Source organism: Anolis carolinensis, unplaced genomic scaffold (genome assembly GCF_035594765.1).
Source record: "Anolis carolinensis isolate JA03-04 unplaced genomic scaffold, rAnoCar3.1.pri scaffold_12, whole genome shotgun sequence".
NCBI lineage: Eukaryota > Metazoa > Chordata > Lepidosauria > Squamata > Dactyloidae > Anolis > Anolis carolinensis.
Window position 1 is genome coordinate 10,756,496 of NW_026943823.1, and position 1,153,433 is coordinate 11,909,928.

General features: G+C 42.2%; 20 protein-coding genes, 1 long non-coding RNA gene and 4 other non-coding genes across 49 annotated transcripts in view; 12 read left to right on the forward strand and 13 right to left on the reverse strand.

The window, feature by feature from the left end:
- Positions 1–19,416, forward strand: part of znf185 (zinc finger protein 185 with LIM domain) — a 61,582-nt gene extending 42,166 nt beyond the window's left edge. For 4 of the 8 annotated variants that reach the window (XM_016995047.2, XM_008114655.3, XM_062963761.1 and 1 more), the window contains exons 21-31: positions 4,371–4,454; positions 4,965–4,988; positions 6,628–6,900; positions 10,599–10,697; positions 11,712–11,807; positions 11,949–12,044; positions 13,432–13,500; positions 13,648–13,728; positions 15,059–15,161; positions 17,468–17,566; positions 18,452–19,416. In XM_016995047.2, coding sequence (XP_016850536.2) covers positions 4,371–4,454; positions 4,965–4,988; positions 6,628–6,900; positions 10,599–10,697; positions 11,712–11,807; positions 11,949–12,044; positions 13,432–13,500; positions 13,648–13,728; positions 15,059–15,161; positions 17,468–17,566 — 1,024 coding nt within the window. In that variant the 3' untranslated portion in view covers positions 18,452–19,416. The remainder of the gene's footprint in view (positions 1–4,370; positions 4,455–4,964; positions 4,989–6,627; positions 6,901–10,598; positions 10,698–11,711; positions 11,808–11,948; positions 12,045–13,431; positions 13,501–13,647; positions 13,729–15,058; positions 15,162–17,467; positions 17,567–18,451) is intronic. The other 4 variants (XM_008114656.3, XM_008114657.3, XM_008114659.3 and 1 more) reach the window with 4 other exon arrangements.
- On the reverse strand, positions 19,085–22,484 carry LOC103279454 (uncharacterized). The gene is made up of 2 exons (XR_506802.3): positions 21,757–22,484; positions 19,085–19,463 (listed from the first exon to the last, which is right to left on the reverse strand). It is a non-coding gene; the product is annotated as an uncharacterized LOC103279454 (long non-coding RNA).
- A 2,151-nt stretch (positions 22,485–24,635) lies between these two features.
- LOC100567666 (SLAIN motif-containing protein-like) lies at positions 24,636–40,339 on the forward strand. 2 transcript variants are annotated; one of them, XM_008114661.3, is made up of 10 exons: positions 24,636–24,922; positions 26,452–26,570; positions 29,404–30,133; positions 31,628–31,761; positions 35,718–35,867; positions 37,229–37,369; positions 37,908–38,216; positions 38,297–38,431; positions 38,705–39,023; positions 39,338–40,339. In XM_008114661.3, exons 1-10 carry the CDS (start codon positions 24,636–24,638, stop codon positions 39,393–39,395), a joined length of 2,382 nt encoding a protein of 793 aa, XP_008112868.2. In that variant the 3' UTR covers positions 39,396–40,339. The 2 variants fall into 2 exon arrangements, with proteins under 2 accessions (XP_008112868.2, XP_008112869.2); XM_008114662.3 differs by lacking the exon at positions 35,718–35,867.
- Positions 40,340–41,792: 1,453 nt separating this feature from the next.
- On the reverse strand, positions 41,793–51,312 carry vamp7 (vesicle associated membrane protein 7). The gene is made up of 8 exons (XM_003223361.4): positions 51,157–51,312; positions 48,056–48,210; positions 46,719–46,776; positions 46,348–46,485; positions 45,710–45,800; positions 45,242–45,309; positions 43,946–44,038; positions 41,793–43,507 (listed from the first exon to the last, which is right to left on the reverse strand). The coding sequence occupies exons 2-8, from the start codon at positions 48,199–48,201 to the stop codon at positions 43,442–43,444; spliced, it is 660 nt and encodes a 219-aa protein (XP_003223409.3). The 5' UTR covers positions 48,202–48,210; positions 51,157–51,312; the 3' UTR covers positions 41,793–43,441.
- A 49-nt stretch (positions 51,313–51,361) lies between these two features.
- Positions 51,362–56,145, forward strand: LOC100567864 (DNA-directed RNA polymerases I and III subunit RPAC2). 2 transcript variants are annotated; one of them, XM_008114663.3, is made up of 5 exons: positions 51,362–51,548; positions 52,747–52,844; positions 53,134–53,210; positions 53,941–54,023; positions 55,960–56,145. In XM_008114663.3, the coding sequence occupies exons 1-5, from the start codon at positions 51,504–51,506 to the stop codon at positions 56,005–56,007; spliced, it is 351 nt and encodes a 116-aa protein (XP_008112870.1). In that variant the 5' UTR covers positions 51,362–51,503; the 3' UTR covers positions 56,008–56,145. The 2 variants fall into 2 exon arrangements, with proteins under 2 accessions (XP_008112870.1, XP_062820148.1); XM_062964078.1 differs by lacking the exon at positions 51,362–51,548 and adding an exon at positions 51,597–51,746.
- Positions 56,146–58,138: 1,993 nt separating this feature from the next.
- Positions 58,139–84,010, reverse strand: LOC100568056 (endothelin receptor type B). The gene is made up of 8 exons (XM_003223384.4): positions 83,459–84,010; positions 76,311–76,876; positions 72,928–73,040; positions 68,723–68,927; positions 66,639–66,788; positions 64,098–64,231; positions 62,062–62,170; positions 58,139–61,702 (listed from the first exon to the last, which is right to left on the reverse strand). The coding sequence occupies exons 2-8, from the start codon at positions 76,764–76,766 to the stop codon at positions 61,553–61,555; spliced, it is 1,317 nt and encodes a 438-aa protein (XP_003223432.3). The 5' UTR covers positions 76,767–76,876; positions 83,459–84,010; the 3' UTR covers positions 58,139–61,552.
- A 103,044-nt stretch (positions 84,011–187,054) lies between these two features.
- Positions 187,055–190,045, reverse strand: LOC134294093 (brain-specific homeobox/POU domain protein 3-like). Its single transcript, XM_062964000.1, has 2 exons — positions 189,859–190,045; positions 187,055–188,070 (listed from the first exon to the last, which is right to left on the reverse strand). Exons 1-2 carry the CDS (start codon positions 189,976–189,978, stop codon positions 187,108–187,110), a joined length of 1,083 nt encoding a protein of 360 aa, XP_062820070.1. The 5' UTR covers positions 189,979–190,045; the 3' UTR covers positions 187,055–187,107.
- A 71,334-nt stretch (positions 190,046–261,379) lies between these two features.
- spry3 (sprouty RTK signaling antagonist 3) lies at positions 261,380–280,064 on the reverse strand. The gene is made up of 2 exons (XM_008114664.3): positions 279,908–280,064; positions 261,380–265,312 (listed from the first exon to the last, which is right to left on the reverse strand). Exon 2 carries the CDS (start codon positions 265,263–265,265, stop codon positions 264,360–264,362), a length of 906 nt encoding a protein of 301 aa, XP_008112871.1. The 5' UTR covers positions 265,266–265,312; positions 279,908–280,064; the 3' UTR covers positions 261,380–264,359.
- A 25,158-nt stretch (positions 280,065–305,222) lies between these two features.
- On the forward strand, positions 305,223–327,562 carry tmlhe (trimethyllysine hydroxylase, epsilon). 4 transcript variants are annotated; one of them, XM_062963650.1, is made up of 9 exons: positions 305,223–305,352; positions 308,516–308,666; positions 315,986–316,181; positions 317,480–317,656; positions 318,663–318,942; positions 321,228–321,347; positions 322,038–322,274; positions 324,161–324,299; positions 324,827–327,562. In XM_062963650.1, the coding sequence occupies exons 3-9, from the start codon at positions 316,001–316,003 to the stop codon at positions 324,956–324,958; spliced, it is 1,266 nt and encodes a 421-aa protein (XP_062819720.1). In that variant the 5' UTR covers positions 305,223–305,352; positions 308,516–308,666; positions 315,986–316,000; the 3' UTR covers positions 324,959–327,562. The 4 variants fall into 4 exon arrangements, with proteins under 4 accessions (XP_062819720.1, XP_062819719.1, XP_062819721.1 ...); XM_062963649.1 differs by having other exon boundaries at positions 308,516–308,642; XM_062963651.1 differs by lacking the exon at positions 308,516–308,666 and having other exon boundaries at positions 305,276–305,352.
- Positions 327,563–328,831: 1,269 nt separating this feature from the next.
- On the reverse strand, positions 328,832–334,521 carry LOC103279455 (probable G-protein coupled receptor 34). The gene is made up of 2 exons (XM_008114665.3): positions 332,559–334,521; positions 328,832–330,872 (listed from the first exon to the last, which is right to left on the reverse strand). The coding sequence occupies exon 2, from the start codon at positions 330,866–330,868 to the stop codon at positions 329,822–329,824; it is 1,047 nt and encodes a 348-aa protein (XP_008112872.2). The 5' UTR covers positions 330,869–330,872; positions 332,559–334,521; the 3' UTR covers positions 328,832–329,821.
- A 28-nt stretch (positions 334,522–334,549) lies between these two features.
- On the forward strand, positions 334,550–336,374 carry LOC100551683 (40-kDa huntingtin-associated protein). The gene has a single exon (XM_003223386.4). The coding sequence runs from the start codon at positions 334,623–334,625 to the stop codon at positions 335,661–335,663; it is 1,041 nt and encodes a 346-aa protein (XP_003223434.2). The 5' UTR covers positions 334,550–334,622; the 3' UTR covers positions 335,664–336,374.
- A 1,173-nt stretch (positions 336,375–337,547) lies between these two features.
- On the forward strand, positions 337,548–351,615 carry dkc1 (dyskerin pseudouridine synthase 1). The gene is made up of 15 exons (XM_003223387.4): positions 337,548–337,767; positions 339,547–339,611; positions 339,996–340,082; positions 340,472–340,563; positions 341,610–341,794; positions 341,905–341,969; positions 342,494–342,620; positions 343,351–343,481; positions 344,047–344,190; positions 344,440–344,560; positions 347,648–347,766; positions 348,285–348,391; positions 348,712–348,775; positions 349,624–349,779; positions 350,698–351,615. Exons 1-15 carry the CDS (start codon positions 337,563–337,565, stop codon positions 350,767–350,769), a joined length of 1,740 nt encoding a protein of 579 aa, XP_003223435.1. The 5' UTR covers positions 337,548–337,562; the 3' UTR covers positions 350,770–351,615.
- On the forward strand, positions 343,030–343,105 carry LOC134294134 (small nucleolar RNA SNORD83). Its single transcript, XR_010001105.1, has one exon. It is a non-coding gene; the product is annotated as a small nucleolar RNA SNORD83 (small nucleolar RNA).
- Positions 343,515–343,645, forward strand: LOC134294137 (small nucleolar RNA SNORA36 family). Its single transcript, XR_010001108.1, has one exon. It is a non-coding gene; the product is annotated as a small nucleolar RNA SNORA36 family (small nucleolar RNA).
- Positions 345,252–345,498, forward strand: LOC134294138 (small nucleolar RNA SNORD17). The gene has a single exon (XR_010001109.1). It is a non-coding gene; the product is annotated as a small nucleolar RNA SNORD17 (small nucleolar RNA).
- On the forward strand, positions 348,027–348,103 carry LOC134294133 (small nucleolar RNA SNORD83). Its single transcript, XR_010001104.1, has one exon. It is a non-coding gene; the product is annotated as a small nucleolar RNA SNORD83 (small nucleolar RNA).
- Positions 351,616–352,437: 822 nt separating the features above from the next.
- Positions 352,438–385,894, reverse strand: mpp1 (MAGUK p55 scaffold protein 1). Its single transcript, XM_003223364.4, has 12 exons — positions 385,541–385,894; positions 374,100–374,243; positions 373,076–373,154; positions 371,726–371,811; positions 371,429–371,497; positions 367,627–367,823; positions 365,160–365,266; positions 363,778–363,858; positions 363,109–363,189; positions 362,423–362,625; positions 355,147–355,221; positions 352,438–354,560 (listed from the first exon to the last, which is right to left on the reverse strand). The coding sequence occupies exons 1-12, from the start codon at positions 385,643–385,645 to the stop codon at positions 354,384–354,386; spliced, it is 1,404 nt and encodes a 467-aa protein (XP_003223412.2). The 5' UTR covers positions 385,646–385,894; the 3' UTR covers positions 352,438–354,383.
- A 2,066-nt stretch (positions 385,895–387,960) lies between these two features.
- Positions 387,961–396,080, reverse strand: smim9 (small integral membrane protein 9). Its single transcript, XM_062964013.1, has 5 exons — positions 396,005–396,080; positions 393,812–393,949; positions 392,283–392,351; positions 390,659–390,788; positions 387,961–388,392 (listed from the first exon to the last, which is right to left on the reverse strand). The coding sequence occupies exons 1-5, from the start codon at positions 396,078–396,080 to the stop codon at positions 388,377–388,379; spliced, it is 429 nt and encodes a 142-aa protein (XP_062820083.1). The 3' UTR covers positions 387,961–388,376.
- A 27,487-nt stretch (positions 396,081–423,567) lies between these two features.
- LOC134294030 (uncharacterized) lies at positions 423,568–428,892 on the reverse strand. The gene is made up of 2 exons (XM_062963663.1): positions 427,119–428,892; positions 423,568–423,890 (listed from the first exon to the last, which is right to left on the reverse strand). Exons 1-2 carry the CDS (start codon positions 428,664–428,666, stop codon positions 423,849–423,851), a joined length of 1,590 nt encoding a protein of 529 aa, XP_062819733.1. The 5' UTR covers positions 428,667–428,892; the 3' UTR covers positions 423,568–423,848.
- An 8,779-nt stretch (positions 428,893–437,671) lies between these two features.
- On the forward strand, positions 437,672–448,378 carry cysltr1 (cysteinyl leukotriene receptor 1). Its single transcript, XM_003223388.4, has 2 exons — positions 437,672–437,852; positions 444,666–448,378. Exon 2 carries the CDS (start codon positions 444,683–444,685, stop codon positions 445,715–445,717), a length of 1,035 nt encoding a protein of 344 aa, XP_003223436.1. The 5' UTR covers positions 437,672–437,852; positions 444,666–444,682; the 3' UTR covers positions 445,718–448,378.
- Positions 448,379–460,431: 12,053 nt separating this feature from the next.
- fndc3a (fibronectin type III domain containing 3A) lies at positions 460,432–515,622 on the forward strand. 2 transcript variants are annotated; one of them, XM_003223389.4, is made up of 26 exons: positions 460,432–460,585; positions 480,210–480,353; positions 485,296–485,371; positions 487,902–487,978; positions 489,937–490,171; positions 490,836–491,120; positions 492,001–492,056; positions 495,292–495,446; positions 495,773–495,832; positions 497,496–497,634; positions 497,757–497,810; positions 498,733–498,854; positions 498,942–499,116; positions 499,774–499,860; positions 501,079–501,217; positions 501,781–501,849; positions 502,445–502,563; positions 505,224–505,329; positions 505,421–505,596; positions 505,814–505,927; positions 506,355–506,504; positions 507,610–507,890; positions 508,270–508,482; positions 509,842–510,008; positions 511,441–511,562; positions 512,676–515,622. In XM_003223389.4, the coding sequence occupies exons 2-26, from the start codon at positions 480,258–480,260 to the stop codon at positions 512,991–512,993; spliced, it is 3,591 nt and encodes a 1,196-aa protein (XP_003223437.3). In that variant the 5' UTR covers positions 460,432–460,585; positions 480,210–480,257; the 3' UTR covers positions 512,994–515,622. The 2 variants fall into 2 exon arrangements, with proteins under 2 accessions (XP_003223437.3, XP_062819732.1); XM_062963662.1 differs by lacking the exon at positions 480,210–480,353 and having other exon boundaries at positions 460,448–460,585.
- A 1,665-nt stretch (positions 515,623–517,287) lies between these two features.
- Positions 517,288–523,273, reverse strand: LOC100563939 (growth hormone secretagogue receptor type 1). The gene is made up of 3 exons (XM_008114667.3): positions 519,898–523,273; positions 518,719–519,722; positions 517,288–517,764 (listed from the first exon to the last, which is right to left on the reverse strand). The coding sequence occupies exons 2-3, from the start codon at positions 519,473–519,475 to the stop codon at positions 517,454–517,456; spliced, it is 1,068 nt and encodes a 355-aa protein (XP_008112874.2). The 5' UTR covers positions 519,476–519,722; positions 519,898–523,273; the 3' UTR covers positions 517,288–517,453.
- Positions 523,274–523,427: 154 nt separating this feature from the next.
- LOC100552471 (START domain-containing protein 10) lies at positions 523,428–537,207 on the reverse strand. Its single transcript, XM_008114669.3, has 6 exons — positions 536,901–537,207; positions 529,930–530,077; positions 527,741–527,847; positions 527,095–527,212; positions 525,400–525,452; positions 523,428–523,742 (listed from the first exon to the last, which is right to left on the reverse strand). The coding sequence occupies exons 1-6, from the start codon at positions 537,057–537,059 to the stop codon at positions 523,521–523,523; spliced, it is 807 nt and encodes a 268-aa protein (XP_008112876.2). The 5' UTR covers positions 537,060–537,207; the 3' UTR covers positions 523,428–523,520.
- Positions 537,208–541,072: 3,865 nt separating this feature from the next.
- On the reverse strand, positions 541,073–558,061 carry LOC100552668 (ras-related protein Rab-6B). Of its 2 annotated transcripts, none has more exons than XM_003223391.4 (8): positions 557,857–558,061; positions 553,627–553,685; positions 552,440–552,493; positions 550,800–550,905; positions 546,724–546,835; positions 546,213–546,306; positions 545,613–545,679; positions 541,073–544,785 (listed from the first exon to the last, which is right to left on the reverse strand). In XM_003223391.4, the coding sequence occupies exons 1-8, from the start codon at positions 557,945–557,947 to the stop codon at positions 544,721–544,723; spliced, it is 648 nt and encodes a 215-aa protein (XP_003223439.1). In that variant the 5' UTR covers positions 557,948–558,061; the 3' UTR covers positions 541,073–544,720. The 2 variants fall into 2 exon arrangements, with proteins under 2 accessions (XP_003223439.1, XP_008112877.1); XM_008114670.3 differs by lacking the exon at positions 550,800–550,905 and adding an exon at positions 547,038–547,143 and having other exon boundaries at positions 557,857–558,056.
- An 11,027-nt stretch (positions 558,062–569,088) lies between these two features.
- On the reverse strand, positions 569,089–934,686 carry tenm1 (teneurin transmembrane protein 1). 11 transcript variants are annotated; one of them, XM_062963654.1, is made up of 33 exons: positions 934,116–934,686; positions 818,272–818,550; positions 774,034–774,294; positions 729,879–730,119; positions 726,372–726,461; positions 715,686–715,924; positions 702,211–702,363; positions 695,024–695,229; positions 691,967–692,177; positions 690,437–690,538; positions 689,784–689,978; positions 689,343–689,543; positions 671,747–671,932; positions 668,277–668,423; positions 660,573–660,789; positions 640,063–640,182; positions 637,600–637,861; positions 635,537–635,804; positions 631,885–632,028; positions 624,348–624,597; positions 622,242–622,262; positions 613,681–613,913; positions 608,595–608,749; positions 601,775–602,141; positions 596,405–596,915; positions 589,795–589,967; positions 588,834–589,069; positions 581,583–581,879; positions 579,708–579,809; positions 578,599–578,986; positions 577,105–578,325; positions 576,280–576,422; positions 569,089–575,917 (listed from the first exon to the last, which is right to left on the reverse strand). In XM_062963654.1, exons 2-33 carry the CDS (start codon positions 818,486–818,488, stop codon positions 575,159–575,161), a joined length of 8,316 nt encoding a protein of 2,771 aa, XP_062819724.1. In that variant the 5' UTR covers positions 818,489–818,550; positions 934,116–934,686; the 3' UTR covers positions 569,089–575,158. The 11 variants fall into 11 exon arrangements, with proteins under 11 accessions (XP_062819724.1, XP_062819725.1, XP_062819726.1 ...); XM_062963655.1 differs by having other exon boundaries at positions 702,211–702,360; positions 726,372–726,464; XM_062963656.1 differs by having other exon boundaries at positions 695,024–695,223; positions 726,372–726,464.
- Between the last annotated feature and the right edge of the window lie 218,747 nt (positions 934,687–1,153,433).

The window sequence follows — 1,153,433 nt, forward strand, 5'->3', positions numbered from 1 at the left end:
TTCAATGAAAAAGAAGCCGAGAGACTACCCCCACATAGACCTTATGACTGTGCCATTGACTTGGTGGAGGGGGCCCCGATCCCGCGAGGACACCTCTACTCCCTGACTGAACCAGAGCAAGAAGCTCTCAGGGAGTTCTTAGAGACAAACCTCCGCAAGGGGTTTATTAGACCCTCTCAATCCCCAGCTGCTTCCCCAGTGATGTTCGTGAAAAAGAAGTCAGGGGACCTACGCTTGGTGGTGGACTATAGAGCATTGAACAATATCACTAAGCGAAACCGGTATCCCCTGCCTTTGATCTCGGACCTCTTAGACCGGCTTCGAGGGGCTAAGGTTTACACCAAGCTGGATCTTCGAGGAGCTTATAATCTAGTTCGCATCAGGGAAGGGGACGAGTGGAAGACTGCCTTCCAGACTAAATTCGGTTTATTCGAAACCCTGGTCATGAATTTCGGTTTATGTGGAGCTCCCGCAACGTTTCAACATTTTGTCAACGATATCTTTCAGGATTATCTAGACCGGTTCTTGATCATCTACCTGGACGATTTTTTGGTGTTTTCTAGATCGCAATCAGAACATGAGAACCACGTCAGAATGGTGTTACAACGATTGCGGGATCATGGACTTTATGCCAAGCTGGAAAAATGCGCTTTTGATCTACAAGAGGTAGATTTCCTGGGTTATCGTGTCTCGCCACTAGGGCTCACCATGGACCCGGCCAAGGTAACAGCAGTATTGGAATGGCGGGCGCCAACCAACAAGAAAGAGGTGCAACGCTTCTTGGGGTTCGCGAACTACTACCGCAAGTTCATTCCAGACTTTGCCCGCTGGTCTGATCCAATCACCAGCTGCATCCGAGGGAAACAGCCTTTCCGCTGGACAGAGCAAGCTGAGAAAGGATTCCAACAACTAAAGAAATTATTCACGTCGCAGCCAATCCTTCAACACCCAGATCCTGAAACCCCTTTTGTCGTACAGGCGGACGCCTCCGATGTGGCAATTGGAGCGGTACTCTTGCAACCAGTGGGAGAACATCTTCACCCTTGTGCCTTTTACTCTCGTCAACTGACTGCCCCAGAGAGAAACTACACTATTTGGGAAAAGGAACTTTTGGCCATAAAGGCAGCCTTTGAAACTTGGAGACATTGGTTAGAAGGGGCCAAATTTCCCATTGAGGTCCACACTGATCATCGGAATCTAGAACATCTAAGAACTGCTCGCAAACTAAATCAGAGACAACAACGCTGGGCTTTATTCTTTGAGCGTTTTGACTTCCAAATCCATTATGTAACCCCAGCCCAGACCAAACAGGCAGATGCTTTGTCACGAAAACCGGAATATGCTGCAGGGCGCAAGGAGACTTTTGAGTCCCAATTGCTGCAGCCCGAGAACTTTGCCACGCTCACAGTGGGAAACACTAAATCCACCCCAATTGAATCTACTCCCTCAACTCCAGGGCCCCTTTGTGCTCAGGAAATCAGGGCCAGTCAACAAACAGATGCCTGGGCTCAGGATCAACTTCGCCAAGGACTACATTTTCTCTTCTCGCTTAAGGATGGGTTACTTTGCTATAGAAATCATGTCTACATTCCCCCAGGACCGGGCAGAGAAAAGGCACTTCGTCTGTGTCATGACTGCAAGCCAGCAGGGCATTTCGGACTATTTAAAACCATGCATTTGATTCTAAGAGATTTCTGGTGGCCTAAGATCCGCAAGGATGTGGAAAAATATGTCAATACCTGCCCAATATGTCAGCGCTCCAAGACAAGACGGGAGAAGCCCTCGGGGCTTCTGCATCCCCTTCCTACTCCATCTCGCCCATGGGAAATAATCTCTGCGGATTTTATCACTGATCTACCACCTTCCTGCGGATTCACCACGATCCTAGTGGTGGTGGACCTTTTTACCAAGTTAGCCCATTTCATTCCCTGCGATGGCCTTCCCACGGCCAAAGAGACTGCAGATTTATTCCTTCAGCACGTTTTCAGATTGCATGGGTTGCCCAAGAGTTTGGTCACAGACCGTGGGTCCCAATTCACCTCTCGTTTCTGGAGAGCACTACAAAAACTATTGGGCATAGACTCTCGTTTATCTTCGGCTCACCATCCACAAACGGATGGGCAGACAGAGCGCACCAATGCCACTCTGGAACAATATCTTCGCTGCTATGTAAACTATCAACAGGACAATTGGGCTTCCCTGTTACCGCTGTCAGAGTTTGCCTATAACAATGGTGTCCAGGCTTCTACTAAAGAAACCCCGTTCTTTGCAAACTACGGCTATCACCCACGTTTCTTCCCTCCTGTTATTGAAACCTCAGAGGTTCCCGCAGCAGAGGACTGGCTGCAAGAACTCACAGCGGTGCAACAACTTTTGCTCCAGCAATTAGACCAAGCCAAGGAGGACTATAAACGCCACGCGGACAAACATCGCCAGTCGGGCCCCGAAATCAAGGTAGGAGATCGGGTTCTTCTGTCCACTCGCTTTTTGCCCTCCCATCGCCCTTGCCGGAAGTTAGATGCCCGTTTCATTGGCCCCTATCCAGTGGTGGCGCAACTTAACCCCGTGACTTTCAAACTCCAACTGCCGCGCTCCATGCGCATTCATCCAGTGTTTCATCGCTCCCTGCTCCTTCCGGCGGATGGTGTGCGCCCTGATGCAGACCGGCCGGCCCCCACTCCTGTTTTAGTGGATGGGGAGGAAGAATTCAAGGTTCAGGACATTTTGGATTCTCGCTTTCACCGCCGCCGCCTGCAATATCTCATTGACTGGGCGGGTTTTGGCCCCGAAGAACGCTCTTGGGTAGACGCTTCCGCAGTCCATGCCCCCGATTTAGCCCGCCGCTTCCATCAGAACTACCCTGCTAAGCCGCGGTCCCGCACTTCGGGGAGAGAGCCCATTTTTGAGAGGGGGCTTGAGGGGGGGGATAGTGTGATGACCCATGGGCAATGTAGTCCCATTCCTGGCACTGTGGTGCCAGATGAAGAGGAAAACTTGGGTTTTTCACCTTTCCAGCCAGAATTGGAACTTTCCCAGCCAGATTTGGAAACCTTGCACCTGCAAGAGATTTGTCTTCCAGAAGTCTGTCAAACAAGCCCCGAGCCAAAATCTCCCCCGTTTTCTCGCCATGATTTTTGTAAACAACAGAGGGGAGTCGAACAGGCGTCTCGCAGGAGTGCTAGGATAGCTGCTAAGCATTCAGCTGATTAAGCCTGCTTTCCATGGGAAACTTTAAGGAGTCATGCATCTGGACTCAGAGAATAGCTTTCGTTTCTGGTTCTCCAGAGAACTGCTCTTTGGCGGGAAAACGGGACCCTATTTAGGTGTTTTACCCACAAAGGGATCTTGCGGAGTCAATTCGTCAGCAACTGGAGTAGGTTGTGTGTGGACAGCGCTACTCCGCTTCTAAGCCTTCGTTCCTGTTTCCAAGCCTACGTTCCCGTTCCAGCCTTGTTTACCTCCGCGGACCTTGCCTTGCTTCCTAGGACTCAGCCTTGTTTTCCAGGACTCTGCCTTGCCTTGTTTTCCGGATTTTGCCAAGTATTCCACGGATCTTGTTCTTGCTCCTCGTCCTTGTTGCCTTGTATCAAGCCCTGTTTCAAGTTACTCCCTAGCCTCGCTCAAGTTCCATGGACTAAAGGACCTTGTCATCTCCCCTCACTTTGCCTGGCAAAGTGAGTGTTTCGGTTATTGGATTACAACTTTGGACCTTAATATTTCATATTGGACATTGTTTCTTTGGACTAATTTTGACCTTTCCTGGAAGGTCTATTCCTGGACTATTTCATACACTTGCTTTTATTAACTTTATATATTCCTTCAATAAAGATATTAGATAGAATCTGGCCTCGGTGTATGGTTATTGGTGCTCTGCAGCCTGGGTCGTGACATTAACGTGCTGCGCCACTGGAAGCTCTCCATGGGTTTGCTACCCATGTGTTAATGCTTACTGGGAAACTCTTACTCTCCCTTCTTTCTTTTTGATTTAAACCAGTCGTTCCCAACCTTTAGACCTCCAGATGTTTTGGATTTCAGCTCCCACAGTTCCTAACAGCTAGTAAGCTGGCTGGGATTTCTGAGAGTTTGAGTCTAAGACACCTGGAGACCCAAAGATTGGGAACCACTGATTTAAACTATGGTGGTCCTGTTCCCCAGACAAAAAGTTTTCTCGGTCAATTTAGATACAGTCATTATGAGATACTGTAGTAAGAAAAAAAATGACAGAAAAGGGGAATGAAGGGAGAATCAAAGTTCAGGCAGCAGAATGACTTTAACTTGCTCCCCCAGAACTCTTAGAAACATAGAAAGTGACTTATGCAGATACTTTAAGTTGATGTGTGTGGATAGTTTAATCGTTCTTTCTTCGTCAGGCCCAGCTCTTTCTCAGCCGAGAGTGGGCTTGCCACTCCAGAGAGCCAACAAGGAGAGAACGGGTCAGACTCAGACACACCAAGGTAAGGAGCCACAGGAGAATTCTTTGGGCAGCTTTACATTCTTCACTTCCTGAGCCAGATCTCTGTGCCACAAGTGGAATCTCAGCCCAACAACTCCTTTGGTTGCTGTGTTCCTCGCTGTACATAAATAGCATCTCAGTAGTGAAAGTAGGCTCTGCCTTGAGAAGGAGATACTTGGGAGCCATAGTGGTAACTCCTTGGCCATTGCTCCTATCCATTCTCTTTGTTGTGGGACAGAGTTATGCATTAACTAGGATGTCTTGCATCCTTTAACCTCATGTCAATGTCCTGACACCAATACAAGTCACATCCAGCTTCCTGTCTAGTTTGCTTTACTTTGTCGAATGGGAAGGGTGCCTCAAGCAAAATAACTGAAGGAGACCTCAATGGGGTTCAAGATCCAGGTCTATAAGCCATGATACTGGTTAGGGAATTGTTCGAAATATTCATCCTAAATCTGCTATTAATGTCAACTCAATTACCTCTTGTCCTTTTCTTGTTTGGCAACAGGTACTCTTTCCCCTCCCAGCCCAGGTAAGTACAAACCATATATTATTAATCTTCCTTGTTCCAAACTTAGTATGTGGAGTACTTGAGTTGTTTTGCATTTCTAAATCCTTTTCTCCTCTCTCTACTTCTCATCTCCTTAATTCTCATCTCCATAATTTCCTTTATGGAGTAATATTGCCATTGACTGTTAATTATTGTTATGTGGAATAATATTATCACAGTAATTATACCAGCAGCTATCCAGAACCTAACAAATCACATTTCTCTTAGTGCAATATTTAGTTTGTGATACTCCTTACTCCATTAGCAATGTGACTAATTTAACAATGTTCTTGCTTTATATTATTGTTTTCATCCAATGATTTTAAATTATAATATTAAGATTTTTTATTGTTTGCAGTCCCATTTGATTTTGGCATTTATTATTGTGGCAAATAGGACTCCATCCTCCACATGTGGGGTTGAAGAGAATGCCAAGTGACAATAAGCGACAATAGCAATACACATTTTATTATTGGAATAATTACTTATGTAGTGTGTCTTATTATAAAGAATACAGTCCTTTCCTTTTTCATAGTTAATTGAACTATATTATGGAGGGTGGTGTCAAAGCCCCAGTTAGGACTGGACTTAATCTTGGAAAAGTTATTTTTAAGGCATTGGCCATTCTGTTGGGGAATTCTGGAATCTATAGTGATATATCTAGATTGGATATATCATATTCTTCATGGTGACTTGTATACCCTTCTTTGCTCTTTTGTGGGTTCGTGCCACTTCTACTGAGTTCTCAAAGATGGAAGCTGTGGGCTCTTCCATTTTACCGACCGAAGTTACTTCCAAGGGTTCAAGCTTCTATTCTTCAATCTGAATTCATTTCAAATAGCTGAATATTCCTGAGTACCATCTTTGTCCAAGGAAGCACTCTTCACGGAGCATGCTTCAGAAGCTGCATCTCACATGATATTTTGGCTATTTGTTTTAATCCCCATGGATAGTCCTCTTCATAGACTTCCTTCTTAAACATGGCTTCAAACTATCTACAGCAAGTTCCAGTTTCCACACTGAAAACAACAGGACTTGAATGAATTCCGATTTACAATTTTTTGCTATAAGACTTAGCTAGATTGGGGCCATTTTTAGCATTGCTTTCCTTCCTTTGTGGAACTTTTCCTTTCCCTTCACGGTCCTGAATTGGTCAAACATAACCTTCTTGATCTTCTTCCTGTTTTGATTATTAGAATTAGAATTATTCTAATTCTAAACAGATTTCATTTAGGTGCAAGATCCATTGACGTCTACTGAACTTACCCCCAAGCTATTATATCACTTGCGGCTTCTGCCTTGTTTGGTTGGACTCTTGTTGCTCTTTTGCATTGGGATAGTTTGTGACCCACAAACTATTTGGCATTTCCCCCTCCAAGTTCCACCATTTGACGTGGGTTCCTTTTCTATTCATCTGCTTTACATCTGGAGAAACATGTCTTTATCTATTGTTACTTATCAATAGATGCCAAGTCTTCCAAACTGGACAATTACTACTTTAGTTTGCGACATGGGCATTTGTTTCCTGCGTTTCCCTATTAGTGGATTGACTACTCAGATAGACAGCCAGTACAGTGTTATGTGAGATATTTTATATCATGACAATTAGGATTTCTTTTAGTCTCTCCAGCGGGCTTGATCATGGGATCTCAGAAGCCAGCTATAGGATCCCAAGGTACCTGGGCAGTTCAGTTTACAGCCCCCACTTGCTGGAGGGTGGCCGCAGCAGGACACTGTCCTATCTGGATCGCCGGACTAGAAATACCTTCCGGTTATCAGAAAGCACTCATGCGAGGCCATCGTACCTGAACTACCAATCGTACAATAGGAGGATGTTGGAGATGAAATATGGAATCACATCACGCCTGTACAGCCAGGCGCTCAACAGCGAAAGGTACAGTGACCAAGGTGTTGCTAGCAAATGGGGTGGCCATGTGTCCATCTTAACAAAGACAGCCATCTATTTGAAAGGCAGTCCTTTATTTGAAGGCATGCTGTTCTGTCACGAGATGGGCCTATAGCTATTGCCTTTATATAGGACGTATACTTTATGCCCAGCGGGAAGCCAGGGTACCTCAAAGAGAGGTTCTTGAGGATTTTCCTGAAAAGGATAGTCCTTTGAGTCTTTAATGAGATAACAAAGTCTTTATTATTGAGTCAAATAACACTTCAAGGTTTCCTTAATAAACTGTTGGCCTTTTCAGTCTTGTTCCCTTATAACCTCTCCCAGGCTGTCTATTATATGGGCCTAGCTGATGTGGGACCCACTACCAATTCGAAATGCGTCTGGGTATCGAGTGGATCTACCAACCAAGGCTTGCAGATGTTTCAGCTGGGGTTCCATGAATCTGTAATGCTGTCCCTCTCCGAGGTTTCTTTGGAAACTTTAGGGCTGTTTCCCTCAGGAGCTGAGAGGCTGTGAGCTCTTAGCCAGAATCTTTGGGACCTTTCCCCTGGAATTTCTTTTTCTGATTCCTCGGATGTTCTATATCCCCGGATGTTCTATATCCCCGGATGTTCTTGAGACATGAAGCTTTTTTACGGGACGAGCTGGTCTACGTCCTAAAGCTGAGCTTCCTTAAGTGAGACTGACTTAAAAATGGCTCCTTCCCTCCCAGAGCCCTGAACAAGGGGCGGAACCAAACTTAATGATGATGGACAGGCAGCCTGCCCTATGACTGCAAACATTAGCAGAAAGAAAATAAAGTTGGAGCTTCTGGTACAGCCGTACCAGCTCACATGCTCTGTCTAAAAGGATGCCATATCTAAGTCTAAAGGTGTAAAAGAACCCCAGTCTGCAACCCTTCAGCTATTCATCCATTTATATTACAAACTCATGGATTATCCTCCGGTATCACACAAATTATAATGTTGTTGTTCTTGTCCCATGCTTCTGGGCCACTGGCTGGTCCTTCTGTGATCATCACCCCAAATATCATCTTTGGACAGTAACAGTTCTGGCTTGAGCTTCCATAGAGATAGTTCCATCTGTTTGACTTTGTGACATAAAAAACTGAGATAATAATAATAATAATAATAATAATAATAATAATAATAATAATAATAATAATATACTTTATTTATATTCTGCTCTATCTCCTTGAGGGGACTCAGGGTGGATTACAGAACACATATATGGCAAAAATTCAATTCCGTTATACAATTAACAAGGACAGACAATGCGTAAACAGAGGTAAAGGCCTTTCCCATCTTATCTATTTCCAACATCTGGAAACTGTGCTCGACTCTGGCCATGTATGTGTATGTGTGTGTGCTGTCACTCCATCTTCCACACTGTGGAGCTTTGTCATCTTTTGATGTTCTCCAAATTAAATATCAGCATGTCCTTATGGACGCTCTTTATTACCTCCCTGCTTTTAAAGCAGTACATATTTATCTACTCACATTTCTGTTTTCGATCTGCTAGGTGGGCAGGGAGCTGGGGCTGATGACGGGTGCTCACCCTGACGGGCTTGAACTGTCGACCTTTCAATCGGCAGGATTTTCTGCAACTTATTGGTTTAGCCTGTGGTGCTAAGCCCAGCCCCCATGAGACCTTCTCTTTCCCTTTACTGCTCCATATACAAAATTCAGTGCTTTCTATCCCCATCTTAGTCTTGGGCATGCGAACATCTTCTGCAGTATCATTGTTGGCTGTTATCAAATTATGCTCCCAGAACACATCTGTGAACTATATAAATTCGTACATGTTGTGACAATACATGCCTTCAAGATTCTTAGCAGTCTTTGTTTTAAGCAGTTTCGGGAAGATTGTGTTCCATTATACACATCTGAGTATTATCTAGGCATGCATGAGAAATAAAACATACCCACTGGTTGCATTTGGAAAGAACACATGGTATGGTAGAGCTTCATAAAGAGCTCATGATAAGTGGACAACACACATGACTAGCTTATACGATGCAGTTGCTTCAGAACAGGAAAATATTAGCCAAGCTCCTGATACATAATGGTTGCATTGTGAGTTACAATGGATGCATTGTAATGGTGAGCATGTAAAAGGCAAAGGTGCGGCACTGAAAAGGAAAGCAGGCAACTTCCTTCTTCCTCTAGAAAACAAAGCTGCTGGTTTCAAGCCTCCCAGGGGCTCCTCAGAGTTCAAAAACACACAAATGTTGCATCTACACTGCAAAATTAATGCATCTTGAGACCACTTTAATTGGCATGCCTCAAATATAAGGAATCCTGGGAGTTTTTACAAGGTTTTCAGTCTTCTCTTCTAAATTGTGTTAGTGCCTCACCAAGGATCCCATAGCAGTGAGCCATTTTAGGTGGGACACACATAGACATGCAAGTCTATGTAAGGATGGGACACAAATACAGGGAACCTGGCAATAATAGCCCATAACCATTATGTAAGAAGCTTAAAAATATGATACCGGAACAACCAGTTATTCCAAAGAGAGAAACATAACATCTAGCTAGTAAGGATCGCTTTTATCTCTCAAACCACCTATTATAATTCTCCAGCTAGTGAAATATTTATAAAATCCTGCACATCATTAACAAGCCCACAACACAAAGAAATTTGCATATATACATATATATATATACACACACACACACACACACACACACACACACAGTAGAGTCTCACTTATCCAACATTCTGGATTATCCAACGCATTTTTGTAGTCAATGTTTTCAATATATCGTGATATTTTGGTGCTAAATTCATAAATACAGTAATTACTACATAGCATTACTGCATATTGAACGACTTTTTCTGCCAAATTTGTTGTCTAACATGATGTTTTGGTGCTTCATTTGTAAAATCATAACCTAATTTGATGTTTAATAGGCTTTTACTTAATGCCTCCTTATTATTCAACATATTCACTTATCCAACATTCTGCCGGCCCGTTTATGTTGGATAAGTGAGACTCTACTGTATATCTAATATACAATAATTTATAAATATATAATATATTGTATATACTTATAATATTGATAATAATATTATAATGTAATGCAATATTATACTAATAATAATATAATAATATAATAAAATTAATTATACATTATATATTAAATGTAATATTACTAATAATATTACCATATAATGATATAGTACAATATAGTAATGTAATGCTTATATTGTGCTATGCTAATAATATATTGTATGTACTTTTGATTTGTAAGCCGCTCTGAATCCCCTTCAGGGTGAGAAAAGCGGGATATAAATGTAGTTAATAAATAAATAAAAAACTTGTACACATGGCTCACGTAATATAACTCCAGTATTTTAATAGGAGCATACAACATGTTTCCAGTCAATTTTTCACTTGGCCCACTCATGTCTAAAATGGAGTGTGTTTGCTGGTTTTTGACTATAATAAAAATTGTAATTTGCACTATCTTTGCAAAGTGAGTGTCTAGATTGCTCAGAACAATTGGTGTAAAGAAGACGTATATTGGCCAATACTGCAGTATATGGAAGGAACCTCTGAAACACTCAAACTGAGTGTGTTTGGTTTGTTCAAAGTCCCCAATCTCCTATTAAACAGATGTCATGTCACCCCTTTCTTGTTGAAGCTCCAATCTGCTTGTTAATAGTATTTTACTTTCTAGTAGGACCTACCACCCTTTCAGGGATGGGCCAGGGAGCGGTTCCCCAAGAAGCCATCGGACTCCTTTCTACAGGGACTCCTTTGTTACAGACAACAGAAGGTAACGGCAGAGTTGTTGCACTTGCAAATACCACTACAGTTCTGTACAGTTCTGGTGTTTTACTACAAGGATTTTATTCCTCCTTGGAATAAATAATTAAGAGGAAACAAGTGTTGCACACTAGGCTTAAGATATCTTTTCACAGCACCACACAGTTCAGTAGTTACTAACTGCAGCGGTTTATTTACAAAGTCTGTACAAAAAGGGGAAAAAGTCATTTCCCAAAGAGCAGCAGAAAAGGTGCTATGAAATAGCAGTAGTCCATATATACAAAGTATCAATAGTCTATGATAGCAAGGTACATGAAAATCCAAGAAGTCAAGAACAAAGGCATAAATCCATAGGCATGGAAAAAGGAACTTTTCCAAGGCAAAAACTCATTCAGGAAGAAGGCAAACGCAGGAGACTTGAATCATGAGCAGGAGAGCTGAAACAGGAACTGGATTCTATAGCAATGTCATCTGCTCTGGAGACACAAGTAAACAACACTCAATTTAAGTTCAGGCCCAACCAAGAAGCCATGAGAATCATGCCTTTGAGACCTGGGTCTCAAGGTCTTCCCACAGAGTCTTTCTGAAAGCCTAATGAACCTATCCTTGACTTTATCTGATATCACGGGAGAACTCCCCTTCTGCACCTGTAGAAGGACTTGAAGGCCAGTTTCAAGAAAAATTGACTTATCTCCAGTTCCTAAGGAACAGACATTGGAATCCCAAAGATCCCTCGACTCCTTTGCACTTTCTGGCACTTCTCTTTGATCTGAGGTCTGCAAAGCACTCTGTTCATACACAGAATCATCCATGGGAAACCCATCATCCCCTTCGTCCTCCAAGGAAGCCCCTGAACCCCAACAAGATTGTTATTAAATGAACAATCAATATGACAGTACAGAAACTTACAGTGGGAACTCTTTATTGGATGAGGTTAGAGGCCCAGGACATCAGCAGAAGTGGAAAAACCATGTATTAAAAAAACATCACTTTTTCTTTACAAAACATTTCCTCTCTCTTACAGGAACGTGATGGGTTCAGAAACAAATGCTATCAACGCTCCCCTCCATTTTAAGCACCCCTTGGCCCCTGGGTATGAATCAGACCACACTACTTCAAGGTAAAGAAGGAGGAAGATTTTGGAGGGTTATTCAGCAAAGAGGCAATACACAACTATAGCAGGGCAATCTTACAGGGCAGTAATGGTAGGCAATGCAAATGTGTCAGTGCCCATGTTCATGACATTTCCTCTTTCTCACAGGAATGTGATGAGCTCAGAAATGAGATCCATCAATGCTTCCCCCCAATTTAAGCACCCCTTGGCCCCTGGGTATGACTCAGACCACACTACTTCAAGGTAAAGAAGGAAGGAGGAAGATTTTGGGGCCAATGCTTTCTTATTGATGTGATGCTCAATGCACGTCAAACATGGAGTGTGATCTATCACGGTCTGCATGTAGCTATCATTATTCTGCCTTAGGATATCATATTAAAACAGTGGAGCAGTTGATGTATTTCTTCATCCCCATTGCATTCTCACAACAATCCTGTGAGATTGATTAGGGTGAGAAGGATGAGTTATGCAGTTGGGGTTCACAGGCATTTCTGGACATGGGTGTTATCCTCCTCCTCTTCCAACTTTTCTCTCTTGAAAGAGATTCAAAGCAGCTAACAATACTAAAAAAAGTACAATGTACAATTCAAAACCATCAGCTGTTTTTCCCTGTAATAGGCAGTAAGAGCACCTAAAGCTTCGGAAAGCTTCTGTTCAGTCATTTCAAAGCCCTCTGTTTGAGTGGTGATTGCATGATCATCAGCATAGATGAAACTCTGTCCCTTCTGGAAGTGGCTGATTATTTGTGTAAACGTTAAACATTGATGGAGCAAGCATGCTCCCAAGGCAGGCCATTCTTCTGTTTTCACCATCTGCTTTTCTGACCCTGGAACTCAACAAAAAAGCTCTTGTTTTGTAGCAGGTTTCCTATGACTAACAGTATGCAAAATACTATTAAAACAAATAAAATCATTAAAACCTATTAAAATATATAAAACACCTCAACATACATCAATAACACTGGTAATGTACCACTACCTTGCTGCAGTACATTGTTTTTCCAGCTGCTGGATGCTTAGTTTGAATGAGTAAAATGGTGCATTTTGCACAACTGAGCTCTTTATAAGATGTCAGTAGTAGGATTTAGCCATGGAAGAAGGAATGTAGCAAAAAGTCATCCCTGCACATTCTTTCCCAATTAAACAACATGTTCATACAAATCTCTGCATCCCAAGTTGTTCAGATGGGATGGCATCTGTGTGTGTCTATATATAAGATGAAAATGTGCTTGTGTTCTCTATGTGTTTCTGCCTTTATATGTGTATATGCACAGCCATGGATAGTGCTCAGGAGAAAAAAGTTTGTCTACTCTTTGTTTTTAATATTGTATCGCACTGGTTGTCTTATCTGTTAAACAAACTCTGCAGCTAGTGAAATGTTCAGGAAACCCTGCAAACCACTAGCTAGCCCACAACACAAACAAATGTGCATATAGCCTCTTATTCACACAGTATTATAACTCCAGTATCTAATATGGTTATATAACACATTTGCAGTCATTCGTTTAGCACACTTATGGAACGTGTGAGCTGGAGAATGCGGCAGTTTGTAAGCTGGGAAAATTCATTATCCTTGTAAAGGGATTGTTTAGAACAGTATGTGTTGTTTATTCTTTTCTGTTTGTTCACAGCAAAGGCCTCCTCTTTGTGAAAGAGTCTGTCAACACTACGGAATTGTCCTCCTCGCCGCGTTACAACAGGTAAAGGACCCCAACATGGGAAGAATGGGTCAATTGGTGAGGACTTCTGCTGCACAGAAACAAGTTCGATCTATTGATTACTGGGTTTCCTTCCCTGGGCTTCTTGAATACAGTAATAATATTGCCTTTTCTTCCATCCTCTGCTAGTCGCAGCCTGGCTGACTTGTCCGAATTGGAGAAATTAAACTACAGCACTGCCAGCTATCTGAATAGTAGCCCCTCCAAAAGGTAGGTGAATGTGTCACTCTGGTCCCAACGGTTCCCACAACATCTTGCAGATAAATAAACAAAATGAAATCTGCACAGTCTAGAAAGACATGACATAAAAGGGGGGAAAAAAGAATGGGGTAGAAGAAAGAAAACAAAAAAAAATCTCGGACATCAATGCTTCATAGCACATGGCTCATATGTAATGCAGCTGTAATGGCTATAACAAAACCAGATGTTTTGCTCCTTCAGTCACGAATTTTGCATCTGGATCATGCTTTGTGTTTCTAATCCTGAATTCCAAAATACTCCAAAATTGTCTACCATGAGATAGTAACACTTTTGCTTTCTGATAAGTCAATATACACAAACTTTGTTTTGTGCACACAATTATTAAAAAGATTGTGCATACAATTACTTTCAGGCTATGCATACAAGGTGTATATGAAACATAAATAAATTTTGTGCCTAGCTTCGTGTCCAATCTCATATTCCAAAATACCTCACAACTCCAATTCCAAGTACAGTAGAGTCTCACTTATCCAACATAAACGGCAGAATGTTGGATAAGCGAATATGTTGGATAATAAGGAGGCATTAAGGAAAAGCCTATTAAACATCAAATTAGGTTATGATTTTACAAATGAAGCACCAAAACATCATGTTAGACAACAAATTTGGCAGAAAAAGTAGTTCAATACGCAGTAATGCTATGTAGTAATTACTGTATTTATGAATTTAGCACCAAAATATCACAATATATTGAAAACATTGACTACAAAAATGCGTTGGATAATCCAGAACGTTGGATAAGCGAGTGTTGGATAAGTGAGACTCTACTGTATTTCAGATAAGGCAGTGGTTCTCAACCTGTGGGTCCCCAAGTGTTTTGGCCTACAGCTCCCAGAAACCCCAGCCTATTTACCAGCTGTTAGGATTTCTAGGAGGTGAAGGCCAAAACATCTGGGGACCCAAAGGTTGAGAACCACTGGGATAAGAGATACTCCAACAGTAATAAAAAACAAAGAAAGTAAGTCTTACTAATGTGACGCTTGCATTGCAGCTGTGCTTAGTGAACCCTTCATGGCATCTGTATTAAAATGCTCCTTTCTTTTTGGTTCCTCAGCCATCCTATATCTTCCATGAAAAGCCAGAGTACTGCTAGAACAGTGGTTCTTCAACTCCCAGAAATCCCAGCCAGCTTACAAGCTGTTAGGAACTGTGGGAGCTGAAGTCCAAAACATCTGGAGACTCAAACGCTGAGAACCACTGTGGTAGAACTAAGGAAACGTTTGCTCGATGTTGTATTATTACTTGTATTATCTCATGCCTTCCTTTCCTTTTTCGACAGGCCACCAGAGGACATCTGCACTTACTGTGGCCGTGAAATTCGCAACTGCCCCAAGATAACCATTGACAAACCCAAAATCTGCTGCCACGACTATTGCTTCCGGGTAAGGAAAGAATTAAGTACTAAAAAAATGTGAGCGGAAATGCAAATAAAAGGCTCACACATTTCAAAACCCTTTGGCAACAAGCCCACTGACTACTTAGTATAGTAGCTTGTTTCCATGGTGGCCAACTAAATATACCAGGGAGAAGCTCAGAGACAAGAAAGCAGAGTGAGTTGAGTAAATCAATGGTTAGAGATCTTGATTTAAGGCGCAAAGAGGTGGAGAAACATCCCAAAGACCATCAGTTTGCATTAGAGTCAGGACAGGTAGATCTAGAAGGAGGTGGCTCCAGGTCACTCAGACTATCTATATATATAAAAGAGTGATGGCATCACGGCGACTCACAAAACAACAAAAGTACAGGCCCCCCAACCTCAAAATTTGACAATACAACCCATCATCCACGCCTCAAGGTTGATACAACAAAAAGAAAAGAAAAATAAAGTCCTAATTAGAGGGAGAGCAATATTTTTTTTATCCAATTGCTGCCAGTTTAGAGGGCTAATCTCTGCCCACTTGGTTGCCTAGCAACCGACTCAGCCAAAGGACAGCCAGGATTCAGTTAGGGGACACGCAGATTTAGGCCTCACTTAGGCCTCTTCCACAGATTATCAGATTTGCACTGGATTATATGGCAGTGTAGACTCAAGGCCCTTCCACACAGCTATATAACCCATTTATAATCTTATATTATCTGCTTTGCACTGGATTATCTTGAGTCCACACTGCCATATAATCCACTTCAGTGTGCATTTTATACAGCTGTGAAGAAGGGGCCTCATATAATCCAGTCCTAAGCAGATAATATAAGATGAGAAATATACAGTAGATTCTCACTTATCCAACATAAACAGGCCGGCAGGATAAGTGAACATGTTGGATAATAAGAAGGGATTCAGGAAAAGCCAATAAAACATTAAATTAGGTAATCATTATACAAATTAAGCACCAAAACATCATATTATACAACAAATTTGACAGAAAAAGTAGTTCCATACGCAGTAATGCTATGTAGTAATTACAGTAGAGTCTCACTTATCCAACACTCGCTTATCCAACGTTCTGGATTATCCAACGCATTTTTGTAGTCAATGCTTTCAATATATCGTGATATTTTGGTGCTAAATTCATAAATCTCTAAAACCAGGACAGTAAATAAACAGGGGAATTCCACACAGGAAACAATCAGGGCCAGCTAACACCTCCCAACAAAGTATTCCCATCATCAAAGACTGGCAAATCCTCTGTTTTCTTAGGGCCACAGACAGTAGAAGCACATAAAATATCGCAAACAACACCACTCTGAAAACAAGGGAATTCCAGACAGGAAATAATCAGGGCCAGCTAACACCTCCCAACAAAAAATTCACTCAGGGAGAAAGCAGCCAGGCTTTAAAGCTGCAAGGCCATTACATCCTAATTATTTTCCTAATTGCAGCATTCATACTTGCCTCCAACAGACAAAACAAAAAAAAAAACCAATCAGAAATATTGTATATTCACAACCTTTAGGAAATAATATCCCCTGATGGCGCAGTGTGTTAAAGCGCTGAGCTGCTGAACTTCTGGACCGAAAGGCCGCAGGTTTGAATTGGGGGAGCGGAGAGAGCCCCCACTGTTAGCCCCAGCTTCTGCCAACCCAGAAGTTCAAAAACATGCAAATGTGAGTGCATCAATAGGTACTGCTCCGGCGGGAAGGTAACGCCGCTCCATGCAGTCATCCCACATGACCTTGGAGGAGTCTACGGACAACGCCGGCTCTTCGGCTTAGAAATGGAGATGAGCACCAACCCCCAGAGTAAGACATGACTGGACTTAACGTCAGGGGAAAATGTTTACCCTTTACCTTAACTACCACCAATTCCTCAATACTTTCTTTCCCATACCACCAGACTTTGCCACAGCAACGCGTGGCCGGGCACATTCTGGACTCTTCTGTGCTAGGTTTTGCATTTCCAACAAAGACATGGATACAGCTGCAGCTTCCTACTCCTTTAATAAGATTGCTTGTTCTCCTCCACTGCAAAATAACAAATCATCTCAAAAGACTTTTCTCCAAGGTGAAAGCTATGATGGCAACATTCAGTGAGAACCCTTAGTGTGGGAACCATCGTGGAATATGGGGGAAAGGGATGTTAGAATTTAATTCCAATATGGATAGAATGGGATAGTAAGGAAACCCCTTCTCTCCAGAAATGAGTGCGTTAATATTTCCCTTTTGCTTATTACAACCCAACCAATGTGTGTGTGTTAGGGGCATTTCTGGCACATCACAACGGTAGCGTTGTCACTTTTTATTTCCACAGTGTGGGATTTGCCACAAGCCAATGGGAGACCTCCTGGATAAAATCTTCATCCACCGAGACATTGTCCACTGTGACAAATGCTATGAGAAGCTCTTCTAGGTGAGTGGAAGTTTGTTGGTTTGCTTCTGAATAAAAAGGAGAGGGAAGAATAGAGGGAAGAGTCCAGGAAGGAGAGGTCCGCTTGTAGAGTCTAAAGCAGCCTTTTTCAATGGAGTTTTGGGAATAGTTGGTGCTTTCTTCCAAAAGCCCCTAGTGGTGCAGCGTGTTAAAGCGCTGAGCTGTTGAACTTGTGGACCGAAAGGTCAGTGGTTCGAATCCAGGGAGTGGAGTGAGTGCCCGCTGTTAGCCCCAGCTTCTGCCAACCTAGCAGTTCAAAGACATGCGAATGTGAGTAGATCAATAGGTACTACTCTGGCAGGAAGGCAATGGCACTCCATGCAGTCATGGCGGCCACATGACTTTGGGGGTGTCTATGGATAATGTCGGCTCTTCGGCTTCGAAATGGAAATGAGCACCAACCCCCAGAGTTGGACATAACTGGACTTAGTATCGGGGGAACACCTTTACCTTTACCTATGAGTAAAACAAACTTGTTGCTTTAAAAGAAGTCTACTTGAATCTTTGTCTGCTGAAAGCGTAGAATAGAAACAAAATATCTACATGCCCAGTGATCATCCATTACCCAATAAACTAAAGGAACATTTCCATAACTCTGCTACCCAAAAGGTTATGATCCTAACAGGTCATAATCCATTCATCCCATTAAATTCAATTGAGACCTAGACTTCTAAGAGTTTTGAACTTGCAGATTTTGATGTCTTCTCCAGACAAATCCTGACACTCAAGTTCTCCACATCCTAAATATGAAGATTTTTAGAAATGTTGGTCGTTTTTTTCTCAGTAATTAATTCTGATCCATTCCTAGACCAGTGGCTGTCCATTCTTGCTCAGCTCAATTGTTGATTCTCTGTTTTTTTCTCCTAGGATATCCTGATTTGGAAGAACTGGAAGAGGTTTTGTTTGCAATCCTGTCGCCACTGATGATGCCAGAGCAAACACCCTGCCTCCACCCATGTTATTTCACTCTTGCAATGTTTTCCCAGGGAAAGTGACTTGCAGCAACCCATGGAGCAACTGCAACATTTTTTTTAATGATCTTCCCCCTTTAGTTTATCAGTTTACTTATTGCAAGGTGAAGTCATTAAGATGATGTAGATTGCCATATAATCAAATTTTCTGAATCCAGATTATCTGCTTTGAACTGGATTCTGTGTCAGTGTAGGTTCATCCTTACGAGTGCATCTACACTGTAGAATTAATACAGTTTGACACCACTTTAATCTCCATAATTCGATGCTATGTAATCATCAAGAGAGCAGCAGTCTTTGGAAAAGAAGGCTTGAAGACCTTGTAAAACTACAACTCTCAGGATCCCATCGCATTGAGCCATGGCAGATAAAGTGGTATCAAAGTGCATTAATTCTTCAGATTCTGGGTTCTCTGTTGTTTCGACTCAGGTCGCAGTGACCCATCTCTTGTAAAGCAGATAAGATCCTCATCATTTTTTTAAAAAATTGCAAATTATATTTTGAAGACAAAAAAGCTTTAGTTCTCTGCTTAAAGACAATGGGGGTATTTTAGTTTGGAGCGACAATACACTTATATAAAATAGCTGGCCTACCTACCGAAGTTGGCCTTTAGTTAATCATTCCTCAATGTTGACTTTCAAGGCTGACTTCCCTTTAACAGACCTGGAAGTCAGTATTTACCTTTAGAGCGCTCGTTTTTGCCAAGTGAAATTTCAGAAGCCAACTGCACTCGCTGCTTGATTCTGCCGTTGCAAACTGCTTTCGGGAAGAAGCTTTCGTTCTCTTTTAGTTTTTGTTCTGCTGATCTGAAATGCTTCATCTCGCGCTCAGTTCTAATAAAAGTCATGTGCAGGAAGCTCACTTGTCTTGTCGAGTCAATGTCTCTCCGCAAGAGATTTCATGGTGTTCTAGAGCCAAAAAATAAAAGACTACAGATGTCATCATGCAAACAATAGTGTCCATAGAATTGTGGATGCAAGAGACGTTTCTGCTGCTGCAACAACGCTGCTCTGTCCGTTTCAGGGCACATCTGCAATGCAGAATTAATGCAGTTTGATGCCACTTTAACTGCCATGGCTCTATCTATGCTATGGAATCATGGGACTTGTAGTTTGGTGAGGCTCTGGTACTATTTAGCAAAGAAAGCTAAAGATTTACCAGGTCGAACTACAGCTCCAATGATCCCTTAGCATTTAGGCATGGCAGTTAAAGTGATGTCAAACTGCATTAATTCTAGAGTGCAGAATGCACCCAGTTGAATAATATGGTCTAATAAAAGGGGGTTCACTCTATGCTCCTTTCATAGATTTTAAAGCTGCTTTTGAGTTTATCCCAAGTGTCACAGATATAGACAGACGCCCTTTAATTCTCATCTGCACTCTGTATGAAAACACACAGCTATAAATTAGATGTGATTATCAGGGACATAGGGCTGCGGTAGTGCAATGGGTTAAACCGATGAGCTGCAGAACTTGCTTACTGGAATGTTGGTGGCTCGAATCCGCGGGATGGGGTGAGCCCCCGATGTTAGCCCCAGCTTCTGCCAACCTTGCAGTTTGAAAACATGCCGCTCCGGCGGGAAGGTAACAGCGCTCCATGCAAATTACAAGAGAGATATCCTCCCCGGGAATTTGCTAGGCCTCCAGCAAATTCTATAGGTCCTATAGTAATGTCTGGGATAATCATCCCATTGAATCTGGCTGGAGGACTTAGAAAATTCCAAGAGATGACATATTTTGTTGGATGAAAGTAAGTGAAACCATGTGTGTGCACAAATGGTCCACACTCTTGTGATATTCCAAATAGACTACTGCAATGTGCTCTATGTGGGATTGCCTTTGAAGACTGTTTGGAAGTTCCAAGTAGTTCAACCGGTGACAGCCAGATTTCTCACTGGAGCAGCATACAGGGAGCATACAACTCCCCTGTTACACCAACTTCACTGGCTGTCTACCAAGCACAGTTCAAAGTCCTGGCTTTAGCCAATAAAGCCCTAAATGGTTCCGGCCCAGCTTACTTGTCTGAACGTATCTCCCCCTATGAACTATCTTGGAGGTTAAGATCATCTGGGGAGGCCCTGCTTTCGGTCCCACCTCCTTTCCAAGTGCGGTTGGCAGGGACGAGAGACAAGGCCTTCTCAGCAGTGGCTCCTCAGCTCTGTAACTCTCTCCTCAGTGAGACTACATCAGCATCCAACCCTCCTGGACAACGCCGGCTCTTCAGCTTAGAATTGGAGATGAACACCATCCCCTAGAGTTGGATGTGACTAGACTTAATGTCAAGGGGAAACCTTTACCTACCAGGGACATCTTACAGAGCAAATACGGACGGACCTCTAATGGAGTAAAACAAGTGTGCATATTCGCACCTATTTCATTTAGTTTTGACATTAAATCACTAATAGGAAATATGGAAAAATGGGGTGCGCATCCACCTAATCTTGCAAACATGCCACTCCCTATTCTCTTATATGCGGATGATGCAGTGCTACTTTCAATCTCTTGTGTGGGGTTTAGATGCCTACAAAGAACCCTAGAATCATATTGTAAAACTGAACAAGTAACAGTTAATTACTCCAAATCTAAAGTCATGGTGTTTACGAAGAAAAAAGTGAGACACAAATGGTAGATTGGTAATAAGTCCATTGATCAAGTTATTTTTTTTAAATATCTGAGCATTATTTTTTTAGGCAAGAGACACATGGAATACTCATGGGGGTGCTTGGAATGTGATCTTCCTGCTTCGTGGCGGGGGGTTGGACTGGATGCCCCATGACGTCTCTTCCAACTCTATGATTCTAACATCACTGCAGAGGAATCCTAAAGCAATTACAAGGTTCTTATATGGGAAAGGAGGGCAACGTATTCCCGTTGCTTCCCAGGTATTGGTAGCAAAAGTTATCCCTCAGCGTCTGTTTGGGGCACAGGTATGCACTTATAAAAATGTTAACACTTTTTAAACCCTCCAAACTAAATTCCTGCACACACTGCTGGGGGTCCCTATCTGTGTCTGAAATGCCGCAATCCATCTGGAGATGGGTCAAATTTCAAACTGAGATCCAGGTATGGATCCTTAAGATCCCTTACTGGTTAAAATTGATTTTATTTTTGCCCAGTGGGGGCTGATTCCTCTCACCTTAACAGATAGGTTTCAGAAAATATAGAAACTTATGTTGCAGAAGCTGAGAAGCTTGGAACTTACAATTCAAACTTTAATAACACTTGGATATGACAATGCCAAATCCGCCATTAAGCACCGCATCTTGGATGTGGAGTTGCAAGAGCATCTGTGAGAAACGGGAAGATAGATACCCAGAAATTTACAATACAATTCATTCATGCACCCTCCAGCCTTCCAAGTAAAAAGGTTTTTTTTCTCAGCCTCCTCTTGAGATGCCGTGACTGAACCTGGTATTATTATTATTATTTTTTTTGCAAGCAAAGCAAGTGATCTATCAATAAGTTGCAGGTTCCTATCTTGGAAAACAGGCATGTCAATATACATTCAAATGCGGCTCCCATAGTGCAGATTCAGAGATAGGGAAGTCAGGCACAGGTAGTTAATCATTCATAAGCTAAGGCATGAATTATATTTACATTAGAAATTGAAAGCCTAAACTGCTACATAGGTAACTTTTGAACGCTAAAATCCAATACAAGGCAATGCATCTTGAAAAGTACTGATGGCGAATCTGCTACTTTCAGTCCCCTTCCACACAGCTGAATAAAATCCCACGTTTTCTGCTTTGAACTGGAATATATGGCAGTTCAAAGCAAATCTTGTGGGATTTTCTGCCTCAATATGCTGGGTTATATGGCTGTGTAGAAGGGCTCTCAAACAAACAAAAATGTGGTCATTCAAACTGTTTATTTATGCCGGACTTCCCTGACCTAGTTGTGCCATTACACATATCCTTAGTTTGGAATATCCCCCCCCCACCCCCCCCACCCCAAAAAAAATCCTTTTCTGAACTTCTCTTTTTTCTTGGGTATCCCTCACTGATTATTATTATTATTATTATTATTATTATTATTATTATTATTATTATTATCCTTTAATATTTACTCATCATTTGCATGCCACTATTTATTTATATCCCACTTTATCTTTCCCTAGGGAGACAAAAAGTGGCTCACAATCAAAAACGTTGCAATTTAAAGTATACAAATATGCAATAATAAAACAATATTATCATTATATATTATTATATATTATCAGTAGTATTTATATTTAATATATTAGTATTATTATATTAAGGTAAAGGTTTCCCCTTGACATTAAGTCTAGTCGTGTCCAATTCTGGGGGTTGGTGCTCATCTGCATTTCAAAGCTAAAGAGCCAGCGTTGTCCATAGACACCTCCAAGGTTATGTGGCCAGTATGACTGCATGGAGCACCATTACCTTCCCGCCAGAGCAGTACCTATTGATTTACTCACATTTGTATGTTTTCAAACTGCTAGGTTGGCAGAAGCTAGGGGTAACAGCAGAAGATCACCCCACTCCTTGGATTTGAACCGTTGACCTTTTGGTCGGCAAGCTCAGCGGTTTAATCTGCTGCGCCATCAGGGGCTCCCGGTATATTATATATAATGGAATATATACAACACAATATAAAATCTTTTATTGTATTATAATAATAATATAATATAATAATATTGTGATATATATTATCTTACAATATTATTATTCGTATTAGATTGTATTACTTTATATTATTATTATATGTATATATATTATATTATTAGCATAGCACAATATTAATATTACAGTAGAGTCTCACTTATCCAACACTCGCTTATCCAATGTTCTAGATTATCCAACACATTTTTGTAGTCAATGTTTTCAATATGTCATGATATTTTGGTACTAAATTTGTAAATACAGTAATTACTACATAGCATTACTGCGTATTGAACTACTTTTTCTGTCAAATTTGTTGTATAACATGATGTTTTGGTGCTTAATTTGTAAAATCATAACCTAATTTGATGTTTAATAGACTTTTCCTTAATCCCTCCTTATTATCCAACATATTCACTTATCCAACATTCTGCCAGCCCGCTTATGTTGGATAAGTGAGACTCTACTGTATATATTACTATATTGTACTATACCACTATATTATTAGCAATTACATGTGATATATAATATATGATTAATATTATAATGTCGCATTATTATTATGTTCATATAATTTGTAAGCCACTCTGAGTCCCCTTTGGGGTGAGAAGGGTGGGACTTAAATGTAGTAAACAAATAAAATAAATAAATATATTAGTATTATATTGTATTACATGATAATATTATTGTCAATATTATAGGTATATACAATATATTATTTTATTATACATCATTGTATATTATGTTAGTATTATTAGTATTATTACTAATATATTAATATATATTATTATATTATTTTATATATTATTACATTGTATATATATTTTCCCCGGGAAACATACCCACTCTGTGAACTGGGGTATAAAAAGGTAAAGGTTTCCCCTGACGTTAAGTCCAGTCGTGTCTGACTCTGGGGGTTAGTGCTCATCTCCATTTCTAAGCCGAAGAGCCGGCGTTGTCCACAGACACCTCCAAGGTCATGTGGCCGGCATGACTGCATGGAGCGCCGGAGTGGTACCTATTGATCTACTCACATTTGCGTGTTTTCGAACTGCCAGGTTGGCAAGAGCTGGGGCTAACAGCGGGCGCTCATTCCGCTCTGGGATTTGAACCTGGGACCTTTTGGTCTGCAAGTTCAGCAGCTCAGCGCTTTAACACACTTCGCCACCAGGGTATATAACTGGGGTATAATTGTCCAAAAAAAGCATTTCCTCCTATCATTTGGATGGATATCATTTAAATCATATGCTGCTGGGTGAAGTTGGAAGCACAGAAGAGCCACTGCGCAGGCGCACTAAAGAACACCCATAAGGCGCGCTCTTCGGGACGCTTAGGAGAAAGAACCTTAAAGGGGGCGTGTTCTGGTTTTCGAAGAGGCGTGGCTTGCTCTTCGAGAACGAACACAACCGTATGAAGGGGCGGAGCTCGTCTCAGGTCCTTCCTTCCTTCCCCCCCCCGTATGCAAATAGAGCCAATGAGGCAGCCAATCAGGGATTGGGAGCTCGCTCGCTTGCAGAGGCGCGCGCATGGGCTCAGCCATACAAAAAGATTGTATGCTGCGGCTGCAGAACAAACGGCTGAGGAGCGGGAGCGCGCGGGGCAGGTACTGAGGGGAGAGAGAGAGGCGGGCGCGCGCGCGCACGCAGGATGTGGAGGAAAGACGGCACCCAACGGTTACCCTTTTCTCATCCTCTTCAGAGCTTGGCGCCTCAAGGAAAGGCCTCACCTTCCTTCAGGATGGAGCAGGTGAGAGGCCCACAGGCAGACCTCCACCCTTCTAGGGCTTATTTCCCTTCATTTCCCATGTGTTTGTGTGTGTGTGTGTGTGTGTGTGTGTGTGTGTGGTGGGGGGTCCCTGTTCAGTAGATATCTATATCTATATCTATATATATATATATAAACTCTATTATTTATCCCATGTGTTTGTGTGAGGGGCCTCCCTGCTTAGGAGATACATATATATAATATTATATATTTGTTATAGTATTGTTTTTATGTATTTTATAATATTTGAATATTATTATTATTATAGTATTATGGTAGTAATATTTATATTTTCCTCATCCTGCTTTCTTCATCCATTTTTAAATATATATATATATTTCTATCTATATGTATGATATATATTATACTATTATATTTTAATTTATTGTATTATTTGTATCTATTTTTAGTATTTTTATATTATAGTACTATTTATAGTAATATTTCTATTTTCCTCATCGTGCTTTCTTCATCCATTTAAAATATTATTTCTATTTATTATATATTATTATAGTATTATTCTTATCTGTTTTCCTCATCCTGCTTTCTGTATTAATTCTATCTATATCATAGTATTTATATTATTTTAGTATTACTCCTATCTGGTTTCCTCATCCTGCTTTCTTCATCCATTTTTAAACAGTAAATATTATTCTATTTTATAATATAGTATTTGAGGTAAACAGATAGTATTTGAGGTAAACAGATAGGAATGATACTATAAGTAATACTATCATAATAATATAAATAATATAAAATAGATAGAAATAATACTAAGTAATACTATAATATCTATTTTCCTCATCCTGCTTTCCTTATCAATTTCTTAAAATAAATGTATTTCTATTTTATAGTACATTATTATTATTATTATTAATATTATTATTATTATTATTATTATAGTATTACCTATAGTATTATTCCTATCTGTTTACCTCATCCTGCTTTTTTAAAAGGTAATATTTCTATTATCCCTTTCCCTTGTATTTTTCCTCCCTGCATTGTTTATGGTTTTTTGCAATGTTGAGTCTTTTTTAGGAAATGTAAAACTGGCCGGAGGCTGCTTGCAGAGACAAGATTTTAGTCTTTTCTTACAAAATATTGGGATTGTGTGGTGTGTCAAACACTTTCCCTCCTGCCTTGATTGCACCTGACATTTATTTAAGGGATGCTTCCTTCTCCTCACTCTTAAAAATGGCACACTGTTCTTCTATTTCTTCTCTTAGGGCCCATCCACACAACCATATAACCCAGAATATCAAGACAGACAATCCACAATATTTGCTTTGAACTGGATTATCTGAGCCTGCACTGCCATATAATCCAGTTCAGTGTGGATTTTATACAGTTGTGTGGAAGGGGCCTTAGAGGAGTCCCCATCCTTGTTGTAAAGACAATGCCTCTCTTTCCCAATGAAAAAGGCCTTCACTGATCCTTGACTGCTTTGGCTTTCTGCTCCAGATCTCTCTTCTTTTTTTAATTAGATATTTGTTCTTTCTTTTCTTTGGAAGGTTTCTGTATGTTGGACCGTTCTCCTCCTCCAGGCTTCTTTATGCAGCTTTGTTGGCCTTTGAGAACTTCCATTCAGACCATAGAGGCTGTGACAGACTCTCCCTTGACAGATGGGCTGGTAAGAACTTGCTTATTCTTTCTTTTAAAAAACCTTTATTGAAGAAAAAACAAATAAAGTCTACAAATAAACGGAACACCGCTGCAAAGCGTTAATACAATGTGTAGGATATACTGAGGACTCAAGAAAGTTAATGTCAAAATAAGAGTGGACCAAGCAAATAAAAGTGAACTTGCCTGTTCTGGAGAAGAGAGAGGGATAGGGAGATAGATTCTGCTCTTTGGTAGAAGAAATTGATGAAGCGGAAATGAATACTCGTTTCTGCTTGGTTGACGCTGTCTGGTTAAAGCAGAACTGGAGGTGATGACTGAAGAAAAGTAAACCTACCTCAATTGATCTCTTTTTTCCCAGCACTGATAGGTAGTTGATAAAAATGGAGATCCTGTTTTTGGATTTGTTGTTGTTTCTTTAATATATGACGGAACTCACTTGGTTTTATCTTGAGACCAAAACCATAGAAGAGATCTAAATGCCCTAGAGAAAGCTCAGGATGTTTTTGTGCTTCGGAAAGTTCACTGATGCATTTTGAGCGCTAGAGATCTTCCTTTCAAGGGAAGAGAGCAGTTTTTGTTTTCTTGGCAGAGATGAAGAAAAAGAGATCTTGCCGTATGCTGTAGAGTTTCTGATACCTTGCGTTTGCTGTGAATAGTTCCATATTTCATAGTCAGATGGTGACTGCTGTTGTATGGTCATCAAATGTTGGTAAAATCTCTTGTTCTGAATACACTATGTAGCAAAATTTGAAACATTTCCTGTTCCTTGTTTGAAAGTGTTATTTCTTGTTTAATTGTGCGGTACTTACTTTGAAAGTTGTTGTTATACTCCAGAAACTTTGTTTTTGTGGCTGCTACAAATTATGTTGAATTGGTGAAGACTTGATGAGATGTTCATTGAAAAACTATAGCAAAATGTGGTGTAGGATGTCCTACCAAAATAAAGTTTTTGCAGTTTAATAAAACTTTTACATGTTTTTTATGATAGAACCAATTAGGAAATGAAATGTGTTTCATAATGTAATCAGTGACTGGATAGTAGGTTTGTATGCCTGTTCTAAATACTGATTTTTCTTAAGTATATATGTTTAATATAATAAGCGTACTGTTTTCTCTGGTTCTCCTTTCTAATGAAAATTGATATCAATAGTCACATACAATGTTCTTTGTATTAGAGCCGTGGTTCCCAGACTTTGGTCTTCCAGATGTTTTTAACTTCATATCCCAGAATTCCTGACTGTTGGCCAAGCTGGTTGTGGTTCCTGGGAACTGAAGTCGCCAAACTTGGAGGACTGAAGTTTGGAAACCATTGCGTTAGAATTCAATTCTGAAAGGATGGCCTTTCATTTAAAATGTGACCTTCCCTTCTCCACATGACATTCATGGAATGAAATTATGCTACTAGTTTTTAAACAGAACGTTTAGAAACTAAGCTATTTAATGAACAGAGAAACATAGAAAATACATTTATGCTAAATTAATCATAGCCTTACTAGTCTAAAGATAATTTAATATACTAATAATGGGAAAGGGTTACTTGAGTTACTCTCAAGTGTTTCCTCATGTATTCTTTTTGGATCACAGCATATGTAATTAGAGATGATGATAATGAGAGACCGAATGTGTGTTGCATGGCACCATTCTTAATGTGGGTCTGTCTTGTATACTTATGTGCTTTGATTAAAGTTAATTGACAAAGGTGGTTCCATACACACCCTTCCTTGTGTCAACATGACGATTCAGCTTCCAAATAGGAACTGAGTTTTTAGACCAACAAAAATATTATGTGTATGTATGGCTGCTTTCCCCAAAATATAATGTATTGTGTAAACTGAAACCCAAGGATGATGTTCTATAGCTTGTGACAAGGCAAATTCTAAATATTTTCCATCTTCTCTACAGGAAGAAGTAGTAATGTCATTGATGGCCACTTTCATATATTTTCCTGTAACAAAATTGCTGGTCTTCTTTCACTGCCATATAACATGATGAAATTAAAGGCTATAGAAACAGATTCTCTTTTGATCTAGTGTGAATCTTTGGGAAGGTAGCAATTACTTTTTCCATATTTTTTTCATATGATTTCTGACGTCAACAAGTGATTTTCCTCTGTGTGCATAGACTACACTTGAGCAAATGGAAACAAACTCTCAGCTCAATAGAAGAAAATTATCTCCTGAAAATGGTGCTGATGCAGCTCTGGTATAGCATATACAACTGCTTCAGTATGTTGCCATTTCAGATGTTTCAGCAAAGACAGATTATTGGAGACATTGTAGACATTATTAAATGCTAGTATAGAGGTTGAATGTGAAAATTTTGAGCACCAGAAATGTGCTGCTGATTATTAAGAAGTTCTTCCAAGTTGTATTCAAAAGATCAATTCAATTTTAGTTGATTCTGAACCTTTAACATGACACAGACTTCAGCATATATTGCCTACAGCTCTTGCCCATTATACTGGAAATATTTAACAAATGAGAGTTGGTCTTATCATTTGCAAATTAGCCTCACAGAATTAAAGCTGCTTTCTTGGAGTCATTTCTGTGTGGGCAGCTTTACATGAACGCAAGAAGATTGCAAAGCATTTTGTATATACTAATTAGTAATGTTTTCATGCTTGATGAAGATTAGATACTTTTTAATAGCATTGCTCAGGTCTGAAACATATAGCTTGTGTCTGTAATTATTTCTGGTTAACTATACTATTGATTCAGATGGACTATCTTCAGATCCACAGACTTATTTCCTATTTCTTTGAATAATTACGTTTTTAGGAGAACAGGTGTATTTTTAAGTATGTTCATTTTTTAAAAACCATGCATTTTGTATTCATTTAGCAAGATTCCTCAGTGGTTCCATGAAAATGGTTGTTCCTGGGAGTGCTCCTGTAATTCAGCCAGACCATAGTCTTGGAAATGAACTGGGCCGGGGTTCAACAGAGAACTCTGTGATGGGTCCAGACGTAGATCCGGTGGCAGACCAGGTGGGCCCTGAGCTGGAAGAGGTCCGGAAACTACAAGAACTTGTAAGGAGGCTGGAGATCCAGAACCAGCAGTTGAGAACTAGAAGCCTTCGAAGTTTGCCAGAGGCAAATGTGCTGAGCCAAGCTAGCGCTGGAGTGGATAATTGCAATTCCAGACTCAATGGGATGGAAATTAATAATAGCATCAACACACTGATGGATAAGCAGGAACTACAGATAGTGGCAGACCTGCATTCGGCACTAAGTAAAATGAGGTCAGAAGCAGAAGAGAATGGCCAGTTCTTAAAAAATGACGTAGATGCGGCAGTGCAACACAGTTGTGCCAGTGGCCCCGGGATAGAACCTTCCAAGACAGAGTTTACCAGCAATGCGGAGATGCAGTTAAGTGACGCTAACACAAATGATTTTTCCAGTTGGGATTGTGACAGCACACTGCTAGTAGAGGACCTCACTGCCAAAAATGTTGAGCCAGTTTTTAGAATGGGTGAAGGAAGCACAGATGGAGATAACCTCTTGGACAAGACAACTCTGGATGAAGTGGAAGTATTAGAACTTGAAAGTGGCAGTGTTGAAGATGACAGCTGGTAAGTACTGTGGAATTCTGGATTAAATTCTAGATAATTAAAAAAGAATTAATGGTTAAAAGGGCACCAGATTATAGTGTTCATTTATGAAGCAATTATTTTACATTTGAATTGAAATCCTAATCTTTGTCCAAAGAGATTAAATCAGACTTTGTAACTGTTAGCAACTTTTCATAAATGTAAAGTCTAAGTTAAAGATACTTGAGCTATTATTATTCAGAGTTGCTCTGGAAGAAGAAAGATTTTTAAAAGGTGTGAGGAAAGCACTCATAAAACTATCCAACCAATGTACAGCTCCATTGGGCCTAAGATATTTTATTGTGAAGGAGTCAGAGATGATTATACTGACTTTGCCCTGAATCATTCAGAGGTAGACAGAAACTGAGCTCAGAAACATTAGAGAGGCTTTGGCAGGATATCCTGAGTGCAGAGTCAGGAATATTTTATGTGTAATTACCAGACCATTAATAATTGTTTCTTTAATGTATAGACTTATTACTACATGATTATTTGGGGCATAAATATTTTAAATATACACATTATAAAACATAGGTCTAAATTCCAATTAGAATGAATGGATTTACTGAGTCAGTGGGAACCTGGTTATTCAAGACTTACATCACCTCATATATATTAACTGAGGGAACGAAACTGGTAGCATAAGCTCTGCATCTACACTGTATAATTAATACAGTTTGACATCACTTTAATGGCCATGGCTCAATACTATGAAATCTTGGGATCTGTAGTTTGGTGAGGCACCAGCACTCTTTGGCAGAAAATACCTTATAATACCTTATAAAACTACAACTCCCATCACTTCATAACTTTAAGCCATGGCGGTTCAAGTGTCACCAAATTGTATTAATTCTATAGTGTAGAGGCACCCTATAACTACTTTTAATTAATTTATTCTAATTAGGACTACTATTTTGATTTAGATAAGTATGTGAATTGATCATAATCTATTTACAATATTAAAATTGAATTGGATTATTTGGGGCCAAGAAGGAACTGATTTTGTGAACATCTCTAGAACATCATTTGGTTTTTGTATGGAATATAGTTGCTGGGAAGAGATGCATGTTTATAATCTCTTGTGCAATGATTATTTTGAGTTCCAGCTCTTCAAAATTTTCTTCGTATTAAGTGAAACACATTTTCAACGTGTCTTATCTCTTCTAACCACAAGTTAACATGACACAAGTTACTGTTTGATTACTTATGTTGTGGTAGCACTGTCATGTGCTGCGTCTTGGCAGACCTTTCCAATTCATATAACACTGTGGGTGAGAAATATGGGATTGTAGTTCTTAACTGACTTAGTAGGCCCATCTGCTTCATCCATAGTGCAGTGAATGTTGCTCTTTCTACATTGAATCTGTATGCACATTTCATTCTTGCTGAACTCTTAATTGGCTCATAGGGTGTGCAAGCTGAAATGTATTTTATTTGCTGAACTGGCATCCTTAACTTTCCATTGTTCTGCTTAAGGCTCTATGTCTCTCCAAGAAAGCCATCAATGAATGAAACGGAATCTCCCCTGAAGTGGTGTAGGCAGGTGTTGGACAACCCCAATCCAGAAACAGAGGCCGCTTGCCGTACCCTCATCAGCAGACTTGACCAAGGTAAATGAGCTAACCATATGCATGGAAGGATATTAGCATTCCTCTTGGGTGGCCATTGAGAAAGAAGATCAGCATTACATCATTTAGCTTAGCATCTTTTCGCTTCATAAACATTCCATATTAATAAAGTCGAGTTGAACAGTTTAGTCTCTTCTAGTCTAAATACTGTGTTGAAATCATGGAACTGTATGTATTTAGTTTAATATTATAAACTTGCAACAGATTGTGTTTAGTCAGTCTTGATATCCTGATCTCTTCGTTTGCTCTTTAGCATTTTCTTTGCTGGGATTTAAGGCAGATTGCATTAGCACCAGAGGCTGAAGATAATCTTCCTAAGTTTGCTTAAGACAAGTTGGGTTACAAGATCTTTGGGATGAAGATGGCTATTTTCACAATGACACTAAGGAAACAGCTTTAGTAATCTGACTTAAAATGGGAATGCTTTCAAAATACACTCTTCAAATAACAAGGGAATCCTTTTTTTTCCTGGTATTGCACTGTTTCAACAGTTCTCCTAAAGAAAGGTAATTCATAATTCTCAGGTGATATTTGTTCACTGTTATTATTTTAGTGGCATTTTATAATTGAAATGACTGCAAATAAGTTCAGTGTTAGAGATAGAGCTGCAGACTGCTACATTATATAAATATTAACTTAGTTTGCCATCTAGAGAAATAAGAAAATAAAACTGAAAATAAACAACTTTATTAAATAGAAGGAAGGCTAGACTTAAACAATATGTAATATCTGTTCATATGCATAAAGAGAACAAGAACTCTCACTCATAATAACTACAGAAGCACAAGTTAGCCTTTTAAATTTTTCATGTCATCCTTCAGTTAAAAATCTTAGTGCCATATAGTAAAGCAGTGTTAACCTTGAATATTTTAAATGCTAGATTTTAAAGCAGCTAAAGCTTATATTCAATTCCATCCCAGTAAATAAAATACCCTTAAAATTAAAGCATAACTCAGTTCATTCCTCTACTCAGTGGCTTAGATCCAGGATTTGTCTTTGACAGAAGGTGGCTCTGTCAGATTTCTGGTGATCTAGCTCTCCATGTGAACCACATCCAACTAATCTGCAGGGTTCTCTGGCTCATTATTTTCAGGGGGACAATGGGAAAAGGTGCAGAGAATTTGACTACCAGCTCAAGACGGTTTGGAAACTACAGTTGGTACAAAGATCAGCGGCCAGGGTGATAACAGGAGCAGGTCAACACCCCTCTTTAAGCAGCTCCACTGGCTACCAATAAGTTTCCGGGCCCAATTCAAGGTGCAGGTTATTACCTATAAAGCCCTAAACGGTTCAGGACTTGCTTATCTCCGTGACCGCCCCCTCCCCTATGAACCCACGTGGGCCTTGAGATCTTCTGGGGAGGCCCTCCTCTCGCTCCCACCCCCGTCTCAGGGACGTTGGTGGGGACGAGAGAGAGTTGGTGGTGGCCCCTCGGCTCTGGAATTCCCTCCCCAGGGAGATCAGGCTGGCACCCTCACTATCCATCTTTTGAAAGGACCTTAAAACATGGTTATTTCGATGTGCATTCGAATAAAAAGTTCCAGTTAGTTATTAGTGGCCACAACTACTGCACTTTATCACACCCCTCTTATTGATTGAACTCTGTAATGAGATCCTTAATTCCCTCTTAATTCCTTAATTCAGTCTGCTGAATTTTATCCTATAGTTGTATATAATGTTCAGACTCTAATGTTCTAATGTTTTGATGTTGATGTTTTATGCTGGTTTGTATGTTTATACTATTTTACCTGTTTTACATTGGTTTAATTATGCTGTATTTTTTGTATGTTGAAACTGAGCTTGTCCCCATGTGAGCCGCCCCAAGTCCCCTCTGGGGAGATGGGAGCGGGATATAAAAATAAAGTTATTATTATTATTATTTGTACATCTTTAAAACTGGATCTGAGAATTGGCATCTGAAAGATTTGTAATTGCTTCTGGACTTAGTGGATTTTAGAAAAGCAAAGTTTTGTGTATAAAAAGAAATGTTTCATATATTTCTTGATCTGTATGCGAGTTCAGGGAGTTCACATGATGCAGAAAATGGAAGAAACTGAAAGTGGCAAGGAGAACAAACATATCTTTTGGAATTGCTATCATGCCATAGGAGCAATATGCTTGCCAGACTCCTTCTCTTAGATTGTACTTCTGTACTAATTTTTAAAAAAATCTGTATTCCACAATGCTGGCTTGCATTAGTATGTGTTGGCTGGGCTAATAGTATTTGTTTTTAAGTACTTCATTAATGATTTTTCATCTCTCCCTCTCTTGGTTTCCTGTTTTTCTATATTAAGACTTTGAACTGCCCTCTTCCCCACTTTCCCCCCAGCTTTTCTCTCTCATCGTGGCACAACATTGTGGTTTAGACTAAATAAAGCCAGCTGCAGAACACTGGCTAGGCTCTGGCGGTTAGTAGAGTGGAGAGAAATGCATGTCTCTCCAAAGCCTAGTTTTGTCACTTGGCATCATATCAAACTGCTCAGAGAGGCATACATGCAGTATAATTCCCTGCTGCTTGTGGCCAAATGTTAATCTCAGTGTTTTCAAAATGGTTTTAAATGTGTATTAGCTAAAAAATAACAATGTTCCAGCAGCTTAATCTTGGGTTAAGGCGAAAATGTGAGAAATGAAGGAACTGAAATATTTTATGTTTTCCATTTTATGGTTGAGTTGGTCTCTCTAGAAGACATTTATTTAGCTTTGAAAGAATCTAAATGACCATTATGCATGAGGGACAATCCTGAGTGGAGGGATTTCAAGGACAAGATGAATCAAAATAAAGCTTGATTGTTCATTAAACTCTCAGTGTTAAGTTGTACTTGATCTGAGATATGGCTGATGATGTGAACTTTTTGTTTTGATGTCTATGTGGCAAACTCCTTGAGTATTTTCTGTTTTCTGTGATTTGTAGCTTACATTCTAAAACTACATAAAGTATCTTAATGGAACACTGTGAGGAAGACAATAACCTATCTCCATTTCTTTTAGTCCTCGGTAGTCACTCCCTGCATTTGGCCCCAATGTCTGTAGAATAGATATCGTACATAGAATACTTTTTGTAGTATCTTATAATTTGGTCTTAAATGCTGTCACATAGAACTGGCACTATTCTGCTTGTGCCATACTGGGAAGTTGTTCTTGCTGGCTAGGATAGGTTGGCTGGCTGGTTCACTGAGGCAGCAGTGGTGGTTTCTCTTCAATTTATCCATGGGTCTTTAAATTTGTCCCCACATCCTGGCCTCAACTTATTCATGAAAGTGGCTTATACGTTAATATATATAATTAGTTCCTTCTCAGATTTGTTTCAGGAAATTTGGGAGTCATGTGAGTTTACAGTTTCAGAATGACTTTAGAGGCAGGACTTTATGGATTTCTTCTATGTGGAGAGATACCTGGATGGCTTTTTATCTCACTTGTCTGAGATTGTTTCAATATAACCTTTTAAGTTGCCTTGAAAGCACTAGCATTGTAAAAGGTGGGCACTGTAAAATCAGGCAGCACTAACCATCTTATGTTACGGGGAGTATGTAAGGGGGAGACAGTGGAGGGTCCCGCCCTGGAGTTAGAAAGAAGCTTTTCCTTTAAAACACCAGCTAGATCCAAGGATGCTGAATCAATGCAAGCACAGAGACAGATGTGGAGTAATTGGAAGGAGGGAGGGGGGAGTGAAAGGGGGAAGTTACTGGGGAAATTACAAGCAGCTATCGGAGTCTTGTTTGTTGCAACTAACTGCCGGAATGGATAACGCTAGACCCTTTCACAGAGTAATTGAGAATTGTCTTCATTTCTAACAAATGATTGATTTTTATCAAAATGCAGGGAGTGAGCATGTCTAATATATTACCTGTACAAGTACCAATTCACCATTTCTGTCTCCTTCCCTCTTTTTTGGTGTTTAAAAATATCATATTTGATGGCTTTCTTTTATTTTCCTCTAGCCAGTAGGTGGAAATCCCTGTATTGCAGCCCACTGGCCTCTCCAAGTGTCCATAACTTGAATGCAGACACAGGGTCCTGTGGCAGTGCACTAAACTCTCCTGGGCACTACAAATCAACTAACAAATCGCTACTAACCTGTGGCAGTTCAGGTATGGCATGGCAGTGGGGGTGCTTTTAAAAGAATGGGAGTTGCATGAGAGGGGTGGGGAGGCTGATTTTTTATTTTCAGTTGGCCATCTTTTCTTTCCCTTTACCTGGCACTTCTGAAAAGTTTTTGTTTTTGTCTGTTTGTTATAATTCAAATCACTCCCTATTATTTCTATGGAGAAAGTGTCACTCCTGGAGCATTGGACTAGGATAGTAAGGTGTTCCTCTGGTATTTTGCCCTCTTGCTTTGTGTCACTTAAAGACTTGTTGTTTTAACTTGCATGTGTGAAAGCTCCTCTGTGTTTCCTCAGGAGTTCATTGGCATGTTCAGTCACCGGTTGATAAAATTAATGTGTGACTTTTTTTGCTTGCAAAGTTTCTGAAAACACATTGACCGTCATATGATTTTTCTAGAATAGTGAGCAGTATATGCACTGGAGTCAAGGCTTCACCCAGATCACTTTCTTTATCCTTGTCATTGAGACAAATCCCCTTAACATATGTTTGAAATAATACCGTATTTGATGATGGTGTGCTGTTGGGTTTTAAGTTCAGAACTGATCTAGAGGGATCATAGTGAGATAGATATTAAGACAGCACAGAAAACTGTGAAACATGGAGCCTTTATGATTTGGTAAAACTGTTCTGTCTTAAACATAAGCTTTCATGCTTTTCTTTAGCCAAAGGAAAGGACAGTTTTCTAATGTTATGAGGCATATCGGGGATAAAAGAAATCATAGAAACATCTCACATTAAAAGGTCCCACTTAATTTACAACAACTAATAACTTTACATTTCCCCCTAATGTTCTATTCTGTGGTATGTTCATTCTGACTAGTCTCATTGAATCAGTGGGATTTGCATACATGTTGATATTTGACCATGGTTAGGATGGGTCTATTGTAGTTGGATTCAACAAGGTTCTCGCTTTATTTGTGTTTTTGTTGTTTTGTTTGGTGTATATGTATAGACAGTGAAGAATGAATGTAGCTGCTACGAATTTCATTGGGACTTGATGTAGCTGTGATGTCAGCCAGAAAGAACAATTCTTCCTCTTCACAAAGTATTTCATGTTAATGTGTCCTGAGGAGGAGTCTTTTCTAAGCAGTAACTCCAAACTTAATTACATATGCAAAGGGATTGTTTTCCCAGTAAAAATTCTCCCCTGTAATCTGACTGTTCTGTCACTTTGAAATTGTTGCTGGTTAATCCTCATGATGCACATACATGTTGTAAAAAGAAGCATCACTATATTTGCATCAGTTGATACAAACACAGTTTATCTTCTGTGATGCTGCTTGTATATGGATTTTTAAAATAGTCGGTAGCTCTTACTCTTGCTATTTTGTTCTATTTTCTAAAGGTTACTTGGGCATGCATTCAGCATTGAGTTCTCAGTCTTCCGTTGACAGTGAACTCAGTACCTCAGATGACTCCATCTCCATGGGCTACAAATTGCAAGACTTGACTGACGTGCAGGTTATGGCCCGCCTGCAGGAGGAGAGTATGTACAGGCGGTTTCACTTCTATTCCTTCTATATTGGGGATGCAAGGATTTATATAGTTGAATATATTTTCAGACGTTTACAATTACTTGCTAGTATTCTACATTGGTTACGTCTGTATAACTAAGAAACATCTTCTGGCCCGACTTACCTGGGCCACTTTTAGAGCCAGCAGCCATATTGAGTGAATGGGGCCAGTTTAGCTTCCTGTCAGAGCAGAGGACAAGGATGTTTCCACCCTACTCCTGCCAATGAACAAGACTGCAAGAGGGATTTAGCAATCATTAAGACAGCTTTGCTTACTAGTGAGGTGTGGGTGGAAATGCCATGCACGCTAACCATAAACTGAAAGGACCGTCATTGTGATTTAGTTAGCAAATTAATATTGTAATAAAGTGTACAAAGCATTTGTGCCGTTTCCTGCCATGTTGACTGAATGGTGGGCCATAGTCTAGGAAAATGTCACCTGAGAAGTGTTGGGCAAGAACTCTCAATAGCACGATTGCACAGTGATTGTGTCCTTTGGCAATCTTTTAGGCCTCCGTCAGGATTGTGCCTCCAGCTCAGCCTCTGTTTCCCGCCGCAGCTCCAGTGCTTCCTTGCATTCCTTGCGCAGGGGCACCTACAGCGACCAGGATTTTGATGCCTACAGTTTGGAAGACGAGGACGACGACTGCTCCTTTTCCTATCACAGCAACCACAGATACTCCCCGTCCCCACTCAGCTCCCCACGGTGCCAGTCCCCTTCCACAAACACAGACTATGGCAGAGGACCTCAGGTCCGTCCTCCGCGGAGAACATTGCAAAGTCCTATGCAAGATAGGCTGAAATATTCTGGGAACGAAGGTATTTTCAAAATGCCTGGCTTCAGCAGCTGAGTAAGTGAAGCAGTTGGATTCCTCACTAACCTTGCATTTCCTTCACAGAAGAGTTGCGGCACAGCATGCCTAACTTGGCCAGAACAGGTCTGCGATCTTTGGAATCCGTAAGGAATAGTCGCAGCTTGGAGTCAGATCTGCAAGTTCCCAGTAGACTTTCTAGAATCCAGCAGCCATCTGCCAGTAAGTTCTGTAAAATTAATATTTCAACTAGTGTCCTTCCCTTCAGTGCAGAAAAAATGCACGTCTTCATTGGTTACCTTTCAATGCTTTTGAGCTGTTGTTGGCTGTTTCTTATTGCCTTTCATTTGTATGATTTCCCTGTTATTGTATTCTACTGTAGTAACAGCTCACATGTAATTTTAAATGATATCTTTGTGTGCATTTGGTTTGAAAAGTATAAGTAAAATCCTACTATTTAGCTTACTGTTTTCTCTTCTCTTGTTCTGTTTAAAGACCTGGCCCCAAGCAAGCTGCGCTTTTCCTCTGGTGCCGGACAGCCTCCCTTGACAGTTCGGCAGCCAATGAAAGCAGCTTCTTGTGCCAACTCTCTCCTTGCACCAAGGCAGCCAGTGAGGGCCCCTGGCTATGCCAATTCTGCTGGGAGAGTCCGAAAGTTACCATCTTCCACGCTCGGTCCAGGTTCAACAGGTGGTGGTTCCATGGCCAGAAACAATAGTATGGTTGGAGGAACAAAAAACTCCCTGTCGAAAGGTAGACTATCAGTTGGGGGACCATCATCTCTGAAGAGCAAATTGACCCAGCCACCCAAGAGGTAAGAGCGAAAAGCTGGCATACAATTGTCAAAAAGATTTGAGTAGCAATGTGTACTTGATTACAGTGACTGTGTTAGCCTGTAGCATATCAATTCATTTCTAGCAATTGATATCACATATTCACTGGTCATATAGCCCAGGCATGGACAAACTTCAGCCCTCCAGGTGTTTTGGACTTCAACTCACACAATTCCTAACGGCCTAAGTACAAAACACCTGGAGGGCCAAAGTTTGCCCATGCCTGATATAGCCTTTTACACCTTTAGATAGTTGTATAACTATTTGTCTGATGTACTTACTTGTTTCCCAACAGAATTTCAAAGGCCAGTGTTGTTTCTGCTGATGACTCTTGGAAAGATGGGTGTTACTGAGCCAGTCTGAAGATGCTGCCGAACAGCAACCTATTGGTGGATTGATAGTTGGACAAGAGCCCAGCTGGCTGGGCAGATTTCCCAAACCCCTCTCCTGTATTATCACAATTTGACCAATAAGGCTAATTGTTTTCTGAACCAGAACCATCTCTTGCCGTAGCTTGTCTTGATGGATGTTCCTGATGCTCTTGCCATGGAGTCCTGGTGACAGCTTTTGTACTCGCCATTCAAATGGCTGTCTGCCTGATGTCCTCACCTGAACACATATGATGCCCACAAAAGGAGAAGAGCATGGGACAGAGCGTTCCTGTGGCACTGAAAAACTCAAGCTGGCTGTTTCATTTGCAAAGCAGTTCAGAGAAGTAGACAATTAGAAATGACTTGTCCCAATATCACCTGGAACACTTGCTTTTCTAGAAAACTCAAGAGAATTTGTATTTGTCTTGAAAAGGTGTTGCTTCACTTTTATTTCTGTAGAATGAAAGAGGTTTTATAACTTGAGATTTTTGTTTCAGATCATCTTAAGCAGCAGCACCAACCTCTCTTAAGACTGGTCCACAGCGCTGCAGTGAAGTTCTATTGTACCCATTTGCTTTGATCTTCTGGGGGAGGTGGGGGGCGGGGTGGGGGAGAGAGCGAGACACTGTTGGTATGGGCAGGGGTATCACTTGCGGAACTGAATATACAGTTACATTGTTTTCTCTTTCCAAACTTCTCCAATTAATTGTAGATGCCTAAATCTCCCTTTTGGCTTTTGTACCGGTCTTTTCTATTGTTCTTTTTCAATGAAGGAACTTCGTTTTTAAACAGAATCAGCTGATGCTGGAGCTTGCTAAACACAAGAGCACAGTCATCGCTGGGAATACAAACTGGCCTTGCCAGCCCTACTTCCTGTTAACCAATGTGACTTGATATTGTAGTTAATAAAAGTGAAAGGACTAGTACTACTTTGTCCGTAATGGGAAATTGAAGGGGCTGAATATATGGTGAAGTTCTGTGGTTAAAGGAGAAGTTATTTCTCCTTCAATGAGCTTTTCACCTAGATAATGGCAGTGTTGATTTCAGTGAGAAGATGGAAGAAAAGCTAAAGCCACACTTCAATATACTCAGATTGAACTATTTTAGGATGAGAACAAGCAGGTCTATTTGTATTTCTTTTATTCCAAAAAGTAAAGGAAACAATATCAAAAACCGTGTAGCTTTGACAGAATGCAGCTGGTGTCAAAGTATACTGAATATACTGAACTAAATCACACCATCCCTCTTCTGATATCACCAGTGCACTTTACATTTCCTTGCTGGCTGTTGGGCTAAGAACTTCCCCTTTGATCAAGGAATGTTAATGACAGGTAATCCTAAACAACTTGTCTCAATTAGTAGGTGTCACTGTGCCTTGCTTTAAAGAACTTGGATGTGCTGCACATACTTGTGTATGTTGATCTCATCTATTAACTTGAAGACATGAAATACACAAGAATTAAAATGTACTCATGAAATACAGATTTAAATTCACAACATAAAGGGCAAGAGCTTAAAAGCTAAAAAAAAAATGCCAACCCCACTTCCTCTCAAAGGAGTGTTGAAAAAGTAGTAGTTGGCACTTCTTTTAGGCTTCCAGGACAGATTGATCTCTCAACTTTGACCATTCTAATTAGAGAAGAGGATAGTTGCTTTTTTGATAAGAAATATGGTATGATACATTGACTCATGGATAAGACAACCCAGGTATTTGGAGCTGGTTTTTTTTAACCAACACTTCCAGACATATTCTGCAACAACACTGCATCTAAATAAAAATGCTTAGGTGACCTCGCTGCTTGCGATTCTGAATCTGATATATCTTGAAATGACAACTAATATGCCTCCCCTGCATAAGAATGTAATAGTAGCCATTTACTGGTTACGGATGGCACTGAAGTGCCCAACTTTAATTCCTGCAGGCATCATTCCCAAACATCTCTAAGACACTGATGCAAGTAAGACCTAATATAATCAAATGAATAAACCATCTGCTTGCAAAGATGACCGCACTATCCAAAAAAGGGAAAACAGATTTATGTTAAGCAGTTTTTCAAAATATCCTAGGGAATTATGTGTGTGTTCATTTACAAAAACAGGCTTTCAGACTATTACGAACAGAATAGTACTATCAATTTCACATTCAGTTTGAAGGCGTGATCAGAGGCCTGAGTAGAATTTAAGGTTTAGATTGCTTCATAGATGGCCATGGGCCTTAGGACCGCTGTTGCAAGGGAGACTGGGATGTCTTTTTGTGAGCTATAGAATGCCTTTAGTTTCAGCAATCTAATTTTTAGTGATACCACAGAGAAAACAACAAAGATCTCATGAAGCCACACTCATCGCCCCCTTGATTCATATCAGATAAGGTTAGTCAAACAAGATTAATTTTTTTTATTTCACAATAATGCATCAGTGCATTTTAAAACAGGAAGCAGACTTTTAATATACATAAAGGCAATCAGAAAATTTAAGAGTTACTATGAACAGTTCCTAAAACATGCACAATGAAACACTGACTTGTGCCTGGAAAGGTATTTGGAAGGAAAGGGGAGATAACAGGAGCAGAGGAGCCCTTCTCAAATGGTCTTTCTCAGACATTAGTGAGCCTGGCCATCCCTTAAGAGAGAAAGCAGGCCCTACTGTAGTGCTCATCTGAGTTTGTAAGTTGGAAATGGCCTGCAGGAAATGTACAGAAAACAAAAACTGGATGGGGAAGAGCAGCATGGGGGAGGCTAAGCATCTCTAGGAGTCGTCATGCCAGTACTTCATACTTCCATAGCACTTTATGTTAATCTGGGAGGTGGAGGGTACATTTCACAGTTATCTGACAGTTGCACTGTGGGCAGCACATTGACATAACCATAATTTGCTTTCACATAAAAGCCTTACATTCGTCCAAGATGAGCATCAAGCATTCGAGAGGGCAACTCCATTTACCCTGAAAACAGTGTAACTTTTCCCTGTCATCACCCACTTAAGCTGTAGCCCTTTTGGCTGAGACAAGATCCCCAGCAGAAACTCCCAAAGTACTCAGAGGTGCATACAGTCCAACTTGTGCATGACTTGTTCTGAAGGCATCACATCCAACACAACTGTCCCTCTGTCGCATTGTTCTGCAGCTGTCCGAGCAATTATGCAAGTACATGCCAGAGTTTGCTTCTCAAACATCATTTTTTGAGCAGGTTCCCTGGAGATGGCCAATTTTAAGCTTTCAATGCCCCTTGCATTTGAAAGTGTCCACCAGCAGCTCAGAATCCCAAAGTCTTGTCCAGTCTGAACTCTGTTACTGGGAGTCTAGGCACCATAACCATACCACATTTACAATCAGCAAGACAACTGCACAAGCCTGGCAAAGCAATGGCTCTGACTGGTGCAGGATTTTGCTCACCAGAGGAGACGTTTCTTGGAATCAGAGCTGAACACCTCTGGCAAGCAGGACAGGAGGAAAGCACAGAAACTACGAAGAGTAGCTACAAGAAAGCAAAATCAACACCTTTGCCAATCACCCGGTTCACAGGTCAGAGCCCACCAATGTGCCTAGTAATGTCCTCTAAAGACAAAGTCATGGACTGACATGATTTTAGGAAAGGCACTGCTGGGAGGAGCTGGCCACATGCACTGGAGCAAGGGTACACAGAGAGGAATCCTTCGGTCTCGGTGGCACCCACCCACATTGCCCCCTCAAGGGTTAAAGGATGAAGGTGAGGGCAGTCAGCACTCCGCCTGCTCCAGCAGGGCTTCCAGACAGTAAAGTGCAAAGCATGAACTCTTATTTAGATCCACAGTCAATGCCTTCCTTTCCCCCGGGCAGCTTAGAAGTGAAAGACAAAGGTATACCTTTGAATAGGCTTAAACAAAACAACACCTCTGCCTTGGAGGCTGCTGGCTTGGGATCCCACCCAAGCCCCTTTTTGGGGTGATAAGGCAAAAAGGGTCAAGTGTCCTGGAAGGATGAAGAGGAAGGAGGTCTGAGTTTGTTTTATGAGGGTCATCCGTACACATGTGCAATTGACTGGTTCCGATGGCTACTTTACACAGTCTGGCCACAAGATGCCCCCGCAAGCCGCTGACACAATGATGTAGATTATGACCTGTATAAAAAAGTCATTTCAATGAAAAGTGCACTTCCCAATGGTTAGAACAAGGCCTGGAGCCCCATTTTTCAACACAGATTTGCCTAAATTTCCCCTAATGTTTTGGGGAGGCTATTTCAGACACATTAATTTACCAAGAGCATAATTCATGATCAGGAGATACCAAATCCAAAGAGGTTACAGATAGAGAGAACCCAGCCCATTCAGAAATGTATAGAGATATTCATTTATCCTAGTTGTAACATCCCTTAAGCAAGGAAAAAGGAAACAGAAAAAAAGTTAAATGCCTCAGCCTTTAAAAAGGGCCTCAGCTCAAAAATCTATCCTGGAGACTAGTAACCAATAAGGGGCCTTCATTCTTTGGCACATTCAGACAGGCTTAAATGCACAGCTTCCCCCCTTCCCATCCCCATTTAATATCGTACAGCAACTTACGATGGATACTATGGCAATAATGATGGTTAGCTTGAGGTTCTTCATGCACATTGCTCTAGCCAGGTTCCGGCTGGTTGTTTTGAAAGTGACAGACTATGGGGAAAGCACAGAAAACTTTCTTACTACTACCCTGTTTCCCCAAAAATAAGACATCCCCTGAAAATAAGACCTAGCACATCTTTGGGAGCAAAAATTAATATAAGACACTCTTATTTTCAGGGAAACACGGTATATCCAACACTGCCTATGCCTTGAGACAATGCCAGTTCCGCAGTCCACCACATGGAAAACCTGCTGAGCTGTTATTTTGGCATAAGGCTTAGACTCAACATGGTAGCAAAGAAGTTTAAAATCAGCAAGTCTCCAGTGTAATCAAATACAGACTTAACGGTCTAGTTGTCATTTTACCCCTGACATTTCCTAGAACAAGCAATCCTTTTGCAAATATTTCATTTTCCTCTCAGTAAAAATAATAGTGTTTTTAAACCTGATCACTACAGAACAGGAAACCAATTATTAATAAATGCTCCACCACCCCACCATTTTTCTATTTTGGTTGCCCAAAAGCATCCCTTTTTCGAACCTGAAACATTTCCACAATGATTCTGGCTAGCTGGGAAAACCTATGGATATGGAGGCTAGCCAACTGAAATACTGACACAACTTTACAAGTATACATCAATCCTTTGCATGTGTACTATTTAAAAAATCACACAAATGTATACATCATGAGTCACTTGGCACAAAAATCCAAACTATCCACCCACTTCCAGCCACAATAATTATACCACTTCTTATTTCAAAACAATGCTAAGATTTGCTGCTTATGCAACAGGTGTACTTTGACACTGGAAGAAAGACACCTGACCAATAATTGCTTTTAAAACATAGGGGAAAAGAAAAAGCAGCAAACCAAACTAAGCAAATGTGATAGATTTTAAAATCAAAGGGAAGGGTCCCACATCCTCAAAGAAGGCCTCAAACTTCTCTGTGGATGAGGGGGAAGAAAACCCTATGACTATGCCCTTTAGATTTCAGATCATGTTCACAAGTACTGGTTTATCTGCTTATAAACAGTCGGGAACCTCATTATTGCATCCTGTCAACAGGTAGCCAGCGTTTAAATACAAGCTATTTCAAGAATGAAGATGACTTCTTCATTGTCCTCTATTAGAGCACTTCCTGAAGTCAGACTCAGCAAATACCAGTTAGATAATTTCAGTTCTGCCTTCCTACACATAAATTACAAATCCCATGGTAAGTCAATTGTCTCCTTGCCCTAATCTAAAAACATACCGAATCCACAAGGTTTTCAGTTTTGTCTATCAGCAACTCCAACTTTTCTCCTCTTTGGGCCACCAGATCTGAGATGAAGAAAAAGCAAATAATGAGAAGGATAACAGAACAGTGGTCTGACAGGGTAAATGGCCTATGAGATCTTGGTGTGTAACTAAAAGCATGGCCAAATCCTTTCCAGAGGCTTTAAAAGAATGACTATTTTTAAAAATATACAAAAGAGCTAGGAATCAGGCTTCATGTCAGCTCAGGGAAAGGCAGGGTAAGTACAACAAGGATGGTTTGGTTTTCTCTCTCAGTCTTTGGTCACATAGGCAATACAGGCCTACTAGCTACTAAGAGAGTGATTTCCCTTTTCCCCAAACTGCCCCTTCCCACAAGAAAGCAGAGTTTAAGCAAACGTATCAGGTTACAAAAACAGGGTCTTGCAGGCGTTTACTACACCTGTACGAAGAAGCACCACCATACCTATATTACGGACCATGATCCCCTTGAGCTCGTCTACCTGGGCCTGCGTCTCTGCCACCTGATCAGAGCCCTTGTTCTCAGAGTGGTATTTCTGCAAGCCAGAAAAAAAAAAACAAGAGAGACATACATGCATAATTTCACAAAGCAGTATAAAGTCTAGTGGAGGTTTGAGAGAAAACTTGAAAGAAATACAAGATTTTTATGAAAGTAATAGAAACAAAGGCCATTACACCCTCAATCCTGTGCCATTTGTTTTCCAGATTTCAAAGCAATTGTATTTTTTAAAGATACATCCCCAGTTCCCCTTTATGAATCACGTTCTGCTCGATTTAATTTTGCTTCACCAGCTATGTCCTGCCACAACCTTCCTTTTATCCAAGTTCGTTTTAATCTTGGCTTTTTTAGATTGAGTGTTGCATTTCCCCATGTTAAAGACTGGTTTATATTTCTTGATCAATATGAGTGCTTCCTTAGAATTGTTTATTATATAGTGTAGTCTGCATTGATTTTGCCCATGTGTCCAACCACTTTCTGCTATGCAGGGAGACACAACTGAACCTCTCCCAACAGATGACCATCCAGCCACTGTTTAAGAATCTCCAAGATACATACATGTGACACCAATCACGAAACCTCACCAGTTGTGCAGCCAGAACACTAGAAAACTCGCTGTTCATGGCATAGGGAAGGGCCGTCTGTGCACGAGAACCGTAAGTTGTTTGAAACCGCTTTTTTATTTCATTCAGAAATGTGAAAGCTCGGGAACGTTCAAAGTCCTGAAAAGGCAGAAAGTGAGGAAAGTTCTGTACAGCACCAATTGGCTCAATGACAGATAAATCAAACAAGATTAAAAGTGCAAATATTTTTAAAATTGGAAATATATGGACCAGTTCTAGCTTTTTACATAGCTGACACACAGCATCTCCCCAGTGGGTATCTATGCTTCTAGTAACCACATACCAAAAGCATAAATATTCACAAAAACACTTTTGTCCTCCCACATACTCACATCATCAGTGATGCAGAGGTATATAATCCGGTCCTGGCAGATGTAGTGGAACAGGTAACTGGAGGAAGACAAAATAACAGTACAATGTTTTTAATTAGACCAGGACTCTGGGAGTGCAAATGCTTACTTGGCTATCGAAATCCACTTGCTGTCTCTGGCCAAGTTACACTCTTTCTGAGGAAGGCAATGGCAAAACACATTTTGCCAGGAAAACCCTTTGATAGGATCACCACAAGTCTGAAGCAGCTCAAGGGCATGCAATAGTGCTACATTTTCATGCAGTTCGTGTTAAAGAAACCAATCAAAGACTTTTGTCATTAAGTAACAGGAAAGCATGCAATCTTCATCTGAAAAAAAGATAGGATCACTAACTGTAGACGAGAGCTTAGCAAACAATAAGTATTTAATAATTACTAGTTCAGCAATGGATTCTGATATGAAAGGCTCTTCCTAGCACATTTCCACATCACAGAAATCCAGCATATATATCTTGTTTGCTGTGTCATACTATGTATTTGTGTCAATAATAATAATAAGAACAACAACAACAACAACTTTATTTTTGTATCCTGTCTCCATCTCCCCGAAGGGACTCAGGACAGCTCACATGGGGACAAGCCTGATCAACATGGATTGAAACACAATCAGCAAAATTAAAACATTGTAGCTACATAAAACATAAAACAATATCAACAGCCATTTAGAACCTGAGGAGTAATTACTGGAAATTCAGAGGGTAGGAATGAGATTCAGAGTTCTCATCCAGGCATTCTTCAGCTTCACACACTCAGGCTCAACTGCGACAGGATTTTGTTTAATTATCATTAACAAACTGATAGCTTGCAAGCCAGAAACCTATGACCTGCAACCACAGCCAGTTCCAGCCACCCAGTATTGTGGAATACCAGTGGACAGAATGTATTTTCTCAAGTTTAAGAACTGAGCCATACAAAGGTAAACAATAGTCAAAGCATCAATTCCCAACCATTTGTTTAGATTCTTCTAAAGATTCAAATTTCAAAGAGGAAGCAGTAGCCCTGTCATGGCTTTCTTGGGTGTCTTCTTCCAAGGGCAAACTGCTCTTTGGATGTTTTCCATAGTATTTTCTCTCAACTGTTGTTACTGAGGCCTTATTCTAATGCAAGCAGGAATGAACATCTCTATTCCAGGTTCACAGCATGAACAGCATAGGCAATAACTCCCACATTATCCACACTTTAGCAGAGATAACCATGTTAGCTCTTTTCCTTACCACTATGTCTGTGTTTGGATGACTGCTTTCATTTCAGCCTCTCACCTGAAGAAAAATATCTATTTCTCCCTAGAGCAGTACTCACTTTCCATGGGAGTAGGTCAGTTTGTTGTTTTCTGATGGTATCTTTGCCAAAATCTGCTCCGTCACCTCCAGGAAGTTCCCTCCACACCAAGCATGTTTGGCTAAGATGGTGGAGCCCCTGGCCACCACTGCAAACAGAATAGCCATGGCTGAAGGCTGGTAGAAGGGACAGAAAAGATAAAAAAAATCTTTACTCATTAGCACACTACATCATCATCATCTAAAAGTTATGTTTTTCATATGCAAGGTTACAAGAGCAACTCTCAACCATTACTCTACCTCACTCTCAGCTAAATGTAATTAGTGCTGTACTTGAAAGGAAAGCACTCATGGAATATGAAGAAGAGAATGAAAGAAACATGGTTGGAATAGAGGAAGAAATGAAGATGAGAAGCAATGCAGATTTGCTGCTCATATCAGGCACTATACCAGCAAAAGGAAATCAAGTTCATCTTATCTGACACTTGGAGCATGTGAAGAGGGCATTGTGAAATCTGATTAAGGACCTTTAAGTTTTTGGCTGCAGTGAGTGCTCAAAAAAAAAAAAGGATTGTAAAAGAGTGTAAGCACAGTCAGTTCTCGACATTTGCTGGGGTAAGGGAAGCACACTAGGGGATCTATAGATTCCTACAGAGAACATATTAATCAAATCCACAAATAATCAAATCTGCAAAGATCAAGCCTGCTAACATGAAGGGGCCAACTGTATTCTACCAAGCATGTGCTGCAATCCAGCTGAGTTAACACTGCAGCCTTCACATGATAAAACCATCAAGTCATCTATGAGACAGGAAAGGAGTATGCCAAAATCTGGCACAGCAAGAAATATTATGCAAAGAGCCAATCATATACTTGGGTTAAGACTCTTCAGTAAACTCTCAGCAGTTAAATATCATGCACCATTATTTTCTCATTCCCGTAGAGCGGATAGCCAATTTCATTTGAACAAATAGGCACACCACACCTCCCATTTTAAAGGCTTGAGAACGGACAGCTAATGAAAGATAATATACCTGAAGTGCCCTTCCAGAGAGATTCTTAAGTATCCAAAAGAAAATGCTTCTGAACTGAGGTCTGGGAGTGTGTGTGTGTGTGACTGAAAGTGTATTTTCCCATGAGAAACCTCTAACTAGTTTCATAGGTAGCTTGTTCCTAACAGAAGAAATCACATTAGTACCATTTTGAAGACACTCTCAAACTTGCAGTTCTTGCTATTCAACACTGAATGAGTTGAACAGTATATATCCCCCCAGCCCAGTTATATTCAGCCTGGTGAATGTGAAATGCTCCGTCTCAACTCAGTATTTCCAAATACACATTCCCCTCCTGTTCTGCAAGAACAGTGGTTCTCAACCTGTGGGTCCCAAGATGTTTTGGCCTTCAACTCCCAGAAATCCTGACAGCTGGTAAACTGGCTGGGATTTCTGGGAGTTGCAGGTCAAAACACCTGGCGACCCACAGGTTGAGAACCACTGTGCTAGAAGGATTTGGTTAAAGATGATCCTCTGATGGCCTCAAAAGGTGTGGCTCCACCGTAAACCAGCCAGGAAATCAAATACTGGATTGGAGATTATTTATCATGTGGGCAGCTTGACTGTGAGTGTTCATTCTTTACCCCAACAAGCCAGAATTAGGGGAAGAATTAGGTCACTTGGGGAATCAGACTTGAAGCTGGACCATAAAAAGGCAAAACACTTTTCAGATATTGGCATTATAACAGGAAAGAAGGGTCAGAGCTTCTATTTGTTTCCATGTGTTACACTTTCCTTTCTTCTGCTGTTGCCTATACAGCTGAGCACTTTCAGTTTTCATCTTTGTCTGAAAAGATGGTAGAATCCAAGCATGACAACAAGTCACAATCTTGACTCTAGGCCATACTGCTTGACAGCGTGATCTTGAAGGTCTCCCCTAGCTCTCAAATGCCATAAGCAAAAGTCACACTTGGCAAATGGATTTTTTTTCTTTACTAGCGCACATGATCCAATAGCAGCCCCTGCAGTAAGAAGGTTTCTTAAAGGGCAAGGACGCTTAGCTTCCTATTAAGCCTCTGCTTCTTGTATAAAACCATTTAAGAAAGCAGAAGTGTATTAATGCAATCCTAGCCACACAGTTTGCCAAAGGGAAAATCGGTTGCTCCTTGTGCAAGTCGCTCTATCCGGGAAAGGTTTTTTTTAAAGCCCTCTTAGCTTATACTGCTAATTATTTATTGTCTACTCACATTACTTCCATTTTATATCCCCTTCAGACGGTAACCTTACACAAAATAATAGTCACTACTACTTTGTTTTCAAATATTATCCCTTCAAGACATTATGTTCTAAGATGCCATTTAAAAAAAAAAAAGATTAATACAGGTCTTTCCACTGCACAGGAGGATGTGCATGGTCTTCCTGTGCTGTTGTGCAGGCTTCTCAAAGTATGTCGGAATCACGTCAATGTTTTGTTCCAAAATGTTCTGTGACCCTCCCATGCAGATGCCTGAAACCTTGCCTTGAAATGTTAACTGGATTAGATTACTGACTGAATCAACTACGTGACCCACTGAGTTTGCACACTTAAGACAAGGGAATCTTTTGTTTTCTGTGCTGAAGAATCAGCAGTCTACTGTGCCACATAAACCAGTTCAAATCAGATATTGTGGATGATCTGCCTTGATATTCTGGGTTATATGACTGTGTGGAAAGGCCTTGAGTCCACACTGCCATGAAACCCATTTCAAAGCAGATATTGTAGGATGATCTACCTTGATATTCTGGGTTATATGGCTGTGTGGAAGGGCCCTGAGTCTACACTGCCATATACTTCAGTTCAAAACAGATATTGTGGGTTATTTTCCCCTTGATATTCTGGGTTACATAGCTGTGTGGAAGGACCCTGCGTCTTTCAATTGCGAAGGAAAGGAGAAGGCCTGAGTCAGGCCTAACCCTTTCACTGACGGGGGAGGCGTTGCTATAGCAACAGCGGCCTACCCAGAGGCTTCTCTACCACCAAGGAAGTGGCTCTCCTCTTTAGCGGCAGCCAAGCCTTCTATTTCCTGGCAGAGGAAGGAAGCGCGGCTCCGTCTCTTCCCTCCTCCTCTCCCCGGCCTTTCCGCCTCCTCACCTGGCCAAGCGCCCGTCCGGACCCTCCAGGCCCCGTCCTGTTGTCGACAAGCTCCCAGGACAAGACAGCAGCGCGTGAGCTTCCGCCACTAGCCACGAAGGCTTCTGGGAAGCCGAGTTCGGACGCTGAGAAAGACAGGAAGTGACGAGAATTGTGAGGCGGGAAGTCTGCCATTGTATTGGTTAAGGAGACATAAATCGGAAGTGGGCGGTGAAGAGCAGTTTGGAAACTCCCGAGTGCCAGAAGCCTCCGCTGATTGGGCCGAGGGGAGCCTCACGAAACGTGGGCGGAATCCCATGGTGCTTTGAGCTGCCCGGAGCTGTTTCTCGTGCGTTTCTGAGGAGAAGATGGGCGAAGAAGAGGAGAAGCGGAAGGCGCCGTCGCTGCAGATGGTGAGGGCGCGGGGTAGGCCAATGTGACTCCTTCCTTCGCCGTTTAGTGATGTGACGAACTACATGTGTTGTGGAAGGCTTTCATGGCCGGAATCACTGGGTTGCTGTGAGTTTTCCGGGCTGTGTGGCCATGTTCCAGAAGCATTCTCTCCTGAAGTTTCGCCCACATCCATGGCAGGCATCCTCAGAGGTTGTGAGGTCGGTTGGAAACTAAGCAAGTGGAGTTTATATATCTGTGGAATAATGTCCAGGGTGGGAGAAAGAACTCTTGTCTGTCTGAGGCAAGTGTGAATTTGGCAGTTAATCACCTTGGTTAGCCTTGCAGCTTCAAAGCTTGGCTGCTTCCTGCCTGGGGGAATCCTTTGTTGGGAGGTATTAGCTGGCCCTGATTGTTTCCTGTTTGGATTTCCCCTGTTTTCAGAGCGTTATGTATTTACTATCCTGATTTTAGAGTTTTTAAAAATACTGGTAGCCAGATTTTATTCATTCTCATGGTTTCCTCCTTTCTGTAGAAATTGTCCATATGCTTCTTGTGGATTTCAGTGACTTCTCAGTGTAGCCTGGCATAGTGATTCTGGAACATGGCCATACAGTTTAAGCATTTTAATAAACTTACCCCATGTTTTTATAGTAGAACCAATTAGGAAATGATATTTAGGCCCCTTCCACACAGCTGTATAAAATCCACATTGAATTGGATTATGTGGCAGTGTGGACTCAGATAACCCAGTTCAAAACAGATATTGTGGAATATCTTCCTGCCCTGATATTCTGGGTAATATAGCTGCGAGGAAAGGCCCAGAGTGAAATCAGAAGCAGACAGAAGGTGGCAGCAGAACAAAGCAGCTGCTGAGACAGAAGGAAGGCAGACTGAAGCAGTAGAGAAAAGGCAGAAAAGTCTTGATGAAATTGATGCATCAATTTTGTAGATTAATACAAAATACACAGAAATGTTGGACCACTCTATCAATCAATCTATCTATCATTATGTCAGTGAGTTGCTGTGAGTTTTCTGGGGCAGTATTTCTCAATCAGTGCTAGTTGTACATAGCTACAAAAGAATGTCTGCATCCAGTGTCATTGTCCAGTCATGAATCCCCATCAAAAGCAATATAATAATAGAAGAAGATGTGTTATTTCTGTGGAAAGGTTTTGGGAAAATGAATGCCCTCTTCCTCTTCTTTTGCTATTCCCACAGGTACGAACTGAAGGCTCAGACAAGAGCTGTGTCACCTTTGTGCTCCACAATGAGGACCACACTCTTGGCAACTCCCTTCGGTACATGATCATGAAAGAGTAAGTACATTTTTCTTAACGAAGTGCCTATTAAATCAACAGAAGAAGCTTTCTGTCAACAATCACAGCTTGGTTTGGGCCATAGCTCCTTAGAAACCGCCGTTTTGCATGACCAACGATAGCTTGGAGATTCTGAGATCCAAATAAGTAACTTTTCCATTGTTCAGATTGCTTCTTTTTTATATATAAATATGAAAGAAAATTAGTGTTTGGTGAAGTGTGCTGCCTCCCACTCCATTTCATGGCCCCATTGGTCTTAAAATATAAACTTCTCTTTGTTTCATTGCAGCCCTGAAGTAGAGTTCTGCGGTTATAGTATCACGCATCCTTCTGAAAGCAAAATCAACTTCCGCATTCAGACCAAAGGTGAAGTATTTATTGCTGCCTACTGGAGAGCTAACACTGCTTATTCGACCTAACCACAGGTGCAGTCCTAATATAGAATAATACAATTTGACACAACTTTGCTGTGGATTAATGCTATGGAATCCTGGGAGTTGTAGTTTGGTGAGGCAAAAGCATTGTTGGCAGAGAAGGCTCAAAACCTTGTGCAACTACAGTACTCATGATTTCATTGGATTAAGACCTGACCGTTTAAGTTTCATCAAACTGCACTAATTTTGCAGTGTAGAGGCTCCCATGTTAAAAATTAGACAAGGGATAGAAAACTTGTATATTTAGCCCCTTTATGACTAATAGTAGCCTTGTTGTAGAATCCTTCCTTTAACAAGTCTCTGTTAAACAAGATTTCCCCCCCCTTATGCTGAAACTTCATTTAGAGAATGGGTGCTTCTGAAGGAAGTCCCTTTTTACCATCTTCCATGGCAGGAAAAAGTTTGGATTTCCCATGAAGTTAAATGGAGGGTTGTCTACTTGATTTAAATATCAACGGTTCGTTGATCTCTTTACAGTTTGTTTTCAGAGAGTTACTGATTATCAGTGCCATTTTTTGTAGTTAAGGGTTAAGCTGGAAATGTGGCTCCTCACAGGAAAATGCTCTCAGATTCATTTGGATGTTGGATCCCTGCTTCTGGATCACTGTCTACCTGTAGCAGAAAAGGAAGCTTCCTGTTAAGTTGTTTTTTTCTTCATTTAGGAGGTATTCCTGCAGCTGAAATGTTCCAGAAGGGGCTGGAAGAACTCATCGGTGTGTGCCAGCACGTACTAAGCACATTTGAGGTCAGTCTATTCCCTTCTTGCAAAGTTACAATTAACTAATGCCATAGTATTTCTGTTGCCTAGAATTTTGTTGTTGTCCAGGTAGATTATAGTTAAAGTTTGTTGTTGTGATTTTGGATTAGTGTAAACTTAAATAGAAAATTTAAAAATTACAACAAAAGTCAGTTTGAATTAGCTATGTAATGAGATTATATAGAGCATAAACCATGAATTTAAAATTTAGAATCTATTTTAATCTTTAGCTGTTTAAATAGAAATGTTTTTAATACATGCATTGTATTGAATATATTTTACGATGATGTATTTAAACTGTGTTGTGCCCTGCCTCCAGGAATGAGGACCGGCGGCTAACAAATAAAATTATTGCCATTATTGTTGTTATTGATTATCATGATAATAATAATATTGCCTGAGATGATGTGAATAATAAAAATGTTGCCTGAGATAATGGGAGATATGCTGTCAAAGACAGAACGCCACAAGATAAAATATAACAAAGTTTATTGGAGTTACAAAACCAAAAATGCCCGTAAAAGACAAGGGCTAGGCAAACACTGGCCTTAAAAGTAAAAAGAGACAAGAAAAACGTTCAAAAGATAAACCGGATTAAACCGGAGTTTAATCCGGGTTAAATCAAAACAGCTTGCTTCAGCCTGGGAATAAACAAACAGAAGCTGGTGAACAAAAGTTCAAAGGAATGCAAATAATTGGCAGCAGATGCTTCTCTGCTGCCAAGAGCTATGTTTGAGTAACTTAGAGGTTACTCCTCCACACAGCAGGCAATTTCCAGATACAAACACAGCAGACGAGGGCAGATGCAGTCAGCGAAGTCCCAATCCGTTCCGAAGGTCGTAAGGCAGATACAGATGTTTGTAGTTCACCAGTTCCAACGATAGACACAGGTAGGAGAATCCGAGGCCGTAGTCAGTCAGTCCGTAAGTCCAGAGTAAGCAGATGGCGTCCGTCAAGAAGACGACGGAAGGTCAAAGCTATTAAGATTAAGCAGAGGTTGCATAACAAAAGCCCACACAATTCCTCCCGCCGTCTGAGCCCAATGTCCAGGATAACTTACGTAGTCAGCAAACGAATCACACCCGTCTTCAGGAAAACTTCCCACACAGATCCCAAGCGTTCGTCCAGATTACCTTGCCCAACGCAATTTGCTATTGCTCCCAAACCCCATTTTATGCCAGTTACAAGTCCTCATCGCTATCAGCTGTTCTCCTCAGTCCGGGCGTTTCCTCATCACTTTCCTCATCAGAACTGAAACACCTTTGACTACGCCCCACAGCATCCCCAGCTGTGGATCCCGTCCCATCCCTCCAGCTTGTCCACGGGTCTAATCCTGAAGGTCCCCAATCGCCTTCCATACTATCATTGCCAGTGGCACCCAAATCCTCCCTCACACGAGTCCATTCCATGTCATCCTCTTCCGAGCTAACCACCTCTTCCTCCATTCTCTCAGTAAACCCCTCAAAAGAATCCTCGTCAGATGGTTCTGCAAAGATATCTCGCAGCCGCTTCCTTTCTCGCTTCTCGAGAGTATCTGACTCTCGAGGAGTCTTACGCCCACGTCTCCCAGTAGTAGAGCCATGAGGCTCAACCATAACATATGCAACATATTTTGATGGTTTCAGTTTGATGACACATTGGTTATGTACACAGGACAGGAAAGCCAATGGCAAGTAGCCACCTCAGTAATATGAACCTTCTTTTCTCCCCTTCCTCACAGCTGTATAAAATCCCACATTATCTGCTTTGAACTGGGTTATATGGCAGTGTGGACTCAGATAACCCAGTTCAGAGCAGATACTGTGGATTATCTGACTTGATATTCTGGATTATATGGCTGTGCGGGAGGGCCCTAGATGACCCAGAGGCATGATTTCCGAACCACAAACCTTTATTCGTGGTCTTTGTGTACTCTCTGTTCTAGGCAAGTGTGGAAGAATACAAGAGCCAGAGGGATACGAGTATGGAGTAACCACTATGCAATGCCACAATGGACATCACTGTACATATACTGCTTTGGGACTGTGATTTCTGGGAGGGATTTTTAAAATTTTATTTAACATATATATTGAGGTACTTTTCTAATAAATACTGGAAAATTCTCCCCTTCTCTCTGCATTTATGAATGTTATTTTTTCTGGGAAGTGTTCAGAATTCTGGCTTAAATCCAAAAAAAAGAAGCTTCTCCCACCAGTAGAATTGTGTTGGAGAAGTTCTGCAACACCCAATTGGGCCTCTATGGATCAACGGTATGGCCTCAGATACAATATTTCCTGTCTATCAAGAAGAAAGCTCAGTAGCTGAAAGTCAGTCCCCAAGTTACAAATAAGATAGGTTCTGTAGATTTGTTCTTAAGTTGAATTTGTTTGTTAAGTCGGAACAGGTACATTTTAAAGTGTAGCTCCAGCCAATAAATGATAATGATGATGGAAAAATAAATAATAATAATTAGCTGGAGATGTGTGCGTGTGGAGAGATACACACACATACATATATATACACACATATATACATATGGGTAATTCAGGGACTGTATTTCCAAATAAAGTAAGTAAGTAGTGACAGAAAAGACATTTCTCTATTGGAGACCTTGAGGATTTGCTTCCAACCAGAGTGGACAACACTGGGCTTCAAAGATGGATGTTTTGACTTGATATGAGGTGTCTTTGTATATGTTCTGTTCATTTAGTACCTACCAAAGACGGGTTTACAACTTACGCTATCCTTATGTGTTCGTCTCTGGAACTCAGGGAGTGTCTGTGTGACTTCTATGTTCTCTAGAGGAACATGTGAGATCAATGAATTCAGTAGAGATATTAAGTATTTAGTAGATTCCTGACTCTCCTCCCCTTTCTGGCTTGCTGTTAATAAGGAGGTCTCCATATCTTTCATACTTGGAAAATGTTTCATTCATGCTGAGCTGAAAGAATGGCAAGGCTCTGGATGTCACCATTTGCTATAGAATGGCTCTGTACCCTACCAATTGACAGACATGGTCCCAGGTGTGGGTTGATGCTGTCTCTACCTTCGGAAACAGTTAGGTCAGTAGAGGCCCCTATACTCAGGACTTCACAATGAGTCTGCTTCTTATTTCAGGCTCTTTTTCTGAGTTATTATTTCTGCCATTGAGACAGATGGACAGGGATGACTTCTTGAAATGTTAGGGCTCAATGATCCTGAAGCAATCCTATCACAAAAAAATTCAGAGGGTTTTTTCCATTGCCTTGCTTTGAGGATTAGGGTTTGAGGATTAGAGAACATGTCTTGCCTCAAGTCACCCAATGGGTTTTCATGTTCAAGTGGAGATGCAAATTCTGGTCTCCAGAGTTGCCCAACAGTCAAGACCCAGGACCTCTCTGGCTAAGCATTTTAAAGGCCCCTCCCCTAAACTACAAGCCCCAGAATTCTTCAGAAGGCAGTCACAGGATTTCAGATGGGATGCATATTCTGCCTATTCTTTCAGCTCTAGTGTGATACCCACCCCTGTGTTCTCCAAAATGATCATAACCATCTATCTCAGTTTATAGGTCTTATTCCCAGATATTTACTCTTTTGGCTGTCCTACAGACATCACACAGTGTGTTGATATCCTTATTCAACCATGGTGTTAAAACAATTGTGAGTACAGTGTTCTCTCACTTATCACTGGAGTTAGGTTCCAGGACCACCCGCAATAAGTGAAAATCCACGAAGTAGGGGCGCTGTATTTATTTTAATATTTATACATTATTTTAGTAGTTATACACTATTTTAAGTCTTTATCAACCAATCATGTGTTGATAAATCACCTCCTTCTCCTCCCGTTACCGCTTGGGCTCCTTTTCTCTCCCTTTGGTTTCTCCTTCTTCCCTTTCTTGGGTTGTAAATTGTAATTTTTATGATTTATAACAGTCTTTTAGAGTTTATTGAAAAACCGCAAAACAGCGAATTCACGAAAAGTGAACTGTGAAATAGTGAGGGAACACTGTAGTATATTAATTTTGCCAATAACCCATAGATTGATGATAGTAGATCAGGAGGAGATGGCCAGTAATCCTTGCAATCTCCGGCCACCATGTTGTCCAGATTGTGACGAAATCAATGTTTTCTTTTTGAAAAAAGAATGTGAAAAAGTCCACTAATGTTTTAATCCAAAATAAGCCTATCTACAGGACAACTACAATAAAGTCATTACACCAAATCACAAGCATTAGTCATAAAACACTATGGAGAGACCCACATAATTGTGGTGTCAATGGCGACACATTCACTTGTATGCATTTATGAGCTCAAAGTATACTGTTTCTTTTGGATATCTATTGCACAGCTGGCCTTTCCAACCAAGGTGGCCTGGTTGCACGGGACTTGCAATCCCACTATTCAAGCCAGCATACTGCCTTCTGGCTTGTGGAAGACATATCTTGTAGTGAATAATGGTTCCTAGTTAAGCTTTGGACATTGCACAAGTTGTGTTGCAGAAGCCTGCTTTTGAGCTCTCTAGAACCATTTCCAAGAAAATTGTAGTATTGGGGACTGAAACTTTATTGTCAAACACAACGAGTGAGATGCAAGATGGCACGTGCAGGGGATAACTGATCCATGCACACTGCACTAATAGCACTTTAGTCATTGTATAAAACTATCTTGTGTGCCTTGAAGTCATTTCCAAATTACGGTGACCCAAGGGAGACCTTATCACAGGGTTTTCTGGGCTGAGACTATGTACTCACCCAGGGTTGCCTAGTGGGCTTCCATGGCCAGATGGGGAATTGAGTGTCGCAGTCCAATGCTCAAACCTCAACACTATCCTACTGACTGAAAACTGAACATCTATTTGAAACCCAAGCTTAATCGTGCAATATATACATGCCACACATGAGATGGAAACTGCTCTACATACATAGAGGGGAAACAATACCATGTTTGAAAACTTTAAAACACACACACACACACACACAAATTGAGCATTGGGTTACTAAATAACAAAATACAGCTGTTTAGTGCTAAGCTATCCAATGGAAAATTGGACGACAGGTTGAAGGAATGAATGGGAATGCATTCAGAAAAACTCTTCATAGTGCAGAAAAATGTGGAAGGTGTGGATTATCAGTCTTTGGCATTATATCTTTTCTGGGAGTGGGGTGGGGTATCTCCAAATTTATGCAAATGTCCTCCTTGGAAACTAATAACAGGAAGTGCATTAACCTCTGATATTTCAGAAGGTGACTATAAGATCCTCAACCTGGTGGTCTCTAGTCATGCTGGACTATGCTGGAGTAGGGTTCCCATCACTCTAGTCATGTTGAACTATGCTTACCTTACTTAATTTATCCATACCTCACAACCTCTGAGGATGCCTGCCATAGATGTGGGCGAAACGTCAGGAGAGAATACTTCTGGAACATGGCCACACAGCCCGAAAGACATACAACAACCCTGTGATCCCGGCCATGAAAGCCTTCGACAACACATTATGCTTACCTTGCTCCCATCACCCCAACCACTGAGTATAGATTCTATGACTATGTTGTCTGTGACTGAAAGGACCTGCAGTCTAAAATCTATAGAGACCTAGGTTGGGGAGCTAAACTGCAGCATTGGTGACTGATGGGCATTCAAAACTGACTGTATCCCACTATCAAGCAACCTGTCCTGTGATCATGGCCACTGTGGTGAATGGGATTTGTAACTCAACACATCCATTTGCTGCTGCCCTGCAGAGTTGCCTCAATATTGTTTTCTTCCTCTGCATGAGTTATCCAAGGGTATTAAAATGTAAATGTGTTCATGGAAACTCTCCTGGCCCAGCCAATGGTTTTTGATGGCTTCCATTCTTCCATGAATAATGCCCTACCATGTGCAAATGGCAGTGAAGAGTAAAAAAGACTGCTCGATTTGAGTACCCCATAGTATTTGATATCAGAGATATCCTGCCTCTGGATTTTGAAGGCTCAGTTTAGTGATCTTGGATAACTGCTGTAGATCTATCAGTCTTCTGCGGATGTCTTAATACTATCTGACTTGGTTCTTATTTTGTTTTTGTATATTGCAAGTGGAAACTTGCCTGAAGATAAGTCGAGCTACTGTTTGAAAAAAAAATGGCACTCACCAAACCTCAAACCTCACAGTGCAGAATATAAAATCTATTAAAATCACAAAGAGTGGCTGTCTTTGTCCTAGGGAAGTTTTGAATAAATCAGCAGACCTCTTGTCATCTTGATATAATAAAGAACGGCATTTCAGCGCCAGTTAAATTTAGGGATGTCAGGTTCATCAAGCTGAATTCATCTAACCAAAGACACCCATTTTAAAGCTCTAAATCTTATTGATTAGTCTCAATTAAAGAAGACATATTGAATCAATTATTGAATGGAGAGTCAACATTTAGGCGAGCCACAGTCAATGGGTCTCCTCTGTATGGAAGTAACAATGGGATACAAGCAATAGTCTTTTTATGTCACGTACAATAACTGACAGGCTCCTAGGGGCATGCTCACTCTTATATTTGCCTTATGTGTATCCCTCGCTCCCTTTGCAGCACCTACAGCCATTCCCTGGACTTACCATATGGCTTCCGATGCACCCAGTGACTGATGATGAAGATCATTTTGCATCTGGTTACAAAGACAGTGCCAACTATAGCTGTGTGCTGTGAAAGAGCTCTGGGTGAAACAAAAAGTAAACAAATGGGGAAATTATCAAAAAGTCAAAAATTAGGCCAGGCGTATGGCTTCCAAATCTTTATACTCTTATCCTTTATATCTGGATGTAAGGGTTTATGGAGAAACCTGTAAAAGTAGAAATTCTATATTGTTCTAGTGTAGAGCAGTGGTTTCTAACCTGTGGGCTGTGAGACCTAAAAAGGTCTGCGAGACATGCGGGGAAAATCAGCTCTAGATTATTAAAGATGCTTTTCTGTGGGTGAGCAGATGGCGACTACTGGATGGCATATGTTCTGTATCAGAAACTAGAGCTGATGTGGTCTATCCAATGCAATTTTCTGAATCAGCACCCCAAATAACCAAACCGAATCTAAAGTTGACCAAAAACTGATTTGTAACCCTTTTGGTACTAATGTTGGAGAGCGGTCTCCGGTCAAGTGGCCCCTGGTCAAAAAAAGGTTGAGAACCACTGGTGTAGAGTAGGGAACGGTGTACATCTCCAGATACTGCAGTTCCCATTATTCATTGCAATTGACTATATTGATGTAGATTGATAGGAGTTACAGTCTAATTCCATCTGGTGTATCATACTGTTCTTATCCCATGTAAAGAGATCTTCAGTCTGTTCCAGCCACTCATTTGCTTATAAGATACTCAGCTGTTTAAGGGGAAGGTTATTATTGGGAGGAAATTAAAGAATCAGTAGGTGGCAAAGGAATATCTGACAAGCAGGGAGTCTTCAAAGGGAAACGAGGTGCTGAAGAAGGAAGGTAAATAATGCAGAGAAGTTCAAGAGAAGTTACAGGAGGCCAGAAGCACTGACACAACAGTCATCTCCACGGTCCTAAATGCTACGTATCTTGCTGATCCGTGGCTCTAAGTAGAACTGTACTTGTTACTCAGGTGGGAGCTGCTCCGGTCGATGCCCAGCTCCTGCCCATTGACCTTCCACTTTGCAACAGAGCCTTTGTCATCTGTTGGTACAATGCCAAGAACTGGTCTTTGGCACCAGCAGCAAAGACAAGACTACAAGAAAGAAACCAGACAGAAAATATTGTTTAGGGTCAAACAGAATGGCTTTCGCTGAGGTCATGCAAGTAGAAAACAAAAACATCTGGGCCAACACACTTCTCCCAGGGAGAAGATTGAATGTTATTCCCAAAGCCAGGCTCAGACTGATCTAGATTAATGCACCCAAAGAGAAATCTTTCCGAAGGATGGAAATGCTAATTGCATCACTCAGTTGTCTTCAAATTCAGGCCTGCATCAAGGAAAAGGGACACAATTCTAAGAAAGTTTTCTCCTCCTCCTCCTCCCTGTAGCAACTTCACCATTCCATTTGGAGACCAACAACCTGTTTCTCCAAGAGTAGACTGTTCTCTTACCTGAAAGCAGTTCTTAAATTTCCGGCTGACAAAATAAAGAGCCACAGGATTGATGCAGGAGTTGAGTGAGGCCATGTTGATGCCAAAATAGTCCATGACCAGAAGGAAGCTGGAAGCAGAAAGGAAAGAAACAAACAAACAGTGTGATGCCCCAGATCTAGACCCAAATGGAGCAAAATATTGGAAGAGACCACTTCTTGGAGTTCTTGGCTGGAACTAATATTTTCAGCTTACTGGCTACAACAGCTGTAGAAAGGAATGTAGCCTAAGGTGTATCTGTATAGTAAAATTAATACAATTTGACTCCATTTAAACTCCTATAGAATCCAGACACTTGTATTTTGGAGAGGCACCAGCACTGTTTGGCAGAGAAGACTAAAGATCTTGTAAAACTACAACTCACATGATTTCATAGCATTGGGACATGGCAGTCGAAGGAGTGAACACCTGTGTTAATTCTATAGTATAGATGCCCCCTTAATAGAACAACATGTGCTGTTATGGATACACCAGGTATGCTATTGTAAGAGATAAAGGATGCTCCCTGGAGAATAAACTTTCCTAAGGCTTGTTTCGATGCCATAAATTGTGCATAACGTCTTAACTAAGGAATGCATTGAGTTCTATGTTAATATGTCAGCAGCGTAACTCTGTTCTCATCCACCTTTATTTATTATTTATTTATTTACAGTATTTATATTCCGCCCTAATCACCCTGAAGGGGACTCAGGGTGTATCACAATGTACATACATATACATGGCAAGCATTCAATACCATTAGACATACGGCACACACAGACAGAGACACAGAGGCTATTTAACATTTTCTAGCTTCTGACTTCCTGAGGGTATGCTTGATGCCAGCCTTTACACATACAAAATGTAATTGCTCAAGGGCATAATAGACTTACCCTGCATTGCAACTAGAGACAGTATAACGGAACCATTGTCCTTTGTTTGACATTAATTGGACTATTTCAAAACCAAAAAAAGTCAGAGGAGCACATTCGGAGAATCCGTTACGCATTTGGAAGTTCAGATTAGGCTGTTTGTTTTCGGCTAACGGTTGTCTTATGATATCTCATGATTGTATGATAGCCATTTGCTGCCCCGAGAGATTCAGACGGGAAGTTATAAATATTTCAAACTTAGAATCATAGAATCATAGAATAGTAGAGATGGAAGAGACCTCATGGGCCATCTAGTCCAACCCCATGCCAAGAAGCAGGAAATCGCATTCAAAGCACCCCCGACAGATGGCCATCCAGCCTCTGTTTAAAAGCCTCCAAAGAAGGAGCCTCCACCACAGTCTGGGGGAGAGAGTTCCACTGCCGAACAGCCCTCACTGTGAGGAAGTTCTTCCTGATGTTCAGGTGGAATCTCCTTTCCTGTAGTTTGAAGCCATTGTTCCATGTCCTAGTCTGCAGGGCAGCAGAAAACAAGCTTGCTCCCTCCTCCCTATGGCTTTCTCCTCACATATTTGTACATGGCTATCATGTCTCCTCTCAGCCTTCTCTTCTGCAGGCTAAACATGCCCAGTTCTTTAAGCCTCTCCTCATAGGGCTTGTTCTCCAGACCTTTGATCATTTTAGTTGCCCTCCTCTGGACGCTCTCCAGCTCGTCAACATCTCCCTTCAACTGTGGTGCCCAAAATTGGACACAGTATTCCAGGTGTGGTCTGACCAAGGCAGAGTAGAGGGGGAGCATGACTTCCCTGGATCGAGACGCTATTCCCCTATTGATGCAGGCCAAAATCCCATTGGCTTTCTTAGCAGCCGCATCACATTGCTAGCTCATGTTTAACTTGTTGTCCACAAGGACTCCAAGATCTTTTTCACATGTACTGCTGTCTAGCCAGGCGTCCCCCATTCTGTATCTTTGCATTCCATTTTTTCTGCCAAAGTGAAGTATCTTGCATTTGTCCCTGTTGAACTTCATTTGAACCCTATTGAACTTGGAAACTTTTCTTTGACCTCATGGATTCTGAGTGTCTCCAAGGTTTGAACACGATACGGCATTTCTAGTATTGATCCTACCTGAGCAGCTCACATCTATCAGCATCATTTGGGTTGTAGATGGTCTTCTTGAGTATCCTGCTGAGGTGGAGGGGCAGCCAGCAGAGAGCAAAGATCATCACCAAACAGAACACCGTCTTGGCCACTTCCCGGCGCTGAGACCCATAAGTCCAGACATTGAGGTTAATAAGTCAAAGGACATCAAAAGGAATACACATTAACTTGAACTAGAATAATAATAATAATAATAATAATAATAATAATAATAATAATAATAATAATAATTTTTAGCACTAATATCAGCATGGAGTTTGGCTTGGACAAATGTTCGACAGTGGCATTGAAGAAGGGAAAAATCATTGAAAGTGAGGGCATAAATATGCCTAATGGCCAAACAATAAATTGTCACCAGCCAGAGGCCTATAAATATCTGGGCATATTACAGCTGGACAACATCAAGCATGAACATGTGAAGACTCTGGTCAGTAAAGAATACACACAAAGGGTCAGAAAAATTCTCAAAAGCAAGCTCAATGGAGGCAACACCATCAAGGCCATAAACACCTGGGCTATACCTGTCATAAGATATACTGCTGGCATCATAAACTGGACACAGATGGAACTGGACAATTTGGACAGAAAACAAGAAAACTCATGACCATTCATCATTCCCTGCACCCTCGCAGTGATGTTGACCGGCTATATCTGCCTAGAAGATCAGGGGGCAGAGGACTCTTACGAGTAAAACAAGCAGTCAAAGAAGAAGAACATGCTCTGGCAGAATATGTAAAGCAAAGTGAAGAACCTGCTTTGATTGAAGTCAAAAATCAGAAACTCCTCAAAACACAGCAGACAAAAAACCAGTACAAGAAATCCACACTACAAACTAGAGCTGACAGCTGGCACAACAAAACATTGCATGGAAAGTTCCTTGACAAAATTGAAGGAAAAGCTGACAAGGAGAAGACCTGGCTCTGGCTCACGAATGGGACCCTGAAGAAGGAGAAGACGGCCTGATCCTTGCAGCCCATGAGCAAGCCATCAGAACCAATGCAATTAAGGCCAAGATCGAAAAATCAGCTGATGACCCAAAATGCAGACTGTGCAAGGAAACCGATGAAACCATTGATCATCTCCTCAGCTGCTGTAAGAAAATTGCACAGACAGACTACAAACAGAGGCACAACAATGTGGCCCAGATGATTGATTGGAACTTATGCCTCAAGTACCACCTCCCAGCAGCAAAGAACTGGTGGGATCACAAACCTGCAAAAGTATTGGAAAATGAGCATGCAAAGGTACTGTGGGACTTCCGAATCCAGACTGACAAAGTTCTGGAACACAACATACCAGACATCACAGTTGTGGAAAAGAAAAAGGTTTGGATCATTGATGTTGCCATCCCAGGTGACAGTCGCATTGATGAAAAACAACAGGAAAAACTCAGCCGCTATCAGGACCTCAAGATGGAACTTCAAAGACTCTGGCAGAAACCAGTGCAGGTGGTCCCGGTGGTGATGGGCACATTGGGTGCCGTGCCAAAAGATCTCAGCCGGCATTTGGAAACAATAGACATTGACAAAATTACGATCTGCCAGCTGCAAAAGACCACCCTGCTGGGATCTGCACGCATCATCCGAAAATACATCACACAGTCCTAGACACTTGGGAAGTGTTCGACTTGTGATTTTGTGATATGAAATCCAGCATATCTATCTTGTTTGCTGTGTCATAATATAATAATAATAATAATAATAATAATAATAATAATAATAATAATAATAATAATAATAATAATAATGTCAGTGCAATTCATGTCAGAGAAGCCTGGAAATTCCAGAAAACCTATTCTTCTCATTAGGACTTGTTCCTGCTCTTTCTGTTTTCCATCATGCCTTCTAACTATCCATCATGCCCAGATCCAGAAGCAAATAAGCTGTGGTTAAGAGGTTATACTGTATTGACTAAGCATGCGGGAGATTGACTAGCCCTGCAAATAATTCCTGGTTCACTTTCAAAGCTTGTGACTTTCATGCAAGTTCCACATTCAGTCTCGATCAGCTTGAATTAAATTAAACTAGCAACATATCTTCCTGAAAGCAGTCCATGTGAAAAGGATCTAGTAGATCGAGTATGCATCCACAGTTCAGGGATTCTCAACCTGTGGTCCGTAGACTATCAGTAGTCCCCAAGAACTAAAATATGGTCTGTGGCCTCACCGTTACTACTGCAATGAGAGTGACTGGTTTCACAAAACCCTCTTATAGTGCTGAGGCAATGGGGATGTTGGGAGGGGAGAGGCTGACTACTCACGAAAGGTGAGACAACAAGCCTCCTGACTGCTGCTTCTCCTCCTCCTCCCTTCCAACTTTATGATTCTACCTTGGAGAGCCAATTTCAGAGTCAAAGCAAAGGAAAGCTACTTTAGGAACTACAACTTCTTCAATATGGTCAGTATAATCCTAAAAGGGAATGCACCCACTTTAATGAGCCAAAGGTCTTCTCCAATGCAAGGTACTGTGTCTGGTTAGCCAAGGTACAAGAGGAGTTGAGGAACCTTACCCGCTTCATGTGGTCATTGAGCGCGATTCTCATTCCGTTCCTCTTGCTCAGCATCTCACACGACATGAGGGAGTAGAAGACCCCTGTGCAGGCCAGGGGCAAGCAGAAATAGAAGCCAAAAAGCCACCAATCTTTCACATCCATGTAGAACTGCAGACAGAAGGGAAAGGATAAGAACAACTCTTTCCTCTTTCAAACTGAATCCCAGTCCAATTCAATTATATTATCTAAGAATGAACTGCTGGTGAAAAAAGTATGACAGCTGGGAGACACATGTGAACTTGTAGATGCAGTCAAAATGTTGGAAAGAACTCATTGCAGAAGTTTAGTGGTAAGATCGTGCTGAGATTGCGGCACTCACTTTGCTATCATTTTATTAACGGCAAATAATAAAAGTTTACAAATTCTGCAAGTTTGTTCTACAGCGGAAAAATAGGAATTTATTAAGAACTGTAAGCTCGAACAACACATTTCTTGACAACACCGGAAAGTCAAGAACATGGATAATTGCATTGAGAGAAAACTGACAAATCAACCAAAAAAGAACAAATTATCCTCACAGACAAGGTCCATTTTACAACATGTGAACAAAATGTACCACATTTAGCAAAAGGATAAAAAGACCCTGTCCCTTCCGTTGTCCAATAGGAAGCGATGGGAAATGCTGAGAATGTGTTTTGGTGCATGGTTTATTTTTAGATGGAATTTTGAAATCTTGACATGATATGTTCTCTAAATCCATGACATCCTCCATTAGCCACACTACTTTTTCAGTTGTTTATGTTTTTCGTCTGCTAGGTTTGTTTAATAGTGCGCTTGTCCTCCAAGGAAATCAAAATCATACTTTTTTCTCCAAGATTGTCCAAACTCTCCTTCCAACTGGAGAAGGCAATCTGCCCCGCTGACTTCCCTCCTTGGCAACCATACTCGAAAATTTGGCCAACCACCATCTTTCAGGGTTCGTGGGCAGGAGCACCAACCACCAAAAATGGTCCCTACTCATGTTTACGAAGCCAACCAGGTTTCATGTACACTGTAGTAGAAATGCCAATTGATACCATGGGACATCATGAGCGGTATTTTACAAGCCACCTCTGCCAAAGAGTGCTGAACTATAAATCTCAGGATCCCATAGCATGAGCCATGGCAGGTAAAGTGGCATCAAACTATATGGATTTTACAATACAGATGCACCCTCAGTCACAAACGCCTGGCTCTGAAGGGTCCACCCATGGAGATGGAGAGGCCCAAGGTCACTGAGGTTGATGACAAAGTGGGGACTTGACATTTGAATGCCGCACACAGAGAGAATGAGACATTGGGTAACTTCCTCTGCTGTTGACGCCATGCCATCTCTAGAGCACATTAAAAATGTTCCCCACTTGCTCACTATGCTAAAATAGTCACTATCTGAACTAAAAGATGAGCATCTCAGCATCTGATTGGCACGAATATAGAACCAAATGGACCATTGGTGTCATCTAATACCAGCGTCAAAGAGGCATAGGTAGCACACCTGCCTTCCCAAACACACTCGAAATGGATGGAAACAAGTGGTAGATCTTTGCCCCGCATGTTATGCTCCCATCATACCCACTTCCCTGCCTCTTCCATCATTATTTTATTAATTCAGTTATTAAATGCCTGCATTTGGGGTGATTGTGTTAATTTACTTAGGTCAGTATCACACTATGCTGTTATAGCGCTGTTATTCCACTTCTACTGCTATGGTTGGCTTCTGTGGAATCCTGGCATTTATAGTTTAGGGAGGGCTGTTGAGAATTCAACAGAGCTCCCAGGTCTCTCTAAACCACAACCCCCAGAACTTCACAGGACTCAGCCATAGAGTATTACTTTGGGGGGGGGGGGGCATTAGCCATTTGGAGCAAGTTTTAGACATTTGTTTGATTTTAACAAAAACAATTAAGACTTAACCATAACAAACTAGTCAAGCAATTAATTTCATTTTTTTAAATCGTGATTTTTTAAAAACTAATTTGACATTAAAGCAATAGTGTTTCCAAGCTCTGGTTCAGGTTCTCCCCACCCCCCTGCTGTGTCAATCATCCCAAGTGAGAACATACCTTCAAGAAGACAGATTTCTGTTCTGGGACCAACATGCAGACCCGGTGCATCTGCCCACGGTATTCCAGATTAATCCGATTGAAGCCTAAAGCTTCAGGGATGGCTAAGCAGAAGGCTGCTATCCAAATGAGGCACACCTGGACTGTCTTCCACATGGGAATCCCAATCCCTTGGATCCGACTCCAGGATGCCACAGCTCGGTACCTGCCATTGGGAAGCAATGACATTTCATCTTTAATGCATGCATGGGGAGTACAGTGATGACAAGCTCTTTGATTTAACATAGCCAGGCTCTTCCAAACATTCAAAAGCATCATTTATATCTCCTTCCTTCATTTCCTTCATTTTTTAAATAAGTATAATAGGAGATTTTTAATACTAAAATCTTCTGCAAAGGAAAAATAAGTAGGGTTGTTGTGTGTTTTCCAGATTTGTATGGCCTTCTTCCAGAAGTATTCTCTCCTGACGTTTCACCCACATCTATGGCAGGCAACCTGCCATAGATGCCTGCCATAGATGCGGGCGAAACATCAGGAGAGAATACTTCTGGAACATGGCCATACAGCCCGGAAAACACACAACCCTGTGATTCCAGCCATGAAAGCCTTTGACAACACAAAAATAAGTAGAAGATTATTACCTTGTTGACTCAGATCTAATGCTCACCTCTGCTGGCTAAATTATCTTATGAGAATTAGGGTTTGCATTAATAATAATAATAATAATAATAATAATAATAATAATAATAATAATAATAATAATAAAAACTTTATTTATACCCTGCCACCATCTCCCCGCGGGGACTCGGGGCAGCTTACATGGGGCAGAGACCCAAACAACATAGGACAAAACATAGGCAACATAATACAAATCACACTATAAAAAGATAAAACAGTAATACTGTTATGGTTGAGCCTCATGGCTCTGCTACTGGGAGACGTGGGCGTAAGACTCCTCGAGAGTCAGATACTCTCGAGGAGCGAGAAAGAAAGCGGCTGCGAGATATCTTTGCAGAACCATCTGACGAGGATGATTTTGAAGGGTTTACTGAGAGAATGGAGGAAGAGATGGTTAGCTCGGAAGAAGATGATATGGAATGGACTCGTGTAAGGGAGGATTTGGGTGCCACTGGCAATGATAGAATGGAAGGCGATTGGGGACCTTCAGGATTAGATCCATGGGCAAGCTGGAGGGATGGGACGGGATCCACAGCTGGGGATGCTGTGGGGCGTAGTCAGAGGTGTTCCAGCTCTGATGAGGAAAGTGATGAGGAAACGCCCGGGCTAAGGAGGGCAGCTGATAGTGATGAGGATTTGTAACTGGCATAAAATGGGGTTTGGGAGCAATAGCAAATTGCGTTGGGCAAGGTAATCTGGACGAACGCTTGGGATCTGTGTGGGAAGTTTCCTGAAGACGGGTGTGTTTCGTTTGCTGACTACGTAAGTTATCTCGGACATTGGGCTCAGACGGCGGGAGGAATTGTGTGGGGTTTTGTTGTGCAACCTCTGCTTAATCTTAATAGCTTTGACCTTCCGTCGTCTTCTTGACGGACGCCATCTGCTTGTACTGGACATACGGACTGCTTGACTACGGCTTCGGATACTCCTACCTGCATTGGACCTGGTGAACTACAAACGTCTGCATCTACCTTACGACCTTCGGAACGGATTGGGACCACGCTGACTGCTAAGCCCTCGTCTGCTGAGTTTGTATCAGGAATCTGTCTGCTGTGTGGAGGAGTAACCTTTAAAGTTACTCAGAACATAGTTTTGGCAGCAGAGAAGCATCTGCTGCCAATTAGTTGCATTCCTTTGAACTCTTTGTTCACCAGCTTCTGTTTTGTTTGTTCCCAGGCTGAAGCAAGCTGTTTTGATTTTACCCGGATTAAACTCCGGTTTAATCCGGTTTATATTTTGAACGTTTTTCTTGCCCCTTTTTACTTTTTAGGCTAGTGTTTGCCTAGCCCTTGTCTTTTACAGGCATTTCGAGTGCTGTAACTCCAATAAACTCTGTTATCTTTTATCTTGTGGCGTTCTGTCCTTGACAAATACAATATATCAATTAAAACAAAAATACAGGATAAAAAATTGCATTTAAAACACATAAATGGTAAAATCGTAATATATTCACATAATATGATAATCTTAGAACTGAGCCAAAACAAAGGGGTAAGAAGCTGCTTCCAGAGCTGCACCTGGAACTCCAATTTGAAGGATGCCATCTCTAATTTAATTGACATGGCTCAATGCTATGCAATCCTGGGATTTGTTGTTTGCTGAGGCATCAACATCTTTTAGCAGAGAAAGCTCAAGATCTTATAAAACTACAGTCCCCATGTTTCCTCCTAGATCTCTCAGTGGCATTCAACACCATTGACTATGGTGTCTTTCTGGAGCATTTGGCAGGGATGGGACTTGGAGGCACTGTACTGCAGTGGTTCTGGGCCTTCCTTTCGGGACATCTCCAGAAGGTGCTGTTGGGGGAGTTCTACTTGACCCCATGGCCTGTGGGCCGTGGGGTCCCACAGGGCTCATCACTATCCCCAATGTTATTTAACATCTACATGAAACCGCTGGGAGAGATCATCCAGAGTTTTGGAGTTTGGTATCATTTGTATACAGATGATGTTCAGCTCTATTACTTATTTCCATCCCATTGCCACAGTGATGCTCAGATCTATTACTCCTTTCCATCTCATGGCACCCACGCTGGTTACATCCTGGTTGGACTACTGCAATGTGAACTACGTGGGGCTGTCCTTAAAAAGTGTCTGGAAACTACAATTGGTTCCGCGCACGGCAGCTAGATTGCTCATCGGGACTGACTCCAGGGAGCACACCACTCCCTTGTTGAAACAACTCCACTGGCTCCCAGTGACTTTCTGGGCCCAATTTAAGTTGCTAGTCTTAACCTATAAAGCCCTACATGGTTTTGGTACAGGCTACTTGAGACACCAGGCCTTACCATATCCTTAGGCGATCCCTCGTAGTTCGAGGATGATTGCCTTCCATCTCTGGTGTCTTGGGGGTGTGTCTGTAGATGGCTGAAGAGACCTATTCTTGGTCTGCATGTTCTCCCGCAGTGAGGACAACGGTTTCCAGGTGGAAGGCGGTCCCGGTCGGGGTTGGCTTGACGGGCCTTCCTCTTGGCATGTTTCTCCCTTAAGCCCTCTATTCACGCCTCTTTGAACTCCGCAGCACTGCTGGTCACAGCTGACCTCCAATTAGAGTGCTCAAGGGCCAGGGCTTCCCAGTTCTCAGTGTCTATGCCACAGTTTTTAAGGTTGGCTTTAAGCCCATCTTTAAATCTCTTTTCCTGCCCACCAACATTCCGTTTCCCGTTCTTGAGTTTGGAGTAGAGCAACTGCTTTGGGAGACGGTGATCAGACATTCGGACAACGTGGCCAGTCCAGCGGAGTTGATGGCGTAGGAGTATCACTTCAATGCTGGTGGTCTTTGTTTCTTCCAGCACGCTGGCATTTGTCCGCCTGTCTTCCCAAGAGATTTGCAGGATTTTTCTGAGGCAACGCTGATGGAAACGCTCCAGGAGTTTGGTGTGATGTCTGTAGACCATCCATGTTTTGCAGGCGTAGAGCAGGGTTGGGAGGGGAATGGTTTTATAAACAAGCACCTTGTTATCTCTATGGATGTCCCGATCATCGAATACTCTCTGCTTCATTCTGAAAAATGCTGCACCCGCAGAGCTCAGGCGGTGTTGTATTTCAGTGTCGATGTTGACTTTTGTGGAGAGGTGGCTGTCAAGGGAGCGGAAATGGTCAAGATTTTCTAATGTTACACTGTTAAGCTGTATTACTGGCTTTGCAGAGGGATTAGCTGGTGCCTGTTGGAAGAGCACTTTGGTTTTCTTGATGTTCAGTGAGAGGTCGAGCTTCTTGTATGCTTCTGCGAAGGTGTTTAGAGTGGCTTGCAGGTCTTCTTCTGAATACGCACAGACTTACCATATAGACTGGGCAGACCCTGAAGGTCGAGTAGTGAGATGCTAATCTCCACCCAGATCAGGGACAGCCCTTTAGCAAACAGAGGCGCGCATTTGGTTTGATGGTGCATGAGACTCGAGTCAATACAGTATTTGCCAACAGAACTTGGAACACGCTGGCTGGGGAATTCTTGGAGCTGCAATGAAAAAAAAAAGTCTTCCCAGTATGGTGATCCACGCTGGGTTGGCAACAAGGGCGGTCTCTTACCTGTCGATGCTGAGAGCACAGAGGCTGAGGACAGTGATGCCCACAGAGGCCTTCTGAATGTACGGCACCAGTTTGCACCCCAGGACCCCAAAAGGCCAGTCTTCTGCAAGGAGCTGTGGGAGAGAGAGTATGCCATTAATGGGCCACTTCTGAAAATGAAGGAAAAAAACAGAACCGGCTCCCTTTCCCCCAGGATGAGGGGCCTCCTCAAATTAAGATCCTTCAAATCTTCCAACAAGCCACAGGTGAAAACATGAGTGAATGAAAATTAGAAATCCGTCTCTGAACATCAGCTAATAAACTCTTGAGATAAAGCACAGTTACATGAGCAAGAATTCCAGTCTTAAGACTATTAATGGATCTAACAATAGTCTTCTTACATCAATAAAAGTGACTTGTTAGAAGCAAGAAATCTGTCTTTTAAAAAAAGTGATTTAATTAACTTGGCTGAAAATCTAGTACCAGGCTGGTTTACTTTGGATCAGTTTGGAAAGTCTCATTTTGCTCCACGCTTAGAAAACTGGATTATACGCTTCTGTGCAAAACATTAAAAGGGGGTTATTATTCTTTTCACAGTTGAGACAAGCTGTGTCTCCCAAAATTTAGAAAAATTGCTGTTTAAAACAGGCAGTAGTAATACTGGCATAATGGATTCTGGGGGATATAACACAGGACATATAATGAAACTGCATTATCCGGACAGTGTAGACTCTCATAATGCAGTTCAAATTGCCTTCTATGGAGCCCCCGGTGGTGCGGTGGATTAAGCCTTTGTGCCGGCAGGACTGATGACTTGAAGGTTGGGTTGCTGACCTGAAGGTGGCTGTTTCGAATCTAACCCGGAGAGTGTGGATGAGCTCCCTCTATCAGCTCCAGCTCTATGCGGGGACATGAGAGAAGCCTTCCACAAGGATGGTAAAAACATCAAAACATCTGGACGTCTCCTGGGGAACGTCCTTGCAGATGGCCAATTCTCTCACACCAGAAACGAATTGCAGTTTCTCAAAAATAAATTGCCTTCTATGAGTCTACACTCACCATATAATTCTGTTTCAATCTGCATTATATGGCAGAGTAGATGGGGCCCCAATTTGTAAGCAGAGTACATGTGGTGTAGTAGTTCGAATGTTGGACTCCAGTTCTGGAAACCAGCCTTTTCTTGGACTCTGGAGATCACCAAATGGGTTTCCATGGCTGAATGGGTATTTGAACCCTGGTCTTCAGATCACCAATGGAAACAGGAGAGAAGATGAAGCAGCATTGAAAGTCCCCATAAAAATTGCCAGACAAATGCACTTAATACCTCATCTGGAGATATTGCAAATGAAGCCATCCTACTCAGAAAATGAAGATCAAGAAGTGATGAGAAATGGAGAAGACTAGTGTATGTCCCCGAATAAGAAAACCCTTTTACTTAGATCTAATGGACCTAATCTAGTTCAGGCTCATCAACAGGTTGCCAAATGCAGACTTTGGAATTTGAGAATCGGCCTCATCTTATTGAAAATAATTTTTCAAACATATATACTGTATATACTCGAGTATAAGCCTAGTTTTTCAGCCCTCTTTTTAAGACTGAAAAAGCCCCCCTCGGCTTATACTCGGGTGAGGGTCCTGGTTGGCTTATATTTGGGTCAGCTTATACTCGAGAATATATGGTACATTTATTCTTTTTCTCTATTATTATTGGTATTATTGCATTTATTATTTTTCTCTATTATTGTTGCTACTATTACATTTATTTTACTCTATTTTTATTATTAATAATACATTTATTATTTCACTCTGATCTTCTTCTTCTTCTTATTATTATTATTGCATTTATTATTTTACTCTATTTGTTATTACATGTATTATTTTCCTGTATTCATTATTATTATTATTATTATTACATGTATTATTTTACTCTATTATTATTAAAAGGATACATAAGCACATTTACATTGAAGAAGATGAGAATAATGATTTGATCAGAGTCGGACAGTCTTATCTTAAATTTGAGCTTTATGTAAATATTCAAAAACATTTAACCTACTGCTGCCTCAATTAATGTAATTTTATTGGTATCTATTTTTATTTCTGAAATTTACCATCCTCAGCTTATACTGGAGTCAATGTTTTCCCAGTTTTTTTGTGGTAAAATTAGGTTCCTCAGCTTATATTCGGGTCGGCTTATACTTGAATATATAAGGTAAGTATATGACAAAATATTTACAAAACTGCATCATATGAAGAGGGGAAATACCCACAAACATGTGTACTCCAGAAAAAGTGTGCAATAATAAGGTAAAGGTTTTCCCCTGACATTAAGTCTAGTCGAGTCCAACTCTAGGGGTTGGTGTTCATCTCAACTTCTAAGCCGAAGAGCTGACATTGTCCATAGACACCTTCAAGGTCATGTGGCCGGCATGACTGCAAGGAGCACCGTTACCTTCCCACCAGAGAGGTACCTATTGATCTACTCACATTTGTATGTTTTCGAATTGCTAGGTTGACAGAAGCTGGAGCTAACAGCGGGAGCTTACCTTGCTCCCCGGATTTGAACCGTCGACCTTTCGGTCAGCAAGTTCAGCAGCTCATTGCTTTAACCCATTGCACCACCGGGGATCCCCTTGTGCAATAATAATCATATGTATTAATATTGACAAAGATGTTTGCAAATATTTATAGGGAGAGGTCTTTCTTTTGGCATACTTTGCCACATTTACAATTTGGGAAAATCAGTTTGGCAAAGTTGAACTCTGTGAATTCATGACCAACTCACTGATTGGCCCTCAAGGGGAGCGGGAAGGAAGGAGAGCCCCCCACATGCCCAGAGCTCATGTGTTTGCGACTGAAGATGGCTCCTCGCCAAGGCATTTTTCGGCCCATGTTAATCAGGAGGTCCTTGGCGAAGCTCCAAAGCAACATGAAACATCTGAGTGGGTCTATGAGACAGATACATCCCAATGGGATATTTTGCCCCCTGGGCCTCTTGGTTGAGCACATAAAGCAGCCTAGTTTTGTTGCCTTTATGACATCTGACTAACCTCTGGCTCTTAAATTACACAACAGTCACTCTATTATATCCCTTGTTGCAAAGCCCAAGAAGCAGGAGGACCCAAAGAGGGTTGCGCTTATTTGAACGTTAGCAGTCAACCGTCCCAAAAAGTTTGGGATCTCCCAATATTAGAATTAATGCATGCTTGACGCCACTTGGAACTGGTATGACTCAATGCCATGATATCTTGAGAGTTGTAGTTTGGCGAGGCAACAACACTCTTGGGCAGAGAAAGCTCAAGATCTTGTAAAACTATGAAACCCATGAATTCATAGCACTCAATCACGGCAGTGTGTTGAAGTAATCTAGACACCGTTATTTAATGTTTAGGGCAGGTATTTACCTTGTACACATTGGTAGGCAAGCCAATGATGATGTAGAGAAGGTCCCCAAGTGCCAAGCTGGCAATAAGGACATTTGGCCCGTTCCTCATGCATTTGTTCTTGTAGATGATTCTCAGCAGGGTGGAGTTGCCAATGATGCCCACTATGAAGATGGTGCAGGACACAAAAGTGTTGATGTACTTAAAGGCTTCCCGGATCTCTGTCCGCTTGACACACATGACTGGCGGATGTGGGTCCCGTGTGACAGCACCTCTTGGATCTCCAGATTGGTTGGGAGTGATACTAAAGTCCAGGAGGATGCCTGGCTGGAGACGGCTGTATGCTTTCTCTTGATCCAGGACCTCCAAAGGGATGGCGCTGTCCATGTAACTGTTGGTTGTTTGGCTGGAGACACCCAGCATCTTTAAGTAGGTCAGGCAAAAGGCCAGAAGGAGCGAAGGGAGAAAGAGGGCCATTGAGAAGTAATGGTTAAGGTCCAGCCAGAGTTTTGTATGGGTCGCTTGGTCACAGCACTATAGGCACACTCCCTTGAGAATTCCTGACTTCTGTTCAAGAAGGAGGAGATCTGCATTACAAGATGGAAAAAAGAGAGAGAGAACAAGTATAGTTAATCTCTCCAATGATTGCTTTGCACTTTGGTATTGTTTCAATAGAGACATGATGAAAACCTAGCAAGGAGGTCACAAAGGCATCCTCTACTTCAGTGTCATTTCCACCTGAGATATCATGGATTTGAACATAGGTAAAGGTAAAGGTTTCCCCTGACATTAAGTCTAGTCATGTCTGATTCTGGGGGTTGGTGCTCATCTCCATTTCTAGGCCACAGAGTTGCCGTTGTCTGTAGATGTCTCCAAGATCATGTGGCCGGCATGACTGTATGGAGTGCCATTACCTTCCCGCCAGAGCCATATCTATTGATCTATGCACATTTGCATTTTTGAACTGCTAGTTTGGCAGAAGCTGGGGGTAACAGTGGGAGCTCATTCCACTCCTCAGATTCGAACCGTGAACCTTTCAGTCAGCAAGGTCAGCAGCTCAGAGGTTTAACCTGCTGCACCACCGGTGGCTCCGGATTTGAACATACAAACCTGCCATTCCACTACAGTTGCACTATCAGTGATAGTGGATACATACTGAATTTAGCACTATCAGTATTGCACGTCTCTTTAATTGCACAGTTGCGATGGTTCACCAATTTGTGATCCTGCAGTCAGACTCCTGCACACTCTTGTAACTCTGCTTTTATGCAGTACGGCTGTTCTTTTTATTATGATATTTACAGCAATTTTGCAATTCCAGCTTCAAAAATCAAACCAAAAAAGGCAGAAAAACAACTATAAAATATAAAGTAAACAAAAAATGGACAGTGGGTTACCTGGCCCTGATTCCAGACATTAAACAATCAGGGCCAGCTAACACCTTCCAACAAAGGATTCCCCAGGTAGGAATCAGCCACACTTTGAAGCTACAAGGGCTTTCAATGTTAATCAAGATAACTCTTAGAAATATTTCCTGTCTGTTTGATACATAGTTTGGAGCAACAGATTTTCTAATTTACAGACGGAACAGTTTGTACTTAGTTCAGTTGCTATTTGCCAACAAAATCACTTGTTGGCAAAGACCCGTGGTCTCCTTTGTGGTGACCACTGGCACTTCACCACAATGAAGACCACGGATCCTTGCCAACATGTGATTCTGTTGCTTGGACTTCAGACAGCCATGACTACTCACTGCTCTTTTGGATCTACTGTGCACAACCTTGGACTGGTTTGGTTCCTCCTTTGTTTCTTCAGCGTTCCCTATTTGCACTCGCCACTCTGGAATACACACAGCCAAAAGAACTCCTGGATTGCTGCCATCTGGCAATTGCATGTTCCAGATTAATAATTTCAGGACACAGTGTGAATGTGATGGACACGCACCACTGAGCCAAATTTGCCCCATTGAGGACCTACTTGGCTCTTACTCCTGGGAGCTCTGAGAAAAGTAAAACTAATATGATAGGGGCCCAATTAATCCATGCTGTCTCTTTCTCTAAGGGTTCATTGACACGGGCATTATAACCCAGACTCATTCAGCATTGGCTCCTGGCTGATCTCGTAACATTCCTCCATTTCTGGAGTTTATTGCAGGTTAAACTGACTTTGCCCTGAAGCCAAAGTTTGAAACTTCAGAATCTCCTGTAGCTTTGGGGCAGTGTGGATGGCAGGACTGGGTCCGATTTTGACAGGTCTATTGTCCAGGGGCCTCTGGTGGCACAGTGTGTTAAAGCGGGGAGCTGCTGAACTTGTGGACCAAAACGTCAGGGGAAACCTTGACCTTTTACCTTTACCTATTGTCCAGATGGGCCACTGCCACCAGCCCTTTTGCCTGTGCTCATAAGATTGTGCCATGTCATTGTCATCATTATTTTCAGCCATCTGCAGAGCTCCATGTGGACTCCTGGCTGTGGTGGGCATCCCATACTGACATCAGCCAAAGCACATGAGCAACCAGAAAGAAGGTGGAGAGACCGGCTTCCTCCTTCTTCCTCATCACAACGGTGCCTCTGCTGATGTGAGTGTGGGGTCCTTGCAATGGCCAGGAACTCACATGGAGTTCACATGATCTTTCCTTGCACATTTTACTGCTCTTATCTGCTGCCATAAGTTCATGCACTTTATTCCTCAACCTAATTGCTGCAACTATTCCACCACCCATGAAGATAACATGACATGTGTTTGGTTGCTGGTTAGAACTACTATTTATTGTTATAATGTTCTTGCCTGTACTGTGAATTGCATTTTATGTAATTTTCATTTTAACTGTATTGTCGGGCTTTGCCCAATGTGAGCCGCCCCGAGTCCCCTTGGGGAGATGGTGGCAGGATACAAAAATAATCATTTATTATTATTATTATTATTATTATTATTATTATTATTATTATTATTGTAATAGAAAAAGTGAGGTGATATTCCAGTGGAATTGATGCAGTCTCAGCCCAACTGGAGAATGCAGACTCCAACTTTCCATTGCAGCAGGTTAGAGAGAGTTGATATTATTATTATTATTATTATTATTATTATTATTATTATTATTATTTTATGACACAAATTTTATTATTATTATTTTATTATGAGACTCCAACCTTCCATTGCAATGGGTTAGAGAGAGTTGGTATTATTATTATTATTATTATTATTATTATTATTATTATTGTGATAGAGAAAGTGAGGTGATATTCCAGTGGAATTGATGCAGTCTCAGCCAAACTGGACAATGCAGACTCCAACTTTCCATTGCAACGGGTTAGAGAGAGTTGATTATTATTATTATTATTATTATTATTATTATTGTGATAGAGAAATTGAGGTGATATTCTAGTAGAATTGATGCAGTCTCAGCCCAACCGGACAGTGCAGACTCCAACTTTCCATTGCAACGGGTTAGAGAGAGTTGATATTATTATTATTATTATTATTATTATTATTATTATTATTATTTTATTATTATGACACAGCAAACAAGATAGATATGCCGGATTTCGTATCACAAAATCACAAGTCGAACACTTCCCAAGTGTCTAGGACTGTGTGATGTATTTTCGAATGACTGTTATTATTATTATTATTATTATTATTATTATTATTATTATTATTGTGATAGAGAAAGTGAGGTGATATTCCAGTGGAATTGATGCAGCCTCAGCCCAACTGGACAATGCAGTTTCCATTGCAACGGGTTAGAGAGAGTTGATATTATTATTATTATTATTATTATTATTATTATTATTATTATTATTATTATTATTATGCCATGTTTCCTCTCTCAACAGAGACTCAAAGCATCCAACAATGCTAAAAGCAATTAAATGTATATGTTGTCGAATGCTTTCATGGCCGGAATCATTGGGTTGATGTGAGTTTTCTGGGCTGTATGGCCATGTTCCAGAAGCGTTCTCTCAATATGGAACGTCCAGAGGAATTCCAGACATGAAACAATCAGGATCAGCTGACACCTCCCAACAAAGGATTTCCCCAGGCAGAAAGCAACCATGCTTTGAAGCTGCAAGGCCATTCAGTGCTAATCAAGGTGGCCAATTGCAGCATTCACATTTGCCTCAAGTTCTTTCTTCCACCCTGGACATCATTCCACAGATACATAAACCCCACTTGCCTAGTTTCCAACAGACCTCTCAACCACTGCGGATGCCTGCCATAGATGTGCGCGAAACATCAGAAGATAATGCTTCTGGAACATGGCCAAACAGCCCGGAAAACTCGCAACAACCCAATACAATGTATAATTTAAAATCGAAGACTTGAACAAACTAAAATACTTTTATTTATTCATTTTCCATACACATTATATAGTTAAAATAGAAGAGACGTAAAAGAAAAAAGAAAAAGAGAAAAAAAAACAAAAAAAAACAAAAGAAAAACCCGTTACCTTCCGGTCCTTTTGCATGGCATACCCTCATCCCCTACCACAATAAACATTGCTGCAGCCTCCTTCTTCGCTTTTTAGTCTTAAGTTAATTTCTTACTGTATGCTATATTTAGCTCATATTTTCTTTCTTCATATATTCACTCAACTGCGACCAGTTTGTCTCTCTGCCTGTGGTGCCATCCTGTTTAAGTGCTTGAGTCAATAGATCCATATTTTGGATATCCAAAAGTTTCAAAGTCCAATCTTCTTTCGATGGTGTTTCTTTTGTTTTCCATACTTTTGCCAGACATATCCTGGCTGCTGTCACCATATATATGAAGAGTTTTTCTGTATTACAATCCCATCTAAAATCTAGTATCCCTAATAGAAAATATTCTGGTTTTACCTCAAATTTCTTTTGAATTATTTTTTCCATTTCTTTATGTATTATCTGCCAGTAATTTTTAACTTTTTTACACTTCCACCACATATGCATCCAGTCTCCTATATGCTTCTCGCATTTCCAACATTTACCGTCCCCTTTTCCTTTGTTCATTTTAGCAAGTTTACCTGGAGTGAGGTACCACCTATAAAAGATTTTATACCAATTTTCCTTAATTTCTACGGCATATGTGTATTTTAGGTTTTTATTCCATATTCTTTCCCATTCTGACATGCTAATTGTGTGGCCTACCTCTCTAGCAAACTAAAATAAAATCGAACATAGAAATATTAAAAATAAGTAATTTAAACAGTAGTTATTTACTCCAGTGCCATTTGCTCCAAACTTGCCCCGTCAGTGTAGATATGGCTTTAGTCTACAAAAGGTCAATTGTTATGGAAAACGTATGCTCCTTCATTTTTTAAAACCCTGTTTGTCCTTACTCCCACTGTTAGCCCCAGCTTCTGCCATCCTAGCATTTTGAAAACACTCAAATGTGAGTAGATCAATAGGTACGCCCCTGGCGGGAGGGTAACGGTGCTCCATGCAGTCATTCCGGCCACATGACCTTGGAGGTGTCTATGGACAATGGCTTAGAAATGGAAACGAGCACCAACCCCCAGAGACGGACACTACTAGATTTAATATCAGGAGAAAACCTTTACCTGAGATTGACTTGGGCAAGAACAAATGGACCGAGTGAAGATTATTTCCTTACCTTTTTCACCTTGTCAAGGCTATTGCTATTATTCATCACCAAGTCAACTTTGACCTATAGGGAACGTGAATGAAAGAACTACAAGAGCCTTGGTCATCCATGGACCTTCTTGGGTCTTGCAAACTCAAGGCTGCACCTTTCTTTATTGAATCAGAGCATCTACAATGCCGTCTTTTTTCTTTCCTTCTATCTTACCAACCAACCAATACTGTATGTTCCCATGAGTCAATCCCAAAGGATAATAATAATAATAAAAGGTAAAGGTTTCCCCTAATGTTAAGTCCAGTCATGTCTGTCTCTGGAGGTTGGTGCTCATTTCCATTTCTAAGACAAAGAGCCGGCGTTGTCTGTAGACATCTCCTAGGTCATATGGCCATTGGCATGACTGCATGGAGCGCCGTTACCTTCCCGCCGGAGTGGTACCTATTGATCTACTCACATTGGCATTTTTTCGAACTGCTAGGTTGGCAGGAGCTGGGGCTAACAGTGGGCGCTCATTCTGCTCCTGGGATTTAAACCTGGGACCTTTTGGTCCACAAGTTTAGCAGCTCAGCGCTTTAACACATTGTGCCACGCGAGTATATACGGTAATACAGTAGAGTCTCACTTATCCAAGCCTCGCTTATCCAAGTTTCTGGATTATCCAAGCCATTTTTGTAGTCAATGTTTTCAATATATTGTGATATTTTGGTGCTAAATTCATAAATACAGTAATTACAACATAACATTACTGCGTATTGAACTACTTTTTCTGTCATTCTAACCTGGGACCTTTCGGTCTGCAAATTCAGCAGCTCAGTGCTTTAACACACTTCGCTACCGTATATTATATATTACATGTAATATTACTAATAATATTGCAGTATAATGGTATAGTATAGTACAGTATAGTGGTATAGTAGGAGCCCAGAGTGGCGCAGCGTGTTAAAGGGCTGAGCTGTTAAAGTGAGCACCTGCTGTTAGCTCCAGCTTCTGCTAACCTAGCAGTTCGAAATCATGCAAATGTGAGTAGATCAATAGGTATGGCTCCGGTGGGAAGGTAATGGCACTCCCTGCAATCATGCCGGCCACATGACCTTGGAGGTGTCTATGGACAATGCCGGCTCTTCGGCTTAGAAATGGAGATGAGCACCGATCCCCAGAGTCGGATAAGAGTGGACTTAACGTCAGGGGAAACCTTTACATTTACTATAGTGGTATAGTACAATATAGTAATATATAATGCTTACATTGTGCTATGCTAATAATATAATATATTGTATGTATATAACTTGTAAGCCACCCTGAGTACCCTTCTTGGTGAGAAAGGTGGGATATAAATATTGCAAACAAGCAAACAAAGGCTACTCCATGGAGGCAGAATTACACAAAAGTGTGCAGAAGCCTTTGCCGCAAGCAGAACCCTCTCTGCCGTGAAAGGCACATTTTGATTTTATGCTTCAGACCATAAAACCCGATTCATGCTTGCAATCTGGCAACATGTTCCCAAGTCGATCTATAATAACAGTTATGAGAATACACCGTATTAATCTGTTTGAATGATGAATTGAGAGATGCCGTTTTTAGAATATTTTACTCACCTTCCCAGCCTGAAATAAAGGAGATGCTCTGTATACTGGCCTCATTCACACCAATGCTCGCTTTTGGATATCCGGCACACCAAGCTGGGGTGTCTCCGAGATGAAAACAATGCAGATCTAACTATTTCCTGTTGCTGGTCTACTGAAGGAGATGGTGCAGTCACTGGTGAAATGTTTCTAAAAAGGACTGGGGAGTTATTATAAAGCATCAAATGAGGCTGTCCCCCCTTTCTAGATTCAACCAGCGCAGCCAATGGGCATGAAACCCAAAGAAGTGAAGGAAGGGAACAGGGCAGACATAGAAATGTTGTCACATGGGGGAAGCAAATCATCAACAAGTGGTGTGCTTCAGGCAGAGCGCAGTTGGAGGAAGGAGCAGACGAAGGCACAAAGAGGCCCCCATGTAACCATGAAAGCATTTGGGTCGATGTTTGATGTTCCTGAGCTCAACCCCACCCTTTCCAATTGGTAACGAAACTTTTATAGGCAATGCAAATTCTTTGATCATTTCTCCATTTGAATGATCAAAAGTACACATCTGCGGGGGCACATAATTTTGGGGGAGATACACATATTGAATGGCAAGGCCATCTATAATAAAAAGGGAGCACGTGCATTTTAAGGACAGGGTTATTGTGTGCTTTCCGAGCTGTATGGCCATGTTCCAGAAACATTCTCTCCTGATGTTTCGCCCACATCTATGGCAGGCATCCTCAGAGGTGTGAGGTATATAGAAAGGGATGGGCCAAACCACCTAAACTCTAAAATCAGGACAGTAAACAAAGAACAACATTCAAAAAAAGAGAATTCCAGACAAGAAACAATCAGGGCCAGCTAACACCTCCCAACAAAAGGATTCCCCCAGGAAGGAAGCAGCCAGGCTTTGAAGCTGCAGGGCCATTCAATGCTAATCAAGGCAGCCAATTGCAACATTCACACTTGTCTCAAACAGACAAGAGTTCTTTCTCCCACCCTGGACCTTCCACAGGTATATAGACCCCACTTGTCTAGTTTCTAACAGACCTCACAACTTGACATTAAGTCTAGTTGAATCTGACTCTGGAGGGTTGGTGCTCATCTCCATTTCTAAGCCGAAGAGCCAGAGTTGTCCGTGGACGCCTCCTAGATCATGTGGAGCGGTACCTATTGATCTACTCACATTGACTGCTAGGTTGACAGAAGCTGGAGCTAATAGTGGGAACTCACACCGCTCCCCAGATTTGAACCGCCGACCTTTCGGTCAGCAAGTTCAGCAGCTCAGCGATTTAACCCACTGCGCCACCAGTGTACTATATAGAACAGGCTACTTCTGGTGATGGTGCAGTGGCCATGGAAGTGAATCAAGTTTATGAAATGCATCAAATATGCCAAAAGCTCCCATTTTGAAAGAAAAATCCCTTGTAAAGTGTCATGGAACATGACATTTATATGGATATCTTTTTGGTTTTGGGAAAAAAAATAATTTTATTGGTGACAGTGTCTCAGAATGGGAAAGGATGGACCGAGCCATCTGTTGCCAGTGGCCGACTAGCCATGTTCCAGCGTTAGCCAGATCACTCAAAGCAACAATTGTTTCATGAACAGTTATCCAAAAGAGCCTGACAAGTCAAATTTTCTCCACTATGAATGGAATCTTTCTTCTGACAATGGGAAGCTACTCCCTCCATCAGCACCCAGCAAAAAAAATTATGGGGGTGGGATGGGGGGCAACAATGTAAATGTATCCCTAGCTATCTGCCAGGGCGACTTCAATGAACAACCAAATAGCCTGAGATCCTGTCACAGCCCCTTGGCTTCATTTTGTCATCTAAGGCTTTTCAGAAATAGCCATTAATGATTTTCAGAGTAAACTGACACTGTAGAATTAATGCGGTTGGATGCCTTTTTAAGCTGCCATGGCGCCATGCTGTGGAATCACAGAAGTTGCAAGTTTTGCAAGGGTTTAATGATGATGATGAGGATGATAAAAATCTTTATTTATATCCCGCTTTTCTCCCTCACGGAACTAAAGTGGCTTACAACGTATTAAAATCACATAAACAGCAATCAGAGTACATCACACAGAACTCCCATGAGCAACAGAAAATACTGGAAGGGTTTGGTGGGCATTAACATTGAGTTTGGGAGTTGTAGTTCACCTACATCCAGAGAGCACTGTGAACTCCAAACTATAATGGATCTGAACCAAACTTGGCACAAATACTCAATATGCCCAAATGGGAAGACTGGTGGCGCTTGGGGAAAATAGACCTTGACATTTGGGGGTTGTAGTTGCTGGGATTTATAGTTCACCTACAATCAAAGATCCCCTTCAACCCCACCAACAATAGAATTGGGCCAAACACAGAACCCCTATTCCCTACAGAAAATGCTGGAGGGATATGGGAGGAATTGATAGTCATTATGGGGAGATAAAGTTCACCTACTCCAGAGAGCACTGTGAATTAATATGTGAATTCTGATGGTTTTTGGTGACCCCTCTGATACCCCTTTGTGACCCCCCCCCTTTCAGGGGTCCTGACCCCCAGGTTGAGAAATGCTGGTGTAGAAGGATACTCTGGAGCAGTGGTTCTCAACCTGTGGGTCCCCAGATGTTTTGGCCTTCAACTCCCAGAATTCCTAACAGCTTGTAAACTGACTGGGATTTCTGGGAGTTGTAGACCAAAACACCCGGGGACCCACAGGTTGAGAACCACTGCTCTGGAGTTTCCTGCAACCTCTGAAGCTTCTCTTGACTTCACTTAAAGCAGAATAAAGTTGGGTTAAGGGCAAAACTCCTTGCTGTTATGTTACACCCCAAGGCTGTGAGGGCACCCTGAAAAGCACACTGGAGCCAGTATCACAAGCGAAGCAGTTTATTGAGGAATATATATGCAAGCAAGTAGCTTAAAAAGTCAATATAAAGAATAGCCCAACGTATAAAGTCTTTAACTGTTCAAAGCAAGTCCAGTAAAGTCTCTCAATTGTAATCCACAAATGGAACACGTTAGTTCCGACAAGAAGTCAGAGTTAGTCCATAAACGCCGTCCAAATAGGGTCAGCCAGAAGTTGCAAGGAACAGGAACAAAACGTTGTAAATCCACAAATTGTAATCCACATGAGAAACAGCCGCTGAGGAGTCGTGGAATCGAGGTTAGCAAGGCAAGGTTTACTCGAGAGTCACAAGGCACAAACACAACTTGGAGATCCTGAAACCAGGCTCGGGAACAAGGCAGGTAACAAGGCAAGGAGAAAGATACTGGAACATGGAGTCCTCTCCCAAGGATGGCAAAGTTGACACCGTAAACAGAGCAGGGAGAGAGGCGCCTTTAAGGAATTCTCAAGGCTACAAGTCAATGAGAGTTGGGACGCGCAGAACTTCACATGGGAAAGTTAGTTATTAATGTACCTGAGAGCCAACTTTCGACTCCATCTCATCCTCTCCCTTTGACTCCTTTCCTTCGCAAAAGATTCCCTCTGATTAAAAGCAGTATCCTCCCCTGCATCAACAACATCTGGTAAAACCAACCTTGACTGGGGATCGGAATGCTCGCCAATTAGCGGATTCCCTGGCTCTACAACTTCAGACACCTGCAAAGGCATTGGGCTCTGATCCAAGTCCTGGATGGGTCCAAAATCTGAGTCAGACTCTGAATCAAACTCTAACTCTGCTGAAGAACAGGCCATGACGGCTGAGTTACAACATGTTGGCTATTCTGACATCAGTAGAAGTAACAGCCAAATAGTCACCAGGACTTTCCTGCGCTATGATTCCGTCTGGAATGGACCCAGTCCAGCTGTCCATCTGGCTATGAATCACTAGGATACTCTGGCGTTCCCTACAAACTGCCCCCGTTCTAACCTTTCTTAGGCCCAACCCATTAATTGGTGGATTTTATGTTTAACTGGTACCTCCAAATCACACCCTGCAAAGCCACAGGGGATGGCATTTCAAGGCGATTCTGGAGAACTATGGGTCTGTTTTAGACCCAAAATAAATGCATAATCAAATGGAAACAGCATGTTCTTTTAAAAAAAGAAAAGAAATCACATTAAAACGTTTCCTGCCCCAACCTGTGCGCACGTTGTGCCATTTTTGGAGGAATTTTTTGTGGGGTAATTTGGGGAGTGTAATCCATCCTTGACTTATGTCCGCTTTTAACATACCTGCATCCTTTAAAAAATGGATCAATTGGTAAGGAAACTGTCGGTGGAGGAGGGTGGAGATGGATTTGCTCACCAACTGCTGAATTGATATTAAGGTCTTCCTAGACTTCGGATCCAAGGGCATATCTTTGTTCTTAGGTTGCTAGAGGCAAATTGTTGTGCTTTGCAGTTCTGGCTGAGAGCTTCCCGACCAAACACCCCAAATGAGCCGAAGTCCAGTGATTCCCCGTGTAAGCCAGAAATTGCAGTAGCTTAGGGCTGGTGTTGCCTTCTCTGAAATCCTCCTTCTCCATTTCTCCTGCCTTATTAATACCTTTCATGAGTATCTTCTCAAGCCATTATTACTCTACCTTTTTCTTCCTTCATTTTGTCCTTCCTATCTGATGATATGGAGCCCCCGTTTAAACTGCTGAGCTGCTGAACTTGCTAACCGAAAGGTTGGCCATTTGACTCTGGGGAGCGGGGCGAGCTCCCAATGTTAGCCTCAGCTTCTGCCAACCTAGTAGTTTGAAAACTTGCAAATGTGAGTAGATCAATAGGTACCGCTCCAGCGTGAAGGTAACGGCACTCCATGCAATCATGCCAGCCACATGACCTTGGAGGCATCTAACAACAATGCCAGTTCTTTAGGTTAGAAATGGAGATGAGCACCAACCCCCAGAGTCGGCCATAACTTATCTGATAATACAGTATATTTAAGAGCTGAAAATGCACCCCAATGCCATTTCTGGGTTAAACTTGGGAAAATTGTGCTCAAATCCATACTGGAAACTAGCATCTGCACATATTGAGGGTGGAGCAAATTCATAGCTTACATCAACAGACCGGTCCCGAGAGCAGTGATTCCCAAACTTTTTTGCTCAGAAAACTATTTCTTCCCACTAAACTCTTTCTCTGGTTTTTACTAAGCATCATGAACCTACAAAGTTCTTCTTTCTTTCATTTATTGTCTGAATCTTTTGTATAATGTACTAGGTTCGGAAATAAGCCAAAAACATTTTAAATTTGATTTTCAGGGTTTTTTTAATGCTTTTGTGTAATAATAATAATAATAGATAAAGGATAAGTTTTTCCCCTGATATTAAGTTTAGTCATGTCCGATTCTGGTGGTTGGTGCTCATCTTCATTTCTAAGCCAAAGAGCCGGCACTGTCTGTAGACACCTCCAAGGTCGTATGGCCGGCATGACTGCCGTTACCTTCCCACCGGTGTGGTACCTATTAACATTTGCATGTTTTCGAACTGCTAGGTTGGTAGAAGCTGGGACTAACAGCGGGAGCTCACCCCGCTTTCTGGAGTTGAACTGCTGACGTTTTAGTCAGCAAGTTCAGCAGCTTAGCAGTTTAATCCACTGCACCACTGAAGAAGAAGACAGAAGGCCTGATCCTTGCAGCCCAGGAGCAAGCCATCAGAACAAATGCAATTAAGGTCAAGATTAAAAAATCAGCTGATGACCCAAAATGCAGACTGTGCAAGGAAGCTGACAAAACCGTTGATCATATCCTCAACTGCTGTAAGAAAATCGCACAGACAGACTACAAACAGAGGCACAACAATGTGGCCCAAATGATTCATTGGAACTTATGCCTCAAGTATCACCTCCCAGCAGCAAAGAACTGGTGGGATCACAAACCTGCAAAAGTATTGGAAAATGATCACACAAAGATACTGTGGGACTTCCGAATCCAGACTGACAAAGTTCTGGAACACAACACACCAGACCTCACAGTTGTGGAAAAGAAAAAGGTTTGATTTATTGATGTCGCCATATCAGGTGACAGTCGCATTGACAAAAACAACAAGAAAAACTCAGCCGCTATCAGGACATCAAGATAGAACTTCAAAGACTCTGGCAGAAACCAGTGCAGGTGGTCCCGGTGGTGATCGGCACACTGGGTGCCGTGCCAAAAGATCTCAGCCGGCATTTGGAAACAATAGACATTGAAAAAATTATGATCTGCCAACTGCAAAAGGCCACCCGACTGGGATCTGTGCGCATCATCCGAAAATACATCACACAGTCCTAGTCACTTGGGAAGTGTTCGAGTTATGATTTTGTGATACGAAATCCAGCATATCTATCTTGTTTTCTGTGTCATAATAAAATAATAATAATAATAATAATAATAATAATAATAATAATAATAATAATAATAATTTATTTGTAACCTGCCCTATCTCCCCAGTGGGACTCAGGGTGGTTTCCAGAAAAAAAGGGCAAACGTTCAATGCCAAAGTGAGCAACACAACAAATCAAAACAACAAATAAATAACATCAATATAAACTTAAAAACTTAAACGACAACCAAAAAATAGTTTAAACACATAACAGTTAAAACACAGCTTCCAAACTGTGTTCCGCAAAACGGTTTGGAAACAGCTGCTCTAGAGGATCCTCCGAAGGAGAGGAAGAGCACTAGGACCAGCTTCTTTATTGCCTGGGGATTCTTCCCAATGACTTCTCTTCTGGGATGAACCCAAGCTTACAAACCTGGCACATGAACAGTTCCATTCAACAGCCCAGGGTGAGTCAAGAGCAGAGCCGGCCCTAGGTATTTTTCAAGTGTAGGCGAACAGAATTTTGGTGCCCCCCCCCAAACCAATCACTGAAAAATAAAAGCGTTGGATAAGCAAAAATGTTGGATAATAAGGAGGGATTAAGGAAAAGCCTATTAAACATCAAATTACATTAAGATTTTACAAATTAAGCACCAAAACATCATGTTTTACAACAAATCAACAGAAAAAGCAGTCTCGACTGCGCCCCCGTATGTTTTGCGCCCGAAGCGACCGCTTAATTCACCTCATTGTTGGACCAGCTCTGGTCAAGAGGAAGTGCAGGGCAGTTGAGAAGTTTGGGCAATCAAACTGGGCTGGGAGTGCGGTAAGTCATTTGACCATCACAGTCATGCTGACAAGGTTTTCATCTTATCTTCATCACTGCCAGTGGCAATATCATCCCTCCTGGCCCAACATCCTGACAGGAAGGTAGCTGCTGATGTTAAGGAGAGATTTGCCAAGATTTTCCAGACATAGTTTGTGTGAGTGGCCACAAACTCAAAGAATTTAAAATCTGCTCGAGATTTAATAGGATAGTTGCATAAGAAATGAAAGGAAATATGCAGCGGGAAAGTTTGCAGGTCCATTCCTAGGAACCCCTGTTGAGAACCTGAGGTCCGAACCTTGTGGATTAGCCTCAACTAAAGTAGACCTGTTGCATCTATGTAACATAATTTTTCTTCCTGGGTTATAAATGGTATTTCCTAATTGGTTCTATCATAAAAACATGGAAAAAGTTTATTAAATTCAAAAATTTTTGTTTTTGTGAGAGGGACATCCTGAGCACATTTTTCGATACTACAGTAGAGTCTCACTTATCCAAGCCTTGCTTATCCAAGCCTCTGGATTATCCAAGCCATTTTTGTAGTCAATGTTTTCAATATATCGTGATACTTTGGTGCTAAATTCGTAAATACAGTAATTACAACATAACATTACTGCATATTAAACTACGTTTTCTGTCAAATTTGTTGTATAACATGATGTTTTGATGCTTAATTTGTAAAATCATAACCTAATTTGATGTTTAATAGGCTTTTCCTTAATTCCTCCTTATTATCCAAGATATTCGCTTATCCAAGCTTCTGCCGGCCCGTTTAGCTTGGATAAGTGAGACTCTACTGTATATCGAAACTATTGAAACTCAATGAGTATCTCATCGAATCTCAACCAATTCAACCTATTTTGTGGCAGCCATGAAAATGAATTTTCTGGAGTAGAATAACTACAATAGAGTCTCACTTATCCAACACTCACTTATCCAATGTTCTGGATTATCCAATGCATTTTTGTAGTCAATGTTTTCAATATATCGTGATATTGTGGTGCTAAATTCATAAATACAGTAATTACTACATAGCATTACTGTGTATTGAACTACTTCTTCTGTCAAATTTGTTGTATAACATGATGTTTTGGTGCTTAATTTGTAAAATCATAACCTAATGTAATGTTTAATAGGCTTTTCCTTAATCTCTCCTCATTATCCAACATATTTGCTTATCCAACGTTCTGCCGGCCCGTTTATGTTGGATAAGCGAGACTCTACTGTACTTTCAAAGTCAGGACTGGACAATTAAACAGGAAATAACATTTTCAAAACAAGAACAGAAAATCTTTGCAATTTTATTACATAGTGTTATTAGGGGATTTTTTTAATGTCAGGAGTGACTTGAGAAACTGCAAGTTGCTTCTGTTGTGAGAGAATTGGCTGTCAGCAAGGACGTTGCCTGGGGGATGCCCAGATGTTTTGAAGTTTGACCATCCTTATGGGAGGCTTCTCTCATGTCCTTGCATGGGGAACTGGAGTTCTGTTCCTTATTATTTGCTATCTTGGCCATAAGACTTACGTTACCCACTTTTGGGTGTCCTAGTTTTCATCTGAAAATGTTGGAGGATATGAGGCTATGGTTTATGGAAAGAGTTAATTCCATTATCTTCTCCCATGGTCATACCAAAATATCTATGAGCCGCTCTCAGCCCACGGAAGATGAAGACATACAGTATGAAATCTTTGAACGGCACACTTCTAAACAGGGCCAAACATCTTCACCCAACAGGACTGCAACTTGTTTGTTTGTGTGATCAATCATACCCTAAGGAAGAATGGAAAAGAAGGGTGAAGACCATTTTAAAATTAAATCTGCACTCTAACCAGTGGCATTTATGTCACAACCGCGACGGTCTAAATGGCATCAAAGGGAGATGAAGACCAAAATTAATACTGTTACTTTGTGTGTGTGTGTGTGTGTGTGTTGGTTGGAATAAATAATTTGATGTGCAAAGCTATGCCAAGATGGCGGCACAACATTTTGGCAGAAGAAATCCATTTGCTCCTCATCTCAAAATACTACCTTGACCAACAAAATATTTACATTTCCTTTAGTAGCATTCCAAGCTCTCAAGACAAGATGAGAAAGTGGTGGGAAAAAATGTGAGAAGGCCATGAACAGAGGACTGCACTGAACTGGATTATGTGAGTCTACACTGCCAAATAATGCACTTCAGCACAGTTAAACTGCATTCTGAAACTACTTGCCAATGTTGAACCATTCTCCACCTTACAAACAAATCCATAGACTTGCTGTTTATAGGTTTATAGCCCAGTTGCAATAAAACCGCATGATGCCTGCTTCTGTCCTTTTTGCATGTTCTGTACATTGGTTAACCAAGCCATAATAACACAAACATATTGACTCATCATGAGACGCAATGAGTGAATGAGACATTCTTGGAAAAGCTGTATACAAAATCTTGAATTTATCACATGTTGGAAAGCTGTAACCTGTTAAGATCATTTTGAATTCTGATCCTGTCCTCTGGAGTATTCGATATCACTCCTAATTTGGTGTCATCTGCAGACTTGATCATCATGCCCTCTAAACCAGGGGTCCTCAAACTTTTAAAGCAAAGGGCCGGTCTACAATCCTTCAGACTATGGAGGGGCCGAATTATCATTTGAAAAAAAATACAAACAAATTCCTATGCACACTGCACATGTCTTATTTGTAGTGCAAAACAACAACAACAATGAAAGAACAATACAATATTTAAAAATGAAAACAATCTTAACCAACATAAACCGATCAGGATTTCAATGGAAAGTGTGGGCCTGCTACTGGCCAATGAGATAGTCAAGTTAATTAGGATTGTTGTTGTTGTTGTTGTTGTTGTTGTTGTTGTGCCTTCAAGTCATTTCAGAATTTGGGTGAGCCTAAGTCTAAAATTAATTAATTATTTACTTACTACATTTATTTACTACATTTATATCCCACCCTTCTCACCCCAAAGGGGATTCAGAGCAGCTGTATGTACATACAATATATTCTATTATTAGCATAGCACAATATTAGCATTATACATTACTATATTGAACTATACCACTATACTGTAATACTATATGTAATGTATAACATATAATTAATATTATTATATGGTATTATTATTAGTATTATATTGTATAACATTATAATATTTTTATCAATATTATATGTATATACAATATATTATATTATTAAAACTGATATAAAAATATATTATAAAACTGAGGGCGGGGGCCAGGTAAATGACCTTGGAGGGCCGCATCCGGCCCCCGGGCCTTAGTTTGGGGACCCCTGCTCTAAACCTTCATCCAAATCATTAATGAAGATGTTGAACAGTATTGGGCCCATGACCAAACCCTCTTTATGTCACCCCACTAGTCACATCTTGGAATCGTTGGTGAGCATCCTTTGGGTTTGGTCGTTTAACCAATTACAGATCCACCTAACAGTAGCGTTGCCTAACCCACATTTGACTAGTTTGCAAGAAGGTCATGGAGGACTTTGTCAAAGGCCTTGCTGAAATCAAGATATGCTACATCCACAGCATTCCTTGCATCTACCAAACTTATAATTCTATTGAAAAAAGAGTTAAGATGAGTCTGGCATGACTTGATTTTGAGAAATCCATGCTGACTTTTAGTAATCACAGCATTCCTTTCTAAGCGATTGCAAACTGCCTTTTTAATGATCTGCTACAGAACCTTTCCTAGTATTGATGTCAATCTGACTGGATGGTAATTTTTTGGGTCGTCTTTTTTCCCTTGGAGCACTGGAATACTGCTCACTGTATATGCTTGTGTTTTTAAGTCAAGGGTAGACTTTGGGATCACAATTATGGATTCTGATGTGATCCATGGAGAAGTCAAGGGCCATTCCACAAAGATGGGAAAGCACCAATGTTGACTCAAGGAACCAGCCTTTTAGGTTCTCCCTGGATGGACCTAAATTGTTCCCTTTTCTGATAGAAATTAAGCTACAATACTTACATTGAGTCCCCTTGGGGCGATAGGGTGGAATAAAAATAATAATAATTGTTATTATTATTGACCCATAGTTATATTGACCCAAACATTTCGGGTGAATTTTTAGACGAAAATTTCCAGGCTTAAACATGAGTATATACAGCAGTTTTGCCAATCTGTTTTCTCTGAAGCAGACATAGGGGAATGGAAGACTGCTATGGAGAAGTGGATGAGAGGAAAAGCAAGAGCTATCGAAGAGATAGTTGCACTCCTTTTGCACTGCAACTCCTGTGGTTATTGTTATGTTGTGGTTGGACTCGCTAAATATTGGATGAAGAATGTCAATAATATCTTGGACTGCAAGCTTCTTGTTGGTAGCATCAAAACAGTTGAAATGTAATCGAATGGTAACGTAAACTTTTGAGAAAAGGACTATGTGTGTGTGTAATTTTATTCCTAAAATGCTCAGTGATACACACCTGGGGAAAATTCCTTTTTGAGTGCGACTATAAGTCCTAGGCCCTTTCTAGTAAAGGTAAAGGTTTCGCCTGATGTTAAGTCTAGTCGTGTCCAACTCTCGAGGTTGGTGTTCATTTCCATTTCTAAGCCGAAGAGCCGGCGTTGTCCATAGACACCTCCAATGTCATGTGACCGGCATGACTGCATGGAGGCCCTTTCTACACTACCATACAAAATCCAGATTATCTTCTTTGAACAATGTAGACTCATATAATCCTGAAGGTTGCCGATCGAATCCAGGGAGAGTGCAGATGAGCTCCCTCTGTCAATTCCAGCTTCTCTTGTGTGGACATGAGAGAAGCCTCCCACAAGGATGGTAAAAACATCAAAACATCCGGGCAATGTCCCCTGGGCAATGTCCTTGCAGACGGCCAATTCTCTCACACCAGAAGTGACTTGCAGTTTCTCAAGTCGCTCCTGACATGAAAAAAAAAATCCAGTTCAAAGCAGATAATATGGATTATATGATTTGATAATCTGGATTATATGACAGTGTAGAAGGGGCTCTAGAATAATCCAATCAGCACAACCAATGGCCAAGTTGGCTGGTGGATTCTGGGAGCTGCTGTCTAAAAACTGAACTTTCTCATCTCTCCAAATGTGTATTTGTGATAAAACCAGCCATGACTGAGCATGCAACTTGAAGCAGTGCCAGTTGATGAGCCTTATAATGGAGATATGCTTTATTTTAGCCTTCCCTGCCAAGGAGTGCTGGTGCCTCCGTAAACTTGTGATTCCATAGCACTGAGTCAGGGCAGTTTAAAGTGGTGTCAGATTGCATTGATCCTAATTCAGGATGGTAGAAAATCTGACGATGAATTGAAACCCTATCCTCACCCAATGCCTCAACAATATCCCACACGTGCTTTGTTTGAGAGTATATTGACTATGGATCGCAGCCAGCTTTCACTGAGAGGTCAATATTTGCTTTGGGGGGAAAAGAATCCTGGGAAGAAGCCAAGGCTAGTTTGCTTGTGGTGTGTCAAATGATGAGCCTGGCCAAGGAGGCCCAGAGTGGTCCTTCCACCTCCAACCATCTCAGAGCGTAGAGGGAAGGATACAAAGGATTGTTTATATGTGCTGCATGCATACACACACGCACATTGCTATATGGGTCTCACCCATAAATCAAAAATGGTTTGTGGGCAAAAGTTTGTCATGCACATTAGAAGTGACTGCCTTTGTGTTTGGCTGGTGAATGGGCGCCTTATCCGCCGAGGACAGAATGCCTTCTGTGGATTCAAGTGCACCCAGCAGTGGCTGGTGAGTCACAAGTTGAACATGTGATTGGGAAACTTCCAAGCATCTCTGGGGTTTTGATTCAGGGTGCTTTGTCAAGCAAGACGAACAGCGGTGGAGTGAAGAATCTCCCGTGTCGGAGCCAGAGATCTTTGCCCAGCAGGAAAGAAGTCTCTGTATTGGCTGCTAATTCATTTCAGAGATCTGTTTTGCTCCTTGGAGGACTTCCTCAAGGGTCACCATGCATCATAGCTCTCCTAAACAGAAGCTGGCATCGGGGTTTTCTTTTTGGACTGTGCCAACACTGATAATATGATGCATTCAAGTGATAGTGGAAATGTTTAATCTGTCCATTAGGTCGATCACTAAAAGAAAGATACCTCTGATGAGTCTAGCAGCAGATCATAGAATCATAGAGTTGGAAGAGACCTCATGGGCCATCCAGTCCAACCCCATTCTGCCAAGAAACAGGAAAGTCTCATTCAAAGCACCCCCGACAGATGGCTATTTAGCCTCTGCTTAATAGCCTCCAAAGAATCATTGGCATTGAATTATTGCCATAGTTTGTAAGCTGCCCTAAGTCTAGAAAATGTGTGCAATAATAAGGTAAAGGTTTTCTCCAGACATTAAGTCTAGTTGTGTCCAACTCTGGAGGTTGGTGCTCATCTCCATTTCTAAGCTGAAGAGCCAGCATTGCCCATAGACACCTCCAAGGTCATGTAGCCGGCATGAATGCATGGAGCACCGTTACCTTCCCACCGGAGCGGTACCTATTGATCTACTCATATTTGCATGTTTTCGAACTGCTAGGTAGGCAGAAGCTGGGGCTAACAGAAGGAGCTCACCTCGCTCCCCGCATTTGAACCACTGACCTTTCGGTCAGTAAGTTCAGCAGCTCAGCAGTTTGTATAATGTATAAATACTAAAATAAATATAGCGCCCCTACTTCACGGATTTTCACTTATTGTGGGAGATCCTGGAACCTAACCCCAGTGATAAGTCCCGTCCCTCGAGGTTTTATTCTGATCCCTTTCTCACCCAGAGTTTTAATTTTTAATCTAGTTTTTAAATGTAGTATTCATGCGGCCCGCTCGTGTTATATTGCTGTTTTGATCTTATGTTGTACTGTTTTATTTTATGTAATGTATTATTTAATTGTATTATGTTATGGTCTATTGTATTGTCTTGGGCATGGCCCCATGTAAGCCGCCCCGAGTCCCCGTTGGGGAGATGGTGGCGGGGTATAAATAAAGTTTTATTATTATTATTATTATTATTATAAGTGAGGGAACACTGTATATAGATATCAATATCTCGAAATCACAATTTGAGTCATAGAATCATAGAATCATAGAGTTGGAAGAGACCTCGCAGGCCATCCAGTCCAACCCCATTCTGCCAAGAAGCAGGAAAATCTCATTCAAAGCACCCCCGACAGATGGCCATCCAGCCTCTGCTTAAAAGCCTCCAAAGAAGGAGCCTCCACCACAGTCTGGGGCAGAGAGAGAGTTCTAGTGCTGAACAGCCCTCACAGTGAGGAAGTTCTTCCTGATGTTCAGGTGGAATCTCCTTTCCAGTAGTTTGAAGCCATTGTTCCGCGTCCTAGTCTGCAGGGCAGCAGAAAACAAGCTTGCTCCCTCCTCCCTATGACTTCCCTTCACATATTTGTACATGGCTATCATGTCTCCTCTCAGCCTTCTCTTCTGCAGGCTAAACATGCCCAGTTCTTTAAGCCGCTCCTTATAGGGCTTGTTCTCCAGACCCTTAATCATTTTAGTTGCCCTCCTCTGGACGCTTTCCAGCTTGTCAACATCTCCCTTCAACTTTGGTGACCAGAATTGGACACAGTGTGATTCCTGGTGTGGTCTGACCAAGGCAGAATAGAGGGGAGCAGGACTTCCCTGGATCTAGACGCTATTCCCCTATTGATGCAGGCCAGAATCCTGTTGGCTTTTTTTAGCAGCCGCATCATATTGCAGGCTCATGTTTAACTTGTTGTCCACGAGGACTCCAAGATCTTTTTCACACGTACTGCTGTCGAGCCAGGCATCGTTCCCCATTCTGTATCTTTGCATTTCATTTTTTCTGCCTAAGTGAAGTATCTTGTATTGTCCCTGTTGAACTTCATTTTGTTAGTTTCGGCCCATCTCTCTAGTCTGTCAAGATTGTTTTGAATTCTGCTCCTTTCTTCTGGAGTGTTGGCTCTCCCTCCCAGTTTGGTGTCGTCTGCAAACTTGATGATTGTGCCTTCTAACCCTTCGTCTAAGTCGTTAATAAAGATGTTGGACAGAACCGGGCCCAGGACGGAACCCTGCTTCTGGCACTCCACTCGTGACTTCTTTCCAAGATGAAGAAGACACATTGGTGAGCACCCTTTGAGTTCGTTTGCTTAACCAATTACAAATCCACCTAACCGTACTTTTGCCTAGCCCACATTGGACTAGCTTGTTTGCCAGAAAGTCATGGGGGACCTTGTTGAAGGCCTTACTGAAATCCAGATAGGATACATCCACGGCATTCCCCGCATCTACCCTGCTTGTAACTCTATCATCAAAAGAGATCAGATTAGTCTGGCATGATTTGTTTTTGGTAAATTCGTGTTGACTATTAGCAATGACCGCATTTGTTTCTAAGTGTTTGCAGACCACTTCCTTAATGATCTTTTCCAGAATCTTGCCTGGTATCGATGTGAGGCTGACCAGACGGTAATTGTTTGGGTCGTTCTTTTTTCCCTTGTTGAAGATCGGGACCACATTCACCCTCCTCCAATCTTCTGGGACTTCTCCTGTTCTCCAAGAACTCTCAAAAATGATTGCCTGCATGATCATGGAAAAGAGTGCTACATAAGGCCAAACGCTTGTTGTATCCAATAATAGCCAACTGGACTCCTCTGACACATCCAGAAACAGAACATTAAACATCAGATTACTGCTGTTGTGCCCTGAGAGATTCAGGAAGCAGGGTGGAGGCTGCGGTTCACTCATGGGATCCATGTGATGTAATTGTTTACGAGCAGGGATGGTGATACAGTCATCCCTCCACATTTGCGTTTTTGACTTTTATGGGTTTGATTATTCACAGAATTCAGGGAAAAAATGCTCTCTCAATTTCTACGTCCTGCAATGTGATCATATGGCCAGTGTCTCCCCATCTTGCAGAAGGACCTCTCAAGCAAAACTCCAATGCGATTCAGCTTGTGGGGGTCCTGTGCACCTAATCATAGTAAATATGGAAGGCTGCCTGTGTCTATCACTCTTCCTTATGTTGCCGTGAGTTTTCCAGGCTGTATGACCATGTTTCATGGGTTTCATGGGTTTTCCCATTCTTGCATTCCTCACTGTAGTTTAAGAAGCATGGTGAATTTTCCCAGCCCTGTCATAATGCATTTTTTTTAGCATTACCTGGCCTCTGACAAGCAATTTAAGCCCATTAGCTTTCCAAAAGACCTGCTCCTACTGGAGATTATTGGGAGACTTCTGTACGCTAAGTATCATGGAACGCTTTTTTTAAGGACTACGTTTGCCAAGACATCTATGTTTCTACTAATTAGCAAATGGAGAGAGACCAGAAAACCTATCTCAGGGGGGTTTGGAGCATCCTGAAAACATGGAGAGGTTAATTGAAAGCTTGGGGCAAACAAGCTCTAACCTCCTCCGCATGCCCTTGTTATGCTAACAGCCGTGTGCCTGCCGATTTAATGACTTCTTATTACCTGGCTTCCTAATTAACCTCTTGCCCCAAAAGCAGGGGGTTTAAAGAAGGCGCTCCCTGTGCGGGGACTTCTAGATTCTTCAGGCCTCTGGGTGACTAGAGATGTTTCCTTTCCTGCTCGGTTCACAGCCTCCTGATGCTCTGAATCATCCATATTTAATCGCGTGGACACAGGACACTGGCAATTTGGAAACTCTTTCGGTCTCTGCCGAGTTCTCCACACCAAGCGTCCAGAATGGTTTGTAGAAGTTCCTGGACTGGCAAGGTGCCATCTTTGTTACTTTTAATAGAACTAAACTGCTCTTTAGGTTCTGCATCCCCATCCTTGCTAAAATATAGGTCGGAAATGGGTTGGCTCCCACCATTATCCCTCTTCCAATGTATCTTTGGTGGAGGGTGTGAATAAGGGCGAGATGTGCATCCATCTTAGTAGGAGCTGACCATGGTGGCAACAAAGCCCAATACCACGGATAAGGGCCATTTTAATTTTCCTCTTTCCCATGGCAAACAGTGCGGTTTGTCTCTGCAACAACAATCTTGAGGCCAGTTTGTAGGGAGAATGGAAAGCATTGTTCTCATTTGAATCCCACTTCAGAGTAAACAGCCATTTGAATTTGGCTATTATTTATTTATTTATTATTGGAGCCCCGAGTGGCGCAGCATGTTAAAGTGCGGAGCTGCTGAACCTGCTAACCGTAAGGTCGCAGGTTCGAATCCGGGGAGCGGAGTGAGCACCCACTGTTAGCTCCAGCTTCTGCCAACCTAGCAGTTCGAAAACATGCAAATGTGAGTAGATCAATAGGTACCGCTCCAGTGGGAAGGTAATGGCACTCCATGCAGTCATGCCGGCCACATGACCTCAGAGGTGTCTATGGATAATGCCAGCTCTTCGGCTTAGAAATGGAGATGAGCACCAACCCCCAGAGTCGGACATGACTAGGTTTAACGTCAGGGGAAACCTTTACCTTACCTATTATTTATTTATTTTGAAACAAATATTAGAATACCCTGAATCATGCTTGTTTGTTGAGAGTCAGCATATACTCAAGTATATATGGTACATTTACTATTTTTCTCTATTATTATTGACATTATTACATTTATTATTTTACTCTATTTATTATTATTATTATTACATTTATCATTTTACTCTATTATAATTGTTACTATTCCATTGATTTTACTCTATATTTATTATTAATAATAAATTTATTACTTCACTCTGATATTATTGTTACTACATTTATTATTTTACTCTATTATTATATTTCTTGTTTTACTCTATTATTATTAAAAGGATACATAAGCACATTTACATTGAATAAAATGAGAATAATGATTTAATCAGAGTTGGACAGTTATCTTAAATTACCGTTTAATGTAAATATTCAAAAACCTTTAACCTACTGATGCCTCAATTACCGTAATTTTATTGGTATCTATTTTTATTTTTGAAACTTACCGCTTTCAGCTTATACTAGAGTGAATGTCTTCCCCGGTTTTTTTGTGATAAAATTAGGTGCCTCGGCTTATATTTGGGTCGACTTATGCTCGAGTATATACAGTAATTCTTCCTCCACCCATCCATCAATCCATCTCCAAAAAAAAGGAACAAGACCTCTTGGATTCTTCTGAAATCACTTCCACCTGATGGAAATAAGCTGCAAACTTTCTCACACTTCCAAAGTTTGGGCCCTGGTTGGCTCTAGGGCTTTGGTTTGGTTCTCTCTCCTGCAAACTTCTTCCTTTTTCTTCTCGGTGTTTGTTATGTTCTCCGAGCGAAAGCAAGGCACTTTCTTGGCATGCTGGAGGCCATGTAGCTTTAATCACTGGTAAAGAAATAGCATTGAAATCCACCTCCTGCTGTTTGGCGGCGTTAATAAAACATTGGTTCTGGGATGTATCTGCTGGTCATTCGCCTTTGTTTCTCCAGCATTTCCTTAAACCGTTTTACAGATCCCAGTTTGTAAATGAAAATGGGATTAGACATTCAACAGGAAAGCTCAAAGATATACCAGGTTAAAGATTAGGCTAGAGTTAGAGTAGGCTTGGGCAAACTTTGGCCCTCCAGGTGTTTTGGACTTCAACTCCCACAATTCCTAACAGCCGGTAGGAGTTAAGTTTGCCCACACCTGGTAAGTTTGCCCACACCTGGGTTAGAGTAACAAGATCCTTACAAAGTGGGGAAAGGTAAAGGTTTTCCCCAGACATTAAGTCCAGTCATGTCCGACTCTGGGGGTTGGTGCTCATCTCCATTTCTAACCTGAAGAGCCGGCGTTGTCCATAGACACCTTCAAGGTCATGCGGCCATAGGCATGACTGCATGGACTACCGTTACCTTCCTGCCGGAGCAGTACTCACATTTGCATGTTTTCGAACTGCTAGGTTGGCAGAAGCTGGGGCTAATAGCCCTGTTATTGATAGCCCTGCTATCAAATGGGGAAAATTGTGAGATTAATATTGCTCTTTAGATATGTGTGGACTATAACTCCCATCATCCTTTTTCATCCCCCCTCCCAAATGCTTTGAATCTCAATAATATTTTTAAAGATACAGTAGAGTCTCACTTATCCAAGCTAAACGGGCCAACAGAAGCTTGGATAAGCGAATATCTTGGATAATAAGGAGGGATTAAGGAAAAGCCTATTAAACATCAAATTAGGTTATGATTTTACAAATTAAGCACCAAAACATCATGTTATACAACAAATTTGACAGAAAAAGTAGTTCAATACGCAGTAATGTTATGTTGTAATTACTGTATTTATGACTTTAGCACCAAAATATCATGATATATTGAAAACATTGACTACAAAAATGGCTTGGATTATCCAGAGGCTTGGATAAGCAAGGCTTGGATAAGTGAGACTCTACTGTAGTTACAATTACTGGTTGGCTCACTCAGCTTCTTTATCTAGGCAGGTTTGCATGTAGGGAGGAGAAAATCCAAAATTCTTCTAGTCCCAACTTTTTCAGATACGGGATGCTCTCAGTATGTGTTTTATTTCTTGATGCAAACCAGAGAGCAGCCTGTTCCTACTGTTGACCCAGTTGCTCTTCCTGCAGCTTTCCTGTCCATATATATTTGCATTGAAATATATGCAGTGATTTCGATCTCCTTGGGGAATGTTTCCATCTTATTAACCTGCTGTTACACCTTAGTCTGGCTGATGTTGACCTACTAAATAATAAATAACTGTGGGCAGCCTCAGTTCAGATGGAGGGGAGCAAGGCAGGGCAGCGGGAGAGAGGTGGCGGGACGTCAGGCCTTCCTTCCCAAAGGAGATATTCATTCAATGGTATGCTAACCTCCTCTTACTCCATGTTGCTGACTACATATATGATTATTCTTCCAGAGAAGAGGCTACTAAATCTTGCTAGGCTCATAGTTGTCTCCCCAGAAATCTGTCCCACTGGGCTCCCTGAGGATGACCCTGTGTTGAAATGTGTACCTAAAATGATGGCCTTAGTGGCCTTCCACACAGCCATAGGTACAGGTAAGGGTTTTCCTCTGACACTAAGTCATCTCGTGTCCGACTGGGGGTTGGTGCTCATCTCCATTTCTAAGCCGAAGAGCCAGCGTTGTCCGTAGACACCTCCAAGGTCATGTGGCCAGCATGACTACATGGAGTGCAGTTACCTTCCTGCTGGAGCTGTACCTATTGATCTACTCACATTTGCATGTTTTCGAACTGCTAGGTTGGTAGAAGCTGGGGCTAACAGTGGGAGTTCACCCCGTTCCCTGGATTCGAACCTGCAACCTTTTGGTCTGCAAGTTCAGTAGCTCAGCACTTTAAGTGTGCCACTGCGGGCTCCCATATAACCCAGAATATTAGATAATCCACGATATCTGCTTTGAAATGGGTTATCTCACCCTCAGGGGCCTCGGTGGTGCAGGGGGTTAAACCAGGGGTCCTCAAACTTTTAAAGCAGAGGGCTGGTCCACAATCCTTTAGACTGTTGAGGGGCCAAATTATCATTTGAAAAAAATACAAACAAATTCCTATGCACACTGCATATATCTTATTTGTAGTGCAAAACAACAACAGCAATGAAAGAACAATACAATATTTTAAAATGAAAACAATTTTAACCAGCATAAACCTATCAGGATTTCAATGGAAAGTGTGGGCCTGCTACTGGCCAATGAGATAGTCTAGTTAATTAGGATTGTTGTTGTTGTGTGCCTTCAAGTCATTTCAGACTTTGGGCGAGCCTAAGTCAAAAATGATTTATTTATTTATTTACTACATTTATTTACTACATTTATATCCCACCCTTCTTACCCCGAAGGGGACTCAGAGCAGCTGTATGTACATACAATATATTATATTATTAGCATAGCACAATATTAGTATTATATATTACTATATTGAACTATACCACTATACTGTAATACTATATGTAATATATAACGTATATTAATATTATTATATGGTATTATTATTAGTATTATATTGTATAACATTATAATATTTTATCAATATTATATGTATATACTATATATTATATTATTAAAACTGATATAAAAATATTATAAAACTGATGGTGGGGGCCAGGTAAAGGACCTTGGAGGACCGCATCCGGCCCCCGGGCCTTAATTTGGGGACCCCTGGGTTAAACCCTTGTGCTGCTGACCTGAAAGTTGACAGTTTGAATTTGGGGAGCAAGGTGAGCTCCCGCTGTTAGCCCTAGCTCCTGCCAACCCAGCAGTTCAAAAACATGTGAATGAAAGTAGATAAATAAGTACCACTTCAGCGGGAAAGGGCAAAATGTCTTCAAAGCAGTCTTGCCGGCCACACAACCAGGAGATGTCTACAACTCCCATTATATCCAAGCTAGACATTACATTGGTGCCACTGCAAAGCTCTTTAGTGCCCAAGACAACTCTAAAAACTTGCACCCCAAAATTGCTCATTTCAGGGTTCAATGATAGATTTCCAGATTGTCCCTGGCTTCAGTCCCAAGTTTGTCCAGTTCCAAGTCACTGAAAGCTGTGAAAAGCATCCATGCTCATTATTATTGTTTTCTTAAGTCATCAACTGTGAACCCGCCTTTGGACTTCCTTGCGTGACTTGCTTCAATGGCCATTCCAAGCCCGCATCCTCCTGCTAGTAGTGTCATGTGCATTGCTGAAGTTGTTGATGTTCCTTTCCCCAATTTTCACGCCTCTTTCCTCTGAATTTAATCCTCCTCAAGTATTATCTGCGCTGACAGTTATCACCTTGTCTGTTGGTTGAACATGTCGTGAAATGGATTTGATTCTGAGGAAGGAGGCATGAAAAGTGGACGAGGGAACGTCAACAGTTTTAAGAGATGCATCTGACTCTGCGTTCCTGGCAGAAAATAGCAAAGGCTTGGAAGGACTACCGAACAGAAGTCAAAAGCAGGTTTGTGGCTGAACATTGAGGAAACGTTACAGTGAGTATGGATTGCTTATATAACATCAGAGTAGACAATGAAGGCATTGAGACGGTCCTGTACAAATGGAGATCTGCATGTGGATGTGCAGGATGCCATCTGCAGTACATGGGGGAAACAGCCGCAGAGATTCCTCTCCATTTCAGCAACCACAAATCTGCAGTCCTGGCCAGGAGGTTGAAGCAATTGGTGGCCATATATTGTCACTGAGAACATCAAGTCTCCTCCCATTGGTCCCACCAGTTCTTTGTCACAGGCAGATGGTATTTGTGGCACTAGTTCTAATGGATCATCCGAGCAACAGTATCATGCCTCTGCTTGTAGTCTGCACGATCTTCTTGAAGTAGCTGAGGATGTGATCCACAGTTTCGTCTGCTTCCTAGCAGAGTCTGTCATCAACTTTTCAATTCTGACTTTGATGGCTTGCTCTTGGGCTGCAAGGATCAGGCCCTCGTCTCCCTTTTAAGTTCAATTTGTGGGCCATATCCATGTTTTTTTTCCTTGTCAGCTTTGCATTCAATTTTCCCCAGGAACTGTTCACGGGGAGCCTTCTTTGGCAAGTTTTCTCTTCTGCTCTGCATTGTATTTTTTTTTTTTTTACAATATTCACTCTTTATCTTTTGCACTTTAAACAGTTTTCTCCTATTGACGTCCATCAATGTTGTTTCTTGACTGTTTCACACAACCTGCCAGTGTGTGTTTCTCTTCTTCTACCATTTGTTTTACCTGCAAAAGCCCTCTACCTCATGATGTTCTGTCGACATCACTACGTAGGTGTAATAAGTAGTGGATTGTTATCAGTTTTCTATATTATTATTATTGTATGACACAGCAAACAAGATATATATGCTGGATTTCATATCAGAAAATCACAAGTCGAACACTTCCCAAGTGTTTAGGACTATGTGATATATTTTCGGATGATACATGCTGACCCCAGTCGGGTGGCCTTTTGCAGTTGGCAGATCATAATTTTGTCAATGTCTATTGTTTCCAAATGCCGGCTGAGATCTTTTGGCACGGCACCCAGTGTGCCGATCACCACCGGGCCCACCTGCACTGGTTTCTGCCAGAGTCTTTGAAGTTCTATCTTGATGTCCTGATAGCAGCTGAGTTTTTCTTGTTGTTTTTCGTCAATGCGACTGTCACCTGGTATGGCGACATCAACAATCCAAACCTTTTTCTTTTCCATAACTGTGAGGTCTGGTGTGTTGTGTTCCAGAACTTTGTCAGCCAGGATTCGGAAGTCCCACGTTATCTTTGCGTGCTCATTTTCCAATACTTTTGTCAGTCTGGATTCGGAAGTCCCACAGTATCTTTGCATTATTATTAACATCATCATCATCATCATCATCATCATCATCATTATTATTATTATTATTATTATTATTGCAAAGGCTGGATGGCCAAGTGCCGGGGTGCTTTGATTATGTCTCCCTGCCAGGCAAATAGTCCTGGGGTTTCTTCCAACTGAATTAATTTCATGGAAGCCGGATCACATCTCTTGGTGGCCAGTAGATGGCGCTCGAGGAAAGTCATGGTCAGGCAGCTGGGGGTCCCGGGAGCCACGGTTTCCCATTTGCAGAGAACTGCCCCCCCCCTCCCGCGGCTGCTTTTCCTATCAATGGTGCTGTAAAAATAAACCCAGTTCAGAACACGGGGAAGGGGTTATTTATGACCTCCGGGGGATAACTGAAAGAGCCAAGACAAACGCTCCAAAAGAAAGCCGCAAAGCGAAGAAGGAAGGGTCTTCTCCGGTGGCTAATGGGCCGGCAAAGGCGGATTGATCACCCCGTCCAGACGCTGCCCCTTTGACAGCTGCCAGGCATCCTTTGCTGGGAAGGATGGAGATACTGTTAATTATTCAGGTGGAGGCCACGAGGGGGCGCTAGAGAGAGAAGGATAGGCCATTTTACAGGAGGAGGAGTTTATTTATTTGTTTATTTATTTATATTCTGCCCTTCTCGCCCCGAAGGGGATTCAGGGCGGATCACATTATATACATATAGAGCAAACATTCAATGCCCATATACACATAGAACCAAGACAGGGACATACAGATGCAGAGGCAATTTAACCTTCTCCTGAGGGGATGTTCGATTTGGGCCACAGGGGGGAGCAGCTGCTTCATCATCCGCTGTGACGGCACTTCCTCATTCCAACATCGGAAATTAGTTAAATTTGCCTCCCCACTTTATAAGTGGTACCTTATTTCCTACCTGATAGATGCAACTATCTTTCGGGTTGCTAGGTCAGCAACGAGCAGGGGCTATTTTTTATTTTTTAATTGACGGGTGCTCACCCCGCCAGGGGGTTGGCCTCGAACTCATGGCCTCATGGTCAGAGTGATTTATTGCAGCCGGCTGCGCCACAGCCCAGTAAGTTGAAGGAGGAAATCCATTTCCCCCCTTTTCACTGGTTATTCCCCCTCCCCACTTCCCTTATCATAAAGGGAGGTTGTTTTCACGATGGGGACATGAGTGGGAGGACTAACAGGAAACCAGGAGAAAATGGCTTTCCTCCTTCAACCTACATTCCACCCCCATAAAATGGACTATCCTTCTCTCTCTATCACCCCCTTGTGGCCTCCACCTGAACAATGGAACAGTCCCAGATAAGGGAGGGCAGAGGGCTTTCCTGAAGGTCTAGAGCAGGGGTCCCCAAACTAAGGCCCGGGGGCCGGATGCGGCCCTCCGAGGTCATTGACCTGGCCCCCGCCCTCAGTTTGATAATATAATATATTGTATATACATATAATATTGATAATAATATTATAATGTAATACAATATAACACTACTAATAATAATACCCTATCATAATAATATTAATTATATATTCTATATTACATATAATATTACTAATAATATTACAGTATAGTGGTATAGTTCAATATAGTAATATATAATGGTAATATTGTGCGATGCTAATAATATAATATATTGTATGTACAGTAGAGTCTCACTTATCCAACATAAACGGGCCGGCAGAATGTTGGATAAGCGAACATGTTGGATAATAAGGAGGCATTAAGGAAAAGCCGATTAAACATCAAATTAGGTTATCATTTTACAAGTTAAGCACCAAAACATCATGTTAGACAACAAATTTGGCAGAAAAAGTAGTTCAATACGCAGTAATGCTATGTAGTAATTACTGTATTTATGAATTTAGCACCAAAATATCACAATATATTGAAAACATTGACTACAAAAATGTGTTGGATAATCCAGAACGTTGGATAAGCGAGTGTTGGATAAGTGAGACTCTACTGTACGTATAATTTGTAAGCCACTGAGTCCCCTTTGGGGTGAGAAGGGTGTGATACAAATGTAGTAAATAAATGCAGTGAATAATAAATAAATAAATACATTTTAGACTTGGGCTCAGCCAAAGTCTGAAATGACTTGAAGGCACACAACAACAACAACAACAGCAACAACCCTAATTAATTTGACTATCTCATTGGCCAGAAGCAGGACCACACTTCCCATTGAAATCCTGATAAATTTATGTTGGTTAAAATTGTTTTTATTTTTAAATATTGTATTGTTCTTTCATTGTTGTTGTTGTTTTTGCACTACAAATAAGACAAATGCAGTGTGCATCAGAATTTGTTTGCATTTTTTTCAAATGATAATCCGGCCCCTCAACAGTCTGAAGGATTGTGGACCGGCCCTCGGCTTAAAAAGTTTGGGGACCCCTGGTCTAGAGGGAAGGAGGGCAGAAAGATGCCCTATTGTCCCAAACTTGGGGCAGTGCCTTGTTAGAAGCATAGAGTTGGAACAGAACCCAAAGTCCAATCTCCTGCCACCACCGAAGCATTGCTGACAGATGGTCATCCATCTTAAACTGAGCTCTACAGGCCAATGGAGATTCCATCACAGACATCAGAAGATCTGCAACAGTGGTTCTCAACCTGTGGGTCCACAGATGTTTTTGGCCTTCAACTCCCAGAAATTCTAACAGATGGTAAACTGGCTGGGATTTCTGGGCGTTGTAGGCCAAAAACAGGTTGAGAACCACTGTGCAAGACCAAGAACAAGCCATGAGGCCCGGGCTGTGGCGCAAGCTGGTGAGCAGCCAGCTGCAGCCAGCTGCAACACATCACTCTGACCAAGAGGTCGTGAGTTCGACGCCAGCTCGGAGCCTGCGTTTGTCTCTGTCTTTGTTCTATGTTAAGGCATTGAATGTTTGCCTTATACGTGTAATGTGATCCCCCCTGAGTCCCCTTCAGGGTGAGAAGGGGCGGAATATAAATACTGTAAATAAATAAATAAACAAGAGTAAAGACAAGCATCTACCCAAAGGAAAAGAGTTCTTACCATACATCAAGGGAACCACTGACTACACAGGGAAGCAGATGAAGAAACTCAACCTACAAACTATCTACAGACTCACCAAGAAAATCCAACAAATGCTCCATTCAGCAAAGGACAAGAGGGATCCTCTCACCTCTGCAGGAGTCTACCATATGCCATGCAGCTGTGGGCAAGCCTACATTTAGAACTCGGGAACATAGTGATCTTGGACTAGAGTTCCATGAATGTAGGGCTCATAAAAGTTGGAGTCCTACAACTTATGGAGGGCGACAGGTTTCCCATCTACAATTCAGGCAACTCAAACCACTGGAGAAAAATAAAAAGTAAGAAAGCTTTCTCCCTGAATGTGCCACAGAAGTCTTTTGGCAGAGTGATGCTATTGCGGGGAGCCAAAGACTATTTTCCGGGAAACAAAGAGAGACACTGCAACCATCCCCAAAGCATTCCACCTCTGATGGCTGACTGCTCAACTTGATGATGAGCCAGACCTTGGAAATGCAGCACCTTACTCTACTCTATCTGGCAGGACAAAGTCACTCTCAATGGATCACAGAGCAAGGGGAGCAAAGCAAAGCAAGGGGAGGTCGGCTCTCCTTTGACCCTCCTTGCAGCCACTAAACTGGGCGCTTCCTGAATGGTTTTCCTTTTAATGTCCTTTGCAAGAAACATAGGGAGTATTTCAGGTGAAAGGGCAAGACATCAATGTGATAAATAATGACATGAAGGTGCAATTCTGCATTATAGAAAGCAGACAGAACTACAGAATATCTCATTGCTTTTAAGATTAAAGTGCTGATCATTATCAATGTGTGGAAAGGGTTATAACTCTGGGCTAGAGAATGCTTCTGATGTAGGCAATGTGCCCTCTGCCCCATAGTCATGTCAACTCAAAGCAGATCTCCAGCACATTCAGCACCTTGGCAAGCTTAAGCTGGGCTGTAGCACAGCTGGTTAAATCAGGTTGACAGTTCAAAGCCTGGGTCGGGGTGAGCTCCTGGCCTTTAGCCCAGCTTCCGCCTACTTTGAAAGCAAAATTTAAGTAGATAAATAGGTACCACTTTTAAAAAGTGGGGAGATATTTTAGAGGCCCCATAAGGAAATGCCAGAAAAATGCTGGCAATTCTATTTGATCCAAAGGAACAAAAGCTCTTAGGCAGGGAGATGGAGCGATAGCACCCCTTCATGGCTGGAACTGAGCACAAGCCTCCAAGATGCCGAAGATATCAAAAGCATATATACCTCTATCTATGTACAACTGTCTGCTTTGTCTGTAAATAAATTGAATTGAATGTTTGCTGATATGTATGTTCTGTGATCTGCCCTGAATTTCTTTTGGGGCGAGAAGGGCAAAATATAAATGCTGTAAATAAATACAAAAAATTAAGTTTGGATTAAAACCCCAATTTTTAATCCTCTTCTGCGCTATAGCACTATCGAGACTGAAGAATTGTTTGCCTTTTTAAAACCAGACAACTTCATCCTTCATAAACCACTTCCCTACTTCTCAGACAGTGTGGATGGAAATGCACTTATCCTTTGGATTTCAGAATCCCCGGGGCCCTTTCAGACTATGCAGTCATAGGCCTACAATTCCAATTTCACTGCCAGGGCTGCCTCATGTGGAATCCTGGGATTTGTAGTTTGGAGAGGCACTAGAGCAGTCCCCTGTGGGTCCCCAGATATTTTGGCCTTCAACTCCCAGAAATCTTAACAGCTGGCAAACTGGCTGGGATTTCTGGGAGGTGTAGGCCAAAACATCTGGGGACTGTGTCTGCATTTGGTGGTCTCTACATATACTTATCAACAGCTGCATGGTATACGGTAGACTCCTGCAGAGGTGAGAGGATCCCTCCTGTCCTTTACTGAAGGGAGAATTTGTTGGATTTTCTTAGTGGGTCTGTAGATACAGTAAAGGTAAAGGTAAAGGTTTCCCCTGACGTTAAGTCCAGTCATGTCTGACTCTGGGGGTTGGTACTCATCTCCATTTCTAAGCCAAAGAGCCGGCGTTGTCCATAGACACCTCCAAGGTCATGTGGCCGGCATGACTGCATGGAGCGCCGTTACCTTCCCGCTGGAGCTGTACCTATTGATCTACTCACATTGGCATGTTTTCGAACTGCTAGGTTGGCAGGAGCTGGAGCTAACAGCAGCCGCTCACGCCGCTCCCGGGGTTTGAACCTGGGACCTTTCGGTCTGCAAGTTCAGCAGCTCAGCGCTTTAATGCACTTCACCATAAAACATATAATGACCAAGCAAAATAAGGTAATGGTTCAAACATCAACCATTATGGATAAAAAGGGGTTGGGCATATGAAAACACACGATTTCAAGTCCTTTTAATAAAGTGAATGAAGTGTCAGAGAATCGGTTGGGATAATAAAGTGCTAGGAAGTAATATATCAGTGAATAGGGGACTATCATGTTGGTGGTTATTCAAACGCACACTGGACGAGCCATGTCTTCAGCCATGCCTCATCTGCAAAGTCAATTCAAGTTCTTTCTGGCTGCACCAACTCTCCCCTTCTTCATCTTCTTCCTCCTAGTTCTTTTCTTTGAGCAATGCTTCCCCTCCTCTTGCATCCTCCACCTTGCTGTTTCAATTATTTAATTTGTGTGTGTGCACAGGCTCGCACGCTTTTTTCCAGCCCCGGAAAGCCGAATGTCTTAAATACAAATCATTCTCCAAATCATTCTGCGCAGGACCTGGCCGCCCTCGCCGGAGCACCGGGGCTGCGGGATAATGAGCTCTGCAGAGAGTTCGCTCCGCTATTGCGCACCCCCTTTAGGAGGGAATAGCATGGGAGAGGAGCAAGGAACAGAGGGGAAGCAGGGGGTTTTTCTGCCTCTGATTAGGAAGAAGAAGAGGGAGACCCCTGTCCTTCCATTCTTCCTTCTGTATTATCTTTCCATGTTTCCTTTTCTCTTTCTCTTTGCCAGGCCAGTACAGTGTTGGCCTATCTGGCCTGTCTGGAGAAAGATGTAGTGTCGTGCAAAATTTGGCCAACATCCTGGTCGATCCACCTGGAGCATAATGCTCCAGATTGGTCCTGGCTTAAGTCCCCAGTATAAACAGCTTTTCAGATGCATCAAGTTACCATGAATCACATCCGGAGTCTGCCAGACAGGGGAAACCCACTGTATCCAATGTTTCGAAGCCCACAAGTGGTGGACTGACTCTCCAAGCCTTTCTATTTAGAGCCTCTGCTGGAGAACCATCCTCATTTAGAGAATAAAGAGAAATTGCACATCCTTCTACAGGGTTCAGATAAAAACTCTATTTTACGCAAAAAGCGCTGGCCATCTGCGAGAAGATGGAAGCGGAGAGCTGTGATATTAATGCCAATAACAAAATCCAAATTTAAAATTTACTATGGACAAGCCACTAGTTTTACTTACCCTTGCCTCTGCTTAAACCTTACCTTAAGGGAATAATTAATTTTAATTTTAATCTTTTTATTCTGTATTTGCACAACTACCTAGGAGTGGGTTGGTAGGCTAGTAGGCCGGGATGCTTTGTATCTATACATGGTTTTACATGGTTTTACTGTATGTATAGGTAAGTGTGTACGTTTTGTATGTTTCACATGTTTTGATATGGTCAAAATTGACTAATCAATAAAGGGGCCGGGCTGTGGCACAGGCTGTTGAGCAGCCTGCTGCAATAAATCATGACCATGAGGTCATGAGTTCGAGGCCAACCCGTGGCAGGGTGAGCACCCGTCAATTAAAAATAAAAATAGCCCTGCTTGTTGCTGACCTAGCAACCTGAAAGATAGTTGCATCTATCAAGTAGAAAATCAGGTACCACTTATAAAGGTGGGGAGGCAAGTTTAACTAATTTATGATGTTGGAATGAGGAAGTGCCGTCAGAGTGGATGATGAAGCAGCTGCTCCCCCCTGTGGCCAGAATCGAACATCCCCTCAGGAGAAGGTTAAATTGCCTCTGCATCTGTCTGTCTCTGTCTCTGTTTGATGTGTTTATGGGCATTGAATGTTTGCCCTATGTGTGTATAATGTGATCCGCCCTGAGTCCCCTTCGGGGTGAGAAGGGCAGAATATAAATACTGTAAATAAATAAATAAATATTTGTTGTTGTTGACTCTCCAAGCATTATCTTCTGGTAAGGGAGACACTTTTTCTCAACCAAGTGAGCACTAGTGATAAAAACTCTCAATTTTGCCCTTTTCATCATGGAATTGCAGAAATAATTAGGGTTTTTTATCCCTCTCCTTCTCACATGCACTGACAGACATGTGAAAAACAAAAGAGAGCCCATCTCTCACTGCTGCCTTCAAAACCGCTGTCAGCAGGAGCCATCGAAACAGTTTAAGTACAAAATGAATTGTTTTAATATTTAATCAGTTTCTAATCGGCACGGGAATCCCCACCGGAGGCACGGTTCAGTCGGAAGGCCAGTCTAAGGCAGCACCCTCCACCCACTTGGCCAAGCGTCCCCAACAAAAGAGACCCCTTCGCAGCCCCAAGTCCTTTCCTTACCTCTGAGACTTGGAACAGCAATCCTTTCTCACGGCACATCATTCTCAAGCTAAAAGTGAGGACAAGTTTGGTGCTGAATATTGAGGCAGGTGGTTCAAACCAAGGGGTTGGTTTTGCAACACTTAGTCCAAGGTTGAGACCGTATGATTTAGTGGCTTGTGTGTTGGGTGAGGTCGCTGCAAAACCAGGGTTCAACTCGCCATTCAGCCATAAAAATTCACTGGACGAAGTGGCATTGCCCAAACACAAATCAAGGAACATGAAAGGTACTGCAGGCTCACTCAACCAGAGAAGTCAACCATATAACAGCACTTGATGAACCAACCTGGACACAGGATATTATTTGAGAATGCAGAAATGCTGAACCACTCTAACAACCGCCATGTCGGACGACACAGAGAAGCCATTGAAATTCACAAGCATGTGGACAATTTCAACAGACAGGAGGAAGCCATGAAAATGAACAAAACCTGGCTACCAGTATTTTAAAAAATCAGGACAATAAATAAAGAATAACACTCAGAAAACAGAGGAATTCCAGACATGCATCAATCAGGGCCAGCTAACACCTCCCAACAAAGGATTCCCCCAGGCAGTAAGCAGCAGACCTTGAAGCTGAAAAGCTATTCAATGCTAATCAAGGAGGCCAATTGAAACATTCACACCTGCCTCAAACAGACAAGAGTTCTTTCTCCCATCCTGAACATTCCACAGATACTCTGTTTCCCCAAAAATAAGACAGGGTCTTATATTAATTTTTTCTCCAAAAGATGTGTTAGGACTTGTTTTCAGGCAGTCTTATTTTGCCAAATTGACTTTTTAAATGACCTATATCTAGGGCTTATTTTTGAAATAGGGCTTATATTTCAAGCATCCTCAGAAATGCTGAAAAATCATGATAGGTCTTATTTTCAGGGTAGGCCTTATTTTAGGGAAAACAGGGTATATGAGCCCCAGTAGACTAGTTTCTAACATACCCCACAACCTCTGAGGATGTCTGTCATAGATGCAGGTGTAAATGTCAGGAAAGAATGCTTCTGGAACATGGCCACGCAGCCCTGAAAACTCACAGCAACCCAACTTGAGCTGACTTTGTAGATGAGATGGGCCTAGGAGCATTGTTTCGCAAACACCCTTTTAAGAATCCGAAGATTGCTTTGTTTCTAGGTTTTTCTTAAGTTGGCAATGGGTTTCAAGAACACTTCATCGAGGGTGCATCTACACTGCAGAAGTAATGCATTTTGACACCACTTTAATGACCTTAGCTCACTATCTAGGATTTGTAGTTTGGTGAGGCTCCTGTACTCTTTGACAGAGAAAGATATTCTTTATAAGATTGCAATCTCCATGATTCCATAGCATTGAGGCATGACAGTCAAAGTGGTGTCAAACTGCATTTATTCTACAGTGGAGACACATTCCTAGTGAAACACTCAAGCATCTCTGCACCATCCCATCTACAGAAGAGTGCATGATGTAGATAAATCCAGACACTGATAAAACCAGTGCACCGAAAGTTATTTACATCATATCCTTTGGAACGGATTATAGAAATGTTGAAGGATAACTGAATCCATGCATAAGTGAATATCTTCTTTCAAGAAAGACTCTTGATCTGGCTCAAACTTCAGCTCAGAGCCGTATCCTCTTTTGCATAAAAGAAAAGAAATTACCACCGCCGTCATGCAAGAGAAATTTCAGCGGTTCCTGCTAATATAGTCCACGTCTCCCTCCTCTTCGGTCCTGGAATCCCCTGGAGCCATGCAGATGACCCATTAAGCAGTGCATTAAGACTAGAGAGAGTGGAGGCTTTATTCAAATGTGTCCATCTCTGATCTCAAATCGAGTCAGATTAGCTTGTACTTTAGCCTTTATCCAAAGCTAACAAGTCAGAGGAGGCAGGGAAGCTCAAGCCTAAAATCGATAGCTTGGGATCATCATCAGTCATGTATTCATTGCCTCCCTTCAAAAGCTCAGGAAAGCTTCCAGACGCTCTTGTCCCAGACTGGCCTGAAACACTTTGCAATTGGCTCGGAGGAGCTTTGCACAACATCTCCTCGATGCTTGTCTCGTTTCTTAGACTGTGAAACAGCAGAGGCAGAAATGTGGGAAGTTACTTTGTATAAAAAGCTGAGTTATTTGTCCATCTCTCTTCGGTTCATTGGCTGAAAGGGGTGGGTCGGTAGGACTCTTACTCATGGGCCATCCTCTAATCCGTTTCATCCTCTAGCTTCTGTTGGAGGTTGTAGATATAAATAAATAGAAGCATTACCACAATTTCTGAGCCGAGATATATCCTGCAGTATAATAAAATGTCACTCAGGCTTGTGTAACAAGTAACAGTATCTTTACTTCAGTTCAAAAGGTCAAACAGGGCAACAATATATACAGCAGTCTCTCTGAATTCACACAGAGGGAATAAACAGTCCTTTTATACAGCCTTTAAATATGCCTCATTTGCATTATAAATAATCAGGCTTCGAGAGAGTTGGCAGCTATTTCTTTCCCGACTGTTTCCAGTCAGCACTGTCTTCACTCTCCAAGGTGAAAGTGGCAGTTAAAACAGTTTGTTTCAGCATTAAGCCAGAGACAGTAGCCTATCAGAATTCTGGCTCCTGACTGGCTCAGCCAATCAGCTGTCGACACATGCTTTTACAGTCAACCCATTATATCATGGTGCCTCTTTACAAATCCCCACAGGTTCTGCCCTTCACTAGCGTGCATAATGTGCGTTTTTCCCATGGAGTAAACAACAAAACCACTGAACCAAATAACACCAGATTTGGTCACAAAAGACATAGTCATCCAATCTATGTCTTTCAATCAAATAAACCTAGAAATATAAAATCCAAATACACAAAGGGGGGAGGAGAAAGAGCTGTTCTCCCACTGGCTGCCAGTCAGAAGGGTAGGCCCCACCTCCTTTAGGCTCCACCCACTTCATGCCATAGCAACCCCTCAGCCACAATGGCACTCGGGGGAGACAAGCAGTGTTCACACAGGCCTCTTCCACACTGCCTATATAATGCAGACTATCTGATTTGAACTGGATTATATGGCAGTGTAGACTCAAGGCCCTTCCACACAGCTATATAACCCAGAATGCCAAGGCAGATAATCCACAGTATCTGCTTTGAACTGGATTATCTCGAGTCCACACTGCCATATAATCCAGTTCAGTGTGGATTTTATACAGCTGTGTAGAAGGGGCATCAAGATAATCCAGTTCAAAGCAGATAATATAAGATTATAAATATAATATATAAAAATGACTGTGGTCTAATAAAACAGAACAATATAATCTCTAAGATCAGGACAGAAAATAAAGAACAACACTCTGAAAACAGGGGAATTCCAGACATGAAACAATCAGGGCCAGCTAACAACAACAAAAGATTCCCCCGGGGAGGAAGCAGTCAGGCTTTCAAGCTGAAAGGCCATTACATCCTAATCATTCTGGCTAATTGCAGCATTCATACTTGCCTCCAAGAGACAAAAAAAAGGAACAACCAGAAATATTGTATATACACAAGTTTTAAGAAATAACATATACTAACTACCACCAATTCCTCAATACTTTATTTTCCATATCATTCCCTTTCTCTCGGAGGGGAGAGTTGATTTGCTCCCTCCGTTCACCCTTTTCCCATCCAAAATGATTGACGAGGGCAGATGATAGATTGATGATTGATTATTGATAGATAATTTAGATATACAGACATAGTTGATTGACAGATACTGATAGATAGACGATAGATGATTGAGATAGATGATTGATACATGATAGAAATGATAGATGTTTAATATAGAGGCCAGATAAATAGATTAGATAGAATCCTAAAGTTGGAGAGACCCCAGAGGCCATCCAGCCCAACACCATTTTTCTGCTGATCCCTCCCTACAGATGGCCATCCAAACCTACAGAAAAGGATGCATCATGTATGTAATATGTTCATATGTTATATTTTAACTATGTTGATTGGGCTCGTCCCCATGTAAGCCACCCTGAGTCCTTTCGGTGAGATGGAAGCGGGGTAAAGTAATAATAATAATACAGTAGAGTCTCACTTATCCAAGCTAAATGGGCCGGCAGAAGCTCGGATAAGTGAATATCTTGGATAATAAGGAGGGATTAAGGAAAAGCCTATTAAACATCAAATTAGGTTATGATTTTACAAATTAAGCACCAAAACATCATGTTATACAACAAATTTGACAGAAAAAGTAGTTCAATACACAGTAATGTTATGTTGTAATTACTGTATTTACGAATTTAGCACCAAAATATCACGATATATTGAAAACATTGACTACAAAAATGGCTTGGATAATCCAGAGGCTTGGATAAGCGAGGCTTGGATAAGTGAGACTTGGATTATTACTGTAATAATAATAATACCACCAGACTTTGCCACAGCAATGCATGGCCAGGCACAGATAGTATGTATATATACAGTAGTCTCACTTATCCAACACTCGCTTATCCAAGGTTCTGGATTATCCAACGCATTTTTGTAGTCAATGTTTTCAATATATCGTGATATTTTGGTGCTAAATTCGTAAATACAGTAATTACTACATAGTATTACTGCGTATTGAACTACTTTTTCTGTCAAATTTGTTATATAACATGATGTTTGGGGTGCTTAATTTGTAAAATCATAACCTGATTTGATGTTTATTAGGCTTTTTCTTAATCTCTCATTATTATCCAACATATTCACTTATCCAACGTTATGCTGGACCGTTTATGTTGGATAAGTGAGACTCTACTGTATAAAAGTCCACTTCCTGAGATGTTACACCAATATAGGATTCTAGTCATAAATGTTTTATTTCATTTTATTTTAGGACTAGAGCTTTTGCAATTGCCACCCAGTAAAGCCATTGACCATAAATGGGATCAAGGGAATTTAATGGATCATTGCAGAAGGATCAACCAAGAGATCCAGACCTTCTTTCTGCCATATTTACTCCAGGATGAAACGCATCCCGAGGGTCTGCTGATGGAGGAGAAAAGCTTCTTTCAGTAAGGCATGGAGTTAGTTCCACTCAGCCCAGCCTCTGATGTAGAGCTCTTGCCACCCTACCCAGATTTGCAATAACTGTAAAGAGAAATATATGTCCTTCCTTCTTCCCATAAATCTCTCAGCTAGTCACTTAAGCAGAATTCATTTCAGGCTCCATCCTGGCAGGCAGGTGCATTTGCAGTCCAAAATGTCTTTCAGCAAGAGCAGCTAAATGGCTCATTAGTTCCCCATCGTCTGCCACCAAGAACCAGGCCATCCCAAGTCTTGGGAGGAAGCCATCTCTCCATTTACCTTCCAGAAGAGTACAAATTCACAACAACGTCTCCCTTTCACATCTTAGGAGTGAAATGCATTCTTTGGAGGACACTGAGAACCCAACTTGCTCCTGTTTTGAGAATGAAGCAAGCGGAAAATCGTCTGGACCGACTTGTAGAACTTTGGGTGGTTTTCACTATTTTCGCAAGGGTTTCTAGCACAGGGGCCGGCTGTGGTGCAGGTTGGTAAACAGCTGCTGCAATAAATCACTCTGACCATGAGGTCATGAGTTCGAGGCCAGCCCGTAGCGGGGTGAGCACCTGTCAATTAAAAATAAAATATAGCCCCTACTCGTTGCTGACCTAGCAACCCGAAAGATAGTTGCATCTATCAAGTAGGAAATAAGGTACAACTTATAAAAGTGGGGAGGCAAGTTTAACTAATTTACAACGTTGGAATGAGGAAGTGCCGTCAGTGTGGATGATGAAGCAGCTGCTCCCCCCTGTGGCCAGAATCGAACATCCTCTCAGGAGAAGGTTAAATTACCTCTGCGTCTGTCTGTCTGTCTGTCTGTCTCTGTCTCGGCTCGATGTGTTTATGGGCATGAAATGTTTGCCCTATGTATACATAATGTGATCCGCCCTGAGTCCCCTTCAGGGTGAGAAGGGCGGAATATAAATACTGTAAATAAATAAATAAATAAATAAATAAATCTTAGCTGAAATCAAGGATTGGATTTTGGTGCATAAGGATTGCAAACTCCTAGAATCTAAGGATGAGCACCTATGTTTAACACCAACCAAACTGGGATTTTCTTCTCCTTTTGCAGCAGTCCTTCATGGCACCAGAAACCTGCTCTAGAGGTTTTCCCCATTCCCCAAAGTGGCTTCACATGATATGAAGGTTGCCAACTCTGGCAAAAGTAAGATCCAAATGATGTACTGTATACTATTGGAATCTAGCCTACATTTTCTTGCCCTTAGCAATCACAGGGTTGTCACAAGGCTCTCTGAAAAGAAAATTGCTTTGTCTTGATGTATGAAATTGATATCTCAACCCTAGATAATATTTATATTCAGTATTCATGGTATATAGGATTGTATAATTCATCAAGGGCTCACAAATAAATATATGATTTCCCCACCTGTAGTTGCACAAGTCCAAGGCTTCAGAAGATCAAGAATCAACCCAGTAGCAGCTATATCTCCAATAACTATATCATATCTAACCCTTGGAGCCCTCGGTGGCGCAGCGTGTTAAAGCGCTGAGCTGATGACTGTAAGGTCACAGGTTCAAATCCGGGGAGTGGAGTGAGCACCTGCTGTTAGCCCCAGCTCCTGCTAAACTAGCAGTTCGAAAACGTGCAAATGTGAGTGGATCAATAGGTACCGCTCCTGCGGTAAGGTAACGGCGCTCCATACAGTCATGTCAACCACATGACCTTGGAGGTGTCTACGGACAACGCCGGCTCTTTGGCTTAGAAATAGAGGTGAGCACCAACCACCAGAGTCAGACACGACTAGACTTAATATCAGTGGAAAACCTTTACCTTTACCTGAACAGTAATATTAATATATTCATTATTAATGATGATGATGATGATGTATATAATAATATTATGTAACAATATTATATACAGTGTTCCCTCACTACTTCGCGGTTCACTTTTTGCAGATTTGCTGTTTCGTGGTTTTTCAATAAACTCTAAAAGACTATTACATAAAAAATTGCAATTTCTAGTCTAAGGAAGGGAGGAAGGAGAAGCCAAAGGGAGAGAAAAGGAGCCCAAGTGGCAACAGGAGGAGAAGGAGGTGATTTATCAACACAGGATTGGTTGATGAAGAATTAAAATAGTGTATAACTACTAAAATAATGTATAAATATCAAAATAAATATAGTGTCCCTACTTCGCGGACTTTCACTTATTGTGGGTGGTCCTGGAACCTAACCCCCATGATAAGTGAGGGAACACTGTAATAATAATATATTATTATTATTTTAAAGTTTCAAGAATAATATACACTTCATGCATTTACTTCTTAGTTTGTTATAGAAATGGGATAAAATAGAGTTCTGTTTGGATATAAGCGCAACTGACACAGACTGGAAATAAGTGGTTGCGTCCCTCTTTTATGCCCCACCGGAAAGAATCCTCGGCAGAAGAGGAGATCCAAGGTGACAGATCCCAGCTGGAAGGGTCTGTAGGAGAGGAAAAGCTCAAGCCCTGCGGCAACCCTTCTCTAGGGACCGTGGAGACAGAGCTTGGAGTCTCCAGACTTCGGACGGAGGGAGCTTGGAAGCTTGATGAAGCACAACCTCCTTAAGTCCCAGGGAGAAAGGGTAACTGGAATTTCATGATGTCATGACAAAATGTAAGGCTCCGTCAGAAAACAGGCTTGACTAAAGCGGAGAGTGAAGTTGTTTTCTTGGACTGCCTCAGGAGCATGACACCTCCTTCGTTGAAATCTCCTGTACCATTTCGACATCGAACTGACATTCTAAAACCAATCTGCGTAGAATCATTGAGTTGGAAGTTCTGAAAGTTTCATAACGAAACACTCTTCCTCTGTCCCTTCCCTCTGAAACATCTATAGCATCTGCACCCAGAAGCCTGCAATAGAACCAAGAATGGGCAGCCTTCGGAAGTCTCTCTGACCTATATAATAAGTTAAAAATAAATCATTCTTTATTAATTATACATATTTAAACAGTTTGGATGCTCTTGGGTGGCTGAGTTGTAAACTGTTTACCATTGATGCTGATGGCTCCAAACCCCTGCTTCGACTCACAATGTATTTCAGTGGGTCCGTCCTTCCTTCCTTCCTTTATTCCTTCTAATGGTACAAAATGAAACGTATAGATTCAAAACAGCAGCTCCCAGTGGCGCAATGGATTAAACTCCTGTGCCAGCTGAACTGCTGACCAAAAGGTTGGTGACCCGCAAGTCCAGGAGCTCAGCGCTTTAACACGCTGTGCCATCAGGGGCTCCTAATATTATAGGAAAAGGTAAAAGGGTTTTCCCCTGACGTTAAGTCCAGTCGTGAACGACTCTGGGGGTTGGTGCTCATCTCCATTTTTAAGCCGAAGAGCCAACGTTGTCCGTAGACACCTCCAAGGACATGTGGCCAGCATGATTGCATGGAGCGCTGTTACCTTCCCGCCGGAGCTGTACCTATTGATCTACTCACATTTGCATGTTTTCGAACTGCTAGGTTGGCAGGAGCTGGGGCTAATAGCGAGCACTCATGCCACTCCAGGGATTTGAACCTGGGACCTTTTGGTCTGCAAGTTCAGCAGTTCAGCGCTTTAACACACTGCGCCACCACCAGGGGCCCTAATATTATATACATCATCATCATCATCATCATCATTATTATTATTATTATTATTATTATTATTATTATTATTATTATTATTTCTCCCCAATGCTCAAGGTGGTTCCAACATAATTAAAATACAATAGATAAAATTGTAAAACCATTTAAAACACATGAATTGGAACACCTAGACATAAGCTTAGAATGCACATTTACAATAATTCAAACCAATAAAGTGCCAATTCAATATTGATAGCTTAAAATTGGCTGGATAGGCCTGCCGGAAGAGATACGTTTTTAATTGGTATGTTTTAAGTTCTGACAGCCTGTTTTGTTGTTGAATCTCTTCCGGAAAGTCATTACACAATCTTAGGATAGACGTCCATAAGGTCCTCTGGATGACAATTGCTAAAAATCATGTATTTGTATGCAAAACAATGAGAATTTCTATATGCATTTCCACTTATTATACACACTTTTGTTCCTATTTTGGAATATTTTTTTTCCACTTGAGGACTCTTATCACCAAATTTGAAAAGGTACTTATAAAAAATCTGAAGGGTAACAAATTGTATTGCAACCTGTGTTATTTATCTAGGAAAAACAAATTGGGACACTTTGCTATAAAATGTATCACCAAAATAAAAAAGACACTGTGATTCTCTTGATACTCGAAGGCAAAAAAAGAGATTATAAAGGTAGAATGTTGATTCCTTATGTTCCATGGGAGCAGCTAGCTAGGCACATACTATTTCGTCTTCAGTTGTTGCCCCTTGCACTCTATATCATCTCTCCTCTCAGCTTAGTTCAAACCAGTAATTTTACTCAAAATGTATAATTCAAGAACCTTAAGCTAGTTGGCATTGTCTGGTTGTTTTATGTTTGACTGACATCAAATAGGAACTCTTATCAGCTGTCAACTGCCAGGTATTGAATGTGCTTGCTTGCTGTCTCCGAATAAATACAGGATGACACTGTGTTTTAGCAAGCAAAATACTGTCAAGTGATGAGTACCAATGCAGGCGTACTTCGGTTAACAAAGTAGATGCGCTCCAGGGCATGACATCTGCAGCAGAGAGAAGAACATAGAATTGGGATTGACTTCTATGTCACAAAAAGCGGAGCACAATTCAACATGTTTCACAAAGTCTTTTATTCCAGACAGGTAACATCCACATGTGAAATGAAACAACCAGGCCAGGTCAGCCTTGTATAAGTAAACAGAAACATAATGAGTTGCTGTGAATTTTCCAGGCTGTATGATCATGTTCCAGAAGCATTCTCTCCTGAAATTTCGCCCACATCTATGGCAGGCATCCTCACAACCCATTGTGCCACTGTGGCCCCAGGAAGAGTCATTCAATGCCTTGTTATAATACAATGAGACACACAGACAAAGATAAAGGCTTCTCCTTTCATTTCCGGCTCTGGAGGCAGTGCTCATCTCTGGCTCTGTGGGAGGTACTCCTCTCCATTTCCAAGCCAAGGAGCCTGCATTGTCACCTCCTGGTTGTGTGACTGGCAAGACTACTTGGAGCACCTTGATGTCTTTCCCACAGAAGCAGTACCTATTTATATACTCACATTTGCATGTATTCGAACTGCTAGGTTGGCAGGAGCTAGGGCCTACAGCGGGAGCTCACTCCATCGCCTGGATTCGAACCGCCAACCTTTCAGTCAGCAGTTCAGCAGCTCAGAGGTTTAACCCATTGCACCACCATGGGCCCAGGAACAGTATTACAACAATATGTCCTAAAGCCTTTTCTCTTTTTCTCTAAACTGTTCCCAAGAGGACCCCAAGGATCATCTAGTTCATATTTTGCACCTTGACCCAGATCCTTGGGATTTTAAGATTTTATCTTTGTATGTGACTTTTTATGACTGTTTTTATCGTTGTTTGATGTTTTATTGCTGCTTGATCTGTTTTATTGTTTGCGTTTGCTTTTATATTGTTGTTTCGGGCTTGGCCCCATGTAAGCCGCCCCGAGTCCCTTTGGGGAGATGGGGCGGGGTATAAGAATAAAGTTGTTGTTGTTGTTATTATTATTATTATTATTATCTCCCTTTCTAAGGTAAAGGTAAATGTTTCCCCTGACATTAAGTCCAGTTGTGTCCGACTCTGGGGGGTTGGTGCTCATCTCCATTTCTAAGCCAGAGAAGCAGCATTATCCATAGACACCTCCAAGGTCATGTGGCCGGCATGACTGCATGGAGCGCCGTTACCTTCCCGCTGGAGCAGTATTTATTGATCTACTCACATTTGCATGTTTTCAAACTGCTAGATTAGCAGAAGCTGGGGCTAACAGCAGGCGCTCACCCCGCTCCCTGAATTCGAATCACCGACCCTTGGGTCAGCAAGTTCAGTAGCTCAGCAGTTTAACAGGAAATGCAAACCACAGCACTTTTGGGGTATGGATTTAGAATTTGAGTCCCTACTTACTTATGGAAACCCACTGACTGACCTTGGGCGAATCACACTCTCTCAGCCTCAGAGGAAGGCAAGGGTCACCCTCATCTGAACTTGGCTCATGATGGGCCCACCTTATGACCTCCGTGGGTTGGAAATGACTTGAAGGCATGCAACGGCAACTATGTTGGCCATGGCATGTCTTGGCATCCAATTTTGGGGAACACCGGGTGAAAGAATGATAATAATATCCCCCAGGCCTGTTAGCATGCTGTCCTGAGCAGGCATTTGCATGGAAAATGAAACATTGCCCCACCAAGAGCATTGAGGGCTGCCAGCGCACTGGAAACATCGTGTAAGTAATTTGTTCAACACTGGCGATAATAAGCTGTGCGGAGAAATAAGAACATAAATACAGGCTGGGCTTTGTGTAAGCCTGTGCAAGGCTTTTTTTTCCTTCCCTCTTTTAGCCCTTCTTTTTTTTCTTCCTTCGGCTGCTTCTTCATCTTCTTCTCTTTCTTTTTTTTAAAGGAGCCGCAGAGGGGAGAAGTAAAAGACATGAATGATTCATGGGTGCGAAGGGAGCAAAAGAAAGAGAGAGAGAGAGAAAGAGAAGGCGGGGAGAGGAAGATTAAGAGTGAGGGGAGCTTCAAAGTGACTGGAGCCAATTTGATGTCCAGAGCATTCCTGCGCTGGCAGAGGCCAACAATCCACCTGGGAAGCCTTGTCAAGCCACCGGCCCCTTCCCAGCCCTTCCCTGGCCTTGCCTTCCCTCCCGCAAAGAGGAGCTCCAGATCCCAAGTTCAGAGTTCACCCTCATCTAATGATGGCAAGGCCTCCCAGAGAACCTGTGTGAGTGGCATCTGTTTATCCGTCTGGACTTTCCCCGGTGAATTAGACCAGTTATTATTAAAAATAATATAATATAATATAAGGAGAGGGAGGGATGAGATGCAGAATCCAAGATGGGGAGCGGAAGGCGTTTTCCAACTGTGCCTTTGATTCTGAATATTCAAAAACCCATTAGATTTAAATGTAAGGGGACCAGTAATGCAACTGCCTTGATTTGCATTCATGGGCTATAGCAGATAGATACTAGTTCTAGTTTGCAACATGCACACTCTTACTCTCCCTCCCTCTGTTTGGTCACTCACACACTTGCGGAAATCACAACATCCCCAATGAAGTTGTCAAGTGCAAGATAACTCCTAATTTAAGAACTAAGCAAGGCTGGTCTTGAAATCTGGTCTTGTCTTTGGATGCATCTACACACCAGGCATGGGCAACCTTCGACCCGTCAGATGTTTTGGACTTCAACTTCCACAATTCCTAACAGCCAAACACAGCATTGCCCAAACACGAATCAAGGAACATGAAAGGCACTGCAGACTAATTCAACCAGAGAAGTCAGCCATAGCAGAGCACTTGATGAATCAACTTGGACACAGGATATTATTTGAGAACACAGAAGTGCTGGAACACTCTCACAACCACCATGTCATACTACACAGAGAAGCCACTGAAATCCATAAGTATGTGGACAATTTCAACAGAAGGAGGAAACCATGGAAATGAACAAAATCTGGCTACCAGTATTAAAAACCTCTAAAATCAGGACGGTAAATAAAGAACAACACTCAGAAAACAGGAGAATTCCAGACAGAAAACAATCGGCCAGCTAACACCTCCTAACAAAGGATTCTTTTTTTTACTTAGCTGTATTTTGTTAGTGACTCTGAGACCCTTCGGGGAGATGGTGGCAGGGTAGAGATAAATTTTATGTATTTATTTATTTATTTATTTTCCCCAGGCAGTAAACAGAAAGTCCTTGAAGCTGCAAGGCTATTCAGTGCTAATCAAGGTGGCCTATTGCTACATTAACAAATGCCTCCAACAGACAAGAGTTCTTTCTCCCACCCTGTACATAATTCCACAGATATATAAACCCCACTTGCCTAGTTTCCAGCAGACTTCACAACCTCTGACGATGCCTGCCATAAATGTGGGCGAAACGCCAGGAGAGAATGCTTCTGGAACATGGCTATACAGCCTGGAAAACTCACAGCAACCCAGTTATTCCAGCCATGAAAGCCTTTGACAATACATTTGTTTGAGTTGTTTGTCGTTTTACATCAGAGGACTAAGACTTGAGTATCCATGAGGAACTGTGGGATCAAATTCTAGTGGATACCAAGGCCTGGCCATAGTTTGATATATATCTTAGAAACTTGGGGCTATGTCTGTTCTTATTGTTATTTTAAAGCTAATTGTATTGTTTAATCTATTTCTGTAAACCGCTCTGAGCCAAATTGGGAGTAGCGGTATACAAGTCCAATAAATAAATAAATAAATAAATAAATAAATAAAAGCATTGGGTGAAAATGGAACATATAATTCCACATTACTGGGAGATGTCAGCTTTCATTGTCCAAAACAGGTACAAGAACAAGTATTAACTCAGGATACCTGGCCATCATTGTGGCTTTCATATTTTGGTGAATGCAATTTGGAGAGCAATGGAAAATTTGGACATCAGAAGCTATGGATGGAACAACTTTTTTCAGAATGATTCTAAGCAATCGCTGAACATTTGAAGATGAAAACTCTGGGCTGCCTCCTGAAAGCTGCTCAGAATCAGAAGGCGCTGTTCTATCAAGCACAGTTGAGGAACAGCCTCTGGAAATGCCTCCAGGTGCACTTTGAAGAGGAAGCTGCTTTGGCTGCAGTCTCTCAAAAGGCAGAAAATACAGTCGGGGTGCTACTCAAAGTGGTGGTCCATGGACCGGCACTGGCCTGCAAGCCATAGGTTGCCGGTCTGCAGCAAACTTCCAAGAAATTAAGTGAATACAATAATAATGTGGCACAAATGTGGTACCTTTACCTGGCAGGTTGGAAAAAGTTATTGTGCGACTATCTGATAGCTTGAGAACTACTGATTTAGAAGTTGGAAGGCAGAAAAGGAGCAGAACAGCCTAAATGGACACTCCATTTATCTATGTCAAAGGCTAAGTGAAGTTGCCCTGTGTCGTGTCCAGTTGGCTTCTCATTGTGGAGGAGGGTGTTACCTTGTCCTCTGGGGTCATCCCTTTGTGAACCTGGGAGGGAACACCCCAAAAGCCCCGTCACAGATACTTCAGCCCGCTGCGGAGAATCGACTCTGAGTGTCGGCAACCCATTAATACGGCATGCACACTTAATTCATGCAATGTTTATGAAAATGTGCAATAAATAAAGCCAACCAGCACGGAGCCTAGTTGAGACATGGGTGACAACCCTTCTGAATTTTTCATAAGGCAAGGGGGGAATGCGAGCGCCTTACGCTAATAAGACTAGTTATTGCATTTGATATTTTAAAGAGACATGACTTTCCCCTCCGAGTAGCACAACAGCAACAAACAGAAGTATTTCAGATCCCTCATGAAACCGGCACATTTGTTTCCTTTTGACTGTTGAAGAAGAAAAATGTTTTGTAGCTTTATGTGAAGCTGAAGTAGTGTAGATGCCAGGGACAGCCATGGGTAAATACTATACTTACGTCCCTACAAGTATCCAAATTGAACTATGCTTATGTCCTTACAAGTATCAAAAATGAAAGGACCAAGGCATTGACATCTCCGGCCCATCGTCTATTTGGATATCAGCCAGCATGCCAATGCTTTAAATCAAGAATTAGCCTCCTAAGATCTACAGAGATATTTGCAGGAACACCTCAGCAAGCAAGAGTCCAAAAGTGGCAGGCTAAAACACGGAAACCTCAATCAGTGGCGGAGGCCGGATGAGAAACTTCCTTCTGGGCACACAGAAGAGTGTGTAGAAGAGCAAACCATAGACCACCTATTACAATGCAGCCTGAGCCCTGCCATGTGCACAATGGAAGATCTTCTAACAGTGACACCAGAGGCACTCCAAGTGGTCAGCTTCTGGTCAAAAGAAATTTAGTATAATTCCAAGTTTTTAATTTTGTTTGTGATTTTTCTATACATTATAATTGTATTCTCAATTAGCTTCTGACACAATAAATAAATAAATAAATAAATAACTGAGCATTGCATGCTAGAGGCACAGCAAAGGGGGATCTACACTATAGAAAAATGCAGTTTGACACCATTTTAACTGCCATGGCTCAATGCTATAGAATCCTGATGCTTCCACAAACTACAAGCCCCAGGATTCCAAATCACTGAGTGTTGAGAATTGGTAGAGAGGGCTGATATTTATATATGCAGGAATGGTGGGCCAGAAACTAGCAAGACATTACCAGAATAAAACATTTTCCTAGTTATTTTAAAACATGTATATATAAAATTCATATATATATTTATATATGAGAGATTAGGAGCATGTTTAATAACTGTTTATATATATATGAGCATAGCTTCGTTTTATAACTCTAAAAATATTCTTAAAACTACAGTATATCATACTAAAATCTAGTACAGTAGAGTCTCACTTATCCAACATAAACGGGCCGGCAGAATGTTGGATAAGAGAATATGTTGGATAATAAGGAGGCATTAAGGAAAAGCCTATTAAACATCAAATTAGGTTATAATTTTAGAAATTAAGCACCAAAACTTCATGTTATACAACAAATTTGACAGAAAAAGAAGTTCAATACACAGTAATGCTATGTAGTAATTACTGTATTTACGAATTTAGCACCAAAATATCATTATGTATTGAAAACATTGACTACAAAAATGTGTTGGATAAGCAAGTGTTGGATAAGTGAGACTCTACTGTATATGGATGCCAATTGCATTGTGTCACTGTCTACTAGTTCTCAAGGACATTGAATAGGTTCTGATAAAGCAGGGGTCCCCAAACTAAGGCCCGGGGGCCGGATGCGGCCCTCCAAGGCCATTTACCTGGCCCCCGCCCTCAGTTTTATAATATAATATTTGTATATCAGTTTTAATAATATAATATATTTTATATACATATAATATTGATAAAAATATTATAATGTTATACAATATAATACTAATAATAATACCATATAATAATATTAATTATATGTTATATATTACATATAATATTACAGTATAGTGGTATAGTTCAATATATTATTATTATTATTATTATTATTATTATTAAACTTTATTTGTACCCCGCTAGCATCTCCCGAAGGACTCGATGCGGCTTACAAAGGCCAAGGCCTCAACACACAATATAACAATTCCAAAACAAAAAGCAAATTAAAAACAATTAAAACAGTATAAAACTGTAATATATGATGCTAATATTGTGCTATGCGAATAATATAATATATTGCATGTACATACAGCTGCTCTGAGTCCCCTTCGGGGTCAGAAGGGTGGGATATAAATGTAGTAAATAAAAGTAGTAAATAAATAAATAATTAATTTTAGACTTAGGCTCACCCAAAGTTTGAAATGATTTGAAGGCACACAACAACAACAATCCTAATTAACCTGACTATCTCATTGGCCAGAAGCAGGCCCACACTTGCTATTGAAATCCTGATAGGTTTATGTTGGTTAAAATTGTTTTCATTTTTAAATATTGTATTGTTCTTTCATTGTTATTGTTGTATTGCACTACAAATAAGACATATGCAGTGCGCATAGGAATTTGTTCGTATTTTTTCCCAAATGATAATTCTGCCCCTCAACTGTCTGAAGGATTGTGGACCCGGCCCTCTGCTTCAAAAGTTTAAGGACCCCTGTGATAAAGGCTGAAAGGAGCTGTCCAAGGTATTCAATCTATTTAGAGGATAGGGTTCAGCTTCTTTTCGGTCCCAGCTAGGAGTTGGAGTGGATTTGCCTTTAAGCCAGCACCACCAGAAAAACTGCTCTAGCAGAAGCCTGGGATCTCTGTGGACACCTTCACATCCATGGAGACTGAGCACAGACAAGCCACATCCCTAGATACCTGGAAGAGCTTGAGAAGACTGAAGGAGGTGGACTCCCAAAAATAGCTTTTCAAGAAAGAGAGAGACCCAGCTTTATTTCGACAAACAATCACGTGTGTCAATTTCCATAATGAGTATTTATAAGTCTAATTGGTGGGATTTGTTCCACTTAGAAATGCCAAAGACTTTGGGTTGAGGTGCTCCTGCTGGATCCTCTCAGAACTTCCCATCCTGACCTCCCTTCTGTTTTATCCAAGAGGCCACTTGTTGACTTGGTTCTTGCTTTCCCCATCACATGGGGCATCCTTTGCCATTTTTACTTGGGGGGAAACTCTGACGTTCCCATCAACCTTGGAGACGGGGCTGGGTGGCAAACCCAAGAGACCATGGAGAAGGAAGGATGGAGGAGGAAAATGAGGAGGGGGTGGGCTCCTGAAGCAGGAAAGTGGGTGAAATGCTGTTGGAACTGAGTGGTGTTAATGAAAAATTCAACAGTGGTGGGCCCAGACGCATTGGCAAAATTGCAGAAACAGGGACGATTAATATTTAAAAGGGTGAGCTGCTGCTTGGCTGCATTTTACGCAGATTCCACACACCCCATGCAATACCCACACCCCTTTCCACTCGGCCCAGCCCAAACACAACAACAACAACAATGCAGTCCTGGTCTCTTGGGCCTGGGCCCGGAGCCCCCCATCCGCTGGTCAGCTCACCCTCCTGCTTCCACCTCCAAGGAAGGGCTTTCCTGAAATGGGGGGATGGACGGAGGCTGCCCCGTTGTGGCCAGCAGCACATAGGGAGGTGGGGAGGCCGAGCTGAGAGAAGCACGTCATTTATTTTTCATGGGGATGGGAGAGCAGGTTGTCCTATTTAGTCACATTAGATGCTCTGTTAACACAACAGATACACACACACACACACACACCAGCATTAAATGCTTCTGGGAAGAGGAGGCTGCTGAGCTCCTGTTTTGTAAAGAAAAGGAATGCTTTTTTGGGCAAGGGTTAAATGCTTTGACATACTCTCCATGAAAGGTCTCCTTGGTTAAAGAGGGGAATCGCTAAAAGATACTGGGAGAACGTGTTAATGTGGGATTTGTGTATTGATAGTGTTTAATAATAATATAATAATAAAACTTTATTTATATACCGCCCTATCTCCCGGATGGGACTCAGGGCGGTTTACAGTCATAAAAACAACACAAACATTACATTACAACATAATAACACATTATTAAGCAAAGTAAAATAATACAATTATAGCAATAAATAACATTTACATGACCAGATCAAGGGGATGGGAACCATAAACCCAATATATTAAAATGTATTATTTTAGGCTAGGGAAATCTTGTGCAATATATTCAGGACCAGAAATCGGCGGTATTCCAATGTAATTACTCAAAAACCTGCCGACACCACCAGGTCTTCAGTTTAAATGCAATTTGTGCCATGCTTGTATTGCAACTGATTGTATCATCCAGAATGTACCATAATGTGGAAAGAGTTAATTGCCAAGAAGCTATGATGACCTTGATGTGTGGCTGGAACTAGGGAGTATCCAGACACAAGTGTTTGTGCATAACGATTGCATCAGTTCAGTTCAGTTCAGTTGAGTTCTGTCTGCCTAGAGTTCGAGTCAAGTTCTGTTGGAGAACAGAGCAGTCCTGTGTTTGTCAAGTCTGTTTGTGTTGGTTACTGCTGCATACAGTAAAATTTTGTAAATAGTTTTACCAATGTCTCTGAGTGTCTCTTCATTCTGCGTTCTACTGCTTCCATCCAACTACTGCTGTGCTGCAAATACTCTGACAGAACGCCATACAACAGCCATATCCACCATAGATTTCAGGATCTATTTCAAGGTAAAGCAAGTGGACCAAGTGTGTTGGCTGCATCGAGGCTATAGTCAATGAGGAAAAGAACTACATCCACCATTGGCAGTGGAATTATCAATACCAACGCCATAGCTGGGAAAAGGCATTTTCCAAAGGAGCAGTAGTAAAGGAGCTATAAAATAGCAATAGTCCATATACAAAAGAACAGTAGTTCCAAATTAGCAAAGTACATGAAATCAAGGAAGTCAAGATCACAGGCATAAATCCACAAGCATGAAAGCAGGAACTTTTTCCAAGGCAGAACTCTTTCAGGAACATAGGTAACACAGGAAACTTGAATCGTGAACTTGAGAGCTAAAACAGGAACCTAAATCTTTTGGCAATGTTGTCTGCTCTGAGGCACCAAGTAAACATCACTCAATTTAAGCCCAAACCCGACCAAGAAGCCATGAGATCATGCCTTTGACACCTGGATTTCAAGGACTTCCCATGGAGCCTCTCTGAATACTTAATTAATCAATCCTTCACCCCCTCAGTGCAGAGACCTAATCTGATATCACGGGAAAACTCCCCATCAGTTGAAGGAGGAATCCCATGAGAAACTGACTTCTCCCCTGTTGCTAAGGAACGGACATTGGAACCCAAAACCTCCTCTGTCTGCACTTCATTCTGATCTAAGGCCTGCCATCCCCTCTGATCACACACAGACTCCTCAGTAGGAAACCCATCATCCCCCTCATCCTCTGAGAAATCCCCAGCATCTTTCTGGGCCCCAACAGAGGCAACTTGGGCCTTGTAAAAATGGAAAGAAAAGAAGTGGTGAGATAAAAGAGAAAGAGAATGGAAATGCATCCCCATGTGCATATTATTTAGACCTAATGCTATAATATCATTAAAAATGGAACTCACTTTATTTTAAACCAGTCTATGCTTTTTGTTTCATGTGCGTGACACCTTTTTCTTTTTGCCATCTGAGGAATTAAGCTCAGTCCGTGAAAGCTTCTGCTACCAACTTCATTCTCTCTGCTAGTCTCTAAGGTGTCCCCAAATCCCTTTGCACTTTGGGTACATGGTGACCGTAGCCTGTTGACACGAGTTCATGGCACAAGTCCTGTCGCATGGGAGCATGGCTCTTGTTTTCAGGAAACGCTGTCCTTTCCCACAGAGAAGGAGCAGTCGGCACCCTCTCTCCTCTCCGGCTGCCCAAAGAGATACACCCAGAGACATGTTCCCCACCTCGGCAGGAGCCAGGTCTCACTCAGGCATGAATAATGGATTACCAAAACCAACCAGCTGCAAAAACGCTACTTCTGTTCTCTTAGATTAATCTCACTCCCATGAAGAGCAGGTATTGATTTTATGAGTGATTCCTTCCTCCCCCAACAAAAGGGTACCTGCCGCCTGATCCCCGCTCGCCTCCAGACCTTGAGGACCCTCTGAGATCTGTTGGATGCTCTTGCTCTGCCAGTGACCCCTGTTACAAATCTCAGCTGGAAAGGAGTGGGAACCGATGAGATGAGGACCTACCACACTACAGTTGGCTGTCCACATTTGCAGCTTTAACTTTTGCGGATTTGATTATTCATGGGTTTGATTGAAATCTTCTCTCTATGAATCTCTGTAACCAACATCCACTGGAAATCGTTCATAGAGTCCTGTTGGAGGACTTATTGATTCCAAGAGAGAATAGGTAAAGGTTTTCCCTTGACATTAAGTCTAGTTGTGTATGACTCTGGGGGTTGGTGCTCATCTCCATTTCTAAGCTGAAGAACCAGCATTGTCCATAGACACCCCCTAAGTCATGTGGCCACTGGCATGACTGCGTGGAGCACCGTTATACTCAGGCCTGAAGCAAGGGGGGGGGGGGGGTTAGGGGTTCAACCCCCCCCCCCAAATTGTTCAGGTTAAAAAAAAAACTGTTTTACTCATGAATTTTAACTGGTTAACCAAATCCCCATGCTAAGTCTATGAGACGCAAAAAATTAAGAGTCCCTCCAGGCACTATCTCAAGCAGATATTGACAGGTCTGAACCCGGGGGGCGGGTGGGTCAGGGGTTCAACCCCCCCCCCCCCCAAATTTTCAAAACCCCTCCCAATTTTTTTTTCTGGCTACGGCCCTAGTTATACTACTCTACAATCTCTGGTTATTCCAATGCAATTATGTGGTCAAATTCTGTCTTGCATTGTTCATAGTGTTGTGCTGGAGAACCCACATATTCCTAAAAAGGTGTTATCTGTGGTTACAAAAAAAAGAAGAAGCTTATTTTAATTCACATTTTTTCCACTCTCAGGGGTCCTGTGTGCCTAACTCCAGTGAATGAGGAGGGCTTACTCCAACTTATAGCACTATTATTCCACTTTAACTGCCATGGCAACATCCTATGAAACTCTGGGATTTGCAGTTTGATGAAATACATTTGGAATTCTCAGCTGAAGAGTTTTTTGGTGTCATTGAACAACAAACTCTGGGGTTCCACTGGAATAAAAACACTATAATGGTGCTAGTGTGAAAAGGCCCTGATTTCCAATGCTGGACTTGGCTAGAACAGCAGTTTCAGAACACCAATATGTATTAGGAGAGGTCATCTGGTTGTAATATTATGTAATATTGTAAATTTGCTTTCTGTTTGCCAAGGATGGAGAGAAACGTTCATGAGATCTTCTGCTTTATAGATCAAACCAACATGCCAGGTGCATATCATTGTATTGACTGATGGGTACTGATGCTATTCATTAACTCTTGCAACAACAATTACCTCGACATGGTAAATGACGAGTAATGCTTCCCCTTATTTTAACAGTCTGGGGTAATTTGGGGATGGATAATGCCATTTGTTAATAATGCATTACTGACAAGTAAGGTAACATTTTCTAAAAGAAGAAAATAACCAGTAACAATGTTTTCTTTTATATAAAGCAATGCTAACAGGTTCGTTTTAGAAGTACTTTAGCTCTGGATTTTATGTATGTTGACTTGGGAGATGGAGGATGTGCTGTTCTGCCTTAGAAAACAAAGTGTCTTGGAATCTGAGCATGGATCTTTGCAACCTCATTAACTAGATATGTGAAAATGAGCAAACACAAGATCATGAAGGTTTTCTCATTGTCCTCTTGAAACTCTTTCCAAAGCAGATTCATACAGATTGAGTCTCCCTTTTTCAAAATGCTTGGGACCAGAAATGTTGGGGATTTTGCATTTGTTCAGATTTTATAATACCTATATTTGCATATATGTATATAATGAGATATCTTGGAGATGAGACACAGGTCTAAGCAGGAAATTCAGTATTGTTGTTATTGCTGTGTGCTGAACTTACTGACTGAAAGGTTGGCAGTTCAAATCCAGGGAGTGGGATGACTTCCCATTATTAGCCCCAGCTTCTGCCAACCTAGCAGTTCGAAAACATTCAAATGTGAGTAGATCAATAGGTACCACTCCGGCGGGAAGGTAACAGTGCTCCATGTAGTCATGCCGGCCACATGACCTTGGAGGTGTCTACGGACAACGCCGGCTCTTCGGCTTAGAAATGGAGATGAGCACTGTTACCTTCCAGAGTCAGACATGACTGGACTTAACATCAGGGGAAACCTTTACCTTACCTAATGTTATGTCTTTTAAACTATATGTGCTTTAATGGTTTAATGTTTTTATCTATGTTGAAGGCCATTTCCTTTGTAGCAAAGCTACAGAGAGTTAATAAATCTGCATCAGAAATGCCTGAAGGTCCTATGCAGAGCTGCGGAAAGTTGTTTTTGGAGATACGACTCCCAGGATGGCCATAGGTAAAAGGTAAAGGTTTCCCCCTAACATTAAATCTAGTTGTGTATGACTCTGGGGGTTGGTGCTCATTTCCATTTCTAAGCCGGAGAGCCAGCGTTGTCCATAGACACCTCCCAGGTCATGTGGCCAGCATGACTGCATGGAGCACTGTTACTTTGGCCATACTTCGTTGCAATGTATCGGATTCTTCAAAATTACATTCGTGGGAACAGAAGATATTTAGGTAAAGGTAAAGGTTTCCCCTGATGTTAAGTCCAGTCGTGTCCGACTCTGGGGGTTGGTGTTCATCTCCATTTCTAAGCCGAAGAGCCGGCGTTGTCCGTAGACACCTCCAAAGTCATGTGGCTGGCATGACTGCATGGAACGCCGTTACCTTCCCGCCAGAGTGGTACCTATTGATCTACTCACATTTGCATGTTTTCAAACTGCTAGGTTGGCAGAAGCCGGAGCTAACAGCAGGCGCTCACTCTGCTCCCCGGATTTGAAGCTGGAACCTTTCGGTCTGCAAGTTCAGCAGCTCAGCACTTTAACACACTGAGTCACCAAAGATATTTAGCTGAGTGCTATCTTAGGATGAGACTAACAGCACTTTACTGCCCTGGCTCAATGCTATGGGATCCTGGGGTGTGTAGTTTAGGGAGGCACCAACACTCCTTGGTAGAGAAGGTCAAAGAGTAAAACTACATCTCCCAGGGTTCCATCAACATTGAGCATAAAGTGGCACTCATTCTGCAATGGAGGAGCATCCTTCGTCTTGTAGCAAGATGGAGATGCCAACTTCTGGAGGTCCATCCCATTCCTGTTTTGCCTCATGCATCCGCGCGATTTGTACCGATGGCGGAGTCCACTCTGCCCTGAGAGACAAAAGGAGATTGATTTTGTCCTTGCCTCCTACTTTTCGAGTTCTGTCTCGGGAGGCAGGTGGAATTCTTTTGTATTAATTAGCTAGGTACACACAGAGAGAGACATAGAAAGAGAAAAGTCTTTCTTGCTCCCTCCCTTCTTCCCTCTCTCTTTCTCTCTCCCACCTTGGCTTTGGCTCTCAGCTCCCATCGGCTGCCTCTCTCAGACAGAGATGTGCGAGTCCTTTGATCTGCCTGGCAGCGGCCCACCGGGATTGGGCTTGCAGGTTAATTACTTGCTTGCCGTCTCCAGCTGTGGCAAGGAGGCCTCGGGATGGAGAGCGGGACCCCCTTCCCTCCTCCTCTTCTCCCCTCCCAGCAAAGCTTCCCTGTCTGCAAACTTCAAGGGGACAGGTGGCTCAGGAAGGTAGCATTGCAGCTCCTTTTGATATGACAAACGGTAGTCTCCGTACTGCTCTGGTTCCTATTTTGTTTGTCTAACTGGGTTGTGAAATATGGATGAGTCCCCCTGCTCCCGTGGGTTTGTGTACGGCTGCCTGCGATGTTGCCACTTCTTCCTCTTTTCCTTAAAATTGCATCTCCATCTCCTTTCTTGCTTCTTTCCAGTGTCTCTGGGTGCATCTATACCGTAGCATTAATACACTTTGGCACCACTTCAGCTGTCTTGCGTCAATGCTATGGAATCCTCAGAGCTGTAGTTTCACAAGGCCTTGAGCCTTCACTGTCCAAAAGTGCAGGTGACACACCAAACCAAAGTTAAAGTGGTGTCGAACTGCATTCATGCTGCATTGTAGACATCCTTACTCTGTTTGGGAGTTCATTTATGACAATGATGGGCAACCTTTTGCGCTTGGTATGTCAAAATTCACAACAACAACAAAAAAACCTAGCATGATTTGGGTGGTGTGTCACTTTGAGAAAAAAAACCATAATTTCGCAATATGTATAGTTTAAATAACAAAAATATATAATTGTAATATATAACTGTATTTAATAAATCAAAAACTATTTACTACCATTATTTCCATGTACAACAATCTATGGTACCTCGGGCAGTTTTCACTCTGATTTCTCTCTATTCTAGTTTCAATGTAGTCATGAATAATAAATATAATAATAATAATAATAACTGAACCAAACTTGGCACACAGAACTCCCATGACCAACAGGAAATACTGGAAGGTTTTGACGGGCATTGACCTTGAGTTTGGGAGTTGTAGTTCACCTACATCCAGAGAGCACAGTGGATTCCAAACCATGATGGATCTGGACCAAACTTGGCACAAATACTCAATATGCCCAAATTTGAACACTGGTGGAGTTGGGGGGAAAATAGACCTTGGCATTTGGGAGTTGTAGTTGCTGGGATTTATAGTTCACCTACAATCAAAGAGCCCCTTGAACCCCACTAACGATAGAATTGGGCCAAACTTCTCACATAGAACCCCCAGAAAATACTGGTCTTTGGCAACCCCTCTGAAACCCTCTCGTGAACCCCCCCCCCCCCAGGGGTCCCGACCCCCAAGTTGAAAAACACTGATCTAAGGTGAACCTATAATGGGATTTTCTTGGCAAAATTTTACACAGTCTTGAACCTTCTCTGCCAAAAGAGTGTTGGTGCTTCACCAAACTACACACCATATGATTCCCAAGAGGCGCCAAACTGCATTAATTCTACAGAGTAGATGCACCTTCAGTCCAAAGCTTAGACCACTAGCCCACATTGACTTTTATATTTTACAATACTTGACTATTTTTAAAATAGCACTTGTTTTGGAGGAAATGTGAAATATAAATATAATAATGATACATTTGCTATGGATTTCATTCAGACCAAATACCTCTCCTCCATTTTTAGAAGTCTGGTTTGGTAGCTTCCAAAGACTTTTTTCCCTCCTAAAATAACTTAATATTCTCGGCAATGGTTCCTTCAGTAAGTGAGCTTAAACAATAATTGAAATGAAGATCAGTTCTTACCTGTTAATCTCTTCTGCTGTCTTCCTGAAGCTTTCCCCAACTTTTCTTGCTTTTGGACAGTTCCGTCGCATGGAGATCAAAACCCTCCATTTGATGCTTCATCAATCAAACAAAATTCAGTTTGAATTCTAGGTCTTGAGGAGGGTTGAAATTCCCAGCTGAGTTCAGCCTGCCATCAGCATTCAACATCCTTCGTAAGCTGTGAGACCCCCAGCCAATTCAACGGCAGCCCTCCCTGACCCCTGAAACCTGGAGCCAGTCCATTTATATTAGGCAACTTGAAGCCAGCATTTTAATTTCATCTAATACAGAATCATTATTGGATATTACAGAAAATTGAAACTGGAGTGACCATCTAGAATCCTGTTGAGGTACCACGGTGGCATTAAAATGGTTACAAAAGTTCTTGTGCTTTCCCAAAAGCTGGAAAAGGGCAGTTCCTTGGCAGCCAGTCATAAAATCATAGAGTTGGAAGAGACCCTGAGGACCATCCAGTCCAACCCCCTTCTGCCATGTAGGATGACACAATCAAAGCCCTCCTAACAGATAGCCACGCCTACACAGAAGGAGACTCCACCAGACTTCGAGACAACAAATTAATCCGTCAAAAAGCTCTTTCCATCAGGAAGGTCTTCCTAATATTTATGTGGAACCTCTTGTGCTACAATTTGAATTCATTGCTCCGTGTCCTGGTCTCTAGATCAATAAAAAACAAGGGGGCTCCTTCCTCAGTCTCACATCCTTCTACATATTTAAACATGGCTATCATGTCCCCTCTCACCCGTCTCTTCTCCAGATTAAACACCCCCAGATCCCTGAGCCATTCCTTGTAGGGCTTGGTTTCCAGACCTTTGATCATCTTCTTTGGACACGTTCCATCTTGTCCATACCCTTCTTGAATTATTTTGCCTAGAACTGGACAGTCTTAATCCAGGTGAGATCTGACCAAAGCAGAGGAGAGTGGGACCATTACTTGCTTCAGTCTTGACACTATGCTCTATTGATGCAGCTGTTGGGGCTCAGCAAGAGGCTGGGGATTTCTCAGAGGACGAGGGGGATGATGGGTTTTCCACTGAGGAGTCTGTGTGTGATCAGTGAGGACAGTTGAAGATGAGACAGAAAATTCCAATGTCTGTTCCTTAGCAACAGGGGAAAAAGTCAATTTCTCTTGGGAATCGGCCTTCATCTGATGGGGAATTTTCCTGTGATATCAGATTAGATCTCTGCATGGAGGGAGTGAAGGATAGATTAATTAGGAGTTCAGAAAAACTAAGTGATCTCATGGCTTCTTGGTCAGGCTTGGGTTTAAATTAAGTGATGTTTACTTGGTGTCTCTCAAAGCAGACAACATTGCCAAAAGGTTCAGGTTCCTGTTTCGGCTCTCAAGTTCATGATTCAACTTTTCTGTGTTTGCCTATGTTCCTGAAAGAGTTTTACCTTGGGAAAAGTTCCTGCTTTCATGCTTATGGATTTATGCCTGTGTTCTTGACTTCCTTGATTTTATGTACCTTGCCATTTTTGGATTACTGTTCTTTTGTATATAGACTACTGCTATTTTATATCTCCTTTTCTATTTCTACTACTTTTTGGAAAATGCCATTTTTTCCTTTGTACATGCTTCCCTTCATAAACTGCTGTAGTTAGTTCTACTGGATTCTGGTGTGGTGCTCAGTTAAAGGTGTCTCAAGGTACAACAGCAGCCCAGAATCACATTTAGATGTCACATCACACTATTGACTGATATTCAGCTTGTGTTCTACTGAGACCATTAGATCCCTTCCACATGTACTTGAATTGCACACACACACCTTCATTCGTCTGTGCTCTTTTTCACTTCTCACGCAGAGTTATTTGTCCACTATTTGTCCATAAGACCTAATCAGACCAGAACTCACTTCTGGATATCCACATGATGCCCAGGGACTTCCATCTCATGACGCAGGGCAAAAACAGTTAATCCAGTTTTACCCCACATTAACAGAAGCCAGGTAATGCTCCAAAGTTTCGGTGTAGACATCATTAATATAACTGCTGTCCATGGCTATTGGCTACTAAACACAATGGCTGCATGGATTCTGAGACACTGTACTATCAAAGGAGATTTACTGGCAGAAAACAGCAGAAGGTTATTTCTATCAAGCCATGCTTTTTGGCTTTACTTGGCCACTGTGGGGTAAAGAGGTTGCAGGAACTACTGCTGTACACTGTAGAAGTAATGCATTTTGGCACTGTTTTGATTGCCATGGGTTGTTGCCATGAAATCCTGGGAGTTGTCATTTTGCCTGGTCTTGAGTAGTAGTTGTACCAGGTCTTGGGTCTTCTCGGTGCCTCACCAAACTTCAAATTCCCTAGTTCCATAGCATTGAGCCATCGCAGTTAAAGTGGTGCTGAAGTGTATCAATTCTAGACACATTTGTGGTCCTTGTTATGTTCTGAATGAAGTGGGAAGAGATGGAGACCATCAAGTACTCTCTAAAAGGAATCCCTGTTTTACATATTTCTTCCAGCCCAGAGATGCTGGACCTCTCCAAGGCAGGAGGGAGGGATGGATGGGAAGGAAGGAAGGAAGGAAGGAAGGAAGGAAGGAAGGAAGGAAGGAAGGAAGGAAGGAAGGAAGGAAGGAAGGAAGGCGCTCCTCTTTAAAAGTCACTCTGCATCCCCAACTGAGTAGGAGAGGGGTGCAGGTCACCACGGTGCCCTCCTCCGCCCGCGGATACGCTAATGACACTGGTAATATGCTAAGAAGCTGCCAGGCAAGGCCTCCTCTAATGCGGTCACTTCCTGGGACCTCAAAGCCGCTTTAATTGCCGGGCTTCAGAGACAGCAGGTGTGCCTGTCATGTCTAATAACGGAGCCGGGTGCACTGGCTGCCCGCTGGAAGAAAGCAGGTTTGTGGCACTCCCCGCTTGCACGCTCGCCCTCGCGCCCCCCAACTTTGCAAACCGTTGCACACCTGTCAAATTGATTATGGGAATGAATCTCTGCCACGGCGCTTAAGGAGCAGATTGGGAGGAAATCTCTCCCTCCGCCTTCTCCTCGGCCTGGCTTTGGCTTTTTGTTCTTTTGCTCCCATCCTCTCTGCTCATGGGAGGATTAAAAGGCAACGAGAGCGAAGAAGAAAGGAAGATTGAAGGACCCACGGTGGGCAAATGAGCCCTACATATGCATTGGGTAGGTTAGTGTATGCATGGCACCGAGTGGAGGGAGAGCACCAGCATCCGACAATGGAAGGCTCCAGAGGAAGACTAGTGGTGCGCCGGCTCATCTAAATGCAAGGCATTTCAAATATCTCCAGCCAGATGTCCCTGTCTGAAAGCGCTGTCGCTCCAGAATGTCAGAAGTGGGCCCCACAAGAAGCCCTTGGTCGGGCTGATTGCTGGTGTCCACATCGGTGGAGCAGTGAACCTATTGGAGGCATTAGTCTAAACTTTAAAGGAGCTTTAAATGAATTTTAAAAAGACTTCATCACTTTAGATATCCCTTTTAAAGTTCAGACTAAAACCTAAAACAAATTCATTGCCCCACTGGCATGGGAGCTGCCCAACATAGCTGACAATGGGCATCAATGTGTCGGCAGAATTGCCCCATGGCTTTGATGGTTTGCTAGATTGGTTTCTATAGACCTGCGCTTCACTTATTTTCGAGATATGTCTAGCTCACCATCCAGATAGTTATGGGAATATGCAACTGAAGTAACAAAATTATTAGAACACTAGCTGTGGCCGGCCACGTGTTGCTGTGGCTTTTTGGATTTGTCTGTTGGCCAGGTGGATTAGCAGTGAATAGCCTTGCAGCCGCAAAGTGTGGCTGTTTTCTTCCTATTGTAATCCTAGTTTGGTGAGCTGGAATACACTGAATAGTCTCGGTGTGGCAGGTATGCATGCTGTTATTAGTGACCTTGATTAGCATGTAATGGCTTTGCAGCTTCAAAGCCTGGCTGCCTCCTCCCTGGGGGATTCCTTTGTTTGGAGGTGCTAGCTGGCCCTGATTGAACCCCCTCCCTTCCTGTCCAGGGAGTTGAAGAAGGACCAGCAGAAGACAGGGCTCAGTGGAAGACACCTCCCCCAGGCTGCTGTAATCAATAGGAATGATATTTAGTAATAATATGAAGAATGTGGGTGGACTACAATTTCCAAAAAACAGCGAAACTGAGGCCCTGGGGTGAGTGGGTTGTTGACCAAGTGGGCGGAGCTTAGCTCTCTAACTGGCAGCAATTGGATAAAAACAATTATTCCTTTCCCTCTAATTAGGACTTTATTTTTCTTTTCTTTTTGTTGTATTAACCTAGAGCCATGGATAATGGGTTGTGTTGTCAAATTTCGAGGTTGAGGGGCCTGTAGTTTTGTTGTTTTGTCCGGTGCCCTGATTCCATCACTCTTTTATATATATAGATGACAGTCATACTTATTAATAGAGTTGTGCGTTGATTCTGTTTTCCTTCACTATAGCAGTTCTTTCGTTACTTTCGTTACCTTCGGGAGCATGTAACGGGAAGCCCCCTCCCATTACGAAAATCAGCCTGACACAAAAGCAAGTGGGAGCTGATCCCGGTTCCTCACCTGCTTTTTGTGAGCAGCCTCTTTGCTTTGGAGAGTGCGGGTGTGACGTGCAGGCCCAGAAAGTGTGTACCTGCCTGCATCTGAAAGCCTCCTCTAGAGTAAGAAAGAGTCCGCAGCTAAGTGCCCCTCCTCTAGAGTAGAACTTAAATGCCTAAAATGACAGAAGCCTGGGAAGTCCAGTTCGATAATGGGCAGAGAGAAAACAGATCTTTTGGCACCGCAGAACGAAAACAGTTATCTGCCCTCCTGGTTTTGGGAGGCTCTGAAAAAACGGATCAGGGCCCCACACCTAAAGCCAAGACACGAAACAGGTAAAGGCTTTTTTTTCTTGTCAGGAGCAACTGGAGTTGCTTCTGGGGTGAGAGAATTTGCTGTCTGCAAGGACATTGCCCAGGGGACGCCTGGATGTTTTGATGTTTTACCGTGTTGTGGGAAGCTTCTCTTATGTCCCCGCATGGAGCTGGAGCTGATAGAGGGAGCTCATCCGCGCTCTCCCAGGTGGGTGGGATTTGAACCTGGCAGCCTTCAGGTCAGCAACACAACCTTCAAGTCACAAGGCTTTTATCCCCTAGGCCACCGGAGGCTCCTATTGGTAAAGGCTTACCACGAAAGCACAACTCTATTTATTAAAACCAATCTGTTCCTGATTTGAGTTTCAACAGGTTTCATTGCTTTCCTTCTAAAATTGTTAATTTTTATTGGGAAATTGAACATAAAATACAATTTAGAAAATAAATACGGTTTACCAACAATCTGACACCATTGCAAAGTATAGCATATGATCTGGTCTTCAAAGTTAATGTCTAATTCAGCCAAATGAATTGTTCCACATCTGAGTATGAGTTCTTGGAGCTTGTCTTCTTGTGTCTGTTGACTGATTAGCAGAACAAATAGAAGTGGGCCAAGTTTCTGTAAAGTTATTCATGTCTATGCAAGAACATGGGACTTAGGTGTTTCAGTGACATTAACACCCATGAAGACATGTCCATAGGATGAAGACATGTCAATTGGATTGTTTCACAGATCATAGGATCTGGAAGGGAAGGGACCAAATTGTATTTGCATTGTTGGTATGAAAGCGAGTGACAAAAATGTTAATAATACACTATTCAATCTCTTTTTGGGATTTTTTTTTGACCAGCTTATGATAACCCTGAAAACCTCAATTTGTGTTCAGAGCAGTGGGGATTTATTAATCACTTTTCTTCCAGACAGCCATTTCAGAAAAGAAACATTGCAATCTGTTCAATCTCCGTTCTTCCCCGGCAAAACTGGTTTTCTCCCATAGACAAGTTTAGTTCTGTCCGCAATGATGCTGAAATGATAACTGACTGCTTGGGGAGTGGAAAGTCTCTCTTTTGGATTAAAAGTTCATATTTATTATTACGGTTATTTAATTCTTGTTTATCATGATTATTTAATGGCTTCGGTACAACGGCTCTTGGATTAGATTACGGCAATGCAGGGCCCCTTTTTGTGTCTTGTTAAATAAATTACCAGAACCAGGGAGCTACCTGGTAGGGCAGTGCACCTGCCATGCGGGCACCGCCGCGACAAAGAGGGGCTGCACTATATATATATTTTATGAAACATGGGAAGTGACTTTTAAAGACTCTCAAGTGGCCAAAACCTGGAGATACATTTGCGTCTCTCACACCGATTAAGCAGGACGTAAAGTTTGCCTCTCCGCTGCCTACAAAACTGACCTTATGGGCTTTATCTTTTCTTAAGCAGTTGAGAGGGAAAAGGAAGGGGCCTGAGGCCAAAATGCCTGGAGGACCGAAGTATGCCCATGCCTGGTTTAGACTCTATGAGATATTCGTTGACAAACTATAACAAAAGTGCCTCCCGCAAAAAAACATTTTTTTAAAAATTTAATAAACTTTTATGATAGATCCAATTAGGAAACAACACTGATAACCCTGGAACAAAGATCATGTTACATATTGGAATTAATGCAGTGTGATATGCAATGGAAATAGATTAAAATATATGTACAAGAGATTTGACAGAGCTGTGTTTGTACAGTTAATGATGAATTGGGTGACAGGATGTACATCTACATTGTAGAATTGATACAGTTTGACACCACTTTGACTGCCACGGCTCATGGCTATGGAATCCTGGGAGTTGTTGTAATATAATTATTTATTTTTACAAAACCTGAATTTTTAAAAAAGGGCTGTGGGTTCAGTCATGCTCTGAAAAGAAGTTGATGAGATTTGCAATTGATAGGAGGCCTAAATGAGAACTGTTTTAATCTCTCTAGATGAATTATCCTCCAATGCTCTCATTCTTAACCTTGTAGGAACTTAACATTTCCCGGAGCTTTTATAATAATACACTAATAATAATAATAATAATAATAATAATAATAATAATAATATCAAGAAGCAACTGGAAAAGCTGACATGATACGAGGATCTAAAGATCAAACTGCAAAGACTCTGGTACAAGCCAGTAAAGGTGGTCCCAGTGGCGATCGGCACATTGGGTGCATTGCCTAAAGATCTTGGTCACCACTTGAATACCATCGGCACTGACAAAATTACCATCTGTCATCTGCAAAAGGCCCCCCTACTTGAATCTTCACCCATTATTCATGGATACATCACATAGCCCTAGACACTTGGGAAGTGTCCAATGTGTGATGGAATACAAAAGCCAGCATAGTGATCTTATTTGCTGTGTACTCATCTTGTGTATCAAATAATAATACACTTTATTTATATCCCATTCTTCTCCCCTAGGGGATTCAGAGAGGATTATAGCTTTTACATAGGCAAACATTCAATGTCTTTACAGTCAAATACAATGAGACATACAAACACAAACAAGGCAAAGGCTTCTCCTTTCATTTCCAGCTTCTGGATGCAATGCTCATCTCTGGCTCCGGGGAGGTGCTTTTCCTCCATTCTCAAACCGAGAAGCCTGTGTTGTCACCTCTAGGTCATGTGGCCAGCAAGATTGCTTGGAGTGTCTCTTTGCCTTTTCCTGCCAAAGCAGTACCTTTTTATCTACTCACATTTGCATGTGCTAGGTTGGCAGGAGCTGGGCTGACAGATGGGAGCTCACCCTGTCTTGTTGATTTGAACTGCCAACCTTCAGCAGTTCAACCAACTTACAGGTCAGCACAAGGGTTTAGCCCATTGTGCCACCGTGGCCCCTAGATTACATAAATATACTTTAGACATTCAAAGAAATGAAGAAGTTAGAAAGGTGTGTCTGCACTGTAGAATTAACACAGTTTGAATCGACTTTAACTGACATAGCACAATACCATGGAATTATGTCAGACGAAGGCAGTGCAAATATCTTCTCAACAAGTCTTGCCAAGATATGATAGGGTCACTGTTGGTTGGAAATGACTTGAAGGTACAACAACAACAACAACAACAACAACAACAACAACAACAACAATGTCCAAGAAAGAAATTTTCCCAAGTCTGAAAAAGTGGGTACACTGCATTCAGGACCTGTTGGCAAGGCAAATTTTCTGCCTGCATTCCTTGCGTCTGCTCAAGAAAGAGGCATGAGAAGGAGCAGCCGGGCTCATTTTATCTATTGAAAAGATTCTCTTTAATGAATATTTTAAGCCAGTTTAGCCTTTCAGAGGGGCTGCTCCCCTTTCAAATGAACCCCAGCCTCCCTATTCTTTCTCTCCCCTTCGCTCTGTGCCGGTAATCAATCTGTCATTTGTTTTGGGCTTTTCTTTTATTTCCCCATATCATGGGTCCCACTGGAGACACGGCATTCTCATTCCCTTTCAAGTAAGTTCCTCTTCATGCTGGAGGGCAGGGAGTGCAGGCATGGGAGAACTTGAGTGTTGTTTTTTCCCCCTAAATAAATATGTGAACAAATAATAACCGGAGGGGTGGGGGGAAGCAGCCCTGACTAACCTCAACTTCTTGCAAGTGAGTTGGAAAAAGGGGGAAACGGAAAGAAGGCATGCCAAACTTATGGGCCTCCAGATGTGTTGGCACTACAACTGCTAGCAGCAACAGTATGGCCAATGGCAATACAACTATATATAGAAGATTAAAAGGTAAAGATTTCCCCTGACGTTAAGTCCAGTCATGTCTGACTCTGGGGGTTGGTGCTCATCTCCATTTCTAAGCCGAAGAGCTGGCGTTGTCCGTAGACACCTCTAAGGTCATGTGGCCAGCATGACTGCACAGAGCGCCGTTACCTTCCCGCCGGAGCGGTACCTATTGATCTACTCACATTGGCATGTTTTCAAACTGCTAGGCTGGCAGGAGCTGGAGCTAACAGTGGCCGCTCCCACCGCTCCTGTGGTTTGAACCTGGGACCTTTCTGTCTCCAGCTCAGTGCTTTAACGCACTTCACCAAAAGGGATATTATAAGGAGTTTGGAAGACAATTGTCTCTCTTAATTTACAGCTCATCTTTTAACAAGAATGTTTAGCTAGGAGAAAAGAAGGTTGTTTACTTACGTACTTATTTAGGCTATCTCTCGTTGTCTGAGTATGATGGCCTTCCAAGTGTACTGTCTTGGCAGTGGATAGGTAGTTGACTGTTTAGCCCTGTTCTTGACCCACATGTTCTTCCACAGTGAGGGCATCCGTTTCCAGGTGGAAGGTGGTCCCAACAAGGCTTGACTTTACACGCCTTCCTTTTGGCACGTTTCTACCTTGAGAGAGGACACGATAGCTATGTTTAGATATTTGAAGGGATGGCCCATTGTGGAGGGGGCAAACTTGCTGTTTGCTATTCTGGACACAAACATCTAGTCTACACCAGGCATGGGCAAACTTCGGCTGTCCAGGTGTTTTGGACTTCAACTCCCAAAATTCCTAACAGCCGGTAGGCTGTTAGGAATTGTGGGAATTGAAGTCCAAAACACCCAGACGGCCGAAGTTTGCCCATGCCTGGTCTATACTACCATATCATCTAGTTCAAAGCAGATCATTGGGATACAGAAACTGGATTATATGGCAATGTAGATGGCATCTAAGACACAATGAAGCAATGGTTACCAATTGCAGGAAAAGAGGTTCTATTTAAGCATTAGGAAAAAAAATCCTGGTGGTCAGAGCTTTTCCCATAATAGATTATGGTGCCTTGGAATTTTAGAGAGTCTCCTTCTTGGTAGTTCTTAAAAACAGAGGTTGGAAAGCCATCTGTTGGGAAGGTTTGGATTGTGTGTTCCTTCATGACAGAATGGGATTGGATAAGCTGAGGCTCTTTTCCAACTCTATGATTCCATTACTTTGTTGTGGTTCAGCCAGCTGACGAAGATAAGGGGATTGTTATTCCAAAGACTGGGAGAGAGGATGGGTTTTTCAATGAGGAAAATGAGGGGAGTTTAGAACTTGCCTCTGATAATGGGCTTGAAAGTGAAACTGCCTTGGAGTTCAGCAGACAGGGAGATGCAGCGGCTGGTGAAGATCTTTTGCCTAGTCGTTTCATAGCAACCCCAGATAAGGAGTTGGATGGGCGAGATAATTCACCTACAATCAAAGAGCATTCTGAACTCCACCAATGATGGAATTGAACCAAACTTGGCACACAGAATTCCCATGACCAACAGGAAATACGGGAAGGGTTTGGTGGGCATTGACCCTGAGTTTGGGAGTTGTAGTTCACCTACATCCAGAGAGCACTGTGGACTCCAAACAATGATGGATCTGGACCAAACTTGGCACAAATACTCAAGATGCACAAATGTGACCACTGGTGGAGTTAGGGGAAAATAGTCCTTGACATTTAGGAGTTGTAGCTGCTGGGATTTATAGTACACCGACAATCAAAGAGCATCCTGAACTCCACCAAAGATGGAATTGGGCTACACTTCCCACACAGAACCCCCATGACCATCAGAAAAGACTGGTCTTGGTGACCCCTCTGAACTCCCCTTGCAACACTCCAGGGGTCCCGACTCCCAGGTTGAGAAGCGCTGCTGTAAAATGAATGCAGTTTGACACTTGCTATGCAATAGTGGGAGATGTGCTTGCTGAGACACAAATACTCTTTGGCGAAGAAGGCAAACAACGTCCAGGATTCAACAACATTGAGCTGTGGCGGTTAAAGCTGCATTAGTCCTACATTAGTGTAGATGCAACTCAGGTCAGCAGTCACAGAGTTAAAGGCAGACAACTGTTGGGAGTCCAAATGGAGGAACAAACAGAGAAGGTTGGGACTTTTCCATTTGTGCAAACTAGACTGGATTGCAGGAGAGGAGTTCGGTGATGTATCTGCAGCAGCATTGCTAACCAAGGAGAGTGTAGACCATGCTACTTCACACACATCAGGGAAGTAGGGGAGGTTGGGGAGGAAGAATAAGAAGAGGAGGAGGAGGATGCTGAAACATGAAAATCTGGAGTTTGTGTGTGCATTTTCCTCCTTCCCTTTCCCATTTCCAAAGCAAGAATACAAATGATCCCAACAAAGCCCCGACCATCCTGAAAGCCTGTAGCCAATTAGAGACTATCAATATTTAATCAGCTCTCTGCCATTGTGCAGCCTGCAATGAGCTTCTCAGGCCTTGCCACGCGAGCGCTACCCCCCCCCCCCCCACCAGCCCCGCATCACAGACACACTGTTATGACACATAATGATATTGGCAATGAATAATTTACAGCAGTTTTTCTTCTTTCCTCCATCCCACCCGCCCCCATCCCCAGCACAGCCCTCTCTCCATGCTGCCCTTATTAATTGAAAATGTGGAACCCTAAAAGGAAGTTGTCTATGGCTAGAAGGGAGATGGATGGACAAGGAGGAACAAAACCCATCCGCCCCTTTCCAGGTCTCCCAACTATCATCCCGGTTTCCTTTTTGTGCCAAAATATATATCTTGGGAGTAGTTTTGTTGCCGCCCACAGCTAAGTCCCCAAAATAGAGTGAGAATAGACTCGAAGCGGTCATTGGTGATGAAGAAGCTTTGGATGGGGGTTGTCCAACACAAAACACCAGGAAATGGTGCTAATGGGTTGTGAAGGCATCTACACTTTAGAATTAATCCAGATTGATACCACTTGAATTGCTGGATGCTGTGGAGCTGTAGTTTGATGAGGCACAAGAACTCCCGGGCAAAGAAAACTAAAGATCTTGTAAAACTAAAATATGTAAACTAGGTTGCTGTGAGTTTTCCAGCTGTATGGCTGGAACGATGTTCAATAATAATAATAATAATAATAATAATAATTATTATTATTATTATTATTGAACATCGTTCAATAATAATAATAATAATAATAATTATTCTGGAGAACGGTAAAAGCCGAAAAGCTAATCTTCACATGACGTGGATTGACTACAAAAAGGCCTTTGACTCACTCCCACACAGCTGGATCATCAAGTGCCTGGACGCCATCGTGATTAGTAAAAACGTTGGCACCTTCATTGAAAACATGATGGAGCACTGGAAAACTGAACTCTTTGTTGGAAATGAAAGCTTTGGACTTTTCCAGGGAGACTCGTTGTCCCCTTTGCTTTTCATTATTGCCATGATCCCTCTGTCAGCAATCTTACAAAAAACAACCTTGGCTATCAAACATCTAAGAAATCTCACAAAATTTCGCATCTGATGTACATGGATGACCTGAAGCTGTATGGGAAAACGCAAACTGAAATCCAGTCTCTGACTAACACTGTCCGAATTTTTAGCACTGATATCAGCATGGAGTTTGGTTTGGACAAATGTTCAACAATGGCATTGAAGAAGGGAAAAATCATTGAAAGTGAGGGCATAAATATGCCTAATAGCCAAACAATAAAGTGTCACCAACCAGAGGCCTATAAATATCTGGGCATATTACAGCTGGACAACATCAAGCATGAACATGTGAAAACTGTGGTCAGCAAAGAATACACACAAAGGGTCAGAAAAATTCTCAAAAGCAAGCTCAATGGAGGCAACACCATCAAGGCCATAAACACCTGGGCCATACCTGTCATAAGATATCCTGCTGGCATCATAAACTGGACATAGGCGGAACTGGACAATTTGGACAGAAAAACAAGAAACCTCATGACCATTCATCATTCACTGCACCCTCACAGTGATGTTGACCGGCTATATCTGCCTAGAAGATCAGGGGGCAGAGGACTCTTACAAAGAAAACAAACAGTCAAAGAAGAAGAACATGCCCTGGCAGAATATGTAAAGCAAAGTCAAGAACCTGCTTTGATTGAAGTCAAAACTCCTCAAACTCCTCAACTCCTCAAAGCACAGCAGACAAAAAACCAGTACAAGAAAACCGCACTAAAAACTAGAGCTGACAGCTGGCACAACAAAATATTGCATGGAAAGTTCCTTGACAAAATTGAAGGAAAAGCTGATAAGGAGAAGACCTGGCTCTGGCTCACAAATGGGACCCTGAAGAAGGAGACAGAAACAATAAAATACATAAATGATTAAAAAAAGCAAAAACCACCACTTAATGGCAAAATAAATAGATAAAATGGGAGGGCAGTCTAGAACAAAAGTGCAGAGATATGAGAGAACCATTATCTCCTGACGTTCCATCCAACAAAGGATTCCCCCCAAGCAGGAAACAGCCAGGCTTTGAAGCTGAAAGTCCATTCAGTGCTAATCAAGGTGGTCAATTGCAACACTCACGCTTTCCTCAAACAGACAAGAGTTCTTTCTCCCACCCTGGACATCATTCCACAGATATATAAACCCCACTTGCCTGGTTGCCAACAGACTTCACAAACTCTGAGGATGCCTGCCATAGATGTGAGTGAAACATCAGGAACGTGGCCAGACAGCCCAGAAAACTCACAGCAACCCTATGTAAACCAGGTTTCTGTGTGTAGTTGCCTTCAAGTCGCCAATATATTAATGGCAAAGCCATTAATTTCATAGAGCTTTCTTAGACATAGGCTCCATCTACACTGCCATATAATGAAGGTTAACCACACTGAACTGGAAATGTGGCAATGTAGACTCATATAATCCAGTTTAATGTACATGGCAGTCTTTTTGGCATGAAGGTAGAAGAGACATGTTGCTGCTGATTACATGGATCATGGATTTTTGGGATCTAGCTTGGTTACTGATCTGAAGGTATCTAAAACTCTTTCAGCGCCAAATGACAGTGAGGCTGATAAGCTTAAAAACAAATAATGTGCTAATGTGTGCTTTGCTTCCTTGGAGACTAGTGAGAACTAATAGTGAGCAAACGGCTTCTCCTATGTAGATAAAGGACCCAGATGGGATTTCAGATGGATACAGCGGCTCATCAAGAATTTAAACCTACAGCTAACCATGAATACCCAGAATTTGTGTTAAACTGCCCTGCTGCTACAATTGAGCATTAATTTATGAGCAACAATGAGATTGTGCCAGGCAGGCAAAATACAAATTAAACCACCCAATAAAACTTAATTGATGTAGCCTTGCTGTCTACGGGATTGTAGTTTCTCAGCTGTCTTATCCACCTCTATATGCCCACCGTAGCCAGTTCTAATGCACAAGATGTGCAAGATGGTTATGATGAGAATTAGAAATCTCTCCCTTATTTCCAATAGTTGTATGATTGCAACCAGATGGAACTAAAATCTTTGAAGCTTGTGGCTGCATTGCATGCTGGAAACACAGTAAGTATGGTGGGCACCATCCCAACTGTGAAGAGATGTTTCATTCCCATTGCCTTCTGAAGAATTCATGCCTGGCTGGATAGGAAGCACCAGTCAATGGGTTCAAACTAGGGATTGAATTCATTTGCAGGGTGGTTTGGGCCTTCTGAGTGGAGGTTGACTGAATACAGGTGGTCAATTATTATTATTATTATTATTATTATTATTATTATTATTATTGTGTTCTCAAAAGCTTTCATGGCCAGAATCATTGGGTTCTATGGACATGTTCCAGAAGCACTCCCTCCTGACGTTTCGCCTACATCTATGGCAGGCATGCTCAGAGGTTGTGAGGGCTGTTAAGCAAGTGGGGTTTATATATCTATGGAATCATGTCCACAGATATATAAACCCCACTTGCTGCTGAACTTGCTGACTGGAAGGTCGGTGTTTTGAATCTGTGGGATGGGGAGCTCCCGTTGTTAGCCCCAGCTTCTGCCCACCCAGCAGTTCAAAAACATGCAAACGTGAGTAGATCAATAGGTACTGCTTCGGCAGGAAGGTAGCGGTGCTCTGTGCAGTTATGGCAGCCCCATGATCTTGGAGGTGTCTATGGACAATGCTGGTTCTGCGGGTTAGAAATGGAGATGAGCACCAATCCCCAGAGTCAGACTTGACTATGTCAAGGGGGAAACGTTTACCTTTATATTAACTCCGGGACTGCCTATACCATGGACTACAAGGAGGGCATGGAGTCTCCTTATGGAGAGGGAAAAAAATGGGGTATACATAATAATAATAATAATAATAATAATAATAATAATAATAATAATAATAATAATAATACAAAGAGTGAATACCGTAAAAACACAATCCAGAGCAGAAAAGAAAATTGGCAAAAGAAGGCTCTCCATGGACAGTTCCTAGGAAAAATCGAGAGTCAAATTGACAAAGAAAAAACGGCTGTGGCTCACAAATGGAACTTTGAAAAAGGAGATGGAGGGCCTGATTATCGCAGCCCAAGAACAAGCCATTAGAACCAATGTCATCAAAGCCAAAATTGAAAAGTTGACAACAGATCCCAAATGTAGACTCTGCAAGGAAGCTGATGAAACAATAGATCACATCCTCAGCTGCTGCAAGAAGATCGCACAGACAGACTACAAGCAGAGGCATAACACCGTTGCTCAAATGATTCATTGGAACTTGTGCCACAAAGACCATCTGCCTGCGACAAAGAACTGGTGGGATCACAAGCCAGAAAAAGTTACAGAGAATGAACATGTCAAGCTACTCTGGGACTTCCGAATTCAGACAGACAGAGTGTTGGAGCACAATATTCCTGACCTCATGATCGTGTTAAAAGACAAAGTATGGATTGTCGATGTTGCAATCCCAGGTGACAGCAGGATTGAGGAGAAACAACTGGAAAAGTTGACACGATATGAGGATTTAAAGATCGAACTACAAAGACTCTGGCACAAGCCAGTCAAGGTGGTCCCAGTGGTGATCGGCACACTGGGTGCAGTGCCTAAAGGCCTTGGCTTGCACTTAAACACAATCAGCTCTGACAAAATTACCATCTGCCAGCTGCAGAAGGCCACCTTACTGGGATCTGGTCACATTATTCGCCGATACGTCACACAGCCCTAGACACTTGGGAAGTGTCCGACATGAGATCCAATTCAACAGCCAGCAGAGTGTCTGCTGTGGACTTATCTTGTTGTGTTTCAAATAATAATAATAATAATAATAATAATAATAATAATAATAATAATAATAATAATAATGGGACAAATGAACTGATCCTAGAACAAAGCTAAAAGCCAAGATTACTAAACCAAGGCTGTCATACTTTGGACATATTGTGAAAGAACATCACTTATGGGAAAAGGGAAGAATGCTTGGAAAAGTAGAAAAAAGTAAGAAAAAAGGAGGACCACTATAAGAATTGAACCAATCAAGGAAGACATGGTGCCAAGTGGAGCAACTGATGGTCAGGGCTCATTGAGGCTCTTTCACGCTTAGGGTTGCCATACATTGAAGTCAACTTGATGGCAAATAGCATGGACAAATATTTGTTTCCAGAGCTCCAACTGATGCACTCCACCCTTCTCTGTTTTTCTCCAGGGCAATCTGGTCAGCAGCCAAGATGTTTACAATTAATTATATATGCAAGCGTGACGTACAACCCGGTCCTGCAGTGTTGAGTGCTCCTGTTTAGGGTTTCACTCGGCACCGAAGTCTGACTCATCAGGTCTCTAAGGCAAATCCACAAACCTAAGCAGCTGCATTGAACCATAGCTGCGCACCAACTCTAGCGGATTTTTATTTTTATCCAGAGCAGGGAAGTGCAAAGAGAGCAATTAAAGATGTTCCTTTTTAATATTAGTAGTAGTAGTAGTAGTAATACAACAACCAAAGTCTTCAATGAATTGTCATAATCACAGGCCAAATACTCCGCAAGTTTCAAAGATTCCAGCAGATACGTTCATTTCCTCTAAATGTGTGGAAAGAGATTCCAGAATCAATCAGTATACAGGCCAAACTAGGAAGATTTCTGTACAATTTTGTAGCAGCCATTGAATAATTGCATTTGTATAATATGTTATAGAACAGGCATGGGCAAACTTGGACCCTCCAGTTTTGGACTTCAACTCCCACAATTCCTAACAGCCTTGGGTTCTTTCCTTTTCCCACTCAGCTGCCTAATAATAATAATAATAATAATAATAATAATAATAATTATTATTATTATTATTCCTAAGCTGGCAATATCAGATTTTGGAATTCTGGATAAAGGATGTGCAACCTGTAAAAGAATTATAAGTCTCATTATGATTAAATGTGAAAGTTTAAATCTTCAGTAGCTATTATAGTTGTTGCAATTAGTTAAGAATTAAGGACATTTTATTCAAACTAACATTTTGGCTTTCAGCGGTTTCAGTGTTGGACTAAGAGTCTGGGAAGCCAATGTTTGAATCTTTGCTCAGCCATACAAATCCATTATATTACTTTGGGCAAGTCACACTCTCTCAGCCTTGGAAGAATACAAGGGCAAACCACCCCCTGAATAAATCATGCCAAGAAAACCCCATGGTTGGGTTGCCTTAGGTCCCCTCTACACTGCCATATACCATATATACTCGAGTAGAAGCTGACCTGAATATAAACCGAGGCACCTAATTTTACCACAAAAAACTGGGCAAACTTATTGACTTCAGTATAAGACATGGGTGGGAAATGCAGCAGCTACTGGTAAATTTAAAAAAAATAGATAGCAATAAAATTACCTTAATTGAGGCATCAGTAGTTTCAATGTTTTTGAATATTTACATAAAGCTGTCATTTAAGATAATAATAAGACTTCAATAATATAAGACTGTCCAACTCTGATTACATATATACCTATATTCTCAAGTATAAGCCAACCTGAATATAAACCAGCCTCCCTAAAAAGGTCTGAAAAGCTCATCTTATACTTGAGTATATATGATAATCCAGTTTCTGATCCCAAATTATCTGCTTTGATCTGGATTATATGGCGGAGACTCATATAATCCAGTTGAAAACAGATAATCTGGGATCGGATTCTGGATTATATGGCTGTGTAGATCCAGTCATATTTAATAATCTAGAGCTGCTTTTCCCCATATGTCTTGTGGACCTTATTTTAAATCATGGGCCGCGGCCCACAGCTTGGGAACCACTGCTTTAAGTCCTAAACCAGCATCCCAACCATCTCCACCTTACTATAGTCGGTTTGACTATTATTCAAAAGTGCCTCCTAGCTCATTTATCTGCAGAATCTGTTGTGGCCATATTGATTTTTTCACCCCGCTCTCCCTTTCCAATCTGTGTTTGCTTTTTGAATTATGCAGCGCCGCCGTTTCTTTCCTCATCAGAAGTGTGCGAATTTCGGAGGAGGATCAATTGAGTCCTGCCTGCCAAAGTTTAGTTGGGAATCCCCTAAAGAGGCAAGAAAAGAAAGAGAGCGCGGAGTCGGTGTAAGAAACCTGGAAACGATCAATCTGGTCCCAGTTTTCATTTTTTAAAAAGAGCACAAAAGGAAAGGGGGGAAAAAGGGGATTATCAGCCTCGGTCAGAGCACCTCATATGTTTTTCAAATCTCTGTTTTGAATCAATAATCTGCTTTGACATCTATTGCTTCAGAAATACAGACACAAAAGCAGGATTCAAAGAATATTGGACTTCATGAAAGGAGTCTATCTGATTGTCAACATTCTTAGGGGCAGGCGCTGTTCTCCTTTCCAGACCTTCCCTTTAAAATGCACATTATGTGAAGCTTGGTTGGTTAGATCTTGGGTGAACTGAGATGAAAGACGGTGCAAACAAATCTTTTTAGCCATTTTGTTCTCGCAATTACTTTGCCAATAATAATGATTTTGGAGAGAACTTTGATGCTTTGCATCTGTTGCAAACGGATGCAAATAAATGAGGATTGATAGCTTTGCTTGGAGAAGCTACGTCAACAGCATTGTCTCTAGGCTTGAAGGGACCGTGGTCATCTTCCTCCATTAATGGTCTTGGATGGAAGTGGAGAATAACTATCTCCATCTGCAATAAACCAGCTCAAATTGGTGTTATTTGGCTCAGATTTGTAGCAAATCCAAATAACACGAGTTCTGAATGAAGACCGTAATGAGAAATAAACACCTAAATTGTCATTTTGTTCCATCAAAGTTTGCTTATGACCTTTAAAATCCTATATATCTCAGCTCCAGGTTATTTGAAAGACGATTTTCATCCATATACATCTGCCAGTGTTTTGAGATCTAGCTGTAAGATTTTATGTTTGTTTGATTAATACTTGTGTTGTAGATCAGCAACCACAGGATGATGGTTTAACTGATGATTCAGAGAGGATTGTGAGCTTTCCTGTGGAACAAGTAGTGGGCCCTCAAGTCTGGGAAATTATGGTTTTCTCTATGAGAAAACAGGCTCAGAAAATGCAGGGTCTCAAAGCCATTCAGGGGAATCAGAAGTAGCAACAGCAGATAAGGAATCAAGTGAAGAGCTGAGTGATAAGATGGGTTCCCATGGGAACCCACCTACGGCTACAGAGATCAACAAAACTCTTCATTTACAAATCAGAGCTAAGAATAGATTATGTCATTCAGAGAGATTATGTGGTAAAGTTGGGAAAGAAATTCACGGGAAACAGAATGATTTCATGGGTGTCTATTAAACAAGTTGTTTACCTTAAGGTCAGTTCAGGCAATGCTGCGTAAAAGTGGGAAGCTAAGCCTGAGTTCTCTGGTTCCAGGGTTCATGTCAAGCTCTGATTTTCGATTTTATATATCCTGGAAGTTTCTGTGTTCCAGTCCATGTACTCTTGTTCAAGCATTACTAGTTATAACTTCGTGATTGTGGACTTATGCTATATCTGTGATTCCTGGCTGTTCCTAGACTTTGCCACCTCTGGAACTTTATGAGACATTTGGATTATTGTTTGGATATCATCTATTACTAAACTTTTGGGATTATATATCTTCCTTTCTTATTCCTGATTTTTATACTCTTTTTCTATGTTTATAAGGTCAAAGGTAAAGCTATTCCCATGACATTAAGTCTAGTTGTGTCCGACTCTGGGGGTTGGTGCTCATCTCCATTTCTAAGCCGAAGAGCTGGCGTGGTCCGCAGACAGTAAGGTCATGTGGCTGGCATGACTGCATGAAGCGCTGTTACCTTCCCACCAGAGCAGTACTTATTGATCTGTTCACATTTGCATGTTTTCAAACTGCTAGGTTGGCAGAAGCTGGGGCTAACAGCAGGAGCTCACCCCGCTCCCCGGATTCGAACTGCCAACCTTTTGGTCTGCAAATTCAGCAGCTCAGAGGTTTCATCACTGGGGCTAGTTTCTACAATAAACTGGTTGCTTATATTCTTGGGCTCCTGTGTGGTGCAGTAGTTAAAGGTGTTTCCAGGCCTGGAGTACAACAGCTTGGTAGTTTATTGTCACAGACAGACTCTGGAAACAAACAAATCTACAAAACCTTAAGACTTTTACTCAAATTTCTCCTCTTCCAGGTCCAATCAAATCAATAGCTCCAATAGCAACATTCAGTGAATTTGAGAAAAGGCCCCTATTTTTTGATTTAGAAAATGACGGACTGCCCAGCAGCCATGCCTTGAACAGCCAAGGACAGCAAACACATTTGTAAATTCAGCACCAGCTTGTGGCTAATTTACAAACAGAAATAAACAGCAAAATGTGTCAGATAAATTATTCACCAGAAGAATCCGAGAAGCTCTTTTGGGAGGAAGTGGAAAAACAGCTTAAACCATCTCAAAAAGGGTTGGGGATGTTAAGGGCATTTATTTCTGAGTATTTGAGAGGCCACTGCGAGAAAGCGCTCTGCTTGGAAGCCTTGAAAAAAGAAGGGAAGGAAACACCAAACTGCTTCCCAGGGTCTTCTTTCTCCAGAGTTTCTGACATTAAGTAGTTTTCGACTCTGGCTTCAATGGCCTTGTGGGGACTCTTACTGGTGATGGTGCTCTGTGTTTCTCCAGTTATTTCCGCATGCGCTCAGCTAGTCCAGGTGTGTTTTATTTATTATTTATTTGCAGTATTTATATTCTGCCCTTCTCACCCCGAAGGGGACTCGGGGCAGATCACAATGCACATATACATGGCAAACATTAAATGCCGTTAGACATACGACATACAGACAGAGACACGGAGACAATTTAACATTTTCCAGCTTCATGAGAATATGCTCAATTCTGACCACAGGGAGAGCTGCCCCTTCATCATCCCCTGTGACACTGAGTCCTTGATGGAGTACTTCCTCATTCTTCTGCACACTGCTGGACATTTTTATGGTGACGTAAATTAGTTAAATTAGCCTCACCGCATAAAGCAGTATCTAAATTCCCTACTCGACAGATGCAACTGTCTTTCGGGTTGCTTATGTCGACAACGAGCTAGGCTATTTAATGGTTGGGCATTCAATCCAACCCGAGCTTGTTTTAGGACCATCTTTCCCTTTACCTTTGGTGGGTTCCTGGACTTTTCGACCGACCCTCTGCCTTCTTCCAAAGACAACTCTCAAAACCCTTTGAGCTGAATTTTGCTTCATGTTGACCTGCTCTGGCCTTTTGGGTCTCGGATTTGTTCTGTTGTCAGACAGAAATATATTTGCTGATGTGTGGCTAAGCCTCATGTGGAGCATTGGGTTTAGTTTGGACATCTTATTTTTCACTGAAGAGAAAGTTGGAGCAAGTTCAGAGAAGTGCAATAATAAGTGCAATGATAAGAAGCAAGGAGAAAGGGAAAAGTGAGGAAAGTTTTAGGGATTTGGGCAGGTTCATCTTGGCGAAGAGAAGACTAAGGATTGACATGACTGCACTATTTAAATATCTCAAAGAATGCCATAGATAGGGAGGGAGAGGGTTGTTCTCTACTATGCAAGAGAGTAGGAGCAGATGGGATCAATAGGTTTCTGTTGAACACTGGAGGCAACCTCTTGATAGTAAGAGAAGTTTGGCAATTATCTAGAGAAGTCTCTTTCTTTGGATGTCTTTATAAAGAGGTTGGATAGGTACCTGCTGAGGATGCTCCAGCTGGAATTTTTCACTCATTATGTTCCTGAAAAAAAGCAGTTTTAGCAATGTTCTTCTCACAACAAGAAAGTGTTTGAAAACTGCACAGTTTTGGAAACTATTTGCAGTTTGTGACTTAGCCTATATACTCATGTATAAGACTACACTGCCATGTATACGATAAACATAGACTCATATAATGCCGATTGCACTGCACTGAATTATGTATGTTTACATACACTGCCATATATCAATAGGTACCACTTCTGCAGGAAGGTAATGGTGCTCCATGCAGTCATGCCGGCCACATGACCTTGGAGGTGTCTACGGACAATGCCGGCTCTTGGGCTTAGAAATGGAGATGAGCACCAACCTCGAGAGTCGGACCCAACTAGACTTAATGTCAGGGAAAATCCTTTACCTTACTTACGGCTGGGTTTACATTGCAATATAATCCAGATAAATGCAATTAATCTGCATTCAACCTTAGTCCATTTCAATAGAACCTAAAAGAAAATATGAAATTTTCTTTCTTTGCTTATTGAAGCAAGTGAATAGCTCAGTTTATAAGGATCTTGTTGAAACCAGGAATACATAACTCAGAAAATTAAGGCACTTTTCTTCCAAAACAAAGACTTTTTCTCCATCCTTGCTTGTCTGTGTGTAATATGCCAATACATTTGGGAACTACAGCGGATGCAGGATAAAGCGGTACATGTCTGGGACAAGTGAAGAGAAGGCTTTTAGGATTGTGCTGCTTCTGCTGCCGCAGTTTTCCTTTAGCATGATTTAATAGGCATCTAAGAGCAGCGGCCTGTTCTGCCTTTATTAGCTTAGGGAACACACTGTTCTTTTAAAAGGCTCTAATTGCGGAGTTTGAGGGGACGGAAAATGTATCCAGCGGCACCAGTTAAAAGCTCTTGGACCAACATGCCCCATTCTCCTCCCAGTATCCATCTCTGCCTCTGGATTTAATTGCAAGTAAGAGGCACAGGTTTGTTCCATTCCTACCCTTTTTGGTTGGAGGATCGGAGGAGATCGCAGGAATTTTATCCAGGAGCCATTCCCAAACATGCCACCTCTACCAGTGTGGGGGACTATCACTCCCGTCATCTGATTCGGGGTGCTTACTGGAGATAATGGGGTTTGGAGTCCAACCCATGATGTATTCTGCTTGGAGAAGGCTGCTGGAGACCTCGTTGGCCCATGAATGTCAGAAGACTTTCTCCAAAATAGAGTGAAATATCTGTAAACATGTCTGGAAAGAGAGCTGTTTTAAAATTGGTTCAAAGTGTGGCACCGGAATTTCATTTCTAAAGTGTTTCTAAAGTGTAGTTAGTGAAAAATTCATTACTATAATGAGACTAATAAAATTTTATTACTACAGTAGAGTCGCACTTATCCAAGCTAAACAGGCTGGTAGAAGTTTGGATAAGCGAATATGTTGATTACAGAAATGGCTTGGATTATCCAGAAGCTTGGATAAGTGAGGCTTGGATAAGTGAGACTCTACTGTATTTCGTTATACTATTTGTGCATAATTACTATAATTGGGGAAACTGCAGGGACTCCAACCTCCCTCATTTTTAAAGCTATCCGGGTGAAACTTGCTACAATGGTAGAACACATTTACCATTGTTATCCCACCAAATGTTTCACTTATCCATGGATTTTTGGGGAATTTTCAGTGTTTATAAACATCTAAAAATGTGTTGTCAAAGGCTTTCATGGCCGGAATCACAGAGTTCTTGTGTGTTTTCCGGGCTGTATGGCCATGTTCCAGAAGCATTCTCTCCTGACGTTTCACCCACATTTGTGACAAGCATCTTCAGAGGTTGTAAGGATGCCTGCCATAGATGTGGGTGAAACGTCAGGAGAGAATGCTTCTGGAACATGGCCAGACAGCCTGGAAAACACACAACAACCCAACATCTTAAAAAACCACAAGAGCTATCTACCTGAATTTTATATACAATGCACAAGATAACCAGGGCATCGATCCCCAGAAGTTTCAGAAAGATTCACACATCTACAAATTTTGGGGTTTTTTAAATTTTTTAGACAAAAGCCATTAATGAGACCACAGCAATCCCTTTGAATATCTGTCTGTCTTTATGACACACCACCACATAATTTCAACTTAGCACAGATTTATCCTATTACTTACTTACTCTTTGCAGAGTCAATAATTATATTTATTATTAGGAGACTGACTCCAAACAGCTGGCTGCTGCAGCGTTCATTGGGGCTTTCTTATGCTGAGCATTGCATTCTGGGAAATGTAGTTTAGGGCAGGGTCTTTTGCATTCTCTGCCACAAGGGGCCTCACCTTCCCAAACTACATTCCCCAGAATGCTATGTTCTTAGTTTCCTACCCAAGTTTGCTAGTGCCGCCCCCAGTGCCTTTGCTTATGGCAATGGAACCATAGAAAACATTGGTTTCTAAAACACTTTATGTTCTCTTGGTTTTACCAAAGTTGCTTAATGCTTATACTAACAACTAAACTGACCTTGGGAGACATTTGAATGCTACAGGATCTTAATACAATTGATTGGTGAGTGTTTTGATTCTTAAATCCCCACCACCACCACACACTTTTCCTGCATGTTTCTAAAATAGATTCGTATGCACAAATCTAACTAATTTGATCCGAAAAACAAATTAAAAACCAACATTTGCACACTCCTCTTATGTACATTATGAGAAAGAAGGCTTAGGGAGCAGTAAAAATCCATCACAATTTTAATCAAATCTGTGATTTAATCAAATCTGTGACAAAAGTCAAAACTGTAAATGTGGCAGGACAACTGTATGTTGCTGTGTTTCCACCTGAACATTATTTGTCTTATGGACTTGAGTTTGGGCATTTAGGGAAAGGCATTGGTAATTCTCAATGGAAAGCCCTAGTGCCTCACCAAACTAAAACATCTTAATCAAATGTGTGAATGACCAAACCTGCAAAATACAAAATCACAAACATAAAGGGACAACGGTATTATCACACTGAGGAAAGCATGGCTGGATTCCTATTGAGGATTCCTTATGTATGCACAAAATTTGCCTACAAAAGCAAGAAGATGTCTGTCCAGTGTGGAATGGCCGCACTCAGTTGAAAATGGTAGAAGTGGAATTGTGGATGAATGCACATTGTGCACAAGGGCATGACACATTTGCACGTTGATGAATATGAATGTACAGTGCAGTGCGCATGCAGATGCTAATGCATATGGGATTGCACATTTAGTTGGACAATGCTGCAATTTCCATTTAGCTACCAGGCATCCCATTGTTGTTCCTTTAGTTGTACAATGTTGAAATGCACATCATTCTGCGAGCATCCAATTGTTTTCAATCTCTTTGATATTGGATCTTGACCCATTTGTGCAGAATTTGGGTTATGTTGGCAAAGAGAGAGAAGAGTATCAGTGCATGTAAAAATAGTTTTAAAAAGAGCCTGATGTCAACATTAGTTGAATGGTCTTGCAAGGGCAGTCTATCACAAATCGACTTGCATTCTCGGCTCTGTTTTAAATGCACCAATTCCTGTTCCATTCGGGTGCAAACGGGGAATTTAATAATGGCTATCAATATTTTAAAAACTCTAAAATGAGGACAGTAAATAAATAAGAACACTCAAAAACAGGGGAATTCCAGACAAGAAACAATCAGGGCCAGCTAATCACCTCCTGAAAAAGGATTCCCCCAGGCAGGAAGCAGCCAAGCTTTGAAGCTGCAAGGCTTTTCAATGCTAATCAAGGCGATCAATTGCAACATTCAAACTTGCCTCCAACAGGCAAGAGTTCTTTCTCCCACCCTGGACATTATTCTACAGATATATAAACCCCACTTGTCTAATTTCCAACAGACCTCACAACCTCTGAGGAAGCCTGCCATAGATGTGGGTGAAACGTCAGGAGAGAATGCTTCTGGAACATGGCCAGACAGACTGGAAAACTTTTTGCAAGTTCTGCTCCTTGGCCACAAGGCGGCACTCATCTCACTTTTGGTTTTGTTCAGATATTTTTGCAGTTGTCAAAAACTGGAACAACTGCTGCCTTTTTGGGAAATAGAAGGGCCATTGGCATAACCAATAGTGGACACCTGGCAGATCTCCATTTGGATTTTGGTCCTGGATTGGATTCGTTCTGGGTCAATCTTGGCTGATGAACCCCTAAATCCAAGCTTGAAACCCAACCAGGGTTTACACAGCCCTAGCTTGGAGGGATTATTGGGATAAACAGGAGATCCTGGCAACCCCTTTCTTTGCGCTCTAGCCTTCAAAGTGGGAGTGCTCCGTATTGTATGCACTTCCCTTCTGTTACATGTGACACGCTCACTCTCATCCTCCCGGGATGAGTATTTTGTCTTCGGCTGATTGTGCGACACGCTTTGACTTTTGTCATCCCCTGGATTGCCTGAGGCAGATTGAGTGACCTTGTTGCTCAGTTCCTTTTTCTTTTCCTTTCCTTTTTTTTTCCCTTTTGTGTGCATGCTAGTATGCTGCAAAATTCATGTGTTCTCTTTCCCTCCATTTCAGTCTCCCCCTTCGCTAGGAATTCCCATTGCCGCAGCTAGTCTTCCTCAGGCATGATGAGGCCCACATTGACAGATACAGAGTGAGTTTACACTGTAGGATGAATGCAGTTTGGCACCACATTGTCAGCCACAGTGCAAAGCTATGGAATCCCAAGAGCTGGAGTTTAGTGAGACTTTAGCACTCTTTGAAAGAATGGCTAAACACCTCACAACCTCTGAGGATGCCTGCCATAGATGTGGGGGAAACATCAGGAGAGAATGCTTCTGGAACATGGCCATACAGCTCAGAAAACTCACAGCAACCCAGTTAGTGGGGTGCCAGGATAATATACTGGAGAATTTAGATTTTGTTCATTTTCATGGTTCCCTCCCTTCTGTTAAAAGCCTTCCTCCCAGGCAGGAAGCAGGCAGGCTTTGAAGCTGCAAGGCCATTCAGTGCTAATCAAGGTGGCCAATTGCAACATTCACACTTGCCTCCAACAAACAAGAGTTCTTTCTCCCACCTGGACATTATTCCACAGATATATAAACCTCACTTGCCTAGTTTCCAACAGACCTCACAACCTCTGAGGATGCCTGCCATAGATGTGGGTGAAACATCAGAAGAGAATGCTTCTGGTACATAGCCATACAGCTTGGAAAACTCACAGCAACCTAGTGATTCCAACTATGAAAACCTTCGACAACACCTTGTAAGTAGTCTTATATGGCTCAACGCTATGGAGTTTTACAAAGTCTTGAGCCTTCTCTAACAAAGAGTGCTGGTTCCTCACTAAACCACAACTCCCAGGATTCCGTGGCATTGAGGCAAAGCAGTTAAAGTGGTATCAAACTGCAGTAATTCTAAAGTTTAGATGTGTCTGTTATAGTAGGAATTCCAGTTCGAAGACAAATGAGCATTCACAGGTTTAGAAAACAATCTTAATATGCCTGATGATTGGAAAAAACACACAGGTAAGGGATTTCTGCATCTTCATATATTTGTGGTTATGCATTAATGGTTGAAGATGACCCACCTTATCATAGAAATGAGAGTTAAATTAGGCAATGGAATTCATGATCTGGTTGACCAATGTGGGTGCATCTGTATTGCAGAATTAATGCAGCTTGACATCACTTCAACTGCCACGCTTCAATGCTATGGAATCATGGGAGTTGTCATTTGGCAAGGCATCAGCACTCTTTGGCTAACGGTAAAGGTAAAGGTTTCCCCTGACATTAAGTCTAGTCATGTCCAACTCTGGGGGTTGGTGCTCATCTCCATTTCTAAACCAAAGAGCCAGCGTTGTTTGCAGACACCTCCTAGATCATGTGGCCACTGGCATGATTGCATGGAGCATCGTTACCTTTCCCCCGGGGTAGTACCTACTGATCTACTCACACTTGCATGTTTTCAAACTGCTAGGTTGGCAGAAGCTGGGGATAACAGCAGGAGCTCACCTTGCTCCCCAGGTTCGAACCGCCAATCTTTTGGTCAGCAAGTTCCATATTCTTTGGCTAAAGAGGATTCCATAGAACTAAGCCAAGGTACCAAACTATGTAAATCCTACAATGTAGATGTGGCCGTATTAGCATTGCCCAAACGCAGATCCTCCTAAAATTCATGAAAAACTAAAATTTAATCTGTTTTCTTGCTAGAGAGAAGCCCCTTCTGATCCAGGTTCCTAAACTGTTGCTTATGAAGCTTGTGTTTGTCTCCAGACTTGCGTTTGTTTATGGAAGGCATTTGCTTCCCTCGATCCAAGTGAGCTGAGTTTGTTAGAGAAAATACTCTAATATTGTTGCCGTTGATCAGCATTCAATTCCAACTGAATGATGGCGGGGATTTGGTTGGACTAAAAAGCAACTGAATGGTCTGGGCTGTTATTTTGGAGCAATTTCCACCCCTCCTTTGCCTTACTTTCATTTATTTATTTTTTTGAAAACCTCCTCTAGCTTCCCTCCCTCTTTTGAGCCTCTGTACTTCATCCATTATTTAGGACTCTCTGACTGTAACAGCAACATTCGCCTTGTATACCTTGTGTGGGGTTTAAAATATAGATAAAAGCAGAAGGTCGGACTTGAAACACAGATTCTGACAGTTGCTGTCGACTTTGTCTGGGAGCTACAAAATATGGAGCTGTCCGTATCCAAGAATTGCATCTGAACTCTCTTCCCGCTCCAGCCTTCTCTCCGCACAACTGGGTCCTTTCTTGTCGCAAAGCGTCTCCACATTTGATGTGTTCATCCTCTTGCTTTATATTTGAACAAAGTTTCATGGGGAAAGATTGAAATGGCTTCCAAAAAAATCAATAAGGAAAAGTGTCCTTTTTTTGAAGCTCAGGATGGTCCTTAGAAAAGGGAGGAGATCTAAGACCATGCATGGTCCTTCTTTGGATGGATTTGCTTAGGAAAACAAAGTTTTGAAGCCTTTGCCTCTAGCTATGTGTGGAAGAAGAGAAAGCAAAAGGGAAAGAAAGGGAAGGAAAGGAGTGATACTTTCCAAGGAGGACAATACCTTTCAGTTGAGGGAGAGGATGCATCTACACAGTAGAAATAATACAATGTGTTGTCAAAGGCTTTGATGGCCAGAATCACTGGGTTGAGGTGAGTTTTCCAGGCTGTATGGCCATGTTCCAGAATTGTAAACCCCACTTGCCTAGTTTCCAACAGACCTCACAACCTCTTAGGATGCCTGCCATAGATGTGGGTGAAACGTCAGGAGAGAATGCTTCTGGAACATGGCCATACAGCCCGGAAACTCACCGCAATCCAGTGATTCTGGCCATGAAAGCCTTTGATAGCCACTTCTCATTGCTCTTCACCAGCAACCTAGAAGTGATGCAGTTTGACACTACCACAATTGCCTTGATTCGATGCTATGGAATCCTGGGAACTGTAGTTTGCAAAGACATCACCATAAAAAGGTCCAGTGTGACATAGTGTTCTAAACATTGGTCTAAAGGTGTATATCTACACTGTAGAATTAGTGCAGTTTGGCACCACTTTAATTGCCATGACTCAATGCTATGTAATCTTGGAAATTGTTGTTTGGGTTATTGTGAGTTTTCTGAGCTGTATGGCCATGTTCCAGAAGCAGTCTCTCCTGACCTCACAACCTCTGAGGATGCTTGCCATAGATGTGGGCAAAACATCAGGACATAATGCTTCTGGAACATGGCCATACAGCCCAGAAAACACACACCATCCCAGTGATTCTGGCCATGAAAGCCTTCGACAACACAGTTGAAGTTTGGTGAGGCATTTGCACTCTCCGGCAGAAAAGGCTCAAGACCTTGCATAATTACAATTCCCAGGATTCCATAGCATTGAGCCATGGAAGCTATTGAGCTGAACTGCATTAATACGATGGTGTGGATGCACCTTAAGCTAGTGATTTCATCTGAACTTGTAAAGAGCCCTGAAATAGGTTCAGCACCTTGGATAGCTCTTTTAAGCTTTCACTTCAAAACCAGGATATCTTAACTTTCCCAGTAATATGGAAGCCACCAACTGCCACAAGGTGAGACACACATTTCTAGTAAAAACTAAAAGTAGAGGGACACCATCTCATACTGGAGGTAATTGACTCTGGATGATGGAAATTGTAGTTCACCTCACAACCGAAGAGAACTTCCAGAGAACTTTACTGGCAATGGATCTGGACCAAACGTGGCACGCAGACACCTCATTTAAGTACTGCCGCAGTTTGGGGGGCAATGACAGAGGAGTCATAGTTCACCCATATGTGAAATGCATTGTGAACCCTACCGATGATAGACCTGTACTAAACCTGGCATACATACCCATCATGAATGGCTTTAACTGCTGGCACAATTTTTGAGGGGAGTCGCCTGAAATGATGGAAGTTATAGTGCACACACATCCTTCTGCATTTTCTAATGGTCCCATTCATAAAATCCAAAAGTAAACAATGACTATTTCTAATGTTTATCGCTACTAAAGACTTAACCTGGGCATTGTTAGTATGAGTATACCTTACTTCTGGTTTTATGTATGGAACTGGATCAAATTGACAGCTGAATTTCATTTCTGCATAGACAGGACAACATAATTTGCTACTCCTGAACCCGGCAGGTGAGCTTGTTTATTTATGACATTTTCATTCAGTCTTTCAACTTACAAAAAAATGCATCACTGCTTTTTTCTAACCTAAATGGTCCCAACTGACTGCTTCAATGTTGGTTAGAAGAACTATCCAAGTTGGCTCCTGGGTTGAGATCTAAGCCAAACAAACAATTTAGAGAAGGGGACTTGTTCATCCCAGACGGTGTTTTGGCAATCAAATTCTCCCACACAACAACACAAACCCAACACACAACAGCTGGTTGTCTTGGCAGCATGTTGCTGGCCAGCAGAGCTAATGTGCTCACTGGGGATGGGTGAGGGGGATCGCGAGCCTTAATATATTCCTCCCCAGATGCTCTGGTGTCTTTGTTGTATTTTGACAGCTACACAAGGCCCTGGGTGGACGGCGGCGTCTCCTCTGTGGTGCAATTTGGATGGTGATGATGACACTGGTATCGATTTTCACCAGCCATGGATCTCTGTCCACGTTGCTTAAAAGAGTGCACCGGAGCCAGGTCCAGGGACCTAAGCAACATAATAAGCCTGCATGCGGCAACCCCAGAGTCACAGAGAAAAGGGCTGCTGTTTTATGCCTTCAATCAATCCCTTCCAATCCACTGGTGAATCTTGTAATGATTGAAATCTACCTGGATGCTTTGGAACTCAATGAGAGAGAGAAATTGCATATCCATTTGTAGGTAATTGGTCTTTTGTTATAAAGCTGAGTTGTCGCATCTGTGGCTGGATCTATGCTGTCATAGAATCCAGATTATCAAGGCAGATAATACACATTATCTGCTTTGAACTGGATTGTATGAATCTAAAGGTAAAGGTAAATGTTTCCCCCTGACATTAAGTAAAGTCGTTTCCGACTCTGGGGGTTGGTGCTCATTTCCATTTCTAAGCCAAAGAGCCGGCATTGTCCGTAGACATCTCCAAGGTCAAGTAGCCAGCATGACTGCATGGAGCACCGTTACCTTCCCACTGGAGCAGTACCTATTGATCTACTCAGATTTGCGTGTTTTCGAACTGCTAGGTTGGCAGAAGCTGGGGCTAACAGTGGGCGCTCACTACGCTCCCCGGATTCGAACCTGCGGCCTTTCGGTCCACAAGCTCAGCAGTTCAGCGCTTTAACATGCTGCACCACTGGGGGCTCCTGTATGAGTCTACACTGCCATATAATCCCGACAATCTGGATTTTCTATTACAGTGTAGATTCAGCCTCAGCCTCCTGCTGATTTAAGGCAATCCCATGATATTTTTCATAGAGTTTTCTTAGGCAAGAGATTTTCAAAAGTAGCTTTGCCAGTTCCTTCCTCTCAAATATATCTTATAACACTTGGGATTCATTGGCAACTCCCATTGACCAGAGCTGACTATGCTTAGCATCCATTATCAGATGGGATTGGTGCTTTTAGGATAGTTAGGCCAAGTTTTCTAAGGTAAGGAATGCTCAGAAGTGGTTCTGTCAGTTCCCCTGATATATAGCCCACAGCACCTGAGACTCATTGGCAGTGTCTTTGGGGTATTTAGGTCTCTCGTTGCACTTGGTAAAAACATGCAATATCACACAACACCTAATGCTGTAAAGCAGCTTTAAAATAATCTTTCCTCATTCAATCCCATATTGGGAATATAAGGATTTGTGTTGTCGAAGACTGTCATGGCTGGAATCACTGGGTTGCTGTGAGTTTTTCAGACTGTATGGCCATGTTCCAGAAGCATTCTCTCCTGACGTTTCACCCACATCTATGGCAGGCATCCTGAGAGCTGTGAGGTATGCCTGCCATAGATGTAGATGCCTGCCATAGATGTGGGTGAAATGTCAGGAGAGAATGCTTCTGGAACATGGCCATACAGCCTGACAAACTCAAAGCAACACAATATGAGGATTTGTTTTCCAGCAGGTTAGACAGTTTTGCCCCATTTTTTCTACTCTGATGGTCAAAAATCCTCATCACTCATAATAAGAAGCCAGGGACTTTCAACATCTTAGACATACCTATGGGTTTTCCTAGACTTCTAACCCAGAATTAGAGGCCAACACTTTAATGGCACCATAGTATGATACATGACACAAATTTATAAGTTCAAAGTAAAACAATACATGAAGTCATCCACAATTCAAAATTGTTGAGCACATCTTGGTGCCCTGTCAAATGATCCCCTGCTAAATCCTTTCTGGCAATATAAGCAAGGAAATGTTTCGCTTTTGTAGGGATAGGAGGCAATGGCAAAACTGGGCTGCCCAAACTTCCTCTTTGCTCTATAACAATTAATCATGATTTTGCTCCTAAAACAAGGCAACCTTTGCTCCTTTCTCCGTGTTTTTCTGCAGGCAGCTAATTGGACTCCTTGCCCACCCTTGGAGCCTCATCTTTGTGTCCTGCTGGACTGTTCTACGCAGCCCTGTAATGATTGCTTTATTCCTTTCTTTCCCCTGCAGTGGAGCCGTGTCAACTTCAAGCACACACCTTCTTCAAAATGCATCTTCTCCGCGCTAGGGCAAAAACACACAGAATAATAGAAGAAGGCCTTTCAGCAGGATAGATATTCTTGGATGGAAGGCCTTTCTTTCCCAAAGAGAAGTATCGCTGGCCCAAAACTTTGGATATTTTCTGCCTTCTGTTGTTTCAACTTTCAATGAAATGGTTGCAATCAGCACTATCATCAGTTGTCCTTGGCTATTATGGATAAGTCTGTCTTTTGAACTCAATGAAATCCATTAGTGTCCCCAAACCGGGGGGTTCTTTTGGTGCCTGGAGGGCAGACGTTCTCAGTTAGCCTCTGCTTCCAATCCTGAAGTATTCTTTTGGAGGCTTGTAGCTGATGGAACAGAGTGAAGAGTGGTTTTGTCCCAAAGATGAGCTGTCTATAGGAAAACTCATTGGGTTGTAGAGTGATTCCTACCCTCAAAGTAGAGTTGGCTGTTGGAAAGCTCATTGGGTTGGTGAGTGGTTTCTGCCCTCAAAGTTGAGTTGTTGGTAGGAAAGCTCGTTGGGTTGGAGTGTGATTTCTGCCCTCAAAGTTGAGTTGTTGATAGGAAAGGTCATTGGGTTGGAGAGTGATTTCTGGTCCTCAAAGTTGAGTTGTTGGTAGGAAAGCTCATTGGGTTGGAGAGTGATTTCTGGTCCTCAAAATTGAGTTGTTGGTAAGAAAGCTCATTGGGTTGGAGTGTGATTTCTGCCCTCAAAGTTGAGTTGTTGATAGGAAAGATCATTGGGTTGGAGAGTGATTTCTGGTCCTCAAAGTTGAGTTGGCTGTAGGAAAGCTCATTGGGTTGGAGAGTGATTTCTGACCTCAAAGTAGAGTTGGCTGTAGGAAAGCTCATTGGGTTGCAGAGTGATTTCTGACCTCAAAGTAGAGTTGGCTGTAGGAAAGCTCATTGGGTTGGAGAGTGATTTCTGACCTCAAAGTAGAGTTGGCTGTAGGAAAGCTCATTGGGTTGGAGAGTGATTTCTGACCTCAAAGTAGAGTTGGCTGTAGGAAAGCTCATTGGGTTGCAGAGTGATTTCTGACCTCAAAGTAGAGTTGGCTGTAGGAAAGCTCATTGGGTTGCAGAGTGATTTCTGACCTCAAAGTAGAGTTGGCTGTAGGAAAGCTCATTGGGTTGCAGAGTGATTTCTGACCTCAAAGTAGAGTTGGCTGTAGGAAAGCTCATTGGGTTGCAGAGTGATTTCTGACCTCAAAGTAGAGTTGGCTGTAGGAAAGCTCATTGGGTTGCAGAGTGATTTCTGACCTCAAAGTAGAGTTGGCTGTAGGAAAGCTCATTGGGTTGCAGAGTGATTTCTGACCTCAAAGTAGAGTTGGCTGTAGGAAAGCTCATTGGGTTGCAGAGTGATTTCTGACCTCAAAGTAGAGTTGGCTGTAGGAAAGCTCATTGGGTTGCAGAGTGATTTCTGACCTCAAAGTAGAGTTGCCTGTAGGAAAGCTCATTGGGTTGCAGAGTGATTTCTGACCTCAAAGTAGAGTTGGCTGTAGGAAAGCTCATTGGGTTGCAGAGTGATTTCTGACCTCAAAGTAGAGTTGGCTGTAGGAAAGCTCATTGGGTTGCAGAGTGATTTCTGACCTCAAAGTTGAGTTGGCTGTAGGAAAGCTCATTGGGTTGGAGAGTGATTTCTGACCTCAAAGTAGAGTTGGCTGTAGGAAAGCTCATTGGGTTGGAGAGTGATTTCTGACCTCAAAGTAGAGTTGGCTGTAGGAAAGCTCATTGGGTTGCAGAGTGATTTCTGACCTCAAAGTAGAGTTGGCTGTAGGAAAGCTCATTGGGTTGCAGAGTGATTTCTGTCCCAAAGATGAGTTGACTGAAGGAAAGCTCATTGGAATTACTGAAAATGCATACCAAGGATAGGCATTGGCTGCAACTACGTATGGACAAGCCACAACCTGTATGAAAACTGCCACTCCACAAAATGTTCTTAAGCCACATGTCTGCACATGCCTCAGGTAGACCCACCTATGTGTAACAAACAGGATAAGATAGCCTTTTCCTCCTTTGGTCAGCCTTCCCTAACTCAGCATCCTTCAAATGTATTGGCTTACAACCACCAACAGCATTGTACTGTTGGCTGGGGATGATGGGAGTTGACGAACACTTATCTGGAGGAGGCCATGTTGGCAAAAGCTCAACTAGTCTTTTAGAACAAGACTCACTGAAGTAACAAAAGACAGAAAGAACTGGGACATAAATATAGAAGAGATTTGTATTTTTGTCAATGTAAATGTAATCCAAGCCCCCGTGCTCCAATTCGTAGATTTCCCTCTCCATCCCCATCTTTTAGATCCAAAAGGTAAAGTGTTTACAAACAGGATAATTGTTGAAGTCTGCCATCCTATGCAGTTTATAGCAGCATAAGACCTATTGACACTGATGTGCCCTATTGCCACATTGATGTATATTCGATTATGTTACAAAGCTAAACAGGCACACTGGAGACCCAGTGGACACAATGGCCTTTGCATGTAAGTAAACATTGCACAACATGGTACAAAACTGTGTAATTTGCACAGATTTGGAAGTTGTTGCTTAGTTTTCTATTTCATAACTCCCCCTTTTTCTCTGTCTTCTTCTTCTTTGCAATGTCTGGGAGGTTGTTTGGAAATCAAGGTGCAATTCCAAGTCGGAAATTTAGCCTGGAGAGTCGGGAGCATGTGCGGAGAATAAGGGCCGGGATAGAATTCTGAACAGGAAGGCCTTTGGGATTGTCTTCTCTTGCCTTTGTACTGAAAATTACCTGGCCAGGGAACACCGCCTGATCCATGCCTCAACCCCCCCCCCCCCCACACACACACACACACACACACCATTGCTCCAACTCGCAATCTGGTTCTTCTTCTTCATTGCCTTTTGTGATGTGGCTAGCATTTATTTAGTACTATTTACAATACTTGTAATATTTACAATACAAGAAGCCCCCGGTGGGGCAATGTGTTAAAGCACTGAGCTGCAGAGCTTGTGGACCGAAAGGTTGCAGGTTCGAATCCGGAGAGCGGAGTGAGCACTTGCTGTTAGCCCCAGTTTATGCCAAACTAGCAATTCGAAAACATGCAAATGTGAGTAGATCAATAGGTACCGCTCCGGTGGGAAGGTAACGGCACTCCATGCAGTCATGCCAGTGGCCACATGACCTTGGAGGTGTCCACAGACAATGCCGGCTCTTTGGCTTAGAAATGGAGATGAGCACCAGCCCCCAGAGTTGGACACAACTAGACTTAATGTCAGGGGAAAACCTTTACCTACCTCAGTGGTTCCCAAACTTATTTGGCCTGCCACCCCCTTTCCAGAAAAAATATTACTCAGCGCCCCCTGGATGGTGGGCATGGCTTAGAGGGGTGGGCGTGGCTCCTGCTCAAGAGGGCGGGGCTGAGCCTCTCCCCTAGTCCAAGATGCAGGGCTGGGAGGGGGAGGGGGAGGTGGGCGGGGACACAAATGGGCCGCCAGGACTGGGGTGGGCGGAGTTACGAGCTCTGAGGCAGGGCTGAGCTTCTATCCCTGTCCTGCGGCACCTGTCAGGACACAGGGGGCGGGGCTAGCGGAGGGGGCGAGGCCTCTCCCCAAGTGCCTGACCGGGCTGAACCTCTATACTCCTCCCCGTGTGCTAACAAGAGCCTCAGGGGAGATATACAGAGGCTCAGCCCAGTCTCTAGCTCAGGGGTCCCCAAACTAAGGCCCGGGGGCCGGATGCGGCCCTCCAAGGTCATTTACCTGGCCCCCACCCTCAGTTTTATAATATATTTTTATATCAGTTTTAATAATATAATATAATGTATATACATATAATATTGATAAAAATACTATAATGTTATACAATATAATACTAATAATAATACCATATAATAATATTAATTATATGTTATATATTACATATAGTATTACAGTATAGTGGTATAGTTCAATATAGTAATGTATAATGCTAATATTGTGCTATGCTAATAATATAATATATTGTATGTACATACAGCTGCTCTGAGTCCCCTTCGGGGTAAGAAGGGTGGGATATAAATGTAGTAAATAGATGTAGTAAGTAAATAATTAATTAATTTTAGACTTAGGCTCACCCAAATTCTGAAATGACTTGAAGGCACACAACAACAACAACAACAACAACAACAACAACAACAACAATCCTAATTAACTTGACTATCTCATTAGCCAGTAGCAGGCCCACACTTTCCATTGAAATCCTGATAGATTTATGTTGGTTAAGATTGTTTTCATTTTTAAATATTGTATTGTTCTTTCATTGTTGTTGTAGTTGTTGTTGTTTTGCACTACAAATAAGACATGTGCAGTGTGCATAGGAATTTGTTCGTATTTTTTTTCAAATGATAATTCGGCCCCTCCATAGTTTGAAGGATTGTAGACCGGCCCTTTGCTTTAAAAGTTTGAGGACCCCTGCTCTAGCTCTTGGGAAGAGGCCCTGCCCCCACCCCTAGCCCCGCCCTTTAGTCCTAAAAAGGCCTCTCAGGAGAGATATAGATTCTCAACCCTGTCTCGGTCTCTTGGAAAGAGGCCCCGCCCCCTTCCCTAGCTCCGCCCTCTGTGTCCCAACAAGCACCTCAGGAGAAGTATAGATTCTCAGCCCTGTCTCAGGCTCTTAGGAAGAAGCCACGCCCATTCCTCTAGCTCCGCCCCCTAACAGGCGCCTCAGGTGCTCAACCCTGTCTTTGGCACTTGGGAAGAGGCCCCGCCCCTCCCCTGGCCCCGCCCCCATGTCCTCATAGGTGCCATCACCGCCCCCCTGGATTGCTCCAGCGCCCACTGGGGGGCGGTAGTGCCCACTTTGGGAATCATTGACCTACCTTTACCTTACAATACTTGCATTATAATAATTATTATTATTATATTATTATTATTATTATTATTATTATTATTATTATTATTATTATTATTATTATTATTATTATTATTATTATTATGGCACAGCAAGTTAAAGCACTGAGTTGCTGAACTTGTTGACTGAAAGGTCGCAGGTTCGTATCCGGGGAGCAGAGTGAGCACCCGCTGTTAGCCCCAGCTTCTGCCAACCTATCAGTTCAAAAGCATGCAAATGGGAGTAGATGAATAGGTATTGCTCTGGTGGGAAGGTAACAGCGCTCCGTGCTAATGGCCACATGACCTTGGAGGTGTCTAGGGACAACGCCGGCTCTTCCCCCTCCCCTCCTCTTCCTCTTCTTCTTCCTTCCTTCTTCTCTTCTTTCTCTTCATCCTCCTCCTCCCCTTCGAGAGGGGCCTTGTTCCGGGTTCTGCAGGGAGAGGGGCTTAACCCGCGTCCATCCCGGGAGAATCCGCTGCCTTTGGGGCCCGGAGAGGGGCGAGGAGCAGCCGCCGCCGCCGCCGCGCTCCGCTTCCAGACCTCATTAAAATTTCATCGGCAGCACTTGGCCAAGGTCTATTTATGAAAATGCGCTTTTCATAAGGAAGCCAAGGAAGAAGAAGAAGAAGAAGAAATATTTAAAAAATATAGACTCCGAGGAAAGAACAAAGCGGGTGGGGCTGAGCTTCAAGGGGACTGACTTCAGGCAGAGAGAGAGAGAGAGAGGCCTGGGGTGCATCCACACGGCAGAACGAACGCGGTTTCATACCGCTTCCGTTCCCCTGGCTCAAAGTAATGGGAATCCTATTATTTTATTATGACACAGCAAACAAGATAGATATGCTGGATTTCTATTATTATTATTATTATTATTATTATTATTATTATTATTATGACACAGCAAACAAGATAGATATGCTGGATTTCATATCACAAAATCAGGCATATCTATCTTGTTATATTATTATTATTATTATTATTATTATTATTATTATTATTATTATTATTATTATTATTAAAAGCCTGAAGCTTTCTCTTCCAAAGGTGCTTTGAGCCATGGCAGTTCAAGCGGTTCAAAACTGCATTAATTCCACAATGTAGATGCACCTTTAGGTCCCAGAGGAAGATTATTATTATTATCATCATCATCATTACTATTAGTAGTAGTAGTAGTAGTACTGTATTACTATTATTTGATACACAGGATTAGTACACAGCAGACAAGATCACTATGCTGGCTTCTGTATTGGATCACACGTCGGATATGTCGGGTTATTATTATTATTATTATTATTATTATTATTTCTAATACTTTATTATTATAACTACTAGTAGTAATAGTATTACTATTATTTGATACACAAGATTAGTACACAGGAGACAAGATCACTTTTGTATTGGATCACACGTCGGACATGTAGGATTATTATTATTACTAGTAGTAGTATTAGCATTAGTATTATTATTTTTAATATGATTGGAAATAGACAGTCTTCCCTCTACATTTGCGGCATTTGATGATAAATGTCCTCCATCACAGCCCATCAAAAACACATTTTTCTTGGTGTCTTGGATTTCAGACCTATTCAATAATAAATAAAGCATATTATTATTATTATTATTATTATTATTATTATTATTATTATTATTACTACTACTACTGTTGTTGTTATGTCAGCCATTGTGATGTGACTTCATTTGGCTCTTTGCAAGGATTTTGGAACCAAAGCTCAGCAGAGTTGTATGACTGCTGACGACAACTCCCAGGATTCCATAGCCTTGAGCCATGGGAGTGAATGCGGGATCGAACTGCGTTAAGTCTACAATGTTGTCGCCCCTTGAATGTGTGTGTGTGTTTTGGAGAAAAGTGAGGAATGCCAACAATTGCTGGCGTTGCAGGATAATAAACCGATAATAATATTATACTAAAAAGTGGTTCTTCATTTCTCCCGACCAGCTTTCATTGTGTATGTGTGAATGTCACAATTGGCCAGCTTGATTAGCGTTGAATAGCCTTGCAGCTTCAAAGCCTGGCTGCTTTCTACCTGGGGTTGTTAGGATTATTACAAATTATCTTTTATTTCTTTTTTTTAACAAAAGTCTCGGTTTTACTGTTGAGATTGATATTAAATCCAATCCACTCCCGTTTCCTTGCTGGTGTTCATAATAATGATATAGCAATAATAAATAAAGTAATATGGTAAGTATAAGTAAAATATAACAATAATATAGCAATAATAGGTAACTAGATCATATCATAAAAAGTATAATATTATTATAATAACATAGCAATAATAAGTAAAATATTGCAATAAGTAAAATACAATGATAACAATTAAAATATAATAAGTAAAATATAATGATAGTAATATAACAATAAGCAAGTAAAATAATAATAAGTAAAATAATACGATATTAATAACTATAATATAATGATAATAATTAATATATAATAAATGAAATACAATAACAAGTGAAATATAATAGTATAGCAATAATAAGTAAGTAAAATATTGTAAGTAAAATAATATGATGATAATAATAAGTAAAATATAAATAATAAGTAAGTAAAATATTATAATGATAATTAGAATATAATAATAAGTACAATATAATGATGATGATGATGATACCTGCCTCTCCTTACAGACCTATCTTGGTTCCCTCCCTCCTTCCCCCTTTTGTCTCATTCCTTCCTTCTTTTTCTCTCCCAAGACTCTCCATCTGGTATCTGGGGATTTCTAATTAAAACAACAACAACAACAACAACAACAACATATGTGTGTTTTTACTTGCTTCGCTTGTGAAGCCTGCTGCTGGGCATCCTGAATGGCATGGACTTCAGAAACAAGTCCTTTCTTCAGTGTAGATTTTTAACTCTCTTGAAACCGACTTAAGCTTTGGAATGGGGATCTTTGTCTACACTGTCCACTTAACGCAGTTTGGTCCCACTTTAACGTCCATGGCTCTGTTCTGGAATTATGGGAGTCGTTATGACAAGGTCGGTAAGGAAAAGAGGGGCTCAACTGTATTCTTTAAATACATTTTTCAGTCCAGTAACAGTTAATGTGGAAATGTGAACTTGAATGCCTGTCCTTGAAAAAAGCGGAGTTTCCTCTGGTTTATTTGCCACTTTAACGAGATTTCATCCCACAATTGCCTTATAAATCCATGAGTCCAATGAGATTATAATATCTTTCGATGGGTTTTTCCCTCTGGGGGAAATGGGGCTGAATTTGATAGTTAGACTCAAATAGAGTATATTAATAATTGAAACCAACCTGCATGTTGATTCCCCCATTCAATAGTTTTTATTTTATTTTATTATTTTAGGCAATGCTCATTGCTAGCCTTCAATGTATTGTCGGAATATGTCTTCAGGTTGCTATCAATTCCATAGGGATAATAATAATAATAATAATAATAATAATAATAATAATAATAATAATAATAATAATAATGGTCAAAGCACTTATTTGATGATTGTATAGTTTTCTCCCACTGACATTATTCATGCTTGAAATACTTTAGGACAGGCATAGGCAAACTTTGGCCCTCCAGGTGTTTTGGACTCCAACTCCCACAATTCCTAACAGCCAGTTAACACCTCCCAACAAAGGATTCCCCCAGGCAGGAAGCAGCCAGGCTTTGAAGCTGCAAAGCTGATCAATACTAATCAAGGAGAGAGGGAGGTTTATATATTTGTGGAAGATCCAGGATGAGAAAAAGAACTCTTATAGTTTCCAATATACCTCACAACCTCTGACGATGCCTGCCATAGATGTGGGCGAAACATCAGGAGAGAATGCTTCTGGAACATGGCCATACAAAACTCACAGCAACCCTAATGCTTTTATGTCAGGCCGCTTTGAATCCACTTTGGGACACAATATATAATAATGATGATAATAATAATAATAATAATAATAGATAAATAAATAATCAGCAACCCAATAAATTGATATAATAATATATAATATACAATATATTATAATAATAAATAAACAGCAACCCAATAATATAGTAACATATGAATATAATAATAATAATAATAAGCAGGGGATGGTAAGGGATGCAGTTAGCTGCCTTAATTAATGGTTCATTAATTGGAATTAATTAATTAATTATAATTAGGAAGTTGATTAACATCAAATAATTATGCAATTAATTAACGAATTAATGGCGCGGTCCATTAATTAATAGGAAATATTAGTCACAAGTAATTGCTCCACTTATTAATAGTAATCGTTTGCAATTAATTGACCATTTTAAAAAATTGGATCTTCTAGTCTGCTTTGTTGTGCCCCTTTCCCTGCCAAATAGGGCATCTACATTGTAGATTTAACGCACTTTGACCCCAATTTCGCTGCTAAGGGATCCTGGGAGATGTAGTTTGAGGAGAGGCCAGAACTCATGGAAAACCTTTTCCTTCCCGAAGATGGGATTGACAGCTGTGTCTCCAAGGCTGTCGGGAAAGATTGTCAGAAAAGTGGATTTTCCGCGTCTCTGGGAAAGAAAGGGGAGGGTTGGGAAGTAGAAAGGGAAATAGAAAGGGAAATAGAAAGGGAAATAGAAAGGGAAATAGAAAGGGAAATAGAAAGGGAAGTTCGGGGGCGGAAGAGGGAAACGGAGGGCCGCCTTTCCAGGCCACCAGTATTTGGCCTTCAGCCCCAACTTCAACCCCAAGAAGTTTACTGCTACTGTTGAAATGTATATATGCACACATATACAATGTAAGGATGGACACACACACACACACACACACACATATATATACACATAGTGTAAGTGTGCGTTAAATCTACACACAAATACATACAATGTAAGGATATATACATATATATACACACAGTGTAAGTGTACATACACACATACATACAATGTAAGGAGATATATATATATATATATATATATACACAGTACAGTAGAGTCTCACTTATCCAACGTTCTGGATTATCCAACGCATTTTTGTAGTCAATGTTTTCAATATATCATGATATTTTGGTGCTAAATTCGTAAATACAGTAATTACTACATAGCATTAATGTGTAATGAAGTACTTTTTCTGTCAAATTTGTTGTATAACATGATGTTTTGGTGCTTAATTTGTAAAATCATAACCTATTTTGATGTTTAATAGGCTTCTTCTTAATCTCTCCTTATTATCCAACATATTCACTTATCCAACATTCTGCTGGCCCGTTTATGTTGGATAAGTGAGACTCTACTGTATATGCACACACATACAATGTAAGGATGGATATATATACACACACAATGTAAGTGTACATACACACAATGTAAGGATATATGTACATACACACATACATACAATGTAAGGAGAGAGATATATATACACACACACACAATGTAAGGATGGATATATATATACACACACAATGTAAGTGTACATACACACAATGTAAGGATATATATGTGTGTACATACACACATACGTACAATGTAAGGAGAGATATATATGCACACACATACAATGTAAGGATGGACACACACACATACAATGTAAGGATACACACACACACACACATATATACACACGCAAACACACACACACAAGGATCTCCTTACACTGTATGTATATATATATATACACACACATACAATGTAAGGATATATATATATATATATATATATATATATATATATATATATATATATGCATTCACATATACACTATATATACATATGCAAACATACACCCACATTCTAAAGAGATACACACACACACATACACAATGTAAGGAAATAGATATACAGTAGAATCTCACTTATCCAACATAAACGGGCCAGCAGAACGTTGGATAAGCGAATATGTTGGATAATAAGGAGGGATTAAGAAAAGCCTATTAAACATCAAATTAGGTTATGATTTTACAAATTAAGCACCAAAACATCATGTTTAACAACAAATTTGACAGAAAAAGTAGTTCAATACGCAGCAATGCTGCGTAGTAATTACTGTATTTACGAATTCAGTACCGAAACATCACCATGTATTGAAAACATTGACTACAAAAACATTGACTACTAAAAGGCAGACTGTGCTGGATAATCCAGAATGTTGGATAAGCGAATGTTGGATCAGTGAGACTCTACTGTCTTTATATCTATATCGACACACACATATGGGGTCACAAATGGAGATCCTAAAACTTTAAAGGTCTTGGTCCTGGAAAGGCTAAGAAATTGGGGACTGAATTGACTTTTTTTTAGGGGGGGGGGAACCCTAACATTCCCCCCCCAGGATGTATTTTTCGCCCCTTTCCCTTTGGGTTTGCGTCTCCTTTCCCTTTCTCCAAACCCACCTTGAGAACCAATGAACACTCCTATTGTTATACACGTGTATTTCCCTCTTTCCCCGTGTATTTCGTTCCCAAAACCGTGGCGCCGAGTGAGGTAAAACGTGCATGTTTTTTATTGGAAATTATCCCTTAACAGACGCAGAGGAAGGTCGAGATAGATGTCCTGGGTCACACAAAACAGAGGCCGGGATCTCTCTCCAAACCATCACATCAGAGAACCTAGAAAGGAGAAGGATGAGGCCTTTCGACCTCGGAAATCATAACGAAAAGAAACCCCAAAACCCACATGGTTTTCCGAAAGTGCCAAGAGAGAACATCTTTGCCAAGGAAGGAGTCCTTTCTGCTTTCTCTTCTTTTCGGGGAGGAATTTAAATTAGAGACACGCCAAAAAGAGGGTGAAGCTAGTCCATTGCGCCCTAGGAACCAAACAAACTCCCAGGCTGGAGAGAGGGGGTCCCGACACAAGAATCCCCCTTTTTTCCCTCTTGAGGGGTTCAAAGAGTCATGGTTTTTAATGGTTTGATTGTCAAAGCGTCGCTTTTTGTGTTTTTTTCTTTTTTTACAGTGAAATTATACAAGCATTCCGTACTGAAAGAGCGGACTCAAAGGAAGGAAGCCCCCCAAAAAAGGTCCCTTGAGGGTTTCTTTTTCTTCCTTGGACCCCCTCCAAATGCCCCTTTTCTTTCTGAAATCGATGAGGTAGAAAAAGAACACGAAAAGAGATGGGAGGTGGCTGCCGATTGGACGGAGGAGCATGCCAGAAGGAGGAGGAGGAATCGGGGTGAAAGCGGGTCAAATCCGGTTGCAGAAACCCTTTTTCTGGGGCTCCCGAATAGGAAAGATTGTCTGTGTTCAATGTGTTGTCGAAGGCTTTCATGGCCGGAATCACTGTCTTGCTGAAAGTTTTCCGGACTATATTGCCATGTTCCAGAAGCATTCTCTCCTGACGTTTCGCCCACAGCTATGGCAGGCATCCTCAGAGGTTGTGAGGTCTGTTGGAAACTAGGCAAAGTGGGGTTTATCTATCTGTGGATTGATGTCCAGGATGGGAGAAAGAAAGAACTCTTGTCTGTTGGAGGCAAGTGTGAATGTTTCAATTGGTCACCTTGATTAACATTGAATAACCTTGCAGCTTCAAAGCCTGGCTGCTTCCTGCCTGGGGAAATCCTTTGTTGGGAGGTGTTAACCGGCTCTTATTGATTCGTGTCCGCAATTCCCCTGTCTTGCTGCCTGGGGAAAATCCTTTGTTGGAAGGTGTTAGCTGGCCCTGATTGATTCATGTCTATAATTCCCCTGTCTTCTGAATGGTGTTCTATTTTTTACTGTCCTGATTTTAGAGTTTTTAAAAATACTGGTAGCCGGATCTTGTTCATTTTCATGGCTTCTCAGCCATCGCTGAGCACTTCATGAACCAACATATTATTTGAGAACACAGAAATGCTGGACCACTCTCACAACCACCATGTCAGACTGCACAGAGAAACCATTGAAATCCACAAGCATGTGGGCAATTTCAGCGGAAAGGAGGAAACTGGCCCTGATTGTTTCCTCTCTGGAATTCCTTTGTTTTCTGAGTGTTGTACTGCCCTGACTTTAGAGTTTTATAATACTGGTAGCCAGATTTTGTTCATCTTCTTGGTTTCCTCCTATCTCCTGAAATTGTCCACATGCTTGTGGATATGAGAGTAAAGACAAAGATCCACCCAGAGGAAAAGTGTCCTTACCATACATCAAGGAAACCACTGACCGCATAAGGAAGCAGATGAAGAAACACAACCTACAAACTCTCTACAGACCCACTAAGAAAACCCAACAAATGCTACATTCAGCAAAGGGCAAGAGGGATCCTCTCTCCTCTGCAGGAGTCTACCGTATACCATGCAGCTGTTGACAAGGCTACAGAGGGACCCCACACGCAGCAGCATTGCCCAGACATGAATTAAGGAACATGAAGGCATTGTAGATTGACTCAACCAGAGAAGTCAACCATAGCACAGCACTTGATGAACCAGCCTGGGCACAGCATATTATTTGAGAACACAGAAATGATGGACCACTCTAACAACCACCATGCCAGAATACACAGAAAAGCCATTGAAATCCACAAGCATGTGGACAATTTCAACAGAAAGGAAAAAACCATGAAAATGAACAAAATCTGGCTACTAGTATTTAAAAACTCTAAAATCAGGACAGTAAATAAAGAACAACACTAATTTCAGACAGGAAACTATCACGGCCAGCTAATACATCCCAACAAAGGATTTCCCCTAGGCAGGAATCAGCCAGGCTTTGAAGCTGCAAGGCTATTCAATGGTAATCAAGGCGATGAATTGCAACATTCACACTTGCCTCATGCAGACAAGAATTCTTTCTCCCACCTTGGACATTATTCCACAGATATACAAACCTCACTGACTTAGTTTCTAATATACTTCTACAACCTCTGAGGATTCCTGCTGTAGATGTGGGGGAAACGTCAGGAGAGAATGCTTCTGGAACATGTCCATACAGGCCGGAAAATTCACAGCAAGCCAGTGATTCCGGCCGTGAACGCTTCGACATTGCTCGTCACCGGAGAGTCTCTTCTTTTCCCTTTTAAGAAAAGAAACGCCCCAAAAAGGAAAGGAAAGAAAGCAAACAATCCAGGATAAGGACTTTGGGTGTGTGTGTCTTTCTCCCTCGTCGGGACTCTATTATGGTACAGCGGAGCCTTTCCCGGAAGTCTAGGTCGTTCTGGAAACGCGTTGCGCCTTGAAGACTTTTGGAGAGGTTTTGGGGGTGGGGGCACCTCGTTTCCGTTGCTCCGAAATCCCCCCAGTGAATCCAGACCGGGTCCAAGGGGGTGGGTGCTTTGGGGGAGAGGCCCATGTCGTCCGAAAGTCCCCCTTTGGGTCCTCCTTGATCTCCTGTCCTGTCCATAGTCCTGGAAACAGAGTTGCGCCTTGAAGAAAACAAGGCTGCGTTGCAGGTCTTTTTGGAGAAGTTTGGGGGCACCTCACGTTCCGGGCCGCGGGGGGTTTCCGGTGAGTTCGGGGTGGGTCCAAAAAACTGGGTCCTTTGGAGGAGAGTCTGCCGACGTCAGGAAATCCCCCTTTGATTCCGGTATTGCTCCCTTTTTAGATCTCCTTTCCTGTCTAAATAGTTCTGGAAACGGGGCGTCGCGTTTGGAAGAAAACTAGGTTTGGGTGGGGGGGACCTAATTTTCTTGGCCCCAAGATCCCTCTAGTGAGTCAAGACCGGGTCCAAGGGAGTGGATCCTTTGAGCGAGAGGCTGAGGACGTCGGAAAGTCCCCCTTTGGGTCCTCCTCGCTCTTCTTTCCTGTCTCAATAGTTCTGTAAATGCGGAGTCGCGCCTTGAAGAAAACAAGTGTTATTTTTGGAGAGGTTTGGGGGGACCTCGTTTCCTTTACCCCAAAAGCCCTCCAGCGACTCAGGACCAGGTCCAAGGGAGTGAATCCTTTAGGGGAGAGGCTGAGGACGTCAGAATGTCCCCCTTTGGATCCTCCTTGATCTCTTGCCCTGTCTAAGAGAAGCATTGAAGAAAACAAGTGTTATTTTTGGAGAGGTTTGGGGGAACCTCATTTCCTTTGCCCCGAGAGCCCTGCAGTGAGTCAGGACCGGGTCCAAAGGGGCGAATCCTTTGGGGGAAAGTCCGATGTGACGTCCGAAAGCCCCCCTTCTTATTGAAAGCCCCCTCCCTTTCAATAAGCGGCGGAGAACTTCATGCGCTTCTGTTTCTGTCTCTGGTTGCAGAACCAGACCCGCACCACGTTCTTCTTGAGGTCCAGCTTCTCGGCGATGGCGGCGATCTTCTCCGACGAGGGCCGCGGCTGGACGGCGAAGTAGGCCTCGAGGGAGCGCTTCTCGGGGGCGGCGATGGAGGTGCGCTTCCGCTTCTTGTCCCCGGACGGGTAGCCCTCGGGCTTGGCTAGCTTCTCCCTCTGCGCGCGCTCGGCCTCTTCCAGCCAGGCCTCGAGGATGGGCTTGAGGGCCACCATGTTGTTATGCGAGAGCGTCAGCGACTCGAAGCGGCAGATGGTGCTCTGGCTGAGGCAGCCCACGCCGGGGATCTTGAGGTTGGCGAGCGCCGAGCCCACGTCGGCTTGGGTCACGCCGAGCTTGATGCGCCGCTGCTTGAAGCGCTCGGCGAAGGACTCCAACTCGCGCGGGTCCGTCTCGGCTTCCAGCCCGGGCGGGGGAGGCAAGGGGTGCGGGTGCGGGTGCGGGTGCTGGGGGTGCGGGTGCGGGTTGTGGGACAAGCCCAGCGGGGGCTGCGCGTGGCCCAGGGCGCTCAACCCCGGGGGAAGGTGAGCGTGCGCGTGGGGGTGCCCCGGCGCGGAAGCCACTTCGGCCAGCGGCAGCGCGGCGTTGAGGTGTTCCAGCAGCTCGCTCTCCAAGCCCTGCGCCGACGAGGAGGAGGAGGACGGCGGCGGGGGGTGGTGGTGGGCGTGGGGGTGGTGCCCGTGCCCGCTCAGCACCGACGGGTGGTGCAAGTGGACCGAGGAGGAGGTGGGCGCGCAGGCCACGGAGACGCTGCTCATGGTGTGGTAGGTGGCGTCCGGCTTGAAAGGGTGGCTCTTCGGGGGAAGCATGTCCACCGCCGCCAAGGCCTCCGCCCCGCGAAGAAGGCTCTCGTCCAGGCCCGCGAAGAAGTTGCCCTGCAGCTGGGGGAGGGGGGGAGCGGGGGGGAAGACACCCAGAAAGGAAGAACAAGTGAGGATCCTGGGGATGGAAGAGGACCCCCCACCCAAGGCCATCCAAAAGGAACCCCCAATACATTGAAGCTGCTTCCACATTACCACATCAAACCCAGTCCTTGTTTCCACAACAAACCACATTTTTCACAATCCAATTGTTACCAGAGGGGCAGAAAGAGAGGGGAAATCTTCACAACAGGGGCACAGAGGGCAAAAGAGACACCACAGGGGGGTGGACCCTTCCCTAGGCTGTCCATATGTGTATGTGTATGTCTGTGTCTATGTGTATGTATTTATACGTGTATGTATATGTGTATGCCTATGCCTTTGTAGCCAGAAAAAGGGGGGGGGGGTTAGAGGTTCAACCCACACCTCCCCCCAAAATTTTCCAGGTTAAAAAAACCTGGTTTACTCATGAATTTTAACTGATTAACCAAATCCCCATGAGTGTCCACTGAAGTTTATCAATGGAAACTGATTTCGAAATTATTTTGCGTTATATACGTGTATGGAGATATGTATGTATCTATCAATACGATATGTATCAATACGATATGTATGTATGTATACGAGTACTCTTCTTAATTCGCTAAAAAAAGTTTCAACCCCCACCCCCCACCCCCCGCCGCCCGAATTTTTTCTGGCTATGGTCTTACATGTATGTATATGATTATGTATATGTGTATGGTATGTATATGTATACGCATATGTGTGTATGTACAATAGAGTCTCACTTATCCAACATATCCAACGCATTTTTGTAGTCGATGTTTTCAATACATCATGATATTTTGGTGCTAAATTCATAAATACAGTAATTACTACATAGCATTACTGTGTATTGAACTACTTTTTCTGTCAAATTTGTTGTATAACATGATGTTTTGGTGCTTAATTTTAAAAATCATAACCTAATTTGATGTTTAATAGGCTTTTTCTTAATCCCTCCTTATTATCCAACATATTCGCTTATCCAACATTCTGCCGGCCCGTTTATGTTGGATAAGTGAGACTCTACTGTATATGTGTGTATTATGTATATATATATGTGTGTATGTGTATGTGTAAAGGTATATATATATATACACACACACACACAAACATATATATATAGAGAGGGAGATAGTTAGAGTCACGCTTAAGAAATGTCCCTGTTGCGACTTACAAAGAAATTCAACTTAAGAACAAAGCTACAGAACCGACCTGTACTGGGTTGCTGTGAGTTTTCTGGGCTGTATGGCCATGTTCCAGAAGCATTCTCTCCTGACATTTCGCCCACATCTATGGCAGGCATCCTCAGAGGTTGTGAGGTCTGTTGGAAACTAGGCAAGTGGGGTTTATATATCTTTGGAATGATGTCCAGGGTGGGAGAAAGAAAGAACTCTTGTCTGCTAACACCTCCCAACAAAGGATTCCCCCCAGACAAAAAGCAGCCAGGCTTTGAAGCTGCGAGGCTATTCAATGCTAATCAAGGTGGGCAATTGCAACATTCACACTCCCTCCCTGGACTTTCCACAGATATATAAACCTCGCTTGCTTAGTTTCCAACAGACCTCACAACCTCTGCCATAGATGTGGGCGAAACGTCAGGAGAGGATGCTTCTGGAATATGAAAATACAGCCCGGGAAATTCACAGCAAGCCAGTGATTCCGGCCATGATAAGCCTTCAACAACGCATTACATGTATTGATGTGGAATATCCATTCCTGGAATCCCAACCCATGTATCTCCACGGAGAAGAGGCAAAGACCTACCTGCGGGGCGGGCAAGCAAGCCCTCCGGAGGGCCTCGGAGCTGGAGTGCAGGTGGGTGTACTTGGGCTCGTGCAGCATGGGGTGCATGCTGAAGGCCTGCTTGCTGTTCATGGACATCATGGTGAAGCCGAGGAGGAGGAGGAGGAGGGAAGAAGAAAGAAGAGCCTGGCAGGAAGCACCAGCTCCAGCCCCGCGCGCCTTATTGTCTCTGCCCGGCTCTCCACTATCAATGACATTATAGGGAGCTCCAAGCCACGCCCAGAACGGCGGGCAGGGCTCCCATTGGCTGCGGCGTTGCCGGAGGCCCCGCCCACTCAGAGAAGCCCAAGACTTCTAACCAAGGATGCCTATTCTGGCCTCTGATTGGACGAAACCAGGAGAGAAAACAATCGAGGAAATAATAATAAAAATAATAATAATGTGAATTGAAGAACCTGCTTTGATTGAAGTCAAAAATCAAAAACTCCTCAAAGCACAGCAGACGAAAAACCAGTACAAGAAAACCACACTACAAACTAGAGCTGACAGCTGGCACAACAAAACCTTGCATGGAAAGTTCCTTGACAAAATTGAAGGAAAAGCTGATAAGGAGAAGACCTGGCTCTGGGTCACGAATGGGACCCTGAAGAAGGAGACAGAAGGCCTGATCCTTGCAGCCCAGGAGCAAGCCATCAGAACAAAGGCAATTAAGGCCAAGATCGAAAAATCAGCTGATGACCCAAAATGCAGACTGTGCAAGGAAACCGATGAAAACATTGATCATCTCCTCAGCTGCTGTAAGAAAATTGCACAGACAGACTACAAACAGAGGCACAACTATGTGGCCCAAATGATTCATTGGAACTTATGCCTCAAGTACCACCTGCCAGCAGCAAAGAACTGGTGGGATCACAAACCTGCAAAAGTGTTGGAAAATGAGCACGCAAAGATACTGTGAGACTTCCAAATCCAGACTGACAAAGTTCTGGAACACAACACACCAGACATCACAGTTGTGGAAAAGAAAAAGGTTTGGATCATTGATGTCGCCATCCCAGATGACAGTCGCATTGACGAAAAACAACAGGAAAATCTCAGCCGCTATCAGGACCTCAAGATTGAACTTCAAAGACTCTGGCAGAAACCAGTGCAGGTGGTCCCGGTGGTGATGGGCACACTGGGTGCCATGCCAAAAGATCTCAGCCGGCATTTGGAAACAATAGACATTGACAAAATCACGATCTGCCAACTGCAAAAGGCCACCCTGCTGGGATCTGCGCGCATCATCCGAAAATACATCGCACAGTCCTAGACACTTGGGAAGTGTTCGACTTGTGATTTTGTGATACGAAATCCAGCATATCTATCTTGTTTGCTGTGTCATAATAAAATAATAATAATAATAATAATAATAATAATAATAATAATAATAATAATAAATTTATTTTTATACCCCGCCACCATCTCCCCAGAGGGACTCGGGGCGGCTCACAGATATAAAACAAGCATACAGTGGTATCAAATACAAAAAACACACAAATAAAGTTAAAAGGCATAAAATAAAATCACAGTCATTATAAAACACATGATACTCAACAGCAGTGCATTTCCTTTTCAATACCTTCAACCGACCATTTCTCTTTATACCGCTCCCACACATCCAGAAACATACATGATCATGACCACAATACATGAAAATTACAACTCAGAGAAGGGATGCATCTACACCAGGCATGGGCAAACTTGGGCTCTCCAGGTGTTTTGGACTCCAATTCCCACCATTCCTAACAGCCGGTAGGCTGTTAGGAATGGTGGGAGTTGGAGTCCAAAACACCTGGAGGGCCCAAGTTTGCCCATGCCTTGTGTACACAGTAGAATGAACCCAGTTCCACCCCACTCCAGGTGTCATTTTTTTCCCCATAACCTTTTGGTAAAAGTTTGATCTTTCAGAGAAGAGCCAAAAAACTCCTTTGAGTAGAATCTTCCCATTTGGTATGCAACCAAATGTCATATATGTTGAAAATAGAAACATTCTTCGAGTCTCCATTAGTTATGTGTTGTGTGTATAATTCAGATGGCATGCTGTATTGTATATGTGTGTGTTGGTATGCAGTTTTCCTTAACTCTTTCTTGTGGGAGGGGCTGCAGACTATGTGATTAGATCTGGGATTGTTCAGGGCTCCCATTCTAAAACCCCATTTTAGGCACTGTATGAGCCCCCATTTTCAATGAGCAGGAAATGCAGAATCAGCTGTGAGAAAGTCACAGCATCTCTTATATCAAATGACAAAACCCTAGTTTGCTTTTTGGATTTTTTTAAAAAATTACTTGTATGCTGTGTGTTGTTGCTTCCCCCAGACTGGAAGCAGCCAGGCATTGAAGCTGAAAGGCCATTCAAGGCCATTATACTTATTACTGATGTATTTGGATTGTTGTTTATATGATTTTTGGAGCTCCCAGTGGCACAGCACTGAGCTGCTGAACTTGCTGACTGAAAGGTTGGAGGTTCAAATCCAGGGAGAGGGGTGAGCTCCCACTGTTAACCCCAGTATCTGCCAACCTAGCAGTTTGAAAACATGCAAATGTGAGTAGATCAATAGATACCGCTACGGCAGGGCTTCATGCAGTTATACCAGCGGCCACATGACCTTGGAGGTGTCTATGAACAATGCCGGCTCTTCGGCTTAGAAATGGAGATGAGCACCAACCCCCAGAGTCGGACATGACTGGACTTAATGTCAGGGGAAAACCTTTACCTTTACTACCTTACATGATTTTAATATGTTATAGGCTGCTTTGGGTCCCGTGAGGGAGAAAAGGTGGGATATAAATATTTGTTGTTGTTGTTATTATTATTATTATTATTACTATTATTATTATTATTATTCAATGCTAATCAAGTTGCCAATTGCAACATTCACATTTGCCTCAAACAGTCAAGAGTTCTTTCTCCCAACATAGACATTCCACAGATATATAAACCCCAGTTGCCTACTTTCCAAAAGATCTCATAACCTATGAGGATGCCTGCCATAGATGTGGGTGAAACGTTAGGAGAGAATGCTTCTGGAACATGGACAGACAGCCCGGAAAACTCACAGCAACCCAAAGAAAGAAAGGATAATTTGTAGATAACTTATCAAATGAAGAAAAAAGGGAGGGAAAGAAAAATAAATACACACATACACAATGAGAATGTTTCCGGTTAACACTAAGAGGAATTTGGGAACAAATCAAGAAGGAAGAAAGTAATGAGGGAGAAAATATAATAGACAAGATATTAAAAGAGATACTTGGTGGTAAAAAAGGAATAAATAAAATATATGGAAGAATGATAAGGAGTCTATGTATAGAATAATGGAAAACAAGTGGGAAAAGGAAGGGGGCCTAGGAAAAGAAAAGATAGAAAAGATAGTCAATGGTTTAAATAAAATGAAAATAGACAAATACAGTAGAGTCTCACTTATCCAACATAAACGGGCTGGCAGAATGTTGGATAAGCGAATATGTTGGATAATAAGGAGGCATTAAGGAAAAGCCTATTAAACATCAAATTAGGTTATGATTTTACAAATGAAGCACCAAAACATCATGTTAGACAACAAATTTGGCAGAAAAAGTAGTTCAATACGCAGTAATGCTATGTAGTAATTACTGTATTTATGAATTTAGCACCAAAATATCACGATATATTGAAAACATTGACTACAAAAATGCGTTGGATAATCCAGAACGTTGGATAAGCTAGTGTTGGATAAGTGAGACTCTACTGTATAAGGAATTTGAACTGAAAATAATTACGAAATGGTACAGAACACCAATTCAGCTGGCACACATGATTCAGGGATTAAATCCCAAATGTTGGCATTGTGGTAGTAGGGAGTCATGGTACTCTCATCTATGGTGGGAATGTGAAGAGATAAAAAAAAATGGAAACAAATTCTAACCCAGGTTGAATTACATACTAAAACCAAATTTGATATAAATATGCAAATTCTGTAAATAGGGATATATGGGGACAGAAGAATTAAGGACCAAGACCAAGACTTAATGATGATAATGTTTAGAGCCGTACACGCAGTAATAGCTTGGGGGTGGAAGGATAAAAAGAAATGGACACTTGAAAAATGGTATGAATATATATGGGATCAAATACAACTGGATATTATGACATTATAAGAAACAAAAAAACATGGTCAGACAAACAGAAGAAAATTAAAGAAATATGGACATTTAGCAGATGGCTACAGATTGTTAAACCATATGACGAAAGTTGGAAGAAAAAATTGGAAAGAATGGAAAGAATGGAAAGAAGGCTCATGTAACAAGAAAATAAGGTTTAAGTTGTCAACAGGGAGGAGGGTGCGGTGGGTGTGGGGGAGGGAGAAGGGAATGGAAAAGGAAAATGTAACTATGATTATGTATTATAAAATAATGATTAATTTAAAAAAATTTTAAAAATGAGAATGCTTCTGTTACATGACCATACAGTCCAGAAAACTCACAGCAACCCAGTGATTCCAGCCATGAAAGCCTTTGACAACACATTAATGTTAGTTGTGTGTGATTTGAATAATTTATTTATTATGAATACATTTTTTAAATTAAAAAAAATATTTTCAAGCCATGAATGGTTGATTGTGGATGCAGAATCTGTGGATATGGAGAGTCGAGAGCACTGAGTTTCATTGAGAGCCAAGATGGAGTTTCCATTCCTGTCTCCCCAAGGCAAGCAAAGAAATCCTCGAGATGCTGATTATGGAAAAGAGATATTAATCAGGTCTGTAAAAAAAACTTTATTAAAGACCTCCTCGTCAAGCTTTCTGCTCAAGGAGAGCTCTTCCTTTGACTATGCGCATGCCAACACACATCCTTGCCCACTGAAGGCACCAGGGGGGAATTAACCAGGGTGGGCTGCCTCTTTCCTTGGCATCACCTCCTAAATGGGGAATGCGGTGCCTTTCCGGAGACGGCACGACAGCTTCCATTAAGAAATTGGGCTCTTTCAATGGTTCACCCAGGCAGCAAAACGCCTCCGCAGCCTATGCCTTCTGCATTAGAGAGGAGAGTTGGCATCCCAACCATTTCAACTCTTGGCAGAGGAGGAAACGAGTGCAAGAAAATGAACGGGGAAAAAAGATTACGGACAGGGCGAAGTAGGGGCCTACTTTTTAATACTAAATTATTTACTGTAAGTAAAATCCTGCATGTCGATTGTGAAAAGGGTCCAATTTGTTTGATTTACATGGTGTATGTGTGTGTGTATATGTGTGCAGGGTGGGGGCCGCCCTCGGGTAGGGGGTGTTTAACTCGCTCCTCTAATGTAATTGCCTTTGGCGGCCTGCTAAATATTTCATGGGCTGCCTGTGCAAAAAGTGCGGCCGCCTCATCTGATCTCCGGCTGCAGCCCGTCCTGCGTATAAAATGGATCAGAGGAAGAACAGAACACAAAACGCTTTCAACCGAACTCAAGAAAAAGTGGAAGAGGAGAGCCACCCAAGGCTCTTGGAAGTGGCCACGTCTCCAGAGAGGCCTGGAAAATACTTTTCTGTGGTGAGATGTATTCACCAGCAGAGTAGCAAAGTAGTATCATCTTCCACTTTTCATAAAGTTATAGTTGAAGGCCTTTCGCCTTCTTTGCCAAAGAGAGCTGGTGCCTCACGAAACTGCAACTCCTGCAATTCCATTGCATTGAGCCATGGGCTGTTAAAATGGTGCCAAACCACATTCATTCTACACTGTAGATGCACCCTTGATTTTTAATCTCAACTTTGAACATTAAAAATAAACTTTTCCTAGTTCTGCCCTTTAACACCTGCTATTATTATTATTTTATTGTATGACACAGCAAACAAGATAGACATGCTGGATTTCATTTCACAAAATCACAAGTCGAACACTTCCCAAGTGTCTAGGACTGTGTGATGTATTTTCGGATGATGCGTGCAGATCCCAGTAGGGTGGCCTTTTGCAGTTGGCAGATCATAATTTTGTCAATGTCTATTGTTTCCAAATGCAGGCTGAGATCTTTTGGCACGGAATCCAGTGTGCCCATCACCACCGGGACCGCCTGTACTGATTTCTGCCAGAGTCTTTGAAGTTCAATCTTGAGGTCCTGATAGCGGCTGAGATTTTCCTGATGTTTTTCGTCAATGCAACCGTCACCTGGGATGGTGACATCAATGATCCAACCCTTTTTCTTTTCCACAACTGTGGTGTTTGGTGTGTTGTGTTCCAGAACTTTGTCAGTCTGGATTCGGAAGTCCCACAGTATCTTTGCGTGCTCATTTTCCAATACTTTTGCAGGTTTGTGATCCCACCAGTTCTTTACTGAAGGGAGGTGGTACTTGAGGCATACGTTCCAATGAATCATTTGGGCCGCATAGTTGTGCCTCTGTTTGTAGTCTGTCTGTACGATTTTCTTATAGCAGCTGAGGATATGATCAATGGTTTCGTCGGTTTCCTTGCACAGTCTGCATTTTGGGTCATCAGCTGATTTTTTGATCTTGGCCTTAATTGCATTTGTTCTGATGGCTTGCTCCTGGGCTGCAAGGATTATTATCATTATTATTTGAAACACAACAAGATGAGTCCACAGCAGACACTCTGCTGGCTGTTGTATTGGATCACATGTTGGACCCTTCCCAAGTGTCTAGGACTGTGTGATGTATCGGCGAATAATGCATGCAGATCCCAGTAAGGTGGCCTTCTGCAGTTGGCAGGTGGGGATTTTGTCAGAGCTGATTGTGTTTAAGTGCAGGCCAAGGCCTTTAGGCACTGCACCCATTGTGCTGATTATTATTATTATTATTATTATTATTATTATTATTATTATTATTATTATTTCTTACCAGCCTGTCCTTGGGGCCCAAGGTAGGTTACAATGTTATTAAAACACCTAAACATTGTAAACATTGTGTTGTTGAAGGCTTTCATGGCTGGAATCACTGGGTTGCTGTGAGTTTTCCGGGCTGTATGGCCGTGTTCCAGAAGCATTCTCTCCTGATGTTTCACCCACATCTATGACAGGCATCATCAGAGGTTGTGAGGTCTGCAACCTCTGAGGATGCCTGCCATAGTGTGGGCGCAACGTCAGGAGAGAATGCTTCTGGAACATGGCTGTCAGCCCAGAAAACTCACAGCAACCCATTGTAAACATTCTATAAATCTATATATTAAAATGAATTTCTATAAAATACATATTACACAGAACAGAGATTAAACACAAGACACCAGTCTGAAACTCATGCCTCTTTAAGGCCTCTTGGGAACAGTAGTTCGGCCAAAAGTAGTTCTGCTTTGAAGACAAAAAAAGCAAACTCTTCCAGCTCTGTTTTAAACTCTTTTGCAAGCTCTGGTTTTTAACAACTGAATGGAGTTTCAGACAAAGTAGATACTTTTGCATGCACTGGTTATAATTTTATGTTATATCATTTTATACTCATGTATCTTTTATGTTATATGCTACATTTGTAAGCCGCCTTGAATCACTTCGGGAACATGGTGGTGGGATATAAATAAAGTTTATTATTTTTTCTAAGAAAAAGACTCTACGAATGCTCCAACAGGGCAACATTTATGTTGCTGTTCTGTTACAATCCAATAATTGTTAATAGCCGATAGACTGATTAAAGGGAAGATTATTGCCTCAAACTACAGACTGCAAAAAGTTCTTTATCTTTGCATGACATTGCAGTGCCTTTTCTGCACTTTCTTTTTCAGTGGCTTCCCAGACAGTCCTTTTTCAAGGGATGAAAAAATCAACTAAGGGGCTCCATGGCAAACCCTGAGCACCAGTGCTTGCCTGAAAATGGAGGTCATGTACATTTCTAGGGATCCTTCAGACCAAGGCAGTAGGAAGGACCAGACATGTTCAGCTGGCTGTAACCCTGAATCGAGTTATTTATCACCATTTGCCCTGTCAGGGCTGGAGGCTGGGAGGGGCCCTTCAGAACAAGTGGCTTGTCATCACGCAAGACACTCGCAGCCAGCAATCATTTACTGTATTGATCCAGGGAGAGCAAATCACTGTTGTGACAACTTACCGATGGGTTTCACTTTGGATTCTAATTAAGCCACTTGGAAGAGAGTTGGGAGGGCATCAGGCAATGAAAAATACCCAAGAGCCAAGGAATATAAGGAAGCGAATTATGGGATGCCTCCGGTGGCTCAGTGTATTAAAGCAGTGAGCTGCTGAACTTGTGGACTGGAAGGTTGCAGGTTCGAATCCAGGGAGTGGAGTGAGCACCTGTTCGCCCCAGTTTCTGCCAATCTAGCAATTCGAAAACATGCAAATGTGAGTACATCAATAGGTACTGCTCCAGCAGGAAGGTAACAGTGCTTCATGCAGTCATGCTGGACACATGACCTTGGAGGTGTCTATGGACAACGCTGGCTCTTCGGCTTGAAATGGAGATGAGCACGACCCCCAAGAGTTGGACACATCTTTGTTTAATGTCAGGGGAAAACCTTTACCTTTATCTCAAACTATTTATTTATTTATTTATTTATTTATTTATTTATTTATTTACAGTATTTATATTCCACCCTTCTCAGCCCAAAGGGGACTCAGGGAGGATCACACTGCACACATATAAAGCAAACATTCAATGCCATAACATAGAACAGAGACAGAGACAGACACAGGCACGGGCTGGCCTCGAACTCATGACCTCTTGGTCAGAGTGATTTGTTGCAGCTGGCTTCTAACCAGCCTGTGCCACAGCCCGGCCTATAGTGCCATTGTGGTGGAGTAGTTTGAGCATTGGATGAGAATGCTGGGAGACTTTCATGCCCAGCTCTTGGACAAGTCACACTCTCTCAGCCCCAGAAAAAGGCAACAACAAACTTTTCACTTTCCAAGAATTTCTATGATAGAGCAGCCAAAGAACAGCAACAGTTGTAATAGCCATAGAGCAGTGGTTCTCAACATGTGGGTCCCCAGGTGTTTTGGCCTATAACTCCCAGAAATCCCAGCCATTTTACCAGCTGTTAGGATTTCTGGGAGTTGAAGGACAAAACATCTGGAGACTGTGATCGAGGTGACCACCCTCCCCCCCAGGACTTTGTAAAAGATAGTTCAAAAATCAAGACTTTATGTTCTATATTCCATATAGTTATAGTAGAAGGTGATTGAGACTTTTTACTGGAGTTTACTGTGGATTATCCCTGCACTCTGAGGCAAGAGATAACAACTTCATGAATTGTAAAATCATGCTGCTAAAACTCCACTTTTATGAATTTCCATATTGGGTTCTCCAGATGTTATGAACTTCGTTCTTATCAAATATTTTCAATTGTTTATATCACTCATGATTCCCCTTTATGCAATGTAACTCACTTTTATGGATTCTCCCTTATTTCCATGAAATCTATCTGTCTGCCTATATGTATTTGTACTCTTTGGGATCCCCGGAAAATATGTATTTTTCCCAGCAGGGTTTATATTCCAACTTTGTTTTATTTTTCATTTTATTTCATATAATTGTCAAGTCATGAAATCAAATAGGAAATATTCTGAACTCAACCTGAACCCTAGAACCCATCCCAGTTCCTATAACCCAGGCTTCCCTTCCCAAAAACAAAAGGATAATCTGCCACAGCTTAACCCAATCTAATTCAGATTGCATGGACAATATAAGGCTTGAGTCCTAAAGGTGATTCGCCCCCAAGGCAAACATTGTCATATCTCATCCTAAGGAAATTCCAGGACACCTCAGGAAGGCGCCCTGTGGAGCCTGTCAATTTTGGCTCATCAACACCCATCCTTACTTCCACCTCTGACACCCCAAGGCATATCTAAAATCTGTATACGTGACAGGAACCCTTGATTGCTGTCATTAATCCCTTTAGAAATCGGTCTAGCAGGAATTAATATGATATTTCCTGCCCTGTCACTTCATTGTTTCAATAACTCCCGCCTTCTCCTTCCTGATTGGCTCGAGTGGGGACAAAAAGCAGCTCCCTATTGGGCCAACAGAGCAAGGCGGGAAACGAAAGCCCGCCTCGTTCAACCCTCTAGCCTATCCGCGATCAGATGGGCGGGGGAGCGGGGCGGGAAATTCAAAGGGCTGTCAGACTGAAATTTTGTATAAATATGGCTGTATTTTGATTATATGGTACCCTAGTAGACTGAATGATCACTACTAGTGTCCTTTTCAGCTGAATCGCTCAATAAAGACTCCTTGGCGGATTTTCCTTCAACTTTGGCGGACCTTCTTCATTTCGGCTCCAGGTTGTATTGCGGCTCATATTCTCCTATTGGCTCCGCCAAGGTCCGTTCTCTCAGGACCAAATCGGCTCTCTCCTTAAGGGGCCCGATCCCCTAAAAACGCGGTCGACAACAAGACCCACAGGTTGAGAACCACTGCCATAGAGGAAAAAAGGTCCGTGTTCCTCTCCAAGATGAAGCAAGTCATGTGCTGATCGTGGATTTCCCAAAGGCATCTCCAGGGCCACTTGGCAAAACCAGGCTTCCCTCGTCTCTAGAGCCATCCTTGTGGTCTTGCAGCCAACCAGAAGCAGAGGCGAGGCGTGCTGAGGGATTTTCCTGCCCTGTCCCTGGAATCCCCTTTCGGCAATAATTTCAAGCCTTTGGAATTCCTAGAAGACAGGCAAAGGCTTTGAGTGCTAAATATTTAATATGGAGAACACCCCTTCTCCTTGTCTCATACATATTGATGCTATTAAACCATCTCATTCAGCAAACAGCAGTTGGCTTTTCTACTTCTGGCTCTCGCACTTCCTTCTCAAGTAGAGCAGGAAGAAGTGTAGATGCAACAGGGGGGAAAGGATGGGAAGAAGCTGTTTAGGAGCCACACAAAGCCAGTTGGAAGTGGACTTTACAACCAAGATAAAAGGCCGAGGTGTAGTGGAAACCGAGCACGTTGCTCTCCAGGCAGAGATGCTCAGGGTGAGAAACACAGTGGTCTTGGGATGCCCAGCGATGAAAGTATCAGTCTAGATGGATATGTATGTGTTGTGTATTATTTTAAAAATGAATCTGCTCGTTTTGTTGTCAAGGTGGTGTTGATGGACAACTATAAGGCCCATCTCTTTTTGTTGTTCTTTGACGGGAAAACCATTGAGATGGGTCATTCTCGCAAAAAACAACTGTCACGTTTGTAATAGGACAAAACGAAATGCTTTTACATTTGCATGAAAGATTTTTGTATTTCCAGTCTACTATTACTGACACCGGGAGCCCCTGATGGCGCAGCGGATTAAACTGCTGAGTTGCTGAACTTGTTGACTGAAAGGTCAGCAGTTCAAATCCGGGATGCGGGATGAGCTCCTGCTGTTGGCCCCAGCTTTTGCTAGCCTAGCAGTTTGGAAACATGCAAATATGAGTAGATCAATAGGTACCACTCAGGCGGGAAGGTAACGGTGCTCCATGCAGTTATGCATATGGCCACATGACCTTGGAGGTGTCTAAGGACAACGCCAGCTCTTCGGCTTAGAAATGGAGATGAGCACCAACCCCCAGAGTTGGACACGACTGGAAAACCTTTGCCTTTACCTACTGCTGACACTGTTCTTGTGTTATGGCTCAATGTGTTATTTTTGCCAATACAAACTGTTTAAATTGTGATGCTTCTATCATTTAATCTGAAATTTAATTTTACTATGGAATCAGATGCACCAAACTCAATGGCTGAAATTCTGTTGGTGCCTTACACATACAGAAGCAACTAGACATTTTGGTGCAACGTTAAATGCATTAAAGTAAGAAATAGTTTTCTAAGATCTACAGAAATACTTGGAGGAACATCTCAGCAAGCAAAAGTCCAAAAGTGGCAGGCTAAAACCCGAACCTCAATCAGTGGCTGATACCAAATGAGAGACTCCTTCTTGGGCACTGGGGCAAGTTGGAAGGCACTGAACAGACTGCACTCTGTCACCACGAGATGCAGAGCCAACCTTAGGAAATGGGGCTACAAAGTGGAGTCCATGACATGCGAGTGTGGAAAAGAGCAAACCACAGACCACTGACTACAATGCGGCCTATGCCCTACCACATGCACAATGGAGGACCTTCTTACAGCTACAGCAGAGGCATGCCAAGTGGCCAGCTTCTGGTCAAAGGATATTTAGTATAATGCCAAGTTTTTAACTTTGTTTGTGTTTTTAAATAAATACAACTGTACCCTTGGTTCATTTTTAACACGATAGATAAATAAATAAATGGGGACACAAGTTCTGTAGCAGCATTTGGAGCTATCCAAGGTACTGCTGTACAGCCTGTCATTTGAACTATGGTCCAGCTTACAAATTTTTCTGGGAGAGCTTCATTCAGCCTTACATATGAACTGAAGCTGTCTTGCTATAAGTGACTAGCGAGTGAGACATCCACTCCTTAGACTCTGCAAGTGTCTTCACATTTCCTTGGCATTAAGGAACTTGTCTTTGTATTGTGAGCAATAGGAAGCATAAGCAAGTCGAGATATCAAACAAGTTTCCTTCCTTTCCGATTCCCCCAAAGTCTACCGAAGGGAACCTAAAAAGAAACCTCCGCTACTCATTGAACTGCGACTAGTGCAAGCGAGGACAAGAAAGAAGGAAGGAGATGAAAAAGGGAGAGAGAGGGAAGAGAGACAACACGGAAGGAAGAGAAGAAAGAAAGAAAGAGACTTGCTATCTGAAGTCAGAAGCAAAATTATCTTGATTTCTGGCTGAATAATTCATATTTGCCACAGGCCATGTATTCTTGCACTTGGGTGTCAAGTGTTTATTGAATATATCTCTTGACAGAGCGCTTGTGTGATACTCCGCCATCGCCGGCGCAAAGGACGAAAACACAGCAACCGTACAAGGGAAAAAGAACCGTAAATGGAGGCATGACAGCTTCCTCCACCTCCATTTGAGAATAATTGCTACAAATGATGCCCCCCTTGCCTTTAATAAAGAGTTTGTCTCCCTCTCCCTGTATCCCCTCCCCATACAACACAAAACAGCTGTACAGCCAATTAAGATGCTAAGTGCATCCTTGGGGACCTTTCCGGGAATTGTGGGGGATGCTTCTTGGGTCAGGAGGAGCGGGTCTTCCTTGCTTTCAGGCACAGGCAAAGCAAAACAAAACCACTCTTCGGAGACCTTGACTTTGACTCACGTGGGAATAGGCAAGTTGGAGCTGGCAATGGGCCCACGGACCAAACACGGCCCCAGAAAGTCCAAGCGTCAGAAGATAGGAGCAGAAGATATTGAAGATCCCAAAGAAGATCCACAATCACTGGTGTGGTTATACGAGGTGCCACCAGTATTCGAAGAAGCATCCCATTTTCTTAGGAAGTATGACATTGCTTCCAGTCTAAACAAACGTAAAATGACATATTCGCCTAAATCCAGTTGCTCATTGGTGCTAGACTGAATAGTAAGTTAACACTTATGTAAATAACTTTGTTTCCATGGGTCTATTCTACTTGGGACTACCAATTGGATACAAGACAGAGTAGGTTCTGAAGTGTCAAGATATATAATTTAAAACTTTTTTTCATGTCAGGAGCAACTTGAGAAACTGCATGTCACTTCTAGTGTGAGATAATTGGCTGTCTGCAAGGACGTTGCCCAGGGACACTCAGATGTTTTGATGTTTTTACCATCCTTGTGGGAGGGGATTCTCACAGAGCTGGAGCTGATAGAGGGAGCTCATCCATGATCTCCCCGGCTTGGATTCAAACCAGCGACCTTGAAGGTTGGGTCAACAACCCAACCTTCAAGTCATCAGTCCTGCTGGCACAAGGGTTTAACCCACTATGCCATCAGGGGCTCCAACTGAAAACTGAAGGTAGCATTGCCCATGCTGACATGCTTCCCATTTCTGTTGAAGATTTGGTGACTTGGAGGTTTCACATTCACAGGGCCACCACCCAGCAGAGTTGACTTGAAAGCAGTTATCAACAACAATAAGGTTCTCTAGAAGAGGCGACATGGTGTAGTGGTTGGACTATGGAAACCATTGGGTGATTTTGGGCAGCCCCTTATGATAAGGTCACTTCAGGCTCAGGCTCATCATGAGTCAGAAACAACTCAAAGGCACACAACAAGGTTTTCCGGGTGTGCTTGGACTGAAATATCTATCACTCCTTACCATTGGCAATGGTCTAATAATTATTGGTCTAATAACATTTGGAGGACCTCACTGTGCCAAACCACGAAAACAACTTTATTTACTTGAGATGCTCTCAGAATTAGTTTCCTCTGTTAAGTCAGAGATCTCTAATTTTGAAGAGTCAATCTCCTTTCTCATTGTGTTGTCGAAGGCTTTCATGGCTGGAATCACTGGGTTGCTGTGAGTTTTCCGGGCTGTATGGCCATGTTCCAGAAGCATTCTCTCCTGATGTTTCATCCACATCTATGGCAGGCATCCTCAGAGGTTGTGAGGTCTGTTGGAAACTAGACAAGTGGAGTTTATATATCTTTCTCCCACTGTAAACATTCCCAGATATATGAATGCAATTTAACCCATTGTGGCTGCACAATGGGTTAAATTCTTGTGCCAGCTGGACTGCTGACCTGAAGGTTGCCGGTTCAAATCCACGAGATGGGGTGAGCTCCTGTCTGTCAGCTCTAGCTTGCGAAGACATGAGAGAAGCCTCCCAGCAGGATGGTAACACATCTGGGCATCCCCTGGGCAATGTCTCTGTAGACATTTTATATTATGTGATTTTATTTTGTAATGGTATCTGTTTTATATAAATTGTTGTTTTTACATTATTTTTAGGCATTGAATCTTTGCCTATTTATTGCAAGCCGCTTTGAGTCCCCTCAGGGAGAAAGGCGGGGTAAAAGTGATGTAAATAAAATAAATAAATAGACAGCCAATTCTCTCACACCAGTAGCCAATTGCAGTATGTTCTCAAGTCACTTCTGACACGATGAAAGAAAGTTGAGTGTAACCTTACATGTAATTTTAATATTAACAATACTCAATGGAATATTTGTTGCTTTTAATTAAATACTGTATTTGTTTGCAATCTGTGTGTTTTATCATTCTGGTTACTCCCTTTGAACAAGTGTTGGGTTGCAAAGAGATGCACTCACCAGCTAACCCCACCACCTAACCCCACTCGTAGCAGCGCTTTATGTGTATTTCCATGCAAGGGGGGGGGGGTCTCCGTTGAGCAAACAGGAGATTATGGATTGTTTCTGCCTCATTACTCCAATTGTGTGGTGGCTCCCCATGGCTTTTGTAAGTGGGGTAATGTAGTCCCCCCCCCCCCCCCCGCCTTTGGCTGGCCTCCTCGCTCCCCTTCAAGGGTTTCTTAGAAAGACAAGATCCATCCCAAATCTTTCCCTCCCTGGAGGGATCACAGAAGGATTATTATTGTCAATTTCTCTGTTTCTCCTAGGGTTCCCCAGGGCTTTGGATCACACAGATGCAAACATTACAGCACTTTGGGGTGTGTGTGTGTGTGCAAACAACAGAAAGGCTACAAGGATTACTGAGAAATGGGGGGAATTAGGGAGAAAGAGTTAAAAGCAGCGCTGTTTTGGAAAGATCTATTTGTTCAAATAACCGCACCATCTCCTCGATGCCCGTGGTCTCCAATTTATGGCCAACAATTAATGAATAATTAAGCTGCTGAAACTGTAAACTTGCAATCTACCTTGGGGCCAGTTTGAGGGGGAAAAACGGAAAACCCTCAGTTTATGAGGCCTGGAAGACAGTTTTCATTCATAATCCAGCCACTGTCTGTTCATTGCAAATTATACATTTGAAGTGTATATTGGGCAACCGTCTCTGTCGAAATTCAAGATCCAATGTGATATTTGGCATGAAAACGGCATCACCAAAATGGGTAAACTTGCCAAGGGGTGCATCTACATGCAGTTTGACACCACTTTTAACTGCCTTGGTTCAGTGCTACGGAAACCAGGATGTTTTTGCTTAGTGAGGTACAACACTCTACGGCAGAAAAATCTAAAGACCTTGGAAAACTATCATTCCCAGGATTCCACAGCATTGAGCCAAAGTGGTTAAAGTGGCATCAAACTGTATTAATTCCATAGCATAGATCAGTGGTTCCCAACCTTTTTTTGACCAGGGACCACTTTGACCAGGGACCACTCTCCAACATTAGTACCAAAAGGGTTACAAATCAGTTTTTGGTCAACTTCAGATTCAGTTTGGGTATTTGGGGTGCTGATTCAGAAAATTGCATTGGATAGACCACATCAGCTCTAGTTTCTGATACAGAACATATGCTATCCAATAGTCGCATTCTGCTCATCCACAGAAAACCATATGTAAAAATCTAGAGCTGATGTGGTCTATTCAATGCAATTTTCTGACTCAGCACCCCAAATAACCCCAGGAACAGGCCTAAAAATGAAGACAAAAAAATATATGTTTTTGGTTGGGCTGTGTTATTATCTGTAGTAGTAACTGTGAGGCTGCGGACCATATTTTAGTTCTTGCAGACCACTGGTGGTCCATGGACCACAGGTTGGGAACCACTGGCATAGGTAAAGGTAATGGTTTCCCCTGACATTGAGTCCAGTCGTGTCCCAACTCTGGGGGTTGGTGCTCATCTCCATTTCTAAGCCAAAGAGCTGGTGATGTCTGTAGACACCTCCAAGGTCATGTGGAGGTGAATGGAGCACCTGAGCAGTACCTATTGATCTACTCACATTTGCATGTTTTCGAACTGCTAGGTTGACAGAAGCTGGAGCTGACAGCAGGAGCTTACTCCATTCCCCGGATTCAAACCACTGACCTTTTGGTCAGCAAGTTCAGCAACTTAGCGGTTTAACCCACTGCACCACTGGGGACTCCTCGCCACCGGCACAGGTGCACCCTTTGGTGAGTTTACCCATTTTGGTGATATCATTTTCATGCCACATTGGGTTCCCTGAATGAGATCCTAAAAAAAGATGGTGATTGGAAATATTAATAATTTATTTTGAGCTTAGAGATAATTTTTATGCTGCTGCTCAGTTGCATAGTCGATTCCGACTCTTCGTGACCTCATGGACCAGTCCACGCCAGAGCTCCCTGTCGGCCGTCACCTCCCCCAGTTCCTTCAAGGTCAAGCCAGTCACTTCAAGGTCCATCCATCTCGCCCTTGGTTGGCCTCTCTTCCTTTTTCCTTCCATTTTCCCCAGCATCATGATCTTCTCCAAGCTTTCCTGTCTTCTCATGATGTGGCCAAAATACTTCAACTTTGCCTCTAATATCTTTTCCTCCAGTGAGCAGCCGGGCATTATTTCCTGGATGATGGACTGGAATTTTTATACAGTCCTGAAAATCATTTCAAGGGTTCCTCTAAGAAGAAAAACAAGTTAAGAAAGGCTGGGTGGAAAGGAAGACTGCGACATGAAAATGTCACTTCCAGTACTTTCTGCATTCAGTTCCCACCTTCTTCTCTGCCACCATATGGGCTACATATACACTTGAATTTCTGGGTCACCTTCCATTCATCATAAAACTCCCAAGATCATGTTGTATAACTTGGCGAGGTTTGAAGGCCCCCAGAACTGTGACTTAGTGTCTGGGAGAAGAGTCAAAGGTTGCTTTTCCTCCTCTCCTTTCCTCTCCACGGTGCTCACAGTCCTCCTCCCTCGGCCCACCCTTTCCCCCGCAAGGCATGCAGGCTTCCCTGGGGAGAGTGGCCCTTTTAAGCACCGTCATTCAAAGGCCTGCCTTGGCAGAGGGCAAGCCACTGAGAGACAGACAGGGAGGCGAGGCTTTTCTGCCGGCGCTTGATCCACGGCACCCAGTTCACATCTGGTGCGCCAGCAGGTAGCCCTGCCTGGCCATATGCTGCTGGTGCTGCTACAATTACCCCTCCGAAGGAAGCCAGGCTTGAGGGGGGGGGAGCAAAGGAGGGGAGACTGGAGCAGAGGAGGGGGAGAGAGAACCACAAAAGCCCCCATCTCCCAAAGATGCAAAGGGATGGAGCACGGCAGAAAGGGGCAAGGCAACTGAACCTAAGATTGGGAATACAGTCAGCTTTCCATTCGCTGTGGTTAGGACCACAGAAACCCAGAAAAGGTGGAAAGACTTTGTATTTTTAATAAACCCACTCATTTTTTAACCCAAAAGTACAACTCTCTAAGAGTCTCTAAATCCTGCAGCATGACTCCAGTTGTAAGTTGGCTACAGATCTGCACTGGAAGACCGAGAGATTCCTTGAGAGTTGCTCTCCAAGAGAAGTTGAGCATAGAGTTACAACCTTCCTAATGCCGTGACCCCTTAATACAGCTCCTCACGTTGTGGTGACCCCCCAAAAATAAAATTACAGTAGAGTCTCACTTATCCAACATTTGCTTATCCAACGTTCTGGATTATCCAATGTATTTGGATAATATATCAATATATCATATTTTGGTGCTAAATTCGTAAATACAGTAATTACTACATAGCATTACTTCATATTGAACTACTTTTTCTGTCAAATTTGTTGTATAACATGATGTTTTGGTGCTTAATTTGTAAAATCATAACTTAATTTGATGTTTAATAGGCTTCTCCTTAATCTCTACTTATTATCCAACATATTTACTTATCCAATGTTCTGCCGGCCCGTTTATGTTGCATAAGTGAGACTCTACTGTATTTTGTTGCTACTTCATAACTATCATTTTGCTACTGAATCGTAATGTAAATATCTGATATACAGGGTGTGTTTTCATTGACAGGACCAAATTTGCACAAATACCTGATACACCCAAATTTGAATACTGGTGGGGTTGGAGGGAGGGGGATGATTTTGTCATTTGGGAGTTGCTGGGATTTATAGTTCACCTACAATCAAAGAAGATTCTGAACTCCACCAATGATGGAATTGAACCAAACTTGGCACACGGAACTCCCATGACCAACAGGAATACTAGAAGGGTTTGGTGTGCATTGACCTTGACTTTGGGAGTTGTAGTTCACCTACATCCAGAGAGCACTGTGGACTCAAACAGTAATGGATCTGGACTAAACTTGGTACAAATACTCAATGTGCCCAAATGTGAACACTGGTGGAGTTTGGGGGAAATAGACCTTGACATTTGGGAGTTGTAGTTGCTGAGATTCATAGTTCACCTACAATCAAAGAGCCCCCCAGAACCCCAGCAAAGATCGAATTGGGCCAAACTTCTCAGATAGAATTCCCATGACCAACAGAAAATACTGGTTTTTGGTGACCCCTCTGACATCCCCTTGTGACCACCCCAGGGGTCCCAGGTTGAGAAATGCTGCACTACAGGATCTATGACTTCCAGGAGACAACAATTTTAATCAAATGCATGAATAATAAAATCCAAAAGTCAAGCCAGGACATGTGGATGCTGTAGTGTCCCCTTCTCCAGCATAGATGTCCCATGTCAGTCAACAGCACACAAAAGGCTGCAAGTTGTATTCGGCACCAGCTTTTATGAATGATGCCTTGCATGCCCCCAATGACTCAAAAACCATTTCCAGCATGTTTACGAGGGAGGAAGAGTCTCATTTGGTTCAGCACTCAAGAGGTCGGTCTGAGCAAAGGCTGCAGTTTTGTTGCCGATCTGTAAGCTGATCCGGGCTTGTGAGAGGCCTGGATGGCAAACCTCCCGGGGACTATATTTAAGCCATTCTCCATCCTCAGAGGGAGAGTGGTGTATCATAGCGCACAATTCATCTCTGAGTAAACTTCAGAGTGGGCTGTAAATTACACACACCCCCTTTCCCCCAGCCTTTTGTGCTGTGATGCTTGGAGATCATCATTTCCCATCTCTTCAGGCAATCATCGGAGGCTCTTTCTCAATGTTGCGGGAAGAAGGCCGAGGAGCTTCTGGATGTGAAGCAGTCTAAATATAGACATCCTTGTGTGTTTTAGTCAACGGAATATTTACAGCTGGGATCTCTATCCAGATGTTGCCATGCAAAATGGTACTGTCTGAGACTGCATATCCTTTTCTAGGATTGGTCCATTCTATCTCATTCTGTTTTCCATCCAGTTCCCTTCTTCTGCAATAAATGGTATTTCATGGCCATTGAACACATCTAGTCTACATTAGGTCCTCCGAGGCCTAGCTCTGTCCCCCAGATATTTTATAACTTTGGATTCATCCACACCTTTCTGGCCTTTCCTCTTATCCAGCTCCGCCCAGAACAAGGAACATTTGCCTTTGGATGATGGGCACTGGTTCCCAAACTTTGTTCTTCAGGGCATCACATCAGCACTGGGCTATGTCAATTGAAACAACTTGTTTTTATCCGCAGCTATGACAGCATTTTATGAATTTTAATGCTTTATGTTGTATTATGTATGTGTGTGGTTGTAATTCTATAGTTTTTATCATTTCAGATTTAAGTATTATCTATATGTGGCACTTTGCTGTATTTTGTTGGCTGCCCCGAGTCCCTTCGAGGAGATGGTGGCAGGGTAGAAATAAATAAATAAATTATTATTATTATTATTATTATTATTATTGACACAAAGACATAGTATGACACAGCAAACGAGATATATATGCTGGATTTCATATCACAAAATCACATTATTATTATTATTATTATTATTGACACAAAGACATAGTATGACACAATAAATTAGATATATATGCAGGATCTCGTATCACAAAATCACATTATTATTATTATTATTATTATTATTATTATTATTGACACAAAGACATAGTATGACACAGCAAATGAGATATATATGTAGGATCTCGTATCACAAAATCACATTATTATTATTATTATTATTATTATTATTATCATTATTGACACAAAGACAGTATGACACAGCAAACGAGATATATATGCTGGATTTTGTATCACAAAATCACATTATTATTATTATTATTATTATTATTATTATTATTATTATTATTATTATTATTATTATTATTATACTTCAGCTCCCCAAATCCCCAACCATTCCTCAAGATAACAAGAGCACCTGGGAGTTGAAGCTTAACCAAAGTGTGGGAACTGCTGCATTCGTTTTCAAAATCTGACAAGGAAAGTTATAAGAGATGTAGCTCAAAGAAATAATGCTTCCAAGCTCCGTTTTGGGCTATGCAAGCAAGCTTATGGCTCACCCAGATAAAAATGTATGGAGATTTTAGAATAAGGGCCTAGTATCCCACAGTTTTTGGGTCCAGTGACTAGACCAGCAAGGTTTCATCCATAGAGCAAAGTGGTAACCGTGCAGATCTTATATTGCTTCGTATACAATCAGCATATTTCACTTTTGTGGATTTGATTAATATGGTCTCTCTAGGAATATCTAGGTTCTCCAGGGTGACTTTATGGTGCTCTGAAGTTGCACTGAAGGTCCGACAAATTCCCAGCTATTCTCTGAGTGACACTTTTCAAGACATTCCATTACTATTCAATCAGAAGTTGACGAGGGAGGAAGAGTCTAGACATGGGCAAACTTTGGCCCTCCAGGTGTTTTGGCCCTCAACTCCCAGAAATCCTCATCAGTTTACCAGCTGTTAGTAAATGTAGGAGTTGAAGTCCAAAGCACCTGAATGGCTGAAGTTTGCCCATGCCTGATCTAGAGAATCCTAGAAGTGTTCTCTCTATGGGTTTTTAAATGCACGTTTTCCACTTTTGCAGGGGGTCATGCACTTCTAATCCCAGCGAACGTGGAGGTATGATTTCATATAGCCCAAAAGCTCATGATTCCCATGATTCCTGCATTGTCTTCTATATATAATTTCCACAACAGTCCTGGGATGTAAGGTAGTGAAAAAAAGAGGAGGCATCGGCTACTATCTATTTTCTTAGAGTCCAGAGTATTTCCCATTAGGTCACCAGTGATGCAGCGAGGAAGGGGTTAAGCGTACCCTTGACATAAACTGACCCAGAGACCTTTCTCTAATTTCTTCTCTATATTTCCCCTCTCGCTTGGGAGATTACCAGCCAGCGAATTAACCTCCGGTCTGACCTCTGGGTCCTGGGAGGAGGGGGCAGAGAAAGTTGCCCTTTGACTTCCAAAATACTTGAAGCTTTGGGCAGACTCTCTCCCCTCCTGTCAACGCAGAAGAGCGAGGTGATGCCACGTATTTATTCATTAGAATGCACAGGAACACCATCAGTTGAACCAGTTACTTGGTCAACTACAGGAAAGTGTGCTAATTCTGTTAGCCCCCAAAAGGCCAGCAAATAGAAGCAATGCAGTACCGAAGTATGTATATACAGTATGTATGTACGTCTGTACCACAATGGCTGTTGTTAGGTGAAGTATCCCTTTGTGATGTCACTGGGAAAGGAAGGTAACATGTGGATTTATGTATCGTGTCAGAAGCAAATTAAAGGTACATTTATAATGTATTTACAAACAAAAACAAAGTTAAAACTTGGCATTATATTAAATGTCCTTTGACCAAAAAGCTGGCCACTTGGAGTGCCTCTGGTGTCACTGTGAGAAGGTCCTCCATTGTGCACGTGGCAGGGCTCAGGTGGCATTGTAGTGAGTGGTCTGTGGTTTGCTCTTCTCCACACTCGCATGTTGTGGACTCCACTTTGTAGCCCCATTTCTGAAGATTGGCTCTGTACCTCATGGTGACACAGCGCAGTCTATTCAGTGCCTTCCAAATTGCCCAGTCTTCTGCGTGCCCAGGAGAACTCTCTCATCTGGTATCAGTCATGGATTGAAGTTCTGGGTTCTAGCCTGCCACTTTTGGACTCTTGCTTGCTGAGGTGTTCGTGTGAGTATTTCTGTAGATCTTAGAAAACTATTTCTTGATGTAAGGCATTGGCATGCTGGCTGATATCAGAACAGAGGATGGGCCGGAGATGTCAATGCCTTGGTCCTTTCATTGCTGGCTGCTACTTCCCAACAGATATCAGATAGTGCAATACCAGCTAAACAGTATAATTTCTCCAGTGGCACAGGGCATAGACATCATGTGATAATGCAGCATGTCTCATTGAGCCACATCCACTGTTTTAATGTGGTAAGATGTACTCCATACTGGGCATACATACTCAGCAGCAGAGTAGCAAAGCATAAGGGAGACGTCTTCACTGTGTCTGGTTGTGATTCCCAGGTCGTGCCAGTGAACTTTCGAATGATATTATTTCTAGCACCCACCTTTTGTTGATAATCGAGCAGTGCTTCTTGTAAGTCAGGGCAAGGTTCAGGATAAATCCCAAGTATTTGGGTGTGCTGCAATGCTCCAGTGGGATTCCTTCCCAGGTAATCCTCAGAGCTTCCATCTATCATCCACAAACCCCAACAGAGAGGACGGAGGGGGAAAGCCATAAAGAGGACCTGCCCACCATTGCCAGAGTATTACTCATTGAGATTACAGCTCCCAACCAACATGATTTTCCAATTTCTTAGGCAACCTTTCTTTGATTTAAATCTTTATCTCCTGCACTTTCTGGAAGTAATTGCATTGTCTACTATTTTCTATTTAAAGTCAGACCCTGATTGTCCACCCGTTGAGTGGGTCAAGATCTCCTTCTCTACCCATCCAAACAGGAGCGGCAATCTTTGGGCCTTGACCCATTGATCGGCGCTTTCAATCAATGGGCACAAGGGAGCCAAGACACTCTCCACCTTACAGATAATACAAATGGCAATAAAATAGCACCATTGATTTTGAGATTCCCCCATTCAAGGCTTTATAAAGTATTCATTAAATGTCTATTAAGAACAAATTGAAAGCATTAGAAGCAGAGCTAGCTAGTTATGCGGATCTACATCATTTTGGTTAATTCAGAAATGCCATACGGGAGCTAATTCAGAAAGATTGGTATACGTTTTTGGGTTAGGAAGTGGTACGACCATGATGTTCAAGAATGGATGCGTCTATACATCCTGTAAATGTACCATACATTAGTCTGGTGTATAAACGGCTGCCATCGTTGGCTAAGCCCTTGGGACGGGATGCGGAGTGAGAGAAAACAGAAGGGGAGGGAAGTATGAAGCATTCTTTCTTCTTTCCACTCTTCTAATATCAGTTCTAAGTTCTGGTTAATCTACACTGTAGAATGAATGCAATTTGACACCACTTTAATTGTCATGGCTCCTGGTGGTGCAGCGTGTTAAAGCGCTGAGCTGCTGAACTTGTGGACCGAAACGTTGCAGGTTCAAATCCGGGGAGTGGAGTGAGCTCCCACTGTTAGCCCCAGCTTCTGCCAACCTAGCAGTTTGAAAACATGCAAATGTGAGTAGATCAATAGGCACCGCTCCGGCGGGTAGGTAACGGCGCTCCATGCAGTCATGCCGGCCACATGACCTTGGAGGTGTCTATGGACAACGCCAGCTCTTCGGCTTAGAAACGGAGATGAGCACCAACCCCCAGAGTCAGACATGACTGGACTTAACGTCAGGGGAAACCTTTACCTTTACCTAATGCAATAGAATTCTGGGAGTTGTAATTTTACAAGGTCTTTTAGTCATCTCTGCCAAAGAAAGCAGAGAAACCCACCTGATTCCTAGAGAGAATGTTTTAATCAAATCCGTGAATCTTCAAATCTGGAAAAGTGAAGCCCACAACATCGAGGGCCAACTGTTAATGAAATTCTCACTGGGTTGCTGTGTGTTTTCTGGGCTGTATGGCCATGTTCCAGAAGCATTCCCTCCTGGCATTTCGCCTGCATCTATGGCAGGCATCCTCAGAGGTTGTGAGGTCTGTTGGAAACTGGGCAAGTGGGGTTTATTTATTTATTTACAGTATTTATATTCCGCCCTTCTCACCCTGATGGGGACTCAGGGCAGATCACATTGCACACATATAAGGCAAACATTCAATGCCATAACATAGAACAGAGACAGAGACAGACGCAGGCACGGGCTGACCTCGAACTCATGACCTCTTGGTCAGAGTGATTTGTTGCAGCTGGCTGCTAACCAGCCTGCGCCACAGCCCGGCAAAAAGAACTCTTGTCTGTTTGAGGCAAGTGTGAATGTTGCAATTGGCCACCTTGATTAGCACTGAATGGCCTTGCAAAGCCTGACTGCTTCCTGCCTGGGCCAATTGAAAAATCCACACATGCCTCAAACTGACAAGAACCCTTTCTCCCACCCTGTACATTATTCCACAGATATATAAACCCAACGTCTCTAGTTTCCAACAGACCTCACAACCTCTGAGGATGCCTGCCATAGATGCGGGTGAAACGTCAGGAGGGAATGCTTCTGTAACATAGCCATACAGCATGGAAACCTCACAGCAACCCAGTGATTCTGGCCATGAAAATCTTCCACAACACACTGAAATGATCACCAATCTTTAATATTTCATCCTCCTAAGAAGGTGTTTGGCCCAGGTTTAACCCATGCAGGGCATACATGCCATCAGGGCATCTTAAATCCCAATTTTGGGTGAAAAAGAAGGCTGAAGCTGAAAAATAGAAAAACTGAATATTGTTTTGAAATTTGCTGGAGTATCTTTGGTGTGTAAGTGCATTTCTTGCTCTCCTGCATGACGAAAAACGCTGTGGTGAATGAGGTTTTTAATCTATTGGGTTGACCAAGCCACACTTCTCTTTTAATAGATTTTTACCCTGTGTGCTTCAAATGGCTTATTATTAGAAGCAAGGCTGGATGTTTCCTGCTTGAGTGTCAAAGCACACCGTTCCATCAACAATGGGGGCTTTCTGATGGTTGGGTAGGAAAATTGGGTGTTTAAGATGAAATACAATGTCGTGAATCATGAATTGCGAGGTCAAGCTGACTCCCATTTTGGAGAAAAGGCCACGAAGAGGAGACATGATCACCATGTATAAATATATGAACAAGTGTCATAAGGATGAGGAAGCTGGATTGTTTTCTGCCATCCTGGAAACTAGGACTCAGAGCCATGGGTTCAAATTACAGGAAAGGAAATTCCACCTGAACATTAGGAAGAACTTCCTGACTGTAAGAACTGTTCAACAGTGGAACTCTCTGCCTCAGAGTCTGGTGGAAGCTCCTTCCTTGGAAGCTTTTAAACAGAGGCTGGATGGCCACCTGTCAGGGCTGCTTTGATTGTGCAATTTATGAATGGCAGAAGGGGGTTGGACTAGATGGCCCATGTGGTCTCTTCAACTCTATATTCAATAATTCTATGAAAGAAAGATGAAGTGAGGAGAGCATCAGAGCTTGTCATCTCTCTTAGGAGCATCCACGCTGCATAATTAATATAGTTTGACACCATTTAACTGCCATGGCATGATGTTAAAGTACTCTAGAAGTTGTAGTTTGGGGAGGCATCAACACAGAAAAAGTGGAAGACCTTGAAAAACTACAGCTCCTGGGATTCCATAGGATTGAGCCAAGCCAGTTCAAGTGGTATCAATCTGGCTTAATTCTACAGTGTAGACACACCCGTAGACTTTCCATATGGCAAATCACTCTGATTACTGTTTGCAAGTGGTATGGAACCATTTGTTGACATTAGGTAAAGGTAAAGGTTTTCCCCTGACATTAAGTCTAGTTGTGTCCAACTCTGGGGATTGGTGCTCACCTCCATTTCTAAGCCGAAGAGCCGGTGTTGTCCATAGACACCTCCAAGGTCACGTTTCTTGCATGACTGCATGGAGCATCATTAACTTCCCTATTGACCCACTCACATTTGCATGTTTTCGAACTGCTAGGTTGACAGAAGCTGGGGCTAACAGCGGGAGCTCCCTCACTCCCCAGATTTGAATTGTTGACCTTTCGGTCAGTGAGTTCAGCAGCTCAGTGGTTTTAATCCACTGTGCCACCGAGGGCATTACAACCTTGAATAGTCAGCATTTCAAATATAACTTAGAATATTCAGATATCTTGCAGGGATGGGCTCCATCACTTCACCAGACTTCCCTTCCTTTGGGCAAACCAGGAAATACCTGTCCATGTTGCTCCCTTGTAAATTATTAGAGACGCTGGCCATTGGCCTGCATGAATCATGCATGGCTTTTTTGTTGCTGCTCGTGGGCTCTGATGTAACTAAGCGGTTCAATTAATATTTAAATATGAACTATTTTTAAAAGCCATGGGTCTCTTCCATGGCAGGAAAAAGGTGAATGAAATTCCAAAAAGGGAAGTCCCGGCTTGCCTCAGCCCTGTTGCTTTGGCTTACTCCTTTTCTCTCTTCTTTCGTTCCTTTGCTCTTTCCTCCTTTTCCCCTTGTGTTTTGAATGTGTGTTTCTTCTTAGAGGAAAGGCCTGTCTTTTTTTTCATTCTTTCTTTATGCTATAACTCAGATTCTGATTCAAGCTAGCTTTGGGTTGCCCAAGTGACATCAGATTGTGGTCAAGATGGGAAAAAAGTATTAATGGGGAAGAAGAACACACAAACTGGGGTGCATCTACAACAGGCATGTGCAGATGTTTTGGACTTCAACTCCCACAATTCCTAACAGTATGACTGATTCAAACCATGCAGCTGATAGGAAGCTCTTTGATCAATTACTATCTCTTGGCTTAACTTGCAGCTCTAAGTTGTTGCTGGACTCCAAGACCCATTAGGATGGATGCCTATTATAATCCAGTGGCAACTGGAGGGTCATATGGACGCGAAATGAGACTAGGATGCGGAGCAAGGGCTTCAAACTACAGGAAAGGAGATTCCACCTGAACATTAGGAAGAGCTAATATTGTATAAGTACATATAATATTGATAATAATATTATAATGTAATACAATATAATAATAATACACTATTATAATTGTATATTTATATTACATGTAATATTACTAATAATATTGCAATATTGTGGTATAGTACAATATAGTACTATATAATGCTTATATTGTGCTATGCTAATAATATAATATATTGTATGTACATATAACTTGTAAGCTGTCCTGAGTCCCCTTCAGGGTGAGAAGGGTGGGATATAAATGTCGCTAATAATAATAGTAATAATAATAATAATAATAACAACAACAACAACAACAACAACAACAACAACAACAACAACAACTTCCTAACTGTAAGAGCACTGTTCAGCAATGGAACTCTCTGCCCCAGAGTGTGGTGGAGGCTCCTTCTTTGGAGGCTTTTAAACATCTGCTGGGGGTGCTTTGAATGCAATTTTCCTGCTTCTTGGCAGAGGGTTGGACTGGATGGCCCGCAAAGTCTCTTCCAACTCTGTGATTCTATGTTGCTTTAACTTGACCTCCTTGGTAGGATCATTGCAAAATAGGCGAGAGGAGAACCCAAAATAATAAGATATAGAGAGGAAAGTCTAGATAGAAGTCTAGCCAAATAAATACCGTATTTACTCAAATCTAATGTTCACTTTTTTTTTTTGCAACATTACCTTTCCAAAATCAGGGTGTGCATTAGATCCGCGTAATATGGCAATCTTAGTGCTGAGCCAAAGCAAAAGGGGAAAGTACTTCAGGAGCTGCACTTGGAGCTCCTATTTGAGGGACCTCATCTCTAATTTAATTGTCATCATATCCTGGGATTTGTAGTTTGGTGAGGTATCAGTATTCCTTGGCAGACCCCATGACCCAACAGCATTGAACCAAGTGGATTCATACTACAGCATAGAAGCACCCCAAGGTTTTCATTTCCATCGCTGAAGTTTTGGTGTCCTAACATATTTGTTTTTATAGAAGGGATTCCAAGCAGGCAGCAATACTAATGGGCAAATGACAAAGACTGCACGTTTGGGTTGCTGTGAGTTTTCCAGGCTGTATGGCCATGTTCAAGGAGCATTGTCTCCTGACGTTTCACCCACATCTATGGCAGGCATCTTCAGAGGTTGTGAGATGACCTTTGGTCGCTGTGCACTTTTGGCCACTGCGCACGACATTCAGCAGCAAATACTTTTTTTGGCTCCAGGATTTTGAAAATTGAGGAGCGCATTAGATTTAAGGGTGCATTAGACTTGAGTGAATATGGTTAGAGACAATCTCTAGGGAGACCCTAGAGCAGGGGTCCCCAAACTTTTAAAACTGGGGGCCAGTTCACAATCCCTCAGATCGTTGGAGGGCCAGACTATAGTTGGCCAGGTGGCCACCAAGCAATATTTATTTATGTATTTACGATATTTCTACCCCGCCCTTCTCCCCGAGGGGACTCAGGGCGGCTTACACAACTGGCAGGATCACTACCAGTACATCATAATACAATAAAATAAAAATAAAACAGTTAAAATAGTTAAACAACATAGTAAAATACAATATATAAAAGATTTAACACATAATAATAATAATAATAATAATAATAATAATAATAATAATAATAATAATAAGCCCAACTCCTTTCCGCCTTTGTGGATCAAAAGCACAAGCAAAGCACCCCTAACAGATGGCCTCCCAGCCTCAATGTTAATAATAATAATAATAATAATAATAATAATAATAATAATAATAATAATATTTTGTATTTGTGGAGCATCAGAAGTGGAGGATATGGCACATGTACCGTTCAGCTGTATAAGAAAGAGAGAGACCAATACCTTGGGCTATAAATTATTCACAAAACACACTGGGACCCACATATTAAAGCTTCATTTTTGTTGGCCGGCCAGAATCCTAAAATAACTCACAAAACAGCCCTTTTCCTATTCAAAGCAACACCGCTGAGAATTGCATATTTGGAATCAACTGGGGTAAACTGTGGAGGCGATGCAGATATTTGACCTGAACGGGATCTTGTTAACAGCTTGTTTATTTTAACTTCTTTTGTACTGCAGGTTGTATGTTGTATGTATGTCTATGTGTTAAATGTTTTGATATGGCCGATGGGCTAATCAATAACACGTGATTTATAATAATAATAATAATAATAATAATAATAATAATAATAATAATAAAGAGGGTTGGAAGAGACCCCTTGGGCCATTTAGCCCAACCCCCTTCAGCCTTTGTGCCATGGGGGCCGGATAAATGGCCTCAATGGGCCACATGGGGCCCCGGCCGTAGTTTGGAGACCCCTGCCCTAGTGTTGGACTGGGAGACCAGGGTTCAAACCCCGCTTGGTCTTGACTTGAAGGTCCACCAGGCCACTGCCTAAGTCTTCTGCCCGAGGTTCCCCTGCTTCTCTGCGTTTCGGGGAAAGACTCGGTTGCATAAGCCCTCCAGACTTCCTCTGACGGGAATTCATGCGGCTGGCTCTTTGCTGTCACTATATAAAGCATTACGGGAGTCGAGAGGGAGCCACGAAGTGGTTTCCGCTTGCATCCTGCCCAGATCCTAATGGTTCGCCCAGAGTGATTTACGCGGCCTTGGCCTCTGAGCGATGCCCGCCGGCTCACGGCCTGTCACCCGGCACCCACCTTCTCGGGCTCCTTCTCCCTGATCAGGTGCAACCCGTGCCCTGGGAAATAGAGTCGGGGAAGAAGCACACAATGGCTGAATAATAGATGCGGGGCACTTTGTGAAGCCTGCGGAACATGATCCCCGGGCCGAGGGACCCATGGGCAGCAATGCCGGAGGGAGGGGGCAGCTCCAAGGGGGCCAGCCACCCGACAATGCCAGGCCGAGTCATCCGATCCCTCTTCCGAAGGCTGGCCCTTGAATGCAAGCTGGTGTGCGGCCAGAGGCCCTGGCGTGTGGAGGAAACGGAAAACCTTGCCTCCAGACAGCAGCACAAAGGGGGAGCGGCACACGCCGTCGCACATGGAGTTTGAACCATCCCAAACAGGGCAACGAGAATATTTCCTCTCTCTTTGTTTCCCCCCAGAGCCGGCCCTAGGTATTTTTCAAGTGTAGGCAAACAGAATTTTGGCGCCCCCCCCCCAAACCAATCACTGAAGAATAAAAGTGTTGGATAAGCAAAAATGTTTGATAATAAGGAGGGATTAAGGAAAAGCCTATTAAACATCAAATTACATTAAGATTTTACAAATTAATAATAATAATAATAATAATAATAATAATAATAATAATAATAATAATAATTTTGTTTTTATACCCCGCCCCATCTCCCCGAAGGGACTCGGGGCGGCTTACATGGGGCCTTGCCTGATACAACAGTCAAATAACAATAACAGAGCAATAACACAATTATCCCAATAAAAACATCAGCATCAGTAAAAAACAGTCATTAAAATCAACATGCAGCGTAAAATGTTAAAAACAGGAGACTAATTCTTAACACTAAATTAAGCACTAAAACATCATGTTTTACAACAAATCAACAGAAAAAGCAGTTCAATACCTTGCGGGGGCAGGCCGCAAGAGACAGGAGTTGCCTCGATGGCGCCCCCAACAAGATGGTGCCACAGGCAACTGCCTAGTTGGCCTGGTGGTTGAACCGCCTCTGTTTCCCCCTAAGCTTATTTAGGGGCAGGGGATGCTTCCAGTTTGCAAAGAGGGCCAAAGGGATACGGGACTGTGTTGGTGTGTCGAAATCCATAGGATTGTGTTGGAAGTGGCACAAATGAGGAGCTTGAAAGGTCAAGGGGAAGAAGACCGGGCTGTGGCGCAGGCTTGTTAGCAGCCAGCTGCAACAAATCACTCTGACCAAGAGGTCATGAGTTCTAGGCCAGTCCGTGCCTGCGTCTGTCTCTGTCTCTGTTCTATGTTATGGCATTGAATGTTTGCCTTATATGTGTGCAATGTGATCCGCCCTGAGTCCCCTTAAGGGTGAGAAGGGCGGAATATAAATGCTGCAAATTAATAAATAAATAAATAAAGTGTCCATCCTATTTTTAGACTGAAGATATGATACATCTATCTCTACACCAGGCCTGGGCAAACTTTGGCCCTCCAGGTGTTTTGGACTTCTACTCCCACAATTCCTAACAGCCTACCGGCTGTTAGGAATTGTGGGAGTTGAAGTCCAAAACACCTGGAGGGCCAAAGTTTGCCCAGGCCTGCTCTACACTGACCACTTTATGTGATACTTAAATGCTGCACCTAGCTTCATTGGTTTCTATCTTTAATTTGTCCTGGTTTAAAAGTCTCCAAAATGGGAAATATTGTCCTTGTCTCTGCCGTGTACATCCACCGTGAATGGCATACCTAGGTTGCCACTAGGCCATCATATGCAGGTCACAGACGGCAGCCTTTAAGAAGTCCAGCCTCGTCATTAGAGATCACCTTTTCTGAATCCAGCGGGATGAGTGTCCGTGAGCCTGGAATAAGAATCAGGAGCAGCCGCAAAAGTGGGAAGAAAGGGTCACGTCCCAAGTGGCTGAAGCTACCCTGAGGGTCTTTTAAGGACAAAGGTCATTCTTCCCAGGGAGGGTCATCCTATGTGTTGCTCCAGTCCCAGGACTGGCTCCCATCCTCCTTCAAGCAGGATCCACTCAAATAACTAGACATTTTGTCATGATTTTTGTTTCTCCAAAATAAATATCACATTTGGATCTCACTCCAGAGTTTGCAACTAGGAGCAGTTTACACATCAATAAACACAAGACGAAACAGTCCCAAATTTCAGGTTCACAATCAAGAAAGACACAATGAGTATAGAATCAATGGAGTTTGACAACACTTGAACTGCCATGGCTCAATGGTTTGGGATCATGGGAGCTGGAGTTTGGCGAAACTCCAACAAAACACCTTCCAAAACTATGATGCCCAGGATTCCATAGCATTGAGGCATGGCAGTTCAAGTGTTGTCAAACTCCATTAATTCTACAATGTAGATGCACCTTTAGGCTGGATATACACTGTCATATAGGTAAAGGTAAAGGTTTCCCCCTGACATTAAGTCCAGCCGTGTCCGACTCTGGGGGTTGGTGCTCATCTCCATTTCTAAACCAAAGAGCCAGCGTTGTCCATAGACACCACCAAGGTCATGTGGCCAGCATGACTACATGGAGCACCGTTACATTCCTGCCGGAACGGTAACTACTGATCTACTCACATTTTCATATTTTCAAACTGCTAGGCTGGTAAAAGCTGGGGCTAAGAGCGGGAGCCCACCCCGCTCCCTGGATTCGAACCACTGATCTTTTGGTCAGCAAGTTCAGCAACTCAGCGGTTTAACCCATTGCACCACCAGGGGCTCCACACTGCCATATAATCCAGTTCAAATCTGTGATCAGAAGATTGATTGCGTTGCTGTGAGTTTTCTGGGCTGTATGGCCATGTTTCAGAAGCATTCTCTCCTGGTGTTTTGCCCACATACATCGCAGGCATCCTCAGAGGTTGTGAGGTCTGTTGGAAACTAGACAAGTAGGGTTTATACATCTGTGGAATAATGTCCAGGGTGGGAGAAAGAACTCTTGTCTGTTTGAGGCAAGTGTGAATGTTGTAATTGGCCACCTTACCTCAAACAGACAAGAAGGCTTGTCCAGGGTGGCAGGAAGCAGACAGGCTTTGAAGCTACAAGGCCATTTCATGCTAAGGGGCCGGGCTGTGGCGCAGGCTGGAGAGCAGCCTTCTGCAATAAATCACTCTGACCATGAGTTCGAGGCCAGCCCGTGGCGGGGTGAGCACCCTTCAATTAAAAATTAAAAATAGCCCCTGCTCGTTGCTGACCTAGCAACCCGAAAGATAGTTGCATCTATCAAGTAGGAAATAAGGTACCACTTATAAAAGTGGGGAGGCAAGTTTAACTAATTTACGACATTGGAATGAGGAAGTGCCATCACAGTGGATAATGAAGCAGCTGCTCCCCCCGTGGCCAGAATCGAACATCCCTTCAGGATAAGGTTGAATTGCCTCTGCGTCTGTCTGTCTGTCTCTGTCTCGGTTCGATGTGTTTATGGGCATTGAATGTTTGCCCTATATGTATACAATGTGATCCGCCCTGAGTCCCCTTCGGGGTGAGAAGGGCGGAATATAAATACTGTAAATAAACAAATGAATAAATAAGCAAGGTGACCAATTGCAGCATCCACACTGGCCTCAAGCAGACAAGAATTCTTTCTCCCATCCTGGACTTTCCACATACCGTGTTTCCCCGAAAATATGACAGTGTCTTATATTAATTTTTGCTCCCAAAGATGTGCTAGGTCTTATTTTCAGGGGATGTCTTATTTTTCCATGAAGAAGAATTCACATTTATTGTTGAACAAAAAAAAATGAACATATATTATATATTATACAGTAGTTGTCATCACAAACCAACATAACCAGACAAACTGTGAATCCTATCAAGAATTTCCTGTTACTACCATTATTTCCATGTACAACTGGTATATACATTTACCAATTCTGCATGCTCTGGTGTTCTGTTTGGCAGGCGCCGGGCATGCTTCCAAACAAAAACTTTGCTAGGTCTAACTTTTGGGGGAGGCCTTATATTTAGTAATTCAGCAAAACCTCTACTAGGTCTTATTTTCCAAGGATGTCTTATTTTCGGGGAAACAGGGTATATATACAACCCACTTTCCTAGTTTCTAACTGACTTCACCACCTCTGAGGATGTCTGCCATAGATGTAGACGAAATGTCAGGAGAGAATGCTTCTACATGGCCATATAGCCCAGGAAACTCACAGCAACCCAATGACTCCAGCCATGAAAGCTTTAGACAACACAGAAGATGGATTATATGGCAGTCTAGATGGGGCTGGAATCCTATCTATTTGCCTGCTTGAATCTTGGGGTGAGGCATATGACAACTAAGTCTAGACTTGCCCACCATCTTGCAGGCAGGTCCTCCCTAGCTTCCATTGTTGAGGCCCAAACTGTTGCAGAGCTATTCACAAGAGGCAACACCCTGCCAGCTGGCACATGAGCCTTTCGGTAAGGAGATGAAAAGCGCACCTCCGGCAGCTGAGCTGCAAACAAGCCACACACAGTCCTTGGCCCCGTCTTCCTCCATGCTGCCAAACCAGGCAACCAAGGAAGGGCTGAGCAGTGAACACTTCATGCCTAGACCTGTGAGGCCATTCGAGAGCGTCAGCTGTGGAGCAGTTTTCCAAAAGAGAGCTGTGTCAGTCTGTTCGCTGGGGGGAGGGGGGTGGTATCCTTCTGCAATTACCTGCTTTCAATGTTTATACCCCCAGGGCAAATATAAAAAGAAAAAGATAAGTGCAGTACAGTGTAGCCAAAGATCGGTTACAAGGGCTTCCTTGTTCCTGCTGCTGGCCTGCCTGCTCTTGCTATAGACTTGTCCTTGCTTCAAAAGCCAGCCTCCACCAGAAATGTCTCAATAGGCAACAGCTTTGTTATTGGAAAAAGATTTGGGGGGGGGGGGGGGGGGATGGGGAAGGATTCATTTATGAAACCTCCAGAAGCAACAAAGCATGGAATACTTTCCTTCCTTGTGCCGTCCGCCGGACAATAAAAAACTATAAAACTGAAACGTGCTGTCCTTTATCCGGGCGAACTGCAAATCCCTATAAGCTGTCCTATAGATATTGAACGACTGAGTCTGGATAACTTCAAAAAAGGATGTTTATTCATACAAGGTTGTAAACCTGGCACAGATCTTAAAGTTGCAGAAAATGAAACAAATTTCCATAGGTTTTAGTTGCAGAATTATCCCTGGTTCCAGAAGGCAAAAGTGATTATAAAACCACTATACCCTAATCACGCTGCCTATATTAGAAGGAGAAACTCTTTCCTTCCCTATCTTTACAGCAAAGATTAGTTCTAGAAGCGACAGAATAACCCTGCTCCTCCAACTAGATTTCCTATTCCAGATCAATATAATTCAATACTTATCTAATTTGGATAGGCTTAGATTGGCCTGGTTTTGAGGATGATTTGTCCCAGTTAGCCTTGCACAGCTCCAGCACGTTGGAAGACAATAGCCAGAATGAAGCTCCAAAATGGAGACTAGACCCTGGTAAAAAGGGCGGTCCTAAGATGTTGCACTCTTTGACCAATCACTGCAAAGAAAACTGCAGCCAGCTATTGCAGATTCCAAGCCACTTTTCCTAGGCTTTTGCAGCCAGAGGCTCAAACAAAATGCAAAGGAGGGAAAACAAACAAACGACCAATAGGTAAGGCAAACCATCGTCCTGGGGGACGGAACACTCCCCGCTAAATTCCCAGGATGTGGGAATTTACCAATCAAAAACATACAAACACCTTTGTATACACAACAATACAAACACTAGAACTTTAAACATCTCCAATAAGCAACACGAGGTCACTAATTGGTCTGTCCAGGACAGACATTTTGTCCTTACTATGAGTCTTTACTTGAACTTTTCTAACCTTACCGTCAGGGCAAGGAAAGGTCTTTAGTATAATGCCCATAGGCCAGGCATAGCGGGGCAAGTCTTTGTCCTTTGGCAACACAAGGTTTCCCACCTTGGCATTGTCCTTTGGGTTTGCCAGAGTCTTCTGGTTGGAAGCTGGCTTAAGTATTCGGCCTTCCACCTCTTCCAGAAGTGGTTGGCTAAGGTCTGCACATGCAAAATTGGTGCCACAGTCCGACCAAATTAACTTAATTGGCCCTCTGAGGGCTATGAACCTTTTCAATGCATTTATGAATGATGAAGTGTCCATTCCCTCTGCAACCTCTATATGGACAGCTCGTACTGACAAACAAGTAAGCAAAACCGCACATCTTTTGTTATTTACAACACCACCCCTGGTTTTCCTAGTGACAACCTCCCAAGGACCAAACACATCGATTCCCACATGGGAAAAGGGGGGGTCTGTCAAAGTCCTGTCCTGAGGTAACTCAGCCATCAGCTGACTCTGAGTCGCCGACATTTGACACACTTAAAAATAACACTGCTGACCAAACTTTTAGCATTTACCACCCACAGGCCTTCATTTCTAAGGGTCGCCTCAGTCAGAGTTCTACCTTGATGATGGATTTTCTCATGGTAATGCCGAACGAGCAGCAATGCAGTGTGACTATTAGGGGGTATGATGATGGGGTTTTTTATGCACGCCTTGAGTTTAGCTTTGGCTAACCTTCCTCCAACTCTCAAAATACCCTCCTTGTCTAAAAATGGGTTTAACTCATTTAGAAGACTTTGATTAGGGATGTTGAGCCCTTGCTCTAGCCTAGCTATTTCCTGCTTGAAAGCAGATCTCTGTACTGACTTGAATATGACGCTCTTAGCCTTTATCATATCCTGGACCTGTAAAGGCTCACTATCTTTGCAAGCTAAACGATGTATAAGCCTAGCAACTGCTCTAAGAAGACTGTGCCACTCCGAAAAACGTTCAAAACGGTGTGGTTCCAGGCAAGATCTTTGGCCCATCTTGATTTCTGTGGTTGATTTGCAGGCTTTCACCTCTGCACTTCGTGAGACTTGAGCATTCATAATGTCCGAAAACCTTTGCTCATCTTTCGAGAGCGCTGTGGCTTCGTCTCTCTCAGAGACTTTGAAGATGGAGGAATACTCTGGAGTTATTGCTTGGCAGTAGACTGAGATGTGACTTAGGCAACTGCGCACAAGTGTAGGACGTCCACCTTTAAGCACCTGTGCTTGATTGGAGTCCAACGACGATGGTGGGTGCATCTTGTTTATGCACACTGGGCCTGTAACTGTCCAGCCTAGTGGTAGCAGCTGAGCAATGGGCGCCCCTGGAGGTCCCTTAACTTGGTCGTTCACATAGAACAAGTTCGGACAGTCCGCACCAAGCAAAAGGGCAATGTCCACATCTGGCTGAAAGGCTGGTATGGCATTCTTTAACCGTCGCAAATGTGGATGAGCCTCCACAACTTCTCTAGTTACAATTTGTTTTTTGTTCCGAGGGATGGAGGAACACTCAATCAGGTCTGGCAACTTGAACTGTCTCTTCTGGTCGCAAGAGGAGACAACAAAGCCAGATGCTATGCGACCCTGCAACTTCTTTTTTCCTGCACATGTAGTCATGGTGTAATCGACCATCTTGGTTTTAAGGTCAAACATGCGGAAGAACTCTGGAGTAGCTAGGGAGGCATCGCTCTGTGAATCTAGGGCCACATAGAGTCTCTTTTTAAGCCAAGGGCTCTTGGATGGATATACATCCGCTAGGCAGATAGGATGACAGACTCTGAACTGGTGCGAGTCAGAGCATAGTTCTGTGCAGGCGACTGCTGAAACCTCCACCTGCATCTCTGGTACGGCTGGCTTGTCGGTGTCTTCGACTGCTGACTTTTCTTTTGGTGAAGCGTTCTCTTTGGGGTGGGAGATGATATTGGAGTTGTGCATTGCGGTGCAATGCTTGAGGCTGTTGCATTTCTCACACTTGATGTTTTCTTTGCAGTTGGATGCAAAGTGTGGAGTTGCTCCACAGCATCTAAAGCAGATTCCCTGCTTTTGAACTAGCTGTTGCCTTTCTTTGTATGTCTTTCTACTAAACTCCCTGCAGTTGGCCAAGCTGTGAGGCTTTTGGTGAATAGGGCAAAGCAACTCTTTTACCTCCGACCTGGGTTCGTCAGTCTTGTGTTGAGTTTCGACTGCCTTTACGCTGACAGGTCTATTGGCCTCTCTAGGTGGTTTCTTGTCCACTTCAGGTGCCTTCTCTGGCTGGGTCCCTTGGTATAAGGTGGGGAGGCCCGTCTGTGGATCATTCCTTTCTCTGGCTGCCCTGGTGATGAACTGGACCAAATGAGAAAATGGAGGGTATGCCTGGGAGTGGGCCTCCTTGTAGTTGAAGACCTCCTGTCCCCAGCGTTCTTGCAAAGTGAAGGGCAGCTTGGTCAAGATCTGCCTCTGGGACAGGTGCTGATCGAGGCACTTCAAACCGGGCAGTTCTGGATTCTCCTTGGCCGACTCTAATTCCGCAAGGAGATCGCTGAGGTCCCACAAGAGTTTGAAGTCTTTGAGTTTTAAAGCTGGGAACCTTTGGAGCTTGTCCATAAGAGATGCTTCAATCTCTGTGCTGGCCCCATACCTCTGCTGCAACCTGGCCCAGGCCTTTTCCAGGGCTTTGTCGGGATCGGCTACGTGGGCTGCGTAGATCTTCTTAACTTGTGAGGATGAGGCTGGGCCCAACCATGCAGCCAGAAGAGTCAGTTCTTCCTCAGGCAATAACTTTAAGTCTCTGATTGCTCTCTGGAAGGTGGCCTTCCAGAGAAGAAATTCCTCAGGCTTGTCCGAAAACTTTTCGACACCCTTGTCCTTAAGATCTCTTCTGGGGCTTCTGATGATGGAGACAAGCTGGGACTCTGGCGTCGAAGGGAACAATTGAGGAGTTTGCTGTTGTGGAGTGGACTCCCACCGTGCACCTTGCGTCAACCTTTGGCCTCTTGGAGGGATGACATCGACCACTGACGAATCGATGGCTCCCTGTGCAGCTGTCTGTAGGGGCCAACTAGCACTCGGCCTTGAGGCCCTGATTGACTGACCTAGGGTTTTAGCAGGAGGCACAGGTAGCTCGAGCAAGGGTGAGCTCCCCGCTATGACGCTCTGCTCTGCAGGAAACTCAAAAGTGACTTTGGGGCCCTGCTCTGGGTAAGGAGAGAAGTCTTCCTGTTCCTCATCCGAAAACTGGCTGTTCATGCTGCCAAGGTGCGCAAACACTTTGGCAGAAGGATCCTGTATTGGTAACTGGCTTACATTTTCTTCTGTGAGTGGCTCAATTAGGGCTTTGGCCAAAGTCTCAGCCCTTACCCTTTTGGCTGCGGCATCCATCTTTATTCTAAGCATCTCTATACGAGCCTGTTCTATTTGCATTTCGCTTTGTCTATGGGCCTGTTCTATTTGCATTTCGCTTCGTCTATGGGCCTGTTCTATTTGCAGTCGTTGCTCTTCTTCTTTAAAGGGAAGGGTGAGATCAGCTGCCTTAGCATCAGCCTCCGCCCCCGCCACTTTACTCTGCAGCTCCAGACGTGCAGCCTCCTTAATGTGCAAGGCAGCTAGGGAAGAGATGGCACTCCCAGCAGCAGAAGACTTGCTAGAGTGGCTGTGTTTAGACGATGCACGCTCCCTTAGTTTAGATACCTGACTAGAGCGGTTGGACTTAAGACTAAGTGCCACAGCAGGTGATTTTAAAAGATTGGTCTCATGGCTGCATAAGGAAGCTAGGATTGCCCTCACCCTATTTTCTTTCTCATTAGTGTCAGCTAAAACACTCACTATTTCTAACTCTGAATCCTTGGCGTTAATGCGCTCGAGGACCTGGACTATCTTAGACACCAAACCCCTCCAAAGACCGAAGGTCTCTTCAAGGTCTGTCTGTAATATGGATGGCACCCTTGTAATACCCAAGCTCTCTATTCTGCCCATTAATGTTACAATGCGCTCCCATGCCGAACCTAATCTCACATGGAGGAGCTCCTTTTCATCTATTAGATGGGCTAGCATCTTGGCTGAAGGGTGCTTTATCCTTTGGGGCCTTTCATTCCTAATTTCAGCCTCAGAAGGAGATATACCATTTGTATCATCTTGAAATTGCATAGACATTATGTATTCTTAATAGCAAGTAAATTTACAACAAAGGCAAATGCAATATACCTGCAAGTAAATTTACAATAAAAGCAAATTCAATATATAATACAATTCACAGCACTTAACCATAGCAATATATATCACTAAGTAACTATACTTTACAAAGATAGTGACCTTTGGCGCCAGACTTTGGTGGGCAAGCTGCAAAATGTCAACTGACAGCAACTTGCCACTTGATACCTCCCTTGCCCGAGTGACGTAAACTGCCAAAATGGCGACTTCGCCAAATTTTCAAGCACCTCGTGCTCTGCGGCTCGAGGCCTGCCGCCGAAGGAGCACCGAGGCTGGCTTTGGAAAGGAGGAGAGAAGAGACGCCTCCTCCCCGCTGTGAAGGGAGGTCACCACCGCAGGTCGATGAAGCAGGTCACCACCGCAGGACGATGAGGCAGGTCACCACCGCAGGACGATGAGGCAGGTCACCACCGCAGGACGATGAGGCAGGTCACCGCCGCAGGTCAATGAGGCAGGTCACCACCGCAGGACGATGAGGCAGGTCACCACCGCAGGACGATGAGGCAGGTCACCACCGCAGGACGATGAGGCAGGTCACCACCGCCGGACCATGAGGCAGGTCACCACCGCAGGACGATGAGGCAGGTCACCACCGCCGGACCATGAGGCAGGTCGAAGCCGGCCGAGTGCTCCGGCCGAACTCGCAGCAGCGTTGCCAGGCCTGTCCAGGTTCTAGCCTGGTTCTGGTGGGCTCCACGCCTCAGAGCCAGCCAAAGAACTGTCGCTGGTGCTCCGCGGCTCGAGGTCTACCGCCGAGGGAGCCCTGGACGTTGCTGGGAACTGCACAGCCTGTGCAAACCCAGAAAGCCACTGGGCTACGTGCGCACACGCGAGCCAAATAGCAAGGAAATAGAGCCCCACTATTTGACTCCTTCAGGTCTGAGAGCGGGCTCCACTGCCTCAGACGCTGGTAGAGTCTTTAGGTATGCAGACTGAGCTCAGGCGGAAAAGCCGCAGCCTATACTAAAACTTCCTAAACTATAAAAAACTATAAAGCCGTGCAAGCTAGCTGAAGCGGAAAAACCGCTGATCGACCTCAAAACTGTGCCGTCCGCCGGACAATAAAAAACTATAAAACTGAAACGTGCTGTCCTTTATCCGGGCGAACTGCAAATCCCTATAAGCTGTCCTATAGATATTGAACGACTGAGTCTGGATAACTTCAAAAAAGGATGTTTATTCATACAAGGTTGTAAACCTGGCACAGATCTTAAAGTTGCAGAAAATGAAACAAATTTCCATAGGTTTTAGTTGCAGAATTATCCCTGGTTCCAGAAGGCAAAAGTGATTATAAAACCACTATACCCTAATCACGCTGCCTATATTAGAAGGAGAAACTCTTTCCTTCCCTATCTTTACAGCAAAGATTAGTTCTAGAAGCGACAGAATAACCCTGCTCCTCCAACTAGATTTCCTATTCCAGATCAATATAATTCAATACTTATCTAATTTGGATAGGCTTAGATTGGCCTGGTTTTGAGGATGATTTGTCCCAGTTAGCCTTGCACAGCTCCAGCACGTTGGAAGACAATAGCCAGAATGAAGCTCCAAAATGGAGACTAGACCCTGGTAAAAAGGGCGGTCCTAAGATGTTGCACTCTTTGACCAATCACTGCAAAGAAAACTGCAGCCAGCTATTGCAGATTCCAAGCCACTTTTCCTAGGCTTTTGCAGCCAGAGGCTCAAACAAAATGCAAAGGAGGGAAAACAAACAAACGACCAATAGGTAAGGCAAACCATCGTCCTGGGGGACGGAACATTCCTATAATCTTCTTATAAAAAGTACTTTCCCCATGGATTTGAAAGCAGATAACATAAAAGGTTGTTTTGCGTATCACTCCGAATCCAACCACGCTCTACAGCTTTATAAAAAAGAAAAGAATTTCTATTCATTCAAGAAGCAAAACACAAACATATCTACAGAACTAAACAACGACATAAAAACTCATACAGTCCTCCCATTCTCTGATAGTATTATCTCTTTTTAGTCTACTTCATGTAAATGATATAACTGTATATACTCGAGTATAAGCTGACCCGAATATAAGCTGAGGCACCTAATTTTACCACAAAATAACTGGGAAAACATTGACTCCAGTATAAGCCAAGGGTGGTAAATTTCAGAAATAAAAATAGATACCAATAAAATTACATTAATTGAGGCATCAGTAGGTTAAATGTTTTTGAATATTTACATCAAGCTCAAATTTAAGATAAGACTGTCCAACTCTGATCCACTCATTATTCTCATCTTCTTCCATGTAAATGTGCGTATGTATCCTTTTAATAATAATAGAGTAAAATAATACATGTAATAGTAAATAGAATAAAATAATAAATGCAATAATAATAATAAGATCAGAGTGAAATAATACATGTATTAATAATAATAATAATAATAATAATAATAATAATAGAGTAAAATAAATGTAATAGTAGCAGCAATAATAGAGAAAAATAATAAATGTAATACAGTAGAGTCTCATTTACCCAAGCCTCGCTTATCCAAGCTTCTGGATTATCCAAGCCATTTTTGTAGTCAATGTTTTCAATATATCATGATATTTTAGTGCTAAATTTGTAAATACAGTAATTACAACATAACATTACTATGTATTGAACTACTTTTTCTGTCAAATTTGTTGTATAACATGATGTTTTGGTGCTTAATTTGTAAAATCATAACCTAATTTGATGTTTAATAGGCTCTTCCTTAATCCCTCCTTATTATCCAAGATATTCACTAATCCAAGCTTCTGCCGGCCCGTTTAGCTTGGATAAGTGAGACTCTACTGTATCTCTTTTTTAGTCTACTTCCTGTAAATGATATTATATAGTTTCCTGGCTGCTTTGGGCAACACTCCACGAATTCTTGAACCGTACAGTTGATAAAGTGTTTTGAAAAGTTAATGAACAAGTTCTAAACCTTCTTAAAGTTAGTTAAAGATTTCTCCTGAACCAGCAGTCAATTTGTCCATCTTGGTTATTTCACAGATCTCTGTCAGCCATTCTTCTCACACTGAGATAACTGGATTCTTCCCACCTTGGAGCACATACACTTCTTGAAGCTGATGTTATATACTGTTGCATTCTGCCAAATTTTCTTTTTAAATGATCGCCAAACATTCCCAGCAAATTAAACACCAGCCTCGTCTTCAGTTCAACCTTAACAATATTTACCAGCAACTGATGTATCTGAGTCTAATATTTAATAATAATAATAATAATAATAATAATAATAATAATAATAATAATGAACTTTATTTATAGTCTGCCCTTCTCCCTGAAAGGAACTCAGAGCAGATTACATATATATAAAGCAGACAGAGGCAAACATTCAATGTCTTAATTATAATCACATACAATGAGACACACAACACAGACAAAGCAAAAGTTTCTCCTTTCATTTCCGGCTTTAGAGGCGCTGCTCATCTCTGGCTCTAGGGAAGGTACACTTCTGCATTTTCAAGCCAAGGAACCTGTGTTGTTATCTCCTGGTCATGTGGCTGGCATGATTGCTTGCAGCATCTTTTGCCTTTCTGGCTGAAGCAGTACCTATTTATCTACTCACATTTGCATATTTTCAAACTGCTAGGCAGGAGCTAGGACTGACAGCGGGAACTCATCCCGTCCCACAGATTCAAACTCCCGACCTTCAGGTCAGCAGCACAAGGGTCTAACCCATTGCGCCACCGTAATGAGTTCTTTTAGCACAACACTATGATCCTACTTTAACTGCCATAGAGTTTGGGATGAGGCCAGACAGCATGCATGCTTCACCAAACTCTGGGATCCCATGGGATCTTGCCATGGCAGTTAAAGTGTCATAACAGTGTAAAAGGAGTTTGGACTCCAGTTCTAGACATAATTTTAGAGTCTCTTGCAGTCATCTACAAGTGGCAACCATTCTTCGTGTTTCTTAACCCCATGGATTGAAAATAGAGACTTCTGTGTTCAAAGCCTTTGTGTAACTTGGGTTAGTAAGCCTCACCATTCTGAATGGGAAACCTTAATATATCATTCAGTTGCAATTACTCTCTGCAACTTTCTCAGAATTTGGAGAGAAGAGGTTCAACAAGACCTGGAGATTTTATTTATGTATTTATTTATTTATTTACAGTATTTATATTCAGTATTTATATGTATACATATAAGGCAAACATTCAATGCCATACACATAGAACAAGACAGAGACAGACGCAGCGGCATTTTAACCTTCTCCTGAGGGCATGTTTGATTCCGGCCACAGGGGGAGCAGCTGCTTCATCATCCACTGCGACGGCACTTCCTCATTCCAACTTCCAATTGATGATTTTTATGGAGTTGTAAATTAGTTAAATTGGCCTCCCCACTTTATAGTGGTACCTTAATTTCCTATTTGATAGATGCAACTATCTTTCGGGTTGCTAGGTCAGTAACGAGCAGGGGCTATTTTTTATTTTTAATTGTCAGGTGCTCACCATGGGCTGGCATCAAACTCATGACCTCTTGTTCAGAGTGATTTATTGCAGCTGGCTACTTACCAGCCTGCGCCACAGCCCACACAGATATCCCAAATGGAACTTAGAGCTTGTCTACATTAACCCTGAACACCAATTTCTATCAGATATCAAACCTGAAGACATCTGGAGACACAGGACCAGACCAGTGAACCTTTTATGAGGTGTTAGGGGATGTTCCAGAGTTTCAGCACTTTGGACAGATGGACAGGCTCTAAGCCAAGCTGGCCCAGTGTCCACATGATCAGGCCCCTCATCTCCTTTTCCCTTTGATTCCGTTCTTCAAATTGTTAAGGGGCAGACACATAAATTGGCCCCAAATTCCTAAATCAATTGACAACAATGCCTTTGAGCCATTTCCAAATGCATTTGTATGAGCGTGTTTGAGACAGCCCAACAGACGAAATGTACAACTCTGGCACAAAGGGCTGGAGCTGGCCATCCATCCAGGGCTGGACGATGTGCCTTCTGGAATAAAGGGGAAAGTGCCTTAAGTAAGCGATTCCCCTCTTTTATTATGACATGCCAGGACGTGTCTCTATCACTTGCTGCTACTACTGCCCCATCTTGTGGCAAAGCGTGGCAACAATCACCGCTCTCTCTAGGGTCCTATTAAAAGAGCAAAGCATGTGGGTAGCTAGCTGCATTTTTTGGGCTCCTTTTCTTTATTCCAGGACACTGTAAGCCAAGCAAGGCCCCTGCTGTAAGGAAAGGCACTGCAGTGGGGTTTTAAAGCCCTCCTTTCTGACCCTGTTGCAACAAGAACCACACACAACCCAGCACAACAAACAGTAATATGTTGGTTTGGAGGGCAGGATGCTATCACAGTTCCAGTAAAGGCACAATGGTTTAAGTGGAAGTGACTGGCATCGATTCTGGCAGACAAGAGGCCTGCAGAAGTAAAAATAAGCTGCTCTCAATTAACCTGCATTGATTGGAATTGAAAGAAAGGATGGAGCGGGTGGGACGGATTGAATAGGTTGGACTTTGAGTCTTCATTCTCAGGCCTGGTAATAGGGGGCAACAGGTATTTGGTGTGTGTATGGAGGAAATGGCAGGGTTTAAAAATATGTGGCCAGATCCATTTTTGGGTAAGGTGTCTACTTGGAAAGGAAACTTGATGATACCATCTTGATCCTTTGATCGGCTGGAGATGGTTTAGGAACACTGGCAGCTTTAGGGAGAGTTTTGGTGCAACCCTCATCCTTCTTCTTAGGTGATCCCTCGTTGTTTGAATATGATGGCCTTCCAAGTGTAGTGTCTTGGCCGTGGGTATGTAGGTGACTGTGGGGCCCTATTCTTGATCTGTATGTTCTTCCACAGTAAGGACTTTGGTTTCCAGATGGAAGGCAGTCCCGGTCAGGGTTGGCTTGACAAGCCTTTCTCTTGGCATGTTTCTCCCTTTCTCCCTCCATTCGTGCCTCTTAGAATTCCACAGCACTGCTGGTCTCAGCTGACCTCCAGCTAGAGCACTCATGGACCAAGGCTTCCCAGTTCTCAGTGTCAACAGAGCTCATCAGCACTCTCCCCGGGTGAGATTCGAACCTGGCAGCCTTCAGGTCAGCAACCCAACCTTCAAGTCACAAGGCTTTTATCCCCTAGGCCACCGGAGGCTCCACAAGTGGATAGATGGTCTGTGATGATGTCCTTTACTATATAAAATGTTGGAGGGCATTGACACTGCAGAATTTATGCAATTTGATCCCACTTGAACGGCCATGTCTCAATGCTATGGAAACCTGGGAGTTGTAGTTTTACAAGATCCTGAGCCTTCTTTGCCTCCCCAACTCCTGTGAATCCATTGCAGTTCGAATGGTGTCCAACTGCCATCATCCTACAGCGTGGCTGCACCCTCATAAAGTCTGATAGAAAGGACTCTAAGGTAGGCTTCTGGGTGTTGGGCTTTTTTGACGTTGTTAGGATAGCCCTTTCTCCTCCTGCTCCGTTTTGTCTTATTTTTTTCCCTTTACATTTTGGAAGGACCCCAAATGGGCTTCCCGGCACAACTAATGGGCCAGTGGCTCGCCATTAAAGCACTGACTAATCCTGGAATCACAGACCTGATGTCTCTACAGGCAGCAATAAAGTTTTCTGTAACCTCAACTCTTCCTCCTTTAATGGCTTTTCCCTGCGCCATTAGCCTCAATGCACAACTTCCCCCTGACTGTGAATGGCACACATTCATTCGAAAGCATGGCTGGCAAGTGGGGGGGGGGGGGGGGGGGGGGGACAAGAGAGAAGAGGAGGAGGAGGAGGAGGGCATGGTGTTTGGTCCTGGTCCTAAACTGAGCTATGCAAGAGAACAAGAAAGCATTCGTTCCCTTTCCTGCAACAGTAACATTTAATAATGTTCTAGATGCTAAACACCTTTGAAACTAAGGGTGTACCTAATGCAGTTCAACTACACTATAACCGACATGGCTCGATGCTACAGAATCATGGACATTGTAGTTTTGCATAGTCTTGAACCTTCTCAGTCAAAGTGTGCCTTACCATAACTGCATCTTTCAGGATTCCGTAGCATTGAGCCATAGCAGTTGAAGTGGGGGTCAACGTGCATTAATTCTACACCACTAGTTGGGCATTAGCACCATTAGTTGGGAGTGTAGTATAACAGCAGACAGCATGTAAAGTTTTTGGGACTATAGCTCCCAGAATCTCCCACCCAGATCCTGCATTTTGAATATAGGAAGCTAACCTGTTGTGGTGTAGTTGCACATTTACAGTTATAGCATCCCCTGTGTCTTTTCTTCTTCAAATCTAGTTAAAAGCATTTTAACTAGTCGAGGAATAGATCATTTAAAAATATTTCAATATGTTCTGTTTTATAGTCATGTAAAGCATAGCATTAGCGTGTGTTCAGCTACTGGTATTTGGTTGCCCGGATTCATCCTTGCCCCAAATATGCATCTAGCCCCAAAGCCTAGTGCCAATGATATTGCAAAAGGTATCAGTGTTGCTCTCTTCCCTTGAGATACCTTTAACTCAGCATCACACCAGAGTCCAGTAGTACTAACTACAACAGTTTATTAAGAAAAGCATGTACAAAGAGGAAAAAAGGCATTTTCCAAAAGAACCATAGGAAAGGCGCTATAAAATAGCAGTAGTCCATATACAAAATAACAGTAATCCAAAAATGGCAAGGAAGACAATAACACAGGTATAAATCCATAATAATATAATAATAATAATTTTATTCTTATACCCCGCCCCATCTCCCCGAAGGGACTCGGGGCGGCTTACATGGGGCCAAGCCCAGTCATGACAATATTTAAAAAGCAGTAAAACAAATCAAACATGAAAGCAGGAACTTTCCCCAAGGCAAAACTCTTTTCAGGAATATAGGCAAACACAGGAAACTTGTATCATGAACTTGAGAGCTGAAACAGGAACCTGAACCTTTTGGCAACGTTGTCTGCTCTGAGAGACACCAAGAAAATATCATTCAATTTAAGCCCAAGCCCAGCTAGAAAGCCATGACATCATGCCTCACACACCTAGGTTTAAAAGACTTCCCACGGAGTCTTTTGGAACACCTAATTAATCCATCCTTCACCCCCTCTGTACGGAGACCTAATCTGGTATTGTGGGGAAACTCCTCATCAGCTGAAAGCCGATTCCCAAAAGAAATGGACCTTTCACTGGTTTCCCTTTCCCCTGTTGCTAAGAAACAAGCATTGGAATCCAAAACATCCTCTGTCTCATCTTCAACTGTCTGCACTTCTCTCTGATCTGAGGCCTGCAATTCACCCTGATCACACACAGACTCCTCAGTTGGAAACCCATCATCCCCCTTGTCCTCTGAGAAATCCCCAGTCTCTTGCTGAGCCCCAACAATCAGTTGGTGAAGACTAGTTTTTAGCATTGCTCTCACTTCTCTTTCCCTTTCCAAATCCTTCCAGTCCATTTTCTTTTCTTCTCTGCTCATTTCATCTATTCCTGTTCAATGATTCACACACTTCCAGGCACTTGGGACTTCATCTCCCAGCTTCCTCAGCTGCTTTGGCCAATGGTGAGAGACTCGGGAACCTGAAGTGTAAAACACCTGCAGAACCAGAGTTTGGGAATCATGAGGGATGGCAAGAGGCCCAATGCCAAATCAACCAGCCAACCATCCCTTCCCCATAATTGCTCAACAGCAGCACCAGGGAATCAAGGATTTGTCACTGGCAGTGTCAGGAAAAGCGGATTATGCACATAAACAAAGAAGTCATCACGCAGCCCATGGGGACAGCCCTTCTAAAACTTTCTTAACAGAGATCATTAAATATAGATGGTCTTGCTGGCTGACCATATATCCTCATTAGAGACTCCCATCAGCGGAATTGTTGAAGGACTCCTCTTCTCACCTCCAAAGAGATGGAATTAGAGCGTGATCAAAAATGCAGGCAGCAACCTGAGCCAAAACACAACTGGAAATGGAGGCTGGGCTTCTCAACAGTTTCTCCGGAACAATTTTCTTTGCAAAACTTAACATTCATATTCTTTGAACTCTTTCTTTCTATGGCCCTGTAGAGTTAATGCAGTTTGACACCTCTTTAATGGCCATGGCTCGGTGTTATGGAATCACGGAATTGCAGTTTTAGAAAGTATTTGGCCTTCTCTGCCCAAGAATGCTGGTGCCACACTAAACTACAACAGCTAGGGTTCCGCTTCATTGAGCCATGGCAGTTAAAGTGGTGTTAAAGTACATTAATTCTACAGTTCTACACTCAGAAATAGTTTGCTTCCTCTGATTCTAGCAATTAGTATTTCTTGGTGGCCTTCATCTAAGTACTAGTGAGCCGCAGTGGCACAATGGGTTAAACCCTTGTGCCGGCTGAACTGCTGACCTGAAGGTTGCTGGTCTGAATCCACAAGATGGGGTGAGCTCCCGTCTGTCAGCTCTAGCTTGCAAGGACATAAGAGAAGCCTCCCAGCAGGATGGTAACACATCTGGGTGTCCCCTGAGCAACATCTCTGTAGACAGCCAATTCTCTCACACCAGTAGCGACTAGCAGTATGTTCTCAAGTTGCTTCTGACACAATAAAAAAATCCAAGTACTAACTAGGCTTAGCTTCCAAGACCCGCTGGATTCTGGGACCTTCAGTGTGTTTAGGCAGCTAGAAAACTCAAACTTTCTTCCATTCCTAGTTTGATCACCAAGACAGGAGCTCAGCATAGTTGATGATCGTCGGGATTGGGTTAGTCAACCTCAAACGCCGTCCTTCTGGCCGGCACAATAATGATGGGTTTCTGCCCACTGGACTTTGGCTTTGGCCCAAGTTCTTAAGCAAATGTGACATCCCCCACTCCCCTGGGCCTGTTGCCCCCATTTATCTCAATAAGAGGGATGACATTCCAGGTTGTGATTCATGAGCTGTGCCATGCTGTTCCTTTTCGGTGACACCGGCATGTTTTCTGCCTCAGTGCCTCTTCATCCATAGAGCCCCCATGGCTCATATCACTTTAAACAAGTCACATTTCCCCATCCCATAAGAGAAGAGGATCAATACTCAACTGTGTTTCTTTCTTCTTCTTTTTTTTCAAATGAGAAAATGCAACACGGTGATGGTGATTCACCCTGCAGCCAGAGAGCACTTTGAACCCCAGCAATGAGGGATCTGGACCAAACCTGGCACACATACCCAACCTGACCAACTTTTAAGTATTGGTGGAGTTTGAGGGGGATTAACCTGGCATGATGTGACTTGTAGTCCACCCACACGTTATGCATTTTTTCCCATGGACCTATTCATAAAATGCAAAAACAATTACTTTTTCAAACAAATTGTGTTACAAATTACCAAATACGTAACCTGGACATTGCTGGCTACTTAAGCTGGTCTATATATCTTCTTCTATCTATCTATCTATCTATCTATCTATCTATCTATCTATCTATCTATCTATCTGTCTATCCATCTATCTATCTATATATATAAAAGAGTGATGGCATCAGGCCAGCGGACAAAACAACAAAACTACAGGCCCCCCAACCTCGAAATTTGACAACACAACCCATCATCCACGGCTCTAGGTTGATACAACAAAAAGAAAAGAAAAATCAAGTCCTAATTAGAGGGACAGGAATAATTGTTTTTATCCAATTGCTGCCAGTTAGAAGGCTAAGCTCCGCCCACTTGGTCTTCTAGCAACCGACTCAGCCCAGGGGACAGGCAGAGTTAGGTTTCACTTAGGCCTCTTTCACAGATTATCTAATTTGCATTGGATTATATGGCAGTGTAGACTCAGCTATATAACCCATTTAGAATCTTATATTATCTGCTTTGAACTGAATTATCTTGACTCCACACTGCCATATAATCCACTTCAGTGTGCATTTTATCCAGCTGTGAAGAAGGGGCCTCATATAATCCAGTTCTAAGCAGATAATATAAGATTATAAATATACAGTAGAGTCTCACTTATCCAACATAAACAGGCCGGCACCTTTACCCTTTACCTTAACTACCACCAATTCCTCAATACTTTATTTCCCATACCACCATACTTCGCCACAGCAACGCATGGCCAGGCACAGCTAGTACACACAATAAAAGTGAAAATCTGTATATGTGTATGTGGCAGAGGTGTCCATTTACACAGACAGCCTCCTGCCTCCACAAACTGCTTTAACCCACAGTGCTGAGGAGCCACCAAGGACATTGCAGGTTACAGGGAGCCACATCCCAGTGTTCCTTTCTCTCTCCATTGGCTAGGAATTTGCCTCTCCCATAACCCTTTCCTATTCTTTTCTTTGGCACACAGCAACTGAACACAGCAACTAGAGAGAGAAGTTTGGGGAGAATTCACCATAATTTATCGGAATTGTAGGCACGAGGAAAGGCAAAAAACAACACCATGTGATGTGTACTGATACATGATACGATTTGCCTTTTAACATAACAGGACTAAACACCACAGTAATATAGGATGAGGTCCTAAGAGCCCTCTTTGCAGAACTGCTGTGCATCTCCAAGGTGCTACTCTTCTCCTTTCTTATTGGGCACGTTGCCCCTGGCCAAGGATAAGATTACGGGAGGAGCATTTCAGAGCCTTGAAGTTGGGAGGTTCAGAAACAAAGCGTGGAAGGCGGGAGTGCCAGCCGGCTGCAGTGCTGACCTTCTCCGAGACGTGGCTCCAGAGAGCCAAGGGCCATAAATCATCCCAAGCAGAGTTTTCTCGTAAATGGTTTCCATTTTGCCTCTCTTCTGGGAGGGTGTCTCCCAGTGATCTATAGCACCGAGACGGCTGTCCATTTTCCCAGAGATGTGCTAAGGGCTCCCCCCATGTGCTCCTTCCCCATTAATGGGCTGCTTGAAAGCCAAGCCAAGGAGGCTCCGTCCGCCTGAGATGCTCCTCAGTGGGTGCAAACCTGGGGTGGTCACACCTTGTTTTGATTTATTTTCAGACATGGATGAGCTTAATTTTAAAGCCTCCTTGTATCCTCTAGGCAGCATGCTCAAAACCCAATAAAACACTTATGACATTTTTTAAAAGAACGTGTTCTATTTGCCACGATTTATTGTATAGTTATCGCCTCATAAGCGAATTGAGACTATAGTTATAATACATAAAAACCAAAGGGTTGCTGTGAGTTTCCCGGTGGTGCAGCAGGCTAAACCAATGGTCAGCGGTTTGAATCTGGGGAGTGGGGGTGAGCTCCCGCTGTTAGCCCCAGCTTCTGCCAACCTAGCAGTTTGAAAACATGCAAATGTGAATAGATCAATAGGTACCGCTCTGGCGGGAAGGTAACGGGGCTCCATGCAGTCATGCTGGTCACATGATCTTGGAGGTGTCTATGGAAAATGCAGGCTCTTCGTCTTAGAAATGGAGATGAGCACAAACCCCCAGAGTCAGACATGACTAGACTTAACGTCAGGTGAAAACCTTTATCTTTACCATACATACATACATATATGCACACGTACATATATACATACAAATATACACATACATATAGTGATAATGGAGCCTCCAGTGGCTCAGTGTGTTAAAGCGCTGAGCTGCTGAACTTGCAGACCGAAAGGTCCCAGGTTCAAATCCGGGGAGCGGAGTGAGCGCCTGCTGTTAGTTCCAGCTTCTGCCAATCTAGCAGTTTGAAAACATGCAAATGTGAGTAGATCAATAGGTACTGCTCTGGCGGGAAGGTAACGGCGTTCCATGCAGTCATGCCGGTCACATGACCTTGGAGGTGTCTATGGACAACGCCAGCTCTTCGGTTTAGAAATGGAGATGAGCACCAACCCCCAGAGTCAGACATGACTAGACTTAACGTCAGGGGACACCTTTACCTTTACCTATAGTGACAATAGATTAACCTCACTGTTGTTGTTGTTGTTGTTGTTGTTGTTGTTGTTGTTATGCACATTCAAGTCAATTTTGGCTTTTGAAGACCTTCTGCTAAAGTTGTTTTGGCAAGGTTTCTTCATTAGAGCTTTTCCACTTACATTCCTCTGAGGCTGAGAGAGTGTGACTTGTCCACGCTCACTTGGGAGGTTTCCCTGGCTGAGTGGGTATTCAGAGCAATGTCTCCGAGAGTCCTAAGGAAAAGTAGCAGAGTAGTAAAGTATTGGGGACCAGCTCGTTTTTCAAATGCCTGCTTTTCTAGTGGAATTGGCTGCCCTCTGCTGGTCCCATATTACTTGTACAAGTTGAGTTTCCCTTATCTAAAACTATTGGACCAGAAATGTTTTGGATATTGGATGTTTTTTCCCCTTTTTGGAAAACCTGCATATACGTACATAATGAGACCTCTTTAAGATGGTACCCAAGTCGAAACGGGACATTTATTTATGCTTCCTATACACCCGGTGGCAAAGTATGTTAAAGCACTGAGCTGCTGAACTTGCAGACTGAAAGGTCCAAGGTTCAAATCCCGGGAGCGGAGTGAGCACCCGCTGTTGCTCCAGCTTCTGCCAACCTAGCAGTTCAAAAACATGCCAATGTGAGTAGATCAATAGGTACCGCTCCGGCGGGAAGGTAACAACCTTAGTTTGCTTTTTGGATTTTTTTTAAAAAAATTACTTGTATGCTGTGTGTTGCTGCTTCCCCCAGACTGGAAGCAGCCAGGCGTTGAAGCTGAAAGGCCATTCAAGGCCATTATACTTATTACTGATGTATTTAGATTGATGTTTATATGATTTTTGGAGCACCCAGTGGCGCAGCACTGAGCTGCTGAACTTGCTGACTGAAAGGTCGGAGGTTCGAATCCAGGGAGAGGGGGGAGCTCCCACTGTTAGCCCCAGTATCTGCCAACCTAGCAATTCGAAAACATGCTAATGTGAGTAGATCACATTTTAGCTCAGGTGGGAAGGTAACGGTGCTCCATGCAGTCATGCCGGCCACATGACCTTGGAGGTGTCTACGGACAATGCCGGCTCTTCGGCTTAGAAATGGAGATGAGCACCAACCCCCAGAGTCAGACATGACTGGACTTAACGTCAGGGGAAACCTTTACCTTTACTTACACCTTATACATTATACTCATATCCTGATGGGTCATTATGTACAATATTTTAAATAATTTTTAATGCATTAAACTTAGGTTCCATCTCCACTGCCATATAATCTGGTTTCTGAAACCAGATGATCTGCTTCGAACTGAATTACATGGCAGTGTGGACTCATATAATCCAGTTCAAAACAAATAATCTGGATTCAGAGACTGGGTTATATGGCAGTATAGAGCCAGCCAAGTTCTGTGTGCATTGAATCACCAGAAGGCAAAGCTATCACTATCTGAGCCACCAACTGGCTCAGAAGTTGACCGTAGAAGTGTTCTGGAGGATCTTTCTAGGGAAGTAAGCTGTTTTTTAGCTTTTGCACCGGAAGAGGGAGCCACTTCCCTTCCATTTGTTGTGTTTGTATTTCACAGATCCTGGATAAGACCCAACTCAGCTTGAAACCCAAGATAATATGACCGCTTTGGCAGTGTCATTGCTAGGAGCATTGTGGAGAACGGATTGCATCAGTAGCACTGCCAAAGTGAACATCTTCAAAAATGTGTGCACTATTTCAACAGAAATGCATTTTATATAAAAATATTCTTGCAGTTAGATATACAGCTGACACTACAGATTTATTATCATTTACATAGACCATACTGGTAAATGATGGCAATGTGAACATGGGCATGCCAAGGCATGTACATTCATATTGCTGACAATGCATATATTTTTCGATATCTACATCATGACCCAGGAGTGAACCCTTGTGCATAGGGCAGATCCACAATATAATTGCAACTTTTTTTGGTAAGCCAAGTTTATACACATTATATCCACAATATTACATGGAGGCCCCTGGTGGTGCAGCGGATTAAATCGGTGAGCTGCTGAACTTGCTGACCAAAAGGTTGGCGGTTCGAATCTGGGGAGCGGAATGAACGTCCACTGTTAGCCCCAGCTTCTGCCAACATAGCAGTTTGAAAACATGCAAATGTGAGTAGATCAATAGGTACCACTCTGGCGGGAAGGTAACGGCGCTTCATGCAGTCATGCCAGCCACATGATCTTGGAGGTGTCTATGGACAACGCCGGCTCTTTGGCTTAGAAATGGAGATGAGCACCAATCCCCAGTCAGACACAAGTGGACTTAATGTCAGGGGAAAACCTTTACCTTTATCTACCAGCCCTTCAAATCTTCTGAGGTTAGATGCAACCTTATTCTATGAACATTTACAGTCATGTACACTGCAGAATTAATGCAAGTAGACACCACTTTATCTGTCATAGCTCCATGCTTATGGAGTCATGCAGGGGGTTGTAGTTTCACACTGTCTTGGCTGCCAATGATTGCTGGGGCTTCACCAAACTCTCAAGATTCCCTAGCCTGGAGCCATGGCACTTAAAGTGATGTCAACCTACATTAATTCTACAGCGTAGATGCACCTTTAGCCTATGAGAGCTTACACTACCAACTGGGCTCTCTCTAGCGCTACAAGATCTCCTTCTACGTGCATCAACTTGGTAGCAGAGGAAGACAGGAGTTGGAGATGATGCAAGCCTGGAGCAAAGGAAACGGCTTGTAACAATAACACAGTGTCCTTTTTCTCCTGCTGCACAGCCCCACAGCTTCCCAGTGTTTCCTTGGCCACAGCTGGGGCCTCCTTGAAACCCCTCCGCCGATGTTCCCTGGGAACTCAAGGGCCAAGGGACTTGTGTGACTCTGACGGGAGAAGGATGATGATGTCAGCAGAAGCATATTTTTAACCTCTGCTCAAGTGAACAGGAAACAGCGCAGAGGAAAGACATCAAAGCCCTGACAATACAAATCCTGCCGGGTGGTTCCCCCCCCCTCCCCTTTTCTTTCCCAGAACAACGGCGATGACAACAAAACAAAATCCCCCAAAGCTGCCTCCCTGTACTTTGGAAATGCTCAAATCGGAAACAGGAAACTCCGGCTAAATAAAGCACACACTCCTTTCCCCTTCCCCTCTGAAGGGCCCTGTGCTGGGAATGGGCTGGAGAGCATCGGCCTCCAAAGGAAGGCCCAGGCATTGCTCACCTGGCTTCCAGCTGGATGCCTTTAGGACAGCAGCACTACGGAATGACGTATCTTTAGAAAAGGACTCCTTTTCCTGAAAACAAAACGAGGCCTCTTCAAACATGGTCCCAAAAACAGAAATCGGTGCCTTGTCTGCACATGGATATTGGTCATTTAATCATTGCCAAAGGAAATGCATCACCTGTAAGGAGGACATTGGCTTGCACAAAGTTGTGCACATGTTCATTTAAAGATGCAATACACAATCACTACAGCATGAGGCCCCAAGTGGCACAGCAGATTAAACCGCTGAGCTGCTGAACTTGCTGACCAAAAGGTTGTTCGTTCGAATCTGGGGAGCGGAATGAGCGCCCGCTGTTAGCCTTAGCTTCTGCCAACCTAGCAGTTCGAAAACACGCAAACATGAGTAGATCAATAGGTACTGCTCCGGCGGGAAGGTAACGGCGTTCCATGCAGTCATGCCGATCACATGACCTTGGAGGTGTCTATGGACAACGCCGGCTCTTCGGTTTAGAAATGGAGATGAGCACCAACCCCCAGAGTCAGACATGACTGGACTTAACGTCAGGGGACACCTTTACCTTTACCTATAGTGACAATAGATTAACCTCACTGTTGTTGTTGTTGTTGTTGTTGTTGTTGTTGTTGTTGTTGTTGTAGTTATGCACATTGTTGTTATGCGGGAAGATAACGGCGCTCCATGCAGTGAAGCTGGCCACATGACCTTGGAGGTGTCTATGAACAATGCCAGCTCTTCAGCTAAGAATGGAGCTGAGCACCAATCCCCAGAGTCAGACATGACAAGACTTAATGTCAGGGGAAAACCTTTAGCTTTACGCATGCTGACTCTGCTTCGACTATCAACCCACAATTCGATTTCTAGCTGGGGGTGATAGAATTTAGAGTGAAAATGTCTAGAAGTTGCCAGACTGGGAAATACTCTCTCAAAGCATGGTGTTTAACAAGCTGTCAGTTAAGTGTTGACATTGCATCCCTAACCTTTTCTTCCACTCCCATGATTTTTGGGAGCGTGGTCCCTCACCCATCAAATAGCATGGGTTGTTTGCCTATATTCGAGAGGAGGAAGAAAGAATCATGGGCTATATCCAGTTCTCAGTTCTTTAAGTAGAATAGAACCATTGCCATGAATGGAATTAAGTAAGTCAACATGAATGCAAGCCATATTGATTCAGTTTGCACCTTGCCAGCTCAAAGCTTTCTGTATTATTTATGCCTTTATGAAGGCTTGCAGCTCTGGCCAATTTTTCAGCTAAGGTTGTAGTCTAGCCATCCTCAAAGATGAGCTTTCCAAAATCCAAAATACTTCCAAATCTAAAACTATTCAGATTTTGGTAGCTGAGAAAGTGACCCCTTTGTTTTCAAGCTTTGTTTCAAGCACAAAGTTATTTGAAATGTTGTATAAAATCACCTTCAGACTCTTTCTAGAAGTTGCATGTGAAACGTCAGTGAATTTCATGTGTTGACTTGGGTCCCATCTCCAAGATGTCTTGTGTAATCATAGTTATCCCTCCACGTTTGAGGTTTTGAAGGATTCATGGATTTGCCTTAAATTTTTTCTTTAAGGTCCTCCATTGTAAGGTCGACATCCTCCAGGAATGAGGGAGGAGCAAGAGATTTCGAGAGGTACATTTCCCCGTGAAAACTAGATTTTCCAATGCTATTCTATGGCCAGTTGACAACAGGTTTGTTCTGGAAGACCTGGAGATAATATTCCTAGAGGGATATTTTCTTGTAGCATTTTGATTTGTGGTTTTTCACTTTCATGGGAGGTCTGTATATGCAAATATAGATATTTTGAAATCCCAAAAAAGTATCCAAAATCCCAAAGACTTTCAGATGGAGACTCAAATTGTTCCAATATTCCTGCCAAAGTTGAGGGTTAAAACAATTATGGGGTCCCTGTTTAGGTTGGAGTCCAAAAATATCATTTCCCTGAACCCTAAAACCAAGGGCAGGAGGTTTGCAAAGGAGTTTCAGGCACCTGTCACTCTATTGCTTGCATCCGCCCAATGGCATCTGCCACCCGAGGCAGCCACCTCGTTCTGCCTAATGGTCGGCACATAATGGGAAAGCACTTTATTGAAAATCACCCACTATTTGGACCAGATGAACAGAATAACAGCCCTATGGAAGAAGTAGCATAGTCATCACTTAGAGGCCTCTTCCACACAGCTGTATAAAATCCACATTGAACTGGATTATATGTCAGTGTGGACTCGGATAAGCCAGTTCAAAGCAGATATTGTGGATTATTGTGGCCTTGATATTCTGGCTTATATGGCTGTGTGGAAGGGCCCTGTGTGGAGAGAAAAAGTGGGATATAAACAAATATCATCATCATCATTATCATCGTCAACAGCCTGACAGCTAGTTGATGTATCATTGAAGCAAACTCTCTGGATGGCCAGGAAAACAGCTCTCCCTCCTTCTCTTTCCTCCTTGCCTTGCAATCCTTTCCCATCAAGCTGGCTCAGGAATAAAACAGCCAATCTAACCTCTGCCTAAGAAGCCCATTAAGAGCCCCGCAGTTCCTGGAAATCGGTCAAATAATGCAAGCCAGCAGCTGCAAGGGAGAGATGCTGCAAGTCGCTCAGGCAGGATTCTATGAATCTAATATGGTGCTACTTTGGTTTAATTCTGCTTTAACTCTAGCTTTTCTTGGACTTGTTTTGAGCCCCAGTTTTGGGGGAAACACACACATAAAGTATAAATAGAGAAAGAAGGGCGAGAATAGGAAGAGGAAGAAGAATCCTCTTGTATTGCAGCTGGAAGAGGTTCAGCTTCATAATCCAAAGTGTCTGCTGTCACAAGGATAGTCAACCAGGGTTTAAATAATGCAAATGCCAGGCTATTATCAGTCAGGCTTTTTCTTTTCTTTTTTTTAAGAGGTCGATTTTGCAGCTGTTGTTCAATCAAATGTGAAACTTGCTTCACAAAGGGTTTCAGCAATAGATGGATGAGTTGGAATAAGTTTGGCATCCCGCGAGCTACGGTCCAAGAGGGAGCACAATGTCTGTATATCACTGTGAGAAGGTGATTCAGACACACCCTGTTTCCCCGAAAATAAGCCCTAGCACTATTTTTCAGGATGCTCAAAATAAACCCTACTTCAAAAATAAGCCCTAGTTATAGGAGCCCCCAGTGGCACAGTGTATTAAAGAGCTGAGCCGCTGAACTTGCAGACCGAAAGGTCACAGGTTCGAATCTGGGGAGCGGAGTGAGCGCCCGCTGTTAGCCCCAGCTTCTGCCAACCTAGAAGTTCGAAAACATGCAAATGTGAGTAGATCAATAGGTACCGCTCCGGCGGGAGGGTAACGGCTCTCCATGCAGTCATGCCGGCCACATGACCTTGGAGGTATCTACGGACAACGCCAGCTCTTCGGCTTAGAAATTGAGATGAGCACTAACCCCCAGAGTCAGACATGACTGGACTTAACATCAGAGGAAACCTTTACCTTTTTTTATAGTTCCCAAAAATTTGGAAAAAATAAGACATCCCCGAAAATATGCCCTAGTGCATCTTTTGGAGCAAAAATGAATATAATACCCTGCCCTATTTTGGAGGGAACAGGACAACATTAGAGTCATGTTTCAATCCCCAGGATGAACCTGTGTGTCCCCAAAAGGAAATACTGTTTATTTAGTTTTGCGTTCCTCCAAATTAAGTGTCAGGCCTGCCAGATTGAAAACAGTAACACTGCAATTTGTTCACATGCCATTCAGCAATATTATGACAATTTTAATTTTGTAAATTTTTTAAAACTTAACTGAGTCATGACAGTTAAAATAGTGTCAATGCATAAACTACAGTAGTTTCACCCTTCGTTGCAACATAGCCACTGGATGAGTATGCATGTGAGGGACATGGCTCCGCGTGTTCGTTGATCTCAGTTACACCGAAAACAGCTCCAGAAGTGCCTCTGGGTTGCCAAGCTATTATTAGGTCTAAGAGCTGGACGTAAGGGGAGAAAGGCCAGGAGGAAGAAGAAGCACATTGGGGTGGATGGATTTATCCACCGGAAAGCAGAGTTCTCAGCACCATCACAGAAAGCGCTGAAATATGGAAACAAAAGACCGACCTCCCAGGCTTGTAGCCGCGGTGGCTCCTTCCTCTGCACAATCCCTATAAACAGCTTCTCAAAGAGAGGGCAAGAAAGCTCTCGCGCCCAGGCAGCTTTGCTTGTCGTTCAAGAGGTTACATTTTTTGTAATGCTCCCCTACTACAAAAATAAAGCTCTCCCAAGAAAAACTGCATGTCTACTTACTACTACTACTACTACTACTACTAACTTGGGGACCCAGCAGTGCCCAAGTTATTAGAAGAAGGCATTGTTTGTTTTGGTATGTTAGGTAATGACTGTACCTTGACTGTACCTCTTTGGTGTGGGAGGGGTTATAGCCATGTGATTGTACTGAGCATGTTCAGACTCAGGACTCCATTTTGTATTCAGTCTGTTTTACCACCTCAGTGGAGGCAGATATATCTGCTATCTACCTCAGTGGAGGTGGATATGTATCTGCTATCCCCTCAGTGGAGGTAGATGCATGTTGCTGTTAGGACTTCAGTAGAAAAGTATGACATATAGACTTCAGTGAGTACAACTATAGCTAAAGATTATGGACAATTGATTAAGAATGATACCCTGTGTACTTAACACAGAGAGAAAATTACATCCTATCTATGACTGAACGTGAATAAGAGATGTGCCTGTATGGTGAATTAATGCAAGATGTTTGTGAATAAACAAGATATGTTATTTCTCAAAGAAGACTGTTTTTTTTATCTCTGAGTGCATATTTGAAACTAAGAGATTTCAAGGGAATTTATATCTTTTAGGTAAAGAGTAAAGGTATTCCCCTGATGTTAAGTACAGACGTCTCCATTTCTAAGCCGAAGAGCCGGCGTTGTCCATAGACATCTCCAGGTCATGTGACTGGCATGACTGCATGGAGCTCCTTTACCTTCCCGCCGGAGTGGTACCTATTGATCTACTCACATCGGCATGTTTTCGAACTGCTAGGTTGGCAGGAGCTGGGGCTAACAGCGGGTGCTCATTCCGCTCCTGGGATTTGAACCTGGGACTTTTTGGTCCGCAAGTTCAGCAGCTCAGCATTTTAACACAATCTGCCACCAGATGCCTTTTATATCTTTTGGGCAACTGCAATTACAATTACAACTTTTTTCTTTTCTTTTTTTGCAGTTGTTGCAGTTGTAATTGTTTTATATCTTTTGGGCAACTGCAATTACAATTACAACCGCAAAACAAAAAACAAAAAAACAGCCATCCTCTGTTAACCAAATATATATTTGTAGTGGCATGTCTTTGTCCTTGGCAGTTCAAAGACATGGTTCTTCTGTTTAACAACTGAGTTACTTGAATGCTTATGAATATCACTTGTTTAAAAGGTTGACTTCTAACAAGGTCATGCTTTTCTTGACTAGCGGTTTTCAAAAGGTGGGCTCCACATGCTCATGGAGATTCACATTTGCCATTTTTTTTCTTTTCCAATAATGTTATGATTGCCATTTATTTCCAAAGGGATATGTGCCCAGAGACTGGGTGCAGTTATTTCCAATAGGTTATGTCCAATAAGCTTTTCCAAACTCTGTTATCTATCCCCAAATAAAAGGCAAGGTTTGGCTCTTAAAATGCCTGTGTCTCCGGATCCGTGCTCTGCTGGTCCCTAAAGGCTCCCATGGGTTTGATGGACAGCTGCCATCACACTGAATGACACTTGCAGGCCCAACTTTGTGTGCGGCTGGTTTTGAGGACGGCTGACTTGGCCTCCGCTGGGCAAGAGTGACAAGAAAAGGCTGCCACCCGCTCTTTAATCCACCTTAGCTTCACAACGAAGAGGAGTCAGTGAACCTTGTCCTCCTGACCCAAAGAAAGCGAGAGGAACAAGGCGGCCCCGGGGAGAAGAAAGTTGGGGCTCTCCATGGTCGACTGGTGTTCGGAGTCCCCCCGCCGGGCCGGGCCACCCGCAGCACTCTTGTTTCTCCAACGGCGTCCTCAGAAAGAGGGGGAAGGGGACATGGGACATTTCAATCCAATTGGTACCATGACAGGAGGCTTTGTTGCAGCCCTGTCACTCTCGAAAAGGTGTCACGGCCCCTGTTTCCAGGACAACATGAGGAGGATGGAAGGGCAAGCAGGAAGGTGTATAATAGAGTGGCGCTTTCAGTGCCTGGGAATTGGCAGTGCAACACAAAGCAGCCGTGTGGCATGGTCCAGCCTTTGCCAGAAATCTCCACTTCACACAGGCACATCATCTATTTCCCCCATCTCCAGGAGCTAATATTCTGTAGTCTATTCAACATCCAATGCCCAATTTCAAGAGTATTTTTTGGGCAGAATTGGATTAAGGAGTTGCATATTAGAAGAAAAGCAGGGTTCTTCTGCAAAATATGCTCCCAACTAGAAATTGTGGATATCTCTTGAGTTATTGGCTGCTAGCTCATCTCTGACCTTCAGATCTAGAGAAGATTATAACAACTGTGTTGTCGAAGGCTTTCATGGCCGGAATCACTGGGTTGCTGTGAGTTTTCCAGGCAGTATGGCCATGTTCCAGAAGCATTCTCTCCTGACGTTTCGCCCACATCTATGACAGGCATTCTCAGAGGTGGAGCCCCCGGTGGAGTAGTGGGTTGAAGCCTTGTAACTTGAAGGTTGGGTTGCTGACCTGAAGGCTGCCAGGTTCGAATCCCACCCGGGGAGAGCGCGGATGAGCTCACTCTATCCGCTCCAGCTCCATGCGGGGACATGAGAGAAGCCTCCCACAAGGATGGTAAAAACATCAAAAAATATCCAGGCGTCCCCTGGGCAACGTCCTTGCAGACGGCCAATTCTCTCACACCAGAAGCGACTTAGGTTGCTCCTGACACAGAAAAAAAAATTCTCAGAGGTTGTGAGGTCTGTTGGAAACTGGGTTAGTAGGGTTTATGTATCTGTGGAATAATGTCCAAGGTGGGAGAAAGAACTCTTGTCTGTTTAAGAACAAAGGATTCCCCCAGGTAGGAAGCAGCCAGACTTTGAAGCTGCAAGGCTATTCAGTGCTAATCAAGGTGGCCAATTGCAACATTCACACTTGACTCCAACAGACAAGAGTTCTTTCTCCCACTAGGGACATTCCACATATCTATAAATTTCACTTCCTAGTTTCCAACAGACTTCACAACCTCTGAGGATGCCTGCCATAGATGTGGGCAAAACATCAGGAGGGAATGCTTCTGGAACATTGCCATACAGCTTGGAAAACTCACAGCAACCCAGTGATTCTGGCCATGAAACCCTTGTCTCTTTGAGGCAAGTGTGAATGTTGCAATTGGCTACCTTGATTAGCATTGGAAAGCCTTGCAGCTTCAAAGCCTGGCTGCTTCCTGCCTGGGGGAATCCATTGTTGGGAGGTGTTAACTGGCCCTGATTGTTGCATGCCTGGTATTCTCCTGTCTTCTTAGTGTTGTTCTTTATTTACTGTCCTGATTTTAGAGTCTTTTAATAATACTAGTAGCCAGATTCTGTTCATTTTCATTATTTCCTCCTTTGAGTTGAAATCGTCCACATGCTTGTGGATTTCAGTAGCTTCTATGTGTAGTCTGACATGGTCAGGGCCAGTTAACACCTCTTCATATGATACCATTGTCCTCCCCCTCCTCTCCTAGAATGTCTAAATGCCCATGTTGGATGTGGTGAACACGAAGCGGATGAGGAAAGGTGATATTCCTTATTGCGCCAACTCCAGGATCATTTTACTTCTATGCATTTCTTCTTTGCTGGCAATTGCTTGTCAAAGCAAACTGGGGGAAGGTGGGCGATGAAACCCAAAGCTGGTAAAACGCACAATGGGAACCGTTCCAGAAAGCTTTGATTTCGACTGTGATCGGCTGGACAAAAAAGTCTCTTGCAAGTGAATGAGATATTTTGGTTGCCCGTTTAAGCATATCTGGAAAAATCGGTGGCCAGGAGGTGACACATTTGCGTAGAATTTGTTTAAACCAACGTAGGATTTCTTCAGGTAGGAAGCAACCAGGATTTGAAGCTGCAAGGCTATTCAATGCTAATCAAGGTGGCCAATTACAACATTCACACATGCCTCCAACAGACAAGAATTCTTTCTCCCATCCTGTACTTTCAACAGATATATAAAACCCCACTTGCCTAGTTTCTGACAAACCTCACAACCTCTGAGGATGCCTGCCATAGATGTGGGTGAAACGTCAGGAGAGAATGCTTCTGGAACATGGCCAGACAGCCAAGGAAACTCAGCCAAGCAACCCAGTGGTTCCGGCCATGAAAGCCTTCGACAACAAATTTACATCACTTTCTGATTCCAGTCCAAATAAATTTGTTAGTACTTTATATTCTCCAGTAGCAGCCTCTCTTCCCAACTCGTGTGTGTGTGTGTGTGTGTGTGTATGTGTGTTGATTTATTTATTTTGCGACATTGTGCAGGGGGCTTCTTACCCAGGTTTGTGCCCTATGACCTTTGCCCTTTCCGAGGCCAAGAGATCAACTGGTACGTTCCACTTTTCCCCCTCCCTCTCTTAACTCTTTCCCCCCTTTCCTTCTTTCAGCCCTTTGCACCATATTTCGGGCAAAGAAAAAGAGTTCCAATGAATACAGCACAGCCAAGGCTTTGGACTCTGCAGCAGGTCAAAGAGCCCAATGAAATGTTTCGCCCACATTTTGCATTGCTCTTCGCTTTCCATTTCTATCTCTTGGGTTCCTTTTCTCTGCCTCTCCCAACTCTCACATTTAAAAAAATCTGAATGGAAAAAGGACGTGAATCTGAGGATGCTTGGGTTGCTGTGAGTTTCCTGGGCTGTATGGCTATGTTCCAGAAGCAACTCTCCTGACGTCTTGCCCACATGTATGGCAGGCATCCTCAGAGGTTGTGAGGTCTGTTGGAAACTAGTCAAGTGTGGTTTATATACAGTAGAGTCTCACTTATCCAACATAAACGGGCTGGCAGAATGTTGGATAAGCGAATATCTTGGATAATAAGGAGGAATTAAGGAAAAGCCTATTAAACATCAAATTAGGTTATGATTTTACAAATGAAGCACCAAAACATCATGTTATACAACAAATTTGACAGAAAACGTAGTTCAATATGCAGTAATGCTATGTAGTAATTGAATTTGGCACCAAAATATCATGATGTATTGAAAACATTGACTACAAAAATGCGTTGGAAAATCCAGAATGTTGGATAAGTGAGACTCTACTGTATCTGTAAAATGTCCAGGGTGGGAGAAAGAACTCTCGTCTGTTTGAAGCAAGTGTTAATGTTACAATTGGGCAACTTGATTAGCATTGAAACTTCGTCACCTGGCTGCTTCCTGCCTGGGGGAATCCTTTATTGGGAGGTGTTAGCTGGCCCTGGTTGTTTCTTGTTTGGAATCCCTCTGTTTTTGAATGTTGTTCTTTATTTAGAGTCCTGATTTTGGAGGTTTTTTAAATACTGGTAGCCAGATTGTGTTCATTTTCATGGTTTCCTCCTTTCTGTTGAAATTGTCCACATGCTTGTGGATTTCAATAGCTTCTTTGTGTAGTCTGAGATGGTAGTTGTTCAAAGCAGCCAAACATTGAAGCCGCAAGGCTATTGAAAACTCACAGCAACCCATTATAAACATTATTTCTAAATGTTTACACATCATTGTATGGAAATTTTAGGCAAATCTATGCCCCCTTTGTCTCTTTTGGGGTGGCACGTTTCTTCTTTTTCTGAAACAGCAGACAATACTTACAATCAGGCAAACAAAAACAAAAAAAAGACTTTATGGTCTATTAACCAAAAAAAAAGAACTTTCTGAATACTCCTCTGCCATTCTACTTTCTCGGCTGCTTTTCAAATATCCCAGTTTCTCCCTCTTCTGCCTCTTTTGTCCTCAGTTTATTTGACAAGCTGCAAATTCAAAGTGCAAAAGCAGTTTAAAATCAATTAGTTCCTCAGAGGAGACAGAAAGGGGGCAAATCTTGTCCTTCCCAGTTCACTTGGTCAAAAGCAAACTGCAGCACCCTTTCTGAGCTTATGTTTTCTTCCTTTTCTAAATTGGCGACAAATATGCAGGTTTTTCGTCTTTGAAACATTGGAGGTTTATGTGGCACCCTGCAAAATCCTTAACTGAGATGTTAAGAACTTACCTTCCAAAGAGACAGGCTGGCAACCGTACCAAAAGAGATTAGAGGGATTTCAGGCTAGGCGAAACGTTTGTGTTAAAAGTTCCATTTGGGTGTCCAGCAAAACAAGGGACACAATGATCCTTCCTTGAAGAGAGTGGCGATTGGACCTCGCCTCAAAGTGGGGCAATTTGTTGGAAGACAGAAAGACACCAGTAATATGGAATTGATGTCATTATGTCAAATTAAGAGAGACAGGGTTGATCTTGAAGCTAACTTGACCTCTTGCTAATTAACCCTTCTGAAACCCCTATTTAAAAATAAAGGGTTTTTCAGATCCCTGTTGAAGTGGCCCATTTTCTTACGTACATTCAATAGTACTATCACCTTGGCACATGATGTATGGCAGCTATTTCAAGCCAGGTATGCTATAGATAACTGAACTGCAATAAGGTGCCATCTTCTTTCAATTAGTTAGTGAATTAGCTCAGGTGAAAACATCCTGTTCTTCTCTCCTTCAGTCAGAACCTCCTCCGTGAAGGATGGCAAATCACGGAGAACAAAAAATGTGGTCAGTTCCCAAGCCAGGCTGGTTACAAAACAGGCCCCTTCTGAATTCACAGCAAAGTATATTTCTCTAGGTTACTTGCAGCTCTGTTCCGAATTTGTGAAAGCATTTGTAGAGAGAAATATGCCACAATGGGTGCATCTTCACTGTAGAATTAATGCAGTTTGGCCCCACTTTAATTACCATGACTCAATGCTATAGGATCCTGGGAGTTGTAACTTGGTAAAGAAAGCTAAATCCCTTATAAAACCCCTTCCCTGTTGTCCAGCTAAAACTTTTTTATTCATGTGGGCCTTTAAAACATTACGTTTTTGAAGACTTCAGTGAGTCTCGCTTTGGATTAGGGAATTGCTTTTGAATGTTTCTTAAATGTATTTGTCTTAATTGTATCTTAACATCTGTGTTTTAATATTTCTCTACATTTAATGGAGCCCCTGGTGGCGCAGCAGATTAAACCTCTGAGCTGCTGAACTTGCTGACCGAAAGGTCGGCAATTCAAATCCAGGGAGCGGGGTGAGCTCCCGCTATTAGACCCAGCTTCTGCCAACCTAGCAGTTCGAAAACATGCTAATGTGAGTAGATCAATAGGTACCACTCAGGCGGGAAGGTAATGGCGTTCCATACAGTCATGCCGGCCACATGACCTAGGTGGTGTCTATGGACAATGCCGGTTCTTTGGCTTAGAAATGGAGATGAGCACCAGCCCCCAGAGTCGGACACAACTGGACTCAATGTCAGGGGAAAGCCTTTACCTATACATTTAATGCCATTTCAAGGTTTGGAGTGCTGTAGTTGCGCATTCTTGCACAACAGGTTAGATGACCGTTATGGACCTTTCCAGCTCTATAATTCTAAGAATCCAAGGTTATTTCTATGACATGGAAAGCACAGGATCGTAGATTTCAAAGAGATCCCAAAGACCATCCAGTTCAACCCCTTTTCTTCCCTGCAAGAATACACACAAACACCCCAATAGATGGCCATTCAGCCTGTGCTTAAAAACTTCCAGAGAAGGAGACTCCACTGGATTCCCAGGTAGCATATTCATTGCTGAACAGCTCACTATCAGGTCAATGTTTATGTATCAATGTTTATGTGGAATTTCTTTTCCCTGCAATTAAGACTTTGTGCAAATGTGACCCCAGTGAATCAACTGAGAGAGTTGACTTGCCCAAGGACACCCAGCAAGCTTACTCACACCGTGGGTTAAACCTCCAGCTACAGAAGATCTTGCTGACCTGAAGGTTGGCAGTTCAAGCCATGGGCAGGGTGAACTCCTGCCATCAGCCTAGCTTCTGCCTACCTAGCAGTTCGAAAACAACAATGTGAGTAGATAAATAGGTACTACTTTGGTGGGGAGGTAAAAGGCTCAATCAGGAAGGCATCCATGGATGTTGGGCTCCTCGGTGTGGAAGAATAAAACAACACCTCCCCATGGCCAAGTTGATCACAGCCTCCAGATGCTGGAAATGAAAAAGAGGGAAACCTTTGTCTTTGTCAGTTGTATAACTGCATTGAATGCTTGTCATATACGTATCTGCTTTGAGTCCCCTTGGGGAAATAGAGCGGAATGTAAATAAAGTATATTATATTACTACATAAGCAAACAGGGATTATCCAGCGACTTACATTCTATGTTTGCAATATTCCGTGATATTGCATTGAATCCAGAAACTTTTTGTTGTATTTTGTCCAAACAAAAAAAAAACTGCAACAGAGTGCTTCCTTGCTCCTGGCTGACTAATATTCATGTTTCCCACTGACATTGCCTTATCATGGATTTGAAACATCTGAAATGAATCGTAAGTGCTTCTACTCAAAAGCACAGACATACACGATTCCATTCTCTCCTGTAATAAAGGCTTACAGCCTTGCATATATGTATATCGCTGAGAGTAGATCGCATTGAATTCAAGTAGTTTTGCTTGCAAGAAAGGATGCATGAGATCGCACCGTAATGGTTATGGAAGAATCAAAGTGGAGTGGAGTTGTATAACGGAAATAATGGCATCGTATCCTTTCTCCATTTGCCTCCGTTCTCCTTCCTCTTGTCTTTCCAGATCAAAGTTTGAATTCTGGGCTCTTTGGGCATAGATACCTGCTCTCTTGTCCTCTGGCTTAGAAGTAATACATAAAATCAGTTGTGCCCCATCAAAGTTATTTGATTTATGTTCTCAAGTGGAGGGAGAAAAGGATGGGATACATCAGGAAGTCATTTCTCCAAAGAAATCATTGAAAAAGCTAGTTGGGCAAACTTCAAATAAGCAAGCAGAAGATGGAACAGCCCTGCTCTCTCTTGTCCCTGCTCAGAATCTAAAATAAGGGGTATAAATTGATCCCTTTCGGAGAAAGATGCTAGTGATAGGAACTATCAGGTGCTGAAATAGACAGCCTAGGGAGGAAACAGGGTTGTTATGTGCCTTAAGTTGTTGTGTGACTTCAAATTGTTTCTAACTTATGGTGACCCTAAGGTGACCTATCATGAGTTTACTTATCAGGAAAGAGTATGAAAGAGTATGACTTGCCCAAAGTCACCCAGTGGGTTTCCATGGCTGGGTGGGGACTTGAACCCTGGTCTCCAGAGTCAGGAGCCCCCGGTGGTGCAGCAGATTAAATCACTGAACTGCTGAACTTGTCTGCAGTTTGAACTTGGAGAGTGGGGTGAGCTCCCACTGTTAGCCCCAGCTTCTGGCAACCTAGCAGTTAAAAAACATGCAAATGTGAGTAGATCAATAGGTACCACTCCGGCAGGAAGATAACAGTGCTCCATGCAGTCATGCTGGCCACATGACCATGGAGGCATCTACGGACATCACTGGCTCTTCGGTTTAGAAATGCAGATGAGCATCAACCCCCAGAGTCGGACACTACTAGACTTAATGTCAGGGGAAAGCCTTTACTTTTTTACCTCCAAAGTCATTGTCCAGTGCTCAGACCACTACACCACCCTGATGTAGGATCAGAAATTTGAGGGTCAGAAAGCCCATTTTTTTGAGGATCAGAAAGCTTTTCCCTTGTAGCACTAGCCAGTGGGGTTGTGCATGGATACGTTTTTCAAAACAGGCTCTGGCTGTTTCGGCTGTAACTGCACAGCTCCATTGCCATTTTTTCCAGCCACAACAGAGCACGTAAATGACTGCTTTATGTTTCTTTCAGGTACACATGGACCACAAAGAGACATCCACGCACACACGGGTCTCTCTGTGAGCCCTGCCTGTGGAGCCAATCAGAACAGAAGAAAGGTGTTGCGTGAATGGTTCAAGTACTTTATATTGTTTTAAATTTTGTATATTGTATATTATTATTTCGTTTAACTGCATTTAACAGTTTTATTGTTTTGTTTTATTGTACTGTGGTGTATTGGCACCGAATTCTGCCAGATCTGTAAGCCGCCCTGAGTTCCCTTGGGTGAGAAGGGCAGGATAGAAATGATGGAAATAAATAAATAAATTAGCCAAGCTGGGCTTCTATGTTTCTGTTGCAAGCAGGCTTCTTAGGGCTCTTCCAAACAGGCCCCATATCCCAGGATCTGATTCTAGGTTTTCTGTTTATCCCAGTTTATCTGGTAGTGGAGACTCAAATAAACCAGTTTAATGCAGAAAACCAGGGATCAGATCCTGGGATATAGGGCCTGACTGGAAAGGCCCTGAGAGAGACAGATCAGTGATCTACATTCTTAGTGCCACTCACAGCTCTGCATGGCTTGACTTGCTTTTTGACTTAAATAGCAGTAAGTAAGCAGTTTACTCTCTACAGACTTAAACTGCCATTGATGGCGCCCTTCACACAAGACAAACTTCAAATGTGTGATGGAGAACATATTTTACCATTTTTAAAGCTGCCGTAAAATGAGGAGGTAGTTTATATCTTTTTTAAAGAATAGTATTGGCTAATGTTCCTTCCGGTGGTGTGGCTCCCATTGAAATAAGTATTTTAAAAAGGTGCCTCCCTTAACTCAGCTTCATTGAAAGGGTGTTGAGGTTAAACGATCCCAGAAAGAGTGATTTCTTAAGTCTGAAAACAGAATGGGGTTTAACCGAATTGCACACCCCTCCTAGCCAGTATCCCTCATTTGGCACTAAAAACGACCATACTTACTTCCCATGTCCCAATAGTTACACCACGTGTAGAAATCACTCAACGGCTTTTATTAGTCTTCAGAAAGAAGTCAATTGGGAGGTCATGTCTAAAGCCAGTCGGATGAAAATGGCAAGTTTCAACAGGATGTCTCCTATCTGAGGCTGGGAAAGCTTTTCCTTGCGTATAGACTGACCAAGATATGAGCCCCTTATATTTTAGGGTGTGAGGCTTTTGTAAAGACAGTGTATGTGTACGTATACCCAGTAGTTTATTAATGTAGCTTTTACAAAGAAGCACATAGCTAAGTTAAATGAAATATTTTCATTTGGGATTTCGAGGGAATACACTTGCTTATAACTCCTCTTGAATTTTGACTCTCTCTCCTTGCTATTTTGAAAATGTGGCAACCCTAAGAGGCGATGGCCTTTGTCAGTGGTATTTAAGTAGAAGGCTTAAATGGCACGATTTCAGGGCTGACTACGTGAGTTCCAAAATCCATCCCAACTCAGTCTTAAACAAAGTCAAGTCTATATACAAATGTAAATAAAAGTTCTTGGGTGGGAATATATTCCAACTTATGTGGAAAAGCCAGACATGATGCTTGTGATATCCCTACACACAAAACAGAACAGGAGAGAAAAGTTCAAAATGTATACATATATATATATATTTTATTGAATAGTTGCTTTACGGTGGTTCACTTCGCCACCCATAGAATTATTTCTTTCATTTCAGCAGTGGTTCAGTAACAGTTTTATTAGATTTGTCAGAGGAAAGATGGGTGAAAGAAACAGATGCACAACTAAGGTTATAATAAATAGATTCAGATGCATTCTTTTTTCAAAAAAACCCTTCTCAAATAAATTTCTGAAATAAATATGTTTTTTCTTCTTCTTAAAATGGTAGAGTGCGGTGAACAAAAATATATATACAACAAAGAAGGTATATGATGAGCAGATATTGTGCCTTATATAAGATGAGGGGGAGAACGCAATCGCAGCGGATGCGCCGTACAGAACACCTCTTGTATCTAGGAAAGCTCTGTCCCATTTGACCTGGGCTCTCCATTCTCCTTCGAGAGCCTTTACAAAGAAGAACTAATGTGCTCGGAGCAAAAACCACATGGAAATGGGATGGGGATCTTTGGAGGCAAGCTGAATATAACAGAAGAAAGGCAGGGACAGCAAGAGAAACCAGGGGACATCACTCAGAAACCCTGCCGATGTGATGGAGACTTGAGATTTGAGAGTGCAATGCTTTTCTGAAAGGGAATCCAACGTTCAGTAGGAATGAATCTTCTAGCTGTGAACGACCTGTGGCCTCACAGATCTTAGTGGACTACAGCTTCCATCAATAGCAACAAGTAATGGGAATTGCAGTCCAACCATTTCAGGTGTTCTCCGCCTTTACTAGATCTGTTTTATGACCTCTTGCCTGTTAAGTTTGAAAACCTGGGATGGTAATTTGTGTAGTTTTCATTGGACTTTCATGCCTTTATTTCATGTGACAAGGCTCTGGTTGGCAATGGGTTAAATCCTTGTGCTGGCAGGGGAACGGGATGAGCTCCCATTTGTCAGCTTGTTTGATGTCCTGGAGATCAACTGCCACTCAGTGTAGACTAGGCATGTGCAAACTTCGGCCCTCCAGGTATTTTGGACTTCCGCTCCCACAATTCCTAACAGCCATGCGGGGACATGAGAGAAGCCTCCCACAGGATGGTAAAACATCCGGGTGTCCCTTGTGCAATGTCCTTGCAGACGGTCAATTCTGTCACACCAGAAGCGACTTGCAGTTTCTCAAGTCGTTCCTGACACGAAATAAAATGTGGCAAGAACCAATGAACCTGGTCAACAGGCACTACAGGAATAAGGATCTTACCCAGACACTTCACCACCTTCACCTACTTTCCCAACCACAGCTTCTTGTGGTTCTTTCTATGCAAACCCCATCAGTCCTCTGTAGACGGCCAATTCACTCATGCCAGAAGCGACTTGCAGTATGTTCTCAAGTCACTTCTGACATGATAAAAAGTCTAATAATGTCTACACTGAGTGGCAGCTGATCTACAAGACATCAAACAAGGATCTTTTCCATCTCTCCCAGTATGTGCTAATACAAAATTTAGAGGAAAAGCTATATGAACATCTCTGTCCATAATCAAATGTGTCCAAGGTGCTTTACTTAGGCAGGGGCAAACTGAAAGTAGATATACACAACCCATTGCAAAGAACGCATCTCCTTCACCCCAGAACCCTGAAATTGAGAGTTATAGTATAAGTGAAAGCCAAATATTCATTCCCAGGAAAGTTTGTGCTAAGAATCTTTCCTTTGAGCATGTCTCCCAATTTTTCCACAAAGACAAGAAGTATCATGACTTCTAATTTCAAAGTTGTCCTGGGCACTGTTTATTTGTTGCTGTATCAAAACTCTGCAGAACTTTTAAAAGTTACTTTTTTAAAAAACTAAAACTTCCAAAAGCCTTCAGCCAATATGTCAATTAGGTATGTGAGCCTGAGGAATTCTGGAAGTGTCACTCTAAAAAAGTAACTTTGTGATCTCTGACCTCACGAACGCCTAAAACAGGGAGGTGTCCTTTCTTGAGACCAAAGGCAGGGTGATGACACATGAGTAAAAGAAGTAACTTCTGCCATTAAGTCATCAAAATAAGCTTTTGATGGAATCCACTACAAAGAATAATATCTTGTCTGTGCTATTTGGTATCCCATCAATTTAAGAGACAGTGATTCTTGTGGCTTCCTGACATAGTTTGCTGCCTGAAGCAAGATGGCACCTCTCCCCATTTGATGTAATGGATCACTGTATTCTATACCAGTTTGTGTGGCATTCTCAGCTCTCTCTGCCCATAGAAACCAACCAAGGGATCCAGGAAGAAGCCAACATTGCTCCACACCAACGCTTGCCAATTGACTGCCTCCATCTAATATAATAGAGCTGTCTCTGATTCTGACTTCTCTCCAAAGCAGGCATGGTAGCTCAGAGTAGATATGATTACCGCTCACTTCTGTCCGCTCAGCCCTATGAGGTAGGCAAGGCTGAATGAGAAATTGTGTGAATGTTCCCAAATGAATAAGGAATCTAACCTGGGTTTCCCACTCCTAGGCCAACCTTCTCGTCTACTTTCCTAAACCAAGCTCATCTGATCTCCAACCACATCAACTCTGGGCTACACGAGGGTCTGATCTCTCAGCTACTATAGTGCTTGAGTGCAATACTTATTTTTGGAACCCACCACAGACAAATAAGGCATTCTGGAGGTCAGAATCCTGAGCCATCCCATAGCAAACTGCACCTTCCCCCTTGCAGTAACATGTGCCCGTTTCCCATTTCCACCCATCCATAAGCCATTGTTGAAATTGTGCAAAGCTTTGAGAACCTATCCTGGAAATGGAGTGGTCTCTTTCACCATGGCAGAAGCATCAACAATTCGAGTGAACTTCAGGGTCCGGCCAGTTTTGGCAATACGCCGTCTTTGCTCCATCCCCAGTTGACGGATTTTGGCTGGGGGAGTGGAAAGAAGAGCATGGTGAAGATGATGAAGAAGAGGAAGAAGAGGAAGAGGACAAGGGACAGCCACTATCATCTCCCCCCATTCCTGAGGAAGTCATACTGGTTTGTCCAGAGTCTTGGGTAAAGTGGCTCCACTCGAGGAGGAAATCTTCCGACACACAGTGTTGGTGTGGTTCCGGCAGCGGCAGCCCGGCCGTTTCACAGCATCGTAGCCCCGCTGGCACAGTTTGAGGCACCCCAAGGTGGGAAAGTAGCAGCATAGGCAGGGCATGAGCACAGAGAGGAAGGTCATGGCGGCCCAGCGGACGCAGCAGGATCCTGGACCACAGGAGCACGGGTCGTCCGCACAGGTGTCCTCGTCGTCCGAGGAACAGTGGTAGAAGATGCCCTTGACGCAGCAGAGGCACGTGCCATAGTCTATGAGATTCTCTGGGGAGCAGAGGCAGCGCTGGTTGCAAATCCAGCAAGAGGGCAAGCTCCGGGCAGCCGCACAGTGGGCACACTTGCAGTGCCCACACTCCTCGCAGATGAAGAGGTGGCCTGCGTGGAAAGCAGTGGGTTTCCCGGACGTCCCCTTCAGCAGCTCCTCGGGCTTCAGGTCGCCTGCCTGGGGCTGCGTCCGGATAAGCGGGTGCCCGGAGTGCGGTGGCGTGATGCTCCCAAGCAGCCGCTGCTCTGAGGCCGTGGTGCTGTGCGAGATGGAGCTGGCGGTGCTGGAATGGCTCAGGGGCTGCATCTGGTGCGGCTGGCCAGGGCCAAGGTCCTGGAGGATGGAGGTCACCAGGTGATCCTGAGTCACCTCCTGTTTATGGGTCGCCTGTGGTTGGGATAAAGAAAGGCTGGAGGGTGCTTGCTTGAAGCAGGTCGGTCTCTCCACATAGTCATTGGTGGCACGGATGGCGTGGATCTGGTCGATGGAGAGGACTTGCTGGAACTCCTCCGGGACAGAGTCCATGACCTCTTCGGGGCTGCGCTCAGTGATGCCAGTTGCAAGGGGCATTCTGGGGGAGGAGGAACTCTCTGCTCAAACGGGAACATTAGAAGAACCTGCAGAAGAAACAAGAAGCCAGAAAAAGAGACAACCGGCCGTTAGTTATAATCATGATCCAATCAACTGAGTCACTGATGGGGCAGGAAAGGAAGAAAGGGCAAAGAACAACATTTCCCAAATTGGTGTCCTCCATGTGTGTTGGACTATATCTTGCAGAATATGATAGGTATGGGATACTGGGGACTGTAGTCCAGCACATGTAATGACGGATTTCACATTGGAGAAGGGTTGTGTGTTTTCCAGGCTGTATGGCCATGTTCCAAAAGTACCATATATACTTGAGTAAAAGCCGCCCCGAATATAAGCCGAGGCACCTAATATTACCACAAAAAAACTGAGAAAACATTGACTCCAGTGTAAGCCGAGGGTGGTAAATTTCAGAAAGAAAAATAGATACCAATAAAATTACATTAATTGAGGCATCAGTAGGTTAAAAGTTTTTGAATATTTACATCAAGCTCAAATTTAAGATAAGACTGTCCAACTATAATTAATTCATTATTCTCATCTTCTTTAATGTAAATGTGCTTATGCATCCTTTTAATAATAATAGAGTAAAATAATACATGTAATAACAATAATAATAAATACAGGAAAATAATACAAGTAATAATAGAGTAAAATAATAAATGCAATAATAATAGTAATAAGATCAGAGTGAAATAATAAATGTATTAATAATAATAAAAATAGAGTAAAATAAATGTAATAGTAGCAACAATAATAGAGAAAAATAATAAATGTAATAATACCAATAATAATAGAGAAAAATAATAAATGTACCATATATTCTCGAGTATAAGCTGACCAGGACCCTCACCCGAGTATAAGCTGAAGGAGGCTTTTTCAGTCTTAAAAAGAGGGCTGAAAAACTAGGCTTATACTCGAGTATATACAGTATATGATCTCGTGGCCATACAGCCTGGAAAACACACAACAACCCTGTGTTCCCAGCCATGAAAGCCTTCGACAACACTTTGGAGAAGTCTGATCAAGAGCTCAGAAAAGAATTGGCTGGAATCACCGAGCTGCTGTGAGTTTTCCGGGCTGCATTGCCATGTTCCAGAAGCATTCTCTCCTGACATTTCGCCTGCATCTATAGCACACATCCTCAGAGGTTGCGAGGTGTGTGTTGGAAACTAGGCAAGGGAGGTTTATATATCTGTGGAATAATGTCCAGGGTGGGAGAAAGAACTCTTGTCTCTTGGAGGCAAGTGTGAATGTTGCAATTAATCACCTTGAATAGCACTGAAAAGCCTTGCAGCTTCAACGCCTGGCTGATTCCTGCCTGGGGGAATCCCCAGGATTCCAACTCTCAGGATTCCATAGCATTGAGCCATGGAAGCTAAAGTGGTATCAAAAATGCATTAATTCTACAGTGTAGATATTCTGAGGCTGCCAGGCTACTAACAATGCACATGCATGAGCACATATGCCTCATAAGGGGCTTTTGAGTATCAAAGAACTAAGCTATCAGGGAGCAGATAAAATACTGTGTTGGCTGAATGACAGATTTGGTGAAAAGGACTTTCTTCTTTTATTAACGTCATTATTAGATTTGTTTATATCTCAGCCTTTTCCCTTCCCAAACAAGGACTCAAGACAACTTAGCGTTTAAAATAAAGTATAATACAGCTAATAAAAAATGCAACTTCTCCAGCATGGCTGCTCTCCTCCGCCACCCTTTTAAGGTCAGCCAACGAATGCCTCCATAGGAAAGTGAGGCTGGAGTCAATGAAGGCAGGGCGCAGCTAGTAACAAAAGCTGTCTGAGCAATCGGAGGGGAGGGAGAAAGGAGGCAGTGGGACGATTGAGATTGATTTCTGTTCGCCAGTTTGACCTTGAAGAAGCGCAGAGATCAAGAAATCCGTGCCCTTGACGGCTAAAAGCCAGGGCTAAATTTGGTGCTCCTCCCTCCAAGGAAAAGCAGCCAGGTTCCTTGAAAAGGTCTTGAGTCTCCAGGATGAGAAGGATGCTGTGAGGCAGGCACATGAAAAGCTGAAAAGCCCAGGCACACGAGGTATATTTGCATAGCCCGACGGTTGGGATCCTGATGCTAACTTTCCACTGATAGAGTTGCCTGTCAAGGGTACATCTGTGATTTGTAATAGTGTGCAGCTGGATGTACGAACCAATGTGAGTGGCACCTATGTTTGCCTATAGGTGCAAATGAGTAGCTGCGCATGAACATAGATATGCATCAAGATACAGAAATTGAACTGCTGAATCATAAAGAGATAGCAAGTGACCATCTCTACCAGTAAAACCACCAAAGGAGTTGTTGTTATTTGCCATCTAGGTGGATTAAGCCAGTGGTTCTCAACCTGTGGGTCTCCAGATGTTTTGGCCTTCAACTGCCAGAAATCCTAACAGCTGGTAAACTAGATGGGATGTCTGGGAGTTGTAGGGCAAAACACCTGGGGAACCACAGGTTGAGAACCACTGGTTTAAGCAATGGTGACTCTACGAATGAGAGGCCTGGGCTGCATCTACATTGCAGAATTAATGCAATTTGACACCTCTTTAATGAATCCTGGGACTTACAGTTTGGCATACTCAGGCTGGATCTACATTGCCATATGATCCGGTTTATGAATCCAGATTATCTGTTTTGAACTGGATTATATGAGTCTACACTGCCACATAACCAAAAGCAGATAAACTGTATCATATGACAGTGCAGATGGGGCCTCAGTCTGTAGCATCCTTGACTGAGTCTGTAATGCAGTCTTTCTCTTTTCCCATTGCCCTCCACTTAGCTTTGTTACTTTCTCCCATCGAGTCACAATATGTCCAAAATACAATAGCCTCCATTGAGTCACTTTGGTGTCTGGTAAGAGTTCCAACCTGATATGACCGGGAACTCCTTAAAAATATCCATATTATCACAGCAAATGTCCTGAAACTAGAAGTGGAGAAGGTGGGACTGTTGAGAGGTGATCCAGGAGGAAAGGATGGATGTAAAGCTTTGGAAAGTTTCTGTATTGGATAATAATTTCCAGAATTCCCCGACCATCAGAGGAAGGTTTGGAAGATCTTAAAGAAACCATATTCTTTAATGGCGTGAGTCGTCTCTGCATGTTTCCACTTTACTATTGATGCTGGTATCCATTCATTTCGTTTTAATCCTTGTCATCTCCCAGAGATCTCGATAATGATGAAAGGAAGCAAAACATGTTCCAATCAATGTTCCTTTTCTTGGTCTTCTTTCTGTTCACTCTCAAAGAGAGAGAGAGAGACGGACAATAGATTTTGACTACAACTGGGCAGTGGATGCTACAATTACTTGGAAATTTCCACCTTGGCTGTGTAAGAGAATGGGCTAAGAAGAAAATGTTACAACAGTAAGATCCAATGTCTCATAATGGCCTTTATCTCTCAGGACTCAAGAAATAATTTTTTGGGCAATTCTGAACCACACTCGGTGACCTCAATGTTTTACAACTCAGAATCCACTGGAGAGAAGGACGGCCAAGGCATTTCCTGAACTCCAAAGGGATCCTGTAGCAATTGGGGTGAAGAAAGGTCAGTCCCCATAGGCTCTGGCACTGAGAATAAGATTCTAGCATTTGTCCCAGATACAGATTTAGCTCTTGTTCCCCCATGAAAGTGAAAACCCTATTTTCTGACCTGAGGGAAGACCTCTCCAGGAATTTCTAGGTCTTCCAGCATGTCTCTATGGGCAACTTCCAACAGAAGGTAACCTTAGAACCACACTGGAAGACTTAAGAGATTCCTAGGGAAGTGTTCTACATTACATTTCTATATATGCTTGAGATGCAGGCTTTGAAGCTGCAAAGCTATTCATTGCTAACCATAGTGGCCAGTTGAAACATTCACACTTGCCTCCAACAGACAAGAGTTCTTTCTCCCACCCTGGACATTATTCCACAGATATATAAACCCCAAGTGCCTAGTTTCCAAAAGACCTCGCAACCTCTGAGGCTGCCTGCCATAGATGTGGGTGAGACATAAGGAGAGAAGGCTTCTGGAACATGGCCATAGACCCGGAAAACTCATAGCAACACAGATATGTATATATGAATTCTCAAGACTTAGTTCCTCTACTGGAAGATGTAAATCACTGTCACAAAGTAAGCTGAAAAGTTAAATCAGCCTCTATGTTTGATGTGGACTAATTCCTCTGGGCTTTCTGTCCCATGTTGGTGTGTCACGTTTCACTACAGCTACCTGGAAGGTGTGGGGACTTTGAATCTTCAAGGGAAAGGAATCTTTATCTGCAATCCTCAGCCTGTTTATAAGAAGGCGAGAGCCCATTGAACTCATTGGGGTGCATTTCTGAGTGCAGACTTCTAGGATGGTGCTGTTTACGTGAGATTAAACCCAGCAGCAAGGCACAGTTGGGAGAAAGCTGCAAGCAACTGATAACTAAAGCCTGTCTCCGGCAAATTTCAGCACTCGAGCTCAAAATCGCAATGGAGAAAGTCTGAGATTTTTCAATAGAAATCAGAGCTGCAATCAGTGAAACTGCATTATATGGCACTATAGATGGGTCAAAGTCTTCTAAAGGATGTAAATACAGTAGAGTCTCACTTATCCAACATAAACAGGTCGGCAGAACATTGGATGTTAATATGTTGGATAATAAGGAGGGATTAAGGAAAAGCCTATTAAACATCAAATTAGGTGATAGTTTTACAAATTAAGCACCAAAACATCATGTTTAAAAACAAATTTGACAGAAAAGGTACTATATATACTCGAGTATAAGCCTGGTTTTTCAGCCCTTTTTTTAAGACTGAAAAAGCCTCCCTCGGCTTATACTCGGGTGAGGGTCCTGGTTGGCTTATATTTGGGTCAGCTTATACTCAAAAATATATGGTACATTTATTATTTTTCTCTATTATTATTGGTATTATTACATTTATTATTTTTCTCTATTATTGTTGCGACTATTACATTTATTATTTCACTCTAATATTATTATTATTATTGCATTTATTATTTTACTCTATTTATTATTACTTGTATTATTTTCCTGTATTATTATTATTATTATTATTATTATTATTATTATATGCATTATTTTACTCTATCATTATTAAAAGGATACATAAGCACATTTACATTAAAGAAGATGAGAATAATGATTTGATCAGAGTTGGACAGTCTTATCTTAAATTTGAGCTTGATGTAAATATTCAAAAACTTTTAACCTACTGATGCCTCAATTAATGTAATTTTATTGGTATCTATTTTTATTTCTGAAATTTACCACCCTCGGCTTATACTTGAGTCAATGTTTTCCCAGGTTTTTTTGTGGTAAAATTAGGTGCCTCGGCTTATATTCGGGTCGGCTTATACTCGAGTATATATGGCAGTTCAATATGCAGTAATGCTACGTAGTAATTACTGTATTTACGAATTTAGTACCAAAACATCACAATGTATTGAAAACATTAACTACAAAAACTTTGACTACTAAAAGGCAGACTGTGTTGGATAATCCAGAATGTTGGATAAGCGAATGTTGGAATAGTAGGACTCTACTGTATATATTAAAATTTTTAAGACCTGTGTCAAAATAGAATGCTGAGTTTAAAAGAATGCAGAAAAGTCCTGTGCCCCTAATCCCTGTAAATGTGGTGTTGGAAATAGCAACCTCCCAAGCCTTTCACTATTAATTTGTTAATGTATATATTTTCTAACCTGTATTCTATGTGTATGTTGATTTGCCAATTTGACTGTACCTCTTTGGCGTGGGAGGGGTTATAGACATGTGATTGTACTGAGCATGTTCAGACTCAGGACTCCATTTTGTAATCCGTCTGCTTTAGACCTCAGTGGAGGTGGATGCTTGTTGCTGTTTGGACTTCAGTAGAGAAGTATAACTTATGGACTTCAGTGAGTAGAACTATTCCTAAAGACATTGGACTATTAATTAAGAATTAGACCCTGTGTACTCAACACACAGAGAACTACATCCTATTTATAACTGAACTTTAAACAGGAAATGTGTCTGTATGGTGAATTAATACAAGATTTTTGTGAGTAAACAAGATATGTTATTTTTCAAAGAAGACTTCATTTTTTATTTCTGAGGGCATATTTTAAACTAAGAGGTTTCAAGAGAGTGTATATCTTTTGGGCAATTACAACTGCAACTTCAACTTCAAAGAAACAACCATCCTCTGCTAACCAAATATATTTCTGTAGTGGCATGTCTTTTTCCTTGGCAGTTCAAAGACTCAGTCTAACAGCTGAGTTACCTGTGTGCCACTGCACAAATGCTTATGAATATCAGTTGTTCAAAGGGTTGACTTCTAACAAGACCATGCTTTTCTTGACTAGTGGTTTTCAAAAGGTGGTCTCCACATGTTCATGGAGATTCACACTTGCCATTTTTTTTTCTTTTCCAATAAGGTTATGATGGCTATTTATTTCCAAAGGGATATGTGCCCAGGGATTGGGTTCAATTATTTCCAATATGTGGAAATAATGGATGCATAATTGGGATGGATGGATGCATAATTGGGCATTTGTAGATGCTCTTGACATATATTTTCAGTTGCCTCTGAGGAAGGGGCTACTAGAAATGCACCTTTTCCACAGAAGATCCCAGGCCCACAGAAGAACTTTTGCCTTTGTCAAGATGGGAAGAAAAAGAAATTTGGCCACCTCCATAGAGTTGCAGCCAAGCCATGAAGACCAACCAAAGGCCAATGGGAATGATGCCAAGTTGCAGAAGGCCACATCCGGAAGGCAAGGCCAGACTAGACGGATCCCATGCCCTGACAGCTGAAGTCAGCTTCCAATGTTCCAACTACACAGAACTCTATTTTTTAAAATATATATAGTAAATCGTATCCCAGGAAGACGGCCTTTAGGACCCCGCAAGGTTCTCCGGCACCAAAGAGAACTGGGGTTGGAGAGGGAGAGTAAGCGAAAGAGAGAGGATTGAATGACAATAAATTGTCCGCCATTCCGGATGCGATGAAGCCAGCAAGAGGGACTGAAATAGATACTGCAGTAAAGGCAAAGGGGAAAGAAGCAAGAGGGTGAATAGGAGTTTGCAGCCGCGACGCTGGCTGGGAATGGAAGCCACGACAGAGCGAGCCATTGAGAACCATATTAAGAGCAGCACTGACAGATAGATGGGCGACAGTGCTTTGTTGAAGGGGACAGACAAGCCTACACTGACCATGATCCGAAAACTAGATATGGAGGCACATAATAAGGCAAATCTCCCAGCCAACAAAAGACTTGATTTGAGCCAACGGTCAGTTGTAAAAGGTGGCCTTCGAGACCCAAACATGCTATCATTGATGCCAAAATGTTCATGACAATTGCTCCTGGCCTGTATTAATAACATAATTATCTGGGTTGCTGTGAGTCTTCCAGGCTGCATGGCCATGTTCCAGAAGCATTCTCTCCTGATGTTTCGTCCACATCTATGACAGGCATCCTCAGAGTTTGTGAAGTCTGTTGGAAACTAGACCAGTGGGGTTTATATATCTGTGGTCGGGAGAAAGAACTCTTGTCTGTTTGAGGCAAGTGTGAATGTTGCAATTGGCTACCTTGATTAGCATTGAATAGCCTTGCAGCTTCAAAGCCTGACTGCTTCTTGCCTAGTTTCCAACAGACCTCACAAACTTAGGATTCCTGCCATAGATGTGGGTGAAACGTCAGTAGAGAATGCTTCTGGAAAATAGCCATACAGTCCAGAAAACTCACAGCAACCCAGTGATTCTGGCCATGAAAACCTTAGACAAAACATAATTATCATTTCCCAAATCCTATGTTGAATATATTTTATGTACCATGTGCATGTATATACTTCGAGCCTATTGTTGTACCGAAGTTGTTTGCAATCCACCCAAGTGCCTGCTGACATAAATCAGTCCGTTTTCAAAAGATGAACCTATGCTGCCATATAATGCCGTCTGAATTGATTGTATAGCAGCGTACAAGCAGCCAATGCGCCACAAGACTAGCCTGATTTGCAGGAAAGGTATAATATCTACACTGTTGAATTAATGTAGTTTGAAACCACAGTAACTCCCATGGTGCAATGCTATGGAAGCATGGGAATTGTAGTTTGGTGAGGCACCAATACTCTTGGGCAGCGGAGGCTTGTGAAACTACAACTCCAGTGATTCCATAGCATTAAGCCATGGCAAAGTGGTATCAAAGTGCATCAGTTTAACAGTGTAAATGCACTCTAACACAGCTCCCACTTTCAAAAGTGTTTTTGAGATTATTTTTTAAAGATATTTTAAAGATGTTTTTAAATTGTTAGATTTTAGCCTTTCTTGTAAGCCGCCCCAAGCCCTAGGGGAGTGGCGGCATATAAGTTTAAATAATAAATAAATAAATAAATAAACTAGTAAAGGTGTTAACAGCCAATTCTCCTACTGCTACAGTGTAGATGCACCCCAGGATATCAGGAAGGAATAAATAGGAAAATACATTTTCCCCTTTCCAATACATTGAATGGCTTTCACAAACCCTATGGCCTTCCAGATTCAACAAGATAAGTGTTTTTCTTTCTTGAGAGCACCTTTAGTCTCCCGTCTTGGTTCCATCTAAAAGGGTGTGGCCTGGTTGGAAAAAAAAAAGAATTGGGATACTTTTGATCTCGATTGCATTTGCAGCTTTGGATCAATGAATGTCGGTGTAGCCCCAGCTAAGAGCACTAACTACACGCTGAAAAGCTCTCAATCAAATCTTGTCTCAGTCACCATCTCTCCGGTGCTATAAGCCCATGCATATTTAATAGGAGAGAGCTCCAAAGAATGCAGCCGGACTTTCTTCCGAGTAAACAGGCCTCCTTTGCAAGCATCCAAGGCAAACCTTTCCTTTGTCTCAACAACAGTTCTCTGCAACATGAGGTAATGCCCCTTGCCTACCTTGCAGGGCTGTTGCAAGGACCTAGTAGTACTATGTGCATTCAGAATGATGGTAATACAGGTTAAAAACCCTAAATATAGAAAGACTGAGATTTTTTTATTGCTTTCTTATAAGAAATGGGTAAATCAACACTGTAGAATGAATGTAGTTTGACACCACTTGAACTTCCATGGGTCAATATTATTTTATCCTCCTCCAAAATAGACATCAAGGCCTACAAAAGCGAAATTCTCCAGTATATTATCCTGGCAGCCCACTAAACAGGGTGCTGTGAGTTTTCCGGGCTCTTGTGGCCATGTTCCAGAAGCATTCTCTCCTAACATTTCGCCCACATATATGGCAGGCATCCTCAGGTTGTGAAGTCTGTTGGAAACTAGGCAAGTTGGGTTTATATATCTGTGGAATAACATCCAGGGTGGGAGAAAGAACTCTTGTCTGTTTGAGGCAAGTGTGAATGTTGCAGTTGGCCAGCTTGATTAGCACTGAATAGCCTTGCAGCTTCAAGGCCTGGCTGCTTCCTGCCTGATGGAATCCTTTGTTGGGAAGTATTAAGTGGCCTTCACTGTTTCACATCTGGAATTTTCAGAGTATTGCTATTTATTTACTGTCATGATTTTAGAGTGTTTTAAAATACTGGTAGCCAGATTTTCTTCATTTTTCATGGTTTCCTCCTTTCTGTTGAAATTGCTCACATGTCTACCAATATTTAATAAAACTCTAAAATTGGGACAGTAAATAAAGAGCAACACTCAAAAGAACAGAGAAATTCCACACAAGAAACAATCAGGGCCAGCTAACACCTCCCAATAAGGGATCCCCCCAGGTAGGAAGCAGCCAGGCTTTGAAACTGAAAGACCATTCAATGCTAATCAAGGTGGCCAATTTGCAACATTCACACTTGCCTCAAACTGATGAGAGTTTTTTCTCCCACCCTGGACATCATTCCACAGATATATAAACCCCACTTGTCTAATTTCCAACAGACTTCACAACGTCTGAGGATGCCTGCCATAGATGTGGGCAAAACATCAGGAGATAATGCTTCTGGAGCATGGCCATACAGTCTGGAAAATTCACAGCAACCCAGTGATTCTGGCCATGCAAACCTTCAACAACACACCCCACTAACTGTTTGCAACCCATTTAATGGACTTCAGGGTACGTCTATCCACCACGCCCCTTGGTTGTTTATCCACCATTTCAGGCTTTGAAAAAGATCACAGCAGCCTTTTTTCCAGATGCATCAAGAATCTATCAATCTCATTTAAAAAAAATAGGAAAAATTCTTCCCCATTATCTTGCTTCAGATTGCTGGAGGCTGTTGCAAGCAAAGCAAATCGTGAAAAGTAGCCACCTACTCTGGTGCTCAGATTGTCTGATGTCACTATTATTATTATTATTATTATTATTATTATTATTATTATTACACTATGTAACACAATTTTTGTCCCTGGGTTATAAATGTCATTTCCTAATTGGTTCTTTCACAAAAACATGGAAAAAGTTTATTAAACTGCAAAACTTTGTTTCTGCGGGAGGGACATCCTGCAGCATATTTTGCTATAGTTTGTCAATGACTATCTCAATTCAACATAGTTTGAAAACAAAGTTTCTGGAGTAGAACAACTACTTTCAAAGTAAGGACTGCACAATGAAACAGGAAATAATACTTTCAAAAAAGGAAGAGATTTTGTTTGCAAATTTTGTTCTTATTTCTGTCCCGATGTATCCCAAATAAATAACCAAATTGAGTCCACCGATTTGTCCTCCCCTTTCCAGGGTATCCAACACACAAGGTGACATTTACCAGACCAGAAAAATAGAGGAATTAACTTATGGGAAAACTATTAAAAGAGACCATTGCAGAATCAGCTCCATAGGGAATGCAATTCAGGGCCCATCAGATACTATTGGATTACATATCCCAGTACGGCTAAGTGCAACTAAATCCAGCTCCAAACATTCAGGGACCTGGGTTGCTGTGAATTTTCCAGGCTGTATGGTCATGTTCCAGAAGCATTCTTTCCTGATGTTTTGCCCACATCTATGGCAGGCATCCTCAGAGGTTGTGAGGTCTGTTGGAAGTCCAACCTGGGCCACTAGTTGTCTTGTTCAATATTATTAATACTAATATTCAACACTGTAAGCCAAGATGCGCCTTCCAGCTACTGTTTGCCTTCATATCCAGAAATATACAGTCTTTCAACGTGATTTTCATTAGCCAATAATACCATTACCACCTATTATTTATTATATTTATTAGCAACATTTATATCCTGTCCTTCTCACCCTGAAGGGGACTCAGGGCAGCTCACAAGTTATATATACTGTATATACTCGAGTAAAAGCCTAGTTTTTCAGCCCTGTTTTAGGATGGAAAAAGCCCCCCCTCAGCTTACACTCAGGTGAGGGTCTTGGTTAGTTTATATTCATGTTGGCTTATGCTCGAGTATATATGGTACATTTATTATTATTGGTATTATTACATTTATTATTTTACTATTAATACATTATTTAACTCTGATATTATTATTTTTATTACTTTTATTATTTTACTCTATTTATTATTGAATTTATTATTTGACTGCAATTTTTAGTCTTATTTATTATTTTACTCTATTATTATTAAAAGGATACATAAGCACATTTACATTGAAGAAGATGAGAATGATGATTTAATCGAAGTTGGAAAGCCTTATCTTAAATTACAGTTTTATGTAAATATTCAAAAACATTTCACCTTCTGATGCCTCAATTAGTGTAATTTTATTGGTATCTATTGTTATTTCTGAAATTTACCACTTTAAGCTTATACTGGAGTAAATGTTTTCCCAGTTTTTTATGGTAAAATTAGGTGCCTCGGCTTATATTCAGGTCGGCTTATACTTGAGTATATACGGTATATACAACATATTATATTATTAGTATAGCACAATATAAGCATTATATTTTACTATATTGAACTATACCACTACAGTAGAGTCTCACTTATCCAACATAAACAGGCCGGCAGAATGTTGGATAAGCGAATATGTTGGATAATAAGGAGAGATTAAGGAGAAGCTTATTAAACACCAAATTAGGTTATGATTTTACAAATTAAGCCCCAAAACATCATGTTATACAAAAAATTTGACAGAAAAAGTAGCTCAATAGGCAGTAATGCTACGTAGTAATTACTGTATTTACGAATTTAGCACCAAAATATCATGATGTATTGAAAACGTTGACTACAAAAATGTGTTTGATAATCCAGAATGTTGGATAAGTGAGACTCTACTGTATTTTGCAATATTATTATTAATATTACATGTAATATAAATATAACAGTGTATTATTATTATTCCTAATACTGTCTGCTATTTTGCTAACTAGGGCCCCTTCTACACAGCTGAATAAAATCCCACATTTTCTACTTTGAACTGGGATAGTGTGGACTCAGATAACTCAGTTCAAAGCAGATATTGTGGGATTTTCTGCCTTGATATCCTGGGTTATTTCACCATGTGGAAGGGCCCTATGATCCACAATGCTGTAGTGTCCACATCTTCCAACACCGCACACAAGGACTCCATTTAGTTGCACAAAGCGGGGAAGAGAAAGAAGAGAAAAGCTGGCAAATGGCCTTATTCAGAAGGGGAAGGTTTCGCCTTGCCACACAGCCATGTGGAGAGAAGGAAGATCTGGGGGGCCTTCCACACAGCCCAATATCCCAGAATATCAAGGCAGAAAATCCCACAATATCTTCTTTGAGTCCACCCTGCCATATATTCCAGTTTAAAGTCAACGCTGCCATATATTCCCGTTTGTGCCTTGATTTTCTGAGATATAGGGCTATGTGGAAGGGCCCTGGATCAGTGGCAATAGATCTGCAAAGATTTGGGATGCCCAGCTACTCAACAATTGCAACCAGGAGGGGATGGAGCTGCATTTTAGAAAGGAACACAACCTAGGAAAAGCAACAGTGGGGTTCCTTCACTTTAGCCACTAAATCCAGCTCGAAACATTCAGGGACCTGGGTTTCTGTGAGCTTTCCAGGCTGTATGGCCATGTTCCAGAAGCATTCTCTCCAGACATTTCGCCCACATCTATGGCAGGCATCCTCAGAGGTTGCGAGGTCTGTTGGAAACTAAGCAAGTGGGGTTTATATATCTGTGGAATAATGTCCAGGGTGGGAGAAGGAACTCTTGTCTGTTTGAGGCAAGCGTGACTGTTACAATTGGCCACCTTGATTAGCACTGAATGGCCTTACAGCTTCAACACTGTTGGAAACTAGGCAAATGAGGTTTATATATCTGTGGAATAATGTCCAGGGTGGGAGAAAGAACTCTTTCTTGTCTGTTGGAGGCAGGTGTGAATGTTCAAATTGTCCAGCTTGATTAGCTTTGAATAGCCTTTCAGTTTCAAAGCCTGGCTGCTTCCTGCCTGGAGGAATCCTTTGTTACCTAATTTCCAACACCTAACAACCTCTGAGGATGCCTGCCATAGATGTGGGCGAAACATCAGGAGAGAACGCTTCTGGAACGTGCCCATACAGACCAGAAAACTTGCCGCAACCCAGTAATTCCAGCCATGAAAGCCTTCGAGAACACATTCAGGGCCTTTCCACACACCCAGAATATCAAGGCAGAAAAATCCCACAATATCTGCTTTGACCTGGGTTATTATGAGTCCACACTGCCATATATTCCAGTTCAAAGCACATAATGTGGGATTTTATTCAGCTGACAAACCCTTTCGCCCCAAGGCTGTATCTATCTGTAATATAATAAATAAATAAATAAAACTTTATTTATATGCCACCCTATCTCCTCAAGGGACTCAGGGCGGCTTCCGACATAGCAAAGGAAACCATACAACAACTTACAACCATACAACAACTAAGCCTAATACAATAATGCCTTGCAGAATGAGTGCAGGTTGAACTACCAAGGCTCAAGGCTATGGGATCATAAGAGTAGCTCAGGCGTGGGCAAACTTGGGCCCTCCAGGTATTCTGGACTCCAACTCCTACCGGCTGTTAGGAATGTTGGGGGTTGGAGTCCAAAATACCTGGAGGGCCCAAGTTTGCCCATGCCTGCTCTTGCTTGACCCCTTGATGCCTCTCCTGAACGTTTGGGAAAGCTTTTGTCCCAGTGGGTGGGATGGCATTTCCAAACTGGCTTCTACACTGGATAATTAATGCAGTTTGGCACCGCTTTGAATTGCCGGGACTCAGAATCCTGGAAGAGGCGCTAATTTGGCAGGAAGGGGGGAAAGAGTAAGACCTAGAAATTGCAATAGCCAGGAGTCAGGAGCGCCAAAGTGGTGCAGAAGTGGGTTCATTCTAAAGTGCAGACGTACCTTCCGATTCTATTCCCTTCCTTGGAAGGAAGAGAACAAAAAGCGACCCTTAAAAGGTGGCGACGGGGCTAAGGTGGGTATCAGTCCAAAAGAGAAGCCTTCTATCCCCCGATCTCGCCACACTACAATTCCCAAGACCCCAAGGAAAGAGGACAAAACTCCAAAAGACAAACCTTCTATCCCACGTTCTGGCCACAATACAATTCCCAAGACCCCAGTCCAAAAGAATAGCCTTCTATCCCCCGTTCTGGCCACACTACAATTCCCAAGACCCCAAGGAAAGAGGACAGGAGAGGGATGGAGCAGCAAACCACCTCCGCCGAAGCGGAGACCTGCTTTTCCTTTTCTCCAGACCCTTCCCACTCCCCGCTTCTCACCTGGACGCCCCTCCAGGTTGTCCATCAATAGGGATGCTGGGCTTTGGCTCCTCGCACGGGCTCCATCCCAGCGCTGCGCCTCCGAGAGACAGAGAAAAAGAAGCCCAGCGGCTCCAACCCCAAGCCAGCCTCGAACCCGCCTCTTGGGGCCGGCTTGTGGCTATTTTTTCTGAATGGACCGCGCGCCCGCCTGCCTTTGCCGGCTTGTGAATGGAGGAAGCTCTGGAGTGGGCGGGGACAGGAACTCCGTAGCCACGCCCACTCCTCTCTTCTTCTTCTCTCCCCTCTCTTCTCCTTCCCGGAGCTCTTAATGCTGCCCAAGTGGCGTCACTTTGCTGAAATAGAGTCTGCCATTAGGCGGCCCCAAAGGGACCCCACAACACAAGGGGGGTAGAGGGTTAGGGCCCACACTGTGAAATTAACCCGGTTTGGTCCCACTTTAGCTGCCATGGCTAAGCTATAGCTAAGGAGGCGGTTTAGGAGTTCAACCTCCCCACCCAAAAAAAAAAAAATCCTGGACTATGGTGTCGTGCAGGGGTCCCCAAACTAAGGCCCATTTCCCTGGAGCTTCCGGTGGCCTAGGGGATAAAAGCCTTGTGACTTGAAGGTTGGGTTGCTGATCTGAAGGCTGACAGGTTCGAATCCCACCCGGCCTTATGAGACCGTCTAGATGGCCTTTGAGGGTCCCTTTCCTTACCTATGGTTTTATGAGATTGTCTAGTTGTCCTTTGGAGGCCCCTTTCTTTACCGATGGTCTTATGAAACCATCTCAATTGTCTTTGAGAGTCCCTTTCCTTATCTATGGTCTTCTGATGGCCTGATGAGATCATCTAAATGGCCTTTGAGGGTCCCTTTCCTTACCAATGGTCTTATGAGATTGGAGGTCACTTTGCTTACCTAGGGTCTTATGTTAGGGTTGACCTAAGTCTGAAATGATTTGAAGGCACACAACAACAATCCTAGTTTTTTACTATTTCATCATAGTCCGGCCCCCCAACAGTCTGAGGGACTGTGAATTGGCCCTCCACTTAAAAAGTTTGAGGACCCCTGGTGTTGTGTGTTTTCCGGCCTGTATAGCCATGTTCCAGAAGCATTCTCTCCTAACATTTTGCCCACATCTATGACAGGCATCCTCAGAGGTTGTGAGGTCTGTTGGAAAACTGATATTATTCCACAGACATATAAACCACATTTGCCTCTGAGGGTGCCTGCCATAGGGTGAAAAGTCAGGAGAGAATGCTTCTGGAACATGATCATAAAGCCCAGAAAACACACAACAGCCCTGTGATTCCACCATGAAGGCCTTTGACAACATCCTGGACAATGAATTATATGAACAAGAAGATGGAGTAGTCATAGCGAGCCCTCTCAGCCCGGTCACAGCAAATTTCTACATGGAACGCTTTGAGAAACAATCCCTGGAAACAACAACACAAAAGTGGTTCAGATATGGGCATGGCACCTTCACCTTTTGGAGCCATGGAGAAGAAGGAGTTCCTGGACCATCTCAACAGCATCCACCCAAACATCTGATTCACCATGGAAAAAGAAAATGAAGGTAAAAGGCCATTTCGAGAAGTCCTAAGGTAAAGGTAAAGGTAAAGGTAAAGGTTTTCCCCTGATATTAAGTCTAGTCATGTCTGACTCCGGGGGTTGGTGCTCATCTCCATTTCTAAGCCGAAGAACCACATGACACCTCCAAGGTAATGTGGTCAACATGACTGCATGGAATGTCGCTACCTTCCCGCTGGAGTGGTACCTATTGATCTACTCACATTTGCATGATTTTGAACTGCTAGTTTGGCAGGAGCTGTGGCTAACAGCGGGAGCTCACTCCGCTCCCCGGATTCGAACCACTGACCTTTCAGTCTGCAAATTCAGCAGCTCAGTGTTTAACCTGCTGAGCCATCGAGGTGTCCTAGTCAACAATTGGGCCACACAGTTTACACAAAACTTACACACACTGATGGATATCTACATAAAAACTCCAACCATCACCCAGGTCAAAATAAGAAGCGCAATCAAAGCCCTGGCAGACCGTGCAAAAAGAATCTGCAAACCTCTTCCTCCTTCAAGGGGAACTGAACCACCTGAACTGGGCTCTACTGGCCAATGGAGACTCCACCACAGACATCAGAAGAGCTGCAAAGCCAAGAACAGTGCACGAGAGGAAAGACAAAGATCCACTCAGAAGAAAAGTGTTCTTCATAGGGACTACCAAACGCAGCATTGCCCAGACGTGAACCATGGAACATGAAAGGCACTGAAGACTACTAACTCAACCAGAGAAGTCAGCCAGGGCAGAGCACCTGGTGAACCAACCTCAACTAACCATGTTATCTGAGCATACAGAAATGCTGAACCACTCTAACAACCATCATGTCAGACTACATAGAGAAGCCATTGAAATCCACAAGCATGTGGCTAGTTCAAGAGAAAGGAGGAAACCAGGAAAACAAAAAAAATCTGCCTGCCAGTATTTTAAAAAACTATAAAATCAGGACAGTAAATAAAGACCAACACCCAGGAAAACAAGAATTCCAGACAGGAAACAATCAGGGCCAGTTAACACCTTTCAACAAAGGATTCTCCCAGGAAGGAAACAACCAGGCTTTGAAGGTATGAGGCTATTCAATGCTCATCAAGGTGGCCAATTGCAACATTCACAAACATTCTTTCTCCCACTCTAGACATTATTCCACAGATATATAAACCCCATTGGCCTAGTTTTCAATATACCTCACAACCTCTGAAGATGCCTGCCACAGATGTGGGTAAAACGTCAGGAGAGAATGCTTCTGGAACATGGCCATACAGCCTGCAAAACTCACAGCAACCCAGTGATTCCGGCCATGAAAGCCTTCGACAACACAATAATGTTATTTCCATCCTTGTTCTGTGATTCCTTTTTTTTCTTGGAAAGTTAAAAATTTCCCCTAGTTTTTAAAATTTTGGTTTTTGACCTCTGGATCTGAGCGATTTCCTTTGGTTTTATTTTTGAAAATGCTCAAGAAAAAAAAAGGCAAAGCAGCTAATTTTGGAGCCAATAATCCTGCTTGGTTCCAAGCTTCCTTGTCAAGCTAACAAAGGGAAGGGAGAGCTTGGAGCTATTTCCGAGATCCATTAGCGCCCGGCTCTGCCTTCCCCTCCTCTCCATTTACCTCCCCGCCTGAGTCCTGCCTTTGCAATCCAATAATGAATTGCTATGAATCAGCCTAAATGCCCTGAGATGCAGGGAGGAAATGTGGGGTGATATGTACACATCAGGAGGGCATTTTCGAGTATTGCATCTACTTTGGGCAAAGGGAAACAGGCCTCTTAATTTGCAATTAATTAGGAGCAAAGCCTGCCTTCAAGGCAGGGAAAAATCGCACGACGATTTGCAACAATCTGGAACAAGAATTTGCATAGCCTACAAGTGTGCTAATTTGATTAATTCTTTGCATTCTCACTTTTCAGCTGCTTTTAAAATGTCCCAGAAAGTGGAAGCTTTCCCCCTTTTGTCCTCAGCTTGATGCAAATGGAGTTCTAAAGGAGGGAGGCAAGGAAAGCGGAGAATAGAGTCTTTCCCAAAAGGGTCAAGCAGAAGCAAACCTCTGCAGCCTCTCCTGGCTTGTGTGTTCTCTCTTCTTAGTAATGTTTTCTCTATTGAATGCAGGGAAGGAGATTCCACCTGAACATCAGGAAGAACTTCCTGAGGGTAAGAGCTGTTCAGCAGTGGAACTCTCTGCCTCGGAGTGTGGTGGAAACTCCTTCCTCGGAGGCTCTTAAACAGAGGCTGGATCACCATCTGTTGGGGGTACTTTGATTGTGCTTTCCCTGCAAGGCAGAAAGGGGTTGGACTAGATGGCCCATGTGGTCTCTTCCAACTCTATAATTCTATGATTTTATAGTTGTGAACCATTGTTCAAAAGCCAGGTGCACTGCTTGGTCATCTCACTTCATTTGGCATAGAAAGCTGCTTCAAGATTGATAAGGTAACGGTAAAGGTTTTCCCTTGATGTTAAGTCCAGTCATGTCTGACTCTGGGGGTTGGTGCTCATCTCCATTTCTAAGCCGAAGAGCCGGCATTGACCATAGACACCTCCAAGGTCATGTGGCCGGCATGACTGCATGGAGCACTGTTACCTTCCCGCCAGATCTACTCATATTGGCATGTTTTCGAACTGCTAGGTTGGCAGAAGCTGGAGCTAACAGCGGCCACTCACGCCGCTCCTGGGGTTTGAACCTGGGACCTTTCAGTCTGCAAGTTCAGCAGCTCAGTGCTTTAACACACTTCGCCACCAGGGTTCCGGAGCAAGATTGATGCTCAAGGGGAAAAAAAACACAGAATACTCTTTGCTGGCTGTATCAGCCCAAAGCTAACTGTCTGGCCACCTAGGCAGGCAAGAAGAGGACTTCAGGGTTCACATAAGTACAGACTGGCGAGGGTATCCCTTAAAGGCAATGCCAGAATTTTAAATCTGGGGGCAGAAATGGACTGAAAAGTTTCCCAGGATTAAGAGAAAAGATGCAGCAGAAAAGAAAGGAGGCACTGAAGAGGCAACTCAGTGTCATCTGACAAACAATGGCCGAGTAAGCTTCAGAAGCCTTTGCCAAACCCAAAATGTGCTGAGGAGAGGAGCGCAGCCCAAACGGAAATCAAGGAAGCGGTGGTGGGATGGATGGAGGCCAAGACATTCCTCCAGGTTGTGGCCGAAGGAGCCAGAAGCAAAGATTTGCAAGCTTGTTTCCTCTGGCTGTTGAGTCCCAACATCCGACATGCTGGATTGGGTCCCCTGATGTGAAAGGCATTGAAGGCCATTTTGTCTTTATTCCTTTATTTTGTTATATTGATATTACGCCTTTTCTCGAAAATTTTCAGTAGTGTGATCGAGGTGACCACCCTCCCCCCCCCCCCAGGACTTTGTAAAAGATAGTTCAAAAGTCAAGAATTTATGTTCTATATTCCATATATTTATAGTAGAAGGTGATTGAGACTTTTTTACTGGAGTTTACTGTGGATTATCCCTGCACTCTGAGGCAAGAGATAATAACTTCATGAATTGTGAAATCATGCTGCTAGAACTCCACTCCTATGACTTTCCATATTGGGTTCCCCAGATGTTGTGAACTTCGTTCTTATCAAATGTTTTCAATTGTTTATATCATTCATGATTCCCCTTTATGCAATGTAACCCACCTTTATGGATTCTCCCTTGCTTCCTTGAAATCTATCTATCTGCCTATATGTATTTGTACTCTTTGGGATCCCCGGAAAATATGTGTTTTTCCCAGCTGGGTTTATGTTCCAACTTTATTTTAATTTTCATTCTATTTCATATAATTGTCAAATCATGAAATCAAATGGGAAATATTTTGACCCCAACATGAACGCCTGCTCCTATGACCCAGGCTTCCTTTCCCAAAAAAACAAAAGGATAATCTGCCACAGCTTAACCCAATCTAATTCAGATTGCATGGACAATATAAGGCTTGAGTCACCAAATTCGGAGTATAGTCCTAAAGGTGATTCAGCCCCCAGAGCAAACATTGTCATATCCCAGGAAATTCCAGGACACCTCAGGAAGGCGCCCTGTGGCTCATCAACACCCATCACCACTTCCCCTCTGACACCCCAAGGCATATCTAAAATCTGTGAACGTGACAGGAACCCGGACATCCTTGATGGGTGCCATTAATTCCTTTAGAAATCGGTCTGGCAGGAGTTAATCTGATATTTCCTGCCCTGGCACTTCATTGTTTCAATAGCTCCCGCCTCCTCCTCTCTGATTGGCCCGAGTGGGGACAAAAAGCGGCTCCCCATTGGGCCAGCAGAGCAAGGCGGGAAACGAAAGCCCGCCTCGTTCAGCCTTCTAGCCTATCCGCGATCAGATGGGCGGGGGAGCGGGGCGGGAAATTCAAAGGGCTGTCAGACTGAAATTTTGTATAAATATGGCTGTATTTTGATTATATGGTACGCTAGTAGACTGAATGATCGCTACTAGTGTCCTTTTCAGCTGAATCGCTCAATAAAGACTCCTTGGCGGATTTTCCTTCATCTTTGGCGGACCTTCTTCATTTCGGCTCCAGGTTGTATTGCGGCTCATATTCTCTTATTGGCTCCGCCAAGGTCCGTTCTCTCAGGACCGGATCGGCTCTCTCCTTAAGGGGCCCGATCCCCTAGAAACGCGGTCGACAACAGTAGCCGTTCATGAAAATCCCATTGGCTGTATGTTGAGTTTCCCATGATATTATATCATCTGTACCTTACTTAACAAACACATGGATACTGCCAGTTGTGGCCCATAGCTTGGAAAGATACAATTGAGGTTGAACCACTTGAGACCACTTTTTCAAGGCCAGTTAATACAGGATTTTCAAAATCCAAAGTACCCCCAAATCCAAAATTGTCCTTCAGTGTCTGAGAAAGTGAGACCTTTGCCTTCCAGAGGTGCTAAAAGACAAATAAATCAGTTATAGGAGAAATCAAGCCTGAATTCTCCCTAGTGTTGGGGCTCAGCAAGAGGTTGGGATTTCTCCGAGGATGAGGGGGATGATGGGTTTCCAACTGAGGAGTCTGTGTGTGATCGAGGTGAATTACAGGCCTTAGATCAGAGAGAAGTGCAGGCACTTGAAGATGAAACAGAAGATGTTTTGGATTCCATTGTTCATTCCTTAGCAACAGGGGAAAGAGAAACTGGTGAAAAGTCAATTCCTCTTGGGAATCGACCTTCAGCTGATGGGGAGTTTTCCCACGATACCTGATTAGGTCTTTGCATGGAGGGAGTGAAGGATAGATTGGGCGTACAGAAAGACTCCATGAGAAATCCTTGAAACCCAGGTGTGTGAGGGATGATCCCATGGCTTCTTGGTCGGACTTGGGCTTAAATTAAGTGATGTTTACTTCGTGTCTCTCAGAGCAGACAATGTTGCCAAAAGGGTCAGGTTCCTGCTCTCAGGTTCATGATTCAAGTTTCCTGTGTTTGCCTATGTTCCTGAAAGAACATAGGAACCTTGGGAAAAGTTCCTGTTTTCATGCTTATGGATTTATGCCTGTGTTCTTGACTGCGTTCCAGATGGATGGACTCATGCAATGATACAGCCCCGAGCTTACAAGACCGGAGCAGGGCTTTTGAGGGTAAGGTGATTTGGATATCCCTCTTTTTCATTCATGGGGTTATTGTAAGTAAGTTGACTTAATGGTAGGTTAACAACAACAATAACAAAAACTATTGTAATTGTTGCCTGGAGAACTTCAGTTTGGAAAGGATTGAAGGAGATGTGTGCCTGTAAAACGATGTTTAAGAAATATCATGAAGATACAGCCATACAAGAGGCATGCTTCTTATTAAATGGAAATAATGTGCACACATGCAAAAGACTCGCAGAATGGGGATTTAACATTCAAAGACTTCACTCCTACTCTTTCCAACTGAGACTTTTTCAGCCTCATCCACCAACATCCCTCTAATGGATGCTTATGACCAGAAACTTTTACAACTGGGTTTTATTGGGGTTGGGAGATCTGCAAATCCTTATCACAGAAAAGAAAGCTGCTGTGATTTAGGACTGGGTCTATGTAGTGCATCCCTACCACGGTCACCTCTAAAAACCTGAAAAAAGCAAAGTATTCTCCTCTCGGCTCTCCAAGGTACCTGCGATGGAGGTACAATTCCCAGCCCTCATTAAGAATTACCTTGAAGGTATTAATAGAACAGCCTCACCTTTAGCCCTCCCTGTTCGAATCTATGGGAATCTTTCAAATACGCTTTTTGGCCAAGTTTGAGAAAGTTTTGAGCCACATAGTTTGAGTGGGGTCAAACAGCATGAATTCCACAGTGTAGATCAGGCATGGGCAAACTTGGGCCCTTCAGGTGTTTTGGACTTCAACTCCCACAATTCCTAACAGCCTACCGGCTGTTAGGAATTGTGGGAGTTGAAGTCCAAAACACCTGGAGGGCCCAAGTTTGCCCATGCCTGGTGTAGATACAGCCCCAGTTTATGATTGGTGGCCAGTATGTTGGAATTAGACCTGATAGCTCTTCAAGGAGAGGATGCGTCCAAACACAGGACTCCTCTAGCAGAAAAGCTTGGGAACGTTATTTATTTGGACTACTCTGCCCAAAGTCACCTTGTATGTCTCCTGAGAAATCTGTATAAAGACCAAGGAGCCACAATAAGAACAGACCATGGAACAACAGACTGGTTCAAGATTGGGAAAGGAGTGCGGACATCAGGGCTGCATCCTCTCACCCTCCCTATTCAACTTGTACACAGAACACATCATGCGACATGCGGGGCTTGAGGAATCCAAGGCCGGAATTAAAACTGCTGGAAGAAACATGAACAACCTTAGGTATGCAGATGATACCACTCTGATGGCTGAAAGTGAGGAAGAGCTGAGGAACCTTATCACCAAGGTGAAAGAAGAAAGTGCAAAAGCTGGGCTGCCGTTAAATATCAAGGAAACCAAGATCATGGCAACCAGACCGATTGACAACTGGCAAATAGAGGGAGAAAATGTTGAGGCAGTGACAGACTTTATATTTCTAGGTGTGAAGATCACTGCAGATGCAGACTGCAGCCAGGAAATAAGAAGATGTCTACTTCTTGGGAGGAGAGCAGTGGCCAAAATAGTGAAGAGCAGAGACATCACACTGGCAACGAAGGTCCGCATAGTCAAAGCAATGGTATTCCCCATAGTAACCTATGGATGTGAGAGCTGGACCATAAGGAAAGCTGAGAGAAGGAAGATTTAAACTTTGGTGCTGGAGGAAAATCCCGAGAGTGCCTTGGACTGCAAGAAGATCCAACCAGTCCATCCTCCAGGAAATAATGCCCGGCTGCTCACTGGAGGGAAGGATATTAGAGGCAAAGCTGAAGTATTTTGGCCACATCATGAGAAGACAGGAAAGCTTGGAGAAGATCACGATGTTGGGGAAAGTGGAAGGAAAAAGGAAGAGAAGCCGACCAAGGGCAAGATAGATGGACGGTATCCTTGAAGTGACTGGCTTGACCTTGAAGGAACTGGGGGCAGCGACGGCCGACAGGGAGCTCTGGCATGGACTGGTCCAGGAGGTCACGAAGAGTTGAAAACGACTGAACGAATCAAACTGCAAAAACTGCCCAATAAGAAGAGGAGTTCTGGAAGGTGTCATTCAACATAACTTAGCCAAGTTTTATGGGGGGAAATGGCTGCAACAAGGATGTTGCATGGAGCCCTTTGCCCCCGTCTCCTGCACCCTTCTCCCTTCACTGCAAGAGAGAGATGCTTCTCTTGCAGAGTGTCCATTAGCTCGCTTTCTCTCCCTCCTCCCTTCCTCCTGCCTCCTTCAAGCCAGAGGCCTGGCTCCTCGCCAGCCAGCCATTTCCTGGTAATCTAATAGCTGCAGATGAACTGAAAATGCATTTCCTGCCACCCTGCATTTCCTGCCAGCCTGCTGTTGGAAAAATAATAACAATAATTTATGTAACAGGGACGGAGAATATGCATCCCGAGCACGGGATGTTGCATTGAAGCCTTTTGCAGCTGGTGAGGCTGACTGCAGGGTTGTTGCACTGAGTTAGGGAGGGGGGGCTTGGCTTACTATACAGGGCTTGGTCCTCGATCACTGAGCGATCAATCCTTAATGTGCAGAATCCGATCCCGCTCCCTTAACCACACATTTTCAGTGCATGCCCTGGTGCTGCCAGGAACGATGTCAAGACAATAGCGGCATCAGTTTGGCCAACTTCACTTATATACCCATTGAGAATTTATTAATGTATATACAGTAGAGTCTCACCTATCCAACACTCACTTATCCAACGTTCTGGATTATCCAACGCATTTTTATAGTCAATGTTTTCAATATATCATGATATTTTGGTGCTAAATTCATAAATACAGTAATTACTACATAGCATTACTGCGTATTGAACTACTTTTTCTGCCAAATTTGTTGTATAACATGATGTTTTGGTGCTTAATTTGTAAAATCATAACCTAATTTGATGTTTAATAGGCTTTTCCTTAATGCCTCCTTATTATCCAACATATTCGCTTATCCAACATTCTGCCGGCCCGTTTATGTTGGATAAGTGAGACTCTACTGTATATATATTTTCATGTCAGGAGTGACCTGAAAACTGCAAGTCGCTTCTGGATTGAGATAATTGGCCGTCTGTAAGGATGCTGTTATGGTTGAGCCTTATGGCTCCAATACTGGGAGACGTGGTCGTAAGACTCCTCGAGAGTCAGACTCTCTTGAGGAGCGAGAGAGGAAACGGCTGCGAGACATCTTTGCAGAACCATCTGACGAAGACTCCTTTGAGGGCTTTACTGAGAGAATGGAGGAAGAGGTGGTTAGCTCAGAGGAGGATGATATGGAATGGACTCGTGTAAGGGAGGATTTGGGTGTTCCTGGTAATGATAGCATGGGAAACGACTGGTGGGTTGCAGGATCGGACCCGTGGACGAGTTGGAGGGATGGGACGGGATCCACAGCTGGGGATGCTGTGGGGCGTAGTCAACGATGCTTTAGCTCTGATGAGGAGGATGATGATGAGGCACCTGGAATTAGGGTAACAGCTGATAGCGATGAGGAGTTGTAAACTGGCATAAAATGGGGTCTTGAATCCAGGGCTAATTGCGTTGGGCAAGGTAATCTGGACGGACGCTTGGGATCTTGTTGGGAAATTCCTGAAGACGGGTGTGTTTCGTTTGCTGAATACCTTGGACCTCCGTCGTCTTCTTGACGGACATTATTTACCTACTCGGAATTGACGCTGGACTGGCTGACTGACTGACTGACTGACTGACTGACTGACTACGATCTTGGACGACCCTTTCTTTGTCTATCGGAGGATTTCGTGGAACCTAAGACGCCTGCACCTGGTAATCGACCTCGGACCGGATTGGGACCCCGCTGACCGCTGCAACCCTTGATTGATGTGTTTGGACCCGGAGTTCGCCCGCTGCACGGAGGAGTAACAACTTAGTTGCTCAACCACAGCTGTTGAATAGCAGAGAGGAATCTGCTGCTAATATTTAAGTTCTATTGAATCTTTGTTTACCAGCTTTTGTTTGTTTAAGGTCCCAGGCTGAAGTAAGCATTTTTGGTTTAACCCGGATTAAACTCCTGTTTAATCCGGTTTATCTTTTGAACCGTTTTTGAGTGACTTTTCATACTGAAGGCGAGTGTTTGCCTAGCTCTTTGTTTTTTACGAGCATTTTTGGTTCTGTACCTTTAATAAACTGTGTTGAATCTTATCTAGTGGCGTTCTGTCCTTGACAGACGCTGCCCAGGGGACACCTGGATGTTTGATGTTTAACCATCCTTGTGGGAGGCTTATCTCATTTCCCCTGCGTGGGGAGCTGGAGCTGACAGAGGGAGCTCACCCACCCTTCCTGAATTGAAACTGCCAATCTGTCAGTCAGTCGTCTTGATGGCACAAGGGTTTAACTCATTGCGTCACTGAGGGCTATATACCAGAGATATATAGATAATTGTATATTTCAGATGTTTTGGCCATTCTCAAAAGAAGAAGATGAAGGAGATGAAGATGAGGAGAAGGAAGAGAAAAAGAAGCTGATGTTAGGCAGGATGTTGTCCTATTTTTTCCCACCAGGTTACTATCCAAAATGGTCAAAACCATTCTGTCATGAGAGCAAAATCCACATATTATTTGGCAAGCATTGAGACCAATGTACTGTAAACAGTTCCTGTTCCTATCAATTCCAATCAGTACAAGGCTAGGCAAGAACATTTCTTCCAAGCTATCTCTGACATATGGCAGCCTTACTATCACAATAATATACATCTTAATAATATAGCATCTTCTATGCATATGGTGTTTTGCAAAAATGGGAGTGAGATGTTCTTCAGCAGCATGAAGTCTAGAAGCAAGCATGGGGGGGGGAATATAAATGTATATCTGCATTTACTATATAGATTTTCACATATCTTTGTGCTCCATATTTACTTGCATGAATTTAGTACATAGATACCTCACTGTTTTACTTTCACAACTATCCTGAAAAATAAGTCAAACTGGGAAAGTCTGACTGGACCAGTGAATTTTATTGCTCAGTAGTGGGCTGGTAGCTGTATTGATACCACTTTTCTATGGCACCTTGGGATTTGTAGTTTGCCGCAGCACCAAATCTCTCTGACATGGACACTCATAAAACTACATATCCCAGGATTCCATAGCTTTGGGCAAATCACACTCTCTCAGTCTCAAAGAAAGGCAAAACCCTCTCTGAACAAATATTGCCAGGGTTGCCATAATTCAGAAAAGTCTTGAAGGTACGCAGCAACAAACGCAACAAGTGCTGGTTGGCTAGTTTTTTAGAGAGCTTGGCTTTCCATAATCCTCAGCCATCATGGTCAACTGTGATGGGAATAGTAGTCTTACCAAATGAGATACCGAGGACAGAAAAAAAAGATGAAACAACTACTGACAACTATCAGAAACTAGTTACGGGGAGCTATCCAAAGTGCTGCAAAAATTCTCTCCGTTCTCTGATCTTTTGACGTAGGGCCCTTCCACACAGCCATATAATCCAGAACATCAAGGCAGGAAATCACACAATATCTGCTTTGAACTGGGTTATCTGAGTCCACACCGCCATATATTCCAGTTCAAAGCAGATACCATGGGATTTCCTGCCTTGATATTCTGAGTTGTGTGGAAGGACTCATAGTCTTCCCTAGGAGCTGTGGTGACGCAATGGGTTAAACCTGCTGTGTCACCAAACTACAACTCCCATAATTCCATAGCAGTTCCAGTGGTGTCAAACTGCATTCAGTCTGCAGTGTAGATGCTGTCGCACCTCAGAATAGTTCACCTTGCTATAGACACCCAGTCACACACGGGAGAAAGTCTTTTGTAGTTTTATTGAGCCAACGCAGATATAAATCAAAGCAGGCAGTAAAAAAGTCAATAGAAATCCAATAGTTCATAAGCCATAATAATCCACAAGTCCATTAGCCAAAACAGTAAACGATAGATCCCAAAGAACAAAGGCCCAAAGGTTTCAAAGATCCAGGAACAGAAATCTTCTCTTGGCATGAAGCAGAAACATCCACTCAGATGAAGCAAGAATTTGCTTTGACAAAAATCTATTTCCAAACACACACTTTTAAAAGCACCCCAGAAATGCATTTCTCTTTCCTGTGGAGGCCTCTCTCTTCCCCGCCAATCTCACACTCCTACGAGGCTGAACTCCCTTCCATAACAACTGATTCACCCTAGATAATTCAAGGTCCTCGTTATCTTGCACCTGAACCGGGGCTGAAGACATCTCTTGCTCATTAATTCCCATGGGAATGTCATTCTGGCTGTTATCTATGGCCTGTGGAGTCAACAGTTCATTCTGCTCAAGCTGCATTTCTCGAGCCTCTAAATCAGCCTGTATTATTCCCATGCCATCCTCCTGAAATTCATCCTGCATCCCATCATCTAGCTCTTGTATCTGAAATGCAGAATCCCCTTCCTCATCCTCACTCTGACTATGCTGTGGCTGAGTCACAACAGATGCACTCAAAAGAACTCAGGACAATATATATTGTCTCCTGCTCCATGGATAGCCAATGGCCATTGCACTTTCCTACAAGCAATCCTCCAAGGTATATCAGGTTGAAGGATATAGACTGATGAGATCGCTAAGCGGTGCCTGCACAGAGTTTCAAACCTCTAGTTAAAATCAGACCACATGCCATGCCCACTTTAAGTCCATTCGCCATTGCTACTTCCATCATTGCAACAGAAAGAGCTTGAGATGTTTTGGGGTGTCGCCCTGGCAGTGAGAAAAAAGAGTATTCTCACGGAGGTCTGTTCCCCTGAAGTTGCCAGAATCAGCAAAGGCAACAATAAGAGGAGCAAAGTTCTTCCCATCCCCAAACTGCTTAGCTGGGACATCTGAGATGACAGATAACCAATGTTATTTAATTAATTTATTTTTTCAAGAGAGAGAGAGAAAAGGAAGGAAGTTCATAAATAATGTAAAATGGAGAATGCATTAATGAAAGGCGCAGCAAGAGGGAGGAGAGGAAAGGGAAGGATGGGGCAGGGCAGGGGAGAGAAGGGGACGGAGGAGCGCATGGGAGGGGGATAGATTCCTGCTCTTATTGATTGTATATGATTACATTAGGCCTATCAAATATTTATAATACATCCCACAAGAGGTATGTGTGTGTGTGTGTGTGTGTTTTCTCTCCATTCTAGCTATACCATGATGATGGGAGCAGACTCCAGGATGGTGAAAGCAGGCTGGGTTGACCCCCTTCTTCAATATACACACAACACACACCTATACACACACCCCCACTTGAGAAAAGTACATTTTTGAATCATGGCTACCAGAATCCCAACTCTTTCGAGCTTTGCTTGGACCCAGCTTTCATTCCATATGCAAACCCAATTGGACCGAGGACCCCCTTTGCACTATAACACTGTCCTTAAACAGAGGAATTCCAGACAGGAAACAATCAGGGCCAGCTAACACCTCCCACAAAACATTCCCCCAGACAGGAAGCAGACAGGCTTTGAAGCTGCAAAGCTATTCAATGCTAATCAAGGTGGCCAATTACAATTGCATTTCTGTGTTCTCAAATAATAATAACAACAACAAAAACTTTATTTGTAAACCACTCTATCTCCCCGGAAGGAACTCAGGGCGGTTTTCAACATGGCAAAGCATTCAATATCAATACAAAAGAACATGCAACAATGATGTAATAATATACTGTGTCCAGGTTGTTTCATCAAGTGCTCTGCTATGGCTGATTTCTCTGGTTGGGTTAGTCTTCAGTGCCTTTCGTGTTTCTTGATTCGTGTTTGGGTGTATGAAATGAACAAAATTTGGCTACCAGTATTTGAAAAACTCTAAAACCAGGACAGTGAATAAAGAGCAAAACTCAGAAGACAGGGGAATTCCAGATAAGAAACAATTAGGGCCAGCTAACACCTCCCAACAAAGCATTTCTCTAGGCAGGAAGCAGTCAGAATTTGAAGATGCAAGGCTATTCAATGCTAATCAATTGCAACATTCACACTTGCCTCCAACAGACAAGAGTTCTTTCTTTCTCCCACCCAGGACATCATCCCACAGATATATAAACCCCACTTGCCTATTTTCCAACAGAACTCACAACCTCTGAGGATGCCTGCCATAGATGTGGGCAAAATGTCAGGAGAGAATGCTTCTGGAACATGGTCATATAGCCCTGAAAACTCACAGCAACCCAGCTTCATCATATCCTATGGAACCCTAGGATTCCCAGTTTGGAGAAAGTATTTGGGATTTTCAGGTGGAAATCTAGGACCTCTCCAAACTACACAATCTAGGACCTCATAGGATGTGGTTACTGCTGTTAAAATGGAATGATATTGCTATATGTTGAGTGTGATGGGATGCTAGGGGTCCTTCAACACTAGCAATGGGATAGTACTATCCACATAAGAGAGGCACATGAAGTGACACATACATGTTGGTCCACCATGAGAAGGGGACCTGAATAGAAGCATCTCCATAGAAGTTGTCCCTCCACATGTGTGGGTTTGACTCTTCCAGATATGATTACACTCACGTTTTCTGTTCCTGGTTTGGCAATGTTATTTCCTATTTAATTGTGCAGTACTTACTTTGAAAATAGTTTTTCTACTCCAGAAACGTCATTTCTGTGGCTGCCACAAATTAGATTGAATTGGTTGAGACTCTATGAGAAATTCATTGAAAAACTATAGCAAAATGTGTTGCAAGATGTCTTGCAAAAACTTTTTTGCAGTATAATAAACTTTTCCCACATTTTTATGATATATCCAATTAGGAAATGACATTTATAACCCAGGAACAAAAACCATGTTACATATTGTTATAACCCAAGTACCTGTTCAGAGCATTGTTCACCTCACCTTATTGGATCAACAGAAGAGGCAAAGGTATTGCTGTCACATCAGACCACATGAGGTTTCTTACAGATGTGAGAAATCAAGGGAAAGAAACAATAAACTCCTGGTAATCAACTATCCAAATAGGAATGGGCCTAAAGTCAACCCTCCACATTCGCTGGGGTTACTATTTCCATTTATTTTTTTTCGTGTCAGGAGCAACCGGAGTTGCTTCTGGAGTGAGAGAATTGGCTGTCTGCAAGGACGTTGCCCTGGGGACGCCCGGATGTTTTGATGTTTTTATCATCCTTATGGGAGGCTTGTCTCATGTCCCTGCATGGAGCTGGAGCTGATAGAGGGAGCTCATCCATGCTCTCCCCAGGTGGGATTCGAACCTGGCAGCTTTCAGGTCAGCAACCCAACCTTCAAGTCACAAGGCTTTTATCCCCTAGGCTATCAGAGGCTCCACTATTTCCATTCAAGGATCCCTTTCGGATGGCCAGAAATTTTCAACATTCTCTGTTTTTCCCAATTGCGTTGAAGGATGTCCACACTTCAGGTGCTTTCAGCAGGAAATCCTGTTGTGGCCATCACAAAAACAACTGCTACATAAAGTGTGAAGCATCCCTGAGTCATTACGAGCATGGAAAAGAAAAAGCCCACAGCTTTTATCCTGGGCACCAAATGCCTCCAAGCATTAAAATGCACGCAAGCCCAAGCCGAGAGGGAGAAAGTGAGCTAGACGGAGGAAATGTCTTAATTTAATTGGGTTTTAACAGCACATTTCGTTCCCATCAGGCCGGCTTCCGCTGTCCTGCCAATCTTGCTGCTCTACCATTTCAATTAGCAGGCCCTGAGTCAGCAGCCAAAGGGCTGGGAAGCCGGAGGAGACGGAGGTTGGGTTACAGCTGGCAAGGCCAGGCAAGGGCTGGGAGGCCGGGGCCACAGGAAGCCATGGCCGTGGGCTTGGCTACACCGCCAGTGTTATCTGAAGCCCAGATCTGCTCTGTGTTGCTTGTTCTCTATGGGCTCTGTCACTCGCAAGGTGCTATAATGTTTCCCATTGTCGTCCGACTTGAACGAATCCATGCAACTGCAGATGGATACAGGAGAGAGACCTACGCTCATTTCTGCGGCATGGAGTCTTCACTTGTACATTTCCCGAGAAAGAGGCTGGAAAGGAACTCATACTTAAAGGCCGTTCAACTGGCCAGAGTTTGTAAAAAATTTCTTTGGGGATTTATATATATACCTAAGGAGTGGCATTCCAAAGAAGGAACTTTTCCAAGCTACGGAGACGTACACGTTCAGAATTCATTGCTGTTATAGTAGAGTCTCACTTATCCAATGTAAACGGGCTGGCAGAACGTTGGATAAGTGAAAATATGTTGGATAATAAGGATAGATTAAGAAAAAGCCTATTAAACATCAAATTATGTTATGATTTTACAAATTAAGCACCAAAACATCATGTTTTACAACAAATTTTACAGAAAAAGTAGTTCAATACACAATAATGCTATGTAGTAATTACTGTATTTACGAATTTAGCACCAAAATATCACAATGTATTGAAAACATTGACTACAAAAATGCGTTGGATAATCCAGAACGTTGGATAAGCAAGTGTTGGATAAGTGAGACTCTACTGTATATCCGGGCCTCCACAGATTCTGCATCCATGGATTCAGGCATGCACAGCTTTATAATGGTATTACTCAAATAGAAGAAAATCTAAACCTTGGGTGCATATACACTGTAGAATTAATGCAGTTTGGTACCACTTTAACTGCCATGGCTCAATGCAATGGAATCATGGGAGTTGTAATTTTGCAAGACTTTTCAGAGCCTCACCACACGACAACTCTCATGATTCCATAGCATTGAGCCATGACAGTTTAAAGTGGTGTCAAACTGCAGTTTAGTGCATCCCTTGATTTTGCCAATTTGATGTGAAAATATCTTGGATAATAAGGAGGGATTAAGGAAAAGCCTATTAAACATCAAATTAGGTTATGTTTTTACAAATTAAGCACCAAAACATCATGTTTTACAACAAATTTGACAGAAAAAGTAGTTCAACACTCAGTAATGTTACATTGTCACGACTGTATTTATGAATTTAGCACCAAAATATCACAATATATTGAAAACATTGACTACAAAAATGGCTTGGATAATCCAGAGGCTTGGATAAGCGAGGCTTGGATAAGTGAGACTCTGCTGTAATGATAATAATGGCATCCATTAATTTTGGTATCCATTGGGGTCCTGGAACACACACACAGACACACAGACACACCTCTTTATGTGATGCTACATATGTGCAAATAAAGCAACACTACGTGTTGAGAACAATTCATACTTAGTACACATATTTGCTATGTTCAATTTGGATGAGAGCCTTGCCTAGCTCTTTACTTCAGATGCCCTAAACTATATCTCTAAATAGTTGAAATTATAACAATACTAGAAATTTGGGGATGGAAAGAAAAATTCATGTAGGTCAGCTGAATCCTTATTGGAGGTATGTCCCAGATTCTCCCGCTCTGTAGCTTGTAGAACAATTATAGCACAATTAAAAGCTTGCCAATCGGTGCATCCCGATTTCACTTGCCCTCTGATCCTAGTGGGATCCTATATACCTCTGCAACCAAGACCCAGGCAAGAAATCAAAGCGGCTGGCCCCAACCCCACAAGCCAGGAATGTTCCCCTCATCTATCCCTACATGACATATATTCAATACTCCATAAATATTTGCCCATTATGGCCCATGTCAAACATATATTATCCCATGTAGCAGAGTTTACAACCTAATGGCTTGAGCAGAAAGCTGCAGAAAGACTTTTTTTTCTTGTTCCCCAGTGGATTTCCGAGAGCTACTAATAGCCACAATGCTTCTTTGATGCGGTCGTATATTCATTCACATTCCCAGACTCCCCCAAAGGGTGGGAATTTCAAACCAGTCTTTCCAGGGAGAGTTTCCTTTGGGCGGCAGAACACCCTGCTATCCTTGCAGGGAGTTGCTTATTTGCAAATCCCATGAATCCATGTTATGGGATGATAGGAGTTGTCGTTTGGTGAGGCATCCACTCTGTTTGGCAAAGAAGACCTTGATGCCAAAGCACTGAGCTGTTAAAGTGTTATCAGATTCCATTAATTCTATAATGTAGATACACTTGGAGTCTTCTGATCTTTGTATACACTTGGGCCTTGTATTGGCTATATTTAATTTTTGTTATGTGAATTTTAATATACTGTATATACTCGAGTATAAGCCTTGTTTTTCAGCCCTTATTTTAAGACTGAAAAAGCCCCCCTCGGATTATACTCGGGTGAGGATCCTGGTTGGCTTATATTTGGGTCAGCTTATACTCGAGAATATATGGTACATTTATTATTTTTCTCTATTATTATTGGTATTATTACATTTATGATTTTTCTCTATTATTGTTGCTACTTACATTTATTTTACTCTATTTTTCTTCTTCTTATTATTATTATTATTAATATTAATACATTTATTATTTCACTCTGATCTTATTATTATTGCATTTATTATTTTACTCTATTTATTATTACTTGTATTATTTTCCTGTATTTATTATTATTATTATTACATGTATTATTTTACTCTATTATTATGAAAAGGATACATAAGCACAAGAAAATGAGAATAATTATTTGATCAGAATTGGACAGAATTGTTTATGTAAATATTCAAAAACATGTAACCTACTGATGCCTCAATTAATGTAATTTTATTGGTATCTATTTTTATTTCTGAAATGCACCACCCTTGGCTTATACTGGAGTCAATGTTTTCCCAGGTTTTTTTGTGGTAAAATTAGGTGCCTCGGCACCTAATATATTCGGGTCGGCTTATACTTGAGTATATACGGTATGTGTTTTGTAGAAATATGCTTTAATGTGTATTTTATAAAATGTTTCTGATGATAATGTGTTTTAGCTAAGTCATAGTAACAGGAAGCTTTGGTGTGGGATGGTCCACGAAGAGTCGGAAGCGACTGAACAAATAAACAACAACAACAATAGGGGCCCTGGTGGCACAGCAGGTAAAACTGCTGAGCTGCAGAACTTGCTGATTGGAAGGTCAGCAGTTCAAATCCGGGGAGCGGGGTGAGCTCCCGCTGTTAGCCCCAGCTCCTGCCAACCTAGCAGTTTGAAATCATGCAAACGTGAGTAGATCAATAGGTACTGCTCCAGCGGGAAGGTCATGGCACTCCATGCAGTCATGCCGGCCACATAACCTTGGAGGTTTCTATGGACAACGCTGGCTCTTCAGCTTAGAAATGGAGATGAGCACCAACCCCCAGAGTCGGACACAACTAGACTTAACGTCAGGGGAAACCTTTACCTTATCTTTTAAAGCAGACCTTTAAAGAAAAACCTTTACCTTTACCTAATAATAATAATAATAATAATAATAATAATAATAATAATAATAATGATATAAGGTAAAGGTTTTCTCCTGACATTAAATCTAGTCGTGTCCGACTCTGGGGGTTGGTGCTCATCTCCATTTATAAGCCAAAGAGTCGGCGTTGTCCGTAGACACCTCCAAGGTCATGTGGCCAGCATGACTGCATGGAGTGCCGTTTACTTTCCTGCCAAGGCGGTACCTATTGATCTACTCACGGTTGCATGTTTTCGAACTGCTATGCTGGCAGGAGCTGAGGCTAACAATGGGAGCTCACCCCCATCCCGCGGATTCGAACTGTCAACTCTCTGGTCAGCAAGTTCAGCAGCTCAATGGTTTAACCCATTGCACCACAGCAGATAACTGTATTACATAAATCTAATGCAAATCCTAATTTTGGGAAAGTAATTTACCCAAAAAAGGTGAGTATTAGATTTGAGTAAACATTGTGTATTGCCTGCAGAGGTGCTGCCCCTCCTTTCCTTCTTGGAATCGCCATTGCGCCAGATGGATGGCCATGGTTGAAAGCTATTTCCATCCCCTCCCAGATGCGCAAGTCCAGGAAAAGAAACAACCAAGAAGAAGGGAAATGATATCCCAGGGCTGAAATGGACCAGAAAGCCTCCCTGACACCAGGCCCAAGGGGAGGGGAGGAGGCTGACCTCTCCCAGGCTCTGCCGTTCCCATCCTGGCGCGTTCCTCGGCCGCTGGAGTGGGACCAAGAGGAGATCAGCTGGGAATGAGCGGATAAACATCCAAGCTGGGACTTCCTTCCTACCCCAAAGAAGCCGTTAGTCTGTTCTTTTCCGAACTGAGAAAAGGAAAGCATGTCAGAGAACATTACATTATATGCAAAAAAGCCAACCCATATAAATAAACAATTGTATATGAATCGCAATATGTCACATTTCAGAAATTTTAGGAGCACAGTGGGAATTAGACTCCATGGCACAGCGGGTTAAACCACTGAGCTGCAGAACTTGCTGACTGAAAGGTCGGCGGTTCGAATCTGGGAAGCGGAGTGAGCTCCCACTGTTAGCTCTAGCTTCTGCCAACCTAGCAGTTCGAACACATGCAAATGTGAGCAGATCAATAGGTACCGCTCCAGCAGGAAAATAATGGCGCTCCATGCAGTCATGCCAACCACATGACCTTGGAGGTGTCTATGGACAATGCCGGCTCTTCGGCTTAGAAATGGAGATGAGCACCAACCCCCAGAGTCAGACACGACTAGACTTAATGTTAGGAGAAACCCTTTACCTTTACCCTACACTGCTTGAAATTGCATAATATGATCAATGAAGGCCGTTTCTACACTGTCCTCATACCCCAGGATCTGATCCCAGATTATCTGCTTATCCCAGATTATGTGGTAATGGAGACTCATATAATCCAGTTTAAAGCAGATCGGATCCTGGGATATAAGGACAGTGTAGAAGAATCCAAAGACTTATATATAATGCAGTTCAACTGCAATATATGAGTCTACACTGACCAAATAATGCCACCCTGCCATATAATCAATTTTCTGAATCCCGATTATCTGATTTGAACTAGATGATGATAATGATTATAATATTTATTTATTTATACCCTGCTTTATTTCTCCCGAAAGGAAATCAGGCTCCTTCCACACAGCTGAATAAAGTCCTACATCATCTACCTTGAACTGGAATATATGGCAGTGTGGACTCAGATGACCCAGTTCAAAGCAGATATTATGGGTTATTTTGCCTTGATATCCTGGGTTATATGGCTGTGTGGAAAGGCCCTCAAAGCATCTTAACATAAAAGCATTAGTACACAATTTAAAATATAAAAATATACACAAACATTAAAACAGAATTAAAAATAAACAGTATTAAAAATTTACAGTCAAAAATCATACAAACATATTCAATGGATAGTCAAAAGTTATAGCAGTGCAGACTCACTGCTAAAATAGATACAGAAACTGCTTGATATGACAGTATAGATGGGGCCATAGATAGGAGTGCATCTATACTGTAAAATTAATGCAGTTTGACACCACATTGTGCTGTGGCTCGATCTTAAGGAACACTGGGAATTGTAGTTTTCCAAGGTATTTTCTCTCAAAAAGGCTGATGTCATCCCAAATTACAACTCCCAGTATTCCATAGCATTGAACCATGGCAATCCAAGTGGTTTCAAGCTGAATTCATTCAGCAGTGTGGATATGCACCCTTATTCTCCTCCTCTGTACACAGTTCTTTGGTCCAAGACCAGCTTGGATTCTCCAAGGTTATGGAAAAAAAAGCCATGGCTGTATTGATGTCCAGGGAGATACATTGCAGGAGATACGGGGCATTCTCAGCCTTGCCCTCCGGGACCCATACAGCCCCCAGGAATCCCAGGAAAAGGCATGCGATGATAAGTTCCCATGGAGGCCAAAGATGCCTCTGTGCTGAGCTCATTGGGTGAGTCACCCAGTTGCGGTTCCTTTGGGAGCCATTCGGCATGAGCGTCTGTGGCCCAATGTTTGCCCCTTCACCCCAAACGGCATACTCAAGATACAGCGATCAAGCATGCCTGACCTGGCCTTTCTGAGAGTCATTCTTAAGTCATCTCTCACCCTTTACTGCCTCTCATTCTCATGCAGACAGGAAAATAGCTCAATGTCTAGCTATTCTCAGGGATAAGGTACTGTCACTTGAATTACATAAAATTGGTGCCCAAAATATAATGCGTAGGTATTATAATCCACAAAGATTGGATCTACACCAGACCTGGGGAAGCTTTGGCCCTCCAGGTGTTTTGGACTTCAGCTCCCACAATTCCCAACAGCCAGTAGGGAGCTGGAGTCCAAAACACCTGGAGGGCCAAAGTTTGCCCAAGCCTACACTGTTGAAGTAATGTAGATTGATTCCACTCTAACTTTATCGGCTCGATGCTGCCGGATCTTGCGATTTGTAGTTTTGCAAGGTCTTTCGTCTTTTTTGTCAAAAGCAGACAGTGCTTCATGAAACTACAACTCCCAGGATTTCATAGTATTGAGCCATTAAAGTGAAAGTGGTGTCAAACTGCATTACTTCAACAGTATTGATCATATCTTTTTTTGACCAGGGACCACTTTGACCAGGGACCACTCTCTAACATTAGAACCAAAAGGATTACGAATACGTTTTTGGTCAAATTTAGATTCGGTTTGGTTATTTGGGGCACTGACTCAAAAAACTGCATTGGATAGACCACATCAGCTCTAGTTTCTGATACAAAACGTGTGCCATACAAAAGTCGCCATCTGCTCGCTCACAGAAAACCATATTTAATAATCTAGAGCTGATGTGGTCTGTCCAATGCAATTTTCTGAATCAGCCCCCCAAATAACTCCAGGAACAGGCATAAAAACGAAAACAGCAAAAAATTATTTGGGGGGGGGGGGTTGGGCTGTGTTATTATCCGTAGTAGTAACATTGAGGCCTCGAACCATATTTTAGTTCTTGCAAACCGCTGGTGGTCCATAGATCACAGATTGAGAACCACTGGTGTAGACGCACCCCAAGGCACTAGGAGAGTTGTGTAACACATAAAATGTATTAATAATAATAATAATAATTTGGATTTCTCTCAGACTCTAATGCACATAATTCTAAAACCATTCAACATTGCCTGGTGGCACAGTGGGTTAAACTGCTGAGCTGCTGAACTTGCTGACTGAAAAGTTGGCGGTTCAAATCCGGACAACGGAGTGAGTTCCCACTATTAGCCCCAGCCCCAGTTCGAAAACATGCAAATGTAAGTAAATCAATAGGTACCACTCTGGTGGGAAGGTAACGGCACTCCATGCAGTCAAGTTGGGGCTAACAACGGGAGCTCACTCTGCTCCCCAGATTCAAGCCACTGACCTTTCAGTCAGCAAGTTCTGCAGCTTAGCGATTTAACCTGCTGCGCCCCCACAGATTGAAATACAATGGAACAGAATAAGGAAATTGATATGTTTAATCCTCTAGGAATTTATTCTAGGTCTTCCAGCACAATTCTGTGGTTAACTTTTGTACTAAGTTGACCAGAGGATCACACCGGAGGACACAGAGGTTCCTAGAGAGAACACCTTTAATCCAATTCATAAATAATCACATCTGCAAAAGTCAAAACTGCAAATGTAGGCGTAACAAAGTGCATCTAGTTATTCTGCTGAATGGGAAAGGAGTCTATTCAGGCTTTGGCAATGGCCTCTTCAAGCTTTAGGTTTGGAGGACATCTAGTGGGCAGGCTTTTGTCCTTCACACACACACATATATTGCTAGCATTTTCACTCATTTACACTACCATATAATACATTTTGAAACTGCATATCTCAACCAATCCAACATAGTTTGTGCCACAAAGACAACGTTTCGGGAGTAGAACAACTTTCAAAGTAAGGACCACACAATTAAACAGGAAACAACACTTTCAAATCAGGAACAGAACATTTTTCAAATTTTATTACATAGTGTTATGTCTAATGTGTGTTCAGCTGCCTTGAGTCCCTACACTGGGAGAAAGAAGGAATATAAATGAATGAATGAGCAAACAAAACATAACATTAAAGATAAGAATATATAAAAATATCATATATAATATTATGGAACACATATGTATGTATAAATAATTTTATGGTGATAAAACAAATAAATAAATAAAATAGAAATATGATAAAATAAAAATAGTTTTTGGTCCCAACTCAAGTAACCAAGGTTGGATCTACACTGCTAAATAATGCAGTTTGAAACTGCATTACAGGGTCAATGCAAACCCCCATAAAGTGCAGTCCAAATTGCACCAGATGCGTCTACACTGATCACATAACGCAGTTTCAAACTGCATTATATAGCCGTATCCCTGGACTTAAAACCAACTTCCAAACAAGAGCTGCTCACTCCAAAGAGGACTCATCCCCTGGGTTTATAGTCGACCACAGGCATCTATTGGCATCACTTCCGGTTTCCATAAGCGGGGCACAAAGGAGAACTCAGCCCATCAGCGCCTCGATTTGCCACGCAGTGTTCCATTGGAAGCCGGAAATGTCTTCTCTCCCAGGCAGTCCCCTCACTTCCTGGGAAGCCGCTCTTCCTTTTGGACTCGATGGTGATCATTCCTAAAGGGGCGGGGCTGTGCGACCCAGGAGGGAGAGCTTGAAAGGTAAGAGAGAGATTAAGCTCCTAATAATAATAATAATAATAATAATAATATATTATTATAATGATCAAGTGCAGGCTTTTTAGGAGATTTTGGAGATGTGTCTCATTGAGTGCATGGAGCACGTGAAGCTAAAGAAGAAAAGAGTGCCTCTGAGCATGGGCAGAGTTTTATTCCCTGGGAAGAAAGGAGGCTGCACTATTGAATGCATGCAGTTTTGGCACCACTTCAACTGCCATAGGTAAAGGTAAAGGTTTTCCCCTGACAAAGTCTAGTCATGTCCGACTCTGGGAGTTGGTGCTCATCCCCATTTCTAAGCCGAAGAGCCGGTGTTGTCCGTAGACACCTCCAAGGTCATGGGGCCGGCATGACTGCATGGAACGCTGTTAACTTCCCGCTGGAGCGGTACCTATTGATCTACTGTTTTCAAACTTCTAGGTTGGCATGAGCTGGGGCTAACAGCGGGAGCTCACCCCACTTGTTGGATTCAAACCACAGACCTTTCGGTCCACAAGTTCAGCAGCTCAGCGGTAGCTAATACTCCAGAAGACAGGAGAAGAATTCAAAACGAACTTAACAGATTAGAGAGATGATTGGCCAAAACTTAACAAAATGAAGTTCCACAGGGACAAATGCAAGAAACTCCACTTAGGCAGAAAAAAATGAAATGCAAAGATATAGAATGGGGAATAATTCCTGGCTCGACAGCAGGACGTGTGGAAAAGATCTTGGAGTCCTTGTGAAGAACAAGTTAAAACATGAGCCAACAATGTGATGCGGCAGCTTAAAAAGTCAATGGGATTTTGGCCTGCATCAAGAGGAATCTAGTGTCTAGGTCCAGGGAAGTCATGCTCCCCCTCTATTCTGCCTTGGTCAGACCACACCTGGAATCACACTGTGTCCATTTCTGGGCACCGCAATTGAAGGGAGATGTTGAGAAGCTGGAAAGTGTCCAGAGGAGGGCGACTAAAAGGATCAAGGGTCTGGAGAACAAGCCCTATGAGGAGCAGCTTAAAGAGCTGGGCATGTTTAGTCTGCAGAAGAGAAGGCTGAGAGTAGACATTATGAGAGCCATGGATCAAGATGTGAGGGGAAGTCATAGAGAAGAGGGAACAAGCTTGTTTTCTGCTGCCCTGGAGACTAGGACGTGAAACAACGGCTTCAAATGACAGGAAAGGAGATTCTATCTGAACATTAGGAAGAACTAATGAGCTGTTTAGCAGTGGAACTCTCTGTCCCAGAGTGTGATGGAGGCTCCTTCTTTGGAGGCTTTTGAACAGAGGCTGGATGGCCATCTGTCGGGGATGCTTTGAATGTGATTTTCCTGCTTCTTGGCCGAATGGGGTTGGACTGGATGGCCCACGACGTCTCTTCCAACTCTTTGATTCTATGAAGTCCAAAACACTGGGCCTCTTTGGGAGAAAAGGCTAAACATATTGTAAAACTGCAGCTCTCAGGGTTCCATAGCCTTGAGCCATGGCAGTCCCAAGTGGTGTCAAACTGCATTCCTTCTGCAGTGGAGATGCACCCTTTGCACTTATCTGTGGTGCTGTTGCTGAGAGAGGAATGGGAGCTTTCAAGTGGAGCCAGACAGCAAAATCCGTGGGAAAATCAGCTGAGTTAGCTTCTGGCTGTCATTAAATTTAGGCCTAAATAAATAAATAGTTGCAAAGCCCGCCCTGTCTCTAGCTTGCCCTTTGATCGGCTTCTTAATTTCTTCGCCAGGAGCTCAGCCAAGTTTTAGAGTTGGACTTTTCACTCAAATCTGGAGTCCAAAGCTGCTGCTGAAATAGCCTTTTTAAGGACTGGGAATTGTTTCTTTATAAAGCAGACCAGGAGCTCTATGTAATATATATGTACACAGAGGTCAGGGGTGATGGATGAGAACAACATTTGGGCAGGTAAATATTTCCCAGGTGCGATTTGAACTAACACTCAGATTGGAAGAAGAGGTATTAGCTGGCCGTGATTATTACTTGTATGGAAATCCCCTGTTTTCTGAGTATTGTTCATAGAATCATAGAATCATAGAATAGTAGAGTTGGAAGAGACCTCATGGGCCATTCAGTCCAACCCCCCGCTAAGGAGCAGGAAATCGCATTCAAAGCACCCCCGACAGATGGCCATCCAGCCTCTGCTTAAAAGCCTCCAAAGAAGGAGCCTCCACCACAGCCCCGGGGAGAGAGTTCCACTGTTCTTTATTTATTGGCCTGATTTAAGAATGTTTTAATACTGGTAGCCAGATTTTGTTCATTTTCATTATTTCCTCCTTTCTGTTGAAATTGTCCACATGCTTGTGGATTTCAATGGCTTCTCTGTTTAGTCTGACATGGTGGTTGTTGGAATTGTCACAGCTAAGACCTCCCAACAAAGGATTCCCTCAGACAAGAAGCAGCCAGGTTTTGAATCTGAAGCAGCCAGGCTTTGAATAAAGAACAACATTCAGAACATAGGGAAATTCCAGACAGGAAACAATCAGGGTCAGCTAACACTCCTAACAAAGGATTTCCCCAGGCAGGAAGCAGCAAGACTTTGAATCTGCAAGGCCATTAAATGCTAATCAAGCTGGCCAATTGCAACATCCACACTTGCCTGGAATAAACAAGAGTTCTTTATTCCACCCTGGACTTTCCGCAGATATATAAACCCTACTTGCCTAGTTTTCAACAGACCTCACAACCTCTGAGGATGCCTGCCATAGATGTGGGCGAAACGTCAGGAGACAATGCTTCTGGAACATGGCCATACAGCCTGGAAAACTCACAGCAACCCAGTAATTCTGGCCATGAATGTCTTCAACAACACAAAGGCATGTCTCTCTGACTGTAGGCAATATCTTAAGTATTATTTCTTGCTTAAAGCTATAGCTGACTCTATCCAATAAGAATTTACTTTTTCCTCCCTGGAGACCTGAAGTCTATTTTTCCTTCTCCCCTCCCTTTTTCAATAACAAGCCAACCCCTCGACTAAGCAGCAGCAGGGAGGGGATAAAGGGTTATTAGCGAAGCACTGTTTTGCCATCTTAGATCTGCTCTGTTTCTGAGCAACAAGAGACTCTGCCTGCTCAGCTTTTCTCTGGTCAGCTTGTCCCTTTGCTCTTATCTCCATTTGGGGATCAGTTTGAACTTTCTTTCCTCTCTTTCTCTGCCTTCTTTTTCCTATTCAGCCTCTCATATCAGGTCCAGCCCAGCCGCTTCTGATGGATGTTTGACTAGTTCCATTTCTTGAAGACTTTCCTGCCTGATCGGATCGGCAAATGGTCTCTCTGGCTCCTGTTTGGCTGAAGCTTGGAGGTAACGTTGTGTCTTGCTTGACAGGTGATTGTTTTGAAACTTCAGAAAAGTCTTAAAACTTGAGTTAAGAATACAGCAGAGTCTCGCTTATCCAGCCTTTGCTTATCCAACATTCTGGATTATTCAACGCAGTCTGCCTCCTGCCCAGATGTTTCTCTAGGTAGTAAGGATTGAAGTTTTTATGGATTTAACCTCTGACAATGTTGTTATTGTACGTTCATTTTATGCAATTCTATCTTTATTTGTAGTCAATTTTTAGTAATCAATGTTTTTGTAGTCAATGTTTTCAATACATTGCGATGTCTTCATGCTAAATTCATAAATACAGTAAATACAGTAAAAATACAGTAACATTACCATGTATTGAACTACTTTTTCTGTTGATTCGTTGTAAAACATGATGTTTTTGGTGCTTAATTTGTAAAACCATAATATAATTTGAATTTAATAGGCTTTTCCTTAATCCCTTCTTATTATCCAACATTTTCACTTATCCAACGTTCTGCCGGCCCGTTTATGTTGGATAAGTGAGACTCTACTGTAGTTATGAGTCAATACACCGAGTTGGGATAGGGACGTTACTTCAGTTGTTGATTTTCCCTTTTTAAAATTGGTCTGTGATTTTTGTAACCCTGGGTGCATCTACACTGTTGAATGAAAGCAGTTTGACACCACTTTAACTGTATGGCTGAATGATCTTCTTATTATTTAACTTGAACGTCTGATTATTCCACTTCATTGGATGATCTACTAGGTTCTAGTATTATGAGAGAGGAAAAAAACATCTTGGAGTGCATCTGCTCTGTAGAATTAACACAATTTTATCCCACTCTACCTGCCATGGCTCAATGTTATGGAATCGTGGGAGATGTAGTTTTGCAAGGTCTTTAGCTTTCTATGCTAAGTACTGCTGGTGCCTCAGAAAACTATGACTCCTGTGATTCCATAGCATTGAGCCATGGCAACTAAAGCGGTGTCAAACTGTATTAACTCGACAGTGTAGGATATTCATCTTCCCTCTCCAAAGGCTCCATCCTTTGAAGCGCAAGCAGCATTGATCTGTTTGTAAATAATGTTTTGAAATATACAGTGTGTCCCAAAAGTTGCCACAAAGAGGGGAAATGGGACATTGTAGCTGAATGTACCTTTCCTTACAAAACGTTCAATACAAAGTTTTGCAAAACCCTTACAGTTTTCTTGCACCTTTTGATACGTTTGGCAACAGTGTCCTGTGTGATGTGTTTGCCAAGTTTCCTGTTAACATCCATTGCAAACTTGCAACAGGTCCCTGAACTGGCCATTAGTTCAATATGCTCTTCTTTTGACAGCAGCATTCTTTTGGAGTATCTGGAAGTATGAAAAACAATATATAAATATACAAATATGAAAAGTGTAATATATACTGTATATACTCGAGTATAAGCCTAGTTTTTCAGCCCTTTTTTTAAGACTGAAAAAGCTCCCCTCGGCTTATACTCGGGTGAGGGTTCTGGTTGGCTTATATTTGAGTCAGCTTATACTTGAGAATATATGGTACATTTATTATTTTTCTCTATTATTATTGGTATTATTACATTTATTTTTTTCTCTATTATTGCTACTACTATTACATTTATTTTACTCTATTTTATTATTATTATTAATACATTTATTATTTCACTCTGATCTTATTATTATTATTGCATTTATTATTTTATTCTATTATTACATGTATTATTTTCCTGTATTTATTAATATTATTATTACATGTATTATTTTACTCCACTATTATTAAAAGGATACATAAGCACATTTACATTGAAGAAGATGAGAATAATGATTTGATCAGAGTTGGACAATCTTATCTTAAATTAGAGCTTTATGTAAATATTCAAAAACATTTAACCTACTGATGCTCAATTAATGTAATTTTATTGGTATCTGTTTTTATTTCTGAAATTTACCATTCTCGGCTTATACTGGAGTCAATGTTTTCTCAGTTTTTTTGTGGTAAAATTAGGTGCCTCAGCTTATATTCGGGTCGACTTATAATCGAGTATATACAGTATACACACACACATATATACACTGTATATCTAAAAAGTCAAAATTTGTTTGCCTTTCTTGCTAGGTGAAAGATTGGCCCTTTGTGAGGTCATTGGATTAGCTGTTGCTAGGTGAAGTGGCCTTCTGTGATGCCACTGGGGAAGAAAGGTGGCTTGTGAATAAGGGGAAGGAAGGAAGGAAGGGGCCACAAAGAGAGCCATGGGTTGCTGTGAGTTTTCTGGACTGTCTGGCCGTGTTCCATAAACATTCTCTCCTGACGTTTCGCCCACATCTGTGACTGGCATCCTCAGAGGTTGTGAGGTCTGTTGGAAACTAGGCAAGTGAGGTTTTTATATCTGTGGAATGTTCAGGGTGGGAGAAAGAACTCTTGTCTGTTTGAGGCAAGTGTGAATGTTGCAATTGGCCAGCTTGATTAGCATTGAATGGCCTTGCAGCTCCAAAGCCTGGCTACTCCCTGCCTGGGGGAATTTGTTAGGAAGTGTTAGCTGGCCCTGATTGTTTCCTGTCTGGAATTCCCTTATTTTCTGAATGTTGTTCTTTATTTACTGTCCTGATTTTAGAGTTTAGGACATCCAGGGTTCTCAAAGATATCTACACTAACTCACCAAAAAGCTACAAATGTTTTTAAAATAGTTATGAATATGATTTAGGGTGTGAGTTTTATCTTTAGCTCCTTCAACATCCTGAATTAGTGCAAAAGGCACTAAGAGAGGCTGCCTGGATGTGATCCAAGACTGCATGGAAACAAGCATGTGAAATTAGATCCAGAGCTATGGGTCCTTTAACCGCAAAGCCTTGTAGTCTGTCTCTGGCAGCCTTCGATGTTGGGATGGGAAAGGAGATAGAGACTGCATGGGAACGCAGATAACAGCTCAGGACCTCGGTGGGTGCTCAGTAACAAGGAACCACACAACAGGTTCGTCGGAGCAAACATGGAACCATAGAATCATAGAGTTGGAAGAGACTTTGTCAGCCATCTAGTCCAACCTTACTCTGCTAAGAAACAGGAAAAATCTCATTCAAAGCATCCCCGACAGATGGCCATCCAGCCTCTGCTTAAAAACCTCCAAAGAAGGAGCCTCAACCACACTCCGGGGCAGAGAGTTCCACTGCTGAACAGCCCTTCTCACAGTGAGGAAGTTCTTCCCAATGTTCAGGATTCAAGGCTGACCATGCAAGGTTGCACACAATTGGGAAACAAAACACAGATCCTGAGAATGTCGTTTGAAGCCGTTTCTGTAGTTTCTGTAGTTTGAAGCCGTTGTTCCGTGTCCTAGTCTTCAGGGCAGCAGAAAACAAGCTTGCTCCCTCCTCCCTATGACTCCCCCTCACATATTCATACATGGATCTCATCATGTCTCCTCTCAGCCTTCTCTTCTGCAGACTAAATATACCCATATCTTTAAGCTGCTCCTCATAGGTCTTGTTCTCCAGACCTTTGAGAAGTTTGGAAACACTTCTCAGTTCCTTGCTGTAGATTTACCATATATCCTCAAACTCTGGGAATCAAAGTCCTCATAGTTTCTCATAGCTGCTTGGAGGGAACTCCTTGTCAAAATGAATTATGCTCATCTTTGCTTATTTTGTGTGTGTGTGTTTCCTGAGCTGCTTTCTAGGAATTTAGGATCTGAAAACTAATCCTGTAGCAGATCACGAAGTGCTGTTTTTTGCTTGCATTCTTCAGTTTAATATGTTTAACTTTCATACCTAGAAGTTGTGTTTACTCTATACATTTCACTACTTGTACTTACCCCAACTTTTTTGTTTGACATAGTTTACCATAATGTGAATTGCCCCCCCCCCCATGTTACAGAATTGAGAAAGGAAATTGGTCAGCAAAACATGTCTTTCTGTCTTAACTCACACTCCGCTAATATGAATGAGACAAAATTGTTTCTTTCATTGGACAAGTTTAAATTGACCTAGGATGCATCTGCACCAGGCTTTCTATGTGGCTGAAATCATACTCTGGATCTGTGTTTTGTTTCCCAATTGTGTGCAAATTTACATGGCCAGCCTTGAAACCTTGACGAACCTGAAATCCCTTAAACAGTTTCGCAAGCCTCTCCCTTGCTTTACTGGCATTGTTGCCATTCCAGCCTTGGCTTTTCCTTAAGCAGATAAGGCCAGTTGGGGCTTTGTGAGCATTCCTTGGGGATTAGAATGACTTTTTGCCATCTCTGTAAACTACGCAAGTTAGATGCTCCGTCGACTTAAGAAACTCATTTTTGAACTATATGAAAATTTCCCCAATGTTTTAAGGTGAGCCTCTTTCACTGAGCCAATTCTTAATTACTTTGCATTCATTTGTGTTCATTTAGAAGCTAAGATAGGCAGAGGTTGGTTTTGAGGAGAAACTATATCATATTCATTTCATAACACTGTGCAACAGGGTTTTTGTTCCTGGCTTATAAATGTCATTACCTAATTGGTTCTATCATAACAACATGGGAAAAGTGTATTAATCCCGCAGCACATTTTGCTATATGTGTTGGCGAAGGCTTTCATGGCTGGAATCACTGGGTTGTTGTGCGTTTTCTGGGCTGTGTGGCCATGTTCCAGAAGCATTCTCTCCTGACTTTTTCACCTACATCTATGGCAGGCATCCTCAGAGGTTGTGGGGTATATCGGAAACTAAAAGTGGGGTTTATATATCTGTGGAAGGTCCAGGGTGGGAGAAAGAACTCTTGTCTGTTTCAGGCCAGTGTGAAGGTTGTACCCTGTTTCCCCGAAAATAAGACAGTGTCTTATAAAATATTAATTTTTGCTCCCAAAGATGTGCTAGGTCTTATTTTCAGGGGATGTCTTATTTTTCCACAAAGAAGAATTCACATTTATTGTTTAACAAAAAAAGAATATTTATATACTGTACAGTAGTTGTCATCACAAACCAGCATAACCAGACAAACTGTGAATCCTATCAAGAATTTCTTGTTACTACCACTACTGTATTTTCATGTACAACAATCTATGGTACATGCATTTATCGATCCTGCATGCTCTGGTGTTCTGTTCGGTGGGCATGTTTCCAAACAAAAACTTTGCTAGGTCTTACTTTTGGGGGAGGCCTTATATTTTGCAACTCAGCAAAACCTCTACTAGGTTTTATTTTCAGGGGATGTGTTATTTTCGGGAAAACAAGGTAGTTAATCACCTTGATAAGCATTAATGGCCTTGCCAGCTTCAAGGCCTGGCTTCTTCCTGCCTGGGGGAATCCTTTGTTCAGAGGTGTTAGCTGGCCCTGATTGATTCATGTCTGGAATTTATCTGTTTCAGATTGTTGTTCTTTATTTACTGTTCTAATTTTAGAGTTTTTAAAATATTGGCAGCCAGATTTTGTTCATTTTCATGGTTTTTTTTCCCTTTCTGTTGAAATTGTCCACATGCTTATGTATTTCAATGGCTTCTCTGTGTAGTCTGACATGGTGGTTGTGAGAGTGGTCCAGCATTTCTGCGTTCTCAAATAATATGCTGTGTCCAGGTTGGTTCATCAAGTGCTCTGCTATGTCTGACGTCTCTGGTTGAGTGAGTCTGCAGTGCCTTTCATGTTCCTTCTTTTGTGTCCAGGCAATGTTGTTGCATTTGGTGTTCCCTCTGTAGACTTGTCCACAGCTGCATGGTATACGGTAGACTCCTGCAGAGGTGAGAGGATCCCTCTTGCCCTTTGCTGAACGTAGCATTTGTTGGATTTTCTTCGTAGGCCTGTAGATAGTTTGTATGTTGTGTACATTTTGCTATAGTTTCTCAATGAATATCTTCTTGAGTCTCAACCCATTCGACATGGTTTGTGGCAGTGACTGGGTGCTGTAAATCAAATGGTTATGTTATCAATTCATTTCTGTTTTAACAATATTGTCTGTTTAAAAGTATTTTCAACAAACTTCTTACTTTTTCTGCATCTTTTAAAATGATGTTCTTGAATCCCAGCCTTAGGAGAAAGACAGGACATAAATTTAAAAACTTGAATAATCTCTCATGAATAGTGCAGTATTGGAGTGTGTGCTTTATGTTCGGAAAGTCTTATTCTGAGTCAGGCAATCCACCTAATCTGGCCTAATATTCAGTCAACTTTCCATGTCCCCAAATGGAATTCCCACTATGCAGCCAGTTCTGTTCTCTCCCGTTTCCTATCTGGACCCAGGTTGGCTGTACAAAGCCTTTCTGGCTCTTCTGCAAACCTTGCCAGATGCACCAAACTGATCTGTTATATCAGACCGTTTACGTGACTGTTGTCACAAGGACCAGGACTATAATTCCCTTTTTCTGTTTCCTGCTCAACTGACATCTCCTGGGACTCGGAGGGGCTGTTTCTTATTAGGAGAATAGATCTGCAGGCTATTAATTGCACCGTGGCTTAATGAACATCTCCCACTTTTGCAGCAAAAGACCCCAGTGCATCCTAAATCAGAGGGAGGAAATATGGCTGGCAAGCGATTCCCAGGGATAGTCTCGGGGGCCCCAAATCCAGAAATGTGTTTATGCTCAAATAGAAGTAATCTTTTTCCACATTTGGGGTCATTTTACCTCCAAAGAGACTTTGTTTGTCTTAGGAACAGAAGCGAGGGAGCATTTGGAGACAAAAGATTGAATTAATCAATGCAGTTAAACCTGTCTAACTACCTACTTGTGGAGCCCCCGATGGCACAGCTTGTTAAAGCGCTGAGCTGCTGAACTTGCGGACCAAAAGGTCGCAAATTCGAATCTGGAGAACGGAGTGAGCGCCCACTGTTAGCCCCAGCTTCTGCCAACCTAACAGTTCCAAAACATGCAAATGTGAGTAGATCAATAGGTACAGCTCCGGCAGGAAGGTAACGGCGCTCCATACAGTCACGCCAGCCACATGACCTTGGAGGCGTCTACAGACAACGCTGGCTCTTCGGCTCTAAATGGAGATGAGACCAATCCTCAGAGTTGGACACGACTGGACTTAATGTCAGGGGGAAACCTTTACTTTTACCTAACTACCTAGTTAAATCTGCCTATTTAAATGGTGGCTGGAGCCGCTACAATAATTATTTCTCGGTCTGTTTTGGACTTCAACTCCTACAATTCCTAACAATATCAATTGAATGATGACTATACTGAATAAATGAGTATATAAATAAAATACTGAAATAAAATACTCAGGGAGATGACTGTCAGCTTTCCAAACGGTCACAATTTTCTTCTCTTTGGGTCTCTCTTAGACTCAAACACAGCCCAGTGCTCTCCAAATGTGTCGGACACATGCACCCATTATCCCCAGTGAGTGCTCTTTCTCTCCCCCCCTGCCCCCCCCCCCCCGGTCTCTCTTTCAGGCTCCGTTTCCTAGGATGTGGGGACGCCGCCTCCTGCGCCTCGTCTCCAGCCCCCAGCGCCTGCTGAAAAGGGACTTGGATGCTGGGATCCCATGGCAGTTGGGCTTCAGGACAGTTGTCCCAGGCCTGGCCTACTGGCACCACACAGCCCCAGAGTCATGGAACTGTGCCTGGCAGTTAAACCAGGATCACTTGGGTAAGTTGCCAGACTGGGGAGGAAGCGAGGCACTTTGTAGGAACACCTGGGTTTCTTTTTGCAGAAAAGCTGCACCAAGGATATGCTTTGAGTGTGTTATTTATGATTCATGTGAGATATAATTTCATTAGAATAGGATAAAAAGCCCTTTTGGGATCAGGCCACTCTCCTATTGAGTCCAGCTCCCTGTTCATTAAGTGGGCTAACCAGATGCCCACGAGAAGTCCACAGGACAGATGTGAATTTAATAGCATCCTTCTGGCTGTTTTTCCCAGTAAATAGTGCTGAGAAGACTAATGTCTCTGATAACACAATGTAATATGTTTTTTGTTCCTGGGTTATCCATGTCATTTCCTAATTGGTTCTTTCATAAAAACATGGAAAAGGTTTACTAAACTGCAAAAACTTTGTTTTTGGGGGATGTCCTGCAGCACATTTTGCTCTCGTTTTTCAATTAATCTCTCCTCGAATCTCAATCAATTCAACATGGTTTGTGGCAGCCACAAAAACAAAGTTTCTGGAATATAATAACTACTTTCAAAGTATGTACCACACAATTAAACAGGAAATAACACTTTCAAACCAGGAACAGATTCCCCCCCCCCCCCCCCCAATTTGGTTACATGGTATAATGTAGGTAACATGTCATTGTGGTGATATGATTTTTGTGTGTGTCAGGAGCAACTTGAGAAACTGCAAGTCACTTCTGGAGTGAGAGAATTGGTTGTCTGCAAGGATGTTGCCCAGGAGATGTCTGGATGTTTGATGTTTTACCATCCTGTGGGAGATTTCTATCATGGGGAGCTAGAGCCGACAGACAGGAGCTCATCCTGCTCCTCGTATTTGAACCACTGACCTTTTAGTTATCAGTCTTGCTGGCACAAGGGTTTAACCCATTATGCCACTGGGGGCTCAGTTATATGATGAAGATGACTTATTGAAACTTCTTAAATTGTAGCCATCATCTCTGTCACCTCTTAATTTAATTGCAGGACAATAAAATTTTCCAAGCAACAGTATATATATGCTTGATGTCCACAATGTAGTATGCATTATATAAGTGCAAAAATATCTGGATGGTTTAGTCTTCAGTGGGCAATTAAGACACATTGGCTTTACAAAAGACCTGCTCCTAGTAGATGAAAATTGAATCAGCACAGTTTCCTGCAGTTTTGGACTATTGACACGGAGCCACAATTTACTACTTGCTTTATGCAATGTATTTGAATTGGGAAGAGGTGGGGAAAAATCCTTCTCGCTGCTCATTCTGATGCCGGTGTTGTGTGTCCCCTTTCTAGAGCTGAAATACGGAGAAACCCTCATGCGCTTTGATTACGTCTGGCTCCGGGACCACTGTCGCTCTGCGTCCTGCTACAACACGAAGACCAACCAGCGCAGCTTGGACACAGCCAGCGTGGACCTCTGCATCCGGCCAAAGACGGTCAGAGTGGACGAGACCACGCTCTTTCTCACCTGTAAGTTTCTGACATGTTTATTTTCAGGTGAAGACGGCACGGAAGGATGCCCTTCTATGGCGGTTGCCAAATCTTTTGAATCAGCATTTTTTAGAGATTTGTGTTCTCAAGACTCATGCTTTTCTCACCTTGTCAGTGTCTGGAACAGGAATTATGTAGGCTGTTTCTGCCAAAATGGTTGAGAATAAAAACTTGTGGGTTTTCATTGGGGAAACACCTTATTATCTCCTTCTGGGTTGAATTATCCATGTAGGTACTTATCCATAGTTTGGCTTATCCACGTAAGTACTTTACATGTACTTACATGAGTTGGCTTATCCATGTAGGTACTTATCCATAGGTTGACTTATTCATGTAAGTACTTTATGTGTAATTACATGGGTTGAATTATCCATGTAGGTACTTTACATGTACTAACATGAGTTGGCTTATCCATGTAAGTACTTTATATGTACTTACATGGGTTGAATTATCAATGGAGTTACTTATCCAATCCATAGGTTGACTTATCCATGTAAGTACATATCAATACTTTTTTAAAGGGAGTTATTCCCTTACCTGGATAGAATGGCAAAAGGCAAGAGCTTAGTTCATCCTGGGAGAACCCAAAAGAAACACTGACCCTGCTTAATACAACAATAGAGTTGGAAGAGACCACATGGACCATCTAGTTCAAAGAAAAGGACAAACAAGGTACCCCTGACTTGTTTAAAAGCATCCAATGAAGGACTTCTTACTGGCCTTGTTTAATACCTGGGCATGAAAATGGTCTCTTGAAATATGCCTTTTCCCTCTCTACAGAATTACCTTCGACTTATCTATGGGTCACACCAAAATCCATAGTTATGGCCCCCAAACTTGTTCTTGACTATTGCATGAGGTTAACTTATACAGTAGTTTGGTTTTGCACTTATAACAGAAATGGTCTGAAATATGAAAGCTGAAAATATGAAAGCTATTTGCAAGGACCCTTGAACTCATCCTGCCTCTCCTCTGCTATCTCGAGGGCCCGATGGCCATGTGACCCGGTATGGTCTGGAATGGCTGGTGAAGAACAGCTACGAGGGGCAGAAGCAGCAGGTCATGCACCCGCGCATGCTCTGGAACGCCCGGATTTACCAGGAGGCCCAGGTGCCCTCCGTCGAGTGCCAGAGCTTCCTGGAGACCAACGAAGGCCTGAGGGAGTTCCTGCAGAACTTCTTGCTCTACGGGATTGCCTTTGTGGAAAACGTTCCCCCCACTAAAGAGGACACCGAGATTTTAGCCGAAAGGATTAGCTTGATAAGGTAACTCTACAGTTGATTTGTAAATATGTTACTGCTGGTACTGTTTTATTGTTAATGTATTTATTTATTCCCCACGTTTCTCTCTTTGTTGAGACCCAAAGCGGCTCACAATCTTAAAACCTACAAAATATAAATACTAAAATAGGCTCAAACATACCATTATTGAAACAAATCAGTTAACGTTACATCCCCTGGCTCACTCTTTCAAACGTTCTGCTTTATAAACCTACCTGAATGTCCTTCTTATTTCTTTTGAGGACCTGGTGTTATAGTTGTCCTTCCACATTTGTGGCTTTGGCTTCTGCAGATTTGATTAATATGTTCTCTGTAAGGTTCTTTAGATGTGACTCAATTTCTGCCTGAATGTAGTATTTATGTGTTCTCCAAAATATGTACATAGATTCTATCTTCTAACGTGCATCCTCCAGAAGAATAGCGCCTTAGTTTTACAAATGTATTGTGGACTGAATAGGATCAAAGACCATTTGATAAAGTAACTTCAATTGTGTTGTCGAAGGCTTTCATGGCCGGAATCACTGGGTTGTTGTGAGTTTTCTGGGCTGTAGGGCCATGTTCCAGAAGCATTCTCTCCTGACGTTTTGCCCATATCTATGGCAGGCATCCTCAGAGGTTGAAGGGTCTGAAACATAAGGAGAGAATGCTTCTGGAACATGGCCATACAGCCTGGAAAACTCACAACCACCCAACTTCGGTTGTATTTTCTGATACAGATAATGGACAGAGTTGACAATGCTCTTGACCTGGCTTGCAGTCTAAGAGATTTTAGCTATCTTGCTTGCTAAACCTTTTCTTTATCGGTTGAGAGTCAAGAGTTATGCAGCTTAGATCATTGCTCATTTTGGCTCAAAGAGAAATGTGTCACTTTGGAGTCTAGTCTAAAGATCCCACTTTGGAGCCTAGTCTAAACACCCCCTTTGTTGTTGTTACCTCCTAGGCTTTGGGGCAGAAAAAAATATTTTCTTTGAAGAAGTAGGTTCAGAGCTTTTTCCAGGAGCATCTAAAGCCGAGGCATGCGTTCTTTCTGCAGCCTGGGAATGTTTGAGTGTCAGAGAGAGCGATATTTCCTGTTTTGACAAGAATGTTCATGAGGGCGACCTTAGCCTTGGGAGAGTTAAGGATCAAACCGTGCTGCTGGCAGAAAGGGCAAGGGAATTCATTTTTCCACCCAATTAAAATGAAATTGCCAAACTGACCTTAGTTTGTCCTTGAGAACTAGGAGAGAAGGAGTTTGCAACCAGTTGCCTGCCTACGCTCTTTCACAATGGCTTGTTTAAATACGTTCCAGGCAGTTTCCTTGCTTTGGGATTGTCTCAGTCATTCTCAAACTCTAGTCCTCCAGATGTTTTGGACTTTTACTCCCAGAAGCTTTAGCTGTTTTGGGTTTCTGGGAGCTGAAGTCCAAAAGACTGGGAAGAGCAGAATTTGTGAAACTTTAATCCATGTCAGCATTGTATCCAAGCACAGTTTGCTCCTCTCATCTAGTTACGCTTGGCTGCTTAAAGCTGAGCCTTGGAACTTCATAGCCTTAATTTGTGGGTGCCTTAATAGATCATATTTTCAGCCATAGCCAATAAACTAAACTAGGGGAAAATTTGAAGTATATATGGATATACTGTTACATATAAACTATATATAAATAACATAAATAAATGCATTCATGTGATTTGTCTGATCCTCCATTAATGCACGTCTATGCACACTCAAGAGTTTGATTTTGTGAGTCCTACTATTGAGAAATCATCTAACGAAATCAGTTGTTTGGGTATTGTTAGTGAACTGGGATTGTATTGTTGGCATATTTACATGAACAGTCATTACACCCATCTACTTTGGCTTTATGTGTCAGGTATAATTTTGAACAGATTTGAAAAGTTATAGACTACATTCCCCAGAACTGCCCAGCCAACCTGATTGAAAAAGCTAACTCATCCATGTTAATCAAATTATTATTATTATTATTATTATTATTATTATTATTGACACAAAGACATAGTATGACACAGCAAACAAGATATATATGCTGGACTTCGTACTGCAAAATCACAAGTCGAACACTTCCCAAGTGTTTAGGACTGTGTGATGTATTTTTGGATGATGTGTGCAGATCCCAGTAAGGTATTATTATTATTACTATTATTATTATTATTATTTATATCCCACTTACAACATATTAAACAGTCCAAATACATCAATAAAAAGTATCAAATACTTTTTACGAACAGTGGTTTGTTGTCCTTTCTGATCTTTCTCCTCTCCTCTTGTAGAGAAACCATCTACGGCCGGATGTGGCATTTCACCTCTGACTTTTCCCGGGGAGACACTGCCTACACCAAGCTGGCGCTGGATCGTCACACTGACACCACCTACTTCCAGGAGCCCTGCGGGTATGTGCCAGGCCAAGAAGGAGCAGCCGAAAGCAGCACTTTTTGCTCCTTTTATAAGTAGAACATTGCTGGAAAGAGCAGTATGGTGATGATTGACTCTTCCACAAAATCCTACGACAGTGGTATCGTTTGCTTTTTCCAGAACTACATCAATAGGAGAGCTATGTGTCCCTGTCCTTCCAATGCTGGGTTTGATGTTTTTCTGAAAATATTACATAAAGTTTCAAAACTGGCCCTGGTCCTAACACAGCCATGTTCCAAAGACTCCAATTTAGTCTCTTAGTTCCAGTCACTCAATCCTTGCTCAAACAACAGACACTGAACTATTGTTGTGCCTTAAATAACATTGACTTTGGACTAGAAGGTGGCATGATGCAAAGAATCAGTTACATTGAATGAGAGAGGGATTTTGTGCCAATGTTTTCAGAACTTTGTGTATTTGACACGATTATATAAAATACAAGCACTTTCCTAGGCCTTACGATTATGTAACAGTCAACAGAGTTGATGTTGAAGGAGAAATGGAAACTGTAGCTGAAACCATCTCAAGCATATCAGACTGAAGAGAGCTCAGGCAAACAATTCTCACTCAGGGTTCTTTATAGAGACTGTTAAGATTGGTTTCTTTTGTCTTCCCCTCCTTTGGCTGACTTTCCCTCCCTGCCTTTGACCCGCTGGCTCTTCCGGCAGCATCCAGGTCCTGCACTGCCTGCGTCATGAAGGGACCGGGGGCCGCACGCTGCTGGTGGATGGCTTCTATGCTGCTGAACAGGTGCTCCAGGAAGCGCCGGACGACTTCGAGCTCCTCACCAAGGTGCCGCTGAAACACGAGTACATTGAGAACGTGGGGGGCTGCCACAACCACATGATCGGGGTTGGACCTGTTCTGAACACCTACCCTTGGAATAATGAGCTCTACCTGATCAGGTGAAGTGTCTAGTAACCATCTGAGCTGGCTGCATCCATGCTGAAAACAAACAGGCCTTAGAAAAGTTAGTCTTTCTTGACCCATTTCAAACCATTTCAAAGCAGGATACGGAGTTGAGGCTTCCTTAGTGGATGATCTCCATCTTAATACTGACAATGGATGTGGGTATTTGTTGGTGCTTCTAGTCCTCTCAGCGGCTTTCAGCCATGGTATCTCATATAAGCCGCCCCAAGTCCCTTCGGGGAGATGGGGTGGGGTATAAAAATAAAATTATTATTTATTATTATTATTATTATTATTATTATTATTATTATTATTATTATCCTTCTGGAATGCCTGGGGGATTTAGGGATCCTACTGCAGTACTTCAGTGTTTCCAGTCATACCTCTCAGGCAGGTTCCAGATGTGAATGAATGAATGGTTTATTGTACTAGCCATAGGCCATGGCATCAAATAACATACAATTTTTAAAAGTACAATAAGCACTTTCCAATATAAACATTAAAACTTATTTCATATACTGGCTCTTTAAAATTTCAGTAGCAGTGACGTGATAACAATAACAATGTCTGATCTGTATCATCCCAAACTATCTCCATTTCCATTTCTAGCCTCTGATGTGAACTTTACTAATTCAGCTCGGATTTTTTGGGCTGTGACTACAAATGTGGCAACCTTTAATGTTATATTTTTGGAATAATCCGCGAACAAGTCACAGATAACTGCTGACTGTTGCCATGCTGCCCTTTCTTCCAAAAGGGCTCCCAGAAGATTGTTTCTAGAGTCATTATACTAAGGGCAATGCAACAGATAGTGCAGTAAATCCTCTCTTTCCCCCAACCCACAAATACAAAGTCGTTGGGAATGAAGGATCCCTCTATATCTTCCCTCTCGCCAGCCTGATGGCGTTGTTTGGAAATGCAGGGCTGTAAATGCTTTAATAAGGACTACAGACATTACGTCTTGAAGATATTGTTGACAATATTGGTCACTCTTTAGTAGAGCATACCAAGTGATAAAACCCTGCTGTTTACTGGTCCACAAGTTGTCAGATGCATCATTTTCAAAGATTTTGTCTCAACTGCATTAGGGTTGTTGTTGACCCATCAAAATACTGATGGAGCAGGGCTAACCAGTATTGAGCCCAACCTCCCTGCTTATATTGCTCTGTCAATCATTACTTTGTTATACTCTCGTTCTCCATTTACAGAAATATCTTCCCATATGAAATGATAAGCTTATGCATTCTGGCCTTAAGTGAGGGAAGATCCAATTCATGCCTTAACAAAGCAATGGTATCCCGGGGAAAGAGCTAAAAGAGCTCTTACAAACTTATTCTGGATACATTCAACCTGCTTTGTGTTACCCTGTACCCATATTTCTGAGGTTCCAGATGTGCTTGGAGATAGCTGCTCCTCAAAAAGGAGTTGTTATACAGCACCCCACAAGGTGCCACTCTATCCCCAATGCTTTTCAATATTTACATGAAACCACAAGAAGAGATCATCTGGAGGCATGGGGGGTGGGGTGTTATCAGTATCCGGATAACACCCAAATATATCTCTCTATGCCTTCAAAAATAGCCTCTTCATTTTATCCTTAAGTAAACTCTGTGTTAAATTGGGGATGGTGAATATACAAAGGGTCCCTCTGCATCTCTCCAATTACAGGAGATAACACAGTAATGCCCAAGAGAAGAAGGCCCTATGTCCATCCAAATTGCAACCTTCCATGGGTCATATTGGCTTGGATACTGAAAGCCTCCTGTCTGTTTACCTGAAGCTTCAAATATATATCACTACTAGTTGTCAGTGAAGGAATTGTATAGGAATTGCAAAGATGAGTGTAAGCACCCACAAATGACATTTATTCTTCCACTTCCAGATACAACAACTATGACAGAGCGGTCATTAATACGGTACCGTATGACACTGTACGCCGCTGGTACGCAGCACACCGGACTCTCACCACGGAGCTGCGGAGGCCAGAGAATGAACTCTGGGTCAAACTGAAGCCGGGGAAGGTAATGACCCAGCATGACATTCCATCCACTTTTCTGCAGTCCTTCCACTGTGGCTCTCAGGACAGGACTAGCTCTTTACTGAGATGCTCTCTGTCTTGTTGTTTCCCTCCCTTATTTCCCTGTCTTATTTAGAATGAGCACAGGCTATGTTATCATCAGCATATTGGAATTCTATAACAGACGTTGTTTATTTTATGATTAGCATATATACCTGGCAAGATGTGCATATGTCGGTAGAGGCTGGGCATCTCTTATCCAGAATTCTGAAATCCAAAATACTCCAGAATCCAAAATCGTCCACCTGGGTTCCTTGAAGAGCTTCCAGAGTTTGGTTTCTTTCTTTTTTGATATTTCTGCAGACCTTAAGAGCCCTGTGAGCTGCCATTGGTGCTTTCCCCTCTTTAGCTCTATAATTTTGCTCCCAAAATCTGCCCTTGACTTATACGTATACTAGTGGCATCAATAAATTTCAGATGCAACTGTTTTTGTGTAGCCACTTCCCTCTCCTTGTCTCGTTCTGCCTCCAGGCCCTGTTTGTGGACAACTGGCGGATCCTACACGGACGGGAGTCCTTCACGGGTTACCGGCAGCTCTGTGGCTGCTACCTGACGAGGGATGACGTCCTGAACACGGCCCGCTTCCTAGGCCTGCAAGCCTGATGTGGTCTGAGCCTCTGCAGGTTGGGAGCTTCTGCTTCCAAAACAGGAAAGCCTTTGGTCTACCTCACAGACCGGGCCCCTCTTCGCAAGAGGGAGAGAGGTCCCACAGCATTACTTGATTGTCACAACTCGCACAGCCATTGCCTTTCCTTTGCTCTGTCCTTCCCAATTGCCTTGCTCCCTTGGCTTTAAAAGCCTGACTGGTTGAGCTGGGTTGAATTGGGAGCGGTATACAGGCCTCTTATAGCACTTCAGAGGGCAGACCTTGTGCCTTTTCCTGTCCTCAGTTAACCGCCATTCAGTATACAGGTATTTCAGAGCACTTCTGGGCATAATCCAAGCAAGGTGTTCTTAGAAAGGGGGGAAACAGTGTCCCTAAACAGTCAAGGACATGAAACTTCAGCAAAATGAGTAGATAGAACTATTTTATTTTTCTTCAATGTTTCAAAAATACTCAAGTGCAATTGCTTGGAGTTTAAGTTAGACCTCTCTGCATATTTCGTCCTCTACTTGTCATATTGAAAGTCAAAAGTACCTCTAGGAAGCTTTTATTAGAAGACCTGCTGAACAGGAGAGGGAAGTGGTGCTAAAAGAATTCTTCCTTCCCAGTTCTGCAAAAGGTCATTTTGCAAGTACAATGCATCTTTTTTAGTTTTCTTTGTATGCCTTCTGTTCAACATCTCTCAAGCAACACCTTGACTTCTCTTTCTATTTTTGGGAGAAAGCACAGCAGCTGAAATGTGTCCTTTCCTTGTTCTTCTCTGCTCTCTCTTTCCAAGGCATTGCACCTATTTTTTCCCCTTTTGCCTTTGGAAAGGCTGTACCTTTCCAAACTTGAGAGGTTTTCTTGGAAGGCCTCTCTCTCTGGATAATAAAACAGACAATAAGAAAAGGAAACAAGAACCGAGTTCTGCGCAAAGATTGGGAAATCTGCTGGCTCACCACAAAAATCATGTTTTTTACCCACAGCAAGGTGAGCTCTTGACACTCCAGATATTGTTGATTGTGTCTCCTCAGCTTTTTCTGAGCTGCCTAAAGTTCATGGGAGTCTTGAGTCCAATGACATTATCCACTTTTTGCTTGACTTTCCCATTTTCAGTGACAACCATGTTACCAGGCCATTTCCAGGAAAAAAGGAAAGCAATTTGGTTGAAACGGAAGTGAATGTCTTGGACTCTTGAATGACAGAATTGACTAATGGCTATTCTGATGGCAACCTTGCTACACTCCTAGGAAGGAGCATTGAAGATTATTGGATTATGTAGTTCCGTGAATTTATGTCGTTCCCTTAAATACCTTTGACTGACTCTGATCAGAATAATAAGGTCCCCAGTTCTGTCTCACCTTTTGAGCAATTGCTGTTGCTTCTAAGGAAATGACAAACCCCCCTTTTAAAAGATCTTTCCTTGCAAGATAGAGTCCCATGAGCAGCAACTGGGGTCCCTTTCAGTCCTAGATTTGGACTTACATGCCTTGTATCCTCCCAGTTTGGGTTAGAATTAATAAAACCTTTTTGGTAGGTCTTGGGATGGGGACTCTGCCTACGTCCTTGGTTCACAATCTTTAAAATGATTGTATAAGTGTATGTCTTTGCACTTACTACCATACAATATGCCACAAAATTGTTTTGAAATCTATTTTAATCACAGCCAGAGAGCAGGATGGCGAACTAAAAATGATAGCAAAAGGCCTCCTTGGCTTGGGCCTTGTTTTCACAACAGTTTGTCATTGCTGAGTTTGTCGTGAGCGTAGTTCAGTCCCTTTCTGTTTGATATTTTTGCCAGATTTCCTGAATCCCATTCAGTTGAATCATTTTGCTCCTGACCTTCTCTTTGTAGTTTGTAGGTTTGTTTCCAAAGAGCATGAGTAATTTTTGACATCATTGTTCTAACTATATTTTTAAACATGTGTTCTCCAACAGAAAGCCACAGAAAAGCAGATAGGACTATTGTAGGACTGCCACCTGGAATCGTCCAGCTTTGTAAAGTGCAGCCCTATACACTTGCCTTTCTGTTATAGCAGAAGAATACAAGTGTGAGGTGTATTTGCTTGTTTAAAGGTCCTTATACAAGTGCAGATCTGGTAATGTTTTGTGCTATTGTCTGTCTGCTGCCCTTTCTGCATGTTGCCACCAAGGAGATGTAATACAGGTTGAGCATCTCTTATCCAGAAATCCTCAAAAATTGAGATCATGACTCCATTGCTTTCTGGTTGTTGAATGTACACAAGCTTTATTTTGTGCACAAATTAATGTATAAGATTATATTCAAATTATGTGTATAAAATAAATAGAAAAAAATAAATAGATTAGCTGTTTAGACTTGGAACTATCTCCAAGGTATCTAATGGGATACGTATATGTAAATTCAGATTTTCCAAAATCGGGGAGGGGGGTGAAATTTAAAGCACTTCTAGTTCCAAGCATTTCGGATAAGAGATACTCAACTTATGCAGGAAGCATCACCAACTTTGCTTCTGACTCCTCCAAAAACAATGCATTTGGGTGGTTACTTGTTCCAGCCATAATGTGTTCTGTAACTGACTATTTTATTTCTCTCTCTGTCAAGAATAAAAAAAGATAAGTGGCATTTCTTTTCAGAGAAACGATCTTGTGGCTTTGTTCTTGATACATGTGTGGTCGCATACAAAGCATGGACTTAACTTTCTCATTTCCAGCAAACATGTCCTAAAAGGATCCAAGTTATAATTTTTTGTCTATAAGAAGAGGGAAGAATTGGGGGAAAGGGAAGTTTCTGTGCCTTGCAGAGCATTTTGCCTGCCTCCGAACCAAATAAAGAAGTGAAATGAATTTAAATGAAGGAAAGTTGCTTTAGTTCTATAGGCAGCAGAATCCTAATTTTCTTGACACAAGACATGGGTTACTGCCAAGAAATGTCCAAGACTTGACTCACTGGTTCAAACCAAAGTCCGTCTGACTCGGCTTTCCCCAGCCAAAGGTACCAGTGCATAGGAATAATGGGGAGTATAGTTCACTATCTTCTAGGGAAGCACCAATGGAAAGCTCACAAATAATGACATCTTTTTAGTTTTCCTCCAGGATCTATTACCTGAAGGAAAGCTAGAAATGCCCATTAAGACCATTTTCTCCATCCTAGTGTCTCTGCAATATCTATCATTTTCATCTGGTGCCTATGAGGCTTACAGTCCAATATATTTTGATGGTCTCAGACTGGGAATGGTTGCATCTACTTGTCATGGCTAATATCCAGATTTGGGGAAAGTAGCATCAAAAATTATTTTTTTTCAAGCTGTGTACCCTTTTGACAAAAGTGTTTTGCCTAGATTAATCTAATCCAGTTTAGATAACATCTACATTGGTGACTATCTTGCAATATCCTGTTTCATGTCAAAACCACCAGCAACAGCTTTTCTCAGCAGTAAGCCTTTGAGCTCCCATCAGATACATTTCATTGTTCTAAACCTTTAAAATGAGAAGGATGAAAGCTGTAACAGCGGCTATATTATGTTGCACTGCTTGCCATCAGTAATCTTGTATAAAAATCACATGGAAACTTCCTCTCATGGAAATGTTTGGGGTTTTTTATCCTTTTCCCTCACTCAGCACTTTCTTTTTTTAGTCCTCTAGTTGTTTTTGGCTCACAGTCCCCACACTCCCCTATTACTGAAAATGAGAATGGGTGAATGTATGTCACTCTTCAGATGCTGTTGGACTCCCAAGTCCCAGCAGCCTTTGACAGTACAGCTCCACCTTCATGTCACTTTTTTTCTCTTTAAAGCACTCTAGTAATAATAATAATAATAATAATAATAATTATTATTATTATTATTATTTTATTTCTTACCCGCCTCTCCTTGAGATGGGATACAAAATAGTCCACATACTTTCACATCTTCCCTGGTTAAATTTTAATTTAGACTTGGATTTATTTGAAGTCCATCATCAAATCCAAATTTAGCACATGTTTGACAAATATAATTACATATCAAAGTAGCACACCTTAACCTGAAATAAAATTAGTATCCATCTAATGAAGAAAACAGATCTGACATCAAATGTTCAAGTTCTCTAGCAAAACACAGCATTCCTCTATTTTTAAAGGTTTCTGTTTTAACAAAAGTTGAAATGAAATTTACATATTTGACCAAAGTACTGCACCAAACTGCAAGTATCACAATTTTTGAGGATGGAGTTTTGGAAGTTGTACTGGTATCTAACTGGTATAATTGTGCAGTCCAGATACAGCTTCTTCTGCGAGTTGCTAAGAGCTTCAAATTCAAATATGCTAGTACCTTTAATGCAGCATTTTGGCCTCATCCATCATTGGGATGCCACACCAAGTTCCTATCTCACGTAAATACAGTATTTCGGTTGAGTTAGCACATAAGCTTGCAAAGCATATGCAGGCAGTAGCAGTGCTGTATATATCTTACAGTTGAAGAGCACTAACGGGGACTGCTAGAAGATTATGGTCAGAGACCTTCACTCTTTATTTTTCCAGGAATATATCCCATCGGGTTAAATCGCTAAGCTGCAGAACTTGCTGACTGGAAGGTCGGTGATTTGAGTCTGTGGGACAGGGTGAACTCCCATTGTTAGCCCCAGCTTCTGCCAACCTAGCTGTTCAAAAACATGCAAATGTGAGTAGATCAATAGGTACCATCTCGGTGGGAAGGGAACTGTGCTCCATGCAGTCATGCCGGCCACATGTTTTAGACATCTAAGGACAATGCCGGTTCTTCAGCTTAGAAATTGAGATGAGCACCATCCTCTAGTCAGACTCGACTATACTTAATGTCAAGGGGAAACCTTTACCTTTATCCCATCTGGAGGACACAGTGAAGATTCCAGTCTCCTATCTCCTCCCAAATGTGTTTGCCTCTTCATTGTGTATTTTCCATAGACTCTCTCAGACCATGTAACTCAATCCTCTGGATCCTAAATTCTGAGGTGGATTTTCTGGGATTCAAGACCCCCTGGTTCTTCTGGAGCGCTCTCTTGAGCTTCCCATGGGTGGAAGCCAACATGGCTCTCTTGAAACTGCTGGACAGGAAGAAAAAAATCACAGGGTCGAAGCAACAGTTGAGCGCAGAGATGCAAAGGACCATCTCGTTTGCCAGGTGGAGGGCCTGTCTGCTTTCTGTGGAGGGAATGACCCCCACCTGGGCAAGAATGTACGGCACTCGGACAACATGGTATGGGGTGAAGCACATCACAAAGACAGCCAGGACCACGAAAGTCTTGAGTATGGCTCTGGTGCTAGTCTTCTTAGAGTTCTTTAAGGCGACGGCGCGGAGCTTCAGGGAGATTTTGCCGTAAGAATAGAAGAAAAAGAGCAACAAGAGGAAGAAGGTGGCGACCGCCAACATGTTGAAGATGGACCCCAGTATCCCTCTGTTCTTGAAATGGAAGCATCTGTGGCCACAGTGTCCTCTCTCACCGCCATCGAAAAAGAAAGGCAACATTGAACCGGCGCAAAGGAACCACACCACTCTGGATGCGGTGGTGCTGTGTGGCACAGTGTGGATGCGGTATTGCTGGAGGGGTCGAATGATTTTGAGATAGCGGTCCAAGCTGATGAGGCTCAGGAGGAAGATGCTGACGTACATGGTGAGGTAGAAGATAATGCCAACCACTTTGCAGAGGATTGGAGGGCCGATCTGGTTCTGGTAAGTGGCCCGGAAGGGTAGGCAAAGGGCGAGCAGGAGGTCGGCCATGGCAAGGTTCTTCAGGTACACCGTGATGGAGTTCGTCTTCCGGGTGCCGAAAAAGAAGACCCAGAGAGCCAGGGAGTTGCTGAAGAAGCCAGTGACGGATATGATGGAGTAAGTGATAGGGAGAGTCATGGCTAAGAAGCCGTCCTCGATTTCACACATTGATCCATTTGATCCATTTCGTAGCAGCTCATTCATAGAGGAATGGTTATCCATAAGTCTGGGGAGGGAAGAGAAAAATAGAGAATAGTTAGTTGTATATGTGCCTTCAAGTGTTGATTTATGGTGACCCCATAAGTTTCATAGGCAAGGGAATACTCAAAGGTGGTTTGCCATGACCTTCCTCTGGAATACAGCCAGGTATTCCTTGACAGTCTTCTGTTCAGGTCTGATGCTACGTGGTTTCCAAAATCAGAGAAGATCTGGTGTCTTCAGGCATTTAGGTCCTGGTTAGTTAGTTAGTTGGTTACACCAGTTATATCTATGTTTACCAGGCTCTGAGATTTCAGCAGATGTTACAAGAGCCAAACTGATTTATAGATAAGAAAAATATAAGTCCACTTTTCAAGACTACTATCTCTGTGAAAGTCTTCCCTCTTGTCCTAAAGATTAGTGAAGGTCCTAGTCCTGAGATCTTGGAGCTCTAGTTTTGCTCATGGTAGCTCTCTTCCTTTTCCTTTGGTTTTACAACAACCCTGTGAAGTAGGTCTGGCTGAAAAAAGTTGATTGATACATAGAGTTTCCTGGCTCAATTAGGATTCGAACCTGGATCTCCATGGCTATCTATGAGTGAAGAAGAAGAAGCAATTCAGTTTGACACCACTTTAACTGCCATGGCTCAATGCTATGGAATCCTGGGAGTTGTAGTTGGACAAGATCTTTAGCCTTCCCTGTCAAGGAGTGCTGGAGCCTCAACAAACAGTATTAATCCTGCAGTGTGGCTGCACGCTATGACTACACTGGCAGGGCATGATAAGAGATGCTGTGGGCACTTGAATCCCTGGATTCAGAATCTGTCAGTATAGAGGGCTTACTGTATTTACTGTATCTAACTGAAACAATTACAGGACATGATGTGGCTTCTAAAACCATGTGTTTATTAGTCATGATCTCATCTGAATCCTGATTTCTTCTCATAATAAACAGGTTTGTGGGTGAGAACTATCTCACTCTGCACTAACTGTACGTCGGTATCTTGGCTTGGTTCTTAAATGTTGGATTGTATGGTTTCCCAATGAGTCATTACATTAATAAATGAAACTTCAACTTCCTCAAAACCAGAGCCCTACAGGTGTGGACTGCGGCACCCATTGTCCCGAGCACAGTAATATGGGATGCAAAATACATAGTCATCTCTCTGTTAAAGGATGCATCTACACTGCTGACTTAATGCAGTTTACTTTAACTTCCATGGATACCTGGGCACTAAAGTTTGGTGAGGCACCAGCACTCTTTGACAGAGGATGTTAAAGCCCTGGTGAAACTACAACTCCCATGATTCCAAGGCATTGAACCAGGGCAGTTCAAGTAGTGTCAAACTGCATTAATTCTACAGTGTAGACGCACCTCAAGTCTGCTCTGGCTAGACCATCCACCATAATCTAGAACAGCCTATTTTCAACCACTTTTTTAAAACCTGGAAGAAGCAATGAAATAATTTCCAAGTGTAAGGGATCCCTTGCATAAAATTGTGTGTGTGTGTGTGTGTGTGTATCCAAGCACATCTCTCAACCACAACCTTTCACCGAACAATATAGTTGATAAACCCAAACCGAGAAAATAGTGATTTTATCATCAGACATTGGACATCAGGCCACTTTGCTTTTTCAGCTGCTTGAGTCCCTATATCAGGAGAAAGGTGGAATAAAACTAAAGCTAATAATAATAAATACATGAATTCACCTACCTTGGCAGCTCTTCAAGAGCCAATTCAGCAGAGCCTGAATGCAATACTTGGTTTCTTTGCCCCTTTTAAATCCTTCTATCAGAATTTCCTGAAGAGCTCTTTGTTTCCTGCCCCAAATGTCAAACTGCTGCTCTGTCACTGACAGGAGATCTAGAATATCTCACAATAATCTACCCACTTGAGGTTGCTTTGGATGGAGAGCAGAAATGAAACTGGTTTCTTTCAACTTGCTTCAAAAACAGAAGCAGCTCAGGTGTGTGCATGCGGGGATGGTGGTGTTGAATCGAGGCAGGAAAGTTTGTCAGACATGGCAGTTTTTTTTTGAAAGAATGTGAACCATTTGTACCATTTACAAAGAAAAATGTAAAAATGCTTGCAGTTTGGAAAATCGAGTAAAATATTGAGATAGTAAGGTTGAATAAAGAAGTTGTGTCAGATAAGACATTAATGGGGTGGCAATAGTATTTCCATCATATATCTTTAAGATGGGAGGTGAGAAGTCCATTTTAAGTATGTAATGTTTATTTTCATCATAGGCGATCCCTCATGGCTGAGTATGATTGCAAGTGTAGGGTCTTGGTGGGTCCGTAGGTGATTGCAGAGACCTATTATTGATCCGCGTGGTCTTCCATAGGTTTCCAGATGGAAGGCGGTCCCAACTAGGGTTGGCTTGACGTGCCTTCTTCCTCTTGACACATTTCTCCCTTTCGCCCTCCATTCGTGCCTTTTTGAATTCCACAGCACTGCTGGTCATTGTGCAGAATGACCTTCAGGCCATGTGTATATGAAAAGCAAATGAATGTCACATTTTGACATCTTTTAAAACGATTTATTATTTTCTTTATTTTTATCCTGACTTTTCTCCAACATTGGGGCTCCAGCCAGCAAACAATAAATATGAAACAACACAAATGTAAACACACTCTCATTCGCTTTTTTCAGGCATTTCCCATTTTTCTTTGTCCATGGAATTGCTTCTGATGGTGCTTTTTCTCCCATTCGATTGTCTTTGTGAAACTTTCTTCTTAGTTTCTTTTTAGTCATCAGATCCCTTGTGGTTTCTCAAAACTAGGTCAGGTTAGTAGATGAAACATCAATGCCAGGACAGGAAACCAGATTTGGCCACAGCAGTGAAGAACCATTTCTCTAGTTTCAGCATACTGTCAGGAAATGGGTTAGATTTGACAGCATACTGTCATACTACATCATCAAATTGATGCAGTTTGACACCACTTTAACCACCATGGCTCAATGATAGAGAATTATGGGAACCATAGTTTTATAAGGCCTTTATCTTTCCTTTTAGCTTTCTATGGGACAGCCACAGTGTTAAGCCACCGAAGTTAGTCGCCTAATTGAGAACATACTGCAAGTTGCTTCTGGTGTGAGAGAATGGGCCGTCTACAGTAACGCTGCCCAGGGGACACCCGGATATGTTACCATCCTGCTGGGAGGCTTTTCTCATGTCCCTGCAAGCTAGAGCTGACAGGCAGGAGCTCATCCCATATCGCAGAATTGAACTGGCAACCTTCAGGTCAGTAGTCCAGCTGGCACAAGGCGTCTCTCATGTCCCTGCAAGCTAGAGCTGACAGACGGGGGCTCACCCCATATCGTGGAATCGAACCGGCAATTTTCAGGTCAGCAGTCCAGGCGGCACAGGGGTTTAACCCATTGTGTCACGGGGCCTCCTACAGGGAAGAAATGAAGGCCTGGGTCAACTTGGGCCTTCCCTCCAGGTGTTTTGGACTCCAACTCCCACCATTCCTAACAGCCTCGTGCCCCTTACTTTTCCCCCTCAGCCGCTTAAGGAAAGGGCCTGAGGCTGTTAGGAATGGTGGGAGTTGGAGTCCAAAACACCAGGAGGGCCTAAATTTGCCCAGGCCTGTGCTATGCTCTTTTCTTAGTCTAGGAGCGCCCTCTCGTCGCTATGCAACACACTCTTAGCCACGCCCCTTTCCCTACATCCGGGTCCTCCAGGGCGACGCGTGTTGTCACATCCCGTCCTGAGAGGAAGCGCGCCTCCATTGTTGTTTTGGTATCCCTGAGGGAAGGGAGGCCGGGAGGATGCTGTCGGTGCCGGGCTCCGGTCCGCCTCCGGGCTTCGGTTCGGGCGAAGGCAGTGGCGGCGGGCCGGGCGGCGACTTCTTGTCCCGGTACCGGGCGGTGTCGGCCAAGCTGCGTCGCCGCTTCCTGCGCAAGCCCAACGTGTCGGAGGCGGCGGAGCAGTTCTGGGCCCTGGCGAGAGAGCTGCGCGCGCAGGAGAGCCTCCCTCAGGCGGCCTGGTGCCAGCTGGCGGTGGCGAGATGCTCGCAAAGCCTGGGCCATGCTCCCGGGGAGGCGGCCGCGCTAACAGAAGCGGCCCGGCTGTGGCTGCGGCACGAGAGGGAGCTGCGTCTACGCCAAGGCGGGCCTTCCGCCGCTTTGGGCCTAGCCGAGCACCACCTCCCTGCCGCACAGAGTTGCCTAGCCTTCGCCGCGCGCCTCCGCCTCGACCTTGGGCAGCCCGCCTTAGCCGCCGGGCTGTGGCTGGAGCTGGGAGAGGAGCTACGCGCCGCTGGGGAGGCCGCACAAGCCGTCGCCGCGTTTCTCCGCGCAGGGGAGCTCCTGGCCTTGGCCCAGCTACCTTTGGAGGCGCTGCGGGCCTACAGCGAGGCCGCCTCTTGTCTCCTCCTCGGCAGGGACCACGACGGCGCCCTGGCTGTGCTCACCAAGGCCCAGGGCCTGGTCCAGATTTCCTCTGCTTCTCCTTCCTCCTCATCCTTGACCCATCCGCTCCCAGGCGCCTTCTTGGATGAGCTGCTCCGCTGCGAAGTCACCCGCGTCCTCCTCCTGCTCCTGCTCCAGCCGCCGCCTTCCAAGCTGCTCACTGAACAGGCCCAGACTCTGGAGAAGTACTCCTGGGAGGCCCTCGACGCCTCTCCCGGACACGTCCCTGCCGAGCTCTACCTTCTGCTCCAGTCCACCGTGATTGCCTGCCAGGAGAAGGACCTGGAGGCCCTCAAGGCCCTCCAGAAGGAGCTCTGGCCACTCCTCAACCCTGAGCAGAACCACCTCCTTCATTTGGTACTCCAGGAGATGATCCGGCCTTCAGGGCAGGGCTTTTAGTCCTGGATCTAGAGCAGTCTGTGGCTTTGGACTGCAGGCTGGGAATGTCTGAGCCCAAGAGCAGATGGAATCTGGCCACAGCAGGCGACATTCCTGCATCCTAGGAAGCAGAGCCTGGAAGAAAGATGGAGGAAAGAACTCACAGGGGATAATGGGAGTGTGAGTCCCAACACATCTGGAGAGCACTGGGATGTGTGCTTCCACAGGAATACTAATAATAATAAACTCACAGCAACCCAGTAGTAATAAACTTTATTTTTAACCTGCTCTTTCCCATAACAGGCTTCCATAAACAAAAATGGCAAACATTCAATGCTGTGTACAGTAATACAATGGAAACTGTTGGCAAAAGGGCTTATTTTCCATCATCTGGGGGAATCCTCTCTTTCAGTAGACAGCATTTACAACTTGAACACACTACAGCGGACTTCCAAAAGTCTATTTAGGTTAACAGATCTCTTTTCCATAAGTTTCTTGCTGGAAAAGAAGTCCTGTCCATTTTCTCATTGCTTCAGGCTAGGGCTGGGCAGCTGTCAACCTCAAGATGTTTTTGGACTGCACTTCTCATGATTCCTCACCATTTGCTATGCTGGAGTGCCCTTATGGAAGCCCCCAAAACAACCAATGTGTTATTAATGTCTATGATTTCATTTATGTGTTGGAAGTGAAGTAGCTAATGATTATAAAATAAATTGCTTCATGTTCTTCTAATGTTATTTCTCTGGTTGAATTATATAAACAAGATGCAGTGCTGCCTTTTTTAAACTTCTTTGTGGCACTGAGTAGAGTTAGGCAACATGCAACCCTTTAGTATTAGAAGAAGGTGATTGGCATAATAATGAGTGATGACCCATCCTATTGAAGACAAAGTGGTTCCTCCCTGCATATAATAATTCCAGGGACAAATAATACATACAATTTAGTGATAATAAAAAAGGAATAGCAATCCTTATTTAGTATACTGTATAATGTTTTTCCCGTTTCCAAGAAACTAAAACATTAAATAGAACCAATGTCCATTTCTGGGCACAGTTCAAGAGGTTATTGATTCAAAGGTGGGGTGTGTCCAGAGGAGGGCAACTAAAATGATCAGAGTTCTGGAAACCATGAATACTCCGGAAGGCTTAAAGAGCTGGACATCTTCAGCCAGCATGCCAGTGACTTAAATCAAGAAATAGTTTCCTAAGATCTACAGAGATACTCGCAGGAACACCTCAGCAAGAGAGAGTCCAAAAGTGGCAGACCAAAACCTGGAACCTCAGCTGGCTTCTGACACGATAAATAACTAGGAATCAATGTGTTATTAAAGGCTTTCATGGCTGGAATCACTGTGTTGCTGTGAGTTTTTCGGGCTGTATGGCCATGTTCTAGAAGCATTCTTTCCTGACATTTTGCCTGCATCTATGGCAGGCATTCTCAGAGGTTGTGAGGTCTGTTGGAAACTAGGCGATTGGGGTTTATATGTATGTCTGTGGAATGTCCAGTGTGGGAGAAAGAACTCTTTTAGGTCTGAGAACACAGAAATGCTGGACCACTCTACAACCACCATGTCAGACCACACAGAGAAGCCATTGAAATCCACAAATGTGGACAATTTCAACAGAAAGGAGGAAACTATGAAAATGAACAAAATCTGGCTACCAGTATTAAAAAATTCTTAAATCAGGACAATAAATAAAGAACAATACTCAGAAAACAGGGGATTTCCATACAAGTAACAATCAGGGCCAGCTAACACCTCTTCTTCCGATCTGAGTGTTAGTTCAAATCGCACCTGGGAAATATTCACCTGCCCAAATGTTCTGGCAGGTAAATAAATGCTTCTGGAACATGGACACAGCAGCCCAATTATGATTCTATGATTCAGACCAAGCATCTTATTAAGGGGTGCAATTTCCGATGCGTCCACTAGGGACATTGTCGTTCCCACCGGAAGTTCAGCCTCGTTCCGCGGCCAGATTGTTTCCAGCCCGCCCTCGTGCTGCGTTGCCTGTCGGGAGCGGAAGTGGGCGTGGCGTCCTCCCTTTCCGGCCTGAGCGTTCCCGCGTGCAGTGTGCTCCAGAGGCAGCGCGTGGCGGAGGCAAGATGGCGGACGATGGCGCAGGTGGGTTGCTTGGGATTTAAAGTTTAAGAGTTAGTGCAGGAAAAGGCTTTTGTTTAATTGGGGGGGGGGGGCTTCTCCCCTGGGTTCTGAGGAGAAGCACTCCATGTATGCTCAGAGGCAGCCTTGCCACCTTCCCTGTAAGGGCTGCAAAGGGAAGGGTCCGTTCTGTAGAAGCAGCAAATGGGACGAGGAGATACAAAGAAGGCGTTGCAATCAGGCCTTGGGTGCTTTGGGCCTCCTTAATGAGAGGAAAGAATAATATAGTGATACAAATGCAAGCTCAGTAGTAATAATTGTATGTAAGTGCATGAATCGGGAAGTACTCTAGGGATATAGTTATGGAATATATATCATAGATTAGATAGATGCTTATAAGGTAAAGGTAAAGGTTTTTCCCTGACGTTAAGTCCAGTCGCGACCGACTCTGGGGGTTGGTGCTCATCTCCATTTCTAAGCCGAAGAGCCGGCGTTGTCCATAGACACCTCCAAGGTCATGTGGCCGGCATGACTGCATGGAGCGCTGTTACCTTCCCGCCTGAGCGGTACCTATTGATCTACTCACATTTGCATGTTTTTGAACTTCTAGGTTGGCGGGAGCTGGGGCTAACAGCGGGCGCTCATTCCTCTCCCGGGTTTTGAACCTGGGATCTTTTGGTCCGCAATTTCAGCAGCTCAGCGCTTTAACACACTGTGCCACCAGGGGTCCTTATAGATAGATGTAAAGGTAGATATATGGTCACTGTACATCAGGCATGGGCAAATTGGGCCCTCCAGGTGTTTTGGACTACAACTCCCACAATTTCTAACAGCCTCAGACCCTCTCCTTTCCCCCCTCAGCCGCTTAAGCGGTAGGCTGTTAGGAATTGTGGGAGTTTTTGGAAACATGGCCATGCAGCCCAGAAAACTCACATCAATCCATCATGTAAAATGGCGTGTCTTAACTATAAAACACCAAAACCAAACTTTGCTTTTTCAAAACATTTTCAGTCCCTGGGTGCAGAATCTGTGGATAGGCCTGGCCAAACTACTATCTTCCACATGTTCGTGGTTAATGCTTTGAGAGGGATTGTATTGCGCCCTTTTCTATGTACATTCCAAGCCCTATCTGAGGCACATGGAAGATTAATTGCTAACAGTACACACAAAAAATCTGTTCCTGGTTTGGAAGCCACTCTGCACTTTGTTATTGCAGGTAGCCAGCTTATTCACAAGTTCTGTGTTTTAGGAAATTTTATAATTATTACAGTTTTTACTGGGATTATTTTATTTTAAGTTACTTTAATACTTATGTCACATATTTATCCTTATATGCTACTCTCAGTGTTTCTGTGAGCCGCCGCAAGTCTCCTCGTGGAGATGGTGGCTGGATACAAATAAAGATTTATTATTATTACAATATTGTTTCCAGCTTGGAATATTATTCTAGCTAGGGGAAACCATGCTACTAATAAAGCTGTAAGAGGTGAGCATTTGTTGGAACATGGATTTTTTTGGAAAGTCAGATTTAGTCCAGTAGTCTTGCAGTAGAAGAAAAGGTATCACAAAAACGGAATGGTTAGCCCTTTGTGGTTAAATCTTATTCAAAGGCTGGATCTACACTGGCATATAATCGAGATAATCTGGATTTTATGCAGATAATCTGGATTTTATGTGGCAGTGTAGATGGGGCCAAAGATTTGAATTCAGTATCAGTGCTAGCTGCGGTTTTATTAGTGAATGAGGCTGTTTTCACAAAGTGACCTGCAGGGGTGCTATTTTTAACAGTTGGTCTTTCTGTAGGATCTGCCTCTAAGAAGCACAAGAAGAAAAAAGAAAAGAAATCTTTGCCAGACGAAGAAGTTGCTGTAAGTTTTGCCTGGCTATACAATACTTGTTCTGTATAACAGTTTCTATTTAGTGCAAAATCCTTTCACACACTCACACACACATATACATGCTATGGATATGCTGTTTTAAATGTCCGAATCATCTGAAACCTTGTTACTATGGCACAGCACAACGAGCACTTCTGGTTATTGTAACAGTGCTTGGTTATTAAATAGAATTCATTTCTGTGGCTGACCATATTTATAACTTTCGCTGATTAATACTTCATTGTGTACTTGCATTCTGGGCAGGAGTTTATGTTGCTAATATGCTTTCTTATGGTTTGCAGTGAAGTGAAAGGAAAGTTGTCTTGAAGATAATCTTGTTTTTCATAAGCTAATTCTTCACATTTTCCTCCCTAGGATATCCAACATTCAGAAGAATTCCTTATCAAGCCTCAATCTAGAGTGGCTCAGTTGGACACATCACAATGGCCTTTGCTTCTCAAGGTAAAGAGTGCTTTTTACTTGCACTTTAAATTCTGCCTACTTCCTAGATGCTCTAGAATAGTTTGCATCATGTTACACTTGATGTTCGTATTTCTGTTAACGTCAGTTGTAAAATATGCTCTTGATTTTGTTGGGCAAAAAGTTGTCAATTTTGGAGTCTGTTTAGACTAGAGCAATTGTTTTTAAGCTGTGCTGCTCTACATTTACTTCAGTGATTAGCTCTTAGTTTGAGTTTTCGGGGGGGGGGGATTTACAGAGAGAGGCTGACATACAAAAGCACTTACCATAGTAACATACATACATCACTACTAGAATTGGAACTTAAAGATGCACAGTTTAAAGTTTCCAGCCCAAGGATTCACATAATGTCTTTTGGTTTGCTTTTGCAGAATTTTGACAAGCTGAATGTGAGGACTGCTCATTATACTCCTCTTCCCTCTGGTTGTAATCCCTTAAAAAGGGAGATTACTGAGTATATAAAGTAAGATCACACGGATGTTAACATCACATTTCTTCTATCAGTGTTTCTTCTGCAGTTTCATAGAACTGGATGAGTAGACCTTATCAAAGAGAAATTGGGAATATCATTCTCCTTGGAGCTTGCAAGCATTGGTCACTACCATATTATTTTGAAAGCTTGGGGAAGTTACTTTTTTTTTTTGGACTGCAACTCTTAAGAACCTCCAGCCAGTTTGGCCAGTGGTCATGAATGGGAGATTATGAGAGTTGTAGTTAGGGGTAGATTGGGCTTTTGGTGGTGTTGAAAATAACTGATTTAGGTTGATTTTACTGTATTTAGTCTGTTTATCAAAAGTTGTTCATTTATTACATCCATGTTATATAACAGGCCTCTTCAGCCAGTGGCCCTCCAATGTTTGAGCCTCCAGCTCCCAGAAGGCCGAGCCAGTTTGTTCAGGGATTCTGGGAGCTGAAGTCCCAAACACCTGGAGGGCCACTGTTTAAAGAGACCTGCTATGCAAGGAGATATAGTTTCTGCTCTGCCATATTAATCATTTGGTAGTTGGTTAGAATGGGAGCAGGCTGAGTAACAAAAGGCTGATTCAGTGGCCCATTTGTTAGTACTATAGTCCAAAAATACTGAGTTCAGAATTGGCTTGCAACTTGGCATTTTAGCATCCCCACTGCCTGCTTGCTGCTACTGAAGAAGTTTAAGTTGTGGAGTTTGATTTGAGTCAAGATGAACCTTGTTTCCTAATTTCAAATCAATAAGCATCAAGTAGAAACATACATGGAGCCTTCAGTGGCACAGTGAGTTCCCAGTTGCTTAACTGCTGAAATTACAAATGTGACCAGATCAATAGGTACCGCTCTGGTGGGAAAGTAACAACACTCCATGCAGTCATGCCAGTCACATGACCTTGGAGGTGTCTAAGGATAACTTGGGCTTAGAAATGGAGATTAGCACCAACCCCCAGAGTCAGACACGACTAGACTTAATGTCAGGGGAAAACCTTTACCTTAGAAACATACACAGATGGCTAGCAGAGTCGCATGTTTTTGACTTAGGACAGGCTTCATCAACCTGGATAAACCGTCCAATCCATCTTCCCATGAGGTCGTGGCCTGGATCCGTCGTATCCTCCGCGTGGAGAAGACCGGTCACAGTGGCACATTGGACCCCAAAGTGACTGGTTGCCTGATTGTATGCATTGAGAGAGCAACCCGTTTGGTCAAGTCCCAGCAGAGTGCAGGTATGCTGCTTTCTGTTTTATCAAGATTAGAAGTGCGTTATCACTTGCAAGTTACTGGAACATTAAAATTCAATTGGATCTTCCTGACTCACTTTTCTGGTGTCTTCTAGGAAAAGAGTATGTGGGGATCGTTCGGCTGCACAATGCAATTGAAAGCGAGACTCAGCTTTCAAGGGTAAGTCTCTGCCAAGCAGGAAATTTAACTGACACTTGCAAAGTGTGTGTAGATCAAAACTTAAATGTGAATAACTTCATTAAAACATGTATATGTGAAATGGCTGTCTTTATGATGGTAGAAAAGCTTATGCTGAAAGCTTACAGGGCACAGAAACTGCAGCTTTCCTTTTAAATTGGGAAAACTACAGTATACATTTTTTAAATGGGATAATATTCTTTATCTAGAGCCTTGTTAGCTTCAACTTGAAGAGCTTACTCAAATCAGGCAGTCTTCAATATGATAGACTGCATGAAATAACTGATTGAGGAAGCCATTTCTTTGGGATCAGAGCAATGGACTTTAATTTGTGTTACAACAAGCTTTCCTTGAAAGCAAGTCTCAATTGAATCAGTGATAAACACTTGGTGTGTTTTGTGGGGGGAGGGAATGACTGCAACTCTGCTCCTTCTTGATAATGTGGGTTTGATCATTTAGGTGTGGCCTCTTTCACATGGTGGCATCTGATCTGTTTCATTCTGTAGGCAATAGAAACTCTGACAGGTGCTCTCTTCCAACGTCCTCCGCTTATTGCTGCAGTAAAGAGGCAGCTGAGAGTCAGAACCATCTATGAAAGCAAATTGGTTGAATATGATCCAGAAAGAAGATTGGGTAATGAGACTACTTTCCCCCTTCAGAACAGGTCATGTGGCTTTTCTTGTTACTGAGTAAAATGTAAAATCTCATCCCATTCCTTTTGAGGAAGGCGCATTGTGTTCTGGCCTGACAGATGTGCTACCAGGCAAAATCTGTGTTTGCACTGGCTTTGGCAAGCACTAGCCTTCTCTTGCTCCAATAGATGCAACCAGCCAGAGAAATATCAGAAACCCATACTGTCCCATCCCTCTGTTACTGTTAGATTTCATCCACAATTGAAGTGGGCAAATCAACAGGCTGTGGAAGTAGTCCTGCCCTGAAGCCTATCGGTTGAAGGGAACACACTGCAGAACTGTGGGTTTGAGGGTATGCTCATTGCTACTCACCTCTGCCAGCCCTTGTACTTTCTGAATGTCCTTTCTGAGCCAAATGATGCTAAACAGATCACATAGCACACAGTGCAAAGATGACTTTTTATCTATCACCCAATGCTGATGGCTCTCCATGATGTACTCTGTTGATAAACATACAGACAGTAGATAAAGGAAAAGGTTTCCCCTGACGTTAAGTCCAGTTGTGTCTGACTCTGCGGGTTGGTGCTCATCTCCATTTCTAAGCCGAAGAGCCGGTGTTGTCCATAGACACCTCCAAGATCATGTGTGCCGGCATGACTGTATAGAGCGTCGTTACAGACAGTACAGGCCTTGAATTGAAGAAGGCACTTTTACTGTGTTTTGCTCCTCAGGTATCTTTTGGGTGAGTTGTGAAGCGGGGACCTATATCCGGACGCTGTGTGTGCACCTGGGCTTGCTGCTCGGGGTCGGAGGCCAGATGCAGGAGCTCCGGCGAGTGCGCTCTGGGGTCATGGGAGAAAAGGTGTGTCCTGTGAGGTGTATGCGTGTTGTGACTTTCCAAAGTGTTGAGTTCAGTCCAGGGTAACCTCCCCTGTTCTGGTAATTAAACTTTGGGAAAGGAAATAGTTGGAGAACATCAAAGGAGAGAAGCTTGTGCTTTTCTGTCCAGTCTTTCCATCCACAAAACTACCTGACAGCCCCCCATAATTAAATGTATGACATAGCAGATGGTAATGTCTTAAGTGTTGCATGTGAATGAACCTGAGCCTGCCCACAGTTCTTGTGGAGCATGACAGGTATTCGTGACACCCGACAAGATAAGTAACAAGTAAAATTGGCATGTCTGTTGACTTCCACGTTGTGAGAGAGAATCAGAGCAGAGTGTTAGTTAAAGCATAAGGATAATTCAATGAGGATCCAAGCTAGTTCCATTCAGTAGAAAATGAGATGAAGGCATTTTCCTGAGATTCTGAAGGGCTGCCACCACTCACTTGACAGTTCCCAATTCAGCCTGACCTTTCAGAACACAGTTTTCTTCTGTGTTCCAAACAGATGTTCTAAAATAGTGGTGTGGTGTCATCTTTCAGGACCACATGGTGACCATGCATGACGTGCTGGATGCTCAGTGGCAGTATGACCACAACAAGGATGAAACGTACCTCAGGAGAGTTATCTACCCTTTGGAGAAGCTTCTGATATCTCACAAGCGGCTGGTGATGAAGGACAGTGCGGTGAGTTCCCCATACATGCAGAAGATGACAATGATAGTCTCACAGATCACTATGCAATAAATACTGTGTTAAACATTTCAATAAATGAAACAATATGCAGCTCTGTTACCGAGAGACACCACCAACTGTGTTATTAGCATTCCGACTTTGTACCTGCAGGACTAAAGAGTTGTGGTGTAGTGTTGTATAGTTCCAAATGTTGGCATCTTGAAAATAAATGTCTTGCTAATCCTTTGATTTTGTGTTCAGGTGAATGCTATTTGTTATGGGGCGAAGATCATGCTACCTGGACTACTGCGATATGAAGATGGTATTGAAATCAATCAGGACATCGTTGTGATCACTACGAAAGGAGAGGCCATCTGTACAGGTAAGAAGTGGAAGCCAGGGTTCCCTTTTGGGAGCACTTATTCTGTGGTGCTCTTGCAGGAATGTCAGTTTGAATTACGGCTCTAATAAATAAGCATTTCAGTTCCAGAATAAGTGTGTATTAGGGCATTTGATTTCTGTGTGCATCCTCAAATGCAGTAACATGTTTTAATTGAAATGTTCTTATCTGAATAGTTTAATATTCAATAATAATTATTGAAGAATAATGGTGGCGAAAGGGTTAAAGTTTAAACCCTTGTGCTGGCTGGACTGCTGGTCTGAAGGTTGCCGGTTTGAATCTGCGAAACAGGGTGAGGTCCTGTCTCAGCTCTAGCTTGTGAGGACATGCTGAGAGAAGCCTTCCAGCAGATGGTAACACATCCAGGCATCCCCTGGGCAACGTCTCTGCAGATGGCCAATTCTCTCACACCAGAAGCGACTTGCAGTATGTTCTCAAGTCGTTTCCGACACGATAAACAAAAATTAAATAGTTTGCCCATTGTTTGCTTTGGTTTGTGCAACATATGCAATTTCCTTCCTCATTTTGGGAAGAAGCTCTTGTTGAACGATAAGAGATTATCCTTTTCATGCAGTAGGTCCCTGTTTTAATCCCTGGTATCTAATTGGGGAGTGAAGCATGCATGCCCTAAAACCCTGTTCTTCCAAAGGCATCTCTGTGCTTAGGACTACATGTGAAATGATGATGAAGTTTATCCATTCTCTGAGTGTCGCTGCTCTGCCCTTCCTGCTACGTTCAGGTCTCCGTTCTGGGGTCTTGGATGAAAGGCCTCCAGGCATCTTTCAGCCTTCTGGAGTTCTTCTGGGGGCTGGGAGCATGGCTGGTTGGCTGCTGGCAAGGCCTGGGCAGGGGCTGCGGGGCCAGAGCACCTTTCTGAGGGGCTCTGACACCAACCAAGAAGAATGAAACTGTCTGATCACATGTCACTCTGGTTTGCTTGTCTGTAATAGTCAAAGCACTGAGTACAGATCATGAGACGAAGTGCTCCTGTTCAGCTTGAGATTCAGTTTGTGTTTCATCTCACATATAAAAGTTTGTATGCCCTTGTGTAGCTTTTTCTTTTTCCTAGGAGGAGAACCTAGAAAGAATAGCCTGTTAGGAGTGGGAGTTGAAGTCCAAAACACCTGGAGGGCTGCAATTTGCACATGCCTAATAATAATAATAATAATAATAATAATAATAATAATAATAATAATAAGGATTTAAATAATGATGATGATGATAATGAGGATTTAAAGATCGAATTACAAAGACTCTGGCACAAGCCAGTTGAGGTGGTCCCAGGGGTGATCGGCACACTGGGTGCAGTGCCTAAAGACCTTGGCCTGCACTTAAAACACAATCGGCTCTGACAAAATCCCCACCTGCCAGCTGCAGAAGGCCACCTTATTGGGATCTGCGCACATTATTTGCCGATACATCACACTGTCTTAGACACTTGGGAAGGGTCCGGCGTGTGATCCAATACAGCAGGGGTCCCCAAACTAAGGCCCGGGGGCCGGATGCGGCCCTCCGAGGTCATTTACCTGGCCCCCGCCCTCAGTTTTATAATATAATATATTGTATATACATATAATATTGATAATAATATTATAATGTAATACAATATAACACTAATAATAATACCATATAATAATATTAATTATATATTCTATATTACATATAATATTACTAATAATATTACAGTATAGTGGTATAGTTCAATATAGTAATATATAATGCTAATATTGTGCTATGCTAATAATATAATATATTGTATGTACATATAATTTGTAAGCCACTCTGAGTCCCCTTTGGGGTGAGAAGGGTGTGATACAAATGTAGTAAATACTTGCAGTAAATAAATAATAAATAAATTTTAGACTTAGGCTCACCCAAAGTCTGAAATGACTTGAAGGCACACAAGAACAACAACCCTAATTCACTTGACTATCTCATTGGCCAGAAGCAGGACCACACTTCCCATTGAAATCCTGATCAATGTATGTTGGTTAAAATTGTTTTTATTTTTAAATATTGTATTGTTCTTTCATTGTTCTTGTTCTTGTTGTTTTTGCACTACAAATAAGACATATGCAGTGTGCATCGGAATTTGTTTGTATTTTTTTCAAATGATAATCCGGCCCCTCAACAGTCTGAAGGATTGTGGACCGGCCCTTGGCTTAAAAAGTTTGAGGACCCCTGCAATACAGCAACCAGCAGAGTGTCTGCTGTGGACTCATCTTGTTGTGTTTCTAATAATAATAATAATAATAAGGTCCTGCAAAGGTTGTGGAAAATGAACACGCAAAGATACTGTGGGACTTCCGAATCCAGACTGACAAAGTTCTGGAACACAACACACCAGACATCACAGTTGTAGAAAAGAACAAGGTTTGGATCATTGATGTTGCCATCCCAGGTGACAGTCGCATTGATGAAAAACAACAGGAAAAACTCAGCCGCTATCAGGACCTCAAGATTGAACTTCAAAGACTCTGGCAGAAACCAGTGCAGGTGGTCCCGGTGGTGATGGGCACACTGGGTGCCGTGCCAAAAGATCTCAGCCGGCATTTGGAAACAATAGACATTGACAAAATTACGATCTGTCAATTGCAAAAGGCCACCCTACTGGGATCTGCACGCATCATCCGAAAATACATCACACAGTCCTAGACACTTGGGAAGTGTTCGACTTGTGATTTTGTGAAACGAAATCCAGCATATCTATCTTGTTTGCTGTGTCATACAACGTCGTTGTGTCAATAATAATAATAAAGCAAGTGTCACCTTAGAGATGCACTACTGAATGGGATGCAGTAAGCCAAGGCTAGGGAATGCTTTGTTTTCCCAGTGTTGTTGATCTATCACTCCCATTAGCCATATCCACGAAAAACTGGTCAGTAATGGAAGTTGCAATGAAAAAGCATATGGAAGACCACACATTCACTCACCCTTGTAGTAAGCCTTTTGAAGGTGATGGCTACGTAGAATGAATATGCTCTCATATCTCCTTGAAAAATAAGTTAGGAGTCGAGAAACCTGTTCTCAGTATGGCCTTTCCAGTTTTCCTTTCTTGCCTCTTTGCAGCCATTGCCTTGATGACGACTGCCGTGATCTCGACCTGTGACCATGGAATTGTGGCAAAGATTAAGCGGGTGATCATGGAAAGGGACACTTACCCTCGCAAGTGGGGACTTGGCCCCAAAGTGAGTCTTCAGTGGGGCTAGCGTTCATTGGGAGGGCACAAACAGGAGAATTAGTCATGAAGGCCACTTGTTGCACATTCACAGTGGACCTAATTTTTTAATCTTTCAGGCATGTAATGTCTGGTTATTTACGGGCTTACATCCATAACTTTATCCTCGGTTTCCATTAACCATTGTCACATTAGATCAGGCATGGGCAAATTTGGGCCCAAATTTGTCCATGTTTGCATTTGATGCTACTGAATCTCTCTCTCTGAGGAGCCAAATGATGTAAAATAGATTTCCTTGAGCACTCTGTGCAAAGAGGACTCCTATCTATCACCCAAGACTGATGGCTCAGCTGAGTGAGGACCAGGGACAAAGAAAGACCTTGGAGCAATCTTTTGTTGCCAAGTGTTTATGATCAAGGAACCAATATCAGTGAGAGCAATTTAGCCAGTTCTCAGTGTCTTGCCTTTTGAGAAGAGTCCATTCAAACCAAATACCTACTAAAGTTGCTTTCCTTTTACTTCCCTCAGGCATCTCAGAAAAAAATGATGATCAAAGAAGGCTTGCTGGATGCGCACGGCAAGCCCAATAGCAACACTCCCCAGTCCTGGAAGAAGGAGTATGTAGATTACAGTAGGTAATGTCTGCTGCTACAGTGTCCTGGGTAGTTTATTTTGATTGTGCAAAAGAAAATGGTACTGGGATGCCATTTTCCCTGGGTGAGTTGAGCAGGCAGTTATCCCTTTTTAGCCTCTTTTCTGTGACTCTAGAGGGAGTCAGCCTGCGAGAGGAAATACAGGAAAGCTGCAACCAGGCCCCACACATGTGGGGTGTTTTTTTTTGTTTTGTTTTTTGCCAGTTTTCCATACAACCCAGACCTGGAATAAAATTGTCATGGAGAAAAGTTGATTTGGACATGATTGATAGACGTGAACCAATTTGTCTGTTTCCATGCAGCTCTGCAGGAAAGAAAGAGATAACACAAGAAGTTGGCAAAGTGGAGCCAGAGCGAGCACCAAAGGTTGGTTTGTTTCTGTATTTTTTAGCTTGGTCTCCTTTTTTAATAATGGAAAGTAGACAAAACATAAAACAAGATTTTGTTGACAACCTTGATACTGGGTTGCAGTGAGTTTTCGGGGTTGTTTTCCCAGATACAAAAAAACCCTGGTATTGTTTTGTATCTTGGAAGCAGGATTGTTTTTACTAGTCTTAAGTCCTGTAATGTAGTGGGCATTTAATGCCTTTGGCTCTCGTATAGCTTGTAATAGTCTATAGCAGGGCTAAGGAATGCATTCATTTCCCATCAGATAATAGCCAGCACAGAGTCCCGAGTGGCTCAGCGTGTTAAAGCACTAAGCTGTTGAACTTGTGGACAGAAAGACTGCAGGTTCAAATCCGGGGAACGGAGTGAGTGTCCGCTGTTAGCCTCAGCTTCTGCCAACCTAGCAGTTTGAAAACATGCAGATGTGAGTAGATCAATAGGTACCGCTCTGCTGGGAAGGTAATGAAGGTAACAACGCTCCATGCATCCATGCCAGCCACATTACCTTGGAGGTGTCTACGAGCAACGCCAGTTCTTCAGCTTAGAAATGGAGATGAGCACCAACCCCCAGAGTTGGACACGACTGGACTTAATGTCAGGGAAAACCTTTACCTATAGCCGGCACAGTCGATTATTAAGTAACATGGTAGTTGCAGGCCAATAACATCCGAAGGGGGATAGGAGCGGTATATTAAATAAATAAATAAATAAGGGTTATATTATCCATATATATCCCTGGCCTGTAGATATGTAAGTCACATATTTTGTCATTGTGACATAATTTGTCATCGGATCATAACCTTTCTGTTGATCTCTGTTTCTCCCAGAGAAAGAGGGTGATGGAGAGTGATGGGGAACAGGGAGAGGCGGCCTCAACCCCTCCTGATTCTCCAGAACCACCGGTGGAGGCCAAGAAAAAGAAGAAGAAAAAGAAAGAAAAGAAGATGGAGTCTCCTGATGGCAGTGAGGATCAAACTGATGTGGTAAGACTAAGATCCTTTGATAATTTGTGGGTAGAAAGGAGAGTTGTGACATTTTTTGTTAGTTGTTGAAGGCTTTCCTGACCTGAATCACTGGATTTCTGTGAGTTTTCTGGGATGTTTGGCCATGTTCCAGAAGCATTCTCTCCTGACGTTTTGCCCACATCTATGGCAGCCATCCTCAGAGGTTCTGAGGTCTGTTGGAAACTTGGCAAGGGAGGTTTACATATCTGCTGAAAGTCCAGGGTGGGAGAAAGAACTGTCTGTTGTGAATGTTGGCATTGGCCACCTCGATTAACATTGAATAGCCTTGTAGCTTCAAAGCCTGGCTGATTCCTGCCTGGGGGAATTTTTTGTTGGGAGGTGTTACCTGGGAACGGGAATTCCAGACATGAACAATCAGGGCTAGCAAACACCTAACAAAGAATTCCTCCAGGCAGGAAGCAGCCATGCTTTGAAGCTACAAGGCTTTTCAATGCTAATCAAGGTGATTACTTGCAACATTCACACTTGCCTCCAACAGATGGGTTCTTTCTCCCACCCTGGACCTTCCACAGATATATAAACCCCACTTGCCTAGTTTCCAACATGCCTCACAACCTCTGAGGATGCCTGCCATAGATGCAGGTGAAGCATCAGGAGAGAATGCTTCTGAAACATGGCCATACAGCCCGGAAAACTCACAGCAACCCAATTTTTTGTTTCTTTCAAAGAGGTCCCTATTTTAACATGCCTTGACTATGCTTGATGAATGTTTAGCCAATACGAGAGCTCCACCCATTGAATGTCGTGTCTTCATCTAACTTGGCGTATTCGACCATTGGCATTTTTGTGGAACAGAGAAGCTTGAAAATAGCAGTGGAGAAGGATCTGGTTCCTTTGGAGGATGTGACACTTTAAGCCCCGTTGTTTGTTTCTCAGATCAGTGACGCAAGTGTGAAAAAGAAGAAGAAGAAAAAGAAGATGAAAGAAGTGGCGGAGAGTTCAGATTAACTCAGAAGACTTCTCTGGATCTGTTGAATAAGAAGAAATGCAGCAGCCCGAACAGACTGGATCAGTGAGCAGAGAATTGTTCTAATTGCTGTGCAAAAAAAGTATTGTATTGGTTGGGAGGGGGTTTATTGTTGCAAGTCCTCCTGTGTCCTGTTCTAAGGATAGTTGGAGGAGGTTGAGGTCGTAAAACTCCTTGGCCCTCAAGAACTTCTCTTTGAGTTAGTGCTGGGAGTTTTGCAGGATTTCTGAGAATACTTTAATGTTGCCCTCAATCATGGCATACCTTAATAAGTCCCCCATCTCTCTTGCCATTAAGAATAGGTGTAAAGTAAGGGGTTGCAAATGGCTTTGTGGACAGGTAATTAATTTTGTTATCTTTGGTTTGTAAGTTCAAAGACAAGTCTCTCTTGATGCCACCTTCCTCTGGTGTCTCTTTTAAAAAAAAACAAATGGTTTTCAAAAGGTTGTTTACATTTTGAGAGTTCCGAAGGTCTCATTTCCTTAACCTGCTCCCCCCAAGCCACACTTTTCTTGGTCTAAGAGAGATACTTTGCTTAAAGGGGAGACGTATATAAGCAAAATTTGCCCAATGACCCCTTGTTTGTTCCTGTTGGGGGGAAATCACCTTTTCCTCTTGTCTTGAGGCAAACGTTTTGAAAAAGTTCGATCTCTGTATGCTTATGGCTGCATAGTCAATGCTGGGAGCCGTGTGCATATTGTGTTCACAGTTTGGGGTTGTGTCAGCCAGGCCTTTCCCCCCCTCAGTTTGTAGAACAATGTACCAAAATTGGTTTTGAAAGAGGACACAATTCTTAATTTTTTACATTAAAAGATTGCAAAATCTAATTGTTATTTGATTGTTTGTACTAGTACAGAAGTTATAGGCAGGTCCTACTGTTTGTGGCCTGAGTTATCAAGAGTATGCCGTGTTGCTGAATGGATCAGTCTGCAATAATTTCTCTTACTGATTCTTACAGGCCAAAGTGGAAGTTCCAAACACTGTATTTCTTCAATTAAAAGACAGATTTCCCTTCTATAAGTAAAAAAATTCTAAAAATGGGGTGTGTCTTAGAATCGCAGATGTATCTTATGTATTTTTCGTGGTGTTGGTTGTACTAAAATTAGGATGTAGCTTACACTCGATGGTGTCTTATAATTGAAGAAATACAGTAGAATATACCTGGTTCTAGGAGCATATTAAAGTGCTGAGCTGCTGAACTTGCGGACCAAAACGTTGCAGGTTTGAATCCGGGGAGCTGTTTGAATCCGGGGAGCTGTTAGCCCCAGCTTCTGCAAACCTAGCAGTTTGAAAACATGCAAATGTGAGATCAATAGTTACCGCTTCAGCGGGAAGATAATGGCGCTCTATGCAGTCAGCCAACCACACGACCTCTTTGGCTTAGAAATGGAGATGAGCACCAACTCCCAGAGTCCGACACGACTGGACTTAATGTTAGGGGAAAACCTTTGCCTATACATGGTTCTATAGAAATGTCCCTTCTTCCACTGAGTATTGTTCTTGATGGAAGGTGAGGCACACCGCTTCAGATTTACTTAAGTTCGTGTTGGATAATAGTAACTTAAGTGGTACTCTTAGACTTGGCTCCCATTCACCTTCAGTTAATTTCGGCCTGGAGCATAGAGTATAATGACAAAAGGGCATACAAGTTGCACAATACTTTCATATTTTTATTGCTGCTTGTTAATTCCTGTAATAGATGCAACCGAAGATCCAACCATCATCAGATTTTGGTTGGGTATTATTGTATGACACGTTGTGCTTGCTTCCCTTCTATATCACACCAAGGCATATGAAATAATCTCATGTTAGATGTGTGCCGCTGTCTGAGGAGTCCCTACTCTTAAGTTGTGCTTGTGGGTGAAGGGAAGGAAGAGTGACAGTGGAACAAAGTCATTCTTTTTGGTAAAAGGCAGAAAGGATGATGCAGTTTCCTTGCATATAACAAATGAGCTACCCTAAGTCATGGGACTAGTCCACAATAATTTAAATACAGCATGCAGGTGCTGGAAGGTGTCATGCTGTGTCCTGACTGCAAGTTGTTTCTTCCATCATTTGCCTCAAGTATAAAAACAAACATAGCACCTTCTCTGAGCCCCAAGAGTACATTCTTCACAGTCGGATTGTTTTGGATCCTCAGCCCAAACATCCAGATATATACATTGCAGTCCAACCTACAAACAACTCCTAGTAACAATGGGGATGAGACGACAGGAAGTGAGAAATCTACCCATCAGAAGGGAAATTCACTCCTGGAAGAATTATTTCTATGGGCAAAAGGTGTGTCCACTGATTTGCATTTCCTTTTTTCTGCCTAAGTGGAATATCTGGCATTTGTCCTTGCTGAAATGCATTGTTAGTTTTGGCCAATCTGTTGAGGTCATTTTGATTCCTGATCCTGTCCTCTGGAGTATTTGCTCTCCCTTCTCATTTGGTCCCATCAGCAATCTTGATAAGCAGCCCCCCCTATACCTTCATCCAAGTCATTAATAAAGAACAGAACTAGGCCTAAAACAGAACCCTCTTTATGGCGCTTCACTCAACACTTCTTTCCAGGATGAAGATCCATTGAGAAGCACCCTTTGAGTTCGGTCGCTCAACCAATACAGATCCACCTAATAGTAGCCTTGTCTAGCCCACATTGAACTAATTTGCTTGGAAGAAGGTCATGGAGGACTTTGCCAAAGGAAGGCCTTGCTGGAATCAAGATATGCTACATCCATAGCATTCCCTGCATCTACCAAGTTTGTGACTCAATTGAAAAAAGAGAAAAAATGAGTCGTGTGACTTGTTTTTGAGTCATTTCCTGTGAAACTGGAGAGCGCTTTTAGGGCCCTTCCGCATAGCCATGTAACCCAGAATATCAAGGCAGAAAATCCCACAATATCTGCTTTGAACGGGGATATATGGCAGTGTGGAATCAGATAACCCAGTTCAAAGCAGATATTGTAGGATTTTCTGCCTTGATATTCTGGATTTATATGGCTGTGGAAGGGCCCTGAGAAGAACATAGGAAATCTTACTTTTTTAAAATTATAGTCAGCCCTCGACATTTGGAGGTTTGACTTCTGCAGATGGGATTAGAAATGCTCTCTCTAGGTCTCGCTGTGATCCATTTCTGTCTGAAGATTCCTACTGAATTATTTAATCAAGGTTATAAAAATATTTCTTTTTATAAGTGGTTTTTCGTTTTGCGGGTCCCCCCCCTATGCCATATAACCCAAGGAAAGAGGTAGGGCTGATTATATATATAAAGAACCTAATTTATCTAAAATGGGCAAAAGTATTTAATGTTTTTAAAAGAGCTTAACTCCCCTGGTCACTCGCAACATATGGCTTTTGATGTAATTTAGAGAGATGTGTTTATTGGAGATGGTTCATCCTCTGTGCCATTTCTGGTGCTGCACTCCCCAGGGTGTCTGAGGGCACATTTCATTATTATTTCAGGAGTGCCTGATCCAGAAGTAACAGCTGCTCCGAGGTAGGAGCAGAAGGGCTGTGGCAGGCGTTGAGCAGGGGAGTGGGTGGCCCTCCTCGTTCCCCGCATGCTGTGTATTGAAGGGGGTTTCTGGGAGCGACTCCTTCCAGTTCCAGCTCAGTATACCCAGGAAACGGGGACCCACTGCGGAGTGCTGCAGGCGCGATCAAACGCCGCCTGGAGCTGCTCGAGGCTTTCGTCGATGCCGTTGTTCACGAGCGAAAGGTCAAAATAGTGAGCATATCTGCTCCTGATGGCCCCGGAGTCTTTCTGAAGCAGTTGCAAGGTTTCCGTCTGCAGAAGAGAAGGAAAGACAACATTCATGATGAGAGGAGAGCCATCTAATGCCCTTTTCTACACTGTCCTTATTTCCTAAGATCTGATCCCAGATTATCTGCTTTGAACTGAATTATATGACGTATCTCATATAATCCAGTTCAAAGCAGATAATGTGGGGCGGGCTTTGACACAGCAGGTTAACCACCAGCTGCAATACATTTTGCCAGTGGAAGGGTTGGCAGTTCAAAGCCCGGGTTGGAGGTGAGCATCTGACCTTCAGCCCAGCTCACTGCTCACCTAGCAGATCGAAAACAGATGTGAGTAGATAAATAGGTACTGCTTAAGCAGGGAGGCATTTTAATGGCACCATAAGGAAATACAGTAGAGTCTCACTTATCCAAGCCTCGCTTATCCAAGCTTCTGGATTATCCAAGCCATTTTTGTAGTCAATGTTTTCAATATATCATGATATTTTGATGCTAAATTCATAAATACAGTAATTACAACATAACATTACTGCATATGGAACTACTTTTTCTGTCAAATTTGTTGTATAACATGATGTTTTGGTGCTTAATTTGATGCTTAACATACTTCCTACCTCGTTGGCCTTGTCAGTTGGAGCAATGAACACGATGAATGGAGAAAACTCGGCCGTATGGATAATCTTCAACGTCTACAAAGGCAGAGAAAAGTGTGGCTTAAATGAAAATAGTTTAAAGATAAAAACATGGCGGTATGGATTGCTTTGAATTTTCCGCACAGTATGCCCATGTTCCAGAAGCATTCTCTCCTGACGTTTCACCCACATTTATGGCAGGCATCCTCAGAGGTTGTGCGGTCTGTTGGAAACTAGGCAAGTGGGGTTTATATATCTGTCCAGGAAAAATCTCCAGGGTGGGAGCAAGAACTCTTTATCTGAGGCAAGTGTGAATGTTGCAGTTGGCCACCTTGATTAGCACTGAATGATCCTGCAGCTTCAAAGCATGGCTGCTTCCTGCCTGGGGGAATCCTTTGTTAGGAGGTGTTAGCTGGCCCTGATTGTTTCTTGTCTGGAATTCCCGTTTTTTAATGTTGCTTTTCGACACCACATGGCTCTATGTATTGTAACAGGCCAGTTGAGGATACTCAGGCTGGAGTTATCTTAATTTAGGGTAACATAGCCCTGCAATATCTTCCCCCAGATCCCTCAATTTGATTGTCTAAGAGAACAAGATAAACTCCCCTTCTAAAATAGAATACTTCACAGTCCTAGTACTGTTCTCAAACTTTTTTTGCCAGCTATCTACCCAGAAACACTGATTTCTCTTGGTTTATTAAATTGTCATATTTTTTTTCTTTTTTCCGAGTACCTTTCCTTGTATTGAAATGAGATATGAGAAAGCAAGTTTTGTTCTTGCTCATCAGTGCTTTTCTGTGTTTCTATTACCTCTCTTTTCCACTGCTAGTTCTTAAGCACTGACTCTGTGATGACTCATGGGCATTGTAGTCCCATTCCTAGTGCTGTTGTGACTGACGAAGAGGAGAACTTGGGTTTTCCTCCATTTCAGCCAGAAATTGAGCCTTTGCACCTGCAGGAGGTTTGTCTTCCAGAAATCTCCCAAACAAGCCCGGAGTCGAGTTCTCCCCCTTTTTCGCGCCGTAATTACATTCTCCAGCAGAAAGGAGTGCAACAGGCTAATCGCAGGAGTTTGAGAATAGCAGCAAAGCATTCAGATGATTAAGCCTGTTCCCATGAGAAATTTTAGGGAGTCATACATCTGGACACAGAGATTGACTTTCGGTTCTGGTTCCCCAGAGAAGTGTTCTCTGGTGGGGAAAACAAGGCCTATTTAGGTTCCTTGCTCCCGGAGGGTTCTTGCGGAGTCAATTCGTCAGCAACTGGAGTAGTGTGTGTGGACAGCTACTCCGCTTCCAAGCCTTTGTTCCTGATTCAAGCCTTCGTTTTCCAGTCTTGTTCTTCCACGGATTTTGCCTTGCTTTCCAAGACCCAGCCTTGCCTTGTTTCCCGGATTTTGCCAAGTAAACACCACGGATCTTGTTCTTGTTTCTCGTTCCTTGCTGTCTTGTATTCAAGCCTTGTTTTTCCGAGAGTCAAGTTATTTCCTAGCCTCGTTCAAGTTCTTGGACTAAAGGACCTTGTCATCTCCCCTCACTTTGCCTGGCAAAGTGAGTGTTTCGGTTATTGGATTATAACTTTGGACCTTTATATTTCATATTGGACATTGTTTCTTTGGACTAATTTTGACCTTTCCTGAAAGGTCTAATTCTGGACTATTTTCTACACTTGTTTTTATTAACTTTATATACTCCTTCAATAAAGATATTAGATAGATTCTGGCCTCTGTGTATGGTTATTGGTGCCCTGCAGCCGGGTCGTGACAGTTTGACTCCGCCACCCTAAGCACCAATTAACCTAGGCCAGAATGTCTACCGGAACCGTGCCGGGTGGCCAGCCACTTAGCTACACCATCGACAAGGACGAAGTGGACCGCATCCGTGATAAGCTCAATGCGCAGGAGGGAGAAATAAAGGGATTGAAGGAACGCGGAATCCGACTCCCGGCCCTGGCATTGCCAACCAAGTTTTCTGGAGAAGCTTCTAAGGTTCATGTTTTCCGTCGCCAATGCCAAGCTTATCTAGAGGCCCGCAATGCCGAGTTTCCCCAAGAAGACATCAAAGTGGCGTGGATCTACAGCCTTTTAGACGGGCCAGCGGCCAACTGGGCGACGGCACTGTTCGACCAAGTTTCCCCACACCTAAGATCAGCGCAACACTTCTTGGATCACATTAAGGCGACTTGGGGGATCGAAGACAATTTGGAGGCAGCCGGCCATAAACTCCGGCGCCTCTCTCAGGGGGACAGACCCTTGTCCCAGTACATAGCCGAGTTCCGAGTGCTGGCCCACAGCACCGGATGGAATGATATAGCCCTCAGAGGACAATTTCGGGAGGGTCTCAACATCGAGATGTTGGAAGAAATTTCCAAAGTGGATCCCCCTCACTCTCTTGAAGCACTCATTGATCAATGTTTACGAGCTGAAGTCATGCTTGCCAACAGAAAACAATGGGTCCGAGGCCAGAGCGGTAGAGCTGGGGTGAAATCTCCCGCTCCCACCAGCGTCCAGCCGCGTCCAGTATGGAGACCCCCGCCACCAGCCCCATACCCCAGGGGGAGCGAGGAGGTGCCGATGCAGTTGGGTAATGTACGTCCCAGGTTAGATGCCGCCGAGAAGGCCCGCCGCCAACGCCTAAATCTCTGTTGGTACTGCGGAAACGGGGGCCACTTCGCCAGAGAGTGCCCAGCCAAAGGGAAGCCCCCCGCCCGTCTAGCGGCGGCGTCCTCCACGGAGACGAAGACGTCTGAGGCGGCTGGCGCACAGCCGGCGGGGGAAGCCAGCGACCGGGCGTAGAGAGGCTCGCCAACCCGGTCAAAAAACCCACTCAAGAGCCGCCAACCGGGGTCCTATTTCTTCTAGTGGTCACCTTGTGGTCAGCAAAAAAGGGGCCAGTCATGGTCCATGCCATGATAGACTCAGGAGCCACAAACAATTTCATTGATAGAGAGTATGCCGACTCTCTGGGATTACAATACCATGACTTCAAGAATGCCCGTGTGGTGCAAGCCATCGATGGCCGCCCCCTCAAGACGGGTCCCGTAAGCCAGTGGTCGGAACCCACCAGAATGTGGATAAGGGAACATATGGAAGAGATTTCCTTCTTTGTTACCGAGGTTCCCCATTTCCCTGTGATTTTGGGAATTCCATGGCTGACACTTCACGACCCAAGCATCTCCTGGTCCAACAGAGAACTGCAGTTTGCTTCAAAATATTGCCAAAACCATTGCCTTGTAGCCAAGATCTGCCATGCCACAGACACTGAACCCATTATCACCTTGCCCAAGAAGTACTCAGAATATTGGGATGTATTCAATGAAAAAGAGGCCGAGAGATTACCCCCACATAGACCTTATGACTGTGCCATTGACTTGGTGGAGGGGGCCCCGATTCCGCGAGGACATCTCTACTCCCTGACTGAACCGGAGCAAGAAGCTCTCAGGGAGTTCATAGAGTCAAACCTTCGCAAGGGATTCATCAGACCCTCTCAATCCCCAGCCGCTTCCCCAGTGATGTTTGTGAAAAAGAAGTCGGGGGAATTACGCTTGGTGGTGGACTATAGAGCATTGAACAATATCACTAAGCGGAACAGCTATCCCCTGCCCTTAATCTCGGACCTACTAGACCGACTTCGAGGAGCCAAGGTCTACACCAAGCTGGATCTTCGGGGAGCGTATAATCTAGTTCGCATCAGAGAAGGAGACGAGTGGAAGACCGCCTTCCAGACTAAATTCGGATTATTCGAGTCCCGAGTTATGAATTATGGATTATGTGGAGCTCCCGCAACGTTCCAGCATTTTGTCAATGACATCTTTCAGGATTATCTAGATCGGTTCTTGATCATCTACCTGGACGATTTTTTGGTGTTTTCTAGATCACAATCAGAACATGAGAACCACGTCAGAATGGTGTTACAACGATTGCGGGATCATGGACTTTATGCCAAGCTGGAAAAATGTGCTTTTGATCTACAAGAGGTAGATTTCCTGGGCTACCGCGTCTCGCCACTAGGGCTCTCCATGGACCCGGCAAAGGTTTCAGCAGTATTGGAATGGCGGGCGCCAACCAACAAAAAGGAGGTGCAACGATTCTTGGGGTTCGCGAACTATTACCGCAAGTTCATTCCAGATTTTGCCCGCTGGTCTGATCCAATCACCAGCTGCATCCGTGGGAAACAGCCCTTCCGCTGGACAGATCAAGCAGAGAAAGGGTTCCAGCAACTAAAGAAATTATTCACGTCCCAGCCAATCCTTCAGCACCCAGATCCTGAAACCCCTTTTGTTGTGCAGGCGGACGCCTCCGATGTGGCAATTGGGGCTGTACTCCTACAACCGGTGGGAGATCATCTTCATCCTTGTGCCTTCTATTCCCGTCAATTGACCGCACCAGAGAGAAACTACACCATTTGGGAAAAGGAACTATTGGCCATAAAGGCAGCCTTTGAAACTTGGAGACATTGGTTAGAAGGGGCCAAATTTCCCATTGAAGTCCATACTGATCATCGGAATCTAGAGCATCTAAGAACTGCCCGCAAGCTAAATCAGAGACAACAACGCTGGGCTTTATTCTTTGAACGTTTTAACTTCCAAATTCATTATGTAACCCCAGCCCAGACCAAGCAAGCAGATGCTCTGTCACGGAAACCGGAATACGCTGCAGGACGCAAGGAGACCGTTGAGTCCCAGCTGCTACAACCCGGGAACTTTGCCACGCTCACAGTGGGGAACACCAAATCCACTCCCATTGAATCAACTCCCTCTACTCCAGGACCCCTTTGTGCTCAAGAAATCAGGGCTAGTCAGCAAGCAGATGCCTGGGCGCAGGATCAACTTCGCCAAGGACTACATTTCCCCTTTTCGCTTAAGGATGGGCTGCTTTGCTATAGAAATCATGTTTACATCCCCCCAGGACCGGGCAGGGAAAAGGCACTTCGTTTGTGTCATGACTGCAAGCCAGCAGGGCATTTCGGGCTATTCAAAACTATGCATTTGATCCTAAGAGATTTCTGGTGGCCCAAGATCCGCAAGGATGTAGAAAAATATGTCAACACCTGCCCAGTATGCCAGCGCTCCAAGACAAGAAGGGTAAAGCCCTCAGGGCTTCTGCATCCCCTTCCTACCCCATCTCGCCCATGGGAAATAATCTCTGCGGATTTTATAACTGATCTACCACCTTCCTGTGGATTCACCACGATCCTAGTGGTGGTGGACCTTTTCACCAAGTTAGCCCATTTTATTCCCTGTGAAGGCCTTCCCACGGCCAAAGAGACTGCAGATCTATTTCTCCAACATGTTTTCAGATTGCATGGATTGCCCAAGAGTTTGGTCACTGACCGTGGGTCCCAATTCACCTCTCGCTTCTGGAAGGCACTACAAAAACTATTGGGCATAGACTCTCGTTTATCTTCGGCTCATCATCCTCAAACAGATGGGCAAACTGAGCGCACCAATGCCACTTTGGAACAGTACCTTCGCTGTTATGTAAACTACCAACAGGACAATTGGGCTTCCCTGTTACCACTGTCGGAGTTTGCCTACAATAATGGGGTCCAGGCTTCAATTAAGGAAACCCCGTTCTTTGCAAACTATGGCTTCCATCCACGTTTCTTTCCTCCTGTCATTGAAACCTCAGAAGTTCCCGCAGCAGAGGACAGGCTGCAGGAACTCACAGCAGTGCAGCAACTTTTGCTCCAGCAACTGGACCAAGCCAAGGAGGACTATAAACGCCACGCTGACAAGCATCGCCAGCCGGGCCCCGAAATCAAGGTAGGAGACCGGGTTCTTCTGTCCACTCGCTTTTTGCCCTCCCACCGTCCCTGCCGGAAGCTAGATGCCCGTTTCATTGGTCCCTATCCAGTGGTGGCGCAACTTAACCCCGTGACTTTCAAACTCCAACTTCCGCGCTCTATGCGCATTCATCCAGTGTTCCATCGCTCCCTGCTCCTTCCGGCGGATGGTGTGCGCCCTGATGCAGACCGGCCGGCCCCCGCCCCTGTTTTGGTGGACGGAGAAGAAGAGTTCGAGGTTCAGGACATTTTGGATTCTCGCTTTCACCGCCGCCGCCTACAATATCTCATTGACTGGGTGGGTTTTGGCCCCGAAGAGCGCTCTTGGGAAGACGCTTCCACGGTTCATGCTCCTGATCTAACCTGCCGCTTCCATCAGACCTATCCCGCCAAGCCGCGGCCTCGCGCCTCGGGGAGAGAGTCCCAGTTTGAGAGGGGGCTTGAGGAGGGGGATAGTGTGATGACTCATGGGCATTGTAGTCCCATTCCTAGTGCTGTTGTGACTGACGAAGAGGAGAACTTGGGTTTTCCTCCATTTCAGCCAGAAATTGAGCCTTTGCACCTGCAGGAGGTTTGTCTTCCAGAAATCTCCCAAACAAGCCCGGAGTCGAGTTCTCCCCCTTTTTCGCGCCGTAATTACATTCTCCAGCAGAAAGGAGTGCAACAGGCTAATCGCAGGAGTTTGAGAATAGCAGCAAAGCATTCAGATGATTAAGCCTGTTCCCATGAGAAATTTTAGGGAGTCATACATCTGGACACAGAGATTGACTTTCGGTTCTGGTTCCCCAGAGAAGTGTTCTCTGGTGGGGAAAACAAGGCCTATTTAGGTTCCTTGCTCCCGGAGGGTTCTTGCGGAGTCAATTCGTCAGCAACTGGAGTAGTGTGTGTGGACAGCTACTCCGCTTCCAAGCCTTTGTTCCTGATTCAAGCCTTCGTTTTCCAGCCTTGTTCTTCCACGGATTTTGCCTTGCTTTCCAAGACCCAGCCTTGCCTTGTTTCCCGGATTTTGCCAAGTAAACACCACGGATCTTGTTCTTGTTTCTCGTTCCTTGCTGTCTTGTATTCAAGCCTTGTTTTTCCGAGAGTCAAGTTATTTCCTAGCCTCGTTCAAGTTCTTGGACTAAAGGACCTTGTCATCTCCCCTCACTTTGCCTGGCAAAGTGAGTGTTTCGGTTATTGGATTATAACTTTGGACCTTTATATTTCATATTGGACATTGTTTCTTTGGACTAATTTTGACCTTTCCTGAAAGGTCTAATTCTGGACTATTTTCTACACTTGTTTTTATTAACTTTATATACTCCTTCAATAAAGATATTAGATAGATTCTGGCCTCTGTGTATGGTTATTGGTGCCCTGCAGCCGGGTCGTGACAGACTCTCTGTTGTGTATGATTCCTGCAAGTTTAATGAGGTTCCCAGATTGACACATTGCATCCAAATGTAGGGGAGCCCACTGTGTCTCCCATTCCTTACCTGGGGTTCAATGTCCAATATGGCTATCTTGTCCTGTTCGTGAATCTTATGCACCGTCTCAAATTTGGTGCCAAACATGTTGCCCTGGTAGCTCCCAAACTCCAGGAATTCGTTGGCAGCGATATCTTTCGTCATGTCCTCCGTGGAAACAAAGTGGTAGTCTTTCCCATCCACTTCGCTCTTCTTCTGGGGCCGAGTGGTGTCTACAAAAGGCAAAAGCAAGGAGTTGGAGCATTGAAAGCTGGTGGCATCCCCATCCACACAAACATGCTGGACCACCAAAACCAAATCTCCCCTGTCTTTAGCCACTCAAAACATGAATTAGAATGCATTTCAATGTTTAAATGAGAAATCTAGCCAGTCAACCCATACTGGAGAAAGAAAACTGAAGGAATGAATAACTTTGTAAAATCTATTACTTAGTTCCTTCTGAGGTTTGACATAGATTACACGAAGCAAGGCAATGAGAGCAATGGAGCTTTCAGCAAAACAGGGTTGTTGTATGTCTTTCGGGCTGTGTGGCCATGTTCCAGAAGCATTCTCTCCTGACGTTTCGCCCACATCTATGGCAGGCATCCTCAGAGGTTGTTCCCCAGTTCCCCAGTTAGTCTTTTGAGACAAGATAGAGTTCCAAGAATCCCAAAATAGAAGCCGCCGGAGAAAACGTGGTTTCTAGGTACACTTACATGGAATAGGATAGCCAAACTTCTCAGGACTTTTTCTGAGCAAGGCATTCTTGATGTGACTCCGGCCAACACCGCTGGCTCCTGGTCCAAAGAGAAGAGAAATGGTTGACAAATGAACTCAAGCCATCCTCTTCCTTTCCTAAAAAAAAGCTCCATTTGTTTTGGCTGAGGGACACACAGCAGAGGACAACATATATGCAAATAGAAGTATTACAAAATCCAAAACTTTTTCAGTCTCAAAGTGTTTTGGATACAGGAGATACTAGCGTTTCACCTGCAGGGTTTTGTGTTTTTTTTTGTGTGTGTGTGTATACAATGGGACATTTTGAAGTGGATGGAGTTGTGGGCTGCATGTGCCCATGGAGACCATTTTGGTGCCTCCCAAAGGCATGAAACTCAGTGAAAATACCCCATAAGCACTCTAGAATCACATGCCAATCCTCCGCAATGCCTCTCAAAATGATGACACAAAGTGATATAATATTCCTATCAACAGCTTGAGATAACTGCCGAGTGAAATGGAGATATCTGTTAAGGTGTGCACTTTTGAAGGGGTGGAAACTCTGACAAAAACTGACCCCTTGACATGCACATATGTCTCTTATTATGTTACCCCTACCTGAACCAACCTTAACTGAATGTGTACAATTTAGGTTGTAAATCAGATACCTATAAGCACCAGGGTTTTCCGTTTAAAGGCTGGAATCCTCACTACCTCTTCGTAAGACACCACATCCAGTTGGTCGAAAACTGAAATGAGAATTAGATTTTTAAAAATTAGCCCGGCTTTTAAAAATCATGTCAGAAGCGACTAGAGAACATAGTGCAAGTCGCTTCTGGTTTGAGAGAATTGGCTGTTTACAGAGAGGTGGCCCAGGGGACGCTTGGATGTGATAGCTGGGAGGCTTCTCTCATATCCTGCAAGCTAGAGCTGACAGATAATCATCATCATCATCCCAGGTGACAGTCACATTGATGAAAAACAAGAGGAAAAACTCAGCCGCTATCAGGACCTCAAGATTGAACTTCAAAGACTCTGGCAGAAACCAGTACAGGTGGTCCCAGTGGTGATGGGCACATTGGGTGCCGTGCCAAAAGATCTTAGCTGGCATTTGGAAACAATAAACATTGACAAAATTACGATCTGTCAACTGCAAAAAGCCACCCTACTGGGATCTGCGCGCATCATCCGAAAATACATCACACAGTCCTAAACGCTTGGGAAGTGTTTGACTTGTGATTTTATGATATGAAATCCAGCATGTCTATCTTGTTTGCTGTGTCATACAATAATAATAATAATAATAAGTTTATTTGTATCCCGCCTCCATCTCCCCTGAAAGGGACTCGAGGTGGCTCACAGAAATATCAGATACAAAAACAATTACAATATATAATATATCAACAAACAATACCATGTACTACTAATAGCATTTACACATTAACCAGAAAATTAAAAAAAACACTTATTAAAACCATAGAATTAAAAACAGTGAGGCCGTAATAGTAGATCAGCAAAGTGCACTGTATAAGTTACGAATTAAAACTAAGATAAAGTGCTACAAGTTCGTTTGGGGTCAATTTCTTTTGGGTGCTCATCCCATCTCATGGATTCAAGCCGCCAACCTTCAGGTCAGCAACCCAACCTTCAGGTCAGCAGTTCAGCTGGCACAAGGATTTAACAGCTCCATCTAGAACAGAGGACTCAGGGTGGTTTCCAACCTGAATTCTCAAGTCAGCATTGGCATTTGAAGAAATGGCTATGTATGCTAACAGGACCATCTAGGCCCGTGTTTGTTGCATGCACTGAGCACTGTCCAGAAGGTGGCAGCAAGAGATGCCCACATGCTCCTCCGCTAACATGACAACTAGCAGCCTATTGCTAAATCCAAGCCTCGCCATTGGTTCATTCTAGACCTTGCAGCTGCCTACAGTGAATAAGAAGGATCACGGTTGCCCTCTACAACAGGAAAACCAGACTGCACGTTATGTCCAGGGTGGCTGTTAGTCATCCTGGTGATTTATCTCAATGCAAAAGGAGAGGTGCTTACTTGAGCTGTGCTTCGCCAAGTACTTGTCTTTGCATTTCTTCTTTTTCCCGAAAGGGCTACAGCTCTGGGCTTGCGTGGGGTTCCCCTGGGTTGTGCTTGCAACACGCCTGCAGGGAGTGGAAAAGAAAATATATTTTGCAATGAGAAAAAGTAGGTGTTGGAACAAGTTGATATTTATCATGTCCACCTCATCCTGATGAATACATGAAGGCTTCAACAAAAACATTGTCTCTCTGAATGAGGAGGGTAGGAAAGGGAATGCAAGTCTAGGGATCTCGTAGCAGTCTGTGTTAGGTATATATTAGGGATGTGCGGCCCATTTTTTAAAAATGGTTCAAAAGTCATTACAAAACTTTGTTTCTAAAAAAATTCTAAAAATTTCAGTACTATAACGAGATTAACAAAATTTCGTTACTATTTCATCACAGTAAAGGTAAAGGTTTCCCCCTGACGTTAAGTGCAGTTGTGTACGACTCTGGGGGTTGGTGCTCATCTCCATTTCTAAGCTGAAGAGCAGGCATTGTCCATAGACACCTCCAAGGTCATGTGGCCAGCATAACTGCATGAAATGCCGTTACCTTCCCGCCGGAGCGGTACCTATTGATCTACTTACATTTGCATGTTTTTGAACTGCTAGGTTGGCAGAAGCTGGAGCTAACAGCGAGCGCTCACTCCGCTCCCCGGATTCGAACCTGCGACCTTTTGATATGCAAGTTCAGCAGCTCAGCGCTTTAACACACTGTGCCACCGGGGGCTCCTGTAATTGCGCATAATTAAATTACTATGATTGGGGAAACTTCAGGGGCTCCTATCTCCCTCATTTTTAAGCTATTAAGGTGAAACATGTTACAATGCTAGAACACATTGGCCCCTGTTAGCTCACCATATTTCAGGAAGTTGCACTTATTCACAAACCTTTGGTGAATTTTCAAAGTTTTTAATAAACAACATTTTTAATAATAAAGAAAATATGCTTTCTACCTGTTACTTCCTGTGTAATCTTCACTTTGAAAGAAGTTGTTCTACTCCAGAAACTTTGCTTTTGTGGCAGAAACTTTGTTAATTTGGTGGAGACTCAACAAAGCAAAATACGTGCTATAAGAAGAGGTCCCTTGCACGAAGACATTTTTGCAGTGTAATAAACTTTTGCCATGTCTTTATGACAGAACCAATTTATTTATTTATTTCGTGTCAAAAGCATTGCATAACAAATACATTTTAAAATGATGGGGAAAAAAGGAAATCACAAGCAACTAAATAGTTTTAGACCAAAAACGGGCAACAGCAACCGCATTGTCCGTAGCTTTAAACAACTCCTCCTCCGTGCATGAGGCAGGACATTGAGGGCAAGCATACATATGCAGAGTTGTTTGTTCTGCTCCACAGTCACACAAGGTGGAGGATTCCTCCAGGTAGTGCCACCTTGCCAGATTGTCTTTTGATCTGCCCACTCCGCTTCTGAGTCTGTTCAGGGACTTCCAAGTTGCCCATTCTTGGTTTGCCCCTGGAGGAAGACCCTCATGGGGGGCCATCCAGTTAGAATTGCCAGGTTTAGCTGCCCAGAGGGACACCCTTGCTGCTGCTGGAGGAACATCAAGAGGAGTGGTGGTTCTCATGAAGCCCTTCCTTGATTTGAGTCTGGTGGGAGGAGGCTGATAGTCATGCAGTGGGTGGCTTTCACAATGTTCAACCTTTTTTCTCTCACTGTTAGCAGCAACTTCCCGTCGCACGTCAGGAGGGGCAATGCCAGCTAACTTGTTAACCCAAAAGCATTGGACAGAACCAATAAGGAACTGCCATTTATAACCCGGGAACAGAAATCATAGTGTAGAATATTAACAAATGTATTGGAACTCTGGTTGGGAGTGGCTACAGACCAATCTCCTCTCCTGATTGGTGCTTTTTTAAGCTAATGCATACTGGGAAATGTAGTTTAGAGCAAAGCCTTTTGAATTCTTTGGCTTAATGACTTTGCTTCCTTGCACTAAATGAAACTGACTTTGGAAGCCTTCCGAGATTTACAAAACTAAAATGAAAAAGTATGGGGTAAGTTTTGATTCCAAAATATTTGGTGTGGGTCACAGAAACACTTTGGATATGGCGTCCGACCTACAAAACTTCCGATTTTCTTACGATTTCTGTCTCTTACAATTTTTTTGCACATGCCTAGTATATATGTTAGTATTATAATAAATTTGCTATGCATGACACGTTGTTGTCAACACTGCAACACTATGACCATCCCTTTGGAAACAGTGTTAGAAGGAAGGTCTTTCCAAATGGAAATGGAGCCAAGTGCTACAGGAGTTAAAAAGTTCTGCATGAATTTTGTCACTGACACACGCCAGTGACAAAACCTAGGAAGCGGGGAGCTGCTACCACAAAACCTGTTTGGGCCTCACCTGAACAGGAACTAGAACAGAAGGGCAGCATGTAAGTAACATGACCACTTCTGCATAGGACATACCACTCTTGTAGCTCCAGGGAAGGGATGAGTCCTGCGGATCCAGTGGAGGAACCCTCCAGCCGGCCTTGCCACCAGTTGCTGTCATCCTTGTTGATGATCTCAATGACATCTCCTGTCTGGAACTTCAGCCCGGCTTCTTTGCACGGTATCAGGGGGTCCTTTTGGGGGTCGTAGTCAAACTGAGCCTTCACAAACATCTATAGGAAGAGAGAGGTCACGATTGGCCCAGGCAGCACATTTCAGGGTGGCCAAAGTCGCAATGGAGAGACAGGCTGAGCTTGATGGAAGACAGGTGGGAGACTGCGAAGGAAAGCCCAAACCTGCCCTAAACCCATGATGGGTTTGCAGTGTTGCAGTAAGTTAGAAGCAACTTGAAGGCAGGCAGCAATGACATTTGGACAGAACACAAACTTTGTAATAACTGCTTCCTTACATTCAACCAAGCATGAATTTCAAATGTCCATTATGGCTGTTTTGAAAACATGGCAACACTATGTGATGGCAAAGAACGGTGTATTCCACCTTTTGCCTAATGAAGGAGAAACACCATGTCAAACAAAAATAGATTCCTTACACTGGAAACTGACTATTGAATCGCGCTGGAGGATCTACAAATGCAGATAGAAATGATCTCTAGCATTTCTCAACCTGGAGTTCGGGACCCCGGGGGGGGGGGGGAATGTTTGCAAAGGGGATTTGGAGGGGCCGCCAAAGACCAGTATTTTCTGTTGGTCATGGGGTTCTGTGTGGGAAGTTTGGCCCAATTTGATCGTTGGTGAGGTTCAAGGGGCTCTTTGATTGTAGGTGAACTATAAATCCCAGCAACTACAACTCCCAAATGTCAAGGTCTATTTTCCCCAAACTCCATGAGTGTTCACATTTGGGCATATTGAGTATCTGTACCAAGTTTGGTCCAGATCCATAATTGTTTGAGTCCACAGTGCTCTCTGGATGTAGATGAACTACAACTCCTAAACTCAAGATCAATGCTCACCAAAGCCTTCCATATTTTCTGTTGGTTATGGAAGTTTTGTGTGCCAAGTTTGGTTCAATTCCATTGTTGGTGGAGTTCAGAATGCTCTTTGATTGTAGGTTAATTATAAATCCCAGCAACTACAACTCCCAAATGACAAAATAATTCCACCCAAACCTCACCAATATTCTAATTTGGGCGTATCAGGTATTTGTGCCAAATTTGGTCCAGTGAATGAAAATACATCCTGCATATCAGAGATTTACGTTACAATTCATAACAGTAGCAAAATTATGAAGAAGCAATGAAAATAATTTTATGGTTGGGGGTCACCACCACATGAGGGTCACGGCATTAGGAAGGTTGAGAACCACTGTTCTCGGTCCTCTAGTGCAACTCTATGGACAACTCTATGGGCCCGGGCTGTGGCGCAGGCGGGAGAGCAAGCCAGCTGCTGCAATTAACTGCAATGAATCACTCTGACCAGGAAGTCATGAGTTCGAGCCTATGTTTGTCTTGTCTTTGTTCTATGTTAAAAGGCATTGAATGTTTGCCTATATTTGTAATGTGATCTGCCCTGAGTCCCCTTTGGGGTGAGAAGGGCGGAATATAAATGCTGTAAATAAATAAATAAATAAATAAATATGGATTTCTAGAGAAGACATATGAATCAAATCCATGAATATCCCCAAAGACTGTGCAACCAGCTGTTGATCCCTCATAATTTTGTCCATCTCTGGTAGAATCAAGATTATCAACATCGCTGTGCATCTTAAAAGCCACAGGCCACACACACATATACACACATGCAAGTATGCAAGAAGGGAGATTGTGCCATCACAAAATTGCCCTGCCCTGTTAGAAAAAACTCAGTCTCCACAATACAGATGGCTGTTTGTTACACAATAGTTACAAGATACATATGCTTTGCCCTCCCATCTCAAGATGTGTGAGAAATGTGCTCTGTTGGTTTGGGTGTGTGTGGGAAATATCTTGCGAAAGCCCAAACACCAACAACTTCATCCAATCCTATTCTGCTGTGGTTACAGGGTGGGGCTCCACCGGTTTGGATACGAACTGGCTCATCCCCCAGGACATTGAAACTGATTCCAAATCACTAGCATCTCCATGAGACCAACAAAACTACTTCTTGGATTGCAAGCTCCAGAACCATCCACCTACAAGTTGTAGAGCCCCAATGTAACTTTTCCAAGCTATGCACTTGCCATCTAAGATAAGGCAGGTAGGCAACACAACAGCAGAGATGCCCAAGATGTGGAACAGTCCTCCAAGAAAGGAATGCCTTGTTTCCAGCACTTCCCAAGAGTCTACAGACTGATTTTTATTCTAGCAAGCTTCTACACAGTTGCAGTTTGTTATGTTTTCGTCTTTTTCATTGTTTCCATTGAATGTTGTAAGTTGTTTCCAGATTAGAAGTGAAACCCCAAACAACATGTTGCAGCGTATTGTGTCATAACCCAAATGCTCCAGCCTTTTCCTTGATAGGGCTGTTGTGTGTTTTCCGGGCTGTATGGCCATGTTCCAGAAGCATTCTCTCCTGGAAGGCATCCTCAGAGGTTCTGAGGTCCCTCCCAACATCTGAGGATACCTACCATAGATGTGGGTGAAACATCAAGTTTCAGATTTAAGATTTAAAAACAAAGATTTGCACGCCCCTACTATCCAACCATCTACCCACCCAGCTGCAAACCTTGGATTTCCTGCAACCATGCCATGATCTCACTTTGGTCTATGTCTGTATGGTATCTTTTTTATTTCCAATACACATGGACTGGCATTCAGAGTTTTCACCAACCTGCATCCAATATGTATGATTTCTTAGGAGCTCCAGGCAATTTTGTGGCATGTTCCTAGCCCAAAACCATTCACTATTCACCATTTCCTATTTCTACAAGAAATTCAGATATGGAGGTTGCACTTTAAACATTATTACCATCATAAGCTCCACTGAGGGAGCCCCCAATGGCACAGCGGTTTCAACCGCTTAGCTACTGAACTTGCTGACCAAAAGGTCAGTGGTTCAAATCCAGGGAGCAGGGCGAGCTCCCGCTGCTAGCCCCAGCTTCTGCCAACCTAGCAGTTTGAAAACATGCAAATGTGAGTAGATCAATAGGTACCGTTTTGGTGGGAAGATAACAGCACTCCATGCAGTCATGCCAGCCACATGACCTTGGAGGTGTCTATGGACAACACTGGCTCTTTGGCTTAGAACTGGAGATGAGCACCAACTACCCAGAGTCGGACATGACTAGACTTAACGTCAGGGGAAAACCTTTACCTAAGCTTTACTGAATATTAATGATACTCTAATATCTCAATGGAATGACCCTTGACTTCTCTACAGGTCATATCTATAATTTGAGCCACAAAACTTGCCTCCGACTTATACATGAAGTTCATTTATACATGAATATAAGCATTTATACATGAATATAGCCTCGGACACATATGTTCTTCTAATGGCGGCAGCACCATCCTGACCCCCTTCCTTCCCTTCTTTGATCCCATGAACCACCAGCGAGCAATAAAAGGAGCCTTAAAAAGCATTAGGAGTTACAGCATAGCTAGACAATTCTACTGCGATAGGACGCTTCCTAAGATTAGAAGCACACAAACACACAAAGTATTATTTCCCTACCTACTTTGATCTGTAATAGGTAAGACTAAATGGCTATCTCCATTATGATATAATATAGGAAATAAAGCCGAAAGGTATCAATTTCATGTATTAGTTGTAGAAAGCCTCTTTCCTTGGTGCAAATTCATACATATTGGAACTGTTCTAAAGGTGGAAGTATGCCCACCTACCTGAAGGGCAGGAATGCGACTCTGTTGGTTTGGAAGGATCTTTAGGGACACTGTTCCCTTGGTTTCTTTCTAGTGAGTAAAAGGAAAGGAAGAGAATCAAACCCTTAAAATTTGAAGAAACTAGTGGCCGTATAGATGTAAAGAGGGGCTGGAGAAATTATTCCCCCCTCCTCCATTCACGCTACAGCTTGAGAAACCCCCTTTTTGGAATGCAATGAATGTTGACTAATTTAGTCAAGCTCTGATTCTCTCTCTCTCTCTCTCCCAGATCTGCCCCCCTTTTGCCTCTGTACCTACCAGTATCTTCTGAAGCTGGTCTACAGAGTGGTTGCTGACACTTTTCCCATTGATTTCTAGGATCTCATCCCCCACATGTAGGAAGCCTGCCAGGTAGGAGAGAGAGGCGCGTGAGGCATGAGAAAAGGCACACGATGCCTGCACAATGCCAACGGTGGACTTTGCTCCCTGAGGATTAAATGGGATCCTCCTTTTGCTCAATGTACAGAAATCCAGATGAGTGGCTGAATGCTAGAAGCAATGGGACAGGCACCTGAAGACAGGGTGGAATACAGTCTGTGTCTTCCAAGGCACGCAAATGGTTAGTGGTCTCAGAAGGAACGTCAAATGGTTAATCCCTGTCGACTAATGTGACTGCCTCACTCTATAAAAAAACAACGACTGATAAATCCCTCTCTTAGTTAATACTGTGACTATGTAACAGTGGTTCCCAACCTTTTTTTTTTTACCAGGGACCACTTTGACTAGGGACCACTCTCCAACATTAGTACCAAAAGGGTTACGTATCAGTTTTTGATCACCTTTAGATTCAGTTTGGTTATCTGGGTTGCTGATTCAGAAAATTGCATTAGATAGACCACATCAGCTCTAGTTTCTGATACAGAACATATGCCATCCAGAAGTCGCCTTCTGCTCATCCACAGAAAACCATACTTAATAATCTAGAGCTGATGTGGTCTATCCAATGCAATTTTCTGAATCAGCACCCCAAATAACTCCACAAACAGGCCTAAAAACAAACTCACCAAGAAAAAATAGTTGTTTTTTTGTTTCGATTTTTTGGTTGGGCTGTTATTATCCGTAGTAGTAACAGTGAGGCCACAGACCATATTTTAGCCTCTAACTTTCTGCAACATGGACCACAGATTAGGAACCACTCCTCTATAAAGACCTCATTGCATGAAGCATGTGGATTGCAATCATGGTGAGACGTATTGATACGATACATGGCATCGTCCCTCTTCTGTTGTTCTCCCAGTGGGAGACTGTTGGAAGGCATTTCTTTACCGGATTATTTATGTTTGTCAAAGAAACACTTTCCAGGCTATCTTCCACAAGGAAAGAAGCAACACCATGTGATACAACAGCTACCTAAGGCTATGGTTTTCTAGCAAGGCCGGATACAGATTTGAGATGTTCATTCAAGTTTAATTTCTTGGGTCTTCTCTAAAGCCTGGGCGGCTAAGCTGGTGGAAGAGGCCCTTTAATAAGCAGCACTCATGAGATCCTGGGGAAGAGGTCAAGAAAATCCCCAGTGACAGTTTGGGAAGTCTGGGCTAGGGAGAGCCATGGACAACCTGTGGGTTTCTCTTAGGCACAGTTTTCCAGGCCTGCTCCTGTTCTGTTTACCTTGCTTGTGGATCATTCCTCCATGGAGGATCCTGGCCACCATGCAGCTCTTCTTTTCATTCAGCTTCAGCGTGATGCCCTGGAACAGACAGCAGAGCCAATGGCAACTTGCACTGAGACAAAGGTCTGGAAAGCAACTGCAGCTCCTACAGCCCCGCAGCCAGCATGGCCAGTGGATGGTAGATCCTGGGAGTCATAGTTCAGAAAAGTAACTATTTGGCTGCTTCTCTGCAAATAGACCTCTCATTCTGACAACTGTCCTGCTTCGCTCCTCTATGAGAGGAGACTGGTTATTAACTTCTTCCATATCCATTTTCATTTTACTTAATGCTCTCTTTCCTCTAAATCAGTGGTTCCCAACATTTGGCCCTCCAGGTATTTTGGACTTCAGCCCCCACAATTCCTAACAGCTGGTAAACTGGCTGAGATTTCTGGGAGTTGAAGTCCAAAACAATAGGAGGATCACAGGTTGGGAACTACTGCTCTAAATCCTTGGTTCCCAGCATTCGGTGCTCCAAGTATTTGGGACTTCAAATCCCAAGTAGACCAACTGTTAGATACTTTAAGAGCGGAAGTCCAAAACACTTGGAGGAGCAAATATTGGAAACAATTTCTCTAGATCACAGCAAGCCATGTGACAATCTAGGATAATGCGGGGAACCATGTCCAGCAGCCCAAGTTGTGTTCAAGGATGATGGGATCTGTAGTCTGAAGCACTGCCTAGCCCATTCTAGGTCTTGCCTTGGAAGAGAAGTAGGAATGGAGCAACACCTGATGCAAGGAGTTCCAACAAAGCAATGGCCTTGGAACGCATCTAGGAAGACCCAAATTCTATTGCTGCCTTACCTTTTCCCACTTGCTTCACTGCCTTTGGCCAGGGACCTCACCTTTCCTAATGGACTTGCTTGCCTTGAACTCAGCCATTTTTTTTCCTTCTTGTTCTATCAGCCCCGGGACTTTGTCTAGAGGAGCCCTCAGCATCTGAAACCATAAAGTTCTATGGCTTTCTTCCCCATCAGCTCACCATGGGTTCCTCCGTGACTTTCTCAAACTGGATGAACCTGATTTTCCGCACCTCCCGGTCATTGGCGTGGACTGGGCTGCCCAGCATGGCTGAGCCATTGGTGTAAATATCCTCAGTCACTGCATTCAGCGGGCAGGGAATTGCCTGCAAAGGCCAAAAAGAAAACCCAGGGTTAGGAGTAATGCCTAACGGTGCTGAAGCCTTACCAAATTACAACTCCCAGGATTCAATAGCATTGAGGCCATAGCAGTTCAAATTGTGTCAAACATGACTAAGGCTGTGTAGATGCACAACCCAAACTGTCCACGCCACAAACCATACTCCTTCCCACCCTCAAAAGCCTCAGCCAGACTTATATTTTAGCTGTTGTTCTTAGTCTTATTTCCTCAAAGCCGAAAAGGACATTGTGGAGCTTTAGCTTGCTCAAGGGGACGCTTGCAATCATGCATAGAATTAAGGAGCAGGAAAGGCCTGGAAGGGCCTTATCTCACCCCAAGGCTGCCTGTTAACTCAGAGACTGGCTCTAAAACAATGGGGCACATTGAAGCACTGTTTACTTTTTCACACCTTGACCTCAGGATGGAAAATAGTTGTCTTTATTAACTCATAGGCCTGTGCCAAACTATGGAGTTATCTTGTTCCTTGCCTTTTTTGCTGCTAAAATCGTCTACCCTCTATTTTTTAAAGTCAATATGAATCAGTCTTTACTTAGTCACCACATCAGAGGACTTTGTGTTTCTGGAACAAACCAAAATTAATTCAAAATTATTTATTGGTTACAGTGTTGGTCGGGGACTTGATAAGAGTCGTGTTGAAAGAACACATGCATTCTTTTTGAACTCATTGGAGAAACAAACAAAGTCAATAAATGCATGAAATTCTTAAGTAATAGAGTCCAACTTGCTCCGGCTCAATGAAAAGTCCCAACAATTCAGCCCCCAATCCTACCAGTCTAGGCCCCACTTTCCTGAAGTGTCAAATTGTGCTCCAATTATATATAAGTCCCATCTGCCCAATATGTGATTTCCACACTGTTGGGAGACTTCTCGTCAACAAGGTCTAGAATCATAGCTATTGATTCCATCTTTGGAATAATCCTGCAAATCTCAGAAAACAGGTGGACAAAGGTCAGAAGAAGAAGCAAAGACCACAAGAATCATAGCCATGATCTTCAGCCATCTACTTTGCTGGACTGAATGCCTCGTTGTCCAAAGACCCCATCACCATCTCCCAAAGCAGTTACTTTACTCTCAACTCAAACACAGAAAACTGTGTGTTGGTGAACAGCAAAAAAGATGGAAAGATGGGCTTAAAAACATGGAATAAACATACAGAGAGAACTGGGAATCCCTGGACCTCGAGCATCTAACTGGAAGTCAGCTGTTGCCAACAGTGCTGTAGATTTTGAAGAAACACAAAAGGAGGGCGAAAGGGAGAAATGTGCCAAGAGGAAGAAGATGCGTCAAACAAACCCTTGTTGGAGCTGCTTTACATCTGGAAACCTATGTCCTCAATGTGAAAGAAAGACTGTGTGGATCCAGAACAGGTCTCTACAGTTACTCATGGACCCACCGCTAAGATTCTACCCTTGGGAGACAATGAGACTCATGGGCATATGGGGATGCGTAAGTGAAAGAAGGATTGCTTAAATCTAAAGAGAGAGAGTCACAGAAGTCTTCTCTGGAGCGTCATGTGAGCCTGCTGCCTGCCCTGTGTCGCAATGCCCCTGAATCCAACCGCTTCCAGCCTTATCTCGTGCAGCTATGGCTGACTTGCTGTCTGGCCCGGGTTCAAAGTGCCCATCGGAGAGCTGACTCAGGCCAGCCCCTCCGTTATCTCCTCTCCTTTCCTTGAAGTAGCCCATGACACAGCGTGCAGCAAAAAGATCTCTGGACTCAGCAAAGATTTCCCCAAAACACAGCACATTCCAGGAGCAGGAAGGCCAGTCTGCTGAGGATTTTCCCCATTGCAAAGCTTTCCCCCAACCTTTGTGTTCGGCTGAGGGATGGAAAACATGAGTCTCGCACTAAGGATAGTGCCGGGGAATGAAGAGCTCGGAGCCGAAGTAACATATTAAAAGCAGCTTGGAGTCTGCCAAGGTGCAACATGTTAAGATTTTTAATTAAGATTGTGCTTACTGGTTGCTGCAGAAATGTTCTAAAGGGGTGATTTTTCTTGGAAAAATATCTTAGACGCAACATATGGTGCACTACTCATGCCTTAGACCACGACTAGGGTAAAGGTAAAGGCTTCCCTGACATTAAGTCCAGTTGTGTCTGATTCTGTGCGTTGGTGCTCATCTCCATTTCTAAGCTGAAGAGCCAGCGTAGACACCTGGCATGACTGCATGGAGCGCTGTTACCTTCCCGCAGAAGCGGTACCTATTAATCTACTCGCATTTGCATGTTTTCTAACTGCTAGGTTGGCAGAAGCTGGGGCTAATAGCGGGAGCTCACTCTACTTCCCAGATTCGAAACGCCATCCTTTCAGTCAGCAAGTTCAGCAGCTCAGCAGTCTAATCCGCTGCACCACCGCGGACTCCATGACTACATACAAAAAAACCCTCATTTCTCCTCCCCCAAATCCAGCAATGGCAGTTTTCATGATTCACGAGGACATTGGATCTGATTCTTTAGTTCTTAACTTAATTTCCTTTTTAGCCCTTAACCCAAAGTCTGCAACTTTGTGGCCCTCTGGGCCGCTGGATTGGATCCATTTTGGGCCAATCCATTGTCCACACTCACACTATTGTCCTTTCAAAGCAGGGAATGGGATGCGTCATCTCTATGCAGAATACATATTGACACCACTTGAACTTCCATGGCTCCATGCTATGGAACATTGGGAGTTGTAGTTTCACCAGATCTTTAGCCTTCTTTGCCAAACAGTGCAAGTGCCTCACCAAACTACAACTCGCAGGATTCCAGAGCATTGAGCTACGGCAGTTCAAGTGGTGTCAAACAGCATTAATTCTACAATGTAGATGCACCCTTGAGTTGTGAAAAAACAGGCATGACATGGTATAAGAATGAGCACCTAACTGCAGTCTTAGTCAGATCAAGCTACGTTTATACGTTGGGTCCAACAAGCTGAAACAGAATTCAACTGAACATAGAAACTCCAAATCTTTGTGTCCAACACATAAACATCTCGCTTTACGTCTTACATTTAAGAGGATTTTGCTTTGATGGAGTGTCCTAGCATTTCAGGGGTTTGGACTGGACAATCGAGGAGCCGGGCTGTGGCACAGGCTGGTGAGCAGCCTGCTGCAATAAATCACTCTGACCATGAGGTCATGAGTTCGAGGCCAGCCCGTGGCGGGGTGAGCACCCGTCAATTAAAAAATTGACGGGTCTCGGTTCTATGTGTATATGGGCATTGAATATTTGCCCTATATGTATATAATGTGATCCGCCCTGAGTCCCCTTCAGGGTGAGAAGGGCGGAATATAAATACTGTAAATAAAATCCATGTGATGCCTTCCAACTCTGGCCCCTCCTACACAGTTGAATAAAATCCCACATTATCTATTTTGAACTGGAATATATGCCAGGGTGGACTCAGATAATCCAGTTCAAAGCAGATATTGAGGGGTTTTCTGCCTTGATATTCTGGGTTATATGGCTGTGTGGAAGGGACCTCTATGATTCTTGTTCCTAGGCACAAATTCAGGATAATGAGCATCTCAAACATAGTGTTTTCAGATGCAAAACCCAGAGTGGTCTATAAATGTTATTTCAATGAAGATGTGCTCATCTCAGGTCCAACTCCTGAAAGTTTGATGCTCCAGTATGGCAATCTGCTATTTCTTGATAAAGTATGGCCGTCTGCAAAAGAGGAAACATCTGTAGGAAGTTACAACCATCCCAGACAACTACCTGGAGCAGGCAAATGGAGCACATCAGGCCACTCAGCAAAACCCAGCAGCAATAAAACAAGTACTGAATCGAGGAAGTGGCAGAAGGTCCAGCCGGTTCATCCTATTCTGCTGCGTCTAGAGAAATTCTAGGTTGAAAACAGGCCAGCAGGCCTCACTTAACACTGGAGAAGATAGTGAGCTGATGTTGTCTTACTCAAGGATTCTACGGCATTCAGCCATGAGAGTTAAAGTGGTGTCAAACTGCATTTGTTCTACAGCACAGAGCCAGCCTCAGTGTGACCGTCTTTACAAGATTCTTGTGAGAATAAAGGTATGGAATGACATGAAAGCCTTGCTCCCACTAGAGGAAAGGTAGGACATAAATATAGCCAGCTCTCCACATTTGCAAATTTAATTTATATCTTCTCTCTCTGAATATCTAAATCCTCCAGCGTGATTCTATTGTTAACTTCTACCCAGTGTACTGAAGGACTTAGATTCCTAGAAAGGATACTTTTCTAGGTATTTGTTGGTCCTCTAGTGTGACTCGATGGTGAGCTTCTGGAAGACGTTGACAGTATATTTGTGCTGGAAGACCTAACGGTTCCTAGAGGTAAAAAGTAATGGGTTTTATCCATCGTTTTTCTATTTTTCTGAGAGCCCCGAGCTTCTAATCCTAGCAAATGTTGAGGCCTGATGGTATACTGGGTACCCTGAAAATGGTTTATTTCATGGATTGCACAGATGCTAATCTCAAACAAACCATGGTTTATAGAGCCACGGTGGCACAATGGGTTAAACCCTTGTGCCAGCTGGACTGCTGACCTGAAGGTTGGGTTGCTGACCTGAAGGTTGCCTGTTCAAATCCACAAGACAGGGTGAGCTCCCGTCTGTCAGCTCTAGCTTGTGGGGACATGAGAGAAGCCTTCTAGCAGGATGGTAACACATCCAGGCATCCCCTGGGCAATGGGTTGCATCAGAAGCAACTTGCCATATGTTCTCAAGGCGCTTCTGACATGATTTTTAAAAACCCATGGTTTGTTACAGTGACCAGTTTGTCACTGAGTTGCTATCTTTCTGGTGAGCAGTGTCTCCATACTTAGCTTTTCAAGGCTTCTCTGCAGAGTAAGTCATTGTGGAGAAGCTAAAAAAGAGCAAGTAATACAGGTTAAGTCTTCCTTATCAATGACGCTTGGGATCAGAAGTGTTTTGGACTTCAGAATACTTGTATTTGCATACCTAATGAGATATATTAGGGCTGGGATCCAAGTCTAAACATGAAATTAAGTGATGTTTCACACACAGCTTATACACATAGCCTGGAGGTAATTTCATGCACCATTCCTTCAAACCATTTTGTGCATGAAACCAAGCTTGTGTTCTTTGAACCATCAGAAAGCAAAGGTGTCACCACCTCTGCCACCTGAGTTTTGGAATATTTCTGATTTCAGGATTGTGCAGACTATAATTTATTGTTGTTCAGACCATAATTAGGAGCAGAAATACAATGGCTGTTACGTAGTTTTTTTTCCAGTATCTGCGTGCTCCGATAAATCTAAAAATCAAACACAGACCTCCAACCTGGGCTTCCAAAATAGCAGAAGGTTTTACATACGGTTTGGAAAGGAAGTAATCACTTCTGTTATTACGCAAAGAGAAAGAGACGTTTCCCCAACCGCTGCAGTAAAATGCAAAGCAGTGCATTAATAGGCTCAAACATTAACAAGCCCGTTCATTTCCAAGTCATTAGCTCCGTTAAAAACCATCCTTCTGGCCCAAAGGTCACACTTAGACAGACTTTACTTGTTCCTCCAACAAGACACTGGAACGGAAGGGAGCGAAACCGCCTAATCTTTCAGTTTTGGAGAAAGAGAAAAGTGCACCATATTTTACAATGATTTAGAGAGTTTTGGGGAAATTGAGGGCCTGAAATGGCCAGTTTTTAAGAACTGGGCTCATTCCTGATCCAGTGAAGTGATTCTGTTGTGGCCTATATATTTTGCAAAGCTTTTCTCCCAACAAAGGATTCCCCCAGGCAAGAAGCAGCCAGACTTTGAAGCTGCGAGACCATTCAATGCTAATCAAGGTGGCCAATTGCAACATTCACACTTGCCTCAAACAGACAAGAGTTCTTTCTCCCACCTTCGACTATATTACAGATAATTTAAGTTTTCCTACCCCAAACTAGTGTAATACATGAACTATGAGACAAGCCTTGTCCCACTGTGATACTTGAGACCGTCTAGGGATAATCCCACTGCCCTTGAGTTACTCGACTGTGTACATAAAAGAAAGAAAAGGCCTTATCTTTGGAGGATAAGATAGCCCTTACCAATGCACATTTGTTCATTCTTAAACTTGTTTAGAGCAAAAGCCAGTAACAAGAAGAAACTGAGATTTTTAAAGCACTCAAGCGTTCCAGAGGGAGGGAGTGTATATTCATGCATCATTAAGTCAGAGTTCAAATCTTGACTTAAAGTGAGCAAGCTGTGCAATACAACACCATGCCATCAACTGTCCCCATTTGGTTCATATGCAGATATTCCATGGTCCACACATTTTATAAAAAAAATCCTTATTTCTCTCTCCTACCCACACTTTCCTCCTTAGCTGAATCCAACTGCTGCAGACTGAACTCAATGTGCAAAAAAGTTATTTCACTAGAGGAAAGAGGAAAATTGGGTATGTGTGTGTGAAATGTGAGCATTTTGGCCTTCCCTGTAGTAAAGGTAAAGGTTTTCCCCTGTCATTAAGTCTAGTCATGTCCAACTCTGGGGGTTGGTGCTCATCTCCATTTCTAAGCCAAAGCCAAGGGCATGTGGCCAACAGACTGCATGGCGCACCGTTACTTTCCCGCTAGAGTGGTACCTATTGATCTACTCATATTTGCATGTTTTTGAACTGCTAGGTTGGCAGAGGCTGGGGCTAACAGTGGGTGCTCACTCCACTCCCCGGATTCGAACCTGTGACCTTTGGGTCCGCAAGTTCAGCAGCTCAGCACTTTAACATGCTGCACTACCGCCTTCCCTATAGCTTTGGGTAAAAGCAAACTGCAGCATCCTCTCCTCGCTTATCTATTCTTCCTCGTAAGTAGTGTTTGCCATTTTAAGCATCCTCTGAATTTGGCCCAGCTGTGAAATACTGTAAGGAACACAACACAGAGCTCATTCACACCTACTTTCCTTCCTTAAATAGTAATCTCAATGGAAATAGTGCTTAAGAGTGTTGGATTAGAAGATCCATCTTTGGACTGGGATCTAGCTTTGGATCGTGACTTGGAAAATCTAACTTTATACTGGGATTTGTATGATCTGGGGAGCGGAGTGAGCACCTGCTGTTGGCTGCAGCTTCTGCCAACCTAGAAGGTTGAAAACATGCAAATGTGAGTAGATCAATAGGTACTGCTCCAGTGGGAAGGTAACGGCGCTCCATACAGTCATTCCAGCCATATGACCTGGAGGTGTCTACGAAATGGAGATGGGCACTAACCCCCAGAGTCGGACATGACTAGACTTAACGTCAGGGGAAACCTTTACCTTTTATGATCCATCTTTGGACTGGGACTTGGAAAATCCATCTTTTGATTGGCACTTGGAAGATCTAACTTTAGATCTAGTCACTTTTGAATTGTGACTTGAAGATCCAGCTTTGGAATTGGATTTGGAAACTTCAGATTTGAGTTCCTATTTCATCATGAAACTGACGTTGTGTTATTGCAATATCTCAGCCTCATTTATCTTAAAGATATGTTGACAAAGCTAAAGCGAGGAGCAGCAAAAGTATGAGCAATTCCCTGAGCTCAATAGCAAAACAAACAAACAAACAAACAAACAAACAAAAACGACAGGATATAAACGTGCAAACAATCATATTGCTTAAACAGCTCACAAACACAAGGATAGGAAGATAAGATAACCCTTTCCCAATTAGCACATCCAGGCAAGCGAATAAGGAAACAGGAATAGTGTGTTTCAGCAACCACAGGACTCTCGATCTGTGGCTTCTATATATCAACCCCACTTGCTAAGTTTCCAACAATCCTCACAACCTCTGGGAATGCCTACCATAGATGTGGGTGAAACGTTAGGAGAGAATGCTTCTGGAACATGGCCAGACAGCCCGGAAAACTCACAGCAACTCAGAAATCCAGGTTATTGTAATGGCCACATTTGGCCACTCTCAGCTTCAGAAAACCCATGATCCATTTGTCTTAAGTCGGAAATGCCTTGAAGGCACACAGCAACAAATTATCTGTATTCCTTGCTTTGATGATGACACCAATTAACATTTCCCCAAAGGGTCACTTTAAAAGGAACCAAACATGTTATCCATTGCACCAAGAATGTAACATTATTCCTATTGTGTTGCCCTGCTTTTGAAAAGTAATTTTGTCCCACTTTCATTGGGATTCTAATGAAGTTAGCTGCAGAACTGTATCTCTCACACACACACTGCTGCCGTTGTTTCCTGCGATTTTTAAAGATGATGTGATGCTTTGGAGAGACGGTGGCTGAAGGGAAGAGCGGCTGCTTGGAAAGAGTTATGTGCCAGGTTCAACCCCTGGCACAGAATCGAAACAAAGGGTGAAGATCTGCACTGGATACCAGTCACTAATAGAGACGAACATAGTCTGCCTTGCCCAAGGAGGCTTCTCGTGCTCCCGTTCGTTCGGCCTGGATGGCTCCGCAGCCCAAGCGACAGCCACTTCCAGTTCTAACCAGCTTTGCAGCACAAACAAGAGCCAGCTCCTTCCGCAGCAGCAAAGCACCAAAACCTCCCTCCAAAGGAGAACAGGAATCCAAGCAGCCACATTATGGTTATCAGCACTCATCTCTTTCATGCATATGATCCGATCCACTCCGCAGCCTTGAGCCATAGCAGTTCAAATTGCATTCAGTCTACAGTGCGGCTGAACCTTCAGAAAGGGCCTGGTGGGAACACTGGAGGCCATCCAAATGGCCCAGGAACCCAAGGCAGTTTTCCAAGAAAACATCAGGAGCAAGCCTTGGGTGAGTCCACGACTACAATTTTGACAGCACTCGAACTGCTACAGGGTCCTGGGATTTGTAGTTTGGTGGCAAGGCAAAAAGTTAAAGGTTTTCCCCTGACATGAAGTCTAGTCGTGTCTGACTCTGGAGATTGGTGCTCATCTCTATTTCTAAGCCAAAGAGCCGGCGTTGTCCATAGACACCTCCAAGGTCATGTGGCCAGCATGACTGCATGGAGCGCCTTTACCTTCCCGCTGGAGCGGTACCTATTGATCTATTCACATTGGCATGTTTTTGAACTGCTAGGTTGGCAGAAGCTGAGGCTAACAGCGAGCGCTCATTATGCTCCCCAGTTTCGAACCACTGACCTTTCAGTCAGAAAGTTCAGCAGCTCAGCGGTTTAACCTACCGCACCACTGGGGGCCTCTTGACAAGGCAAAAGACCTCCTCAAAGTACAACTATCCTGGCTACCCAGCATTGAGCCTTGGCAACTCAAGCAGTGTCAGAATGGCACTCATTCCACAGTGTAGATGCACTCAGTCCTCCTAAAAACGGAGAGCAAATGAGTATGGCTTGTACTAGTGGTTCCCAACCTTTGGTCCTCCAGGTGTTTTGGACTTCAGCTCTTACAATTAATAACAGCTGGTAAACTGGTAAAAAAAAGTCCAGGAAGGTGAAGTCCAAAACACCTGAAGGACCAAAGGCTGAGAACCACTGCTTGCAACCCAAAGCATCACATAGAGTGGTGTGCATCTCAAATGTCACCTATGGCTCGGTACTATAGAATCCTGAGAGTTGTAGTGGGCCGAGGCACCCGCACTCTTGGGCAGCAAAGAAGGTGACAGGCTTAGTCAAACTACAAATCCTAGGATGACGACACTCATTCATTCTGCTGTTGGCTTTCATGGCCAGAATCACTGGGTTCTCAAATAATATTCTGTGTGCTGGTTGGTTCATCAAGTGCTCTGCTGTGGCTGACTTCTCTGGTTGAGTTAGTCTTTCATGCCTTTCATGCTCCTTGATTCGTGTTTGGGCAATGCTGCTGCGTTTGGTGGTCCCTACGTAGACCTGTCCACAGCTGCATGGTATACGGTAGATTCCTGCAGAGGTGAGAGGCAGGACCACCAAACGCAGCAGCATTGCCCAAACACGAATCAAGGAACACAAACAGCACTGCAGACTAACTCAATCAGAGAAGTCAGCCATAGCAGAGTATGTGATGAACCAACCTGGACACAGAATATTATTTGAGAACACAGAAATGCTGGACCACTCTCACAACCACCATGTCAGACTACACAGAAGCCACTGAAATCCACAAGCATATGGGCAATTTCAACAGAAAGGAGAAAAGCATAGAAATGAACAAAATCTTTCTACTAGTATTAAAAAAAAGCTCTAAAATCAGGGCAATAAATACAGAACAACATTCTGAAAAACAGGGGAATTCCAGACAGGAAACAATCAAGGCCAGCTAACACTTCCCAACTAAGGATTCCTCCAGGCAGGAAGCAGCCAAGCTTTGAAGCTGCAAGGCAATTCAATAGCTAATCAAGGTGAGTAATTGCAGCATCCACACTGAAACAGACAAGAGTTCTTTCTCCCACCCTGGACATTCCACAGATATATAAACCACACTTTCCTAGTTCCAACAGATCTCACAAACTGTGAGGATGCCTGCTACAGATGTGGGCAAAATGTCAGGAGGGAATGCTTCTGGAACATGGCCATACAGCCTGGAAAACTCGCAGCAACCCACTCATTCATTCATTCTGATAGTGGAGATTCTCATGGGTGACTCCTATTTCCCTGCCTCCTCCATCCAGGTCCGGTGAGAAATAGGCATGGCATGCATCATGATTTGCATGTATTAGCATATTTGTATAAATAAGGCCTATTTGCATCAATAGGCATGTTGCATTTATGAACCTATTTGCATAAAAGGGCATATTTGTATAGATGGACACGTTTTCATAAATGGGCATATGAGCATTTACAGCACTGTTTGTATATATTAGCATGCAGTTTCATACAGTAGAGTCTCGCTTATCCAACGTAAACGGGCCGGCAGAACGTTGGATAAGCGAATATGTTGGATAATAAGGAGAGATTAAGGAAAAGCCTATTAAACATCAAATTAAGTTATGATTTTACAAATTAAGCACCAAAACATCATGTTATACAACAAATTTGACAGAAAAAGTAGTTCAATACACAGTAATGCTATGTAGTAATTACTGTATTTACGAATTTAGCACCAAAATATCACGATGTATTGAAAACATTGACTACAAAAATGCGTTGGATAATCCAGAACGTTGGATAAGCGAGTGTTGGATAAGTGGGACTCTGCTGTAGCAGCATTATCTGTATATATTGGTATTATTTGCACATATTTGCATATATTGGCATTAATTGCATATCTTGGCAACAATTGTATATAGTAGCATAATTTGCGTATATTGTCATTATTTGCATATACCGGTATGCATTTGCATATATTAGCATACATTTGCATATATCCGCATAAATTTGCATGGGGAGCTACAGAGAGCCCCAAAAAGGATGGACCCCTCCCCCCCCCCCAACTCGCCTCGGCCTTGGGCCTGTTCTGCAGCAGGTGCTCCAGGTAGAGGTCCGAGAGCGCCGTCCGCATGTGGCTCGCGCCGTCGCCCGCCTGCCCGCCTTTGAGCGTCATGCTGCGGGGTGGGACGGGGTGCGGGTGGGGGCTCCTCCGGTCGGCCTCTTCTCTCCTCTCCTCGCCCTGGCCCCGATCCCTGGCAGCCGCACCCTGGGGCGTCCCGAGGCGAAAGGGCTGCGGCGGGGCTCGGCTCCGGGGAAGAAGGCAGGGAGGCGGGCGGGAGGCGGCGCTCGGGGAGGAGGCAGCCCTGGCAGCGCCCCTCCCGCGGCCTCCGTTTGGCGCAAAGGCGGGCAGGCGGGCAGGCCAGGCGGCGCAGGAGGAGGAGGAGGAGGAGGAGGAGGAGGAGGAGGAGACCCCGGCAGAGCCCCGGCCGAGCGCAGGGCAGTCCTTGCCCGCAACGCCGCAGCGCCCCCTCCCGCCCACGGCTGCCTCTACACCCTCTGCAGATGAACGCAGGTTGACCCCACCTGAACTCCAGGCTCTGGCATTTATTTATTGACTAGCTTGGGGACCCGGCGGTGCCCGGGTCTTTTGAGAAACCTGTGTGCCAAGTTTGGTCCAGATCCGAAGTCGGCTGGGTTCAGTGCTATCTGTTTAAGGGTGAACTACAACTCCCAGAGCCAAAGGACAATCACCCCTGTCTTCTGAGTGTTGTCAAGGAAGTGGGACTGAGAGCAGGGCCTCCCCAGAGGATCTTAATGTCTGAGCTGGTTCATAGGGGAAGATACATTTGGACAGGTAGAGCCACAGGGGGGTTGTGTGCTCCCTGTACCCCACTCCGGTGAGCAATCTGCCATGCTATATGCTGAGCGTTTTAAAGAGCTGGGTCTGTTTAGCCTGCAGAAGAGAAGGTTGAGAGGAGACGTGAGAGCCATGTATGAATATGTGAAAGGGTGTCATAAGGGAGCAGGCTTGTTTTCTGCTGCCCTGGAAACTAGGACTCGGAGCAATGGGTTCGAATTACAGGAAAGGAGATTCCACCTGAATATTAGGAAGGACTTCCTGACCTTACGAGCTGTTCAAATGTTGTTACATAATATATTGTCGCTTCTGTAGGGATATTAGATCTGTTTTCATTACTCCTATTGTACAACTTCAGCTTCCAGAATTCCATTACATTGAGGCTCCTATCTACACTGCCATATAATGCAGTTTCAGAATGCAGAGTTGGATTATATGAATCTACACTGCTATATAATGTAGCTCAACTGCATTGTATGGCAGTATAAACAGCACCTGAGAGGAGGCAGTTCAAAAAGTGTCAAACTGTATTAATTCTACAGTGTAGATGCACCCTGTGATGGGCTTTGAAATGCAGATCTTTTCTATTCTGTCTTTTAATGGTTTTTAAATGGCCTTGACTGTGAAAATGCTTTGTTACATCTTTAAATAGCATTGATAATTACTAGTGTGCCAGCAGCTCATAGAAATTATTCAATGTGAATGGATCCCAAAAGAAAATTGGAAAGAACAGGAACAAAATCTGGAACAATGTGTTGTCGGAGGCTTTCATGGCCAGAATCACTGGGTTGATTAAGTTTTCCAAGCTGTATGGCCATGTTCCAGAGGCATTTTCTCCTGACGTTTCGCCCACATCTATGGCAGGTATCCTCAGAGGTTGTGAGTTCTGTTGGAAACTAGGCAAGTGGGGTTTATATATCTGTGGAATAATGTCCAGGGTGGGTGAAAGAACTCTTGACTGTTTGAGGCAAGTGTTGCAAATGTTACAATTGGTCATCTTGATTAGCATTGAATAGCCTTAAAGCTTCAAAGCCTGGCTGCTTCCTGCCTGGGGGAATCTTTTGTTGGGAGGTGTTAGCTGGCCCTGAATTTCATGCCTGGAATTTCCCTGTTTTCTGAGTGTTGTTCTTTATTTACTGTCCTGTATTTTTAAATTTTTAAATACTGGTAGCCAGATTTTGTTCATTTTGATGGTTTCCTCCTTTCTGTTGAAATTGCCCACATCCAGACAGGAAATAACCAGGGCCAGTTAACACCTCCCAACAAAGGATTTCCCCCAGGCAGGAAGCAGCCAGGCTTTAAAGCTGCAAGGCTATTCAGTGCTAATCAAGCTGGACAATTGCAACATTCACACTTGCCTCCAAGAGCCAAGAGTTCTTTCTCCTATACTGGATATTCCACAGATGTGTAAACCCCATTTGCCTAGTTTCCAACAGACCTCACAACCTCTGATGATGCCTGCCATAGATGTGAGCGAAACGTCAGGAGAGAATGCTTCTGGATCATGGCCATACAGCCTGGAAAATTCACAGCAACCCAAAATCTGGAACGTTTCAATCCATTTGGAGTTGCTCTAAATGACAGATCTGAAACACCAGAGGTTTTATGGATTACACCGAGTAATGTAACTGTAAATTTAAACATGTTTATTTTATTGGCCTGTTCAAATATCTCATTCTTCAAAACAAATATACTCCCCCTTGACCGCACCAGCAATACAACATATAAAACAGCATTGTTTTTGCAAAGAGGCTGATGGTGACACAACTTCTGTCAATGTAACTGGTTTTTTTTTTGGTTTTGATCTCTAAGCGATCAGAAAAGGCAATATATCACCTTCTGAAAAGTTGCACTTAAGAGATGCAAAACAACCCTAGTCAGCTGGGCCCTGGCAGTGTCCTTGCTGGCTAAAGGCATCAAGAATTATAGTCCCAAGAAGTAACTTTTCCAAGGTCCCCAAGACTTTCTCCACAAAGAGGGGCCTCTCCGCTGAGAGATTCCTGGGTCTGGTAATAGAAAGACGCTGATCACTTCTGGAAGGTCCTCTTCAATCTATGAGAATTCTAGAAAGTCAAAAGAGAAAGGAGAAGCAGACCCCGAAATCAACAAAATCCTGTTAAAGTTGCCGGCTTGTCTGTGTATCTTTTCCCATGCTCAGCTTCCCTGATCAGAAGAGATCTGGTACCTTTAAGATATTTGAACATCTCCTGGTTCTTACACTCCACTATTTATACACTTTTTTATTCATTTAGCTCCAAACCACACAGTACTGAAAATCGAATTTCGAATTAAAATCAAATGGTGCCACTTCAACAGAGAGTGAAATTTAACCCACCTCCATGCAGTCTGGGCACATTTGAGGGAAAGCAGGCTGCTCTGGTGATCCCTATTTATTTCAAACCTGCCACTGACATTTCCAAAAATAACACCGAAAGCTATTATTACAGTGTTCCTGATGACCTCAAGTTGCTCCGGTGGTCTGGAGCTCTCTTTGACACTGGAGATGTGTTTTGCTGAGCCGCCTCCCTGGAGGGCCCTGGGCGCTGCGTTTCAAAACAAGACCGGCTTCCCCCTTTCTCAAAGGACGTTATATGAAGCCTGACGCCAAAATAGCAGGCTGGCTGAACTCTCCATCAGATGGGCTGGTGCTCGGTCTAGCTTGGGCCGGAGCAGCTTAGGATGTGCAAGTTCCTACATGGCAAAGTCACGGAAAACAAAGTCTGTTTCTCAGAAGAATAGGAGGCTGTTCTGTCCTGAAATCAGGGAAGGACTTGGGGCAGAAGTCCAGGGTTCGGCTCAGCAGCACAAACCGGAAAGAAACCGGTTCTAGAATTAGGCAGAGATGAGTGGGAAATATGGGGTGCCATGAAAAACAGGTCCATATTGAAGGACTAGGGAGACTGCCTGTCCCACTTTCTCTGCCCATGTATGTGTGTGTATATATATGTGTGTGTGTTATTATGTATATCATCTATAATTTTTGTAATAAACTTCATTATGTTTATATGTGTATATGTGATGTGTGTCTATGTGTGTATAAGTATGCATGTGTGTTTATATATATCTTCTCTCTCTATAAAAGTCAAAGTATGTATGTTTGTCTGTTTTTTCCGCAAAGGCTGATGCTAGGTGAAGTGACCCTCTGTGATGTCACTGGGTTGGCTGTCACTAGGTGAAGGATTGCTGTTGCTAGGTGAAGTGGCCTTCTGTGATGTCTCTGGGTTGGCTGTTGCTAAGTGAGGGTTGGCTTTTGCTAGGTGAAGTGGTCCTCTGTGATGTCACTGGGTTTGCTGTTGCTAAGTGAGGATTGGCTTTTGCTAGGTGAAGTGGTCCTCTGTGATGTCACTGGGTTGGATATTGCTAGGTGAGGTGGCCCTCTGGGATGGCACTGGCTTGGCTGTTGCTAGATGAGGATTGGCTGTTGCTAGGTGAGGTGGCCCTCTGTGATGTCTCTGGGTTTGCTATTGCCAGGTGAGGTGACCCTCTGTGATGTCACTGGGTTGGATATTGCTAGGCGAGGTGGTCCTCTGTGATGGCACTGGATTGGCTGTTGCTAGATGAGGATTGGCTGTTGCTACACCTAGCAACATCACAGAGGGTGAGGTGGCCCTCTGTGATGTCTCTGGGTTTGCTGTTGCTAAGTGAGGATTGGCTTTTGATAGGTGAGGCGGCCCTCTCCCATGATGTCACTGGGTTGGCTGTTGTTAGGTGAAGAGGCCCACTGCGATATCACTGGGTTGGTCATTGCTAGGTGAAGTGGCCCTCTGTGATGTCACTAGGAAATAAAGGTGTATAATTTCTGTAATGAATTTCATTATGCTTGTATGTGTATATAATAATAATAATAATAATAATAATAATAATAATAATAATAATAATAATAATAATAATAATTTTATTTTTATACCCTGCCTCTATCTCCCCAAAGGGGACTCAGGGCGGCTTACATGGGGCCAAGCCCGAATTTAAAACAAAAACAAAAACACACACACATATATATAATTGGACATCACTTTAAGTGCCATGGCTCACTGCTATGGAATCCTGGGATTTGCAGTTTGGTACTCTTTGGCAGAGAAGGCTCAAGGTCTTATAACCTCAACTATATAATTGAGCCATGGTAGTTAAAGTAGACTTAAGCCGCATTAATTCAACAGTGTAGATGCATTCTAGGTTCTCCTTCGACCTAGGAAACCTAACAAGGGAAAAGGCCATGCTGCCACCGATTCCTCTGAAACACTCCCAGGTTGCACTCATGGAGCTGTTGCAAACCGCTTGCCATGCTGCCGAGAGAGGCTCCTGGCATTTCCCGCTTGGTTGCCCACTTACGTGATGCAGCAAAGGAGGGACATGATCAGCACGGCAAATGGGAAGGCATACAAAACAGCCCTGGGGAAGGAAATGCGGACGTGGGACCAAAGATCATCCATGTAGTCGGATATCCAGGACCGGCGCACACCTGCGGAGACAGGAGGCTTTTCAGTGCCAAAGGCAGGGCGTCACCAGGGGCAAAAGGCAACATGGAAAACCACTGCGGGGTCTCAGTGCGTGTGTTCCTGCAAATGGAAGCTAATTTCCCAATGAAATGTATTCATCACTGTGGGGAGCTAGCTACTGACTCAGCAAGTACAACATATCCCTGGGACTGATGCATACTCTTAATGAACCATTTGAAACCAAATAGTAGCTGGAATCGAGGCACTTGATGGATGTACTAACAACAATCCTTTATGGGTAGGAGCTCATTCAGAATCTGCCGCACAAACCTCCCTCCGATGCCCCCATAATCCTGATATCATACAGTGCATTTACACTATAGAATTAATTCAGTTTGAAACCACATTCAGTGCCATGACTCAGTGCTATGGAATCCTGGAATTAAAGCTCTTTGGTAGAAAAGGCTAAAGACCTTGCAAAGCTACAACCCCCAGGATTCCATAGCATTGAGCCCATAGTAGTTAAAGTGGTCTCAAGCTGCATTAATTCTGTAGTGTAGATGAACTCAAAAGCCCAATTCATATCATGAAAAGTGTTAATATGAAGCATGGATCTTTCAATAGACAAAATGGCCAGAATGGGATCCCAAACTTTTAAAATAATTGGAAGACCAGCTGATTTCCTTACAACACCAGGCTGTGGCGCAGCTGGTTAGTAGCCAGCTGCAATAAATCACTACTGACTGAGAAGTCATGAGTTCGAAGCCAGCCCGGGTCGGAGTAAGCTCCCGACCATTAATAGTCTAGCTTGCAGATGACCTATGCAGCCCGAAAGACAGTTGCCTCTGTCGAGTAGGAAATTTAGGTACCGTTTTATGCAGGGAGGCTAATTTAACTAATTTATGACACCATAAAAACCTCCCGCAGCATGTGGAAGAATGAGGAAGTACTCCATCAAGGACACGGTGTCACAAGTGGACGATGAAGCGGCAGCTCTCCCTGTGGTCAGAATCAAGCATACCCTCATGAAGCCAGAAGCTGGAATGTTAAATTGACTCTGTGTCTATCTATATATGTTGTATATCTAATGACATTGAATGTTTGTCATGTATCTGTGCATTGTGATCTGCCCTGAGTCCCCTTCGGGGTGAGAAGGGCAGAATATAAATACTGTAACTAAACAAATAAATAAATGAGCACAAGCTCTTCATATTTGTAGATACTCCTAACAGTTGGACCACTTTCAGGAAAAGGGGAAGAAAACCTCACGGTGGTTTTGGTGGCCTGTGTCTTGATCCCTTTGCTCCTCGTTCTCCTGCAATGGCTGAAAATGTCCCCCGAGTATCTTCTGTGTTGTGTTTCTTCTAAACCTGGGACGAGCATCAAGTGCAGTGGATCCTGGCTCGGGTGTGTCATTGCTTTGGATGCAGGATGCAAGCACTACGTGGCACAGCATGTGGAGGCAAATCAGACCCATGGCTTTCCTGGAGCACTCAAAGGTGATGCCACCAACTTGCCTTCTCTGGCCTGAACACACCAAGGCTGCTTTGTGATGGGCAAATTCCTCTCTTTGGGCCTGGAAGAATCTGCAAAAGAGAAGCACATGGGGTGCAGAAGTACAACTGAGTTATGTAACCCACATTTCTATGTTTGACTTTTGCAGATTGGATTGAAATGTTCTCTCCAGGAATCTTTTAAGTCCCCAGTGTGCCTTTATGGAAGTTGTCCATAGAGTCTCTGTTGGAGAACCTAGAGATTTCTAGAGTGAACCCCTCTCTACAAATATGGTCAGCATCCCGCAGAGGTTGTGGAGTCATGTTGGAAGACCTAGGACCTCATTCCCATTTGGGACAGAAATCAGAGGACATCATCTTCTTATTGTAGCATTTTAATAGCTGGGTTGCAGTGAGTCTTTCGGGCTGTATGGCCATGTTCCAGATGCTATCTCTCCTGACGTTTCGCCCACATCTATGTCAGTCATCCTCAGACATTGTGAGGTAGAGCACTATGGGTCTTCTACACCTTTTCATCAAACCTAAATGTAAAATCACTGCACTATTTATCACCTCTTCACCTTCATTCTTCACCTCCAGGTGCCCGAGGTTGGGTCCACACTGCCATATAATCCAGTGATGCAATGGGTTAAACCCTTCTGCCGGCAGGACTGCTGACTTAAAGGTTGGGTTGCTGACCTGAAGGTTACCAGTTCTGAAGGGACCATAAGCCAGAAAATAGTAAACTTTTGCCTATGTAGCTTTGCCTCTGCATATGCCCCTCCCTTCCTGTGAGCTGGTGCCTTTCTCCAGAAAGTTCCAAGACCAAAAGTTAGCTTGAAATCAACAAGTGAGGTTATAGGTATCACTTATGCCAAGTGGGTGTGGAAGGTGAGGAAGACCCTCAGCCATTGGTCAATTTTAGATAAGCAAAAGGTATAAATTCTTTGTTTGCTGTGACATGCTTTTGCGATGGTCATTTGCATAGTACAGCCCTCTGGGATATGTACAGCTGTCGCCTTCTCACAGCTGTGGTGAAAATAAACTTTGCTTTTTGCACCTCTCATGAGACTGAGTTTCTGCCTGATTTCCCTCCTGTGCCAGGACTCTTTTAAGGTAATTGTCTTCCAGTTCAAATCTGGGGAGAGCATGGATGAGCTCCCTTTGTCAGCTCCAGCTCCCCATGCGGGGACATGAGAGAAGCTTCCCACAAGGATGATAAAAACATCAAACATCCGGGTGTCCCCTGGACAACGTCCTTGCAGATGGCCAATTATCTCACACCAGAAGCGACTTGCAGTTTCACAAGTCGCTCCTGATGCGAAAAAACAACCCAGTTCAAAGTGGACAATCTGGATTCAGAAACTGAATTCCATGGCAGTGTAATAGATTTCCTGGGTCACCAAATCCACAGTCCTTGCACTACTTTTCTGTTGATTCTGTTTGTTCTGTGAAAAAAGCTAAACTTCTAACAAATCCCAATGTTGTTGAAGATTGAAAGCCTGGTTATAACTCTTAAGAAGTAGCTGCTTATTCTTTAAGCCAAACTGTACCGAATGGGCTGCTTTGTAGATGTCCAAGGAGAGACAGAACTCCACTGAGTCCATATGCTCTAGGAAATGCCCACAAGGTTCCATGTTTGCTACCAAGAGCCTGGCAACACTCTGTGACCTCACTGCTCCCTACTGATGCTGGACCTCAAAGCCATCATGTGTCCAGAGAAGAAGACCAAGATGGTCAAACATCTGGAAACCAGGCCCTATGGTCCAAGAGGCGGGGTATTAAACATCTGGAAGCTTTGGGAAATAGTATGTTGATCTCGAAGGAAAGAAAGTTAAGTGGGGATGCAATAGCCATGTTCAAATACTTCAAAGGGCATCATATTGAAGGCGGTGAAAGCTTGTTTTCTGCTGCTTCAGGGATTAGGTTCTAGTGTCTAGGTAATAATCTCTTTTCCTGGAGTTTGAATCCATTGCTCTTGTCTGGGAAAAGAGATTCCAACTTAACACTAGGAAGAAATAGAAACAGATATTATTTTATATATATTTTGCCATAATATGTTTGGAAACCACTTGGAGTCCCCCACCCGGGGTGAGAAAAGTGGTATGTAAGTGAAGTGTTTATATATATATATATATATCAGGAAACAACTGAAGACTTGGATGTTTCGGCTGGCGTTCGGTGAGGCAGTCATTAACTAATCAGCCCCAGATGGTTTTAATAATTTCTCCTGTATTTATTATGTCCTTACCATTTACGTGTTTTAAATGCAATTTTTATCCTTGTATCGTTGTTTTTAATTGTTTTAACTGTTATAATATTCTGGTTTCATATTGTATCACTGTTTTTATCTTTTTATATTGTGATTTGTATTATGTTGATGTTTATTTTGTCCTTATGCTGTTTGGGCCTCTGCCGCATGTAAGCTGCACTGAGTCCCCACGGGGAGATGGTGGCGGGGTATAAATAAAATTTATATATATATATATATATATATATACACACACACACACACACACACACACACACACACACTTATACACACACACACACACAAAATCTGCATAGACGATAGACTAATATAGTAAGTATTTATACATATGTATTACTAATGTATTAACAAAAGAAACTGAGATATGTAAATTGATGGATATTATTAAAACTAGGGGGAAAATAGAGTATGTAAAAGTAAAATGATAAAACAATTAGGAGGAGTACTTACTGTATATACTCGAGTATAAGCCGACCTGATATAAGGAGAGGAACCTAATTTTACAACAAAAAACTGGGAAAGCTTATTGACTCAAGTATAAGATGAGGATGAGAAGTGCAGCAGCTACTGGTAAATTTCAAAAATATGGTGGAAAATCTCTAAACTGAAAAGTTAGCACTTTCGGTTTAGACTAAAAGGTTAAAATTGTGTGGCAAACAAGGAAAACTTTTAAAATAAATGTTTTTCTTCCAGCTCATTCCACACAGCTGAATAAAATCCCACATTATCTGCTTTGAACTGGAATCTATAGCAGTGTGGACTCAGATAACCCAGTTCAAAGCAAATCTTGTGGGATTTTCTGACTTGATATTCTGGGGTATATGGCTGTGCGGTAGGGCCCTGATGGACCATTTTAATTTAAATGAAAGTCTGTTCTGCTCCTTTACTTTTATCATGTCATTTTCAATGGTTTTTCTTGCTAGTCCTGTGATTTATCAATAACCCTTTGGAAGAAAGATAGACTTGATAAAAGGGTGCTCTGTTCTGCTTCTCCTGGGGCTTTTCTTCCTCTGGGATCTCAGGAATTGATGGAAAAGTACTACAAGCCAAAGGTAGGTCTCATACACTAATTAATTATTATCTGCTAATAACCCTGACTTTGTTCACTGCAGAGTCAGCGTTCATTAAAGCTGAGAAAGTCCAAGAATCAACCACAGGAAGAAGAAAAAAAAGTACAGATCGTAATGAGACAAATACTCTTTAATTACATTATGTTCTCTAACAGTTTACATCTGCAAATAGCTAAGGATGTGGTTTTAAAATGCTATTAAGCTTTTAGGGCATCTATACTGCAGAATGAACGCAGTTTGACACCACTTCAACTGCCATGGCTCAATGCTATGGGGTTCTGGACGACATAGTTTGACAAAGGCCACATCTATACTGCTATATTATCCTGTGTCATAATGCAAACTATATTGATCTGTATTATATATAATCCAGTTCAATCTGCATTATATGAATCTACACTGACCATTATAATCCAGTTCAAACAGCCATAGTCTTGAGCCTACTCTGCCGAAGAGTTTTGGTGCTTCATCAAATGACATCTCCCGGATTCCAAAGCAATCGAGCCATCAGTTCAAGTGATGTCAAACTGCATTAATTCTACAGTGTAGATGCACCCTTTGTCACTGGAATGCTCATCTATCAAGTGTCATAGTTTTCCACCATGAAATGGGGAACTGGCTCTACCTTGTGGCAAAGACTGGAAGCGCAATATTGTGTATATATATCTGCATAATACGTAAACAACAGCTGCAGAATACATTGCTCCTTATCAGAATCAGTATCCACAAGGCAAACAAAACTGAATATATAAATTAAATAACGCTATACATAAAGGTACGGTTTGCGTTGTAAATATCCACGCTTGAAATGTAGCCAGTTTTCTTTATGTGCTTTAAGATTATTACTGGAGGCCTGGAGTATCCAGTACCCCAAAGATGCATTCTACACTGTACAATTGATGCAGTTTGACACCACCTTAACTATAGGGCAGTGTGGACACAGATAATCCAGTTCAAAGCAGATAATGTGGATTATCTGCCTTGATATTCTGGATTATATGGCTATGTGGAAGGGCCCTAGATGGCTATTTCTGGAAGTTTGAGGTTTGAGTCCAGGAAAATGTTATTATTGTTGTTGTTGTTGTTGTTGTTGTTGTTAGTATTATTATGTTTTGAGGTCCTCAAACCGGTTCAAAGATCCAAGGATGCATCTACATAGTACAATTAATGTAGTCTGGACCCACTTTACATCCATTGGAGACTTAGGATCCTTTCACACAGCCCTATATCCCAGAATATCTAGGCAGAATCTCACATTTTCTACTTTGAACTGGGTTATATGGCATTGTGAACTCAGCTAACCCAGTTCAGAGCAGATACTGTGGGATTTCTACCTTGATATTCTGAGATATAGGGCTGTGTAGAAGGGCCCTCAATAAACCAATATGAACATTCAAGACAGATGGGAAGATGCATTTGTGGTTAATATCAGGCCCTATCGACACAATGATACCAAAACCAGATTATCTGCGTTGAACTGGATTATATTAGTCTACAGTACCATATGATCCAGTTCAAAGCAGACAATCTAGATTTTATATGGCAGTGTAGATGGGGTCTCAGGCCCCTTCCACACTGCCCCTATATCCCGGGATCTGATCCCAGATTATCTTCTTATTCCAGATTATCTGGCAGTGGAGACTCATATACTCAGGTTAAAACAGATAATCTGGGATCAGATCCTGGGATATAGGGGCAGTGTTGTCACTTCTAGTTTAAATAAATTATCAACATTTGACTCTAACGTGTAGAGAAACCAATCAAGATCCTTTCCATTAGAGTTGTGCATGGATCCCGGTTTCCTTAGTTACATCTGTTCTTTCATTACTTTCATTACCTTTGGGAGCACATAATGGGAAGCTCCCTCCTGGTACAAAAATCCCCACCGAAAACCGGGACATGAAACGGGTCAAGGTTTACCCCGAAAGCACAACCCTACTTTCCATGTAGCTTCAGCAAGAAACTTTTACCAGATTGATAAATTGTAGCGTCATCCCCTTTTATAATATCTTATGCTCTATTATAACCAGATTACTCCTTTTCATAATAAGATAAATTACAAAAATGCACTCTTGATAGATTTTTTTGAGAAATAAATATATGGAACGGCACTATCTGCTGTAAAACAAATCAAGCAAAATGAATATACTGGTGGGGGTAAACATCTTTTGTTAGGGAAAATTAAAATCTATTCAAGAAAGATTTCAGTTACTGTATACTCCAGGAAGCAAAATGTCATTAGTTTTGGTTCTTTGGAAAAGACTAAAATGTAGTTAATGAAGGGGAAGGGAAATCTGATATGTTTATTAGAAACAATTTCCTTGCACCAAAGGTAATGGATGCAAGTCATGGAAACAGAAGGGAAAACATTTCCTATAATGAATGAATCATGAAGAAAAGAGGCAGAAGCTATTAGCATATGCATTTATGAAATAGTCAAGAATCAGAGAAGTTTACAGGTAAAGAAGAAGTAGGTAAGAGAATAAAACTTTGTGTCAATATCATAAGGTAAGACGTTTTGAACCTATCTACAGGAATATAGCATGTTGTTTAGACTTTTAAGGCATGTTTTCACCTCCATGAACCTCCTTTCCATACAATACCAGACTTCACTATTGTAACTAAAATACCAGAAACTTTGACAAAGTCAATGATTATCTTCTATACACATAATAAAAGTGAAAATATGTATGTGTGTGTGGCTGGGGTGCCCACTTACACAGACAGGCTCCCACTTCCACGAATAGCTATAGCTCCCACTACTCAGGGGACACCAATGGCCCTCCCTCCAATGACATTGTAGGTTATGGTGAGCACCATGAACATGTCCAAGAGCCCTGCCAATGTCCTCCACAAACACCATACTGCCCACCACCCAAGTGAAAGCATTAATATGGGAACTATTTCATCCTAGATTTTATGTGTTTCCTCCACCACAGACATCCCAGTGTTTCTTACTCTCTCAATTGGTATGGAATCAGCATAACCCCGCCCACTGCCTCTCCTATAACCCTTTCATTTTTTTATAATGTCACTGAGTATAGTTTGTACCTCACATACTGATGGCATTGTGTGTGTGTCTATGCTTTTAAGTTGCCTGTTGATTTATGACAACCACATGAATATCAGGATGGATCTACACTCCCGTATAATTCAGTTTCTGAATCCAGATTATTTGTTTTGTACTGGATTATATGCATTTATACAGGATTCCATGGCAGTGTAGATGAGGCCTCTGATGGTTTTCTTGGGCAAGGAAGACTCACCATTTCCTTCATCTGAATCCCCATCTACACTTCATATAATCCAGTTTCTGAATCCAGATTGTTTACTTTGAACTGGATTATATGGCAGTGTAGACTCAGCCCAGGACTAACCCTGCTTAGCCTTAGACAGGATCTGGTGCCTTTAGGGTGCTTACGGCTGGAGCTAAAGTTAAAGGTAAAGGTTTCCCTTGACATTAAGTCTAGTTGTGTCCAACTCTGGGAGTTGGTGCTCATCTCCATTTCTAAGCCAAAGAGCTGGTATTGTCCATAGACACCTCCAAAGTCATGTGGCTGGCATGACTGCATGGAGCGCCACTTACACCTGAGTGGTACCTATTCATCTACTCACATTTGTATGTTTTTGAACTGCTAGGTTGGCAGAAGCTGGGGCTAACAGTGAGAGCTCACCCCGTTCCCCGGATTTGAACAGCTGACCTTTCAGTCAGCAAGTTCAGCAGCTGAGCAGTTTAACTCACTGGTTGAAGTGTAGAATGGACTGTAGTCCAACTATATAAGGGGAAATCAAAGATTGGTGTCCATAGGAATTTACCTGCCACTGGGTCGGACTATTTACTGCTCTGTCTTATATGGGCTTCTCTAATTTGCAACAGCTCTCCATCACTTCCTACCAAAAGTCTTTACAACTCAAAATGGCAGAGATTGATCTGAAAGAGCATGATTTGCCTTTGGGAGTAGAATTCTCTTATGAGTTCTCTGCTTCGTATTTCCTCATTACGAATATCATTGTATTCCACAGAGGTTTCCAGACATTGGACTGGGAACCACATGATGTTCCATGTGAGGCGTTCCTCGGCCTCATTGCATTCAAAATGTAAACAACCACCCTTGATTCCCATGACCTTAGAGCATCCTCCTTTTAATAAATACCAGGCTTTGCTTCTATTAACACGTAGCCTGAGATTGTATTCATAGGGTTTCCTCACGTGCGGCCCTTCAAACATTGACAGGTCTAAGGCTGCGTCATTTGCAGGGAATTTATTGAGAGAATCTATGGGTACATCTATACTGTTGAATTAATGCAGTTTGACACTGCTTTAATTGCCATGGCTCAACGCTTTGGAATCATGAGAATTGTAGCTTTACAAGGTATTTAGCAGTGCTGGGGACACATCAAACTACAAATCTCAGGATTCTATAGCATTGAGGTTTGGAAGTTAAAGTGGTCTAAAAGTGCATTAATTCTACATTGCTCCCTTGGTCCCAGATTGGAAGTTGTTGCTTACAAACTAAATATATCCAATAGAATATCAGTGAGAATGCAAATTAATAACATGCTCATTATCATATTCTGCATGGTGTACATGTTTGTTCTCCCTTTTTGCATGTTTGTTCACAACTTCTCTCTTCATGAATGATGTGTACACTGCTTCATTCCTTTCTTCTATAACTTTTCTCCATTCTGCACTTGGTGAGCTAGCACCCTTGGGATCAGACGTTTCTGCTTACCAGATACTATATAAAACTCCCTTTTTATTTCACTTTAGCCTAAAAAGCTGAACCTGTGTGCGATTAACCTGTGAGTTTGTATCTTTTAACTAAGTTTGGTTCTACTTGACTGTGTCTTGTGAGGAGGTGGATCGTCTTAATGTTCTCTGCTTTAGTGCGCCATAAGCTCTGCTACCAAAGAGCTTCATCAAATCTGATATCTTTTAACTTAAAAGGTTATGGGCCCAGAATGCTTTCGCTGCGCCACTCTGCTACCAAAAAGACTCACCAAACCTCATTCTTTAAAAATCCAACAGGTTATGGGCCCAGAACACTTCTGCTATCAGAGATGCCATGTTTTTTCTTTCTTTCTGTGTTTCCGCTGCACCAGTCTGCTAACAAAAGGTCTCACCAAATCTTATTCTTTAAAAATCCTTAGGTTATGGGCCCAGAACACTTCTGCTGTGCTGTTCTGCTAACAGAAAGACTAACCAAATCCCATTTTATTAAAATCCAACAGGTTATGGGCCCAGAACACTTATGCTATGCTGTTCTGCTACCAGAAAGACTCACCAGATCTCATTTTATTAAAAGCTCAACAGGTATGTGCCCAGTATGTTTCTGCTGCGCAACTCTGCTAATAAAAAGACTCACCAAATTGTATTTTCAAAACCACATCTCACAGTCAAACCGATCAAGGGAACAGTACTCTGTTGATCTACACATGAGCCTTACAGTATGGAGAGGGGGGCAGAAACCTTGGATACTGTGGAATCTGGAACCAGCTTGAGACCAGCCTCTGAGGTGCTCTATCCAGGCCTCAAACAGTTTTGGGGGCTTCCCATGTCATAATTTGCACATTGAAATGATTTCCATCTCTGCTGGTTTCATGCTGATCTAAGTCAATATGAAATCAGTTCCTTGGGTTAGCTACTTTGCATCCTTGCCTGAAATACTGAGATATTTGCTTGTGAGACAGTGAATGGAAAACCACATAGTCTTCCAACAAAGCAGCAAGGTCTGCCTGTCACAGCAAAGCCTCTCAAAAGAGATATAAACATTGAAATGGGGGTTTCCCCAACTTAAAAGAAATGCTGTCACAACGTTCCTGAGCATCATTTGCTCACCGCAGTGTGGATCTGCCAGTTAATTCATGTAAATGAGGCTGTTCACATTCACAGCTCAACAGGCCAAGGCTTGCAAAGTGAAGCCGGTACTACAAAGAGCAAAGTCTTGGGGTCCACTAAATACACCCTAGAATTCAATTCAGCCATAGTAAGGACAGAGGGAGATCAAATGAGTGGCCTTAATACTATTCTGGCTACATCTACACTGTACAGTTAAAGCAGTTTGACAACTCTTTTGCTGTCATAGCTCAAGTTGGATCTACACTGCCCTATAGTTATTTTATTTTATTTATTTACTTATACAGTAGAGTCTCACTTATCCAACATAAACGGGCTGGCAGAATGTTGGATAAGCGAATATGTTGGATAATAAGGAGGTATTAAGGAAAAGCCTATTAAACATCAAATTAGGTTATGATTTTACAATTTAAGCACCAAAACATCATGTTATACAACAAATTTGACAGAAAAAGTAGTTCAATACACAGTAATGCTATGTAGTAATTACTGTATTTACGAATTTAGCAACAAAATATCACGATGTATTGAAAACATTGACTACAAAAATGTGTTAGATAATCCAGAACGTTGGATAAGCGAGTGTTGGATAAGTGAGACTCTACTGTAGTATTTATATTCCGCCCTTCTCACCCCGAAGGGGACTCAGGGTGGATCACAATGCACATATATATGGCAAACATTCAGTGCCATTAGACATACGACAGACAGACAGACAGACACAGAGGCAATTTAACATTTTCTAGCTTCCGGCTTCATGAGGGTATGCTCAATTCTGGCCACAGGGGGAGCTGCTGCTTCATCGTCCACTTGTGACACCGAGTCCTTGATGGAGTACTTCCTCATTCTTTCGCACGCTGCTGGACATTATGGTGCCATAAATTAGTTAAATTAGCCTCCCCGCATAAAGCGGTACCTAAATTTTCTACTCAACAGATGCAACTGTCTTCCAGGCTGCATAGGTCAACAGTGAGCTAGACTATTAATGGTCAATAGCATACTCCGACCTGGGCTGGCTTCAAACTCATGATCTCTCGGTCAGTAGTGATGTATTGCAGCTGGCTACTAACCAGCTGCGACACAGCCCTATATCTGAGGATCTGATTCCAGATTATCTGCTTTGAACTGGATTATATGAATCTACACTGCCAAATATTCTAGGATAAGCAGATAATCTGCAATCGGATCCTGGGATATAGTGCAGTATAGATCTAGCCTAAATGCTATTGAATCCTGGCAATTGAGGAACCCACATTCTTTGGAAGAGACAGCGGAAAGCCTTGCAAAGCTCCCATGATTTCCAATATTGAGCTATGGCAGTTAAAGTGGAATCAAACTGCATGCATTCTACAGTATAGATGCACTCTTTTACTACTATATTTGTTTTATTTGTTTAAAAACAAGGAGAAACATATACAAAAATTGAATGGATAGTTGTACCCCCAAATTTTCCCAATACAGTGAAAGTGGGGGAACATAATGGTAAAGAAAAGTAGGAAAAATAAAAGATAAAAGAGATGATGAATAATAAAAAAATACATACATACACACACTTTTGTCGACTTCCGATCTCTTCCATAGAAGTTTAGAGTTAAGCTCCATGTGTTTTTAAAGGAATATGTCTTTCCTTTCTTTGATATGAAATTACCTCCCTACTACCAAGGTTGACTTTTTTTCCTTTCAATATATATATATATATCCATATATATATAATATTTGGGATTCGACTTTCCTTTTTTCTCTTATTTTAAGTATTCTTTTAAAAGGGTCCAATCTGCTGATTTTTTTGGTATGCTTTGATTTCTTTTAAGGCATTGTGTTAGTTTGTCCATATTCCTAATGTCTAATATTTTTAATTTCCAATCCTCCATCCGGGGAACTTCTTTCAATTTCCAATTTCTTGCGTATATTATTCTGGCAGCTGTCACCAAGTAATTGAATAATATGTCTTTACTTATGTCCATTTCAAAATCAGGCATTCCTAGAAGAAAGTATTCTGGTTTCATTTGAAATTTCAATCCTATTATTTCTTGAATTTTTCCATGAATTTTTATCCAAAATTCTTTTGCATTTTTACATGTCCACCACATATGGAAGAAAGTCCCCTCCTGAGTTTGTCATTTCCAGCATTTGTCTTGTAGGTTTTTATAGCATCTGGCCAGTTTTTGTGGTGTGATGTACCATCGGTACATCATTTTGTACCAGTTCTCTCTTAAATCATATGCATAAGTATATTTCAATCTCTTATTCCAATTTCTTTCCCAGTCTTCCATTTTTATCGGGTGGCCTATGTTTGATGCCCATTTGATCATACAATCTTTTACCATTTCGGTTTCTGTTGACCATTCCAGTAGTACCTTATATGTTTTTGCTATTTCTTATAGATGCACTCTTGATAGGAATTAAATGTAAACTTTTTGTGTCCTAAGAGGTCCTCTCCATCCAGAGTGTTTAGTAATGGCCAAAGATAAGCATTACAGCCAAGCTGAAGTGAATATAATATAAGCAAGGTAGATCAACAGTACTTAGGAAGTGGTAGTAAACTGGAAGATCCAACTTACATTCTCTGACATTTACAATTCTTGTAAAAAACTATAAAAGCTTCAGCTAAAGTTAGTTCATGATAAGGACTGGTCCTACCATTGGTCCGACTGCCTCTGAGTCCATGTGTTTCTGGTGGTGTTTTATGTTCTGCCAGGTTACTCTAGATTCTATATGGCAGTTGTGAATGGGGCCACAATCTACCAGGACTGTTTTATATCAGTGTTATTTTTGAAAAGGACACAGTGGGCATAAAACACTCACACAGATGAACCCACGCGAAATCTAATGTATTAATGGACCAAACAACCCAAAGTAGAACGTGATATTCTGCTTCCTTGATCAGATTAAGGCCAATTCTGGGACAAAAAGCAAAGGTTTTCCAGATGCCTTCAAAATGAGATTGTGGATGTGTTTTCTTCTTGACAATACATTACAACTCTTCCACTTAGGCTTATCAGTCATGTACCTGAGCCTAAAGCTGGTATTTTCCCCTCGAGCCAAAATAAACACTATCTGCCAACAAAATGTCCAGATGGTATCTGAAAATGACAATCGTCCCAGCATTTTTGGATGTTGGAGTAGAGAACTTGATGATCTTTCCAAGGTCGTTGGTCTCTGGCTTCCATCAATTTTAAACCAGCATGGACAATGCTTTGGGATGATGGGAGATGTATCCGAGACCTTCTGGAAAAACCACAGGTTCCTCACTATTGGTTTACTAGCAGAGAGCCACCACAGAGTAATAGTTTTGAAGTTTGTTTTTCCATGTCAGGAGTGACTTGAGAAACTGCAAGTCACTTCTGGAGTGAGAGGATTGGATGTCTGCAAGGACGTTGCCCAGGGATGCCCAAATGTTTTACCATCCCGTGGGAGGCTTCTCTCATGTCCTCGTATGAGAAGCTGGAGCTGACAGAGGGAACTCATGCACGCTCTCCCCAAGTTGATTTCGAACTGGCAACCTTCAGGTAAGCAACCCAACCTTCAAGTCAGCAGTCCTGCTGGCACAAGGGTTTAACCCATTGTGCCACCGGGGCTCCATAATTTTGAGTATTGGAGTAGGACTCTGGGAGACCAAAAGTGTGTCTGCAGTGTAGAATTAATAAATAAGAATAATAATAAAACTTTATTTATATACTGCCCTATCTCCTCAGGGGACTCAGGGCGGTTCCCAACATGATAAAAACAATACAATGCAATACACATAATAAAAACATAACCATACAACAATTTACAAATAATACAAATAATAAACATAAATACACATTAAAGCAGTTTGACATCACTTTAACAGTCATGGCTCAATGCAATGGAGTCTTGGGATTTGTAGTTTGGTGATGCACCGGAACCCTTTGGCATAGAAGGCTAAAAGAATTGTAAAACTACAATTCCTAGGATTCTATAGCATCAAACCAGGACAGTTAAAGTAGTGTTGAACTGCATTAATGCTAGAGTAGATGCACCCCAAGGTTCAAATTACTGTCATGGGAACCTATTAAGTGATCTTGGGAAGGTCGCACACTCTCAGCCTCAGAGGAAAACAAGGACAAATGTGATCTCAATAAGTATGGCCAAGAATACGCTATTAAGATAGATTCGCCATGGTTCTCCTTTGCGTCATCAGAAATGACTTGAAGCAACATAACAAGAAGAAGAAGTCTCATCTTGCGGGAAAGAGATTGGCGATGATGATGATTCCTAACATTTTCCAGAGCCTGTTGCCCAGGAATATCCTGTACGATTTGGGATGTGCAGAAAACCCCATGTTTTTCTCTGCAAGACAGCTCTCTTGAGATGCCACAAACTATGTATACCTTTTTGTGAAATGTTTATATACTCCAGCTGCAACAGGAAGAACGCCTGTCCTGATGAATGCGGAGATCGAATGCTCAGCTGAGTATGGCTCAGCAATTTGGAAATGGAATCTGGCAGAACCTCACAGTATAATTGCAGAAGGAGAAAGAGAGATTGCCTAGCAATCCTATATATTTTAATCCAACGAACAGTGCTCTGAATTAGCCATATGAGGACATTTTGTGTAACCAAAAGAGCATATTAATCCATGCTCAGGAGATCTGCTCTCCCATATAATCCAGATTGTCAAATCAAATAAAATAATCCAGATTATAGAGCCAGGCTATGGCGCAGCTGGTTAGTAACCAGCTGCAATAAATCACTACTGACCAACTAGTCATGAGTTCAAAGCCAACCTGGGTCGGATTGAGTGCCTGATCATTAATAGCCTAGTTCGTTGTTGACCTAAGCAACTTGAAAGACAGTTGCATCTGTCAATTAGAAAATTTAGGTACCACTTTATGTGGGGAGGCTAATTTAATTTATGACACCATAAAAACGTCCAGCAGCATGTGGAAGAATGAGGAACTACCCCATCAAGGACTCGGTGTCACAGTGGAGGATGAAGCAGTAGCTCCCCCTTTGGTGTCAAGACCCAGGCTGCAGAGCACTAATAACCATGCGCAGAGACCAGAATCTATCTAATATCTTTATTAAAGGAATATATAAAGTCAATAAAAACAAGTGAAGAATAAAGTTCAGAAGTAGACCTTTCAGGAAAGGTCAAATATAGTCCAGGAAATCAATGTCCAATATGAGATATTAGAGTCCAAAGTTATAATCCAATAACTGAAACACACACTTGCCGAGCAAGTGTGGGGAAAAGACAGGGTCCTTTAGTCCAATGGAGCTTGACAACAAGGCTGGAAAACAACTAGATTCTTGGCAAACAAGACTTGATACGTGGCAACAAGAAGCAAGAAGCAAGAAGCAAGAAGCAAGAACGAGGTCCGTGGAACAAGGCAGGCTTGGAATTAGAACAAGGTCCGTGGCAAGGTCCTGGAAACAAGGAACTGGAGTAGCGTAGTCCACAAACGATCTCACTCCTGAAGCTGACGAATTGACTCCGCAAGGATCTCCTTGCGGGTAAACACCTATATAGGATCTTGTTTTCCCGCCAAGGAACACTTTCCCTGGGGAACAAGAAGTGAAACCCATACTGTGTCCAGATGCATGACTCCTTAAGATTTCCCAAGGGAAACAGGCTTAATCAGCTAATTGTCTGGCAGCGATTCTGGCGCTTCGGCGATTCGCCTCCCTAGCGCCTCTATCTCGATTATAATTATCCCTGTGAGAGAACGGGGGAGAATTCTGCCCAAGGCTTGTTTGGCTGACTTCTGGAGGGCAAACATCCTGCAGGTGCAAGGGCTCCAATTCTGGCTGAAACGGTGGGAAACCAAAGTTTTCCTCTTCATCTGCCACAATAGTACTAGGAACGGGACTACAAGGCCCATGAGACATCACATTTGGTTGGAATCGAGCATATCCTCATGAAGCCGGAAGATGGAAAATGTTAAATTGCCTATGTGTCTGTGTCTGTATGTCTAATGGCATTGAACGTTTGCCATGTATATGTACATTGTGATCTGCCCTGAGTCCCCTTTGGGATGAGAAGGGAGGAATATAAATACTGTAAATAAATAATAAATAAATTTGTTTTGAACTGGATTATATGAGTCCACACTGCAAAATCATCTGGGAGAAGGAGATAATCGGGAATCAGATTCTGGGATATAAGTCAGTATAGATCCAGCCTTAGTGCCCTAATCCAAGATTCAAACCACATTACCACCCCAGCTATTTGCAGTTTATAGGGCTCGTGAATTAAATAGCCAAATTGCAGAAGCTAACCAATGTGAAGCAATCTGGCAGAAAGCCTACTTTAGAGAAAGATGCAGCTCCCCTACTCAAGGCTGTGTTTGTTTCCCGGCCACTTGCTCTACGCACTGTCCTTATACGGTGGGATTTCAGTATCTGGAGGGCCTCAAATCTCTCATGAGTTGACATGAGTTATCTGATACTATCTGGAGTGTCAAACAATGTTATTAATTGTGCGGCCAACATGAGATTAACAGTTTTTACGGCTTCCACTCCCAGAGGCTGAAGTGTCAAAACCTGGTAGTGTTTTGTGTCTTCTCAATTCCTTGGGCCAATTCTTCTGCATCTACTGTCATGGAGCCAAATCCCAGGGCTGGATTTCCAAGCCCTGAATCTGGCTTCATAACATAAAACAACCCTGCAAGCACCTGGCGGGAGAAGATAAAATGAGCCTGGGAACTCAGGGTTGAAAGTATAAACAATTATAATTGATGTAGTGTGTGGGAATGGTAGTAATGTGATCCGGAGGGTGGGGTTTGATGATGATATTTGCGTGTGCTATTACGTTGCATCAGAAGTGATAAAATTGAATGTATGTAAACATTAGGTCATTCTCGACTTTTCCAAAGTCATGTATTCTTCAATAAAGATTGGATTTGAGAGCAGCTATCTTTGATCTGCGTTCAGACTGATCCTTTGAAGTGAGCGCGACATTTAAGTCGAGAATCCCGTTCTCACCCTCCTGCGGAATTCGCAGTGAAGTGATAATGAGTGGAGAAGGAGATCAAAGCCCAAATGGAGCAGGGAGGCCTTTGCAAGGGGCCCGGCCGTTGGGAGAAGAGACGCTGCAAGCCATAGCTTCCTCTACGGGGTACCCCAGGCCGGACGGCGTGACCCAGAGGATTCCCAGGGGAGGAAGAGGCGTCTCTGCGGCTGCGGAAACCAGTTGGGGATCTGGAGGAAGCATGCCGGAGACCGTGGCCCTGCGGTTATCCATCCTGGAAACAAATTTATCCAGGCTGTCGGAAACCGTAGGGAGGTTGGTGCCACTATTGGAAGAGAATCTCCAAAAGGAGCCCATCCGATATGGCGCCGAGAGAGAGCCAAGTAAAGAAGGAGATTGGAGCCAGAGGGGCCAGCGAGCATCAACGCAGAGTCCCGTGGCGGCGAGGGGCGAGGGAGATGAGGAATATTGGCAGGAGCTGGAGTTCCGAGACAGAATGGCACGCGAAGTGGAGCGCCAGCGAGCTCTGGGAACTCTGAGGCCGCCATCTCCAACAGAGCTCCCAACCCCCCGAATGGGCGTCGGGGTGGAAAGACCACTGGGGCCAGGGATCGGGTCCAGTGGATTAGCAGACGAAGGCGGAGAGGAGCAGGAGATCCAGGAAGAGGAGGAGAATGTGCTGTACGACGAGGGAAGACGAGATGCGGGGGCTACAGCGAGGCCCGTATGCGGATGGGTGGAAGGGCCGACAGCGGCGGCAGAGTTTCGGGAGCCGCGCAGAATGGCCACCGGAGTGGGGCGCGGCGTGTTCAGAGGGGCCGTCCAAGGTAACCCGATGCAACCCTTCCCCCTGCCTCCCAGACAGCACCAACGGGCCGCAGAATGGATGCCAAGGAGGGAAGATCTCAAACTAGAATACGGAGGGGAATCAGCTGAATTGAACTTTTTTCTAATTAGCATCAGAGGATACATGGAAGACAATGCACACACATTCCCCTCCGAAGCAAGCAGGGTTCGAGCCATCGGCAACACACTAAAGAGAGGAGCTGCAAGCTGGTATGTGCAACTACATGCCAGACGCGACCCATGCCTGAGGTCAGTGCCCCGCTTCCTCGCCGCACTGGAAAACCGGTTCAGAGACCGGCTAGAGCAATTGAGGGCTCGAGACCAGCTTAAAGGAATAAAGCAGAGGGACAAAACGGTGCCCGAGTACGCAGAGGAATTCCTCCACCTCGCGGAAAGGGTACCAGAGTGGTCTGAAGTGACCAAAGTGGAAATATTTAAAGAGGGACTACGCCCCGAGGTTTTCAGCTGGGCAGCGCACAGAGATGACCCCGAAACGCTCCAGGGATGGATTCAACTAGCGGGGCGCGTTGAGTCCACCCTGGCCCAAGTGAAGCGCTTCAGGAGCAGCAGCGGCCAGCAAAGACCGGTGGCAAGAGGCCGAGGAGAAACGAGGAAGCAGGAAAGGTCCGGAGGGAGGCCGGGGATTCCCTCCAGAGGAGACGACAACAAACCTAAACCGGGATGCTTTGTGTGTGGGAAGACGGGCCATCGAGCAGCAGAATGTTGGGCACGGAAGGGGGAACCACCAAAACCCTCAAAACCCAAGCCAGCAACCGGGAGGCGTGCGGAGGAGGAGGTGCAAGCCCCAGAATCTTCGGAAAAACTGGTGAGTCGGGACAAACGCATGATAGTAGTGCCAATCTGCATCTCGGGGCTAGAGAATCGGGCCACCTGCAAGGCATTCGTGGATTGTGGTTGTTCTAGGAACATTATAACTCCGGAACTAGCAGGAGCGCTGAAGTGCCAGCAGATGGCGCTTGACTCCCCAATTGCATTTTCGCAGCTAGATGGATCAGTTGCTGCTGGGGAAGTATCTACAAAGGAAATACGGGGGGTCCCATGTAAAATAGGCAAATGGGAAGGAAGAATATCCTTTGTGATAGCCCCTATTGCCGCATACCACGTAATATTAGGGATACCATGGCTCGAACAGGCTAATCCTGAAGTAGATTGGAGAGGAAAGAGCCTAGCATTTAAAGAACAGCAGACGCAATGGGAGATAAGCAAAATTGCAGAAGAGGAGGACGAGGGAGATGAAGCAGGTGAAATAGACCCACAGCTATTGCCACCTGAATACAGAGACTTTGTGGATGTTTTCAATCAGAAAGAAGCAAGTAAATTACCTCCCAAAAGGAATATAGAAGTAGAAATTGAAATAACCCCAGGAGCAAACTTACCAAAACCAAAAGTGTATCCCATGTCTGTGCAGGAGAAGGAGGAATTGAGGAAATATATTGATAAAAACCTGGCGCGAGGCTTCATTAAGCCATCCAATTCTCCTCTCGGGGCCCCAGTGTTATTTAGGAGAAAGAAAGACAACTCCCTAAGATTGTGCATTGATTATCGAAATTTAAATGCAATTACTAAGGACAATAAATACCCTATGCCCTTAGTAAAGGATTTAATTACCGTATTGAAGAAAGGGAGCATATTTACTAAACTGGATTTAATTGAAGCATATCATAAATTAAGAATCAAACCGGAGGATACTTGGAAAACTGCATTTTCCTGCGCATTCGGCCATTTTGAATATAAAATTTTGCCTTTTGGATTAAAAAACGGAGGCGGTTGCTTTATGCAGCTTATAAATGAAATACTACACCCATTGTTGTACAGAGGGGTATTCATATTCCTTGATGATATCTTGATTGTGAGCGAAGATAAGGAAAAGCACGTGAAATTGGTCCGGGAAGTGTTGCAGAGACTAAGAGAAGCAAAGCTGTACGCAAAACTGTCCAAATGTGAATTTAATAAAACTCAAATTGACTTTCTGGGGTATCGGATATCTCCAGAAGGGTTAGCTATGGATCCAGCTAAAGTATCAGATGTAAAAGAATGGGGAGTACCTCAAACAAGGAGGCAATTGCAATCATTTCTGGGGTTTGCAAATTTTTATAGATCCTTCATAAAAGGCTTCGCGCAAATAACCGCACCCCTTACTGAACTTTTAAAAACAAAAGGGAAAGGGGAGACAGCAAAAGTAAAAGCTCCTGGCGCCAAACTGAGTTGGACGCCAGAATGCCAAAAGGCATTCGAAACACTAAAAGAATGCTTCACAGAAGGACCCATCCTAAAACATCCAGATATCAGAAGCCCTTTCATAATCCATTGCGATGCCTCAGACTGTGCGTACGGAGCAGTACTATTGCAAAAAGATCAAAATGGGAACTTAAAACCCTGTGGATATTTGTCCCGGAAGTTCAGCGAAACTGAAAAATGTTGGCCAATATGGGAAAAAGAGGCATTAGCCATATTAAAAGCCTTAGAATGCTGGCGACACTTCCTCGAAGGAAGCGGAATCCCATTTGAAATTTGGTCTGACCATAAGAACCTCCAGTATTTAAAGTCTCCTCGAAAATTGTCCCCCAAACAAATTAGATGGGCGCAATACTTCAGCAGGTTCGATTTCCAATTAAAATTTTTTCAAGGGAAGCAGAATGTCTTGGCAGATGCTCTTTCACGCATGCCTCAACACGAAGGCATAACCACAGCAAAAGAGGGGACAATATTCTCTGATAAACAATGGGGCTTAGCTGTCAGGACAAGAGCGCAAACCCAAAAGGAGAACACGGCTATTGTTGAACTCGACGGGGAAGATAATTGGGGAAACGAACTGAAACAGTCTTATGAAGGAGATCAGTGGATCGCATCCAACGCAGAAAAGGGGGAGCAGAAGGGGGGATTTTGGTTTGTTAACAAGAAACTGTATATCCCAGCAATATTAAGGATTAAGATTTTGCATCGTTTTCACAATAACCAGAGCGCTGGTCATACAGGAATTACAAAAACAACGAAGGCAATAGCAAAACATTGTTGGTGGCCAGGAATGAGGAAGGACATAAAGAATCATGTCGTTCAATGTGATGATTGTGCCAGAAATAAATCGAGAGGAGGGAAGCCTATGGGAGTATTACAAACAGTAGCGGAACCTACCAGGCCTTGGGAATGTGTAGCTATGGACTTTGTGAGGGAACTGCCGGTTAGCAAAGGACATCGTTATATTTGGACAGTATTAGACCTGTTTTCTAAACAGGCCCACTTTATAGCACTGACGAAACTGCCATCGGCCGAGAAACTAGCTGAATTGTACATAAACCATATTTACAAACTGCATGGATGTCCCAGTAGAGTGGTCAGTGACAGAGGAGTACAATTCACAGCAAAATTTTGGGGAAAATTCTTGGAAATGCTAGGAGCAGAAAGGAGTCTAAGTTCTGCTTTTCACCCCATGACAAACGGGGCAGTAGAACGTACTCAGCAGACACTTGGGCAGTTCCTTCGAATGTACTCCAACATGAGACAAAATGACTGGTCTAGGTGGTTGGCTTTTGCAGAACTAGCTTTTAATTCGACTATACATTCAGCAACAAATAAAACCCCCTTTGAAGTAGTTTACGGGTATGAAATACAGCCTTTGCCCCAGTTGCCAAGATGGACAGAGAATGAGGAAACAGAGGCAGGAAAATGGAAAACGCAAATGCTAGAATGCTGGAGTCAAGTGACTGCATCCTTAAAGGAAGCACACAAAAAGTATAAAGCGTTCGCAGACAGAAAGAGGGTGGAAGGCGAAAAATTGGATAAAGGAGATCTAGTGTGGTTAAGTACCCAAAACATCAAATTGGGGCTACCTTCGAGAAAATGGGGCCCCAAATATATTGGACCATTCAGAATACAGGGTGTTATCAATGAAGTAACTTTCCAGTTGGCATTGCCAAAAAGTTTAGGGAAAATACACCCAGTATTCCATCGCAGCTTACTGAAAAAGTATATGGGGACTTTGGACAAAATGGACACATAGAGTTATTGTTTGATTTGTTTCAGGACTATGATGAAAGAAGAACCGGAGAGGAGGACGAAGAAAACGAGGGCGCCATGTCATGGAGCCAAATCCCAGGGCTGGATTTCCAAGCCCTGAATCTGGCTTCATAACATAAAACAACCCTGCAAGCACCTGGCGGGAGAAGATAAAATGAGCCTGGGAACTCAGGGTTGAAAGTATAAACAATTATAATTGATGTAGTGTGTGGGAATGGTAGTAATGTGATCCGGAGGGTGGGGTTTGATGATGATATTTGCGTGTGCTATTACGTTGCATCAGAAGTGATAAAATTGAATGTATGTAAACATTAGGTCATTCTCGACTTTTCCAAAGTCATGTATTCTTCAATAAAGATTGGATTTGAGAGCAGCTATCTTTGATCTGCGTTCAGACTGATCCTTTGAAGTGAGCGCGACATCTACATTGTGGAATGAATGTAGTTTGACACCACTTTATCCACCATGGCACAATGCTATTGAATCATTGGGTTTGTAGTTTTATTAAGTCTTTTGCATTCTCCGCCAAAGAGCGCTGGTGCCTCACCGAGCTACAAATGCCAGGATTTCGTCGTATTGAGCCAGGGCAGTTAAAGAGGTGTCAACCCGCATTCATTCTACAGTGTAGATGTACCCTTAGATATTCCTAGACAAGCATTCTCTCAAGTGATTTTTAAAATATTACTTGTGGGTTTTCGCATTCATAAGGGGTGGTTCTAACCCCAGCAAATGGGGAGAGCCACCGCAGGAGGCGTTGGTGGGACATTAATGTGCACAAAGTACTTTGCGGTGGAAGGATAATTGAGCCTTGTTACGTTTTGAAGGACAGCTTCCTAATGGTGCTGAGAAAGTGGCATTACGGGTTGAACCCACTGAGCAGAATGGACTCCATTTCAAGTTCTGTTCAAATACACAAAGGCATAAAAGGCTGTTAAAGTTCACAGCAATATCCTGCATTTCCTAATCTACCATGATTCACTAGTAGTGGAATGATATTTTTATATATGTCATTTGATGTTGATCTTTTTTATTATCATTATAACGATCTGCCCTGGTGGGGAAGTGTGTTAAAGCACTGAGCTGCTGAACTTTCAGTCCCCATGTGAGACGCCCTGAGTCCCCTCGGGGAGATGGAGGCGGGATACAAAAATAAAGTTGTTGTTATTATTATTATATTATTAAGTTGGCAGAAGCTAGAGCTAACAATGGGAGCTCACCTTGCTCTCCGGAATCTCCACCAATTTAACATAGTTTGTGGCAGCCACAAAAACAAAGTTTTTGGAGTTGAACAATTGCACTTTCAAAGTAAGTGCGGCACAATCAAACAGGAAATAGCATTTTCAAACCAGGAACAGAATTTTTTTCAAATGTTGTTACATAGTATTATATACAATGGTGTAGTAATATAAAATGGCAAGGTCTGCTTTTTGGATTTTAAAAAAATATATTTTCAAGCTGTGGACGGTTTAACTCGTGGATACAGAGTCTGTGGATACAAAGGGCTACGTGTTTCAAGGTCCCCCTGTGAGTATATTTGGGGCTATTTAATGGGGTTTCTATGGGGTTTTCCCCCTATTTGTGGGGTAGTTTTGGGGTCCCCTCTTTGGGTATCTTTGGGACTTTTAACTGGGTTTCAATGGGGAGATTTTGAGATTCTTTCCTCCTTTCTTTGGGATAGTTTTGGGGTCCCTTTCTGAGTATATTTGGGGCTATTCAATGGGGCTTTTTGGGGTTCTTTCAGAAAAGCATAGGTCAACATTTAAGGGACCATTCATCTGCAATTGCTGCCTTTAGCTTCTCTGATAAGAAAAGAGGACTTTTTAAATAAGGGCATATTTTGGGTGATTTTACAAGCAGAGAAAGGCATAGCCTTAACCAGAGTTTACAGACATGATGTCATGAAGGAAGACGGCAATTTAAAAAAATGTTAGTCTAGAAAGTAAGTGTTTGAAGATGGTTATGGTTTCGTGATTTCTTTTATCTTATCTTGGTCCAAAACAATCCTGTACATGGGTGGCCCCCAAAAAGCAACTTTGGCAATACTAAATCATTTGAAAGGCAAGAGTGAAAGTTTAAGGAACTCTTGGAAAAAGACTTGAGCAAATCTAATCACAAAGAAAATACGGAAATTTGTCTCTCCATTAATATTTACTCTTAGACATTATCAGTGTGGGAAACAATGCATAGCACTTACAGGACCCCATAGCACAGCTGCATCACCCCGACTGTTTTGAAAGGACAGTTCTGATTAATGTCATCCCATATTTTCAGCTATTTTTACAATGCACTGTTATTTTTCCTTCTCCCACTTTCCGCCTTTATAATCAGTTTATTTCAGTTGCAGCAAACTGAGCTCAAAAATGCAAAAGTATTTTGCTTTCAGTTGATCCAGAGGATGGGCTGGAATATTGTTCTTTATTAGACACACAGGTTCTAATAACAGATCAGTTTTGGTAAAACTCCAGACCAGTCACCCCCAGTCTGATGCCTTCTAGTATTTTCGATAGCCACTCTAATTCTTTGTGTTGTTGAAGGCTTTCATGACCAGAATCACTGAGTTGCTGTGACTTTTCCGGGCTGTATGGTCATGTTCCAGGAGCATTATCTCCTGACGTTTTGCCCACATCTATGGCAGGCATCCTCAGAGGTTGTGAGGTCACTGAGAGTGTTCATACATAGCTCCAGCTATCCATAATGTTCTATAACTGGCTATTCAGATGAGTATAATTTAATTTGGTGAGCACCGGCTTTAGAAAATACAGAGCATTATTTTATTGCTGTATGTACTCGATTTGGAAAGATTGGTTGTATATTTCAAATTTTATTTTTTAACATGTTGTATTGCACACATAAGTACTTGATGGTTTTATGCCTTATAAATCTTTATACATGGTTGTATTATATGCCATTAGCCAGTATTAAAATAAATAATTAATGGAGGATAAGGGGAACAGCAACCAATATTAAGCAACAACATCAATTCACAGTAATTGGAAAGAATATCCTTCCAAGTACATCTCAGTATTTGTTGGCAGTTTTCGAGGAGGTGGTGAATCCACTCTGGGTTTTCACTTGAGTTTTTAAAGAAACACTCAAGAGATTTGTCTACATTGTAGAATTAGTGCAGTTTGACACCACTTTAACTGCCTTGGCTCAATGCTATGGAATCCTGGGAGTTATCATTTGGTGAAGCACCACTGCTCTTTGACAGAGAAGGCTAAAGACATGGTAAAGCTACAACTCTCCTGATTCCATACCATTGAGCTAGGACAATTAAAGTAACATCAAACTGCATTAATTTTACAGTGTAGCAGCTGCCAGGGTGTTGAACCGTAGCCTCCAAATAGACCGAGCACATTGCACACAACCTTTAATTGCAGGGTATAACCTGGAGGAGATTTGCATGGAAGCTAACAGTGTCCACTGCAATGCCTAACTAGTTCTACGTGATCTACAGATGCCAATGGAAAGAAAACAAACAAGCAGGTTATAAACCGCCACCGTTAAATCAAAAGCATAACAAAGTGACTCATGGCTAGCTATTTACACATTACATAGGGATTTCCCCCTCATCTCCAAACCAAGTATTTGCCTATGTAAACTGCAAACAATCACCAGTATATCAACAGTTTTTTTGTTTTGTCTTCTCCACTCAGTTCCTAAAACAATCAACATTTTGAGAGCTGTACTAAGTCTATAGAGTATAGGTTTTGAATCTTGGCTCAGTCATGGAAATCTACTCTCTCAACCCCAAAAGAAGGCAAAGGGAAAACACTCACAAACAAACCTTGCTGAGAAAACTCCATGATAAGTAAGATTTAGGAACACCATAAGACGAAGGCACACAACACAAGCTCCTAAAAGCTAAGTTATATGCAGAAAGCAATTTAAAAAAAAAAAAATCCCAGCTTCTTCATGCTGTTCACAAATCCTTATTATAATTTCTATAATCTAGACCAAGACTCACCAGCCACAGGCCTCAGCTTTATTTTGTAATATGTTCCGCAAACTGGGTATCTGGGTGAAACACCCTACCCAAATGGGTTTTAAGGTTGAATTCTCTGCCTGCTATATTGTGCACATTGGGATTTTTCATTGACCTTGGATGAATGTTGTGAGTTGGAGGGGGAAAAAGTGGCAGTCACTTGTAGGAAGCCCTCACAGCCAAGGGATTGGGAAACCACAGATCTCTTTATCCGCCATTTCCATAATTCCTTGGCTGTGAGAACTCTCATTGAAGCCAAGTGTTGATGTCCTCTGCAGAAAAGTCCATGGAAGGTAATCCTTACGCTGGCTAAGAATGACCCTCTCCATAATAAGATCCATGGTAGGAGAATGATGGGAAGTTCCTCCTAATCTCTATCATCCCAAACAAAGTCAAGACTGCAGAATGTTTGATGGCAGTTGGGACAAATGCATGGTTTCCAGGGTGGCCAAAAACTCCTGAGTGGCAACCAGCAGAAGAACCTCAGCAAGGAAGTGCATCTACAGAATTGAATTAATGCACTTTGATCACACTTTACCTGCCATGGTTCAATGCTATCGTATTGTGGGAGTTATCATTTTATGAGCTCTTGAGCCTGCTCTGCCAAAGAGTGCTGCTGCTTCACCAGACTGTAACTTGCATGAGTCATGGCAGTTAAAGTGGGATCAAACTACAGTAGAGTCTCACTTATCCAACATAATCGGGCCGGCAGAACGTTGGATAAGCGAATATGTTGGATAATAAGGAGGCATTAAGGAAAAGCCTATTAAATGTCAAATTACATTATGATTTTACAAATTAAGCACCAAAACATCATGTTATACAACAAATTTGACAGAAAAAGTAGTTCAATACGTAGTAATGCTATGTAGTAATTACTGTATTTATGAATTTAGCACCAAAATATCACGATATATTGAAAACATTGACTACAAAAATGCGTTGGATAATCCAGAACGTTGGATAAGGGAGTGTTGGATAAGTGAGACTCTACTGTACATTAATTCAACTGCAGTATTGATGCACCCCAGGACATCAAATGGTATCTGCATTTTCAAGAATTCTGAAAGAAAGCCATAAAATGGATGCACACCTTCAGCTTTACTAGACCAACCAAATAACAAGATTTAAACATGGAGAATCTGGCCAGAGGGATGGTATCATGACAGACTGACTTCAACCCATTGCTGGGAAAAATTGAGAGTGAAAAATCAACTCAGGCTTGCAATCTTGAGCAGATTTCCATGACACAAAAGCAGACCAGTGCGCTCCACCAGTGGTTGTCTTGTCTCCCTTTCCTTGGCATGCCTCCTTGGCAAAGGTTGCATAGACGCACTTCCGGGAAGATCAAATAAAAGTTCCAGTTGTTCCCACAGGAAAACCCCAGGCAAGGCTTCCTGTCCCTTGCAGCATCCGGGATGGTTCTTTCTCTGACCTGACAAGCTTTGGTCCAAACGGATGGTTTAAATATCAAGTCTCCATTTGAGTCTTGATGACCTGCCAAGTCGATCCGCTTTAGCAGACATGGTACTCAATGTGTACATGGCCTGAAAAAAGAATGTTTCTGATCCTGACACGCAGCATTCTTGCAAAGGCATTGTTTGCAATGCCTTTCTTGAGGCTTTTAATCTATTACTACTACTACTACTACTACTACTACTACTACTACTACTACTAATAATAATAATAATAAAGTATGGTTCAAAAAATTAATCTATATCCAAACTAGAGTTTAGAAAGGTTTATTTTTGGGTCAACCAGACCCAGATTTGGATTTGTACTCCTCAAAGAAGCATACAACACCCGGTGAGCTCCTGCTATTAACCCCAGCTTCTACCAACATAGCAGTTTGAAAACATGCAAATGTGAGTAGATCAATAGGTACCGCTTCTGAGGGAAGGTAACGGCACTCCGTGCAGTCATACCGGCCACATGACCTTGGAGGTGTCTACAGACAACGCCGGCTCTTCATCTTAGAAATGGAGATGAGTTGGACACAACTAGACTTAATGTCAGGGGAAAACCTTTACCTATAGTCCAGTGTCTGAGGAAGGGCACATAAAAAGATATGGAGGGCTGGATTTGGCCCGTAGGCCTTGAGTTGGACACATGTGGCTCAAGAGCTGAGCAATTCCTGACAGACACAATTTATTATGGAAACAAAATTTATTATGGAAACAGCAGTGACTTTGAACTCAGCAAGCAATTCTTTGGCATGTTGTCTCTTTATTTACAGAAGATAAACATCTTTTGTGCAAAAATCATGTTTCCCATAGAAAATGCACAAGGATGTGGGTTTTGGACCAATCTTTGAACGGGGAGGGAAAGGAAAAGTTACATTTTATTAATATACTTGGCTGCCCACAAAGAATCAGAAGAAACTATAACAGTGTCTTATTAGGGTACATTTGGAACCCAATATATATATAATGGACGATGTGTTGGGAGAGTCACTGGGCATATTCCTTCAAATAAGGTTGCTGTTCACCATCCTTTCAACTAAAATTTATGTCCAGGTTCTTTTTTAAATGTCCAAGTTTTCTTATACAGGTTGACCATCCCTATCCAGAATTCCAAATCCAAAATCATCCAAAATTGCCCAAATTGGTGGCTGATATAATGACGCCTTGAATCCAGACTTTGTTTCATGCACAACATTCTTTAAATGATGGTGAAACAATAAACTACAGTGTTAACAACACCCATTTAAAGGGAAACAAAAACAAACAGTTAAGGCAAGGCAGGATGGATTTGTAAGAACAATTATGATGAGCCGAAGAAGAGCCAAGTCAGGCGTGGCAGACGAGGCTCCTGAGGCAGGAAAACATCTTGCTGAAGTTTCCTGACATTTTCCACCACAAAACAAGAGAAAAGCCTTTATTTTCCAAGGCCTGCCTCCAAGGAATTGGTGTGCTCCTTTAGCTCCTGCTTCCTGGCATTGATTCCTTTATTGTATGCTTCTAGTGCTTATCTGTTAAACTTCCTGCAACATGTCCTTAAATAATAATAATAATTCAGGTACCTTTGTTTATAATTTTTAGACTAATAAACGACAATATTGTTTATTTGTGATTTAAGGAAAACAACATGAGTAAAGTCTAGGCTTGTGCAATTCGGCTGGAGAGTGATCTAGTTTTGGCATCCGAATTTCGTTGGGCACCCAGATCCGTTTTTCGGCTGAAAAAGAATAATCCCAGCTCGTACGCCAGAAATAAACCAGTCATTTCATCTTGTTGCATGTGACTTTTGCATTAGCCCCACATTCTGTGTATAATAAAAAGGAAACAAATTGAAATCCCCCCAAAAACGAATGTCTAAAAATACTTTTCTGCTTAAGAGCAGTTCCAGAGATGTAAACACAGCAGAGATGTAAACACAGTCAGAGGATCCACTTCAAGAGTTTGTCAGCTAGTGATGGGAGTTGCTATAAATCTGAATAACTTTTCCAAAGTTTGAAGCCCTTCCCAAGAATTTTCCTCCCAATAGCTCTGACCCATATTTTCCACTCATTCTTTTTTCTTTACTATTTCCTTATCAGGTAAAAATCTGGAGATCCTCGCATTACTAGCGAAAAAGGAACCACTTTCTGGATTTCTGCCTCCTCCCCAAAATCATGTGAGCAAATGCATTTCTGCATTCAGCTGAAACGAGAGGAGCATAATGCTTTGGGGATAAATTTATTTGAAGCCAGAGCCTTCATGGCATAGTGGTTTGACAATGTCTCTGGACACCAAGTTTCGCTCAGTCATAGAAACCCACTGGGTGCCTTTGGGGGAGTCGCACTTTCTCAGCCCCAGAAAACCCTGGGAAATGTCTACTTTAGAGTCATCGTAAGCTGGAAAAGACTTGAAGGCACACAAAATATTCCAAGAACTGCATTTTCCTATATCGGGAGTGTCAAATCCTTTTTCATGGAGGGCTACATCCATCTAATGGTTTGTGTTGTCAAAGGCTTTCATGGCTGGAATCACTGGGTTGCGGTTTTCTGGGCTGTATGGCCATGTTCCAGAAGCATTCTCTCCTGACTTTTTACCCATACCTATGGCAGGCATCCTCAGGGGTTGTGAGGTCATCTAATGTTTGTCTTCAAAGGGCTGTTGAATATCCATGCTTTGAACTGGATCCACACTGCCATATAATACAATGTAAAAATAATCTGGATTATATGGCAGTGTAGATCCAGTCTACATGTTATTCAGTTTCAATTCCTTTAAACCCACCCAGTAAAACTGTGATGAGATTTGAAGCCTAATACTCATCTGGAGGGCTGTCACATGCTCCCTGTTCCTGAACTATATTTTTCTATTTTTCTACAATAATGCACATTTAAAATAATTACATATTCCAGGAAGTAGATGACAAGTTTGTTTATTTCAATTTTTTTGAAAACAAGGACATATTTCCATTTCTGCTAAACAGAAATTTTCGGCTCCATCAAATTTATGCTTAATCTGATTAAACTGGCAGACTACTAATATAAATGCATTTTTCGAATATATCAATATGGTACGAATACAACCATAATGCGTATGTCATTTCCTGCTATTTCCCTGATGAATGAGAAGTTCTTTTAACAGAACAACCCCTGCATTTAATTTTTTAATATAAGAAAGATAGAAGACTGGAGACATCACCATCATTAGAAGTATTATTTTCTATAGCAACATCACTCAGTATGGCAATGTTGGAGGAGGATTAAGTCCAGTGGATTCTGCACCTTCTGTCTTTTTGTGACCAGTTGGAAGGGAGAGTTGGCCTTTCATTATAATTATAATTATATAATTCTAGTCTGAATTTTAATAGGTCCCTCTTATCTGGGTATTTTAATCGAATGATTATATTTTATATTGCTGCTACAGTCCCCGCCCCCCACCTATGAAGTTGACTGAACTGTATTGGTGGTTGTTTGATACTATTCTGTTGTATTAACTTTTGTTTTAACTTTTGTTTTATTATCTAATTGTGTTTTAACCTGTGCATTTTATGCTAATGTATTTGTGTTGTTACTTTTGTAACATTGTGAGCCGCCCCGAGTCCCCGTGGGGAGATGGTGGCGGGGTATAAATAAAGTTTTATTATTATTATTATTATTATTATTATTATTATTATTATTATTATTATTATTTCATTTCCTAATGGGCCAATGCCTGACATTTGTAATATGTAAATACATATGTAGGACATGGGTGAGAGGAGTTTAGCACATCAGTTGTTCTATTGTCCCACATCAGATTTCTGGAGATAGGACTATGTATCTTCAAAGTACACAGGATCCAACTCATGCCCTTTCTCTAGAACTCTCTTTCTCTCTTTTTGGCTGAAACATTCGTGGAGACCAAAACTTGACAGTCTAAAAAAAATGATATAAGGAGATGATTTATTCCAGAGGTGATACTTGAAGTGGGGGATTTCTGACTCACGCTATGGATTAGTAACATTATGCCAATGTACTACTTCCTTGGGCTCTACAGAAGCAATTATCTATGAAGGAGAACCAGAGTGGGGCGGTGGTTTGAGCATTCAACTATGTATTCTATTATTACCTGACTTAATTTGCAAAATTATATTGAAACTAAAAAGGGAGAGGAAAAACTTTCTAGACCATTGAAGCTACAGTAGAGTCTCACTTATCCAACGTAAACGGGCTGGCAGAATGTTGGATAAGCAAATATGTTGGATAATAAGGAGGGATTAAGGAAAAGCCTATTAAACATCAAATTAGGTTATGATTTTACAAAGTAAGCACCAAAACATCATCTTATACAACTAATTTGACAGAAAAAGTAGTTCAATACACAGTAATGTTATGTAGTAATTACTGTATTTACGAATTTATCACCAAAATATCACAATGTATTGAAAACATTGACTACAAAAATGCGTTGGATAATCCAGAATGTTGGATAAGCGAGTGTTGGATAAGTTAGACTCTACTGTATATATGTTGCACTTCAACACTGGAACACCCTTTTAAACAACCAATGACAACAACAAACACAATCACAGTGTTTGAAAAGAGGAGTGGGTGTTGCGAAAGGAGGAAGAGGACACCAACCTGCGCAAGAACCAAAAACAATGTATGTTGACAGCAAAATTCTGATCGAGCCTTTATTGATGGACCAGGTCGGTGTGACTAAGTTGAGGAGGGTAGAATTATTATTATTATTGTTATTATTTCTTACTCATGTCTTCTTGAGGCTCAAGGTGGGACACAACACAGTTAAAAGCTGGGGTTATCCAAGTTAAGTGTTCATCAAAGAGACCCCTACGGATAGCAAAATCTCAAGTCCCATTATATACAATGGTGTCAGCTCACCACAGCCGCTCCTGAATGAACACACAAGACTCTCTGTGATATCACCAGAAACTTTTACTGTAGGAAACATGAACATCAGAAAAGCCAAGAATGGGAGGCTCCGGCCAACCCTCCTTTATATACCCTCCCCCTCATTTGAACAGTCTCTTCCCGCTCAGTAAAACCCCGCGCAAATTCCCCGCCAAGTCCATCAGCCGTTTCTCCTCCGAGTCCTGGGACGCAGGTGTCTTATCAATGTCAGTGACCCTGAAACTCAGAGCCACATCCAGGCTCTAGTAGCAGGGTTCTGACATGGCGTCCTCCTCCCCTTCGTCCTGGAAGGAAAAGATTAAACACAACTATTGTTCTCCGCTGTCCAGAGTTCCTTTATACTTTTTCAACAGGCTGCAATGGAATACCGGGTGTACCTTTCCTAGGTCCTTTGGTAGCCTCAGCTCATAGGTCACTTCGTTTATTCTTTTTGCTACCCTGAATGGCCCTATATAGCGTGGAGCCAATTTCTTGGATGGGAACCCCAATTTCAGGTTTTTTGTGCTCAGCCAAACCAGATCTCCTTCGCCCAATTTGTCCCCCTCTCGGCGCCTACGATCCGCAAAGAGCTTGTACTTCTTTTGTGTTTCCCGCAATGCCTCTACCACGGTTTGCCACCCTTGCTTGATTTTGGCCGGCCATTCCTCGTCGGTCTGGCCCTCCCCTTCCTTCCACTCGGGTAGCCTGGGGAAAGGTGCCACCTCCTGTCCGTATACTATTTCGAATGGGGCACGACCTGTGGCCGAATGTACCGCCCCGTTAAAAGCCATCTCAGCAAACGGAAGAAGGTCCGCCCAATCATCCTGTCTATAATTGGTGTACATCCTTAAGAATTGGCACAGTGTCTGTTGGGTACGTTCGACCCCCCCGTTGGTCGCGGGATGAAAGGCAGAGCTCAGGTTCCTTTCTGCTCCTAACAGCTGTAAGAATTTTCCCCAAAATTTTGCAGTAAATTGGACTCCCCGGTCACTAATTATCTTGTCGGGACACCCATGTAGGCGATATACATGCTTCACATACAAATCAGCAAGTTTCTCAGCTGAAGGAAGTTTTGGCAGAGCCACAAAGTGTGCCTGTTTTGAGAATAGGTCCAATATTGTCCAAATGTATCTGTGGCCTCTGCTGGGGGGTAGTTCGCCTACAAAATCCATGGCTACGCATTCCCATGGCCTCATGGGCTCCACCACCTTCTGCAATAGCCCCTGGGGCTTCCCCGGTGGTGTTTTTCCCTCTGCGCATAATTCACACTGCGTGACGTACCCCCTGGCGTCTTTCCTCATTCCGGGCCACCAGCATTGTTTGGCCAACAGTTTAATAGTCCTGGTGGGGCCTAGATGACCCGCACCCTTGTTATCATGGTACTTCCTTAACATTTCTCGTCTTAAACATTCAGGAATATACAATTTCTTATTTACAAACACCAAATCCCCACACAATTCTCCCTTTTCTTTGTTTGTTTGTAACCATTTGTCCATTCCATACGCTCGCTTCAACTCTTCCTCCCATATTTCTCCTCCCCCCGTGGAAATGGCAGTACGTTTGTTTTCTTTGGCCGCTTGTGCTCGAGTTAGTACTGCCAGGCCCCATTGCTTATCAAGAAAAATACTCCCTTCAGATTCCTGAATTCCTCCCCCGTGCTGAGGCATCCGAGAGAGAGCGTCAGCGAGTATATTATGTTTCCCCTGGAAGAATCTGAGTCTGAAATCAAAACGGCTGAAATATTGGGCCCATCTAATTTGCTTCGCTGATAGTTTACGAGGGGATCTTAGATACTGTAAATTTCTATGGTCAGTCCACACCTCAAACGGTGTTCCACTTCCTTCCAGGAAGTGTCTCCAGCACTCTAGTGCTTTTAGAATCGCTAAGGCTTCTCTCTCCCAAATCGGCCAGTTTTTTTCTGTATCACTAAACTTTTTTGACAGATAGCCACATGGCTTCAGGTTCCCCCCCTCGTCTTTCTGTAGCAGAACTGCCCCATATGCCCGGTCTGACGCATCGCAATGTAATACAAAGGCTTTAGACATATCAGGGTGCTGTAGGACAGGCTCCTCCGTAAAACGCTGTTTAAGGGCTTCGAAAGCTTCCTGGCATTCTATTGTCCAGGTCAGTTTGGCCCCTGGGGCCTTCACTTTGGCTGTTTCTCCCCTACCTTTAGTCTTTAACAAATCCGTTAATGGCAAAGTGAGGCGCGCAAAGTCCTTGATAAATGTTCTATAGAAGTTTGCGAACCCTAGGAAGGATTGCAGCTGCTTCCGTGTTTTGGGGGCTTCCCACCCCCTCACGTCTTCTACCTTCGCAGGGTCCATCGCCACTCCCTGGGAGGAAATCCTATACCCCAGAAAGTCTATCTGGTCTTTATTGAACTCGCACTTGGCAAGCTTCGCATACAGTTTTGCTTCTCTCAACTTTTGCAGGACTTCCCTGACTAGTTCTACGTGTTGCTCCTTAGTCCGAGATACTAACAATATGTCATCTAAAAAAACAAAGACTCCCTTGTACAACAATGGATGCAACACTTCGTTGATTAATTGCATGAACGCGGCGCCTCCGCCGCACAAACCGAAAGGGAGCACACGATAATTGAATAATCCGAATGCACAGGAGAAGGCCGTCTTCCACCTGTCCTCTGGTTTAATCTGCAATTTATGGTATGCTTCAATTAAGTCCAATTTAGTGAATATCTGTCCCTCCGATAACTGGGCGATCAAGTCCTTCACTAAAGGTAGGGGGTATTTATTTCCAGAACTGATTGCATTCAGGCCCCTGTAGTCAATGCAGAGCCTCAGCGTTTGGTCCTTTTTGCGCCTGAACAACACAGGCGCCCCTAGAGGGGAATTTGAAGGCTCTATGAAACCCCTCGCTAGGTTTTTATCAATGTATTTTCTCAGTTCCTCCTTTTCCCTAGCCGACATTGGGTATATTTTTGCCTTAGGAAGCTCTGCTCCTGGGACTAGCTCTATCTTCACTTCAACTCTCCGCTTCGGTGGGAAACTGTCTGCTTCCTTCTCATCAAATACGTCCACAAAATCCCGATACTCTGGGGGTAATTTATCTGCCAGTTCTGCTATCCTGATAGAGTCTTCCTCCCCCCTTTTCCCCGGCTCTCTCTCCACTTCCTGGCTCCCTTCTTCCAACTTCATCCTGAAGATCATGCTCTTATCCTCCCAGTTGATTTGCGGGTTGGCCTGCCCCAGCCATGGCATGCCTAGTATAACATTATAGCTGGCTATTTGTGATATCACAAATGACACCTTTCCTTCCCAACTCCCTATCTTACACTTTACATCTTCGGCACTGTACTTAGCTAATGATCCCGATGCTGTGGATCCGTCCAACTGCGAAAAAGCTATTGGGGATTCTAGGTTCGTTCTTTCGCATCCCAATCCCTCGGCTAATTCAGGGGAGATGATGTTCCTGGAACATCCACAATCCACAAATGCTTTGCAGGTTGCTTGTTTGCTGCCACTTTCCAGCTGAATGGGGACCACTATCATGGCTTTGTCCTGACTTACCAACCCCCCCGAGTGGTGCCTCATCGGTGGTTCTTCCTCGGCGCGTTTCCCTGCCACGGCTCTTGGTTTGGGCGGGCCTCCGCCTTCCCCTTTTCTCTGCCAGCACTCGGCAGCCCTGTGGCCCAAACGGCCGCACACGAAGCAGCCCCTCCTGCTGGTGCTCACGTTCCCTGGCGGCTCCGTTCTCCTCCCGGCTGGGGTTGATCCCTCCTTCCGGCTCCCCTCTTTCATCTGCGGCCGCTGCTGTAGCCCTCCTCGGTGCCTCCTCGCCTGGGCCAGCGATGTCTCGACGCGCCCCGCCAGCTGAATCCATCCGCGCAGTGTGTCAGGCTCATCACGATGCACCGCCCAGGAGAGGATCTCCCGCCTGAGCCCCTCTTTGAAGAGTTCTATCTTTGTCACTGCAGACCATTCCGGCACCTTTTCAGCGAGGCATTGGAACTCCTCCGCATACTCAGATACCGACCTCTGCCCCTGGGAGACGGTCTTCAACTCCTCCCTCGCCCGGATCTGCTCCAGTGGATCTCGGAAACGGGTCTCCAGGGCCCCCATAAAGCGTCGGAGTGACCCCAGACATGGGTCGCGCCGCGCGTGTAGTTGAACGTACCAGCTGGCCGCTCCCCTCTTCAACACTGCACCAATGGCCCGTACCCGGCTGGATTCCGTTCTGAAAGTGTGGGCATTGTCCTCCATATAGCCCCTCACCGTGGTCAGGAAAAAATCCAGTTCAGAGGACTCTCCCCCAAACTCGATCCTTAGTTCCTCTCGTCTCGGTAGGGGTCCCTGTGGTGGCAATCCCCAATCCTCCGCCCGTCGCAAGCCCCCTTGCGGGCCAGTGGGCCCCGCTGCTGCTTCCCTTTGTCCTGTGCCACGCCCGGCATTCGCCAGGGGCACCAGGGTCTCAGTTGGGAGCGTAGCCGGGATTCTCGGAGGCTTTTCCCCTTCGTCGTCACTCTCCTCCACCCGCGTCAGGCTCGTTTGGATCTTGGGCCGGGCACCGGGCTCCTTTCGCATTTCCCTTCCCTTCGGTGCTGGGAGGTCTGCAAAGCCCTGGCTGCTTCCCACGCTCACGTCCCACATTGAGCTAGCCCGAAGTTCCCTTCCTCGCTCCGGCTCCGCCAAAACCGCCAGGCGCTCCATCGCCCTCGACATCACTGCCAGGGTGGTCTCCATCGCCGACATCCTCTCCTCCAGAAACACCATCTTTTGCGGGCCTGGGGAAGGTGAACCTTCCTCTCCTCCGGTGCTGTCTCCCCGCACCACTCCACGCCTCTGGGTTACCCCATTTGGCTGGGCATAAGCGGTGGAGGACGCCAGGGCCGCCAGCTGGTGGAACTCAGCGTCCGTCTCGGGAGTGGCCCTTTCCGACCTTCCTCCTCCGGCGCCCAAGAGCTCTTCATCCTCCACTTGCATGTTACACCTCACCGCTACAGCGGGATGGTGTCCGTATTCTTGGCTTAGTGTCAGCTCACCACAGCCGCTCCTGAATGAACACACAAGACTCTCTGTGATATCACCAGAAACTTTTACTGTAGGAAACATGAACATCAGAAAAGCCAAGAATGGGAGGCTCCGGCCAACCCTCCTTTATATACCCTCCCCCTCATTTGAACAGTCTCTTCCCGCTCAGTAAAACCCCGCGCAAATTCCCCGCCAAGTCCATCAGCCGTTTCTCCTCCGAGTCCTGGGACGCAGGTGTCTTATCAATGTCAGTGACCCTGAAACTCAGAGCCACATCCAGGCTCTAGTAGCAGGGTTCTGACACAATGGCATAGTAAAATTGTGTCTCTTATATAAAAATGGCAAAATGAAAGTTTGTTTTTTTAATATTTTTTAAAAAAGGATTTTTGATCTGTGGATAGTTGCATGTGGATGCAAAATTCAGGGCTGCAGATGGTTGGCTGTACATGTACAATGACAGTGTTGTGATTCTATGTTAATTGCCATGATTGTGTATACTATTCAGTTAGGGTTTGGCAAGAGATGCTGAACATCTGCAAACTACAAATCCCAGGATTTCTTTGGATGCTAAAATGACACCAATTATGCAGTGCAGAAGGTGCTTCAATCAGCTGTAAATGCCTTTATAACCTTTTCTAGGATTGGTCCAACAGACTAGCACTTCCTTTGAAAATTACCTCTGAGAGTTATGAGGAGGGAGAGAAATACATACTTTGTGTTGTTTACATCTAAAATGCCAGGAAGATTCATTGTGTTTAAGAAATTGAAGTGGAAAGCAACGTTCTTCTAGATGCCACAAGCCAAGCGATTTGAAATGTTGACAGGCAGGTATGCGGCTTGTGAGGAAGCCAGCAATGCTTCTGAGAACTTTGCTCTTTTGCAGTGTCACATAACTTCTTTCTCTGATAACATTAAACTCATGAAAGATACCAAAGAGTGTTATGCAAATCCTTGTGGCCAAAAAGAAATTAAAAAAAAGGTGGGGAGGCTCCGATTCAAGATGTGATGTTTATCTTAACTCGTAGCAAATGTCAGGAAAGAATAATTGGTTTGAGAAGGAGAGTGCTTGGGCAATACTAATGCACAGAGTGGGACTGACTTTCAAATATTATGTTATGGAAAAATGCTCCACATCTCCGACTTCCTGACATCCCATTTTGGGGTTTGGTAGCAGGACAAAAATTCCTGGAATTGAAACAATGGGCTTTGCAAAAGCTCTCCCCTAAGGTATTGCATTGTAAATAGATTTAGGTTGTCAATGTTATTGGTTTTTTTCCATACACTTTTATTGTGATGTATGTTAAACAGAGTAGGAGCCAAGATACAGCCCTGCCTTACCCCACTGGTCATTTGAACTGGTCCTGAAACTTGCCCATGGGGACCACATCTAACCTGTAGACTACTATCTCTGTAAAGTTCTTTAATGAGAAGGAGCAGTCTATTATAAGGTAGGTACTTATCTAATTTGGCCCATAGTATGGGTCTGGAGATGGACTCAAATGCAGCTTTTAGGTCCATGAAAGCCACAAAAATGCCTTTCTGGGTTTTGTAGTATTTCTCTGGGAGAGAACTAAGCTATGGTCCATTGTGGTTGAGTTTTTACTGAATGCTGCCTGGGCATCTGAAAGAATTTTATTTTCCTCAATCTCCAGCAACAGTTTCATACAGAGAAACCTTGCGTACAGTTTGCCTGGAATGGATAGCAGGCTGATTGGTCTATAGTTTCTGGGGTCTTTTGGGGAGCCTTTCTTGTATATTGGGACTACAATTGCATGATGTGTTGTCGAAGGCTTTCATGGCCGGGGTCACAGGGTTGTTGCGTGTTTTTCGGGCTGTATGGCCATGTTCCAGAAGAATTCTCTCCTGACGTTTCACCCACATCTATGGCAGGCATCCTCAGAGGTTGTGAGGTACCTCACTTCCAGCTTGCTGGAATTTTGCCTGAGCTGTTTATTTGGGTGAAAAAGGCAACCAATAGGCGAGCCCATCTTCCTGCTCAGCTGCTCCATCATCAGTGTGTTGTCAGTTATGCCCAGTTTAACGCCAGGTGGTTCTCCTCTCCGTCTTCTCCACCTCAGACCTTCATCCCTGAAGCAGCCCACCTCTCCCAGATCCACCTATCAGTCTCACTGCCATGGATCACTGCATTAGTTTGTCTGTCTGTTGTCTTGTCTTTGTTTGTTGTTTATTTGGTTCTTTTAGAGTTAGGAAAATAAAATTGTTGCTTTCAGGACAATCCTCTGGCTGATTGAATTTGTTGTTTGAGGGAGGGGCAACTCCACACCATGGTTGTACAACTGAAATACCGAAGAATGGCAAATCCTTCTGTGCTTCCATCTCCATTTCTAAGTTGAAGAGCCAGCGTTGTCTGTAGACCCCTCCAAGGTCATGTGGCCGGCATGACAGTATGAAGTGTCATTACCTTACTGCCAGAGCAGTACCTATCGATCTACTCGCATAGGTTGGCAGAAGCTGGGACTAACAGCGGGAGCTCACCCCACTCCCCGGATTCAAACCACTGACCTTTTGGTCGGCAAGTTCAGCAGTTCAGTGGTATAATCCACTGCGCCACAGGGCTTCTACTTTTTCAGTAAATACATCAAAACGACTACTTTTGGAGACCGCAAAAGCCTGAAACTGTCAAGTGATGTTGCTGCAACCTGCCAACATCGGGTTTCTTGTTTTTGAAAGTTATACAACCAACCTTTGAGCTGGTTGCCGGCTAGGTTCTAAACTGCTCTGGAACCTTCAGTGCCGTTGCCAGAGCAACACATTCAAACCATCCCTGGCTCCTTCATCTCTCAGATCAGGAGCAAAATGGAAAGATCTCTGAAGGGGGCATCCTTCATTGGGAGGTGTTAGAAGACAGGGAAGTTTCAGACAAGAAACAATCAGGGCCAGCTAACACCTCCCAACAAAGGATGCCCCCAGGGAGGAAGAAGCCAGGCTTTGAAGCTGCAAGGCTATTTAATGCTAATCAAGCTGGCTAACTGCAGCATTCACACCTGCCTCAAACAGACAAGAGTTCTTTCTCCCACCCTGAACTTTCCACAGACATGTAAACCCCACTTGCCTGGTTTCCAACACACCTCACAACCTCTGAGAATGCCTGCCATAGATGTGGGTGAAACGTCAGGAGAGAATGCTTCTGGAACATGGCCATATAGTCCAGAAAACTCACAGCAACCCATTAACAAAAAATTAAAACTATTCAAAAGTATAAACCACAAAGGACACAACAGCGCAACAAAAATAAGAAATATGGAATTTCATTGGGGGTTAGTAGGCAAGTAATACTCATAGGTGTTTTTTCCAGTTGTTCCTTCCTCTGAAATAGAGCTTGTAGCTCTTGGGATTTGCTGGCGGTCTCCCACCCAAGTATTTTCCAGGACTGACCCTGCTTGGCTTCTAAGATTAAATGGGATCTGCTGCTTGTAGGGTATTATTTAGCCAAACGTCTTGATGCATTTTACATACTTGGGGTCCAGAAATTCTTTTGTTAAAAGTTTGCCTTCCGTGAGGAGACTTCAGATAAAAACAGAAGGGGGTCCGTGGCTCACTGTAATCAGGGACATCTAAGGAGGATTGTGTTATCTCGTATCCATCAGTTAATAACACCATAAAGCACCACAGATGCAAAAGCGGAAGAACGATTAAGTAGAGACAAACACAAAGCCAATCTTATCTGGGACGATGGAAACCATGTGTGAACTGAATATACATACACACCCTTTTGTGTTTGACATACGAAAACAAGGGCTTGGTCCAAGCTGTAACACAAAATTGTAGATGGAAAGCTCCTTTCCAGTCAGAAGGGTCCAATATAGACATTTCATTGGATGCTGTCGTGTGCCTTTTTTTGTCTTTAATGTTTTTTATTGTAATTTTTTTGGGCTTGGCCCCATGTTAGCCACCCCGAGTCCCTTCGGGAGATGGAAGCGTGATACAAAAATAAAGTTATTATTATTAGGGTTACTTTATTTTTGTATCCCACCTCCATCTCCCCGAAGGGACTCAAGCGGCTAACACGGGGCCAAGCCCAAACAACAACAACAACAACAACAACAACAACAACAACAACATCAGCCACCCAGCTTCCCTGTCTCATGGGTTTCCCTTGGCAAAATGTGATCAGAGGGGGTTTGCTGTCACTTTCTTCTGAGGCTGAGAGTGTGTGCCTTGCTCAAGGTCACCCAGTGGGATTCTATGGATGAGCAAGGATTCGCATCCTGGTCCTGAAAGTCATAGACCAGCTCTCAAACCATTGCATTGGATTTCAGCAAGAGCGGACAGGTATGCTAAAGCGTTGAACTCGTAGGCGCACTGTTTTGAATGCAGACAAGTTGCAACTGAGTGCAGAAAGGCTTGTCACAGGGAAAGTGGTGAAATACTCGGCTGCATTCTTTCTTTCCTAATTTGCATTCTTTCCTAATTTGGCCCCGCCTTGTTCAAAGACAGAAGGGAGGGACCTGGATGCAGGTTTTCTTTTTAAACAGCTCTGGGCAGCTCAGCTGAGAGAGAGCATGGCAGGAGCGCCAGCAGCATGCTGCTTCGGTCCTTTTTTGGCACTTTCTTCCCCTTCCACACTCTCTCCAACCTCAGAGGCGGCTTGCGTTGTTCATCAATGTTCTCCTTCATCGGACTGTAGCGGAAACCAGATTTCCCCTCTTCCCGGCTTCTCGTGTGTCTGTGCGGACGCAGTGGAAGTAGGAGACAGACAACTGGAGGTTTTTTTCTTTTTCCCAAAGAAAGCAGTTTACTAAAAGTTTCCTGCAGCTGCAGAGGTTCATCCCACGCACAACTAGATGCTCAAAAGGGAGAACGCCGCAGACAGGGTCGAGTGTCTATTTATACAATTCAGTGGGTTCAGTTTACGACCGCCCACATATCAAACCATTGGTGCATATTTGTGGTGCAGTATTACATTTCATTACTTTCGTTTCTCTCAAAACACATGATTTCAGGGAAACCATGTGATAACCCATCGGCTGTGTTCCTGGCCTGCTCGTACCTCCTTATATGGCCATTTCCTCCTACCCCTTCATTCCTGCCTTATTCCCCCATTTTTTTTTTTATTTTTTTTTTTGCGAAGCGTGTATACAAAAGCTGAAGCAAACTAAATGAGCAGACTTATGGGTCCCTCCAATCCCTTCTAGCTTGTAGCCAAGCTATCTTTTCAGTGGAAAATGAGCGCAGAATAGCATTTGTACATAGTTTCATCACCAGAGGTAAACAACACATGAGGATTAAAAATATTAATCAGGTTTTAGAAAGGACATAGTCCACAGTAGAATTCTGATCTAGCCCAGTCATTTGGCTTCTTCCGATGATGGATTTGTTGCTATGGCCAGAGGTGGCCATTCACATACATGTCCAACTTTCAGGTCTTTTCAGTCTTTGGCATAAAGTCAAACTGGGGGTGTGTTTCCTCTTCCTTGATCAAAGGAATAATGTTCAGTTAATTTGAAGAAAGTCTCTTTGTCCAATCAAGTCTCTAGTCTCTAAGAATTGTCTCTGTGTAAAGAAAAAATCTGTAAAGAAAATCTCCATCTCTCACAGGGCTTTAGCTGTCATACTCAGTATACCCAGTGTGTGGCGTGGGGTAGACTTAAACTCCTGCGCGTTTTGGATTCCAAAACAGGCCTTCCAGTAATAATGCCTTATGGATCTCCATTTTGGAAAACAGGCCTCTCAGTAACAATGCCTTATGGATCTCCAATTTAGGAACAGGAGTCCAAAAAAAAGCTGAAAAAGAAAACAGGAAGACAGTGAGAGAGAATGGGGGAGGGGGAACGGATTACCCATCTGTCGATCATCCTGTTCGGCATCACTTTTGTCTCAGCCAATCTTGTTGAAATCCCTTGTCTCTCCACGGGTGGGGCAGGTAGGCCACTATTCAGCTCCCAAACGACCCCTCCATGGCCTCTTAAGAAATGATTCCTCCATGGGCCTTCTTCCGCGATCTGCAGTAATCCTTTTTACTCTGGTCCTGCTGCAATGGTTAACTTATTTTATTCTTTGTCACATTGTCTCCGTGCTATATCCTCCTTTTGGCTTAAAAAGCAAGGTTGTTAGATGGCATATAAAAAGTCCCTCATTGTCTCTCAAATCCGGCAAAAATCCGAATTATTTGCAATGTCCCGTTACAAAAGGTCCTAACCAGGAGAGTTGGGTCAAAATAGAAAATTGTATGTTGTTGAGTTGGTCAGCCCTTACAGCCTCCAGCCTGATGCCACACTCCATCACAGCCTTAGCACTCAGCAACACCTATAGGCCCTCCCAGGCCTCTCAATAAACATGTCTCATAGACTTCTGGGTTTTATCCCATACAGGAGTTCAGGACCTGTAGCAAAAAACAATGAGAGGGAAAAGAAGGGGAGGGAAACACTCATCCTTCCAGGCTGTATGGCTCTTGAAGCACTCTCTCTAGTCGTTTCGCTCACATCCACGGCAGGCCTCCTCAGAGGTTGTGCCTTTGACAACACACTCATCTGTCTTGAAATCCAACAAAATCTTTCTTCTCCGCATCTTTTTCTTTTCCTTTCCGCAAACGATTTAACAATCGTGTATCCACTTGCTGCAATGCAATCTTCCACTCCAGTCCTGCTGCAGTGTTAAACTTACTCAATTCCCCTTTTACACCGACTCGTTGAACAGATCAAAATTTGTTAGTAACACACGTTGAAAAGCCTCCTGCCGCTTCTCAAATCTGGCAAAATCCAGGCTGGGGGCGATGGAAAAAATGCCCCTATTTGCAGGATCTAATGTCCCATTTTACAAAAGTCCTAGTCCTCCCTTTCCGTAACCTTTAGAAAGAGTTGGGCCAAAGTCACAAAGTCCAGAATCCAAATCTCACAAAATTATTATGAAGCACTAGCTCCCTTTTTGAATAAAATGTCAATAAAAAAAATTTAAAAATCAATGTCAGTTCTTAATCCTTCTGTGTCAGGAATATGGGGTCAATTTTTTTTTTTTTTTTCAAAAACAAATATATATATATTTTTTTTCTTGCACTGCCAACTTGTGACAGTTTTCCATACAAAGTCTCTACAACCAATAACTCCTCTCCTTGTATTCCAAAGTGCTGCAAAAAAAAGAACCTCCAACATTTCCCTATAACCTGTAAGGGGTTTAAAGTCTGTAGCACCATGTTCTCTAAAAACACTGAAGCATTGTTCTTTCAAAACAAGGATTTTTTTTTTTTCAAGCCTAAGACCATTTTTTTTTTTCAAAAAAAAAATATCTACAGCTTCCGAATTGCTTCTGAACAAATCTACTAACATTGTTTATAACTCTTTATGCATTTTGAATTCAACACATACATCTCATTCACACAAAGTCCACAGGAATTCTGATTAGTGGTTAGTTGTTTAGATAAAGTCACACACTCTCTCTCAGCTCATGAAAACATTCTCACCCAGTTGTCCCAAAATAAGTCCAAAGCAAGGATTTAAGATCCAGGTGAAAGACAGAACCCCAAAATATTATATATATATATATATACACACATTTACATCATCATTTTCTTTCTTTCTTTTTTTTTTTCATATTTAATTCACATTACATTTCACAGCGGCTTTCATTGACCTTGGCTGTCCACTGGAATTCCATTATCTTCCTCTGGGCATTTCGCCTGAGTTTAACCAGAATAACAGGGAGTTTTTACCTTGAACTGTCAAGATTTTCCCACTATCTTTTTGGCATGAGGCCCAGGTGCAAAAGAAAACTTTTTAAGAAAACAGCCTTTGTTCCTCAGAAATAACAAGGAAAAAAAAAAAACTTTCTGAGCCTCAACACCACTTTAACTCCCTCCCTTTTTCTGCCTCTCTGCAGCTTGTCAGCAAAAGCAAACTAACACAGACAGAACCTCTTCGAATCAGATTTTTTCAACCGTAATAAAACATTTCTAGATATTTGTGCTCAACATTTTTTGTGTAAATCTATAGACTCATTTTTCATTTTCACTTCAATATTACCACGAAACATGCAGAACTTGAAACTCATTATTTCCCACACATGACAAAGAAATCAAACAGTTTTTTTTTTCTTTCCCCGGGAGTTGCGACTCCTCATGAGCCCTGCACGACTTGGTCTTGGGGCACCCTCACAAGTCTTGTTCTCTGGGGAATTCCTTCTACGGCTCTACTTGCAACTGAGCCGAAATTATCTAACATACACTGTAATGGGGTGGTGGATTTGAACCCACTGCCTCCCATCCTGCCTAATAGAGGGGACTGCCTTGGACTGGGCACCTGGACACTCAACGGTGTGTGTCAGGAATCACAAGACAGAAACCCTTTTATACCTCCCTGGGAACCTTTGTGTGTCCCCTCCCGGCGCTGGTAACTGTGTTCCCTTAGTGTCTCATTTTTAACCACTATACTTGCCAGATTGCTGTAGACGTCGGACCAACCTTCGCCCCTGGACTTTTCCCTGGATCCTTTTCCCTGCCTGGTTTCTTTGGAACCTCGCTGTCGTTGCGGCTCCCACCGTCGGCCGGCGTTGGCATCAGAGGCAAGTACCGCAGCCGGTCTTACAATATTCAGGGGCCCCTTCTCGTCTCACGGTAGTTGCCTCTGGCCCCCACCGCCGAGTTGGGACCGTCCCGCCAACGGGATCCGTCTCCGATCTCCTGGCCCGTCTTATTGTGGAATCACGTCGGGGTCACCAGAAAATGTAGCGGAAACCAGATTTCCCCTCTTCCCGGCTTCTCGTGTGTCTGTGCGGACGCAGTGGAAGTAGGAGACAGACAACTGGAGGTTTTTTTCTTTTTCCCAAAGAAAGCAGTTTACTAAAAGTTTCCTGCAGCTGCAGAGGTTCATCCCACGCACAACTAGATGCTCAAAAGGGAGAACGCCGCAGACAGGGTCGAGTGTCTATTTATACAATTCAGTGGGTTCAGTTTACGACCGCCCACATATCAAACCATTGGTGCATATTTGTGGTGCAGTATTACATTTCATTACTTTCGTTTCTCTCAAAACACATGATTTCAGGGAAACCATGTGATAACCCATCGGCTGTGTTCCTGGCCTGCTCGTACCTCCTTATATGGCCATTTCCTCCTACCCCTTCATTCCTGCCTTAGGACGAGGAGACCTGTCCCTCTCTCTGCACAAAGAGGGTGTGAATGGTGGGGAATAGAAAAGACCCTTTCAGGGCAAAACAACCACCCTTTGAAGGTTGTGCTTATATGTGCATCCATCTCTCTCTTGCGTTTCTTCGTCAGGATCATCTGCTTTGAGGAGAAGCGGCAGCTTGCAAACTTGGCACGTAAGTTTTCATCTGTTTATATTTTTGTCGGCAAAATCCTTCTGCAGCCTCCACAGCTGGAAATAATGTACACTTTAGCTATGTATCTTCTGTCTAGTCTACTGAGACATGTGCCATCACTTCTTTCGGTCAATCGGAATTTATTAGACATGTGCATTCGGGGAAAACCGTGTCCCATTTCACGTCCTGGCTTTCGCTGGGAGGGTTGTTTTTGGTTCTTTCATTTCGGGGCCTGAAAATAGAACTATTATTGGGGGTGTGGGGGCTTCCCACCCACTGGCTCCCCTTTCCGGTATGCCTTCTTCTTACCTGGCACCTGCTGTTTCTACTCTAGAATAAGAGGTGCTTGGCTATAGGCACTGGCAGGCGCACACACTTTCTGGGACTGCCTGCCCGCCCTGCCACACACACACACACTCACTCTTTCCAAGGAAAGAAGGCAAGTTCGGATGCACACATAAACAGACTTTTGTGTCGAGCAGATTTTTGTGCGGGGAGGGGGCTTTCCATTTCGTGCTTCCGAAGAAAAGAAGACATGAAAGAAACGGTAGAAACAGTAGGAACAAATTTCATGCACATGTCTAGAATTTATAACACCAGTGAAGCAATCAGTGAAAATACCCCTAAGGTGTTTTCTCCATTTGTTTCTGCTAAAACAACATGCTATGGGCTTGCTTTCTCTGTCTAGTCTTGCCTTCACTTCTGAGTTATCAGTGAATGAATGAGAACATGCTGCCAAATTAGGTAGTAACTGTCCATTCAGATTAGGAAGGCAGGCCACTGCTCAACAACCTTTACCCACACGTTGTGCTCTTCCTCTTGACTCTTTGTAGACCGAGATGATCATCTTGAGATGTTCAAGTCTGGATATCTAGATACTGGGGATGTATTTTGCAATGACACCCATGTGATAGTGATATAGCCCAGTTATGTTGCTTGCAATGCATGTGGCTTGCTATGGCCGAAAATGTTACATTGGTTGATGCTATGAAATGGTCCAAGAAGAGCCAGCTTGGTGCAGTGGTTTGAGTGTTCGAGTGTAATTCTGAGGCAAGCTGGTCTTTCAGCCCTCCAGGAAGTCAATGGCAGCCACCTTTAGAAGAAAAAAAAATGGGAAAATCCCATGATAGTTTTCACTCAGGTTACAGTAAGCTGGATATGACTTGAAGGCACAAGCATCTTGGAATTTCCTGCCAGAGAACTCTAGTGCCTCACCAAATGACAAATCCCAGGATCTCATACGATGCACCCATGACCTCCAAAATGAAATATTTGGGCAATAACTGTACAGTGTGGCATGCTTTCCTCTGAGACTGAGAGAGTACGATGTTATCCAATGGGTCTCTGTGGCTGAACCCCAGCCTTCTAAAGTCAAAGTTGAAAACTCAAACCATTATACGACAATGGCGCTAACAACCATGTCAGAGAAGCCATTGAAATCTACAAGCATGTGGACAATTTCAACAGAAAGGAGGAAACAATGAAAATGAGCAAAATCTGGCTACCAATGTTTAAAAAACTCTAAAATCAGGACAGTAAATAAAGAACAACACTCAAAAACTGAGGAATTCCAGGCAGGAAACAATCAGGGCCAGACTTTTTTTTTTCATGTCAGGAGCAACCGGAGTTGCTTCTGGAGTGAGAGAATTGGCCGTTTGCAAGGACGTTGCCCAGGGAACGCCCGGATGTTTTGATGTTTTACCATCCTTGTGGGAGGCTTCTCTCATGTCCCCGCATGGAGCTGGAGCTGATAGAGGGAGCTCATCCGCGCTCTCCCCGGGTGGAATTCGAACCTAGCAGCTTTCAGGTCAGCAACCCAACCTTCAAGTCACAAGGCTTTTATCCCCTAGGCCACCAGAGGCTCCTAGAGCCAGATAACACCTCCCAACAAAGGATTCCCCCAGACAGGAAGCAACCAGGCTTTGAAGCTGCAAAGCTATTCAATGCTAATCAAAGTGGCTAACTGCAACATTCACAATTGCCTCAAACAGACAAGAGTTTTTTCTCCCACTTTGGACATTCCACAGATATATAAACCTCACTTAACTAATTTCTAACAGACCTCACAACCTCTGAGGATGCCCAACATAGAGGTGGGTGAAACATCAGGAGAGAATGCTTCTGGAACATGGCCATACAGCCCCAAAAGCTTACAGCAATCCAATGATTCCGGCCATGAAAGCCTTCAACAGCACATGGCTCTAAGTACTGCTCCCAAAAAATCAAATCCTATGATTCTATAGTCAGTTAAAGCGGAATCATAGTCCTATAATTATATATCACTGAGTCGCAACCAATTCAACCTTGTTTGTGTCAGCCACAAAAAAACATTTATGGAGTATAACATCTACTTTCAAAGGAAGTACTGTACAATTAAACAGGAAATATCACTTTCAAACCAAGAACAGATTTTTTTTCCCCAAATGTTATTACATAGCGTAATGAAATCCAGAGGATTTAGGGTGCCTTGGAAGGGAGGCTAAATGGCCTCAGACTTACAAGATTTTTTTTATCACATCAGAAGCAACTTGAGAACATACTGCAAGTCGCTTCTGGTGTGAGAGAATTGGCAGTCTTCACAGATGTTGCCCAGGGGATGCCCAGATGTGTTATCATCCTGCTGGGAGACTTCTCTCATGTCCCCACAAGCTAGAGCTGACAGACAGGAGCTCACCCCATATTGCAAATTCATTAGCATTGAATGGCCTTGAATTAGCATTGACTCATACAGTAGAGTCTCACTTATCCAACATAAACGGGCCGGCAGAACGTTGGATAAGCGAATATGTTGGATAATAAGGAGGCATTAGGGAGAAGCCTATTAAACATCAAATTAAGTTATGATTTTACAAATTAAGCACCAAAACATCATGTTAGACAACAAATTTGTCAGAAAAAGTAGTTCAGTACACAGTAATGCTATATAGTAATTACTGTATTTATGAATTTAGCACCAAAATATCACGATATATTGAAAGCATTGACTACAAAAATGCGTTGGATAATCCAGAACGTTGGATAAGCGAGTGTTGGATAAGTGAGACTCTACTGTACTTGCCTAAAATGAAAATGAAAAACTACACATTCATGATTCAATTTACATTTTTTTTTAGCAGTTGCAGTGACGATTTCTCTTTTAAGTCAACCAGGAAATGCAGCTTCATGGAAATTCCTCCTAGAACTTGTTATATTATCGAATAACGTCAAAGATAAATACAGATGTAGCATAACTTGTCTTACAAGGAACTTTGCGTGTAAAACACACGCATAAAGGAAGGCACTGCTGGTTGCCTCTTCACAAAGAAAGCTTTTCATAGATGGACTGGATCCAAACCTTTCCCCAGCTCTGCAAGTTTGTTTCCTCTAACATTTTTGGGAGACTCTCAGGCTGGGTCTACACTGCCCTATAATCCAGTTTCTGATCCCAGATTATCTGCTTTGAACTGCATTATATAACAGTACCGTGATGGCGCAGCGGGTTAAACCATTGAGCTGCGGAACTTGCTGGCCAAAAGGTCGGCAGTTTGAATTTGAGGAGTGGGGTGAGCTCCTGTCGTTAACCCCAGCTTCTGCCAACCTAGCAGTTCGAAAACATGCAAATGTGAATAGATCAATAGGTATAACTCTGGCAGGAAGGTAATGCTGGCCACATGACTTTGGAGGTGTCTACGGACAACGCCGACTCTTCAGCTTGGAAATGGAGATGAGCACCAACCGCCAGAGTCGGACACAACTAGACTTAATGTCAAAGGGTAACCTTTACTAGACTCATATAATCCAGTTCAAAGCAGAAAATATTAATTGATCCCTGGCAGTTAAAGCGGTGACAAACTAGACTAGATGCTCCCAAAGAGGGAGAGAGTTGCTGAGTGAGTCTCGGCCTTAAAAACCGTCAGTTCTTGGCACACTTCATTGGAAGAGAATTATCAAATCCAGTGGGAGCACACATAAGATCAATACTGATATGATTCATTTTTCTAAATGGTATTGCAGTTTAGAAATAAACACCTCTAGATGTGTACGAGTAGATACGCCCTTGTTTCTAATGGCACTTTGTGGCTTCGGAGTTGGCTTCCCCGCTGTGTGTGCAATTCTGAATCTGATTTCTTTGAAACAGATAAGATCATGGCGCATTACATGTTCAGTGTTAAGGCTCTTGAGGTCAAACAAACAGGAACCTGCTGCTTTAAGATGAGTCAGAGCATTAATATTATGGGTTTTGTGCTTACCGAAGGCCGCTCTCCAAGGTTTTAGGTTGGGGACTTACTCAGACCAATGTGGGGACGACATTTCGGGCCCCTTCTGCACTGCCATATAATCCAGATTATCAAAGCATTTAACCCACATTATCTGCTTTGAAATGGATTATATAGGGGTTGAATTTAGACTAGGTGAGTGTGTGGACCTCTGGTGAGTGTGTCCTTTAACCTGAAACTTTGGGTGTTAGCGTAAATGCTTGCCAGGCAGGACCCTCCATTAACCATAGTCCGAGTCCAGTGGTTCTCAACCTGATGTTCCCCAGATGTTTTTGGCCTTCAATTCCCAGAAATCCTAATAGCTGGTGAACTGGCTGGGATTTCTGGGAGTTGTAGGCCAAAACACCTGGGAACTCTCAGGTTGAGAACCAATGCTCTATGGCTATCACAACTGTTGCTGTTCTTTGGCTGCTCTATCATAGAAATTCTTGGAAAGTGGAAAGTTTGTCGTTGCCTTTTTCTGGGGCTGAGAGAGTGTGACTTGCCCAAGAGCTGGGCACGAAAGTCTCCCAGCATTCTCATCCAATGCTCAAACTACTCCACCACAATGGCACTATAGTTTGAGATAAAATTAAAGGTTCTTCCCTGAATGTGTGTGGCTGGGGTGCCCACTTCCACAAAACGGCTCCCACTTCTACAAATAGCTATATCTCCCACTACTCAGGAGACACCCATGGCCTTCCCTCCAATGACACTGCAGGTTATAGAAAGCACTGTAAACATGTCCAAGAGCCCTGCCAATGTCCTCCACAAACACCATACTACCCACCACCTAAGTGAAGGCTTTCATGCGTGGACAATTTCATCCTAGATTTTCTGTTTTTCTTCTACCACAGACATCCCAGTGTTTCTGACTCTTTCCATTGGTGTGGAATTTACATGACCCCGCCCACTTCCTCTCCCATAACCCTTTCCTATTCCTTTCTATGGCACACAGCAAACGGACGAATTTATCAGCAACTAAAAATACTAGAGAGGTTTGGGGAGAATTCACCATAATTTATAGGAGTTGTAGGTACTGGGATGTATAGTTCACCTGTAATCTAAGAGCACTATGAACCCCACCAAAGATGGACCTGGAACTAACTTGGCACACAGAACCCCCATGACCAACAAAAAATACTGGAGGTCTTTGGAGGGATTTATAGGAGTTGTAGTTTACCTACATCCAGAGTGCACTATGAACCCAAACAATGATGGATCTGGACCAAATTTGGCATGCATACCTGAAACCGCAATTCGAAACCACTTTAACTGCAAGTCTGCAACAATTCTGCAGTGCAGATGCACCATGAGACTAGTTCTGCAGGAGAAGAGCACTTAGACCTCCAGAAATTAAAAACCTTTAGTCAAAGAAACGATCTTTGATGAACGGGCTCATTAGCCAGGATTGCCCCCTTCTGGTTGTCTCGTTCTCTACTATTTCTGGCAAAAATAATAAATAAGTAGCTGGCTTGGCAGAAATGCAAGCGAGAACGTGTCAATTTCCATGCAAGAACTGGTCTTGCCAATCATACCAACTCACTTGGCAGATGCACAGCGCAGAACAGAAAATTAGTTGTTGCCGCTCTGGCACATCTATACTCACCCAAAGGAAGGCCGGCAAAAAGGACTTGAACTCCTCACTGAAATCAAAGACAAGCTATGGAAGGGTTAAAGGATGAAGCCATTGCCACCCACAAAATCTTTCTTGACTCCTCAAATGACTAGCATTGCATAGAGTGAAACACTGGGAATTACCTGTATCTAAAGGTTAAAGTTTTCCCCTGACATTAAGTCTAGTCGTGTCCGTCTCTGGGGGTTGGTGCTCATCTCCATTTCTAAGCCAAAGACCCGGCATTGTCCATAACCTCCAAGGTCATGTGGCCAGCATGACTGCATGGAGCGCCGTTACCTTCCCGCCAGAGTGGTACCTATTGATCTACTCACATTTACATGTAGGTTGGCAGAAGCTGGGAGTGGGAGCTCACCTAACTCCCCGGATTCAAACCACTGCCTTTCGGTCAACAAATTCAGCAGCTCAGTGGTTTAACCCTCTGTGCCACTGGGGGCTCCAATTACCAGTATTTAGAACCCTTTTATATGTGATGTTATTTTTGCGTGTCAGGAGCAACTTGAGAAACTGCAAGTCACTTCTGGTGTGAGAAAATTGGCTGTCTACAAGGATGTTGCCCAGGGCGTGTCCAGATGTTTTGATGTTTTACTACCCGTGTGGGAGGCTTCTCTCAGGTCCCCGCATGGGGAGCTGGAGCTGACAGAGGGAGCTCATCTGTGCTCTCCCTGGATTCGAATCAGCAACCTTCAGGTTAGCAAACCAACCTTCATGTTAGCAGTCCTGCCAGCACAATAATCCACTGTGCCACCAGGGGCTCCATTCACCAAGATGAGATTCCTACAAGCATACTCAGATTATGTATTTTTCCAATTTTGGTCCTACTAACTAATCTATATCCTGTAATGTTATATCTTTTATAGTTAATAGTTGTCAATGTTGAATAAAACTGTCATAAAACCTAATTCTGATTTTTCTCCCATTAAACCCATCTTTGCACTGCAGGTTTTGAGTCGAATTCAATGGCTCCCGGTGGAAACATGATGCCAAATCTAACATGCAACGTCACGATCGATGAGTTCCGAAGCCGAGTGTACCCCATGACCTATTCTGTGATTTCTGTGTTGGGGTTTGTAGAAAATGGCTTTGTGCTGTGCGTCCTCATCAGGACATACCACGAAAAGACGTCTTTCCAGATATACATGCTCAATCTTGCTATTTCAGACCTGCTGTTTGTTTTCACGCTCCCTTTACGGGTGGTATACTATGTTTACAAAGGCGACTGGTTCTTTGGCGACTTCTTATGCCGCATCAGCTCTTACACGATGTACGTCAACTTGTACACTAGTATCCTTTTCATGACTGCCATGAGCTTCTTCCGCTGCATTGCCATTGTGTTCCCCATCCAGAACATCCATTTCATCACAGAGAAAAAAGCCAAAGTGGTCTCTGCTTCAATATGGATCTTTGTGACACTAACAACCTCACCGTTTTTACTGAGAGGTTCACATTTGGACATTGAGACGAACAAGAGCAAATGTTTTGAACCTCCAGCAAATGGGCAGATGCTAAAGCTGGTGGTCCTGCATTACATTGCGTTGGTGGTTGGCTTCATTTTCCCCTTTGTCACCATTGTTATTTGCTACACCATGATCATCAGGACTTTGCTAAAAAACGCATTGCATAAGAAAGAAGGCTCCCGTAAAAAGGCTGTCTGCATGATGGGCATTGTGACCGTTGTGTTCCTCTTGAGCTTCACTCCGTACCACATCCAACGCACCGTCCACATCCATTTCATGATGAGGAAGGATACCAGTTGTGAGGATATGCTCTACATGCAGAAATCCGTGGTGATCACACTTTCCCTGGCCGCGTTCAACTGCTGCTTTGATCCTCTTCTCTATTTCTTCTCTGGAGGCAACTTTCGGAAGCGGCTCTCTACCTTCCGGAAGGCTTCCACCTCCAGCGTGTCTCAGCCGCAGAAGAGGAACATGTCCTTGAAGCACTTCAAGGAGGTAACCGTTGAGGAAAAAACGCCAGAGGATATGGAACTATAGCCCCTCTGCTTTGAGCTTGAGTTGAGATTGGATGTTAGGTGATCCTCAGCACGATACTTCTTCATGGATACAGAAGGCTTTAGTGCAAGGCAGGGATGGAACCTCAGCTGCACATCCTTGTACACTTCTGCTATAATTGACATGTGGAAGGAAGTAGATGCGGAGTGGGCAACTTGTGACTTTCGAGGTGTTACTGGACCACAGTTCCCATCAGCCTAACCAATGAGGGGGACTTGAGTGAGACTTTACTGCTGTACCACCTGGAGACCCATACATTGATCTCTCTGATGTAAATTCCTTGGGTCAATCATGTTTGTACAATAGTCATGTCAACTGCTGCCATATTTTAGCAGTGCAGCGTGAACCTTGGCTTATTGTCATGTGTCTTCAAGCCATTTCCAACTTTTGGTGACCCTAAAGCAGTGCTTCTCAACCTGTGGGCACCCAGATGTTTTGGCCTTGACTCCCAGAAATCCTAACGGTTGGTAAACTATTTTTTTCTAGGAGTTGTAGTTTAAAACACCTGGGGACCCACAGGTTGAGAATCACTGCATTAGGACAAGTGTGAATTGTACATTTTTTGGACTACATTGGCCATCATCCCTCGCCATTGGCTGTGAAATGTAGGACAGATGACATTTGCTAACAGTATCAACAGAGCCACAACTGTGCGATACGTTCCAATATTGCAGGTCCTAATTGTTTGGAATTCAATCTTTAAAAACATTTTTAAAAACTGTTTTCTACCATTCTGCTCCATATTAAGTGCTGTGGGACAAGGAATTACTCCGCTGCCCTAAGGTGAAACAGTCATGGGGGTTTCTTGGCAAGATCTGTTCAGATGAAGATTGTCTTTGCCTTCTCTTACAGCTGAAAGAGTTTGACTTTCCCAAGCTCACCCAATGGGCTTCCATGCTCCGGTGGGGAATCAAGCCATTGTCTCCCAGTGTCATAGACAAACATTCAAACCATTGCGCCATGCTGGAATATGGGCTCCTACTGCTGAACTTTTTTTAGTAGTGGCAGAAGGGAAGCCCTCAGTTTTACTGGGAATACTGCTAGACTCTCAATACATGGAGGTTGTCCTTCCTTGGTTTAAACTCAGATAGAGGCTTCTGCATGGATGAAGGTTCTGCTTTCTGAAGATATATTTCCTACAAACACACATAGGACCCATCTACACTGCCATATAATCCAGATTATCAAAGCAGATAATCCATATGATCTACTTTGAACTGGATTATATAAGTCTACACTGCCATATGGAGCCCCCGGTGAGGCAGTGGGTTAAACTGCTGAGCTGCTGAACTTGTTGACTGACAGGTCGGAGGTTCGAACCCGGGGAGGGGAGTCAGCTCCCGCTTTTAGCCCCAGCTCCTGCCAACTTAGCAGTTTGAAAACATGCAAATGTGAGTAGATCAATAGGTACCGCTCCAGCGGGAACGTAATGGTGCTCCATGCAGTCATGCCGGCCACATGACCTTGGAGGGGTCTACGGACAACGCCAGCTCTTCAGCTTAGAAATGGAGATGAGCACCAACCCCCAGAGTCGGACACGACTGGACTTAATGTCAGGGGAAAGTGTTACCTTTATTACACTGCCATATAATCCAGTTCAAATAAGATAACCTGGATTTTATATGTCAGCGTAGAAGGGACCATAGTAAATGTAAACTTTGTCTCATGGGATTAGAGTGAACAACATCCATTTTTAAATAATTTCTTCACTGTTTTTCCTTCACATAGGAAACCCCCTTCAATGTATTTTTCTCCACTGAATGACTACACGTCTATATTTTGGGCCATTCAATGGTGAGATAGTGTTGTGAAATATGCATTTTATCCCACATCTATCCATTGCATGAGAAGGTAAAATAGCATGTGATATCCCTCTCCTGTCTCCTAGAATGTTTTTCCTGCAAACTCAGCAGCCTCCTTTTGAAATCCAAATATATGGGAGGGAAAGCAAAAAAATAAATGCCAAAGACTGAAATACATTTGAGGGAACTGCTAGCGGGGACGTAGTGGGAAAACACAGACATTCTTTGGGGGCTCAGGAGGTTACAGTGGAGCAGCCACCGAGAAATGCAGCCTGCTGTTGGGTTAATGCAAACAGACTTGGAATCCCCCATCAGGGCCTTTGGGCAAACTTTCAAGACATTATTAATGGCGGTACCAGTGGGAAATGTAAACACTAGCCGGGGTGGGAATGAATGGAGCCTCTGCGATGAAACAGAGAAGTACAGAAGAGTGAGGTACGTGTTCTGCATCTGCAAAGAGGCGAGGAGGTCACAGTCGCCCGCCAAACCCTTCCACATCCTCAGCACCAGAAACATGCTAAATATTATTATTTAAGAGATAGGCTCTAGGTTTTCAGAATCCAAGTTCTGGATTTGGTGATTTGGGAGCAACCTAACAATTGGATGCTTCCTTGAGACAAATGGCTTTTGAGACCTCAATAGAACATCAGCTGCAAAGATCAGAATGGTTTTGTTTTTGGAAGCGAGTTGCAAATTATCAGTGTTGTTGCAAAGCGTGACATTGGATGTCATGTATGTACATAAATATATTATTCAATGTGAATTTGTGTATGTAACTGCCTCTTCATGGACCTTTCTTGCTTGTGTAAAATGAATGAAGAATATAATGGTGAGCACATGAGTCCTTTGTGGTGGTGGTTGTGCCCAATTGCATTCTATAGTCAGGGTTGGAATGAATGCAGCTTGACCCTATTTTAACAGTCCTGGCCCAACGCAGTTTGATGAGGCATCATCACTCTTTGGCATACTACAACTCCCATGATTCCATAGCATTGAGCCATGGCAGTGAAAGTGGTGTCAAATGGCATTCGCTCTACAGTGTAGGCATACCCAGAGTGGGATCAAAATGACAAAACTGGGTACAGTAATGGCCTGGTGGTATTCTCACCGTATTTACTCTCTATGGCTCCTTCCCACAAAAGTGGGAGAACTTGCAAATGTGACCATAGAGCTGTGCTGGAGGATCTAGACCAGGGGGTCCCAAACTACGGCCCGGGGGCCACATGCAGCCCATCAAAGCCATTTATCCGGCCCCTGCAGCGGCAGATCCCTCCTCCTCTACCGGGGAAGGCGCATGCAGCACGAGGGAGGAGGCCAAGGCGCGCACCTTTCCCACCTCCCCCCTCGCCCTGTGTGCGCCTTCCAGTTTTGCTTGTTTATAGTGGTATTTTAATTATTATTTAATTATTAATTATTAAGGGGTGCTTTGCTAGTGCTTTTGGTGCACAAAGGCAGAAGCGGGTTGGACTAAATGGCCCAAGGGGTCTCTTCCAACCCTCTTTTTTATTATTATTATTATTATTATTATTATTATTATTATTATTATTATTGACACAAAGACACAGCAAACAAGATATATATGCTGGATTTTAAATCACAAAACCACAAGTCGAACACTTCCCAAGCGTCCTAAATGGCCCAAGGAGTCTCTTCCAACCCCCTTTATTATTTTGATGATGATGATGATTAACATTGTGGCTGTATTTGTTTCTGTTTTGTTTTGTTTACTTCAAAATAAGATATGTGCAGTGTGCATAGGAATTTGTTCATAGTTTTTTTTTTTTAACTATAGTCCGGCCCTCCAATGGTCTGAACTGGCCCCCTGTTTAAAAAGTTTGGGGACCCCTGATCTAGAGATTCTTAGGGAGACCATGGGCCCTTCCACACTGCCATATAACCCAGATTATCAAAGCACATAATCCTCCAGCATAGCTCCATGGAGACATTTCCCACTTTTGTGGCTATTCTCTAACCCTCATCACACAAATTATTTATGCATACATTCTCAATAGGATCCCAGACTCTATCTGCAGTGCGTTTCCCCTCCTGAACTTCTTGTGAACAGAAGACACTGTGTATAATTAATAGCAAACCCTATTGTGAAATGAATGACTTCCACCAGAAGTTGTCCTAGGGCCATCCTGAAGGACCTAGAAAATTCACCGAGAGGACAAGTTTAATCAGAAATAGGTAGATACAGTTATTGGCATTGATCCTGTGCAAATGGAGGCCATACTGTTCTTTCTTCCAGTCTCCCCACTTGGACTGTATCTCCCGAGTGTCTCTCTAAAGAATACAAAATGCCAAGAAAAGAAGCTGATGGACTACCAACAACTGCTGAAATCCACAGGCACTTTCACATGATGAGATACAATTATAATTAACAAGCCATTTGAATAGGTTCTCTTTACAGGTGGTTTCGGATGAGGCTTTTAACATGCTGTTACTGAGAAGGCGCTTCCCAGGCAGTCCATTTTTAATCCATAATAGGTTTTCCAAGGTACGAGGGAAAAGATGGAAGAGCTGGCAGAGGGACAAAGGAAGGTGTAAATGGGAATTTAACAGTGTGAAACTGTGATAAAATCCATCAAAAAGAACAAGGCAATGTCACCATAAGAGCCTTCTCTTGAAACTCCCCTTCCTCCTCACATTATAGATTCTTAACTTTGCACTCTGGTTCCCAGCATCCAGCAGTTTATCAGAAGGGATACCGTCTTTTTTATTTTTTTCCCCTTTTAATTGAATTTTATAATAGCAATAATCAAAAAGGTACTCCCCTTTCCTTAACATTCACCTTCCAAATCTTCCTATATTTTTTCCTCCCCTCCCTCCCTTCCTCTCCTTTCCTTCTGAAATCACAGTATATTTTACTAATCTTGCAGACCCAGCCACTGCTAAAGTCGTTGTATTTTCTCTTTGATGATCAACTGGGTGAAAAATGGAGGAGCCAGTGATCACATCCAAGGGATGTATAGTCATATATAGTCATGCGAAGGTGCACTATTTTTGTCTGGAATCGGGTTCTAAGCACACCTTTTAAACACGTGCTTTTCAGCTGTTGACCTGATTCCTCCTGCACTTTCCCTAAATGTCATTTAGCCACCGCTTCCCTTTTATCCTGGTTTCTTCTGGATTTGTAGGCATGTGAAGAAGGGCCCTCATATAATTCAGTTCAAAGTAGATAGTGTGGATTATATGGCAGTGTAGAAGGGGCCTATGTTAATTCCCAACAGTAACATACATGGGGAACCTAGAAAATTCCTAGAGAGGACATATTTTGTCAAATGCATCAACTTCTTGGGTTGCAAAAGCATTTTTTACAAATCCACCTAAAAGATAAAATGGCCTTTCAAAATGGCAACCCGCCCCACATCAAAATACTCCAAGGTAACATGTTGTTCCTTCCCAAAACACATATTAACTTATCTCTTTCTTTCTTTTAAACAGACACCTATATATACTTATTAGTATGTTATAAGTTGTTACTTGGGAAAGGAAGAAAACATTGCCCTTTTCTGCATCATTTTACACTGTAGAATGAATGCAGCTTGACACCACTTTAACTGTCATGGCTCAATGCTAGGGAATCATGGAGATTGTAATTTGACAATACATTAGCACTCTTTCATAGAAAAAGCTTAAGACCTTCTTATACTACAACTCCCAGGATTCTGTAGCATTGAGACATAGCAATTAAGGTGACATCTACACTGCCATATAATCCAGTTTCTCATCCCATATTATCTGCTTTGAATTGGATTATATGGCAGTGCAGACTCGTATGATACGGTTCAAAGCAGATACTGGGTTATAGCTGGATCTACTCTGCCATATAATCAAGATTATCAACATAGAAAATCCACATGATCTGCTTTGAACTGGATTGTATGAGTTTACACTGCCATATAATCCAAACGAACCCATAGCGAGTGGCACACAATCTGTGGTGAACGTGTGATTTCCAAGTTGCAAAACTAGAACCTTAATCCCTTTTTTTTCTGAAACATCTGTTACAAGATGACAGCACAAAGCAAGAAAAGACTAGGCATAAATTAAGTGGCCCAAGCGGAAGAGGATTGTGCTCTGGAATAGCTCTTAGGCCTGGGTTTTAGTCCATCTGTTGGATAGGAGTCTAGTCGGTGGACCAGATGATTCTGGGAAGCCATATGAAAAACTGGGTTGTTTTAGTTAGGTTTCCGAGAAGCAGAAGCAGCCCAATACTCATCTGTGTAGCTAGATGGCACCAGACAGCTAAGGCAGTCCCTTATAATTTACTACGTGGCACTCTCTCCTTGAGTGGTAACTCCGTTAATGCACAGTATTTGGAGAAGCCGTATTGGTGAACCGGGGATATTTTGGACCAATGGCTGTGCCGGGTTGAACAACACCTTTGAAAACGAGGAGGAAACATCTTATTCCCGTTGGAGATCCAACATGGGCCGGCTCTCTCCGAAGGATATCCCAAAAGCAAACAAAACCATCTAGTTAGATTGAGATAAAAATCAAAACCGGCTGGTTGAGTAATATATTTAGTTTAGATTGGTCACAACGTCACAGTCCCTTGTGAAAAATTCCCCTTCTTTTCTTGAGCAAACATTTGAATTTCCAGAATTTTTCATCGGAAAACTAGAAGGAGAAGACTCTGGTTTATCGAAAGCCACAAAATCTGCATTTAGCCACAGTCGTTAGCTGGCATGTAAGAGGAGATTTTAGATGTAATTAGATTAGCCGTCATTAGAAGCTAGATGTGTTTCAGATAAAGTAATCCTACCTCTGTGTTTACAGTGTCAGATGAAGATTTTAAAGTGTCATTTGACCTTTTCGATCTATTACTCAATTCAAGCGAAACATGTTTGAACGTCTCCCAAATATAGTTGCACATGAAGTCTGTTGGAAAGTGTTAAAAGAAGATCATTGTTTCTTCTTATTGTTATTTATTTATTTTATTTAGAGTATTTATATTCCGCCCTTCTCACCCCGAAGGGGACTCGGAGCAGGTCACAAGGCAAACATTCAATGCCATATGACTGATACAAAGACAGAGACGAAGACACAGAGGCAATTTAACATGTTCCAACTTCCGGCTTCATGAGGGTGTGCTCGATTCCAGCCACAGGGGGAGCTGCTGCTTCATCATCCACTGTGACACTGAGTCCTTGCTGGATTACTTCCTCATTCCTTTCTACATGCTGCTGGATGATTTTTATGGTGTTGTAAATTAGTTAAATTAGCCTCCCCGCATAAGCGGTACTTAAATTTCCTACTTGACAGATGCAACTGTCTTTCGGGTTGCTTATGTCAACAACAAGCTGGGCTATTTCTTTAATGGTCGGGCGCTCAATCCGACATGGGCTGGCTTCGAACTCATGACCTCTCGGTCAGTAGTGATTTATTGCAGCTGGCTATTACCAGCTGCGCCACAGCCCGGCCCTTTGTTACACAAATTGCCACATCTATGCACAGATAAGTTCCCATTTCCACAAATAGCTATAGCTCCCACTACTTAGAAGACAACAATGTGGAAGCACTACAGCAGCAGCCAAACTGATTCATAATAGGAGGCATTACAGTTTCACAACAATCCATCTTCCCTGACAGAGTATCAGCCAAATAGGAATCAATCAAGTCAAATTTTCGCTGCATAGCAACATTACAGAAACCAAATTAAAATAAAACCAGGAGGTATTCCCCCTTCAGAATGGGATTCCCAGTTGCGTCATGTAGTTAAGCAGATGGAGAGACAATATAAAGCCACCTCAAAGCAAGGGCATTGTTTCTTGCTTTTATTCGGCAGGAACAAAGGGAATGACCCCAAATATTAACTCAGCCTTCACGTTGGTACTTGGTACCTGTCTGCTCCACTTCTCCACTGGATGCCACCTGTTTGTAAATGATAAACTGCAATGATTTTCCTGTATGCCTTAACCTGTTATGAGCCATTTCTCCAGAGGTATCCATAAGATGCCAAGGATATTGTATCTGAACAATAGAAGCCAATGTTGGCAAGATAAGAGGCGACTTCCCCCCTCCTTCTCCTCCTCCCCCTTCCCTAAGTACACAAAAGGCCAGTGTTCATTTTATAACAGGTTCTCCAATATAGCACAGGAATTATGAGCAATTTTTTCTATCAGGAAAAGGCTTTAAAATTTCTACAGTGTAACCTTTTATTAAAAGCCAGGGATTAGCAAACCTTGTTGAATGATGTCAGGACAAAAGGCCAGGCTTTGCATTTTTCTCAACCCACCCATCCCACCCCTGCCTTCTTTTTTACTGCAGTTCATCTCATCCCGACGAATGACCCGATCGTGAAGATGTCAAAAACCAGGTAATACAGAGGTGGGATACTTCAAGTGGCCACAAATGAAAGCCTGCAGGGTGGATTTCCTAACGACAGCGTTGCCACTGGGGCCCCTTCCATAAAAGGTAAAGGTTTTCCCCTGACAGAAGTCTAGTCGTGTCCGATTCGGGGTTGGTGCTCATTTCCATTTCTAAGCCAAAGAGCCAGCGTTGTCCGGAGACACCTCCAAGGTCATATGGCCGGCATGACTGCATGGAGTGCCATTACCTTCCCGTTGAAGCGGTACCTATTGATCTACTCATATTTGCATGTTTTCGAACTTCTAGGTTGGCAGAAGCTAGGTAATGCTCTGGCAGTCATGCCAGCCACATAACCTTGGAGGTGTCTACGGACAACGCCGGCTCTTCATCTTAGAAATGGAGATGAGCACCAACCCCCAGAGTTGGGCACGACTGGACTTGATGTCAGGGAGAAACCTTTACCTTTACCTATCCTTCTGAAGCCAAGGAGTGCTTTGTTTCCCAAATTTTTCAGACTTTGAAGCCATCTCACTTGAAGGTCATAAGAAAATGTGGAGATCAGAAGCAACCTATCTCATTTTATCAGCCTCCAAAAACCAAAGTTGTTCAGGTTCCAAGTGAAACAGTTCAGCATTGCAGTGCTATTTAAAAAACCATTTGCAACATGTCCACTTAAAGGCCGTTACATATTATTAAAGGCATTCCAGAGCAATAAAACAGATGCCACTTGGAATGATCCATCTTCCAGATGTTGTGCCGGTTACCTCCTTCATGTATAGGAGCCATAAAGGACTTTCTTAATGGATAAAGAGAAAGATTGGTGCTGATGTGAAACAGGTAGGACCACTTGTAGCCTTTGGGCTCATTTTATAAGCTGCCTCCAGGAGTTCATTTGAGATTTGGCAAGAATGATGTATCGTCCCACAAGGAAAAGGGAGGTGCTCGTGCATTCAAGGGAATGTGGCATGGGTTTGTTGTGGCATTGGTACTCTTGGACAGAATAAGCCTTTGTAAAACTGCAACTTCCATCGCATTAACCTAGGATTCGGAGCAATGGGTTCAAATGACAGGAAAGGAGCTTCCACTTGAACATCAGGAAAAAAATTCCTGGCCGTTCAGTTCAACAGTGGAACTCTCTGCCTCAGAGTCCAGTGGAAGCTCCTTCTTTGGGGGCTTTTAAACAGAGGCTGGATGTTCATCTGTCAGGGGTGCTTTGTGCTTTTCCTGCAGGCCAGGGGAAAGCTAGATAACCATGTGGCCTCTTTCAATTCCCTGATTCTATGTCAGACTGCATTAATTGGGCAGAGTTGATGCACCCTATGGGTTCCAAATTGCACTTAACATGTCATTGTTTTGGCTTTCCTGTTGGCAGGTTCCGTCTACTGTGTTTACCTATAAGTACAAGCCATTCAGAAAAACAACCCCTTTCTAATATTAATTGCGAATGGACTCTTTGTCAGCTTGGCTTGCTTTACTTCTGGGCGATCTAAAGTTTTGATGATGAATAGTCTTTTTATTGCTCCTTGACGATCTTCCTTGAATTGCCCCATGTCAGTTCCTCTTCCTTCAATGCGTGGGAGCCTTGGACAGTCCTTTCCTCCTTAATTGATTTCCCCTCATTGGTCCCCTTTATTGTTTGTAGCTATTCTAATTTAACCAGATCTTCAAGTACGAGGATTGAATGAAAAGTAATGCCTCCACCTTCATAACTCCTCAACAGATGGCAGTCCTGGTCTGTGGCAGGTCCGGGCTTGTTCAGTAGACTCTCCTCTACAGTTCCATTTGGCGGGAAGCCTTAGCATTGAACGGTTGTGTTGTTAAAATGCGAAATATGGAACCCTGCACAGACGGTCGGTCAATGCGACTTAAGCAACATGCAGTCACTGAATCCTTGACAGCAGAACGTGTCACCCCAAAGGAGATTCATCAGAGAATACAAAGTGTTTATGGTGATTGTTAATGTGAGTACGGTGAGTTGTTGGGCGAGTAAGTTTAAAGATGTTGAGGTGGGAACATCTGACTTGTGTGACAAAGAGTTGGACATCCTGTGACAGCAACCACCGAGTTTCACAAGCAAAACATTGACAGATTGATTCAGGATGATGGTTGTATCACTCAGAAAGAAATTTCAAGCATAATCGGCATTTCACAAGAACGTGTGGGTCACATTATTGCTTTGCTTGGCTATCGGAAGATCTGTGCACGATGGGTCCTGTGAGACGCCGGTTGCGGAAACAGTGTCGACTTCTTTCGGTGACAGCTTCAGAAAACTCGTTCATCGTTGGCAGAAATGTACCCAATTATCTGGTGATTATGTGGAAAAGTGAATAGTGGTAGTTAAAGAGCACATTCTAAGGATTATTTCTGTGTTTGATTTATTAAAATATTCCCATCCAAACCCAAGTAACAAGGGTGGAGGCATTACTTTTCATTCAATCCTTATACTTTGTAAAAAGAAAAAGGCTCTTAGGAATGCGTGTCAGGAGCACTAGAAAAAGAATCCAATGTTAAGGCACTCCATGCACTAGTAATTCCTTTTTTACTCAATGAAATTTTCTCTGTCAAAAAGACAGAGATTACATCTAAAAGGAAGATCTGAATCTTGCCCTCGACACTGAATTGCCTTGAAAATGAGACGCTTTAAGTGCAGACCTCTGTCTGCAGGGATTAGAAGCCCAGCAGAGTTAGGAGATTCCAGGAATTTTCTCCAAGGTAAAATGATTAACCAAGCTTTTGTTCCTGTTCAACAAACACATCCTGTTCGTGAGCCGGTTTATGACTGGACCTTCCTCGTCTCTCTTTGCTTTTCAAAATATTGAAGGCCCGGGTTCCTGATAATAATTTTGTAGCTGTGCAAAGACAGTAGAACATGCAGAGCAAATTAAACAATTCCAAGGAAAAGAAGAACTCGGAGCATCTTTGAGCGCATTTATCAGCTCCTTACATCTTTCTAAGGATTTCTCTGGAACCACAAGCTTCTCATTCATCTAATCTCAAAGCACACAACATTTGAAGGCAAGTGTACATAGAGTTCCTAAGAAACTCCCATAGTAGCATTCAGCAAAATTGTGGCACTCTGTGCTTTCGGACTCCTAAATACTTATTTGTTGGGTTATTTTATAACTGTGGGCTAATAATAGTAATAAAGAAAGCCCTTGATGGTGCAGCAGATTAAACCGCTGAGCTGATGGAAAATGAGCATGCAAAGATACTGTGGGACTTCCGAATCCAGACTGACAAAGTTCTGGAACACAACACACCAGACACCACAACACACCAGTTGTGGAAAAGAAGAAAGTTTGGCTCATTGATGTCGCCATCCCAGGTGACAGTCGCACTGATGAAAAACAACAGGAAAAACTCAGCCGCTATCAGGACCTCAAGATTGAACTTCAAAGACTCTGGCAGAAACCACTGCAGGTGGTCCTGGTGGTGACTGGCACATTGGGTGCCATGCCAAAAGATCTCAGCCAGCATTTGGAAACAATAGACATTGACAAAATTACGATCTGTCAACTGCAAAAGGCCACCCGACTGGGATCTGCGCGCATCATCCGAAAATACATCACACAGTCCTAAACGCTTGGGAAGTGTTCGACTTGTGATTTTGTGATATGAAATCCAGCATGTCTATCTTGTTTGCTGTGTCATACAATAAAATAATAATAATTTATTTATATTCCGCCCAATCTCCCCAAGGGGACTCAGGGCGGATTTGGGGAACTATGGCCAAAACTCTTCTGAATTGAAGGTAACATCCCAATGAACTCTGTTAGCTTCAGATGCATTTATACTGTAGAGTTAATCCAATTTGAGACCTCTTTAATGGCTATGGCTTAAAGCTAAGGAATCATTACGAGTTGTTGCTTGGCAAGGTATCAGCACTCTTTGGCAGAAGTGAAAGACCTTGCAAACTACAACTCCCATGCACTGAACTGTGTTATTTGAATCTACATTGACCATATAATGCCGTTTCAAATTGATGATGGGCCTATAAATAGATTTAAAACAGTACTATAACTTGAACTGAGAAGTAGGAGCATATATTGTGGCATGCTAATTAGTAAAATATAATAATATATAATATAATAATTGTACATTATATTTCATGTAATATTACTGATAATATTGCAGCATAGTGGTATAGTACAATATAGTAATATATAATACTAATATTGTGCTATGCAAATAATATATTGTATATACATATATAATATTGATAACATTATAACGTAATACAATATAGTACTAATAATAATACAATGTAATGATATATAATAATACTGTAATATAGTAACACTAATATATTAAATATAATTACTACAGATAATATATAATAATATATAATGATATGCTGTTTTATTATTATATATTTTAAGTTGTAATGTTTATGAATGTGAGTCGCTTTGAGTCTCGGTATGGAGAGATAAAGCAAGATATAAATAAATAACTAAATATACTCATTGTTATTTATTATTTACATATTGTATTATTATTAGTATTATATTATAATATGTCAAAGACAGAACGCTCCACAGTTTATTGAGGTTACAGAACTAAAAATTGCCCGTAGGAAACAAAGGACTAGGCAAACACTTGTCTTCACTGTGAAAAATAACAAAAATAACTTCGTTTGAGTCTAGATAGTTCAAAAGAATAAACCGGATTAAACAGAAGTTTAATCCGGATTAAAACAAAGGTGCTTACTTCAGCCTGGCAATAAAACAAACAAAAACTGGTTAACAAAAGGTCAAAATGAACACAAAACCCAGCAGCAGATTCCCCTCTGCTACTCAAGAGCTACAGAAGTAACTCGGGCTGTTGCTCCTCCGTGCAACGGGCGAAAACCAGGTCCAGGCACTTCAATCAGGGTAACGACGGTCAGCGGGGTCCCAATCCCGTCCGAGGTCGAAAGCCAAATGCGGACGTCTAGGTTCCACAAGTTCCACCGATAGCCACAGAAGGGTTAGTCCAGAGTCGTAGTCAGTCAGTCAGTCCAGCGTCAATCCAGAGTTGGCAATAATGTCCGTCAAAAAGACGATGGAGGTCCAAGCTATCAAGTTTAAACACAAGTTGCACAGGAAAAGCCCACACAGTTCCTCCCGCCGTCTATGCCCAGTGTCCTTGGTAACTTACGTATACAGCAAACGAATCACACCCGTCTTCAGGAAGTTCCCCAACAAGAGCCCAAGCATTCGTCCAGATTACCTTGCCCAACGCAATTAGCCATTGATTCTAAACCCCATTTTATGCCAGTTCATAACTCCTCATCGCTGTCAGCTGCTATCCTAATTCCAGGTGCCTCCTCATCATCCTCCTCATCAGAACTAACACACCTTTGACTACGCCCCACAGCATCCCCAGCTGTGGATCCCGTTCCATCCCTCCAGCCCGTCCACGGGTCTGATCCTGCAACCCGCCAGTCGCTTCCCATGCTATCATTACCAGGAACACCCAAATCCTCCCTCACACGAGTCCATTCCATGTCATCCTCCTCTGAGCTAACCATCTCTTCCTCCATTCCCTCGGTAAAACCCTCAAAGGAGTCTTCGTCAGTTGGTTCTGCAAATAAGTCCCGGAGCCGCTTCCTTTCACGCTCCTCAAAAGAGTCTGACTCTCGAGAAGTCTTACGACCTCGTCTCCTAGTATCGGAGCCAGAAGGCTCAACCATAACATAATATGATTATAAATATTATATGCATATACAATATATATTAGCCTAGCACAATATTCGTATTATATATTACTACATTGTACTATGCCACTGTACTGCAATATTATTAGTAATATTACATGCAATATATAATATACAATTATTATATTATTATACTGTACTATACCCTGTTTCCCCGAAAATAAAACATCCCCAAAAAATAAGACCTAGCAGAGGTTTTGCTGAATTACTAAATATAAGGCCTCCCCTGAAAGTAAGACCTAGCGAAGTTTTTGTTTGGAAACATGCCCGGCGCCTGCCAAACAAAACACCAGAGCATGCAAGATTGGTAAATGTACATACCAGTTGAACTTGGAAATAATGGTAGTAACAAGAAATTCTTGACAGGAGTCAAAGTTTGTCTGGTTTGGTTATGTTGGTTTGTGATTACAACTACTGTACAGTATATAATAAATGTTCATTTTTTTGTTCAACAATAAATGTGAATTCTTCTTCATGGAAAATAAGACATCCCCTGACAATAAGACCTAGCACATCTTTCGGAGCAAAAAATAATATAAGACACTGTCTTATTTTCGGGGAAACACGGTATTAGCAAACCATAATATATATAATGCACTACCAGTATATTATACTATTAGTATTATATAACATATTGTACTATAGCATAAGTTGTAGTATAGATAATATATTATATTACAACATTATTAGTATGGTATATAATATATTAGTATTATTACATTACAATGTAACATTTTCCGAAACCCCGCCCTCCCGAGCGGGTTTCGACAGGAATGCCAGCCGACAAACTCCAATGCTGGAAAGGGGAGAGGAGACTGCACTGTTGGGTTGCTGCGCCCGGCCGCATCGCTCGCTCCCTCTCTCATTTCCTGGAGCGGGCCGCAGCAGCAGTGCGCATGCGCGACGGCCCCGCATTCCATCATGGCGGAGCCGTCTGACTGGATCTGTTCCTGCGGCGGCGGTGGTGAAGGCGAAGCTTGGCGGCGCTGAAGCGGTTTCGCCTCCGGGGCTCCTGCTCCAGTTTCTGCTCACGCGGTGGGTGCGCAGGTCTTTCGCCCTTTCCCTTGGTGACTTGGTGGGCTTCCCTTAGGGGGTCTCCCAGGCCTCCTCCTCCTCCTGGGTGGGGTTGAGTGGAGGCCTGCAGAGGGGCCTGGCTCGATTGCGGATTAAGAGGGTGACTGTTATTGTTGTCTTTGCTGCTGCTGTATACAATACACACTGAGCTGGATTATATGGCAGTGTGGACTCAGGGCCCTTCCACACAGCTGTATACAAGCCACACTGAGATGGATTATATATATGGCAGTGTGGACTCAGGGCCCTTCAGCACAGGCATATAACCCAGAATGCCAAGTCAGAATAACCCACAATATCTGCTTTGAACTAGTTATCTGAGGCCCCTTCCATATAGCTGTGTAAAATCCTTACTAAGCTGGATTATATGGCAGTGTGGACTCAGGGCCCTTCCACACAGGCATATAACCCATAATATCAAATCAGAATAACCCACAATATCTGCTTTAACAGGCTTCTCTCAGGCCCCTTCCACATAGCTGTGTAAAATTCACATTGAACCGGATTATATGGCAGTGTGGATTCAGGGCCATTCCACCCAGGTATTTAACACAGAATATCAAGGCAAAAATAATGTACAATATCTGCTTTGAACCGGTTTATCTGAGGCCCCTTCCACATAGCTGTGTAAAATCCACACTGAACTGGATTATATGGCGGTGTGGACTCAGAGCCCTTCCACACAGCTGTATATTATTTATTTATTAGCGACATTTATATCCCACCCTTCTCACCCCGAAGGGGTCTCAGGGCGGTTTACAAGTATATATACATACAATATATTATATTATATGACTATATTGTAATATTATTAGTAATATTGCATGTAATATAAATATACAATTATAATAGTGATTTATAATTACTATTACATTGTATTACATCATAATATTAATATTACATGTATACATGTATACAATATATTATATTATACGACTATATTGCAATATTATTAGTAATATTGCATGTAATATAAAATATACAATTATAATAGTGAATTATAATTATTATTACATTGTATTACATCATAATATTAATATTACATGTATATACAATATATTATAATATTAGTATAGTATAATATTATTATATATTATTATATCATTAAATTGATACAGGAGACATGGTGGAAAGATGTCTTCCTGGCCCCGCCTTCATCATTCTGGTCAAGAATGGCAGTTAGACCTGGGGGGGGGGGGGGGAGTACTCCCATCTGATGGTAAAAGAGACATGGTGGAAAGATGTCTACAATCCACACTGAGCCAGATTATATGGCAGTGTGGACTTGGCTTTTCCTCACAGCTATATACAATCCACACTGAGCTAGATTATATGGCAGTGTGGACTCAGGTCCCACACAGGCAGATAACCCAGAATATCAAGGCAGAATAACCCACAATATCATATCTATTTTGAACTGCGGTCTAAGGCCCCTTTTGAACTGGTCTAAGGCCCCTTCCACACAGTTGTATAAAATCAACACTGAACTGGATTATATGGCAGCATGGACTCAGGGCCCTTCCACACAGCCATACATTGAAAGGAGGGCAAGTCAGCTCACAGGCAGTAATATGATTCATGGAGCTGACCTGAGTTAATGCAGCCTTGAAGTTGCAGGTTCCTCCAAATTCTCATGAACCGAGAGCAGACTGCAATTTGAACATGTGTAAGGAGTTGTGCTGGTTCTGAGATGAAACTGGTCGCAATTATTTACATGACCATGGCATATTACTTGGACTCAGACAGTTACCATTCCCCTCCTGCTCTTGTCATTGCAGTAGCCACAATGGGCACTACATGGCAAGTATCCATTGCCCTTAGACTAGTGAATCTTGTCCGTGATTGCAGAAAGGAAGTGGGAAAGGATAGCCAATTCCTTCTCCCCCTTGCCACACCATTCTGGACCCCAGCTGATATCACTCTAGCTATATCATGCTGGACACTGCAGTGAAAAAAAAAGTGATGGCAAAGGTGGATGTCCAGTGGGTTGAACTGGGTTTGTCATCACCAGAACTCCCTCCTGCCTCTGTAGCAGTGGTCAAAACCATCCTGTAGCCAATCCAGAATTTATCACTCCAGATCAGCCCTGAGATAAAGGGTCTGTATAGAGCCATCAATAGAATGATGGCATTGTCACCAGAAACCTCTGGAGAACCCCGGAAGATTTCAGCAGATCATCTGGGACATAACCAGAGTTATCAGAGTCCACACTGTCATATATTCTAGTTCGAAGCAGATATTATGGATTATCTGCCTTGATATTCTGGGTTATATGGCTGTGAGGAAGGGCCCCCGTGTCATTTCATGTAGCCCTCCTCCAGATGCTGGACTACAACTCTTATATTCCTTCTCATGATTAGAGCTGATGGGAGTTGGGATACAGAAACACCTAGAAAGTTGTGGTTGTTCTGTTTAGTTAGAACAGAACTGGATTATCTTGAGTCCACACTGCTATATAATCCAGTTCAATGTGGATTTTATACAGTGGTGTGGAAAGGGCCTCAGGAGAGTGGGTCTGAATTGAGACACAAGGCTTATGGATAGGATGCCTGGCTTTATATTATTATTATTATTATTATTATTATTATTATTATTATTATTATTATTAATATTATTATGTTTATTATTATGTTTATTATTATGTTTATTATGTTTAATTACATCCTGCTTTTTATCCATATGGAAGAGGCTCACAACTAAAAGCATTGCAATGCAACTTAAAATATACAAATATACAAGTACTAAAACAGTATTAATCATCATTAAAAGCATATAAAATCACAGCAGCTCCTGATGAACTTAAACACCTTCATCTTTAAAAGCCTACCTGAATAAAAAGGGTTTAGCCTGCTCTTTAGAGAACAGGCTAAACCCTTTTTATTTAGTTTCACACTCTAAATCCACCTCCTCACCATTAGCCCCCTGTTAAAATATAAAATGGACGGAAGGATAGTTTTGTGGCTGCGAGAATTGTCAGGAGAATAGATGGGAGACAGGATTAACTCTCTATCTTCTCCCCACCACCCTTCTGGAGAAGAGGGGCTTTGCCCCTTACTCTGTTGTCTCACTCCTTTGGATAAAGGGGTTTTGGGGAGTAGTTTTGGGGCTGTTGGAAATGGCAGGGGATGGATTAGGAGGGATGGTGAGACAGTATCAACCCCCCCCCCCCCATTTTCTCCCTACATCCTTCTACCTTTAGTCCTTCATTTCTTAAACCCACCCTTGCCTAAACCCACTTCTTTTCCACTCCCCCACCCCCTTAATCCCCCCACTTTACAGCTGATCTCTTTGTCATTCCCACCCACCCACATTCCAGTTCCTTATCAGTCCTCACAAGCAGCTTTCAGGAAAAGTAACAAAATAAGAAATACTAGCATTTGCATTGCAGTGACATCTATACTCTGAATCCACTCTTGTATTCCCAGGGTTTATCTAGTTTCCTTTGCACCCTAAATGTTACCCTCTGGTTCCTAAAAAAAGATCTTTGCTTTCCCATTGCTTTCCTTTTTCCAGCCTCTGTCTCCCATCTGCTGCCATTTGTTTTTTGGGGGGTTAGATAAGGGAAGAGGATTCAGGAAGACGTGTGAGAACTGGACCATATTGTGAGGAATGGGAGCCACTGGTATGAACAATTGAATAATCTAATGGGGAGTGACTATAGTGGGAAAGACATATTTGAAGAAATGAGTTGATAATGGTGGCTTTCTATATACTTGCAAAGGAATTTAGAAAACTGGATATATCAGTGGGGAAGTTTGGGGTAATGGGAAGAGAAATCATGGAGCTTTAGGTGATAAGGAAAAAGAAGGTTGAAGAGAAGATCTTGGAATTGAAGGAACCAGTGGGTCTGCTTAATTGATAGAATTGACCTAGATGGTGGAAACAGAGCTGGATTGCTTGGGATTGTGTTGGTAAATATACATATGTAGTTTTATGACTGGTGGATAGGATCAAATGTGCTTGATAAGGGGAAGTTATACCTGAAAATGCAGGTGGGCAAAAGGAATGAAATATGGCTTGTGGAGGGAAATATGTTCTGATTTGTGGGTGTATGAAATGCCTGAGAAGAAGATTACAAAAGAGCTCAGATCAGGAGTTCATGAGTTGAAGCCGACTTTACACATTCCTGCCATGTCAATGTGTATCCTTTTCATGTAGCCGGAAGCCTTCTCTAGAAAAAAAAATAGATTCCCAGGAATATCCCCTTCTCCTTCCCTCCCTCCTGTGTGCTCCAGGGTGTCCTTTTAGGAAAGTGGCTCTTCTATTCCTGTTCCTTTTTGAAAGAAAGCTCTGGACATAGTTTTTTTTGTTTTGGTCACTGCTCCTATTTATTAGTAAGTGGACAGGAGGAGGTTGCTGCTATCTTTCTCTTCTCTGCTTCCCTCTCTCTTCTACACCCCTCCCTCCTGGTGCTGCTCTGTCTAAATGCCACGTAGCCTTCTAGCTATTCCCCTTTGACTTGAGTGAGTGTACAGCAAGTAGATATCCAAAACGTTCTCAAACTTTCCTCACAAGCAAAAGGTAGGTGTTGCACTCAGCTGCTGTGGATAAGGAGTATTTTTACTTCACCCTAGTTCGTTGCTTTTGGTTTGGAGATTTGTAGCCAAAGCAGAGAGACAATCATGGATCAGAACTCAGAATAGCATTCTTCAGACCCATCTTGGTTTGTTATTTTAACCATTTAGAGATGAAGTCAGCTGATTGAACCCCCTGTTTCTGGCCAAGAAGTCTCTTGCAAACCCCCTTCCCCAACATATGGCAAGCAGTGTGTTTCTATAATCTTGCCAACTGACTGTTGTGACGCAAAAGCTGGCAGGTGTACTTAGCTCTGTGTTTGTGTTTCCTGTTAGCATTCATATTCCTTTCTAAGTTCCTATTTCTACTTTTACATTTAAGGCAAATATATCTCTATCTCTGTCTCTGTTTTATGGCAGTATGTGTTTCTGATTAGTTATTGAAATACATTTTAAAATGTATGAGCAGTGTTCATTTCTTTTAGGCATCGACACTGATAAATACATATGCAGGTTAGGATTGCAAGCTGCAATTTAATATTTTTAAAAAGCACCTTTGTTTAAATGTCACTGCTGCTTATGTTCTATCAAACTGTTCAAGCAATTGTAAGTGCAAAAAATGGGAAGGTAGTTGCATTTTGGGAAAAATTGTCATTCTGCACATATTGTACTGACTGATAAACAGCACTGCTTGATATTTAGTCTTCATATTTTCCCAGATGGGTTCAACCAATTTAAATAGTATCTGGCTAGGACTTGCCTCATTGTGTTAGGCACTCCACCCCCTCCGTAGTTAATTAGAAGTGAATATGAAGAAGCTAGAGTCTGATATAGTCTTCTATAACCTGAGAAGTTTGTAATTAATAGGATCTCTGCTCAGTCATGATTTCACTTAGGAAGGGAAAACTTAGGTAAGCTCCCTTTCTCTTTGTACATTTAAAAAAGAATCATAAATACGAAATGTTTTTTAGGTCCACCTAATTTTCTTCTGTGAATCTCTAAGCAGAAACCACTGTCAACCAATTAGTTTCCTGGCAAAGTATAAGGTGTTGGTTTTGACCTTTAAAGCCCTACATGGTTTGGGTCTAGGTTTGCCTTCTGTACAATCCACCTCGAATCCTGAGGTTCTCTGTGGGGCATCTACTCCAACCAGCCAGAACTTAACTGGCTACCGCCACCCAAGGGGCCTTTTCATTGGCTGCCCCAAGGCTATGGAACGACCTGCTGGAAGAGCTATGACAACTAAATCAGCTGTTGGAATTGAAAAACCATCTAGAAACCTATCTCTTCCGATAGGCCTACTCAGTCAGTTGAAAATATGAAATAAAATAATAATAATAATAATAATTATTATTATTATTACTAGCTGTGCCCAGCCACGCGTTGCTGTGGCAAAGGATGGTGGTATAGGAAATAAAGTATTGAGGAATTGGTGAAAGTTAAGGTAAAGGGTAAAGGTTTTCCCCTGACATTAAGCCCCCTTCTATGAGGCCCCTTCTACACAGCTGTATAAAATGCACACTGAAGTGGATTATATGACAGTGTGGAGTCAAGATAATCCAGTTCAAAGCAGATAATATAAGATTATAAATGGTTAATATAGCTGTGTGGAAGGTCCTTGAGTCTACACTGCCATATAATGTAGTGCCAATTAGATAATCTGTGGAAGAAGCCTAAGCGAGGCCTAAATCTGCCTATCCCCTAACTGAACCCTGGCTGTCCCTTGGCTGAGTCGGTTGCTAGGAGACCAAGTGGGCAGAGATTAGCCCTCTAAACTGGCAGCAATTGGATAAAAACAATTGTTGCTCTCCCTCTAATTAGGACTTTATTTTTCTTTTCTTTTTGTTGTATCAACCTAGAGGCATGGATGATGGGTCGTGTTGTCAAATTTCGAGGTTGGGGGGCCTGTAGTTTTGTTGTTTTGTGAATTGCCGTGATGCCATCACTCTTTTATATATATAGATGAAGCACTTTGTCTTACCTGTGGTAGTTCTTGAGAATTTGATAGGAAACCACCCTTTAGCTCCATGTGTATTTTAGCTCCATTTGTGTTGCCTTGAGTGGTGCCTTCAGGGGATAAAGCATATGACTAAAACTCAGATTAATGTTCTGTTGTTCATATGTGGCACTTCTTGTCCTATTTTATACATGATTCCTGTGAAGCAATTTGTTTGAGAGAATGTTTATATTTAGATGTTATGATAAAACATTGTTTTTCATAATTGATGTCTTGGAGATGGATATCCTTCCCTTTCCCTGTTTTCCTTCTCCTCCAAGAAAGGGTTTTGTATTGCCCAAATTGGGAGTCTTGGCTTGCTACTTCTTTTTGGACTTCTTGAAATGAATTTATTCTTAATTAACACTTTGTGGTTTGCTTTGGAATAGGCAAACTGATCTTGATTTATTTAGAAGTTGTGCTGATGGGGAAAAAAGCAAAATGCGAATAAATACCCTAGTTATTCACAATGCTTCTTACATGCAGAATAGATACAGTTAGAGATCACCTAATGAGTTTCATACTGATCAGGAAATCAAACTACAGTAGATCTTCCCGGTGCATACGGTGTCAGTGATAAATACCATTTACAAGGTCAAGGGTTGCTCTAAACTCTCCAGCTGGTAATGTACTGTTTTTTTCCTCCCTGCAATGTACTGGATTCAGAAATTTGATTGGTAGTCTTGTGTAAATTCTGGGCCATTTTTCTAAGTGTTGGTTCTGTTGAGAAGTAGAAAAATGCACCTTTGAAAGCTGCTGAGTATACCATTCTATCAAAGTGACATTAGAGATTTCTCCAAGGAAATTTCTTTTATCATTGTACATAAGCTTACAATTGAAATGAACTTTATACATTTCTCTCGTTTCACCTGCTTTGTTTTGCAAGTTGTTAGCTTGCCACGGTCAAGATGCTTGGTTTTCAGCTATTATTTTTTCTGCAGACCGGATTTTAAATGAAAAATTTGGGATTCCTGGGTGGAGGAAAACACACTTAACAAATGGATTACATTCTTGAAGAGTTTATTGTAGATAGAGATATCTGTAATTTATTATTTAGCTTCAGTTAACACAAGCATTATATATATGTAAGTACAGACTTCTTAGTATCATGCAATCTAATTGCTTGGAAAAACTGCATGCCACGGGAGCTCTTAGGACTCCCAGATTTACACAGATGTTGCACACAAATGATGTTTCAGATCAGTGTCTTTCACTGGGATCAGAACAAACATTTAATATAGCATAGAGATGGAAGGATCAGTAGGTCAGACTGAGAGGTAGGAAGCTAGAAGGAGGAGTTTGCAATGTGTTGCCTAGTAAACACAATTGCCCTGGGATGGCAAGGATTTAGCTATAGTCTTCAATTGTATTTCCTGGAGTGAGCAGAGAACCATGTTTCACTTAACCACTTAACACTCCAAAAATTACCCCCCTCTGAAGTGGCCCTATTGAGATCCTCCAATGCAGTTTGTTGATATATGTCTAGTTCAGGTATATTAAAAATATAATATTCCCTAATATCTATGGTTTCAAATATACATCGGGAGCAGGGTGTATTTTAAAGTATATACCCCAAGGATTTGGAGATAATACATAGTTGTATTATCTCCTTGTTATCAAGTGTGTTCATCCTCCTCTCGCTACTTTTTAAAAGTAATATGATAAATAGCAAGCTCTCCAGGGCAAGGACTTGTTGTCTTTCATTCTGTAAATGACAGTGTACACTGTCTGATGTGAGATAAACTAATACTAATACTATTGTAGTCGAACCTCTTGATTGTAAATAGTAACCAGCCATAAAATGCAGACCATTCTCTTGGCAGTTGGTATTTGCAGAAGAGTACGACTTTGACTAATAATTGCAGTCTAATGGCTTATTAAATGCAAATATGGATTGGAACCTATTTTGGTTCACTTGGCCTTTAAGAAATTGATCTTTAAGTTGCTCCTAAATTTATTGGACATAATCTAAAGATGTTACTAGTAAGGAAAATCTGGCTCTGGAAGGATAAAGTTGAGTTGTTGTGTAAAATGGCTCCAGCACAAGAGCTTAATGCCACATCATTTTTCCCTATTAAAAAAAATAATTGAGTCAAATTAGGGCTTTAACCTTTTTGAGGTTCCCATTGCCAATCAAACTTTCAATTGAATCTATGTTTTTTATAAATTACTGGGTTGTTTTGTATTTAAAGAACAGCTGTGAACAGGTGGTTGGTTGGGTTATTATACTTTTAAAAAACTCCACGTTTCTTAATGTGTTCCCCATTATTTTTCCTCATTTCCCACTGTAAATTGCAGTCAAGCTTTGGGGGGTATTCCTCTTGGTTTGATGCCAAGGACCTAAGAATTAGAGAAGTCATTTGGAAATAGCTCTTAGAAGTCACTGGCAGAAATAAACCTGGAATCATGTTTATAAATAATTATATCTATTTTGCATTTCTGGATGAAGACAGAACCAGTTCTGGACTGCGTGGAAAAATGCAAACAGATATCAATGATGTGTTGTCGAAGGCTTTCATGGCCAGGATCACAGGGTTGTTGTATGTATTCTCTCCTGACGTTTCGCCCACATCTATGGCAGGCATCTTCAGAGGTCCTCACAACCTCTGAGGATGCCTGCCATAGATGTGGGCAAAACGTCAGGAGAGAATACTTCTAGAACATGGCCATACAGCCCGGAAAACATACAACAACCCTCAGATAGGAAAGAGTCTTGATTATGAGTTGAAACATAGAACATCCAGGAAAATTCAGCCTTACTAATTATTTATTTATGTATTTCAGTTTATTTTTTACAAGGCAAGTAATTGTGGAGAAAATTGAATTTTAAAAGGACCCTCAATAGCAAAATAAAAGAACAGGCAAAACCAATCAACACATGAACAGCATCTGCATTAAAGCACGCTAACTTGGCTCATAAGTTCCTGAGAATGAGCTCTCCTTGTGGGACATTCTTGCAGTTATGCAAACCAGATGTAGATCTAGGAAAAGGCTGAGATAATGTGGGGTTTATTACATTTTGATGCAATCCTATATGTAATTGACCGCACACCTTCTATTAGGAAGGCATTGAAACACACAGAATATGCTGCGGTCCCCAGCATGAAACTTGATCAGTTACCAGAATTGTGCCACACTCCCCCCCCCCCCCCAAATATGTTTAGATGTTTGTTTTGGTTTACATGTATGTTAGACATTGGATTTTGCCATTATTATGTTGTAAACCACTTTGAGTCCCCCCAGGGGTGAGAAAAGTGGTAAACAAATAGGAGAGGAAGTACTATTTACATTTGTCTTCAACTTCATGGTGTGGTTTGTGTGTGATATTAACAGAGTAATGCCTATTTGGCATTTTCTGAAACTGTATGTCATAAAATATACCTGTATACAGTGGGCCCTTAGTACCTGCTGGTGTTTAGATCCAGGACTTCCTCGTAGATACCAACGTGCATGGACGCTAAAGCATTATATAAAATGGTGTAGAAAAATGGTTTCCCTTGCATCAAATGACAAGTAATTCAAATTAATGCTTGGGGATCTGTGAGGCGGCAGGAGTCTGCTATAGGGCATGCCTACACACCAGAGTAATGCTTGACACACAGCAAAATCAAGCTTTGTTATTTGTAACCTCCCCCCTAATATTTTTGAGCTGTAGTTGGTTGAATCCATGGATGCAGAACCCATGGATATAGAGACCTGAGTGTAGTAAGCCAGCTCTGTATATAGTGAAGCACATGTTAATATATATATTGTGAGACATGGATGTGCACAAGAATGATTCGTCAGGTCATCCCTAGCTGAAACTTTTAATGAATGGTTGGTTATCTTTCCTAAACTTGATTAGAGAGGGCAGGAGTATTTTTCTGAATTAATCAGTGACTCACTTTGTTGTTCTCTGGGTTGTGTGTGTCCCTTCAAATCATTTGTTGATTTATGGCAGTCACATTCATTGTATAGATTGACTTAGGCAAGCGACACTCAGGTGTTTTGCTAAATATCAATGTATTTTCTTCTTCAGTTACAGATTGGGCAGATGTGGTGATCCTAGAATATGCTTTCTCTTCTTGGATTTCTAGACACGTTGTTTTTCATTTTTAGTAAAAAAAAAAAATTGTGGCACATTGTAGGGAAATAACCAGTTTAATACATTTTATAAGCAATGTTGGACTTGGTTATCTCACTAGCTCCTTCGATAATGTTACCCCTATTTACTTTCCATGAAAGATTTTATTGGCTCCTTTCTATTTAATTTCTATTGCCTTTAAAATATTTGTTGTTTTGTAGGTCACTTTGGGGTGCACTTACAATGTAGAATTAATGCAGTGTGACACTACTTTAACTGCTGTGGTTCAGTGCTGTGAAGAAAATTTACAAATGTCTTAATTTACAATCAACAATCTGGAATTCGGAAATATCAGAAGGCATTCACTCCTTTGATGAGATTTGCAGAAGCATTTGATTGCAGTTTTTATCAATGCTTTTTCAGTTGTGTGCAAAATAAACTTTTCTCCAGATGGGAGAATAAACAAGGAAATGATAAATATTTCAAATTCCTGGGTATGTGTATCATATTTAGGAACTCAGAGCTTTTCCACATTTGTATTCTCTTTTTTTAAAAAAAAAATCAGCACATTCCCCCAAATCTTCTAAAATACATAGTTTTATATCATGTATAAGTGTAAAGGTGTGCTTACTGTCCATTTAGTCAGGCCAATTAAAATACTGAGTAATACTGATCCAAGTAGGTGGTATATAGATTGGGTTATACCCTGTTTCCCCGAAAATAAGACATCCCCAAAAAATAAGACCTAGTAGAGGTTTTACTGAATTGCTAAATATAAGGCCTCCCCCGAAAGTAAGACCTAGCAAAGTATTTGTTTGGAAGCATGCCCAACTAACAGAACACCAGAGCATGCAGGATTAGTAAATGTACGTACCATAGAGTGTTGTACATGGAAATACAGTAGAGTCTCACTTGTCCAACATAAACGGGCCGGCAGAATGTTGGATAAGTGAATATGTTGGATAATAAGGTGGCACTAAGGAAAAGCCTATTAAACATCAAATTAGGTTATGATTTTACAAATTAAGCACCAAAACATCATGTTATACAACAAATTTGACAGAAAAAGTATTTCAGTACACAGTAATGCTATGTAGTAATTACTGTATTTACGAATTTAGCACCAAAATATCATGATGTATTGAAAACGTTGACTACAGAAATGCGTTGGATAATCCAGAACATTGGATAAGCGAGTGTTGGATAAGTGAGACTCTACTGTAATGGTAGTAACAAGAAATTATTGATAGGATTCACAGTTTGTCTGGTTTGGTTATGTTGGTTTGTGATGACAACTATTGTACAGTATAGAATAAATGTTCACTTTTTTGTTCAACAATAAGTGTGAATTCTTCTTCATGGAAAAATAAGACATCCCCTGAAAATAAGACCTAGCACATCTTTGGGAGTAAAAAATATAAGACACTGTCTTATTTTCGGGGAAACACGGTATGTGTGCTCACTTTGAAAATGCAGGAACATGAATATTCTCTTTTGCTCACTATGTTTTGTTCATCTGTATTGTTTATCTGTATATTTCCTAGCCTCAAGCAATGTCTCGGCACTGATTCCACTTTAAATGAAATGTCTGCATCCCATGAAATGCTGGGATTTGTAGTTTAGTGGGGCAGTAGGGCTCTTTGGTAAGAAAACTAAGAACCCTTACCTAAATGGAAAATCCCAGGACTCCATTGGATGTAGCCCTTCCAGTTAAAGCAGACTCATAGTGCTGTCATTGCATAGTGTGAAAGGGCATCCAGTCCATCAGCTGGAAAGAGGGAAACATGTCTGTATCAGCTGAGACATGTGAAGGTCACAGTTTTTCTTCAGTGATAAGGATAAACCTTAACCTCTGAACATGAAAACAGATCTTGTCTTGGTTAAAATTTATTTTTCATTGACTTGAGTTTTCTGAAGTGGAGAAATTGAACAATATTATACACATTTTTCTAAATCCCTATCCCAAACAATGCTGTTTGAATCTTGAAGTTTTCCCAGTAGCCAAAATATTAGAAGACAGCTAGACTGTGAAGGATTCTTAAACACTGTTAGGGAATTTGCTATTTGATATGTCTGGTACTCTTATTCAAGTTATGGCCTTGCCATGGTGAGATGGAGAAAGTCACTGGCTTGGTCTCTTCCAAGGACCTTTTCATGAGATGGGTTCCTTGAAGTGCCATGGGATGGAAAACAGGCAGGCTGATACCATGGTTTTCCAAGGCCAAGCGAGGATTCAAAACCTGGTATCTAGAGTTGTAATTCAGGATTCAGTCTGCCACACCATATGGCTCTCTGGGTAGTGGAACTCTGCTGATTTTCTTGCTTTTTTATGAACCTTCAGTCCTGCTGGAACAATTCTATAGGATAGGAATAAGATATAGAGTACCTTCAACATCAGAAATTGAACAGTGTGTTATTCAAGTAAGACAAGAGGAGTCCTGAAGTTGCTAGATATAACCACCATCTTGAAGCAGAGCTTAAAGATCAATAACAAAAAGTTATGCTGTTCTTGCAGTTTAGCTCTAAATTTCCCTACATTGATTTATCATAAATTTTAGGAAGTAGTCTTGGAATGTCTAACCTTTTCCATTACCTTTATAGTTTTGGATTGCATAAAGCAGTGGTTCTCAACCTGTGGGCCCCCAGGTGTTTTGGCCTACAACAATCCCAGCCAGTTTACTAGCTGTTAGGATTTCTGGGCGTTGAAGGCCAAAACATCTGGGGGCCCACAGGTTGAGAACCACTGACATAAAGGCTCTGTGGTGTCTGTTATGGTTTTAAACATCAGTGTGGCACCATCAGTAAATTATCTCTGTTATATATCAGGTGAGTGTTGTAGGCTGGACTGAAGGAGTGCCAGCAGATTTAAGATGAATCCTAATTAGACAGGAACACTGTGGGTAGATTTTGACATGGGGAAGTTACATGACTATCCTTCACACAACTAGCACACTGCTGTTTGTTGCAGTATCATTGTATGCATTATTTTGTTTTCATTCATCCTCTTCCTTTGTGCTGCAGTGAAGAGTGAGTTTAAAATATTAATATGGCAATAAGTGGGTTGCGTAGACCCTGAAGATACTAAAACTGTTCCTACTATTTTTTATCACATTGGAAAAGTTATATCTCCACAGTTATAGCTGATTTCCTGATCATATTAAGCCAAACGGGGAAAATGAATTGGAACTTGAACATTTCCTGTTTATTTGATATTCTCAATTGCACTGCTAATTAAATTTATGTAACAGTCCTTGGAAGTGGAGATGTTTTGTGGCAAAATATAGCATCCAGATATTTCAGATTTTTTTCTATTATAAAGAGCATTCCGTAGAGATCTTTCCCTCCATGTTACTCATTTCAACTATCATAATTACAGCAATTCATAATGTCCATGGCTAAAAGCAAATAATCAATACTCTTCCCTCGCTTACAAAAATAGTTTAACCTTGATTGGAACAGATGGAGATTTTCCTGTAAAGCAACAGATGATTCAGGGTGATTTTGACAGTGGAACAAATGCAAGGCTCTCCTGCGCTGTGTTCAGCAGCTGCCTGTTTCAAGGACATTCCCTCCTCCGTCAACTTGTTGAATATTTCAGTCAAACTATTTTTTGTGATTAAATAATATTTTCTAGTAGACATTTGTTTATTATCCTTTTTTGTATTTTGATAGTCTCCTAATTATTACTCTTTCCATTTGATGTTTGGAAGGTTTTTTTTCCTTCTTAACTTCCCATAGGAAAAAAATAATTCTGCGTTCACTGGGGATGGGGGCACAAGGTAAAGGTTTTCCCCTGACATTAAGTCTGGTTGTGTGCAACTCTGGGTGTTGGTGCTCCTCTCCATTTTTAAGCCAAAGAGCTGATGTTGCCCATAGACATTTTCAAGGTCATGACTGCATGGAATGCCGTTACCTTTCCGTCAGAACAGTACCTATTGATCTACTCACATTTGCATGTTTTCGAACTGCTAGGTTGGCAGAAGCTGGGGCTGACAGCGGGAGCTCACCCCGTTCCCCAGATTGAACCACTGACCTTTCGGTCAGCAAGTTCAGCAGCTCAGCGGTTTAACCCACTATACCACCGGGGCTCAGGATCCCCATAAAAGTGAAACCCTGGGGTTAAAGAAATGGCTATTTTTTAACTGAGAGAAAAATCTCTCTAGGAATGTTTAAGTCCATCATAGCTCTGTGGTTGACTTCCACAGGATGCTGACCATAGAATTACGCCAGAGAACCTAGAGATTCCTAGAGAGAACGTTTTAAATAAAATCTGAGAATCAGTAGATCTACCAAAGTCAAAACCTCAAATGTGGAGGGATGATTGTTGTGGTTTCTCTTAAAGTAGGGGCTATAGCTATGTGTAAAGTATTCCTTTTTAATTTTGTATCACCATTAGGCTAAGAGTAAAGCAGGGGAAAATTCTATTTTTTTTCTTGTCCAATGACTATGGTAATCACAAATAACCAGGTGACTAGATTTGGTTCCTTTCTTTCCACTTTGTCTTCTCTCTGGTGAGTAATTTTATCTAAGGTTTCAGGAATTGGTTGTATCATTCTGTTACCGTCCTTAAAATAAAACTGAAATGTCTGCCATTTCAAACATTACTGGGATCAACCCATAAAGTAAATAGACTACTGTAATGAATTTCCTAAATTCTGCAGTAACCATCTTCAAGACACAAATGTGTTCTTGTAACATGTTCCAGTTTCAAAGCCATGGCATTTTCCTAATACCTCTAGTTATTTCCCCTTACCTTTAGTTTGTTCTTGAGATCACATTGGAACCTGATTCTTTACCAAAAGGCCAAGATGTGTGATTCCTAGCCTTTAAGGCAACACAACCAGTCATGAAGCTGACCTCCACAAAAGTGTTACTTCAGCTGATTTCTCCCAAAGATTATGACCTGATCATCCTGGCTTCTTGGCTCTTGCTTTGTTATGACAAGGACTAGTTGTGTTTATGGCCCTATTGCCATTAATATGGTTGATGGAGCAGAAACTTTTCAGGGTGTAATTACATAACAGAACTTTGTCACTCTTTTTACAACAAAGTTGCCCTTCTTATGTTGGCTTTAAAGAGCAAGGAGCCTGTCTATGAGAGAATCCTATATATGAAACTTCTTTGAGAGAGAGAGAGTATTTGTATCTCAGGAATTTAAGGTTTAGAAACTGCAGTGGTTTCTCCCCATCACGGCCAAAGCTGTTTCACATATTAATTATGTGGGCATTTTCCATCTGTGAATATTTATAAAAAAATGTATGACTGGACTTGCTTGTTGGGCAAGGCCTGAGCAATATTTCCAATATCTCAGTTGAACTTGTGGTGCTTTTCTGGGTGGGAGCCAACTATTATATACTAAAGAGAGGGAGGTGCATATAAGGTATCTTGGGAATTACTCAAAATTATTTCTAAAGATTTAATAAAAACTGTATCTTTAGTTTATGAACAGATTACTATTATGAACAGATGGTGGCCCTCAAAAGGCTTGTTTTCTGTCCTCCCATGCATTTTGCAATAGGGAAACCCATTTGCCTGAAGTGTTCATGTGTGGTCCTGTGCCAGTGTAGAGAGGGTCTTTCAAAAGGAGTTTGACAAGATGTTACAGATGTGTTTATCTGGGGGATAGGCGTAAAGTAGCAAAGGACCCTGGTGGCTTCAGATTTTCACACTGGTAGAAGTATTTTGTCATCTTTTACTGGAATTGATATATATAGCTGCTTTCAAATTAAAGGTAGTCCTAAAATGTGTGTCTTTGCAAGCTTCTTTGTTCTTCAGAGGATGAATAGTGGACAGAATGCTTTCTGAAGTCCAGAAGAAACCAAAGTTCTGTGTTTTCCTGCAGCCATTAACCAACATCATCCATACTTCTTTTTATAAAAACGAGAGTCTTCATTTTTTAAATGTACTGTATTTTCTCTTGCTGTTCTGGGTTTGTCAATAGCACTATGATTCCCAAGGCTGAGATTAGGTCTGCCTTTCATTGACCTTATCTTTCAATTGTGGAGAAAATGTGATACACAAAATGTAGGTTTTAATCATTGTGCCTGCCTTTTGAAGCAATGAGTGGGGGAAACCCTTCAAGATTTCTGTCGCCTCCCTAAACAACACTTCCTCTGGACATGCCACTGTGGGCTATAGTCAATTTACCATAGTTGTTCATAAACTGCCTTTGTTTTCAGTTCAACCGGATTCATATCTAGTATTGGCAAAACACCATTATGTTTTGTTCTCATTTTGAACATCTGTGGATGACTAAAATGAATGTGCCTTAAGAGCATGCAATGTATCTTTGAAAAACTAGAATGTGTCTCTGTGTATGGATTTTTCAGCCAGTATCATGAGTTGTGTTGTATTCGCTATTTCCTTTCTACTCAGCCACAGAGATTATTTCAGCGACTTCAAGTATATTATCCTTGTATTCTGTCTGGGGGCACTGGGATGGGCTAAGCCTACATATTTATATAAATAATGTCCCTGAAACTTATTTCCTAGCATGTTCACATTAATATATAGATAGAAACACAAACGCATATACTTTCTCTCCCTCTCAGTGAAAAAATAGTCTTTAGTTTTATACCATGTGAGCAGACTGATTTTGGAAAATACCATCTGTATCCTCCTTCTCCTGTTGCCACCTGCAACTCTAATATTTTAAGCATGTTTTTCACAACTAGTTTTATTTTTAAACTAACCATTTGAATGCTTGTTTAGCTCTGCTGCTCTGTCTCAAAGGGCTCTTCCTTACTTGTGGTGTTTTCCTGTGTGTTGACAGATGGGTTGATAGGGAGCAGAAAGAGATATCATTAAAAGAAGAGTCTCCTGAGCAGTTCTTGTGTACTATATCCTTTACCCAAAAGTGCTTTTTTTACATGTTGACAGTAAAATACAATGAGTCCTTGGCATCTACTGGGGTTTAATTCCAGGATCCCCTGTGGACGCCAAAATTTATTTATGCTCATCACATTATATTCCATGCTATAGTAAAATGGTGTATCAACGCCTGTTTTATATCATTACTTCGAATGTTTTCAACTCTTGGATTCTTTGAATGTAGAATCTGTGAATTCTGAAAGATTTGTGTATTACATTGGCTTACCATATAGAGCAGTGGTTCTCAACCTGTGGGTTGCCAGATGTTTTGGCCTTCAACTTCCAGAAATCCTAATAGCTGGTAAACTGGCTGGGATTTCTGGGAGTTGTAGGCCAAAACACCTGGGTGGGAACCCTCAGGTTGAGAACCACTGATATAGAGGAAACAATCTCTGTTTTAATGTTTGCGAAATGTATGCCATGGGAAGGGTATAGATAAGTGTTGTAGGAAAGCTAGTGCATAACCCCATATATCCAGTGCTTTCCAGTGTTGGGAGTGAAATAGTGCAGGTTCTGTCTTCACTCTCCAAATAAAAGGTGCAGGTAATGACCTATAAAGCCCTAAACAGTTTGGGACCCGTCTACCTACCGCCTTTCTCCCTATGAACCTGCACAATCTCTTAGATCTTTAGGGGAGGCCCTCCTCTCGTTCCCATCACTATCACAGGCTTGGCTTGCTGGAACGAGGGAGACGGCCTTCTTTGTAGTGGCCCCTCAGCTCTGGAACTCCCTTCCTAGGGAGATCAGACTGGCCCCAACCCTGTCTGTCTTTATCAAATAGCTGAAGACATGGCACTGCCAGCTTGTGTATGAATAACCACCAATTTGACAGACCCCTACAACTGATGCATACTTTCCAGCACTTTATTTCCTTCCTATTTATCCTACCCCACATTATCCCAGCCGTCTCTCTGACACTTGTCTATGCACTTTATCAAAAGCCCTTGGAATTATGTATTTTCTTGTGCTTGACCCTTTTATCGATAGTGGTGATATTGATATTATTGCCTAAACTTACTTGGTCATTCTATGTTTTATGATATGGTATGTTTTTAACTGGTTATTTTACTTGATTGTTGTACTAATTTTTTTAGTTATTGATATGTGTTTTAATTTGTTATTCTTTGTTTCTGTGTTGGGCTCTGCCTCTTGTTAGCCGCCCCAAGTCCCTCCGGGGAGATGGTGGCGGGATAGAAAAATAAATTATTATTATTATTATTATTATTATTATTATTATTATTATTAAAAGCAGTTAAATCTGTTGGAGCCCCGGTGGCGGAGTGCGTTAAAGCACTGAGCTGGAGACCGAAAGGTCCCAGGTTCAATCCCTGGGAGCAGCGTGAGTGGCTGTTGTTAGCTCCAGCTCCAGCCAACCTAGCAGTACAAAAACATGCCAGTGTGAGTAGATCAATAGGTACCGCTCCAGCGGGAAGGTAACGGCGCTCCATGCAGTCATGCCGGCCACATGACCTTGGAGGTGTCTATGGACAACGCCGGCTCTTCGGCTTAGAAATGGAGATGAGCACCAACCCCCAGAGTCAAACACGACTGGACTTAAGGTCAGGGGAAAATTACCTTTACCTTAAATCTGTTAAAATTATAAAGTGATTTTAAAATACATTAATAAAAGTTTTAAGGTGTGTCTGAAATGGTTGCTTAGAATATCGGGTGTTTTAAACATTTTAGGAAAAGTAAAATTGGCCACTCTTTCTGATTAGAAGACAATTCATGGAAAGTAAAATTATAGTTATTTATGGGGTTCAGTTTTCACTTATTCTTATCCCTTGAACAGGATAAAGGTAGGAAAGAGCAAGGCAGGGTAGAATTCAAGTGCAGCATTTTCTCTGTCTTACTCATTACAGAGGATATGCGGAATGATGAAAAGATGGAAAGAAAAAAAGATCTATTTACATAAAACGTAATCCACAAACCAAAGTTAGTCAAGTTAACTTGTGTGTTTCTTTTAAAAGCTGTTCATCGTAAGTGTGTTGTTGGTAAGTCCACATATTTCCTCTTCTGTAAAGATTTGACCTTCTGCTCTTGAGCTTTTCTGAGTGTCTTTCTGAGCCGAAAGGCCAGAGACAATTCTTTCTGTACCTTAATAAAAGTTGTCTGACTTTTGGGACTGTTTTGTTTCACCAGGTGGCTGTGGTGAGAGAAACCATTAATGAATGAACCGTCATTTCAGCTATGATGGCAGACCAGCCACCTCCATTAGAAGCCACACCTATTTTGAATGAAGTGCCACTTCTACCTCATATGGTCAATGGGGACACTACGCAACAGGCAAGTGGACCTGCCTTATAGAAAAATCAATCAAGGTTTTCAATATTAACTGTAGTTTATCTGATTTCTTCATTCAATCTCCCAGAATCATGACTATTGGTAATAAAGAGAAATCGAAGATTGTTAACTGTGAGTAGCAGAAACATATGGTTTGGCATGATTTCTACATTTTTCTAAGAATTGATGTTTTAGGAGAAATACCTGGTCTTCACAAACGCAGTAAGAGAAGTATTATAGGCCACATTATACTCAGTGTATCCACATATTTAGAGTGGTATTTTGACATGTAGTCTAAACATATTAAAGTCTTTGTTCAAGGAGCTGAAAGTAATCTCTCAAGCTTTTGCTACCAGGCACAGAATGGTACCTCACGACTAGTTTCTAATTTAGATTCTTTGCATAAATTCAACTCCTGAAGGTTTCTACTCTGTGATATTCTAAAAGTAGATTTTGCTGACGGATCATTTTGATCTTGCTTGCTCTTTGTTTTTGAGGCAGTTGGTACACTAATGTTTTATGGTGGCTGGATAGAAATTAAAAGCTGCTTCAGATATTTTCACTTAAAATTTGTATTCCCTCTGGCTTGATTATGCTGTTACACAATGGAGGGGCAATGCATTTGCACATTTTATATTTGGTTTAATCAGATTCAGTAAGGCCATTCATAATTGTAGGTAATAAATGGAAGATATTTAGTGGAGATTATTTTTGTAGCCTGGCACTGAGGCTGTAATCTGAGAAAACTAATTTAAGTAGGCCCCTGTGGTAAAACCTTGAGTGATGGATTTCCTAGCCATATCACAAATTGCATTTGAAATTTTGCTGAGTTGTTGAAAATTGGAGTTTTGTTGGTTGGAATGGACAGCTGGAATTAGAGAGATACAGATCCAGTGTTTTGGTTGTACTTGTGACATAATGCAGTTTATTTGCACTCCAGGATCTTCTCTGGTTCCTTCATAGTTTGCAAGTTCTGCTCTTTCTGATCTCTTAACTATGTTCTCCATTTGGAGAAATGTTGAGCATCTTGAACTATTTGTATATCTACACCATCTATTACAAATTTATGTAATTAATCTGTGGTCATTATTTGTACCTTAATATTCAACTGCAAACCTGTCTTTGGATTCCCTCCCTTTATTTTATTCAGTAATCATTCCAATAATCACTACTATTTTCTGTTAGTAGTATGGTCTCTATTACTTGTGCTTTAATACAAAAGAGTATGCAGTATTGATTAGTCTTTAAGAAATGCTGGAGTAGGCATGTCTTTACTGTAATGTGGTTGTACCAAGATGGCCCATCATTTTCGTTTTTTGAAGTCACTTGCTCACAGGTATAAACACCAAAGGGATTTCTGATATATTTCTCTGAGCTGTAAAATAGATACTCTGTTTTTCTATAAAAATGCATTGTTTGCACATTTTTAAATCACTGTAGAATGTAGTTTGCTTAACAGTTCTGGAAAATGATGAAATCTTGGCCTTTTCATCAGCGACCTCTGTTCAGTGAGATGTTTCTAAAATGTTGAGAAAACTGGTTAATCACATAATTTTTGTGAAATGGAGAACCTTTCTAAATGAATGAAGTTGAATAACTTCCTAATGAAATTCTCTTGCAAAAGAAACAGCTGGTGGTCACAAAACAAATACCAGTGAAGTTTGCCCAGATTTTTTTCCCTGGGAAATTTATTTAGTGAGTTTTCTGGTAAAGGTTATTTTGAAATCCCACTTTGTAGAAATGATTTAGCAAACATTATTTGGTTACCTCTAGGAAGGTATGTTTACTTTATATGTTAAGCTGCTGCCAAGTAAAGCATTCATTTGGCTGAGCTTCCTCTTAATGTCATTTTATATATGATAAATGCCACACAATCTAATAAAACCTCTTTAACATTCTAAACTATATGTCATACGAAGTAAAACAGTAAACATTTCAAAACAGTTTATACACTAGATTGATATATAACAGCAATGTATAAACAGAATAAGGAAATATGATCCTGATTAAGAAAGGTCAACCTAAAACATGTATTGGTACAGTAGAGTCTCACTTATCCAACATAAGCGGGCCGACAGAACGTTGGATAAGCGAATATGTTGGATAATATCCAACAGGGCATGTAAGATATACCTGTTTCGACGGGCTTTTGAGTTCTGTTGTTGATGTTTCAAAAGGTGCTTTTAGCATATAAGTTTGGAAAATAAATAAATAAATAAATAATAAGGAGGGATTAAGGAAAAGCCTATTACACATCAAATTAGGTTATGATTTTACAAATTAAGCACCAAAACATCATGTTATACAACAAATTGGACAGAAAAAGTAGTTCAATACGCAGTAATGCTATGTAGTAATTACTGTATTTACAAATTTAGCACCAAAATACCACGATGTATTGAAAACATTGACTACAAAAATGCGTTGGATAATCCAGAATGTTGGATAAGCGAGTGTTGGATAAGTGAGATTCTACGGTATTTAAAAGAAAGGTGCCACTTCTGGAGTGGACTGTCTTTGTGATGTTGATTTGGTTGTGGAGCCTTTTTTTATTATACAGTTATTATACATTATACAGTAGGACCCAGAGAGATCATTTCATTCAAAACCATGAATAATCAAATCCGCCAAAGTCAAACCCGCAACTATGAAGGACCGACTGTATTACAGACATTATAGAAGCGGGGAATAAGAATATTTGAAGCAGAAGCAGATCTCAAATTAGGCCCTTGGTTTCTTTGGAGCTAAATGCAGTTCTTCCAGTCTTTGGTTGAATGTAGTATTGTAACTTTGCAAGCCCTGAAGTACAGCTGGGAAATGTTTGGCTGGTTCACAGATTCAGAAATGGGTGAGAATCTGGACAAATGAGGTAGACATATTTTTGTTTTTTTAGTTCTTGTAGAAATGAGGTTTTTTTTTTTAGTAAGAGGCAAACGGTTTGTCTGTGGCTTTCTGGCCATCTCTGACCTTTCTGTCCATATTATCTGATCAGCCCATGCGTCATCCTGGCCCTCTTCGGTGAACAACTTGCTGGTCATAGTTCCTTTGATGGAATGCTTTTTAGATCCTTTTGTTTAAAGCAGCTTTGTGAGGTTTTAGAGGGATTAAGCTCAAAATGGGAAGACAAGCTGGCAAAAATTATTAATTGCGTATTCTATAATAAGCCACTTATTTTGACTTTTTGCTCTGTAGGATAGTACAAAGCATTCCTTATAAATTGGCTGAGAGCAAAAACATAAAAACCAAAGTGCACTGTGTGCTGAAAATACCATTGGCATATAATGGCAATAAAATATTTGGGTCTGAGAGCCAGGACTTGGATTAGAAGTATTAGCTAGTATTTGAGAGGCTGAAGGCTATGCACATTTGTGTGAAGGAAGACAGCCGAAGCTGGATTTTTGAAAGGGTAAGAGCTGAGGACATCAACCTTACTGTACAATCATTCCAGCTAGTGGGTTTTGTTTTGTCTATATTGACTACAGCAGCTCTGAGAGATAGACTGCAAGGACTGGATTTGCGACCTTTTGCATGGGCACCATGACACTTGGTGCTAAGATAGGCCCTCTCGGTCTTGGAATTAGGCAATAACCTTGTGGCAATAAGTAATTGTCTGTTTCCAGTGTTTGCACAGTACAGCACAGTGCTATTAGGAAATAGCAAGATTAGGGTATGATTCAAAGTGTCATTCTTGCCTTGAGGCAACAGCAGTTTTGAGAAACTGGATGCAAACTACTTGTCTGTGGGCATAGTGTGAGTATATCTGCAAAGAAAATGCATTGTTTACAAACCATTGAATACAAAAAAAGTCAGTATCCATTTTCTGCTCTGAATACTTCCCATCAGATCTTGTTTATTTGGGATGAAGTTTCATGGAAACTGATGGAACCTGCTTCCATATAATAAATGTGTTAAGGTGTGCTCATTATGCATCCTGTCTCTTATTGTATATATATGGTATCCATTACAGTCAGTGTTTCAAATTTTAGCTTGTTTATATCTTTCATAAAATAAACCCAGACACATTGTCACATTTTATTAGCAAACACAAGCCGATGTTGCATATCAGATGATGATGTCTATTAGAGGGCAACATTTCTGCAGCAACTGTTCTTAGATGGAGAACTCTTCTACCTGTTGTTCATCTCTCGGTGGGATATAGTTAATGCTTCTATAAGATGTTGTGTTATAGAAATGCTAAAGTACCAAAGTGGAATATCATTTTAAAATCTGCCCCAGGAAGCATAAAATGACATACATTCTCTTATTACAGCCCAAGGAAGTTGCCTAAATTCACCTACTGAACTTGCAAAGTTGCAAAAGTTACATCAGTGGCAGATTGTTTAACACTGTTGCATTTTTCCCAAGCAGCAATGCCTGATCCAAATTCCAATGCAGCATCATGTAGAGCCTATGCAAATAATAGTAAATAATATGTATTGTTATCAGGGCATGAAGAACGATCCCCATGTCATATATCCAAACCCTTTGAAGAATAGCATGACAGTAGAACTGGACTAAAACAGCATTTTGATCATAAGTTCAGCAGTGAAAATTGAATTTGAAACATTGTTTTCTATGTAAACAATTTTAAATCACTTAATGGGGCAAAGTAATATAAAATGGGATACTCATGGCTATAACACATCTGGGTAACTCCATGTGATCAGGCAGGGAAGATGTTCCAAAACCTTAAAAAATTTTTGTTATGTAACAACAAATGCCAAAGTAGGCAGGTAAGTATATTCTTCTGTAATTTTATGGACTAATTATAAATCTTCACACTTACTGAGTAGTATATAAACTCAGTATACAACATCTGAACTCAACATTTTTGTTTTGCACAATTTATTTTGGAAAATAATGTGTTCAAATAAACACATTTATTCATTTATTCATTTCAAATAAAGTTGACATTTAGATTTTTTTCCTCCTGGTTTTCTTTTAGGTTATCCTTGTGCAAGTAAACCCAGGAGAGACTTTCACAATTAGAACTGAAGATGGACACATTCAGTGTATCCAAGGTAATATTATAATCATAAATGTTTGTGTGAGACATGTATTTAAAATAGGCATTCCCAAACTCCAGCTCTCCAGTTGTTTGGGCCTCTAACTCCCAGAAGCGCTAGCCAGCTTCTTCAGTGATCAGGAATTCTGGAAGTTGAAGACCCAAACAGCTGGAAGACCGCAGTTTGAGGATGCCTGGTTGAAAAGATCCGCTGTTGTCAGTGTTAGCTTTCTGTAGTTGTTCAATGTACCCTAAAGCAGGCCATCTTGTGGAATCCTGCCTGGGCTCTGAAATCCTTGGAGGGCCTTCTTTGGTGACACGAGACAGGGCCTTTTCTGTGGCTTCTCCTGGGATCTGGAACTTCCTCCTTGCTGCTGTTCCATCAGAAGATGGAGATTTCTTTAAACATTATTAAATGTGTGCGGCATTGTTTTAAAAACTTTTAAAAATTAATTTCTGTTACAGGTTTCCAACTGCTTCAGTATTGTTAAAAGTTTGATTCCATTCCAATGTTGACTTTCAAATAGTTTTTCACTTATTGTAGTTTGTGAGATGCCTTGACTCCAAATTTGGAGGGGAAAGGTAGAGTTTACATCATGATGATGATTCATGGTTATCCCCTAGTCCGTATTTCTACATCTGTAGGGCTACGCTGCATAATTGTAAAAGTACACAGCAATACATAAACTTGCAGAGGTGCACTTAGAGAGCAATGTCTGCCTCAAAACATCTGTACAGAGAAACCAAGCAGTATGCTAGTAGGGAAAGCAGATGGCCTGTGGAACCCAAAGTCATGTTGTCAGTCTGATCTAGTAGAAATCTTTCTCATTTCCAGTGTGTGGAACAGTCAGGTTTTGAACATGAGCAATATGCGTCAAGGAAATGTTATTGGTCGTAGTTCTGTGCAGTCAAAAAACATCTCTGTCAGTTTCTGGCACATTAGTAAAGCTTGGGGGGGGGGGGGGAGGCAAGCAGTGAGCAGTAAGATTCCCAGCCTCAATTGCAGGTGAAGTAAATACAAGTGCTTAAAGAAACCTGACATTCAACAGTTTCTTTCTTCTCATTTTAGATTTACTCTGGTTGATTTCCTTGCAGACAGCAGTCAGTGCTGCCTTGTTTTTTGAATTCATTGCTGTTCATTCCGTAGAAAGCATACAGTGCGTGGTGGAGCATATTTTGTCCTCAGGTTTTCACAGTACAGAAGACCTATTTTGTCACATTCTCTGGAGTTTCCTCCCTTTCCTAATAAATATCCAAAGAATTATCTAATAGTTACCTCAAAGTATTGTACAACATGAAAGCTGAAAAGGAGCCGTGAGCGTCATTTCCTCATGCCTGGGCTTGCTGAGCTACATCCAAATATTAAGCTATCCAGAACCTGGCAGAGAAAGAAATGCCTTGGGGTTCTTTCTCTGTCACTTCTTATTATCTGTTGTAGTAGTGGGAAGAAGCATACATTCACTACCAGTGAAGTGAGACATAGTGCGTGTTGTCAGGAGAATTGGGTTTAAGACTGAGGAAATGTTTGATTTTGGCCAGCATAGGAATACAAACTGCTCTCTTCTTTGGAGAATATTCTGGGGTGCTTTAAAATATTTCATATTAAAGTGTCTACGTGTCTTTTTGAAGACACTTGATTTAGAGGCCCCTTTGTCTTGGGCCGTCTTCAGACATTGTGTCAGGCTCTGACTTTGTATTATCAAGGTGAGTCACCCCAGTTGTACACACTGCCCAGTAGTCCTCCTGAATGATGTTTACTGATTACTATTTCTGAGTCTTTGTTTACAGCCAGTCCCAGAGTATACTGTTCTTTTTAAATGGCCTTAAGTCTTAAATTGTGGTTGCTTGTAAACCAGCAAACTCTCACTTTTGACTCCACCAGCCAAACTTTTTCACAATCACAGCTGTCTGGATTGACATTTTCCAGTGACAATGTCAGTCTGCTTTAAATCAGGGGCAGGCAAAGTTCACCCCAGCTCATTTTGTGGTCATCAGCCCCTCCAAACTCTGTTGACTTTTCATTCTATCTTCCTTCAAAAACTAACAAATGGTCTCTTTTGGAAATCATCAGGAACAAAGTCCCTTTTTAAATAGGTTGCAGGGTCCTGGGATGTAACACCACAAACCAATATCAAAGTGTTTGTTTTACTAAACTGGAACTAGGCTTCCAGTCAATTCTGGTTTGTGTTGTTTTCAAGCATCCAGAAGAAGATGTTAGGGAAGAACGTTAGCACCTCAGATCTGCTGCAATTTTGCTCCACAATTTATTCTGTTATTCCATAAAACCTTTTGTTTATTGTTGTTGTGTCTGCAAGTCCACTAGCCATTCTTGGTGTATTATTTTTAATAATGTGGTTTTGGAGACTCCTGTACAATAATTTTAAGCTCTTGGATAGATTGGAACATTGCTTAAAAGCTTGTACATAAAAATAATGTGTGTATGCATACACATGGTTGCCATTATGTTATCAGATTGTCAAATGAACTGTGACTGCACCCTCTTTTGTCTAATGTGCAAATATGAATGCTCTGTTGCTTGGTTTCAGGTCCTGCACATGTTCCGATGATGTCACCAAATGGTTCTGTGCCTCCAATATTTGTGCCTCCTGGCTATGTATCTCAGGTAACTTCTTATGATCTTTTGAATGCTTTTGCAAGAGAGAAATATTTCTCATGAACAGAAAATGCTCTACTTTACATTGCTGTTCAATAGCTTGAAACAGTAAATGAGACAAAGCAATATTTCATGTCTTTCATTAGTCATGTTCAGTCTTGCTTTTACTATGGATCTAGCACAGACATAAAATTTCCCAATCCCCCTTATTGTTGTTAGGAAATAAAGAGCATCCAGCTGCAGAATTGTTAATGTACTACTTTTATCATTTTATCATTAGCTGGGATGATAGCAGGGATTGTGCATTGCATTTCAGTTGCGTAAATTTACATTCATGCAGTTAAGTAGCAATTGGACGACACCATCTTCTGAATATACAAAAGCTGTGTTACTTGTGGATGTGATGTTTCACGATCCCATTGGCACTTAATAGTTATGTACAATCCAATAATGCTCAACTGAGAATTTGTGGAACTCTGTTTACGCAACTGTGAACCGAATACAGACATTATGGTCTGGCTAATAAGGCACAATCCTGTGTGTGAAATATAAGCAGGATATTTGCTGATGCTTCACTTAATGCAGCCTTTACTTACTTGTTTGTTTGTTTTGTCAGAGAAGGCTCATGTTCACATAGGAATAAGTTCTGCCATTAGTTACTCAGAGGTTCTTTTGCCTTTGGTACAGCTTGTTGGCTGTGGTGGACTAATTGCTTCAAGATTCCACTTCAAACCTTAGGCTCAGTCTTGGAGACATCTGCAGATGGCTCCTAAACACTGAAGTTATGACGTCCGTTCCAATTGGTTCCAATGACTCAGAAGCACTTGGTCTGAGCATTGAAGCCTTCCAGGAGGAGGCCTCTCGACTCATGGAACTGAGTCAGCCAGCACCTGGAGCCTTGCTTGTCATCCCATTTTGCATCTGAAAAGGAATCTTTGCGAACAGCCTGAAATTCCAAACTCTTATCCTTGCTTTTTCTGTGATGCATTAGTAATGCAGTTGAAGAGACAACACCACAGTCTTTAAACATCATTGCAATAAAATTGAATGCAAATGGTTTTGAGTCCTGTATTGGGAGGAAGGTGTGAAAATAAAGAGTTTTGGTTAATGTGTTGTCGAAGGCTTTCATGGCCTGAATCACTGGCTTGCTGTGAGTTTTCTGGACTGTATGGCCATGTTCCAGAAGCAATACAGCCCAGAAAACTCACAGCAACCCAGTGTTGGTTAGGGTAGGGTCCTTTTTCTTTGTTAGATCTGCTTGCTAGAAGAGAGATGATTAACCATATTGCCAGCTGAGATGAAAAATATTAACTGTGTAGAAATATACTATATATATTCGAGTGTAAGCCGACCCGAATATAAGCTGAGGCACCTAATTTTATCACAAAAAACTGGGAAAACTTATTGACTCAAGTATAAGACGAGGGTGGGAAATGCAGCAGCTATAGGTAAATTTCAAAAATAAAAATAGATACCAATAAAATTACATTAATTGAGGCATCAGTAGGTTAAATGTTTTTGAATATTTACATAAAACCGTAATTTAAGTTAATAGTAAAACTTTAGAATCATAGAATCATAGCGTTGGAAGAGACCTTGTGGTCCATCCAGTCCAACCCCCTGCCAAGAAGCAGGAAAATCACATTCAAAGCATTTAATAAGATAAGACTGTCCAACTCTGATTACCCATATACTCGAGTATAAGACGACCCAAATATAAACCAGACAGAACTTTCATTCGAGTATAAGCCAAAGGACTGGAAAACTCAGCTTGTATTCAAGTATATACGGTGGTTAGATGCATGTTTTAAAATGTGCCTTCCACTATACATCCCATAAATGTAAAGACTCACATAGGCTAAATCTGGGAGGACGAAGGCAAGATGAGTCACAGATCAAGAAATTGGGTCTTGAGAATTTGGTTTTGTATAATTCAAATATATCAGCAAATTGATCTTTTTTTTCAGGTGGTGGAAGAAAATGGAGTTCGGAAGGTGATCGTTATGCCACATTCGACTGAATTCCATCCCTCCATGCACCCACCTCCTCCACACGTGCCCCATTATATGCACCCTCATCCTGCTTTGCTTCCCCATCCACCTCATCCCGTCTATCCTCCGGTTCCGGGGACAGGAGAAATACCGCCACAGTTCATTCATCAGCACCCACCGCCGCCCTCGCCACATCTGTACCAAGAACAAGGTAAGGCGTTTGCTGGTGAGAGGGAATGCAAGGTTGTGCTCAGCCTAGAAGGAGGACTGAGGCTAGCTGATGAATTGGCTGCTCACCAAGGTATGATGGCCTTCCATAATATCGTACATTTACAGCTTGGCCCTATTTGGGGATCTTAGTCACATTTTAGAAAGGAAGGGAAAGGGCACTAACTTCTCCCATTAAGCAGTCATCTTATGAGGAGGGATTTTTTTCCTATGAGGGAGTAAACATAGGTTATTGGTATCACTGCTCACCCAAGTGTTAAAAAAGAACAGGCTTTGCTTTCTAGCCTGCTGCTGACATTTTTTTACGAATTGGAAGGAGATACAGGTGGGAAATTTAAACCTAAGTTTGCAGTACTTCTTTCCTCTCTCAGTATGTCCTTTGTGGGATGTTTTATGTAAAGATCTTCTTGGAATTAACCCACTTCTCTCGTTTTCATTTTCCCCTATTGAAGATACAAAATAATTTGAAAAAACTGGTGGTTTGCCAGAAGAACTCTATTCAGTTTCTGTGTTACATTTCTAATCAATCTAAACCTTGACAAATTGTAAATTTGTTGTGTGTGTGTGTGTGTTAAAGATTATAAATGCAATTTTAATTCCATGTAATTTGATCTCTCTCTCTTTCTTTTTTGTTGATGGTTCTTTAGAGTCGCGTTCCCATGGCAGAACGAATTTTGTTCAGCGGGATGAAAGGACTCTCAAAATGCAGGAGCATTTGAAGAAAAGGCTAAAAGACCGGCAAGCGAGTGGACATACAAATAATAAAGTGAACAGTCCTCCTTCCTCACCTCATAAAGTTACCCATTCCTCCAGCACCAATGTCCAGAATGGATTAGGAAAGGGACAACAAGGAGCAGGAGGGCAAATCAAGCAGAAGCAAGTAGGAAAAGCCAGGGGAAGCCCCGTCCCATCAGGCGATTCAGGAATGGGAGGTATGTGGAAATCATTTTGAAAATTGATAAAATACAAACTTTCACTTCAGTGCTGTCTTTCTTGCAAACTCTGTTGACTTTTTGTCAAATTTTGCAAAACAGGCATTTTAGAAAGTGAGACTTTACAGGTAGATTAAACTACTGCTGGTCAAGAGCAAAGGAGCAAATTCAGCACTTAAGCCCAGTTGCCAAAATTGTATATGTGATTTGGTTTGACCAGTCATAGAGTGAAGAAATGCATTAGGAAACTATATTATATGTCAGTGTAGATGGGACCTAAGTCTTGTGTAACTAGAAAAGCTAACGGAATGATCTGAAAATATGAACATGCAAATTATACATGGGTTTACCTTTGGGATGTTTAAATGTCATTGTTGTAAGTTCAGCCTTAATTTTCAAAAGCTGAAACTGTCTTACAGGCAGATCAACAGCAGCCCTTTGTGGAAATGTTTTGCTTATTGTTTGCTAGGTAGCAAATTTCAAGTACTGTAATGAATATTTCTCAAAGTCTTTCTCAGGGTGTAAGCAAAGCAAAACAGTCTTAGCTATGTCTCCAAAATAATCTAGTAGGTAGAAAGCTTACTGTTGGCATGTCAGTGCATTAGAATGATCAAATTGCATCAGCAAAAGAGAAATTGCACCAAGCAAAGCGAAAGGAAGTCTGGGCAGTTAGGTTCCTTCTGCTCAGTTTGCATACTTAGCAAATTCAGTGGTCAAAATAAACCAAAGCAATGAACTTTGCACAGGATGTACTCTTGTTTTTCTAATGCAATCTTCATAGTTCAGGTCACAGTTAGATAAGAAATGTTTTGATGGGGATTTTTGTTCATCTTGTCCTTCCATTCAACATAGGTTGTTGGTTGTTTTTTTTCTTTTGCAGAATCTGACACAGAATCTAGAAAATCTGAAGAGCTTTTAAGTTTCAGTAAGCCTACTGTAAGTGCATTATTTCCATACTTTCTAAGAATTTTCTTGCCCCACTCAGTAGTGTTTACAGTGCTCAGCTAAAATATAAAGGGTTTTTATATTTTCAGCAGAATTATCTGAGGGCAAGGAGAAATTTTGTAGCTGTAATGCCTCTGCAGAAAATGCCTCTCTGTAACTTGGTAATACAGATCTTATCAAGGTAGTGTAAGAATTGTGTTTTCAGATCCTTGACCTTGCAGAGAGATGTTAAGAAATAAATCGTTATTTATAAAGCCGCTTTTCTCCCACAATGGAGACCCAAAGCGGCTTCCAACATGTTAAAAACACAATACAAAATTAAACATCAGTCAAATGTATGACTATAAAACATTAAACCAGTTGTACATATTTTTGAACCATGTGTAGCTTCCATCCCTGAACATAAGATATCAATTCAGGATTTGCAATACTTGAAATGCTTGATTATGTCCATTATGAGGTTTGACTCAAAGCCTATTTAGCTTAAATTCTTGTGAGCTATGAATCCATATTAAAGTGGGAGGGGAGGGGAGTCAGAATTTTTCTTGGGTTTTCTCTTTTTAGTCAGTGGGCTTCATAGAAAAAAGGCTTTTAAGCTTGGATGCAACCAATAACTGGAGGGAAATGAAGTGCAAAACAAAATATGACATTTCAGGTTTGTTCACATTGGTTGTGTTAACCTTAGACTTATAAATTACAAGATGCCCATGATTATCTATAAAGGTTGTAAAATAAAAGGTTGCCAGAGAAGGAAGGTATGTTATACCCACACAACTTCAACATGCCATACAACAAAGTTATTCCAAGTGAAAGGGTCAGGTTTATTTATTTAATATTTATTTATTTAATACATTTATATCTCTCCCTTCTCACCTCGAAGGGGACTCAGAGCGGCTTACAAATTAAATTTACATACATTATATGATTAGCATAGCACAATACTGGCAATAAATTACTATATTGTACTATATAAATATATTGTAATATTATTAGTAATATTACATTTAATATATAATATATAATTAATATTATTATATTGTATTATTAGTATTATATTGTATTACAAAATAATATTAATATTATATGCATATACAATATATTATAATATTATATATTATTGTAAATTATATACAATAATTTTAGAGAGACAAATGGTGGAGACCTCAATAGCTTTAATGGAAGAGCACAGCACAGCACATGATAAGCTCATTTCCTCTGAGCAGTCAGCCCTCAACTGTCTGCTGAAACAGATATTGATCAGCCTACAAAAAGATAATAAGGAGGATAACTGTTTACTCTCTCTAGGAAGGGAATTCAAGAGTTTGGGGGCAGGCACCAAATAAGCCTTCTTCCATGCTCTTACCAGACGTAACTTTGAGGGTTTGGGATATAGAGAAGGCTTTCCAATAAGATCTCAACATATGAATGGGCTCATAGAGGGAGATAATGGATGAGGTTGCCTGGTATGACAAATTTGCTAGGCATTTTTGAGGAGCAAGTGGCTTGTAACTGCTGGGAACTTGCTACGGTTGTTTCAGAGTCTGAGAAAATGTCCTGGCTGGTCAGTTTCCTGTAATTAGTTCCAGTTGTTAGACCTTGACACGGCCAGTGTGCTTGAATGAGTCTTTCGTGCCACACTATCCACATTACCACTGGAAATCTAGGTAATTAATTAGGTGGGTCCAGCTGATGGGAGATACCTTTCTCTGTGCTGGGGTAGTGTCTTGTTTTCAGGTTAGATCTGTGCAGTGAAATGCCCTTCAGTGCCCTGACTGATTATACATTTCGGTGGAAAGGAGTGTTACCCTAGTTGGTCTTCCTAGATACCCCAGTATCTATTTGCTGGACCAGCGTCATGGAATGAGAGTAGAAGGCACTATGTTGTGGTGGTCGACCTTATATTTACAGTTCCAGCGAGTAATATGTGAGGAATCCTGTTCAGTCCTATGGCCATTACTGTCAAGTCCTACAGGGTTTATTCTTTTCTTAAATACCATTCAGTCTATATGAAGCTGCTGGAGAGAGATCATTACGGTTTGTAAGTTGTAAGGGTGTTGATGTCAGGCAGCTCTTTCTCCTTTATTGAGGCAGCTGAAGCCGAGCAGGTGATGTAAGGCCTCGATGCTGAAATCAACTGGATGAAGGACAATGCATGGAGGCTGAATCCGGACAAAACAAAACAAATCATGGTTCTTGGATCTGGGACTAGAGTAAGCACTTAGACCTGGATGGGGTTGCACTCCCTATGAAGGTCGAAGTGCGTAGCTTGTGAATACTCCGGGGTCTGTTTCTCTCATTGGAAGCCCAAGTAGACTCTATGGCTTTAAAAGGGCTTGGTGCCAGCTCTGACTAGCTGTGACTTTTCCTGGATAGGAATTATTTATCTGCAGTAGCCCAAGCATCAGTAACATCTTGATTTGATTAGTGCAGTGTGCTCTACGTGGGGCTCCCTTTGAGCAGAACTCAGAGGCTACAGCTGGTACAAAATGTAGCAGCCACATTTTCGCGTAGGCAGTGCATAACATCCATCTTAAAGGAGCTACAATGGCTACGAGTCTTCTTCCAATCTAAACCTGAAGTGCTAGACATGACATAGTAAGTCCTTAATAGACCAGTCCAATAATTGGGGTCTGCTGAAAGGGCTCTCTTCGGTGTCCCATTCGTGAGAGTGATGCATCTTCATGGGGACTTGGGAGGAGGTATTTGCTGTTGTTGCACTGCCTTTTGTAGAAGGCCTTCCTCTTGGAGGCCCAATTGGTACCAGTGTTGGTTTCCTTTGGGTGACAATATAAGCAAGGTGTCTGCACGAAACAGAACAGGCTTCCTTCATTTTTAACATTTGCACAAAAGTAAAAAATTCAGCAGGCACACAAAGCTATGCCTGCTGAAATTCCATTCCTGTTAGAACTATGATGAAGATGCGAGAGAATCTCATGATGAATATTATCCCATGCTGAAGGGGAGATTAATATTTTAAATTAATAAAATAAAAACTTATATGCTTTGGGTCCTGGTATCTCTCTCTTGATTATCTTGTCTGCCTCTAAGATTAGATAAGGATGCTTGTAATAAGCCTTTCTGCATGTTAGTTAAAGCCAAACAAGAGTTGGAGCTCTGCAATGCAACAAAATGTAGCACTTGCATATAAATGTGTATTAGTGGAGGGAGGTAGGAAACACATGTCTTGTATATTTTGGGAAGTGACTGTTTTTCTCCTGAACCCCAGGTGTCTGAAATTCAAGCCAGGTCAGTCCTCATATCTTGGAGCCCCCCAGTTGTATCCCAAAATGAAGAAACTCAGACCCTCTCTCCTACAACTTTCACATTTGAAGTGGCAGTCTCGAACAGTGGAAAAAATGGGAAGTTTAAATCAGTTTACATGTAAGTCTTATTTCTTAACTACACAGCTGACGAGTATTGTATCCATGAGGATTATTCTCCCCTTACATTTACACAGAAAGCTATTTTCATAGTCAGTCTGTGGAATGTTTCCGGTGTTGGGTTTCTAGGGCCAAATTTTGAAGAGTCGACTTGCCAGCAGACGCTGGCCATCCCAATATATAGATATAGGCCAGCACCACGTCACTAACTTTGTCTGTTTGGGGTAAAATTTGTGGCAGGTAGATGGGCTTTGTTTGTACTTGAGGAAGATTTCATTGAAAATAAATATTCCATTGCTGTGTAGTAAAAGTCCCTTCTGTTTGCAGAGGTGAAGAGACAACTTTTACAATTCCCGATCTCAGACCAGCAACTGATTATCATGTCAGGTAAGCTTGGAGAGCAAACACCACTTGGAATTGCAACAGGGTGATGCAGTAAATCTTGATCTCTGTTCTTTTGCTATATAATATCAAGTGCTACTTCATGGGCCTGCATTCTATTTATGATTATTTACTGTATTTATATACTTCTTTTCTCACCTAGGGGGATTATTATATTTACAGCATAATAATGTCAAAATTCAATACCTAACATACATATAAAACCAAATCATAAAATCTAAACAAGAAATATATAACTATGCATTGAAATCAATAACACCATTAAACATAAGATTTAAACAACATTTAGACATGAAGACATAGAATTAAAAACAACTAACATAACATTAAAATCACATGATCCAAAATTGTAGACTGGGGCCATTCCAATTGTCAATTGCATATATTACATATTTATTTCTTGTACTGCATTAGAATGCACTACAACATTCTAGCCCCGTTGTATAATTGCTAGTCTCACAGTACAAATGAGGGCAAAGTTAGGGCAAGAATATATGGGTATGATAGTCAGCCCTCAATATTTGTGGGTTATGGGTCACATGGAGGTCCTCGACTGTAACTGTGAACAACTTCTAGTGTAATCTGACCATATGGATGCACTGGAGGATGTAGAAATGCCTAGAAAGAATGTATTACTCAAATCTACAAAAGTTAAACCTTTCAAGTTTAGAAGGCTTATTGTATTCTTCCAGCCAGCTTCAGTGGGGTCTTCCCTCCCCAAGTGTGACAATCCCTTACACTTGGAAGATAACACAAGGGAAGAAACTAAATCCATGTGAATATACCTATAAAATAGGCAGTCCACAGTCCTCGTGGACAACAAATTAAACATGAGCCAACAATGTGATGCGGCAGCTAAAAAAGCCAACGGGATTCTGGCCTGCATCAATAGGGGTATAGCGTCTAAATCCAGGGAAGTCACGCTCCCCCTCTATTCTGCCTTGGTCAGGCCACACCTGGAATACTGTGTCCAATTTTGGGCACCGCAGTTGAAGGGAGATGTTGACAAGCTGGAAAGCGTCCAGAGGAGGGCGACTAAAATGATTAAGGGTCTGGAGAACAAGCCCTATGAGGAGCGGCTTAAAGAGCTGGGCATGTTTAGCCTGCAGAAGAGAAGGCTGAGAGGAGACATGATGTGGGCCATGTGAGGGGAAGTCATAGGGAGGAGGAAGCAAGCTTGTTTTCTGCTGCCCTGCAGACTAGGACACGGAACAATGGCTTCAAACTACAGGAAAGGAGATTCCACCTGAACATCAGGAAGAACTTCCTCACTGTTCGACAGTGGAACTCTCTCCCCCGGGCTGTGGTGGAGGCTCCTTCTTTGGAGGCTTTTAAGCAGAGGCTAGATGGCCATATGTCGGGGGTGTTTTGAATGCGATTTCCTGCTTCTTAGCGGGGGGTTGGACTGGATGGCCCATGAGGTCTCTTCCAACTCTACTATTCTATGATTCTATGATTATTCACTGTCTTGACTGAACACTGGAATGTAGTGGCGAATGAGAGGCAGGTAGAGACTAAACTGAAATGTGGAGATATAGGCTACATTTAGTCTGTGACTCCATACAATTATGACTAACCCTGGTCTACATTTTCATATCTCAATTTCATTGTATATTTGGAATAGTTCTTCAATTTTTTTATCATGCAGAGTTTCAGCCTCAAGCAGTTCCACAAAGGAAACGGTTTCAGAGCTGACAAGTTTTACTACAGAAAGTTGTGAACCAGACCCTCCAGCTGCACCTAAAGTAGTCAACAAAACCAAAAACAGCCTGAATCTACAGTGGAAGGTAACTCCTATACAAAATGGCTTTTAACATCTATGTTTCTGTTATGGCAAGGAAATGGCAAGGAAAAAGAGCTTGAATAGCAAGGGGAAAAAATAAACCTCTTATTTTCTTTTTCTTTTTAGTCCTCCAATGATAATGGCTCCAAAGTGACTAACTACCTTTTAGAATGGGATGAGGTCAGTTCTTCTGTTTTTTTTGTGGAGAAAATATATTTAAATTGTCCGGTTGAACTGAATGTATGTGTTGTTGATTAATCTATTTACGACTTTTTTCCCTGATGACCAAAATTTCTTAGAAGGGGAAAATCATGAATTTTCTATGTAGAGGGATTTTTAGGGAGGAGATTTTTATGACCTAAGTCTCCCACCTCTAGTCCTACAGCTGCTTTATCCCAGGTTGACTATGTCAACAGTGCACAGTGGTTAACAACCTATAGGTCCTCAGATGTTTTGGCCTTCAACTCCTAGAAATCCTAACAGCTGGTAAACTGGCTGGGATTTCTGGGAGTTGTAGGCCAAAACACCTGAGGACCCACAGGTTGAGAACCACTGTTTTAGTGGAAGATTGTGCTTTTGGTGTCCATTGGGGTTTGGTTCCTGGACTCATAGATGCCAAAATCCATGGATGCTCAAGACTCATTATATACAATTGCATAGTGAGATGGTGTCCTTTATATAAAATGCCAAAATCAAGGTTTACATTTGGGATTTACGGTAGGTTGATAACACTTTGTAACAAAATTGGTAAAATGTTCTGTTCCTGGTTTGAAAGTGTTATTTCCTGTTTTATTGTGCAGTACTTACTTTGAACGTAGTTGTTATACTCCAGAAACTTAGTTTTTGTGGCTGAATTAGTTGAGACCCTATGAGATAGCCACTGAAAAAACATAGCAAAATGTGCTGCAGGATGCCTCTCCCATAAAAACAAAGTTTTTGCAGTTTAATAAACATTTGCTATGTTTTTATGATAGAACCAATTTTGAAATGATATTTATAACCCAGGAACAACAATCGTGTTACATAGTGTTTTTCTCAAGCTGGTGGTATTTTTGATGGATTCAAACAGCTGACTGTTTCTCGGATCTACTTATTTCAAAAGGGGAAGAACAGCGCATTCAAGGAATGCTACTATGGCCATCAGAAGCAACACAAAATAACCAAGCTGACCCCTTCTACAAAATATTCATTCAGGCTGGCAGCCAAAAATGACATTGGAATGAGGTAAAAATGGTTAATATGGTGATTGTTTATTCAGATTTCTGTGATTCTACCTAGTAGTGAACCTTTTGCCTTTTCTCCTACTTGTAGCGCATTCAGTGAGACGTTGGTGTGTTACACAGTAGGAATTGTTCCTCCGCCACCTTCGGCTCCTCAGCTGTCTGAATCTGGGGTGACCTGGTTATCTCTTAAATGGAGCCCTCCAACCGGTTTGTCTTCAGATGACTCTCTGACGTACACTTTAGAAATGGAAGAGGAGGGTTCGGTAAGTTTTTCTGATATTTATAACTTAGGAAACTTGAGTTGAGGATAGGAAAAAAGAGCTTGAAAGTAGCAGCTGCTCTCTGATGCAGATTTGAGCGTTGCCTGGTGAATAATTATGTGTTGTGTTATTCAAACGCCCCAGTGGAGAGTGGGAAGGAAATTCTCTCTGATTCTTCCAGGAACCATTTCATATCAAGTTGTTGTTGTTGCTGAACATTCAGAAGTGGAAGTGAAACGAAGGGTAGTAAACAGCTAGAACTGGAGTGAACAGAAATACTGTCATAAACTTGGAAACTTCTTCATAGTCAAAACAATGTATCATCTGACCCAATAGTATCTGTTGTGAGCATGGGAGATTTCAATGCATTGCATCAGAAACCACCGCTTCTTTTTTTTAAACACACACAGAGAGGGAAAATGCTTTGTTTTGCTAAAGTAAGGGCTTTGTTTTAAATAATTAATTAAAACTTGGATGAGGGGCTCTGCGGGTCACAAAAATGGGCAGAGCCTCATGGGACGTTGCCAAGCTCGGTATATTCTCTGTCCATTAAATAGCAATTTCTGAGGAATTTGTAGTATTCTAGTAGACATGGTTTGCGGCACAATGCAAGCTTGTTGTGTCATGTTATTAAAATTATTTTTCTCTTTTTTTGTACAGGATTATGGTTTCCAAGCAGGGTACAATGGAGATGAACTTTCTTGCACTTTAAAAGACTTGAGAAGGAGTACTTCTTATAAATTTAGGGTATGTGCCCAAGTCAAACACTACTTGTGCAGTTGCTAGTAAACACCAAGCTCTCCGCTGAAAAAGATGCATTTCATAACTAGACTCCTGCAAAATGAACTGAATAACTGTCAACCTGCAGTATAGTGGGGAAAGTTGAAATAGAAGCACAACAGTGGCATTCTCCAAAATTTCAGGGTTTTGACATGCAAAGTGTTTTCTCCTGTCTGCTACTCTGAGTCTCTAGCTTGGAATAGATTTTATTTTGAGTTGCTTGAAAACAGGGAGACTTCTGGATTTTTCTCAAGTTATCTTCTGAGCATTTCTGTTCCCTGCAAATCCCACATTGCATCCCATTCTGCACTATGTTCTTACCCCACCATCTGACTGTTTTCACCATTCAAAACCCTTTTCAAACACAGGCATTGTCTCCTTTTTTGAAGGAAGCACCTTTTCTTGCAGTATGGGGAAGCAATCCTCAAATTGGTTATTGCTCCTTGTATTTATTTAATAACATTCATCCTTTCTATCCATGTGTGCTATTTGTAAACCATCTGAGTCCCTATGGGAGATGGTGGTGGGGTATAAAGAAAGTTTATTATTATTATTACTTTAAATGGGAGAGCCCCCCCCTCCAATTCATCTTGAGTTTGTGGTTCTTAACCATGGGGTTCATGAACTTAATTTTCAAAAAGTAACTTACGGTATTATCTTAATTTTCTCTGACCTTTAATAGTAAGCCTAACATTTCCTTCCCTTACAAATTTATGCAATAATTTACAGTAGTATTCACTGCATATCACATTATTTGTTGTTGCATATCATGAAGAATCCCTTACAGTCATCCATACTTTGAAATTACGGTAGTTGCTAGACCCAATGCTGCTATAGATCCTGCTATACACAAACTATTGTGCTATGTAGTTGACTGTCTGGCAACACAGAATAGGTAACAAACAGAAAGCTACCTTTTGAGAAGGAGTCTATGATTTTCACCTGACTGACAAGACAGGTCAAAAAAGCTTAAGACCCCTGATCTGAGCCCTTTACTTCAAGCACTAGGGGCCCCAACAGGAGAGCGCTCTTGCCCTTACATCCCAGACTCTATGATCACTTTGGAAAATAGGGAGCTGAAGGAGCGGAACTCTTTATTTCATTCTGCAGTTTCCTTATCTCTCTTAATATTTAAATTGGCACACAGGCTTTAAGCTGATGTTTGCTCTCTCCATCACGTTGCAGCTATTTGCGCATAACACTGAAGGAAAAAGCGGGCCTAGTGAGATCATTGAATACAGCACAAGTCCAGACAAACCCGGAGCTCCAAGTAAACCGGCTGTAAAGGGAAAGATCCATTCGCATAACGTGAAAGTGACCTGGGGTAAGCAGACTTCTGTTTGATGCCATGTGGTTCCTTTTTGCTGCCCCTTTTTGCATTAAGCCAAAAACACAAAAGGCATTGGCTTCAGTTCAGCACTTTGCATTTGCCATTGGAGCATATAATTAACTCTGCAGAAGTAATGAGCAAGAAGCTCATTAGTCTGGACTGATGGGTTTTGCCTGGATGGCTGCCTGCTTAGCATACGCATAGACATGTGTGGTGTATGGGACGTGGCTCGGAATCCCTCCTGCCTTTCATCTTAATTGGTACAAACTTGGTCCTGCAGATATTTTAGTTCTTCTGAGATATACAGCCATTTTGACATTTGATGCAGAGATGTATGCAGGGCAGCTTTATGTAATGACCTAGCAAAAGGGTTTAGCATCAGATAACAGTGAATCTTTTCCGAGTGGAGCTCTTTATTTTGATACCACTGTCCTAAAATTGCCAATTGAGGTCTAAACTGTTCACATTTGTTATAATCTACTCAGGACCGCACTGTGTTTGCCTTAAAGCCTTGAGTTTCATCCTGCTCTCAATGTGGTCTCTATTTTATTTTATAGACCCACCAAAGGATAATGGCGGAGCAGAGATCTCTACGTATATCCTAGAAATGTCAGAGGCCGCGGCTGGTAAGCATAGACTAGTAAACCTGTACCCCATTAATTTTAAATGTCTGATTTAAGCATGACTCTGTCTGGATCCAACCAAATATCTGTAGAAAAAAAAGTTTTTAACAATCCCTTGTTGGTTTTTTTATTGTAGATTAATGTTATAGTGCTACTACTTCTCTTCCCCCTTTTACATTTCTCACTTTGGTATGATCCCGCCGTCAACTCTATTCACTTTAACAGAAGATGAAGTAATAGTTTTGGGTTTTTGTTTATCACACTTTTCCATCCATATGGCTGAGTCCAAGTATTTTTATAACAAATCAAATGTTAATTTTATTTTTAATCAATATTATTAGTAATTCATAACAACTACATGCTTAAGACCAGCAAGAATAAACTGTGGGCAATGGGGTGGTCATGCGCTCAGCCTTGGGCCATGATGGGGTATGTTTCTAGGTCCAGTATTTTCAGTGGTGAGAAACGGGAGACACCATGTGAGCAGTTCAGCCAGATTCAAGTCTCCACAATGTTCCAAGTTGTAAAAATGTTCCATTTGCAAAACAAATGTCGTCTCTTTTTCCTATCTTGTAAATGTACTTTCTTTTTCTCCTAGGCAGTAAATGGGAAGTGGCTTACAGTGGCCCCATGAGAGAACATGTATGTGCTCATCTCAAGCCTGGTACTTCCTACAGACTAAGAGTTTCCTGCGTTGGCAGAGGGGGCCAGAGTCAGGTGAGCCATGGGGTCCCTTGGAAATAGTTCTCTGTGTGACCCATAATAATAATAATAATAAAAATAATAATAATAATAATAATAATAACTTTATTTTTATACCCCGCCCCATCTCCCCGAAGGGACTTGGGGCGGCTTACATGGGGCCAGGCCCGATAAAACAAACAAATAACAGTAACAAAGCAATAAAACAATTATCCCAGTAAAAACATCAACATCAATAAAAACAATCATTAAAATCAACAAGCAGGATACAGTGTTAAAAACAGGAGACTCATTCGTAGATCCCAGGCGAAATGCAGAGTGTTACGAAATGAGAAAGGAAATCTCAAGTTGAATGGACAATAAAGTGCTGTATAAAATGGCAAGACAACAACAATGGGGACTATTATGGAATGGACAGATAGATCAATCCAGCAACAACTAAACATCGAAGGCCTTTTGGAACAGCCAGGTTTTTAAGCTCTTCCGGAAGGAGAGGAGGGTAGGGGCCTGCCTGATCTCTCTAGGAAGAGAGTTCCAAAGCCGGGGGGCCACAACGGAGAAGGCCCTCTCTCTCGTCCCCACCAACCACGACTGTGAGGGTGGTGGGAGCGAGAGAAGGGCCTCCCCCGACGAGCGAAGAGAATGTGTGGGTTCATAGAGGGAGATGCGGTCTCTAAGGTAGGTGGGTCCCAAACCGTTTAGGGCTTTGTAGGTGATAACCTGCACCTTGAATTGGGCCCAGAAAGTAAATGGCAGCCAGTGGAGCTCCTTAAACAGAGGCGTTGAACGCGCCCTGTAATTCGCTCCGGTTAGAAGCCTGGCTGCCGAACGCTGTACTAGTTGTAATTTCCGAGCCGTCTTCAAAGGCAGCCCCACGTAGAGCGCATTGCAATAGTCCAGTCTAGAGGTAACTAAGGCATGGACCACCCTGGTCAGATCAGACTTCTCGAGGTACGGTCGCAGCTGGCGCACAAGTTTTAGTTGTGCAAAGGCCCTCCCGGCCACGGCCGACACCTGAGCCTCAAGCGTCAGCCCCGAATCCAGGAGGACCCCCAGACTGCGGACCTGCGGCTTCAGGGGGAGTGCGACCCCGTCAAGCACAGGTTGCCACCCAATACCTCGATCAGACGTACGACTGACCTGGAGGACCTCTGTCTTGTCGGGATTAAGTCTCAGTTTGTTCACCCTCATCCAGGCCAACACAGCGGCCAGACACTGGTCCAGAATCCGAGGGGCTTCCTTGGATTTAGGTGGAAAAGAGTAGTAGAGTTGGGTGTCATCCGCGTAGAGATGGCACCGTACTCCAAAACTCCGGATGACCTCTCCCAGCGGTTTCATGTAGATGTTAAAAAGCATGGGGGATAAAATAGAACCTTGCGGGACCCCACAGGTCAATGGCCAGGGGTCCGAGCAGGTGTCCCCCAGCTTCACCAACTGGGAACGACCCTCCAGAAAGGACTGGAGCCACTGCAGTGCAGTACCCCCAAGACCCATCCCAGAGAGCCGCCCCAGAAGGATACCATGGTCGATGGTATCGAAAGCCGCTGAGATGTCCAAGAGAACCAGCAGGGTCACACTCCCCCTGTCCAGCTCCCTGTGGAGGTCATCCACCAAGACGACCAAAGCTGTCTCGGTACTGAACCCAGGCCTGAAGCCAGACTGTGATTGGTCCAGAAAATCCGTATCTTCCAAGAATCCCTGGAGCTGAGAGGCAACCACCCATATTTTCCATGGCAATTCCTAGAAAGCTGCAGAGAGTAGTATTGGCTACATAATTCATTATCCCCAGCAGCTCGGCTCTTTTTTTAAGGTCAGAAACAAGCAAACAGGAATGTTGCCATGATTTGATAATCCAGAATATGAGCTGCAAAGATAGTGATGGAACTGAGTACACGCAAGGTTCTCAATAAAACTTCCTATCCAGACATACCAGATTCCACCAAGGTTGTTCCATGATGTACTTTCCAACCATGTCCTGAGTCCGCACAGTTGAATACTTCAAAGTTTATGTGGGTTAAGGCTTTGAGTATAATTGCAAGCTGCTGGGTATATAGGACTTCTCTATATTTCGGTGATCTCTTTTGAGCAGATGCAGAATAAATCATACCTGCCCTGCAGACTAGGACACGGAACAATGGCTTCAAAATACAGGAAAGGAGATTCCACCTGAACATCAGGAAGAACTTCCTCACTGTGAGAGCTGTTCGACAGTGGAACTCTCTCCCCGGGGCTGTGGTGGAGGCTCCTTCCTTGGAGGCTTTTAAGCAGAGGCTGGATGGCCATCTGTCGGGGGTGCTTTGAATGCGATTTCCTGCTTCTTAGCAGGGGGTTGGACTAGATGGCCCATGTGGTCTCTTCCAACTCTACTATTCTATGATTCTATGATTAAAGAAATATTGACAATTAAGTTTAATATGTTGACTTTACTCAGGTTATCTTCTTCTTCATGCAGAGCTTGTTTTATTTCATTTCAGGATGGGCATGGTCTTAGTATGGAGTTAAACCAGGCTGTTAGGAATTGTGGGAGTTGAACTCCAAAACACTTGGAGGGGTGAACTTTGTCCATTCCTGGGTTAAACATAGCCTTTCTGAAAAAAGGCCATCCCATTGAAAGCACTTGTGAAATGGATGCAGGTTTCCACACCTGGAAGCTAATGCGGATGTTTTTTTTCTAGGCATCTGATGTCCTCATGGTTCAGACAGCAGCTGTTCCCCCAGGACCATGCCATTCTCCTTGCCTGGCGAGCAAAGCCAGACCTAAGGATATCTCTCTTCAGTGGGGTAAGGTCTAAAATCTAGGTGTATGTGTGTGTGTGCAATGTTTTGTGTGAAAATGCGCCTTATATGGGCCTTGCCGCCCCGTATTTTCCAGATCCGCCTTCTACGGACGGGGGCTCAGAGGTTACGGAGTACGTTGTGGAAACCGCAAACTCTGACCAGGATGAGCGCAAACAGGTCTACCATGGCCAGGCGCTTGAATGCACAGTGACCGGTCTCCTTCCTGGGAGGACATACTGCTTCTGGATTCGAGCAGCCAACAAAGTTGGGGTATCTGGTTGAGTTTTTGTTTGAACATAATTGTTTAAAAGATATTTACTAAAATATGTTGAGCATGATACTTAGATTGTTGCCATTTTATAGATCCTCATTATGTATAAGCAAATATTCCAAAATCCAAAAAAACAAGATGTTCAGATAAGGGATACCGAACCTATAGATGACTTCAGAATTGACTTGTGTTTCTATCCTTTCCTGATCCTTACAGCTTGGTCCTTACTCGGAAAAGGCAGAAATCTGCACTGCTCCTGGCCCTCCAGATCCGTGCTGTGTCCCCCTTCTCACCAGTAAGACAGCTACGTGTGTGGTGGCCTCATGGGAGGTATGTTTTTTTCCCTTTTTCAGTCTCTTCGGTAATAAATAGAAAAATTATTCTCTTATTTTAATGATGAAAAGCATTGCATGTACTTTTACACCACAAAGAATGCCTGTGCTTTAAATGTGTCGCATTCGCTGTTAAATGCAGTGTTTTGTTGACTAGCCAATTTTCTTCTACCAGCAAGCTGTGCATTGATTTCACTGTATTTGGACATTATAAACACTCTTGTTTGAATTTCTCCCAGTTCCCTCACAATTCACCAGTATTTTAAAGATTTGTGTCTTACTTTTCCACCATTGATCACATTTGAGATTGACAAGCTGATTACTACCTTTTTCTGTAGGAACATTGTGGCTGCTGAGCAAATCACAGTTCTGGAAGCAAACTTTTCATGGTTGTTTGGTTCTTTTGTTTTCCCTTTTTCTGCAAGATCCCGGCCTGCAATGGTGCAGAAGTCACCGAATACAGGCTGGAGTGGGGGCAAGTGGAAGGATCAATGCACATAATATACTCTGGTCCTCTTCTGAGTTACGAGGTGAAAGGACTGACCCCTGCGACCACATATTATTGTAGAGTACAGGTATGTAAATCAGGATATTTTGATGGCACCTCCCCTTTGTTTCTTTCATTCTGTGAAAAGATCATAAAACTAGGTTCTCTCAATTTCACAGCTTGTTTTATGGGAAGGAAATTAAAATGTTTTGAGGTTCCTTGACCCCAGATTGATTTATGATTTGTTGATTAGACTTTAGTTTTTTATCTCATAATGCAGGTAATTTCTCATATTTCAGCCTTGGGCCCAATGAGATGTTTCCACTGCTTCAAATATAATGCTGCTGAATTATTTACCAGAACGGCTCTTTGCTGTGCTTTACAATTACAGGAAAGAGCCTGAATTTTAACATTTGTTTGTTTGAATAAATCATAGACTAGACTAACCAGAGTTTCCTTGTGTGTCGGTGGGAAAGAACTTGTTCTGTTTATAGCTACGCAAAACAAGGAGACAGCACTTCATTTGGAAGTTTCCTTCCACTGTGCCTTTGGTGTAAACTGGGTTTAAGCATTACATGTGGAAATGAATAGCTATGAAGATGTTTTTCATCCATTTTAAGGGTTTTAACTGTTTATTTTTTAATATTAATATTTACTATTTCAGTGTTCATATATTTTTAGGTTTTAAATAGTATTGTATTGAGTCCTTTTTAAAGAGAAAAAGTCGGGTAAAATAACAACAATAAACAAGCCACTGCTCTCTAGCTGAATAAATATTTGAAAAGTCACATGTCATCAAAATTAACACAGCCGCTTGGATTTTAAATGGAGTTTACCCCAAGACATATTTTAATGTGTGTATTTTATTGTGCTATTTGTGTTCAGTTTTATGAAATGTGGGTAAATAGTCTTAAGAATTTTTAACTCTAACATTAGAATTTTTACAGTTAGAACATGAGACATGGGAGAGTTATTTTTTCTTCCTTTTTTAAAACTTCTGGATGAGTCATATTCAGTGTTTACCTTGTTTCAGAAAAGACTCAGATAAGTCACTCAAACATAAGAAGCACATTCCTCTGTAGCTGGGAAACCACTACTCTTTTGTACTATGTCAAGTGGCATGTATTCCCAGCTTCAGGTGTAGGAGTTTGAGACAATCACTATCGTCTACTTGTTCCTCCTCTGCCCTTCAGGCGGTAAATGTAGCCGGTGCCGGATTGTTTGGGGAAATAGGGATGATCATGACCCCGGCTTCGGTACCAGCTGCGGTGCCTGTGCTGCACTTGCTGGAAGAAGACCAGACAGAGGGGTCACTTCCTCTCTCAACGTGCCTTGCTCTTCACTGGGAGGAGCCCTGTTGCCACGGGGCAGAGGTCATGGGCTACAACATCGAATACGGAGAGAAACAGGTCTTAACCATCAACCGAGTTACAAGCCATGTTTTGGAGAACCTGCAACCCGACACTTTATACAGGTGACTATCCCCCTCTGAAGATACAGCATAGCCCTCTATTTCAGGCATGGGCAAACTTTGGCCGTCCAGGTGTTTTGGACCTCAGCTCCCATAATTTCTAACAGACAGTAGGAATTGTGATGCCATAGGGCAGCACTGTGATTTTCCTGCTGGTGTTTTTTTAAAATCTGTTTTCATAACTGTGTAGATGTCCATGAAAGCTTATGCTAGAAATGCCCTCTTCCCAGTCAGTCTCAAGAGTTCCTTCTTGGAAGGCTTTTTGTTTTACCACACCATACCACAGCTGCACCTTTGAATACACTTGCAAGGAATTGGTATGTAATAATAATGAAAAAGAACATCCCCAGATAACTTTGTCCATGGCAACTTTTCCTCTTAGAATCCGGATCCAGGCCTTCAACAGTCTCGGAGCGGGTCCCTTCAGCCCTTCCATTAAAGCAAAAACGAAGCCTTTGCCGCCAGAACCCCCACACCTGGAATGTGTTGTCTTCAGTTACCAGAGCCTTAAGCTGAAATGGGGAGAAGGGCCCAGCAGAGCTTTGATCGCCAACCCCACGCACTTCAACCTGCAGATGGAAGACCGATTTGGCAGGTGAGTTCTCTCTGGGAATATAGCCGGCTTGTGTCCTGGTTGACAATCAAGAGGGGCTTTGCGATTCTTTTCTTCGTCATTTTTCTGAAGGTGAAACACAGCGATGCCGATTAGGCCGCTGGTAGCAGTTAATCATCTGAAAGATTATTTATAGTTGATATGTATATGCTTTTATAGTTTTATAATATTGTGTTTTACTGTTCTTGTTATTGTTTGAATCTGGCATTAAATTATTGCCATAGTTTGTAAGCCGCCCTGAGTGCCCCTCCGGGGGTGAGAAGGGTGGGGTATAAGTGCGGTGAATCTATATCTATATATCTATATCGATAATAAAAGTGAAAACCCGTATGTATGTATGTATGTGGCATGGGTGTCTGTTCACACAGACAGCCTCCAGCCTCCACAAACAGGCTATAGTTCTCAGGGCTGAGGAGCCAGCAAGTCACTCTTTTCCACTGACATTGCGGTTATAGTGAGCGCCATGAACATGTATCCCAAACCCTGCCAATGTCCACCCCAAACACTATGGCCCACTACCCAAGGAATGCTTTCATTTGGGGACCATTTCATCTTAGATCGTGCATTGTCCTCCACCACAGGCAGGCATCCCAGGTGTGAAATTTGCATGATCCCGCCTACTGCCCTTCCCTTTCCAATCTTTCTGCATAACCAACACAGCAGAACTGAGCAGCAACTAAACTTACTGGAGGTGTTTGGGGGATTGCTGTTGTACTTTACCCTGCATCAAGTCAGAGCATTGTGACTCCTACTGGGGAATTCATAGGAGTTGTAGTTCACCTACACCCAGAAGGCTATGAACCCAAACAATGATGAGTCTGGACCAAACTTGCACTGCATCCCCAATATGCCCAGATTTTCATACTGGTTGGTTTGGAGGGGAATTGGCCTGGACATTTGGGAGTAGTAGATACTGGGATTTATAGTTCACCTGCAATCGAACCCCACCGATGATGGACCAGGATCAAACTTGGCACAAAGAGCCCCCATAACCAATACAACATATTGGAAAAGATGCATTCTTGTAAGTGAAGAAGGAGGCATCCAACCCCACCATAAGGGAGATCATTTCTCCCCTGTCCTCTCATTCTCTAGTTCTTTGCTATGTAAAGAATTGAATGAGAAGCTTTTGGAAGCTTTAAGTTCTGTTTCCTGGCCTGGGTGGCAATGGGTCTAATCCACTCAAGATCTCTTTTTCTTTGCAATTAAAAATTAAGTGCCCCATGTTTCATTTTACAATAAAATTTGAAGGTCATGGTATGCATTTCAGGAGTTGCAGACTTGATTATGTGTGCCTCAGCGTAAATCCAGCCTTATTCCAACTTCTCCCCTCCCCACTAGATTCATTACGGTCTACAGCGGACCTTGTCACACATACAAAGTGCAGCGACTTAGTGAATCCACAATATACTACTTTAAGATCCAGGCGTGTAACGATGCCGGCGAAGGGGATTTCTCTGAAGTTTACGCGTTCACTACAACCAAATCTCCACCACCGGCGCTGAAAGGTGAGGGCATGTCTCACATGTTTGTTTGTTTGTTTCTGTTGGAATATTTCATCGGCTGTCATCAGAAGATAATGTTGCTCATGAAAAAATACTTTTGTTTAAATTGTTGGTAAGAAATACAGTGCTGGAGGAGGACGCATGGGACTTGTTTGTATAAAGGTGGATTATCTTTACGAAATACCTTTTAGGGATGAGGTTAAAAAGTCTTCAGCCACTTCTTGCTTAGCTGCACTTGGAAAATACTTGAGCTGCTACATAAAGCATCCTCTGCTTAAACCATTCCAATTAGGATTTTGATATCCAGAAGAGTTTCTGAATGAGTTTACACATTTTCTTCCATTTAAAATGCCTTCTGTTTGAAATTTAAGGGTGGTTGCATAGAATATGTTTTTGGCAAAAATACAGGATCCCTACAGAATAGATTTAGAGAAAAAATACCAAAATAGCCTTAGGATCCGCAGACTTTAAAGGCTAAAGAGCCAGAAATATTTGAAAATAATTGGAGTCCAGAAAGGATACAGCTTTTCCAGAGGAGTGTAAGAGTGCTAAAAACTCCCTTGTTCCCATCAGATGTGAGTTTGAAACCAAGAGGGGAAACCTGTGTATATGTGCAGGTCTCAAATGGAACAGTGCTTGGTTGTTGTGAATCTTCCAGGCTGTATGGCCATGTTCCAGAAGCATTCTTTCCTGACATTTCACCTGCATGTATGTCAGGCATCCTCAGAGGTTGTGTGGTCTGTTGGAAACTAGGCAAGTGGGGTTATATATCTGTGGAATGAATATCCAGGGTGGGAGAAAGAACTTGTCTGTTTGAGGCAGGTGTGAATGTTTCAATTGGCCAGCTTGATTAGCATTGAATCGTCTTTTAGCTTCAAGGTCTGGCTGTTTACTAGATGCAGGTGAAACGTCAGGAAGGAATGCTTCTGGAACATGGCCATACAGCCCAGAAAACTCACAGCAACCCAGTGATTCTGGCCATGAAAGCCTTTGACGATACATGGAACAGTGCTTTCAAGAGAACAATCCTCTTTGAATTGAATGTAGGAACAAACATGGAGCCACAAATGTCAATATATTCAGTGGCTTACCCAAGGGAGGATTTTGTTTTTTAATAATGCATGCAAACTTTTTGATGTCTCCAAATTTCATACACCTATTCTGGAAGGATTGGAATCCTGTTTTTCTGAATCATGGTTTGGACTTGAGGTCCATATGAGATCAAGGCCAAATCAATTTGAATAAGTGAACTAGGCTCTGACTCAAATTGGGGAATCGTACCCAGCTAGACTATTTTTAAAAAAATGCAAGTTGCATAGTGACCATTGTTGGAATGCGAGGTGATGGCTCTATAGGACTTTTTGTCTTGCAAATTTTAAAAAGACGAATGTTGAAAATGAATTGCTGGATCACAAATTGCTTTTTTCTTTTCTAGCGCCCAAAGTACATCAGCTGGGAGATAATGCCTGTGAAGTCACATGGGAGCCTTTACAGCCAATGAAAGGCGATGCCATCGTTTACATTTTACAACTTGCCAGTGGGAGGGAAGTTGATCAGGTAGTTAATAAGGGATATTTTGTTGTCTTGAAAAGTATTGTTGTTTCTCAAGTTTTTAAATATATAGCTGCAAAATGGACCACGTGTTGACTCTGCTGTAAATCATCACCTGAATCTTTTTTTGACAAAAGAACACCAGACAGATTTATCTGTAGTCTTCATGCATTCAGAAGACACTGAAGATCCACAGCATTGTTCCTGGAGATGAGAAGTTGATGTTCTTGAGTACATAACCCATTTGTATAATATTGGCATTTAATCATTTGGAGAAATAATATTTTTTTCAGAACCTGTAATTACAGTCCTACACGTTGTTCACATGCTTCTCCCGTTAATAAAGGGAGATCCCAATTTGTGATGAAAGTAATAATTTCATAGGAAATGTGAAGCTTAAAACAATGGCACTAGTTCTCATGCATGATTCGTGATTTTTTTCTGTATTAGAAGATGTTCAGCTTCAAAGTTATTTCCGTTTCCATGATTCCATAGCATAGAGCCATGCCGGTTCAAGCAGGGACAGTGTAGAGACAGCCATATGGATTTTTTAAATACATATGGATTTTTTAAAAAGATCCAAAGGGAATATCTTATGTGATTACGATTAAACAATGCCATGGAGCCCCCTTAATTATGTGCCAATATGACTCCTTATCTTTGCGGCTCTACAGTCAACTTCTCCATAGAGCCTTGCCAATGTGCCTATGTGTCTCCTTGCGTATGGGCCTCTATGGTCAACTCACCCATAGAGAATCCTTGCTAACTTACCTATGGGCTCCTATGGTCACCTGGGAACCGGGTGAGCTCCTGCTGTTAGCCCCAGCTTCTGCCAACCTAGCAGTTCGAAAACATGCAAATGTGATTAGATCAATAGGTAATGGGAAGGTAACGGCACTCCATGCAGTCATGCCAGCCACATGACTTTATAGGCGTCTATGGACAACACCGGCTTTTCGGCTTAGAAATGGAGATGAGCACCAACCCCCAGAGTTGGACACAACTAGACTTAATATCAGGGGGAAAAGCTTTACCTATGTTACCATGTACCCAATTAAAGTGTTTTCCAATAGCACCTTCCATTTTGAAATGCACATGTGCTTCTTGTTTCCTTCTCAGGTATACAAGGGACCAGAGACTTCGTTCCGCTTCTCCAACCTGCAGACAAACTGTGAATACCGGTTCAGGGTGTGTGCTGGACGCCAGTATCAGGACTCCGCTGGGCCACAAGAACTGCTAGGGCCGTACAGCCCGAGCACTGCGTTTTCATCTCAGAAGCAGGAGCTCGTGTCGCCGTGCACAGACGCGGGGTCCGACCTGCCGAAAAGCCGGAGGAAGCCGCTGAGCGATGAACAGTTTGCCTTCTTGCTCCTCCTCATCTTCGCCACCGTTGCTATCCTGTTCGCCGTCATCATCCAGTACTTTGTGATCAAGTAAGCGAGCGGCTTTTGAGATTTGCCTTCATTACTCAGCTTATGATTATGATTATTATTTTTTCATATGGAAATTTATGCCTTGGGTATTTATGTAAATTCCAATTAAAAATGCTCGCTGGGAATGATTGTATAAGACACACATTTCCATTTTTGCTGCTGATGAACAGCAAGGCTGGGTGGGCTGGCCTCCCTCGCTCTCCTCCAAAAAGCCTCCCACCTGGGGAGAACGGAAGAGACGCAAACCCCTATTCTAGCATTGTTGTGCATTCTCTAATCAGGGTTAGCTGTTGAAAACAGCAAAAAAACAAACAAAACAAACAGCTGCCTTAACACGCACTTGTGATTCTCAGAGAGCTCGACTTTTAATACTCTGTTTTCAAGAAAAGGGGTAAGGCATGGCCAGCCGCTTCGGTCTAAGCCTTGGCTTGTGACGAGATGCAGCAGCAGAGATGCTTAAGCGTAGAACAGTACTGTATTACAGGACATTTGCTAAAGCATACCACACCTGATATTATACTGTAGACAAAAAAACCCAAGAATTGAAACCAAAATGTTAATCAACTTTTGACTTAATGCTACTCTTTCTATTTTAAATGTTGGTTTCCCACTCCTTTTTAATCATTGGGACTCCAATTGTTGAACGGTCAACTTTGAGATACAAAGGTAATCAGCAGACGGTGCTGACATCCTTTTAGAGAAATTATTGGAAGCCCAGTCTGTCCCTACGAGAGAGAGAGAGGGGTCTGCCTTGATGGCCCTTCTTCTATGCTGTCCATTTCTGAACAAAGTGCTTTCCATCGTCAGTAAGCAAGTGTTGGCCCGACCCAGAGTCCGCTCTCAGTGCCTGAGAGACCAGTTACTCGCCCTGTGCTTCTGACTTAAAAAGAAAAAAAAACTGCAGCCGCTTTTTCTTTTTTCTTTTCAGAAGAAAAGCACAGAAAGTTTTTTTTTTGTTTGTCTTTAACGAAAACAAAAAAAGTGCATTTATGATAAATGTTTCACTATTTGGCTCAAACTGAGCAAAAAAATGTTTTTGTACTATTCTTAACGTAAAATTTAAGAAAAATAATAATAACAATAACAAAACAAATAAAAATGCAAGCTGTGGTTAGCTTTTGGATTCTCCCCGCATGGCCCAGCCCCCCTCCCTTTATTTTTTGGGATACCCTTCTAACACAATCCAACTGATCAAGTCACATGAGGAAATGAATTTTTCTGCTCGAGTTTGAAAGGAATTGCTGCCCCTCCTGCAGTGATTCTGTGTTCCCGTCGTTTTTGTGGTTCAAGTCCTCTCTCCCCCTTGTTTTGTGGATAAATAACTCAGTAACAGGTCTGGCTTTTGGGTGGAATAGTGTTCCCCTCCCTTCTCTCCTTTGTTTCTGGGGGGTAAATATCATGCACTACATAGGACTGTTCTGTATCAAGCCCCTGTAGCAGGTACCTGTGAAGTAGAAGTGACTCAATGTTGTCTTTACATGGCGCTCGTTTGGAAGCTGGAGAACGACCCGTTTTTGTTTCAGAGGAAGACAATGCTCACCTTCAAACGGCCACAGATATTTTTGTTACCTTTTTTGCACAGAGGTAGGGACTGAACAAAATGAGCTCCCCTTTTACGACACATCGGGCGCTTGCTCTTGTGAGACAGTGAGAGTGACGTGTACGACTCACTTTAGCTTGAGACATGCCTCTCTTTCAGACCATAGAACATCATCAAGGTGTTTCTCAGCCAGCTGTTAGTTCATTATAAGCTTATGGTTTGTGGCATTGTGTTTGCATTTCACACCGTGGGGGGGGGGCACATATACACACACACATACACGCAGACGATGGTATCATATCACTTACTATCTTTAAAAAAAATAAAGTAGATTTATGGTGCAATCTGAAATTAACATTTTTTTCTCAAACAAATGTACTCTCCTTTTTTGTGATCTATTTATTTTGATTTTTAAAAAAAAGCAAATTCTGGAAAATGTATGTTTGAATGTACTGTTCTACTTGTAGCAGAACTTTTAAGTTAATCATTTATTGTAATGGATTCCTTTCTTCAGTGTTGGAAAGAGTTTTATACAAACGTTAGTGTCGGTAGTTTGCAGGGACGTTTACAACCTGTTCTCCTTCATTTCTTTTCATACTTCACTTTTTTATATAAAACAGTAGACTGTCTTCAGCCGATTTTCTGTTGCCAAAGCGTATGTGTTTCTTTTTGTTGTTGCTGTTGTTAAAACTCTGACAGAAACGATTGGGGGGGAAACAGTCTCATCGAATTGGCAATAGTACGTCAGATGCATTTTTTAAATTAGGTTTTTCTGAATGAATACTAACCAAAATTATGACTTCCTAGAAAGTTTTAAAAAAGTTTAATTTGTATTTGTAATTGCCACAAACTGTTTATATTTCCAGAAAGTTTACTGGAAAGCATAGTGTAGAATTTTATATTTACAACTATACATTCCAGATTGATGTACTCTAGTGGCATTAATGTATTAGATTCTCCTTTTTTCTCTTGTATTGTAATTTTTGCTGTATTTCATACTTATGTTAAACCTGCCAGACATCGTATTACTAAATTGTAACTATAAATAGATAATATATTTAATATGGCCAATAAAAATACAAAATTGTTCACATCAGGCTTGTAGAATTACTCTGTGTGTGTGTGTGTGTGTGTGTGTCATGACTCCTTGGAAGCCGTGCCATGAAGGTCAATATGAGACAAGGACTGTTGTATATATAGGAGGCCCATTTGGAAGGGACCATCAAATGCAAATGGGAGAAAACAATAGAAATCTATGGCTCAGGGTTTGAAAAGACTTTTCCTTGAAACAGACTTTCTGCTGGAAGCCTTGATAACCCTGGGCATCAGCATGATCTTTGCTCATTACTCAATGAGCACTGATCATAGACTGCAGGGGCACAACCTGTTTTGGAAAGGGCTAAACTCTCCTGAAATGCTGTATTTACTCAGGTCTAAGGCACCATCAAAACAAAAAAGTATTTGATGCTGAATGTGATGCGTAGCGGCACAAAGTGCACTCTTTGTCATTTGTCCATTACAGTTGCTGCCTGCTTAGAATGTCTTCTTTAAAAATAAAAGTGTTAGAACACCAAAGTGTCCAACAAGGTCTTGAGTCTTCTCTGCCAAAGAATGTAGATGCCTCATCAAACTACAAATCCCAGAATTGTATAACATTGAGCCATGTCCATGAAATTAGAGATGATGTCCCTCAAAGAGGAGCTCCAGGTGCACCTCCAGAAGCTGCTGCTTCTTCATGGTCCCCGTGAAATGCACACATATGGCTGTGTGAATTTCACGGATGACCACTCGAAGAAGCACCGTTACAGGCAAGCAACTTGACCTGGGCTCAGCACTAAGATTACCATACGATGCAAATCTAATACACACTCATTTTGTGGAGGTCATTTAGCCAAAAAAAGATGAGCATTAGGTTCTAGTAAATAGGTTATAACTTGGTAATGACCATCAATCCCAACGTAAAATCCTAGAGTTGGAAAAGATCTCAAGGGCCATCCATCCAAACCCATTCATCCATGAAGGAAAAGCACAATCCAAGCCCTCCCAAACAACAGCCACCCAGCCTTGGTTTAAAGATCTTCAGAGAAGGGAAGCTCACTAAACTCCAAGGCAGCATACTCCACTGTCAAACAGCTCTAAGCATCAGGAAGTCCTTTCTAATGTTTAGGTGGAACTTCTTTTCCTGGATCTGAATCCATTGCTTTATGTCGTTGTCTCTACATAAGCAGAAATCAAGCCTGCTCTGTCTTCAATATAGCCTTTCAAATATTTAAATATAGCTCTTATATTTAAATATAGCTCTTATATGGATCTAATTTACTTATGTTTTAATTTTTATAATGTATTTTAATGATGTATTTTTATAGTTTTAATTGATTATATGTACTGTTTTTGTTTTATTATTATGTTCTTGGCATTAAATGTTACCAACTGTGTAAGCCGCCCTGAGTCCCCCCGGGTGAGAAGGGCGGGGTATAAATTCTGGAAATAATAATAATAAATATTTTCTCCAACTAAACATAAAGCTACTCAGAACCATGTATCAGAACTGACTAATTGAATCCATTAAATGTGTCTTTCCAGTTGGGACTAATCTTGTAAAATAGGGAGTCTTTACTCAGTTTCTGAAATCTGGCAAAACTGTTACCTTCAGGACATGCTGGACACTTGCAAGCTGCAGGCTATTGGGACGGAAAGCGCTGAAGTTACAGGCATTAGAAGATGGAGACATTGAAAAAAACAAAATCACGTTACTCTCTAACAAATAAAAAACAAAACTTTAAAAAGGCAAACAAATGTTACAATTCATAAAGTAAGAAGTTATCATCCCGCCTTTGCTGCAGTTGGCCACTTGAAACTCAAATTTGAAGGCTGGTGAAAGAGGGAGATCGTACAGATATTTGGGAGCTGTTTCCAACACTGTTTTATACGAAAGAACTTCTTTCCATACCTTCAACAGAAGCCTTGTCGCTCCTGCATGAGGCCCTCGACTGCCAGGCTTGCTTCTGATTGAGGAACGTACACACAGCCTTCCTGTATTTCTGGGACATGACGTTATAAAGGATGGGGTTTACGGACGCGCCGAGATAAAACAGCAGCATCGAGACAAGGTTGAAGTACTGGCTGATCTCGAAGTACTGGCTGATCTCGTAGAGGCCCACACTTCCTTGGGCAAAAAGGATCCGTCCGACATGTAAGGGGAGCCAACACAGAATGAAAGCCAAGACGACCACGGCTAGAAAGAGGCATAAAATACCTTTCAATAGTTCCTTCCTTTTCATGTTTTTTTTTTTTTGTTGGTGGTGGCACTACTGATATTAAGCTATGTCTTACAATTGAAGAAATACATTAGGTAGATGGATAGACAGGCAGACAGACACCTTTCATGTTACACCACTGTAGCACAGTGACTCCCAATTTAATTGTCATGGTAACATCCTGTAGAATCCTAGGGTTTGTAGTTCTGGGTTGCTGTGAGTTTTCCGGGCTGTATGGTCATGTTCCAGAAGCATTCTCTCCTGATGTTTCATCCACATCTAAGGCAGGCATCTTCAGAGGTTGTGAGGTATACTGGGAGAAAGACAGGAGTTCTTTCTCCCACCCTGGACATTATTCAGATATATAAACCTCCCTTGCCTAATTTCCAATATACCTCACAACCTCTGAGGATGCCTGCCATAGATGTGGGCAAAACATCAGGAGAGAATGCTTCTGGAACATGACCATACAGCCCAGAAAACTCACAGTGATTCCAGTCATGAAGGCCTTCAACAACATGTTTGTAATTCTATGAGGAACAAAAGCTCTTTGCTAAACTGAGAATTCATCCCCTAAATTGCAAATCAAAGGATTCCTTAGGATGAAACCACAGCCGCTGGATTCTTCACATTTGAAGATTCAATTAGATTCAGTATAACCCAAGTTTTATATAAACATAGTTGGTGGGAAAGAGAAAATCTAATGTAGCGACAACCTAGGCAACCTCCTCAAAGTACCATCAGTAGCACCATAAACATCAGTAAATTGTTTCAGCATTCAGTACTCAACGAATGTACATTCAGTACTTGTGGAGGCTTTGGCAGGTATGTTCCAGTGCAGAATGTATCTGACATAATATCATTAAGATTGAGGTAAAATAAAGGTATTTTAACCAAACAAACAAATTTGCTCAAGGATGGATGTTGCTTACCTAGCATCTTGATGGTTTGCTGGTGATACCTCTCTCTGGCGGGAGCATGCTGGCCCTCCAGGTTGTGTGCCGTCCTCCAGAGCTTTCTGCAGATCATCCCATAAAGGAGAACCAAGCAAAACACAGGTAGGAAAAAATAAAGGGTGGAAAGCCATGTCATGGTCTCTAGGAGCCCCGAGCGAGCCGCTTCCTTTATGTATTTGCATTCGCTCGTTTCTTCCGGAAGGCTCCCGTTGCGATGCTCTACGCCGAAGAGAAAGAGCACCGGGAGAGCCGTCACGAGCGAGCAAAGCCATAGTAGCAGGATTATGCCTTTGACGCGGCTTTTCGTAATGGTCGCTTTGGCTTTCAAGGGGAAACAGATTGCAAAGTATCTCTCGACGCTCAAAGTGGTGATGTGGAGAATGCTGGAGTACGTGCAGGTCTCGCTGAGGTAGAAAATAAACTTGCAGAGGAAATCACCAAAGACATACGGCTTGTACTTCCAGATCCTGTACAAGTCGGACGGCAAGCCGAGCAAAATCAGGCTATCGGACAGAGCCATGCTGGATAAGTACATGTTCACTGTCGTCCTCATCCCTTTATACCGCTTAAAAATTAGAATAATGGTCACATTTCCAGCTACGCCCAAGAAAAACATGATGATGCAAATGATGGTCACAGGAATCAAGACAGGAATCTCAAACAAGGAAAAGGAAAGTTCTTCGTAATAGTCCGTATCGTTTCCAAAAGAGGTGTTCAATGAAAAGGAATCCATTTCTGGCCAAGGCTGGTTTCTTCTTACCAAGGTATGGATCCCATTTTGGAAAAGATTGACACTTTGACATGAAGTTTCCAAATGCCACTAGAAGTCTCCACTGACAGGTGCCGTTTCCTTGAGCTGTTTCCCTTGCAAGACTGGGGCCTACTAATATAATTACATTTCCTAAAGAACATGACGCTTTAGTCTTGTGATATTGGCTTCTTGGAGTCACAAATATGGCAAAAGGAAGGAATCTGCATACCTATTGGAAGGAAGAGAAAAATAGAATTTACACAGCCAGCATTTAAGTGGGTAAAAAGTCTACCAAATTCAGTTAATAGTGTTAGAATTGGAGTACAAACAAGCTTAGATGTTAAAGCAAATGCTAATTATTAAAAGTCATAAATTAATAGGCAATACACTGAGAAACTTCTTACCTCCTTGCAGATGGTTTGCCCGATCCTTCCATTAATTCAGAATTGCAGTTTCGTCTTCCTACTCGGAATGGTTACATTTTCATCCTATTTAGCCTCAATATAATTTTAAATAGAAAACGATCAGCCAAGGCGTTTGTACCTTTGCTAGTCAGAGAAAGCAGCCAGGCATACAAACCTAGTCAAATGCCACATCTCCCATGAAATGTGTTGGGAGTGTTTGATTTTTTTTTGAGTGCTCCGGCCCCTTTCCCCAGCTAAGCATGACAAATGCGGCAGCGTTTTATAGCCATCTATCAACATCATTGGCCACTTAAGCAGGCCTCATTGAACAGCTGGCTCGGCCTCCCCGTCTTTTTCTCCTCCATCTATCAAGCCAAAGTGGAGACTGTCCCTCATTACCTGGGAGGTCCGAGTTGTGGCTTGATACCGCAAATCTAATTAGAAGGGCTGGATCGATCCCATTTTCCCAGTGTGTCTTAGCAACCGAGGGGAGGACAACACATTTTTGCTGACTCCCATTTGCCCAAGTCAAGGTGGATTCATACCCAAAGCCAGTTGAGCTACTTTGGCACACTGGGCAGAATATTACACAGGCAAAAAGAAGGCAACATTAAAAAAACAATTTGCTGTTATACCACTCTGTTGTCCAAAGGAACAGCCTTACTCTGCCTAATTGTAGGACTGGCCCTGCTTAACCAATGAGTTGTTCGCACGAAAAGGGATTATTTTCCCCTCCTGCCTTGGGCTTATTTGAAGCAGATGGAAGGATTTTGGTTGAGTGTGTATTTTTGTATAGTCACAAATCCATATGACCATCAATTCAGTCAGTGGGAGACTGTGCTTTTTCCTTCTGTGATCATTAGGCTTAGCTAAACACATTACAACACCAAAAAGTATAGGCCACTGGGAGCTAAAAGATCAATATGAGAGTTTCCTTCCATAACCTTTCATGGAGGACACTCATACCTGTTTTCCCAAAAATAAAACAGGGTCTTATATTATTTTTTGCTCCAAAAGATGCATCAGGGCTTGTCTTCAGGGGCAGTCTTGTTTGTCCAAAGTGACTTTTTAAATTAAGGGCTTGTTTTTGAAATAGGGCTTACATTTCAAGCATTCTCAGAAATGCTGAAAAATCATTATAAGTCTTATTTTCGTGGTAGGTCTTATTTTGGGCGAAACAGGGTACTCTGGAAGGCAGTAGGCAAACCAAGGCCACCATTCCCAAACTGGAAAGTGAGGCTTTCATTTAAGAGTCTGAGAGTCATTCGGAACAAACAATGGCACATATGGGTTGCTGTGAGTGTTCCGGGCTGTATGGCCATAATCCAGAAGCATTATCTTCTTCTTCTTTATTTATTTAAAACATTTATATTCCACCCTTCTCACCCCAAAGGGGACTCAGGGCTGAGCGCAACATATATAAGGCAAACATTCAATGCCAGAACATTAAATACGATATAAATACATAAACATTAAAATCTCCACTTAAAATCAATTGTTTAAAATCATCTCAGGTCAGCCATACCTAAAATCATCTCCTGATGTTTTGCCCACATTTATGGCAGGCATCCTCAGAGATTGTGAGGTCTGTTGGAAACTGTTGAACATCTGGAGAAACTGTTCCAAGACACATGGAAAAACAGTAGATGTCCAGGAAAGCACATCTACCGTGCTACCTAAGCTTCCTTCTATGCTGCAGAGACACAGATGCTATCCCACAATTTCCCACACCCAAAATGACTTTCAAAAAACCACAGGCTCACCGTATTTATGACTACCTGGAATGCAACCTCTTATGAGCCCACCCTGGACATTATTCCAGATATATAAACCTCACTTGTACAGTTTCCAGCAGACCTCACAACTTCTGAGGATGCTTGCCATAGAGGTGGGTGAAATGTTAGGAGAGAATGCTTCTGGAACATGGCCATACAGCCTGGAAAACTCACAGCAACCCAGTGATTCTGGCCATGAAAGCCTTCGACAACACAATGACACATATTCTGCAATGTCAGATGTAGCTACTGATGTGGGAACCTCATCCTTGTAGCTGCTTCTGCCTATGCCACACATCCTCTTCCTAAACCAGATAGCAACCCAACCCAATGGCGTTTTGGAGTCATATTCAGCCATTAACAACTGTAAATTCGAAAACTGGATTATAAGCATGGAAAAACTATGGTCTAATATGGTCCAATACTACATAATAGACGCAGACAGAACACAGACTGAACAAAAAAGTTGGTGCTGAGTCAACTGAGAGAGAAAAAGGCACCGAATCAACAAATAGTAGGAGAATAACAGCCCGTAGTTGCAAAGTAGTCATGGAAGCAATGACAAAAATGTGGACCATGCATTAAATATTATATGAGATCTGGGTATAATTTAGAAGAGGCAAAAGAGCTGTCATCGAAAAACATGGGACACTTGTATATCTGTATCATTTTACACATTTTATGCCTTTCTCTCTCTCTCCAAATCGCAGCATGGACCTTGCCAATGAATGGTCCTCCAAGGCAAGATGTCCCAGCTCCTTGACCATCCTGCCAGGTACAAAAAGGCTATTTACCGTATATACTCGAGTATAAGCCGACCCAAATATAAGCCGAGGCACCTAATTTTACCACAAAAAAATGGGAAAACATTGACTCCAGGCCGAGGGTGGTAAATTTCAGAAATGAAAATAATTTTACATTAATTATTACAATAAAATTACATTAATTAAGGCATCAGTAGGTTAAATGTTTTTGAATATTTACATAAAGCTCAAATTTAAGATAAGACTGCCCAACTCCGATTAAAGCATTATTCTCATCTTCTTCAATGTAAGTGTGCTTATGTATCCTTTTAATAATAATAGAGTAAAATAATACATGTAATAATAATAATGATAAATACAGGAAAATAATACATGTAATATTAGAGTTGAATAATAAATGTAATAATAATAAGATCAGGGTGAAATAATAAATGTATTAATAATAATGCCAAAAGATCTCAGCCGGCATTTGGAAACAATAGACATTGACAAAATCACAATCTGCCAACTGCAAAAGGCCACCCTACTGGGATCTGCATGCATCATCCGAAAATACATCACACAGTCCTAGACACTTGGGAAGTGTTCGACTTGTGATTTTGTGATACGAAATCCAGCATATCTATCCTGTTTGCTGTGACATAATAAAATAATCATAATAATAAAAATAGAGTAAAATAAATATAATAGTAGCAACAATAATGGAGAAAAATAATAAATGTACCATATATTCTCGAGTATAAGCTGACCCAAATATAAGCCAACCAGGACCCTCACCCGAGTATAAGCCGAGGGGGGCTTTTTCAGTCTTAAAAAAAGGGCTGAAAAACTAGGCTTATACTCGAGTATATACGGCAGTGCAAACCCGAGACATCCTTTTTTTCCTATCTCCAGCTATATAGACTTGATGGAAAGGTACCCTCTACTGATGGAAGTTTTCCGTAGACATTGAGAACCACAAACCGTGACCAAAAGAACCAGTGAAAGCATGCAATTTCCCACCGTTTTATTGTAAAAACAACTAGGCAAGGCACAGCGGCAGACTAGCGGAAGGCTCCCAAGCAGAGAGGGAGCTGAAGCGGGGTCAGTTCTCGGGGCCGCTGGTGTCCCCCTTCTCCTCCTTGGCTTCCAATAATCCGCTCTCGTCTATGTTCTCCAGAGAGGAGGCGTGTTGGAGAGACAGGTCGGAGAGGGCCATGGTGGGGAGCTGGTTCTGCTCGGGGTGCAGCCACGGCTTTGTGCTGGCCTTGCGCTCCTGCTTCCAGGAGGGGTATTTCAAGCACGCCTTGTGCATCTTCTTCATCATCTGCCACGAGGAGGGGAAAGGAGAGGGTTAAAAGTGGGCGTTCTCTGTGCTAAAGGCTCAAAGATTGCAGAACCCAAGACCACTGCAGTCTATTTCACTGCCTGAAGCAAAGGCTGAGACAACACTTCCCCCAATTCTATGTAAAAAGACCAAATTCTTTCTTCCAATACTTGGTGATGGGTAAGCATAAGCATCTTCTAGCAGGCTTTAAGGCAGAAGACCAGACAGGAGACAGTGGCGCAAGGAGTTAAACCCTTGTGCCGGCAGGACTGCTGACATGAAGGTTGTCGGTTCAAATCCGGGAGAGAATGGATGAGCTCCCACTGTCAGCTCCAGCTCCATGTGGGGACATGAGAGAAGCCTCCCAGAATGATGGTAAAACATCAAACATCTGGTCATCCCCTGGGCAACATCCTTGCAGATGGCCAATTTTTTCACACCAGAAGTGACTTGCAGTTTCTCAAATCACTCCTGACATGAAAAAAAGGAGACACAAGGCATCAACCTGTCATGACTTCTCCTTGTACCACATCAAGTTTCAAGTTTATTTGGTGCTTAGGCCATATGTCTTTCACATGCAAGGCAAACAAACAAATACATGAAAACCAGATTATTAAATACAATATAAAACACACCATTAAAACCCTTTATAAATCATTAAAATGACCATTTGGGAGGAACATTTCAAGTGTAATCTGGAAACACTGAAATGATAATTGCCCCAAGATCTTGGGAAGGGAGGCAAAGACTCCTTTCTCACTCTGGCAACTCTGCTGATCATAAACAACAAAGTTCCTTGGGAAAAATAGACCCTTCATTGAATGACAATTAGGACTGTCATTCAAATCTTCCTGCTGCATCAATATCATGAGCTGGAGGATCTGTAAAATGGGGGGAGGTTACACTAGGATATGCCTAGTGTACTGGTTGGTAGTGGCAAATTCAAGGTTTTCTTTTGGCGCGATGGGTTCAATCCTGTGCCGGCTGAACTGCTGACCTAAAGGTTGGGTTGCTGACCTGAAGGTTGCCAGTTTGAATATGCGAGGAGTGAGCTGCCATCTGTCAGCTCTAGCTTGCGGGGACATAAGAGAAGCCTCCCAGCAGGATGGCAACACATCCGGGAAATGTCTCTGTAGATGGCCAATTCTCTCACACCAGAAGCTACTTGCAGTATGTTTTCAAGTAGCTTCTGACACGATTAAAAAAGTGAGCTGGAGGATCTCTGAAATAGTGGGAGACCACAGTAGGACATGCCTAGTGTACTGGTTGCTAGTGGCAAATTCAAGGTTTTGTTTTGGATTTTGCCCCAAATATTTCCTGGCCTCCGTTGGTTGAATCTGTGGATGCAAAACCCATGGCTATGGAAGGTTAACTATACTGGGAAAACCAAAAGCTTAAGCAACCTCAAGTCTCAGCCTTAAGTCAGCAAAGACTCAATGAAATTTGCATGATAAGACAATATGTCCCGAGTGCACGCCATGTTTTATGAGTGATGCCTGTCCATATCTCTGGCCAAGGGGATTCATGTCTTGGATTGTATAGCATGGAATAATCCTGATACAAATGGCCTCTGCCTCTTGACCAACCCATCCCACTCGAATGAAGGCTGCAGCGAGTCAACTAATGCTGTTCCCAGGCTCAGCTGAGACCTCCTTACCTTTGGTGCCAGGTACTGGGAAGCTTTATTCACAACCCACTTGGGCAGCGACCCTAGTTCATGGAAGAAACAGGAGGGAAAAACAAAAAAAGCGAAGTGGACATTTGTACTTTTTTCTGTTTGAAGGCCTAGCCCAGGCATGGGCAAACTTTGGCCCTCCGGGTGTTTTGGACTTCAACTCCCACAATTCCTAACAGCCGATAGGCTGTTAGGGATTGTGGGAGTTGAAGTCCAAAACACCTGGAGGGCCGAAGTTTGCCCATGCCTGGGCTAGCCAGTCCAAATGGCAACTCCTTAGCAACTGAGTAGCAGAAACACAAGTAATGGTCTTCTCTGTTATGGGTTTTTTTTTTCAAATGCTGGGAATAATTTCTAAGTTTGCAACATGGGAAAGTTGCCTCCTACCAAATTAAACCATGTATCCGTCTGCATGCCCAGTTTTGGATACAGTGGGTTTCCAGGGTCCTAAGTAGTTGCAGTGGTGGATCCTTCCCATCTTCTGCAACCTGAGCAAGAGGGTCTCTCAGATTCAACAGGGCCGGCACATTACTTTCTGAGACTTAAATAATGCATGTTACTACCTCAGTGTGTAACAAGAGGGAACAACAGCAAAGGCCCAGTCCCATTAACAAGCAAACATAAATAATTGCACCAAGAAAGCAATATATATAAGTCGGAACAGGTACATTTCCAAGTATAACTTCTGTCAAATATCTATTTATAGAATAAAAGTCATTGTCTGTTTGTATGCATGCATGTGGGTGGCAATGTATTTTTGTGTCTGATTCCCACTTCCAGAGACCACTGCGACTCCCACCAATGATGGACCTGGACCAAACCTAGGACAGAGACTCCACCCATGACCCACTTTATGTCCTGGTGAGGTTTAAGGGAGGATGGATCTTGGATGATGGGATTTGCAGTACCTTCCCCATATTCAGAGACTACTGCTAACCCTATCAGCCATGGATCTGGACCAAATTTGGGATACAGAACCCCCCCCCCCCCAATGACCCACTTTATATCCTGGTGAGTTTTAAGGGAGGATGGATCCTGGATGATGGGATTTGCAGTACCTTCTCCCACACCCAGAGACTACTACTAACCCCATCAACCATAGATATGGACCAAACTTGGGACACAGATTCCCCCATGACTATTGTAAATAAAGGGTGTGGGGAGAAATGACAGAGGATGATGGGACTCGAGTCCACCCATATCCGTATGCATTTTCTAATGAGTCCATTCATAACAGTCAAAAACAAACAATGACTTTTTGTAATGTTTATCCCTTGATCAACGGGTACCTAAGCTAGTGTATATGTGTGTGTGTGTTTGTGTGTGTACACGAGGTGTGGCTCACATAGGGAAGAGTTAACACCCCTGTGATGTTTATTTTGCTATCTGTGCCCTTGTTTAGAAGATTTCAACTCACATTTTGTCCCTGTGACATTTTGTCCCTGTGAGAGTTTAAAAAATTGGGATTGTTGTGGAAACGAGGATTGGTGCTAAAGCTTCAGTAAAGAGACCTTTTCCCCTAGAATAGTAAAAACTCTTTCAGGAGGGAATATCCCTTCCAAGGGACAGATTTCTCTCACTTCCTGTTGTCTCTGTTTTTAAGCAGGAGTTGTTTATAAGTCAGATGTTTATTAACTCGAGGACTACCTGTACAGGGCTATAAGGATACACACTTACCTTTAGGATCAACTTGGGCCAGGTAAGTCAAGCGACAGCTATTGGTTCCAGTGGGTTCCACCAAATATCCAGCCAAGATGGACACTGCCCGGACCAGGTCTTTGCGGGGAGGGTACTTCTGCCAAATCAACAACCAGGTAAGTCAGGGACAGAGAGAGCGATGGGAGGGGGAAAGAGGGGTTGACTCTACTCCCCAAACCCATAATGGGCTCTGCTTGCTTCCAAGGCCCAAATTCAGCAAACGTTGCCAAGCTCTCCCATTTTTTTTATTATATCATAAGCAAATTTAGATATCCTGCAAGTCGTTTCTGGTGTGAGAAAATCGGACGCCTACAGAGATGTTACCCAGGGGACACCTAGATGTATTACCTTCCTGCTGGGAGGCTTTTTTCATGTCCCCACAAGCTAGAGCTGACAGGCGGGAGCTCACCCTGTCTCGTGGAGGTCAACAGTCAAACCTTCAGGTCAGCAGTCCAGCCGGCACAAGGGTTTAACCCATTGCGCCATTAAAGACATTAAAGACGAAATTGAGAGGCACATTTCCAGGAATGTAAAATGATCCAGAATGCATCGGAGTGTGGTGGAATCACATATAGATGCATAAACACACAATGGAGTATGATTATTATGCTCTGTGTTCACTTACTGGGTGTTTGACTGAAAAATTAAGGATAACGTAAGACTTGTCCTCCAGGACTCGCCAGGACCTCAGCGTCACCACGTCTCTGTTTCGTAAGGGCTTTGGGCACTTCCCTGGTCAAAAGAAAAGAGAAGTCGGCTCACCATTTGGTCTGGAGTTGTTACTTAACGTACACTTTGTACAAACCTGTTGTCATGGAACCCAGTTACAGGGCTGAATTACCAAGCCCTGAACTGGGAGTCATAACATAAACAATCCTAGAAGCACCTGGCAGAAGAAGATAGAATATGCCTGGGAACTTGGGGTTGAAAATATAAACAATTATAATTGGTCTAGTGTGTGAAAATGGTAGTAATGTGATATTGGGGGTGGGAATTGATGATGATATTTACGTGTGGTGTTACGTAGCATCAGAGGTGATAAAAATGATTGTATGTAAACATTGGGTCATTCTTGACTTTTCCAAAGTCATGTGTTCTTCAATAAAGATTGGATTTGAGAGCAGCTATCTCTGATCTGCGTTCAGACTGATCCTTTGAAGTGAGCAGGACACCTGTTGTTTCACATATATTATTCTGTTTGTTTGGCAATTCATTCCACAAGCATTAAAGTACAGCAGGCCCTCCACTTTTGTGGCAACTAGGGCTACAACACACACACATACACACACACAGAAGTGGAAAAATCACATTGGTTTAGTCTGAGAGAACATCTCTCTAGGTCTTCTAGTACGGTCAATATATAACAACTTTGTTTCATGCACAAACTTATTCAAAGTGTGCATAATGAAGTATGAAACGTTTTTGTCTTCAAAATGTCTCATTAAAGACGTACTATATATACCCGAGTATAAGCCTAGTTTTTCAGCCCTTTTTTTAAGACTGAAAAAGCCCCTCTCGGCTTATACTCGAGTGAGGGTCTTCGTTGACTTATATTTGGGTCAGCTTATACTCGAGAATATATGGTACATTTATTATTTTTGTCTATTATTGTTGCTACTATTACATTTATTTTACTCTATTATTATTATTAATAATAATAATAATAATAATAATACATTTATTATTTCACTCTGATATTATTATTATTATTGCATTTATTATTTTACTCTATTTATTATTACATGCATTATTTTCCTGTATTATTATTATTATTATTATTATTATTATTATTATTATTATTATTACATGTATCATTTTACTCTTATTAAAAGGATACGTAAGCACATTTACATTGAAGAAGATGAGAGTAATGATCAGAGTTGGACAGTCTTATCTTAAATTTGAGCTTTATGTAAATAAGCAAAAACATTTAACCTGCTGATGCCTCAATTAATGTAATTTTATTGGTATCTATTTTTATTTCTGAAATTTACCACCCTTGGCTTATACTGAAGTCAATGTTTTCCCAGTTTTTTTGTGGTAAAATTAGGTGCCTCGGCTTATATTTGGGTCGGCTTATACTTGAGTATATACGGTATATGTAAACTCAGAAATATGGAGCACTGCTGGTCCCATGCTCTTCGGATAAAGGATGCCCAACCTGTTATGTATTTTACTAGCTGTGCCCAGCGGTGGTGAAGTATGGTGGTATGGGAAATAGTCAAGATAATCCAGTTCAAAGCAGATAAAATAAGATTATAAATGGGTTATATAGCTGTGTGGAAGGGCCTTGAGTCTACATTGCCATATAATCCAGTTAAAATCAGATAATCTGTATCTTATAGGCAGTGTAGAAGAGGCCTAAATGAGGCCTAACTCTGCCTGTCCACTGGGCTGAGTGGGTTGCTAGGAGACCAAGTGGGCTGAGCTTAGCCTTCTAACTGGAAGCAATTGGATAAAAACAATTATTCCTCTCCCTCTAATTAGGACTTTATTTTTCTTTTCTTTTTGTTGTATGAACATAGAGGCATGGATGAGGGGTTGGGCTGCCAAGTTTAGTGTTTCCGGGATGTGTAGTTTTGTTGTTTTGTCCTAGGCCAAAATTTCATTACCCTTTTATATATATAGATCATAATCATTCACTGTCTTCGCAATATTGTATCATTTTAGAATGTATCTGTTTGTGACATGTATATACAGCTTTTAATGAATGTGTAAAAAGGAGCTTTGGGCTATGGATCATTGCCCAAATCCCACCCTCTTCTCCTGTCATTGCCAGCCATTCATCCAACCCCCTGGGTCATCCTGACTCACACGAATAATAGCCTACATCGGCGCCGTCCGAGAGGCTGGCGATCTCGTGTGTCTCGATGACGTTTGTGTCCCACTTCTTCCGATACTCCGTGTCGTGCAGCACATCGTAGGCAGTCTCAGCCGGGACGTCTGGCATCTCGATGCGGCCCTGAGGACCCAAGGAGAATCGGTGTCAAGGCATCATTTCCAGGCCACACATCAGGCTGTCAGTTTGGTCCTCTATTCAGACTATTCACACCAGGCATGGTAGGCTTTTAGGAATTGTGGGAGTTGAAGTCCAAAACACCTGGAGGGCCCAAGTTTGCCCATGCCTGATCCATACTGTAGAACAATACCATTTTGTGACCCCATTGATGCCATGGCTCAATGCTGTGGAATTCTGGTGAACTATGTATCGCAAGGATCTTCATCATCATCATCATCATCCCCCTCTCTATTGGAGAGCTCTGATATCACAACGAACTACAAATCCCAGGATTTCACAGCACTGAGCCAGGGCATTTAAAGTGCTTCCCGCAACAAAGAGGCACAACGTTCTGTGATCGCCTCCCTTTCCCTTGCACTGTTTTGTCCTTCTTCTCCACAGGTTTAGTTTCATAAAGAAGCATCCCTTATACAGAAATCCAAGGCAATCCACTTGTAACGTTGAAAATGGATCAATAAGAGAACTGGTTAAACAGGACAGGGGAAACTAGCCCTGTGGGGAAAGTTCACCTGTAATAAAATAAGCTTAGCAGAAAGGAGAAATAAAAGAGGATCGGTGTTGTCTAAGTTGCTTTGAGTTTTTCGGACTGTATGGCCATGTTCCAGAAGCATTCTCTCCTGACGTTTCGCCCACATCTATGGCAGGCATCCTCAGAGGTTGTGAGGTTTGTCGGAAACTAGGCAAGTAGGGTTTATATGTCCAGGGTGGGAGAAAGAACTCTTGTCTGTTTGAAGCAAGTGTGAATGTTGCAATTGGCCAGCTTGATCAGCCTTGATTAGCCTTGCAGCTTTAAATAACAATAACAATAACAACAACAACTTTATTTTTGTATCCCGCCTCCATCTCCCCGAAGGGACTCGGGGTGGCTCACATGGGGACAAGCCTGATCAACATGGATTAAAACATAGATCAGTAAAATTAAAACATTATAGTCACATAAAACAACATCTACATCAACAGGAAGCCTGTTTGCTTCCTGACTGAAGGAAATCCTTTGTTGGGAGGTGTTAGCTGACCTTGATTGTTTCATTTCTGGAATTCCTGTTTTCTGAGCAAGGGAGGTTTGTATATCTGTAGAAGGTCCAGGATGGGAGAAAGAACCTCCCTTGCTTAGTTTTCCAATATACCTCACAATCTCTGTGGATGCCTGCCACAGATGTGGGTGAAATGTCAGGACAGAACGCTTCTGGAACATGGCCAGACAGCCCGGAAAATGCACAACAACCCTTTTGATCTTAAGTTTGTTCTCTAACATGCACCTTTCTTTGCCTTCCATCCTCCTCCTCCTCTTTGCCCTTTTGCCAGGAGCAGCGCATGAGTTCGGCATGAATGCTTGGTAAATCATTGATCCCTCGGTCAACTTGACTGGCCAAACAAGGGCTGAGTCAGAAGCAAAGGCTGGAGAAATCTATGTTCTTTGTTAGTTAATCAATCCAACCTCTACCTGGCATCGAAGAAGTTTCCAAATTGACATCTCCTCCTTTAAAGTCCGGCATGAGTTAGTTCCAATGGCCAAAATAACATGGGCTTTGAGGGATTAAGCCAACTGTAGACTTCTTTATGAAAGATTGGAAACTCCCATCAAAGGATTCCCCCAGGCAGGAAGCAGCCAGGCTTTGAAGCTGCAAGGCTATTCAATGCTCATAAAGGGGGCCAATTGCAACATTCACACTTGCCTCCGACAGAAAAGAGTTATTTCTCCCACCCTGGACATTACTCCACAGGTATATATAAAAGCCCCATGTGCCTAGTTTCCAACAGACCTCACAACCTCTGAGGATGCCATAGATGTGGGTGAACCATCAGGAGAGAATGCTTCTGGAACATGGCCATACAGCAACACAGTGATTCCAGACATGAAAGACTTCGACAGCGTATTGACTCTTAACTTCTTTCATGTCTTGTGTTCATTATATTTTAATCATTGTTCTGTGTATTTTAATATATGTGTGTTTGTACAGATACGTATGTGTATTTTAAGTAATGATTATGTGTTATGTGGCTATGTTGTAACCCGCACTGAACAACGAGGAGAGGCAGATAAGAAATAAAATTGTGACTCTGATTCTTTTAACTGCCGTTTGGATAAAGAGCTCTTTAGAGTTTCAGTGCAGCGTGTTAAAGCGCTGAGCTGCTGAACGTGCGGACTGAAAGGTCGCAGTTTCGAATCAGGGGAGAGAAGTGAGTGCCTGCTGTTAGCCCCAGCTTCTACCAACCTAGCAGTTTGAAAACATGCAAATGTGAGTAGATCCATAGGTACTGCTCTGGTGGGAAGGTAACAGTGCTCTATGCAGTCATGCCGGCCACATGACCTTGGAGGTGTCTACGGACAACGCCGGCTCTTCGGCTTAGAAGTGGAGATGAGCACCAACCCCCAGAGTCAGACACGACTGGACTTAATGTCGGAAGAAAACCTTTACCTTTACCTTTTAGTGTTTCAGCTAGATACTGTTCAGTGTCTGAGTTAATGCATATCGTTTCTGTATTATTTAGTCCTAGTTGTATTTCTGTGTCTCAATGCATGTGTATCCTTGCCCGTGTTTCCCTTGCTCTTTGCGTTTTTCTCTCTGATTTTGCTGTGGATTCTTACTGTTTGCGTTAGAGAGAATAAATAAATAATGCAAAGCCTGGAATGAACTTGAGGACAAAGGCATGGCGGCGAATGAAGGAGGCAAATCAGTGACGGAACCGGGCGTTTCTCACATCCCTTTTCCTCGCCTCCCACAAGACTTTTCACACACATCCCTTTAAAGGAAGCATTGTTTCCTTCTGATTTTGCAAGAATCAGAACCTCAGCAGAACCTCAAAGAGGGGCTAATATTCAGGGCCTGTGACAGCAAGGAGAGCGGCGGATGATATTCTGGACCTTCAAAGTGGCCATTTCTCAAGCTGCGATAATCCTCCAGTGCGGAAGCAGAGCATGAAAGGCAAAGTTGCCGTAACTTTTGGAAGGATGGCCAAATCTGGGCTGCTGAGCATTGCAGAACCCAAAGCATTGCAGAAACCTGAACCACAGCTCAAAAGGGGAAAATAAACATGAATCATAAAACAAACCACAGGAGCAGAGCTTTCCAAACTTTCATTTTGGTGACATTCTTTGGAGACAAGCATCCGTTTGCAACACAGCAATCCAGTTTTACTGGCAAACTGAAGGTTAAACCAGCCCTTTATAAGAGTTCCACACCATCCATCCATCTATCTAGCTATTTATTAAGGTAAAGATAAAGGTTTCCCCTGACGTTAAGTCCAATCATGTCCGACTCTGGGGGTTGGTGCTCATCTCCACTTCTAAGCCGAAGAGCCAGCGTTGTCCGTAGACACCTCCAAGGTCATGTGGCCGGCATGACTGCATGGAGCGCCGTTACCTTCCCGCCAGAGCGGTACCTATTGATCTACTCACATTGGCATGTTTTCGAACTGCTAGGTTGGCAGAAGCTGGAGCTAACAGCGGGCACTCTCTCCGCTCCCGGGATTTGAACCTGGGACCTTTCGCTCTGCAAGTTCAGCAGCTCAGCGCTTTAACACACTTCGCCCCCGGGGCATTTATATGTCACCTTGAAGGGGACTCAGGGCGGCTTACAAGTTAAATGTACATACAATATATTTTATTATTCGTATAGCACAATATAAGCATTATATATTACTATATTGTACTATTACACTATAATGTAATATTATTAGTAATATTACATGTAATATAAGTAAATCATTATAATAATGTATTATTATTATATTGTGTTATAGTATAATAATATTATTATTATATTATATTATATTATATTATATATTATATTTTACATTACATTATATCTATCCATCCATCCAATGTAATATGTACAAGTTTCATACAATCTTTACAGAATTGAAAATCTTTGGAATTTTTTTCCTTTACACTTATGCCCTACACTTGATTTTTGTGTAGTTTCCTCTATAGCATGAGCAAACTTTGGAAATCTCTGAACTACAGACAAATACAAAGGGGCGTTTGAATTTTAGTCTCTGCCAGCATGATCCTGATAAGTGCATTTAAATGTTACCATGCAGGAAAGTCACCTACAAACGGGAGGTTAAAACACTATAATTATTGCGGAGCAGGTTTCCGATCCCTTCTACCCTCAGGATTCGTCCCCAGCGAAGGCAGAGCAGGTATTATAAACAGGAGGGGAAAACGCCTCTGCTATTGGGAAATCTCTGTATCACACATATATACACCCCAAAAAGGGAGAAAAATAAGATACAGCTTGAGAATCTCTTATTCAGTAATCAAAAATACTCCAAAAATATTCCAAAATTGGCTGAGATAGGGACACCTTTGCTTTATGACAGTTCAATGTTCTCAAACTTTGGGTTGTTGTGTGTTTTCCGGGTTGTGTGGCCATGTTCCAGAAGTATTCTCTCCTGACATTTTGCCCACATCTATGGCAGGCAACCTCTGAGGAACATGGCCATACAACCCGGAAAACACACAACAACCCAGTGATTCCGGCCATGAAAGCCTTCGACAACACATTTCCAATCTTTGTTTTAAGCACACAATCACACACACATATATTATAGTGATACCTTTAAGATAGGCATGGGCAAACTTCGGCCCTCCAGATGTTAGGAATTGTGGGAGTTGAAGTCCAAAACACCTGGAGGGCTGAAGTTTTCCAAGGCCTGCCTTTAAGGTATCCAAACTTTGTTTCATGGGCACAATTGTTTTAAAATATTGGGTATAAAATTACCTGTATAATAATATATAGTGTATAATTATTATGTGTATAATAATGGCGCATTTGGAACGTAAATGCATTTCATGTCTCATCTCCAAGATATCGCATTGCTGTACATCTATGCAAATGTTTCAAAGCACTTCCGTTCCCAAGTATTTCAGATAAGAGAGGCTTGTATTACAAACAGAACAAACTCCAGCTATCTATTGGCAAATCTTTATATTACACATATACACACCCTGCCTCGAAAGGGGAGATATAAAAGGACACTTACAAACGGCTTGGAGCACCCATCTCTTTGCTACGATTTCCTGGTGAAACTGAAAAGGGAATCTCAGCAGGTGTCTCTGGTGTGGCCTGACTGCATCACAACCAACACCTGCTGAAATTCCCTCTTTTTTAAACAGGCTTTGCAAACAAAATGTTTAATCTCTCTCTCCCTTCTCTCTATATACTTTTTCTATTTAATTTATATTTTTCTATTTTATTTTTCTCTTTTTGGGGTCCCAGTTTTGGGAGAAAAGCAGAGTACAAACATAATCATACTTCTTAAAGATATGTGGATAGATATACAGTAGAGTCTCACTTATCCAACATAAACAGGCCGGCAGAAAGTTGGATAAGCGAAAATGTTGAATAATAAGGAAAAGCCAATGAAACGTCAAATTACATTATGATTTTACAAATTAAGCACCAAAACATCATGTTTTACAACAAATCGACAGAAAAAGCAGTTCAATACATGGTAACATTATGTAGTAATTACTGTATTTATGAATTTAGCACCAAAACATCGCAATGCATTGAAAACACTGACTACAAAAACATTGGCTACTAACTTATTGACTACAAATAAATATAGAATTGCATAAAATGCACTTATAGTAGCAACATTGTTGGAAATTAAATCCATAAAAAGTTCAATCCTTGCTGTCTAGAGAAACAGCTGTGGATCGGGGTGGGAGGCAAACTGCGTTGGATAATCCAGAACGTTGGATAAGCGGATGTTGGATAAGTGAGACTCTACTGTAATTTACTTTTCCTATTTAATTTCTACTTTTTAGTACTTTTAATATAATAATGAAATGACAATGATGCTGTTGTTGAAGGCTTTCTTGGCCGGAATCACTGGGTTGCTGTGAGTTTTTTGGCCATGTTCCAGAAGCATTCTCTCCTGACATTTCACTCACATCCACGGTAGGCATCCTCAGAGGTTGTGAGGCCTGTTGGGAACTAAACAAGTGTATGAGTGTGTGTGTATGTATGTGTGTGTGTATATATATATATATGAGTGTGTATGTGTGTATATATGAGTGTGTGTATGTATGTATGTGTGTGTATGTGTGTGTATATATATATATGAGTGTGTATGTATGTGTGTGTGTGTATATATGAGTGTGTGTATGTATGTGTGTATATATATATATATATGAGAGTGTATATATGAGAGTGTATATATGAGTGTATATATGAGAGTGTATGTGTGTGTATGAGTGTTTGTATGTATGTGTGTGTGTGTATGAGTGTGTGTGTGTATGTATGTGTGTATATATATACAGTAGTCTCACTTATCCAAGCTAAACCGGCCGGCAGAATCTTGGATAAGCAAAAGTGTTGGATAATAAGGAGGGATTAAGGAAAAGCCTATTAAACATCAAATTAGGTTATGATTTTACAAATTAAGCACCAAAACATCATCTTATTATACAACAAATTTGACCGAAAAAGTAGGTCAATACGCAGTAATGTTATGTTGTAATTACTGTATTTACAAATTTAGCACCAAAATATCGCGATGTATTGAAAACATTGACTACAAAAATGCCTTGGATGATCCAGAAGTGAGGTTCTACTGTAGATGTATACACAGACACATACTCCACTGACTTCACTTCCAACAGACCTCTGAGGACGCTTGCCACAGATGCAGGCGAAATGTCAGGAGAGAATGCTACTCGGAACATGGCCATGCAGCCCGAGAAATTCACAGCCACGCCGCCAGTGCTGCAGTTGCTGCTGCTTCTTAAAGGGCCAGGCGCCCTCTTTCCTACCTTGAGGCGGTGGAGGGCGGGGTCCCCTCCGGGGGGCGGGGCGCGGGCCCAGACGGAGAGCCCCTCGCGGCTGTAGCGGGTCAGCCAGCCCTGCTCGGCCCGGCACTCCGCCTCGAAGGCCAGGAAGGCGGCCTCGTCCGGCAGCGACACCGCCTCCATCGGGGAGCCAGACGGAGGAGAAGGAGAAGCAGAAGCAACCGCCGCGCCGCCGCCCAGGCCCCGCGGCAGGCAGGTGAGGCGCCGCTCCCGCCCGCTGATTGGTCGGGGCGGGCAGAGGCGCGCTCTTCCTATTGGCTTGGAAGCTGCGTTCGCCTGCCCTGCAGGGACGCTACAGGCGGATGCCGCCCAGGGGAAACAACAAACAACAACAACAGGGTGTCCCAAATGTCTCATCCTCATCATAATATAGTGTCCCAAATGTTCCTTATCTAAGTTATTTCAGTTCTTACTTTGAGTTATTTATTGGTTAGTTATTATAAGTTTATTTATTTATTTACCACATTTATATGCCGCCCTTCTCATCCCAAAGGGGACTCAGAGCGGCTTACAAATTACATTCACATACGTTATATTATTAGCATATATTTAATGCTAGCATTAAATTACTATATTGTACTATATCATTCCATTGTAATATTATTAGTGTAATATTATTAGTAATATTACATTTAATATATAAAAGTTAATATTGTTCTTGCTTTATTTATTGTGTTGACTGATTTGCTGTTTGTCTGTTTCTATGGCATTGAATGTTTGCCACTTTTGATGGAAACCACCCTGAGATAGGGCAGGTTATAAAGCCTTACTATTATTATTATAAATCTCTTCTTCATTCTTCCTCCCCCTCCTTCTTCTACAGGCTGTCCCAAACATCTCATCCTCATAATATAGTGTCCCAAATATGTCATAATATAATAATAATATTCAGAACAATTTTCAATATACTAACGTCACGAACGTCTCATCCTAATACAGGGTGACTCAAACGTAGCATAATAATAATAATAATTATTATTATTACTGGGATTTGCATGCATTATTCGCCCATACATCACATAGTCCTAGATACTTGGGAAGTGTCCGACGTGTGATTCAATACAACAGCCAGCAGAGTGTCTGCTGTGGACTCATCTTGTTGTGTTTCAAATAAATAATAATATACAGGGTGCCACAAACATCTCATCCTCATAATAATATACAGGATGCCACAAACGTCTCATCTTCATAATATTCGTGTTCTAAATGTCTCATATTAATAATAATATACAATATAATAAAGCAATGACTATTATTTATTTATTTATTATTTTTCTATCCCGCTCTATCTCACCCCGAAGGGGATTCAGAACAATTTACAATTTGGCAATATTTAATATACTAATAATAATATACAGGGTGTCACGAACATCTCATCCTAATAGAGGGTGACTCAAACGTAGCATAATAATAATAATAATAATAATAATAATAATAATAATAATAATAATGGGTGTTCCAAATGTAGCATAATATTAATAATAATAATAATACAGGGTGTCCCAAATGTTGCATAATAATAAAAAAATATTATTATATAATACAGGGTGTCCAAAACATTGAATAATAATAATAATAATAATAATAATAATAATAATAATAATAATAAAATACGGTGTCACAAATGTCTCATCCTTAGCCTAATACAATTAAACAAATCTGTTCCTCCAATATTGTAGCTATTTTTGATGGATATTGGGGACTGCATAACAAGTACAGTTACACTGTAGAATGCAGTTTGACAATTTAAATGCCATTGCCGACTGCTATGGAATCCAGGGAGTCGTAGTTTTGCCTTCCCTGCCAGAAAGCAGTGATGTTGCTAAACTACAGATCTGAATGGGAACAGTTAAGATAGACACATTGCTTCTCACAGCTAACAGTTTCTGCAGTGGTGGTAAACCCCAAGAAACACATTGGAGGCCAGGACTTCCTCATCCGGACTCCGAAGCATTGCATCAGAGCTTCTGCGTTTACTTTCAATTAACTGAGTGATAGCACAAAGGGAGCAGATGTGGGTCGCATCTTTTGGAACAGTCTTCAAAGGAAGAATGAATTTGCAAAAGTGTCGTTCCAAACCAGCCTGTTAGTGCAGAGCCAGCTATTGTTTCTCCTCAGTTTGCAAAGTCTTGTCTAAAAAGCACTTTATTGCATAATATAGATCAGAAACTGTCTGATTCATGATATCTCACTCAACTAATAATACTTTATATTTCTTATCCTACATGTATCTTCAGCTTGCGTATGAACAAGCCCCAAACTTAAATAGATGCCTTTTGGATTGAAAGGATGTGGTTTGTTGCAAAATATTATTGTTGTGTCTAGACTTACCTGTTTGGTTGAGACAGCTCTACATTTTGAAAGTTTCCACTTGCAATAATTTCAAAGCCATTTCATTAAAAAAAGCAACAACCATGTTTCTGAGAAACAGAACTAGGAAATGCTGATAACGCTATTTAACATCCTTAAAACACCCCACATCTCTGTCTTTCACCCAAAGAAGTGGGTTTCTATCCACAAAAGCTCATGCAAAAATTAAAAAACCAATCCGACTTAAAGGTGCTATGACATTTCCTCTTTTCCTTCCTTCCTTATATGCTGCAAGGGACTAAGAGAGCCATTTCTTGGGAAAGCCTTTGTTCAACACTCTCTTGCTTAAAAACCTATTAAGCACACAGCAAAAGGGGATGCCAGAGGCAGGTTAAACAAGTCCCGCTTGCAGAGGTATAAATTATCTTCTCTGACAGAAGGTAAACCCACACATTATACTATTTATTGCTGCAGCCCCACCTTGCTTAAACAGCTGCCAAGTTCAAATAAAACGGTCATCTTGAGAGCCAGATGATATTAGAGAGGCATTGCTTGGACTGGGAACCTTGGAAAAATGGTTGCAGGACTTTGGAAAACACCTTTTGGAATAAGAGGACCAATAAATCTTCAGACAGGATTCTGGGAATTGTAGTCCAAAAAGGAGCCCCCGGTTGTGCAATGGGGTAAACCCTTGCGCCGGCAGGACTGCTGACTTGAAAGTTGGGTTGCTGACCTGAAAGCTGCCAGTTCGAATCCAGAAAGAGTGTGGATGAGCTCCCTCTGTCAGCTCCAGCTCCCCATGTGGAGACATGAGAGAAGCCTTCCACAAGGATGGTAAAAACATTAAATATCTGGGCATCCCTTGGGCAACGTCCTTGCAGACAGCCAATTCTCTCACACCAGAAGTGACTTGCAGTTTCTCAAGTTGCTCCCACATGAAAAAAGTCCAAAAAGAATTTTGCAAAGGAGTCTCCAAACATCACTAGGGATGAAGAAAACCTCCCTGTCCCCTAAACATAGAGACTTGTGACCATAAGAAACTTTGAGGGAGGAAAAATTCAAGAAATTTAATTAATTACTAAGACTATTGAATACACAGGGACTCTACGCCAGTCTTTTTGCAAAAGCATTCAAATCTCTAGTCCTGGATAGATGTTTTAGTTTGTCTCTCATCCATTTTGTAAAAAATAAAAAGTACTTCTCATCCCAATACAAAGACATTTGCAAAGGCAAGCCAGATTTGAAATGGTTCTACATTCACTTCTGGGTTTGGAAAAGGAATTAAGCTAAACTGAATTGTTTACCCTTCCAACCTATTATAAAATGTTATTTCCAGGAAAGGCAATTCAGTCTTGTTTTGAGCCAGGAGGGTTATTCAGGGAGTCTGGAGCAGACACAAAATGGAAGTTGAAACTGAGGATGAAAATTGTCTGAACAATATTGGCTGTAATAGATTTGTGGGGAACAATAATGTCAGCATCAGCTTGCACCATTGTTAGTAAACACCATGACACAAATTGTCATACAGAGGACCCTTGGTATCAACCGGAGTTTGGTTCCTGGCTCTCTTCAGGATCCCCAAATCCATGGATGCCCAAGTCTCATTATATATAATGGTGCGGTAAAACCATGTCCCTTATTTTACAACATAAAATGGCAGAAATCAAGGTGTGGAAGGTGGAATCCGATTGTATTCATCAAAGAGCTGAAGCTTCCTGGCACACAGTTTGAATTTACTTACTGCATAATGTCCATGCTCGTTCATCTTGAGACAAAGGTACAAGCTAGAGCAGCAAGCCCTTACCAATGACCACAATGACCCCCACCGTGGTGAAATTAACTTTATTTAGTGTGATACACAGCTGTAATCTCGACAGTCAATATTCAATATATTAAGAGTCACCTACGTGGCTAACGGCTAGGAGACAGCAGAGCCAACAACGCACACTCAAATATGGTACACATCCACAGAGAAGGCAGTGGAAACGGGACGGTGCCCTTCACTAGGTTTCCCCTGCTGCCTGCCCCACGCCCCATCCCTCCCCATAAACATTTATGTATATTTTCTTTAAAATCCCGATTTTCTGGAAATGCAAGTTTCCATCGTGTCTTGAGAGGATGCCACGACAGCAGCGGCAGGACTGGGCTGCCAGTGCAAAAGGGAGAGCGGCACCAGTTCAACTGGAGAGAGGAAGAAAGAGAGAAACAGACACAGACAGGACACCAGCAATTTCCACACAACAGGGGCCATATATACACAGGGTGAGTCCAGGTCCTTAGGCCTAGTTGTTCTGCTGGAAAGATTATTCAGGAGAAAGAAGAGGGAGAAAAAGTTCATTCTTAATGTCTCGGGTATCTGCGCTCAGACAGATGAATAGAATAGAATAGAATGCCACAGGAGTCACAGATGTGGCAGATCCTACCAGAATAGGAACTGGGAATTTTGTACACTTACCTATCCAAAGCTTTTGAGATAGAAGAAGATTGCGATTGACCAAAAAAAAGAAAAGAAAGAAAGCCCACACATATATTTAGTTAATGCTTTAAAAGGAAGAACTGGAATTTCAAAGTACGGTTGATCGTGGGCTCCGAGGCTCAAGGGATTGGTCACAGACCTGGGATCTCGAAATCTGACAGACAAGAGGAGGCGAAGGATAGCATCAGGACACAGAATACTACAATGCTAAAACCCGCAATGCTTTCCTGTCACAAAAGGAGAAGATGGATGCCTGGAATGGGGTAACTGCCTAATGCAGATGTTACCTTTGTGAGCCACATCTGTGAAGAAGCTAGACTTAAAACAGTACCAATGCTCATCTTACTAGTGCAGCTCCAGCACCATCTATTTGCAACAGTATTTCCTTTGGGTCAAAAAGAAGAAGTGGGACCTTCTTATTTGAGAGCAGTAGCCATATTTGGGGGTGGAAATAATTAAACATGTACTAAAAGATCCAAAATACTTGCAGTATCATTTCTATTTAGAAGAATCTATGTTGCACCCTGCTGATACTTTGTATTTGCTATAATACTTTCAACAAAAATAAGAAAAACATGACAAGTAAAGCTTCTTTAATTACACAACAATAAAGTGGCCATGCAACTGCTAAGTAAATAACAGTCTATCATAGTCGTTCTCCACTTGCGGGTCCCCAGATGTTTTGGTTTCAACTCCCAGAAATCCTAACAGCTGGCAAACTGGCTGGGATTTCTGGGAGTTGTAGGCCAAAACATTTGGAGACCCATAGTTGAGAACCAGAAAGAAAGAAAGTGAGCAGATACAGGGAGAAATGGCATTATAAAAAAGGAAAGATGCTAACCACTAAACACTGAATAGAGAGGATAACATGCACTTCAGAATCTGAAAATGGGAGCCCACTTTGTGGGAGAAGGCCCTGCTAACATACCCAAGACATAGGTATCTCTTCTTTTGCCACAAACACACAAAGAAACCTTCTGATGTGGAAAGAGGGGCCTTTTCTAGTGTTGATGGGGCAGAGCTTTCTTTAGTGCATTCCTTTGGACCTTCTGAAATAAAAGCTTCTCTGGCCAAGTCAAAAGACATATTTTTGTCCTAGCCTTGCTAAAACTTGGCAGAACAGACTGATGTGATAAGTCAATAATTAAGTCCTATAGTAACAGGAAAGACGTATCCTTCATTCCAAACCAGAGTGAAACCAGAGATATAGAAAATGCCTTGCTCTTATTTTCCTTCATAATAATGAAGGTGCCTGCCGCAGTGACCCCTACTCTACAGTCCTCCAAGTGGGCTCACTGTGGGATTACGGAAGTTGGGTCCAGACTTTAGACTGTACCCAGCAGAGACAGTTGGTCTTTTTCCCCCCTGCAAAGTCAAATCTTATCCCATGGCTATACACATGTGGGCAGAAGGTTCCCCAAGATTAGTTTCAAAAGTTTAGGAATGAGTATGAACCTACGGGCTACATTTTGGAGCTATTGAAACAGGTGAAAATCTCAAACGAAACAGAGTGGGTTATTTAACCAACAAATACCATTCCATGACCAACGTCATCCATTTGTCTCCCAGGACAATTTGTACCTTGAGAAGGTTTGCAATCATAAGATGGGAGAGGTATTTCAGAACACATTCTAAGTTTTTGTCCTCTAAAAACTTTCAGTATACAAGTCACTCTTTTGCAGAGCAAGCAGATGTCAGACACAGCTTGAAGTATCTTCCTTTGTATAATAAAAATAATTTGTCAAAGCAAGTTGTGGAGGAGGAGAATTACACCAGAACACAAAATCCTATATATCTATTTAACTATGTATCACTTCATATACAGTGGCTGGACCAGTTCAAGGGGAGTAACTATGTCATCCACTTTCAACTCTGAAGGCCAGGTGAGCCCAATAGAATGAAAAAATATAATTCAAATGAGAGTCCTACCTATAGTTAGACATGGACTCACCCAACAGTGGTAGGAATGTGCTTGTTCATAGCCATTGGGGAAAAAAATACAAGAATGGAGCTATGAAGCATGTAAAAAGCACTTTGCATATTTAAAATGAGACACGAGTGATAAATTATACAAAAATAGCAGCTCCTGGCATTTTACATGTCCCTGTTTTAATTCAGCTAGAAACAGTGAGGTTCACAGCTCCTTCAGAAAGAGATCTTGCTGAATGCACTGGGGGAGGAGGAAAAATAAAGTAGAGGTACAAGAGACGGTAGTTGAGAATACCTAATCTCCTAATACTGAGACTCCCTTTTTTGTCACTATGCAGGAACCAGGTTTCCAACATAAGGTCTCTGATCAGTCCAGTTTTATCTGCTGCCCTCATTTGTGTTGACTAAGCACTAAAATCCTCCAGAAAAAGGGGCAGGCTTTCTGTAACTAAAGGTAACTAAGCCAATCTAGAGACAAAGGGGGGAGGTTGAAAGTAGAAACAAAGACAGATTCAGAGCTATTGTTGCCCTTCCTCTCTATCCTCCGGGAAGAAGGACAGACAGGAGAGTGTGTGGCCAGTGGCAGCATGCCCTTTGCAGGAAGCTAGCACTGGACTTTGCATGGCGCTTCCTCCTGCAGGAAGGACTATGGCCAAATCCAACCAAAGGAGCAACCTCTGGAAAGAGGGGCAAATCCAAAGCAAGAGTAAAGAAGCGGGGGATGCCCCAGCTCCACTAGCTCCTTTGCTGTATCCTCCCCTTTCCCCCTCATAGGACGACACAGCGAGGTGAACACACGCACAATAGGAAACCTAGTAAAAAAAAGAGTGCCACAGCACCCAAGTGCAACAACCAACAAGGGACAGGACACATTGGAGGAGTCACACCATGCAGTAGGGAAGGAGCAGCCAAGGCTGTCCGCAGTACAGGGAGGGGGGCTCAAATGCATATCAGACCTGGGGTTTTGGCCCTCAGGAAAGTTACACTTCTCTTGTCAATGAAAAGGGATGCTCTTCGGTGAGATCGGACTGGCCAATCGGGAAGGAGTCGCTGCACAACGGGATCTCTTTTAGCAGGAGCAGCCGCTCTCTGATACTGGCTGCTCAGGAGGTTTCTCTAGTTTGATGTCGATCACTGCAGATCGCAAGTTAAGTAGAAACACATTCAAAAAACAGGTTTAAACTCACAAAAGACAGAAAAGGGTCTCATTCAGGTCTAGCAATACAGATCATTAATCTCATCCCTGCTATTCTTAAATAAATCTTCTTTCTGGCTACAATTACACGTTCCATTTAAAAGAAGAGAGAATGGGGATAAAAACAAATGAATGAAATTGAGTACAGCATACTGTCAGACTAGCACCCAAAATTTCATTTGCCCACATCCAAAAAAATATGTTCTATGTACTCTGAACAAGTCTTACCAATAAAACTGCATAACAGGTTCACCTTAAGGTAAAGGCATACAATAACAACAAACCTGGCCTTTGGAGCATTTTGGCTCCTGATATTCAAGAAATGGCTCAGAGCAACACCCTGAAAAATAGAAGGACTGGTATCTGCAGTTTCATTTATCCATTTTCAACAAAACATGTCCTCTCTAAGCATTTTCCAGATCCTTGACTGCAACTCTTTGGTATTGTTGGTCCACGTCCTTTATCTCAATAGGGTTCACAATTATTCAAGAATGTAGCTCTCTTGGATATAGGGATCATACTACATATGATTAGAGCTATAGAGCTTTGTGTGTGTTCATATCCTACTCCACACATGAGGCTTGCTGCTTATCCATGTGGCATTAACAACAGAAATAAGCAACTTAAGTGGAGATTCCCTCATCAGAATCACCAAAGTTACATTCTACCCAAACCTTACACAACAGAACTGCACAGGAGTGGGGAAAGGGCATGCACTGAAATATTGTGGAGGGAAGGAAGCTGCTGAGATTCAGTACAAGGATACTGTCATCTTTGCTTTTCTCAGGAGTGCTGTCCATCCCAGGTAAAGCGGCAGCCACACGGCGGAAAAGCTGGCAGGGAACATAAGAGGACCCTATTTTGCAACAATTCTGAATTGCACATAGTAAGCAGGTAAGGCAGCAGTGAATTTTGAACACAGAAACTCATTACAAGTGAAAGAAATTCCTCCACTACAAAATGCCAGCTCAGTTATGGTACAACTTCATCATCATCATCATCATCATCATCATCATCATCATCATCATCATCACGTTTATTTATATCTTACTTTCTCTCTCCATAAGGAGACTCAAGGACGCTAACATTAAAAGCATTACAATGCAATTTAAAATATACAAATATTAAAATATTAAAACAGTATTAAATATTATTAGTATTAAAAACAATTCAGATTAAGTCCATAAAAACATTTTAAACCACAGTAGCCCTTGACATGATTCTTAAACCCTTCTTTTTTAAAAGTCTGCCTAAATAAAAAGTTAATAGATATAAATTACAATAAATTAAACTACAATATCCCACTGCGAGGCTCTTGAGTAAAAACTGTGAGGCAGTTATTTCTCTAGAAGAAGCCCCAAATTACCTGTTTCACATTATAGCCAGTCTTTGCACTGGTCTCGATGAACATCACACTCAGTTCTTTAGCTCGCTGCTCGCCTTCTTCTGTAGTTATTTGTCTGGAGAACAGTTCAAATAGGACAGTGAGAAAGAAAAAACATTGGCCACTTGAGATAATGTCAAGTTAATTATGCATTAATGTGACAAAGGGAGCAGAAATCTCCTGGATTTCTCTCTCATCGGTACAACCACAAGCCAGAAACTGAGGCAATGCACAGACAACACCAGGAAGCAATGGGAAAATTAGAAACTCTAAAGTCATAGTTCAAACTATTGATTTGCCCACAACTCTTTCTTAAGATTATCAGCTCTTTCTCCCTTTGCTTACTTAGCTTACTTCAATTGCTGCAAACTGAATTCAAAGTGCAGTCATTTGTACTCAATACAGGGGTGGGGTTGGGGGCTTTTTCCATTCTTTATTTCCAGCATACAACAACCCTTCTTTCTGGGTCTAATTTCCAAGCTCCTTGAATTACCTCTTGTCTGCAAGGTCGGTTTTATTCCCCACCAGCATGATGATGACATCGCTTCCTCTTTCTGTTCGCACATCATCGATCCACTTGGAGGTTTGTTGGAAGGAATTTAGATCTGTTAAGAAAAAGGCAGCTCCGTTCATTACAGTCAAAACTCAAGAGAAGAATAAAAGTTTCACAAAGGCCACTTTGTAAAAGCACGGTATGTGTGTATTCAATTTGTGCAACACAGAACGAGCCCAACTGTCTCTCTTTATAAGGATTACTCAGGGTCTCTGTCCCTCAATGTCTTACAATTAATCAAATCTCTCACTCACTTGTAATGTCATAGACTACCACTGCAATAGTTGAGTCGCGGATGTAGCTGGGAATGAGGCTACGGAACCGTTCCTGGCCTGCTGTGTCCCATAACTGGAGTCGGACCTGCTGGTACCAGTCCAGAGAGGAAGCAGAAAGACAAAAGACAGAAGAGGAAGAAACTGTCCTTTAGAGAAAAGGCAATGCATTAGGAAGGATCTTTATAGAAGTGCAAAGATTTGCCTCGCACTATAGGCCTCTCAACGCATATAGTTCAGCAGAAAATAGTAAGGAAAAAAGAAAAACTTGGTGGGACTTTGCAACCATCAATCTGACTGTTCCGTTATGCAAGCACACTTCCCCAAAGGATGGTACTAATCAGGATAAGTGGCAATGCCAATGGTACATACTGGGATCATTTATTTGGAAGAAGGAGACTCTTTCAGTCACTAGAAGACAACAAGGGACACTTGGGGATATGTGAACAAGACCTCCCATATTAAGATTATGTTCTTCTGAGAAAGTTATCACACACACACAGGTAAGTTCCATATTGGAAAAATAAAAAACGTTGCCGAACGTCTGACAGGTTCTCTTATGAGTACAACCTCAGTGCAGTATCAAAACACTCTCAACATAAGACACAGTGTATTCACACCATCAAGAAGAGGAAAATACTTTATTCATAAGGTCAACAGCAAGGAAGTGCCACTGCCCAAAGGGGAACCTTTGCTTAGCTCTGTTGCTTGCACTTATGAGAGGGGGGAAAGTATGGAATAATCTCTAATAAACCACGCTCAATCTTAATCATAGGAAAATTAGGATAAAAGTGTATCAAGATTTATGTTTTATTATTCAGACATGACCTTGATTTGGGGATATAACTCCTAGAATTCCCCACCCAACATGACCACTTACAAACCCCAAAAAGTAACTTTTCAAGAGGGACAGAATTAGAAACCAGAATAAGATACTGGGTCCAATTTGGCTTGGCCCCACTGATTTCATTTTTACTTGAATGAACATTTTGACAATGTTTCATACACATCTATCATGGGGTGGGAGAGAATGGCAAAGGAGGACACTAGCAGGGAAGAAAGATTCAGTTAGCTGGAACAATAGAGGTCATAAATGGCAAGCAAAAGAAAGAAGTAGGTGAGCTACTGGTGAAGGCCTCCCCTGCCCATCTTCCTGGACAAACAAGGTCAGGGACTGAGGGAGTGACTGTCTGCCTGCCTCCGTGACTGCAAATCTCCCTTTTCCTCTATCAACATCTTTGTTTAACTGGACTGGGCAACGTGGCAAAGTCTGCAACTAGCCAAGTCACTGAGGCATTCGGCTCTGGAGGCCACTGTCTAAACTCCACTGAGGACGTCTGTACTGGAAGTCGTTTAGACGGCACAATCAGTGCCCAAGGAAAATGGAAATATTGCAAGCCAAAAACAGCACCCCACAACTCATGGTGTGACACCATTGTTTGAAAAGCCCTAATGCAGAATTGTCGTATTTTCTGTCAATTGTTATAGAATTATAGTTGGAAGAGACAACATGGGCCATCTAGTCCAACCACCCTCCTCCTTGCAGGAAAAACACAAAGTGCTCCTGACAGATGGCCACCCAGCTTGTTTAAGCCTTCAAAGAAGGGGCTTATTTGTTTAAAATTATTCTAGATTTCTGACTCTTTGCTTTCCAATTTTAAATCAGAATTCAGAGGTAAAAATCTGAGAGCCCTCTTACTTTATCACTTTCTTTTCTACAACAATAAACTGACAGGACTCCCCCTTTGGAATGATTCAAAAAGATCTGATACAATGCAGTGAATGGTCATTTTATTCAAAACATGCAAATGTGTCTTTGCCTGTGGATCATGGCTACAAGGGCAAATTGTGCTCTTGAAGATGTGCTGAATCCCAGGCTTTTCAGTCAGAGAATTTTCGTCTATACTATACAGTAACAGTTCCCTCTCAAACCTATTCAGTGCATACCCACTTTACATGTATTACTTCTTTACCCATCTGAGGAAAACTCAGAGTTTCAAATACAAAGAACATACAAATTATTTCCAACCAGACTTTTGTCTCTTCCCCCTGCCCCTCATATCCAATTGTGTTTTGTTTACCAACAACTCGATTTTTGATAAAGTGGACACACAGACATGTAAAATAAAATAAATACATAAAACCAAGCAGAGAATGTGCAGAAAACTATTCCGAAACTTCTGTCTGATTGTCAGTGGCTGAGGATTAAGAAGTGACAAATTTCTCCGGTCTTAAAGGAGGAACAAACAAAAGAGTCAGCCAAAAGTGATATGCTCTCATACAACCCAGGTCATCAAGAACATCAGTACGTAATTCTGAACACATAAATAAGATCTCGTAGCTGCCAGATATGCTCAGATGCATTTAAAATAGGCTTTAAAACTCATGAAGCAGTAATCAATACTTGTCAGCCATAGCTGTTAAATGGAAATTATATTAAAAACACTTTCTCTCTGCATTTGAGTTTTCTAAATAAGGAAATTCAGCCCGGTCTTTCTCATTTGTGTTGACTAATACCAATAATGTATCAAGAATGTATAGGAAAAGATGCAATGTCATTACAAAAGTGCTATTAGAAACAAAGCAAACTCCTGGATACTAATGATGAATACCTAGTTTCATAGGCTATCCTCCAAAGGGAAGCAGAGCCATGAAAAGAAAATTCCTATTGCAAAAAACAAAGAAGCAATTGCAGTTTAAATGAACACTTGGACACTGAAATAATTTTATTGTCCTTTACAACAGGTATTCATATTAATAGATCACGAGGAGGAATATTTTATCTATACTGCTTATCAAAATCTGTGAAAGTCTTTGTCTACCTGTTTCCCTTGCAAAAGGCAATGAATTTTACAAAGCTATATGTGCAGGAATAGGTTTAGTCTGCTCTACAGTATTTACTCGAGTCTAATGCACCATTGAATTTAATGTGCACTTCAATTTTCGAAATCCTGAAACCAAAACAAATATTTGCTGGTGAATATGATGTGCGAAAAGGAACCCGAAAGGTCCCAGGTCCCAGGTTCAAACCCCGGGAGCGGCGGGAGCGGCTGCTGTTAGTTCCAGCTTCTGCCAACCTAGCAGTTCGAAAACATGCCAATGTGAGTAGATCAATAGGTACCGCTCCAGCAGGAAGGTAAGGGCGCTCCATGCCGGCCACATGACCTTGGAGGTGTCTATGGACAACGCCGGCTCTTCGGCTTAGAAATAGAGATGAGCACCAACCCCCAGTCAGGCATGACTGGACTTAACATCAGGGGAAACCTTTACCTTTACAATGTGAGAAAAGTGACCAAAAGTGCACTCTTTGTAATTTGGCTAAAAAGATGCACATTGCAGTTGCTGACTGCTTAGAATTCCTTCTTAAAATATAAAAGTGTTAGAACACCAAAGCTTCCAGAGAAGGAGAAGAAAACCGTCTTTAGGGTGCATCATTGCTGTAGAATGAGCCTACTTTTAATTGTCCTGCCTTAATGTTTATCAAATCATGTTGTTTGATAAGGTCTTGAGCTTTAACTGCCAAAGAATGCAGGTGGCATCCTGAAGCATCTTTCCCTTTTGGTTTGGCTCCGCACTGAGATTATAATATGACACAAATCTAATGTGCACCCTGATTTTGGCGAGGGAATTTAGTAGCGAAACAAGGACGTTAGAATTGAGTAAACAAGGTATTTCCTAAGGTGGATAGGAATGGAGTTCTTTCTTAGGAGCTCAGCCTGAGTGGAACCTATGCCTAGTACCTACTTGTCAGGTCAAAGACAATCACAGCCGCAGCAGAGTCCCGGATGTAGCTGGGAATGAGGCTGCGGAACCTCTCCTGGCCGGCTGTGTCCCAAAGCTGAAGCCTGATCTAGGAAAACAGAAAACGTGGGGGGAATGGTGGAAGGGGGGGGGGGAGGAGGAGCAGGAACATGGAAAAGAAAACAACAAACTCATGTGAAATTATAAAAAAGAACACAAAACTTTGAGGCAAAGCAACACAAGTAACAGATGGAAGGGGGAAGTTAAAATGAACCAAAATACAGTGCAAAATAAAACAGAAGAGCTTGCTAACATATACCTTCCTCTTTTAAATTAATTTCTTGATTCTTAATCAGTCTTTCTGTGCATGACAATCATTTAGCTATAGAGTTTTTTTTCTCTTTAGAGAATCACAATAGGAAACAGTGCACACAGCAGATATACAAATCAGAGGCCCAGTCAGGTTCTTATGAAAGGACTACTAGAAGTTAAGGATAGTTTTTGATTCCCTTATTACTCACATCAGTCAAGATCCAGGCCAAGGTCTCTTTGACACTTAAATGCTTTCACTCAATATGAACAGCAAGAGACATCTCAGCAGACATCTCCACATGGACTTCAAGTCTGCCTGTGTCTCAAATGAATTACATAATAAAGAAAAAGAAGCCCTGTCAAAGCCTCTGTTGCTATTCAGGAGAAAAGCAGTTAAATAACCTTTTAGCTATGTTTGGGCTGATAATAGGGCACACAGTCTGGCTGCTCAAGACTTGAGACAATGAATGACTTGTGTTCTACGTTCCTGCCTACAACCATCTTGATGTACAAGAAATATCCCTCTCTCTGAGACAAGTTTTCATGAACTCAGATGACTCCTAGCTCACCTTAGTTAGCAAAAATCAAGAAAGTAATGGGGATACAGCCAGTTCACATGGGGATGCCAGACAACACAATGCTTTGTATCATATAAGCAGGGCCTGAGTGGCAAGTTTTTGGTGTAGAAAAAAAGGAACTAGGCTCAGAGCCTTGCCTGGGCATCATGCACACTAGGCAAACACCCTCTCAACTAAAATGAAACAAGGAAGTTTTCAGACCATTCTATAAATCTATAAATCTGACATTGTCACAGAAATGAAGAACACGAAGTACAAGACTGGCATCTTCCAGGCCCAAGAACTGCAGTCAGAGATCAATATTCCATTAAGAAAAATAGTTCAGTGAGATTATAAAGAGTCAAAACCACCATGTCTCCCTATAAATATATCAATCTAATTTTGCAAAAGTTCTGTTTTATGATGTGAATTTTCAAACATCTCATCCACTCCTGCATTTAAAGAGCATAATTCTAACAGCCACAGATGAGGGAGGGACGTGCTTGAACAGAAACCATGTCTACAAAATGTTCCCATGTTCAACGGGGCAAGGAATGCTATACTTTGGGGAGTTAAATCTTCCTTTTGGACAGCACAGTGTGCAATAGGTTGACACCCACATCCTAACTGGGCTATTCCTCTCTTTCACAAATTACAATTGGGATGACAATGCAATTCAAGAGTGTTCCTGAAATGCAGATGGTTAAACAGCATGGTTCTCTGCAGCCATGAAAATATCTTTGTCAATGGTAACATACAGATGACCCCACTCACCGTACGGTCTTCTAAATACATAGTTTTTGAGAGGAAATCAATTCCAATAGTTGCCTGGAAAATGAGGGAAAAAAGTCTGAATAAAACTGAACTATAATGCATTTAAGAAGCACAATGGTCAATTATCATTTTCTACCACACACATAAATAAAATATATGCAAACCTTTGAGAGGGCTAGGGGCACAAAACCCCTGTAAAAGTGGAATAATGCAAATAATTTTTTAAAACTAAGATAACACTTTTCTAGGATTTTCTACATTCTGTAATGCAGCTCTACAATCAATTTCTGCTGGACGTTGAACAGACTGGCCCTAGAAAACCTAAGAGGACATATCAATAAAATCTGTAATTAATAAAATCTGCAAAACTCATAAACATGGAGGATGACTGTATATACAATAAAATACAAAGCCAATATAAAACCATCAAATGCTAGACAGACAAAAAAAATCAGCTTCTACATAAAAGTAATTAGAGGTGCAAGTCATGTACCCATAGTTTTGGCGAAGAACTTCCAAAGATGTGAGGCAAAACCCGAAAGGCACTGTTCATGATCATAATTGATTCCACAATTTCTAAAGCTGGATCACAACAGCTGGTGCTAAGATTGTCATTTAACCAGCAAAATGAGAACTATAAGAATTATTCTACAGTAGAGTCTCACTTATCCAACACTCGCTTATCCAACGCTCTGGATTATCCAATGCTTTTTTGTAGTCAATGTTTTCAATACATCGTGATATTTTGGTGCCAAGTTTGTAAATACAGTAATTTCTACATAGCATTACTGTGTATTGACCTACTTTTTCTGTCAAATTTGTGGTATAACATGATGTTTTGGTGCTTAACTTGTAAAAGCATAACCTAATTTGATGTTTAATAGGCTTTTCCTTAATCCCTCCTTATTATCCAACATATTCGCTTATCTAATGTTCAGTCGGCCCATTTATGTTGGATAAGTGAGACTCTACTGTATTTAGAAAGCTTTTTTTTGTTTTGTTCTGACTGTGAACAGATGTAGATTGAATTAGGGACCATTTGTTTTATATATTGATTTTAGTTTTGACATTGCAATGGCTTCCACAATAGTCAATCACATTTTCTTCCCCAGATGAAAAATATGGCTGTATCCAACTGATACTCAGTAAGAGTTAGTGCTCTAAGAGAATTCACTGTTTTTTCTTACCTGGTAAGTGTTGTCAAAACTATCATACATAAATCTGGTGATCAGGGAGGTCTTTCCAACTATAGAAAAAAGGAAAGGAAAATAGCTATTCCTCATATATGAATTGATAAGAACATTTCTCCAAACACCAGAAATCTCTCATCTGCTTACCCTATTACTAGGATACTAGAAACTATAAAAAGCAACAAGGGATTGTGAACTTCTTCCTGAAAACTAGGGAGAATATTGTAATTATGTTTATCCATGAAATAATACATTTATGACTTGTGTTCACCCAGATACAAAAATAAACATAAACATGGTGATTCATCTCAATGTGAATCAAATACAAGTTCCAGAATGCTAATCCCAGTTGCAATATAAATTAATTTACAACACTGTTTTGTGGCACTGCACCAGGAAATGTTCATGAGCCTCATCCAAAATAGGGATGTACCAGCAATTGCAGTCTTTATTTATGGCATGCCTGTTGTATATATACAAGCACAGACTAGAATTATTCCAACACCTGCACATCAGTCTTCATGTCACATAGAACATGATGCTACAATCCCATTTGTCTCAGAAGACTTTCTGTTTTGCAATTTCTGAAATCATTTTCTACATCAGCATAAAACAAAAACCTATGCTTGTACTGTACGTGCAACTTATGGCAATCACATGAATTTTTCATATGGTTCTGTTTGGCAAGGAATACTCAAGAGGTGGTTCTGCCAGTTCCTTCCTCTGAAATACAGCAAAAACAATTTGGGGTCCAGACACACCACAATACTGTGTAGCTGTGTGCTTCCAGATAAGATCCCTTATCATGCTTCAAAGATAATGGATTTTGAGCATTAGCCAACAGTGCAATTTAAACCACTGAATATAAATTTGCACAAACCAATTCCAGCCATGTTGCTTTTAAAATAAAACGGAGTTAACTTCATTTATTAGTCACACGTTGGGTGATCAGTATTATAGGCGTGAAGGGTCAATTCACATTGACAGTTGAGATAATATGAAGGTATGAGCTCAGCACATAATAAGCTCTGTAAGTTGTTAAAGTATTAATATGGCAAAAACAATGCTCTGGGAAACTGACCTTAAACAAAAAATTCATATAATCTTTTCTAATGTTTATAAAACAAACAAACAACAAAAGACCAATTAAAGCAAACTAGGATTGAGAATTGAGGAATCTTGCTGAATGAAGAGATTAGTTACAATCTGACCACAATAAATATTTTTTAAGAGTAAGCAATATTATTGGATACAAAAGATAGGAAAGACAATTGCAATTCCAGGAAAATGTCTCATTTTGTTTCCCTCCTCTCTGTTCATGTATCTATAAAGGTAACATGTCAAACAACCTGTTTCCCCATTAGTAATTTGTTACTTCTTATGAGGGGATCTATTGGCTTATTCACTGTGTTTATAAGGATTTGTTAAAATGTATCTCTTTAATTATGCTTAGGGCTTATGCTTAGTATCTACTTTGGGATGCAAAGTAGCTCTTCAGGGTTTCATCGTTTGTAACCGATTGCTGTATTATTGCATTACATTCAGAACATGCCATAATGAACTCATCAGGACGGAAATGAAAAACAGAGACGGTTGTAAATATATAGTTTCTGAAATGGCTTCTCATTGAAGTCTTGACACTTTAACAGAAGTATGGCATTCAGCATAATGATGGTGGATCGTATAGCATTTTAATACAGTTTCATCAGGCAGAAGAGTGGATTGTCTCAGGCTTATATAGTGTACCATCCTCTACGCTGAAAACCTGTCAATGCCCCAGACAGGAAAGGATTACTAATGTTGGCTTCTAAATAATAAAACACCACCTTATCCTCTTATAACCCCTGGTTTCTATAGGTTTGGAAAGCCCTTAAATTAATTAGAGAATACAAGAACAACGTCACTCCTTCCTACGCCTCCCACCCACCCACCCAGATGGCATCGCAAAGGGGAGAGAAGTGTGATAAGACAGCTCTTCTGCAGTGCATTTTGAGAGTGTGATGGCTGATGATGCAAAATAAATCTTGAAGGGGCCACAAGGCTCACTCTTGATGCTGTGGTTTCTTCCCTGCAACAGTCTACCTTGTGTATCACTCCCGAATATGATATTTTTGGCCTGCATAATGCTTCCTGCAAGCATTGAGATGGTAACAGCCATCAAAGCAACATGACCACCATGTAGTAGTTCCTCCCTTGACCCTTCAGGGTGTGTGTATGCATAGGTACATCTGCACATGACATTTAAAGTGGGGTCAAACTTTTTTTTCCCGAGTCAGGAGCAAATTTGAAAACTGCAAGTTGCTTCTGGTGTGAGAGAATTGGCTGTCTGCAAGGATGTTGTCCAGGGGATGGCCAGATGCTTTTTATGTTTTTACCATCCTTGTGGGAGGCTTTTCTCATGTCCTCGCATGGAGCTGATAGAAGCAGCTCATCCGCGCTCTCCCTGGGTTGGATTCGAACTGGCAACTTCCAGGTCAGCAACCCAACCTTCCAGTCATCAGTCCTGCCAGCAGAAAGGTTTAACCCACAGCGCCACCGGGGGCTCCTGGGGTCAAACTATTATAATGTGCTAAGGAAGCCACTGGCTGCCTCCACACTATTTCTCTATCTATACACACGTCTGTTTGTGGGTATACATTTATGTGTAGGTATATGTGTGCGCCTGTGTATATATCTTATGTGTGCATGTGCATATATATCTGTGGACATATGTATGTACATGTGTGTGTCTATATCTATGTACATATAGGTGTGCATGTATACATGTGTTTGCCTATAGTTACATATATTTATGTGTTTATATCTGTTTGTACCTATATGACTGTATGTACACCTGCACACATGTATATGCATGTATGTCTATAGCTGCATGTACAGATATGGATCTATATCCCTTGTTAATAGCTAGTTGATTTTAATTTTTGTTGTAATGTGGGTTGTAGGCTGGATGTGTATGTGTCAAGGGTTTTGATATGGCCAATGGGCTAATCAATAACCAGTTATAACCCAAAACAATCAGCTAACTGAAATGTAAATCAGTTATTTTCACCCCAGTCCCCCAGACTTGTGCCCCTATTGCTCACATTCATCCATCAATCTACCCTGCCCTTCTCACCCAATAGGGGACTCAGGGCGGCTAATAATAATAATAATACAATATTTATTTATTTATTTACTTACTTACAGTATTTATATTCCGCCCTTCTCACCCCAAAGGGGACTCAGGGCAGATCACATTACACATATAAGGCAAACATTCAATGCCTTAACATAGAACAAAGACAAGACAAACACGGGGCTCCAAGCTGGCCTCGAACTCATAACCTCTTGGTCAGAGTGATTTGTTGCAGCTGGTTGCTCAACAGCCTGCGCCACAGCCACAATATTATATAAAATGCTCCCCTCCAATATCTATCCTATAAACTGCACCACTATCTCGTGACCCTGTTCTTTGTGGTTTTATTCTTATTTCTTTCTCACCCCGAGTTTTAACTTAATGTTCATGTGGCCCGCCCTTGTTTTTATTATTTCCCTGACTTTGCATTGTAATGTATATTATTATCCTTTGTATTGTTCACTGTGTTATGATGTGTCGTTCTTTTATGTTTTGTTATATTGTATTGTTCTGGGCATGGCCCCATGTAAGCCGCCCCGAGTCCCCGTTGGGGAGATGGTGGCGGGGTATAAATAAAGTTTTATTATTATTATTAATGGTATAGTACAATATAGTAATATATAATGCTAATATTGTGCTATGCTAATAATATAATATATTGTATGTACATACAACTTGTAAGCCGCTCTGAGTCCCCTTCATAAATAATTGTTGTTGGGTTGTTGTTGTTTTTTTGCACTACAAATAAGATATATGCAGTGAGCATAGGAATTTGTTTGTTTTTGTTTTTTTTTCTAATGATAATTCGGCCCCTCAACAATCTGAGGGACCATGAATCGGCCCTCCACTTAAAAAGTTTGAGGATCCCTGCTCTACTGTATATATGTATGTGTGTGTGTATACCAGTTATGGGCCCACTTGGGCCTTCCAGGTGTTTTGGACTCCAACTCCCATCATTCCCAGCAGCCTCAGGCCCTTTCCTTTTCCCCCTCAGCCGCTTAAGCGTTAAGCGTTAAGAGTTGGAGTCCAAAACACCTAGAGGGCCCAAGCGGGCCCATGACTGGTATATATGCCTGTATGCCTTCCCTCCCTTCCCTTCCGCGATGCCTCACCGCTCTGCTCGCCCAGGAAGACCAGCTTGAACTTGCGCAGCGGGTTGCCAAACTCTCCGCCGCCGCCTCCTCCTCCTCCGGGCGCGGACATGGCGGCAGGAAGGAAGGAAGGAACCGTGAGGGGAAAGGACCCGCCGCAGCCCCGCCACACCGCTCCAGTCGCCGAGAAGGGAGCCCGGTGCGTCACTTCCGCCGCGCCGCCCGAGGAAGCAGGATGAGCTCACCGCGTCTCAGGGCGGGCGCGGCCTGGCGCGGCGCCGTGACGTCACCGCGCAAACGTCACCCAAGAGCTTCTCGCATGCTTCAGGCCTCCATGATGATGGCAATGATAATATTAAATATTATTAATTAATAATTATTAATTCAAATAATAATAGCTTCTTGCAATCTTCAGGACTCCATGGTGATGGCAATGATAATATTAAATATTGTTAATTAATAATTATTAATTAAAATAATAATAGCTTCTTGCAATCTTCAGGACTCCATGGTGATGGCAATGATAATATTAAATATTATTAATTAATAATTATTAATTAAAATAATAATAGCTTCTCACATGCTTCAGGACTCCATGGTGATGGCAATGATATTAAATACAGTGTTATTAATTATTAATTAAAATAATAATAGCTTCTTGCAATCTTCAGGACTCTATGGTGGTGGCAATGATAATATTAAATACAGTATTATTAATTATTAATTAAAATAATAATAGCTTCTTGCATGCTTCAGGACTCCATGGTGATGACATTTCTAATATTAAATATTATTAATTATTAACTATTACAGTAGAGTCTCACTTATCCAAGCTAAACGGGCCGGCAGAACCTTGGATAAGCAAATATCTTGGATAATAAGGAGGGATTAAGGAAAAGCCTATTAAATATCAAATTAGGTTATGATTTTACAAATTAAGCACCAAAACATCATGTTAGACAACAAATTTGACAGAAAAAATAGTTCAATACGCAGTAATGTTATGTTGCAATTACTGTATTTACGAATTTAGCACCAAAATATGATATATTGAAAAGATTGACTACAAAAATGCCTTGGATAATCCAGAACGTTGGATAAGCGAGTCTTGGATAGGTGAGACTCTACTATAATTCAAATAATAATAGAGAGCCTCTTGCATTCTTCAGGACTCCATGATGATGACAATAATAATATTAAATATTATTAATTAATTGTTAATTAAAATAATAGTAGCCTCTCGCATGCTTCAGGACTCCATGATGATGACCATATAAATATTTAATATTAAATATTGTTAATTAAAATAATAATAGAGAGCCTCTCATATTCTTCAGGACTCCATGATGATAATAATAATATTAAATATTGTTAATTAAAATAATAGCCTCTCACTTGCTTCAGGACTCCATGATGAGAATAATATTATTAATTATTAATTAAAATGATAATATCCTCTTGCATGCTTCAGGACTTCATGATGATAATAATAATAATAAATATTATTAATTATTAAATAATATATTAACTTCTCACATGCTTCAGGACTCCATGATGATGACAATAATATTAAATATTATTAATTATTAATTAATAAAATAATATTATAAATAACAATACAATTAATAATAACAATAATGTGTTGTCGAAGGCTTTCATGGTTGGAATCACTGGGTTGCTGTGAGTTTTCCGGACTGTCTGGCCATGTTCCAGAAGCACTCTCTCCTGATGTTTCACCCGCATCTATGGTAGACATCCTCAGAGGTTGTGAATAATAATTCTTTCATTTATAACCCTCTCTACCTCTCCGAGGGGACTCAGGGCAATTCAAACTGCAGGAAAAGAGATCCTACCGAAACATAAGGAAGAACTAATAGTAAGAGATGTTTGGTAGTGGAATATGCTGATACAGTCTCCTTCTCTGGCAGTTCTTATATTTGGATGGCCATCTGTCAAGATAGCTTGGATTGTGTGTTCCTGCCTGGCAGAATAGGGTTTCACTGAATGGTCTTGGGGTCTCTTCCAACTCTATGAATACTTTTGTAAACTAGTTTGGAGTTCAGCCATCCCTTGCTTGTGATGTCTTGCTAGCCCTGCTTCTTTGTCATCATCATCTCTCTATGTCTACTTGCCCCATCCTCTTGAGACTAGTGAAATGTCAAGGGCACCCAAATGCAGCTGTGCAGTGTGTTGGTGACAAGGAGGTGCTTTTCACTGTATATGCTCATTGCCTGTGTGCATAAAAAGGGCAAGTAATCAAACACCAAGGGCCAGGGTATCCCATAGAACAATTGTTGCCACTTGCCTATTATATGGATGGAAGCAAGTGCCATACAAATGTAGCGGAACCTTTGTGCTACGGTCCTTGCGAGCGCAGTGGGAGGAATTGAAGACGGACAACTGGAGTCTTTCCAAGAAAAACAGTTTATTGGCAAGCGGCCGCTGGGGTTCCCCCTAGCACAACACGGTGCTTCCCAAGGGAGAACCCCCAGCGGTGGGCTGAGTAAATATTTATACAAATTACAGGGTTCGAGTTATGCCCGCCCACAAGCAAATTCATTGGCTTAGAGTTGTGATGCGGCTCGACTTGCATCCAATCAGCGCTGACCAGCGGCCCGGGCGCATTCTTTCTGTGTCGTGTTCACAATCACTCAGAGCGCCTGCGTGCGCACGCGCAGTTTGTCTATTCTTAGCTTTCATTTCTTCAGAAACGCGTGATTTCCCAGAAATCACATGTTTCTGTGAGCTTATGCTCCCGGCTCGCTAGCCGTCGCCATCTCTGCCCATATATGGCATTTCCTGGGGTTCTTTAACCTCCCGCCTCACTCCCCCATTTTCTTTTTGCGAAGCGCGTGTACAAAAGCTGAAGCAAAGCATTATGGTTCCATCCAATCCCACTTGGCTTGGAGTATGGCTATCTTTTCTCCAGGTAAAGATTGTGTGACACACCTAGTACACATTTGCATCATTATTGGAGTGCAGCACATAACTATGAGAACAATGAACAATCCTAAAATCCCTACCAACAATATGTCCTTCAACCATTCTACTGAGGGTAAGCAGCTAGTCACCCAGGAGAACGGAGACCAACCTCCTACCTCCTGGACATTATTGTAAATTAACTTTTGTAATGACTCGATGTCATCTTCAATAGTACTATTCAAGTTATGAAATTTCACTACACAACGCCCTCTAACCATGGCGCATAAACCCCCCCTGGCCGCCAGTAGGTAGTCAAGGGCCAGCTTATGCTGCAGGGCCATCTGGCTGATTTCTTCTACTTCAGACTGGATTTCCCGGAAAATTTTACCAGTGGCATTTATGGACTTTTCAAGACGGTAAGTCAGGCCCAGAACACTTCTACGATTAGCCTGGGCTACAATCCCTGGGTAGGCACCCAGGGTCAATAAGCCAGTGACCAAGCCTCCTCCTACACGAGAAGCTTCTGAGCCTGACAAAGCCTTATTAATAATTACTTCATCTATACATTCTGGTCCCAGAGGATCGGTTTGGGTTATGTCTCGCTTACGTCTAAGTCATGTTTTATGATAAACTCTAACGGGGAAAGTTAAGTATCCTATTCCAACACATTGATAGCCTCCTGGGTGATAGTTTGTTGCCCACTTATCAAAAAAGAACCACAAGTTGGGGTCTCTGATTAACCATGAAGGCGGCATATCAGGCAGGGTCCTAACGGGCCGTCTTACCTGACCAGTCCCCCAACTAAGATAAGGAAGGTATCCCATCTCACCATCAGTAGAATTGTCAGTTTTGAACATGTCCTCGGGGGGAATAGGTTTGGGGGGAAGATATTCGGGGTACATGGATGTCCACTCGGTATCAGCTAGATTAGGGAAGGCATATGATTTGTTATACAGACCATGTAGATAGAAACGGTCCCGGCAATAGGAGTAGTTTCCTAACCGGGAAAAGAATGCCTGTCTGGGTCCCCAATGTTTCCACATGGAATTATCAACCTCCGGCCCCCCATGGCAGAAGCACAGGCCTCTTGTGGAGGCATGATATCTGAAACGCCGGAATCGGGTGGAGTTTAACTCCCGGGATATGCTTGAAAATAGAGTGGGTGGCCACGCATTCTGGACCTTTACTAGTCCCTCTAAAACAATCTGTGGTTCATCAATCAAATCGGGAAGAAATGAAAAATCTCCTACGGTGAGGGGGTGTTCATAAATCAATGTTGCCTCTTTCCCATGTTGTTCAAACATATAATTGGCATGTTCTTTTATCCAATTCCCATGTGCTCTTTTTCCAAAAGAAAGAATAAAACTCAGCACAAATAATATACCAAAAACAGTACGCTTTCCTCCCCTCCTCATAACTTGTCTCCCACTTTTTCCTCTCAAAATGTCTAGCCACCATCTCCCGGAGAGCGCCTTTGTTGGGCCATGCTGCGACATACTTGACCACCGACGCTCCGTTGCACCCGAAGGGATCAGCTTCATGGCCTTGTTGACCCCTCAGGGAGTTGCCGGATGATCCTGAGTCTCAGGTCCTCACCAGGAACTCGCTCCGTCCGCCACTCCTCAGGTGCTAGTTTTACATGGGTGTAATGTATCCACGGCTTAATCTCCTTCACCTTCACTGCAGTGGGGGTAGACAGGAGCACAACATAGGGTCCTCGCCACTTGGGTCCCAATGGCTCAATCTTCCAATCCTTGACCAAAACCTCGTCACCTGGTGAAAAACAATGTAGAGGTGTGGTAGGGAATGGTGGGTTCAATTCAGAAGTGTATTTTTCTAACTGCTGCACTTGTCTGCCCAAAGCCTGAACCTGGGCCAATGTCTGTTTCTCTCCTATGAGGTGCTGCTCAGCTCCTGTCTCTAAGGCTCCCTTCAAGTTCAAAGGGGGTCGTCCATAGAGTCTTTCAAAGGGGGAGAGTCCTGTCCGTTTGTGTGGTGTACATCTGATTCCTAATAATGCCATGGGCAAAACCACCGTCCACGGCAATCCTGTCTCCTGGCAAAGTTTCCCAAGCTGAGCCTTTAATGTCCTATTCATTCTTTCCACTTTTCCAGAAGATTGGGGTCTATATGCACAATGTAACTTCCATTTTATGCCCAAAATTCTACATAATCCTTGCACGGCCTGTTGAATATATGCTGGGCCATTATCTGATCCAATTTCCAAGGGTATGCCAAATCTGGGAATAACATCTTTCATTAGAGCTCTTGAAACCTCCACAGCCTTCTCAGTCTTTGTAGGGTACGCCTCTACCCATCCTGTGTATGTGTCCACGAACACCAGTAAATATTTGTATCCTTTGTATGGGGGCATTTCTGTAAAGTCAGTGACTAAAGCTTCAAAGGGTACCCCACCCACATGTTGGACCCCTGGTGGCTTGAGGGGTCCTTCTCTGGGGTTATTTTTGATACATGTCCAGCATCTTCGGGCTGCTGCTGCCGTTAGGCTATGTAATCCATCGATATACAACTGTCGTCCTAGCAGATTTGCCAATGCCATTTTTCCTAAATGTGTGTTTTGGTGCATGTGTTGGACTAAGTGCCATGCCAAGTCATTAGGGACGTAGACACGGGCGTCTGGCATCACTATGAGTTCTCCTGACCACTGACCCTTCTCCTTTAAGGCCCATTCTTCTTCCTCTGGTGTATATGTAACGTTATGTTCAGTTAATTCTACCTGTAGGGCCATTACCTGATGTTCAATATGGGGCAGCCTAGCTGCCTCTTTGGCTGCCAGATTAGCCTGCCTATTTCCTTGCACTACGGGATCGTCTCCACGTTGGTGCCCTTTACAATGCATCACAGCCACCTGCCTTGGATTCCAAACCGCCTCCAGGAGATCCACAATCTCTCCGGCATGTTTCACGCACTTTCCTCCAGACGTGAGGAGCCCGCGCTCCTTGTACAGTGCTCCGTGTGCGTGGAGGGTAGTGAAGGCATATTTTGAGTCTGTGTAGATGTTAACCCGCTTTCCGCTTGACAATTCCAACGCTCGGGTCAGGGCAATCAATTCGGCCTTCTGGGCAGAAGTCCCCGGGGGCAGTGACCCTGCTTCCAGCGTCTCTCCCCCCCACCGGACCACCGCATAACCTGAGTGTCTTTGACTATTTTCCATAAAGGAGCTTCCATCTGTGAACAGGGTGTCATCCACCTTCGTCAGTGGCACATCCTTCAAGTCCGGTCGACTGGAGAATACCTCGTCCATCACCTGGGCACACTGATGGATCATGGTGTCTCCTGGAGTCGGGAGCAGGGTGGCCGGATTCAGAGTGGAGCAAGTCTCCAGGGTCACCAGTGGGTTGTCACACAGCAATCCCTCGTATTTCATTAACCTCTCACTTGTGAGCCAGCGCAGTCCCTTAGTGTCTAACAGTGCCTTAATGCTATGGGGCACCTTAACTGTCAGTGGCTGTCCTAGGGTCAATTTATTCGCTTCTTTGATTAAATCTACTGATGCTGCCACAGCCCTCAGGCAAGGTGGCAATCCACGAGCCACTGTGTCCAATTGCTTTGACAAGTAGGCGACCGGCCTTTGCCATGAACCTAGTGGTTGGGTCAATACTCCAACCGCTGTTCCTTCCCGCTCTGCAGCGAACAGAGTGAATGGTTTTTCCAAATCGGGCAGTCCTAATGCTGGAGATGACATCAATGCTTCTTTTAATGCCTTAAATGCCTGTTGACATTCTTCTGTCCACTCAAACGGATCTTCTCTTCCACCTCTCGTAGCCTGGTATCGTACATGCCATGGCCACTGTATTTCTTCAGTAAAAATCCTAACTTGAAACAGTCTCCATTCCTCTTCCATAGGAAATGATATTTCCATTTGTCCATTCTTCATGAACTGGAGTTGTGCTTGTAATTTTGATAAAATGTCCCTTCCCAACAAAGGGACTGGGCAGTCTGGAAGATATAACATCTTATGCTTGACCTGATGTCCGGCCAGATTGCAGGTGCGTTCCTTGATGAAGGGGCACTTCTGGGTCTTCCCAGACACCCCTATTACTTTCGTAGTTTCCCGAGTTGGTGGACTAATTTTTGTATTTACTACTGATTTTTCGGCACCCGTGTCCACTAAAAAGTCCAATTGTTGGTCTCCGATTTCAAGTGTGACCATCGGCTCCCCGGGGTCCAACAAAACAAGAGCCTGGCTTCCTCATTCCTCTCCTTCATCCATATCTTCCCATTCTTCTTCCATCACAACTGCTGCAGCTATCACCTCTCTCGCAGGAAAAGGTACGTAGTTTCCACGTCCTCTTCCCCTTCCTGGGTTTCTTCCTCTCTCAGGCCTTCCTCTTCCTCTCGGTCCTTCCTGACTTCCTTCTTTTCCTTCTGGGCATTCACCTTTCCAGTGTCCAAACTTCTTACATTTAGCACATTGGTCTCGACCTAACCTCCGAGGGGGCCCTCTTCTTCCTCCTTGTCCCCCTCTGGCATATCCTCCTCTTCCTCTCTGTCCACTTGCACTCTGTTCCATCATGGTAACTAATGCTTGGTATCCCTGCTTCTTCTTCCTGTCCTTCTTCTCCTCTTCTACCTGGTCCCTTGCCATATAAACCTGATCTGCGAGTGCCAACAATTCATTCATAGTCTTTCCTAGAAATCCTGGTTGCTTTTGAATCTTTCTCCGGATTTCAGGAGCCGCCTGACTGATAAAAGACTGTTGAATCGCCCTCCTACCGTTTTCATCCTCCAAATTATACGGGCTATACTTTCTGTATGCTGCCTCCAGCCTTTCCAAAAAGGCTGTTGGTGACTCAGATTTTTCCTGTACCACTCCCTGAATTTTTATAATGTTGACGGGTCGCGGCGGGCCCCTCTTTACCGCTTCTACCAATATACGCTGGAATCCTTTCAGTCTCTGCAAATGTCCTTGTTGCACGGTGTCCCACAGGAAACCTCTGTGCTCCCCACTCGGCTGCATCACCATCTTGTGGGGCCCCAACCTGGGCTATGGCTACCCCATTATTCAACACTGCTCTTCTCTCTTCTGATGTGAACAACATATTCAACAATTGTCTGCAATCTTGCCAGGTGGGATTATGGGTTGCCATAATCCCTTCCAATAGCCTAGCCATAGCTTGGGGTTCTTCACTATAAGGTGGAGTATTATTCTTCCAATTCAGAATATCACTACTACTGAAAGGCACTGCCTGGTATGTTTGGACTATCTCATTCCTGTTGTTCATCACAGGCACCGTCCTCAAGGGCATCTGGAGGGCCGGTCCGGTCGGTGAATCACTGGGCCACACCGGAGCCCCATGTCTCCGAGTTTGTGCCGGAGAAGCATCACTGGGCATCCGTTGTGACTTCTTCTTTTCCTTTGTTTCCTCCTGATATTTTTCTAGGCTAGGATAGTGTTTTTTGGCCGCTTCGGTTGACTCTGGAGAGTAGTGTGGGGGTCCCGTTCCTAGTGTAGGTGCACCGGGGACTGTTCCCTGGGGTGGGGACGGTGGCAAGGGTGGCGGCAATAATTCCTGTTGTCTGGCCTGTACACTCAACTGTAAATCTGGGTAGTCCTCCTCGTTGGATTGGAAAACTTCCTTCTTTTTCCCTTCCTTCTTCACCACCATACATTTGCCATTCTTGCACTGTCGAACCCAACCTGGATCTTCTCTAACTACCCGTTCCCAGGTAGCAATATAGACCCACTGGTTCGGATGATTCACAGCACAATATTCTTCCACTGTTCGGATCAGTTTCAGATCTTACGTCCCTTCTCCTCGCCAACCTAACCCAAACTCTGGCCATTCTCCCTGACACAAATTCCTCAGTCTATAATCTCTCAGGTCCCTTGGATTGCCTGCTACGGCTCGGGTGGCAAAAGAGCCAAAATTATCTAAGATGCATTGTAAGGGAGTGGAACTCTTTGAGTTTTTCCCTCCCATCCTGCCTAATAGAGGGGACTGCCTTGGCCTGGGCACCCGGACACTCAACGGTATGCGTCAGGAATCACAAGACAGAGCCCCTTTCTACCTCCCTGGGAACCTTTGTGTGTCCCTCCCGGCGCCAGTGTTCCCTAGTGTCTTACTTGACCACTATACTTGCCAGATTTCTGTAGACGTCGGACCAACCTTCGCCCCTGGACTTTTCCCTGGATCCTTTTCCTCCTGGCTGGTTTCTATGGAACCTCGCTGGTGTTGCAGCTCCCTCTGTCGGTCAGCGTTGGCTGCAGAGACAAACACCGCAGCCGGTCTTAGGATGTTCAGGGGCCCCTTCCTCATCTCACGGTAGTTGTCTCCGGCCCCCGCCGCCGAGTCGGGGCCGTCCCGTCAACGGGATCCGCCTCCACCTCCCTGGCCCGTCTTACAGGATATCACGTCGGGGTCACCAGAAAATGTAGCGGAACCTTTGTGCTACGGTCCTTGCAAGCGCAGTGGGAGGAATTGAAGACGGACAACTGGAGTCTTTCCAAAGAAAAACAGTTTATTGGCAAGCGGCCGCTGGGGTTCCCCCTAGCACAACAAGGTGCTTTCCAAAGGGAGAACCCCCAGCGGTGGGCTGAGTAAATATTTATACAAATTACAGGGTTCGGGTTATGCCCGCCCACAAGCAAATTCATTGGCTTAGAGTTGTGACGCGGCTCGACTTGCATCCAATCAGCGCTGACCAGCGGCCCGGGCGCACTCTTTCTGTGTCGTGTTCACAATCACTCAGAGCGCCTGCGTGCGCACGCGCAGTTTGTCTATTCTTAGCTTTCATTTCTTCAGAAACACGTGATTTCCCAGAAATCACATGTTTCTGTGAGCTTATGCATCCGGCTCGCTAGCCGTCGCCATCTCTGCCCATATATGGCATTTCCTGGGGTTCTTTAACCTCCCGCCTCACCTAAGCTGATCTCGCAAGGCTAGCTGCATATTGTGTTTTAAATCACTTACAAGTGGTGTTTGCTTGTGCCCATTTGTGATAAGCATCCTCTTGCTCGCTGTTGGTGGTCCAGGCTTGTTTACTGGTTGAGCAACTTCCAAAAGGACTGATATGGACAGCACATGTTGAGGTTGGAAATACAGTGGGACCTCAGTATCTGCTGGGTTTGGTTCCAGGACCCTCACGGATACCAAAATCCATGGATGCTGAAGTCCAATTATACACAATAGCGTAGGGAAGTGGTGATCCTTATATAAAATGTCAACCTCAAGGCTTGCTAGTTGGTGTAAAATAATTACAGTTTCAATGCTATGCTGATCTGTTTCAGTGAGTATATTAAACTCCATTTTGACAGTAGCCGATATCTTTCCATTGCCTACATGGTTCACGGAGTTTTGATATTTGTATCATTCTAGAAATGCTAAAACTGCAGCATTAAGTGCCCAAGGCCAACAAGGCTGGATCTACACTGTCATATAATCCAGTTTCTGAATCCAGATTGCTTTGAATTAGATTATGAGTCAATAATGCCATATAATCCAGTTCAAAGCAGATAACCTAGATTCAGAAACTGGATTGTATGGAAGAGTAGATGGGGCTTAAATTGAGTATCCTTTTTCTGAAACGCTTTAGATATTTTTGTCCTTTGGATTTTTTTTATATCAGTATTTAGTGTACCCAGTGAGGTATCTTGGAGATGGAACCCAGTCCTAAACATATGCTTCATATAGACCTTAGATATCTAGCCCGAAGGCAATTTATACATAATATTTTTAATAATTTTGTGCATAAAACAAAGTGACTGTACATTGAACCATCAAGAAGCAAAGGTGTCACCATCTCAGCCACCCAGATGGACAAATTGGGAGCATTTTGGATTTCTGTATGCGGGATAATAAACCTGTATTAAAACAAAATAATCCTGATTTTGGAGAATTTCGGATTTTGAAATATTTCAGATTTCCAAATCCTTCATAAGAGATGCTTGACCTATATCTATAAAAAGGAAAATGCATTTTTAAAATCACAAAATACAACCACAATTTTTTATCGTGTCAGAAGTGACTTGAGAACATACTGCAAGTCGCTTCTGGTGTGACAGAATTGGCTGTCTGCAGAGATGTTGTCCAGGGGATGCCCAGATGTGTTACCGTCCTACTGGGAGGCTTCTCTCATGTCCCCAAAAGTTAGAGCTGACAGACAGGAGCTCATCCTGTCTCGCGGATTCGAACTGGCAACCTTCAGGTCAGCAACCCAACTTTCAGATCAGCAGTTCAGCCAGCACAAGGATTTAATCCATTGTGCCACCATGATTCCTACCACAACCACAACGAATGGCAACACATTCTTATTTCTGTATCTTCAATAACTGAGCCAGACTTCAGTAAGCACAAAAAGCCACTCGGGTTAATTCTTTGCAACTTTATTTTTTAAAAATGAAATATTCAAAGTACTTTGTCTTCCAAATGTCAACACATCATATATTAACGTATCCTATTTACAGCAGATTGTTGTAATGGTTTTGGTAGAAAATACATGCTTCTGGGCTGAAAACCAGAGCAAAATGCAACAAACCATCTCACTGCAGCCGTTGAACACAAACCTGTACAGCCTCCAGCTCATGTTTGGAGCAGAAATACAAAACCAGAATCTATTGTTTCCTAGCAACAAGGATCAGGCCATTAATATACTACAATTTTCGGTTAAGATTAGAAATGTTGTTGTTAGATAAGATTGGTAAATCTTGGTATACACTGTAAACATCATTACTTTTCATGAGAAATTAAAATTAAAAGGAAAGAACGACTAGTCATTGACATAACACTGTACGCTCGGCTCTGCTTTGTGTTTAGGAAAGTTTCCATTGTCTGTCATGGAACTTCATCAGACGTCTGAAATATTGTCAAGGACACACTTGGATATAGTAATGTTTATAGAGGCTAAAGTTCACCACTAAATCTAAGAAAAGATTGTAAACGGCAAACACATTCTCTTCCACAGATAGTGTAAAGTGGCAAGGACGAAGAAAAAACCCCCAATGAAACTTCATTGATCCGGAGTATTTATCATTTTCACTTAAGGTCTGTATAAGACACCATGTTGTATATTGGAATGGGAAATTATAAGAGTGCAGATGATTGAACATGAATACTTAATACATTTGATAATATGTGCGATTTTATACTGAAATACTCATACTCTATAGCTCAGATGTTCAAGATACAAGAAATGAGAACCAATGGATTCAAATTGCAAGAAATCCCACCTAAACATTAGGGTTTCTCGATTGTAAGATCTGTTTAAAATTGCCCCAGCATTGCATTGAAGGGTGATGGACACTCTGTCTTTGGTGGCCATTAAACAATGGTTGGATGGGCATCATTCAGGAATGCTTTAATTGTGTATTCCTGCATGGTGGAGTGGGTTTGGACTGGATGGGCCTTCCAACTTGAAGCCTTATCTTATGAGCTTCTTTACCGCTATAGTTGTGTTATCTGCAAAATGCTATTCCATTGCAATGGCTTTGTTTCCCACTGCAGCCTCAGAACCATTATAGATTTGCAATGTCCATTTAAATTAAAGCCATATCACACAGTATTTTGGCCTGTCGGCTTGCTGCTTCCTTCAAAACATTATCTCAATTCCTTTGCATTGTTTGGTATACGTAGACAGATTGCCCCCCCATATAAGACACCATGGCGTTATATTGTTGTAGCGCTACTATCCCATTTTATAGCACTTTAATACTGTGTTTCCCCGGAACTTTATTTCGATCTCAGAAAAGGGGAGAGGGCTGGCTGGGGCACATAGTTTGCAATACCATCCAAACTCATTTGACCCATTCTACGAAGGATAGGGCTGAATGCTGCCTTCTGAGAGCCACCACTGTTCGAATCATCAAAGCACGCCTGTTAGACCACCCTGACCACCCAAAATCAGGATAAAAGTGCAATCGAACTATTGCACAGGAAATCATTGCATGGTGTAAGTCAGGGAAAGAGTGGAATTATGCTTGCCACTGGCCATTGTAGTTCCAAATCCCACTTTTCCTTCGCTCCCTTCTTACCTTGCTAATGTGTATAAAGTGGCAAGTGTTCATCTTGCCATGGATGGACCTAGGAGGGCACAGTGGATCTTGGTTTCATCACCTATAATGTGGGCTGAGCTCCAAGCAATTCAAAAGAAACCCCAGTAGTCCTCTCTACTGGATATGTTGCAGATTGAACTTAAGTAACATTCTTCCTCTGTCCCCAATGCCATAGGACACTTTCAATGCTCTTTTTCACGTCAAAGAGATAGACTGGATATACTTTCTTTCTGTGTTACACTTTAAAAGCATGAGAGCACCGTGCTGTCTGGTTTTGGCTCTCCCAATGTTCTGTTTTCTGTCCCTGTGACATCTATTATTTGCCATCTCTTGTCTCCATCTCTGTTTTCTCAAACATATGCTTTATAGTGCTACCTTTCCTCCAAGTTCTTATTTCACAGTGCATTGCCAGCTGCATTCTCACTTCCCTCCAGCCACCCCAGTTTTGCTTCTCTTTTTTCTAAAAACTCCCTGCACCAAACATTTCTTGTCATCACTTTCCTTTCCTTGGCACACACAAAACCATCTTTTCTTTCAGCTGGTGGAAAAAATAACAAAACTAATGTGAAAACATTCTGCAGAAGTTGGAATAGTTGTTCGCGTTCCATGACGCTGCCTCATTCACCCACAGCTAGAGGACGAGGTTCCTTGGTCACCATAACCACGCAAAAATCTCTTAATACATCCCAATATAATATTAAGTCTAATTGAGTCTGACTCTTGGAGGTGGTGCTCATCTCAATTTCTAAGTTGAAGAGCCGGCGTTGTCCATAAATGACTCCAAGGTCACGTGGCTGGCATGACTGCATGGAGTGGTGTTACCTTCTCGCCGGAACAGTATCTATTGATCTACTCACATGTCTACTTGCATGTTTTCGAACTGTTAGGTTGGCAGAAGCTGGGGATAACAATAAGAGCTCACCCCATCCCACAGATTTGAACCACTGACCTTCCGGTCAGCAAGTTCTGTAGTTTACCAGTTTAAACCGCTGCGCCACCGCGGCCACCAAATCCCAATTTAGAGGCTCTTATTTAATTGCAAGTTAGGGCGATCCTTTTGAGATCTTCTCTTTGGGTCATTACTCTTTTGTGCAAAATTATAGAAGAAGGGATGGAGAAAGGAAAATTAGCTATTAAATGCATTGACAAATACAAAATATTACAAGCTATGCAAGTAAAAGAAGGCCAGCAATTTGGTCTTCATGTGATTCTGCAGAAAGCCACAACAGTAGAGAGTGATTCTGAGCAGAATGTGTGCCATTCTTATGACATTTTCATACCCGTCGTTTGCTCCTCTCCCAATAAATTTAAAATTTCTGCGTTGATTGTATTTGCTGTCCTAGATGGTTCATGTTCCAATGAGCTCATTTTTCATGTTATTTATTTCCCTGCTAATCCTATGCCCAACAATCCCTACCAAACATATTCCGGTGATCCTATTCATCCTCTGGTACATTTCAAGGGGAAACATGTAACTCCTTTCACTTGATGAGCTTTTGGCATAACAACAAAAATGACAACATTCAAGGCAGCGTTAAAAACCCTCTGTGGACAGTTGTATAAAGTGCATTCTCTGCATATAATACAAATACAACTGTAAGGAACTCAAGGCACAAGCTAACATAATATGTATTACATACTCGAAATGCACACGTCAAGCAAAGAACTATTTCGTAAGAGATTCTAAACACTTCTTTCTTCGGGGACTTTAAAGCTTTGGGAAAAGGAGACCTCAATCCACAAAAATCTGATAATTGCTCAAACCATAAGCAAAGTTTAGTGTGGACATCTTAGATCAGTGGTAAAATACATCATCAATGCACTTCTTATATAAATAAAGTGATTATCTAAGATTTTAAAAGTGCAAATATTAAGGACCTGAAATTCCATATCCAGGTCTTTCCGCTTTTCATAGGGAGTGGTCATTGGATTAGAAGTACTAATAGAGAAATAGATATGGATGCCTGAATTTGATCACATTATTGGGATCAGTATAAATGTGACATCTCCTTTGGGCCATGCATCTCTTGGTTATTCTGTCTCCAGTGTCCCAGAGACACTCTGTTAGCCTAGATGGCTAACAGGCAACAAGAGCAGGAGAACTGAAATACCATTGTTATTGGCAGGTTCAGATCTGATTTTGATTATCTTCCTCATCTTTGACTATTGTATGCTCCATGTGTCTTCAGCTGAAGGAAACATTGGCTAGAAGAACATTCTCATTGCACATAGTATATGCTTGGGGCACTGCAGGCAACTTTAACTTCATCCAGCAGGGACTTGAAAGATGTCCTCCAAATCCCATCATCTTTCTTCCCTGGGTATGTCAGATGGGGCTGATGGGAACTGCAGTCAACAACATTGAGAGGGCCAGATGTTCCACATCAGTGCTCTACCATTTATGTTACAAAAATTCATTCATTCATTCATTCATTCATTCATTCATGCATGCATACATGGGGCCAATTCATACACCCAAGTTGAATGGATTTAGCTTATGTTTGTCTTAGGGATGGTAAATCTAATTTTTTTTCTTGATTTGATCTTTAATTTGTGTCTTAATGTCTCCTTTAATTTGGACTAAGAATAGCATTTCTGAACATTTATTTCTGAACAGGCATGCACCCATTCATTTTGATCGTCACCCTTTCATTTCAGAGTAGCGCAACCAAAAATGTTATCCACTCTGCTTCTGTACTGAAACAAGAATCACACGCTCTGGTGATTGATGTTGATGTGAATGGATCATGTCTTAGTATGCTTAATACCTGGGACCCATGTTTTTTTCTAGCAGAAAAGTCTAAAACGCTATGGGTAAGGGGTATTTTGACCTTCCGGATACTTTGAACATCATCTTCCATAGCCTCATCTCCATGGCCATTCTGGCTGGAGCCTCTGGGATAGAGATCCAAGACATTCAGAAAACCAGACCTCCACCATCCCTGCATTCATTTCATTTGTTGTGGCTACTGAGTGCCTTAAAGACATTTCCAACTTATGGCAACCCTAAGGGGAATTGATCAAGGGTTTTTCTTGGCAAATTTTGTTTCAATTACCAAACTGTTTCCATTACAAACTGGTAATGGGATGATAAGCTAGTGATAGATCAACACCATTTTTATGAACACATTCTACACATTTGGAAAATATGGAGAAGAAATGTGAGAAAATCACATAGTAGCCACACAGTGGTGTAGACTGTTGGCTTCCATCACAGAGGGATAATGAATTTGTTCTAGGTTTTAGTCCAAACTTTAAAAGATCAGACTACAATGCAGAGTGGATTCACCTCCCCTCCCACAATGAGGGACTCTACCCACCAACACTGCTTCCATGACCCAAAAGATGACACCATCCTAAATGGGAAACCCCGTAACCAGTCATTTGTTCTTGGCCAGGTATTACGGTCAAGCTTTGAGACATCAGCTTTGGTAACCTTGCAAGGTGAATGAATGATTGAAGATGTCACTCGCCTGCTCATGCTTTCCCATTTAAAATGCTTTTGTGTTGGCAAGTGGAAGGCCAACTCCCATCCTCCTGTATAGTTTGCCCCTTTCAATTGCAAAACTATTCATTCTAAAATATAGTTATTAGAGTAGTGGTGTCACAATTCCCAAGTGAAGATTATAGTAGTCTTTGGGGTAAAAGGTTCTTTCTTTCTTTGGACTTTAATTTCCCAAATCTCCCAAGCAGCACAATCATGGTTATGGTAGTTGGAGGATTCTAGGAGCTGCAGTCCACAAACAACTCCATCCTGCTCTGGATTAAGTAGCTGGTTTCTTTTTTTTGGTGGCATAGAAGGGAAAATGAGATATAGGTTCCCAGAAATCTCATGGAAATTATCGCTTTCTGCAGACTGCTTGGTGATGGGTTGTGTTGTACATCAAGAGAACATGGGCACCGACGCAACCACAAACATGTTACATGTAAGCTATTAAAATCAATCAACGGGGTCCTGAAGAAGGGAAGGGAGAGCACATGGATGCTGCAATCCTATACTCATTTCCCTGGGAGTAAGCCCCATTGGACTTAGCGGGATTGATTGCCGGGTAGACATGGATAGGATTGCACCGTAAATACTTTGCCCATGTGAACCATTTCTGAATGAAGATCAACATGGGGAATGCTGCTTCCAAATGTTGAATGCAGCCCCCTCAAACTAGAAATCCTCACCATCTCCCCAAGAGTTTAAACAAACTATATTAAAATACCATCTTCTGTCACATTTAAAGGCAGTTGGATATGTTTTCCCCATCTATATTTATATATACACAGAGTTCTGATCTAGAAAAACCAATACAATAAACCTTTACGTAATGTTTTTGTTTTGTTAAAAACAGGCAGTCTTTGGTGATGCAAAGGCAGAGATTGAGTGTTTTTGTTTGTTTGTTACCTCCTGCCTATTTCGCTCTGTCTCATAAAGTGAATATTGTTGGCACTGTCAGAAAGTTCCAGATACTGCTCTACAGATAAAACAAAATATCCATCGTAGCCTTGTACTTTTCCTGTGCTCAAGAGCTGCTGTTTTTCCCCTTCTGTCCAAGCCCTAATACCTTCTTCTCCGTCTTGGAGCCGCCGCTGTTCCCTAGTCCAAGCCTGAGCCACAGCTCTCTGCCTGGCGATCTCCAAGACATGGTTCTTTTCTTCTTCGACAGTCGTCCCGTACCGAACGTTGAAGCACAAAGAACCATGTTGAAGCTGGATGTCAGCAAACCGTCTAGTCCTCCCGTTGATGACGGAAGTCATTTGAGACACAGTGACATTGACGCCATTCTCCAAAATCCGCCGTCCCCCCGTGTTGCCGATAACGGCCAGGTCCTCTTCCAGAGAGCCCAGCTTGATGAAGTAGTGCGTGTCTCGCCCATCGATTGTAAAGTGCAAGTCTTCCAGGTAGTGGGCGTTGTTGAGGATGGCGGCAATGCGCCGGCTGTCTTCGTTGGCCACCCCAATGACGTCAGCTGTCACCAAGCCATCCTTGATGGCAAATTTGATGCCTTTCCCAAATACCGAGGGAACGGCAGCAAATCTGGGTTGTTTGGATCGCTCCACACATCTCCCGTCACTGTACTTGGGGGTCATGGGCAGCTGGTCCAAGGAAATAAAGTTCTTGAGTTGCTTTTGTAGTTCACACTGAATGCCAAGTACAGTCTGGAAAGGAGGAAAGAAACCACATAGAAAGTAAATATTTTTATATTGCTGTTACAGAACAACAATATAGTTCCTTCATAATAGAATGGATTGAAGCTTGTTGGTAGGATACATGGGGATGTATGTGTTGGAAATAGTAACCTTCTAGTGTTCAGTGCTTTCTAAATTTTTGTGTTTCATGTTGTTTTAGGTTCTTTAATTATTAATATCACTATTAGTAGCTTAGCAGTAATTGTTTCAACTAGTAAACCAGAAGATAAAGCAAAATATAAGGCAAATAAATATATTGCTGCTGTTGTTCTGGCAAGTAATATGCCACATTATTCTTTTTGAGAAAAGCATAAATGGTTATTTGTGCGAACCTTTCCTGGATCCCATTCCTGGGTCTTTGTTTGCAGTTGCACCAGTTCGTATGTTGTTTCTAAAGCATCCACCTCTGGTTTGGGGAATCCAGGAAGTACATTATGGAGTTGAAACCCAAACAATTCAAGCCAACTTCCGATGTCTAGAAGTAAAAAAAGAAAGAAAAAAGAATACAATTAATATGTTGAACACTAGAAGCATGGGATAACCATATCAAATATATTGCCTGGGATCCTAGATCAGCTATTTAGCTAAGTTGACTTAACAAAGAAGCATCTTCTGGCCTCATCTTCAATCCAAATGCTTTATTGGGAAACAGCTTCTGCGAGCAACAGAGATCTGTTCTCCTTGTGATCGGGGCAGAGCTGACTGGGATTTCCATTCCTCCTGTCAAATATGATCTTCAACATGACACACCGAAGCAAGATCCCTGTTATAATTCCATCTTATTTTGGCGATTGCTGGTGGGAAGGTCATGGAAATGTCAGTATGCTGCACCCAACTGACATGAGAACAGACCTTCATTGCTTGCAGTGGCTGCTGCTAAGTGAAAAAGGACTGCAGGGAATTTTATAATTACAGACAGATAGGGACTGTGAATGCCAATCACACATGTATGATTCTAGGATATTTGGTGGATACACATGCTCACAAATTGTCGCCTGGCTCCCATGCAGCACTCCATTCGGCTTGCAAGAACTACATTTTAGGCTTTTCTTCCAAATTCTGCAACAAGGAATGTGTCAAGGAGGCTCATATGTCCCCATTCCATTATGTAAGGCGTTGACAAGAATGATATGTTTTTCTTTTATTTAATTTTGTACCTGTTGTATATTTAGCCACATCTTGGATCTTGCCCGCTGGGTAGTTGTTTTTGAATGCATACAGATTGAACGGCTTGGGGACGTTCTTCAGTTCTTCCCAGAGGTGATGGTTTGGTGTTGACCAGCGGCCAGCAATGACATCGTAATCCCTTTGCCCCAGGTGCACCAGTTTCGTCAGCGGGTCGTACAGCCCTCCGTGAAAGCCAACAATGACCTCGAAATCTGAATTTGAGTCCTGATAGATTTCCCCATAAGGCGTGTAGAGAATCTCTTTGATCACTTGACCTCGACTACTGAAAATAGCTAAGGGAGTCCCAGTGTTATCACAGGCGACATAATATTCTTCTCCACTGCTCAACTCCATAGCTATCAAGTGACCCTGCAGGTCATAATATAGTGATGTTATTTCTGAACTACTATGATTGTATAAGTGTGTTACTCTTACTGGATTGGAGAGGTCTGCATAAAAGAACTGGAGGTGCTGTCCCAAACTTGTCTTGCTGGCCACCCGCCTCCCTAGCCCATCGTAGTAATACTGGACGGTCCACCCAGCAATCCTGTTGTATGCTTTGGTCAGGAAACCATTAGAGCTGTATTCAAAGATGTCATTTCCTCTTTGCTTCAGAAAGCCATCTTCATCCATTTTATACTGAATGTCTCCAAGTCTTGTGATACGATCTCTGAGGTCATACCTGAGAGGAGTAAGCCTTGCACTATTCCCATGGCTAAGTAAGTTAATGTTTCCATTGAGGTCATAGCTGTAACGCCACTGGGTTTTGTCATTCACGGAGACGGTTTGAAGCTGACCATCAGCATCATATTCATAAAAATATCTTGTTATATTGGCATCTACTCCAACTCGTATATCACAAATGACCATCCGGCCCATATTGTCGTACTGAATGGTCATCCAGTAGGCTATGGATTTAAGGATTTCATATTGCACTTCAATCACTTGGCCATTGGCACTAAAAATTTTGGTATGCTTCATCACAGTGGTGGTTATCACTTGGTTTAAATCATAATTGATTACACTGAATTTCCCAAACTGCTCTGTTTTCCCAGACACGTCCACATAGCGGTACAAATCAATGGGAAGCGGAGTTTCGTTTATCATGGCTTGCATGCTGGTCACACGGAAGTTGTTGTAACTATAGTCAAATCTGGCATTCACAAGACCTTCTTCACTAAATCTGAAAATCTGGCGACCAATAAGTGGACCTAAATGCACAGAAAACAAAATAATTAAGGAACAATTAAGCAAAGTGGACACATTTGAAAAAGCATTCGATCAATCAAAGTAAGCAACCACCTAGATCAGGCATGGGCAAACTTCGTCCCTCCAGGTGTTTTGGACTTCAACTCCCATAATTCCTAACAGCCTACTGGCTATTAGGAGTTATGGGAGTTGAAGTCCAAAACACCTGGAGGGACAAAGTTTGCCCATGCCTGACATAGACAGAGATCACACACATACATATGCTTGTCACCCACCTGTTTGCCTGTATCTGATAGTGCAAGTAAATCCGTCGTGCATCAGGTGGATTGTTTTGATAACCCCAGAGGACTCTTCGTAAGTAAAGGAGACTTGGGTGGTGTCATACAGGATCTCAGACAGTCTGGACTGCTTGGTGTATTTGTAAAGGACTCTGCGGCCCGTTCCTGGGTAGAGCGTTCTCAGAAGCCGTCCATCCCTGGTGTAATCCTGGACGAAAGACACACCGCTGTCTGGTGGAGAATACAGATTGCGATAGTACCCAACGGAGAGCATGGTCTGAAAGCTATGGCGCACCATACTCGGCATGGTGACAGACAGGAGATAGTCCGACTGGTCATACTCAAAGATATAACGGCGTTGGCTGTGCAGCAGAAGCATTACAGACTGAAAGAGAAAGGCCAGGAGTTATAGGAGAGAGGATTTGCTATTAAATCTCATCACAATATGCTGATGCTAGTGGTGTAAATCACTCAGTTTTCCTAAGCTGGAGAATTTGAGTCTTGTGTTCTTACTGCTGAACAATATGGAGTAACACATTCAGTGCTAAAACAAGACTCAAGGAAAGCAAAGTTTGAGTATCTGCTCAGCCATGGAACTCAGCTAGTGACCTTGGGCACCTCATTCTCTCAGCCTTGGGGGAAGGCAATGGCAAACCTCCTCTGGATAAATCCTGCCCTAGAATATGGTCACCGTAAATCAGTTTGAAGACCAGTAACAACATAAAGTTTGGTTCTCTCTCCACCCACCATAAATTTGATTCAAACCATAGCTGCCTTGTGACTGCTTCCACTTAGAGGAGAATAAAAAAGATATCAAGAGTCAAATATCACTCATTTAACATGTAGTTTAGCCCTGAAAGCCCTCTTTAAGGGAGATAGATAACTAAATGGTAGACAACTTCCTTCTCTTTCCCATGTTTAAGAGTAATTGTTGGAGATCTCTCTTCTTGGATTGTTAAGAACAGTTTTATGGAACACACACAAATGCACTGAGACAAGCCACAGAAGGTGAAGTACAGCTAGATAAAATCAGACATCATGTCAAACCATTGTTTGCCTTCGTTTTAGTCTAGACCACAAACCATGGTTTGAAGTTTTAAACCTACCATGGGCAGACCCTGGTTTAGAACGGCATGCCTGCCTTCTTTTTTCATCCTCTCAGCACTCAGCTTCATATGTTTACTCCCATCTCTGTGGTGCAGCAGCCTCTGGAGGTAGAGCGGTGGCTATTAACTGCGGCTTGTCCATTCAGGCATCATGACAAACCAGAGTCACCACAAACCATGGTCTCAGATTCTCATTTTTGCTTTGTGACCACAAACCACAGTGGCCAATTTGGGATCCTTAGTATGGCTATGGCAGTGGTTGTCAACCTGTGGGTCCCCAGTTGTTTTTGGCTTTCGACTCCCAGAAATCCTAACAGCTGGTAAACTGGCTGGGATTTCTGGGAGTTGTAGGCCAAAAACATCTGGGGACCCCAGGTTGAGAACCACTGGCTTATGGGGAGAAAGAATACCAGTTCTACCTAGGTACCTAAACTTTTCAAAGAAATCTCATGCCCCCTGGATACACACACACACACACACACACACACACACACACACACACACAGAGTCAATCATTATATGATATAAAATAGACATTTCACAGTGTGAAAAGGAATGCTTTTGACAAAAGTGTTTCTTTTCAGGAGCATCTCCCTCACCCTTATCTATATCTATTTCTGAAATTAATGTTCAATCCATATATGGTAAATTAACGTATCCAATCTAGCTTTCATCTCTCTCTCTCTCAAACACTAATCCCGTAATCCTCTTCAAAGAATAATAAAATCTTAGGGGGGGGGGCATCTTGTCCAACCCCAAGCCATGTTAGAATACCCAACTAAAGCACCCTTTTCCACCAAAGCTCCGTTTAAAGCCCACTGAAGATGGAGAGTCCACTTATCTTCTGAAGCTATCTATTCCACCACCAAACAACTCTTATAATAAAAAAAGTTTTTCTTATTATTTAGGTGGAATTTCTTTTCTTATAATTTGAATCCAAACTGTCAGAAAATACTTCAAGTTTATACAGTATGATGCTCAGGCACCCAGATATCTGCCCACCAGCAGTCAAATGTCAAGTGTCCTCTGCCTGCTGGAGAATGACACCTGGCACCCCTGAGATTTCCGCTCCTTTTCAGATTTCAAGAAAGTAAGACTAGCAGGGGTCCTTTCAAAGCAGCACAAGACAGACTCCCACTGTTTGCTCCCTTTGCCATATCCTGCTCAACTGACAGGTGACTCCGCATACGAATGACAGAGGACTCAAGGGCGGCAATGAAAACATGACAAAAATAGCAAACCACGATGCCAAATACAACACTCTCTATCTTCCTCTTTCTCTCGTACACATTATTGTGGCATCTACAATGGAAAATAATATTTAATCAGCAACATATCTTGGACACAATTTGGGAAAGAAGGAGATCTTGAGGAATATTTTCAGAGCTCTCTTGCAACTATAGTATTCGACATGCTTCAGTTTTCTATGGGCAATATCAACCAAAACCTGGTCGTGGCTGTTGCTTGATAACATCTACCAAAGTTGGCCCCCAACATTTCTGGGTTTACCTTGGTTTATTTGTGGATTTGATTAGTATTTTCTCTGTGGAAATCTCTAGGTTATCATGACACGATATTCTCTTTCCAACACAGAGTTGCATTGTAGGACCTAGAGATTCCTTGAGAGAATTTCTCTTGGCCTTGATAGGACTTCAAGCACCATTTTATGGTCAACATCCAGTGGAAGCAGACCATAGAGTCATGCTTGATGATCTAGATTTCTAGAAAGGATCACAGTGTAGGATCTACAGATTCTTAAATATTGAATTCCATTGCTTTTTTGAGGTTTCGGAAAGTGAGAAGTAATTGGTTCAGTTGCATATGCAAATTTGCCCTGTGGTTTTTACAAATATTTCATGTGCCCCCCAAAATTACCTTTTCTAAGTAGGTGTAGCTCCATATTTTCCCATCTGCCCATGTTCTGGAAACAATCTTCCCACCGGGATCGTACTCCATCTTTTCAGTCCATGTTCCTCTCTGGATATAGGTCACTAGTCCCAAATGCGAGTAAGTGATATTGACCTCATTGTATTTATTGATGGGAGACCAAAGAATTGGACGGCCTGCTTGGTCATACAGGATCCGAAGAGTGAACTTGCGATGGTCGTCATAGATCTTCCCCGTTCTTGTTATGTGATCAAAATCTATGGAAAGCAGGTTTCGGTTGTGGGCCTATAGAAAATATAAGGTAAAGGTAAAGGTTTCCCCTTGACATTAAGTCTAGTCGTGTCCGACTCGGGGTTGGTGCTCATCTCCATTTTTTAAGCTGAAGAGCCGGCGTTGTCTGTAGACACCTCCAAGGTCATGTGGTCGGCATGACTGCATGGAGCACCATTACCTTCCCACCTATTGATCTCACATTTGTATATTTTCAAACTGCTAGGTTCACAGAAGCTGGGGCTAACAGCAGGAGCTCACCCCGCTTCCCAGATTTGAACCGCCAACTTTTCAGTCAGAAAGTTCAGCAGCTCAGCAGTTCAACCCACTGCAGGCTCCATATAGAAAATATACAGAATTGAAACCATTGTGTAGACAAAGTCATATTAAGGGCATAAATAGCCTCATTATTTCATTCCCACCTAGTAGCACCAAGTATACAGCAGTCAAAAAATAACAAATACATCCAAGAAATTTAAAAAAACCCCACATATATACATTGGTGTGTGTACCTTGACTTATGGTGACACCATGAATTTTGTAGAGTTTGCTCAGGGAAGGAATGCTAAGAGATAGTGGTCCATTGTTCCTCTGTGAAATATTGCCTACAACATCTCATATTGGTTGGTAGTCTAACATTTAAATAGTAACCAGGGCTGTTCCTGCTTAACTTCTAAGAATAGACAAGGTACTTTATATAGTAAATCTCTCTATGAAAATATTGGCTGAGGTCTTGCATAAGAAACTACAGTGCATATCTTTACAAATAGGAAACTATGCTTTTTTCTGCATGGTAGGATTGGACTAGATGGCCCATGTGGTCTCTTCCAACTTTATTATTCTATGATTTCACTGACAGAACCAAGCCAGTGAATTACAATGATGCACCATGTGGCATTGCACAATATGTCTGGTTGTACAATAGCAGTACCCATTGTATAATCAGAACACATTATACATGGGAAGCATTGTGGATTGCGTCTCTTGTGCATTGCAATTTGTTGGGTGTTGAGCTATGTTGAACTACACAATGGCTACACTACTGGCTGTGTGACCACAATGATCCCAAAGGCATAGTAACATCTACTTTCCGCTCCTGTGAATACAAATATTGCTCAATGATACAATTCAACTTTATGCAATTGTATGTGAGTTTACAATAATTTAATTTTCCAACAGAACATGATTGAATCAGATAATCATGGCTCGAGCTAAAAATTTCAAAGGCTAGCATAGCTTTATGCAGGGATGAACATATTCTTGTCTTGAACAATACACATCAAAAACAAACTTACCTACATCAAATTTATTTGTGGAGTCAATCCCAAGGAGGATAGGTGACCACCAAGAGAAGCTCCACAAATAAATGATTTGACAATGGCAAATGGGCGGTTCTGTAGTCTACTACATAAGGTAGCTAAGCTTTCCTAAAAGTTCTAACGAAAAGTTAGTGAGAGTTAAGAGCAGTGTTTGATTTCAGCGAGAGACAGGCCTGTCTACATTTGCTGCACAAACATTCATTTTGCACTGGTTGAAAGAAGCCATTCCCCACCATGTGCGATTGTTGACAGACCTGGTCTCCTATGAATTAATAAGAAGTACCTTCTTTGAGTGCAGATCTTTGTATAACCCACATGACACTAACTCCACACAGGAGGTTGGTAGCAGCAGATTTTATGGGTATGACAATGTTTGCAGACGCACAAATACATTTTTGGACGGGCGGACCTGCAAGTGGGGAAAACCTTCCACAACTAAGTCAATATGGACAAAAGTAGGATCCAAAGCTTGACCTGATTTCACCTTGAGTGATGAACAAGGAAAGTCAAGACAAAGCAAAACACCTCTTTGATGAGAGATGATGCAAAATGGCTGGATTAGAGGACGCGGCTTGTTTTGGGGACAATGTGTAAAGTATTGAAAACTCCAGTGATTACTATCATATAGTAATGTCAGAAGAAGTATTTGTGTATTTATGATCAAATGGGTATTGTATTGGCATGCAGTTATTTTCTCTATGTGCAGATAATAGTGAATCCTATTGAAATGAAGGACCAAAGACAAATGCAAAATCTGATATATCAAAAGAATTTGCACAATTTTCCCATGAAGAAGGTCATTCACCTGTTGGGAGTCTAATCTGTGCCATATCACAAGCTTTCCATCATTTATTTCAGTGTTCTTTTTTTCAAGTTCAAAAAGACTCTCATTTGCTCCGTGGATAGGCATTAAATGTCACTTCTCTGTTTTACACAGAAAAGCAATTTATGGTACAATTCTATACCTATCTGCTTAGAAAGAAGTCTCATTGTGTTCAAAGCATCTCACTCTCCAATGAAGGAATAAAGGGTTGCAGTCTTAGGATAGACCAGTTTAGTATGGGGATATCTTTACTTTATTATATTTTATATATGTACCCTGCTGAATTAAGGTGCTAGATTTGGCTTGTGCTCAGATCTTGAAATCTTAGCTCAAGGGGACATAATACCATCTATCTGTCTGTCTGTCTGTCTGTCTGTCTATCTATCTATCTATCTATCTATCTATCTATTTGTCTATCTTCTATCTTCTATCTGTCTGTCTGTCTTCTATCTATCTAGCTATCATATTTCTGTCTCATCTATTGATTGCCTGTCTTTCTCTCTATTCCTCTATCCATCTATTATCTATCTATCTACAGTAGAGTCTCACTAATCCAAGCCTTGCTTATCCAAGCTTCTGGATTATCCAAGCCATTTTTGTAGTCAATGTTTTCAATATATCATGATATTTTGGTGGTAAATTCGTAAATACAGTAATTATAACATAACATTACGGCGTATTGAACTACTTTTTCTGTCCAATTTGTTGTATAACATGATGTTTTGGTGCTTGATTTGTAAAATCATAACCTAATTTGATGTTTAATAGGCTTTTCCTTAATCCCTCCTTATTATCCAAGATATTCGCTTATCCAAGCTTCTGTCGGCCCGTTTAGCTTGGATAAGTGAGACTCTACTGTATTAGGCTTGTGCAATCTGGGAAAACTGCAATCTGTTTTGGTGTTCTGGATTTCAGTGGGGGGTCCAGATCCATTTTTCGGGAGACTCCTGAAGGACAGAAATCTGTTTTTGACCCGGGAAACTGAAATATTAGTTTTCTATCTGGCCCATTATGGGGAGTACTTGCTAGGAGATCCTTCCCATCATTTTAAGCATCATTTGTCTTTATATCCTTCATTAAGACCTGGATTTAAAACATTAGAGTTAAGATACCACTCTTTCTGCAAGCTTTTCCCTTCTGTCTGTAGAGGAGACCGGGCTTAATGCTTAGTTAAATCTGTTTTACTCTAGAGGAGACAGGCGTTGCAGGTGCGCACGGTGCTCTCTCCCTGCAACATGCAGCTTTCCAAGGCATTTTTAGGAGGTTTCCCCACTTCCCAAGGAAGGAAGAGCGATCAACCTGGTGCTATCCTACCCTGGGCTTCCTTTAAAAAGCACTCTCTTCTCTCTTTGTTTGGAGGTGCTGGAATGGTGTCTTTTTCCCGCTTGCACTTTTCTTTCTAGCGGCTGCCTCCCTCCCACACTCCACTTGTTTTCGACAGCCACTGTTCTCTTAAGTCCAAAAAAAATGGAGGCTGAGCCCTTGCCGTTACAGCCATCCAAAGAAGTCGGATTGACCGAAGAGAATTGACCAATCTGAATCTACGCACAAACCTATTATCAATCTATTGATTGTCCTCCTTTATCCATCTATCCATCAATTATCTATCCACCTATCACCTATCTATCTATTATTTGAAATAGCTAAGTTATACTTTGGATGCACCATAGCCTTAGCAGCATGAGAGATCACAAGAAAGAGCCGCAGCACAGGACCAAGAGAAGGATTTATGAAAGAAATTTGACTTTGGTTTCATTTTATAACAGTCTGGGTAGCGGAGAAATCAAAGATTAGATTAGGTTTTTCACAGGCTCTAAACCACACAGCCGTGCTCACATTTCACTCTGTTCCCATAAATTGGCTATTCCCCTTCTCTGGTGACCTTTATGCATTTGCAGAGGCTTTCAGTTTGCAAGTATCAAACCAAGGAAAACCTATAACATGAAGAATGTGCATTTTATATCAGTGCTTCCTTATGGCTTACACTTAAAGGAGCCAGATTATTTGAAAGACATTCTCAATTGGAAGAAAAGTGGGATATAATAAAAATAAACAGATATCCTAAAGCATTTAATATATCTTGATTATGGTTAATAGAAAAAAAAACTATTGGTAGTGGACGGACTTCGCCTTGGAGTTTTTCACACTTGATCTTCCTGTTTTTATATCTGAACATAAACATGCATATCTCAGCAAAGGGGAGCATACTATCTTTCAGAAATGGTTGGATTGCAACTCCCAAGCTGCCCTATTCAGCATTGCCAATGAGGATGAATGAGAGGAGCTGCAGTCCAAAAAACCATCTGAAGGTCATACATTTTTCATCCCCAAGTTTCCTGCTGCTCCACCTTCACAACTCCCCATTGTGCTTGGTATGAGAACCAAAGATGTTTCCCAATGAATCCCTTCAAAGGTCTATGTAGTCAAATAGCCCATTTTCCACACTAGTGAACCTTTTGGGAAGGTGTAATTTGGATGTTGGATTAAGATAGGAGAAAACAGAGTCAATTTATGTATTCTCATGAACACCCTGACCACAACATCTGGGCTTCCATAAAGTGACTTCTCCATACAGTCTTGGGATATAGTGACAGTTGTAGACTTCCATGTTGGAGGAGCAGGCATAGTAGGTTCTCTACAACAATGCTATGGTAAGCTTCTGGCACAAGGATAGTTTGTAAATGAAACCGTGGATATCGAATCCATGGATAAGGGGGGCATACTGTAATCCGCTTTTGCTTTTATTCCAGACTGCAAAGGAACTATCAAAAGTACAGCAACAAGTTTGGGGACAGGGCTTAGCATTGCGGTCAACTCCTTCAAATTATGGAATAACATCTAGAGCAGTCTTAACATGAGAACAGTGAACAAAGCAAAATTCATATAGGATCTGTCTAAGGATGGATAGAATGGGAGACCAGGGAGGTAAGTAAAGTAGGAAATTTCCACACTCCCCTTTTCAGGCAGGTTTTGAAAGGCCTACAATAATCACCGTAGACGTGGGTCATTATTTGAGACCATTACCTTGAACGCTAACTGTTCACTGTACTCATCAAGGCGTCTCCAAGGAGCCGTTCTGTCAAATGGAAAACAGATTTTCTAAAGCATTTTTTTCCAGCAAGCTATTGACAGGCTTGGATCTTAAACTGAAGTCTGTTAATTAAACAGAAAAATATTGACCACCTGCCACAGGGATTCATTAATACTCCTGTTAAATATAAGCCATAGGAATGAATTGGATGTGATGGTAACAGCTCCATGTGTGCAAATAATAGAAGTGAAGATGCCAAGATTTTCTCTCTTTCTCCAGCCTCTGAAACTACAATTACTTTACAAGATCACAAATTATTATTTGGCTTGAGTCACAAAAGAATTCCAAATGTCCCCTTCCATTGCCCCATCAACTTTCTTATTACCCCAAAGACCCTTCCTAGCTGCTTTGAGTTTCCTCGTGGAGACAAAAACAGGGTATAAATACATATTTATTTTATTTACCGCATTTATATCCCACCTTTCTCACCCCGAAGGGGACTCAGGTCAGTTCACAGCAGAATACTATTACTATAACAACTACTAATAATAATATCTTTTCAAAATGTCTTCTTCTATGTTTTATTGTTTTTATATGCTTGTTTTTATATGTTTACATGTTTTACATGCATTTGATATTGTATTTTATGCTGTATTTGGGCTTGGTCCACATGTGAGCTGCCCTGAGTCCCTCCGGGGAGATGGGGCGGGATACAAAAATAAAGTTATTATTATTACTGTTATTCTTCATTTATTTGTATGACCCATTTATTTGTATGAACCTTGAATGCTACTTTTTTTAAACAAACTGATTACTTTACTAATTATTTACATCACCCAGTAGGGATTACTTGTTACTGCAATCTAGAAAGACAACATGAAGAGTTATTCAGTACTAAAAACTTTATGTTAATATTGCACCATTGAACAATACAGGAAATTGCCTCTGGTTCCCCGCATTGGTGAGACTTAGAATATCTAGTTCATATGTTCTGCCTTGGAAATCCTGAGAAAAATGCTTTTCCAATACTTTGCTCCCTCCTAGAAACCAATCTGGTGTGACCTTGGAAGCTAAACAGCTGTGGTTAGTATTTGGATGGGAGACAACCAACGAATACCGGTGTCTGTAGGTTGTACTTCAGATGAAAGAACTGGCAAAACCATCTCTGACTATTCTTTGTCTTAAAAAAACCTATAAAATGCAGGCAACTTGAAGGCACATAAACCCAGAAACTAACATTTTGTTGTTTGCAATGTTATGTGTGTACATATTTATAAAGTTATTATTCCCCTTGTTCTGTCATTAACCAAAAAAGGAGACTGTTGTTAAGAAGTTTGAAAAAGATAAGGATGCATCTACATTGTAGAATTCATGCAGTCTGACACCACTTTAACTCAACACTATGGAATCATGAAAGTTGGGAAGTTCTACAAAGTCTTTATCCTTCTGTGCCAAAGAGTGTTGATGCCTCACCAAACTACAACTCCCAGGATTTCTTAATTGAACCATGGTAATGAAAGTGGTGTCAAACTTCACTGATTCTACAGTGTAGATCAGGCATGTGCAAACTTCAGCCCTCCAGGTGTTTTGGAGTCTAACACCCACAATTCCTAACAGCCCACCGGCTGTTAGGAATTGTGGGAGTTAGAGTCCAAAACACCTGGAGGGCCGAAGTTTGCACATACCTGGTCGAGACTATATACTCTGAGCATTGCGACATTTTTAGCAATGGTAACAAGAATGATTCGTGTTGTCTAAATGAATGCTGCATTTTACATAGAGCCGCGAAACCTTACCCGTAGCCTTCTTTCAAATGCTGAGATACTGCCTTTGGTCTGCTCCTTCCTTTGTCTCCACTCAATAAGGTTGGAATTGTGTTCCCCAGGTAGAGAGATGTTGCATTTTCCTAAGGTGGGGTTGAAAACGCCGGCCAGGATGTGCGGCTCCGTATTCAGAGTAATCTCCATGCCGCTGGCGAAGGTGACCCTCAGCGACCCATCCGGACTGACCCGATAGATATTCTGAGTGTTGTCTGTCAGCAGCAAAACAAAACAGAAAAGGTGAGAGGAGTTCAGTTCTCCAGCTTAAGGAAGCAAATGTTAGGCGGTCAAAGGTTGCATTTATCCATAGTTCAAACAGGAGGAGGTATTGCCAATTCCTACACCGCTTCATTATGTGAAGTCTGTAGGGGTTTGAAAGCATACAATGGCACCGTGCAGTATTTATATACAAGGAAGACTCGGCACCTTGAATAAAGTTCTTCTAATTTCTAAGACATTTCAAAAGGTTAACCCTTTAAGTCAGCAGCCTGGTTGATACAGGATTGGAAATGGAAAAAGTCCTCCAAAGAATTTAATCTGCAGCAAACCAATATCAGAACTAAGCTTGATTCAAAATAAAATAAGAATAATATAGATATATGTTTTTGAGTTGTAGATTAAGAATTGCAAAATGCATAGCTATACCTATGAGTGTGTTTATGTGTATCGAAGCACTTAACATACATTACACTATTGTAGCATTTCAACATGTTAAAATACAACATGAGAATAAATATTGGATATGTAGGCACTGACACAGAGTGATTTACTCCATCCTTTTAGGATCTAGGACAAAAGTGTGTTGCTATTCTGGATTTTGATCATCAGCCACAGAGAATAGATGGAAACTTTATGACATGCCTGCAAAAAACCCCATGCAAATAATAATAATAATAATAATAATCAAAGATGGAAAGAACAGGTGTACTTTAACTACCTTGCTTTAAGGTGTAAATAGTAGAGGTAGCTGAAAAGTTGGTTGCTGTGACCACATTTTCCTTGTTTGATGTGTCCATTTCCACCATCATCAGTTTTTCTATATCACTATGGAAGCTGCTGACTTCACCAGTTGGGAAAGTTGCATTGGTTAGATGACCATCAGAGTCATACCTGGAAAACGGAAAAAGGTTCATAAGAAATAATATAATAATAATAACTTTATTTTTGTATCCTGCTTCACAGGGCTCACTGAGATCAATAGGGTGTATTGCACTTATATGGAATTGCACCAGAAAGTCTTCAGACATTTTAAACTGCCTCATACTGGGATGCAATTGGTATTTGTACAGTTTTAAAATCCCGTTGCTCCTATGCAAATATGGTTTTATAGGTATCGTTTATGCTTTGCTTTACAGACCAGCTCAGTCTGCTTGTTGGAAAGGTGGAGGACAGCTGTGTAAAAATTCTGGTGTGTAAAACATAAATAAAAATAACAAAGGACTCTGGTGTGAATTCCAAGGTTTGATGCATTAACTGTTGTGCAATGTATCAGAATCAGCAGAAGAGGTCACTCTTTCTCCAGGAAAGACACAAAGGAAGTGTAGCTACTCGCTTAGTAAATACATTTCATTTTAGCCATTTTCTTTCTCAAAGAGCTGCAAAGCTCCACAATGCAGTGAGAATCGTGGATAGCATCCCAAACTTAGAGATGTAAATCTTGGAAGGATTGATAATGGTACCATTTTTTATTTCCCACCATAAGTCTTCAAATATTGCAATTTTGGAGAACTATCGGCAATTGCAGTTTGGGATTCATTCTGAGGGAATGCATTACGTGAGGCTTTTTGCTAAATTTGCAAAATGGAATTTTCTGTGCAGAAAACATGAACTTTTTTTGGTTTGGACATGTTATATTCTGCACAAAACACCATCTTTTTCTGCACACAAATCTTACTTGCTGTGCAAAAAATGTCATGCATATTTAACAAAGTCGCAAACTACATGAATATATTTATTTATTTTTTTGTTCAGAGTAAGCCTCAAAATGGGGGCGGGGGGGGGGGGGCGGTAGCGCATAGTCTTAAAGTGCTGAGCTGCTGAACTTGCAGATTGAAAGGTCACGGGTTCGAATCCGGGGAGCTGAGTGAGCGCCCACTGTTGGCCCCAGCTTCTGCCAACCTAGCAGTTCGAAAACATGCAAATGTGAGTAGATCAATAGGTACTGCTCCGGCAGGAAGGTTACCATGCTCCATGCAGTCATACCAGCCACATGACCTTGGAGGTGTCTAAGGACAACACAGCTCTTCGTCTTAGAAATGGAGATGAGCACCAACCCACAGAGTCGGACACGACTGGACTTAAAGTCAGGGGAAAACCTTTACCTTTACCTTAAGCCTCAAAACAAGAGAGATGCATTTCTTTAAGGGCTGACTGATGCCCAAGACACACAATTTCTATTGGGTTTATTATTCAAATATTGTCCAACAGTCTTTCCATCCCATGAACACTAGATGGCCATGTACTCTGACTTGCAGAATGAACTGTCTGCTTGAAGGTCTGTTAGAGGACATTCTGCTGTGAAAAGGCATTTTGTATCTGAAGGTCTGTCCACTCCAAACTATGGCTGGATCTACACTGCCATATGTAGTTTGAACCACATTGTATTCTTGGCCTCCAAATCTCAGGGCAAAGGATAGTACTGCCCTGGCAATTAGAACAGTGTGTCTATACTGCAAAATGAATGCAGTTTGATTCCACTTTAGCTATGATGGAACAATGTTTTGGAATTTCAAGCCTTCCTTGAAAAAGATTACAGGTGCCTCACCAAATTACAGTTCCCAGGATTCCATAGCATTGAACCATGGCAGGTAAGGTAAAAGGTAAAGGTTTCCCCTGACGTTAAGTCCAGTCGTGTCTGACTCTGGGGGTTGGTGCTCATCTCCATTTCTAAGCTGAAGAGCTGGCGTTGTCCATAGACACCTCCAAGGTCATGTGGCAGGCATGACTGCATGGAGCGCCATTACCTTCCTATTGATCTACTCACATTTACATGTTTTCAAACTGCTAGGTTGCCAGGAGCTGGGGCTAACAGCGGGCGCTCATGCCACTCACAGGATTTGAACCTGGGACCTTTTGGTCCGCAAGTTCAGCAGCTCAGCGCTTTAACACACTGCGCCACCAGGGCCTCTATGGCAGGTAAACATAGTGCCAAACTGCATTATTTCTACAGCAGAGATGCACCCTAAGTTTCTCAAATCAGGAAGAAGCCAGGACATGAATCAGGCAAGGCCATTAATACTAATCAAGGTGATTAATTAAAACATCCACACTGGCCTCCAACAGACAAGAGTTCCTTCTCTCATCCTGGACCTTCCACAGATATATAAACCTTCCTTGCTTAGTTTTTTCCAATATACCTCACAACCTTTGAGGATGCCTGCCATAGATGTGGGCAAAATGATAGGAGAGAATGCTTCTGGAACATGGCCATACGACCATGGGGCTGACTCAAGTTATATCTGGGCCCACACATCCGGCGGGACACACGCTGGACCTTGTCTTCATTGTGGACGGTGGGACAGTCAGAGTGGAAGAGCAAAATATTCTTCCATTGTCATGGTCTGACCATCATCTGATCTGTTTGAGTTTCGCCGTGTCTTCTAACCTCCGCAGGGGTGGTGGACCCATTAAGATGGTCCGCCCCAGGAGGCTGATGGATCCGGATGGACTCCTGAGGTCTCTTGGGGACTCCAGCTTAATTGTAGTTCCAGCGGAGGTAACCGAGGCACCTGTCTGTCCGATTTTGTGGGATTCTTTCCGGCGTGTCCTTCCTGATGACGTGGAGGGGATTCTTGGGTCTGTGAGGGCGACCACTTGTGCTCTGGATCCTTGTCCCTCTTGGCTGGTTAAGCAGGCCAAAGAGGGGTTTTTGGATTGGTTTGTGGCTATAATAAATGCCTCCCTGGGTCAGGGGTCATTTCCATCTTGTTTTAAGCAAGCGGTGGTAAAACCGCTACTAAAAAAGACCTCGTTAGACCCATCGGTTTGTGACAATTACAGACCAATCTCCAACCTCCCATTTCTGGGCAAGGTTCTGGAGCGGGTGGTTGCCACGCAGCTCCAGGGGTTCCTCGATGACACTGATTTTCTGGACCGCTCGCAGTCTGGCTTCAGGCCCGGGCACAGCACTGAGACGGCTTTGGTCGTCCTGGTGGATGACCTCCGCAGGGAACTGGACAGGGGGAGTGTGACCCTGCTGGTTCTCTTGGACATCTCAGCGGCTTTCGATACCATCGACCTTGGTATCCTTCTGGGGAGGCTCTCCGGGATGGGACTCGGTGGCACTGTTTTGCAGTGGCTCCAGTCCTTCCTGGAGGGCCGTTCCCAGATGGTGAAGCTGGGGGATACCTGCTCGGACCCCTGGCCTTTGACCTGTGGGGTCCCGCAAGGGTCTATTTTATCCCCCATGCTTTTTAACATCTACATGAAACCGCTGGGAGAGGTCATCCGGAGTTTTGGAGGGTGTTGCCATCTCTACGCAGATGACACACAAATCCACTACTCGTTCCCACCTGACTCCAAGGAAGCCCCTCGGGTGCTGAACCAGTGCCTGGCCGCTGTGGCGGACTGGATGAGGAGAAACAAGCTGAGGATCAATCCTGACAAGACAGAGGCCCTCCTGGTCAGTCGCGCGTCTGATCGGGGTATCAGGTGGCAACCTGTGCTGGACGGGGTTGCACTCCCCCTGAAACCACAGGTCCGCAGTTTGGGGGTCCTCCTGGATTCAGCACTGATGCTTGAAGCGCAGGTGTCGGCGGTGGCCAGGAGGGCTTTTGCACAACTCAAACTTGTGCGCCAACTGCGAACATACCTCGTGAAGTCTGACTTGACCACGGTGGTGCATGCCTTAGTTACCTCTAGACTGGACTACTGTAATGCGCTCTACGTGGGGCTTCCCTTGAAGACGGCCCGGAAGTTACAGCTGGTCCAACGTTCGGCCGCCAGACTAATAACGGGGGCGAGTTACAGGGAGAGATCTACTCCCCTGTTTAAGGAGCTCCACTGGCTGCCGTTCATCTTCCGGTCCCAATTCAAGGTGCAGACCATCATTTATAAAGCCCTAAACGGTTTGGGACCCGCCTACCTTCGTGACCGTATCTCCTACCATAAACCTGCCCGACCTCTCCGATCATCAGGGGAGGCCCTCCTGTCGCCACTACCTATATCTCAGGCTCACCTTGTAGGAACAAGGGAGAGGGCCTTTTCTGCGGTGGCCCCTCGCTTGTGGAACTCGCTGCCCATTGAAATCAGGCAAGCCCCCACTCTTTTAGCCTTCAGGAAAGATTTAAAAACATGGCTCTTCCGGTGTGCTTTCGGAGAGTAAATGTTCTATGCTACTCCCCCGCAATATTAATCCTCTAGACTGGTTCACTATCTGATGTCCCGTCCCTCGAGGTTTTATTCTGATCCCTTTCTCACCCAGAGTTTTAATTTTTAATCTAGTTTTTAAATGTAGTGTTCATGCGGCCCACTCTTGTTATATTGCTGTTTTGATCTTATGTTGTACTGTTTATTTTATGTAATGTATTATTTAATTGTATTATGTTATGGTTTATTGTATTGTCTTGGGCATGGCCCCATGTAAGCCGCCCCGAGTCCCCATTGGGGAGATGGTGGCGGGGTATAAATAAAGTATTATTATTATTATTATTATTATTATTATTATTATTATTATTATTATTATTATACAGCACAGAAAACACACAACAACCCTGTGATTCCGGCCATGAAAGACTTCGACAACACATAATATAATGTTTGTTTACATAGGTGAATGTGCATTAGAGTGGAAAGAGAGAAGGAAATTGAAGGAAAAATGTGTGAGTATGCAATCATGCATGCCATCCTCTTTGGGAAATAGTAGAATTAATTTGTAATCAAACACAAAACAAATCAATAGTGCTTCATGGTAAGCTTCAAATAGTGCTCCTGCTACAGTTGTTGAAAAAACTGAAAATACTAAGAACAGCTAACTAGCTTGGGGACCTTGGAACTAGAATTAAATGTTATTCTTTCAGAAAAGTAACTTTCTAAGTTTTAGAATTCTATTGCATCTGCTCGCTCCAAGTGCTAAGGACAGCAGTACAACTCACTGAACCCCAGGCCATAAATTGACCAGACAGCTTGAAACAAACCTGACATCTTCCATTGATTTTCCTGCTTCAGCTCAATCCCAGTTCTCATAGCAGGCTTAGGAAGATGATAGGCTGTGAGCAATCGGAAGAAATGGATTGACCGGATGGAGGAGCGAGGGAGTTCGGTCGGCTTTGGGTAAAATGCAGGTGCAAAGGGATTGTGTAACACCTTTGAGAAATTCATAGTTTGGGATAACTTAAAAACATACCTTAAATGGGAACTTTTGTGTGGATTCTCTTGTAGAAAAATTGCAGATTAATATATGGATGGAAAGATAGCCAACTTGGATCCCCTTGACACGATACAATCATAGCACTATGTCTCCACTTTAACTAGGATTTGTAGTTTGGCAGCTTTTTGGTAGGAAATTGTAAACACATCCCAACATTATAAATCCCAGGATTTTGATGGACGGAGCCATGGAGGTTAAAGGGGAGTCATAGTGCAATAAGGTTATAATGTGAAAGAGATCCTGCTATCCCATAACCCAAATATATCAATGGCTGAATTACCTGCCATGAAAGCAGTAGCATATATGGATTTCTACAGATCACTGAAATATATTTAAAAACCTCGAACAATGGTGGGTGCATGAGACTGAAGTAACCTTTTTGTCGGATCTGGGCTCATTTAGCTCAGTGCTTTCTGATGGACTGGACTTGACTCTTTAGGGAACACTTTAGGTTTCCTGTTAGGAATGCAATACATTTTTGCCCCAAGGTTGTATGCTGGAGAAAGATAAAGGCTGAATAAGCAAATGCTCATAATGCTCATAAATCTTGGTAGCAAAAGATTGGAATCCCATCTCCCATGGGGACACTGTCACATGATGATGTTATAGCACTAATATTCCACTTTACTGCTATAGAGTGGCACCAGAGGACCTAGAAAATGCTTAGAGAGGACATACTTTGTTAGGCATGTGGAAATTAAACTTTGGATATATAAGTCGTACTATAGATACAGTAGCTCAAGCCCGGGTTGGGGTGAGCACTCGACCTTCAGCCCAGCTCACTGTTCACCTAATCAGTTCAAAAACAGCTGTGAACTGCAAGTACAGAAATTAGGCACCGCTTAAGCAGGGAGGTATTTTATGGAACCATAAAAAAGGAAATACCAGAAATGCCGGCAATCAAAGAACAAGGAGGAAAGGGCTCTTTGTCATAGAGGATGGAGCAACAGCACCCCTTTGTGGCCGGAATCGAGAACAATCTCCAGGATGCCGAAGTTGAAAAAAAGCCACAAATACCTTTCTGTTGTCTGTCCTATATGTCCAACAGCATTGTATGTTTACCTTGTATATGTTCTGTGATCCACCCTGTGTCCCCTTCGGGGTGAGAAGGGTGGAAAATAAATGCAGTAAATAAATAAAATAAATATAGGCTTAACCAGGAGGTTTGAAAGGCACTTACTCATAAACCGTTGTCCAGCCATACTCATTACTTTTGGTTGCCAGAAGACCCGTGGTGCCAGGATAGGTCATTAGGGCTAGGTTGTAGCCTTGGGTATACACTCTTTTGAGAATCCCATTGCTGCTTATGGTCAGCCAGTACACCTGGCCACTGGGCACCAACAGCCAGAGAGGCAAACCACTGGCATCTCTGCGGATGTGGACCGAGTTCCCATTGCTGTTAGTAACGGTGGTGAGATCGCCTTCCCCGTTGTAGGTGAAGTTGAATATAAAGTCCCTCGTGATGAGGTTGAGAGTGTGCAAATGAGTCCCGTTGCTGGTGAACTGATATAGTTCTTGGTCTGCTGGGGAGGCAATCTCATAAATATTCATGTCGCTGAGATGAGCCTTATTCCGACTGACAGCACGGATACGGATGTTACCAAGGTCAGCAATGTACAAGGTGCCGTCCGGAGACACGGCAAGGGAAGAGGGAGCTTTCAGCTTTGCATCTTTGGCATACCCACCATCACCTGGAAAAGAAACCATGAGAATGGCTTTATGAAACCACAGGGCCTACGAACAGCAAATAGATCCATGTCCTCATATTCCCCATTTCTCTGTATGGTTGCAAAAGTTGGATGGTGCAGAAAGCTGATAGGAAGAAAATCAACTCATTTGATATATGATGCAGATACAGTGGATGGCTAAAAAGGCCAATAAATAGATCCTAGAAAACATCAATCCTGAACTCTGCCTAGAAGCCAAGATGGCCAAACTGAGGCTGCCATATTTTGATCAAATCACCAGAAAACAGGACTCACTAGAAGAGGCATAAGGCTTGATAAAGTGGGAAGCAACAGGAAAAGAGTAAGATAAAGGACCACTCCGCAGATGGAGGGACTCAGGTTGGTTAAGGACAGATGATATTAGGTTTAATTGACTGATGTTAGGCTTTAATTTGATGTTAGGTTTTAATGTTATTTTCATATGCAAAGTTTCTCTGGGATTTTATGTCAATATTTGTTTGTTTTATGGAGGCATTGAATGTTTGCCATTGTATGTTAGAATCCGTCCTGAGTCCCCTTGGGGAGACAGGGTGGAATACAAATAAAGTTTATCATCATCATCATCATCATCGTCATCATCATCATCATCATCATTAGAGGGTCATGTGCAAGCAAATTCACATTGAGAAAACAAAGTACTCAAAAGTCTAGAAGCCTTATTTAAGATGAAAGAGTTAACCACAGTACCATGTATCAGTTGTTGAGTCTTGTTAGCAGAATGAAAAGATTTGACAGCTACCTGGATGAGAGATGAGCATTTAAAGAGCAAAGCACACTAACTAGGCAATTGGGGTTTATAAATCGGTGGAATAATGTCCAGGATGGGAGAAGAACTCTTGTCTGTTGGAGGCAAGTGTGAATGTTCCAATTGGCCACCTTGATTAGCATTGCATAACCTTGCAGCTTCAAAGCCTGGCTGTTTTCTGTCCGGGGGAATCCTTTTTTGGGAGGTGTTAGCTGGCCCTAGAATCATAGAATAGTAGAGTTGGAAGAGATCTCATGGGCCATCCAGTCCAACCCACCGCTAAAAAGCAGGAAATCGCATTCAAAGCACCCTCGACAGATGGCCATCCAGCCTCTGCTTAAAAGCCTCCAAAGAAGGAGCCTCCGCCACAGTCCGGGGGAGAGAGTTCCACTGCCGAACAGCCCTCACAGTGAGGAAGTTCTTCCTGATGTTCAGGTGGAATCTCCTTTCCTGTAGTTTGAAGCCATTGTTCCGTGTCCTAGTCTGCAGGGCAGCAGAAAACAAGCTCCCTCCCTCCTCCCTATGACTTCCCTTTACGTATTTGTACATGGCTATCATGTCTCCTCTCAGCCTTCCCTTTTGCAGGCTAAATATGCCCAGCTCTTTAAGCCGCTCCTCATAGGGCTTGTTCTCCAGACCCTTAATCATTTTAGTTGCCCTCCTCTGGACGCTTTCCAGCTTGTCAACATCTCCCTTCAACTGCGGTGCCCAAAATTGGACACAATATTCCAGGTGTGGTCTGACCAAGGCAGAATAGAGGGGGAGCAGGACTTCCCTGGATCTAGACGCTATTCCCCTATTGATGCAGGCCAGAATCCCATTGGCTTTTTTAGCTGCCGCATCACATTGTTGGCTCATGTTTAACTTGTTGTCCACGAGGACTCCGAGGTCTTTTTTGCACACACTGATTGTTTTCTGTCTGGAATTCTCCTGTTATCTGAGTGTTGTTCTTTATTTATTGTCCTGATTTTAGAGTTTTTAAAAATACAGTCACACAAGGCTCTCACAAAAACAACTACAACTTCGGGTGGTTTTCAACTCTCAGTGCAGCTGGTCATAAATCTATCAGGGTTTTCATGGGATTTGATAACTATTTGGGTTGGATAGGAACACAGAATTGTAGAGGCAGAGTATTATAACCCGCCTTTTTGATGGAGGATCTCAATAGTTATCTTGTTGTTATGATGTGTCTTCTGTTAAACCAATTACTAATTGTATGAACGGTGCAGCATGTTCTTTCTCCCAACACTGCCAAATTTGACACATTGACTCAATTATCAAAAATCAGGCAACCGCCCCTCATTCCCCCCTTTTCCTGATGATGGTTTTTGAACATGACCATTATCCCTGACTTACAAGAGGCATGCTAATTCCGGCATGCTGGTGTGATATCTAAACCGGCTAATTGTTTCATTTTGCCTGCTCACAATTGAGTCCAACCCTACAATTATGGTAATACGGCTCATCCTGACCTAAAATCTGTTCGGCAGCATGTCTGCTGTGCCCAGAGCGAGAGGTATTGCGTTGCACAGAGGAAACAACGGCTGCGCTCATGTTTCCGTGTGGCCACAAACTGGGAAGCAAACCATCTGGATTTCGAAAATGCTAACCTTGACTGACAGAATGAGGACCCAAAGAGAAACATGGGACTTTGATGACAAGAGCAGCCTTGGTCGCAAAACGGAGTCTCACATAATACTAAAAAGTCTCTGTTTTGTTTGCATTTATAACTCTTACAGGTCTTTTTCTTGCTCATTTTGTTCTGCAGTTTGTATGCTTGGAATACTAATTGCCATTTTTTTTTGCTTTAGATCCTTTAAAATATTGAAATTCACAATTTTTTTTCACATGCAAGCTGGAAAGGTTGAGAGATTAGGCAAAAAATAATGATGACAGAGAAATTAAAAGAGACAGATTCCTCCACTTGGGCGGAGGGCTCTGGATATAAAATCTATTTTTAAGGATGACATCCTTAGACAGAGGAGAGAATAATGCTCTATCTATGTCGAAGGCTTTCATGGCTGGAATCACAGAGTTGTTGTGTATTTTCCGGGCTGTATGGCCATGTTCCAGAAGTATTATCTCCTGACATTTCGCCCACATCTATGGCAGGCATCCTCAGACAACCTCTGAGGATGCCTGCCATAGATGTGGGTGAAATGTCAGGAGAGAATACTTAATAATAATAATAATAAAACTTTATTTACTTCTGGAACATGGCCATACAGCCCGTAAAAAGCACAACAACCCAGATGCTCTATCTCTTTAACAGCTGCATTGCAGGAAAGTGCACCAGTCCATGGGTGCATCTACACTGTAGAATTAACACAGTTAGATATCACTTTAACTGCCATGGTTCAATGCCATGGGATCCTGGTTTGGCAGAGAAGGCTGAAAACCTTGTAAAATCATAACTCCCATGGATCCCATTGTATTGAGACATTGCGGTTAAGATCATGTCAAACTGCATTCATTCTACAGTGTAAATGCACCCCAAGAGGCAAGTTCCCAAAAGAGTTGGCACTGGGCATTTGGTATTGAGAAGCAATTATAAAATTAGCATTAACAACCAAAAATAAAACACAGGCAGCTTTTTGCCTCCCTGGATTGTTTATTGAAGCCTTTCACCTCAAGATGACTGAGCCATCGTGGCTCAAGATGGCAGGCTAAACTCACTTGCCAACTTTTAAAGCCAATATTTATGAATGCCTTTTAAAAGCTGAAAGCCAATAAAGTTGATTTGCAATGTGTTCTGGGCGGGCAGAAGCAATTACTTCTTCATGCAGTGCATAATTAACTTGTAGAATTCTCTACCTCAAGTCAAGACAGAACAGAGAGGGTCACTGCTTAGGATGAATTTTGAAAGAATTAGACTAATTTCAATGAGGATAGGAACACCAAAGAGCCATTAGATAGCTACGAACCCTCCACAAGCAAAGACAGCATTTGAATCCCAGATGCTGGGTGCAAGCAGGATCAAATTGTTATGTTTGTTTACATTTCATATCTCTGCACTTTGTCCTAGACCGCCCTCCCATGTTATTTATTTATTTGCCATTAGGTGGTGGTTGTGCTTTTTATCATTTTTGTATTTTATTGTTTTATTGTAGTATTTTATATTTTGTGGTTTTAATTTGTTCATTTTATCTGTTTGATGTTGTTGTTTATATATACATTTTATTTTGTTTACTGTTTGTTCCTATGTTAGCTAGTTTAGCCCTATGTTAGCCACCTGAGTCCCTGTGGGGACATGGAGGCGGGATAGAAAAATAAAGTATTATTATTATTATTATTATTATTATTATTATTATTATTATTATTATTTTATGACACAGCAAACAAGATAGATATGCTGGATTCCGTATCACAAAATCACAAGTCGAACACTTCCCAAGTGTCTAGGACTGTGTAATGTATATTATTATTATTATTATTATTATTATTATTATTATTATTATTATTATTTGTTTTCTATAGCTGGGTAAATCTTACAGTTTGACTCTCTTACACCTGCAGAGCTTCCCATCCTCAATGTTAAAACATTTCCAAATTTAAGTATATTCTCAAAAGCTCTTCCAAAACACTATAAACTACCAAAATAAAACGGGCAAAAATCAGCCAAAATGAGCAGGCCAAAATGTCTGATGTAAGTCTACTTCTTCAACTATTCATTATGGGAATAAAATCCTTCGCTAGACAAGTCCATCTTTTACCATCTGCAACATTCACACTTGCCTCCAACACACAAGAATTCTTTCTCCCACTCTGGACATTATTCCACGGCTATATAAACCTCACTTGCCTAATTTCCAACAGAACTCACAACCTCTGAGGATGCCTTCCATAGATGTGGGTGAAACGTCAGGAGAGAATGCTTCTGGAACATGGCCATACAGCCTGGAAAACTCACAGCAACCCAATCTGAACTTCAGTTCAATGAGTCAAGTTGGAGGAGGATGATAGGACCTATGGTACACTACCTTGGAAAGGACTGAATGTGCCTTTGGTCTGATCAAGCCTGCTGTCCTTACGCTGCTATGTACAACTCAGCTCCCATGATATATAGAAACGGATGTACCTGAGAAGCAGTCACAATTGGGGTCGATTTTGCAGTCACAGTCTGTTGGCGCTCCGGCTATGATTGAGATTTCGCCGTTGGTGGTGACCTGCTGGATGCGATTGATCTTGCGCTCGTCCGTCTCCGCGATGTACAGCATGCCGCTGTGAGACACGCTGATGGCCCTGGCGGACTCCAGGGTGGAATGGATGGCCACCTTGCTGACCAAAACATGATCGATACCAGGCACCTGGCAGTGGATGGGGCGGCCGGCAATAATTCTCACCCGCCTGTTTTCAGAAATTTGTAGCACGATGTTATTGTCCAGCACATACAACGAATTGTCCAGAGGGTTGACGGCAAGGTCTGTTGGCCATTCTAGGCGGACCTGCAAAACAAGAGAAGGACGGGTTAAAAAAAAATGTAGTTTCTTTGTTGGGATGAAGAATCTTCTCTGAAATAGTGGAGTGCCACCAAGAAAAAAGTGGGTGCTAGAAATAATATCATACGAAAGCTGACTGGTGCAACCTGGGGATCACAACCAGATACAGTGAAGACATCTGCCCTTGCACTTTACTAATCTGCTGCTCAATACACAGTATGGAATACATCTTACCACATTAAAACAGTGGATGTAGCTCTTAATGAGACATTATAAACAGAAATATAATCAAATAATATAAACTATAAGACAGTTTTTCATATATATGCTATATTCATAGAACATTTAATGTGCTGACAAGGATTGTAGAGGTTCAAAATATACTAAATGATTCAAAATACACGTCTCTAAACCAAAATGATCCTTATATCCTTAACTCTGGATGTCATTGAACTCACAAACCTTGAGCATAAGAGTTAAGCTTTCTATGAGTATGTGTATATGTAACACATTGATTATATTATTTTGGATTCTGCTTTAGGATTTCTTGCCTTTACTATATAAGGATGATTTTGGTTTAGAGACGTGTATTTTGAATCATTTAGTATATTTTGAGCCTCTACAATCCTTGTCAGCACATTAAATGTTCTATGAATATAGCATATACAGTAGAGTCTCACTTATCCAAGCTAAACGGGCCGGCAGAAGCTTGGATAAGCGAATATCTTGGATAATAAGGAGGGATTAAGGAAAAGCCTATTAAACATCAAATCAGGTTATGATTTTACAAATTAAGCACCAAAACATCATGTTACACAACAAATTTGACAGAAAAGGCAGTTCAATACACAGTAATGTTATGTTGTAATTACTGTATTTACGAATTTAGCACCAAAATATCACAATATATTGAAAACATTGACTACAAAAATGGCTTGGATAATCCAGAGGCTTGGATAAGCAAGGCTTGGATTAGTGAGACTCTACTGTATATGAAAAACTGTCTTATCGTTTATATTATTGGATTATATTTCTATTTATAGTGGCCTCTTGCCTTTATACTTCGGGGAATCCCTTCTCTATATTGTATTCCTTAATGAGACATACCACATTATCACAGGATGTCTATTTATTTATTTACAACATTTATACCCCGCCCTTCTCACCCGAGGGGACTCAGGGCGGTCTACGCCCTACACCGCTGGAGAAATTATACTGTTTAGTCGGTATTGCACCACCTGACATCCGTCAGGAAGTAGCATCCAATAATGAAAGAACCAAGGCATTGATATCTCTGGCCCATCTTCTTTTTTGGATATTAGCCAGCAAGTCAATGCCTTAAATCAAGAAACAGCTTCCTATGATCCACAGAGATATTCACAGGAACACCTCAGCAAGCGAGAGTCCAAAAGTGGCAGGCTAAAACCTGGAATCTGAATCAGTGGTTGATACCAGATGAGAAACTCCCTCCTGGGCACACAGAAGACTGAGCAACTTGGAAGGTGCTGAACAGACTGAGCCAACCTTGGGAAATGGGGGCTACAAAGTGGAGTCCACGACATGCGAGTGTGGGCAAGAGCAAACCACAGACCACTGACTACAATGCAGCCTGAGCCCTGCCACATGCACAACCGAGGACCTTCTCACAGTGACACCAAGGCGGAGCCCCCAGATGGCATAGTGGACTAAGTGACTTGAAGGTTGGGTTGCTGACCTGAAGGCTGCCAGGTTCGAATCCCACCCGGGGAGAGCGCGGATGAGCTCCCTCTATCAGCTCCAGCTCCATGCGGGGACATGAGAGAAGCCTCCCACAAGGATGGTAAAAAAAATAATCAAAACATCCGGGCGTCCCCTGGGCAACGTCCTTGCAGACGGCCAATTCTCTCACTCCAGAAGCGACTCAAGTTGCTCCTGACATAAAAAAAAAAAAGTGACACCAAGGCGCTCCAAGTGGCCAGCTTCTGGTCAAAGGACATTTAGTATAATGCCAAGTTTTTAAACATTGTGTTTTTAAATATCCTCACTTTACTTCTGACATGCTAAATAAATAACCATGTAATCAATGCTGAGCTAAATGAACCAATGATATGATTCACTATAAGGAGGTCCCTCTGCTTTTGTATCATGCCTTTCCTTCGAGATGGTCTTCCCAATTTCCTAGGGCAGTGATGATCCAGCCTCAAAGGCACATAACAACTAATTATAGCTTATATAAGGAGCCCAGATTGCGAAGTGTGTTAAAGCACTGAGCTGCTGAACGTGCAGACCGAAAGGTCACAGGTTCAAATCCCGGGAGTGGAGTGAGCGGCCGCTGTTAGCTCCAGCTTCTGCCAACCTAGCAGTTCGAAAACATGCAAATGTGAGTAGATCAATAGGTACCGCTCCGGAGGGAAGGTAACGGCGCTCCATGCCGTCATGCCTGCCACATGACCTTGGAGGTGTCTACGGACAACGCCGGCTCTTCGGCTTAGAAATGGAGATGAGCATCAACCCCCAGAGTCAGACATGACTGGACTTAACGTCAGGGGAAACCTTTACCTTTTTATAGCTTATATACAGCCCTGACTGCAAAACGTTAACACTTATATAACCACATGCCTCCATAACACAATGTCATAGTTGTAGTAAGAAATTATTTTAGCTGTAGCATGACCCTCTGTATCTACAGAGGAGATGCTCCAGGCCTGCTTTGGATACCTGAAACTATGGATAATAGTGAAGCCTATATTTGGACCATACTTGTGTATAGAATCGTATTGAATGTCCCAGAGATGCTCACAAACACTTGGGGGAGGGAATATTTTTTGAAGTATCAGAACTTGCTGAAGGTTGCTAATTCTGCCACCCTGTTTTGGGTGCCTTTGGAGCGCTTAATGCCTGCTTTTAGATCCCATAGCAATTTGGAGGCCAGAAAGACAGCAGCACTCTTTTGGAGGTATTGATCAGCAAAGTGGCATGGCATGTTCCCATTTAAGGGACCATGTTCCACCTTTATCGCTTGCTGTCCTACAACGGATGCTCTTTATTTAGACAGCAATGACAATACTTTCTGTTGATTACTACACTAATGGCCTGATGCTAAGAGCTCCTAAGCTGCCAAGGGTTGTTTTTTTTAAAGGAAGGACCAAATGATTAGAAGAAATACACATGCAATGGAGACAAGGCTGCAAGTTGAACCGATTCAATTGCTCCCAGCCTTCTGTGATTGTGAGCTCAATGAGAAATTAAAAATGTGCAGCTTGCTTCCTTTTCTTCCCTGGTTCCTCCCAAATCTCTTTAATATGGATGCTCTTTATTTAGACAGCAATGACAATAGTTTCTTTTGATTACTACACTAATTTCCTGCTTTTTGCATGTTATTTTGGGCTATGGTAAAAAAAAAAATCCTGGGCATCTGGCTATTAATGTCACCAAAGTTGTAGGACTGGAAATGGGTCCTTTGTCTGATTTCCAGTTGTTTTATTTAATTCCTATGCCATCACCTTGAGAATATCTCGCTCACGAGCACCAAGGGCATACCTTCCAATATGCTTTGTGCCTTAACTGATTTTAATGAATGATTTTATTATGCATTTGCTGTGATGTTGATATTTTTAGTGAAGCCAATGTGTTTTAATTTTTCTTTTTCTGTAACACCTTATAAGGCCAATGGGCTCTGAGTGATAAATCAAAACTTCCCTAAATCATAAATCATCTTTAGTTCCATAGGAGTCAATAAAGAAGGTGGTGTTGGCAGGAAAGAGGAACTGGGGCTGGATCTACACTACCATATAATTCAGATTATCAAATCAGATAATCCAGATTATCTGGGTCCCCCTGGGGGAGAAGAGCGATATATAAATGAAATAAATAAATAAATAAATATCTGCTTTGAACTGGATTATATGAGTCTTCATTGTCATACAATCTAGTTCAAAGCTGTGCTAAGGGGCCAGGCTTAGAATAGAGGGTTAAACTGCTAAGATGCAGAAAATCCTGCCGATTGAAAGGTTGGCAGTTCAAGCCCAGGTCGGGGTGAGCACTTGCCGTCAGTCCCAGCTCCCTGTCCACCTAGCAGATTGAAAACAGGAATGTGAGTAGATAAATAGGTACTGCTTTAAGCAGGCAGGTAATAAAAGGTGCCCATGAGGACATGCCGACAATTCGATCAGGAGGACGTCTAAGGATGACAAAGCTCCTCGGCATGGAAAATGGAGTGACAGCACTTCCACATTGCCAGTCGAACACATCTCCAGATACTGGAAATGGAATAAATGGAATTTACCTATGTTTATGGAATAAATGGAATTTACCTCTGTTTATGTATTGTCTGTCCTTGTTAATTGTATAATGGCATTGAATGTTTGCTGTATATGTGTCCTGTAATCCGCCCTGAGTGCCCTCAGGGAGATAGAGCAGAATATAAATAAAGCATATTATTATTATTATTATTATTATTATTATTATTATTATTATTATTATTATTATCTTCTGCCTCCTTTTCACGCAGCCCTCCTTTCAAAGCATAAGGCACTGCGGTTATGTGTCTTAGGCGCAGTGATGAATCCAGTGCCGGCTCCAGGCTGCAAACGTGACGTCCTTTTCGTCTTGAAATAAAAAGCCCCTTTTAACACAACGCCGGGGAGTCGTTAACTGTGGTCGTTTAAACACTTCACAGCCCTGACACCTTAGAACGGTTCTGCCCCTTCCTTTATCCACAGCTACAGCCGACTGACCATTATGCTTTCTGTAATGTTTCTATAAAGTTTCGCTTATTAATAGGCTCTTTTGTGCGCCTGAGTTTATTTGGGTTTTAAATGCAAACTGAGTGGGGGAAACACACATTTAAAACCTCTGTGTTTTAGGAGTCTTGGAGAGAGGAAAATGTCTAAAAGGAGCACACATTTTGACCGCAATGATTACTCTGCAACACTTAATAGTAATACTATAGCCATTATATTGAACACAACCAGGCTGAAGCAGAGGTGGGCAATCAGTGGTTTTCGGACCTTGTTGGATTCAAGGGCTGTGATGGGATTTGGAGTCCAGCAACACCTGGAAGATCATGTGTTGTCCAAGGCATCTTTTATTATTTATTGAGGTTGCATTGACTACAGCTTATGGAATTTCGAAAAATAAGAAGCCTCTATGTCACCCAGTTATTCACCACCCTTTGCAAACACAAGGCAGTGACTTCCTTTGTGAAGTCTATCCACCTGGAGAAAGACATGTTTTGGAGTGAGTTGGTGTTGCTATTCCTTTTTTCAAGTTGCCTTTTAATACATTTTAAATGTTTAAACTCTTCAGGTTAATTGGTTTTATATTCGTTATCTATCTATCTATAAATGCACACACACACATTTTTACATATACTGCTGAGGTTTTCGTATCTGTAGTCATCCCTCCAAATTTACTGTTTTCACTTTTGCAGATTCTGTGGTCTAGAACTTGACCATAAAATCATCCTGAAGGACCTAGAGATTCCCAGAGATAGATCCTCTCAGGTTATAAAGTTTTTAATGTTTATTTTCTCCATTTCACAGGGATTCGATGCCTCCAACCTCTGTGAAATCAGAGGCCCTGCTGCATTGTTTTGTTATCGGCTTTGGGTCTTATTTTTGCATGAAAAGACAGGACATAAATGACTATAGTATGGTTGACTATAGTATGGGGCCGGACTTAGTACAGTGAGTTAAACTACTAGCTGCAGGAAATTCTGCCAATCAAAAGGTCAGCAATTCAACCACCCACCGTCAGCCCCAGCTCCCTGCCCACTTAGCAGATTGAAAGCAGAAATGCAAGTAGATAAATAGGTACCGTTTTTAGCAGAGAGGTAATAAAACACATCCTTAAGGACATTGATTGGGAGGATATCTATGGATAACAAAGCTCCTTGGCATGGAAGATGGAGCGACAGCACCCCCTGTGACTGGAGTTGAGCACAGCCTCCAAGATGCCAGAAATAAGATGGGAAATGCCTTTACCTCTGTTGTGTATTGTCTGTCCTTGTTAATTGTATAACAGCATCAAATGCTTGCCATATGTATGTTCTATAATCCACCCTGAGTCCCCTCGGGGAGATAGAGCAGAATATAAATAAAGTATATTATAGCAGTAGTAGTAACAACAACAGCACCAACATGACTTAGCAAAGATAAAAACAACCCTAACTAGAAACAAAGAATACCAAGGTCACATTTTCTGGATGGATGACCATCTATTGGAGGCCCTTTGAATGTGGTTTTCCTGCTTCTTGGAAGGGGGTTGGACTGGATGGCCAACAAGGTCCCTTCCAACTCTCTGATTCTATTATTCTCTTTTTTCCATTACTGATTTCAATGCAAGCTTTAGCCATCACTGCTCTACTGCGGCCTACGAAGTATGTTTTTGCAACATGTAAATGGTGTTTCTCCATTTGACAAAAAAGGAAATAGGTTTCCATGTTGAACAGGAACCAGGTCCGAAAAGACAAGTACCTACCTGGGTGATGTCCATCCCGGCATCACAGCTCAGCGGTTGGGTTGATGTGAGCCCATTGGAGCCTATTAATGTTGAGATCAGGCCGTTCCCATCAATCTTCCGAATCATGGTACCATCCACAAAGTAAATGAAGCCGTGCTTATCTACGGTGATGCCTATTTCAAGAGAGGGAAGAAGACTGAGGATTGGGACTATTATCAGGGTCCAACAGGACACTTTTCTGGAAAGTAATGAAGGTGGAAGGGACTCCTGAAGAATACAGCCATCAAAGATTGATGTGTGTGAACGCTTCCACAAATAATGATAAATACAGCCACCATGTCCCTTGTGAATATGGAAGAACGTATAAAAGCATATGGAATGGAATATGGAATTATGGTACATATAAAAGCAGACCCCTCTGTTCATGTATATTTTGCATGCTGATACTCTTTTGTATATGGGAAACATTGTATTTTGCATTGATTTGTTTCTCTGAAAGCTTTACAGCAGTTTGCAATGCAATAAGAAAGGTGAAGACAGTCGCAAAAAGTAGTGTCATTTCATTCCTCGTGTTTGGCAGACATTCATGCTGAAACAAGAGCTACGTCTTGTCTCCTTCTAAGGCTTGGTGATGGGAGTCACAACCAAATGTAGCACAATTGCCTGGAGCGATCATTGTACTATCTAGAAATGAGCCCACTGATGTGCAATTGTTTCATAGATAGCAGCCTAAAGCGATATATGGCATTGTCTACCCCCTCTGTTTTTTTTTGGTCTATATGAACAAGTCAAATGATCACAATTTATACAGTTGACAACCTAATCAATTCTGTTCTACTGCCAAACAAACGCGCCACTGATGTGGGCACTCCCATCTGGAGCTAACACTTTCTTTGGGAAGTAATTTTAATGAAGTTCATGATGCAGGGAGAGGAACGGCCCAACCCTCTTGTGGTTGCTTTTTTTAATTGTTATTATTTTATTCTTTTGTTTGTTGTTGTTGTCAACTGCCATCAAGCTGACATAGATTTATGGAGGCACCACAAATGAGAGAACTCCAGGTCACCCTGTCTCAACATTCAGTGGCATCATTGCATTCACTTGTATCCATCCATTTCCCCAAGACTGCAACTCAAAGTAGCTTAAAAAAATTAAATTAACTAAAATTAAAAGAAAGTTAAAAGTATTTGTGAACATGTGCCTTCAAGTCTTATGGCTACCCAAAACACTTCAGCAAAGAAAAAGAGTTGATATAGGGTTGTTTCCAGCACTGGCCAGTTGGAAGATTTTGAGGAACCCAAACAGCATCGAACTTTGGGCTTAGCAACTGATCTTTAGTGGAGTGGTGCCATTTCAGGGTCTTCCACATCACTTCCCAAAAAAATACTGACAAAAATAGCTCTTATGCTGTATTGGAAAGGAATACATGAATTAAGCCAGATTTTTTTTAAAAAAAAATCCCCCTAAAACCAGAATGCTTCCTGCTAGGAATAACAAATATAGATTGGCCTACAAACACGGACAAACTTTTCACATATATCACTATAGCGGCAAGAATCATCTATGCAAGAGATGGGAGGCAGGAACACACACCTATGAAAGAAGAATGGATGGAGAAGAAGTTGGACAGTATGAATATGGACAAATTGACCTCCCTGACTGCTAAAACCCAGGGAAAAAGCAGAAACAGGACTGACTAGACGTTTAAAGATTGGATGAAACTAAACAAGCTAAAGATCTTAATCTAAAATGGAGAGAGAAAACGGAATGGACTATAGTACAGTTTAAGACAAACATAATGGATAAATTTTATTTTTACACCACCCCACTATAAAGAAGAAAGGAAGTTCTATATACGAGGGTTAAATGAAAAGTAATGCCTCCGCCTTCATAACTCAACTGATGGCAGTCCTGCTCTGTGGCAGATACGGGCTTGTTCAGTAGACTCTCCTCTATAGTTCCATTTGGCGGAAAGCCTTAGCATTGAACAGTTGTGTTGTTAAAGTGTGAAGTATGAAACCCTGCACAGACGGTCAGTCAATGTGACTTAAGCAACGTGCAGTCATTGAATTCTTGACCGCAGAAGGTGTCACCCCAAAGGAGATTAATCAGAGAATGCAAGATGTTTATGATGATTGTGTTGATGTGAGTACTGTGCATTGTTGGGTGAGTAGGTTTAAAGATGTTGAGGAACATCTGCTGTCAAGAATTAATTGACTGCACGTTGCTTAAGTTGCATTGACCGACCATCTACACAGAGCATCTTCCAAGGAAAAATACGTAAACAGAAGAAATGGAAACACACACTGCTGATTAGCATAATCCCTAGCTGGAGAATTTGCATTTCTTTTTGTGTTGTCTCCACAGTTTTGGAAGGAACTTTGGCAGACTGTTTGCTTTATTTGTTTTCCCCCCCTGTGATTTTACAGAATACATACCATATTTTGTCCTAATTCAACTTCACCCAAATTTGCACATGAAAACATCATAAACTCCTGGAGAGATCTGATAGCAAGAAAACATGCCAAACAGGTTTTAAAAGAATTTGCTGTTTTCTTGTGAAACTTTTAATAGGAAAAGTGAATCTAATTGGTTAATTTTATGGTTGTAGAAGAGAAAATTGCAAGCCGCCCATCTCCAAACTTCCAAATGTCTTTGGTACTTTTAATTAAAGCTCCATGAAGAAACCACAAAGGCAATTTTATGCGATTAGTTATTTATAGGCTACCATGATACAGACTGATTGAGAGCGCCAAGGTTTGGGATCTCTGAAGGATAAGTGCAAACAACATTTTCAACTATTCATGTTCTGGAACTAACATGCCTTTGTATGTACTTGAACGAGGCAGACCATGAAATTACACCATTCAACATCTGTTGGACAAAAATAGGTGTTCTTTCATGAGAGACCAAGCTCACCATAGAGATCAAGGATGGCAAACAAGTTGTAATTATAGTAAATGAATTGGCTTACTAGATTCCTTAAAAACCCATAACAAATACATTTCCGGGTTCTGGAGAGCAAATTTGCAGATCATTTATCCTCATGTTTTTGAGGAATGAAACTCCAAAGAGACCGAGAATTTATCTCTTGCTGTGCTCTATAACTTGATGATAAAGGGAAACTGGATCTACACTGCCATAGGTAAAGGTAATTTTTTTCCCCTGACATTAAGTCTAGTCATGTCCGACTCTGGGGGTTGGTGCTCATCTTCATTTCTAAGCCAAAGAGCCAGCGTTGTCCATAGACACCTACAAGGTCATGTGACCATAGGCATGACTGCATGGAGTTCTGTTACCTTCCTGCCTGAGCGGTACCTATTGATCGACTCACATTTGCATGTTTTCGAACTGCTAGGTTGGCAGAAGCTGGGGCTAACAGCAGGGACTCATTCCGTTCCACGGATTCAAACCATCGACCTTTCGGTCAGCAAGTTCAGCAGCTCAGCGGTTTAATCCGCTGCCCGACGAGGGGCCTCTTTTATTCCTAATAACATGGTCAAATATCATGATATAACTGAAATTTTTTTTTGCAAAGTGCATGGCCAATTTGGAACCCTTCGGGTTAATACACTCCTTCTCCAAATAAGAAACAGAGAAAGAACAGATAATTGCCTTCAGATTAGACGGAATCAATTTCAGTCAGCAAATAATGCATTGGTCCTTATTTTCCTGCCAAGGGACCTCAGATTTCACCTATGCCTATTGGTAATTTCTCGCTTTAATTGCCATCATGAAGACCAAAATGATTTGTATTTATTTCACATTTACTTTCCATCATTTGTCTCTCTGCCTATTATGTTGAAGTTGCAAACTCATTTCTAACTATTTGTTTGGATACTGTTCTGTCCCATAGTGCATTTAAAATTTTTACTGATCTATTATTTTTTTTAATAGCTCAAGGTGAACTGTGTAGAGGTTAAGGTTTTCCCCTGGCATTAAGTCTAGTCAAGTCCGACTCTGGGGGTTGGTGCTCATCTTCATTCATGACTGCATGGAGTTCTGTTACCTTCCAACCAGAGCAGTACCTATTGCTCTACTCACATTTGCATGTTTTCGAACTGCTAGGTTGGCAGAAGCTGGGGCTAACAGCTCACCCTGCTCCCCAGATTCAAACCACCGACCTTTTGGTCAGCAAATTCAGCAGCACAGTGGTTTAACCTGCTGCGCCACGGGGGGTTCCATGGCTGTGTGTAGAGGAAGGCATACAAAACCTCTCTTCAAATTGGTTCATTAAGCATTTGGAGTGTACTTGAGGTCAATAAGCCAAAGACCACTAGACTTTGGTTCTACAAAAATTGTTCATAAGATACTGATTCTAGCTTTTGGACATTTTCCCATGATACATTGACTTTTAAAAATCTCATATGGACCAGGTTCCATGAACAAGAATGGCAACAGATGCATGAAATATTGTACTAAAACTGTGTACTTTTGATATTTGGTTGAATGGCTGGACAAACAAGTACCTGAGCTGTAGAACGGTGCCATCAAAAGCAAAACAAGAACTTAGGAACATGAGCAAAGGATGAAACAAAGATACTGTTTAATTAGATGTTTCAGCTTCTACCCTCTGTGGAATTTAAAGCAAATGCTGGGAATCAAAGGCAATTGCTGCGAGAAGACACAGGTTGAAATAATTCCAAGAATGGAATTAATGGGCACATGCAACATAGTTTCGTATCCTGGGGGAATGGATGTGGGGGGAGAAATGCTATGAGCATGCAGATCTATAATCCTGAAAAGGAGGCCCTGTTAGCATAGAAGCTGTGGGATTTAATTCTTTACATTTCCATTGTTTAAGTATTTGTATTCCACTCTGAAGATTTTAGGGCAAGATATATTACTTTTTAAAAACAATATTAGAACAGTTTAAAACAGATTGTCCCTTCCATGGGGGGTCCAATTTGGCCCCCTCCTGGATCTCTTTTTCTGGCATGACAATACCTTTTTATTTGGGCAGGCCTTCAACTCCTAACTTATATAATGCAAGTATAATAATATGAATTCTATTTCTTTCCACCTCTCCCCAAGGTTCGAGGCAGGCGACAACAAAGAAACAGACCAAAATGCAGAGTTTTCCCAGCTTGCACCGTGATCCTACCTCGAGGGCTGTGAAGTGAAGCCTCCGATGCTCGTCCTCCATCCCCGCAGTGACTCTGGTCAAACGGAAGGCACTGGTCTCCTGTTCCGGCCACAACCTCATAGTTTTTAGCCAGGTCCTTGGTTTCGCTGAGAGATTTCACTTTATAAACCCTTCTGGTATTTGTGTCGGACAAGTAAAGGGATTCAGATACTGGGTCCATAGCGAGGTAGTACTTGTGAGCTGGACTTGTGCTAATAAATGGAGAGAGGAAGAACATCACAACAACAAGTCAATGGGCCCTCCGCATTTTAGGTTTCACTTTCGCAGATCTGATTAATATGATCTCTATTTTTTCTTTCTTCGAACAGAGATTCCAGGTGAAAACACACCTCTAGGACACTTAAGATCTGCAAGTTGGCAGTGAAGACACTTGTCCTTGTGCTTTGCTACTCTGTTGCTGAGTATGCATACCCAGTGTGGAATACATCTTGCCACGTTAAAACAGTGGATGTGGCTCTTAATGAGACATGATGCCACATTATCACAAGATGTCTGCTCCCAACACCACTGGAGAAATAATACTGTTTAGCCCAGTGGTTCTCAGTCTTGGGTCTCCAGATATTTTTGTCCTGCAAATCCCAAAAATCCCAGCCAGTTTACAAGCTGTTAGGATTTCTAGGAGTTGGAGGCCAAAAATATCTGGGGACCCCATATTGAGAACCATTGGTTTAGCCAGTATTACACCACCTGACATCCGCCGGGAAATAGCAGCCAGTAATGAAAGGACCAAGGCATTGACATCTCTGGCTCATCCTCTGTTCGGATCTCAGCCAGCAAGGCAAGACCTTAAATCAAGAAATAGCTTTCTAAGATCTACAGAAATACTTGCAGGAACACCTCAGCAAGCAAGAGTCCAAAAGTGGCAGGCTAAAACCCAGAACCTCAATCAGTGGTGATACCAGATGAGAGACTCCCTCTTGGGCACACAGAAGACTGGGCAACTTAGAAGGCGCTGAACAGGCTGTGTTCTGGCACCATGAGATGCAGAGCTAATCTTAAGGAATGGAGCTACAAAGTGGAGTCCATGACATGCGAATGCGGAGAAGATCAAACCACAGACCACTTACTACAATGCGGCCTGAGCCCTGCCACATGCACAACGGAGGACCCTCTCACAATGACAGCAGAAGCACTCAAAGTGGCCAGATTCTGGTCAAAGGACATTTAGTATAATGTCAAGTTTAACTTTGTTTGTGTTTTTACAATACATTACAACTGTATCCTCAATTCGCTTTTCACATGATAAATAAATACTCAAGATCTTCCAGGACAAGCCTGTGAACAATTTCCAGTTGACCACAAAATGATTGCTAGAAGTGTTTTTTTCAGTTAAAAATCCCACTGTTTTTCAAATTCACTTTCCCGCACACATTCATGGGGACCTTCAACTCCCAACCCCAGTGAATGTGGAAAGCTGACAACTAATAATTCTGCTCAGCAGTCTGTCTTTCTTCTGGAGTCGAAAAATGCTGCTTTACCTTGGCAAATTATCTGGTGTGGTCCTTTTTCAGCCCAACCACCAAGCGTTAACAGTTCAAAATAAAACCCCCCATTATATGGAAGTGGCAATCCACTGCACAACAAAGCATTCTAGGTGGACACGGAAGAATTACGGAGGCAATGTTCTTCTGTAAGACATTGACAATCATTTCAGGCTTAATGTTTTGCCAATAAGGCAGCTGTGGAAGACCAAGAATCATCACAATAATGAGATCTGAACTAGTGCGCCATTATTCACACCCTGAAGTGACTTATTGGGAAGATAAACACATTGGCTTGGCTATGAAGGTGAATTCCTCCTTGAAAAAGGCTTCTTCCAACCTTTAAAACAGGAATGGGCAAGTACCCAAGTTCCAAGTGCTATATGCATCTTATGCTAGACCTTGAAGGGCCTCACTCAACAAACTATGCCTCTCAGGTCTGATTTTTAAAAATAAACCTTCTGCTTTTGCTTTTCTCATATACAGTAGGTAAAGGTGGGTAAAGGTTTCCCCCTGACGTTAAGTCCATTCGTGTCCGACTCTGGGGGTTGGTGCTCATCTCCATTTCTAAGCCAAAGAGTTAGTGTTGTCCATAGACACCTCCAAGGCCATGTGGCCGGCATGACTGCATGGAGTGCTGTTACCTTCCCGCTGGAGCAGTGCCTATTGATCTACTCACATTTGCATGTTTTCAAACTGCTAGGTTGGCAGAAGCTGGGGCTAACAATGGGAGCTCACCCTGTCCTGTGGATTTGAAACGTCGACCTTCCAGTCAGCTAGTTCTGAAACTTTGTGGTTTAACCTGCTACACCACTGTGGCCCCTTGACAGTGACATTATTTGCATGGAATATTCGTACTTGGGTAACTATATACACTTGTTTAATTGTGAGCCTTTCCTAATCAGCCATGGAAACCCACTGGATGACTTTAGGTGAGACACTTAAGAAAATCCCATGATCTCACCTTAGTGCATGATGAGACCAAAATGACTTAAGAGGCATGCAAAAAAAAAAAAAAGTGTGTTCATTAATGAACAACTATTGGATCTGACCACTTCTTCACTCCCAACAGGTAAAAGAAAGACCCCTAGCTGTTTTGTGAAGTGTATTAAGAACGATGCCATGTCAAAAAAAGGTAGCACATTCTCTTTGTCGAGGGTCCTTGAGACTGCTTGAAACACAGCCAAATGGCCCCGGCAAATGCATAAGGAGATGGAATAAACCAGCAATAATTTGCGGTGGTTCGAAGAAAGCTTGATCAGCTTTATTGCAGAGGAATGAGCTTGCAAGAAACAAGAAAGCATCTCCAGAATAATCATTAGCCAATAATAAACAGGTTCTTGAGGAAGCAGCCCGAAGAGTGGCTTTCTGCTGGTCAGCATTTCCAGACATCAAACTCAAGGACGTAGTGGAAGAGCCCCCAAGTCTTCCTGGGAACCATCCAATTCTATGTTGAGTTTTGCAAAATACATCTTGGATCAGTGTGTGACCCAAAGAATGTGTCTATGTTCCTTTCTACAAGAACATCTACAAGGACAGTATCTCCAGCTAACATAAACTTTGATTTAACAATCAAAATCATTTTATGTTCCAGCTGCATGCAAATGACAGCATCTTGAGCCTTTAGACCAGTGGTTCCCAACCCTTTTTTTGACCAGGGACCACTTTGACCAGGGACCACTCTCCAACATTAGTACCAAAAGGGTTACAAATAAATTTTTGGTCAACTTTAGATTCGGTTTGCTTATTCGGGGTGCCGATTCAGAAAATTGCATTGGGTAGACCACATCAGCTCTAGTTTCTGATAGAGAACATATGACATCCAGTAGTCGCCATCTGCTTGCCCAAAGAAAACCATATTTCATAATCTAGAGCTGACGTGGTCTATCCAATGCAATTTTCTGAATCAACACCCCAAATAACCCCAGGAAAAGGCCTAAAAAGGAAGACACCATGATTTTTTTTGGTTTGACTGTATTATTATCAGTATTAGTAACTGTGAGGCCACGGATAATATTTTAGTTCTTGTGGATCACTGGCAGTCCATGGACCACAGGTTGGGAACCTCTGCTTTAGACCAACTCTAAGGTAACATCTACATCAGGCATGGGCAAAGTAAGGCCCAGGAGCCAGATGCGGCCCCTTGGGTGCTTACCTCAGGCCCTCCTCAATTTCCCTGTTCTCTTGGCATAAAGTCGCAGTGGCCCACCATATCCTTATGAAGAAATGATGGGGGAGGAAGGCATGCAGCAACTGATAGTTTTCTGGAGAAATCTCAACCACTGCATATCTCACCTTCCTCCTGGCATAAGGACGGTGTGAGCAGCCCTGGCCTTATGCCGGGAGGACGGCTTGAGGAAGGCACGCTGCAGTTGAGAGTCCTCCAGAGCGCTCTCAGACGTCGCCTGTCCCTCCTCCCAGCATAATGTTAAAAAAACAGCCTGAAGATTGAGGGAGGAGTATTGGGGGGGGGGATCAGGGCAGTCACCACATGTCTCGTTTTCCTCATGGCATAAGGATGGGGCAAACAGCCCTGTTCTTATGCCAGGAGAACAACCTGAGAATGACCTGCTCCCTCCTGGCCACCCTCTCCCAGGCCCTCCCCTTCCCATGTCCATCCCACACACCGTGTGCCTGGCTACCCTTTTTCTTGGCTTGGCCCTCTCGGTTGGGCCCACAATGTGGCCCCAAGGCAAAAAAGTGTGTCCATGCTTGATCTACACTGTAGAATAAATGCAGTTTGACACAGCTTTAACTGCTATGGCTCAATCTTATGGAATCCAAAGACTGGTGAGGCATGAGCCCTCTTTGGCAGAGAAAGGCTAAAAAACTTGTCAAACTACAACTCTCAAGATTCTATAGTATTACCATAGTTAGTACCTACTAGTGATGCTTATTTAATGTGAGCAGTGAAGCCAATATATATTCTGCCAGATTATCAGTTAAAGTGGTGTCAAACTGTGTTCATTCTATAGTGTAGATGGTGCACATCTAGAAAGCCCTGCTGTCACATCTAATGGAGAGCAATTCTGGGGATTTTATGTCCCAAACATATTTCCCCCCCCCCCCCCCAAGGGAATTTTTAAATTAATTATTGTTATTTTATATACATAACCACAGTAAACGTCCCAAACATCTTGAAGACCAATGGGAAAGATCTACCCACGAAGACTTCTCTGCCAGGATTTGGTAGCGTTAACTCTTGTATCCCACTCAAGAGGTAATTATCCACTGGTGTTAATTGTGTGGCTGCAATTACTCTAATTACTTTAATTAATTACTTTAATTAAGGGATTTTAAAAAAAAATTCAAAGAATATTCACTCCTCGAAATTTGCATGGAGACCACTGTTAGATAAGGAAGGATCCAATAGCCTCCTATTCCTCAGCCATGATTCAAAGAGAAAATTGCTCCCTGCCCCAAGAAATTAATTAGGGCTGGCTAATTAGCTAATTAGTTAATTAGGACCAAAATCTCTTTGATGCCAAGGGGAGCTTTCTTTCTTTTGCTGATTGTGAGGTGGCTGGGTAAGGATGCTGTGGAAGTCTTTGAAACAGAAGACTATTTTCGCTTGTAAAACTACAACTCCCAGAATTCCACAGCTTTGTGCCATGGCAATTAATGTGGTGTCAAGCTGCATTCATTCTGAAGTGTAGATGCACCCTATATAGCTATCTTTATATTTGCAAACATTTGCATTGTACGTAGAACTTGAGAAAGTTACTTCAGTGAGGACTAAATGGTTTATGTGGTCTCTTCCAACTCTATGGTTCTATGATTCTCATTCCCGAGAGTGTTAGAGAAGGCTTAGATCATGGATTGTATGTGATCCCCAGAATCAATTTTTTCAGCTCTGAAATTCCCCTGTCAAAACCCAGAAATCCCACAATTGAATTTGTTTATGTGATTTTGGGGTGCTTTTCACCTGAAGGCGATGAAGTTATAATGGAAAAACATAATACTTGTATTGGAAAATATATATTGAATGTAATCATATTAGAAATAGGAATTAGAAATATACAGTAAGCACAGGAGCATATATGCATATAATTTTCTTGAAGGGCCGGGCTGTTCGTAGCCTGCTGCAATAAATCACTACTGACCGAGAGGTCGTGAGTTCGAAGCCAGCCCAGGTTGGATTAAGCCCCTGACCATTAATAGCCTATGCAGCTCAAAAGACAGTTGCATCTGTCAAGTAGAAAATTTAGGTACCACTTTATGTGGGGAGGCTAAATGAACTAATCCATACAAACGATATCATAAAACACCTTCCAGCAGCATGTGGAAGAATGAGGAAGTACTCCATCAAGGACTCAGTGTCACAAGTGGACAGTGAAGCAGCAGCTCCCCCTGTGGCCGGAATTTAGCATACCCTCATGAAGCCGGAAGCTGGAAAATGTTAAATTGCCTCTGTGTCTGTCTATATATGTCATATGTCTAATGGCACTGAATGTTTGCCATGTGTATGTGCATTGTGATCTTCCCCGAGTCCCCTTAGGAATGAGAAAGAAGGGCGGAATATAAATACTGTAAATAAATAAATAAATTTAAAATACATTATCTTCCTATAGCAAAAATTAAGTGCACAAAGGAGGCCCAGGGTCTGTGGAAGGAATGTGGAAACATCTAGCAATTGTCAAGCTCCATACCCCGTACCAGGAGAATGCCTATCTCATAAGATAAATGAAGGCTCCTTGGTATCAGTAGGTGCCTTAAATATCCTGGGAGGGAGTACAAAATGGGGTATAGGGCACTAATGGAAGGTTAAAGGTCTTAAAGTTACAAATACGCTATTGGAAACAATGCAAAAGGAAAATTTGTGACACACATAATGATGCTTTATATGATGCCCATATGATGCATGCATATGATTATAAATGATATATAAACCAAGTTTATATATTGTTCTTGACCCTGTTTCCTGGATAACCAGCAGGATCCAATTTCAGTTGACCAACTGAAAATAAATCGTACTTTAGCAGACCTCAGGATCTCTTTGTTTCATTTCCTTAAGCCTTCTCCCTGCCATTTCATTGGTTGCACCGACATCCCACGAAACGTGTACAAAGACATCCAAAACTACACAAATATGACTTATTTTCCACCCTTCGTGTTGCATTATAATTCCTTAATACTTGGATTTTCCCTTCAAATGATGCCCAGAAGTGATACATTATCATTTCCAAAGACTATTTTGCATTAGAAATGGAGGGCCATGTAAGTATTTTGGAATGCTGGGAGGGAATGTGTGGTCTGCCGTGGTTGGGAAAGTGATCAGGAGGCGGCTAGTAGATGCCCACTCCACTTTTGGAGAAACAAAGTGAAAGTTTCTTGTTACAGTGATCATTTTGATAAGACTTTTTTTGGCCACTACTTCTCCAGTTATACTGCACCTATTTTCATTAGTCTGTACTTCGGTTGCCAAGGAAGTTCTAATAGAGGGTCGGGGAGAACCTTGAACTTCCATAATGAAGAGTGATTAGAAGGCGCTTGCAAGATAATGAGCTTGCTAATTAGAGACGGATATTACAAGGGGTCTATTATCCCTCATTGACACGGAGCCCCCTTGCAGGAATTGGTTACAAGCTAGCCGAGTGTAGTTCAGGGACTGGTCATTTTTTTTGGACAAGCAGAGGAGGAGGAGGATTGGAAGAATGAAGTCTGAAAGCCAGGATGTAGGGATAGGGAGAACATACACAAAGGAATAGAACAGGTAATGCTCACTGTGTTTGGAGGATTAAATAGAAAAGAGGCCAGCTGCTTAAACAAGGGGCTAAATGACATGCGTTGTTAAAATTATAGCACACAATTATACTTTACACGAGAGTCAGTCTGGTATAGTGGTTTTAGAATTGGAAATCAGAGTTTTAATCCCTGACCAGCCGTGCAATAATAATAATAATCAGCCGCTATCAGGACCTCAAGATTGAACTTCGAAGACTCTGGCAGAAACCAGTGCAGGTGGTCCCGGTGGTGATGGGCACATTGGATGCCATGTCAAAAGATCTCAGCCGGCATTTAGAAACAATAGACATTGACAAAATTACGATCTGCCAACTGCAAAAGGCCACCCTACTGGGATCTGCGTGCATCATCCGAAAATACATCACAGTCCTAAACGCTTGGGAAGTGTAAAAGGTAAAGGTTTTCCCCTGATGTTAAGTCCAGTCATGTCTGACTCTGGGGGTTGGTGCTCATCGCCATTTCTAAGCTGAAGAGCCGGCATTGTCCGTAGACACCTCCAAGGTCATGTGGCCGTCATGACTGCATGGAGCGCCGTTACCTTCCCGCCAGAGCGCTATTGATCTACTCGCATTGGCATGTTTTTGAACTGCTAGGTTGGCAGGAGCTGGAGCTAACAGCGGCTGCTCATGCTGCTCCCGGGGATTGGACCTGGGACCTTTCGGTCTCCAGCTCAGTGCTGTGTTCAACTTGTGATTTTGTGATATGAAATCCAGCATATCTATCTTGTTTGCTGTGTCAGAATATAATAATAATAATGATAATAATAATGCTTTATTTTTCTATCCCACCACCATCTCCCCGAAGGGACTTGAGGTGGCTAACATGGGGCAATGCCCAAAACAAAACAGAATCAAACAATTACAATGAATATCAAAACAAAAACAATAATAACATCAATCAAATAAAATAAACAAATACAATAAAACACATAAAATCAGAACAAATGAGTAATAATACAACATCAACCACTAGAGATAAAAGGAGGTTGGGCATATAAAAACACAATATCCAAAGTTTTTAATAAAGTGCATAAACAAGTGTAAGAGAGTCAACTGGGATAATATAGGATAAGGTAAGGTAAGGTGGGCAACATTTCTGTAAACGGCCAATTCTCTCACATCAGAAGTGACTTGCGGTATGTTTTCAAGTCGCTTCTGACATGATTAAAAAAACAGCGAAACATTCTTCAAGTTTATTCTTAAATGGTAAATATGTAGCTTGTCCAAATAGACCTTGTATATAATCATTTCTGTAACTCACATCACATGTCATCACTATCCAGAGTTGTCTTACCTGTGTCTTGTGTCTCTGTTCCTTAAATGGCAGAATCGTTTGAAGACCACATTTGAAAGAAAGAAAGAAGCAAAATCAAAGTAGTTAGTGTTGATTAACACAGTAAGGATATCGCTAGGAAGCAAAAGCAGTGTTGCTTATAGTAGCATTTATTTAGCATTTATATGACCCTCCAGATCAAGCATGGGCAAACATTGGCCCTCCAGGTGTTTTGGACTTCAGCTCCCACATTTCCTAACAGCCTAGCAGATGTTAGGAATTGTGGGAGTTGAAGTCCAAAACACTTAGAGGGCCAAAGTTTGCCCATGCTTGACCTAGATGTTGGCTTGCAAATCCCATCAACTCTAGTTTCCAGGATTACATAGTCTAATGTTAGTTGAGTTTCCATTTTTTCTATACTTAATGTTCTGTAAAATCTTAAGAAACAATTTATTTCCAACTTCACAGCCATATGCAAAAAATGATTTTAAGACCGTATGCATTATCAGAGATCGGTTACATAGTTCCTCAGGCTCCAAAGTTTAGCTATGATATCATTCCCATTGGCAAAGCATCAAATGAAACATTGGGTTGCTGTGAGTTTTCCGGGCTGTATGGCCATGTTCCTGAAGCATTCTCTCCTGATGTTTTGCCCACATCTATGGCAGGCATCCTCAGGGGTTCTGAGAGGTTCATTGGAAACTAGGCAGGTGGTGTTTATATCTGTGGAATGTCCAGACACATTCTGGTCATTCATGTCCAGCTAATCACCTCCCAACAAAGGATTCCCCCAGGCAGGAAGCAGTTAGGCTTTGAAGCTGCAAGGCTATTCAATGCTAATGAAGGTGATCAACTGTAACACTCACACTTGCCTCCAATAGACAAGATTTCTTTCTCTCACCCTGGACATCATTCCACAGATATACAAACCCTACTTGCCTAGTTTCCAACATACCTCACAACCTCTGAGGATGCCTGCCACAGATGTGGGGGAAACATCAGGAGAGAATGGTACATGGCATACAGCCCAGAAGACTCACAGCTACCCAGTGATTCCGGCCATGAAAGCCTTCAACAAAACACAATGAAACATTGTTTTTTGCCCCCAAAACCATCATAATTTGCAACCAGCAGTTTAAATGGCTAATTGGACATGATGTACGTTCAGCGCACACTTCCGTAACCTAGAATAGCATGCTTACTGAGTAGACAGAATTGAACATATAGCTAACAAGTGTTGGATGATCATGCTTTGCTAAACCAATTGTTCTCTAATGGCCTGTGATATCTGGTTGATGGGAAGGCAGGAGAATGGAAGCAAATGTCTCAATATCCTTCCCCGAATGAGCAATTTGCCCTGTGGAGGGTTACCATTATCCCCATTATGTAAGACTATGGGAATGGAAACAGAAGAGGGAGAGAGAAGTGTAAGAGGGAAGAAGAAGATACAGCTTTGCAGTCTGAACTGAGAGAGAAATGAAAACACAAGCTCGTTGCAGATCCAAAAGATGGGCAATGTGCAGCTCCTTTGGACCACTAAATATTGTCCATCTTATCTCCAATACCCTTCAAAGTCACATAGAGGCAATGTTAGGGTGATTTGTGCACCAAAATCCGCCAAAAGCTCCCCCAAAAGGGAATGGTTGGCTTTGCATAACCCTATCCACAAACGTCACCAAAACAAAAATAAGCCAAAATTGCATCCCAGACATGATATGGTGCCTCATATGCATATTTCAAAGGGCTGATGTGACCAACTTTGGGATTCAGGTGAAAAAAAGTCCACCACTATGTGTGGAATTGGATGATATAAAACAACCTTGGTCTACAAGTTGTTTTTAGGAGTGTTCTTCAAATGCCAGAAGAAAGGGGAAGATAGTGGGCTATGCCTGGAGTTTACTCATGTAAGAAACTTGAAAGGCTTTTCAGGAAAAATAAGGGAGTATTTTTGGTGGAAACTAGGAAGAAACAAGCCAGGAAAACATTTAGTTTTTCACTGAGCTCTCCCTCCTTGCCCCAAAATGCCTCTAAAACATAAGAGAATGTCACATGAAACACAGAAGGAACAATGACATTTACATATATTTTCTAATCTAATTGGCTTTGAATCTCCCCAAACTTTCCTACCTTAGTTCCAGGATGCTGATAGAATTTCCTGAAGGAAGGAGGCGCCGGACAAAATTGAAGTCTCCGATATATATGCTGCCGTCGGTACCAGAAGCCATGGCGACGGGCGCAAAGAGTTTGCTGGTGTGGGATGGGCCATTGCAGCTGGCGCAAGAGACACTTCTCTGGTGCCCGTTGCCCATGACCGTGGAGATTACCGGTGGCTGCTGGGAGATGAAGATATTTTCTCCATTTCCTTTGTGCACAATACCTTGGTTGAAAAGAAAACAACATAGAAACAAAATATGTACATATACCTGTGCATAGCATTTTGTCTGGTCCTATTTGTCATCGTGTTGCTAGGTGAATCCTTACTGGAAAGTCTTGTCTCTGAATTCATGGAGATTCCCAAATATAGTTAGAAAAGACCACAAGAACCATCCAATCCAACTCTCTTCCTTGCAGGAATACAAGTAATTTCCTAAAGCTAGGGAACATTAGTGCCAAAAAGGGTCTAATCTACACTGCCATATACTATAATTCAGTTTCAGTCAGTGTAGACTCATATAAAAAACTTTAACTGCATCGAACGTTATTCTATAAGGCTACACTTATGATATAATGCAGTTTCAAATTACATTATATGGCACTGTTGATGAGGCCTTTCCCATTCCTCCAATTTAAGCCCCCTCTAAGCTACCCTATATTCTAGGATCCAATCCCAGATTATTACTTAACAGTGGAGACTCATATAATCCAGTTCAAAGTGGATAACTTGGGATCAGATCCTGGGATATAAGGACAGTGCAGAAGGCGTCTTTGAAGATCTTTCCCTGATGGAGATTCCCTTGTAGGTTAGTAGCTCTCAACCGCTGGGCCTCCAGATGTTTTGGATGTCAATGCCAGCATGACCAATGGTTAGAAATTCTGGTAGATGATGTTCAAAACATCTGGATAACTCAACATTGGAGCCACTGTTGCAGGTAAAGGGTTACTTGTGAGTAGAAAACTCATCACGACTAGACCAAGTTCCATAAACAACACTTATGGACTGCATCTATCATAGATTTTGGCCCCTTCGGTGTTAGAATGGTGATACTATAAGTAGATTAATAGGGGTGTGGTACTATTATAAAAAGACCAGGGGCTAAATCTAACTACTTGACCCAACTAGCATAGATCCATTGACTCAATTCTTGAATGGCAATCAATACTTTTGTCAATCCCATTGATTTAGTTTGTCTAGTTAAGACTAGTAATCAACTCGGAAATCCTTTTTGGTGAAGTAGGATCAATGCATTACATTTTGCAATTGCAGAGCTTCAGTAGACCTTAAAGTCATGGTGTGAAATGGTTCAGATCATTGACACCAAACATTTTACGACTGAATTGAAGAACAATACGTGTCCCCTTTGCATTCCATGTAATAATACCAACTGGACTGGCAGCTTAATCTTATTTCAAGACTGATGTTGGAACGGTTGGAGTTTTAACATATACTAACATAAAACTAGTCCTGATTGTGGCTTAAAATAGTGTTGGAGTACTATGAAATGCATTGGAATGGGTAATATAAAGAGCTATTGAGAGGCAATCATATGGCGATTGTTAGAGAGAATGGAGCAGTGGTTTCTAGGACTGGGAAACTCAAGTTTGAATCCCTGCCCAGCCATGGAAACCCACTGGGTGACTTCAAGCAAACCTATTCTGAAAAATCTGGACAAGAAAACCTCAAGATAGGGTTGTTGTGTGTTTTCCAGGCTGTATGGCCATGTTCCAGAAGCATTCTCTCCTGACGTTTTGCCCACATCTATGGCAGGCATCTTCAGAGGCTGTGAGGTATATGAACATATGTGGGCGAAACATGCTTCTGGAACATGGCCATACAGCCTGGAAAACACACAACAACCCTGTGATTCTGGCCATGAAAGCCTTCAACAAACCTCAAGATAGGTTCACTTTAGAGTCGCCATAAATTGGAACCAACCTGAAGGTACACAACAGCAGCAGAAAGAAGGACAAATAACTTAAACCAGGAATAGGAACTATCCCGATGTTGTTGAATTCCATGTCCCTGCTGTTGTTGCCAGTCTGTAAATCCCAAAAGCAGCATAGCTGATTGGGAGGAAAGCTGGGAATTGTAGTCCAGTAGCATCTGCAGGCTACGTCACTTCCATCCCAGTTCAAACGCTTGTTCCAAACAAAATAAACAAACAAGCTCCATGGTTTTACCAAAGGGTTAATTGGCAATCTGGAAGTTGATTCAGTGACTTTGATTTAGTTGAGGCTAGAACCTGTGGGCAGGTAAAGGAAGCTTGGGGAAAGGGTTGTACTTCCCTATTAGTAAATATCTCAGTTTGGGATCTCCAAAGTTATGGCAATTGATATGGAAGGAGCAGCAGTAGCTAGCATGTAAATAACAATCAAGCTGTGTTCCATACTGGTCTATCTCAAAAGAAGGCTGGAAGTGGGTGTCCATTACACAAAACTACTGAAAAGTTTTGAGTATTTTTCAGAGGGTAGAAAAAATATTAAATTGCACTACAAACTGTATATATAAAGTGGAATGAATGCTGTTTGATGCTGCATTGAAATAATGATGCCTCGGATGATGCCTGAGGGGAAGAATTGTTATCAAGCAACTTTTGTCTCCTTCCTAACCTGTGGGAGAGGGAATAAACTGGAAAACATCTTTCTCACATAAAGTTCTTTTTATTAAAGTACTGGTATTGTTGCTTTGAACATTAATCCTTTTCATTCCGAGGCAAAGAGATGCTAACACTAGATCTCCTAGGTAACTTCATTTTCTCATGCTGTGACATCGTCAGCAGAATGACTTGTTATTGTTAAGCATCCCACAGTTAAGCAACAAAATATTCTTGAGATGCAATTCCAAAAGTTTTCTTGTTTTTAGCAATCAGCCTAAACAAGTTTCCAGCCATAGCAATCCATAGATGTAAAGAGAAAGAAAATAAAATACATTTTTTCCATGTCAGGAGCAACTTAAGAAACTGCAAGTCGCTTCTGGTATGAGAGAATTGGCTGTCTGCAAGGACATTGCACAGGGGATGCCTGGATGTTTTTGATGTTTGTACCATCCTTGTGGGAGGCTTCTTTTATGTCCCCGCATGGAGCTGGAGCTAACTGAGGGAGCTCATCCACACTCTCCCCGGGTTGATTTGAACCAGCAACCTTCAGGTCAGCAACCCAACCTGCCAGCACAAGGGCCGGGTTGTGGCGCAGATGGTTTGCAGCCAGCTGCAATAAATCACTACTTACCGAGAAGTCATGAAATCAAAGCCTGGGCTGGATTGAGTACCTGACCATTAACAGCCTAGCTCGCTGTTGACCTAAGCAGCTCGAAAGACAGTTGCATCTGTCAAGTAGACAATTTAGGTACCGTTTTATGCAGGGAGGCTAATTTAACTAATTTACAACACCATTAAAAACTTCCAGCAGCATGCAGAAAGGAATGAGGAAGTACTCCATCAAGGACTCAGTGTCACAAGTGGTTGATGAAGCGGCAGCTCCCCCTGTGGCCAGAATCGAGCATACCCTTGTGAAGCCAGAAGCTGGAAAATGTTAAATTGCCTCTATGTCTGTCTATATGTCATATGTATAATGGGATTGAATGTTTGCCATGTATATCTGCATTGTGATCCTCCCAGAGTCCCCTTTGGGTTGAGAAAGGCGAAATATAAATACTGTAAATAAATAAATAAATAAATGAACCCAATGTGCTCGGGGGGGGGGGGGGTCCATAATACCGGTAATGCCTAACCATTCCCACTTAGCTACTGGCTACATAGACTCATACACAGGTAGTCCCCAAGTTACAAAGATCTGACTTTCAAACAACACATAGTTACAAACAGGAAGTGAGAGAAATCTACCACTTGGAAGGGAAAGTCACTCCTGAATGAGTTAACCTGGGAACTGCCTGTAGAAGGATTGCTCAGCCATTGAGACATTCTTTATAATCTACTGGTGATAAGGAAACAATTTGCCTGGATTTTCATGGGCTATCCCAACTCATTTAATTCCACAGTGATATCCGAGTTCATATCCTGCAATGACCTGGCTTCTGGGACCCCAAGGTGGCCACCCTCCATTTGGGTAGGCCTGTTTGCCATAATATGGGATGGCAGGCCCCCGGAAAGCCCTGGTACTTCGGCAGTCATCCTTGCCAATGCTTTACAAGAAGTGGCACCAATGCAACCCTTGCCGGGCAAAACCTGTGAATATTTTATGGCCACTTCCACAAGGCACGTCTGAGAGTGAAAAGCTGCTGACGGTGAGAGATCCCTTTGTTATCCTTTTGGAGAACAAACAGCATCATCCACCAATGGCCAAAGGGATTCTGGACTTCTGAATTTCCAGTAAAGCAGAACCAAAAGACAAAGTAGGATTTCTAGGTCAATGTTTCAGGTGGCTTATGAATAAATATGAATGTATATTTTAAAAACACAATGCAAAAAGAACAACAAACTTTCCCGGAAGACAAATAGTGGTCTGGCTGTTAATAACAAATCCGAAAAGCGGTGAAATGATATTTCACATGTTATTTATGACCAACATAAGGCAAGATGCGGATATCTCTTTGGGGGTTCTTTCGGTTTTTAAGAGCGACTCGGCCAAACGCCAAGGTGCTTAATGACCTCCTCCTCGAGCGGAAAGGACCTGCCGAAATGACAGGAGCAGTTGGCCTTTGTCTGTGACTAAGTGTGGAATGGAAGAACCCTTCATCTCTCTCCCACAAGTAACAATATATAATCAGTTCCCTGAAGACTCCGCTCAGCTGAAATATGTGCAAAGGTTTTGTTTATAGTTGGCAACAGAAACAATAAGGGCTTTGGTTTCTCCTGGTGCTGTAAAACAGTGTCCAAATCCTGCATCCACAACAAAGGCATCTCGATAAAGAACAATTGCCAATGCCCTCATGTGCATTTTATCTATACATTTTAACTATGTGAAGGTATGGTGTAATAATAATAATAATAATAATAATAATAATAATAATAATAATTCAAAGATTCTGGCAGAAAGCAGTGCAGGTGGTCCTGGTGGTGATGGGCACACTGGGTGACGTGCCAAAAGATCTCAGCCGGCATTTGGAAACAATAGACATTGACAAAATTACAATCTGTCAACTGCAAAAGGCCACCCTACTGGGATCTGCGCGCATCATCCGAAAATACACCACACAGTCCTAGACACTTGGGAAGTGTTGAACTTGTGATTTTGTGATATGAAATCCAGCATATCTATCTTGTTTGCTGTGTCATATAATAAAATAATAATAATAATACATCACACAGTCCTAGATGCTTGGGAAGTGTTCGACTTGTGATTTTGTGATACGAAATCCAGCATATCTATCTTGTTTGCTGTGTCATACAATGTTGTTGTGTCAATAATAATGATAATGATGATAATAATATACCTTTGCGTTTTAAAAAGCAACCCTTCCACCCATTCGAAAGAACCATCCTGTGTACTCTAGGGTCATGTAGCTTCTATTGTCCACAGACTATACTACAGTCTCTTGACCGTCAAACAAACTTACCAAAGAGAATTCTGGACTAATGGGAGTCATTGCCATTTAGGACTAATGTTGTGTCAACTTTGTATATGTTGTCGAAGGCTTTCATGGCCGGAATCATTGGGTTGTTGTGCATTTTCCAGGCTGTATGGCCGTGTGTCCAGAAACAACATGCTTCTGGAACATGGCCATACAGCTTGGAAAATGCACAACAACCCAACTTTGGATATGTTTCCTGACTCAGTGCTTTCTCTTGTGGGAAGGATGGGGTAGACAATTCCTAACATGTTGATCCACAGTTAGTGACACATGGATAGGTCCCATATTTCTCTGTTTCAACAGTAGAGCCAACGTGGTGAAATGGTTTGAGTATTGGGCTATAACTTTGAAGACTAGGTTTCCGATCCTGACTCGACCATGGAGATGCACTGGGTGACCTTGAAGAAGTGACACTCTTCAGCCTCAGATGAAGGCAAAGACATAATTGGACGGCACACAATCCTAAAGAGAACAATAGTGCAGTTCTAATATGTAGATGCCTCCTGGGATCTCGGAACAGATCACAGAGTTTTGTTTTAGAAGTTCTATGTTCTCTGAAATCAGATAGACAATGGCGGTAGAGGTTTCTGCCCGGTGAGGAATGCACTCTGCATATGCTCCAGAAATGGCTTTCAAAGCTAAGCTCTTCCGCATCCTGCTCAAATGAATCTCTGCTCAAGGAAAAGAACTCAATGTTGCAGATAGAAAACAAATGGTCTTTTGATTGGACTTTAATTAAAATGGTTTAGGTATGTGCATAAATATGGAGCCCCCGGTGACACAACGGGTTAAACCACTGAATTGCTGAACTTGTTGACTGAAAGGTCAGTAGTTTGGACCTGGGGAGCAAGGTGAGCTCCCGCTGCTAGCCCCAGCTTCTGCCAACCTAGCAGTTTGAAAACATGCAAATATGATTAGATCAATAGGTACCGCTCTGGCGGGAACATAACAGCGCTCCATGCAGTCATGCTGGCCACATGACCTTGGAGGTGTCTATGGACAACACCGGCTCTTCAGCTTAGAAATGGAGATGAGCCCCAACCCTCAGTCGGACATGACTAGACTTAATGTCAGGAGTAAACTTTTACCTTTATTATGTGCATAAATAAATATATATTACTAAGAGAAATTTAGATGGCCACAGAGGGAATCACGGTCAGGCATAGAGAGGCAGCCAAGGAAAGGAAAGAACTCGATTTGAATGAGGGGAGCTGCTGGAGTTTTAATTGTATTCTTGCAGTTATTTCTGCTCATACAGATGACATTTCTCACCATCTTGCCCTGGCAATTACCTTCCAGCAGAACAAATGATCTAGTTTAGTTGACTGCTGCCAAGTTGGTACAAAATAAGTTCATGAATTAAAAAGTCACTCAAAATGTATCCTTTTCAATTCCCCAAATGCCAATTAGAGATGTGTGAAGGAGCAACTGGCTGCCTTGTTGAGATTCTTTGATTTCTGCATCTAAGCCCATTCTGACTTATGCCTATGTATCCTTTTGCATACAAATCTTTCTTGGTCCACATGTTTGAGAGATATCAACTCTTTTCTAAAGTTTGGCACCTTTTCTGAAAAAATTAATTGGATAAATCATGGGGAAAGACAACCTGAAACTATTTTTCTATCCATCCCTAATGTCAATGTGAAAAAGTGCAGCCTGAACTTTACAGTAGACTTTTAAAGGTTTGAATCGTGGCATTACCCTTAAACATATATTTTCCATGGCTCAAACTGATGCGACCTCTTCTTGAGATTTTAGTGGGGATCAAGTGGTAAATTATTTCTGACCTTTCTGCTAATGAAGTTTCAGAGTGCCGGCTGTTCTTTCCCTGCAACTGGGCTCAAATTACAGAAGGAAAAGAAGGAGAAGAAGGACCTTAATGAAATCCTCAAACTCTTCCTCTGATTTTCCCCGAAGTTTATGCAAATCACTGCTGCTACGTCTTTCTGAAAATAGTTTCATAACCAATGTACTTACCACTCTGTGTGTTCAAAATGTGGTGTTTGTCCAGGGACCAGCCTCCCAGATTGGAAGCATCCAGCTCAAATCCCTGCAGGGTTACAGTCCTCTTTTCCCAAAGAATAAAATCAGGGCAGGTCTCGTATTCATAACCCACTGACACTGAAAACAGATAATAAAAACCTGTTATTATCGGCAGTTAATATGATGTTATATGATGTATATGATGTAGAATAATATCCTGACCTTGCTAGCTTAGCCTTATCAGTTAAAAGTAGCACGCCCCCCAATCTCCCCAAACAAAAACAATACCAGAGATGGTCCTATATGGTGCCCAATGGGTGCCAATGTTGCTGCTGTTTGAATGTGAAATAAAAGATGGTTATTCATGAAAGCTTTTAGTGCGTAACTAGATTTACAAATAACCATGCAGGCACATGGTTTGATTCAACAACTTGACTATAGAATAATAGAATCCTAGAGTTGGAAGAGACCTCGTGGGCCATCCAGTCCAAACCGCTGCCAAGAAGCAGGAAAACTGCATTCAAAGCACCCTCAACAGATGGCCATCCAGCCTCTGTTTCGAAGCCTCCAAAGCCTTTGTCACACTCTGGGGCAGAGAGTTCCACTACTGAACAGCTCTCACAGTGAGGAAGTTTTTCCTAATCTTCAGGTGGAATCTCCTTACTTTCCTGTAGTTTGTAGCCATTGTTCTGTGTTCTAGTCTCCGGGGAAGCAGGAAACAAGCCTGCTCCCTCCTCCCTATGCCTTCCCCTCAAATCTTGACAAATGGCCCTCATCATGTCTTCCCTCAGACTTCTCTTCTGCAGGCTAAACAAGCACAGCTCTTTATGCCGCTCCTCACAGGGTTTGTTCTCCAGACCCTTAATCATTTTAGTCGCCCTCCTCTGGACACTTTCCAGCTTGTCAACATCTCCCTTCAATTGTGGTGCCCAGAATTGGACACAGTGTGATTCCAGGTGTGGTCTGACCAAGGCAGAATAGAGGGGGAGCAGGACTTCCCTGAATCTAGATACTATATTCCTATTTATGCAGGCCAAAATCCCATTGGCTTTTTAAGCTGCTGCATTACATTCTTGGTTCATGTTCCCCTTCCTGTCCACAAGGACTCCAAGATCTTTTTCACATGTCCTGCTGTTGAGCCAGAAATCACCCCCCATTTTGTATCTTTGCATTTCATTTTTCTGCCTAAGTGGAGTATCTTGATTTTGTCCCTGTTGAACTTCCTTTTGGTAGTTTTGGCCAATCATCTCTCTAATCTGTTAAGATCGTTTTGAATTCTGCTCCTGTCTTCTGGAGTATTGGCTCTCCCTCCCAATTTGGTGTCGCCTGCAAACTTGATGATCATGCCTTCTAACCCTTCATCTAAGTCATTGCCTCTTTCTGTGGCAAAAGTAACCCATGGGTTTCCATGACAGAGCAGGGATTAAAACTCTGGTCTCCAGAGTCATAATCCAACACTCAAACCAGTCATCATGTTGTCTCACAATAAACAAATAAACAGGGGTTATGTTTTAAGAGGAGCCCCTGATGGTGCAGAGTATTAAAGCGCTGAACTGCTGAACTTGTGGACCGAAAGGTCGCAGGTTTGCATCTGGAGAGCAGAGTGAGCACCCGCTGTTAGCCCCAGCTTCTGCCAGTTTAGCAGTTCGAAAACATGCAAATGTGAATAGATCAATAGGTACTACTTCTGCAGGAAGGTAACGGCGCTCCATGCAGTCGTGCTGGCCACATGACCTAGGAGGTGTTTATGGACAACGCTGGCTCTTCAGCTTAGAAATGGAGATGAGAACTAACCTCCAGAGTTGGACACAACTGGACTTAATGTCAGGGGAAAACTTTTACCTTTTTATACATCGACATTTTTTTGTGTGTATATGTGTGTGTATGCATATATCTGTCTATAGGGGAACTCACTTTGAGGGTAGGGCCCAACATTTTGTGTGGTTTCTCCATACCCTGGAAAAAATTTCAGAGCAGATTTACTGCCCCATTGAAACAGAAGATCCCACTTAGGGATACAAGAACCTCACTTTCCACCATATTTTTTTCTTATTTTCCCTCATTCTGCTTTGCTTAGCGTCTAAAACTATGAATTTTTTTACAGCCGCCCCCAGATGGCAGTATATTGCCTAATTTTTCATTTTTGCTCATCTCTGGTGTGCATAAAAGACGGGAATGAGAGAAAGGGAATTTACAAGAACCGAGATACAGTAAAATAAAACAAGATTTTCAGATGTCGACACTTTTAAAGTGCCATTTAGGATTGTTAATTCAAGCAGACAATGTGCCTGCTGAGTTCCTGGTTACCTGGGCTGAGAGGCACTTCTGGAGCTAACCCAAACAGGGGCTTCTGTCACGAAAGAATGAAATGAGGATGTACAACACACCGTTTATATGTGGCCAAATTTTCATGAAGGTATTTCCAAGCAGTTCGGTTCTATTAATGTGTTGGCAGTGGAGTCACTAGGGATGGTGTCATCCCATGGACCTCCTCCTACTGAATCCATGGCATTTGAAAGTATATAATAGTATTTGTAAATTGTTACATTGCACAAAATCAGCAACTATAACAAGTTAGAACTGTGCAACTAACAATGCTTGGTTATGTTGTTAGCTAACATGAAAGTTGGGTCAAGACTTCTGAGAAAGAGTCATTTGGGTCTCTTTACAGTTATTGAAGGCATCGTGTAGCCAGGTCTAAGTAGACAACATCATACGCTGGTTCAACAAGACTCTATTTTTGCTTTTTCTAAAGCTTGTCTGCAACCAAAGCTCTGGAGCCGTGGTGGCGCAATGGGTTAAACCAGTGGTTCTCAACCTGTGGGTATGCAGATGTTTTGGCCTTCAACTCCCAGAAATCCTAACAGCTGGTAAACTGGCTGGGATATCTGGGAGATGTAGGCCAAAATACCTGGAGATTCACAGGTGGAGAACCACTGAGTTAAACTCTTGTGCCGGCAGGACTGCTGACCTGAAGGTTGTGTTGTTGACCTGAAGGTTGCTGGTTCGAATCCGCCAGATGGGGTGAGCTCCCGTCTGTCAGCTCTAGCTTGTGGGGACATGAGAGATGCCTTCCAGCAGGATGGTAACACATCCGGATGTCCCCTGGGCAATTTCTATGTAGACGGGCAATTCTCTCACACCAGAAGCGACTTGCAGTACATTCTCAAGTTGCTTCTGACACAATAATAATAATAATAATAATAATAATAATAAAAACCAAGGCTCTGTAAATTTGGAAGCTCAGAGGTATAGATGAGGGTTTTTTAAAAAAAATAAAAAAAATATATTTCTTATACTTTATATATAAGTTCATGCTGTACAAACATGGTACTGTACACCCAGGAAGGATGAAACGCCAATCCTATGGGCGGCAACAGCTTGTAAGTAAAATGCATTGGTATTTGAAGACCCCATTCAAGGTAATTAAACCTTGGCACTATCATTTTGTAGTGTGGAAGGGTCCCAAATCTTTCAGCATGAACACTCACATGTATAAAAGGCATCACTCAGAAATGGTGACTGCATGTGTAACATGTAATACCTCTATCATATCCCCAAGTGTCTATACTGGGAGAAAGGCAAGATAAAAATAAAGTAAATAAACAATTAAGAATGTTTCTTTGTTTCTTATATATAGGCTTACCCATTGCTTCTGCCAAACCGGACACCTTTTGGCCATAAATATCAGTCTTATTCCAGGCGAAGGTGTAGACCATGTTAGTGGTAGCAGGGAAGGATTTCTGAGCCAGCCGCCCTTCAATGGTGACGGTAAGGTGCACTTTTGTCATTCCCGGAGGAATGATGGAATGGGTTAGAATAATCCACAACAAGGTCTTGTATCCTGACGTCCGGCTGCTCAAGTAGCTCAGCTTCACAAAGCTGTAAGGGATGGGGATTTCTTCCTGGACCACCTGGAAAACAGTGTTGTGAATTTAAGTCACTGCAAAAGACATTGGAGGGAACCACATCTCAGGCTCTTTTGGTGGTTCAGCTAATGCCCTGCTTGGGAGTATAACGATCATTATGGCCTCAAATTAAGCAGAGGACTGTAATTACTAAATGGTGAAGTCATCTCATAAGTAAGATGTTAAAAGAAAAAGTGCTTCCTTCCCAGTTCATTGGGAGAAACCAAAGGAGACTTAACTGTACTTCACAGGCAATGCCTTATATGGGGGCCGTGCTGGTGCGATGGGTTAAACCAATGATGGCTTGGTGTGTCAAAATTCACCAAAAAACCTAGCATGACTTGGGTGGTGTGTCACTTCGGGAAAAAAACCATAATTTCACAATATGTATACTTTAAATAACAAAAATATATAATTGTAATATATAACTGTATTCAATAAATCAAAAACTATTTACTGCCATTATTTCCATGTACAACAATCTATGGTACCTCTTGCAGTTTCCATGCTGATTTCTCTCTATTCTAGTTTCAATGTAGTCATGAATAATGAATAACATAATAATAATATAATAGTAATAATATGATAATATACTACAATAATAACAGAATAATAATAGAATGATATTATATATAAATGTAATGTGCATAATTCCCATGGAGTAAACAACAAAACCACTGGACCAAATCACATCAAATTTGGCCACATCCAATCAATCTGCATGCAGCAGCATGTCAGCAAAAATGGCTAGGCGTGTCAGTGCTGACACGCGTGTCATAGGTTGGCCATCAATGGGTTAAACCCTTGTGCTGCTAAACTGCTGACCTGATGGTTGGCAGTTCAAAACCATGGGATGGATTAAGCCCCCGCTGTTAGCCTTAGCTCCTGCCAATCTAGCAGTTCGAAAAACATGCAAATGTGAGTAGATAAATAGGTACTGCTTTGGCTGGAAAAGGCAAGAAGACGCTCCAAGCAGTCATGCCAGCCACACAACCGGGAGGTGACAACGTAGGCTCCTCAGCTAGGAAATGGAAAAGGAGAAGAGTACCTTCCCCAGAGCTGGAGATGAGCACTGCCTCCAGAGCTGGAAATGAAAGGAGAAGCCCTTGCTCTTGTCTGTGTATGTGTGTCTCATTATAACAAGGCATTGAATGTTGCCCTGTATTTGTTTATATACTGTAATCTGCTCTTAGTCCCCTTGGGGAGAAGAGCGGAATATAAATAAATAAATAAATACATACATAAAATTATTATTATTATTATTATTATTATTATTATTATCATTATTATTATTATTATTAATAATAATAATAATAATAATAATAATAATAATAATAATATGTTGTTGTTGTTGAGCACCTTCAAGTCATTTCTGACCTTTGGAGACTAAGGTGGTCCTAAAATTGATTTTTCTTCTGTGGCTGATCATATCTAACTCAGCCAAGGCCACTGCATTTTGAAATAAAATGAACAATGTCATTTTTCAGTAAATAAATGAAATTAGATAAAGCAGGACCCTGTTTCTATAGGGGATATATTCCAACCCCCCCTAGTGGATATCTGAACCCTATATTTTGACTATATTTGGGCTGGACATATGCCAAACAAATGCACTGGAGAGGGGGATTTTTTGGAGTGTGGATAACTGAAACCGTGGATAGCGAATCCATGGCTAGAGGGCATGCTCTATTGATCAAAACATGAATTTAATGATACTTTCACAAAATACCACCCTTGGCCAATGCTCAGATATGTGCAACTATTTTCGCAGCAACATGACTATTACTTGTATTTTCCCCACCTGTAGCTCTGGAATGATGGTTCCCCTTTCTGGGCACGATCCTCCAAACGATGTCAAAGGGAAAGGAAGGACAATCGGATTTGGGCTGATGAAGTTTGCGATGTCACAAGAGGGTGACTCCACCTCTGTTCTTTGCATGACTACTTTGTCTACCACAATAAACCTATTCCAGGACAACCAAAGGGTCCTTTTCACAGAAAGAAATGGAGATCTGTCAAAGAGCAGAGTGACCGAGATGCCTCCAATAGCCACCAGGTCAAAACTGAAACAAGAAAACAAAACATCCTACTTTAATCTGATTCCAAAACAGGTCAAAAATATTATTTGAAACCATTTGTTTCCAACTGGATGCTTCCATTAAACATTTTCCATTTTTCTTTCATCTGGCCATATAATCTTCACAATCACGGAATGGATTTATTATCACTATTTCTTTTTCTGGGTTGCTGTGAGTTTTCCGGGCTGTATGGCCATGTTCCAGAAGCATTCTCTCCTGATGTTTCACTCACATACATGGCAGGCATCCTCACAGGTTGTGAGGTCTGTTAGAAACTAGGCAAGTGGGGTTTATATATCTGTGGAATGATGTCCAGAGCTCTTGTCTGTTTGAAGCAAGTGTGAATGTTGCAATTGGCTATCTTGATTAGCACTGAATGCCCTTGCAACTTCAAGGTCTGGCTGCTTCCTGTCTGGGGGGATTCTTGTTGGGAAGTGTTAGCTGTCCCTGATTGTTTCTTGTCTGGAATTCCCCTGTTTTCTGGGTGTTGTTCTTCATTTACTGTCTTGATTTACTTTACTGTCCTGATTTTAATACTGGTAGCCAGATTTTGTTCATTTTCATGGTTTTCTCCTTTCTGTTGAAATTGTCCACATGCTTGTGGATTTTAATGGCTTGTCCCAATAAAGTTTCCCCCAGGCAGTAAGGAGCCAGACCTTGAAGCTGAAAGGCTGTTCAATGCTAATCAAGGTGGCCAGTTGCAACATTCACGCTTTCTTCAAACAGACAAGAGGCCTTCTCCCACCTTGGACATTCCACAGACATATAAACCCCACTTGCCTAGTTTCCAACAGATCTCTTACTCAATGGGAACTATAGCTGTTTGTAGAGGAGGGAGGCTGTCTGGGTAAGTGGACACCTCCTACACATACACACATACACATTTTTCACTTTTATTATGTGTATAGATAATGTGAAATGGGCACCATAATACAAAAAAAAAAAAAAAATAGGACAGCCTTTTTGAGGGGACATTCTATAACCAAAGAGGCATCAGTATGGAAAACCAAACTACTTGGGAGAACCAAAGGTTTCCAGAAACACACAAATCCTCTTCCTCAAAGCAAGTGCGATTCTGGGAAAGATCCCATGCAAAGCTCAGCAAAGCATGCTTTATGACTGAGTGTTGAGAAATGGGAAATCAAACTGAGAGGAAGAGGAAAAATGGAACCGAAGGGCTGGGATTTTGGAGAGAGATTGCTCTGTGCTGCATCATTTTGTCATGAGCCGCACTTGTATTTATAACTGAGCTGGTGGCCTATGACAGAAAACTCCTCTCTGTATTCCAGGAGTGGTATGTGGCATAAAATTATATTAGGCAGAGGAATTGCTATGGTCCCTTATTATCGGAAGACTCTAACATGTATAGTCGGGCAGCGTAAGGCAACGTAAATAGATACTTCACTCCATTACTGGATGCACCTCTTACAAAACCCTTTGATGGTAATGAACTGTGATTGGGAGTCAGGCCTAATTATGCATATTCCATCACATCCCCCCCAATGATGCACAGGAATATTTGCGTGTGCATACATCTGAGCGCATTTTAATGCTCCAGCTCTGTCAAGAGATAGGTAAATCAGAAATCATAATTAGATAACTTGCTACTTCGACACTTTAAAATCACCGGAAAGATGGAATGCACATTAGCACCATTACTTACGAGGCTCAGCATTGCCATGGATTATTTACTCGCAGCTTTACACTATTTACGCTGCTGATGCAGTCAAGAAAAATCATACCATGAAATCCCTTACATCTGCAAGTTTTAATTGGCTCAGCTGATTAATTGGCAGGGTCTCGCTCTAATCAGGGAGGAGAAATTTCAGTCCAGGAGTTTTGCATTAAGCGTACACTTGCTTGTTTCTTTCAACCTGTTTTTCTCGGATGCATACCTAGCTTAGCAAGAATAATAATACAAAAATGTAAAATACTGAAGGGAGAGCTCTTTCTTACCCAGGAATGGTAATTTTTGCTATATTTAAATTGTGTCAAACTTCTTTTAATGTCTCAGATAGGAGAATTAATTTAAGTTTAATCAATTAATTAATCAATCGCAAAGCAGACGAGTCATCTCATTTTATTTCTTTTTCAAATTGGGTGACAGACAGTTTGGGGTATGACCCATGTGCATAGCTAAAATGAAACCAAGCTCTCCAGATATTGTGGATCAAGGGATGCCATACCTTCCATCTTGCCGGCTGATAGTGTAACCATAATCGCTGTGGTGCTGGAAGCTCACATTCACCCCAACCAATGGTGTCCCATCTACCGCAACTACCTGTCCTCGGACAACACAAGCACGCCTGCATTGAGACAGAGAACGGGTTCAAGATTAAAGGAAAACATTGAGGGATCTGTAGCCTGTATGATATTTATACCATGAGAAAGTATAGTGGTATAGTGGCTTAAGTACTGGACAAGGAGACTGGGAGACCAAGTCTGCTTAGCATTGCAAACCCATTGGGTGAACTTCGGCAAGTCACACCTTTTCATGCTTTAAAGAAGACAATACCAAACATGAATAATTGAGAAGACCGTAGGAGAGCATAACCATATGTCAAAACCAATTTGGAGGTATATCATATTTACACTGTAAATTATATTTACCTATTAATGTACTGCAACTTAGAGAAACTTTAGTATGTATGTATTCCTTTCCCAGAACCAATATTGTATATACGACAGGTTTATGCCTTGGCTAGTGCTTCTAATCTCAGTGAATCTATTGAAGCCTTTAATCCAAACCTTAATCTGAGATGTTAAACCCTTTCCTTTGGTAGGAGACAAAACTTGTTAAGACATATCCTGTTTCCCCGAAAATAAGACAGTGTCTTATATTAATTTTTGCTCCCAAAGACATGTTAGGTTTTATTTTCAGGGGATGTCTTATTTTTCCATGAAGAAGAATTCACATTTATTGTTGAACAAAAAAAAAAGAACATTTATTATATACTGTACAGTAGTTGTCATCACAAACCAGCATAACCAGACAAACTGTGAAATCCTATCAAGAATTTCTTGTTACTACCATTATTTCCATGTACAATAATGGTACAATGGTACATATATTTACCGATCCTGCATGTTCCGGTGTTCTGTTCGGCAGGCATGCTTCCAAACTAAAACTTTGCTAGGACTTACTTTCGGGGGAGGCCTTATATTTAGCAATCCAGCAAAACCTCTACTAGATCTTATTTTCTGGGGATGTCTTATTTTCAGGGAAACAGGGTATATAATATGTATCTTCCTAGATTACACATCTAACTAGAATCCACTGGTTCAATGTTGGGGTTCAAAACATTTGGCAACAGTAAAAGATTTCTGAATGCCACCTAGTGGCTGTTTTAGACATTTACACAAATTTGTTGTGCATCGGTTACATGGACTCTGAAGAAGATGTTTCAGCTTTGCTTCATAAAAAGGAGAGTCAGCCTGTTTAGCAAGCCTTGCAAATGCTGATTTGTTACCCATAAAAGTTTAATTTTTATATCCATATTATATACTTTATACCCAGGGTTGCCTAAACATTTCTCAGGCGGAAAGGGGTCACAAGTGGAAAGAGTTTGAGGACCTCATCACAAAGGTCCATGGATTCTCCAAACATCCATCAGGAAAGAGGACAGCAAGCGACATACAACAAGGAAAGGAACCCATCTGATGAGGTTGCAGGAAGGCTTGCTCCAGGTAACCATTGTATCTACATAAATTCAAGGTGTGGTTTCTTGCTGCTTCAAAATGACATACATGACATACATACAAAATGAAATCCTTAGTCCACAGTTGTGTTTTTTTCTTTTTGTAAATAAAATTATTTATTGTTAATTGTTAACGGTTTATGTAGAGGGAGTTATTTATTTATTTATTTATTTATTTATTGTGTCAGAAGTGAATTGAGAATACAGTTATAATGTATAGAAAAACCACAAACAAAGTTAAAAACTTGACATTATACTAAATTTCCTTTGACCAGAAGCTGACCAGTTCAAATGCCTCTGGTGTCGTTGTAAGAAGGTCCTCCATTGTGCATGTGGCAGGGCTCAGACTACATTGTAATAGGTGGTCTGTGGTTTGCTCTTCTCCACACTTGCATGTCGTGGACTCCACTTTTGTGGCCCCATTTCCTAAGATGAGCTCGGCATCTCGTGGTGCCAGAGTGTAGTCTGTTCAGCGCCTTCCAAGGTGCCGAGTCTTCTGTATGCCCAGGGGGAAGTCTCTCATCTGGTATCAGCCACTGATTGAGGTTACGGGTTTTAGCCTGCCACTTTTGGACTCTTGCTTGCTGAGAAATTCCTGTGAGTATCTCTGTAGAACTTAGGAAGCTATTTCTTGATTTAAGGTGTTGGCTTGTTGGAGCAATATATGGAGGGATGTGGAGTAATATGTGGAGGGATGACTGTATTCTTTTTCCGAGGCCCAGAAAATCTAATTGACAGCCCTTTACACCCTCTAGGTATTTCTCTTGCTGGGCCCTCTCTTTTTCTGTCTTTCTTTCTTTCTTTCTTTCTTTCTTTCTTTCTTTCTTTCTTTCTTTCTTTCTTTCTTTCTTTCTTTCTTTCCCCCCCCCCTCTCTCTCTTTCTCACATTCTCTGAGAGTGTCAGCAAGGCTGGGGGTTAAGGCAGATGCAGTAGATGATGCTGACATGGCCTTTCGAAAGGCTTTTGACAAAGTCCCTCACCAAAGTCTCGGGAGCAAACTTAGCAGTCGCGGGATGAAAAGAAAGGTCCTTTTATGGATCGATAACTTGTTAGGGAACAGAAAGCAGGAATAAATGGACACTGCTTGCACTGGAGAGATGTAAACAGGAGGAATCCCCAAGGAATTCTGGAAACAGCTCTTTCTTTCTTCGTTCAAAAATTATCTGGAGGAGCGAGGTGGGTACATATGCAGTAGGTACAAGATTCAGAGTAGTTACTCCAAAATGGGGAACCAGTGTAGTATAGCGGTTTGAATGGTGGACTAGGAATTCAAAAGAACGGGGTCTGAAACCCCACTTTGGCATAGAAATCCAACGAGGCGACCCTGAAAAAGTCATATTCTCTCAGCCTCAAAGAAAGGCAATGGCAACAGTTTTACCAAGAACATTTTACTTTAGGATTGCCCTCAATAAGAGTTGATTTGAAGGCACCTAACAAGAAGAACTCAGTGTGGTTGAAGGCTTTCATGGCTGGAATCACTGGGTTGCTGTGAGTTTTCTGGACTGTCTAGCCATGTTCCAGAAGCATTCTCTCTTGTCATTTCACCCACATATATGGCAAGCATCCTCAGAGGTTGTGAGATCTGTTGGAAACTAGGCAAGTGGGGTTTATATATCTGTGGAATACTCAGGGTGGGAGAAAGGAAGCAGCCAGGCTTTGAAGCTGCAAGGCCAGTCAATGCTAATCAAGGTGGCCAATTGCACCATTCATACTTTCCTCAAACAGATAAGAGTTCTTTCTCCCACCTTGGACATGATTCCACAGATATATAAACCCCACACACCTGGTTTCCAGCAGACTTCACAACCTCTGAGGATGTCTGCCATAGATGTGGGAAAAACATCAGGAGTGAATGCTTCTGGAACATGGTCACACAGCCCAGAAAACTCACAGCAACCCAACAAGAACTCTAAAAGGCTCTCTTTCCTCTGGAAGCTTTGAGAATACATTAAAAGTAGCAAATGAATGTCACCATAAACAAATGAGGAACGATGCATACTGGGAGGTGTGAATTCCTAAATATAACACATATAACTTGAGCTCATGTTAACAGGAAATAAAAGGCAAACTAGTACATAGCTGCTGTTTAAAAAAATCAACAGAATACATTTTTTTACTCTACAATATTGGTTTGTCACAGTTGGAATTAATTTCTTGGTCCAGCAATTTCATCATCAAAACCAGTGTCAAGATGCGTTGTATTTCATCACTTGGGAGAAGTAACCCATTTTGCATACTAGGGAAACAACAAATTTTGTATCAGTTGTTCCACTTCCTTTCAGAGGAAATAGACCATCAAATTTGATGTTCCCAGAAACTCCATACCTGTGGTTACAAATTTATCAGGTGTGAGAGATAGACAGATAGATGTGCACTAATACAACAGCACCGTTTGAGACATCTGCATTAATGTCTAACTCAAAAGGAGAGATGTAAACATTTATTACATTTTTATTGGAAATAGCAACCTTAAAAGTTCCTATCCTAGTTATTTGTTATGTATATAATTGAGATTGTTTACTATATTGTATGTATATATTGGTATGCAGTTTTCCCCTTAACTCTATGTTGTTTGAGGTTGTGGGAGGGACTACAGACCATGTGACCAGATCTGGGACTATTCAGACTGAAACTCCATTTTAGAAGTCAGTACAGTACAGTCCCGTCTTGGGTGAGAAGGGGGGGATACAAATGCTGTAATACAGTTGAGGATAGTATAGTAGTCAGTATGCATCAGTCAGTCAGTACAGTACGTAGTTGGGTTAAGTATGCTGCAGAAATCAGTCAGTATGAATTAGAAGTTAGTTGAGTACAGTATGTATCAGAAGAGAGCAACATGGAATGGACGAAGGATTGGGGGAAATCCAACCCCAAATAGGGAAACAAGTTGTCCAGGAACACCTGGCCACTCTAAACGAATTCAAGTCCCCAGGGCCAGATCAGCTACATCCAAGAGTATTGAAGGAACTAGCGGAAGTTATTTCAGAACCACTGGCAATTATCTTCGAGAGTTCTTGGAGAACGGGAGAAGTCCCAGAAGATTGGAGGAGGGCAAATGTGGTCCCTATCTTCAAGAAGGGAAAAAAGAACAACCCAAACAATTACTGTCCGGTCAGCCTCACATCGATACCAGGCAAGATTCTGGAAAAGATCATTAAGGAAGTGGTCTGCGAACACTTAGAAACAAATGCGGTCATTGCTAATAGTCAACACGGATTTACCAAAAACAAGTCATGCCAGACTAATCTGATCTCTTTTTTCGATAGAGTTACGAGTTGGGTCGATACAGGGAATGCCGTGGATGTCATGTACCTGGATTTCAGTAAGGCATTCGACAAAGTCCCCCACGACCTTCTGGCAAACAAACTAGTAAAATGTGGGCTAGACAAAACTATGGTTATGTGGATCTGTAATTGGCTAAGCAAACGAACCCAAAGGGTGCTCACCAATGAGTCGTCTTCATCATGGAAAGAAGTCACGAGTGGAGTGCTGCAGGGTTCTGTCCTGGACCCGGTTCTGTTCAACATCTTTATTAACGACTTAGACGAAGGGTTAGAAGGCACGATCATCAAGTTTGCAGATGACACCAAACTGGGAGGGATAGCTAACACTCCAGAAGACAGGAGCAGAATTCAAAACGATCTTGACAGACTAGAGAGATGGGCCGAAACTAACAAAATGAAGTTCAACAGGGACAAATGCAAGATATGTCACTTCGGCAGAAAAATGGAAATCAAAGATACAGAATGGGGGATGCCTGGCTAGACAGCAGTGTGTGTGAAAAAGACCTTGGAGTCCTCGTGGACAACAAGTTAAACATGAGCCAACAATGTGATGCAGCAGCTAAAAAAGCCAATGGGATTCTGGCCTGAATCAATAGGGGAATAGCGTCTAGATCCAGGGAAGTCCTGCTCCCCCTCTATTCTGCCTTGGTCAGACCACACCTGGAATCTCACTGTGTCCAATTCTGGGCACCACAGTTGAAGGGAGATGTTGACAAGCTGGAAAGCGTCCAGAGGAGGGTGACTAAAATGATTAGAATCATAGAATCATAGAATCATAGAATAGTAGAGTTGGAAGAGACCTCATGGGCCATCTAGTCCAACCCCCCGCTAAGAAGCAGGAAATCGCATTCAAAGCACCCCTGACAGATGGCCATCCAGCCTCTGCTTAAAAGCTTCCAAAGAAGGAGCCTCCACTACAGTCCGGGGGAGAGAGTTCCACTGCCGAACAGCCCTCACTGTGAGGAAGTTCTTCCTAATGTTCAGGTGGAATCTCCTTTCCTGTAGTTTGAAGCCATTGTTCCGTGTCCTAGTCTGCAGGGCAGCAGAAAATAAGCTTGCTCCCTCCTCCCTGTGACTTCCCCTCACATATTTGTACATGGCTATCATGTCTCCTCTCAGCCTTCTCTTCTGCAGGCTAAACATGCCCAGCTCTTTAAGGCGCTCCTCATAGGGCTTGTTCTCCAGACCCTTAATCATTTTAGTCGCCCTCCTCTGGACGCTTTCCAGCTTGTCAACATCTCCCTTCATCTGCGGTGCCCAAAATTGGACACAGTATTCCAGGTGTGGTCTGACCAAGGCAGAGTAGAGGGGGAGCATGACTTCCCTGGATCTAGACGCTATTCCCCTATTGATGCAGGCCAGAATCCCATTGGCTTTTTTAGCTGCCGCATCACATTGTAGGCTCATGTTTAACTTGTTGTCCACGAGGACTCCAAGGTCTTTTTCGCACACACTGCTGTCAATCCAGGCGTCCCCCATTCTGTATCTTTGATTTCCATTTTTTCTGCCAAAGTGAAGTATCTTGCATTTGTCCCTGTTGAACTTCATTTTGTTAGTTTCGGCCCATCTCTCTAGTCTGTCAAGATCGTTTTGAATTCTGCTCCTGTCTTCTGGAGTGTTAGCTATCCCTCCGAGTTTGGTGTCATCTGCAAACTTGATGATCGTGCCTTCTAACCCTTCGTCTAAGTCGTTAATAAAGATGTTGAACAGAACCGGGCCCAGGACGGAGCCCTGCGGCACTCCACTTGTCACTTCTTTCCATGATGAAGACGACGCATTGGTGAGCACCCTTTGGGTTCGTTCGCTTAGCCAATTACAGATCCACCTAACCGTAGTTTTGTCTAGCCCACATTTTACTAGTTTGTTTGCCAGAAGGTCGTGGGGGACTTTGTCGAAGGCCTTACTGAAATCCAGGTAGGCTACATCCACGGCATTCCCTGTATCGACCCAACTCGTAACTCTATCGAAAAAAGAGATCAGATTAGTCTGGCATGACTTGTTTTTGGTAAATCCGTGTTGACTATTAGCAATGACCGCATTTGTTTCTAAGTGTTTGCAGACCACTTCCTTAATGATCTTTTCCAGAATCTTGCCTGGTATTGATGTGAGGCTGACCGGACGGTAATTGTTTGGGTCGTTCTTTTTTCCCTTCTTGAAGATAGGGACCACATTCGCCCTCCTCCAATCTACTGGGACTTCTCCCGTTCTCCAAGAACTCTCGAAGATGATTGCCAGTGGTTCTGAAATAACTTCCGCTAGTTCCTTCAATACTCTTGGATGTAGCTGATCTGGTCCTGGCGACTTGAATTCGTTTAGAGTGGCCAGGTGTTCCTGGACAACTTGTTTCCCTATTTGGGGTTGGATTTCCCCCAATCCTTCGTCCATTCCATGTTGCTGTGGTTGAAGATGGCTTTCTTTTTGTGAGAAGACCGAGGCAAAGAAGGCATTAAGCAGTTCTGCCTTCTCCCTATCCCCTGTCACCATCACCCCATCTTCTCCTTGCAGAGGCCCTATCGCCTCCTTTTTCTTCCTTTTTCTACCAACGTAAGCAAAAAAACCTTTTTTGTTGTTTTTTATGTCCCTGGCAAGCCTGAGCTCATTTTGCGCTTTAGCCTTGCGAACCTTTTCCCTACAGGTGTTGGCTATATGTTTGAATTCTTCTTTGGTGATTTCTCCCCTTTTCCACTTCTTGTGCATGTCACTTTTGAGCTTTAGCTCAGTTAGAAGTTCTTTGGACATCCATTCTGGCTTCTTTGCATTTGTCTTATTTTTCTTCTTTGCTGGCACTGTTTGCATTTGCGCCTTGAGTATTTCACTTTTGAAAAACTCCCATCCATCCTTAACTCCCTTGTTTTTTAATATCGGCGTCCATGGGATGCCGCTCAGTAATTCCTTCATTTTTTGGAAGTCAGCTCTCTTAAAGTCCAGAATGCGTGTTTGACTTGTCTTAGTTTTAGCATTCCTTTGTATTGCAAACTGCAGGAGCACATGGTCACTTGCCCCTAAGGATCCAACCACTTCAACTGTATTGATCAGGTCTTCCACATTTGTTAAGATTAGATCAAGAGTTGCTGATCCCCTTGTTGCCTCTTCTACCTTCTGGACCATAAAATTGTCTGCAAGGCAAGTAAGGAATTTGTTGGACTTTGTACTCTTGGCCGAGTTTGTTTCCCAGCAGATATCGGGATAATTGAAATCGCCCATGACTACTATATCTCTTCTTTGTGCCTGTTTGGTCAGCTGTTGACAGAAAGCTTCATCAAGTCCTTCATCCTGACTCGGAGGTCTGTAGTAGACACCCACGACAAGGTCTTTTTGAGTCCCGGTTCCCTTGATTCTTATCCAGATGCTTTCAAGCTGGTTTCCCAGATTACAGTCTTGCATTTCTTCTGCAACGTAACTGTTTTTGACATATAAAGCTACTCTCCCTCCTCTCCCCTTTGTTCTATTTCTGTGAAAGAGGTTATAGCCCTCAATGGTTAAATTCCAGTGATGGGAGTCATCCCACCAGGTTTCAGTGATGCCTATGACATCGTATGTGTGGTGCTGTGCTAAGAGTTGGAGTTCGTCTTGCTTATTTCCCATGCTCTGAGTATTAGTGTAAAGACATGTAAGCCCCTGTGACCTCCCCTTGAGCTGTTTATTTGGAATTATTGTGCTCTCTGTACTTGGTCCTTGCTGTGTTTGTGCAGCCCTCCGTTTAGCCTTTTGGCGGTTCCCTGTAGTCGTGGGTAATATAGTGTTCGCCAAGCTGTTGTTCCCCTCCCCCAGTGGATCTAGTTTAAAGTGCGCCTGATGAGGTTTGTGAGTCTGTGTGCAAAAAGATGTTTTCCTACTTGTGTGAGATGCACCCCATCACTTGCCAGTAGTCCATCCTCTTGGAAGAGTAGACCATGGTCAAGGAAGCCAAAATGCTCCTCTTGACACCATTTTCTGAGCCAGTTATTGACCTGTACTATTTTTCCGGCCCTTATAGAGCCATGTCCTACAACAGGGTGGAGAGATGAAAAGATCACATGTACATTATACAGTTTTAGCTTTGTTCCCAGAGCTCGAAAATCATTTGTGATCTTTTGAAAAGTATGCCTAGCGGTGTCATTGGTACCTACATGAATCAACATAAGGTGGGGAGGGTGATGGGGCTTTAGGAGCCTGCTGAGCCTCTGAGTGATATGGTGTATTTTTGCCCCCGGGAGGCAGCATGTTTCTCGAGCCATCCCATCCGGTCTGGAAATGATGGCTTCCGTTCCTCTAAGGAGGGAGTCACCTACTACCAAGACCTGTTTCCTTTGAGGATTGACAGGGTCCCTTTTGTGCAAGACAGTGTGTATGTCCCCTGAAGAGTGTTCCTGTTGAAGTGAATCATGTAGGTGTAAAGTGTTGTCCTCCTCCTCAACATCCCCAGTGCATTCATCAATGACAATCCATTGAGATACATCCGAGAGCCCATTACTCTCCCAAGGATGTTCCTGTTGCTCCTGGTCTATGATTGGGGATGGAGCATTTGCATGATTACATAAGTGTGAATGTGGTGATGCACTGTCCCCGTCAGGGCTATCCCCTGCGCATTGATCAAGGGTGGCCCACTGAGTAGTATCTAAGAAACTGTGGTCCTCCACAAGATGTGTTTTCTGATTGTATGTTGATGGTGTAAGAATATCAAATCTGTTGTGTAAATCCAGCTGAGCAGAGGAGTTCAGCGGAGGCTGCCTGGTCCTGTGTCTCCTTCTATGGGTGACCTCCTTCCAAGCCTGAGGGTTGTCTACCTTTGAGTTGATCTCCCCATAAGGTTCGTGATCATGGTCATGGTGGTGTTGGTGTGATGCAGGCTGCAAATCTACAGCAGCGTGTTGTGCAGTGTCCAAGAAGAGCTCGAGTGCCTGAATGTCCTTAAGGGTCTTAATACGGTGCTCGAGCTGTTGGATCCTCTGCTCCATCAGAGTCATCTGTTTGCATTTGGAGCAGATGTAGTTGACTAGTTTTTGTGTGAAAAAGCAGAACATGCCGCAGCTGGTGCATGTGATGGGAATGTATTGCTTTTGTTGCATCTCTTGGTGAGTGTGGTGGCCAAGTGGGATCTTTGTACAGTTAAGTAATATGCACGCACTTTATGTGCAGACTGCCCCAAACCACCTCTTTGTGTATTTGTTTATGTTGTTTTGTTTCCTGTATGTACTGCAAAGGATAGTTAGTAAGGTGTCCTCCTGCTGCCTCTGCTTCTGTGAGAACCAACTGCCCTTCTGAGAGCAGCCTCTGGCAAATAAAGCTTTCCCAGAAACTCAATTAACAGGGGACAATGCCTGCTGTCAATCAACTTAAGTACCTGGCTCTCTTTCAACACAACAGTCACACAACAGTTAGACTTTGACCACAGGAGCCAAGCCCAAACTCAGTTTAAAATCTTAGCCAAATCTTAGCCAAATCCTACCTGAAGCCAGGGAGCAAAAATGTCCTCCTGCTGCCTCTGCTTCTGCGAGAACCAACTTAAGGGTCTGGAGAACAAGCCCTATGAGGAGCGGTTTAAAGAACTGGGCATGTTTAGCCTGCAGAAGAGAAGGCTGAGAGGAGACATGATAGCCATGTACAAATACGTGAAGGGAAGTCATAGGGAGGAGGGAGGGAGCTTGTTTTCTGCTGCCCTGCAGACTAGGACACGGAACAATGGCTTCAAACTACAGGAAAGGAGATTCCACCTGAACATCAGGAAGAACTTCCTCACAGTGAGGGCTGTTCGACAGTGGAACTCTCTGCCCCGGGCCGTGGTGGAGGCTCCTTCTTTGGAGGCTTTTAAGCAGAGGCTGGATGGCCATCTGTCGGGGGTGCTTTGAATGCGATTTCCTGCTTCTTAGCAGGGGGTTGGACTGGATGGCCCACAAGGTCTCTTCCAACTCTACTATTCTATGATTCTATGATTCTATGAGAGTGTTACTCAATGCAACAGAGAAGAGACTGAAACAGAATGCTTAAAGAACAGACTGTTTAAACTTGGAACCAATAAGCAATGTTTCTGTATGAGGAATACATGACGTTTTGTAAGTAAATCAACTATGTTAACTTTTAATGAAGACTACTTATTTTTTGGAGCATAATTTAAAAGCAATATATTTTATGTTTCTTTTTGGGCAACTGACGTAACACCAGGGTTATCAGTCTAACAACTGAGTAACCTAAATTGCCTCGCACAAATACTAGTAGATATTTCCACTAACGAGAAGATTGACTCACGCAAGTTTTAAAACTCTTCTCAGGAAGATAATACTTTACAAAAGGTTATGATTATTCCAAATATTGTGAATGCCAAGTGATCTTCAAAAAGGGTCACGCTTCCAAATGGCTATGGAGATTTCTGCTTTTCCAAAAATTTTAACATGTCAGCATGTCATGGGGATATTTTATGTTTTCCTAAATTTGTGTTTATTATGAAACACTTTATATTGTTTTTATCTACTTTTGGTTGTTTTTAAAAGTTTGTTGTGAATGCTTTTAATTGTTATGGAAGCCGCCTTGGGTCCCATTCAGGGATACGTGCAGCGTAGAAAAGCAATAAAATAACTAAATATGCTCAAGCATAACCATATGTTGCATTTTAATCTATGTTTCACTTTTTAAAAGTTTAAGCACGCATAAAAAACAGAAACAACAACAAAAATGTTGCACACTTGGACAACTTAAACATGGCATTTGGTCCTATAATGTAACCCATCCCTAATGGAGACCTCTCTCTTCTTGGCTCATTCTCATGTAACAGGGATTGGGACTGCATTTTTCAACCCAGTTAAGTTAGCATTTTTATTTTCTTCAAACATACAACTGAAGGCATGTAGTGGATTTGTAGCAACAGCAACTTAAGGATTTAAAATCCTTTGCTGAAGCCCAATAAGCTGGCCTAAGGTAATGTCTGTACCTTTTCAGCCGCCGCCGCCTTCAGCAGCCAGTTCTCTGTATTTTCCGAAGATCATAAAAATACCTCCGAGACGCTGCTCAGCATAATCTTCCTATTGTATCCCATACCTCACTTATTTAAACAGGAACAACAATAAGTAACTGGTTGGCAATCTGAGCATGTGAATTTTGGTATTTTTTCTCAGGCATATACATTTTTGTTACGGTCATGGGTTTCACTAACAGAACTGACAACCAAGAGCATTAACTGGAAGCGCAATGAACACAATTAACATGTTGAATGTGTGCAGTTAGATTGAGTTATTTTCTAAACCCATTTCCACCATGATAATCCTTTCTGACCTCTTCCTTTTCTCAACTATCATTCCATGCTCCTTCTCATTTTTTTAAACATTACATGCCCTGAAAAAAACAAAACTATTATTCGTCTTCCCAAACTTAAACAACAATTATAGTTTTGGGGCTCAGAAAGATGCTGGGGATTTCTCAGAGGATGAGGGGATGATGGGTTTCCTACTGAGGGGTCTGTGTGTGATCAGGGTGAATTTCAGACTTTAGATCAGAGAGAAGTTCAGGCACTGGATGAGGAGTCAGAGGATGTTTTGGGTTCCCATGTTCGTTCCTTAGCAACAGGGGAAAAGTCCATTTGTCCTGGGAATCGGCCTTCAGCTAATGGGGAGTTTTCCTGTGATATCAGATTAGATCTCCACACGGAGGGAGTGAAGGATAGATTAAGTAGATGGTCAGAGAGACTCCATTGAAAGTCCTTGAAAACCAGGTGTGTGAAGCATGATCTCATGTTTCTTGGTCAAGTTTGGTCTTAAATTAAGTGATGTTTCCTTGGTGTTTCAGAGCAGACAATGTTGCCAAAAGGTTCAGGTTCCTATTTCAGCGCTCAAGTTCATGTTTCTTGTGTTTGCCTATTTCAAAGAGTTTTACCTTGGGAAAAGTTTCAGCTTTCATGTTTATGGATTTATGCCTGTGATCTTGACTTCTGATCTTTTGTGTATGGGATATTGCTATTTTATAGCTCCTTTCCTATTGCTTTTTTGGAAAATGTCCCTTTTTCCTTTGTACTTGCTTTTTCTTAATAAATTGTTGTACTACTGGTTTCTGGTGCGGTGCTGGGTGAAAAGGTGTCTCAAGGCTAGAGTGCAACATATAGTTCATTAAAATATGGTGATTTAAGATCTCAAACGCTGAAATCTTAATATGCTCTTAATCAGAGCATATTAGAGCAACAATAATAATAATCATAGAAGAAAGATGGTACATGTGCAGCTGAGAAACATCGGTATGTGATCAAGGGTGCATCTACACTGTGGAATTAATCTGGTGTTGCAATGGGTTAAATCTTTGTGCCGGCTGAACTGCTCACCTAAAGGTTGGTGGTTCGAATCCGTGAGGTGGGGTGAGCTCCTGTCTGTCAGCTCTAGCTTGTGGAGACATGAGAGAAGCCTCTGAGCAGGATGGTAACACATCTGGGCATTCCCTGAATCATAGAATAATAGAGTTGGAAGAGACCTCATGGGTCATCCAGTCCAACCCCCTGCCCCCCTGGGCGATGTCTCTGTAGACGGCCATTCTCTTACACCAGAAGCAACTTGCAGTATGTTCTCAAGTCACTTCTGACACAATAAAAAAACTTTAAGTGCCATGGTTCAATACTATAGTATCATGGGAGTTTGACAAGGTCTTCAGCCCTCTCTGGCAAAGAGTGTTGGTGCTTCACTAAATGACAGCGAACAAGATTCCATAACATTGAACTCTGGCATTTAAAGTGGCATCAAACCACATTAATTTCACAGTGTAGAATGTAGATGCACCCCTATATAGCAAAAAAAAAAAAAAAAGAATGAGGAAGAACAGACAAGAGAAAAGAGGCTGCAGGATGCTTTGCCTGATCTAACTGGGAAGGATAAGATTTCACTCTCTTGTCTTTTCACTGCTTAGTTTATTGGGTGCAAGCTCACTTTGAAATCAGTTGGAAATATTTAAGATGAGGCCAAAGGGGGAAAGTGGAAGGATAAGAAAGAACTGGGGCATGAAAATGTGAGATGAGATAGGGTTAACTAGGGGTGCATTTACACTGGAGAATTAATGTAGTTTGGCACCATTTTAACTGCCATGGCTCGATGTTATGGAATCTTGGGAGTTGCAGTGCTTACAAGGTCTATAGTCTTCTCCATCAGACAATAATTTTGAAAATATGGTGTTGGGAGGAAGGAAAACGCAAAAGTCAATAGTGTAATATCTAATGCAAGGTCTGTTGCAGATCATTACAAATGTGCTTAACACATTTTATTCCATATTTTTTTCAAAAAATCCCAGGACGCCTTATAATATGAATTGTGGAAAAAGCCATAATATAACCAACCTAGTAAATAAACTGATTTATTAGGCAGTAACATTGCATCTACAACATTATCATATTTTTCCCTGCCGGTCTCCTTTTACTCATGTTATTTCTTTCCTGTTGTTTCAGGCATAAATTTCCAGTTTTCACCAGCCAACTCCAGATAAGGCATTAACCGTTGAAGTGCACTTCTGATAGGAAAACTACCAAATGGCCATTTTAGTTAAAAGGTATAATTTATTGTATTAAGGGCTCCAGAGAGATACATCAAGAGTGGAGGGAGAGGGTTGGAAAGGTTTATCAATTTCCCCCCATTGACAACGCTGCACTAAGCTGCCTTGGGAGGGCAATTAATCCAAGGCCAGGAATAATTTTGGCTCTTATGTGTATGACGGCAAATAAAGCAAATTGCCAGAGGTATGTTTCTAAAAGCCAGTAAACTAATTTAATATGCAGGCCCTCCATCCACAACTACCACATAAACATCAGATCCTTTCAGGCTGCTTTCGTTGAGTCAATTCAAATATAAATTAAAAATGCATTTGGTTGGCGCCTGAATTATGCACAGATGTGGAGATCTATATATTGGTGTCCCAAATTTTAGCCAAGCCTGACCTCCTTGTAACCTTCTAAACATAACAGCTGAATACGATTCTGTTTCTCTAGCATTGGGCTACAGTTATGACCCAGTGTTCTTCTACATCTTTCCTCCATATATTTTTTTTGTGTGCCTTCAAGTCATTTCCAACTTGGTGACTATAAGATGAAATTATCTTTGGATTTTCTTGGTAAGGTTGCCTTTGACTTCTTCTGGGGCTGAGAGAGTGTGAAACCCAGCGGGTTTCCATGGCTGAGAAGATTCATATCTTCTTTCCCAGAGTCTGAGGACATCATCAAATGGAGTGGGAGGAAAATAGGAAAAAGGGGAAAATGGAGGGAACTTTCTCAACCCATTCTTTCCTATCTTTTCCTGTCTTCTGGGATGGCCAGCCATCCCATGTAGTTACCGTGTCTTTCCTCGTCTTCTCTCTGCTTTCCCGTATCTTTCTCCATTGGGAATCAATTAACAACCCATTCCTGATAGAGGTCTTCAGGCTTTCTTTCCATGTGTTTGGGGAATGGGGCACCATGGAGTCCCACCAGAGGTGACCTTACGTCATCTGATGGCCTCAGAGCTTGAAGACCATGGGATGACCTTAGTCCATTGCTCAAATCTCTACACCAGGCTGGTTCTTACATGAGGGAACACAAATCCTTTGTAAATACCGTTAGGAACAATTAAGTTCACCATTCGTTTTCTCTTCTTGCTAAAAGAAACTTGAGAACTGTGCAGTTTTCAATGACTATTTTCAGATCAGGACTTGAATTGGGGGGGGGGGGGAGAAAATGCACATGGGGATTTTTGCACAGAAAATACAAATTTCTGCACAGAAAATAAAATTTCTTCCCCAGAAGTGTTATTTCCACCTTCATAGAAAATACTTCAGCCCTCCCTCCCCCAGATGTGCATTTTTCATACAGAACTGAGAAGATTTTTACCTGTCTAAGGTTGTCCTCATCGCATTGTCCTGACCCTCAATAAACCAATTTTGATCATTTTTCTAATATTTTCAAATATTCTTCCCACCCCTAATATAGATTTCATGGTAGCCAATATCTGCTCAGAAGTATCTGGAGAACCTGAATGACTCAAGAGAGTACAAGACCAAAGAAAGGACATGGGGATGAATTCAAGGAGAGAATAGATAGGCAAATTGCTAGCTCTTTCAGGGACATAAGATGTAAGGATCTGGACAGATGATGGGTGGAAATGGTGTTGGATTCCACCCATTCTGCACCACTGATTATCTTATCTAGGGCTGCTGGGAACTATAATCCAACCGAACCTGAAAGAGCATGTGATACCTACTACTGGAATAGACTAAACAGTAAAACCCAGAACTGGAAACCAGAATGTGTTCCTCAATTTCATTTATATCCATAAACAGACATGCTGGAGGACAAATGGAAGGGCATCTAGGGGCCAAATTATGTTTCCATGAGCATTTGAAAGGTCATGGTCTTCGGAAAATTCAGGGGAAGCACATTCTACAACTCTTCTGTAATGGAAACCTTGGTGTCATCTCATTAAAGCTATGAGCAGATGTTTTCCCCGGAGGCTCAATTAAACCATATGTCATCTCTTGGAGCTGCCATCGATGGCTCCTGATCTACGCAGGCATGCGGGATGCTGGGGTGAATGTGGCAACATTTTAAAAGTTTTCAAATCAGACCCTAGATTGGCCTCTAAACAGAATACAATGCAGATTAAAATGCACTGTGGGTATGTGACCATATAATACAAATGCTCTCTGTTTCCTTGTACTTAAAATTCATCTTTGAAAAAAAAAAAACAGAATTAATCAGGGACTTGGTTTCTCTCATAACTGTATGAGACCACTCTAGGATATCTTTCTAGGCATGGTAAATGGTTTATCCATTGATTAAATAAATAAAAACAACGGAAGCATTGCCTTATAGTATGGTCATCAAAGTGTGGCCCTTGAAACTCTCTCAGATTCTTCCAGACCATATTATTTCTGGAAAAAGGGAGAGTCTTCTCTCTGTCCCATCGGCATTACAGGTCTATCTGGTGGGAACATAGGAGAAGACATTGGGAGGCCTCCAAAATTGACGTTTCAAGGGGATGGGGCCTTACAGAATTGTGAGTATGGTGTCTATTTTGTTTCTTTGTCGTTTTATATAGTTATGCACTTTGGCCCAGATCCGTGAATTCAACTCATGTTTTTAATACCTATTTTGTATGCTGACCTTTTATGACTGTTTTTATCAATATTGTTGTTTTTATTGTTGATTGATTTGTTTTATTGCATTGTTCGCTTTTTATATTGTTATGTCTGGGCATGGCCCCATGTAAGTCGCCCCGAGTCCCTTTGGGGAGATGGGGCGGGGTATAAGAATAAAGTTGTTGTTGTTGTTGTTATTATTATTATTATTATTATTATTATTATTATTATTATTATTATTATGCATTTAAATTGGTTTAAATGTTACAGATCATTTAGTGATATTTTTCACTTTTGCATTTGCAATATCTCTTCTAACTGCTGCAAGCCTTCCTGAGTCTCATACTGGGGCATATTATTGTTCCATGAACCTGTCAAAGTTTCAGACTCTTGTCCCACAGTTATAGTGGGTTATTTCCTCCAAACAGACCCACACAACTAACACCACTCAATGTACTTTCTTCAGTACTATGAAGTTTAAGAACGACAGATTTAATTTACAGGCCAAAGTGCACAAGAAACCGTTAGATGTTATAGATGATCTGAGGCTGCCAACACCAACACATAAATTGTAGCTGCCGGAGATGGGATGCTGTATAAAATATTACAGGCCGCTATATTTCAAACATTACTCTGCTTTTTCAGGAGGAAAATATATGTAACCTTGTTTTTGGAGCATGAAGCTACTCCTCCACAATCAATACTTCTCCTCCTCCCTCATTGACAACAACCATTACAAACTCACAGGTATGTAATTTTTCCTCACGGCCACCCAGGTGAGGCAAGTCACGTTTATTTTTCTAGGTAAGCTCAAGTTCTGGAGCTTGGCCTGGGGTCTGTTTATGAGTTATTGCTCAATAAAAACATTAATACGACAACATTCAGTATTTAAGAATGACTGTCCCAATACTATCCCGACATCTTTTTATTTGGGAAACATAATTTTCTGGTCAATTGAAATTATGTAACTGGGCCTGGGCTTTGTTTATGAGTTTTTGGCTCAATAAGGAATTCCACCATCTGTTGTGACTCAGCTGGATCCTCAGGTTGATGAGGATTCTGGGATTCAGGTTCAAGATCACTCTGATGAGGATTATTGGATTTGGGTTCAGAATCCAGTTCTAAATGACTCTGTTGTAGATGAGGATGAGCAGTGTGTGAATGTTCATTTCCCCACAGCTAGGAATGTTGTTGTTGAAAGTGAGAATAGCCAGGTGCAAGATTTGGACTCAGAACAGGATGGTTCTCAGACTGATACCACTAAGCAAACTGCTTGCATTAACGCTGTTTGAACTTGATAGCAATGATAAGATCAGAGCTTTGGATCGTGCTCACCGTCTGGAATTCCGGGTTAGGCGAAGTGCAAGAATAACTAATAAGCGAGAGTTCAGAGGTCAGAGAAACGCTTTCATGCTTTGTTGTTAAAGCCAGGGGTTTGGAGGCAGATCTTTGTCAAAGCAACTTTTGCCAACCAAGTATCAAGAGCTCTAGTTCTCTTGGATTACCTTGCAGTCTGTATCTTGAGACTTTGCTGTTTGCCTTGTTATTCATGTTATGGGACCTTATGTACTCTGGTGATTTCCTGCATTGTTTTGGATGGATTTATTCTGCAATAATCTCTTGGAACTATTTTACAGCTAATTCTTTGGAACTGTATTTTTGCCTTTTAAGAACTTTTTATTTTTATTTTTTCTAATAAACTAAAAAGACTACGTTCTGTGTGCAGTCTGGTGTATTTAGCAGGTGAAGCTATCCCGAGGTGCGACACCATCCAAGGACCAAGGCATCCCCGGCATCTTTCTGATCTGTTTCCAGGTAAATAGAAGCGTGATGGAGCTTGCCTCTGTCACACGAGCGCTGTGATGTGCAGAGGAGGCCCTTCCCTCGGTCCCAGCCCTGTCTCAAGGGCGGCTGGTGGGAACGAGAGAGGGAGCCTTCTTCGTGGTTGCTCCTCACCTCTGGAACTCCCTCCCGAAAGAACTAAAAATGGCCCTGTCCCCCCTCTCCTTTAAGAAGCTTTAAAAAACCTATTTATGTACTCTTTCCTATGGAGAGGAGGAGGACTAGGACTTGTGAATTATATCTTGACTTGGTTAATGAAAATCTACCTCAGCCCGGTTGGCTAGCCTCAAACTGTCTCACATTTTAATGGTTTAACTGTTTATTATTATTATTTGTTTTATTATTTACAGTGTTTATATTCGCCCTTCTCACCGCAAAGGGGACTCAGGGCAGATCACAATATACACATAATTGGCAAACATTCAATGCCATATACACATAGAACAGAGAAAGATATAGAGGCAATTTAAACTTCTCCAGCTTCCTGAGGGTATGCTCAATTCCAGCTAAAGGGGGAGCAGCTGCTTCATCATCCACTGCCACGGCAACTTCCTCATTCCAAACGCTTGCTGGATGATTTTTTTAGGGTGTCATAAATTAGTTAAATTAGCCTCCCCACATATAAGTGGTACCTAAATTTCCTACTTGATAGATGCAACTATTTATTAGTTAATTGTATTTTAATTGACTTGTTTATATATTTAACTTTCATTTTTATTTTCAATTGTTTTGATTTTGATGCTTTTATTGCTTATGATTTGATTTGTTTTGATATGTTTTTGTCGGCATCCAGGAAGCGGAAGTGGAAGCTCCACATATCAGTCTCAGTAGAGAATTATCTATTTATAGATTTTGGGATTTACAAACTTCCAAACTTCTTCTCATAAGAGAGTAAGGACTCCGCACCCTCAAACAAATTGCAAATTATATAGGGTTACTTCTTTGGGACTCTTATTGAATGACCATACATTTTGCTTGCCAGAAGGCTATCATTGTTATAAGACTTTGTGTATATAACAGATTTATGTTCACTGTATATGTCTATTAATATTAGGTTTAAAAACCATTGTAATTGATCATAGAATCATAGAATCATAGAATCATAGAATAGTAGAGTTGGAAGAGACCACATGGGCCATCTAGTCCAACCCCCTGCTAAGAAGGGGGTTGGACTAGATATAGTCCCCCTGATATACTACTGTTTGTAGTCGTTTTGTGTCTTGGTACTTCAGGGAATCCATTTTCTATTTAGGCATTGAATGTTTGCCATTCTTTCATTGTAAACTGGCCTGAGACCCACTGGGGAGACAGAGCAGAATATAAATAAAGTATCATCATCATCATCATCATCATCATCGTTTTTGAGGCAATAAAGAATTGTATCACACCGTATGAGAACCAACCATGGTTGTCCAAAGACATGACCAGAAACTTTCTATTAAGCAAAAACAGTCTTCAGGTAAATAGAAATTCAGAATTGCATAACATTATCCAAGAACCAAGTATGGCTGACCAAAGATATCTCCAACATCTTTCCATTCAGAAAACATCCAGGTCAATGAGAGCTTGTCTCGGGCGGTCTTTGTTTTTGGGTCAACAGAATTGCATCACACCACCCAACAATCCGGCATACTTGGCTGAAGGCATGCCTAGCATCTTTCTATTCAGATAATGCAGTTTTCAGGTAAATTGAAGTGTAATGGAGGTTGCCTTGAGATATCTTTATTTGTACGTCAATGCAGAGTTGCATCACATCATCTAAGAACCGAGGTGTCTGGCCCAAGACATGCCCAGCATCTATCTATTCCAAAAAGAAAGGGGCTTACCTGCTCTCGAACGAGACATCTCCCCGGATTACATGAGTGCTTTCTTTGCCAATAAGGAACTTGATTCTGTCATAAAAGAGCCTTGGAGGGTGTTGTGAGAAAGGAGGCTGGCTTTGCTGAATGAGGTCAAGGGGATCAGGAGAACCTTGGCAGAGAGGGCTTGCATAGCAAGTGCTTTGCTGACAGCAGTCCGGGTCTATGCAGTCTGTCAAGCCATCTGAAAATGAATAAGACAAGAAAGGGGTCACGGAGGAGGCAAAGGGACGGCTGCGTGGGAACACAACAAGCCAAGCAGCTAGGAAAAGCAAATACATGGATATTATACATATGTGTGTGCTGTTGCTTTATTTAATATAAACCTTGCTTTCCACTCCAAACATTTGTGAAAAAAAGCACCAAGTAGGTCTAATATGAAAGCAAACAAGCCAGAGTATTAAAATATAAAGGAAAAGCTTTTTAGAACCATGTTAACAACAAAAGGATAGCACACGCCTTCCTCCTGAACCAGTCAATTGTCAAAGGCTGGACTCAATTAAAACAAAACAAAATAGAAAGACAAGAGGAGAGGGACAAAGGTAGGTGAATAATGCACAAGAGAAAGAAAGCATCACTTGGAAAAATGAAATAGGAGTTTTTCTTCCAGTCTATAATACTTGGGTCCAGGGTCTTCATATCAAACTAAACGGCAAGACACATTTAAGGAAGCCTTTCTTCACACAATGAGGAGTTCAGCTAAGAAATGAACTAATAAAATACATTCACCTAAGAGATACATTCATCTAAGGAGCCCCCAGTAGCGCAACCGATTAAACCACAGCTGCTGAACTTGCTGACTGAAAGGTCGGCGGTTTGAATCCAGGGAACGGGGTGAGCTCTCAATATTAGCCCCTACTTCTGTCAACCTAGCAGTTAAAAACATGCAAATGTGAGTAGATCAATAGGTACCACTCTGGCGGGAAGGTAACGGTGCTCCATGCAGTCATGCTGATCACACGACCTTGCCGGCTCTTCAGCTTAGAAATGGATGTTAGGTATTCTCAGTTTGGTCATATGTTACTCTGTTTCCAAGTTTGGTCCAGATCCGTCATTAGTGGGGTTCAGAGGGCTCACAGAATACTAGTGAACTATAACTCCCAGAGTTAAAGGTCAATCACCCCCAAAGTTTACCCATGTTCCCAGTTGGCCATGTTGAATTTGTGTGCCAAGTTTGGTCCACATCCATCATTAGATGGGTTCAGTGTTCTCTGAATATGGGTGAACTATAACTCCTGGATGTCAAGGTCAATCACCCCCAAACCCTACTAGTATGCAAATTTGGCCATGTTGAGTCTGTGTGCCAAGTTAGTTCCAAGTCCATCGTTGGTGCGGTCCAGAGTTATCTTAGATTCCAGGTGAACTATACATCCCAGTCCATACAACTGCTATAAATCATGGTGAATTCTCTCCAAACCTCTCCAGTATGTTCAGTCGCTGTATGCCATAGGAAAAGGGCAGGAAAGGGTTAAGGGAGAAGCAGTGGGTGGGGCCATGCAAATGGAGAGAGAAAGGAGCACTGGGATATGCTCACTGTAACCTGCAATGTCCTTGAAGAGAGTGACTTGGTGGCTCCTCAGCACTGGGAACTTTAGCCTGTTTGTGGAGGCCGGAGGCTGTTTGTATGAGTGGACACCCATGACACATACACACATACTGATTTTCACTTTTATTATGTGTAGATTTGAGACTTATTCTATACACAATTGGTAGATGCTTCTTTTGTGAATGAAATTGCACTTTCTACCCATTTTTCCGAACACAATACTGTTTTCTGTGAGAAACAACCATGCACACATTTGTATAGAATAAGCCTCAAAGTTTGTATACACTTCCCAATTTGTGTAGTTCTATGAAGATTCTCATCAGTCTAGGATTTTCTCATCAGGATTTGTGACGTTGTTGACCATTCATTTTTTAGAATATTCTTTCCATTTCTAATATCAGAGGGGGATATGGTAGGATATTATTGTAGGGACTATTGAAAATAAGGAGTGACATCTCATATTCAATACAAATTTGGCACTGGCACCAGTGAAGGGAGAAATAACAGGGAGAGACATGTTGGATTGCTGTGCCAGATCAGTAAGCACAAGCATTAAGGGCAGAGATAAGAGGCTTACAATGCAAGACAGAAGATCAGAAAATAATACAGTGCAATAATCTATATGTGAAAGAACGATAAGCTGAACGAAAGTTTTATCTGAATCGGTAGGGACAAAACAATGGGGAGCAAGAGGGGCCAAGAGAAGAGAAAAGGCAAGGCAGTGCTTGGAGGGAACATGAACACAGAGATAGGAGATAACATCTGAGGTTCCCTCCTTAGAAGGGTGAGATTGTCAACATAAAAAGGAAGACGATAATGAGATATTGGAAGGAAAGACAGACTTTTCTCCCTTTCTGGAAGTTTGAATTGGTGACCTGGCAAGGGCTGCATCTAAACTTCTGCCAATAATCTGAGAATTTTTGAAGAACAGGTGAAATCCTTGGACAACTTCCCCAATTTCCAAAAACGGGGGTAACTAAAGACCATTCAGTGCAATGCTGATACTGGGAAATGTTCCCGAGCTGATCATTCAGCAGTCAATCTGTAATCAGTTAGGAAAGATTGCTGTGATTACAAAGAAAGAGAAATAATCATGTCAGACTAATTTCATCATTTTCTGATAGTTACAAATTTTGGTACATTTGACGTGGGTGTAGTGTGTCCAGATTTCAGGGAGGCTTTGACAGGTTCACCCTCACAATCTTGCAGACAAGCTGGTAAGATGTGGCCTAGATAGTAGAGATAGTTGACAGAACAAACTCAGAGAGTGCTAGTTGATGGAGCAAATTACAAAGCAAAGAGCATCTATTCCAGGCCTGGGCAGAATCCTACAGCAGCACTTCTTCCACTTCTTTCCAAAGCACCATTGTTCAATATACTTATAGATGACATGGATTAAGAAATGGAGGGGATGCTTATCATATCCTCCAATGACACCCAAACAGGAGTGGTAGCTGATACCTTAGGAAGCCACATAATGCTGTTGGATGCCAGCTTCCATCAGCATTGCCACCCTCAGATGCAATGGTAGTTGCATGTGCAAATCTACGGAATTGTGGTTGTGTGTCTTCAGGTTGCATTATGGTGACTCTTGAGCAGACATGGGCAAACTTGGGCCCTCCAGGTGTTTTGGACTTCAACTTCCACAATTCCTAATAGCCGGTAGGACCACAGATTCCCCATTCCTGTCTCCTAAAATAGTTTCCCTAAATATTTTCCTTAGCAACAGCACTATTAACTTCCAGTGCCATTATCAGATGTGCAAATGCAGTATTTTCAAGACGTTCCCTTTAAATTGAGTTTAATTTGCACTGAATAAACTGCCAAAATTATATATTTGATCCTTCCACACAATATTTTTGATTTCTTTTCTTTAGCTTGCATGCGTGCATGCTGCGTTTTTATCCCAACGGTTTGGCAGAAAATAACAGAGAGCGGATAGGGAAAGAACCATAACAGAAAGCTATGATGAAAATAGGATTGTAGGCATCTCATTTATTTCTTTATTACAGCAAGGTTAGGGTGGCCCTGAGCTAAATCTGGGTCAGATGAATCACACCATTCAGAGTTAAGGGAAGTCTGTTCTATGGTTTTGCTTTGGAAAACAGCTCAATGGATTGGCTTAAAATGTGGCAGTTAGAAGCATTCAGTTTGAGAACGGTCTCAATTTAAGAAAGGGTTTGGTCAGAAGTTGATGAGGATGCTCCAGCAGTTGGATAGCTATTGACAGTTTCTTCTTCTTTCACACAAAACCTCTGTGGGGTTTTGTTTTTTTCTTTTTCTGATACTAATTTGTGTTCAATTGATTCTGGAGATGTTGATGCCAGATAGTGATGTGCACGGTATTCGTTTCATATGTTTCATTCATCTATTCGTTTAGTATCATCAATTCAGATGCACGAAATGAGAGATGCCATTTGCAGACAAAACAAAAAGGCAACACGAAAGAGAAAGCTGCACAGTCACCGTGCTTGATTTAGTTTTCCTTTCGTTTTGGCCCACATAACAATAAGCAGGTACTGACAGAGGGCTGATTTCCCACTACAGCTGATATGTACCAATGGGCGTTAATAATAATATCAATATTTATAACAATACTACTCTGAGGAAGACCAAAACATTTTAAAAGTTGGTGGGCTAAAAGGGGTCGAAATGCTTTCTGTGTGTGGCGATTTTCACTCCTCTAGCTCAAAAAATGAGGGGAGGGGGGCTCGGAAGACCTCCCATTGCCACCAATGGTCCAAAAATTTTCGTTTTTCATAAGCAAGACAAACATTCATATAGGTGCTGCATTTTCAGAAATGGGAGCAAATACAAAACTGATACAAAACGAATGAAACTAAAGAAAACGAACAGCCATTCCATACAAATGCACACCACTAATGCCAGACAGAGGTAAGAGCTAGAGCATGTAAGTGGGTATCCATGGGTGGCATAAAACATAACTGTTTTAGGAACAAAGTTGGGGCTTCAAGTCCAATCTGGGATGTTTCTGATCCCGTCTAAAGCCAGCTGGCACAGTCTAAGCAAGGATAGTTGGCAAATAGAACAAATTTGTGCTCGGAGGCTTGGACACATCAAGTATCAGTCTATGCTCAGCCATGGTGTATTGCGTACCGCAAACTTAAAAGCGAAATGATCCTTACACAGCCTGCTCACAATCTGTGTTCTGGTTACTGCTGTTGGATTTAAGTAGAGCCATTATTCTAGACCCTGAGGCTCTAATCAGAGAATGTCAGGCTTACAAAATTCAACAGAGACTTTGGTCAATTTTTCAGAACGTTTGCTGCTGCTTTCAAAACAATAGCCAGGTCAACCACGAGGTCTTTGGGTCTGAATAGGGAATGGTGAAAGAGGTAGATATGTTACTCTACTGTAGCATGAACAAAAAAGAGAGTCCTGCAGTATTGTTAAAGCTAACATATTTATTTTCAAAGACTGCGATCTGCTTCCACAGATGCATGACGGAGAACAACATGTGGCTGTGCTGTAATGAAGCAACGGGAGGGCAAGGAGAACAATGGGGAAGATGAAAAAAGAGGAAATGAAGGGGGAATCTCACTACCGACTGTGAGGCCCCTGCTGCAAAGGGCACCTGCCAAAGATGTTAGCGTCAACTGAGTGGTAGTGCAAAGCTGTGTCAATACGGCGCAGATGTTCTGCACAAGCTCAAGTCAGCACTCCATGGGCATGCATCTGCTACACCGTTTTAGCTTGAGAGACATTTTGGCCAAAGAATGTGCCTTTAATATGATAGGAATGATATTAAAACACACACACAAACGATTGGGAGGTGAAATTACATGCCCCAGAGGTAGAATTCCATGTCTGCACTGAGTAAGATGCTATAGTGTAGCCTTTATTTAATTTTAATTTTATTTTATTTCAATGTTGCCTTTTTGGTCCCATGTGGAGACCCCACACTGTCTCATATGCATAACATAAAAACCCAAACCCAATAAAATCAGCTTAGGAACTAACTAAAAACAGGTTAGTGGCGCAGCTGTTGAGCAGCTGCCTTAAATCACTCTGACCATGAGGTCATGAGTTCGAGGCCAGCCCGTGGCGGGGTGAGCACCCGTCAATTAAAAATAAAAAATAGCCCCTGCTCGTTGCTGACCTAGCGACCCGAAAGATAGTTGCATCTATCAAGTAGGAGATAAGGTACCACTTATATAGTGGGGAGGCAAGATTAACTAATTTACGACCTGGAATGAGGAAGTGCCGTCAGTGTGGATGATGAAGCAGCTGCTCCCCCCTGTGGCCCAAATCGAACATCCCCTCAGAAGAAGGTTAACTTGCCTCTGCGTGTGTCTCTCAGTCTCTGTTTGATGTGTTTATGGGCATTGAATGTTTGCCCTATGTGTGTTATAATGTGATCCGCCCTGAGTCCCCTTCGGGGTGAGAAGGGCGGAATATAAATACTGTAAATAAATAAATAAATAAACTCAGAATTGCTTTGCTCCTGTACCAGTGGATATACTTTAGTTTGGATGATATTAAAACATATACTCGTTACTGCTCAGACTGTTGGCTGTTGGTGATGCTGTTTTTACGTTATTGTCTTCTTATAATGTCGTTGATTTTATTGAGATATGTTTTAATCTATGTCTGGTTTTAATCTTTGTTGGATCGGACTTGTCCCCAATAAGTTGCCCCGAGTCCCTTTGGGGAGATGGAGGATATAAATATAAAGTTATTATTATATTATATAGCAGTCTTTTCTGCTATATAATATAAGGAATGGGCTAAATGAGGTTTGTGGAGGAGTAAAATAAATCTTATTATCATGACTAAGAAGGCCCAGCTATGATATTTATCTAGACATGTCTCAGATGGTGAAGGAATATCAAGCACTACTCCTGGGCAACTTGACATTAGCTCAGGGCTTCTCTCATCCCTAACTGACTCCAAATGAATTTGCTGCACTTTATTTGTTATCCTGAATTCATAACTTATAAGGCGCACTTTAGCTTATCTATTACTGTAACCTTGCTGGTTTTAATTCTATGTTTTATTAAGCATGTTTTTATATCATAGGCTAATGTTCAGATTTTATAACTGGTGCATGTTTTTTTGTCCATTGATGTACTGTATACTGTTATTGTTTTTATTTGATATTTCTGTGAGCCGCCCCGAGGCCCCTTTGGGGGAGATGGAATATAAATAAACGAACTAACTAACTAAATAAATAAATGCTCCCAGAGATCATTGTTGCATGAGGATCATAAGGAGAAGGTGGTCTTTAGATATAACAGACCCAAACCATGAAAAACTCTGATAGCCTTATCTTAGACCCCATGTACATTGATCACCGAATGCCTAAGAATGGAGGGAGTGCAAAATAGACAAATTAGACATTCTCAGAGAATCTGTGATAAGACCTTGATGAGACCAGGTGCATTTGGCATGATCTCATGGCTACTTGGACAGGCTTAAATCAGGTGGAGTTGGCTTCATGCCTCTCAGAGGAAGGATGGCTCTCCTGTCTCTGCTCTCAAGTTCATGATTCAAGTATTCTCAAGTTTCCTGTTTTGGTCCATGCCTTTGTTTCCTTGAAGCGTTCACCTTGGAAAAGTTCCCGTTTTCTTGTTTATGGATTTATGTTTGAAGTACAGCAGTGGGTTTTGGTTCTCTTGACTTGATGTGCTTTGGCATTTTTGGATTACTGCTATCTGGTATTTGCTATTTATTCTTCTGATCCTTTTGAAAATGCCACTTTCCCTTTTTACCTGCTTTCTTCAATAAACATTTTTAGATTGAACTATTGGAGTCTGATGTGGTGCTGGGTTAAAAGGTGTTTCAGTGCTAGAGTACAACAGATAGCATAATATAAAACCACCAATGGTAATATTATACTGAACAATAAAACTGTATAACCTCCCTGTCCACAAGGGATACGTTCCAGGACTTCATGTTGATCAATGAAAGTGCAGGTGCCAATCCTAATAAAGGGTCGTGCTGTACAACCACCATTAAAAGCACAAAAACCATAATGAGCAAGAGCTTCTGGGCAAAATGCTTACTGTGAAAGTGCATAGAAAGAACACAGCAAAACAGACAATGCGGCAGATCTAATTATCCAACCTAATACTTGTGGGGAGTGAGGAACTCTTTGACTGTACCTCCATCGTTATCGGTGCCGTCTCCGCACATCATCTCCATGACAACATTGCATCCCATTCCACTCCAGCCCACCTGGCAGACACAGTGCCATCCATTCTGGTCAAGGGTGCACCTTCCATTACCATAACACAGACCTGGGCAGCCATCTAGAAAGATACCAATTAAACACAGTGTTGTAGATTATAATAGCTTATTTAGAAGGACTCTCGTTAGTAACGGGACTTGGTTTCGGCTTTAAACATTTGCTTCTTCCCGTGTGTTAAACCCTGTTTATCAGAGCTGGGTACCATCCGGGCATCATTTAGGATTTACTGCAAGGAAAAATAAAACATGACCAATGGAGCTTCCCATCCCAACTTAATGCAATTGTTGGAAATATTTTGTGTTTCTGTGCAAAAAATAGGCAAATTATTTGGATTTTTTGGAAAGATGGAAATATGTGGTAAATGCTAAATATATTTATGCTACTGGTTTGACTGTTAATTTAGTCAATGAGGATGTGTTCAGGCTTATATATGGGGAGAGAGAATCCATATTGCTAAAGGTGGGCTGGTGCTGAATTTTAAATAAAGCAATGTGATAGAAAGTTGGGCGCCAAGGATCAGATTAGTTGGGGAAGTTTTGCAGGTGAGCATATAAAGAAAACAGAAATTGAACTGGAGGAAAAATGTTAAACCAGAGAGCCAAGGAGAGAGATTTACGATAGTTAGAGGTCAGAGCTCAGGTTGCATCTGTGGAAGAGGATAAGACATACTCCTGACATATTCCTCAGAAAGAGAAACAGTTGTCAGACCAGACCACACAGCTCAGAAACAAGGCAGGAGAAACAGTATAGTATAGAAACTGTATAGTTCCAAGATTCAGTTCAAGAAGTAAGTATATCAAAGCTCTGTGTAAACCCAGCGAGTTAACCTAGGTGAAACCTCACAGAATTGGTTACTAGTTGGGCAGGAGGTTAAACGTTGACTTTCATAGTTATTCCACAGCCCAGAAAAAGGCTTCTTAGTGTCTTAGTTCTTAGGCATGTTCCTGTGGTTATTTGGGGACACTGATTCAAAAAATTGCATTGGAGAGACTGCATCAGCGCTAGGTTCTTGGATATAGGCATTGAATGTTTGCCATTCTATGTTGGAATCCATCCTGAGTCCTCTCAGGGAGATAGGGCAGAATACAAATAAAGCTGTATTATTATTGACACAACAACATAGCATGACATAGCAAACAAGAAAGATATGCTGGATTTTGTATCACAACATCACAAGTCGAACACTTCCCTAGCGTTTAGGACTGTGTGATGTATTTTCGGATGATGCGTGCAGATCCCAGTAGGGTGGCCTTTTGCAGTTGGCAGATCGTAATTTTGTCAATGTCTATTGTTTCCAAATGCCGGCTGAGATCTTTTGGCACAGCACCCAATGTGCCAGTCACCACCGGGACCACCTGTACTGGTTTCTGCCAGAGTCTTTGATGTTTGAAGAAGTTGTTGTTGCTGTTGTTGTTGTTTTTGTTATTATTATTATTATTGTTATTATTATTATTATAGTTATCATGGTTTTCTATGGCTGAGCAGATGGCATACGTTCTGTATTTCAAAAACTAAAGCTGATAGGGGAAAACTGGTGCCATTTCTCCAATCAGCAGGTCAAATGTACCAAGAAACAGCATTTGAGCTAGCATTTGAGGCACCAAAATGTGTGTTGGCCTGTGATAAAGCTATTGCAACAGCAACGCAAGAGAAGTTATACAGTTGACCCTCTGCATCTATGGATTCGGTATTCATGGATTCAACCATCCAATGCATGAAAACATTTTTCTCTCCTTTCTATAATCCTATTTAATATGAGGTATACCAATTTACTATGGCCATTGTATATATCATGAATTTTAGTATCCAAGGAGGTACTGGAACCAAACCCAAAGAAATACCAAGAGTGCACTTGGTAGCAATAATTATAGCAATAATTATATATTGACTGAAGAAAGGCAAATAAAAATACACACAAGTGTATTTGTGTTTTGTAGATAAATAGAAATACATGAATAGATCGATGGACATACAGATATATTTTAAAATGATATATGCCTGTGCCAAGAAAGGGCTGTGAAAAATCAAATGAAGGACGAAGAGTTTGTTATATATATATATGTGTGTGTGTGTGTATGTGTGTGTGTTTGTAAGGTATTATTTATTATTGCCTGTGACATATAGTGGCAGCTCTGGGACAATGATATAGAGTTGGCTGCCCTACCATCATATCAACAGTGTAATGTGATTAAACAGCATATTATGGACCAAAACCAGTCTAAAATAATATACATTCTCATGGTCAGCAGCTAGCCTGCAGGCATGGGCAAACTTGGGCTCTCCAGGTGTTTTGGACTTCCACAATTCCTAACAGCCTACCAGCTGTTAGGAATTGTGGGAATTGAAGTCCAAAACACCCGGAGAGCCGAAGTTTGCCCATGACTGTGTTAGAGCTTCTGGAAAAAGATGACAATTTAATTTTAAATTTCAGATTTACTTTTTCCTACACTTCAGCTTTCTGGGACCTCAACTCTTTCCCATCCCAAGTGTTGCAAATGTTGGCACATTCTTGAAAAACAAAGAAGTAACATTCAAGCTATCCTAGTCTCTTCTGTTGCTGTCAAAGAGGAGAAGCATTTCAGATTTTAAAAGGTGACGATCTACTAAGTAATATCATGGTTGAATAGGAATGGGACACTCACACCATGGGTCTTGGGTGACAAATCTATTCAATTTGGTCTCTCTCCACATTCATGTTTTTTCAAACAAACTCTATCCATCTTGGATACGACAAAAATACATTTGAACTAAATTCATATCCACTTATTCCTAGCTGAATGCACTAAAAGTTTTCTAAGTATTAATCATGCAAATAACCAATGCAAATGAAATGAATACAGCCTGCAAGGGAAACTGCTTTAGATGTTCTCTACATTCCTAACTTGTGCTAAATGATTTGTGTATACACAGTGTAATTAAGGGCATTAACTCAGTAAGACGTGCCATTGTCTTAAATGGGGCTTTGTCCAAGTAAAGGAGCTGAGATCAAGGTGTGCCAGGCAATGAGAAATAGACATTATTTTTCAACAACGGGAATGACATTTCCCATCTATTGACAGCTAATACTAGGATCTGTTGATACGTTTAGTTAGCTACTAACTAAGCTACTAATCTCCGGTAAGTTGTCTTTGTCTTCTCTACAAGGCTCAACACATAGGAGGAAAGGTTGAAGGAGATGGGCATGTTCAGCTTGGGGTTGACATTACTGCGCTCTTTAAATGTCTCAAAGGATGTCCCACAAAAGGAGCTACATCAGCCTATTTGTCTGAGGTGTCACTCCACCAGAAACATAAACTTGGCTGAAAACTTTTGGCAATTTCTCTGTCTAGAGCCCTTCCTTCCACTAAGAGAAACTGATTTGGTTTAGGACCTCTCAAAACTCACCAATGGTGCAGTGATCGCCTTCCCATCCAGGGCTGCATTCACACTTGCCGTCTTTGCACTGCCCATGTTCGGCGCAGTGGGAATTACACGTCCGCTCCTCACAAGTGGGGCCTATCCATCCTTCTTCACATTGGCACATTCCTCTGGCACAGACGCCGTGGCTGCCACAGTCCAAGGTGCAGAGCTCTATGACAAAAGAAACAACAATAATCTCAGGTAATCTTAGTACACACACACACATCAACTATAAACGCTCCTGGTGGTTCGGTTCTTTTGAAATGTAGATGGAGAACAGGTGAAAGGCAACAGAAGGGCTCAAGAAGGAACCACATGCTTTGCATGGAGAAAGTCTGGGTTTCAGTTTCTGACATCTGCAATTTCCGGCATCTGCAATTGAAAGGGTCTGATAAACAAGTGATGGTTTGAGTGTCTTGAAAGATACCACTAAACATAGTACGTAGGAAGTACAGGAACAGATGAATAAATAGTCAGCACACCCGTTACAGTAGAGTTCTTTAATGGTCCATCACGGTCTGCCATGGAATTCTTAACGAAGGTCATTTGCTGGGCTGTGGCGCAGGCTGGTGAGCAGCCTGCTGCAATAAATGACCATGAGGTCAGTTCGAGGCCAGCCCATGGTGGAGTGAGCACCCATCAATTAAAAAATAAAAAATAGCCCCTGCTCGTTGCTGACCTAGCAACCCGAAAGATAGTTGCATCTATCAAGTAGGAAATAAGGTACCACTTATAAAGTGGGGAGGCAAATTTAACTAATTTATGATGTTGGAATGAGGAAGTGCCGCCACAGTGGATGATGAAGCAGCTGCTCCCCCCTGTGGCCAGAATCGAACATCCCCTCAGAAGAAGGTTAAATTGCCTCTGCGTCTGTCTCTGTCTCGGTTCTATGTGTATATGGGCATTGAATGTTTGCCATATAAGTATATAATGTCATCTGCCCTGAGTCCCCTTTGGGGTGAGAAGGGCGGAATATAAATACTGTAAATAAATAAATAAATAAATATGCTTATGGGAGATGTTATAATATAATTGCATATTTTGAAGAATGAAACTATGTTTATTTCTAAGATACTGTTTACTGTTTGCATACTGTTTAGCCAGTATGGCACCACCTGGTATCCGTTGGGAAGTAGCAGTCAGTTATTAAAGGACTAAGGCATGGACATCTCTGGCCCATCCTCTGTTCGGATATTAGCCAGCATGTCAATGTCTTAAATCAAGAAATAGCTTTCTAAGATCTACAGAGATACTCGCAGGAACACCCCAGCAGGCAAGAGTCCAAAAGTGGCAGGTTAAAACCTGGAAACTCAATCAGTGGCTGATACCAGATGCGAAGCTCCCTCCTGGGCACGCAAAATATGGGGCAACTTGGAAGATGCAGAGCAGACTGTGCTCTAATACCAAGAGATGCAGAGTTAATCTTAAGAAATGGGGGTATAAAGTGGAGTCCACAACATGCGAGTGTGGAGAAGAGCAAACCATAGATCACTTGATACAATGCAGCCTGAGCCCTGCCACATGCACAGTGGAGGACCTTCTCACAGTGACACCAGAGGCACTCCAAATGGCCAGTTTCTGGACAAAGGAAATTTAGTATAATGCTAAGTTATATAATGCCCCAGTGGCACAGTGTGTTAAAGTGCTGAGCTGCTGAACTTGCAGACCAAAAGGTTGCAGGTTCAAATCCGGGGAGCAGAGTGAGCGCCCGCTGTTAGCTCCAGCTTCTGCCAACCTAGCAGTTCGAAAACATGCAAATGTGAGTAGATCAATAGGTACCGCTCTGGCGGGAAGGTAACGGTGCTCCATGCAGTCATGCTGGCTGTAAGACCTTGGAGGTGTCTATGGACAACGCCGGCTCTTTGGCTTAGAAATGGAGATGAGCACGAACCCCCAGAGTCGGACACGACTGGACATTAAGTCAGGGAAAACCTTTACCTTTTACTACAAGTTTTAAACTTTGTGATTTTTCTTTCTTTTCTTTTTTAAAAATAATTTTTATTATAGAGAAGATAGATTTCTTTTACATAAAAGTGGGGGAACAATCCAAGGAGATAGGAAAGTATGAAATATAAAAAATAATGAAAAAAAAGGAAAAAGAAAAAAAGAAGAAAAAAAGAAAGAAAAAAGGAAATATATATATAAAAATATATAAAAGGGGTGATAAGTCCTTCCAATCTTCTTTGTGGTATAAAAATTATTTCTTTCTTCTTCTATTTATTCCTTAATAATCTAATTTTTTATGTCCAAAAGCGGTAGTAATCTATTTGCATTGTCCATTTTAATTATTCGGTCCTCTCCTGTTTCTATATTGCCCATTTTACTTTGTTGATTTTTAACCACTTGATGAAGAGGGACCAGTCCATCTCTTTTATAATCCTCCCTTGTGATCGTGAGAGTATCCCTGTCAATTTGTCCATGTTCATGATATCTACTACTTTCCCTATCCATTCTTCTTTCTCTTTCTTTGTGATTTTTCTGTACATTATAACTGTATTCTCAATTCGCTTCTGACATGATAAATAAATAAAATAAAATTCTAAGATTTTTAGAAATGCTACCAATAATTCCTCCAGTTTTCTGCAAAGCTGAAAATAATCTGGATGATACAACTATTTTCCACATTAACCTCTCAAAACTTCAGATTGCAAGGGAAAGCCAAATTAATAGTGAACATCAATATACTTGTGTGACTTAACCAGGTCAGTCATATGTTGTCAATGTACCATTACAGCTTTCCACAGACAGTAATTTTATTTTTTAATTGGCTTGTTAACAAACATTCGGGTTTTCAATCCTCTCCCAGGTCCTATAATTATCATGTGATAATGAGATGTTGTGGCCTGAATATAGTAACAAGATACTTTGTGATTTACGATGGCTGGGGTGGGGGAATTGCCCACTTTTTGAAATGTCTGTGGCAATGCTGATGGAGAAAATGAACAGGAAAGATGACAATATCCACCCCAGTCTCCCCTCCCTTGAGAGCAAGCTACACCTCAAGAAGATGTCAGTAACTTTTCAATAAATGAACCAAGAGCAGATGTGGCTGAAGCTCGCAGGAGACGATAAAGACCCGAGACTTCTTTGGCTGGAGAAAACCTTAGGCCTGTATTGATTCGTGCCAATCTCAGTCGCAGCTTCTCTTGGCTCATTGATTCAGAGGTGGAAGGCAAGCCAACAAAATCACCAAATGAATGGTTCCTATTCATAATAACATGCTTGGGAATTAGGTGGAATAAAAACCTATTATTTGGAGCTAAACGGGCAGCCCTGAACCCTGCTTGGCTTCACCGGATAAATTCAGTCCTGCCATGGAAGCAATCAATATGGAGCATTGAGCTTAGTGACTATTGTCAATATTCCACATCAGTTACAGATGCGTAACTAAGTAATGTCCCCTGTCTTCCTATCTTAAGAGCCAGAAGTCTGATCAGCAATGGAGGTCTGTTCCGTTTCCAATTGGAATGAAAGAGGGAAACACAAATAAGACCCCGTTGCAAGTTCTTGCTCAGGAGCTTTCCTCCCTGATGAGAACCAGTTGCTATATTGTCCTTTCCTTTTGCAGATTTATCCATTGTTGATGGAGATTTTCCCATAGGAAAAGGAGAATAAATAGTACAGGGGCTCAATAGGGGCTCATCTCCACTGCAGAATGAATGAAGTTTTGACACCACTGTAACCAAATTCTTGTCAGATACCCTGGACATACAAGAAGCACTCCTTGACTAACAAGCAAAAAGTGGGCACTAGAAATAATATCATACGAAAGCTGACTGGCACAACCTGGGAATCACAACCAGACAGAGTGAAGACATCTGCCCTTGCGCTTTGCTACTCTGCCGGGCTGTGGTGCAGGCTGGTGAGCAGCCTGCTGCAATAAATCACTCTTACCATGAGGTCATGAGTTCGAGACCAGTCCGTGGTGGGGTGAGCACCCGTCAATTAAAAAAATAAAAAATAGCCCCTGCTCGTTGCTGACCTAGCAACCCAAAAGATAGTTGCATCTATCAAGTAGGAAATAAGGTACCACTTATAAAGTGGAGAGGCAAATTTAACTAATTTATGACATTGGAATGAGGAAGTGCCGTCACGGTGGATGATGAAGCAGCTGCTCTCCCCGTGGCCAGAATCGAACATCCCGTCAGGAGAAGGTTAAATTGCCTCTGCGTCTGTCTCTGTCTCGGTTCTATGTGTAAATGGGCATTGAATGTTTGCCCTATATGTATATAATGTGATCCGCTCTGAGTCCCCTTCGGGGTGAGAAGGGGGGAATATAAATACTGCAAATAAATAAATAAATAAATATGCATGCCCAGTGTGGAACACATCTTACCATGTTAAAACAGTGGATATGGTTCTTAATGAGACATGCTGCATTATCACAGGATGTCTATGCCCTACGCTGCTGGAGAAATTATACTGTTTAGCCGGTATTGCACCACCTGACTTCCATTGGGAAGTAACAGCCAGTAATGAAAGGACCAAGACATTAACATCTCCGGCCCATCTCCTGGTTGGATATCAGCTAGCATGCAAACACCTTAAATCAAGAAATAATTTGCTAAGATTGACAGAGATACTCGAAGGAAAAACTCAGCAAGCAAGAGTCCAAAAGTGGCAGGCTAAAACCTGGAACCTCAATCAGTGGCCAACATCGGATGAGACACTCCCCCCTGAGCACACAGAAGACTGGGTGACTTGGGAAGGTGATGAACAGACTGTGCTCTGGCACCACAAGATGCAAAGCCAACCTTAAGAAGCAGGGCTACAAAGTAGAGTCTACGACATGCGAGTGTGGAGAAGAGCAAACTACAGAACACTGACTACAATGCAGCCTGAGCTTTGCCACATGCACAATGGAGGACCTTCTCGCAGCGACACCAGAGGCACTCCAAGTGGCCAGCTTCTGGTCAAAGGAAATCTAGTATAATGGGCAGCTAAACCTGGCAATTCTAACTGGATGGCCCCCCAAGAGGTTCTTCCTCCAGGGGCAAACCAAGAATGGGCAACTTGGAAGTCCCTGAACAGACTCAGAAGCGGAGTGGGCAGATCAAAAGACAATCTGGCAAGGTGGCACTACCTGGAGGAATCCTCCACCTTGTGTGACTGTGGAGCTGAACAAACAACTCTGCATATGTATGCTTGCCCACAATGCCCTGCCTCATGTACGGAGGAGGAGTTGTTTAAAGCTACAGACAATGCGGTTGCTGTCGCCCGCTTTTGGTCCAAAACTATTTAGTTGCTTGTGATTTCTTTTTTTTCTTTTTTTCTTTTTTTTTTAAATTTTATTTTTATTTCCATTATTTGAAATGTACAATGCTTTTGACACGAAATAAATAAAACTTTGTTTGTGTTCTTAAATACATTGCAACTTGTATCCTCTGTTTACTTCCGACAGGATAAATAAATAAATAAATAGGGATACATGCTCTGTGGAGCATTTGGAGCTATCCAAGGTACTGCTGTGCAGCCTGTCATTTGAACTATGGTCCAGCCTGCAAACATTTTCTGGGAGAGCTTCATTCAGCCTTACATATGATACGGGATCATGGGAGTGATAGTTAGGTGAGGCACCAGCATTCTTTGGAAGAGCAGGCTAAAAACCTTGCAAAACTTTTTTTCTTTCTCTCAATCTTTGTCAGCAACAAACATGAAGCAATCGTATTTTAACACCTGCACGGGCAAATAGCTATTTCATATACATGCTACATTATTTTAAACGGTTGAAACAAAACCCTGTTATCAAAGTGTTTTTCTTTTGTTGATCTTTTTTTCTTTTGCGCAGACGGCACTTGTACAATGAAAATAAAATGGGGAAACAATATTAAAGGTGCTGACAGCTATGTAATTTCATGCCATGCATCATTTTTTTAAAGGAATCATAAATAATAATATTCCCTTCACCAGTGCTCTCTATTTATTTACATAGAAAATATATCAATGTAACAGGCTGTAATTAAATGATGGAAATGTGTTCCAGCACGAGAAACTGTCCCATCTTTCAGCTTAGGTATTTTGATATGAAGAAATGTGAAATGTATAGACATGTTTTGACATTTTATTGAAATAACATACATTTTATATGTGTGACTATGTCAACATAATACATTGCTTTTATAACTGAACTTCAAGAAGCCATGGCACTTCTAAGTTTTTTTGCTGGTTGTTGTTGTTGTTACTGCTGCTGCATATCTTTAAGTCATTTCTGACTTATAGAAACTCGAAAATGAAACTATCATGAGGTTTTCTTGGCAAGATTTGTTTAGAAGGAGCTTGCCTTTGCTTTTCTCTGTGGCTGAGAGAGTGCGACTTGCCTATGTTCACTCACTAGTTCTTCATGACTGATCAGGGATTTGAACCCTGGTCTCCAGGGTCATAATAAAATGCTCAAACCACTGCAAAATAATGACTTTCATGACTTCTCCAAACAAAAAAGAGGCTTTTGCATTTGGTATCTTCCACAAATGATACTCAGCTTTTATATTCCTCCCTCTTCCTGCTTTGCTGATGTAATATAATATTTCAGTTGCTAAAGGTTCGATGGTTTGGCTCCTTTTTCAGCTATATGGGGATACCGGTAATAATAATAATAATAATCTGAAAATACATCACACAGTCCTAGACACTTGGGAAGTGTTCGACTTGTGATTTTGTGATACGAAATCCAGCATATCTATTTTGTTTGCTGTGTCATACAATATAATAATAATAATAATAATAATAATAATAATAATAATAATAATAATAATAATTTATTATAACCCACCTCCATCTCCCCGAAGGGACTCGGGGCGGCTTACATGGGGATGAAGCCCAGAGAACAGAGTTCAACATACAATTAAAACACAGTACAAAAGACAAGATTAAAATGCATAACAGAACAAAATATTAAAATATCTTAAAATGCATCACACAATGTCACCACTCCAAGGCAAAAGTGGAGCTATTCAAATTGTATGGGAAGGACAACTTGTGCAACATGGGTAATGGACCAGAAGCAGGATAATGTGCTGGGAACCAAACAAGAGCAAATTAGGACTATGCAGTGGTAGTGCAGGCTGATTTATTCAAAAGGACATTGAAACATCCATGTTTTCAAGTCAGGTGTTTCCCTTCCTTGGGCTTTGAAAGAACCAAAGCGTGTTCTTGTTTATTGGTGTTGTGATTATGTGTCCAGAAATCACACTGAACTGAATGGTGACCCTATGAAAGAGTGACCTCTGAGGCACCTTGTTACCAAACCCAGGACCTGCAAACTTTGGGAATTTGAGCTTTCTTGGCTGAGTCTATCCATCCTTGGCCGAGTCTAACCCAAAAACAATTGCTAGATCTATTATTTTTAATACTTTAATAATTTTTGTTCTGCTTCAAATGGGCTCTTCCTGTGCAGGAGGGTGAAATCTTTAGTTTTCATTTTACTTTCATATTTTGCACAAGGAGAATCCTATTAATGGGAAACACACCTAAGAGGCCTCTGTGTTGACTTAGGTAATTAAAATAAAGAATCCAAACTGAATTTTTAATGCTCCTTAAATTAGTAGAGGAAGAAATTCATTGAGCTCTTTTGCTTCTTCTGATAAAAAAAATGAAAGAAACGTAACCAAGAAAACTTCAAAATCCATATTTATCTTACTGATATAAAATTAATCAGATTCTGGAACTGAGAAGGCTTGCGAAGTAATAACCGAACAGCACTAGTTACGCATATAATCCATGTTTGAACTTAAATTAACATTATAAAGCATTTTTCAATTTTTCTTGAATTATTATGAATGAATTATGAATCCCATAACTGCAGAGCCCATGCCTGTGGTTTCACTCGCCTGGACCCACGGACTAACTACAAATTTGCTAGGTTCTCCAGGCATACAACATTACCCAAAAGTCTCTGTAAAGCTGTGTTAGAAGACCTAGCAAATTCCTTCTCTAGAAAACCCTAGGTCCTCCGAAGGCTTTTGGTCACGTCCATAGTTTAATGTAACCCCATCGCATTTGGGAATGTATCCTGCACAGATATAGGGGTCTCATCGAATGATTTAAGCAGAGGAAGATCACTGTTTACCACCAAGAACAACTGCTATCATATACACATTCATTACTGATTTAATTTCAGCCGAGCAGGAGGAATCTGCTGGGGTAGATGGCTGAGGCCACCATCTTTATCCCTAGGAGAGTTTTAGTCCCCGGCACCTCATTCTTCTACAATGGGAGTGGAGGCATCATAGCAGAATGAAGATGGTGGCCGCTGCCTTATAATGTCAGTAGTAGATGCTACTGGGATATATTGTGTAAAGCTTCCACTCTTTTCAGCAACACCATTTGTGTGATGTATCTTCTTGGAGGGACCAAGGTAGAGTTGCCAGGTTAGATGTGAGACTGGTCCCTTGTTGCTTTGATAATCAGCAGACCCTCAGTCTTGAAAATTTACAATGAAGTTCAATCAAGTGAAACCAAAATATGTTGTCGAAGGCTTTCATGGCCAGAATCACTGGGTTGCTGTGAGTTTTCCGAGCTGCATGGCCATGTTTCAGAAGCATTCTTTGCTGATGTTTTGCCCAGCATCAAATAATATACTATGTCCAGGTTGATTCATTGAGTGCTCTGCTATGGCTGACTTCTCTGGTTGAGTTAGTGTGCAGTGCCTTTCATGTTCTTTGCTTCGTGTTTGGGCAATGCTGCATTTGGGGGTACCTATGGAAACTTGTCCACAGCTGCACGGTATACGGTAGACTCCTGCAGAGGTGAGAGGATCTCTCTTGTCTTTTGATGAATGAAGCATTTGTTGGATTTTCATAGTGGGTCTGTAGATAGTTTTTAGGTTGTGTTTCTTCACCAGCTTCCCTCTGTGGTCAGTGGTTCCCTTGATGTATGGTAAGGACAATTTTCATCTGGGTGGGTCTTTGTCTTTGCTCTCGTGGCTTGTTCTTGGTTTTGCAGCTGTGGTGGAGTCTCCATTGACCTATCTTTCTATCTGTCTGTCTATCCATCTATCTGTTTAGCTATCTATCCATCCATCCATCCATCCATCCATCCATCCATCCATCCATCCATCCAAGTGTTAGAAGATTATGCTAATTTTACACACACACACACACATATAATATATATACACACAAACAATAATTTATAAATATATAATATATTGTATATAATTATAATATTGATAATATTATAATGTTATACAATATTTTACTAATAATATAATATAATAATATCAATTATATATTATATATTAAATATAATATTACTAATAATATTACCATATAATGATACTAGCTGTGCCCAGCCACGCGTTGCTGTGGCAAAGTGGTGGTGGTATTGGTTAAAAATTGTTGTGTAATTTTTATTTGACGTTATTTGTATTTTTAAATTAATTTTATTGTAAGTTATCTTTTTATTTATTATATTTTATTATTTTCTTGTATTATTTTTAGTTATTTTCTGTTATTATAGTATTTTATTGTATTGATTTTTTAGTGTTTTTAATTATTTTTAGTGTTTTTTATTATTTTTTATTGGGTTGCTAGGAGACCAAGTTGGAGGAGCTTAGCCTTCTAATTGGCAGCAATTGGATAAAAGCAATTATTCCTCTCTCTCTAATTAGGACATTATTTTTCTTTTCTTTTTGTTGTATCAACCTAGAGGCGTGGATGATGGGTTGTGTTGTCAAATTTCGAGATTGAGGGGCCTGTAGTTTTGTTGTTTTGTGGGTCGCCATGATGTCATCACTCTTTTATATATATAGATAGTACAATATAGTAATTTAATGCTTATATTGTGCTATGCTAATAATATATTGTATGTACATTTGATTTGTAAGCTGCTCTGAGTCCCCTTCGGGGTGAGAAGAGCGGGTTATAAATGTAGTAAATAAATAAATAAATAAATAAGTGCAACAAGGAAAAAGGGAAGGAATGTTTCCTCAGTTTTTCAATGGGTTTTGATAAGGCTATAAAAAGAATGTAACGATGATCCATGCAGTCATGCCGGCCACATGACTTTGGACAATGCCGGCTCTTTGGCTTAGAAATGGAGATGAGCACCAACCCCCAGAGTCAGACATGACTAGACGTAACGTCAGGGGAAAATCTTTATCTTTACGAAGAATAGCTCCAAGCCCACCTATGGTTTACACAGGTATGCTTCAGCAATACAACTTTTTCCAAGTGACAGCTAAGATGCAACCTTAGACATGGCCTTTCTTGGTTTTAGTTTGCTCCTGTTGAAGAGTTTGTTTAATGTTTTCTTTGATGGAGTAGCTCTCAAAACTTCCATCACCAATTTTGGGGAGGAAGTGGAGCGGAGTCTGAGCCAGTAATCACAGGGTTGCCGAGTTCTCCCCCTGTCAGAACCCAGGCTGCAGAACACCAATAACCATGCGCAGAGACCAGAATCTATCTAATATCTTTATTAGGGAAATATATAAAGTCAATAAAAATAAGTGTAGAATATAGTTCAGAAGTAGACCTTTCAGGAAAGGTCAAATATAGTCCAGGAAAACAATGTCCAATATGTGATATTAAAGTCCAAAGTTATAATCCACTTCACCGAAACACACACTATTTGGCAAGCAATAGTGTGGGGAACTGTCCATAGTCTTTGAGGCTTAAAGTAAATCCAAAGGAAACTGGAAAACAAGGCTTGAGACTGGAAGGCAAGGTCCGTGGTTTAAAACGCAAGGGAAGGCAATACTTGAAACTTGGCAAGATCAAACTGGAAACAAGGCAAACATGAATCTAGAACTGAGTCCATAGAAGTCCACGGTACAAGGCTGGGCAGGAAACTTGATCTGGGAACTGGGAACTGGAGTACGAAGTCTACACACGATCTCACTCCTCAAGTCGACGAATTGACTCCGCAAGGATTCCTTTGCGGGCAAACACCTATATAGGATCTTGTTTTCCCGCCAAGGAACACTTTCTCTGGGGAACAAGAAACGAAACCTATACTGTGTCCAGATGCATGACTCCTTAAACTTTCCCAAGGGAAACAGACTTAATCATCTAATTGTCTGGCAGCTATCCTGGCGCTCCGGCGAGTCGCCTCCCGAGCGCTTCTATCTTGATTATAATAAAGCCGGCGAGAAAATGGGGGAGATTTCTGCTCAAGGCTTGTTTGGCTGACTTCTTGTGGGCAAACATCTTGCAGCTGCAAGGGCTCCAAATCTGGCAGAAATGGTGGGAAACCCAAGTTTTCCTCTTCATCTGTCACAACAGTACTAGGAACAGGACTACATGGCCCATGAGTCATCACACTATCCCCCTCCTCAAGGCCCCTCTCCAAAAAGAGCCCTCTTCCCGAGGTGCGGGGCCACGGCTTGGCAGGGTAGGCCTGATGGAAGCGGCGGACTAAATCGGGGGCATGGACTGTGGAAGCGTCTTCCCAAGAGCGTTCTTCGGGGCCAAAACCCACCCAGTCAATGAGATATTGAAGGCGGCGGTGATGAAAGCGAGAATCCAAAATGTCCTGAACCTCGAATTCCTCCTCCCCGTCCACCAAAACAGGGGTGGGGGCCGGCCGGTCTGCATCAGGGCGCACACCATCCGCCGGAAGGAGCAGGGAGCGATGAAACACTGGATGAATGCGCATAGAGCGCGGGAGTTGGAGTTTGAAAGTCACGGGGTTAAGTTGCGCCACCACTGGATAGGGACCAATGAAACGGGCATCTAGCTTCCGGCAAGGACGGTGGGAGGGCAAAAAACGAGTGGACAATAGAACCCGGTCTCCTACCTTGATCTCGGGGCCCGCCTGGCGATGGCTGTCAGCGTGGCATTTATAGTCCTCCTTGGCTTGATCCAGTTGTTGATGCAAGAGTTGTTGCACCGCTGTAAGTTCTTGTAGCCAGTCCTCTGCTGCAAGGACTTCTGAAGTTTCAATGACAGAAGGGAAGAAACGCGGGTGGAAGCCGTAGTTTGCAAAGAACGGGGTTTCTTTAGTTGAAGCCTGGACCCCATTGTTGTAAGCAAACTCCGATAGCGGTAACAGGGAAGCCCAATTGTCCTGCTGGTAGTTTACATAACAGCGAAGGTATTGTTCCAAAGTGGCATTGGTGCGCTCAGTTTGCCCATCCGTTTGGGGATGGTGAGCTGAAGATAAACGAGAGTCTATGCCCAATAGTTTTTGTAGTGCTTTCCAAAAACGAGAGGTGAATTGAGATCCACGGTCCGTGACTAAACTCTTGGGCAATCCATGTAGTCTGAAAATATGCTGAAGATCTGCAGTCTCTTTGGCCGTGGGGAGGCCATTGCAGGGAATGAAATGAGCCAACTTGGTAAAAAGGTCCACCACCACTAGGATCGTGGTGAATCCAAGGGAAGGTGGTAGATCAGTGATAAAATCCGCAGAAATTATCTCCCATGGACGACATGGAGTAGGAAGGGGATGCAGTAGCCCTGTGGGCTTTTCCCTTCTTGTCTTGGAGCGCTGGCATACCGGGCAAGTATTGACATATTTTTCTACATCCTTGCGAATCTTGGGCCACCAGAAATCTCGTAGAATTAGGTGCATGGTTTTAAAGAGCCCAAAATGCCCTGCGGGCTTGCTGTCATGACACAGACGAAGTGCCTTTTCTCTGCCGGGGCCTGGAGGGATGTAAACATGATTCCGGTAGCACATTAGTCCATCCTTAAGTGAGAAAGGAAAACGTAACCCTTGGCGAATCTGGTCTTGAGCCCAGGCATCTGCCTGCTGGCTGGCTCTAATTTCTTGAGCGCAAAAGGGTTCTGGGTTGGAAGGAGTTGGTTCGATTGGAGTGGATTTGGTGTTTCCCACTGTGAGTGTGGCAAAGTTTTCGGGTTGCAGCAATCGGGATTCTGAGGTCTCTTTGCGTCCTGCAGCATACTCTGGTTTCCGTGATAGAGCATCTGCTTGCTTGGTCTGTGCTGGGGTCACATAATGGATCTGGAAGTCAAAACGTTCAAAGAACAAAGCCCAGCACTGCTGCCTTTGATTTAGCTTTCGTGCGGTTCTTAGGTGCTCTAAATTTCGATGATCAGTATGAACCTCAATGGGAAATTTGGCCCCTTCCAACCAATGTCTCCAATTTTCAAAGGCTGCCTTTATGGCCAAGAGTTCTTTCTCCCAAATAGTGTAATTTCTCTCTGGGGCTGTTAGTTGACGGGAGTAATAGGCACAAGGATGAAGATGTTCTCCCACTGGTTGCATGAGTACAGCCCCAATTGCCACATCAGAGGCGTCAGCCTGCACAACAAAAGGGGTTTTAGGATCAGGGTGCTGTAGAATTGGCTGGGTCGTGAATAATTTCTTTAATTGTTGGAACCCTTTCTCTGCTTGCTCCGTCCAGCGGAAAGGCTGTTTTCCACGGATGCAGCTGGTGATTGGGTCAGACCAGCGGGCAAAGTCTGGGATGAATTTGCGGTAGTAGTTCGTGAACCCCAAGAAACGTTGCACTTCCTTCTTGTTGGTTGGCGCCCACCATTCCAATACTGCTGAAACCTTTGCCGGGTCCATGGAGAGCCCTTGTGGCGAGACGCGGTACCCCAGGAAGTCTACTTCTTGCAGATCAAAGGCGCATTTTTCTAACTTGGCATATAGTCCATGATCCCGCAATCGTTGTAGCACCATTCTGACGTGGTTCTCGTGCTCTGATTGTGATCTAGAAAACACCAAAAAATCGTCCAGGTATATGATCAAGAACCGATCTAGATAATCCTGAAAGATATCGTTGACAAAATGCTGGAACGTTGCGGGAGCTCCGGATAATCCGTAATTCATGACCAGGGACTCGAATAATCCGAATTTGGTCTGGAAGGCGGTTTTCCATTCGTCCCCCTCCCTGATGCGAACTAGATTGTAAGCCCCCCGGAGATCCAGCTTGGTGTAAACCTTGGTCCCTCGAAGTCGGTCTAATAGGTCCGAGATCAAAGGCAGGGGATAGCGGTTCCGCTTCGTGATATTATTCAATGCTCTATAGTCCACAACCAAGCGTAGGTCCCCTGACTTTTTTTTCACAAACATCACCGGGGAAGCAGCTGGGGATTGAGAGGGTCTGATGAATCCCTTGTGAAGATTTGACTCTATGAACTCCCTGAGAGCTTCTTGCTCTGGTTCAGTCAGGGAGTAGAGGTGTCCTCGCGGGATCGGGGGCCCCTCCACCAGGTCAATGGCACAGTCGTAGGGTCTATGTGCGGGTAGTTTCTCGGCTTCTTTTTCATTGAAAACGTCCCAGAAGTCTGAATATTTCTTGGGCAAGGTGATGATGGGCTCTGCGTCTGTGGCATGGCAGACCTTGGCTACTAGGCAATGGTTTTGGCAATACTTTGAAGCAAATTGTAGTTCTCTGTTGGTCCAGGAGATGTTTGGGTCGTGGAGTGTCAGCCAAGGAATTCCCAAAATCACAGGGAAGTGGGGAACCTCGGTGACAAAGAAGGAAATCTTTTCCATGTGTTCCCTTATCCACATTCTGGTGGGCTCAGTCCATTGGCTCACTGGACCCATCTTTAGGGGACGACCATCTATAGCCTGCACCACTCGGGCATTCTTGAAATCATGATATTGTAATCCCAGAGAGTCGGCATACTCTCTATCAATGAAATTATTTGTTGCTCCTGAGTCTATCATGGCATGGATCATGACGGGTCCCTTTTTCGCTGACCACAGTGTGACCAGTAGGAGAAATAGGACCCCCGTCTGCGGCTCTTGAGTGGGGTTTTTGACCGGGTTGGCGAGCCTCTCTACGCCCGGTCGCTGGCTTCCCCCGCCGGCGTGGCCCCAGCCGCCTCGGCCGATTCCGGCTCCACGGTGGACGCCGCTGCCAGGCGAGCGGCGGGCTTCCTTTTGGCTGGGCATTCTCTGGCGAGGTGGCCCCCATTTCCGCAGTACCAACACAAATTCAAACGTTGGCAGCGGGCCTTTTCGGCAACATCCAGTCTGGGGCGCACATTGCCCAACTGCATCGGTTCTTCCTCGCTTCCCATGGGGTTTGGGGCTGGCGGTGGAGATTTCCATACTGGTCGTGGCTGAATACTGGTAGAAGCGGTATTCCACTCTCACCCCGGCTCTTCCACTCTGACCTCGGAGCCACTGTTTTTTGTTGGCAAGCAGGACTTCGGCTCGTAGACAATGATTAATGAGTCTCTCAAGAGTCTCTGGGGGATCCACCTTAGAAATTTCTTCCTGCATCTTGAAGTTAAGGCCCTCACGAAACTGCCCTCTGAGGGCGATATCGTTCCAACCGGTGTTCTGAGCCAGCACCCGGAACTCGGCTATGTACCGGGACAACGGCCTGTCCCCTTGAAGGAGTCGCCGGAGTTTATGGCCGGCCGCCTCCTCGTTGTCCTCGATTCCCCAGGTCCTCCTAAGATGGTTCAAGAACCCTTGCGCGGTGCTTAGGTGCGTGGAACCTGCATCATACAGCGCCGTCGCCCAATTGGCCGCAGGCCCATCTAGAAGACTATAAATCCACGCCACTTTGACATCTTCGTGGGGAAATTTAGCTTGGCGGGCTTCTATGTACGCCTGGCACTGGCGACGGAAAACATGAACCTTGGAGGCTTCTCCAGAAAACTTGGTTCCTTCAAGCCCAGAATTTCACCCTCCTGTGTTCGGAGAGTATCACGGATCCTGTCGAATTCATCCTTGGAAATGGTGTAGCTGAGCGGTTGGTCTTCCGCCCCGGTTCCCGTAGACATTCTCGTCTTAGGTTAATTGGTGCTTAGGGTGGCGGAGTCAAACTGTCAGGACCCAGGCTGCAGAACACCAATAACCATGGCCCATGAGTCATCACACCCCCTCTTCTCCCAACACTATACAAATCAGCAAAACATGCAGACAAATTGATTAGGGACGAAGGAAAATGCCACTCAAATCAGCAAGGGAACAGGCCCTCTTCTTCTTTTGAAAAAGTTAACAACAATGGGGAAGAGTCCTTTTCTAATGAAAGGCAATGCCTTTTCATTTGAGGTATCGAGCATACTCCCATACTGTGCAACATGGACTCTTCTTGCCTGAGTTTGGACATTATGCCGAGCCATTCTTTAGCACAACAATGATAAAATACGACCAATATGGGGGTTACCGATCTTTTTGTGGACATGTCAAGAGGAAGGATCCTGTGAGAGGTGTATAGAGCATGACATGCAAGCAATCATTAAATATTTCAGCCATCCCTGTAGAGGCACTACTAAAGATGGCCTGATCCTAATAATAATAATAATAATAATAATAATAATAATAATAATAATAATAATAATAATAATAATAATTACATCTCACAGACTAAACACTTGGGAAGTGTTCGACTTGGGATTTTGTGATACGAAATCCAGCATATCTATCTTGTTTTCTGTGTCAGACTATGTCGTTGTGTCAATAATAATAATAATAATAGTAATTTATTTGTATTTCACCCTATCTCCCTGAGGGGACTCAAGGTGGATTCCAGCAAACACAGACACAAGGCAAACATTCAATGCCTAGAAACAACAAACAAAGATAAAAGTAAAGTTCAAGTTCACTTTATTATGGTCAATGGCAAGCTCATAATATAAGTAAAAGTAAAGGTTTCCCCTTCCAGCTTTGAGAAGTGATGCTCATCTCTGGCTCTGGGGGTGGTGCTCACCTCTATTTCTAAACCTAAGAGCCTGCATTGTCCGTAAACACTTCCTAGGTCATGTGGCTGGCATGGAATGCCGTTTATCTTCCCACCAAGGTGGTACCTATTGATCTACTCGCACTTGCATGTTTTCAAACTGCTTGGTTGGCAGAAGCTGGGGCTAATAGTGGAAGCTCACCCCTTCTCGTGGATTTGAACCACCAACCTTCCGGTCAGCAAGTTCACCAGCTTAGCAGTTTAACCTGTGGCGTCACCACACCCCTTGAATGAAGGGTGACCAATGCCAAACAATGATTTGACCAAAAATAATCGAAATGCACTTTGGGATTCAGGCAAAACGCTTTGTGAATTTAGTGTTTAATTCAAGCAGAATTGAGCACCCCCTCCCCCTTATTTCTGGCTGAATTCCTATGCGATTCCCACTTCCTCCCCTCCAAAAAACCCAACAAGAACTGCCCGAGGGCTCGCTTAACAAGTTAATGAATAACACAGCCTGCTTGGGTCTGGTTGCCCTGGCAATATATAATGCAGGAGGAAAAATCAATCTGCCTTTGCTCCCTGCCTGGCTCCTCTGCTCTGAGAGCCAATTGCTGTCTTTTGTGCTAAACAAAAACAAAGAGCCTTGTGGCACCTCGAAGACGGACACCTTTATTATGACACACGGCTTCAAGGACTGCAAACCACTCCAGCAGACGACCACAACATACAAATGTTTGTGCCTTGGTGCCATAGAACCCTTAACGATGGAATAAACATGCTTGGGCAAGGTACATTGACCTCCACCTTGCATTGACTGCACAGGTGCCACATTCCGATCTCACTGGCCATGACAGGTGATGGCCATGCGCTTGTTGGAGAGCCAAAGCAGATGAGGAATGACAATGATGGCATTGACGTTCCCTTGATCAAGGGTGTGTTTGGACAATGGGTTGGACCACAGTGGACCTGATTCAGCTATCCAGAAGCCAACAATCCAGTGAAGCATTGGTTAAAATGGAAACCTACCAGTTGAGCAGTCAGAACCTGTCCACTTTGGGTCGCAGTTGCACACGCCAGAATCCAAAAGGAAGGTGCCATGACCCGAACACTGTTCTTGGCAAACAGGGAGTGATGTTTCGCAGTTGACACCACCCCATCCCATGGAACAGTGGCATTCCCCTTGAACGCAGACTCCATGGCCAGAACACATGGGATCTAAGCAGTCCTCTGGAAAGCAAGAGAGGGAAACAATGGCGTTATGAACCCATAGCAGAAAGGTGGTGAAGCAAGCAAGCAAAAGAATAATGCTGAAGTCAAGTCACACTTTATTGCATCAATAAAAATAACAATGGCATTTGGGGTTAGCATCTAATGTCATGTCAAATTTGGTGGAGCTCATCCCTCATGGATACAGGGTCACGCTGTACTTTAAAGGAACAAATGGACAAGAGAAATAAATGTACTGACCTTCCTCACATATCTCTCCTTTATAACCAGGGACGCAAATACAGATGCCCATGATGCAGGTCCCATGGCCGAAGCAAGTGGGGTCGATACACTGCTCTTCTGGGACATCACATTCGGGCCCTTTCCATCCATTGCGGCACACGCAGTGGCCCTTTTCATATTCCCCATTCCCACTACATAACACCGGACAGGAATCTGCAGAAAGTACAGAAAACAATATTTTTCATCCCAACCAGGGGAATGTATCAACCAAAAGATTCCATTTGTACCCTAGTTTGGTGATTAAATGAACACACTGATTTGCTCCAGAAGATCTGGATCCCATCTAGTTTCACACAGGCTTTAATAAGGTGTCCTGTTGTTCGATATCAACAAAATCTACATCAGGACCATCATCATCATCAGTACCAAACCATAGTGTACTAGCTGTCTGTTAAAAATCCGTGAATAGCTATGATGTTGATGAAGATGATGATGATGATGATAATGATGATGTTGATGATGATGATGACCTCACAACTTCCGAGGATGCCTGCCATAGATGTGGATGAAATGTCAGGAGAGAATGCTTCTGGAACATGGCCATACAGCCCAGAAAACTCACAGCAACCTGATGATGATTATTATTCTGGTTTTCAATGACAAATCCTTACCTCGTGCACAGTCAGGACCAAGGAACCCTGGAAAACAGTGGCAATGGCCAGATATACATTCTCCATTTCCATTGCAGTTGGTGGAACAGTCATCCATGACTTCTGTTCAGGAAATGAAGAGGTAAAGATTTAGGTGGGAAAATGTAGCAGAAAACTAAAGAAATACTATTGACATGAGATACACATAACCCATGTGTTTGTAGTATAATTCACAGGCACCAAAATAAAATATTTCTCCAAATAGATGGGCTGTGTTTCACGAATGCAGTACATCTATATCCTCTTTCAAGAGTTAGCCATTAAGGAAACCAAACCAAACAGCTTGTTTGCCATTTCATCAGAAGCCAACATAGGACAAATATGCTTTTGTCCTATGAATCCTGGTATATTTAAGAGTGAAAAGCCAGCAGACCAGATTTAGGCAACATGCTAAGTAAATTATTCACTTCTGGCTTTTTCAGCTGCTTATGAAGCCATGGGAGATAGAGGAAATCACATACACCAAGACATAGTATGTTTGGCAAGCCAAGCTTTCTGTTCTATTTGAATTAGATTCAGAGCTGACATCCTGCAACAAGAAGTAGTATTTCATTCTACAATGAGAAATTTTTATACTGAGCAGTCACATTACATTACTTGCTACTGAAATAATTTTAAAAATGAAGTATTTATTGGGTAACAGTCAAGGCAATTAACATCTTTATGCTATTTCTGGAATTGGTTGAAAATAGGGTTCTCCACACAACCATTAAAATCACTCCTTAATTTTGGAAAGGCACCCTGCTTTTAATATAAAATAACACATATTACCATGAATAAATGATGGGACTAGGCCACAAATAGACAAAAATTACCAAATCAAATGTCCTACTCTGATTAAAGGTGGTACATTTTAAGAGATTTGTGTAAATGCATTCAGTTTTCCTTCAGAGTTGCAATCACACAAATGAATTTGTGGTAGGCTTGTGCATTTCAGGTGAATCGCTATCCATTTCTGTTTGCCAGTTCTATACTTAAAGCATTTGAAGGTATAAATATGGTTCCACTGGTTATTCCATGTTTAGTTTGTCACCAATATGGCTCAGACAGGGGCAGGCTCAAACCTGTAGATCAGTGGTTCTCAATCTGTGGGTCCCCAGATGTTTTGGCTTACAACTCCCAGAAATCCCAGCCAGTTTACCAGTTGTAAGGATTTCTGGGAGTTGAAGGCCAAAACATCTGGGGACCCACAGGCTGAGAACCACTGCTGTAACTGCTATGGCTCAATACTATGGAATGCTGGGACTTGTAGGGGCCCCAGCATCCTTTGCACAGAAGGCTAAAAACTCTCTAAAACTACAGCTCCCGTGATCCCATATTACTGAGTCAAGGCAACTAATATGATGTCAAACTGCATTAATTTTATGGAGTAGATGAGCCCTCCATTGCCTACAAAACTACTGAAAGTGATTTAAGATTGTTGCAAAATAAATAAATAAAATCCAATATTCTACACTGTCAGGAAGTAAATAATAGGCAATATAATCTTACCTATGGCTGTGGTCAACATCAGCACTTGTTCCATTTTCTTGCCATCGTTGTAAAAAGCCATGTGCCAAGCCCCTTGATCCATAAATTCTATGAATCCGGTTTCTTGCATGGACATCAAGATCAGATTCCTGGGGGCATGCTGAGGTTCCTCCGAATGTCTTGGCTCCTGCTTAATTAATTGCTTCCCATCCATCAGTTTTACAAAATCAAACTGAAATGACAATGGTAATGTTATGATGAGTTCTGCTTACCCTCGTTGCATGTAGCATGTACATTGCAAGACCTGTCAAAGTTAGTTCTAAAAAAGTAGTTTAGGAATTTCCCCTGCATTTATTTATTCACTTAAAAAAGAAAAATGCTATTCTAATTTTCCCTGTAAACACAGCGCCAATGATCTGCCTGGGATCGAAGTATAGACGTAATTACAACAACTGGAACAAGTGTTTTAATTGGTCGTCAGGTTGGTGCTAAAGCATAGATAATTACACAGCCAACAAAATATAACCCGTAAGGTAATCATCTTAGTTGGCCATTAAGCCCAGATAGGCGCAATGGGAGCTATGAGGGAACAAAGACAGATGCGTCTTAAGGGAAGGGCTCACACAATTCAGCATCAGGGCATGGGCTCTGTATCTAGAAGGTTGGAAACTCAATCTTTGGCATTTTCAGACTTGAGGACCTGAAGGAACCAGTAAGAAATTACTTCTACCTGAGATCTGGGAGAGCTTCTGCCAAGGTAGACCATTGCTCTAGCCCAGTGGACTTATTTTGTATAAGACACAAAAATCCTCTCTCTATACAAAAGTCAAAGAATGTATGCATGCATATTTGTTTCTCTGCCTATTTGTACTGCAAAGGCTGTTGCTAGGTGAAGTGGCCCTCTGTGATGTTGGAGGTGGAAAAGGGAGAAAGGCAGAGGAAGGGAGGAAGGAAGGAAGGAAAGAAGGAAAGGAAAAAGGAAAGAAAGCAAGGGAGGGAAGGGGAAGAAAAAGAAAAAGAAAAAGAAAGGATGAAAGAGAAAGGAACCAGAGAAAGGTATCAGAGGAATGAAGGAAGGAAAGAGACAGTAGATATGAAAGCAAGAGCAGTGGCCACTCCGACAGCTGGACATTGCCAGAAATAGATAGATGATAGATAGATATTCCCAGACAAAGAAATATTGCAAAGCAAATAAAGCCCTCAGCATAAGAGGTGTAGTAGAGCTTGGGCTTAAACATTAGGGATCCTTAACACTGCAGAGCTAGCACAGCAGGTTGAACTGCCAGCTACAGAAGACTCGCCAACAGGAAGGTTGGCAGTTCAAGCCATGGGGTGAGCTCCCGCCGTCAGCCCTAGCTTCTGCTTACCTAGCAGTTTAAAAAAGCAAGGTGAGTAGATAAATAGGTATCGCTTTGTGGGGATGTAAAAGACGCCCCTGAAAAACATGCCGGCAATTAGATCAGGAAGGTGTCCATGGATAACAGGTTCTTCGGTGTGGAAAAATGAAACAACAGCACCTCCCCATGACCGAGTTAAGCACAGATGCTGGAGATGAAAAAAGAGAGAAGCCTTGCCTCTGTTTATGTACTGTCTGTCTTTGTTGTCAATTGTATAACAGCATTGGATGTTTGCCATCTATGTGTCCTGTAAACCACTCTGATAGAGATAGAGTGGAATATAAATAAAGTATATTATTATTATTATTAGAGCTGTAGCACTATGGTTCCACTTTTAATTACAATGGTTCTCACTTATGGAATGCTGGAGCTTGCAAGCCAGAAATGACTTGAAGACACACGCATGTATGCAAATGTGCAGACACACAAACACACAAATAAAAGTGCTTAAAGTCTACCCAGCTCTGCTATGCAGTGTCGAGTTCCAATTCCATTTATACACTCCTTTTTTTTCACTGAATAGAGCCACTGGTTTCAATTCTTTTCCATTTCCTTTAACCTGCTAATGGATGACTGGAGGGTTTGTGTAAGAGGCAGGCATGTTGTAAAGGAGCAACTGCCGAATAAGTGGTTCTGCTGTTTTGTCAACAGGACACAAAGTCTAATCAATGTCCTACCCCTTTGAGGCTGAACATGGACAAGAGTTTGATTGTGTGCTTAAAGAGTGTCTCTCTGGTGCCATATTGGTTTGCAGTGACAACTACACAAGGGTTGATAAAGACGGAAGCCGGTGGACTCAAAACTGAGCTCTTGTATGTCTGTTCCTTTGTGTAGAGGTAAGCCAAGGGTAAATTATATTCTTTAATTTTAACAACCAAACACTTTAGAGGTATTTGTAGAATATTATATCTGTTCATGATGACCACTTCTGATTTGATGATGATGATGATAATGATAATAATAATAATAATAATAATAATAATAATATATACTTTATTTACATTCTGTTCTATCTCCTCCAAGGGGACTCAGAGCAGATTACAGGTACATATATGGCAAACATTCAATGCCATTATACAATTGACAGAGACAGACAGTACATAAACAGAGGCAAGGCTTCCCTCTTTTCATCTCTGGCATTTAGCTGTGTTCGATTCGGCCATGGGGAGGTGCTGTTGTTCCATTCTTCCATGCCGAAGAGCTTTGACTTCCTGATCAGACTGCTGGCATGTTTTTCAGAGGTGCCTTTTCCTCCCCGCTAAATGCAGTACCTATTTATCTACTTACACTGTTGTTTTCGAACTGGTAGGTGAGCAGAAGCTGGGCTGACAGCAGGAGCTCACCCCAACATGGGCTTGAATTGCCAACCTTCCAGTCGGCAGGATCTTCTATACCTGGCGGTTTAACCTGCAGTGCTAGCCCAGCCCTAAGTAATATACAAAATCTCCAAACTTCCTCCTGTGTTCCTGAGATAAATTGATAGTTCTAAAATTGCAAGAAAAGAAGGCAGGAAATGCAGGAGAGGTTAGAAAGAGAGGTTAATATCCAAAATGTTTAAAAAGGGAGGATAATATCTAAAAAAAATCAATTTCATAGTCAACATCAACCTACAGAGCTCTCTCTGAAAATTATCACATGCCATGAAAATGCTACCTTTTACAACAACATAAAATTAAAATACCTGTGTGTGAGTGGGAGGAATGTTGCGTCTGCCATAAATCCCCAACAGAGAGTCCTTTGCCAATGAAACATTAAATTTCAGGTACATCGGATGATGGATCATGATCTGGAAACGCCAGAAGAGGCCTGGGGGGATTGTTTGCATCACTTGGTCTCCAATTTCAATTTCTCCGGTGTCTATTGCCTGTCCTTTCTGAAACACTATTTCTCCAAAAATTAGGGAAAGGGGGGGAAAAAAAGAAGAAAGGCTTGCTGTCATTTAAAAGGCATGGGAAGAGCAATCTATTCCTAAATACAGATTAACTTCTTGAAGGAAAACATGATTGTCCAGTAAATTATGAAACCTCACACGGCTACATTATGCTACTGCATTAATTATCGTTTTGCATGGCTGGGATTCTGACAGGTTATTAAGCTGGTAAAAGCCCAAGTCATGATAACAGTTTTAATTTTTTATGTGCATGCAAAAGGATGCATCCTGGAACCCTAAACTGCACTTCTTCATTCAACCACAGAACAACTATAGTGCAACAGGCTCAATATAAAAGCTGGCCCAGTGTGCAGACAGGGCTCAGAATGGCCTCCAAAAATAGTCTATTTAATGGGTTGCTGTGAGTTTTCTGGGCTGTATGCTCACATTCCAGAAGCATTCGCTACTGACGTTTCACACACATCTATGGCAGGTCTCCTCAGAGGTTGTGAGGTCTATTGGAAACTAGGCACCTGCCTCAGACAGTAAATAAAGAACAATGCTCAGAAAACAGGAAAATTCCAGACAGGACACAATCAGGACCAATTAACACCTCCCAACAAGGATTCCCCCAGACAGGAAGCAGCCAGACCTTGAAATTGCAAGGCCATTCAATGCTAATCAAGATGGTGAATTACAATATTCAAACTTTCCTCCGACAGACAAGAGCTCTTTCTCCCATCCTGGGCATTCCACAGATATATGAACCCCACTTGCCTAGTTTCCAACAGACCTCACAACCTCTGAAGATGCCTGACATAAATGTGGGTGAAATGTCAGGAGAGAATGCTTCTGGAACATGGCCATACAGCCCGGAAAACTCAGAGAAACACAGTGATTCCGGCCATGAAAGCCTTCAACATCACAGTCCATTGAATGCTTTGGATGACAAATGGAATGTTCTCTTTAATGTCACCATAAGTTTGTGGATCCTATAGGATCTTGAGCAATGACCCCAGATGTGTAAGTCTGTTTAAAGCCTGGAATTCAGGTATGTAAATCCCAGAATACAAGCCTCCAATGGCTAACTGATGTAGAAAAGCTAGTAGCATCCATGACAGACTTGAAGAGACATGAGCCAGTTCCTAAAGAGAAGAAAGCTTGGACATGTCCTCTTGGGAGCACGATGAAGAAAGCTAGAAGGTTGTGATTACTCTCCCTTCCATCGAATTCTAGAGAACGGGAGCTTATATCTTTTTGCCATTGAGTCAATGGATCGACTCTAATTGGGACTAACAGTGAGATTTCCATTTTATATATTTTTCCAGGCAGACTTAAGCAAGTACTTGAAATAATTTATTCTGAGCCCAAGAAACCTTGAGGGGGTAGACCAAAAAGATATTATCAGTGAAGTCTGTGCTATTTCCAGCTCTGGGTGAAGGTATTTAATTATATGCTATGGATATTTATCAGTTCTGCATGGGGGCTCCCTTATCAGTGGAATGGTGAATTCACCCTGGATTGTAGTTGGCCTCTTGAAGGATCTATGCAATCTTATTTGAAGGACATGGTTCCGCACTGTGGATAGCTCCTTTAAAGTCCACATTACAAATGCATTACCTTGCTAACAACCACCATGTCAAACTAGACAGAGAAGCCATTGAAATCCACAAGCATGTGGACAATTTCAACAGAAAGGCTTGACACTTCTTGACCATGTGCCAAATTATGACAGTCGTCCAGAAGAGCGCGACTAAAATGATCAAGGGTCTGGAGAACAAGCCCTATGAGGAGCGGCTGAAAGAGCTGGGCATATTTAGCCTGCAGAAGAGAAGGCTGAGAGGAGACATGAAGAGGGCCATGGATCAAGAGGTGAGGGGAGGTCATAGGGAGGAGGGAGCAAGCTTGTTTTCTGCTGCCCCGGAAACTAGGATGCGGAACAATGGCTTCAAACTACAGAAAAGGAGATTCCACCTGAATATTAGGAAGAACTTCCTAACTTTGAGAGCTGTTCAGCATTAGAACTTTCTGCCCCAGGGTGTGGTGGAGGCTTCTTTGGAGGCTTTTAAGCAGAGGCTGGATGGCCATCTGTCGGGGGTGCTTTGAATACAATATTCCTGCTTCTTGGCAGAATGGGTTTGGACTGGATGGCTCACAATGTCTCTTCCAACTCTATGATTCTATGATCTAGGGCAGGGGTCCTCAAATGTTTTAAGTGGAGGGCTGGTTCACGGTGCCTCAGGCTGTTGGGGGGCTGGACTATGATGAAAAAGTCCAAAATTAGGATTGTTGTTGTTGTTGTTGTTGTTGTTGTGTACCTTCAAGTCATTTCAGACTTAGGTCAACCCCAAGTCTAAAGTTTAGGACAGGAGCCAGGTAAATGACCTTGGAGGGCCGTATCCAGCCCACAGGCCTTAGTTTGGGGACCCCTGATCTAGGGTCCATCTGCACTGTCAAATGAATGCAGTTTGACACCACTTTCACTGCCATGACTTAATGCTATGGAATCATGGAAGAGGTCTTTTAACTTTCTCTGCCAAAGAGTGGTGGTGACTCAATCAAACTCCCAGGATCCCAAAGAGCCATGGCAGTTAAAGTGGTATCAAAGGGCATTAATCCGACCATGTAGATGCAACCACAGAAGCCATCACCAAGCACTTATTTTAATGAGGCAATCCTTTATTCTAAAAACACAGTTTCCTTTTTTGGGGGCAAAGTGGAAGGCACAATGTCATGAATCACAAGCCCCAATTTTCACATACCAACAACAAATCGGGATGAATGGATAGGAAGACCCTTAAATGGGGTCTTCAGCTGAGAAGAAGCTCATGTTTTTCTATGCTGTCCTTACTTGAATCAAAACTTACCATGAAAAAGAGAAATGTACATCCCCTTCCTGTTTCAAAGACATCTAGAGATACTGACTGAAAACAACCACCTCCTCCTTTTTTTACAAACCATTACCTGGGGAAAATGCTAGAAGATCTATTTTGCTGATATTGACACACGGCAAGGCACATCAGTTATATTGTTTAGTACAATAACTCTAAGGTCAAGGGCGGAACAATGTCTTTAAAGGTAATGGTAATTCTGGTCAGCATTGACGGCTTTTAAATGAGATTGTTACTGTCTCTCTTAAAGCCCGGCTCTCCTGGGAGGTGAAAAAATATATTGTAGTATCAGATGATATTATTCAGCCATGACATGATGCTCTTAGGGAAATAGTGCCTTCTTGGCAGAACTGTCCATCACCCACCCTATTATGGTAAATGTTCCTACTCTATAATTGTCAAGTGAGATGCATAAAGGTTATCGATGGGGTGGTTTGTATAATGGGGGAAAGGGTACGGATGAGAAATGTGTGGTCCTCCAGGTCTTATGGGATTACAACTCCCAGCATGCTTCCCCATTGGCTATGAAGACTAAGGCTGATGGGAAGTGCATTCTATCATATCCCCCATCTTTCTTCAATATAATCTCAAATATGAAATTGATGGGATGTTTGATATTTTATAACCTGGTCCTGCAGTTATGGGAATCAAGCTGGACTCCTTCTCAGAACTGTCCCCACATTTGAACATTCAGATGTGTTATGGAAGAATTATTTGAAATGTATTTTTAATTTTTGCAGATAGCTCAATTTTTCTGTTCAGAAAACCCACTTTCTGCTCAGAATACAAAGCGCCTTTCCCCCCACAAAAACCCATTTGGGTTGCTGTGAGTTTTCCAGGTTGTATGGCCATGTTCCAGAAGCATTCTCTCCTGATGTTCATTCACCTACAGTGCAGCTCTAGTTTCTGATACAGAACATATGCCATCCAGTAGTCGCCATCTGCTCACCCACAGAAATCCATATTTAATAATCTAGAGCTGATGTGATCTATCCAATGCAATTTTCTGAATCAGCACACCAAATAACCCCAGGAACAGGCCTAAAAACGAAGACACAAGTAGCCACTTGGAAGGGCTCTGCTCAGGGGGAGGGAGGAGGAGGAGAAGCAGCAGTCAGGAGGCTTGTTGTCACACATTTTGTAGGTAGTTGGCCTCTCCCTTCCCGACATCCTCATTGCCTCAGCACTATAAGAGGGTTTTGTGAGACCAGTCACTCTAGTTGCTATGGTGAAATGGACCATATTTAAGCCCTTGCGGACCACTGGTTGGAAACCTCTCTTTTAGAGGATGAAAAGTGCTTTCAAAATCCCCAAACATGACCCTTCTGCTGTACTGATTTGGCAGGGGCACTCCTGATGGATTCGTTGTTATTCCAGCTGGTTTTGAAATGTCCTGGTTCCTCTCTCTTCTCACTTTCCCATTTTGTCCTCAGCTTAATTTATAGCTGAAAACCTTGAATTCAAGTGGAAAAAGTAGTTCGCCCTCAATTAACTCATCTGGAGAGAGAGAAGGAAGTGAAGTCTGATCCTTCCCAGTGGGTCCAGGCAAAAGCAAACTGCTGCAGCCTTTTCCAGCTGGACTGATCTTCCTCATTAATAATGTTTACCTTCCTGAACACAGCTTGGCCACATATGTCCTGCTTTCTATCTGCGAAATGCTGGAGAGTATTGTATTGGTATTACATTTAGCTTTCCTCCTACAACTACTTTATATGGTTTGAAAAAACCCAGCTTTGAACTAGATGGGAAAAAACAGCAAAATAAAAAGTGACTTCCTGTTATCTCAGGGTCATATTTTTGGCCAGTTTTCAGCAGCATTTGAGAAAAGTTTCTCTTTGTCTGACTTTAGCTACTGTGTGTTGATCTACGATGGCTGTCCATGGCCTCATTTACACTGCAAACTTATATGGTCAGTGTAGACTCATGCAACTGCATTATATGAGTCTACACTGAACATATAATGCAGTTTGAAACTGCATTATACAGCAGTGAAGATGGGGCTCATGTTTCTCCAATCCTTTCTCAGCCCTGATGGAGACTGAACCAGAACCTTTTGCATGCAAGGCATGTTTTCTGGCATCGAGCTACAGACTTTCCAAGCTTGCAGAAGATTAGACCTCATGTCTGATATTTCAAGGAGTTAGCATGCCTTGCCGATAAATGATTGCTGCAAAGGGCCTCCTTCTTTCAAGTGACAGGCCTTCCGAAACAGCAATGTTTATTATTCTCTTGACATTCTCCCCTTCACTTCGAATGCATCCTGCGCTGAGATTTTAGGAAAATATTTTATACCCCCTTCCCTCATTCCGCTTCCACATTTTAACATGTATTTCTATTACAAATGCATTCTGCTGCTTTTTCTGTATGTCATTCTGGAGCATCCTGACAGCCGAGACAGGCTCCCTAATCACGGATCTCTTAGGGCTTCAAGAAATTGAAAATTCAAGCAATGAAGCACCAATTATCCTCCCAGGGAAGCGTCCCTGTGCCGATCATCCCTGATTCCTGAACCAATCAATCTCATTATGCTTCTCTGGTAAATTCCAGCCATCGATAGGACGTCTGGATTTTTCTTTTCTTTTTTTAATCCTAGTGCAACCTATTAAAATACGAGTGTCTCCATATGGCACAGTGCCCTGAAATGCCCTCTTAAAGCAGCCGACCCCAAATGGGATCGCTGCTATTGCAATGTTTCATCAACACAATCTGATTTCTTCCAGGATGGGGAACCACCCCAAAATGCAAAAAAAATAAAAATAAAATAAAAATCTCTCCATTCTCTTCCCAAGAGTTTGAACAGGCCAAATTTTGCTGGTTTATTCAACTAAGTATATATAAGCCAGTCCATGGCAACCCATGGGTGCCTTTGAAAAAAGTGATCAAAGCAGCCATCAACTTCTGGGCAGATAAGAGGGAAACATTTCACTGAAAGTCTAGGACAATTATATTTAACTTCAAAAGGGGGGAATGGCTCAAAATGAAGGGATTAGAGAAGTTAAAAGGGACACGGAGCAGAGTCAAATCTCTTTGGAAAGTTTGGAGCTCATTTCAATCCAGCAATGCATACGCTCAGATAAAGTGTCTAAGGCAGGCCTTTAAAGGCAGCATTAAAACAGTGTCCTCAAAAGATGACTACTCCAAACTTGGGTTCCCAAAGACATCTAGCAATGGGATGTCAATGGAGGCAAGAAGGTCTGCATGAAGAAGGCAGATAGGTGCCTCCAGTTTCCATAAATGAATCTCAATTCCCCTCAATTGTTTCTGTCATGACATCAGCACGTTCCCCGCCCATGGAATGATCATCCACCTATCCATGGGCCATATCAAAATCCATAATTTTGGCCTCCAAAGCTGCCCTCGACACAAGGTAGATTTATATGCAAGTATATATGGCAAAATTCCCTTTTCCCCATTTAGTGCCCCTTTTCCACAAAAGAAGAATGAACAAAAGTGTGAAGTCTTGGCTCTCCCTTTTCCTCTCCTTTACTTTTGTTCCCCTGCTTATAGGTTTTCCCAATAGTGTAGATACCTCCCTTTGTATTAGTTTTGGGTGGAGCATTAAAAAACCCCTAGATGCCAGCCTTAGTTAGTCTATTCCATTTGCCTATACAGAGCTCTCTTGCTAGACTCTTTCCCTTTCTGCAGCATTGTCTGGCAATCCTATAGGCCTAAGCAATCCAAAACAGGCATCCTTAGCACCTGCATTCAGCCAGTATTCATATACTACCAGTCCCAGAGACAACAAAAGCTTTTGACCAGCTTACGCTTCACAAGGAAGAAAATTGAGACAGTTTATGAGCATCAGGTTGTAAACCATCACTTTGCATCAGAAGCAAAAGACTTTCAAGAACTCCAGAGAGATGACTGCAACCAGCAAAATCTTCATTCGTAATGTATCGTAATATAATAGTCCCGGGTGGAGTTAACCCTTTATTCATCTTGTTTTCAGTAAACTCATTTTGGTTATCTTTTCACCTTGACTAAAGTGCCTCTGTATGTTAAGGGTCTTGATTTTAACAGAAAATATACAGATAGCCTCCAAGTAAAGCCAGACACTATAGTTTTCCCCAAAGGCTCGGGCATGCCATCATAAAAAGGGAGAGATACCTTTCTTTTCTGTTTTATCGGAAACCTTCCCTCCAATCGGCGAGTAGGTTGTGTCCAGGGCCTCTGTGCCCTTGTTTCCCTTGCTGAGTCCATTTTCATAAAGCTGCCCTTCAACAGGCTGAAGCTGCCATGTTAAGCCAAACAAATGTACTGCTGTTAAAAAGAGAGGGAGAGCAAGAGAGGGAGAATGGGAGGGAATGAAAGAGAGAGAGAAAAGAACAGCAATTAATTTATGGCCAGCTTTATTACATGAAGAAAGGAGGCAGTAAGGCACCTTTTGCAGGAGTCAATTATTGCATGCCTGTGTTTGGAATAAATTGCAATTCTATGCATGCTAATTTCACCTTAAAACCAAATGTTTAATTAGTTTCCACATTTCCGTTTGGAGATCAGCCAATACTGGATGATGAATTTCCCCAACAATTACCTAAAATGCTTGCAATTCAATGGACACAGTGGCTTTATAAGGGAGAACCTGCCTGCAAAAGTTGTGTCGCTGTTATGTGGCCGTATTATGGCTTATTAACTCAGCCATGTATCTTTAAAGTCTTATACGTACAAGCTGGAGAATATAGGGTGGCATGACCTCTGTAACCACAGAATCCATACCCACAGTTGCACTTACCCATGCCCTTAGAGAAATTGGTTTCTCTAGGACAGTTCTTCTCAACCTTGCGAATGCTGCGACCCCTTAATACAACTCCTCATGTTGTTGTGACCATAACATTATTTCCGTTGCTACTTCATAACTGTAATTTTGCTACTGTTACAAATCGTAATGTAAATCTCTTATATGCAGGATGTATTTCCATTCACTGGACCAATTTGGCACAAATACCCGATATGCCCAAATTTGAATACTGGTGCAGTTTCACATAACCACATGAACATATTTCCACAGTTACAGGGGTTTTACTGTATATTTTAAGTAGAGTAAATGCAAGGTTGCTTAACCTTTCTTATTCTAGTGATACAGCAGTAAATTCTGAGTTTAGACATTCATCATGACTGTCTTCATGGTCACATTGCCAAAAAAGCAGGCATCCATATCTATCCATATCAATGAATCAGTTCTGAGCCGTTGTCACGCTCATCTGCACAGAAAATTATATTTGATGCAACATGCAGCTTTCTTTGCAGCTTGTGTGTATTTGTAAAATTTTGTTTTCCTCTCAGAAAGTATATGAATTTTTCACATAAACATCCTCCAGTACACAAAATCTTGTGATGGTTGTCCATTTTCTTGACAGAGACCTTCATATGTTGACAGACGCTCCTCGTTGTGGAAGATGAGAAAACGCACATGTATTCTTTAAATATAATGGGCTGTTTATAGGAAACAAGCAGATGGCATCACGAGAACAGGGATGAAACCAGACTTAAGGGAAGAGTCAGGCATCAACCTGTTTCCAAAAGCTGTTGAGCTATAAATCCTAGCCCTGGTTTAAGTAGAAGAAACTGTCTGTGGACCCTTGGCCTGTATTAACTGATTGAAAATTCATAGAATCATAGAATCATAGAATCATAGAATAGTAGAGTTGGAAGAGACCTCAAGGGCCATCTAGTCCAACCCCCCGCTAAGAAGCAGGAAATCGCATTCAAAGCACCCCCGACAGATGGCCATCCAGCCTCTGCTTAAAAGCCTCCAAAGAAGGAGCCTCCACCACGGCCCGGGGGAGAGAGTTCCACTGCCGAACAGCCCTCACAGTGAGGAAGTTCTTCCTGATGTTCAGGTGGAATCTCCTTTCCTGTAGTTTGAAGCCATTGTTCCGTGTCCTAGTCTGCAGGGCAGCAGAAAATAAGCTTGCTCCCTCCTCCCTATGACTTCCCCTCACATATTTGTACATGGCTATCATGTCTCCTCTCAGCCTTCTCTTCTGCAGGCTAAACATGCCCAGCTCTTTAAGCCTCTCCTCATAGGGCTTGTTCTCCAGACCCTTAATCATTTTAGTTGCCCTCCTCTGGACGCTTTCCAGCTTGTCAGCATCTCCCTTCATCTGCGGTGCCCAAAACTGGACACAGTATTCCAGGTGTGGTCTGACCAAGGCAGAATAGAGGGGGAGCATGACTTCCCTGGATCTAGACGTTATTCCCCTATTGATGCAGGCCAAAATCCCATTGGCTTTTTTAGCTGCCGCATCACATTGTAGGCTCATGTTTAACTTGTTGTCCACGAGGACTCCAAGATCTTTTTCGCACACACTGCTGTCAAGCCAGGCGTCCCCCATTCTGTATCTTTGATTTCCATTTTTTCTGCCGAAGTGAAGTATCTTGCATTTGTCCCTGTTGAACTTCATTTTGTTAGTTTCGGCCCATCTCTCTAGTCTGTCAAGATCGTTTTGAATTCTGCTCCTGTCTTCTGGAGTGTTAGCTATCCCTCCGAGTTTGGTGTCATCTGCAAACTTGATGATCGTGCCTTCTAACCCTTCGTCTAAGTCGTTAATAAAGATGTTGAACAGAACCGGGCCCAGGACGGAGCCCTGCGGCACTCCACTTGTCACTTCTTTCCATGATGAAGACGACGCATTGGTGAGCACCCTTTGGGTTCGTTCGCTTAGCCAATTACAGATCCACCTAACCGTAGTTTTGTCTAGCCCACATTTTACTAGTTTGTTTGCCAGAAGGTCGTGGGGGACTTTGTCGAAGGCCTTACTGAAATCTAGATATGCTACATCCACGGCATTCCCTGTATCGACCCAACTCGTAACTCTATCGAAAAAAGAGATCAGATTAGTCTGGCATGACTTGTTTTTGGTAAATCCGTGTTGACTATTAGCAATGACCGCATTTGTTTCTAAGTGTTTGCAGACCACTTCCTTAATGATCTTTTCCAGAATCTTGCCTGGTATTGATGTGAGGCTGACCGGACGGTAATTGTTTGGGTCGTTCTTTTTTCCCTTCTTGAAGATAGGGACCACATTCGCCCTCCTCCAATCTGCTGGGACTTCTCCTGTTCTCCAAGAACTCTCGAAGATGATTGCCAGTGGTTCTGAAATAACTTCCGCTAGTTCCTTCAATACTCTTGGATGTAGCTGATCTGGCCCTGGGGACTTGAATTCGTTTAGAGTGGCCAGGTGTTCCTGGACAACTTGTTTCCCTATTTGGGGTTGGATTTCCCCCAATCCTTCGTCCATTCCATGTTGCTGAGGTTGAAGATGGCTTTCTTTTTGTGAGAAGACCGAGGCAAAGAAGGCATTAAGCAGTTCTGCCTTTTCCCTATCCCCTGTCACCATCACCCCATCTACTCCTTGCAGTGGCCCTGTCGCCTCCTTTTTCTTCCTTTTTCTACCAACATAAGCAAAAAAACCTTTTTTGTTGTTTTTTATGTCCCTGGCAAGCCTGAGCTCATTTTGCGCTTTAGCCTTGCGAACCTTTTCCCTACAGGAGTTGGCTATACGTTTGAATTCTTCTTTGGTGATTTCTCCCCTTTTCCACTTCTTGTGCATGTCACTTTTGAGCTTTAGCTCAGTTAGAAGTTCTTTGGACATCCATTCTGGCTTCTTTGCACTTGTCTTATTTTTCTTCTTTGTTGGCACTGTTTGCATTTGCGCCTTGAGTATTTCACTTTTGAAAAACTCCCATCCATCCTTAACTCCCTTGTTTTTTAATATCGGCGTCCATGGAATGCCGCTCAGTAATTCCTTCATTTTTTGGAAGTCAGCTCTCTTAAAGTCCAGAATGCGTGTTTGACTTGTCTTAGTTTCAGCATTCCTTTGTATTGCAAACTGCAGGAGCACATGGTCACTTGCCCCTAAGGATCCAACCACTTCAACTGTATTGATCAGGTCTTCCACATTTGTTAAGATTAGATCAAGAGTTGCTGATCCCCTTGTTGCCTCTTCTACCTTCTGGACCATAAAATTATCTGCAAGGCAAGTGAGGAATTTGTTGGACTTTGTACTCTTGGCTGAGTTTGTTTTCCAGCAGATATCGGGATAATTGAAATCGCCCATGACTACTATATCTCTTCTTTGTGCCTGTTTGGTCAGCTGTTGACAGAAGGCTTCATCAAGTCCTTCATCCTGACTCGGAGGTCTGTAGTAGACACCCACGACAAGATCTTTTTGAGTCCCGGTTCCCTTGATTCTTATCCAGATGCTTTCAAGCTGGTTTCCCGGATTACAGTCTTGCATTTCTTCTGCAACGTAACTGTTTTTGACATATAAAGCTACTCCCCCTCCTCTCCCCTTTGTTCTATTTCTGTGAAAGAGGTTATAGCCCTCAATGGTTAAATTCCAGTGATGGGAGTCATCCCACCAGGTTTCAGTGATGCCTATGACATCGTATGTGTGGTGCTGTGCTAGGAGTTGGAGTTCGTCTTGCTTATTTCCCATGCTCTGAGCATTAGTGTAAAGACATGTAAGCCCCTGTGACCTCCCCTCGAACTGTTTATTTGGGATTATTGTGCTCTCTGTACTTGGTCCTTGCTGTGTTTGTGCAGCCCTCCGTTTAGCCTTACGGCGGTTCCCTGTGGTCGTGGGTAATATAGTGTTCGCCAGGCTGTTGTTCCCCTCCCCCAGTGGATTTAGTTTAAAGTGCGCCTGATGAGGTTTGTGAGTCTGTGTGCAAAAAGATGTTTTCCTACTTGTGTGAGATGCACCCCATCACTTGCCAGTAGTCCATCCTCTTGGAAGAGTAGACCATGGTCAAGGAAGCCAAAATGCTCCTCTTGACACCATTTTCTGAGCCAGTTATTGACCTGTACTATTTTTCCGGCCCTTGTAGAGCCATGTCCTACAACGGGGAGGAGGGATGAAAAGATCACATGTACATTATACAGTTTTAGCTTTGTTCCCAGAGCTCGAAAATCATTTGTGATCTTTTGAAAAGTATGCCTAGCGGTGTCATTGGTACCTACATGAATCAACATAAGGTGGGGAGGGTGATGGGGCTTTAGGAGCCTGCTGATCCTCTGAGTGATATGGTGTATTTTTGCCCCCGGGAGGCAGCATGTTTCTCGAGCCATCCCATCCGGTCTGGAAATGATGGCTTCCGTTCCTCTAAGGAGGGAGTCACCTACTACCAAGACCTGTTTCCTTTGAGGATTGACAGGGTCCCTTTTGTGCAAGACAGTGTGTATGTCCCCTGAAGAGTGTTCCTGTTGAAGTGAATCATGTAGGTGTAAAGTGTTGTCCTCCTCCTCAACATCCCCAGTGCATTCATCAATGACAATCCATTGAGATACATCCGAGAGCCCATTACTCTCCCAAGGATGTTCCTGTTGCTCCTGGTCTATGATTGGGGATGGAGCATTTGCATGATTACATAAGTGTGACTGTGGTGATGCACTGTCCCTGTCAGGGCTATCCCCTGCGCATTGATCCAGGATGGTCCACTGAGTGGTATCTAAGAAACTGTGGTCCTCCACAAGATGTGTTTCCTGATTGTATGTTAATGATGTAAGAATTTCAAATCTGTTGTGTAAATGCAGCTGAGCAGAGGAGTTCTGTGGAGGCTGCCCGGTCCTGCGTCTCCTTCTATGGGTGACCTCCTTCCAAGCCTGAGGGTTGTCTACCTTTGAGTTGATCTCCCCATGGTCTTGGTGGTGTTGGTGTGATGCAGGCTGCTGATCTACAGCAGCGTGTTGTGCAGTGTCCAAGAAGAGCTCGAGTGGCTGAATGTCCTTAAGGGTCTTAATACGGTGCTCGAGCTGTTGGATCCTCTGCTCCATCAGAGTCATCTGTTTGCATTTGGAGCAGATGTAGTTATCTAGTTTTTGTGTGAAAAAGCGGAACATGCCACAGCTGGTGCATGTGATGGGAATGTTTTGCTTTTGTTGCATCTCTTGGTGAGCGTGGTGGCCAAGTGGGATCTTTGTACAGTTAAGTAATATGCACGCACTTTATGTGCAGACTGCAACAAACCACGTCTTTGTGTATTTGTTTATGTTGCTTTGTTTCCTGTATCTACTGCAAAGGATAGTTAGTAAAGGTGCCTTTTTCGTGCGCGCCGTCAGGCGCGCGCGACACTGGCAAATAAAGCTTTCCCAGAAACTCAATTAACAGGGGACAATGCCTGCTGTCAATCAACTTAAGTACCTGGCTCTCTTTCAACACAACAGTCACACAACAGTTAGACTTTGACCACAGGAGCCAAGCCCAAACTCAGTTTAAAATCTTAGCCAAATCTTAGCCAAATCCTACCTGAAGCCAGGGAGCAAAAATGTCCTCCTGCTTCCTCTGCTTCTGCGAGAACCAACTGCCCTTCTGGGATCAGGCTCTGGCAGAAACTCACACTGGCAAATAAAGCTTTCCCAGAAACTCAATTAACAGGGGACAATGCCTGCTGTCAATCAACTTAAGTACCTGGCTCTCTTTCAACACAACAGTCACACAACAGTTAGACTTTGACCACAGGAGCCAAGCCCAAACTCAGTTTAAAATCTTAGCCAAATCTTAGCCAAATCCTACCTGAAGCCAGGGAGCAAAAATGTCCTCCTGCTTCCTCTGCTTCTGCGAGAACCAACTGCCCTTCTGGGATCAGGCTCTGGCAGAAACTCACACTGGCAAATAAAGCTTTCCCAGAAACTCAATTAACAGGGGACAATGCCTGCTGTCAATCAACTTAAGTACCTGGCTCTCTTTCAACACAACAGTCACACAACAGTTAGACTTTGACCACAGGAGCCAAGCCCAAACTCAGTTTAAAATCTTAGCCAAATCTTAGCCAAATCCTACCTGAAGCCAGGGAGCAAAAATGTCCTCCTGCTTCCTCTGCTTCTGCGAGAACCAACTGCCCTTCTGGGATCAGGCTCTGGCAGAAACTCACACTGGCAAATAAAGCTTTCCCAGAAACTCAATTAACAGGGGACAATGCCTGCTGTCAATCAACTTAAGTACCTGGCTCTCTTTCAACACAACAGTCACACAACAGTTAGACTTTGACCACAGGAGCCAAGCCCAAACTCAGTTTAAAATCTTAGCCAAATCTTAGCCAAATCCTACCTGAAGCCAGGGAGCAAAAATGTCCTCCTGCTTCCTCTGCTTCTGCGAGAACCAACTGCCCTTCTGGGATCAGGCTCTGGCAGAAACTCACACTGGCAAATAAAGCTTTCCCAGAAACTCAATTAACAGGGGACAATGCCTGCTGTCAATCAACTTAAGTACCTGGCTCTCTTTCAACACAACAGTCACACAACAGTTAGACTTTGACCACAGGAGCCAAGCCCAAACTCAGTTTAAAATCTTAGCCAAATCTTAGCCAAATCCTACCTGAAGCCAGGGAGCAAAAATGTCCTCCTGCTTCCTCTGCTTCTGCGAGAACCAACTGCCCTTCTGGGATCAGGCTCTGGCAGAAACTCACACTGGCAAATAAAGCTTTCCCAGAAACTCAATTAACAGGGGACAATGCCTGCTGTCAATCAACTTAAGTACCTGGCTCTCTTTCAACACAACAGTCACACAACAGTTAGACTTTGACCACAGGAGCCAAGCCCAAACTCAGTTTAAAATCTTAGCCAAATCTTAGCCAAATCCTACCTGAAGCCAGGGAGCAAAAATGTCCTCCTGCTTCCTCTGCTTCTGCGAGAACCAACTGCCCTTCTGGGATCAGGCTCTGGCAGAAACTCACACTGGCAAATAAAGCTTTCCCAGAAACTCAATTAACAGGGGACAATGCCTGCTGTCAATCAACTTAAGTACCTGGCTCTCTTTCAACACAACAGTCACACAACAGTTAGACTTTGACCACAGGAGCCAAGCCCAAACTCAGTTTAAAATCTTAGCCAAATCTTAGCCAAATCCTACCTGAAGCCAGGGAGCAAAAATGTCCTCCTGCTTCCTCTGCTTCTGCGAGAACCAACTGCCCTTCTGGGATCAGGCTCTGGCAGAAACTCACACTGGCAAATAAAGCTTTCCCAGAAACTCAATTAACAGGGGACAATGCCTGCTGTCAATCAACTTAAGTACCTGGCTCTCTTTCAACACAACAGTCACACAACAGTTAGACTTTGACCACAGGAGCCAAGCCCAAACTCAGTTTAAAATCTTAGCCAAATCTTAGCCAAATCCTACCTGAAGCCAGGGAGCAAAAATGTCCTCCTGCTTCCTCTGCTTCTGCGAGAACCAACTGCCCTTCTGGGATCAGGCTCTGGCAGAAACTCACACTGGCAAATAAAGCTTTCCCAGAAACTCAATTAACAGGGGACAATGCCTGCTGTCAATCAACTTAAGTACCTGGCTCTCTTTCAACACAACAGTCACACAACAGTTAGACTTTGACCACAGGAGCCAAGCCCAAACTCAGTTTAAAATCTTAGCCAAATCTTAGCCAAATCCTACCTGAAGCCAGGGAGCAAAAATGTCCTCCTGCTTCCTCTGCTTCTGCGAGAACCAACTGAATTAGGGCAGAAAATTCAGAATTAGGGCAGAAACTGCCAACGTTTGTTAAATGGCTGCAGATAAGGCATGGCTCTGTATTTGCTTCCATTTGCAAGAGATGTTTAATTCAAAGTTTTCCTGCAGATATTCAATTTAGATTTACTCAGAATACATTGGCGTACAACAAAGCCATTTATCCAATGCAGCTTAACTCCAAACATCTGCTGCTTCTCCAAACATTTTCAAGCCATTCCGTCTGAATAATATGAGACATAGATGAGGGTGTGATTCACACACGTAGCCTTCACAAAATGAAGGCAGATTGAATCTGCGACCATGGGCTTGTCTACACTAGTCCTTTATTCCAAAGTGGACCAGAAATCAAACCTGGCTGTCCAGACTTCTGGTTCTTAACCAGAAGTTGAAGAGCATCGGAGCAATTGCATAGTAGGGATGTGCATTTGGGGGAAACTTTGTCCTGTTTCGTGTCCTGGCTTTCGTTGGGGGCCCTGATCAATTTTTTGTAAGCATCTTGAAATTGAGATGGTTGTTTTTGGTTCTTTTGTTTTGGGGCCCAAAAATCGGACCATTATTTAGGGGGGCCTCCCACTCACTGTTTCCCCTTCCTGGCATGCGTTCTTACCTGGGATCTGTTGTTTCTACTCCAACAAAAGAAGCGCTTGGCTGCAGGCACTGGCAAGCATGTGCGCTTTCCGGGTCTGCCTGCACGCCCCGCCACACAGGCACTCTCCTTGTGTGCACTTGTGTGTGCTTTCCGGGCCATGCAGACAGGCCCAGAAAGTGCACATGCCTGCCAATGCCTGCAGCCAAGGGCCTCTTACTCTAGAGTAAGAGGCGCTCAGCTGCAGGCACGCTCTGGGCTGCCTACCTGCATGCCCTACCACATGTACCCTCTTTTTCCAAGGCAAAGAGGCAGGTTCAGATGCACAGGAAAGCAGGATTTCATGTCGAGCAGATTTTTGTGTGGGGAGGGGGCTTCCCATTTTGTGTTTCCGAAGAAACGGAAGACACAAAAGAAATGGTAGAAACAGTAGGAACGAGTTTGGCACACATGCCTACTGCATAGTGGGTCTGGCTTATTGAGTCCATATAGACAAGCCCTAGGAAAGGGAACTAGGCAAAGGCATTTTATGGCTTCTTATTTCAGCCAACAAAGCTGAAAGGAGCAGAATGTGCTTGGCCCCACTTCATCTTCCTCTTTACTTCATAAGCAATGGCAAAAGTGGGCGCCTTCATGTGTGGGGCTCCTAAATTCTGCCTCTCATTTTAGAGCACCATTGAATTGCTTTTGCTTTTTACTGGACAGATTTATGCAACAAGAGACAAGGCTCTAGAACTCTGCAACTGGAGTATAAATAACTGTGATCGTCGTCTTTTTTTAAGAAGTGGAAGAAACCCACACCTGCCATGTCTTGATAACAGATTATTTATCTCACCATTTGTGTTTATATTTGGAAAGAGGATCTTAAAAAACTGTACATCATTTTTGGGGTGTGTGCGTGTGTGTATGTGAGTGTAGAGATTACATTTTGTAAACTGGATTAACCCACCATCTGCTACCAAGCCAATGATTAAACTGAATTTATTCTTATCTACCTTCTGTGTAAGCACAGCTTGTCAACTTGCATTCTGCAAAGTTTGCCACTAAACAAAATATGAATCTTGGCTGAGACGCAAGAGATTCCCTGCTTATGGAGCTGAAGAAGAAGGGAGGAAAAATAAATCAGTGACGCATATATTAATCAAATCAATGTGGCTTATCATTCAAGAGAATGGAAAAGGTCCTATTGGTATGAAGAATTCACAAAACAAAAGTAGGGTCATCAGTTCATTTTTCGATTGTTTTGAACTTTCCTTACTTTCAGAAATCATTGGGTAGTATCTCTTTCTACAAAGTCGCTCTACATATCCTGTGCCATGTCATAACCTCACTCCCTTCATCTATTTGTTTTCTACGAAAGCTGACAAACAGCATATTTAACAGGGAAGATGGAAGACAATCGCTTGACAAGAAGCAGCTGACATTCAACTCCAGCTGCTTCCAGATGAATGTCACACTAGGACCACTATTGGATTTATGCGCCAGAAAAGAAAACAATAGACAGACCAAGGCCTCAGAACCTCTGCAAACTGTGCCTTTAGGTCTTTGAAGACTAAAAACTTTGTTTCTGGTAGCAATAACCTCTGCAGGCAGGGTTTCGGCATTACCAGCATTATCACTGAATGAGAACTTATGTCAACTTTCAGGAAGAAAAAGTCATACAACTCTGACCCCAAAGACATGATCCACATTTCCCTTGTGTAGGGTGCCACAGACCATCACATTAGCTTGGAAAATGCGAGCATGCTTTAGTATATGTTGCAAGGTAGTGTGGAATTATGTAAACAGAACCGAACATTGGGATGTACAGAGACCATATAAGGGTCATAGGTAAAGGTAAAGGTTTTCCTCTGACATTAAGTCTAGTCATGTCCGACTATGGGGTTGTTGCTTATCTCCATTTCTAAGCCAAAGAGCCAGCGTTGTTCATAGACATCTCCAAGGTCATGTGGCTGGCATGATTGCATGCATGGAGTGTCATTACCTTTCTGCCAGAGTGGTACCTATTGATCTACTCACATTTGTATGTTTTTGAGCTGCTAAAGCTAAAGAGAAAGCTAAAGAGCTTGCAAAACAAGAACTCCCATGAATCATAGAATTGGAAAAGACCACATGGGCCATCCAGTCAAACCCCCTGCCGTGCAGGAAAAACACAATCAAAGCACCCCTGACAGATGGCCATCCAGCCTCTGTTTAAAAATCCCTTCCTTGGAGGGTCATCTAAGGCTAGATCTACACTGTCCTATGTCGCAGACTCTGATTCCAAATTATCTCCTTATCCCAGATTATCTGGCAGTATAGACTCATATAACCAGTTCAAATCACAAAGGAGCTTCTGCAGCTTTCTCCATCTCTATCCATGTATTTTTTGAAATGCAGTGACTGACTGTCCTCCATTGTATTGAGAAAGAGCATTAGGATAGTGGCAGTTTCAATTTAGATTCCTCTCCCAATGACTTCCATGACTTTCTTCATAGCGAACTGGGTTGTCCTTTGCTTTGAGCCATTCACCTCAACCCCAAGAATGGAAATTGTGCCTTTTCTTCCAGAGTAAGTCTCCCACTAATACCCAAATTGTATGCTGATACAATCAATTCATTTAAACTTGCATGATTAACTAAGATGCTTTTAATTAGAATACAGCTCTAACAGGATTACGTTTCCCCCTCTTCGTTTGAGCTGGGCATGCCCTTATTTATTCTAGCAGCCAAGGCACATTTTAAAGGCACGGTTAGATTCAAAGCATGGCAATACTTGAAAAGATTTCCACAAAAGAGATAAATTTCTCTCTCTTACAAGACCGACACACGAAAGGGATTTAAACTACAGAGAAGTAATTTCGGATCAGATAAAACGTCTTAACCAAAGGAGGAGTTATCCAAATAGAGCAAGGTGCTCAGGGAAGACGGAGAATTACTTTTCGTGGATCCTTTTATGAAGAGCTTGGATAAAGATTTGGTTTAGGCACAGCAAATCCGGCCTCCGTTATGGGATTGGATTGAGCTAGATTATTTTCAAGGATCCTTTGCAATGTTCTGTGTCCCGACTCTTAAAAAATCATTCTAATACACAACTATGGCTCTCCCTCCCATCTCATCAGAAGAGCGAGCATGGCTTTCTGAGCATTCCTTGCCCAAGAAAACCCCATGAAATTCATAGGGTCGCCATAAACAATGGACACCACATGGACAATTCATACAAATGCCCTATCCAGTTTTCCGTCTTAATCCATTTTACACCATACCAGTTTAGCACTATGAGTCTACACTGCCATATAATCCAGTTCAAATAAGATAATCTGGATTTTATATGGCACTGTAGAAGAGGCTTAAGGGTGCATCTATTTTGCAGTTTGATGCCACTTTAAATGACATGGGCTCAATGGTATGGAATCCTGGGATTTGCAGTTTGGTGAGGCACCAGATTGAAGACTTTAAAAACTACAACTCCCAGAATTCCATACCACCGAGCCCACAGCAATTAAAGTGACATCATGCTGCATTAATTCTACAGTCTAGACCAGGCATCGGCAAACTTGGGCCCTCCAGGCGTTTTGGACTTCAACTCCCATAATTCCTAACAGCCAGTAGGAGGGCCCAAGTTTGCCGATGCCTGGTCTAGATGCATCCTTAGGCCCCTTCTACACTGCCATACAAAATCCAGGTTATCTGCTTTTGAACTGGATTATATGGTAGTATAGACTCCTATAATCCAGTTCAAAGCAGATAATGTGAATTATGTGGCAGTGAAGAAGGGGCCTAAGATTCCACTTTGGCATAGCAACATCCTACAAGAATCCTGGAGTTTGCAATGCACTAGAATTCTAAATAAATTCTAGCACGCCAGTAGAAAATCCTACTGATTGAAAGGCCGGCAGTTCGAGCCTGGGTCGGGGTGAGCACCTGCCATCAGTCCCAGCTCACCCACCCACCTAACAGATTGCAAGCAGAAATGCGAGTAGATAAATAGGCACTACTTTTAGCACAGAGGTAATAAAAAGGCGCCCTTAAGGACATCCATTGGGAGGACGTCTGAGGACAAAAAATGCTCCACGGCATGGAAGATGGAGTGACAGCACCTCCCCATGGCCGGAGTCGAGCACAATCTCCAAGGTGCCGGAAATAAGATGGGAAATGCCTATAACTCTGTCTGTTTGTGTTATTGTCTGTCCTTGTTAATTGTTAATTGAATGTTTGTTGTAGGTATTTTCTGTAATCTGCCCTGGGTCCTCTCAGGGAGACAGAGCAGAATATAAATAAAGTATGTTGTTGTTGTTGTTGCTGCTGCTGCTGTTGTAATAATAGTAATAATAATAATAATAATTAAATGTCTCAAAACCCCAAATCCCAAGATTCTGTAGGATGTTGGTACATGAAATCAAAACACTATAACCACGCCCTTGGCATTATCCCTCACTGAGCTCAACAGAAAGCAACTCTCAGCAAATCTGCCCAGGAGAAAGGAGATAGCATAACATACATTCACATAGAAAACAATTCACAAGAAAAACAAGAACGCAGCACAAGACCACTTACCAATGACATAGGCCAGTAGCAATGCCAGTGTGACTGTGATAGCGGTTGCGCTCAAGGCAGTACATTTCCAGTTGCAACATCTGTAGGGTTTGTTGAAAGAGAACGCTGGTCGAGAAAAAGTACTTCTAGGAAGCGGTCGAGGAGGCGGAGAATAAACAGTGTTGGAAGTTAAGGGATAGTTCTGGCTGGCAGCGCTGAAGATAGCCGACGACCCAGATCCATGTTTAAATAGGAAGTGCCTAAAGGGGAAAAAAAAGAGAGACAGCCATGTTGTAATAACCCAACACGTACAACGAGTGATTGAAATACCTTTATGAAACAATTCTGCAATAGATGAAATACTGATAAATACGTAAACCCGTATTGGTTCCACTCTTGGGCATTAGTTCCAATGGGAATCACAAACAAGGAAGTATGCACAGCCCAACAATATACTCCTAGACATGCTTCCAACATCCCATTCTTTTCTTGACAAATACATTTAGGGTTATGTTAATATGCCTTTCTCCATAAACATTATGCTTTTCTCCATAAACACAAAGCAATCAGTATATGTATAATAAAGGGATACATATTTATCTGGCCTTCTCATTGCTTGGAAGAAGGACCATAGAGGGGTCAGTCTGCTACTCCAAAAAGTTTGACCAGATCTATTGGTTTTTGGTTATAAAGAAAATACATCTTAACTGAATATTAGAAGGAAATGTTTGACAGTAACAGTGGTTCAGAAACGGAACTAGAGAGATGCTGGGGTCTTCTTCTCTGGATGTCTCCCAAAAAAGCCTGGACAGCTACTTACTGGGGGTGCTTTAGCTGGAGATCCTTCATTGACCAAAGGATCCATCCAACTCAATGGCTCATGAGCCACCTTCTCTGAGTCTATGATATTATGAATTAAAGAACAAGCCCTATGAGGAGCGGCTTAAAGAGCTGGGCATGTTTAGCCTCCAGAAAAGAAGGCTGAGAGGAGACATGGTGGAGGCCATGTATAAAGATGTGAGGGGAAGTCATAGGGAGGAGGGAGCAAACTTGTTTTCTGCTGCCCTGGAGACTAGGACGCGGAACAATGGCTGCAAACTACAGGAAAGAAAGGAGATTCCACCTGAACATTAGGAAGAACTTCCTCACTGTGAGAGCTGTTCAGCTGTGGAACTCTCTGCCTCAGAGTATGGTGGAGGCTCCTCCTTTGGAGGCTTTTAAACAGATGGACATCTGTTGGGGGTGCTTTGAATGCGATTTTCCTGCTTCTTGGCAGAATGGGGTTGGATAGATGGCCCACGAGGTCTCTTCCAACTCTAGGATTGTTATGATTGAGCCTCGTGGCTCTGTTTCTGACAGGCGTGGGCGTAAGACTCCTCGAGAGTCGGATACTCTCGAGGAGCGAGAGAGAAAAAGACTGCGAGACATATTTGCAGCACCCTCTGACGAAGAGTCTTTCGAAGGGTTCACGGAGAGAATGGAGGAAGGGCTGGTTAGCTCAGAGGAGGATGAGATGGATTGGACTCGGGTAAGGGAGGAATTGGGGGCCACTGGCCATGATGGGGCAGAAGATGAATGGGGACCTTCAGGATTAGACCCATGGCTTAGCTGGAGGGATGGGACGGGATCCACAGCTGGAGATGCTGTTGGGCGTAGTCAGAGGTGTTCCAGCTCTGACGAGGAAAGTGATGAGGAAACGCCCGGGTTAAGGAGGGCAGCTGACAGTGATGAAGATTTGTAACTGGCATAAAATGGGGCTTGGGAGCAATTGCAAATTGCGTCGGGCAAGGTAATCTGGGCAAACGCTTGGGATTCGTGTGTGTGTGTGGGACGCTTCCCTGAAGACTTGTGTACTTTCCTGTGCTGAGACCTTGACCTTCCGTCGTCTTCCTGACGGACGCCATCTCCTGCTTTGAGAACTCGGACTGAACTGACCACGGCTTGTCTTCCCCCCCTTCTTGGACTTGGAAAAACTACAAACGTCTGCTTCTGGCTTTGATCTACGGAACGGAACTGGTCTACTCTACTGCTAAAATCCCTGGCTGCGTCTGCTCGTGTTGGAGATCCTGTCTGCTGTGTGTGCGTGTGGGAGCGACGCAAGTTACTCTAAACTCAGTGTTGGCAGCAGAGAGGAATCTGCTGCCAATTAGTTGCATTCCTTGTATCTTTTGTTCCTTGGCTTTCGTTTTGTTTATACCCAGGCTGAAGAAAGCAGTTTGTTTTTACCCGGATTAAACTCCGGTTTAATCCGGTTTATCTTTTGAACATTTACTTTTGCCCCTTTTTGCTCCTAAAGGCAAAAACTGCCTGGCCCTTGTGTTTTACGGGCATTTTTGAGTTCTGTAATCTAATAAACTCTGTTACTTTGAATCTTGTGGCGTTCTGTCCTTGACAGATTGCCCGACGCCCATAAAAGGTTTATTGCAGCAATAAACCCGTCAGGAAGACGATGGATGAGTTAAGGGTCAAATTAGACCAATTGCAAACGGCTTTTACCGCTAGCCAAACCGCTCATGCCGTGAAAGGACATGTTTTGACTCCTGAACGCTTTGACGGAACCAGGTGCAAGTTGCCAACCTTTTTGGCACAAGTGGAGCTTTATTTTTCTCAGCTCAGTGCTCATGCTTATCCTACAGACACTAGCAAGGTGGCCTTTATTTTGAGTTTGTTGACCGGTCCCGCAGGACAATGGGCCACTAATTTAATTTTGGGCAATGACCCAGTCAAGGACAATTTGAATAATTTCAAAAAGTTGTTAACTGATACTTTTGGGGATCCTCTCCGCACGGAGAACGCTGGGTGGGCTCTGTATCGGTTGAAACAGGGAAAGGGGACTGTTTTGGATTACTTAAATAAGTTTAACCTGTATCGCCACCAGCTGGATTGGGGGGAAAATGCATTCATGCTTTTATTTACTGCCGGGCTAAGTGATATGCTCCAGGATGAATTAGCACGCTTGGAGCCGGCTGAAAGCTGGGACGCCTTAGTAGCTAAGGTGCTGCGTTTAGACGCAAGGTTCGAGGCTCGTAAACACTCAAAAGCAATGTGTGCGCCACCCATGCATGTAACCAGGGCACCTGTGGTGATGGGGGAAGAGCCCATGGAGCTTGGGGTCTTTAAAAAGCTGTCTACAGAGGAAAAGAGCCGTAGGAGGCAGCTGGGCTTGTGTTTGTACTGTGGGAATGCTGGGCATTTTGCCAAAAGTTGTAATGTGAAACCTTCCCAGCTTTCGGGAAAAGGCCAGCCCTAGTGCGACGTGAGTCCAACGCACTAGGGCTCCTCAAGCAGTCAACTGAGGGGAGGAAGCATGTTTTCGTACCCATTACATTATCTGTTGGGGGAAGGGAACTTGTTTCTACTTTGGCACTGCTGGACTCAGGAGCCACGGTCTCTTATGTAGATATTGAGTTTGCTAAGAAGCATGGCATTCCTAAGGTGCGCAAGGCATGCGACGTGTGGGTGGAAGGAGCAGATGGGAGACTGCTGGAGACTGGGGTGGTTAACCAGGAAACCTCGGCAGTAACGTGGGAGGTGCAGGGAGTAACGGGAACGTTTGTGTGGGATATTACGAGCTTGCCTAGATATGATGTGATCCTGGGGATGGATTGGCTAGCTGTAGTAAACCCACAAGTAGATTGGGCAACACGTAAAGTGATTTTAAAGAGGCAGGACTGTTGCACTCTAAATGTTACTCATTCTGATATGGAGGGAGTGCCTGCTGAGTATGGGGAGTTCTCTGATGTATTTTGTAAAAAAGAAGCGGACAAATTACCACCGCACAGGCCATATGATTGCGCCATCAAGTTGGCAGAAGGTGCGAAACTGCCAGCAGGGAGGCTGTATGCCTTGACTGTACCGGAAAGGCAAGCTTTGCGGGAGTTTCTAGATGAAAATTTAGCCAAGGGGTTTATTCGCCCCTCTAGTTCTCCAACTGCGGCACCAGTATTCTTTGTAGCCAAAAAGACTGGGGAACTTAGGCTGGTCTGCGACTATCGGATCCTAAACAAATACACCATTCGGGATAGGTACCCGCTCCCTTTAATCTCGGAACTGTTATCAAGGGTGCAAGGGGCTAAGGTCTTTACCAAGCTTGACCTGCGGGGGGCCTATAACTTAATCCGTATACGGGAAGGGGATGAATGGAAGACGGCATTTAACACGTGTTTCGGATGCCACGAGTTCCGAGTCATGCCTTTTGGGCTTTGTAATGCTCCTGCGGTCTTCCAGAGGTTCATGAACGATGTGTTCAGGGACCTAATTGACCAATTTTTAGTGATTTATTTGGATGATATCTTGATTTTTTCTAAGGACGAGAAAGAACATCGTCAACATGTCAAGCAGGTTCTGCACCGACTGCGGGCTAATGGGCTTTTCGCCAAGGCTTCCAAGTGCGTCTTTCATGTGCCTGAAGTGGAGTTCCTAGGTCATGTAGTGTCAGGTAGGGAACTTAAAATGGACCCACATAAGGTTGACGCCGTCAACTCATGGCAGGAGCTGAAGACTAAGAAGGATGTACAAAGGTTCTTAGGTTTCGCTAATTACTACCGGGAGTTTATTCCGAATTTTGCAAAGCTCACGGTACCTTTGACGCAGCTTCTGCGCAAGAAACAGCCATTTGTGTGGGGGCGGGAAGCTCACGAGGCATTTCTACAACTTAAGTCTAGTTTTCAATCGGACAACATACTAACCCATCCTGATGTTGACAAACCGTTCGTGGTAGAAGCGGACGCTTCTAGCTACGCGTTGGGGGCTGTATTGTCTCAGAAGGATTCCTCAGGGACCTTGCGTCCCTGTGGATTTTACTCGCGGCAACTAACACCCTTCGAGCAGAACTATACCATATGGGAGAAGGAGTTGTTGGCGATTAAGGTGGCGTTTGAGGTGTGGCGGCACTGGCTTGAAGGGGCACGGCACCAGATCGTGGTCAGGTCTGATCATAAGAACTTAGAGCACTTGCAAACAGCAAAGAAGTTAAACCAGCGTCAAATTCGCTGGGCTTTGTTTTTCTCCAGGTTTAACTTCAAGGTGCAGTTCGTGGAGGGGAAGGCAAACTTGCGGGCCGATGCTTTATCCCGCAAGCCAGAATTTAAGACCAATGAGCAGGTAGTATGTCAGACCATCTTGCCTACTGCCTCGCTGTGTGTTGTAGATAATGAGCTCGGGTTACATGACCAGATCCTTGAGGCTCAGAAAGATGATGTGTGGACTCAGGAGCAACTGATGTTGCTCTCAGCAGGTAACCGTACCATACTGCCGCATCTCCAAGATCAAGACGGGGTATTGGTGCGTAGGGGGCAGGTTTACGTACCAGTGGGGGCCCTCAGGTTGGAGGTGATTAGAGCCCACCATGACAAACCCATGGCTGGGCACTTTGGCAGGTTCAAGACCGTACAGCTTATCACCAGGAGCTACTGGTGGCCAAAGATGCGGCAAGACATTCTGCGCTTTTGTGACAGCTGCGCCGTTTGCCAGCAAAGTAAGACGCCTGTTGGGCGCCCTAGAGGGTTGTTGTCGTCTTTACCTGTTCCGGAGAGGCCATGGCAAATCATTTCCATGGATTTCATTTCAGATTTGCCTAAGTCTGGGGGTTATACTTGTATTTGGGTGGTGGTGGATTTATTTAGTAAACTGGCTCATTTTATTCCTTGTTCAACCATTCCGGCGGCCCCTACGTTGGCCTTACTATTTACAAAGCACATCTATCGCTTGCACGGAGCACCCGAGGTGATTATTTCCGATAGGGCTCCGCAATTTGTGTCACGCTTTTGGAAACACTTCCATGAGTGCTTGGGGACTAAGTTAAACGTGTCGTCCGCCTTCCATCCGCAAACGGATGGACAGTCGGAACGGGTTAATGGGCTCTTAGAGCAGTATTTGCGTTGTTTTTGTTTAGATCAACCCACGGCTTGGGTGAAGTGGTTACCGGTGGCGGAATTTGCTTACAACAATGCGGTGCACACGTCTAGTCAGCATACGCCGTTTGAGCTTACTTATGGCTTTCACCCACGGGGAGGTGTGGCGCCGTCGACCAATGTGGTCTCTTCGGACCCTGTGTACCGCTCTACGGAAATGGCTGCATTGCATGATGTTGCCCGTCGCTTACTGTTGGAAGCTAAGGCAACGCAGAAGACTCAGGCTGACCGCCACAGGCAGGCAGGGGAGGAGTTGGAAGAAGGGGATTTGGTGTGGTTATCTTCCAAACATATTAAACAGGCTGGGGGAAAGTTTGCGCCTCGGTATTTGGGTCCCTTTCCTATCGTTAAAAAGATTTCTTCTGTTGCGTTTCGTTTGCGTTTACCGTCTAGTTTAAAGGTCCATCCAGTCTTTCATCGTTCGCTGTTGAAACTTGATACCTCTAGTCGTCGTGGTGCTATAGCGGAGGGTATCACTGCCACTTCTCCGCCATCGGGGGAGGAGGCCTTTGTGAGAGGGGATAGTGTTATGATTGAGCCTCGTGGCTCTGTTTCTGACAGGCGTGGGCGTAAGACTCCTCGAGAGTCGGATACTCTCGAGGAGCGAGAGAGAAAAAGACTGCGAGACATATTTGCAGCACCCTCTGACGAAGAGTCTTTCGAAGGGTTCACGGAGAGAATGGAGGAAGGGCTGGTTAGCTCAGAGGAGGATGAGATGGATTGGACTCGGGTAAGGGAGGAATTGGGGGCCACTGGCCATGATGGGGCAGAAGATGAATGGGGACCTTCAGGATTAGACCCATGGCTTAGCTGGAGGGATGGGACGGGATCCACAGCTGGAGATGCTGTTGGGCGTAGTCAGAGGTGTTCCAGCTCTGACGAGGAAAGTGATGAGGAAACGCCCGGGTTAAGGAGGGCAGCTGACAGTGATGAAGATTTGTAACTGGCATAAAATGGGGCTTGGGAGCAATTGCAAATTGCGTCGGGCAAGGTAATCTGGGCAAACGCTTGGGATTCGTGTGTGTGTGTGGGACGCTTCCCTGAAGACTTGTGTACTTTCCTGTGCTGAGACCTTGACCTTCCGTCGTCTTCCTGACGGACGCCATCTCCTGCTTTGAGAACTCGGACTGAACTGACCACGGCTTGTCTTCCCCCCCCTTCTTGGACTTGGAAAAACTACAAACGTCTGCTTCTGGCTTTGATCTACGGAACGGAACTGGTCTACTCTACTGCTAAAATCCCTGGCTGCGTCTGCTCGTGTTGGAGATCCTGTCTGCTGTGTGTGCGTGTGGGAGCGACGCAAGTTACTCTAAACTCAGTGTTGGCAGCAGAGAGGAATCTGCTGCCAATTAGTTGCATTCCTTGTATCTTTTGTTCCTTGGCTTTCGTTTTGTTTATACCCAGGCTGAAGAAAGCAGTTTGTTTTTACCCGGATTAAACTCCGGTTTAATCCGGTTTATCTTTTGAACATTTACTTTTGCCCCTTTTTGCTCCTAAAGGCAAAAACTGCCTGGCCCTTGTGTTTTACGGGCATTTTTGAGTTCTGTAATCTAATAAACTCTGTTACTTTGAATCTTGTGGCGTTCTGTCCTTGACAAGGATTCTATGAATGCCAGGTCCTGCGGGCTATTTTTTTGTCTAGGAAAACCTGAACTATTTCATAAGACAAGAAGTGACTTGGAGGCAAGCACACACATTTGAGCAGTTATGCTGCAAATGTATATTTCAAATCATGTGGCATTCTTTATTATTTTTCAAAACCTTGCATTGGAACCCATGTGATTCCGGACTGAGTCTCCAGATAAGCTTTGGAGAACAATAACTTGTCCTATCATTTCCTAGTGATGTGTTCTTCAATGTGCACCAAGCAAGAATGCATATATAAACACACCATATTTGTTGGAAAGCTTAATCGGAATGGGTTGCTGTGAGTGTTCCGGGCTGTATGGCCATGTTCCAGAAGCATTCTCTCCTGATGTTTTGTTAAATGTTAATCAAGGTGATCAATTGCAACATTCAAACAGACAAGGGCTGTTGTATGTTTTCCGGGCTGTATGGCCATGTTCCAGAAATATTGTCTCCTGACGTTTCGCCCACATCTATGGCAGGCATTCTCAGAAGTTGTGAGGTGTCTCACAACCTCTGAGGATGCCTGCCATAGATGTGGGCAAAACGTCAGGAGAGAATACTTCTGGAACATGGCCATACAGCCCAGAAAACATACAACATCCCTGTGATCCCAGCCATGAAAGCCTTCGACAACAGACAAGGGTTCTTTCTCCCAACCTGGACATTATTCTACAGATATATAAACCCCACTTGCCTAGTTTCTAACAGACCTCACAACCTCAGAGGATGCGTGTCATAAATGTGGGTGAAACGTCAGGAGAGAATGCTTCTGAAACATGGCCATATAGCCTGGAAAACTCACAAAAACCCAGTGATTTCAGCCATGAAAGCCTTCGACAACACTTTAATCCAAATATTTAAAACTGACACTTCTAAACAAACTGAAAAAATAGCAGAAAAATGTGAAATATATTGCTGTATAGAAGTGCATGTGACATTCCTCCACATATTGCTGCAAAACACAACTGAACCCAGTTGCAGCCTGATCCTAATCCTTTGGATGGCAATAAACAGATTCTCAAAGCGGCTTTGGACTTTCCACAGAAGTGCTGCCAGATGCCTGGTCAAGTCTCGTCCACTGTTGTTTTGCCAGAAAGAAGCTCCAAATTTAGTCGTAAATTTATTTATTTATTTGCGACATTTATATACCGCCCTTCTCACCCCGAAGGGGACTCAGGGCGGTTTACAAGTATATATACATACAATATATTATATTATACAACTATATCGCAATATTATTAGTAATATTGCATGTAATATAAATATACAATTATAATAGTGAATTATAATTATTATTACATTGTATTACATCATAATATTATTAATATTACATGTATATACAATGTATTATAATATTAGTATAGTATAATATTATTATATATCATTATATCATTAAATTGATACAGGAGACATACAGGAGACCCTAAATGCCTGTGGTTTTCACAATACATCCAATAAGGAGAATTCTTGCAGCTTCTGAACCTTATGAATGCTATTAGTCAGAGATGGGAATCATGAAGCTCTCCAGATGGTGTTGGACTACAAACTCCAGCAGTCCTAGCCAGCATAGCCAATGATGAGGAGTGCGGGGGACTGTAGTTCAACCACACAGATTTGTTACTGTATATCCCACTTTTCTATCAGAATATGACACTTCTGGACAGCCACATGACTCCTATCTCATAGCAAACCTTGAAAACAAAATGAATCTAAATTCTACCTCTGCCAAGACCAGTCAAATTCTTGATGTCCTGGAGTAAAATGCTATTTTGCATTTAAGTTTTAAGACATGAAAAGCCATTTTATGAGTGCATCTCCTCTGCAGAATTAAATCATTACTTGAACTGCTGCTGCTCAATGAACCTGTAAAACTACAGCTCCCAAGATTCCGTAGCATCGAGCCGTGGCAGTTAAAGTGCTCTCAACTGCATTAAATCTACAACATAGAAGAAAACCCCAGCACTAATAGGGTGGAGTCCACAGAGGTCCAAACCCAGTGTTTTGAAAATTGAGGGTTCAATAGTACACTGAATATGTCACATCTGATTTCTTTCCATTTCCATAGTCTACCCTGACTATGAAGCAATTAGTTATTTCTTTTCTACATTCCTTTAGAAAAAGATGAAATGCAATGTAATGCTAAATGGTTACATCAGGGTGAGTGGGATCATCCATAGTTTATATGTTATCATATGTTAATAGCACAGCCAATTTTCTCGAATTGTTCAGAATCAGTCAATAGAACATCAAACCCCTTCGAAGTAATGCATGTAGCTGAGTTGATTTTGATACTAAGATTAATTTAATAATAATTAATCTAGCAAATCTGGGAAGATTTTGTGCATTCATAACAAATCGGGAATTTTTAAGGAACATAATAATATCTGAAGCAGATCTTCACAGTTCACAATATTGGTCTATTGCAGTGGTTCCCTACCTTTTTTTTTGACCAGGGACCACTCTCCAACATTAGTGCCAAAAGGGTTACAAATCAGTTTTTGGTCAACTTTAGATTCAGTTTGGTTATTTGGGGTGCTGATTCAGAAAATTGCATTTGATAGATCACATCAGCTCTAGTTTCTGATACAGAACATATGCCATCCAGTAGTCGCCATCTGCTCACCCAAAGAAAACCATATGTAATAATCTAGAGCTGATGTGGTCTATCCAATGCAATTTTCTGAATCAGCACCCCAAATAACTCAAGGAACTGGCCTAAAAATGAAGACTCCAAGAAATTTTTTTTTAGTTGGTATGTGTTATTATCTGTAGTAGTAATGGTGAAGCAGCGGACAATATTTTAGTTCTTGCAGACCACAGATTGGGAAACACTGGTCTATTGGATGGTCCACGAGAAAATAATCACCAAAGAAAGTTCATTGAATAGTCTGTTGTTGACTTAAAGGTTCAACAGAAGCAACTGTTTAGCGCTACGGCGGTATGTTGGATTGATCTCCTTACTATGGTTCTTAGGACATGTTAACAAAGTCACACAAAGCAGTCCCTGAGGCCACGTCATCAGCCACGGTCCAACATATTTTGCCATCACACTGTACAAAACCGGGTTTCAAGCTGTTGAGCAGAGTTCTCAGGTCATTGCATTCAGTGGCAGAAAAAAAGAAAAAGACAAGGAACCCCTACTGTTTTTGCAAAAAGAGGCTCTTACATTTCGCTTGGCACGAGGGAAGAGACATGGTCCTCCTGATTTCTGGTGGAAGGCATTTCCACAGCCGAGGGCCAGCAAATCCCCCACTGACTTCTGTGGGGCAGCATCGGGACCACAATGTGGAATAAGGAAAAAGGATATCATAAATGCGTTTGTCTTAGTTTCCCAGTCACATTTTCACAACGCTGAAACAGATTCCGTACAAAAGATGACCAAGAGGCTTAAGTCCCTCACGTCCTTTTGAAACAGGAGGCCTGTCGGGCTCTTTAACATCAACACACATATATAGCTTGATATTTGCAATGAAGGCTGCCCTGAATGAAATCCCAGACAAAACACCAAACTAAATTCTGTTATAAAAGCAATTCCAATTAAGAGTAGTTAGCAATAATTATAGAACGTTAAAGTATCAATTCATAGATGAATGGTAAATGTTCAAACAGAAAGGAATAGTTACTAGCATGGCTCAAGGAAACATGAAGAAATGGAATCAATCTGATTTATATCTTTAAAGCAGAGACTTCAGCATGCAATTAAGTACATTCCAAAGAGAATCTAGTTATACCTCCTAACAAATTACTGTCATTGTCTAAGTTCACACATAACGATAAACCAAGCTATGGCTGGTTGAAATCTGGGCTGTTCTGTCCCCAAAACAAACAATAGTTTGCTAGTAATCTATAAACTGTCATTCGAAGGCATCCTTTTTAGTTATTGTTTATGAATTCCTGCTGTTCTAAATAACTAATAATGAATTATAACTTTTGTTTTGTTTCTCCAGCTTTTGAACCCAAAACAGAAGTTGAGAAAAGGCAAAACAGAAACAGACCAGAAACAGAGAAAGCAAACATGTTTATCTGAATGACTTGTGGCTATACAACAAGCATGGGCAAACTTTGGCCCTCCAGGTGTTTTGGACTCCAACTCCCACAATTCCTAACAGCCTCAGGCCCCTTCCTTTCTCCCTCAGCCACTTATTTCTGAAATTTACCAGTAGCTGCTGCATTTGCCATCCTCATCTTATCCTAGAGTCAGGAGGTTTTCCCAGTTTTTTTGTGGTAAAATTATGTTCCTTGGCTTATATTTGGGTTGGCTTATACTCGAGTATATACAGTATGTAAATGCCAGGTTGAGAATCCTTATCCAAAATGTTTTAGATTTGGGGATAGATAGATAGATAGATAGATAGATAGATAGATAATCCTTTTGCATTATTAATCACAAGGATTTTCAGAAAAAAATGCTGAAATATGAGGAAGGGAAGCAATTGTTCCCCACTTCCCTCCATCCCTACCTTTCTCTTTCCCTTCCTTCCTTCCTTCATATCTAAAGTATTCATTCCCCATAGTTCAAACACAAAGGCTCCCATAGTGGATCATGATTAATTAATTTGAGAGATGAATCTAAATAAGACATGTCACACAAGGAAAAGGGGATGGTGGGATGGGAATTAAGTTCGGCAATTCTTGGCTGTGTTGTTGGCTTTCATGGCTGGAATCAATGGGTTGTTGGGAGTTTTCCGGGTTGTATGGCCATGTTCTGGAAGCATTCTCTCCTGACAATTCATCCACATCTATGGCAGGCATCCTCAGAGGTTGTGAGGATTCCTGGCTGCCTTTTCTCTTTCATAAGCCACAACAATAACAGATGGAAGAGAGAAAGGGGCTCTCACTAACTCCTGGGGTTCAACTACACTGGAGCTATCCTGGCTGCTCTTCTCTCCCTCGGTGACATTGGAAACTGGACAACCTATGAATGGTTGTTCCATAATAATTGCGGATAGTTAAGTAGGCCAAAAATGTTCCTTAGTGGGACCTTCCTATCCCAAATCACAGCAGCAACCTCATTATAGCAGAAGTCCTTCAATGAAGACCTTGCTCAAACCAATAGGGTTCGTGGAATGTGTTGCATTTGGATGTGGAGAAGAATCAAGATGGGAAGCTTGCTTCCCTTGTATTTACAACAATTTGAAGACAAATGCTTGCGTACTCAGTTACAATCAACGTCTCATTTCCATTTCATAATATGTGCTTTGCTGTTTTGTTTTGTTTTTTGCACACAGATGCTGGTACATAAACAAACTGAGAAATGACTATGACTGCTTGATTTGATATTTGGATGTCACCTTGAACATTCTGAGATGCATCAAAGAGATTCAGCCACTCCATCTGTCTATCTATATCTCTCTCCAGTTGCAGGAAGAATGGTCATGTTCTGACCCCTCACTCCCGCTACAGCTAGTTGTTACAAACTGGTGCAACTGAAGAATTAGAACAGGATTTTGCTGGATATAAGCACTCAACATGTGCATTCTGAATTATCTCTAGTTATTATAGTGGAACATAAATTAATGCCTCTAAATCTACTTTGAGATTACAAATGTTCCAAATAAAAAATAAATAACAATCAGCTTATGACTATTAGGTAGATTTCAGTACTATTATACAAGAACGACTTAGAACAGCAATACAGCTGCTGCCAAACATGTCTGGTTGTGTAAGTGTCCCTCCCTATACTGTGTTTTTTTCTAGAGAGCTTTGAAAAGGGAAAGAATGACTGATACTTTACACTGTAATTTTCTTACACTCATCAAAGTATTTGTTGGAAGTGCTGGGAGAAAGGCATGAGTTCATCCCCTATCAAGGCTGGAAAACATGTGGCTCTTGTAATGGGTTTGGACTGCAGCTCCCATCATTCTTCAACACTGCCTGTGCTGGTTAGCACATCTGGGGACCCCAGGTTGAGGATCACTCCCATAGAACCTCCTTTTCAGGCTTTCAGATATCCCATAAGGCAGTAGTTCTCAACCTGTGGGTCCCCAGATGTTTTGGCCTTCAACTCCCAGAATCCTAACAGCTGGTAAACTGGCTGGGATTTCTGGGAATTGTAGGCCAAAACATCTGGGGACCCACAGGTTGAGAACCGCTGCCATAATGCCAACCTAGCTCTTCTAGAGAGGTTGAAGTTGACCCCAATACTGAACATGTTAAAACAATACTATTATTCCAACATGGTGGTTCCCAACCTTTGTTCCTCTGGGTATTTTGGATTTCAGCTCCCAGAATTCCTGATAGAACTGAAAGAGATTCCACATGACAGAAAGGAAGAACTTAATGATGGCAAGAAACATTGGATAGTGGGAAATGGAGTGGAGTGGAGTCTCCTTCTCTGGAGGTTTCTAAGCCAAGGCTGGATAGCTATCTATTGAGGGTGCTTTGATGCTTTGTTCCTTCCTGGCAGAATGAGGTTGGATTGAGTGGTCCTTGGGGGGTATCTTCAAACTCTTGGGTTCCATGAATCTCCATAACTGCATTTATTCTGCAATGTAGATCAGTATGGGAAAACTTGGGCCCTCCGGGTGTTTTGGACTTCAACTCCCACAATTCCTAACAGCCTACCGGCTGTTAGGAATTGTGAGAGTTGAAGTCCAAAACACCCGGAAGGTCCAAGTTTTCCCATGCTTGGTGTAGATGAACCCTTTGTTTTTGGGATTCTCTATGAACCTACCTGGTCTCCAGTGGGATATTACTGTTGAGGACCCAGCTGTTATGGAGATGCACTGAGTCCTGGGTGCTGGATGGTGGAGGGGGAGCAGCGGGGCTTGGTTGGCTGCGGGTGGTCAAGGATCGGCCCTGGAGAGAGTCGGTGGTTGAAAGTGGCTTCCGGCTACAGGTACACGCATGAGGCGGTGGTGGCGGCGGTGGCAGCGGCCGAAAGGTAAACTGGTTGCGTGGGCTTCCTGGAATATCTAAATCCATCGGGAGGCAGGGAGAAGGAAATGGAGAAATAAAGCAAAGAAGAGAGTTCTGGTTATTATTTGAGGCAACAGCAGAAGAGGCGAGTGTCTGCCTCTAATAGGATTACATACAATGTTCGGATCAATCTGTCACCGAAATGCAATTGTCACTTATGAGCTCACGTAAAGCACGCATGCAAAACAGAGAACATCCCCCGGCTTTGAATCTATATGCAAGCCACAGCGAGCACCACCAAGATAAAATAAATGAAGTGACTGATGCAATTTGTCATAAAGTTCTCTGTTTTCTTTCCCCCCTTTTTTTTGGAATAAAGACGAATCAATCACAGGCCGGGAGTGGGCTGCAGCTGAGATGCGCCTTGATTTCATCAATTGGAAATCCCATTTAGGAAAATGGCTGTGAAAGGAACAATCATTTTGCAAAAAAATACGCATCTTTTCACATTAAATCAGAATGGGAGCAACCACCCAATTCTCTCAAACTTTCTTTCAATATGAACTTCTTTGGTAACTAATCTGCTCCACGGAATGAGGGAATGAAGAACATTATGAATGCATTAAGGGAATTGGATATACGCAACTACACATTCGAGAAAAGAAAGTCTTATGTGAAAGAATCAATGATTGAGAGAAAGGAGAAGGATTCTGTGTGTAAGAACATAGTTAAGAGAGAACCTCTTAAACTAAGGTTTTCTCAATGCAAAAACCCATGCCATTTATGCAATAATGCACCATATATTTGGAGATTTCTCCCCAAACACTACTCCAACTTCTTCAAAATTAACTTTCTGTATTTAGCTTTGGACAGTTCAGGTTGAAAATCTCTTATCTGAAATGCACTGGTTCAGAAATGTTTGGAAGTTCATATTCTCCTCATATTTTTGGAATTCTTCTTTTTACATGTATGTACATAATGGCACTCCATGCAGTCATGCTGGCCACATGACCTTGGAGATGTCTACGGACAACGCCGGCTCTTCAGCTTAGAAATGGAGATGAGCACCAACCCCCAAAGTCGGACACGACTGGACTTAAATGTCAGGGGAAAACCTTTACCTACCTACATAATGAGATACCTGGGGATAAGACTCTAGTCTAAACACAAACTTCATTTATATTTCTTATAATAATACACTTTATTTATATTCTGTTCTATCTCCCTGCGGGGACTCAGAGCAGATTACAACATACACAGATAGGCAACCATTCAATGCTTTTTTGTGTCAGGAGTGACTTGAGCTTCTGGTGTGAGAGTATTGGCCATCAGTGAGGACGTTGCCCATGGGACGCCCGGATGTTTGATGTTTTACCATCTTGTGGGAGGCATCTCTCATGTCCCCTCATGGGGAGCTGGAGTTGACAGACGGGAGCTCACCCGCTCTCCCTGGATTCAAACTGTTGACCTTAATACAGTGGAAATAACAATGAAATACAAATACATTTATTTATTTATTTATTTGTTTATTTGTTTTATATACCGCCCTTCTCCCCCAGAGGGACCCAATGGCAAAATTAAAAGCCACATATAATACAAAATGTAGTAAAAACCAACAAGCGTAAAACACACTTAAAAACCAATATCATATCCAATTAAAACAGTAAAACATTGTGTGACCATTACAGCAGGGCAGTATACTTGAGCCAAAAGTCAGAGCCAGTCCATATTCAACTTCACATTAATTCAACGAGTACATCAGGTCTTATCAACCCATAACACCAATCTTACGGCAGCTGCACTGGTTACCAATTGAGCACCGGATCACTTTCAAAGTGATGGTGCTTACCTTCAAGGCCTTACATGGTCTAGGGCCGATGTACCTGAGGGACTGCCTCACTCCCTACAAACCCCAGAGATCCCTCCGTTCTGAGGACCAAGACCTACTGGAAGTTCCCAGTTTTAAGACTTTGCATCTAACTGTAACTAGACGCAGAGCCTTTTCAGTAGTGGCGCCATCGCTCTGGAACACCTTGCCACCTGAAGTTCGTGCCTTGCGGGACTTGTTGGCCTTCCGCAGGGCATGTAAGACACACCTGTTTCGACAGGCTTTTGAGTTCTGTTGTTGATGTTTTAAAAGGTGCTTTTAGGATGTTTTTTTAAGATGTTTTTAAAGATGTTTTTTAAAGATGTTTTTAAGATGTTTTTAAATTGTTGATTTTAGCCGGTTCTTGTAAGCCGCTCCGAGCCCTAGGGGAGTGGCGACATATAAGTTTGAAAAATAAATAAATAAATAAATATCCTAGAATGGGCCAAAAGCCTGGGGCCATATCCAGGTCTTCAGCTGCTTCCTAAAAGACATGAGTCCCTAATCTTCCTTGGCAAGGAGTTCCACAACTGTGAAGCCACCACCGAAAAAGCCCTGTCTCTCATCCCTGCCAACCGCACCTGTGATGGCGGCAGGACCGAGAACAAGGCCTCATTCAAAGATCTTAATCTGCGGGGTGGCTCATAGGGGGAGATAAGTTCGGAGAGGTAAGTTGGACCAGAGCCATTTAAGGTTTTGTAGGCCAAAGCCAGCACTTTAAATTGTGCCCAGAAGCTAATAGGCAGCCAGTGGAGCTGCTTCAACAGTGGAGTTGTATGTTCCCTGAATGGCGCTCCAGTTAGTAACCTGGCTGCAGAACGTTGGACTAGTTCCAGCTTCTGAACAGTCTTTGAAGGCAACCCCACATAGAGCGCATTGCAAAGTCCAAATGAGATGTAACAATAGCGTGGACCACCATGGCCAGCTCAGGCTTCCCAAGGTAAGGACACAGTTGGCGCACAAGTTTGAGTTGTGCGAAGGCCCCCCTTTCCACCACGAAAACATGGGGTTCCAGGCTCAGCTATGAGTCCAGGAGGACTCCCAAACTGCGAACCTGCACCTTTAGACTCATCCAGCACAGGCTGCAACCCTATGCCCTGTTCGGCCTTGCAATTGACCAGGAGGACCTCTGTCTTGTCTGGATTCAACTTCAATTTGTTCACCCCCATCCAGTCTGACACTGTAGCCGGTTCAGGATCTGGACGGCCTCCTTGGAAGCTGGAGAAAAGGAGTGATAGAGTTGGACATCATCCACGTACAGATGACACCGAACTCCAGAACTCCAGATGATCTCTCCCAGCGGCTTCATGTAGATGTTAAACAACAAAGGGGACAGTACAGAACCCTGTGGGACTCCACAAGACAATGGTTGTGGGGTCAAACAGCTGTCCTCTATCAACACCTTCTGGGTATGGTCCTCAAGGAAGGACTGGAGCCACTGCAAAGCAGTACCCCAAAGGCCCATTCCAGCGAGGCAATCCAGAAAGATACCGTGGTCTACGGTATCGAAGGCCGCTGAGAGAACCAGGAACACCAGCAGGGATACACTCCCCCGTCCAGCTCTCTGCGGACATCATCCACCAAGGAGACCAAGGCTATCTCAGTTCCATGCCCCGGTCTGAAGCCAGACTGTGCTAGATCCAGATAATCAGTTTCAACTAAGAATCCCTGGAGTTGCGAAGCACATAGAACAAAGGTAAAGGCTTCCCCTTTCATCTCCGGCTCTGTGGAGGCGGTGCTCAACTCTGGCCATGGGGAGGTGCTCTTGTTCCATTTCCAAGCTGAGGAGCCTGTTGTCCGTAGACACCTCCTGGTTGTGTTGCCGGCATGGTTGTCTTTATTACCTTCCTGCTGAAGTGGTACCTATTGATCTACTTTCATTTGCATGTTTTCAAACTGCTAGGTTGGCAGGAGCTAAGGGCTGACAGTGGGAGCTCACCCCGACCCACAGCTTTGAACTGCCAACCTTTAGGTCAGCAATTCAACAGTTCAACATTTTAACCCGCTGTGTCACTGTGGCTCCTATACACTTAACCTGAAAGTAATTGTATATAGTTAAAAGGCAAAGATTTCCCCCTGACATTAAGTCTAGTCATGTCTGACTCTGGGGGTTGGTGCTCATCACCATTTCTAAGCCGAAGAGCCGGCATTGTCCTTAGACACCTCCAAGGTCATGTAGCCGGCATGACTGCACAATTGCGCAGTTATTGTATATACAATATTTTAAATAATGTTGTGCATAAAACAAGGTATGTGTGCACTGAACCCTTGGAAAGCAATGGTGTCGCTATCTCAGGCACACATATGGACAAAACAGTTATAACATGTGTATATTATGATATAGTAGATCATAAGAACACAAAATTAAGAATTAAATATTCAACTCATAGGTGCTTCCTTCCTTCTTGTTGTTCTTGTTGTCTCTCTGAGGGCTTCTCATTTTATATCGTATTCATGAAAATGATGGGTAGACATTTTCGCATTGTTGTTAAATTAATTTCTCTTTGCTTTTGTAATTTTCCTGCCAGTGCTGCATAATCACGGGCCGCTAATTCAAATACCAATCCCTTTAATACATTATCTTTCTTCTTCTTCAACAGAAATACTAATTAAAAGAGAAAGTCCCTCCAGCTATTAATTAATTACTGTTCCTCACACCATTTGCAGCGTATTAAATGCAAAATTATTTGTAAACGCAGCTAAGTCTGTAATGGAATTATTTTCCTATCAGATTTGAAGAATTTAAGGATCACTACATCCCCGGCATCCACAAAACAAGGAAATAATCAAACTGTTTCATCATTTCCTGACAGAACTATAATGCTGCCACTATTGTTCAGCATCGAAGTTGCATATTTCAGAGAATATATTAAAAAGTGATGAACTTTACAAGTTTTGCATTTAATCAGTGGGGCTCTACAAGTATTCTGAATCATTTCTGCCAACAAATCTTTATTTTTTTTCTTTCCAAAGTATAAATGAATATCAATTATTCAATGAAGTAAAAAAAAAAAAAAGCAACATATCATGCAAGTGAAAGGATAGGAAATGAGTTTGTATTGTGTATCTCCTGCAATTACTTTGGTTTCATTCAAGCCTTACAAAAACCTCACTATACATTTAGTCATTTATTTAGGTAGAATAGGTTGACTTGTTCGACATTCGAGAGTAGAACAGGTCAGCCAGGAGTGCATCTACACTGTAGAAATTATGCAGTTTGACACCACTTTAGCTGCCATGAATCAATGCTATGACATCTCCAGAGATGGAGTTTTACAAGACCTTCTGCCTTCTCTGCTGGTGCCTCACAAACCTTCAAACTCCCAGAACGAATTGCATAAGAATCAACCATTATAGTTAAAGTAGAATCTGGATCAAAGCTGATCAAGCAGGCTTTCTACCTGGAAGGCAAATTAAAGATAACACAAGAATAATCTTGAATATAATTGAACACATTCAAAACGCAAAACTTAAAAAGGGGGCACTTTTATTATTGGATGCTGAAAAGGCCTTTGACCGACTAAACTGGAATTTCATCATTGAATTATTAAAGAACCTAAGATATGGGGAAACATTCATTAATGGAATACAAGCCATATACACAGAACAAAGAGCCAAAATTAAAATTAATGGAGATATGACTGAAATGTTTCCAATACAGAGAGGTGTGAGACAGGGATGCCCCCTCTCACCCTTATTATTCATACTCGCAATAAAAATCCTAGCAAGAAAACTACGTCAAGATGATGACCTAATTGGTATAAAAGTGAAAAACCAAAAATATAAAATAAAGTTATTTGCAGACGACATTATTTTAATGTCAGAAGATCCGCGGAAGGAATTTCCCAAAATGATATGCCTGGTCAAACAATTTGGATCAGTTGTGGGTCTTTCAATCAATCTACGCAAAACAAAAATATTAGCGACAAAGTTAAACAATAAAGTAAAAGAGGAATTAAGTCAAGAAACAGGAATTGAAATAGCTCTCCAAGCAAAATATTTAGGAATAAACATAACAATGAATAACAAAGATCTGTATAAAAATAATTATGAAAAAACCTGGAATAAAAAATAAAGTAGAATCATAATGCAATATTTGTGTAGTATGGGCCGTAGGTCCTGCCAACCTAGCAGTTCGAAAACATGCAAATGTGAGTAGATAAATAGGTACCGCTCCGGCGGGAAGGTAACGGCGCTCCATGCAGTCATGCTGGCCACATGACCTTGGAGGTGTCTACGGACAATGCCGGCTCTTTGGCTTAGAAATGGAGATGAGCACCAACCCCCAGAGACGGACACAACTGGACTTAACGTCAGGGGAAAACCTTTACCTTTTACCTATGGGCCGTAGGAATGCTCTGCAACGCTTCCTTCCAAGTGCCAATCCTGTTTAGTTCCCAAAATTAGTCAGGATCCGGTGCCTTTGGGATAGCTAAGTTATAAATACCTTCAATGCCCCCAAATATCTTCCATATAAAATTGAATTTATGCTTGCAACTACCGTATGTAGGTCTCTTCCCAATGCTCTTTAATATTTACATGAAGCCTCTGGGAGAGATCATCCATAGGCATGGGGAGGGGTGTTATCAGTATGCTGATGACACCCAAATATATTTCTCTGTGTCTTCAAAAACAGCTTCAGCTAAGGATAGTGTCTCCTCTAAATGAATGCTTGGAGGGCGTAATGGACTGGATGAGGGGAAAAAAATTGAAACTGAATCCAGACAAAACAGAGGTGGGGCCTATTCTTGGGATGGAGGTGTGCCCTGGGCAATGTCTTTGTAGACAGCCACTTCTCTTACACCAGAAGTGACTTGCTCAATGTAACTCCAGTATCTTAATTGTCATCAAAAAAATGAGAGAGCAGCTTATGGCCTTTTGCAGTGATTAGGAGGTGGCCAGGGGTGGGTGCACCCTTAAGACAATGATTTTTTTAAATTTTTAATTTTACATCACTTCTACCCTGCCCTTCTCACCCATCAGGGGACTCAGGGCGGCTTACAATATAAACATACACATAAAAAAACCCAGTTTACATCAGATTTAAAATCCATCAAGATTAAAAATTACAATAAAATTAAGAGTATACGTTAAAAATATCCATAATTATACATTTAAATATACATTTAAGGCACTTTTCATGTCCAGGTGGGGTCTGTCAGTAGGTCATATATTCATATCTCATTTTTGCTGCTACTCATGCTCAAATGCCTGGTCCCATAACCACGTTTGATGCCGCTTTCTTCTATCTACAGAATGACCCTCAACTTATCCACAAGTGATACAAAAATCAATAGTTTTGGTTGCCAGACTTGTCCTCGACTTATACATAAGGTCAATGTATACATGAGCATATATGGTAGCTTTGAAGCATCTGCCTTACTCCATCACATTTAGACTTTTCTATGTTGTCCGTAAGAGACAACATCTCTAGAAATCCATCAATATATAGTAAGCACTATCTCTGTGTTGGAGCCCTTAGTAGTGCAGCGGGTTAAACTGCTGAGATGCTGAATTTGCTGACTGAAAGGTCAGCAGTTCGAATCCAGGGAGCAGGGTGAGCTCCTGCTGGTAGCCCCAGCTTCTGTCTACCTAGCAGTTCGAAAACATGCAAATGTGAGTAGATCAATAGGTACCGCTCTGGTGGGAAGGTAACGGTGCTCCATGCAGTCATGCCAGTCCGGTTCTTCGGTTTAGAAATAGAGATGAGTATCAATCACCAGAGCCAGACACAACTAGACTTAAAGTCAGGGGAAAACCTTTATCTTTATCTATCTCTGTGTTAACATGTCGACCTATACACACATATATACGGTACTATGTTTTCATGCCTAGGCCCACAGTGGCACAAAATTTTCTGGCTCTGAAGAGCTTCTATTAGCAGAGCTGTTTGAGAAACAATTACAATCACAAGATATTAAGGACAAATAGTAGACATTGCTTCTATTCAGTGTCACACAACATCGTCGCAGTAACCAAATACGCAGTAGTGTCCAGGGAAGCAATCTTTTCCATACAAAGCTAGCCAAGAAAATATTTATAATGAGCATGCATCTATTAAAAAGAATCCTCAAGATGCTGTAATTATTATTCATTTCTACAATTGTGTCACCACGAAGCTTTATGATTCTATGGGGATTAAGTGTTTATGTATTGTGACAATTGCATTGACTATTAAAAAGCAATTTGGCTGACATCTTAGGTCTTTTGTTGCTGGTTTTAATTGGATTGTTCATCAAGCATCAACTCTCCCATCAACTGCAAAAAACTACAGGCCAACATCAGTTTATAGTAATGTCTGCTTAATGATTTTCTCTTGTTGGATGCCAATTTCTGGGGGATAGATGCACGCTTGGTTTCATGTAGAGATCTACAATTAGTTAAAAGGAGACCAAACAAAATGAATACATATTTCATGGAACACTACTAATAGTACAGAATGAGAACTGGAATAATATATGACTCCTTGGTTTACAAGCAATACTTTGAGAATGAGTTCAGATTGTGGCCACATATTCAAGAAGATGAGAGCTTTGATTGATAGTGAGTGTGCATCTACACTGTAGAATTAATGCAGATTCACACCACTTCAACAGCTATAGAATCATAGAGTTGGAAGAGACCTCATGGGCCATCCAGTCCAACTCCTTTCTGCCAAGAAGCAGGAAAATCGCATTCAAAGCACCCCCAACAGATGGCCATTCTGTCTCTGCTTAAAAGCCTCCAAAGAAGGAGCCTCCAACACACTCTGCAGCAGAGAGTTCCACTGCTGAACAGCTCTCACAGTGAGGAAATTCTTGCTAATGTTCAGGTGGAATCTCCTTTCCTGTAGTTTGGAGCCATTGTTCTGTGTCCTAGTCGTCATGGCAGCAGAACAGAAGCTTGCTCCCTCCTCCCTATGACTTCCCCTCACATATTTATACATGGCCTTCACCATGTCTCCTCTCAGCCTTCTCTTCTGCAGGCTAAACATGCCCAGCTCTTTAAGCCGCTCCTCATAGGGCTTGTTCTCCATACTCTTGATCATTTTAGTAGCCATCCTCTGGACACATTCCAGCTTGTCAATATCTCCCTTCAACTGCATTTCCCAGAAGTGGACACAGCTACGACTTAATGCTCTGGAATATGACGAGTTGTCATTTTGTGAGGCACCCACACTCTTTGGCAAAGAAGGGTAGAGACCTTGTAAAACTACAACTCCCATAATTTCATAACATTGAGCCATGCCAGATAAAGCATTTTCAAACTGCATTAATTCTACAGTGTAGATGCACTCTTTGCAGAAACTGGAAATTGGCAGAAATTAATGATCATCGTGAGTATGATCATTGCAAGGTTTCCAGTAGATGGGTCCTTTTTGTTAGTTACTGGAAGTAGTTTGCAAGCTTTCGAGAATTTCCAGCATACTTTCTCTATTTACTGTAAAATAACATTTCTGGATATTAAAAGCCACAAAGTGTCTCCTGGTGCTTTAAAAGCAGCAAACACATTATGGCATAAGCTCTCCCAGGTTTCATTAGGTCTACTTTATCAAAGTTTCTGCTATAACATGTATATTATTTAGAGACTATTTATTGCTGCATAATTGGGGGAGATAAAGCAGAGTATACATAACAACAACAACAACAACAACAACAACAACAACAAAAAAAAATAACTGGTTTACTCCATTGGAAATAATTGTCAATATATCCAAGCACTGGCTGGTTGGTCCCTTTATAGGTGAACTTTTTTTGAACAGTAATAACCAACACTAAAAAAAAACCTAAACTATGTAATTTTTAATGCTTTCTTGAGCCGTCAATGAACAGATTTGGATATTAAACAGTGATTGCAAAAACTCTTCCAGTAACACAAACATTCATATATATATTTTCTTGCCATACAGCATTCAGAATCTGATTGAGACTACAAATAAAGTTTTATGGGACATGAATCACACTGGGTTTGAATATCCTATATGGCAGTGTAGCTATATTTCTGATGGAAGGCTACAGTAGTTAATCATATTTTTTTTCCTCTGGAAATTTACTGTTTGGAGGCATATAAATGCATTTTATCCCTCGGAGGAAATAACTTTATCTGGAGATATTTCCGACAAAAAATCATAAAGCAGAAAATACACCATTTAAACTACCATATATGTAGTAAAGTTCCTCTCTGTCCATCAAATATTCAAAGAACGAGTGAGAACCAAAATGGAAAAACAGTAACAACAACAAAACAGGCTTATAGGCAACAACCATGATCCCATAGCATTGAGCCATGGTAGTTAAACTGGTATCAAACTACGGTGATTCTGTAGTGCAGTTGTGTCCTTAGTCAACATGTAGGTAAGTATAAGTGATCTGATGGATGTAGCTGGAGTAAAAATAGAATCAAAGCTAACTGCCATCGTCTTTTCCATTTCTGTCATGAAATTCTTCACTACTTTTCTTCTCGAAGGAGTCAATGAGTAATTTTAGTAATTTCCTTTCCTCTATGATCAGAATATGAATAATTTGGGATTTATTCTTGCATAGCAAACGCTGCTTTTTTGGAAAAATCAATCCAATAAGCCTTTATTGGCATATATAACAAGACAGTGTAAATTTGGTATGTATTATACAATAAAAAACTTCACAATTGTTTTGGAAAAACAATAATGTGCAAATTTTGTGTTGAATAAGTTTCAAACGGCAAAGACAGTCAGTCTGGAATTCTTCCCAAGAGGATTTCTCAAAATTTGAGAAACATATATCCTATCTATTTTTCAAATAGTCTTTCAATCCTTATTTATTTGATTCTAGCTATAGCTTCAATTACTGATTTAATGAGTAATAATTGTCTAAGGATTGCATTACAGTAGAGTCTCACTTATCCAACGTAAACGGGCCGGCAGAACGTTGGATAAGCGAATATGTTGGATAATAAGGAGAGATTAAGGAAAAGCCTATTAAACATTAAATTAGGTTATGATTTTACAAATTAAGCACCAAAATATCATGTTATACAACAAATTTGACAGAAAAAGTAGTTCAATACACAGTAATGCTATGTAGTAATTACTTTATTTACGAATTTAGCACCAAAATATCACCATATATTGAAAACCTTGACTACAAAAAGGTGTTGGATAATCCAGAATGTTGGATAAGCGAGTGTTGGATAAGTGAGACTCTACTGTAGTTTGAAAAATTCCATTGTTAGTTAGCCTTCTGTGCATGCTTGTAAAATACTGTAATTAGAACAGGGGGTGAGACAGTTCCTTCTCTGGCACAGCTGGACTGTCACCTGCTCTTGACCAATAGTAAACTATCTTGATATCAGCGTCTACTGCTGTCTGCTTTCTTCACCCAGATCCAAACAAATTTCCGCAACAATCAAGTTTAGCAGGAACTCTAATCATAATAATTAATTCAGTTCTTGAGACATTGTACAGATACCAAATGCATTATTATGTAGAATAAATTTCTATCCTGCTCCATGGATGTTGAAGAAAATGGCAAGATCAAAAGTTTGAAAATCAATACAGGATAATAACTGAAACTGAATTGTGACAATTCACCGAGAATGCGATGTGCCACCCTTCCAAGATATAAATGGGAGGAAAATAATGATGAATTTAGGCAACCGCTGAACACAAAATGTCATAAATTGTCAATTGCCGTACAGTAAATATCACTGAATATTATATTTCAGAAATCTTCAACTACTAAATGCCAGCCATCAAATACAGTACATATACAAAAAACATCAATGGTGAATGTAAAAAATTCCTTGGTAGTATATGCATAGCAATAATTTTTGGCAAATATCCAAAGTGCAGAGAGACCTACTTGGGAATTACTTATGACTGAAATTAACAAAAAAGGAAACTTGAAAGAGAAGGGCGGTAAAGTTGACTTAGCTCTGAATTAAGATATCCTTAAGAACTGGCCTTATTAAACCAGGTAAATTTGACTCTGGGGTCATTTAATATCCCTGCACTTGATATAACATGAAGAGTTCTGCTAGTTGATCCATGAAACTCATTATTGGGAGGTTCAGTTCACTCATCTTTCATCTATATAAGCCTGTTCTTTTTAAGGCTGCCGCTTTTTGGCTCCAACCCAGCAGGCAGTAGGCAGGGTTATGTTGAATAAATAAAAGGTTTAATGTAATTTAGTATGTTTACATATCTTTAATTTTATTGTAATAATCCTAAACCAATTAATTTCAATGCAATTCTCAGTCCACTCTCGCTCTGTTCAACCAAATGCTAATCCTACCGGTCTCTCATCCTCATCCCTGGCCCCATCTACCATATAATGACATGATTTGGCCAGTATAGACTTATAAAATGCGGTTTAACTGCATTACATGAGTCTACATTGATCATATAATGCTGTTTCATTACATGGCAGTATAGACAGGTTCCCCTCTTAGCACATCATTATCGTAGCAACTCCAAACCTCATTCTCTCCACCAATCGCCTTCCAGGAGGCCTTTCATACTATCAGTCAAAGAACTATGTCTCACTTTAATTGCCATGGCAATATCTCTAATATAATCCTTGGATTAGCAGTTCAGGGTGAGATTTGTTCTTGAGTCCATTTATTTTTGGCAGTCCATGGTATCTTCTCCAGCATAAATGAGTTGATTTTCTTCCTAGCAGCTTTCTTCACAATCCAGATTCCATAACCATGCATAAAAACATGAAATGTCATGGCATGGACATGCCTCCTGGCCTATTACTGTGTGTTCATAGTCTCTTTTAAAGTTCTGTAAACCATCTGTGGTCATTATTTGTGTTTTCATAATGCAAAATGGAATATATAATTGTGTCCCATGAAAGGACCAGCAGGAGTGAAGAGAAACAACTGGAAAAGCTGACACAATATGAGGATTTAAAGACTGAATTACAAAGACTCTGGCACAAGCCAGTCAAGATGGTCCCAGTGGTGATCAGCACACTGGGTGCAGTGTCTAAAGACCTTGGCCTGCACTTAAACATAATTGGCACTGACAAAATCCCCACCTGCCAGCTGCAGAAGGCCACCTGACTGGGATCTGCACGCATTATTCGCTGATATATCACACAGTCCTAGACACTTGGGAAGTGTCCAACGTGTGATCCAGTACAACAGCCAGCAGAGTGTCTCCTGTGGTCTCATCTTGTTGTGTTTCAAATAATAACAATAACAACAACAACAATAATAATAATTAAAAAATGAGAACGCAAAGATACTGTGGGACTTCCGAATCCAGACTGACAAAGTTCTGGAACACAACACACCAGACATCACAGTTGTGGAAAAGAAAAAGGTTTGGATCATTGATGTTGCCATCCCAGGTGACAGTCGCATTGACAAAAAACAACAGGAAAAACTCAGCTGTTATCAGTCTTTGAACTTCAAAGACTCTGGCAGAAACCAGTGCAGGTGGTCCCGGTGGTGACTGGCACATTGGGTGCCATGCCAAAAGATCTCAGCCGGCATTTGGAAACAAAAGACATTGACAAAATTGCGATCTGCCAACTGCAAAAGCCCACCCTGCTGAGGTCTGCACGCATCATCCGAAAATACATCACACAGTTCTAGACACTTGGGAAGTGTTTGACTTGTGATTTTGTGATACGAAATCCAGCATATCTATCTTGTTTGCTGTGTCATACAATACTACTACTACTACTACTACTACTACTACTAATAATAATACTTTATTTGTATTCCCTATCTTCCTGAGGCAACTCGGGGCAGATTCCAAACACAAACACAAAGGTAAACATTCAATGCCTAGAAACTACAAAACACAGATAAAGGTAAAGGCTTCCCATTCCGGCTCTGGGGGATGGTGTTCATCTCCATTTCTAAGCCAAAGAGGTTGCTCTGTCCATAGACACCTCTTAAGTCATGTGGTTGGCATGACTGCATGGAGTGCCATTTACCTTCTTGCTGAGGCAGTACCTATTGATCTACTCACATTTGCATGTTTTCAAATTGCTAGGTTTGCAGAAGCTAGGGCTAACAGTGGGAGCTCACTCCATCCTGCAGATTCGAACCGCCAACCTTCCGGTCAGCAGGTTCAGCAGCTCAGCGGTTTAACCCGTTGCACCACTGCGGCCCCCTTTCAAATGCACTCCTTCCAAAATTCTGCAGGACTCCTCCTGACCACTTTTACCATCTCATACTAGTACAGGAGAGTCTCACTTATCCAACATAAACGGGCCGGCAGAATGTTGGATAAGTGAATATGTTGGATAATAAGGAGGCATTAAGGAAAAGCCTATTAAACATCAAATTAGGTTATGATTTTACAAATGAAGCACCAAAACATCATGTTAGACAACAAATTTGGCAGAAAAAGTAGTTCAATACGCAGTAATGCTATGTAGTAATTACTGTATTTACGAATTTAGCACCAAAATATCACGATATATTGAAAACATTGATTACAAAAATGTGTTGGATAATCCAGAACGTTGGATAAGTGAGTGTTGGATAAGTGAGACTCTACTGTATAAAATATAAGAACACACAAACTGTTGCATTATAAGGAAGCAAAAACTGTGTAAAAAGAAAGTAAAGTTTTAAAATAGGTACTGAGACCCCGACCTTTCCTGATAATGTTCCACCTCTGAAAGAGGTTTAGAATCTTCCTTCTGAAAAAGGAAGTTGTTCCATTTAATTTTGTCTACCTGACTATCAGAAAATCAATGAAAAAGTGACAAGCCAAAGCTGCAGAATAGTGTTCCTTCAAAGACCACATAAGAAGAAAATGTTGCCTTGTTAACCTCTTGGAGCCCCCAGATGACGTAGTGGACTAAGTGACTTGAAGGTTGGGTTGCTGACCTGAAAGCGGCCAGGTTCGAATCCCACCTGGGGAGAGTGTGGATGAGCTCCCTATATTAGCTCCAGCTCCATGCGGGGACATGAGAGAAGCCTCCCACAAGGATGGTAAAAACATCAAAACATCCGGGCGTCCCCTGGGCAACGTCCTTGCAGACGGCCAATTCTCTCACTCCAGAAGCAACTCCGGTTGCTCCTGACACGGAAAAAAAAAAAAAAAAACAATACTCTGGACACAATGACCTGCCCTGGTTTGTAACACAAAAAGAGAGAAGAAAATCATTTTATTATGTAAGGTTAGGAAATTATATATTTTTTTCATGCTAAAAGCATAAATTACATCTCTGCAAAAAGAGATACTTTATCCAGACTTTGCTAACATTTGCATACATTTTTGAGGGCCTATTACTGTATTTTAACTATTATCCCGCACCAAACTCATCACTTACAATCATGTAGTTACTGATAATGGACCCCATTCAAAAATGACAAGAGGAAAGAATCAGATAATATCTCCAATTATAAGCCATCCAAAACCTGGCCACTTCAACCCAATTTCACTCTGTTGTGTTATTTTATTCCGTTTTGTTGCATTTTTCTTTTCCCAGCTGGCCCTGGTTGAATACAATTGTATCTCTTGCTGTTGAAGTGTGACATGATAAGACAAACGCAGAAATTCTAGACCTACCGAAATAATATGGAGTACTGTGTTCGGGAGTTGCCCCGGGTACAGCATGGGGGAATCCGTCTAGATCAGGCATGGTCAAACCTTGGCCCCCCTGGTGTTTTGGACTTCAACTCCCACAATTCCTGGCCTCAGGCCTTTTCCTTTCCCCCCTCAGCCGCTTAAGCGGCTGAGGGGGAAAAGGAAAAGGCCTGAGGCCAGGAATTGTGGGAGTTGAAGTCCAAAACACCAGGAGGGCCAAGGTTTGACCATGCCTGGTCTGGAACCAGGCTGAACCCATTGGTATCTAGAACCTTGGCAAAGCCTTGCAGGTGATGTTGCTTCTGGTAAGGTCACATATGACCAGCAGAAGCCACGTCACCAGCAAACTTCTGTTGGGGAGCTGCTTCTAGCTGTGGATTTGTTGACACGTAGACACTGGGTCAAACCAGATCTAGCTGGTCATGCCTCAAAAACACCAGGATCACCCTGAAGCTTCCTGGAATCTCCCGAGTAAAATGCACTCCCCTTGTACTGGATGAAGGGCTGGAAGCAGGGCTTTTGCTGCAAATCCAGCCGTAAGTCAAGTGGACTCCTTCAAGGTGAGTCCATGTTATTTGCCTTTGCCATTATAAAAATACCTTGAATTATTTGACCTAACTTTGAAGCATCTTCATTGACTGAAGAAACTTGGGGAGTCAAGGAAGGTCTTAATGCAAACAAATAGGACCAGTAGCAAGCAGAAATCATTCACCTAGCGAACCCAATTCTACATCCTTGTCCAGTGTCCGATTTTGACATACTGTGCCTGCTAACATGCCATTCTTCACTGAGTATAAGTAATGAAGATGACAGATTATTATTGTTGTTGTAGACAAGTTCTATTTGCACTTTTACTCTTAGCACACCACTGTGTTTGTATGGTATACTGTATATACTCGAGTATAACCCTAGTTTTTCAGCCCTTTTTTTAAGGCTGAAAAAGCCCCCCTCGGCTTATACTCGGGTGAGGGTCCTGGTTGGCTTATATTTGGGTCAGCTTATGCTCAAGAATATATGGTACATTTATTATTTTTCTCTATTATTATTGGTATTATTACATTTATTATTTTTCTCTATTATTGTTGCTACTATTACATTTATTTTACTTTATTTTTTACTATTATTATTATTATTATTATTATTATTATTATTATTAATACATTTATTATTTCACTCTGATCTTATTATTATTATTATTGCCTTTATTATTTTACTCTATTTATTACTACATGTATTATATATTATTATTATTATTATTATTATTATTATTATTATTATTATTATTATTACATGTATTATTTTACTCTATTATTATTAAAAGGATACATAAGCACATTTACATTGAAGAAGATGAGAATAATGATTTGATCAGAGTTGGACAGTCTTATCTTAAATTTGAGCTTTATGTAAATATTCAAAAACATTTAACCTACCGATGCCTCAATTAATGTAATTTTATTGGTATCTATTTTTATTTCTGAAATTTACCACCCTCGGCTTATACTGGAGTCAATGTTTTCCCAGTTTTTTGTGGTAAAATTAGGTGCCTCGGCTTATATTCGGGTCGGCTTATACTCCAGTATATACGGTACATGTTTTGGTTCCATTTCAGCCTGTCCCTTCTGAGGCCCCTTCTACACTGTCCTTATCCCAGGTTCTGATCCCAGGTTATCTGTTTATTCCAGATTATATGATAGTGGAGACTCATATAATCCAGTTCAACGCAGATAACCTGAGATCAGATCTGGGATAAGGACAGAAATGGAACCAAAACATGTATACCATAAAAGTATGCTAAGAGTGTGTCATAGCTTTCAGATCTCTTGGGGAGAAACTCATCCTGTAAAGCAGTACTACTCAAAGAAGGGATCCCTGGACCAGTGTTGGAGACTGAGCCATTGGTCTTGGTCCAAAGAGAATGGGCATAGACATAGTGCCAGTCCCTGGCAAATTGGTATTGATGACCCCTTGCATGAGAAACCCTGAGAAGTATTGCTTTAGAGAAGTGGTTTTCAACCTGGGGTCACCAGATGTTTTTGGCCTTCAACTCCCAGAAATCCTAACAGCTGGTAAACTGGCTGGGATTTCTGGGAGTTGTAGGCCAGAAACATCTGGGGGCCCTAGGTTGAGAACCACTGCTCTAGAGTTAATAGGATCTATTGACCTTCACCGAGGATCCAGCTGCTTCTGCTATGGCTGCTGCTATCTGACAAGATCTAAGGTGGCTTTCAATGGTGTAGAAGAATTTGACGATGCATAAAGGTTTGTGCACTGTCAAGACAGAGCATCTTCTTCTAGAACAGGTCCCCAAACTAAGGCACATGGGTCAAATACGGTCCTCCAAGGCCATTGAACTGACCCCCGTTCTAAACTTTAAACTTAGGATTGTTTTAAGTCTGAAACGACTAAAAGGCACACAGCAACAACAACAGCCCCAATTAACTTGACTATCAGTGTACATGGCAATGTAGATGGGGCCTCAGAAGGCATACTTATGCATCTAGAAACACAGCTGGTTGGAAACCTCTGAAGAACACAAGATTATATCACCCTTTTTGCACTGTAAGAATGAGTTTTCTTGATTCAGAAAAGGGGAAGACGACCTCAGCTCTAAGGTTGGGAAAACGGTGATTTACATTGCAACATGCCTACCTAAAAAACAGTATCTCATCGTAGGATCATGTAACAAGCTGTAATTCCTTGTTGCCATTTTAAATGCTTAAAGTACCTCCGGGCATGAGCACCCTGCCTTAGGGCTTGGCTTTGCTATCTAAACAATGAAATGTTTAAGTCACTAAGTATAATGAAAGATGCAAAGAGCTAGCATCAATTTTTAAAATTGTTTTTCTTTGCACAATATCTAGAGCCCGACGATGAGTGGAAGCCAGTGGGCTGTTTAAAACATTCCGGCTTGGTGTAATTAAAAGGAAGGAAAACAAAGGCATTTGGAGTGTCAATATAAGGGGCTATATTTGGTCTCCAAGTTGCACCATTACAGATCATCAGAAGATGATATTGAGACCATGGGGAGAAACATGATCAAATAGCTCTGTGGAACACCTTCCCTTATGGGACACGCCTATGTCTTTTTTGGGACACCTTCCATGGTGCAATCTGAAGGCAGCTTTAGATCCTTACTTTGTGTGGTTGTATATCATATTTTCTTACTCAATATAGACTATCACTGCAGTGACAGTAAAAACAGAATAACGGTCTGCCTCAGGGAAACGTGCTTGCTCTATCAATGTTTATCATTTACACAAATGATCAGTCACTGCCAGAAGGGACAGAGAATTTAATCTATGCTGATGATCTTGCCATCATTGCTCAAGCAGGGAGCTTTGAAATGCTTGAACAGATACTCACTGAAGCTTTAGGTGCTTTCACTGACTATTACAGGGAAAGCCAGCTGATTCCTAGTCCATCTAAAGTGCAGATGTGTACTTTTCACCTTAAGAACAGACAAGCATCTTGAGCTCTGACGATGACCTGGAAAGGAATCCCACTGGAGCATTGCAGCACACCAAAATATCTGGGAGTTACGCTCGACCATGCTCTGAGTTATAAGTGAGTTACCCCTTTTCTCAAATTTGTATTTTTAATGCTAACTACTTTACAAAAAAGTCTAGCATATCCCAGGTGGAGGAAGAGTTGAAAACCATCCCTCACAAGCTATCACTATGCCATTTTGAATCTGCTCTTGGTTCAGTAATTTGAAATGATAGCATAAGGCCCAAGAGGCAACACTGTGCAACCCAATTCATTCTACCCCTCACATATCAAAATCCCATTCCATGGCTCTCTTATATGAAATATAGCATTTTGGTTATGAACAGCAGCAGCAGAATCAAGAATGAGATTTGCTTTGGTCAGTGGCAATGGGTTCTTTTCATAGAAAAGAGATAAATATGATAGAAAATGTAGTGGGGAGAAAAAAATGCATTTTTCAACACAGAATTAATGTGCTGGACAATTCGGCTGCTCGGCTTCAAAGCTCAGGAGCAGCCTCCAAATCGCACTGTATGAGATGGGATTTGCTTCAAACACTTATTTCAGGGGTCAGGCAGCCATTCTGGGATTACTGGCCATGCTTGCTTACATAAATAATTCAAGCTAATGGCATGTATTAATGCGAAAAACATTATGAGCAAACACACACAAAAAAACATCCAAAGTGTGTTGGAGAACAATTGGAAGTGCCTAATTATCATCTCTCATAGGAATAACAAGACCTCTGTTTGATACAACTTTGCTCTTTCAAGGGCACTACTGCAGATAAAATGATAGAATTACGTGAAGGTCTTTGTACGAATAGTTGCATGAAATTTTTTTTATCTTAAATAAGAGGCTCTTTCTGGACATTACCTCAGTAAGGAGATTACAAAATCAGAAGAGCTTACTTCTGATTTTGAACACATTTGAGATTGCATTATGACCATCCTTTCATATATTCACTTATGGGAATGGGCTGGGAAAACATACCAGCTCTGGTTTTGCTGCATTTCTCAAAATCTCACCAGCATTCCTCATCCTATCTCACTTTCGCACAGCTTATATAGATATATATTTCTTCTTAGGAGCCTCTGGTGGTGCAGCGGATTAAACCGCTGAGCTGTTGAACATGCTGATTGAAAGGTCGGCAGTTCGAATCTGCGGAGTGGGCTGAGCTCCCGCCATTAGCCCCAGCTTTTGCCAACCTAGCAGTTCAAAATCACGCAAATGTGAGAGATGGAGACAATCAGAAGCAGGAACCATATTGCAATTGTCTCAACTTGACTCGCTAGTTGGGAAATGGATTGAAATGGCATCCTACTATATCCTAATCATTAGCTAAACAGACATCTATTTCTTAGTGTCTATGCTGCTTGGTAAAATAGGTTAGGGGTTTCTGACCAGGAAATCTTATTAAATAACTCATATATATCTAAATATAAAGTATGGTTGCTATATATACTCATGTAATGGGTCTAGAAATTTTAGTCAAAAATTCAGGCAGTAAACATGGATTGATGCATGGATGGAGCAATTTAAGAACTCATCATAGGCTATCATTAGCAGATGAGTATGAGTGCCTTCCAAGTGAAGGGTCTTGGCGGTGGGCCTGTAGGTGACTGCAGAGACCTATTCTTGATCCACATATTCTTTTGCTGTGAGGACATCGATTTCCAGATGGAAGGTGATCTCGACAAGCGTTGGCTGGTGGTCTTTGGCGACCCCTCTGACTGACCCCAAGGTTGGGAAACACTGGCTTAGACCATTTTAGGAGAACCTGGAAGAAGCACCAATTGCCCCTACTTGCTCCACCACGGTAATGCTTCTCATCTTTTCAAATGCCTAAGTGTGAAAATGGTGGTGGGCCCTCAGGTCCTGAGTCAAGACTGGTGACTTCTCCTTTCGATGGAATGACCATTGACTTATCCATGGGTCATATCAGGTCAGGTTGACAGTTCGAAGCCCGGGTCAGGGTGAGCTTCTGGCCTTTAGCCCAGCTTTCGCCTACCTAGCGATTCGAAAGCAAAATGTGAGTAGATAAATAGGTACTGCTCAAAAGCGGGGAGGTATTAAGGCACCCATAAGGAAATGCCAGAAAAATGCCAATGATTCGATCAAGGAGGAAATTAATGGCAGGGAGATGGAGCAACAGCAACCCTCTGTAGCCGGATCCAAGCACAAGCCTCCAAGATGCCGAAGATGGGAAAAGCCTATGTATACCTCTATCTATGTACAATTGTCTGTCTTGTCAGTGTATAAACGGCATTGAATGTTTGCCGCATATGTATGTTTTGTGATCTGCCCTGAGTCTCCTTCGGGGTGAGAAGGGCGGAATATAAATACTGTTAATAAATAAATAATAAATATCAGAATCCATAATTCTGGCTCATGAATGTGTCTTTCACTTACACATGTCAGCCTATAAACAAGTATTTATGGTATATCAAAATGTTCTCACATCCCAAAGTTTGGTAGATCACCCAGTTCCAACTTTCTATAAATATTGGTCCCATTCAGCAATAGCTATGCTGCCATGCGTGAAGAGATCTAAAGCTGTGCTACAAAATAGCTGAGCATCCTTTCCAGCTTATACTTTGGGTAGTTCAGCTTTTGTTTGTTCCGTACCTGAGCCTTATTATGGGTTGCTCAACCATTTCACCAGAGTTACAAGGTGGCAAGCAGCAGGCAGGCCAAAGAGATGAAAGTGCAGGCGCCCCATAATGTAGTCTAGTCACTTGTGTAAACTCACTTAAACATTAATACACTGCAGCACAGTTAATATGCCATTTTACTTTCACATTTCGGCTCTACTCCTTCAGCCTGCAGCGAACAAAGGCTGCATCTGATCTGCCGTTTTGGTTTCAAGGTGATTTAAATTCCTCCACTGGCAGATCAGAGAGATGACACCATAGAATATGGGCAAGAAAGATGAGCATTTGATTTTCCTTTCCACCCACAAAGTATTGGGAGAAGGAAAAGGTGGCCCTTTCATGTTAAATTGACGTCAAAAGGAAAGCTAAAGATGAGTGTAGTAAGACAAGCACAGAGGGGCAGAAATATATCACAGATTTACAGAAGTGCAAAGAACCCTTTCTGCTGAAAATCTCTAAAGGCCTCACTCTGTGTCAATAGCCAGCCTGTAGTAAGATGAGTCAAGTATATAAGAACATGGGGAGTTGAATCTCATAGACAAAGTACTGCCCTTATACAAAGCCAAACCCTATCTACTTCAGTACTTTCTACATTGGTCATATTCACAGTACAGTACTGATATAATTCTTCACTATCTTCATCAAAAAGGAAGTAAAGTATGACTTTTGTATATGTGGGATCAGTACACATAGTTTCATCTGCCTGCATCTGACAAAATGTGTTCCCTCTAGGAATTTGTTAGGTCCTCCAGAGTGACTCTATTCCAGCAGAAGTTGTTCATTACAATAGGGTTTGCTATTGTCCATGGTTTCCTTTTTCTATAGTAGTTTCAGGAATATATGCCACATGGATTCAGGGTTCATATTGTAATGAGTAGGGGAGCCCCTGGTGGTGCAGTGTGTTAAAGCTGAGCTGCTGAACTTGCAGACCGAAAGGTCGTAGGTTCGAATCCGGGGAGCGGAGTGAGCACGATGTTAGCCCCAGCTTCTGCCAACCTAGCAGTTCAAAAACATGTAAATGTGAGTAGATCAATAGGTATTCTGGGGGGAAGGTAACGGCGCTCCATGCAGTCATGCCAGCCACATGACCTTGGAGGTGTCTATGGACAATGCTGGCTCTTCGGCTTAGAAATGGAGATGAGCACCAACCCCTAGAATCGGACACGACTGGAATTAACGTCAGGGGAAAGCCTTTACCTTTACTATCTTCATCTAAAAGGAACTAAAATATGACTTTTGTATATGTGGGATCAGTCAGTACCCATAGTTTCACCTACCTGCATCTGACAAAATGTGTCCCCTCTAGGAATTTGTTAGGTCCTCTGGGGTGACTCTATTCCAGAAGAAGTTGTTCATTCCAATAGGGTTTGCTATTTTCCATGGTTTCCTTTTTCTATAGTAGTTTCAGGAATATATGCCCCGTGGATTCAGGGGTCATGCTGTAATGAGTAATGTTAGCCTATTCAAAATTTGCCTGTGCTAGCACAGCAGTTAAAACCGCTAGCTGCAGATAATCTGCTGACCGGAGGGTTAGCAATTCGAAGCCGCGAGTTGGGGTGAGCTCCCAGCTGTCAGTCCTAGCTTCTGCCTACCTGGCAGTTTGAAAGCATGCAACAAGAGTAGATAAATAGGTAATGCCTCAGCGAGGAGGTAAAATGGCACTCCATGCAGACATGCTGGCAATGATAGGAGAAAGTCTATGGACAACAGGCTCCTCATCATGGAAAAATGAAACAAGAGCACCTTCCCATGGCCGGAGCTGAGCATTGCCTCCAGAAGCTGGAGATGGAAAGGGGACGGCCTTTACATCTGTCTGTGTATTTTATGTCTTTGTTACTGTCTGAAAAGGCATTTAATGTTTGCTGTATACATCATGTAAACTGTAATCTGCTTTGAGTCCCTCCAGAGAGATAAAATGGAACATAAATAAAGTGCATCATTAATATTATAATTCCAGATTGTTTTGTGTAGTATTCACACACAGTCATTTTGTGTCAAAAAATGCATTTTCTGCACAGAAAAAGCTTTTTCAATGCAGAAAATTGTTTTTCTCTAGTCATTTCCTGCGCAGAAGATGCCGTTTCTACTATATAAGGATGCATACTGATCCTCCACATTTACGAGTTTGAATTTTTGTGGGTTTGCTTAATATGGAATCTAGGTCTTCCAGTGTGAGTCCAACGTCTGTCACAATTGCATTGGAAAACCTAAAGAGGTGTTCCCTCAGCTGATTTATTTTAATTCATGGTTTCCCACTTATGCAGCGATCCTGTGCTTCTAAACCCAGCAAATGTGGATCGCTGACTGTATTCACTTGCTGAAATACGTAATGACAAATTTCATTTCTATGTGTTTCCAGAAGCAAATAAGGGGCGAGAAATGTAGTAGTTAGGAAGTACATAAACCTTTGTGCAAACACTTTGCAAACTGTGGTCCTCTCCTCCCTGAAGTTTGGCCTGCAAAGAACTAAACCACAGTACAGTCAATAAGCTCCAGGGTTCAGATGACCTCCTTTTGGAGGAACTCCATGGTGCCTTTCCCTCCTGCTGCTAACTGTACAGAGATGCTTTTATATCAGGTAAAATATTAACATCAGCCATCATCATACATTTCACTGCTTTAAAGTACACGGTTCCAGTTAGCAGGCAGTTGCTATGGCTTAAATAATTGAAGTCTTTATGCAAAGATGTCCGTAAGGAAGGGTGCGTACCCATTCTTTGAACGCTTGACAGTACTCTCAGCGGATGCAAGGGGTCCTCCAATCCCTTATAGGGCATCGTATTTCCTATAATAGCAAAGTACTATTTTTTTTTTAAAAAATGCAATAATCTTATTAGAATTTTACATACACTCAAGACACAAGACACACACATACACCACTTATTTTAAAATAACCTATACATTAACACAGCCCCCCTGGTGGCACAGTGTGTTAAAGCGCTAAGCTACTGAACTTGCAGACCGAAAGGTCCCAGGTTCAAATCCCGGGAGCGGAATCAGCACCTGCTGTTAGCCCCAGCTCCTGCCAACCTAGCAGTTGGAAAACATGTAAATGTGAGTAGATCAATAGGTACCGCTCCAGCAGGAAGGTAACAGCGCTCCATGCACTCATGCCAGCCATATGACCTTGGAGGTGTCTATGGACAATGCCGGCTCTTCCGCTTAGAAATGGAGATGAGCACCAACCCCCAGAGTCGTTCACAACTGGACTTAACATCAGGGGAAACCTTTACCTTTACCTATACATGAACACAAATGACCTCTACATTAACACAAACTCTTTTTTTTATAATTGTATGTTATTAATCTTTTTTATCCCACACTTAACCTAAATTGTTATACATGACTTACAAATTTAACTCAGATTAATGTTCAAAACCAATACTAATCTCATCACTCTTTCTCTAAAACTCTATTGGGGCTTCCAGTTAAAAATAGTCATCTCTGCTAATTAATTTATATTTAGTAGAGTTGTGTGCTGAATTTGTTTCATCTGTTTCCTTCGTTTCCATCAGTATCTTCTTTGGGGGCACGTAACGGTAAGGGCCCTCCCGGTACGAAAACTCTCCCGACACGAAAGCAAGCGGGATCTGATCTCTGCTCCAACAAACAGACTAAATGCCTAAAATGTGGGGAAGGGGAACCTGGGAAGCCCCCCCCCCCCCCATAATGGGCTGATAGAAAATGGATCTTTTGGCACATTCAGAGTGAAAATAGATATTTGTCCTCCTGTATTCGGGAGGCTCCCAAAAAACTGATCAGGGTCCCCACCAAATGCCAGGACACAAAATGGCTCACAGTTTACCCAGATTGCATAACTCTAATATTTAGTAGCCATAATGTGTGGAGTGTAGTTCAGCACTTCAACATTTTTTTCAGGGTTTTAAAAAGTAACAATGTTTTAAAATATTTGGTTTGGTTCCAGGACCCACTGTGAATATTAAAAAAAATGTGGATGCTCAAGTACAATTATTATAAAATACTAATACTAATAATAATTTTCTTTCTTACCTGCCTCTCCTTGTGGCTCGAGTTGGGTTACAACATAGATAAAACCACATAAGGTAAAGGTAAAGGTTTTCCCCTGACATTAAATCCAGTCATGTCCAACTCTGGGGGTTGGTGCTCATCTCCATTTCTTAGCTGAAGAGCCAGTGTTGTCTGTAGACACCTCTAAGGTCATGTGGCTGGCATGACTGCATGGAGCACCGTTTCCTTTCCACCGGAGCGGTACCTATTGATCTATTGACATTTGTATGTTTTCTGACTGCTAGGTTGGCAGAAGCTGGGGCTAACTGTGGGAGCTCACCCCGTTCCCTGGATTCGAACTGCCAACCTTTCAGTCAGCAAATTCAGCAGCTCAGTGGTTTAACCTGCTGCGCCATTGGGAGTTCTGCAAAACCACATAATCTTCATAAACATTATAAAATACACATATTAAAATGTATTTCTACAAATACATATATTAAAATACACAAGATGTGTGTTTAAAATTCATGATTAAAAATGACTGAGTAGGCATACCTTATAACAAATATTAAAAAAGGAATATTTTCAAGATGTGGATGGTGAAATCCATGGGAGCAACAGTAACAAAGGGAAAATTATTGATCTGCTTCCATCCCCAAATGGTCTCATGTTAACTGGGAATGGCTTAACTAAAGATAAGAAGTACTTAAAGTTAAACAGGGGTAAGAGGAGAGCATAAGATGGCCTCGTTGGAAGCGAAAACTATTGCATTTCTGCTGCACCTTCTTTCATGGCTGCAAATTTTGAGAAACATTTATTGGTTTATCATTCAACTGAAGGTGACTCAAGAATACATTTCCGGCTAATCCCCCAAGGAATCCTCAGATTAGCAGAGATAAGGCATACTCTGGCATCCGTGATAAAAGTCAAGACATTAATTCAAGGGTGTAGATTTATCAAATGGCATGATATTTGGCATGCATTTAATATTAAATGTTAATCAAGTTGCTCAATGTAAGCGGCGGCTGCTAGTTATCTTTAGTGCGTCAGTCGCTACAATAGTGTGACATGAATTACAGGCAATGACATTTTGGAAGCAAAAAAAACCTTGCTGTCATCTGTCAAGTCCTAAACACTGCAGGAAATTAAGTTTGTTTGTTTTTCTTTCTTTAAAAAAATTATCTCAATGATTCAATTGCAGCTTTGAAGCAATGTCAGTGTCCCTTCTACTAAACTGTCCATTACTTCCAAAACATTGCTAACATCTGACACCTAGATCATTAGATATGTAATGTGTATTTGTTGGTATGTGGAAGCAGACTTGTTGTGTGTCCTGGATAATGGGTGTTTTTATCTCTATGGATTCCGATGGAAGGGTCTTATTTACACCTTACTTTTGGGCTGTTGTTTGGAGGGGAAGCAGGGCCAGTTTTGGACTTTGGGCATCCCTGTCTTGTCCTTGTCCTTGCTTTGCATCTATTGCTAACAGTTAACCGTCTGAGGATTACCTGGGAAGGAATCCCACTAGAGTATTGCAGCACACCAAAGTTACCCTGGACTGTGCTCTGATTTACAAGAAGCACTGCCTGACTATCAAGCAAAAAGTGGGTGCTAGAAATAATATCATACAAAAGCTGACTGGCACAACCTGGGGATCACAGCCAGATATAGTGAAGACAACTTCCCTTATGCTTTGCTACTCTGCTGCTGAACACGCATGCCCAGTGTGCAATACATCTCACCACATTAAAACAGTGGGTGTGGCTCATGCCACATTATCACAGGATGCCTACACCCTACCTTGCTGGAGAAATTATATTCTTTAGCTGGTATTGCACCACCTGATATCCACTGGGAAGAAGCGACCAGTAATGGAAGGACCAAGGCATTGACATCTCCGGCCCATTCTCTGTTTGGATATCAGCTAGCACGCCAATGCCTTAAATCAAGAAATAGCTTTCTAAGATCTATAGAGATACTCGCAGGACACATCAGCAAGCAAGAGTCTGGAAGGAGCAAGCACTCTGGAAGGCCAGGGAGGAATAAAGCTCAAGGAGCAGAAGGCAGTCATCGGATCAGGTTTTGGAGTGGCTAGGGAGGGGGGTGGGTTTTTATCTGGGGGAGAGGGTCTGGAGAGGGTGGACGGGAAGGAAACCAACAATGTCCTGCAGAAGCCGAACAATGAGCTGCCCTCTGAATTGGTTGGACAATCTTTGGATACTTCCTGCAATTCACAACATCTTTTACGAACAAATAAGGTTGCAGTGGAAGTTTCAGACTCATTACTGAACAGAGGCAGATGGACATCTAAGCGAGCGGTCCAGACATCTCTTTCACAAATTTTATCTATAAGCTGGTCGGAAGTGAAGATCAAGACTATTGACTGGCTTTGTAGAGAGTATCAATCTTGGAACCGCTCCATGTGTCTTATTATTGGCTTGGAAGATAAAATGTTAAGGGAAAAATTGTTTTTGTGTGGGCCCAAATTGCAACAGTGGGGCATCACTCTTAGGAGGGTACTAGTAGACCCACTGATTCGCCCCTTGGATATCGGGCTGAACATTGATATTCAAGATTCCCCAATTCTAAGTCATGCTTGTTCTACCTCCCAGTCCCACAACCAGACTCCACTCTTGTTTAGTCCCCTTCCCATTTTTGATGATGCCAAATCAGTCGACTCCACTCTCCCATCAGTGGAGAGAAGCTCCTTTTTTAAACAAACAAGCACATTTGGAGGCTTTCCTTCCCAGGACAGCTGACAAGTCCCTGCAATTGGCAATTCCATCCAGCCAGTCCATCAGGGGGAAGAGGGCTCTCATGGAGGTGGCTCCATCGAGGTGATATGGGGGAGGAGAAAGCACGGTCACTATCAACCCAGGGAGAAGCGCAACAGAGTTTTTGCGACCCTGGAGAAGATTAGGTGTGGTAGTCTTCAGGACAGACCCCCCAACCTTAAGGTCCTGCTTTTGAACGCCAGATCCGTCAATGGTAAAACAGCTGTCATCCAGGATTTGATCCTGGATGAGGAGGCGGATCTGGCATGCATCACCGAGACGTGGCTGGATGAGCTGGGAGGTGTGAATCTCACCCAGTTGTGTCCTCCGGGTTTTGGGGTGCATCAACAGGCCAGGGTTGGGGGGTGGGGAGGAGGAGTCACGGTGATCTTTCGGCAGTCCATCGCCCTGATCAGATGCGCCGTTCCGCAATCTTCGAGGTTCAAGTGTGTTTTCCTGAAGGTGGGAGCCCGAGACAGCTTGGGGATTCTGTTGGTGTACCGTCCACCCAGCAGTCTCTCTGTCCGAGCTAGCAGAAGTGGTCTCCAATGCGGCCCTTGTCTCCCAACAACTTATAGTTTTGGGAGACTTTAACATTCATGCGGAGACCACATTGACAGGTGCAGCTCAGGATTTTATGGTTGCCATGACAACCATGGGGCTGTCTCAAGTTATATCTGGGCCCACACATCAGGCAGGACACACTTTGGACCTTGTTTTTATTGTGGACGGTGGGACAGTCAGAGTGGAAGAGCAAAACATTCTTCCATTGTCATGGTCTGACCATCATCTGATCTGTTTAAGTTTCGCCGTGCCTTCTAACCTCCGCAGGGGTGGTGGACCCATTAAGATGGTCCGCCCCAGGAGGCTGATGGATCCGGATGGACTTCTGAGGTCTCTTGGGGATCTTCCTGTTCTGGAGACTGGCGATCCTGTCGATGTCCTGGCTGATCACTATAATAGTGAGCTAGCAAGGGCACTGGACACGATCGCTCCCGAACGTCCCCTCTCGCTTCGTAGAGTCATGTCAACTCCTTGGTTCACTGAGGAGCTGGCCGTGATGAAGCGTGCGAGGAGGGGACTAGAGTGCATCTGGAGGAAATCTCAGGATGTGTCCGACCAAGCACGGGCTAAAGCCGCTATTAAGGCTTACTCCGTGGCTCTGCGAGCAGCCAGGAAAGCTTTCACGACTGCCCGCATAGCGTCTGCGGCCAATAGGCCATCTGAGTTGTTCCGAGTTGTTGGGGAGCTCCTGCGGCCTCCTGAGACCCAGGGGCTTCCTGATGACTTGGCAACTTGGTGCAGCGATTTCGCGCACCATTTTGCAGGCAAAGTTGCTCAGATACGTCATGAGTTGGACTCCAGCTTAACTGTAGCTCCAGCGGAGGTGACAGAGGTATTTGTCTGTCCGATTTTGTGGGATTCTTTCCGGCTTGTTCTTCCTGATGACGTGGAGGGGATTCTTGGGTCTGTGAGGGCGACCACTTGCGCTCTGGATCCTTGTCCCTCTTGGCTGGTTACGCAGGCCAAAGAGGGGTTGTTGGATTGGTTTGTGGCTATAATAAATGCCTCCTTGGGTCAGGGGTCAGTTCCATCCTGCTTCAAGCAGGCAGTAGTAAAACCGCTATTAAAAAAGACCTCGTTAGACCCATCTGTATGTAACAACTACAGACCAATTTCCAACCTCCCATTTCTGGGCAAGGTTCTGGAGCGGGTGGTTGCCACGCAGCTCCAGGAGTTCCTCGATGACACCGATTTTCTGGACTGCTCGCAGTCTGGCTTCAGGCCTGGGCACAGTACCGAGACGGCTTTGGTCGCCTTGGTGGATGACCTCCGCAGGGAGCTGGACAGGGGGAGTGTGACCCTGCTGGTTCTCTTGGACATCTCAGCGGCTTTCGATACCATCGACCATGGTATCCTTCTGGGGAGGCTCTCCGGGATGGGGCTCGGTGGCACGGTTCTGCAGTGGCTCCAGTCCTTCCTGGAGGGCCGTTCCCAGATGGTGAAGCTGGGGGACACCTGCTCGGACTCCTGGCCATTGACCTGTGGGGTCCCGCAAGGGTCTATCCTATCCCCCATGCTATTCAACATCTACATAAAACCGTTGGGAGAGGTCATCCGGAGTTTTGGAGGGTGTTGCCATCTCTACGCAGATGACACGCAAATCCACTACTCGTTCCCATCTGATTCCAAGGAAGCCCCTCGGATGCTGAACCAGTGCCTGGCTGCTGTGGCGGACTGGATGAGGAGGAACAAGCTGAGGATCAATCCTGACAAGACAGAGGCCCTCCTGGTAAGTCGCGCGTCTGATCGGGGTATTGGGTGGCAGCCTATGCTGGACGGGGTCGCACTCGCCCTGAAATCACAGGTCCGCAGTTTGGGGGTCCTCCTGGACTCAGCGCTGACGCTTGATGCACAGGTGTCGGCGGTGGCCGGGAGGGCCTTTGCACAACTCGAACTTGTGCGCCAACTGCGACCATACCTCGTGAAGTCTGACTTGACCATGGTGGTCCATGCCTTAGTCACCTCTAGACTGGACTACTGTAATGCGCTCTACGTGGGGCTTCCCTTGAAGACGGCCTGGAAGCTACAATTGGTCCAGCGCTCGGCTGCCAGATTAATAACGGGAGCAAGTTACAGAGAGAGATCTACTCCCATGTTTAAGGAGCTCCACTGGCTGCCGTTCACCTTCCGGTCCCAATTCAAGGTGCAGACCATCATATATAAAGCCCTAAACGGTTTGGGACCCTCCTACCTTCGTGACCGTATCTCCTACCATAAACCTGCCCGATCTCTCCGTTCATCAGGGGAGGCTCTCCTGTCACCACTGCCTATATCTCAGGCCCGCCTTGTGGGAACAAGGGAGAGGGCCTTCTCTGCTGTGGCCCCCCGTTTGTGGAACTCACTGCCCAGTGAAATTAGGCAAGCCCCCACTCTTTTAGCCTTTAGGAAAGAGTTAAAAACATGGCTATTCCGATGTGCCTTCGGAGAATAACTGCTCTTTTGTTACTCCCCTCAACATCCTCTAGACTGTTTTACTATCTGATGTCCCTGTCCCCTGAGGTTTTCTATTTGATCCCTTTCTCACCCCGAGTTTTTAATTTAGTGTTCATGCGGCTCGCCCCTGTTAGATTGCTTCTTGATTTTGTGTTATACTGTATATTTTATCAGTTGTTTTGGTTAATTGTATTTTGATATGTTGTTTTTATGCTGTTTTATATTGTATTGTCCTGGGCAGGGCCCCATGTAAGCCGCCCCGAGTCCCTTTGGGGAGATGGTGGCGGGGTATAAATAAAGTTTTATTATTATTATTATAAGAGTCCAAAAGTGGCAGGCTAAAACCTGGAACCTCAATCAGTGGCTGATACAGGATGAGAAACTCCCACCTAGGCACACAGAAGACAGGGCGAGTTAGAAGGCTCTGAACAGACAGTGCTCTGGCACCACGAGATATAGAGCTAACCTTAAGAAATGGGGCTACAAAGTGAAGTCCACAACATGCGAGTGTGGAGAAGAGCAAACACAGACCACTGACTACAATGCAGCCTGAGCCTTGCCACATGCACAAGGGAGGACCTTCTTACAGCAACACCAGAGGCACTCCAAATGTACAACTTCTAACCAAAGGAAATTTAGTATAATTTTAAACTTTGTTTGTGGTTTTCAAAATACAGCGTGTTTGAAAAAGAACTCCCTATTCACCATTGAATTTCAATAGTGAATAGGGAGTTCTTTTTCAGACACCCTTTACATTATAACACTATAATTATTTGCTTCTGACATGATGAAAAAATAAATAAGTTTACCATTGCAATGCTTCTACAGATGTACCGTGTATACTCGAGTATAAGCCGACCTGAATATAAACTGAGGCACCTAATTTTACCACAAAAAACTGGGAAAACATTGACTCAAGTATAAGTTGAGAGTGGTAAATTTCAGAAATAGCTACCAATAAAATTACATTAATTGAGGCATCAGTAGGTTAAATGTTTTTGAATATTTACATAGCACTGTAATTTAAGATAAGACTGTCCAACTCTGATTAAATCATTATTTTCATCTTCTTCAATGTAAATGTGCTTATGTATCCCTTTAATAATAAATAAGAGTAAAAAAAAAGTCATTTTTATATTCACTTTTTAAAATCTTTTTTTTTCTTTTTTTTCTTTCCTGTCTTCTCTTGACCTTTTCTCTCCTTTTCTTTTTTGCCCAATTAGGGGTTTTTGCTTTTTATTATTCTGTTAAAACTAATAAAGATTATTTTATAAAATAAATAAATAAATAGAGTAAAATAATAAATGTAATAATAAATAGAGTAAAATAATAAATGTAATAATAATAAGATCAGAGTGAAATAATTGTATTAATAATAAAAATAGAGTAAAATAAATGTAATAATAACAAGAATAATAGAGCAAAATAACAAATGTAATAATACCAATAATAATAGAGAAAATAATAAATGTACCATATATATTCAAGTATAATCCGATCTGGATATAAGCCAACCAGGACGCTCACCCGAGTATAAGCCGAGGCAGGCTTTTTCAGTCCTTAAAAAGAGCTGAAAAACTAGGCTTATACTCGAGTATATACAATAACTAAGACAGGGCAAGAATAATGTGGACATCAAGCAAGTTTCAGCTGCTGCAAGCAATCACTAATAATTAATGCTGGGAACTATTGTCCAGAAAAATCTGCATGATTCCTATTTAACTCAAAGGCAACCAGTACTCTAATACCCATCAATGTGTTATTTTGATGTCATTTATTCAGTGTGGCTAAAAATAACTTTTTATTACACATATCAAAAACTAAAAAAGCAGTTTCTCATCCTTCTTATCAAAAAACAAAAGAGGAAGCCAACTACTAACTCTTTTGTTATCCTCTAACAACATGGGGGGAGAGTGAGAGAAATACTGCTGTGGTTGTTTTACAATTTCAATTAGAACATTTATATTTGCTTGGCATATATAAACATGTCAGGATGTCCTTGGCCAAGGGTAATAAAGTATTCCTTATGCCTGCAAACTCACTGGCAACAGCATTAATTGGTATTTAATTGTACTGGGCGTTTTGTCAACCTCTGACCATATTAACATAAAGTGGTGCGTACGAAGGGTGTCACGAAATCGTTCCTTGTTGAGCATCAGATCCACAGTAAATCCTATACATCTTTACTCTGAATTAAATACCATTCCATTAATTGGCACTTAAAACAGGTAGTTACTACTAAAGTAGCCCTGGTTACTATAATTCTTATGGCCTTCTTTATAATGCCATTGCTTTACAATTTCCTGTTAAGGCAGTATTGTACATATTTTATGGAATTCTTTTCTCTGTTACTGTCATTGTTATGCATTTAACAGTATTAGAATAAAATAATCAGATGAGACGCAGGAGTAACATACAACTGGGGCTACTCTTTGAAATCCTGCATCCGTACTCGAAGCGGGAGCAAAATGGGCTGAAGGAGCAGTATTCAAAGGATAATGGAGGAACAGCAAGATCAGAAAGGAAAGCAGTTCCTGTGTGTACTTCAAAGCCTCACAGAAGCCCAAAAAAAGGGGACTTACATTTAATGGGTACTCACAGAGACATGCAATACACCAGATGTTTCTTCTTTGAAATGGGAAGAAACTAGGGAGGGTGTTAAAACAACACCTCTGCAAAGCATCAGACGAATGCATTAGACTTCCCTGTTGAATGGAGAATATTCTTAGCATAGAACACAGATATTGTTAAGAGCTCTCTTCGCTTTGTTAGCAATAATATGCCACAAAATCCAGAAAAGTGATACTGTAATATGTTTTTTTTTAAAAAAAACTAGTCAATGGATAAAAAGGAATTGCACAGCACCTAATGTGTTTAATGTAGCATTGGCTAGAGTTTGCCATTGAAGATTGTGCGAAAATAGTCAGTTTTAGCCAGATGTAAGCTCCCCTGATTTCAGGAATCCTAGCACCTACAACTCCCAAATGTCAATGTCTGTTTTCCCCAACCTCCACCAGTGTTCACATTTGGGCATATTGAGTATTTGTGCCAAGTTTGGTCCAGATCCATCATTGTTTGAGTCCACAGTGCTCTCTGGATGTAGGTGAACTACAACTCCAAAACTCAGGGTCACTGCCCACCAAAACCCTTGTAGTGTTTTCTGTTGGACATGGGAGTTCTGTGTGCCAAGTTTGGTTCAATTCCATCGTTGGTGGAGTTCAGAATGCTCTTTGATTTTAGGTGAACTATAAATCCCAGTGACAAAACCAATCCCCCCAACCCCACCAGTATTCAAATTTGGGCGTATCGGGTATTTGTGCCAAATGTGGTCCAGTGAATGAAAAACATCCTGCATATCAGATGTTTACATTACAATTCATACAGTTATGAAGTAGCAATGAAAATAATTTTATGGTTGGGGGGTCACCACAATATAAGGAACTGTATTAAGGGGTTGCAGCATTAGGAAGGTTGAGGACCACTGGTCTAGCTCCTCCTCTATTGGAAGTCAACCACAGAATTGCTTCTATGATGTTTCTAGTGGTCTTTCCTCTAGAAATGTCTAGGTCCTTCAACTTGACTTGATGATCAACTTCTGCCAGAAGTTGCAATGGAGGAGCCTAGAGATTCCGAGGGAGACCAGTTCAAACAAGTCTATTAATAATCAAGATCCATAAATGTAAAACCTGCAAATGCAGAGGGATGAGTAAAAGCAATTGAAGCAAAAAATTTAAGCAAAAAGTAATAGCTATCCATCCAAATGACTTTTGTGTATGGAATGGATTGGGCTCCTTCTTGCCTACTGGCTCCAGTATCAAAGTGCCTTGCGCTGTCCCTCAAAACCTGGGCACCCTGCTAACATCCCAACAGATGGAATATGACAGGTCCGTAGTGGCTGACTTCAGAGGAAAACCACTGGAGACCAGAGATAGAGAAACATCCATTTGAGCAGAAAATCAAAAGAGGAAGGAGGCTCATTTCCCCCATTAAGAAAACCTCCACATAGACGGTGCAGCGGCTCCTCCTGCATCAATCCACAAGTAATGTCCAGGGTTACTTAGCTTGTGAACTAGACTTCTTAACAGGTTATTGGGAAATGGGTTTGGAGGGAATGTTATAAAAAAAGATGAGGCAGATGACAAACCGAAAATCCCCAGGTAATTGGGAGTGTGTATCATAAACAACCCTCTGGGCCATTGTTCACTGACAGCTTTTGAATTCTCTTTTAGTAATCTCAATGTGTTTGCTATGCAGTATAAGGTAGTAAAATGTAATTTCACAGAAATGTATCTCCGCCGTTTTGCTTGCAATTGTGCCATTTTCCTATGTTCGTGAGACAGTTAGTTCCCTTTTCTCTCTCTTTTTTATTTTGAAATAGAGCTATTGCATTTAATCTTTACACTATGATTAAGCCCTGCTCCTAAGGAGGAAAAATGGAGCCGAGCTCGATGGTTAAAGGGCTGGAAATGATATGGTATTTTGTGTCCGTATTAGAAGGAAATTGGATGCCAGAAGATTTAACATAGATGCAAGCGAGAAGGATCCTTAAGAGAGGAGGGGAAAAAAGAGGAGATTGACTGGAAATGCACGACGTAAACAGGAATGAGTGATTGAAATAATGCAGGCCATTTCAGACATGGATGAGAAGATCGGAAATAAATTATACCCTAAAGCGATTCAATAAAAAAAGTCAGAATTGTAATGCTGTAATCAGATAACATATTGGGGTGGGAAGAGAGACTATAGAAAGCAGAATGGAGTCTCAGACACTCCAAATTATTAACTCCTATGGGGAAATCCACAAGCAAGAAAGACAGGATAACTATCTCTCCAGATGTAACTGAACGTACTTTTCAGAGGAAGCAAACGACAGAACTGCAGGCCCAGACTGGAGAGCAGAGCACAGACAGACATAAAAAATAATCAATGCCATTATCAATAGAAATTGAGACAAACGCTTAACAGAGCGAGTGCAATGGATGTCTGGGGAAGAATGACTCAGCCTAGGAGGGAAACCAGAGTAAGAGGAAGTAAAAGTCATCACGAGCAAATTAAAACACAATCCACAGAAAAGTAAAGCACATATGGCATAACGGGAAAAGAAAAAAAGTCTTAATGCAGTTAGACATCACTTTGCTGAATGCCATGGAATCCTGGATGTTGTAATGCTAAAACAAAGGGCTGCAACTTCTACAGCGGGTTAAATCGCCAGCTACAGAAGATCTTGCTGACCGGAAGGTTGACCATTCAAGCTGCTGGCGGGGTGAGCTCCCATCGTCAGCCTAGCTTCTGCCTACCTAGCAGTTCGTAAACAGCAACATGAGTAGATAAATAGGTACTGCATTCGTGGAGAGGTATAGGAGCCCTCAGTGGCACAGTGGGGTAAACCCTTGTGCCAGTAGGACTGAAAATAATAATAATAATAATAATAATAATAATAATAAAAAAAAAATCTTTGTTTATATCTCGCTTTTCTCCCTCACACGACCCAAAGCGGCTTACAACATATTAAAATCGCATAAAAAACAGTCGGAGTACATCAATAATATAAGCATAATAGGACAAACAGATTAAGAAAAACATCTGGGCATCCCTTGGGCGACGTCTTTGCAGGCAGCCAATTCTCTCACACTAGAAGCAACTTGCAGTTTCTCAAGTCACTCCTGACACACACAAAAAAGGTGAGGAGGTAAAAGGTGCCAATGGTTTGATAAGACAGGCTCCTCGGTGTGGAAGAATGGAACGACAGCACCTCACCATGGCCAGGTTGGGCACAGCCCCCAGATGCTGGAAATGAACAAGGGAAGCCTGCCTCTATTTATGTAATGTCTGTCTCTGTATATAATGGCATTGAGTGTTTGCCATATATGTACCTGTAATCCGCTCTGAGTCCCCTCGGGGAGATAGAGCGGAAAATTAATAAAATATATTATTATATTATATTTTCCTACTATTCAGGAAATGGAAGTAAATACCAGTTGAGCATCCCTTATTGAAAATGCTTGGAACCAGAAGTTTTCTGATTTTTTTCCTCCAATTTTTGGAATGCTGCATTTGTATACCGGTAGATAGATAATGGGATAACGCATTGATGTTTCATATGCAGCTCATACACATAGCCTGAAGGTGATTTTGCTACAAAACATTTTTAATCATTTTGTGCATGAAACAGAGTTAGTGTCCACTGAGCCATGAGAAAAGCAAAGGTGTCACGATCTCAGGCACAATTTCAGATTTCTGGACAGAGAGTTTTCAATCTATACATGTATTCAAGCTGCATCACTTCTGCTACTAATCGGAAAACTACAGATGTTGCTGATGAGGGGAGGCAGTGTCATGGCAATTTTTAGGCTCTATAAACACATGGCTCCTCTTTAAAATCAGAGGGGCTGCTATTCCATCCATATGATGCACCGATTGTGTCATCCAGTGCAAACTTGCTTGGTCATGGTTGCAGCCCGAAGCCTTGGCAATTGCAGTATGCTCCGAGTGCCTTTGGCTCGGAGTCTTTGGGAAGCTAAATCAAGGAGGGAAAGATAGCAGTCTCTTTTGGAAGTGCTAACAAGCAGAAGGTTCTGCAGTCTGCATTTGTTTCCATCTTTTGCTTGGAGCTGAATTCGAAGAGCCAAGGATCCCTCTCGAGATAAGACTGGGCAGAGGAGGAGATGCATGCATTGTACCATGCTGATCCATTCCCAGCAGTGGCCAAATCACATTCTTTGAAAACTACACAGTATTCCAAGACTGGGTTGCTGTGAGTTTTCTAGGCTATATGACCATGTTCCAGAAGCATTCTCGCCTGATGTTTCATCCACATCTGTGGCAGGCATCCTCAGAGGTTGTGAGGTCTGTTGGAAAATAGGCAAGTGAGGTTTATATATCTGTGGAATAATGTCCAGGGTGGGAGAAAGAACTCTTGTCTGATTGAAGAATGTGTAAATGCTGCAAGACTCTTCGTCATATGGCATATATACTGCGAAGAAGTTGTGCATTTTAATTTTTTTGCTGAAAGCAGCCAACTGTTGTTTCCTTTGCAGATATTGCTGTTTCTTGAACACCTCATGCAGAATAAGCCCTGAACTGCAAATAGTCTTGTCAATCTAGGATTCTTGTCAGTTTCTTAACATGTTTTCCAAAGTTTTAGATATATATATATATTTGCATATTCTTTCCATCCCTACTGTCTCCTATATGAAATTATCTTCTTTTCCCTCTTCAATATATTCTTCAAAGATATATGTCTCCCTCTTTTGGGTATGTTCTTGTTCTTGATTCTGTACTGTAATAAGGTTCAATATCAATTCCTGGTACTTTTTTATACTTTTACAATGCTGTTTTCATTATTGTTTGCTGAATCTTGGATTGTGACCTTCTGGACGATGATATGCTTCCTCCATAATCCTTCACTACTGGCCAGGATTTCTGGGGCTGATGGTAACTGAAGTGCAAAACATTTGGATGGTTTTAAATTCCCATGTCCTTGTCTAGGCTTTGTTATGCCAGTTAACTATACAGTCTGTCCTCAATATCTGTTAGCTTGACTTTTGTGGTTTTAATCATTCTTGCGCCACCACGGTTCCTGGAAGTTGCTGCTGGAATTGAGCACAGAACAATGCTGGAGGACCTAAAGATAGTTTGGCTTCTCTTCAGATCATATAAAAATGGCACTTCTTTGCATTTGATTTTTTTTTTAGCTTTCATGCGGGTCTTGTGCCCCTAATCTCACCAAATGCAAAGGATTGTCTGTAGTAAGTCTTTCATAGTTGTATATTGGCCTGCATTTTAATATTTTTTCTCCATAAGGTAAAAGTAAAGGTTTTCCCCTGACATTAAGTCTAATCGTGTCCAACTCTGGTGCTCATCTCCATTTCTAAGCCGAAGAGCCGGTGTTGTTCATAGACACCTCCAAGGTCATGTGGCCAGCATGACTACATGGAGCAATGTTATCTTCCCGCCAGAGTGATGCCTATTGATCTACTCACATTTGCATGTTTTCGAACTGCTAGGTTGGCAGAGGCTGGGGCTAACAGTGGGAGCTCACTCCATTCCCCGGATTCGAACCACTGACCTTTCGGTCAGCAAGTTCAGCAGCTCAGCTTCAGAAATTAATCAGTCAATGCATCAGAACTCACATTTAATTCGGTTTTCACTGCATGTAGAAAGACTCAGCTTGTAAAGCTAAAGGCATTGAAATGTCTGTGGGGGAAAAAGCAGCTGTATTTTTGAACTCGCACGGCTGTAGGCAAAGGTCAGATGGCTGATGGAAAAAATAAATCACATTTCATTCTGTTCAAAATATTGTTTCAGTGAAATCTTCCGGACAATATTAAACATTACCAGCAATTTGTTGTTGGAGCTGCTTGTGCGGCAGTAGAACAAAACATTCTGAAAAAGCAATGGATGCTTGCAAGCACCAGAAAGGAAGGCAGCAACAATATTGTAATGAAAACAATCCATGCTGCACTGGTGGAATTCAGTGCACCATCTGCAAAAGAGAAGGTGCTGTTTCCCTTTATGTGCATGAAATAAAGCAAGATCTGAAGTAGGAAGTATTTTTAAAAAATTGGCTCAGGATGCTGGCTGCATCTCCCAAGGACCATGCTGCATAAGGGTGACTGGTCAGCCCATCCATCTTTATATTGCAGCCAAAGCTTGCTGGGATGAAGACAGTCTGGCTATCCCTGTGAAGTCCCGAATTGGCAAAGGCTGCATTCCTTGTGCTTGTTACGCAACATATGCTCTGGCTCCTCTGACATAAACACTGCTTAAGGAGGTTTCAAATTGGTCACTGTTGTCTCCCTCACTGCAGTGTGTGTGTAGGGGGTGCTTAACTTTGCATACACAACAAGTATCGTAAACGCTCACAGTACACAAGATGCTGACTTGCTTCCAGTCTCCGGTGCAGCTGCTTTGTGCTTTGCTAAAAATACCAACGCCATGCCCCTTGTCCACTAGTGATGCAAAAGGAGGGATATGGAAGGCAGGAGAGACTCATTGCATGAGCTTTATTCACTCTCCTCTCTCCCATATTTAATGCTTTCATTCCCCTGTCTTTTGGTCCCACCAACTCCCTCTTTCCTGCCACTGATTTCTGCTATGACTTCTGCCATCTGTCTCATTTGTTCCACTCACTGCTTCAACTGGGCTTCAGCTCTCCTCTTTTCACTTCATTTGCTTATTTTTGACAAGGATTTACTGTTTGTTTGTTTTTGTTTTTAAAATTGGGCACAAAAACTACTGATTGGAGGAAAAGGGACACATGAAAATTTGGGATGTTGTCTATTTTGCCTGCTCTGAATTTCGGAGCAAACAAATGTCTCAGGCTAATATGTAGATTAGGATGCCTTCATCTTTTATTCTGTGATGGTTTTGGATCAGAAACAAAACAAGACCACCACATGTTGTTATTTCTGTGTGCTTGCAAGTAATTTTTGACCGATGGCAATCTTATAATGAAGTTTTCTGGGGCTGACTTGCCCAAGGCACTCAGTGGGTTTCTAGGGCCAAGCGGAGAACAAAGCTCTGGTTTCCAGAGCCCAATGCTCAAACCATGGCATCATGCTGTCTTTCCATAAATCCTTATCAAAAAAAGGGTTTTCCATGACATTAAGTCTAGTCGCGTCCAACTCTGGGGGTTGGTGCTCATCTCCATTTCTAAGCCGAAGAGCCGGTGTTGTCCGTAGACACCTCCAAGGTCATGTGGCCGGCATGACTGCATGGAGCGCTGTAATCTTCCCACCATATTGATCTACTCACATTAGCATGTTTTTGAACTGCTAAGTTGACAAAAGCTGGGGCTAACAGCAGGCACTCACCCCGCTCCTTGGATTCGAAGCACCGACAGCAGCTCAATGGTTTAACCTGCTGCGTCACTGGGGTATCAATTTCTTGCCTGTTGACTGGTGGCCAAAGCAGGCACAAAGCTAGATTATCAACTCAAATTGGGCATAAATTTAGGCAAGAATACAAGGATTTGGGTTACTTGTGCTCATTCTATAATAAAAAGGAATATATCAAATGCATCACAGTCAACTTATTACATTCACGGGGAGTTGGGGCACAGGGCTTAAAAACCCCACTATATTTTTACCTGGATAACACCTATCTATGAATTTTGAGTCTTCCAATGAACCTCCATGGTCAAATTCTGCCAGATGTTCATCATAGAACAGTGGTTCCCAACCTGTGGGCCTCCAGATGCTTTGGACTTCAGATCCCACAGTTCCTAACAGCTGGTAAGCTGGATGGGATTTCTGGGAGTTGAAGTCCAAAACATCTGGAGGCCCAAAGGTTGGGAACCACTGGATGGCTACCCAATGCCTGAGAGATATTCTCTGTAAGAATCTATAGGTTCTCCAATGCAGAAGTTGGCAATGGAGTCAACTTAGGGAGAAAATAGTCAAATCCATGAATAATCAAACCACAAAAGCAAAACCCGCGGATGTGCAATGCTTACTGTACTCACAAACCACATCTATATATATGTTTTGCTAAATTCTCTTGTAACATTAAATATCTGTGGGATATTGCCCTTGAACAAGGAAGGACAACCGTGGAACACATTTCAAATTACACTACCAACTTCACGTATGACCCAAACTCTCCCCTCTGTCAGAACATATTTAAGTCGAACTGTGAAAAGGACATACATCACAAGGGTTTTTCCTGGTCAACCACAATATCCTCTGTGCTCCGATTAGTGTTGACGTGCCCGATGTAGCTAGGGCTTCTTGTATTAATTTGTAGATAATTTATGTATCATTCTCCCCCCTCTCTCCTCGAAAAATCAATCAATAAGTGTTATTGTAAACTAAACTGAATATTTTAAACACTAAACCAGAGAAACTATATTATGCAATTAGACAATCACAGCTGTGCTGCCCACTGCTTCAGAAGTGTTACAGCTTGTTCCTAAAATGCATTTTTATATATCCATCCCTCCTGGTCTCTTTCCAGGCTCACTTCAAAGCAATACTATCTTGAAAATCCTAAATAGATTACGACAAGAATACCTAAAGGTCAGTTTCCTTCTGTAAGATCTGTTGAACCGTTGAACACACTGTTGCCTCGGAGTCTGTTGAAGCCTCCTATACTCTGGAGGCTTATAGGCAGAGGCTGGATGGCTCTCTGTTGGGAGGGCTTGGATTGTGCTTTAATGGGGTTAAACTGGATGGCCTCTAGAGATCTCTTCCAACTCTATGATTCTCTGTGGACCTGCCCATTCACCAAGGTCAACTGATGATGTCTAATATTTCAACTTTACAGAATAGGAGCCCCCCAGATGGCGTAGTGGACTAAGTGACAATGTTTTTTTTTTTCGTGTCAGGAGCAACTAGAGTTGTTTCTGGAGTGAGAGAATTGGCCGTCTGCAAGGACATTGCCCAGGGGATGCCCGGATGTTTTGATGTTTTACCATCCTTGTGGGAGGCTTCTCTCATGTCCCCACACGGAGCTGGAGCTGATAGAGGGAGCTCATCCACACTCTCCCCGGGTGGGATTCGAACCTGGAAGCTTTCAGGTTAGCAACCCAACCTTCAAGTCATGAGGCTTTTATCCCCTAAGCCACCAGAGGCCTTACAGAATGTAAGGTATCATGAAAGGATGAACCTTGTTCTCCAGAAGCATAGTCCAATGTTCAGTCTGCTAAACCATGTTGGCTCTCTAATGGAGTCCAATATAAAATAATTACCGGTGTGTTCCCAACAGAAAGAGTGTCTTCCTTTCTCTCCACAGTAACATCAGAGCCTGCTCAATACTTTTTCCACATATGGATTTTTCAGCAGACTTAAGGGCTATTTTTTAAGAAGGACAGACATCTTCAATATGGCAGCTATTCAAGGTGACCACAGAAGACACTGGCACTGAGGGAACAACTGTAAGATTCATCTCAAGGACTTCCTGAGCATCCCTTACCTGGAATTCCCAAACCCTACTCCCAAATCCAAAATTATCCATGTGGGTGGCTGAAAAAATGACACATTTGCTTTCTTACGATTCAAATGACCACAAACTTTACAAAATTTGCAAACATATTATGCATAGAATTACCTTCAGTCTATGTGTAAACAGTATGTATGAAATATACATTATTTTTTATTATGTCAGAAGTAACTTCAGAACATACCACAAGTTGCTTCCGGTGTGAGAGAATTGGCTGTCTACCAAGACATTGCCCAGGGTACACTGGGATGTGTTATCTGGGAGGCTTCTCTCATGTTCCTGCAAGCTAGAGTTGACAGATGGGAGCTCCCCCCATCCCGCAGATTCAAACTGACAACCTTCAGGTCAGCAACTCAACCTTTAGGTCAGCAGTTTAGTCAGCACAAGAGTTGAACCCACTGCACCACTTGGGGATTCCAAAATATGAATTAGACTTGGGTATTCCAAAATTTGAAAAACTCCAAAACTCCCAAACACTTCTGGTCCCATGCATTTTGGATATGGGATACTCAACTCATATTATATGTATTGTTTAATACTGCCACTGAATTGCTAAAAACACTATTTGTTCTGACTCATTTGATGTTGTTTATGTTGTTATGTTGTTTATGTTGTTTGAACAGAGAGGAAATGAGAATGCAGTCATGGATAGGAGAATCACTGACATAAATCCTGACTATTATTGAACAATAGGTTGCATATAGTGAAATAAAGCCTTCCAAAATGGCTGCCCTTGCAATTGGTTACCCCAGTTGTCTCATTACCGTTCTCTCCATCTGACTTTCTTTCATGGTCGGTATCTGTGAGGGACAGCGCGGAGTTGGCACGACTCGACAAGCAGGAACTGTGCTCCGATTTCATCCCGGACATCCACATCCGCAAGGCCTGATCCGGGGAGTTCCCGCCTTCTGTCTCGGTGTCCACGTCCGAACCCATCTCTATTGGATAGCCATGCTGGGACACAGTATGCATCTCTCCCTGGTAGCCAATGCACAGGTTGTGTGGAGTGTCACAAAATTCCATCTCTAAAATAAAAACAAAAACAAAATGGTCACAATATGTGTGTCTGTGTGAATACACACACACACACACATTTATATACACATACACACACAGTACGATCTTAATATCCACCAGATCAGGACTACTTAGCCATCTCCAAAACAGTATGTTGTTTCTAAGCATTCTTTATATCTTCAATGCAATCCTATGATATGCTCTCACTAAAGTCTGTACACTGAGTTGCAACTGAGAATCTAGAAATGCTTGAAAGGTGTTAAGGTAAAGTTAAGGTTTCCCCTGACATTAAGTCCAGTCTGACTCTGGGGGTTGGTGCTCATCTCCATTTCTAAGCAGAAGAGCCGGCATGGAGCGCTGTTACCTTCCCGCCAGAGCAGTACCTATTGATCTACTCACATTTGCATGTTTTCGAACTGCTAGGTTGGCAGAAGCTGGGGCTAACAGCGGGAGCTCACCCCACTCCCTGAATTCGAACCCCTGACCTTTCAGTCGGCAAGTTCAGCAGCTCAGTGTTACCTTTGTGCATTTTCTAGGTGCTCTAGAATGAAGTTGACCACAGAGCTTTTCAGGAGGACTTAGCAATTATAGAGTAGTGCTCTCTCTATGTACTTTGAATCCTCCTGTACAGATTGGTTTGCGATTATTTTTATGCTTTTATACTTTTATGTTGTTTTAAACTGTTGGTTGTTTTATCCTGTTTTAAGATATGATGTATGTGTTTTAATTTGATTATTTTATTATGTTGATTGGGCTTGTCCCCATGTAAGCCGCCCTGAGTTCCCTTGGGGAAATGGAGGCGGGATACAAAAATAAAGTTGTTGTTGTTGTTGTTGTTGTTGTTGTTGTTGTTGTTGTTGTTATTCTATGGTATGCCTCTGCCAGAACTCATTCACTTCAATAGGGTTTTTTGTTTCCATGCTGAGTCCAGGTATGTACCCCAGTGGATGTGAGGGTTGTGGTGCATTTCATGCTCCAGCCCAGAGTTTGGAAGAGTTTTCTTTTCTTTTTGAAAACTCCCAGAATTTCACAGTCAGCATGTCTAGGGGCCATAAGGGTCAAGGGTTTCTGCAATTGCAATCTCTCTCTCTCTCTCTCCCAAGCTGTTCCCAAGCTCTCTCTCAGCCTTCATTTGTTCTGGCCTGTCTCTATGCTCTCTTGTTCCACCTCCCAGCCTTCGAATGCCCTTTGGAGATAACTGAGCACATTCTGCCAGCTGGGTCCAAGGAACAAGAGCTGCAGGCTCCCTTCTTCCCAGCATCCTTCCACTGACAGCCGCTGGCCGGTGGGGTCCTGCCTACTTGTAGCGGCAGCAGCTACAGGGAAACTCCAGCCCAGTAAATGGGAGGCATGCTAATCTGGCAGCATATTCCCAAAGAGTACAAATGCAGACACACATTTATATTTTAATTCAGAAGACAGCATACAGAGAAATCCAGGACATGGTAAATAATATTCAGAAGCCAGTCTTTTTTTGCTGATGCATTGTGAAATGGTTGGGCGCTGAACAGAGAATGCATTCCCCTCCGAATGCCATGTGCTGCCTTCACGGAGTATTTCCTTCCTTAAATATGCATGCCTTTGTAGTGTTCTGACTCCCATAGGATGCATTTTCTCTGATGCTCCTACAGTGACATAAATGGTGGTTTTTAGCATTGCACATCTAACCTTGTTACCTACAATGCTGCATATTCCCCAGAGGAGGTAAAACAGAGTGAATTTCTGCTGCTCTTAGGGTCTTTTCCTTCCCCTTCCCTTCTATCCCTCACTTTCTACCTCTCTCACACATGCACACATGTATACATACAGCAGCAGAAATGGATGTTTTGGTGTGATGCAACACCACAGGCAGAATCATTGGAATGGTAGTTTGACGAGGAATTTGGCCTTCTATGACAAAGAGTGCTTGCTGGTGCCTCTTCAAACTACAATTCCCAGGATTCCACAGCATTGAGCCATGACTGTTAGTGCCAATCTACATCCACTCCACAGTGTAGATGCACCAGATGTCATGGACAGATTTGGATCCAGCTGACTGAAGAATATTTTAAATATATCCCATTAAAATCCCCTCAAAGCCACAAAAGTCTACTTTGCTATAAGCACTGCAATATCCCCCACACAATACTACTTGTCTTCTTTCCTGCTCTGCCATACAACTGACAGATTATATTCAGACTTGATTGATTTAGGCCCCATTTACATTGACCACTTAATGCAGTTTCAAACCAGTACTGGAGGAAAGTGGTTTTGCTGTGCAGATGATTATATAGGAGAACCCAGAACCTTTGCGTGGAAGATACTGACTATATTCAGTATATCCATTCCCTACATTATGTTGACCCTTTTTCTAAGTTAAATAGTCCTACCATCATCACACTATATATAGATAGTGTTAAACCTCTGAGCTGCTGAACTTGCTGTCCGAAAGGTCAGTGGTTCGAATCTGGGGTGAGCTTCTGCTGTTAATCACAGCTTCTGGCAACCTAGCAGTTCTGAAACATGCTCAAGCTAGTAGATCAATAGATACTGCTCTGGCGGGAAGGTATGGTAATGGGGCTCCATGAAGTCATGCCGGTCACATGACCTTGGAGGTGTCTATGGATAACACTGGCTCTTTGGTTTAGCAATGGAGATGAGCACCAACCCCCAGAGTCGGACACGACTAGACTTAATGTCAGGGGGAAACCTTTACTATCTATCTATCTATCTATCTATCTATCTATCTATCTATCTATCTATCTCCACATACACCCCTATATTTGTTCATTTCAGACCCTCCCCACTCACTTCAAATTATATCTTCCTACTGATTTAATTTCCATAGAATGACATGAAAGGCATCTAGACACATCTGCTACCTCTGATTAGGCAGATGAGCATAAGAAGTGTCACTCAAAATATTCCCCTTTAGTTTAGTTTTAAGGGATCTCTTTTTAAACAGTTCAAGCATGGATTGAAGACACTAAATTAGAAGGTCCTTATTGGAAGAAAAGACATCATATTTCAAATAGCATACATAGTATGATTATTTTAAATTAGAGAAGTTAGCAAATTAAAAATAATTTCTTGTACATTCAGCAACAGATCCAAACACCAAAACATTACCACAGGGCATGCTCCAATGTGGGGCTTTTGAACACTACACAATTATTGCACTATGATTTCGCTTTCACGGTTAGGTGAAAAAGTGGGATGACTGAAAGGTAATCAGTCCATGACAAATAGGAAAAAATTGGAGGGGATATTTCCTTGGGGTACAGGCTCAAACCCTGACAATGGATCCGGACCAAACTTGGCACACATACCCATAATGACTAACCTAAAATATTGTTGGGGTTTGAGGGGGAGGGGATGACAAAAGGATGACGGGGCTTTGGGTGTGTGTGTGAGAGACAAAGGATGATGGGAGTTGTAGTCCATCAAATTCCAGAGAGAGTTGTGAATCCCACTGACGATGGACCTGAACCAAACTTGGAAAACATACTTACCCATTATAGTTATTAGAGGTGTGCAAAACTTCAACAATCTCTTTTGTTTCAAAATTCAAATTTAGTATGCCCCCTGTTTCATTTGGTAAGTGTTTCTATTGGCAGATTTTGAGGCGGCTTGGCAGGGGATGATGGGATCCGCAATACACCCACATGTAGAGTGGTGTCAATCTCACCAATGAGGAATCCGGACCAAGCTTGGTACATGTTTAAAATAAACATAAAATAAAACTTGCCTAGTATGTGCTAGACAAGGAGAAGACAGATGGGTAATGGATTCGGATTCCAGCTAGATGACCCTTAGAAGTGTCTGGCATCAGGGAGCATGGGAGTGTCAAACAGGAAAAAAGGTTGGATCTGTCACTGCTCCCCTTTTAAAACACAACCATTTCTTACTTGACTATAGTTCAGATATTTGTATGTTGTCCCTCCCACCCTACTCATCCTTTTTCCTTCTTCTGCAAAGGAGCACTTGCTCTGATCAATGAAGCTTGCAGCTGCCAAGAAAGGAAAGGAAAGGGAGAGGGAAATCACCCCTTCTAAGCAGCGGACATGGCACACCGTACTCTAAAGAAAATAAATCAGACCCAAAAGGGCAGGAGAGCTCACTAACAAATTAGACTGTACTGGTTCTGTAAACCCGTCCTTTGCCCTGCAGAGCAGATAAGCTAAAACCTGGGTTGGTTATCACTTATCAATACTTTGTCCCATCTTCTAAAATCTGGGCACAGCCAGAGGTGAACTAATTGAGAGAACCGAGATAGGGAGACATGAGGGATTTCAAATGTAACTGAAGAGTGATCAGAAAGGGGGGTCCGCAGAAGGAAGGATGCTCAAAGCCAGAGGTTCAAAGCTACTTCCAACGAGTGACCTTTAACAGAGGTGAGCAAGCAGGTATCAAGCTGGAGTCAAAGGCTCTTTGATGGGAATAGTCCACACAATTGTCAAGCTCAGAAGTATGAAAATGTACGAGGCATAATAGGGTTGTCTAGCGCTTGAAACTTTTGTGCGGGTGTGAGGGTGGGGAGCTGAATCAAAGACTGCTGAGCCCGTATTGCATCACAGTTTCATGGAGAGCAAGCCTTTCAATGGTTGCTATTGGATGTATGGGAAAAAAGGCAACACGCTGTGAATGAATTCCAGATCCTGCAGAGCGGCTGTGGGGGAGTGGTCTTCTAATGCCCCTTCTGTGGACTTCATGGTGGCATTTAGCTACCACCATGGGAAACAGTCAAAGGATTCAGATAATCTTAGGGTATAGAGCCCCCCGGTGGCACAGCGGGTTAAACCACTGAGCTGTTGAACTTGTTGACCAAAAGATTGGTGGTTCGAATCCGGGGAGTAGAGTGAGTGTCCGCTGTTAGCCCCAGCTTCTGCCAACCTGGCAGTTCGAAAGCATGCAAATTCCTCTGGCAGGAAGGTAATGGCACTCCATGCAGTCATGCCAGCTACATGACCTTGGAGGTGTCTACGGACAACACAGGCTCTTCGGCTTAGAAATAGAGATGAGCACCAACCCCCAGAGTCGGACATGGCTAGACTTAATGTCAGGAGAAAACCTTTACCTTTACCTAGAGTCAACAACTATCCATTAATGCCATACCCTTCAACAATTATAGTTAATCAAAGATATTATCAGTCCATTATCTGCACTTCCACTTTCTCACTTGTTCCATTTTTCTTTCCTGTTCCTTCTTTGTCTTCTGTTTAAACCAAAACAGTCCTGGTCCCAAGAACTTCAGATAAGGGACACTCAGTCTGCAGTAGTGGTCAGCTGATGAACCACCGATTGTACTGCTCTGTAATTTGATTGTTGTCTGGCTTATTCACAGGTTCTACTGCGTTTTAGGAATTTTAATAATTTTAAATGTTTACAATTTTATTGGTCAGATTTTATCTGCGCTGATGATTATATTTATGACATGTTTTATACTTATATATGGCACTTGGAGTGCTTTTGTGTACTGTCCCAAGTCTCTTCAGAGAGATGGTGATGAGGTACAAATAAAGGTTTATTATAATATTATTATAGTTTTGCATATTCTTCACCATTAATACTTCTGAGATATCCATTCTTGTTTTCAAATGGAGTACATAAAACGGTTGTCAACCATATTGGGAAAAAATTAGCATGACTCTTTCTTCTTTTTCAACAGATTCAAAAAAGCTGGAAGTACTTCTCACAACTGACCTCTGGAATGACGCATCTCATCATTTATAGTCAACTTGGTCTGATATTAGAATAATAAAATCATAGAATCTGTTCCGTCCCCCAGGACGATGGTTTGCCTTACCTATTGGTCGTTTGTTTGTTTTCCCTCCTTTACATTTTGTTTGAGCCTCTGGCTGCAAAAGCCTAGGAAAAATGGCTTGGAATCTGCAAGAGCTGGCTGCAGTTTTCTTTGCAGTGATTGGTCAAAGAATGCAACATCTTAGGACCGCCCTTTTTACCAGGGTCTAGTCTCCATTTTGGAGCTTCATTCTGGCTATAGTCTTCCAACGTGCTGGAGCTGTGCAAGGCTAACTGGGACAAATCATCCTCAAAACCAGGCCAATCTAAGCCTATCCAAATTAGATAAGTATTGAATTATACTGATCTGGAATAGGAAATCTAGTTAGAGGAGCAGGGTTATTCCGTCGCTTCTAGAACTAATCTTTGCTGTAAAGATAGGGAAGGAAAGAGTTTCTCCTTCTAATATAGGCAGCGTGATTAGGGTATAGTGGTTTTATAATCACCTTTGCCTTCTGGAACCAGGGATAATTCTGCAACTAAAACCTATGGAAATTTGTTTCATTTTTTGCAACTTTAAGATCTGTGCCAGGTTTACAACCTTGTATGAATAAACATCCTTTTTTGAAGTTCTCCAGACTCAGTCGTTCAATATTTTAGGACAGCTTATAGGGATTTGCAGTTCGCCCGGATAAAGGACGGCACGTTTCAGTTTTATAGTTTTTTATTGTCCGGCGGACGGCACAGAATCATAGAGTTGGAAGTGTGGTGGAGGCTCCTTCTTTGGAGGCTTTGAAGCAGAGGCTGGATGGCCATCTGTTGGGGGTGCTTTGAATGCAATTTTCCTGTTTCTTGGCAGAATAGGGTTGGACTGGATGGCCTGTGAGGTCTCTTCCAACTCTATGATTCTATGAAAAAACAACAATGCTTGGTAAGATAAAAAGCAATAGGAAAAGAGGAAGACTGAGTAAGGCGTGAGCAGGACTGCTGAAGTCAGGGTGACTTGAAGGTCTTTCATTTGAAGGGTCACCATAAGTCAAAATCGAATAGATTACATTCAACCACAATATGTGATTTAGTTCTGAATAAAATAGCTTTTGCAAAGAGTTTGCAGGAAAGAAGAAACAAATGCAACAATTATGATTATTATGGACTGAAGCAGCCATTACCAAGAAAGCAAATGCATCGACTGGGTTAGATTATATTTATATTGAACAGTTAGCTTTTTCATATATAATGATTGATCTCCATTTTTTCAATGGTACTGCTTTTATTGTTTATCTTATTTATTTATAGCTGTGATTAATCTTGATAAAGTAGCATTTGTAGAAAAGAACGGTGTTATTTACTCTTCCTTTTTATTTCTTCCAAAAATTTATTATGCGTTAAAAATGAAAGACAGTTTATGGCCTGAAATTCCACTGAAGCTGTCATAAAATTACACTGGGATATGCATATTTGTTTGTTAGCAATATTACTCCATTCAATCAACAGCACTGTTTTCCCATTTACCACAGTTGATGTGGCACAAGAGATTAACAGAGAGATTTCTTCTAATCCATACAAAGCTCTGGGAAACTTTAATAAACCGCAAGGATGAAGACTGGATTCTTATCCAAACACCGCAGTGTTCAATGCACTGAACTATAATATACTTTAATACTGTAGTTCTCCAAATAAGAACTAATTTCTTAAGAAGGAAATTTTAAGATATGAGACAATTTCACACCACCCGCTTAATGATTTCCACATCAAACATTATAATAAATACCGGTACTTGTTTTCTCCAAAATGTGTAGTCCTATAACTGGAAATGATTATGCCAGCATTCTGTGTCTCAAATTAGAAAAAAATGGAATAAATCAGTTTAATGTCTGTTGTTGTATACATAAGCATTGCTCATGTCTGACCTCATCCAGCAGATAAATACTATAACAAAAAGAGTATCTTATGAACATTTTTGCAACATAGTACAGCCATTCTCCTTGGATAAAAAAGTGATTGCACATTTCACCAGTACACTTTAGTGCAAGTTTGCTGCAGTAATCTTTTCAAAATGGGATTATTCTTCCATGATGTTCATCAAGGTTATGATGGAATCAACTGCCTTGGAAAGCTGAAGAAGAAACTTCAAGATAGGAAACTGGAACAGAACAATAGCCCTATCCATTTCCTACCTACCACAGATAAGTAGATATCATAGGACAGAGCCATAATTCAATGGTCAATGGCAAAAATAATGTGTAGGTTATCCTAGAGCCAACCCATAGCATTTCCAGTTGAAAGGAGTGGTGGCTAGGAACAGGAAAGATTTCCTCTTAGGGTTATGCATTTGGAGTAAACCTTCATCCATTTCATGTCCTGGCTTGGAGCCTCCCAAAATTGGGAGAGCAGATACAGTGTTCCCTCACCTATTGCTGGGGTTAGGTTCCAGGACCACCGGCAATAAGTGAAAATCTGTGAAGTAGGGACACTATATTTATTTTAATATTTATACATTATTTTAGTAGTTATATACTATTTTAAGTCTTTATCAACCAATCGTGTGTTGATAAATCACCTTCTTCTCTTCCTGTTGCCACTTGGGCTCCTTTTCTCTCCCTTTGGCTTCTCCTTCCTTCCTTACTTCCTTAGGCTGTAAATTGTTTTTTTTTATGATTTATAATAGTCTTTTAGAGTTTATTGAAAAACCGCGAAACAGCGAATCCATGAAAAGGTGAACCGCGAAGTAGGAAGGGAACACTGTATCTGTTTTTGCTCTGTAGTGCCGAAAGATCCATTTTCTATTGTCCATTATGGGGGGAGGGGATTCCACAGGTTCCCCATCCCATCATTTTAGGCTGTTTTACTCTAAAGGAGAGGCTATTAGCGGTAGGCAGAGACATAGTTTAAGAAGGCTTCTTACCTGTTTCTACTCTAGAGGAGGTGGTCGGCCACAGGCAGGGGCGAGCGCTGGGCCTGCATGCAACACATGCACTCTCTCAAAGCAAGGAGGCAAGTTCTGTCTTACTCTAGAGGAGGTTGGCTGCAGGCAGGCACATGCTTTAAGGAGGCTTCTTATCTGTTTTTACTCTAGAGGAGGTGCTCAGCTGCAGACAGGGGCACGTGCTGGGTCTGCATGTCACACATGCACTCCCTCATGGCAAGGAGGCAAAGTTCTGACTTTCTAACTCTAGAAGAGGTAGTAGGATGCAGGCAGGCACACATTTTAAGCAGGCTTCTTACCTGTTTCTACTCTAGAGGAGGCACTCGGCTGCAGGCAGGGATGCACACTGGGCCTGCACGCTACACATGCACTCTCTCTTTCCAAGGCAAGGAGGCATGGAGCACCACAGGCTCAGGAAAGCAGAGGGCGAGCTGATGATTGACTCCCACTTGCTATCATGTCAAGCTGATTTTCATAGGGGAGGCTTCCCATGACATGCTCCCAAAGGTAACGAAAGTAATGAAAGAATGGACGAAATGAAGGGAAATGGTTCTGCGCACAACTCTACTTCCTCTTTGCTCTCTGAAAACCAGGATTTGAGTTGTCTTAGTGACCAAACAGTCTGTATTTGCACAGTGTAAGTACAGTAGAGTCTCACTTATCCAACATAAACAGGCCGGCAGAACATTGGATAAGCGAATATGTTGGATAATAAGGAGGAATTAAGGAAAAGCCTATTACACATCAAATTAGGTTATGATTTTACAAATTAAGCACCAAAACATCATGTTATACAACAAATTTGACAGAAAAAGTAGTTCAATATGCAGTAATGCTACGTAGTAATTACTGTATTTACGAATTTAGCAACAAAATATCACGATGTATTGAAAACATTGAGTACCAAAAATGCGTTGGATAATCCAGGACTTTGTATAAGCAAGTGTTGGATAAGTGAGACTCTACCGTACCTGTATCTCTGCTTGGTCAGATAAAATAGTAAGATGGGAGCAGCTGATGGACAGCACTTTTGTTTAAAAGAATGGAAAGCTAGTTTCACTCAGAGTCAGAGTTGATCAGAAATGATAGAACGAAGTGTGAGATGTGGGAAAGCACCCCCGCCCCTTAAAAAAAAACCCCCAAATGATCATAAATAAATCATGGGCTGCTGCTGCTCTGCAAAATGTTGCAGTTTTATGCTAAACAAACTGTGAGGTTGCTGTTCTGGAAACGTCACAAGGAACTAAATTTTTAAAAGAGACCCAGTAAATCAGATTTGTTAACATCATGTTTGTCTTTGAAGGGGGAAAGCCATACACATATTGCCTCTAATTTGTTCTAAATGTTTAAAGAACTCTCCGTATTCACTTTGATCAGCAAGGAAGCTTTTTTTATCCCCAAAGAAAAAAGAAAGAAAGAAAGGAAGGAAGGAAGGAAGGAAGGAAGGAAGGAAGGAAGGAAGGAAGGAAGGAAGGAAGGAAGGAAGGAAGGAAGGGACTCAAACCACACGTAAGTACAACTCCCTTTTTTCATGGACTCAATATCCACAATTTCATTCAGGCTCCAAATATATTCTCTTGTCTCCCACAAGTTTATGTGTATCTCTCTAGGTCCTCCAATATGATTCAATGGCATGCTGCTAATTCAAGTATAGTCAAAATATAGGATTCACTGTTATCCATGGTTTCATGAAGATACAGGGATTGTACTGTTCCCCAAATATATCTTGCGTAAGTCCATTGTAGACTCTGTAATGTGGGACATAAAGAAATCCAATGAGAAACGAAATGGACCTGCTGTTCAGGAATGTTTGTCATAGAATCATAGAATCCTAGAGTTGGAAGAGGCCTCATGGGTCATCCAGTCCAACCCCATTCTGCCAAGAAGCAGGAAAATCACATTCAAAGCCTCCCTGACAGCTGGCCATCCAGGCTCTATTTAAAAGCCTCCAAAGAAGGAGCCTCCACCACACTCCGGGGCAGAGAGAGAGTTCCACTGCTGAACAGCCCTTCTCACAGTCAGGAAGTTCTTCCTAATGTTCAGGTGGAATCTCATTTCTTTCCTGTAGTTTGAAGCCATTGTTTTGCGTCCTAGTCTGCCGGGCAGCAGAAAACAAGCTTGCTCCCTCCTCCCTATGACTTCCCCTCACATATTTATACATGGCTATCTCAGCCTTCTCTTCTGCAGGCTAAACATGCCCAGCTCTTTAAGCCGCTCCTCATATGGCTTGATCTCCAGACCCTTGATCCTTTTAGTCGCCTTCCTCTGGACACATTCCAGCTTGTCAACATCTCCCTTCAATTGCGGTGCCCAGAATTGGACACAGTGTGATTCCAGGTGGCCATAACCAAGTAGAATCCATGAAGGCAGATAGATATGTTGATTCATATCAACAATTCTATTCTTTATGTCCATCTAGAGTTGTTATTTTTTGTTTTTTTAATGGGGTAAAAACAATAGGTATTAAGGTTGTCTATTTTGTCCCAGTCCTGGGTATTCATCTTTTGACCTATGTTGATATGGAGGTGTTTGCGAGTTACTTGCGGATGATGTGAATTCTCTCTTGTAAGAGGCTGTGTTCCAGGCATTCATAAATACAGTGAGCCTGTGGTGTTTTGGAAGTCCTTTTGGCTGTGAGAAATTGTGGGATAGTATCTGTGTCTCTGCAGCGTAGAAGGAAAGTCAGGGAGCACAATAGATGTGTTTTCCTGCTCCTTAGTTTTTCCAATTTCCTTGTAACTTGGAACAGTTTCTCCCCATATAGATGTCCAATGTATTGCTGAAGGCTTTAATGGCCCAAATCACAACCTCTGAGGATGTCTGCCACAGATGTGGGTGAAACGTCAGACTCACAGCAACCCAGTGGTTCTGGCCATGAAAACCTTCGACAATACAATAGGTATTAACATCTACATTTTTTTAATTGTAGCTGAACTCAGAAGAAATGGGGAAATCATCATTCCTGCTTCAAAGACGACGTTCAAGGTGTCTAGAAAAGCAGAAACTATAATATTTATTTATGACAATGAGGCTTGTCAAAATTAGACTTGTTATCACTATATGTTTGCTTATATTTATCTATGTCTTGGGTATTACTCAAAGAAGCCATGTAATGCAATTTTCTACAATTCATTTGAGAAAAGACAGTCATACTTTTCAGCCTTATAATTAGGGGAAAAACCTGCTGAGGATAAATGGAAGGCATTGAAGAAATTAGCATACCATTAAAAGACTGATCATTACAATTTACTGAATTTGCATTTCGAGGAATTCTATAAAAAGACAGAAAACGCAGCTCTGGTTATTTCTAGATTTCCATCTGGAAGACTAAATATTAAAACATGCTCCTTGGTGAGAACTAAACTCACATATTGCAACTGGCTGCTTCAGAGATATTTGACAAACTCCAAGCATATCATGTAAAGCCATCATCAAACATTAAGATGGTCCATGGCACCATATCTCCCATATGTATGTACTAGCTGTGCCCGGCCATACGTTGCTGTGGCAAAGTATGGTGGTATGGGAAATAAAGTACTGAGGAATTGGTGGTAGTTAAGGTAAAGGGTAAAGGTTTTCCCCTGACATTAAGTCCAGTCGTGTCGGACTCTGGGGGTTGGTGCTCATCTCCATTTCTAAGCCGAAGAACTGCCGTTGTCTGTAGACTCCTCCAAGGTCATGTAGCCAGCATGACTGTATGGAGCGCTGTTACCTTCCCGCCGGAGCAGTACCTATTCATCTACTTTAATTTGCATGTCCCCTGGGCTGAGTAGGTTGCTAGGAGACCAAGTGGGTGGAGCTTAGCCTTCTAACTGGCAGCAATTGGATAAAAACAATTATTCCTCTCCCTGTAATTAGGACTTTATTTTTCTTTTCTTTTTGTTCTATCAACCTAGAGCCACGGATGATGGGTTGTGTTGTCAAATTTCAGGGTTGTGGGGGCTGTAGTTTTGTTGTTTTGTCCGCTGCCATGATTCCATCACTCTTTTTTTATATATAGATGGTTGTGAAAGGTGAATAGTGAAGAAAGCATATAGGAAGGAAATCAGCTTATTCAAAATGTGGTGCTGGAGAAGGCATCGATGGATATCATGGACTGTCAAAAATGAATGTGCCAAAGAGCAAATTAGACCAAGAAGCAGTCAAATTCATCATCATCATCATCATCATCATTTAATTACTTATTAATCGCCCTCCATCCACGATGCTCTAGGCGATTTACAAGAGATTTACAAGATATTTACAAATTGAGGTTATTGTTCTTTGGACATCATCAAAAGTCAAGATTCACTAGAAAATACAGTAATGCATGATAAGACTTAAGTTAGTGGAACAAGAGGAAGATCATATTGATGGATTCAAACAAGGAAACCATGTCTGCCCAGAGTTTGCAATATCTAAGCAAGATGGTTGAGGATAGAGTGACTTGGAGTATCTCATCATAGGGTCACCATAAGTCAAAGAAAACTTGATGGCAGTTCACTAATGTGGCAAGCATTCATAGCACTGGTCAATACATATTGTGATGCCTCAAGTATTAGCACTGTTTCTGGGTCTGTTTGACCTGCTAATTCCAGAAATGGCACCGGTTTTTCCCTATCAGTTCTAGTTTTGAGATGCAGAAGATATGCCATCTACCAGTCACCATATGATCACCCACAGAAAGCCATGATAACCATATCTAAGAAACTAGAGCTGATGTAGTTTATCCAATGCGATTTTCTGAATTGGAGAAGCCCAGGAACAAGCCAAAAAAACCTAAGTCACCTATACTTTTTTTGTCGGGCTGTGCAGTTTATGCAAACACAATATATTATTGCAATTGCAGTATCAACCGTGTTTCCCCAAAAATAAGACTGTACCTTATATTAATTTTTGCTCCCAAAGATGTGCTAGGTCTTATTTTCAGGGGATGTCTTATTTTTCCATGAAGAAGAATTCACATTTATTGTTGAACAAAAAAATGAACATTCATTAGATAATGTACAGTAGTTGTAATCACAAACCAGCATAACCAGACAAACTGTGAATCCTATCAAGAATTTCTTGTTACTACCATTATTTCCATGTACAACAATCTATGGTACATACATTTACCAATCCTGCTTGCTCTCATGTTCTGTTTGGCGGGCATGCTTTCAAACAAAAACTTTGCTAAGTCTTACTTTTGGGGGAGGCCTTATATTCAGCAATTCAGCAAAACCTCTACAAGGTTTTATTTTCAGGTGATGTCTTATTTTATATATATTGTATAATATTCTAGTATATGAAATGTCCAGACATCTTTGGCAAAATAAAAGTGATGCCATGCTCACAAACATGTAAGAATGATGGAATATTTAACAGACTTGTTTGTAGAGGGTTTACCACTGTGATGTGTTTCTAACAAAACTGCTTTCAATTGTGCTCATGTTGGTGACAAATATTGTAATCCAGAGGTCACACTGAAGCATCCTTCAGAGTCGTGTAAACATCGATGACAGAAATACTCTACATAAAACTGAATTTCAATGTAGTGCAATGCATGTGGATCAATAACCAATGTAAATGTCAAGCAAACAATTGGGCAAATGCAATGCACTATCGCAAAGGCAATAAGAGGCAATGCATACTCACATGTCACCCTGTATACTTTTAACATACTGCCACATGCGCAAAGGTCTTATACATAATCACACAACTGTTTCACAAACACACAACTCTGCCCTCAGCTCTAAAGGACCGTGGTACATTACTTCTCCAAAAATCCCTGCACATGCTTGGTGCAATTTATTCCTGCATATGTCACTATCAAGATGCCAACCACTATCCTCAATTATGATCTTCGTCATGTGGTATTATTATTATTCCATAATCTGAAATACAAAAGACTTGTAGTCCCAAGCATTTCAGATAAGGGGGGCTCAATCTATATTTGAGCAATGTTTTGCCCTATGGCTTGGGTGGGGAAGCATTTGTTGTCTAAGAGGCAGAAGTCCAAATCCCCTCTTAGACATGCAAGAGTGGAAGCACGTTCCTTTGGATCCCAGACACTGTAAAATAAAAAATGGCAAAATACCAAGGAATTAAATTCACCTTGGAGGTTTAGACTTGCAGTGCAAATCTGTATATATACCAGTGTGACTTGACTCAGGAATTTTCTCAGTTGCAAAGGTTACTAGCAGCATGAATTGATTTTAGAAGTTTAGCAGGCGCAGAGATTGATTTTTAACTGTTCTCCTTTTATTATTCACTTCAACATTACATACTTGCAGGTCAGGCAAAAATTTAATGTTCAGAGAACTGAACAGTCGGCACAAACGCTTCAATGTTTCTCCACTTTTTTGGTGGTCTTCATACCCTTTACTGTTCACAAGATACAAATAAGATAGTTTAGATGTAGAATCATAGAATAGTACAGTTGGAAGAGACCTCATGGGCCATCCAGTCCAACCCCCTGCCAAGTAGAAGGAAATCATGTTCAAAGCACACTTTACTTAAAAATGTAAAGTGTGCAGTTGGGAGACTGGGAAAAATATCACTTTACATTTGGTCCACAACTTACATAATTTTGCATTTTCAAACCCACACAAATTGAAACAGCTTTGTTCTTTAACATTCACCTTTCTCTCATATAGAAATTGCATACGTTTGTGAAAATAATGTTTAAAATACAGTACATTTTGGTAAATTATTTGCAAAAATGTGTATAAAAATGGCATAAAATACATCTATTATAAAAACTGCAAATAAATAACAACAACAACAACAACAACAATAAGGTAACGCCGCTCTATGCAATCATGTCGGCCAGATTACCTTGGAGGTGTCTTCATTAAGTCCGGTCATGTCCGACTCTGGGGAGAGTAGGCATTGTCCATAGGCACCTCCAAAGTCATGTGGCCGGCATGACTGCATGGAGCACCATTACCTTCCCGCCGGAGTGGTACCTATTGATCTACTCACATTTGCATGTTTTGAACTGCTAGGTTAGCAGAAGCTGGGGCTAACAGCGGATGCTCATTCTGCTCCCTGGATTCAAACCTGCCACCTTTTGGTTCACAAGTTCAGCAGCTCAGCGCTTTAACATGCGATGCCACTAGGGCCCCCAATAATAATAATAATAATAATAATAATAATAATAATAATAATACTACACTTTATTTATATTACATGATTACTCTCTATCCTCCCCCCAACCCCCCAGTTTAACTTTGTCTCCACATCACTTTTCCTTTCCACTTTTTCTTTCCACGTGCGACTTGGTCCTTTAATAATCTCTCTGTAGATTATCTCAGGCTTCTCCCTCCGTTTTTGACATCTCTTCCCAAAGCACTTAGATGTGTCAAAACATCGGTGTGCTTTTTTGGTTAAGTAATGGCACTGTTATAGATTTTTCTGAGATCATTGACATACCCCAAGATAGCTTTCTAAACTGTGATGTACAGCTTGGCTCCCAGCCCATAGTTCATAAGATTAGGATTATTGAAAAGACTCATTTGGAAGAGGGTGAAGGTTGCCGAAAGAATTTCAAACCGAGATGGGCTTGTAAGACTTGTCAAGGTGGCCTTCAACTGAGACGATTAAGCTTATTGTTCTGAGATGCTTTCCAAATTGGGAGAGGAACTTCTGGCAGTTTTCTGTTTGCAGAGGTGGGGAAAATGTTACTCTCATCACGTCTGTTGTTCCTAGTTTAAATTCCAACCATCTGTTTTTAGCTTCAGTCCCTTTTTGATTTGTTTTTCGGGGAGTTTGTCCCTTCAGGGACTCAAGAAAAAGGAAGGGGAGGAGGGAGAGAATGAGAAATAGACACAGAGGAGCGCGAGGAGGAGGCAGAGACAAACAATGCATCCAAACATTCCCTCCATGTCTTCCTTGCCCAAAAGAAATCATTTTGATGATCTTTGGGTTCTGTGAGCTACAATTATTTCTTACTCAATAGTGTTCCTGTTTGGAGAACTTCTGGCATCATAGTGGGGCTTCTCCTTGAGGAGATATGTGTGAGACAGTATTTATCCCTTTATATACAAACTCCTTTCCTTCCTTCCTTCCTTCCTCCCTTCCTTCCTTCCTTCCTTCCTTCCTTCCTTCCTTCCTTCCTTCCTTCCTTCCTTCCTTCCTTCCTTCCTTCCTTCCTTCTCACCTGTTGGGGTTCAGCAGCAAGATGCTGGGGATTCCTCAGGGGATGATGGGTTTCCCATGGATGAGTCTGTGTGTGAGCAGGGTGATTTGCAGGCCTCAGATCAGAGAGAAAGAGAAGTGCAAGTCAGGGGATGTTTGGGATTCCAATGTCTGTTCCTTAGCAACTGGAGAAAAATCCATTTTGCTAGGAAATCAGCCTCCAAGGCCTCCTGCCGGTGCAGATGGGGAGTTTACCCGTGACATTAGATTAGGTCTTTGCATGGAGGGAGTCAAGGATAGATTAATTAGGCCCTTGGAAAGACTCTGTGAGAAGTCCTTGAGATCCCGGTCTCAAAGGCATGACCTCATGGCTTCTTGGTTGGGCCTGGGCTTAAATTTACTTGTGTTTCCAGAGCAGACAACGCTGCCATAGAATCAAGTCCATGTTCTAGCTCTCCTGCTCATGTTTTAAGTCTCTTGTGTTTGCCTTGTTCTATCTAAATCTTTCCTTTACTAGTCAAGGACTTACATCAACTAGGAATAGATGCTTAGAATGTAAGTTTCCATAAACTGTTCAGTTACAGAATTTGAATAATGCCTGCTTGTCCTGTTTTACTGATATCTCAGAGGGATATGCAACAGAAGCTTAAAAGTGATGGAGTGGGGGACTCTTACCATAATCATCTACAAGTCCTATATCCACGTCCTATGATCCCTTTTCCAATACTTTTATTTTATTTTTCTAACACATGGCAAAGAATCCACTGAACATCCATACTTTTGAAAAGCAGGCTTGGAAATAAAACCTTTTAAAATGGACCATTCCTGTTTACTGGTTATAATGAGACACAATGCACCATTTTTGCACCTGTTTGCAAGAGATGGAGAATACACTAAGCCACATTGTTAAACAAGTGAAAAAGATCTGTATATGTCTCCTTCTGTTTATATCGCCTCTTCCCAGCTTCTTTTTTTGTTTTGTTTTCCGTGAATCATACAACTGTTTAGATCAAAGATGTTATATGTAAGCAAGCCACAGGATTTCCGATGACTGGCATGCACTTTTATTCAAGTTATGTGAAAAGAAAGATTAGTGCCAGAAAGGCATTATAAAACCTTTGCAAAGTGCATACACTATGCACAGCATCTTGATCTAACCACCCCCTCTATTTCCCCCTTGAGTTTCTCAACAAAAGCTCTTGCTTGGCCTGCCAGCTTTTACGCACAGGAGAAAGGGAAATTCAAAGCTAATTGCCAAGTCAGTTCAAGATGTACATAATTAGAGACAAAACAAGCTCATAAGAGTAACATTACCATTCATGACAGCTAGCGTATTCTGACCTCCGTTTTTGAATTCCTCTATTCGTTTAGGTTGGGTAACCATTAAAGCCATGTTTATCCTAAGCTAATCTCCCCCCAAAATTGAAAGAAGTTTCCATTGGAATCCATCCTGGGCAGAGAATGGAACTTTTAGATGTTGTTGCAATACTAAAGCAATGTATTATGCAAGGGATCCATTACAGGATTCGTCACATAGCATGCTTTTCATGTAATCATGAACCCTACTTTTCTTACCTGAAATGAACAAAGTTTTGGGCTTCTAGCAGACACGTAACATAAAATTGTTGTTGAGGACCTAGAAAATGTCTAGGGAAATGTTCTTTCAAGTAGGCTTATACATTTCGGCTGAAATTAAATCTGTTTCTGCTGGGCAGATTCTGGGAAAACCCCATATCCATTTTTGTGCACCTCCCAAAAACGAGTAGGTAGCCAGATAGCCATTTTCAGGCCACAGTCTAAAAATGTGTCTAGATCCCAGGTGGTAGTAGTTTTCTGAGAATGAGGCTTTTCTGTTTGTTTGCTAGGATTAAAATATTATTATTAATAATAATTATTAATAATATTATCTTTTCACAGTATTTTCTGAAGGAGGGGAGGGGAGGAGGAAAACAAGCTAGAGGGTGAGTCAAGGCTCTTAGAGCCACCCAAATATTTTTAAGGAAAAGAACACCAACCAAGAGCAAAAAGATGCTCTTTATTTCTCCCAAGACCCAAATGCGTGTGAGCACCCCACCTGCCCACACGTTCCTAACTCCCAGTCACTCTCATTAAATAAAAAGAATCAGTAAAATAAAAAGATTCAATTCTAGAAGCCAAGCCAAGCAAAAAGCTAAAGCAGAGCTGTGAGCCACCAGCAGCAAGGCAAAATAAGCAAGGCAAGGCATTCAGACTGAAGCAACACTTCTTAGAGCCAGGACACAACTGACTGCAATGGAGGCACTTGCCACATTAAATAGACACAGCTTGCGTAAGACATGTCACGGCGTTCTGATTGGTCCAACAGGCAGGGCTCGCAGGGAAATCCTGTGCAAGCAGCACACGGCAGCCTCCTTGCACACCGCGTGGTGCCGGATAGGGGAGGAGGAGCCATGGCTGGCTGCCACGTGGCCCCGTTATGGACGAAAAATGTGACGGCTGAGCCTTTACTGTTACGTCCATCCGACCAAGCCGAACAACCTGGATAGGCCAAAGACCACAACAAATCCACGCACAAGCCTACTCTCCAGTACAATTCTATGGTTAACTTCTGGTGAAATCTCCAGTGGATGTTGACTACAGAACTGTAGTAGTAGTAGTAGTAGTAGTAGTAGTAGTAGTATTAATAATAATAATGACAATTTATTTCTCAGTTCCTGAGAGAGCAAAGAGGGAGGAAGAGGAAAGGCAAAAAATTTGGATAGGTATAAGTAGTAGACCGAAAGGTCCCAGGTTCAAATCCGGGAGCGGCTTGAGCACCCGCTGTTAGCCCAGCTCCTGCCAACCTATCAGTTCAAAAACATGCAAATGTGAATAAATCAATAGGTACCGCTCTGGCGGGAAGGTAACGGCGCTCCATGCAGTCATGCCGGCCACATGACCTTGGAGGTGTCTACGGACAACGCCGGCTCTTCGGATTAGAAATGGAGATGAGCACCAACCCCCAGAGTCAGACATGACTGGAATTAACGTCAGGGGAAACCTTTATTAAGTAGTAGATAAGGATAGAGTTGTAAGGAATAGGGAAACAGAATTTTATTTATTTATTTATTTATTCTTTACGACATTTCTACCCTGCCCTTCTCAACCCTGGAGGAGACTCAAAGCGGCTCAATGTTCTCAATGTTATGAGAATATATGGGAAACAATAGTAAAGGTGTCTGTGACAATGACATACTTTACTTATATAACCAAATAAAATATAATTTTAAAAATCTCAGTTTCCCCAAGCAAGGGCAATTTTTACTCATGTAAAAGGCATGCCAGAGTGAGATACACACAAATATTGTGTTAGGATGGAGCAGAAAATGGTGTCCGTTCCCCTCTTTTCAACACCAATCAAGGAGCATAGTACCCAACGCTGGCCAAGTTATTTTGGCACACAAGGCGGAAAATCTCATAAGCATGGCAGGGAAAAAAAATACAATATCAACAAAGTAAATAACCAGCAATTTGCTGCCCTTTTATGACACCCAAACATCAGTTATTTTGAGGAGGTTGCTTTGTTCAGATTAATATTAAAGCTGACCCCACAGCCAGGAAATTCCCTGTAATTGTTCTGTCTGCCAGAGAAACGGGCATCTCTTTTCACCTACAGCCCTTTGCTGCTACCTGAGGGGGGAACACACTGGTGCAAGTGGCAGGGGTGCAAGGCAGCAAACTGTCAATCATCCCCCCTACAGCTTTCATTCACTTCTTTGGCTTAACTAGGAGAGAATCAATCTTTGCCTGTGGATTTATGAGAAAATAAAAGAAAAAATAGGTTCCATAAATGAAGGTGATCTGTTTTCACACAACTTCGGGATGGTATACTCTGAGCTTGAAAGAAGTTTATTCTTGACTACAGTACCCAGAATCCCCCACCAACATAGATGGGGTCATGCTGCCTGATGGATTTCACATTTCTCACAGTAGCATAGAGCAGGAATAATAGATTTCCCCAGTAAAATGAAGTACAGGAAGTCCATGAGTTAGGCTGAGATTTTCTGTCATCTCTTCGGAAGGGAAATTCACTCCTGGAAGAGTTATCATGTGGGAAAGGCATCTCCACTGCAGCTGTATCCCCAATACTTGTTTCCACAACAAGCCAATTTTTTCAGTGTTCTTAATTCTCACAGGTATAGAAAGTGAGGTAAAATCTTCTGAACAGGGTATAGACACCATAGGGGTGTTACCCCTTCCCTATGCTATCCAAAGCTAGCTAACTATATACATATACTAGCTTCGGGACCCAGTAGTGCCTTGGTGGTGCCCAGGTTATTAAAGTAGGCATTGGTAATGTGTGACACTATCTTTACTTTTGTTTTTTATGAATGCTCCCATTGAAAAAAGTGCATAAGGATGTGGGTCAACTATAATTCCCAAAATCATGTGTCAATCATCTCCAAACCCCTCATGGATCCAAAGTTGGCCATGTTGGGTCTGTGTTTGGTCCAGATCCAATGTTAGCTGGGTTCAGTGCTCTCTGTATAAGGGTGAACTACAACTCCCAGAACCAAGGTCAATCACCCCCAAACCAGGCCTGTATGCAGAGTTGCCCACGTTAGGTCTGTGGGTCAGTATGTTCAGTTGCTGATCAATTCCTCTGTTTGCTGTGTGCCATAGGAAAGGTAGGAAAGGGTTAAGGGAGAGGCAGTGGGTGGGGCCATGCAAATCGGGAGAGAAAGGAGCACTGGGATGTGCTCGCTGTAATCTGCAATGTCTTGGGAGGGAGTGACTTGGTGGCTCCTCAGCACTGGGAACTATAGCCTGTTTGTGGAGGCCGGAGGCTGTCTGTATGAACGGACACCTGTGCCACATACACACATACAGATGTTCCCTTTCAAATATGTTTAAGGCACTTTGGTTTCACCAAAGACCTGTTTGTGATGATGACAAAAATTAATATGGAGCAACATGCCTGCCTTCATCTTTGGATGGAGACTTTTTGGAGTGAAGTCATGGGAAGTATCATTGTGGGTCCCTACATGTTAGAATAAATTCCTCTATATTTTTGCTCATATTGGTACAGTACTTCATAGTGCCCTCAGCAACCACTTTTAACCGTCTCCAATTTTTTTATTTTCACAGGATGTTTTGCTCAAGTAGTATCTGACTCTCATTATGGATATGTTAAGCTTAGCTCAGCTGGTTGACTGACCTCAAGGGCATTTATTAAACTTTAATCACCAAATTTGTCCCAGTAGAAATCCAATATTATTCTTTTCATGTTAGGAAAGTGGTAAAAGAGGTGAAAACGCATGGGGTCCTCTTAACTCGAGAAGGAAAAATGACAGATTTTTTTCTTCCAAGGGTGTTCTTCTAAGAGGTTTCTACTCCCAGCTGGGAAAACTAATATATACTTAGTCTCTTTTCCACTCTCAAGGATGCTACGCTAGCTTTGCTAAAACCATATGTTCTTGTACAGAATATTTAGAAGAGAGATGAAATATAGTGATCTTGGCAAGTCATATAAATTTAGCTGAAATGATTCTTTGGTAGGTTTGTGTTAAGATTACTGAAATGACTTGAAGGCTCACAACAACAACAATTTTGGAGGAAAATTAATAACACTAATAATGATGATGATGATGATAATAATACAGTAGAGTCTCACTTATCCAACATTCGCTTATCCAACGTTCTGGATTATCCAACACAGTCTGCCTCCCGCCCGGATCCACAGCTGTTTCTCTAGGCAGCAAGGACTGAACTTTTTACGGATTTAATTTCCGACAATGTTGTTACTGTAAATTCATTTTATCCAATTCTATCTTTGTTTGTAGTCAATTTGTTAGTAACCAAAGTTTCTGTAGTCAATGTTTTCAATACATTACAATGTTTTGGTGCTAAATTTGTAAATACAGTAATTACTACATAAAGTTACCGTGTATTCAACGGCTTTTTCTGTCAATTTGTTGTAGACCATGATGTTTTGGTGCATAATTTGTAAAATCATAACGTAATTTGACATTTAACAGGCTTTTCCTTAATCCCTCATTATCCATTTTTGCTTATCCAACATTCTGCTGGCCCATTTATGTTGGATAAGTGAGACTCTACTGTAATAACAACAACAACAACAACAACAACAACAACAACAACACTTTATTTATATTGTCCCCTTCTCTCCAAGGGGACTCAGAGCAGATTTCAGCGTAAAAGAGATACAGGCAAAGATCCAGTGCCTTGTTACAATACAATGAGACACACATACACAGACAAGACAAAGGCAAAGGCTTCTCCTTTCATTCTTGGCTTTGAGGGCAGTGCTCTTCTCTGGCTCTGGAGAGGTGCTCTTCTCCATTTCCAAACCGAGGAGCCTGCATTGTCACCTCTTGGTCGTGTGACCAGAATAACTGCTTGGAGCGTCTTTTTGCCTTTTCCACTGAAGCAGTACCTATTTATCTACTCACATTTGCATGTGTTGGAACTGCTAGGTTGACAGGAGCTAGAGCTAAAAGGCACCCTGGAAAAGGATGCTGGCAAATCCAATCAGGAAGGCACCTATGGATGACAGGCTCCTCGGCATGGAAAAATGAAACAACAGCACCTCCCCATGGCCGAGTCGAACACAGCCTCCAGATGCTGGAGATGAAAAGAGAGAAGCCTTGCCTCTGTTTATGTATGTGCTGTCTGTCTTTGTCAGTTGTATAAACACAATTGAATGTTTGTCACATATTATTTACCTGTAACCCGCTCTGAGTTCCCTCGGGGAGATAGAACAGAATATAAATAAAGTATATTATTATTATTATTATTATTATTATTATTATTATTATATGCCCAAATGTGGGGAAAAACAGATACTGACAATGGAAGATTGGATTGTGAAGATGTTGATATTAATAAAAATGGATAAACAAACAATTTTGCTAAGAAGCGGTGGACAAGTAGAAAACTAGCTCCAGCTGGCCTTGCCTACAGAGACAAGGCTTTCATTTACTCTGCTCCACCGTAAAGCACCAATTTCAGTATCTTCAGAATGAAGAAGTCCATGAAATAGTTCTTCTAATTTGTTATCTTATATTTTTTACCAGTTGACCTTCTCAGTCCTGCCAGGTAAAATTCTCATCATCCTGAGAACTCACTTCTGCAGAGGTTTCCTGGGGGCTCACCAGAGACTCATTACTTCTTTATGTACCAATTATCTCCTGTTTGCTATCAGTTAATGCTCGCTTTACCTTTCCATCCTATTCCTTCACTGTTCTTTCCCATTTCCCTGCTATTTGAGGCTACAGCACATGTCTTCTCAGAAGACACTGACATTCAAATACATTCAGATAGGATTTATGCATGGATGGCCTTAAAATATCCAAAAGGATTCCAATATTGTACACACTGAGGCTGGAAACGAGGATAATCCAGCATAGCAACACATAGGTTGAGTATCTCTTATCCAACTACAGTAGAGTCTCACTTATCCAACACTCGCTTATCCAACGTTCTGGATTATCCAACGCATTTTTGTAGTCAATGTTTTCAATATATCACGATATTTTGGTGCTAAATTCATAAATACAGTAATTACTACATAGCATTACTGCGTATTGAACTACTTTTTCTGCCAAATCTGTTGTCTAACATGATGTTTTGGTGCTTCATTTGTAAAATCATAACCTAATTTGATGTTTAATAGGCTTTTCCTTAATCCCTCCTTATTATCCAACATATTCGCTTATCCAACATTCTGCCGGCCCGTTTATGTTGGATAAGTGAGACTCTACTGTATTGAAATATTCAAGTATAATAATAATAATAATAATAATAATAATAATAATAATAATAATAATTTATAGATTGCCCTATCTCTGCAAGGGGAGTTCGGGTGGTTTGCACACACACAAAAGGCAAACATTTCTAAGCTGAAGAGCCGGCGTTGTCCGTAGATACCTCCAAGGTCATGTGGCTGGCATGACTGCATGCAGCACCATTACCTTCCCACTAGGAGCAGTGCCTATTGATCTACTCACATTTGCATGTTTTTGAACTGCTAGGTTGGCAGGAACTGGGGCTAAGATTTTTTAAATTGATGATAGGGAAGTGGTGCCAATTATCTGTTTCCTATTGCATTTTAAATAGTTATAATTCGATTAATTGTTTAATTGTATAAGAAACTATAACCCCTTCCTTCCAGCAAATATTTAGGAAATTATTGTGTAAAACAATTTGTTATAATGATGGTTGCAAAGTAATCAAAGGAGTTAGTTACTATTTTAGTTCCAATACTTACAATTTGTTTTCACTTTCCTTCCTTCCACAAATATCTCATAAGGTTATCTTTAGTTATTTTCTCAATACAAAACTTAGCACCCAGCAGCACAAGTCAGCATTGCTATTTGAAATGCCTCTACAGCCATCTAGTTACGCAGTCATTATTGGGGGGAAAGGAACTAATTACAAGCAAATCATTATTTTTAACTAGACACGTCTGCCGCCTGGCAAACAGAGATACAGAATTGATGTCAAGTCTGTTTTGCCTTTAGGACTCCATAAAAGGCGAGAAAATAAGGCAACATAAAAGGTTGGCGGATGTTGCATTCCGCAGGAAACAGATTTTTAAAATATTTTTTTATTTTTTAAAAAAAGAACCTTGATAATGATATGGTTGCCTTCTGCAGATCTGCTGGGTCAATCCAATTCCTTCTGCCAATAAACAATCACAAAGGCTAGCCTTGCCAAGAGCTAATTTTCTCTATTTGCCAAGAGCATGGATTACAATAGTCCAGGACTGCCAATAATTATACTGCTTTGGGCAGCTGGGAATTCATGTTTTTGTATTTGCTTCCCCTGCTAGACTGACATGCTATTGGCTTTATATTCCCCCAGGTAAGCACAGGAAGCGATAGAAATAGTGGCATAGAAGATGGCAAATGTTTCATTTAGGCCTAGTTCTCAATAATGGCAAAACATTGTTACTCTCAAGATGCACAGAGGTGGGATCATGCCCAGTCATGGCTTCTAGTGCCAACATTTGTATCGAGAATTTTCATGCTGGGACTAGGTGGTTGTACTGGAGACCCCATTGACACAACCTGGTCATGGCTGAAATGTCACCTCATCTGATGCTTCCAGTGAACATTAAGGACGCATCTACACTGTAGAATTAATTCAATTTGATGGCACTTCAAGGCTCAATACTGTGGAATTATAACAACTATAGTTTTGTAAGGCTTTGAGTGTTTTCTGCCAAAGAGTGCTAGTGCCTTACTTTACAACTCCAAGGATTACATATCATTGAACCATGAAAGTTAAACTGGTGATAAACTGCATGTACACCTAAGATTTGCTAAAGGTCATGACATTTTAAAGGAAACAACCACACTTTCTCTAATGTGAGTGTTCCTCCAAACCAGACAGAATTGCAAGTAATGTGAACAGAGTATAGTATGATTTCCGTATCCAAATATTTGATATCTATGGTTATGTTTTTAAAAATCCCATCCAACTGTGTTTGCAGGCCTCTCTAGGTCCTAAAGTGTGGTCCTATGATACGTTTCCAGACCAAATACATTCAAATATAGGGTCCCATGGTTTCAGGCATCCACCAAGGGGCTTGGGACATATCCCTTGCAGGTATGGGGCACCACGGTATCTTATAGGATTTCCAGATTGTAGAGAATCTTTGCAATGTTATTAGGATCCAGTTTTTGTATTCGTTGGATCGACTACCGGAAGATTGAGCAAGAAGAGTGAACAATCAGCATGCAGTGCACACATTACACCTTCCCCACCCCTGATCCATGGATATCTGGAAAGATGTATGTCCTTAATGCAAACAGAGAAAGAAAGCACTAGAGATGTTCACAATTTTTTTTCCTGATCTTCCTCCAATGGGAGCTCATAAATGAAAGACAAGGAAAAGGGGGGGGGGGGAAATCCTCACTCCTTTCTTCATGTTGAATAACCTAGACCTCTTGGCCTCCTGCTATCAATACTGATGAAGTCCAAATGAACACATTTTGCTAGACTTCAGTAGCTCTTGTGCTACTAAACTGCTGACCTGGAAGTCAGCAGTTCGAATCTGCAGGATGGGGTGAGCTCTTGCTGTTAGCCCTAGCTCCTGCCAACGTAGCAGTTCAAAAACTGTCACGACCCAGGCTGCAGAGCACCAATAACCATACACAGAGGCCAGAATCTATCTAATATCTTTATTAAGGAAATATGTAAAGCCAATAAAAGTAAATGTAGAATATAGTTCAGAAGATGACCTTTCAGGAAAGGTCAAATATAGTCCAGGGAAACAATGTCCAATATGAAATAGTAAGGTCCAAAGTTGTAATCCAGTAACCGAACACTCACTTTGCCAAGCAAAGTGAGGGGAGATGACAAGGTCCTTTAGTCCATGAAACTTAGGCAAGGCAAGGAAATAGCTTGATTCTTGGTACACAAAGCTTGATTCAAGGCAACAAGGAACGTGGAGCAAGGACAGGATCCGTGGTAAATTCGTGGCGAGGTCCAAAAACAAGGCAAGGTCCGTGAAGCAAGGCAAGGTCCTGGGAAGCAATACAGGGCTGGAAACAGGAGCAAGAACTCGACCGCGGGAGTAGCGTAGTCCACACACAACCTAGTCCCGTAGCTGACGAATTGACTCCGCAAGACTCCTTCGTGGGCAAAACACCTAAGTAGGGTCTCGGTTTCCTGCCAAGAGCAGATTCTCTGGGGAACCAGAAGCGAAAGCCATTCTCTGGGTCCAGATGCATGACTCCCTAAAGTTTCTCATGGGAAACAGGTTTAATCAACCATTTGTTTGGCCGCGATTCTCAGGCTTCTGCGATTAGCCTGTTGAGATCCTCTCTGTTGTTGACAATAATCACGGCGAGAAAAAGGGGGAGATTTTGGCTCAGGGCTTGTTTGGCAAACTTCTGGAAGGCAAATCTCCTGCAGGTGCAAGGGTTCCAGTTCTGGCTGAGAAAGTTCCAATTCTGACTGAAACGGAGGAAAACCTAAGTTTTCCTCCTCATCTGTCTCAACAGTGTTAGGGACGGGACTACATGGCCCATGAGTCATCACACTATCCCCCTCCTCAAGCCCCCTCTCAAAACTGGGTCCCCTCCCCGAGGTGCGGGGCCGCGGCTTAGCGGGGTAGGCCTGATGGAAGCGGCGGGCTAGATCGGGGGCATGGACTGTGGAAGCGTCTTCCCAAGAGCGTTCTTCGGGGCCAAACCCCACCCAGTCAATGAGATACTGGAGGCGGCGGCGATGAAAGCGAGAATCCAAAATGTCCTGAACCTCGAATTCCTCCTCCCCATCCACCAAAACGGGAGTGGGGGCCGGCCGGTCCGCATCAGGGCGGACACCATCCGCCGGAAGGAGCAGGGAGCGATGAAACACTGGATGGATGCGCATAGAGCGCGGAAGTTGGAGTTTGAAAGTCACGGGGTTAAGTTGCGACCCCACTGGATAGGGACCAATGAAACGGGCATCTAGCTTCCGGCAGGGACGGTGGGAGGGCAAAAAGCGGGTGGACAATAGAACCCGGTCTCCTACCTTGATTTCGGGGCCCAGCTGGCGATGACTGTCAGCGTGGCGTTTATAGTCCTCCTTGGCTTGATCTAGTTGCTGGAGCAAAAGTTGTTGCACCGCTGTGAGTTCTTGCAGCCAGTCCTCTGCTGCGGGCACTTCTGAGGTTTCAATAATAGAAGGAAAGAAACGTGGATGAAAGCCGTAGTTTGCAAAGAACGGGGATTCTTTAGTTGAAGCCTGGACACTATTGTTGTAGGCAAACTCCGACAGCGGCAACAGGGAAGCCCAATTGTCCTGCTGATAGTTTACATAACAGCGAAGGTATTGTTCCAAAGTGGCATTGGTGCGCTCAGTTTGCCCATCCGTTTGGGGATGGTGAGCTGAAGATAAACGAGAGTCTATGCCCAATAGGTTTTGTAGTGCTTTCCAGAAACGTGAGGTGAATTGAGATCCACGGTCTGTGACTAGACTCTTGGGCAATCCATGTAGTCTGAAAACATGCTGAAGGAATAAATCTGCAGTCTCTTTGGCCGTAGGGAGGCCATCGCAGGGAATGAAATGGGCTAACTTGGTAAAAAGGTCCACCACCACTAGGATCGTGGTGAATCCAAGGGAAGGTGGTAGGTCAGTGATAAAATCTGCAGAAATTATTTCCCATGGACGAGATGGAGTAGGAAGGGGATGCAGTAGCCCTGAGGGCTTCTCCCTTCTTGTCTTGGAACGCTGGCATACCGGGCAGGTATTGACATATTTTTCCACATCCTTGCGGATCTTGGGCCACCAGAAGTCTCTTAGGATCAAATGCATGGTTTTAAATAGTCCGAAATGCCCTGCTGGCTTGCAGTCATGACACAGACGAAGTGCCTTTTCCCTGCCCGGTCCTGGAGGAATGTAGACATGATTTCTATAGCAAAGTAACCCATCCTTAAGCGAGAAGGGAAATTGTAATCCTTGGCGAAGTTGATCTTGAGCCCAGGCATCCGCCTGTTGACTGGCCCTGATTTCCTGAGCACAAAGGGGCCCTGGAGTAGAGGAAGTAGATTCAATTGGAGTGGATTTGCTATTTCCCACTGTGAGTGTGGCAAAGTTCTCGGGCTGCAGCAATTGGGATTCAAAGGTCTCTTTGCGCCCTGCAGCATATTCTGGTTTTCTTGATAGAGCATCTGCTTGCTTGGTCTGAGCTGGGGTTACATAGTGGATCTGGAAGTCAAAACGCTCAAAGAATAAAGCCCAGCGTTGTTGCCTCTGATTTAATTTGCGGGCAGTTCTTAGATGTTCTAGATTCCGATGATCAGTATGGACCTCAATGGGAAATTTGGCCCCTTCTAACCAATGTCTCCAAGTTTCAAAGGCTGCCTTTATGGCCAAAAGTTCTTTTTCCCAAATAGTATAATTTCTCTCTGGGGCGGTTAGCTGACGGGAGTAAAAAGCACAAGGGTGAAGATGATCTCCCACTGGTTGCAAAAGTACAGCCCCAATTGCCACATCGGAGGCGTCAGCCTGTACAACAAAAGGGGTTTGAGAATCCGGGTGCTGAAGGATTGGCTGGGACGTGAACAATTTCTTTAGTTGCTGGAATCCTTTCTCTGCTTGCTCCGTCCAGCGGAAAGGCTGTTTCCCACGGATGCAGCTGGTGATTGGATCAGACCAGCGGGCAAAGTCTGGAATGAACTTACGGTAATAGTTCACGAACCCCAAGAAACGCTGCACCTCTTTTTTGTTGGTTGGCGCCCGCCATTCCAATACTGCTGAAACCTTTGCCGGGTCCATGGAGAGCCCTTGTGGCGAGACACGGTATCCCAGAAAATCTACCTCTTGTAGATCAAAAGCGCATTTTTCCAGCTTGGCATAAAGCCCATGATCCCGCAATCGTTGTAACACCATTCTGACGTGGTTCTCATGTTCTGATTGTGATCTAGAAAACACCAAAAAATCGTCCAAGTAGATGATCAAGAACCGATCTAGATAATCCTGAAAGATATCATTGACAAAATGCTGTAACGTTGCGGGAGCTCCACATAAACCGAAATTCATGACCAGGGACTCGAATAATCCGAATTTAGTCTGGAAGGCGGTCTTCCATTCGTCCCCTTCCCTAATGCGAACTAGATTATAAGCCCCTCGAAGATCCAGCTTGGTGTAAACCTTGGCCCCTCGAAGCCGGTCTAATAGGTCCGAGATCAAAGGCAGGGGATAGCGGTTTCGCTTAGTGATATTGTTCAATGCCCTATAGTCTACCACCAAGCGTAGGTCCCCTGACTTCTTTTTCATAAACATCACTGGAGAAGCGGCTGGGGATTGAGAGGGTCTGATGAACCCCTTGCGGAGGTTTGACTCTATGAACTCCCTGAGAGCTTTTTGCTCTGGTTCAGTCAAGGAGTAGAGGTGTCCTCGCGGAATCGGGGCCCCCTCCACCAAGTCAATGGCACAGTCATAAGGTCTATGCGGGGGTAGTCTCTCGGCTTCTTTCTCATTGAAAACATCCCAAAAGTCTGAGTATTTCTTGGGCAAGGTGATAATGGATTCAGCGTCTGTAGCGTGGCAAACCTTGGCTACAAGACAATGGTTTTGGCAATATTTGGACGCAAACTGCAGTTCTCTGTTGGTCCAAGAGATGCTGGGGTCGTGGAGTGTCAGCCATGGGATTCCCAAAATCACAGGGAAGTGGGGAACCTCGCTAACAAAGAAGGAAATCTCTTCCATGTGCTCCCTTATCCACATTCTGGTGGGTTCAGACCATTGGCTTACTGGACCTGTCTTGAGGGGGCGGCCATCTATGGCTTGTACCACACGGCCGTTCTTGAAATCGTGATATTGTAGTCCCAGAGAGTCGGCATACTCTCTATCAATGAAGTTGTTTGTGGCTCCAGAGTCTATCATGGCATGGATCATGACGGGTCCTTTCTTGGCTGACCACAAGGTGACCACTAGGAGAAATAGGACCCCGGTTGGCGGCTCTTGAGTGGGGTTTTCGACCGGGTTGGCGAGCCTCTCTACGCCCGGTCGCTGGCTTCCCCCGCCGGCTTTGCGCCCGCCGCCTCGGACGTTTTCGCCTCCACGGAGGACGCCGCCGCCAGACGAGCGGCGGGCTTCCCCTTGGCTGGACACTCTCTGGCAAAGTGGCCCCCGTTTCCGCAGTACCAACAGAGGTTTAGACGTTGGTGGCGGGCCTTCTCGGCAGCATCTAATCTGGGACGCACATTGCCCAACTGCATCGGCACCTCCTCACTTCCTCTGGGGTATGGGGCTGGTGGCAGGGGTCTCCACACTGGACGCGGCTGGATGCCGGTGGGAGCGGGAGGTTTTGCTCCAGCTCTTCCACTCTGGCCTCGGATCCACTGTTTTCTGTTGGCAAGCATGACTTCAGCCCGTAAACATTGATCAATGAGTCTTTCAAGAGAGTTTGGAGGATCCACCTTGGAGATTTCCTCCAACATCTCGATGCTGAGACTCTCCCGAAACTGTCCTCTGAGGGCTATGTCATTCCAGCCGGTGTTATGGGCCAGCACTCGGAACTCGGCTATGTACTGGGACAAAGGCCTGTCCCCTTGGGAAAGGCGTCGGAGTTTGTGGCCGGCCGCCTCTAAATTGTCCTCGATCCCCCAAGTTGCCTTAAGGTGATCCAAGAAGTTTTGCGCGGAACTTAGGTGTGGGGAGGCTTGATCAAACAGCGCCGTCGCCCAGTTGGCCGCTGGCCCGTCTAGGAGACTATAAATCCACGTCACCTTGATGTCTTCTTGGGGAAACTCGGCGTTACGGGCCTCTAGGTACGCCTGGCATTGGCGACGGAAAACATGAACCTTGGAAGCCTCCCCAGAAAACTTGGTTGGCAACGCCAGGGCAGGGAGACGGGCTCCGCGGTCTTTCAAGCCCCGTATCTCTCCCGCCTGTGTATTGAGCATATCCCGGATTCGGTCCACTTCATCCTTGGCGATGGTGTAGCTGAGTGGCTGGTCGCCCGGCCCGGCTCCGGTAGACATTCTGGCCTGGTTTAATTGGTGCTTAAGGTGGCGGAGTCAAGCTGTCACGACCCAGGCTGCAGAGCACCAATAACCATACACAGAGGCCAGAATCTATCTAATATCTTTATTAAGGAAATATGTAAAGCCAATAAAAGTAAATGTAGAATATAGTTCAGAAGATGACCTTTCAGGAAAGGTCAAATATAGTCCAGGGAAACAATGTCCAATATGAAATAGTAAGGTCCAAAGTTGTAATCCAGTAACCGAACACTCACTTTGCCAAGCAAAGTGAGGGGAGATGACAAGGTCCTTTAGTCCATGAAACTTAGGCAAGGCAAGGAAATAGCTTGATTCTTGGTACACAAAGCTTGATTCAAGGCAACAAGGAACGTGGAGCAAGGACAGGATCCGTGGTAAATTCGTGGCGAGGTCCAAAAACAAGGCAAGGTCCGTGAAGCAAGGCAAGGTCCTGGGAAGCAATACAGGGCTGGAAACAGGAGCAAGAACTCGACCGCGGGAGTAGCGTAGTCCACACACAACCTAGTCCCGTAGCTGACGAATTGACTCCGCAAGACTCCTTCGTGGGCAAAACACCTAAGTAGGGTCTCGGTTTCCTGCCAAGAGCAGATTCTCTGGGGAACCAGAAGCGAAAGCCATTCTCTGGGTCCAGATGCATGACTCCCTAAAGTTTCTTATGGGAAACAGGTTTAATCAACCATTTGTTTGGCCGCGATTCTCAGGCTTCTGCGATTAGCCTGTTGAGCTCCTCTCTGTTGTTGACAATAATCACAGCGAGAAAAAGGGGGAGATTTTGGCTCAGGGCTTGTTTGGCAAACTTCTGGAAGGCAAATCTCCTGCAGGTGCAAGGGTTCCAGTTCTGGCTGAGAAAGTTCCAATTCTGACTGAAACGGAGGAAAACCTAAGTTTTCCTCCTCATCTGTCTCAACAGTGTTAGGGACGGGACTACATGGCCCATGAGTCATCACAAAAACATGCAAATGTGAGTAGATAGATAGGTACGCTTCAGTGGGAAAGGCATAAGAAACTCCAAGCAGTCATACCAGTCATACAACCAGGAGGTGACAACGCAGGCTCCTCGGCTTGGAAATGGAGAAGGGCACATCCGTCAGAGCCAGAGATGAGCTCTGCCTCTATAGCCAGAAATGAAAGAAGAAGCCTTTGCCTTTGTTTGTGTATGTGTGTCTCATTGTATTGTAACAAGTCATTGAATGTTTGCATTTATCTGTTTACACTGTAATCTGCTCTGAGTCTCTACTGGGAGAAGGGCGGAATATAAAGTATTATTGATGATATTATTATTATTATTATTATTATTATTATTATTATTGACACAAAAACATTGTATGACACAGCACACAAGATAGATATGCTGGATTTCATATCACAAAATCACAAGTCGAACACTTCCCAAGCGTCTAGGACTGTGTGATGTATTTTTGGATGATGCGTGCAGATCCCAGTAGGGTGGCCTTTTGCAGTTGGCAGATTGTAATTTTGTCAATGTCTATTGTTTCCAAATGCCAGCTGATATCTTTTGGCACGGCACCCAATGTGCCTATCACCACCGGGACCACCTGCACTGGTTTCTGCCAGAGTCTTTGCAGTTCGATCTTGAGGTCCTGATAGCGGCTGAGTTTTTCCTGTTGTTTTTTGTCAATGCGACTGTCACCTGGGATGGCAACATCAATGATCCAAACCTTTTTCTTTTCCGCAACTGTGATGTCTGGTGTGTTGTGTTCCAGAACTTTGTCAGTCTGGATTCGGAAGTCCCACAGTATCTTTGTGTGCTCATTTTCCAATACTTTTGCAGGTTTGTGATCCCACCAGTTCTTTACTGCTGGGAGGTGGTACTTGAGGCATAAGTTCCAATGAATCATTTGGGCCACATAGTTGTGCCTCTGTTTGTAGTCTGTCTGTGTGTTTTTCTTACAGCAGCTGAGGATATGATCAATGGTTTCGTCGGTTTCCTTGCACAGTCTGCATTTTGGGTCATCAGCTGATTTTTTGATCTTGGCCTTGATTGCATTTGTTCTGATGGTTTGCTCCTGGGCTAAAAGGATCAGGCCTTCTGTCTCCTTCTTCAGTGTATTATTATTATTATTATTATTATTATTATTATTATTATTATTATTATTTGATAGTGCAGTGTCAAATGTTTGTTATTTAAACAATTATTTCTTCTCCCAGTGCAGCCAGCATAGTATAGTGGTTTGAGCACTGGAGAGTGACTTTGGAGACCAGGGTTCAGCCATGGAAACCCATCACCAAAAAAACCATGAAAGGTGCAACTCAGGGTCACCATAAGTTGGAAATAACTTGAAGGCACACAACAAGGCTGTTATCCATAGTCACTGGTCTTCTTGCAATGCATCCTATGTATATATTAAAGTATGAAAAAGAATTATGACAGATGGTGCCTCTTGCAAATCAGGCCCACTGTTTACATTTTCTTTTTAATGTATATATCAAGGCATTTAATACTGTACTCAGAACTGACATGCTCCTGTCTCTTGGTGTCTTTTAAGTTGTGGAAAAAGCCAACACAAAGTCTTTTAAAATCTTGCACAGATAAAATTCTAATCATTCTTTTTTTACTTCTTGGAATCTTATCCTGATAGTAACAGAAAATATAAAACAAATGAGATAGAAAACCGTGGTAGCAATGGCAAGATAATTGTTGAAACCCTTACAAACAAAACAAAACAAGAAAGTGTTCATTTATTGCATTGGAAAAATAAATGGTTGACGTCTTCTTCCGAAGGGCAACAGTTATATTTGTACCCTGGATTTGGTGAGTTACTAATATTACCATCTGTAATTCCATCTCCTTGTTAAGGCAATGTATTATAGGCTGCCTCAAGTCCCACTTTTTGGCAGAAAGGTCAAGAATAAACCAAACAAACATACAAATAATCCCACTATTAAATCCCCCGATATAACAAGTCCAATAACAAACCATAATTACTGGTATATGTTCCAAGATAATTTAGCTGACAAGCCCCAGGCTTCTTTCAGATATAACAATCTCATATCTTGCTTTTTGTTTGTTTGATTGTGAGGCTGTGTATTCCTACCTTGCCTCTCTTCTCTTCTCATACATGGTTTGCTTTGTAATAGTTGCTTGTAATGAGGAGACTGGGAGGCACTTATGTAAGTCCTGCTTACAAAGCCAGATTTAATCTGTGTACATGCGGGTTCCAGGATTCCATTGCATTGAGCCATATCAGTTTAAAGTGGTGCCAAACTGCATTAATTTGATAGTGTAGATCAGGGGTCCCCAAACTAAGGCCAAAGTCATTTACCTGGCCACCGCCCTCAGTTTTATAATAAAATATATTGTATAATAATATTATAATGTAATACAATATAACACTAATAACAATACCATATAATAATATTAATTATATATTATATATTAATAATAATATTACTAATAATATTACAGTATAGTGGTATAGTTCAATATAGTAATATATAATGCTAACAGTGTGCTAAGCTAATAATATAATATATTGTATTGTACATATAATTTGTAAGCCACTATGAGTCCCCTTTGGGGTGAGAAGGGTGTGATACAAATGTAGTAAATAAATATAGTAAATAAATAAATAAATTTTAGACTTAGGCTCGCCCAAAGTCTGAAATAACTTGAAGGCACACAACAACAACAACAACAACAACAACAACAATCCTAATTAACTTGACTATCTCATTGGCCAGAAGCAGGCCCACACTTCCCATTGAAATCCTGATAAATGTATGTTGGTTAAAATTGTTTTTATTTTTAAATATTGTATTACTCTTTCATTGTTCTTGTTGTTGTTTTTGCACTACAAATAAGACATGTGCAGTGTGCATCGGAATTTGTTTGTATTTTTTTTTCAAATGATAATTTGGCCCTTCAACAGTCTGAAGGATTGTGGACTGGCCCTCTGCTTAAAAAGTTTGGGGACCCCTGGTGTAGATGCACCCTAGTTGTGGTTGAGGGCTTCCATTTCAGCAGGACTGTTCCAGTTCAAACTATAAAGAAGCCATCAAAAGCACTGAACGCTATGACTAAAATAGATTCAGGACCTTGGACAGCTCTTCTGACTATGTATAAACACAGGGTGGATGCATCATGCCACAGAGATGAGAATTGCAAACCACCTTTAGACAGGTGTCTCTTTCACTGGAGTCTCTAGGTCAGTGATTCTCAACCTGGGGTCCCCAGGTTTTTTTGCCTACAACTCCCAGAAATTCCAGCTAGTTTACCAGGTGTTCGGATTTCTGGGGGTTGAAGGCCAAAAACATCTGGGGATCTTAGGTTGAGAACCACTGCTCTAGGTCAATCTTTCACTGGTCATTCTGGTCTAAGGTTGGTTCTGATTTGCCCCAACACATGATTAAAGGTACAGATCCAGGGAAAAACATTTGCACAACAATCTTCAAGTATGAAGTAGAACATCTTCCTTCTTATTTTAATGGGCTTTCAACCTGGGCCAGAGTCAATATGGTTCAATAAATAAATGATTGGAAAAAAATCTTGGATTTGAAATGTAACCATTCATCTTTTGTGTTAACAGCTGCCATGTTGTCTTCAACTTAAGGCAACTCTAAGAATGAGAGGCCTCCCTGTTATCAACAGCCCTTCTATGATACTTGAAACTCTGGCCTGTAACTTCATTGGTTGAATCCATCCATCTGGAATGTGGTACTTCTCTTTTCCTACTGCCTTCTACTTTACCAAGCATTAGGAAAAGGTAAAGGTTTCCCCCTGACATCAAGTCCAGTCGAGTCCAACTCTGAGGGTTGGTGCTCATCTCCATTTCTATGCCAAAGAGCCAGCGTTGTCCATAGACACCTCCAAGGTTATGTGGCCGGCATGATTGCATGAAGTGCCATTACCTTTCCGCTGGAGCGGTACCTATTGATCTACTCACATTTGCATGTTTTCGAACTGCTAGGTTGGCAGAAGCTGGGGCTAACAGTGTGTGCTCACTCTGCTCCCTGGATTTGAACCTGTGACCTTTCGGTCCGCAAGTTCAGCAGCTCAGCAGTTAAACATGCTGCACCGCCGTGGGCACATTATCACCGGGAGCACATTAATTACCAAACATTATCATCTATTTTTTTAGTGAGTCATGATATGGCCAAAGTATAATAGTCTCAATATAGTCATTTCAACTTCTCAGGAAAGTTCAAGCTTGATTTGTTTCAGCAATCCCTGGTATTCACCCCACCTCCTACCTATAGTGAAGTCTTCATCTTTTCCTACTGATTCTACATTACCAAGGGAGATTTCATGGAGACTTTCCCAAGTTTTAGTCTCCTTCTGGTTTTTTATTACCATCCTCATCTTGATTTATGACTCAACCAAAGTATAGAAGATCTTTGCATTCTTATTCCAGTTATGTAACTATGTTTGGGCACTGTTATTTCATTTATATCCCAAACTTTCTCTCAAAATGGGGCCCAGGAGGTCTCATTCTGCCTCATTCTTTCTGCCTTTCAAAACAATAAACCGCCTCTTCAGTGCCATTAACTCATCCAAATTCTCCAATTCATTAGCTTGATTAGAGAATTACGCCACAGAGGTTGTTTTGGCATACTGTATTCAGCTTAGCAATTCATTAGAGTACACATTAATTTTGTTTTGTTATAAGATGTCAATTAATAAGCCCAGTAACTCAATAATTCACCCATTCATTAATGGTAATGCAGAAAGAAAGATTATAGAATTCCTTAATGCCAATACAAAAAGAATGATTATAAAATTAATTGCATCAGGATAATATACTACAAGTCTATAATTAATTGATAACAGAACCAAAATTTATTACCTCCAATACCCAGCCCCATATTATACTGCCACTAATTCATTCATTAATGCTAGATCAATATCACAGTCCAGAGATAAATCAAATTAAAGTTCCACTGGGGGGGAAATCAACATATTTGCTCTGTTTTCTTTCCTTGATTTTGCCATTTCATATAAGGGGGATATATAAACATAAGGCAGATTTTACTATGCCATTGTATAGGATGGGACTTGATTTTGGTTTCCACGAGGAGTCCTGGATACCAAGGGGCCGCTGTAGTTAACTTTGAATAAAAAGTTTTCCAAAACATGTGGAATTGCTCTTCTTTTGTGATTTAGCAACCTAATCCGATTCCTTCCCCGTTATTTTTGCTGGTGGTATCATGTTTTCTGTTAAGGAGACAATGCTCAAGAACATATCTAGTTCCTTAGCTAAGGTATACCTTATGGATAAATGTATAATTTATTTATTTACAGTATTTATATTCTGCCCTTCTCACCCCGAAGGGGACTCAGGGTAGGTCACAATGCACATATACATGGCAAACATTCAATGCCATTATACAATATGACATATATAGACAGACACAGAGGCAATTTGACATTCCAGCTTTTGGCTTCATGAGGATATGCTCAATTCCGGCCACAGGAGGAGCTGCCGCTTCGCAGTCCACTTGTGACACCGAGTCCTTGATGGAGTACTTCCTCATTCTTCCACATGCTGCTGGAAGGTTTTATGGTGTCATAAATTAGTTAAATTAGCCTCCCCGCAAAGCGGTACCAAAATTTCCTACTCGATAGATGCAACTCTCTTTCGGGCTGCATAGGTCAACAGCGAGCTAGATTATTACATGGTCGGGAGCTCACTCCAACCTGGGCTGGATTTGAACTCATGACCTCTCGGTCAGTAATGATTTATTGAAGCTGGCTACTAACCAGCTGCACCACACCCGGCCATCTTTTTTCCATCATCCCTCTCCCTGGTTCAAAAAGGTTGGTTTGAAGAGAGTTTCCACATGGGAAACAATGTGAAACTGCATATCTTTTGACCATATATCTTCCTGCATCTCATGGTTTTTGTTCTTTATCTTGAATTTGCAGGATTGTTGTTAATATGTGCCTTGAAGGTGACTCTGACTGAGAATTTTCTTGGTCTTGGCAAGGTTTTTGTTTCAAAATAAGTTTGCGATTCTTTTCCTTTAAGGCTGAAAGAGCGTGGCTTGCCGAAGGTCATCTGATGGATTTCATGCCTGAGCAGCAGGGACTCGAACCCTGGTTTTGCCCATCTGCAAAGGCATCTTTCCTTTCAGCTTATCTGACCGCCAGCCGCAGCCCGCAGGCCCTTAAAATAGACCCTCAAGCTTGAGCTATCATTTTCATGCAATTCGATGAAACGATTTTCTCCTCAGCATAATGTCATGGTAGATTTTATCTAGCACATCCTGTAGAACTTTAGCTTTCACTGGCAGTAAAAGGTAGATTACAAATTATTGGCGTGCATTCAGAAGTAAATGGGAAAAGAAGGGAACCTCAAAGAACAGCCCCCAAAATAAGCCCAAGTATTCTTCCCATGAAGCAAATGGATACACAACACATCTCTTTTTAAAAAGGCAATTGCTTTCTTTGAACAATATGTCCAGGTAAACTTTCCTGTCTAGATGCCCTTATTTTAAAATACAGTTTCCCATCATAAAGGCTTTTTATTATTCCCAGTATAACAGAAGAGCAGAACAGCCTTCAGTAGAATCATTTTATGTTTCCTTTTTTCACCCCTGATCTGTAGATCCAAGGTGCATTGAAAAGATGGATGATTAAATTTCTGTTGGTATCTATTCAACGCACAGCTTAGCAGACAGAATCACTGGGAAGAATCAATCTGACCGGCAGTCATGTTCTGTGCCTTTCTGGGCTCCAAAAGTAACTGTATAACTCAGACATGTGGACCATGACCTCATTCAATGGGAAGCTGCTTTGGTTGAGACATATAACTGACCCAAGTAGTCCAGCCTTGTCTCCAGGGTTTCAGGCAGGATTACTTTCTAGCCCAACCACTAATCTTTGGCATTGCCTTGTGCTCCTCCAGACAAATACTAACCAGGCCTGACCTGGTTCTGGCACTTCTCAAAACAGACAAAACCAGAACATGCCAAGTGGTATGGTGGTACAATCTGTGTGCACTATTGTCAATAATGTCTATGTTCTGTGTTTCTGAAATAACACCACAGGCAGGTGCTATGAAAAGTAGTGAGTGGTCCATAAGCTATTGTCTGCTAATTCACAATACGTGTCAAGGGTATTCAACTGTTGTATCCAATGCACAAGATTTAAAATTTTGGTACTACTTCCTGACACACTGGAAAAAAAATACTAATCTACAACATAGTTTGCTGTGAGTTATCTGGGCTGTATGGCCATGTTCCAGAAGCATTCTCTCCTGATGCCCACATCTATGGCAGGCATCCTCAGAGGTTGTGAGGTCTGTTGAAAACTAAACAAGTGGGTTTTAGATATCTGAGGAATGTCTAGGGCGGGAGAAAAAAGTCTTTTTCTGTTTGAGGCAAGTGCGAATGTTGCAATTGGCCACCTTGATTAGCATTGAGTGGCCTTGTAGCTTCACAGTCTGGCTGCTTCCTGCCAGTAAATAAAGAACAACACTCAGTAAACAGGGGAATCCTTTTGCCTAAGGAACTCTAAGATGTCCGAAAAGTGTGCCATAAAAAAGCACAACTTCCTATTTCCATTTGCTGAATAAACAGATCCAACCTAAAAGATACAGATACAAAGTGCACCTTAGCATTAGATAGACCATATTTCCTGCAAGAAGTATTCAACAGTGGGACGGATTGCTTCTCTCTCTCATGAGGTTACAATGTGGACCATCATCCCCCCAAGATCTTCAATCCCTGGTAAAGCAAACCTTACTCTTCAACCATGCTGTGAACAGCCTGAAACAATTTGTATTTTTCCCCCTGGATTTTAAACAGGCTTTAGATTGTTTTAAAACTGGGTTTTCTTTGCTATATGTTCACTTGGTGGCCTGAGAAATGTTACGCTGCTCTTCTTGCTTTATAGATTGCTATTCTTTTTTTAAAAAAAATGTGTTCTTTAATACTAATCGTAAGCTGGATTGCCTTGGGAAAATGTTATGTTTTGAAATGTGCCATAAGCAGTCTTTAAAATTCTGTTTCCCTTGGCTTACTCTTGAAATGAAAAATAAAATGGCTTGCTCTATCTCATAGAATGGGAAAGTTATAAAATGAGCTGCCTGACACCAGATCTCCTTGAACAAATGCTATTTTAGGGGCTCATGTTGAAAGAGTAGCTATTTTTGCAAACCTTTTCAGCATTGTTCAGTTTACCATATATTTCATGGATGGTGCATTGATTTTATGCATTGTTTTTACATAGTGTGCATGATAAATGTTGAAATCTTTAGAAGTGAGCAATTTATAAAAGTTGATTAATAAACAAATAAACAGATATTTGAGTGGAACGGGTTAAAATGCTTTCTGAACTTGCAGTGAAAAATATAAATATATGTGTTTATATACATTATATATATATATATATATCTGCATGTGCAGTCTTGTTTTGATACAATCTTGTTAGTAATGGTTTTCTAATGCTTTTTTAAAGCCACAATCTAGCTTTAATCGAACGATCCAAAAGAAACAGAGTGCTTAATTTTCCACAACACTTGTATGGAATGCTAACTTAAATACTGATCCCTATTCATGTATCAGTCCAGTACTCAGACACTTCCAGCAAGGAAATAGGGTGAAAATCAGCCAGAAAAAGAAATAAGAAGAAAAAACAATCCTCCTTATTAAAACCAACAATATATTTTAAACAGTTTTTTTTTTAGGAAAATGAGGTTGAGATGAAAATCTATTTCAGAACATGGGCAACAGGCATAAATATTCTTATGCAATCTAGTTTGACAAAGGTGGCATAACACATGCTGACGAGAAATGCTTGGAGAGTTGCAGATTTCATACACACGCCCTCTTTAAAAGAAAATGCTTATAAAATGTGGTATGTTGATAAACACATACTGTTGTTCAGTAGAGAGAAAAGGGTAACAGATGGTCTGTGGAAGAACAAGAGGAGAATGCATATCTTTCAGCAATTGCTGCTTTCAAGCCATCTGCATTTCTATATTCCTGGAACAGTGGAGGTTGGTTGTTCCCATGTCACTCTGGTTTTTACTTTAAATGTAAAAAATAAAAAGCTCACCACCATTACCAACTATCACTCTCTAAAGCAGTTTCAGAAATATTATTTTCTGCAGAGAAAATTCTGCAGTTGTGGGCTTATTCTGTACAAAATCCAAACATATTTGTTAGATGCAGAAAGAGGCATATTCTGTGCAAATGTGCATGGGAAATGAAATTATTGTGTAGAATTAATGTTTTCTATACCAAAGAAGTTCTTTCTTGCACATAAAATGCCTTTTTTCTGCAGAAAACAAACCCATGTTAATTAATTTTTATTTTATTTTGTATTTTAGCCAACTGATTGGACACATAGTTGGATAAAATTTACAACAGTTAAAACTGCTTAGAATACGGGGTTAAAACTGCTTGATGCCATACATGATGGCTAAAAACATAAGTTAAAAACTGCAAAGGTACTGGCATGTTTTAGCCTGTATCTAAAATTGGGAATTGTTTAATCCTGGCCATCTCAGAAAGAAACTTGACAACCACTAAGGTCATGTGGGGAAGATTGTCACCAAGTAGAAACTTCACATAAAGTAAGTTTTTCACTAGGGCATTGATTATGTGTCTTGGGCCTGTTCATAGAAACTACATGACAGTATAATATGGTAGATGCATTTTACTTCCTATTTGTTACATGGACAGAGTCTTTCTTTATATGGGACACCCGTGAATCTCCCACGCAGCAGTTCAGACGGGAACTCATTACATCTTGCTTTGGAAAATATACAGCAGTATTTGGCCACAGTCAAGTTCTTTAAGTAATTTGCTGCATGGAAAGGCCCGACATAGTGTATGGACAGAGCACTTGAGGAGCAAGATACATATGAACAGGAACGTAGCTCACAAAAGGCAATGTCCCACAGTCTCTGATTGATTTGATTGATTTGAGAGCAACATCAAAGCTGAGATGAGTTAAGAGAGATGTTGAGGGAGTAAGCTTTCTTAGAATTGTATCTTAAGCCAACTGCTTAAGAACTCATCCTGAGCTAAGAGATGAATCAGACTGTATCCTAGACTGAAAACTCTGGTCTTGAGCCAATATTTAAGTGCCCCCCAGGCTCTTATTGACAAGGTTATTTCCCCGGATTCAAGTAACAAGGGGAGCTAGAGGAGGGACCTCAAAAACTGTCTTGGTTCTTCGTCTATTTTGGTGACTTAAGATGTTAATTTTGCATGAAATAAACTTGAATTACACAGCTTATTGTCCTTCTAGAACTCTTCTCAACTACTGAGAAACATACTTTGACCATTTAAAAATATTTTCAAGTATTATTTAAATCTTTAGATTTTCCTCCAAACCTAAGACTCAAGGCAGTTCAATACTTTCTTCTCTTTGCTCTGTTTTCACATTTCTTTAGGAACTTTGCCTTCTGTTTGGATCTCTAAAATGTACCTCTAAACACTCAAGTGAATCTTTAAGTAATCACAATGCTAAAAATTTAGAGACTGAAGGAAAAATTCATTGTTTAGAGAAAGAAATTTGTACTTGAAAGGACAATAAATATCCTCATTTTGACCCCACAAGTGTAAGTAATTGTTTGCTGGCATTTTTTGCAATACCTACAAGATTTTGCAGTAATCCACAGACACATTTATACAACAGAAGATACGAAATGGAAGACTTTGGGGGAAATTGCTTCATCTGTTCCATGTAATACAGGAATGGTAGACATTTTTTATAGGTGGTCCTGAAAGAATTCAATATACTATTGTAATCATTTGATTATTTGTTGAAGGAAAAAAAGAAATACCTTGAGTGGATTCGTCAACAGCTTTTCTTTTTCTGTTGTGGCTGTTATAATTCAGTCTGAGTTCTTGGCCATATTCGTTAAGAGTTTCTCTGGATTCGTAGGATTGTCTTGCCTTTCTCCCATCTTCGCTTTCATCGGAAGAGCTTGTATAAGCTAAGTCCATTTCATGCTTGGCCTTTGATAGCGGCTGGTAGGGTTTGCAGTCCATCTGCTCCATTGCTGAGTGAGTAGGACCAGAGTCATGAAAACAGTGAGTTGAGGCTCCTTACAGAAATGGCCCTGAAAGAGACAAAATTGTAGCTCTTCATTCAAGGCAAAAAAACTGGATTCAAACATTGCATTGAGTCAAGGGAAACATAAACGTTCTCATTAAAATCCCTTGCGTTGAAATATTTGAGCCAGTTAATTGTTACAGGAAATTAAATAAATACTACAATTATAGGAAAGTATTCCCTTTGCTCCTTTAAATTATAGCAAGTGTAGATTAACATAATAGTTTACCTGAATATATAATAGCCCATCATTTTTCCAAATGTTGGGGTCAGTCTGAACTCATCTCTCACATCTGTTTTTTTCCATCATACATCAGCTTAACCTGAATATACTTTTTTATTTTCAGGCAAATTATCCTGTTACATCCAAACCAGGGGTGTGCCGTCCGCCGGACCATAAAAAACTATAAAACTGAAACGTGCTGTCCTTTATCCGGGCGAACTGCAAATCCCTATAAGCTGTCCTATAGATATTGAACGACTGAGTCTGGATAACTTCAAAAAAGGATGTTTATTCATACAAGGTTGTAAACCTGGCACAGATCTTAAAGTTGCAGAAAATGAAACAAATTTCCATAGGTTTTAGTTGCAGAATTATCCCTGGTTCCAGAAGGCAAAGGTGATTATAAAACCACTATACCCTAATCACGCTGCCTATATTAGAAGGAGAAACTCTTTCCTTCCCTATCTTTACAGCAAAGATTAGTTCTAGAAGCGATGGAATAACCCTGCTCCTCTAACTAGAATTCCTATTCCAGATCAGTATAATTCAATACTTATCTAATTTGGATAGGCTTAGATTGGCCTGGTTTTGAGGATGATTTGTCCCAGTTAGCCTTGCACAGCTCCAGCACGTTGGAAGACTATAGCCAGAATGAAGCTCCAAAATGGAGACTAGACCCTGGTAAAAAGGGCGGTCCTAAGATGTTGCACTCTTTGACCAATCACTGCAAAGAAAACTGCAGCCAGCTCTTGCAGATTCCAAGCCACCTTTCCTAGGCCTTTGCAGCCAGAGGCTCAAACAAAATGTAAAGGAGGGAAAACAAACAAACGACCAATAGGTAAGGCAAACCATCGTCCTGGGGGACGGAACACTCCCCGCTAAATTCCCAGGATGTGGGAATTTACCAATCAAAAACATACAAACACCTTTGTATACACAACAATACAAACACTAGAACTTTAAACATCTCCAATAAGCAACACGAGGTCACTAATTGGTCTGTCCAAAATGGACACTTTGCCTCTGTTGCAAGTCTTTAATTGAACTTTCCTGACCTTACCGTCCGGGCAAGGAAAGGTCTTTAATACAATGCCCATGGGCCACGCATGGCGGGGCAAGTCTTTGTCCTTTAACAACACAACGTTGTTAACCTCAATGTTGTCCTGTGGGCTTTGCCAGATTCTTCTAGCTTGAAGCTGGCTTAAGTACTCAGCTTTCCACCTTTTCCAAAAGTGGTTGGCCAAGGACTGCACCTGTTTCCACAGGGCACGGTGAGTTCCGTCCGGAACTGGCAACATGACGTCCTTCCATCCTGGCACCTTTTGTGTCAAAATAAGTGCAGGAGTCAGTGGTTGTAAGTTCTCAGGGTCACTGGTAAGGGGAACCAGCGGCCGGTTGTTGATAATTGCGGTAACTTCCGCCATAAGTGTCACCAAAACATCATGCGTCAATGACCTATGACTCAAAAACATGGCATTAAGGATTTTGCGACTAATACCAATCATCCTCTCCCAAACACCACCCATATGGGAGGCGTGAGGAACATTGAAAGTCCACATAATTTGTTCAGTATTCGTAAAGTTCTGAACCTTTGGGTCTCTCCCAAACCTAGACACACAATTGAGTTCTTTGGTCGCACCTACAAAATTGGTGCCACAGTCCGACCGAATTGACTTAATTGGCCCTCTGAGGGCTATGAACCTTTTTAATGCGTTTAAAAATGATGAAGTGTCCATCCCTTCTATGACTTCTATATGGACAGCTCGTATTACTAAACAAGTAAACAAAACTGCCCACCTCTTGTTATTTACAACACCACCCCTGGTTTTCCTAGTGACAACCTCCCAAGGACCAAACACATCGATTCCCACATGGGAAAAGGGTGGGTCTGTCAAAGTCCTATCCTGAGGTAGTTCTGCCATCAACTGACTTTGACAGTTTCGTCTGAGTCGCCGACATTTGACACATTTGAAAATACAACTGTTGACCAACCTTTTGGCATTAACTACCCACAGACCTTCATTTCTAAGGGCTGCCTCAGTTAGAGTTCTACCCTGATGATGGATTCTTTTCTTTAGGGACCAGAGTCTTTTCCCTGCCATGTGTCTATTGTTTAGCGAAGTGGGCTTATCTGACTTAAAGGGCAAAGGAGCTACCCAATTTCCCTCTGTACTTCGTGAGACTTGAGCATTCATACTGTCCAAGAACCTTTGCTCATCTTTCGAGAGCGCTATGGCTTCGTCTCTCTCAGAGACTTTGAAGGTGGAGGAATACTCTGGAGTTATTCCTTGGCAGTAGACTGAGATGTGACTTAGGCAACTGCGCACAAGTGTAGGACGTCCACCTTTAAGCACCTGTGCTTGATTAGAGTCCAACGACGATGGTGGGTGCATCTTGTTTATGCACACTGGGCCTATGACTGTCCAGCCTAATGGCAATTGTTGTGCGATAGGTGCACCTGGAGGTCCTTTAACTTGATCGTTCACACAAAACAAGCTCGGGCAGTCCGAACCAAGCAAAAGGGCAATGTCCACATCTGGCTGAAATGCTGGTATAGCATTCTTCAATCGTCGCAAATGTGGATGGGCCTCCACAACTTCTCTGGTGACAATCTGCCTTTTGTTCCGGGGAATAGAGGAACACTCAATGAGGTCTGGTAACTCGAACAGTCTCTTCTGGTCACAAGAGGAGACAACAAAGCCGGATGCTATGCGACCCTGCAACTTCTTCTTCCCTACACAGGTGGACATGGTGTAGTCGACCGTCTGGGTTTTTATGTCAAACAGTTGGAAAAACTCTGGAGTAGCTAGGGAGGCATCGCTCTGTGAATCTAGGGCCACATAGAGTCTCTTTTTAAGCCAAGGGCTCTTGGATGGATATACATCCGCTAGGCAGATAGGATGACAGACTCTGAACTGGTGCGAGTCAGAGCATAGTTCTGTGCAGGCGACTGCTGAAACCTCCACCTGCATCTCTGGTACGGCTGGCTTGTCGGTGTCTTCGACTGCTGACTTTTCTTTTGGTGAAGCGTTCTCTTTGGGGTGGGAGATGATATTGGAGTTGTGCATTGCGGTGCAATGCTTGAGGCTGTTGCATTTCTCACACTTGATGTTTTCTTTGCAGTTGGATGCAAAGTGTGGAGTTGCTCCACAGCATCTAAAGCAGATTCCCTGCTTTTGAACTAGCTGTTGCCTTTCTTTGTATGTCTTTCTACTAAACTCCCTGCAGTTGGCCAAGCTGTGAGGCTTTTGGTGAATAGGGCAAAGCAACTCTTTTACCTCCGACCTGGGTTCATCAGTCTTGTGTTGAGTTTCGACTGCCTTTACGCTGACAGGTCTATTGGCCTCTCTAGGTGGTTTCTTGTCCACTTCAGATGCCTTCCCTGGATGGGTCCCTTGGTATAAGGTGGGGAGGCCCGTCTGCGGATCATTCCTTTCTCTGGCCGCCCTGGTGATGAACTGGACCAAATGAGAAAATGGAGGGTATGCCTGGGAGTGGGCCTCCTTGTAGTTGAAGACCTCCTGTCCCCAGCGTTCTTGCAAAGTGAAGGGCAGCTTGGTCAAGATCTGCCTCTGGGACAGGTGCTGATCGAGGCACTTCAAACCGGGCAGTTCTGGATTCTCCTTGGCCGACTCTAATTCCGCAAGGAGATCGCTGAGGTCCCACAAGAGTTTGAAGTCTTTGAGTTTTAAAGCTGGGAACCTTTGGAGCTTGTCCATAAGAGATGCTTCAATCTCTGTGCTGGCCCCATACCTCTGCTGCAACCTGGCCCAGGCCTTTTCCAGGGCTTTGTCGGGATCGGCTACGTGGGCTGCGTAGATCTTCTTAACTTGTGAGGATGAGGCTGGGCCCAACCATGCAGCCAGAAGAGTCAGTTCTTCCTCAGGCAATAACTTTAAGTCTCTGATTGCTCTCTGGAAGGTGGCCTTCCAGAGAAGAAATTCCTCAGGCATGTCCGAAAACTTTTCGACACCCTTGTCCTTAAGATCTCTTCTGGGGCTTCTGATGATGGAGACAAGCTGGGACTCTGGCGTCGAAGGGAACAATTGAGGAGTTTGCTGTTGTGGAGTGGACTCCCACCGTGTACCTTGCGTCAACCTTTGGCCTCTTGGAGGGATGACATCGACCACTGATGAATCGATGGTTCCCTGTGCAGCTGTCTGTAGGGGCCAACAAGCGCTCGGCCTTGAGGCCCTGATTGACTGACCTAGGGTTTTAGCAGGAGGCACAGGTAGCTCGAGCAAGGGTGAGCTCCCCGCTATGACGCTCTGCTCTGCAGGAAACTCAAAAGTGACTTTGGGGCCCTGCTCTGGGTAAGGAGAGAAGTCTCCCTGTTCCTCATCCGAAAACTGGCTGTACATGCTGCCAAGGTGCGCAAACACTTTGGCAGAAGGGTCCTGTATTGGTAACTGGCTTACATTTTCTTCTGTGAGTGGCTCAATTGGGGCTTTGGCCAAAGTCTCAGCCCTTACCCTTTTGGCTGCGGCATCCATCTTTATTCTAAGCATCTCTATACGAGCCTGTTCTATTTGCATTTCGCTTTGTCTATGGGCCTGTTCTATTTGCATTTCGCTTCGTCTATGGGCCTGTTCTATTTGCAGTCGTTGCTCTTCTTCTTTAAAGGGAAGGGTGAGATCAGCTGCCTTAGCATCAGCCTCCGCCCCCGCCACTTTACTCTGCAGCTCCAGACGTGCAGCCTCCTTAATGTGCAAGGCAGCTAGGGAAGAGATGGCACTCCCAGCAGCAGAAGACTTGCTAGAGTGGCTGTGTTTAGACGATGCACGCTCCCTTAGTTTAGATACCTGGCTAGAGCGGTTGGACTTAAGACTAAGTGCCACAGCAGGTGATTTTAAAAGATTGGTCTCATGGGGTTCTCATAAGGAAGCTAGGATTGCCCTCACCCTATTTTCTTTCTCATTAGTGTCAGCTAAAACACTCACTATTTCTAACTCTGAATCCTTGGCGTTAATGCGCTCGAGGACCTGGACTATCTTAGACACCAAACCCCTCCAAAGACCGAAGGTCTCTTCAAGGTCTGTCTGTAATATGGATGGCACCCTTGTAATACCCAAGCTCTCTATTCTGCCCATTAATGTTACAATGCGCTCCCATGCCGAACCTAACCTCACATGGAGGAGCTCCTTTTCATCTATTAGATGGGCTAGCATCTTGGCTGAAGGGTGCTTTATCCTTTGGGGCCTTTCATTCCTAATTTCAGCCTCAGAAGGAGATATACCATTTGTATCATCTTGAAATTGCATAGACATTATATATTCTTAATAGCAAGTAAATTTACAACAAAGGCAAATGCAATATACCTGCAAGTAAATTTACAATAAAAGCAAATGCAATATATAATACAATGCACAGCACTTAACCATAGCAATATATATCACTAAGTAACTATACTTTACAAAGATTGTGACCTTTGGCGCCAGACTTTGGTGGGCAAGCTGCAAAATGTCAACTGACAGCAACTTGCCACTTGATACCTCCCTTGCCCGAGTGACGTAAACTGCCAAAATGGCGACTTCGCCAAATTTTCAAGCACCTCGTGCTCTGCGGCTCGAGGCCTGCCGCCGAAGGAGCACCGAGGCTGGCTTTGGAAAGGAGAGAAGAGACGCCTCCTCCCCGCTGTGAAGGGAGGTCACCACCGCAGGTCGATGAAGCAGGTCACCACCGCAGGACGATGAGGCAGGTCACCACCGCAGGACGATGAGGCAGGTCACCACCGCAGGACGATGAGGCAGGTCCCCACCGCAGGACGATGAGGCAGGTCACCACCGCAGGACGATGAGGCAGGTCACCGCCACAGGTCAATGAGGCAGGTCACCACCGCAGGACGATGAGGCAGGTCACCACCGCCGGACCATGAGGCAGGTCAAAGCCGGCCGAGTGCTCCGGCCGAACTCCTGATGAAGAGGCTGTCAAAGCCGGTTGAGTGCTCCGGCCGAACTCGCAGCAGCGTTGCCAGGCCTGTCCAGGTTCTAGCCTGGTTCTGGTGGGCTTCACGCCTCAGAGCCAGCCAAAGAACTGTCGCTGGTGCTCCGCGGCTCGAGGTCTACCGCCGAGGGAGCCCTGGACGTTGCTGGGAACTGCACAGCCTGTGCAAACCCAGAAAGCCACTGGGCTACGTGCGCACACGCGAGCCAAATAGCAAGGAAATAGAGCCCCACTATTTGACTCCTTCAGGTCTGAGAGCGGGCTCCACTGCCTCAGACGCTGGTAGAGTCTTTAGGTATGCAGACTGAGCTCAGGCGGAAAAGCCGCAGTGTCAGCTCACCACAGCCGCTCCTGAATGAACACACAAGACTCTCTGTGATATCACCAGAAACTTTTACTGTAGGAAACATGAACATCAGAAAAGCCAAGAATGGGAGGCTCCGGCCAACCCTCCTTTATATACCCTCCCCCTCATTTGAACAGTCTCTTCCCGCTCAGTAAAACCCCGCGCAAATTCCCCGCCAAGTCCATCAGCCGTTTCTCCTCCGAGTCCTGGGACGCAGGTGTCTTATCAATGTCAGTGACCCTGAAACTCAGAGCCACATCCAGGCTCTAGTAGCAGGGTTCTGACATGGCGTCCTCCTCCCCTTCGTCCTGGAAGGAAAAGATTAAACACAACTATTGTTCTCCGCTGTCCAGAGTTCCTTTATACTTTTTTAACAGGCTGCAATGGAATACCGGGTGTACCTTTCCTAGGTCCTTTGGTAGCCTCAGCTCATAGGTCACTTCGTTTATTCTTTTCGCTACCCTGAATGGCCCTATATAGCGTGGAGCCAATTTCTTAGATGGGAACCCCAATTTCAGGTTTTTTGTGCTCAGCCAAACCAGATCTCCTTCGCCCAATTTGTCCCCCTCTCGGCGCCTACGATCCGCAAAGAGCTTGTACTTCTTTTGTGTTTCCCGCAATGCCTCTACCACGGTTCGCCACCCTTGCTTGATTTTGGCCGGCCATTCCTCGTCGGTCTGGCCCTCCCCTTCCTTCCACTCGGGTAGCCTGGGGAAAGGTGCCACCTCCTGTCCGTATACTATTTCGAATGGGGCACGACCTGTGGCCGAATGTACGGCCCCGTTAAAAGCCATCTCAGCAAACGGAAGAAGGTCCGCCCAATCATCCTGTCTATAATTGGTGTACATCCTTAAGAATTGGCACAGTGTCTGTTGGGTACGTTCGACCCCCCCGTTGGTCGCGGGATGAAAGGCCGAGCTCAGGTTCCTTTCTGCTCCTAACAGCTGTAAGAATTTTCCCCAAAATTTTGCAGTAAATTGGACTCCCCGGTCACTAATTATCTTGTCGGGACACCCATGTAGGCGATATACGTGCTTCACATACAAATCAGCAAGTTTTTCAGCTGAAGGAAGTTTTGGCAGAGCCACAAAGTGTGCCTGTTTTGAGAATAAGTCCAATATTGTCCAAATGTATCTGTGGCCTCTGCTGGGGGGTAGTTCGCCTACAAAATCCATGGCTACGCATTCCCATGGCCTCATGGGCTCTACCACCTTCTGCAATAGCCCCTGGGGCTTCCCCGGTGGTGTTTTTCCCTCTGCGCATAATTCACACTGCGTGACGTACCCCCTGGCGTCTTTCCTCATTCCGGGCCACCAGCATTGTTTGGCCAACAGTTTAATAGTCCTGGTGGGGCCTAGATGACCCGCACCCTTGTTATCATGGTACTTCCTTAACATTTCTCGTCTTAAACATTCAGGAATATACAATTTCTTATTTACAAACACCAAATCCCCACACAATTCTCCCTTTTCTTTGTTTGTTTGTAACCATTTGTCCATTCCATACGCTCGCTTCAACTCTTCCTCCCATATTTCTCCTCCCCCCGTGGAAATGGCAGTACGTTTGTTTTCTTTGGCCGCTTGTGCTCGAGTTAGTACTGCCAGGCCCCATTGCTTATCAAGAAAAATACTCCCTTCAGATTCCTGAATTCCTCCCCCGTGCTGAGGCATCCGAGAGAGAGCGTCAGCGAGTATATTATGTTTCCCCTGGAAGAATCTGAGTCTGAAATCAAAACGGCTGAAATATTGGGCCCATCTAATTTGCTTCGCTGATAGTTTACGAGGGGATCTTAGATACTGTAAATTTCTATGGTCAGTCCACACCTCAAACGGTGTTCCACTTCCTTCCAGGAAGTGTCTCCAGCACTCTAGTGCTTTTAGAATCGCTAAGGCTTCTCTCTCCCAAATCGGCCAGTTTTTTTCAGTATCACTAAACTTTTTTGACAGATAGCCACATGGCTTCAGGTTCCCCCCCTCGTCTTTCTGTAGCAGAACTGCCCCATATGCCCGGTCTGACGCATCGCAATGTAATACAAAGGCTTTAGACATATCAGGGTGCTGTAGGACAGGCTCCTCCGTAAAACGCTTTTTAAGGGCTTCGAAAGCTTCCTGGCATTCTATTGTCCAGGTCAGTTTGGCCCCTGGGGCCTTCACTTTGGCTGTTTCTCCCCTACCTTTAGTCTTTAACAAATCCGTTAATGGCAAAGTGAGGCGCGCAAAGTCCTTGATAAATGTTCTATAGAAGTTTGCGAACCCTAGGAAGGATTGCAGCTGCTTCCGTGTTTTGGGGGCTTCCCACCCCCTCACGTCTTCTACCTTCGCAGGGTCCATCGCCACTCCCTGGGAGGAAATCCTATACCCCAGAAAGTCTATCTGGTCTTTATTGAACTCGCACTTGGCAAGCTTCGCATACAGTTTTGCTTCTCTCAACTTTTGCAGGACTTCCCTGACTAGTTCTACGTGTTGCTCCTTAGTCCGAGATACTAACAATATGTCATCTAAAAAAACAAAGACTCCCTTGTACAACAATGGATGCAACACTTCGTTGATTAATTGCATGAACGCGGCGCCTCCGCCGCACAAACCGAAAGGGAGCACACGATAATTGAATAATCCGAATGCACAGGAGAAGGCCGTCTTCCACCTGTCCTCTGGTTTAATCTGCAATTTATGGTATGCTTCAATTAAGTCCAATTTAGTGAATATCTGTCCCTCCGATAACTGGGCGATCAAGTCCTTCACTAAAGGTAGGGGGTATTTATTTCCAGAACTGATTGCATTCAGGCCCCTGTAGTCAATGCAGAGCCTCAGCGTTTGGTCCTTTTTGCGCCTGAACAACACAGGCGCCCCTAGAGGGGAATTTGAAGGCTCTATGAAACCCCTCGCTAGGTTTTTATCAATGTATTTTCTCAGTTCCTCCTTTTCCCTAGCCGACATTGGGTATATTTTTGCCTTAGGAAGCTCTGCTCCTGGGACTAGCTCTATCTTCACTTCAACTCTCCGCTTCGGTGGGAAACTGTCTGCTTCCTTCTCATCAAATACGTCCACAAAATCCCGATACTCTGGGGGTAATTTATCTGCCAGTTCTGCTATCCTGATAGAGTCTTCCTCCCCCCTTTTCCCCGGCTCTCTCTCCACTTCCTGGCTCCCTTCTTCCAAATTCATCCTGAAGATCATGCTCTTATCCTCCCAGTTGATTTGCGGGTTGGCCTGCCCCAGCCATGGCATGCCTAGTATAACATTATAGCTGGCTATTTGTGATATCACAAATGACACCTTTCCTTCCCAACTCCCTATCTTACACTTTACATCTTCGGCACTGTACTTAGCTAATGATCCCGATGCTGTGGATCCGTCCAACTGCGAAAAAGCTATTGGGGATTCTAGGTTCGTTCTTTCGCATCCCAATCCCTCGGCTAATTCAGGGGAGATGATGTTCCTGGAACATCCACAATCCACAAATGCTTTGCAGGTTGCTTGTTTGCTGCCACTTTCCAGCTGAATGGGGACCACTATCATGGCTTTGTCCCGACTTACCAACCCCCCCGAGTGGTGCCTCATCGGTGGTTCTTCCTCGGCGCGTTTCCCTGCCACGGCTCTTGGTTTGGGCGGGCCTCCGCCTTCCCCTTTTCTCTGCCAGCACTCGGCAGCCCTGTGGCCCAAACGGCCGCACACGAAGCAGCTCCTCCTGCTGGAGCTCACGTTCCCTGGCGGCTCCGTTCTCCTCCCGGCTGGGGTGGATCCCTCCTTCCGGCTCCCCTCTTTCATCTGCGGCCGCTGCAGTAGCCCTCCTCGGTGCCTCCTCGCCTGGGCCAGCGATGTCTCGACGCGCCCCGCCAGCTGAATCCATCCGCGCAGTGTGTCAGGCTCATCACGATGCACCGCCCAGGAGAGGATCTCCCGCCTGAGCCCCTCTTTGAAGAGTTCTATCTTTGTCACTGCAGACCATTCCGGCACCTTTTCAGCGAGGCATTGGAACTCCTCCGCATACTCAGATACCGACCTCTGCCCCTGGGAGACGGTCTTCAACTCCTCCCTCGCCCGGATCTGCTCCAGTGGATCTCGGAAACGGGTCTCCAGGGCCCCCATAAAGCGTCGGAGTGACCCCAGACATGGGTCGCGCCGCGCGTGTAGTTGAACGTACCAGCTGGCCGCTCCCCTCTTCAACACTGCACCAATGGCCCGTACCCGGCTGGATTCCGTTCTGAAAGTGTGGGCATTGTCCTCCATATAGCCCCTCACCGTGGTCAGGAAAAAATCCAGTTCAGAGGACTCTCCCCCAAACTCGATCCTTAGTTCCTCTCGTCTCGGTAGGGGTCCCTGTGGTGGCAATCCCCAATCCTCCGCCCGTCGCAAGCCCCCTTGCGGGCCAGTGGGCCCCGCTGCTGCTTCCCTTTGTCCTGTGCCACGCCCGGCATTCGCCAGGGGCACCAGGGTCTCAGTTGGGAGCGTAGCCGGGATTCTCGGAGGCTTTTCCCCTTCGTCGTCACTCTCCTCCACCCGCGTCAGGCTCGTTTGGATCTTGGGCCGGGCACCGGGCTCCTTTCGCATTTCCCTTCCCTTCGGTGCTGGGAGGTCTGCAAAGCCCTGGCTGCTTCCCATGCTCACGTCCCACATTGAGCTAGCCCGGAGTTCCCTTCCTCGCTCCGGCTCCGCCAAAACCGCCAGGCGCTCCATCGCCCTCGACATCACTGCCAGGGTGGTCTCCATCGCCGACATCCTCTCCTCCAGAAACACCATCTTTTGCGGGCCTGGGGAAGGTGAACCTTCCTCTCCTCCGGTGCTATCTCCCCGCACCACTCCGCGCCTCTGGGTTACCCCATTTGGCTGGGCATAAGCGGTGGATGACGCCAGGGCCGCCAGCTGGTGGAACTCAGCGTCCGTCTCGGGAGTGGCCCTTTCCGACCTTCCTCCTCCGGCGCCCAAGAGCTCTTCATCCTCCACTTGCATGTTACACCTCACCGCTACAGCGGGATGGTGTCCGTATTCTTGGCTTAGTGTCAGCTCACCACAGCCGCTCCTGAATGAACACACAAGACTCTCTGTGATATCACCAGAAACTTTTACTGTAGGAAACATGAACATCAGAAAAGCCAAGAATGGGAGGCTCCGGCCAACCCTCCTTTATATACCCTCCCCCTCATTTGAACAGTCTCTTCCCGCTCAGTAAAACCCCGCGCAAATTCCCCGCCAAGTCCATCAGCCGTTTCTCCTCCGAGTCCTGGGACGCAGGTGTCTTATCAATGTCAGTGACCCTGAAACTCAGAGCCACATCCAGGCTCTAGTAGCAGGGTTCTGACACCGCAGCCTATACTAAAACTTCCTAAACTATAAAAAACTATAAAGCCGTGCAAGCTAGCTGAAGCGGAAAAACCGCTGATCTACCTCAAAACTGTGCCGTCGGCCGGACCATAAAAAACTATAAAACTGAAACGTGCTGTCCTTTATCCGGGCGAACTGCAAATCCCTATAAGCTGTCCTATAGATATTGAACGACTGAGTCTGGATAACTTCAAAAAAGGATGTTTATTCATACAAGGTTGTAAACCTGGCACAGATCTTAAAGTTGCAGAAAATGAAACAAATTTCCATAGGTTTTAGTTGCAGAATTATCCCTGGTTCCAGAAGGCAAAGGTGATTATAAAACCACTATACCCTAATCACGCTGCCTATATTAGAAGGAGAAACTCTTTCCTTCCCTATCTTTACAGCAAAGATTAGTTCTAGAAGCGATGGAATAACCCTGCTCCTCTAACTAGAATTCCTATTCCAGATCAGTATAATTCAATACTTATCTAATTTGGATAGGCTTAGATTGGCCTGGTTTTGAGGATGATTTGTCCCAGTTAGCCTTGCACAGCTCCAGCACGTTGGAAGACTATAGCCAGAATGAAGCTCCAAAATGGAGACTAGACCCTGGTAAAAAGGGCGGTCCTAAGATGTTGCACTCTTTGACCAATCACTGCAAAGAAAACTGCAGCCAGCTCTTGCAGATTCCAAGCCACCTTTCCTAGGCCTTTGCAGCCAGAGGCTCAAACAAAATGTAAAGGAGGGAAAACAAACAAACGACCAATAGGTAAGGCAAACCATCGTCCTGGGGGACGGAACAAGGGGATCTTTTCTCAATGCCTGACAAAAAACCCACAAAATAAACCAAGGTAGGATGACCATCTAATGCAGTGGTTTCCAATTTTTTTGACCAGGGACCACTTTGACCAGACTCCATGCTATTGAGCGCCTGGAATTTTAGTTTGCTGAGACACTAGCACTCTTCATCAGAGAAGGCTAAAGACCATGTAAAGCTACAACTTTACATGGTCTTGCCATGACAGTTTTGCCATGACAGTTTAAATGGCATTGAACTGCATTAATTCAACAGTATAGATCAGTGGTTCCCAATCTTTTTTTGACCAAGGGCCACTTGACCAGGGACCACTCTCCAACATTAGTACCAAAAGGGTTATGAGTCAGTTTTAGGACAACTTTAGATTCGCTTTGGCTATTTGGGGTGCTGATTCAGAAAACTGCATCGAGTTTCTGACACAGAACATATGTCATCCAGTAGCTGCCATCTGCTCACCCACAGAAAACCATATTTAATAATCTAGAGATGATGTGATTTATCCAATGCAATTTTCTGAATCAGCACCCCAAATAACCCCAGGAACATGCTTAAAAATTAAGACACCAAGGCAGCTCCGCTTCCAGGCACCACATGGAATGACTCCGCTCAGGGGGAGGGAGGAGGAAGAGAAGCAGCGGTCAGGAGGCTTGTTGTCATGCTTTGCATGAGTAGTCAGCCTCTCCCCTCCCAACATCCCTGTTGCTTTGGCACTATAAGAGGGTTTCGTGAGACCAGTCACTCTTGTTGCAACGGTGTAGTAACTGTGAAGCCACATACCATATTTTAGTTCTTGGGGACCACTGGTGGCCCACGGACCACAGGTTGGGAACCACTGATCTAATGGAACCAATGCAAATGTTTCAAATTATATTTTGAAGGCATATCACAGGATCACACATCTTCAGGAGTTAGATCGTTACAGGGATGAGGCCTTTTCTGACGTAAGACCCCCTTTTGCTCAACACTGTCACCAAAGACATTTCGGAAACACACATCCAATTCCTTACAAATTAACATATCTCTCCTAAACCCTGGAAGGGTGATATGATCGATGCTGTTCTTAAAAAATGCTGATTCTTTTTAACTTCTTTTGGTTGTAAGAAAAAAGGAAAAATATAGCACAGAGTGAAAAAAAAAGGAATATAAATAAAGTACGTCCCCTGTATCTGCAGAACCTATATATATATGGTTTCACTTATTCATTGTACAAACTACACACTATTCTTGGGAGCTTCATCATTTATCCCACTGACATAATAAATATTATCCACAGTTTAATGTTTAATGGAAGTACAATAATGTATCTATTGCATATCCAGGGGCCATACAGTATAATAAATGCTTGCCATCCTTGTTATAAATAGTCACAGGTACCCCAATGTTAATCACAGGCCAAGTAATCTACAGGCCATATATATATATATATATATAGAGAGAGAGAGAGGGGGGGGGCTCTTTATGACCATTGACATGCAATCTGAACTTTAGTCGTACATGAAATAATAGGCTGGTAAGGTTCATACATAAGGTTATCTCTTGATATATTGGAGGCTGGTGGTGGAATTTCATAGGCGACTATTCTTCCAATCAGTACCTGGGAGGCATGATGCTTGTAAGAAAAATGCATGCATCTACACATTGACATGTTCACTTGCAAGTGTGGGAACGTATTTTCCCCACTACATTTTAAACCATGGGTTTTATGAGCAATATGTAAACATATAGCGTTGTTTTCATCAGGCATATCACATTAAAGAATGCCACCATAATATTGTGGCAAAGCTTTTAATAGGTGGGATGGAAGTGACATCGCTATCCACTGACTCATATCTGTTAAGGTAAATCTCCCACAATTTGCTTTTGAGAAATTTCCTCCAAGTCATTAAGTATCAGAAAAACCTGCCCCTTATGCTCCTTATGAAACAAAGCCAACAAAACCAAAACCCTAAGAGATAAATGGAGGGGAAAGGAGGTCTCTATCAGTTCCTTTACTTTAAGTGGCTCCGTTCTCTTGAGTTGTTTTTTTAAAATTTGCTTATCATGCTCATCTATATAGAGAGATGGGCTTGGTAGGCAGTTATGGAAAGTAAAGATTTGGTGAAGCCAGCATGGTGTCGACCAGTGGTTCTCAACCTTCCTAAAGCCACGACCACTTAATACAGTTCCTCATGTTGTGCCCCCCCCAACCATAACATTATTTTTGTTGCTAGTTCATACCTGTATGATCGTAATGTAAATATTTGATATGATGGATGCATTTTAATTCACTGGGCCACATTTGGCACAAATACCCAATACGCCCAAATTTGAATACTGGTGGGGTTGGGGAAATTGATTTTGTCACTTGGCAGTTGTAGCTGCTGGGATTTATAGTTCACCTCCAATCAAAGAGCATTTTGAATTCCACCAACAATGGAATTGAACTAAACTTGACACACAGAACTCCCATGACCAACAGAAAACACTACAGGGTTTTGGTGGGCACTGACCTTGAGTTTTGGAGTTGTAGTTCACCTACATCCAGAGAACACTGTGGACTCAAACAACGATGGATCTTGACCAAACTTGGCACAAATACTCAATATGCCCAAATGTGAACACTGGTGGAGTTTGGGGAAAACAGACCTTGACATTTGGGAGTTGTAGTTGCTGGGATTTACAGTTCACCTACAATCAAAGAGCCCCTTGAACCCCACCAATGACAGAACTGGGTCAAAGAACAGGCAGAGAGAGCTTCAGCCTTCTCTGCCAAAGGGGTTGCCTAAAACCATAAGAAATATGTGTTTTCTGATGGTCTTTGGTGACCCCTCTGAAGTCCCCTCACCACCCACCCAAGGGTCCTGATCCCCAGGTTGAGAAACACTGGTATAGACATTGGAGTGCTGGACTATAATGCTGGAGACCAGGATTTGATTCCCCATTCAGTTGTGGAAGCCCATTAAGTGATCTTGGACAAGCCACGTGCTTTCTGTCCCAGAAATCCCCACTTTGTGATTGCCACAAATTGAAAAAAAAAATGACTTGAAAACATGCAACAGATCTTCCTCTTTTGCAGTTTCTTCCACCATAATTCATGTTGAGGCATAAACATCCCCAAAGCCATGGATGATGAACATGTGCCAGGCCTCCAAAGACGTTTGGACTGCCATTCCAGTCATCTTTCACTTTTTGGGATGATGGGCAGAGCTGCCAGGAGTTATAGTTGAACTACACAGAATGTGAAGAACTGAGGGATGGCCATGGTCCACATGCCCTTAGCAATGAACAGAAACCATGATCATGCAACTGCCAAAATAATGTAATTAAACATGAATTCAAGCTCATGTTTCTTGAGAAAAATATCTGTGTAGATGGTCGGTTCCAGCTGTATGTTTTCCAAATATAAGCTTCTGCAGTATTTGACCAAAACATGCCTTCCATGGAAGAAAATGAACCACAGAAGAAATCTATATACTAAAGGAAACAGCAGCTCCTTATAAAGAGACATTAGTATCAAGTCGGAGGATATATTGATGGAACAATTGGATCCTAATCTTGAACAGTATGGGACACCAAAGTTAAATACACCAACTGTTTGCTGCTTTAGAATACACTCTTTCATTCCTACATGATGCACACAGAAAAATCAAATATTCACTTTGATTTGCTTTCACAGCAACGAGAGAGGACAAGCAAGAGGGGTATTTCCACTTCCCCAGCCTCCCAGAGCATTTATAAAAAGAAGATACTTGTTATAAATTTATGTAGAGTTGTGGAAGGCCCCTTTTCATAAGTATCAGCAATGCTGTGTCAGTTGTGCTTTGTGTGGGGCCAAAAAATTTTTTTAGATATCAAACCTGGTCTAAGGTATGGTGAGAAATTGCTATTGTAAAGGTAATATCAGGGCTGTGTTTTCAGGAGTCACAGTAAAAAAAACCTCGTATCCACGAGGAATACACCTTTGGATTTTGTGAGGATAGGTGAAACCACAGATAATAGAGGATCCTGTTGAAATAAAGTATGTATGCCCCCCAAATATCTTAAGGAGCTTCCAGAAATGGGGAAACCCCACACCGAATCGGGTTTTAAAAACCCAATTCATTGTGGTTTTTTGTCCTCAAGTCCATCCCCAAAAATTGCTTTCCCTGGTTGGGTGTCCTTATGCTATCCTGGTAACTTCTGGGATAGCATGGGCCACCCCCTCAAAAGTCCTTAAAACAAGTTTTAAAAAGTAAAAAGAAGTAAAAAAAAGAGCAATCCTCCCCCCCTCCTGGTGCATTATTTCTTTTTGAGGAGAGTGTGGATGACCTCTCAGTTCTCCGGACTTTCAGGAAGGCCTGGGTCTATTGGGGTAGTTACCATATATACTCGAGTATAAGCCGACCCGAATATAAGCCGAGGCACCTAATTTTACCACAAAAAAACTGGGAAAACATTGACTCCAGTATAAGCTGAGGGTGGTAAATTTCAGAAATAAAAATAGATACCAATAAAATTACATTAATTGAGGCATCAGTAGGTTAAATGTTTTTGAATATTTACATGGAGCTCAAATTTAAGATAAGACTGTCCAACTCGGATTAAATCATTATTCTCATCTTCTTCAATGTAAATGTGCTTATGTATCCTTTTAATAATAAGAGAGTAAAATAATACATGAAAATAACAATAATAAATACAGGAAAATAATACAGGTAATAATAGAGTAAAATAATAAATGTAACAATAATAATAAGATCAGAGTGAAATAATAAATGTATTAATAATAATAAAAATAGAGTAAAATAAATGTAATAGTAGCAACAATAATAGAGAAAAATAATAAATGTAATAATACCAATAATAATAGAGAAAAATAATAAATGTACCATATATTCTCGAGTATAAGCTGACCCAAATATAAGCCAACCAGGACCCTCACCCGAGTATAAGCCGAGGGGGGCTTTTACAGTCTTAAAAAAAGGGATGAAAAACTAGGCTTATACTCGAGTATATACAGTAATTAATTTGGGACAAAGCAGGGTTTATCTGCTTTGTCCCAAATTAATTCTCTTTTAATGGAGGCATTGTTTGGATGCCTCCGGTAAAAGTCTGACAGGCCCTGCATTTGGGGCCTGTCCGGAAACACCCTAAGAATAATGATGTAGTACTTAGAAAAGGCCTTGAGAGGGTATATTTTGTCAGATGTGGGTGAATGAAACTGCAGATACCCCAGCCATACAATACTGTGCTTTTAAAATAAGAATCACAGAAGTTGGCTAACCAAAATCAAAATAGTGTCTGGAAAGATGAAAAGAAAATGATGGTGCAAGCTCATGAAATTTTTGGCTTCAGTTCTAGAATTTAACTGATGTGCAAATCTATTGATTTACCCAAATCTATTTTGGCCTCAGCTGCCTAATTTAGGAGGAAAAGAGAGTTCTTTGTGTCATAGAATCATAGAGCTGGAAGAGATCCCAAGGGCCATCCAATCCATCGCATTTCTGCCATGCAGGGAGACACAATCAAAGCCCTCCTAAGAAAGTCTGTTAACAATGTCCAAAGAAGGAGACTCCACTGGACTCCCAGGACACAGGATATTCCATCGTCTCACAGCTCTTACAGTCAGGACGTTTTTCCTAATGTTTAGGTGGAATCTCTTTTCCTGCTGTTTGAATCCATTTCTATGTGTCCTAGACTCTGGAGCAGCAGAAAACAAACTAACCCCCTCCTCAATGTGACATCTTTTCAAATATTTAAACATGGCTCTCATGTGCCCTTTTCAACCATCTCTTCTCCAAGCTAAACATTCCAGCTCCCTGAGCTGCTCCTCATAAGACATGGATTCCTATCACCATCAACATGATTGTTAAACCATTAGGAGTTGGAAACCTTTGCTGATCGTCAAAAAAAAAAAATCACCCAGAAGCCTACCAGCAGAGCCCAACCCACCTTCTACCCATATTATAAAATACTTAATGCAGTGGAGTGGGAAAAGCCCCAACAAACAAACTTGTCAGGTCTCTTAAGCCAGGGATTAGCTGAACAGTAGGCAATCAATGCATTGTGTAAATTGTTACCAAAGCCAGGAAAGCTTCGCATGAAAAACTGCTAGTTAGAGTTGCAATACCCAGGTCTCAAAAATAAGTGTTCACCATTACATTTAAAACATTAAGAGGAGTCAAAATGGACTCACATACTTATGCTTTAAAGGTAAAGGTTTTCCCCTAACATTAAGTCTAGTCGTGTCCGACTCCACGGATTGATGCTCATCTCCATTTCTAAGCCAAAGAGCCAGCTTTATCCATACACACTTCCAAGGTCATGTGGCCAGCATGACTGCATGGAGTGCTGTTACCTTCCTGCCGGAGTGGTACCTACTTATCTACTCACATTTGCATGTTTTTGAACTGCTAGGTTGGCAGGAGCTGGGGCTAACAGCAGGAGCTCCCCCCGCTCCCCAGATTCGAACTGCCACCATTCAGTCGGCAAGTTCAGAAGCTCAGAAGCTTAACCCACTGCGCCACTGGGGGCTCCTCACTTATGCTTTAGCTACATTAAAAATAACGTAAACTGTGGTCTGAAAGGTACAAGTCACCAATCTTTAATATGAGAAAAGAAAGTAGCTAGTTCCAAACAGTAAGAACAATATATAACTATATTGGAAATAGCTATTTGTAGTACAGATTGAGTATCCCTTATCCTAATATCTTGGGGTCAGAAGTATTCTGGATTTTATATGTTGGTTTTTTGGAATATCTATATTTGCTTGTAAGTACATAATGAGACATCTTGGAGATGGGGTCCAAATATAAACATAACATTCATACATGCTTTATAAACATCCCATACACATAGCCTGAAGATATTTTTTAAAATACATTGAATTGAAGATAGTGCACACTGAACCATCAGAAAGCAAAGGTAGGTGCATCTATACTGTAGAGTTAGTGCAGTTTGACACCACTTTAACTGTATTGGCTCAATGCTATGGAATCGTGGGAGCTGTGGTTTTATAAGGTCTTTAGCCTTCTCTGTTAAAAAGTGCTGTGGCTTCTCTAATCTATAGCTTCAAGGATTCCAAAATTAGCACTGAATTAATTCAGCAATGAAAGAGGAGGGATGCAAAATGATGCCCTTCCCAAAAGCCTCCAGCAAAAGCAAACTGATGCAGCCTCTCCTAGCTCTTCATATTCTTCCTCATTAATAATTTTCACCATCTTGATCATACTGTAATGTTGTTTGGCCAAATATCTCCTGGTTTTCATCTTTGACAAGTTGGGAGGTATGAGAGGGCCTAACCTCAGCGGGAATATTGTTCCAATAGTCCAGTAGGCATTTTCAACTTCTGCTAACTTAAAAGGCTTAAATTCTGCCATTCTTCTTTGAAGAATATTTTCATTCTTTCCAGGAGGTGGATGAATGAATGTATAATAAGGAGAACAGATGTATAGATAAAATGGCAACATGTTGCATCGATTTTAAGCATCTTTTGACTGCAGCAGTTAGACAAAAACGCAGCCAGACTCTCAGGGATGGAATACGGCTCCGTCACACTATTCCTGGAGGATATATGAATTCATAAAGGAATGGAAAATTATATGTCCATATATGTAGATTTTTCATTTTGACAGAATGAGAGATGGATAATCATTCTTTAAAATGAAACAAGAGAGTGTTTAATTTTAGCTGCTGGGGGAGTTAAAATATTGCTTATTGTGCTCATTGCATCTGGAAAGCCAACCCAACAGAATGAAAATGGCTCATACAAGATGAATTTGAAATATGAAGTACTTTCTTTTTAAGGATATTAAAAAAGAAGCATATGGCAAGACTGACAAAAATGGATTATTTTTCTTTGCTTTTTTTCAGTTGTGGCAGTCAGTCTTGGATACGGAATGAATTTCACTTTTGCCCCAAAGATGAACATTGCTCTGTGATAAGGCTCAGAAATGGTGCGGCTGCTGTCTACTTATAAGATGTCCAGACTGATAAGTAATGGACAGGCAAAGCTTACTTTCAATATAAATATGCTATTCAGTAGGACAGCACACCATGAAGAAAGGCAGGAATGTCTGTCGTCTGCGTTATAGCATCTTCCTCCTCCTCCCTTTCCCCTTAAACAACTTTGCCAAACACAACAACACATTTTGCAAGGGGAATTACTATCATACATTATTTAGCACAAAGAGAAAAAACTGTTGAAGCGGCAGCTGCAGAACAACTCTGTAATTACCTAACCACAATACTTTGCATTAATGGCAAATTCCACAAGCCACATTTTTTGTATTTGCTGCTACTTTTCAGTTTTTATTATTTATCTCTTCTGAATGTGCACTACACATTGGATCCTCTCTCAGAAGAAAGATGGGGCATAGGTTCAATAAATGAATAGATAAATCAAGGTAGGAACAGATATTGGACAGAGCTATCAATGCAGATCAAGCTTTATTATACAGTTGAGTACCCCTTTCCTGAAATGTTTAGGATCAGAAGTATTTTGAATTTTGGAATTTTATGTTTTGGATGGTGGTATACCTTAAAGATGGGACCCAAGCCCAAACACAACATCCATTTGCATTGCTTATACACCTTATACACATAGTCTGAATATATTTGTAATAATTGTATGCAAACACAGTTTGTGTACGGAAAATAAAGGTGGCACTATCTCACACACCCTTGTGGAGAATTTGGGATTTTGGAGTATTTTGGAAATCCTGATAAGGGATATTCAGGGCCCTTCCACACAGTCATATAACCCAGAACATCAAGGCAGAAATTTCCATAATATCTGTTTTGAACTGGGTTATATGAGTCCACACTGCCATATATTCCATTCAAAGCAGATAATGTGGGATTTTATTCAGTTGTGTGGAAGGAACCTCAGGGCCCTTCTAGACAGGCCCTATATCTGGGATCTGATCCCAGGTTTTTGTTTATCCCAGATTATCTGGTAGTGGGGACCCATATAATCCAGTTCAAAGTAAAAAAACTTGGGATCAGATCCTGGGATATAGGGTCTGTCTGGAATGGCCCTCAGGCTACTTTAGTAATAGTGCTAATTCTAGTCTGCAAGGAACTCAAGACAGAGTAAATGGTTCTCTTCCCTCTCCCATATTTATCCTTACAGCAACCTTATAATGTTGCTAGAGAGAAGAGAGAGAAAGCAACTCCTAGAGAAGAAAGTGATGAGTAAATGCAGCTAAATTTTTTCCTAGTGCAAGAAAACCTTTGAAAGCCAGTGTTTTAGAAGCCTATCCACAACTTGGGATTTACTGCACACAAATTTTGCACTTGGTGATTTTACATACCAAACAAGATAAACAGCATTTTCTATGCAAAAATACTATTTCTACATAGATTTTAGAACATAAAAATCATTGTTTCCCGCACAGAAAAAAGTGGTTTTCGGCATCAAACAACCATCTACATATTTTGTGCAGAATAAGTCTTAAACTGTGAAAATTCTCAACCAGAATTATTCCCATAGGGATTTTTGGCATTTGAAAAACGTGTTTTTCAAACACTGTTCAAATACTTTCTAATTTCTTTTCCCTCCCTAGAAACTACTGCAAAATCACACAACGAGCTTCAAGGATTTGAACTTGTAACTTTCCAGCACAGGATGGATATTGGAAAGGTGGCCCTCCAGAAGTGTGTTTGAACAGCAATGATGGAATCTAAAGTCGAAGATGAAGAAGTCCATAGAAGCATCAATTGTTCCAATTGCTACAGGAATTGCTTATCTACATTAAAAAATTAAATAACATAGTGGTTGGATCATGGACCCTGGAGAGCAAGGTTCAAATCCTCATTGGGCCATAAAACCCTACCAAATGAGCTTGGAAAGTTACACTCTCTCAGCTTCAGAAAACCCAATGGAAAAAGAAATCACTTTTAATGTCTCCATAAATCAGACACAACTTGGAGGCAAACAACAATGGAATTGACATTACTTTGGGTGAAGTGACTCTCGCTCAAAATACTAAGCAGAAACCCCACGTCTCACTTTCTGGTTGTCTTCCTGGCCTTTTTTTCCAAAAGCTTTGCCTGACTTATCGCACCTCCCAGCAGACCTAGGGATGCTTCATAACTCCCAGACATGTTATTATTTACTGTTAGTGCCAGGCTCAAGTTCTTTTTTGCTCATGACAAAGCTGTGATCTTCCAGGGCTAAAATTATGGGTGATCTGTGACTAGCAATCAGTCCCAGAGAAATGACCTAAAGCAATCGTTTTCACCCAGGATTCCTCTCTGTTAAATCGCTATTCTTTTATAATCCATTTTGATACCCGCAGATGGCGAAGTATTAAGTCTTGCACTGAGTGTGCATCAGTAGTTGCATCTCTCTAAACCGTTGGCAGCAGTTCTGGAAAAACAAGACAAGACAACAACACCTTGTGTCTCATGGGTAGACTCTTTTGGGCAGCCGGGCTGGGGAGAAAAATACCGCATAAGTGTATGCATTAAAGTTTTATTGAAAACTTTAATTTTATGGAACATTGGCTCCGAAGAACAGGAATGACAGACGCCTGCCAAAGGCAGGATTATAAACTTATGGCTTCAAATTCACTGTGAGCCATTTAAAGTACCAAGCTTCAGGATGGAAGACGATGGATTTAATTAATTGCATTTTAGGATGGATGCTGCAGGCCTCTGGTCTAAATCCTGGGGTGACTGGGTTTACTCTGAGAGACAAAGATAGGAACACAGCAGTTATAACACAGATGTGCTCCCCAAAGCTAAAAGCAATCGCTTCCAGGTCAACCGTATTCAATCCATCTGAAGAATGTGTGGCATTACTATCATACCCAGTTAGTAGTGATGTGTGCGGTATTTGTTTCATCTGTTTCATTCATCTATTCATTTAGTATCGTCCATTCGGATACACTAAACAAAAGATGCCATTTTCGGACGAAACAAAAGGCGACACGAAAGAGAAAGCTGCATGGTCATCGTGCTTGCTTTCATTTTTCTTTCGGGCTGCGTAACAATAAGCAGGCACTAGGCTGCTTTCTCATTACAGCTGATGTGTACCAATGGGTGCTAATATTAATATTGATATTAATAACAATAGTATTCTGGAACCCTAAGTTGAGTCTGAGAGAGGGCTACTTTCCCATGACATCTGATGTATACCAATGGGTTTTAATAATAATATTAATATTAATAGCAATAGTTATTCTGGGACCCTAAGCTGAGTCTGAGAAAGTCTGCTTCCCCATGGCAGCTGATGTGTGCCAATGGATGTTAATAATAATAATAATAATAATAATAATAATAATAATAATAATAATAATAATAATTTTTAAAAAATAGTACTCTGGGGAAGACCCAAACATTTTTAAAAGTTGGTGGGTTAAATGCCCTCAGCGTGTGGCGATCTTTACCCCTCTAGCCCAAAAATTGAGCCGGGGGGGGGGGGGGGCTGAGCCTTGAAAGCCCTCCCATTGCACCCAATGGTCTGAAAATTTTCATTTTCTATTTGTATAGGCGCCCCTATTCGTATAGGTGCCCCATTTTCGGAAATGGGGACAAATATAAAATTGATACAAAATGAATGAAACTAAACAAAGCAAACAGCAATTCCATACAAATGCACACCACTACTAGTCAGTGACATTCTATAGTCCACTGAAAGTGAGGGGAGAACAATGGGGCAGATTCAGGGAGAGTCCGGAACCTGTAAGTGGGAAGTAGACGGGGCCAGTCTAGAAATATAAAGGCCCAAGAGTGGGGGAAAATCAAGAAAATGTTTTTTCTCCAGTTCTTTCTCCGAATTGTATTTTTCCACATTACTCAGGTTAAATCAGCAGAAACAGCTTAGGCCGATTACATTTGCAGGCTCTGGACAACTGCGGCGTTTCAGTGTAGCCCGGGAAGCTTAATCCACAAGCGCATAAAACCCACACAAAGCATTTCTGTTAATATTCCTTTTCAAGACACTAAACTTATAATTTGGGGGGAAAGAAGCACATCTATGGAAAGGAATTAGTCAAGACCTTCAAGCTGCTTTCCAAAGGTTAGGTAAGATATTAAGCCTTTCCCCCCCTTTCACAATAAACTTCCCCACCCCGCACATGCCTGCAGAGGATATCTCTGAATGTTTGACAGCTGGTATAATTAAACATCTGCTGCAAGAGAAATATTTCAAAGTTCTTTTTAAATTATGCTCATTTTCAATGTGTCAGTGGTATTAACTTAGCAAAGGAGACTAGCCTTCTCCCTTCCCCATTTTCAGATCCTTCTCTTCAGCGGCAAACATTAAACAACAGAAATGGGATTCGCAGCCAAATCTTGGGAGCTCGGAGCGCTCCTGTTTGGGGATCTAGCCAGCCATGTTTTCTTTTGGCTGGCTAGATCCCCAATTTGACTGCACTTCACAACCCTCTCAAGAGCCAACCAGCATCCAATGTCCACTAAATATATATAGACATCAATGGGCTATATTCTGACCACATGCTTCTTCTTCTTTTCATGTTCAGAGGTCTCTTGGAATATCTAGGATTTCTAAGCCTTTGGGTTTCTTGACCCTTCTGAGACTTTATATCCATAGGACCAATGCCCACAGTTTCACTAACCCAGGTCTGAAAAAAAAAGAGTTTTTCTATGCATTATCTAGGTTCCTCTATAAAATGCTTCCACTAGAAGTTGACTGGTATGGCCAAAGATGGACATATTCTAGAACGGGCATGGGCAAACTTCGGTTCTCCAGGTGTTTTGGACTTCAACTCCCCAGAATTGGTGGTCCATCTTATTTTATTATATTGTTACTCATTTTATGTTTTAAATGAGCTTTTATGGATTGATGTATTGTTCTGCATAATGTTGTTTTATTGTGTTTTTACTCTTTTTAATGTTTTAATTGTTGTACTTTGGTTATTGTTTTTGAGCCTTTGTCCCATGTTAGCCGCCCCGAGTCCCAGCCGGGAGATGGTGGCGGGATAGAAAAATAAAGTTACTTACTTATTTACTTATACCTGGAGGGCCAAAGTTTGCTCATATTTATTTATTTATCTATCATGTCAGAAGCAAACTGAGGGTACAAGTTGTAATGTATTTGAGAACACAAACAAAGTTTAAAAAAAACCCTTGGCATTATACTAAATGTCCTTTGACCAAAAAACTGGCCACTTGGAGTGCCTGGTGTTGCTGTGAGAAGGTCCTCCATGGTGCACGTGGCAGGGCTCAGGCTGCATTGTAGTCAGTGGTCTGTGGTTTGCTCTTCTCCACACTCGCATGTTGTGGACTCCACTTTGTAGCCTCATTTCATAAGGTTGGCTCTGTTTCTTGTGGTTGCCAGGGCGCAGTCTGTTCAACGCCTTCCAAATTTGCTCATGCCTGCTATAGAGTCATGCTGGAAGACCTGGGAATTCTCTGAGAAAGCGTTTCCTAGGTCCTCCAGCAAATTCTATGGTATGTTTCCACTGGAACTAATTCATTTAAATAGTGTTCACACTATATCTGTGACTTTGGGTCTCCATAACCAGTCCAGGAATGTATTCCACATGGATAGGAGGGCCGTAGTGAACTTTTTCTTTTTGACAGACGGTGCACCCATATTATATCATAATGCTGTCCTCTCAGAGAGAGAATTCATTGTTAATGTATCCATAAGGCTCTTTAATGAAAGGTGGCTGTGAATTTTGTTTATTTGAGAACACAGAAATGCTGGACCACTCTAACAACTACCATGTCAGACTACACATTGAAATCCACAAGCATGTGGAAAATTTCAACAGAAAAGAGGAGACCATGAAAATGAACAAAATCTGGCTACCAGTATTTAAAAACTCTAAAATCAGGACAATAAATAAAGAACAACGTTCTGAAAACAGGAGGATTCCAGACATGAATCAACCAGGGCCAGCTAACACCTCCCAACAAAGGGTTCCCCCAGGCAGGAATTAACCAGGCCTTGAGCTGCAAAGCCAAGGTGATTAATTACAACATTCACACTTGCCTCCAACAGACAAGAGTTCTTTCTCCCACCCTGGACATTCCACAGATATATAAACCTCCCTTGCTTGGTTTCTAATATACCTCACAACCTCTGAGGATGCCTGCCATAGATGTAGGTGAAACATCAGGAGATAATGCTTCTGGAACATGGCCATACAGCCCGGAAAACTCACAATAACCCAATTTTGTTTAGAATTTGTTTTTCACATGTTTCCCTGTGCTGGAAATGTGGTGTGGTAGAAAGAAAAACTAGTGGATTTTGAGAGCATCGCTCCAAAGTTCAGGTGTGAATATGTTATGTCTTCAAGAATTCTAGTACTGAATTCTAGCTCGGTATGAAAGCCTCCTCATTCCTGACAGCAGAATTGGCAGACAGGGAGTAGCTGCACCTACTGAATCTGGCTGAGCTTTGCCTCTATTCATTTTTAAGGAAACCAGGTACATTTGCAAATTTCTTCGCATTCAGGCCGGGAAGTTGTGCGACTCTGTTGTAATCAATGCTGGGCTATATGAATCATCCATCTGCGGTAAGGCAGCTGGGAGTGTGCCTCTGTGTGGGCGTATCATTAGGCAAGGACAGCATATGGCCAGACAAGAGAATAGTTCACATTTTCTTTGAAGGGCTGTAATACTGTTTGGTACACAAGGAAGGCTATTATTTGTGATCTGTGATATACAATGACAATTTCACAGAGAGGAAAGAGCATTCAAGGTCAATGGAGAAATGCAGGATGTTTTTCTCCTCGGCATTAGGCTCTTGGGAAGCTGAAGGATTCCAGCGAGAGACTGAGACCTTGACAGAACCCAGAGATTTTACAGTGTAAGTATACTCCAAATTTGCAATTGTTACTCGAAATAAGGTTTATTTTAGATTCCTGCAGGAATAAGGCTCGCTTGAGTATGGATGTATGCAGATAGAAAGAACTGCCACAGCTTCCCAGACTGGCAAAAACCTTCAGATCTATACTGAGAAGCCCCAAGAGCCTGTGCTTATACAATATACATTGGTTTGGATAAAGTTAATTATGCTCAAATTGGCATTTTAATTGCAAATGTTGAACCTGTTGGAGTCACTAGCCCAGAGTTCTGGCACTTCTTGATAGCAAATAGAAGCATACTGGGAAGTTTCTGGTTGCTGTTGTTAACTGCCTTCAAGTCAACTTCAACGTATAGTGAACCCATGAACTGAAGACCTTCAAGTTGTGGTCTTTCTCTTTTCCTACTGCCCTCCATTTTACTAAGCATGAACATGTTTGCTAGTAAGTCATATTTTCACATGATATGGCCAAAATACAACAGCCTCAGTTTAGTTATCTTGGCTTTTTGGGAGACTTCAGGCATGAATTGCTCTTGGATGCATTGGTTTGTCTTTCTAGTAGTCAATGGTATCCACAGAACTCATCACCATCATGTTTGAAATGATTCCAATCAGCTGCCTTCACTGTCCCATATGCAGACATTGGGAATGCAATGGAATAGACAATCCTGGTTTGAAATGGAAAGAAATGTCTTTACACTTCAGGAAGTTGCCTAGTTCTTTCTAAATCCCAGTCTTCTAAATTCTTGACGGCAGACTCCATTCTGATTAATGACTGCAGCAAGGGATGTAAGACCATTAACTATTTCAATGTCTTCTTCAGCTACAGTATTTATTTATTGTGTCAGAAGTGAATTGAGGATACAGTTATAAGGTGTTTAAAAACACAAAGTTAAAAACTTGGCATTATACTAGCTTTCATTTGACCAGAGGCTGGCCACTTGGAGTGCCTCTGGAGTCACTGTGAGAAGCTCCTCCACTGTGCATGTGGCAGGGCTCAGGTTGCATTATAGTAAGTGGTCTGTGGTTTGCGCTCCTCCACACTCACATGTCATGAACTCCATTTTATAGCCTAATTTCTTAAGATTGGCTCTGCATCTTGTGGTCCCAGAGCTCAGTCTGTTCAACTTCCAAGTCACCAGATCTTCTGTGCGCCCAGGAGGGAGTTTCTCATCTGGTCTCACGGATTGAAGTTCCGTGTTTTAGCCTGCCACTTTTGGATTCTCTCTTGCTGAGATGTTCCGGTGAGTATCTCTGTGGATCTTAAGAAGCTGTTTCTTGATTTAAGGCATTGGCATGCTGGCTGATATCCGAACAGAGGATGGGCCAGAGATGTCACTGCCTTGGTCCCTTCATTGCAGGCTGCTACTACCCAATGGATGTCAGGTGGTGCAATACCGGATAAACAGTATAATTTCTCCAGCAGTGTAGGGCGTAGACATCCTGTGATAATGTGATATGTCTCATTAAGGGCCATATCCATGTGGTGAGATGTATTTATTCCATACTGGGCATGCGTACTCAGTAACAGATTAGTAAAGTGCAAGGGCAGATGTCTTCACTGTATCTGGTTGTGATCCCCAGGTTGTGCCAGTCGGCTTTCGTATGATAGTATTTCTAGCACCCACTTTTTGCTTGAGAGTGAAGCAGTGCGTCTTGAAAGTCAGAGCACGGTCCAGAGCAGTGGTTCTCAACCTGGGGTCCCCAGATGTTTTTGGCCTACAACTCCCAGAAATCCCAGCCAGTTTACCAGCTGTTAGGATTTCTGGGAGTTGAAGGCAAAAATATCTGGGAACCCCAGGTTGAGAACCACTGGTCCAGAGTGACTCCCAGGTATTTGGGTGTGCGGCAATGTTCCAGTGGGATTCCTTCCCATGTAATCTTCAGAGCTCGAGATGCTTATCTGTTCTGAAGATGAAAAGCACACGTCTACTGCAAAGTTATATAACTTGTCTATGGTCATTATTTTTTCCTTAATATTCAGTGGTAAATCTACCTTGTCACTTTCTGTCTTGATTTTTCTTCCATAATCGTCCCAAGCTATTGCAATTTAAATGAATTAGTGTTTAGTTATTGGTGAGGTATGTGTATGAAATTGAAAAGTGGACTTAGGTCTAAGAATTAGAGCCTTACTCCAGGTACACTTCCCACTAAATTACTAACCAACTCAGAAATGTCTGTGAGGAAAGTATGGGCCTAGTTAAGAAATGAAGAATGTAGTCATTTCTGAGCTGTTGGATAGCTTTGATAGGAACTATTTGCTACCTTAATTTAAGTAAGTTATCTGACACAATCTTCATGCAATCCACAACACATTTTTAAAAATCTCATTCAGGAAAACCTCTCCTTGGGTAATGCCACTCTAGACTAAATATTAGTAAACACATCTTAACTCATCAGCTCTGCTTCAGTGAAGATATACAATTAACCAAATGAAAAAGCAACATAGACACTTTCCCACCAACCCAGGAAATGACAGGCAAACACAGGCAGCCACATACTTAAACTGCTGATGCTGTAACACCAGAGTTTATATTATGCTGGAACCACTTTACAACTAGAAGTAGCAAATTAAATCTCATCAAGCATATCTAAATATTGTTTACACTGAGGAAAGCAGAAGCAAAACAAACTTAAACCAACACTTGCACCTGGTGCAAATATGTGAAATCTCTAAACCAATCAACATACTTAAATTATTCAGGATTTCTTAGGGATATTTACAATAATCTGATCAGTCTTTTGTATCCTTCAGTATAGCCATCTTATCTACAAACTTGATACCAATGATTTCACTTACCCAAATTCCAAAAGCATGTTTGTGGGCTTTTCTAGGTCTTCCAGGGCTATTTTATGCTATGGTTGTGGCCCAGATATAATCAAAATATTGGTTTCAGGTATACACAGGGGGTATTTGATATCTTCCATGCAGCTGAATAAAATCCCCCATTTTCTGCTTTGAACTGGAATATATGGCAGTGTGGACTCAGATAACCCAGTTCAAAGCAGATATTGTGAGATTTTCTGCATTGATATCCTGAGTTATATGGCTGTGTGGAAGGGCCCTCATACTGTGGCACCATTCCAGATGTCTATCTGTGCCTCCAAATCTCTCTGCCTACTTAGGAAGTTAATCACTATTTTTTAGAATTATTCATTTTTCAACACGATTTCACATTATTTTCACAAGCTTAATTAGACTGCCTGCTTTGAGACTTTTCAGCAAAGGCAACATATAAATATTGTATCAAAGCACAAAACACCATCCGCCAGCTCTGTAGCAGGAAGCGTATTTGGGGACTGTTAGACCGGATTCTTTGCGGTGTTGTACTTCAACTGCGCAACACAGCAATATACATTCACTCAGACATACGGCTGTTCAATGAGAGAGAGGTTCAAACACATGTCTATCCTTTTGTTATTTTTCAGCCAACATTTTTCTTCCCTTTGGACCTTACTGCCAGTAATTTAAAGAAAAATGCCCACTGTGCATTCTTGTTCTGATAGGAAAGGTTTTCTGGTGTCACTGTAACTGAACAACAGTAACAGAAAGTTTGAAAAAAGCCTGCCAGCCTACAATGGTAGACGCAACGGCATCATGGTCACCACAGGTATTTTCCACAGAAACATATGTATAGGTTATAAATAAGAACTATGCAACCCCCAAAGATATTTATGTGATTCACAGAGTGTCCACAGAACTTGGCAGAAAAAGAAAAAAAGGAAAGGAAAGGAAAGGAAAGGGAAGGGAAGGGAAGGGAAGGAGGAACCCAAGGAATACTGAGAATCACAACTCACAACTCTAGGAAGCATGATGGGCCTGATCAGGTCCCCCCATTTTTCAGCTGCCATTGCTCTAGCCCCTGAGGGAGAGAAGAGCATCCAGACTCCGATTCATCTTACCTTCGTCCTAGAGCAGTGGTTCTCAACCTGAGACCCCGAGATGTTTTTGGCCTTCAACTCCCAGAAATCCTAACAGCTGGTAAACTGGCTGGAATTTCTGGGCGTTCTAGACCAAAAATATCTGGGGACCCCAGGTTGAGAATCACTGAGGCTGATGAGAGCCAGTCCCTCTAAATCCCATGTGCCACTGCCCTGGCCTCTGAAGGAGAGAAGAGAGGACAATCACAGTTCCATCTTGCCTGGGCCTCAGTGGTTGGTGAATGAACTTCTCTCCATATTCCAATAGCCATTGCACTGGAGAGCAGCCAGTAGAGTTGTGCACGGAATCAGTTTCTCCTGTTTCCTTCATTTTTTTCGGTACTTCGGGAGCACGTAATGGGAACCTGCCTCCTGGCACAAAAATCAGCTCACCACGAAAGCAAGTGAGAGCCGATCCCGGCTCCAAGCCTGCTTTTTGGGATCACAGTTTAATATTTTATTAATTTCCCAACAAACAAAAAGTAAACCCTCATTCCCTGAAAACTACTCTCCTCTTCCAGGAGGTAATCACTCTTCCTTACCTGGAAGTGGGAAGTCTCCTTAAAATGCCTTGGAATGGAAAGAGTGTGTGACTGGCTGGCATGATGTAGCCCAGGAAAAAAAGTGCAGGCACTTGCCAGTGCCACCTGCAGCTGAGCGCCTCTTCTAAAGTAAGGCACTGGCAGGCACACACACTCTCTCCTTGGAAAGCGTGGGAAGGGGAGCCTGGGAAGCCCCCTCATAATGGGCCGATAGAAAATGGATCTTTTGGCACCCCAAATCAAAAACAGATATCTGCCCTCCTGATTGCGGGAGGCTCCTAAAAAATAGATCAGGCCCACCACTGAAAACGGGGACACAAAACGGGTCAAGATTTACCCCGAATACATGACCCTAGCAAACATATCCATTTTGACTTAGCCTTATAGGCTGGCAACAGCCATTCTTCCTATATTCCAACTGCCACTGCCTAACCTCATTAAACTGTGTGCCAGCAGGAAAGGGGGAGTTTAAATTGTTAAGGACCATATGCAAGCTGCTCTGGGGAAACTCTGAATACTTTAGAGTTTAAATGCTTAAAGCATAAATACATCCTATATGAAATGGATGCATGCATAGAGCTTCTTTGCTATTTAATCCACCTATCCATCTATCCATCCATCCTTCCATCCATCCATCTATATGCTTATCCATCCATTCATCCATCATATGGTACACAGCTCTGGTGTAAAGACATCTCAGCTGGCAGGTAGAACATACTGTCTTCATGAGAAAAGCACAATTTCTCACATCTCCACCAATGGCTGGAGAAGACAAAAGAAACTCACAGAAAGGTCCAGTTTATACAATCAGTGATCTACTAGATGGAACAAGCCTGAGGAGCCCACCTCTTTTCGAAAGTCAAGGCTTTGTGAGACTCTGGGCAACATCTTGGTGAAAGCTAGAACTGGGGAATATATGACTTCTAGATATTGTTTTCTTGTATTTCCTTTGATATCTGCTTGGGCTGGTGAGAATAATTTCTAGAGGGTCATCCCTAGTGCAGACAATATGTAGCTAGATGAACTAGTGTTCTTATTGTGCTCTTGTTTGTGAAACGGACCAAAACAGATTTTGTTTAATACCATTTGAAACCCTAGATGCTCATTAGCATTTGGCTTCATTGTGAGTTCACAAAGCTGAATGACCCATTTTATCTTTTTAATAGCACCATTAAAGAATGTTCAGCACACCACTGTCTACCCGCCAGGTGAAAGGTTTAATTTCAAGACCTCCTAATAAAATTATTTGGGTACAACAGCCGCAACGATAATTATTTTAAAGCATTGTTTCAATGACCCCCTTTGCGAACAGAATGTTGTTGTGCTTTTAAAAAATTGTGGGAAGTTTTAAAGCAGTATATTGAACTTATGGCTTAGCTGAATTTTAAAACATTATCTTTTAAAAATATTTGAAAGATAAATGAATTGTTTTGGGCATTTGTGAAAAAATAGATTGTTAAAATAAATGAGCGTGTTCTGAATGCACTGTTTTGGCTGGTAAATATTAGCAAATATAACAGTTCAGCAGATGACGGAAGAAATCCACATTTACATCTTTGATATATGCTTTCCCCAGCATTTCTACTTCCTTCCCAGAGCTAGGAAATAATTGGTTGCAATTACTGTATGTCCACTACATGAAATTGCATCCTAGGTACAGCATCTTTGATTCTAAAAACACAAACATATTAGAGTTTTGAGACTCTTAATTAACATTTTTGGGCATTTTTAATGCAGCATTGCCTGAACTGACCTTAAGGTAAACAACTTGTTTCTTAATAGACACCCATAAAAGCATTCTGTTTCCCATGAATGTCTTTCCTAACTTCCCCATGTAATCTCTCTGAACAACGCAATTTATTTTCGGCTCTCATTTGTAAACCAAGACTTTTGTTGACCTCCATAGAGAGCCATAGGTGGGTTCCCAGGTAAACCCTGCTCTTCCCTCAATTCCTTATCTGCTATTGCTACTTCTTACTCCCCTGAACGCTCTTGAGGCCCTGCACTTTCTGAGCTGGTTTTCTCACAGAGAGAACCATCATTTCCCAGACTTGAGGGCTCATCACTTTGTGCCACAGGAAAGCTCACAATCTTCTCTGAATCATCAGTTAAACCATCTGGTGACTGGTTTACAAGACTTGGAAGAACTGAACACCTAGAAAGAGGCACACCATTCCAGAGAGGGATAAACCCCAATATCAGCAGAGATGTCTCCTCAAATACCAACCAAAAACTACTTATTCACATAAGACTGGAAGGAGAAGAGGAAAGGTCATTTTCAAGAAGCTGAGAGAAAGTGACTAGAGTCATTTCCCTCACACCTTTAATGCACTAAATATGCAAGTACATTTATCATAATTACTATACTAGTGGTTTGGGAGTTTGACTACAGCATAATGAGAACAAGTTTCAGATTCCACTCAGTCATGGAAATGTGCTGGGTGACCATGGGTAAGTCATACTCTCTCAAACTCAGATGAAGGAAAGGGCAATCCTCCCAAGAAATTCTGCCAAGAAAATCCCATATAGTTAGGTTCACCATAAGTCAGAAATGGCTTGAAGGTGCACAATGACAACAACAACTCCTTGGAGTCTTGATTCAGACAACACTAAGGGATTGTGAAATGTAATCCAACAAGTGAATGCCACACTGAATGAGACAAATCATGGTGTAACGCCATCTTCCTATATTCTAATCATGGAAGTTAATAATTTGGAACAATGGTTTGTAGAAGAGCAAAAAGGCCTAGCATTGTATCCCAACCTGCTGTTTGCTCTCCTGTGCTTTCCTGGATTTTTAATTTGTTTTTTGCACATCTATGTTCCGTTATGCACATTTGCACATAATCTGTATAAAGGTTTGCATCAAGCCAGCACTAAGCGAGCTTACAAAGCAACCCTTGCTCAGCTTATCAACAAACACTGTGTTCATTTGTGGAAGCAGTCCAGGGAAAAAAAGCCCACTGAGCAAAATCTTCAAGTCTATTTCTGGTCTCGTGATGGAAACAGGTAGAACCATTTATTGAGGCAATTTACCAGATGTATATGACTGTCAGCTATTTGCTAAAATAGTTCCCTTGAGGCATTTCAGATGTGCAGCCAATAAAGGACTGCCTAGCGACATGGCATCCTGCCCATTCCCTACCCACACAACTAAATCAGAGGTAAGGGGGCGGGACATAAGGCCTCTCAGCCTACCTGCTGGTACCCAACCTTTGAGAAAGCTGTAGCCATACTCCAAAGTACCAGACCAGACCACAATATTGTAGCTAAAATAGTAGAACATTTGACAATAATAGCAACTATAAAAGCCAGCAGCAATGCAAACAACAGAATGTGCTGCGAAACATGTGATTCAAAGCATCATTATATTTGGATAACAATAACTCTGACAAGAGCGTGTGCGTATTTGAAGGTTTAAAAAGTAAATCAGGACAGAGTTTTATCCTTGTAGGTCTATTTATACAGCTGGGCTTCATTATTATAAAAGGTAAAAGTTTCCCCTTGACATTAAATCTCGTCGGGTCCAACTCTGGGGGTTGGTGCTCATCTCCATTTCTAAGTCGAAGAGCCGATGTTGTCCGCAGATATCTCCTATGTCATGTGGCCAACATAGGTGCATGGTGCGCTGTTATCTTCCCACTGAAGTGGTACCTATCGATCTACTCACATTTGCATGTTTTCGAACTGCTAGGTTGGCAGAAGCTGGGGCTAACAATGGGAGCTCACCCCACTCTGCGATTCGAACTGCCAAACTTTCAGTCAGCAAGTTCCACCGCTTAGCGGTTTAATGTGCTGTGCCACCACGTCTCCTGTTATCATTATACCTACATGGATTTTTAAAAAAATTCTACTGAAACATTGCACACAAAGTTTGCAGACATATTGGTGTGACTCCCTCTGATAGTGTCACCTGGAGTGGTTTGCACTTCTCACATCCCACTAATGATGTCACAGGCTTCATTTCAAGTAGATAAAGGTTTTGGCCTAATCCCACATAATCACATTTTTAAAACCAAAAGAGACTAATGGCCTGATCTTGGTGAAAATGAATTGTGTGTAGAGATGGCTTTCAACACACAAAATTCGCTCTCCAAGGGAAAAAAAATTATCCCATGTATAAATCAAGAACTGCATCCAGCGCATACTGTACACACTTAAAACATCAAGAAATGTAGTGCATGGCGCACCGACCCATCTTCAACCAAACTTCCCATATTTCTTAGTGCACAATTGGGAATGAATATGTAGGAATATGTGGAAAAATGAATAGGAATACAAGACTTCTATGAAAAATAGGCAGAAAAAAAGAACGGGAGAAGAAAAAGGAGACAGCAGGAAGGTGACAGGAAGCCAAAAAAGAAGAAGAAAGCAAAGCCTCAAAATGATGCTGAAAGGGGAAGCATCTTTTTGAAAGATAAATATGCTCAGTGCATTTTGATATATCACCTTCTTCAGGAGCAAAGAAATTTCCATTCCATTTTCTGCAGCAATTATTTCAAAGTCAAGGCACACATTTTCCACTGTGAACATCATTGTGATTTTTCTATCTGCTTTTTGCTTTCTTTTTGTGGAGAGGAGAGAATTGCTCCTTTGAAGATATAAGAATGCAGAATGAAATGCCAGACCTCCCCACCTCTGAGCCATCTTTCTTTTTATCTAAAATGCCCTATAACCCAAGAATGCTGTAGAAAAACACAGAGAGCTCTCAAAATATTTTAATTATAAAATAATAAGCAAAAAAGGAAAATTCCAAAGAATGTGTTTAATCTAGCCAGTAAATCCTCTTATGATTGTGAATATCTGTAGATGTATTTGTAAGGCTGGCTGATCCAATGGTATACCTTACAAGCTTCACCTTGCAAAGCATTCTAATTTTAAATGCCCATCATAAAATACTAGCCACATGTACCTATCTAGATTACTGGAGCCAAGACGGTTATGTCGACCGTAACATACCACACATAAAGATATACAAATTAACATACTCAGTTCATCCAGCCTGACTATTGCATTTGGCCTCCAGGTTGTAGATATCCATGCTTGAATGAAGTGAACAGAGTTTTCAAGGGCCAGTTCAGTAAGAAGGCACATGTCGTAGCCTGGCAAGAACCAAAGGATTCTAAAGAGGATGAGGAATTTCAAAATAAATGCGTTCAGGGAGAATCTGAGAGCGTTCAGGGTGATTTGCAGACAGGTCAGCTTGACTCTGCCGATGCTGTGCATACCTTAGATCTTTCCTTAGCAACCGGGGGAAGTAAAACTAGAGAAAAGACCTTGGGAGGGCCAGGAGGTCACAAAGGAGTTCTCAGAAACTCTTAGATCTCAGAAAGCAGAATATGGAAAATAGATAGACTAGGTCTTCCCAGTGCCTCCTTGAGATCCAGGTGCCTTGGGAATGATTTCATGGGACCCTGGACAGGCTTAAATACGGTGTTCGGTTCCAAGCATTTCAGAGACAACATTGCTAAACAGGAAACAGTCTCCTGTTCTTGTTTCCAAATTTTCAAGTCCATGGTTCTTGTATTGTCAAAATTTTATCTCATCTTCCTGCCTTTGCCTATGTACTTCAATGAGTTTTGCCTGTGTTCATGTTCCTGAAATTATCTTGGATTATTTCTATGCTTTTGGATTTCTAGATTCTATAATGTTTCCTTGGCATTTCGAAAGACTTCTATTAAACACTGGCTACTTTTTATATTGATGGTGATATTGTAACTGCTACTTTTGGATATAACCCCCCCCCCCCCCATTTATATTCCTTATTAAATACACACTTTATTATTGGACTATTGGTCTCTGGTGTGGTGCTGGGTGAATAGGTGCCTCAGGGCTAGGGTGCAACAGCACACTTCCCTTCTAATAGGATTATGACAGGGGAGAGGGTCTGGAGGCTGCAACAACCCCATCTGCAACCCTCCTCCCAACAGGTGAAATGATAAATTTGCCGAGGTTATGGGCACAGGACTATAGTGAATGCGAAAAATGCAAATAAAACCCATTTTTAACCCAAGAAAACATCTCCAGCTTCATTTTATCGTCAAATTCTGGTGGCCATAGTGTCACATTGTAGGACCTTGAGATTCTCAGCAATGTCCATATGTGGTCTAAGTCCTACATCTCCAAAAGACCTAGAGATAGTTGGCTGGGGAGATAAAATGTATGCATCTTTGTCCAAAAGACCCCAGCCCTCCATAATGAAGATATTCAAGGGTGTTCCTATCTAACATATTAATGACATCAAGGAATTGATGTATCAAGGAATACATTACAAACCATTTACCATATCCATGGTTTCACTTATTTACATTCCAAGAAATACAATACAAACCACTCACAATATCCATGGTTTCACTTATTTACATTCCAAAAGCGTTTCTGGGCTTCTCTGGTTCTGGACTAAGAATATCCAAAAATAGCACTGGAAGATCCAGAGAGGCCCCCAATATACTTGGATTGGAAGCATACCAGTGGTATGGTACGCTTCCAGTTGAAGTGTAGTCAAATATAGGATTCATGATCGTCTATATTTTCACGTATCCAAACAAGGTCTTGGAATGTATCTCCTATGGATATAGATAGGTATCATACTGTACTATATACATTTCTTAAGCTTATCTACCATCTCAGTATTACAGATTCTTTACAACCTCCTCTGTTCACCAAGGACAAGGCTTCCCTTCTTTGATGCTGTACACTCAGCACAGTGGTGTGTCCTGTTTATACTGCATTTCCATTTCATGGCACTCAACACCCTCAGTTTCCTGCAGCAATCACAACTTACTTTCAGCCAATGGCTGCTTGTGTGCTCCTGTGCCAGATTGCAGGAGTGCTAAAAGTTTAATTGGCAATAAAGATACTGTCACCTTGCTTATATACAGTGGAGAATCCTGAAAGGCATCTTATGAGCTGATAAGGAACCTGCAGGAAACATATTCTCTGTTATTGACAATCAGGTGTCTTTGGGGAGGGAGGGAAACAATTCCCATTCCATGTCCCACCGCATAACACAGGGAGTGAAATAATGCAAAACTCAGCATAATTTGGCATAACTTGAAAAAATGTTGTAATATGCAGAAAATAAAATATTTCCAGCCCTGACCTCTTCTAGGATACCTGATTCCATTCTCTCTCTGCAATCTCCCAAAGGCTCATTCACACAACACAGTGATACTATTCCACTTTATCAGCCTTTGTTCCATCCAATGGAATCCTGGGAATGGTAGTTTGGTGAAGCACTAAATGAGCTCTAAGGAATTCTAAGTACAGCTCAGTAAACTGCCAATCCCAGTAATCCCTAGGTTTTTTTTTATCACGTCAGAAGCGAATTGAGAACATACTGCAAGTCGCTTCTGGTGTGAGACAATCAGCCATCTACAAAGACGTTTCCCAGGGGACACTTGGATGTGTTACCATCCTGCTGGGAGACTTTTCCACTAGAGTTTTTCTAGCTTGCAGAAACATGAGAGAAGCCTCCCAGCAGGATGGTAACACATCCGGGCATCCCTTGGGAAATGTCTCTGTAGACAGCCAATTGTCTCACACCAGAAGCGGCTTGCAGTTTGTACTCAAGTCGCTTCTGACACGATTAAAAAAAAAAACAACCCAACTGACCATTTTTTCCTTTGGGGTTTTCATTTCTGGGATTTGATCATCAGTTCAATACCCTATTTATTTTATTCCCAAACTGTCCTCAATACATTAAAGCCTTGAATCTTTATCGTTCTGTCCATCGCCAAGTTTTCTGACAACTCTTCACAGACATACTTCTGTTTTCAAATTGTTCTATGATGGAGGTTACGCGTTTTATACTCCGAAGGTGATGTGGCGGTTATATAAACAATTTTTTCACGTTTCTGTTAAAAATTGACATCTTTATGCAAAAGCCTGACTCACAACCATGAAATTGCTGATGGAGGGTTATTAAAGTAATTTGAATTCTACTATGAGACATTGCATTCCCAAATAATCACCTTTGCAGGAAATTGGCTATTGCCTCCTGCCATATACATGCATATATAAAGAGGGCAAGAAAACATGCTTTTACTGGTTGCCATTTAACAGGGACAGAGGCAAAAAATTAAAGTACAATGACAGAAAAATACATTTCTGGACCAATATACCGATTGTGCTTCTTATAAAACAGTCACATGTTATGGGCCTTTGAGTAGTTTCTGACTAATAGCAACCCAAAGAGTGTTTCCTTGGCAAGATTTGTTCAGACAAGGTTTACCATTGCCTTACTATCTATACACATAATAAAAGTGAAAATCGTATGTGTGTATGTGACACGGATGTCCATTTACACAGAACAGGCTGCCGCCTCCACAAACATTTACAACTCCCAGTGCTGAGGAGCCACCAATGACCCCCCTCCAAGGAACATTGCAGGTTATAGCAGGTGCCATGAACATGTCCACGAACCCTGCCAATGTCCCCCACAAACACCATACTGCTCACCACCTAAGTAAAGGCTTTCATATGGGGACCATTTCATCTTAGTTTTTCTGTTTTTCCTCCACCAAAGACACTTCCCAGTGTTCCTTTCTCTCTCCATTGATGTGGAATTTGCATGACCCCACCCACTGCCTCTCCATTAACCCTTTCCTACCCTTTCTTATGGCACATAGCAAACAAAGCGGAATTGATCAGCAACTGAAGAACTAAACATACTGTTGGGGTTTGGGAGAATTGCTCAACATGATGGAAGTTGTAGTTCACCCTCCAACAAGACACAGCTCTATGACCCCACCAACAATGGACCTGGACGACATTTGGCACACAGAAGCCCCATGACACACAGAACATACTGGAGGGATTTGAGAGGGAACTGACCTACCATAGTGAGAGTTGTAGTTTACTCTGCAGCCAGAGAACACACTGAACCCCACCAATGATGCATCTAGAGAGCAAACTTGCTCAACATTACAAACTTTAACCACTGATGGAGATTCTGTGGGTTAACCTGGCATGATGGGAGTTGTAGTTCACCCACAATCTCATGCATTTTGGACAATTAAAGATTGACTTTTTCAAATGCCCGGGCAACGCCAGGTACTCAAGCTAGTGAGGCATGAAAGAGAACACATAATAATATAATGTAATGCAATATAGTACTACTAATAATAATATTAATTATATCTTATATATTACATGTACTATTACTAATAATACAGTAGAGTTTCACTTATCCAACATAAACGGGCCGGCAGAACGTTGGATAAGTGAATATGTTGGATAATAAGGAGAGATTAAGGGAAAGCCTATTACACATCAAATCAGGTTATGAATTTACAAATTAAGCATCAAAACATCATGTTTAACAACAAATTTGACAGAAAAAGTAGTTCAATACGCAGTAATGCTATGTAGTAATCACTGTATTTACGAATTTAGCACCAAAATATCATGATGTATTGAAAATATTGACTACAAAAATGCGTTGGATAATCCAGAACTTTGGATAAGCAAGTGTTGGATAAGTGAGACTCTACTGTATTAGATCATAGTGGTATAGTACAACATAGTAATATATAATGCTTATATTTTGCTATACTAATAATTTAATATATTGTATTTACATATAATTTGTAAGCCACTCTGAGTCCCCTTCGGGGTGAGAAGGGCAGGATATAAATATATAGTAAATAGATAAACAAACAAACACTGAGTTCAGTGGGATTGTGATCCAGATGTTGTATATAGAACGGGATAAATACGGAGATGATGATAATGCTGTTGACGACGACAATACGGCCACTCCTTGTTAGCCTCTTAAAAAGTTACTACATACTAAACCCTCTGTCCAACTGTATTTGGATAGTGTTGCTTACAGAAGATGCACGATACGAATTATTTCCCCGATTCCTGCCCCATTCTTTTGTTGTCTGATATCTTCTTGCGTTTCACAACGCATCTGATATCTTCTTGCATTTCAGCTCCTTAGCCTCGGGTTTCCTCTGCTTTATCCAAGGATCAATATGTGGTCGCTAGCAGCCATGCTGTAGGCATCCTTCCAAGAAAACTGGGAGCAGCAAGCCAACCTTCTGTTACTTAAGGCAGAGCATTTCAAAGATATGAACTCAGGCCAAATATCCCATGTATCATCAGCTTTTATTTATTTTTTCCTACCCTACGATTGCCCCAGATTTCTTTATAATCCTGACTTGAACAATCTGGCTATTGTGTACTCACTGCTTTTACTGCTAAAACAGATGACAAATCATTAATTTAGCCACAAATCATCCTAGGTTGGCTCTCCGCAGGTAGCCTTATAAACTGTTGAAAATAAATGGCAATTGCCACACTTGTGGCACAAATAAAAGAAAGTGTGCATTGTATTGACCAGCTGGTATTGGCCTCAAGAGCATCAGAAGATTGATTTCCAATAGTGGGCAGGATGAAATCATGGCCAGGAGAAGGGAACGAGATGAATTAGATTGTCATTAAAGAAAACAAAACACAATACGGCATTATGCTTTTGAATTGACAGCTTAGTTTCTAATTTAGAAAAGGCGAATTACAATTGATCCACGCTTACTTTAGCATGGAAACTAATGGTCATATCATAGTGTCTGACTAAATGGAGCTGCCAAAAACACCCATTGAGATCTATACATCACCTCCCAAGTCTGCAATTGGACAAGGACGGTGATAACCAGAGAGGTCAAGAGTGTTGCAAGAGGCAGAAAAGAGCCTCTGCCAAAGAGAAAGAAGGGGCGTGAATCAGGTTGAGGAAATATATAGTCCTTTAGATATTGTTGGACTATAATTACCATCAAATCTCTTCCATGGACTTTATCACACAAAGGAGGCAAAGTGGCACTGAAGCAGGTAAAGGTTTTCCTTTGGCATTAAGTCTAGTCATGTCCGGCTCTGGGGGTTGGTGCTCATCTCCATTTCAAAGCCAAAGAACTGGGTTATCTGAGTCCACACTGCCCTATATCCCAGTTCAATGTTTGGTGCTAAATTAGCAAATATAGTAATTCCTACATAACATTACCATGCATTGAACTGCTTTTTCTGTTTCTTTGTTGTAAAACATGATGTTTTGGTGCTTAATTTGTAAAATCATAATCGTAATTGGATGTTTAATAACCTTTTCCTTAATTCCTCCTTATTATTCAACATTTTCACTTATCCAACGCTTTTATTTTTCAGTGATTGGTTTTTTGGGGGGGGGGGGCGCCAAAATTCTGTTCGCTTACATTTGAAAATTACCCAGGGCTGGCCCTGCCTCCGTGGGCAGTTTTTGAAATCAGTTTGCAGTCTCTTTTTGGTTGGACCATTTTAAGAGTTGCATATGTAAGGAGAAGGGAATTAACTCCCCTGAAATTTCTGAGGCCTTGTAGAACTGAGATTTCTCATCAACCGCAATTTGATTCATATGCCCCTGCTAAATTAACCTTACACCGCACTCCCAAATTAAAAATTGCAAAGGGAAGCAGGCCGAATGAATGATTTATATCTTAGTTCAGTGGTTAAGAATTCTTATATTTCCATCCCACTAGTCTGTGCCTCAACTACCTTTTGGTGCCATGTGGCCGGACAGTGGACCATTGGTATCTGCCATAAATAAAAAATAACACGGAAAGAAAGAAGTGCCTTTCTTAACAAGCTATTTTTGCCTCTGGTCTCAAAGTTTCTGCTACAGCAATATCCAGGAACACCTCTCTTTCGTGCACTGAGGTTCACCTGTATTTTCCTTCCTGCCCTTCTATTCTTTCTCAGAAAAAGTCCCAAGAGAAAGGAGTGTTTCAGGGAGGAAAGCTCTTAGTTGCTCATGTCATAAAACCAAAAAGCTGAGACCAAGCTCTGATCCATATACGGAGAGAACTGCTTCCGTTTCATTCAAGTTCCTTCTATCCGTTTTGGTTGCAAACCAACGTGTCTGCAGAAGTGCAGCTGACAATGCACTCTTATTTCAGCTCAGATCCCCCCCCCAAGGTTAATGAATCTGACATTAAATATGATCAGATATCTAAATAAACCATAAATTTTGATTCTGGTTGAACCCAAAAACACTCTCATAAAAATCGGATGGAACAGCCAGGAACTTTATTGATAAAACCCATCACTAGCATAAAGAAAATAGCCATGAAACAGCAACACCTTATAACAATATTTATGGTAACAACTAATGATAGGTTAACAATACCAAATGCAGAAATGTATGCTGCTCCATTTCCACTCAGCCAGGCTCCAGTAATTACATTCGGGGGAAAACAGGTATTTGTTATCCTTGGAGCATGATGAAATTTGCTTTCAAGCTCATAAATTAGCTTGCAAATTACCTCCCCCCTCCTCTTTTTACTTCTCCCTTCATTGTGGATGCATTGCTATATTCATTTTTATAGCATAAGCCTCCTTGTTTTCATTATCGCTTCTCTGAATTTGCAAGTTTGAACTCGCAAAAACACCCTCTTTGGATACTTGCACTGCAATCACTTTGGTGACTAACTGATATTAGAATGGCTCAATTGAGAAAAATCAGGATCCCAGCTCCCTATGTCCAAACTCCATCATATCTAGATGCACATGATGATGAAAGATTCTCCATCCATCCCAAATGCCACTGCAGTGACCCTCAACAGTAGAGAATGGGTAATATCTGCTGGACTGAATGCCTTTCCTCACCACCCTTTCCTTTTCTTTTAATGTTTAGACAAGACTTTGAGAATGTCTAGCCCAATGGTCTGCAATTGTGATACAACACAGCATTTTTATCCCATTCTCTTGTTCCTTAGTTACTTACACTATCCCTTTCCTTTCTTCTTGTTTACAGTGGACCATGTTTTTACTTTACGTTATTGGAGCTGTTCTGAGTTCAAATTGTTGTTTTATATACGAGTGGTTTTAATTTGTATTGTACTGTGTGTTTATTTTATGTGTTGTTTTAGGCACTTTGTGCCATATGTAACCCGCCCAAAGTCCCTTTGGGGAGATGGAGGCAGGGTAAAAAAAATAAGGTTGTTGTTGTTGTTATTATTATTATTATTATTATTGTGTTGTTGTTTGTTTTCCAGGCTGTATGGCCATGTTCCTGAAGTATACAGAGAATATTTCTGGAAAATGGCCATACAGCCCACAAAACACAGAACAACCCTGTGATTCCAGCCATGAAAGCCAACAACAATAACAACAACATATTATTATTATTATTATTATTATTATTATTATTATTATTATTATTTTATTGTATGACACAGCAAACAAGATAGATATGCTGGATTTCGTATCACAAAATCAGAAGTCGAACTTCCCAAGTGTCTAGGACTGTGTGATGTATTTTTGGATAATGCGTGCAGATCCCAGTCGGGTGGCCTTTTGCAGTTGGCAGACTGTAATTTTGTCAGTGTCTATTGTTTCCAAATGCCGGCTGAGATCTTTTGGCACAGCACCCAATGTGCCGATCACCACCAGGACCACCTGCACTGGTTTCTGCCAGTCTTTGGAGTTCAATCTTGAGGTCCTGATAGCGGCTGAGTTTTTCCTATTGTTTTTCGTCAATGCGACTGTCACCTGGGATGGCAACATCAATGATCCAAACCTTTTTCTTTTCCACAACTGTGATGTCTGGTGTGTTGTGTTCCAGAACTTTGTCAGTCTGGATTCGGAAGTCTCACAGTATCTTTGCGTGTTCATTTTCCAATACTTTTGCAGGTTTGTGATCCCACCAGTTCTTTGCTGCAGAGAGGTGGTACTTGAGGCATAAGTTCCAATGAATCATTTGGGCCACATAGTTGTGCCTCTGTTTGTAGTCTGTCTGTGCGATTTTCTTACAGCAGCTGAGGATATTATTATTATTATTATTATTATTATTATTATTATTATTATTATTATTATTATGTCTTAGTCATATTGTAAATCTGAGAGCAAAGAATTGTCAAACTGACAATTTGTAAACTGTTCTGGGAACCCTTTCAGCTGAAAGGCAGAATATAAATATTCTTAATAAAGAAAAATGATCTGCAAAACTATCAATAAGACTCCCAAATTGAAGCTGCACTAAGTTTCACCAACCTGTTCACAATGCAGGTTTGGAGAGGAAATCCATTTTGGTTCAGGTTGAGGGGGCTCCATGGCTGGCAAGGAGCGGTGATGGAGACCCAGGGACAACCCATTTCCTTCCCTTTCCAGATCAACAGAGGGAAAGGATGGAGATGGTGTTTCAGGTGGACAATTAATTGAGCCAAAATGGACCCGATCCAGGCGTCCAGGTGGCCACCAAGCCTGCAGATAGTCCAGAGTTTCCTGCAAACCCTGGAGTATCCCCTGGCTTTGCAGAGGGAAACAACAACAACAACAATGTAAAAAATCATAATATTTAGTAGAAGTTGCTATGTGTTATGAAAACTTCCAATATTGTATTCAAAGTGAGTACAGGTTTTTTTTAACTAATGCAGACAATCCTTCAACATTTGTACCTCTGTGTGAATCCAATCCGACGGTGTTTCTGAAGGTGGGCTCAACTGTGCATGAACTGGCCATTCTTCCAATAGTAAAAAATACAGAATACACAGCAGTCCTGAATCAGCAGTTAATGTATGAACGACACATTCTTTATCACCTCCAGCTTCCTGGAACTAATTCCTCAAATAAGAATGCAATCAAGATTCTTTGCCAGCCCCTTTTTTCTGAGTGGAAAAATGAATCAGTACAGTAATAAAAGGGCAGGGTGACCATATGGTGGATTCCGGCCAAATGACAAACGGACAGTGCAAAGCCATTCTTAATGAGTGGAAGAGGAAATGCCTGCCATCGTGAATGTTTGGCTGGAGACCACGAGGGAAAAAGGACAGAGAAAGTGGACTTTCAAATGCATTTGTGACAGCAGATGCATAATACTTTTCTAATCACAGTTCTTGAGCTTTAACAAACACACATCACATTCTGGTTCTGGGGAAAATAAAGAAATTAGAATGCCACCTTTGAAGGCTTTTATATCACCAAACTGCACAAAAGTTGTATATGTTGATGTGGGTATGCACAAAAATTTAGAAATAGTTGCAGTAAATAAAGAACAGCACTCAAAAACAGGGGAATTCCAGACAAGATACAATCAGGGCCTGCTAATCACCTCCCAAGAAAGGATTCCCCCAGGCAGGAAGCAGCCATGCTTTGAAGCTGCAAGGCTATTCAATATTTATCAAGGTGGTCCAATTGCAACTTTCACACTTGCCTCAAACAGACAAGAGTTCTTTCTCCCATCCTGGACCTTCCATAGATATATAAACCCCACTTGCCTAGTTTCCAGCAAACCTCACAACTTCGGAGGATGCTTGCCATAGATATGGGTGAAACGTCAGGAGAGAATGCTTCTGTAACATGGCCATACAGCATGGAAAACTCACAGCAATAGTTGCTATAATTTAGAGAGAAATACATTTCATGGACAATAGTGGAGAAGACTCTGTCCAAATGTAATGTGTGCCTCTTTGTGATCTCAGGGCTAAGTGTTGATGTTGATAAGGAATGGCGAATTCATGCACTGCCCTGTGCATATATGCAGAAGTCAAACCCAATGGGACAGAGCTCTGAGTAAACATTCATGCCATTAGGCTCTTCCCGGTGAGATGAATGACAGCCACTGAGAGTCAACAGTACTGAAAATGAACTGAGGTTAGAAGAGAGTTTGCATTTTGGAACCCTGGGAGTTCAGTTGGAATGACCCCACTTTGGTCTATTTGCCATGATGATCTCATCCAACACTAGAAGGCATATAGCCAAGTGTAAAAAGAATTAAAATTGAGCTAGGAAGATAGCAGCACTCAATCTTTTTTTTCCTTCTAAAGCAATTAGTGGTCAGCTGGGATTTGCCATTTTCGAGCCTTGCTTTTATGTACGACAAAATTCACCAAATCTTGTAAAAAGGCTGGGCCGAGAAGAGTTGCCTGAAGCAGAGTCTTAGTCTGATGAACGAGCTACCTGCGCCTCTTCCTCCAGGTGTGTGCATGGTATTAATGTGTCTTACTTTAGGAATGCTGTATTATGTCCAATTTAATGATGAAAACCCATATGGAGGAAGGATAGCCCTGAAAAAAAAATACACAAATCACCCAGTTACAGTCGTCCCTGCAATAACATGATATATTTTGTTTCTGGATTGCTGTGAGTTTTCCGGGCTGTATGGCCATGTTACAGAAGCTTTCTCTCCTGAAGTTTCTCCCACATCTATGGCAGGCATCCTCAGAGGTTGTGAGGTCTGTTGGAAACTAGGCAAGTGGGGTTTAGATATCTGTGGAATGTCCAGGGTGGGAAAAAGAACTCTTGGACTGGACCTAGCTTAATGACAAGGGGAAACCTTTACCTTTACAATGCCAAATTATTTAGCTTCATTATGTGCCATATAAAACAGTTCAATGTAGTTAAACTACATGATGTAACTGCATCATATGGCAGTGCAGATGGGGCCAAAGTGGCTGTAAAAAACTACTGTATATACTCATGTATAAGTCAACATATGAGTCAAGGGCAGATTTGGGGGTCAAAATTATGGATTCTGATGTGGCCTGTAGATAAGTTGAGAGTCACTCCATGGAGAGGCTGTTGTGGCTGCCATCATTTTCCCATCCAAACAATAAAAAGAATCCAGAAGTAGAAAGAATAGAAAGGGCCAGTGCTTGTTTCAGGTTGTCCCAGGATGATCTAAGCTCTCACCTTTTGCCATTCTTCTCAGAGAAGGAGTTAGTAAGAGTTACGAAGCAATACTGATATTGACCCAAGGATAAGTCTATTCACATTTATTGCATGCATTTTTACTAAAATTTCTAGACTTATACATGAGTACGTACAGTATGCTATGTTTAGGAAAACCAAGCATATACAAACTTATGGGAAGTCTATTTGTTTACTTTAACCAGAGTTCATTGCATTTCTTAAAGGCAGAAAGCAGCCATCAACCATAGGACAGTCCCTATGAATAGAAACACTTGAATAGAAATTCAGCTCCAAGAGACAGTATCTGATTAGATTAAGCCTGACTTTGAAAGTAATTGTCCAACAGACTTGTCAGGGTGGCTTGACCTCAAGGCTAGAAGATGCTGAAGCCCATCCAAGTTTCTTAATTAATAACCTCCCCAGATAAGTTCCTTCTTACTGTTGAAGTTGATTACTGAATCTCGCTGCTTCAAAACAACAGATGGCATAGGGTCTTCCAAAATTAAAAGGGACCTGAACTTATGTTTCAGACTAAAGTTAATCAGACACTTGTTCGCCCCCAGAAAGTGTCCCCTTAGAGAATTGTATGAAAGGAGACGACGGGGCAAATTATAAATGCAAGGATATGAAAGAAGATGCCTAGCAGTTTGGCCACTGCAATATTATCTTCCTTTTTGCAGGGAATAAATACAAAGAGAAATCTCTAGAATGGCAAACTAGAATGGTCCCAATCCCTGTTGGATTTGAAGGTCAAAGGATGAACGCGGGACAGCCACCATCTTTCAGGTCATTTTGCAAGGGATATTGCAAGAATAAAATGAAAAATAGGAGAGCTATATATATGGGTCGTCTTCGGCTCTTAGGAAGAAAGGCTAATAGTAACGTAAGCAAGAAAAGAGCAAACAAAAACAAATACATAGAGAAATGAGCAAACTGCATTCAGTCACCTGGCTCCAAATACTACAGTTGGCATGCTACATTTGCGGCTTTGCGGATACGTATATTTGAAATAATATTAAAGGCTGTATTAGGTCTGGAAGAATAGTATATTATTGCAGAAGCTGATTAAGACAGCTATTTAGAGGAAGTAGTTATGTTTGACATCATTTGGGAAATTAGAAGTCGTTGATTTCTCTTCTGTATTAACATTGGATTTATTTTCTTTCTTACTTGTTACTTATTTACAACGGTTAGTTTTTTTTATGGTTTTATTTTGGTTTGTTATTGTATCACTGTCCTAAAATTGTGTGGCTTTTGCCCCTATAAGGTAAAGATAAAGGTTTTCCCCTGACTAGTTGTGTCCAACTCTGGGGGTTGGTGCTCATCTCCATTTCTAAGCTGAAGAGCCGGCATTGTCCGTAGACACCTCCAAGGTCATGTGGCCGGCATGATTGCATGGAGTGCCATTATACACACACACATTTATTTATACATACACACACACACATACATATATACACACATAAATATCAGCTCATAGGGACAAAAGCTACACAATTATATCAGCCATACATATGAATGTATGTGTATATGCATATATAAATATATAGAGAGAGATTATGTTAATAAAGATATTTTGCAAAAAAAGTTGCAGCAGTACACTAAATTAAACTAAATACTCAACACCATTTTATCTGAATCTTATCAAAATGTGAATTTTAAAAGGCAGATATATATTATAAACAATGTTGTGCAACAATGAAACCGTGTTACATTTATCACCATTTTTAACTAACCAATTTACAGCAAATACTAGATTATTGCATGAAGAGATACCGTCGGTATAAAGTGAGAGGGAAAGAAAGGACGCAGGCATTAAATAACTCTTAATGAGTTTAGGAAACATGACTGTAGTGGTCATCTGTATCATTCAGATTATTGAATATTAATCAAGCTATTGTTGAATACTATACACATTTTTAAACACCCTAAATTATTTAATTTTGGAAAAGAACTTTTTCTACCCATCTTGGAAGAGCTGTATCTTACAGGGGTCAGGAAGAGTTGTTTACCAATTACATTCCTATGAAAGATTTTGTGATTTACCTAAATGCAGCATATGCAATAACTGGAGAGTTGAATTTTCATTCCAATAGTACAGTTACATGTACCTTGGGCGATTGCATGACATGTAATAAGCAATAAGGTTGATTTATAGACTTGGTGTTATGGTTACTGTACATATAGGATATTTTAATTGGTACACACACACACACACACACACACACACACACACACACAATTCCAGTGAGTGACTATGCAGTTTTGTAGATATTCTGACCAAGAAAACAACAACAGCCAAAACGTATTCAGATAAAAGCCTCAATACCCAGTTTTAAGAAGTTGGGTTTCATAGCAATGTATTTAATTCGTGTTTTAGCACTTAAGCGGAAGTTTCAACTGAGGGAAGGAGAAGGGAAAAATAATTATTTCTACTTTTTTTCCATGTCAGGAGCTACTGGAGAAACTGCAAATGGCTTCTGATGTGAGAATACTGGCTGTCTGCAAGAACGTTGGCCAGGGGACACCCAGATGTTTTTACTATCCTTGTGGGAGGCTTCTCTCGTCACCACATGAAGCTGGAGCTGATAGAGAGAGCTCATCCGCGCACTTCCCAGGCTGGATTCAAACTGGCAACCTTCAGGTCAGCAATGCAACCTTCAAGTCAGCAGTTCTGCCGGCACAAGGGTTTAACCCATTGCACCACTAGGGGCTCCTATTATTTCTACTGTTCTGCAGACACCCCAAAGTCTTTGCAGTGCTGAAGTGCAAACATTTTGCAACAGGTCACTTGCTGCCTTTTGTAAAATATCTGCATTTTAAATAATCCAATGCCTGTAGACCATGGAGCGAATTCTCAGATTCCACCCAAACATTAGGAAGAGATTCCACCTAAACATTAGGAAGGACTTCAGGATGGTAAGAGCTGCCTTGGAGTTAAGTGAAGTCTCCTTCTCTGGAGGCTTTTACATGGATGCTGGATGGCCATCTGTATTGGGGATTGTGGATGATAGATGGAAGCTCTTACATGTGCCCATAAGCCCAGAGTCACCCTGTAGAATGATGCACCACTCCGCTTAATAATCCCTTTGATTGCTTACAGCAGTCATAAGCAGTCCTTTCTTAGTCCATAAATCTGCTTCAGTGAAGATCAGCAGCAAACAAGGCCTCAGAAATAGTCAGACCTCTTTGAGTACAGAGCCATCTTCTTTCCATCCAGTACTCAAAAGACTCTCACACACAGAGAAACCTGTTCAAACTGGTTTTCCAGCAGCAGGACAGCAACAAACCAATTCCCCAGGTCCTTGCAAACTCAGCCAATCGGCTTAATCATTTGATTTTCCAGTTAACACACATATAGTATCTTTGCAAACCATGACAATCTGCTGGGAGTACATTTATTGTATGTCAGAATGGCATAGGACTTGGGGTCTCTTCCAACTTTTTGATTCTGTGATTTAATTACAATGCAATAGAGTCATTTCAGAGAACAGCTGCAATTCAGCAGTCAGGTTCATGCTTGGGGTGTAGATGCCCCCAAGTTCAATTCCTTGTAGCTTCAGGGTGGACAGGAAACTCATCTGGAGAGCCACTGTCATTCAACCCTGCAAAAAACTGAGCTAGAGAGATCAATGGTCTGCAGGAAAGCTCGGAAATATCAGCTTTTAGATTAGAACTCTTACACTGTTTGGGATTTCCAGGGAGTCATATTCCAAACTCTGAATCGCTTAAACTTTGCTTCCTATGGAGACATATTCACCTCTTTCCTTTGTTTCTTAACTGCTTTTCAGTTGACTGATCTCACTCCGGGAAGGAAAAGATGATTACTGCACAGAAACATTCATTAAGAGTAATAAAAGGAAGGCAGACGATGCTTCACTTGACCATTTGTTGGAATGCGATTACGCACACCGACGTTCTAGCTAGCCTCCTTAGGTGTCACACTTAATTGCCTTTGAAGATCCTGTGTGCTGGGACGTGCATTTCATCAAGATTTCTTAGACTTGCTATATCAATCACCTCCACTGCAACACAAAATTTCTGGGCTGTGAAGTGATAATTTGTTCCAGTGGCATTAATGAGGCAAGTGGCAGTCTTCACTTTGCTGTCAGCAGTAGGTTATGGCAGAGATCATCGTAAGGCCTGGGAGACATGCACTCCTGTTAGAAACTTTTTCTCCTAGTTAAAATCAAGAATATTAAGACATGGCAGAATTTTTAGTGTATTTGTTTGGTCCGAGGTCATTTAGTGCCACATTTTGGCACGAGACCCATGAAACAACTACATATATCCATATATAAATCGACCTCATGTATACGTCAGGTTTGGGGGCCTAAATTACTATCTTTTATTGATTCTAAGGCCACTTCCACACATAATAAAATTATCTGCTTTGAATGTGAATATATGGCAATGAGGACTCAGATATCCCAGTTCAAAGCAGATATTGTATGAATCATAGAATCATAGAATCATAGAATAGTAGAGTTGGAAGAGACCACATGGGCCATCTAGTCCAACCCCCTGCTAAGAAGCAGGAAATCGCATTCAAAGCACCCCCGACAGATGGCCATCCAGCCTCTGCTTAAAAGCCTCCAAGGAAGGAGCCTCCACCACAGCCCCGGGGAGAGAGTTCCACTGTCGAACAGCTCTCACAGTGAGGAAGTTCTTCCTGATGTTCAGGTGGAATCTCCTTTCCTGTAGTTTGAAGCCATTGTTCCGTGTCCTAGTCTGCAGGGCAGCAGAAAACAAGCTTGCTCCCTCTTCCCTATGACTTCCCTTCACATATTTGTACATGGCTATCATGTCTCCTCTCAGCCTTCTCTTCTGCAGGCTAAACATGCCCAGCTCTTTAAGCCGCTCCTCATAGGGCTTGTTCTCCAGACCCTTAATCATTTTAGTCTCCCTCCTCTGGACGCTTTCCAGCTTGTCAACATCTCCCTTCAACTGTGGTGCCCAAAATTGGACACAGTATTCCAGGTGTGGTCTGACCAAGGCAGAATAGAGGGGGAGCATAACTTCCCTGGATCTAGACGCTATTCCCCTATTGATGCAGGCCAGAATCCCATTGGCTTTTTTAGCAGCCGCATCACATTGTTGGCTCATGTTTAACTTGTTGTCCACGAGGACTCCAAGGTCTTTTTCGCACACACTGCTTTCAAGCCAGGCGTCCCCCATTCTGTATCTTTGATTTCCATTTTTTCTGCCGAAGTGAAGTATCTTGCATTTGTCCCTGTTGAACTTCATTTTGTTAGTTTTGGCCCACCTCTCTAGTCTGTCAAGATCGTTTTGAATTCTGCTCCTGTCTTCTGGAGTGTTAGCTATCCCTCCCAGTTTTGTGTCGTCTGCAAACTTGATGATCGTGCCTTCTAACCCTTCGTCTAAGTCGTTAATAAAGATGTTGAACAGAACCGGGCCCAGGACGGAGCCCTGCGGCACTCCACTTGTCACTTCTTTCCATGATGAAGACGATGCATTGGTGAGCATCCTTTGGGTTCGTTCGCTTAGCCAATTACAGATCCACCTAACCGTAGTTTTGTCTAGCCCACATTTTACTAGTTTGTTTGCCAGAAGGTCGTGGGGGACTTTGTCGAAGGCCTTACTGAAATCCAGGTACGCTACATCCACAGCATTCCCTGTATCGACCCAACTCGTAACTCTATCGAAAAAAGAGATCAGATTAGTCTGGCATGACTTGTTTTTGGTAAATCCGTGTTGACTATTAGCAATGACCGCATTTGTTTCTAAGTGTTCGCAGACCACTTCCTTAATGATCTTTTCCAGAATTTTGCCTGGTATTGATGTGAGGCTGACCGGACGGTAATTGTTTGGGTCGTTCTTTTTTCCCTTCTTGAAGATAGGGACCACATTCGCCCTCCTCCAATCTGCTGGGACTTCTCCCGTTCTCCAAGAACTCTCGAAGATAATTGCCAGTGGTTCTGAAATAACTTCCGCTAGTTCCTTCAGTACTCTTGGGTGTAGCTGATCTGGCCCTGGGGACTTGAATTCGTTTAGAGAGGCCAAGTGTTCCTGGACAACTTGTTTCCCTATTTGGGGTTGGATTTCCCCCAATCCTTCGTCCATTCCGTGTTGCTGAGGTTGAAGATGGCTTTCTTTTTCTGAGAAGACCGAGGCAAAGAAGGCATTAAGTAGTTCTGCCTTTTCCCTGTCCCGTCGCCATCACCCCATCTTCTCCTTGCAATGGCCCTATCGCCTCCTTTTTCTTCCTTTTTCTACCAACGTAAGCAAAAAAGCCTTTTTTGTTGTTTTTTATGTCCCTGGCAAGCCTGAGCTCATTTTGCGCTTTAGCCTTGCGAACCTTTTCCCTACAGGTGTTGGCTATACGTTTGAATTCTTCTTTGGTGATTTCTCGCCTTTTCCACTTCTTGTGCATGTCACTTTTGAGCTTTAGCTCAGTTAGAAGTTCTTTGGACATCCATTCTGGCTTCTTTGCACTTGTCTTATTTTTCTTCTTTGTTGGCACTGTTTGCATTTGCGCCTTGAGTATTTCACTTTTGAAAAACTCCCATCCATCCTTAACTCCCTTGTTTTTTAATATCGGCGTCCATGGAATGCCGCTCAGTAATTCCTTCATTTTTTGGAAGTCAGCTCTCTTAAAGTCCAGAATGCGTGTTTGACTTGTCTTAGTTTCAGCATTCCTTTGTATTGCAAACTGCAGGAGCACATGGTCACTTGCCCCTAAGGATCCAACCACTTCAACTGTATTGATCAGGTCTTCCACATTTCTTAAGATTAGATCAAGAGTTGCTGATCCCCTTGTTGCCTCTTCTACCTTCTGGACCATAAAATTATCTGCAAGGCAAGTGAGGAATTTGTTGGACTTTGTACTCTTGGCTGAGTTTGTTTTCCAGCAGATATCGGGATAATTGAAATCGCCCATGACTACTATATCTCTTCTTTGTGCCTGTTTGGTCAGCTGTTGACAGAAGGCTTCATCAAGTCCTTCATCCTGACTCGGAGGTCTGTAGTAGACACCCACGACAAGATCTTTTTGAGTCCCGGTTCCCTTGATTCTTATCCAGATGCTTTCAAGCTGGTTTCCCGGATTACAGTCTTGCATTTCTTCTGCAACGTAACTGTTTTTGACATATAAAGCTACTCCCCCTCCTCTCCCCTTTGTTCTATTTCTGTGAAAGAGGTTATAGCCCTCAATGGTTAAATTCCAGTGATGGGAGTCATCCCACCAGGTTTCAGAGATGCCTATGACATCGTATGTGTGGTGCTGTGCTAGGAGTTGGAGTTCGTCTTGCTTATTTCCCATGCTCTGAGCATTAGTGTAAAGACATGTAAGCCCCTGTGACCTCCCCTCGAACTGTTTATTTGGGATTATTGTGCTCTCTGTACTTGGTCCTTGCTGTGTTTGTGCAGCCCTCCGTTTAGCCTTTCGGCGGTTCCCTGTGGTCGTGGGTAATATAGTGTTCGCCAGGCTGTTGTTTCCCTCCCCCAGTGGATCTAGTTTAAAGTGCGCCTGATGAGGTTTGTGAGTCTGTGTGCAAAAAGATGTTTTCCTACTTGTGTGAGATGCACCCCATCGCTTGCCAGTAGTCCATCCTCTTGGAAGAGTAGACCATGGTCAAGGAAGCCAAAATGCTCCTCTTGACACCATTTTCTGAGCCAGTTATTGACCTGTACTATTTTTCCGGCCCTTGTAGAGCCGTGTCCTACAACAGGGAGGAGGGATGAAAAGATCACATGTACATTATACAGTTTTAGCTTTGTTCCCAGAGCTCGAAAATCATTTGTGATCTTTTGAAAAGTATGCCTAGCGGTGTCATTGGTACCTACATGAATCAACATAAGGTGGGGAGGGTGATGGGGCTTTAGGAGCCTGCTGAGCCTCTGAGTGATATGGTGTATTTTTGCCCCCGGGAGGCAGCATGTTTCTCGAGCCATCCCATCCGGTCTGGAAATGGTGGCTTCCGTTCCTCTAAGGAGGGAGTCACCTACTACCAAGACCTGTTTCCTTTGAGGATTGACAAGGTCCCTTTTGTGCAAGACAGTGTGTATGTCCCCTGAAGAGTGTTCCTGTTGAAGTGAATCATGTAGGTGTAAAGTGTTGTCATCCTCCTCAACATCCCCAGTGCATTCATCAATGACAATCCATTGAGATACATCCGAGAGCCCATTACTCTCCCAAGGATGTTCCTGTTGCTCCTGGTCTATGATTGGGGATGGAGCATTTGCATGATTACATAAGTGTGACTGTGGTGATGCACTGTCCCCGTCAGGGCTATCCCCTGCGCATTGATCCAGGGTGGTCCACTGAGTGGTATCTAAGAAACTGTGGTCCTCCACAAGATGTGTTTCCTGATTGTATGTTAATGATGTAAGAATTTCAAATCTGTTGTGTAAATGCAGCTGAGCAGAGGAGTTCTGCGGAGGCTGCCTGGTCCTGCGTCTCCTTCTATGGGTGACCTCCTTCCAAGCCTGAGGGTTGTCTACCTTTGAGTTGATCTCCCCATAAGGTTCCTGATCATGGTCTTGGTGGTGTTGGTGTGATGCAGGCTGCTGATCTACAGCAGCGTGTTGTGCAGTGTCCAAGAAGAGCTCGAGTGCCTGAATGTCCTTAAGGGTCTTAATACGGTGCTCGAGCTGTTGGATCCTCTGCTCCATCAGAGTCATCTGTTTGCATTTGGAGCAGATGTAGTTGTCTAGTTTTTGTGTGAAAAAGCGGAACATGCCACAGCTGGTGCATGTGATGGGAATGTTTTGCTTTTGTTGCATCTCTTGGTGAGCGTGGTGGCCAAGTGGGATCTTTGTACAGTTAAGTAATATGCACGCACTTTATGTGCAAACTGCAACAAACCACCTCTTTGTGTATTTGTTTATGTTGCTTTGTTTCCTGTATGTACTGCAAAGGATAGTTAGTAAAGGTGCCTTTGTCACACAACAGTTAGACTTTGACCACAGGAGCCAAGCCCACACTCAGTTTAAAATCTTAGCCAAATCTTAGCCAAATCCTACCTGAAGCCAGGGAGCAAAAATGTCCTCCTGCTGCCTCTGCTTCTGCGAGAACCAACTGCCCTTCTGGGATCAGGCTCTGGCAGAAACTCACACTGGCAAATAAAGATTTTCTACCTTAATATTCTGGGTTATATGGCTGTGTGGAAGGGCCCTAAGAAGCCATCAATTCTTAGATGCTAACTAATTTCAGTATCACCAAGAGAAAAAAAGCGATAGTTAGATTGATAGAGATAGGTAAGGTAAAAGTAAAGGTTTTCCCCTGACATTAAGTCCAGTCATGTCTGACTCTGGGGGTTGATGCTCATCTCCATTTCTAAGCCGAAGAGCCAGCATTGTCCGTAGACACCTCCAAAGTCATGTGACTGGCATGACTGCATGGAGCACCCTTACCTTCCTGCTGGAGCGGTACCTATTGATCTACTCACATTTGCATGTTTTCAAACTGCTAGGTTGGCAGAAGCTGGGGCTAACAGCGGGAGCTCACTCCGCTCCCCAGATTTGAACCATCTGTGGAGGTTGCTTTGAATGTGATTTCCCTACTTCTCAGCAAGTGGTTGAATTGGATGGCCCATCTCTGGGATTCTATGATTCTATGACCCAAGGATAGGTCAAACCACACTTTTGGGGATTTTTTAAACTAACATTTCTAAACATATACATGAGCATATACCTGTAGGCTGTTAGGAATTGTGGGAGTTGAAGTCCAAAACTCCTGGAGGGCCAAAGTTTGCCATGCCTGGCATATACATTAGCCCCTGGTGCCAAATTATCCTCAGCCATTAAGTCATTACAGGTTGAGCATCCCCTTATGCTGAATCCCAAAATATGTCCCCCAGGTTGCTGTCTCCTATAGTAGAAGCATTTCCCTCCTGTCCGTGTCTTTGGGCAGCATGGGGAAAAGTTCTCCGTGTGCCATGATGCATAATTAATTAAACATCTGCTGCAAGAGAATGACTTCAAAGTTCTTTTCAAATGATATTCATTCCAGGATGTTAGGAGTAATAGCAGAGCAAAACAAGGTCTTCAAAATACGAGCTTACCCGCACCATTCAGGTCCTCATTTACTTGGAGGGTGTACACCCCCAAGAAGGACCTTTGACAACACAATGTAATGTGAAGAACCCTTATTTAGAGTTCTGATGAATCAGCCACGTTCCTTTCCATCATTGTCCCAATTTTCTCCCCTTCTGCCTCTCTGCATTCTGTCCTGTTAAATATGCTCAATCTTTGTTGATGCATTTGCAGCATGGGTTGAGCATCCAAAATTGTCTACATGTGTGACTGAGATACTGACACTTGCTTTTTTGTATTTCAGTTTATACTCACTTCATGTTTCATGCACAAAATCATTACAATATTTTGTGTAAAATTACCTTCAGACTATGTTCATAACTGGGTTGCTGTGAGTTTTCTGAGCTGTATGACCATGTTCTAGAAGCATTCTCTCGTGACATTTCACCCACATCTATGGCAGGCATCCTCAGAGGTTGCCTGTCATAGATGTGGGCAAAACGTCAGGACAGAATGCTTCTGGAAAACTCACAGCAAACATTGATTCTGGCCATGAAAGCCTTCGATGCCACATATGTTTATAACTTCTATATAAAACATAAATGAAACTCACTTTTAGACTTACTTCTCATCTCCAAGATATCATTATGTATGTTTGCACGTACATTTGTATGCATATGAAAACATATATATCCACCCTCCAAAAATAATATTTGAAATACTTCTCATCCCAAGTATTTTGGATGAGGTCCTTTCACAGTTCCGCATCCTGCTATTTTCTCTATAGTCTACTTCCTACCTACGTACCTACCAAAAATCTGGCAATTTCACAGGCCTTGTTAACATATAGACATGATGTGATGTCAACAGCAATACAAACAAATCGACTTGGAAAAGGAAGGAGAAAGAGAAGAAGGAAATATGGCATTTTGCTAGTGCCACAGATTTCATCCCACTGGAAGTGGTACACTGAAAACAGCAGATGGTTTTGTGTTTAAATGATAGTGGGTAGGGTGTTTTAAAAGCCACACATCCCTAATTCAATTCTCCAGGCTCGGTTCCGATGTTCTTTCAGATTGCAGAGTGTTACCAGATCTGTCAAAAAAGCCTTTATCCACATTGGCAGTCAATCTTCCACATTGAAATCTATGGGACATATGTTTGAATAATATCGCTTCCAACATTTATCTACATTCTAACATTTATCAGATGAAACTCTCTGCTTTTCCTTTGAACACAGCAACTGTGTCATTTGTCAGAATGGTATGAAAAGAAAGCCCTTGTCATGGATTCAAAAGCCAACATCACCAAAGGGTTTTGGGAATATCCATGTCAAGGTATTGATTTCTCTACCTCTTAAATATTTTAAACGTAAAAATCCAGTATTATGGCTGCTACGATGCTGACAAATCAGTATAAACTAAGGATCTTGTCAGAAAGCCAGTGGCAGCACTCCTATAAAGGGCGAGCCATGGAGACCTTGCCTCGCCTCATGAGCTGACAACACAATCACATGGAGGGAAGCGAGGAGCTTGTGTATTACACATGACTTTCCCCACTTGGAGCTGGCAACACGGGAGACTTCCCATGTCGCCAAATCCATGCCAGTTCCATAGGGAGAAGCTGCATGCATTACACACACTCCTCACTTACCTCTATGTCATTGCCCAGCCAGCGAGTGAGATAAAGGATCCATGTCTCAACTTTAAGAGCACCACCACCACCCATCGTCGGCTGTATGTTGAGGTTCTTAGTGATTAGACTAGGTTTTCTCAAACTTTTTCGACATGGAGCTCTTTTTGAAGGAAAAGTTTATTGTGGAGCCCCAAGAAATATCTATATCTATATCTATATGGAACTCCCGGTGGTGCTGCGGATTAAACTGCTGAGCTGCTGAATTTGCTGTCCAAAAGGCCGGTGGTTTGAATCCAGGGAGCGAGGTGAGCTCCCACTGTTAGCCCCAGCTTCTGCCAACCTAGCAGTTCAAAAACATGCAAATGTGAGTAGATCAATAGGTATGCTCTGGTGGGAAGGTAACGGCGCTCCATGCAGTCATGCCACCCACATGACCTAGGAGGTGTCTATGGACAACGCCAGCTCTTCGGCTTAGAAATGGAGATGAGCCCTACACCCCAGAGTCGGACACCACTCAACTTGATGTCAGGGGGAAACCTTTACCTTTATCATATATATAATCATGCATGGGCAGACGGGCCAGGCTAGTGGCAGATGGATGGAGAGTGTTTGTGTCAACTACTTGGGGGGGAAATGAACAAATTCCTCTGCACACTGCACATATCTCATTTGTAATGCAAAAATGTAGAACAATTTTAACCAACATAAACTTAACTGTATTTCAGTGGGTGACCCCGGGGGCCATCCAGTTCAACCGCTTCTGCCATGCAGGAAAAACACGATCAAAGCACTCCCAACAGATGGTCAACCAACCTTTGTAATAAGGTGGATGACGACGATGATGATGATAATGATAGCAGAAACCTCAGGGGCCATCCAATTCAACTCCTTTCTGCCATGCAGGAAAAACACAATCAAAGCACACCCAACAAATGGTCACCCAGCCTTTGTAATAAAAATGATGATGATGATGATGATGATGATGATGATGATGATAGCAGAAACCTCATGGACCATTCAGTTCAACTCACAACAAATGACCATCCAGTCTCTGCATTTAATCCTCCAAATTAGAAGACCCCACCACACACTGAGGCAGCATATTCCACTGTTGAACAGCTCTTACCATAAGGAAGTTCTTTCTGATATTGAATCCATTGCTCTGTGACGTAGTCTGTACAGCAGCAGAAAACAAGGCTCCTCCATCTTTGTTTCAAATAGACATGAGCGTGATGATTTAATGGAGGAAATCCAAGAAGAACCATTATCCTTCCATATTCCAGACATTTTCGAAAAGACTAAACTTAACTCATCCCCCACATGAACAAGAAACACTTGCCTGCTTTAGAGTCAGCTCAGCTTGCATCCCTGAGCCAACATCTGCTGCACTGGGATATGATTTAATTTGGCTTGTCCCACCTGCTGGAAGGAAAATTACAGAATCGCCAGGCAGACACAGGGTATTTCCAAACCCACAATTTTGCTGCATTTCTCTGCCATGCCATCTTTTTTTTTTTTTTGCCACCTGAAGTCCAATATCCCTGCAAGCTGGGAGCCTGCTTTGACAGGCAGATTAAATGGCATGTTTTCATAGCCAGAATATAGGTCCAACCAATCTTTAAAATTCCAGCCTTCCAGGCAACATATACTTAGTCCATGCTCATTAGTCAAATTAGGGATTCTTGCAGGTTTGTTAAAAAGCATTAACTGACTTTGACATTTTACAGTATTACAGTAAAACGTATTTGAATTCATTATCCTATTCTTCCCTTTGCACTCCAGATGAAATGTAGGGGAGAGATATCAAAAGACCTTTCACCTATTGCTGACTAAGTAGCGTCTTACAAGAGCCGATACTTTATTCAAAACTTTACAAAAATGTTTCAATCTCCATGTTGGATGAGAAAAATATTTCTTACCTTTGCAAGAAGAGGAAGGAAACAGGCATAGTTTCTATGGCATTTTCTATTGTTATCAAAGACTCAAGTATTCCAGCAATTGGGGAAGCCTGTATCAGTCCTTCTTGGGTCATTTACGTAGTATTGCCTTTTTCAATTATGCTTTTTCTTTTAATGCACAAAGTGATGTAGTTCTATACACCTAAGGGGCCTTTCCAGGATGCGGAAACTCTGCCATTATTTTTGAGTATCCCATTTTACTTCCAAACCGGTAAGTATTTAACCATGCCAAAGTGCATTATAGAGGAAGTGCACTATTACGAGGGATAAAACAACACACGTTGTCCCAATATACAGGTACTTAGCTTTGCCTAACAGCAGTTTCTGAGCACTACTTCTAGAAGCAACCTTTTAGGAGTAATTTTTGATAACAAAGTAACATTATTTTAATACCATGCAGTGTGTTGAAACTGAATGGCACTGAAATCTCCATTGTAGGGAGATTACATTCCCCTTACCTATTCCACAGTGTAGTCACCAAGGTGGCTAAGGAGAGTACATCCAAATAATCTATTTCACCCAGGTTTACCTGAGTGTAGGCCACTATCAAGCTCATCTGCCCAGAATACATTCAGTTCCACGGGGCAGTTAAGATCTATTGGATCAACCCATACTTTAGTTTGTTTTAAGGAAATTTTACAAAAAAATCCCTTAAGGGTATCCCAGGTTTTATCTTTTGAGAGAAAATATGCTAACTGAAGCCTGGCAACTTCTTTGGGGTGGCGAATTGAATTGGTCCTATTTCTACTACAGCCCAAATCCTAGTGTGTCTTCTAGTGAACAGGGCACATGGAGAGAATCTACCTTGTTTCTTGGTAGAACCATGGTAGACAATGTCTCCTGAGAGTGCAGATCTGGTGGAAAATATGGTGTGGGATTTAGGCCCTTGGAGGCATATATGTGGGCCACAGACTCCCTGAACAAAATTGTTGTGGTTTGTGAAGAATCTGATGCTTCAGAGGATGAGGAAGGGGATTTTGTGGGATCTCCAGATGGGGCCTTGAAGAATGGAAGTGGCATGGAGAGATGTGTTAGTGAATCTCCTGGAAGTTTTCAAGATGTTAGAGAAGCAAAATCTGTTCCCATGAGAATCTGACAAGAGTTTGCTCCTGAGAGGAGTGTGAGTCTGTTACTAGGTCTAGCTGCGCTGTGAGAATGTGAAAGAAAGCCAGACTCACTTTTCCCAACAGCTTCGAGCTAAGCAGCGAAAAAGCAGGTGTACGAGGAGTGATGTCAAGGGAGAGAATTGAGGCTTTTAAGTGGGCTTCAAGTGTACAGCTCTTTGTGAGAACAATATTGTCTTTCAAGTGGATACAACTCCTAAGTTCTATGGCCTTGCTCAAGTGTTCAAGTTTTTGGATTGTGTGTCTTGTTCATGTTTTCTTGGTTAAGTTTCAAGTTTCTGGATTATAATTCCTGTTCAGGTCTTCGTGGCTTTTGGTCTGGATTATGCTCTCTTTTGTTCTCAAGTTCTGGATATCATTTTGATCAAGTGTATGGATTGTGTCTTGTTTCCTTGTATCACCTCAAAGTGCAGTTCCATGGTATTGCATTCCTGTGATTTGATTTATGAAACTGAATGTCATCTGTAGTCAGCAACTGTGGAGTTTCTGGATTTGTTTTTTGTCTTTTGGATTGTATTTTTAATTGTGTTTTTTCATATCTTTTATGTTTTCTTAATAAACTTTACTTAGTGGATGCTCTTGTCCCTGCGTGGTGTCTGGGTAAAAAGGTGTCCCATGGCTGGGATGCAACAAAAATTGTGAGACTGTTCTGATCCTGACCTTATTGTCCTAATGAGCCAAAACAGGCAAAGGTTCCAAAGAAACCTGTCAGTCTGTGGATACCATGGGCTGCTAAAAAGACAAAGAAATGGGCCCTAGAACAAATCCAAGTCTCTAGAAGCTAAGATCTGAGGCTGTCATACTTTGGACATATCATGAGAAAGGATGGATCACTAGAAAATATGATAACGTTTGGTAAAGTGGAGGTTCGTGGGAAAAGAGGAAGACAGCATTCTAGTTGGATGGACTCAATCAGGGAAGTTACAGCCCTGATTCTGCAAGAGCAAGACACTTAAGGATAAGGTGACTTGAAGGCCTCTCATTCATAGGGTTGCCATGGGTCCAGGTCAACTTGAACGTCATTAACAGCAACAAGAAAGTCTCAAAAATATTGCTTTTCCAGGATGTGGAAACTCCACCATAATTTCAAAAGGTATATACATGGTTCTGTGCATGTTCTGTTTCTCTGAATTGAACATTGAGTTATATGCATTTGAAAAATTCCAAGAAAATGTGCCCTTTGTTTTCTAAGTCCTGAGAGATGTGAAATGGAAACATCCACCAAGAAACTTGACTTGGATGAAATTTTCTTCCATCCTACCCAATGCTGGCTGTGTGAAATGGTTCACACAGCCTCCTGAAGAAAAACCAGCCTCCTGAAGAAAAAGTACCCAAGTTTTCTGTCTTGTGGGCAGTGAGTCCAAGAGGGATTGGTTTAGCTGGTGCTGGAGTGCAAATGAAACTTTTATGTCAGGTGAAGGGAAGCAAAATAGGGTTTAATGATAGTACAACAATGTTCTCCTCAGCAAAGGCATTTTATGAGAGGGGACGATGATACTTCACCATGGAGAGCATTAATCTCTTACCGAGCTGCTGGAATTTAACAACAACTCAGATCCGAAGCAAAGCTGCAGACATGCCTGTATAACACACAACTTTAATCTTCTTAATTCTAACAATTTTCTAGCATAGATTTGCTTCCAAATAGAGGAATCAACACAGGCTTATGAACAACTGCTGACCCAGAATTTAAAACATAAAAATTATGCTTTTTCCACAGCATGTTCCGAGTATCATCTCTCATTAACACTACAAAGACTATACAGCCATGCTATACATCCACCGTGCTAAACAAACCAAGCAACATACATATGGACCTCTTCATTTGGACATCCCATTTATATCCTGACCTTTATCCTCAGATAAGGGAAAATACAAATACGGATCCTACAAAATATATAGCAGTAAGAATGGCTCCACCACATCAGTCACAAAATTACAAAACTTGAAAGATGTACAGCAGGAAATTAAATGCAAGATGGAAGATGTAATATGAAATGTGGTGGGGGATACTTGTCCAAAAATTGTTTGTATGTCAATCTGAAACTTTTACAGTGCAATAAACCCTGGTGGCGCAGTGTGTTAAAGCGCTGAGCTGCTGAACTTGCGGAACAAAAGGTCCCAGGTTCAAATCCCGGGAGCGGAATGAGCGCCCGCTGTTGCTCCAGCTTCTACCAACCTAGCACTTCGAAAACAAGCAAATGTGAGTAGATCAATAGGTACCGCTCTGCGGGAAATTAATGGTGCTCCATGCAGTCATGCTGGCCACCTGATCTTGGAGGTGTCTTTGGACAACGCCGGCTCTTCAGCTTAGAAATGGAGATGAGCACCAACCCCCAGAGTTGGTCACAACTGGACTTAACGTCAGGGGAAACCTTTACCTTTACCTTTAAATGTATCCCCATAGATCTCTGCAACAGAAACATTACTTTTAAGTGAAACCACAATCAAACTAATGAAAAGTAAGCCTCCACTTATGAGAAGAAAGGAACTCTCTGCCTCTCATAATTCCAAGGTTAAAAGCACCATTTCCAATACACATCTCAGGAAAACCACAAATTGTGGATTTGGATTCACAGTGTATTGTTCTTCTTTTCTTCCCATTCTTTAATCCATTGCTGACACATAAGAGGACTTCTGCTCCAACAGCGATACAGAAGGAGTGGCTAAGAAAAGCAACAGCTATGCTTCTTGGCAGGGGTTGGACTGGATGACCTATGAGGTCTCTTCCAACTCTATGATTCTATGATTATTGTGAAATGGCTCTCCACAGAATGGAAGAGAAAATATGCAGAGAATTTAGACAGTTTCTTTTTATTAAAATGTATTTATACAGCAACTACAAAATGAGTGTTAGCTAGAAAACACCCCCAGCAAAATTTGATAGGGCAATGTATCATCTGTTCACAGAGGACTTCAGTGATGTCATTTTAATGCCTTTAATATCACTCATGTGCGTCACTGATCAATAGAGATTTAAAAGGGCTATTGGCTAATTGTGTGCCTGGCTCAGAATTACTGCTGAGCTGACCATGCTAATTATTGAACTTGACTTGCCATCAAGTCCAATTTGGGGATTAGCACTTTATCACAATATTATACTTGTATCACGTGACTCTAAAACTGAATACGGTAAGTGGAAATATAGGCCTAAATTGTATTATTCATTTCACAAAATTAGTAGTAATTTGGTAAGGTAAAGGTTTTCTCCTGACATTAAGTCCAGTCGTTTCCGACTCCAGGGGTTGGTGCTCATCTCCATTTCTAAGCTGATGAGCCGGCATTGTCCGTAGACACCTCTAAGGTCATGTGGCCGGCATGACTGCATGGAGTGGCATTACCCTCCCACTGGAAATCTACTCACATTTACATGTTTTTGAACTGTTAGATTGGCAAAAGCTGGGGATAACAGCGGATGCTCACCCTGCTCCCCAGATTCAAACGATTGACGTTTTGGTTAGCAAGTTCAGCAGCTCAGCTGTTGAACCTACTGCACCACCTCGGGCTCCTTAGCAATTTGGTAAAACAACACTTAAATTATTTCTGTTGATTCAGTGGGTCTATTTTAGTTAGGCATCACAATGTGATGTAAGTGATGATATATTACAGGGGCCTAATGCTACACTGGTGGCGCAGTGGGTTAAACCGCTGAGCTGCTGAACTTGCTGACTGAAAGGTTGCCAGGTTTGAATCCGGGGAGCAGGGTGAGCTCCTAGTTTCTGCCAATCTATCAGTTCGTAAACATGCAAATGTGAGTAGATCAATAGGTACAGCTCTGATGGGAAGGTAATGGCGCTCCCTGCAGTCATGCCAGCCACATGATCTTGGAGGTGTCTATGAACAACGCTGGCTCTTCGGCTTAGAAATGGAGATGAGCACCAACCCCCTGATCTTGGAAACTAAACAGAGTCAATAGTTGGTTCACATTTGGATGGGAAGAGAGCAAAAGTGGTGTAGCGATTTGAGGGTTGGGCTACTACTCTGGAGAGAAGGGCTCAAGTATCTTGCTGGGCATGGGAACCCATTGGGAAAGTCTCACATTTTAAGCCTCAGATAAATGCAAAGGCTAAACCCTCCCAGTCAAAACTGGCTGAGAAAAAGCTCATGATTAGATTGCCCTGGCATCGCCATAAGCTAGGAACAACTTGAAGGCACATAGCAACAACAACAACCTTGCAAGGAGAGGGGAGTATAATTATGGATCAGTCTCAGAGGTGAAAAATACAAGAACACATAGCTGTAGAAGATGTATCTTTCAAAGTGGTAGTGTATATTCACTACCATTAAAAGATCCAGTGAATTATGTTATTTAGGATATGTAGAAATTCTGTAGATAAGGCATCAATGCCAGTTTGTTTGCAGCACTGATTTCTCATCCACTTGCATTGTTCTCTTAAAATGACAAGATGTACTAGCCTTCCCTTGAACTGCCAGCTTCATTTGGGAGTGCCAACTGAAAGAGAAGTTATTCAGAGGCCACTGAGAAACAGCAGGCTCCGAGGAGTCCCAAGGTTTTTTGAAAAAAGATAAGACAAAGGGTGAAGAACAGCATTGATGGGATTCTTCTTAGTTGCAATATGTTTTCTCTTCTGTTCCTTCGTTTCTTCCACCCATCCAGAAGGGAGAACATTTTGGTGTGGAGCCTTATTTGTCCCAGATATTAATAGAGAAAATATTTTACAAATATCCATCTTTCTGTAACTGAAGCTGTGCCATCTGTGCATGAGAGGGAGGTAGCCGCAAGCTTAGGAGGAAACCTCAAGTTTTGCCACTGTAAGGAAAATGCCCACCAAAAAAAGTCAAGAGTGGACCTAAAAATAGCCTAATTGGAACTAATCAAGCACAGCAAGTACAATATATTCAGTGCTGGGAGAGGAAAAAAGGTTAACAATGGAAAACTGAGTGGGAAATGAAAGTCAAATGGCATATCCTCAAACTGGGCATGGCTACTATTCCATCCATATTGGAGCATTTTGTTTCAGCCCACGCCTCACTTCAAATGATACAGTTGTTGTCCAGTCTATATGGGGGCCGCGGTAATGCAGTGCTTGTGCTGTTGAACTGCTGACCTGAAGGTTGGCAGTTCGAACCTGCGGGATGGGGTGAGCTCTCACTGTTAGCCCTAGCTCCTGCCAACCTACAACAACAACAAAACTTTATTTGTATACCGCTCTATCTCCCCCGGAAGGGGCTCAGGGCGGTTTCCAACATGGCAAGCATTCAATATCAATACAAAAGAACATACAATGACATAGTAAAACCATAAACATAACTCATTAAAATTAAAAACAGTTCAAACCATTCCATTGGGTGAGCTCAGCTACCAATGGTCAGAATACAAGGGTAGGCTTAGACAGTCGTAAGAGGCTATGCCAGAGCTAATGCAACAAGGTAGCATAGCACCGGAGATAAGTAAAGTGCAACCTGATAGGACCTGGGTTGCTCGATCTCAAGGCCTGCTAAGCAGCATAGTTGACAAGGCTAGTGCAATGAGTTATCATAGGGCCAGGGAAGTGGGCAAAGTGAAAGGTGAACCTAGCAGTTCAAAAACATGCACATGTGAGTAGATCAATAGGTACTGCTTCAGTGGGAAAAGGCAAAAAGACGCTCCAAGCAGTCATGCTGGCCACACAACCAGGAGGTGTCTATGGACAATGCAGGCTCCTCGGCTTGTAAATGGAGAAGAGCACCTCCCCTAGAGGTGAGCATCCCCGTCAGAGCTGGAAATGAAAGACGAAGCCTTTGCCTGTGTATTTGTGTCTCGTTGTATTTTATTATAAAAAGGCATTGAATGTTTGCCTGTGTCTGCTTATATGCTGGAATCTGCTCTGAGTTCCCTTGGGGAGAAGGGAGGAATATAAATAAAGCATTATTATTATTATTATTATTATTATTATTATTATTATTATTATTTTATTGTATGACACAGCAAACAAGATAGACATGCTGGATTTCATATCACAAAATCACAAGTCGAACACTTCCCATGTGTCTAGGACTCTGTGATGTATTTTCGGATGATGCGTGCAGATCCCAGTAGGGTGGCCTTTTGCAGTTGACAGATCGTAATTTTGTCAATGTCTATTGTTTCCAAATGCTGGCTGAGATCTTTATTATTTTAACAATGCTTTCAAAAATATAAACAAAAATGTTCTAATTCAGCATGGATGCCAATGTGACAGAAGCCACAGTCTAATTGTATATCTCATTGATACAAATGGAGGAGGGCTATTTGCATATGTCTGAGAACTTTTTTCAGCTTGTTTGTCACATAAATTTACCAAAATCTGAACATTTCTTTTAAAATGCCAGAGAAATTAAGATTAAGCAATTTAAAAGTGGGACAAATCAGAACAGAGAGTTGGCCGAACAGCTCATTTTGAGTCTCTAGTTCAAACTCTCTGCTCATTTTGTCTGGTTCTTAATCTTTCTTCTTTTTAATGTTTCAAGTTCCCAAATTCAGCTCTTCTGGCAAAAATCTATTTGATAGTCCCACTGAATCATCAGCTACTGAATGGTAAGTCAATGCTTATGTAAGCACCATTAATTCAATCAGTTTACTCCAATTGGAAACAGCAACGGGAATTTAGTCCAGAAATCTTTCTAAATATAGGCCTTCTCTAACATCAGCTCAATATTTTACCTGCAGTACTGCTACAAGAAAGGCTTTCAGCTATTACTTTTGAAGCATGCTCGTGTCCTTGTGGGATTGGGGAGGTCGAGTCTCTTAGACACACTTTATCATGCTGACGATATGATGCAGAGATCAAATTGATATTGTTGTAAGATCTTAGGAAGCCTTTAAATGAGCCAATAGGATGTTTTATTTCTCCAAGTAATAGATATCAAGCTGACATCTGCAAAAAAAATTGTAAATGCAATGAGAACAAGATCAAGGAAATGCTGATCTAGTCTTTCCAGTTTGGTTTTCAGTTGTATATATGCTCCCCTATAGTTATCATAAATCCTTGTTAAGTGAAAATAATCGTCTCCTTGGGTTTTTGCTCTTTGTTGTTATTTCTAACGTATGGAAGTCTTATGAATGAGAAACTCCAAAAGCCCTGATTGTCAACTCCTATGGTCTTTATACAATATAAAATACAATAATATATAATAATATATTAGATATACATATACTATTGATAATAATATTATAATATAATACAATATAATAATTATACAATATAATAATATATTATATATTACATGTAATATTACTAATAATATTACATTATAGTAGTATAATACAATATAGTAATATATAATGCTAATATTGTGCTATGCTAATAATATAATATATCGTATGTACATATAACTTGTAAGCCTATCGTGTTAGGTGAATTTGCCTGGAATCACAGCTATACTTTATACTACAAGGAGAGTACCCCTTATTCAAAATGTTTGGGACCAGAAGTGTTTTGAATTCTGGATTTTTTCAATTCTGGAAAACTATATTTGCATATATGTACATAATGAGCTATCTCATGAGGCACCTCACAACCTCTGAGGATGCCTGCCACAGATGTGGGTGAAATGTCAGGAGAGAAAGCTTCTAGAACATGGCCATACAGCCCGAAAGACTCACAGCAACCCAATTTGCAAGATTGAGAACATACTTCCAGTTGTTTATGGTGTAAGAGAATTAGCCATCTACAAAGATGTTGCCCAGAGGATGCCCAGATGTGTTACCATTCTGTGGGAGGTTTCTCTCATGTCCCCACATGGGAAGCTGGGGCTGACAGATGGGAGCTCACCCCGTCTCGCAAATTTGAACCACTGAACTTCAGGTCAGCAGTTCAGCCAGCACAAGGGTTTAACCCATTGTGCAACCGCGGCTCCTAGAGGTGCAAAACTGGAAACCTTACAGCCCTACAATTATCACCAAGGCTTCTACACCAATGGATATAACAAGTGCAAGCTACATCGTAGCTCTTGGTAACAAAAAGGGTAATCTGTCAGATCCCTACTCAGGAGGAGCCATAAGTATGGTTGGTATCCAGATCAAATAAATATATCCTCAGGATGTGATGCAACTGCTAAGACGGCTTTCTTGCTCTGCGTAGAGGCTCCATGGCTAGGAAGAGTGGCTTCCTGAATCTTCTGGACAGCTCCCATGCCAGGCTCACAAAACAGCAATGGGATAACAGCATTTCACTTTTCCTCCCTGTGTAATGTTATTTTCCACTCCACCGCACTGCAGATTTAAGAGCCTCTAGCTTCAACAGATAAAAGAGAACACAAAATTATATGCAACATCTATAGCAGTGCTCAACAGAACTTGTGGACTGGTCAACCTTCTCCTTCTCATGGCATGCAAATGAAGTAAACACATAAGTACTGTCATTCCTTAACATAGTAGGATTGGATGGCTTCAAAATTGTTTTTCCTTATTGTATTGTATCTTCTTATTGTTTCTCATATGAACAGAGCTGGTTCACTCTCCTTGGGCTAATGACAGAGCCTGGATGGTCTACTTGCCATGCGTCTTGTTTGCTATCCTTCAGTTTGGAATCCTGATGCCACAATCAGGTGACTGGTCTCATCAGAGTTACTATTTAAATCCCTTTCAACAACAACATAATTTATTTCTTAGCCACCTTTCCCCATGGGTCAAAATGCACTAGAACTAGGCTACATATATTTGGAATGGCAAATCCATCCAAGGCCAACATTCATGTAACTACTTTACTGGTAAGTAACACAGTTGGCTTCATACTAGCACTTAAATTGGTGGGGAGAATAGTAAAATTCATGAGAAAACTGGAAAAAAAAAAGAAGTAACTCAATAGGACAGTGGTTCTCAACCTTCCTAATGTCACAAATCCTTAATACAGTACCTCATTGTTGTGGTAACCCCCAACCATAAAATTATTTTTGGTGCTACTTCATAACTGTAATTTTGCAACTGTTATGAATTGTAAATACATGATATTTACATTACAATACACCCAAATTTGAATACTGGTGGGGTTGGGAGGATTGATTTTGTCATTTGGGAGCTGTAGTTGCTGGGATTTATAGTTAACACAACAATCAAAGAGCATTCTTAACTCCATCAATGATGGAATTGAACCAAACTTGGCACACAGAAATCCCATGACCAACAGAAAATACTGGAAGAGTTTGGTAGGCATTGACCTTGAGGTTTGGAGTTGAAGTTCACCTAAATCCAGAGAGCACTGTGGACTCAGACAATGATGGATCCAGACCAAACTTGGCACGGATGCTCAATATGCCCAAGTGTGAACACTGGTGGAGTTTGGGGAAGATAGGCCTTGACATTTGGAAGTTGTAGTTGCTGGGCTTTATAGTTTTCCTACAATCAAACACTCTGAACACATGGATAACAATGGATCTGCACCAAACTTGGCACACTACCTACATGGCCAACATTGAATACTGGTGGGGTTGAGGGGTGTTTTTACAATTCTGGGAGTTGTTGTTCACCAACACTCAGAGAGGACTCCCTTACTAAACTGGTGATGGAACTAGTAAATGTGCCACACATATCCAACATATGTTTTCTGGTGGTCTTTGGTGACCCTTCTGAAACTCCCATCACAACTCCTCCAGGGGTCCCGACCCCCAGGTTGAGAACCGCTGCAATAGACCACAAGAAGCCAAATCTATCAGAAAGAAGGAACGCAGAAGTGAAGTTTCTGAGAAGGCCACATAGAAATAAATTGTTCAAGGTAGGGATTGGAGGAGCACCCAATGACCAAAGGAGTGAGCCATCCGATATTCTGTTCTGAACGATACAAGAGTACCGCCTGTGGCACCCGCTGAGCAAACCCTTCTGGAAGAAAAGCAGATAAATGGCATCACAAGCCTGTGTTTTATCACACGGACAGATGATGCTAGTTTTTCCTCGCAGCATGATGCACAAAAGGATTTTAAAAAAATTAAACTCATAAAAAATGGAATTCATGCCTCTGAAGTTGCCATCCGCAAAGCTGTATGTCTACTGCATATTGATAAAGATAATCAAATGTGTTGCATGCTCTAAAAGCAACAGAAATCCAATTAACTGTGAATTTAAATTTTGTTGCACATGAGGCAAGACACATAAATATGGTACAAAGGCCTATACACCCACACGTATACACACACAAACGACGGCTTCTGCTCAGCAGGCCTCCAAGCAATCCTACCCTTCTCTTGTTTAAGATTTTTGTATCAGAGTTCTCTCCTGTCTGCCCCTCAGAATGTATTCCTCAAAAGAAATCTACCTATTGAGGGATCATGCACAGCTCAAGTGGGGAGAAAACAAGCTTAGGAAGTGATTTTCAATAGAAGTACTGCGCTCACAGACCTTACATACAAAAATGGTGCTTGCAACCAGGTAGACTAAAACAGTGGTTCTCAACCTGTGGGTCTGCAGGTGTTTTGGCCTACAGCTCCCAGAAATTCCAGCCAGTTTACCAGCTGTTAGGATTTCTGGGAGTTGAAGGCCAAAACATCTGGGGACCCACAGGTTGAGAACCACTGATCTAAAAGGTTCCAGAATCTGAGAAAGAGAGCACATCGTCCTCTGTCATTTGGCAGCAATAGTAGCAGATATCTGCTTTCCCAAACAATTGTTAATAACTTCAGAACAACTGAGATAGATATAAAAGAGGAGACCTAAATAAATACAGTAAGACCCTTGAACTTTGAATAGATAGCCAAAGTATGACAGCTTCAGATAAGCCTCTGAAATATTTAGATATAAGGCTTAGACTTTCCCACTGGTCAGAGAATTTGGGATCCTGTTTTTAAACTCTGGAGCCATTTGACAGATTGGTGTGCATCACCAGCAGTGGAAGAGACAGTATGGTACAATGGTCACAGCAATAAGCAGTGTCTGCAAGACAATTGGTTATACTGGCTCCTCTTGAAATGTCCCACCTTTCAGTCAAATGAGGATAAAGCTGCAAACTTAACACTTTATTTTCCTATTCAAACAACAAAACAATATTTATTTATCGTGTCAGAAGTGAATTGAGAAGCAGTTATAAGGTATTTAAAAATCCCACAAACAAAGTTTTAAAACTTGGCATTATACTCAATTCCCTTTGACCAGAAGCTGGCCACTTGGAGTGCCTCTGGTGTCGCTATAAGAAGGTCCTCCATTGTGCATGTGGCAGGGCTCAGGCTGCATTGTAGTAGGTGGTCTGTGGTTGGCTCTTCTCCACGCTCACATGTCATGGACTCCACAAAGCAATGATCCTATATTTATTTGTGTGCAAGTCCTGTTTTTGTTGCTGCTAACTGCTGTCAAGTCATCTTCGACTCATGGCCACCCCATGAATGAAAGACCTTCTATCCTCAGCGGCATTGTTTGGGTCTTATAAACTCAGAGTAGCTGTGGCTTCCTTGAGGAAGCCTCTCTACCTGGGATATCATCTTCCTCTTTTCCTAAAGCTTTCTTTCTCACCAAGCACTGTTGTTTTTTTCTAGTAGATCATCTCTCCTCATGATATGTCTAAAGTATTACGCTTTCAGCTAGGTCATCTTGGCTTCTAAGGAAACTTCATGCTTAATTTGCTCTAGGGCCCATGTTTTAGTCTTTTTGAGCAGGCTACAATAATCTCTACTCCAGCACTACATTTTCAAATGTGTTGATGGGTCCTACCACAAATCAAGCCTGAACTCTCAATTGAAGCCAAGATAGCTAAACTGAGAGTGCTGAGCTTTCGACATAGCACGAGAAGACAGGATTCACCAGGAAAGACAATAAAGCTTGGTAAGAAGAAGGTAATAGGAGAGAATGCATTGCAAATGGGTTAACCCAAACAAGGAAGCCACAGCCATGGACCTTAAAGACCTAAGCAAGGCTATTGAGGATAGGCTGACTTGGAGGTCTCTCATTCATGGGGTCGCCATAAATTGAAGTCATCTTGGAGGCTACAAAACAGCAATCTCAGCCAGCAAGCCATCACATCATGGACATGATGACTTCAAAGTTGCAGAGTCAGTCTAATAAGTGATATAACAATTTAAATTGAAGGCAGTCCTTCCTGATTCAGCAATGCTCTCACTCTGGAGAGTCTTCTGACACACATCTAAGAAAACTGCCAGGAGACAAATTTTGCCACAGTCGAACATTTCCACAAACAGCACCATTGCCACCTTTTCAACTCAGCGGTGCTAAAAATACCATTGGGATATCTATACTTTTTTTGCCTTCTCCAAAACATCCTTTAACCGTCTCACTCTGTGACCTTAATTGTCTTATTTGAAAGCAATTCCCAGGGACTTTACAAGGGCCCTGCAAAACAATTGAGAGAGAGAGAGAGAGAAAAAGGTTGCTTGTATAGATCAAGTTCCTGCATATGGGAATAGCTCTGCATACACAATTCCACGTCCTCCAACTGCCCAGCAGCAGACCACAGACAAATAACTAGTGTTCACTCATTCAGTTGGAGGGAGACACGAGGATGCACTCTGGCTTCATCTACACTGCCATACAATATAGTTTCAGGATACAGATTACTTATATTCATCTGGATTATATGGCAGTGTAAATCTGCATTCTGAAACTGGCAGTGTAGATGGGGCCTCTCAAATGGAGCATACCTATATTTTCTTTTTTCCAGGAGCTCAGAGCAGTTGGATCTTCAAGCTCTGAATTGCTTTTCCATTGGTAAAAAAGTATCAGCAACCCTTCCTGTATTTGGTCTGAAAATGGCTGAAATTAATCACTGCTGCCTTTAACAAGTAACCTAGTGAAGAATTACATCCCTGCATATGATAATCTTCTGAAGGCCACTATGATGGAGTATCACAGCAGTAAATGCAGGAAGAAAAAGACAACAGCTACAGCAACCATGAAGAAGGAGAAACAGGCTGTTTGGACTATTTTCCCTTTCCAAAACTGGACATTTCTGGAGAACCTCAACTGCTAGCATCAAGAGTATGTGACTCACTCAATGTCACTTAGTAGCTGAGCAGGGAATTGATCCCTGGTCTCCAAAGTCCATAAAATAGTGAAGAGTAGAGACATCACATTGGCAACAAAGGTCTGTATAGTTAAAGCAATGGTATTCCCCGTAGTAACCTATGGATATGAAAGCTGGACCATAAGGAAGGCTGAGCAAAGGAAGATAAACGCTTTTGAACTGTGGTGTTAGAGGAAAATCCTGAGAGTGCCTTGAACCGCAAGAAGATCAAACCAGTCTATCCTCCAGGAAATAATGCCTGACTGCTCACTGGAGGGAAGGATATTAGAGGCAAAAATGAAGTACTTTGGCCACATCATGAGAAGACAGGAAAGCTTGGAGAAGAGAATGATGCTGGGGAAAAGGGAAGGAAAAAGGAAGAAGGGCTGACCATGGGCAATCTGGATGGATGGTATCCTTGAAGTGACTAGCTTGGCTTTGAAGGAGCTGGGGGTGGCCACGGCCGACAAGGGGCTCTGCCCTGGGCTTGTCCACGAAGTCACAAAAAGTGGAAGCGACTGAACGAATACACAACAAAACTCCAAAGTCATAATCTAATGTTGAAATCACCTTAGGGTCACCATAAGTCATAAATGACTTGAAGACACAGAACAACAACAAGAACCTGGTGAATCTGGAAGGTGAACATGAGGGAGAATTGTGTCCTTCCTTTTTAGCAACATCTTATAATTACTTCACATTCAAGATAGAAAGAACTGTTGAAAATCTGAACTTGGGGGAAAGAAGCAAAACTAGCTGATTTTCCTTTACATGCTGTCTTTCCACGGAGAGCAATATTCTCTGGTACATCACCAGAATTATCATGGAGAGTGGGACTTCGGCATGTCCCTGCAGACCCCATCTGAGCCTTTGTGATCTCTCTTTACTCTCTTTCAACTTTTCCAGGTCATCCATTATAGCCTGGAGGCAACAAAAATAGTTAAGATTTTAACAGGACCCATGCAGTGCATCACAAAACTCCTACTAACTACTCTTTGAAGGAGGCTGGTCAAATGCCTTTCATTTTATTTCACTGAGCATAATGACGGAGAAGAATGGAAATCATTACTATACTGCCATGCAGTAAGGATAGGAGGGCAGGAGAACTCTGCATGAAATAAGAGAAGCTTTCCTTTGACACCACGAGGAAAAATGGCTCCTACTTTCCATCTTGCATTTGCAGGCACACAAACCATAAAGTGTCACCGCGAAATTAATGGCGTAGACAAGGTCATTTACACTTGCAGTGACAAGTGTCAACACATTCCTTCCCAGAGATGTGCTGGAGAGCAATCCATTTAACTAACTATTTTGCTGCAGCTATACTTAGTCCATCTACAAAGCCTACATGTGGGCTTTCAGATATTCGGCTCATTATTGCTGCACTCACAACAGACGTCCCTCATCTGCTACAGAGAAGGAACCAGCGGCAGCAAGAAAATGATTAAAACCACCAGCTACGCTTTAGGAGGAAAGGATCTCTTTTCATAAAGGTGGTATTTAATGGGAAGCCGCTACACTTTGGGTTTCCCATTAATTAATGAGCCCGTTCGGAATGGGCGCTCCGTTCCTAGGATAATGATTAGAAGAACATCTACCGCTTCAATCTGCAAACAAAGCACTTATAGTCCCTCTACTTCCAGCTCCCCGGGAAAGAGAGAAAAAAACCACAACCACCCTGAGATGGAGGTCACATTTTTATGGAAATAATCTTTATAAATTTGCATAGAGCAAGCTTCTAACCTGTAAGCAATTTGGATTGGTACTTCCTTCCTACATCTTTAGTTTGCCTGTAGGGCCCACTTGCGACCTTGTAATAGAGTTTTAATTCCTCAGTTCCTTGCTGCTGAAACCAAGCAAAGCCCAGTTTTGCAGCTGTTCTGGCTAACAATTCAGAAACAGGAAGATGAGAAATACAGGAATAGGTAACAGTCCTGTTTCAAGAACAAATTCCATACTACATATACCTCTATTCTCCCCATGAGTTGGATCTGTCATTAAATCAGTTGTACCCTAGAAAATATCTCAGGAGTGAGTCAACCTCCTACAAGTGTGACAATGAGAAAGGAACCAGGATAGTGAGTCATTTGGGCACCAATATCTATGGGGAATATGAGAATTAGCTATGTTTAATCTCAAGAGGAGAGAAGAGTAAGAGATAAAAATGATGATGATAATAATAATGATGGTGGTGGTGGTGATGATGATGATGATGATGATACTAATAATAATAATAATAATAATAATAATAATAATAATAATAATAAAGCTTTATTTGTATCTCACCCACCATATCCCCAAAGGGACTCGGGGCAGCTCACAGAAAGCAGTCAACAGTGCAACAATATATTATTAATTAATTTATTTATTTATTTATTTGCAGCATTTATATTCCGCCCTTCTCACCCCGAAGGGGACTCAGGGAGGATCACATTACACATATAGGCAAACATTCAATGCCTTTTAACATAGAACAAAGACAAGACAAACACAGGCTCCGAGCGGGCCTTGAACTCATGACCTCCTGGTCAGAGTGATTCATTGCAGCTGGTTTGCTCTCCAGCCTGCGCCACAGCCCGGGCCTGTGTACTGTATACAAATACAGTAGAGTCTCACTTTTCCAAGCCTCACTTATCCAAGCTTCTGGATTATCCGTCATTTCTGTAGTCAATGTGTTCAATATATCATGATATTTTGGTGCTAAATTCATAAATACAGTAATTACAAAATAACATTACTGCGTATTGAAGTACTTTTTCTGTCAAATTTGTTGTATAACATGATGTTTTGGTGCTTAATTTGTAAAATCATAACCTAATTTGATGTTTAATAGGCTTTTCCTTAATCCCTCCTTATTATCCAAGATATTCGCTTATCCAAGCTTCTGCTGGCCCGTTTAGCTTGGATAAGTGAGACTCTACTGTACAAGAAAATACAAAAAAGTATAAATTAATAACAAGTAAATTGACCCAATTATACGTAAAACAGCAATAAGACCCCAATTAATTTAAAAATACTATAAAACCCAGCAAGCTACGGGAATAGCGGCTGTATACAATATAGTATAGAAGTGAAATCACTAAATCCTCGAATGTAGTGATTAAGGCCACAATCACTAAACCTGGTCAAAGGTAAAGGTTTTCTCCTGACATTAAGTCCAGTCGTGTCCGACTCTGGGGGTTGGTGCTCATCTCCATTTCTAAGCCAAAGAGCCGGCGTTGTCCACAGATGCCTCCAAAGTTATGTGGCTGACATGATTGCATGGAGTGCTGCTACCTTCTCGCTGGAGCGGTACCTATTGATCTACTCACATGCGCATGTTTTCAAACTGCTAGGTTGCAGAAGCTGGGGCTAACAGTGGGAGTTCATCCTGCTCCCTGGATTCGAACCACTGACCTTTTGGTCAGCAGGTTCAACAGCTCAGCACTACTGAGGACTCCTGGACAAAGGCTTGTTTAAAAAGCCAGGCCTTCAGGTGTTTACGGAAAACTTGAAGAGTGGGGGCTACCCTAATCTCTTGACGGAGAACATTCCAAAGCCAGGGAGCCACCACCGAGAAAGCCCTCTCCCCCGTCCCCACCAACCATGTTTGAGACGAACTTGGGATTGAGAGGAGGGCCTCCCCGACCGATCTTAGGACCTGTGCCAGTTCATAGAAGGAGATGCGGTCTCAAAAAAAGTTGGACCCAAACTGAATAGGGCTTTGTAGGTAATAACCTGCACTTTGAATTGGGCCTGGAAACTCATTGGCATCCAATGGAGCTGCTTTAATAGGGGCATAGCATGCTCCCGATAACCAGCTGACACTTTCCAGTTGATTTCTTCTCTGTTGTTCCAGAAAGTAGGTCCAGAAATAATGGAAATTGTTTGAAATGGGCTTAAACCAAACATTAGGAAATAGAGACAGCTCCTAAAAGTACGAATTCCTTGGCAACCAATTGTCTCAGAAGATGGGCTCTTCTCCATTAAAAGCTACCAGCAAAGTTAAGGAAACCCAGCAGTCAAACATTTGGAGCTAAGTAAGGTTTCGTTTGCTTGGGAATAGGATGTTGGCTCTTAAACTGTACTTCATCTCAATGTTTTGACTGTTGGGAGTCTCCACACATACATATTTCAGGTTCCTTCTAGCTTCATATGTCTTGAACTACAAATGTCATTTTCCACTTTTCTCTGAACTCCCAAAGCCCCTTAATAGTAAAATAAGGGAGGCTCAGACAACATTAACTATATAAAATATGCAGTAACAATGGAGAAATACTTTGCTCCACAAATTGTAAAAAAAACAAAAAACAAAACAAAATTAGAAGTCTACCATCTATGAAAGCTCTTCTACAAGACAACTGCATACTACTATTAGGCAACCAACATTCACTATGGTTAACATCAAACTAGCATGGTTCATTTGGTTTTGGTTTTTCTCATAGTTGGATTTAAAAACCATGCTGTTTTACAAAGGTATTTGTGAATTTTTGAAGGTTTTCATCAAAAACAAATTGAAAGAGAATTCTCCCTCATCATTTGCACATACCTTCAAAGGTGCAGCAAATCCTAGCACGGAAAGGTCTAAGTTGCACCTTCTTGCCAACCAAAGGAGTTGGAAACACTATTCAAGGACCACAAAATGATAGAATATGCAAAGATTCACATTTGTAGAAGCAAATATTCAAGGCTCCCTGCCTTAATGGACAGTTATGATCGTTTTTCTTTCTTATTTTTTGTTTTAAATGAGGTTTGACCCATCATACTTATGGAGGATTTTGTGAATGTTTCCCAGCTCTTTTTCCAACTCACTAAAAGGACTTCACATAAAGAACTTGCCCATCATCAACATCTGCTCTGCACCAAGCTCTCCTTGTCCATGATCGGCAGCTAAGAAAGCCAATGGGATTTTGGCCTAGTCTCTAGATCAGTGGTCCTCAACCTGTGGGTACCCAGATGTTTTGACCTTCAACTCCCAGAAATCCCAACAGCTGGTAAACTGGCTGGGATTTCTGGGAGTTGTAGGCAAAAACACCTGGGGACCCACAGGTTGAGGACCACTGATCAAGATTCAGGGAAGTCATGCTACCCTTCTATTCTGCCTTGGTCAGACCACACTTGGAATCACATTGTGTCAAATTCTGGGCACCACAATTGAAAGGAGATGTTGACAAGCTGGAATGTGTCCAAAGGAGGGTGACTAAAATGATTAAGGGTCTGGAGAACAAGCCCTATGAGGAGCAGCTTCAAGAGCTGGGCAGGTTGAGCCTGCAGATGAGAAGGCTGAGAGGAGATATGATGAGAGCCATGGATCAAGATGTGAGGGGAAGTCATAGAGAGGAGGGAGCAAGCTTGTTTTCTGCTGCCCTGGAAACTAGGACGCGGGACAATGGCTTCAAACTACAGGAAAGGAAATTCAACCTGAACATTAGGAAGAACTTCCTCACTGGGTGAGAGAGGAGTTTAGCAGTGGAACTCTCTGCTCCAAAGGGTGGTAGAGGCTCCTTCTTTGGAGGCTTTTAAGCAGAGGCTGGATGGTCATCTGTCAAGGGTGTTTTGAATGTGATTTTCCTGCTTCTTGGCAGAATGGGGTTGGACTGGATGACCCACCAGGTCTCTTCCAACTCTAATATTCTATGATGCTATCTCTGAAATGTGTGATAGGAATAAGCTACTTTGTCATGTTCCATTTCAACAGCTGATCCATAGCCAGACATTTGCTAGAATTCTCACATAGAGTCTGAAAATATCTTAACACTTCTTGCTAAATGAATAAATTGAATAATTAGGGATGTGCCCGAGTTAACCCAGATAACAAGACAAGCAATTTGTTTTGCCATTTGTTAGTTAAATGAGAAACGAGCACTGCTTCTCCAGAGAAAGAATGCCATTACCGCTGGTTTAAATACATACATTCTGCCCTAGACTTGAACATCACAGGGTGGAGTATAACTCACAGAACAAACTTTGAAACAACTTAAAATAATCCAACATTTGGCAAGACAATAAAATCAAAAGACAACTTGCAATCCAGTCATGATCGCAAAACAAATGTTTAAGTTAATAGTGATGGTTTGATTTAGTGCAAAAATTAGGAGCAACTCCAGTTATTGCAGAAATGAAGAAAGAACACCAATTGGGCCTCCAAGAAGAAAGCATTACACAACAGCTAAGAAGTCCTCTTGAACATCCACATGGGACACTGCTCCTAGGCAGAAGGACCTCAAGACATCTCAAAGTAATGGAATTTCTCAGAATCCCATGTACATTTTCTTCCTGTTCTTTTGTTATATATCGATACAGTGTGGTCCAACCTGCAGCCCGCGGGCCGTATGCGGCCCACCAATTCATTTTTGTTGGCCCTTACCCTTCTTACTGGAAAAATATTTTAATTTAACATTTGGAAAAAATGTTTACCCTTCTTACTGCTTTAAGTTTTTGATAATTAGTTGTCTTTCTGGAATGTCTCTGGCCCTCACATTCCTATACTAAAGGTTGATTGGCCCTTGAGTAACTAAAGCAGGGGTCCCCAAACTAAGGCCTGGGGGCCAGATGCGGCCCATCAAAGCCATTTATCCGGCCCCCATGGCACAAGGGCAGAAGGGGGTTGTGCTAAATGACCCAAGGGGTCTCTTCTTCTCTTACAACCATTATTATTATTATTATTATTATTATTATTATTATTATTATTATTATTTGAAATACAACAAGATGCGTCCACAGCAGACATTCTGCTGGCTGTTGTACTGGATCACACGCCGGACACCTCCCAAGTGTCTAGGACTGTGTGATGTATCGGCGAATAATGTGTGCAGATCCCAGTAAGGTGGCCTTCTGCAGCTGGCAGGTGGTCATTTTGTCAGCACCGATTGTGTTTAAGTGCAGGCCGAGGCCTTTAGGCACTGCACCCAGTGTGCCGATCACCACTGGGACCACCTTGACTGGCTTGTGCCAGAGTCTTTGTAATTCGATCTTTAAATCCTCATATTGTGTCAGCTTTTCCAGTTGTTTCTCCTTAATCCTGCTGTCACCTGGGATTGCAACATCAACAATCCATACTTGGTTTTTAACCCGATTGTGAGGTCAGGAGTATTGTGTTCCAAAACCCTGTGTTGTTGTTGTTGTTGTTGTTATTATTATTATTATTATTATTATTATTCTCATTATTAACATTGAGGCTGGGGGGCCATCTGTCAGGGATGCTTTGCTTGTGTTTTCAGTGCACAAAGGCAGAAGGGGATTGGACTCAATGGCCCAAAGGGTCTCTTCCAACCCTCTTTATTATTATTATTATTATTATTATTATTGTTATTATTATTAATTTATTATTATTGCTCGGTGGCCAACTATAGTCCGGCCCTCCAACAGTCCGAAGGATTGTGAACTGGCCCCCTGTTTAAAAAAGTTTGGGGACCCCTGAACTAAAGGTTGGACCACACTGTATTAATACAAGACTTCCTCTTTTCTTCTCACAGTGAAATATGTCCTTAGCCCAATTGTGAACTTCTCTTTTCTTGGGGAAAAGAAAATGTATGTTAACTTTGTGAAAGTTTTAAGACCTGAACGTTGGAGCACCCACTATTCAAACTGCAAGCGTTTCCACAGTTACTTGGGAATATGCTTCATTGAATATACCAGGGTTTACTTTAGAAACAAGCATGCTACACAACATGGGACTGTTTTGCTGTAACTAAAGCTTTGGGGTGTACTATCAGAAGTTAATAGAGTGAGCAAGAAAGGAAGGAATACACACACACAGAGGCATTCTTTACCCACTGAATGTTTGTAAGTGGACCTACTGCTGCTTTTGCATGGCTGAGTCCGAAGCTGGCGATTCTGAATGCTAGTGCTTTTAATTCTCGACTTGTCACTATTACAAGTCAACATCTCATTACTTATGCATTAGCAGTCATTCTCTAATTCAAGATGAAAAGAAACAAATATTTCAGCACTGAAAATGGTAATGCAATCCAATTGTAATTGTAATACAATTATCCAAGGTTTCAAGCTGCGGAAGGGTAGAGGAGAGAAAGTAATGTTTTGCTCTTAGAGTCATTAGCTGTTGGAAATAAAAGTGCCCACAAGCTTATATGCTACCAAAACCGAATATTCCTCACAACAAGAGTATTTCATCATGTTAGCTCCCTTGTTGGGCAAAACAAGACATCAGGGGAGTGTAAAGGCCAGCATTTGAGGCATTTGGCTATCCTGGTGACCTTGTTCTGCACACCTAAGGCCCTCAGGTATAGGAGAGGAAGTTACCATCTGTACATGGAATGGAGGAAACTACTATCTTGTCCTTTGTCTCAAGCAAAAGGTATCTTGTTGAGTTCTGACACTTGAATACAATTCAAGGAAAGTAAAATGTGGGCTATACTTTTGCTTGAATGTTTACTTATGTTGTTACTAGAATACCCTCTCCAAACACACATCTTGCTGACTGCCATTATCAATGATGGTAGGAAATGTAGCACATATTTCTCAAAATGGCAAAAGAAAAATAACCAAGACTGAGCAAAACTAGGAAAGATAGAAATATTGAAGGCCAAGGCCATATGAAATTTAGCTTATTTTAAAAAGAAGTACTGACAAAACCACCTCTGAGGATTCCTTGCCTTAAAAAACCCTAGGAAATTCATGGGTTCGCCATAAAGCAGAAAGCAACTTAAAGGCCCGTGGACTTCTTCCACTTTCAAGGATAACATTTGGGACACATTCCCACTGACTTTCAAGAGCAAGAAAACCACAATTTCTACTGTTCATTATAAAAAAGGCTCTACAATATAAAATACTTTGAATTAAGCTACAAGTAGAAATGGAGAAGACGGAAAAGGACAAGAAGCGGAGCGCCCATGAACTAGCTTTTCATAGATTTATCACAGGAAATGAAAATGGTACCATGCTGTCATTGCATTCACTATTTCCTAAGTAGTTGATGCAGTTTCAAAACAGAATATCAAATAGCTAACTCAGCACAAGAAAGAATATTTAAGTGTGATATTCAAACAGTGGATACTGGGAAAGAGAATAGCAATGGTGTTCCCACCTCCTTCTCTCCATATGCCTGCTGAATATGCAAGGAGGCTCAGCCACCTCCTGAATTTCTGCACTGCTGAGTGTGAACACAAAAAGAGTCTATTACTTAACTCCAAGGGATTCAAGCGGAAGATGAGGTGGTATAAGACTATGTTTGGCAATAAAGCAATAAAGCACCAATGTTAGTTGATTGCTAACAAACACAGCTGTGAGAAGCATTGCTGAAAAAGGAAAATACTGTGGAAAGAAACACAAAGTTTTCACAGATATGTTTCTCCATAAAACCACTAAACCATCACAATTTTTATAATTTTTTAAAATGTTCTAAACCTGTTCATCTATTAGCTCCCAGTGGCGTAATGGGTTAAACTACTGAGCTGCTGAACTTGCTGACCGATCGAAAACATGCAAATGTGAGTAGATTAATAGCGGGAAGGTAACGGCACTGCATGCAGTGTTTGCCGGCCACGTGACTTTGGAGGGGTCTATGGAGAATGCTGAGAAAAAAATCCTTTATATTATGTTGTGTGGAATATAACCTTTAAAACGGCAGTTTGTGATGTCTCATGGGCCTTGTAGTCCCGTTTCTAGTGCTATTGTGGCAGATGAGGAGGAAAACATGGGATTTCCACCGGTTCAGCTTGAATCGGAGCCTCTCCACCTGGAGGATGTTTGTCCTCAGGAAGTTAACCAAACAAGCCTTGGGCAGAATTCTCCCCCGTTTTCCCGAAAGGACAATTATAATAGAGATAGAGGAGTCAGGGAGGCAAATCGCCGGAGTCTCAGAATCGCAGCCAAACAACTAGCTGGTTAGGTCTGCTTCCCTTGGGAAATTCTAAGGAGTCATGCATCTGGACAGAGTTGGGTTTCGCTTCTTGTTCTTCAGGGAAAGTGTTCTGTTGGCGGGAAAACAAGACCCTATATAGAGGTTTTGCCGCAAGGGGAACCTTGCGGAGTCAATTGATCAGCTTGAGAGAGAGAGATCGTGTGTTGGACTTCGTATTCCTTGTTCCCTGCTTCCTGGACCTAGTTTCAAGTCTTGCCTTGTCTCACGTTTTGCCACGGACCTTGTTTCATGCTTCAAGTTGCCACGTTTCAAGTCTTTGATCCAGCCAAGAATCAAGCTTAAGTTCCAGCCTTGTTGTCAAGCTTCAATGGACTATAAGACCTTGTCATCTCCCCACACTTCTGCTTGGCAAAGTGTGTGTTTCGGTTAATGGATTATAACTTTGAACTCTAATATCTTATATTGGACATTATTCTCTTGGACTACATTTGGCCTTTCCTGAAAGGTCTGCTTCTGAACTATATTCTTCACTTGTTTTTATTGACTTTATATAATTCTTTAATAAAGATATTAGATAGATTCTGGTCTCTGCGCATGGTTATTGGTGCTCTGCAGCCTGGGTCCTGACAGTTTGACTCCGCCACCCTAAGCACCAATTAACCTAAGGCCAGGAACCGGGGCGGATGCCCAACCACTCAGCTACACCATTTCCCGGGAAGAATTCGACCGGATCCGAGATACTCTCCGAACACAGGAGGGAGAAATACGGGGCTTGAAGGAACGTGGTGTGCGCCTTCCTGCCCTAGCGTTACCAACCAAGTTTTCTGGAGAAGCCTCCAAGGTTCACGTTTTCCGTCGCCAGTGCCAGGCGTACTTAGAAGCCCGCCAAGACGAATTTCCTCAAGAAGATGTCAAAGTGGCGTGGATCTACAGTCTCCTAGATGGGCCTGTGGCCAATTGGGCGACGGCGCTGTTTGATGCGGGTTCCACGCACCTAAGCTCTGCACAAAGTTTTTTGAATCACCTTAGAAAAACCTGGGGTATCAACGAGGAGGCGGCCGGCCATAAACTCCGGCGACTATTCCAAGGGGACAGGCCGTTGTCCCGGTACATAGCCGAGTTCCGGGTGTTGGCTCAGAACACCGGTTGGAACGATATAGCCCTCAGAGGACAATTTCGTGAGGGTCTTAACTTCGAGATGCAGGAAGAAATCTCTAAGGTGGATCCTCAAGAGACTCTTGAGAGACTCATCAACCATTGCTTACGAGCCGAAGCCCTGCTTGCCAACAAAAAACAGTGGCTCCGAGGCCAGAGTGGAAGAGCCGGGGTAAAATCCCCCGCTTCTACCAGTAATCAGCCACGTCCAGTATGGAGATCCCCACCACCAGCCCCAAACCCCATGGGAAGCGAGGAGGAGCCGATGCAGTTGGGCAATGTGCGCCCCAGACTAGATGTTGCCGAAAAGGCCCGCCGCCAGCGTTTGAATCTGTGTTGGTACTGCGGGAATGGGGGTCACTTCGCCAGAGAATGTCCAGCCAAAAGGAAGCCCGCCACCCGCCTGGCGGCGGCGTCCTCCGTGGAGCCGGAAACGGCCGAGGCGGCTGGAGCCAAGCCGGCGGGGGAAGCCAGCGACCGGGCGTAGAAAGGCTCGCCAACCCGGTCAAAAACCCCACTCAAGAGCCGCAAACCGGGGTCCTATTTCTCCTGGTGGTCACACTGTGGTCAGTGAAAAAAGGACCTGTCATGATCCATGCCATGATAGATTCAGGGGCAACAAACAACTTCATCGATAGAGAGTATGCCGACTCTCTGGGATTACAATATCATGATTTCAAGAATGCCCGGGTGGTGCAAGCCATAGATGGCCGTCCCCTAAAGACAGGTCCAGTAAGCCAATGGACCGAACCCACCAGGATGTGGATAAGGGAACACATGGAAGAAATTTCCTTCTTCGTTACCGAGGTTCCCCACTTCCCTGTGATTTTGGGGATTCCATGGCTGACACTCCACGACCCAAACATCTCCTGGTCCAACAGAGAACTACAGTTTGCCTCAAGATATTGCCAAAACCACTGTCTAGTAGCCAAGGTCTGTCATGCCACGGACGCTGAGCCCATCATCACCTTGCCCAAGAAATATTCGGACTTTTGGGATGTTTTCAATGAAAAGGAAGCCGAGAAACTACCCCCACATAGACCCTACGACTGTGCCATTGACTTGGTGGAGGGCCCCCCGATTCCACGAGGACACCTCTACTACCTGACTGAACCAGAGCAAGAAGCTCTCAGGGAGTTTATAGAGTCAAACCTTCGCAAGGGGTTCATGAGACCCTCTCAATCCCCAGCTGCTTCCCCAGTGATGTTTGTGAAAAAGAAGTCAGGGGACCTACGCTTGGTTGTGGACTATAGAGCATTGAACAATATCACGAAGCGGAATCGCTACCCCCTGCCTTTGATCTCAGACCTATTAGACCGGCTCCGAGGGGCCAAGGTTTACACCAAGCTGGATCTCCGGGTGGCTTACAATCTAGTTCGCATCAGAGAAGGGGACGAAGGGAAAACCGCCTTCCAGACCAAATTCGGATTATTTGAGTCCCTAGTCATGAATTACGGATTATCCGGAGCTCCCGCAACATTCCAGCATTTTGTCAACGATATCTTCCAGGATTATCTAGATCGGTTCTTGATCATATATTTGGACGATTTTTTGGTGTTTTCTAGATCACAATCGGAACACGAGCAACACGTCAGAATGGTGCTACAACGATTGCGGGATCATGGACTATATGCCAAGTTAGAAAAATGCGCCTTTGATCTACAAGAGGTAGACTTCCTGGGATACCGCGTCTCGCCACTAGGGCTCTCCATGGACCCGGCAAAGGTTTCAGCAGTATTGGAATGGCGGGCGCCAACCAACAAGAAGGAAGTGCAACGCTTCTTGGGGTTCGCAAACTACTACCGCAAATTCATCCCAGACTTCGCCCGCTGGTCTGACCCAATCACCAGCTGCATCCGTGGGAAACAGCCTTTCCGCTGGACGGAGCAAGCAGAGAAAAGGTTCCAGCAACTAAAGAATTTATTCACGACCCAGCCAATTCTACAGCACCCTGATCCTAAAACCCCTTTTGTTGTGCAGGCTGACGCCTCTGATGTGGCAATTGGGGCTGTACTCATGCAACCAGTGGGAGAACATCTTCATCCTTGTGCCTATTACTCCCGTCAACTAACAGCCCCAGAGAGAAATTACACTATTTGGGAGAAAGAACTTTTGGCCATAAAGGCAGCCTTTGAAAATTGGAGACATTGGTTAGAAGGGGCCAAATTTCCCATTGAGGTTCATACTGATCATCGAAATTTGGAACACCTAAGGACCGCACGAAAGCTAAATCAAAGGCAGCAGCGCTGGGCTTTATTCTTTGAACGTTTTGACTTCCAGATCCATTATGTAACCCCGGCTCAGACCAAGCAGGCAGATGCTCTATCACGGAAACCAGAGTATGCTGCAGGACGCAGAGAGACCTCTGAATCTCGATTGCTGCAGCCCGAAAACTTTGCCACGCTCAAAGTGGGAAACACCAAATCCACTTCAATTGAATCAACTCCCTCTAACCCAGAACCCCTTTGCGCTCAAGAAATTAGAGCCAGTCAGCAGGCAGATGCCTGGGCTCAAGAACAGATTCGCCAAGGACTACGTTTCCCTTTCTCACTTAAGGATGGGCTACTATGCTACAGGAATCATGTTTACATCCCTCCAGGTCCAGGCAGAGAAAAGGCACTTCATCTGTGTCATGACTGCAAGCCAGCAGGGCATTTTGGACTTTTTAAAACCATGCACTTGATCCTACGAGATTTCTGGTGGCCCAAGATCCGCAAGGATGTGGAGAAATATGTCAATACCTGCCCGGTATGTCAGCGTTCCAAGACAAGAAGGGAGAAGCCCTCAGGGCTACTGCATTCCCTTCCTACTCCATCTCGCCCATGGGAGATAATTTCCGCGGATTTTATCACTGACCTACCACCCTCCCTTGGATTTACCACGATACTAGTGGTGGTGGACCTTTTTACCAAGTTAGCCCATTTCATTCCCTGCGATGGTCTCCCCACAGCCAAAGAGACTGCAGATTTATTCCTCCAACATGTTTTCCGACTACACGGATTGCCCAAGAGTTTAGTCACTGACCGTGGATCTCAATTCACCTCTCGTTTCTGGAAAGCACTACAGAAACTATTGGGCATAGACTCTCGTTTATCTTCAGCTCACCATCCCCAAACGGATGGGCAAACTGAGCGCACCAATGCCACTTTGGAACAATAACTTCGCTGTTATGTAAACTATCAACAGGACAATTGGGCTTCCCTATTACCTCTATCGGAGTTTGCTTACAACAATGGTGTCCAGGCTTCAACTAAAGAAACCCCGTTCTTTGCAAACTACGGCTTCCATCCGCGTTTCTTCCCTTCTGTCATTGAAACTTCAGAAGTCCCTGCAGTGGAAGACTGGCTGCAAGAACTCACAGCGGTGCAACAACTCTTGCACCAACAACTGGATCAAGCCAAGGAGGACTATAAACGCCACGCTGACAGCCATCGCCAGCCGGGCCCTGAGATCAAGGTAGGAGATCGGGTTCTGTTGTCCACTCGCTTTTTGCCCTCCCACCGTCCTTGATGGAAGTTAGATGCCCGCTTCATTGGCCCCTACCCAGTGGTGGCGCAACTTAACCCCGTGACTTTCAAACTCCAACTTCCGCGCTCCATGCGCATTCATCCGGTGTTTCATCATTCCCTGCTCCTCCCGGCGGATGGGGTACGCCCCGATGTGGACCAGCCGGCCCCCGCCCCTGTTTCGGTGGACGGGGAGGAGGAATTCGAGGTTCAGGACATTTTGGATTCTCGCTTTCATCGCCGCCGCCTCCAGTATCTCATTGACTGGGTGGGTTTTGGCCCCGAAGAACGCTCTTGGGAAGACGCTTCCACGGTCCATGCCCCCGACTTAGTTCGCCGCTTCCATCAGGCCTACCCTGCCAAGCTGCGGCCCCGCGACTGAAGGAGAGGGGCCATGTTGGAGAGGGGCCTTGAGGGGGGGGGATAGTGTGATGTCTCATGGGCCTTGTAGTCCCGTTCCTAGTGCTACTGTGGCAGACGAGGAGGAAAACATGGGATTTCCACCGGTTCAGCTTGAATCGGAGCCTCTCCACCTGGAGGATGTTTGTCCTCAGGAAGTTAACCAAACAAGCCTTGGGCAGAATTCTCCCCCGTTTTCCCGAAAGGACAATTATAATAGAGATAGAGGAGTCAGGGAGGCAAATCGCCGGAGTCTCAGAATCGCAGCCAAACAACTAGCTGGTTAGGTCTGCTTCCCTTGGGAAATTCTAAGGAGTCATGCATCTGGACAGAGTTGGGTTTCGCTTCTTGTTCTCCAGGGAAAGTGTTCTGTTGGCGGGAAAACAAGACCCTATATAGAGGTTTTGCCGCAAGGGGAACCTTGCGGAGTCAATTGATCAGCTTGAGAGAGAGAGATCGTGTGTTGGACTTCGTATTCCTTGTTCCCTGCTTCCTGGACCTAGTTTCAAGTCTTGCCTTGTCTCACGTTTTGCCACGGACCTTGTTTCATGCTTCAAGTTGCCACGTTTCAAGTCTTTGATCCAGCCAAGAATCAAGCTTAAGTTCCAGCCTTGTTGTCAAGCTTCAATGGACTATAAGACCTTGTCATCTCCCCACACTTCTGCTTGGCAAAGTGTGTGTTTCGGTTAATGGATTATAACTTTGAACTCTAATATCTTATATTGGACATTATTCTCTTGGACTACATTTGGCCTTTCCTGAAAGGTCTGCTTCTGAACTATATTCTTCACTTGTTTTTATTGACTTTATATAATTCTTTAATAAAGATATTAGATAGATTCTGGTCTCTGCGCATGGTTATTGGTGCTCTGCAGCCTGGGTCCTGACAAGTTTATGGTAATGTTTCAGCTGCCATACAGCTCTGCACTATGGAAACTCCCATCAACATACAGAATGTGATTCCTCACAGCCAGCATTCCAGAAAACAACTCTACAGGAATTGCTAAGAGCACTTTGCATCGCCATTCCAAAATCCAATTCTGTAAGTCAGACATTGTCATAAAGATATTACAAGCCAAATATGAGAGACATTAAAGGGCAATTTCTTCCTTCTGTTTGCTACTTTAGAGGCGGCTTATCCCCACCGAAGCCATAACCCATCACTATGGTTTATAGTCATCAGCAAAATTAACAATCACCACACAAAAATTGTCCTTTGTGAAGTGATGAATAAATAGAACAGAGAGAGTTGCATAACCTTCAGTATCACACATCTAGATCTTGCAGTAGCAAATTGCATTATGTAACTACAAAGAAGTACAGTTGGCCTGCCACATTGGTGGCATTAACTTTTGGAAGTTTGTTTATTCATAGTTTTGATTAGCATTTTTTATCTAGTGGGCTTCTTTCAAACTTAAAAGATAAAACGAAAATCCTTTTGATCAGATAGTAAGTTATAGCAGGGGCTGTGGTGGTGCAATGGATTAAACCCTTGTGCTGGCTGAACTGCTGACCTGAAGGTTGGCAGTTCGATTCCATGAGACGGGGTGAGCTTCCATCTGTCAGCCCAAGCTTCCCTTGCAGGGACATATGAAAAGCCTCCCAGTGGGATGGTAACACATCCGGGCATCCCCTGGGCAACGTCTCTGTAGATGGCTGATTCTCTCACACCAGAAGCAACTTGCAGTATGTTTTCAATTTGCTTCTGACATGATAAAATAATGTTATAGGACTATTCAGAACCATTCATAATGTTGATTTCTTGTATCAATTGCTTATGGCTCCACAAACACATATGAATAAAATATAGCAAACCGCATCCCTTCTCTCCAGAACCATATTCATAAAAATGGTCAACCAGTTGTTCTCCCTCATTTTCCAAATCCTGCCAGTTCTTTCACAAAACTTATTTTTTATTTTGAGTCCCTGGTATTGCAAATCTCATATAGATTTTATGGAAAATCCCTATTAGGTCAACAAGTCTATAATTATCTAGGCCTCCCCTAGTGTTTCTATTAGAGATTAGTATAATCATTCCAGTTATCTATTCATCTGGGGAACAGTGACTGTCAAGTGTATGCAAATATAGATACATGAATTAGTGATGTCCAAATGAAATTTTATCTCAAAAAAATCCTACCAGAGGCAATGGCATGGAATGATGGGAAGTCCACTTGAACAAAAGACCACACATTCTTTAAATTTAACCTGCCAAGTCAAAGGTACATCTGAGATATCCAAAAGTGGTCAACCAGATGCCTCTATGGAGTCCACAAAGAGAACAGTAGCCTTCTTATTTATTTCATGTCGAAAGCACTGCATAAGTAGATAAGTTTAAAACTAATAAAATAAAGGGATCACAAGCTGCTAAATAGTTTCAGACCAAACACGGGCAGCAGTGACTGTGTTGTCTGTAGCTTTAAACAGTTCTTCCCTTGTGCATAAGGCAGGGCTGTTGCTGGAGGAACATTTAGAGGAGTGGTGGTTCTCATGAAACTTTTCCTTGATTTAAGTCTACTGGGAGGAGGCTGATAATCATACAGTGGGTGGCTTTCACAGTGTTCAACCTTATTTATCTCATAATTGGCAGAAACTTCCCATTGCACATTGGGGGGGGGGGGGGGTGTCAGCTAGCTTATAGAGTCTATCAACAGGTGTAGGTTTCAGACATCCTGTGATTATTCTGCACGTCTCATTCAGTGCTATATTCTCCTGCTTTGCGTGGGCAGATTTATGCCAGACAGGACAGGCATACTCAGCAGTTGAGTAAGACAAGACCAGGGCTGATGTTCTTATTAATCGTGGGTCTGCGCCCTATGTACTATTAGTATGTTTCTGCAGGATGTTATTGAATGAAGCTACTTAGTGCTTGGAGTTTGCACAGTGTTTCATAAATGTTAGCATTTGGTCTAAGGTGACGCCAAGATAGTTAGGGTGGGAACAGTGTTTAAGCTCTTGGCCTTCTTATTCATCAATAGCAACAACTAAACAAAGAGGATGGTTATGATCTTGGTGTATGCCAAAAGAGGCTGTGTGACTTATAGCTATCAATAGCCTTCTAAGCATTTTGATACAACAGTCCAAAACTCAACAGGACTGATCTTCCGGCAGTCCATCGCCCTGATCAGGTGCGCCGTTCCGCAATCTACGAGGTTTGAATGTGTCCTGCTGAAGGTGGGAGCCCGAGACAGCTTGGGGATTCTGTTGGTGTACCGTCCACCCCGCGACCCAGCAGTCTCCCTGTCTGAGCTAGCAGCAGTGGTTTCTAATGCGGCCTTGGTCTCCCAACAACTTATTGTTTTGGGAGACTTTAACATCCATGCCGAGACCACATTAACAGGTGCAGCTCAGGATTTCATGGTTGCCATGACGACCATGGGGCTGACTCAAGTTATATCTAGGCCCACACATCAGGCGGGACACACGTTGGACCTTGTCTTCATTGTGGACGGTGGGACAGTCAGAGTGGAAGAACAAAATATCCTTCCATTGTCATGGTCTGACCATCATCTGATCTGTCTAAGTTTTGCCGTGTCTTCTAACCTCCGCAGGGGTGGTGGACCCACTAAGATGGTCCGCCCCAGGAGGCTGATGGATCCGGATGGACTTCTGAGGTCTCTTGGGGATCTTCCTGTTCTGGAGACTGGCGATCCTGTCGATGTCCTGGCTGATCGCTATAATAGTGAGCTGGCAAGGGCATTGGACACGATCGCCCCCGAACGCCCCTTCTCGTTGCGTAGAGTCACGTCAACTCCTCGGTTCACTGAGGAGCTGGCTGTGATGAAGCGTGCGAGGAGGGGACTAGAGTGCATCTGGAGGAAATCTCAGGATGTGTCCGACCAAGCACAGGCTAAAGCCGCTATTAAGGCTTACTCCGTGGCTCTGCGGGCAGCCAGGAAAGCTTTCACGACTGCCCGCATAGCGTCTGTGGCCAATAGGCCATCAGAGTTGTTCCAAGTTGTTGAGGAGCTCCTGCGGCCCCCTGAGACCCAGGAGCTTCTCGATGACTTGGCAACTCGGTGCAGTGAGTTCGCACACCATTTCGCAGGCAAAGTTGCTCGGATACGTCGTGAGTTGGACTCCAGCTTAACTGTGGTTTCAGCGGAGGTAACCGAGGCACCTGTCTGTTCGATCTTATGGGATTCTTTCCGGCTTGTTCTTCCTGATGACGTGGAGGGGATTCTTGGGTCTGTGAGGGCGACCACTTGCGCTCTGGATCCTTGTCCTTCTTGGCTGGTTAAACTGGCCAAAGATGGGTTGTTGGAGTGGTTTGTGGCTATAATAAATGCCTCCTTGGGTCAGGGATCATTTCCATCCTGTTTTAAACAAGCGGTGGTAAAACCGCTACTAAAAAAACCCTCGTTAGACCCATTGGTTTGTGACAATTACAGACCAATCTCCAACCTCCCATTCTTGGGCAAGGTGCTGGAGCGGGTGGTTGCCACGCAGCTCCAGGGGTTTCTCGATGACACCGATTTTCTGGACTGCTCGCAGTCTGGCTTCAGGCCTGGGCACAGTACCGAGACAGCTTTGGTCGCCTTGGTGGATGACCTCCGCAGGGAGCTGGACAGAGGGAGTGTGACCCTGCTGGTTCTCCTGGATATCTCAGCGGCTTTCGATACCATCGACCATGGTATCCTTCTGGGGAGGCTCTCTGGGATGGGGCTCGGTGGCACAGTTTTGCAGTGGCTCCAGTCCTTCCTGGAGGGCCGTTCCCAGATGGTGAAGCTGGGGGACACCTGCTCGGACCCCTGGCCATTGACCTGTGGGGTTCCGCAGGGGTCTATCTTATCCCCCATGCTATTTAACATCTACATGAAACCGCTGGGAGAGGTCATCCGGAGTTTTGGAGGGCGTTGCCATCTCTACGCAGATGACACGCAAATCCACTACTCGTTTCCATCTGATTCCAAGGAAGCCCCTCGGATGCTGAACCAGTGCCTGGCCGCTGTGGCGGACTGGATGAGGAGGAACAAGCTGAGAATCAATCCCGACAAGACAGAGCCCTCCTGGTCAGTCGTGCGGCAGATCGGGGTATTGGGTGGCAACCTGTGCTGGATGGGGTTGCACTCCCCCTGAAACCACAGGTCCGCAGTTTGGGGGTCCTCCTGGATTCAGCGCTGACGCTTGAAGCACAGGTGTCGGCGGTGGCCGGGAGGGCCTTTGCACAACTCAAACTTGTGCGCCAACTGCGACCATACCTCGTGAAGTCTGACTTGACCACGGTGGTTACCTCTAGACTGGACTACTGTAATGCACTCTACGTGGGGCTTCCCTTGAAGACGGCCCGGAAATTACAATTGGTCCAACGCTCGGCTTCCAGATTAATAACGGGGGCAAGTTATCCACTCCCCTGTTTAAGGAGCTCCACTAGCTGCCGTTCATCTTCCGGTCCCAATTCAAGGTGCAGACCATCATCTATAAAGCCCTGAACGGTTTGGGACCCACCTACCTCCGTGACCGTATCTCCTTCCATAAACCTGCCCGTTCTTTGCGATCATCCGGGGAGGCCCTGTTATCACCATTGCCTATATCCCAGGCTCGCCTTGTAAGTACAAGGGAGAGGGCCTTCTCTGCTGTGGCCCCCCGACTGTGGAACTCACTACCTACTGAAATTAGGCAAGCTCCCACTCTGTTAGCTTTTAGGAAAGAATTGAAAACATGGCTCTTCCGCTGTGCTTTCGGTGAGTAATTTCTGTTATATATCTCCGTATTACTCCCCTCCGAACATCTATCCTCTAGATTACCCCTTCCAAATGTCCCTGCCCATAGTGGAGTACTCCTCTGTCCCTCTCACTCCGGGTTTTATCTCTGTGTTCACGCGGCCTGCCCTTGCTTTATTGTTTTTTGATTTCTTGATGTTCTGTTTATTATTATTTATTGTATTTTAAATGGTGCTATGATATGTTGTTTTTATATTTTATTATGTTGTATTGCTCTGGGCATGGCCCCATGTTAGCCGCCCCGAGTCCCCATTGGGGAGATGGTGGCGGGGTATAAATAAAGTTTTATTATTATTATTATTATCACTCTCAACTGTCCTGTAATGGCCAGGACAACAACCTCAGTTCTGTACACACTGCGTTGCCATGTCCTGTCCTTTACCCTCCCCAAATATACAAGAATGATCTGTCCAGAAAATCTGCATGTTGGTTCTCACTTCTGCCAAAATAACTAGGATGGGGAGGAGGGAGGGGAAGGAGGAAGAAACCATGGAGCCCCTCAGTATGCTTCCACAGAGCACACTTTAAAAACCCCTGATTTAGACCATCTGTGTTATTTGCACTAAGAAGGACAAGAACCAAAAAAGGGACCAGTACTGACTGCCTGGTACAAAATAAGGCAAACATGGGAGCAGCTATTTATGCTGGAGAGACAACATTCATTGTACCCCCACCCTCACTCCCCAATATTCATTATGTCAATTGAAAGCTATCTCGGCTAGTGGGTATCATGGTCACCACACTTTATGTCACTGCAGTTCAGAAATTAACTTAAAATACCCTAAAGCAGTGTTTCTCAACCTATGGGTCCCCAGATGTTTGGCCTTCAACTCCCAAAAATCCTAAGGTAAACTGGCTGGGATTTCTGGGAGTTGTAGGCCAAAACACATGGGGACCCACAAGTTGAGAACCAATGCCCTAAAGGCATCAGATTCGGTCTGATCATGGAAGCTACATATGACCAACCCTTGTTAGTGCTTGGATGGGAGACAAACAATGAATACCAGCTTCTGTAGACTATATCCAGAGGAAGGACCTGCCCCCCCCCCCAAAAAAAACACTTCTGAGAATTCCTTATCTAAGTAAACCCTCCAAAATTCATAGGGGTCTCCCTAAACTGATAAAGAACTTGATCATACATGGAGACACATACATTGAAGAAAACAGCTTCCTGAATTAAATACCTATCATTTCGCCCCAAAGTTACTACAGAACTAAAAAGACTTGACTTTCATATCTCCCAACGTCAAACTAGTATTTCTACTTCAAACCATTACAAATAATCTGTTTCCTTTCTGGCAAAAAGCCCTTGGGTCTGCTTCCACAGTGGAGTTAGCAGCTGGATTGATCTAAGGCACTCAACTAATTTCATTAGCAATTTTATTCCTAGGGCAAAGCAGCTGCCACCAATAAGAGCAAGAAAGGCAAAGAAGGCCCATCATGTTCTCTCATGCCTTGCGCTGGAAGATAGAGTGGCAAAAACCAGATGCGGCATATCTCCGGGTTCACCCTGAGTTTTTTTCTTCCTCAATGACAAATGTGGCTGTTTTTTTGTTTTTTGTTTTTCCTGAAAGAACGGAAGCACTTGAAACAGTGTCACACTTTTACTATCTGGGTCAAGATGTTTTCTGGTCCTTGAGTCAGTTCCAGATTTAATCATACTTAAAGCAGGCTTATTGAAATTGAAATCAATGGAATCAAGCCTGTCATGACTAAGATTTCAGTGGGACATCTTTAAATAGGACTGAACCACTCAGTCATCCGCTCAATCAATGTTGCCATTTTCCCCTCGAAAAGATGTTTGTACAAGCTGCTGGCACTGTAATGCTTCAGGTCTGTCCTTTGTATTTCTAGAAGTTCATGTTCTAAATAAAGGATGAGCATGGAGTGGAAAGTTAATAGAAAAGATTCAGTATGTTATAGTAGTGGATATTTGAACGCATGGGGTTGTTGCTACATTAATTGTTCCTTTAATGTACTTGATAACCACAGTAGTTTAGCGGATTGAATGTTTCAGTAGATGCACATCTATCTACACTTTCAAATGAAAGCAATTTGGCACCACTTTGACTGCCATGGCTCAATCCTATGAAATCCTGGGAGCTTTGGTTTGGTGAGGCACCAGCACTTTTGATATCAATCAATCAATCAATTTATTAATGCTCCGACCAATGGTCATATGCATTTACAGAAACAACATCAAACAAACATCTATACAAAACACTGTAAAATCCAACAGTTAAAAGTAGGATGCGAGCAGGATAAAACAGAGCATGCAGAATATACATGGTGAGGTGCAGCAGCACAAGTGCAACATGTGCTGGGAACTGCACAATTACCAGTAAAATTCCAATATATAAGATCAGTCATTTAAAAAACATAAGTAACAATATCAACCAAGCATCTATAGAAACACTGTAAAATTCCACAGTTAAAAGCAGGATGCATGGAGTATTTTTTTTTTCGTGTCAGGAGCAACCGGAGTTGCTTCTGGAGTGAGAGAATTGGCCGTCTGCAAGGATGTTGCCCAGGGAACGCCCAGATGTTTTGATGTTTTACCATCCTTGTGGGAGGCTTCTCTCATGTCCCCGCATGGAGCTGGAGCTGATAGAGGGAGCTCATCCACACTCTCCCTGGGTGGGATTCGAACCTGACAGCTTTTAGGTCAGCAACCCAACCTTCATGTCACGAGGTTTTTATCCCCTAGGCCACCGGGATATAAACAGAGCCAGCACTTTTGATAGAGAAGGCTAAAGACTTGCTACCTTATCACACTGGGGTTTTTTTGGCCCCTGGCCCTTCTTCGGGGATGGGGCCTGCTAAACACCATAAGACAACACTGGCTTGGCCATACCACCATTGATCCCTGAAATGTCAAGGAAGTGTTGCAAGATGCTTCCTTTCCCACTAAGGAGAGGTAAGTGGTTTTTGGGTAGCTTCGATGGAGCTACCCGCATTTTTGGTGCCTTTCCCCCATCTGATGGGGGAAAGGCCAATGCAGCTACCAGTGTTGCCACCTTTTTTTTACCCATCTGATGGGGACAGGGACAAGGCACCAACACACCTTGTCTTGTTGTCATCATCCTTGATGGGGAAGGGAGGGTGTCCTGTGCACCTGGCGTTTTGTTGGCTATTGCTGGCGATTTGGTCAAAATGAAGGAAGGGAGAGTTAGTATGAAAAAGTCCTTGGTAAAATTATAACTCCCATTATTCTTCAGCAATGAGCCATGGCAGTTGAAATGGCATCAAACTGCATTCATGATATGATATTGATCTACCATTAGACTCTAGGAGACTAAGGTTCAAATCTCTGCTAATCCACAGAAAACAGTTGGGAGACCTTCGCACTGTCATACTCAGACCCCTTCCACACTGCCATATAATGCAATTTGAACTGCATTGATCTGAATGAGACCCCATCTACACTGCCATATAAAATCCAGATTATCTGCATTGAGCTGGATTATATTAGTCTACATTGCCATATAATCTATTTCAGAGCAGATTATCTGACTTTTACATAGCAGTGTCAACAGTGCCCCAGTCTACATTGCGTCTTAATTCAGTTCAGTCTGTATTATAGTGGCAGTGTAGATGGGGCTTCAAATAAAGGCAGTGGCAAACCACCTCTGAATAAATGTAACCAAGAACATCTCATGATAAGGTCACCATAAATCAGAAATTACTTGAAGACACACAACAATATTCTATCTTGACTGGCGTAATGGTGTCCAATTTAATTATGCGATTTGTAGTTTAGGGAGGGGTAATTAGATTCCTCATCCTGAGTTCTAGTGCTTCACTGGACTACAAATCCCAAAATTCCATATCCAGGGAGAGGAAAAGGGGATGGGATCTTCCTATTCCCTATAAATTCAGCCAAAAGCAAACAGCTGCAACCTCTCCTTAGCTTGTGTCTTCTTCGCATTAATAGCAGTTGACATTTTGATCATATTTTCATATTACTTGGCCATATATGTCCACTGCTCATCTGTGAAATGTTGGAGGAAATGTGAAAGTCCTGATGTACTTGTGCCCTGTTTACAGGGCTCCCCAAGGGGCAAATGCATGGAAAGAAAAATAGGCTTTGGCTCTCAACTTTTTACTTCATTCACAGTAAAATGTACTTAACCGTTCCAGGTGACCTTGCTTTCACTCTCTCTAACATCGATTCATGAATACACTAAGACATTGCATCATCTAAGCCAATAGGTGAGCATAAGGCTGCACTGTTGCTAAAGCCAGCAGAACTCTCCTTCCTTACACATTACAATACAAATGGGAAAGTCTGCAATGTAACATTTGCAAAAGGAGCACGCAGCAGGAACGGCAGAATGGCAGTTTCAGCCTTGCAGGCTCCAGATTATTATTAAAATCATCATAATCTATTATTTATTCTGCACCTCAGTCTCCACGAGGTGCCCTAACCAACAAGCCTCCAATGCAAATCAGAGATTTCTCACAAGGAGGAAGAACTGAAGGAAGGAAGACTCCAAAGCAGAAATGAAGAAAATGCAAATCAGGAGATGCTTGGCAACTCCTTCATGAGCAACAAGTTACGTCTCATGTAATCAAAGGTTCAGACATCAGATCTTTGATCATCTTTAAATCATTTCAGTTTCAAATGCGAGATTTAAGGAAAGCATGCGAAATCTATCACACATTGGAAGAACCAAGTGAAGATTAGAATTTTAGAATAATACCACTGTTAGTGGAGCCCCGATAGTGCAGCATGTTAAAGCGCTGAGCTGCTGAACTTGCGGACCAAAAGGTCGCAAGTTCAAATCCAGGGAGCGGAGTGAGCATCCGTTATTAGCCACAGCTTCTGCCAACCTAGCAGTTCAAAAATATGCAAATGTGAGTCGATCAATAGGTACGGATCCAGCGGGAAGGTAACGGCACTCCATGCAGTCATGCCAGTGGCCACATGACCTTGGAGGTGTCTACAGACAACGCCTGCTCTTCGGCTTAGAAATGGAGATGAGCACCAACCCCCAGAGTCAGACACAACTGGACTTAATGTCAGGGGAAAACCTTTACCTTTACCTTTACCTTTATCACTATTATTAATTTCTAGTAAGGTACCTCTCGCTTTTTGATAGCTAACTTTCTGCCATTTTGTTCTTTCTACCTCCTTATACCCAGAACTCATTTTAGTGATAATTTTGCAAATACATGCTGTTTTTACTATAATTGTATACTATAGAAGTCATTTGTGGTGTCTCTCTTCTTATACAGTACAGTAGTTCTGCTTATAGTACTCAGTTTATAATACTATCTATCTGTCTATCTATCTTTCTAACTATCCATCTATCTATACACATTTTCCAGGAACATTCAAAATTAGTGCATGCGGCATGTTAAAACAAAAACAATGTGGGTTGCTGTGAGTTTTCCAGGCTGTATGGCCATGTTCCCAAAGCCTTCTCTCCTGAAGTTTCACCCACATCCATGGCAGGCATCCTCAGAGGCTGTGAGGTCTGTTGGAAACTAGGCAAGTGCAGTTTATATATCTGTGGAATGATGTCCTGGGTGGGAGAAATAACTCTTGTCTGTTTGAAGCAAATGTGAATGTTGCAATTGGCCACCTTGATTAGCACTGAATGGCCTTGAAGCTCCAAAGCCTGGCTGCTTCCTGCCTGGGGGAGTACAGGACAGTGAATAAAGAACAACACTCAGAAAACAGAGGAATTCCAGAGGGGAAACAATCAGGGCCAGCTAACACCTTCCAACAAAGGATTCCTCCAGGCAGGAAGCAGCAAGACTTTGAAGCTGCAAGGCCATTAAATGCTAATCAAGGTGACCAACTGCAACATTCACACTTGCCTCCAACAGACGAAAGTTCTTTCTCCCACCCTGGACATTCCACAGATATATAAACCCCACTTGCCTAGTTTCCAACAGACCTCACAACCTCTGAGGATGCCTGTCATAGATGCAGGAAAAATGTCAGGAGAGAATGCTTCTGGAACATGGCCATATAGCCTGGAAAACTCACTGCAACCCAGTGATTCCGGCCATGAAACCTTTCCACAACACATTAAAAACAATGTGGTTTTCTAAAAACATGTTTCCACATAAAAACTGCATTTTTGGTGCAAAAAGAGAAATTTGGAGGGAAAATATGAATACCAGGCAACAGCTGCATAGAAATATTCATTTTTCCCCATAGCAGGGAGAACTGCAGGAATTACTCATACTGATATGCAAAGATGAAATAATCAAATATTCAATCAAACTACGCGTGTGTGTTGTCAAAGGCTTTCACACACACAAGAACAGGGTGTACTAGAGTTGTGTGCCCATTCTTTGACACAAAAAACCAAAGAAATATTCTTCCATTCGGTGTAACGAGAGGCAAAGGAACCAGTCGACACACTTTCATCTTATGGAGTCTGCATTTTCTTTCTCCAAAGACATTTTCTTGGTGAAATATCATTTTCTTGGCAGAAATGCCTAATCCTTAGCAAGAAAGGGCACTCTGTACGGTATGCACACATTGCCTACCCTTTGCCTTTTTCTTTATCGGCTTTAAGGCAAGTTTTCTGATTTTCTGGTATGAGTAAGTAGAGCAAAAACTTTTCAGCGTCTTTAGGAACTTTTGCCTTCGTTTATCTGAACTTTTCAGAATCGGCACAGGGCTTAAGGCAGGCTCCCTGCCCAGCCTGATGACTAATAAAGTAGAAGTTATGCTCAAATACACAGATTTGCTTAGTTTGCATACTCCTCAGCAACGGATTCCGATACTCCTTGGCACAAGCTGTAGGTTATGTGATGAGAGGTCTCTGCCTAGAGAAGCCCATTTTTATCTCAAAAGACTATGCTCTTCTATAAGTTTATAATCTCACTCAACAGGCTGCCAGAAATCCAACTTTAGCGGGTAACACTTCTCACTCAACCACTGACTACCCGCTGCCTTTCTGAACCAGTTCCCATGGAAACAGGGGCCTGACAAGAAGGAAATAGGGGGGAAAAGGAGATTTTAAGTCGTCCTTATTTCAAAATTTCTATCTTTTTGCCACATTCCATCCACTATTCACATGGAAACAAAGAGTATGAAAGCAGTGGGAGACATGAGTGAAGGGAGCTTGCTCCATTTGCCTCTCCAAGACTTAAATCCCATTCCAAGACGTTCTGAAAGTTTCTGTCAGTTCAACACAAGATGTGTTTACTTGACATGGATGGAAGAAGAAAGAGAATCAAAGTTTAACTCAGTAATAGTGTATAATGGTAGAATTCTTACTCCGGAAGATCTTGTAGCACTTTGGAGACCTAGGGTCCTTCCACACAGCCATATAACCCAGAATATCAAGGCAAAAAATGCACAATATCTGCTTTGAAATGTGTTATCTGAGTCCACACTGCCATATATTCCAGTACAAAGCAGAAAATGTGGGATTTTATTCAGTTCCACACTGCCAGATAATCCATTTCAATCTACACTGTCATATAATGCAGTGGCAAATCCTTAGTCTAATGTGATAAGGTCCCTGAACTACATTATGAAACTGTATTATATGGCAGTACAGCTGGGGCGTAATTGAGAGAACAAAGTTGGTATCATATGGTTTCATTGACTAACAGTGGATTTACACTTCCATTGAAATGCATTATATGACAGTGTAGATTTAAATAGAATCATAGAATAATAGAGTTGGAAGATACCACATGGGCAATCTAGTCCACCTCCCTGCCATGCAGGAAAAGCTCAATGCAGTAAATCTGTGTTCTGAAATTTGATTATATGGCAGTGTAGATCCAGCCTAAGGGTGCATCTACAACAGCATTTCTCAACCTGGGGTTCGGGACCCATGGGGGAGTCACAGGGGGTTTAAGAGGGTTGCCAAAGACCATCAGATAATAATATTTCTAATGGTCTAATCATTGGTGGGGTTCAAGGAGCTCTTTGATTGTAGGTAAACTATAAATCCCAGCAACTACAACTCCCAAATGTCAAGGTCTATTTTCCCCAAACTCCACCAGTGTTCACATTTGGGCATATTATTTGTGCTAAGTGTGGTCCAGATCCATCATTGTTTTGAGTCCACAGTGCTCTCTGGATGTAGGTGAACTACAACTCCAAATTCAAGGTCAATGCCCACCAAACCCTTTTTCTGTTGGTCATGGGAATTCTGTGTGCCAAGTTTGGTTCAATTCTATCATTGGTGGAGTTCAAAATGATCTTTGATTGTAGGATAACTACAACTCCCAAATGACAAAATCAATCTCCCCTCAACCCCACTAGTTTTCAAATTTGGGCGTATTGTGTATTTGTGCCAAATTTGGTCCAGTGAATGAAAATGCATCCTGCGCATCAGATATTTACATCATGATTCATAACATTAGCAAAATTACAGTTATGAAGTAGCAACAAAAATAATTTTATGGTTGGGGGTCACCACAACAGGAGGAACTGTATTAAGGGGTCGTGGCATTAGGAAGGTTGAGAACCACCGATCTACAAGGTCCTGCCTCATACCCAAAGACAGTAGACTGGGTTAGGAATTGAACGATAGGCAGAAGTCTCAGGAGAAATCTAGGGTTCTACTTGGTTGGTCCACTATCAATCAATCAATCAAGACTTTATTATGGTCCATGACCAGCACAGAAAGCATCTGTAGACTGAGGCAATTGCTTCACTCTGTCTAATTGTAAGGTTGTTCTTGCAATGTATGTGTGGGTCTGGTTTTACAAGGAACCCTATGTACTCCATATATTAATCTATTTTTTGTGAGGGAATAAATGTGCACACCACATCCACAGATCACCTTTGTGGCCTCACATATTAATTCCCTTTCTCCCCTCCCCACTCTCGCATTGCTTTCCTCCTTCGAAGCGTCACTTATCTGCTTCACAAACGTATTATTAAATGATATTTCATGGGCAGAGATAGACAAACAACTGTGCAGCGTGTGTACTGTTTGCAAAGAAGCAGTTAAAAGATTGACATTTTGTAATTCACTATTTACATGGACGGAAAAAGCAAGCATGCAAAATCATTCAGCATTGCACGATCCATCTCATAACTCTGAATTAGTTGCATTCATGAGAAATGTGTTCCAGTTAGCCACCCATCCTCACTGTGGTGAAATGTCTTGACTTCCTATTTAATTGTTTGTAGATTTTTTTATGTCTAAAGGTTAAAAATATACTAATGGACTTGCGCCTCCCCCTCCCCACTCCTTTATATTATACATTTTTATAATTGTGCAGAAGTGACTTGAGAACATACTGCAAGTCGCTTCTGGTGTGAGAGAATTGGCTGTCTACAGGGACATTGTTCAGGGGATGTCCGGATGTGTTACCATCCTGCTGGAAGGCTTCTTTCTTGTCCTCACAAGCCAGAGCTGACAGATGAGAATTCACCCTGTCTCATGGATTCGAACCGGGAACCTTCAGGTCAACAACCCAACCTTTGGGTCAGCAGTCCAGCCAGCACAAAGGTTTAACCATATATTACACATGATTCAACTCGATTTAAATGAGAGAGACAACAGTTGTTTTGGTTAGGAATAAACTAGAATTTGATGGTTATCTCACCTGTTGAAAATAATGGTTACTCAACAATATTTATGACATTATTTGAATGTAAAATATATTTCATATGCATATCCATTGGTTGTATGTACTATCATGCTCACACATACTACTTTATCAAGGTTATTCTTCTCTTTGAAGAGTTGTCCACACAATATCCAGTTTAGAGTTTGAAAAACAACAAAGGCTCACTATTGATCAAAGAGTGCACAGACATTCAATGTGTCACCTGGTTAAAGTCTTCCTTCACATTTTAATTCAAGACTGGAAGTCCCTTATATATGATCAAACAGATGCTGTTGTATTTTGGCCATATCATGAGAAGACAAGATTCACTAGACAGGACAACAGTTCTTGGTAAGGTAGAAAGCAGCAAGAAAACAGGAAGACCGTGGTCCAGATGGGTCTTCAAGAACCCAGTAGAGATATTAAGGATGGGAGGACTTGGCGGCCACTCATTCATGGGGTCACCATAAGTTGACTTGATGGCAGTTAACAACAACAAAGAAGGAGCACACAACCAGATAAAAGCTCAGAAAAGGGTCACACGTCTATTTACATATATATGAAAAAGTTCAGCCGTGGTGTTCATGACTGGCTAGACATTTGTAACAAGGTATTTCAGCCATGTTTTGAACATGTACTCTTAGAAGAAGGGTGGGGCACATAGAATGAAGAACAAACTATATGTAATGTTATTCTCAATTTTGATTTTGTCTAGCTGGTGTACATTGGGTTGAAATCAGGTGTGACTCCAGAAAGAAAGCAGAACTAAATAGGACCCTAATAAGGAGGAATGGTGGATCATAACATTTTGACCATATCATTATCCTAATCTGAACACATACCCTTGGCAGCTTTTTGCAACTGGAAAGAAAGAATTTATTTCCAGTTGCAAACATTTTAGAGTCCACAGCCAAGTTTTGCCACCGAATCAGTATGGAAGTAGGTCTGCAATGCAGATACTTTGTTGAATTGTGGTTTGAACAGCTGTAAACAATATTTCTACATTTCAGTCATTTTCTATGTTTGTGTTTTCCCCCACAAACAAAAAGCTATCAGGACAAAATAAATAGTGCTGGAAAAAAATACATTGCTTTTTGCCAGTGAGTGCAGGTATACCCAGTGTAACATACTGGAGAAAAAAATACAAATATTCTTGCTGAGAATTTTAGCAAAGCATGATATAAGCTTGGTGGATGAAAGGATTACCATGGATATAGCATATCTCAATTTCAATAAAGCCATTGACAGGGTCTCCATGATATTCTTGTGGCAAAGAATAGTAAAATGTGGGCTACACAATGCGACTGTTAGGTGGGTTGGGAATGGGTCAAGTGGCCAAATTCAAAGGGTGCTGACCAATGGCTCCTCCCCTCCTTCATCCTGGAGAGAGGTGACCAGTGCGGGAGGCATGAAGATGGTCCTGTTCTGGGCCTAGTGCTAATCAACATCTTCATCAATGACTTGGATGATGGAATGAAAAGCATGCTTACTGAATTTGCAGATGACACCAAAGATGACCCCAGAGGCCAGGAACAGAATTCAAAACCATTTTAACCTGTTCAAGAGCTGGGCCAAAACTAACAAAATGAATTTCAACAAAGACAAATGGAAAGTACTTCACTTAAGCAGAAAATAAAACAAAACACACAGATGCAGGATGGGTGACACTTGGCTTGGATCTAGGAGGCTTTACAGACTACAAGCTGAACATGAGCCAACAGTGTGATGTAGCAGCTAAAAAACCAATGCAATTTTAATCTGTATCAATAGAGTATAATGTCTAGATTGAGGGAGATAACAATACCTCTCTATTCTGTTTTGGTCAGACCTCACTTGGAAGACTGTATCCATTTCTTGGTGCTTCGATTCAGGAAGCCAGAGAAGGGCAACCAAAATGATAAAGACTTTGTAAGCCAAGCCCTATGAGGAACATCTCAGGGAGCTTGGTGTGAGAACCCTGGAGAAGAGAAGGTTGAGAAGGGACATGGTATTAGCTATATCTGAAAGGATGCCATATTGAGGAGGAAACAGGTTTGTTTTCTCCTGCTCCAGAAACCAGGACATTCAAATGGATTCAAATGGTAAGAAAAGAGATTTCACCTAAACAATAAGAAAAATGTCCCAGAAGTAAGATCTGTTCAACAGTGTAATAGGCTGCCTTGGAATAATTTGGAGGCTCCTTCTCTAAGGGGTTTAAACCAGTGGTTCTCAACCTGGGGTCCCCAGATGTTTTGGCCTACAACTCTCAGAAATCCTAACAGCTGGTAAACTGGCTGGGATTCCTGGGAGTTGTAGTCCAAAAAATCTGGGGACCTCAGGTTGAGAACCACTGTTTTAAACAGAGGCTAAATGGCCATCTGTCAGGAGGGCTTGGATTGTGCTTTTCTTGCATGGCAGAATTGAGTTGGATTGGATGGGCCTTAGAGTCCCTTCCAACTTTATGAATCTCTGAGTGCCATGCTCTGGCTGTCAGTGTGTGCTAAAATCTCCATAACAGTTACACACTAAGCACTGATTTTCATGTAGGCCCTCATCCTCAAAACATTTGAAATTCTCAATGGATCGGAAGATACTCATACAACACAAGGTTTTCATGGATTTTTTTTACCCCTACTCCCAGTGTGTGAGCATTAAAAAGCGCAACACAAAACACCAAGCAACCTGGAGCCTAAAACATGAATAATGTCACATCTAATTTGGTTCTGTGCTACCAGTGTAGTAAAGTTCCAAATCACAGCAATGTGGCCACAAACAGGATGGATTTTAGAAGGAAAAAGAGGAGCAGTTGGTAAAAAGCACAATCAAGCCTGAGTGGGTGACTCTTCCACATCTCTCTACCTCAGAAACTAGATTGCAGATTTATTACGAGACGGAAATTAATCTTCATTATGTACTTTCTTGCTGGCAACAACAAGGGGAAAAAATAAACATGACGAACTCTCCAAAACATTTTATCCTCATTTTCCACTTCAGAAGAACAGTCAGTCATTGTTGGCCAATTAATATCTATGTTATGACAGATTTATTTCCTTTATATGTACATCATGGCTTTATAATACAGCTTCACAATCAATTGTATCCTCAATATATAAACACCCTCCCCCCCCCAAAAAAAAAACACAGTTTATCATTTACATATGTGTAGGCAGTCTATTGTATTAATTACTAGTCATTCATTTACAAAGAGCACAAAAGGGGTAGATCAGTAGAGTAAGCTGTTGCAATGTTTCATTGCTAAGGCTGCTTGTTCTGTATATGCATATGTATATGTATATCATCTGATTATATTCCCTATGAGAACAGTTTCATTTTCCCCCCCAAACAGGAAATATTCATTTTATTCTACTTACAGTAGGAATGACATTTTCTCTTGTTCCAACAGTCTGAGTTAAGAATTCTAACAATATTTGCTCGGAGCTCCAATGAAACAAATGGTACTTAATAATACTTCATAATGCAAAAAGTAAAGTGTTATAATATTACTACTACTATGATGTTTATTTATACCCTGCTTATTCTCTCCACAAAGGAGATCCAAAGCATTAATATGCTACACATCAGGTCAATATTCCAAAACCAACCAAAATCCTTAAACCACTTTCCTGGGTGTTAGACCCATTAAACACAGTGAGACTCACTTCCAAATAAACATACATAGAATTGCAATGGAGACAACTTAAGGTGCATCTGAACTGTAGAAGTCATCCACTTTGACAGTAATTTGGCTGCCATGGTTCTATTCTGGGAGTTATAGTTTGTTGACACAACAGAGACTCTTGGGCAGAGAAACCTAAAGGCCTTGCAAGACTGCAACTCACATGATTTCATGGCATAGCATCATGGCAATTAAAGTGGAGTCAAACTTAATTAATTATACAGTATAAATCAGGCATGGGCAAACTTTGGCCCTCCGGGTGTTTTGGACTTCAACTTCCACAATTCCTAACAGCCGGAAGTCCAAAACACCTGGAGGGCCAAAGTTTGCTCATGCCTGATGTAGTGGGATTGTCTTCCAAATAAACATGCGCAGAATTGCACTGAACAGTGAACATAACTAAGTTCCACTGTCTGCAGTAGAAGCTAATCCCAAAGCTAAAGCTTTAGTCAAGACGAGAGCAATATCAATTCTGAATTCAGTAGCATTGTGGGGTAATAATAATAATAATAATAATAATAATAATAATAATCTTTAATTCAAGAAACATTTTTAAATACATGTAAACAGAGATGGTATGTCCATGATCAAACTTGAACATTTGTGAATCTGGCATGTATATCTTTCCAAAAATAATATTTGGAATCTCAGTCTCAGGCAACAAACTTGCATGAAAAACTCCACCAATAGCAAATCCACTCAGCTCCACTGAGCATATTGCATTGAGAAGACTGGGGGTTTAAACCTTAGAGAGAATGTGCTTCTTTTATTAAATGGTTTCAAATGTAAAACTGAACCTCTGAAAGGATGCACAGCTTATGGTGGAAGCAGAGGAAAGGAACACAGAAAATGAATATATGCACACACATATCGCTTCCCATTTAATACTGAGCTTTCCCCAGCTAAGATACCTTCATATTTGGGATGCAAATACTGTTGTGTTTTCCAATGCTGGAGATGTGGTTCTACTATGAACTCTAGTGTGTGCCTTGTTTGTGTAGCTCAGTAGTTAATAGCCAGGAGAGTGAAAATGCAAAAGGTTATTTTGACAAACATGTTGGGAGACAAAACCAGACATATTCTATGTGTCTTCAAAAGCAGCACCGGTGGCTGGGTTTATTTTTACACTCCAGTTAATCTATCTTGACAATTAAAGCGACCAAGCTTCACATAGATAGTGTCCCGATTTATATAGCTACTACTCAGACTCTTGTCTTCTCTGGAACCATAAACATATGAACAGAAACAGCTCCCGGCACTATCCTATCCTAAAGAAACCCTCCCTTAGGCTGCATTCGGGAGTTGAGTGGACAGTCCAACCTTAAAAAAAACAAATTGTATGTGCTGCCGACTAGCATCCTGGATTGTTGTCCTCATGAACTGTATGTTTATTCCTTCTGTATCGTAATGACAATATCACTAAATAATGAACCCATAATCCATTTTCAACACCGTGCAGGATGAGCTAAGAGAGCAGATTGATGAGCAGAGTCTACTACAGCTCCAAATGTTCAGTGAGAATGAAGAGAGAGGCTACAGGAGAAAACTGTATAAATGTCAAAGATGCAGAGACTGGAAAGCAGATGGTGAAAAACGAAGGGCAAAAGGGAAGGAGGAGGTCACTGGTTATGAACTGCAGAGTTGTCCTCTCATTCAACTTAAGTCTGGTCCCAAAAGGGGCCTGGGAGTGGTGAGCAATATCTTGTAACACCTAGGATGCATCTATACTGTCAAATTAATGCAGTTTGGCACCACTTTCAATGCCATGGCTCAATGCCAGCACTCTTTGGCAGCAAAAGCTCAAGAGCTTGCAAAACTACAACTCACAGGATTCCATAGGATTTCACAAGTGGAGTCAAACTGCATTCATCCTACAGTGTAGAAACAATGCTGCTTTTTGGAACCGGCTCCACTTAGTTCCACACTCCTTTCTTACAATTTTAAGGCAAATCAAAAAAACAGTGCTTTCCTGCTGGCATTAAAGATGTATCTCTGAGCCACAGCAAGCTTCTCTCAAATGAGTAAGTTATTGCATTTCAGCATCGAAGAGTGAGACTCACAAGCCCTGAGTTCAAATGTCACCACAGGATGGGAACTTGTGAGATAAGCTTTCCACACACACCTTTCAACTGACAACATGGAGCTGCTTTGGAGGATTGTTGCAACCAACAAGCAGTTTAGAAACCTGAGTACTAAATCTCATCATTAGCACAAAACTATATTTTACTAATCACCCTGAAAACCTCTCTAGGCCCCAACATAAACGATAAGTTAGGTTGCTGTGAGTTTTCTGGGCTGTATGGCCATGTTCCAGAAGCATTCTCTCTTAACCTGATGAACCAACCTGGACACAGCATATTATTTGAGAACACAGAAATGCTGGACCACTCTAACAACCACCATGTCAGACTATACAGAGAAGCCACTGAAATCCACAAGCATGTGGACAATTTCAACAGAAAGGAGAAAACTATGAAAATAAACAAAATCTGGCTACCAATATTTTAAAAATTCTAAAATCAGGACAGTAAATAAAGAACAACACTCTGAAAACAGGGAACTCCAGACATGAAATAATCAGGGCCAGCTAACACCTCCCAACAAAGGATTCCCCCAGGCAGGAATCAGCCAGGCTTTGATGCTGCAAGGCTTTTCAATGCTAATCAAGGTGATTAATTGCAACATTCACACTTGCCTCCAACAGACAAGAGTTCTTTCTCCCATCCTAGATATTCCATAAACATATAAACCCCACTTGACTAGTTTCCAACAAACCTCACAACCTCTGAGGATGCCTGCCATAGATGTGGGTGAAATGTCAGGAGAGAATGCTTCAGGAAAATAGGCATACAGCCTGGAAAACTCACAGCAACCCAGCAATTCTGGCCATGAAAGCCTTCAACAACAAAATAAACGGTAAAACCTAACCCATGTGTGAGAGTCATATATACCAATTGCAAAGGCAAAAAAGACCACTGTAGATAGATAAAAATATGAAATACATGCTGCTAAAAGAGACAACTCCATGTGTAGAGTTGGATGTGTCTAACACAGATGGAGAAAACATTACAATGCACCTCAGCTGTGAATTGTACCTTTCGGAAGAGCATGAAAGTGCCTCGGTCTCATTCACCTTGGAATACGGTGCATCGAAGCTATGATAAATGAATACACATACATACAATTATTTATAGTAACGATCGGATACAAGTGAGTGGTGCAAAGTATTGAGACAGACGGGAAAAACAACATGCATAGTGGCTGTACCTTTCCGGAGAGCATGGAAGTGCCTTGCTCTGAAGCACTGTGATGCACTGAAGCTATAATAAATGAATATATATACATACACACATGGAATTATTTATCATAACGAAATACAAGTTAACGATCAAAGTACCAACATGGCAATACTAAGAAGGCAAATAATATCCATCACTTGGAACAAAGATGCCCATTTGGAGGCATAGTGCCCATCTCGTAGGGGGGGGGAAATGACAACATGCACCTTGGCTGTACCTTTCCGGAGAGCATGGAAGTGCCTCACTCTCAAGTAGTGCACTATGATGCACTGAAGCTATCATAAATGAATACGAAGCTATGTAATAAATGAATAAATATGCATACACACATGGAATTATTTATCATAGCAATCAAATACAAGTGAATATGTGAAGTACCAACAAGACAATACGAATAAAGCAAATATCCATCACTTGGAACAAAGATGCCCATTTGGAGGTATTTTGCCCATCTCTTACTTGGACCTAAAGCTATGATACACTGAAGCTATAATAAATGTCTATGAAGCTATATAATAAATGAGTATACAGTATATACAGATACACATGGAATTACGTATCATAACAATGAAATACAAGACAATGATGCAAAGTACCAACACGGCAGTACCAAGGAAGGTAAATAATAAATATCCATCACTTTAAACAAAAATGCCCATTTGGAGGTGTAGTGCCCAGGTGTTACTGGACCCAAAGCTATGATACACTGAAGCTATAATAAATGAATATTAAGCTATGTAATAAATAAATATATATATATATACACAGAGAGAGAGAGAGAGAGAGAGAGAGAGAATTATGTATCATAACTATGAAATACAAGACAACGATGCAAAGTACCAGCACGGCAGTACCAAAGAAGGTAAATAATAAACATCCATCACTTGGAACAAAGATGCCCATTTGGAGGTGTAGTGCCCATCTCTTACTTGGACCCAAAGCTATGATGCACTTAAGCTATATAATAAATGAATATATATATATATATGTTATGATAAATAATTATATATATATATATATATATATATATATATATATATATATAATTATTTATCATAACAGTCAAATATAAGCAAATGATGCAAAGTACCAACACACCAAGAAGACAAATAATAAATATCCATCGTTTGGAACAAAGATGCCCATTTGAAGACATAGTCTCTAACTTGGACCCAAAGCTATGATGCACTGAGCTATAATAAATGAATGTGAAGCTATGCAATAAACGAAGCTATACAATAAATATACCAATAAGGCACGTGGAACAAAGATGCCCATTTGGAGGCTTAGTCTCTAACTTGGACCCAAAGCTATGATGCACTGAAGCTATAATAAATGAATATGAAGCTATGTAATAAATGAAGACATACAATACATATACCAATAAGGCAAACATCTATCACGTGGAACAAAGATGCCCATTTGGAGGGATAGTCTCTTACTTGGACCCAAAGCTATGATGCACTGAAGCTATAATAAATGAATATAAAGCTATATAATAAATGAATATATATACATACACACAGAGAGAATCATTTACCATAACAATAAAATATAAGTGAACAATGCAAAGTACCAACACGGCAGTACCAAGGCAAAAATCCACCACTTGGAACAAAGATCCCAATTTGGAGGCACAGTGCCCATCTCTTACTTGAACCCAAAGCTATGATGCACTGAAGCTATACAATAAAGCTATCCATTGCCTTGGAAGAGAAGTACCAGGGAGCTATACAATAAATATACATACACACAGAGAGAGAATTATTTATCATAACAATCAAATACCAGCGAACGATGCAAAGCATCAACACGGCAGTACCAAGAAGGCAAATATCCATCACTTGGAACAAAGATCCCAATTTGGAGGCACAGTGCCCGTCTCTTACTTGAACCCAAGGCTATGATGCACTGAAGCTATACAATAAATGAAGCTATCCATTGCCTTGGAAGAGAAGCACCAGGGAGCTATACAATAAATATACATACACACAGAGAGAGAATTATTTATCATAACAATCAAATACCAGGAACGATGCAAAGTACCAAGAAGGCAAGTATCCATCACCTGGAACAAAGATGCCCATTTGGAGGCGTAGTGCCCATCTCTTTGACCCAAAGCCCTCTTGTCTCCTTTCCCAGGCTTTGGCACCCAGTCTCACCAAAACACGGGCTCCTTCTCCCAAGGACCTGCCCCTCCCAGGGTGGCTCATCCACCCTGCGAGACACACACAGACCCAAAGCCAAGGCTGGCTTTCCCCCCCCCCCCCCCCTTGGTCTCATGCACTATGTCAGGGACTTGCAAGGGAGGAGGGCGATATTGCCATGTTACCATACTATGTTGCCAAGCTGAAACTTACCTCCCTCGCCGGCGGGAAGTTTCAGTGGCCTTGGAGGCACCCAGCTGCCCAGGATAAATCCACATCTCGGAGGAGAGCGGATGAGGCAGAGGGAAGGACGCTGCTGCTGCTGCTGCTCCTGGGAGGAAGGAGGCTGATGCCGCCGCTCCTCCGCATCCCTCCTCCTCCTCCTCCTCCTCCTCCCGGGTGCTTCTCCTCCAAGGCGAAGCAGAGGGGCTTGTTGTCCTGGAGGCTTATTGTGCCTCGTTTTTTGGAGGGGAGTGGGCTCCCTGCCTGCCTCTTCGCCCCTCTCCTGCGGCTCGGAGTGAGCATGCCCACGCGCGGAAGGAGAGAGAGAGAGCTGAACATGCGCGCTACCCGGCGGCAAAGCCTTTCTTCTGCCTCCTCCTCCTCCTTCTTCACCTGCTGGGATTGAGAGACGGGGGAGGAGGTTGCCAAGGGCTTTTGGGGGGTCTTGAGTCCTCACTCAAGCCCCCCAAAAGGGGAAAAGGTGGGCGAGAAGAGCGACAGGGAGGAGCCCCTTCCCTTGCTCGCCCTGAGGAACCTGAGGAAGGACCACCTGAGGGAGGGGCTGGGCAGGGGGCGCGCGCGGGAAAGTGCCAGGTGGGAGCAGAAAGGGCGGGGCATAACAAGGACACGCCCCCTCCTCCTGCTCCCTTTCATCCCAGCCCCCCCCCCCATTGCCATTTCCATATCATCATCATCATGAAATGGAATAATCATAATCATAACTTTCTCGCACAATCATAACCACAATGGGGATAAATGGGAGCCTAGTAATATTCCCATCTATTAACTCAATTATTTATTTTATTTACTACATTTACAGTAGTCTCTCACTTATCCAACATAAACGGGCCGGCAGAATGTTGGATAAGCGAATGTGTTGGATAATAAAGAGGGATTAAGGAAAAGCCTATTAAACATCAAATTAGGTTATGATTTTACAAATTGAGCATCAAAACATCTTGTTATACAACAAATTTGACAGAAAAAGTAGTTCAATACGCAGTCATGCTATGTAGTAATTACTGTATTTACGAATTTAGCACCAAAATATCACGATGCATTGAAAATATTGACTACAAAAATGCGTTGGATAATCCAGAATGTTGGATAAGCAAGTGTTGGATAAGTGAGACTCTACTGCATATCCCGCCCTTCTCACTCCAAAGGGGACTCAGAGCGGCTTACAAAATTTATGCACATACAATATATTATATTATTAGCATAGCACAATATTGGCTGGACTGTGGCGCAGGCTGGTTAGCAGCCAGCTGCAACAAATCACTCTGACCAAGACGTCATGAGTTCGAGGCCAGCCCCGGTGCCTGCGTCTGTCTCTGTCTCTGTCCTATGTTATGGCATTGAATGTTTACCTTATATGTATAATGTGATCCGCCCTGAGTCCCCTTCGGGGTGAGAAGGACGGAATATAAATACTGTAAATAAAATAAATAAATAAATTATTCGGTGGCGAAGTGTGTTAAAGCACTGAGCTGCTGAACTTGCGGACCAAAAGGTGCCAGGTTCAAATTCCAGGAGTGGAATGAGCGCCCGCTGTTAGCCCCAGCTCCTGCCAACCTAGCAGTTTGAAAACATGCAAATGTGAGTAGATCAATAGGTACCGCTCCAGCGGGAAGGTAACAGCACTCCATGCAATCATGCCAACCACATGACCCCAAGGTGTCTATGGACAACGCTGGCTCTTTGGCTTAGAAACTGAGATGAGCACCAACCCCCAGAGTCAGTCACGACTGGACTTAACGTCAGGGGAAAACCTTTACCTACTATATTACTTTATAGTATATAATAATATTGATAATAATATTAGAAAGTAATACAATATAATACTATAATACTATATTATATTATTAGCATAGGTAAAGGTAAAGGTTTCCCCTGACATTAATGTCTGACTCTGGGGGTTGGTGCTCTTCTCTGTTTCTAAGCCGAAGAGCCAGCGTTGTGCGTAGACACCTCCAAGGTCATGTGCCATACTTCCAGGTATGGCAGTCTTCCAGAAACATTCTCTCCTGACGTTTCCCCCACATCTATTATGTATGTATGTATGTATGTATGTATTTTATATCCTACTGTGCCGTCCGCCAGACAATAAAAAAACTATAAAGCTGAAACGTGCCGTCCTTTATCCGGGCGAACTGCAAATCCCTATAAGCTGTCCTAAAAATATTGAACGACTGAGTCTGGAAGACTTCAAAAAAAAGGATGTTTATTCATACAAGGTTGTAAACCTGGCACAGATCTTAAAGTTACAGAAAATGAAACAAATTTCTATAGGTTTTAGTTACAGAATTATCCCTGGTTCCAGAAGGCAAAGGTGATTATAAAACCACTATACCCTAATCAAGCTGCCTATATTAGAAGGAGAAACTCTTTCCTTCCCTATCTTTACAGCAAAGATTAGTTCTAAAAGCGACGGAATAACCCTGCTCCTCTAACTAGATTTCCTATTCCAGATCAGTATAATTCAATACTTATCTAATATGGATAGGCTTAGATTGGCCTGGTTTTGAGGATGATTTGTCCCAGTTAGCTTTGCACAGCTGCAGCACGTTGGAAGACTATAGCCAAAATGAGGCTCCAAAATGGAGACTAGACCCTGGTAAAAAAGGGCGGTCCTAAGATGTTGTACTCTTTGACCAATCATTGCAAAGAAAACTGCAGCCAGCTCTTGCAGACTCCAAGCCACTTTTCCTGGGCTTTTGCAGCCAGAGGCTGAAACAAAATGCAAAGGAGGGAAAACAAACAAACGACCAATAGGTAAGGCAAACCATCGTCCTGGGGGACGGAACACCTACCCTTCTCACCCCTCATAACAAAGGCACAATTTGATGCCTTGAACACATATCAACATAACACAACATATACATTCATCCCCAGGTTAAACTGCTGAACTTGCTGACCAAAAGGTCAGTGGTTCGAATCTGGGGAAGTAGGAGTGGGAATAAGCAGCTAAAATGGGAGAAACGGTTTTCCTCCTTCAACTCCCTCCTCCAAAAAAAATTAAGTATCCTTTTCTCTCTAGCGGTCCCTAGTGGTCTCTGCCTGGATAATGGAACAGTACCTTATTATTATTATTTTATTATGACACAGCAAACAATAAAATAATAATAAGGTACTGTTCCATCATTATTATTATTATTATTATTATTATTATTATTATTATTATTATTATTATTATTATATATCATTATAATCATTGTTCTCTTTTTCAGGTTAATGTTATTAAATTGTATGCTCAGGGTTTTAAACTTAGGTTTTCTTAGTATTTTATCTGGTTTGTTTTTTTACAGAGTTGTGCCCCACCTCAATCTATGTGGAGAAGTGAATAACAAATAATAATAATAATAATAATAATAATAATAATAATAATAATAATTTCATCATCACACCTCCTTTATGATATGGTAAGGGGGAGGGGGAATGACCATCGAAAATGTGGAAAATTAATAATGGAACAGTACAAAAATGTATTATTATTACTAGTATTGACAACCTCATTATCATATTAATATCATTATTATCATATTAGTATTACTATTATTATCAGTAGTTTTCTCATATCATCATCATCATCATCATCATATTATCATTAGTATCCTGATAATCATATTAGTGTTAGTAGTTTTACTATTATTATTTTCATCAGCAATGTTATCATATTATCTCTATATTATTATTATTATTATTATTATGTAATAATAATTACTTATTATTATTGTTATTAAGTAAGTAAAGTAAGTTACTATTATTACTACTACTATACACCACATTATTATATTATTACTATTAGTATTATTATAAAAAGTATTATATTATTATCATCATTATCAATGATATTACCACGATCATATAATCATAATATTATATTATTACAGTAGAATCTCAGTTAACCAGCACCCATGGGAATTACTGGATGCTGGATAAATATACGGTAGTTTTTGGTTGCTTGGGGGTTACTTTTAAAACTAGGCCTAATACTATACCCCATGCTAGACCATACTATAAACTCTGTATTGACTCGATATTCATATTGAAATATAAACAGTGAAAGCAAATTAAGACAAATAAAGATACAGTAGAGTCTCACTTATCCAAGCCTCACTTATCCAAGTTTCTGGATTATCCAAGCCATTTTTGTAGTCAATGTTTTCAATATATCGTAATATTTTGGTGCTAAATTCGTAAATACAGTAATTACAACATAACATTACTGCGTATTGAACTGCTTTTTCTGTCAGATTTGTTGTAAAACATGATGTTTTGGTGCTTAATTTGTAAAATCATAACCTAATTTGATGTTTAATAGGCTTTTCCTTAATCCCTCCTTATTATCCAAGATATTCGCTTATCCAAGCTTCTGCCGGCCCGTTTAGCTTGGATAAGTGAGACTACTGTATCATGTTGTTGTTGTTGTTGTTGTTGTTGTTGTTGTTGTTTGGAGTGGGAGAGAAAGAAGTCACTGGTTCAGCTAGCCACAAGCTGACCTTATCCCAGACTTTGAGGAAATGGCAATGATTGGCTACTGAATAAGTAAATAAACAAATATAGCATCATTTATTGTTATATTTTGTAATATACTAGCTTAGGTACCTGACACTTCCTGGGTTTGCATTTTGCAATTATATTTATTAGTGGTTCTCAACTCATGGATCCCCAGATGTTTTGGCCTTTAACTCTCAGAAATCCTAATAGCTGGTAAACTGACTGGGATTTCTGGGAGTTGTAGGCCAAAACACCAGGGGACCCACAGGTTGAAAACCACTGTATTAGTAAAAAAGATGATTGTTTTATAATTGTAGGGTTGGTTCTATCAACATATTGAAACTCAAAGCAGTACTTTCTCTGTCCCTCAGGGAATTAGCACACCCAAATGACTTAGGCCTCTGTGGCAACCCTCCAATGACCTATTGGGGTCACAGCTGGTTCTTTTATGCACATTTCCAAGTTGTCCATCACATTGGTCAGTTGTCTTTAAAAAATACCTGGAGAGGTCACTTCTCTAGCATTTGTATGGTCAACTTCCAGCAGAAGCACGCCATAGGATCAACACTACAGGACCTAGAAAATGCATAGAGAGAACATATTTTTGGATATGGTGAGTGAAATTGTGGGTACTGATCCTGTGGATATGAGGCTATAGTGAATTGTTACTTCATTGCTTTGTTGATAGTAAACACTCTAAAACAAGGTGTAAGAAATTTGGTTCTTCTAGATTTTTTTGAACTTTTAGACACTCCAACCATCATGGGAGATATAGCCCAAAGCAGAGGGTCCCCATTCTTTTAAAAGCCCTGATAAATTATATTAAACATTTAATTATTACATCAAATAGGATACACCCAAATGGATTGAAAAGTTTCAGTTTTTCCCCTCTTCTTTCTGATTTTATACTAGGTTAAAATAAAAGAAAATGGGGAGTTGGCATCAAAGGCCTTTGATCATATTGGGAGTTGAGATAAGCCAAATGAGTATGGATTTTCAAAATAAAGTAGGAAACAAGAGGAACAAAATGTGGGGCTTTCTGTTCTTTTTAGATCAGCCTGGATATGATCTTAATAATATTACTAGATAGTCTTATTTTCTTTGGATCGACGGGGAGGAGAAGTTTCAAAGTGAGAGCGATAACGTTTGAACTGTTGTTGATGGCGCAAAAGCTGGTCAATACGTGCAAATACAAAAGTTGAGGGAAACAATAACTTGTGCTTTTCTGACATGGGCACTCATTGTGGATGAACATCAAGGAAAAGAACGGACGCCTTTCTCAAGTTTAGGAAAGCACAAAAGGTGTAAATCACAGCTGTACCTCCCTAGACAAAAGGAATGCCCCATCCTGTTCCCAGAATGCTTTCCACACCGAGAGAGAGCCTTCGCAGCTTGGTTCCTGCATTGATTTTGAAATATCATGCGCTGCCTTTGAGCCAGCCTGCAGTATCTTTAAATACACGTTAAGCCGTACTTGGGTGGGAAGCGTTTGCTTGATTGATAGTTGATATAATGGATGAGACATCGCAGCTCGCTGAGGGTTAGCACTCATGCGTTTTCATGTTGCCACATGCTCAAGTGCGAAACTAAACATATTTCTCTCTTTTAAAAAAAGTATTGAATATGGATTTTTATATCAAAGACAGTTCAGTGTCCAAATGGTTTTAACAAACCATTTGGGGCAAAGCCTTGCAGAGACGGCAATTTCAGAGGCACAATGTGCATCCACATTGTAGGGTTAATGCAGTTTACCAGCCACGGCTCAATGCTAAGGGATCATGGTAGTTATATTTTTATAAGGCTTTTGGCCATCTCTGCCAAAGAGACCTGTGTCTTACTAAACTACAATTCCCACAATTCCACAGCATTGAGCCGTGGCATTTAACGTGGAGTCAATTTTTATTAAACTACACTGTAGATAATAATAATACAGTACTCACTTATCCAAGCTAAACAGGCCGGCAGAAGCTTGGATAAGCGAATATCTTGGATAATAAGGAGGGATTAAGGAAAAGCCTATTAAACATCAAATTAGGTTATGATTTTACAACTTGAGCACCAAAATATTATGTTTTACAACAAATTTGACAGAAAAAGTAGTTCAATACACAGTAGTGTTATGTTGTAATTACTGTATTTACGAATTTAGCACCAAAATATCACGATATAGTGAACACGTTGACTACAAAAATGGCTTGGATAATCCAGAGGCTTGGATAAGCGAGGCTTGGATAAGTGAGACTCTACTGTAACACTTTATTTATAGAGTTTCGCTTATCCAACCTTCGCTTATCCAATGTTCTGTATTATCCAATGCAGTCTGCCTCCCTCCCAGATCCACAGCAGTTTGTTTAGGCAGTAATGCGCAGCAGGCCAACACTCCCAACATCAACACAAGTGTAGCAGCACTCCCAAACAAATGGCAAACTTGTTGTAAAATATGATGTTTTGGTGCTTAATTTGTAAAATCATAACATAATTTGACGTTTAATAGGCTTTTCCTTAATCCCTCCTTATTATCCAACATTTTTGCCTATCCAATATTCTGCCAGCCCGTTTATGTTGGATAAATGAGACCACTGTATTCCACCTCATCTTCCTGAGGGGTCTCAGGGAGGATTCCAGCATATACAGAGACACAAAGCAAACATTCAATGCCTCGACACAATAAAACACACACACAGAGATAAAGGTAAAGGCTTACCCTTTATCTCTGTCTCTGGGGGTCAGAGATGAATGCTGAAGAGCCTGTGTTGCCTGTAGACACCTCCTGATCATGTGGCCAGCATGACAGCATGGAGCGCTGTTTACCTTCCCGCCAAGGTGGTACCTATTTATCTACTCATTTGCATGTTTTTGAACTGTTAAGTTGGCAGGAGCTGGGACTGACAGCGGGAGCTCATCTCTTCCCATGGATTTGAACTGCTAACCTTCTGGTCAACAAGCTCAGCAGCTGAATGGTTTAACCCATTGTGCCACCACGGTCTCTAGATGGACCTAAGACTTGCCAGAGACAGAAACACTGCCTTTTGCAAGACCTTTCCTCTTTTCCAATGGACAGAATCAGCAAAACCAATCCACTGTACCAATCAGCATGTCTATTTTTTGTTTACACTGGCTCTCAGCAGCTCTCTTTCATTGAAGGAGTCTAACTCCGTGCATATTCAAAGTATCCAGAATCCAATGCCAAACTCACAACTGTATTTGGAAGGATTGAAAGCACTAGCTGATACATGGAGCAACGCTTTATCCCAATTTTCACTTAGATCGTGTATATAAAACTTTGTTTCTACTTGAGAGAACTCTTCCATCCATATTAACAAACCTTTTCAGCACTAGCTTTTGTTCTAGACTTCTTCTTGACCCCATTTGTTCAGAGAGAACAAGAAAATGGCATCTGTTGTTTCTTTGCATAATTTATATGGCGTGTCCATCTTGCGAGTCCCCAACCTACAATCCAAAGTAGTATAGATTTACTTCTGGTGGGAAGGCAAGAACGGTATCTCCGGCACAAATAGATTCCCTGCTGCATATTTTTAGTGCCAGGTATTGTTAGGGAAAATCAAATTTGATTATATCACCCAGGTACTAAATGAACACCCATGCTACAATCCTGTATATCCCTCAGAATAAGGGAGATGTATAGGATTTTCTATCTCTCATTTAGTTCAATGGGACTTACTTCTAAATAGACATATATATAGAACTGTACCACCAGTGAGTCAGGCTTCTGCAATGACCTCTCTTTGCTAGAGCCTCTGGCGATGAAGAGGACTATAAATAGACCTATAGCTTAGAAAGGGACAGGAGAATCATTAGTTATCTTTTTCATCTTCTGAGTTTGTTACATATTCCAACCTCCTAAGACTTTTGCTTTCCTGATGTGTGAAATACTGTTGGTTTTGCCCTATGGAAGTGTCTCTTTGCCCTGTAAGAAAAAGGCTTTCTGGTTGCCTGTTCATTCTCCTGAGTCTGAAGTATAGGATTTGCCAGTCATATAAAAGGTGATAATATATGTAATGGTGTGTGTGTGTGTGTGTGTGCCTCTTATCATTGGAACTTGTGAATCATTAATTGCTAGTTTGCATGTAACGTAATACCAGTTGAGACGCAGTATATATAGTATTTATTAGGCTTGCTCAAATAATTCGTTTTCCCCGTTTACCGTTATTGATTCGTTATTTTCGATTGTTTTGAAGCAATATCGAACCTTGGTTGTCCACACGTCTGGATATCGTGGTTTCGAATCGCGAGAGGCCATTTTTTTCTAATTTCTTCGTTTTTTTCGTTAAGAAAAAAGAGCTTTTGCAAAGCACCCAAACTCCTTTCCTTTTGCCCCTCAGCCAATGGGAGGCTCAGCCAATGGGAGGGGGCGAGGGGGAAGGAGGCCGAGGAGGAGGAGGAAGACGGAGGGGGGAAATGGCCGCCGCCGCCGCCTCGCCTCAGCTCAGTGCATTAATTAATTGGGCCTTAATGAGCCCCCTTCCAAGCCAAACCCACCAGAGAAACACCCTCAATGCAAACCTTGCAACGTCCTTCTCTCCTTCTTGGACACAAAGGCAAAGGGAGGAGGCACTTTGGGTTCCCAAGCGACCTGAAAAGAGCCATAGAGAAAGGGAGAGCCAGTGCGCATGCTCCACCCTCCAAGGCACACAAGGGGGGAGTTCGCATGGGAGCCGGAAGTGTTGGGGCCTCCGTCCCTCCCTTGCTTTTCCTCTTTGGTCTCCCTATCTTGAACACAGAACACGCATGAAAAAAAACACACCATAATTTCACAATATATAGTTTAAATAACAAAAGGAAGAGGAAGGAAGAGGCCCGGGATGCGAGGGGGTGTGGGCCAGGCCCGTCCTCGGCTGCTCCCAGGGGCCCAGATTCGCACCCTCCCTCCCCCCAATACAGGTCTCCAGTCCATACCACGCTACATGAACTTGAATGGATACTGTGGTTGTGTTGTCGAAAGCTTTCATGGCCGGGATCACACTGTTGTGGTATGTATTCCGGGCTCTATGGCCATGTGCCAGAAGCATTCTCTCCTGACGTTTCACCCACATCTGTGGCAGACATAGAGGTTTTGACGTCTGTGCGAAGCTAGGCAAGTGGGGTTTATATATCTGTGGAAGGTCCAGGGTGGGAGAAAGAACTCTTGTCTGTGGGAGGCAAGTGTGAATGTTGCAATTGGTCACCTTGATTAGCATTGAATAGCCTTGCAGCTTCAAAGCCTGGCTGCTTCCTACCTGGGGGAATCCTTTGTTGGGAGGTATTAGCTGGCCCTGATTGTTTCCTGTCTGGAATTCCCATTTTCTGGGTGTTTCTGGGAAGGTAATGGCACTCCATGTAGTCATGCCGGCCACATGACCTTGGAGGTGTCTATGGACAACACTGGCTCTTGGGCTTAGAAATGGAGATGAGCACCAACCCCCAGAGTCAGACATGACTGAACTTAACGTCAAGGGATACCTTTACCTTTACCTACACACACACACACACACACACACACACACACACACACAAGCAGGGACTATATATATATATATATATATATATATATATATACACAATATATATCACACACACACCAATTTAACAAAGTTTCAGCCACAAAAACAAAGTTTCTGAAGTAGAACAATGACTTTCACAGTAAAGACAACCCAATTTAACAGGAAATAAGACTTTCAAACCAGGAACAGATTTCTGCAATTATTAAAAAAAGGTTTATTATAAAAGCTATGAAAATTCGCCAAAAATCAGAGGATAAGGGAAACGTTCCAAATTTTGGTGAGCTATCAGTGTTAAATGTGTTCTACCACTGTACCAAGTTTGAAGAAGATCACTCAAAAAATGAGGGTGGGAGAGTCCTGTAAAGTCCTCTCCCTCTGTGCTGTTTTTGGGAATTGCGCATGCGCGTCCGCCATTAACGAATTAATTTAGAAAATAACGAATTTTCGTTAATTTCGAAAATTTTTGGGGGCCAAATTCGTTATTAGCAACAAAAACGAAAAACTGCCCCCTCTAGTTTTGAAACGAGTTTAGAATCAAATTTTTCATGGATCGATCAAGCCTAGTATTTATGGATGTTAAATAAACTACCATGTCCCCCTTTTCCTCCATTAAGCTGAGCATTTGATTATGGAAAAATCTTTAAACAGAGAGTTACTTTTACTAAGAAAACTAGATCCTATATGGGCAAGATCCTGGTTGAGGTTCAGCTTCTGCCTTGCGGATATGATTCCTCTGCTCATTTGAACATCACTATCACTTACTAAAGTTCTCTACATTTTCTAGAATTAGGAGCACAGGATCCACATGAAAAAGGGAAACCGTGAGTAAAATAATCTGTTTATTCATGTCAGGAGTGACTTGAGAAACTGCAAGTCACTTCTGGTGTGAGAAAATTGGCCATCTGCAAGGATGTTGCCAAGGGGATGCTCAGATGTTTGATGTTTTACCATCCTGTGGGAGGGTTCTCTCATGTCCTCGCATGGGGAGCTCCCTTGGATTCGAACCGGCAACCTTCAGGTCAGCAATCCTGCCGTCACAAGGGTTTAACCCATTGCACCACTGGAGATAACATATCTCTAGGAATCTTTAGGTCCTCCATCACAACTCTATAATCAACGTCTGTTGGAAGTTGGCCACTGAATCTTACTGGAGGAACCAACGTTTCCTAAGGAAGTTCTCTCTAAGACTCTCTAGTTCTTCCAGCTTTCAGCAGAAGTTAACCATAAAGTTGCACTGGAAAATCTATATATTATTAATAGGAAAATTTTAATTGAATACACAAATAATCAAATCTGCAAAAGTCAGACCGGCAAATGTGGAGAGTTGACTATATTGTTGTTGTTGTTGTTGTTGTTGTTGTTGTTGTTATTGTTATTGTTGTTATTTTATTCTTGTATCCCACAACCATCTCCCTGAAGGTACTTGGGGAGCAGCTCAAACACAGCTGATATACTTTTGATATAAATGGATACTTGTTATCTAATACCCCGTCAGGAGTCCCATACTTGGGTGAGATGACCAAAGTTGCTCCCTTTCCCATATAAATCCTGATTCCTCCTCCCAAACCAGGAATTAAATACAGAATTATAATTGTTTTCTCACAAAAGGGAAACAAGAAAGTGACAAATTCTTTCAATCTCTGTGCCCATTTAGGACTCCCTGTTTTGAAAGTCCAAAGAGAGATAGGCCAAATGATGTTAAAAGATTGCTCTGGGGTTGATTTAAACCTCCAGAAGTAACAAAATCCAACTGAGACATGTCCTGTGAAAGATGAAAGAATGCCCCATTTCCCATCTCACAGGGCCTGAACATAGATAAGCAGGGAAATCACTAAACCTTTTTTGTGGTTATGACCTTTTTATGACTGAGAGCAAAGCAAGACATCCCTTTCCTTGCTGCTATTTATTGCTTCGAGGACAGGCACCATAGCTCAGTTGTTGAGGACATGTCCTGCATATACATAAGGTCTTGAGGTCAATCCTCTGCCAACCCAGAGAAGAGGGTTTTAAGGAAGACCTTAAAACTATGAGATAGTTGGAGAAAGCAGAGGAGGCAATACCAGCTAAAGCTGGGCCGGCTCTACCATTAGGCCTAATTAGGCAGCTGCCTTTGGTAGATAATAATAATAATAATAATAATAATAATAATAATAATAATAATAATAATAATAAAAATTACTACTACTACTACTACTACTACTACTACTACTACTACTTTATTTTTGTACCCTGTCTCCATCTCCCCAAAGGGACTTGCGGCGGCTTACATTGGGATGAGCCCAATCAACATAATTAAAATATGAACATACTAAGTACATACATAGATGCTTATATGAATCTCAACAGGCTATGGCTATTTGCTCCACTTGGGTTACGCTCATTGAATGATTTATTGCCATAGATATCAAGATATGTTTCTGGGATTTTCTGCATCATGTGACAACAATTTGGTTGATTTGAATTTTATGAGTGGAGATACCCAGTATTGCTCCATGTCAGGCAGCAGGATACAGTTGTGGGTTTCAGGCATTTGATGTGTATGATCTTTTGTGTATAAGGTGTAAATGAAATATAAATGAATGTTGTGGTTAGACTTGGGTTAGATTCCAAGATAGCTCCTTATATGTATTTGTGTGTGTATGTGTCAGCTGCAAAAGGCCACCCTACTCGGATCTGCACACATTATTCGCCGATACATCACATAGTCCTAGACACTTGGAAAGTGTCCGACGTGTGATCCAATACAACAGCCAGCATTGTGGTCTTTGTTTGCTGTGGACTAATCTTGTTGTGTATTAAATAATAATGATAATAACAACAACAACAGGAAAAACTCAGCCGATATCAGGACCTCAAGATTGAACTTCAAAGACTCTGGCAGAAACCAGTGCAGGTGGTCCCGGTGGTGATGGGCACACTGGGTGCCGTGCCAAAAGATCTCAGCCGGCATTTGGAAACAATAGACATTGACAAAATTACGATCTGCCAACTGCAAAAGGCCACCCTACTGGGATCTGCGCGCATCATCCGAAAATACATCACACAGTCCTAAACGCTTGGGAAGTGTTCGACTTGTGATTTTGTGATATGAAATCCAGCATGTCTATCTTGTTTGCTGTGTCATACAATAAAATAATAATAATAATAATAATAATAATAATAATAATAATAATAATAATAATAATAATAATAATAGAAACAAAGGCCAACAGCAAGGAAAGTCACCCAACACATATACTTTGGCAGAGTAGAAGACAGAGGGAATTATCGAGTAGATTTATTGTGGAAACCTGTTACAAAACCACTTCTGGTCTTGAGCCACAGGGAGAGTGGGTAATAATTCACTGTTGTTATTGCTTGGGTTTGTGGCCAATGTAGATGGACATAGATGGCTTGAAAATTCATATCTTCATCATATGAAAGTAAACATAGAAAAGATAGGTCACACATAATTAGAAAGCACCCTCCTCAAGTCTCCTTTTCCTTACTTTCCCCTCTCTAACTACCTCCAAAATAGGGAATCCTATACACCTTCTTGCTTCTTAACTTGTAGGCACACAACAACCACAGCAACAAAAAACTATAGCACACACACACACAACAGTCTGAGGGACTCTGCTTTAAGGTTTGTGGACTCCTGCCTTAGGGGTTTGATTGAGATGGGGAAATGAAGCTCTTTCCAAACCTTCACGTTTGCCTGGAAAGGTCACTGGAAATTCAGATGAGGGGAAAACCTGGGCTGTTCTCAAGTTTATCTGAGGTGGACTTAAAATTATTCATGCATTTCTAGATATTCAAAATGCTTTTTATGAACATATTCCTGGCTCAAAGAAGGACATTTCTTCTGCCAAACTACAAGCTGTGTCACCTCAGCATCAGTCATGACACAAAAAGGACAGTCGTCACCAACTTTGCAGCAAAGACACTTCATTGTAGCATCAGCCCTCCTTGGTGGATAAACTTCTAAAAGCCACAAAGGGATGAAACAGCTTCGTACAAAATCCAAAACAAAACATCAGATTATATGCATGGAAGTTGATAAACAGGAAAGGCGCTAAAAGCTGTCCTTTTAAGGGCAATTTCTTTGCTCAAGTTAGACCGCCATGTTCCAGAGATAAATGCAAAAGCTTGACGGCTCCATTATTTGTAAACCCAGAAATGTATAATTCAGTCTCCTCAGCAACAAGATGCCCCGGTGGTTCAAATGAGAACTCAGAAGGGAAGTGTTCTTTTGGAATCTGCTACTCTTCTTGTGCAATATTTATGAGCATGCCAACATTTAATTCATTATTTATAGGTTTCTGACATATATCTAATTTGTTTGATATACACTTTTTAAAATATATACATACATATCTCCACGGTGCTTTGTATACAGGCAATTATAGTGCAGTGAAGAACACCACCTCAACCTGCGGATGCCTCTGGGGAAGTGAATTAAGTGAGTGAAAGGGGAAAATGAAGCCCTGGAGTTCGGGAGACTGTGTTTCCGCTACTCTGTGAAGCTGTGATGCTTAATTATAATTGCCCCTGGCAGCCTGAGCTTAAAGATGCCTATTCGGAAAATGTGAAAGTTGGTGGTGTTGTGGAGAAAAGGTCTGGACTTGGGACATAGCACGAACCCGCTATTTCACTGCAGCCTCTTAGTGTTGATAGTGGATCTTTACTGCATTGAATACCCTCAATATTGCACTTTTCTTCCTTAGCGCAATTGCGCCAGTTCACAAATTTATAGTCTCACTATTGTACTTTTGCACGTCCTTGTAACCCTGCCTTCCTGTACTACTGCCATTATCGTTGTTGTTGTTAATGTTGTTATTTCTTTTTCTTAGTTCAATTATGAATTCCTACATTTAATAGCAACAAGGCAAATTTAAATACAGTAGAGTCTCACTTATCCAAGCTAAACGGGCCGGCAGAAGCTTGGATAAGCGAATATCTTGGATAATAAGGAAGGATTAAGGAAAAGACTATTAAACATCAAATTAGGTTATGATTTTACAAATTAAGCACCAGAACATCATGTTATACAACAAATATGACAGAAAAAGTAGTTCAATACGCAGTAATGTTATGTTGTAATTACTGTATTTATGAATTCAGCACCAAAATATCACGATATATTGAAAACATTGACTACAAAAATGGCTTGGATAATCCAGAGGCTTGGATAAGCGAGGCTTGGATTAGTGAGACTCTACTGTATATAAAAAAAAGGAAAGCAGCCAGCTTGGGAACAGCACTGAACCATGAGAAGAATTCCATAGCTTTGGACCATGGCAGTTAAAGTGGTGTCAAACTGCACTCATTAAACAGTGTAGACTGTTGAGGATCAGCAGCAAGATGCTGGGGATTTCTAAGAGGACGAAAGGAATGATGGGTTTTCATTGAGGAATCTGTTTGTGAATCTGGGTGAATTGCAGGCCTTAGATCAGAGTGAGACAGAGGATGTTTTGGATTCCAATGGTCGTTTCTTAGCAACAGGGGAAAAGTCCGTTTTACTTGAGAATTGGCAGTCAGCAGATGAGGAGTTTTCCCACCATATCAGTTTAGGCCTCAGCACAGAGGAAGTGAAGGATAAAATATCAGAAAGACTCAGTGATAAGTTCTTGTACCCAAGTATCAAAGGCTTGATCTCATGGCTTCTTGGTCGGGCCTGGGTTTAAATTAAGTGATGTTTACTTGGTGTCTTCAGAGCAGACAACATTGCCATAGATTCAAGTTCCTGTTTCAGCTTTCCAGCTCATGATACAAGTATCCTGTGTTTGCCTATGTTCACCTGTATTCCTCTGAACCCCACCAATGATGGATCTGGACCAAACTTGGCAAACAGACCCAACGCTGCCAACTTTGTATACTGGTGAACTTTGTGGTGATTGACCTTGGCATCAGAGAGTTATAGCTCACACGTATTCAGAGAACACTGAACCCAGCAGATGATGGATCTCGACCAAACTTGGCACACAGACCCAACATGGCCAACTGTGAATTTGGGGAGGATTGACTCAAGATTTTTTGGAATTGTAGTTCACCTCCATCCTTATGCATTTCTAATGGGAGCATTCATAAAAAATAACCCGGGCACCACCGGGTACCCAAGCTACTAAAGAATAAAAGAATTGGATTTCTGAACTCCTCAACACGACACATAAACTTATGGCATGTATGTGCCACTTTTCATATTTCTCCAAAGACAGGGACAAGATGGAAGGGTTTAATTACTGTCTGAGGTTATTTTCAACTCCAGCAATAATAACTCTTCATTGATTTTTTTTATTTTCCTTAACAACAAAACATCAAGAAACAATGAACAAAGAATTCTAAAATGTTTGACTACCATTTTGTGATGTTTGTGCCTGGCACGTTGTGAGTGAAAGAAAATGCTCGCGCATTTTTAAATGCCACCTATTTATGTTTATATTGACGATATCTGTACAATCTGCTGGAGGGACCCTAAAAGGAAATCTATATTTCATGATTTTTAAAAAGGAGTTCATTGAGACTTTCATTCCTTTCAGCCTGTTTCAAAATCTTTCCCTCTGTACATCATCAAAATTCTCCTTTTTTTCCACAGCGCCTTTAAACTTCAGAGAAAAATGCCAGCTATAATTTTTAATGAGACGCAAAGATCTGGCATCATAGCACATGAAAGGCATGGAAAAAAATCAACGCAGTTGAAGTCAATCACAAAAATTGCCTTTGGATTGGCCAGACAATTGTTTAAAGAAAGATACTCTCAGTTTACTTCAGCAGAAGTTCTAGAAGTCATTAGTTGGGAGAAAATGGTGTTGATAGAGACTGTTCATATTTTTTAACATCTTCCAATTTTTTTAAGTGAAACCTTCCATGACCAAACAATGGCTAAGATCCATCTTTCATCTTAAACCCCAATTGAATCAGGACTTCCTCCTACCAACCCATTATGGGAATGACTTACTCCAGAGAGAGTTCAGGATGGTATGGAGGGGTTGGAGGGGTTTCATTTTGTCATTTTGGAGTTGTAGTTGCTGGGATGTATAGTTCACCTACAATCAGAGCATTCTGAACTCCACCAACGTTGGAACTGATCCAGACTTGACACACAGAACTCCCATGACCAATAGAAAATGCTGGAAGGGTTTGGTGGGCTTTGAACTTGAGTTTTGGAGTTGTAGTTCTCCTACATCCGTGGACTCAAACAATGATGGATCTGGACCAAACTTGGAACAAATACTCAATATGCCCAAATTTGAACACTGGCGGAGATGGGGGGAAATAGACCTTGACATTTGAGATTTGTAGTTGTTGGGATTTATAGTTCACCTACAATCGATCACCCTTGAACCTCATCAATGCTAGAATTGGACCAAACTTCCCACACAGAACCCCCATGGCCAACAGAAAATATTGGTCTTTGGTGACCCCTCGGACTCCTCCCTTGTGACTCCCTAGGGGTCCTGACCCCCAGGTTGAGAAACGCAGAGAAGAGAGGAGTGCCAAAATCTTGCCCTTCCCAGCATGCTCTGCCAAAATCAAACTGTATTAGCGACTCTAAGCTTGTGTGTTCATCCTCATTACATCTTCCTTTACCACACATGTCTCAGTTTCCATCTGGGAAAGTTTGGAAGATATAGTGTCATCTGTGTTTGCAAAATTGTGCCTCAAGATACACCAAATTCGCAAGGAATTGCCATATGCCCAGCGATGATCAGCATGTTTCAATAAAGTCCCAGTGCATCTGGTGCAGGGATATGCTATGTTTGGTAAGAGGCGAGCATCCTTCATTTGTTAATGAGTGTCTTTCTTCGCTTGCTTGATTTTAATATCCTTAAAATATGTCCTTTGATCCTTTATTGTGATTCTTGATTTCTGGAGAGTTTTCCTTCTTTGAGGAGCGTGTGCTTTCCTTTGGACAACTTCGTTGTTCTGCCTGGGGTATTGTGTTTCATCTTATTCAAGAGCTCCTTCAATGCAGAGAGTGTGTGTGAGTAATTTGCAATCAGGGATTTCACTGTGTTTCATCAAGATATTTAACTTTGCAAGAGAGACTGTTTCATTTCCCCCTCTCTCTTTATCCTCCATCTCTTCCTCCTCTGCTTTAGCAATGGAATTTATCTCGAGTGCGGAATGTTTTCATTGGATGCATCCTGTTTCCAGCCTGCAGACTATAAAATTTTAGGCAGCTAGTTGCATTGTAGATTTTTAATACATAATGAAATAGGATATAGATTTTATTATGCTTTCCTTTACAGTCACCTGAACATGCTTAAATAATTCAGTTGTGAAATTGTTGATTCATCATATAAAATAAGTAGCTTATCACTAACTGTAGGCTTCTATGCAGAAAATATAAAAGGAACTAGCAACAACCAAATGAGATGTAATACAGGGGAACCTCCAGTCAAAGAAGCCACTTTGAGTATCCTTGTGGAAAGAAAAAGCAGGGTATAAATAAACAGAAGGAGGAGGAGGAGGAGGAGGAGGAGGAGGAGGAGGCGGCAGCGGCGGTTGTTGTGTGTTTTCCGGGCTGTATGGCCATGTTCCAGAAGTATTCTCTCCTTATGTTTCACCCACATCTATGGCAGACATCCTCAGAGGTTGTGAGGTATATACCATAGATGTGGGCAAAATGTCAGGACAAAATGCTTCTGGAACCTGATCATACAGCCCGGAAAACACACAACAACCCTGTGATTCCGGCCATGAAAGCCTTCGACAACTATGTGTTCTCTCAGGTTAAAAATATGTTAATTACAGTTTTCCTACTTTCAAGCGCCCTGCACTTCTAACCCCAGAGAATATGAAAAGCTAACTATTTTTTATATCGTGTCAGAAGTGACTTGAGAACATACTGCAAGTCGCTTCTGGTGTGAGAGAATTGGCCGTTTACAGAGACGTTGCCAAGGGGATGCCTGGATGTGTTAGCTGGGAGGCTTATCTCATTTCCCCACAAGCTAGAGCTAACAGACAGGAGCTCACCCCATCTCCCAGATTCAAACTGGTAACCTTCAGGTCAGCAACAGAACCTTCAGGTCAGCAGTTCAGTCGGCACAAGGTTTAATCAATTGCTCAGCTGCGGCTCCGATTATCTATTAAGTTGGTATTTAAGCAGAAATGCAAACTTAATTATTTTCTGATTGTCATCCTAGCAAATCATAAATGTTGACTCTTCCTTATTCCTGTTTTGCAAAGCCTGGAGACGCTACCTGGAAAAACAACCACAACAGAGCCTAAGAAAAGAAATATTTTATGCTGTAGCCAAGAAAGCAAGAAGACAGGAACAGACACAGCTGCTCTAGAAACATTTGTATCCCCAGGGTTGCAAGTCTGATTCAGCCAGACATCGGATTTTAGACCACAGCTAGAGATACCAAACATTACAAAAGAACGGATCATCCAGGAGGACAGAAGGCTGGAGGGGAAGACATGATTTCCCAAGGAGCTTAGACTACATGCCAAGCTCTGCTGGAAGTTTCTCCCCATATAATGGACTCGCTATGTTTTTAAGTGCAATTTCTATCTCAAGAAATGATGTTTAAAAATATCCAGACAAAACACAGATAATGGGTGAAGGCCATATCTTTTTGAATTCTCGGCTTCTAAGATCTGTGTAATTTCCCACTCTCACTTTAATAATGTTGGTGTTCTTTCCCATAGAGACTGTAAATTCAAACGATGTAATCCAATTTCTTCCACGAGAAATAAACATGATGGCCGATCTCACCAGATTTAAACCCAAAGAACTTTCCGAGCCACTGTTGAGCAAACACATTACCTTGCATCTCTTCCAATATGTCTCTTAATGAGATCCCTAATTAGGCAAGATTTTAATTTAAAGTATAAAAAGTCATGCAGCTTAGGCTTTGAATTAGTGTGGAGTCTACTGCTAGTCATGGTAATTACCAAGCAAACATAATCCGGAGGAAAATGTTCTAAGCTCCCTGCATCCAAAAATAAATTTAAGATAGATTGAAAAGGAGAAGGTGGTTAAGTCAACTTTCAGCCTATTTCCTCAAATAACAAAAACTTGAAGTAGGTGCTTTTAGTTGTTACTGATTTGGACCAGTGTCAATAATCTCATGTAGCAAGGATTGTTAAAACTGTTTAAATAAAATATTTGTAATATACAGTATATAAACATTGTTTTTGAGTGTTGGGAAACCTTATGGAAAAGAACCTTGGACAGTCAAGAATTGTCACAATTTCATGCAAAACACAGAACAGTTGGAGTTTTCCATATTTTGGCTCAGTCATTAATAGAATGGAAACTGCAGTCAAGAAATCAGAAGAAGATCAGCATCTGGAAGAGTGGCTGCGAAGGAACCTGGCAAGATCCTCAAATGTGAAGGTATATAATTGAATACTAAAATTAGGACTGTCTCTGCCATCATGCTCCCATATCTATCCCTGGCTGTGAAAGCTGGACAGCGAAGAAAGCCTTTAGGAAGAAAATCAACTTATTTGAGATGTGGTTCTGGAGAAGAGTTCAACTAATATCATAGATAGAAAGACAAATAAATGGGCCCAAGAGCAAGTCAAACCTATACGCTCCCTAGAAGCCAAGGTGACCAAACTAAAAGTGTCATATTTTGGGGATACCATAAGATGAGATGATTCACTGGAAAAAACAATAATCCTCACTTGACTGTTGGGACTCAGCAAGATGCTGGTGATTTCTTAGAGGATGAAGGGGATGATGGGTTTCTTACTGAGGATGTGTGAACAGGGTGAATTGCAGGACTCAAATCAGAGAGAAATGCAGGCAGTTGCAGATGAGACAGATGTTTTGGATTCCAATGTTCGTTCCTTAGCAATAGGGGAAAAGTCCAGTTTTCTTGGGATTCAGACTTCAGCTGATGGAGAGTTTTCCTACAATATCAGATTAGATCTCCGCAAGGAGGGAGTGAAGGATAGATTAATTAGGCAGTCAGAGACTCCGTGGGAAGTCCTTGAAAACCAGGTGTATGAGGCATGATCTCATGGCTTCTTGGTTGAGTTTGGGCTTTAATTAAGTGATGTTTCTTGGTGTCTCTCAGAGCAGACAACGTTGTCAAAAGATTCCCATTCCTGTTTTACCTCTCAAAATCATGATTCATGTTTCCTGTGTTTGCTTATGTTCATGAAAGTTTTTCCTTGGGAAAAGATTCTGCATTCATACTTCTGGATTTATGACTGTGATCTTGACCTCCTGGATTTCATGTATTTTGCCATTTTTGGATTACTGTTCTTTTGGATATAGGCTACTGCTATTTTACTGCTCCTTTCCTACTGCTTTTTTGGGAAATGCTCTTTCCCCCCTTTGTATCTGCTTATCTTAATAAACTGTTGTAGAATGTTACTGGACTCTGGTGTTGTGCTGGGTGAACGGTGCCTCAGGGCTAGAGTTCAACATTGACTGAAAAGAGATTTCAAGATGAGCATATTCCCCATCCTGTGGAAGCGGCATTTGCTATTGTGATCATTGTACAACACTGTTGTTTCTGTTGATTTTGACACACAAATCTGGCAAGTGATCCTCCAATTTAAAAACTGGATCCCAAACTGTATGGCTAATGGGCAAGTTTGAGCCTTATATCTAAATGTTTCAGAAAAGAGACAATATCGCATCTGTTAAAGGAAGATTTTAGACCCTCAAAATATTATTCCACATAATTTCTCCCAAATGCAAAGACATCTGAGCAAAATAAAAATAAAACATACAATTATTATAATATCTTGTCCTAATTTGATTGGGTTAAGATAGGTTAATGGATTGATAGCACAATTTGTTCTTGGTCAGGAAGTATGACTTTGTGTTGTATGTTATTTCCATTGGTTTTGAACACTTATGTATAGTCTTTTTCAACAATGCCTATCCAAGAATAGTAGCAATTTGGTTGCATCTTTAAAAGCCACCCAATACATCAGTGTTTATAATTTCATTTCTTTTCATTTTTGCACCTTCTCTCTTCTTAATGTATTTATCTAGAGTTATTTCTTCTTGCTGTCACTCAAGGGATGCTCTCCAGCTGTCACTCACTCTAACTCCGCCCCCCATTTCATTACAGTCTTGTGCTGTCAATCATTTCCCCTTTCATTCCTCTGCTTGTTCCATGGGAAATGAGTGCTGATCATTAGGAGGAAAGTAGCAATGTATAATCTGGAATTCCACAAGGAGCTGCAGATGGGGGTGATAAGCAATTTCCATCGAGGCAACATGCAGCCCTAATTAAGTTCTCATTTGTGCTGTGCTTTTTGGATGGAATTTAATACCGAACTGTTGCTCATGAGAAATAACAACAAAAACATCAACTCCATCTGATGAGACGTTTTTGGACGTTTAGTGAGATATACTTCCACTAAACAGACAGACTGCTATTTGCAACATGAATACAGCCCATCTGAGTATGGCTTTTATTCCATCACTTCCACAAATTCTAGAATGGCAACATTTTTAAAAAGGAAGCATTGCCAATCTAGTTTGGGAAACCATAAATAGAGACAATGTAAAATAGTATAGGTTCATATTTGCTATTGGTTATTTACGTTGGCTGTATATTTGTCCTAGTTATGTGATGATCTGTTTTCTAGACTTATAATATCACAGTTGTCCCATCCTACAAGGTTCGGTTTGAAAAGTAAGAGGGCAATCTTCTCTTGACTTTCTTCCTTTCACAATAAATCATCTTTTTTGGCAGGATACTTAAATCCTCTGTGAAACATACTCTTGCAGGTGGACTATTAATACAGGTATATCTCAGTTAACAAAGCAGTTGCATTCCTGGGCATAACTTCTTCAACGGAAAGCCTGGCACCACAGGCAGAAATAAGATGGACAGAATATTCATCCACATAAAGAACAGTTCAACATATTTCAGCAAACGTTTTCTCTCCAGCTGACTGGTCAGATAAGCCTTTCCTAAGAAAACAAAACCATGTTGAACCTTCTAGAGACCACTTGCAAGCTTCTTCCAAAATGCCTCCAGGGATGTTTATTATTCCACTTTCCTTATTATTTTCATTTTGGTGTCCAAACTTGTAAATCTAGCTGGTGAAGTGGGATTTTTATGTTCTTCTTTTCTCTCTGTCTTTTGGAATTAATGCACTTTGGCAGCATCCTCCAATGACCGCAGTGTCCGAGTTGGTCTATAAGGGGAGATGCTGTTCATCAAATAGCCTGGGCTTTAAATTTAGGGCTTTAAAGGTAATGACCAGCACCTTGTATTCAGCCCAGAAGCAGACTGGCAGCCAGTGGAACTGCCACAACATGGGAGTGGTTCCCTCCCTGAACGGTGCTCCATATAGTAACCTTGCTGCCGATCTCTGGACTAGCTTCTGGACTATCTTTAAAGGCAGCTCCATATAGAGAGCTTTGCAGTAGTCTGGAAGGGATGGTATTAAGGCGTGGACTACCATGGCCAGATCTGGCACTTCAAGGTACGGGCATAGCTGGCGCACAAGTTTTAATTGTGCAAAGGTGCTTCTGGCCACGGCCAACACCTGGGGTTCTAGGGTCAGCAATGAGTCCACGATCATCCCCAGACTGCGAACTTGGGTCTTCAGGGGGAGTGTGACCCCATCCAACACAGGCTGTAATCCCATACCCTGATCTGCCTTCTGACTGACCAGGAGTATCTCTGTCTTGCCTGGATTAAGTTTCAGCTTGTTAGCCCTCATCCAGTCCATTACTGATGACAGATGGATCCTTTGCACCTCAAGCCCAGAGCAAATACAGCATTATATGGACAGGAAAGTCAGGAGCTGCTGGTCTATGATTTTCTTACTTGGAGAGATACAGAGCAAAGCCATGAATCTCTGGTGAATATATCGAAGAAACTTGTCTATTTGTTGATGGCCTGGATTTCAGAAAACTGCCTGTAGGGGTTTTCACCCCCCTTTAGCTTGTTTATTAAAATGACACAGAATCTTGCTCTATTAATGCCGCCTTTTTGCTCCAGTATCTGCTCTGTCCCACAAGGATTGTGGCAGCAATACATAATCCAAATGAGCATTTACATACATACCCTGACTGCAGATTCTGTTCAGGCTTGCTGAAACCTCATTTTGGACAAAGAACTTAGAATTCAGCTAAGGGAAAGTACGAAAAGCTGTGCAAAAACATGATTGTTGTTGTGTTGTTGTTGTTGTGTTTTTTTTTAAAAAAAGAAATACAAAATTATTGTATTTATGGGGTATGCACTGAGAACCAGAAGGATCCTATTTATCTATCTAAGTATTTATCAGCACAGCATCCAAATCCCAACAGACTTGAATAATTTCTGCATCTCTCATTATTGGACGCACCTCTCTGACTCCTAAGGGAGTTATTACTGGTGTGCTTGCCATTCATTATTGCATAATGCTTTAGCTCTGTGCTACATTTCAGAGCGTTTCCAAGGCTCTTGGGAATTCCGATTGGCAGGTTGGTTACTTTGCTTTTAAGCAATGCTGTACTTTTATCCTTGCAATGGTAGGAGGTAGAGCTGCGGTTTATTCATGGCCAAACTTTAACAATAGTGACATATTTGTACCCAAAAGTGAAACAATAGATTAGATGATATGGCTTGTTTCTGCAACTGTGTTTTTCGTCTTTCACTGCTACTAGTTGGTCTTGTCTCTAGGGTTATAGCTATGGAGATGGCAAAGTGAATGCACTGTCCTCCCAAGTGAGATTTCCACTCCCCATTAAATTTGTCACCCAACTTCAATTTTTTGCATTGTAGAGAGTGAGACACTGAAAGTTGTTTGCACCTAGAACTCTTCTATTTCCTGTTTTCTAATTCCCTTGGTCACTTTGTCTGCCTCCCCCATTTTTTTGGATGCCTAAACTGTACAGTATGACCTCCATATCTGCAGGACTGGTATCTGCAGTTTCATTTATCCTCATCTAACACATATCATCTCTAGCACCTTCTAAGTCAGTGGTTCTCAACTTGTGGGTCCCCGGGTGTTTTGGCCTACAACTCCCAGAAATCCGAGCCAGTTTACCAACTGTCAGGATTTCTGGGAGTTGAAGGCCAAAACATCTGGGGACCCCAGGTTGAGAACCACTGTTCTAAGTCCTTCAGTGTAACTATGGTATATTTTGGGTCAGAAATCCTTCATTTCAACAGGGTTCACGATTACACATGGTTCCACATATCCACATGAAGTCTGAGAATGTATCCCCTGCATATATGGGAGCTGCAATGTATTTCTAAATGCTCAATTACATTTTTAATTTACTGCAATGCTATAAATGTGGGAAGTATAATTCAAGCCTTTCCCACCCCATAGGAATGAGGACATTGCTCCTGTAACTCTGCCACTCCCTCCATGGAAATGTGTGTCAATCCTCACATTTCTAGCATTAGGTAAAGGTTTTCCCCTGACGGTAAGTCCAGTCCATTTCTAAGCTGAAAAGCCAGCGTTGTCCGTAGACATCTCCAAGGTCATGTGGCTGGCATGACTGCATGGAGCGCCATTACCTTCCCGCCGGAGCCGTACCTATTGATCTACTCACATTTGCATGTTTTCGAACTGCTAGGTTGGCAGGAGCTGGGGCTAACAGCTAAATCCCGGGATTTGAACCTGGGACCTTTTGATCCACAAGTTCAGCAGCTCAGCACACTGTGCCACAAGGGCCCCCCATTTCTAGCATTATGGCCACCTAAAAGTATTTCTGATTGTCATGCTTAAATTTTTGGTGGAAGGGGGCTGAAAGCATCAAACTTCCAAGCGTAAAACAGACTTCCATTGCTTGCTGTGGCTGCTGGGTCTTAATGTAAATTGGAAAGTATTTTCCTTTGTGGCAATAGTGTCACATAGGGTTGTGTATTTGGGGTAAACTCTGACCTGTTTCATCTCCTGGCGTTTGGTGGGGGCCTGATCTGTTTTTGGGCACCTCCCGAAATCAGGAGGGCTGATATCTGTTTTCCATTTGGGGCCCTGAAAGATCTGTTTTCTATTGGACTATTATTTGGGGGGGGGGGGGCTTCCTACCCAGGTTCCCCTTCCCAGCACATGCTTTAGGGAGGCTTCCCCTTATCTGCTGTTTCTACTCTAGAGGAGGCCCTCAGCTGTAAGCCCTGGCAGGCATGGGCACTCCTCACATAACACAGTGTGTGTGTGGCATGCAGGGCCAGAGCACCCACACCTGCCAGGGCCTGCCTCTAGAGTAAGAGGTGCTTGGCTGCAGGCCCTGGCAGGTGTGGGCACTCCTGCACACCACACATGCACTCTCTTTCCAAGGAGAGTGCATGTATGGCCTGCAGGAGCACCTACACCTGCCAGGGCCTGCAGCCAAGTGCCTCTTACTCTGTGATGCTGAAAAGCAGGCCAGGAGCCGGGGCCCACTCCTGCTTTGCTTTCATGTCGAGTGGATTTCTGTAGCAGGAGGGGCCTTCCTGTTCCATGCTCCTGAAGAAATGAAAGACATGAAGGAAACGAAGAAAATGGGGGAAACAAATGTCATGCACAACTCTAGTGTCACAATCACGACCAAAATGTAAATGAATATGGTGCAGCTACAGATCCATAACTCTAGGTTGTGAAACTGTAGCCACTATTCTAGCCACTGATGAAGATGATGATACATCCCAGGCTATTAATCATTCCAAGAACAAATATAAAGGGTAAGCTGAGTAAAAGTGATCAGGATTGTGATGTATGACTTCTCCCAGTTCTGCTTTAAAGCGCAGAAAATGTTGTTCTGGAGGTCAGTGTTTGAATCTTTGCTCTGACAAGTAAAACTTCTGGGTGGCCTTGGGCAGGTCACATTCGCTCAACCTTAGAGGAAGTCAATGGCAAATATCCTCTTAAGAAATCTAGCCAAGGAAACACTGTGATAGGTTTGATTTAGGGTCACTATAACTTGGAAATGATTTGAAGGAACTCAATAACACGACAACAACAGCTAGGTGAAACTCTATAGGGGAGAAGAAAGAGAGATGGAGAGAGAAAGAGGTAGACATATGTCAATGGTGACATACATTTATAAAAATATACACCCTCACATACACATATGTCCAAATAATCAATGAGGCGTATTCTTTTATTTATGTTTTTGTTACTTATGTGTATTTCTGTCTGTGTAGTCTCACACATGCAGACATCAACCCTCTTATTTTAATTTGCAAAATAGCATTCAGGTCATTTCGAATGACACCAACATAATTATAAAGGGAGTCCTAAGGGGAAATTCTATTTTAAAATTTTGATCTTCCCTGTGCAACTTTTATTTTAAAAAAAATACCTGCCACAAATTGCTTCATATTAATTGGGCTGTTTGCCAGCAGCAAGTTGAAAAGAACATCTGGCCCTTTCCCTTGCAGTCAGCTTGCTAAGGCTGAGCTTTACATTGCTTCTGGCTATTTTCATTTTGACATGTGGTCACTCATTACCACCCTGCACAAACAAACAAACACATTACCACCACCTGCAAAACAAAGTGCACACTCTCACGAGTGTCAAAATCTTCCAAAAGATAAAACTTGTGCTTGTCCACGATATATGATGTTATTACTGCCAAGTTTATAGAGGGAGACAAAAAAATTCTCTATTACATTCACAATTGGGAAGTTGACTTTCCTCAAGGTCTGAGTTTATTACTAGTGTAGACAAACTTGTAAAATCATATAAACCTCCTGTCCAGAGGTTCATTCAGTTATTTATGTTTCTTTCTAGCGTTTCCCCATCTATCTACCTTTCCATTCTTTCCCCATTACAATTGACTCCACATTTACGGGTTTAACTTTGGTAGATTTGTTAATTCACAGATTTGATTATTATGGTCTCTCAAGGAATCTGTAGTTCTCCAGCACAATTCTGTGATCAATATCTGCTGAAAGTTGACCACAAAGTTATACTAGATGAGAAATTCTTAGAGAGGTGTTCTCTCCAGTTAAAAATAGTTTTTTATCCAACATTTCCCATTGTCTCCAATCCCAGAAAAAATTGAGAGCTTACTATATTTTACAAAGGTGCGCACAACTCCTTGGCATAGTCGACCTTCATTGGTCAGTGGGAATACCAAGACCTTTTATTTTCTCATTTATCTCAATGGGTTTTTTTCCCAAAAGAATAAGGCCCTGGGTTGCTGTGAGTTTTCCAGGCTGTATGGCCATGTTTACAGAAGCATTATCTCCTGATGTTTCACCCACATCTATGGCAGGCATCCTCAGAGGCTGTGAAGTCTGTTGAAAACTAGGCAAATTGGGTTCATATATCGGTGGAATATCCAGGGTGGGAGAAAGAACTCTTGTCTGTTTGTCTGTTTGAGGCAAGTGTGAATGGTGTAGTTGGCCACCTTGATTAGCACTGAATAACCTTACAGCTTCAAAGACTGGCTGCTTCCTGCCTGGGAGAATCCTTTGTTGGGAGGTGTTTGCTGGCCCTGATTGTTTATTATCTGGAATTCCCCTGTTTCTAAATGTTGTTCTTTATTTACTGTCCTGATTGTAGAGTTCTTTTTAATACTGGTAACCAGATTTTGTTCATTTTCATTGAAATCCTCAAGCATGTGAGCAATTTCAACAGAAAGGAGGAAACCATGAAGATGCTTCTGGAACATGGCCATACAGCCCGGAAGACTCACAGCCCACCCAGTGATTCTGGCTTTGAAAGCCTTCGACAACCTATAAACAACTTAGTTATAAATGACCCCATAAAAATCTCCATGCAATCCCCATTTTGGTTTGTTTGCAAATGTAGGCTGCAATCTGAAAGACATAGGAAACTTTGATCCTAACCAAAGTTACTCAGAAGTAACTGCGTTCACTAGCAAAATTACATGGATTCAAGATTTCGTAGAATCATAGAATCATAGAATAGAGTTGGAAGAGACCTCATGGACCATCCAGTCCAACCCCCTGCCAAGAAGCAGGAAATCGCATTCAAAGCACCCCTGACAGATGGCCATCCAGCCTCTGCTTAAAAGCCTCCATTTACTTAGATGTAGATCCTGTTGAAAGAGATGAGACTTACTTCTGTGTAAATCTAGCTAGAATTGGGATGAAAGTTTGCCGGTAGCACCACAGCCAAAATAAATGAATCAGATCTTGAGAGGTATTCTGTTACAGACTTAATATTTACTTTGAATAATCTCCAGGTTTCGAGAGTAACTGCCCTGATCTATTTTTAACTGTCAAGAAGCAGGAACATTTGACTTTTAAATGACAAAAGCAGCTCTGATGTTTGCCAAGGAATATGGCTTTTATGAAAGGAAATGAACTTTGCTGCCATGTTATTATTTTAATAAGATTTGCTCAGGACTATAAGGTAGCACTTTGCTGGGAAAACAGAAGGCCAGCAGGGCGTATTTATAACACACCTGAACACACAATCAGTGTTGTTGTGTGTAGGTAAACAATGCATACAGCCAATTTTCAGGTTTTCTTGGATTCCAGGGCATTCTAGAGCAAAAACAAAGAATTGCTATGGGTGTATATACAATGTAGAATGAATGAGGTTTGACACCACTTTGTCTGATTCTGGCACAACGTGATGGAATCCTGGGAGTTGTCATTTTATAAGATCTTTAGCCTTCTCTACCAAAGAGAGCTGGTGCCATACAACTCACATGATCCCGTAGCACTGAGCCATGGCAATCAAAGTGGTGTCAAATTGTATTCATTCTACAGCACCGGTTCTCAACCTGGGGGTTGGGACCCCTGGGAGGATCACGAGCGGGGTTCAGAGGGGTCACCAAAGACTTCTGTTAGCCATGGGGGTTCTGTGTGGGAAGTTTGGCCCAATTTGATTGTTGGTGAGGGTCAAGGGGCTCTTTGATTGTAGGTGAACTATAAATCCCAGCAACTACAACTCCCAAATGTCAAGATCTGTTTTTCCCAAACTCCACCAATGTTCAAATTTGGGCATATTGAATCTTTGCAATTATATGCAAAACACAAACATTTTGTGCAGAAAATAGGACTTTTTGTGCAGAATGCAATTCCCTCGATTCTCTCTTTAGAAAACAACATTTCTGCACAGGAAAATGTTTTCTGCACCAAAGCACCAAGGCACTGAATACATTGCAGATGATACTCTAAACTGCAAATAGTCTTCCTAGTGGGGAGAAAGAAGGTTAAATTATTAATTGTTACCTACGAGAATGAAATCCATGATGATTTACATCCCTATGAATCATTGTCACAATGTGGCTTGAGGCTCCAGGGAATGCAACCATGAGCAGGAAAGATGATTCTCAGACTCTGGTCTAAGAGAAGACTCAAATGGTGGAGGCACTCTACGTACTTCATTAAGGCCTGGGGCTATCAAGGCAAAGCTTTTAACGCTGCAATTAATCTTGACAAAAACTCTCCCTTTGCCTCAGGCATTCAAGTTGGGATGGGAAGGGAGCTGTGAGATGCAGTTGTACATAAATGACCTCTTGAAATCTTCCGTGATGAGCAGTGGGCAAAGAAACATCTAGAACAGTGGTACTCAACCTGGGGTTCCCAGATGTTTTTGGCCTACAACTCCCAAAAATCCCAACCAGTTTACCAGCTGTTAGGATTTCTGGGAGTTGAAGGCCAAAAACATCTGGGGACCCCAGGTTGAGAACCACTGATCTAGGAGAAGAATAAATTCTCCAACAGTTATTAATGGATGGTGCCAGGTCTTGCAGCTACTAAAGCAGTGGTTCCCATCCTTTTTTGACCAGGTCCCAATTGACCAGGGCCCACTTTGACCAGGGCCCACTTGACCAGGGATCATTTGACCAGGGCCCACTTGAACAGGTATTGTGACTCAGCTGGAACCTCAGAGTGACTCTGATGGGGATTATGGGATTCATGTTCAGAGCATCCCTGCTGTAGAAGATGAGGAACAGGGAGGCTTTCCCACAGCAGGGAATGGTGTTGATGATACTGAAGCTAGCCAGGTGCAAATTGACTCAGAAAAGGAGGACATTTCTCAGTCTGATAGCATGCAGACAGATGCTAACAAGCTGGCTAGCCTTGACAAAACGGAATCTTTAGATCGAGCTGGCCATTTGGAATTCAGGGTTCGCAGGAGTGTTAGAATAGCAAACAAGAAGGAGGTCAGAGGCCAAAGAAATACTTTCATGCTATGCAAAGGGTATTAAAACAGTGTGTTGGGAGACAAACCTTTGTCAAAGCAACTTCTTGCTCAAGCCAAGAAGCAAGCTCTCTTTGTCCTGGATTATCTTGCAGCCTTTGTGTGTTCATTTTCATGGGACTTTGTTATGCGCTAATGGGACCTTGTTTATTCCTTATGATTTCTTGGATTATTCTTTTAAGCTTTGTTTTTCAACAATCTTTTGGAACTTAACTTTGCTTTTAAAGAACTGGTTCTTTTCTATTTCCTAATCTATATATATAAAAGGCTAATGGAATCGCGGCACCGAGCAAAGCAACAAAAGTAAAGGCCCCCCAACCTCCAAATTTGACAACACAACCCATCATCCACGCCTTAAGGTTGAAACAACACAAAATCACGTAACGCACCTCCACATGGACAGAACCCACAACGCACCATAGGGAGCCATGCCAGGAGGCAAAGAGAAGTCCTCATGGCCGGCACGGAAAAGGAAAGGCAGGCAATGGGAAAAAGCTGTCCCCTGGGTCCTAGCTCCTGCCATCATCCGAATTATTTACAGTAGAGTCTCACTTATCCAAGCCTCGCTTATCCAAGTTTCTGGATTATCCAAGCCATTTTTGTAGTCAATGTTTTCAATATATCATGATATTTTGGTGCTAAATTCCGAAATACAGTAATTACAACATAACATTACTGCATATTGAACTACTTTTTCTACCAAATGTGTTGTCTAACATGATGTTTTGGTGCTTATCTCCACAATCTCCACCATAAAAATAATAATAGAATCCTACAGTCACACAGATAGGAGAGACCCCTAAAGGCCAGCCAGTCCAACCCCTTCCTGCCATGGAGAACACAATCCAAACATCCCCAACACATGGCCATACAGCTTCTTGATAATAACAATACTAATATCACGAAATCCTTATGTTTCCAGACAGCCCTAAGAATCATCCAGTACAACCTCCTTCTACCATGCAAGAGCACACAATCCAAACACTCCTGACAGATAGCCATCCAATATCTCCACAATCTCCACCATAAAAATAATAATACAATCCTACAGTCACACAGATAGGAGAGACCCCTAAAGGCCATCCAGTCGAACCCCTTCCTGCCATGGAGAACACAATCCAAACATTCCCAACAGATGGCCATACAGCCTCTTGATAATAGCAATACTAATATCACGAAATCCTTATGTTTCCAGACAGCCCTAAGAATCATCCAGTACAACCTCCTTCTACCATGCAAGACCACACAATCCAAACACTCCTGACAGATGGCCATCCAATATCTCCACAATCTCCACCATTAAAAAAATAATACAATCCTACAGTCACACAGATAGGAGAGACCCCTAAAGGCCATCCAGTCCAACCCCTTCCTGCCATGGAGAACACAATCCAAATGTCCCCAACAGATGCCCATACAGCCTCTTGATAATAACAATACTAATATCATGGAATCCTTATCTTTGCAGACAGCCCTAAGAATCATCCAGTACAACCTCCTTCTACCATGCAAGACCACACAATCCAAACACTCCTGACAGATGGCCATCCACCCACTATATAATAATAATGATGATAATAAAGATAATAATCATGATGATAACAGCAATAATAATAATAATAATAATCATCATCATCATCATAGAACTATACCATCCAATAATTTGGAGACACCCTAACGACCATCCACCCCAACCCTTTCTACTATGCACCAAGACACAATCTAACCATTCACAACACTTGGACAACGTATGCATACTATACAATACTACACAGCGACAAAGACCCCCTCTATTCCCACCACTTTCACATTACACAAACAACCAAATACATACTAATCATAAAGACAACCATACAACAGACATTCAATACCACCACTAACTCAAATTTCTCACCAACACCACCAGACAACGCCACAGCAACGCGTGGCCGGGCACAGCTAGTAAACTACAAAAGACTTCAACCTGTGTGCAGCCTGGTGTATAAAGCAAGGTGAAACTATCCTGATGTGCGACAACAGGGACCACTTAGACCAGAGCCTACTTTCCAATATTAGTACCAAAAGGGGTACAAATCAGTTTTTGATCAGTTTTAGATTTGGTTTGGTTATTTGTGGTGCTGATTCAGAAAACTGCATTGGGTAGAACACATCAGCTCTAGTTTCTGATACAGAACCTATGCCACCCAGTAGTCACCATCTGCTCACCCATAGAAAACCATATTTAATAATCTGGAGCTAATGTGGTCTATCCAATGCAATGGTCAGCTCTGCAGAAAGGAGCAGAAGTAAAATAAATAAATAAACTGGAAGGTGGTTTGCGGACTGGATTTTCATTCTCGTGGCCTACGGCTGGGTCACGGCCCACAGGTTGAGAACCACTGTACTAAAGGGAGATGAAGGCGGATAAGAATGCTGCTCCTCCAAAATGAAATTCTCCTTCAGTTCCTCAAAAGAGACATTGAAAACTGTCCATACTTAGAACTTGTTGCATTGACTGCTGTGAATTAGATTTGGATTTTTTTAAATTGGAGTTTTGGTAAAGGCTATGAAAGCAGCTGAAACAATGCAACATGTCATGCAAATTGGCAATAGCTCATGCTTCTTGGTATAAGGAAAGAAGAAATACAATTATGTGTCGATGATGGGGGGAACCAGACACCCAATAGACTGCAAGTTATTTATTCCAAATGCATTACGAGGGGGATGTGTTGTTTACAACGGTTCAGTTCTACTAAATATCTGGATTTGCTTCCTCAGCTAGAGCAGGGACCGGCGAGCTATAACTCCCTGCCTTGTTCAATAACTTCCAGTAATTATCAGGAAGAAAATGTAATAAATTTGTGTAATGGACTGCCCCTTTGCTATAATATACAATCAGAGGCGATCAATGCTCCTTACAATAAGGAGAAGAATTACTGCTGTGTTTTATTTTATCATGCTGGCAGTACAGCTTTGGAAACCACAAGAGGGAGTAAAAGTAAACTCTAGTGGTCAAATTCCAGAGCAGTAAAGCATTGCCCTGGGCTGACACTTTGCAAAGTAACAACACAACCAGACATTAATGTACTACTTTTACTTCTTCGCTCATCCGGCGCATCCAAAGTCCCCCGCTGACTGCTCTTTCGTTTCCCTTCCTTGGAAACGGAAAATAATTAATGCCGATCCAGATTAACCTTTGGTCAAAAAGTATGACAAGGGAAGGTCGGTGACAGACTAGCGTTACCTATTAGAGTGTTCCCAAGGAGTTTGGAAATGAGATTGTCCTCTTTTTCCACGGCTTTAATGCATAGTTTTATGATTACTTAAATCAAAGGGCATCCTTCAGCCCTGCCTAGTTATGCTTAAAGTATAATTACACGCCACATATATTGGTACATAAATGAAAGCTACTTCTTGGTTACTTGTTATTCCTTCCTTCCTCTTTTTTTCTCCCTCCTCTCTCTCCCTTTTCTGCCTGTGGGTAAGCGAAGGCCAAGCTTCCAAAGTGTTTCAAGTAGGAACATAAAACAGTCAATTAATTGGGATAATAGGTCCCAGCATGTAATTGCATTGCTAAGGTATTCTAGTTCCTGAGCTGAGCTGAAATGGTATTTATTCAAGGTTGTTAGTCACCCGTAGATAACTTTATTTGTCCACTGATGCTTAAATAAAGTGTATCATCCATCAGTGAGATTATATATGGAGGGATTTATGACAAAAGGTATCATTATCATGCAGATGAGAACAGTATATAAAAATTGCTCAAGAGCCATACCTGTGGAACAACGTCACAAAATTTGCCCATCTGTATTGAGTTGGGGGAGTTAGCAGCCTCAGATTGTCCTCAGATTATCATATATATATCTGTTGGTTTAGCTTTTATTCGTTGATTTGATTAATAAGTTTTCTGTAGGTTCTCCATCATGATTTCATGGTCAACTTCTGACAGAGAAATTCCTAGCAAATATTTGTAGGTCTTCAAGCATGAAAAGTCGACCACAGAGTCACACTGGAGGACCTAGAACAGTGGTTCTCAACTTGTTGGGTTCCCAGGTGTATTGGCCTTCCAGAAATCCTAATAGCTGGTGAACTGGCTGGGATTTCTGGGAATTGTAGGCCAAAACACCTGGGGACCCACAGGTTGAGAACCACTGATCTAGAGACTCCTAAAGAGGTTTCCTTTCAGGTTAAAAATTGGGAATTTTACTTGTAGATTTTCCACTTTTGTGGGTTCCTGTGCTGTACTGGCAAAACTTTGACGTTCTCTAAAACTTTATGGTGCCACCACCATTAAACATTTGATGCCATACCCTGTTTCCAGCACTAGTTGGTTACTATGAACTGCAATATTACTTGTAGATCTATATTTATCTGAGGACTTCATTCAGACCTCTAAGAATGTCAGCTTAACCCAGGGGTCCCCAAACTTTTTAAACAAGGGGCCAGTTCACGATCCTTCGGACCATTGGAGGGCCGGACTATAGTTGGCCACCAAGCAATAATAATAATAATAATAATAATAATAATAATGATGATGATGATGATGATGATGATGATGATGATGAGGGTTGGAAGAGACCCTTTGGGCCATTGAGTCCAACCCGCTTCTGCCTTTGTGCACCAAAAGCACAAGCAAAGCACCCCTGACAGATGGCCTCATCCGAAAATACATCACACAGTCCTAGACACTTGGGAAGTGTTCAACTTGTGATTTTGTGATACAAAATCCAGCATATCTATCTTGTTTGCTGTGTCATAAAATAATAATAATAATAATAATAATAATAATAATAATAATAATAATAATAGAGAATAGGAGAACCCTTGGGTCATTTAGCCCAACCCCCTTCTGCCTTTGTGCTGTGGGGGCCAGATAAATGGCTTCGATGGGCCGCATGTGGCCCCCGGGCCTTAGTTTGGGGACCCCTGGCTTAACCACTTACACAAGTTATGCTGTTGTTGCAGATTCATTTCCATCTATTGCCTGGATCTCTGAGCCTTCTGTACAACACAGCTCAGCAATTCAAATGCTTCCATCAACACACATTTGTCTCCTCTCCCCTAGTAACTAGATTAGTCTATGAACCATTCCACCTAAATGTATTGTTTAACACATAGATTTATTATACTCTATTTTAGGTTTCCTGGGATTTTCATAAAAGGGCCAAGGCTACTAGATAAACCAACCTCTTCCTTCAGAGCTTTGCTGCTCTTCCGATTTTTGTAGTCTGTGCAATATTTAACAACATCCAACATGCATTGAGTTTAAGAGAATCAATAATTAAAGTATCAAGAAGTCATGGCTGCAAGACAGAGACCATACAGTCCCTTCCATGGTTTTCACTGCAGTGCACGTTTTGTTTTGCTATACAACATGTTTCATTCAATAGATTCATCTTTGGACTATTTTGTAATCTATTCATATGAGACTTTATGGTAGCATTCTATTTTCTCTGAATATTGGGTATTAACATGTATTTTCTTTTCTACTAAGGGTTGTAGAGAAAAAAGACAATGGGCACTATTATCTACTCCATGACCAAAGGACTCAGAGGATTGTGTATATGAAGAAGAGGTGGGGATTCTACAAATGTGAATGCAAGAAAGTCCAACACAGTCAAACAGGGGCAGCTGCTGGATCTGCAGCTTTAAAGAAAATAGATCTCATATTTGCATTGTTGCTTCTCACACAATAGAAGAAGTTACAGGAGTCATTATTATTATTATTATTATTATTATTATTATTATTATTATATATAATTATTATTTTATTGTATGACACAGCAAACAAGACAGATATGCTGGATTTCATATCACAAAATCACAAGTCGAACACTTCCCAAGCGTCTAGGACTGTGTGATGTATTTTCGGATGATGCGCGCAGATCCCAGTTGGGTGGCCTTTTGCAGTTGGCAGATCGTAATTTTGTCAATGTCTATTGTTTCCAAATGCCAGCTGAGATCTTTTGGCATGGCACCCAACCAGGACCCACCAGGACCACCTGCATTGGTTTCTGCCAGAGTCTTTGAAGTTCAATCTTGAGGTCCTGGTAGCGGCTGAGTTTTTCCTGTTGTTTTTCATCAATGCACCTGGGATGGTGACATCAATGATTCAAACCTTTTTCTTTTCCACAACTGTGATGCCTATAAGCATACTTATTTATTACACTAAACACACAGAGATAGCATCCCATATTATATATTGGTCTTCTAAAAACATATTTAAGGATGTTTTAATGATTGCAGTATGTTTGCATGTTAACAGATAGGGAAAGTATTTGCCCTTACTCTGCAAATAGGCATAATTGATTCCTGCCTTGGTTGAGGTCCTTCACTTTCCAATCAGTCCTGGGGCTCTGACCCCTATAATCTGATGTTAGGAATAATCAGGTGGGAATGCTATGATCTTAGAAATCAAACTAAGTAGATATATCCATTTCTCATATGTTTTTTCAGGCAAAAGATAGAGTACAAGTATAGAACAAGTACGTAGCCCATCCCCTTATCATCTTCCCAGCGGGAAAATATCTGACAGCCAACATTGTCAACAGAGCAAGTCATCTGATTGGGGAAAGACAACATCAAGACTTAGTATGGACAGTCTAATAAACATCTTCTCTGTCATCCTTGATAGGGCTAAATAAGTGTTCCAGTCTTTACTAAAACATCTGTTAAACAATGCATAATTTAACAAACGCAAAACCAATCAGGAGCGGTAACTGTCTCGCCTTGAAGAAGTCAAAGGCACGGTGCCTGGCCATTGGACACGTACTAGAGGCATTTGGAGAGAATGGGCTGTAATATAATAGGAAGCCACAATCACGCTCCTTTTTATCATTTTGATTGTTCTGCTCCCAAGATCGCACTGCAACGCCTGCCTGTCAAAAGACGAAACACCGAGCAATATGGTTGCGTCTGTGTTATGATTGCTGGGGGAGAGATTTCCTCAACCAGAAGAAACCCACACGGTTAGCCTGCCTTCTCCTGGCCTTCCCTTTATTGTTCATTCCTCAGAACTAATGGGCTCAACACATGGTGTCATCATCCATTCCCCAGGAAGAGGGGGAGGAAGAAATGGGCCTTGGTTTTGATCATTAAAAAACTCCAACAATCATTAAAATGTTATTTCGCACAAGAGACAAATGAAACTGAAGGCTGAGTAATTTTGGGATTTATTTTCCTTATAAGGCTGCAATCTTGCCAGACTCCCAGGAAAGCTCTACACAATTTGTACTTTGACTGTGAGGACACAACTGGCGTGTTTATTCATTCGAAACTGGACTCCAACTGATCTCAAATCCCATCCACACATGAGGCTTCTCAAAGAGCATTGCTGGCGTATCAGGGTTGGACCACTTAAGGCAAGAATGGGCCACTGTGCACGGCCAGGATATCACATTATCCTACCAGGAGATCTTGGATAGTTGCATCACTCCACTTCCTCTACTTCCATGAAAAAAAATATAATGTCCATCTCCAAACTATTTTCACCATGTTCTGGGATCTTCTTGTGTCATTCTAAGCCCAGGAGGCGTTATCTTAGCCACAGGAAATGAGCAGGGCTATTTTCCTGTCAAATTCTAGTTTCAAAAACAGAACTTCTCCTATGCTTAAATGTGAACTGGGAGGCTGCAAAATGTGGTGAAATGAAATGCCCATACAGTTAAGGTTTGTATGTCTTGTGCACTTATGTTCATTATTGTATTATGTTTAGTTGTTGTATGGTTTTAAGTTGTTGTATGGTTTTCTGTTATGTTGGAAACCAGCCTGAGTCCCTTGAGGAGATAAGGTGGTATATAAATAAAGATTATTATTTTATTGTATGACACAGCAAACAAGATAGACATGCTGTATTTCGTATCACAAAATCACAAGTCGAACACTTCCCAAGCGTTTAGGACTGTGTGATGTATTTTCGGATGATGCGTGCAGATCCCAGTAGGGTGGCCTTTTGCAGTTGACAGATCGTAATTTTGTCAATGTCTATTGTTTCCAAATGCCGGCTGAGATCTTTTGGCACGGCACCCAGTGTGCCCATCACCACCGGGACCACCTGCACTGGTTATTATTATTATTATTATTATTTGAAACACAACAAGTTGAGTCCACAGCAGACACTCTGCTGGCTGTTGTACTGGATCACACGTTGGACACTTCCCAAGTGTCTAGGACTGTGTGATGTATCGGCAAATAATGCCTGCAGATCCCAGTCAGGTGGCCTTCTGCAGCTGGCAGGTGGGGATTTCGTCAGCGCCGATTGTGTCTTTAGGCACTGCACCCAGTGTGCCGATCACCACTGGGACCACCTTGACTGGCTTGTGCCAGAGTCTTTGCAATTCAATCTTTAAATCCCCATATCGTGTCAGCTTTTCCAGTTGTTTTTCTTCAATCCTGCTGTCCCCTGGGATTGCAACATCGACAATCCATACTTTGTTTTTATTATTATTATTATTATTATTATTATTATTATTATTATTATTATTATTATTATTATTAGATATAGGTAAAGGTTTTCCCTGACATTAAGTCTGGTCATGTCCGACTCTGGGGGTTGGTGCTCATCTCCATTTCTAAGTTGAAGAGCTAACATTGTCCATAGACACCTCCAAGGTCATGTGGCCGACATGACTTCATGGAGCATTGTTGTCTTCTTGCCAGAATGGTACCTATTGATCTACTCACATTTACATGTTTTCGAACTGCTAGGTTGGCAGAAGCTGGAGCTAACAGTAGGAGCTCACCCCACTCCCTGGATCCGAACTGCCAACTTTTCAGTCATCAAGTTCAGCAGCTCAGTGGTTTAACTCACACAAAGGCTCCAGACAGTTACATCAGTATAATTCTACATGCAACTGGTGAACATGAACTCAATCTATGTCTGTATATGAATTTTGCATCTAATCCTCACTACCCTTTCCCAGCACTGTTTACCAAACTTTGCCTGACATAAAACATATGTATATAAAATCTGACCACTGAGAATGTCACTAGTTATCTGAAAGTGCTCACGTTTCTGCCATTATAACGTGCCGCTAGCATCCTTTCCTGCCTTATGGTATTTTGCTCCTAGTTGTAAACATCATTTGAAAAACATCATTGCGAGGCTGCATTTAAGCAGAATGGATATATAGTTGTCCTTTAGAAACCCTTTAGGGAGGGGATCAAAATATCCTTATCTTTATACTTCAGTCCTCAACAGCAACAGTGACAAATGTTCAAAGCCACTTATATACTGTGTATAACTCCTGCTGATGTTTTTCTCCCTTACCTGAAAACTGCTTCATATTCTGACCAGATATGGATAAGTCTAAGGTTACCACAATGTATTTTGCTTCCAGGCAAGGCTTGCCAATTTACATCAAGCTCTGGTTCAAGTTCAGAAAACAGTGGATTTTCCCCCTCTCCTGTAGAAATAATAAAAAGAGGGGGAAATTGACTCAATTTTACTTGAATGTATTCATAAATATGTGAAATGGTTCCCCGACTTCATCATTTTAAAGGGACAGTTGGCAAGGTAATGGGATTCCATAACAACTGGGTCAAGAAAGAGATTTGTGTATCTTCTCCCAGCAGTATCTTCCTGCATTGTTTGTAGGCCAAGCAAGAAACTGAATGGACACACACCAGACAACAGAAAAGACAGTGTTTGGAAACCAGTGGGAGAGTATTTCAACTCATAGGACACTCTACTGCTCAAAGTAGCCTTTCCGAACAAAGAAACATCAAGGGGAAATTCCAGCATGAAACTTTGGCATTGCACTTCATGGGGAAATTCAATTCTCTCTCCTGTGGCTCAAATCAACTTATTTATTTATTTGGTCTCTTACGTTTTTAGAGAACTCGGAGACTGGAGTTCTCAAGTAAGCTGAAAATGGAAACAACCAAGCAATGATAAAACAATGATAAAGACAGTAGGTTGTTTTGCATTTTCCAGGCTGTCTGGCCATGTTCCAGAAGCATTCTCTCCCGACGCTTCGCCCACATCTATAGCAGGCATCCTCAGAGGTTGTAAGGTCCTGTTTCTCGTTGTATTCATTTCATATGTTTCTGGTTATGGACTGGCACCATTCAGAGCGTTAGTTACGACCTACAAAGCTCTACATAACTTGTGTCCAGGCTAGCTGGCATTTTGCATCTCTTCATGTCTGCTTGATCCTCAGAAAAGGACCTTCTTTCTATTCCACCGCCTTCTCAAATATTGTTGGTAGGCTTATAAAATATGGCATGCTCCAAGACTTTGGTCCTTACTCACTGAGAAGGTTAGAAGTTAGGAATTTCTAGGTCTTCCAAAATGGCTCTGGAGTCAATTTCCACTTGAAGTTGATCATGAAATCGTATTAGAAGACTTAGAGATCCCTAGAGAGGTGGTCTCTCTAGAAATCTCTAGGTCGGTGGTTCTCAACCTGTGGGTCCACAGATGTTTTGGCCTTGAACTCCCAGAAATCCTAAGAGCTGGCAAACTGGCTGGGATTTCTGGGAATTGTAGGCCAAAACACCTCTAATTCCCACAGGTTGAGAACCACTGTTCAAGGTCCTCCAGTATGACCGAAGTAACCTAATCCACAAAAGTGCAAACCACAAATGTGTCAGGGCAACTGAACAACTTTCCCACAGTTACGCCATAACATCCATTATGTTGCATCAAAGGCAGGGATCGTACAGTTAGCTCCAGTGCAATGACGCTCTCCCTTCAGCTATAAAGGATACATTTCCAACCATGAGAGATACAAGGCAGACTACTCATACTGCGGAGAAGTGTGTGATGATGTCAGCAGTACAGATTATGGCAGATATCCAGAGGGGGGAAAATGTGATAAAGAGGTTCATTTAAAAAGAGAATTCAAGCAAGACCTTTTCAGGTCTATGATCACCTCCCGTCTGTCTTTGAATTGCTTTTTCGGTTGTGCCTAATGCCGTTGGTACCTACCTTCTTAGCAAGTCACAGTGGGAGATAAGAAAAGAGTGCGACTTTTTCCCCCTTTTCTTTCTCTGTAAGGGTGGTTTGGGGAAAACAAAAGACGCAAGAGGTGAACAGAGGGCACCAGCAAGGTTTAAATGAGCACAGTGCTCAGGAATCCAAGTCCAAAGGTCTTCCAGAACTCTTGTTTTCTATACAATTACCAATCAATAGCTTGCCCTGTATATAATTTAATTAAATGAGATCGCAGCTCCCCAAAACAAAAAAAAGAACTCAAGTATATTTGATCACAGACTATATTTATCGTGGGAAGGAAAGGAGTCACTCTCAAAAGCAATTCGGAACAGCAAGATAGCCAGATAATTGGATCTTATTATATTTATTAGAAGTATGTCTATACTGCTTTTCATTTGCACTAATCCCAATGCAGTTTGCAACAGCATAATGTAATAAAACTTTTCAAGAGAAGCACAATAATTTGACATAAAGAAAGAGTGAGAGTTTTAAAGTGTTAGTGACTGTGTGAAGTCAAGGTTACTATGTATATGTGTGCATATATATATATATATATATATATATATATATATATACACACATACACACACACACACACACACACTCATATATATATATATACACACATACATACACACACACACATATACATACACACACACATACACACACACACACACACACACACACAGAGCGGGTTAAATCACTGAGCTGCTGAACTTGTTGACCGAAAGCTTGACGGTTCAAATCCGGGGATGGGGTGAGCTCCCATTGTTAGCCCCAGCTTCTGCCAACCTAGCAGTTCAAAAACATGCAAATGTGAGTAGATCAATAGGTAACGTTTTGGCAGGAAGGTAATAAAGTGGCCACGCAGCCATGCCAGCAACATGACCAGGAGGACAACAGGCTCCTCGGCTTGGAAATGGAACGAGAGCACCTCCCCATGGTCAGAGTTGAGCACCCTCTCCAGAAAGCCAGAGATGAAAGGAGAAGCCTTTACCTTTGTTCTATGTATTTGTATGTCATGATTATCCCACTGTATTAAATGCATTGAATGTTTCCCTATCAGTGTATGTTGTAATCCGCTCTGAGTCCCCTCTGAGAGATAGAGCGGAATATAAATAAAGTGTATTGTTATTATTATTATTGACACAAAGACAGAGTATGACACATCAAACGAGATGGATTTTGTATCGCAAAATCACAAGTCGAGCACTTCCCAAGTGTTTAGGACTGTGTGATGTATTATTATTATTATTATTATTATTATTATTATTATTATTATTATTATAGTGGAAAGAAAGAGCCTAATGACTATATGATAACCATAGTCAAGAGGATGTTTCCTTGCTGCAAATTCAGATGTTCAGAAAAATGTACAACTGCATTTAAGCTGGAACAATTGGCTCTCAAAGGCCAGATCTCCTGAACACTTTTGAAAAATCACTTTGTCTCTTCCAATGTTATTTCCATCTAGTAAATGTCTGACAGTTTACATAGTCGAAGTACTGTTGTGTCAGATTGGGAATGCTAATGCCAACACATTCTGAGGACTGTCAGAAATGGATCGGTTTGTTTTCATTTCTTTTGTTAATAGAAATAGAGGTAATCTAGTTCCACCTGGTTCTCCTGTCGGCGTTTGGAGTGAAATCTCAACTCAAAGGCCAGAAAAAGAATGTATTTATATGCATTTAATAAATGTTGTGATAAGGAATGCTGACAGTCTGTACATTTTATTTTGTTACATTGGATTTAGGTAGGTTATATTTCTTTCTATAGAAATGATATAATAATAATAATAATAATAATAATAATAATAATAATAATAATAATAATAATAATAATAATAATAATAGGTAAAGGTTTTCCCCTTGACATTATGTCTAGTCATTTCCGACTCTGGGGGTTGGTGTTCATCTCCATTTCTAAGCCAAAGAGCTGGCATTGTCCGTAGACACTTCCAAGGTCATGTGTCTGGCATGACTGCATGGAGCGCCGTTACCTTCCCACCAGAGTGGTACCTATTGATCAACTCACATTTGCATGTTTTTGAACTGCTAGGTTGGCAGAAACTGGAGCTAACAGCGGGAGCTCCCCCCTCTCCCTAGATTCGAATTGCTGTTCTTTCAGTCAGCAAGTTCAGCAGCTCAGTGGTTTAATCCACTTTGCCACTGGTGGCTTATTTTAACTGGTGGTATATACATATTTAACACCATTTACTCATTTCTGAAGCATCATAGAACTGGAAGTGGCCTTATGAGATATCCAGTCCCACTCCTTGTTCGGTGCAGGATCTCCAGCGAAAGCATCCATCAGAGATAACTGATCGGCCTCTTTTGTGAAGTTGTTCAGAGGAGAAGACCTCACCATCTGTCTAGGATATTGTTTCTACTGCCACACTGTTCTTACTACCAAGGCATTCAGTCTAACGTTTAGTTGAAATATACTCTACTGTAACTTCAAACCATTAGATCTAGTCCTTCCCTGTGGGACAACAGACAAGCTGCATCTCCTCTTTGTGACAGTGAAGACACCCAGGGGCGGTTCAACCATTAGGCGAAGTAGGCGGTTGCTGAAGGCGCCATCCTCTAGGGGGCACCTAGGGGGCGCCGTTGAGGCATCTCCGCCCAGGCGTGGCCTTCCTGCCTCTGCGGCCGTGGCCTGGCCAGGCCACCATGGAAGGCACCCTTCAGTTTTCTCTTTACCCAAGTTGAACAAGCAAGTTCATTCAATGGTAAAAGGTCTGAAAGCCAAGCCCTATGAAGACCAGCTTATATTGGAGAATCAAAGGTGAAGAGTGGACATGATAACCATGTTTAAATATTTGAAAGGGTGCCATAGTGAAGATGGAGCAAGCCTATTTTCTGGTTCTGGAACAATGGACTCAAACAAGAGGGAAAAAAGATTAGGTTAAAACATTAGGAGGAACGTCCTGATGGTCAGGCTGTTGAACCATGGAATATGCTGCCTTGAGGTAGTGAAGTCTTCTTCTTTGGAGGTATTTCAGCAGAATAGTATTTCAGGATGTTCAACCATGGCATAGACTGCCTTGAGGTAGTGAATTCTTCTTTGGAGGCATTTCAGTTAGATGACCATCTGTTGATAGGGCTTAATGTAATCCTGTAAGACAAAATGGGCTTGGACTGGATTCTTCTGACCTCTTCCAGCTCTATGATTTCATGAACGTTTCCACGTATATTTGATTCTCCTTAACTTTTATCCTCTTTGGGCCCTTTCTCCAAACTTGTTCCATCTTCTCCTTCTAAAATGAATAACCTAGAAATGAATGTAGTTCTCCAGATGAGGCCAGATGTCTCTGTCCAGCTGGAAAAGACAAAATTTTGGTTTTTGACCAGTTTATCACTGGCTTGGAAAATTGCTGGCACTGGCGTTGTCTGAGTCCTATTGCTGGAGAAGGTCTATTTATAATTACAAGCTCATGGCCTTTAGTGGATGAAATATTCATGAAAACTCAGCTGCCAACCCGCACTTAACAGCATTGTAAACGGTGAGCATTATCATATTAAAAGGGATTCAGCAATGTGTCCCATGCCAACTTAATAAAAGTGTCGCTTTAAATGTTCTTTAGGAACGCAGATTTGACAACGGTTCAACACAGAGACCACCAAAATATGTTTATTGTTCAGGATCTATTTGGCAAAATTATATTTTGAATGGTTAAAAAAGGTTGACTCCATGCTGATCATTTCCAAGTCACGAATGAAGACCAATAAGAGAGAGGAAAATATATATGGGGAAATAAATCCGCTCTTCCATTTGCTTCCTAAAGTGTCGTGCTTTATTTCCCCCCCTGTTCCTTTTTAAAGCTTTTGTCCTTGGCTGATGCATGAACAGAATCACTTAACATTTTCCCCACACAATGTGTTTAGACAATGTGGATTATTTAACCGATGTCTATTAAGTAATGCTTCACAATATGCATGCATAAATCTTTATTTAGTCCACATGTCAACTAAAAAGATTTGCTGAATTTCTGAAAAATGATGAAGTTGATGAAAAAATGTCTTGGGCAAATTTGGATGTGGGAAAATATTCCAGTCCCTATTCCATCAGTCAGAGATTTTGTTGCCTTCTCTTTTGGGCTATGACTCCCATCAGCCCTCACCATTGATCATATGGTAATCATATAGGCTGGGATTGATGGGAATTGGAATCCGATATAATCATAGAATCATAGAGTTGGAAAAGACATTTTGGGCCATCCAGTCCCACCCCCTGCCAAAAAGCAGAAAAATCACATTCAAAGCACCCCTGACAGATGGCCATCCAGCTTCTGCTTAAAAGCCTCCAAAGAATGAGCCTCCACCACACTCATAGAATCATAGAATTGTAGAGTTGGAAGAGACCTCATGGGCCATCCAGTCCCACCCCTGCCAAGAAGCAGGAAATTGCATTCAAAGCACCCCCGGGGCAGAGAGTTCCACTGCCGAACAGCCCTCACAGTGAGGAAATTCTTCCTGATGTTCAGGTGGAATCTCCTTTCCTGTGGTTTGAGGCCATTGTTCCTCATCCTAGTCTTGAGGGCAGCAGAAAACAAGCTTGCTCCTTCCTCCCTATGACTTCCCCTCACATATTCATACATGGCCATCATGTCTAATCTGTAGTACCATAGTTCTCTAATGTCATGTTGAACATGGTTGCATCTCACACATCTCATGTCAAGATTTCAGCAAAGGCAAGGATGTAATGCTGTCTTGCCTACCTTGTTTATTAAGCCTGCTATTTTCTATCTGTGAGTAATTTCCAGAGCAGACAAATACACAATTGCAAATTATTTAGTTTAAAAAACATACAAATCAGACCAGTTGACTCTCCTAACCATTCAGCTGAGCAAAGACCTCATAAAAGTTTTACAGTTGTGGATCACTTTGAATAACATATATTGAGTGGGAGAACTCTATGTCCAATGAGCGACAACATCACAAAAATAAAGATCAATGCCAGGCATGTGAGTATAGAATGACCAAAAAACGACGACAACAACAACAACAACAACAAGCAAATGTCAGCTCAAATCTGATTTCTAGCCCTGTCTATGAAATGAAAATGAAAAGTCAACATATATGCAAATTTCCTGGGTCTAGTTTCCTAAAGGAAGACCCTCATGGGGGGGGGCATCCAGTTAGAATTGCCTGATTTTGCTATCCACGGGGATATTATTGCTGTTGCTGAAGGAACCTTAAGAGGAGTGGTGGTTCTCATGAAACTTTTCCTTGATTTAAGTCTACTGGGAGGAGGCTACAGCCATGCAGTGGGTGGCTTTCACAGTGTTCAACCTTATTTCTCTCGCAATTGGCAGCCACTTCCCATTGCACATTGGGAGGGGAGGCAATGCCAGCTAGTTTATAAATTCTATCTGTAGGTGTAGATTTGAGACATCCTGTGATAATTCTACATGTCTCATTCAGTGCTATATTCACCTGCTTTGTGTGGGCAGATTTATGCCACAGTCAGCAGTTGAGTAAGATAAGGCCAGGGCTGATATTCCTATTAATTTTGGGTTTGCGCCCCATGCACTATTAGTAAGTTTCTGCAGGATGTTATTGCATCTCAATATATAATTCTATTATATATTGCAGTTTAACTGCATTACTTTTGGCAGGGGAGGTGCATTACCAAATGTAACTTCATCATCATAGTTACAGATATGATACAGGTTCTTGGCTTGTTATAAATCATTTTATTGCTGATGTTAATAACACTATGATTTATTTTTTTAAGAATGTTCTGTTGAAACGCTGTCAGTGTTTTATATGCATGAGGCTAAGTGAAGTTACTCCAGAGATCATGCTTATTAATTTATCTGTGATGCAAGTCCACTTCCAGCATGACAGCCAAGCCATTCCCTTGCGTCCCATCAGGACTTTCAACGGGGCTGATTGATTTGGAAAGAAATTATTCACGTTCCTTCGGAGAATCTCAGGGAGGCGTCTTCTTGGTTTTTGACAACGAAAAACAAACACGCTCTACTCCTAAATACCACATCCTGCTTCAGATGTCCCCATTTTATTGGCAAATTACGAAGCTCTGGAGTTGAACGCAGATGGCATGAATGGTTGCCAAGAAGCAATGACAATGAGCAGGAATCCGAGTTCGAAATTCTCAGTCAGCCTCGCTGCATTGTTCTAAGGGTTCCCAGAAGCGGGTTCGCACAACAGGTTCATATGGCAATCACATGGATAGGGTGACAGTTTGTGTTAACAAGCCTCTCCTTTGATAATTACAGTTACTACATCAAAAATAAAATAAAATAGGATGATCTAAAGATGTTGTTCCTAATAAGCATTCACATAGCTGAATTTAGCCTGCAGTTGGAAATGACTTGAAGGCATGTATCACCAACAACAGGGAGGGAAAGAGTATGCAAAAAAAACTTGAAAAGGTCTCAAACATGTCAGAATTTCCATCTGGTTGTATTGCACAAACAGTCTTTTCTGATATTTTGATGCAGAAATACCATTTCCTGCATGAAGAATGTTGTTTTCTGCTACATCCGTCCAATTTCTCAATTGTGGCCCCACCTACACTGCTATATAATACAGTTTCATAATACAGTTTCAGTGCATTGAACTGCATTATATGGCTGTGTAGACTGACTGCATCATGCATTATGAAATATTACATGACAATGGAGATGGGGCCTAAATTTAAGGTGAAATAAACAACATGCAGGATAGAGGAACGAAAAGGAGCGTTGTACTTCTGAAGCATTTGCTTCATGCCTTTCAATTATTTGAAGGTGTTGCCAGGCATAGTTCAGTACCATGGCACCTCATCATCTCCTTCATTACTGACTGTGAAATAGAGTCCTAGCATTTCCAACACTGCTCTTAAAATTGTTCCAATCTTCTTTAGGGCACATGTCAAATAGCATATTCAACCTCCGCCTGCAGCTGCGGAAGAGCAAATTCATTACAGAAAGTATGGCTCTGATCCTTGAAGGTACTGTAAGCCAAATAGATAAAAAATAGAAGGTGCTCCTTTTGCCTCTCTGATCTTGATCCTCAACATCAAGCGGACTTGTCAACTAAATAAGATTATACTTTTCGGTTTAACTAGCTAAAATAAATATTACAGTGTCCCACTGCAGTTGAGAAAGTGGGGATGCAAAATCAGGGTCACAGGGGTTTTCTCACCCCATCTCTAATGAAGTGGGATTTGAAGAATTGCTGAAGTTGTATTGTCAGGATCAGGAGAAATAGAGATGTGATGGATAAGAAAGCTGGATATAATCAGTAGAAGTCTTTCACATCATCTGCTTCCTGAGCCTTTTCACTGAAAATGCCAAGGATTCAAACCAATGACCTCCTATATGCAAATGACTGGATCTATCACCAAGTGATGGATTCATCACAGGCCACAATCTACACTGTCATATAATGCAGTTTGAAACAAAGTAAAATGTGTTTTAGATGGCATTTTTATTTTTATTTTTTGAAAAAAAATCTTATGTGCTTTAATTGCATCTATCTCTTGTGTAAGGTGCTTTGAGCCCTAATATGGGGGGAAAATGCAGAGTGTAGACCAATGATTCTCAAACTTTTTTTGACCAGGGACCACTTTGACCAGGAACCACTCTCCAACATTAGTACCAAAAGGGTTAGTTTTTGGTCAACTTTAGATTCAGTTTGGTTATTTGAGGTGCTGATTCAGAAAGTTGCATTGGATAGGCCACATCCGCTCAAATTTCTGATACAGAACATATGCCATCCAGTAGTTGTCATCTGCTCACCCACAGAAAACCATATTTAATAATCTAGAGCTGATGTGGTCTATCCAAAAACAAAGACATCAAGGCACCCCTGCTTCAAGCCACCACATGGTACGGCTCTGCTCAGGGGAAGGGAGGAGGAGGAGAAGCAGCAGTCAGGAGGCTTGTTGTCGTGCCTTTCATGGGTAGCCAGCCTCTCTCCTCCTGACATCCCCGTTGCCTCGGCACTATAAGAGGTTTCGCAAGACCAGTCACTCTTGTTGCAATGGTGTAGTAACGGTGACGTTGCGGACCATATTTTAGTTCTTGGGAACCACTAGTGGTCCACAGACCACAGGTTTAGACAAAGTATTTAAACAACTTTGTCTAAAACAGTAGTTCCCAACCTGTGGTCCATGGACCACCAATGGTCCCCAAAAACTAAAATATGGCCCGCGGCCTCACTGCTACTACACAGTTGAAATGAGAGCAGTGTTGGAGAAGGGTTTTATGTATACCATGACCTGACAAAAGGTCAACTGAATGGTTCCTAGTGTAAGTCAAGCTTGATTTCTCCCTAGAAGCCAGAATGACCAAACTGAGGCTGTCATACTTTGGTCATATCATGAGAAGACATGACTTAGAAAAGGTGGTAATATTTGGTGAATAGGAAAAGGAAAAGATAATAGGGAAAGAGGAAGACCTCATTACAAAGAAGCTAGTATCAGATTGTTTGGAAGCTCTCTCATTCCTAGATTCACTGTACGTTGAAGCAGATACAATGAAAAATAGCAAAGCAGTAATAAAGTGATGATGGATGGGTCGAATGGGGATTTTAGTTTATCTAATCCATTCCATCCTTCTTAATATCATAAATCCAGAGCCAGAGCATCTCTAATAGAAGGCTGTTTCGCCTCTGCTTAGGAGCCTTAAACCTTATACATATTTGTCTTAAACCAATACATATATTGATGAATCTCTTAACTAAAAACCATTACGACTTCTATGTTCACTAGTTTGAAACAAACATACTCTACACTGGTATCAATGAGCACATTTGAAATGTTAAAATTACTTAAGATACTAATTACTGGTACTACAGTTTTCGGGGGCTTTGGGTATTCCCCAAACTGTGGAATGTGGAATGCAAAGGGGACCTAATTTAATTGCAAAGTCACACTGTGGAGATGTCGTGGCAGCCACTCCGGAAGGAACGATTAGTTTTCTTTCTGTATTGCAAACACTGATTAATTATTTCTTAAAGCCCAGCTGAGCATGTTCAGAGCTCTGGCTTCAGTCCTCCAACCATATACTGTCAATTGTTTCACCTTTTCAGCCAAAGAGTGCTGTAGCCTCATCAAAGTGCAGCTCCTTTGCTTCCAAAGCATTGAGCCATGGCAGATCAAATGGTATCAAACTGCATTAATTCTACAGTGTTGATTCACCCCATTAAAGAAAATACTTCCCACCAACATTGCTTTAGCCTGGGCCACAAACAAATACCATATATACTGTTACTGTACCTTTTGCTAAGCATGATGTGAGGTTATGTATATACAACTATTTCTAACCTCAGGCCCAAACATCATTAAAGCTAGTGGGCTTGGAGGAAGCTTCTAAAACAATTTAAAATATAGTTTTGTTTCCCCAGTTTCATTCTGTGCAATTTCAGTGATTCATTGCTCAAATTACGTCATTACCTTAGAGTTTACCAGCAATACCAGGAAGAGAGTTCAATATTGGACTTTGAAAAATGCAAGCTCTTCTTCGGAAAGTCAAGTTAACTTTATAGCATAAGCAAATATATATGGAATAATTTATCAACAGAACAGAAAAATGTTTCCTGGTAGGTTTTGAAACACAATCTTCTTGGGACCCAAAGCCCAGAAACCCAATGAAGAATTCTTTTATCAGCTCTGCAACGTTCATAGATCAATGGTCATTTTATTAGGTATATAACACAGTCTATTTTTTTTTAAAGAGAGAGAGGTAAATTCTCTCTCATACGTCCTCTGCTCTTAATTGATTCTTGCAACATTTCAACTAATAGTCTAGAGGATAACATTTACTGCCTCTGATGTATATTAGCAGAACTTATTATCTACTTTTTATGGGGAAAGTATGTGGAACTTAGCAATAGTCATAGAAAATGTGACATACCAATAATACATGGTTGGCATAGCAACCAAATAAGATATTAAATCAATCTAGTTTGGGTTGCAAGAGATATTATGAGGTCGATTCTGGATAGATGCAGAGTTCCATCCATAAGATAACTACCTTGACCTCTGACATTGGAAAACAATGGAATATATGTCAAAGGTAGAAGGTGCTAGCCTTTTCAGTGAACCAATCAACTTATTTAAGCAAAGGCTGGATGGTTATCTACTGAGGGTGCTTCAATTTTATGTACCATCATGGTGAGGTGCTGGACCGGATGGCCCTTGGGACTCTTCCAACTGTGATTCTATGGTACTGGTAGAGTGGACCCAAGAAAATGTGGTAAGCCCACGTATTCTTTCATCTCCTTCTGGAATATAACATGGACAGTCCAATAGTCTATTGGAATCAGACTGTAAGATTCTTCTCTGCATTTCATTGCAGATGTATTACCAAAAGTGAGAGTATTTTTCAGATTTGGAACAAAAATACATGTGTGGGAAAGGCTTCAGAAGATGTATTGATATCACAGACTAACAAAGATGATAAAGTTGTGCAAGTGATAAACCCGGCCAAGCAGGCACACTTTCCTGTTCTGCTCTTGGGAGCTGCAGGAGGCAATAGCAAAGGGACATTGATGTGCAATACTCATATCAGTTGTCCTGGTCTGCACTGAACGTTCATAGGGCAATTCTTCAGGAGTTTTTAATAGGCAGAACTATATTGGACTATGTGCTGCTTTCCCACTATCATAAAACACATCAATCCCATGTTGGACAGGTGCATTTAATTAATTATCTAAACAATCTATATTACATAAATAGCAGAAAGGTCCCAGGTTCAAACCCCGGGAGTGGCGGAAGCGGCTGCTGTTAGCTCCAGCTCCTGCCAACCTAGCAGTTTGAAAACATGCCAATGTGAGTAGATCAATAGGTACTGCTCCGGCGGGAAGGTAACGGCACTCCATGCAGTCATGCCGGCCACATGACCTTGGAGGTGTCTACGGACAACGCCGGCTCTTCGGCTTAGAAATGGAGATGAGCACCAACCCCCAGAGTCAGACATGACTGGACTTAACGTCAGGGGAAACCTTTACCTTTACCTTTTAGCAGAATGGCTATCTATTTTCTCAGCATTTTAGATGTGTAGTAGAAATTCCTCCCTTCATGTCAAGGCCATTTTAGGAACAGACTCAGTGATCAAGGTTATGAGCAATGGCAAACAAGGTGTAAAGGCATGGCGTTTCTGAGAGATGTATGCTAAGGAACTGATAACATGGAAAAACATATACATGGCACCTAGCCTGAGCTTCCTCATACATTTTTCTTCCACTGATTGCCACTATAGCAGGCTCTAAAGGAGCTGTCTGAGGTGCTGAAACTACCCTTTGGGGATGGATTTCAGCACCTTGGAGAGTTCCTTTAGAGTCAAACCTAGAGTAGATTACAGCAGTAAATCTTCTTTCATTCCTGTTTGCAAGAACACATAATTCAAGTTATTTATTTTCTTCACTGCTTCTCAAGAATACAAAACTTTCCCAACAACTTTTGGTATGATTCATACTTTTGGGAATTTGTTGGGGAAAGTGTTACATGTGGGTTTTTTAGGGTGTGCGGAAAACATGTTTCCCGCAGAAAGGCAATATTTTTGCACCAGAGAGAGTATATTTTACACAAAATACATAGTTAAAGACCACCATTTCCATGAAGAAAAGGCATTGTTTTTGCAATAAATTTTCCATAGTGAAATCCTAAAGTGCATAGAATCTCACTGTTATGCTCATTTTTCTTTGGACGAAAATATTGATTGTCAAAGTACCCCGTTTTCCCTATATGAATCCCAATATTAATAAATATTCTTGTCACTTCTAAAATAGAGACAACCTTGATTTGGAAGTCACTCTGTGATGTCCTTCTCTCTCTTTGAGAGACAGAAGAACCTTTGAACTGTTTTCCATTCTTTTCCTAAGTTTTTTTCAAGACAGGCTGAATTTAGAGAGGAGGAATATTGGGGTCCATTGAGCACAACCAGCCAAATACAATTGACTTTCAGAACTTCCTATATCTTGATTTCAGCTGCATCCAGATGAAGCAACTGACATTTTCCATTCCATTTTGATACCCCTTTCTAATCTCTTTCCAGCAGGGACTTCCATTTTAAATTTGGAATACTAACTAGCTCAAGAGTAGAGGGAATAGTAGGTTCACTTAGGCTGAATGAATAAAATAAAATAGAATTCAGACTGTTATTTTGCTTTTCACAGGGTGATCCGAGTCCCTTCGGGGAGATGGGGCGGGGTATAAAAATAAAGTTGTTATTATTATTATTATTATTATTATTATTATTATTATTATTATTATCCCAGTAGCCACAAGCACGAAAGAAAGAAATCGTAAGAAGCTCAAACTATAGTCTAGCCATGAAGTTTCAATAAATATATTAAGCATTTCATAGTGTTTCTCAGCGGAGAGAATGAATATTTACCTGTCAAAATGTTTATTTATTTATTTATTTTAGAAAGGTTGCCATGCCAAAACAAAAATAAATACAGCATCCTTTTCATACTGCTGGATTTTCGTTGGTCAAACTCTGGGTAGAAATTAGGGTTGTGCGCAGATTCGGTTTCTTCCATTTCTTCCATTTCCACCAGTACCTTCAGTTCTTTGGGAGCCCGTAACAGTAAGGACCCTCCCAGTATGAAAACCCACCTGATAGGAAAGCAAGTGGGAGCCTATCTTGGCTACTCCTCCCCTATTTGGCATGACAGTTGAATCATTTTGATTTTTCTTTCTTTTCCTTATTATTTTATTTAGTGGGACTGACTGGGTGATGGGGACCTGAGGGATGGTGTGTGAGGTGTGTGTGCGTGTTTGGAGGCTCTCACCCTTTTAGCTTCTTTTTCTCCTTCCCTTCCTCTCCTTCAGGAAATACTTCTAAAAGATTATTATTAACAATAATAATCTCAGAAATCAAAAATAAATGCCTACCTCTCCTCTAGAGTAGAAAGTAGAAACAGCTTTAAGGAAGCAAAACCCCAAGCAGAAAGGAGATAACAGCCTTGCAGGCAAGTGAGGGGATTTTTAAGGTAGTCCAGGGAGGATAGCTTGACTGAGGTCCAGGTCATCCCTCTTCCTTCTCTGGGCCTCCTTAAAATGCCTGGAAAGCTGTGTGGGTTGCTTCTGCTGGAGCTGGAAGAGAAGAAAGTGTGCACTCCTGCCTCTTCTCTAAAGTAGAACAGCTTTACGAAGCAGTAAACCCAGTCTCCTCCTCTACAAGGATGTTGAAACTTAAGAGTGGTAACTCTGATGCTTTTTAAAATCCAGGTCTTAATGAAGGATATGGAAGGGGAGCCAGTGGGAAGTGCCCCCCCCCCCATAATGGGCTGGATATAGGGTGCTTTCTTAATCCCATTGCTGAGGTTCCTTTGAAGAGAAGAAAGGAAAGGCTCACTGGGGAAAGGGAAGCCTGTTAAATTCCCCATTGCTGCCAGTGGGTTGAAAAGAACCAGTTTCTTCGGATGCTGAACAAAAACGCCCATTTGGCATTGCACCCATTTTCAGGAGGCACTGGAAAACGGATATGGGAGGCTTCCAGTATCCGGCAAGCAGAAACGGATAGTGATTCACCCAAAATTCACAAGCCTGGTAGAGATGGTCAAATGAGTCAAGGCCAGTTTCTAGCTCATATGTGTTCATTAAAAAATCGGTTCTTTCTGCATCCGTGTGAAAATGTTCACATTTGAAAAACTGCACACAATTTCCATATCAACAAAGATACATTTTTGAACACATTGAATCTTGAAACACTCATCTTGAGTTTTTCTTCCAAGTTATCCATGTTGTTGGTTACTTGTCTCAACCCTTTTTGGGGGAAAGATTTCTCTCAACAATGCTCTTCTGTGTGTTGTCAAAATTTACATGATATAAAATCATATTAATTATTAATATTTCACTTGGTATATATGGATCCTCTCATTACTGTGGTTGAAAAAGAGAAAGAGGTATGACTACTAGCAAGAGATGGAGAATGTACCACTGATGGAAATAGTGTTACACTATTTTAAAGGCTGTGAGCAGGTCTAAGAAAGCAAGGTTCTCCTCACCCCAAATCACATCCTAAGCTGAACAGAGAATGCATTGTCCTGAAATTCAACCTGGCAATTGACAATGGAGAAAAATAGTTAGCTGGGATCCTTTGCTTATTAGGTCAAGCCTGCTGCTAGACAGAAGAAGAAAAACTACAGTAGAAAACAAGAATTGATCTTGCTACTAATAGAGGTCAAAGCTCAGTGAGCAAGTAAGAGACCAAATTACAGTCTTAATGAGCTTCAAAAACTGGTTGTAACATTACCAGGTCCAATATGATTTGTAAAGGCTTTGGGGGGCTTTTGTGAGAGGCTTCTGCTCCTTAGATGAGGCTTCTATTCCTTAGAGAAGCCAAATCCCGGAGAAATTGATTCTTACCTGTCTAGCCCTAAATCAAATCCATCTTAGGTCAGCAGTGGAACTTTTAAAAATAGGCCAATAACAGAATGAAGATTGGAAATACCACAAAAAGATCTATAAAACCATTTTACCTGGAAGTACAATGCATTGAGCAGAGTGTGATTTACATTTGGGTAGAAAGGTCTATGATTATGCTGTTTGGTGCTGGGAAGAAAGAAATGTGCAGCCAAATACTATAAAGCTCAATCTTTTATTCTAATTCACATTGGGATGGTGGTATTGAATGCCATATTGCTTATACGTCGGGTCACTGGTTCACATGTATCATGGTGGTCCTTAAGAAAGGAAAAGTGGACTTCTTCAGTGAAGCATGTCCACAGTTATCACTTGGAGACCTCCAAGATCTCCGATCACTTAGAATACAACACAAGTCTGTTGTCTCATGCAATTGTGTTGTTTGAGCATTATCTGAATGATCTATTTCACACTTTGTTGTAATTGTGCAATACTGGTGCAATCGCAATACTGCTGTATTTTGTCTGGGACTACGTTTTTCAAGATATTTTAATAGCTCAGCATGGTGTTTTTGCTCTGCATCATTCACTTGTGTAAGGACTTCCAAATACATCTTCACTTCTTTGTGACGTACTGACAACAAGACTTGCCCCAATTGACTCTTCATACACATAATAAGTAAAATGTCTGTATTACAATGTTTATATTGACAGTGACAGTGCAGGAGGGTTAATTTATTTAATTACTTCATGCATGTGTTGCCTTTTTTACAGAACCCAAGCTGCTTCACAAAAGGTAAAGGTAAAGGTTTCCCCTGACATTAAGTCTAGTTGGTGCTCATCTCCATTTCTAAGCCGAAGAGCCGGCGTTGTCCATAGACATCTCCAAGGTCATGTGGCCGGCATGACTGCATGGAGCACTGTTACCTTCCCGCCGGAGCGGTACTTATTGATCTACTCACATTTGCATGTTTTCGAACTGTTAGGTTGGCAGAAGCTGGAGCTAACAGCGGGCGCTCATTCCCCTCCCGGGATTTGAACCTGGGACCTTTTGGTCCGCAAGTTCAGCTGCTCAGTGCATTAACACACTGTGCCTCAAAACATTATAAAGCATGCAAACATTAAAATAAAACCTCCTTATAAAGGTTGACCTCACAACTTCTGAGGATGCCTGCCATAGATGTGGGTGAAACATCAGGAGAGAATGCTTCGGGAACATGGCCGTACAGCCATGTGCAGTGTGTTTCTTTCATTTTTCTTATTTTCCCTATTTTCCGACAACTGTGCAGTTGCACAGTTTCAGAAGTCTCGTGAAACTTCCCTCTGTTTCATAATACTGCAACGGAAAGATTACTACATAGAGAAGAAGAAGAAAACACCAGCAATATTGGAATCATTGACTGCTTTCCCATCAATGAAAAGAAACAATTTAATCACATTTCAAATGCAATACAACTATGGGACAGCCATATGTTGTGTGGTTAAGTCCATCAACTGGTGTTTCTACCCTGTTGTGATTGCACTTTCGCAGCCTCGTGTGATAAATCCCTAATGCAGTGTTTCTCAACTTGGAGTCCCTAGATGTTTTTGGCCTTCGACTCCCAGACGTCCTAACAGCTGGTAAACTGGCTGGGATTTCTTGGAGTTGTCGGCCCAAAACATCTGGGGACCCCAGGTTGAGAACCACTGCCCTAGTGGGTGCATCCATTAAAATGCATTTGTATGCTTTTAGCACAATCCATGGTTCTGTAGTTAGATTTCAACTCACTGTTGCAATCCAACACTACACAATTTGATTGCCTTCGACATGCCATGTGAAAATGAAAGATCAGCCAGATTATATGGCTCAATAGTCTCCCCAAATGGCTTAAACTGGAATGGAATGAAATCTATCTTTGGGTATGACTGGAAGAAGTGGGCTATAACAGGGGCCATTCTGAGCCTCAAGAGAAGAGAAGAATTGGGTTAATGTATTCAGGTGGAAAATATTTATTTATTTATTTAGGTATGTCTCATGCTTTTGGGAGAAATAAAAATCAAGATAAAAGGATTCCATGATTCTTCACTGTTGGTCAAAATAGGCCTTGAATGGGACTTTCCATTAACCTGTTAAAAAGGCTGTTTTGAGGAACAGGGATTAGAGAAGAACGTTTCCCTTACATTCTGGAACAGAAATGCTAAAATCTATGAGAGTAGTTATTCTGAAACTTTCTTATTTTTCCCAATACTATTTTAACATGTTTGAATTTTATCAGCAATGCTTTTAATAGAAGTCACAAACACATAGATATCTAGGAAGCATTGCAGTCTGTTCCAAACCGTTATCATCAGAAATCTACCAGACAGAGGTCATCATTAAAAATAAACTTCTGTTATCAGTTCCTGCAGAGGACACAGGAAAGCTTATGCTATAATTAAACTTGACCTCCCTTTACAACTTTCCTTGCAACAGCCCTGAATTTTGCAGCTTCTGGCATCATGTTGCTGTAGTGTCTGTTTTCACAGCACTGAATGAATATGTTTATTTTGAAAGGGAGGGGAAGTGGAGAGGCACTCTCCCCTCCTCCTCTCTCCTGCCCCACAGAGAAGGGTGTGGACCTTGGGAAACTATAACCCCTAGGAACACATAGTATGGAGCTATTATATTTAAAGTGGGGCCCAAGAGCATTCATTTCATAGTGTAAATACACCCAGAGAAGGGTATGGACCTTGGGAAACTATAACTCCCAGGAGGATTCCATCTCATGGAGCCATGGCATTTAAAATGGGGTGCTAGGGCATTCATTCCATATTATAAATGCACCAAGAGAAGAGTATGGACCTTGGGAAACTATGACTCCCAGGAGGGCTCCAACGCATGGAGCCATGGCATTTAAAATGGGGTGCTAGGGCATTCATTCCATATTGTAAATGCACCAAGAGAAGGGCATGGACCTTGGAAAACTATGACTCTCAGGACTGGACAGCATGGAGACATGGCATAATATAATAATAATAATAATAATAATAATAATAATAATAATAATAATAATGGCATTTAAAATGGGTCCCTACTGCAATTATTCTCCAGTGCAGAGGAACACAGAGAAAGGTGTGGACCTTAGGAAACTGTAACTCTCAGGAATACATATTATGGTGCTATGGTATTTAAAGTGGGGCCCAAGAGCATTCATTCCATAGTGTAAATACACCGAGAGAAGGATATGGACCTTGGTAACTATAACTCCCAGGAGGACTCTATCACATGGAGACATGGTGGCATAATAATAATAATAATAATAATAATAATAATAATAATAATAATAATAATAATAGCATTTAAGTGTAGGACTCGGTGGAATTTAGTCAATGTGATGAAGTGGATAATTGCTCAGTTCTAATTCTAGAGTATATGCATTATATCAATGAGATTTACATAAATATTGACTTCTTGCTGTTGTTGTTGTGTTCCTTCAAGTCATTCCTGATGTATGGTGACTCTAAGGAAAGATTTGTTCAGGGAGGATTTGCTGAATAGAGATTCGAACCCTGTTCTCCTGGATTGTCAAAAGCTGGAAATGACTTGAAGTCTCAAAACAACAACAAATCAAATCCACAGACAGCAATGCAACCGGTGTTTGTAATCTGATCCCTAGCATAAATCTCACCACATTTAATGGCCTTTACTCTCAGGAACACATGTCCAAGTTGTGAAGTTACTGGCCAATTCCATCTACGTTTATTGAGAAGATTGCCCTTGCATTCAATGAAGAATACACACATAACATCAGAATAAGTCCCAAGGAGCAAAGTAGAACTTACTATAAAGTAATCACATATCGGGTTCATACTTTCACCATGTCAACTTTATTTCATTTTGCCCATAGTTTCCATCTCTGGATGTGCAATATCAATCTTTTGTGCATTTTAAGAAGCAGAGATGAAACATATTCATCCTACCCCAGCTGTCTATTTACTCACTCCTGCAAATATAATAAGGATAATAAATACATGAAGATGTCTTTTCCTGCATTATTCATTTTTTTCTCTCTCACCATGTTATCAGCAAAGTAGCTTGCCCCCACTTTTATCTCCATTTGTGATTGGCAGTAATTTGATTTCTTTTTGCTCTTTTTCCTCTGAACCTGCTTTTCAATGCTGTCAAATCTGTCTACGGTCTGTTCCTTTTTTCCGACTGCCTTGTCCTTGCCCCCATTTCCCCTGTTATTCCCTTTTTTAACATTGGTTTCTCTCCTTGTTTACAACAGACCGCTCATTGCGATGACCTAGGTCTTAAACGGCAAGGTGCATGCAGATATTCTCTGTTCTTATAGATTGCCTTGTGGACTTGGATTGTGAAAAGTCCATAGAGGGAAATGTTTGGTGATAGTGAATAAGGAAGCAATGATAGATGGACAAAGCCTCCATATTTTGAGGCAGTATACAGTATAATGGAGCCATGGTAGCGCAATGGGTTAAACCCTTGTGCTGGTTGGACTGCTGACTTAAAGGTTGGGTTGCTGTCCTGAAGGTTGCCAGCTCAAATCCACGAGATGGGGTGAGCTCCCATCTGTCAGCTCTAGTTTGCGGGGACATGAGAGAAGTCTCCCAGCAGGATGGTAACACATCCGGCCATATAAGTATAGAATCATCAAGTTGGAAGAGTCCACAAGGGCCATTTAGTCCAACCCCTGCTATGTATGAAAATGCAGTCAAAGCACTCCTGACAGATGGTCATCCAACCTCGGGTAAAAAGTCTCCAGATAAGGAGACTCCACCACATTTTCAGGCAGCAGTGCATTCCACTGCTGAACAACTCTTACCATCAAGAAGTTCTTCCTACTGTTTAGGAGATGGAGCCGCAGTGGCACAATGGGTTAAACCCTTGTGAACTGCTGACTTGAAAATTGGGTTGCTGACCTGAAGATTGCCGGTTCGAAACCATGAGGTGGGGTGAGCTACTGTCTGTCAGCTCTAGCTTGCGGAGACATGAGAGAAGCCTCCCAGTAACACATCTAGGCATCCCCTGGCGACGTCTCTGTAGACCAGTGGTTCTCAGCCTGGGGTCCCCAGATGTCTTTGGCCTCCAACTCCCAGAAATCTTAACAGCCGGTAAACTGGCTGGGATTTCAAGGAGTTGTAGGCCAAAAATATCTGGGGACCACTGCTGTAGACGGCCAGTTCTCTCACACCAGAAACGACTTGCAACATGTTCTCAGGTCACTTGTGACAAGAGTTAAAAAATGTTTAGGAGGATTCAAATTGTTGCACAAAATACTAAAATTTGCAAATAATCAAATTGTGAATGATCAGCCCACACAAGGGTCAATTCACCAAAACAATACAATCAAAAGTCAGTTTCTCAGAGCCTGATGGCATGAGGTTTCGACTTGCTAGGACAAGGGAAGCCAGGCGAGGGTCATCCTTCCTCAGGGAGGGAGTTTCAGAACTTTATGAGCAGCCATCTCGAAATGACCTCTCCCTTTCCCCACCAGATGAGCCGGAGGAGGTGGTAAGACTGATAGAAGGGCCTCTTCTGAAGATCATATCCCTCTAATGGGCTCATAAAGCCCATCACTAGTAACCAAGGTGTCTTCGTTTTCAGGTCTCTAGGTCATTGGAAGTGCCATTAAAAAAAGTGATGACACTCTTGCAAAACATCACTGCAAAAGGGATTTGCTAGAGCGTGGGCTTATGAAGAAAACCATAAGTACCAAAATCAATCATAGGCCATGCCCTTCTAATATGATAGTGTTTCTTAAAAGCAAACTCCGAGCCTGGCAAAGTTATATTCGCTCTTTGGCCTCCAGAGCTCATCCTAGCTGCTAGAACAGCAAGGGAGCAGCTGGTTGATTCGGAAAGGTATTCCTTTGGGCACAGGGTGAGTTTATTTGATGAGACTCTGCAAACACGGCTATTAAATCTCCTGGTATCAGGATGGAGAGGCGAATCAGAAAGGAGAGTGCTCAGTTATGATAAGTTATATACTTATCAGCCTCTTCAAATGAACACACCCCATTGTATCTAATGTGAGCAGAAAGCAATATTGTTTTCTCTAGCAGCCCTGACAAATCTTGCAGAAGTTTTCTAGGATGGACTTGGTTGACTTACTCTCTCTAAGGGTGCATCTACACTGTTGAATTAATGCAGTTTGACACCATTTTTAATCTAAGGAATTATCAGTGCTAAATTGAACCCCAAATTAATATTGTCCCCCATCCAACAGCCAGCATGGTGTACTGGTTTGTTTCATAACTTTATGAGCAGCCATAATAATAATAATAATAATAATAATAATAATAATAATAATAATAATAATAATAATAATGGCTCACGAATGGGACACTGAAGAAGGAGACAGAAGGCCTGATCCTTGCGGCCCAGGAGCAAGCCATCAGAACAAATGCAATTAAGGCCAAGATAAAAAAATCAGCTGATAACCCAAAATGCAGACTGTGCAAGGAAACTAAAGAAACAATTGATCATATCCTCAGCTGCTGTAAGAAAATCACACAGACAGACTACAAACAGAGGCACAACTATGTGGCCCAAATGATTCATTGGAACTTATGCCTCAAGCACCACCTCTCAGCAGTAAAGAACTGGTGGGATCACAAACCTGCAAAAGTATTGGAAAATGAACACGCAAAGATACTGTGGGACTTCCGAATCCAGACTGACAAAGTTCTTGAACACAACACACCAGACATCACAGTTGTGGAAAAGAAAAAGGTTTGGATCATTGATGTCGCCATCCCAGGTGACAGTCGCATTGACAAAAAACAAAAGGAAAAACTCAGCCGCTATCAGGACCTCAAGATTGAACTTCAAAGACTCTGGCAGAAACCAGTACAGGTGGTTCCGGTGGTGATTGGCACATTGGGTGCCATGCCAAAAGATCTCAGCCGGCATTTGGAAACAATAGACATTGACAAAATTACAATATGCCAACTGCAAAAGGCTACCCTGCTGGGATCTGCGTGCATCATCCGAAAATACATCACACAGTCCTAGACACTTGGGAAGTGTTCGACTTGTGATTTTGTGAAAGAAATCCAGCATGTCTATCTTGTTTGCTGTGTCATACAATATAATAATAATAATAACTTTGTTTATATCCTACCACCATCTCCCCACAGGGACTCGGGGCGGCTTACATGGGACAGAGCCCGACAACATAATTGAACAAAATAAACAACAACATAAACACAATTCACAGTATAAAAAGATAAAAATAGTAATAAAATATAAAACAAGAATATTGTAACAGTAGTTAATAATATCAGTCAACCACCAGGCACAGTTCTATCACAGTGTTGCCTGAACTGACTTTAAGCTAAACAACTTGTTTAAAGTTGGGTGACAGCTCAGGAGAACAGGGCTAGATTCTTTGCTCAGGCCTGGAAAGCCATTTTGCCATATCCGAAGGGCAGGACATGTCGCTGAGATGCTTTCTCTCTAATGCTGAGCACATGGATGGCACTGAATTGTTACAAAGTCTGCAGGAGAACAGCACCACACCAGCACCCTCAAGCTGGTGTTGCGCTGAATGGCTTGGCGATCCCAGTTGCTGACACTGGTACTTGTTTATGATCTATTATCCCAAGATGACAAAAGAGCTGAGGACGCAGCTTCCAGTTGCTGGCTTTTAACTCACATCAGCACTGAATTTATGTCCTTGGTGGTGTAGATAAATCAGACCCTGATGGGAAACATCCCCCTCCCCTTGCCAAGATATTAATGTCAGAAGGGTCTCATTGGGCCATAAGACAAGTGAAGTTAATTATTCAGAGGCAGTGTTAAAGATGCAGAAGGCTGACATGGGAATTGCAAGCAGGGATGTTTGAATCATTTGTCATTTGGGGTGCAAATAGGGACCCCCCCCCCCACTTCTGATAAGACATTTCATTTTCCTATTCAATACCCATTGCTTCCCTTAATAGTTTTTGAGAGGACGTTTACTGCAACACAAGCAGTCAGTGGAATCTAATGAACATATGTTGGGATAAATGAATGTGCCAAATCTTTTCAATCTTAAGTTCATTTTATTTCCAGATCAGATTGCAACTTTTTTAAAAAACAAAACTATATTTTATTCAAGATATTTAAAAAATACACATAGTTTTGTTTTTAGATTCTTTGCTTTTTATTTTCTTTCCTTTATGCTTAACATAAATTTCCTCCCCCCACATAGATACACACACATACACATTCTATACAAATATAATACAGCATCAACTCTCCCATGTCCCCCACTGCAATCCATTCCTGAACGTAATCCTATCATTATGATTTTGTGTATTTGTGTGGCAGTACAGGAAATGATAACTTGGTAAGATTTTGTTGAAATGTAAACTACATGCAATGACCCCCTCTCCTTAATGCACCATCTTTCTTGGATAGAGTTGTAGAGTAAGAGGTCTTGATTATTATATAATAGTCGTTTGATCTGATGATTAGTTCTCCAATTCATTATTTTACATGCAGGACAGAACAAATCACAGTAAAATGCTTCTCTGGATAGGCAGATCTGTCCATTTTCACAGACTGTGACCAAGGTCCCATATGGCACCATATGGCATAATAGTTCTGCATGAGGAACCACACAACATATCTCCTCTCCAAACCTCCCTGGACTCTGTTTAACTTGTGGAGAGTGAAAAGGATCAGAAAAGCATCTGGCTGTGTTCCTGTAACCAGATGCAGAATTATTACATCACTGACTCAGATCCAACAGGAGTGTCTGGGGATTTTAGCAAATGATGCAATCATTTTGGGATATGGGTTGCTGTGAGTTTTCTTGGCTGTCTGGCTTTGTTCCAGAAGCATTCTTTTCTGACGTTTCACCCACATCTATGGCAGGCATCCTCAAAGGTTGCTGAGGTCTATTGGAGACTTAGGGAAGTGAGGTTTATATTGTGTAATGTCCAGAGTGGGAGAAAGAACTTTTGTCTATTGGAGGCAAGCATGAATATTTCAATTAATCATCTTGATTAGCATTGAAAAGCCTTCCAGTTTCAAAGCCTGGCTTATTCCTACCTGGGGGAATCCTTTGTTGGGAGGTGTTAGCTGGCCCTTATTGTTTCATGTCTCGAATTTTCCTGTTTTCAGAGTGTTGTTCTTTATATACTGTACTGATTTTAATTTTTAAAATATTGGTAACCAGATTTTGTTCATTTTCATTGTTTTCAAATATTTTTTTCAAATTTTGGGATTTGTTACAGGGAGCCAAACCAGATGCACATCCAGTCTTTCTCCTCTTCATTCCCCAGCAGCCATTGAATGGCTATAGGAGAGCTGCAAAAGCAGAACGATTACACCAAAATGGTTATAAGGAGGCATTGTCTTAAATCACTATCATGTCCCCAATTAGAAATGCACTCCATTGTCTTGCTAGGTAGAAAAAAGAGAAGGAGGAGGAAGAGGATGGAGGATAAGGAGGAAAGAGAATCTGTAATGCTTTGGTCACTGAAGGGTCTGGAAGATAATCTGTAATGATAAAAAGGGCACACACCTGCATTTGTTGGAGTTATGCTTGTTTATGCAACAAACTGTATGCCAGCTGTAGTCTGCTTCCCACTTCCAAATTCATTCTGAGCCACCTCCATGCAACAATTGTTTGTGCACATTTTAGAACTAACAAACAAATAAGTACACTGATATTTACTGAAAGATGCACCCTTTGCTTAGTGATGGACAAAGTGGAGTCCGTCTAAGATAATTCCATGCATATGTTGCATATGCTTATCTTCTGCTTCCACAATGCTAAGTAGGAGATGGTTTTCAAAAATGACTCCTCCTCCCCTATACCAAGACAATGTATTTCTATTTGAGGGGGCATCGTCGTGATTTAAGGCAATGCCTCCTTTGTACCATTTTTAAAAAGGACATTATTAACATTTGTTGCCTGGTGGCTTGCAAATGAAAGAAAATGAAGAATGCTTGCAAAGAGGCCCCAGAATAGATTCCCTGTGAATCCCACTGCCCTTGAAGGTGCAGCTTAAAAAAGCAGAGAAATAGATTTGACACCACTTGGACTTGGAACTCGGACATGCTGCATTAAACTGTTCAAAATTAATTTAATCTGAGCATGGAGAATAATAGCCTCTCAGTTCAAGGCTCCTGATAGCAGCAATTTGCACTCAAAAGTACTTCCAAAGGGAAAGAATAAATGAAGGACGACTCTCCAAAAATGAAGTGAGCAAATGTATTCAACCCCATAAAAGCCCTGCAAAAAGTCCTGCAAAAAGATCAGCCTTAAAACCCAGCCTTGGGCGGATTGGTGGTTTCTTTGAGTTAGGGAGACTTTTTTCCATTAAAGACTACGTTATTCTTAGGATGTCTGGAAGATGAAAGACATTTCCTTCCTTTCTTTATTTTTCAGTTTCATTATTTGTCTAACCTGGGGCTTGTTTGCTCATATCAGTAAGGTGCTATATTTCATGCCAGGAATTGGTCTAGACCAGTGGTTCTCAACCTGTGGGTCCCTAGGTGTTTTGATCTACAACTCTGTGATGACTCATGGGCCTTGTAGTCCTGTTCCTAGTACTATTGTGGCAGACGAAGAGGAAAACATGGGGTTTTCGCCGGTTCAGCAAGAGCCGGAGTCCCTTCACCTGCAGGATATTGATGTTTGCCCTCAAGAATTCAGCCAAACAGGCCTTGGGCAGAACTCCCCTCTGTTTCCCAGAAAAGAATCTTATTCCAGAGAAAGGGGAGTCAGAGAAGCTCAACGGAGGAGTTTACGCATCGCTGCCAAACAAATGGCTGATTAGGCCTGCTTCCCTTGGGAAATTCTAAGGAGTCACACATCTGGACAGAGTTGGGTTTCGCTCCTCGTTCTCTAGGGAAAGAGTTCTGTTGGCGGGAAAACGAGACCCAATATAGGTGTTTGGCGCGAGGGATTCTTTGCGGAGTCAATTGATCAGCTTCAGGAGAGAGATCGTGTATGGACTTCGTAATCCCAGTTCCTTGCTTCCCGGATCAAGCTTCAAGCCTTGCCCTGCCTCGCGGTTTTACCACGAACGCTGCTTCATGCTTCGTGTTTTGCCTTGTCTCCAGTCACGGATCTAGTCAAGAATCAAGTTTATTTCCAGCCTTGTTGTCAAGCTTCATTGGACTCTAGGACTCTGCTATTTCCCCACACTATTGCTTGGCAAAGTGTGTGTTTCGGTCAAGTGGATTAAAACTTTGAACTCTAATATCATTTATTGGACAATACATTTTTGGACTATATTTGACCTCATTTGAAAGGTCTGCTTCTGAACTATATTCTTCGCTTGTTTTTATTGATTTTATATGTTTCTTTAATAAAGATATTAGATAGAGACTGGCCTCTGTGTAAGGTTATTGGTGCCCTGCTGCCTGGGTTCTGACAAACTCCCAGAAATCCCAGCCAGTTTACCAGCTGTTAGGATTTCTGGGAGTTGAAAGCTAAAACATCTGGGGACCCATAGGTTGAGAACCACTGGTCTAGACCAAACCCTAGAGCTGTCTAAGGTTAATAGAGCTCTCCAGGGTGCTGAACCCTACTCTCAGGACTATTCCTTTATATTTGACCTGGAGAGGATTCATTGCCTTATCAACAGGGGAACTGCTAACCATCAGTGAATCCAAGATCAACGTGATCCTTCCCGTAGATAAACCACTTGCCATTGATCCAATGACTAGAATGTATCAGATTTGAAGGAGAAAGCAAACAGCCAACACTGTCACAAAGCAATACTGTAGACCAGTGGTTTTCAACCTGTGGGTCCCCAGGAGATTTGGCCTACAACTCCCAGAAATCCCAGCCAGTTTACCAGCTGTTAGGATTTCTGGGAGTTGAAGTCCAAAACATCTGGGGACCCACAGGTTGAGAACCACTGTTGTAGGCCATCACTAAACTGCTTAACCATTATTCCTCAGACAAATTTATTTATTTGTTTATCCTATTTATACCCCGCCTTTCTCTACCCAGAAGGGGACTCAAGGCAGCTTACATATGGCACTTATTCAATGCCTTAAAACACATATAAAACATAAGTTTAAAAAAAATGAAAATTAAACATTAATACATATTGATATTTAAAACATTACATTGAGTCAAAACCACACCATCCAAAAATTGTAGTCTAAAGCTGTTCCATGGTCATTATACATATTAAGGTAAAGGTAAAGGTTTCCCCTGACATTAAGTCCAGTCATGTCTGACTCTGGGGGTTGGTGCTCATCTCCATTTCTAAGCCAAAGAGCCGGCGTTGTCCGTAGACACCTCCAAGGTCATGTGGCCGACATGACTGCATGGAGCGCCATTACCTTCCCGCCGGAGTGGTACCTATGGATCTACTCACATTGGCATGTTTTCAAACTGCTAGGTTGGCAAGAGCTGGAGCTAACAGCGGGCGCTCACTCCGCTCCCAGGATTTGAACCTGGGACCTTTTGGTCTGCAAGTTCAGCAGCTCAGTGCTTTAACACACTTCACCACCGGAGCTTCTATTATACAAATTGCACATCTATTATTGCACTGTGCTATTATCCAAAGGCTTGATCCCACTGCCAGTTTTTTACTCTTCTTCTGAAAGCCAGGAGGGAGGGGGTTGATCTTATATCACTAGGAAGGGAGTTCCACAGTTGAGGGGCCACCACTGAGAAGCCCCTGTCTCTTGTCCCCGCCTGCGAAGAAGACGAGACTGAGAGCAGGGCCTCCCCAGATGATCTTAATCTTCTTAATGCATTTCAGAAGGTTGTTGTAAGATGTAGAAAAACAGCAACTCAAACCTGAGGTCTTCAAAGGGAAGGAAGGGTGTATCTAAGTATTCAACATTGCTATATCTCACGTTGAATTTGGTAGTTCTTGCTCTATCAGTGGAGGAATGTAACTGACATGGACAAAAACTAGAATTCTGTTGGTGTCTTACACATGTCTAAGTTCCTCATTGGAACCTTTTTGTCTGATGCAGTACGCTTATATTCAGTTCAAGGTTGGCATCCTTGTGCATGCACACAGCCATGACAATATAGGTGCTGGAGGACCTAGAAAATGCCTAGACAGGACATGATTCTAGGCACCACTACATTCTCCAGTGCTACTGAATGGTCAACCTCTATGGAAGCATGCCATAGAATCTCCTGTGGACCTAAAATGCCTAGAAATGATGTATTTTCTCAGAAACGGATAAATGAGAGTGTGGGTACAAGAAATGGGGACCATACTGTATTAGTAATGAGGATGTCCCTTCTTGGAGACTAGTAACAGTACAGAAAAAAAGTTTCATCAAGTAGCATGAGGTAAGCATCATATTTGCATTAAAGTTTCATTTCCAATCTTACGCCTGCCTTTACTTTGGCAAATTTACAAGAAGGAAATGCAAAAGGTCTTTTAAATTCTCAAACAGCACATAATTTTTTCCGAATTGCCTGCCACTTGCTGTTTGTTCTATAATAATTCAGAGAAGACTGGTTATGCCAAAAGCCTAAGGAAAAGTGACTTTGGAGCGTATTAGAAAGCGAGAAGAAATTGAAAGTCTCCATGATGCTAAACGGCAGGGTGCAGGTGGGGCCGCATGACATTGTCAATTATGAGCTCCTGAGAGAGCGCAGGGAGATAAAAAGAAAGACGAGCCAATGTAAAGGTACATCAGAAATACTGCTGGTTTAAAATTGTTCATTAATTTGGGCTTTTTTTATTCAGAGGGAAAAAAAGACTTAAATGCGTAATTCTATACATACTACTCCTTTGTTACCACAACCAGCCGACTGTGTGTTTCTGGACAGAATTCAATGTGCTGCCTATGATTAATCAAACTCTCTATAGGTAAGGTCTAGGCTCTCTGAAGGACTACATGATCCCATGGAAGCCTACCTTTCAGATCTTCATAGAAGGCATTTCATTTGGTCCTACCAACTTCACAGGGTAATGTGGTAAGAACATGGGTCTTTTTGGGAGACTGCTTCCTGACTCCAGAACAACATTCCTGGGAAGACTAGACTAGTTCTCTTTTGATGTTCTTCTGTTGGCAGGACTGATGACACCTGTATTGAAAGCAGTCTCTAGATCAGTGGTTCTCAACCTGTGGGTCCCGAGGTGTTTTGGCCTACAACTCTTAGAAATCCCAGCCAGTTTACCAGCTGTTAGGATTTCTGGGAGTTGAAGGCTAAAACATCTGGGGACCCACAGGTTGAGAACAACTGGCTTAAGCAGTGGGATAGGATGAGGTTGGAGAATAATAATAATAATAATAATAATAATAATAATAATAATAATACTTTATTTATACCCCGCCACCATCTCCCCAACGGGGACTCGGGGCGGCTAACATGGGGCCATGCCCAGAGCAATACAATATAACAAAATATAAAACAACATATCATAGCACCATTAAAAATACAATAAATGATAATAGGCATTACATCAAGAAATCAAAAAACAGTAAAACAAGGGCAGGCCGCGTGAACACAAAGATAAAACCTGGAGTGAGAGGGACATAGGGGTACTCCACTGCGGGCAGGGACATATGGAAGTGGGGTAATCTAGAGGATAGATGTTCGGGGTGGGAGTAACACAGAAATAACAGAAATTACTCACCGAAGGCACAGCGGAAGAGCCATGTTTTCAAGTCTTCCCTAAAAGCTAACAGCGTGGGAGCTTGCCTAATTTCAGTAGGTAGTGAGTTCCACAATCAGGGGGCCACAGCAGAAAAGGCCCTCTCCCTTGTACTCACAAGGCGGGCCTGGGATAAAGACAGTGGTGATAAAAGGGCCTCCCCGGATGATCGTAAAGATCGGGCAGGTTTATGGAGGGAGATACGGTCACGGAGGTAGGTGGGTCCCAAACCGTTTAGGGCTTTATAGATGATAGTCTGCACCTTGAATTGGGACCGGAAGATGAATGGCAGCTAGTGGAGCTCCTTAAACAGGGGAGTGGATAACTTGCCCCCGTTATTAATCTGGAAGCCGAGCGTTGGACCAATTGTAATTTCCGGGCCGTCTTCAAGGGAAGCCCCACGTAGAGCGCATTACAGTAGTCCAGTCTAGAGGTAACTAAGGCATGGACCACCGTGGTCAAATCAGACTTCACGAGGTATGGTCGCAGTTGGCGCACAAGTTTGAGTTGTGCGAAAGCCCTCCCGGCCACCGCCGACACCTGTGCTTCAAGCGTCAACGCTGAATCCAGGAGGACCCCCAAACTGCGGACTTGTGATTTCAGGGGGAGTGCAACCCCGTCCAGCACAGGTTGCCACCCAATACCCCGATCCGACGCGCGACTGACCAGGAGGGCCTCTGTCTTGTCGGGATTGATCCTCAGCTTGTTCCTCCTCATCCAGTCCGCCACAGCGGCTAGGCACTGGTTCAGCACCCGAGGGGCTTCCTTCGAGTCAGTTGGAAACGAGTAGTGGATTTGCATGTCATCTGCGTAGAGATGGCAACGCCCTCCAAAACTCCGGATGACCTCTCCCAGCGGTTTCATGTAGATGTTGAATAGCATGGGGGATAAGATAGACCCCTGCGGAACCCCACAGATCAATGGCCAGGGGTCCGAGCAGGTATCCCCCAGCTTCACCATCTGGGAGTGGCCCTCCAGGAAGGACTGGAGCCACTGCAACACCGTGCCACCGAGCCCCATCCCGGAGAGCCTCCCCAGAAGGATACCATGGTCGATGGTATCGAAAGCCGCTGAGATATCCAGGAGAACCAGCAGGGTCACACTCCCCCTGTCCAGCTCCCTGCGGAGGTCATCCACCAAGGCGACCAAAGCCGTCTCGGTGCTGTGCCCAGGCCTGAAGCCAGACTGCGAGCGGTCCAGAAAATCAGTGTCATCGAGGAACTCCTGGAGCTGCGTGGCAACCACCCGCTCCAGAACCTTGCCCAGAAATGGGAGGTTGGAGATTGGTCTGTAATTGTCACAAACCGATGGATCTAACGAGGTCTTTTTTAGTAGCGGTTTTACCACCGCTTGCTTAAAACAGGATGGAAATGACCCTTGACCCAAGGAGGCATTTATTATAGCCACAAACCACTCCAACAACCCATCTTTGGCCAGTTTAACCAGCCAAGAGGGACAAGGATCCAGAGCGCAAGTGGTCGCCCTCACAGACCCAAGAATCCCCTCCACGTCATCAGGAAGAACAAGCCGGAAAGAATCCCATAAGATCGAACAGACAGGTGCCTTGGTTACCTCCGCTGAAACCACAGTCAAGCTGGAGTCCAACTCACGACATATCTGAGCAACTTTGCCTGAAAAATGGTGTGCGAAATCGCTGCACCGAGTTGCCAAGTCATCGGGAAGCTCCTGGGTCTCAGGGGGCTGCAGGAGCTCCTCAACAACTTGGAACAACTCTGATGGCCTATTGGCCGCAGACGCTATGTGGGCAGTCGTGAAAGCTTTCCTGGCTGCTCGCAGAGCCACGGAGTAAGCCTTAATAGCGGCTTTAGCCCGTGCTTGGTCGGACACATCCTGAGATTTCCTCCAGATGCACTCTAGTCCCCTCCTCACACGCTTCATCACGGCTAGCTCCTCAGTGAACCAAGGAGTTGACGTGACTCTACAAAGTGAGAGGGGACGTTCGGGAGCGATCGTGTCCAGTGCCCTTGCTAGCTCACTATTATAGTGATCAGCCAGGACATCAACAGGATCGCCAGTCTCCAGAACAGGAAGATCCCCAAGAGACCTCAGAAGTCCATCCGGATCCATCAGCCTCCTGGGGCGGACCATCTTAATGGGTCCACCACCCCTGCGGAGGTTAGAAGGCACGGCGAAACTTAAACAGATCAGATGATGGTCAGACCATGACAATGGAAGAATGTTTTGCTCTTCCACTCTGACTGTCCCACCGTCCACAATAAAGACAAGGTCCAGCGTGTGTCCCGCCTGATGTGTGGGCCTAGATATAACTTGAGTCAGCCCCATGGTCATCATGGCAACCATGAAATCCTGAGCTGCACCTGTTAATGTGGTCTCGGCATGGATGTTAAAGTCTCCCAAAACTATGAGTTGTTGGGAGACCAAGGCCGCATTAGAGACCACTTCTGCTAGCTCAGACAGGGAGACTGCTGGGTCGCGGGGTGGACGGTACACCAACAGAATCCCCAAGCTGTCTCGGGCTCCCACCTTCAACAGGACACATTCAAACCTCGTAGATTGCGGAACGGTGCATCTGATCAGGGCGATGGACTGCCGGAAGATCACCGCAACTCCTCCTCCCCGCCCCTCAACCCTGGCCTGCTGATGAACCCCGAAACCCGGTGGACACAGCTGGGTGAGATTCACCCCACCCAGTTCATCCAACCATGTCTCGGTAATACATGCCAGATCCGCCCCCTCATCCAGGAGAAGAGAAGACTGGTAGCCACTTCAAAATATTTGGAAATATATCATATAGGAGATGGGAGAACTGTTTTCTATTAAGAAGAGGAAAGAAATCAATGGATTCAAATGACAAAAAAGAGATTTCTGGAAGTTGAAGGCCAAAACATCTGGAACCTACAGATTGAGAACCACTGCTCTAGAGAGTTCCAATAATGAATCCTGTCTAACCACTGGCAAGCCATTGTGGCCCATTGTTGTAGGCCTATATAGTCTCCTTGGGTTAGTGATTTAATTAGTTATATAGCTGCCCAGTGCCCACCTTCAACCAATCTGCTGACAAATCTCAAAAGTGTAAACAGCTACAGTAGAGTCTCACTTATCCGACCTTATCCAGCCTAGTTGACTCTTTGGTGTCAGTCTTAGCCCAGGGTCCTGTGTAGACCTGCTGCCATCAGCTGTTCATCTCTTTTCTAGCAGTGCCCTCCCTCTCTTTGCAGTACTCAACTTTGCAGATCATTCTTGCAAACCATTGGAAATGGAAATCATGCAACTAATCCAGAACCCATGAATCACTTCCAGCATTCATTCTTCCTATGTGTACTGTTACCTCAGTTGATGTATGGAGGTGTGGATGGGAATATGTGGTTGCATAATGGCATTTTTATTCTTTGCAAGATCTAAGACTTCACATTTCGGTCAGTGGGAAGTGTTACGATGAGATGCTGAAATCCTGGTTTTTTGAAACGCCATGAAGTTAACAGGATTTAAGTAGCCGAGCCATATGCAGGATACCAGCCAGCAGCTTTAAAGTAAATAAACTGTTATTGCGTAGTTCTAAACTGCTGCGGTATAACCATCCTGACGCAGTTCTGAAACACAAAATTAAGAATGACTTTTTATAGTTACTGCCTTAGCGTCCCTTTCGGTATTTATAGTTTGCAGAGGTAAAAATAAGTATGTACCTACTGCTAGGCAGAACACCTTAATTTTGTTCTACCATAAAACTTGATAGCCCTTGTACATTTAGAAACTAAAAGCAGTAACACTGTTGACAAGGATTAAATGGTTTAAAAGGGTTTAGTCTAAACATCATATCTCAGTCTTAAAAGATAAGTGGATGCAATTAACCCATTCAGTGACCTATGACAGCCGCATCTCAGAACGCTGCTCTCACCTAGCTCCATGCAGCCATCCCTCATTCCATTTGGATTATGGCAGATACATTAAAGCAGACCAAAAACACTGTGTCCAGTTCTGGACTTCAGAATCCAAGAAGGCTGCAGACAAGTTGGAAGAAGTCCAGAGGAAGGTGACCAAAATGGTGACAGGTTTGAAAGCCATGCATTCCTATGATAAGCAGTTTAGGGAGCTGGATATGTTTAGCTTGGAAAAGAGAAGGCGAGGAAGGAACTTAACTGCCATATTACAATATCTGAAAGAATGCCCTATTGAGGAGGAGGCAAGCTTGTTTTCTGATGCTCCAGAGACTAGGACACGAGACCACTACACACAGTAATATATCAATTACAATGGTTTTTTAACCTAATATTAATTGACATATACAGTGAACATAAATCTGTTATATATACGAAATCTTATAACAACGATAGCCTTCTGACAAGAGAAATGTATGGTCATTCAATAAGAGTCCCAAAGAAGTAACCCTATATAATTTGCAAGAGGCTTCTCTTTGAGGACACAGAGTCCTTACTCTCTTGTGAGAAGAAGTTTGCAAGTTTGTAAATCCCAAAATCTATAAATAGATAATTCTCTACTGAGACTCATATGTGGAGCTTCCAGTTCCTGGAGGAGGATGTCTACATAGAGGATTTCCAATTCCCTAACTGGTTTAGACTATAAAAAGTCTTCCTCCAGTGGAAAAATATGAAATTCACAGAATGCAATGGACATCAAGTTCTCCAAAATTAAATATTCCTCAGGTGGAAAGGTATGAAAAGTGGTGACCTACGGGGAAGATACATAGGGTTACTTCTTTGGGACTCTTATTGAATGACCATACATTTCTCTTTCCAGAAGGCTATCATTGTTATAAGACTTTGTGTATATAACAGATTTATGTTCACTGTACATGTCTATTAATATTAGGTTGAAAACCATTGTAATTGATATACTACTGTTTATAGTGGTCTCATGTCTTGGTACTTCAGGGAATCCATTTTCTATTTAGCTCCAGAGACTAGGACATGGAGCAACAGATTCAAACTAGAGAAAAAGATATTCCATCTAAACATTAGGAAGAACGGCCTGATGGTAAGAGCTAATTGATAGTGGAATATCCTTTCTCAGAGTGTGGCAGTTTCCATCATGGGAGGTTAAGTGTCCATCTGTTGGGAATGCTTTGACCATGTGTTCTTGCATGACAGAATAGTGGTTTGGATGACTCTTGCAGTTGTAGAATCATAGAATAGCAGAGTTGGAAGATCCCAGATCCCAGAAGGATCCCAGAAGGGCAGTTGGTTCTCGCAGAAGCAGAGGCAGCAGGAGGACATTTTTGCTCCCTGGCTTCAGGTAGGATTTGGCTAAGATTTGGCTAAGATTTTAAACTGAGTGTGGGCTTGGCTCCTGTGGTCAAAGTCTAACTGTTGTGTGACTGTTGTGTTGAATGAGAGCCAGGTACTTAAGTTGATTGACAGCAGGCATTGTCCCCTGTTAATTGAGTTTCTGGGAAAGCTTTATTTGCCAGTGTGAGTTTCTGCCAGAGCCTGATCCCAGAAGGGCAGTTGGTTCTCGCAGAAGCAGAGGCAGCAGGAGGACATTTTTGCTCCCTGGCTTCAGGTAGGATTTGGCTAAGATTTGGCTAAGATTTTAAACTGAGTGTGGGCTTGGCTCCTGTGGTCAAAGTCTAACTGTTGGGTGACTGTTGTGTTGAATGAGAGCCAGGTACTTAAGTTGATTGACAGCAGGCATTGTCCCCTGTTAATTGAGTTTCTGGGAAAGCTTTATTTGCCAGTGTGAGTTTCTGCCAGAGCCTGATCCCAGAAGGGCAGTTGGTTCTCGCAGAAGCAGAGGCAGCAGGAGGACATTTTTGCTCCCTGGCTTCAGGTAGGATTTGGCTAAGATTTGGCTAAGATTTTAAACTGAGTGTGGGCTTGGCTCCTGTGGTCAAAGTCTAACTGTTGTGTGACTGTTGTGTTGAATGAGAGCCAGGTACTTAAGTTGATTGACAGCAGGCATTGTCCCCTGTTAATTGAGTTTCTGGGAAAGCTTTATTTGCCAGTGTCGCGCGCGCCGTCAGGAAAAAGGCACCTTTACTAACTATCCTTTGCAGTACATACAGGAAACAAAGCAACATAAACAAATACACAAAGAGGTGGTTTATTGCAGTTTGCACATGAAGTGCGTGCATATTACTTAACTGTACAAAGATCCCACTTGGCCACCACGCTCACCAAGAGATGCAACAAAAGCAAAACATTCCCATCACATGCACCAGCTGTGGCATGTTCCGCTTTTTCACACAAAAACTAGACAACTACATCTGCTCCAAATGCAAACAGATGACTCTGATGGAGCAGAGGATCCAACAGCTCGAGCACCGTATTAAGACCCTTAAGGACATTCAGGCACTCGAGCTCTTCTTGGACACTGCACAACACGCTGCTGTAGATCAGCAGCCTGCATCACACCAACACCACCAAGACCATGATCAGGAACCTTATGGGGAGATCAACTCAAAGGTAGACAACCCTCAGGCTTGGAAGGAGGTCACCCATAGAAGGAGATGCAGGACCAGGCAGCCTCCGCAGAACTCCTCTGCTCAGCTGCATTTACACAACAGATTTGAAATTCTTACATCATTAACATACAATCAGGAAACACATCTTGTGGAGGACCACAGTTTCTTAGATACCACTCAGTGGACCACCCTGGATCAATGCGCAGGGGATAGCCCTGACGGGGACAGTGCATCACCACAGTCACACTTATGTAATCATGCAAATGCTCCATCCCCAATCGTAGACCAGGAGCAACAGGAACATCCTTGGGAGAGTAATGGGCTCTCGGATGTATCTCAATGGATTGTCATTGATGAATGCACTGGGGATGTTGAGGAGGAGGACAACACTTTACACCTACATGATTCACTTCAACAGGAACACTCTTCAGGGGACATACACACTGTCTTGCACAAAAGGGACCTTGTCAATCCTCAAAGGAAACAGGTCTTGGTAGTAGGTGACTCCCTCCTTAGAGGAACGGAAGCCATCATTTCCAGACCGGATGGGATGGCTCGAGAAACATGCTGCCTCCCGGGGGCAAAAATACACCATATCACTCAGAGGCTCAGCAGGCTCCTAAAGCCCCATCACCCTCCCCACCTTATGTTGATTCATGTAGGTACCAATGACACCGCTAGGCATACTTTTCAAAAGATCACAAATGATTTTCGAGCTCTGGGAACAAAGCTAAAACTGTATAATGTACATGTGATCTTTTCATCCCTCCTCCCCGTTGTAGGACACGGCTCTACAAGGGCCGGAAAAATAGTACAGGTCAATAACTGGCTCAGAAAATGGTGTCAAGAGGAGCATTTTGGCTTCCTTGACCATGGTCTACTCTTCCAAGAGGATGGACTACTGGCAAGCGATGGGGTGCATCTCACACAAGTAGGAAAACATCTTTTTGCACACAGACTCACAAACCTCATCAGGCGCACTTTAAACTAGATCCACTGGGGGAGGGGAACAACAGCCTGGCGAACACTATATTACCCACGACCACAGGGAACCGCCAAAAGGCTAAACGGAGGGCTGCACAAACACAGCAAGGACCAAGTACAGAGAGCACAATAATCCCAAATAAACAGCTCAAGGGGAGGTCACAGGGGCTTACATGTCTTTACACTAATGCTCAGAGCATGGGAAATAAGCAAGACGAACTCCAACTCCTAGCACAGCACCACACATACGATGTCATAGGCATCACTGAAACCTGGTGGGATGACTCCCATCACTGGAATTTAACCATTGAGGGCTATAACCTCTTTCACAGAAACAGAACAAAGGGGAGAGGAGGGGGAGTAGCTTTATATGTCAAAAACAGTTACGTTGCAGAAGAAATGCAAGACTGTAATCCAGGAAACCAGCTTGAAAGCATCTGGATAAGAATCAAGGGAACCGGGACTCAAAAAGACCTTGTCGTGGGTGTCTACTACAGACCTCCAAGTCAGGATGAAGGACTTGATGAAGCCTTCTGTCAACAGCTGACCAAACAGGCACAAAGAAGAGATATAGTAGTCATGGGCGATTTCAATTATCCCGATATCTGCTGGAAAACAAACTCAGCCAAGAGTACAAAGTCCAACAAATTCCTCACTTGCCTTGCAGATAATTTTATGGTCCAGAAGGTAGAAGAGGCAACAAGGGGATCAGCAACTCTTGATCTAATCTTAACAAATGTGGAAGACCTGATCAATACAGTTGAAGTGGTTGGATCCTTAGGGGCAAGTGACCATGTGCTCCTGCAGTTTGCAATACAAAGGAATGCTGAAACTAAGACAAGTCAAACACGCATTCTGGACTTTAAGAGAGCTGACTTCCAAAAAATGAAGGAATTACTGAGCGGCATTCCATGGACGCCGATATTAAAAAACAAGGGAGTTAAGGATGGATGGGAGTTTTTCAAAAGTGAAATACTCAAGGAGCAAATGCAAACAGTGCCAACAAAGAAGAAAAATAAGACAAGTGCAAAGAAGCCAGAATGGATGTCCAAAGAACTTCTAACTGAGCTAAAGCTCAAAAGTGACATGCACAAGAAGTGGAAAAGGGGAGAAATCACCAAAGAAGAATTCAAACGTATAGCCAACACCTGTAGGGAAAAGGTTCGCAAGGCTAAAGCGCAAAACGAGCTCAGGCTTGCCAGGGACATAAAAAACAACAAAAAAGGCTTTTTTGCTTACGTTGGTAGAAAAAGGAAGAAAAAGGAGGCGATAGGGCCATTGCAAGGAGAAGATGGGGTGATGGCGACAGGGGACAGGGAAAAGGCAGAACTACTTAATGCCTTCTTTGCCTCAGTCTTCTCAGAAAAAGAAAGCCATCTTCAACCTCAGCAACACGGAATGGACGAAGGATTGGGGGAAATCCAACCCCAAATAGGGAAACAAGTTGTCCAGGAACACCTGGCCACTCTAAACGAATTCAAGTCCCCAGGGCCAGATCAGCTACACCCAAGAGTACTGAAGGAACTAGCGGAAGTTATTTCAGAACCACTGGCAATTATCTTCGAGAGTTCTTGGAGAACGGGAGAAGTCCCAGCAGATTGGAGGAGGGCGAATGTGGTCCCTATCTTCAAGAAGGGAAAAAAGAACGACCCAAACAATTACCGTCAGGTCAGCCTCACATCAATACCAGGCAAAATTCTGGAAAAGATCATTAAGGAAGTGGTCTGCGAACACTTAGAAACAAATGCGGTCATTGCTAATAGTCAACACGGATTTACCAAAAACAAGTCATGCCAGACTAATCTGATCTCTTTTTTTGATAGAGTTACGAGTTGGGTCGATACAGGGAATGCTGTGGATGTAGCGTACCTGGATTTCAGTAAGGCCTTCGACAAAGTCCCCCACGACCTTCTGGCAAACAAACTAGTAAAATGTGGGCTAGACAAAACTACGGTTAGGTGGATCTGTAATTGGCTAAGCGAACGAACCCAAAGGGTGCTCACCAATGCGTCGTCTTCATCATGGAAAGAAGTGACAAGTGGAGTGCCGCAGGGCTCCGTCCTGGGCCCGGTTCTGTTCAACATCTTTATTAACGACTTAGACGAAGGGTTAGAAGGCACGATCATCAAGTTTGCAGACGACACAAAACTGGGAGGGATAGCTAACACTCCAGAAGACAGGAGCAGAATTCAAAACGATCTTGACAGACTAGAGAGATGGGCCAAAACTAACAAAATGAAGTTCAACAGGGACAAATGCAGGATACTTCACTTCGGCAGAAAAAATGGAAATCAAAGATACAGAATGGGGGACGCCTGGCTTGACAGCAGTGTGTGCGAAAAAGACCTTGGAGTCCTCGTGGACAACAAGTTAAACATGAGCCTACAATGTGATGCGGCTGCTAAAAAAGCCAATGGGATTCTGGCCTGCATCAATAGGGGAATAGCGTCTAGATCCAGGGAAGTTATGCTCCCCCTCTATTCTGCCTTGGTCAGACCACACCTGGAATACTGTGTCCAATTTTGGGCACCACAGTTGAAGGGAGATGTTGACAAGCTGGAAAGCGTCCAGAGGAGGGCGACTAAAATGATTAAGGGTCTGGAGAACAAGCCCTATGAGGAGCGCCTTAAAGAGCTGGGCATGTTTAGCCTGCAGAAGAGAAGGCTGAGAGGAGACATGATAGCCATGTACAAATACGTGAAGGGAAGTCATAGGGAAGAGGGAGCAAGCTTGTTTTCTGCTGCCCTGCAGACTAGGACACGAAACAATGGCTTCAAACTACAGGAAAGGAGATTCCACCTGAACATCAGGAAGAACTTCCTCACTGTGAGAGCTGTTCGACAGTGGAACTCTCTCCCCGGGGCCGTGGTGGAGGCTCCTTCCTTGGAGGCTTTTAAGCAGAGGCTGGATGGCCATCTGTCGGGGGTGCTTTGAATGCGATTTCCTGCTTCTTAGCAGGGGGTTGGACTAGATGGCCCATGTGGTCTCTTCCAACTCTACTATTCTATGATTCTATGATTCTATGAAGAGACCTCATGGACCATCCAGTCCAACCTCCTGCCAAGAAGCAGGAAAATCACTTTGAAAGCACCCCCGACAGATGGCCACCTGTTTAAAAGTCCCCAAAGAAGGAACCTCCACCACACTCTGGGGCAGAGAGTTCCACTGCTGAACAGCTCTCACAGTCAGGAATTTCTTCCTCAAGTTCAGGTGGAATCTCCTTTCCTGTAGTTTGAAGCCACCTCCATGATTCTATGATGCTAGGAAGACTTGGAGTTCACTGAGGGGTCAAGATGTTAACTGTGGAGGTTGCAATGGAAGGGATTACATTTATAGAGAACCCATACTTTTAGTAGGAATTGAAAATATCTAAAATTTTGTTGGCTAGCATCATTATGCTAGTATAGGGCCTTGTAGGCTAATGGATGTTAGGGTAGCACATATTTATTAGCTACATTTATATCCCGCTTTTCTCACCCCGAAGGGGACTCAGGGCAGCTTATTACTGGGATAGAATAATGCAGAACAATATAATCTCTAAAACCAGGACAGTAAATAAACAGGGGAATTCCACACAGGAAACAATCGGGGCCAGCTAACACCTCCCAACAAAGTATTCCCATCATCAAAGTCTGGCAAATCCTGTTTTCTCAGGGCCACAGACAGTAGAAGCACATAAAATATCGCAAACAACACCACTCTGAAAACAAGGGAATTCCAGACAGGAAACAATCAGGGCCAGCTAACACCTCCCAACAAAAAATTCACTCAGGGAGGAAACAGCCAGGCTTTAAAGCTGCAAGGCCATTACATCCTAATCATTTTTCCTAATTGCAGCATTCATACTTGCCTCCAACAAACAAAAAAAACCAATCAGAAATATTGTATATTCACAACCTTTAGGAAATAATATCCCCTGATGGCGCAGCGTGTTAAAGCGCTGAGCTGCTGAACTTCTGGACCGAAAGGCCACAGGTTTGAATTGGGGGAGCGGAGAGAGCCCCCACTGTTAGCCCCAGCTTCTGCCATCCCAGAAGTTCGAAAACATGCAAATGTGAGTGCATCAATAGGTACTGCTCCGGCGGGAAGGTAACGCCGCTCCATGTAGTCATCCCACATGACCTTGGAAGAGTCTACGGACAACGCCGGCTCTTCGGCTTAGAAATGGAGATGAGCACCAACCTCCAGAGTCAGACACGACTGGACTTAATGTCTGGGGAAAATGTTTACCCTTGACCTTAACTACCACCAATTCCTCAATACTTTATTTCCCATACCACCATACTTTGCCACAGCAACGCGTGGCCGGGCACAGCTAGTATATTATATTATTAGTATAACACAATATAAGCATTATATATTACTATATTGTACCATATCACTATATTGCCATATTATTAGTAATACTGTATTAAATGTAATATAAATATACAATTATAATAGTGTATTATTATTATATTGTATTACATTATAATGTTATTATCAATATTATATGTATGTACACTATATTATATATTATATATTATTTATTTATTTATTTATTTACATCATTTCTATCCTGTCTTTCTCACCCGAAGGGACTCAAGGTGCCTTACAAGTCTGGCAAAAATTCAATGCCAATAAAAACAGCAATACAATAAAACATAAAACAATTCAGAACAAATTACATTAAGCATTAAAAACAACATGGAGCAATATACAAAACCTAAAACATATAAAGTGCATAGTTCCATTCATCAAACTTTGCACATAATCCTTAATCAAGACCATGCCGAAGCCATAAAAGCTTAGGGAGAGTTGTAGAGAGAAATAAGAAACAGGACTTCTATCTTTTCAATGGCTATGCAGAAGTAGTAGAATGACAACTAGCCTAAAAATCTTGAAGGTACGAGATCCCATGTGATCTTGGAAGCTAAGCAAAGTCAGCCCTGGTCATTAGTACTTGGAATAGAGACCAGAATGAAATACCAGGAGCTGTAGGGTGTATTTCAGAGGAAGGCAATGGCAAACCATCTCCAAGGTCTCCTTGTCTGAGGAAATCCTATAAAAGTCAAAAGTCAACAGGTGGTTTGAAAGGCACACACACACACACACACACATGCATACACACAGTAATAAGTGGCAACGAGACATCTTTTGGAGTAATAATCAAATTGTTAGATCTTGATAATATTTTGCAAGGGCTTTTAAACGATTTCCAGGATTTCCAGATATTTTGTATGGTTTTTTTTTTAAATCATGTCAGAAGCGAATTGAGGCAAGTTGCTACTGGTATCAGAGAATTGGCCATCTTCAAAGACATTGCACGGGGGGGTTCTCTCATGTCCCCGCATGGGATGCTGGGACTGACAGATGGGAGCTCACCCCATCTCGCGGATTCGAACTGCCAACCTTCAAGTCAGCAGTTCAGCCAGCACAAGGGTTTAACCACCGTTCTTATCAGTTTGAAGGAGCAAGAAACGTTATTAGCACAATGGGTAATTGAATGAATTATTTTTTGAGCCTTGCAAAGGTGTAACAACAATACAGTAATTTTATAATGCATAACAGCAATAAGTTTTGGAAAAGTTTTAGAAAACCTTCTAAGCTCAAGTGATCAAGAAGGGAAACAAAACCTATTTGGGAGACAGCTAAGCATGCTTTATCCACAGCTGGTTCTTTATATGTATATATCTTTTTTGAAAACCAGTCTGGAGAGAGGAGCCATTGAAATCAGGCTTGCAGCTCCTGTTAGCCACAGACAGGTGCAATATGAGGACAGGAAGGAATTAAATAGCATCTGTGGTCATAATTTTTTCCCCTGGGTTTGGAAGGTAGCAGGATCATAGAAGACATTGCGTGCATGAACAGAACCCAAAGACTGAAGCGAGTCTTTAATGGAGTGATCCGGCAGCCGAGAAAAATATGTCAGAGTGAGCTGTGCAGATAATAAAGGAAAGAAGTATCATCCTGTACTTTCTGGGTCGCACAGTGCAACCTTCCTGCCAACTGGGAAAAGGAGACTAATCGTACTCATCTTTCTCTGCACTTTGTTCAGGCCAGAAAAATGCCTTGGGTTTGGGTAGGAACTGTACCTTTTATGAACAGGTTTTCTTTAAAGAACCCAAACATGGTATCTCTTGCTTTGGCTGAAAGTTTTCTAGCAGTCAGTTTACTGGAAAAGGCATTTTTCCAGAAGGCATTTTTGAAGAAACTATTGTTCATCCAGTGGGACACTTAGTCCTCGTTTTTGAAGACCCAGTGGTGACAAACAAATGTGAAACAATAGCATCCATAAATCCACCCTGTTTCATTGTCTTGCTGCAAAGCAAGAACATAAAATAAATTCAAGTCGAGCATTCCTTATCCAGAATTCTAAAATATAAAATATTGAAAAATCTAAAATTGTTCACTTGGGTGGCCGAGATGGTGACACCTTTGCCTTCTAAATGCTCAATGGACACAAACTTTGGTTCATGCAGATAGCTATCAATACAGCTTATCTTGGAAAGGGTTATAATTCCCGTAATGTGGCTGGTACTAATTGAACCATCTTTGCCACTGGGTTCCCAGGTGGATTGAGCATCTGGAAGAGTTGGGTGCAAATTTGACTAATAGGGGTTTTCTCAGGCAGGGATGACTTAGCCACCATAGTCCACACAATGGAAACATCCCATTTAGATTACTACTGTGTATTCTACATGTGGCTGTCCTTGAAGGTGTAGCTAGGGCAAAATGCAACAATTAAACTGGAAAATCTCAAAATACATATGCATAATACATGCAGCTTATAAGCAAAAAAGAAGCAAAGACCACCAGTATGGAAGCAATGATTTTCTGCTCTCAACTTCACTGGACTGGCCACATTGTCCAAATGCTTGATCACTATCTCCCAAAGCAGGTGCTTTAGTCTCAGCTCAATAATGGAACATGAAATTTTGGGGAAAGTGAAAGATTTAAAAATGGGTTTAAAACTAACCTTTAAAAATGTGGAAAAATACTAAGAACTGGGAAGCTCTGGCCCTCAAGCATCTAACTGGTGGTCATCCATTACCAACAATAATGTGGATTTTGAGGAGGTGCGAATGGAGAGCAAAAGGGTGAAAGTTCCAACAGGAGTAAGACAACTCAAGCAAACCCTTGTTGGGACCACCTTCCATCTGTAAATGCATGTTCTCACTTCAGAAGATCATGTAGATCCAAAATAGGTCTTTGCGAACCCACCATAAAGACTCTATCCCTGGAAAACATTCATACTTGGGCAGAAGTGATAACCTATGATGGTATGTATGACATATCATTGTGTTCCTATCAGTTATTTCTGACTTTTGGTACCACTCAGGTCATGGGGTTTTCAGGGTCTCAAGGTAGGTCACCCAATGGGCTTCCATGGCCAACATGAGGCACACAGTCCTTGTGTTATGGCCTATAAGAGTGGCATACAAGATTTAGAACTCTGTCTCCCATTTCATTTGGCAAAACAATGTGAATGTGCACAAAGAGAAAGAAAGTGTGGGAATGTGTCTGGCCCTTGGACTCTTTTTCCTTCTCAAAGGGAATTGTTTATTTTTTTCCTATTCTGATTTTCAGCACTTTTTTCTGTTTTCAGGAGAAAATTCTGTGTTTTACCAAAGAAGACATTTATAGTTTTTCTTTTCAAGGACCTTTAAAGTTAGAAAAGTGTCTGCTCTTTTCTTTTTACCTCTCAGGGAAAAGCTTTGATGCCCGTGACACGTATAAATATTTGCAAAAGGCTTCAAAGAACAAATTCAAGCCATAGACTACTGTGTGGAAGCCCTGTTTGAATGGCTTCTTGGTCAAGATTAGAGCCAGTCTGCAAACGGAAGCTCTCCTTTGAACTGTGCTGATGCATGGTGAATGTGAACGACAAATAATAAATTTTAAGACCTCTGCAGAGATACGTTCCTCCGACAATTGACAAAAAGAAGCAAAATTAGCATTGTGGTAAAACCTTTATTTATGTAAGAAGTCTCCTTGCCAACAAGAGTATCTGTACAAAAGGATTAACCTATTGACAATGACTTTCAAAATCCAAACTCATTGAATAACAAGTACTGAATGTGTTTACCTTTCTAACACCCACAACTCACAATGAAGCAAGCCTTCTTGAAAAGGTCAAAATGCACAGAGAGCTGAATCTCAATGGAAAAACATCCAAAAAAATCCAGCCAGATTGAACATTTTAATTCAATAGAAGCAGCTGTGGGACTAAATGAATTTTAACTCTCCAGACAGATAGAAGGAGAGGAAAGAGCCGAATCCCGAGGACATAAACATTCAGGCTTGCTTCTTTTTCTGGAGATCTCCTGGCCACACATTTGAAAGCCACAAAGATAAACTGTTAATCATCAAGGGCTCCATTAGCATTTGCATAATCTAAGCGTTTTGCAAACGTAACCCCCATGAAATCCATTTGCATAAAATGTGTATGAATCTAGTAGATAGCAGGTCACTGACTTTGGTGGAAACCTACATTGTCGAGCAATTGCTAAGGCATGGAAGAAAGAAAAACAACCCACTGGCCTTTTCAGACTCCAGTCTGATTTTTTGATACATCCATTTCTTTTTATGTGTAGCCATTAGAGGTGTGCATTTTTTTCATTTGCCTCATAATTTGGATCAAATTTGTTAAATTTTGTACTTACGAGGTGATATCTTATACATGGGCATGGCCAGCAACAAAAAAATTAAGAACTGAAACTTTCATTTTAGTTTGTTAAATCTTGGAAGGCTCCCAAAATCAGCTTCCTTTTTAGTGCAAGGAAGCAAAGCAAAGCCAAAAAGGCTGCCTTAGTGCCTCGCCTTTTCTCTAAATCAATGGAGTCTCAGCATTAGGAGAAGGAAAAAGAGGGAGCAGTGTTTGCTGGGAACAGCACAGAACTCTGGGAAATGTAGTTTGAGAAAGGAGGAACTCTGTGCCAGAGAATTCAAAAGGCTCTGCCCTAAACTACATTTCCTAGAATACATCAGCATCAGAAAGTACCAATCAGGTTACCCGAGAGAGAGATTTGTCCCTCTCTAACAGCAGCCAGCGAGAGTTCCAATGAATGGTTGAATCTGCAAAGAGGAGGACTGATGGATACTTCTAGGAAGTAAATTTCTGGGCTGGGTGATTCTCAACCTGTGAGTTCCCAGGTGTTTTGGCCTACAACTCCCAGAAATCCCAGCCAGTTTACCAGCTGTTAGGATTTCTGGGAGTTGAAGGCCAAAACATCTGTGGACCCACAGGTTGAGAATCACTGTCTTAGATGCTCAAGAAGACTTGGTGAAAATCAGACCATCCCTGAAAACCAACACCTGAGATGATAGACCTGGGTGGTGGAGGTCTGGGTTGAAATGGACTCTTCTTGCCCTACCAAGATCTATTAAGATGGACCAAGGAAGACCATGGTGTAGGAAATGGTGTGGCCAGAAGAAGCCTAGAACAACTGGAATAGTGGCCTTTTAGAATCAGGAGGTGTTCCATCCCTAAACCTTACATATAGAGCAGCACAAACCACTACAAAAGCTGCCCAGTTGAGACCTAACCATTAATGAAGCAATACCTTCTTCTAGCAGCTAATACCTTAGGCAGCTCCCCAAAACATCTTTGTCTAGAATCCCCATTGAATAATTTCTTGGCTTCCCTAGTTGGAGAAAGCTATAAGTCACATGGCAAGGAAGATAAAGAAATTTTATAAAAACTAGTTACCATTAAGATGGTTTTGGGTGGTGAATTTCTAAGTCCTTCATTCCTAATCAACTTTCTAAAATGATCTTAAATTTTATTTATCAGTATGCTTTGGCCTGAGCCAACAACACCCAACGTTAGTTGTGGTGATGGAGGACTGAAAGAGGAGACATGGCACAGTTCAACTAGTGGAACTTTACAATATTTCTTCGTGATACACAGTTTGCTTATTGTTAAAGCCACAAGAGTCCTGTCTGCATTCAACTTGGCAATTCCATCTATGTATGTATGTATGTATGTATGTATATGCATATAGTCTGGGAAACATGGAAGGACTGAGGGTCAGACAACCAGGCTTGCGTTGAATTTTCTCATCTCTAATTTATGTTTTATTCTATGGTCCAGCATCCATTTCACCCTTTTAATCATAGCCATCCATGGGAACAAAAGGAATTGATTTAGAGAGACATAGGCACTGGAGATGTGGGGAAAATACACAGCTCTCTCTGGTTTACTTCATTGTGGCCATACAATAACAGTTGCTGTTTTCTGATTCAGGAGGAGTGGAGGAAACAGAAGAAGCTGTCAGATCCTGAATACTGAAGAGGACAAATGGAACCAAATGACATTCTGTACTGAATGGTTGGGTTTGAGACCAGCATTGCTAAATGGTCGTATTGTGGTAGGCACTGCATTCTTTTTGAGAGGCTCTTCAGTAGAAGTGGATGGCAATTGTGTCCTCTTTTAATTATCTAGGATTGTCTTTTCAAAATGAAGCATGCCGGGTTGATTAACAACGCATGCCACAGTCGGGGAAGCTTGTTTTTCAGAGAAGAGCGAGACCGAGAAAGGAGGAGGGAGGGATTGCTAAATTTGGAACCTTAAAGCTGTCTTTAGAGCTGTTCAAAAATAGTGAGAAGAAAGGTAAACACCTTTACGTTGAAGCAGAGATTTAAAATGACAAGCATAGTAGATCTACTCTCAATACAAGCCAGGTCTAGTGTCCTTGCTATCCCCATGGATAAGAAGGTTTCGATCAGGAACTACCATTGGTGCTGAACTTGGGTTTTTCTTGAAGTGATTAGTGGGAGAATCTTGAATTTCTCCATCAATACAATTTCCATAAATGGTAAGGTAAAAGTAAAGGTTTCCCCTGGCATTAAGTCTAGTTATGTCTGAGGGTTGGTGCTCATCTCCATTTCTAAGCCAAGGAGCTGGTGTTGTCCATAGACACCTCCAAGGAGGTGCATGGAGCACCATTACCTTTCTGCAGAAGTGGTACCTATTGATCTACTCACATTTGCATGTTTTCGAACTGCTAGGTTGGCAGAAGCTGGGGCTAATACTCCAGTCCCCAGATTCGAACTGCTGACCTTTCAGTTAGCAAGTTCAGCAGCTCAGCGGTGTAATCTGCTGTGCCACTGGGGGCTCCTCCATACATGGTAAAATGCTCTTTATTACAGTGATTTCCATGTTGAACTATGATTCGGGAGACCATGGTGCGAGTCCCCACTCATTCATGGAAACCAACTGGGTGACTGCAGGCAAACCATGGCCTCTCAGCCTCAGAAGAAAGTCAGTGGCAAACGTCATCTGAAGAGATGTTACCAAGAAAAGTAGTGTGATTGGAGTCTTGGATCCTGGGAGACCAGGGCTCAAACCCCCACTTGGCCATGGAAACCCATTGGGTGACATTGGACAAGTCATACTCTCTTAGGCAGTGGTTCTCAACCTGTGGGTCCCCAGATGTTTTGGTCTTCAACTCCCAGAAATCCTAACAGCTGGCAAATTGGCTGGGATTTCTGGGAGTTGTAGGCCAAAACACCTGGGGACCCACAGGTTGAGAACCGCTGTTCTTAGCACTAGAAGGCAATGTCAAACGTCCTTTGAAGAAATATTGCCAAGAAGATCCCAGTTGTTCTCAGTTACAATTGACAGTAGTGCTATTTATTATCTCCTGTTTTGTTTTGCCTTTGGACTGGAAACATTTTGAACTATTCTATTTGCTCCCTCTTGGCTTATGGACCTGATCGGCTGATATGACTTCTGGACCAGCTATCGACTACGCTTTTGGTTCTCCCTGCATCTTGCTTAGATAACCTGCAATTGACCCAATATCTCAACTTGCTTCTTTGGTTACTTGCATTACTCATGTTCAGGACACCTTCCTGGTAAAGGGTTGGACTTCATGGTTCTTGTGGTCTCCTTCAACTCCATAGTTCTCTGATTTTACTCATAACTCACTTCCCCAATTGATGTGAGTGCAAAATGATACAAAATTGAGACATTATCCCTACAATATGGACTTAGATAAAAGATAACTTTTAAAAAATTGTCATTGCAATGCAGCTGATCATCCATTGATTGGTGTATCCCATGCAAATATCATCATCATCACCATCATACTCCATAAAGGAAATAATTTGTGGCTCATTTGACTTCCACCAGATGACAAGATATATGGGCCTCTGTATTGATAAGGTGCATTTCTTGAGCAAACATACTTGGTGACATAGCTAGCAATTAAAGTATTTCATGGCTTGGGAGGAGGAATTTTAATTCTTAACAGATGGCTGGATATCGTAGTGAGACCCAGCCTATGAAAAAAACAAAAACCAAGAACAAAACAAACAGCACTGAGGCAATAACTATATGTCTTTCATCGCAATTAAAGTCAACACATATTTATTATGGAAATTAAGCAGCTGGGTTATATTTTATTATTAAAACAGATTCAGATCTTATTTATCTTCCCAGTTCTCCTGACAAAGAGTTTGCATGGCGTTCTTTCATCCTTTTCAGGCAACACTTGTCAAAACATTGGTTCCCTTTGGTGTTGTGAACATGCTAACTTGGACTGTGAAAGGGGTAGGAACTTTATTTAAACCAGCAATGAGAAAGCTGTGGTTTCCCAAATATTGCTGGATAGCAGTTGTGATCTACATATACCACTGCACAGCTCCATCATGTTTTGCTTCCTGCACCTGGTTAAGGTTTTTGTGATATCATGGATTTTTGTTATAAAATGTTATTGGTATCTATCTATCTATCTATCTATCTATCTATCTATCTATCTATCTATCTATCTATCTATATAGTGGGAGAGAAACTCATCATAGGCTATCACTCATGGCTGAGTATGAGTCTTTCAGAAGTAGTCTTGGCAATGGGTCCATAAGTGATAGCCTTGGCAATGGGTCCATAAGTGATAGCCTTGGCAATGGGTCCATAAGTGATAGCCGATAATGATGCTGATGATGATAATGTGAAGTACAGCTGCTATATCCACAGGGTACTTATCGTGAAAATGTGAAATCACAGATAACAGCAAAGACTATAGAAACGAATGACTTCCAACAGAAGCATATTACATCTGGAGTTTTAAAAATAAAAACCTAGAGAAGTGGTCACTCTAAGCATTTTGAAGATCTTCTGGTGTAACTCTATGAGTACCTTCCAGTGGAGGCTGATCATATAGTCATACTGGAGGATCTAGTGATTCCTAAAGAGTACAACTTTCTAGGAATTTCTAACCACCTTGAGAACTTGAGAAATTTCCCAGTCGTAGGACACTCTTTTCAAGCATGAAGAGGCACTGAGCTCATCACAGGTCCTCCAATGATATTCTGTGGCTGTAAGTTGACCATAGAGTCAATTAAAAGGATCTAGGGATTCCTAAAGAGATGTTCTTTTAGGTTAAACAAATAGTATTATTTTCCCCCTGGGTGCTGTGCTCCTAATGCCAATGTGAAGAGCTGATTATATGAACGTCCCCTTTCATATAGACTTGGATATAACTTTCGCAAAGACAAATGAGGATCTTCTGGATGCAATCATACATGGAAATGAGAAATGCAAGCATATATCTGAGTGAATGCATACAAAAACCTCGCCCTCACTCCCATCTTCATAGAAAAGAAAGAAAATAAGGTTTGGATTGCAAGTAACGAGCAAGTCGGAGATGATAGTGGAGCTTAAACAACCATATTCTCATTGGGACTAACCTACTTTAAGAACACGAAGAGGAGAAAAGTTTTGTATTCAGCCAGGTACACATGCACTTTCTTATCCCTGTTGTGCTTTTAAAGATCTCCTTTTAACCTGATGGGATTTAGGCAGGCCATAATTAGTAGCAAAAACAAGAGTCTTAGTTTTTGGAAGTCATGTTTTCTCAAACAGTGTGAACCAAATAAACCGCGAGCATCCCAAGTGCGGTTGACTCATTCAAGCAATGTGGACACAAGTCAACCCTCTTAATGAATAATACAATTTAGGCTGATCTGTCTATGTGTGATGTCTCATGGGCCATGTAGTCCCGTTCCTAGTACTATTGTGGCAGACGAAGAGGAAAACATGGGATTTACACCGTTTCAGCCAGAAACGGAGCCCTTGCACCTGGAGGATGTTTGCCCTCAAGAAGTCAGCCAAACAAGCCTTGGGCAGAATTCTCCCCCGTTTTCTCGAAGAGACAATTATAATAGAGATAGAGGAAATAGGGAGGTGAATCGCCGGAGCGCCAGAATCGCAGCCAAACAATTAGATGATTAAGTCTGCTTCCCTTGGGAAATTCTAAGGAGTCTTGCATCTGGACTAAGTTGAGTTTCACTTCTAGTTCTCCAGGGAAAGTGTTCTTCTGGCGGGAAACGAGACCCTATTTAGGTGTTTGCCGCAAGGGAAACTTTGCGGAGTCAATTCGTCAGCTGGAGGAGTGAGATCGTGTGTAGACTTCGTACTCCAGTTCCCTGTTTCCCGGATCAAGTTTCCAGCCTTGCCTTGTCCCGCGTTTACCACAGACCTTGTTTTTGCTCTTGTTGCCTTGTTTCAAGTCTTGTTCTAGCCAAGTATCAAGTTTGCTTTCCAGCCTAATTGCCAAGTTTCTATGGACTTAAGGACCTTGTCTTCTCCCCACACTTTGCTTGGCAAAGTGTGTGTTTCGGTTATTGGATTATAACTTTGGACTTTAATATCACATATTGGACATTATTTTCCTGGACTATATTTGACCTTTCCTAAAAGGTCTACTTCTGAACTATATTCTACACTTGTTTTTATTGACTTTATATATTTCCTTAATAAAGATATTAGATAGATTCTGGTCTCTGCGCATGGTTATTGGTGTTCCGCAGCCTGGGTCCTGACACTATGCTCAAATCGAATACTATTGTTAGCTTCCAGCAGAAGTTAATAGGAGCCTCTAGTGTTGCAATGGGCTAAACCCTTGTGGTGTCAGGACTCCTGACTAAAAGGTCAGTGGTTCAAATCCAGGGAGCGGGGTGAGCTCCCATCTGTCAGCTCCAGCTTCCCATGCAGGAACATGAGAGAAGCCTCCCACAGGATGGTAAAACATCTGAGCATCCCTTGGGTAATGTCCAATTCTCTTACACCAGAAGCGACTTGCAGTTTCTCAAGTCTCCCCTGACGTGAAAAAAGCAGAAGTTGTTGAGAAAGTCATGCTGGAAGCCCTAGAAGTTCCAGGAGAAGCATCCCCTCTGGTTAAAATATATAGAAAATTTGTTATTGGCAGTTTCTTGCTTTCTTGGGAACACTGTGGTCCTAATTCTAGAGAATGTGGAGCAGGCCTTGTTGCTTATAAAGAATTGTACACCTGACAGCTCTATGCCATATACACACAAACTTGATGATGGTGATGTTGAGACAAGTTCCAGTTTGGATGCCTTTGCAAACAATAGATGCTCACAAACATCTAAAGAAAGCGATGTACAGTGTGAACACACATTCACTTGAATGTGTGACTCTCTTTTTTCAGAGTAGCCAAAGAAATGGGGCAGTCAACAATCACCTATTTTTAAATGTTCAAGCATTGCCAAGGACAAGGCTGGAAGAATATATGTGCAATCGTTTTCTTTGAAAGCCCATTTTCGGCGTGTGTGTCTCATAACATCTCTGTTTGCAGCAGTTAAACGAATAAGAGGCAGCCAGAAGAAGAAAAAGAAATCATTATAAGCGACAAAGTATATACAGCAATGGGGCTGGTGATGATGGCTGGAGGGAAAGGATGCTGTAAAAGGGACAGGGCTTTCAATTGTCAAAGGAGAAAAATGCCTCCACTGAAACCTTCATTATTGTATTGCTGGTACCTACAATTTCCTAGGAGGCGGAATTGAACTAATATTTGACTACTGGATACTTGCGAAGCAAGTCAAATAATATTCCTTCTTTTATCATTCTTCTTTCCAGAGGGGGAAAGTGGAACCTTTATTTGAAGTTACTTCTTATATTGGAGCTCTGGGTTATATGTCACCTCGATTATTTCCAATTCAGATGCAATATGTGGTGCAGGAAAAACTCAACACATCTGCAAACTGAAGGTGTGCAGTATGGAAATAAAATTGGTCATACTTTCTGGAAAATCTGCTAATCAGACTGCATTGGATATTATGCATGGCATGACATGACATGTTCTGGATAGGTTGCTTAGCACTGTGCAACCTCCACGTGGAACAATAACAAGGCGCAACATACATCAGTTGTGTAATGCACAATGAAGCATTTCCAAAATGATCCTGTAATGCTTGATGCTCAGTGAACAATATACAACTGCAGTGAACAAAATGCAATGTGCAACAGCAACATACAAAGTACAATACACAACAGCAATGTGTAGTAGTCTTGTGCACTGATTTAGTTTCCTCCGTTTCCTTTGGTATTTTCAGTACTTCAGGAGCTCGTAACAGTAAAGGCCCTCCCGGTACAAAAACCCATCCGACATGAAAGCAAGCGGGAGCCGATCTTGGCTTCTCCACCCCTATTCGGTATTACAGTTGAATCTTTTTTATTTTCCTTTATTTTATCATTATTTTATTTAATGGAACTGACTGGGAGTTGGGGACCTGAGGGGTGGTGGGTGGGGTGCATGTGTGTGCGTTTGGGGGCTTTCATGCTTTTAGCTTCTTTGTTTCCTTCCCTTCCTCTCCTTCAGGAAATACTTCTAAAAATTATTATTAATAATAGTAATAATAGTATTCTCAGCAAACAAAAATAGAAGCCTACATCTCATCTAGAGTAGAAAGTAGAAACAGCTTTAATGAAGCAAAACCCCAAGCAGAAAAGAGATTGCAGGCAAGAGGGGATTTTTAAGGTAGTCCAGGGAGGATAGCTCGACAGATGTCGCACCTCAGGTTAGCTTCACCTTGCTAAATACACCAGGCTGTACACAGGTTGAAGTCTTTTGTAGAATTAGGAAATAGGAAAATAATAGTTCTTAAAAAGCAGACGTAAAGTTCCAAAAGATTGTTGCAAAACAAGGCTATAAAGAATAATCCAAGAAAACATGAGGCATAAAACAAGGTTCCATGAATGCATGACACAGTCCCATGAACATGAATACACCAAGGCTGCAAGATAATCCAGGAAAGCAAGAGCTGGCTTCTAGACCCAAACGAGAAGTTGTGTTGACAAAGATTTCTCTCTCAGCACACTATTTTAATACCCTTTGCACAGCATGAATGCATTTCTTTGGCCTCTGACCTCCCTCTTGTTTGCTATTCTGGCCCTTTGCACCTTCAGTATCATCTTCAGAATCATCAACACCATTCCCTGCTGTGGGAAAGCCTCCCTGCTCCTCATCTGCCGCAGCAGGAACACTCTGAACCTGAATCCCATAATTCCCATCAGAGTCATCTTGAACCTGGAAGAGGAGCCTGTGGAAAGTCCCCCCCACACACACACACATAATGGGATGGATAGGGTGCTTTCTTAAACCCGTTGCTGACACCCAGACTCCCTTGAAGGGAAGAAAGGCTCCAGGGGGAAAGGGGAGCCTTGTAAGTTCCTCATTGCCGCCAATGGACCAAAAATATCAATTTATTTCGGATGCTGAATAAAAATGCTCATTCGGCAGCGTGCCCATTTTCGCAAGGCACTGGAAAACAGATATGGGGGGCTTCTGGTATTCAGCAAACAGAAACAAATAGCGATTTACCCGAAATACACAAGCCTAATGTGCAGTGTTGCTGGGTGTCCCTCAGTCCAAATAATACTGTTGTGGAATGGTGAACCATTTGCCCTGCATGCGTAGCACAACTGGCACATGGGAATGTCACTAACAGGATGTGGGCCACTACAATCACATTGCCAAATTTATCTGTAGATAACAGAACATCAAATACAGGATAAAATAAACTAGACAAAATTCTTCTTTGTCTATTTTTTCTGATGAGTTTTCCTGAGTGTTGGAAAACTCATTTTTCTCATGGGGAAAAATAATGATAAAGATCCAATCCACTCCTCCTCCTCATGCCACCATCCTATGATGGACTGCAAAATAAAGTTTTTATTGCTCCTCCTCGGAAGGGATAAGAACTCAATCTAATATTCAAGGGGATGATCCAATGTAATATTAGGTTTTCTTTATTGTATCTAGACAGCCTACTTGAAAAAAATGGAGATGGGTGTGTGCATGAAGGAATGCAAATGAAAGGGAGAAACTATTAAAAGAGAATAAATATTCACTCTCTGTCTGGGTATTTTTTTAAAATGAAAATTTGGAGAGCAGATATGGAATGCTAAAGTAATAGCTTATTTATAGGAATGCTTATTTATAGTATTCAATGTCAACATCATAGTTTTATCTTCCTTGTGTGGAGAGAAGATGAGCAAGGTTTGGAATATTCCCAAATAGATTGCCTCATTCCTCCGCTATCAGTCACTGGGAGCAGAGTGGTTTCTGATGGTTGGCGCCTAAAGAGTTTAAAGGCAATTCTGGCTAATTCCATCAATTCAAACTCTGATCCCCTTAACGTTAATGAATTAATCATCCCACGTGTCAAAACGTAGTCCTTCAGTTCAAGGACTTTAGAACAGCTTCTGAATATTCTTTTTATTGGTCTACTGCCTTTTTCTCCTTTGAATCCCATCAGAAGTATTGTGAGCAATGTGCAATGTGACCCTCTACTTATGCGCTCAATACCATTGAGATCAATAAGATGTTGCCCCCTTTCATCAATACCATGCATCTTTCAAGAGCTTCCATGAAATAGAATTTGGCCTTTGGGTTCAAAGGGTGCATGTACACCATAGAGCTAATGCAGTTTGGCACCACTTTAACAGCAATGACTCAACGCTGTGGAATCACAAGAGTTGCAGTTTTACAAGGTATTTAGCCTTCTGGGCCAAAGAGTGCTGGTGCCAAATGACAACTACTATGATCACAAATCATTGAGCCTTGGCATTTAAAGTGGTGTCAAATTGCATTCATTCTACAAATGCATCCAAGGAGGTACCAAAACCTCTGAACGAATGGATAAAGATAATTCATGGTATATGGAAAGTGTCTGGGGCCGTGGTGGTGCAATGGGTTAAACCTTTGTTCTTCTGAACTGCTGACATGAAGGTTGGCAGTTTGAATCCGCAGGACAGGGTGAGCTCCCGCCGTTAGTCCTATCTCCTGCCAACCTAGCAGTTCAAAAACATGCAAATGTGAGTAGATAAATAGGTACGCTTTGGCAGGAAAAGGCAAAAAGACGTTCCAAGCAGTCATGCCAGCCACAAGATCAGGAGGTGACAATGCAGGCTCCTTGTCTTGGAAATGGAGAAGATCACCTCCCTGAAAGCCAGAGATGAGCACTGACTTCAGAGCTGGAAATGAAAGGAGAAGCCTTTGCCTTTGTCTGTGTATGTGTGCCTCATTGTAACAAGGCATTGAATATTTGTCTTTATCTGTTTATACTGTAATCCGCTCTGAGTTCCCATGGGAAGAAAGGTAGAATATAAATAAAGTGTTGTTGTTGTTGTTGTTGTTGTTGTTGTTGTTATTCCTTAGATAGTAATAGATAGTTTTCTATAGATGTATTATTGTATCCCTGAGCCAGAAGAACCGGAAGAAAAAATGTATAACAAAGCAAAATATAATTAAATGACTCCTCCAAAAGTAAAACGTTTCAGTGGCTGTCAATAGCCTCCATGAAAATTAACAGTATGATACAAATGCTGGAGAACAAGCAGGAAAGCTTGGCCAACTTCCACTAAAAATTGATGCCGTCAGTGCAAATTATCCTCCCTGAGCAGAGACCACATTTTTATTGACAATATCTTTGCAATTCCTGGGCACTGCAACTGCAAACAAAGCAGCTTTCCGGGTTGTTTGTTTTGTCTGAACCAATTTGTAGGAATGTAGAAGATGGGGAAAGCTGTCGTGGAGGGCATGTTTGCACCATTGAAACTTCCAGAGATTTGAGGACTGGGGTCTTATGTATACTGAAATATATTTAAATATGTCTTTCTCAGAATCAGTCCAACCCAGTTTTTGCTCCTGAAGGCAAAGGGCGGAATGGTACCTGTGCCACTTAGAACTCATACTTAGAACTTTATTTGCTGTTTTTTCATTCCTTTGGTTACTTTCCCTGATGCTTTTCTTCTGGATGGCTACACTGTATTTCTAAATGCCCATGTGAAGTTTTGAGTTCCTTCAATGCTATGAATTTGGGACTTTTACCAAGCAGTTTGGGAAAGTTATATAGAGCTGGAAGACCATATCGAAATATGTAGGAAGCAGTGGAAAAAAAATATTATGCAGCTTCCAAAAAGAGCATATTTTATATGCAACCAGGGAAGAAAACGAACTGGCATCTTCAGCTGACATCAGTGAACTTTAATTACAACTTTAATTAGATCCTTTGACTACATTATGCATCAGGATGATGCATGGCCTTCAGCCAAAAAGCTTGGCGCTGTCACTCCAAAAGCTTGAAATCATCATTAACTGCGGAACGAACAATTTTTAAAGCCAACCTGCACCATCTTGAGTTCAGGGTTGCTTAAAGCATATTACATGTATGTGATGTGTCATGGGGCCAATTCCCAGAGCTGAGTCTGCAAGCTCTGGAATTGGAGCCATAACAACAAGCACTCCCCGATAGCTCATGCAGACACCTGGCACCAGAGCATGGGAACTTTTGGAGTGAGAATCAAAACAGCTTTAATGGATAGTTGGTGTTGTAGTGGTAGTAATGTGATATGTGGGGTGGGGTTTGGTGATGATATTTACGTGTGGTGTGACGTTGTAGCAAAGGTGATAAAAATGATTGTGTGTAAACATTATGTCATTCTCGACTTTTTCCCAAGTCGTGTGTTCTTCAATAAAGATTGGTTTTGATAACAGCTACCTTTGGTCTGTGTTCATGCTGGTCGTTTGAAGTAAGCGTGACATTAAGTCGAGAATCCCATTCTCACCCTCCTGCGGAGTCGCAGTGAAGTGATAATGAGTGGAGGGGGCGATCGGAGCCCGAAGGGGGCAGAGGGGCCCTTGCCAGATGTTCGGCCGCTGGGAGAGGAAACGCTACAGGCCATCGCTTCCTCTACCGGCTACCCCAGACCGAATGGAGTGACTCAGAGGATCCCCAGAGGAGGGAGAGGCGTCTCAGCGGCTGCAGAGACCAGTTGGGGGTCCGGAGGGAGCATGCCGGAGACCGTGGCTCTACGGTTATCCATCCTGGAGACCAACCTGTCCCGGCTGTCGGAAACCGTGGGAAGGTTGGTGCCGTTGTTGCAGGAGAATCTCCAGAGGGAGCCCACCCAATACGGGGCCGAAAGGGAGCCGTGCGAGGAAGAGGCTTGGGGCCAAAGGGGCCAGCGTGCATCAACGCAGAGCCCAGCGGCAGCAGGCGGAGATGGAGACGAGGAGTACTGGCAGGAACTGGAGTTCCGAGAAAGGATGGGGCGCGAGGTGGATCGCCAGCGAGCCTTGGGGACTCTGAGACCGCCAACTCCAGCAGGACTCCCCACCCCCCGAATTGGTGTCGGGGTCGAAATACCGATAGGACCAGGGATCGGGTCCAGTGGGTTGGTGGAGGAAGGCGTAGAGGAGCCGGAGACCCATGGAGATGGGGAGGATGCACCGCCCGATGAGGGAAGATGAAGCGCGGGGCCTACATTTAGATGGCTGGAAGGGCCGATGGCAGCAGCGGAGGTCCGGGGGCCGCGGGGGACGGCCGCTGGGCTGGGGCGCGGCGTGGTCAAAGGGACGGCTCAGGGGAACCTGATGTAACCCCTCCCCAGGCCGCCCATGCAGAGGCAACGAGCCGCAGAATGGATGCCTAGGAGAGAGGAGCTTAAGCTGGAATACGGAGGGGAATCGTCCGAGCTGAACTTTTTCCTCATTGGCATCAGAGGATACATGGAGGACAATGCGCACACATTCCCCTCCGAAGGAAGCATGATTCGGGCCATTGGGAATACCCTCAAAAGAGGGGCGGCCAGCTGGTATGTGCAATTACATGCCAGGCGTGACCCGTGCTTAAGATCAGTACCCCAATTTCTAGCTGCACTGGAGAACCGATTTAGAGACCCGCTGGAGCAATTAAGAGCTCGCGACCAATTAAAAGGCATAAAGCAAAGGGACAAGACGGTACCCGAGTACGCGGAAGAATTCCTCCATCTTGCAGAAAGGGTACCGGAGTGGTCCGAAGTGACCAAAGTGGAATTATTCAAAGAGGGATTGCGCCCCGAGATATTCAGCTGGGCAGCGCACAGAGATGACCCGGAGTCGTTACAGGGATGGATCCAGCTAGCAGGGCGCGTCGAATCCACCCTGTCCCAAGTAAGGCGCTTTCGGAGCGGCGGCGCCCAGCAGCGACCGGCAGCGAGGGGTCGGGGAGAAACGCGGAAGCAGGAGCGCCCCGGAGGGCGACCCGGGATCCCTTCCAAAGGAGACGACAACAGACCCAAACCAGGATGCTTTGTGTGTGGGAAGACGGGCCATCGGGCGGCGGAATGTTGGGCCCGGAAGGGGGAACCGCCCAAAGCTACAAAACCCACGCCAGCAGCCGGGAGACGAGCGGAGGAGGAGGTGCAAGCCCCAGAACCTCCAGAACAGCTGGTGAGTCAGGACAAACGCATGATGGTAGTGCCAATCTGCTTATCAGGGCTAGAGAATCGAGCCACTTGTAGAGCATTCGTGGATTGCGGTTGCTCTAGGAACATTATAACTCCAGGATTAGCGGAGGCGCTAAAATGCCAGCAAACTGCACTTAAAGTTCCAATTGCGTTCTCGCAATTGGACGGATCCGTCGCTGCTGGGGAAGTGTCCACGAAAGAAATACAGGGAATTCCATGTAAAATAGGTAAATGGGAAGGAAGAATACCCTTTGTAATAGCTCCTATTGCCACGTATAATGTCATACTAGGGATCCCATGGCTGGAGCAGGCAAACCCCGAGGTAGATTGGAGGGGAAAGAGCATGTCTTTTAAAGAACAACAAACAGAAGGGGAGATAGGCAAGATAGCAGAGGAAGAGAGTGAGGGGGATGAGTCGGAAGAATTAAGCCCAGAACTGTTGCCCCCGGAATACAGGGACTTTGTGGATGTATTCAATCAAAAGGAAGCAAGCAAATTACCTCCCAAAAGGAATATAGAGGTAGGAATCGAAATAACCCCAGGGGCAAACTTACCAAAACCGAAAGTTTATCCCATGTCTGTTCAGGAAAAGGAGGAATTGAGGAAATATATTGACAAAAATCTGGCGCGGGGTTTCATTAAACCCTCCAGCTCCCCTTTGGGAGCCCCAGTGTTATTTAGGAGAAAGAAAGACAATTCTTTAAGACTGTGCATTGATTATCGAAATCTGAACGCGATTGCGAAGGATAACAAATACCCTATGCCCTTAGTAAAGGACCTGATTACTGTGTTGAAGAAAGGGAGCATATTTACCAAACTTGATTTGATCGAAGCGTATCATAAGTTAAGAATCAAACCTGAGGACACTTGGAAAACTGCATTTTCCTGCGCGTTCGGACTTTTTGAATATTTAGTTTTGCCTTTTGGGTTAAAAAACGGCGGCTCATGCTTCATGCAGCTCATAAATGAAATCTTACGCCCACTTTTATACCGAGGAGTATTTATATTTTTAGATGATATCCTTATCGTGAGCGAGGACAGAAAGCAGCACATTGAATTGGTTCGGGAAGTTTTGCAAAAGCTAAGGGAAGCAAAACTGTATGCAAAATTTTCCAAATGTGAATTCAACAAGACCCAAATTGACTTTTTGGGGTATCGGATATCTCCGGAGGGATTAGCTATGGACCCATCTAAAGTATCGGACGTAAGGGAATGGGGAGTCCCTCAAACGAGGAGACAATTGCAATCGTTCCTAGGATTCGCAAACTTCTATCGATCATTTATAAAGGGCTTTGCTCAACTGGCCGCACCCCTTACAGAACTGTTGAAAACGAAGGGGAAAGGAGAGACGGCAAAAGTGAAAGCCCCTGGCGCCAAGCTGAATTGGACGCCAGAATGCCAAAAAGCTTTTGAGGCTTTAAAAGAACGCTTTACAGAAGAACCCGTCCTAAAGCACCCAGACATGCAGAGTCCTTTCATAATACATTGTGATGCTTCAGACTGTGCATATGGGGCAGTACTATTGCAAAAGGATCAAAATGGAAATGTGAAACCATGTGGATATTTATCAAGGAAGTTTAGCGAGACTGAAAAATGTTGGCCCATATGGGAAAAAGAAGCATTAGCTATACTGAAGGCATTGGAAAGCTGGCGGCACTTCCTTGAAGGAAGCAAAATCCCATTTGAAGTCTGGTCTGATCATAGAAATCTCCAGTACTTAAAGTCCCCACGAAAATTATCCCCCAAACAAATTAGATGGGCACAGTACTTCAGCAGGTTCAATTTCCAATTGAAGTTTTTCCAAGGGAAACAGAACATTCTGGCCGATGCCCTTTCACGCATGCCTCAACACGAGGATATAGCCGCAGCAAAGGAAGGGACTGTATTTTCCGAAAAACAATGGGGGTTAGCAGTCAGAACGAGGGCACAGACAGAAAGAGAGAACTCAGCAGGGGTTAGAATTATCGAAGGGGGCATTTGGGAGAAGGAACTGGCGCAATCATACGAAGGGGACCAATGGATTTTATCCAACGCAGAAAAAGGGGAACAAAAGGGGGGACTATGGTTTGTAAAAAAGAAATTGTACGTTCCTGCGATTTTGAGGGCTAAAATTTTGCATCGTTTCCATGATAACCAGAGCGCAGGCCACATGGGAATTACAAAAACGACGAAAGCCATAGCAAGACATTGTTGGTGGCCAGGGATGAGAAAGGACATAAAAAATTATGTTACCCAATGTGACGATTGTGCCATGAATAAATCGAAGGGGGGGAGGCCTATGGGACTATTGCAGCCTGTGGCAGAACCTACCAGACCTTGGGAATGTGTGGCTATGGACTTTGTGGGGGAATTACCTGTCAGCAAGGGGCATCGTTATATATGGACTGTATTAGATTTGTTTTCCAAACAAGCTCACTTTATAGCGCTGGCAAAGTTACCATCAGCAGAGAAACTGGCTGACTTGTACATAAATCATATTTATAAGCTGCACGGATGTCCTAGCAGGGTGGTCAGTGACAGGGGTGTCCAATTCACGGCGAAATTTTGGGGAAAATTCTTGGAAATATTAGGGGCAGAGAGGAGCATGAGTTCCGCTTTCCACCCTATGACAAACGGTGCAGTAGAACGTATCCAACAGACACTGGGGCAATTCCTTCGCATCTACTCTAATAAGAGACAAAACGATTGGTCTAGGTGGCTAGCCTTTGCTGAGCTAGCATTTAATTCTACAATTCATTCCGCAACAAATAAAACTCCATTTGAAATAGTTTATGGGCAGGAGGTCCAGCCGTTACCCCAATTGCCAAGGTGGCCAGAGAATGAAGAAACAGGGGTGGGGAAATGGAAAACTCAGATGCAAATTTGTTGGAGCCAAGTGACTGCATCCTTAAAGGAAGCACACAAAAAGTACAAAACCTTCGCAGATCGAAAAAGAATGGAGGGCGATAAGTTGGAGAAGGGGGACTTAGTATGGCTAAGTACAAAAAACATAAAACTAGGTCTGCCCTCAAAAAAGTTAAGCCCCAAATTCATTGGACCCTTCAGGATACAGGAGATCATAAACGAAGAGTCTTTCCAGTTACTCTTGCCAAAAAGTCTGGGGAAAATACATCCTGTGTTCCATCGCAGCTTGTTAAAAAAGTATATGGGGACTTTGGATAAAATGGATATATAGTATTCATGTTTGGTTTGTTTCAGAATCGTGTCGGGCGAAGCACAGAAGAAGAGGTCGGCGACAGGGGGGGCGCCATGTCATGGGGCCAATTCCCAGAGCTGAGTCTGCAAGCTCTGGAATTGGAGCCATAACAACAAGCACTCCCCGATAGCTCATGCAGACACCTGGCACCGGAGCATGGGAACTTTTGGAGTGAGAATCAAAACAGCTTTAATGGATAGTTGGTGTTGTAGTGGTAGTAATGTGATATGTGGGGTGGGGTTTGGTGATGATATTTACGTGTGGTGTGACGTTGTAGCAAAGGTGATAAAAATGATTGTGTGTAAACATTATGTCATTCTCGACTTTTTCCCAAGTCGTGTGTTCTTCAATAAAGATTGGTTTTGATAACAGCTACCTTTGGTCTGTGTTCATGCTGGTCGTTTGAAGTAAGCGTGACATTATGCTTCTGAGATCTCCAGTTCCACAAAGAGTTTTTAGTTTGATTGCACACATAATGTGGAATACCTGTATGTTAGATGTGGCCTATAATCCTATATGGCAGTGTTTCTCAAACTGCTCCTCCATGTGCTTTTCTCGTGAGTTTTCCTGAGTGTTGGAAAACTTCAGCTCCCAAAAATCCCAACCAGTTTACCAGCTGTTAGGAATTGTGGGAGCTGAAGTCCAAAACATCTGGAAGAGCACTCTACTATATGGCATAGCATAGGAAGACTGCATGTGGACCTGTGCTAGGCTGAACCATATACTTTCTCAATTTACTGAATAGCCTCTGAAATTCCTTCCATAATCATTCCTTGATTCATGAGGATCAGGTAGGCTCTCAGAAGCTTCTGGCTCCATCCCTTTACCAAGACATGAAATGGGCACATCTACACTGTAGAATTAATGCAGTTTGACACCATTTGCACTGTCATGGCTCAAGGCTATGCAATAATAGGAGTTGGAGTTTTACAAAACCTTTAATTTTACAAGACCTCCCTACCAAAGGATACTGGCGAGTCACCAAACTACAAGGGACAGGATGCCATAGTGTTGAGCCATGGCCATTAAAGTAGTCTCAAACTGCTTTTATTGTGTAATGTTGTGATTTTATAGTTCTGATGTATTAATTTGTTGTAATTGGAATCTATTTTATGTTGCTGTATTTTATTGTATATTGCTGGGCTTGGTCCCCATGTAAGCCGCCCTCCCTGGGTCTCCTTGGGGAGATGGGTCGGGATACAAAAATAAAGTCATTCTTGTTGTTGTTGTTATTGTTGTTGTTATTAATTCAACAGTTTAAATGCACCCTTAGTAACCTCTAACAATGATTGGTTTGGATCATTTGGTGAAGGAACCCTAAAGAAGGGGCCATATTGACTTGATCAGTTCAGCCCAACCATTCTTCAACTTTTTAACCTTGAAATCATGGTAAGGTTTTATGGAACCCCGGTAGCACAGTGGGTTACACTGCTGAGCTGTTGAAATTGCTGACCGAAAAGTCGGCGGTTCAAATCTGGAGAGTGGGGTGAGCTCCTGCTGTTAGCCCCAGCTTCTGACAACCTAGCAGTTTGAAAACATTGAAATGTGAGTAGATCAATATGTACTGCTTCAAGGTAACAATACTCCATGCAGTCATGCTGGCCACATTTTATTTATTTACAACATTGATACCCCGACCTTCTCACCCAAGGGGATTCAGGGCGGCTTACAAAAATTGGCAAAATTTAATGCCCAAAAATGCAATCATAAAAGCAAAACAATACATATAGATCCATTAATAACATTGTTAAAACACATTATAAAAACCTTAAAAAGATATATATAATTAATTCCATTCATCTGAGATCTTCATGCTTCATCCTTAAGTCCATGACTTTGGAGGTGTCTATGAACAATGCAGGCTCCTAGAAATGGAAATAAGCACCAACCTCTAGAGTCGGACACAACTTAATGTCAGGGGAACTCTCCCTGCCCTTTACCTTTATGGAACCACCTTATAAAAATGAAAGGAGTCATGGAAACCCAAGGCATAAATATTATTATATCGATTTACCTAAAATCCCGTTCTCCTATGTAACCCCTAGTGATCTTTCAAGGCAACTTAGGGCTCCAGGAACCCTGGTTGTGATGCCTTGGTGCAGAAAGAGATGGAGCATTGGAGAGGAAAGGATGGGCAATTTCCAGGGATAAGAAGATTCGTTCAGAGTGGGTTTTGGCACTGCCTTCCTCTGAGGCTGAGAGAGTGTGGTTTGCTCAAGGTCACTCATAGCCAAGCGGGGATTCAAACCCTGGTCTCCAGAGTCATTGTCCAATGCTCAAACCACTACACCAGGCTGGCTCACTTTCATTTTCCATCAGCTGATATCTAAATGAGAAAAAGCTGACCCCGGCACAGCAATATAGGACAGTATGAAGCAACCGGCTAATATGACTCCTGGAAGTTTCTCCGACAGCTAATTACATGCGTTAATTTAGTCCAGAGGAAGACCAACTTGAAAGCAAATCCAATTTAACGGTGGGGAGATTGTTATAAGGGACATCTCATTGTGAGCTCAGAAGTCCCTTAAAGTGCTAATTTTTCACTTCAATAACCAGATTGCTGTAGCTAGGATTTCGAAAATTGCTTAATATTCACCCAGTATTATTGACATGAAGAAGCAGAAAGGAAGGAAAGGAGTGGGGACATGTCGAGTTCCAATTTTGGGTAGGCCATTAAAGCAGCAGCGAGGAATTAGTGACATACATAGAGGAAAGTCCACAGAAATTGCATATCAGACTTAGTAGAAAATGAGCTATATGGGGATGGACGGGACACAACCCTTCTACCATGTGTGGCTTGGCATGTGTTTTAGTGCGCTGGAGTAATTTGGAAAATGTCCACTGGGTTCTTGAAATTAATCCAATTTTCTATAGGATTGATTTTAAACCAGGGAGCCTATTAGGATTACATCAATGAGTGACCAAGATTAGAAATCTTCTATATTATTTTTCCAACCATGACATGAAAGCCAAGGGTAATACCAAAAGCGCCATATGTCTGTTCTTTTAAGCAAAAGGCAAATTTAGCTCCTTCAGTATATATAACTTCCACATTTAAATGGATAGACTTATATGCTATGACATTATAAGCTTCACCATTCGAGTGCCACAGCTCAATGCCATTGAATCATAAGAGATGTAATTTTACAAGGTCTTTAGCCCCATCCCAGGATTCCATAGCATTGAGCCATGGCAGGGAAAGTGGTATCAAACTGCATTAATTCTACAGCATAGATGCATTCCTGACTATTTTGCGGTCTGTCCACAGCTAGCACAGAGGGTTAAACCGTCAGTTACAGATAACCTTGCTGACCGGAAGGTTGGCAGTTCAAGCCGCGGGTTGGTGTGAGCTCCAGCCATCAGCCCTTGCTTCTGTTTACCTACCTTGCAGTTTGGAAACAGCAGTGTAAGTAGATAAATGGGTACTGTCTTGGCAAGGAGGTAAAAGGTGCCCCAGACGTGAAAAAAATGGAACCACAGCACCTTCCCATGGCCAAGTTGAGCACAGCCTCCAGGTGCCGGAAACAAAAAAGAAGAAAGCCTTGCCTCTGTTTATGTACTGTCTTTGTTGTTAATTGTAGAATGGCATTGAATGTGTGATATATATATTTATTCTGCAATCTTTGTCTCAGGAAGACAGAGTGGAATATAAATAAAGTATATTATTAGGTAAAGGTAAAAGTTTTCCCCTGACATGAAGTCTAGTCACGTCCAACTCTGGGGGTTGGTGCTCGTCTCCGTTTCTAAGCCGAAGAGCCGGCATTGTCCATAGACATCTCCAGGGTCATATGGCTGTTGGCATGATTGCATGGAGTGCTGTTACCTTCCTGCCGGAGTGGTACCTATTGATCTACTCACATTTGCATGTTTTCGTACTGCTAGGTTGGCAGAAGCTGGGGCTGATAGTGGGAGCTCAACCCAGATTCGAACCACCAACGTTTCGGTCAGCAAGTTCAGCGGCTCGGTGGTTTAACCCACTGTCCCACCAGGGGCTCCAAAGTGTATTATTATTATTATTAAAATATTTATATAATTATTATATTTTAAAATTTATTATATCAAGAAAGTATATTATTATTATCATTATTATTATTTCCAATGCATGGAGACCCTAAAGTGATCCTATCATGGGTTTTCTTGGCCTAATTTGTTCAGAGGGGGTTTGCCCTTGCCTTTCTCTGCACTGGGCAAATGGACACCTTCCCTTTCTTAAAAACAAAAGCAAAACCTCTTGGTGTATTGTGGCAAAACACTGTTCTCTTCCACCCCGAACTCTTGAGCAAATGCTTACTTCTGTGTACGGAGTCTTTAACTTCTGTTTATGATCTCCAAGACATATTAAATTAATTTTAATAGCACAATATTTTCATTTGTACTCCCAGACAATGCAAATTAAACTAATTTATTTAAAAGACACAGTTTAGTCGTGTATTGTTACTAGATGGTGGGGAAAGATAGACGCAAAGCCATTTGTTCAGACATAACAACCTCTTGATTCTTCTTTCACAAAAGCTATGTTTCACTTGGTTTGGAGGAACTGCACATCTTAGGGTCCTTTCTGCACCATCATATAATCCCAGAATATTCAGGCAGATAATTGCCCCAGTGGTGCAATGGGTTAAACCCTTGTGCTGGCAGGACTGCCGACTTGAAGTTGGGTTGCTGACCTGAAGGTTGCCGGTTTGAGTCTGGGGATAGTGCAGATGAGCTCCCTCTGTCAGCTCCAGCTCCCCATGCAGGGACATGAGAGAAGCCTCTCACAAGATGGTAAAACATCTGGGCGTTTCCTGGGCAAAGTCCTTGCAGACAGCCAATTCTCTCACACCAGAAGTGACTTGCAGTTTCTCAAGTCGCTCCTGACATGAGGGGAAAAAATCACATTTCCATATAATCCAGTTTAAAGCAGATAATCTGGATTTCACACAGCCCCCCCCCGCCATATCCCAGGATCTGATATCAGATATCATTTATCCCAGATTATCTGGCAGTGGAGACTCATATAATCCAGTTTAAAGCAGAAAATCTGGGATCAGATCCTGGGATATAGGACGGTGTAGAAGGGACCTTAGGTGTTTTGGCTGTTGATAGAACAGTGAGTTGGATCGGAAGAGGATACACTGATTGCAATTATAGCAACAACTAACTACACTTACAGATCTTTACATGATAACCATTATGCAATTACTTTTTGAGAGCAACATCCCAAGCTCTGTGACAACATCTATAGCTCTATAGATTTGGTTTGTCTGGTGGCTACTAAAAAGAGACTACCAAGCTTTGAATTCATTGCTGTCTGGATCCTAGAACAATGCAATTTACTACGATAACCACCTATCCTCCAACTAGATTGCATCATTGTGAATTCAATCATTTTACCACCCTTATGTTTAGGAAATTGTTACCTTCAAAGGCAGCATGATTGGCAAGATCTATTACATTAAAGAAAACATTGGTTGCATGTCAAAACAATATGATATATATTACAGAATACAAGTGCTTTGTATAAACAACTACAGACCCCCATCCCCTTAGCTCAATGGCAGAGCATGTGTTTGGAACGTGAAATGTCCCATATCCAATCTCTGTTATTTCAAATGGAAAAAACCCATCTCACAGGGCAGCTGCCAGTCAAAACGGATACTAAGACCAACGGATTTGTCATCTGGACTCAGTTTAAGGAAGCTTCCGACAGACCTTTTTCAAAAATGACAAGCGAGCAATACTCATTGAGACCTACGCTCCTGCTACTGAGCAATCAATAATTTCAAGATCATCACAGGTTTGGAAAAAAATATCCTTGGATACTGGAAACAAAACAGAAAAATTGATATCATTTTAGCACTCTGTAAAATTTTACCCATTATGTTTGTCATAATTTTTGAACCCTCTCTTGAATATAGCAAATCATCTTGATTCTTGAATGATCTCCAGCTGTAGAATTCCCGAGTGGGTAGGGAAGAAAGCACAAGATCTCTGATTTCCAGTGTGTCTGGTTTGAATTCATAAAGTTCAAAGAGTTAGGAGAGGGGCATGTAAACCATTTAGTACAGCACTTTTACACAATGAGTATCTCCACAGGTAGTTGTCCAGTTAATGGTTCTCTGAAGACCTCCTGCAGTAAACTGTATAAGTAGTGATATGAATTGTTGAACTTTTGTCACGAATAAGCTCTTCTGTCAGTCCCACCATCTAGAGACGTGCGCAGAATTTGTTCCTATCATTTCTACCATTTCTTTTGTGTTTTCTGTTTCTTTGGGAGCATGAAATGGGAAGCCCCCTCCCCACACAAAAACCTCCATGAAACAAATGCAGGCTTTTGCCAGTAGTCGAACTTGCCTTCTTGCCTCGGAAAGAAATTGTATCTGGTGTGGCATGCAGGCAGGCCCAGAGAGTGCCTGCAGCTGAGCGCCTCTTACTCTAGAGTAAGAGGTGCTTGGCTGCAGGCACTGGCAGGCGCGCACACTTTCCGGGGCTGCCTGCGCCACACCACACATGCACTCTCTTTCCAAGGAGAGTGTGCGTGTGGTGTAGCAAGGAGGCAGGCCTGGAAAGTGCATGCACGTGCATGCCAATACCTACAGCCAAGCGCCTCTTACTCTAGAGTGGCAACAACAGGTGCTAGGTAGGATAAATGGAAGCCACTTCACTATCTGTAACTGAGAATATGGGACCTCTTGCCACACAAAAGAAAAGGGATCTTCATTGTGGAAACCAAAATCAGAGTTGGTTTATTATTAGCTTCATGTTTTCTTTGCCTATATGAGCAAGATCAGCACTAACAATAGCAATCCTTTTTTTCCTTCCCAATAATATTTATTTATTTATTTATTTATTTACAGTATTTATATTCCGCCCTTCTCACCCCGAAGGGGACCCAGGGCAGATCACATTATATACATATAGGGCAAACATTCAATGCCCATATACTCATAGAACCAAGACAGAGACAGATGCAGAGGCAATTTAACCTTCTCCTGAGGGATGTTCAATTCTGGCCACAGGGGGGAGCAGCTGCTTCATCATCCACTGTGACAGCACTTCCTCATTCCGTCGTAAATTAGTTACATTTGCCTCCCCACTTTATAAGTGGTACCTTATACACCCAGGCCTTTGGTTAAGATCACCTTTTCCATCATAATTATTATGCTCCTCGACCTTTTGTACTGGTTGCTCTTCTCCTGATTCCTGATTGCTTGATATTATTCAGGACTTCTCCCTACCTAATGTGACCTTAAATGATTCTATTGCACTTTATCTATTTATGAATTTGTTACTCATAATGTGCACTTTGCTTATCCACTATTGCAACCTCATTGTTTTTAATCTGATGTTTTAATTCTGTATTGTGTTTTTTGCCCATTGTTGTATATTTATTATTGGTTTCTGTTGTTGTCCTTTGATGTGTCATATTTTATCATTGCTTGTATTTTGATTTTGCTGTAAGCCGCCCCGAGTCCCCTTCGGGGGAGGTGAAGGCGGGATATAAATAAAATTATTATTATTATTATTATTATTATTATTATTATTATTATTATTATTATTATTATTATTATTACCTTATTTCCTACTTGATAGATGCAACTATCTTTCGGGTTGCTAGGTCAGCAACGAGCAGGGGCTATTATTTATTTTTTTATTTTTATTTTTTAAATATAATCTTTATTGAGATTTCTTCCAATATTACATTTATCTATCTAAAGGGAAGGATGGGGTAGGAAAAATCAGGATAGATGGGAATGGGAGGGGTGGGGGAATAAGGGAATAGCCCTATCGTGGGTTTGGGGATGTGAGGGATGTTTCGAGTGGGACAGGGGTATGGTTCTGGAAAGGTAGGGAAACAGGGAAACCCTAGGGAAAGGAACGGGGAAGGGAGTCGGAAATCAGCTCCCGGGTTGGATCCCTATCTAAAATGGGAGGGGGGTTGGGGGAGATGGACTTCCACTCTTCTTTCTTCCTTTCGTATTCTTATATTTCATTTTCCTTTCAGTTCTTCCTGCAGGTAATCTTCCAAGTCCGACCAGTCCGTTTGTTTCATTGCTTTTCCTGTATTTCTTTTTATCAAATAAGTTAATTTGTCCATATTTTTTATGTCTAATAATTTTTCCAACCACATTGTTACTGTGGGGCTCTCGGGGTTTTTCCAGTTTTTAGCTATGACTAATCTTGCAGCTGTTACTGCATATGTAAAAATCTTTATCTTATTTTCTTTTTCCTTAGAAGGGTCTAATTTATCTTGGTTTTGCATTTCAAGTAACCCTAACAGGTAGTATTCAGGTTTATATTCCAAATCGATTTTTAAAATCTTCTTACATTCTAAATGGATTGATTTCCAGTAGCTTTTAATATTTTTACAATTCCACCACATATGGAAATATGACCCTATTTGTTCTTTGCAGCGCCAACATTTATTGTCTCTATTTTCATACATTAATCCCAGTTTTTTGGGGGTTAAATACCATCTGTGGATGGTTTTTAGCCAGTTTTCTTTCAGATCAGTTGAGTAACAGTATTTTATTTTTTTATTCCAAATATTTTCCCATTCAGCCATAGTTATAGATCTGCCTATATTTCTTGACCACTTTATCATTGAATCCTTGATTATTTCTGATTCTGTATGCCATTCTATTAGTTTATTATATAGAATCGTTATTAATTTCTTATTTTTCTGGAGTAAATTATCCCAAAAATTATTATCCAAATTGAAACCGGTTCCTTTATCTCTATTGTAACTTTCTTTTATTTGATGATACTGAAACCAGGATATATTCTTGTAGCTTTTTTGGATTTCCTCTAATTCTTTAATGCTTGCATTTCCTAACATTGGTTTTGTTTTTTTAATGATTTCTTTATATGTCGGCCAATTATTCCAACCAAGTAATCTACGTTGGTTTGCTTCTAGAGAGGAGAGCCAAAGTGGTGTTTTCACATATAAATATCTTTTATATTTTGCCCATATTTTGATCAGAGAAGACCTCACGAAATGGTTTCCAAAATTCTTATCAATTTTCACTTTATCATAGCATAGATATCCATGCCATCCCCATCGCAGATTGAATCCTTCAATTGTCAATATTTTTTTATTTTCCAATTTAACCCAGTCAATTACCCATTCCAATGCACACGCATCGTGATAGAGTTGTAGGTCAGGTAGACCAAAACCTCCTCTCATCTGTGGAGTGATCATCGTACTATATTTTATTCGTGGTTTTTTATTTTTCCAAATAAATTTTGATAGCTCTTTATTCCAATCTTTAAATATCCTAGCCCCTCTGATAATTGGAATATTCCTGAACAAATATAACAATTTTGGCAGGACATTCATTTTAATAACCGCAATTCTCCCCATAAGTGATATATTTAAGTTTGTCCAATTCTCTAGATCTTTTTTTATTTCCTTCCATTTTGTCCCATAGTTGAGATCTAGCAATTGATTATTTTTGTTTGTAATCCAGATCCCTAAGTATTTCATTTTTTTCACTATTTCCAAGCCCGACAATCATGATCCTCAAAGAATTTCCACTTACTACCATCAACAAAAGGAAAAAGTACTTCTTTTTAACAGATGAATTGAAACGCCTTCAAATCAGATTTCGTTGGGAGAAACAAGAGGGCCTTATGTTAACCTATAAAGGTGAAAAAACTTGGATTAAATCAGAAGAAAAGGCTGATCAATTCTATAGGAAATTAAAAAAAGACCTGGCACAAAAACTAACGCCTCAACCATTGAGTGATGAGAAAAATCCCAAAAAGTCAAAGAAAAGAAGGCACGAGTCACTAAAAGGTGTTCTGGAAGAGCAGGCTACTCCTATTTTTGGCGAGGAACAAGAAGTCTTAACAGAAGAGGAAGAGGAAGGAGAGAAAACTGAAGAAGTTCTTAATGAATAGTTTTACACATCCAATAAAGATTTTTTCCAACAACATTAACGGACTGAACTCGCCCTTTAAGAGACGCAGAATCTATAATAATTTAGGTAAGAGAAATTATAATTATAATTATAATTATTGGCCTCCAAGAAGTTCATATAGCCCAGAAACATTCAAAGTACTTAATAAACAGTAAGTTAGGAAAAGTATATTACTCTCTGGATAAAAAGAAAAAACGTGGAGTAGCGTTATACATAGATGAAAAATTCAAGTCTGAAGAGGAGTTTAAAGATCAGGAAGATCAGGAAGGAAGGTTAATAGCAGTAAAAGTTGATCTAGGTCTCGAAAAACTATTAATTTGTAACATCTATGTCCCAAACGGCCCTAAACGAAAATTTGTTAGATTATTAAGAACCCAAATTGAGAAAACGGAATTTGATCATATTGTAATTATTGGAGACTTTAATGGAGTACTAGATAATAATCTGGACAAATCAACAAAGAAACGGAAAAAAACTAATAATTCCCTCCCAAAAAACTTTCTCCAATTAAAAGAAGAATATGATTTAGATGATATTTGGAGAATCCGCAACCCTAAATTAAAAGATTACACATTCTATTCTAATCGCCACAATTCATGGTCCAGAATAGATATGATCTGGAAATAAAAATTCTAGCACGAGACCTATCAGACCACAGTCCATTGACTATGAATATAAATTATAAAAAGAAACCTCTAAATTGGAGGTTAGATAATAATTTAATGAAACAAGAAATTGATATTAAAAAGATCAAAATGATGACTAAAGAATATTTCCAATTTAATGATATTCAAGAGACGAGCCCACAAATAACCTGGGACGCTTATAAAGCAGTAGCCAGGGGCTATTTTATACAACAAAAAGCACGAAAAAACAGAATCAAAAATCAAAAATTACAAGATCTACAAAAAGAAATTGATATAGAGGAATCACATTTAAAAAGAAAACCAGGAGATGGTAAGGTTAGGAAAAAACTTGAAATATTACATAAACAAAAAAGAAATTTAGAACTGGAGCACATAGCCAACCAGTTGAAATGGATAAAACAGAATTCATTTGAGAACGCAAACAAGCCAGGGAGGTGGTTGGCCAGAGTGATAAGAAAAAAGAAAAATAAGCAACAAATCACAAAAATAAAAATAAATGGGAAAGAGATATACACAGACTATGAGATAAACACGATATTCGAAAGTTTTTATAGTAATTTATATAAAAAGGATAAAATAAGTCTAGATCTAATTGGTGAATATTTAAGTACACAAAAATTACAAAAAAAATCACAGAGGAACAAAGATTAAACTTAAACAAGGAAATTTCAGAAAATGAAATAAGAACGGCCATCAAATCCTTAGACGCTAATAAATCTCCAGGCCCTGATGGATTTACGGCGGGTTTCTATAAAATACAACAAGATGAAATAACCCATTATTTGAAAAAAATAATGAATGAAGCTTTAACTAAAAAAGTCATCCCAGAGACTTGGAAAAAAGCGGAAATCATTTTAATACATAAAGTAGGAACAGATCCAAGTAATGTGACAAACTACCGCCCCATTTCGCTACTAAATACTGATTATAAAATCTACACTAAAGTTTTAGCCAACAGATTTACCAAATTTTTAAAAGAATGGATTTCGGACGACCAAACGGGATTTCTTCCCAATCGCAGTACCAAAAATAATGTTAGATTAATATTAGACTCCATAGAATACTTCGAAGTAAATCATCAAAAAGAAGTGGGCTTTTTAGCGGTGGACGCGGAAAAAGCCTTTGACAACCTTAACTGGGACTTCTTTAAATTATTATTTATTTTTTAATTGATGAGTGCTCACCCCGCCACAGGCTGGCCTTGAACTCATGACCTCATGGTCAGAGTGATTTATTGTAGCAGGCTGCTTACCAGCCTGCGCCACAGCCCGGCCCCATGTTTTACATTCTACTCTTGTCAAAACTGTCTCCAAGTCACCAGAGTTATGCACTCATTTTGGATACACTCTCATATTCATTATTAAGAATTCTGAAAAGATTAAAATACAATAATTTTCAGGGAAATGTAAAATTATACTGGCATGCATTTGTGCATACGATTACAGTGGTATACAAATTACAGTTTCCCGTGACAAAAGAATCAATGGAATGGATTGCCACGCCGGATAATTCCTTTAGCCGAATAACATGATACTATCTATAGGTTGCTTGGCTATTGCATTTGTTATTAAATTTTCAAATGGTAGTGTTCCTCCAACCCAACCTTGGAAAAGTTAAAAATTTACAGCCTGTTGTAAATAGAAAATAGCTATATAAGACAGAAACTCAAGGGGTCACTAAATAATGCACAAGTTACAGATTTTATTTTTTTTTGAAAAACCAAACTATTCAGTAACTGTTAAGTGCAGAGCTGCCCATAAATAAATAAACGTACAGGTCCTACTTTCTTCAGTTTTTGCCAGGGCAGAAAATATCTCCTTATTTCAAGAGTGTGGATTCAAAATAATATCCAATGACTTAGAATAGTTTTTCCTATTCTAGTGTCCTCCAGATTTGTTGTCTTGCAACTCTTGCCAGAGATTATTGTGATTTTTTATGGAAACAGACAGTAGCACTGACAGCTTGGAACATATCAGAGGGTGAATCTTGATCCTTGTTAAGTGTCGGCTTATTGATCCCTCTTATTGGTCCTAACTTCATTACCTTGTAACCCAGATTTGTACATCTTTTGACCCTTGGCATGATTCTATGCAGCTCTTGGACTAGTTTTAAAACCCCTCTGTAAACAATCCTTTCACACATCTGGCCACCAGGAAAAGGAGATAAGAGGAAAACAGAGAGAAAGAGAAACTGGTGACAAAGAAAAGTCACCTTAGTGATATGCTAGATCTGTCAAGCTGACACACCATTTAAGAAGCCAAAATTATTCACGACTTATGGTGAAATAAATTAAACCCTTGTACTGCTGAATTGCTGACCTGAAGGTTGGCTATTTGAATCTGGACGGGGTGAGCTCCCATTGTTAGCTCTAACTCCGGCCAACCTAGCAGTTCGAAAACATGCAAATGTGAGAAGATAAATAGGGAAAGGCATAAGATGCTCCAAGCAGTCATGCCGGTCACGTGACCAGGAGATGACAACACAGGCTCCTTGGCTTAGAAATGGAGAATAGTACGTCCCCCAAATCCACCTCTAAAAGCCGGAAATGAAAGGAGAAGCCTTTGTCTTTGTTGGCGTATGTGTGTCTCATTGTATTGTAACAAGGCATTGAATGTTTGCCTATATCTGTTGATATACTGTAATCCGCTCTGAGTACCCACGGGGAGAAGGGTGAAATATAAATACAGTGTTGTTGTTATTATTACTATTTTACTGACACAAAAACACAGTATGACACAGATGTGTATGCTGGATGTATAAGCCCCCCCCCCCCCGGGATGGGTGCCACCTTGTTGTGGTGGTGGGGGGGGGGGGGGCTTAACTGATCCAAGGATGTTTATCTGTGCTGGTGGTAGTGACTTGTGAATTGTGAAAACTGCACAATAATAATAATAATCACAGTTGTGGAAAAGAAAAAGGTTTGGATCATTGATGTTGCCATCCCAGGTGACAGTCACATTGACGAAAAACAACAGGAAAAACTCAGCCGCTATCAGGACCTCAAGATTGAACTTCAAAGACTCTGGCAGAAACCAGTGCAGGTGGTCCCGGTGGTGATGGGCACATTGGGTGCCGTGCCAAAATATCTCATTTGAAAACAATTTGAAGACATTGACAAAATTACGATCTGTCAACTGCAAAAGGCCACCCTACTGGGATCTGCATGCATCATCCGAAAATACATCACACAGTCCTAGACACTTGGGAAGTGTTCGACTTGTGATTTTGTGAAACAAAATCCAGCATATCTATCTTGTTTGCTGTGTCATACAATAATAATAATAATAATAATAATAATAATAATAATAATAATAATAATAATAATAATAATATGCCTTTTTGCTGAATTCACCTTTGAATTGTATTTCCCGAAAGACATATGGATTTTTTGAATACTGCCTTGAATCTCAAACTGGAAAAATCATGGACTAATTAATAATAATGCTACAAATTATGAAGTGAGACTGTGGCCTTCTAAATGTGGATTGGCTCCCATCATATCACCCCAAAACATGGGACATGCCGTTGATAGAACCTTTGGTCCAATAACATCTTGAGGGTCACATGTAATAACCTCTACTAATAAAGAAGAAAGACTCACATAGTTCACTCCCTTATTGGAACTTCAGCCTTTCAGAAACCCCAAATAAGAAGACCAGCAGGAGGTGATAAGTCTTTGGTTGGGTTGTGGAGAACAATACGGAACAAGGCCAGCCTTCACATCCATCTGAGGTACCCATTTCAGGGAAACCATTTGCTATTATGATCTTGACAGCCAATAAATGTGTGTAAAGCGAAGAAGCATCTTTTCTCTGTAAGTAGTTCTAAGGAAGCTTTAAAGTCAATGACCTGAAGACATCAAGGACCCCAATCGGTGCTGAGAAGAATTGGAAGCTCTGGGAATAACAAAAGCAGAAGTATACTATGGTGATATATGTGGCGTGTGGAAGCCACCTTTGGCAAAAATCCCAGAGTTCTTCTTATTATAGCTTTGTTGGGTAGAAAAATGTGCATGGGGAAAGGAGCAAAAGAGCATGACGTTTTACTAAATAATCAAGCCAAACATAGAGTGAGCTGGAAGGCAGAATTAAGGTCAAACGTCTAAGAGGGATGGAGCCAGTGGTAGAAATGAAGAGCCCATCATGGGTTCCGCACCATATTTAGACCCCATGATGGGAAAAAAAAGCTTCAATATGGGGGTCATCAGAGGGACACATCACAGAAATATTGCATTAGAGTTGGAAAGTGGAGAGATCTGTTTCTTTTAATGCATCACCTACAGTAATGGCATACATAATGACAACCTGTGCTCCCACCGTTCTTTGAGAGGCTGCTTCTCAGAGGAGATGAAAATACATTTCACAGCCATCGTTTTTGTCTCACACAGTAACATAAGTGTAGTGTTTTCCCCCCTTTTTCCCTCTGCCTGGAACCCACATCACAATAAAATGCGTGCCTAGAACATGTCGCACTAATAACAACTTACAAAGACTCATAAAAATTATTTTTGAAAGGACTAAATTTCATTTTCATATCTGTCTGTGTGAGAGAGAAAGCAAGAAAGCGACTGAACAAGAGCATAAAATTTAAAGTGCCAGACATAATGTTGTGACTGTCAATCTTTTCTTTTTTTAAAAAACATAATTAAATCACACAAGATGATGATTTAACTGATATTCTGGAATGAGAATTTCTCTTATCTGAGATGCACAATTTACACAGGCTCATTTGCCAGTATTCTGTTAGAAATCATCACTAGTGTGCATTTGTGTGTGAGAGTGTGCATGCAGCCCTGTTTTCTTGTGATTTCCCTGTACATCAGAAAAAACTTGAAGGCACACAACTGATACAAAATGATACATGAGAAGGAAACTCAGCAGGAAAATATAAAATCAGCTCATTTGATTTGTAGTTCTAGAAAAGAGATCAATGGATGCCATAGAATATGGTCCATGGAGCAGAAAGACAAATGAATGAGTCCAGGAGCAAAACAAACTTGAGTTGTCTCTGGAACAGCAAAATAAGGACTAAAAGGGTATAAGGATGTTGAATACATGAGTATAACCACATCTCTCATAGTCCTCAAGTGTCCAGACAAGCACCACAACAAGACATGTGTGTACTTATTATCCAACTCTACAACACCTAAAACAATTTCTGCAAAATTAGCTTTGAATAATGATGACCTGATGAATGAGAGATCTTCGCAAACCTCAGTCATCAACAGATTCTGCTAAGATTGTCCAAAATGGGTAAGTGGCTTCTTTGGTTGGATTCATCCACCTTAGAGCTGGGCTAGAAGAGCAGGTTAAACCACCAGCTATAGAAGATCCTGCCGACCGGAAGGTTGGCAGTTCAAGCCCGGGTCAGGGTGAGCTCCCGCTGTCAGCCCAGCTTCTGCTCACCTAGCAGTTTGAAAACAGCAATGTAAGTAGATAAATAGGTACTACTTTGGCGGGGAGGTAAAAAGTGCCCTGACAACATGCCGGCAAAAATCTGACCAGAAAAGGTGTCCATGGATGACAGGCTTCTTAGCGTGGAAAAAGAAACAACAGCACCTCCCCATGGCTGAGTCGAGCACAGCCGGATGCCAGAGATGAAAAGAGGGAAGTCTTACCTCTGTTTATGTACTGTCTGTCTTGGTCAATTGTATAATGGGATTAAATGTTTGCCATATATGTGCCTGTAATCCGCTCTGAATCCCCTCGGGGAGGTAGTGCAGAATATAAATAAAGTATATTTATTATTATGATTATTATTATTGAACAAAGTCTTTCTTTTTTCCTTCAGTATCCCACTTGGTGAAGCATAATTTTTCCATTGGACGAGCAGTCATCTCACAAATGGTCAAAGTACGATAGCCGCAATTTGCTCATTTTGGCTTCTAGGGAGAGTTTGGGTCTATGGCCCATTATTTTTCCTTTTACTGTTTTATCTTTTTATAGTGTGATTTGTATTATGTTGCCTATGTTTTGTTCTATGTTGTTTGGGCCTCTGCCCCATGTAAGCCACCCCGGGTCCCCGCGGGGAGATGGTGGCGGGGTATAAATAAAGTTTTATTATTATTATTATTTTGTCAGTCTATGGGACCCATAGAAGTCTCCTCCAGCAACACATTTTAAATGAGTTGATTCTCTTCCTATCAATTTTCTTCACTATCCAGCTTTCATAACAATACATAAAAATGGGAAGCAAAGACAGCAGAGTATTCATTATTTATAGCTTAATTGTTTGTGCTCTTGCCTTGTGGATTATAAAAGTAAACTCCAAAAAACTACTGAACTAAGCAGTGTCACAGCAAATGAAGACTTGAAAAATAAATGTGTGAATTGGGTATAATGACATCTATGAGACCTGTATTACTGTTCAATGTTATTTGGTGCCTTACCAGATGCACAAAAAACAGATCACAGTGTAGTATCAACAGAGCGGTGATGGTCTACACAAAATCTCTTGGGCTCCTCTTTTTTTTTTCTTAACATAATATAAGATGTCAAGTTGCACATGGTGTTAAGTTGGCCATGTATCATCTCCATCCCAATTTCCCTCACTCTCCTTAATAGTAAATTCCGTCGGGATTATAAACATATTAGGCTATTACATTCTCAGCCGTTTACTATGAATAGCCCCCATCACAGTGGATTCGAGGCCTATAAATCCATTTCTACTGGGATCTATAATGTACGGCATTAAATTGGTGTGCTTTCCCCTCTTCCACTGTGCAATCTAATAGATTCGCATGTGTATGGAGACAATAGAACAAAAGTAGCGCTCTATTACTAAAATTGGAGAAAATGTTCAAATCACAGAGGAATTCTTACTCTTCTCCTTTTTTTTCACTTGTTGAAATTGCAGCTCAAAGTTGCAGCTGCTGGAAATAATTTCCAAAATGGTACAATTTTTAACCCTGGCAACAGAACAACCTTGGCAGGTGAGATAGATAATTCCCAAGTTGGGGTTTTCAAACAGTAACTAGTTCCAACAAAAACAACAATACTTTATACAGTCCATAGATTCAGCAAGTTCACACTATCAACATGTAAAGTAATGGCTACGACCCTGAAGGCCAAGGTTCGAATACTCACTTGACCATAGGAAGACATTGGATGATCCTGAACCAATCACATACTCTCAGTCCCAAAAACTCCCATGGAACATTTGCCTAAGGGTTGTCATAAATCTGAAATGACTTGGAAGTACACAAAAATATAAATTCAAAGCACAAGAAACAATTGGATCAAATCAGACAGGCAGAGTTCATTTCAGGGTGTCTTAACAGAAGGGTGGAAATTATATGGCTCCCAGATATGGCTGATTTGCAACTTCCAGAACCCCTCTGTTGGCTAGTGCTGATGGGAGCTGCAGTCAAAATTGGCTTACTTACCAACAATTACTTTTTAAAAAAATGGTAATCAAGGATTAGTAATCAAATCACAAGAAGAAATGATGCAGGAATTTAAAAAAATAACATGGTTCCAATACTTCCAAATAAAACAATGTTATAAAGAAGATGCAAAAACAGGCTTTAAACAAGAACAAGGTCTATGGGAACTAGTAATGAAGAAGGAGAAAAAAATTATAAGAACAATATACCAACAACTACTCCAATGGAACATAGAGGATGAACAGATCAAAGACTGCCAAATAAAATGGACACAGGATTTTGGACATAATATTAGAATAAATCAGTGGGAAGAAATCTGGAACAAAAAACTAAAATTCTCCACAGCAATTGACATATGTGAAAACTGGTTAAAAAATGCAATTTCGGTGGTACCATACCACCATACACCAAGATTGCAAAATTTAACAAAAGAATGTCCAATAAATGTTGGAAATGCAAAAAGGAAATTGGTACTTTCTTCCATCAATAGTGGACATGTAAAAAAGTTAAAAAGTTCTGGAAAGACATACACAAGATGTCAAAAAAAATTAAAAATCAATTTCGCCTTAACACCAGACATGTACCTGCTCGGCTTAACAAATGTAAAACTAAATGTAAATCAAGACAAAATGTTTTTCCTTATGTGCACGGTGGCAAGACTCATCTTAGCTGTAATTATCAAAATAATCGCAATAAAAACTATTTAAAAAATAAAAAAATATCTAGAGATGTTCAATATATTGTCAAAGGCTTTCACAGCAGGACCGTATAGGGAAACTGAAGAAGAAACATAACCTACAATCTACAGAGCCTCTAAGAAAATTCAACAAATGCCACGGTCAGCAAAGGATAAGAGGGATCCACTAACCACTGCAGGTGCCTACCCTATACCGTGCAGCTGTGGACAAGTCTACATAGGGACCACCAAATGCAGCACCCATATGAGAATCAAAGAACATGAAAGGCACTATAGACTACTTCAGCCAGAAAAATCAGCAATAGCAGAACACATGATAAACCAAGCTGGGCACAGAATATTATTTGATAACACAGAATGCTGGACCACTCTGACAATCACCATATTAGACTACACAGAGAAGCCATTGAAATCCTCAAGCACATGGACAATTTCAACAGAAAGGAAGAAACCATTAAAATGAACAACATTTCATTACCAGTACTGAAAAACAACAGAATCAAGGCAATAACTAATCAACACCACCCAGACAAAGGATGTCTTTAGGTGTTGTGACTGCACCTTCGGGGATTATGGTTGATGGGGATGGAATTCGAAGAGGAAGAAAAAACCCTCGTGATGAGGGTTCACTGGAGGAGTTGCGCAGGAAGCGACTTAGAGAGCTATATGGGGGATCTTCTGAGGAAGATTCAGATGGGGAGTTTGGGGAAATGGATGCTGAGGAACAGGTGGTGGCTGGGGAAGTCCCACTTGGGATGCTTGGAGAAGGGAGGATGGTTCTTTAAGTGTTCATGGAGCTAAGTGTGGGCAGGATGATTGGGACTCCGACGAATTGCTAGGTACTCCGGATCCACGAGCTCTAGCTGTGTGGAGCTCAGACTCTGAGTAGATTTGGGACACCTGGTGTTTGGGTGTGAGTGTTTGGTCACCCAGGAGGAAGGGGAATAAAATGGGAATGTTTGGCCACTGCACTTTGCGTGTGGCAAGATGTTGCTGAGGCGCCATTGGGATCTCTGTGTTTCCATGAAGACTGGACTTGGACTATGAATTGAATCTGCTGTTATCACCTAGCTTGGCTCTCGCTGTGTCTTATTGTGGACCTGTTTTGGATGACTGCACCCTCTTCAGACCTTGGATCGGAATTTGACCTTGCTACTGCCTTCGCCCTGTGATTGATGACTACTATCGGCTTTTGACTCCTGGCTTGCTCTTTGGACACCGCTGTTATCTCCTGACCTGACCTTGGAATCCCGGACGACGTCTTTTCACCATCCTTTTGGAGCCTTTGACTTTATCCACATTGTGGAAGCAGTCTACTGCATTCTTAGTTTGTTTGTTTGTTTCCTGACCAATTTGGTGTTTCCTTTTGGGAACTGTTCCTTTGAAAACTACAGAGCCGGCTGGCAGGGCTTGGACTCAGAAAGTGCAGTTTGCACTAAGTTTGTTTAGCTTTGTTTTTATCTGCTTGTGTTGCTGAATTATATTTTTGTTTGAACTGCTCTTGAAGCACTGATAGTGAAGTGTTTCAAGGTTTTTTCTGTGTTAACATTACTTTTTGGCTTATCTGCTGAATAAACTCTATTTTTGTTCGCTAATTGGCGTCTGATTCTTGACATTAGGCAATGAATACTTAAAAGGGAACAAAGGCCTGGCTACTTCTAGGCAGATGCCCTCACTTCTTAATTACTCATATGCTAATGGGTGGATCCTATTCAAACACTTGCAAATCACACTTGCTAACTACACCCTTCACACCCTTCCCACTCTGTATATTCCACAGGTATATATACTCCACTTGCTTTACCACCATCAGATCTTCTGAAGATGTCAGTTACAGATGCGGGTGTAATAATAATGATGATGATGATGATGATGATGATGATGATGATGACGACTCTGGCACAAGCCAGTCAAGGTGGTCCCAGTGGTGATCGGCACACTGGGTGCAGTGCCTAAAGACCTTGGCCTTCACTTGAACACAATCGGCGCTGACAAAATCCCCACCTGCCAGCTGCAGAAGGCCACCTTGCTGCACGCATTATTCGCCGATACATCACACAGTCCTAGACACTTGGGAAGTGTCTGACGTGTGATCCAATATAACAGCCAACAGAGTGTCTGCTGTGGACTCATCTTGTTGTATTTCAAATTATTATTATTATTATTATTATTATTATTTACTTTTCTATCCCGTCTCCATCTCTCCGAAGGGACTTGGGTGGCTAACGTGGGGCCAAGCCCAAAAACAAAGCATGAACAAGATTAAAAGCATATATAAACAACATCAACAAACAGATAAAATATAACAAATTAAAAACACAATAATAAAGTATAACACAATAATAGTAAAAAAGAATGGTAAAATAATATAAGGCAAACCACCACTAATGGATAAAATGGGGGAGGGGGGCAGGGTCAAAACAAAAATGCAAAGGCATGTAGTTGTAAAATGTTAGGAGAAATTTGCTGCTAGAACATGGCCATACAGCCTGAAAACTGAACAACACCCCAATATCTAGAGAGCTTCACCATTGCTACCTAAGGCCTTAGCAAAACATGCAGTTGGCATTGAAGCGCATATGCATATTCCATCAAGCAAGTGGATACAGATATGGAGATATATATACACACATACACACACACACAGGCACATAAACATATTACTATGTATATAGTTATATGTACAACAAGGTCTAATGCAGATCACTAATCATGTATTCTATTTTGTCCTATAAGTAAAGACCCAAAGCAGTTTTGGCTATGACTAAAATGAAATTATCGTACTTTGGACATGTCAAGGGAGCATTCAACTAATTACAAAATATGGTAATTCTTTGTAAAGTGGGAGGCAGTAGGAAAAGGAAAAAAAAAACAAACTATGGCTGAAGAGACTCACTTTGGAAGTCAGTGTCCTGAGTTTGCAAGGCCTGTTGGAGGTCTCTCAGGTCACCATTGATGAAGACCATCTGAACCACAATGAACAACAGCTACTAAAGTTTGCTAGAATCTGAGTCACCGATGTCTTGTCCTGCAGATTCCTAGGGAAGAGATTAGAAGAAATAAGGAATATGGGCACAAATCCCTAACCATGTTTTTAGTATGCATGCAGAAGATCACCTGATTTCAAGAACTTCTCTCTATCTCATCATAACATGACTTACCTGCAGACACCTGAGTCTACTGACCTGGTAGCTTCTCCAAAGCTGTATCCTCCAGATGTTTTGGACTCCCTCATCCCCATCCAGCATCACATCATTTAGAGATTCTGGGAGTTGTAGTCCAAAACCTCTGAATGGTAACAAGTTGGAGAGACCTAAGTAACAATTAATGGATGACTTCAAGGCCCCTGCTCTTCCTTCACCGGTTTCTTTTCCTTAAACCAGTTTCCCCCCAAAGAAGCCTTCATATAGCACATGTTTTAAAGCATGGACAATTAAGTACAGGATCAACCACAAGCAAAGCTCTTCCTAGTCTCTTCACATCTTAACTCCATTTATGCAAAAGCTATTTTCCTTTTTCTTTGACGGTTTGAAAGCCAAACTGTTCTTAGAAAATGTGTGGAGCATGCAACTAAGTTTTATAGTCACTTTAAAATAACTTTAATAAATTGAGTAGTTTTATTTCAATCTCAATTCCTCTTTGCATTACACTGTGCCAGTTCCCAATTTAGCCAGTAATGATGGTCATTTTAACGTGTAGTTAATAAAGATGAGGGCTAGGGTTCACGCAACAGTTCATGCTTTGAAATCGCAAAAGAGGTTTCTGTGCCGAATGGAGATATTATGAGCCTGATTATAAGTAATCATCCAGTGATAGAACTTTGGTGCTGTGACAGAAATGTATTTTCCCCCCTCTTCATTAAAATGTACGCTCTAAATATCAAAGCTGCACATGTCTTGAAAGATGGGCTTGCTATTCAGCTCAGCCTGGCTGTATGACAATGCCAGGAAAATAAATTCAGAGACAATTTTTTTGTGCAACATCCAAATGCAATATTAATAAAGTGCGGTTTTTCATTTCTATGAGAAGAATGAGAAGCAGAGGACACCGAATTATTCATGTTGCTGCTCAGAAATTAATTGCAGATTTTTAAAATTCAAGATGGTTTTCTGTTCAGATGGCCATTTATGAGATTCCTCTTCTCATTTCTCTGATGGATATATAGCTTCACGAGGCCCTGAATGGCAAGAAAAGGGAGGACCTTGTGGAGCATCCCCACCAAAGATGTGTCTGCAACCCAAAAAGATTATCCTCCCTTGCATGTTTCTGAACTACTAGGTTGGCAGAACCTGGGGCTAACAGTGAGAGCTCACCCCACTCCTCAAATTCGAATTGCCAGCCTTTTGGTCAGCAAGTTCAGCAGCTCAGCGGTTTAACCCGCTGCGCCATTGGAGGCCCCTATATAATTTTTTTGGACAGCTAAAAGTACTGTATTATTTTAAAACTTATCTGGACAAGGATTTAAGATGTATTAGTTCAGAATTAATACATCTTAACTCCTAGTCCAGATAAGTTTTTAAATAATACAGTACTAAGATGTATTAGTTCAGAAATAGGAGCCCCGGTGGCGAAGTGTGTTAAAGCGCTGAGCTGCTGAACTTGCAGACCAAAAGGTCCCAGGTTCAAACCCCGGGAGCGGCGTGAGTGGTCACTGTTAGCTCCAGCTTCTGCCAACCTAGCAGTTCGAAAACATGCCAATGTGAGTAGATCCATACCGCTCCAGCAGGAAGCTCCAGCAGGAAGGTAACGGCACTCCATGCAGTCATGCCGGCCACATGACCTTGGAGGTGTCTATGGACAACGCCGGCTTTTCGGCTTAGAAATGGAGATGAGCACCAACCCCCAGAGTCAGACACGACTGGACTTAACGTCAGGGGAAACCTTTACCTTTACCTTACTTGGTTCAGAATTAAGACATTAAATAAGGAATTTTTCTTTGCATATTTATTTATTTATTGAACTGGAACCAAAGAAACCAAGTGGCAAAATGGGGACATCCAGATTTGTTTTAAGCCAAACTAAATCTGCTTCTGGAACTGCAACCAACAAACGAGAGAGAGAGAAATTGGTATTCTTCAGGTAACTCCATGTCTACAGATTGTTCAAGTGTGTAATTAAATATTTTAGGTCTATGAAAAGAAACTCCAGTGGAAAAAAATGGAAAAGGGGGAACAGCCTCAAACGTCACTAGAAGTAGCTCAAGTCAATGCTCAGGGCAGCCATGAAAATTACCTTTGAATTCAGTTCTCATTGTTGCTGCAATTACCTTCTTAAGGACAAGGGAAAACAAGCAAATATGTTTCTCACAAAGAAAAAACACACACCAAAAGTGTTTTGTTATCTCTATGACAGATTGTTGGAGATGTTCCGCGCATTAATATTTGTAGTTCTGATTTGTGAATTGTTAGGATAATTAGCTTTACACTTCTTATATGTGTCTGGTTTTTAAGAAGAAAAGCTCTGCTGTAAACACATTTCAAATGTTATGTCAATTATTATTTCAGGCTTCTGGAATCCAAACTTTCTTGCCGTTTGACAACAAATACAAGACTTTCCATTTTCTGAAAAGGAACATTTGAAAAAAAAACACAGCCAAATGAACGAAATGAAATGCCATTTTGCGAAATGGCAGGAAACAGACCTTAACCAAAAGCTGTGCTCTGTCTTTAATTCATTTAATGTGGTTGGCTCTCGTTGTTATTGATAGACTTCATAAGCCAGGACAGTTAGTTCCTGCCTGCCAATATAGCCTTCCCTTCCAATATGAGAACTACTAAACCATCGTGTGAACATCTTTCTTTTGACTCAAAAATGTTTATCATTTTTTTAAAGAACTTCCTTAAACGATTCCCAAAAGCTCTTAACCTTTTGTGAAATCTTGGAGGGAGATCACAAACCATCCAATTAAACGGAGATCCAATGTCTCTGATAATTTCGATAGGCAGAGAGAAATGTTGGCAAATGACTCATCTCAGAAGACTTTGGGTGCAAGGTGGGTTCATGAGTGTTAACCGAAACATCAGCACAAACCAATAGGGATGTGATACTTTTTTATTTCATTCTTGAAGGAAGAAACTTTTAGCAATATTTTCCTTCTGAGATAATATGTGGCTTTTGAGGATTATTTGCAGTTCAGCATTTAGGGTGCATCTATACTGGAGAATGAACTCAGTTTGACACCACTTTGCCTGATTTGACTCAATGCCATGGAATACTGGGAGCTGTAGTTTATTGAGGCACCAGCACTCTTTGACACTCTAAGACTATGTAAAACTATGGATTCCATTATTCCATAGCATTGAGCCATGATTGTTAAAGTGGTGCCAAACTGCATTAACGCTATAGTGTAGATAAGTGATTCCCAACCTTTTTTTGACCAGGGCCCACTTGACCAAGAACTCTCTCCAACATTAGTACCAAAAGGGTTGCAAATCAGTTTTTGGTCAACTTTAGATTGTGTTTGGTTATTTGGGGTGTTGTTTCAGAAAACCGTATTGGATAGACCACATCAGCTCTAGTTTCTGATACAGAACATATGCCATCCTGTAGTTGCCTTCTGTTCTCCCATAGAAAACCATATTTAATAATCTAGAGAATTTTAGTTTCAATATTTCAAAACTAATTGAAATACAAGTTCTAAGTTGATTGTAGTACTGGATTATTTTGCACTAATAAAAATGTTTTTTAAGGGACATAATGGCTTATTTCTATGGGTAAAACCAAAATCTGCTGCTGGAAATCAGTGCCTCCTTTTTGAGGATCAATGATATTCCATCATGAAAGGGGAAAACAACTTTCTGGTTGCCTTTATAGAACATTCCAGCAACATACTTTGTTCTAAATAACAACAGCTAATATTTAAAAATATTTTCACACACACCATTTGCAGTCTATAGCTGATGAACATCCTTTTTGTGGTTTTTGATTTGGGATTTACTGGGATATTGACCTGTAAAGTATGTCTAAACCTCTGTGCAAATTTGTGTATATAAACAACTATTTTCTAAGCATGAAAGTCTGAATGTAACGGCTTTTGGTTATTTACCATTTGTTCATCTTTTTTAAAGGCTGACTTTGTTGACATGTACTCAAATAAATCTGGTTCTGAAGTCTGCAAAAAAAAATCTAGAGCTGATGTGGTCTATCTAATGCAATGGTCAACTCTGCGGAAAGGAGCAGAAATAAAATAAATAAAATAATAAATAAAGATGAAGGAGGTCCACGGCCCACAGGTTGAGAACCACTGTTGTAGATGTACCATAGGAAATACTTCTAAATAAACCACTCCCAATGATAAAATAATAATAATAATAATAATTATTATTATTATTATGTAAAACCTCCAGATGCCGGAGATTGAAAAAAGAGGGAAGCCCTGCCTCTGTTTATGTATTGTTCTGTCTTTGTCAATTGTATAACGGCATTTAATGCCATATATGTACAGTAGAGTCTCACTTATCCAAGCTAAACAGTCCGGCAGAACTTTGGATAAGCGAATATCTTGGATAATAAAGAGCGATTAAGGAAAAGCCTATTAAACATCAAATTAGGTTATGATTTTACAAATTAAGCACAAAAACAACAAATTTGACAGAAAAAGTAGTTCAATACGCAGTAATGTTATGTTGTAATTACTGTATTTACTAATTTAGCACCAAAATATCATGATATATTGAAAACATTGACTACAAAAATGCCTTGGATAATCCAGAACCTTGGATAAGTGAGTCTTGGATAAGTGAGACTCTACTGTACCTGTAATCTGCTGAGTTTCCTCAGGGAGATAGAGCAGAATATAAATAAAGTATATTGTTATATTTAGAATATACTTTCTAATCTCCGAGGTGGAGTTTCATATCATACTATTTTTTATTTGCTCATCCCTAAACCCACTTTCTCTATTTCGTGTATGATTTTAACTTGATCGCTCTTACTTCTACTCTAATCATTTGCAAAAGTAAAGACATTTCTAGCTTAACTTACTCTTCACTAACAAGTGAAAACGTTCAGAAATGCCAGAAGAGATCTATTCTTCACAATTAAGGAGGTAATGGCTGTAATCATTCTTAAAAGTGCTCTGTTGAAAAAAAAGCACCATTATAATCATAAGGGGGTAGCTTTGAAGATCAGCCTAAGCAACTTGGCCCATTAGAAAGCAGTCAAAGAACTAATTAAAGATAATGTATTCAGCTACTAAAACACCTGATTTTGGATTTTTTCACTTAGAAAATGCCTGTGCCCTCCAGCAAACTACATTCCTCTGAGTATTTTCCCAAGCCAATAGAAGTTGATGTTTCAAAGTTTGATGGCATCATTAATGGAAAAACTTTCTTTTGTGTTCTGAAGCATCTATTGACATTCTTAATTTGATGTCCAAAAATGTAGGTGTATCCCTTGGTCATTTTTAGTACTTTTTATCCCCTGTCGATTTCAGATCTTACATGATATTATTATTTATTTATTTACAGTATTTATATTCCGCCCTGCCTTCTGACCCCGAAGGGGCCTAAAGGTTGATCACAATGTACATATACATGGCAAACTTTCAATGCCATTAGACATACAACATACAGAGACATAGAGGCTATTTAACATTTTCCAGCTTCCGGATTCATGAGAGTATGCTCGATTCCAGCCACAGGGGGAGCTGCTGCTTCATCATCCACTGTGACACTGAGTCCTTGATGGAGTACTTCCTCATTCTTCCGCATGCATGCTGCTGGACATTTTTATGGTGACGTAAATTAGTTAAATTAGCCTCCCCGCATAAGCAGTTCCTAGATTTTCCTACTTGACAGATGCAATTGTCTTTCGGGTTGCTTAGGTGAACAATGAGCTAGGCTATTTAATGGTCAGGCACTCAATCCGACCCGGGCTGGTTTCGAACTCATGACCTCTCGGTCAGTAGTGATTTACTGAATTTGGATACTAACCAGCTGTGCCACAGCCTGGTCCCATCTGCCTTTGAAAGACTATTTCAAAACTTTATTTGATGCTTTGGAGTCAAACTCTTAAAAGTATCAAGGTTTATGGATTTAGTATTTTGTTGTATTTCAGAAAATAGCTTTCCACGTAGCACAAAGGGCTGGTGCTTAAAGGAGTGGGTGGAGGGATGCAAATGATCGACTTTTTATTACTTGGATATCTTAAGCTAGTTTACTTTCATTGGAAGAGAAAATGAACACCTTGCAAAATTACCTCCAAATTTGAATGTATTAAAAGTATTGTAGTAAAGTAATTATGTGTATAAAAATATGTGGGAAATGTGTGTGGTTTGGGATGAGATAGTCTTACGGCCCTCCCAGTCAGGCCTTTTATCTCAGTATCTGATCCCAGGTTTTCTGTTTATCCCAGATTATCTGGCAGAGCGGACTCATATAATCCAGTTTAAGGCAGAAAACCTGGGATCAAATCCCAGGATATAGGGTCTGTCTGGAAGAGCCCCTAGGATCAGATTAAATGTAGTAGGCACAAGGAAACACACAGTGGTTGAATGCCAATGTGCATGCCACTCTGTCACTCTGGTTGTCTCCTCTGTCAGTTGGGTTTTAGGTTAGAGAAGTTGGCTAGCAGTGGGATATCCAATCTGTTATCCAAACCTTATATCCATCCAGTGTCAAAGTAAGTCATGTTTTCCTTGTTTTCAAGACAGTTGTGTATGTGGCTCCTCTGAGGGGTGGGGTGTGTGTTGGTCTACACTGAATAATTTATCCCCATAGGTAAAGCTTTTCCCTTGACATTAAGTCTAGTCGTGTCCAACTCTGGGGGTTGTTGCTCATCTCCATATCTAAGCCGAAGAGCCGGTGTTGTCCATAGACACCTCCAAGGTCATATGGCAGGCATGACTGCATGGAGTGCCATTACATTCCTGCGGGAGTGGTACCTATTGATCTACCCACATTTGCATGTTTTCAAACTGTTAGGTTGGCAGAAGCTGGGGCGAACAGTAGAAGCTCACCCCACTCTGCAGATTCGAACTGCCAACCTTTCAGTCAGCAAGTTCAGCAGCTCAGTGGTTTAACCAGCTGATAGTATTTCTGGGAGTTGAAAGCCAAAACATCTGGGGACCTACAGGTTGAGAACCACTGCTCTAAATGAACCCTCAATCATGTTGACAGTATGACTACTCTTTTGAACTTCATGGGGTTTAGGTTAGCTGTGTCTAGCTTGCATGTTGCACCACCGGGGCCCCCAAAACAAGCTTAGGACATGTATATCCTTGGCTGTTTTGTTCTTGTGTTCCGGGATGAAAATTCGGAGTAGCTTTTTTCTCCCTGTTGCAGGAGAAAACCAATGTCCCTCCATGGTATTATCCCTATATTCACACATCCTGAGATCGAAAGTCATAGATTCCATTCTCCTTCCAAGGCTGATCTACGCCTGGGAAGAAGCATTGCACTCTCATCTTCAAGATGCTGAAGCATTTGGCACAGCACTAGGTGTGTGTGCCTGTGTGTTTATCTATCCATCATCTATCTATCTGAAAATGGCATTGTCTGTAACTAGATGGATTAGTCCATCCATGTGGGTCACTGACCTGCTCATCACCCAATGTGATAAATGCCCTCAGCTGCCAAGTTGCCCTTCTGCAGTTGAGAAATGACACACAGCACACAGGAGAACAAATAGACAACAAAATGACAGGAAAAATGGCAACCTTCAAAAGCCACTGGGAAGACACTTTACTTTCCCCAGACACTGTGCAGCAAATTGCAAAAGAAAGAAGAAGAAATGAAATCAATTTCATCTTTAAATTAAGGCAAGACTTTTTGGTTTTGGAATCCTTTACAATTTATTTTTATATAGTATTGTAATCAGTACTATGGTGCCCATGGGTGAAGGATGCACAGTTCTTATTCCAAGTAGTATGACTATTGACATAATGCAAATCAATTGTACCTTGACTTGCTTGTTTGCTAATATGAAGTAAAATAAAAATCTGGGTCTAAATTCTGTTTTTAGTCCTGACTCAAATACACATATTGGGCTAGATGGCCCTTTGGGGTCTCTTCCACCTCTAGGAATCTATGATTCTAGTTGTATTTTTGTTTGCGTTGTGTAACCTATTCATTACGAAACACTAGGTGAAGGGAGCCATGTCTGCCTTGTATATTTCCATTTTGTTCTCCCCGCTCAGCATACAAACAAGAAGCCTCAACTGGCTGGAGGGAGGAAAGGAAAGGCTGCATTCAAATGCAAGTGAAGGGCTCTGCCTCTCAGCTGGAAACTGGATTTGACAGTGAATACCTGTGATAGACTATTTCCTGTGGAGGATAGTGTCAGGCAATGGAGTAGCATTCAAAGCAGCATTTTCTCTAACACATTTCTTGGGCTTCATTTATCTGTTCAGTGAATAGGAAATCTACTTAAGCCGCTCTGCCAAGATATGCGCTTTCTTTGGTTCCAAATACATTTCTCACTTTGCCAGTGTGGTAATAAAAAAAACCAGAATGCTATAAACAACACAAATGTCTTTTATTGCAAGGAACTCTTTAATTCATGCCACAAAGTTTTCTCTTAGCAACATTTTCTTTCCCAGTAAGCCTTTGGAAGCATCGCCTTTTCTCTCCGGCAACACAATTTCTGGGAATTATGCAGACTCTGGCTTCATTAAATAAATGTGGTATAGAGATACATGAAAATGATTATATGCAAATTATATGCATTTGAAAATATGCATATGGCTTATTCATTTATGAATAGCATTAAGTAACGGTAAAGGTTTTCCCCTGACATTAAGTCCAGTTGTGTCTGACTCTGGAGGATGGTGCTCATCTCCATTTCTAAGCTGAAGAGCCAGCATTGTCCGTAGACACCTCCGAGGTCATGTGGCTGGCATGAATGCATGGAGCACTGTTACCTTCCCACCAGAGTGGTACCTATTGACCTACTCATGTTTTTGAAATACTAGGTTGGCAGAAGCTGGGGCTAACAGAGGGAGCTCACCCTGCTCCCCAGATTTGAACAACCAACCATTTGGTAGAAAGTTCAGCAGCTCAGCGGTTTAACCCTCCACACCACCAGTGGCTACTTTCTCACAAAATCATTGTAAGCAGGTAGAATGGTGTTGGTTTGGGTAATGTGCCTTAACTAATAATTACCAGTATCTTAGATTAGATACTTGGTATACTTTGCAAAGAGCAGGGTTTAAATACTTTAAGTCACTGCTTCTTAAACTGTGGGTCCCGAGCCCAAATGCAATCCTCTTTGCTCAATGTTGGGGTCCCCAAAAAATTGGCAACAGTTTTCTGAATGCCACCTAGGGGCTGGTTTAGGCATTTACATGAAACTGCTGTGCAGTGTTTGGAATCTGCAGAAGATGCTTTAGCTGTACTTCACAACAAGGAAAATCAGCTTGTTTAGCATGCCTTGCAAATTGCTGACTAATAATAATAATAATAATAATAATTATTATTATTATTATTATTATTATTATTATTTATATTCTGCCCTTCTCCCCAAGAGGACTCAGAGTAGATGACAGTATATAAACAAACACAGGCAAACATTCAATGCCTTGTTTCAATGAGACACACATACACAATTAAAGGCAACGGCTTCTCCTTTCATTTCTGAAAGTGCTTATCTCTGGCTCTTGGGGGAGGTGCTCTTTTCCATTTTCAAGCCAAGGAGCCTGCATGGTCACCTCCTGGCCGTGTGGCTGGCATGACTGCTTGGAGCATCTTTTTTTGCCTTTTCCCGCTAAAGCGGTACCTATTTACTTGCTCACATTGACATGTTTTCGAACTGCTATGTTGGCAGGAGCTAGGGCTAACAGTGGGAGCTCACCCCATTCCATGGATTCGAATTGCCAACCTTCAGGTCAGCAGTTCAGCAGCACAAAGGTTTAACCTATTGCGCCACCACAGCCCCATCTAAATTATTAGATGACCTTGGGTATATAGGTATAAAACTGAGCATCAATAAATGCTGAATTTTATACCGATATACCTAGGATCATATAATAATTTCTCAGCCCAAAAGGGATCCCAGGTGAAAAGTTCAAGAAGCCCTGTTCTAAGTAAATGAATAATAAATTGTTTGGACAGCCTAGGAGCTGTCCATGGTCTTAAACACTTCCCACAAAATGGATTCAGCACCTTGGAAAGCTTGTTTAAAGCCCAGGCTGATTCTGAAGTCCTTCACCACTCTACTGCCACAAGACTCACCACTTGCCATGGCTTCAGCCCTTATGTATAACTCCCACTCTGAACCAGTACACTATGGGACCATCTCCCATTTTCCTTCTTCCCTTCCCTTCAAAACCTGCCTATGAACAAGAGTCACAGCCAGATCAATTCTAACAACGGCTGCTGCATTGGAGAACAGTGGTGAAAATGTGTCCTGCTAAAATGTGGGAAGCATAATCTATCTGTACAATTTCATAGTGGGAAAATAAAATTTATGATGATGTAGTTTTGTCAACACTGAGTAATTATGCTAGATGGAGAGAAAGCAGGCAACGGCAAAATAGATTTTTCACAAAACTAGAGTGCGTTTATTGAATGCTTTTGAAAAATAAGGTTTGTCAATGGATATTACATGTTTATATTGCATGCTCTAAAGACAATGAACTGTAAATATCTATGAATAAAATCGAGAAAACCATATATAGAAGGGACACATTGAAATCAGTGGTGCAAGCTAGACACAGCTAACTTACACACCATGGAGTTCAAAGGAGTAGTCTAGTCATACTGTCAACATGACTGAGGGTTCATCTATAGCAGTGGTTCTCAACCTTCCTAATGCCACAACCCCTTAACACAATTCCTCATGTGATGGTGACCCCCAACCATAACATTATTTTCATTGCTACTTCATAACTGTAATTTCACTACTCTTATGAATTGTAATGTAAATATCTGATATGCAGGGTGTGTTTTCATTCACTGGACCAAATTTGGCACAAATGCCCAATACACTCAAATTTGAATACTGGTGGGGTTGGGGGAATTGATTTTGTCATTTGGGAGTTGTAGTTGCTGGGATTTATAGTTCACCTACAATCAAAGAACTCCACCAAAGATGGAATTAAACCAAACTTGGCACACAGAACTCCCATGACCAACAGAAAATACTGGAAGGGTTTCGTGGACGCTGACCTTGAGTTTGGGAATTGTAGTTCACTTACATCCAGAGAGCACTGTGGACTCAAACAATGATGGATCTGGACCAAAGTTGGCACGAATACTCAATATGCCCAAATGTGAACACTGGTGGAGTTTGGGGAAAATAGACCTTGACATTTGGGAATTTTAGTTGCTGGGATTTATAGTTCACCTACACTCAAAGAGCATTCTGAATCCCACCAATGAAAGAACTGAGCAAAACTTCCCACACAGAACCCCCATGATCAACAGAAAATACTGTAGGGATTTGGGAGGAATTGACAGTGATTTAGGGGAGAGGTAGTTCACCTATCTCTGGAGAGCACTGGAGAGTTCTTGGTGACCCCTCTGACACCCCCCCCCCCATGACCACCCCAGGGGTCCCGACCCCCAGGTTAAGAAACGCTGGTCTAATGTGTGAGAACATGGGACCTGTGGTATCCCAATTGTGGAATACTCTTCCCTAAAGGTCTGATTGGCAACAACATTGGTTTCATTTAAGCTCAAATACAAGTACATCACCCATTCACCTATGGTAATCGATTGACCTATGGTAACCTATGGGTGATTTGATTGTCCCCTTTCTGCATGGCAGGGAGTTGGACTGGATTGTGTCTTACACGTCTTTTATTCTGATTCTATGATTCAGAATAAACCCCAGATTGTTCTTTTAAGCAAGGAATATTCAGAGATAGTTTGGCCAGTTTCTGATATGCATCAAGTATTTTCATTCACTGGACCAAATTTGGCACAAATATGACGTTGTCTGTAGACACTTCCAAGGTCACGTGGCTGGCATGACTGCATGGAGCGCCGTTACCCTCCCGACAGAGCGGTACCTATTGATCTACTCACATTTGCATATTTTCGAACTGCTAGGTTGGCAGAAGCTGAGGCTAACAGCGCGAGCTCACTCTGCTCCTTGGATTTGAACCATTAACCTTCCGGTCAATAAGTTGAGCAGCTCAGCAGTTTAACCCACTGCGCCACTGGGGCTCCTTGTGGAAAACAGACCTTGACATTTGGGAGTTGTAGTTCCTGGGATTTATAGTTCACCTACAATCAAAGAGCCCCTTGAACCCACCAACTATAGAATTGGGTCAAACTTCCCACACATAAACCCCATGACCAACAGAAAATACTAGTCTTTGGTGACCCCTCTAACAGCTCCCTCATGGCCCCCCCAGGGGTCCCGACCCCCCGCTGATCTATAGAATGAATGTAGATTGATACCATTCTAACTGTCATAACTCAATGCTATGGAATTCTGGGAATTCTTGTTTTGTTCTCCAAAAGTCCCAGTGCAGCGCTCAAAGCAATACATCGTTCTGTTTCTTTTTAAAGACATACCTTATGTAACTATTCTATGGCCACGTAGAACCCAAGATGATAACCCTGCTGAATTCCCTTGAGATCTGTTTCATTACTACTCTAAATCGGTCTCATATAATTTCCATACATTGATATTTTGCCAAGGTTGTTCATAGATTGCAAAATGGATACATTTATTTGATCCCATGCCATACCAAGAGGCATCAAGAATTAGCATTCCTAGCAAAGATTGCTTTTGTTATCTCAAGCGAATCTCATTGATCCAAAGGCTGGTTTATAAGGAAAAGACATTCAAAGCAAGACCTGGCCCTTTCCTGTGATTTTTTTTTTGCAAAAGATATCACAACATTAATCTTTCACAACTTTATTTCATGCCACCCCAGTGTAGATATTAGTTTCACATTAACACTACCGCTATATAAATAATTTGCAACACTTATTTCAGAGTAGCGCTTAATTGGCAAAATAAAATACGGTGTCATTTCATGTGCACAGTTACAATCTAGAGAGGTGTTCACGTTTCAGTGCAAACTCATTGCATTTTCTCTTTGTGAATTAAAACCAGAATAGTCATGACCATCTCCAATTTAATATTTAAAATGTGTAAATTAAAGGAAAGTGTTTTATGGTTAGTCGGAAACAAATTCAGAAGCTCTTTCTCGAGCCACCAACCACAATTAGTGGCCTGCTAGAGCCACTCATTGCACACACACTAGAGGTGTGCAATTTGCCCAAAACGCATGGCATTCCGAGGTCCATTTTTGGCCAACCCCTCATTCTCTTGACCGGGAAGTTACTACATATACTCGAGTATAAGCCTAGTTTTTCAGCTGAAAAAACCCCCCTCGGCTTATACTTGGGTGAGGGTCCTGGTTGGCTTATATCTGGGTCAGCTTATACTTGAGAATATATGGTACTTTTATTATTTTTCTCTATTATTATTGGTATTATTACATTTATTATTTTTCTCTATTATTGTTGCTACTATTACATTTATTTTACTCTATTTTATTATTAATAATAATACATTTATTATTTCACTCTGATCTTATTATTATTGCATTTATCATTTACCCTATATATTATTGCATGTATTATTTTCCTGTATTTATTATTATTACATGTATTATTTTACTCTATTATTATTAAAAGGATACATAAGCACTTGAAGATGAGAATAATGATTTGATCAGAGTTAGACAGTCTTATCTTAAATTTGAGCTTTATGTAAACATTCAAAAACATTTAACCTACTGATGCATCAATTAATGTAATTTTATTGGGATCTATTTTTATTTCTGAAATTTACCACCCTCGGCTTATACTGGAGTCAATGTTTTCCCAGTTTTTTTTGTGGTAGAATTCGGTGCCTCGGCTTATATCCGTGTCGGCTTATACTTGAGTATATATGGTACTTGAATCGAAAGGGGTGTTGTCATTTTCATTCGGCAAAGATTCGGCCCATTTGATACAATGGGAAACTTGAACGACTCAACCCTCAGTCATTCTAAGGTTAATAATAGTGATAACAAAATATATACACACACATCAGCACAATTTCTGAATTAGACTGAATGATGCGGTAGATGGTTTTTAAAAAAGCCATAAGCATTATTATAATGTAAGTGGTGTAATATTATTAGAAAGGAAGAGAGGCTTCAACTGATGTTTCTTAGAAGCTCACTGGAATAACAATGGGAAAACCCAGTTGTCTTAGGTTAAATATCATCTCCAACTCAGAATTGTCCTAGAATATAAAAGGAGTAATTGTCAGTGTGCTAGTTTTGGCTCTTAATGATGGTATAATTGATAGATGAACAGCAGCTGCTTTGATTAATGCTCTGTTGGAAAATTACAGTTTCTCTTTAGATGGCATACTTAAAGATGCATTTGGGTTGCATTGCCGAATGCTGAAGGATGGCTCTAGGCAGTGGCTGATCATGGGTTTTTGACATGGAAATCTTTAGGACATATTTAAACCTTGCGAAAGAACTGAATTTAATTTTGACGTCTTCATGAATCCTAGGAAATTGCATCTCTGATTGAGACGATGGTGATGGTTTATTTACCATCCTGATAATTGTTCATGAAAAAATATATTCTGCTGTTGAACTGTGGACACATAGACATCTTCCAACCTTTGGAGGTATCCGCTATATCCTCTTCAAAGATAAAATATCCTAATGATAGATCTACAGCAGTGGTTCTCAACCTGTGGGCCCCCAGATGTTTTGGTCTTCAACTCCAAGAAATCCTAACAACTGGTAAACTGGCTGGGATTTCTGGGAGTTGTTGGCCAAAACACCTGGGGACCCACAGGCTGAGAACCACTGGTCTACAGGATCTTTTCTTCTTTGACTTGCAAAATAAATCAATGGGAATATTCAGATGAGGCAAGTTCTGAAACCAGACTGATGCAGAACCAAACAGATTTCTTGAAAGTGGACCCCATCTACACTGAGCAGTTGTTTTGAGACCTTCAAATTGTATGGCCTTCTCCCCGTTGTCCACATCACCACTACAAAAAGCAATACAGATTGAACATAGAATCTGAAATGCTACAAAATCCAAAATTGTACACATAGGTGGCTGAGATAGTGGCACTTTTGATGGTCCAATGCACACAAACTTTGTTTCATGTACAAAATGGTGAAAAATATTGTGCATAAACTTACCTTCAGCTAAGGTAGTGATTCTCAACCTGTGTTTTGACCTTCAACTCCCAGAAATCCTAACAGCTGGTAAACTGGCTGGGATTTTTGGAAATTGTAGGCCAAAACACCTGGAGACCCACAGGTTAGGAACCACTGAGCTAAGTTGTATATCAAACATACATGGCTTCCATATTTAGAATTGGGTCCCACCTCTAAGACATCTCATTGTGGATGTATATGCAAATACAGATCTTTCAAAATAATAACAACAACAACAACAACAACAACAACAATTTCATTTTTGTAACCCGCCTCCATCTCCCCAAGGGGATTGTGAGCAGCTTATATGGGGACGAGCCAGGTCAACATCGTAAAATATAATCATATTAAAATACATTCATAACATCATAAAGCAGAATAAAACAACAACAAATTATATCAGCATAGCATTTGTGACAAAATAAAAACAATCTCAAACCAACAACCAATGAGCCTGCAATAAAGTCAATTTCTAGGCATGGATGGGTGGGCTGGTGCAACTCACTTTTGAAAATAGACTTAATGGATAAAATGCTTAAGTACAATGAGTAGGGGTGAGCAATGTAAGATGGGGAATAATATCTTTGGGTAGATATCCAAAATAATCCCAAACACCTCTGGTTCTACGCACTTGGGTGATGATATACCCAAGCTGCACACATTTCCCTTTTCTGTGCTGCTACCATTTTATTTTTCATGGTGTCTTTCTTGGGTAAATACAGATTGTCAGAAATATCAACAGACTCAAGCCATGCTGGCAAACAGAATTTTGTACTGGCCGTATGTCAAGCTATTTCCAAGTGAATTGACAGCTCTGAATCATGACATATTCTTCTATTTTGTTTTGTTTGTGTGTTTATTTGTGTGTGCAACTCCTGTCACATTATCCTTTCTCAACAAATATGACATAATGTCACATCAAGGGCAAAACATTGCATGACTCAGACAATATATATAGATAGATAGATAGATAGAGAGAGAGAGAGAGAGAGAGAGAGAGAGAGAGAGAGAGAGAGAGAGAGAGAGAGTTTTATTTATATGATGTAGGAACATCTGACAGGCACTATAATTATCGGAGGTAGCTTCTGACAGAAACTAGCCTAATTTGTCAGTGTTGCAAACATCACTGCAATTGTGAGAGTCAAAATAATTGTGATTAAGCCACTTTCTTAGCTGTTGCTTGGAGGAAGATATAGCAAGAAAGACAACCCATCCCTGAGGCTGACATTACAAACTCTGGGAAATACTTCAAAAGGCTTGAGGAGTCGTGTCTACAGAAGCATTGCAGAGGTGTTTGGTTTGTGTGTCACAGTCACGTATGGAAATATCCTCAAAGCACTCTGTTTAAAAATAGAACAAAGAAGGAAACTCCCGACATCTTAAAACATTTCTTACCCTGGTCCTCATCTTCAAGGAGTTCCAGGAATTAATTTTGCAATTCAAGATGTCATCTTGTTTCATGTAACAGCAGAAAAATCGCAGCGACGTAGCGCAGTAGGAATAAATTAAGACAGAAAATGAAACCTGTACTACATGCCTATGCAAACAAACATATAATATCTATGCCAATATTAAATATTGCTCCTCTAGATGATTCTCAGAAACTCTAACTGACTTGGCTAAAAGTCGGGAATTTTGGAAGCTAAAGTCTGAAAGATCTGGAGAACCAACATTTGGAAATCACAGGTCTAGGCCAAAGGAAGTAATTGTATGACTCTATTCTGTTTTGGTCAGATCTTGCTTAGAATACATGTTCTAGGTCCTACAATTCAGGAAGAATATTGACAAACTGCATTGTGTACAGTGGAGATAGATGAGGTAGTATAATATCTATGAGGAATAGCTTAAGCTAGTGGTTCTCAACCTGTGAGTCTCTAGGTGTTTTGGCCAACAACTCCCAGAAATCCCAGTCAGCTTACCAGCTGTTAGGATTTCTGGAAGCTGAAGGCCAAAACATCTGGGGACCCACAGTGGATAGGCCTGATACAAAGTCTAGCTAAAGTCTAACAATATATTTTGCTGATAAAAATTGCATTTTAAATTTTATGCGATTGGAGCCCCCGATGGTACAGCAATTAAACGCCTGAGCTACTGAACTTATTTATTTATTTACCTTATTTATATCCCGCCTTTCTTTACCCCAAGGGGGACTCAAGGCGGCTTACAAACGACACCTGTACAGTGCCTTGGATATAAAAACAAAAGCTTGAGATAAAATTAGGTTAAAATTGATACATAAAAGCAAAGTTAAAAAACATTCAAATGATAAGACACGACATCCAAAAACAAGGTCTAAGCCGTTCCATAATCAATTGCATAATTTCCAGTTAGAATTATTGCACTTCACTATTTTTCAAAGGCCTGCTCCCAAAGCCAGGTCTTGCCGACTGAAAAGTGGACTGTTTGAATCCGGGGAGCAGAGTGAGCTCCCATTGTTAGCCCTAGCTTCTGCCAACCTAGCAGTTTGAAACCATGCAAATGTGAGTAGATCAATAGGTATCATTCCGGCAGGAAGGACATGGTGCTCCATGCAGTCATGCCGGTGACATGACCTTGGAGGTGTCTATGGACAACGCCGGCTCTTCGGCTTAGAAATGGAGATGAGCACCCCAGAGTCGGACTCAACTAAACTTAATGTCAAGAGGAAACCTTTAGCTTTACCTCGTATACATATTTAACTCATTGGATTAGAACTAATAAATAACAACTACGATAACAATAATAAGAGAGTGCAATATGCCTTTATTGCAAAAAAAAGAGCCTGTGTTTATAAAGTACAGATTATTGAAATCTCATCTTTTAGTAGGCATGCTTTTTGCTCTGAAGGTGTTGGCTGCATTGTTATTCCTGAGCAAAAGAGACGCAAGAATAGGTAGGCTAATAAAGTCAGCCCTGTACCTCCCACCAAGACAGAGAGCATGGCAAGGCTTTCTTGCTGTTGGTAAATTTAACAAGCACAGTTCAAAAGTGTAGCATATATTATTCATATTCAAATACCTACTTTGCAACCTGAAAGTTCTTACAAAGAGGGGAAAAAACAAGGTAGAAGCTGATTTATGAGCCTGTTCCCTATAAAGGATATTATGTGTTTTCCTTAACAACACGGTAACAAACCACAGCAGGGTTCTTTGTGTTGCCTGTGAGATTACATTGTCAGGACACAAATAGGCCAGTAGATTTTGGTGGTTGTGTGTTTTCTTTTAAAACAAAATACAGAGGCAGAAGACAAAACAGTCAAGCTATCTTTGATGCGTTTTCATCATCATAAACTGGTAGTTCCCATTATTGCCCTGGAAGATTATAAAGCAAAAGAAGAAAATTGTTTTTTCTTCTTCTGTTGATAGTCTCTGTATTTATATCAAGCACTCATACGGTGGTTTCTGATAAGAAAATGGGGAGGGAAATCTTATTTGGGACGTCACTTCTTTCAGAAGATTAAGAGCTATGCTAATGCTCTGTATAGGGTTATTTTTTTAATTTAAGAATACCTGAATATTTTAAAGGCATCAGATTCTGTCTGATCATGGAAGCTAAGTAGGATCAGCCTACATGGGAGAGCATCAATGGGTAGTGGATGCTGTAGGCTCCATTTCAGAGGAAGGAACTGGCCAAACTATCTCTGAATATTCCTTGCTTAAAAGAGCAATATGGAGTTCACAGAATCATAGAATCAGGATAAAAGAGTTGGAAGAGACCACATAGACCATTTAGTCCAACTCCTTGCCATTCAGAAACAGCACAATCAAATCACCCATAGGTTACTATGGGTCAATGGGTGATGTAGTTGTATTTGACCTTAAATGAAACCAATGTTGTTGCCAATCAGACTTTTAGGGAAGAGTATTCCACAATTGGGATGCCACTGATGCCATGTTCTCACACATTAGACTGGCATTTCTCAAGCTGGGGTGGTCACGAGGGGGGTGTCAGAGGGGTCACCAAAGACTCTCCAGTGCTCTCCGGAGGCACTTGAACTACCTCTCCCCTAAATCACTGTCAATTCCTCCCAAATCCCTCCAGTATTTTCTGTTGGTCATGGGGGATCTGTGTGGGAAGTTTTGCCCAATTCTATTGTTGGTGGAGTTCAAGGGTGATTGACTGTAAGTGCACTATAAATCTCAGCAACTACAACTCCCAAATGTCAAGGTCTATTTTCCCCCAAACTCCACCAGTGTTCACATTTGAGCATATTGAGTATTCGTGCCAAGTTTGGTCCAGATTCATCATTGTTTGACTCCACAGTGCTCTCTTGATATAGGTGAACTACAACTCCAAAACTCAATGTCAATGCCCACCAAACCCTTCCAGTATTTTCTGTTGGTCCTGGGAGTTCTGTGTGCCACGTTTGGTTCAAGTCTATCCTTGGTGGATTTCAGAATGCTCTTTGATTGTAGGTTAACTATAAATCCCAGCAACTACAACTCCCAAATGACAAAATCTACCCCCCCCCCCCCCCAGGGTGTACCAGGCATTTGTGCCAAATTTTCCAATGAATGAAAATGCCTCCAGTGGCCCAATTGGTTAAACCCTTATGCTGGCAGGACTGCTGACTGAAAAGTTGGTGGTTTGAATCCGGGGAGCGGGGTGAGCTCCCATCTGTCAGTTCCAGCTTCTCATGAGGGGACATGAGAGAAGCCTCCCGCAGGATGGTACAACATCAAAACATCCGGGCGTCCCCTGGGCAATATCCTTGCAGACAGCCAATTCTCTCACACTAGAAGCAATACAAAAAAACCCTATGGATTTTGGCAATGGTTCTTTAGTCTCCAGATTGGATTTTAATATGTAAAGAAGAAGAATTATGGGAAGGGGTCCTAATCCAGTCTTTCTGAAGACTTTTCAGAACCTTATGAAGACTTTTTCAGAACGTCTGTGTGTCTATCTGTTTCCAGGTCTAGCTTGGAAGAAATTTGCTAGCATCCCTGGTGAAGTCTTCACTAGCCAAGGAGCCATGTTTTGCACTTTAATTATGGTGGAGATCCAATGAGATGCTCAAAACTGAGTGAACTCAGCCTCTTGGCTCAAGGATGAGAACATTTGCATAGCATATTTGCAGACCACAGACTAATGAGTCCTTATGACTTGCAGCCTTGCTCGGCTGTTTTTATAACACGTTGTGGATTTATACTGCAATCACATTAACAAAAGGAGCCCATCACCGTATTTGCTTATTATACCCCATTACAGTACCTGTGCTCCCTTGTTAAGGTATTCATTAACCTTTGCTGAGCTCATAATAAGAAATCTGAACTAATGGAGGTGACACGCTGCATTCTGGTAATGAGAACAGTTGTCATGTTCAGAAAGTTGAAAACGCTTACTAATAGGCCAATTTTTTCTATTAAATGGAATGGAGTGGGCCCCTTTTTAATCAGAGCTGGCTGTACCAAACAGAGAGAGGCTTTTCAGTACTTTTAAGAGTAATGAATATTTCTAAGGTTAAATGCTACAGAACATCTGAAATGTTTTATTCTTATGAAAAGGGCGGAACTATCATTTCAATTTCGCATTGTTATGCTGTTCTTTGGTGCCAAATTAATTTGTACTCTCAGTGCATGGTAGGAAATATGTTTACCTGAATGTATGGGTCAATGGGTTCAGCTTGATGTACTGCTAAGCATTTATTTATTTATTACATTTTTAAAAATGACAATGGCTCTCTGCAAAAGATTAAATGTCTCACGGCAAGATGGAGAGAAACTACATTTGGTTCTTATTTTGATAGTGGTGCCATAAAATCAACTGGACATATTCATGTGTTGACTCAGAATTCCAGGGACCCACAGTTTAAGAAACAGTGTTCTACGGGGATTTTAGACCCATTCACAAAACACAAAGACACTGACCCACAAGCCGAAACATATTTCGAGACAGATTTCCACCCCTTGGTATTTATCTCACTGCATGTATCTCACCAAGAAAAGGATACTAATCTAATGGATACATTTCATACTGTGATATCAGGTTCTCCAAAGGGTGAGATAACAACCAGTTTGCTATTGCTAATTATTCAAGAGATTATCTCACATGTTTTGGGTTTACTGATTCCTTGTAAAACACTGGCCGATAAAAGTCACAGTTAACCTGACCTTGCTGCAAAGGACACGATGAAGTGTCTGAAGCTATTAGCAAAGGCCAGTTCTGAAAGACCGGAGCTACTTGCGTGTTGAAATATTCCCATTCTTTGACGAGAGTGTTGGGAATTTCCTTTTGAAGCTCCACCCTAATAAGATGGCCTGAATCATCTTGATGTTTTAAGTTCTCTTACATGGGTGATTGCACAGATTTATTCAGGGAAAGTGAGACCTGCCCAAGTTCACTCAATAGGTTTCCATGGCCAAACAGGGACTTGAACCCTGGTCACCAGAGCCACCTCCCAAAACTCAATCCACAATTCTACAGTAGGCTTGTGTACTGATTCAGTTTGGTCATTTCCTTCTGCCAATCCGGCTTGTTCAGCTTGTTTGGCTGTCTGCAATGGTAAGGGCTCAGCCACCACTTTTTGGCCAAAAGCGGACATGCCCCAGCCGGTCATGGCTCCTCCTAGCCTATTCAGAATCATGCAGAAGAAAGGAAAGGACTCCAGGAATGGAAAGGAGAGCCTTGTAAGTTCTCCACTGCTGCCAATTTACTAGATCTTCCTGGATCTTTCGGCTGCTTAGGCAAAAACAGATTTTTCTATTAGTTGATATTTGGGAGGATCCTGAAAATGGATCTGGGTACCCAATGAAATTTAGATACCAAAATGGATCACCCTTCAGCTGAATTGCACAAGCCTATTCTACAGTAGCATTTGACCCCATGTGACATGGTTATTCTTGGATTTAAATGACTTATTTTTTTACACATTCACTAATGGTGCTGTCCAGTTTTGTCTTTCAAGAACAGCTTTAACCCACTGTGGTAAGTAAATGAAAACTGCTTTACTTCAGCAAACATAAAGTATAGCACATTCAATGGAATAATGCAAAAAGAAACAAGGAAGTCATAGGGCAAACACAGTCTCCGGTAAACTCTCAAATCAAACAGCAGTCTTACTTCAAACAAAGAAACAGCACTAAATCCAGATGCAGACTTGAAGCAGGCACAAGGAGAGTGAAGTGAAGGCATTAGAGTCAGTTTGTTACCAGCAAGAGCTGGCTGCATCTGCTTCTGCTTTATAGCTCTGAGTCCCCCCACAGCTGCTAGGGCAGTTCCTAATTACTCAGCTGCATTTCTGGCAGCTAATCTAGCTGAACGATGTCTCTGCTCTGTTTCCTTTCACCTCTCCTGGAATGAGGGTACATGCAAAGTTTCCTCCTCTGATTCCAACTCACTCTCAGATTTGTGAACACTTTCCTGCTCCCCTTCCTCTTCTGAAGAAGAGGAATCCCTAACAGGTGCAATTATTGGGTGGTTGTTAATTATATTTATTAATACCATTTGATTCACTTGAATCACAGAAACAGGTACCATATGTTTCTCAACACAGTAAGTGGGCACACTGACAGCCTTGTGCTGCTTTCAAACCAGGTGTCCCACATCCTATATTTGTGTGATTGATTGCACTAGCACAATAGTGTTGTTGCACTACCATGCAACTACAAAAATAGATATACACTGTGAAAGCACAATGGAGCCAAAGGAGCTGGAACAGCGGACTGCATTAATTTGAAGAACATTATAAATACTGGTACTATTCTGCTTCTGAAGCAGAAAAGCCAATGCCTCCACCTGCAATTCCAGCTTGTCCACATTTTAGCCATTCAGGATTTTTAAAGCTTCCATTTTTATGTGTTCAAAACTAGCTTTACTTTCTCTTGCAAAAAAGTCTTAGGAGGTGTGTAGTGAATGCGGTGCCTTCTGCATCTACGGATTTTGCACTCGGATTAAACTACATCTTGGAAATATTTATATTTTTAATTCTGAAAAGGAAAACCTTGATTTTGTCATTTTATGTAGGCAATACAATTCTGCTACAGAATTGTATTTAATGGAACTTGAGCAGCAGAGGATTCTGCTATCAACGGGGAGTCCTGAAACCAAACCCCTTGGTATCTACCAAGGGCCCAATGTATCAAGCTTTGCAAACACTGTAATGTTCTTTTCTATCCCACTTCCCTGCAAGTGGCATTCAGAAGCATGGTTGCATATAACCATTATGACTAATAGCTATTGATGATCTTATCCTGCTTGAATTTGTCTAATCCTCCTTTAAGGACCTCTAAGCTTAAGGCCATCTGATTTCACCTGCCAGCTAAGCAGGGGATCTCTGTGAGCTATAAGCAGTTTCTCTAGGATAAACGCTAAGTGCCAATGGCTGTCAATGATGAAATGTAGATAACTCAGCTGTATATTGTAATAGCTATAGAGCTGAACTTGGCAACGGTACTTTCTGGGGACTACAATTTGCACACACAGTGAGGAGTTGTAGTTTTAAAAAGGAGCTTCTCAGATTCTGGTGAAGAGTTACATCTTCGTAAAAATACTGAATTTTTGGGCAACTTGGTGGGTTGTTTGAGGTAAGCTCCTCTCCCTCAGGTTTTTCATTCTGTTTGGGACAATTCTGATCCCCATCAAGCTTACGGTAAAGATTACTGGCATAATATTCATGAAGCATTTTGGAACACTCAGAAGCATTCTCCACATCCTCAGGAGTATTTACTGTCACTACATGTTGGCTTTCAAAACTGCTGTCAAATATTATATACTTGTCATCTTTTCAACACTGTCAGAGAGATCAAATCCCAGAATTAAATATCAACATGCTGAAATATCACCATGTGTCAAATATCTGAGGGACCTGAGGATATGCGGAGAATATTCAATTCAAGGAGTCGACGTTTTGAGACCTTGTAGGAACCGCACTTGTTTCCCTTGTCGGCTGAACAGAAATGCTGGATATCACTTAATGAAGTAGTGGCAACATTTTGGAGGAAAATTGATGAAGATGAGGAAGAGGAGGAGGTGGTGGCATTCTTTCTGAGACTTGCATTTTTATAAATAGCTGTGTGTGTGTATGTGCCTTCAAGTCATATGTTGACCTTTGGCAATCCCATGAATTTCAAAGATTTTCTTAAGTAAGGTATCCTCAGAGGTGGATTTTTCACTTCCTTTGTCTGAAATATTGCTTATAGCACCTGGTATTCCATGGTAATCCCCCATCTAAGTACTATTAACCAGAGTTGACCCTGCTTCCAAAATTATAGGGGATATGATGTCAGTTTAGGCCAACCCATGGCTAAAATTATTATTATTATTATTATTATTATTATTAATAATAATAATAATAATAATAATAATAATAATAATAATAACACGTTATTTATATTCCACCCTTCTTCCCATGGGGACTCAGAGTGTATTACAATATAAACAGATACAGGCAAACATTCAATGCCTTGTTACAATACAATGAGACACACAAACACAGACAAAGGCAAAGGCTTCTCCTTTCATTTCCGGCTTTGGAGGTGGTGCTCATCTCTGGCTCTGGGGAGGCACTCTTCTCCATTTCCAAGCTGAGGAGTCTGTATTGTCACCTCCTGGTCATGTGACCGGCATGACTGCTTGGAATATCTTATCCCTTTCCCATTGAAGCAGTACCTATTTATCTACTCACGTTTACATGTTTTCGAACTGCTAGGTTGGCAGAAGCTGAATAATTTTTGCAACATGTATATTCACCTATTATCTGCCATAAAGTTATAACATGCAGGTATTGAATGGTATAAATCAGTACCCCTCACATCAAGGTTTCCCAACATTCACGTAACACTTTTTATTATTAAAAATATTTAACATATGCTTTTCATCCTTAATAGAACAGCAGATGGTCTTTGTATGCATGCTAATATTCTTCTATATATGAAAGTACATTAGGTATTATAATATAGAAAGAGCCTATACTTTATTTTCTAGATTTCTTCCTGGGAATAATGACAATCAAAATGTTCTGAATATTGGAAAAGAGCCCCATTAAACCTGAAAATGTTCCTCTGTATTCCAATGGCAAACTTAATGCAGATACTCTTTGCTGATCCTCAGCCTCTAAAAATATTATTTTAACCAACGTAAAGTTATCAGTGCCACCTCTCCCTCCCTTCTTGCCATATGTCTTGCTATCAGCAATAATCCACTATGTCCAAATTGGCAATATCAGCATCAAGAGGAGACCTTCCTCTATCTTACTAGTGTTTGCTATCTGTGGCCAAAAGCCTAAATTGTCAATTCCATCTGCCGCTAGACTCTCCAACTTCTCATTGCCATCTGTCGGCTATTGACCTATTATTCCTTCTGGTTTTGAATCCATCCTGCCTTGTGTCTCTGGCATTTCAAAATGTTCCCCATTTGCCTAATTTCCCTGCTGAAAGTAAAGACTGACTCTGACATTTTAAAATCAGAAGTAAATCACAACAGCACACAGTTGGCTCTTTTGAGTAGAAAAGTTACCCAAGGTGTTCAAAGAGCTTCACAGTCAGCTTGCAATGATTGAAGAGAAAAGGGGTAATTCATAACTTTTAAAACACTTTTCTTTTAAATGAGTAGAATATATATGTTTACCCCTCTTTCTTCCACTATAGAAATCAAGGGCTGAGACTCTAAGTTGGGCAGATAGATTTTGTATTCATGGCAATTGCACAGCAGTACCTATCATATGGCATTATTATAGGACTATCATTTTACTTTAACTGAGGAATTCTGGGGTTTGTAATTTAATGCTTTGTGCTGGTAATTGACAATAATAAAGTATTGTAGTAGTTGTTGTAGTAGTTGTAGTAGTAGTTGTTGTAATTTAATGAGGCTCAAAAGTTCTCTTGACTATGAATTCTAAATGCACCTTCCTAAATAGCAAATCTCAGGATTCCATAAGAGACAGACATAGCAGTATAATAGCACTAGTGTAGTTTGATATTGACCAACATCACCTTATTAGAGAATTGTCTAAAGATTATGTTGGTCATCTTAACAGATGTAACTATTGCATACATTTTAGAAAATGTGTGTTTCCTTCTGTATCAATATTCCTAATGCTGGGATATATTTTAGTTATTTTTTATCATAATGATGTTATAATCACAGAACTTCCCTTCTGCTCTGTAGAAAAAGCACAACCAAAGCACCCCTGACAGATGGCCATCCAGCCTCTGTTTAAAAGCCTCCAAAGAAGGTGTCTTCACTCTCCATCACACTCCAAGGCAGTCAGTTCCACTGTTGAACAACTCTTCTTACGGTCAAAAAGTTCTTCCTAACATTCCGGTGGAATCTCATTTCCTGTCATTTGGACCCATTGTTCCATTGCTTCCTAATCTCCAGGGCAGGAGAATAATATCCTTTTTCAACTGTGGTGCCCAATACTGGATATATTATTATTATTCCAGGTGAAGTCTGAACAAAACAGAAGAGAGTGTGATGGTGACTTCCCTCCACCTAGATACTATTGTTGTAGTCTGGCAAATGTCAGAGGATTTTTCTGTATGTTCAGAGGATGAGGGGGATGATGGGTTCCAATATTAGGCATCTGTCAGTTTTCAGGGGGAAATTGCAGGCAGATGAGGCTGTTTTGAATTCTTCAGATTATTTCCAAGCAACAGGGGAAAATGAAAATACCATTTCCCTTGATAAAAAGTCTTGGGAAGATGAGGAGGTTTCAAGGGAGTGTAGATTAGACTTGAGAATGCAAGGCGTGAAAAGCAGGCAAACTAGATAGTCCCAGTGGATTCAAGATAAGTTCATGGTTCCTGTATTGTCAAGATTCTTGTTTCATGTTCCTGTTTATTCCTATGTACCTTTGGAGGATTTATTTTGGAGAGGTTCCTGTTTTCATGTTCGTGGATATAACCTAGATTAATGCTGTTATTTTTGATTCCTTGGTTTTGGTGTTTAACCTGACATTTTTGGATAAATACTATTGAACTCTGGCTTCTTTTGTGTATTGCGTTTTGTATCCTGACTGTCTTTTTTGGTTTTGCCCTTTTCCCTGTTTTATATACTTTCATCAATAAACATTTTATTACTGGATCATTGGACTCTGGTGTGGTGCTGGGTGAAAGGATGTTCCAGTGCTACGGTACAACAATTATACAACTGTTGATGCACCTAGAATTGGCTTTCTACGCTGTTGCATGTTGACTCATGTTCATCCTGTGATGATGTCCTGATTCCAATTTGTCAGCCTCTGTGGCAAATCAGCAGGGCAGCGGTTCAACCTCGGCACCCAGCACCCCGCATTGCCGGCAATGATGCTTTTCATCACACGTGCTTCCCCTCACGCTAGCTGGAACACACGGAAGCTCCTGTGTTGCTGCCACCAGTGCAACATCATAGACTGAGCCACAGAGCCTATGGAAATGGGCCTATGTCATTTGATGGGCGGTGTAGAGCTTCGTTGCTCAACTGGCCAAAAGCACCCTATGATGCTGAAATTTACTCGTATGATGAGATCCTAAAACTCCTAGATTACTTCCATGCTGTTTTCAAGCCAGGTGTCAATTATCCTATATGTGTGCATTTTATTTTTATTGCCAAAGTTTAGTACTATATATTTCTCCCTGTTGAAATCCATTTGGTTAGTTTTGGCCCAGCTCTCCAATCTGTTAAGGTCATTTTGAATTCTGATCCTTCTCAATTTGGTGTCATCTGCAAATTTGATAAGCACGCCTTATATTCCACACCCCCAGGGATTAGGTTTTACTACACGTTCTTCTGATGTAGTTCCTTTCAGACATAATTTGGGTAACTGTCAAAGCAACCTCCCCTTTTAAAAGCTCATTTTCCTCAGAGGACTATTCCTGCACTCTCAATGAGGCATTTGCTCCTCTTGTTGCAAACCTGCGTGGTGGAACAACTTCTTTTTCTCCTTTGGGTTGCCATTGATGAAGTATCCTCCAGATTTCATTAAAAATTAAATAAAGACCCAAGGGGACACGAGGAAATGGATTTTCTATTTTTCTCCCTTTTCTGCTCTTGAGAGTGATTTATGAAGTACAAGTGCATTCATAAACTGAGCTACTACACCCCAGAGAAAACAAACTAGAAATTATTCAATTGTTAGTGGTTTGGATTATGAAGCGGCTTCTCCCAAATTTGCATTGTGGGTTGGAACCATTTTTATCTGTCGAATAACATTTCGGATCCTGACAAAGCACCAGCTTGAATTATCCCACTTATCATTTCAACCACTCACTACATAGAAATTTTAAATTTGTATCTGTATAGTAAGTGCTCACAATTCTTTGTAGACTTCACTAAAAGTGAAATAATATAAATAGACGAAATAATTCACGTTGATTGAATTTAATGGAATTTCCTGCAAAGTGAATGCTGCAAAAGGGAGCAGTTGTACACCTGGGAGTATGTCCAGTTGGACTTAGGCTGTATCTACACTGTAGAATGAATGCAGCTTGATTCCATAGTACTTGCAAGGATCACTACTATGAAATCCTCAGAGTTGTAATTTCACAAAGTCTATTTGTCTATATTTAGAAGAAGATGTATGCAACTAAGTAGAACAGAAGTGTGTTATACCAGTTTGATAGCTGCCTTTGCTTAAGGAAGGGAGAAGATAGTTGTGTTTTAATGTTTATTATTTACTTTAAAAAAATGGAGGGACAGAGTTTATTAATTATAGTTGGTAGGAGTGGAGTGGGAAAGCTATGGAGAGGGAATGTTATGGGATTATTTTTAGTATTTGAGTCTTTTGTTCCATTTTCTGTGTTAATGTATGTGTGTTTATGTTTCTATTTTCAGTGTGTTCGGTTCAAATTACATCTCTGAAAATCTAATATAAATAATAATGTTTTTTTAATAGTTTCAGAAGCGATTTTAGAACATATTGCAAGTCGCTTCTGGTGTGAGAGAATTGGCCTTTTACAGAAACATTGGCCAGGAGATGTGCTACCATCCTGCTGGGAGGCTTCTCTGATGTCCCACAAACTAGAGCTGACAGACGGAAGCTCACCCCATCTCGCGGATTCGAACCGGCAACCTTCAGGTCAGCAACCCAACTTTCATGTCAACAGTCCAGCTGGCACAAGGGTTTAACCCATTACACCACCTCAGCTCATAATAATATCAATCATCATCATCATATTTTAAAAAGAAAGTGAAGGTGTCAGTATAGTTGGTTCTACATTGCCCTATAGCTCAGTTTGAATTGCATTATATAGTCAGCATAGACCAGGCCTGGGCAAACTTCGGCCCTCCAGGTGTTTTGGACTTCAACTCTCACAATTCCTAACAGTCTATCAGCTGTTAGGAATTGTGGGACTTGAAGTCCAAAACATCTGGAGGGCCCACATTTGCCTGTGCCTGGTGTAGACTTATGTAATGAAGTTAAACTCCTTTATGTCAGTCTACATTGACTATACAATGTAGTGACAAATTGCATTAGATGGCAATGTAAATGAGTTTAATGTAGTTCAAACTACATTATATGGATCTATACTGACTATATAATGCAGATTGAGCTACATTATGCCAGTGTAAATCTATCCCATATCTGTCACCATTTTGGATGTTAGAGTATTTCTGATTTTGGAAATCCAGATCAGGGATGCTTTTAATGGCGTTTTTGGGTCTCTGGATTAGTTTATTATTAGCTTCTATAAAAGAACACAAGGTATTTGAAGAACCGCTACGACATTGGCATCCTTCCTAAAGCTCTAATGTGCTCACCTTCTCCTTGACAGGCATGTAAGCAACACCTCCTTGCCAAGGTAATGGAGAAAGTTAGTGTTTATATATACTAAGGTGATGGAAAGAACAACTGCTTTAATGGAGGGAGAAAGCTTGATTAACAGCAAATGCCAGGGAGAGAAGTGATGATTTTATAGGATGAATGAATCACACCAAAGGAAGATAGCAATCCAATATGCCTCTGCCCATCGGCAAAAGGTGCAGGGGAGGAAAGGAGAGAAGAGAAAAAGAAATATTCATGGTTGTGTTTGCAGCTGCCAACTTTAGGGATTTAGGATATAAGGACTAATTTAGAAAAAGCTCTTGAACATGATCTACAGCATTTTTACAATTAGGGATTGTAATTAGGATTTCAACATTGGGGGAAAGTGCACAGAAAATAGCAGCAATATTATTTTCTGCATAGAAAATACAGTTTTCTACACAGAAAATGTTGTTTTCTGCACTAAAAAGCCATGTGAAAATTTTGCACAGAATTAAAATGCATCTACACAACGTCATTGACCATACTGGATACATATGTTGGGAAATACAAACTCAAAGGATGTAAAGATAAGTACCTAGGCTGCATCTACATTGTGGAATTGACACTGTATTGGCACCTCTTTAAACCGCCATGGCATAATGCTATGGAATCCTGGGATTTGCTGTTTAGCGAGCTACCAACCTTCTTTGGCAGAGAAGAAAAGAACTTGTAAAACTATAACTCTATGATTCCCTAGCATTGAGCCATGCCAAAAAAAAAATTAAAATGGGATCAAACTGCATTAATTCTCCAATCTAGATGCAACTCCAATCTCAGCATCCACAATGGAGTAAGCATAGACTGTCCACTGGTGGAATATTACCTAACACTAAACATCTTTCTTGCTAAATAGAAATTGACTAATATCTTCAGGCTACAGGACAGTTTCTATTACTCATATCTTTTCACATTGTCCTTTTGCTCTGGCTAAAATCAGAATGCATGGCTGTACCTCTTCAAGCCGTAAGCCCCATGTCACAATGTAGAAAAATCAATCCCAGTGTTTTGCTTATTGCTTGACCTTTTTCTTCTATCCTGTAACATTGTATTGATAAGGTATCTCCCAACAAACATGTATTTCGTTCTCCACATCTGGAGAGCTCTTCTGATCTCCCAGACCTTGACAATAAAAGGATATTGATTATCCCTCCGGATTAATTGAGATCTGTTGCTCAGCAGGCAACCAATTATAGGTCAATATCAGAGTATGATAAAAAAAAAACTAAACCTATGGAATGAAAAAAGGACCAATAAGAATTTGTTTTTGAAATGACGAAAAGCTATTGGCAAGAGACAATTCTCATTACACATCACTAGTTAATACTTTCAATCTTTAAAATGGGATGGAGGGGATATGACTCGTATGTTGCTGCTCTAAGTGGTTGACTGGAGATTTCTGCCTGAAACTGAACCTAGCAATCTTGTACACTGCCATATAATCCAGATTATCAAATCATATAATCCACATTATTTATTTGTTTAATTTCTATCTCGCTTTTCTCTCGGTTCAAGACTCAAAGTGCTGAACAATATATAAAAGTAGACAGCACCATCATAAACCTACTCATATCTAATAAAAATTATAAAAACCGACATTAACATAATTAGTGACAAACAAAAAATGCAATTAAACATTCCACAGATTCAAATTCCTATCTGGTATCAATTCATTTAGGCCATAGTCAGGTCCACTGCCGAAGGTCCATTACAGTTCAAACACTGCACATGATAGATCTGGTGTTATATAGAACCTGTATGTCTAATGTTGTTCTTTGTGTAAAAGTTGCTCTGATATACCCTCTCACACTGAAATTGCAATAAAAAGAGCCTTTGTTTTAAAAGTATTCATGTGACGGTGCTAAACATTACGGGGAAATAGGAAGGAAGTGCAGAAGCAAGTACACCTATACCTTTCCAAGCTGGTGAGGCCCATCCACAGTTTTGCCATCATTGTCTGGACCCCAACTGTAGCAGTAGATGTCATTGATCTGATAATGCTTGTTGAAAGCCACAGCCTTCAAACTGTCCGTGAGCGGCCCGTGCAGCAACTGGATCCCTGAGATCCCATAGGTGACTCCAATGGTGCAGAAGCTGTCGTTGAAGATGGCAGCGATCTTCCCGGCACAGTGGGTGCTGTGGTAGTTGCCGTTTTCCTCGTCCAGGTGAGGCATGGGGTCCGGGTCATTAGAGTTCAGGTCGTAGTAGCCTTCCGGGCTGTAGTTGGGCTGCATGTCCTTGAAGGTGTGCTCCACCCCATTGTCCACTGCCATCACAATCACTCCTCAGTCCTTCACATTCCTCTCCCAGACGCCGGTCACGTTGATGTCCATCCTGGGACTCTTGGATTATCTGAGTCTACACTGTCATATAACCCAGTTCAAAGTCAATAATCTGGATTTTATATGGCCTCTGAGAGATTTCATTGTTGTTTTCTGCATGGAGAAATCTCCATGAAAATGGATGAAATATGGCAATCTTACTTTTGATGTCAATTCCAAGAGATTTCTAACTCAGAAGTTCCTGGCCTTCCCAGGTAGCCTTCAGTTTCCTGTTGACTTCACGATTATGTAGATGGAGAGCACACACTTGTGTCTTGGTTGGGTTAGACTTCAGGTGGTAATCTTTGTAGTAGCTGGAGAGATCTTTCAGGGTTTTCAATTGTTTCAAAGTCTTTTGCTTGTATTGTTAGGACAAAGTCATCAGCCTATATAAAGCTCTTTGTGAGTGTTGTGGCACTAGAAAGTCCTCCGCTAAAATTGCTATGAGCTTTGGCAGATCTGGAGAAAAAACAAAGGCCTTGGATTCCTAACATCAATAGCTTTTCATCTAGAAAAGCAGGAAATGCAATTGAGTTTGCTGTAATTGTTTAAAATAGCAATATAGCTTTTAGGTCAATAGCAATAAAAAGGCCACAATGGACTTGAAGCTGGAAATGGGAAATGGGAAATGAAATCATATGTACAGATCCAAACATATTATTTATACACAACTTGTTCTGAACAACTTTTGAATTATTAAAACAATAAACCTCGCTATTAAGTGGTTGCTGTAGAAATCTCAGATGGAAAATTGTAAATTCGAATGCTTTTTGTCTTATTTGTTTCTCATGTCTTTGGGTGTTTTTATCCCTCCCTACTTCGCATTCCCCAGCTATGCTTTATTATCCAGTTTCAAATAAGAATTCTCCAATATAGGAAGTGTTCTACGCTGATAAAATGCTTAAGACTAATATATTTATCACTCCAGCAGAAAGAGCTTTATTTGGGGATGCTTAGGAAAATTGTTTGCCTATTATTATTTGGGCACAATGCATTTGTAACATTGATTTCTGGAGCACATTGTGCTGATGGTATCACGATTCTTTCATCTGCACCAAGTTTCCAGGCAGAATGCAAAGAGCTAGTCTTTAAGTAGGAAGCCCTGATAATATGGAAATACGATATTTGCAAGGATAATTCCTGCCATATGATTCTATCCACCCATTCAGACAGACTATAGGACATCCAAGCATTTTTAGAAGCATGACTTAGAGAGAGAAAAACAGGAACGTTTGTCTCAGGGCACCATAGTTGTCCATCTCCCTTCCAAGAAAGGTTTGGAGAGCTTCATCTTTTTCAACCTCACAAGATGTTCAGCTCTAAATGCCATATTTATTTATTTATTTATTTATTTATTTATTTACAACATTTATCACCCGAGGGGACTCAGGGCAGCTTACAAAAATTGGCAAAATTTCTGCCAGTATCAAAGACTGACTCTATATTCTTAAATTTGTGTTCCCGCACAACTGTGGACAACTTCCAACGCAGCTAAATTGTCACCAGGTTGATGGGGGGGGGGGGTTCTACACTGTACGATTAAGTTTAACATGACTTTAACTGCCATGGTCCAATGCTATCAAATCATGGTAGTCATCTTTCCCAAATATAACTCCCATGATTTCATAATATTGAGCCTTGGCAGTTAATGTGGTGTAAGACTGCACTCATTCTACAGTGTAGATGCACCTATACTGATTAGTGTTGGACATTTTCAGGAGACCTGATTTCATGCCTTCACTCAGCTATGCTGCAAGTTGCAAGTAGCTCCTGGTGACTAGCAGCACAGCTGAATAGCATGCCCAGTGTGGAACACACCTCACCATGTTAAAACAGTGGATGTGGCTCTTAATGAGACATGCTGCATTATCATAGGATTTCTATGCCCCAAACCACTGGAGAAATTATACTGTTTAGCCAGTATTGCCCCACCTGACACCCATTGGGAAGTAGCAGCCAATAATGGAAGGACCAAGGCAGTGACACCTCTGGCCCATCTTCTGTTTGGATATCAGCCAGCACGCCAATGCCTTACATCAAGAAATAGCTTTCTAAGATCTACAGATATATTCACAGGAACACGTCAACAAGCGAGAGTCCAAAAGTGGCAGGCCAAAACCCAGAACCTCAATCCATGGCTGATACCAGGTGAGGGACTTTTCCCTGGGCAAACAGAAGACTGGGCGACTTGGAAGGTGCTGAACAGACTGCACCCTTTTTAAATACATCATAACTGTACCCTCCATTTGCTTCTGACAGGTCAAATAAATACTCAGCTATGAAGCCACCTTTGGCCAAGTATCATCTCTTTCTCTCACTACCTTGCAAGGAAATAAAAGGGAGGATAAAAGGGTAAAATTGCAGACCCTGGTCTGTGCGGGGAATGAGGCAAGTTCAACATACCATTCAATGGCTTCTATGTTTTTGATGTTTGATTTTTTTTTGTCAGGAGAGACTTGAGAAACTGCAAGTCGCTTCTGGTGTGGGAGAATTTGCTGTCTGCGAGGACATTGCCCAGGGGACACCCGGATGTTTTTTGATGTTTTTACCATCCTTGTGGGAGGCTCTCTCATGTCCCTGCATGGAGCTGGAGCTGATAGAGGGAGCTCATCCGCGCTCTCCCCGGGGGGAGGGGGATTTGAACCTGGCAGCCTTCAGGTCAGCAACCCAACCTTCAAGTTACAAGGCTTTAACCCACTATGCCACCAGGGGTTCCTGTTTATGTTTTTGATGAAAAAGGTGACAGTTTACAGTTGCTTCACCAAAGAAAACGTCCAATTTTAATGAAAAAGGACAAAGTTAATGACATTAGCTCTCATTTCTAAAGGATGCCTGATTAACATCACTGCATTTTACAAGGGAGGGGGTAATAAAGTAACAGAAATGGTAAACTGCATATCAAAACAGCGGGAAGCCTTCGGCATTACAATTTGGAAGCAGAGTGCCTGGCAAAGCACTGAAATGAAAAATAATGAAACAGAAAAAATGGAAAACAGGAAGGGAGGGAGGAAAGGTGGAAGATAAGGAGAGAAGGATGGGAAAGAGGAAGGTAGGGTAGGGTTTCTCCCCCTATTGATCTGACCTGATGCCATTGCTTGGATATTGGTGACAAGACCAAGATGATGGCCAGAATCCGCTTCACACCAGAATGACACTTCTTTGTAAGTAGCAAGTAGGGGGATAGAAATGAATCCATGGTCAACATTTTGCCCAAGAGTTCCTCAGCCTGAATACAGGATGTCTGAAACATGGGTCTAAATCTGATAAATATGATTTATCTCATTGACAAGAACAGTTTCATCTCGCATAGGACTAAGATGAGAAGGTTCGGGGGGGGGGGGGGGGTAGAATGGAAGAGTGCGGCGTTGTTGGGATTTTATTTCCTGCAATACAATTCCTTTCAATCCTTTGCATGAAAGCCAACAAAAAATTGATTTCCCCCTAGTTATTTTTCACAGAGTGAATAGATTCCTAGGCATCTGCATTCTTGCCTCAACAGCCACTTATTAATAGATTCTCTCTGATGTAAACAGCCGTAATGCGACCAAAAGTGCTTACAGCAAACATTCTATAATAAACAGGGGAAAATGTCCAAGAGTTTAAGCAGCTTGATTCAAAGAGCTGCTTGGATTCCAGGAATTCATCTTTGTTGCTGAAGACACTGATTAATTTTTTTAATAAAATTTCTGAACAGCTGACTGTTATGCAGTAAGTGACTATAGTAGCTTCTTTCAGTTTCCAAAGCTACTATAGCTTTGCTACATAGAGTTGGAAAGGTTTACAGATGTTTGAAGAAACCAAGGTTGCATTTGTGATAGTAGTCCCTGGTCAAAGTGGTCCTGGTTAAAAAAAAGGTTGGGAACCACTGGTCTACACTGACCATATAATACAGTTTCAAGTGCAAATTGGGTACAAAACCCAAAAAGCAGACCTTGGTTTTTCCATTTTCCAGGATACAAGAATAAAGTTGTTGTTGTTGTTGTTGTTGTTGTTGTTGTTGTTGTTATCCTAGTGGATACAAAGGCCTTATTGAACAATTGAGTAACAGACAAACAAGCAAAAGACTCAAGTCTCATGAGCAGATAGGGAAGATTATTCCCAAGTTGTGAAAGGTTTCCAACATTCTCTTTCCTCCTATTATTCACAAAACCGTAATAGATATGAGTGTTAATTTTTACATAGCAGTTATTTCGTCCCAAATATGACTGGGCAGTCAATTTGTTGAATGGCCGCAACACACAGCTCACCATGGAGACTTTGTTCAAGATTTTGGGGAGGGGGGGATTCAGATAAAGAAATGGTTCATATAATTAAATACAGAGTCTTAAATAACTTTGCTCTTTGGAAAGATAGCGGGGATAATTTTCATTGCATCACAGCCCAGCCAGCAGGTTCCATGTTCAAAATTCTAATTAAAGGTGAAATTATTGTCACTTGATGGGATCTGAAAGTACATCTTGATCTTTTTGACATTTAAAAACTGTTTAAAACCATATTTCATCTAATTGCATTTCAAAGATTTTGCTTTAATTGATCCATATCTACAGTTTTGAAACGGCTAGAGGTATTTCCGTGTCTTTGGCATTAGAAAGAAAGAAGGGAATCCTCCGCAGGCCAAGCACATTTACAATAATTGTCTTTTCCCCAAGTCTCTATTACTGCTACTAAATTTCTAAGTTCACCTAGAACTGTACATTGTTTAGGGATTATTACTTATTTTTGCCTTGCCATGGAGAATTTCTCTGCTGGTCATTAAGAACTTCATACCTTGCATACTGTTTTATTGCGGTTTTCTCAGCTTGCACTTTTGGAGTGATGCATAAGTTTAAATCTAACCCAGAGCCAAAAACAATGAGCAACTTCCCATACCTTGAACTTTCAAGGGAAAACTAACATATGAGTTGTATGCCAGCCTCACAGGGTGCATCTATACTGTTGAAGAAATGCAGCTTGATACCACTTTTATGGCCGTGACTCAATATTATGGAATCCTGGCAGGTGTAGTTTGGTGAGAAACTAGCATTATTTGGCAGAGAAGTCTAGAGACATAAGATTCCATAGCACTGATCCATGGTAGTCCAAGTGATGTAGGACTGCATTGGTTCCACAGTGTAGATGTACCTCAGGTGAACTGGAGGTGATAAGAGCTGTTTTGCAGTATATCTAAAGAGCATTCAATTGGGGAAAATTCTCAAGCTTAATTGGCAGAGAGAATGGAGAGGGCGTTTTTATTGGTTGTTGCCAGGCTTAGGAGCTCCTTAAGTTCCTTAGCATTGAGCCATGACAGTTAAATGTATTGTCGAAGGCTTTGATGGCTGGAATCACTGGATTGATGTGAGTCTTTTGGGCTGTATAGCCATGTTCCAGAAGCTTTGTCTCCTGATGTTTCTCCCACATCTGTGGCAGGTATACCACACAACCTCTGAGGATGCTTGCCACAGATGTGGGAGAAATATCAGGAGAGAAAGCTTCTGGAACATGGCCATACAGCCCAAAAGACTCACAGCAACCCATGACAGTTAAAATTTTAAACTCGTGTCTTGCGTTCACTATACTTTAATCTTTGTTCTGTGTATTTTAATATATGTAGTTTGTAGATATATGTTTTAATAAGTATATTTTATAGAATGGTTATGTGTTTTAGGTATGTTGTAACTCCCCTCTAGCCACAAGGAGAGGTGGGAAAGAAATAATAATATTTATTTATTTGCAACATTTCTACCCCGCCTTTCTCACCTGCGGGCAGTCAAGGCGGCTTACAGAAGTTGGCAAAATTCAATGCCCAAAATACTATCAATAATAATAATAATAATAATAATAATAATAATAATAATAATAATAATAATAGTTGTTGTTGTTAAAATGGTGTGTAACTGCATTGTTTTCATGTCAGGAGCAACTTGAGAAACTGCAAGTCACTTCTGGTGTGAGAGAATGGCTCTTTGCAAGGACGTTGCCCAGGGGACTCCAGATGTTTGATGTTTTACCATCCTTGTGGGAGACTTCTCTCATGTCCCTGCATGGAGCTGGAGCTGACAGACGGGAGCTCATCCATGCTCTCCCAGGGTTGGATTTGAATTGGCAACCTTCAGGTCAGCAATCTGCCAGCACAACTAACTAACTGAACTAATTCTACCATGTAGATGTACTGTAATCATCTTCCAGTGCCTTGTTTACTAGCACCTCTAATCGGTGCAGGTTTTAAGTGGATCTCAAGGAAAATTTACTAATGTGACAACGGCACCATGATTGTGGATAGGATTGGGACACAGATTATAAATCTAAGGACTTTATCTCGATACATACTGGAAACAGCATTACCTCCAGTAAGTAGTCTGCTCTCAAATGGAATTTTTATACAGTCCTCAAATCTATTGCATCACAGAAACTAAAAAAATTAGAAATACAGTTTAGATGCCTAAAGAAAAATGACAGGAAAAAGGGCCAAGGGAATGGGAACAAGCAAATAGATCTAGTTGGAACTTGCAGATATTGTGTCTAAGGGGAAACTGTGACAAGGACCTAATTTCTATTTGTCACAATGGGAGTCATTCATGAGAAAGGAGTGGAAATGTCAGTCAACTGCTTCCTGAGTTAAAGAAGAACAGAACCACATCAGCTGCTTCTCAGTAAGTGGGAATGGCCTAAGTGACACCACAGTGTGTAGTACTTATGTATATGTACAGATCATCTTGTGATAGGGTTACTTTAGGGTCACCATGAGTCAGAAATGACTTGCAACCCCACAGCAATAAAAGATCATGCAGCATTTCAGCTTTGATGATTATTTCTGAAAATCACTTCAAGCTCTTTTGACAGATGTGTTATGCCGCATTTCATTACTTTCTCTCCATACCTTGCTCTTCCCTTTGTTTAAGATAAATAATGATGCTTTCAGGAAAGATTAAGCACAGGCATGCAGCAAAGCAATGGTCCAAACACAGTTTTAATTGAAAATGCAGATCCTGTAGGAAAAACAGAAATTAAATCATTAATAATATGGGTTTTTAACCAGCAGACAGAAGGCATCGGGCAAAGATTTGGGAATTGAAGCAGCCTTTCTCTGTTTCTTTGCCATGCACAATGGTTGCCAGGATGTGTTCAATATTGTAAAGACTCATTTAAATCCGCACCGAGAAGCTGTATCTAGAAATGACAGTCCTGCAAGGAAATAATCTCAGCTCACATGATCCATCTCCATAAATCCCAGAGTTCTTGGGATGGATCTATATCAATGAAGGGGCTACATAGAAGTAAGCCAAATTAAAAGAGACTTGCATTTGTGTACAAAGCACACAGAAAACAAACAGGATCAGGATGGTGACACTTATGGCTGTTGGCTTGAAAATAAATAATCCTACCACCAGAATGGCTGTTTGATTCGGTTGGAGATATGAAGAGCAAAATTAAGTTGCTCCTTCTTTTTAATTTTCTTGTAGTTTAAGCAATCAATTCCAGTTATAATTATGTGCATTTATCTCCATAAATTGAAATTGTCGTTCTTTGTTCAATACTGTCTTTCCATGCCTTTGATTGTATTATCATGAGTTGTTCACACAGGGGATTTTTTTTTTGTAATGATCTCCCTTCAACCCATGTTGGAAGAGGCAACTTGAAGGGTGGCTTCACAGTAGGCTTTGGCAAAAGCATACTCCTGTTGCCTCTCCTGGTTTCTCCATTAATAACTGTCACCATCTTGACCATGGTGAAATATCCCATGGTCACAAATGTCTCAGTTCATTGCTAGAAGATTTTGGAATTATGGTATCCCACCTGGAAATCCCATCACTCAATAGGCACAGCATAGTGCAACTATGGACTGAGTGGAATCCCCATAACTTCCCATATTTTGTATTTTCCTTTGTGCATCAGGATAGAATCATAGAATCATAGAGTTGGAAGCGACCTCATGGGCCATCCAGTCCAACCCCCTGCCAAGAAGCAAGAAAATACCAAGGATACCAAGGATCTGCTGTATTGTGTCTCACTGTAAGCCATCTAGGACCGGGCTGTGGCACAGCTGATTAGTAGCCAGCTGCAATAAATCACTACTGACCAAGAGATAATGAGTTAAGCCAGCTCAGGTTGGAGTCAGCTCCTGTCCATTAATAGTCTAGCTTGCTGTTGACCTATGCAGCCCGGAAGACAGTTGCATCTGTCGAGTAGGAAATTTAGGTACTGCTTTATGCAGGGAGGCTAATTTAACTAATTTATAACACCAGATTGTTAACTGGAGCCAGTTACAGGGAGAAGACAACTCCTCTGTTTAAACACTGGCTGCCACTAAGTTTCCGGTTCCAATTCAAGGTGCAGGTGCTTACCTATAACCCCTAAATGGTTCAGGACCAGCCTATCTTCATGACCGTATCTTCCCCTACGAACCTGTGTGATCTCTAAGATCTTCCAGGGAGGCTCTTCTCTCACTTCCTCCCCCTTTGCAAATGCGGTTGGAGAGGGCCTTCTCTGCGGTGGCTCCCTGGCTCTGGAATTCCCTCCCCAGGGAGATTAGGTTAGCTCCGACCCTCACTGTCTTCTGGAAGCAATTAAAGTTGTTCCATTGTGCTTTTGAGTAAAGTCCATTATAACCTGGCCCATATCCACATTGAAACTTGCCCTGTCACTTTATAGTTTTGATTTTTGTTCAGATTTATCTTCCCTGCTTGTTGTCTCTATTTGATGTATGTTCTATTCTGTAATAGACACTCCCTTCATCAGTCTGACTGTCGCCTAGATTGTTGTCCTATATTGAACCTTTTAACGCCTTGGATGATTGTTTAATATTTTAATTATGTCTATTTTAAACCATGACTTGTTAATTGTTTTTAAATGCATTCATTGATGTCTTAACTATTGATTTTATGATATTATATGACTGTATGATATGTGAGCCACTCTGAGACCCCATTGGGGAGATGGAGGCGGCATACAAAAATAAAATTATTATTATTATTATTATTATTATTATTATTATTATTATTATTATTATAAAACCTTCCAGCAGCATGCGGAAGAATGAGGAAGTACTCCATCAAGGACTTGGTGTCACAAGTGGACACTGAAGCGGCAGCTCCCCCTGTGGCCGGAATCGAGCATACCCTCATGAAACCAGAAGCTGGAATGTTAAATTGCCTCTGTGTCTGTCTATATATATCGTATGTATAATGGTATTGAAATTTTGCCATGTATGTGTGTCCCCTGAGTCCCCTTCAGGGTGAGAAGGGTGGAATATAAATACTGCAAATAAATAAATAAATAAGTTATCCTTATAGATATTCTTTTAGAGTGAAGAATTGGGGGGGGGGGGGCAGGAAGACATCATACCAACCTGAGAGCCAGGAAAATAGTTCCATCTTGTCTCCTGTGCCATAGCAACATGCTATGCTAATTTTACATACATACATACATATATATAATATATATACAATAATTTATAAATGTATAGTATATTGTATATACTTATAATATTGATAATAATATTATAATGTAATACATTATACTAATAATATAATATAATAATATTAATTATATATTATATATTAAATGTAATGTTACTAATAATATTACGATACAATGATATAGTACAATATAGTAATTTAATGTTTATTTTGTGCTATCCTAATAATATATTGTATGTACATTGGATTTGTAAGCCGCTCTGAGTTCCCTCCAGGGTGAGAAAAGCGGGATATAAATGTAATAAATAAATAAATCCTTTTGTTGTGACTCAGCAGCAGAACCAGAGTGAAGATGAGGAAGGGGATTTTGGGTTTCAGATGCAGGAGCCAGAGGATGGGATGCAAAATGAATTCCAGGATGATGTCATGGGGCTGAGAAATCATGGAGTTATACAGACTGGTTCAGAAGGGCAAGAAGCACAGCCTGTGGATGAACTCCTGAACCAGCCTGTCATAGATAACAACCAGGGAGACATTCCCATGGGAAATAATGAGCTGGATTTGTCTCAGGCTCCTATTCAGGTGCAAGATAATGAATTAGTTGACCTTAACTATCAAGGAGCGCCATTGCTATCTAGAGCAGATCGTTTACAATGGAAAGGAATGTCTAGGCGCAGCCTGAGATTAGCTGGAAAACGGGAGGCCTCTGAAGGGAAGAGAAATGCATTTTTGGGTTGCTTTTAAAAGTGTGTTTTTAGAGACAATTCTTTGTCAAAGCAAATTCTCGCTTCATCAGAGTGGATGTGTCTTCATGCCTTGGAAATTCTCCTGTTCTTGAATCCTTGCAACCAGTGGACTAATCTTTCTTTGGAAATGGACTCATGCTTTTTGACTAAAGGCTTTTGGATTCACTGACTCTTTTTTGCAACTACTTTGGGATCTTTATTTCTGCCTGCTTTGATTATATATATTCTGCTTTAGCTTAATAAAATTACAAAAGACTATTGTTGTGTGTGACTTGGTGTCAACAGCAAGGTGAACTATTCTGAGGTGTGACACCTTTGTGCATCTCTCTCTTCTGGAATGGAGCAATTCATTAAAAGGACCAGGGCAGGCATTTCATATGACGTCAGCTACCTGACCTTCATTTCTGGATATGGTCTGGCATTTCGGTTCACCCCTATGTCGGGTGAGCCCAAGAGCTGTCATTAATGCAGCTATAGTTAAAAGAGGGGCTGCTCCTGTGATCTGACCCAAGGAGAAATTCAATCATCTTCTCTAAGGAGGCCTCTCAGGGTCTGAGTCACCGCCTTTCCTCCTGTCAGTGTGCTTAATTGAGTCCTTTCATAGTTGCTACACGTGTCCACCGGCACTAATTATACAGTGATCAATTTCTCTTGCTAACAGTGTTTGATCCATAGCCACTCCTCAGCGCAGTGAAAGTCAGTCCAGTAGTACACTGGGTGTCACTCGCCTTGATTGAAATGTAAAGATTGTTTTGAAAGGAATTAGGAGAGAAATACTATCACCTGTTGCACATTGATTGAAAAGGGAGACATGGTAAGTGGCCATTTGTCTACTATCTTCTGTGATGGGGAAGCCTTAGGTAGTACAGCCAACTCCTGGAGAAAGAATGCATCTGTGATTGCAGAAATGGACCCTTGCAACATTAGTTTCTGGTGATAGCATAAGTTTCTTTATGCCCTCTTCCTGTTCTTGTACAGGGAGATTTTTCCTATGCAGAAAACAGGTTTGAGCATTTTAAGAAAAGACACAAACCCCCATGTGATCATCAGAAGCTGCAATCTCACCTTTTTGACCTTTGGACTTATCCTGAAATTATAGAGCCGACTCTACATATTCATGGATTCAACAATCCACAGGCTGAAATTTTTTTAAATCCAAAAGTCAAACCTTCATTTGCATCAGTGTTTCTCAACCTGGGGGTCAGGACCCGGGGGGGTAGTGAAGGGGGTGTTAGAAGGGCTGCACAGACTATTAGAAAACACATACTGTATATACTCGAGTATAAGCCGACCCCAATATAAGCCAAGCCACCTAATTTTACCACAAAAAACTGGGGAAACGTACTGACTCGAGTATAAGCCGAGGGTGGGAAATGCAGCAACTACTGGTAAATTTCAAAATGAAAATAGATCCCAATGAAATTATTATCAGTAGGTTAAAGGTTTTTGAATATTTACCGCATTTCAAAGAAAAACAGTAAACTAGATCTATAAGTGGAAAAGTAGGGTAAAAAAAATACGGTATTAACAATAATAATAATAATAATAATAATAATAATAATAATATAAAAATTTCATTTGTCCACTGCCCTATCTCCCCATGGGGACTCAGCCCAGCTTCCAACATAGTAACAGGCAAACATTCAATGCCTACATAAACAATGCAGAGCTAGATATAGATCTATAATTATATATACTAATTTCACATATGCATTTCCCCCTGAAACGTTTGCAAATCCTCTGTATATGTGTGCATTTCCCTCCTGCAATATTTGCAAGCCCTATATATTTATGTTTATATCTATCTAGAAATCTCTATATGTGTGTGCATGCATTTCCCCTGCAATATTTGCAAGCCCTATATATCTATATATTCATCTATATATATCTATATTCATCTAGACATCTCTATATATAGAGATAATTATATCTGTATAGGATTTGCAGAGACTTGCAAACATGTGAGGTGAAAATTCATATATAAAAATAATGTATATGCATAGATACAGATACTGTATACAGGTAGATGGAAATCTCTAGATATCTATATGTATATAGGATTTGCAAAAACTTGCAAACATATGAGGGGGAAATTCATATATAAAATTAATGTATATAGATAGATACATAGGGATTGCAAAAGCTTGTAGGGGAAAATGCCTATATATCTGTAGCAGAGATTAACAAATATTTCAGGGGAAAATTCTTTTATAAGATTAATGGGTATATATATATTCTTCTTTCTGACTTGCAAGGGGTTCTTTCCCTTTTCAAAACATTCCCTTGGTTAAGAGCGAGGGAGGCTTTGGAAAAGTAAACACTGATAAGGGAGGGTAAGATGAGAGATAAACAGATCATATATTGCAAGCAATGGCCTCCAGGCTCCACTGTCGGCTTGACCTTGACCCGATTATAGGCTGGGGGAGACTATTTCAGCTCATAAAAAGGGCTGAAAAACTCAGCTTATCTTTGAGTATATATGGTATTTCTGTTGGTCTGAGGAACCCCTTTGTAGGTGAACTATAAATCCAAGCAACTACAACTTCAAAATGTCAAGAACTCTACCAGTGTTTAAATTTGGGTATATTGAATATTTGTGCTAAGTTTGGTTCAGATCCATCATTGTTTAAGTCCATAGTGCTCTCTGGATGTAGGTGAACTCAAGGTCAATGCCCGCCAAACCTTTCTAGTATTTTCTGTTGATCGTGGGAGATCTGTGTGCCGAGTTTGGTTCAATTCCATCATTAGCGGAGTTCAGAGTGCTCTATAAATCTCAGAACTATAAATCTCAGCAACTACAACTCCCAAATGACAAAATCAACTCTCACAAACACCACCAGTATTCAAATTTGGGAATGTTGGGTATTTGTATCAAATTTGGTCCAGTGAATGAAAACAAATCCTGCGTATTAGATATTTACATATGATTCATAACAGTAGCAAAATTAGTTATGAAGTAGCAACGAAAAAATTGTATGGTTGAGGGTCACCACAACATGATGAATTGTATTAAGGGGTCACAGCATTAGAATGATTGAGAACCACTGATTTATATAGTGAGATCTGGGCATTCATCTACGGAGGTCCTAGAATCAAATCCCAGTAGATGTCAGACCTCTGTCAGCTGGGCACCAAGAACCATACACGGAGGCCAGTCTCTATCTAATATCTTTATTAAGGAAATATATAAAAGCAATAAAAACAAGTAAAGAATATAGTTCAGAAGCAGACCTTTCAAATGAGGTCAAATTTAGTCCAAAAATGTATAGTCCAATAAATGATATTAGAGTTCAAAGTTCTTTATCCAATACCGAAACACACACTGTTGCCAAGCAATAGCGTGGGGAAAGTCAGAGTCTTAAGAGTTCAAGGTAGCTTGACAACAAGGCTGGAACAAGACTGGATGTAACTTGGTTCTTTAACAAGGTCCGTGACTTGGTACAAGGTAACCCGTGGATCCTGGAACAAGGTCCGTGGTTGAAAGCAAAGCGATGCATAAACTTGAATACTTGATCCGGGAGGCAAGGAACTGGGGTTACGAAGTCCACACACGATCTCACTCCTGAAGCTGATCTGTTGACTCCGCAAAGAATCTCCCGCGCCAAACACCTATATTGGGTCTCGTTTTCCCGCCAACAATCTCTTTCCCTAGAGAACGAGAAGCGAAACCCAACTCTGTCCAGATGCATGACTCCTTAGAATTTCCCAAGGGAAGCGATCCGTAAACTCCTCCGATTTGCTTCTCTGACTCCTCTGTCTCTAGAGTAAGATTCCCTCCTGGGAAACGGAGGGGAGGAATGCCCAAGGCCTGTTTTACTGAATTCTTGAGGACAAACATCAACATCTGGCAGGTGAAAGGACTCCGGCTCTTGTTGAACCGGCGAAAACCCCATGTTTTCATCTTCATCTGCCACGATAGTACTAGGAACAGGACTACAAGGCCCATGAGGCATCACAGTAGATACCAAGGACCTACCATACTATATATTGTTTCTGTTTGTGTTATGTTGTCCTCTCAATTAATACAGTAGATATAAATAAGTATATCAATAGGTACCGCTCCGGCGAGAATGTAACAGCGCTCCATGCAGTCATGCCAGTGGCCACATGACGTTGGAGATGTCTGCAGACAACGCTGGCTCTTCCGCTTAGAAATGGAGATGAGCACCAACTCCCAGACTGGACTTAACGTCAGGGGTAAGCTTTTACCTTTACCTCTAAATAATGGACATTTTTGAGCAGCTTTGTCTGGTTGGCTGGATGCTTCTCTGGTCCACCACCAGCCCTGCTGTCCATAAACGGTGAATGGCTGTGGGAGCCCTGTGAAAAATTAAGCTGAGAGTGGGATGAGAGAAGAGATATGCAGCTATTTCACCTTCAGCATATTTATGATACACTCCGCTGTAGATAATCCCATCTAGAGAGTGATAGACATTCTAGGACTAGCTCAAGATTGAAGGAGCTGGAGATAGCAAACATGAGCGAGGAAAGGCTTCAACCACTTCCAGGCTGAAAACATCAGCAACCTGTCTTGAATTTTGCACCTGTTGCCCTGATCCACGATGTGACAGCTATTGATGAAAAATAGGAGCTTCATTCGGTTTTTGCCTAGTTAACACTAGTCTTATTCAACTCCTGCCCTCCAAGCAATCTTTTTATCTTCTGCTGCCAGCACAACAGAATCAAATATTCTCCCTCCGGCTCCGTGGGATTAAGAGACTGAACAGTATCTTAGATAAGATGAGCACAGCCCGGAATACTAATTACAAAGAAAGTAGTTGCACTGAAATATAATTTCTAATTATAATGTTTATGTAATAAGAACATAATAATAATTATGAATAAACATGTGTGTGTAATTGAATTTTAAAAATCTGGTTTAGGAACACTATGAATATTGTATTTATAAATATATGTAGTGGAGTATTTTTTTAATCTGGTTGAGAAACACCATTAAAAATGCCCAGGTTCCTGTATCAATCTACTATGTTAAGTGCAGTACAGCCCCCTTATTTATAGATTCAATATATGTGGTTTCATTTGTCCATGTCCCAAACAAATATTTTCCCAATTTTGGGATTTTCTTGGCCATCCAATGTAACTTTATATTTAACTTTATTCTTTACTAGAGACAGGAGACACCGTGGCATAGCATGTGAAGCATTGTGCTATGACTCCAGAGACCAGGCTCTAAATCCCCACTTAGATATAGAAATCCAGTGGGTGACCTTGTGTGAGTCACTCTCTCTCAGCCTCAGAAAACCTTATGACAGGTGCACCTTAGGGAAGCGTTTCTCAAGCTGGGGGTCGAGACCCGGGGAGGGGGGGTTGAGGGGAGTGTCAGAGGTGTTGCCAATATTTTCCATTGGTCATGGGGGTTCTGTTTGGGAAGTCTTTGCCAAATTCTATAGTTGGTGGGGTTCAAGGGGCTCTTTGATTGTAGGTGAACTATCAAATCCCAGGATCTACAACTCCAGAATGCCACGGTATATTTTTCCCAAACTCCGCCAGTGTTCACATTTGGGTATATTGAGTATTTGTGCCAAGTTTGGTCCAGATCCACCATTGTCTGAGTCCACAGTGCTCTCTGGATGTAGGTGAACTACAACTCCCAAACTCAAGGTCAATGTCCACCAAACCCTTCCAGTATTTTCTGTTGGTCATGGGAGTTTTGTGTGACAAGTTTGGTTCAGTTCTATCATTGTTGGAGTTCAGAATGCTCTTTGATTGTTGGTGAACTATAAATCCCAGCAACTACAAATCCCAAATGACAAAATCAATTCCCCTTCCCCAACCCCACCAGTATTCAAATTTGGGTGTATAGGGTATTTGTGCCAAATTTGATCCAGTGAATGAAAACAGATCCTGCGTATCAGTTATTTGCATTACAATTCATAACAGTAGCAAAATTATTTATGAAGTAGCAATGGAAATAATTTTATGGATGGGGGTCACCACAACATGAGGAACTGTATTAAGGGTCGCAGTATTAGGAAGGTGGAGAACCACTGCCTTGGGGTCACCATAAGTCAGAAACTATTTGAAGACTCATAACAACAATGAATTACGGCCAGGTAACCATTAAGCGGCTGATATTTTCCATATTTTCTTTTTATAAAATGCTTTTGTAGGAATATTTTCAAAAATTATACAAATCCATTAAAATACTCTGACTCACTTTTGGGGGTGGGTGGTAGGGTAAGCATAATACAGACATCTGTCCTTTCATTGCTATTGAGCTTAAATGTCTGAATTTTGCCGTAAATCAGCATGTCGACCATCTGTCCTATATATGATTTGACTACAAATGGTGAGAAAAACAATAAATTACATATATTCTCTTTTTACAAAAAGGTGCACATCACACCTCTTCACTTTGCCATGTGTGAATGGTCCTTTTTCAGCTTGAAGCAAAGCCATCACACAAGACTTAAGAAGAAGTGTTGGAAGTTAACCCTGTTCTTTCCACGTTATTTCTGTCTTAAATTATTGGTTATAGAAGAAATTGATAAAGTCATCTGCTTTTTTGACTAAGGAATACCTGTGCAGCCTTATGAATCTTATACGTACATAGCAAATCCCATTGAACTCAATGAGATTTACTTTCTAGTGTGACATCACAACAAAGAGCCATTCTAGGAAGTGTGTTTGCATTTTCAGGTTATAGAATGCAATTTATTTAATGAATTGGACACTTGTTATAGAACCCGAGAAGGAGGGCAAATGCTAGGTCTCCTTATGGAAGCCCAAATTTTACCAGTTAGAAACAAAACTCAGTATCTTGTATGACTTTATGGGTCTTCTGTTGTATCCCAGCCACAGGCTGGCCATGGTCATGTTCAAGATGATGACACTGAAGGGGATTTTGGTTTCCAAGATGGAACAGAAGAGGATTCTGGTTTAGGGATTTTGCATCAGTCTGAGCCTCCTGTTAAAGACATGCAGTTTCACTTTCAGCAAGATGACCTGTTGGCTCCAGAAGAGTCAGATACCAGTCAAGCTGACATTCTTCCTTTGGGAGTTTTTGAGGAGGATTCGGCAGCTATGAGAAATAATGAGGAGGTAACTGGAGAACTAACAAATAATGATGGAGCCGGGGCAACTGAAGACCAGGTGCAAGATAACAGTGATCCTGAGCTGTCCAGGCAAGGCTGTTTGTCTTGGCGGGGCTCTGAGCTCCGCAGAAGCGCTCGTTTGGCACGCAAAAGTCAGCTCTCGAAAGATTCAAGCTGTGGCAAAAGAAATGCCTTCTTAGGTTGCTTTTAAAAGCAGCTTGTTCGGACCATGCCCTTTGTCAGAGCAATTTCATTGCTTCATCCTTGTGCTGTGTTTTCTAAGGACTACACTTTACCCCTGGGATTTCCTGCATTCTTGGACCCTGTTTCTTGCTTTTGGAACCTGTATTTTGGATCCTGTAGACTAAGACTTTGTGCTCTGAACTTCATGTTTTTGGATTTTATGGATTTAGATTTTATGCTTTGGATTTCTTGGACTAACTCGGTGCCTCATGGATTATTGCTATTATTTTGCCTTTGAATCAATGGACCTTGCCTTTTGAACTGTTGGACATTTATGCATTATTGATTCCCTACTACTTTTGGACATTTCCTTTATAACTTGGAATTAACATTGATTGCTTGCTTCATCTATATTGCTTTGCTTTAATAAAGACTTTAAAAGACTATTGTGTGTTGACTGGGTATCCTAGCAAGGTGAACTTAGTCTGAGGTGCGACACTTCCTACATCCGTAGCCCTCAAGATGTTGTTGAGCTGCAAGATTCATTAATCTTCACCATTGACCATACTGAATGCCTCTGATGGGAAGTGACAACTGAAATGATGAAAAGTGAAGTACCTAGCTTACATCTGCAGAATTAATACAGTTTGACACCTCTTTAAAATGCTCTAATTTAATTATATGGAGTCCTGAGAGTTGTAGTTTTGGTGAGGCACCAGCACTCTTTGGAATGGAAAGCTAGAGATCTTTTAAAGTTGCAACTCAAAAGATTCAAGGGTCTGGAGAACAAGCCCTATGATGAGCGGCTTAAAGAGCTGGGCATGTTTAGCCTGCAGAAGAGAAGGCTGAGAAGAGACATGTTGAGGGTTATGTATCAAGACATGAGGAGAAGTCATAGGGAGGAGAGAGCAAGTTTGTTTTCTGCTGCCTTGGAGACTAGGATGTGGAACAATGGCTTCAAACTACATAAAAGGAGATTCCAATGAACATTAAGAAGAACTTCCTAACTATGAGAGCTGTTCAACAATGGAACTCTCTGCCCCTGAGCGTGCTGGAGGCTCCTTCTTTGGAGGCTTTTAAACAGAGGCTGGATGGCCATCTGTTGGGAGTGCTTTGAATGTGATTTTCCTGCTTTTTTGCAGGGGGTTGGATGTGATGGCCCACAAGATCTCTTCCAACTCTATGATTCTATGATTCCATAGCACTGAGTCATGGCAGTTACAATAGTGTCAAACTGCATTAATTCTACAGTGGAGATGCACGTCTTGCGATTCTGATGTTTCCGTGCCAAGGTGGGTGGGTCTTTTCTGCCACTGTTGCCCGCAGATCCATACAACCAGCATACCATGTTCCCCATCAGAAATGTTTGAGATTAAAGGGATCCAAAAGGGAGAAATTGTGTTACATTGAAAAAGGAGCTGTCAAAAGTCTTCGAACCCATTAATAAATAAGTGCAGAAGAAAGAACATTTAAATAGATCTTGTTAATTGTGTTTATCTCAGTGTGATGCCATGTCAAAGAGCCTGCAGCTAATGCGGTTTGTTAAAATCCCGATTTGCACAGCAGGAAGTGAACATTAGAAAGGAAACTCTTGTCATTACAGGGAGAAGCTGAAGAGGCTACTAAACACTTGACTAAATCATTAATATATCTTTTAAAAAAATCAAAACACTGAATTAGAAATCTATTTGCCTGCTGCATCGTTTTTCTAAAACACAGTGCTTTCATCTTTCCAAATCTTTACAAGAATGGCTCAATAAGTTATCCTTTAAGAAGGAGAAATCCAGACTGTCCCTATTGTAATTATGGCGTACATCCTAGATTGCTTCTCATTGTGGAAGGACACGTAATGGATTTTGGTTTCTCGTGCCCTCTGCCAATTTGAAGGTGGCAGCTGAGTTTTATTCTTTATGGGAAAAGCAGGCCATTGAGTGACCTTGGATGAGTCACACATTCAGCACCAGAAAACCCCATGCCTGGTTTCACTCACTCTCTCTCTCTCTTTTGTTTTTGTTTTTTGTGTTGGATGTGGTTACAGACCCCACAATCTGGACATGCTCCTGGACTCATTATAAACCTTGGAGGCCCAGGTGTCAGTGGTGCCCAGGAGTGTCTTTGTACAATTAAAACTTGTGTGCCAGCTGCACCCATACCTTGAGATGCCTGATCTGGCCAAGAGAGTCCATGCCTTAGTCACATCCCGCCGGGACTACTGCAACAGTCTGTACGTGGGGCTATCTTTGAAGATAGTTTGGAAGCTTCAATTAGTCCAGAGATCAGCAGCCAGGTTACTAACCGGAGCGCTGTACAGGGAATGGACAATTCCCTGTTGCAGCAGCTCCACTGGCTACCGGTCTGCTTCCAAAGTGCTGGATATTACCTATAAAGCCCTAAATCAGTGGTTCTCAACCTGGGGTCCCCAGATGTTTTTGGTAAACTAGCGGAGATTTCTGGGAGTTGTAGGTCAAAAACATCTGGGGACCCCAGTTTGAGAACCATTGCCCTAAATTGTTCAGGCTCAGCCTATCTCGAAAACCGCATCTCCTTATACATACCTGTTTTTCGATCTGGCAAGGACCTCCTACTCTCAGTCCCACCCCCTGGGACAGAAAAACAATAGGAGGAAGGAATTATGCCATAAACTAGAAGTGGAACTGTTGGACTATGGAGCACTGAAGTATCACTGTTGTGCTTGGAGAGGTCCAATAGTGAGGATCACTATCCTAGCAAATAATTACTATCTTTTGTTGCTCAAATGCAATGGCATAGCGGTTCCATGCAATACAGTTCAAACACAGGTTGATGACAATAATCGAGACAGTTCAAATTCAAACATTTTGTCATATCATGAGTCTTAATGCCCATGGAAGCCTCAATAAGGGTCAGTGTTAGCATGAAGTAATGGAGGATAATTATTTGACATTGAAGATTGCATGGGACCAGCCTTGCTCAAGGCGGAAGAGTATGACTCAATTAGAGGGCAAGGCAGGAGGCAAGGTCAGAAAGCACTCTTGGAATAATATAATCATGGATACAGCTGGGAATATGGCAGAACTAAGAATGAACTTGCTGCTTAACTGGTGCAAGAAGACCTAATGTACACATTCCTATCCATTAAGAACCAGCCTGGAGGAATGAAGCCAGTATAGGACCCGAATATACTTCACCGAAGAGTTGCAAACTTATTGGACTCTGGACAATTATGCAGATACTTCTTCCACTTCCTGCCAATATAGTTAAGCAAGGAAAACTAGCCTGGAAGCAGAAACAAAACTAGCTATTAAGCATGTCAATCATAATGAGAAAGTGCTAAAAGCAGAACTGAGATATTTTAACCAATAGCCAAATAAGTTTCTCTTCAATAGCCTTTGAAATACAATCTCTCTCAGTTCACTAACCACAGATCATGACCATACAGGAGTCCATAGAAGCAGACTTATTTTCAAAAGGTCAGGCATTAATTAGCAGGCAGCAGCTCGGTAGTTGCTCATGATACATCCCAAGAGTTAGGAATGTGGCTTGCATTTTATGCTTGGATTCATTATATCTACCTGAAACCTTGGACAAATGGAGATTGTGATTGCCACCGAAGTGAACTTCCCTATAAGAGACATTTTGAAAGTGGTGGTGAGGAGGAGGATTTTTTTTTGAGGATTTTGCACAGAGGATATAGATAATGAGGAACTTTGGATCACATTTTGGGTAGGAATCATTTAGTGCTCAACAAGGTCCCATTCTGCAGGTCCCATTGTCTATTCACTTTTCTTTTCTGAGAATGTTAGTAGAGAGAGGAGATACAGTAGTATCTTTGGTGGGCTTTGCCCTCTGGATGATGGTTCAAAATGAATACCAAAAGAAATGCTAAATCTCAGCAACAAGAGAGTTCTTTGGGACCATATTACCCAAAGGGCATCCAGATTTTTGAACTTGCACTGTTTTGATGTTTCAGCAGATATCCCATTTGTATGTTATGCTTGTATGAGTTTCCTTAGGCCTGGAGATTTCCTTTTCAAGCAGTGACATAATGTTCAGGGAACTTGAGTGTAAGTGGAGTTCCACAAACGTAAGTGTTGCATTTAAGTTGCACATTGTTGGATGGTGCATAGGTAAGAGAAGGAATGTGCTTTTAGCTATTATATGGGAAGTATATCCCATATAACAGCCAAAAGCATATTCCTTCCCATTGATCCTAAATAGGGAGAAGATAAACATTTGAAGTCAGGATGAAAGAAGTGGCAGATCAAGGATACATCTACACCAGTGGTTCCTAACCAGTGGTCCCCAAGAATTAAAATATGGTTCGTGGCCTCACTGTTAGTACATCATTGCAACGAGAGTGACTGGTCTCGCGAAACCCTTTTATAGTGCCAAGGCAACAGGGATGTCAAAAGGAGAAAGGTTGACTACTCACGAAAGGTGTGACAACAAGCCTCCTGGCTGCTGCTTCTCCTCCTCCTCCCTCCCCTTGAGCGGAGCCCTTCCATGTGTCGCCTGGAAGCAGGGGCGCCTTGGTGTCTTCGTTTTTAGGCATGTTCCTAGGGTTATTTGGGATGCAGATTCAGAAAATTGCATTGGATAGACCACATAAGCTTTAGATTATTAAATATGGTTTTCTGTGGGCAAGCATATGGCAAGTACTAGATGGCATTTGTTCTCTATCAGAAACAAGAGCTGATGTGGTCTATCCAATGCAATTTTTTGAATCAGCACTCAATAATTAAACTGAACCTAAAGTTGACAAAAACTGATTCGTAACCCTTTTGGTACTAATGTTGGGGAGTGGTCCCTGGTCAAGTGGCCCTTGGTCAAAAAAAGATTGGGAACCACTGATCTATACTGTTGAATTAATGCAGTTCAATGCCATTTTAACTGTCATGGCAGAATGTTGTGGAATCATGGAAGTTGTAGCTTTACATGGTCTTTAGCTTTCTCTGATGAAAAGTGCTAGTGTCTCAGCAAACTACAAATTCCAGGTGCTCAATAGCATGGAGTCTTGGCAGTTAAAGTGGTATTAAACTACAAGTAATCTACAGTGTAGGTGCATATCAAGATGAAGTTATGAAGAAATTGCTGTGTTAGATTCTTGCAGCATAAAAAGGAAGAAGGAAGGAAGGAACAAAATGTTGCAGCTCCTTTAAAACTAACTTGTTATTATTTTCACATAAACCTTCATGGATACATGAAAGGAGCCCCGGTGGCGAAGTGCATTAAAGCACTGAGCTGGAGACCGAAAGGTCCCAGGTTCAAACCCCGGGAGCGGCGGGAGCAGCCGCTGTTAGCTCCAGCTCCTGCCAACCTAGCAGTTTGAAAACATGCCAATGTGAGTAGATCAATAGGTACTTGCTCCGGCAGGAAGGTAACGGCGCTCCATGCAGTCATGCCAGTGGCCACATGACCTTGGAGGTGTCTACGGACAACACCGGCTCTTCGGCTTAGAAATGGAGATGAGCACCAACCCCCAGAGTCAGACATGACTGGACTTAATGTCAGAGGAAACCTTTACCTTTTACCTTCATGGATACAAACCTACGTATGTCTTTAAATGCAGAACAAAGTGAGTTTATATCCACAAAAACTCATGCAAAAATGACAACAAGTTAATTTAAAACATCTTGCAACATTTCCTCCCCCCCCCCTCCATTCTTTCCTCATTTCAAAAATACTTAGTGGAAGTTTTACAACAAAGATGCTGCAAACCCTTCCACATTCCCGTCCTTGATCCATCTTGAATTTGAATAGACTTTATTACAGGCTTCTAATTAAAAGCTACCAGGAGAGATAAAAGGTTGGGGATTTGGATTCAAAAATACTTTGATTAGACATAAAGGTTGGCCCGGGTGGCGAAAAGTCAATGCATCCAAATTAAGTATAACCCTTTGTAAGGAAATATGCTAATCTCTCATATAAAGTACTTGCGTAGTTAATAGTTAAACTATTTTCTGTGATGAAATTTTTAACAAATGGTAATCCACATGTAATTTGCCTGTCAAGAGTGTGCCATCTGCTAGGCATCGACTTATCTAGTGTGATCCTAACATTCTGCCCTATCAAACGTCCTTTGGATCCTCAAAATACAGTCATTGAAAATCCCAACTATGTTGGATCTGAGCTATTTGTGAAGACAACGTATACGTTACCCTTTAATTAAATTGCTGATGGAAATTGCTGAGAGTTGTAATATCAGTTAGTACTTCTGGAAGAGAAATTACGATTCGGCACTCTGACGAGGAAAAAAGAGAAAGCTCATTAAAAGATATGAAAGGGTGGCAGGATGAAAAGGGATGATATTTGTAGAAAACCCTGTAAAATTATGGAAAGTGACAGGTTCTGGTTTTTGATCTTTGAGTCAGGGTCACACGTCTAAACCGCTGCGACTCTTCAGCAAGATTCTGCATAGCTGAGAACTAATACGAAATTAATAGAGTGTAATAAAGGTCTATTGGATCCCAGTCTAACTCTGCAGCTTTGATGTGAAAGAACAAAAGGCATAATTTCAATCTTTGTTTAGTGTCTCGGACAGGCAGCTCGCTGGCATTAAAGTATGGCCGGGATTAAAAAAAAATCTGATGGATAGTACTACCGCTCTGACTTGACAGCTTTTCCGTTCAAATACAAATTTCTGTCACAGCCCCAAAGTGTTTGAAGGAACATTCAGAGATGAAATATCATGACGGCAACAAGCACGGCGTGAAGCTATTATTTTTTGAAAGGAAAAATAATTACGTACAGTACATCTCCTAGGCACAGATCCGAATTAATAATTCATAATAATAAGTACAATGAAGACTATCCTAATGAAACGCTTCTGAATATTACAGCTTTGAGAACCATGAAATTATGAGGATGCCGCAGAAAAAGACACCGGATGGCCAGTAATTGTATCACGGTCTATGTTATGTAATGTTAGGGATACATAGCTGAGGCCCTAAGAAAACCTGTTAAAGAATTGTGAGGATGTACAGTTGTATCTCCACATCTGTGGCTTTGATTTTTGCATAACTCCTTATTCATTAGGGATGTGCACAATTTCATTTTTGTGTACCAGATTCGGATGTTTCAGTGAAGTCGGCTGCGTTACCCTTTACGTTACGAGCCTGGTGCAGGGCAGACAAAGCTTTAGCTCAGTGATTCCCAAAGTGGGTGCTACCGCCCCCTGGTGGGCACTGCAGTGATCCAGGGGGCGGTGATGGCACCTATTAGGAGATGGGGGTGGGGCCAGGGGAGGGGTGGGGCCCCTTCCCAAGTGCTGAAGACAGGGCTGAGTACCTGAGGCACCTGTTAGGGGGTGGAGCTATATGAGTGGGCCTGAGACAAGGCTGAGAATCTGTACCTCTCCTGAGGCGCTTTTTGGGACACAGAGGTTGGAGCTAGGGAAAGGGGTGGGGCCTCCTTCCAAGAGCCAGAAACAGGGCTGAGCCTCTATACCTCTCCTGAGAGGCCTTTTAGGACTAAAGGGCAGGGCAAGGGGTTGGGGCGGGGCCTCTTCCCAAGAGCCTCTGTCTACCTCCCCTGAGGCGTTTGTTAGAACACGGGGGCGGGGTATAGAGGTTCAGCCCTGTCAGGTATTTGGGAAGAGGCCCTGCCCCCTCCTCTAGCCCCACTCCCTGTGTCCTGGCAGGTGCCGCAGGACAGGGATAGAAGCTCAGCCCTGCCTCAGAGCTCGTAACTCCGCCCACCCCAGTCCTGACTGCCCATTGGTAGCCCCGCCCACCTCCCCTCCCCCTCCCCCTCTCAGCCCTGCATCTTGGACTAGGGGAGATGCTCAGCCCCACCCTCTTGAGCAGGAGCCACGGCCACATCTCTAAGCCACGCCCCCTTTCCAGGGGGCGCTGAGTCATATTTTTTCTGGAAAAGGGGCGGTAGGCCAAATAAGTTTGGGAACCACTGCTTTAGCTGGTACAGATCATAGCAGCTGGATCTTTTCAGCTAATGGGGGCTAATAATGGGGACAAATGGGGCTTAGCAGCACTCTACTTGAGGCGGAAGTGGCGGCGTGTGAGCAGGGAAACCTCTAAAATCAGGAGAGTTGTGACTCCACCTCTGTATTAGTTATTTATTTACTTATTTATTTACAGCACTTTTACCCCGCCTTTCTCACCCAAGGGGACTTCATTCCTTACCGAAGGCCTCCCCCCCCCCCCCACACACACACACTTGATGCAAATGGGAACTCACTTTCCCAGCAGCACTTTGTGTGGCACAATCATTGATGGAGCCTTGTGCTCCCTCCCAGGGCATGATGGGAGTTGTCACGCTCAAGGCAGCGGAGCACCAAGAACCATACACGGAGGCCAATAAACTATCTAATATCTTTATTAAGGAAATATATAAAAATGATAAAAAACAAGCAGAAAATATAGTCCAGAAGCAGACCTTTCAAATGAGGTCAAATATAGTCCAGAAATAGTTTGTCCAATAAATGATATTAGAGTCCAAAGATAAAATCCAATAAACCAAAACACACACTATTGCCAAGCAATAGTGTGGGGAATTGTCCAGGGTCTTTCAAGGTCCAAGGTAAAATCCACAACAAGGCTGGAAACAAAACTTGATTCTAGGAACAAGGTCCGTGACTATGAACAAGGTAAGGCAATTCTTGAATACTTGAATAAGCAAGGCAAGGAAACTGGATTTGCGGACTTTGCGAAGTCCACACAAGGCTGGAACACGATTTCACTCCTGAAGCTGCTCTGTTGTCTCCGCACGGAATCAACCGTGCCAGGCACCTTTAACTGGGTCTCGTTTTCCCGCCAAACAGGTGTCCAGCGATCTCTTTCCCTAGAGAACGGGAAGCGAAACCCAACTTTCCAGATGTGAGACTCTCTGGATTTTCCCAGGGGAAACATGGCTAATCAGTGTCTTGTTTGGCTGCAATTCTTAAACTCCTGCGAACCCGCTCTTTCACTCCCCTGTCTGCAGCAAAGGACTGTCTCCTAGCGAAGGGAGGTGAGAGCTGTTCAAGGTCTGTTTTAATGGGCTCTTGGGCAAGAACATCAACATCAGGCATCTGGAAGGATTCCGGCTGTTGTTGTTCCGGAGAAAACCCCATGTTTTCATCTTCGTCAGCCACAGTGACACTAGGAGCGGGACTACAAGGCCCATGAGGCATCACAGGAGTTGAGGCTTTTCTCTCTCTGTGTTTCTCAATTTCTTTTTCAGCCAATCAGAGGCCTGGTTGACTGTATCCATTCTCCTCCCCTCTTGTGGTGTGTGCTTGGGACTTCAAAAATCAGTAAATGTGGAGGGTTGAGCATATAACACAACATTGACAAGAGTATTTTGATACTCATCAGGCTCTTCCAATGTCCACTGGGTTCTTTACATGGATGTCTCAAAGTCTCTCCCCCCCCCTCAAAAATGACATTGCTATTTCCTATTAAAATATGCATTTTGGGAGTCCTTGGGCTAAACCCAACATTGCCTCAATGAGACCCATTGAAATGTTGGGTACATCCAAATAAACCCTTGCAGAAGTTGCAAGTATTTTCATGGGTCTGTTCTAGTTGAAAAGAATGTCAGATTTAGCCTCTTGTGATATAGCATGATTTATTTCAGCCCTCTCTCTTTGGATGAGTTAAAATTAAATATCAATATTTTTTTCTGAATTTTTCTGTTTGTTGCTATGTATTTCCCTTAGCTCTCAAACAGTAGAAAACTATTAATCTAGGAATGGCATTGCTTGTCACCAATAGTGCATGCACTTTTAGTAGAATGACACCGTGGTTCTGGAAATGGCCTGAAGTTGGAATGTTTTGATTATTGGTACAATGGAAGGGAGACCAAAATATATATAATGGGTCACATTCGGTCAGATGTGACTTCAAAATGAAAAGGAATGGGATGAAAGAGCATAATGGAATGATAGAAACTGAAAGAGCTAATATACAGAGGACTGCATTTCCCTCTGTGGTTGATCTTTAATGGCAGAGAGCCATTCCCCTCTTCTATTATATTATGTGTTTTTCAATCTCCTTGTATAAAAATCCAGCTGGCAAGCTCTAAATCACAGCTCTCACATTGTTCCCAGCGATATTGCCTCGGTTTGATTAGGAAGAAATTTCCAGTATTTCTTCCTTCTGTTATGGGGGTCTATATATAGAATAATTGCTCCAGTTCAGCTTCTGTACACAGATGTCTGACATTCTTTTTGGACTTGAAAACTTGCAAGAGGGGGAAAAAAACCCTATTCCAAATAGTTACTTGATAAACAATGTTATCAAAATGGATGGGAACTGTTTGTTTTGCTATGCAAAGTATTCAGATTGGACCCAGAATGTTTCTGTTTACACGCAAGTGCATCAATTCAACAAGTTCTGGAGACAGTTTCTGATGAACCTTCTCAAGAACTTCCCCTTTCACCATATTTTTGATGAAGAACTGAGAGTTGTGAGCTCACCTGTGTTTCTACAAGGGGAGACGTTTGTTAACCGTTTTGAGTACTTTCAGCAACTCTTTCCATATTCCCCAAAACATCTGCAAGTCAACGTGATTCGGGTGGACACCCATCAAGATTTGGCATGTCTGAAATTGGACGAGGCCTCTCCATGCTGATTTGAAGCTTAAAGGGATGAAAAAAATACCCCAAATTCCTTGTTCTTGATGAGAGTCTGTTAATTTCTACTGGGAAATTAACAGACTCCATGGGAGTTCTTGCCTTCAACAAAACATGTCTATTCCTCCCATTTGGACCCAGTATGCTTCAATATCTCTACTAGTGACTTAGATGAAGGATTAGAAGGTATGCTTATCAAGCTTGCAGGTGACACCAAATTAGGGATATAGTTAATACTCAAGAGGACAAGATCAGAATTCAAAATGACATAAACAGTTTAGAGAATTGGGCCAAAACTAACAAAATGAAGTTCAACAAAGACAAATGTAAGATACGACACTCAGGCAGAAAAAATGAAAGACACAGGATGGGTGACACCTGGCTCTACAACAGTCTTTGAGTCTTTGTGGACAACAAGATGAACATGAGCCAACATTGTGATGCAACAGCTAAAAAAGCCAATGGGATTTTGGGCTGCATCAAAAGGAGCCTAGTGTCTAGATTGGAGGAAGTCATGATGCCTTTATATTCTGTTCTGGTTAGACTTATCTGGAATACTGTATCCAATTCTGGGCACCACAGTTCAAAAGAGATATTGACAAGCTGCAAGGTGTTCAATTAAAAGGATCAAAGGTCTGAAGACCATGAATTCCTCTGAGAGGTGGCTTAAAGAGCTGGGTCTGTTTAGCCTGCAGAAGAGAAGGCTGAGAAGGCTGATTGTGCTGGTACAGCTGTACCAGAACCTTCTATTTTACTTTCTTGCTGTAAATGTTTGCAGCCATAGGACAGGCCACCTGTCAATCACCATTAAGTTTGGTTCCGCCCCCTGTTCAGGGCTCTGGGAGGGAAGGAGCCATTTTTAAGTTAGTCTCTCTTGGGAAGTTCAGCTGTAGGACATAGACCAGCTCGTCCCATAAAAGGCTTCCTATTTCAAGTTTCCAGAGTGCTTTGTAAGATCCTTCGGGGACAGGATACATAATCTCCTGCCATTCAGATGTCTTTTGAGTTAAAATGGATGCAGGAGTGAGAAGCTGTGGGTTGTCTGAATCTGTGGTGATGGGCACCAATGGACGGCTATTTACAATGGCTGTCACTTCTGCCATCAAGGTGACCAAAATATCGTGGGTCAAATTTTTACACTTTAAAAACATAGTGTCTAGTATCTTTCTACACAAATCAATCATACGTTCCCACCCCCCACCCCCCATGTGAGACGCATGCGGTACATTAAACAGCCATGTAACCTTTTTTGAACTCAAATAACTGATGACACTGGGGTCCTTGGCAAACTTAAAAACACAGTCTAACTCTTTGGTAGCCCCAACAAAATTTGTGCCGCAATTGGACCTGATTGTCTTAACAGGTCCCCTAATTGAAATACCAGTTTCTCTCCTAATTATCTGAGCTATTTGGATGGCTAGCACGGCTGCACACAGTTCTAACCTAGGGATAGTGGCATTAGATGGAGCAATTTTGACCTTGGCCATAACAAAACCTAAAGTGCAAGAACTAGAGTCTCTTTGTCTTGCATTAGCCACAGCTGCAGTGGCTTTCTCTGAAGTGTCACTAAAGATGTGGAGTTCTGTGTGCAGAACGCAAAGGGCTCCTGGCCATAAATTGATGCGGGATGCTCAACTGGTGTAGATCTTGAGCCTGGGCGTCTTCAAACCATAAAAACTTAAAAAACTTTCTATGCTCCGGTGTGACCAGGAACACATAAAACATTTTAAAGATGTCAGCGATGACTGCATACTTTGATTCCATGAATCTTAGTATGACTCCAATAAGGCTGTTCAGAAGATCTGGTCCCTTCAAGAGCACATCGTTCAATGAGATGTCCTTACATTTGGAACTGGCGTCAAACACAATGCGCACCTTTTCTGGCTTCTGAGGGTGGATGTGATGACCCATGGGCCTTGTAGTCCTGCTCATGACATTGTGATGCCTGATGAAGAAGAAAACTTGGGTTTTTTACCTTCCCAGTCAGAACTGGATTCTTCCCAGACAGATTCTTCCCAGCCAGATCTGGGAACCTTGCACCTGCAAGAGGGTTATGTTCCAGAAGTATGTCAAACAAACACTGAGGCTACATCTCCTGTGTTTTCTCGCCATGAGTTTTGTAAACAACAGAGAGGTTTGGAAGCGGCCTCGCGCAGGAGTGCTAGAATAATTGCTAAGAATTTAGCCAATTAAGCCTGCTTTCCATGAGAATCTTTAAGGAGTCAAACATCTGGTCTCAGAGATTAGCTTTCGTTTCTGGTTCCCAGAGAACTGCTCTCGGCGGGAAAGTTAGACTCTATATAGGTGTTTTACCCGCGGAGTAACTTTGCGGAGTCAATTCGTCAGCCTCCGGAGCGAGTTGTGTCTGGACAGCGCGCTCCGATCCAAGCCTCGTTCCTGTTCAAGCCTTGTTCTTGTTTTCAAGCCTTCGCTCCTGTTTCCCAGCCTTGTTTACCTACGGACCTTGCCTCGCCTTTCAGGACTAAACCTTGCCTTGTTTCACGGATTTTACCAAGTAATTCCACGGATCTTGTTCTTGTTCCTTGTTACCTTGTGCCACGATTCAAGCCTTGTTTTCAAGTATCAAGTTAATTCCTAGCCTTGCTCAAGTTCATGGACTAAAGGACCTTGTCATCTCCCCTCACTTTGCCTGGCAAAGTGAGTGTTTCGGTTATTGGATTACAACTTTGGACCTTAATATTTCATATTGGACATTGTTTCTTTGGACTAATTTTGACCTTTCCTGAAAGGTCTGCTTCTGGACTAACTTTTACATTTGCTTTTATTAACTTTATATATTTCCTTAATAAAGATATTAGATAGAATCTGGCCTCTGCGTATGGTTATTGGTGCTCTGTAGCCTGGGTCGTGACAGTTTGACTCCGCCACCCTAAGCACCAATTAACCTCGGCCAGAATGTCTACCGGAGCCGGACCTGGACCGGGCGGCCAGCCGATTACCTACACCATCGACAAGGATGAGGTGGACCGAATCCGTGATAAGCTCAATGCACAGGATGGGGAAATAAAGGGTTTGAAGGAACGCGGAATCCGTCTTCCGGCCATGGCGTTGCCAACCAAGTTTACTGGAGAAGCTTCTAAGGTTCATGTTTTCCGTCGCCAATGTCAAGCTTATCTAGAGGCCCGTGCTGCCGAGTTTCCCCAAGAAGACATCAAGGTGGCGTGGGTTTACAGTCTTCTAGACGGGCCAGCGGCCAACTGGGCGACGGCACTGTTCGACCAAGCCTCTCCACACCTAAGATCAGCGCAACGCTTCTTGGACCACCTTAAGGAGACTTGGGGAATCGAGGACAATTTGGAGGCAGCCGGTCACAAACTCCGCCGCCTCTTCCAAGGAGACAGACCCATGTCTCAGTACATAGCCGAGTTCCGAGTGCTGGCCCACAACACCGGCTGGAACGATGTTGCCCTCAGAGGACAATTTCGGGAGGGTCTCAACATTGAAATGCTGGAGGAAATCTCCAAGGTGGATCCTCCCCAAACGCTTGAAGCACTCATCGATCAATGTTTACGGGCTGAAGTCATGATTGCCAACAGGAAACAGTGGGTACGAGGCCAGAGCGGTAGAGCTGGGGCAAAACCCCCCGCTCCCGCCAGCGTTCAGCCGCGTCCAGTGTGGAGACCCCCACCACCATCCCCATACCCCAGAGGGAGCGAGGAGGTGCCGATGCAGTTGGGCAATGTGCGTCCCAGATTAGATGCCGCCGAGAAGGCCCGCCGCCAACGCCTAAATCTCTGTTGGTATTGCGGAAATGGGGGCCACTTCGCCAGAGAGTGCCCAGCCAAAGGGAAGCCCGCCGCCCGTCTTGCAGCGGCGTCCTCCACGGAGACGAAGGCGTCTGAGGCGGCTGGCACACAGCCGGCGGGGGAAGCCAACGACCGGGCGTAGAGAGGCTCGCCAACCCGGTCAAGAAACCCATTCAAGAGCCGCCAACCGGGGTCCTGTTCCTTCTAGTGGTCACCTTATGGTCAGCAAAAAAGGGACCCGTCATGATCCACGCCATGATAGACTCAGGAGCTACCAACAATTTCATTGATAGAGAGTATGCCGACTCTCTGGGATTACAATATCATGACTTCAAGAATGCCCGTGTGGTGCAAGCCATCGATGGCCGCCCTCTCAAGACGGGCCCCGTAAGCCAGTTGTCGGAACCCACCAGGATGTGGATAAGGGAACATATGGAAGAAATTTCCTTCTTTGTTACTGAGGTTCCCCATTTCCCTGTGATTTTGGGGATTCCATGGCTGACACTTCACGACCCAAGCATCTCCTGGTCCAACAGAGAACTGCAGTTTGCTTCAAAGTACTGCCAAAACCATTGCCTCGTAGCCAAGGTCTGCCATGCCACAGACACCGAGCCCATTATCACCTTGCCAAAGAAGTACTCCGAGTATTGGGATGTATTCAATGAAAAAGAAGCCGAAAAATTACCCCCACATAGACCTTATGACTGTGCCATTGACTTGGTGGAGGGGGCCCCGATCCCGCGAGGGCATCTCTACTCCCTGACTGAACCAGAGCAAGAAGCTCTCAGGGAATTCATAGAGACAAACCTTCGCAAGGGATTCATCAGACCCTCTCAATCCCCAGCCGCCTCCCCAGTGATGTTTGTGAAGAAGAAGTCAGGGGAATTACGCTTGGTGGTGGACTATAGAGCATTGAACAATATCACTAAGCGGAACAGCTATCCCCTGCCCTTAATCTCGGATCTACTAGACCGACTTCGAGGAGCCAAGGTCTACACCAAGCTGGACCTGCGGGGGGCTTATAATCTAGTTCGCATCAGAGAAGGGGACGAGTGGAAGACCGCCTTCCAGACTAAATTCGGATTATTCGAGTCCCGAGTTATGAATTATGGTTTATGCGGAGCTCCCGCAACGTTCCAGCATTTTGTCAATGACATTTTTCAGGACTATCTAGATCGGTTCTTGATCATCTACCTGGACGATTTTTTGGTGTTTTCTAGATCACAATCAGAACATGAGAACCACGTTAAAATGGTGTTACAACGATTGCGGGATCATGGACTTTATGCCAAGCTGGAAAAATGCGCTTTTGATCTACAAGAGGTAGATTTCCTGGGGTACCGCATCTCGCCTCTAGGGCTCTCCATGGACCCGACAAAAGTTTCAGCAGTATTGGAATGGCGGGCGCCAACCAACAAGAAAGAGGTGCAGCGATTCTTGGGGTTCGCGAACTATTACCGCAAGTTCATTCCAGATTTTGCCCGCTGGTCTGACCCAATCACCAGCTGCATCCGTGGAAAACAGCCCTTCCGCTGGACTGATCAAGCAGAGAAAGGGTTCCAGCAACTAAAGAAATTATTCACATCCCAGCCAATCCTTCAGCATCCAGATCCTGAAACCCTTTTTGTGGTGCAAGCGGACGCCTCTGATGTGGCAATTGGGGCTGTGCTCCTACAACCGGTGGGAGATCACCTTCATCCTTGTGCCTATTATTCTCGTCAACTAACCGCACCAGAGAGGAACTATACCATTTGGGAAAAGGAACTATTAGCCATAAAGGCAGCTTTTGAAACTTGGAGACATTGGCTAGAAGGGGCCAAATTTCCCATTGAAGTCCACACTGATCATCGGAATCTAGAACATCTAAGAACTGCCCGCAAGCTAAATCAGAGGCAGCAACGTTGGGCTTTATTCTTTGAACGTTTCAACTTCCAGATTCATTATGTGACCCCAGCCCAAACCAAGCAAGCAGACGCCCTGTCACGTAAACCGGAATACGCTGCAGGACGCAAGGAGACCTTTGAATCCCAACTACTACAACCCGAGAACTTTGCCACGCTCACAGTGGGGAACACCAAATCCACTCCCATTGATTCAACTCCCTCTACTCCAGGACCCATCTGTGCTCAAGAAATCAGGGCTAGTCAGCAAGCAGATGCCTGGGCGCAGGACCAACTTCGTCAAGGTCTGCATTTTCCCTTTTCGCTTAAAGATGGACTGCTTTGCTATAGAAATCATGTTTATATCCCACCCGGACCGGGCAGGGAAAAAGCACTTCGTCTGTGTCATGACTGCAAACCAGCAGGGCATTTCGGACTATTTAAAACCATGCATCTGATCCTAAGAGATTTCTGGTGGCCCAAGATCCGCAAAGATGTGGAAAAATATGTCAACACCTGCCCAGTATGCCAGCGCTCCAAGATAAGAAGGGAGAAGCCCTCAGGGCTTCTACACCCCCTTCCTACCCCATCTCGCCCATGGGAAATAATTTCTGCGGATTTTATCACTGACTTACCACCTTCCTGTGGATTCACCACGATCCTAGTGGTGGTGGACCTTTTCACCAAGTTAGCCCATTTCATTCCCTGTGAAGGCCTTCCCACGGCCCAAGAGACTGCAGATTTATTCCTCCAACATGTTTTCAGACTACATGGATTGCCCAAGAGTTTGGTCACAGACCGTGGATCCCAATTCACCTCTCGTTTCTGGAAGGCACTACAAAAACTATTGGGCATAGACTCTCGTTTATCTTCAGCTCATCATCCCCAAACGGATGGGCAAACGGAGCGCACCAATGCCACTTTGGAACAGTACCTTCGCTGTTATGTAAACTACCAACAGGACAATTGGGCTTCTCTGTTACCACTGTCGGAGTTTGCCTACAACAATGGAGTCCAGGCTTCTACAAAAGAAACGCCGTTCTTTGCAAACTACGGCTTCCATCCACGTTTCTTTCCCCCTGTCATTGAAACTTCAGAAGTTCCCGCAGCAGAAGATTGGCTGCAGGAACTCACAGCGGTGCAACAACTTTTGCTCCAGCAACTGGAACAAGCCAAGGAGGACTATAAACGTCACGCGGACAAACATCGCCAGCCGGGCCCCGAAATCAAGGTAGGAGATCGGGTTTTTCTGTCCACTCGCTTTTTGCCCTCCCATCGCCCTTGCCGGAAGTTAGATGCCCGTTTCATTGGCCCCTATCCAGTGGTGGCGCAATTAAACCCCGTGACTTTCAAACTCCAACTTCCGCGTTCAATGCGCATTCACCCAGTGTTTCACCGCTCCCTGCTCCTTCCGGCGGATGGTGTGCGGCCAGATGTAGACCGGCCGGCCCCCGTCCCTATTTTGGTGGATGGGGAGGACGAGTTCGAGGTTCAGGACATTTTGGATTCTCGCTTTCACCGCCGCCGCCTGCAATATCTCATTGACTGGGTGGGTTTTGGCCCTGAGGAACGCTCTTGGGAAGACGCCTCCACAGTCCATGCTCCTGATCTAACCCGTCGCTTTCATCAGACCTATCCCGCCAAGCCGCGACCTCGCGCCTCGGGGAGAGAGTCCCAGTTTGGGAGGGGGCTTGAGGAGGGGGATAGTGTGATGACCCATGGGCCTTGTAGTCCTGCTCATGACATTGTGATGCCTGATGAAGAAGAAAACTTGGGTTTTTTACCTTCCCAGTCAGAACTGGATTCTTCCCAGACAGATTCTTCCCAGCCAGATCTGGGAACCTTGCACCTGCAAGAGGGTTATGTTCCAGAAGTATGTCAAACAAACACTGAGGCTACATCTCCTGTGTTTTCTCGCCATGAGTTTTGTAAACAACAGAGAGGTTTGGAAGCGGCCTCGCGCAGGAGTGCTAGAATAATTGCTAAGAATTTAGCCAATTAAGCCTGCTTTCCATGAGAATCTTTAAGGAGTCAAACATCTGGTCTCAGAGATTAGCTTTCGTTTCTGGTTCCCAGAGAACTGCTCTCGGCGGGAAAGTTAGACTCTATATAGGTGTTTTACCCGCGGAGTAACTTTGCGGAGTCAATTCGTCAGCCTCCGGAGCGAGTTGTGTCTGGACAGCGCGCTCCGATCCAAGCCTCGTTCCTGTTCAAGCCTTGTTCTTGTTTTCAAGCCTTCGCTCCTGTTTCCCAGCCTTGTTTACCTACGGACCTTGCCTCGCCTTTCAGGACTAAACCTTGCCTTGTTTCACGGATTTTACCAAGTAATTCCACGGATCTTGTTCTTGTTCCTTGTTACCTTGTGCCACGATTCAAGCCTTGTTTTCAAGTATCAAGTTAATTCCTAGCCTTGCTCAAGTTCATGGACTAAAGGACCTTGTCATCTCCCCTCACTTTGCCTGGCAAAGTGAGTGTTTCGGTTATTGGATTACAACTTTGGACCTTAATATTTCATATTGGACATTGTTTCTTTGGACTAATTTTGACCTTTCCTGAAAGGTCTGCTTCTGGACTAACTTTTACATTTGCTTTTATTAACTTTATATATTTCCTTAATAAAGATATTAGATAGAATCTGGCCTCTGCGTATGGTTATTGGTGCTCTGTAGCCTGGGTCGTGACAGTGGATGACCTTACGGAAGGGAAGAAACCAACGTTCTTCGTTGTCCGAGCCAGGGTTGGATGGCTCAGCATAGCTTGCTGCAAACATGTCATCCACAAATAGAACGATCTGCTGTTTGGTCTTGGGATCATGCTGCATCTTACGTCTCAAAGACTGCAGTCTATTCTCTGCCACCTGTCTGTTGAAGGTAGCGTAGGCCGGTCTGCTTTGAAGGGTAAAGGGGCTATCCAATTCCCTTCCTCACTAAGGCTGACCTCGGAGTTCATGATGTTCAGGAACGCTTGCTTGTCTCGGGAGAGCGCTGTGTTCTCGTCATCCTGGGATACATCGAAGATGGATGAGAACTCAGATGAAACTCCTTGGCAGCACACAGAGATGTGACTGAGGCAACTCTGCATGAGGGTGACTCTGCCACAGCTGAGAGTGTTTGGCTGATCTGGACACAAAGAAGATGGAGGATGCATTCTGTCGACACATACAGATCCCTGTATGGTCCATCCTAAAGGAGTCTTCTGTGCCAAGGGTGCACCAGGAGGACCTCTCTTTTCAGCCCAGACGCTCATCAGGCTTGGGCAGTTGGATCCGATGAGCAGGACTATGTCGATGCCCGGCTCAAAGAGAGGAATGGGGTCCTGTAGTCTTTTCAGGTGAGGATGTGCTTGCATCACTTCTCTGGTAGCAATCTGGTCCTTATTTCGTGGGATGGATGCACACTTAATAAGGTCAGGTAACTCAAAACGAATGTCTCTGCCACATGGCGAAATGATAAATCCCGAAGCAACACGACCCTGTCTCCGTTGTCTGCCTGTACAAGTTGAAATACAATATTCAATAGTCTTTGTTTGCCCTTTGAAGAAGCTGAAGAATTCAGGGGTGGCCAGGGAACCGTCACTTTGGTTGTCAAGGGCCACGTACATTCTCTTCTTCATCCATGGCTGGCTGGCGGGATAGACATCTGCCAAACAGATGGGGTGGCAAATCTTAGCTTTCTTTGAGCTGCCGCACAGCTGGGTGCAGGCCACAGAGGGTGCCTCAGTGCCCGATGAAGGTCCAACTGAATCTTCTGGATGCACTTCTGGGGTGCGTTGACTGGTTGCTCCGCTCTTGACCTTGAAGGGCACAAAGTTCTTGTCGTGCATAGCTGAGCAATGCCTTTCGGATTGGCACACCTCGCACTTTACCCTTTCTTTACATGACTTTGATTGGTGGGGAGTTGTACCGCAGCACCTGAAGCAGATCCCAGATTTCTTGAGGATCTCGACTTTGTCTGTGTGAGGCTTTCTGGCAAACTCTCTGCAGTCGACCAAACTGTGGGGCTTTGCATACAGTGGGCACAGAACTTCTTTTGGTCGTCGTCTTGGCATCAGCTGGAGATGGGCTGGTCTCCGTGGACTTGACGGTGAAGTTTCTCTTGATGCCACTGTCCTTCTCAGGTTTCTTGGGCTCTTTGATGGGTCTATCCGTCCTTGGAGCCCCATAAAGAGTTGGAAATCCTGTCTGTGGGTCGTTAAATTGCATGGCGGCATTTGTAACAAAATCCACAAGATGGGTGAATGGTGGGTAGACCTGATGATTGGCCTGCTTGTATCTGAAGACCTCCCTGCCCCATTCTTCCTGCAAGAAAAAGGGCAGCCTTTGAGTGATGGCAGTTTGGGAGAAGTGCTGGTCCAGGCAGGCAAACCCTGGAAGCTGTGGGTTTCCCTTAGCTGACTGGAGCTCAACCAATAAGTCTGATAGGTCCCAAAGCTGTTCAAAGTCCTTAGGTTTGAGCACCGGGAACTTATGAAGTCTGTCCATCAGCGAGGCTTCAATTTGGGTACTGGACCCGTAACGCTGGTTAAGCCTTGTCCATGCAGTGTCCAGTGCTCTTTCTGGTTGGTCAATGAGGGCTGAGAAGATTCTTCTCACCTGGTGGGCTGATGTTGGACCAAGCCAGGCAACCATAAGAGTTAGTTCCTCCTCAGAGGTGAGTCTTAAATTCTGTATGGCACGCTGAAAGGTCTTCTTCCAAAGTAGGAAATCTTCTGGCCGGTCAGAGAATTTCTCCACACCTTTGTCCCTCAAATACTTCTTCGGGTTCCTAAACAGAGACTCGAGCTGTGACTGAGGAATCTGAAGAAACGGAAGGGGTGTTTGGTCAAGGGTAAAGGTGAAGTTCTTCTCAAACCTAGAAGGTCCCTTCTGAGGAACATCTGTGATCTCAGGTATGGGCGAAACCCTGGTTTCCATTGGCCTCGCAACCTGAGTTGGTGGCTGTGGGCTCCTGGCCCTGGATTCTTCGACCTGCCTGCATGACACGATGACGCTGTCCACCTGCACCAGCTTGTTGTCTTGGAAGCCAACGTGGGCTGGCAGAAGAGGCGTGGTTGGTGGTGTTGGTAAATGGTTGACGTTTTCCTGAGACAGCTCTCCTTGCAGCGCCTTCGCCAGGATGTTGGCACGGACCCTTTTCTGAGCTGCCTCCTATTGAATGCGCGACAACTTCAACTTTGTGTCTAACTCGGCCTGGAGTTCGATCTGGGCTTGCTCAAAGTCCAGGCCTAAATCTGCTGCTGCTGCCTCAGCTTCGGCCTCAAGGATCTTCTCCTGTAGCTCCATACGTTTGGCTTCTTTGATATGGAAGCCAAACTTATCTCTCTTATCGATGAGAAGCTGCTCCTTGAGACAGAAGACCCTGGCATGGAGTCATGTCTGCTGTTTGACTTCCTGCTGAGGTAGCTGTGTTTGCTATGGGCCGAAGCACTTCCCTGACTGCTCTTAGCACTCAAGGCCTTCGGGGAATGCCTAAGGAGCTCAGAACTCACACTATGAGTGGGAGAAGCTTGATCATCCTTTTCCCTTCTGGGGGAGGGGCTGAAGTTAGCTACATGAAACAGGTGTGCATAACTAGATTCCCTATGCTTAACACTATTTAAAAACTGTAGAGCTCTAAGATCTGATTCCTGGCTGTTTATTTTGCCAAGCACCTAGGTGATGCCATCCACTAGGGTTCTCCATTTGTTAACCAGAACCTTGAGATTAGCCCTGATACATTGAGACTCCCTAGTGTCTTTAGAACCTTCTAGCTGACCATCAAGGTTAACAATAGAAAGCCAGACGCTTTCAGCCTTATTTGTCAGCTGAGCCTCTTCTAGCAAAAGCAGGTCTAAAGCCTTTTGGGTAGAATGAATTGAACCCTGAGATCTCGAACTAAAAGCTTTTCCCTCTGATTTTGCAGAGCCTAGGGCATGAGCCATAATCAAAAATTAAGCAAACAATATGGCAATGCAGTTACAAAAGCACACTCAAAACTTATTACTTTAAATCAAGAAATAAGAACACAGCAATAAATCAGTTGCAAACCAAACTCCTGCAAGCACCAAGGAGTTTGCAAAACCCCTTTTGCAGGCACCTGGTAAATGAAGTAGCAAGCACTGTGCAGACTTAGTCCTGTTGCTACTAGAACAAAATGTTGCAATTTGCTGTGGAAAGCTTGCTTCTGCAGAGCAAATGTAGCAAATGCTGTGCGGACTTGCTTCTGCAGAGCTGAAACTTTGCAAATGTATCAAACTGCAGGGCTCAGCAGAGCTTGCTTCAAAAAGGGCGGGAAAGGCTTGCTTCTGTTGCTGGAGCAAAATGTTGCAAACTGTTGTGGAAGGCTTGCTTTTGCAGAGGCTGAAACTTTGCAAATGTAGCAAACTTGGAAGAAAGGAGGAATGCACCGGCCCCTCCCTTCTGGTCACATGGGCTGTCTTCCAAGATGGCCGAAAATACAGGAACACATTCACATGGATAGCAGGTAATGGAGGCTTGGAATGGCCCTGAACTGGCTCCCTTATGCACTGTCTTTTAGCTTTTTCAAGTCCCTTACTTTACTCCCGGGTGGCAGAAGCCACCAGCTCCCTATTTCAATGTTCTTCGACCTGCCTGCATCCATTTTAACTCAAAAGACATCTGAATGGCAGGAGATTATGTATCCTGTCCCCGAAGGATCTTACAAAGCACTCTGGAAACAAACTCAAACTCTTGCCAATCAGTTCTGGAGATGCTGGAAGGCAGAGTACCTGGCTCAACTCCAGAGTTGCAGGAAATGGAAAGACTCTAAACCCAACATCCAAGTTGGAGACATTGTACTTCTCAAAGACAAATCCTTACCTCGTTTCAAGTGGCCTTTGGCCAGAGTTGTAGAGACCTTGCCAAGTCCGGACGGATTGGTAAGGAAGGTAAAACTAAGAGTGTGCCAAAATGGCAATGTTTCTGTTTTACACAGACCAATTTGTGATATTGTATTGTTGTTGAACGTATAATCAGTTCATTGCCAAATTTGTTTGTTAATGTTTTAGTGTAGATTTCTCATCATTAAGAAATCTAGGCCAGGAGTGTGCTGGTACAGCTGTACCAGAACCTTCTATTTTACTTTCTTGCTGCAAATGTTTGCAGCCATAGGACAGGCCACCTGTCAATCACCATTAAGTTTGGTTCCGCCCCCTGTTCAGGGCTCTGGGAGGGAAGGAGCCATTTTTAAGTTAGTCTCTCTTGGGAAGTTCAGCTGTAGGACATAGACCAGCTCGTCCCGTAAAAGGCTTCCTATTTCAAGACCATCGGGGATAAAGAGCACCAAGGTTAAAGAACCCCAGGGATATTGACTGTCCAGGGATACAGAACAACAGCACAGAAACATCTGCAAGCCATTGGCTGGTAGGTCCACTCAACAACCAGACGCAGTTGGAGTTGGCAGTGGGTCCCAGACTAGCTAGGCCCAGATAACAGATAGCCTGGGAGGGGTTATAAGAGGGTTTTCACAGTTATTCAAAGCCTATCGCCTGTCCTGTGGGACAAGACTCCTTGAAGATTTATTATTTGTTCGTCAATAAAGACTTTGTTATTTCTTTAAAGACTTCAGGGCCATCTTTTCAGGAAAATTCCTCAACGACCCTTCTTTAGGCCCCTGGCTTCCCGCTGGGCATAAAGCATACGTCCTATATAACAGACACTCAGTCACAGGCCCAGCGCGTGACAGAATACTGATAGTCATGTATAAAGGATGTCCTAAGGAAGAGGGATGGCCATCTGTCAGGGGTGTTTTGATTGTGCTTTTCCTGCATGGCAGGGGGTTGGACTAGATGGCCCCTGTGGTCTTTTCCAACACTATGATTCTATGTACATATGACACAGTGAATGACTTTTTGATTGGTGAAAAAACCTGGAAAGCACTTTTCAGTGGGAGAGAGTTATTGTTACTAGTTTGCACTTTGGCCTAAAATCAGTTTTACAAATGTGAAAAGGGGGCAAGAAACTTCTCACAAGGGAAGACAAGAACATTGTGAATGCTCATGCCTGTGCATTAGACTTAAAAAAGAGTCCTAATTTGGAGTCAGTCCACTTTGACTCCAGGTGTCACATTCTCATCGTAGTTTCCATAAACATTCTCATTCCAGACCATGAAAACCTGTTGTGTTTGGAAGTAGTTGTCAGAATATTTTAATGGGCAACTTCAAGCATCACTCAACAATACTTATTAGGTAGGAATAAATATGTGGAAAGCCTGAATGCCAGTTGAGATGTCATGCTTGGTATTTTTGTGGTACCCAAAGTGCCAGATGCATGGAGGGATAGCTGAGTCTATTTCATTTTGCATCTAGACTGCAGAATTAATGCCATTTGATGGCACTTGAACTGTCATGGCTCAATGCTATGGCACCCTAGGAGTTGTAGTTTTACAAGGTCTTTAGCATTCTCTGCCAAAGGTTGCTGGTGCCTCAACAAACTAAAATTTCCAGGATTAAATAGCATTGAGCCATGACAGTCCACATGGGTTCAAACTGCATACATTCTCCAGATCCCCAGAAAGGAAATTAAAATTAAATCAGGCATAGTTTAGCAACAAACTTTAATGTTTGAGCATTGTATAGACTGACTTTTCTAAAACAAAACCCCAAATTGCATCAACTATCATTGCCCATTCATCGAAGAGATATTTTCATTTCAGTTAATTAAATCAAAATGTCAATGAATACAGATGAAATTGAACTTTTTTCCCTCTGTTATATATATTTTTCCTCCAGGGACAGAAGGGAATATTTAAGAAGAGAAATGCAATGCAATCACCAGTACAGGACTGCGTGCCGAACGGCGTTTTAATTATTCATAAGCATATATGCAACCACTTGCAAAATATATTGAAATATTAGTTTTCTGTTTACATCTCTGCTTGGATTGAATCAGCCCAATCGGTTGCGATAAGGAAGCATTACTGGAAAATGACTTTTCCGTCTTATTTTCCCCTGGCTTTTCGGGCTTGTAAATCTGATTTCCCCACAAGGCAAAACTCACGATTCAGACCCTTCCAAAGTTATATTTTGCATTAAATTTAAAAATTGATAGCAAACCTCCTTCTCCTCCCTCTTTCCTCTTGTAACCAAACAGAGTAAAAAAAAGGTACCCTGCACAATTTCACAAAGGATTCATACCTAAACCTCTCATGTAATCCTTTTATAATCGACCACAGACACTTTTGATATATTTTATTCTGGCTCCTATTTAAAGATGGCCTAATGCTTTAATTAGCTATTTACACATGGTTAAAATTACAGGCATAATTAAGGATATTCAGATTAATTAAAAGCATTAGGCAGCCCTAAATGTGAAAGAACAAATTTTAATTAAATCTTTAGAGTGTTTCCCCCCATAATCTCTTGGTATCCCAGGATAAATGAGAGCTCCACAATCATATCGGAATCAGATATGGCTCTGGAGTGAAACTCGAGTTAAACAAAGCCCTTTCAGCTTTTGGAAACATCTTTTAATATTCTTTGCCTCCGTTTCTGTTCTAATTTTTTAATCTGCCCACATCGAAATGAGACTGATCTTCTTATAAAGCTACATAATGTGGGTATAGTATCTATTTACATTCTCCCCCCCCCCCCCCCGAATGTTGGTTTTTGATTTAGACTACAATATCAAATGTGTTAGGGCCCCCCGGTGGCACAGTGTGTCAAAGTGCTGAGCTGCTGAACTTGAGGACCAAAAGGTCAACGGTTCGAATCCTGGGAGCCAAGTGAGCACTCGCTATTACCCCAGCTTCTGCCAACCTAGCAGTTCGAAAACATGCAAATGTGAGTAGATCAATAGGTACCGCTTCTGCGGGAAGATAACAACGCTCCATGCAATCATGCTAGCCACATGACCTAGGAGGTGTCTACGGACAACGCTGGCTCTTCGGCTTAGAAATGGAGATGAGCACCAACCCTCAGAGTTGGAAACAACTGGACTTAATGTCAGGGGAAAACCTTTACCTTTACACCTGTTTTGCCCCACAGAATCAAGAAATGGCTTCCTAAGATCTGCAGAGATACTCACAAGAACACCTCAGCTAACGAGAGTCCAAAAATGGCAGGTTAAAATCCAGAACCTCAATCCATGGCTGAAATCGGATAAGAAACTTTCTCCTCAGTACACAGAAGACTGGACAACCTGAAGTCGTTGAATAGACTGTACTCTGGCACCACAAGATGCAGAGCCAACCTTAGGAAATGGGGCTACAAAGTGGAGTCCACAACATGCGAGTGTGGAGAAGAGCAAACCACAGACCACTGACTACAATGCAGCCTGAGCCCTGCCACGTGCACAAGGGAGGACCTTCTTACAGCAACACCAGAGGCACTCCAAGTGGCCAGCTTCTGGTCAAAGGAAACTTTGTGGTTTTTCTATACATTACAACTGTATTCTCAATTCGCTTCTGACACGATAAATAAATCAATAAATGCCCTGCAGCCAAGTGTTGGTTGGCGACAGGAGTTTTTGCATGAAAAGCATCCCTTTCCACAATTTTCATGCCCAAAAAGCCCAACTGAACTTTTTGTAATGATAGTAATACTGCAAAATATTGGCCACTGTTCATAAAACCGAAAGATGGAATTCAATAATGAAAGAGTTAAAGTTCCTTTCGTAATTTGTCTGATAAGAAACATCATTTATGATCAGATCAATTCCTGTTTTATCACTCAAGATGGCCTAATCAATTGCTAATGTATTTTTAAACATACTCATCATTATTGATGATTACATGCTGATTTGTTTTCAGTATAATGTGAGTTTTTTCCCAATTATGAAAATTAGTACACAAAACTAAAATAAAAGAAAGTAATCACTCCCATTTTAATATGGTCTGTCTTTCAATAAAGGTGTTGAAAAAGCACTTCCCAATTTACAAATCAAGACTGTCAACTCAAATACTGTGATTGAAGTTGTTTCCCTCAATCTGAGAAAGAACTCTTGTCTGTTTGAGGCAGGCGTGAATATTTCAATTGACCACCTTGATTAGCATTGAATGGCCTTGTAGTGTTAGTCTGACTGCTTCCTTCCTGGGGAAATCCTTTGTTGGGAGGTGTTGGCTGACCCTAATTGTTTCCTGTCTGGAATACCCTTGTTTTCTGAGTGTTGTTCTTTATTTACTGTCCTGGTTTTATAGATTTTTTATTTTGTTCATTTATATGTTTTCCTCTTTTTTGTTGAAATTGTTCACATGCTTGTGGATTTCAATGGCTTCTCTGTGTAGTCTGACTTGATGTCTGACACTCCTCCAGACAGGAAGCAGCCAGGCTTTGAAACTGCAAGGCCATTCAATACTAATCATGCTGGCCAATTGTAATATTCACACTTGCCTCAATCAGACAAGAGTTCTTTCTCCCATCCTGGACATTATTCCGCAGAGATATAAACCCCACTTGCCTAGTTTCCAAAAGACCTCACAACCTCTGAGGATGCCTGCCACAGATGTGGGCGAAACGACAGGAGAGAATACTTCTGGAATATGGCCATATAGCCTGGAAAACTCATAGCAATCCATGTATTTCCTTCCTCTATTGTCACCCCAATACTGTGTTTGGGAATAAATAATGGGCCGACATATAAGCATAGAGAAATCTGCACTGGTGTTATTCCAGGGTTGGACAGAAACATCTTCATATTCATCAACATGGAAGTGTGAAATGCAATGCCCTGAAAATATGCAAGCAAATGCATAACTTGAATGCATATCTTTTCCATACATGCATCTCATGAGCAAGAGCATTCAATTCACAATGGTACCACACAGACAACTCCACTTCTGCAGCTGGACGTGGACATTGTAATTGGACAAAATATCCCAGCCGTTATTTGGGATAATTCATGTATATTTAAGTCTCCAACAGGCTTCCAAGTTCCAATCTAAATTGCATGAACTTTGTGGCAAGGCCAGGATTTCTCAACAGATGCCATAATGCTAAAATCATGCCAAGATAACTAGATTATAATGGAAGATCTTAAGAACAATGAGATCCCACCCCCAATCCTCATTATTTATTTCTGGAGTATATCATTGCTCCAACAGAGCAACCTCATTGGTCTCTTTTCATATTATTTGTGAAATATGAAGAACCATGAAATGCAAAAAGAAATGGAAGCAGAAAATAACAACCAGTCTGAAGAAGATTTGGTTTGAAGATCTGATATTGTCTTCACAAATGTGCTGAAGGGTTGGTCTAAAATATAAACTAGCCCGTTAAAACAATTCAGTCTGACAAAAGAGGAAATGAAGCTTTGCAGCTGCATGCTAATATCTTTTTTATATTAAAAAATCCCATTCCTTCTCTTACCCCAAATACAGCAGAGTGAAAGAAAGGATTGTTTGATGGAGGGGAGGAGAGGGAAGAAAAGTTAGAGAGACAGCTGCTATATATTATTGGAAAAGAAAAAAACTGATCTGATGATGAAAAATTGAAGGGACAGATGGCAGCTTATGCTTATTTTAAAAAGTAGGATGAACATCAACAGCTCTCAGTCTTTTTATCTTTGGGAGAGTGTAGGAATGGCAAAGTGTGTCAGCATGCTTTCTTCGGCCAGAAAAAGATTCCGAATTCTCACTCTGAGCAGCGTTGAAGGGAAGCCGCAATTGTCAAGGTGGAAGCACAGAACTTTTGGAGTCATTGGAATGAATAGTTTGGGAAATGGCTTGGCTTGGCCTGGTGGTGGGCTCTCCTTTGGAGGACTTTAAACAGAAGTTGGATGGACACCTTCCAGGAGAGCTTGAAGTCCTTGCATAGCCAGGTCTTGCCATCAATGGCCCTTGAGTTCCCTTCCAACTCTTCAGATGCGACAATTTTAAAAATAATTTTTATTGAAAATGAAAAAGAGTTTCCTTTACATAAAAAAGTGGGAGAACATTCTGAATACAGAAAAGTCGGAAAAGAAGATAAAAAAGAAAGAGAGAGAAAAAAAAATAAAAAAATATATTATTTCCTTTCTTCTTAGTAGTGGCAATTAATCTTTTCTTCTTATTAAAACGATTCAACGTCCATCAGCTTGTCTCTTTTGACCTCCTTTCTTAATCTTGCGGATGGTCTTTGGTGTCTTTTCCACTTTTCAAATTAAAATCTTTGTTTTATTTTCTTTTTGCCAATCCTTGAAGAGAATCCAGTCTGTCGTTTTAATAGTCTTTCCTTGTGATTTTGATAGCAATGTTGTTAATAAGTCAGATGCTACAATTTTTCACCCCTTTAAACAAAACCGCAGTGGTGCAATGGGTTAAACCCTTCTGCCGGCTGAACTGCTGACCTGAAGGTTGGGTTGCTGACCTGAAGGTGGCCGGTTTGAATCCGCAAGATGGGGTGAGCTCCTGTCTGTCACCTGTAGCTTGCGGGGACATGAGAGAAGCCTCCTAGCAGGATGCTAACACATCCAGGCATCCCCTGGGCAACACCTTTGTAGATGGCCAATTCTCTTACACAGTCATGCCGGCTACATGACCTTGGAGGTGTCTATGGACAACGCCGGCTTTTTGGCTTAGAAATGGAAATGAGCACCAACCCACAGAATCGGACATGACTGGACTTAATGTCAGGGGAAATCTTTACCCTTTATGTTTCATCCCCTTGCTGGGAGACAAAGGCAGTATCAATTAAATAAATAAACTAAAGAACATCTGTCCTGCCTAACAAAATCTATTTCAGACATTTCTTTAAAGGAAACCCTACCCATCCCACTTATCAGTGCCTTGGCACTCTCAACACTCCACAGTGCGGCTGAAATTTGACACGTCTCTGAAATGTCAATATTGATCAAGGATGGAATTGGCAGCTTCCATCGTCACAGCCTATCCATTTCATCCCCATTACTCCATTGGCATTCACCATCTGATAAGATTTGACACTGCCAAGTCAGCTGCAAAGCACTGTTATGTCTTCCTGGAGGCCAATCACTTTATAATGAGTTTAGTGGAAAGTACCTATGCAATGCATCATAGCTGACAGGAGCTTCAGGGAGAATCTGAGGCTTCAAAATTAGCAAGCCAGGGAAGTTCGGTCCCATCCTTTTGAAGAGGGGAAACTGACTTCCTTCTATATCAGAAGCCTTTTAAAATACACATGTCAGAGCTAGAAAAAAAATGAATACATACATACACATACAAAAATAAACTTTGATACTAGAAGCTCTCTCTTTCTCTTTTTTTGTCAGTTTTGGATCTTCTTCCCTTTTGGCTCCTAAGTTGGTGCCGCCCATCTTCTGAGGTTACTCTTTCAGGAGTTTTACTGTATGTATCAGATGCAGCTAAGCTTTTTAATAAAACAAGAAATGGGATGCTAAGTGTTATTTTTTTTAAAATAACTAAAATCCACATACCTCTTCACTTACAGCACCCTTCCCATTTTAAATAAAGATCCTTTCCAATTGAAATAGAGGGGAATGCTTCAGTTAACATCCTTCTTGTTAGCCAGTTTGACTGGGAAATTTCAAAATGTGTGTCCTTGGAAGTAAGAGCACTCCACGCAGAGCTGCCAGCCATTCCTGACATTGTCAATGAAATACTTTTATTCTGATCAGTGGCACAAATCCAGATTTCAGCGCCATCACACCCTCTCACGTTTTAAACACGAATAGAAAAACGTTGCCTCAACTGGGCAGAGGTGAGATTCAATTGTCTCACTGACTGACATTTTAAATTGATATTGCAATCAAACAGCCACAGGTTATGGTGGATCAAATCCGTTTCCATCACACGCCGTTGGGATAAGTCACTTTGCCTTATTTACTACAGAGTGGTGCTAAATATCAAGCATTATGCTTTGTTTACAGAGAACCTACTTATGTGGCATACTTGGAAGGGCTAGGATAAGATCTCACTCATCACTTGTGGCATATTAATTTCTGATTCTCCAAACATGAATGTTGAATTGTCATAAATAGTCCTATATGCATGGAAAGATCTTATTCCCTATAGAATCATAGAGTTGTAAGAGACAGATGGCCATCCAGCCTCTGCTTAAAATCCTCCAAAGAAGAAGCCTCCACCACACTCCGCAGCAGAGAGTTCCACTGCTGAACAGCTCTCACAGTGAGGAAGTTCTTCCTAATGTTCAGGTGGAATCTCCTTTCCTTCCTGTAGTTTGTAGCCATTGTTCCGCGTCCTAGTTTCCAAGGCAGCAGAAAACAAGCTTGCTCCCTCTCTATGACTTCCCCTCCCATATTTATACATCATGTCTCCTCTCAGCCTTCTCTTCTGCAGGCTAAACATGCCCAGCTCTTTAAACCTTCTCCTCATAGGATCAATTGATGAGCACTCTGAATTCCATCAAAGATTTCCATGAATCACAAAGGACTTGAAAGCAAACAACAATAATAGGGTCATAGCCAGGAATGGTTGTAGATGGAGCAGAGGCTCAGCTGCCATGTCTTCCATAAAAAACCTCCCCTTAGACAATTTGTTACCTGATTGGAAGCTATTAGTAAGGCTGGGCATTGAAGAACAGTTTTCTTGTACACATTACATTTCAACCTGTAGTAGCCCCAACCTGTGTTGGTAATATTAAGATATTATGCAGTGATAGGCCTTTTAATTGTTGACACTCCCTTACCATTGGCCTGGGATTCTGTGCTGTCATAATCATGTGTAAGCTCGATTATACATATTTTTGTACTTATGAATGAAATTTATTTTGCCCATCCCAGTGATTTGAGCATTGGTGCACATCTTACAAATGGAAATGTGGCAAGTATTGTTCCGTTCACATTTTGATGCAAAATTATTTTGAATCAATATTCAGATATGGAAATCCAGCTTCCAACATTTGCACTTCTTTGACTTTTGCAATGGAAATTTCCTACAATAAAAAGCACAGAAAAGTGCATATTTGCAAAAAAAATTGTACTTTCATAAACATGAATACAGTTTTTCAAGGAACATTAGACTAAATTGAATTCCAACATTCATGTATTAGGGGAATCATTAGGGGAACCGTGCACCAAAATGAGTTGTATTTTGATGCAAATCTAAGAGATTTTAAAAATCTCAAAGCACCCAAAGTGAATTTAAACCTGGAAAAAAAGAACCTTCCTTACTTGCAGCACCATAAAAAAGTCATAGTTGTATCATCCCTATTTATCAAATCTTTGCCAGCTTTATACTTGCAAACCATTATGATCATTTGGTGTCTACATGAAGATGGATTCTAAAGAAAATCTGCAGGAAAAAATTACATTTGTATACATACTAGCTTGGGCACTTGGCATTGGGGGCTCTGTGTGCCAAGTTTGGTCCAATTCCATCTTTGGTTGCGTTCAGAGTTCTCATAGATTGCAGGTGAACTATAAATCCCAGTACCTACAACTCCAAAATGTCCAGGCCAATTCCCCTCAAAACCCACCAATATTCAAATTTGGCCATATCAGGTATACATGCCAAGTTTGGTCCAGATCCATCTTTGTTTGGGATCATAGTGCACTCTGTATGTAGGTGAACTATAAATCCCTCCAAAGCCCTCCTGTGTGCCAAGTTAGTTCCAGGTCCATTGCTGGTGGAATTCAGAGTGCTCTTAGATTGCAGGTGAACTATACATCCCAATACCTACAGCTCCTTTAAATCATGGTGAATTCTCCCTAAACCTCTCTAGTATGTTCAGTTGCTGATCAATTCCTCTGTTTGCTGTGTGCCATAGAAAAGAATAGGAAAGGCTTATGGGAGAGGAAGTGGGCGGGGTCATGCAAATTCCACACCAATGGAGAGAGTCAGAAACACTGGGATGTTTGTGATGGAGGAAAAACAGAAAATCTAGGATGAAATTGTCCCTGTATGAAAACCTTTACTTGGGTGGTGGGCACTATGGTGTTTGTGGACATTGGCAGGGCTTTTGGACATGTTCACGATGCTCTCTGTAACCTGCAATGTCATTGGAGGGAGGGCCATTGGTGTCTCCTGAATAGTGGGAACTATAGCTCTTTGTGGAAGCAGGAGCTTGTCTGTGTAAGTGGACACCCCAGCCACAAACATACATACGAATTTTCACTTTGATTATGTGTATATAGAATCTACACAACTGTTTCTCAAAACACGGCTTTCGAAACTTCTCTTGAAAATGTCTCCTCTCCTTCCCTTCTTTAGCTGAGAGCAGGAAAGAAAACCTAGTGAATAACTAAGTTCTAATCTACACATTAGTCTAGGAAGTATGGATGAGGTCAGTTCATAAAAATTGAATTTCCTACTGTCAGGCATCTTACAAAAAGGGAGCTTTAATCAGATGTACCCAATTATTTTTCAATATAACAAAGAGGCTTTCATAATGGCACAGGTGGCTGGGATCTCTCTGGAAAACCTCCGAGGATGACATCTCTCTTCAAAAACATTATACTTATTGGTTATGATTTTTTACCTCTAGCAAACCTCACTCTGGTTCTGCAGACATTCATTTTCAGAACAACCGCTAAGGTGTCACATGCACTGGAGGAGAATTAGACTGGGGAAAGAGCTTGGAAGAAATGTCAGATGCAATTTTAACAGTGCGGGGGATAGAAATGAACAAGGATGATTATTATGGATGGAAAGGCTCTCCGTTTTTCTTTTCTCCCTCCATGAGGTTTTTCAGAATTTCACGTTCTTTCTATTCAGACCTAAAGAAATCTCTGAATCATAGAATTGTAAAGTTGGAAGAATCCCCAAGGGCCACCCAGTCCAACCCAATTCTGCCATAAAGGAAGACACTATCCAAGCCCTCCCACCGCAATGTTTTTGCAAGAAACGTTACAAAATGCATACACACACACACACACACACAATATGTTTTTAAAATCCTGGAAAACATGCTTTATAAGGAAAAACTTTGAAATAATTGCTCATTTTATGCAAGAATGAAAAGAGAAGTTTTACTTTGGTGGCTTTTAGTGTCAGGTTAAGTCCTTCTTCATCAGGCAAATAATAATAATAATCATCATCATCATCATTGATGTTGCCATCCCAGGTGACAGTCGCATTGACGAAAAACAACAGGAAAAATTCAGCCGCTATCAGGACCTCAAGATTGAACTTCAAAGACTATGGCAGAAACCAGTGCAGGTGATGGACACACTGGGTGCCGCTCCAAAAGATTTCAGCCGGCATTTGGAAACAATAGACATTGACAAAATTATGATCAGCCAGCTGCAAAAGGCCACCCGACTGGGATCTGCGCACATCATCCAAAAATACATCACACAGTCCTGTCAGAACCCTGCTACTAGAGCCTGTATGTGGCTCTGAGTTTCAGGGTCACTGACATTGATAAGACACCTGCGTCTCAGGACTCGGAGAAGAAACGGCTGCTGGACTTGGCGGGGAATTTGCGCGGGGTTTTACTGAGCGGGAAGAGACTTTTCAAATGAGGGGGAGGGTATATAAAGGATGGTTGGCCGGAGTCTCCCATTCTTGGCTTTTCTGATGTTTATGTTTCCTGCAGTAAAGTTTCTGGTGATATCACAGAGAGTCTCGTGTGTTCATTCAGGAGCGGCTGTGGTGAGCTGACACTAAGCCAAGAATATAGACACCATCCCGCTGTAGCGGTGAGGTGTAACATGCAAGTGGAGGATGAAGAGCTCTTGGGCGCAGGAGGAGGAAGGTCGGGAAGGGCCACTCCCGAGCCGGACGCTGAGTTCCACCAGCTGGCGGCCCTGGCGTCATCCACCGCTTATGCCCAGCCAAATGGGGTAACCCAGAGGCGTGGAGTGGTGCGGGGAGACAGCACCGGAGGAGAGGAAGGTTCACCTTCCCCAGGCCCACAAAGGATGGTGTTTCTGGAGGAGAGGATGTCGGCGATGGAGACCACCCTGGCAGTAATGTCGAGGGCGATGGAGCGCCTGGCGTTTTTGGCGGAGCCAGAGAGAGGAAGGGAACTTCGGGCTGGCTCAATGTGGGACGTGAGCGTGGGAAGCAGCCAGGGCTTTGCAGACCTCCCAGCACCGAAGGGAAGGGAAATGCGAAAGGAGCCCGGCGCCCGGCCCAAGACCCAAACAAGCCTGAAGCGGGTGGAGGAGAGTGACGACGAAGGGGAAAAGCCTCCGAGAATCCCGGCTACGCTCCCAGCTGAGACCCTAGTGCCCCTGGCGAATGCCGGGCGTGGCACAGGGCAAAGAGAAACAGCAGCGGGGCCCACTGGTCCGCAAGGGGGCTTGCGACGGGCGGAGAATTGGGGATTGCCACCACAGGGACCCCTACCGAGACGAGAGGAACTAAGGATCGAGTTTGGGGGAGAGTCCTCTGAACTGGATTTTTTCCTTACCACGATGAGGGGCTATATGGAGGACAATGCTCACACTTTTAGAACGGAATCCAGCCGGATACGGGCCATTGGTGCAGTGTTGAAGAGGGGAGCGGCTAGCTGGTACGTTCAGCTGCACGCGCGGCGCGACCCATGTCTGGGGTCAGTCCGACGCTTTATGGGGGCCCTGGAGACCCGTTTCCGAGATCCATTGGAGCAGATCCGGGCGAGGGAGAAGTTGAAGACCGTCTCACAGGGGCAGAGGTCGGTATCTGAGTATGCGGAGGAATTCCAATGCCTCGCCGAAAAGGTGCCGGAATGGTCTGCAGTGACAAAGATGGAACTCTTCAAAGAGGGGCTCAGGCGGGAGATCCTCTCCTGGGCGGTGCATCGTGATGAGCCTGACACACTGCGCGGATGGATTCAGCTGGCGGGGCGCGTCGAGACATCGCTGGCCCAGGCGAGGAGGCACCGAGGAGCGCTACAGCAACGGCCGCAGATGAAAGAGGGGAGCCGGAAGGAGGGATCAGCCCCAGCCGGGAGGAGAGCGGAGCCGACAGGGAACGTGAGCGCCAGCAGGAGTGGCTGCTTTGTGTGCGGCCGGTTGGGCCACAGAGCTGCCGAGTGCTGGCAGAGAAAAGGGGAAAGCGGAGGCCAGCCCAAACCAAGAGCCGTGGCAGGAAAACGCGCCGAGGAAGAAACACCGATGAGGCACCATTCGGGGGGGTTGGTAAGTCAGGACAGAGCTATGATAGTGGTCCCCATTCAGCTTGAAAATGGCAGCAAACAAGCAACCTGCAAAGCGTTTGTGGATTGTGGATGTTCCAGGAACATCATTTCCCCTGAATTAGCCGAGGGATTGGGATGCGAAAGAACGAACCTAGAATCCCCAATAGCATTTTCGCAGTTGGACGGATCCACAGCATCAGGATCGTTAGCTAGGTACAGTGCCGAAGATGTAAAGTGTAAGATAGGGAGTTGGGAAGGAAAGGTGTCATTTGTGATATCACAAATAGCCAGCTATAATGTTATACTAGGCATGCCGTGGCTGGGGCAGGCCAACCCGCAAATCAACTGGGAGGATAAGAGCATGATTTTCGGGATGAGTTTGGAAGAAGGGAGCCAGGAAGTTGAGAGGGAGCCGGGGAAAAGGGGGGAGGAAGACTCTATCAGAATAGCAGAACTGGCAGATAAATTACCCCCAGAGTATCGGGATTTTGTGGACGTGTTTGACGAGAAGGAAGCAGACAATTTCCCACCGAAGCGGAGAGTTGAAGTGAAAATAGAGCTAGTCCCAGGAGCAGAGCTTCCCAAGGCAAAGATATACCCGATGTCGGCTAGGGAAAAGGAGGAACTGAGAAAGTACATTGATAAAAACCTAGCGAGGGGTTTCATAGAACCTTCGAACTCCCCTTTAGGGGCACCTGTGTTGTTTAGGCGGAAAAAGGACCAAACGCTGAGGCTCTGCATTGACTACAGGGGCCTGAATGCAATCAGTACTGTAAATAAATACCCTCTACCCTTAGTGAAGGACTTGATCGCCCAGTTATCGGAGGGACAGATATTCACTAAATTGGATTTAATTGAGGCTTACCATAAATTGCAGATCAAACCAGAGGACAGGTGGAAGACGGCCTTCTCCTGCGCCTTCGGATTATTCAATTATTGTGTGCTCCCATTCGGTTTATGCGGGGGAGGGGCCGCGTTCATGCAATTAATCAACGAAGTGTTGCATCCATTATTGTACAAGGGAGTCTTTATTTTTTTAGATGACATATTGATAATGTCTCGGACCAAGGAGCAACACGTAGAACTAGTCAGGGAAGTCCTACAAAAGTTGAGGGAAGCGAAGCTGTATGCGAAGCTTGCCAAGTGCGAGTTCAATAAAGACCAGATAGACTTTCTGGGGTATAGGATTTCCTCCCAGGGAGTGGCGATGGACCCTGCGAAGGTGGAAGACGTAAGGGGGTGGGAAGCCCCCAGAACACGGAAGCAGCTGCAATCCTTCCTGGGGTTCGCAAACTTCTATAGAACATTTATCAAGGACTTTGCGCGCCTCACTTTGCCGTTAACGGATTTGTTAAAGACTAAAGGCAGGGGAGAAACAGCCAAAGTGAAGGCCCCTGGGGCCAAACTGACCTGGACAATAGAATGCCAGGAAGCTTTCGAAGCCCTTAAAAAGCGTTTTACTGAGGAGCCTGTCCTACAGCACCCTGATATGTCTAAGGCCTTTGTACTACATTGCGATGCGTCAGACCGGGCATATGGGGCAGTTCTGCTGCAGGAAGACGAGGGGGGGGGGGGACCTGAAGCCATGTGGCTATCTGTCGAAAAAGTTTAGCGATACAGAAAAAAACTGGCCGATTTGGGAGAGAGAAGCCTTAGCGATTCTGAAAGCACTAGAGTGCTGGAGACACTTTCTGGAAGGAAGTGGAACACCGTTTGAGGTGTGGACTGATCATAGAAATTTACAGTATCTGAGATCCCCTCGTAAACTATCAGCGAAGCAGATTAGATGGGCCCAATATTTCAGCCGTTTTGATTTCAGACTCAAGTTCTTCCAGGGGAAACACAACATACTCGCTGACGCTCTCTCTCGGATGCCTCAGCACGGGGGAGGAATTCAGGAATCTGAGGGGAGCCTTTTCCTAGATAAGCAATGGGGCCTGGCAGTACTGACTCGAGCACAAGCGGCCAAAGAAAACAAACGTACTGCCATTTCCACGGGGGGAGGAGAAATATGGGAGGAAGAGTTGAAGCGAGCATATGGAATGGACAAATGGTTACAAAGGAACAAAGAACAGGGAGAACTGTGTGGGGATTTGGTGTTTGTTAATAAGAAATTGTATATTCCTGAATGTTTAAGACAAGAAATGTTAAGGAAATGCCACGATAACAAGGGTGCAGGTCATCTAGGCCCCACCAGGACTATTAAACTGTTGGCCAAACAATGCTGGTGGCCCGGAATGAGGAAAGACGCCAGGGGGTACGTCACGCAGTGTGAATTATGTGCAGAGGGCAAAACACCACCTGGGAAGCCCCAGGGGCTATTGCAGAAGGTGGTGGAGCCCATGAGGCCATGGGAATGCGTGGCAATGGATTTTGTAGGCGAACTACCCCCCAGCAGAGGCCACAGATACATTTGGACAATATTGGACCTATTCTCAAAACAGGCACACTTTGTGGCCCTGCCAAAACTCCCCTCGGCTGAAAAGCTCGCTGATTTGTATGTGAAGCATGTATATCGCCTACATGGGTGTCCCGACAAAATAATTAGCGACCGGGGAGTCCAATTCACTGCAAAATTTTGGGGAAAATTCTTACAGCTGTTAGGAGCGGAAAGGAATCTGAGCTCGGCTTTTCATCCCGCAACCAACGGGGGGGTCGAACGTACCCAACAGACATTGTGCCAATTCTTGAGGATTATAGACAGGACGATTGGGCGGACCTTCTTCCGTTTGCTGAGATGGCTTTTAACGGGGCCGTACATTCGGCCACAGGTCGTGCCCCATTCGAAATAGTATACGGACAGGAGGTGGCACCTTTCCCCAGGCTACCCGAGTGGAAGGAAGGAGAGGGCCAGACCGACAAGGAATGGCCGGCCAAAATTAAGCAAGGGTGGCAGACCGTGGTGGAGGCATTGCGGGAAACACAAAAGAAGTACAAGCTCTTTGCAGATCGTAGGCGCCGAGAGGGGGACAAATTGGGCGAAGGAGATCTGGTTTGGCTGAGCACAAAAAACCTGAAATTGGGGTTCCCATCTAAGAAATTGGCTCCACGCTATATAGGGCCGTTCAGGGTAGCGAAAAGAATAAACGAAGTGACCTATGAGCTAAGGCTACCCAAGGACCTAGGAAAGGTACACCCGGTATTCCATTGCAGCCTGTTAAAAAAGTATAAAGGAACTCTGGACAGCGGAGAACAATAGTTGTGTTTAATCTTTTCCTTCCAGGACGAAGGGGAGGAGGACGCCATGTCAGAACCCTGCTACTAGAGCCTGGATGTGGCTCTGAGTTTCAGGGTCACTGACATTGATAAGACACCTGCGTCTCAGGACTCGGAGAAGAAACGGCTGCTGGACTTGGCGGGGAATTTGCGCGGGGTTTTACTGAGCGGGAAGAGACTTTTCAAATGAGGGGGAGGGTATATAAAGGATGGTTGGCCGGAGTCTCCCATTCTTGGCTTTTCTGATGTTTATGTTTCCTGCAGTAAAGTTTCTGGTGATATCACAGAGAGTCTCGTGTGTTCATTCAGGAGCGGCTGTGGTGAGCTGACACAGTCCTAGACGCTTGGGAAGTGTTTGACGTGATTTTGTGATACGAAATCCAGCATATCTATCTTGTTTGCTGTGTCATACAATGTTGTTGTGTCAATAATAATAATAATAATAATAATAATAATAATAATAATATACACTTTATTATGTTAACCCAGTGGTGCACTGGGTTTTTTTTTCATGTCAGGAGCAACCTGAGTTGCTTCTGGTGTGAGAGAATTGGCTGTCTGCAAGGACGTTGCCCAGGGGACGCCTGGATGTTTTGATGTTTTTACCATCCTTGTGGGAGACTTCTCTCATGTCCCCGCATGGAGCTGGAGCTGATAGAGGGAGCTCATCCGCGCTCTCCCTGAGTGGGATTCGAACCTGGCAGCCTTCAGGTCAGCAACCCAACCTTCAAGTCACAACTGCTGAGCTGCTGAACTTGCTGACCGAAAGGTCGGTGGTTAGAATCCAGGAAGCGGGGTGAGCTCCCACTGTTAGCCCCAGCTTCTGCCAACCTAGCAGTTCGAAAACATGCAAATGTGAGTAGATCAATAGGTACTGCTTCGGTGGGAAGGTAACAGTGCTCCATGCAGTCGTGCCAGCAGCCGCATGACCTTGGAAACGTCTATGGACAACACCAGCTCTTCGGCTTAGAAATAAAGATGAGCATCAACCCCCAGAGTTGGACACGACTAGACTTAATGTCATGGGAAAACCTTTACCCTACACTTTATTTATATTCGGCCCTTCTTCCCTAGGGGACTCAGATCAGATTGTAGCATTTACACACATAGGCAAACATTCAATGCCTTTACATTCAAATACAAATGAGACATACAAACACTGGCAGAGGCTTCTCCTTCCATTTCTGGCTTTCTGGAGGCAGTGCTCATCTCTGGCTATGGAGAGGTTATTTTTCTCCCATGTGGCTGGCAAGATTGTTTGGAGAGTCTCTTTGCCTTTTTCCGCAGAAGTGGTACCTATTTATCTACTCATATTTGCATGTTTTCAAACTGCTAGTTTGGCAGGAACTGGAGCTGATAGACGGGAGCTCACCCCAAGGTTCAAATTGCCAACCTTCAGGTCAGTAGCTCAGCCACCCTTCAGGTCAGCAGTTCATTGGCACAAGGATTTAACCCACAGTGCCACCGCGGCTCCAAATATATCCAAGCATCAACTTTTATTTCCATTTTGGCTTCGTCACTGGATCTCAACATTTGAATATTTTAATGCCATTTGGGATAATACATTTATTTTGATTGTAAAATACACACAAACACACACAACAAATAAGCATATGGAATCGTGCTATCAAGAACTCAAAAATGACCAACCATTATCTCACAATCTCTCAATCTGCAACTCTTTTTAAAATCCTACTAGAAATAATAAATCTGGGGGAAAGTAAGAGGCAAGAAGTGGTTCTTAATAATCCAAAGTTATTGAAGACACACAAATTTGCTTCATGAATATATGGGGGTGAGAGCAAGAGGAATCCTGCATTTCTATGGGTCACGTATGTAGTTGTTTCCTATAGGAGACATTACCATAAAAAAGAAAGAAAGAAGATTGTGATGTCTCAGCAAAACTAGGGAAGTGGTGCACCACGCAGCAGTTAGTTGCATTGTCTTGTTTCTTTTCATTGGCAACCAAAGAACAAGCAGGTCACTGTGTTTTAGCACCTCAACATCTCCCTTAGGAGGACAATCGCTATGCTCAGCCGGGGGATTTGTGCATTTGTCTTTGTGTGTATGCCACAAAATGCTAACTCTAAATATTGCATAGATTTCCATGTCAATAGGTTAAGGGTAGGCCTTTCGCTCAAGTGGTGCTGACTCAGCAGCATACCCGGACCCTTTAAGGCTCTCTCCATTTTTCTTGGAGCTTGTAAAAGGAGCAAAACGTAACAGCATGGAGAAAAGAAAAGAGCACTGGATTGTGTACCTTTGGCACAATACTTTGGTTGCACACCCCTGCTTTGACAAAGAGCACTGAACTCCCTTTTAGTGCCAAAATTGGGCAGGATGCAAAATGTGTCCATGGACATTGGACATGACACCTCTTTTAAAAATGCAAACAACAGTCACTGGAGATAAGGACTGATCATCTTCGAGATTACAACAGACAAGAAGGGAAGATTTGGCTCTCCCAACAATTGTCAAGAAACCAGAAGACAAGGAGCTGAAAGGGCACCTATGAAAGAAATAGATAAGATATTTAGATGCAAGGATATATCAATAGATAGCAACATCATGGTAATGAATTCCTTGTAGTACCTTCAAGTCACCCGTTGACTTATGGAGACCCCATAAATTTCATAGGGCTTTTTCCGGCAAGGAATACTCAGAAATGTTTTTCAGTTCATTCCTGTGAGATAAACCCTAATCTATTAAAATATCTCATCCTATTACTGACCAGAAATGATCATGCTTAGCTTCCAAGTTCAGAAAGGACCTGGGGGTCTTAGGGTATTTAGGCAACCATACATTCTGCAGTGTTTCCAATTTTTATGTATGGTTGTGAAAGCTGGAGAAAGAAGAAAACTAATAGGGAAAAATATCAACTTTTGGAAATATGGTGCTGGGCAAATCTTCTGCAGATACTATAAACTGCCAAAATTACCAACAAATGAGTCCAAGAGCAAATCAGGTCTGAACTCTTCCTAGATGAGGAAATTGAGACTGATGTGCTTTTGGACACAGCATGAGATGACATGAATCATTGGAAAAGACAATGATGGTCTGCAAAATGGAAAACAGAACATATATAAAAAGGGAAAGACGGTGTTATGCTTGGGTTGATTCAATCAAGAAAACTACAGTTGCTATGAGTTTGCAAGATCTGAGTGGGGCTGTGTGTGACCTCTTGGAGGTCTCACATTCATATGGTGGAACCAACTTTATGGCACGTAAAAATGATACATCTGTGATTGTAATCAAAGATCAGATCCTGTTTGGCAGAGTATTTAATTCTACTTGACAATGAAGAAGAAAGGTGAGTCAGCAAGCTCAATAGCAATGTCATGGCGGTTGTCCAAAATACCTTTGAGACCAGTCATATACCCTCTGCCGTCCCACTTTTTCAGTTTCTTTTAAAACATTCTCTCACTTTTTACCTTAATCTTCTGCATACTTCAGTTGCTGCATATAGAGTGCAAAAGTAAGTTGCATTGAATTAACTCAGTAGCAGGGAGAGAAGAGTCCTTGCTTTCCCAGAAGGCTCAGGAAAAATCAAACAGCTACATCATCATCTTTGATGTCATTTTGAGGATATAGTAGGATACTTCACTAACTTCTGTGTTGTTATAATTGTTGTTATTTTATTCTGTTTTATGATATTATGTATGGATTTTAATGTGTTTATATTTTACGATGTTGACCGGGCTCGTCTCCATGTAAGCTGCTCCAAGTCCCCTTGGGGAGATGGAGGCGGGATACAAAAATAAAGTTGTTGTTTCTGTTTTGTTGTCATTATTATTATTATTATTATTATTATTATTATTATTATTATTATTATTATATTAAATTAACAACCTTTTCCTATAAAACTCTTTGTCCACTATTGCAGGGCTAAGATTTCAGATTTTCTTGGAACCTTAATTAAATAGAGAGGCATTCAGTCTTGACATCCACATGTAGTAGAGCTTGAGCAAAATTTAAAGAGGAGACATTTGCATCTTCATCAGGACTAAAATGTTGTTTTTCTATTTATATTTGAATCCTACTCTGTGCAACAAGGACACACCCGGGAGTCAGGCGGCATCAATGTGACCTTTGGGTTTTCTTGTGAAACAGATAGGAATAACTCACTGTACAATGGCACTTTGACATGTTGAAAGACAGTTGAGTCTATTAGTGTCATTCATGAACCTTGCCACAACCCAACTGTTGCAATGCATATTTTTCCAAGGGAAGAAGGAGAGAAAACAGAACAGCAGGGCTCAGTATCCCAAGGAAAATTTCAACTGTCTAAGCACAAAGCAAGATCAGAACACAGAAAAGAGCCTAGGAAAGCAGCTATTGACCCACTTAATTGCATGTTACTATTTTGAAAAAAGAAAAAAATCAACACTTCAAGAGCATCTATTTACTTCCCAAGTTGTGTCCTTCACTAAACAAGAACATTCAGTCCTTTGCTTGGTACGGTCACAACTCCAGCTGGAATGACCTTTCCATGCCTTGGGCTTTTAGAAATTGTTGAACTGCAGCACCTATCATCAAATCATAATATGGTCTATGGTGAAACCAAGGATATAGCTTGTGTGAAATAGAGGCAATGTCCACCAATAGCATTGGCCCCCACAAATGAAATTTCCTTCTAGTCCTCAAATTTTTATCATTGAAGGGAATATGTTGCAAATTATTCATACTTAGAATTCTATTATTCTTAATACTTCTTTGTTCACTTAGAATCATAGAATCATAGAGTTGGTTCTCAATCTGGGGTCCCCAGATGTTTTTGGCCTACAACTCCCAGAAACCCTAACAGCTGGTAAACTGGCTGGGATTTCTGGGAGCTGTAAACCAAAACCACCTGGGGACCCCAGGTTGAG

Bases quoted from the DNA above. Each gene is read 5' to 3' on its own strand.
- LOC100567666 (XM_008114661.3), top strand. From the start codon at position 24,636: ATGCAAATAGAGCCAATGAGGCAGCCAATCAGGGATTGGGAGCTCGCT. The intron at 35,868-37,228 runs GTATGGCATGGC...TATTTTCTAAAG, and splicing joins ACTAACCTGTGGCAGTTCAG to GTTACTTGGGCATGCATTCA. The intron at 38,432-38,704 runs GTAAGTTCTGTA...TTCTGTTTAAAG, and splicing joins AATCCAGCAGCCATCTGCCA to ACCTGGCCCCAAGCAAGCTG.
- vamp7 (XM_003223361.4), bottom strand. From the start codon at position 48,201: ATGGCTATTCTGTTTGCAGTGGTGGCCAGGGGCTCCACCATCTTAGCC. The intron at 46,777-48,055 runs GTGAGTACTGCT...GTCTTCCTCCAG, and splicing joins CTGACCTACTCCCATGGAAA to TTACCTGTTCCACTACATCT. The intron at 44,039-45,241 runs GTATGTTTTTAG...CTTTCCCCATAG, and splicing joins CTGAAAACCTTGTGGATTCG to TCTGTCACTTTCAAAACAAC.
- LOC100567864 (XM_062964078.1), top strand. From the start codon at position 51,612: ATGTGTTGTGGAAGGCTTTCATGGCCGGAATCACTGGGTTGCTGTGAG. The intron at 51,747-52,746 runs GTCGGTTGGAAA...CTATTCCCACAG, and splicing joins GCATCCTCAGAGGTTGTGAG to GTACGAACTGAAGGCTCAGA. The intron at 52,845-53,133 runs GTAAGTACATTT...GTTTCATTGCAG, and splicing joins CGGTACATGATCATGAAAGA to CCCTGAAGTAGAGTTCTGCG.
- LOC100568056 (XM_003223384.4), bottom strand. From the start codon at position 76,766: ATGGCCCTCTTTCTCCCTTCGCTCCTTCTGGCCTTTTGCCTGACCTAC. The intron at 73,041-76,310 runs GTAAATACCTGC...TCTCTCCCACAG, and splicing joins TGCCTACCAATGTGTACAAG to CTCCTTGCAGAAGACTGGCC. The intron at 61,703-62,061 runs GTAAGAGAACAG...TCTTTCTTGTAG, and splicing joins AATTTAAGAACTGCTTTCAG to TCTTGTCTTTGCTGCTGGTG.
- LOC134294093 (XM_062964000.1), bottom strand. From the start codon at position 189,978: ATGATGTCCATGAACAGCAAGCAGGCCTTCAGCATGCACCCCATGCTG. The intron at 188,071-189,858 runs GTAGGTCTTTGC...CCCCTCCCCCAG, and splicing joins CTTGCTTGCCCGCCCCGCAG to CTGCAGGGCAACTTCTTCGC.
- spry3 (XM_008114664.3), bottom strand. From the start codon at position 265,265: ATGCCCCTTGCAACTGGCATCACTGAGCGCAGCCCCGAAGAGGTCATG.
- tmlhe (XM_062963650.1), top strand. From the start codon at position 316,001: ATGTGGGGACGCCGCCTCCTGCGCCTCGTCTCCAGCCCCCAGCGCCTG. The intron at 321,348-322,037 runs GTATGTGCCAGG...CTCTTCCGGCAG, and splicing joins TACTTCCAGGAGCCCTGCGG to CATCCAGGTCCTGCACTGCC. The intron at 324,300-324,826 runs GTAATGACCCAG...TTCTGCCTCCAG, and splicing joins TCAAACTGAAGCCGGGGAAG to GCCCTGTTTGTGGACAACTG.
- LOC103279455 (XM_008114665.3), bottom strand. From the start codon at position 330,868: ATGGATAACCATTCCTCTATGAATGAGCTGCTACGAAATGGATCAAAT.
- LOC100551683 (XM_003223386.4), top strand. From the start codon at position 334,623: ATGCTGTCGGTGCCGGGCTCCGGTCCGCCTCCGGGCTTCGGTTCGGGC.
- dkc1 (XM_003223387.4), top strand. From the start codon at position 337,563: ATGCGTCCACTAGGGACATTGTCGTTCCCACCGGAAGTTCAGCCTCGT. The intron at 337,768-339,546 runs GTGGGTTGCTTG...GTCTTTCTGTAG, and splicing joins GATGGCGGACGATGGCGCAG to GATCTGCCTCTAAGAAGCAC. The intron at 343,482-344,046 runs GTGTGTCCTGTG...GTCATCTTTCAG, and splicing joins CTGGGGTCATGGGAGAAAAG to GACCACATGGTGACCATGCA.
- mpp1 (XM_003223364.4), bottom strand. From the start codon at position 385,645: ATGACGCTCAAAGGCGGGCAGGCGGGCGACGGCGCGAGCCACATGCGG. The intron at 371,812-373,075 runs GTAAACAGAACA...CCTACCTGGCAG, and splicing joins AGGAATGATCCACAAGCAAG to GCTTCCTACATGTGGGGGAT. The intron at 354,561-355,146 runs GTAGGAAGTATG...TCTCTTCTGCAG, and splicing joins CAACTGACAAGGCCAACGAG to ACGGAAACCTTGCAACTGCT.
- smim9 (XM_062964013.1), bottom strand. From the start codon at position 396,080: ATGTCATTTGATGAAGCACCAAAACTCTTCGGCAGAGTAGGCTCAAGA. The intron at 393,950-396,004 runs GTCAGTGTAGAT...TTTGAGGTCCAG, and splicing joins GTTTGAACTGGATTATAATG to CATCAGTAGGGAGCAGTGAG. The intron at 390,789-392,282 runs GCAAGTTGGTGG...CTGTCTCCGCAG, and splicing joins GTGTGTTCAGGCCAGAGAAG to GTGTGCGCCGGTCCTGGATA.
- LOC134294030 (XM_062963663.1), bottom strand. From the start codon at position 428,666: ATGTTCATGTTTCCTACAGTAAAAGTTTCTGGTGATATCACAGAGAGT. The intron at 423,891-427,118 runs GTAAGTCAGGAC...TTTTCCTTCCAG, and splicing joins GGCACCACTCGGGGGGGTTG to GACGAAGGGGAGGAGGACGC.
- cysltr1 (XM_003223388.4), top strand. From the start codon at position 444,683: ATGGCTCCCGGTGGAAACATGATGCCAAATCTAACATGCAACGTCACG.
- fndc3a (XM_003223389.4), top strand. From the start codon at position 480,258: ATGATGGCAGACCAGCCACCTCCATTAGAAGCCACACCTATTTTGAAT. The intron at 490,172-490,835 runs GTAAGGCGTTTG...ATGGTTCTTTAG, and splicing joins ACATCTGTACCAAGAACAAG to AGTCGCGTTCCCATGGCAGA. The intron at 510,009-511,440 runs GTGAGGGCATGT...TTTCTTTTCTAG, and splicing joins TCCACCACCGGCGCTGAAAG to CGCCCAAAGTACATCAGCTG.
- LOC100563939 (XM_008114667.3), bottom strand. From the start codon at position 519,475: ATGGATTCCTTTTCATTGAACACCTCTTTTGGAAACGATACGGACTAT. The intron at 517,765-518,718 runs GTAAGCAACATC...GCCTCTTTCTAG, and splicing joins GCAAACCATCAAGATGCTAG to CCGTGGTCGTCTTGGCTTTC.
- LOC100552471 (XM_008114669.3), bottom strand. From the start codon at position 537,059: ATGGAGGCGGTGTCGCTGCCGGACGAGGCCGCCTTCCTGGCCTTCGAG. The intron at 527,848-529,929 runs GTGAGTCAGGAT...TCTTTTGACCAG, and splicing joins CGATGTAGGCTATTATTCGT to GGAAGTGCCCAAAGCCCTTA. The intron at 525,453-527,094 runs GTAAGTGTGTAT...TCCATGAACTAG, and splicing joins GGCCCAAGTTGATCCTAAAG to GGTCGCTGCCCAAGTGGGTT.
- LOC100552668 (XM_003223391.4), bottom strand. From the start codon at position 557,947: ATGTCCGCGCCCGGAGGAGGAGGAGGCGGCGGCGGAGAGTTTGGCAAC. The intron at 553,686-557,856 runs GTGAGGCATCGC...TTTTTTCTATAG, and splicing joins CTTCCTGGGCGAGCAGAGCG to TTGGAAAGACCTCCCTGATC. The intron at 550,906-552,439 runs GTGAGTGGGGTC...CTGTTTTCCTAG, and splicing joins TGTATTTAGAAGACCGTACG to ATCAGGCTTCAGCTTTGGGA.
- tenm1 (XM_062963652.1), bottom strand. From the start codon at position 818,488: ATGGAGCAGATGGACTGCAAACCCTACCAGCCGCTATCAAAGGCCAAG. The intron at 622,263-624,347 runs GTAGGAAAGTTT...CTGCCATTTAAG, and splicing joins ATCAGCATCCTGGAACTAAG to GAACAGAGACACAAGACACA. The intron at 589,070-589,794 runs GTAGTTAAAGTA...TGCTGCTGACAG, and splicing joins TATTTACACCTTAAAGCAAG to ACAACACTCAGAATATCTAT.